This window comes from Rhinoderma darwinii, chromosome 2 (assembly GCF_050947455.1).
Source record: "Rhinoderma darwinii isolate aRhiDar2 chromosome 2, aRhiDar2.hap1, whole genome shotgun sequence".
NCBI classification, from domain to species: Eukaryota; Metazoa; Chordata; class Amphibia; order Anura; family Rhinodermatidae; genus Rhinoderma; species Rhinoderma darwinii.
The window spans coordinates 272,352,704-273,506,136 of record NC_134688.1 but is presented as its reverse complement, the minus strand read 5'-3'; the positions used below and the strand labels follow the sequence as shown (position 1 = coordinate 273,506,136).

At 40.9% G+C, this 1,153,433-nt stretch overlaps 2 protein-coding genes and 1 long non-coding RNA gene across 3 annotated transcripts; 2 read left to right on the top strand and 1 right to left on the bottom strand.

The window, feature by feature from the left end:
- Nucleotides 1–312,795: 312,795 nt before the first annotated feature.
- Nucleotides 312,796–314,688, top strand: LOC142742976 (uncharacterized). The gene is made up of 2 exons (XR_012881468.1): nt 312,796–312,958; nt 313,773–314,688. It is a non-coding gene; the product is annotated as an uncharacterized LOC142742976 (long non-coding RNA).
- A 5,899-nt stretch (nt 314,689–320,587) lies between these two features.
- On the bottom strand, nt 320,588–792,856 carry GRIK3 (glutamate ionotropic receptor kainate type subunit 3). The gene is made up of 16 exons (XM_075853264.1): nt 792,147–792,856; nt 550,524–550,700; nt 546,828–547,085; nt 545,256–545,437; nt 543,255–543,308; nt 512,516–512,689; nt 493,970–494,113; nt 461,450–461,557; nt 441,178–441,291; nt 436,611–436,814; nt 364,345–364,568; nt 348,327–348,445; nt 344,478–344,695; nt 327,747–327,969; nt 325,562–325,812; nt 320,588–322,212 (listed from the first exon to the last, which is right to left on the bottom strand). The coding sequence occupies exons 1-16, from the start codon at nt 792,259–792,261 to the stop codon at nt 322,018–322,020; spliced, it is 2,760 nt and encodes a 919-aa protein (XP_075709379.1). The 5' UTR covers nt 792,262–792,856; the 3' UTR covers nt 320,588–322,017.
- Nucleotides 792,857–936,465: 143,609 nt separating this feature from the next.
- Nucleotides 936,466–937,524, top strand: LOC142741144 (uncharacterized). Its single transcript, XM_075850535.1, has 2 exons — nt 936,466–936,656; nt 936,772–937,524. The coding sequence occupies exons 1-2, from the start codon at nt 936,556–936,558 to the stop codon at nt 937,433–937,435; spliced, it is 765 nt and encodes a 254-aa protein (XP_075706650.1). The 5' UTR covers nt 936,466–936,555; the 3' UTR covers nt 937,436–937,524.
- The last annotated feature ends 215,909 nt before the right edge of the window (nt 937,525–1,153,433 follow it).

The window sequence follows — 1,153,433 nt, the reverse complement described above, 5'->3', positions numbered from 1 at the left end:
TAGGACGCAAAAAAGTGTGGCAACATTTCTGTTTTTTCTCTATTCCTCTCCAAAATAAAGTTAATAAACGTTAATCAACAAATTCTATGTACCCCAAAATGCTGCTATTAAAAAATACAACTTGTCCCGCAAAAAACAAGACCTTATACAGCTATGACAATGCAAAAATAAAAAAGTTAGAGCTCTTTAAATGCGACGATGGAAAAACGTAAAAAATAGCATGGTCATTAAGGTTTAAAATAGGCTGGTCATTAAGGGGTTAAGTTGGCATTGTTGTAATTGGTATATTTTTGTTCTTAAATTGTGCATTTGGTAGAACTAAATGAGAAGAATGTTTCCATACAGAAATTAAAATTATTTAGCTATAAGAAAAATAATGTCTTGTAGTGAATCGTGCTCAAGAGCAAAGTCCAAAATTTGGGCTTTTATATCTCAAACATAATACATGGAAAGTGTACAGTACTTGACAAATACCAGAGAAAATAGTAATACAAAACTAGTAATACTTATAGCTATAAGCAAACTAGCACACTTAGGCCGGGTTTCCCATGTAGAATAAACACTGCGGAATTTCCGCGTTGGAATTGTTTGCGAAAATTCCGCTGCACTTACAGTAGCAGCAAAGTGGATAAGATTTAGAAAATCTCATGCTCACGCTGCAGAAAACAATGCAGCGTAAACGTTAATAAACTGACCTGCGGTGCAGAATTTAATCCCGCAGATTGTTAATTTATGCTGCGTTTTTGTTGATTTCCTGTTGTGAGTTTTCCCCATTGAATTCAATGGAGATAAAAAAACCCGCAACATAAAGCCAAGTGTTGCGACTTTTCCGGCGTAATCGCAGCTCTGTAAAACAAAAAAAAAAAAATTGTACTTACCCAGAATGCCCTCCTCCTTCCTGCAATCCGGCCTCCTGGGTTGACGTTTCATCCCCTGTGACCGCTGCAGCCAATCACAGGCAGCAGCGTCACATAGCCTGCGATTTTTCGGATGGAATGTACTGTGGGTTCCAGGTCGGACACGCTGCGTGATTTTTATGCAGCGTATCCGACCTGTGAGAACCCGGCCTTAGAGATCAGAAAGCTAAAAGTGTTGCACTGGAGTTCCATTTTCCCACCAGAGGAAATTATTTTGAAGGCCTACCCTCTATATATAAAGTTCATGTGCACGTCCACTTTCAATTTCATTATAAACATTGAGTAAATAAAAGACTTCTTCAAATGAGGTTGTCTTCTGCTGGACCTTTGGGCTCATTATTGTGGAAGAGCCTTGGCCCACCAGGACATCCTCTGGTACTTTGATGGGTCAGTCAATTCTTGGCCAAAAGACTATTTATCATTTGTGCAGTGTCCCGGTTCTCTTAATGTAATTGCCACTGATATGTTCCGTAACTATATCTAACTGTATCTAATAGGATGTGTAAATGGACTCGCAGGCACAGGACCTGTTGTCCTTTATGAGTTGTGTGTTATCTGTTGCTGAATCTGAAGAACTTAGCTCAGGTATTTCTTTACTTGACATTTTTTTATCTCCGCATTCTAAAGAAATTACTGTGTGTTAATTGTACCCCATACTCTGTAGGTTTTCAAGCCATAATTTTTTTTTCCCTCAAAGTGGTCATATAAGAGCTTGTTTTTTTGTGGGACAAGATCTATTTTTTACTGGCACCATTTTGAGGTATATACTGTATAATGTATTGTATAACTTTTATTAACTTTATTTGGGGGGGGGGGGGGGATAGGAAATAAACAGGAATTCCACCATTGTTTTTGGTGGTTTGCATTCTTACCGCAATTTTGAAAATCACAGAAAAAAACATGCGTTTTTCGGTGTAGTTTTGGGCCGCAAGGCCACAAACGCAACAAAACCACACTGTGGGAATACACTATTACGGTGGGAAGGGGTAAGTACCATAAATGCACTATAATAAAAATCTCCTGTAAATGTTTAATTTCCATCTGCTTTATATTAATCCTTATGCTGTCAGATGGGTATTGAATTACTATACTGTCTGGGAGCCAAATATTTTAATAATTTAATAAGGATTTACACACTGAACAGTTCACCATAAATCGCATGTTCATATATTTTCGGGAAGTAGACAGGGTGAGGAATTCACTATAATTCTGGTATCTATGTCTTAGGACCCCACACTTGTGTACATTTTGCACTTGTTTGTAAAAACATGTATGCACATATTCAAGTTAGCTGTAAAAACTATAGTCCAAATAAATATACCAACAAAGGAGCTGTCTAAAATAAAAACTGTATACTATGTATGTGAAGGTCTACTTAAGCATGAGCTCATGAGAGCTAAATAAATACCCGGCATGCATAACACTGATCCCGGCCGTTTAACCACTTAGATGTCATGGTCAATAGCGACCACAGCATTGAAGCCGCTAGACAGATGGGAGTTACTCTGTTACCCTATGAACCAATGTGCCAATGGGTTATTATGGCACCTAGGGGGCCTAATGAAGTTTCCAGATCTGCCATGTTAACACTCATATTAAGCCCTGACAGAGGCAGGGCTTTATAGGAGAATGCTAAAAGGCCTATATATTGCAATAGAGAAATATTGCAGTGTATTATCCAAGCAATCAAACTATTTCATATTCAAGTACTTTAGTGGGACTAAAAAAAAATTAAAGGAATCTTGATACAATTTTTGAAAAATATACAAAGAGAAAAACATTAAAAAACAAAAACAAAAAACATTTCCCATTTTTATGTAAAATAATGTAAACAAATAAAAATGATATTAGTATTGCCAAGTCCGTAAAGATCTGAACTATTAAAGTGTGTTATTTATCGCACTCTGTCAATGCCATTAAATAAAAAAGATATGCCAGGATTGCTTTTTTTTGGTCATCTTGCCCAAAATTTTTTATAAAAACTGATCAAAAAGTTATATTTACCCCAAAATTGTAATGACAAAAACGGCAGCTTATACCATAAAAAACAAACCTTCACACAGCTCCATCTACAGAAAAATAAAAAATGGCGACTTAAAAATATTTTTTATTTAACAAATAATTTTTATTTTATAAAAGTAGTAAAACTAAAATCTATGTAAATCTAGTATACCCATAAGCATACTAACCCACAGAAATAAAGTTAACGTGTAATTTTTACTGTGCAGTGAACAACGTCAAATTTCAAAAGCTATTGTTGAAATTTTATTGTTTTTCCATTTTAACCCCAAACATATTTTTTGCACATTTTTCGGTACATTATAGGGTACATTAAATGGTGCCAATTAGAAATACAACTCATCTCGCAAAAAAAAAAAAAACAAGCCCTCATACCACTAATTCAATAGAATATAAAAAAAAGTTATATCTTTTGGAAGGCTGGGATGCAAATAAAGAAAATTAAAAAATGGAAAACTGGCTGTGGTGGGAAGGAGTTATTCTCTCTCATGTGCAGTATGTGGCAAATTCATAACATTCAAGACAACAGAAAAATAAATGGTGTCCTAATTTTATTAAGGCATTATGGTGCACGCAATAATAGTCATAGTTGTATACCACTGGATGTTGTACGGTTGCCACGTCAACAGTACTGCCCAGTGTGCAGGAGCGTCTCTCCATGCCCAATGCTAGTTCGGACGGGAGAGTATAACTGGACTGACACTTTAAAAGAATGCTGAAAGAGCACAGTGCATGTGGGTACTAGAGACTGAAAAGAAAACTCTTTTTGCCAGTTCTCTAGGCTAGACAAGCCCTGTATCTTACTGCTGTACCCTAACCCCCTGGACAGGTAAAAAAAAAAACGTAGTTCATTTTGAACGTGTTGCCTGCACTAAGAACCTTTCTTAATGCTATACTGTTGAGCAAAGTTGCTTTAGGCCAGGATCACACACACAGTTTTTTTTAGTGAAACGCAAAAGTGGACAAAAAAGAAAGGAGATGCATCAGTCTTTTCTGAATACTTTTCCTTCCTTTTAGATCCACTTCTTGCTCTTGCCAAAAAAAAAAACAGAGCCAAAAACTGCATCAAAACAGTGTATGATTCTGGCCTTAAAGGTGTATTCCCATCTCAAGCATTTAATGCATAGTTGCAGCGTATGCCATAAATGTATGATCGATGCGTGTCCTACCTTAGGGACTCACACCCATGGCCAGCCTTAGATACGTTCGACCAGTGCGGTCGCACAGGGCACAAGCTGCCACACTGCAAGAGGGGCGCCACAGGGTGTGTGCATCCCCGTGCCGTTGCAACTACCAGTAGGTCAGGTGCCACTCGCTAACTGCACCCAGGGCCGGCCTTAGGCAGTCGCCTTTCCGACAAGGCGCTTCTACACTTAGTGGCCGTCGCTATCGCTGTAGCAGGATTAATCATTTTAGCTAGACTAAATAAAAGTTATATTTTAGTTTATTTCCACACATTTATTTGATAGCTGGGAAAGCTGGGTATTTTGTGTGCTCCTGCACAGTTGTCCTTTTTTGAATGTCTATTGCCTACCAGCTATCAGGGTCATTTCGTAGTCCTTGCACTACCTACAAGGGGGCTGTGGGCTGTGTGGCACTACCTACCATGGGGCTGTGGGCTGTGTGGCACTACCAACCAGGGGTCTGTGGGCTGTGTGGCACTACCAAACAGGAGGCTTTGGTCTGTGTGGCACTACCAACCAGGGGGCTGTGGGCTGTGTGGCACTACCAACCAGGGGGCTGTGGGCTGTGTGGCACTACCAACCAGGAGGCTGTGGGCTGTGTGGCACTATCAACAAGTGGGCTGTGGAGCACTACCAACCAGGGGGCTGTGTGGCACTCCCTACCAGGGGGCTGTGTGGCACTCCCTACTAGGGGGCTGTGGGCTGTGTGGCACTCCCTACCAGGGGTCTGTGCGGCACTCCCTACCAGGGGTCTGTGCAGCACTCCCTACCAGGGGTCTGTGCGGCACTCCCTACCAGGGGTCTGTGCGGCACTCCCTACCAGGGTTCTGTGCGGCACTCCCCTCCAGGGGGCTGTGCGGCACTTCCTAACAGGGGGCTGTGTGGCACTCCCTACAGGGGGCTGTGTGGCACTACCTACATGGGGCTGTGTGGCACTCCCTACAGGGGGTTGTGTGGCACATTCTACAGGGGGCTGTGTGGCGCTCTTTATAGGGGGCTGTGTGGCGCTACCTACAAGGGGGCTGTGTGGTGCTACCTACAAGGGGCTGTGTGGTGCTACCCGCAAGGGGGCTGTGTGGCGCTATCCACAAGGGGCTGTGTAGCGCTACCTACAAGGGGCTGTGTGGCGCTACATACAGGTGGAATCTGTGAGTGGTGGGCTGATGGCCATTTTACTGTGAGTGGTGGGCTGATTGTCATTTTACTGTGAGTTGGGGGCTGGTGGTAATTTTACTGTGAGTGGGGGCTGATGGTCTTCAAGTGGTTTCCGCCTCTGACCTCCAATTGAAATTAATAGGAGGCAGAAAATACCTGTGTCGCCCATTTGGAGCTTTTTTCCTGCGTCTTTTGCATTCGCTTGAACAGCTTAAGAAAAAACAAAAAAAGGTCAAACAACGCTGTCAGTTGTTGAAGGAATTTTGAGGCAGATTTGTTTTGCCTTATAAAAAACGTGTGTGAACATACCCTGCGAGTGTAGTGCTTGTTTTTAGCAGTTTTCTGTCTTTCTCGAAACAATTTTTGGTTAGGGGAGCCCTGAGGAAATTTAATTTTTCCAGTGTTGCCTCGAGTCCGAAAAGGTTGGGAAACTCTGTACTAGGCTACAGGATCCCGTCATGGAGCAGCTCAGTTCGTCATGGGAATGGGGCCTAGGTAAGTACCATTTTTGTTTTTGTTTGGGGGCACTGTCTACAAGGGGGAGGTGGGGGGGGGGCTGTATGGCACGATCTACAAAAAGGAGGTGGGGGATTATGGCACTGTCTACAGGGAGGCTATATGGAAAAATCTACAGGGGGACACTATACTGTGTGGGGGCCACTAAGCGGACATTATACTCTGTAGGGGTACTACAGGTGGCATAATACTGTGGGCACAATTAGAGGACAAAATACTGTGTAATTGAAGGGGTTGTAATATATTATATTATTAAATATTATTATTATTCTGTATGGGGGCATTATAATTTTTTGATGGGGCAGTTTTTTTTAATGATGGGGTAGGGCGCCGAAAGATAATTTCGCACAGGGCGCCATCTATCCCAGGGCCGGCCCTGCTCACACCTATCTCTAGAACGGGACTTCCGGTCCCCCTCCTACATTCTGCTCCTGTCGATGTGCTCCGGACACTTTGTTACAAGGTGGCAGGGTTTCTAGAAACAGATCAGCATGTGCTGCTATGCTGTTTCTGGAACTTACATGAACTTTTATGGGAGTTTGGCAAACAGCATAACAACACGGCTGTTAATGGAAAAGCTGAACACCTTGTAACTCAGTGACCGGAGCCCAGAGACAGCGAGACAAGGTAGGACAGAGTTTAAGGGGCCCCTTTCTAGAGATAGTTTTATGTCACAGAAGAAAAATCAGCATCTACAGTAGCAGGCATTTATGGCATATCCTGTGAATATGCCATAAATGTCCGATATTGGAATAACCCTTTAAGTTGAACAATTTTTGTTGTCTATAAATATTAACCCCTTGCTGACATCCGCCGTATATATACGGCGCTGTCGGGCAGGGCTTCCCGCAAAGCGCAGTACTGTTATGTCGCGGTGATAATACGGGCTCAGGAGCTGAGCCCGCACCATCATCGCTGGGTGCCACCTGTATGTTACAGCTAGCACCCTGATGTAATGGCCAGGACAGGAGCTAGCCTCCGATCCGGCGATTAACCCCTCAGATGCTGCATTAAATAGAGATCGCAGCATGTGAGGGGCTTTTAGCCACCGGCACCCCAGCAATGTGATTGCTGGGTTTCCGGTGGGTGCAATATCAACCGGAGACCTAATACTGGCCTCCCGGTCTTCCAGCAATGGAAGTCCCCTATGCCCCGCTTGGAGGCGGATCCTAAAAGGCTTCCGGTACCATCGGCAAGATGGCGCCAGCTCAGCTTCCGGCTCAGAAGATGAGTCGGAGTCATCAGCAGAGGGTGCACGCTGTATGTTACAGTGAACACCCTGCTGTAACTGTAGGAACCGGAGCTAGCGCCGATTCTTGCCATTAACCCCTTAGATGCAGCGATCCAATGTGATTGCTGCATCTTAGTGGTTTGTAGCAAATCGCCAGCCCTGCCATGCGATCGCAAGGCTATCGACTGCTACTATGGCAACAGGAGGCCTAACAATGGCCTCCTGTCTGCCATTACAGAAGCCGATTAGGTAGTGAATAGGTAGTGCAATGTATGAGAACATGAATCAAACAGTTGGACCGTCAAGTCCTCTAGTGGGACTAAAGAAAATTGTAAAAAAAGTAACAATAAAAGTTGTAAAAAATAAAATACATATTTGGTATCTCCGTGTCCGAAACAACCTGATCTATATACATATTATGTTATCTGTCCCGTGAGGTGAAATCGCCGTAAAAAACCCTAAATAATAATGCCAGAATTGCTGTTTTTTTGGTCACTTTGTCTTCCAAACATTGAAATAAAAAGTGATCAAAACTTTGCATGTATCCGAAAATTTTACCTATATAAACTATAGCTCGTCTCGCAAAAAACAAGCCCTCATACAGCTCCGTGAACAAAAAAATTTAAAAGTTATGGCTCTTACAACATGGCGACTGAAAAAATACATTCTTTTTACAAAAGTATTTTTATTTTGCAAAAATTTGTAAAACATAAAAAAGTGCTCTAAATTAGGTATCGCCGGAGTCGAACGGTCCCGCAGAATAAAGTTAACTTGTAATTTATAATGCATGGTGACCGCTGCATAAAAAAAACTAAATAACTATGCCATAATTGCAGATTTTTGATCACCTTGCCTGCCAAAAAATAGGATAAAAAGTGATCAAAAAGTCACATGTACCCCAAAATGGTACCAATAATATATACAGTTTGTCCCACAAAAAAACAGCCCTCATACCACTACGTCTATGAAAAATTAATATAAGTTAAGGCTCCAATAAGTCAGGAAATAAAAATATGCAGTTGTGCAGGCCCGAGGGGAACATTTCTTCTGTTTCAAGTGCCAATTTATCAAGGCCCTTAAATTAGGGAAACAGGAAGGGGAGGGCCCAAATGAGGGTGCCCATATTATACCAGGACAACACTTCCCAGCAAAACTCCCCAAACTGCAAAAGTGCGGAGTTTGGACCAAAAGGGGATAAGAAAGGACACCATTTATCACAGCGACACCAGCCTGTGCATAAAGTATTGCTTCACAGCGTAACAAATATTTATGGATTATTTTATTATTTACCCCATTATTATACAACCTGACTATGCCCCTGATGTACTCTGCCCAGTTTACAAGTACCCCCACATTCTAAACTGAAATACCAGTAAAACTCAAGCAAAACTACTACAAAGCAAAATCCACGCTCCAAAAGCTAAATGGCGCTCCCTCCATTCTGAGCCCTACAGAGTGCCCAAACAGCAATTTACTTCCACATATATGGCATCGCCATACCGGGGAGAACCCTTTTATAAATTTTTGGGGTGTGTGCTTCCAGTGCCACAAGCTGGGCATGACATATTTGCCACTGAAATGTCATATCTAGGGAAAAATGTTAAATGTTACTTTGCACCATCCGCAGCGCAACCATTTATGGAAAAGACCTGTGGGGTGAAAATGCTCACTATACCCCTTAATAAAGGCCTTCTGGCGTATAGTTTCCAAAATGGGGTCACATCTCAGGGGTTTCTTTTATTATTTCACATCAGAGCCTCTGCAAGTGTGAACCAATACTGTGTAAGTTGACAAATTAGGCTTCAACTTTGCATGGTACTCTTTCATTCCTGAGCCCTGTCGATAGTCCAGCCAAAAGATTAGGGCCACATGTAGGGAGTTTCTAAAACCGAGAAAAACAGCATAATAATTAGAGAGCTGTTTTGTTATGATGGCTCAAGCTGGGCACCACATATTAGCATAGCTATGGAAAAAAATCCCATTTTCACTCTGCAACATCGAGTGTACACTAATTTCTGCAAAACACCTGCGGGGTTAACATGCTCCCTACACCCCTAGGTGAATACCTTGAGATGTGTAGTTTCCAAAATGGGGTCACTTCTGGGGGGTTTATACTGTTTTGGTCCCACAGGGGCTTTGCAAATACAACACAGCGACCAGAAATCAATCCAGCAAAATCTACACTCCAAAAGCCAAATGTCACTCCTTCACTTCTGAGCCCTACCGTGTGCCCAAACAGCAGTTTATGATGACATATGAGGTATTACCATACTCGGCAGAAATTGCTTTACAAAAGTTGTGGTTATTTTTTTCCATTATTTATTGAGAAAATGAAAAAAATTGATCTAAAGCTATGTCTTATTTGAAGATAAAGGATTTTTTTTTTTATTTTCACTGCCCAATTCTAATAAAAACTATGAAACATCTGTGGGGTCAAAATGCTCACTACACCCGTAGATTAATACTTCAAGGGGTTTCGTTTTGTGAATGGAGTCAGTTTTGGGGAGTTTCCACTGTACTGGTACCTTAGGCGCATTGCAAATGCGACATGGTGTCAAGAAATCAATCCAGCAAAATCTGTACTCCAAAAGCAAAATGGCGCTCCTTTCTCTTCTGATCTTTGCCGTATGCCCAAACAGAAGTTTATGACCACATATGGGGTATTTCTGTACTCCAGAGAAGTTGCTTTACAAATTTTGGGGTTCTTTTTTTCCTTTATTTGTTGAAAAAAATTAAACATTTTGAGCTAAAACTACGTTTTATTGAAGAAAAAGGATTCATTTTATTTTCACTGCCCAATTCTAATAAACTCAATGAAACCCCTGTGGGGTCAAAATGCTCACTACACCCATGGATGAGTTCCTAAATGGTGTAACTTTTTGGGCATTTTCTCTGTTTTGGTCCTTCAGGGGCTTTGAAAATGCGACATAAACCTCTGCAAACCATTTCTGTTAAATTTGAGCTACAAAAGCCAAATAGTGCTCTTTCCCTTCTAAGCCCTGCCATGTGTCCAAACAGCCGTTTATGACCACATGTGGGTTATTTTTTTACTAGAGAGAAATTGCTTTCCTTGTGGAAATTAGAAAACAATAGCTAAACCTACATTTTCTTTGAAAGGATGTCGATTTTCCTTTTCACGGCCTACATCCAATTAATTTCTGCAAAAAAACTTGTGGGGTCAAAATGCTCACTATTCCCCTAGATAATTTCCTCACGGGGTGTTGTTTCCAAAATGGGGTCATTTGTGGGGGTTTCCACTGCTTTGTCCCCTCAGGGGCTTTGTAAATGCGACATGGCCTCCGCAAACCATTTCTGCTAAATTTGAGCTCCAAAAGCCAAATGGTGCTCTTTCCCTTCTAAGCCCTGCCGTGTGTCCAAATAGCCATTTAGGACCACATGTGGGGTATTGTTTTAATCGGGAGAAATTGATTTACAAATGTGGTGGTGCTTTTTCTCCTTTAGTCCTTGTGGAAATGAGAAAAAAATATTTAAACGTACATTTTCATTGAAATAATGTAGATTTTTATTTTCACGGCCTATTCTAATAATTTCTGCAATAAACCTGTGGTGTCAAAATGATCACTATACCCCTAGATAATTTCCTTGAGGAGTCTAGTTTCCCAAATTTGGTCACTTTTGGGGGATTTACACTGTTTTGGCACCGCAAGAGCCCTTCAAACCTGACCTGGTGCCTAAAGTATTTTCTAATAAAAAGGAGGCCCAAAATCCACTGGGTACTCATTTGCTTCTGAGGCCGGTGCTTCAGTCCATAAGCACACTAGGACCGCATGTGGGATATTTCTAAAAACTGAAGAATCTGGACAATAAATATTGAGATCCATTTCACTGGTAAAACTGTCCGTGTTACAAAAAAAAAAAAATGGATTAAAAATTAAGTTCTGAAAAAATAAATTACATTTGTAAATTTCACCTCTACATTGCTTTAATTCCTGTGAAACGTCTAAAGGGTTAAGAAACTTTCTATATGCTGTTTTGAATACTTTATGGGATGAAGTTTTTAAAATGGGGTGACTTATTGGGGGTTTCTAATATATAAGGCCTTTAAAGCCACATCACAACTGAACTGGCCCCTATAAAAATAGCCTTTTGAAATTTTCTTGAAAATGTGAGAAATTGTTGCTAAAGTTCTAAGCCTTGCAACGTCCTTGAAAAATAAAACGATATTCAAAAAACAATGCCAATCTAAAGTAGACATATGGGGGATGTTAATTAGCAACAATTTGGTGTGGTATAACATCCTGTCTTACAAACAGATGCATTTAAATTTAGAAAAATGCAATTTTTTTTAATTTTTCACTAAACTTTGCTGTTTTTTACAATTAATTACTGAATTTATCGAGCAAGTTTTGCCAGTAACATAAAGTCTAATGTGTCACGAGAAAACAATCTCAGAATGGCTTTGATAGGTGAAAGCATTCCAAAGTTATTACCACGTATAGTGAAACATGTTGTCAGGCTCTGGCAGGAAGGTCAAAAGTTGGCAAAGCGGGAAGGGGTTAATAGAAAATATAATCAAAACAATAATAATGTATTCTACTCGAAGAAAAAAAACAACAATTAATTGCTTTTCCTTTTCTTTTTATCAAAGAATTCTCCATTTGCAGTAATTACAGCCTTATGCACACGAGCATGTCCGATTCACGCGCGTGAAAAACGCGCGGGAATCGGGTCTGTATGTGTGGCGTTATGCATCAGTGTGCTTTGCGAGTGGCATGCGTTATTCACGCACTCACAAAGCAAAACTTTTTTTTTTTCTTATTTTCAACTAAATTGCATGCGTGTGTGGTGAGTGGTTTTCACGCGCTCATTGACTTCAATGGGCGCGTAGGTGCGTGTTAACGCACTAATATAGGACATGCAGTATCTTTCATGCAGCGGACACTCGCTGCGTGAAAAATCACACATGTGTGAACGGCACCATTGAAATCAATGGGTCCGTGTTCTGTGCACAGCACACGGACGTGATTCACGTTCGTGTGAATGGAGCCCTTAGTGACATTTGAGGTAATCTGCATAAATTTCACCCCATGCTTTCTGAAACTCTGTTGGATTGGCTCTCCATGTGATCATGTTGTACCTACAATAAGGCTGAGTCAGAACACCCTTACAGATTGGACTGCTTTATTCCTACATAGGTCTTACATCATTTGGAGCAGTTCTTTGGGTCATTGTCTTTTGTAGGATGACATTGGTTCCAACCAAGCCCCATACAGAAGACCAAACATGGCGTAACATGATTCCCTTAAGTCTTCACAAATTTCCCACATTGCCAGCACCAAAGCAACCTCAGACCATCACATTTCACCCACCATGCTAAACAGATAGAGTAAAGCAGTATTCTAGCAACACTTCATTTCTTCTGCGCTTTACAAATATTCTTCTTTGTGATCCAAACAACTCAAACTTAGATTTGTCTGTACATACTTTAATTTCCATTCACCCACTTTCCGTTATCTGTAATATCTCCAAATTTGCATGTATATTATAATATTCAATTATATTTACATACTCACACTTGGGTGACTACAATTTTACATAGACAAATCTTTATTTTCACCTATGGTACAATAATGCTTCATGCTTGTCCAATAACAGGATGTGACTAGACTCTAGACAACTTTTAATATCCTGTATAACCAGTCATGTGAAAATGCTTCCAGTGCATAACATAACTTATGACATTTCAGAGAACATCAGTTGTTGTAAAGGCAGGTTAGTGTACATATAGTAACAGTTAATGTGGTTTGTTATATTTAAAATGCATCTATGATGATAATGTATTTTAAAATCATATGCATGCCTATAAGATATATGTTGGCCATCTCTCTTTTCAGACTAGCAGCTGCGGATTGGCCTAGTTCTGTTCTTTGAAATATTGTTCTATTGAAGTAAGTCTCAGAAAATTAATAAGCCATTATAAAAAATATATATACCTTTTATCAGTCAATAATTGAGCTTTAGGTATTGCAGCTTGTAAATAACCATAAAGAACAGTGCAGACTTCTCAATAGCTGTTGCCTAGAATCAACTCTTTTAACTATTGAAAGTGAGTCTATCAGCAGTTTTGACCCCCCCCCCCCCAACTGGTAACACCACTAGCTAATGTGGAAACTAGTCTAAGCATACCTATGTTGCCGATCATAGTCCTTGCATAACTCGGAAAAAAGTAGTTTTGACTGTCCATGTGCCATATGAGCTGGCATGTGTTCGCCAAACAGGAATGTGTCCTCTATTCGCTGAAGTATACCCTCCCCAATCTCTCCCTTCTGCTGATGATTGATGACTCTACTGGTTCTCAGCATGATAAGCCTTGCTGTGAACCAGCACCCTTCCCAATTCTACAATTATTGAAAGAGAAATTATCACCCAGGTGTTGCTATTTACAGACACAAGATTCGTCAATCATATAGAGGAGCGATCACCACTATAAAAGCAAAACTTTTCGTAGTATAGTGTTCTGGAGCACATGTGCATGACATTGTGCACAGCCCCATGTTTTTTTTTAAATCAGACAACTTTTTATTTAATTACAACTCTACACCAGATAATACAGCTGACACATACAATAGAGAATTGCCATTTCCAATAACACAGAATACGCTTATGTCATACATTGAACCTTGTCGTATTATACAGACTTTATAACCCTTATATCAATGTACAATGTCAATCCCTTTCATTAAGTCACAGTTAGGAATCTCCAAAAATGAAATTCCCCATACCAGCTCACATTCCCAGTACATTAATATAATTAAACCATGTGACACAGCTGTATGTATCCGTACACATCTATCCATGAACATCCATCCCCCCCCAAAATCCAACCAACCCCCCCCCTTCCCAACCGCAGTACTGAGTACCCTCCCATTCTGTCTGAGCCGATTATTAGATCCCTTCCTGCCCAACCAAGCCATGACTCTGCAGCCATTTTCCCCATTGTTTGTCATATTTGTGCAATGCCCCTCATTTAAGATATATTTGTTTTTCTAGAGATATAGTATGATTAACGTAGCTTACCAGCTCAGGTAAGCCAGGAGGATCCCTTTGTAACCAATATTTTGCAATCAGCTTTCTCGCATGATATAACACCTTTTTAAGGGATAACATTTCAGCCCGATCACCCCCCTCCCATGCACCCCAGAAGATAGACCTTAGGATCTAACGGGTAGATCCCTCCCATACACCCTAGTACACAGCCCCATGTTTAATGAAAACCAAACACAGCATGTTACCACAAACAACTTTTACCAATTGTCAAGCACAATAGTAGAGAGGTGACGACTTGGGCTGGTTTTGCAACCATATCACAAGCGAAACTTGCAGTTATTCATATGGTAATGTGCTGGCTGGGTGGTTTAAGGTCAATGCAGGGTAGTCATGAAAAAGATGGAATGAAACACCAGGAGTGTTGGTAAAGCAAAGTCCTTTACTTAGACCGGTGTTAACTCCCCGCACGGCCACAATCAGGCAAATACAACACAGAACTTTGGACGCGGATACAATTCACAGCATTGGCGATGCAAGGGAACCATTGGTTCCCTTCCCCACCATTTGGCACTTTTTTGTGATACAGATGGCACAATTACGTAATTGTGCTGCTTGCGTCGCTCCGCTGGATGAGGCCTGGTCAGAAGAGACCAGGTCTGCTTTGCTGGAGAAGAGGAGGGTGCAGGAATGAGGAAATGTGAGTGTGGCACAGGAGGGTGTGTGGCACTACCTACGGGCGCAGTGTGGTGCTATCTACAAGGGGTGTGAGAGTTAATATCTACAGAAGGCTGTGTGGAACAACAAACATGCTTAAAGCAGCAGGAGGAAATACAGAAATAGGTGTGCAGTATGTTTATCTCCATCTTTTGACTTTATTATTGAAAACTTGATAGAACAAAAATGATAATTGCACTTTAATAATATAATAGAAATCTTAATTTATATCTACTGTATATAGTGTGTGTCTGTTTTATAAAATAGAACTATATATATATATATATATATATATATATATATATATATATATATATATATATAATGGGGAATATCTAAAGGAATATATTAATAAAACAAGCATGCTGACAATTAGAAATAAACAACATAGAAAAAAGTGAACAGTCAGGAGCTGTGCACAGACAACATATAGTTAGCCACTGAAGTACCATGCCTCACCATGCCAACCTCTAATGAATATCTCTGCTTGCAATGATTATAATTACTTAAAAGCCCTTACACCAAACCAACCCAATCAATGGCTCGCTAACGGTAAAATTATAACCCTCTAGATGGCCACTTATGTCTGTGAAATGGTCTCCTCTTTTAGATTTGCATTCTGTTCCAGTCTTGGTAGCGGCTGGCACTTGGAATCCATAATCAGCCTGGTTTCTGGCCATAAACGAGAAATCATTAACTAGGAGAAAATCCCAATGGGGAAAAATATACTAAAAACGATGGGACATGAATGAATCATTACCTAGCCTGAAGGGTCTTCCTCTTTTTGCAAAATTGAAATGGACAGAGCTCACAACGATGGCTCTTCACTGAGATGCAGTGTTTTCACTGTGGATTTACAATGGAGCAGATATTGCATTCATGAGTTTGTCTTTGATTTGTGCCAGTGTCAGCAATGAACAGAAAACGGTGATGAATGCTCTACGGCCTGACATTAATCTCGGCTTTAGCAGACAGTCCTGTTAAAGATGTGCTCACTCAAGCTGCACAAACATATGCTTAAAAAATCAATTCTTCCCTCTTTATAACAATGTTGTGTAATTTCCTTCCACCAAGACTAATATTTCATGCACCTGGACTATGGTGCTTTGGAGAGGGTTAAAGATATATTAAAGATTAGTGCTTGTCATTCTCATCCGCTAACAGCAGGGCTTGTTTATTTAAAAGAACTGAAAGCCATTTTGGAACTGCAGAGTACACAACATACTATGGTCCATTTTTTTTTTTTACCACATGGACATATTGTGACAGGAAGTACAATCGTCTATTTTTTTATATTCTTTGTGGAGTTTGTGCTGCTGGTTGCAATAAGGATTTACATAGCAGGATTAACATTAGTTATTGCCCTGGGCATTGAATATACATATACCCTACACATTCCTCATTATTGAAAACCTCCAATCTCCACAGTAATTGCATGAAAAAATATTATCCAGAAACACCAAACACTAAAAAAGAATAGTCATACTGGCATTAACATTTTATAATGTGATTTTTCTTAGTCCAAGCGACAATTTAGTTTTCTTCTATGCAAGCCTTTTTTTTTTTTTTTACTAAGTATTAGCATAAACACAAATATGTACATTTTACAAGGAATCTTACCTAGATTTTTCCCATTTATATTCCCGTAAAGTGCTACTCTATGTTTAAAAAAACACAAAGACAAAACAATTTAGTTTTTTGTTTTTTTTAAATCCACATATATATATATATATATATATATATATATATATATATATATATATATATATTAAATCAGTCAACATTTACTTCATTACCACTAGAAATAGTACATCCAATACAGTCACATTATTCCAATGCAGTGAGGCATTTAAACAAGAAGCTATACATATATCAATTGTAAAAATGTAAAAACATTTTCTCCAGCTATTCCCCAGAACCCACACCCCGCGACCCACCACAGCTTTATAACCCAGTCTTATAATTCCTTCCATATACATACCAGTCTCATCAACTGTCAGTTTATGAAGTGTTCATCTCTAGCCAGTGCCGCGCTAATTCCTGTGAAGCCAGCCCAGTACAATTCAGCCACTTCCCCCACTGCCGCTCAAAATTTTTGTCGCCCCACGTTTGAGGTACACTCGTCTTTCAAAGGAAATTGTGTTATTCGTATGCGTTATAAGCTCAGGTAAACCAGGGGGATCTCCCTGTATCCAATATTTAGCTATCAGCTTTCGTGCATGATATAAAACCTTACCAATAGTCAGAGTCTCAACCATGTCCTCTCCTATTCCTTCCACACATGCCAAAAAACATACTTTAGGATTTGGTGGTACAGAAATCCCAAACACCCTCTTAATTAAGTCACTCACCGCCAGTCAATAGCCATTGAGCTCCACACAATCCCAGAACATGTGTTTTAGGTCAGCCGTAGCAGTGAAGCACCTAGGCACTCCACAGATGGTCTGATACGCATTTACCAAAGCAGCATTGGTGTCCTGTATACTCTATGTATTAAAACTATTGCAAATGCCTGTACGCTACATTTAGAGATACCAACTGTGGAGAGGCAGTTACCTCGCCCCATTCCTCAGGTGTGATGGGTCCCACATCTCTTTCCCATCTATCTTTCATGTCCCCAATTGGATCAAGCAGGTGCACCAAGAGCATCTTTGCATATACCAGTGAGATAATTCCTTTAGTATTGTCTGATCCCAGAACATGCTCCAGCATGCCTGAGCTAGAACATCTCAGATGAACCACCCTAGCCTGTGCTTGAGCCACATGCCTCAACTGTAAATATTGGTAGGAAGATCTATTAGGAATATCAGTCATCTCTAAGTTGTTAGAAGGGTTTGAAGTCACCTTCAATATACAATTGACCTACATACTGAACCCCTTTTTGCTCCCAATCCCAAACCTCCCAAGAGCATCTAAAATCTCAGGCAGAGACCTCTCAACATCCCCCACAAACATCTTCATATGATCTGCGTATAACGCTATATGTTCCTCCACAGCTCCATATTTAAACTCTTGTATATGTGGTAGAGGTCTCAAGATATTTGCCAGCGGCTCTATCGCCAGAGCGAATAATAGCGGGGAGAGTGGGCATCCCTGACACGTCCCTCTCGTTAAGGGGAATGACTCAGATAGCATACCGTTAGCCCATATTTTAGCAACCGGCTCCTGATATGAGAGTTGTACCCATTTCATAAAATTCTGTCCAAACCCGAACCACTCTAATATTGCCCACAGGTACCCCCACTCCACACTATCAAATGCCTCGGCAGCATCTAGGGACAGATTAGCTCTAGAGTGGGGGTACTCCGAAGTCACCTGAATGTTCAAGAACACCTTGTGCAAATTTATTGCCATGGACTTGGATGACATGAAGCCTGTCTGATCCGGCTATATCACAGAAGTAATCACCCTAGCCGATCTGCAGACAAGTATTTTCGCTAAGATCTTAATATCGGAAGTCAAAAGATAAATAAGTCGATACGAGTCAGGCTGCGTTAGATCTTTTTCCTCCTTGGGCAGAACTACAATGGCCGCTTCATACATCGTTCGAGGCAGCTCTCCCATATCAAAACCATCCCGATACACAGTAAACAGATGTGATAGTAAGTCATCCACGTAAATTTTGTATAGTTCAGTGGGCAGGCCATCCAACCCCGGCGCCTTATCATTCACCTTGGAATGCCCCGCTTGCTGCACCTTTTCAATAGTAAGGGGACATTACAACATATCCCTGTCCTCCGTGCTCAATGTCACCCATGAGACCTCCTCCAAATACTCCATCAACAGGGCTGCCGTATAGTCTACACTGGAGCTATACAGTGACATATAAAATGATTTCAACACCTGCAAAATGTCCCCAGTCTCTGTGACAATCCATCCCCCAGAGTCCTTCAGTTGACGGATAAAAGGCCCCTCCCTCTGTGGTCTTGCTTTGGTAGCAAAAAGTCTACCAGTAGTTTCACCTTCTTTATGGTACTGCTGCTTCAAGAATAATCTCTTATTTGCGGCTTGTTCCAAGCTATAGTCCCATAGCTATTTGTGGGCGTCTTTCCAGTTTGCTAGCGTGTCATATATTACAACCACTATATAATCCCAATTAAACAATTTACAGTGTATGCCCACATATCTACCTTCACAGCCACTAAAAGATGCGTAACAGTGGAAGGGTACATTTTTGTGAACTAACAGAATCACTCCTCTCGAATATGGTGAGTGAAAGAAGTGGAAACTATGTTTGATCCATACCCTATGTAAGAGCTGAACCGTATCATTAGTTAGATGAGTCTCCTGCAAACCCACCACTCCGGAGGAGTGCTTCTTCAGGTATTCAAATATGGCATGCTTCTTAGTAGCCTCCCCCATAGCCCTAACGTTCCATGACAAGAAACTTAACCTACCCTCCATTTGAAGACTACTCGATCAAGAAGCACCTTTAATCTCTCATTCCCCAAACCCTGCGAGGATACACTTCCAGACATCCAAGCAAGAACATAGAGCTGCAGTCAGTTCCCTCCCAACTACCCACCACAAACCAACAATAATACCCAACAGGTTTGTAAACCTTCCCTCCGAGGAGGGTCGGGGGCCGATGGCATGAGTCCCACCATCGGTACCAAGCGACAATAGTAGCAGTGCCAGCCTGCACCCACCCGACCATCTCACACAACTCTTACACCGTTCACCTCTCCTTCCTGCTACCCATTTGTTACAACAGTAGAATACATTCTTCCTTACAGACACAAATTAAATACGTTCCCACCTAAAACTTCCCTATAATCGCACACAATTTAAACAGCAATAACAGCAAGATCTAATCAGATATGCACATAGCAGATTCCATGATACGCACTACTGAGTATGACTAAATATATCCATAACACTCACAGTTTAGCAGGATACAACATTGAATACTGAACTCGGAGATCCGTCTGGCGCTTTTTTATATCCATAAACTGGAGCCATTTCCTCTGAACTTTAGCAGAGAAATCAGCATAAAAGGAGACTTCCACTCCATTAATATAGACATCTTTTCATTCTCTGGCTTGACGAAGGATAATGTTCCTGTCTTTATAATGCAATAATTTCACCAGGACAGGTCTTGGTGGATGTACAGGAGGGTCAGGACAAGTAGCACTCTGTGAGCTTTCTCTACTGCAAATAGGGGAGTCAGGATATCTTTCCCAAATACATCCAGCAGCCATGTCTCAAAATAAGAATCCCTTCCACTTTTTCAGGTATACCAACTATGCGCACATTGTTCCGCCACAAGCGGTTTTCTAAATCACCTGTTTTAGCCAGCAAATTTGTTATAGCCACCGAATTTATTTTTATGTCTCCTCTCATTTGTAGTAGCCTGTCCTCAATCTCACTTGTGCTTTCTGCTGCTATGGTGTGTTCTTTTTTGGAAGTCATGGCGTATTATTGATATGTCCTCTTTTATCCCCCCCTACCTGGCAGGTAAGCCTAGCAAGCGTAGTGTTACATTGGCTCACTGTCGAGAAGACATCTGCCAGTGTAGGTTCAGGGTGTGCTCTGGTCTGCACCGCGGCCGTCATCTTAGGCTCAGAGGGCTCAGGAGTGTCATCCCCGTCTCCTCCGCATCCCAATCCATGTGCGCTCTCAGCGGGGCATATCTGGATCCCAGCCCACCATTTAGCGAGTCCCTCTCCTCCACCTTCACACTACTCCTCCCAGACCTGGCTTTAGAAGGTGTTGGCACGCAAACCTCTCCAGCCACGATGCTGCCTCTCCCCTGATATCTCTCCTCCTTTCCGAGGGGGTATATGCATTGGCTCCATCATGGGCCTCTCTATCCGTGACATCATCATTAGACCTCTTAGAATGGGTCATACTGTCACCAATAACTTTGGGATTTTGTCTCTGAGGTCTCCACAGACTCAATCACCTTGTCAGACACCAGCAGGGGGCCTGGGAGTAAGGTAAGCATGTTCTTTCAGGTTGTTAGGCAGCGGGACCTCCGGAGCTTGTGTCGGCTCAGATATGCTGCTAAGCCACGCCCCCACATAATAAGCTTTTGAACAAAAATATATTAAATACATGAATTAACAGCTCCATAATAAACAGTAGATACACTTTATATAATCTATAGTTGATATTTAATATGAGGGCACATAAATTAAGAAACCTAAATTATGTCCAATAACCCAAAGCTCATGGCCGTATTATAGCTCCATGCAACATTTGTACGGCACCCACAGAAGTCTACATGGTGTCACGATCCATGGGTATGTGGGCCCACTAGGCCACACCGCCGTAGCGGATTAGCAGCTGGCCAAACAATAGTGTACCAAGTCTATACAAAGTCCAAGCACAAGTCTACCTGTGCCTAGCGAGGCTAGGCACAGATGGTACTCTTACATATACCAAAGAAGGAGTCATATACTATTGCCAGTATTTGAAAAATGAGAAAAAAAATTGCTATTTTATTGAATAACAACAATTGTTAAAATTGTACATAGAGAATTTGAATCAAAAACTGTATACGGGCTACATACGGAACAGTAAAACATAGAGTAGCAACAAAATCTCATGTGCAGAGGCCTAATACGCCATATCTAGAATAGCTATAATTGTGAAATGTCACACGAAAAAAATGGGTGTGAAGTGTCTAAACAGGGACACTATATCAAGCAAAACGATTTCCAAAAAGGGGAAGCATGCATACAAAATAAGTCTATAGAGGAGGAGATGTAGCGATAGTGTAAGTACTACGTGCTAGTCAGCAAGTCATGTTAAATTAACATAATATAGTCATGTACAAGCACTGTCATGTGGAGGGAGTGACCCCTCACACTTCAAATCAAAACAAGATAGTCTCCCAGACGCAAGTATGTAAATAGATATAGGTCGAGTAACTTGCCACGTTTCGCGTGGTTAGCTTTGTCAAGCACTTTGACGGCAGGTGATGCAAAACGTGGCAGGGGGTACCAGGCGTGGTAGATGACAACAGATGTGATGTATGACAGCAGGCATAACTGACAGCACAACATGACTTCAACACTAGACAAGGCACAAGAACAAATACATCACGGGATAAAGGATTCAGATAGCAGGGCACAGGAACACTGGAAACAGGATACGACTAAGGGACCATTTGCAAGACTAACATAGCAATACAAACAACACTCAGGCAAGGAGTGGCAGAGCCCTTCTTATAGTCCAGAGTAATTAGAGCTAGTTAGTAACTTTATTCATGTGTGTGCGCTGGCACTTTAAGGCCAGGCATGAATGCGCACACGCAAGCCAGAGGCCGCTGTAGAGCGGAGCGGCAGTCAGTGCTGGCGTCACCTAGGAAGGAGATGCTGGCCAGCACAAGGAAGTCTTCGCTCGCAGCCGTTGGGGGGTAAGTAGGAACGACGAGCCGCGGCCGGTGACGTTACAGTATCCCCCTCTTATGTCCCCTCTTCTTGGGACCAGAGCAAGAGAGTAACTTCTTAATGAGGGTAGAAGCATCAAGGTTCTCTTCCAGCACCCAGGACCTCTCCTCAGGACCAAACCCTTTCCAATACACAACACCGTGTTCAAAATGATTATGCACATTGGATTTAAGTGTCATAAACATTTAATTATTAGTTTTTCAATTAAACTCATGGATGGTATTGTGTCTTAGGGCTCTTTGGATCATTGTAATCAATCTCAGACACCTGTGATAATTAGTTTTCAAGGCGTGCCCAATCAAAGGAAAACTACTTAAGAAGGATGTTCCACATTATTAAGCAGGCCACAGGTTTCAAGCAATATGGGAAAGAAAAAAGGACCTCTCTGCTTCCGAAAAGCGTGAAATAGTGCAATACCTTGGACAAGGTATGAAAACATTGGATATTTCAAGAAAACTTAAGCCTGATCATCGTACTGTGAAAAGATTTGTGGCTGATTCAGAACACAGATGGGTTCGTTCAGATAAAGGCATAATGAGGAAGGTTTCTGCTAGACAAATTAATAGGATTAGGAGAGCAGCTGCTAAAATGCCATTGCAAAGCAGCAAACAGGTATTTGAAGTCGCTGGTGCCTCTGGAGTCCCGCGAACCTCAAGGTGTAGGATCCTCCAAAGTTTGCAAGTGTGCATAAAGCTATTATTCGGCCACCCCTAAACCATGATCACAAGCAGAAACGGTTGCAGTGGGCTCAGAAATACATGAAGACTAATTTTCAAACCGTGTTGTTTACTGAATCCTGGGTGGTCCAGATGGATGGAGTAGTGGATGGTTGGTGAATGGCCACCATGTCCCAACAAGGCTGCGACGTCAGCAAGGAGGTGGTGGAGTCATGTTTTGGGCTGGAATCATGGGGAGAGAGCTGATAGGCCCCTTTAGGGTCCCTGACGGTGTGAAAATGACCTCTGCAAAGTACGTAGAGTTTATGACTGACCACTTTCTTCCGTGGTACAAAAAGAAGAACCGTGCCTTCCTTAGCAAAATTATCTTCATGCATGACAATGCACCATCTCATGCTGCAAAGAATACCTCTGTGTCATTGGCTGCTTTGGGCATAAAAGGAGAGAAACTCATGGTGTGGCCCCCATGTTCCCCTGACCTCAACCGTATTGAGAACCTTTGGAGCATCCTCAAGCAAAATATCTATGAGGGTGGGAGGCAGTTCACATCCAAACAGAAGCTCTGGGAGGTTATTCTGACATCCTGCAAAGATATTCAAGCAGAAACTGTCCAAATACTTACAAATTCAATGGATTTAAAAAAAAAATCTGTTATCATTAGGAGATTTGTTCAATAAAATTTGCATTATACTCCAAAGGTTGATGGCTTGAAGATTATACTGACATTCACATCGACTATTTAGGAAAATCAGCGAAAAATAACATTTGCATAATAATTTGGAACGCGGTGTAAATAAAAAGTCCTTCCTTCTACTTTCTTGCAGTCCAGGATCTCCCTTACCTCGAACACATCGGAAGAACCGCTGGGAACAACCGCAGGACAAGGAGCTTTAATGTAGTAGTTCAGAACCACAGGTTTCAGGAGGGACACGTGAAAGGAGTTGGGGATTTTGAGGGTACGAGGTAGCCGAAGCTTATAGGAGACAGGGTTAATCTGTTGTAGAATCTCAATGGTATCGAGGAACCTGGGAGCAAATTTGTACGAAGGAACCTACAAGCAAATTTGTCATGTGGACAGCCAGACTTTGGTACCCGGAAGAAACTTAGGTGGCTCTCTCCTTCTTGTATCCGCTTCTCGCTACATGCGATCGAATGCCAGCAGAATAGAGGACCGGGTCTGCTAACAGATTTGAAAAAAAGTCCCCAAATGCAGAGTCAGCTGCGGGTACCTTGGGATGTAGCTGAAACAGGAAGACAGATTTGTGGATGTTGGTCGTAGACAATGTAGAACTGTGTGGAAGGAGTGGACTCACTTGTCGGGTTGTTATATGAGAACTCGGCCCATGGAAGAAGCTGTACCCAGTCATCATGCTGCATGGAGATGAAATGACGAAGATAAATCTCTGTGATTTGATTAATCCTCTCGACTTGCCCATTGGACTGACAATGGTAGGCTGAGGAAAAGTCCAATTTCACATCCAGGATTCTACAGAGGGCTCTCCTGAATCTTGAGGTGAACTGAAAGCCCCGATCAGATACAATATGGAAGAGCAAGACATGCAAGCAGAAGATATGCTGTTTGTAGAGATTAGCCAATCGAGGAGCAGAAGGTAGGCCGGTCAGTGGGATAAAGTGTGCCATCTTTGAGAATTGGTCCACCACCAACCAGACAGTATTGCATCCTGCTGAGAGGGGAAGATCAGCGACAAAGTCCATTGCAATATGCTGCTAGGGAGCATTGGGTACAGGCAGAGGTTGGAGCAGACTGGCAGGCTTGGAGTGAGCAACCTTGTTGGAAGCACACACCGTGCAGGGAGAGACAAAGTCCACAACATCTTTAAGCAGCGTGGGCCACCAGAACTGATGAGCAATCAGATCTTGAGTCTTATACACATCCACGTGCCCCACCAGTTTGGAGCTGTGTCCCCAGCGAAGAATTCTTCTCCTGTCTGCCTACTGAACAAAAGTCCTCCCCGGGGGGATATCTCTAACTTGAAGGGGATTATCAGAAACAATGCAGGACGGTTCTATGATACATTGAGGGATCTCCACAGTGTCCTCTGTTTCAAATGACCTGGATAGGGCATCGGCCCTCACATTTTTGTCAGCTGGGCAGTAGTGGAGCACAAACTTAAAACGGGTGAAGAACAGTGCCCACCTGGCTTGACGGGGGTTTAGCCATTGAGCCGACTGGAGATAGGTATGGTTCTTTTGGTCTGTGAATATCAGGATGGGGTGAGCAGTGCCCTCTAGCAGATGTCTCGACTTCTCTAGTGCCAACTTGATGGCCAGTAACTCATGATCCCCAATAGAGTAATTGCGCTCTGCGGGAGAGAAAAGTCTAGAATAATAGCCACACACTACAGTCTATCCTTTGGAGCTTCTCTGGAGCAGAATTGAACCTGCACCAACAGAGGAAGCGTCCACTTCCAACGAGAACTGTCGAGACACATCAGGATGATGGAGGATCGAAGCTGAAGTGAAGGCATTCTTGAGGCTATTAAATGCTGATTCTGCCTATGGAGACTACTGTCACGTACTCCCTTCCTGCTGCTCCCTCGGTCTCCAGGGTGTCGAGAGTTACTCGCTCGAGCGTCACCCGGCCTGGCAGACTGAGGCAGTCTGCAGCCAATAGGAGCTCAGGATCATCAGGCCAATCAAAGCCTGCTGATGTTCCTGAGCTCCCACCCTCTCCTTATTTATTTCAGCCTGGGGTAGTAGGCCTTTGCCTGTAATTAGAGTTACCTAGCCTGGTGCTTTCCCTTGTTTCAGACTCCCCTAAGCGACTTGAATTTTGACTCCTTTGTGACCTGACCCCGGCTGGACTCCTGACTTTTCTTTGCCTTCTGACTTTTGTTTTTTCCGCACTCTCCCGGTTTGACCCTGCCTGCCTGTCTCCGCCTTTTGCGCCTGGACTTGTGCGTGGCGCAATTGCCCTGCCTCTCCCTCCGTGTACATCCCAGGTGACCCTTTGTTATTTCATACTGTCTCTGTCTTATCCGTTTGTCAGTTCCACTGGTAATAGTATAGGGAACGCCACCCAGTTTTGCGCTGTCGTTTAGGTCGGGTCGTACAAGTAGGTAGGGATAGAGGTTTGGGAAGAACCTGGACCTCATTGTTTACTGTGTATTTGTCCATGACAACTACACCGTAGAATTCATACCCTTCTTGGTAAGGGTAGACATGTGAGCTGTCAGTGATGAGAAATTTGGGATAAACTGCCGGTAGTAGTTAGCGAATCCCAGAAAACACTGTGTGGACTGCAGACCCTGAGGGCAAAAAGACTCCAACACTAGAGAGGGCACAGGAACAAATACAGCACGGGATACAGGATACAGGTAGCAGGGCATGGGAACACTGAGAACAGGATATGACTAAGGGACCATTCCATTTGCAAGACTAGCATAGGAATACAAACAACGCTCAGGCAAGGAGTGGAAGGGCAGAGCCCCTCTTATAGTCCAGAGTGATTAGGGCTAATTAGTAACTTTATTCATGTGCGCACGCTGGCCCTTTAAGGTGGGGCATGAGCGCATACACACCAGAAGCCGCTGCAGAGCGGAGCAGCAGTAAGTGCTGGCATCTCCTAGGAAGGAGCTGCTGGCCAGCACAAGGAAGTCTGCGGAAGTAGGAATGACGAGTCACGGCCGCGGACGTTACACATGGTCAAACTTTACCTGTGTTTCAGAATTCATACAGAGGCATATATAGCTTATTTTTTGGTCAGGTCTAATTTGTATTTAATAGAAAAAAATGCGGCATGCTCCATCTGACATTATATTAGGGTCCATTTACACGTTGCATTAGAGGCACAATTAGATTTGCTTTACAAAACAGCAACCAAAAGCCACATGTGCTTTTACCGCAATTTGAAGTGTTTTTTGATGTGATTGCATTTTTTACCACAACCGCATTAAAAAACAAACTAAATTGCTGTAAATACGCATGTGGTTTTGGATGCGGTATTACGATGCAGTTCTAATCCCTCCTCAACTGCACTGTGTGAATGGACCCTTAACCCCTTCCCACTCCCGGACGTACTATCAGGTCATGGTAGCTGTATCGTTCACGCTCCATGACCTAATAGTATGTCACGGGAGTAACGGCCGTTTCTGCCGTTTTCCCGACACATGCAGGAGCTGTGACAGCTGCTGTCTCGTACAGCAGTTGCCGCAACTCCTACAGCGGGGACCAATCGCGGTGTCCCCGCTGATTAACCCCTTAAAAGCCGCGTTCAATAGGGATCGCGGCTTTTTAGGGGTTAAGCTACCATCGCCGGCCTGCTACATGATAGCGGCCGGCGATAGTGACTATGGCAACCAGACGCCTAACAATGGCGTCCGGCTATGCCATCGATGGAAGCCTAGTGGGTCCTGACAAAGTCAGGACCCACTATGCTTGCTGTCAGTGAGTAGCTGACAGCTCTAATACACTGCACTACGCATGTAGTGCAGTGTCTTAGAATAGCGATCAGTGCCTCCTGGCCTCAAGTCCCCTAGTGGGACAAAGTAATAAAGTAAAGAAAAAAAATAAAAAAATTATGTGTAAAAATAAGAAAATAAAAGTTTTAAAAGTGATAAAATTAAAAATCCCCCTTTTTCCCCTATCAGTCCTTTATTATTAATAAAAACATATAAACAAACAAATAAGCTATACATAATTGATATTGCCGCGTCCGTAACAACCTGAACTACAAAATTATTTTGTTATTTATCCTGCGCTTGGTTAACGCCGTAAAAGAAAATAATAATAAACCGTACCACAATCACAATTGTTTGGTCTCTTCACCTCCCAAAAAATGGAATAAAAAGAGATCAAAAAGTCGCATGTACCTAAAAATGGTAATGATTGAAACTACAGTTCATTATGCAAAAGTCCTCGCACGGCTTTCTTGATGGAAAAATAAAAATGTTCTGGCTCTTAGAATAAGGTAACACAAAAAGTTATTGATTTTTTACAAGTATTTTTATTGTGCAAATGCCATAAGACATAAAAAAAACTATAAACATCTGGTATCGCCGTAATTGCATCACCCCGCAGAATAAAGTGAATATGTTATTTATAGCGCACGGTGAACGCTGTAAAAAAAATATAATAAAAAAACAATAGTAGAATTGCTGTTTTTTAGTCACCACGCCACTTAAAAATAGAATAAAAACTGATCAAAAAGCCGCATGCACCCCATGAAAACGACAATGAATTCCTCAAGGGGTCTAGTTTCCAAAATGGGGTCACTTTTGTGGGGTTTCCAATGTTTTGGCACCACAAGACCTATTCAAACTGGACATGGTGCCTAATAAAAAAAGAGAGGCCTCAAAAACAACTAGGTGCTCCTTTGCTTCGGAGGCCGGTGCTTCAGTCCATTACCACACTAGGGCCACATTTGGGATATTTCTCAAAACTGGAGAATCTGGGCAATAAATATTAAGTTGCGTTTCTTGGGTAAAACCTTTTGTGTTATAGAAAAAAATGGTATAAAAAGGATTTTCTGACAAAAAAAATAAAAAATAAATGTAAATTTCACCTTTACTTTGCTCTAAATTCCCGTGAAACACCTAAAGGATTCATAAACTTTCTAAATGCTGTTGTGAATACTTTGAGGGGTCTAGTTTCTAAAATGGGGTGTTTCATAGGGGGTTTCTAATATATAGACCCCTCAAAGCAACTTCAGAACTGAACTGGAACCTAAAAAAAAATAAAAAATGAGGCAATACTTCATTTCTCCTAATGAGCAGCACCCACTCCGAGATGACCCCAGTTTTGACCGTTTGTATAAACGGAGGCCCCTATTAGACCGTTTCAGTGCCTGGTTTTCCCAAGCATACACCCCCGAGAATTGTATTTCTATTGATGAGTCCTTGGTAAATTTTTAAGGGAGGCTTCAATTCCGCCAGTACCTGCCGGGTAAGAGGGCAAGGTATGGTGTGAAGATGTATAAGCTGTGCGAGAGTGCATCAGGGTATAAGTACAAATTTAGGATATATGAAGGGAAGGATACCAGTATTCAGCCCCCAGAATGCCCCCCCCCCCTTACTGGGAGTTAATGCAAAAATTGTCTGGGATTTGGTTCACCCACAGCTGGACCAGGGCTACCACCTCTACGTGGATAATTTTAATACCAGCGTCCCACTCTTCAAGTGCCTAGCTTCCAGAAGTACTGCGGCATGCGCCACTGTTAGAAGAAATCTGAGAGGCCTCCCTAAGTCTATGTTCACACGGAGTATTTTGCAGGAGGAATATCTGCCTCAAAATTCTGTTTGGAAGTTTGAGGCAGATTTTCCTCTCCCTGCACGCCGATTTTCGCAGAGTTTTTCGCTGCGTTTTTCGCCCGCGGCCATTGAGCGCCGCGGGCATAAAACACCGCGAAATACGCTTTCTCTGCCTCCCATTGAAGTCAATGGGAGGTCAGAGGCAGAAGCGCCCGAAGATAGGGCATGTCGCTTCTTTTTCCCGCGAGGTAGTTTTACTGCTCGCGGGAAAAAGACGCCTGACGCCTCCCATTGAAATCAATGGGAGGCATTTTCGGGCCGTTTTTGCCGAGTTTTGCGACGCGGTTTCCGCGTCAAAAAACTCGTCAAGATACTCCGCGTGAACATAGCCCAAGACTCTGATTGGGCAAACAAGAAGGGGTGAGAACAGGGCACATTCTAGCAGCAACATATTGTATGTCAAGTACAAGAGAGATGTCCTTAAATTGACAACAATACATGGCCACACCAGTACCCATGTACCAGTAAGAGGTACCAGTACAGAGACCCCCAAACCAGACTGCATCCTGGACTACAATAGGTACATAGGAGGGGTGGATTTGTCAGATCAAGTCCTGAAGCCCTACAGCGCCATGCGGTGTGGTATAAGAAGCTGGCCGTGCACATCATACAGATGACATTGTACAATGTGTACGTCCTAGGTCGATGTGCAGGCCAGAGGGGAACTTTCCTGGAATTTCAAGAGGTGGTTATCAAGAAACAAATTTTTAGGAACCAGTACTTCTGGAAGCAAGGCCACACGCATCATACCAGGGCAACAGTTTCCAGGAGAAGTTCTCCAAACTGGCAAGAAAGGAAAAAGTCAAAAGAGGTACAAAGTCTGCTATAAGAGGGGGATAAGGGAGGACACAATATATCAATGTGACACGTGTCCCGAAAAACCAAGGCTCTGTATGAAAGAGTGTTTTAAAATGTATCATACATCCCTTGATTTTTAATCTACCCCAGTTTTACTTACCCTGATGCACTCCGCACAGCTTATCCCCCCTCATCTTTCCCTTCTGAGCCCTGCCGTGTGCCCAGGCAGCTGATAACAGCCACATTGAGGGTATTGCCATACCCAGGAGAACCCACATTACAGTTTATGGGGTGAATGTCTCCAGTCAAAGTGCTCACTACACCTGTAAAGGATCTGCCAGGCACAGCTTCGGGGTTAACGCCCATAGATAATCAGTCTGCACCTGCTTCTATGTCTGTGAGACTGACTCCATCTTCCACCACTCAGGGTGGCAGGCTTAGGAGTGGGAGAACCTATCACAGCCTGGCCAGACGGAGCTAGCTCCCGCCCTCTGTCTATTTATACCTGCCTTTCCTGTTCCTCCTTTGCTTGTGATTCTTCTCGTTTGGTTTCCTGGCCCTGCTGCAGCTTCTTGTACTATTGTCCTTGCTTCATATTGACCCCGGCTTGCAAACTACTCTCCTGCTCTGCGTTTGGTACCTCGTACACTCCTGGTTTATCTCGGCTTGTTTACTACTCTTCTGCTCTGCGTTTGGCACCTCATACTCTCCTGGTTTGACTCGGCTTGTTCACTTCTCTTGTTGCTCACGGTGTTGCCATGGGCAACTGCCCCTTTCTCCCCCTAGCTCTGTGTACCCTTGTCTGTTTGTCTGCCGTGCACTTATTGAGCATAGGGACCGTCGCCCAGTTGTACCCCGTCGCCTAGGGCGGGTCGTTGCAAGTAGGCAGGGACTGAGTGCCGGGTAGATTAGGGCTCACTTGTCTGTCTCCCCACCCCCGTCATTACATAATCACAAGCACTACATAACCACAAGCCCATACCTAGTCTACCCTGGTCCCTGACACCACTATGGACCCCCTTGAGACCCTGGCTCAGCAAATGCAGGGTCTCTCCCTACAGGTCCAGGCCCTGGCTCAGAGGGTCAACCAGCCTGATGCTACCATGGTAGTCCCCCTCACCTCTTGAAGCCCACCTCAAGTTGCCCGACCGGTTCTCAGGGGACTGGAAGACTTTTCTCTCCTTTCGGGAGAGTTGTAGGCTCTATTTTTGTTTAAAGCCCCACTCCTCAGGTTCTGAGAGCCAGCGGGTGGGTATAATTATGTCCCGGCTCCAGGAAGGGCCCCAAGAATGGGCCTTCTCCTTGGCTCCTGACGCCCCAGGACTTTCCTCCGTTGATCTTTTCTTTTCTGCTCTCGGACTCATCTATGACGAGACTGACAAGACTGCTTTTGCCGAGAGTCAGCTGGTGACCTTATGTCAGGGTAAGAGACCTGTTGAGGAGTATTGCTCTGACTTTAGGAAGTGGTGCGTAGCTTCTCGGTGGAATGACCCTGCCTTAAGGTGCCAGTTTAGGTTGGGTCTGTCGAACGTCCTGAAAGATCTACTAGTTAGTTATCCCTCTTCTGACTCCCTAGACCAGGTTATGGCTTTAGCGGTACAACTTGACCGACGTCTCAGGGAACGACGACTTGAACGTCTTGATGTTTTCTCCTCTGACTCCCCCATGATGCCTCCCGAGGTTCCGTTGCTTCGTTCCTCCTCGGAAGACTCGGAGGTACCTATGCAACTCGGGGCCTCCGTGTCCCCCCAACAACGTAGAGATTTCCGCAGGAAGAATGGTCTCTGCGTCTACTGTGGGGATGACAAGCATCAAGTGAACAAGCCGAGTCAAACCAGGAGAGTACGAGGTGCCAAACGCAGAGCAGAAGAGTAGTAAACAAGCCGAGTCAAACCAGGAGTGTACGAGGTACCAAACGCAGAGCAGGAGAGTAGTCAGCAAGCCGGGGTCAATATGAAGCAAGGACAATAGTACAAGAAGCTGCAGCAGGGCCAGGAAACCAAACGAGAAGAATCACAAGCAAAGGAGGAACAGGAAAGGCAGGTATAAATAGACAGAGGGCGGGAGCTAGCTCCGTCTGGCCAGGCTGTGATAGGTTCTCCCACTCCTAAGCCTGCCACCCTGAGTGGTGGAAGATGGAGTCAGTCTCACAGACATAGAAGCAGGTGCAGACTGATTATCTAAGGGCGTTAACACCGAAGCTGTGCCTGGCAGATCCTTTACAACACCTCTAGATGAATGCCTTAAGGGTGTATTTTTTAAACGGGGTTCACTTCTTGGTGGTTTTAACTGTACTGGTACCTCTGGGGCTTCTGCATACATGACTTCACACCAGAAAATCCCCAGTAGGCCAAATGGTGGTCCTTTCCTTCTGAGCCCTCCCGTGGGCCCAAACGTCAGTCTATCACCACAAATGGGTTATTGCCGCACTCAGGACAAATTGGGCAACAAAATGGGGTATTTTATATCTTGTGAAAATAAGAAATTTTTAGCCAAAACGACATATTATTGACAAAAAAATAATTTTGTTTGAATTCCCAGCCCAATTCAAATAAGTTATGTGAAAAAACTATGGGGTCAAAATGGTCATAACACCAATAAATGAATTCATTGAGGGGTGTAGTTTACAAAATGGGGTCACTTCTGGTGGGTTTCTATTGCTTTGATACCTCTGGGGCTCTGCAAATGCAACATGGCACCCGAAAACCAATCCAGCAAAATCTGGACTCCAATGAACAAATAGCGATCCTTTCCTTCTGAGCCCTCCCATGGGTCCAAACGGCAGTTTATCGCCACAAATGGGGTATTGCTGCGCTCAGGAGAAATTGGGCAACAAAATGGGGTATTTTGTTCCCTGTGAAAATAAGACATTTTGATGAAAAATAACATCTTATTGGAAAAAATGTCATTTTTTTTATTTCACAGCCCAATTCAAATACGTGCTGTGTAAAAACTGTGAGGTTAAAATGGTAACAACAACCATAACTTAATTCCTTGAGGGGTGTAGTTTCCGAAATGGGGTCACTTTTGGGGGATTTCTACTGTTTTGGCACCAGAACACCTCTTCAAACCGGGCATGCTGCCTAAAATATATTCTAATAAAAAAGAGGCCTCAAAATGCACTAGGTGCTTCTTTGCTTCTGGGGCTTGTATTTTAGTCCACGAGAGCACTAGAGCCACATGTGGGACATTTCTAAAAACTGCAGAATCAGGACAATACATATTTAGTAGTGTTTCTCTGGTAAAACCTTCTGTGTTACAGAAAATAATTGAATACAATTGAAATTCAGCAATAAAAATGACATTTGCAAATTTCACCTCCACTTTGCTTTAATTTTTGTGAAATGCCTGAAGGGTTAAATAAACTTTCTAAATGCTGTTTTGAATACTTTGAGGGGTCTAGTTTTCAAAATGGGGTGTTTAATGGGGGTTTGTAATACATAGGGCCCTCAAAGACACTTCGGAACCAAACAGGTACCTTAAAAAAAAGGCTTTTTCTTAAAAATATGAGAAATTGCTGTTTATGTTCTAAGCCTTGTAACGTCCAAGAAAAATAAAAGAATGTTCAAAAAACGATGCCAATCTAAAGTAGACATATGGGAAATGTCAACTAGTAACTATTTTTGGTGGTATAACCGTCTGTTTTACACGCAGATGCATTTAAATTCTGAAAAATGCTATTTTTTATACATTTTCTCAAAATGTTGCAATTTTTCACCAATAAACACTGAATATATCGTCCAGATTTTAGAACTAACATAAAGCGCAATGTGTCATGAGAAAACAATCTCAGAATCGCTTGGATAGGTTTAAGCATTCCGACGTTATTACCACATAAAGTGAAATATGTCAGATTTGAAAAATGGGCTCTGAGCCTTAAAGGGAATGTGTCGCAAATTAAACCTTTTTTTTTAAGTGTCGTTACTTATTTCTATTATATTTTTTACGTTTTTTGCTGTATTTTTTTTTTTTTCCGTATGGTGGAAAGTATTAAAAATTAAATAATAATTTGACATGTTTTCCAATGTTGGCCACCAAGGGGAGCACTTCCCAGAATTACAGCAAGGTGAATAAGGCAAAGCAACCTGACTCACAGCTGCTGTAAATGTGGGAGGGAACCTCACCCCCCCTCTCACAAGCCAGGAAAAGGTGTCTTCAAATTGCTAAGCAGTGTCCGGCAGCCATTTGCGTGTGATTCTGCAGCTGGAAGAAGTTATAGGACACACCAAAACGCTAAGTGTATGTTCACACGCTTACTAAACAAAGGGAAAACAGCACCTGATTTTCAGCCATTTTTTAATCAAACTTGCGTTTTTTTACGGCCGTTTTTGGAGCTGTTTTTCTATAAAGTCTATAAAAAACGGCTTCAAAAACGTCCCAAGAAGTGATGTGCACTTCATTTTGGTCGGGCGTCTTTTTACGTGCCGTTTTTGGAAAACTACCACGTAAAAAAACGCCCTGTCGGAACAGAACGCCGTATTTCCCATTGAAACCAATGGGCAGATGCTTGTAGGCGTTCTGCTTCTGATTTTTCAGCTGAAAACATTGTGTTTGAACATACCCTTAGGGTATGTGCACACGCTAACTACATTTACGTCTGAAATGACGGAGCTGTTTTCAGGAGAAAACAGCTCCGTCATTTCAGACGTAATTCCTCGTACTCTCATTTTGCGAGGCGTCAATTACGGCCGTAATTTGGAGCTGTTCTTCATTGAATTCAATGAAAAACGGCTCAAATTACGTCCCAAGAAGTGTCCTGCACTTCTTTGCCGAGGCTGTTATTTTACGCGACGTCTTTTGACAGTGACGCGTAAAATTACAGGTCGTCGGCACAGTACATCGGCAAACCCATTCAAATGAATGGGCAGATGTTTGCCGACGTATTGGAGCCGTCTTTTCAGGCATAAATCGAGGCGTAAAACGCCTCGTTTACGCCTGGAAATAGGTTGTGTGAACCCAGCCTTAGAATGATGAAAGTGACCGGTTCACCCGCCGTGTATTTGACATGTTTTTTTTTGCACATTTTACGTGCAAAAAAACACATAAAAAAACGCTTGATTACACTTGATATTGCGTGTTTGGGGGATCTGTGTGTGTGTGTGTGTGTGTGTGTGTGGGGGGGTGCTCACCGCTGATTCTTCAAAACAGCTGATAAGCGGCTATGAAGTATCAGCGGCGCCCGTGCACACTCCGCTCTGCCACACACACACACAGGAAAAGTCTTAAAGGGGTCGTCCAGGAAAACATGGCGCCGCACCTGTCCTCAGGTCGTGTGTGGTATTACAGCTCTGTCCTATTCACTTCAATGGAGGTGAACTGCAATACCAGACACAACCTGAGGACAGGTGCGGCACTGTGTCTCCAATCCGGACACCCCTTCTGTACTGAGAAGACCCGACGGAGGAGGCGGGTGTCAGAGCCACCCACTGCCATCACTGCAAACAGAACTATACAACTACGGCATGAGGGCAGGGCTTGTCCTGAGTGCACTGTCTCTTGTTATGGACAGATTTATAGTCACATGAACCCCGTCTGATGAATCGGTAACCTAGGTCCGATCACATGACAGAGGGGGTCACCAAAAACCCTGTGCATCCTCAGCCCGTCGATCCAGCCCTTTCCTGGTTATATCTGCGTCTGGGAAAGCTGGGTGACCACCATTACCCCTCCTACTGGAGTGTTTGGGGATGTGACTAATGAACCTCTCACACTCCAGTAGGAGGGGTAATGGTGGTCACCCAGCTTTCCCAGACCCCTGAACGGTAAATCTCTCTAGTTGTGCTGAGACTGTTTGGGAATGTGACTAATGAACCTCTCAGTCTCAGCACAACTAGAGAGATTTATCGTTCAGGGGTCTGGGAAAGCTGGGTGACCACCATTACCCCTCCTACTGGAGTGTGTTTGGGGATGTGACTAATGAACCTCTCACACTCCAATAGGAGGGGCAATGGTGGTCACCCAGCTTTCCCAGACCCCTGAACGATAAATCTCTAGTTGTGCTTGAGACTGTTTGTGAATGTGACTAATGAACCTCTCAGTCTCAGCACAACTAGAGAGATTTATCATTCAGGGGTCTGGGAAAGCTGGGTGACCACCATTACTCCTACTGGAGTGTGTTTGGGGATGTGACTAATGAATCTCACACTCCAGTAGGAGGGGTAATGGTGGTCACCTAGCTTTCCCAGACCCCTGAACGATAAATCTCTCTAGTTGTGCTGAGACTGAGAGGTTCATTAGTCACATCCCCAAACAGTCTCAGCACAACTAGAAATTTATCGTTCAGGGCTTTCCCAGTACAGTTGCATCATGTGTCCTTCATACAAGGGGGTGGAATTAGGGGAGGGGCCCGTCGGGGGGGGGGGGGCGTGGGGGGGCCCGTTGGGGGGGCCGTCGGGTGGGGTGGCCGTCGGCGTCGGGTGGGGGGGCCAGTCGGGGGTCACGAGAGCGGCGGTCTGTGAGATAGAGAGTGGAACATGCAGAGACACAGACCTTACCTGCAGTGCAGCTGGTCTTCAAGATGGCGCCTGCTCTCTCCCTGCAAACAGCTGCTCTGCTCTGTGTGACTCTGACCTGCGTCTGCGCAGTACAGAGCCAGAGAGCAAAGTCAATGGAACGGCTCCCGTTCATTGACTCCTATGCACTGTAGCTGCCGTATTCCATCTCTGTATGTGTCGTTAATCGACACATACCGAGATGAAAAACAAAATGGCAGCACCCATAGTGAAGTAAAAGTTAGAAAAAAGAAAAAGTAAAACACAAACACACAAATAAATAAAATGTATTTTAATAACATACTAAAAGCAATATTATATTTAAAAAAAAAATTCCGCGACACCCGTCCTTTAAGGCCCAAACTAGGCTGCGTCCTTAAGGGGTTAAGAAAGTATTTTCTGATAATATCTCAGCGATTGAAACCATATGAAGGCACCATATAGTGATAGTCAGTTTGCCAACGGCTTTGCAGTCTGCAAGTTACATCATAACCACTGGGTGGCCACACATAGAGACATATAGCATAGAAATCTTGGGACAGATTATAAAAAATTCTGATCAAAGATTAAGGCCTCATTCACATGAGCGTGTGCGCTTTGCGCGCGCAAAAAACGCAGCGTTTTGCGTGCGCAAAAGGCACTTGACAGCTCCGTGTGTCATCCGTGTATGATGCGCAGCTGCGTGATTTTCGCGCAGCCGCCATCATAGAGATGAGGCTAGTCGACGTCAGTCACTATCCATGGTGCTGAAAGAGTTAACTGATCGGCAGTAACTCTTTCAGCACCCTCGACAGTGCATTCCGATCACCATATCGCGTAACCTGTTTAAAAAAAAAGAGGTTCGTACTTACCGAGAACTTCCCGGCCATTGCCTTGGTGACGCGTCCTTGGTGACGCGTCCTTGGTGACGCGCCTCTCTTGACATCTGGCCCCACCTCCCTGGATGACGCGGCAGTCCATGTGACTGCTGCAGCCTGTGCTTGGCTTGTGATTGGCTGCAGCTGTCACTTGGACTGAATTGTCACCCCGGGAGGTCAGACTGGAGGAAGAAGCCGGGAGTTATCGGTAAGTCAGAACTCTTTTTTTTTTTGACACGTTCACGTATATTGGAATCGGAAGTCACTGTCCAGGGTTCTGAACCAGTTTAACTCTTTCAGCACCCTGCACAGTGACTGTCTCCTGCCGGGTTCGGTCAAAACGAGTTCGGCCGAACCCGGTAAAGTTCGGTTCGCTCATGTCTAAGACACTCCGTTCGGATGTTTGTAGACAGAAAAGCACGTGGTGCTTTTCTGTTTACATTCAGTTTGACAGCTCTTGCGCGAATCACGCAGTTCACACGGAAGTGCTTCCGTGCGGCATGCGTGGTTTTCACGCACCCATTGACTTCAATGGGTGCGTGATGCGCGAAAAACGCACGATTATAGAACATGTCGTGAGTTTTACGCCACGCACTCGCGCAGCACAAAATTCACGCATCGTCTGCACTGCCCCATAGAGTAATATAGGTGCGTACGACATGCGTGAAAAGCCCGCGCGTCGCACACGCGTATATTACGCTCGTGTAAATGAGGCCTAAAGGGAATGTAAGGAAGAACACATCTTTGGGCCTGTTCACATCACCGTTGCCCTTCCGTTGAGGGGTTCAATCAGAGGTTTCTGTTGGGTAAACCCCTCACTGGAAAGGCAAACGGAAACCTAAGCTTCCATTTCCCTCACCATTGATATCAATGGTGACGGAAACATTGCTAAAGATTTCCGTTTGTCACCGTTGTGACAGGGTTCTGTTGTTTTGGCAGAATCAATAGCACAGTCAACTGTGCTATTGATTCCTTTAAAAACGATGGAATCCTGTCATAACGGTGACAAACGGAAACCTTTAGCAATATTTCTGTCACCATTAAGTTTACGTTTGCCTTTCCGTTGAGGGGTTAACCCAACGGAAACCTCCGACGGAACCCCTCAGCAGAAGGGCAACGGTGATGTGAACACAGACTTTACTTATTCTAACTAGTTACTGTGCCTATTTAAGGATGGGTATGAAAATGAGTCTTTGCTTAGTTATCATCCAAGGAATGCCAATCTCTTATTCAAAGATAGATTCTGGATGCGGCTTCATTGTTTGTATGTACTAAAACCGGAATGACTTGATGTTATAAAATGAGTCCATGATTCTTAGCTGGCTAGACATTTAGCAATTAAAAAAATTCAAGAACTTTTTGCTCGGTCCTTTTGGTGGTCAAGCTTTAAGAAGGATATCCAAAAATATGTTTCTTCATGTGTGGTTTGCGCTCAATAGAAAATGCCATGCTCTTTATCCTTTAGGTTTTCTATAGCCACTTCCCATTCAATCTCACCCTTGGGGCTCAGTTTCTATGGATTTTGTGGTTGACCTACCACTTTCCAAACAAATGTACACCATCCTGGTTTCACAAAGATGGCCCATTTTATTTCAATTTCAATCAAGGAAACACCCACCACGGAGCAAACTGCTAGACTGAAAATAGAGAAAGTATTCTAATTACATGGAATTCCAGATAATAAGGCCTCTGATCAAGAAATAGAATTTACTTTCAAATTCTGGAAAAGTTTTTTCTCTGCTCCTAGTGTTAGAGTGAATTTGTTTTCTGCCTTCCATTCCCAATTAAATAGACAAACTGAACGAACTAATCAATTTCTTGAACAGTATTTTTAATACCAGTATTTTTAATATCAGTTATCTTCAGGATGTCACACACTAACTGTTGAGTTTGCATATAAGAATTCCGAGCATAGTTCTACATCAGAAAGTCCTTTCTTTTCTAATATAGGCCTTCACCTAGTCTTCATTCTTGATTTACCAATTTTTCACCTCACCTTCAGCAGAGACCTTACAACTTGATGACATTACAAAAGGTTCAAGACAAGATTGTTGAGCGTTTGCAAGATGCTCAAAAACAATTTAAACAGGCTACTGATAAACACTAGATAGTATATCCCGCTTTTCATGTAGAGGACAAAGTCTAGCTTTCCACAAAAAATGTAAATTAGCAAGTACCTTCTGTAAAATTGTGACAGAAATTTAATTAGGCCATTTCAAATTTCTGCTTAAAGTAATTAATTCACTTTTCGTTTAAAACGTTCTAAGTCTGTGCCATACATCCTGTTGTTCAATGGTCTCTTTTTAAGCCATTTTACGAAAATAGTTTTCTATGGAGCAATTTGCCTCCTCCACCACCAGTGATTGTGCATGGTGGAGATGAATATATAGCTGAAAAGATATTGGACTCCGCAGGGGGTAACTAGGAAAGACTGGGCCCCACAGTAAACTCTTCACTGGGGCCCCCCAGGTGCCACACACAGCCACCCATATAGATAGTGCCCCCTGTAGATTGTGCCATACAGCCCCCCTGTAGACAGTGCTATACAGCCGCGCCTGTAGACAGTGTCACACCCCACTTGTAGATAGCGCCCCCAACCTCCCCCTTGTAGATAGTGCCATACAGCCCCCCTGTAGCTATCGCCATAAAGCCCCCTGTATATAGCGCCATCCAGCTCCCCCTGTATGTCATGCCACACAGCCCGTCCCTTGTATATAGTGCCACACAGCCCCCCTTAGTAGATAGTGCCACACAACCCCCCATAGTAGAAAGTGCCACACAGCCGCCTGTAGATAGAGCCACAGCCCTCCCACTTGTAAATAGTGCCATACAGCCCCCCTAGTAGATAGTGCCACACAGCCCCCCTTAGTAGTGCCGCACAGCCCCTTGTATATTGTGTCACACAGCTCCCCATGTGAATAGTGCCACAAAGCTCCCCTTGTGTATAGTGCCACACAGCCCCCCCCCTTGTATATAGTACCACACAGCCCCCAAGTAGTACAAGGCAATGGCACATCCGAGAAAGTTGTATCAGCCTGGGGGATGTCAATAAAACATGGAAAGGTGAGTTTGGAGGCAGGACTACGTGACTCTTCAGGATAGCGGCACTGCCCCATGACCCTTTAATGAGTAATTAGCATATAGTGTGTGCCATTTTAAAAGTTGATTTCATAGATTTTGCTGCATCTGAAAAAAACATACATTAGGAAATATTGTCAGGTCATGTATTACCGCATGGTGGCGGTTCAAGGGGTTAAAACTACCAGACAGGTTCCCATTAATTATACAATGAATTGAAAACAATTCCATATTCCCAGCAATTTTGTTATTATAAATATATCTTATATAATTACAGCTCCAGAACCAAGCTCTGAAATATATACAGTACCACAACCAAGATCAGTACATGTATACAGCAGCAGAACCAAGCTCAGTACATAAATACAGCGGTAGAACCAAGCTCAGGCTTATATAGAGCACCAGAACCAAGCTCATACATATATACAGCACTAGAACCAAGCTCATACATATATAAAGCACTAGAACCAAGCTCAAACATATATACAGCACTAGAACTAAACTCATACATATATACAGCCCCAGAACCAAGCTTAGTACATATATACAACACCAGTGCAACCCCTGCCAAATAGGTTTGTACGGCGTAAAACTACAACTCCCAGCATGGCCCGAACAATGGTAAGGATATGCTGGGAGTTGCTGTTTCACAAAAAAAATCTTACCATCCATCATCTCGCTGCAGATCATACAGTGACTACAGTGATGATTAGAGGCAGAATAAACATTTACATTAAGTGACTTACCGGTGACATCTCATATTCTAGTGTTTTTTCTCTTCTCTTCACCCTCCTGTCCAGACCTCTATGATGGATTTCTCCCAACCACAGCCAATTTCTGCAGTTTTCCGCTCAGATGTCTTCAGCTTCTCACTTTTAAAACATATCTGCACCTATAAACAAAGATACAATTCTCAACACCTCTAAATATGATAGTGCCACACACTGCACCTCTAACTATAATAGTGCCATACACTGTGTAGTCTGATTATAATAGAACCATACACTGTGTCCCACACACACTCTGTGCCTCCTGTAGAGAGTGCCCCCATAGCCCCCTGTAGATAGTGACCCCCATAGAGCCTCTGCAGATAGTGCCCACATATGGACTCCAGAACTGCAAGGCAATAGGCAATTTTTTCGACAGTTTTTTTACACAGCATGTGAATGAGATTTGTTCAAATTTCATCCACTTTGCTGCTACTATAATATTCTGCCGATTTTCCACAATGAAATCTGTTGCATAAAATACGCAGTATTTATGCTACGTGTGAACCCGGCCTAAGGGTCAGTTCACACAGAGTATTTTGACACGTTTTTCTGACGCGGAAAACACATCTGAAAACGCGCCAAAAGACGGGCAAAAAACACAGCGAAAAACGCTGCAAAAATCAGCGTGCAGGCAGAGCAAAATATGCCTCAAAATTCTAAATGTAATTCCTGGAAAAAAAAATTATTGTGAAAATAACAACTACTTAATATCACAATGTAGAAAATAAATAGCAAATGACAGGAAGCAAAAAGCTTTTGTGCAAAGGTAAGGATTAAAAGGAACACATGTAGACACTATGCGATAACCGATTTTTCATTTTGACTGGAATGCTCAATTAATGTTTACCAGGTAATATTTTCGCCTCATTTACTATCATTTCTACTTTGAATTTTCCTCTGTAAATTAACCCCTTCCCTATGCAGATATTTTTCGTATTTTCCTTTTCGCTTTTTCCTCCCCACCTTCCAAAAGCCGTAACTTTTTATTTTTGTTGTTGATATAGCCATATGAGGAGGGCTTGTTATTTTTGTGTTGTAGTTTTTCACGGCTCCATTTTATGTACCATATAATGTACTGGGAAACTTAAAAAATATATATATATTTGTGGGTGGAATGGGAATAAACATTGATTCCTTCATTGTTTTGACTCCATTAGGGAAACTACATCCCTTAAGGAATCTAACTAGAAGCATAGTGAGCATTTAAACCCCACAGTTTTTTTGTTTTGTTTTTTTGCAAAATCCATTGGAATTCGGCAGTAAAAATAAAAATACAAGTTTTTTCCCACTAAAATGTAGAATTGTTTCATTTTCACAAGGATTAAAAGAGAAAACATGCAGATTTTGATGGATTGGTTTTTGGTTGCCATGTCGGATTTGCAGTGCCCCTGAGGTACCAGTACAGCAGAAACCCCTGAGAAGTGACTCCATTTTGGAAACTACACCTCAGGGCATTCATTTAAGGGGGGTAGTGAGCATTTTGACCGCATAGGTGTTTCATAGATTATATTAAAATTAGGCAGGGAAAATTATTTTTTTCTCCCAAACCTGTTGTTTTAGCTCCCAATTTTTAATTTGTACAAGAGTTAATAACAGAAAAAGGAATGGAAAGAGCACCTTTCGGCTTTTGGAGTGCAGATTTTGCTGGATTGGTGTTTGTGTGCCATGTCGCAATTGCAAAGCCCCTGAGGTACCAGAGTATAGTGGAAAACCCAGACAAGTCACCCTATTTTGAAAACTGCACCCCTCAAGGCATGTATCATTTACCTGGACATACGGCAGTGCTCAGGAGTGAAGAGCAACATGCCCATTTGAGGTCTAATTTGGTAATTTTTCACAGCATTGACCCAAAATTGCAGGGCTCTGATCAAATAGTAAAGCAAACCCCCAAGAAGTGACCCCTATTTTGGAAACAATAGCCCTCAAGGCACTTATTAAGGGGTGTAGTGAGCATTTTAACCCAATACTAGTTTCTAGAAAATAATGTGCAGTGGATTTTCCAGTGATGCCATTTTAGTGCATGATATGTTATACCCAGCTTGTGCCACTGAAGACAAATATCTCATAAACTGTTAAGTGGGTTCCCCCAGGTAAGGGTATGCCATATACAGTGGATATAAAAGTCTACACACCTCTGTTAAAATGTCAGGTTTTTGTCATGGCAAAAAATCAGTCCAAGATGAATCATTTCAGAACTTTTTCCACCTACAATCTGTATCATTGTATTGAAATACAAACTGAAATCTTTTCGGGTGGAAAAATAAAAATAAAGAACAAAAATAATGTGGTTGCATAAATATGCACACCATTAACCCCTTCCCGCCGCAGCCCTTTTTCAGATTTTCATTTTCGTTTTTTCCTCCCCACCTTCCAAAAGCCATAACTTCTTTATTTTTCTGTCAATATAGTCCTATGAGAATTTTTGCTGAACAAGTTGTAGTTTTTTGTAGCACCATTTATTTTGCCATTTAATGTACTAGGAAATGGGAAAAAAATTATTTGTGGGGTAGAAAATGAAAAAAACAGCGACTCCTCCATGGTTTTTTGCGTGCCGTTTTTACGGAATTCACTGTGCAATTAAAACAACATGTTAACTTTATTCTGTGGATCAATACGATTATGGTGATACCAAATATATATAGTTTTTTCTATATTTTACTACTTTTACAAGTAAAAACCTAAGTGTAAAAAAGGAAATTTATTTTGTTTTGCCAAATTCCGAGAGCCATAGCTTTTTCATTTTTCCGTTGATTAAGTGGTATGAGGGCTTATTTTTTGCAGGATAAGCTGCAGTTTTTAATAATATCATTTTGGTGTACATGCGATGTTTTGATCACTTTTTATTTCATTTTTTGTGGGAGATTAGGTGACCAAAAAATAGAGATTCTGACGTTTACAATTTTTAATTTTTTAATGATATATTGTAATAGTTCAGAGTTTTACGGACGCGGCGATACTAATTATGTTTATTTATTTTTTTACTCTGCTCTAGGGGGAAAATGGGAAAAGGTTTTTTTTTTAACTTTTCATTTTTAATTTTTTTTTACATTATTTTTTTTATTTAACTCATTTTTACTTTTTTTAAATCAGTCCCCCTAGGGGACTTCAACCAGCGATCGTTAGATCGCTTGCACGATATACTGCAATACTAATGTATTGCAGTATATCGTGATTCTGACAGGCACCTATTAAGCCCTGCCGGAGGTTTTGTGACAATATTGACTGATAATTGGAACTGTTCATAATTCCCTCCACCTTGACTAAAGCCCCAGTTCCAGCTGCAGAAAAACAGCCCAAAGCATAATGCTGCCTCCACCATGCTTCACTGTGGGTATGGTGTTCTTTTGGTGATGTGCAGTGCTGGCTTTGCACCAAACATACCTTTTGGAACTATGGCCAAAATGTTCAACCTTGGTCTTATTAGACCATTACATGTTTTCCCACATGCTTTTGGCAGACTTGATGTATGTCTTTGCAAAACATAGCCATGCTTGGATGTTTTTCTTTGTTAGAAAAGGCTTCCGTCTTGCCACCCTACCCCAGAGCCCAGACATATGAAGAATATGGGAGATAGTTTTCACATGCACCACACAACCAGTACCTGCCAGAAAGTCCTGCAGCTCCTTTAATGTTGTTGTAGGACTCCTGGTAGGCTCCTGGACCAATTTTCATTATGTATTTTCATCAAGTTTTGAGGGACATCCAGTTCTTGGTAACATCACTGTTTTGCCAATTGTAATCCACTTCTTGATGACCGTGTTCACTGTGTTTCATGGTATATCTAATGCCTTTGAAATTCTTTGGTACCCTTCTCCTGACTGATGCCTTTCAACAATCAAACCCTTTGATGTGTTGTGAGCTCTGAACGGACTATGGCTTTTGCTGTCACATGCAACAAAGAAAATGTCAGGAAAATCCTAATAGAACAGCTGAACTTTATATAGTGGTTACTCAGAATCACTTTAAATAATGGCAGCTGTGTACTGACTACTATTTAATGCGAGTTTAAATGTGATTGGCTAATTCTGAACACAACCGCATCCCCAATTATAAGAGGGTGTTCACACTTATGCAACCACATTATTGTAGTTTTTCACAGATTATGGGTCACATTAAAGGTGGAAAAAGTTCTGAAATGATTCATCTTGTACTTATTTTTTGACATGACAAAAACCTGACATTTTAACAGGGGTGTGTAGACGTTTTATATCTACTGTTTGTGGACGTAAACTGCTGTATGGGTACGCTGTAACGCTCAGAAGGTAGGGAGCGCAATTTGGCTTTTGGAGTGTGGATTTTGCTTGGTAGTAGTACTGTTTTGGGTTTTGGCTTTTGCTGGAATGTCACTTTATAATGTATGGCATATGTAAGGGCCTGTTCCCATCAGCATTGTATTTCAGCTGTAGGTTTCCGTCTGAGGTTTCCGTCGGGGGAACCCCTCAACGGAAAGGCAAACGGAAACCACAGCTTCCGTTTGCATCACAATTGATCTCAATGGTGACGGAACTTTGCTAATTGTTTACATTTGTCACTGTTGTGACAGGGTTCCGTTGTTTTCGACGGAATCAATAGCGCAGTCGACTGCTTAGGTTTCTGTTTGCCTTTTCGTTGAGGGGTTCCCCTGAAGGAAACCTCAGATGGAACCCCTTAACGGAAAGACAACACTGATGTGAACACAGCCTAAGCTGTGCGGAGTACATCAGGGCATAATAAGGTAGTATAATAATGTACTAAATAAATAATATATAAATGACATATCTAATTTATTCTGGGGATCAATGCGATTACGGCGATACCATATGTATATTGTTTCGTTATGTTTTACTATATTCGCACAATAAAATCACTTTTTGAAAAAATAAATTTTTTTGTGTTGCCATATTCTAAGAGCTTTAAGAAAGCTGTGTTAGGCCTTTTTTTTTGCAAAATAAACTGTAGATTTTATTGGTACCATTTCTGCTACTTTTTGATCCCTCTTTATTTAAATTTTGGGAGGTGAATTGACAAAAAAAAGCGATTCTGGTATAGTTTTTTATTGTTATTTTTTACGGCGTTCACCGAGTGGGATAACTAACATAATATTTTTAAAGATTCTTTGCATAAAAGCTCTGCCATTAGCCACCCCAATTGGTTATATGGAACCTTAATATATCTTAAGATAGTAATAAACTTCACTCTACTTCATTCTACTTAAAGGTATTTGTCTACGGTATCTCTGTCCACACAGTTCTACTTAATATGGCTAAGTTGTATATTGAATAGAACTAAGTTTTCCACTTTTTTTCATTAATGAAAAAGTATGTACTGCATTTTGTAATTTGCCATTAAGCTGTATTTTTCTGGTAAATTGATGGCATATTAAAAGTTAATTTAGCTAAACATTAATTAAGTGATAGAATTGTGTTTTTAAATTAATGGAACACACGCATTAATTTCGTCAATAATTAATATGGAAAAAGGTCCCACAGCTCTAAAATCTTCTTTTCTAAAATATAAAGGGAATTATCTATTTCTCCATTAATGCTAAAGTTAGAATAAAACATTTCAAAGAAATAACGTTGTCTTTGTTGTGAGAAAACATTCCCCCATTTATTTATTTTTTAAGAACAGCGAGTGATAGATGGTACAGTCTTTGAAAATGGAACTCTTTCACTGTTAATCCTCTCTGGACGGAACACTTGTATCTTTAGATTCCGAGCCTTTTCCATTCTTTCACCCTACATTCAACCAATTTTTAATTTAACTGTCAGCCTAAGGCATTTTTAACAAGCGCTTGCTCTTTTTCTGCACACATTATTAAGAAATCTTGTACAACGTACATGGGTTCGTTATAACTTTATAGCAAATTAGAAAAAAATAATAAAGCACACATCTAATTTATTTTATAAATTGTATCTCTGTTAATTATAATTGTCATGTAGCTGTAGTAGCCAGTGTGGACCCACCGAGTTGCAAAGTATGTGGCTTGGGCTAAAACGAGGAGTGGAGTCTAAGGAAATCTTCAGTATTCATGTTTTAACCCCTGTACAGAGATCTGGACTTTGCTGCAAGGATTTCCCAGGTAACTACCCCAGAATAAGTTTCCGTTAGCAACAGTACATCAGGAAATGACAGTACATCACAGTAAATGACAGTACACAGGACCAAGTCAGCAGGCAAATAATGTAGTAAGACTAGCAAAAGGTCAGGTAGAGGTTCAGGCAGGTATATTCAGGGTCAATAGTCAGGCAGATATCAGGGCAGGCAGTGGGCAAAATACGTGGGCTAGAACTAGTCAGGTTAATAACTGGATTAATTGGACGGTATACACTAGGGAACAGCAGAATGGTTATAGAACCTTATTGCTCAGGCTTAGAGCAAAGGCACATGCTGGCCATTTAAGGGAGTAGGCTGAGGAATGGAGGAGAGCAGCGGTGGGGCAGCCCAGAGGATCAACTTGGCTTCGGACTGGAGAGAGGAGACACCGGAGATAAGTAAGTACTGTATGTGGGGAGAGCGTAAGGGAGCGGCTGCATAAAAATATTATATTAGTGTTGCATCTAATTGATAAGGGTTTAGAATTTTTTTAAATATTCTTCTTACTATTAAAATTTAGCTTTTAGGCACGTATGTATATAAAAGAGAAAAAAAAAAGATGTGACCCATTGTAAAATTTCTTCCCAAGCAGAATTTACCTTAAAGTGTTCCTAACTTTTCAGCAGATTTCAGTATAAGCTATCATTGTAGCGTCCATGGCCGTGGGCCGTCCAGTTTACTTACCACCCGACGCCCGCAGTCATGGATCTGTGAGCGCTCGTCCCCATCTCCTTAGTAGGAGACGCCAGCTCTCACTTCCACTCCGGACTGCTGTGTCCCGTAGGGTGCGCACGCACACGCTCGTGCCCGTGCTTAAAGGGCCAGCGTGCGCACATGAAAACAATCATCATCATCAACTCACATGATTTCTTGGACTATAAGAAGGCCTCTGCCCTTCTGATCCTTGCCTGATCCTAGTTTGTCTAAGCAAATGGTCTCCTAGTGTTTTCCAGTTCAAGTGTTCCCTGTTCTTGTATTCCTTATTCCGTGCTATCCTGGTCAAGTGCTGTGCTGTAGTCGTGCTGTGCTGTATCTATGCCTGCCCTGCTGCTCCACACCTGCTGTCTACCCGCTGCCTAGTCCTAGCCGAGCCTGCCTTGCTACTGTCCGAGCTGCCACAGGTACCTTATACGAACTGTGGACTGTGACCTGCGCCCTGTTGGCCAGCTGCCATACCGCCAAGGCGGTACAGCCCAGTGGGTCCACGAACCCAACATGACAGCCATATATGTGTACATGAGGAATAACACTATTTCTGGCCAATATATGACTTTTATTCTACATAATTTTAAAAAAAAATTCCCTCTGCATGCTCTATCTCTAAATCTAATTTTTTTCTGATTTAGTTATCGGAGCTTAATGGCTTTCATGTCCTCTATCCACTGCACACATAGAAGAGGAGATTCCTGCTCTTCTATCTCTATATATCACATATATAGAAGCTGTAGAAGCATGGAGGAGATTACACAGCAATAAAAAGTAGTGTAGCTGAGAATCCCACACTGGGGTGACATATAAATCTTACCAGCAGCCTGTGTCTTCCTCTCACTGCTCCTACTCCCTACACCTGCTCACTCCTTTCCCCTCCATAGATTTACATTCAGCGTGTGTTGCTGACTCAGGCTCTCTCTCTGTTCCCTCCTCCTGCTCCCCCTCCCTCTCCATAGATTTGTATAGCAGTGAACAGACACACCCCCACCTTCTTGAGCCGTCTCTTCTGCTATGTAACCAGTGACAGACAATGCTTGACAACAGGATGTGGACATCTAGTGTTATGTAACTGCACACAGAATTTGAATGGATAAAACAAAATTTTAAAAACAAGTTTTATATCAGGTATACTAGTAAATTAGCATAAGTTGCTTCAGAAGTTAGTGTCCATCTAAGCCTTAGAGTGGTATAATTGTTTTCATGTCCTGCCTACTATTGAGCCATAGTGATATGGCTATCAGAGTCAGAGATAAAACAGTTTCATCATTTGTGTAATATATTAACTTTTGAATGTTTTAAAATAGTGATATCTGTATGTCAGTGCTGAATTGCAAAACTGGACATCCAATCAGGGGTTTTGTGTTACATCAAATAACAACAAATAATACTTTCAAATAACTTTGCTAGCAGGAATCATGGGAACTAACCAAGTATGTAGCACTCCTAACATTCGCTCACAAGGCTAGGGATGTTGTCTGCCCTTAGACCAGTGAAGGGCAGTTCTGATATATGCATTGTGCTTGTGTCTGCAAAATTGCATCTGCTAACACTGTGAGACCATGGGAATTTGGTTAATGGCAGGCCTGATAAACACACATGTCCCAGTGCCTGTGTCAGTGACATGGTAAGACCAAGGAGAGTTTCAACGAATGTGTCACGATTCCGGGGTATGTGTACCCACTAGGCCCCGCTACCGTAGCGGAGTGGCAGCTGACTAAACAACAGTAAATGGAAAGTCTAAGCACAAGAGTACCTGTATGAAAGTCCAGACAGAGATGAGATGTAGCAGATGCCTTGGCACATATGATTTGTGGCACAAATGATGCTTGGTGTGGCAGATGACACCGGATGTGGCAGATGACACAGGACGTGGCATATAAAACCAGACGTAGCAGATGGCACAAGACGTGGCAGGTGACTCAGGACATCGCAGATGACACCAGACATGGCAGATGACACAAGACGTGGCATATGACACTGGACATGGCAGATGACTACAACACAACTCCAACACTAGACTTTAGCAGGATAGAGGAGCCCTGGGAACAGGATACGGGAGCCCTGGGAACAGGATACAACTTAGGGACCATTTTCTTAACTAACATGGGAAGACAACAGCAATGCTCAGGCAAGGAGTGGAAGGGTAGAGCCCTTTAAATAGTCCAGGGTGCAAGGGCATAGGTTTGGTAATAATTTGCTGGTGCATGTGTTGGCCCTTTAAGACCGGGAATGAACGCGCACGAACACCCCTAGAGGCAGGAGTAGCAGAGTGCAGCCGCATGTGCTAGCGACTCCTCTGAGGGAGATGCCGACAAGCCTTCAGCGTCCTGCAATTGTGGCTGCCGGTGAATACAGCATGCCAGCAGTCAGTGACCGCGGGCACAACAGAAGGTACATAGGACAAACATTGTTGGTGACATTTCATGTGCTATTGCTCTGAACAAGTCTCTGATTTGACCAAGAAGTCTAGGGAATGGGTGAGATTGAGGCTTCCCTATTATTTAATACAAGTCCTGATTAACAGACACATCCGTGGGCTCATCTGAGCTTGTGAGACTATGGACTATTCCATCAAAGGTATATAGGGCTAACATTATGGAACATGGAGTTGTATGCAAGGTCGTCTACAGTGACCAAAGCAATTTTGGAAGGGAGAAAGCTGAGGCCATCCAACCACAACCCCAAGATTGGTTAAGATCTAATAAACTCACACATTAGTGAGGATCAGCTCTTCGGAGAGATCTTTTATAAGTGCTGCATTTTACCACCATCACAGCTTAATATTTAAGGCAAATAAAACGTACTGGGCTGCAATGAGATCGGAAGGTTGGTGGGATCATCTAAATAGCCCCATGTTCCTATCCTCCAACAAACTGAGATCTATTAAGATCTGTCAGAATCCGCTCTTAAAATTGATCTGCCATATCAATCACAGGTTTTGAAAAAACCTGTGACTCTAAGTGAATAGACTTTTCATATAAATTTCACTCGAATGCAATTAAGTTTTGTTTGTACTGCCCTACACTGAGCAGAAACAGATATTTTTTTCATAATTAATATTTGTACATTTCATACTATAATGCCTGCAGATTTAAAGAGAAGAAAAACAATGCTATAGTACCTTTCTTTCCGTGCTGCAGTTAGTAACCAGATCAGCACAAGCATATGTTGTTTATTTATAAGGAAATGCACAGTCTGCTGCTTGGCTCCGACAATAGAGCACAGAATAGGCAACGGCAGCAGTAAGAATTCTGCAAATTTTATGGGAAGCTTGAATTCCAAAAAGCTATTTATAAAAGTACCATGTAGGTATACAGAACACATCATATTAATCTCAAGCGTCTCACTCTTGGCTGTTATGTCCACAACCTGCCTTGTTCTGGTCCATAATTATCGAGGACAGCATTACATTACAGCAAATCAGATAGGACCCTTGTCTTACATTAGTTAGGGCGTTTTTTTCCCCTGTCTTTGTCATTATGTTTCAGCAGAGGCTGCTAATGCTATCTTTACAGGAATTTATATTAGATTAAACTGTTTATTCATGCCATTATGTATTTCAGCAGTAATCATAAATATATGTTCACAATGCTCCAGGGATATTGAGGGGCCGTAATAACGCATCATTGGCAACGTACTTCATTACCACCAGCCGTGTTCAAAATAATAAGCTTTGGTGGGTAATTTAGAAACCTATTGGACCAGACAGAACGTTATGTTGGGAAGTAGTGCGTGCCTGGAGCAGGGAGGGCATAGGGAGAAATTTTCTGTTTTCACTCCAGCCTCATATGTGCAATTGATGGCTTTTGTTTCCAGAGCAATACTGCAGACAGTACAGCTTATTAAAGATCTGATTCTTAATGCATGCTGTTTTTAGAGACATATTGAGAAATAAGCAGTCCCTCTGCTTCCAGTTTTATCATTGAGGGTTTGACTGTAGATGGGTATTATAGACATTTGAACTCTTAAGCTTTTTTTCTTCGATTTGGTGTCAGTTCTGCTGATTTGTAGCCACAGAGACTCATAGACTTTAATATAGTTTGCTGGGGAATCAACAGTTTTAAAATGTAATATAAAAATGAAATGACTATAAAGCAATATGTGGAAAGTAATATATAAATACATAAGGGGAAAATAACAGTTATGGGAAATGTAAGAGTTCAAGTGATTATTTCTTCTAAATCCCAGTATTGAAAATTACAGAATGCAAATAAGGCCTAATAGCAAGGTCCCTGTAAATCTACAAATACTTCAAATCTCCAGACACAGATTAGATAAATAACACATATTTATTCTAAAAGTCTAAATTTGTATTCGTAATTTAAATAATCATAGAAAATAAGTCTAATATTAAACACAATTTTACCAATGGATTCAAAATATAATAACCCCTCTTTAAAAACAGTAGGTTGTAAAGCTTGTCATAACTTCCTACCATTGTTATCCTGACTTATACTCTGCATTATTGTGATACGACTTATATTCTTTTTTTTATTGATCATTGTATGTTATGTGTCTTCTTTTTTCTTTACAAAAATAAAAAACAATTATAAAAAAAAAATCTTTAGGTTGTAGCAATAAAGCATAAATGCATAAGGAGAAACAACTATACAGTCTTCCATCTATGGTAAGAACTTAATGAACATAAGCTACAGACCATCATGAGGTATAGTGCAGGAAAAATATGGGGATACTATAATACCCTGGCACTGTCGTTACACCACCAACAATTCACGAGGTTTGAACAGTTGTGACGGTTCATTAATATTCATCCCATGATACAAGATATTTTATTAATTATCCAGAAAGTGTTCTATTGTCCATACCAGGGGTTACTCACATACCTTGAAACATATTCTTACTCCTGCTCACTACTTACATGTCATATTATAGATAGTATGTACACATGTGACACCACAATACTGAAGTACAGAAATCATCTTATGCTACCAAATATAATAGTGCATAAATGTGGAACAAACTGTTTGATAGTGTCAAAAACAAAACTCATATACAGAATTTCATAGCAGAAATAAATTAAATATATGTCTTGCTTAGATCCTCTATATAAGAAATTACTATGCTCCCTTTGGAAGCTGCAGATGGACTACTTTGCATTCATGAAATATAACCTATGTATGCCTGTGAGGGGGGGAAGATAAACAACAATTATAAAAATAAATAAATAAATGTTTGTAGATTGACTCTAATGCACTACATGCCAGTATGAAAATGGCATTAAGATATGACAATATGCTAAGTATTTAGTGTTTTCTTCTGAACTGCTGAAAGGGGGTTTCCGGGTACTTAAAGGCGTTATCCGAAGACCAAAAGTTTCATTACAATAATATATTTATGTGAAACGAAGTAACTTAGTAATTTACTTTAATTTAAAATTCTGTACTAAATGGTTCCGTTCAAACCTCGTGAATTGTTCCCGGAAATCCTGGAGCTTTTCTAAAAATGCTGACGCTCCGACACGCCCCCAAGTGACTGAGGGCTTGCTTCATGTGTTGTTGAACATGACGCAAGGGGCTGTCACATTGCCTATTGCTTGAGTCCCGAGCAGAGCATCAGATAGCGCTTTGCTCAGGACTCCTGCCCCGCTCCCGACATCACTGTCCATATATGGTCAGTGACCTCAGGGGTTTCCTATCGCTGGAGTTCCCAAGCAGACCATCAGCTGATGCTCTGCTTGGGGACTCAAGTACTGCTACCAATGTCATTGTCCATATATGGACAGTGACAGTGATAATGGCAGAAGTGCTGGAGTCCCCAGACAGCGCATCAGCTAATAATCTGCTCGGGATCTCCGGCAATAGGAAACCCTGAATTGACAAAATATGGACGTCGGGAGCAGTGCTGGAGTCCTGAGTAAAGCGCTAGCTGATGCTCTGCTCGGGACTCAAGCAATATGCAATGTGACAGCCCCTTGCGGTCATGTTCACGAACAGCACATGAAGCAGTCACGTGGGGCCGTGTCTAAGCGTCATCATTATTAGAAAACTCCAGCACTTCCGGGAACAATTCACGAAGTTTGAACAGCACCATTTAGTACAGAATTGTAACTTAAAGTACATTAGTAAGTTACTTAGTTTCACATAAATATATCATTGCAATGCCATTTTTGGTCCACGGATAACCCCTTTAAGTTTGCTCATGGTGTTCATATTGCCATACTCACAGGGGCCCTATGCATTTGTTTCCCTATTGCTAATTGTTTTGAACCTATAAGCAGACTTTTTCATGCAATGATGACATAATATCTTTATTACACAATTATGTTACAATATCTATTTAAATAGTATTAAAAATTTTCTTGCCAGCTGTATCTAGTAGGAAAATGAGTAATTATTTTTTGTCCGATGAGAGACTATTTTTTACAAAGAGAAACAGGAGAAGGCATAGCTACTCAATATGGCTTATGTTCAGTAGGGGCATTACCAGTAGTCACAAATTCTTTAGCAGAGTTTGAAATGAGGCATACCTTTGGCTGTGGCCTAACATACACCACACTTACAGCTATACATGTATATAGAAAACATACACACACACACACACACACACACACACACACACTTGTTAAAACATACACATTCAGATAGACACCATCAGGGAGAAACCAGGTAGTATTTTTTAATACATAAGCCTCATCCTCGAATGGTTAGGAAAACTAACTTTACTTTGACCCTATCTCTTTCTGCCAATGGGGTTGTATTTCTATCTGGCTTTCTCCACCTGGTCTTTGCTTGTGACTTTCCTAGTCTTCTGATGTTCTGATCAAGCTTTGATAATCCCTGTACTTCTGACTTCTGGACTTCTTGGAAACTGACACCGGCTTCTCTCTCGTTAACCCCTTGTTTACCGATTGTTGATTATCTGCTCCCGGCTGGTTCTGACCTCTGCTGTACCTGATTTCCACTTGCTCTGTTTTGGACTTTCTGTTTACCTTCTGGCTGGCTGGTTCCTGTTCAGGTTTGCCTGCATTGCACCTTCTATCCAACACTGAACTCTGCTAAGATAACCTGGGTTCTATGCAGCAAAGATCATCCCATCTTGCGGTCGGCTCTGACAAAAACCTTGGAGTAGCCTTAGACTCTGTCATTTAGAGTTGTGACAGATTTGAGGTTGCGGTATTATTTGCATGCTCTCTCCCGGCAGTCTCCAGAAACCTTTGGGGAATCGCTCAACTTGCAATTCCACAACACAAATACTATGACACAGCCAGGGGCGGAAATACCATTAGTGCAACTTGTGCAGCCACACAAAGGCCTAGTACCTAAAGGGGCCTACTACCACCTTTTCAGAAGCAAGCAGCTGCCCACTGTCTATAGCTCGCATTTACTGGTGTATTATTAGAGAAACAATGTTAATAAGAGGGATGATTTATGATGAGTTATTAGCGAGCAAGTGCCGCATACACTATTCTTGCACAGAGGCCCTTTGTTGTCTGTGTCCATCCCTGGACACAGCAAAACTGCTGTTGAGTGCCCCATAACCGATGTTTTCCCTTTCGAAAGGGTCTGACAGATGTCAGCTGAAGTCACCCTTTTACATAGTTCCAGTTAGCTCCCTCTTCAACTGTAGAAGGGAGTTTTCCTTAAAAACAGTACAATGTCAGCAAGAAGTGCCCCTATTTACACTTACAAAAAATTTCCTAAACAACAAAAAATCTTACCTTCTCCTGGTTCTTGCTTTGCTAATCTTTTATTATTATTTATTTCACCATATGTGGACATATCAATATTTGATCTTCATTCATATAGTATATAATTTATTAAATGAAAAAATCACAGTCATGTAATTTCATTTTGTGTATGTACAGAAGCAATGCTTCTAAGGGAGAATATTCCTGCCTGTATTGTGTCCGATGGGGCCTTATAGCAGTGCATGAAGACTGTGTGCATCCGCACTAACGAACCATATGGCCTCCACAGGGGTGGGATTAAAATTTTTAACAACAGGTTCACTACTTGGTGGACAAATATACACATGGGGGGAGCGGTGTTCAGTGTAGCATGCTATAGAAAATAATTCCTACTCTTATAATCAAATAAAACTATTACAATATTACTTTTTATATTAAACTGGCACATTACATATCTACAACCTATATGTGCACATTCAGGACCATGGATGTGCTTAGCACATTTACTTAGGCTGCACACTGTAAGAATGATAGACAACTGTGCAGCAAATCTTCCGGATTTTTGCCACAACTTCCAATAGCAACAGATACAGATCCGATTCAAGCTTAATGTATAGATACAGTGCAAGAACCAAGCCCAGTACATAAATCCAGTACCAGAACAAAGCTTATAACATGAATACAGCACCAGAACAAAGCTCAGCATCTAAAAACAGCACCAGAACCAAGCTCAGTACGTAAAAACAGCATCATAACCTAGCTCACTATATAATTACAGCACCAGAACCAAGCTCTGTACACAAATACAGCACCAGAACTAGGCTCAGTACATAAATACAGCACCAGAACAAAGCTCAGTACATAAATACAGCACCAGAACAAAGCTCAGTACCTAAATACATTACCAGAACAAAGCAAGATCCGTACATAAATACAGCACCAGAACAAAGCTCAGTACCTAAATACATTACCACAACCAAGATCCGTACATAAATACAGCACCAGAATCAAACTCAGTACCTAAATACAGCACCAGAACCAAGCTCAGTATATAAATACAGCACCAGAACAAAGCTCCGTACATAAATACAGCATCAGAACACAGCTCAGTACATGAAAATAGCAACAGAACCAATCTCAGTACATAAATACAGCACCAGAACCAAGTTCAGTACATAAATACTGCACCAGAATAAGGCTCAGTACATAAATACAGTACCAGAACAAAGCCTATACCATAAATACAGCACCAGAACCAAGCTCAGTACCTAAATACATTACCAGAACAAAGCAAGATCCGTACATAAATACAGCACCAGAACAAAGCTCAGTACCTAAATACATTACCAGAAACAAGATCTGTACATAAATACAGCACCAGAATCAAGCTTAGTACCTAAATACAGCACCAGAACCAAGCTCAGTACACTAGTACAGCGCCAGAACCAAGCTCAGCACATAAATACAGCACCAGAACAAAGCTCTGTACACAAGTACAGCGCCAGAACAAAACTCAGTATATAAATACAGCACCAGAACAAAGCTCAGTACATAAATACAGCAACAGAACAAAGCTCAGTACATAAATACAGCAGCAGAACCAAGCAAGATCCGCACATAAATACAGCACCAGAACAAAGCTCAGTACCTAAATACAGTACCAGAAACAAGATCCGTACATATATACAGCATCAGAACCTAGCTCAGTATATAAATACAGCATCAAAACCTAGCTCAGTACATAAATACAGCAACAGAACAAAGCTCAGTACATAAATACAGTATAAGAACCAAACTCAGTACATAAATACAGCACCAGAACCAAGCTCAGTACATAAATACTGCACCAGACTAAGGCTCAGCACATAAATACAGCACCAGAACAAAGCTCTGTACACAAATACAGCACCAGAACCAAGCTCAGTACAAAAATACAGCACCAGAACAAAGCTCAGTACATAAATACAGCAACAGAACAAAGCTCAGTACATAAATACAGCACCAGAACCAAGTTCAGTACCTAAATTTATTACCAGAACCAAGCAAGATCCGTAGATAAATACAGCACCAGAACAAAGCTCAGTACCTAAATACAATAACAGAACCAAGATCCGTACATAAATACAGCACCAGAATCAAGGTCAGTACCTAAATACAGCGCAAGAACAAAGCTCAGTACATAAATACAGCACCAGAACAAAGCTCAGTACATAAATACAGTACCAGAACAAAGCTCAGTACATAAAAACAGCACCAGAACAAAGCTCAATACCTAAATATAGCACCAGAAACAAGCTCAGTACATGAATACAGCATCAGAACCTAGCTCAATACATAAATACAGCACCGGAACCAAGCTCTGTACATAAATATAGCACCAGAACCAAGCTCAGTACTTAAATAGCACCAGAACCACTGGGAACTAGAAAACACTAGGAGACTTTGGGTAAGACAACAATGCTCAGGCATGGAAGGAAGGGGCTGGGCCATTCTTATAGTCCAGGTTATTCATGGGCTAATTTTACATTAAAGTCCGGTTTGTAGGGAGCGCACGCATGCTCGTGCCCACTCTTAAAGGGGCAGCGTGCACACCCTACGGGACCTGGCCGAGGTAAGCGGAAGTGAGCTCTGGCATCTCCTGAGGAGGAGACTGGGGCTAGCACTTGCAGACCCATGGCTGCGGCCGTCAGGAGGTGAGTGAGCCTGACGGCCCACGGAAATGGACATGACAGTATCCCCCTCTTACGCCCCCTCTTCTTGGGGCCAGAGCGAGAGAGAAACTTCTTCAGAAGGGTAGGAGCATTGAGGTTCTCCTCTGGCTCCCAGGACCGCTCTTCAGGACCAAACCTCCTCCAATCCACCAAATAAAAAGTCTTTCCTCTGACTCTCTTGGTGTTCAAGATCTCCTTAACCTCAAAGGTGTACTGAGAAACTGAGGAGGTTCTCTTCTCTTTGAGTCCGCCTTCCGTTTCATGCGGTCGACCGCCAGCAGGATGGAGGATCGAGTCTGCTGCCAGATCTGCAGAAAGTCCCTAAAAGCAGTGGCAGCAGCTGGTACCTCGAATGCATCAGGCACCGGGAGAGGAATTTGTGGGTGTTGGCCATAGACAATAAAGAACGGTGTATTCCTAGTGGATTCGCTTGTGAGATTATTGTATGAGAATTCAGCCCACGGGAGCAACTGCACCCAGTCATCATGCTGCTAGAAGATGAAGTGGCGTAGATAGTTCTCCAAGATATGATTGATCCTCTCAACCTGACCATTGGAATGAGGATGGTAGGCTGAGGAAAAGTCCAACTTTACACCTAGGAGTCCGCAGAGGGATCTCCAGAACTTTGAGGTGAACTGAAGCCCCCGACCAGACAGAATATGCTGCGGCAAGCCGTGCAGGCGGAAGTTGTGTTGGATGAAAAGCTTGGCCAGTTGAGGAGCAGAAGGAAGACCGGTCAGAGGAATGAAGTGGGCCATCTTCAAAAATCGATCTACCACCACCCAGACAGTACTGCATCCAGCAGAGAGTGGCAGGTCCGTAATAAAGTCCATAGCTATATGCTGCCAGGGAGCATCGGGCACAGGCAATGGCTGGAGAAGGCCACCAGGTCTGGAGTGAGCGACCTTGTTAGCTGCACACACTGAGCAGGAAGAAACAAAGTCCATAGTGTCTTTGGGCAGCGTGGGCCACCAGAAATGACGGGCAATAAGATCTCGAGTTTTACGGGTCCCTGCGTGACCTGCCAGTCTAGAGGAGTGTCCCCAGCGGAGGATTCTCCCTCTGTCAGCCAGGCGCACAAAAGTCCTCCCTGGAGGAATGTTCCCAACTTGCAGGGGGTTGACAGAGACAATGCAAGATGGATCAATAATGTTCTGTGGAATTTTCATGGTGTCTTCTGTCTCAAAAGACATGGACAGGGCATCGGCCCTCAAATTTTTGTCGGCAGGGCGGTAGTGGAGCTCAAACTGGAAACAAGAACAGCGACCACCTGGCTTGACGGGGGTTCAGCCGTTGGGCCGACTGGAGATAGGTGAGGTTCTTGTGGTTGGTAAATATCAGGATGGGGTGAGCTGCGCCCTCTAGTATATATCTCCACTCCTCAAGGGGCAATTTTATGGCCAGTAACTCTCAATCCCCAATCGAGTAATTGCATTCTGCGTAAGAAGAAAGTCTAGAATAATAGCCAAATACCACTGCACTCCCTTTGGGACCTCTCTGGAACAGAAGAGCACCTGCACCAACAAAGGAGGCATCCACCTCCAACGTAAACTGTCACGATACATCAGGATGATGGAGGGTTGAGGCTGACGTGAAGGCTTTTTTAAGGCTATTAAATGCCGATTCTGCCTCTGGAGTCCACACCTTGGCATTCATGCCTTTTCTTGGTGAGGACAGACATGGGAGCTGTCAGTGAAGAGAAGTTTTGGATGAACTGCCGATAGAAGTTGGCAAATCCCCAAAAATTCTGTATGGACCTTCAACCTTGAGTGCGTGGCCACTCCAGCACTCCAGGATGGACTTTACCTTCTTAGGATCCACCTTGAGGCCTTGATCGGAGATAATGTAACCCAGGAAGGGTAAAGAATTTTTCTCAAACACACACTTCTCCAGCTTGGCATAGAGGTGATTCTCCCTTAATCGCAGCAGAACTTGATGGACATGTCCCAGATGAATTGTCGGATCTGGAGAAAAATCAAGATGTCATCGAGATAGACCACAACAGAGACAGAGGAGATCCTGGAAGATGTCATTGACAAACTCTTGGAAGTCCATGGGAGTGTTACACAGACCGAAGGGTGTTGAATGCCGAATTCCATTCGTCACCCCGGAAAATCCCCACGCAGGTCTAGCTTTGAAAAAATTTTGGCTCCTCATATGCGGTCAAATAGTTTGGAAATTAGCGGCAACGGATATCTGTTCTTGACCGTCATTTAATTGAGGCCCAGGTAGTCGAGGCAAGCTCAAAGACATCCGTCTTTCTTTTTGACAAAGAAAAACCTGGACCCGGCCGAAGAGGAGGATTTTCGTATGAAACCCTTCTCAAAATTCTCCTTGATATAGGCAGACGTAGACTCACTTACTGGCAAGGAGAGAGGGTATACCCTTCCACAAGGAAGGGTTGCATTAGGAACAAGTTCAATAGGGCAGTCATACGCCCGGTGTGGGGGCATTGTGGCTTGTGAGGGCACAGACGCACAACATGGCCTCTGAGGCCACAATACAGATCAAGTCCCGAAGTGCATCTGCATTGTTTCTCCTAGACGGATAATTTGAGCCCGTCCACCTGCATAGGTTCCTCAGGTGGGACAACAGGTAAGGGCAACAGAGATTGCTGGACAGTGGAAGCCGGTTTAGGGAACTCTGTATCACGGCAAACCTCTTGGGATCATTCCCGGAGCCTTATGTTGACCCGGGTGGCAAGCAAAACCAGTTCATCCAGGGTAGATGGAAGATCACGAGCGTCAAGTTCATCTTTGATCTTGGAAGACAGTCCCTGCCAGAATGTAGCTACCACGGCCTTAATGTTCCAGGACAGCTATGCCGCCAGGGTACGGAACTGAATAGCATACTCGCCCACGGAGAAGTCTCTCTGGCGAAGAGTCAGCAAGGAGGCAGCTGCTGACGAGACTCGTCCAGGCTCCTCAAACACCATGCAAACTGTCTGTAGGAACTTCTGGAAGTCACGGGTCTCTGGTCCCTGACATTCCCAGATAGAATTCGCCCATGCTAGGGCCTTGCCAGTAAGGAGTGAGGTGATGAAAGTAATCCTAGCGCCATTAGAAGGGAACGCTGTGTCATGTAACGTGAAGTGGATCTGGCACTGGTTCAGGAATCCCCTGCAGGTACTCGCATCTCCATCGTAACGAGGTGGTAGTGGCAGCGGGAATCGGGGTGCAGTATTGGTACTGACAGGAGGTGTAGCAGGAGGAACAGCCAGGGTAACAGGAACAGGAGCTGTGGAGACTGCAGCTTGCTCATCCAGCCGATGTGCAATGACGTTCACTGCCAGGAACAGTTGATCCTGTCGTGACCGGAGGTCTCACAGATCTGCTTGCATGACTTATGACGCCATCAAGGTCTTGGGTTGACCAGCGGGGTCCTTGGCCTGAGCTTACTGTCAAGATCTGTGGGTATGTGAACCAACTAGGCCACACCGCCGTAGCGGGGAGGCAGCTTGCCAAACAACAGAGTACATCCTGTCCCCTTGTAGATAGTGCCACACACCTTGCCCCCTGGCACTGTGCCCCCATTAGATCGTGCCACATACACTGTGCCCCCTGTAGACATCAATAATTCCGCTGACCAGTAGATTATCTCAAAGTGGAGAAGGTTTGAAACTACTTCTAACTTAAACAGGCCATGCCATCCCAGAAATTTCAGACTGAAAGCAGAATGGAAGATGTTGAAAGAAGTCTCTAAGAACTCACAATTTGATCTAGAGACCTATTGATGTCTATGTGCATGTGTCTACCATTAGAAGAGGCTACACAATTTAGCTCTACATCGGTGGTAAGACTAAAATCAGTATTGAGAGACTACACATGGATCGCACATCCACAATATATACATTGATCGATAAGAAAGGATGGTGGGGAAGCAGCACTCAAGTAAAACAAAGCTGCTTCCCCACCATCCGTTTCTACATTACATGGGGAGAAGGTCACTCCCTTGAAGCTCTGCACCAACCGCAAGTTATTTTTTCTAAGCCACAGTGCTGCTCCTCACAAGTTGCTACTTTGATCTATAGGTGCTAGGCAAAATTTATAAACATGAACATGAGGTTCTTTGTTAACTATTTGATCAAATTGAATATAAGCCCACTTGCCACTTCACGGCGACCTCTTTATAGTGGGTCCCTACTCTATCGGTTGCAGCACAGCATGGCGGCCACTGCCACTGCAGCATCGCTTCAGCACAGGGAGCAACCCAGAGGCCCAAAAGCACCCATGCGGTCAGGCCACGCCAAGCCTCTTTGGCTTTGGGCCATGTCCCCCCACAAGTGCAATATTACAGCAACATACACCACCCCACAGTACCACAACATGTGAACAGATGGAATAAGCTCACCTTACCATGCGCTCCCAGTGACTGACCGAGAGCAAAAGCAAGAGCAGAAACACTTACGAGATCATTCCAAGTAAAACCCCCCACAAAATTTTGGGGATAAACTATATGCTAATATCAGTATTGAGAGACAAGACATGGACTGCACATCCACAATATACTTTGATCTATAGCTGCTAGGCAAAATTTGTAAACATGCACATGAGGTTCTTTGTTAACATTTTGATCAAATTGTATATAAGCCCACTTGACACTTCACGGCGACCTCTTTAAAGTGGGTCCCTACTCTATTGGTGGTAAGACTAAAGTTTGCCTGGGAAGATCTAGGCAAACACCAGCACTTTTGGAATAACGTGCTCTGGGCAGATATGGCATAAATATAAATATTTGTCCACAGTACAAGAAGACCAATTTGACAAAAACCAAGGGCAGCATTTTACCAGAAGAACCTGATACCAACTGTAAACCAATAACCAACATAACAATATCTAAACATATAAATAGATTGGACCAAACAGTGGCTGAAAAAAAAGGAATGGATTGTTCTTGAATGACCAGGTCAAAACCAGGATCTAAATGGCATCAAGATGCTTTGGGCAGATTTGAAAGCGACCGTGCGTGCAAGAAACGCCTCAAACAATGGGGGCAATGCCAGGTATTAGAACCAGATGGCATATCTGTAAATTTCATAATATTACATTATTGCAAAGTCTATTCAACTTTCACTGACATCAACTTTATCTTTAAATATGGAGCAAATGAATATTGATATGTCCATATTTGTTAACAAACATTCAACTCTACAGAGAATGTCTTCTTTTTTTCCAGTGACTGTATGTCCACATTTTGTTTCAAGCGTGCACCTCTCTATTATCTCCACACCAATGTTTAAATTTAGTTTTTTAATGGGTGCCTAAAAATGTGTTTCAAATGCTATGAAATGAGACTTGACTAAACATAACTATATGTAATAAACGGCATGACTCTATTATTATGGCTACCACCTCAGCCCATATACATAATTACTTGAATGCTCATACCTTTTTATACAACTATGCTGTCCTTTACTACCTTCTTTGCCTCTTCCTATTATTTTTGGCATCTACTGTATGTATGTATGTATGTATGTATACAGCCGTATTATGGCTCCTTTTTTGTATATATCTGTAATAGGGCTCCCATAGAGGTGCATAAGGCCCTCATTTCATACAGAAGGATACAGAGGATTTAATGGAAAAAAAAATTGTGGTGTGCTCCAAGGGGAGAATATCTGCATAAATATACCACCTAGTAGACCCTGTGAAGCTGCACACCCAGGCTAGGGAGCTGTACGTCCTTTGTGCACTGCTGTACAGACTTTGTGCTTACTGATTTGCATGTGCATGAGCCCTTAGACTGCTATCCGGACCATAGCAGTAGTTTGAACCATTTTTTTTTATGCTTTACCGGTATTTTCTGTTTGCCCCAATAAGTTTCTATTAGGCCAGTTTCACATGCAGTAATACGGCCACATTTTAGCATTCATATTGCAGCTGCAACTCCCTGACCCCCCTGTGGTTATAGTGAACCAAACATAGGTCACCATTGAATTCCATAAATAAGAGGCTAAAGGTAAGGGCCCTTTTACACCGGCCAATTATCAGGCAAACAATAGTTGCCCTGTGTAAACAGGGCAACGATCAGCTGATGAACAAGCAAACGCTCGTTCATCGGCTGATTGTATGGTTTTAAATGCCGAAAATATTATTATATTATTGTTGGCAGCACATCTCTCTTTGTAAACAGGAAAATGTGCTGCCGACATGATAGAAATGTATAAGGCCTGATTTACACGAGCGTGTGCGTTATGCGCACGCAAAAAAAACACTGGGTGGCCACACATAGAGACATATAGCATAGAAATCTTGGGACAGATTATAAAAAATTCTGATCAAAGATTAAGGCCTCATTTACACGAGCGTGTGCGTTTTGCGCGCGCAAAAAACGCAGCGTTTTGCGTGCGCAAAAGGCACTTGACAGCTCCGTGTGTCATCAGTGTATGTGATTTTCGCGCAGCCGCCATCATAGAGATGAGGCTAGTCGACGTCAGTCACTGTCCAGGGTGCTGAAAGAGTTAACTGATCGGCAGTAACTCTTTCAGCACCCTCGACAGTGAATTCCGATCACCATATCGAGTAACCTGTTTAAAAAAAAAGAGGTTTGTACTTACCGAGAACTTCCCGGCCGTTGCCTTGGTGATGCGTCCTTGGTGATGCGCCTCTCTTGACATCTGGCCCCACCTCCCTGGATGACGCGGCAGTCCATGTGACCGCTGCAGCCTGTGCTTGGCTTGTGATTGGCTGCAGCTGTCACTTGGACTGAATTGTCATCCCGGGAGGTAAGACTGGAGGAAGAAGCCGGGAGTTATCAGTAAGTCAGAACTTTTTTTTTTTTTACACGTTCACGTATATTGGGATCGGAAGTCACTGTCCAGGGTGCTGAACCAGTTTAACTCTTTCAGCACCCTGGACAGTGACTGTCTCCTGCCGGGTTTGGTCAAAACGAGTTCGGCGGAACCCGGTGAAGTTCGGTTCGCTCATCTCTAAGACACTCCGTTCGGATGTTTGTAAACAGAAAAGCACGTGGTGCTTTTCTGTTTACATTCAGTTTGACAGCTCTTGCGCGAATCACGCACATCGCACGGAAGTGCTTCCGTGCGACCTTCGTGGTTTTCACGCACCCATTGACTTCAATGGGTGCGTGATTCGCGAAAAACGCACGATTATAGAACATGTCGTGAGTTTTACGCAACGCACTCGCGCTGCGCAAAATTCACGCATTGTCTGCACTGCCCCATAGAGTAATATAGGTGCGTACGACACGCGTGAAAAGCACGCGCGTCGCACGCGCGTATATTACGCTCGTGTAAATGAGGCCTAAAGATGAGCGATCGTAGTAACGAGCGCTCATCCCCATACTAGCTTATTGTGAAAGGAACAAACGAGCACCGATCAATGAGCTGTCTCATTGATCGGCACTCGTTTACATGGCCTACGTCGGGCCGTGTAAGGCCCCATGCACACGAAGGTGCTTTTGCGGCCGCAATTCCCCCGAAAATCTACGGGAGAATTGCGGTCCCATTCATTTCCATGGGCCCATGCCACGACCGTGGTCCAGGCTCAAAGAAAATAATGGACGCAGCCATGTGCACAGCCCGCAATTTGTGGGCGGCTCGCGGGTGACACTCCGCAGCCGGCCGACCCGAAAATCACGGCCGTGCACATGGCTACGGTCATGTGCATGAGGCCTTAGAGTACTTGAACAGAAGACCCAGATAAGAGACTAAAATAAAAATGGGTTGAATGACTCCACTTTTAGAAACAGCATGTTTTAAATATAGCTGCTTCATGGCAGCAACTTTGTTGATTGTACGTGTACGTGTATCAGACACCTTTCAGTAAGGTCTGAACAATTAATGCGATAAGAAAGGATTTTACCATTACTTTTAGCTTCATTTCACAAAGATTAGATTAGATTCGGCAGCAGGGGTCTTATGAAGAGCTCATAACCAGTGCACAGACCTGCCTGTGTCACACATTGATATTCTGCTTTGCAGGCTGTAGGCTCCCTCATGCTATTCTCAAACCGTTCAATACTTCACAGCTGTGATACAGCCCTGTAGTCTGGGGGATGAGAAGGGGGAGGCTATAAATGCTTATAGTGTTAGTGGTTATTGAAATTCCTCTAGAAATATAGGAGTCTGGAGTAGCAGTTTTTTAGCCACTGGTATAGCACCCTTTATTGCGCAGTGTGTGAGGAAATGATGGTCCGCATGAGAGGTGCCAAGTTTCATCAGTAACGATAGACTTCATGTGATCAGCCAGAGCCATTTGCTACTGTGTAATGATAAACTCTCAGCGGAAATTATTCTAAGGGCAACTCACTGGCTTGCGGTATATGTAGTTCAAGCTGTTTTATTCCACTATCACATGTGTGTGGGTTTTAATGCCACAGCTATTACACCCTTTGCAAAAAAAAAAAAAAACACAAAAAAACAAAGAAATGAATGCACGGCTTCAGACAGAGATATAGGGCATGACCACACGTGGCGGAATTTCACTTAAATTCCGCTGCGGACACTCCACAGCGTTAATCCGCAGCGGAGCCGTTTGTCCATTGACTTACACTTTAATTTAGAAGTGTTCGTTTAGACGAGGCGTAAAATTCCGCTGCGGAGCATAGGCTGCGGAGCGGAATTTGGTGTCCGCAGCATGCTCTGTCTGTTGCGGAACAGTGGCGGACTCATGGCGGAATTTCTCCATTGACTTCAATGGAGATTCTAAGTTCCGCAATGAAGTCCGCAGCTGTCATGCACATGTCATGTGTGCTGCGGATGCGTCTTGCTTTTTTGCCATGACATTTCTTCATTCTGGCTGGACCTATGTATTTCTAGGTCTACAGCCAGACTGAGGAAGTCAATGGGGCTCCCGTAATGACGGGAGCGTTGCTAGGAGACGTCAGTAAATAGTCACTGTCCAGGGTGCTGAAAGAGTTAAGCGATCGGCAGTAACTGTTTCTGCACCCGGGACAGTGACTACCGATCCCAATATACATGTATCTGTAAAAAAAAATGAAGTTCGTACTTACCGAGAACTCCCTGCTTCTGTCTCCAGTCCGGCCTCCCAGGATGACGTTTCAGTCTAAGTGACGGCTGCAGCCAATCACAGGCCAAGCACAGGCTGCAGCGGTCACATGGACTGGCGCGTCATCCAGGGAGGTCGGGCTGGATGCCGAAAGAGGGACGCGTCACCAAGACAACGGCCGGTAAGTATGAAATTCGTTCACTTTCACAAGGGAAAGTGCTGTCCCTTCTCTCTATCCTGCACTGATAGGGAGAAGGGAAGCACTTTTCCCGCAGTCCGCAGCAGCTAGTCCGCATCAATTTTCTGCACATTTTGTGCAGATCCGCAGCCGTAATCCGCAACCCGGATTAGGTGCGGCATTGATGCGGACAGTTGCGGAGGAAATCCGCCACGTGTGGTCATGCCCATAGACTGAATTATGAAATAACAGTAGACTGAAAACTGGGGTGCTAGCGCATTGCACTATAGCCCTAGTAGACCAGCAGCTCTTAGATTTTTAATTTTTTCAAAGTTTCACATATTTACAATGAGGCCAAGTGAGAACATTATTAGGTTAAGGGGCGCAAGATAAAATTTCTTATTTACTTACTTTTAGAAAAGTGCCCCCGTTTTATAACCTGTGATGTCATTTTTTAGTTCTTTCTCTAGTGACATCCCATATACCTATACTATGGTGAAGGAGATGTAAGTCACTCCCCAGTATACGGGACATCCCTAATGACGTGCTTTACAGGGGCAGGTCAGTTTCGCAGCAGGGGACATGCATGCATGGTCCCCGCAGTACTCTGCAGGCTGTAGCTTGAATACAGTCATAACAGCCCATGTGTTTACATCGGTGCCAATGTAATCAGCTGGAGGAATATTCATAACTTCTGAGCAGCCAATGGAAAAGGGATTTCTTGCAAAATCTGGTGGAGATGTAGGGGACCTGAGAACTGGGAACGAGTAAGTGGGAGGATGGCGTATCTTGATACCAGGGCACTGCATAGAGCAATGCATACCAGGAAATGTGGTTTCAATTGTTTATTCCCAGTAAGGGTATGTGCACACACACTAAATACGTCCGTAATTGACGGACGTATTTCGGCCGCAAGTCCCAGACCGAACACAGTGCAGGGAGCCGGGCTCCTAGCATCATAGTTATGTACGATGCTAGGAGTCCCTGCCTCTCCGTGGAAATACTGTCCCGTACTGAAAACATGATTACAGTACGGGACAGTTGTCCTGCAGAGAGGCAGGGACTCCTAGCATCGTATATAACTATAATGCTAGGAGCCCGGCTCCCTGCACTGTGTTCGGTCCGGGACTTGCGGCCGAAATACGTCCGTCAATTACGGACGTATTTAGTGTGTGTGCACATACCCTAACAGATCAACGAGCTGGTTCCCGTTCTACCTTCCAACTTAAAGCAAATATATTGAGGAAAGAATAGTGTATAAAATATAAGCTTTAATTTTACCCATATAAAATGGAATAACAATGTCAGTATGAATTATACTCTTATAATGTATAGCATATACAGCACTCAGTATTCAGCTTGGCGAATACTTAATAGACGTTCCTTAACATATACCGCAAGGTTACACAGTGGTATTCTGCCTGTCCCTTTAGCCTAGTTTAAACCCTCACTGTTGACAACATACCGTGCACTCATTCTAAGGGCGGGTTCACACATGGCGGAATTTCACTTAAATTCCGCTGCGGACACTCCGCAGCGTTAATCCGCAGCGGAGCCGTTTCTCCATTGACTTTCACTTTAATTTAGCAGTGTTCGTTTACACGATGCGTACAATTCCGCTGCGGAGCATAGGCTGCGGAGCGGAATTTGGTGTCCGCAGCATGCTCTGTCTGTTGCGGAGCAGTGGCGGACTGGTTGCGGACTCATGGCGGAATTTCTCCATTGACTTCAATGGAGAGTCAAAATTCCGCAATGAAGTCCGCAGATCTTATGTGTGCTGCGGAGCGTATTGTTTTTACTACCATGACATTTCTTCATTCTGGCCGGACCTATGTATTTCTAGGTCTACAGCCAGACTGAGGAAGTCAATGGGGCTCCCGTAATGACGGGAGCGTTGCTAGGAGACGTCTGTAAATAGTCACTGTCCAGGGTGCTGAAAGAGTTACGCGATCGGCAGTAACTGTTTCTGCACCCGGGACAGTGACTACCGATCCCAATATACAGCAACCTGTAAAAAAAATAGAAGTTCATACTTACCGAGAACTCCCTGCGTCTGTCTCCAGTCCGGCCTCCCAGGATGACGTTTCAGTGTAAGTGACGGCTGCAGCCAATCACAGGCCAAGCACAGGCTGCAGCGGTCACATGGACTGGAGCGTCATCCAGGGAGGTCGGGCCGGATGCCGAAAGAGGGACGCGTCACCAAGACAACGGGCGGTAAGTATGAATTTCTTTGACTTTCACTAGGGAAAGTGCTGTCCCTTCTCTCTATCCTGCACTGAATAGGGAGAAGAGAAGCACTTTTCCTGCAGTCCGCAGCGGCCAGTCCGCATCAATTTTCTGCACATTTTGTGCAGATCCGCTGCAGAATCTGCAACGCAGATTCTGTGCGGCATTGATGCGGACAGTTGCGGAGGAATTCCGCCATGTGTGGTCATGCCCTAAAAAGAACGACCTTGTTGTCTTTGGAACCTGTCCCTATGATTAAGTCTGTTTTACTAACTAGAGCGCCTGCAATAAGAAAGGCTTAAAGATAAAGTCACATGTAAGTTACATGAAAATCATGCAAATATCATACATCTTAAATTTTTACTGCAGCAGGTAAATTGAGTTTCATAAACCATATTCATATGCATTCAACTGTATTTTGTTGAATATCTGCAACAAATCTCCCATGTGTGAACATGACCCAAGGCTGGGACTTCAGACTTTTAATCATGTGTAATTCATGCAGCTGTTGTCCTACAAGAGGGAAGACGCTGTGCTGTTGGGCTCTTCTAGGGAATGAGCAGAAAATGGAAACATGAAATGTATTAACAGAAAAAGTTGAAATACAAATAATTTATTTCAATAGTTAAACACATTAGCGACATCCAGTGTACAGTTACGTTGGATGTACGCTAACCCGACATGGCACGGGCTCAGGAGCTGAGCCTGCACCATACGTGGCAGGTGTTGACTGTTTTAAATAGCTCTGTACCCCGATCAACACCCGTGTCAAAATTGCAGAGTGCTAATCGGTTGCCGTGACAGCTGGAGACCTATTGAAGGCTTCCATGTCTGCCATCAGTGCCCAACTATTAACCCGTTAGTGACCGGCCCATAGTCTATTTACGTCGGTCACTAACGGGCCTTATTCCGATGCCATAGACTTTTTACGTCGCGGCATCGGAATAAGTAAACAGAGCAGGGAACCGTCAAATCTCCCTGCTCTCAGCTGCCAGAGGTAGCTGAGGGCTGGGGGAGTCCCTGCTCTGCCGGGTGAGATCGATATAAGTATTGATCTCACCCGTTTAACCCCTCAGATGCGGTGCTCAATAGCGAGCACCGCATCTGAGTGGTTTTGGAGAGAGGGAGGGAGCTCCCTCTCTCTCCCACCGACACCCGGCGTTAAGATCGCATCGTTTTAAACGGACAGGCATAATACACTGCAATACAAAAGTATTGCAGTGTATTATAATAGCGATCCGAGGATCGCATAGTGAAGTCCCATAGTGGGACTAGTTAAAAAAAAAAAAAGTTTAATAAAGTCAATAAAAAAAAATGTGAAAAAAAAAAATGAAAACCCCACTTTTCCCCCTTACAAACTGCTTTAGTATTAAAAAAACAAAATAAAGTTAAAAAGTTACAGATATTTGGTATCGCCGCGTCCGTAACGACCCTGACTATAAAGCTATTACATTACTTAACCCGCACGGTAAACGCCGTAAAAAATTAAATAAAAAACGACAGAAAAATTGCTGTTTTCTGTGAATCCTGACTTTAAAAAAATGTGATTAAAAAGTGATCAAAAAGTCGCATCTACTCCAAAATGGTACCAATAAAAACTACAAGTCTTCCCGCAAAAAAAAAGCCCTCATACAACTGCATTGGCGAAAAAATAAAAACGTTACGGCTCTTCAAATATGGAGACACAAAAACAAATTATTTTGAAAAAAAAGCGTTTTTACTGTGTAATAGTAAAACATACAAAAACTATACAAATTTGGTATCGTTGCAATCGTAACAACCCGCTGAATAAACTTATTGTGTTATTTATACCACACGGTAAACGTAGATTTAAGACGCAAAAAAGAGTGGCAAAATTTCAGATTTTTTTCTATCCCCCCCCAAAAAAAGTTCATAAAAGTTAATCAATAAATAATATGTACCTCAAAATGGTGCTATTAGAAAATACAACTTGTCCCGCAAAAAACAAGACCTGTCGACGCAAAAATAAAATGGTTATAGCTCTTGGAATGCGACGATGGAAAAACTTAAAAAATAGCCTGGTCATTAAGGTCTAAAATAGGCTGGTCATTAAGGGGTTAAGCATTGGCAGAGTCAAGACTTAACAGTAGAGCCTAAATAAAGGCTTAATAGTGGAGAGATACACTGTAAATAGTAAAAGCGATACACTGCAATACTGAAGTATTGTAGTGTATTGCATGAGCAATCTTAGTCCCATAGGGGGACTAAGTAAAAAAGTACAAGCATTTTGAATAAAATTTTTACAAATAATAACAGAAAATTAACTAAAATTAAAAAAAAAACTCTATTTCCATTTTTCACAAAAAAATATGTATGCAATAAAAAAAAGGTAAACATAAACTGTAGAGATGAGCGAACCGGGACAACCAAACCCGGTTTCGGTCCGAACTTCCGGAAAAGTTTTGTTCGCAGCGAATCCGAACTTCACCGGGTTCGGCCGAACCCGTTTTGACCGAACCCGGCTACATTTTGGCGCCTGCCACATCTTACATCTAAAATGGAGGATTTCACAAGATCACCTGACATCAGGCTACCCCATAATGCCTTGCAAACGGCTCTCCCAGCCAATCGGGAGGCAGCATAGGGGCGGGCTCAAGCCTGCAATAAAAGTCTATGCACGGAGCTCAGCGGCCATTTTACAGACAGGAGCTGTAGGGATAGCATCTCTGTGCAGTAAGGGAAAGCTTTAGGAATCTAAAAGGCAGGAATCCAGCAATGGAAGGGGCTCATCCACTACTCAGCCAGTGTGTGAATACGCTTTTATAAGGGGCTCATCCCCATTGCATCCAACTTGCAATACAGGCAGGCTTTGTAGTACTAAAACACCCAGCATTCCCTGAGTGCACTGCAGCGTGGCTGATAGAAATTCACATTCATTGCCATTTGTCCAGCCAGTGTCAGTGTGTGAATACGCTTTTAGAAGGGGCTCATCCCCGGCCGTTAACATAACAAACAAATAACAATACAACTTGCAATACAGGCAGCCTTTGTAGTAGACGTAGTAGTACTACAAGGCCCAGCATTCCCTGATTGCACTGCGGCGTGGCTGATAGAAATTCTCATTCATTGCCATTTGCCAAGCCAGTGTCAGTGTGTGAATACGCTTTTAGAAGGGGCTCATCCCCGGCCGTTAACATAACAAACAAATAACAATCCAACTTGCAATACAGGCAGCCTTTGTAGTAGTGGTAGTAGTACTACAAGGCCCAGCATTCCCTGAGTGCACTGCGGCGTGGCTGAGCGAAATTCTCATTCATTGCCATTTGCCAAGCCAGTGTCAGTGTGTGAATACGCTTTTAGAAGGGGCTCATCCCCGGCCGTTAACATAACAAACAAATAACAATCCAAATTGCAATACAGGCAGCCTTTGTAGTAGTGGTAGTAGTACTACAAGGCCCAGCATTCCCTGAGTGCACTGCGGCGTGGCTGATAGAAATTCGCATTCATTGCCATTTGCCAAGCCAGTGTCAGTGTGAATACGCTTTTAGAAGGGGCTCATCCCCGGCCGTTAACATAACAAACAAATAACAATACAACTTGCAATACAGGCAGCCTTTGTAGTAGACGTAGTAGTACTACAAGGCCCAGCATTTCCTGAGTGCACTGCGGCGTGGCTGATAGAAATTCTCATTCATTGGCATTTGCCAAGCCAGTGTCAGTGTGTGAATACGCTTTTAGAAGGGGCTCATCCCCGGCCGTTAACATAACAAACAAATAACAATCCAACTTGCAATACAGGCAGCCTTTGTAGTAGTGGTAGTAGTACTACAAGGCCCAGCATTCCCTGAGTGCACTGCGGCGTGGCTGATAGAAATTCTCATTCATTTCCATTTGCCAAGCCAGTGTCAGTGTGTGAATACGCTTTTAGAAGGGGCTCATCCCCGGCCGTTAACATAACAAACAATTAAACAATACAACTTGCAATACAGGCAGCCTTTGTAGTAGTGGTAGTAGTACTACAAGGCCCAGCATTCCCTGAGTGCACTGCGGCGTGGCTGATAGAAATTCGCATTCATTGCCATTTGCCAAGCCAGTGTCAGTGTGTGAATACGCTTTTAGAAGGGGCTCATCCTCGGCCGTTAACATAACAAACAAATAACAATACAACTTGCAATACAGGCAGCCTTTGTAGTAGACGTAGTAGTACTACAAGGCCCAGCATTCCCTGAGTGCACTGCGGCGTGACTGATAGAAAATCTCATTCATTGCCATTTGCCAAGCCAGTGTCAGTGTGTGAATACGCTTTTAGAAGGGGCTCATCCCCGGCCGTTAACATAACAAACAAATAACAATACAACTTGCAATACAGGCAGCCTTTGTAGTAGTGGAAGTAGTACTACAAGGCCCAGCATTCCCTGAGTGCACTGCGGCGTGGCTGATAGAAATTCGCATTCATTTCCATTTGCCAAGCCAGTGTCAGTGTGTGAATACGCTTTTAGAAGGGGCTCATCCCCGGCCGTTAACATAACAAACAAATAACAATACAACTTGCAAAACAGGCAGCCTTTGTAGTAGTGGTAGTAGTAGTACTACAACGCCCAGCATTCCCTGAGTGCACTGCGGCGTGGCTAATAGAAATTCGCATTCATTGCCATTTGCCAAGCCAGTGTCAGTGTGTGAATACGCTTTTAGAAGGGGCTCATCCTCGGCCGTTAACATAACAAACAAATAACAATACAACTTGCAATACAGGCAGCCTTTGTAGTAGACGTAGTAGTACTACAAGGCCCAGCATTCCCTGAGTGCACTGCGGCGTGGCTGATAGAAATTCTCATTCATTGCCATTTGCCAAGCCAGTGTCAGTGTGTGAATACGCTTTTAGAAGGGGCTCATCCCCGGTCATTAACATAACAAACAAATAACAATACAACTTGCAATACAGGCAGCCTTTGTAGTAGACGTAGTAGTATTACAAGGCCCAGCATTCCCTGAGTGCACTGCGGCGTGGCTGATAGAAATTCTCATTAATTGCCATTTGCCAAGCCAGTGTCAGTGTGAATACGCTTTTAGAAGGGGCTCATCCCCCAGGTTTTGATTCAACTTGCTGCACTCCAGCAGTGAAATGTCTGGGAAAAAAAAGGTTGTGAAAGGTTGGGGTAGAGGAAAAAACACCCATGCCATCTCCTCTTCCAGTCCAAATGTTGGATCTGTTGGTGCCAGACCCAGTACCAGCATTTATGGCACAAGACATGTGCCCAGTTCCACTAGTAGCAGCTGCCATGTGCCTGCTGGTAGTAGCAGTATTAGCAAGCCAGACTTGTCCATCTCCTCCGGTGGGCGGGTTACTTTAGACAATACGGCCATTGTGGACTGGTTGACTGGCTCGCGGTCATCTCAGCAGGAAGACTCTGACGATCTGGCTTCAAGCCAGGTTTCGTTGGATTCCAGATCCTCTACAGTTCCTTGGCACAGTGACAGTAGTAATATAGGTAATTCTAGCGTTTCCATTCCATCATCTATGTCTTCGCTCCCCCTTCCTAGCGGGAAGCCATCTTTACTGAGAGTCCTAAGAGACATCTCGTCGGGTGCGAAGGAAGATACTGAACAACATAGTGATGATGATGATTTGTTTTCCGCGAGTCAGCCAACGGAGTGTGTTTCGGCGGTGGTGGAGGTGGAAGCGGTGTCTGAGACGCATAGCTGCGGTAGTGGGGGTGTTGGTGGTGGTAGCCGTGGTGGCAGACGCAGTAATGAGGGGGGGCATGGAGTCCGACATGATGTCACATCACATTCACAACACAGTGACAGAGGTGGCGGGGATGATGAGGAAGGCTATGATGATGATGTAAATTTAGACAGGACGTGGGAACCAGGTGACGAGGTGATGACGGCGTCAGAGGAGGAGGGTAGTAGTGGCGGCACTGGCCGTGATAAACAGCCAAGCCGAGGTAGGTGCAGGAGTCAATCTGCAAAACGTTGCAGCGGTAGGGTCAGCTCAGGAGCCGGTGACGGCGACACTGATGCTGGTGTATTCTCCCGAAAAAAGCCTGCCAGACAAGGGGCAAGCTCGGGTGGTGGTAATGGTGGTGGTGCTGGTGGTGGTGGTGGACGTGGTACTACCTCTTTACGGTACTCTGCCGTGTGGCAATTTTTCTGTACCTTCCCGGAGGACGAAAACATGGCACAGTGCCGTATCTGCAAGCAGAAAGTAAGGCGTGGGCAGGGCAGCAATGTAGGAACTACCGCTCTACGTAAACACATGGAGCGGCATCACAAGGCCATGTGGGACAATCGACATGCCCCACCATCATCATGTACATCTAATTAAGACCCCTCTGCAGCTGCTGCATCTGCTCCGAGTCCCTGTCATCTAAGTAGTAGCCAGGCCTTATCCACCATGTCGTTGTTGTCATCATCATCATCACTGTCATCTAGTGCTCCTCCTACCTCCCGTCAGTTATCCATTACGGAATCGTTGTCCAATAAGCAACAATATATACCCAGTCATCCACTTGTCGTGCGGCTTAATTCACACCTGGCTAAGTTGTTGGTGGTGCAGTCGCTGCCGTACCACCTGGTCGACTCCGCCGGCTTCAAGCAATTGATGGCGTGCGCTCAGCCTAGGTGGCGAATACCTAGCCGACATTACTTCTCCAAAACAGCTGTCCCTGCCTTGCACAAGCATGTGGAGGAAAAGGTGTGCCAGTCCTTGCAATTATCCGTGTGCAGCAGGGTACATGCCACCGTCAACACGTGGAGCAGCAACTATGGGCAGGGACAGTACATGTCTTTCACGGCCCGCTGGGTCAATATTTTGCAGTCCGATGCACCACCGCAGCAATGCCAGGCATTACCACCTCCACGCTTGTATCTTTCTGGTTCAACTCGGACACCAGGCGCCTACCATCCTCCTCCTCCTACTCCTCCTCCTCCTCCTTGCCTTCCTCCTTGGAGGTCTTCCCGTCCCCGACAGGACACAGCGTATCTTCCACTCCTCCTCCCTCCTCTTTTCATAGTTGCAAGGTGAAGCGCCACAACGCTGTCTTACACCTGCTGAGCCTGGGCGAGAAAAGCCACACAGGGCAGGAGCTGCTGCTGTGCATCAAGGAGGAAATCGCACGCTGGCTGTATCCTCTGAAACTCACACTGGGCAATGTTGTCTCTGATAACGGCAAGAACGTTGTGGCTGCACTGCGTCTAGGTCACCTGACACACGCTCCTCGCATGGCACATGTGATCAATCTGGTCATAACACGCTTCTTAACCCCTTCCCGCAAATGGGCGTTACTGTACGTCCTTTTTAGCGGCTCGTTCCCGCAAATGGGCGTACAATAATGCCCTGAGGATGAAGCAGGCACAGGAGCTGTGCGCGCTTCATCCTCAGTGGGTGTCGGCTGTAATATACAGCTGACATCCCGCTGCAACGGCGGCGATCACTGTTATGTCCGATCGCCGCCATTTAACCCCTCAAATGCCGCTGTCAATAGCGACAGCGGCATTTAAGTGATTGATACAGAGGGAGGGGGCTCCCTCTGTACCCCGTTGGCCCCCCGCGAAAAATCTCGGGGTTCTGATGGTTGCAATGGCAACCAGGAAGCCTAGCAATGGCTTCCTGGTTGCTAGGTACGGGAGCCTATTAGGACGTAATAGGCTCAACTGTCAGTTATAAAATGACAGTTATAATACACTGCACTACACAAGTAGTGCAGTGTATTGTACAGGGGATCAGAAGAACAGATCTTCCAGTCCCCTAGTATGTGTAAGATAAAAAGTAAAAAAAAAGGTTAAAAAAAGTTTTAGATAAATAAATAAATAAAAGTTTTATGTAATAAAAACAATAATCGTCTTGTTTCCCTGATCGAGCCCTTTATAATTAGAAAAAAATGGAAAAAAAGACAAAAACTAGACATAATAGGTATCGCCGCGTTCGTATCGGCCTGACCTATAAAAATATCATATTATTTATCCCGCACGGTGAACACCGTAAAAAAAATACAATAAAAAACAATGCCAGAATTTCCTTTTTTGGTCACGTTGTTTCCAATAAAATGGAATAAAAAGTGATCAAAAATTTGCGCGTATCCAAACATAGTACCAATAAAAACTACAGTGTGTCACGCAAAAAACAAGCCCTCACAAAGCTCCGTCGACAAAAAATAAAAAAGTTATGGCTCTCAGGACATGGTGACACTAAAACATTTTATTTATAAAAAGTGTTTTTACTTTGTAAAAGTAGTAAAACATATAAAAACTATATAAATTTGGTATTGCCATAATCGTATCAAACCACAGAATAAAGCAAACATGTTGTTTATGCTGCACAGAGAACGCCGTTAAAAATTGATAAAATAAAACAGCAAGAGAATTTCTGTTTTTTTGGTCTCCTCACCCCCCAAAAAATTGAATAAAAACTGATCACATTATCACATTTACCCCAAAATGATACTAATAAAAACGACAGCTCATACCATGAAAATCAAGCACTCATACAGCTCGTCAACGGAAAAATAAAAAGTTATGACTCTTGGAACGCAATAATTCAAAACGACGGCCCAGACTAATTTATATGTGCAGCAGTTCTTCACCTAAAACCCCACATCATCATTTGCAGCCCCCACCGGTAGACCCTGTTAATGCAGCGGAAACTATGACATTTTGGGGTCTGTGCTACATGTCGGGCTAGTGAAGAAGTCAAAGATTAGACAATGCTGGAGTGCGGATATTTTGTACAATACCACGGACACCCTTTAGAAGTGCGACTCCTACACCCAAAAATCCAGCCTGTGCATGAAGGATTGGTTCAAAGCGTACGTCACTATCCATGGATCATTTTATTATTCATTTTCCCCATAATTACATCATCCTATTATTATGACCTGTTGCACTCTGCCCAGCTTACATATACTCTGATGTACTCCGCACAGCTTACATATACCCTGATGTACTCCGCCCAGCTTACATATACCCTGATACACTCCGCCCAGCTTACATATGCCCTGATGTACTCTGCCCAGCTTACATATACCCTGATGTACTCCTCACACATTACATATACCCTGATGTACTCCGCACAGCTAACATATACACCGATGCACTCCGCCCAGCTTACATATACCCTGATACACTCCACCCAGCTAACATATACCCTGATGCACTCCGCCCAGCTTACATATACCATGATGTACTCCGCACAGCTTACATATACCCTGATGTACTCCGCACAGCTTACATATACCCTGATGTACTCCGCACAGCTTACATATACCCTGATACACTCCGCCCATCTTACATATGCCCCCACATTAGAAGCTGAAACACCAGTAAAACACGAAACAAAACTACTACCAAGCAAAATCTGCGCTCCAAAAGCCAAATGGCGGTCCTTCTGGGCATGGCAGTGTGCCCAAACAGCAGTTTATGACCACATATGGGGTATAACTGTACTCTGGAGAACCGCTTAACAATAATTTATGGGGTGTGTGTCTACGGTGGTACAAGCTGGGCACAACACAATAGGCACTGAAATAGCATATATGTGGAAAATGGCAATTTTAAATCTGCAACATCCACTGTGCACTAATTTCTACAAAACCTTTGGGGTTAAAATGCTCACTACACTTCTAGATGAATTCCTTGAGGGGTGTAGTTTCCCAAATGGGGTCACTTCTCGGGGGTTTTCACCGTACTGGTACCTCAGCGCAATGCAACATGGAGTCAAAAACAAATTTTGTAAAATCTCCACTCCAAAAACGAAATTGCGCTTTTTCCCTTTAGACTCTTGCTGTGTGTCCAAATAGCAGTTTACAACCACATATGGGGTACTTCCCTATTCAGGAGAAATTTTGTCACACATTTTGGGGTGTCTTTTCTCCTGTATTGCTTGTGTAAATGAAAAATTATGTGCTAAATCTATAGGTTATTGGGAAAAAAAATTTTTTAATTTCCACGGCCCAATTATAATAAAATCTGTAAAACACCTGAGGGCTAAAAATGCTCACTACACCTCTAATTTAATTCTTTGAGGGGTATAGTCTCCAAAATGGGATCATACCTGGGGAATTTCTACTGTACTGGTACTTCAGGGGCTCTGCAAATGCGACATGGCCCCCAGAAACCAATTCAGCAAAATCTGAGCTGCAAAATCCAAATGGTGCTCCGTCCCCTCTGAGCCCTGCCGTGGGTCCAAACAGCAGTTTATTACCACATATGGGGTATTGCCGTAATCAGGAGAAATTGCTTTACAAATGTTGAGGTGTTTTTTCTCCTTTATTCCTTATAAAAATTAGAAAATTCTATGTTTTTTCAGAAAAAAAGTCTATTTTCATCTTCACAGAATAATTCTAATAAATTCAGCAAAAAACCTGTGGGGTCAAAATGCCAACTATACCACTAGAAAAATTACTTGAGGGGCATAGTTTCCAAAATTGAGTCACTTTTGGGGGGTTTCCCCTGTTTAGGTCCCTCCAGGGCGTTGCAAACACGACACGGCACAGAAAAATATTCCAGTAAAATCAGTGCTCCAAAATCCAAATGGCGCTCCTTCCCTTCTGAGCACTGCCGTGGGTCCAAGCAGCAGTTTATTACCACATGTGGGGTATTTCCGTAATCGTGAGAAATTGCTTTAAAATTGTTGGGGTGCTTTTTCTCCTTTATTCCTTGCAAAAATTCGAAAATTATAAGTTTTTCCACAATAAAAGTAGATTTTCATTTTCACAGACTAATTCAAATAAATTTAGCAGAAAACCTGTGGTGTCAAAATGCTAACTATACCCCTAGATAAATTCCCTGAGGGGTGTAGTTTCAAAAATGGGGTCACTTTTGGGGGTTTCCACTGTTTTGGCACCACAAGACCTCTTCAAACCTGACATGGTGCCTAAAATATATTCTAAAAAATGGAGGCCCCAAAATCCTTTAGGTGCTCCTTTGCTTCTGAGGCCTGTGTTTCAGTCCATTAGCACACTAGGGCCACATGTGGGATATTTCTAAAAACTGCAGAATCTGGGCAATAAGTATTGAGTTGCATTTCTCAGGTAAAACCTTCTGTGTTACAGAAAAAAATGTATTACAAATGAATTTTGTAAAAAAAAATTAAATTTGTAAATTTCACCTCTACTTTCCTTCAATTCCTGTGAAACGCCTAAAGGGTTGAAACACTTTCTGAATGCTGTTTTGAATAGTTTGAGGGGTGCAGTTTTCAAAATGGGGTGTTTTATGGGGGTTTCTAATATATAAGGCCCTCAAAACCACTTCAGAACTGAACTCGTCCCTGAAACAAATAGCCTTTTGAAATGTTCTTAAAAATATGAGAAATTGCTGCTAAAGTTCTAAGCCTTGTAACGACCTAGAAAAATAAAAGGATGTTCAAAAAATTATGCAAACATAAAGTAGACATATGGGGGATGTTAATTAGTAACTATTTTGTGTGGTATTACTATCTGTTTTACAAGCAGATACATTTAAAATTAGAAAAATCATAATTTCTTCAAATTTTCTCACAATTTTGGTGTTTTCCACAAATAAGCAATAAATTTATCGACCAAATTTTATCACTAACCTAAAGTACAATATGTCACGAGAAAACAATCTCAGAATCGCTTTGATAGGTAAAAGCATTCCAGAGTTATTACCACATAAAGTGACACATGTCAGATTTGAAAAAATGGGTCTGGTTCTGAAGGCCAAAAATAGCTTGGTCTTGAAGGGGTTAAAGTCATATGTTGGTTTGAAGGGTGTGCTGGCCATGTCCAGGAGGGTTTGCGTTCGCTTTAGACGTTCGTATGCATTTAAGCACGCCCATCTGGACTTGCAGCGTCAAAACAATCTCCAAGAACACAGCCTGATTTGCGACGTTCCAACACGCTGGAATTCCTCCCTGCACATGTTGGACCGTCTGTACGAACAGCGGAAAGCCGTGAATGATTTCCTGATGAAGCAGACGGGCAGCGTTTGGAGCCAGTGTAATTTAGAGCTCAGGCACTGGCAGCTGGTTAGAGACGCATGTCACGTTTTGACGCTAGCGGAATGAACGATGTTATGCCGCTGATATTCATTATGGAGCAAACGCTCACAGTGATGATTCAGCAAAGGATGGAGGAAGGATCACATCTGGCTATGGATGTTGAGGAGGAGGAGGAGGAGGAGGATGAGGAAACAGGACCTGAAGAGGAGCTGGATTTGGAGATGGAATCACAGGAAGGGATAGGGGACGAGGCAGCTGCACAACGGTGGTGATGACGAGTCTGACGACGACCTTGATGATGGACAACCATGGCAGTATGGGGCGGAGATGGAACCAACCGGGCCCTCTGAAACGCTGGCCAGGATGGCGAGCTGCATGCTTCATTACTTGTGCGCTGACTGTCGTATTGTTAGCATGAAGCAAAGAGATGAGTACTGGATAGCCACACTTTTAGACCCTCTGTATAAAGCCAGAATGGGGGAGTTTTTTGCGCCTTCCGAGAGGGAGGCAAAATTGGCTTATTATCGAGAGAAGCTATGCAGCCAACTTGTCACGGTTTTCAAACGGCAAACACCTGCTGCAAGCATGTCTGACCGGGGGGCCACTCTCCGCTCCCCACTGTCTCATCGTTCCACCGCCTCTGGCAGAGCTACCTCTGTAATAGGCGGCAGCAGCGGCAGCAACAGCAGCAGCAGCCAATTCAGTTTGGAAAATATGATGACATCATTTTTACATCCAATAACCCGACCTGACACGCATCGTAGTCACCAAAGGGATTTTCACCATTACCAGGTGCAGCACCTAAACAACCAGGTTCACTCGTACCTCGACTGTGCCCTTTCTCCGTCAGAAATGCTGATCCCAGACCCCATGGACTTCTGGGTCAGCAGATTGGATCATTGGTAAGAACTGGCCCAGTTTGCCATGGGTGTACTGTCTTGTCCACCCTCCAGTGTAGCGTCAGAGAGGGTATTCAGCGCGGCAGGGGGCTTTGTCACCCCTAAGCGAACAAGATTGTCCGCCAAAAGCTTGGAAAATCTCACGTTTCTGAAAATGAATAAAGCGTGCATCGGTGAGGATTTAAAACCCCTGTGCCTGATGCCACTGATTAGATCTGACATTGCTGCTGCTGCTGCCGCTGCCGCCTGCTACTTGCCGCATGCTACTACGGGATTCTGTCCTGTCCACTCTTTTTTTAATGTGCCGCTGTTGGTGCTGCTACTACTTCTACCACCAATCCACCCCCAGTGCCGTCTGCTACAAGCAGGCCTGCCCCACCCACAGGGCTTTGTCCTGTGACTGTCCAGTCTCTTTTTTTTAATGTGCTGCTACTACTACTACTACTACCACCCTTGCTGTCTGTGTTGGCTACCTCTACTACCACCAATACACCTCCATTGCCGTCTGCTACAAGCAGGCCTGAGGCCTGCCCCACCACAGGGCTTTGTCCTGTGACTGTCGTCCAGTCTCTTTTTTTAATGTGCTGCTGCTACTACTACTACCACCCTTGCTGTCTGTGTTGGCTACCTCTACTACCACCAATACACCTCCACTGCCGCCCGTCTGCTACAAGCAGGCCTGCCCCACCACAGGGCTTTGTCCTGTGACTGTTGTCCAGTCTCTTTTTTTAATGTGCTGCTGCTACTACTACTAGCACCCTTGCTGTCTGTGTTGGCTTCCTCTACTACCACCAATACACCTCCACTGCCGCCCGTCTGCTACAAGCAGGCCTGCCCCACCACAGGGCTTTGTCCTGTGACTGTTGTCCAGTCTCTTTTTTTAATGTGCTGCTGCTACTACTACCACCCTTGCTGTCTGTGTTGGCTACCTGTACTACCACCAATACACCTCCACTGCAGCCCGTCTGCTACAAGCAGGCCTGCCCCACCACAGGGCTTTGTCCTGTGACTGTTGTCCAGTCTCTTGTTTTAATGTGCTGCTGCTACTACTACTAGCACCCTTGCTGTCTGTGTTGGCTACCTCTACTACCACCAATACACCTCCACTGCCGCCCGTCTGCTACAAGCAGGCCTGCCCCACCACAGGGCTTTGTCCTGTGACTGTTGTCCAGTCTCTTTTTTTAATGTGCTGCTGCTACTACTACTAGCACCCTTGCTGTCTGTGTTGGCTACCTCTACTACCACCAATACACCTCCACTGCCGCCCGTCTGCTACAAGCAGGCCTACCCCACCACAGGGCTTTGTCCTGTGACTGTTGTCCAGTCTCTTTTTTTAATGTGCTGCTGCTACTACTACTAGCACCCTTGCTGTCTGTGTTGGCTACCTCTACTACCACCAATACACCTCCACTGCCGCCCGTCTGCTACAAGCAGGCCTGCCCCACCACAGGGCTTTGTCCTGTGACTGTTGTCCAGTCTCTTTTTTAATGTGCTGCTGCTACTACCAGTCTACCACCCTTGCTGTCTGTGTTGGCTACCTCTACTACCACCAATACACCTCCACTGCCGCCCGTCTGCTACAAGCAGGCCTAAGGCTTGCCCCACCACAGGGCTTTGTCCTGTAACTGTCCAGTGTCTTTTAATGTGCAGCTACTACTCACCCTTGCCAATAAAAAGGGTAAATTTTTGGAGGGCTTGTGAAAAGCCATTGCTTGTTGCTTTTACATCCATGTATGGAAGAACCCCGGCAGGCATCTGCCAAAAAAAAGGGTCAATTTTTGGAGGGCTTGTGAAAAGCCATTGCTTGTTGGCTTGTTGCTTTTACATCCATGTATTGAAGAACCCCGGCAGGCATCTGCCAATAAAAAGGGTCAATTTTTGGAGGGCTTGTCAAAAGCCATTGCTTGTTGCTTTTACATCCATGTATGGAAGAACCCCGGCAGGCATCTGCCAATAAAAAGGATCAATTTTTGGAGGGCTTGTCAAAAGCCATTGCTTGTTGCTTTTACATCCATGTATGGAAGAACCCCGGCAGGCATCTGCCAATAAAAAGGATCAATTTTTGGAGGGCTTGTGAAAAGCCATTGCTTGTTGCTTTTACATCCATGTATGGAAGAACCCCGGCAGGCATCTGCCAAAATAAAGGGTCAATTTTTTTGAGGGCTTGTCAAAAGCCATTGCTTGTTGCTTTTACATCCATGTATGGATGAACCCCGGCAGGCATCTGCCACCATAAAGGGTAAATTTTTTGAGGGCTTGTCAAAAGCCATTGCTTCTTCTTTTACCACCTTATATGTATGAACCCTGGCAGGCATCTGCCGCCAAAAATGGTTCATTTTTGTACCTTTTTTAACAATGCATTAAGCATACAACATGCACAAGTGCAGTGGTTTCTGTTAGTTATCACCGTGTCCCATCGGTTTTCCTATAGCCATACTTTTATATACACGATTTTTAGGGGCTTTCTTGTATTACAGGTTCGGTCCGAATCGAACTTTTTCACGAAATTCAGCGAACCTGCCGAACCGAACTTTTCATAAGTTCGCTCATCTCTAATAAACTGTATTGCGGTGTCCTTAAAAGACTATATAGTAAAATATCACATTATTTAACCGGCCGAGTGAACGCCGTAGGCAAAAAAAACATTCACAATGCAATCAATGCTTGCTTTCTTGATCGGCTTGCTTCCCCAAAATAATGGAATATAATGTACTTAAAAATCATATGTACCCCAAAATAGTACCAATAAAAAGTACAACTAAACTAAAAAAAAACTAAAATTGGCTGTTTCCAAGGGGTTATTTTATTATTAAGACAATATACATATTACCCAATGTATTGTTTTCCTTTAACCCCTTGGAGACACGGACAATTTCAGTTTTTTCATTTTCATTTTTTCCTCCCCGCATTCAAAAAGCCATAACTTCTTTTTTTTGTTTGTTGACATAGCCGTATGAGGGTTTGTTTTTTGCGAGACAAGTTGTAGTTTGGCAGCATATCATGGCACCATTTATTGTACCACATAATGTACTGAGAAACTGAAAAAAAATATTTGTGGGGTAAAATGGGAAAAAAACAGCTATTACGCCATTATTGGGGGGTTTTGTTTTTATGGTGTCCATCAGGCAGTAAAAACTACATGTGCACCTTATTCTACAGGTTGATCCGATTACGGCGATACCAAATTTATGTGTTTTGTTTGTTTTATGTTTTACCACTTTAAAAAAAATAATCTATCTGCTAAAAAAAAATAATAATGTTTTGTGCCTCCATGTTCTGAGAGCCATAACTTTTTTTCTTTTTCCATCAATTTAGCGATGTGAGGGCTTAATTTTTGCAAGGTGAGCTGTCGTTTTCACCGATACCACTTTTTGATCACTTTTTATTTCATTTTTTTTGAGAGCTAAGGTGACCAAAAAACAGCAATTTGTGTGTTTTATCATTTCTTTTTTTTACGGCGATCACCGAGCAGGTTAAACAATACTATATTGTTATAGTTCGGACTTATACGGACACGTATTAACTTTTAATACTTTTTTTTTTTTAAAACATAAAAAATAACTTTAACTGTTTTTTACTTTTTTTATTAGTCCCGCCAGGAGACTTGAACCAGCGATTCGCTTGCATGATATACTGAAATTCTAATGTATTGCAGTATATTGTGATTCTGACAGTCTCTTTTGAAGCCCTGCCAGAGGCCGAGCTTCAAAGAGTACAAAGATGTCAGATCTGAGGGCCTTTATTAAACCCCCAGGCTGCCATAACAACCATTGTAAACGGCCAATCATGCAGCGTGGGGGCACGATGGCGTGTTTGAGGGGGCACCCCCCTAATTCTAACAAATTAAATGCCGCGGTCACAATTGACCACGGCATTTAAAGTGTTAAACGGGCGGAATCAAAGAAAACTGCCCACTGGAGTGAGGTGTCGGCTGTGTAACACAGCTGTCACCTGTCGAGTATAGGGCAAGCTCAGCCCTTGAGTGAGCTCCATACTTCCCCTTGGCGACATCTCAGTAATTGTACGTCGTATGTCGCCAAGGGGTTTTAAAATTAATGTACACCCTTTCTTGTTTATAGTGGTTTGAAACAGAGTCCTAACTAGGCTTTCCTTCACCTAGGGCAGAGAATCTGTTTTCTGTCCTAGCCCTGTATGTAATTACCCTGTAAATACCCTGACCAAGGCAGAGTAGCTCGTTGACTCCCTTCCCCGCAACCTCACCACCCCACCTTTGGTTATGCCTCCGGTTTGAAATAAAGCCACTTTTCTATGGCAGTATTTTGTTCAGTATTTGACATCACTATTTGTAAGCCAAAACCAGGAGTTGGTCCAAAACACTTTGTTAATTTTGCTAATCTTTCTATTATACTTTTCTGTGTATGTTCCACTCCTGGCTTTGGCTTTCAAATAATGACCGAAATATTGTCATGTGAAAGTGACCTACCTCAACTACACTGGATGATCATATGAGTAGTCCCTCAATCATAACTTGCCTTTCGCTGTTGAAAGTCTTTCTTTTCTGCTAACTGACATAGAACCATATATTTCTGACAATGGTATGTCTTAAAAATAAATGACTGTATAACTGAATAGCCCACACAGAAAAGAAGAACTGGTTTAAGAATGTCAGTAAAAAATTCATGAAATCATGTCACAATAGAGATAAAAGGTTCTCATAAGTGATACAATACTTTCCCTTTGGCAGCAGTGGATGAGAGATCTATGCGAGTTCTAAATAAGAAATACCAGAAATCTACAGAGACTGAATTATTTGTAATTATTAATATAGCAGGGATGGAGTTGACTTGTGTTTTCCACTTATTCACCTCAAGTATGTTAGAAGAATTCCAATACAGCAGAAAGATTGATTTTTGCTACATTTAATAAATGCATTTCTGGTGTAGCGCCTAAATGGATTTTTTTTCTAATCTATATTTAATAAAATAATAAAAAAAAGTTTAAATGTTATCTGTGTCGTACATGAGTCAGCTGGAGCTATTGCAACTGCCTAGCTGTGATTAAAATGACTATATATATATATATATATATATATATATATATATATATATATATATATATATAATATATATACACCGCGTTCCAAATTATTATGCAAATTTAATTTTTTTCTGATTTTCCTAAATAGTCGATGCAAATGACAGTCAGTATAATCTTCAAGCCATCAACCGTTGGAGTATAATGCAAATTTTATTGAACAATTCTCCTAATGATAACAGATTTTTTTTTTAAGTAAAAAACTCAAAATGCACTGTTTCAAATTATTATGCACAACAGAGATCAAAACATTTTAAAGGTTGTAAAGAGAACTAAAATTGTAATTTGTTGAATTTGCAGCATCAGGAGGTCATATTTACAGAAATCAAAAGCTCTTTCAATCAAAAAAAACTTAACAGGCCAAGTTACATGTTAACATAGGACCCCTTCTTTGATATCACCTTCACAATTCTTGCATCCATTGAATTTGTGAGTATTTGGCCAGTTTCTGCTTGAATATCTTTGCAGGATGTCAAAATAGCCTCCCAGAGCTTCTGTTTTGATATGAACTGCCTCCCACCCTCATAGATATTTTGCTTGAGGATGCTCCAAAGGTTCTCAATAGGGTTGAGGTCAGGGGAACATGGGGGCCACACAATGAATTTCTGTCCTTTTATGCCCATAGCAGCCAATGACACAGAGGTATTCTTTGCAGCATGAGATGGTGCATTGTCATGCATGAAGATAATTTTGCTATGGAAGGCATGGTTCTTTTTTTTGTACCACGGAAGAAAGTGGTCAGTCATAAACTCTACGTACTTTTCAGAGGTCATTTTCACACCGTCAGGGATCCTAAAGGGGCCTACCAACTCTCTCCCCATGATTCCAGCTCAAAACATGACTCCGCCACCTCCTTGCTGACGTTGCAGCCTTGTTGGGACATGGTGGCCATTCACCAACCATCCACTACTCCATCCATCTGGACCATCCAGGGTGGCACTACACTCATCAGTAAACAACACGGTTTGAAAATTAGTCTTCATGTATTTCTGAGCCCACTGCAACCGTTTCTGCTTGTGAGCATTGTTTAGGTGTGGCCGAATAATAGCTGTATGCACACTTGCAAACCTCTGGAGGATCCTACACCTTGAGGTTCACGGGACTCCAGAGGCACCAGCGGCTTCAAATACCTGTTTGCTGCTTTGCAATGGAATTTTAGCAGCTGCTCTCCTAATACTATTAATTTGTCTGGCAGAAACCTTCCTCATTATGCCTTTATCTGAACGAACCCGTCTGTGCTCTGAATCAGCCACAAATCTTTTTACAGTACGATGATCACGCTTAAGCTTTCTTGAAATATCCAATGTTTTCATACCTTGTCCAAGGTATTCCACTATTTCATGCTTTTCGGCAGCAGAGAGATCCTTTTTCTTTCCCATATTGCTTGAAACCTGTGGTCTGCTTAATAATGTGGAACGTTATTCTTAAGTAGTTTTCCTTTGATTGGGCACACCTGGCAAACTAATTATCACAGGTGTCTGAGAAAGATTACAATGATCCAAAGAGCCCTAAGGGTATGTTCACACGAGGTCGTCCGTAACGGCTGAAATTACGGGGATGTTTCAGCCTGAAAACATCCCCGTAAGTTCAGCTGTAACGGCATGTGCAGGCGCTTGAACGCCGCGTCCATTACGGACGTAATTGGTGCTGCTATTCATTGGAGTCATTGACAGGTCACTTCTTTGACGCGGGCGTCTATTTACGCGCCGTCATTTGACAGCGGCGCGTAAATTACGCCTCGTGTGAACAGACAAACGTCTGCCCATTGCTTTCAATGGGCAGATGTTTGTCAGCGCTATGGAGGCGCTGTTTTCGGATGTAATTCGGGGCAAAAACGCCCGAATTACGTCCGTAATTAGTGCGTGTGAACATACCCTAAGACACAATACCATCCATGAGTTTAATTGAAGAACTAATAATTAAATGTTTATGACACTTAAATCCAATGTGCATAATAATTTGGAACACGGTGTGTGTATATATATATATATATATATATATATATATATATATATATATATATATATATATATATATACATATATAGACTACAGCTGCTATTACAGTCAGACAGCTGTTCTTAGCTGCTGTGCTGCCCCCTTAGAAATGCTGTACCTTGCCGCCGACACTGATCATTTGGGCGGCCAGCAGACGGCCCACTGTTCACCGGCCTAACTGGCATTTGCCAGAAGTGCCAGATGGCCAGTCCGGCCCTGGTAACTACTATTCAGTTCTACGGGAGTTCCGAAAACAGCGTAGCTCAGTGAGTTACACTGTTTTCGTAACTCGACCATGTATGCTGTTTTTGGAGTAACCGAGTTCCGGAAACAGCGTAGCTCACGGTGCTACTCTGTTAATGTAAGGCCGGATTCACACGAAAGTGTGCATTTTGCGCGCGCAAAAGGTACATAACAGCTCCGTGTGTCAGCAGCGTATGATGCGTGGCTGCGTGATTTTTGCGCAGCCGCCATCATTATGACACTCTGTATGTGTGTAAACAGAAAAGCACGTGGTGCTTTTCTGTTTTCATTCATAGTTTTTACTGCTGTTGCGCGAATAACGCGCGTCCCACGGAAGTGCTTCCGTGTGCTGCGCGTGATTTTCACGCACCCATTGACTTCAATGGGTGCATGATGCGCGAAAAACGCACAAATATAGGACATGTCGTGAGTTTTACGCAGCGGACACACGCTGCGTGAAAATCACGGACTGTCTGAAAGGCCCCATTGACTAACATAGGTCCGTGCGAGGCGCGTGAAAATCACGCGCGTTGCACGGACGTATTATATGTTCGTCTGAATAAGCCCTAACTCTGATTTACTTCTATGAGAGTTACGGAAACAGCATAGCTCAGCGAGCACTCGGCTGTTTCCCTAACTCCCGACCACCTAGCCAGGAAGTGGCCGGGAGACAGCGGAGCCAAGTAAGCTAGAACGGGGTTTAGGAGGCCCCATGCTAAAGATTGGTGCGGGTCCCAGATGTGGGACCCAAATCTATCTAACATTTATGACATATCCTGTGGATATCCTCAGAAAAAGCATGGTTGAATAGCAGCACACGTCTCCCAAGTTTCAATCAATATATTCTTTTATTGGTCAAACATCCAGTAAAAAATGGCAAAGTTTTGACCCGTGACAAGTGGAGGGTCTTTGACCAATAAAATAACATATTGATTGAAACTTGGGAGACGTGTGCTACTGTTCAACCATGCCTTTTCTGAGGATTACATTACGTCAGACTGGGTTTGTCTGATTTTACAGCGTGACACTGCTCCTGATATCGGGATTTGTGCTGCTTCAAATATTTAACTTTTTGAAATATCCTGTGAATATGTCATAAATGTCCTTCATTGGAAAACCCCCTATAAATGCCGCGGTCGCTATTGACCGCAGCATTAAACGGCCAAGAACAGCTCCATCGCTGTTCCTGGCCATTAGACCAGCGTGTCAGCTGTAAAACACAGCTGACACCTACAGTGTATAGAGCGGGCACAGCGCGTGAGCCCGCTTTGCTCCAAACATCATCCCCTCTCTGCTCCATGAAGTGCTGGCACATCCTGAGTCAGGAAGGCATTAAGTAAGAAGCGGTCAGGGGGCTTGGTGCTGCCGGATCCCTTGACGGCCGACTATAAGACACAGGGACTTTTTAGCAAGATTTATTAGGATAGGATTCACAGTGTAACACACATCTATGGATTATTTTACCCCATTGTTATGCCACCTGACTATGCCCCTGATGTACTCTGCCCAGTTCACATGTACCCCCACATTATAAACGGAAACACCAGCAATACTCAAACAAAACTACTACCAAGCAAAATCCGCCCTCCAAAAGCCAAATGGCGCTCCATCCACCCTGAGCCCTACAGCGTGACCACACAGCAGTTTACTTCCACATATATGACATCGCCATACCCAGGAGAACCCTTTAAACAATTTTTGGGGTGTGTGCCTTTCAGTGGCACAAGCTGGGCACGACATACTTGCCACTGAAATGGCATATCTAGGGAAAAATGTCTATTTTTACGTTGCACCATCCGCAGCGCAATCATTTTTCGAAAAGACCTGTGGGGTGAAAATGCCTTAAGGGGTGTCGTTTCCAAAATGGGGTCACTTCTCAGGGGTTTCTTGTATTATTTCATATCAGAGCCTCTGCAATTGTGAACCAATACTTTATAAGTCGCCAAATTAGGCCTGAATTTCGCATGGTTCTCTTTAACAGCTGAGCCCTGTTGATCGTTCAGGCAAAAGATTAGGGCCACATGTAGGGTGTTTCTAAAACCGGGAAACACAGCATAATATTTAGGGAGCTGTCTTGTTATGGTGGTACTAGCTGGGCACGGCATATTTGCATATATATGGAAAAATTCCCACTTTCACTCTGCAACATCTAGTGCACACTAATTTCTGGATAACAACTGCGGGGTTAACATGCTCAGTACACACCTAGGTGAATACCTTGAAAATGGAGTCACTTCTGGGGAGTTTCCACTGTTTTGGGTCCACAGGGGCTTTGCAATTGCGACATAGCGCCCACAAACCAATCCAGCAAAATCTGCACTCCAAAGGCCAAATGGTACTCCTTCCCTTCTGAGCTCTACTGTGTGCCCAAACAGCAGTTTATGACCACATATGGGGTATTGCCGTACTCTGGAGAAATTGCTTTACAAATGTTGGAGTGCTTTTTCTCTTTTTATTTGTGTAGTAAATGAAAAAATTTTAGCTAAATCTACGTCTTAATGGAAAAAAAAATATTTTTATTTTCACTGCCCAATTCTAATAAAATCTATGAAACAGATTTTGGGTTACAAATGCTCACTACACCACTAGCTAAATTCCTCAAGGTGTGTAGTCTCCCAAATGGAGTCAGTTTTGGGGAGTTTCCACTGTTTTCGTCCCACAGGGGCTTTGCAAACGCAACATGGTGCCAAGAAACCAATCCAGCAAAATCTATGCTCCAGAAGCCAAATAACGCACCTTCCCTTCCAAGCTCTGCCATGTGCCCGAACAGCAGTTTATGACAACATATGATGTATTTCCGTACTCTGAAGAAGTTGCTTTACAAATGTCGTGGCTTTTTCTTCTTTATTCATAGTGGAAAATGATTTTTTTTAGCTAAAACGACATTTTATTGGAAAAATTAAAAAAATATATATTTTCACGTCCAACTTCTAATAAAATGTATGAAACACCTGTGGGTTCAAAATGCTCACTACACCCCTAGATTAATTCCTGGTGGGTGTAGGGGTTTTTCATTTGTTTTAATTTGTTTTGGCATCACAAGACTTATTCAAACCTGACCTCCTGTGCTTCAGTCCATTACCACACTAGGGCCACATGTGGGATATTTCTAAAAACTGAAGAATCTTGGCAATAAATATTGAGTTGCGCTTCCCTTGTAAAAACCTTCTAGGTTACAGAAAAAATGAATTCAAAATGAATTTCTGCAAAAAAAAATTTATTTGAAAATTTCACCTTCACATAATTTTAATTCTGGTGAAACGCCTAAAGGGTTAAGAAACTTTCTAAATGCTGTTTTGAATACTTTGAGGGGAACAGTTTTTAAAATGGGGTGATTTATGGGGACTTTCTAATATATTTGGCCCTCAAAACCACTTTAGAACTGAACTGGTCCATGAAAAAATAGGCTTTTGAAATTTTAAGTTCTAAGCCTTGTAACGTCCTAGAAAAATAAAAGGATGTTTAAAACATAATGCAAACATAAAGTAGACATATGGGAAATGTTAACTAGTGACTATTTTGTGTGGTACGACTATTGGTCTTTCAAGCAGATACATTTAAATTGATAAAAATGCTAAGTTTTGCTAATTTTCTCTAAGTTTTGGTGTTTCAAACAAATAAATATTGAATTTATCGACTACATTTGTTCAGTAACATAAAGTCCAATATATCATAAGAAAACAATCTCAGAATCGCTTGGATAGGTAAAAGCATTCCAAAGTTATTACCACATAAATTGAGCACACAAATGTGAGATTTGAAAAATAAGGCTCTGTCAGGAAGGTCAAAATTGGCCACAGCAGGAAGGGGTTAATATCTCAATACTAGTGTCCTAAAATATGTAATTAGCTAGTTTATTGTCCTCCCTAATGAATAATGAACACGTGAAACAGTTTTATGAGTTTTATTTTAAGGAGGAAATTAAGTCAAAATGATCTTCTAATATGTCATTGACACATGTGAGAAGATCAGATTGGTAAGGTATGTGATCTTGGACAACCACTGTTCTCCAGAAATTAAGGGTGCTATAGGCAGCTTTGACCCCTTCCCGCCCAATCACGTTACGGTACGTGACAATCAGCGGTTTTCCCGCCTTCTCACGTACAGTTACGGGACGACACTAAACTGCAATCATGTCAGATAACATGGCGACAACGGACAGATTGCGGCGGCGAGTGACAACAGACACTTACCGCTAGCCGGCACAGGACCAACCAGATCAGTCCTGTGACGTCGATGGCTGTGATTGGTCATTCAAAACTGAATGACCAATCACAGCATAGGTAAACAAAAGACGCTGGATTCTTCTCATCACTGGCTCTGACAAGCTCATTTCTGTCAGAGAGCTTGTGTGAGTCGGTGAGTGAAGCCCTGTCGGAAAGTAAAAGAAAAGTGAATAAAGATCTCTTTCAGATCTCCCCATATCCACCCAGATCTCCCCAGGTCTCTCCTGTCCCAGTAATTATAGAATAGCCCACCCATTACCCCAGTGAAATTGCTGCGCCATATTACTTTAGGCGATAGCCTAAATACCCCCAGATCGCCCCCTCTCTGCCCAGTGAGAGAACATTGAGCCGTGTCAGTGTCCAGTACGATCTACACAGATCGCCACCATTCACTGTTGCCGTGCCACATACAGTGAGAGTTTTACTCAGTTTTACGCAGTGATCCAGTCAGTTCCATCCTGCTCCTACATTTTTGAGAGTGCCAGTTTTTTTTCTAGTTAATACAAAAAAATATATATATAAAAAAACAAATAATAAATTTTTTTTTTTTTTCTTAGGGACAGTTAAGTTTTCAAATTGTGTGGGTTCTTATACACCCGCTACTTGGCCAGGGATATAATGTTTATATAGACAATTTTTATAACAGCATTCCTCTCCAAAAGTGCCTTTTGGCAAGAGCCCAAAAAAAAATTTCCTCCTGGGTCAAACATTGCCAAAAGGAGAAAGCAAACCAATCTGCAGCGAGACTATGCTGCTAGTGAAATATAGGGACAAGAAAGATGTCCACATTCTATCAAGCATCCATAAGGATAGCAGCATCCACATTCCAGTTCGTGGCTCCAGCACCACAACTGCCAAACCTGCCTGCGTACTGGATTATAACCGCTTTATGGGTGGGGTGGATCTATCTGATCAGGTCATAAAACCGTATAGTGCCATGCGGAAAAGTAAGATCTGGTACAAGAAGCTAGCAGTCCACCTCACCCAAATGGCAATGTATAACGCATTGGTGGTGTCCAGATACGAAGGCAATATAAATAAATTTCTCCAATTTCAGGAGACAATTATCAAGGGCCTTTTGTTTGACAACCCAGAAGGCGAGGGCACTTCTTCGCGAGATTACAGTTGCCGTATAATTCCAGGCCAGCACTTTCCCTCAGTAATACACCCCACTGAGAAGACAAGACCCCAGAAAAGATGTCGGGTGTGTTCCAAAAAAGGCTTTAGAAAAGACACTATCCACCAGTGCGAGATATGCCCCATAAAGCCAGGCCTATGCATCAATGAATGCTTTAAACCGTACCATACCTCCACGGAGTTTTAGATTATTTTATTTATACACCCATTCATTTTACAAATTGGCCATTCTAAATTAATTTTCATATATTTTTGCCCACTTACTAAAATTTAAAAGAAGCCCAAACAAAACTAAAAACTATTTCTACACCCATAGATGATTACCTAAAGTGGTTTCACGTTATAATTAGTCAATACAAAATTCTAATATGCCTGAGGCATAATGAAACCCAAATTTCCAGGGATAAAGGATAAATTTCAGAGGATAAAATAAAAATTACCAACTTTAATTAACATGAATGCAAACGACCGAACGAGATAAGACATACAGGGTTAAAATTGGCCAATGCAATCTAGCAATATATGACAGATACGAAGTGGGGCTGAAATGTTGGGATGCATATGTTAGGTGTATGACAGCACCGAAGTAACAATCAGCGGCTGCAGTACGCTGAGCAAACACCCAAGAAAGCCGATATCAATTCAATGGCAATTGCTAGATAGACACTGATTAATTAAAAGCAAAGAAGCCCCCCCCCCCCCCCGACATGTTTCGCTACCAACGTAGCATCCTCAGGGGTATATTGGGGCTAAGCCTATGTCTATCTAGCAATTGCCATTGAATTGATATTGGCTTTCTTGGGTGTTTGCTCAGCGTACTGCAGCCGCTGATTGTTACTTCGGTGTTGTCATACACCTAACATACTCATACCAACATTTGAGCCCCACTTCGTATCTGTCATATATTGCTAGATTGCATTGGCCAATTTTAACCCTGTATGTCTTATGTCGTTAGGTCGTTTGCATTCATGTTAATTAAAGTTGATAATTTTTATTTTATCCTCTGACTTTATATAGTAGTTGGAAATTTGGGTTTCATTATGCCTCAGGCATATTAGAATTTTGTATTGTCTAATAAACCCGCCAACTACTAGGGTCTACTTGTATTCTAACGTTATACTTAGTCACACCAAATTTAAAAATGTTTGAAAAACCCCTAACAAAATTCTCACTATACACCTAGATGAATAACTACATGGTTTCATGTTATAATTAGTCACACAAAACTTAAATATTTTTGAAAACCCCTAACAAATTTCTCAATATACCCCTAGATGAATGCCTTGAAGGGTAGAGTTTTCAAAATAAGGTCAGTTGGAATCACTGAAATAGCATACTTGAGATAAAAAAATTATTTTTTATTTGACAGCATCATTTCATATAAATGTAATATTCCTTCAATACATATTTTTTTTTTATAATTTTACGTAGTTTGCCTATTATTATAACTATGTCCTGCCATATAAGGCTATGTTCACACGGAGTATTTTGGGGGAGGAATATCTGCCTCAAAATTCCGTTTGGAACTTTGAGGCAGATATTCCTCTCCCTGCACGCCGATTTTCGTGGCAATTATCGCGCCGTTTTTCGCCCGCGGCCATTGAGCGCCGCGGGCATAAAACAGCGAGATATACGCTTTCTCCTGCCTCCCATTGAAGTCAATGGGAGGTCGGAGGCGGAAGCGCCCGAAGATAGGGCATGTCGCTTCTTTTTCCCGCGAGGCAGTTTTACTGCTCGCGGGAAAAAGACGCCGACGCCTCCCATTGAAATCAATGGGAGGCGTTCTCGGGCCGTTTCTGCCAAGTTTTGCGACGCGGTTTCCGCGTCAAAAAACTCGGCAAAATACCCCGTGTGAACATAGCCTAAAGCTGTTATATTAATTCTTATAAACTGTTTGGTGATATGGGCATAGTTCTTTATATTTGGAAGTTACTCAATTTACAAGCTGTTCCAGATCAATACATTATGGGCTTTTTTGTTGTTTTGTGCAGGTTTTTGCACAACCTGTTAAACTCGAAAATACTTTCAGGAAAACTGACAATATCTTAGGGAATTAGTGATCCTTTACTGTCCATAAAGATGGTGCTGTACACTGCCCTTTTATATATTCTGTAGGTGATTGGTTGTTTTGTGCACATTACGGTTCCTACTTTGCTGGGCAGGGACCTGTAATGGTGTGCCAACGACCCTTGGCACGTTCGTCTCTGATATAGAGATTGATGGGGCTAAAGAGACGTTGTATGACCAGTCCCTTTAAAAAAAAAGAAGTGACATTATAAAGCACTGTTCTTTCATCCTGTGAACATGCTCAAATTCTAACATTTTTCCACCAGTTCTCAAATATATTGCCCTTCAGTCCAATACAGTTCTAATTTTAATTCTCCCTGCTGTAACTGTTGTTAACAGCTATGGACTGACACATTTGTTGGTCATCTGCTTTGTTGGCACGACATAGTTACATACACTGGCAAATGCACTTCTATGGGATAATATGCTGTGGAAGGCAACCATGCCCCAAAAATAATAGATTTGGTAAAATAAATTACTACCTAAATACCATGATTCTGGCTATGTAAACCTAGCAGTACAAACACTCATTAAACCACTAGGTGAATACCTTAGGGGTGCTATTTTCAAAATGGGGTCACTTCTAGGGGTGTCAGATCGTTCTGCTAGATCAAATCCTTTATAGGCATTGAGTGGGGCCTATAATGTCATTAAAGCTAAAATTATGTTCTGGAAAGCCAAAGGGTGCTTCTTTGCTTTGGGGCCACACTGTGTGAGCATGCAGCAGATTACGGCCTAAGTGGGGATATTTCTGGACACAGGAGAAACTAGGTAATAAATGTTGGGGTGCATTTCATCAGTTTCATGTACTATGTAGTAACAATATGTCCTACAAATGACGCATTTGTGAAAAAAAAATTAAAATGTTATTCTTCATGCCAGATTTCCACAAGATTATGCAAAAACACTTTTAGGTTAAAAAAGTGATCACACCCCTAGAAAAATTCCTTGAGGGGTGTGGTTTCCAAAATGGGGTTTCTGCTGTTATGGTCCCTCCAGGGCGTTGCAAACACAACATGACACTGAAAACCGTTCCAGCAATATCTGAGCTCCAAATCTGAGCCCTGCCGTGGGTCTAAATAGCACTTTATTACCACATGTTGGTATGCTTTTTCTCCTTTATTCCTTATAAAAATTAGAAAATGCTATATTTTTTCTGAAAAAAAGTAGATTTTCATCTTCACAGACTAATTCCTATAAATTCAGCAAAAAACCTGTGGGGTCAAAATGCTAACTATACCAATAATAAATTCATTGAGGGGTGTAGTTTCCAAAATGGGGTCACTTTTGGGGGTTTTCTACTGTTTTGGCACCACAAGAGCTCTTCAAACCTGACATAGTGCCTAAAATATATTCTAAAAACGGAGGCCCCAAAACCCTCTAGGTGCTCCTTTGATTCTGAGTAGAAATGAGCGAACTTATGAAAAGTTTGGTTCGGCCGGTTCGCCGAATTTCATGAAAAAGTTTGATTCGGACCGAGCTAGTTCTGACCCAACCTGTAATACAAGAAAGCCCCTAAAAATCGTGTATAACACTGTTTAAAAGCCCTAGAAGCCCTGTATAACACTCTTAGGTCACCCATGAGTGTATCCAAGTACTTTTGAGCTGTCTTTAAGGCAAAGTTAGTGTCAAAGTTACGCCAACATGTATGGCTATAGGAAAACGGATGGGACACGGTGATAACTAACAGAAACCACTGCACTTGTGCATGTTGTATGCTTAATGCATTGTTAAAAAAGGTACAAAAATTAAAAAATTTTGGCGGCAGATGCCTGCCAGGGTTCATACATATAAGGTGGTAAAAGAAGAAGCAATAGCTTTTGACAAGCCCTCCAAAAATTTACCCTTTTTATTGGCAGATGCCTGCCGGGGTTCATCCATACATGGATGTAAAAGAAACAAGCAATGGCTTTTCACAAGCCCTCCAAAAATGTACCCTTTTTATTGCCAGATGCCTGCCGGGGCTCATCCATACATGGATGTAAAAGCAACAAGAAATGGCTTTTCACAAGCCCTCCAAAAATGTACCCTTTTTATTGCCAGATGCCTGTCGGGGTTCATCCATACATGGATGTAATGTAAAAGCAACAAGCAATGGCTTTTGGCTTTTGACAAGCCCTCCAAAAATTTACCCTTTTTATTGGCAGATGCCTGCCGGGGTTCATCCATACATGGATGTAAAAGCAACAAGCAATGGCTTTTCACAAGCCCTCCAAAAATTTACCCTTTTTATTAGCAGATGCCTGCCGGGGTTCATCCATACAGGATGTAAAAGCAACAAGCAATGGCTTTTCACAAGCCCTCCAGGCCTGCTTGTAGCAGACGGCAGTGGAGGTGTATTGGTGGTAGTAGAGGTAGTCAACGGACAGCAAGGGTGGTGGTAGTAGTAGTAGTAGTAGCAGCACATTAAAAGAGCCTGGACAGTCACAGGACAAATCCCTGTGGTGGGGCAGGCCTGCTTATAGCAGACGGCACTGGGGGTGGATTGGTGGTAGAAGTAGTAGCAGCAACAACAGCAGCGGCACATTAAAAAAAGAGTGGACAGGACAGAATCCCGTAGTAGCAGGCGGCAGTAGCAGGCGGCTGCGGCAGCAGCAGCAATGTCAGATCTAATCAGTGGCATCAGGCACAGGGGTTTTAAAATCCTCACCGATCCACGCTTGATTCATTTTCAGAAACGTGACATTTTCCAAGCTGTTGGCGGACAATCTTGTTCGCTTAGGGGTGATGAAGCCCCCTGCCGTGCTGAATACCCTCTCTGACGCTACACTGGAGGGTGGACAAGACAGTACACCCATGGCAAACTGGGCCAGTTCTTGCCAATGATCCAATCTGCTGGCCTAGAAGTCCATGGGGTCTGGGATCGGGATTTCTGATGGAGAAAGGGCACAGTCCAGGTACGAACCTGGTTGTTTAGGTGCTGGACCTGGTGATGGTGAACATCCCTTTGGTGACTACGATGTGTGTCAGGTCTGGGTATTGGATGTAAAAATGTTGTCATCATATTTTCCAAACTGAATTGGCTGCTGCTGCTGCCGCCTATTGCAGAGGTAGCTCTGCCAGAGGTGGTGGGACGATGAGACAGTGGGGAGCGGAGAGTGGCCCCCCAGTCAGACATGCTTGCAGCAGGTGTTTGCCATTTGAAAGCCATGACAAGCTGGCTGCATAGCTTCTCTCGATAATAAGCCAATTTTTCCTCCCTCTCGGAAGGTGCAAAAAACTCCCCCATTCTGGCTTTATACCGAGGGTCTAAAAGTGTGGCTATCCAGTACTCATCTCTTTGCTTCATGCTAACAATACGACAGTCAGCGCGCAAGTAACGAAGCATACAGCTCGCCACCCTGGCCAGGGCCCGGATGGTTCCATCTCCGCCCCATACTGCCATGGTTGTCCATCATCAAGGTCGTCGTCAGACTCGTCATCACCATCACTGTCATGTTGTGCGGCTGTCTCGTCCCCTATCCCTTCCTGTGATTCCATCTCCAAATCCAGCTCCTCTTCAGGTCCTGTTTCCTCATCCTCCTCCTCCTCAACATCCATAGCCAGATGTGATCCTTCCTCCATCCTTTGCTGAATCATCGCTGTGAGCGTTTGCTCCATAATGAATATCAGCGGCATAACATCGTTCATTCCGCTAGCGTCACGGCTCACAAATCGTGTGGCTTCTTCAAAGGGCTTCAAAACGCGACATGCGTCTCTAACCAGCTGCCAGTGCCTGAGCTCGAAATTACACTGGCTCCAAACGCTGCCTGTCTGCTGCATCAGGAAATCCTTCACGGCTTTCCGCTGTTCGTACAGACGGTCCAACATGTGCAGGGTGGAATTCCAGCGTGTTGGAACGTCGCAAATCAGGCTGTGTTCTGGGAGATTGTTTTGACGCTGCAAGTCCAGGAGGGCGTGCTTAAATGCATACGAACGTCTAAAGCGAATGCAAACCCTCCTGGACATGGCCAGCACGCCCTTCAAACCAACATATGACTTTAAGAAGCGTGTTATGACCAGATTGATCAAATGTGCCATGGAAAGAGCGTGTGTCAGGTGACCTAGACGCAGTGCAGCCACAACGTTCTTGCCGTTATCAGAGACAACATTGCCCAGTGTGAGTTTCAGAGGAGACAGCCAGCGTGCGATTTCCTCCTTGATGCACAGCAGCAGCTCCTGCCCTGTGTGGCTTTTCTCGCGCAGGCTCAGCAGGTGTAAGACAGCGTTGTGGCGCTTCACCTTGCACCTATGAAAAGAGGAGGGAGGAGGAGTGGAAGATACGCTGTGTCCTGTCGGGGACGGGAAGACCTCCATTGAGGAGGGCAAGGAGGAGGAGGAGGAGTAGGAGGAGGAGGATGGTAGGCACCCGGTGTACCGAGTTGAACCAGAAAGATACAAGCGTGGAGGTGGTAATGCCTGGCATTGCTGCGGTGGTGCATCGGACTGCAAAATATTGACCCAGTGGGCCGTGAAAGACATGTACTTTCCCTGCCCATAGTTGCTGCTCCACGTGTCGACGGTGGCATGTACCCTGCTGCACACGGATAATTGCAAGGACTGGCCCACCTTTTCGCCCACATGCTTGTGCAAGGCAGGGACAGCTGTTTTAGAGAAGTAATGTCGGCTAGGTATTCGCCACCTAGGCTGAGCGCACGCCATCAATTGCTTGAAGCCGGCGGAGTCGACCAGGTGGTACGGCAGCGACTGCACCACCAACAACTTAGCCAGGTGTGAATTAAGCCGCACGACAAGTGAATGACTGGGTATATATTGTTGCTTATTGGACAACGATTCCGTAATGGATAACTGACGGGATGTAGGAGGAGCACTAGATGACAGTGATGATAATGATGATGACAACGACATGGTGGTAAAGGCCTGGCTACTACTTAGATGACAGGGACTCGGAGCAGCAGCAGCAGCAGCGGCAGAGGGGTCTTCATTAGATGTACATGATGGTGGGGCATGTCGATTGTCCCACATGGCCTTGTGATGCCGCTCCATGTGTTTACGTAGAGCGGTAGTTCCTACATTGCTGCCTTGCCCACGCCTTACTTTCTGCTTGCAGATATGGCACTGTGCCATGTTTTCGTCCTCCGGGAAGGTACAGAAAAATTGCCACACGGCAGAGTACCGTAAAGTGGTAGTACCACACGGCATGGGTGATTTTTCCTCTACCCCGTCCTTTCACAACCTTTTTTTTACCAGACATTTCACTGCTGGAGTGCAGCAAGTTGAATCAAAACCCCGGGGATGAGCCCCTTCTAAAAGCGTATTCACACACTGGCTTGGCAAATGGCAATGAATGAGAATTTCTATCAGCCACGCCGCGGTGCACTCAGGGAATGCTGGGCGTTGTAGTACTACAAAGGCTGCCTCAGCTGCCTGTATTGCAAGTTGGATGCAACGGGGATGAGCCCCTTCTAAAAGCGTTTTCACACACTGGCTTGGCAAATGGCAATGAATGAGAATTTCTTTCAGACACTGCACTGACTCAGGGAATGCTGGGCGTTGTAGTACTACAAAGGCTGCCTCAGCTACCTGTATTGCAAGTTGGATGCAACGGCCCGGGATGAGCCCCTTCTAAAAGCGTATTCACACACTGGCTTGGCAAATGGCAATGAATGAGAATTTCTATCAGCCATTGCACTGACTCAGGGAATGCTGGGCGTTGTAGTACTACAAAGGCTGCCTGTATTGCAAGTTGGATTGTTATGTTAACGGCCGGGGATGAGCCCCTTCTAGAAGCTTATTCACACACTGGCTTGGCAAATGGAGAATTTGTATTGCAATTTGGATGTTGAGAGTAGACTCTCGCTGTAGTGGATGAGCCCCTACGATTGCTGGATTCCTAAAGCTTTCCCTAACTGCACAGAGATGCTATCCCTACAGCTCCTGTCTGTAAAATGGCCGCTGAGCTCCGTGCATAGACTTTTATTGCAGGCTTGAGCCCGCCCCTATGCTGCCTCCCGATTGGCTGGGAGAGCCGTTTGCAAGGCATTATGGGGTAGCCTGATGTCAGGTGATTGTAATGTCCGTGGCTGTGGGCTGTCAGCTGCAGCCTCCTGCAGCCACGAGTCTGCAAGCGCTGGCCCCAGCCTCCTCCTCAGGAGACGCCAGCTCTTGCATCCACTCACCTCCGCCGGAACCCACTCTTAAAGGGGCAGCGCGCGCACCAGACATCGTGAACGACCTTTGACCCGTGAGTACCCTGGGCTATAAGAGGGGTCCAGCCCCCTAGTTTGATGCCTGAGCGTTGTTAGTTTTCCCAGTCTGTCTTGCAATGGTCCCTTAGTGTTTCCCGTTCCTGTTGTTACCCGTACCTTGTTCCCCGTTCCTGTTTCCCGTGCTTTGCCCTAGTATCTAGTCGTGCCACGTCCTGTGTCATCTGCCACGTCCAGAGGAATCTGCCACATCCCGTGTCATCTGCCACGTCCGGAGGAATCCGCTACTTTCTGTGTCATCTGCCACGTCCGAGGAATCCGCCACGTCCAGAGGAATCCGCCACGTCCGGAGGAATCCACCACGTCCTGTGTTATCTGCCACATCCGGAGGAATCCGCCACGTCTGGTGCAACTTGCGGCTCCTGTGTCATCCGCCACGATTGGCGCCATCTGCTGCACCCATCTCATCTGTGCCAGAGCTGCGGCCACCATCTGGACTATTCAGGTACCCTTGTGCGGGACATTGTATTTCTGGGGTGTCCTATTGTTTGGCCAGCTGCCTCCCCGCTGCAGCGGTACGGCCTAGTGGGTCCACTAACCCGCTTCGTGACAGTGATATTGTGAAATCCTCTATTTTACATCTAACATGTGGCATGCGCCAAAATGTAACCGGGTTCGGTCAAAACGGGTTCGGCTGAACCCGGTGATGTTCGGATTTGCTGCGAACCGAACTTTTCCCGAGGTTCGGACCGAAACCGGGTTCGGTTGTCCCGGTTCGCTCATCTCTAATTCTGAGGCCTGTGCTTCCATTCGCACACTAGGGCCGCATGTGGGATATTTTTAAAATCTGCAGAATCTGGGCAATAAATATTGTGTTGCATTTCTTGGGTAAAACCTTCTGTTACAGGAAAAAAATGTATTACAAATTAATTTTGGCAGAAAAAAAGAAATTTGTGAATTTCACATCTACTTTGCTTTAATTCCTGAAACAGGGGCGTAGCTAAAGGCTCATGGGCCCGGGTGCAAGAATTCAGCTTGGGCCCCCCTACCCCTCCCCAGCACCACTATCATCATCAGACCCCTGCGCGCTCCTATGCCCAGACGCCTTGCCCAACAGCCCCCATAATATAATGCCCCCACACAGTTAATGCTCCCATAGCTGCCCCCACACAGTATAATGCCCCATAACGCATACTGCCCCCCGCCATAACAGCCCCATACCGTATAATTCTCCCCATATCAGCCCCCCATACAGTATAATCCCCCCCCCACAATATCAGCCCCCCATACAGTATAATGCCCCCATATGTGCATAATTACTTACCTATCCCCGTTCCCACGTCGAGTGGAGGATCCTTCGCCTCCTCCGGTGTGTACTATGAGTGACTCAGCGCAGGCAGGCGTGATGATGTTGCTACATCCCGCCAGCCTTCGTCGAGCCGCTTAGGGCACAGGGAATGCTGGATCAAGGAGATGTCAGCTCCTTGCTCCAGCATTGATTGTAACCGGGACCTCGGTGAGTGACTCACGAACCCCCAGGGGGACGCGACCCACGTTCGTGTAAATGGGGCCTAAGTGATAGAAAGCAATTTTTATTTTATTTTTTTACAGAGTACACATCATAAATGATGCAAAAAAATAGTTGTGCAGGTTAAAACGGCCGCGCCAATACCGATTATGTTTATGTTTTATGTATTGAGACTTATTTTAATGTTTATTGTAAAAAAGGTGTATGTGTATTTTTTTTATTTAACATTACTTTGTTTTTACTTTATTTTTAAACTTCAATGTACTGGCCTATAGCTATATGCCAGTACATTAGCCTGTGGACTGATAGTACACAGGCAGTTGTTAGGACATACCTCAGTATGCCCTAACAACAGGAAATATGGTAGGACAGCCCTGGGGTCCTTCAATAGACCCTGGGCTGTCTGTTGAATTCCCTGTGATGCGATCCAGGGGCATCCCCCCTTCTCATTTTCCCCTGAATGCTGCAGTCAGCTTTGATCGCAGCATTCAGGAGAATAGCGGCGGAGATGAGAGGTTTCTCTGATCTCCGCTGTTATAGAGCGGGGCTGCGGCTGTGTATTACAGCCACTGCCCCGCTCCTGACAGTTAGTGCGGGCGCGGTGAGCATGAGGTGATGCGGCCGGCGCTGCACTAATGAGCGGCGGTTCAGGCACGGAAGACAGAACATGAGGGTGGTTTGTAGCGCGCCCGCCATGTTCTGTCTTCAGTGCCACAGATCATTAGTGCAGCGCTGGCCGCATCGCATCATCCTGACGGCGCGCACATGTCAGGACTCAGGAGCAGCGCAGTGACTGTATTACACAGCCGCAGCCCCACTCTCATAGTCATGTGTACTATACTGTGTTGTGTTGTATTGTGCAGTTTGCGGTGGAGAAGGGGGGGCTGTGATTTAACGCCCCCCCCTCTCCACCGCAAACAACACAATACATTACAAGGCATCACAACACAATACATTACATTACAATACTTTACATTACAACACAATACATTACATTACAACACAATACATTACATTACATTGCAGCTTACCTGGAGTCCTCCGCACCGACCCTTCTGCTCTGTCTGTAAGCCGTGTCACGCGACAACACGGTCACATGGTACACTAAGTGTACCATGTGACCGTAACCAGGAAGTGCCGGCTTCACGGCACAGAAGATTTAATTAGGAAACATGCTGTATGGCAACTGGGGCCCGTGGGCCCCCCAGGCTTAGGGGCCTGGTCGCAACTGCGACCACTGCGACCCCTACTGCTACGCCACTGGGTTAAAACACTTTCTAAATGCTGTTTTGAATACTTTGAGGGGTGCAGTTTTCAAAATGGGGTGATTTATGGGGAATTTCTAATATATAAGGCCCTAAAAGCCACTTCAGAACTGAACTGGTCCCTGAAAAAATAGCCTTTTGAATTTTTCTTGAAAATGTGAGAAATTGCTGTGAAAGTTCTAAGCCCTGTAACATCCTAGAAAAATAAAAGAATGTTCAAAAAACGATGCAAACATAAAGTACACATAGGGGATATATGAAATAGTAACTATTTTGTGTGGTAATACTGTCTGTCTTACACGCAGATACATTTAAATTTAGAAAAAAATTCTCTTAATTTTGGTGTTTTTCACAAATAAATATTGAATTTATCGACCAAATTTTTTCACTAACATAAAGTCCAATATGTCAACGAGAAAACAATCTTAGAATCGCTTGGACAGGTAAAAGCATTTCAGAGTTATTACCACATAAAGTGACACATGTCAGATTTGAAAAATGGGGCTGGTCCTGAAGGACAAAATGAGCTTTGTCCTGAAGGGGTTAACACTCCTCAGAGATTGCTGTTGCCTAAAACCTGACACAATATTATAAACAAAGACCCATTGATTTTAACCCCTTAAAGGGAATGTGTCGCTAGAAATTTTTTTTTTTTGTTAAACAGTATATAAATGATTACACATTGTTCTAATTTTTTTAATTTTTTCACAAGTCAGGAAATATTATAAATTAGATTCTAATTTAGAACATTTCCATGTGCTGGTCACTAGAGGGAGGAATTCCCAAAATTGCAGCATTGGCATGTGGTAAAGCAACCTCATTGCTTTATGCTGCAAAATTGGAGAAGACACACTCGCTCTAGTGTCCTCACACAATCACCCCTCCTTTATCCTAGCTAGTGCCAGGAGAAAGGAGGGGGTTGAATGTTCAAACCTCCTACACTGTGTACATTTTTTTGTCAGAAAATCCTTTTTTTCCATAAAACAGAAGGTTTTACCAGAGAAACGCAACTCAATAGTTATTGACCAGATTCTTCAGTTTTGAGAAATATCCCACATGTGGCCCTAGAATGCTAATTGACTGAAGCACAGGCCTCCGAAGTAAGGGAGCACCTAGTGGATTTTCCTATTTATTACGCACCATGTGCGATTTGAAGAGGTTTTGCGGTACCAAAACCGTGGAATCCCCCGAAAAGTGACCTTATTTGGCAAACTACACCCCTCAAGGAACATATCGAGGGGTACAGGGAGCATTTAGATCCCACAGGTTTATTTGCTGCATTTTGTGAAATTTGGCTGTGCTATTGAAAATAAAATTTTTACGATAAAAGATACAAATTTTTAATTTTGACAATGAAAAAAGGAGAAAAAGCACCTCAACATTTGTAAAGCAATTTCTCCCGATTACGGCAATACCCCATATGTGTGCATAAACTGCTGGTTGGACAAACGACAGGGCTCAGAACGGCAGGAGCGCTATTTGAATGTAGATTTTGCTGGATTGGTTTCTGGACGCCATATCGCATTTGCAGAGCTTCTGAAGTACCAGTATTGCGGAAACTACACCCCTTGAGGAATTAATTGTCGTTTTAATCGGGTGCATGCAACTTTTTGATCAGTTTTTATTCTATTTTTAACCCCTTAAGTGCCCAGCCTATTTTAGGTGCTAATGACCAAGCAATTTTTTTCATTTTTCTATAGTCACATTCAAAGAGCTATAACTTTTTTATTTTTCCATCAACATAGCTGGATGTGGACTTGTTTTTTTCTGAATTAGTTCTACTTTTTAATGGCACAATTTTGGGGTACATATACTGTAATTTTTATTAATCATTTTTATTTCACATTAATTACTTATTGTCCCACTAGAGGACTTTACTATGTGATCTTTAGATCGCTGCTATAATGCTTTGGTATACTTAGTATACCAAAGCATTATTGCCTGTCAGTGTAAAATTGACAGGCAATCTATTAGGACGTGCCTCTGGCGCGTCCTAATAGGCATATGCCCAGGGCAGACCTGGGGGCTTTTATCAGGCCCCCGGCTGCCATGACACCCCATCGGAGGCCCGCTATTGCATTTGCGGGCCACGGATGGGCGACAGAGGGAGCTCCCTCCCTCTGTAAACAAGTTAAATGCTGCGGCCGCTATTGACGGCGACATTTAACAGGTTAAACGGCCACGGTCTAAGTAAACTTCGATCGCGGCCGTTGGAGCAGGAGCCCGGCTGTCTGATGAGCGCTCGCTCCAGCCTGCATGGAACACCCTTGCAGGACTTGGATTGGGCCACCGTGAAAAGGTGACAGCCTAGCCTAAGTCCCCTTAGTGACCACCATGAAAAGGCGTATTGGTGGTCACTAAGGGGTTAAAAGGTGTGGTGACTAAAAAACAGCAATTCTGCTATTGTTTTTTTATTCCTTTTTTGTACAGCATTCACCGTGCACTATAAGTGACATATTAACTTTATTCTGCGGGTCGATATGATTACGGCGATACCATATGTTTATAGTTTGTATGTCTTATGGCGTTTGCACAATAAAATACTTTTTATAAAAAATAGAGCCATAACTTTTTTATTTTTCTATCAAGAAAGCCATGTGAGGGCTCGTTTTTTGCGTAACGAACTGCAGTTTCGATCAGTAGCATTTTTTAGGTACCTGCAAACTTTTTGATCTCTTTTTATTCCATTTTTGGGAGGTGAAGTGACCAAAAAATTGTGATTCTGATATGGTTTATCATTATTTTCTTTTATGGCGTTCACCGTGTGGGATAGATACCAATATACTTTTGTAGTTCAGGCCGTTACGGATGCGGCGATACCAATTATGTAGAATGTATTTGTTTATTTATTTTTATTAATAATTTATAACTGATAAGGGGAAAAGGAGGATTTTTACTTTTTATTACTTTTAAAACATTTTTTGAATTTTTACTCACCTTTACTAGGGGACTTGAGGGCAGGAGGCCGTGATCGCAATTCTAATACACTGCACTACATGCAAGCATAGTGGGTCCTGGCTTCTGTAGATGGCATAGCAGGAGGCCATTATTAGGCCTCCGGTTGCCATAGTAGCCATCGCAACCCACTATCATGTAGCAGGCAGTGGATGGTGGTTTAACCTCTAACAAGCTGCGATCTCTATTGAATGCGGCTTCTAAGGGGTTAATCAGTGGGTACACCGCCATCGGTCCCCGCTAAAGGAGCTACAGCAACTGCTGTATGTGACAGCAGTTGTCACAGCTCCTGTATGTGTCGGGAGGATGGATGAAATAGCCAATCCTCCCGTGATGTATTATTAGGTCATGGAGCGCGAATGATGCAGTTACCATGACCTAATAGTATGTCCAGGAGCGGAAAGGGGTTAAGGATCCTTTGCAGAAAATGCTGTGTCAAAAGGGTTTGAGCCATCTATCAAGCCCTTTCATTCTGGAAATCAGTGGTCATCAGAGATCACAGACTTAACCAAAGTGATCTTCTGAAGTATAACTATAATTTAGCTGAAAGTCATTTTGACTAGCTTCAAGCATAGTTGGTCACACAATGGATGAGCTATATAACGGAGCAAAATAATCTATGTTTTAACCCCTTCCCGCCATGAGCCGTATATATACGGAGCAGTTGGGAAGTAGTTCCATCAAACCACAGTACCATTACATCGCGGTGATGGCGCTGACTCAGTAGCTGGGTGCCAGCTGTATATTACAGCTGACACCCTGCTGTAATGTCCAGGTTCATAGCTAGCCTGCATTCCATCCGATTAATTCCTTAATGGCGACAAAATCATCTGAGGGGTTTTTATTTGCTGCTAAGCAATTGTGGGGTGCCGATGGTTGGTATGGCAACTGAAGGCCTAACAATGGTCTGCCAAGTATGGAAGCCTGTTAGAACCCACCTCTGGCGGGCCATAATAGGCTTGCTGTCAGTGTGTGATGGACAGCTCTAATACACTGCACTATGTAGTGAAGTGTATTAGTATAGCGATCGGTGTTGCAGGCCTTCAAGTCCCCTAGTGCGACAAAAAAAAAAGTGAGAGAAAGTTAGTTAAAATGTTGTAAAAAAAGTTTCAAGTAAAAAAAACAACAAAATTGCCTATTTTTCCCATAAGTCTTTTATTATTGGAAAAAACGTAAATTTAAAAAAAAATAAACTATACATAATTGGTATCGCTGCGTCCGTAAGAACCGAAACTATAAAACGATAAAACTAATATGTAATTTATCCCGCACAGTGAATGCTGTAAAAAAAAAAAAAAAAAAAAGAGAACAATGCCAGAATTGCTGTTTTTAGGCCCAAAAATGGAATAAGAAGTAATCAAAAATTAAGTTATGGGTCTTAACATATTGCAACACAGAAAACAAGTGATTTTATTGCACAAGAGCTGCAATACATGAAAAAAACTATATAAATTTGGTATCACTGTAATCGTATTGACCTACAAAATAAAGTTAACATGTAGTTTATGACACACGGTGAATGCCAAAAAAAACCTAAAAAACAATACCAGAATTGCTTGTTTTTGGGCACTTCCTCAAAGTGAAAAGTGATCAAATAGTTGCATGTGTCCCAAAATGGTACCAATAAAATCAAGAGCTATCAAGAGCAATATCTACATAGGTGTATAGAGGCCCATTTCCAGCAACCATCACTCCAGTGTTGAAATGGTACATTGTGTTTGCTAACTGTGTTAGAAGGCTAATGGACGATAAAAAAACACTTGAAAACCCTTGTGCAATTATGTTAGCACCGCTGTAAACTGTTTTTCTGTTTAGAGGAGCTATAAAACTGACCTTCCTTTGAGCTAGTTGAGAATCTGGAGCATTACATTTGTGGGTTCGATTAAACTCTCAAAATGGCTAGAAAAAGAGAGCTTTCATGTGGAACTCGACAGTCTATTCTTGTTCTTAGAAATTAAGGCTATTCCATGCGAGAAATTGCCAAGAAACTGAAGATTTCCTACAATGGTGTGTACTACTCCCTTCAGAGGACAGCACAAACAGTCTCTAACCAGAGTAGAAAGAGAAGTGTGAGGCCCCGCTGCACAACTGAGCAACAAGACAAGTACATTAGAGTCTCTAGTTTGAGAAATAGACGCCTCACAGGTCCTCAACTGGCAGCTTCATTAAATAGTACCCGCAAAACGCCAGTGTCAACGTCTACAGTGAAGAGGCGACTCCGGGATGCTGGCCTTCAGGGCCGAGAGGCAAAGAAAAAGCCATATCTGAGACTGGCTAATAAAAGGAAAAGATTAATATGAGCAAAAGCACACAGACATTGGACAGAGTAAGATTGGAAAAAAGTGTTATGGACAGACGAATCAAAGTTTGAGGTGTTTGGATCACACAGAAGAACATTTGTGAGACGCAGAACAACTGAAAAGATGCTGGAAGAGTGCCTGACGCCATCTGTCAAGAATGGTGGAGGTAATGTGATGGTCTGGGGTTGCTTTGGTACTGGTAAAGTGGGAGATTTGTACAAGGTAAAAGGGATTTTGAATAAGGAAGGCAATCACTCCATTATGCAATGCCATGCCATACCCTGTGGACAGCGCTTGATTGGAGCCAATTTCATCCTACAACAGGAAAATGACCCAAAGCACACCTCCAAATTATGCAAGAACTATTTAGGGAAGAAGCAGGCAGCTGGTATTCTATCTGTAATGGAGTGGCCAGCGCAGTCACCAGATCTCAACCCCATAGAGCTGTTGTGGGAGCAGCTTGACCGTATGGTACTCAAGAAGTGCCCATCAAGTCAATCCAACTTGTGGGAGGGGCTTCTGGAAGCATGGGGTGAAATTTCTCCCGATTACCTCAGCAAATTAACAGCTAGAATGCCAAAGGTCTGCAATGCTGTAATTGCTGCAAATGGAGAATTCTTTGACGAAAGCAAAGTTTGAAGGAGAAAATTATTAGTTCAAATAACAATCATTATTTCTAACCTTGTCAATGTCTTGACTATATTTTCTAGTCATTTTGCAACTCATTTGATAAATATAAGTGTGAGTTTTCATGGAAAATAAACAAAAATAATGCCTGCAGGCAAACAAACCCCTTTTCCCAACTACCCTAAAAATAGGAACGATATTTTATTGTGCTACGTATAGCAGAACAATACTTAGCCTTAGCCCCGTGTACCCCTGAGGACGCTACTTGTTAGCGAAACATGTCGGGAGGGGCTCTCTTTGTTTTAATTCCTGCCTCAAGCCGTACTTACTGCCATATCACTTAGACAATCTAACTTAGAATTGCTACTGGTGACTAGAGATGAGCGAACCAGGACAACCGAACCCGGTTTCTGTCCGAACATCGTGAAAAGTTCGGTTCGCAGCGAATCCGAACTTCACCGGGTTCGGCCGAACACGTTTTGACCGAACCCGGCTTATGAGTCACTGATTTTCCGGTACGCGACATCAGGAGATAGTCACTGTCCAGGGTGCTGAAAGAGTTAAGCGATTGGCAGTAACTGTTTCAGCACCCTGGACAGTGACTTCCGATCACAAGATACATGAACGTGTAAAAAAAAATAGAAGTTCCTACTTACCGATAACTCCGTGCTTCTTCCTCCAGTCCGACCTCCCGGGATGACCAAGTGATTCAGTCCAAGTGACCGCTGCAGCCAATCACAGGCCGATCACAGGCTGCAGCCAATCACAGGCCAATCCCAGGCTGCAGCGGTCACATGGACTGCCGCGTCATCCAGGGAGGTCGGTCTGGATGCCGAAAGAGGGACACGTCACCAAGGCAACGGTGACGCGTCCCTCTCTTGACATTCAGCCCGACAACCCTGGATGACGCGACAGTCCATGTGACCGCTGCAGCATGTGATTGGCCTGTGATTGGCTGCAGCGGTCTCATTGGCTGAAACGTCATCCAGGGATGTCGGGCCGGATGTCGAGAGGGACGCGTCACCAAGGCAACGGCCGGGAGGCCGGACTGATGGAAGAAGCAAGAAGTTCTCGGCAAGTACGAACGTCTTTTTCTTTTTTTTTTTTACAGTTTGCTCTATATTGTGATCGGAATTCACTGTCCAGGGTGCTGAAAGAGTTACTGCCGATCAGTTAACTCTTTCAGCACCCTGGACAGGGACTATTTACTGACGTCGCCTAGCAACGCTGCCGTAATGCCGGGTGCACACATGTAGCCACCCGTCATTACGGGAGCTCCATACATGATTTATTATGGGCTTTCTTGAATTACAGGTTCGGTCCGAATCGAACTTTTTCAAGAAATTCGGCGAACCAGCCGAACCGAACTTATCATAAGTTCGCTCATCTCTACTGGTGACGGCTCTTATGTCTGGTAACACAGCGCTGCATTTGTATCAGCTATTTACTCTCATGTCTGGCTCTTGGCAGTGACAATTTTAATAATTATATATGTGGTCTGTCTTGTTCTGCTATACGTAGCACAATAAAATATCTTTCCTATTTTTAGGGCAGTTGGGAAAAGGGGTTTGTTTGCCTGCAGGCATTCTTTTTGTTTATTGTGTATTATACCTGCCAACTACCCAGGGTCTCCATTTAGTCTTTGTCCTAAGTTTTCATGGAAAACACAAAATTGTCTGGGTGACCCCAAACTTTTGAACGGTAGTGTATATATATATATATATATATATATATATAATGTTTTACTACTTTTACTCAATCACTAAATCTGATTTTTCCAAGTTTTCTGGATTTTTCCAAGATGGCCGACCAGAACGGTTGCATGAACTAAGAGCTCCTGCTCTCTACCTGTGCTTCAGGCTGCTCTTGGCCTCTAGCGATGATAACCCGCGTTTATACCTGCATCTGGTTATTGGGTTACAGCGGTGACACACCGACACATCGACACACCGACCACCTCCAGTTTCTGGACGCTTGTAGCGGCATACTACGGCAGCTTACTTTCTGGCTCTAGTGAGATTTTCAAGGGACTTCCGGGTCACCGCGTGGCAGGAAGCAGTTTTGATACACACCTGGCTTCTGGCTCTTGCCTCCTGCTGGATACCGAGGGTAGCGGTTGCCTGCTGGATCCTCTGTCTGGACCCCTGCCTCTGGACCTCTGGATCTCCGAATCTCTGGACATCTGCCTGAGACTATTGGGACTTCTGTCTTCTGGGACTTCTGCCTCTGCATCTGCAACAAGGTTGGTGGTTGTGTCTGCCCCTGGCTGTGTCAACCCAGGCTTCTAGGAGTCCCCCCTGCTGTAAGTGGCCGTTTATGTGGCCTAACCACCGACTGGAACCCCTGTTAAATTTACATTAAAGCAGGCCTTATAGACTCCCTGTTTTTACATATAGTTGGTTTTGCTCTGCCATACAAAGAGTCCTGTGGGCACTCCATTATTACTCTAGTTGGGGCTATGGTGAAGCGGTAAAGAGGTAAGAGGTAAAACAGTGGGCCCACAGAAGCTGACAGCTTTCTTCACTAATGTGGAATCTGAAACTCAACCATCCACAGGCCTAACTGAAGGGGAGGTTGAAGGGGAAGCTACACCTGGTGTTTCTATATCTCTGAACTAAACACAAGAAATGGTTATAAACCATACCTAATAGAAATCCCAAAATATGCAATCAATATATAGCACGGTCCCGTTTCAGAGAGCAATAATTCAAAAAGAAAAAAAGAAATAAATATTTTCCAAAACATACCAGGCACTCTTTGGGATAAGAATAATTTTGTATACATTTTTATTAAATTCCATATAAAAATATATTTTAAAGATTTTTCATATATATATATATATATATATATATATATATATATATATATCTTTCCTCTTTTCTCCATAATACAAATTAAATTTTTTTCTTTTTTGGGAAAAGGAAAGGGTTTGAGAAAACACATTTGTATCAAACTAGATGTACATAATTTAATAAAATGTCTCCTGGCCAGGATACCAACATATACTTTTGTAACCTTACTTCCATCAATTTATCCCCCTCTAAACATAATGACATGTCATATAAGGAAACTAAGGATTATAAATTCTGTACACAGGCCTTTCAACAGATCCCTATAGGTCATTAGCTGCAAGAACCGGTTCTTGAGATTCTTATTCAGACACCGTTGGTCTCAGTTCACACTTGCGTTTTTTTCTTTTTTCTTTTTTTTGGAGAAATTTTCTCTGAAACTGGCAAGAACAGTTCCTCTTATATGATGGCAATACAAGTTTAGGTAAAGAAACAGATACTCATCTTCATGTTGATCTCGCAACACCGAACAGACTGGAGATTCCCTCTTTTCCGCTATGTTCCTCCTCCTGGAACAATTGTAGGGTTTAAGGCTTGGAAATATACCAATCGGGTTTTTCACCCCTTCGATCTCATCAATGGCAGGTCACCGTTCTCACATGAGAGATTCTCCTTATATCCACTCCATCAACGCTCAGTGCTTATGTTGAGTAGCTTAGATTTTCATTCTCGGGGGCAGCCGAGATTTCACACAAAGGTGAACAGATTTTTTGGCGGTGAAGCACACTCCTACGTTGGAGAGTCGGTATCATGCTATGCTGGCATCCACGTTGATTTTTTGAACAACGCTGGAGACTGCAGGAGTCTGCAGAACGAGGCAAGGTTGACGTCACTACCTGCCAGGTGTGGACTAATTAATCAGCTGACGCGTTTCATCCCTCCCGGGATTTCCTCAGAGCTATTTCGTAAGTTCAGTAAAGTCTGGCATCTTTATAGTGCCGAATTTAAAGGGAACTGGACTCATATATAAGGATATCTCATTACATACTCATTCTAATCCAAGAATTCAAATCCAAAACATCCTATTATACATATCTTTCTTATATTTATAAATTCCCCTCAGTATTCCATCAAACATTTCTATCGGGAGATATGTACATATATATATATAAAGTACTAAAATACATACCCATAGTACATTACATATAAAGTCTTCTATATCTCTCCCTGCTCTTTCACCTTTGGGGAAACCCTCTATTTCTCAGATGGAGTCTGAGACAGGTCTCCCGGATATAAGTCCCCCACCACAGATAATTCGTACATCTATTGGAGTAACAGATTTTCATAGACGGGTGTTGTGTGATAAGGAGATTGTGGGCTCTGATACTTTGGAGGGGTTCCCGTCCTCCTCAGCTCCGCTTACTGAAGACTCCCTTAAATCCATGTTGATTATCCTGCAGAATAATATTTCACAGTGTATCTCTGTTCTAGCTACAAACCTCCAAACCAATATCGATGTACTTGGGGTTAGAATTGATCATGTTGAAAGAAAGATGACAGAGTATTTTGCGGCCCATAATGAGTTAGTGGATGCTCATACAGCGTTGAAAGAAAAAGTTCACTGGCTTAAATCTAAGGTTGCAGATGTGGAGGACAGGTCCAAGCGTAATAATATAGAAGTGAGGGGGATTTCTGAAAGCATAGCACTACCTGAGATTCCGGGCTACCTCGTACAAGTGTTTAAAGCTTTGATTCCTACTTTGACGGAGATGGATTTGGTCCTTGACAGAGCCCACCGCATACCTAAATCCAAGATGGCTCCGGACAAAGTTCTCAGGGACGTTTTGAGTTCAATTTTTTATTTTATCAAGGAATGTTTGATGCTGGCAGCTAGAAAGCTGGATCATTTACCAGCTCTATTTACTGATGCCTCTCTTTTTCCGGATTTGTCGGCAGTAACGCTACAGGCCAGGAGGAAATTTTCTGATATTACGCAGGCCTTGCGTGAATCCCGCATCAAATATAGACGGGGGTTCCCAGTCAAGCTCCTGATCCCTAAAAATGGAGGTCTGACGGTGATTTCTTCAGTGGAAGAAGGTCTTTCCTTGCTAAAAAAAAGTGGAACATCTCCTTAACGGGCCCTGCTCCTTCTTCTCACCATCAGCTGACCCCTTCACCTGCGCGAATTACAAAGGAATGGTCCTCAGTTGCTCGAACTGGGGGTATTACCTACTAGGCTTATAGCTGTCACGTCTGATGGTGATTTGTACAATGTCTATTAATATAAACACAAGAGTGCATTTTCCTTTTCCTACCGATTTCTTCTTTTTTTTTTCTTGGGCATATTGTTTTCATATTTCCCCGGTGCTTTGGTGCACCAGGATTTTCTTCTTTTTTTTCTCCTCCCCCTTATTATTTGTATTTGTTTTTTTCTCTTTCGTTATGTGTGAGTTTAATTGTTTTCTTTCACAGGGATGTCATGTACTGTTATATAGCTCACCTCATGTTATGTGAAGGATGCTGGGCTTCCTTCCTTTTCAAGATGGGGTCTTAGACCGAATGTTGGGTATTTTCTACCTATTAGATTTAATGCCTCTTAAAATTTCCTCTATTAATGCTCATGGACTAAATAGTCCATTCAAACATAGTTTGTTATGGAAGGAAGCCCATAGTATGAAATGCGAGTATTTGTTGGTTCAGGAGACTGATTTTTGTAAATCCTCGGGCCCAGCGTGTGCTCATAAGGCCTTTCCTCATGTTTTTGTTGCTTCAGCTGATATTAAGAAAAAATGGATGCTTATTGCGGTTAAAAATTTGGTAGCCTTCGCTCTTCATAGGGTGGAGTCTGATCCCTTAGGTCGTTTCCTTATACTAATTTGTGATGTCAACAATGTGAAATATACTATTGTAAATGTGTACTTTCCGAATAAGAGGCAAGGCAAGTTTTTTTTTTTAAATTAGCTTTAAAAGTGGAGGACCTTAAACAACGGCACCTTATTATGGCAGGCGATTTTAATGCTGTATAAGATGGCAACTTGGATTCCACTAAGGTTGGTAGGCGGAATGACTTCCTCTCGTGCCAAGTATTGGAGGAAACACTATATGATGTTTGGAGATGTCAGCATGGCACTGAGAGGGATTATACGTTTTTCTCTTCCCCTAGATTATTTTATTCCCGTATAGATTATATCCTTGTGGATAAGCAAACGTTAATGTTGACTAAGACTTCTTTTATAGGGGATATTACCTGGTATGATCATGCCCCGGTTTCAGTAATCATTGAGGAAAGGTTTAGCTCTCCCCCTCCCTCCCAGTGGAAGCTTAACGATTATATTCTGGCTCACCCTGACTATCAGACTAGAATTAGGGATGCCCTCACTACTTACTTTGAAATGAATGCTCCCTCTGTTACTAACCCTCACTCTTTGTGGAATGCGAACAAGTCGTACATGAGGGGTATCTTTAATCAGGCTTCCACTCAGGCTAAGCGAAAGAGGGAGAAAGAGGTGATTGAGATGGTAACTAAAATCTCCCAAATAGAGAGTCTTAATAAAATATCTCCTTCAACAGCTTATATGCACACTCTACGTAGTTTGAGGATGCATCTACAGATCATGCTACAATCTAAATATGATTACATTTTAAGGACGTTTCAATTGAGCTCCTATGTACACAGTAATAGAGCTGGGGCCCGTTTAGCTCGATAGGTTAAACACTCAGAAGGGAGGTCCAAAATTGCTTATTTAATAGGAGATGGAGGGGGGAAAGTGACAGGCCCGCTGCTGATAGTGGAACTTTTTCACTCATATTATAAAGGGCTATATAATCTATCTTCAGATCCCTATACCTATCAACTTTCACAACAGGAGCTTTCTTTATTTTTAGATAATGTACAGTTGCCTTTAATTGACTCAGAATTCCAGAGATCATTATCTGATCCTATTACTACTGTAGAGATCTCTAAGGCGATTTTCTCACTTAAACCATTTAAAGCACCTGGACCTGATGGTTTTACAAATGTGTATTATAAAAAATTTAATGTTCTGTTATTGCCCCATTTAGCAGCTATATTCAATAAAGCGGTGGTAGATGGATCTTTCCCAGAAGAGATATTATCTGCAACTATTGTAACTATCCCTAAGCCTGGGAAGGCATCTGATACTCCAGCTAATTTTAGGCCTATCTCGTTGCTGAATTCTGATGTGAAAATATTTTCCAAGGTATTATCTGAAAGGCTGTTACATATTATCCCTGACCTTATCTCTCCTGATCAAGTGGGGTTTGTTACTGGGAGACAGACTTCTTATGGTACCAGACGTTTCATTGATTTAATTCAATGGGCTGAATATAATAAAACCCCCTCCTTATTATTAGCTTTAGATGCAGAAAAGGCATTTGATCGGGTGAGTTGGACGTATCTTTCTAACACCCTGGAGAAATTTGGTATCTCGGGGTATATTAAATCTGCTATCCTAGCGTTATATTCTAGACCTTCAGCTAGGGTGTTGGTTTCTGGTTTTCTCTCGGAGTCATTTCAAATTACGAATGGTACCCGTCAGGGATGTCCTCTCTCTCCGATCATTTTTGCCCTTAGTGATGGAGCCATTGGCTGCTGCAATTAGAGAGAACAGGGGTATCCAGGGTATATGGGTGAGAGGGAATACTCATAAAATAGGTTTATATGCTGACGATGTTCTTTTAGTACTATCACATCCTGAGTCATCTCTGGCAGAAGTACAGACCACTCTAGAGGGGTTTGAACGAGTATCTTACTATAGGGTTAATTCAAATAAATCTCAGGTCCTGAATTTGGGAATTCATATCTCCTTACAGTCGAGTCTAGCTGTCAGATACCCATATAAGTGAAACAGCGATAACATTCAGTATTTGGGCATTAAATTGGCATATCCAAGTTCTTTGTTGTTTTGTCATAATTACCTCCATTAGTCTCCAGAGTATCGACTCTGTTGGGAAAAATGTCTACTTCACTTATCTCTTGGGTTGGTAGAATAGCCTTAATTAAAATGATGATACTTCCAATTATTTTATATACATTCCGGACAGTCTCTATACCTTTACCATCTTCTTTTATTCCTAGATTACAAAGGGAACGGTCCCAATTTATCTGGAGGAATAAGCCCCCAGAGTTTGTATGTCCACTCTGATTAGACCATGGCAGTCAGGGGGGATGGGCGTACCTGACCTTCACAAGTATTACATGGCGACTATCTTGGATCAGGTAGGCAGCTAGTGGATGCCCAGTAGTGCGAAGCGATGGGTGGACATAGAACGATGCGCAATGGGCTCATCCCTTATAGCATGTTTGACATAGGATGTTATGCAGCCTGGCAGGGGATCGTATACTTATAGTGCCTTGCCTCCTGTCTAATAGCTGGCTATACATATAACAGTGCTGTTTCTCTTTCCTTTGAATATTGTATTTTACTACCTATGAACCCCTGTGATGTGATGTGATGTATTGTATATTTATTTTTTATGTTTAATTGTTTCTTTTGTTGTTCTTTTTTTTTTTAAGTTTAATAAAATCTTTATTGTGAAAAAAAATGTTTTTGGTTTCGTCATAATTTGAGAGCAATACATTTTTAAGTCATTATTTTTACGACGTTCAACTTGCAGGATAAATAACGTGAAATGTTTTAGTTCAGGTTGTTACAGATGCGGTGATACCAATTATGTATAGTTTTGTTTCTTTTCTTTTTTATTATACACTGCACTACTTACGTACTACAGTGTATTATAACGGTCAGTTCTACAGTTTAAAGAGGCTCTGTCACCACATTATAAGTGCCCTATCTTGTACATGATGTGATCGGCGCTATAATGTAGATTACAGCAGTGTTTTTTTATTTTGAAAACTATAATTTTTTACGGAGTTATGACCTGTATTAGCTTTATGCTAATGAGTTTCTCAATGGACAACTGGGCGTGTTTTACTATATGACCAAGTGGGCGTTGTGGAGAGAAGTGTATGATGCTGACCAATCAGCGTTATACACTTCTCTCCATTCATTTACACTGCAAATAGCGATATAGCTATATCTCTATGTGGAGTCACATAAACACACTATAACGCTACTCATGTGTCATGACAATGAATATACATTACCCCCAGCCAGGACGTGATGTGTATTCATTCTCCTGACCACTTCTGTAGTGTCTCTGTGAGTTACAGCATAGCAGGCGTAGTCTTGCGAGATTACGCTGTAAGCTGTCATTCACAGCGAAATCTCGCTGTGCTGTGCTGTAAATCACACAGACGCTACAGAAGTGATCAGGAGAATGAATACACATCACGTTCTGGCTGGAGGTAATGTATATCCATTGTCATGACACATGAGTAGCGTTATAGTGTGTTCATGTGACTGCACATAGCGATATAGCTATATCGCTATTTGCAGCGTAAATGAATGGAGAGAAGTGTATGACACTGATTGGTCAGCGTCATACACTCCTCTGTACAACGCCCACTTGGTCATATAGTAAAACACGCCCAGTTGTCCATTGAGAAACTCATTAGCATAAAGCTAATACAGGTCATAACTCCGTAAAAAATTATAGTTTTCAAAATAAAAAAACACTAAAACACTGCTGTAATCTACATTATAGCGCCGATCACATCATGTACAAGATAGGGCACTTATAATGTGGTGATAGAGCCTCTTTAAACTGTAGAACTGACCGTTATAATACACTCATAACTAAATGATAGTTTTTCTAAATAAAAAACACTGCTGTAATCTACATTACAGCGCCGATCACATCATGTACAATATAGGCCACTTATAATGTGGTGACAGAACCTCTTTAAACACATTCATTTCTGAATTTGAAAGGGGGCCAGCTATATTGGGTCTCTCCCATTTTCAATCTTTAAAAGAGATGAAGAGGTGGACTTGCTGTTCCTAACATGTTATTTACCTAACTTATTTATTATAGTAATGACCTTACGGAATGGAATATGTAGTTTCAAGTTACAATGTGACTATAACAAGTAATATAATATTATTTAGCACACATCATTGCATCCATTTAAACATTCAATAACATGCTTCAATTTTATTATGTCTTAATAAAAAAATATACTAAGGCCTCATGCACACGACCGTAGCCCGACCGTAGCCGTGTGCACGGCCGTGATTTTCGGGTCGGCCGGCTGCGGACTGTCAGCGGACTGTCAGCCGCAAGCCGCCCGCACATGCACATGGCCGCGGCCATTGTTTTCAATGAGCCCGGACCGCAACTCCGGACCGTAATAAGACATGGCCGTACTTTCTGCGGTCCGGGCTCCCGGGCCGTGCACGGACCGCAAAAACTACGGTCGTGTGCACGGCCCCATAGAAAAGAATGGGGCCGCAATTCTCCCGTGGATTTTCGGGGGAATTGCGGACGCAAAAACACGGTCGTGTGCATGAGGCCTAATACGTTTCAAAAAGGAACAATGTGTAATAACAACCATATACTGCATCAATATTTTATTCGTATAAATGTATCACTCGCTGAAGTCCCTTTCAAATTGAGCTACTGGAAACAATGAACCATTTTATAGTAATTTTTTTACATAAAACATTTCACCATCCATCATGATTAGTCTGGTTAATATAATGCTGTAAAGAAGAGAACATTGTTCATTTACATTTCAATAAAAGACTTCAGTGAAGCAATCAACTCAGAGATACCTAAAGAGAAATACAATTTTGACATGTGTCATTTCCAAAATGTATAAAATAGTTGGAACGAGGGGAAAATTATTCATGATGATGCTTGCTGTCCTACGCAACAAACAGTAAAATACATTTTATAGATTGGTGACCAAAATGTGATCTTGTGGACTGACCTACAGTGGTTTATCTACCAAATATATTTTAGACATATGACTTGTTAGGAAACACCTATTCCTGTAACCCCTTCAAGACTGAGCCTGTTTTGGCCGTCAGGACGAAGACGATTTTTAAAATCTGACGTGTCACTTTATGTGGTAATAACTTGGGAATGCTTTTACCTATCCAAGTGATTCTGAGAATGTTTTCTCGTGACATATTGTACTTTATATTAGTGAAAAAATTTGGTCGATAAATTCAATATTTATTTGTAAAAAACACCAAGATTTGGAGAAAATTTGCAAAAATTAGCATTTTTCTAAATCTAAATGTATCTGCTTGTAAAACAGATAGTAATACCACACAAAATAGCTACTAGTTTACATTTCCCATATGTCTACTTTATGTTTGCATTGTTTTTTGAACATTCTTTTATTTTTCTAGGACTTTACAAGACTTAGAACTTTAGCAGCGATTTCTCATATTTTCCAGAAAATGTCAAAAGGCTATTTTTACAAGGACCAGTTCAGTTCTGAAGTGGCTTTGAGGGCCTTATATATTAGAAAGTCCCTATAAATCATCCCATTTTGAAAACTGCACCCCTCAAAGTATTCAAAACAGCATTCAGAAAGTGTTTTAACCCTTTAGGTGTTTCACAGGAATTAAAGCAAAGTAGAGGTGAAATTGACAAACTTTTTTTGGCCAAAATTCTTTTGTAATACATTTTTTTATACCACAGAAAGTTTTACCCGAGAAATGCAACTCAATATGTATTGCCCAGATTCTACAGTTTTTAGAAATATCCCACATGTGACCCTAGTGTGGTATTGAACTGAAGCACAGGCCTCAGAAGCAAAGGAGCACCTAGAGGATTTTGGGGCCTCCTTTTTTTTTTTTGAATATATTTTAGGTACCATGTCAGGTTTGAAGAGGTCTTGTGGGGCCAAGAAAATAAAGACCCACAAAGTGACCCCATTTTGGAAACTACACCCCACAGGGAATTTACCTAGGGGTATAGTTAGCATTTTGAACCCACAGTTTTTTTTAAAAATTTATTTGATTAGTATGTGAAGATGAAAATCAAATTTTTTTCTGAAAAAACATTTTTTATTTTTTCAAGGAATAAAAGAGAAAAAACACCCCAACATATGAAAAGCAATTTCTCCCGATTATAGAATGACCTCATATGTGGTAATAAACTGCTGTTTGGACCCACAGCAGGACTCAGAAGGGAAGGAGCACCATTTGCATTTTGGATTTCGGATTTTGCTGGAATCGTTTTCAGTGCCGTGTCACGTTTGCAATGCACTGGAGGGAATAAAATAGTGGAAACCCCCAAAAAGTTACCCCATTTTGGAAACTACACTCATCAAGGAATTTTTCCAGGGGTAAAGTTAGCATTTTGACACCACAGTTGTTTTGCTGAATTCATTGGAATTATTCTGTAAATGTAAAAATGTACTTTTTTCTGAAAAAAGGTAGCCATTTTTAATTTTTACAAGGAATAAAGGAGAAAAATTACCCCAACATTTGTAAACCAATTTCTCCTGATTACGGAAATATGCCATATGTGGTATTAAACTGCTGTTTGGACCCACAGCAGGGTTTAGAAGGGAATGAGCGCTATTTGTCTTTTGGAGCTCAAATTTAGCTGAAATGGTTTTTGGGTGCCATGTCGCATTTGCAAAGCCCCTGAGAGGCCAAAACAATGGAAAGCCCCCAAAAGTGACCCCCATTTTGGAAATTACACCACTTAAAGAATCTATCTAGGGGTATTGTGGGCATTTAGACCCCACAAGTCTTTTGCAGGATTTATTAGAATTAGTCTGTGAAAATGAATATCAACATTTCTTCCACTAATATGTTGAATTTTTTAAATTTTACAAAGCATAAAGGAGGAAAAATCCACCCAATATGTGCAAAGCAATTTCTCCCGAGTACGGCTATACCCCACATGTGGTCATAAATAGTTTTTCATTACAAAGTAATTAACCCTTTCCGGACTGAACCATTTTTTTCTTTTCCTTTTTAGTTTTTCCCTCCCCGCGTTCCAAGAGCCATAACTTTTTTCTTTTTCCGTCAATAGAGTGGTGTGAGGGCTCTTTTTTTGAGGGACAAGCGGTCGTTTTTATTGGTACAATTTTTTTAGCACGTTTTATAACATTTTTTGGTAGAGCCAAGGTGACCAAAGAACAGCGATTTTGCAGTTTTGAATTCTTTATTTTTTACGTGAGCTTTCTCCATACATCACCTACCACACTACGACATGCTATGTCATGGTGCACGAAGGGGTTAATGTGCAGCTTATTGTGCAGAGTGAAAATTTAAATTTTCCACTGATATGCCATTTTAGTGCACTACATGTTATGCCCAGTTTGTGCCACTGAAGGCAAATACCTCATAAAATATTAACCGGGTTCTCCCGGGTATGCTGATGCCATAACAGTGGACGTAAACTGCTGTTTGGGCATGCTGTAGGGCTCAGAAGGGAGGGTGCAGCATTTGGCGCTCAGATTTAGCTTGTTAGTTCTGTTTGGCGTTTTACTGGTATTTCAGTTTATAATGTGAGGGCATATGTAATCTGCGCAGAGAACATCAGGGCACGATAAGAGGGTAAAATAATGGGGTAAATAAATAATAATCCACAGATGTGTGGCCGGTTTCGCACTGATAACTGGCGCCCAATCTTATCTGCTTTTGGAACACTGCACATTTTGTATCGCCATATTCTGAGAGACAGAACTTTTTTATTTTTTCTCCACCGGAGCTGTGTTGTTTATTATTTTTTTTTATGGTGTTCACCCTGGGCTATAAATGACCATTTTACTTTATTCTGTGGGTCGGTACGATTACGGTGATACCATATGTATATACGTTTTTATTTGTGCACTAAAGTCACTTATTTATAAAAGAAATAATTTTTTGTGTCACCATTTTCTGAGTGCGATAAGTTTTTCAGTCAAAAAGCTGTGTAGGAGCTTGTTCTTTGCAGGACGGGTTGTAGTTTGTATTGGTTTCATTTTGGCGTACATGCGACTTATTGATCATTGTTTATTGTATATTTTGGGAGGAGTCGTGACCAAAAAATAGTGATTCTGTCATTGTTTTTTTACTTATTTTTTTGCGGTGTTCACCGTGCGGGAAAATAATATTACAGTTTTATAGTTGGGGTCGTTATGAACGCGGTGATACCAAATACGTGTACTTTTTTTTAACGCGTTAATTTTTTTCCTATAATAAAAGACTTATTATAGGAAAAAAATCTTTTTTTGTTTGTCACTTATAACTTTTATTTTTACGCTTTTTATTATCTTTTTTTTTAACTTTATTTACTTGTCCCACTAGGGGACACTTAGACTTGCAGCTCTGATCGCTGCTAGAATACATGTGGGGTGCTGCTCTAAACCTCTTCAATGCAGTGATCGCAATGGATCAACGCATCGAAGGGGTTAATTGCCGATTTCAGCAGTGACAGGCCGCTGATCGGCAATGGGGAGCGCAGGGCAGACACCCTGCACAGTTAACCGCCACTGCGGTGTAGCCCTGCGCGGTGGTTAACTGCTAAAGCGCGGACGTAACTGCACGCTGTCATGAAGCGGGTTAGTGGACACACTAGGCCGTACTGCCGTAGCAGGGAGGCAGCTGGCCATACAACAGGAAACCCCAGCAATACAATGTCCCGTACAAGGGTACCTGTATAGTCCTAACAGTGGCCGCAGCTCTGGCACTGATGGAGACGGGTGCAGCAGGTAACGCCAAACATGGCGGATGACACAGGTGCCGCAGGTTGCGCCAGACATGGCGGATTACTCCGGACATGGCAGATGACACAGGAAGTGGCGGATTTCTCCGGACGTGGCAGATGACAAACAGGACGTGGCGGATTCCTCCAGACGTGGCAGATGACACAGGACGTGGCGGACTCCTCCGGACGTGGCAGATGACACAGGACGTGGTGGATTCCTCCGGACGTGGCAGAGGACACAGGACGTGGCGGATTCCTCCGGACGTGACAGATGACAGAGGACGTGGCAGACTCAATACTAAAGGCACAACACGGGAAACAGGAACAAGGCACGGGTAACAACTGGAAGGAGAAACACTAAGGGACCACTTAGACAGACTGGGAAAACGAACAACACTCAGGCAAGGATCAGAAGGCCTGGGGCCTTCTTATAGACCAGGAAATCATGGCAGTTGATGATGATGACGATTTCCTAAGTGCGCGCGCTGGCCCTTTAAGGCCGGGCACGAGCGTGAGCGCGCACCCTACGGGACACAGCAGAACGGAGCGGAAGTGAGCGCTGGCGTCTCCTAGGAAGGAGATGGGGACCAGCGCTCACGGATCCATGGCTGCGGGCGTCGGGAGGTGAGTAAACCCGACGGCCCGCGGCCATGGACGCTACACACGCCCTGGTGCGTGAACTTACTGCTCACCTGGGTGTTTATTTACGCCAAATTGCGGGAAGGGGTTAATGATCTCCATGACTACTGTTCTGGCTTCTGAGTGGTTCTGTTTTTTCTTTGAGCCTATCTCTTTTCTCTATCTGTCTGCCTATCAGATTTGGTTTAGTATTTATACCTGTCATTCTAATTCAGTCTTTGCTTGTGATTTTTCTTACCTTCAGGTGTCTTGATCAAGCTTCTGACTAAACCACATACCTCTGACCTTTGGGCTTCTTCGAATACTGAACCTTGGCTTGCCTCTCATTAACCCCTTGTTTGCTGATTTGGATTATCTTTTTAAACTCTGGCTGTCTGGTTATCCTGTTTAGGTTTGCCTGCATTGCACCTCTTATCCAAAATTAAACTCTGCAGTTCTATACAGCAAAACCATCCCACCTTGTGGTGAGCTCTGGCAAATACCATAGAGTAGCCTTAGACTCTGTTAATCAAAGTTGTGGCGGATTTATATGCACACTCTTTCCAAGCATTCTCCAGCAGCCTTTGGGGAATCGCTCTCCTAATAATTCCATAACATGACTAAAATGCACTATAATTGTTCAATTGTCGGGACTCTCACCAATCGCTTAAACAAAGGCTCATGCACCTTCAGCTCCCATCGAATGCATATATATATTTTTTTCTTATTGAGACACAATACCGATTATAGTCTATGGGGCAACTTTGTGCATTGCAGAGAATTATGAGATTTGCTAATGGAAGCAAAGGAACATGCCACTCAGCTGATCATATATTTGTCGGACATGCTTGTCTTTTTTCAGGTAACACACCCATTATAGTATATAGGATAGCCATGTGGCTCCATATAAAAGAAAAACACCACCAATAGAAGCCGAAAGGGCATCCCACTCAGAAAAATGTAATGGTAGTCAGACCATTTTGGATCACACATTTATAGAACAGCCTAGCAATAAGCCATAATTGTAGATGGTAAAAAAATCCTTTCAAGTGAACTTCAACTTTGGCCAATAATTATATAGTCAGCAAATTTAAAAATAAGCATATTTAAAAAATATTGGCATCATCATTTGCCAGTTGTTTACTAATTGAAACCCCTTAATGACACAGCCTAGTTTGAGCCCATTTTTCAAATCTGACGTGTCACTTTATGTGGTAATAACTTCGGAATGCCTTTATTAATCCAAGCGATTCTGAGATGGTTTTATCATGACATATTGTACTTTATGTTAGTGGTAAAATTTGGTCGATACATTCGGTATTTATTTTGAAAAATTTGCATTTTTCTGAATTTAAAGCAGCTTGTAATACATTTGACACAAAATAGTTACTAATTAACATTTCCTATATGTCTACTTTATGTTGGCTTAGATTTTTGAACATTCTTTTATTTTTTGCGTACGTTACAAGGCTTAGAACATAAACAGATGAAAGACATTATATTTAAACCTGCGGAAAAAGGGGGAAACATTGTAGCATGGCCGTGTGATATGTATGAAAAAGAGGCCAACAGACAGTTAAATGATGTACAAACCTATAGGATCCTAGATCATAATCCTACCTCCATATTCAGGAACCAACTTGAAGAAATATTAGATAGGGCTTTCCTAAAGGGAATCATCACCAAGGGTGTATATGAGGGACTGATGGTGAAGGAACCAAAAATCCCCACCTTATACCTTTTACCAAAGGTTCATAAGGATGTTCAATGCCCCCCAGGTAGACCTATTATTTCCGGGATAGGAGGTTTAAGTGAGGTCTCATGTAGATTCATAAACTTCTATCTTAGACCTCATGTTGAGACCCTCCCCTCCTATACCCGTGACTCCACTGATATTTTGTTATCCCTTGAGGGCTTAAAATTTGAACATGACATGTACATAGTCACAAGTGATGTCGAGTCCCTTTATACCTGTATCCATCATAGCCATGGCCTGCGGGCATGTAAATTTTATTTAGAGGCTGGGAATCTGGCATCTGATCTTGTCGAACTTGTCCTTGAGTTAATGGAGTTTGTGCTTTGTCACAATTTTTTTGTTTTCAAGGACAAATACTATCTCCAGACCCGTGGCACGGCAATGGGGGCCACTTGTGCCCCATCTTATGCCAACCTATTTATGGGTTTCTGGGAACGGCATATGATTCAGGATGAACAGAACCCTTATGAGCTCTCTGTTATATCATGGAGGAGATTTATAGATGATGTTTTGTTTATATGGCAGGGTTGTGAGAGGGACTTGACATCATTTCTTGACTATTTGAACACCAATGACATGAATGTTAAACTCATCAGTAAATATAGCCAAACAGAGATTGACTTTTTGGACTTGAAGATCTCTATCACATCAGATGGTCAGGTGGTTACCGATATTTTTTGGAAAGATACCTCTGTAAACTCCTATTTGAAGGCTGACTCCTCACATCCTAAACATGTGATCAAAGCCATTCCACGGGGACAATTTATACGTGCAAGACGTATTTGTTCTTCCGATACATGTTTTGATAACAGATCTAGGGATCTAACTGACAGGTTTCTTAGAAGAGGCTATGATAATACCCATGTCAAACGGGAATATGAGTATGTGAGAACTTTGAATAGAAATGATCTTTTGAAACCTAAAATAAAAGAAAAATCCAACACTACTGTGAGATTTATCTCCAGATATAACAAAAATTGGAATTCCATTTGTGATATTTTTCAGAAACACTGGTCTGTATTACATACAGATAAAAGATTAAGTAAAATATTGACCGATAATCCGGCTATGACACCACGTCGGTGTTCTAATCTGCGGGATATGCTAGTCCGAAGCCATTATGTTCCTCCAATGAATAAATACATATTTGGCTCCAGGGGACCCAGATGGGGTAACGTACCCTGTGGATCCTGTGGGGCTTGTCCAGTGATGGAGAGGGCTAATTCCTTTATGGGCTCGGATTTAGGTAGGTCATACAAGATAGTGCACTTTGTAAACTGTAATGTTCGGAATGTGATCTATCACGCACAATGTCCCTGTAATAAAATCTATGTGGGGATGACCACAAGGGAGCTGAAAGTGCGCGTGATGGAACACATTTGTGACATTAAAGGGATAACCAACAGTGATCATGAAGAATGTTTTGGTGATCGGAGCAAACCTTTGGCTAGACACTTTAGGGATCACCATGACAGGAATTGGAGGCTACTTAAGGTTAAGGGGATTGATCGGATCTATCAGGGGAACCGTGGGGGTGATATCTTTAGGGACCTTTTGCGGAAGGAGACTAAATGGATTGTTATTTTAGATACTATGTCTCCGAAAGGCTTAAATGAATCTCAAAGCTTTGCATCCTTCTTGTAAGTATTGTTCTATGTTTTTTAACTTTTTATATTTGACTCTACTCTGATTAGATCCGGTGTGACCATTTCTGATCTGAATCGTATCTTCAATGATTAAAATAACCGTGTGACCATCTAAACGAAGGATATCATGGATGATGAAAATTGCATTATGAATCTACATCAACAATGTGTATTTATTGAATGACTGTATATGCACAAGATTTGTTATTATTATTTTTTAACTATAATTTATAATTTTGTATTAGCACATATATGTATTATGTATAATAATCTTTGTTTGAATTATTCTTTTTATTGGTGTTCATGTTTCCATGTATGTATATGTTTGTATTTGTAATGGGTCATTTATATATATATATTATTTGATATATATTTTCACTCTTTTATATGGACCATGACATTGGTCTGAATATATTTAATAGCACAATTGTTATTTATCATATATATATATTTTTTATATAGGTGTTGGGATTATTAAATATATATATTTTCTGGATATATGTTATAGGGTTTTGAATATATTCTTTATATGTGTTTAGGTTTATTGTATGTCTATATGTGTGTGTATATATATGTGTATGTGTATGTATGTATATATATATATATATGTATGTGTATATATATATATTATTTTTATTATTTATTTTTTATTATTTTTTATTATTCATTACACATTATATATTCACGGTGTAATCTTGGCGAAGGCTTGGTTTGTCTTGCGTTGTGCAGGACTCGGTGTACTTTCCAGAGCGGTTAAGTGTTTTTGGGTAACATTGTTTATGTGTAATGCGATACTCACTACTCCCTGGCCGGGATTTATCCAGTTAAACTTTTTTTGCTTTACTGATGCCTTTGACACGCATTGTTAATGTGCCTGACACGCAGCGATGCGTGACTAGATGTCAGGGGGTGTGAATGGCTTGCTACACACCATAGGTTTAAGTGCTGTGCACTGTGATATCTACTACTCCCTGGCCGGGATCAATCCAGTTAAACTTTTTTGTTTTGCTGATGCCGTTGACACGCATCGCTAATGTGCTTGACACGCAGCGATGCGTGTCATGATTTCTAAGATCAGATGTCAGGGGGTGTGAGTGGCATGCGACACACCATAGGTTTAGATGATTTGTTGCCTCCCTGATTGGCTTGACGTGCATCGCTATTATGTTTGACACGCAGCGATGCGTGCCATGACCTTGATGATTGAACATCAGGGGGTGTGAGCAGCTTGGTGCACACTATTGGTCTATGACTTCCCTCTAACACCGTATTTAAACTTGAGTCTTCTGAATAGTCATTACTACTCCTGACGAAGGTTGCAAAACACGCGTCGAGGTGCTTGGTGTCCAGGTGTCCTATCCCACCAGTATCATGTCCTCAACAGGTATTGTGTTCTATTTCTAAACTGCCTATAGCTTGTTTCTGATTAGGTCTCCATTATCTTAAGCATGGTTGCTATACTTTACTGTTTGGAGGGACCTGTCAGTCTGATACTCATACACATGATATAAGCTATTACTTACCTGGGATGTGATTCTCTATTGGGAGGAATTATTTCTCTATATATAACTATTTTTGATACTGTATTTTGTGAACCTGGTACACTTTCTTTTAATTATATTTTATATGTCTATAGTATATACTTGGGAGGGGGTTAATTTTGTATGTTTTGTATTTATTGATGTTTAATAAAGTAAAAATAAAAATATTTTGATATAATATTATTATGTCGAGATTTTTCTTTTCGGTTTAAAATTAGAACATAAGCAGCATTTTCTCACATTCTCAAGAAAATGGCAAAAACCGTTTTTTTTAGGTACCAGTTCAAGTCTGATGAGGCGTTGAGGGGCCTTTATATTTAAAAAAAAACATAAAACACCCCATTTGAAAAACTGAACCCCTAAAAGTATTTAAAACAGCATTTAGAAAGTTTCTTAACCCTTTAGGCGTTTCACAGGAATTAAAGCAATGTGAAGGTGAAATTTGGAAATTTCATTTTTCTCGCAGAAATTCAATTATAATCCATTTTTTTTCCTACAACACAGAAGGTTTTACCAGAGAAACATAACTAAATATTTATTGCCCAGATTCTGCAGGTTTTAGAAGTATCCCACATGTGGACCTAATGTGCTACTGAACTAAAACCCAGGCCTCAGAAGCAATGGAGCACCTCGTGGATTTTGGGGCATCTTTTTTAGAATATATATTAGGCACAATGCCAGGTTTGGAGAGGTCTTGTTGTGACAAAACATAGAAAGCAACCAAAAATTAACCCATTTTGGAAACTACACCCGTCAAAGAATTAATTTATGGGTGTTGTGACCACTTTTACCCGACATTTTTTCACAGAACGTGCTTGAATTGTGCTGTCAAATAAAAAAAATCTAATTTTATCCAATAATATGTCATTTTGGCACACATTTTTTTATTATCACAAGGAATAAAATACCCCATTTTGTTGCACAATTTCTCCTGAGTGCGGCAATATTTGTGGTGATAAACTGTCGTTTGGGCTCATGGGAGGGCTCAGAATGGAAGGAGCGCTATGTGTTCTTTGGAGTCAAGATTTTGCTGGATTGGTTTTCGGGTGCAATGTCGCAATTGCCGAGCCCCAGAGGTATCAAAGCAATGCAAAACCCAACAGAAGTGACCCCATTTTGAAAACTACACCCCTCAAGGAATAAATTTATGGGTGTTGTGACCATTTTGATCCCACATTTTTTTCACAAAACTTATTTTAATTGGGCTGTGAAATATTTTTTTTTTCCCAGTAATATGTAGTTTTTGCTTAAAATTTCTTATTTTTACAAGGAATAAAATACATTTGCAGAGCCCCAGAGGTATCAGAGCAATAAAAACTCACCAGAAATGACCCCATTTTTGGAAATTACAACCCTTAAGGCATTTATTAAGGGGTGCAGTGTGTAGTTTGACCCAAAAGGTGTTTTTTTGCAAACAAAATTATGTGCAGTGGATTTTCCAATGATATGCCATTTTAGTGCACAATATGTTGTGCCCAGCTTGTGCCACTGAAGACAAATATCTCATAAACTGTTAAGAGGGTTCTCCCAGGTATGGCGATGCCATATAAGTGGGCGTAAACTGCTGTTTGGGCACGCTGTAGGGCTTAGAAGGCAGGGAGCGCCACTTGGCTTTTGGAGCACCGATTTTGCTGGGTAGTAGTTCTGCTTGGGGTTTTACTGGTGTTTCAGTTTATAATGTGGAAGCATACATATGTAATATGTGCGGGGTACATTAACCCCTTAAGGACGCAGCCTAGTTTTGGCCTTAAAGCTCAGAGCCCATTTTTCAAATCTGACATATTTCACTTTATGTGGTAATAACGTCGGAATGCTTAAACCTACCCAAGCGATTCTGAGATTGTTTTCTCGTGAGATATTGGGCTTCATGTTCGTGGTAAAATTAGGTCGATATATTCAGTGTTTATTGGTGAGAAATTGCAAAATGTAGAGAAAATTTTGAAAAAATTGCATTTTTCAGAATTTAAATGCATCTGCTTGTAAAACAGACGGTTATACCACCCAAAATAGTTACTAGTTCACATTTCCCATATGTCTACTTTAGATTGGCATCGTTTTTTGAACATTATTTTATTTTTCTTGGACGTTACAAGGCTTAGAACATAAACAGCAATTTCTCATATTTTTAAGAAAATTTCAAAAGCCTTTTTTTTAAGGTACCTCTTGAGTTCTGAAGTGGCTTTGTGGGGCCTATGTATTAGAAACCCTGATAAAACACCACATTTTAAAAACTAGACCCCTCAAAGTATTCAAAACAGCAGATAGAAAGTTTTTTAACCCTTCAGGCATTTCACAGGAATTAAAGCAAAGTGGAGGTGAAATTTGCAAATTTTATTTTTCTTGCTGAATTTAAATTTTATTCATTTTTTTTTCTGTAACACAGAAGGTTTTACCAGAGAAACACTACTAAATATGTATTGTCCAGATTCTGCAGTTTTTAGAAATGTCCCACATGTGGCCCTACTGCTCGTGGACTAAAACACAAGCCCTAGAAGCAAAGAAGCACCTAGTGCATTTTGAGGCCTCTTTTTTATTAGAATATATTTTAGGCAGCATGCCAGGTTTGAAGAGGTGTTGAGGTGCCAAAACAGTAGGAATCCCCCAATAGTGACCCCATTTTGGAAACTACACCCCTCAAGGAATTCATTTAGGGTTGTTGTTACCATTTTGACCGCGCAGTTTTTTCACAGCACGTATTTGAATTGTCATTTGAAAATGTCATTTTTTCCAATAAAATGTCATTTGTGATCAAAATTTCTTATTTTCACAGGGAACAAAATACCCCATTTTGTTGCCCAATTTGTCCTTAGTGTGGCAATACCCCATTTGTGGTGATAAACTGCCATTTGGGCCCATGGGAGGGCTCAGAAGGAAAGAAGCGCTATATGTTTGTTGGAGTCCAGATTTTGTTGGATTGGTTTTCGGGTGCCATGTCACATTTGCAGAGCCTCAGAGGTATCAAAGCAATGGAAACCCACCAAAAGTGACCCCATTTTGGAAACTACACCCCTCAAGGAATTCATTTATGGGTAATGTGACCATTTAGACTCCATAGTTTCTTCACAGAACTTATTTGAATTGGGCTGGGAATGAAAACAAAATTATTTTTTTCAAATAATATGTAGTTTTGGCTGAAAATTTCTTATTTTCACAAGAAACAAAATACCCCATTCTGTTGCGCAATTTGTTCTAAGTGCCGCAATACCCCACTTGTGGTGATAAACTGCCGTTTTGGCCCATGGGAGGGCTCAGAAGGAAAGGACCACCATTTGGCCTACTGGGGATTTTCTAGTGTGAAGTCATGTATGCAGAAGCCCCTGAGGTACCAGTACAGTTGAAACCCGCAAGAAGTGACCCCGTTTTAAAAACTACACCCTTAAGGCATTCATCTAGAGGTGTAGTGAGCATTTTGACCGGAGACCTACACCCCATAAACTGTAATGTGGTTTCTCCCGGGTATGGCAATACCCTACATGTGGCTGTTATCAGCTGCCTGGACACACAGCAGGGCCCAGAGGGGAAAGACGAGGGGGGATAAGCTGTGCGGAGTGCATCAGGGTAAGTAAAATTGGGGTAAATTATAAACCAAGGGATGTATGATAAATTTTAAAACACTTTCATACAGAGCTCTGGTTAACGGGACACGTGTCACATTAATATATTGTGTCATCCATTATCGCCCTCTTATAGCAGACTTTGCACCTCTTTTGACTTTTTCCCTTCTTGCCAGTTTGGGGAACTTCTCCTGGAAAGTGTTGCCCTGGTACGATGCGTGTGGGCTCGCTTCCAGAAGTACTGGGTGCCCCCCCTTCTTGGTCCCTAAAGATTAGGTTCTTGATAATCACCTCTTGAAATTCCAGGAAAGTTCCCGTCTGGCCTGCACATCGACGTAGCATGTACGCATTGTACAAAGCCATCTGTATGATGTGCACGGCCAGCTTCTTATACCACACCGCATGGCGCTGTAGGGCTTCAGGGCTTGATCTTACAAGTCCATCCCTCCCATGTACCTATTGTAGTCTAGGATGCAGTCTGGTTTGGGGGTGGCCTTTCCTTCATATATCCTAAACCTGTAGGTATACCCTGATGCACTCTCGCAGCTTATACATCTTCACGCCATACCTTGCCCTCTTACCCGGCAGGTACTGGCGGAATTGAACCCTCCCTTTAAAATGTACCAGGGACTCATCAATAGAAATACACTTCTCGGGGTGTATGCTTGGGAAAACCGGGCACTGGAACGGTCTAATAGGGGTCTCCGTTTATACAAACGGTCAAAACTGGGGTCATCTCGGGGTGGGCACGGCTCATTATCAGTATAATGTAAGAAGCTAAGTATTGCCTCATTTATTTATTTTTTTAGGTTCCAGTTCAGTTCTGAAGTTGCTTTGAGGGGCCCATATATTAGAAACCCCTATCAAATACCCCATTTTAGAAACTAGACCCCTCAAAGTATTCACAACAGCATTTAGAAAGTTTATGAACCCTTTAGGTGTTTCACAAAAATTTAGAGCAAAGTAGAGGTGAAATTTACATATTTTTTTTGTCAGAAAATCCTCTTTATACCATTTTTTTTATAACACAAAAGGATTTATCAGTGAAACGCAACTCAATACGTATTGCCCAGATTCTGCAGTTTTGAGAAATATGCCACATGTGGTCCTAGTGCAGTAATGGACTGAAGCGCCGGCCTCCGAAGCAAAGGAGCACCTAGTGGATTTTGAAGCCTCTTTTTTATTATGCACCATGTCCGGTTTGAAGAGGTCTTGTGGTGCCAAAACATTGGGAACCCCCCAAAAGTGACCCCAATTTGGAAACTAGACCCCTTGAGGAATCCATTGTAGTTTTCTTGGGGTGCATGCGGCTTTTTGATCAGTTTTTATTCTATTTTTAGGTGGCTTGGTGACTAAAAAACAGCAATTGTACGATTGTTTTTTTTTTCGTTTTTTTTTTACAGCGTTTACCGTGCTCTATAAATGACATATTCACTTTATTCTGCGGGGCGATACGATTACGGCGATACCAGATGTTTATAGTTTTTTTTATGTCTTATGGCGTTTGCACAATAAAATACGTTTTGTAAACAATCATTCACTTTTGGTGTTGCCTTATTCTAAGAGCCAGAACTTTTTTATTTTTCAATCAATAAAGCCGTGCGAGGACTTATTTTTTGCGTAACGAACTGTAGTTTCGATCAGGGACATTTTTAGGTACATGCAACTTTTTGATCTCTTTTTATTCCATTTTTTGGGAGGTGAAGTGACCAAAGAATTGTGATTGTGGTTCGGTTTATCATTATTTTATTTTACGGCGTTTACCGTGCGGGATAAATAATGAAATAATTTTGTAGTTCAGGCCGTTACGGACGCGGCGATACCAATTATGTATAGTTTATTTGTTTGTTTATATATTTTTATTAATAATAAAGGACTGATAAGGGAAAAAGGGGGATTTTTACTTTTAATACTTTTAAATCTTTTATTTTCTTATTTTTACACATCTTTTTTTAACTTTTTTTTTACTTTATTACTTTGTCCCACTAGGGGACATGAGGGCAGGAGGCCCTGATCGCTATTCTAATACACTGCACTACATGCGTAGTGCAGTGTATTAGAACTGTCAGCTACTCACTGACAGCAAGCATAGTGGGTCCTGACGTTGTCAGGACCCACTAGGCTTCCGTCTATGGCATAGCCGGACGCCATTGTTTGGTGTCCGGTTGCCATAGTCACCATCGCCGGCCGCTATCGCGTAGCAGGCCGGCGATGGCAGCAGCTTAACCCCTAAAAAGCCGCGATCTCTATAGAACGCGGCTTTTAAGGGGTTAATCAGCGGGGACACAGCGATCGGTCCCCGCTGTAGGAGCTGTGACAGCTGCTGAACAAGACAGCAGCTGTCACAGCTCCTGTATGTGTCGGGAGGACGGCCGAAACGGCCGTTACTCCCGAGACGTACTATTTCGGCATGGAGCGCGAACGATACAGCTGCCATGACGTAATAGTACGTCAAGGAGCGGGAAGGGGTTAAGGTATATGTAATCTGTGAGGAGTACATTAGGATATAATAAGAGGGTATAATAATGCTCTTTTGGAAAATATTCTGCACCTTTTGTGTCGCCATATTTTTTCCACTGGAGCTGTGTGAGGGCTTATTTTTTGCGGAACAATATTTAACTTTCATTGGTACCAATTTGGGATGCCTGCAACTTTTTAATCAGTTTTTATTCTATTTTTTAAGAGGCATGGTGACTAAAAAACAGCAATTCTACTATTGTTTTTATTAATCTTTTTGTACAGCGTTCACCGTGCGCTATAAATGGCATATTTACTATATTGTGCCGGTTGATACGATTACGGCGATAACAAATATATATCTTTTTTTATGTTTTATGGCGTTTGCACAATAAAATACTTTAAAAAAAAAAAAACAACCATTTACTTTTGGTGTTGCCATATTCTAAGAGCCATAACTTTTTATTTTTCCATCAAGAAAGCTGTGTGAGGACTTCCTTTTTATGGAACAAACTGTCGTTTTATTTAGTACCATTTTTGGGTACATGCAACTTTTTAATCTCTTTTTATTCAATTTTTTTGTGAAGTGAAGTGGGCAAAAACTAGCAATTCTGGTATGGTTTAGGGCACGGCCAGACGTGGCGGAGTTTTTGCGCTGCAAATGTTGGTGCAGATTTGGGGCATTTACGCAACGAATCTGCACCAACATTTGCATATTTAACAGGTAATTCAGACGTTGCAGAAAAGACAGCAGACTTGCCACAGATTTCAGTTTTTGCATTGCAAAGGCTGAAATCTGCAGTGAAATTCCGCTTCTTCTCCGCAACAGTCAGTGCATGCTGCGGAGGGAAAAATCTGCACTGCAGCCTATGGTCCGCAGCGGAGATTTCCGCAACGTCTGAACTAACTTGCCTAAAAATTTATGAACTGTAAAAAACGGCCTCTGGAGAATTCCACTGTGGACTGTCCGCAGCGGAATTCCACAGCAATTCCGCCACGTCTGGCCGTGCCCTTATAAAAAAAAATTGCGGAGTTCACCGCGCAGGATAAATAACCAAATACCAATTATCCTTTGCCAGATGTCCAAAGCAAAAACTTAAATGTTGTAAAGCAAACACATTACAACTTAATGTACACAAGCCGGACTGGCCACATAACTTAGGTTTCGTTCACATCTGCTCATACGGAACGTCAGAATGGAGCCCCAGCACAGATGTGAACGACACTAAGGGAATGTTCACACAGGTTATTTTCGGCCGTTTTTCAGGCCGTAAACGGTCAAAAACTCAGAAGCAGAATGCCTCCAAAAATCTGTCCATTGAATTCAATAGGAAAAACTGCGTTCTGTTCTGACTGTGTTTTTTTACATGGCCGTTTTTTCATTGACTCTATAGAAAAACAGCTCCAAAAACAGCCGTAAAAATTGCTGTGAAAAACGCGAGTTGCTAAAAAAACAGCTGAAAATTATGAGCTGTTTTCCCAGCTCCGTATTTTCAGACGTTTTATGGGAAGTGTGTGCACATACCCTTAAACACTGTTATAAAAGTGGCCGGACTGACCTATTACTGAAACTCCACATGTTTAGAGAAAAAGACACATAACCAGCAGATAACATAACTTATTAAAGGTACAGTGCACATACTATACTTGCATAATATTTTATAATGCCACAGAGAGCACGAAACACAATAGCATGTAAAGTGACATTGTGCTTAAATCCTAATAGGCATATGCCCAAGGCAGACCTTTTATCAGGCCCCAGCTGCCCTGGCACCCCATCGGAGGCCCGCGATTGCATTTGCCGGCCGCCGATGGGTGACAGAGGGAGCTCCCTCCATCTGTAAACAAGTTAAATGTCACGTTCACTATTGGACACATATCACAACTATGTATTTGAGTTTGTTGGACATTCCATTCCAAAACCATGGGTGTTAATATAGAGTTGGGACCCTCTAACAGCCTCCATTCTCCTGGGAAGACTTTCCACAAGATTTTAGCTTGTGTCAATGGGAATTTCGCTCATTCATACAAAAGAGCATTCGTGAGGTCAGGGTTTCAATTTGATTTTGGATGAGAAGGTCTGGCTTTAAATAGAAATTCCAATTAATCTCAAAGGTATTTAAAAGGTTTGAGGGAAGGGCTTTGTGCAGAATTAACATTACCCTTCACTGGAAATAAGGAACCTAACCCCAGACTTCATTGCATTATAGTAGGTTGCATTCATCTGGCAATTCGCCAAAGCCAGATTCATCTGTCAGACTGCCAGATGGTGAAGTGGGATTTATTACTTCAGAGAACACATTTCCAGTCCAGTGGTGACGTGCTTAACACCAATACAGGTGACGCTTGACATGGTGATCTCAAACTTGTCCTCGACCATGAAAGCCCATTTCATAAAGCTTTAGACACGCAGTTCTTATAGAGCTGATGCCACTTACAGAGGCAGCTTGGAACACTGAAGTGAGTAATGCAAGGATATGCAACACATTCTTCAGCATTCAGCAGCCCTATTCTGTGAGTTTTCATTTGCTACTGCTTTGTGGCTGAACCGTCGCTGGTTAGTCATAGACGCTTCCACTTCACAATAATAGAACTAACGTTTGACCAGGACAGATCATCAATTTCACAAACTGAATTTTGGCAAAGCTGGCACTCTAGACAGTGCCACATTTAAAGCCCCTGAGCTCTTCAATACGACTTATACAACTACAAACTTTGTGTCAGAATTCGAACACAGAAACTCCTAGTCATAGGCAACTGGCTCTTCTTGTTAAGTCACTGGTGCTGTTGGACAGCTCCTAAGCTGGATTTAGTGTCTAGCTTCTCTTTCATTCCTGCCCATAGATTCCATTACCTTAATTGTCTAATTGGTCTCACCATTGTGTCTTCCATATATGCCTGGACTTTGCAGTACCTCCTTGCCAGACTATTGAGCTTCCTGCTTATGATCTAGTTGCTTACTACCAACTGCTGTTTATCTGTGTACTGGACTTGAACTGTTTTTGCAAAAAATTGTAAAAATTAGCATTTTAATGTATCTGCTTGTAAGACAGGCAGTAATATCACACAAAATAGTCTCTAATTAACATACCAATATGTCTACATTAGATTGACATAATTTTTTTAACATCCTTTTATTTTTCTATGACGTTACAAGGCTTAGAACTTTAGCTGCAATTTCTCACATTTTCAAGAAAATTTCAAAGGGCTATTTTTACAGGGGCCAGTACAGATGTCAAGTGGCTTTTAGGGCCTTATATATAGGAAACATCCAAAAACTCACCCCATTTTAAAAACTTCACCCCTCAAAGTATTCAAAACAGCATTTAGAAAGTTTCTTAACCCTTTAGACATTTCACACGAATTAAACCAAAGTAGAGGTGAAATGTACAAATTAAAGTTTTTGTTGTTGCAGAAATTCATTTTGAATCCATTTTTTTTGTAACACAAAGTTTTACCAGAGAAACACGACTCAATATTTATTGCCCAGGTTCTGCAGTTTTAGGAAATATCCCACATGTGGCCGTAGTTTGCTAATGGACTGAAGCACCGTCCTCAGAAGCAAAGGAGTACCTAGAGGATTTTGGGCCTCCTTTTTATTAAAATATATTTTAAGCACCATGTGGAAATCCCCCAAAAGTGACCCCATTTGGGAAACTACACACCTTAATGAAATTATCTAGGGGTAATAGTGAGCATTTTGACCCTACAGGTTTATTGCAGAAATTATTGGAAGTAGGCTGTGAAAATGGAAATCAACATTCTTTCAAAGAAAATGTAGGCTTAGCTAATTTTTTCTCATTTCCAAAAGCACTAAAGGAGAAAAAGCACAGCAAAATTTGTAAAGCAATTTCTCCCCAGTAAAACAATACCCCACATGTGGTAATAAACGGCTGTTTGGACAAACGGCAGGGCTTAGAAGGGAAAGAGCGCAATTTGGCATTTGGAGCTCAAATTTAGCAGGAATGGTTTGTGGAGGCCATGTCACATTTGCAGAGCCCCTGAGGGGACAAAACAATGAAAACGCCCAAAAAAGTGACTCAATTTAGGAATCCATCTAGGGGTGTAGTTAGCATTTTGACCCCACATGTGTTTCATAGAATGTATTAGAATTTGGCAGTGAAGATAAAAACAATCCTTTTTCTTCAATAAGACGTAGCTTTAGCTCAAAATTTTTCATTTTCTCAACAAATAAAGGAAAAAAAGAACCCCAACATTTGTAAAGCAACTTCTCTGTAGTATGTAAGTACCCCATATGTGGTCATAAACTGCTGTTTGGGCACATGACAAGGAACAGAAGAGAATGAGTGGCATTTGGCTTTTGGAGCACAGATTTTGCTGGATTGGTTTCTTGACACCATGTCGTATATTGCAAAGCCCCTAAGGTACCAATACAGTGGAAACTACCCAAAAGGGACTCTATTTGTGATATTACACAGGAATTAATCTAGTGGTGTAGTGAGCATTTTGACCCCACAGCTGTTTCATAGATGTTATTTGAATTGGGCAGTGAAAATAAAAAATAAAATACAAATTCCAATAAGACGTAGCTTTAGCACAAAATTTTTCATTTTCTCAAAAAATAAAGCAGATAAAGAACCCCAACATTTGTTAAGCAATTTCTCCCGAGTATGGCAATACCCCATATGTGGTTATAAACTCAATTTTGGGCACGCGGCAGGGTTCAGAAGGGAAGGAGTGCCATTTGGCTTTCGGAGTACAGGTTTTGATGGATTGGTTTCTGGTAGCTATGTAGCATTTGCAAAACCCCTGTGAGACCAAAACAGTGAAAACCCCCCAAAAGTGACCCCTAGGGGTTTAGTGAGCATGTTAACCCTGCAGGTGTTTTGCATAAATTAGTGTGCACTCGATATTGCAGAGTAAAAATTGGATTTTTCAATAGATATGCCAATATGTGGTGCCCAGCTTGTGCCACCATAACAAGACAGCTCCCTAATTATTATGCTGTGTTTCCTGGTTTCAGAATCACTCTACATGGGGCCCTAATCTTTTGCCTGGACATTTGACAGAGCTCAGGAGTGAGAGAATACCATTCGAAATTGAGGCCTAATTTGGCGATTTACACAGAATTGGTTCACAATTGCAGAGGCAAATAATAAAAGAAACCCCCCAGAAGTGACCCCATTTTAGAAACTACACCCCTCAAGGCATTTATTAAGTGATGTAGTGAGCGTTTTCACCCTGCAGGTCTTTTCCATAATAAATGCGCTGCATATGGTGCAAAGTAAAAATTTTCCCCAGAATTGCCAATTCAGTGGCAAGTATGTCGTGCCCAGCTTATGCCACTGTAGACACACACCCCAAAAATTGTAAAAAAGGGTTCTCCCGGGTATGGCGGTGCCATATATGTGGAAGTAAACTGCTGTTTGGGCACGCTCTAGGGCTCAGATGGGTGGGAGCGCCATTTGGCTTCTGAAGCATAGATTTTGCTTGGTAGTAGTTTTGTTTGAGTATTACTGGTGTTTCCGTTTATAATGTGGGGGCATATGTAAGCTGGGCAGAGTACATCAGGGGCATAGTCAGGTAGTATAATAATGGGGTAAACAATAAAATAATCCATAGATGTGTGTTACGCTGTGAAGAATCCTTTCTGCACAGGCCGGTGTCGCACTGATAAACTGTGTCTTTACTTATCCCCCTTTTGGTCCACACTCCGCACCTTTGCAGTTTGGGGAATTTTGCTAGGAAGTGTTGTCCTGATATAATACGGGCACCCTCGCTTCTAACAGATATGTTTGGGCCCTCCCCTTCCTGGTTCCCTAATATTAGGGCCCCGATAAATCGCCTCTTGAAACAGACTAAATGTTCCCCTCTGATCTGCCAAACTGCATATTTTTTATTTCCTGACATATGGAAGCCTTAGCTAATTTTATTTTTTCATAGATTTAGTGGTATGAGGGCTGTGTTTTTGCGGGACGAGCTTTAGTTATTACTGGTAACATTTTGGGGTACATGCGACTTTTTGATCACTTTTTATCCTATTTTTTGAGAGGCAAGGACACCAAGAAACAGCAATTCTGGCATAGTTTTTTTAAGGGGTTTTTTATACAGCGTTCACCATGCTTTATAAATTACATGTTAACTTTATTCAGCGGGTCAGTCCGATTCCGGCGATACCAAATTTATAGCACTTTTTTATGTTTTACAACTTTTTGCACAATAAAATTACTTTTGTAAAAAGAATGTATTTTTACTGTCGCCATGTTGTGAGAACCATAACTTTTTTATTTTTTTGGTCGACGGAGCTGTATGAGGGCTTGTTTTTTGTGAGACGAGCTATAGTTTTTATAGGAACCATATTTGGATACATGCGACTTTTTGATCACTTTTTATTTCAATTGTGGGGAAAAGAGGCCATAAAACAGAAATTGTGGCATTATTTTTTACGTTTTTTCTACGCCGTTCACAGCGTGAAATAAATAACATTATATTTTTATAGTCTAGGTCGTTACGATCGCGGCAATACCAAATATTTATGGTTTATTCTTTTTTTTCAATAATAAAGGACTTGATAAGGGAAAAAGGGTGATTGTGTTTTATTTTATTACTTAAAACTTTTAATATATTTTTTACAACTTTTTTTTCAAATTTTTTTACACTTTACATTAGTCCCACTAGGGAACTTGAGGGTCCAACTGTCAGATTTTTTTTGTAATACATTGCACTACCTACGTAGTGCAATGTATTAGATCTGTCAGTCATTCACTGACAGCAAGCCGATTAGGCTTCGTCTCCGAGCAGGGCCTAATCGGCTTCCGTAATGGCAAACAGGAGGCCATTGTTAGGTCTCCTGTTGTCATATTAGCAGTCGGCAGTCATGCGATTGCAGGGCACAGCTGCCGATCTGCTAACAACCACAAAGATGCAGCGATCGCATCTGATCGTTGCATCTGAGGGGTTAATGGCAGGGATCAGAGCTAGCTCCGGTTCTTGACATACAGCTGATATCCACCGTTGATGACGCCGGCTCATCTCCCCCGGGCAGCGGCTGGAAGTTTTCCATGCTAGGCACACCAGGAGGCCAGTATTAGGCCTGATTCAGACGAACGTGGCGTTTTTTGCGCACGCAAAACACGCTGCATTTTGCCTGCACAAAAGCCACTTGACAGCTCCGTGTGGCAACAGCATATGATGCACGGTTGCGTGGTTTTCGCGCAGCCGCCATCATTATGACACGCCATTTGGATGTTTGTAAACAGAAAAGCACGTGGTGCTTTTCTGTTTACATTCATCCTTTTGACAGGTGATGACTGAAACAGCCAGTTCGCACGGAAGTGCTTCCGTGTGGCATGCGTGGTTTTCATGCACCCATTGACTTCAATGGGTGCATGATGCGCGAAAAACGCCGAGATATTGAACATGTCGCGCTTTTTACGCAGCGAACAAACGCTGCACAAAAAGCACGGACTGTCTGTACTGCCCTATATACTTCTATTGGTCCATGCAAGCCGCGTGAAAACCATGCGGCCTGCACGGACGCAATTCATGTTCATGTGAATCCGCCCTCAGGCCTCCGGTTGTCATTGCAGCCACCGAGACCCCGGCAATTTCATTGCTGGGGTGTCGATGAGCTGCAAACACCTTAAATGTAGTGATCACTTTTGACGGCTGCATTTAAGGGGTTAATTGCGGGGATCGAAGCCAACTTTGGTCCCCGCTGTTACAGCAGGATGTCAGTTGTCAGATACAGCTGACATCCGGGGATGATGGCACAGACTCAGCTTCTGAGCCGGTGCCATGCATTTGTCGTAAGTATACGACATTTTGCGGGAAGCAATAGCTTTCCATGTCGTATACTTATAACAAATGTCGGGAAGGGGTTAATAGGCAACCTATGAGTTAGATACATCTAACCAACGACTCTAGTAAATTATGGTAATGTTACCACTTTAAATTATTTTACTAGATTACAGTTCCAAAATCAATGATTTCACTCACAATTTTGCATATGGTTAATATGTCTCGCTGGATATACTCTAACTATGCTTAAGCCATAAGAAAGTAGAGACTTACGAAAATACAATTAGCGTGATTAGAGTGTGGAGCATGCTTGCCGCTTCAGTCTTCAGGTATGGAACGGATACAATTGTATTAAAGACAGGTGTTTAACAGCTCCCCCATAGCCGAGTTTGCTTCATAATCCTTTTTATCCACGCTTCTATAACTGCTTGTTCAACAAAGCCAATACAATGACTACACTAGCCATAATTCTGCGGCCCTAATGAAGCTATTAAATCCTTGTGGTTCCTAGCAAATCAGACACAAAACAGAGCTGTATTTATTGTTTTATCAACACTACACTAACTGGATCAAATAAGTTTTTAATTTGGGCTTAATAAAGCTATTATTGTGTGGTAATTATATAGAAATTGGCTGTTCAAAGTGTTATTGAGGTTTAATTGCTGTCTGATTAGCTTTATTTAAAATTACATAAGAATTAGGCCTGATTTACATAGAAATTGAGTATATAGCTCGACCACCAAATTACTGCTTGGTAAAGAGATTAAATCCGTGAAATAATAAACTGAGGAGGGGTTTGTCTGTTCACATTAACTCTTTTGTTGAACACACAGTGAAAATAAATTGAATAAATGAGATTCTTAACCATTAATTATCACTTTTCATAGACAAAGTACAATAATTAGGTAAAACATGATCTTAGTAATGAATATAATTAAAATACAAAAAAAAAAATGCAAACTTATTACTGAAAAGTAATGTTAGTTTAAACGTGTAGATTTTTTTTTTTATTATTTACAAAAACTAAAGAATTGGCTATATGCCTTAGTTTTTTTTTCAAGCTTGCATTACGGCTCAAATACATGGTCATATTATGGTTCTGTACAACCTTAAAATTGTGCAGAGCTGTAAAATCAAACCCATAGACTTCTATGAGGCCATAATGTACCTTCCCGTATGAGTGTGACAGAAAAAAAATCATGAATTCTCCATCAGATTATCTATTATGCTCCATCGGATGATGTATTACAGAAGAATTCTCGCCTAAAAGCATTGCTTATAGGGGATATAATGGCGTAAAACATTCCCAAACAAAGCATCATATGGCGGCACATGGAAGGCCTAAGACAGGGAATTTCTCAACCTAAGGGCTCATTCAGACGAGCCTGTAACTCGTCCGTGTGACGGCCATTAAAACAACGGCCGTCACACGGACACATGTATTTCAATGGGGTCATTCATACGACCGTTGTTTCAACGGAGCACGTAAAGGGTCCGTGGAAGAATAGGACATTACCTATTTTCTTGGGTTTTCACGCATCCCTCCACAGACTCTAGTCTATGAGGAATCCGTGATAACGCATCCCGCACGGGTGCACCTCGTCCATGAGAAACGTCAGTTTTTCTCGTCCGAGATTGCACACACTCGTCTGAATGTAGTCTTAGAGAAATAGTAGCTCAAATGTAATCTGCAATTCAATGTATACAAAACACATTAAAAAAAATAATTGATGCAAGCAATATATAGGTTCTTCCATTTTTGTAATGTTTGTGTGAATTGAGCATTTTTATACTTTGTTAGCGGGAGAACCAAGTTATACAAAATATTGTGTATAAAATGTATTTGGTTAACTTAGCTAATAAATGTCATGTGAAGGTTTTAATTCCATTTGCTATGCTTTTATCAGTGGCTTACACAGTACAATCTAATGCAATATGAGTCAAAAATAGTCTCTGTTTTCAATTTAATTAACTGCGCAAGCACAAGAGTTAATAGAAAAATGGAAGAAAATTTAAATTATTTAAAAAAAACTAATATGGTAGAGGATTTTGTAGATGTTGCTAGGATTGGGACTATAAGTAATTTCTGATTCATAGTACAATAAAAAAGGATTAATATTTAATGATAACATTTTAATTAAATGTATGGATAATTACCATGTTCAATATTTTTGTGCTTGCATAAAAAAAATAAAAAACTGTCAAAAAGGCCATAAAGAGAACATAAAAATGTGCAGGTAAATGTTTATAGTTCTCTCAATTTACATTGCCTACCAGAAGCTTTTGTACGGATAACACAAATAAAAGGTCTAATTGAATTAGAAGTCTCTCTAATGTCTTCTATTTCAAGGCAGTTGGGCTTCTTTGTTCTTTGTGGAATGTTTCAGAGCGAAGACACATTATTTATGCTAATGAAAATAAATAAGTTAAACAGTGGGTTTGAAAATCCCAGTGTTGTGAGAGCAGATGGCGCATGCCAAAATCCTAAAGGCTCCATTTATAAGAAAAGAGCTGAGTCAAAAATAACCCCAGACCGACCCAAAATGCTGTGCTATGCCCTTTTAGCTTTCAAAGCTGAGGATGGATGTAAAAACATTTATGCACTTTAAAGCAAAATTAGCAAGAGCTTTTTGTTTGGACACTATGTAAGTAAAAACGGCATAGTATATGGAAAAAAAAACCTGTTATATTTAAAGAAATGTTCCAATGAGCACTGTTATTGAACAAGAATATTTTCTTTTGTGTGTTTATCATTTTCTAAACACATCACCTATGAACACCTATTCTAAGCATTGCAATGTGGGTCTTAAAACTTGACAGAAACCACTTGAATAATACAACGATCAAAAAAATAATGCTCATTATTTTGGGACATTTTTTTTAAAGAAACTACAGTTACTTTTTGCTCTTGTATGAGAGAACAGAGTGTGACCCTTCTTTCCTAACATTTTTGTCTGAAAATAGAGGCACACCACTAAATTTAGATGGGGCAATCCTGATCTGGTGCCATCACCCTTCATTGGCTCCATGTTGGTTTGAGGGTAGAGCTGATTTGCATTGAGGGTTTAGGAATCAAGAGGGTCCAGCGTAATCAGCCTTAGGCCTGATTTACACGAGCGTGTGCATTTTGTGCATGCAAAAAACGTGGCGTTTTGCGTGCGCAAAAGGCACCTAACAGCTCGGTGTGTCATCAGCGTATGAAGCGCGGCTGCAAAATTTTCTCGCAGCCACCATCATTATGACACTCCATTTGGATGTTTGTAAACAGAAAAGCACATGGTGCTTTTCTGTTTACATTCAGAGTTTGACAGCTGTTGCGTGAATCACGCAGTTCGCATGGAAGTGCTTCCGTGCGGCATGCGTGGTTTTCACACACCCATTGACTGAGCAAAACTCACGGACTGTCTGCATGCCCCCATAGACTAATATAGGTGCGTACGAGAATTTAGCATAGTGAGCATTTTGAGCCCACAGGTTTTTTTGCAGAATTTAGTGGAATTAGGCTGTGAAAATGAATATCAACATTTGGTTAAAGGAGAAAAAGCACCCCAACATTTGTAAAGCAATCTCTCCCGAGTACGGCAATACCCCACATGTGGTCATAAACTGCACTTTGGATACACGGCAGGCAGTGTTCCCTATAAGGTGTGCGGCTGCGCGGCCACGCACCTTCCACGGTCAACCCGCTCACTAAAGTTTAAAGCCCGTCATGGGCGCCGGGCAGATACAGTGGCGACAGCCACATACATTCACTTGTATCTGCGTCCCAAATGAATACTGTAGGCTGTAGGCCACGTTAGGCCTTCAGCTTATAAAGCACTGGGAAGACTCCCTGCGCAGGTCGGCGTGATAACGTCATGGCATCACACTTGTCTGTGCATTCGTCCCGCCCATAAGGCAGTGCAGTGCTCCATCCGTGGCGGGAACGCGACAATGGAAGTACAATATTTTTTTGGGGGGCTACCTATGTGGCAATATGCATGGGGAGATTTCTGTGTGACTCTATATACACGGGAGAAATTTGCTGTGTAGCACTATATACATCGGGGGATTGATGTGTTGCACTATATACACGGGGGGATTGCTGTGCAGTACTATATACAAGAGAGGGGGCTGTGTGGCACTATATACAAGCGGAGTTGTGTGGCACTATATGCAAGGGGAGGGCTGTTTGGCACTATATACAAGGGGGCTGTGTGTAACTATATACAAGGGGGGGGCTGTGTGGCACTATACACAATGGAGGCTGTGTGCGGGGTCGGACAGGCCCACCGGAGGATCCTCTGGTGGGCCCGGGCACTGACCAATGAATGGTGGCCTCTTGCTGGTGGTGGACGAATCGCATCTCCGCAGCAACGGGAGTCAGCCGGACCGGGAGATACTAGCGCCTGTGTTACTTACTTGCTGTGTACTGCTACGTGCGGCTGTAAACACTGCTTTTAAGCATAGCACTGGTTGGCTGATCTTCAGCCAATCAGTGCTATGCTTGTTTTTGCTCAACTGCTCAAGTCGGTGCAGTTTGGTGCCATGTAGGAGTCAGGAGGAACTCCATTTCCTTCAGTAGGTGATTCATCTGCATATTTTCTCTATAAATGCCTGCAGAGTTCCCTGCCTTGAAGGGGTGGGCCTCAAGCAGTGTATGGGCCCCCACACAACCCCCCAGCCCACTACAACCCCCCTCCCCCACGAACCCCCAGCCCACTACAACCCCCTCCCCCGACAACTGGCCCAGGACACTACACCCCCCTCCCCCGACAACCTCCAAGCCCACTACAACCCCCCCTCTCCCCCACAACCCCCCCAGCCCACTACAACCCCCCTCCCCCACAACAACCTTCATACACTGGTTTTCTAAGGGATATAAGGTTACGTTCACATAGGGCGGGTACACTGTGTAAAAAGTACACAGCGTATCCCCCTGGTGACTGCAGGGACTTCCCTGGGCAAAAAACCGGACCAAATTGTGATCCAGTTTTTCACCTTGAATGTTCACTGCGGAAAGCTACAGTATTACCCAGCCTGCTGAGATGAGTTTCATCCCATATGACCACTGCTACAGCCTGTGATTGGCTTCAGCAGTCACATGGGATGACACATCATCCCAGGAGACAGGCCTACAGAACGTCAGAGGTAAGTATAAGATGTTTTATTTTTCTAAGTTGCGATTTTTGCGGCATAATCACCGCTTCAAAGGTCACAACACTTGACCGTTTTCCCCATTGAATTCAATGGGGATCTAAAACCACAACCACAATTGACATGATGCGGCTCAAAAAAATGCACTGCGGGTCAATTTGTGTGAGGGATCTTTAAATCTCATCCACTCCTCTGCTACTTTATTATGCTGCGGATTTTCCGCATCTGAATACGTTGCGGAAAATGCGCCGTATTTACGTTACATGTGGACTAGCCCCTAAGGCACTCTATATTAGCTGAAGGACTCCATATTGTCACCCAGAAACCGACTGATACACCACTTGGTGGGAAAGGGGGCCCTGAGTCAGCAAATTGCCGATATGGAGCTCCCTTGAAGGGGTTGTCCAAGCATGGGGTGGTTTTTCATACAGCCCCTGTAAGTAGTATTCAAAGGTGTCCTCCTCTCACGTGCCAGCGACCCCCGGATGCAGGATTTATTAGGTGCATATCAGAAGCACAATATACTGCAATATATTAGTATTGTAGTTAATTGCGTAAACGATCCAAAGATCACTGGTTCAATTCCCTTAGGGATACTAGTATAAAAAAGTTAAATACAATTAAATAAAAGTTATTTTCATAAAAAATAAAATATGAACACTTAAAAAAAAAAAAAAAACTTGTCCGATTTTCCCCCTAAAGCAATGTAAAAAAAAAAATTAACATAACCGGTATCACCGTAAAAGTCTGAACTATTACAATATAACATTATTTGACCCGCGCAGTGAACGCTGTAAAAAAAAACATTTAAAAACTTCAAAAGTCTCATGTACCCCGAAATGGTACCAATAAACACTACAGCTCGTCCTGCAAAAAATAAACCCTCACACCGCTCAATCGACATAATAATAAAACTTCTGTCTTGCAGAACGTTGCGACACAGCACTATTTTTTATTTATAACAATTATTTTTTTCCTTGTAAAAGTAGTAAACATAAAGAAAACTACCGTATTTTTTGGACTATAAGACGCAGTTTTTAGCAAGAATAAATCTTGCTAAAAAGTCCCTGCGTCTTATAGTCCGCAGTCAAGGGACCCGGCATCGCCGGGCCCCCTGACCGTTTCATTACTTAACCCCTTCCCGACCCATGACGTTCCCGGCACATCATGGAGCAAGGGCGTGAGTGATGTATGTAGCGGGCTCACGCGCTGAGCCCGCTCCATACACTGCAGGTGTCAGCAGCTGACATGCTGCTCTAACGGCCAGGAACAGCAATTTCGCTGCTCCTGGAGGTTTAAAGGGGTTGTGCCATAAAACACATGTATCCCCTATCAACAGGATAGGGGGTACATGGGTGATCGCTGGGGGTCCGACCCACAACGATAAGGAGAACGGGGACCGAAACTCACCAAGAGCGCTACATGAGAAGCTTTGACTTTCGCGTTCTGTGTCCGGCAGCTTCGTAGAGAAGAATGGGATTCTTCTTCGCATATATTGATCTCTATGGAACTACAGAACAAATACATACCCCGTTCTAGCTTTCTCTACTCTCCCATAGTAGTTACGGGAACACTGCTTCAATAACTACCATTGACTACTATGAGAGTTAGGGAAACAGCGTAGTTCAGCGAGTTACGCTGTTTCAGTAACTCCACGTGTAATCAAGTGGCTGCTGGTTCAAGTCCCTAGGAGAACTAATAAAATGTGTAAAAAAAAAAAAGAATGTGGTGAAACAGAATACATTATTTTTTAACAAATAATTTTTTTCCTATTTTCTATTGTCTAAAACCTGGGTGCGTCTTATGGTCAGGTGCGTCTTATAGGCCAAAAAATACGATATATAGTGATCGTATTGACCCGTAGAATAGAGATAGCATGTAATTTTTACTGCACGTTGAACACTGTAAAAATCAAACCTCACAAATATGGAGGAATCGCTGTTGTTTTATGCTATTCCACACCACAAATATTTTTTTTTTCCATTTTCCCAGTACATTATATAGTACAATAATAATAATAATATGGTGACTTAAAAATCTACAACTCGTCCTGCAAAAAACAAGCCCCCAAACGGCTGTATTGACGGAAAAGTAAAAAAGTTATGGCTTTTGGAAGATGGGATGGAAAAAACTAAACTGAAAATCCCAAAAATGGCAGCAGAGTGAAGGGGCTAATTATCCGGTGATGCTTCATTTTGGCTCCATGAGACTTTCTCCCATATCTTAATTTTCAACTGGAGTGCTGCCTCTACTTTCTTCTTGTGTAAAATGAAAGTTACACTACCATATGCCATCCCCACTGTCACGATCTGTGGGTATGTGGATCCACTGGGCCGTACTGCCATAGCGGGATAGCAGCTGGCCACACAGTCTACCTGGTAAAGTCTATAGTCCGAGTAAGGGTACCTGTGGTAGTTCAGACAGTAGCAATGGTTAGGCTCGGATGGGATCTTGGCAGCAGACACCAGGCATGGCATAACACAGCAGACGTGATCGGTGGCACAACACGACTCCAACTCTCTAAGGTACAGGAACAAGGTAGCACAGGATACAGGATACAGGTAGCAATAATGGGAACACGGGGAATTGGAAAACACTAAGGGACCATTTGCAAGACTAACACAGGTAAACACAACAACGCTCGGGCAATGAGTGAAGGGGCAGGGCCCTTCTTATACTCCAGGGTGATTAGACAATTCTAAACATGTGTATACTGGCCCTTTAAGGTCGGGACTGTGCTCACATGCACCCTAGTGGTCATTGCAGGCCAGGATGGCCGCATTTACTGGCATCTCTGGGAATGAAGGCGTCGGCAGGATGAGAGGAGTCTGTGGTCTGCGGCCACGGACGTTACACATAAAAATCTGATTTGAATTCATTTTGGGGTCTGGTGTTTGATGTCATATTACATTTCTTACATATGTAGCTGATAGTGTGTGTGGTAAGATTGTTTGTGTTTTATCCAACCCCTTAGATTTTATTCCATAATTGGCCCCTTGGAACAGCATGTCACATCAAAAGGATAGCTAGTGAGCGGAGCCTGAATGGGTGAAGATTGCGCCAGTGCAGACTTCAGCATAGAGAAAAAAAGACTTTAAAAAAAGTGAGTAAAACTTGTTTTGGCACAGTGCACTCGCATCCCTCCTCCACAGGGCCATCCTTTAGACGGAGCAAGCGGGACACGTGCTCTGGGCTGCACATCTGCGCCTCCACATCCATGTACATACATTCCATGCTACTGAGTTAGGTCCTCTTCGGCTCTGGGTGCAGTGATGGGTTCTGATGCCGTTGAGCATCAGAACGTTGTTTACGCGGTGCAGAGGAGTCAAGAGAGAGACTCCAGTATCGGGGAGGTTTAAGTATATGGATACTGACTACTGGAGCCCTGGATCTAAGCCTATCATGTGTTCACGAAATTAATAAATTAAACAGACAACATGGGGTTTCCCCCACAAATCCTCAACTAATGCCTTGCCTGGCAACCTGCTGACTGGTTTCCTAAAACAAGCTGTCCCCATGCTGTCCATTTGATTATTTATTTACTGGTTTATTCTAGCACAGTGAATGGTAAAAGGTTTTATGCCATTTTATTGTGCAACAATATAAGCATGTTTTACTGCACAATTAAGAGTGGTCTTGTATTATGTCTATATAGCTAATGGGTGGTCCCCAAGAATAATTTTCTCTGGTGGGCCCAAGGTGCTCCTGTTCGACACTGGCTGTGTGGCACTATATACAAGGGGGGGGCTGTGTGGCACTATATACAAGGAGTGATGTGTGGCGCTATCTATAAGGGGTCTGTTTGGCGTTATCTACAGGGGGCTGTGTGTGGCGCTATCTACAGAGGGTCTGTGTGTGGCGCTATCTAGAGGGGGCTGTATATGGCAGTATCTATACTGAGCTGTGTGTGGCAGTATCTACAGGGGGCTGTGTGTGGCAGTATTTACAGGGGCCTGTGTGTGTTGCAGCATCTACAGGGGGCTGTGTGGGGCAGTATCTACAGGGGGCTGTGTGGCACTGTCTACAGGAAGCTGTGTGTGGCAGTATCTAAGAGAGGTTCTGTGTGGCGCTATATACAGGGGGTCTGTGTGATGCTATCTACAGGGGCTGTGTGTGACGCTATCTACAGGGGTCTGTGGCGCTATTTACAGGAACAGTTGTGTGAAACAGGGATTCTTTCATTGATGCGTATAATTGGTGTCGTCTATTTTACTAGTGTACTTGTAATATTATAGTATTTAAAAAAGTAATTAAAACTAAATTAAAATAAGTTTTCTTATTCTCTTATTTAGTACGTTATATTAGCGTTTACTGGGGATATTACTATTGGTTATCAGATCGCCCACCATTGATGGAAACTTGCCCGGCTCCCCAACTGCCCCGCTCAGGAGCTGCCAAGACTTAGAGGGAACATTGGCGACAGGGCTTAGCAAGGCAGAAGCTCTACTTGGCATGCAGATTTTGCTGGAATGGTTTGCAGAGGCCATGTCGCATTTGCAAAACCCCTGCGGGACCAAATCAGTGCAAAAAACCCAAAAGTGACCCCATTTGGGAAACTACACCCCTAGTAATTCTGACCCCACAGGCCTTTTGCTGAATTTAGTGGAATTATGCTGTAAAATTGAAAATTAAATTTTTTATTATAAAATGTGGACATTTTTTAATTTTACAAGAAATAAAGAAGAAAAAACACCCCAACATTTGAAAAGCACTTTTTTCTGAGTACCGTAATACTCCACATGTGGTCATAAACTGCTGTTTGGACAAAAACATCAATTCTGACAATGTTTTTTATTCCTCTTGTTTATAGTGTTCACCATGGGCTATAAATAACTGCGGGTTGATACGATTACGGCAATACCAAATATATATATATATATATATATATATATATATATATATATATATATATAGTTTTTTAACGTTTTCCAGCATTTGCACAATAAAATCACTTTTTTTTTTATTATTTATTTTCGTATCACCATATTCTGAGAGCCATAACGTTTTTAATTTTCAGTCAAAAAAGCTGTGTAAGGGTTTGTTTTTTGCGGGACAGGTTGTAGTTTTTATTGGTACTGTTTTGGGGTACATGTGACTTTTTTATCACTTTTTATTCCATGTTTTAACCCCTTAGTGACCAGCCCATTTTAGGCCTTAATGACCAAGCTATTTTATTCGTTTTTCTATAGTCGCATTCAAAGAGCTATAACGTTTTTATTTTTTCGTCTACATAGCTGTATGAGGACTTGTTTTTTGCGGGATTAGTTGTGCTTTTTAATGGCACCATTTTTGGGTACATATAATTTTTATATTAACTTTTATTAACCTTTTTGGGGGGGATTATAAAAAAAAAACTGAAATTCCGCCATTGTTCTATGCGTTTTTAAATTGACGCCGTTCACTGTGCAACGTAATTAACATGTGACCTTTATTCTATGGGTCGGTACGATTACGGCGATACCACATATGTGGAGGTTTTTTTATGTTTTACGACTTTTGCACAATAAAAACACTTGAACTAAAATTATTTGTTTTTGCATCATCGCTTTCCAAGAGCCGTAATTTTTTTATTTTTCCATCAATGTAGTGATTTTTTGGGCTTGTTTTCTGCGGGACAAGACGTAGTTTTGAATGGTACTGTTTTGGGGTACATGGGACTTATTGATTCATTTCTATTATGACTTTTTTGGGGGGCAATGGAAAAAAATTGCAATTTCGCCATCGTTTTTTGCGTTTTTTTTTTACGGTGTTCACTTTGCGGTTTAAATTACATATTAACTTTATTAATGGAGTCATTACGGTCGCGGCGATACCACATGTGTACTTTTTTTTTTTTTTTTTTACACTTTTACTAAATAAAACCACTTTTTATGGAAAAAAATGGTTTTATTTATTTTTTTACTGTACTTTTTATTGATGTTCCGATCGCTGCTTCGTATACCAGAGCATTATTGCCTGTCAGTGTAAATCTAACAGGCATATGTCCAGGTCAGACCTGGGGGCTTTTATCAGTCCCCCGGCTGCCATGACACCCCATCGGAGACCCGCGATTGCATTTGCGGGCCGCCGATGGGTGACAGAGGGAGCGCACTCCCTCTGTAAACAAAGTTAAATGCCGCGGTCACTATTGGCGCCATTTAACGGGTTAAACGGCCGCGATCGAAGTAAACTTCGATCGCGGGCGTTGGAGCAGAAGCTCAGCTGTCATCAGACAGCAGAGCCCCGGCTCCTGCCTGCACGGGAGACCCGTGCAGGACTTAGACTAGGCTGATGTGAAAAGGCGTCAGCCTAGCCTAAAGCCCATTAGTGAATCACGTAAAAAGGCGTATTAGTGGTCACTAAGGGGTTAAGAGGGATGGTGATAAAAAAAATAGTGATTATGGCATTTTTTTGTTTTGTTTTGTATTTTTGCGGTGTTCACTGTGCAGGAAAAATATATTATATGTTTTCGAAAGTTTGTTTGAAGCCCGATATTTCATTGGTTTAAAATGGATCACGTCATCTGTAAGCCATAATCGCTGCTTGGATTTTTAATACCTGCTTTGGAAATTCTAAAAGCTTACCTGATTGGCTGCTGGTAGGGATGTAACAACCAGAGTGATGTCACACTGCTGCTGCTGACATCATAATCTGCCTCCCGGTACATTATTCAGAGACCAGACACACATCTAATACACCGCCTGCTGCAACCAGACTCCACATCCAGGAGAGGACGCACAATATTCCTCACAAGACCATACTCCATCTCCTGCTACAAAGAGAAGCCATCTCTGCTGTGTTTTCCTGGGACATGATCAGAACAACTTCCTACATGTAGCATGGGAGACATCACAGTCCTTCTACTGTACTGGATAAAGGTTAGTATATATAGGTAGGTTGTGTATTTTGGTATATTTGCCAACAACCCCGTTTTGTGGCAGACAGTCCAGCAAGCCGGGTTAGGAAAGGTGGTGTTTATGCAAATTTGTGTTTTCAGGCAGAAAGAGGACGAGTCATCAATGCTTTGCTACTATGGATTTGGGTTGATTGGTAATGATAAATAGTACGGGGGAGGGGTATGAGTGAGATTATAACCTATTTGTTCATCCACACACTAACGCTCTGTGCAGTAACGGGACGTCTCTGTAATGGAAATGTCTCCAGATTTATTATGGACACAATCCATTATAACGTTCATTTTTATATCCATGTTACAGACAATTCTTTTGGTTATTGATATAAATTAGACTTTCAATGTTAGTTTTTACTGAAAATTACAATGGTATATATGTCTCATAATGAGAGCCACTGTAGTTTATATGAGAAGAATGTGTTGTGCTGGTTACTATGGTGATAGCAGCCATCTTGGGGCTTATGTCAGAAGAATGCATTGTGCTGGTTGCTATGGTGATACCAGCCATCTTGTGCCTTATATGAGAACAATGTGTTGTGCTAGTTGCAATGGCAGACATCTTGGAACTTATGGGAGAAGATTGAACCTCATTTAACACAACTGTCTAATAGAAAAACTGGATTTGTTGACCATAGCAACCAATCACAGTGCAGCTTTCATATTTCCAGCGCAGTGGGGAAAAAAATGAAAGCCGAGCTTTGATTGGTTGCTATGGGCCACAGGATATGTTTTTCTATTAAACAGTTTTGATAAATGCGGCACAATGTGCTGTGCTGGTTACTATGGTGACGGCAGCCATCTTGTTACAGTTGTTACAGTTAAAGGCAGTTGGTGTGTGCAGCCTGATACTGGATAGAACTATATAAAGTTTGTTTGTTTGAAGCCCGATTTTTCATTGGTTTAAAATAAGGGAATATCTATTTTTGATTGGACATTGAACAAAGTTTGCCTCCTTTTGCGATTTTTGATTGGATTAAAAATCGCTTTTACTGAAAGTCACTTTTACTGAAATTTACTTTTCACTGCCATCACTTTTCAATTTGCATCGAAGTACACACTTGCCTGATCATGATTTTTGATTGGTTGAAAAGCTAACCAATAGCGATTTTTGATTGGTTGAAAAACAAACCAACACGATTTTTGACTGGTTGTAAAATAAACCAGTAGCAATTTTTGATTGGACATTTCACAAAGTTTGCCTCCTTTTGCAGATTTTGATTGGTTTAAAAGTCACTTTGATTGATTGAAAAACAAACCAATAGTGAGTGATTTGTGATTGCATTGGACATCAAGCAAAGTTTGCCTCCTTTTACCACTTTTGATTGGTTTAAAAGTCACTTTTACTGAAATTTACTTTTCACTGACCATGGCTCCCAAAACAAAAACTCCTGAACAAAGAGAAGGTCTACGCTTGGCTCAAAGAATACGTCGAGCAGCAGAAATGCCAGAAATGACCAATGCTCAGCTTAAAGATCAAAGATTGTGACAAGCGACCGCAAGAGCAGAAGAAACACTTCAAGCGACTGATCGTCGGGTTCGAGCACAAGGCACAAGAAATAGTGTTTCTCGACGAACATCTTGGGATGGCATGAACAAATCTGCTATGCAATACAACCCAACAATTGAATATGATCTGCATGACTTGGTCAATATTGGAAACATAGACACGACCTGTGAACATTGTGAAGCCCAGAAGTGGAAGTCAGAGCCACCTGGCATGTGCTGCTCTGTTGGCAAGGTTCAACTTACTGCACCACCAGAACCACTCAAGTCACTGATGACTGCGAACACTCCCCAAACCAAGCACTTTCTGGGAAATTTGAGGTGCTACAACTCTTGCTTTCAGATGACTTTGTTTGGTGTGAACGAATTTCGAGAGAGAGGCTTCATGCCCACCTTCAAAATTCAAGGACAAGTTTGCCATCGACTTGGATCGCTCCTGCCATTGCCCAATGAACCACCAAAGTTTCTGCAGATATATTTCATGGGCGATGAAAAGCTTCACGTTCAGCAACGACAGAGCAACGTCCCTAGAACTCGGGTCGACATTTTTCTGGAGCTTCAGCAGATGCTTCACGAGCATCACTGTTATGTCGAGATATTCAAGAGCGCTTTGGAAATTATGACTTTGGATAACTACAAAGTGGTCATCAAGGCTGACCGAAGGCCAACAGGAGAGCATGAGTGGCGATACAACACACCAACTGTCAATGAAGTTGCTATCGTCATCGTTGGGGAATTTGAAAATCGGGATATTGTGCTGCAGAAGCGTGATAAATTATCAACTGCAGAGAGTTTCTGAAACCCATCGATCATATGACGCACTTCAGTACCCACTGATCTTTTCGCAAGGCGAAGACGGATACGATATTTAAATCATCCAAACAAATCCAAGTACCGGAAATCTAACCGCCGGAACAAAAGTTTCGTGCATGGCCTTCTACGCCTATCGAATTATGATGCGGGCGAGCCATTCAAATCACCTGTTGATGTGTCTAAATATTTTCCATCAGTTTTTGGTTGATATGTATACCAAAATTGAAATGAAGCGACTTCGCTTCATCTGTTTCAATCAGAAGGCATTATATTATAAAGCTATATCCACCTTCGAGATGTTGTCGTCAACAATGGAAACACGAGCAATGTTGTTCAGATGGTTATCTTGCCTTCAAGCTTCAGAGGGAGCCCTCGACATATGCATGAATACACTCAAGACCCCATGACATATGTGCGAAAATACGGAAGGCCTGACCTGTTTATTACTTTTATGTGCAACCCAACATGGAAATAAATTTGCCAAGAGCTCTTGCCAGAACAATCGGCGACTGATAGACATGATCTGGTAGCCCGAGTCTTTAGACAAAAGGTTATCAAGTTCTTGAATGTCCTCACGAAGGGCAAGGTATTTGGAGAAACTCAATGCTTCATGTGCACAATCGAATGGCAAAAACGAGGTTTGCCTCATGCACATATACTGATCTGGCTGAAGGAGAAGATCCGACCAAATCAGATCGATTATGTTATTAGTGCAGAGATCCCAAATGCACAAGAAGTTCAAAAGCTATTTGACATCATCATGAAGAACATGGTCCATGGACCATGTGGAAGACTGAATCCAAGCTCCCCATGCATGAAAGATGGCTTCTGTACAAAGAGATTCCCAAGACAGCTGATCCATGAAACTCAATCTGGAGATGATGGTTATCCACTTTATCGCAGAAGAAAAGTGGGACAAGGCCGGGTTCACTGCATTGATGAAGATGAAAATTGGCAATAGTTACAAGGACATTAAGGTCGACAACAGATGAATTGTACCCTACTCGCCATTTCTTTCAAAGACCTTTCAATCTCACGTCAATTTTGAATATTGCAACTCAGTTAAGGCGATTAAGTACATCTGCAAATATGTCAACAAAGTATCGGATCAAGCAGCATTTGGCTTGGAAAGACAAGGAAGAACAACTGATGAAATCAATCGCCAAGAAAGACAAGAAACAACAATTGATTAAATCGATCGCTTCCAAACTGGACGTTACATCAGTAGCAACGAGGCTGTATGGCGAATTTTGGACTTTCCAATTCACGACCGCTATCCGATGGTAGTACATCTGAACGTCCACTTTGAAAATGGACAGAGAGTCTACTTCACCGAGGAAACTGCTGCACAACAAGTTTTGCAACCCAAAGACACCACGCTGACAGCGTTCTTCAAGCTTTGCCAACAAGATGACTTTGCAACGACACTCCTATACTGCGATGTTCCAAAGTATTATACGTGGAATAGATCTAGAGTTTTCAAGCGAAGAGTCCAAGGAACACCAGTTGAAGGTCATTTTGGAATATAGTCAAGTGATGCTCTTGGCAGAGTCTACACAGTGCACCCAAACAACCATGAGTGCTTTTTCCTCCGGTTGCTTCTTCACACAATAGCAGGCACGACATCGTTTGTTAGCCTCAAGACTGTTGGCGACCATGTTTGTACAACCTATTGGCAAGCATGTCAAGAAAGGGGAATACTTGAGAGTGATTCTCATTGGGACAAGACTTTAGAGGAAGCAGCAACCTGCCAATTACCAGCAAGCTTACGAAACCTATTCGCTGTCATACTCACGACGTGTGGACCATCCAAGCCACTTGAACCGTGGGAAAAGTACAAAGAGCACCTCTCCGAGGATGTTCTTCTGCAAGCCTGACGGCAAAACCCGGGACTCCAATTGGACAGCTGTACTCCACAAATGTTCAACATGTCATTGATCCTACTTGAAGAAAAGACCCTCATGATGGTTGGAAAGAGACTTGAGCAACTGAGACTTCCCGTGACGGAAAGGAACAACGACGAAAGACTTGGACGGGAATTACTTAGAGAAACAAGCTATGACATGAGCGCTCTGGAGACTTATCTTGCAACAAATTAACCTCTTTTATTTGCTGACCAACAGTATACAATCAAATCTTGGACATTGTTGTGAAAAACAACGGTGGTATTGTCTTCTTGGATGCTCCTGGCGGAACAGGAAAGACGTTTGTCATAAACCTGTTGTCGGCAAAGATCCGACAACAATCCAGGATTGCTCTAGCTGTTGCTTCCTCAGGCATTGCGGCAACAATGCTTGATAGTGACAGAACTGCCCATTCAGCGTTCAAATTACTGCTCAACTTGACTTGAGATGCGTCTCCTGTTTGTAACATCAGCAAAGGTACTGGTGTGGCAAATGTCCTGCAAGAATGTTTGATGACTGTCTGGGATGAATGCACGATGGCACACAAGTTGACGCTTGAAGCTCTGGATCGAATTCTGCAGGACTTGTGTGAAAACAATACAGTCATGTGAGGTGTCGTCCTGGTGTTGGCCGGTGATTTCTGTCAGACGTTGCCTATTGTTCCAAAGGGAACACCAGCAGATGAATTGAAAGCTTGCTTGAAGCAGTCGGTGTTGTGGAGGCATGTGAAGAAGATGAGTCTGACTACCAATATGCGAGTTCATCTGCATGGAGATGCCATAGCTGGTGGGTTTGCCAGCAGATTACTCAATTTGGGGAATGGAGATGTTCAAGTTGACAATGGGACGGATCTGATCAGCTTCCATGATGATTTTGCACATTTTCCCAAGTCGGTGGAAGAGCTTACAAACAGTGTCTTTCCCAACATCGCCTTCAACTATAGAGATCATGAATGGTTATGTCAACTGACAATACTGGCTCCAAAGAATGATTCTGTCACTGCCCATCAATCAGCAAATTCAAATGACTCTGCCAGGTCAAGAATAGCTGTATAAGTCCACCAACACAGTTATTGACCCCGATCAGGCGGTGTACTATCCGACAGAATTTCTCAACTGTCTCTTTCCCGCCTGGCTTACCTGCCCATCGATTGATGTTGAAGGTTGGCTCACCTATCATACTGTTGAGAAACATTGACGCTCTGAAACTTTGCAACGGGACGAGGCTGTGTGTCAAGAAGTTGATGGACCACGTCATCGAGGCCATGATACTAACAGGATGTGCCAAGGGTGAAGTTGTCTTTATTCCTCGCATTCCCCTCGCTCCAAATGATGTTCCTTTTGACTTCGAGCAGCAACAGTTCCCAGTACGCCTAGCCTTCACAATGACAATTAACAAGGCTCAAGGTCAATCCCTGATAGTGGCAGGAATGCACCTTCAAAGTCCCTGTTTTTCCCATGGGCAACTATATGTTGCTTGCTCCAGAGTCGACACTGGAAAGAATCTCTACATCTTGGCACCGGATCAAAAGACAAAAAACATTGTTTACAAGAAAGTGTTGGAATAGAAACATGCAGTCCTAAATCAACACTATATAAATCTGTAATGAATATATTGCTTCATTTCATTTCTTTTATGCTTCCAATAACACTATTTACACCCTCTAGCAATTAAATTCATATCGAGAGGTAGCAATTAAATTCATACTGGGAGGTATTTAAATAGTGAGCTTTTACTCTATCTATACCGTAAGTCAACTTCCCGAGCAACGCCGGGTATAAAAGCTAGTAACATTATAGTTTTATAGTTTGGGTCGTTATGCACGCGGCAATACCAAATATGTGTACTTTTTCTTAACATTTTCATTTTTTTCCTATAATAAAATACTTATTATGGGGAAAAATGTAGTGTTTGTTTTTATTAACTTTAACCCGTTAGTGACCGCCAATACGCCTTTTCATGTCGGCCACTAATGGGCTTTATTCTGATGAATAAGCCTTTTTACGGCACTGCATCAGGATAAATAAACTGAGCAGGGAGCTGTCAAATCTCCCTGTTTTCATCTGCCCGATGTAGCTGAGAGCTAGCGGCGTCCCTGCTCGAATGTGTGAGATCTATATAAGTATCAATCTCACCCGTTTAACCCTTCAGATGCGGTGCTCAATAGCGTGCACCACATCTAAATGGTATCATTCCTACTATACTTTTGTCTTTTTTGACACAAGAGTATTTAACATTGCATATTGTTTCTGGCTAACATGGTACTACACAATTTTTTTTACTGTATTTTCTTTAGTTTTAAAAAGCATAAAAAATCCCACAGGCCAGTGTGTTTTTATACAGGCTGTTTGTTCCAATCAGCGACCATCTGTTTACTTATAGCCATATATGTTGCTGTCACTTTGAAACTTTGGCGTTAACCCCTTCGCAGGCATTATTATTATTAGATTTTTATTTTCATTTTTTCCTCCCCACATTCCAAAAGTCATAACTTTTTTCTTTTTCCATTCCTATAGCCCTATGAGGGCTTGATCTTTGCGGGAGAGTTGTAGTTTTTTATGTCACCATTTATTGTACCATATACTGTACTAGGAAATGGCAACAAAAATTCTATGTGGAGTGGAAAATTAAAAAAAACGGATTCCTCCATTGTTTTCCGCGCTTCGTTTTTACGATGTTCACCTTGCAAATAAAGCAACATATTAATTTTATTCTGTGGGTCAATACAATTCCAGCGATATTAAATTTATATAGTTATTTTTATATTTTACTACTGTTACAAGGAAAAAATTAAGTGCAAAAATGTAATTTATTTTGTGTCGCCAAATTCTGAGAGTCATAACTTTTTTATGTACCTGTCGATTGATCAGTATAAGGGCTTATTTTTTGCAGGACGACCTGTAGATTCTAATGGTACCACCTTGGGGTGCATGCAAGATTTTGATCACCGTTTATTACATTTTTTTGTGGGTGATGAGGGGACCAAAAAACAGTGATGCTGGTGTTTTAAAGTACTGCAAAGATGTTTGGTGGATTATTTTTTGCAAAACAACTACGTTTTTATTAGTTCCATTTTGGGGTACATACAACTTTTTAATGGCAATTTAATTATGTTTTTTGGAAGGCAGGATAAACAGAAAGCATTGTTTTTTGTTTTGTTTTTTTTACAGTGTTCACCATGCTGGTTAAATAATGTAATAGTTTTATAGTTCAGGTCATTATGGATGCGGGGATACCAATAATGTTTAGATTTTTTTATTTTTTCATGATAAAGCATTTTGAAAGGGGAAAAAATGGGTTTTTAAATTTGTTTTACTTGGGTTTTTTCTTTTTCTTTATTATAAACTTTATTGATCTATTTTTAACCTTTTTTTTGGCTTAGTATGGGACTTCACTATGTGATTCTTTAATAACTTTTATAATACACTGCAATACTCCTATATTACAGTGTATAATGTCTGGCAGTGTCAAACTCTTGCAAGGCCTAATAGGCATACACTGTTGGCAAACCTATAAGTGTTTGTTAGACTGATCGCGTCACGGGGGTGCTCGGTTGGACGACAACAGAATGAAACTATCTTTTTGAAACCACTTATATGCCGTGGTTGCTTACATGCCGATACTGGTCAATAGAGCTCGGAGATGTGGTTTCTGAAAAAGGGGCGGGGCCACACTGACCCAACACATTTATTATAAATTATGCCAGAAATTATAGTGAAAATCTACGCCAGCTCGTAGCTGGTGTAGATTTTAATCTATGAGGTGTAGCAAACTAGAGGCCACATGCCTTGCCCCCCAATCAGACTATCCCCTCCTCCCCATTGGAAAATGAAATAAAAAAAACAATGAATGCTCACTTCACCGCTCCTTTTCTCCCCTCGTGGTCCCCTTAGGCTTCATCAGCATACCGCGGCTCATGCAATTTTCTGACACCGGGCAGCATCAGGACGTTTGCTGGATCACTGATAATGATAAGTGCTGCACCGCATATAAGGCCCTGCTTGTTGTCAGGAGCATGTATGAGCCATAGTATGTTAAGGGAGCCAGAAGTGAGAAGAGGGAGGAGCGGTGAGGCGAGTATACTTTTAAAGGGGGGAGTATACCTATAAAGGGGGAATGGATAGCACACGACCAACATCGTTGCGCCACAATTGTGCCGCACAACTGGCCAAAACATGCGACACTTGTATTAAGTGGCGTTCGCCTCTTAATAAATGTGTCAAATCTTAATTCCACTTTCTTTATATTAAGACTGAAATATGAAATGCCAATATTAATCAATTTCCCCAATAGTACCATACAATGCTCAGACGGTGCTACAAAATTTCCATTCAAATAGTGCCATATATTCCTAAAGAAAATAGTTAAAGCAACAAATAGACAACACGACACAGTGCCATACAGTGGTTGAACCATGCCACAAAAAAAAAATTTGTTTTTCTGTATGGCTTAATGGTGGGGACTTTTCTAATGACAGACACCCCAAAAGAAAAATTGGCCCCCATGCCCTCTGGAACCTTGTGCAGCTGGACGTGCTACAATGGCACAATGTCTGCCCTTGACTTTAAAAACATTAAACTCCTCATTTAATACATAATTAATATCTCTGATTTAGCCCACTGCAATAATCATTTTTCAATATATCATGTCAATGTTTGTATTAACCTCTAATGAGGTGAACAGCAGAGGATACAAGACTGAAATTGTTCAATGTAAGACATAACAGAATGCAACATGTCTCATCAATTATGATCGACTGTACACGAGCAATTAATTAACAATTTGTTACTCGTTCTACTTACTTTATGTAGTAGAAGCTAAATGCATGACTACCTTACTTAATGGGAATTCCAGTCCCATCCTTTAGTACAATGTAATCAATGAAAGTTATTTTTTCCTTATTCCTTCATGGTGAGCTGAAAATCTTGCCACAGAATCTACTATAAAGACTGGTTTGATTAATCTTAAACTGCATAATCGGCAGTTATGTGTGAAAATGGAGCAAAAATAATAATAATTCCCTTTCACCTGCAATCTGATTTGCACGAATATTGATTTTTGCCTGAATTCACAAACCAAATTGTTTGGGAAAATATGTGCATATATCGAATGAATAGTCCTAAAAATGACTGTTCCTCTCACGCATGGCCTATCTGTCATCTCTAGTCATATAGTCTGGGCAGGGAGAATATAAAAGCCAACAAGCAAAGTAAAAGGAGGAAAATATACAGTGTACGCAAATAGATTCTGCTCTTCTGGTATGATTACTATTATCTCACATCAACACATTGATAAACTGTTGTCACTAAATTACCCTCACACTAATACATGCTGTAGATCATGCTGACGAAAGTATGGAATCCATTAGCGTCCGTCAGGGCGCTGGTGTAATGGAAAAGAAGCGGTTATCTCTATTAGAGAATGAGAAGATGGTGTTATCTGTCTGATGCACGTCCTATAACTCTTTGTAAGGAGCTTCTGCAGAACGACAGATGACAATGTATCTCAGATGTGACATGAAGATAGTGAGATCCACAATAAGACATTACCATGATGAGAAAAAGTATAATATCACAGTCAAGTTTTTCTCAATACTATTATTTCTGTGGGATGTGCATTGTATTTCTGCATATCCTATGCTAGTGACGATGCATAATAAAATATATAATCCTTCATGACTTGTGCATTACATAATTATTTGGACATTGTAAAATACGCTTCATGGCAACTTTATTAGGAACACCTGTGCAAAGCAAGTAGACACGGTCTAAAGATCCAGTTGTTCAAACCACAAAACCGGGAAGACATGTGACCCGATAGACTAGACTTAGATTGGGGAATGATTATTGGTGTGGGTTGTGGTTGAGGGATGATTGATTCTTCCAATCTTCATGCATAAAAGTTTCTAGAGTTTAGAGACAGAAATAATATGTTACAACTGTGGTATGCAAAAAAGCTTCTAAAAGCACAGATCATAGGACATTTAAAGGGCTTGTTTTAGTTTAGACAACCCCTATCTTTATGATAGCTTCCCCAAAGATAAGCTGTTATTGGCAGGGGAAGTGGCCAGCTAGTCTTCAGTTGCGTTTCAATGCTGTGTGGAAAATGAATCATTCATTACATGATGGCCATTGAAATTAATAAGTCATTTACATAAAAAACGGATCCAACTGATTCCCTAAGAGGAGACCTCCTGCTCTTTGCAGTGGCTCTCTACTCTGAATAATAAAAGGGGTCCCAAGCAGAGCGAGACCTCTCTTTTTACAGCCATATGCTATAATAGGGAATTTTAAAAGGGGTTATTTAAGGATCATTCCTGTAAAAAGATTTGCCATGCAAGTGAAGAGTTTGGGTGGAGGCAATCCTAGATGGAAAAGCACAGGTATAGGATTGGTACTGAGTAAATGAAAGGATGATTGTCAGAATATAGAACCATAATTTCATTAAATCTAGAGATCGTACTATTCTTCTGTCTTCCAATTTACAATAGTTATTCAAGTCCTACATATTCTTTTGAAACATCTTTAAATAAAAACAGGTTTGCGGTAGCAAGTGAAGAGTTGGGATTCATACCTCTGATACAGTTAATCCCCATTCCTGATGTTGTGGCACTAATTATGTTTGATTTATTACAATGAAACAGGTTTCCACAAATATTCATGATATTGAAACCCAAGAGTATTTACAAATGAGTTCTAGTTTTATGAGATAAAAAAAAAGTTTATAGCCACACACTGGAATTGTATAAAGGAAATAAATCAGACAGGTGTCGTGTTTACCCAGCTAAGATAGCAACAATTGTTTTTCTCGTTTCTCAATGTATTTAACCTTTTCCTAACAGGAACTTGCATATAGGTTTTGGAATTTGGTAACACCCTATAAATTATCCAGCAATAAAAGCTATAAGAAGAGTCTGGAAGTAAACAGTGTATTAGTAATGATAGACTTCCAAGCAAGTCTAGAACATAAAAAAGCAAGTTCGTCCAATTAAAACTTAATCGTTTTCTGCATTTCAACTAATTTGCTCTTGCCGCTTTGCACATAAAGCTTTGAAAAGAGCCATTACAATCTAAATTTTACACTGTAGCCTGCTGAGCTATTGCAATTAGACTACAATTAGATAAAGAATACATTTTACAGTTTTTTTACCCCTAAAAATAAACACAACACTGCCTAGAAAAAGTTCTTATAATGAAACCTGCCTAAAACTAAAGTGATAAATCATATGCTGCAGACAGGAAAATAAATGTTGGTTCCCTATCTGTGGAAGTTAGTTTATGATACATGGCCACTTTGTTATAGAGGATTTGTCAAGGGGGTACATATTTGAAAGAAGTATGCTTTATTGTCTATTAACCCCTTAATGACACAGCCTAGTTTGGGCCTTAAGGCTCAGAGCCCATTTTTCAAATCTGACATCTGTCACTTTATGTGGTAATAACTTTGGAATGCTTTTATTAATCCAAGCGGTTGTTAGTATGTTTTCTCGTGACACATTGGACTTTATGTTAGTGGTAAAATTTGGTCGATACACTCAGTTTTTATTTGGGAAAAATAGCAAAATTTAGAGAAAATTTGGAAAAAATAGAATTTTTCAGAATTTAAATGCATCTGCTTGTAAGGCAAATGGTTATACCACACAAAATAGTTACTAATTAGCATTTCCCCTATGTCTACTTTATGTTGGCATCATTTTTTTAAACATTCTTTTATGTTCTTGGGACGTTCAAGGCGTTGCACATAAACAGTAATTTCTCATATCTTCAAGAACATTTCAAAAGCCTTTTTTTTAGGTACCAGTTCAGTTCTGAAGTGGCTTTCAGTGGCCTATAAATTAGAAACCCCCATAAAACACATAATTTAAAAAAATGGGACCCTTCAAAGTATTCAAAACAGCATTTAGAACGTTTCTTAACCCGTTAGGCATTTCACAGGAATTAAAGCAAAGTGGAGGTGAACTTTCCAAATTTCATATTTTTTTGCAGGAATTCAATTTTTATAAAAAAAATTCTGTAACACAGAAGGTTTTAACAGAAAAACACAACTAAATATTTATGACCCAGATTCTGAAGTTTTTAGAAAAGTCCTATATGAACACCTAGTGGATTTTGGGGCCTCTTTTTTATTATAATATATTTTAGCCAGGTTTGAACAGGTCTTGTGGTGTCAAAACATAGAAAACAACCCCTAAAAAAAAAACATTATGAAAACTACACCACTCAAGGAATTCATTTATGGGTGTTGTGACCATTTTTTTTTCACAGAACATATTTGAAATGAGCTGTGAAATAATTTTTTTTTAAATTATTTCCAATAATATGTATTTTTTTTTCACAAGGAATAAAATACCCCATTTTTTTGCCCAATTTCTCCTGAGTGCAGCAATACCCCATTTGTGGTAATAAACTGCTGTTTGGGCCCACAGGAGGGCTCAGAAGGGAAGGAGCGCTAGGTGTTCTTTGGAGTCGAGATTTTGCCGGATTGGTTTTTGGCTTCCATGTCGCATTTGCAAAGCCCAAGGCGTACCGGAACAGTGGAAACATCCAACAAATAACCCAATTTTGGAAACTACACCCCTTAAGGTATTTATCAAGGGTATAGTGAGTATTTTGATCCCACAGGTGTTTCATAGAATTTATTAAAATTGAGCCGTAAAAATGAAAACATTTATTTTTTCCAATAAAACATTGCATTAGCCCTAATTTTTTAAATTTTCACAAGGGGTTAAAGGAGAAAATGCACCCCACAATATGTTACAATATTTCTCCTGAGCACAGAAACACCCCACATGTGAATGTAAACTTCTGTTTGGACACATGGCAGGGCTCAGAAGGGAATAGTTTTTAGGTGCCATGTTGCATTTGATGAGCCCCAGAGGTACCAGAACAATGAAAACTAACTAGAAAAGACCCAATTTAAGAAAACTACACCCAATATGCTATTCATCTAAGGGGGTAGTGAGTACTTAAAATCTAATTTTGTTCTATGAATTAATGCAAATTTGGTAATAATTATTATTATTTTTTTTCATAAATGCATCATTTATAGGACATATTTTTTTTCACATAGCACATTAAATTACAGAAGACCACCCCAATATTTATTGCCCTGTTTCTCCTGTGTTCAGAAATAACTCTGCTTTGGCCGTAATCTGGTTCCTGGCCACAAAGTGGGGTCAAAAAGATAAAAAGCACCCTGCGACGTTCAGGGCACAATTCTTGCTTGAGTGATTTTTAGACACCATTTCATGTTTGCAGAGGCTCTTAGTTGTCAGTATAGTTAAAAAAAATTCAAAAATAATCATTTTTTAATGAAATATTAATCTAGGGGTATAATGGGGATTTTAGTCTTATTTTAAATTGTACAATAATGTGGGCAAATTTGTTGGGCAAATTTAGTTTCAGTTGGTATAATCTGGACAAGATGGGCTACATTTTCAGGGAATATAATTAATTCATATTGGTCAACATGAAAAGGATAAAGAGGATGTTAATGAAAATAAAAGTATAAATTTAGGAATTCAAAGTAGTATGGTACGTCTTAAAGCACTCTTTTATACAGAGGCCAGGTTGTGCTGGACACGTTTCACAATGGTAGTGGTTTTCCTTTCTGATTCTTTTTTGTAACACACACGGCATTGTTTTGTCGGCATACTCTTTTTTGCGGAGGGGGAATATCATTAGAAAATTGCTGTCCGTGCACTAACCTTGAGGCCTCCTGCTTGAAGCTGTACTGGGGCCTGCCTCCTCCTGTTCTCCATATATGAGGGCCATTATTACATTTTCTTGAAAATCAAGTCATTTTCCACCACGGTCAGCACTTCTGTAAAGCACAAATGCATTATATAATGCTACCTGTGTGAGATGGACCACCAGCTTTTTATACCATATGAGAGATTTTTTCGCATGGAACTGTAGGGTTTGAGTACCTCGTCCGATAAATCAACCCCTCCCATACATTTTTTTGTATTCTTGAATACAAACTGGTTTAGGGGTTTCAGTGCCAGTACCTCTAACATGGACAGGGGTGCTTCTGTCACAATATATTGTGGTCAGGATTAGCACATCTCGTTTGTCTTTATATTTAACACACAATAAATTGTCGCTACAAAGGGCTCTGCTCTCTCCCACCCTAAGCATTTGCCCCAGTAGTATTTTTGGGAGTCCTCTTTGGTTCTTTCGTATTCTGCCACATGCTACCGTACATCTGCCAGCAAGGCATTTAAAAAGCGATATGCTGGAATAAAAATTGTCAAGATAAAGTTGGTAGCCTTTATCCAACAGTGGGTATATCATATCCCATACAATTTTTCAGCTTATTTCAAGGATTGGGGGAAATTCTGAGGGTTTTATTTGTGAATCCTTCCCCTCATATATTTTGAAGCGATGTGTATATCCAGATTCACTTTCACACAATTTATATATTTTGATTCCGTAACTTGCCCTCTTGTTAGGCAGATACTGCCGAAAGTGAAGCCTCCCCTTGAAGTTAACTAGTGATTCGTCAACTACAATCTGTTTTTTGTACTGTACAATTCCGCAAATATACTGTTAAAATGGGTGATTATTTCCCATAATTTATATAATCTATAAAATTGGGATGATTTTTGGGTGAGCATCTTGTATTATCATTGTAATGAATTAATTTCTTGATGGTTTCAACTCGCATCCTAAGCGATGGCTGTACGATACATTGGGGTGTAGTAAAGTACATCTGTACTCCAGTTTGCCCTAATAGATGTTTTTTTTTTTTACAAGTCCCATGCTAAGTACTATGCCCCAAAATTTACAGATCTCCTGTGCATCAATAGGGGTCCACTTCTGGACATCAAATTAACTGGTTAGCATACAAGTTGGTTTGCTCAATCATTAATTAAATTAAAACATAGGAAAAAAAAGGTTAAAAAAATTTACTTCCCGAAATCCTGTAGTATTAATATGTTACTTCCCCTTTCCTATCCCTTGGTTGAACTTGATGGACATGTGTCTTTTTTCAACCGTACAAACTATGTGACTATGTAACTATGTAACCCTGAGTCATCTATAAACTCGGGGACCTAGGGCACATAGCTATTTAGGGGTACCAAAATGAGTTCACATGATTGGGTAAATGATTCATCAACCCTGTGGCGCTTTCTGGGGGATTGGTCTGATTCACTTGAGGAAGATGACAAGATAAAATTAATTTCATCATCACTAGCAGACTCAGTGTCTGAACACATAATGGAGCATGCCTCCTCTGCAGTAAACAGTCTGCGGCGGTCCATATTTTTGCTTTTTAAATTTAATTATAAACTGTATATAACAATAAATTGGTACGAACTGAACAGTAGAATGGTACTAATACTTTTTTAGATATACAGATGTATATGAAATGAAGGGGTTCACTGGGTCAGTGATTGCAAGTCGCTGGTCAGTGAAAGAGTTGATAGGAAAAAAAGGACCACCAGTGGATAAGTGGTACTTGGTTCAACTCTAACATTAACTGTAGACGTACCAACAAAAATAACGGTACAACAGTACCAACTACATTATACATTTTTTTAATTTATATATATATATACACTACCGTTCAAAAGTTTAGGGTCACTTAGAAATGTCCTTATTTTTGCAAGAAAAGCACAGTTTTTTTCCAATGAAAATAACATTAAATTAATCAGAAATACACTCTATACATTGTTAATGTGCTAAATCACTATTCTAGCTGCAAACGTCTGGTTTTTAATGCAATATCTACATAGGTGTATAGAGGCCCATTTCCAGCAACCATCACTCCAGTGTTCTAATGGTACATTGTGTTTGATAACTGTGTTAGAAGGCTAATGGATGATTAGAAAACACTTGAAAACCCTTGTGCAATTATGTTAGCATCGCTGTAAACAGTTTTGCTGTTTAGAGGAGCTATAAAACTGACCAGATAGGGGAGCGTCCTCAGGGGTACGAGTTGCCTGAATTGTTATCATAAAGTTCAGAAAGTGCCTGTCAGCTGATATTCAGCTGTTCATTTGATGTAACGGCGCATACTAGACACTGATAGCTGATAGCTATCTGTCTCGTATGCGCCGTTACATCAAATGAACAGCTGAATATCAGCTGACAGGCACTTTCTGAACTTTATGATAACAATTCAGGCAACTCGTACCCCTGAGGACACTCCCCTATCTGGTGCAGAAACGCGTTGGGAAGTGTGCCTGTTAACTAATCTGTGGCAATCAGACTTTATCAATATTTGCTAGCACTCTGAGCTGGTTTATGTGACAATTCACACTAGATATCTCAGGCACTTATGAATGAGTGCGTGCTGACTGTCTCTTTTTTTCACATACAATTCAGTGTGCGTTCTTGATCTGGTTGCCAACGCCTGTACCTGGATCTTTTGGCACTCTGTGCCCTACCAATTTTAATAATTTAGATAATAAATAATTATTTTAAACGTTTATACAGGCAGAATATTTACAAAGTGCTGGCCTGGGATCATACGGCAACTATAATCTCCCGAAGAAGTGCCCTCCCCTTCTGGGTTGTCAAATAAAGGACCTTGATAATTGTTTCTTGAAATTGGAGAAATGTATTTAAATTGCCTGTGTATCTGGACACCACAAATGCATTATACATTGCCATTTGGGTGAGATGGACTGCCGGCTTCTTGTACCAGGTCTTACTTTTCTGCATGGCACTATATGGCTTTATGACCTGATCAGATTGATCCCCCCCACCCATAAAGCGGTTATAATCCAGTACGCAGGCAGGCTTGGCAGTTGTGATGCTGGAGCCACGAACTGGAACGTGGATGCTGCTATCCTTATACATGCTAGATAAAATGTGGACATCTTTCCTGTCACTATATTTCACTAGAATACCTATAAGCTGTAGGGTCAATTAACACATAGTCGTTTAGAAAAACATATATAAATTTTATTAAGTATAACAATATAACAATATTAAAAGATGAATTATACTGAGCATGAAATAAAACGTCTGTCAGTTACAGAGGACATACAGGTAACACAGAAATGGCAATGAGATAAATAAATACGTGTACTACAAGACAGTACTACAAGAGATAAGTCTGACCAGGGAAATGATTGCAGCTTCTATATAAATAACAACGTGCAAAAAATTGCATAACATATGTAAGAAAGCAAGAGTGAAAAAACTCTGCTAGAGATAACTACAAATGACTGGAATGTAACGTCAGACAACTGCCTGTTGATGGACCTGATAAATGCAGGTGCAATTGGTGATAATACAGGTGGTTAAAGCAAAGTAGTACACAAGGAGTGGAGCGTATGACATACCCATAATAGCCCTCTGCAAGGAGAGAACGTGGTGATTGTTTAGGGCAATACACCAAGGTTCACTTGGTTTCATTAAAGGTCTAGTGCAAGATACAGGTACTCATACAGTATATATCTACATATATATATATATATATATATATATATATATATATATATATATTAACTAGACCTCCCCTGCATGTACCAGTAGGTTTATGTTGCTATATTTCACTAGCAGCATATTCTCGCTACACATTGCTTTGCTTTCTCCTTTTGGCAATGTCTGGCCAAGGAGGGGTTTGGGGAGGACCTTAGAATTTTTTTATTTTATCTTGCCACAGGCCACTGTCGCTTTTGCCAAAAGGCAGTTTTGGAGAGGGATGCTGTTATAGAAATTGTCTATATAGACATTATATCCCTGGCCAAGTAGCGGGTGTATGAGATCCCACACAATTTTTCCGCTGACACTAAGGGAACTGGGGCACTCTGGGGGATCAATTTTGGAATCCCTTCCCTCATAAATCCAGAAACAATGTGTATACCCGGTGGAACTTTCACAGATCTTATATAGCTTTATTCCATACTGGGCGCTTTTATTTGGTAGGTATTGACGGAAGTGGAGGCTTCCCTTAAAACTGAACGAGATTCGTCAACCGCAATATTTTTACCTGGAGTGTAAATTTGGGCAAATTTAACCCCTTAAGGATGCAGCCTTGTTTTGGCCTTAAAGCTCAGAGCCCATGTTTGAAATCTGACATATTTCACTTTATGTGGTAATGACGTCAGAATGCTTAAACCTATCTAAGCGATTCTGAGATTTTTTTCTCGTGACACATTGGGCTTTATGCTAGTGGTAAAATTTGTTCGATATATTCAGTGTATATTTGTGAAAAATTGCAAAATTTAGAGAAAATTTTGAAAAAATTGCATTTTTCTGAGTTTATATGCATCTGCTTGTAAAACAGATGGTTATACCCCCAAAAATAGTTACTAGTACACATTTCCCATATGTCTACTTTAGATTGGCATCATTTTTTTGAAAAAAAAAATGTTCTTGGACGCTACAAGGCTTAGAACATAAACAGCAATTTCTCATATTTTTAAGAACATGTCAAAAGCCTTTTTTTTAAGGTACCTGTTCAGCTCTGAAGTGACTTTGAGGGGCATATGTATTAGAAACCCTTTAGGAATTTCACAGGAATTAAAGCAAAGTGGAGGTGAAATTTGCAAATTTCATTTTTCTTGCTGAATTTCAATTTTATTCAATTTTTTTCTGTATCACAGAAGGTTTTGCCAGAGAAACACTGTGAAATATGTATTGTCCAGATTCTGCAGTTTTTAGAAATGTCCCACTTGTGGCTCTAGTGTGCTCGTGGTCTAAAACACAAGACCCAGCAACAAAGAAGCACCTAGTGCTTTTTGAGGCCTCTTTTTTTATTAGAATATATTTTAGGCACAATGCCTGGTTTGAAGAGGTGTTGAGGTGCCAAAACAGTAGGAATCCCCCAAAAGTGACACCATTTTGGAAACTATACCCTTCAAGGAATTGATTTATGGTTGTTGTTACCATTTTGACCGCACAATTTTTTACAGAATGTATTAGAATTGAGCTGTGAAATTTAAAAAATGAATTTTCTTCCAATAAGATGTCATTTTTGATAAAATTTCTTATTTTCACAAGAGATCAAATACCCAATTTTGTTGCCCAATTTGTCCTGAGTGCATAAATACACCATTTGTGGTGATAAACTTCCGTTTGGGCCCATGGGAGGGCTCAGAAGGAAAGGAGCGCTATGTGTTTGTTGGAGTCCAGATTTTGCTGCATTGGTTTTCGGGTGCCATGTCGCATTTGCAGAGCCCCAGAGGTATCAAAGCAATGGAAACCCACCAGAAGTGAACCCATTTTGGAAACTACACCCCTCAAGGGACTGATTTATGGTTGTTGTGACCATTTTGACCACACAGTTTTTTCCTAGCACGTATTTGAATTGGGCTGTGAAATAAAAAAAAAATAATTTTTTCCAATAAGATGTCATTTTTGATCAAAATTTCTTATTTTCACAGGGAACAAAATACCCCATTTTGTTTCCCAATTTGTTCTGAGTGCGTCAATACCCCATTTGTGGTGATAAACTGCTGTTTGGGCCCATGGGAGGGCTTAGAAGGAAAGGACCACCATTTGGCCTACTGGAGCTTTTCTGGTGCTAAGTCATGTATGCAGAAGCCCCTGAGGTACCAGTACAGTTGAAACTCCCAAGAAGTAACCCCATTTTAAAAACTACACCCCTTAAGACATTCATCTAGAGGTGTAGTGAGCATTTTTACCCCACAGGTATTATGTAAAAGGTAATGCGCAACAGATGGTGCAGTGTGAGATTTGCAATTTTCTATATATCTATGCCATTTCAGTGTCCAATATATTGTTCCCAGCATGCGCCTGCAGAGATATACACCCCATAAACTGTAATGTGGGCTCTCCTGGGTACGGCAATACCCTATATGTGGCTGTTATCAGCTGCCTAGGCACACAGCAGGGCTCAGAAGGGAAATCTGAGGGGGGATAAGCTGTGCGGAGTGCGTCAGGTTAGATTAAGAATCTAAGGGATGTATGGTAAATTTTAAAAACACTTTCATACAGAGCCCTGGTTTTTCAGGACACGTGTCACATTGCTATATTGTGTCCTCCCTTATCCCCCTCTTATAGCAGACTTTTCACCTCTTTTAACTTTTTCCCTTCTTGCCAGTTTTGCCCTCGTACGATGTGTGTGGCCTCGATTCCAGAAGTACTGGATGTCCCCTTCTTGGTCCCTAAAGATTAGGTTCTTGATAACCACCTCTTGAAATTCCAGGCAAGTTCCTGCCTGGTCTGTACATCGACGTAGCACGTACGCATTGTACAATGCCATCCGTATGAGGTGCCCGGCCAGCTTCTGATACCACACCGCAAGGCGCTGTAGGGCTTCAGGACTTGATCTGACAAGTCCACCCCTCCCATGTACCTATTGTAGTCCAGGATGCAGTCTGGTTTGGGGGTCTCTGTTCTGGTACCTCGTACGGGTACATGGGTACTGGTGTGACTATGTATTGTTGTCAATACAAGGACATCTCTCTTGTCCTTGTACTTGACACACAATATGTTGCTGCTAGATTGTGCCCTGCTCTCACCCCTTCTGAGTGTTTGCCCAAGCAGAGTCTTAGGGAGGCCTCTCAGATTTCTTCTAGCAGTGACGCATGCCGCAGTGCTTCTGGAAGCGAGGCACTTGAAGAGTGGGACGCTGGTATAAAAATTATCCAGGTAGAGGTGTATTGTTAAATACCTTTGTGTCAAAAAACACAAAAGTATAGAAGGTATGATACCTTTATTGGCTAACCATAAAAGTTCTATATGCAAGCTTTCAGAGCACAGAGGCTCCTTCTTCAGGCAGTTTACAAATGAATGACTTAGAAAAAAGCACAACATTTAGATGTTGGTTGAGGTGGTAACCCTGGTCCAGCAGTGGGTGAACCAAATCCCACACAATTTTTGCATTAACTCCCAGTAAGGGGGGACATTCTGGGGGCTGAATACTGCTGCCCTTCCCTTCATATATGCGAAGTACAGTAAAAAATAGTGTAGTACCGTGTTAGCCAGAGACAATATGAAATGTTAAATACTTTTGTGTCAAAAAGGACAAAAGTATAATAGGTATGATAACTTTATTGGCTAACCATAAAAGTTCTATATGCAAGCTTTCAGAGCGCAGAGGCTCCTTCTTCAGGCAGTTTACAAATGAATGACTTAGGAAAAAGCACAACATTTAGATGTTACACAAAGACAATTAGTACATGAAGTGATATATCATTAAGATAAGCCGGGGCAATAAAACTGAGGTTATAGGGGTGATGACTTAGGAGTTAAGGCATCTGGAGTCAGTCTGATGGGGGACGTGACGTGTGTCCATGTAGTGGCTCATAAATCCTGGTGTTAGATTGAGGCCTTGTGTCAATGACTGGAATTTTACCATCATCTTGAATTCCCAAATTTTTCTTTCTCTGTTGTTTTTAAAATGACCCTTCAGAATGAGTACCTTTAAATCTGCCAAACTGTGATCAGGTCCAGAGAAATGTTTTCCCAGGGGTGTATCCACCTCCTGTTTTATTGTATGTCTGTGAAGATTCATCCTGGTTTGTAGTTTTTGTATTGTTTCTCCAATGTAGATTCCTTTATTGATCACCTTGTACACAGGATCATGTAAACTACATTGGAAGATGTACAGGAGAATGAGCCAGTGATTTTATAGTCCTGCTGTGTGTTTGGTATCTGGATGGTGTTTGATGACCAGATGTTGGTACAGGTCTTACATTTTCTACTGTTGCAAGGAAAAGTGCCAGTCTCTGATGGTGGTGAGAGGGCACTTCTGACCAGGAGATTCCTTACCGTCAAACTCACTCTCAACTACTCTACATCTCAAATACATTTTCTGGACATGACCATATACATGAGAGACAATACCATACAAACAACAATCTACCATAAACCTACAGGCCGTCCAGCATATCTGAGATGGAACAGCTTCCATCCGAGACACATAAAGAAATCCATCATCTACAGCCAGGCTCTGCGATACATTTATATGGTCATGTCCAGAAAATGTATTTGAGATGTAGAGTAGTTGAGAGTGAGTTTGATGGTAGGATGGAACTTGTTGAAGTTTTTATGGAAAGAAAGCAGTTCATGTTCAGAGCCTGTCCAGATTATCAGCAGGTCATCAATGTACCGGAAATATGCTAGAGGTTTAGTTGCGCAGGTTGATAAAAACAACCACCAAACCTAAGGAATCTCCTGGTCAGAAGTGCCCTCTCACCACCATCAGAGACTGGCACTTTTCCTTGCAACAGTAGAAAATGTAAGACCTGTACCAACATCTGGTCATCAAACACCATCCAGATACCAAACACGCAGGAGGACTATAAAATCACTGGCACGTTCTCCTGTACATCCTCCAATGTAGTGTACATGATCCTGTGTACAAGGTGCATCAATAAAGGAATCTACATTGGAGAAACAATACAAAAACTACAAACCAGGATGAATCTTCACAGACATACAATAAAACAGGAGGTGGATACACCCGTGGGAAAACATTTCTCTGGACCTGATCACAGTTTGGCAGATTTAAAGGTACTCATTCTGAAGGGTCATTTTAAAAACAACAGAGAAAGAAAAATTTGGGAATTCAAGATGATGATAAAATTCCCTTCATTGACACAAGGCCTCAATCTAACACCAGGATTTATGAGCCACTACATGGACACACGTCACGTCCCCCATCAGACTGACTCCAGATGCCTTAACTCCTAAGTCATCACCCCTATAACCTCAGTTTTATTGCCCCGGCTTATCTTAATGATATATCACTTCATGTACTAATTGTCTTTGTGTAACATCTAAATGTTGTGCTTTTTTCTAAGTCATTCATTTGTAAACTGCCTGAAGAAGGAGCCTCTGCGCTCTGAAAGCTTGCATATAGAACTTTTATGGTTAGCCAATAAGGGGTTAAAATTCAAATGGTTGATGACAGGCCTCATTTTATATAAACTGTCATGATTTGGATTATCGGGAGGTGGGCAGCTGGTATTATCTGTGTAATTCAGAAATTTGAGGATGACCTCAAATCTTTTTCTGGTCATAATGGGGGATATTATATAGGACATCCGATGACCAGTAGTCCCGAATGCTGGGTTTCTTTATGAGGCCCATATTCAGTAACAGGCCCCAAAAGTTGCAAAGCTTCTCTGAGTTTCTGGGGGTCCAAATTTGGCCGTTGGAATAGTAGGATGTGGGATTGTGGGTGAGAAAATGTTCCATATATAAATTTGTCTGTTCGACCATTAAACTTGAAAATTATTTTAAACTCTTCTGCTCTGCTGCCCCCCATCAGACTCGCTAGATGAAGGTGATGTCAGCACGAACTGCTTTTCATCCTCGCTAGCAGAGTCTGTATCCGAGCATAGCGTATGCGTCCTCTGGGCTATAAAATTTCTGTGCCCTATTGCAGTAATGTACACTACAATGTAACAGATATAATTTTAGCGTAACCCTAAAATGTAAATGTACCTAAGAAAAAAAAAAAATTTTATACTTTTTTTTTAATATAAATTTTTTTGTATGAACTACAAAAAAAACTGACGCTCTCAAATATATAGGAGCAGGATGGACTTGACTGGATCGCTGCGTAAAACTGTGACTGTATGTGGCACGGCAACAGTGAATGGTGGTGATCTGTGGGGATTGTACTGGACACTGACATGGCTCAATGTTCTCTCACTGGGCAGTGAGGGGGCAATCTGGGGGTATTTAGAGTATCGCCTAAAGTAATATGGCGCAGTAATTTCACTGGGGTAATGGGTGGGCGATTTGGGGATTATTTTATAATTACTGGGACAGGAGAGATTTGGGGAGAACTAGGAGGATCTGGGGAGATCTGGGGAGAACTAGAAGAGATCTTTATTCACTTTTATTTCACTTTTTCTTTCTGACAGGGTTTCACACACCGACCCTCACAAGCTCTCTGACAGAAATGAGCTTCTCAGAGCTGGTGATGAGAAGAATCCTGCGTCTTTTGTTTACCTATGCTGTGATTGGTCATTCAGTTTTGAATGACCAATCACAACGATCAAATTCACAGGACCGCTCTCATTGGTCCTGTGCCGGCGAGTGGTCTGCCCATTGTCACCATGTCATTTGACATTGTGACAGTTTATTGTCGTCACATAACTGTACGTGAGAAGGCGGGAAAGCACCGCCGATTGTCACGTACAGTTACGTGATTGGGCGGGAAGGGGTTAAGATGAAGAGTGTATTACTCTGTCTGTATTTGTGATCTCGCATCACATGTCATTTCTCACTGAGTATTTTTGTGAATGAATATAGTGGGCTCTCTTTATTGGATGAATCACAGCTTGTGATCGGTCCAAGTGTAATAGTCTTTCTGAATGAGAGTACTATGTCTCTTCCCTATAGGATTAATTACACCATGTGACTTTTTAGTTGCTCAGGACGCAATCGTTCTTTTGGGAGACACTTGAGTATAAATTAAGGCTGTCACATCATTCAAATTTTATATATAAAAAAAATATATATATATTTTTGTAATGTATGTACAATTGCTGTCTGAATAATTTTTTTTGTTTTTTATATTGCTATGTTCTGTGTGTATGCACAATTTTAAAATATGTAATTTTTTTCATAACTTTCTACGATTTATGATATACTACACATGATGTGGCTACACGTCATGTTTGTGCAACATATGTTACAAATACAACTTGATTAGTTTTTAAGGCGGTCTGTTCAATGGTTTATAAGGCACTTGTGTTACACGACTTGTATACCCCGGAAGAAGCCAATACGTCGAAACACTGGGTCGGGCTGACTTGGCGTGCCATGTTTTTTAATTACATGCTGTTTTTAAAACTTTGTGAGTAGAAATAAATACCTTTATGCTTTTTCACAAGTTACTGAAAGTGTTACTCTATTTGTCATCTCCTCTATAGTAGCCTTATTGGAAAACATCTGAAGAGGCCAGGGACGGCTGTAGAACGACAAAGCCCAGCCATCATTGACAACTGCTGCACCAGTACCTTTGTGTTTTTATCTTTCCTCAAGGTTGATTATAAAAAAAAAAAGGAGGACACCTTCAGTACTATTGGACTCAGTTTATGGATTCATTGGGTCGTCAGAGCGGCTAAGTATATATTTATCTGTGTATTTTTGCAAAGAGTTCTTTGGGACTACTCTTAATCTTAGACAGCTCCGCTTTTGTTGAAAAGCTGTGCGTAACACAATCACACATATATATCTGTAGTTATACATTCATATCTGTATATTGAGTTTATGAAAGTAATCCGTCTTCACTTAGTCTTTGAGCCAGTTTGTGCACAGATACAGTAAAGTAAATGACTAACATAATATAAGACCATTGCAAGAAGCAGTGGTGTCGCTAGAAGGGGACATGCGCCTAGAAACTATGCTCCGAGCAGCTCACAAGGGACTGTATATGGGGACACTTGGCAACCACTATATATGTGTATATATATATTTTTTTGTAGGGGCATGTGGCACTTGAAAAGGATGTGCTATGGAAATTCTGCATCTTTTAACCCCTTCAGGACTGAGCCTGTTTTGGCCTTGAGGACGGAAGCAGATTTTTTCAAATCTGACGTGTCACTTTATGTGGCAATAACTTTGGAATGCTTAATGTATCCAAGTGATTCTGAGATTTTTTTCTCGTGACATATTGTACTTTATGTTAGTAAAAAAATTTGGTCAATAAATTAAATATTTACGTGTGAAAAACACCAAAATTTGCAGAAAATGTTCAAAAATTAGATTTTTTTAAAATGTAAATGTAACTGCTTGTAAGACACATAGTTATACCACACAAAATAGTTAGTATTTCATATTTCCCATATGTCTACTTTATGTTTGCATAGTTTTTTGAACATTCTTTTATTTTCTAGAACGTTACAAGGCTTAGCACTTTAGCAGCAATTTCTCATATTTTCAAGAAAATGTCAAAAGGCTATTTTTTTCAGGGACCAGTTCTGTTCTGAAGTGGATTTGAGGGCCTATATATTAGAAAGTCCCCATAAATAACCCCAGTTTGAAAACTGCAATCCTGAGAGTATCCAAAAAAGTATTCAGAAAGTGTTTTAAGGGCATGGCCAGACGTGGCGGAATTGCTCTGGAATTCCGCTGCGGACAGTCCGCTGCGGTAATCCGCAGCGGACATATTCTCCATTGATTTCCACACCTTTTCAGTTATGTTTGTGCTGACGTGGCGGAAAACTCTGCTGCGGACCATAGGCTGTGGTGCGGAATTTGGTGTCTGCAGCATACACTGGCTGTTGCGGACTTGTTGCGGACTCATTGCGGAGTTTCTCCATTGACTTCAATGGAGATTCAAAATTCCTCAATGAAATCTGCAGATGCTATGTGTGTTGCGTTGCGTATTGTTTTATTCGAACAGGATATCACTTCATTCTGGCTGGACCTATGTATTTCTATGTCTCTAGCCAGATTGAGGACCCATGCACACGAACGTAAAAACGCCCGTAATCACGGGCCGTAATTACGGCAAGGGCAGACCCACAAGTCTATGGGGCTCTTGTAATTACGGGTGACTACGTGTGTGCACCCGTAATTATGGGAGCGTTGCTAGGCGACGTCAGGAGATAGTCACTGTCCAGGGTGCTGAAAGAGTTAAACGATCGGCAGTAACTGTTTCAGCACCCTGGACAGTGACTACCGATCACAATATAGATCAACGTGTAAAAAAAATAGAAGTTCATACTTACAGAGTACTCCCTGCTTCTTCCTCCAGTCCGGCCTCCCGGGATGACGTTTCAGTCCAAGTGACGGCTGCAGCCAATCACAGGCCAATTAAAGGCTGCAGCGGTCACATGGACTGCTTGCATCATCCAGGGAGGTCGGGCTGGATGTCAAAATAGGGACGCGTCACCAAGACAACGGCCGGGTAAGTATGAATTTCTTTTACTTTTACTAGGGAAAGGGCTGTCCCTTCTCTCTATCCTGCACTGATAGAGAGAAGGGAAATACTCTTCACCTGAATACGCAACGGCTAATCCGCATCAATTTCCTGCACATTTTAGGCAAAGCCGCAACAGAATCTGCAACGCAGATTATGTGCGGCATTGATGCGGACAGTGGCAGCAGAAACACGCCACGTCTGGCCATGCCCTAACCCTTTAAGCGTTTCTCAGGAATTAAGGCAAAGTAGAGGTGAAATTTACAAATTTCATTTTTTTTTGGCCAAAATTCATTTGTAATACATTTTTCTGTAACACAGAAGGTTTTACCCGAGAAATGCAACTCAATATTTATTGCCCAGATTCTGAAGTTTTTAGAAATATCCCATATGTGGCCCTAGTGTGGTAATTTACTGAAGCACAGGCCATAGAAGCAAAGGAGCACCTAGTGGATTTTGGGGCCTCCTTTTTTTTAGGATATATTTTAGGTACCACGTCAGGTTTGAAAAGGTCTTGTGGTGCCAAAAAAGTAAAACTCCCCAAAAGTTACCCCATTTTGCAAACTACACCCCTCAAGAAATTTATCTAGGGGTATAGTGAGCATTTTGACCCCACAGTTTTTTTGTTTTTTTTGCTGAATTCATTGGAATTAGTCCGTGAAGATGAAAATCTACTTTTTTTCGGAAAAACTTCGAAATTTTTAATTTTTACAAGGAATAAAAGAGAAAAAGCACCCCAACATTTGTAAAGCAATTTCTCCCGATTACCGCAATACGTCACATGTGGTAATAAACTGCTGTTTGGACACACAGCACGGCTCAGAAGAGAAGAAGCACTATTTGGCTTTTGGAGCACAAATTTGGCTGAAATGGTTTTCGGGTGCCATGTCGCATTTGCAAAGTTCCTGAGGGACCAAAACAGTGAAAACCCCCCAAAAGTGACCTCATTTGGGAAACTACACCACTTAAGGAATCTATCTAGGGGTATAGTGAGCATTTTGACCCCACAGGTCTTTTTCAGAACTTATTAGAATTAGGCCGTTAAAATTAATATCAACACTATTTCCACTAAAATGTTGATTTTTTTCATTTTCACAAAGGATAAAGGAGGAAAAAGCACCCCAACATTTGTAAAGCAATTATCCCCAAGTATGGCAATACCCCATATGTGGTCATAGATGTTTTTTTATTCTAAATTAATTAACCCTTTCCGGACTGATCCATTTTTTTATTTTTATTTTTAATTTTCCACTAACCGCTTTCCAAGAGCCATAACTTTTTTTATTTTTCCGTCAATAGAGTGGTGTGCAGGAGGAGTTGTAGCTTCTATTGACACCATTTAAAGTACCATTTAATGTACTGGGCAACTGAAAATAAAGTCCTTTGCAGGCAAAAATTGGAAAAAACTGTGATTCCTCCATTGCTCTTTGGGTTTTGTTTTTAATGCTTTCACCGTGCAGTAAAAGCGACAACTTAATTTTTTTCTGCGACTCAATACAATTATGGTGATACCAAATGTATATAGTTTTTTTTTTTATATTGTATTACTTTTACAAAGTAAAAACTACTTGTTTTGTTTCACCACATTCCGAGAGGCATAAATTCTTTTATTTTATAGTCGATTGGGAGGAGCTTATTTTTTGCGGGACGAGCTGTAAATTTTATTGGTACTATTTTTTGGTACATACAACTTTTTGAGCACTTTTTATTAAATTGTCTTTTTTAGTGCAAAGGTGACAAAAAAACAGCTATTTTGGCGTTTTAAATTCTTTCTTTTTTATGGCGTTCACCGTGTGAGTTAAATAATGGTATATTAAAATAGTTCAGACTTTTACGGAAGCAGTGATACCAATATTGTATACTGTATATTTTGTTTTATACCAATTACTTTAGAGAAAACATTGGGAAAAGGGTTGTTTCTTGGACTTTAAATATTTATTAATTTTTTTTCACTAATATTAACTTAATTATTTTTTTTTTTTTACACATTTTAATATTCCCCCAAGGGGACTTGAACCAGTGATCATTAGATTGCTGGTGCAATACACTGCAATACTAATATATTGCAGTATATTGTCATTTATACAGGCTCTTGTAACAGCGCGATCGCTGTTCCTGTCCGTTAGTCCCACAGCTGAGACCTGCAGCGTATAGCATGGGCTCAGCGCATTCAAAACATCACCCCCACACCATGATGTGATAATAAGTTGTGGTGCGTGAAGGGGTTAATGCGCAGCAGATGGTGCGGAGTGAAAATGTAAATTTTCCACTGATATGCCAATTTAGTGTATAAAATGTTGTGCCCAGTTTGTGCCACTGAAGACAAATACTTCATAAAATATTACACAGGTTCTCCCGGGTATGGCGATGATAGATCTGTGGACGTAAATTGCTGTTTGGGCACACTGCAGGGCTGAGAAGAGGGGGAGCGACATTTGGCTTTTGAAGCCCAGCTTTTGCTTGTTGGTTGTTCTGTTTGGAGATTTGCTGGTATTTCAGTTTATAATGTGGGGGCATATGGAATCTGTGCGGTGTACATCAGGGCACAACAAGAGGGTATAATAATGCGGTAAATAAATAATATTTCACAGATGTGTGGCCAGTGTCGCACTGATAAATGGTACCCAATCTTATCCACTTTTGAAACGCTCTGCACATTTTGCGTCGCCATATTCTGAGAGCAAGAACTTTTTTAATTTTTTCTCCAACCAAGCTGTGTTAGGGCTTATTTGTTGCAGGACAATCTGTAGTTTCCATTTTGTGGTACATGCGATTTTTTTTATCACTTTTTATTCCATTTTTTGGCAAGCAATGTGACAAAAAAACATAAATTCTGACAATGTTTTTATTCTTTTTTTTATTTACAGCGTTCACTGTGAGCTAGAAATGACAATTTTACTTTATTCTGTGGGTTGATACGATTACGGCGATACCATATGTACATAGTTTTTTTAAGTTTTGCAGCGTTTGTGCAATAAAATCACTTTTTTTTATAAAATAATTAATTTTTTGTGTCACCATATTCTGGGACCCATAACTTTTTATTTTTCAGTCAAAAAAGCTGTGTAAGGGCTTGTCTTTTGCAGGACGGTTTGTAGTTTTTACTGGTATTATTTTAGGGTGCATGTGATTGTTTGATCACTTTTTATTCTATATTTTGGGAAGAGTGGTGACCAAAAAATAGTGATTCTGGCATAGTTTTTAACTTATTTATTTTGCAGTGTTAACCATGTGGGAAAAATAATATTATAGTTTTATAGTTTGGGTCATTCCGAACGCGGTGATACCAAATATGTGTGCTTTTTTTAACATGTTCATTTTTTTATATAATAATAGAGTTATTATAGGAAAAAAGCATTTTTTGTTTTTGTAACATAAATTTTATTTTTACACCTTTATAATACATTTGTATTACCTTTTTTGAAAACTTTTTTTTATGTCCCACTAGTGGAATTGTAGACTTGCAGCTCGGATCGCTGCTAAAATTCATTACACTACCTACGTAGTGTAATGTATTCTAACTGTCATTGTGACGTGACAGTCACTCTGACAGGAAGCCTATGAGGGCCAGCCTCTGGCTGGTCCTCATAGGTTTCCATACATGGCAGCCCAGAGGCCGTTGTCTGGCTTCCGGTTGCCATGGCTAACATCATCAGCCCCCGCGATTTCATGTAGGGGCTGCCGATCTCCTCTAAATGCCTTAAATGCAGCGATCGCAATTGTAATTTATTTTCGCATTATGCTTTATGTTTTCATGGAACCCATATACAGATAGATGCAAAACTAGGAATGGTCTGTATTTTTAATATCCATAACGCCACCTTATGCACCATGATGTGGCTTCCATGTTACCATAACGTGTGATTAATTTGTTTCATTGTGATTGATGTGGATCTATTTAAATGGTATCTTGTATGTGAGACATGTGCTATGACTAATAATGCAGTTGGCATTCGAAATGCGTAAGTGTACCTGTCTCATCACTTCTTTGTATCTTTGTGTTCATTTTAATATGCTCCTTAACCCGTTAGTGACCACCAATATGCCTTTATCACGGGGGCCACTAATGGGCTTTATTCTGATGCATATGCCTTTTCACGGCGCTGCATCAGAATAAATAAACAGAGCAGGGAGCCATTAAATCTCCCTGCTCTCAGCTACAAGAGGTACCTGAGGGCTGGGGGCAACCCTGCTTGAATGGATTTAACCCCTCAGATACGGCGATCAATAGCGAGCACCGCATCTGAGTTGTTTTGGAGAGAGGGAGGAAGTTCTCTATCCCACCGACACCCGGCAATAAGATCGCCGAGTGTCTGTGTCTTCTATAGCAGTCGGGGGCCTAATAAAAGCCCCCAGGTCTGCCTGTAGTGAACGCCTGCTAGGTCATGCCAGATGCATGGCCTAGCAGATTCCTGTCCGTTTTAAATGAACCGGCAGTAATACACTGCAATATAAAAGTATTGTGGTGTATTATAAAAGCGATCAAATGATTGCATATTAAATTCCCCTAGTGGGACTAGTAAAAAAGTAAAAAAAAAGTTTAATGAAGTTAATAAAAACGGGAAAAAAAATAATGAAAAACCCACTTTTTCCCCTTACAAAATGCTTTATTATTAAAAAAACTAAATAAAGTAAAAAAGTTACACATATTTGGTATTGCCGCGTCCATAACAACCCCAACTATAAAGTTATTACATAATTTAACCCACACGGTGAACGCCGTAAAAAACTAAAATAAAAAACAATGGAAAAATTGCTGTTTTCTGTGAATCCTGCCTTAAAGGAACAGTGTCATCACAAATAATTTTTTTATATGTTAAAGATGTTAGTGCTTTATTAAAAACGTTTATATTCATTTGTGTGTTTGTGTTTTACTTTTTCTTATTTTTACACTTTTTCTTCCCTATGGGGGCTGCCATTTTTTGTTCCATTTCTGTCTGTGTCGATTAACGACACATACAGACATGGAATACGGCAGCCACAGTCCCATAGGGACTGCGAACGGCTCCCGTCCCATTGACTTCAGTGTACGGCGTCTGTGTGGGAACTGCGCATGCGCCGCTCCCACACAGTCCAATTCGAAATTGGCGCCGTCCGGCGCCATTTTCCTGTGGACCGGAAGTCGCGGCCGGACAGTAATATTACTACTTCCGGTCGCGGCTTCCGGATTTGTGCACTTGGACCAGCGGCAGCAAACGGAGCGGACGGGCCGGAGGGAGCCGCGGCGGCAGGAGCAGGTAAGAGATTTCAATGTATGTTCGTGTTTGTGTGTGTTTACTACTGTATGTAAACCTACTACACTGTGTGTTAGCTCAAAAAATGGCGACACACAGTGTAGGAGGTTACACCGTTCAAACCCCTCGTTTATCCCGGCACTAGCCAGGATAAAGGAGGGGGGGATGCTGAGAGCTCACTCGAGCGAGGGCTTTTAACCCTATGTTGCACTGCTGCAATTTTGGGAATAGCTCCATCTAGTGACCAAAAATGGGTAGTATTATAAATTAGAATTAATTTATAATATTTCCTGACTATTTCCTGACTCGTGAAAAAAATAAAAAAAATTTGAACAATGTTTAATCACCCACACACTAAATGTTTAATTTTTTAAAAAAAAACATGTTTTTCTGGCAACACATTCCCTTTAAAAAAAATGTGATAAAAAGTGATCAATAAGTCGCATCTACTCCAAAATGGTACCAATAAAAACCTACAAGTTGTCCCGCAAACAAAAAGCCCACATACAACTGCATCGATGGAACAATAAAAAGTTATGGCTCTTCAAATATGAAGACACAAAAAACAAATAATTTTGATAAAGTGTTTTTACCGTGTAAAAGTAGTAAAACATACAAAATCTATACAAGTTGGGTATAGTTGCAATTGTAACAACCCGCTGAATAAAGTTATTGTGCTTTTTATACTACACGGTAAACGGCGTGGATTTAGGACGCAAAAAAAGAATTTCTGTTTTTTTCTATCCCCCCCTAAAAGTTAATCAATAAATTATATGTACCCCAAAATGGTGCTATTAAAAGATACAACTTGTACTGCAAAAAACAAGACCTTATACAGCTATGTTGACGCAAAAATGAAAAAGTTATAGCTCTTGGAATGCGACGATGGAAAAACGTAAAAAATAGCTCCGTCATTAAGGTTTAAAATAGGCTGGTCATTAAAGGGTTGAATATAATCCTAACATTAATTTGTGAACTGCTGGATCAGACCTTTGTTTGTTTACTATCAAATAGGAAATTGCAACAATATAACCACTTAGGCTATGTTCACACAGAGTATTTTGCAGCCAGAATTTCTGCCTCAAAATTCCGTTTGGAAGTTTGAGGCAGATTTTCCTCTCCCTGCATGCCAATTTTTGCTGCGTTTTTCGTGGCAGTTTTCGCCCGCGACCATTGGGCGCTGCGGGCATAAAACACCGCAAAATACACGTTCTCTGCCTCCCATTGTAGTCAATGGGAAGTCAGAGGCGGAAACGCCCGAAGATAGGGCATGTAGCCCCCGCCTCGTTGAAATCGGCGGGAGGCATTTTCGGGCCGCTTTTGACAAGCTTTATGGCGCGGTTTCCGCGTCAAAAAACTCGTCAAAAAACTCTGTGTGAACTTAGCCTTAATTTGTAAAATCATATCACTGAGAATGGTTCTCTGGTCAAAGCCTCTAAATGTATTTTCAAGAGTAGTTACACAAAGTAATGTGCATGTTCAGGGGTGTAGCTATAATGGGGGCAAATGTTGCAGTTGCACCAAGGCCCTTGTGCCTGAGGGACACCCAAAGGCCCTTCTGTTACATAAGAAGACACCAGTATTATAAATGGCCCATGGTAGGTGATTTTGCATTGAAGGACAGGAGCTTTAAGTTACATTTCATTAGGTAAAGTGATTGACTTCTCGTTTGAAATGTATTTGTTTGATTGAGCCAGACTGCCAAAATTGTAAAAACCTAAGTAACATGACCTGATAATGTTCATAGGGTAGAATATACAAGAGGTTAGCATTTGGTGTAACAGAAATAGTTAATTGAGGTCTCCGAAATAACTTTCCCATAATGTGCAGATGTTGTATGACTCTGCAGAAGTTAAAATAGACTTCAATGAGATTGTCTGGCCATGATAATGTGTTTCTTTTCCACATAATGAAACCATAACAGTGCAATTAGGGGAGACAGCATAGAAACTGATGAGGTTTTTACATTGTGCCAAAGTCAGCGCTTTTTTATTTTTATTTTACATATCACAGTGAAAATGTGAGCCATTAGTGAGGTGTTTTATAGCTGGCAGATTCTTCATCTTCACAGTATGGCAGGATTGTGTATCCAAATGATAAATGGAGTAGTTAACCCTTTAATGCCAGAAGTAAGGAAGGAAGTAATTTAATACCAGAATAGCTTATTACTCCCCTGCATTAACATTTTACAAGCCTTTTATTTCACTGTCTTATTATTTCCTTAATTACAATTCACAGACTTAAATGTTTCTTTTTAAATCCGAAAGGGCAGGAAGAGAATTAGATGTGCCATATATATCTACTGGCCTTAACAGTTTGAGCAATTCTTTTCCCAGCATGCCCCTAAATGCACCTACCAGGAATAGATGGTGCTAAAGGATTAATGGAGGTTTGGGTAAATCTTTGCAGTTAATCTTTCAATGCAACGGATCAGTCTCTAATTGGATTACTGTAAAAGAAATCAATGCTATCCTATTATTAATATAGAGTCTATTCATCTGCCTGAATTCGCTGTCAGTGACTGCATCTACTGTATGTCATAGATCCAGCCTAATACATATTAAAAACATTTCAAGTTAATACATACATTGCTTACATGATACTGAATTCAAAAGGTGATAAACTTTTTTTTTACTGATACAGAGCTCCAAATCTCCTACATTAGATTCCAATTTAAAACATAACATGCTGGCTATTTGCAGCCACCACTAGAGGGAGTTCGAGAGTTAACTGCCGACTTTTATATGAAACTGTATGCAGTAAGCTCCAATGCCCCCTCTAGTGGTGGCTGCAAGTAGCCAATATATTATGTTTCAAATCCATGTATGTGATGGAAATTTGGAGCTCAGTATCAGAAAAAGATTGATTACTTACCGGTAATTGTTTTTTTATGAACCTATGACAGCACCCCTAGAGAGACATCCCATTTGTTGGACAGGAATACTGATAAGATAAAAACAAAAGGACACACCTCTCCACATAGCCAGTCTTTATGAAAAACTCAGGATGAGAAATCATTTAGTTTTTATATATTTTTATATTCAAAATATTTCTCTTTTTTTGTGCCACCTTAGTGAAAAGATACCCCAAACTTTAATATTTACAATCTATACAAAATATTTGTTTGTATCCTGTTTTATTCTCTGGATTATCGAAAAATTTATGAAAAATATAAAGAATAGGAGGGGGGGGGATGATGTCATAGGTTCATGAAAAATCGTTTACCGGTAAGTAATTAATCTTTTACCCTATTACCTATGACAGCACCCCTGGAGATGTACAATAGAGTGGTACTATAGACTGTAGGACTTTGCTACCAAACGCTAGATCAGAAGCTGTTTGTAGTTGTAAACAGTAAGGTTTAATGAAGGTGTGAGGTGAACTTCATGTAGGAGCCTTGCATATTTGATCTAGGGATGCATTAGCTCTTTCGGCCCAGGAAGTGGACACTCCTCTTGTAGAATGGGCCTCAGGGAACTCAGGAGACTGAGTTTTCTGAGTAACATAAACTTAGTGGAAGGCCTGTTTAATCCATATAGCTGTAGTAGGCCTACAAGCTGCCAACCCCCCTATTAGTTCCCAGTAATTGGATACAAAGATTCTGAGTGGATTTCCATTAATTGGTGACCTCTAAGTATTGGACAAGGCACCATCTTACATTTGAACTGCTTTTCCCTAGGGATTTTAGGAGAGTTACAAAAGGAAGGGGGAATAATCAACTGATCCTAATGGAAGGGGGAGACTACTTTAGGTAGGAACATTGGTAGAGTTTTCCTGATAACTCTATCTTCCAAGTCTAAAGTGTAGGGAAAGAAGGCCGAGAGGGCCTTTATTTCACCTACTCTACGGGCAGTGGTAATGGCTAGTAAAAATATAATTTGGCGTTTAAGGTTTTAATAGTTATAGAGTCTAAGTGTTCAAACGGAGAATCTGTCATGGCGGTGTGGACCGTATTTAGTTCCTGCGGAGGAACTGAAGATCTAATTTGAGGCTTGAGCCTAGACGAAGCTATTAAGAAACTCCTGCCCCAGGGTTGTTTAGCCAACATAAAATAAAAAAAGGAACTAAGGGCAGAGAACTGGACTTTCAAGGTATTTGCTTTAAGATTGTTATCCAGTCCTGCCTTTAAAAAATCCATAATCAAGGGGATATCTGGTTTGACTAGGGGATTCTGATCTATGCCTGTATGTTGGGGTGATCTACTGGGCCCTGGGACAGGAAATCTGATCGGCCTGGGAGAATCCTAGGCTGATCTGAGGACATTCTTCTAGACCAAGTGAACCATGGTCTTTTCGACCAGAAGGGAGCAATTAGAATGACTGAAGTTTTGTCCTCCTGATTTTCCTTATTATTCTCAGCAGCAGACATAGGGGAGGGAAGGTATAACCTTGTGCCTGACTCCAGCATTGGGCAAGTTCGTCTATAGCAACTTAATAATCCGCAAAGTCTAGGGAAAATAATCTCCTGATTTTCCTGTTCCATCTGGATACTAACAGCTGAAAGATCTTTGAGTTTAGGGACCACCCTGACTGATGTAAGCTGTTTCTGCGTAGAAAATATGCAACTTGATTGTCCTCTCCACTTAGGTGGACTGCTGTAAGGAACTCTGCTAGAGAAAATATCCTAGTGGATAGATTCATCAGTGGGTTAGGTCTTGTACCCCCTTGATGTTTTAAGTACCCCATTGCTCTTGCATTGTTCTAGTAAATTTTTCATTCTGTCCTGAGGCTATAGGTAATGCGTGTTTCAGCGGCCATAAAACTGCTGTTAGCTTCTGAAGCCAATACTAGCTTTTCTACTGCCTGAGGCAAAAATTTAAATGGCGCCCCCCAGATTTTGATTGACATCCGCCTGGCTGTTCTACATCACTATCAGACACCTCCAACTCGGATGCGCCGTTGCCTTGTACTCCCCTGGCATGCGCGGTGCAGCCGGGCAGAGTACACCTCACCGCACGGTGTGTGCCCAAGGAGTACAAGGCAATGGCACATCCGAGAGAGTTGGAGGAGTCTGGTAGTGATGTATAACAGCCAGGGTATGTCAATCACAAATGGAAAGGTGGGTTTGGAGGTTTGGAGGCAGGACTATGTGACTCTTCAGGATAGTGGCACCACCCCATGACCCTTTAATGAGTAATTAGCAAATAATGTGCACCGCTTTAAAAGTTGATTTTATAGATTTTGCTGCATCTGAAAAAAACATACAGGGGAATGTTTGAAAATATTGTCAGGTCATATATTACTGCATGGTGGCAGTTCAAGGGGTTAAAACTACCTGACAAGTTCTTATTAAATATAAAATGAATTGAAAACAACTCCATCTACCCTGCAATTCTGTTATTATAAATATATCCTATATAATTACAGCACCAGAACAAAGCTCATACATATATACAGCATCAGAACCAAGCACATACATATATACAGCACCAGAACCGAGCTCAATACATATATACAGCACCAAAACCAAGCTCAGTAGATAAATACAACAACAGAACCAAGCTCAGTACATAAATACAGCAACAGAACCAAGCTCAGTACATAAATACAGCACCATAACCAAGCTCACTAGATATATATATACAACACCAGAACCAAGCTCAGTACATATCTATACAGCACCAGAACCAAGCTCATACATATATACAACATCAGAACCAAGCTCATACATATAGACAGACCAGAACCAAGCTTATACATATATACGGCATGAGAACCAAGCTCAGTACATATATAGATGCCCCAGAACCAAGCTCAGTACATATATACATCCACAGAACCAAGTTCATTACATATATGCAGCACCAGAACCAAGCTCAATATATATATATATATATATATATATATATATCAATAGAACCAAGCTCAGTACATAAATACAACTCCAGAACAAAGCTCATAACATATATATACACCACCAGAACCAAGATCATAACATATATATGGCACCAGAACCAAGTTTGGTACATATATACAACACCAGAACCAAGCTCATACATATATACAGCATGAGAACCAAGCTCAGTACATATACACAGCACCAGGACACAGCTCAGTACATAAATACAGCACCAGAACAAAGATCATAACATATAAACAGCACCAGCACAAATACAGCCCAATGTAATGCAATTCCTGCTGTATAGGTTTGTACGGCGTAAAACGACAGCACATATGGCCCGAACAACAGTAAGGGTATGCTGGGAGTTGCTGTTCCACACAAAAAAAATACTACCACCCATCATTTAGCTGCAGATCATACAGTAACTACCGTGCTGATTAGAGGCAGAATAAACATTTACAGTGAAGGAAATAAGTATTTGATCCCTTGATGATTTTGTAAGTTTGCCCACTGTCAAAGACATGAACAGTCTAGAATTTTTAGGCTAGGTTAATTTTACCAGTGAGAGATAGATTATATTTTTAAAAAAAATCAAAAAAATCACATTGTCAAAATTATATATATTTATTTGCATTGTGCACAGGGAAATAAGTATTTGATCCCTTTGGCAAACAAGACCTGAATGGTGGCAAAACCCTTGTTGGCAAGCACAGCAGTCAGACATTTTTAGTAGTTGATGATGAGGTTTGCACACGTTAGATGGAATTTTGGCCCACTCCTCTTTGCAGATCATCTGTAAATCATTAACATTTTGAGGCTGTCGCTTGGCAACTCGGATCTTCAGCTCCCTCCATAAGTTTTCGATGGGATTAAGGTCTGGAGACTGGCTAGGCCACTCCATGACCTTAATGTGCTTCTTTTTGAGCCACTCCTTTGTTGCCTTGGCTGTATGTTTCGGGTAATTGTCGTGCTGGAAGACCCAGCCACGAGCCATTTTTAATGTCCTGGTGGAGGAAAGGAGGTTGTCACTCAGGATTTGACGGAACATGGCTCCATCCATTCTCCCATTGATGCGGTGAAGTAGTCCTGTGCCCTTAGCAGAGAAACACCCCAAAAACATAATGTTTCCACCTCCACGCTTGACAGTGGGGATGGTGTTCTTTGGGTCATAGGCAGCATTTCTCTTCCTCCAAAAACGACGAGTTGAGTTAATGCCAAAGAGCTAAATTTTAGTCTCATCTGACCACAGCACCTTCTCCCAATCACTCTCAGAAGCATCCAGATGTTCATTTGCAAACTTCAGATGGGCCTGTACATGTGCCTTCTTGAGCAGGGGGACCTTGCGGGCACTGCAGGATTTTAATCCATTACGGCGTAATGTGTTACCAATGGTTTTCTTGGTGACTGTGGTCCCAGCTGCCTTGAGATCATTAACAAGTTCCCCCCGTGTCGTTTTCGGCTGAGCTCTCACCTTCCTCAGGATCAAGGATACCCCACGAGGTAAGATTTTGCATGGAGCCCCAGATCGATGTCGATTGACAGTCATTTTGTATGTTTTCCATTTTCTTACTATTGCACCAACAGTTGTCTCCTTCTCACCCAGCGCCTTACTTATGGTTTTGTAGCCCATTCCAGCCTTGTGCAGGTCTATGATCTTGTCCCTGACATCCTTAGAAAGCTCTTTGGTCTTGCCCATGTTGTAGAGGTTAGAGTCAGACTGATTAATTGAGTCTGTGGACAGGAGTCTTTTATACAGGTGACCATGTAAGACAGCTGTCTTTAATGCAGGCACCAAGTTGATTTGGAGCGTGTAACTGGTCTGGAGGAGGCTGAACTCTTAATGGTTGGTAGGGGATCAAATACTTCTTTCTCTGTGCACAATGCAAATAAATATATATAATTTTGACAATGTGATTATTTTATTTTTTTTTTATATATATATAATCTATCTCTCACTGGTAAAATTAAACTATCCTAAAAATTCTAGACTGTTCATGACTTTGACAGTGGGTAAACTTACAAAATCAGCAAGGGATCAAATACTTATTTCCTCCACTGTACATTAATTGACTCACCGGTGACTTCTCAGATTCTAGTTCTTTTTCTCTTTTCTTCCGGTCCAGACCACTATGACAACTTATCCAAGCCACAGCCCATTTCTGCAGTTTGCCGCTCAGATGTCTTCAGCTTCTCATTTTTGAAACATTTCTGCACTTATAAATAAAGATAAAATTCTCATGGTGCCACACACTACGCTCCTAAACATAATAGTTCCATACACTGCACCACTGCACCTCTAATTATAATAGTACCATACACTGTGTCTCCAATTATAATAGCACCATATACTGTGTCCCTGATTATAATAGCCCCATACACTGTTTCACACACACACACACACACACACACACACACACACACACACACACACACACACACACACACACACACACACACACACACACACACACACACAGTGTTCCCTGTAGATAGTGCCCCCATAGAGCCCTTGGCAGATAGTGCCCCACGTAGATGCCCCTGTAGATACTGACCCACATACAGCACCCTGTAGATAGTGCCCCACATACAGCCCCTGTATGTAGTGCCCCACATATAGCGCGCCCCTGTAGATAGTGCCCTACATATAGCTCCCCCTATAGATAGTGCTCCACATATAGCCTACCCCTGTATATAGTGTCCCACATATAGCCCACCCCTGTATATAATGTCCCACATATAGCCCACCCCTGTATATAGAATCCCTCATATAGCTCACCCCTTTATATAATGCCCCACATATAGCCCACCCCAGTATATAGTGTCCCTCATATAGCCTACCCCTGTATATAGTGTCCTTCATATAGCCCACCCCATATATAGTATCCCTTATATAGCCCACCCCTGTATATAGTGTCCCTCATATAGCTCCCTCTGTAGATAATGCTACTCACATTTTTATTAGAAAAAAAAATCAAAAAACATTACATACTCACCTTCATCTCTTTGCCACGCCGTCCTGTGGCAATGCAGACCTACTCTCTTCTGAGCAGGTTTCCGGGGGCTGAACCACAAAAGGAGTGGATCAACAGGGCAAGTCAATCTGCCCTGCCAACCAGCGCCTTTCAACAAGGAAAGCGGCGCGATGTAGTCATTGTGCCGCTTGCTTAGTTGAAAAGTGCTGAATGGCCGGGAACGGCTCTCGGCCATTCATCTCTTATGCAATTATAGTGCAAAAGGGTGTGGCGGCACCTGGTTCAGAGAGGCAGCAGGCAACCGCCAGAGACGAGATTCTCATGGACGGTGCGGCCCTGGATGTATGATGGTCTGGCTTACCCAGGAGGAAGAAGTAGTTGCAGTGGGCTCCCCAACACCTGGGGCTTGCATCCGTGGTTATGTTGACTGTTGGTAATGTTACCCACAATACCCGTTTGTTGAGCACAGTAGGCAGGTAACAGACAATAATCACAAGCCATAACATAACGTACCCATTGAATGTAAGGATGCTGAGACCGGCATCCACTCCGACACGTGCGTTGTGATTATTGTCTGTTAGGTATTGTGATGTATTGTGATTTTTTTGCTCAGCATTAGTTTTTTAGTGCATTTGCATATCTGTACTTTATTTCAATGCCAATCTTGTGCATTTAACTCCTTCTTGTCTGCCATCACCTTATTCTGCTCAGTACTTGCAAATGTTGGTGGGGACATAAACATTTGTATTTTCATGTATTACTATTAACTAGGTACTGATATGTAATAGTGTCACACTTCTATGAATTCTTTATTAATGCCTGATTTGACATGGCGTCCTTGCTGCCCATTGTGGCTTTCCTTTTAATCCAGCAATTTTAAAAGATTTGTGATTTTTGTATACAATAGATTTGCCATTTTGTATATCGGAGCCTTGTGCGCTCATCATTTTTGTAGGTTATATATTGCATTGCCGAGCACGGCTGTTACTATTATTTCTGTCAGGGTTTTTTTACAGGTAGTTTATTCAGCTGCATATTTTCCCCGATATAGGACAGGGGGTTGCCTTATTGGTATCTCTAGATGATAATCCAAAAATAATCTGCTTTTGTCCTATTTTTATTTTATTTTTTAAATATCCAGTTGAAAGCACTAGATCTGAATTACGCTCCACATCACAGCTGGAATACAGGATGTGAGGAGGCAAAGGACCAACATAGCCTGTCTGAAAGATGTCGTATGGCTTAGGAAAAGGTCTGAAACCCTGTCCAGCCTAGGTTGAATTTTTCTAAGAGGAAGGAAAGATATCTGTTTGGAAGAGTCTAGAAGAATCTCTGACACAAAACAACTGTAGGAAGTTATCAAATTTGACTTTCTTGGGTTTATTTTCCAACCCTATTGTGTTAAGATTATCTCCAACTGGAGTGTCAGAGTCTGAACTGAGTCCACCAATATTAGAAAATTGTTTAAATATGGGCTCAGCAGACTGTCTTTTGTCCTGATGAAGGAAGTAATTTCTCCAATTAACTTGGTGATTACTCTGGGAGCCTGTGAGATGCCGAAGGGGAGAGACTTATTTTGAAGGTGGGTTAAGGAGCTGGTGAGATCCACTGCAACCCTTAGATATTTTTGATAAGGACTATAAATTGGGATGTGATAATAGGCATCCTCTTGGTCTATTGATGCCATTACACAGTTTTTGAAGAGAAGATTGACTGTTGATGGAATACATTCCATCTGATTTTTTTTGTAGACAAGGAAGGTATTTAGTTGTTTTAGGTTTATAATAACCTTAAACTTTCCGTCTGGCCTTTTAAAAAAAAAAAAAAAAAAAGGTGGGAATAGAAGACTTTCCCTATTTCTATACTGGGATTTGAAATTAGGACCTCCTTTCTTATGTGAAGAAAAATCGGAATCTAGTACAAGATTTTTTACTGTTTGTTTGTTTTTAACCTTTGTAGAAAGCAACCTGTCTCATGGAAAGGTCTTGAATTCTAGATAATAGCCTGTTTTTATAATACCCACAATCCATTTGTTTTGTAGAAATCTCCTCCCAATTTTGATGAAAAAGGATAGACTATCCCCCAACTTCACTTCTTCTGGCGTCCTTGCTGGTGGTCTTTATTTTTTGGATCATTCTGGGGCCTGAAAAGGAATCCTTTGTTCTTTCTTGGAAATTTTGAGGCCTTGAAATCTGGTCTCTTCTGCTCTAGTTTTCTATTGAATCTTCTGCAGCGAAAGTAGTCAGGTTGTCCACCATGAGTAAGGAAGGATTCCTTTCCTCTATCTGAGGACTTTTCTAGGAGTTCATCTAATGGAGGATCAAAACAAAATCACCCAAACATGGAATGGAGCAATGTTTTCCCTTTGAGCAGGTTTTTAACTAGCTAGCCCTTAGGGCTGAATTTAAAAGAGCCACTGATCTAACTTATAGGTGAACCCGAATCCACTGAGGCATCAGCCGAGAAGTCTGCCACTTTAGATAGCACTTGATCCCTAATATCCCACTGATCTAGCCACACAAGTAGTAGCAATACCTGGCTTAAAGGCCCCCGTTGAAGAGTCCCATGTTCTTTTTAAATAGTAATCTGTTTTCCTATCCATAGTGTCAGAATGCAATCCTAGATCTTCAAATGGTAGTGCATTTTTTCTAGATATGTTGGCTACTGTGGCGTCTAGTCTAGGAATACTCTCCCAATCTTTGCAGACTTCTTCCTCAAAAGGATATTTCCTTTTTAGGATCTTGAGGATACCAAATTTTCTGTCGGGGTTCTTCCATGCACAATTAATAAGGCTTGTCATGTTTTTATGGATGGAAAAGGTTCTTTGTTTCCTTGGTGCTAGGCCCTCAAACATAATACCCTGGACAGAACAGGGTTCCTTGGGGTCATCAATATTCAATGTCACTCTGACCGTGTTTAGAAGCTGATCCACATCCTCAGCAGAGAACATGTTCTTTCCTCCCCCGTGCTCTTCAATCGTCCAAATAGTCAGTCTCTCCCTGTTCTTTTAATACGTAAGTATCCTTGCTACAAGAGTCGGATACATTCATCTGGCCAGTAGAGGTACTAGGTAAATCTTGCTTCTCTTCCTGGGACGTAGGCACGTCACCTTCACCTCAAATGATGTTCTGCATAAACCCGAAGTGTCTGCCAGAGTGCGCCGGAAGCTGCCGAACACTGAGCAGGATACATAAGCCAGGGCATGACACAGGGAGAATGCTCTAACTCTAGAAGAGTTGCCACCAGTGGCAGGATCAAGACCGGAATCTGTGCCCAGGAGAGGAGGGCCTAACTGCCCAAGGCTTAAGGTGGCTCCTGGAGAGGCTTATACATTTAGAGCACCCCTAAGAAGACCAGAAAATAACCTGCTCGGGGGTCTGCAATCCAGAGAGCAGTGTTTTGTCAAACAGGACAATCCCATCCGGAGGACAGGAAACCTGACTGGATATGTGGAGAGGTATGTCCTTTTTTCTTTATCTCAGCAGGCTTCCTGTTCAATGAATGTGATGTCTCTACAAGGTTCCGTCATAGGTGAAAGGGTAAAATGGTGCCATGAACACCATAATTAAATACTGAGTAATCAATCAGCACAGAATATTAGAACTAAAAATTACAAAATTATAAAAGGTAGAGATTCACTTGAAAGAATGTATCTGCTTGGAATTGTTCAATAATTCTGCATATTATGCACCACAGGAAGGTGCAGTGTTAGGCACATTTTACACTACATTACTTTTCTATCCTATTGAAAATGTTTTATTGTTAAAAAGCTGTGCCAAACCCATGCCAAAGTGTATAATTTGGCTAACATTTGTGCAAATAGAGTACGTTAAAGATACTTTTTTTTAACGTACCGTAAGTACCAGTGTAGGGCTTTATACTATTGCTTATTGTAAAACAAAACACATGTGTGATGTATGCTTCTTTTTTACAATGTTAAGTCAATGGCATACTTTGGTATAAAGTACATTTTTTGGCACATTTTGTTTTTAATTAATTTTGATGTGAAAACTGGCACCACCACTAGAGGCTATGATTTAGTTATCGAATTTAACTACAGGACAGATAGACTGGCTCCTCATATTAAACACACATATGTGAATCCATACATCTATATTATATATCTCCGTAAATATAGGATATATAACTAGTAAGACTTTCACTCTTCTTTCCCTCTCTCTCTGTTTACAGCATCACAATCATTGGCTGCAGCCAGTCACATGACGCTAAACATTTATTACACACAATATCTGTCCGTATTGATCTTTCCATAGAAACATTAAAAACTAGCGCCAAAAACAGGTGTCAGATTCACTTTAACTATTAATTATTAATGATTAAAGGTAAAAAAAAAACATACTTCTTTTGGTGTCAAACTTTTGCGACTGCAGACCATTCACCCATAGCCTTGACTACGCTACTGAATGATAATGGTTGACAACCTAATGGCCAACACATAATAATGGCTAAAGGGTTGTAACTCCCATAAAACTTTTGTTGACTAAAAGGTATTTAAATTCAACATTAAAATAGCACTCAGTGGCAATTTTATTTTGTTTTAAATGTTGTTTGCATAGACACAATGATAGTGAAAATGGGAGGTACAAAGCTTCTTAGTAATCATAATCTGGAATAAAAAACAGACATACAGACAGCAGCATAAAGGAGTGCCGACAAGGCAAAGAAAAATGCTCCTGATCTTCTTAATGAAAATATAAATAATGTACATGAGACAATATAGCCTGTTATCCAACAATTATTTGGGCTTACAAGTTATCTGCTTGTGTAAGAGGTATAGGAAAATTTCATGTTTCAAAGGAGAAAAGGAGAAACTGAAACATTGAGAATTCAAAACTTCCTGGGGATGTAAAACCTTTGGTCCTAGGAGTTTTCCTAGCTACATTTGCTGCAAGGTTTAAGCACCCAATGGTTCAACACCGGTATTTGCATTTTCCTATCCAAAATCCCTTTGCTTGTATATTAACCTTATGTACTTTAGCAGTATGGTACACAAGGCATACAGAATTGTTTTTATCTTTACAGAAACCAGGATTAGAAAAGATACCGCAGGCAGGAAGATTATTACACCTGCTGGACCAAGAATTCCTTGCTGTGAATATCTAAATATTTTTAGATTATCAGCAGGATTCAGCGGTACATGTATCATCATACCACTTAATAAAAAAGAATCTAAGAAATGCATCGCATATTAGCAGGTGGATTAAGTGATCTCTATATACTTGTAATTCAAAAAGGCATTGAGCAGTGTTCCTGCTGTGTAATAACAAGATGGTTTTCCGCTAATACTTAGATTTAAGTGGAAATACTTAAACCCTTATCATTCATTAAGAGTTGAGGTGAATACAGTTATGTGCTCTAAATTTAATCCTGCATTGAAACTTCTCAGATTTAACTTATATGTCTTTGCATATATATAGTAATTACATAAAACTAATAGTAGAGGATCTGTAGCTATATCATAAGATTCAATGTATAATGGCAGACTGACTGCTAGGTCGGATTATATCAATACTTCATTTATCCCCTGACTCTGTCCCTCAATTCACAGGGTATAAAATATTCATGATTTTCATCCTGACCTCTTTCAGAGGACTACATTAATATTTAAGTAGAAACCTGCAAAAAAACAACATTTTGAAAGCGAGAGGGGAGAAAGCTTCAGCTAGGGAAAAATACTTTGAGCTATTTTGGTCCTGCCAAAATCTATCAAAGAGTATGGCTGGGTAGGAGCCAGGACCCAGATGGTGCTGCTATACAGAGGTTTTCTAATACTGACACAGAACCCTATTGTGGGACAAAGACAGGTTGGCAGGGTCACCGGAAAATGACAAATTTAGATGGTATAGCTTTAGCCAATTAATGTTCTCAGTAAGTAAACACATTCTCAGGATACTGTATGTTCACATCCGGCAAATTTCTTACAGAAGTTTATTGGGGCTTTCAAAAATACATGCACATGTTAAAGAAATAAACCCATTCAGATGTATATAATGGATTTTCAGTTGCAGAAATTTCTGCAACAAATCTGCTGCATGTGAAAATCCCAAATAGTTAAAGGGGTTATGTTGGGAACAAAAATTATTAGCAGTGTACTCACTGCAGTATGTGAGTACATTCGCTAATTTACGTTCCCGCCCCCCGTCGCGCTGACTCTGTGATTTTCATAGATTTTTTATAGCGCTGCCGGGGGACCGGAAATGTAGTTGCACAGCCCTCTGTAATGACGATACGACTCTTTGTCATGTGACCGGCCCCACTGTACTTTATGTACTCTATGTACTACTGCTACTGCTTGTAACATAGAGTACAGCAGGGTCTGTCACATGACGAATATTAGTGGGACACTAATATTATTGGCAGTGGATCAGGAGCATATATTATAAGAAAGGACACTGGGTGTGCATGCAGACTTGATAGAGACACCCTGTATCTCCTTCCTGATCCTATCTGCCTATGCCTGCTTAGGTATTCAGGTTGAGAGCCCGTTTTTTAGGTTTAATACTTTAATAAAATTAATTCTTAATCATTCTACAAGGCAGTGAAATTTTCATTAATCACAGCAACAATAAACATTGTGCCATTATTATATAAATTACCATTGTGACATCATAACAAATTCACAGATTTTTTTTATATTTAACTTGTGCTCCCACAAAATATTGAAGATTCCAATTCACTGAAGTGACTAATGAGTAAAACTTTATAATTTTATTGAATAACTCACCACTGTTAAAAGAGCCCACCGTGCTTGTTAAAAAATTATTAAATATACTGCAATTTCTGGTTCATTTGCGAACCCTCCTATAAATGAGTATGTTAGATTGTATGGGATCAAACAGCGTTTAACCATTGGTGTATCAGTCAATGGGACCCTACACCGCATCAGAGCCTGCAGTTACCACTCCTATGTACCCCAGTGCTGGGGTTGTCCAACGATACCGCTGTTACCTACGATAAAACCCCTCTCTCATCTGTCCCTATGCGTTTCTATATATAATATTTAATCAGGGGTCTGTATTTTTTGTTAACTCGCTACTGCGCCAGTGATATAGATTTGTAACAGATATTCTGTTACATACATGGAAGCGTGCCGCTGATATCAAGCGTGCCTTTGATACCCCATTGTGACATTATCCCAATAATTACCATTGTGACATCACAGCAATCACCAATTTGACATTAAGTGCTTAGTAAAGACAAAAATGAGACAAATACGGCGCTCCCCTAAGATATTAATGCTACAGAAGTGGGTGCGAGTGGCAAATGGTGAAAAAAGAAGGCTCAAAAGAAGAGGTTGTGCTGGATGGTCGGCACAACTCAACTTTTTGGCATATTGGGTTGTTGTGGACCTCTATTCAGCATGGTTTGCTAGCCTCCGGAACTGACTGTGGATGTCTGTTTTCTATAGAAAAGGATCCTCCCAGCGTGCAACTAGTACAGGATAAGATAAAGAAAAAAGAGCTCCTGTGTGGGGCGCTCCTGCGGCTGATGTATGCACTAAAGTAGGAGATTAATCTTTTCTTATTACTTATTTATTCTGAACCAACATACAATTTGACAAACACTAGTAAAAAATATGGTGCTACGCGTTTCGGATCAAACTTTAAGAGAGGCCTTTGATATAGCCATCAAGAAGGAGAGGAAGACCCTTTTGACCCGAAAGTAAAAACCAAAGAGGAAAACAATTTAGAGTTATTGGGATATATGATGTGGCACACTCTGAGAAGAAAAGGATCCTGGAGAGATATTGGGGGATTCTGTTACAGGATCAAGACCTTGGGAAGGTCCTCATTTAACAACCCCAAATTACTTTTCAAAAATGGAGGAGCCTGAAAGATCCACCAGTTAACAGTCATTTTTTTCCCATGTTGCAAGAGGATAATTGGTTAACATGAAGACCTTTGGGCACATTTAAATGTGGTACATGTGTAGCATGTGACTAAATCCTACTCTCACAAGCGTTCTTGAGTTCATCCACAAGGGAACAGTTTTAAATCAGGGATTTCATAAATTGCAAAACAAAAGGAGGGGTGTATCTGGCCCAATGTGGGTGTCGCTTAGATTATGTGAGTAAAACGAAAAGCGAGTTTTCGACGAAGAGTGAGGGATCACTTTAATGACATTATCAATAAAAGTGACACAACAGTGTCCAGACACGTACACTTGATGCATAATGGAAATCCCAAATCAATGAGGTTCATTGGTATTCATGCTGTTCCCCAACACTGTAGGGGAGGTGATTGGAATAAAAGGATCATACAGATTGAAAGTCAGTGGATCCATAGAATCAAATCTGAGATTTTGGTCCAAACTTTCAATTTTTTTCCCTCCTGATTTCTGGCGGTAACACTATTGTTTACCTGATCGGACCCTGGCAGCAGCTTACGTTTGGTTTCCAAAAACCTTGCACACATCAGAGTTGTGTCTGACAAGCACAACTCCTACAGGTGAGCATAATACCTAGCTACCTTTTATACTGTTTATCATATTTACTTGCACTATGTGGCGCCATTCATTCTCTCCTTTTTTCTAACAAATAGATTAAATCGGATATTTGACAGTGAACTAAGTGGGGGACTTTGCCTCTTTATATAGCCACCATTTGTAGCGACCTTAGTCTTTGTGACACACCGTACTCTGGATTGATTATCTTGCTGAGTGCTCTGAGATAAAAGGGACTTCCTTACCACTGTATACTAAGACTAACTTGTTTTTTTGATGCCCCACACTACCTGTGCTAAGCCATTCTGATATACAATTTGACATATACATCTTTAGATATGGAGCATATGTGCTCTCAGCCATGACAGAATGCTTGATATTAACTCTAGCTGGAGAACGCGATGTTAGGTTCCCATAGCGAAGCTACATCACTACTCTAGTCCCGCCTCCTGTCTTACCCAGCAGGGGATATATGTAATTGAGCATTTATCAATCAGTTATTTGGTAAATTGTAATTTACTTACTGCAATTTTTTTTATTTTGATCCATACAGATTGTATGTGAAGTTACTGCCACAGACACACTGCCCATATAAGTCTATGGAGAGCGGAGAGCAGGAGGAGAGTGAGGAAAACACAGAGAGAGGTGCTGCAGCTTCCTGATAAGTGTTACTGTCTTTCCCCAGTGCTAGATTCTTAGCTACACTGCTTATAATTGCTGTATACTCTCCTTCATGCTGGTACTGCAGTTTCTATACATATATAGATGAGATAGATAGAGATAGGAGAGCAGGAATTTCTTCTCTATATGTGCAGTGTATATGAGACGTGATGACACTAAGTCTGTCCACTAGATTAGAGAAAACTGATAATTAATGAGAGACAGTTGTGGATTGAATAGACCATAAACCCTGGGCTGTCCCCGATTTCTGCAGAAATTGCCACTCAGATGTCTTGAGCTCCTCACTTTTCCAACATTTACGCACCTATGAACAAAGAGGTAAAAGATAACATACCTGAGCGCCATAGTCTCTGCTTTCCCGACATATAAAGCAGGCCATTACCAGGGACTACTAGCAGCACTAAGAGTGGTAAGCCGCCATTATAGATAAAGCGCCAGCCAAATCGTTAAACTAGTCCCCAGCACGGCTCAGGTATGTTATCTTTTACCTCTTTGTTTATTTACCCTTTTTATATTTATCGTTTCCCTATGTATGTATATTGGTTCTGTGTTCATGCCTATACTGCCGTGTACCTAAGTGCATGCCCTATGTATCACACATAGGTGCATCCGTTGTTTGTATCTAAATTGTACACCTGCTTCCTCAACTGCTTCTTAGATACCTACTTGACATGGGCCTTAACACCCATTCCATGTAACTTCATTGTGTGCAACCAATAGATATATTGATACGATCTGCCAGCTGATTCTAGATAGGCACACCTGTTTCCTCAAACTACCACTTGTAAACGGTCCGGATATATGCCATTTACTGCTGCTGGAACACACACATAGATGTACAGATGTATTTATACATACAAAACATATAATTTTTCTACAAGGAGAACTCCAAGCCACTTGATGTGCTTCACTGTCTCATGATGCTAGACACTGTTCCTTCCTTTTTTATATTACCCAATGTTGTACTCATCTTCTTTGTATATATTCTCCTGAATGCATTTCACTGTAAATCTGCATATTACACATCCTATATTTATTTATGGAACCTTTATATTATACTAAAATTACCTGTATATGTTTCTTTACGACCTGACGAAGGTCTCACGACCAAAAGGTTGCACATGTAGCCACTGGTATTACAATTATTTTTTTAAATAAATTTACGTTACAATTCCAAGAGTGTGCCGAATACAATTCTTTCTATCCCATTGGACTATTCAGATATTTTTCTCAGTGTAATTTAAAGAGACTGGTCTGATACAAAAAGGGACTTCCCAAAGTATTGTAGTATTCTGGTTGTCACTGCTGCTAGGGGTAAAAGACTGACATATATACAGGGTGGGCCATTTATATGGATACACCTAAATAAAATGGGAATGGTTGGTGATATTAACTTCCTGTTTGTGGCACATTAGTATATGGGAGGGGAGAAACTTTTCAAGCTGGGTGTTGACCATGGCGGCCAATTTGAAGTCAGCCATTTTGTATCCAACTTTAGTTTTTTCAATGGGAAGAGGGTCATGTGACACATCAAGCTTATCGAGAATTTCACAAGAAAAACAATGGTGTGCTTGGTTTTAACGTTACTTTATTCTTTCATGAGTTATTTACAAGCTTCTCTTTGTTTACAGCCATTGACATGTCGCAGAGGTTAACACGTGAGGCGCGGATAGAAATTGTGTTGATGTCTCGTGAACGCAGTACCCGGGTCATTGCAGCAGATTTCAATGCAAGACACCCTACGAGACCACCCATCTCCCATGCTACAGTTTTCAAACTGCTTGCCAAGTTTCGTGAAACTGGTTCAGTGTGGGATTTGCCCAAATGTGGACGCATGAAAACTGCCACTAATGAAGAAACATCAGTGGCAGTCCTAGCTTCATTCAGCAAGAGCCCACAGCGTAGCACTCGCCGCATGTCACTGGAGAGTGGCATCAGTCGAACATCCCTTTGGCGGATATTAGCTACTCACAAATGGCACACTTACAAACTCCAGCTGCTGCAGCATCTCAATGAGGATGACCCGGAGCGGCGCACTAAATTTGCAGAATGGGCAAAACAAAAATTGGAACAGGACCCTCAGTTTACACAGAACATTTTGTTCAGTGATGAGGAAAACTTTTATGTGAATGGTGAAGTTAACAAACAGAAACACCGCTATTGGTCTGACACTAACCCACATTGGATAGATCCCTCCAAGACTGTTGGAACACAAAAATTGATGGTATGGTGTGGTATATGGGGTACAAAGATAGTGGGGCCATACTTCATCAATGGAAACCTCAAGGCCACGGGATATCTGAAATTGCTACATGATGATGTGTTTCCCTCTTTATGCACTGAAGCTGGCACGTTCCCTGAGTTTTTCCAGCAAGATGGTGCACCACCACATTATGGGTGTCAGGTCCGAGCATTCCTAGATGAACAGTTTCCTGGAAAGTGGATTGGTCGTCGTGGGCCAGTTGAATGGCCCCCTAGGTCTCCCGATCTGACCCCATTAGACTTTTATCTTTGGGGTCATCTGAAGGCAATTGTCTATGCTGTGAAGATACGAGATGTGAAGAAACTGAAACTACGGATACTGGAAGCCTGTGCTAGCATTTCTTCTGCGGTTTTGCTATCAGTGTGTGAAGAGTGGGAGAAGAGGGTTTCATTGACAATCCAACACAATGGGCAGCACTTTGAACACATTTTATAAGTGGTCATAAACTTGTAAATAACTCATGAAAGAATAAAGTAACGTTAAAACCAAGCACACCATTGTTTTTCTTGTGAAATTCTCGATAAGTTTGATGTGACCTTCTTCCCATTGAAAAAACGAAAGTTGGATACAAAATGGCCGACTTCAAAAAGCTGTTTCTGCTACACTGTTAAAGTTTGTTTGCGTAAGGTTGGCTAATAATGGATTGCTTTTCCTACCTAAAGGTATTGGCCACTAGTCTAAGCTAACAAACCTGTACATGTATTAGTCTTAGTTCAGGACCATGAGCAGGGCTTTAGTTCAATAGCCCGTAAACATGCAACATTTTCAAACAATAATAAAGATTTGTAATAAAGGAAATATGCAGCTAATGATGTAGTAAAATGGCAAAAAAGCCTAAATGTCTGAAATGTGGTATTTAACAAAAATAACAAACTCAAATAAAAGTTTACGACAGTGTACAATTTGCTGCAATTTTACTAATTAGAAAGAGGAACACATGAACTTGGGCCCCCCTAATGCCTTTCAGACAGCCTTCCCAAAATGCATTGTAGTTATCCCTCCTTCTAGCAAAGTCAATCATGATAGGTGGTATATGTTAATGACATTACTAATGCAGGTTTGGCATTAACCCTTTGGTGACATGTGACATAAAATGCGGTGTGCCATGTAGAGAAAGGGGGGAAATCCCCTCCGTCAGCATATCTGACCCCCTTGATGCGATTACAGGGTGCCGATGGTTGTCATGGCAGCCTGGCACTTAATGAGGAGCCCCCAGTCCTGCCATCTTTTTGCTTAAGTTAAGCAGGGCTTAGTTTAAGCAGAAAGCCTCTTAAAAATACCATACCGAGCAATACATACTATAAGTATTGCAGTGTATGGTGCCAGCGTTTAGATGATCATATTTTCAAGTTCCCCTAAGTAAGAAATAACCTCTCTCTCTCATTTTTTTCCCTAAAGTAAAGTGAAAAAAAAAAGAGAAATGAGCATAATTTGTATGGCTGCGTCCATAAAATGCTGAACTATTATATATTAATATAACATTATTTAACCCACACAACAAACGTCGTAAAAAAAACAAAATATGCCGGAATTTGCTGTTTACTTTTTTTGGTCAACATATTTTCCCTAAAAAAATTGAATAATAAGTGATCAAAGGTACTCCAAAATGGAATAAACACTAAATTTCAACCTGCAAAAAACAACCTCTCACACTGATCAATCATTGAAAAAAATATGTTATGGCTCTCAGAATAGATACAAAATTTTCTTTGATAAAATGTTTTTTCTTTGTAAAAGTGGTAAACAGAAAAAAAAATCTAGAAATATTAAATCACTGTAATTGTATTTACCCGCAAAATGGTGTATTTACCGCATGGTGAACATTGCAAAAAAAACAAAAAAAAAAACACGATGGAGGAATCACAGTTTATTCCTATTCCACCCCACAACTATTTTTTATCAGTTGCCCAGTACATGATGTGGTACATTACATAGTTCTATTAATAACTACAACTATTTTTTTTTTTAAATATGACTATGTCAACAGAAAAAAAAAAGTTATGTCTTTTGGAATGTGGGAAGGAAAAAACTAAAATTAAAAGAAAAATGGCAATGGCACCAAGGAGTAAAAGAGCTTGAAAGGGGTTGAATATACATAGTCTTAGAGGACATCAGAGAGTCAGACACTAAGGGTATGTGCACACACACTAATCACGTCCGTAATTGACGGACGTATTTCGGCCGCAAGTACCGGACCGAACACAGTGCAGGGAGCCGGGCTCCAAGCATCATAGTTATGTACGACGCTAGGAGTCCCTGCCTCTCCGTGGAACTACTGTCCCGTACTGTAATCATGTTTTCAGTACGGGAGAGTTGTCCTGCAGCGAGGCAGGGACTCCTAGCATCGTACATAAGTATGATGCTAGGAGCCCGGCTCCCTGCACTGTGTTCGGTCCGGGACTTGCGGCCGAAATACGTCCGTCAAATACGGACGTAATTAGTGTGTGTTCACATACCCTAAGTTTCAAGGTAATCTGAAAACTTGCAATTAGAAGCGAATTTATTCAGACTGAAATGAATCGGATGGCCAATACAATCTAACCTCACCCGAAACTATTTTTGGGAAATTTGCTCATCTTTTGCGACTCTAGCTTGCTCCTCTGTATCAAAATATCTCTTGATTTGTATGACTTGTAAGATTTTGTTTTGCTGTCTATTAAAAATCTGTTATTTTTACTGATGTAGTGAAAAAATAGTTTCCTTCCTTCTTTTTTCAGTGCAGTTCTACCTTGTAGATAGCACTTCTTATGCCCTCATTAGTAGAAACGCCCAGGTCAAACAGGACAGAGCATGAATATCACAAGCTCATACTTTCCAAGATCCTCATGAAACATTGTCAACATAAATCATCAGTGTACTAGAGCAGAGAAAGAGCTGGAAGCTGAATAACCTTGTCATTTATACTGGGGCCACAGGTCCCCCATTTGAGAACATTGCCTAAACTCCTGTCACTCAAAGGTTCATGAATAATAAACCTGTTACAATAGACTGTAGCTGCTAAGAAGTGGGATTTCATTAGCAGTAAGCCCAAAGGAAGAGAAGGATGTGGAGCAGGGACAGGGATTAGCATTAGCAATGAGTTCAGTGTTTTACCAGCTAATCCTCCAGGAGGAGGAAAATATTAGTTCGCTAGTAAAGAAGAGTCCAAATACATATTAATCCAACACTGTGTAAAAAGTATCCAATGTATCCATTAGTATTTACATACTTAATACATAGTGTATGGTGTAATTGTGAAAATGCTCATCATCTTATAATTTACTCAGTGTAAACCTATGCGGGTGATATGAAGATGGAATTACATGCCATTAAATGTTCTACAGTGCTTCTCTATCTAAAACTGGCTATACACACTGGCTACAGGGCCGCCATCAGGGGGGTATTAGGGGTAGTGGTGTGAGGGGCCCGGCCAAACCTAATTGAAAGAGGGGCCCGGCAACTGCCTCGACATTCTTTTGGTAGGAAAAAACGGGCCCCTGCAATGGGGCCCGTTTTTTTCACCAAAAGAATGTCGTGAGCTGCTGCTGCTGCTGCTGCGGGCACCCTCCCCTCGTCATGGGGGGCCGTCAAACCGTCCGCCCGCGCGCGCGCACCCGATCGCGCGCACAATGAAACTCCCGCGCATGCGCACTCGCGAGCGCGCATCCACGAACGCCCGCACTGGAGACCGCCGCGCGCGCACCCGCGATTGACCGCGCGCGCACCCGCGACCGGCCGCCCGCGCACCCGCGAACGAAGCGCGCGCAGCCGCGGACCCACATGGACAAAACTTACCTGGAGCCTGGCTGGAGGTGAAGGACTGGACGTCTGGACCGAAGACCTCCCCTGGAAGACATCGCCGGAAGAGGACTGGAGTGGGAGCAGCTCTTCTGACAGTGAGTAAATTATCTCAAAGTGTTGTTTATGTATGGCCCTGTTCACACAGTATTTTGCAGGCAAAAAAAAATCTGCCTCAAAATTCCTTAAAGAATTTTGAGGCAGATTTTGCCCTGCCCACACTATCTTGCCGCGTTTTTTTGCTGCGTTTTTTGCCCGCGGCGATTGAGGACAGCAGACAAAAAACGCAGCGAAAAATGCATTTTCTGCCTCCCATTGATTTAGATGGGAGGTCAGAGGCAGAACCGCGGCAAGAAAGGACGTGCTGCTTTTTCTTTTTTCCACGACTGGCTCCCATTGATTTCAGATTAAATCAATGGGAGGCGGTTTTGGAAGTTGTTTGGTGCTGATTCTGACGAAGTGTCCGAGTCAATATCAAGGCCCAAAAACTCTGTGAACTGGGCCTTATTGTTAGGGCTTATTCAGACGAACGTGTAATACGTCCGTGCAACGCGCGTGATTTTCACGCGCCTCGCACGGACCTATGTTACTCTATGGGGCCGTGCAGACTGTCAGTGATTTTCACGCAGCGTGTGTCCGTGTGTCCGCTGCGTAAAACTCACGACATGTCCGATATTTGTGCATTGTTCGCGCATCACGCACCCATTGAAGTCAATGGGTGCGTGAAAATCCCGCCCAGCACTTCCGCAGCCGTATAAACTATGAATGAAATTAGAAAAGCACCACGTGCTACAAACATACAAACAGAGTGTCATAATGATGGCGGCTGCGCGAAAATCACGCAGCCGCGCATCATACGCTGCTGACACACGGAGCTGTTATGGACCTTTTGCATGCGCAAAACGCCACGTTTTTTGCGCGTGCAAAAAGCACACGCTTGTGTAAATCCGGCCTTAGGGTAGGAACACACTAGGCATGAACGCTGCGGATTTTATGCAACACATTTTATTGTGGACAATCCGCAGCGTATCACAGTCGCAGCAGAGGGGATGAGATTAGAACAAATCTCATCCACACGCTGCAAAAAAAATGGACCTGCCGTGTGGCTTTGGCTTTTTAAGTCGCATGTCAATGTATTCTGTGGAATCGCCGCTCCTCTGTTGCGGAAATGCTGCGGTTCTGCCGCAAAAATCACACAAGACAAGAAAAAAAAGGTACTTTTTTAAATTGATAAAGTTTAGACTTGCCCCGGCCGTAGTCCTGGTGACGCGATCCTCTATTCTTAGCGCAGCCCCGCCTCCTGTCATGACGTTTCATCCCATGTGACTGATGCAGCGGTCACATGGTCTACAGCGTCATCCCAGGAGGCGGGGCTACGTTCAGAAGAGAGAGATGCGTCACTTAAACTACGGCCGGGGTAAGTCTAAACTTTTTTTTCCCTGCAGGATTCCCGCAGCGGACACGCCTCACGAAACCTGCGCCACTATTTGGTGCGGTTTTGCTGGCGGAATTCCCTGCGGCTCCCGGGATAAGCTGTGGAGTTTTACTCAGCATATCCACCTAGTGTGTCCCTTATGATGTCGCTCCTGGAGCTGCTGCCGGTCTCTAAATAGGCAGTTGGTCCAGTAGAATTTGGAATTATTTTTTTTTGTGAACCAGCTTAAAAAAATACAAAACTTTTGTGTTAGGGCCTGTTCACATCACCGTTCGCTTCCGCTCCGGGGTTCCGTCTGAGGTTTCTGTCGGGTGAACCCCGCAACGGAAAGTGAAAGTGACAGCACAGCTTCCGTTTCAGTCACCATTGATCTCAATGGTGACGGAAACATCGCTAATGGTTTCCGTTCGTCACCATTCCGGCTGGTTTTCGGACGGAATTAATAGCGCAGTCGACTGCGCTAATGGTGATGGAAACGGAAGCTGTGCTATCACTTTCACTTTCCGTTGCGGGGTTCACCCGACAGAAACCTCAGAAGGAACCCCGGAGCGGAAGCGAACAGTGATGTGAACAGGCCCTAACACAAAAGTTTTGTATTTTTTTAAGCTGGTTCACAAAAAAAAATAATTCCAAATTCTACTGGACCAACTGCCTATTTAGAGACCGGCAGCAGCTCCAGGAGCGACATCATAAGGGACACACTAGGCGGATATGCTGAGTAAAACTACACAGCTTATCCCGGGAGCCGCAGGGAATTCCGCCAGCAAAACCGCACCAAATAGTGGCGCAGGTTTCGTGAGGCGTGTCCGCTGCGGGAATCCTGCAGGGAAAAAAAAGTTTAGACTTACCCCGGCCGTAGTTTAAGTGACGCATCTCTCTCTTCTGAACGTAGCCCCGCCTCCTGGGATGACGCTGTAGACCATGTGACCGCTGCAGCAGTCACATGGGATGAAACGTCATGACAGGAGGCCGGGCTACGCTAAGAATAGAGGATCGCGTCACCAGGACTACGGCCGGGACAAGTCTAAACTTTTTTATAAATTTAAAAAAGTGCCTTTTTTTTTTTTTTTCTCATTTGTGATTTTTGCGGCAGAACCGCAGCATTTCTGCAACAGAGGAGCGGCGATTCCACAGAATACATTGACACGCTGCGGCTTAAAAAGCCAAAAAGTCACACTGCAGGTCCATTATTTTTGCAGCGTGTGGATGAGATTTGTTCATATCTGACCCCCTCGGCTGCGACTGTGATACGCTGCAGATTTTCCACAATAAAATGTGTTGCATAAAATCCGCAGTGTTCATGCCTAGTGTGTTCCTACCCTAAGGCCGGATTTACACAAGCGTGTGCTTTTTGCGCGCGCAAAAACGTAGCGTTTTGCGCTTGCAAAAGGTCCATAACAGCTCCGTGTGTCAGCAGCGTATGATGCGCGGCTGCGTGATTTTCGCGCAGCCGCCATCATTATGACACTCTGTTTGTATGTTTGTAGCACGCGGTGCTTTTCTGTTTTCATTCATAGTTTATACGGCTGCGGAAGCGCTGGGCATGATTTTGACGCACCCATTGACTTCAATGGGTGCGTGATGCGCGAACAATGCACAAATATCGGACATGTCGTGAGTTTTACGCAGCGGACTCGAGCTGCGTGAAAATCACTGACAGTCCGCACGGCCCCATAGAGTAACATAGGTCCGTGCAAGACGCGTGAAAATCACACACGTTTCACGGACGTATTACACGTTCGTCTGAATAAGCCCTAACAATAAGGCCCAGTTCAGAGTTTTTGGGCCTTGATATTGACTCGGACACTGCGTCAGAATCAGCACCAAAAAACTTCCAAAACCGCCTCCCATTGATTTAATCTGAAATCAATGGGAGCCAGTCGCGGAAAAAAGAAAAAGCAGCACGTCCTTTCTTGCCGCGGTTCTGCCTCTGACCTCCCATCGAAATCAATGGGAGGCAGAAAATGCATTTTTCGCTGCGTTTTCTGTCTGCTGTCCTCAATCGCCGCAGGCAAAAAACGCGGCAAGATAGTGTGGGCAGGTCAAAATCTGCCTCAAAATTCGGTGCGCGGTTCCAGGCGGTCGCCGGTGCGCATGCGCGGGAGTTTGCGGGTGCGCGTGATCGGTCGCACGGGCGGCGGTGTTTGACGGCCCCCATACTACCCAGGGCCGCCATCAGGGGGGTATTAGGGGTACTGATGTGAGAGGCCCGGCCAAACCTAATTGAAAGGGGGGCCCGCAGCTCATGACATTCTTTTGGTGAAAAAAACGGGCCCCATTGCAGGGGCCTGTTTTTTTTCTACCAAAGGCAAGTCGCGGCAGTTTGCCGGGCCCCCCTTTCAATTAGGTTTGGCCGGGCCTCTCACATCAGTACCCATAATACCCCCCCTGATGGCGGCCCTGGGTACCATGATATAGTACTGGACGGAGTACCGTTAACAGGCGGTGCCACGGTAGGGGGGCCCAGAAAATGTAGCTGTAGGGGGCCCTGAAATTCCTGATGGCGGCCCTGACTGGCTATACACACGAAACCCCCCAAAAGTGACCCCATTTTGGAAACTACACCCATCAATGCATTTTTCTAGGGGTATAGTTAGCATTTTGACTCCACAGTTTTTTTTTTGCAGAATTTAGTCTATGAAGATGAAAATCCAATTTATTTCCTGTGGAAACAGATTTTTTTTCATTTTTGCAAGGAATAAAAGAGAAAAATCACCCCAACATTTCTAAAGCAATTGTTCCCGATTATGGCAATACCCCATATGTGGTAATAAACTGCTGTTTGGTCCCACTGCAGGGCTCAGAAGGGAAGGAGCGCCTTTTGGATTTTGGAGCGCAGATTTTGCTGGATTGGTTTTCAGTACCATGTCGGGTTTGCAACGCCCCGGAGGGACCAAAACAGTGGAAATCCCCCAAAAGTGACCCTATTTTGGAAACTACACCCCTCAAGGAATTTTTCTATGTGTATAGTGAGAATTTTGACCCCACAGTTTTTTAGTAGAATTTAGTGGAATTAGGCCATGAAAATAAATATCACAATTTTTGTCCAAAAATGTTGCATTTTTTAATTTTCACAAGGGATAAAAGAGGAAAAGCAACCCAACATTTGTAAAGCAATTTCTCCCTATTACGGCAATACCCCATATGTAGTCATAAATGTTTTTTTATTATAAATTAATTAACCCTTTCAGGACTGATCCTTTTGTGCTTTTTCATTTTCGTTTTTCACTCCCCGCCTTCCAAGAGCCCTATTTTTTTTATTTTTCCGTCAATAGAGCGGTGTGAGGGCTTATTTTTTGCGGGAAGAGTTGTAGTTTCTACTAACACAATTTAAAGTACCATAAAATGTGCTGGGAAACTGAAAAAAAATTATTTGCGGGCTGAAATTGGAAAAAACTGATTCCTCCATTGTTTTTGAGGTTTTGTTTTTAAGTCTTTCACCGTGCGGTAAAAACGACAACTTTAGTTTTATTCTGCATCTCAATACGATTACGGTGATACCAAATTTATATAGGTCATTTTGATATTTTACTACCTTTACAAAGAAAAGACTATTTGTTAAATAAAAATAATTGTTTTGTATCATCACATTCTGACATCCAGAACTTTTTTATTTTTTAGTCGATTGAGCGGTGTGGGGGCTTATTTTTGGTGGGACGAGCTGTAGCTTTTATTGGTATCATTTTATGGTACATACATCTTCCTGATCACTTTTTATTAAATTTTTTTTAGAGCTAAGGTGACCAAAAGACTGCGATTTTGGCGTTTTAAATTCTTTATTTCTTACAGCGTTCACAAAAAATTACATTTTACTTTATTTTGCGGGTCGGTACGATTACGGCGATACCATATGTATATAGGTTTTTTTAAGTTTTGCAGCATTTGCACAATAAAAAATAAGTTTCTATAAAATAATTTATTTTCTGAGACACCATATTCTGAGCCGTAACTTTTTTATTTTTTAGTCAAAAAAGGTGTGGGAGGTCTTGTTTTTTGCGGAACCCTGTTGTAGTTTTTATTGGTACTATTTTGGGGTAAATGCGACTTTTTGATCACTTTTTATCCTATATCTTGGGAAGGCTGGTACCCAAAAAATAGCGATGCTGACATAGTTTTTAGTTTATTTTGTTTGCGGTGTTCACCGTGCAGAAAAAAATAACACTATAGTTGCATAGTTTGGGTCGTTACGAACGCGGTAATTCCCAAATATGTGTACTTTTTTTTAACGTATTGATTTTCTTCCTATAATAAATGACTTGTTATAGGAAAACAAACACTTTTATTTTTGCACTTTTATAAAACATTTTTATTAACTTTTTTTTTACTTTTTACACTTAATTTTTTTTACCTGCAGCTCTGATCGCTGCTAGAATACATTGCACTACCTAGGTAGTGTAACGTATTCCAACTGTCAGTGTGACGTCACAGTCACTCTGACAGTAAGTCTACAAGGACCAGTAAGTCTATGAGGCTGGTCTTCATAGGCTTCAATACATGGCAGACCCGGAGGCCATTGCCTGGCCTCCGGATGCCATCACAAGCATCAGCAACCCCCACAATTGCATGGGGGCTGCTGATGTGCTACAAACCCCCTAAATGCGGAGAACGCAATCAAGCGCCGCATTTAACAGGTTAATTGCCAAAGTCAGCAGCAATGAGCCGCTGATCGGCAACACTGGAGTGTCAGCTGTCGGGGACAGCTGACTTCCCAGTTCCTGATGCACACCTTGTTGCCGACAGTGTGCATCAGGAATGACACAGTGACTTCCTGTCACTCTGACAGGAAGCCTATCAGGACCAGCTGGAGGTTGGTCCTGATGGGCTTCCGTCCATGGCAGACACGGAGGCCATTGTTTGGCTTCTGTTTGACATGCTAACTATCGGCAAAAAACGCGATTTCGGACCGGGGTCTGCCGATATGCTAGAAACCCCTAAAATGCGTCGATTGCAACCGATCGCAGCACTAAGGGGTTAATTTGCCAAAATCATCGGCAAAGGACCACTGGCCGGCAAGAGTGGAGTGTCAGCTCAGTAACAACTCAGTAACCTCCTGCGACGACGTATAGTTACTTACTTGTGCGGATAGGGGTTAAATATTAGTTGATTAATAGCTTTCCAAGCTAAATTAGATATAGATTTAAGGATATACTCTACTCCCTTATAAATTAGGAGCTAGCTTAGGGGAGGAAGTCATGCTTGGGGTGGAACGAGGGCAAATTCATCTTGTGTAAGCGTGACATAGTTAAAGTGTCGCTGCAGTTAACCCTATCCAGCAAATGGATGTAACTGTAGATACATTTATGTGGTAAATTCCTTTAAACGGGCATACAGTTACATCTATGGCTACTGTGCCTCCGCCAACCCATGGACATAAGTTTACACCCGTTTGCTGTAATATACAGCCAATATCCCTATGCAACGGCCGGAATCTGAGTTATATTCGACACCGGATGTTTCACCCCTAAAATGCCGCGGTCAACAGCAACCGCGACTTTGTCACCACATCAGCATCCCACAAAGCAAATGTGGGGTGCCGATGGGGTTCCATGGCAGACAGTGGCATAACAAAGGCCCTCAGGCCTGCCATGGCTGTCTGCCATGGCTCAGCCTAATAGATTGCCTGTCAGTATTACACTGACAGGAAATAAATGCTTAAAGGCTATGTACACCTTTGAAATTGTTTTTGTACTTTTTTAAACAAATATCAGGTCTCCCGGACTGACAAGTTCAGTGCCAGCGGATCCTGCATCTCTCTGACACAGAGGATCAAGCTGCTATTGATCACTTCTAAGTTCATAACTTAGATGTGATCGATTACAGGTGGATCCTGCATGTCAGAGACACACAGGACCCGCTATCACTGAACCTGTCAGTCCTGCGGACCTGACGGATTCAGGTCTTAGCACACGATACAGTTGCTCTGTATACAGAATACAAAGCAGCTGTATCTCAAAAAACAAAAATTATTTTTACTAAATTTGTTTTTTAAAGTTCCATCAATCACACTGAGTTCAAAAGGGGTAAATAGCCTTTAAGGCCTCATGCACACGACCATAATAGTTTTTACTGTCCGCAAATATGGATACGATGGCTACAGATACACATCCGTAGCCGTCCACAATTGCGGAAGCGCCCAAAGACTTCTATTGGCGAGTCCGTGCTGCAATTGCAGACAAGAATAGGACATGTTTTATATTTTGCGGATCATTCCTATAGCCCGGACAAACATCCATAAATATACGGAAAGGTGTCCGGGGCCAATAGAAATAAATGAGTCCGCATCTTCATCCGTAATTATGGATTCCGTAATTATGGTTGTGTGCATGGAGGCTCATACGAAATATATATACTTATACTAAGTATGCCAAAGCATTATAGAAGCGATAAGAAGATCGCTTTGTGAGGTCCCCTAGTGGGGCTAAAAAATAATGAAATAAAGTTACAAAAAGTGTACACTGTAAACAGAAATTAAAATGAAACAATTTTTTCATAAGTATTTTTATTTAGTAAAAGTATTTAAAAAAATACACATATGCGGTATCGTTGTAATCATAATGACCCGTACAATAAGGTTAATATGTTATTTAAACCGCATGGCAAACAACGTAACAAAAAATAAAAGTTAATCAATAACTTATATATACCCCAAAATGGTTATATTAAAAAATATGACTTGTCCCACAAAAAAAACAAGCTCAAATATGGCTACATTGATAGAAAAATAAAAAAGTTATGGCTCTTGGAATGCTGTGACATAAAAATTATTATTTTTTCCCATAAAATCTGCTATTATTGTACAAAAGTTGTAAAACATCTAAACATATTTGATATTACCTTAATCGGACCTACCCATAGAATAAATGTAACATGTTATTTATTTTTAAATTGCAAGCTCACATGCACTATTCACTTATTTGAATCACCTTAACCACTTGTCACCCTGTGCAACACAATAGCTGGTCTTCTAAATCACTGAACCATTTGCTCTCCCTCTATATTCTAGTGCTATTAGCTTCAACTTCTTCCTGTGCCCTGGACGAAGCAGTGCCCCTTATACTCTAAAATGCGTAACATAGATGGCTGCAACCTTGGCAAGCGTTTCAAACCCATTTTCTTCAACTTCTATCAGTGCTTTAGGTTGGCCAGACAACTGTGTAGAAAATCATATGTCAGCATACTTCCTTCAGGGTCAAAACTTACAGCTCTGTCCTTCACTATTTCACCTCTATCATCTCCACACTATCTGATATTCCAAAATGCCTTTTCATTCCTTTCGTAGTTCTAATGTGCGGACACCCTCAGTGCTCCGTGCTGAAGACCCGACCATTTATTTCAAAGTTAAAATTGACAACATTCGGTAATAAAACATCTCCCAGTTTCCAAATAGCAACAATCCCCTTCCCTCCTACACTACGTCATCTTCCATTTTTAGCATTTGACGTAATAACAGAAGTCTAGGCCTTCTCTCTTCTTCTCGTCCTACTACCTGCATTAGTAGTACTATTTCCTTGCAATTTATACAGTCTCTCTCCCCAGCTTTTCCTACTCACGTAACTTAACTAAAATATTTAACTTCTCTCTTTTTTCCGAGATCTTTCCCTGGTCTTTCAACCATATTGTTATAATCCCATTAGTGAAAAAAAAAAAAACATCCGTTAAACCAGCCTGCGCTGCTAACTACCGCTCTGTCTCTAATTTTCCCTTTCATCTATATCTCCTGGAACGCTTGTTGTACTCTCACCTACGCAGCTATCTCTCTGCTAACTTTCTTCTGGACTCTTTACAATCTAGTTTCCAGACAAGCACTGCCCTTTCTAAAGTCTTAAATGATCTCCTAAAGGCTAAATCGAATGGCAACTACTCTGATTGATCCCTCTGAAACTCTCTGCAGCGTTTGACACTGCAAAGCATCAACTTCTATTGACAATAATTTGATAGAGAGATAGGTGTCAGTCAGTGTCAGTGTGTTATTTTGACAGGCAGCCATTGCAGCTGTATCTATAAAATTCTTACATTAATTTGTGAATCACCAATCTTCATCCCACCATTCACAAATCTTCTTTAATAATATTTTTCCTGGTGCTAATACTGTGACGCTGCTTTCTGAAACAGATGCCATGGCCATGATATCACTCATTGTTTTGAATATATCTAATAGAACCACTAAAAATTGGCATATTTTTCTGCCTCAATCATTTATACAGTGTAGTTATACTTCAATCTGTGTCCAAGTGACAATTTTAGTTCAAATAAGTACATTTTATTTTAAATCCTGATGATATAAGAATTGCACTGCCTGCTGATACTGTTGTGACAGACGTCACATTATTCTATGTTTTGCACATATCTGATAGTGCCACCAAAAATTGTCATGTTATTCTACGTCAAGAATTTATACAGCGCTATTATACACAAATCTTTGTCCAAGTGGCAATTATTTTTTCAAATAAATAGCGTAAAAAGCCGTTGCTTCTTAATTTTCCAGGACGGTCAGGCACACTGTCGCTTCCACATGTACTCATGGCGGCAAATGTGGTTGATAATATATATATATTTTTTTAACATAAAACCAAACCAGTTGCTACTCAGTGCAGTGTGTTTTTAAACAGGCTTTTTGTTACCACCAGCTACCTTTTATTTACCCATTGCCATATATATGTTGCAGTCACTGTGACATTACTAATGATGTATTGGCATTAAAGAGCTTGAAAGGCATTGGATACAGTTCTAGAAGATCTTAGGCTGGATTCACATGACCATGTTACGTCCGTAATGGACGGAACGTATTTCGTCCGGAAGTCCCGGACCGAACACAGTGCAGGGAGCCGGGCTCCTAGCATCATAGTTATGTACGATGCTAGAAGTCCCTGCCTCGCTGCCGGACAACTGTCCCGTACTGAAAACATGATTACAGTATGGGACAGTTGTCCGTCAGCGAGGCAGGGACTCCTAGCGTCGTACATAACTATGATGCTAGGAGCCCGGCTCCCTGCAGTGTGTTCGGTCCGGGTCTTCCGGCCGAAATACGTTCCGTCCATTACGGACGTAACATGGTCGTGTGAATCCAGCCTTAGGGTATGTGCACACGATGAGAGGCTTTTACGTCTGAAAAGACAGACTGTTTTCAGGAGAAAACAGCTGCCTCGTTTCAGACGTAAAAGCTCCTCCTCGTATTATGCGAGGCGTCTGTGACGCTCGTAAATCTTGAGCTGCTCTTCATTGACTTCAATGAAGAACGGCTCAAATTACATTGCAAAGAAGTGTCCTGCACTTCTTTGCCGAGGCAGTCAATTAACGCGTCGTCGTTTGACAGCTGTCAAACGACGACGCATAATTTACAGGTCGTCTGCACAGTACGTCAGCAAACCCATTCAAATGAATAGGCAGATGTTTGCCGACCTATTGTAGCCTTATTTTCAGACGTAAAATGAGGCATAATACGCCTCGTTTACGTCTGAAAATAGGTCGTGTGAACCCAGCCTTAGAGTGTCATACACGACTTTCAGGGCAATTGGGGCACTTTCAATTTCCAATTAATTTATTTGCATCGAATCAAATCGGACGGCCATTCCAACCGAATCGAACCCGATACTAATTTTGTGAATTAATTTGCTCATCTATACCCTTAACGCACCTCCTTACAAATCTTCCCCTATCTCTGTCTATGTACAATTAACATCCTATATAATCGGAATCTTTCCACTACCGTCTCCAAGACTTTTCCCGTGCTGTAACAATATTCACAATTTTAAGCGTACCCTAAAAACACATCCTTTTGGGCAAGCTTACCACATTCCATAAACTCATCTAACGAAAAAAAAAGGGAGAAAGGCAGGCCCTCGACCTACACGTGCATCCCAGAATTGTGCCTGTTCATTGCACAACTCGTTCTGGTGAGTGCGGCTCTGTTCCCTATGGCCTGAGCATTACTATTATTAATTGTTTATACATATCACACTATGGAGCGCTTTCTAACCTATACAGTCCATAAATTGACCATTATTTTTTACCGAACAGCTTCATTCAACAGTCTCCCCCACACTCCTTGTACTCTAAGAGTATGTTCACACGGTTAACAAAATGCGGCTGAAAATACAGAGCTGTTTTCAAGTGTGAACAGCTCCTGATTTTCAGCCGTTTTGTAATAAAACTCGCATTTTTTACGGCCGTTTTTGGAGCTGTTTTTCTATTGACTTAGGGGAAAAATGGCTCCAAAAACGTTACATGCACTTCTTTTTACGGGTTGTCTTTTTACGCGCCATTTTTCTATATTGAGGCGAAAAAAAACGCCCCGTCGGAAGAGAACGCCGTATTTACCATTGAAATTGATTCAGATTTTTCCGCCATTTTTCGGGATGTTTACGGCCCGAAAAATGCCCGAAAATAGGTTGTGTGAACATACCCTAATGCACTTCAAACCTGTTCCTTATACAGATACTGGCTGGGTGACTTGTTTATGCAGCCTAATGTGTACTACCCTATGTTTTATAAAAAAAAAAGACTGAACCATTGTCCAAAACAAGCACTTTAACCTATTGTATCATTTGCTCACTTCAGTCTTTTTCTTCAGGGTGCTAACCGGTTTTCAGACGGCTAGTACCCTGACCCATTCATTTCAATGGGGCCATGCACACTTCAGTTTTTTTGACGGTCCCGTTACTCCACTCCGACAAAAGTAGAGCATGTCCTACTTTGGTCTGAGTTTCCGTGACGGTGAGGCCCATGCAAGTCAATGGGGCCGTCCAAAAAACTGAAGGCACACGGAAGGCATCTGTGTGTCGTCCGTGTGTGACGGAGCCGTGGCTTAGCAATGGCCAGGCGGGCAGAGGTACACATACAGACAGATACTGCACTGCACTAATCGGCAGCCCCTTCTCTCTGTCAGCACTCATAGAGAGGAGTCTGCTGATCAGTGCTGGGATGCAGCGATATTAAGAAAAATAAGTTCATACGTTCCCCGGCCGTTGTCTTGGTGATGCGTCCCTCTTCTGACATCCTGTCCGACCTCCCTGGATGATGCTGCAGCGGTCACATGGTCTGAAACGTCATCTCAGAAGGCCAGACTTGAGGAAGAAGCAGGCAAGCAGGGAGTTCTGGGTAAGTAGTAACTTTTTTTTGTTGCAGGTTTTTTGTAATGAAACTTTAATAATCTATATTGTGAGCGCTGCACATGGTATTCCCTGTCCAGCGGTGGTCTCTGTCCAGGGTGCTGAAAGAGTTAAAGGGCTGCACTGATCGGCAGTAACTCTTTCAGCACCCTGGACAGTGAGTACCGCTGGACAGGGAATAGCATGTGCGGCACTCACAATATCGTGTACATAGTGTGAACGGGTTTTAGTTTCCTCTCAGAAACTGAAACACAGAAGTGTACACGGAGTACACACGGAAAGCACACTGTTCCAATCACGGACACACGGATCCGTGAAAAACGGCCGTGAAAACGATGATAGAAGTGTGCATGAGGCATTATAGATTGTAAGCTCTTGCAAGCAGGGCCCTAGCTCCTCTTCTTTGATTTGTTAATTAGTTTGATACTTAGTCTGTGGAATTCCGGCAGTGGGTCTCACTCCTGCTGGTGTTCCCCGCCGCCGGGTCTTCTACCTTCTCCAGCGGCCTGTCCCTCCTCCAGGCCGCCGGCGCCTATTATGTCCTCCGCTCGTGGCCACACTGCTCGTTGTGAAAGCACGTTCTCTGGCCGCCTCTAAAAAGGTCAGTGCGTGCAAAATTCAAAAGTGACTCACCATTCCCTGTTGCCCCTAGGACTATTTAAGGCAACTTCACTATACACCAGGTGACTGAGCAAATGTGAAATAACCTAGTGGTATCCACGAAGGTTCCTGCATGCATCTGATTCTGGTCCACTATTGCTATCTGTAGTCAGCCTGTATCTGGTTATCCATTACCAGCCTGTATCCAGTGCACTGTTGCTGTCTGTGGTCAGCCTGTATCCGGTTATCCATTACCAGCCTGTATCCAGTCCGCTATTGCTATCTGTGGTCAGGCTGTATCTGATTATCCATTACCAGCCTGTATCCAGTCCACTATTGTTATCTGTGGGCAGCATGTATCCAGTTATCCATTACCAGTCTGTATCCAGTCCGCTATTACTATCTGAGGTATGCCTGTATTCGGTTATCCAGTACCAACCTGTATCCAGTCCGCTGTTGCTATCTGTGGTCAGCTTGTGTCCGGTTATCCATTACCAGCCTGCATCCCGCCCGCTATTGCTATCTGCTGTCTGCCGTATCCTGCCTGTGTCTAGCTACCCAAACCCAGCCTGTGTCTAACTACCCGCCACCTGCCTGTATCCAGCTACCTGCTACTTACCTGTGTCCAGCTATCAGCTATCCACCTGTGACCAGCAATCTGCTATCTGCTTCCATTCTTCAAGGTACCATCTGCCAGTGCCTTTTCTCGTCTATTTGGCCTGTATAGGGGTTAAAGGGTTAAAACCGGGCAGGCTACTTGGATAACACCCTTAGAAGTGGCACTAAGCCAAACCGGTAGAGTAGCCCAGGTCCACAAACCTGCTGGCCATAACAGTCTGTAATGTCTGACTTTATTTGTACATGTTCCCTCTGAATTGTAAAGTGCTGCAGAATAAGTGGCTCTATATAAATAAACACTATTATTATCAACATGCCCCATCCTTCTTTCCCCCAATATCTTTAGTCTAGGTAGTGTCCAAAGGCCTCCATACACATTACACTGTCAGCCTATCTCACCAAAATCGGAGGTGTTGACTAAGGTTGATCTAATGTCTATGGCCAGCTTAAAGGGAATGTGTCGCTATAAATTTATTTTTTGTTGTTGTTAAACTTTTAGTATATAAATGATTACACATTGTTCTAATTTTTAAACATTTTTCACAAGTCAGGAAATATTATAAATTAGATTCTAATTTATAACATTTCCATGTGCTGGTCACTAGAGGGAGCAATTCCCAAAATTGCAGCATTGGCATGTGGTAAAGCAACCTCATTGCTTTATGCTGCAAAATTGGAGAAGACACACTCGCTCTAGTGTGCTCAAACAATCCCCCCTCCTTTATCCTGGCTAGTGCCAGGAGAAAGGAGGGGGTTGAATGTTCAAACCTCCTACACTGTGTGCCGCCATTTTTTTAGCGAATGCACAGTGTAGGAGGATGAGATACAGTGGTAATCAGACAGTATAACACGAACATACACACACATCACATACACAAACATAACTTACCTGCTTCTGCCGCTGTCGCCGTCGCTGCCGCCGTCGCTGCCGCTGCTCCCTCCAGTCCCTCCGCTTTTAGTCCTTGTTTATGAACATATGGACGGAAGCAGTCATCTTACTGTCCGGCCGCGGCTTCCGGTCCACATGAAAATGGAGCCAGATGTCGCTCTGCCAAAGACCTTCCTTTTGGACTGTGTGGAAGCGGCGCATGCGCCGTTCCCACACAGACGGCGTACGCTATAGTGAATGGAACGGCTCCCGTTTGCATCCTCTATGGGGATGTATGTGCCATATTCCATCTCTGAATGTGTCGTTAATCGACACATACAGAGATGAAAAAAAAATGGCAGCCCCCATAGAGAAGTAAAAGAAAGAAAAAAGAAAAAAGTACAACACAAAAGCACAAATAAATACAATTTATTTTAATGACATACTAAAAGCAATAACATATTAAAAAAAATAACATTTTGTGACACCTTCCCTTTAAGAACAATGGCAGGCATTTGTATTATTTTCTGCAAAAAAACAAAAATAAACTACAATCCTATTTTGTGAAGGGCTGAATGGATCTACAAGAAATGTTAGGTTGGTTTCACCAAAAAGTGACATATGGAACTTTTCTCAGAATATTAAAAGAACATAATATCTTTAATCTTTACAGCTGATCTTGTACTTAAGCTCTAAAACGAGCCATGACTTTCTTCACTGTGTCACTGTGAATATATAAAAAAATCCTCAAATAAGATTGAAGATTATTCAAATGCATGGATGTGACCAGGTTTGAGGCTAGTTACAATGGATTTTGCTTAGATTTTGAACATAATGAAAATATTGCGTACTAGACACTTATATTTATAAGCATTTTTAGCATTGTCAAAAGGTTTTGCAGCCATTTCATAAATATATGAATAAAGTTTTCTTTGCACGTTTCCAGGACCTTCTTATGCCAGTTTTTAATGGTACCTATACACATGTATTTCTCTAATTCTAGTCTCTTCTATGTGCTTACTACCAAAACAAAAACTAGCTTTCACACATTACATCACTCCTTCCATCTTTGCTTGAACTAGAAATTCATGATCTATTCAGTAATTCGGCTATATCTTTTCCATTGTAATTGAGCTTGCCCATTGTCAGGCACAGAAAATGTAGTTTATATGGTTTCATAGAACTCCATCTACTGCTATGCAGGTGTAAAAATGTTCCTTTGGCTGCTTGAAGCAAGTACTGGCAAAGTTCATTGGTTTCACAGAAACTGTTAAGTAGATCTCCTGCTCCATTTCTCCTTCCTTTCATCTAATTCCACAGTCTTCCTAAGGGCATGACCACACATGGCGGAATTCCTCCGCAACTGTCCGCATCAATGCCGCACCTAATCCGGGTTGCGGATTACGGCTGCGGATCTGCACAAAATGTGCAGAAAATTGATGCGGACTGGCCGCTGCGGACTGCAGGAAAAGTGCTTCCCTTCTCCCTATTCAGTGCAGGATAGAGAGAAGGGACAGCACTTTCCCTAGTGAAAGTCAAAGAAATTCATACTTACCGGCCGTTGTCTTGGTGACGCGTCCCTCTTTCGGCATCCAGCCCGACCTCCCTGGATGACGCTCCAGTCCATGTGACCGCTGCAGCCTGTTATTAGCCTGTGATTGGCTGCAGCCGTCACTTAGACTGAAACGTCATTCTGGGAGGCCGGACTGGAGACAGACGCAGGGAGTTCTCGGTAAGTATGAACTTATATGTTTTTTTACAGATACATGTATATTGAGATCGGTAGTCACTGTCCCGGGTGCAGAAACAGTTACTGCCGATCGCTTAACTCTTTCAGCACCCTGGACAGTGACTATTTACAGACGTCTCCTAGCAACGCTCCCGTCATTACGGGAGCCCCATTGACTTCCTCAGTCTGGCTGTAGACCTAGAAATACATAGGTCCAGCCAGAATGAAGAAATGTCATGGTAGTAAAAACAATACGCTCCGCAGCACACATAAGATCTGCGGACTTCATTGCGGAATTTTGACTCTCCATTGAAGTCAATGGAGAAATTCCGCCATGAGTCCGCAACCAGTCCGCCACTGCTCCGCAACAGACAGAGCATGCTGCGGACACCAAATTCCGCTCCGCAGCCTATGCTCCGCAGCGGAATTGTACGCATCGTGTAAACGAACACTGCTAAATTAAAGTGAAAGTCAATGGAGAAACGGCTCCGCTGCGGATTAACGCTGCGGAGTGTCCGCAGCGGAATTTAAGTGAAATTCCGCCATGTGTGAACCCGCCCTTATAGTCTTGAATCACCACTTTTATATATTGTTTGTAGGTCTTGGCAATGGGGTAATAACCTTAATGGCTATTTTGCTGTATAGTTATACAAAAATCAATAACATTATAAACTACACTACATTACATATTACTATCATAGATATAGACACCATTATGGAGTCAACATTTCTTCTATGTTTTTTTCCTACTTATTACGTCTTAATTTGTTGATTCCTACTGTGTAAGAAAGTTTCCCCTTCACTGCTTGTAACTCGCCTTACCTTCTATGAAAAGGCATGCATTTAAACGTAAAGAATACCATTGCCTATATACTGCATACTTGGTTATTTTGGGATACAAATGCATCTGTAATAATGTATGCTTGCTGTGATAATAAAGCTATGGATCTGATTTTCGTTCTTTTTTTTTTTATAGATGGTAAAAGTTTTAACATATTCTATAGTATTCCTTTTTTTTCCAGGTTTAGTTAACCAGTCTCAACTGAATCTCAGGAATGGAACAGTATACTAGGATTTTTGACTAACCTTTTATGCCATATAAAAGGGCAAGGTTCACAAAAAACCCATCAGCATCTCATTGTATTTGTGAAATGAAAGCTAAATGTTCATCTCATAAAAAAAACTTGGCCAATGGACATTACATTGTAATGATTTTCTGGTGTCATTGACCTATGCATCATTCATAGAGCTGACCCCCCTGCTGAATTCTCAGTGCAGCAAACTTTGAATTAGAAAGAAATGCAACTTAGATACATATGATGCACTATAAGGGGATGTGTAGAGATGGATGGATGGATGAATGGATGGATGGATAGATAGACATTTTATGTGATTATCATTAAAATCAAGCTACATTACATCAGGTAAACCACATACTAGGATTGGCAGTTCCAAAAAATATGTTATTTATAGATCCACTCCTAAAAAAAATTGTCATACCATAATATCCTCTATATGTGTCATCATATATACGACTGTAACTCCACCCATCGTCTTCTTTCACTCCAGCCCCCCTGCACGTTATTGTTTGTTTTGTTTTTTAAATAATGTTTTAAACACTGAACAGTTCCGTCAGTAAATAAAGGTGTTTTTATTTTTCGTATAGAATGGAATGGTCTTGTTCCAAAGAGTGTTGAATCATACCTTGGCACCTAAATATTTAAAGTTATATACTTACCATCCTGACCAGTAATTCTTTCTAACTGCAACGGCAAGTAACCTCATCTTTTCAGCATCGCGATGTGTTTACAATTATAAAAATGGCCCCATTCATCTTTTTCTAACGTGTCTGCCCTATGAATCGCTCTCCTTTGCTTTTTAAAGATGCAAAATTTCATACAATAAAGTTAACATGTTATTTAAAATCTGCACAGTGAACGACATAAAATCCATTCACTACCCAGAAAATAATAATAAAAGCTAGTCAATAAATGATATGTACCCCAAAATGTCTCTATTAAAAAATATGACTTGTCTTTAACCCTTTAAAGCATTGTCACGCAATTGTACGCAGGGATGGGATTAAAATTTGTAACAGGTTCCCTGTTTTGAGGACAAAGATATACGCGTCGGGGGGGGGGCTTGTTGCAGTAGTTTGCAGTGTACCGCGCCATGGAAAATGATTCTAATAACAATATAAAACAATTACGATATTCCAAATACGCCCTATATTAAAGTGGATTCTAAATAAAGACATTCCCTGTCCATAATGTTTTAGTGTGGATTTCCACACTATGTATATAATTTACATAAGCATACCTACCCACCTACGCTCATTATATTAAACTCACCCATTACGTATAGACCTATATGCGCACATTCAATATCCCAAGCGTGCTCTGCCTATTTAGTTAGGCTGTGTACTGTGAAAGGGTGGAGGACAGTGCGGAGTGTACAGTAAGCCGCGACAAATCTCCCGGCTAATGCACAGATACGGTGCCAGGAGCAAGCTCAGTACATATATAGAGCCCCAGAACCAAGCTCAGTACATATATACAGATCCAGAACCAAGCACAGTACATATATACAGTACCAGAACCAATCTCAGCACATAAATACAGCACCAGAACTAAGCTCAGTACATATATACGACACCACAACAAAGCTCAGTACATATATACAACACCAGAACCAAGCTCAATACATATATACAGCACCATAACCAAGCTCAGTATATATATATATATATATATATATATATATATATACAACACCAGAACCAAGCTCAGTACATTTATACAATACCAGAACAAAGCTCATACATATATACAGCATCAGAACCAAGCTCAGTACATAAATACAGCACCAAAACCAAGCTCTGTATTTATGTAATGAGCTTTGTTTTGGTATTGCATTTATGTACTAAGTTTTGTTCTGGTGCTGTATATATGTACTGAGCTTCATTCTGGTATATATATATATGTACTGAGCTTGGTTCTGGTGTATATATGTACTGAGCTTGGTTCTGGTGTTGTATTTATGTACTGAGTTTTGTTCTGGTGTTGTATATATGTACTGAGCCTCTCTTTGGCTCTGTATATATATATTGAGCTTGGTTGCTATGATATATATATATATATATATATATATATATATATATATATATATATATATATATATATATATATATGTATAACTCCAGAACCAAACTCAGTACTTAAATACAGAACAAGCACAAATGCAGCTCAGTACAGAGATCATTTGCAAATTCAGAGTAACCCCTCCCCTGCCACATAAGTTTGTACGGCATAAAACTACAGCTCCCAGTATAGCCAGAACAATGGTAAAGCTATGCTTGGAGTTGTTGTTTCACAAAAAAAGAATAATAGTACTGATCAGTCACAGGGAGAATAAACATTTACATTTAGTGACTCACCGGTGACGACTTCTCAGATTAGAGTCATTCTTTTTCTCTTTTCTTTGGTTTTCTATGATGACTTTTTACGGCCACGACCCATTTCTGCAGTTTGCCACTCAGATGTCTTCAGCTCTTCACTTTTCCAACATTTCCACACCTATAATTGAAGATAAAATTCTCATGGTGCCACATGCTATGCTCCTAAATATAATAGTATCATACACTGTGCTCCTAAATATAATAGTATAATATACTGTGCCCCGAATATAATAGTATCATACACTGTGCCCCTGAATATAATAGTATCATACACTGTGCCCCTGAATATAATAGTATCATACACTGTACCCTCGAACATAATAGTGGTACACACTGTGCTGAATATAATAGTACCATACACTGCACTCCTGAATATAATAGTGCCATACACTGTGTCCATGAATAAGATTCTGTCAAACACTGTACAGCAATGCACCACACACAGTGCCCCTTGTAGATAGTGCCCCTCATAGAGCCCCCTGTAAATGAGGGCCTTTTACACCTGCCGATATTCGGGGGGTGCAGCGAGCGCCGATCAATGATACATTGTTGATCGGCGCTCATTTGCTCCTGTCATATGGAGCTATGGATGGAGACGAGCGGTCGTTACTCCATTCGCTCGTCCCCAAACGTTATTATCATGTCGGCAGCACGTCTCCCTGTTTACACAGGGAGATGTGCTGCCGAAAACAGTAATATTTCACTTTTGTAAAACGATGCGACCAGCAGATGATTGAGCGTTCTGTCGTTCATCTGCTGATCGCTGCCCTGTAGATAGTGCTCCCCATAGTGTCCTTTGTAGATATTGCTCCCCATAGAGCCCACTGTAGATAGTGCCTTTCATGGTGCCCTCTGTAGATAGTAGCGTTCCCTGTAGATAGGGCCCCCTGTGGCTTTGTTATTAATATTAGTATTATTATTGTTCCCTATAGTTATTGCCCCCTATATAGTCCTCCCCTGTAGTTAGTTCCCCCTATATTGTCCTCCGCTGTAGTTAGTGTCCCCTATATAGTCCTCCCCTGTAGTTAATGCCTCCTATATAGTACTCCCCTGTAGTTAGTTCCAACTATATAGTCCTCCTCTGTAGTTAGTGACCCTATATAGTCCTTCCCTGTAGTTAGTGCCCCCTATATAGTCCTGCCCTGTATTTAGTTCCTCCTATATAGTCGTTCCCTGTAGTTAGTGCCACCTATATGTTCTTCCCCTGTAGTTAGTGTCCCTATATAGTCCTCCCCTCTAGTTAGTGTCCCCTATAGAGTCCTCCCCTATAGTTATTGTCCCCTATATAGTCATCCTCTGTAGTAAGTACCCCATATAGTCCTCCCCTGTAGTTAGTGCCCCATATAGATTCCTCCATTGTAGTTATTGTCCCCTATAGTTATGGCTCCCAAAACTGCCCACAGTAAAAGGAAAGAAACATTATCATACGCTTACCTGTTCCGTTGCTGCACCATCCACCACTGATGCAGTCCACCTCCAGCGGATCGACGCAGCGGCGCGGTGACGTCATCGCGCCGACTGCAACATCACTAAGGCGCTGAATGGCGAGGCATCATGTGCCTCGCCAGGGCAGCGCTAGTGAACTCAATTGTATGCGCGTCCTAAGGACGCAAATACAATTGAGTGCAGGGGACCGGTTCCTGTTTCCCGGCTCAGCCCGATTATGTGAACCAACTGTAATTTTAACAACCGGTTTGGGGGATCTGGGGAGAATCGACCAGATCCCACCCCTTATTGTACATGATAAGGGTTAAGGAGAAGTATGTTGCATACTGAAGCATGCTCCATACTCTGTGGGTGACGGCTGTGTAATAAGGCCAACACCTCACTTTGATTCTGCCAGTTTAACACCTTAAATACCAAGGTCAATCGTGATCCTGGCATTTAAATTGTTAGAATCAGGGGGGTGCCCCACTCCAATGTGTCACACCCCCACCTGTTCGCGATCGGGGGGTGCCAATGGTTGTCATGGCAGCCTAGGGGCCTGATGAAGGCCCCCAGGGCTGCCATCTTTGTACTTGAGACTGTCAATATCATGATATACTGCAATACATTAGTATTGCAGTATATAATGCAAGCGATCCAATGCTCCCTAGGCGGACAAATAAAAAAAGTAAAACAAAAATTTTTTTTAATGTTTCAAAAATATATATATTAAAAGTTAAAAAAAAACCTTTTCCCATTTTTCCTCTAAAGTAATGTAAAGAATAAAAAAGTAAACAAAATTAAATGTAAAAGTCTGAACTATTACAATGTAGCGCTATTTAACATCCACAAAACATTTAAAACGCCAAAATTACAGTTTTTTAGTCATCTTAGCCCTCAAAATTTTTTTAAGAAAAAGTGATCAAAAAATTGTATGTACCAAAATATGGTACCGATAAAAAAAGGCAGCTAGTCCCGCAAAAAAATGAGTCCTCACACTGCTAAATCCACGGAAAAATAAGAACGTTATGGCTCTCAGAATGTGGTGATACAAGAAAAAAAAAATGTAACAAAAAGTTTTTGTTTTTTAAAGTAGTAAAATATAAAAAAAACTATAAAAATTTGATATCACTGTAATCGTATTGAGCCACAGAATAAAGTTCAGCTGAGCCCGACACTTCACGGTAAGAGTATGTTCACACGGCTTAGCACAATACGTCTGAAAATACGTAGCTGTTTTCAGGCGAAAACAGCTCCTGATTTTCATACGTTTTTGTGGCAACTCCCATTTTTAGCGGCGTATTTTACGGATGTTATTGGAGCTGTTTTTCAATGAAGTCAATGAAAAACGGCTCCAAAAACGGCCCAAGAAGTGACATGCATTTATTTTTCGTGGGCATCTTTTTACGCGCCATATTTTGACAGCGACGCGTAAAATAACACCTTGTGGGAACAGAACGCCGTAAAACCCATTGAAAGGGCAGATGTTTGTAGGCGTAATGGAGCCGTTTTTTCAGGCATAATTTGAGGCGTAAATTGCCCGAATTATGTCTGAAAACAGTGCGTGTGAACATACCCTAACGAGCGGGCTCGCACTCGCTTAACCCGTTAAATGCAGCGGTCAATAGTGACCACGGCATTTAAATCATTAGAAATAGGGGCGACGCCCTTTAGCAGCTCATCGCGCCCCCTGCAACGCAATTGTGGGGTGCCTATGGTTGCTATGGCAGCCTGGGGGCCTAATAAAGGTCCCCAGGTCTGCCATCTTTGTGCTCCTATTAAGCCCTGTCTCTGACAAGACTTAATAGAAGCCTGTCAGAAAGACGATATGCTGCAATACATTAGTATTGCAGTGTATAGTGCAAGTGCAACGATTGCTGGTTCAAATCACCTAGGGCGACTAATAAAAAAAGAAAAGAAAAGCATTGTAAAAAAAAACAAAAAAAAACCACATAATTGGTATCGCCGCATCTGTAAAAGTCTGAACTATTAGGGTATGTTCACACTGAGTTTTTTTGCAGGTGTTTTTCACCTGCATCCTTTGAGCGCTGCGGGCAAAAACGCCACAAAATAAGCTTTCTCTGCCTTCCATTGATGTCAATGGGAGGTCAGAGACGTAAACACTCAAGGATAGGGTGTGTCGCTTCTTTTTCCCGCGAGCCGGTTTTTCCACTCGCGGGAAAAAAAACCTCCGCCACCCATTGAAATAAAGGGGAGGCTTTTTCGGATGTTTTTTGGCGCGTTTTCCAATGCGGTTTCCATGTCAAAAAATGTGTCAAAAGACTCAGTGTGAGCTGACCCTTACAATATATCGTTATTTAACCCGCACGGTGTCGCTGTAAAAAAAAATATGTAAACGCCAGAATCGCTATTTTTTGGTTACCTCATCTCCCACAAAAAATGGAATAAAAAGTGATCAAAACCTCGCATGTACCCCAAAATGTTAGCATTAAAAATTACAGCTTATCCCGCAAAAATAAGCCCTCATACCACTTAATTAACGGAAAAAGAAAAAAGTTATGGCTCTCAGAATTTAGCAAAATAAAATAAATTGTATTTTTCAGTTCGTTTTTTACTTGTAATAGAATATAGAAAAGACTATATATATTTGGTATTGCTGTAATTGTATTGACCCATAGAAGTTAAAATGTTGATTTAATTGCATGGTGAATTCCGTAAAAATGTGGCGTAAAAAACAATAGAGGAATCGCTGTTGTTTTCATTTTCTACCCCACAAATATTTTTTTCCCCGTTTCCTAGTATATTATATGGTACAATAAATGACGCTACAAAAAACTACAACTCTTCCCGCAAAAGTCAAAACCTCATAGGACTATATCGGCAGAAAAATGAAAACGTTTTGTCTTTTGGAAGCTGGGGAGAAAAAAATGAAAATGAAAATCTGAAAAATGGCTGCGGCGGGAAGGGCTTAAATATGGCTTCATCGTCGGTAAACTCCCTCGTACATGCCACCTCGGCACATGTACATTCTACTGTCAGGGCTTTCCCAGTTGGTCAGTTCCTTAGGATGAAGCGGATCTGCTCATCAGAAGCAAAATTTCAGAGCCAGTCGAATGACCTAAAAGATAGATTCCGAGAGAGGGGTTATAGTCGGACGTGATTCAGACAGGGGTTATATTCGAGCTAAAACAACTGAACGTAAACACCTGTTACACCCCTCAGGAACTAAAAAGAAGGATTTGGCCAACAATAAGATTAGATTTATTTCCACTTTTAACAACCAGTGGCAAACAATGAGATATATATTGAAAAAACATTGGCCAATCTTGCAGATGGAACCCACTCTGGTGACAGCCCTACCAGCTAATCCTCAAATGACGGCCAAGAGGAGTAAAAACCTCAAAGACATACTGGTCAAAAGTCACTATATACCGAAACAACTGAACCCCATTTCAGTAAGGGTTCCGGTTCAGGGCTGTTACCCGTGTGGTGACTGTGTGTCATGTGTTAACATATCACGGACAACTTTTTTTGATTCTATCAGTAACGGACGTCGTTTCAAAATTCTGCACTATATCTCATGTAGTACCACTCATGTCATTTACTATGTGACATGTGGTTGCGAACACATACGGGTTATTATTGCCGCAAAATAGATCAAGGATTTAACATTATTGAAAACCATCCCCAAACATTTCAAGCTACATCATTGGTGTGATCCCAAAATGTTCTTGGCATGGGGTATTGACAGGGTACATTGTGGTGTTAGAGGAAGAGATGCGAGGATGATGCTTGCACAAAAGGAGTGTAGGTGGATTATCACTCTGGGCATTATGACCCCATTTGGCCTCAACGAGAAATTGAGCTTTGCTGCCTTCTTATAGGCGTTTTCTGCCTTTTTAAATTAAAAATGTTTTCGTTTTTCCCTTATTTGTCTTACTAATTGTTATATGTTATTAATTGTTTGCTTTGTGTTTATGTCCAGATTCCGACTGAGGATATTTCTATAGTCTAATCTTTGGGTCTCCATGAGGTCGCAACATTATTGAGTGACTATCAGATAACTGTCTACCCAACTATCAACAAGACTGAGAGAAAAAAAGAAGAGATTCCTCTTCTTTGACATCAGCCGTGTGTTTTAATAATAGGGAGCATCAAGGTTGGTTTGTCCAATTTTGTAGGCAGTTCCTCCCCCCCCCCCTAACACCAATCGCTTTTATTGCGACTTCTTTACGTGGTATCCACGTATCTATTTCACGTTTGTTTTGAGTTGATTTTTATAGATTTTTATATTGTTTTTCTGTCACTTACATCGCGACTTATCTTTCGCACTTTGTGCACTCCTGTCACTTTTTCTTTTATCACTTATGCTCTTTGGTTACTAGAGTACTTATATGTATATAGTCCTGACATAATAATATGTCTCTTTTTCACCATTTCTACTTTACTTTTTTATTTGTCATTTAATTGGTTCTGATTGCATTAATCATTTATCACTATTATATTTGGTTGTTTTAACATATGTTTTCATTTGAATGTCTTTTCTTTTTCTTGTCACAGAGCAAGGGGAGTGGTTTGGGATATGCTCAATAGTAACATATACATTATCTTGTTGATCTCTACATTTAATTCCTCTAAGGGTATGTTCACACGCTGAGCCAAAAACGTCTGAAAATACAGAGCTGTTTTCAAGGGAAAACAGCACCTGATTTTCAGACGTTTTTTGAGCAACTCACGTTTTTCGCTGCGTTTTTCGCGCCGTTTTCGCGGCGTTTTTGTGCCGTTTTTTCGGCCGTTTTTGGAGCTGTTTTCAATAGAGTCTATGAGAAAACGGCTCCAAAAACGTCCCAAGAAGTGTCCTGCACTTCTTTTGACGAGGCTGTAATTTTACGCGTCGTCTTTTGACAGCTGTCAAACGACGACGCGTAAATTACAGGTTGTCTGCACAGTACGTCGGCAAACCCATTCAAATGAATGGGCAGATGTTTGCCGACGTATTGGAGCCCTATTTTCAGACGTAAAACAAGGCATAATACGCCTCGTTTACGTCTGAAAATAGGTCGTGTGAACCCAGCCTAAGGGTATGTTCACACAAGGGCGTCCGTTACGGCTGAAATTACGGGGATGTTTCAGCCTGAAAACATCCCCGTAATTTCAGCCGTACCGGCATGTGCAGGCGCTTGAACGCCGCGTCCATTACGGGCGTAATTAGCGCTGCTATTCATTGGAGTCAATGAATAACGGCTCCAATTACGGCCAAAGAAGTGACAGGTCACTTCTTTGACGCGGGCGTCTATTTACGCGCCGTCATTTGACAGCGGCGCGTAAATATACGCCTCGTGTGAACAGACAAACGTCTGGCCATTGCTTTCAATGGGCAGATGTTTGTCAGCGCTATTGAGGCGCTATTTTCAGACGTAATTCGGGGCAAAAACGCCCGAATTACGTCCGTAAATAGGCCGTGTGAACATACCCTTAGGGTATGTGCACACGTAGTGACCAAAAACGTCTGAAAATCCAGAGCTGTTTTCAAGGGAAAACAGACCCTGCTTTTCAGAAGTTTTTTGACCAACTCGCATTTTTCGCGGCGTTTTTCGCGCCGTTTTCGCGGCGTTTTTTACGTCCGTTTTTGGAGCTGTTTTCATTGGAGTCTATGAGAAAACAGCTCCAAAAACGTCCAAAGAAGTGTCCTGCACTTCTTTTGACGAGGCTGTAATTTTACGCGTCGTCTTTTGACAGCTGTCAAACGACGACACGTAAATAACAGGTCGTCTGCACAGTACGTCGGCAAACCCATTCAAATGAATGGGCAGATGTTTGCTGACGTATTGTAGCCCTATTTTCAGACGTAAAACGAGGCATAATACGCCTCGTTTACGTCTGAAAATAGGTCGTGTGAACCCAGCCTTACACATACTTACGATGATGTCCTCCTCTCTGGGGACGCGCATGCTGCAGTGATATTTGGCACCGGCCTCGCTCTCCTCTCGTCAGTACACACGCTCTGCGCCTGCGCTGTCTCCATAGAGACGCGTCTGGGGAGATGCACATGCACAGTAGCGGTGTGACGACCGGCGATGGAGATCTCGCAGCCCCAATCATAATCACGCGCATGTGCCGCAGACCTGTCTGCCTGATACGCCGGAACACACCCGCTGATCATTCGTGATGTAATATTTAAACGGGACATAATACACATTATTAGTACTCCCTGAAGAAGCTGTACTAGCGAAACGCGTGTCGGGGCATTGTCTCACTTTGTGGACCACTTGACTTACATTACTTTCGCGATTGCATTGCGGGGGGTGTGATGAGCTGTTAGAGGGGGTCGCCCCCCTCTTTCTAACGATTTAACCCCTTAGTGACCAGCCCATTTTAGGCCTTAATGACCAAGCTATTTTATTCGTTTTTCTATAGTCGCATTCAAAGAGCTATAACGTTCTTATTTTTTTGTCTACATAGCTGTATGAGGACTTGTTTTTTGCGGGATTAGTTGTGCTTTTTAATGCCACCATTTTTGGGTACATATAATTTTTATATTAACTTTTATTAACCTTTTTGGGGGGGATTATAAAAAAAACCTGAAATTCCGCCATTGTTCTATGCGTTTTTAAATTGACGCCGTTCACTATGCGACGTAAATAACATGTTACCTTTATTCTATGGGTCGGTACGATTACGGCGATACCACATATGTAGAGGTTTTTTTATGTTTTACGACTTTTGCACAATAAAAACACTTTTGAACTAAAATTATTTGCTTTTGCATCGTCGCTTTCCAAGAGCCGTAATTTTTTTATTTTTCCATCAATGTAGTGATTTTTTGTGCTTGTTTTTTGCGGGACGAGACGTACTTTTGATTGGTACTGTTTTGGGGTGCATGGGACTTATTGATTCATTTTTATTATGACTTTTTTGGGGGGCAATGGAAAAAAATTGCAATTTCGCCATGGTTTTTTGCGTTTTTTTTTTACGGTGTTCACTTTGCGGTTTAAATTACATATTAACTTTATTAATGGAGTCATTACGGTCGCGGTGATACCACCACATATGTGTACTTTTTTTATTTTTTTACACTTTTACTAAATAAAACCACTTTTTATGGAAAAAAATGGTTTTATTTATTTTTTTACTGTACTTTTTATTAATAATATTTATTTCACTTTGATGACTTATTTTATTAGTCCCACTAGGGGACTTTACTGTGCGATGTTCCGATCGCTGCTATAATGCTCTGGTATACTTCGTATACCAGAGCATTATTGCCTGTCAGTGTAAATCTGACAGGCAATCTGTTAGGACGTGCCTCTGGCGCGTCCTAACAGGAATATGTCCAGGGCAGACCTGGGGGCTTTTATCAAGCCCCCGGCTGCCATGACACCCCATCGGAGTCCCGCGATTTCATTCGCGGGCCGCCGATGGGTGACGGAGGGAGCGCACTCCCTCTGTAAACAAAGTTAAATGCCGCGGTCGCTATTGACGGCGGCATTTAACGGGTTAAACGGCCGCGATCGAAGTAAACTTCGATCGCGGGCGTTGGAGCAGGAGCTCAGCTGTCATCAGACAGCAGAGCCCCGGCTCCTGCCTGCACGGGAGACCCGTGCAGGACTTAGACTAGGCTGACGTGAAAAGGCGTCAGCCTAGCCTAAAGCCCATTAGTGACCGACGTAAAAAGGCGTATTAGTGGTCACTAAGGGGTTAAAGAGGCTCTGTCACCACAAGATAGGGCACTTATAATGTGTACATAATGTGATCAGCGCTGTAATGTAGATTACAGCAGTGTTTTTTTATTTAGAAAAACTATAATTTTTGACGTTTGAGTTATGACCTATTTTAGATTTATGCTAATTAGTTTCTTAATGGACAACTGTGCGTGTTTTTACATTTTGGCCAAGTGGGCGTTGTGGAGAGAAGTGTATGACGCTGACCAATCAGCGTCATAAACTTCTCTCCATTTATTTACACAGCACATAGCGATATAGCTATATCGCTATATGCTATATCGCTATATGCAGCCACATACACAAACACTAACATTACTGCAGTGTCCTGACAATGAATATACATTACGTCCAGCCAGGACGTGATGTCTATTCAGAATCCTGACTCTTCGTTAAAACGTTTCTGTGAGATTCACATCAAGGCAAGCGTAATCTCGCGAGATTACGCTGTAAACTGTCATTTAAAACGAGATTACGCTTGACTTGCTGCAAATCTCACAGAAACGTTTGCGAAGTTTCAGGATTCTGAATAGACGTCACGTCCTGGCTGGAGGTAATGTATATTCACTTTCAGGACACTGTTTTTGTGAATGTGGCTGCACATAGCGATATAGCTATATTGCTATGTGGTGTGTAAATGAATGGAGAGAAGTCTATGACTCTGATTGGTCACTGATTGGTCAGCGTCATACACTTCTCTCCACAACGCCCACTTGGCCAAAAAGGAAAACACGCCAAGTTGTTGATTAAGAAACTCATTAGCAGAAAGCTAAAATATGTTATAACTCCGTCAAAAATGATTGTTTTTCTAAATAAAAAAACACTGCTGTAATCTAGATTACAGCACCGATCACATTATGTACAATTTAGTGCACTTATAATGTGGTGACAGAGCCTCTTTAACCCCTTCCCGACATTTGACGAATCCATACGCCAAAGTCGGGTAGGGGAAGTATGGAGTGGGCTCACGCAGTGAGTGAGCTCCATACGATGACGGTGTCGGCTGTATGTTACAGCCGACACTTCAGAGTAACTAGCGGCATCGCGCTCGAGTGCGATCCCGCTAGTTTAACTCGTTAAATGCCGCGGTCAATACTGACCGCAGCATTTAAATCGTCAGAAAGAGGGGGGCGACCCCCTCTAACAGCTCATCGCGCCCCCCGCAACGCAATTGCGGGGGGGCGATGGTTGCTATGGCTGCCTGATGAACGCCCCCAGGTCCACCATCTTTGTACACCTATTAAGCCTTGCCTCCGGCAGGGCTTAATAGGTGCCTGTCAGAATCACGATATACTCCAATACATTAGTATTGCAGTATATCGTGCAAGTGATCTAACAATCACTGGTTGAAGTCCCCTAGGGGGACTAATAAAAAAAGTAAAAATAAGTTAAATAAAGGTTTTTTTGGTGTAAAAAAAAAAAAAAATGTTTCAAAGTTAAAAAAACTCCCCTTTTCCCATTTTCCCCCTAGAGCATAGTAAAAAAATAAATAAATAAACATAATTGGTATTGCCGCATCCGTAAAAGTCTGAACTATTATAATATATCGTTATTTAACCCGCACGGTGAACGCCGTAAAAAAAAAAAATTGTAAACGCCAGAATGTCTATTTTTTGGTCACCTCATCTCCTACAAAAAATGAAATAAAAAGTGATCAAACCGTCGCATTTACACCAAAATGGTATTATTAAAAACTACAGCTTATGTCGCAAAAAATAAGCCATCATACCGCTTAATCGCCGAAAAAATAAAAAAGTTGTGGCTCTCTGAATTTGGCGACGCAAAATTAATTTTCTTTTTTACACTTAGGTTTTTACATGTAAAAGTAGTAAAACATATAAAAAACTATATATATTTGGTATCACCGTAATTGTATTGACCCACAGAATAAAGTCAACATGTCGCTTTAATTGCACAGTAAATTCCGTAAAAACAGCGCGCAAAAACCCATGGAGGAATCGCTGTTTTTTTCATTTTCTACCCCACGAATAATTTTTTGCACGTTTCCTAGTACATTATACAGCAAAATAAATGGTGCTATGAAAAACTACAACTCGTCCCGCAAAAATCAAGCCCTCATAGTACTATATTTACGGAAAAATAAAGACGTTATGGCTTCTGGAATGTGGGGAGGAAAAAACGAAAATGAAAATCTGAAAAAGGGCTGCGGCGGGAAGGGGTTAAATGCTGCGGTCGCTATTGACCACGGCATTTAACGAGTTAAACAAGCAGGATCGTGCTTCAGCTTGTTACTCTGAAGTGTCGGCTGTAACATACAGCCAACACCCTCATCGTATGGGGCGGGTTCACTCCATTAGCTCCGTGTACCCCTGAGGACGCTACTAGTTAGCGAAACATGTCTGGGGGGCTCTGTTTGTTTTAATTCCTGCCTCAAGCCGTATCTACTGCCTTATCACTTAGCTAATTTAACTTGTTAATGCTACCTATGACGGCCCTCATGGTTGCTAACACAGTGCTGCATTTGTTTTAGCAGTTTACCTTCATGTGTGGCTCTTGGCAGTGACAATTTTAATAACATATATGTGGTCTGTCTTGTTCTGCTGCGTATAGTAGCATAATAAAATATTGTTCCTATTGTATTTTGGGGTAGTTGGGAAAAAGGGTTTGTTTGCCTGCAGGCATTCTTTCTGTTCATTATATATTATACCTGCCGACTACCCAGAGTCTCCATTCATTTTTTGTCATTTTTTGACTTGGGTTCACTCCATGAGCTCGTTCCATACTTCCCCTACCTGACTTTGGCGTATGGATACGTCAAATGTCGGGAAGGGGTTAAAAAAATATATTAAAAGTCCCCAAAACGCAATGAAAAACAAAAAACATTAACATATCTGGTATCATCACGTCCATAAAAGTCCGAACTATATTAATACAACATCATTTAACCCGCACAGTGAACGCCGTAAAAAATAATAACTAAAACGACAGAATTGCTTTTTTTTGGTCATGTCATGTCCCACAAAAAATTAAATAAAAAGTGATCAAAAAGGCTCATGTACCCCAAAATAGTACCATTAGAATCTATAGCTTCCCCCACAAAAAATAAGCCTTAAAAAAAGTTATGGCTCTCAGAATATGGTGACACAAAACAAATGTTATTTTTAAAAATAATTTTTTCCTTGTAAAAGTACATAAAAATAACTATATAAATTTGGTATCGCTGTAATCGTATTGACCCAAAGAGTAAAGTTAACGTCATTTTTACCACACGTTAAACACCGTAAAAAAAATAAATACAAATATGGAGGAATTTCTGTTTTTCTATCATTTCACACCCCAAAGAAATTCTTTCCAGTTTCCCAGTACATTATATGGTGCAATAAATGGCGTCATGAGAATCTACAACTTGTACTGCAAAAGAACAATCCCTCATACGATTATATAGTCAAAAAAATAAAAAAGTTATGGCTTTTGGAAAGTGGGGAGGAAAAAACAAAAGTAAAAATAAAAAAAAAATGCCTGCGGAGGGAAGGGTTAAGCACAGACCCCATATTTTAAATCTGACATACATCACTTTATGTGGTAATAACTTTGGAATGCTTTAATTTATCCATATTTTCTGAGTTTGTTTTCTTGTAACACATTGTATTTTATGTTAGTGATAAAATTTGGTCGATACAATCAGTGTTTGTTTGTAAAAAAACACCAACATTTAGAGAAAATGTTGAAAAATTAGCATTTTTGTCAATTTAAATGTGTCTGCTTGTAAGATAAATAGTTATACCACACACAACAGTTACTAGTTCACATTTACAATATGTCTGCTTTATGTGATTTTTTTTAGGACGTAACAAGTGATTATAATTTAGAAAAGTTCCAAAATCTATTTATTTAGAGATAGGTTCAGTTCTGAAGTGGCTTTGAGAGGCCTATATATTAGAAACACCCATAATTCACTGTTTTTTAAAAACGGCACCCCTCAAAGTATTCAAAACAACATTTAGAATGTTTCTTCACCCTTTAGGCATTTCACAGGAATTAAAGCAAATCGAGGTAAAATTTACAAACTTCCATTTTATTTCTGTAACTCAGAAGGTTTTACCAGAGAAACACAAATCAATATTTCTTGCCCAGATTTTTTCCGTTTTTAGAAATATCCCACATGTGGCTCTAGTATGCTACCGGACTCAAACGCAGGCCTCAGAACAAAAAAAACCCTAGTGGATTTTTATTAGATTATATTTTAGGCACCATGTCAGGTTTGAAGAGGTCTTGTGGTGCCAAAACATAGGAAACACCCAAACGGACACCATTTTAGAAACTACACTCCACAAGGAATTAATCTAGGGGTGTAGTGAGCATTTTAACACCATAGAATTGTTTGCTGATTTTCTTGGAATTAGGCTGTAGAAATAAAAATCGAAACATTTTTTACACAAAAAGTCAGTTACGATTTTTTCATTTTCACAAGGAATAAAGAAGAAAAAGCACCCCAAAAAACTATTTCTCCCGAGTCCGGTAATACCCCATATGTGGTCATAAACTGCTGTTTTGACACAATGCAGGGATACGTCATTTGGCTTTTGGAGCTCAAACTTTTCTAGAATGGTTTTCGGGTGCTGTGTCTCATTTACAAACCCCTGAGGGACCAAAACAGTGGAGACTCTCCAAAAGTGACTACATTAGGGAAACAACACCCCTCAAGGAATCTAACTTGGAGTACAGTAAGCATTTAGACCCCACAAGTTATTTGAAAAATGTATTGGAATTAGGCCGTGAAAATGAAAATGTAAATTTTTTTCACTAAAATGTAGATTTTTTTTTTTTCATTTTCACAAGGGATAAAGGAGAAAAAGCATCTCAACATTTGTGAAAAATTTCTCCCGAGCACGGCAATATCCCATATGTGGTCATAAACTGCTGTTTAGACACACGGCAGGGCTCAGAATGGCAGGAGTGCTTTTTTGCATGCACATTTTTGCTGGATGGATTTTTGTGCCATGTCCCTTTTGCAGAGCCCCTTAGGTACTAGTACAGTTGCAACTCCTGAGAAGTGACTCTATTTTGGAAACTACACCAGGGCATTTATCTAGTGGTGTAGCGAACATTTTGTCTACAGGTGTTTCATAGATTTTATTAGAATTAAAGTGTGAAAAGTAATAATGTTATTTTTTTTAAAATATGTCGTTTTATCTTCCATTTTTTTCATTTCCACAAGGGGTAATAGGAGAAAAAACACCACACAACTCTGTAGTCAATTTCTCCTGAGTATGGAAATACCCAATTAGTGCCCTAAACTACTGTTTGAGCACATTGCAAGGCTCAGAAGGGAATGTGCGCCATTTGGCTTTTGAAGCACAGATTTTGGATTGGTGATCGGGCACCATGTCGCATATTCAAAGTCGCTGAAACACCAGAGCACAGTGGAAACCCCCGAGAAGTGATCCAATTTTGGAAACTACACACCTCAAGGCATTTATTAAAGGAACAGTGTCACGAAAAAAATTTTTTTTACATCAGTTTGATTTTAGTGCTTTATTAAAAACTGTTATATTTATTTGTGTGTTTGTGTTTTACTTTTTTTTATTTTTTAACTTTTTCTTCCCTATGGGGGCTGCCATTTTTTTTTCCATTTCTGTATGTGTCGATTAACGACACATACAGACATGGAATACGGCAGCTACAGTCCCATAGTGAATGCGAACGGGGCCCATTCCATCCACTATGGTGTACGCCGTCTGTGTGGGAACGGCGCATGCGCCGCTCCCACACAGTCCAAGTTGAACTGTGCGCCGTCCGGCGCCATTTTCCTGTAGACCAGAAGTCGCGGCCGGACAGTAAGATTACTACTTCCGGTCGCGGCTTCCGGACTTGTGCACTTGGAGCGGCGGTAGCAGACGGAGCGGACGGACCGGAGGGAGCGGCGGCGACTGGAGCAGGTAAGTGATTTCTGTGTATGTAAGTGTTTTACTGTGTGTTTACTAGTGTATGTAAACCTACTACACTGTGTGTTAGCTCAAAAAATGGCGACACACAGTGTAGGAGGTTTGACCGTTCAATCCCCTCGTTTCTCCCGGCACTAGCCAGGATAAGGGAGGGGGAATTCTGTAAGCTCACTAGAGCGAGTGAGTTTTCCCAAATTTTGCAGCATAAAGCAATGTGGTTGCTTTACCACATGCAATGCTGTAATTTTGGGAATTGCTCCATCTAGTGACCAGCACTGGGAAATCTTATAAATTAGAATCTAATTTATAATATTTCCTGACTCGTGAAAAAAATAAAAAAAAATTAGAACAATGTTAAATCACCTATGCACTAACTGTTTAACTAAAAAAAAAAAAAAAAATTTTTCTAGCAACACATTCCCTTTAAGGGGTGCAGTGAGTATTTTGACCCAAAATGTTGTGCCCAGCTTGTGCCACTGAAGACATATATCTCATAAACTGTTAAGTGGGTTCTCCCAGGTATGGGAATGCCATATATTTGGGCATTTACTGCTGTTTGGGCACACTGTAGGGCTCAGAAGGGAGGGAGCACCATTTTGCTTTTGGAGCGTGGATTTTTCTTGGTAGTAGTTCTGTGTGGGGTTTTACTGGTATTTCAGTTTATAATGTGGGGGCATCTGGGCGACGTACATCAGGTCATAATAAGAGGGTATAATAATAGAGTAAATAAATAATAATTCATAGATGTGTGGTCAGTGTCGCATTGATAAATGGTGCCTAAACTAATCCCCATTTTGGAACTCACTCTGCACCTTTGTGTTGCCATATTCTCATATCCATAGATTTTTTTTTTTTTCGACTGAGCTATGTGGGGGTTTTTTTTTGCCGGACAATCTGTAGTTTTCATTAGTACCATTTTGGGGTAAATGCAACTTTTTGATCAGTTTTTATGGGGTTCACTGTGTGCTATAAATGACATATTTACTTTATTCTGCGGGTTGATTCGATTACGGCGATATCAAATGTATATAATTGTTTCTTGTTTTACTGTGTTTTCACAATACAATCCCTTTTTTTAAATTAATTAATTTATTTTTGTAATATGTTGTAATATATATATGTTTCCATATTCTAAGAGCTCTAACTTTTTTATTTTTCCAACAAGAAGGCTGTGTGAGGGCATGTTTTTTTGCGGAATGAACTGCAGTTGTTTTTTTTTTGCAATAAAAGGTTTTATTTGGTTTCACAATTTTGGCAATAAATACATCAAAATGAAAGAGTACAAACAAGAAAGGCAGATAGGTCTACATGACCCGTAATGATCCTATCATATGTACCAAAACATTGTTTTTTAGTAAAAGTAAGGTAATGATGTGGCATCTGCCAGACCAAGAGAAAAAACTGTTACGCCAGGATACGAGATCCGACTTAAAGGGAACCTGTCACCAGCATTTCACCTATTAAACCAGCAATACCTGGTGGAAGTGGGTGAAAACAAATTTTTTTGTAACCTATAATTATCTTCTAAGTAGGCTCTGTACCTTTAGTATTCAGTTTTTTAGTATTCCATTTTTTTAGTGCTAATGAGCATAAAAGAGTCATATCTTAGTTAGAAAAGAGTCATATCTTCATTCCTCAAGCCTTTCCGACTTAATCCTGCCTCCTTACTTTTGATTGATGGCTTACTTTTGATTTACAGCATTCAGGGTGGGCCGGTTTTTGGCGGTGGGCGGTCATAAGAAAAGGAACTAACGAGACTGCCGGATTTTTACCATAAAAGGCGCAAAATGTTTGCAGACCGTTATTTACGGTCAGAGGAGGAGTTTAGGAGAGGGGGATAATGGCAATAAACTTTTGACTGAAGCGGCCACCGAGGGGTGAGTAGAGTTCAATAGGTGAAATGCTGGTGACTGGTTCCCTTTAATGGAGGAAAATTCAAAGCAAAAGTACGTGTAAGATCCGAGGGTAGCCAGATACCCAGATACTTAATCGCGTTAGAGGCCCAGTGGAAGGGGAAGTTAGGGCGAAGTGTGGAGAGAGTAAATGGAGAGAGAGCCACAGAAAGAGCCTCAGATTTTTGGAAGTTTATCTTAAAGTTAGATAGATGACCGTATGTATTTAGCTCCTTCATTAGGTTAGGGAGAGAAATGTGGGGGTTAGTAAGGAAGAAAAAGAGGTCGTCTGCATAGGCTGCTACCTTATGTTGACGGGAGCCAATGGATGGCCTAGAGATACCATAATTGTTACGCACTGTGTTAAGGAAAGGTTCAAGAGAAAGGACAAAGAGGAGAGGCGAGAGGGAGCAACCTTGGCATGTACCATTTTGTATAGGAAAGGGGTCTGATTAGACCCATTTACTTTAACTGAGGCAGTCGGACTAGAATAAAGAGATAAAATCCACAGAGCAATCCTGCATGTTTCAGGGATTGAGCAAGAAATTCACAATCCACCCTGTCAAACGCCTTCTCAGCATCAGTGGAAAGAAGTGACATAGGAGTATTACGAGTATGCGTATGGGAAATTATGTTCAATACTCTCATAGTATTATCCCTCGCCCCCCTGGAGTAGAGGAATCCGACTTGATCTACATGTATGAATAATTGAAGATGAGGTGTGAGTTTGGAGGCTAGTATCTTTGCAAACAGTTTCACATCTACATTAAGTAGGGAGATAGGGTGGTAGCTGGCACAATGGGTCGGATCCTTGCCCTCTTTGGGAATCACTGTGATATGCGCAAAAATAGTATCCCTTGGCATATCAAAGTCTTCAGTGAGAGCATTATAAGTGCACAGGAAACCATCTCAGAGAGTAGGAAGGAAGTGTTTGAAATAGTTAAGAGTAAAGCCGTCGGGGTCCTGGGGCCTTGCCAGTGGAGGTCTCCTTGACAGCCCAGGCTAATTCCAGAGCAGTCAAGGGCTCTTCAGTGATCAATGGTCTGCCCTGAAAGTGAGGGTAAGCCGGATTTAGCAATGTAATCACAGATCTTCGAGAAGCGGGAAGGTGTTGGTGAGTCAAGATTATAAAACTGTTTGAAGGAATTTGCAATGTCTTTAGGTTGATGACGGAGCATATTAGATTCATTGTATATGCGGGGGACATATGTACGTGCTTGTTGTGTACGTAAGGTATTTGCTAAGGGCCTACCACATTTATTTCCAAATTCATAGAAAGCGCCACAACATTTGGCAGGAGTAGCCTTGGCAATAGACGGTTAAAGAAAATGTAGACGTTACCTGAGGGTCGTGAGTTCAGACAATCTAGATGTAGTGGGGTTATGCTTATGGGACGTTTCAAGATGTCGAATCTGAGACATAAGGTCTAGGGTTTGTTGGATACGTAACCGTTTTGCTCGGGCACTATGATTGATGAAAACATTTATGTGCTTCCCACACGGATAATGGGCTGACAGTGGGGTCGGAATTTGTGCGTAAAAAATCCTCACGTTCAGTGAGAATCTGTTTGGAAATGGAGGGGTCCTGTAGGAGTGATTAATTCAAGCACCACTTACCCCTTGGAGGGTGAGCTCCCTCTTATGTAATAGTTAGAGACACTGGTGAATGATCAGAGATGTGAGGTGATTCTATCAGAGAATCTGAAACTACACTAAATTTGTGATGTTTAGTTAGAAAAAAAATCAATTCTAGTGTAGATAGAGCAGTGGGCCGAATAGAATGAGTAGTCTTTTTCTTTTGGGTGAAGGACACGCCAAGCATCTAACAGCTGGTGGGAGTAGAGGAGACTTTTAAAACGTCTCAGTGTGGAGTGTGGGAAGGTGGTCGCCCCTCTTAAAGCATCCAGCTCAGGGTCCAGCACCAGATTAAAATTGCCGCCTATTATCAGAGTACCTCTGTGAAGGCCTGGAGAGAGTCAAGCACTACCCCTAGGCAAGCAGTCTGGTTAGTATTGGTAAGATAGATAGATGCAAATGTAAATGTTTGGGAGGCTATCATACCATTCAGAGCAAGGAATCTTCCCTCCACGTCACAGCAAGTGTCCTTGAGTTGCCAAGGCAAAGAGTGTGACAGCAATATACTTACTCCCCTGGAACTAGAGTCAGTAGAACAGCCATGATAACTGCAGCCATATCTTCGGTCGGAAAGTTTAGGAACATTGTCTTGTCTGAAGTGGGTTTCCAGAAGAATAACCACTGAAGCTCGGAGACACCAGCGATCATTGAGGAGCATAGTCCGCGTCTCAGGGGTGCCCAGGACTTCGACATTGAAAGTAACCACCTTGATGAGGGATGCCATCTGATAGGAGAGAAGAGAGAGAAAAAAAGGGGGTGGGGTGGGGTTAAGACGGGAGGTGGTGGGAGAAGACTATGAAGAAAGTAAAATAAAAAAGGAAAAGAAGTGAAAAATTCAAGTCCCGCAAGGTCAAGAACCAGCTCAACCAAGGGGAAAGGTGTGAGAGGAGAAGAGGCAGAACAGGCAGTGGAGGCAACGCCTTCCGGTCACAGAAAACTGGTAAGAAAAAAGAATACGAGAAAAGGACCAATGGAAAAGAAATAAGACATGTAGAGGGTATGAGAAGCACAATTATCTGTCCCAAATCATAGCCAGAGGAGGGGGTCAGTAAAGGTAAGAAGACCACGGTATGTGTAAGCCTCGCAGTTCATGGACCGTAACAGGCGATCCAAACTAGAATACCCGGGGTGAGAGCAAGTCACCAAGACAATATAACCAAATATAGGTAAACTCAGGAAAGAGAAGCATGAAGTTAGTAGTAATGCTGTGCAGGCTGCAGTCCTGTCTATCAATACAGTTTGTTCACAATACTAATAGAAATTAGGTAGAGCAAGATAACAGGGTATATTAGAACAGTCTCAAGCCAATAGCCAGGGGAAGGTCAGTGGAGGTAAGGGCACTGTATTGAGGATAGGTCCCACACTCCGTAGACCACCACCCGAGAGGAGAGTGTCTGGATTAAAGAGTGGATAAACAGGAGGAAGTATACGATACTAAACAAACCAATACAACATATAAACCCGTCCAGAAGCATGTTTCGTTCACAAAACTAAATAAACAGTAATATAAAATAACTGACCCAAGCTGAGGACCAGCAGAGGTAAGAGTACTATTTTGATAGCCCTACACCTCCATGGACCACTGAAAGAATCCACAGTAAGAAAATGCCCATTGTTAGGGACAATCCAAACCACAGGTAGTGACAGATACACCAAGCGATACAACAATTTAGGAGCTGCAATATGGATGGGAAGGAGAGAAAATAATATCACATCTGATCAAGCGATAATCCTGTCTAGAGGTATGTTCTACATAAGATCTGATATAAATTGCAGGCGGATATGGAAGGGAAAAAAAGAAAAGGATGCAGCGAGTTCAACAGAATCACGTAGCTGTCAGTAAGTCAGTTTGTTTCAGCACGGTGTAATCCAGCTGTTAGGGGATTCCTTTCCTCTTCCGTAGAGATCGGACGTAGAGGAGTATTTCTGCTTGTCAGAGACAGGAGCACCACAGAGTAGGACAGACGAAGATCCCAAGTGTCAAGTCTAGACTAACGAAATATCCCTGTATTTGTATACCAAACAGTCTCTATTGCTCAGCATCAAGGGGAGCGGGTCTCCTCTGGGAAGGTCTGGTAGGACTCACGGGACGCCGATCCCTAGGTCATGGGTTGGGCATAGGCCGGCAGATGAGAAGGGCAGCCGAGATCCAATCAGGCAAGTCAATAGGAGGGATGTCCAGTAGGGCAAACAGGCACGGTAAGTCCGAGTGGTCGTAAATAGGCAAGGTAGTTCCTTGAGCTTGATGAAAAGGGTGGCCCCAAGTGTAGGAGGCTCAATATTTCCGAATTTTCTCCAGTAAGGGACGCAACACCCATATAATCATCAGAGGACGGTTAGAGACATAAAGGAAGGAGATGTATTTCCGCACCATCAAAGTCGACGGGTCCATTTCCCAGGCTTTGCACATTATTTGCTCTTTGATAGTATAGCGGTGCACATGACTAATCATGTCTCTGATTCTCGTTCCATCAGTGGACCGTAGCCGCAATGCGCAATGCACCGTCAAGTTCAATAACTTCACTCAGGGGTCATCCCAGTAGAGAGTTAAATATGCCCTAAACCGTGGCCAACATATCCTCTTGTTGAGATGCCTCCGGTACACCCCTGAGGCGAATGTTATTGCACCTGATCTTGTTTTCATTATCGTCCAAGTGTAAGACAATAGTATGCAGTGCAGCCTCTTGGGGGTCTTGTCTGTGGGCGAACTCAGCAACCCTAGAGTCCACGGTAGTAATAGAGGTTTCAAGATGGTGGACTTTGTTGCTCAGGCGTTCCACCGACTTTTACATTTCCCCTAGGCTGCGCCTATGCAGCAATTCCAATCTGTGCATCATACACTCAAAGTAAGCCCTGTCAGAGATGTCACCCCCAGGTGGATGGAGGGGGGTATGAGGGCATGGAACTGGCAAACGCCGCTGCAGATGCAGAAGGAGAGGGAACAGGAGACCATTCCGGTCTTGGGAAGTGGGCCAAGGAGAACGTACAGGGCGACGGTTGTTGGGTACCTTGCATTGGTAGTGTGGCATGGGCTGTCGGAGATCCATCTCCCACCTGTGAGGGAGGCAGTGATCCAGTGGTGGCATCCATATTGCAGCCTGTGCTGGGTGGGCCAAGCAGCGGTTTTGGCGTGGCTGCCGATAATAAATAAGAGCGGAGCATGGAAAGGGTGATGCCGATCGGTGTGCCACGGTTTCCCCTCCTCCTTCCCATACCTCAATGCACTGCAGAGAGTGTAAAGGATGGTCCTTTCGTCCTGGTAGTGACTGGTCAGCAGGAGCTCCGGGGAAGTGCATACTCACAGTGCCATGTCCTGGCCACACCCCCTGAACTTTAGTTTTTAGTAGTTTTGGGTTACATACGATTATTTGATCCTTTTATATTGCATATTTTGGTATGTGAAGTGACCAAAGAATAGCGATTCTGGTATTGTTTTTTTTACCAATACCAATTATGTATGGTTTATTTATTTTTTCTAATAATAAAGGACTTCATAAGGGAAAAGAGGCGATTTTTTTATTACTATTATTATTTTAATTACTTGATACATTTCTTTATTTATTTTTGTACACTGTTTTTTTTTTTAGTCCCAATAGGGGACGTGAAGATCCAGCTGTCTGATCGCTATTATAATACACTCTAATACTTATCTATTGCAGTGTATTATACCTATCAGTTTCACTCGGACAGGCAGCGTATTAGGACCTGCCTATGGCAGACCCGAGGGCCATTTTTAGGCCTGCGGTTGCCATAGCAACCATCGGCACCCTGCGATCCTGTCGCAGGAGCGCCAATGGTGTTCTAACCCCTTAGATGCCGCGGTCGCTATTGACATCAGTCTCCAGGGAATGAGCTGCCTCATGAAACAGCAGTTTCTCACAGCTCTTAAATGTTTCAGGGGGGGGGGTGGCGCTGTCGTAATATTGCTGGAGGTCTTTAGGTCAGTTGCACACGACCGAGTGTCACTCGGGCCATTTTTCACGGCATCCGAGTAGCACCCGTTAGTTTCCACGGACCCATTCACTTTAGCGAGTGAATCTGGTCCATGAAAATGGACAGACTCTCCAATCCATGGAAAGATAAGACCTATCTTTTCACGGATCACAGACGGGACTCGGGGGGCACACACGGTTGTGTGCATTAGGCCTAAGTGCTTTAGTTTACATTTAGCTATTTAGTGTAATTATATTGTTATATAATATTATATTGTTTAGGATAATGGCCGCGGGCAATAAACGGCGCAAAAAACGCAGCGAAAATCGACGTGCAGGCAGAGGAAAATCTGCCTCAAAATTCCAAACGGAATTTTGAGGCAGATTTTCCTCCTGAAAAAAACTCAGTGTGAACCCAGCCTTAGGGTATGTTCACACGGCAGCGTCCGTTACGGCTGAAATTACGGGGCTGTTTTCAGGAGAAAACAGCTCCGTAATTTCAGGTGTAATGGCATGTTGAGGCGCTTTTTCGCTGCGTCAATTACGGACGTAAATGGAACTGTTTTTCCATGGAGTCAATGGAAAATGGCTCCATTTACGTCTGAAGAAGTGACAGGCACTTCTTTGACGCGGGCGTCTTTTTTACGCCCCGCCTTTTGACAGCGGGGAGTAAAAAAAATGACCGTCGGAACAGAACATCGTAAGACCCATTCAAATGAAATGGCAGATGTTTGCCGACGCTATTGAGCCGCATTTGCGGACGTAATTCGGGGCTAAAACGCCCGAATTACGTCCGTAAATAAGCCGTGTGAACATACCCTTAATGTCAGCAGAGACTTCAGTGAAAGTGTAACTGACAAAGAAGAGACTTATGCTTCTCTCTCTAAGTTCATAGTAAATTGTAAAACTGTCACTATCACTGTCTAAAGAGAGAATAGAGTTCGAGAAAAAGGAAAATCCCACTGTTCCTCTCTACTAGTGTGTTCTTGGCAAGCTTTGCCGGTGGGTGAACACTGACGATATTCCGTAAAAGACTGAGGTCCACGACCCCAAGATAAATTATTGTTTGTTTGTTGCTGTGTTTTTTAACCCCTTCCCCCTGCTTGCATTCTGGACCCTAATGACCAAGCCATTTTTTACGTTTTTCCATCGTCACATTCGAAGAACTATAACTTTTTTATTTTTGCGTCGACATAGCTGTATAAGGTCTTGTTTTTTGCAGGACAAGTTGTACTTTTTAATAGCACCATTTTGGGTTACATATAATTTATTCATTAACTGCATGACCTAGCAGGCATTTACTACGGGCAGACCGCGGCTGCCATCGGAGACACAGACACTCGTCGATCCTATCGCCGGGTGTCAGTGGGATGAGAGGGAGCTCTCTCCCTCTCTCCAAAACCACTCAGATGCGATGCACGCTACTGAGCACTGTATCTGAGGTTTAAACAGGTGAGAACCGGGACACCCCCAGCTCTCAGCTACCTCTGGCATCTGAGAGCAGGGAGATTTCACGGCTCCCTGCTCTGTTTACTTTATTCTGATGCAGCGCCGTGAAAAGGCTATTGCATCAGAAAAGGCTTGTTGGCGGTCATTAAGGGGTTAAAAGGTTAAAATACAGTATTTTGCATTAGCAGTTCAGTCATGTGAAAGTGGAACCTGGTATAGTCTCTCAAGCCTAGGAGAATTTTTAGACTGATTTAGAGGTCTGGTCTGGAGTGGAGTCTGAATTAATTTTAGCGTCTGAATTAATTTAGGGGTCTTGTTTGCAGTCTGGACTAAATTGGGGGTCTGGTCTGGGTCTGAAGTAATTTAGGGGTCTGTTCTAGGGTCTGAATGTATTTAGGGGTCTGGTCTGAATTAACTTTTGATGCCTTCCATGCCCTCATATGGCATGTTATACATGTGCGGCTGATAGTGTTTGTGGTACAAGTGTTCTTTTAAACTACAACCCCCATTGGACGCTGATGAATATCAGTTTTACTTTTATAGAAGTTGTGTGTTCTTACTGTGACTTGGCGGGTGAACTGAGCCATCACCCTAAGGGCTTATTGAGACGAACGTGATATACGTCCGTGCAACGCGCATGATATTCACGCGCCTCGCACGGACCTATATTAGTCTATGGGGCCGTGCAGACAGTCCGTGATTTTTATGCAGCGGGTGTCCTATATTTCTGCGTTTCTCACGCATCACCCACCCATTGAAGTCAATGGGTGTGTGAAAATCACGCGCACCACACGGAAGCACTTCCGTGGGACGCGCGTGATTCGCGCAACAGCAGTCAAAAGTATGATTGAAAACCACGTGCTTTTCTGTTTACAAAACATACAAACAGAGTGTCATAATGATGGCGGCTGCGCGAAAATCACGCAGCCACGCAGCATACGGGGATGACACACGGAGCTGTTAAGTGCCTTTTGCGAGCGCAAAACGCCACATTTTTTGCGTGCCCAAAACGCACACGCTCGTGTGAATCCGGCCTCACTTTTACATTGAGCTGCTAATTGCTTGGGGGTGGGAAGACCCATTTAAAAGTTTGCTATGTACTTTCTAATTATTCCCCATGTTAGACTCACATTTTTACTTATCAGCTGTCTTTTACTTAGATCTTCCTTACTACAATAGGATGTTCTACTGACTGAAGCAATGTATTACAATGATAGCATGATTTATTATTAATATTAGTAGCCTAGTTTCAGATGTTAAACAATACAAAGCCAAATGAGCCCGCTTATTGGAAGCAAACAATTGTCGGCTGCATATTTCAAGTTGTTGTTTGCAATTAATGAACCTGCATCTTCTCTAAAATCAGTTCTAGAACCTTCCTCGGGGAGTCATTAGGCTTTTAACACATCAATCTAATTCATCCTTTCGCCAGATTTCAAATTAATCACGCTGATTATAGTTTTATTTACACGCCCAAGAATGCGTAAGTCTTCCTTTTGTTAAAGTAAAACAAAATGTTATTCTCTTAAATTGTACGGGCTTTTGTAAACTGCGAGCAATCTTGTTAATTACTTTCTTGATGAGCCTGGAGTCTTTAATTACTAATACCTCTTCTAAAAATGTCTCATCTGAGAAGCATGCTTAACCCTTTTCTTTACAAGATTTACCATCACAGAGGGGAAGAAGTAACTATACAGGAAGTGTCATATTATGCAACTGACTATATGCAAAATAAGTGGGGCTTTATAATGTAGGCTCATCTTTGAATACTACAGAAATATATGATATATATAGATTTGAACATTGGATTATAGTGGGTGCAGCATGGTGTGAGCATAAGGCCTCATGCACACAGCCGTATTGCAGAGACTGTACTGTACCCAATGTTCCCTCTAAGTCTTGGAAGCTCCTGAGCGGGGCAGTTAGGGAGCAGGGCAAGTCTCCATCAATGGTGGGCGATCTGATGACCAAAAGTAATACCCCCAGTAAATGCTAATAAAGCGACTAAATAAGAGAATAAGAAAACGTATTTTAAATTAGTTTTAAATTACTTTTCTAAATACTATAATATTACAAGTCCACCAGTAAAATAGACAACACCAATAATACGCATCAATGAAAGAATCCTTCATTACACCACTGCCCCTATAGATAGCACCACACAGACCGCCTGTAGAAAGCGACGCACACACACCCTGTAGATAGTGCCATAGACCCCCTGTAGAGAGCGCCACAAAGCCCATGTAGATAGTGCCACACAGCCTCTGTAGATAGCACCACACACATCACCCTGTAGACAGCTTCACCCCCCCTGTAGATAGCGACACACACAGCCCCCTGTAGATAGCATCACACACATCCCCCTGTAGATAGCGTCACCCCCTGCAGATAGCACCACACACAGCCCCCTGCAGATAGCGCCACACGCAGACCCCACCTGTAGATAGGGCCACACAGACCTCCTGTAGATAGTGCCACACAGACTGCCCTGTATATAGTGCCAAACAGACCCCCCTGTAGATAGTGCCATACAGAGCACCCTGTATATAGTGCCACATAGACCCCCCTATAGATAGTGCTACACAGACCCCCTGTAGATAGTGCCACACAGACCCCCTTTAAGATAGTGCCACACAGACCCCCATGTAGATAGTGCCACACAGAGCCCTGTAGATAGTGCCACACAGACCCCTGTAGATAGTGCCACACAGACCCCTGTAGATACTGCCACACAGCCCCCATTGTATATAGCGCTACTCAGCCCCCCTCCTCCCCTTGTATATAGCACTACACAGCCCCCCTTCCCCTGTATATAGCGCAATGCAGCCCCCTCCTCCCCTTGTATATAGCACTACACAGCCCCCCTCTTCACTTGTATATAGCACTACACAGCCCCCTCCTCTCCTTCTATATAGCGCTACACAGCCCCCCTCTCCCCTTATATATAGCACTACACAGCCCCCTCCTCCCCTTATATATAGCACTACACAGCCCCCTCTCATCTTGTATATAGGGCTACACAGCCCCCCTCATCCACTTGTACATAGCGCCACACAGCCCCCCTCCTCCCCATGTATATAGTGCTACACAGCCCACTCCCTCTGTATATAGCGCTACACAGCCCCCTTCTCCTCTTGTATATAGCGCTACACAGTCCCCCTCCCCTTGTATATAGCGCTACACAGTCCCTTCCTCCCCTTGTATATAGAACTACACAGCCCCCCTCCCCCTGTATACAGCGCTACACAGCCCCCTCCTCCCCTTGTATATAGCACTACACAGCCCCCACTCTCCTTGTATGTAGCGCTACACATCCCCCTTCTCCCCTTGTATATAGCGCTACACAGCCCCCTCTCCCCTTGTATATAGTGCTACACAGCCCCCTCCTCCCCTTGTATATAGCGCTACACAGCCCCCTCCCCCTGTATATAGCGCTACACAGCCCCCATCCTCCCCTTGTATATAGTGCTACATAGCCCCCCTCTCCCCTTGTATAAAGCACTACACAGCCCCCCTCCTCCCCTTGTATATAGCGCTACACAGCCCCCTCTTCTCTTGTATATAGCGCTACACAGCCCCCCTCCCCCTGCATAAAGCACTACACAGCCCCCCTCTCCCCTTATATATAGTGCTACACAGCCCCCCTCCTCCCCTTGTATATAGTGCTACACAGCCCCCCTCTCTCCTTATATGTAGCGCTACACATCCCCCTTCTCCCCTTGTATATAGTGCTACAAAGCCCCCTCCTCCCCTTGTATATAGCGCTACACAGTCCCCCTCTCTCCTTGTATGTAGCGCTACACATCCCCCCTTCTCCCCTTGTATATAGCGCTACACAGCCCTCTCTCCCCTTGTATATAGAGCTACACAGCCCCCCTCCTCCCCTTGTATATAGTGCTACATAGCCCTCCTCCCCTTGTATATAGTGCTACACAGCCCCCTCCTCCCCTTGTATATAGTTCTACACAGCCCCTCCTCGCCCTGTATATAGCGCTACACAGTCCCCCTCCTCCCCTTGTATATAGCGCTACACAGCCCCCCTCTCCCTGAATATACGGGCACACAGTTCATTAAAAAAAAACATACGATTGTGCTTACCTTGCCCCATTCCAGCGACAGTTGGAGCGCTACACTGATGTGATGTCATCACCCCAGCCTGCGCGACTCCCATCGCATTATAGGCTGCATACCTAACGTGACCTGCAACCTATAGTATTCACTTGTATGTGCGTCCTGAGGATGCACAAACGAGTGAATGTGGCTGTCGCTAGCAACGGAGCCCCCTCCGGTGCTAGCGACGCCACTGCATCAGCCCGCCGCCCGTGACAGTGCGCGGGCTTTAAAGTTTAGTGTGCGGGTGGATCGTGGAATGTGCGCGGCCGTGCAGTCACGCACCTTATAGGAAACACTGACTGTACCCATTCCTTAATTCCATTGTGTAATATGAATCCATAGGGACTAGGATTCAAATCCATAGGGATTTGCCGTGGTACAGGGTTCTGTGTAAGACGTGTCCATAATATGTGCATGGAGCCTAAGAAAAAAATGCTGCATTGGATTGTTAGAGGGTAGCAGTTGTTTTTAGAGAGTGGACTATAATGGTATGTTCACACGCAAAATTAAAATCTGCTGAAAATTATGGAGATGTTTTCAAAGGAAAACAGCCTCTGATTTTCAGCTGTTTTTGTATCCGAAATTTTGAGTCGTTTTTTGAGCCGTTTCTCAAGCTGTTTTTCCATTGACACAATGAAAAACAGCTCCAAAAATGGCTGAAGAAGTGACATGCTCCTTCTTTTTATGGGGCAACTTTTTACACACCATTTTTTAAAACAGCGGCGTAAAAAAATGCCCCATCTAAACTAAACACCATTTTTCCCATTGAATTCAATGGGCAGATGTTTGTAGGCATTTAGCATTTTTCAAGGCGTATTTTGAGGCATTCCTTCCCCCGAAATATGCCTGAAAACTCTGCATGTGAACATACCCTTAGACAAAAAACAGGGACTGAACACAATAAGCCACATTTACAAAGCAGTTTGAGCCAAATAGGGCATGCAACAAATGTGCGTTAAAAATTGCGACTTCTCATGTCACCTGTCAGATATTAAAATTGAAGAGAAAAGTGACCATGGTCTTTGAGCAGTTTAAGTCCGATTTATTAAAGAAACATTAAACTGAAAAAATCTAAAACAATATCCTAGCAATTCTCTTAAAGGGGTTATCCTTGAATATTCTCAATTGCAAGCAGGGTAGGGGATGACATAACATAACAAAATAATCACTCCCTGAATTTCCCCCTGATTTAGCGCTGAGGTTATGTTCTCCACGGCTCTGGTTCCGGAAGCTTATGTGCCGATCATTGGTCACGTACTGCTTCAGCAAATCCCTGGCCTCAATGGTTATGCTGCGATGAATGGCATGCAGCGGCACATGGCGATTGAACGGCACATGACTGCTGCAGAAACGGGATCTCGGTGTTGAATCAAGGGGCAAGGCAGGGGGTGAGGGGGCCGCCCCTTCTTTCTAGTGGGTTAGATGCCACAGTTGTTATTGACCGTGGCATCTAAGTGGTTAAACAGGCATAATCAAAGTGATCTTCGATTTTGCCTATTGTAGTGAGGTTTAGGCTATGTTCACACAGAGTTTTTCGCAGGCGGAATTTCTGCCTCAAAATTCCGTTTGGAAGTTTTAGGCAGATTTTCCTCTCCCTGCACGTCGATTTTTGCAGCGTTTTTTGCCCACGGCCATTGAGCGCCGCGGGCATAAAACGCCGCGAAATACGCTTTCTCTGCCTCCCATTGAAGTCAATAGGATGTCAGAGGCGGAAACGCCCAAAGATAGGGCATGTCGCTTCTTTCTCCCGTGAGGCAGTTTTACCGCTCGCGAGAGAAAACCGCCCCCGCCTCCCATTGAAATCAATGGGAGGCATTTTTGGGCCGTTTTTGACGAGTTTTTTGGCGCAGTTTCCGCGTCAAAAAACTTGTCAAGAAACTCTGTGTGAACCCAGCCTTAGGCTGTAACATACAGTCAAAACTTGCTCAGTATGGAGCACGCTCAGCCCGCTCCATACTTTACCTTGGTGGCTGCCAAGTATATGTATAGTACGTAGCATGTCTACAAGTGGTTAAGTGGATAATGTTATACATTTCTTGTCCAATTAGATTTTCTGCCTGTTTGATGGCTCTAAATGTGCCAAATCTATTAGGAGGTGTGTGCCTTTATATAAATTTGTCACAAACTGCTCAATCTTAGAGTGGCATTTATAAAATGAGTCTCAAGCTTCATGCACATGACCGTAGCCGAGGTCAATTATTTTCTATTAGCCTGGACCGCAGAACACGGCCGTAATAAGACATGTCCGTTCTTTCTGCGGTCCAGGCTCCTGGGCCATGCACGGTCGTGTGCATGGGCCCATAGAAATGAATGGGGCCGCAATTCTCCCGTGGATTTTCGGGGGAATTGCGACCGCAAAAGCACGTCTGTGTGCATGGGGCCTTAGTAAATGTGGGAAAATGCCTGTTCTGGTGATTGGCCATTATGATGGAACTGAGAGAAGGACTGTTAAGCCATTGTAATATGTTCGCTATGTGTTACCTAGTTGTCCCTTGTATTAGGCCCTATACACACGACAGAGTTTCCCGTAATAATAGACCCCAAATTCACACGACCGATTTTTTGACTGACCGGGAAACCCGGCATTCAAAGATGGGACATGGCCTATTTTCGGCCGTTCTTCCGGCCTCCCGGCTCCCATAGAAGTCTATGGGGCCGGGTAATGCACGGACATCACTGGAATGTGTCCCGAATGACGGCCATGTGTTCCGTCGCTCGCTCTCTATTCTTCCCCTCCTCACAGTGCGAAGTGCTGTAGGAGTGGAATCCCCAATCCCCGGCCACAGTTTCGGCAACGCTATGGCCAGGAATTGGGGATTCCACTTCAGGAGAAGTCACTGACTACACTGTCCATATATAGACACAGTGACATCAGGCACTTCTGAAGCGGAATCCCCGACCCTGTGGCCGGTGTTTTTGCTCCAGGAGAAGTCCCTGACTTCACTGTCCATCTATGGACAAAGTGACGTCAGGCACTTCTGAAGCGGAATCCCCGACCCTGTGGCCGGTGTTTCCACTCCAGGAGAAGTCCCTGACTTCACTGTCCATATATGGACACAGTGACGTCAGGCACTTCTGAAGCGGAATCCCCAACAATGTGGTCGGTGTTTCCTCTCCAGGAGAAGTCCCTGACTTCACTGTCCATATATGGACACAGTGACGTCAGGCACTTCTGAAGCGGAATCCCCGACCATGTGGCCAGTGTTTCCGCTCCAGGAGAAGTCTCTGACTTCACTGTCCATATATGGACAGTGAAGTCAGTGACTTCTCCTGGATCGGGTGGGGGGGAGCGGGGTGCTATGTAAAAGGTTCCTGTGTAGAAATACCTCCAGGGGGCTGTGTGGCATAATCTCCATGGGGCTGTGTGGCATTACCTACAGGGGGCTGTGTGTCGTTACCTACAGGGGGCTGTGTGGCACTACCTACAGGGGGCTGTGTGGCATTACGTACAGGGGGCTGTGTGGCATTACCTACTGGGGGCTGTGTGGCACTACCTACAGGGGGCTGTGTGGAACTACTTACAGGGACCTGTGTGGCACTACCTACAAGGGGGGCTGTGTGGCACTACCTACAGGGGGGCTGTGGCAGTATCTACAGAGGGCAGTGTGTGGCATTATCTACAGAGGGAAGTGTGTGGCAAAAAACGTACAAATGAAATTCATCCGATTTTAAAACGGACATGGAAAAAAACAGATGCAAAACGGGTCAAAATCGTCCGTTAAAAACTGCAGCACGGCCTGGAACGGAATCAGAACGGATGCAAAATGGATGCAAAACGCCCGGGAAAAAACGGTCCAAAACGGCTATGTCATTTTTATTACACTGTGAGTGTATGCGATGATTCTTTTGTATGGTAAATATCAACTAACACTAAGCACCAAACAAAGTATATTGCAACAATACCACAGATAATTACCTAACAATACTATTGCCTATCCATGAACCTACATACACATACACTCACACTGATCCTCCCCCACCCGGCAATCAGGCTATCCCTATAACAAAGAGGAATTGTGGGTACAATATAACGGAAAATCTATAAGAGGATGTGGGGCCAATGAGAAGGGAGAAATCAAGTCTACAGAGCTATATGTGTAGCGTCCATGGCCGCGGACCATCGGGTATACTCACCCCCAGGCGGCCGCAGCCATGGATCTGTGAGACACCACCGCTCACTTTTGCTCCAGTCCGCTGTGTCCTGTAGGGTGCGCGCGCACGCTCGTGCCCGGCCTTAAAGGGCCAGCGCGCACATGAGGAAATCATCATCATCAACTCCCCATGATTTGCTGGACTATAAGGAGGGCCCTGCCCCTTTGCCTATTACCTGAGCATTGTTAGTTTATCCCATGTCAGACTTGCAAATGGTCCTTTACTGTTATCCTGATCCTGTTGTTACCCATGCCCTGCTACCTGTATCCTGTATCCTGTGCTGTGTTCTTGTTCCTGAGCCTATTAGTGTTGGAGTCGCGTCCTACTGCACCTGCTGTCGTCTGCTATGTCTAGTGTCTTCTGCCACGTCCAGTGTCGTCTGCCACGTCCAGTGTCTTATGCCACATCAAGTGTCTTCTGCCACGTCCAGTGTCGTCTGCCACATCAAGTGTCGTCTACTATGTCTAGTGTCATCTACCACTTCCAGTGTTATCCACCACGTCTGGCGCAAACTGCTGCACCCACCTCCATCCGTGCTGAAGCCTCATCCACTGTCTGGACTATTTCAGGTACCCTTGTGTTACGAACTGCTATAGACTTTTGCATAGACTGTGACTAGGCCAGCTGCCTCTCTGCTACAGCGGAGCGGCCCAGTGGGTCCACATATCCTGTGATCGTAACAGTACGCTCAGGCCATGGAACCTGCTGGCCAGCCCAAGACCGCATTTCAAAAGATACAGACAGAGATGCATGACCTACGGACACTTCCGGATCAACTCCTTGAGGCTGTAAATTCTATCATGGCCCATCTGGAGCAACTCATTGTTCCACCTCCGGTTCTTCCTCCAGAGGCTGTTGCTGTTCCACTGCCCGTTGCTCTTCCTGTTTGTTCCAGACCCACAGTTCCACTGCCTCTTCCTCCTCGCTATAATGGTGATGCCAGAGCCTGTAGAGGGTTCATCAACCAATGCACGGTTCATTTTAGTCTACGAGCTCATCTCTTCCCCTCCGAGGAGGCCAAAGTAGCGTTTATAATCTCCCTCCTCGCTGGCAAGGCCCTCACATAGGCGAACCCAATCTTGGAGCAACAAGGACCTGTATCCTCGGACCTAGCCTTGTTCCTGCAGTCTTTCCGTGCCGTGTTCAAGGAGCCGGGCCAAACAACTTCTGCCGCAACCACTCTGTTAACCCTCAAGCAAGAGGGTTCCACAGTAGGAGAGTATGATATCTCCTTCCGTACCCTGGCAGCATAGTTGGCATGGAACAATGAGGCATTGGTGGCGACCTTTTGTCAGGGACTGTCCTCGCTCATCAAGGACGAACTGGCAGTCCGCGACCTGCCCTCTACCTTGGATGCCCTCATCCTTTTGGCCACTCGGGTAGACATGAGGATCCGGGAACGCACTCAGGAGGTTTGACAGAAGAGCCGGGGTCACAGACCAGTACCCTCGATCCAGAGACCACTATTGTCTTCACCTAGTGCGCTACCTGAAGAACACATGCAGGTAGACAGAGCCCGGTTATCTGAACAAGAAAAACAACGCATACGCTCTTCTGGCTTATGTTTGTATTGTAGCCTTAAGGGTCATTTTGTGCGCCAATGTCCACAGAAACCAGGAAACTCCAGCACCTAGGGTTGGTTGGAAAGGCAACCCTAGGTGGGACGTCTCTACACGTCAAAACCTCTTCCAAATTATCGATTCCTGTGGCCATCATCTCCGGAGAGACATCACATTCCTCCTCTGCCTGTCTTGGCTAATTTCATCCAGCAGGATCTAGTGGATCGCTTATATCTACCCACAGTTCTTCTGGAGAGACCTCTGGATGTTGCATTATTGAATGGCCCACCATTACCCGATCCAATTGTGTTCATCACGGAACCATTGACACTACAAGTCGGAGCTCTTCACTTGGAACAGATCACCTTCCTTGTATTACCTAAAGCCCTATTCTGCTGGGCCTGCCATGGCTTTGCCTACTCTCTCCAGTTCTTAAAGGGAATGTGTCGCTAGAATTTTTTATTTTTTTTAAGTTAAACAGTTAGTAAATACATGATTAGACATTGTTCTGATTTTTTTTATTTTTTCACAAGTCAGGAAATAATATAAATAAGATTCTAATTTATAACATTTCCATGTGCTGGTCACTAGAGGGAGCAATTCCCAAAATTGCAGCATTGGCATGTGGTAAAGCAACCACATTGCTTTATGCTGCAAAATTTGAGAAGACACACTCGCTCTAGTGTGCGCAATTAATCCCCCTCCTTTCTCCTGGCTAGTGCCAGGAGAAAGGAGGGGGTTGAATGTTCAAACCTCCTACACTGTGTGCCGTCATTTTTTGAGCGAATGCACAGTGTAGTAAGCTTACATACAGTGGTAATCACACACTAAAACACGAACATACACAGACATAACTTACCTGCTCCTGCCGCTGCTCCGTCCGCTCCCTCCGCTCCTAGTGCTTGCTTCTGAACACATGTCCGGAAGCCGCGACCGGAAGTAGTCATCTTACTGTCCGGCCGCGGCTTCCGGTCCACATGAACCTGGTCTCTTATAAGCTTCGGCTGCCCGCTAGCCTCCGGATCCCCAACTCCTTTCACGTTTCTCTCCTGAAACCTGTGATCCTGAACCGCTACTCTAAGACTCTTATCCCTGCAGTTGCCCCCAGCATTTGTGCCGAGATATTTGTGATGAAGGAGATCCTGGACACCAAATAAGTAAGAGGAAGAACCTTTTATTTAGTAGATTGGAGGGGTTTGGTCCAAACGGGAGGTCTTGGGAGCCAGAAGAGAATCTCAACGCTCCTATCCTCATTAAGAAGTTTCTCTTTCGTTCTGGTCCCAAGAGGAGTGGGCATAAGAGGGGAGATACTGTAACATCCGTGGTCACTCACCACGAACTCCTCCCATCCTGTCGACACCCTTCTCTCCAGAGATGTCTGCACATGCGGCCGTCCTGTTCCGCAGTGACCACTAGGGTGCGCACTCGAGCACAGTCCAGCCTTAAGGAGCCAGAGCGCACACCAGTGTCAGATTGAGCTGATTTCTCCCAGATCACACAGGACTATAAGAAGGGCTCTGCCCCTCCCTGCATTGCCTGAGCATGCTTGTATCTACCCGTGTCTGTCTTTGCAAATGGTTCCTTGAGTGTTTTCTAGTTCCAGTGTTCCTGTTCCTTCTACCTGTATCCTGTTTACCGTGCTACCGTGTTCCTGTGCTATACTGAGTTGGAGTCGTGTTGTGTCACCTACTACACCCACTGTGTTTCTCCGCACCTGTTGGCTGCCTGCTGCCAGAGTTCCAACCAAGCCTAAACCATCGCTACTGCCTGAATTGCCACAGGTACCTTTATCCGAACAATAGACATTGACTTTGTACCCTGTTTAGCCAGCTGCTATACTGCTACGGTACCCACACATACCCACAGATCATGACAAATACATAATGATCAGGTCGGTTTCACTAAGGGCAGGCAGGCACCTGATGGTACCAGACGCATTATAAATCTGATATCCAAGTCAGAATAGAGTCGGGTGCCTTCTAACCTCCATACCCTAAATGCAGAGAAGGCATTTGACAGGATACATTGGGACTTTACCTTTTCGACTCTGAGTAGATTTGGTTTCTCTGGTTCTATACTTCAAGCGATTAGGGCCTTTTACTATTCCACTTCTGGTAGAGTTCTAGTGAACCGTATGCTTTTAAAAACATTTTAAATCACTAATGGCACCTGGCAGGGGTGTCCGTTATCCCCCTTACTTTTCACCTTGGTGATGGAACCTATGGCAGAAATTATATGACTGGACATAGAGGTGCAAGGTATTTATATAGGACATAGGCAGCATAAAATTGGTTTGTTTGCCGATTATGTTATTTTAACCCTTACGGACCCATTAAATTCACTTAGACGGGTATCCACTGTTTTGTCGCAATTTGGTAAAGTGTTGTATTATAAAATTAATGAATCTAAGTCTCATATTTTAGGTTTATCGATTTTTTCAACACTATGCCAAGACATAGAGAGGAAATTCCCATTCAGATGGGAGGAGGTGGCAATTGCCTACCTAGGTATCAAATTGTGTTCTCCATCTACTAAGCTGTCTCATATTAACATTGTTCCCCTGCATGCTAATTTGCAGGATGAATTGAAACGATTGTCAGATACTGTACCCCCCTGGATCGGACTGATAGTGTTATTTAAAATGCTTATACTCCCCAAAATGATCTATGTTTTTAGGACTGTTATGGTTCCTATACCTGGGTCTTTACTTCGGAAGCTACAAGACCAAATGATGCAGTTTATATGGAGTAATGGCAGGCCACGGATTGCTAGACAGAAGCTATATAAACATAGACAGAGGGGTGGAATGGGGGTACCAGACCTCGCAGCGTATCATAGAGCTGTAGTTTTCAATCAGTTGAGACACTGGTGCCTTCCCTTCGACGGCTCCAGTTGGCCTCTCATTGTACAACATATGAATGGGGATATACCTCTTCCCTCTTTACTTTTGACTCATATGAAATACAGGTCTAGATCCAAGCATGGAAAACGATATTAAAGTATATTCCCTCCTTTGTTCCCACTTCCAAACTCCCTCTACCAGTAGACACTCTTGAACTCTTGATTCCTAACGTAAAGATAAGGAATTGGTCATTTTCAGGGATTAAAAATTTAGAAGACCTTTACCAGACTGATTCTATTAAATCATTCTCGGAACTGAGATCGGAGTTCACACTCTCGATTTCATATTTTTACAAGTACTGACAGGCTCAACACCATCTCCCCTCTAAATTTCACACACAGGTTCACATCCCTACTAATTTATATGACCTAATTTTCAAGTCCTCCAAACATGGTTTAACGTAGACTAGACATATATGATATGCTAATAGGAGATTTGGCGATTTTCAAGACTCCTCAAATGTTAGCATGGAAAGAGGACTTGGGGAACATCTATCCCCTCGATGACTGGTCTAAAGCTATTAAATGGATGCATAAGTCCACTATGATTTCAAAACCTATTAGAGGTTCATCATAAATTCCTAAAGAGATGGTACTATACCTCATTTAAATTGGCCAAGATCTTCCTGACTTCTACTCCCTCATGTTGGCGGATTTGTGGAGGTATGGGGTCCCTTTACCATCTTTTCTGGGATTACCCAATTATTACTCCGCTATGGTCAGCGGCCTTTGACTTTCTATCCAAAATATTAGGTACCCCACTAGCTTTAAATCCAGCTCTAGCCCTCCTGTCCCTGGATATGGTATCTGTTCCGCCAATCTATAGAGCTTTAGATTTCCACACATTTGCCTGGCGGTTAATCTTTTATTAGCAAAACGTTGGAAGACAGCCACATCTCCCCACGAGGGAGATTATTGATATGGTTTTGTCACACTGTGCGTATGAGAGACTTTTTGCATTTCGTCAGAATAGATTATGTCGATTTCACACCCAATGGCAACCATGGACATCCATGTTCCCTTGTTAGAAGGCTCTATACTTTGGAAGATGAAAAAGGGGTTGCACCCTTGGTAGTTGGCAGGCCTATTACAGCAATTGAAAAACGGATGCCAGAGGCAAGGAAACCTTATTTCCCAGCTACCAATAGAACAGTTACATTTTTAAATTTTTAAATTATAATCTTTATTGTGCTATTCCAGCAAGTAGACAAACAGACAAAACCAACATGAATCGTTAAAATTTTCTATGCATGGATGGGGTCAAATAGCCGTTGTGGCTGTAACAATATGCATGTATTCCTGCCATCTGTGACTGCAGACAAGCAGATACAGGAAGTCACCGATATCGACGGAGGCCTCCTAAGTAATTAGATTGTTAGATTAAAGATTCCCCAATTCCAGCATGCGTTAAAATTATGAAGAGAGCCCCACCGACATGTTTCGCTACGTATGTAGCGTCCTCAGGGGTTCACGGGGCTAGCGAAACATGTCGGGGGGGCTCTCTTCATAATTTTAACGCATGCTGGAATTGGGGAATCTTTAATCTAACAATCTAATTACTTAGGAGGCCTCCGTCGATATCGGTGACTTCCTGTATCTGCTTGTCTGCAGTCACAGACGGCAGGAATACATGCATATTGTTACAGCCACAACGGCTATTTGACCCCATCCATGCATAGAAAATTTTAACGATTCATGTTGGTTTTGTCTGTTTGTCTACTTGCTGGAATAGCACAATAAAGATTATAATTTAAAAATTTAAAAATTTAACTGTTCTATTGGTAGCTGGGAAATAAGGCTTCCTTGCCTCTGGCATCCGTTTTTCAATACTTTGGAAGATGTCCCCTCCCCGCTTGGATAACAGATCTTTTTGCTCATTTCTTTATATGCTTATATTTTTAACTGCCGTGACATGTTAACGGATGTACGGATCTATGCTTGGTGTTCATCCTTGTTATACCCTCCGTTCAACCCCTTTCCTTACTTCATTGTTTACCTGATTGCCACCAGAACTAACTGATTGTACTTTGTGTATTCAATACTTTTGTACTTGTGTGAACTATTTGAATTGTTCAATAAAAATGTATGTTTTAAAAAGAGACTATCTAATCTGTAAGAGTTTGTACATCTTGTCTTGGTGAACTTGTTGCCAGGATAGTTCCTGAGCAAGGTCTAAAACTTCTAGCAGAGTTACATCTGCGGAGTGAATGGGTAGAGGAATCTGTCATGGAGTCGTTAGATTTTGTGTCATGGGGCCAGCAGAGGGAGGTTTGAACACTTGTCCCCAAAGGATTTGATTTGGTGCTAACCGGGCAGTGGAGTCTAAGCGAATCCCTGGCCTTCACCCTTTAACCTCTGTGCAGGGATATGGACTTTGCTGTAGGGGAACACCAGGGAGGTTTCCTTTCTATCTCAATACCAATACCTCTAAATGAGCTGGTTGAAACACCGTGTGTAAAAGTGAAATGTTTTGCTGCACTAGAATTATTATGATCCTTAGGATTGGATATGTACACAAGGTGTTCAAGGATTCTCACCTTCATCTTGCTTGTTGTACATCCAACATATGATTAAAAAAGTCAGCATTAATGTTTTAGAGACAAACATTCCTGAATCTAGATTTATCAGATTGGAAAACTAAAGGCATTTGCTCTCTGTCTGATTTATAGATAGATGGTAACTTAGCATCCTTTGAAGTACTAAGTTAGAAACATCCATTATATCAAAAAGATTTTTGCAAATTTCTATAGATCAGTCATGCACTATCTTCTGTATCATTCCACCGGCCGTGACTACCAAAAACGGGATTTAATATTACTATAAGATACCAATCAAAACGTATCCAACTGATATTGATACCTATAAATCAAACTGGGAAAAATATCTTGACAAAAACTTCACAAACCACAAATGGAATGTGACTTACTTAGCAATTTCCTCAATATTTAGATGTTCTAACCACATAGAAATGTCCAGAAAACTACTTTACCTCTGGTGTATGGTACCTTTGAAAATGACTCGCTTTTTGAATGTTTCTAGTAATTGTTGGAGATGTAAAAATATAGGTAAGTGTAATCATATTTGGTGGTATTGTGCAGATATCTTGAGTCTGTGGGAAAAAATACATTTATTAAAAGTTGAAAGAATGAAAATAGAAAAATACCAGAAATCCAATAAAATACTAACACTAACAGAAATGATAAATTATATAAAAAATAACTGCTGGTATGAGTCCATGATTAAAGTGTCCCTGAATAAAGGGCTGAAGTTCAGAAACAGATGGGAAGTATGGCTTTTAAGTAAATACAATACAACTCTTTTGTAAAATAATCTTTTATGTTGAGTGCCTCAATTTACCCTTTCTTTCAAGTAATTAGAGTTAAACTGCAACTCCTTTTATATTATTGATTTCTAATGTGATTATGGGAAAGAACTGTATCAGATGCTTATTTTGTATTTTCTTCCATTTACATTGCATTGTAAAAAGAAAAATTGAAAATCTTTTATAAAAATAAATTAATAAAACATAAAAGAAGAAAAATATATGAATAGGAAATGAATAAGCACACAACTTTGGACTGATTTAAAATTTGTTTAAGGGTTGGCATTCACTTTAACCCCTTCCCACTGTGACCACTTTTGATCTTCCTAATAGAGCCTTATTTTTCAAGTCTGACGTGTCACTTTATGGGGTAATAACTTTGGGATTGCTTTTACCTATCCAAGCAATTCTGAGATTGTTTTCTCGTGACATATTGGACTTTATGTTAGTGAAAAAATGTAGTCAATGAATTCAATATTTATTTGTGAGAAACACCAACATTTTCAGAAAATTAGCAAAAATTAGCATTTTTCTAAATTTAAACATATCTGCTTGTAAGACAGATAGTAATACCACACAAAATAGTTACTACTTTATATTTCCCACATGCCTACTTTATGTTTGCATTGTTTTTTGAATGTCCTTTTATTTTTCTAGGAAGTTACAAAGTGTAGAACTTTAGCAGGAATTTCTCCGATTTTCAAGAAAATTTCAAAAGCTTATTTATTCATGGACCAGTTCAATTCTGAAGTTGTTTTGAACGCTCTATATATTAGAAATCCCCCATAAATCACCTCATTTTAAATACTGCACCCTTTAAAGTATTCAAAACAGCATTTAGAAAATTTCTTAACTCTTTAAGGGTTTCCCGGCCGTGTGATGGCCGTTCAAAAAATGGCCGTCACACGCCTGCAGTAGGAACAATAGACCCCTAATGGGGCTATTCACACGACCGATTTTTTGACGGCCCGGGAAACCCGGCCGTCAAAAAATGGGAAATGCCCTATTTTCGGCCGTTCTCCTGGCCGCCCGGCTCCCATATAAGTCTATGGGGCCAGGTAACACACGGCCATCACTTGAATGTGCTCCAAGTGACGGCCGTGTCTTCCGTCGCTCGCTCTCTCTCCTTCTCCTCCTCACAGTGCGAAGTGCATGTGAGGAGGAGGGTATGTCTTTTGCTCACTGTAGGAGCTTCGGCAATGCTGTGGCCGGGCATTGGGGATTCCGCTCCAGCAGAAGTCCCTGACTTCACTGTCTTCATATATGGACATTGAAGTCAGGGACTTCTCCTGCAACGGTGGCGCTATCTACAGACAGGTAGGGGGTGCCATCTATGGGGGGTGCTGTGTAGAACTACCTGCAGGGGGCTGTGTGGCATTACCTACAGGGGGCTGTGGGGCTGTGTGGCATTACCTACAGGGAGCTGTATGTCACTACCTACAGGTGGCTGTGTGGCACTACATACCTGGGGGCTGTGGCAGTATCTACAGAGGGCAGTGTGTGGCATTATCTACAGAGGGTGCCATATATGGGGGGGTGCTGTGTAGAACTACCTGCAGGGGGCTGTGTGGCATTACCTATGGGGGGCTGTGTGGTATTACCTACAGTGGGCTGTGTGGCATTACGTACAGGGGGCTGTGTGGCATTACCTACAGGGAGCTGTGTGCCACTACCTACAGGGGGCTGTGTGCCACTACCTACAGGGGGCTATGTGCCACTACCTACAGCGGCCTGTGTGCCACTACCTACAGGGGGCTCAGTGGCACTACTTACAGGGGGCTGTATGGCATTAGAGGGGGTGCTGTGTGGCATTACATACAGTGGGCTGTGTGGTATTACCTACAGGGGGCTGTGTGGCATTACAGGGGGCTGTGTGGCATTACCTAAAAGGGGCTGTGTGGCATTACCTACAGGGGGCTGTGTGGCATTACAGGGGCTGTGTGGCATTACAGTGGGCTGTGTGGCATTACGTACAGGGGGCTGTGTGGCATTACCTACAGGGAGCTGTGTGCCACTACCTACAGGGGGCTGTGTGCCACTACCTACAGGGGGCTATGTGCCACTACCTACAGCGGCCTGTGTGCCACTACCTACAGGGGGCTCAGTGGCACTACTTACAGGGGGCTGTATGGCATTAGAGGGGGTGCTGTGTGGCATTACCTACAGGGGGCTGTGTGGTATTACCTACAGGGGGCTGTGTGGCATTACAGGGGGCTGTGTGGCATTACCTAAAAGGGGCTGTGTGGCATTACCTACAGGGGGCTGTGTGGCATTACAGGGGCTGTGTGGCATTACAGGGGGCTGTATGGCATTACCTACAGGGGGCTGTGTGGCATTACCTACAGGGAGCTGTGTGGCACTACCTACAGGGGGCTGTGTGGCACTACCTACAGGGGGGCTGTGGCAGTATCTACAGAGGGCAGTGTGTGGCATTATCTACAGAGGGAAGTGTGTGGCAAAAATTTACAAATGAAATTCATCCGATTTTAAAATGGACAGGGAAAAAAACGGATGCAAAATGGGTCAAAATCGGCCGTTAAAAACGGCAACACGGCCCGGAACGGAATCAGAACGGATGCAAAACGGATGCAAACCAGCCGGGAAAAAACGCCCCAAAACGGACGATTTTATCGGCCAACACTCGGACCCTGTCGTGTAAATAAGGCCTTAGGCATTTCACAAGAATAAAAGCAAAGTAGAGGTGAAATTTACAAATGGCATATTTTTTTTTGCAGAAATTCATATTTAAATCATTTTTTTTTATATAACACAGAAGGTTTTACAAGAAAAAAGCAGCTCAATGTTTAATGCCCATATTCTGCAGTTTTTAGAAATATTCCACATGTGGCCCTAGTATGCTAAGGGACTGAAGCACAGGCCTCAGAAGAAAAGGAGCACCTAGTGGATTTTGGGGCCTTTTTTTTAATAGATTATATTTTAGGCACCATGTCAGGTTTGAAGAGGTCTTGTGATGCCAAAACAAAGGAAACTCCCCATAAAATACCCCATTTTGGAAACTACACCCCACAAGGAATTCATCATAAATTTTTCCAATAAGATGTGGTTTTTACTAAAAAAAAACAAAACACAATTTCCACAAGGAATAAAGAAGAAAAATCCCCTCAACGTTTGTAAGCATCTTCTCCAGACTAAGTCATAGACTACTGTTTCGGCACAGGGCAAAGCTTAGAAGGGAAGACACGCTACTTTGCTTTTGGAGCACAGATTTTGCAGGATTGGACTCTTGGCACCATGTTGCTTTTGCAAAGCCCTTGTGGGACCAAAACAGGAGAAACACCCCAAAAGTCACTCAATTTGGAAAACTACACACCTTGAGGAATTCATCTAGGGGTGTAGTGAGTATTTTGACTGCACAGGTGTTGCATAGTTTTTATTAGAATTGGGCAGTGAAAATAAAAAAATAATATTTTTTCAATAAAATGTAGCTTAGGCTCTAAATTTTTCATTTTCTTAACAAATAATAATAAAAATATAACCAAAGCGTTTGTAAAGCAACTTCTCCCGAATACGGCAATACCCCTTTTTGTGGTAATAAACTGCTGATTGGGCACACGGCAGGGCTCAGAACGAAAGGTGCGCAAATTGGCTTTTGGAGTGCAGATTTTGCTGGAGTGGTATCTGGGCGCTATGTCGCATTTGCAAAGCCCCTGTGGAACCAAAACAGTGGAAACCCCCCAGAGGTGACCCAAGTTTTGGAAACTACACCTCTCAAGGTATTTGCCTAGGGGTGTAGTGAGCATGTTAACCCCACAGGTGTTTTGTAGAAATTAGTGTGCACTCAATGTTGCTGAGTGAAAATGGGAATTTTTCCATAGATATGCCAATATGCCACCATGAAAAGACAGCTTCATAATTATTATGCTGTGTTTCCCGGTTTTAGAAACACCCTACATGTGGCCCTAATCTTTTGCCTGGACGATCGACAGGGCTCAGCAGTGAAAGAGTACCATGCAAAATTGAGGCCTAATTTGTCAACTTACAAAGTATTGGTTCACAATTGCAGAGCTCTGATGTGAAATAATAAAATAAACCCCCTAAGAAGTGACCCCATTTTAGAAACTACACCCTAAACTACACACTAAACTGCGGATGGTGCAAATTAATAATAGAAATTGTTCCCTAGATATGCCATTTCGGTGGCAAATATGTAATGCCCAGCTTGTGCCACTGGAAACACACACCGCAACATTTTTTGAAAGGTTTCTCCCTGGTTTGGTGATGCCATATATTTAGAAGTAAACTGCTGTTTGGGCACGTCTCAAAGTTCAGAAGGGCGGGACCGCGATTTGGCTTTTGGAGCGTGGATCTTGCTTGATAGTAGCTTTGTTTGGAGTTTTACTGGTATTTTAGTTTATAATGTGGGGCATATGTAAGCTGGGCAGAGTACATCAGGGGCATAGTTAGGTGGTATAACAATGGGGTAAAATAATTAAAGATGTGTGTTTAGCTGTGAAGCAATCCTTTATGCACAGGCCAGGCTCGCACTTATAAATGGTGTCTGTCACGAAGGGCCTGTGGACCCACTGGGCCGTACCGCCTTGGCGGTAAGGCAGCTGGCCAACAGGGCGCAGGTGAATGTCTATAGTTCGTATAGGTACCTGTGGCAGCTCAGACAGCAGCAGGGCAGGCTCGGCTAGGACTAGGCAGCAGGTAGACGTGAGGCGAGGTGAAGCAGGTCAGACGTGGAATACAGCACGACACGACTTTGGCACAGCACAGTGCTCAACCAGGATGGTATGGAATGCTGGGAACAGGAACAGGAACTGGAACAGGTACAGGTACATGTACAGGTACAGGAACAGGAAACAGGAAACACACTAGGAGGCCATCACATAGACAAACTATGAAACGCTCAGGCATAGAAGCAGGGGGCTGGACACCTCTTATAGTCCAGGGTACTCACGGGTAAAAGTTCATCAAAAGTCTGGTACGCGCGCTGCCCCTTTAGGAGCGGGCATGAGCGTGCGCGCACACCCTATGGGATATGGCTGAGATGAGTGAAAGCAGGCGCTGGCGTCTCCTGAGGAGAAGGCTGGGGCGAGCGTTTGCCGACTGTCAGGAGGGGATTGGAGCTGACAGCCCGCAGCCACGTACATTACAGTGTCGTTTCTTATCCCCCTTTTGGTCCACACTCTGCCCCTTTGCAGTTTTGGGGAATTTTGCTCGGACGTCGCTTCCAGCAGATATGTTTGAGCCTTCCCCTTCCTGGTTCCCTAGTTTTAGTGCCTTGACAAATCGCCTATTGAAACAGAAGTAGCACAACTGCATATTTTTCTTTCCTGACTTATTGGAGCCTTAACTAATTTTATTTTTTCATAGATGTAGTGGTATGAGGGCTGTTTTTCTGCGGGACAAGCTGTAGTTGGTACCATTTTGGGGTACATGTGACTTTTTGATCACTTCTTATCTTTTTTTTGGGAGGCAAGGTGACCAAAAAACAGCAATTCTGGCATAGATTATTTTATATAGCGTACACCACGCATCATAAATTACATGTTAACTTTATTCTGCGGGTCAGTATGATTCCAACTATATCAAATTTACAGCGCTTTTTTATGTTTTACAACTTTTTGCACAATAAAATTACTTTTGTAAAGAGAATGTATTTTCTTCTGTCACCATGTTGTAAGAGCCCTAACTTTTACATTTTTTGCGAGACGAGCTATAGATTTTATAGGTACGCTTCCTCTGCTGTAACTACCATGGAAACAGTAACGAAGTGCAGAGATTGTGAATAGACATCCCGTGGAATGTCTATTCACTGTCTAAACACTTCAGTATTGTTAATGTGTTAGTATAAGACAGCACATAAGGATCTAGCAGGATCCCTATGCGCTGAGTAAATGAATGGAGAGGAGTGCATGAGGCTGATTGGTCAGCGTCATACACTCCCCTGTACAACGCCCATTTGGTCTAAAGTAAAAATATGCCCACTTGGGCATTAAGCAACTCATTAGCATAAATCTAAAATCGCTAATAAAGTGGTAGAAATAGATTGTTTTTTTAAATAAAAAGCACTGCTGTCACCTACATTAGAGCGCCGATCTCCTTATGTAGGAGATAGTGCACTTATAATGTGGTGACAGAGCCTCTTTAACCCTTTAGGCATTTCACAAGAATAAAAGCTAAGTAGAGGTGAAATGTACAAATTTAATTTAATTCATTGTTTAACACAGGTTTTACAAGAAAAAAGCAGCTCAATATTTATTACCCATATTCTGCAGTTTTTAGAAATATTCCACATGTGGCCCTAGTGTGCTAATAGACCAAGAAGACCAAAAAGACAGCAATTCTTGCAATGTTTTTTAGTTTTTTTTGACGCCGTTCATTGTGCAGGATAAATAGCATAATATCTTTATAGTTCAGGCCGTTATGGACGCGGCAATACCATAAATGTTTTATTTATTATTATTTTTTCAGTAATAAATGACTTGATAATGGAAAAGGGGCGATTGTGTTTTATTTTATTACTTGAAACTTTTATTTTATTTTTTACAACTTTTATTTTTACTTTTTTTACACTTTTTGTTAGTCCCACTAGGGAACTTGAAGGTCCAACTGTTTGATTGCTGTTCTAATACATTGCATTACCTATGTAGTGCAATGTATTAGAACTGTCAGTTGTTCACTGACAGCAAGCCGATCAGGCTGTCTGGGCGGGGCCTAATCGGCTTCTGTAATGGCAGACAAGAAGGCCATTTTTAGGCCTCCTGTTGCCATAGTAGCAGTCGACAGCCCGCCATCGCATGGCAGGGCTGCTGATTTGCTACAAACCACTAAGATGCAGCGATCACTTTCGTGATGGTACTGCGCTTTGCAGGAACCCCTGCCCAACAGCGCCATATATATACGGTGGATGTCGGGAAAGGGTTAAAGATCATTTTATTTACAGTATCTTTACTTACTCCACCTAGAGTTTTTGGCCTAATGTTTGCCTAGGTCAAATCTAGGACTGTGCTTCTTTTAGGGTATGTGCACACACACTAATTACGTCCGTAATTGACGGACGTATTTCGGCCGCAAGTACCGGACCGAACACAGTGCAGGGAGCTGGGCTCCTAGCATCATAGTTATATACGATGCTAGGAGTCCCTGCCTCTCTGCAGGACAACTGTCCCGTACTGTAATCATGTTTTCAGTACGGGACAGTAGTTCCACGGAGAGGCAGGGACTCCTAGCATCGTACATAAGTATGATGCTAGGAGCCCGGCTCCCTGCACTGTGTTCGGTCCACTACTTGCGGCCGAAATACGTCCGTCAATTACGGACGTAATTAGTGTGTGTGCACATACCCTTATGCTGATCAATTAAAACACCTCTTTTCAATAATTATAAAATAAAAAAATTAAAAAGACTTTAACTGAACAGTACATATGGCAAATAAAGTAATGAATAATGTTCAATCACTGCTAGGAAAGCATTCAAAGCTATCAACCCCGAAAATAAATAACCTGTCAGTCTAAAAGTTCATTATCTATATTTAATTTTCAAAAGGTAAAATGTGATTACTAAACACATTTGGGGAAAAAATTTTGGGATGTTAAAAAAACATTGACATAATTTTATAATAATTAAAGAAGCACTTCAGAATTTTGTTTCGGTCTATATAGTGCAGCATATGCTACTATAAAGGAATACTGTAGAGGCTCCAGTGTTTGCCTTGTAAGGGAGAATGGCCTCCTGTCTACACATGAGAGCATGGCTTATTTTGGTGGTCAGACTGAGATGACATGCCACATCTGGCCATAATGAAAGGGTTTAAAATTATGGCTGCAACTGAGCTGGGAAAAAAAAAACAATGACGCTGCTAGAACATCGATGGTGAATTAGCATTATATATGCAAAAACATATATATTTGTAATCATTAAACCTCTCAGAGATGCACTTTTTAAGTGAGTTCACGCTCTGGGTATCTGCAAGGATATAGTGATATAATTCATGTATGGCACCCACAGCCCCCACAACCTCTGCAATTAATTATACTTAATTACAGTTTTTTTACTATTTAATGAATTAATATTCAGACATCAAGACCCCGAACCATACATTAAAGGGGTTGTCTGGGCACGGACCGGTTTTTCATACTGGTGACCTATCGATGTGCCGGGACAACACTTTTACTTAGACTAATAAATTAGAATACATAAGGGCCCCAGCCCTTCTAAACTATTGCAGTTCCCAGACCAGACCTCCTAAATAAATACAGACCCCAGAACAAGCACCCTAAATAAATACAAACCCCAGAACAAGCACCCTAAATACAGACCTCGGACCAGACCTCTAAATACAGAACCGAGACCTGACCCCTAAACTAATAATGACCCCAGACCTGACTCCCTAAACTTATATAGACCCCAGACCTCAAATCGTGAGGTTTGCAGATGGCTAGCATGGTGACCGGAGGCCAAGTAATGGCCTCCTGATAGGCTTCCTGTCAGAGTGATCACTGTGTCGTTCCCGATGCACACTGTCGGTGACAGTATGCATCGAGAACCGGGAGGTCAGCTGTCCCCGACAGCTAACACTCCACTGTTGCCGATCAGTGGCTCATCACCGCTGATTTCAGCATTTACCCCTTTAATCGCTGGGCTCGATTGCCATCGGCACATTTAGGGGGTTTGTAGCACATCAGCAGACCCATGCAATCGTGGGGGTTGCTGATGCTTGTGATGGCATCCGGAGGCCAGACAACGGCCTCCGGGTCTGCTATGTATGGAAGCCTATGAGGACCAGCCTCTGGCCGGTCCTTATTGACTTACTGTTAGAGTGACTGTGACGTACCTAGGTAGTGTAATGTATTCTAGCAGCGATCAGAGCTGCAGGTAAAAAAAGAAAGGGCAAAAAGTAAATAAAAATGGTAAAAAAATGTTAATAAAAATGTTTTACAAAAGTGTAAAAATAAAAGATTATTTTTTCCTATAATAAGTCTTTTATTATAGGAAAAAAATTACAACGTTAAAAAACAGAACACATATTTGGTATCACCGCGATCCTAACGACCAAAACTATAAAACTATAATGTTATTTTTCCCACACGGTGAACATCACAATTTTTTTTTTATAAAAAACAATGCCAGAATCACTATTTTTTGGTCAACACCCCTCCCAAAATATAGAATAAAACTGATCAAAAAGTCACATGTACCCCAAAATAGTACCAATAACAACTACAATCCGTCCCGCAAAAAAAACAAGCTCTTACACAGCTTTTTTGACTGGAAAAATAAAAAAGTTACGGCTCTCAGAATATGGCGACACAGAAAATAAATTATTTTATAGACAAGTGATTTTATTGTGAAAACGCTGCAAACATAAAAAAACTATATACATATGGCATCGCCGTAATCATATCGACCCGCATAATAAAGTAAAACTGTCATTTTTAGCACATAATGAACGCCGTAAGAAATTAAGGATTGAAAACGTCAAAATCACAATTTTTTGGCCACCTTAGCTCCAAATAAAATGTAATAAAAAGTGATCAAATTTTGCATGTACCAAAAAATGGTGCCAATATAACCTACAGCTTGTCCTGCCAAAAATAAGCCCTCTCACTGTTCAATCGACAAAAAAAATAAAAAAGTTATGGCTCTCAGAATGTGTTGATACAAAATGTTTTCTTTTTTTTATCAAATAGTTTTTTCTTTGTAAGAGTAGTAAAATATAAAAATACATATATATTTGGTATCACCATAATTGTATTGACCAACAGAATAAAGTTAAGTTGTCGTTTTTACCGCACGGTGAAAGTGGTAAAAACGAAACCCAAAAAACAATGGAGGAATCCCAATTTTATTTTCGGTTTCCCAGAACAATAAATGGTACTTTAAATGGTGTCAATGGAAACTACAACTCTTCCCGCAAAAAAAAACAAAAAACCCTCACAGCGCTCTATTGATGGAAAAATAATAACGTTATGGCTAGAGATGAGCGAACCGGGACAACCGAACCCGGTTTCGGTCCGAACTTCCGGAAAAGTTCGGTTCGCAGCGAATCCGAACTTCACCGGGTTCGGCCGAACCCGTTTTGACCGAACCCGGTCAAAAACATTATACAAATCGGCAGCCACTTATCTCTATCAATCACTGATAGAGAAAAGAGGCTGCTGATTAAAAATAAAATAAAAAGCATTTCATACGTACCCGGTCGTTGTCTTGGTGACGAGTCCCTCTTCTTCCTCCAGTCCGACCTTTTCTGACGCGGCAGCCTGTGATTGGCTGCAGAGGCCTCTGCAGCCTGTGATTGGCTGCAGAGGCCGCGGCAGCCTGTGATTGGCTGCAGCGCTCACATGGGCTGCATCGTCATCAAGGAATGTCGGGCCGGATGTCGAGAGGGACGCGTCACCAAGGCAACGGCCAGGAGACCGGACTGGAGGAAGCAGGGAGTTCCCGGTAAGTATGAACGTCTTTTTTTTTACAGGTACTGTGATCGGTAGTCACTGTCCAGGGTACTGAAACAGTTACTGCCGATCAGTTAACTCTTTCAGCACCCTGGACAGTGACTATTTAGGGTATGTGCACACACACTAATTACGTCCGTAATTGACGGACGTATTTCGGCCGCAAGTACCGGACCGAACACAGTGCAGGGAGCCGGGCTCCTAGCATCATAGTTATGTACGATGCTAGGAGTCCCTGCCTCTCTGCAGGACAACTGTCCCGTACTGTAATCATGTTTTCAGTACGGGACAGTAGTTCCACGGAGAGGCAGGGACTCCTAGCATCGTACATAAATATGATGCTAGGAGCTCGGCTCCCTGCACTGTGTTCGGTCCGGTACTTGCGGCCGAAATACGTCCGTCAATTACGGACGTAATTAGTGTGTGTGCACATACCCTTACTGACGTCGCCTAGCAACGCTGCCGTAATGACGGGTGCACACATGTAGCCACCCGTCATTACGGGGCCTCGTGCACACGACCATAAAAACACCCGTTATCACGAAATAGCGGGCCCATAGACTTCTGTTAGCCACGGGTACCTTCCCGTTTTCTCAGGGGAAGGTGCCCGTGCCGTTAAAAAGATAGAACATGTTCTATTTTTTTATTTTACGGGCCGTGCTCGTAATTACGACTCGTAATTACGAGCACGGCCGGCCGGCCACGGGCAGCCGGCCGCTTTTACGAACCGTGCTGTCATTATAATTATAGCAGCACGGCCCGTAAAATAGAAAAATAGAACATGTTCTATTTTTTTAACGGCACGGGCACCTTCCCGTGAGAAAACGGAAAGGTACCCGTGGGTAACAGAAGTCTATGAGCCCGTTACGGGTGTTTTTACGGTCGTGTGCATAATGGGAGCACGGCTCGGAAAAACGAACGGCTGCCCGTGCTCATCTCCTGAAATACTCTGTGCTGCCTTAAACTCTGTGGAGAGGTCAGGATCCTGTTTCTTTTAAATGCTGCTGGGGAACCCGCTCGACCCACTATATAAGGCTACGCTACAGTGCAGCATTTAAAAGAAACAGGATCCTGACCTGTCCACAGAGTTTAAGGCAGCACAGAGTATTTCAGGAGATGAGCGTGCAGATTCAGTGCTGCTGTGAACTCTGCTCTTACCATTACGTAGCTCTCAGTCTGTTACCTCTCCTCCACTCCTGTCCTCAAGAACACCTTCACATGATTGGCAAGTCACCACGTAATGGTAAGAGCAGAGTTCACAGCAGCACAGAGTATTTCAGGAGATGAGCGTGCGGATCTTGTGCGGGGTGTGTGTTTGTGTGTATATATGGGTGTGTTTGTGTATATGTGTTTGTGTATATGTGTGTTTGGGTATGTGTGTTTTTGTTTGTATATGTGTTTGTGTATATGTGTTCGTGTATGTGTGTGTGTGTGTGTGTGTGTTTGGATATGTGTGTTTTTGTTTGTATATGTGTGAGTTCGTGTATATGTGTTTGTCTGTTTATGTGTGTGTGTGTATATCTTGTTGTGTTTGTGTATATATGTGTGTGTCTGTGTATGGTTGTTTGTTTGTGTGTGCGTGTATATATGTGTGTAGGTGAGTAGAAGTATTGGTATTGTTCACATTGATAACTGTTTTTTTATGTTGTTGCAGATTTTGATGTACCGATTGGACTACATCTTCGATTCGTTGGACTACTGCGTAGATCTACGTTTTTTCAAATTTTAATAAAATGGTTAACGAGGGTTTTGTTGGGGATTTCTTATTTCAATAAAAAAGAATTGTCTTTGTGTTTTTTTTTTAAACTTTATTAGTGCCTAGATAATGGCAGTTGACTGATTGACAGCGTCCATTATTAAGGCGGTACTTAGTGTTAGCCGGTGCAGAGGCTAGCACTAACCACCCATTATTACCCCGGTACCCACCACCACCAGGGGTGCCGGGAAGAGCTTGGTACGATCCAGTACCCGACCATCTGTTGTGATGGTCGGGTACTGGGGCGGCCGTAGGCTGGTATTATGAGGCTGGGAAGGGCCAAAATCAGTGGACCTTCCCACCCTTGTAATGCTAGGCTGCTGCTGCTGTGTTGTATCGGGCTGGTTATAAAAATGGGGGGGACCCCCACGTCTTTTTTTTTTTTAATTTAACAAATTTAGCAATAGACGGGTCCCCCACATTTTTAATAACCAGCCATATACAAGGCCGCAGCAGTCTGGCATTACATGGGTGGGAAGGGCCACTGGTTTTGTCCATTCCCAGGCTAATAACACTGTGTTGTATGTGGCTGGTTATGATAAATTGGGTGGAACCCCATGTCTTTTTAAAAAAAAAAAATTAAATAAATAATTTAAAAAAATGACGTGGGGTCCCCCCCACTTTTATAACCAGCCAGATACAACACAGCAGCAGCAGCCTAGCATTACAAGGGTGGGAAGGTCCACTGTTTTTGGCCCTTCCCAGCCTCATAATACCAGCCTGCGGCCGCCCCAGAGCCCGACCATCACAACAGATGGTCGGGTACTGGATCGTACCTGGCTCTTCCCGGCACCCCTGGTGGTGGTGGGTACCGGGGTAATAATGGTGGTTAGTGTTAGCCTCTGCACCGGCTAACACAGCCTCGCCTTAGTAATGGATGTTGTCACTCAGACAGCGGCCATTACTAAAGTGGTAGTAATAAAATTTGAAAAGAAAAAGACAAAGATATAGATAAAATATTTTATTGAAATAAAGCACCCCCAACACAACCCTCATTAACCATTTTATTGTAGAAAAAAAACGTCATCTAAGTAGTCCTCGAAACCGACGTAGTCCAAACACCAAACCTGTAAAAAAAAAAAAAAAATGAAATAAAACATGTCGTAGGCTTAGATTCAGTTTAATGTGTGATACTGACTGTTATACCATGTATAGAAGCCTGCCGTGAAGTTGACTTAGATACAGGGCGCCAGCAGACAGTATCATACATGGCCATACATACATATATACAAACATACATACAAGCATGCACATATATACATGCAAATATACATACATGCAAACATACACACATATATACATGCAAACTATCATACATACATACATATATGCATACACACACACATGAAAACATACATACATACATACAAACAAACATGCAAAGATACATACATACATATATACAAGCATGCACAAATATACATGCAAACATAAATACATGCAAACATAATTACATACATGCACATATATATAAACATACATGCAAACATACATGCAAAAATAAAAACATGCAAACATACATACATGCACATATATACATACATACATGACAACATACATGACAACATACATACATGCAAACATACATACATACATACATGCAAACATACATACACACATGCAAACATATATACATGCAAATATACATACAAACATGCACATGTATACATACATGCCAACATACATGCAAACATACATGCACATATATACATACATACATGACAACATACATACATACATATATATATACACACATGCAAATATACATACATACACACATGCACATATATACATACATGCCAACATACATACACATATATACATACATGCCAACATACATGCACATATATACATACATGACAACATACATATATACATACATACATACATGACAACATACATATATATATATATATATATATATACACACACATGCAAATATACATACAAACATGCAAACATACATTCATGCAAACACACATACATGCAAACATACATACATACATACATTCATGCAAACATACATACATACATACAAATATACATACACACATGCACATATATACATACATACATGACAACATACATACATGACAACATACATGCAAAAATACATACATGCAAACATACACACATGCAAACATACATACATACATGCAAATATACATACAAACATGCACAAATATACATACATGCCAACATACATGCACAGATATACATACATACATACATGACAACATACATACATGCCAACATACATACATACATACATACATACATGCCAACATACATACATGCCAAAAAAAGAATAATAATACGTTCATACTTACTTTCCTCCTGTCCGGCCTCCAGCGATGACGTTTCATCCATGTCGCCGCTGCAGCCTGTGATTGGCTGCAGAGGCGGTCACGTGGGATGAAGCGTCATCCTGACGTGCGTGACCGCCACTACAGCCTGTGATTGGCTGCAGCGGCGAAAGGGATGAAACGTCATCGCTGGAGGCCGGACAGGAGGAAAGTAAGTACGAACGTATAATTTTTATTTTTTTATTACATTTAAATTGTATTTTCCGCGCGCCGAGAATGTACTGTCAAGGTTGCTGAAAGAGTTAGTGCAGCCCATTAACTCTATCAGCACCCCGGACAGTAGCATGCTCGGCGCACGGAAGTGACAGGTTCGGTCCGAACCGAACTTTTTTGTGAAATTCGGCGAACTAGCCGAACCGAACTTTTGATAAGTTCGCTCATCTCTAGTTATGGCGTTTGGAAGGCGAGAAGGGGAAAACTAAAATGGAAAAGCAAAAAAGGATCAGTCTTGCAAAGGTTAATTAATTTCTATTAAAAAATCAATTAATACCACATGTGGGGTATTATCATACTCAGCAGAGATTGCGTTACAAATTTAGGGTGGCTTTTTCTCCTTTACCCCTTGTGAAAACTGAAAAAATGCAACATTTTAGTAGACAAAAATGTTGATATTCATTTTCACGGCCTAATTCTACTAAATTCTGCAAAAAAACTGTGTGGTATAAATGCTCACTATACCCCTAGAAAAATTCTTTGAAGGATGTAGTTTCCCAAATAGGGTCACTTTTGGGGTGTTTCCACTGTTTTGGTCCATCCAGGGCGTTGCAAACACGACATGGCACTGAAAACCAATCCAGCAAAATCTGCGCTCCAAAATCCAAATGTCGCTCCTTCCCTTCTGAGCCCTGTTGTGGGTCCATACAGCAGTTTATTACCACATATGGGGTATTTCATTTTCACAGACTAACTCCAATAAATATAGCAAAATACCTGTGGGGTCAAAATGCTAACTGTACACCTAGATAAATTCCTTGAGGGGTGTAGTTTCCAAAATGGGGTCACTTTTGGGGAGTTTCCACTGTTTTGGCACCCCAAGACCTCTTCAAACCTGACATGGTGCCTAAAATATAATCTAAAAAAAGCAGACTCCAAAATCCTGTAGGTGCTCTTTTGCTTCTGAGGCCGGTGTTTCGGTCCATTAGGAAACTAGGGTCATATGTGGGATATTTCTTAAAACTGCAGAACCTATGCAATAAACATTGATTGTGTTTCTCTGGTAAAACCTTCTGTGTTACAGAAAAAATGTATTACAAATGATTTTTGGCAAAAAAAAAAAATTACATTTGGAAATGTCAGATTTTAAAAAATTGGCTGTCACAAGGCCAAAACAGGCTACGTCCTGAAGGAGTTAAACTGCTACAGACCCCCTAAATACAGACCCCTTAAATACAGACCCCTTAAACTAATACAGACCCCAGACCAGACCCCCTAAATACAGACCCCAGATTACCTATATACAGACCCACTAAACACAGAGCCCAGACACCATAAACAAATCCATGATTCCATTATACTTACCTTGCAGCTCACCTCACAGTCTTCTCTCTTGTTGCTGTTCTAGGAGCTGTGGTCATGTGACCAGCAGGTCTCTAAACAGTAAGAAGAACTGCAGACATAAGGTCATGTGGCCTTTATGTCTGCAGGTCCTTTACAGGATATACACAATGCTGTTTTGTTGCGTTTTTTTGCCGTGATTTGCGGCAGAATCGCGGCAGTAACGCAATGTACTTAGGACGGCCATGGGCCCCATGGGAGCCTCGGGCTGCCCAAAATGCCCGATGAGGATTCGCCATTGAGTCTACCATTTGGGGTCTGTGTTCAGAAAGGATAGGGGGCGATAGCTCAGTTCAGTTTGTCTTTGCCCTCTTTGGTATCAGGGTAATGTGCGCTTCTAAAGATTGAGGAGACAAAAGGGCTCCCTTGAGGAGATCGTTCTAAACTGTAAGGAACTTGGGGATTTTTCTTTAATAACTAATAGGGAAGCCATCTGGTCCAGGACTTGCACTGTTGGGGATTGTGGAGATGTTAATTCTTGTATTGTGAAGGGCTTTATTAGAAAGTGATAGACTCAAGCAATTGTTCAGTGAGCTGTTGCGCATTAGGCTGATCAGGTGATTTGTACAGTGCGAAGTAGAAGCTCAAGAATTCATTAGTTATATTATCCATGGTAGATGCCGGAGCACCCAAAGTTGTTTTCATTTCTTCTTTTTTGTTGTAGTAAAGCGGTCATAACCTTAGAACCTCTATCTACATGCACATAGAATTTAAACGATCTCCTCTGGTACAGTTTGACAGATCTAATGTTTAGTATGTTTTCTAGCTTCCCTTAAATTACAACTGTCTCAGAGCATTTACTAAACCAGTCCAAAGCGGAAATCTGGGCTAGAAGGGAATTAGGTTCTGCTGTGTGTTGTTTCTTGGGTCTAGAACCTAAAGCTATCATCAAACTCTGAGAAATGCCTTATGTGTTTCCCATGCTACCGTGTAGGAGATATCTGATGATTAAATTGTTATTAAAAAAATCTATGAGCAAGTCCTTGAGGTCTTCAAAGTAACAAGGATTATAAAGTAAGGTTTCGATCAGAGCCCAAGTCCAAGCTCTGGGGGAAGGTTGGTGAAGTAAAGGTGTAGTGTCCCCCAAAACCCTACTTGTGAGACAATATGTTGAAAATGTATTTAATCATGTTATGTTATGCAAGATGGTATGAGAGAGAGAGACCACATAACTAGGGCCTTTGACTAAAAAAATCTGTGACGCTAAGTAACCCCAGGAATTGGGAACAGATCTACAGAGCCTGACAGGATAAAGATGTACTGATTTGGGTTAGAAAAGCCCTATACAGCATATGTAAGATAGGATATTACAAGAAAAGTACATTGAATACAAATAACTATGTATAATGTTCGCAAATTGTTGTGCATAGACAATCTATCATAGGAAATCTTACACACCTAAATTTATTATTAGTTCAAGACGTGAAAAAGTAATAAAATAAAGTACTGTATTGTATATCTGCTAATTCAAACCAGTTGCCTGCAATCTGATTTGGTAAGTTATGTAAAAAAGAAGAAAGTGGGAGCTCTAGACTGACAGTCTTACTGAAGACGGTTGAGTAGGTGTTATTGTCGAGTCTAGGCAGAGAGGGGCAAGTTGGGTCAGAGGAGCAATGGGCAAGCCAGGGTTTCCAAGTATCAAAGAAATGATTGTGGCGTCTTAACTCCCAACTTAATAATTCCTCCATTTTGCACAGCGAATCGATTTTCCTAATCTATTCCAGGGTGGAGGTTTTTTTTCGAGATCGCCAGTATAAGGTGATCAGCAGTTTCACTGCAGTGATCATATGCGTGGTTAGGTAACTTTGTTTGGGGCAAAATACATTTAATAGGGCCCAGAACAAGATAAGGGAAGCGTTAAGAGTGATTCGTATGACAGTTATTTTCCAAGTAAGTTCTGTTATTTCACTTCAGAAGGATTGAACAACAGGGCATCCCCACCAAATGTGTGACGTGTCTCCTTTGTGGGAACAGCAATTCCAAAACTGGTCAGACTGCACCAGGTTAATTTTATTATCTCTAATTTCCTTTTCCAGGCTAGGAGTAAGATATTGCTTATTAGGGGATTTGTCTAGGTGCAAATTTGAGTATATCTTAAAGAAAAGTCCTTTGGGGGGGGGGTAGGTAGTAATAACAGCGTAGGAACACAGGAAAAGACTGCATTGTGTTCAGTTAAGAGGGACTTAATATGGGGAATTTACTTTTATTTGAAGGTTTTAAATACGGTGAACCTTGTTAAGGTTTTCCAAAAGTCTAGAAAGTGTTTTGAATTCCCTGATAGCACTGGGAATAAACTTAAGGGGGTAGGGGGAAAGGTTACTCTGGTGGGGACCGCTGATGATAGGAAGTGATGGAACTTCAAAGGTGCCTTTGGTAACAGGACTGATCTTTTGAAACCCTTTTCATGTCCGAGTTGAGCACCAAAATAGGCCTCTAAGTCTTGGTCTAATATAGCTCTCTCTGAATCAACATTTGGAGATGAGTCCTGCAATCTATTTAAGTGTAGCCATCTGCTCAAGTGGACAACTTGGTAATAGAGTAGTGGGTCAGGAAGTCCCATACCTCCTGCAGAGAGTTTGAGAATTAAGAGTCTGTAGAGTAGTCTGGGCTTTTAGGGGGAACTGTGAGAAAACTGTGAGAAAATTCTCCTAAAAAAATAATAATAATTTGGGAGGTCGATGGGGAGTGTCTAGAGTACATAAAGCAACCGTGGTGGAATGTGGGTTTTCAAATATTTTTTCCTACCAGACCATAAGAGTAGTGGAATATTGGCAGAGTGGATGTTGGATTACAGTTTGCCTACTAGGGGAGGGTAGTTAGCAGAGAACAACATAGTGTTATGGAATTGCAAGTTGAGCGATTCCCCTACGGCTGCTGGAGACCTCCGGGAGAGAGCGTGCAAATAAATCCCCAACCTCAAATCCATCACAACTCTGATGGACCGAGTCTAAGGCTACTCTAAGGTTTTTGCCAGAGCCGACGGCAAGGTGGGATGGTCTATACTTGAAAAGGATAACCAGACAGCTAAAGGTAAACAGAAAGTACAAAACAGTGCAAGTGGATATCAGGTAAAGCAGATGTTAGAACCAGCTAGGAGCAGATAATCAAAATCGGTAAACAAAGGGTTATCCAAATACACGCCGAGGTTAATGTCCATGAAATCCAGAAGTCAAAGGTGAAGGGTATAAATACGTAGCTTGATCAAATAGCCTGCGGACAGGAAATTCACAAGGAAAGCACAGGGGGAGGAAGGCAGATATGAATAGAACCCTACACATGATAGGCAGAAGGACAGGGAAAAGACATAGGCATAGTAAAACAGAACTGTCCAGAAGCTAAAACAGTAGTCATGGTGATTTTAAGGGAACAGGGGTTTTTCTAACTGTAATCCCCTTTCTACGAGACCCTTTAATATCAGCCTAGGTTTCAAAGGAAACTTTGAATGAAAAACTTTAACTAAATAACTATCATCTACTGAAAGGGCAGAACCCCAAGTTCGTTCTTTTGGCCCATACCCCTTCCAGTGCACCAAGTACTGGAGAGTACACCTGATCCTTCTAGAATCCACAATCCTCTGAACCTCAAACTCCATATCTCTTTCTACCTGAACTGGAGGAGTAGGTATCCTGAGTGTATTAGATGGTGGAAAAAAATGTTTTAGGAGATATTTGTGAAAAACATCATGAATTCTAAAAGTCGGAGGAAGAGCCAGACAAAAAGACACATGATTAATAATTTCAACAATTTCATATCGACCAATAAACCTAGTGGGAAACTTATGAGAAGGTACTTTCAGTCGCAGATCTTTAGTAGAAAGCCACACCTTTTGACCCACACCAAAGACGGGACCCACCGTACGTTTTTTCTTAGCATTTTTCTTTTGAATAACTTGGGAGTTCTTCAGGTTCAATTGAACCTGAGCCCAAACTGTGCACAGTTTACTTGAACCAACTTCTACCTCCGGGTTATCAAAAGAGGAGGCGGAAAATTAACCAAAACGAGGATGAATACCATAATTGCAGAAAAATGGCGAGGTATCAAGAGACACATGGGGGCGATTATTTATAGCAAACTCCACTAAAGGAACATATGAGACCCATTCAACCTGGTTATCAGCAATATAACACCTAAGATATTGTTCCAAGGTTTAATTAAAACGCTCGGTTAGACCATTGGTCTCAGGGTGAAATTCAGAAGAGAAAGATAACTGTACACCAAGTGCAGAAAGCTCTCCAGAAGCTAGCCGCAAATTGTACACCTCTATCTGGGACAATATTTTCCGGAACACCATGCAGATAAACCACTTGATCAATTAATAATTTAAACAGAGTTTTGGAATCAGGGAGTTGCGACAATGGAATGAAATGACCCATTTTACTGTAAAAGATCCACCACAACCCAAATGACAGTTTTCTCTTCAGAGGGAGGCAAATCGGTGATAAAATCCATAGACAGATGAGACCAAGGTTTCTGTGGAACAGACAATGGTAGTAGTTCACCCATAGGACGAATTTGAGGAGTCTTAGCACGAGCGCAGACATTACAAGCAGAGACATATGAACTAACATTACGAGACAAAGACAGCTGCCAATAGAGCCGCGAGACAAATTTTTTAGTACCAGTTATCCCTAGATGGCCACACAAAACAGAATCATGTAACTCATTGATAAAGCAAATTCTGAACTGAGGAGGTACAAACAACTTCCCAGCCGGAATGGTTTGCGGAGCGAGTTGCTGACATTCTTTAATCTCAGTTGCAAGATCAGGTGAAATTGCAGAAAACACTATGCCCTTAGATAAACATAGGTTCAGGATGAATGTCGGGGACATGTGAGGAACATAAACTTCGACATAATGCATTGGCCCTGACATTTTTAGACCCGGGTCTGTAGCATACAATAAAATCAAACTTGGTAAAGAACAAGGCCCACCTAGCAGAGGGACGCAAATTAGTCAATACGGAAGACCCTTGAGACAACATAGCCCCCACACCTATTTCTGAGGTATCAACCTCAACAATAGAGGGACTAGAAAGGTCAGGTTGAACAAGTACAGGCGCTTCCATAAAACACTGTTTTAAGGTTTCAAAGGTTGAGACCGCACTAGGTTTCCAATTTGCAAGATCAGTACTCACTTTCGTAAGATCCGTCAAAGGTTTGGCAAGGAGAAAAAATTATGAATACATTTTCAATAATAATTCACAAAACCCAAGAACCTCTGCAGACTTTTTAGTGAAGTGGGTTGAACCCAATCAAGAATTGCCTGAAATTAGCGGAGTCCATACGAAAATCATGAGGAGACAGCATATATCCCAAGAAGTTAACATCCTGAACTCCAAAAATTAATTTTTCAAATTTAATTTAAGGACAATTTTCACTCAGTACTTGAAGGACGGACCTTAAATGTTGAACATGAGAGGACCAATTGGAGAAAGCACAATAATATTGTTCAGATACACCACCACAAAGCTTCCAATAACATTTCTGAATATATCATTAACCAGGTTTTGAAAAATTAGGGAATTACTTAAACCAAAAGGCACGACCAAATACTCATAATGACAATCTGGAGTATTAAATGTTGTCTTCCACTCATCCCCTTTGTGGATACAAACCAAATTGTAGGCCCCTCTTAAATCTAGTTTAGAGAACCACTTGGCTCCTGAGATCTGATTAACCCCTTCCCGCATTTTGACGTATATGCACGTCGGGGAATGCAGCTTGTTCGTGCTGTGCCAGCAGGATCGCTGCAGGACGGAGCTTGGCTATGACTGACAGCCAGGCTTCCGCTGCAACTGCCGAGATTGAAGAAACCTTCAATCTCAGCCGTTTTACCCATTAAATGCCACAGTCAATAGAGACCGATAAAAACTACAACCCGTCCCACAAAAAACAAGCCCTTACACCGCTTTTTTGACTGAAAAATAAAAAAGTTACGGCTCTCAGAATATTGTGACACAGAAAATAAATTATTTTATAAAAAAGTGATTTTATTGCGCAAACGCTGCAAAACATAAAAAAAACCTATATACATATGGTATCGACGTAATTGTACCGACCCGCATAATAAAATATAATGGTCATTTATAGTGCACGGTGAACGCCGCAAAAAATAAACTAAAAAACATTGTCAGAATTGCTTGTTTTTGGTCACCCGGCTTGCAAAAAAATGTAATAAAAAGTGATCAAAAAAATCACAAGTACCCCAAAATGGTACCAATGAAAAATACAGATTGTGCCGCAACAAATAAGCCCTCACGCAGCTCCGGTGGTGAAAAAATAAAGAAGTTCTGGCTCCCAGGAATATGGCGATTCAAAATGTGCAGATCGTTCTAAAAGCGGGTAACATCCGACACCATTTATCAGTGCGACACCGGCCACACATCTATGAATTATTATTTATTTACCGCATTTTTATACCCTCTTATTATGCCCTGATGTTCTCCGCACAGATTACATATGCCCCCACATTATAAACTGAAATACCAGCGAAACCCAAAACAGAAAAACTACCAAGCAAAATCTGCGCTCCAAAGGCAAAATGGCGCTCCCTCCCTTCTGAGCCTTGCAGCGTCCCCAAACAGCGGTTTGCGCCCACATATATGGCATCACCATACCCGGGAGAACCCGCTTAACGTTTTATGAGGTATTTGTCTTCAGTGGCACAAACTGGGCACAACATATTATGCACTAAAATGGCACATCAGTGCAAAATTGGAATATTCACACCATCCGCTGTGCATTAACCCCTTTGAGCACTATGACTTAATAGCACATCATGGTGCGGGGGTGATGTATGGAGCGGGCTCACGTGCTGAGCCCGCTCCATACGCTGCGGGCGTCGGCTGTGTATTAGAGCTGACACCCAGGACTAAGGGACAGGAACAGCGATCGTGCGGTTACAGAAGCCTGTAAAAATAACAGTATACTGCAATACATTAGTATCGCAGCATATTGTACCCGCGATCCAATGATCGCTGGTACAAGTCCCCTAAGGGGACTAATAAAATGTGTAGAAGAATTATTAGTAGTGAGAAAGAAAAAAAAGTTACAAAAAAACACCTTTTCCCATTTTTCTTCAAAAGCAATGTAAAAAAATAAACATAATTGATATCGCTACGTCCGTAAAAGGCCGAACTATTACAATATGCCATTATTTAACTCGCACGGTGAACACCGTAAAAAACTTAAATAATTTAAACCGCCAAAATCGCTGTCGTTTTCGTTTTTACTGCACGGCGAAAGCTGTAAAAACGAAAACCCCAAAAAATGGAATCAGAGTTTTTTCCTATATTACTATATTTTCCTATTTTTTTCAGTTTCCCAGTACTTTTTATTTCTTTTTAAATGGTATCAATAGAAACTACAATTCCTCCCGCAAGAAATAAGCCCTCACACCACTCTACTGACGGAAAAAGAAAAAAGTTATGGCTCTTGGAAGGCGGGTAGTGAAAAACGAAAATAAGAAAGCAAAAAATGGATCAGTCCTGAAAGAGTTAATTCATTTCTAATGAAAAAAATGCATGACCCCATGTGGGGTATTTCCGTACTCAGGAGAAATTGCTTTATAAAAATTGGTTGTTTATTTCTCCTTTATCCCTTGTGAAAATGAGAAAATGCAACATTTTAGTGGAAAAAAATGGTGATATAAATTTTCTCCACCTAATTCTAATAAATTCTGCAAAAGACCCGTGGAGTCTATATTCTCACTATACCCCTAGAAAAATTCCTTGAGGGGTGTTTCCAAAATGGGGTAACTTGGGGGGCTTCCACTGTTTTCGTCCCTCCAAGGCGTTGCAAACGCGACATGGCACCGAAAACCAACCCAGCAAAATCCGTGCTCCAAAATCCAAATGGCACTCCTTCCCTTCTGAGCCCTGCTGTGGGTCCAATCAGCAGTTTATTACCACATATGAGATATTGCTGTAATCAGGAGACATTGCTTTACAAATGTTGGGGTGATTTTCTTCATTATTCCTCGTAAATATTAAAAATTTCTATGTTTTTTCAGAAAAAAAGTAGATTTTAATTTTTACAGACCAATTCCAATATATTTAGTGAAAAACCTGTGTGGTCAAAATGCTAACTATACCCCTTGAAAAATTCCTTGATAGGTGTAGTTTCCAAAATGGGGTCACTTTTGGAGGGTTTCCCCTGTTTTGGTCCCTCCAGGGGGTTGCAAACGCGACATGGAACCGAAAACCAATCCACCAAAATCCGTGCTCCAAAATCCAAATGGCGCTCCTTCCTTTCTGAGCCTTGCTGTGGGTCCAATCAGCAGTTTATTACCACATATGGGATATTACCGTAATCGGGAGACATTGCTTTACATATGTTGGGGTGCATTTTCTTTATTATTTCTTGAAAATATTAAAAATTTCTATGTTTTTTCAGAAAAAAGTAGATTTTCATTTTTACAGACTAATTCTAATAAATTTAGCGAAAAAAACCTGTGCGGTCAAAATGCTAACTATACACCTAGATAAATTCCTTGAGGGGTGTAGTTTCCAAAATGGGGTAACTTTTGGGGTGTTTCCACTGTTTTGGCACCGCAAGACCTCTTCAAACCTGACAAGGTGCCTAAAATATATTCTAAAAAAAAAGGAGGCCCAAAATTTACTAGGTGCTCCTTTGCTTCTGAGGCCGGTGCTTCAGTCCATTACCACACTAGGGCCACATGTGGGATATTTCTAAAAACTGCAGACTCTGGGCAATAAATATTGAGTTGCATTTTTCTGGTAAAAACTTCTGTGTTACAAAAAAAAAATGTATTAGAAATTAATTTCTGCAAAAAAAAAATGAAATGTTAAATACTTTTGTGTCAAAAAAGACAAAAGTATAATAGGTATGATACCTTTATTGGCTAACCATAAAAGTTCTATATGCAAGCTTTCAGAGCACAGAGGCCCCTTCTTCAGGCAGTTTACAAATGAATGACTTAGAAAAAAGCACAACATTTAGATGTTACACAAAGACAATTAGTACATGAGGTGATACATCATTAAGATAAGCCGGGGCAATAAAACTGAGGTTATAGGGGTGATGACTTAGGAGTTAAGGCATCTGGAGTCAGTCTGATGGAGTCAGGTGATGACTTAGGAGTTAAGGCATCTGGAGTCACCTCTAATTTGCTTTAATTCCTGTGAAACGCCTAAAGGGTTAAAACACTTTGTGAATGCTGATTCGAATACCTTGAGGGGTGCAGTTTTCAAAATGGGGTGACTTCTGGGGATTTTCTAATATATAAGGCCCTCAAAGCCACCTCAGACTGAACAGGTCCCTGAACAAATAGCCTTTTGAAATTTTCTTTCAAATATGAGAAATTGCTGCTAAAGTTCTAAGCCTTGTAACGTCTTAGAAAAATAAAAGGATGTTCAAAAAATGATGCAAACATAAAGTAGACATATGGGAAATGTTAACTGGTAACTATTTTGTGTGGTATTACTATCTGTTTTACAAGCAGATACGTTTAAATTTAGAAAAATGCTAATTTTTGCTAATTTTTTCTAAATTGTGGTGTTTTTCAGAAATAAATACCAAAATTATCGACAAAATTTTTTCACGAACATAAAGTACAACATGTCACGAGAAAACAATCTCAGAATCGCTTGGATAGGTAAAAGCATTCCAACGTTATTACCACATAAAGTAACACATGTCAGGTTTGAAAAAATTGGCTGGGTCCTGAAGGCCAAAACAGGCTGGGTCCTGAAGGGGTTAAACATCATTGTGTTGTAGATTGATTTCATTACAGGACCTCGTATCCCCATTTTATGTAGACTTGTAACTTACATTTTGCAACTAAGTAAAATCTGCTCCAAGCTGAGTCTGTTTGACTGCCACCACTGCCTCATGTCTTCCTTTGTACATCTAATAACAAGGACACCCCAAAACACCATCTAGACAGAAGCAGTCACAGTTAGTATCTGGGGGGATTTAGAGACTGTCATCATCATTAACTGATGCACTAGCTGTGAGGAAGTCCTGAGGGAGTGGGAAGGTCTGTTAGCCACCGTGAGCCACACTGAGAGCCATGATCGGAGACATTGACACTGAGGTATAATCGGAGAGAGTTATTTAGCCGATGTAAGATGAGATGGCTATGGCAGATTTTTTACCTGTCAGAAATAGGTAGTCCAAACTGATAAGAATTGTGAACTTGGGAGTAGTAGGAAAAGTCTATTGCAGATGGGTGATGGAGATGCTATATATTCACTAAATCACATATTGTGCCATGACTAAGGACAGGCGATCTGTCTGAAACGCGTAGGCTTTTTGCTGAGGCAACCACCCCATACGTATTGGATTTTATTATTATCTGAAATAAAGTTGGAATACCATTTCCTTTTAAACATACCAGCACTGGATTGCATCCTTTCTACTTGTATGGATTAAGTTAGATAAGAAAGCTGCTCTGTCATTTTCAAGGCGGTAATGTGGATGCCTCCAAAAGAGGAAGGACATTAAACTAAACAAAGAAAACCTGGAAGTATGTAGAATGTGTAGCATCTATATGGTACACAGTGGAACAACAGTGTTGTCGAGTTGCCGACATATGCTAAAGCAATGGAGTAGGAAGGAGAATAGTGGGGATAATTTTTTTTACAAACAACATAGTATTATCAAGATAGGTAGCTAAATCTACCCCTAAAAAGGAAATATACCACAAACAATAATTGGAAGGACAAGTCTGTTGGTAAAGATGAAGTAACAATGTCAGAGCTGTCAAGAGTGCCTAAAACAGGTACATGCACAAAATTCACTTAGCAACATTACCGTCGTAAACAACTTTCAGATTTGAATTTTTGTTTTTTCCTCCCCACCTTCCAAAAGCCATAACGTCTTTATTTTTCCGTCAATATAGTACCTTGAGGGATTGATTTTTGCGGGATGAGTTGTTGTTTTTCGTAGCACCATTTATTTTGCCATATAATGTACTAGGAAACAGTAAAAAAAATATTTGTGTAGTAGAAAATGAAAAAAACAGCGATTCCTCCATGTTTTTTTGCACGCTGTTTTTACGGAATTCACTGTGCGATTAAAACAACATGTTAACTTTATTCTGCAGGTCAATACGATTACGGCGATACCAAATATATATAGTTTTTTCTATATTTTACTACTTTTACAAGTAAAAATCTAAGTGTAAAAAATAAAATTTATTTTGTGTCGCCAAATTCCGAGAGCCATAACTTTTTCATTTTTCCGTCGATTAAGTGGTATGAGGGCATATTTTTTGCCGGATAAGCTTTAGTTTTTAATAATACCATTTTGGTGTACATGCGACGGTTTGATCACTTTTTATTTCATTTTTTGTGGGGGATTAGGCGACCAAAAAATAGAGATTCTGGCGTTTACATTTTTTTTTTGTTTACGCCGTTCACCGTGCAGATTAAATAATGCTATATTGTAATAGTTCAGACTTTTACGGACGCGGCAATACCAATTATGTTTTTTATTTTTATTTTTTACTATGCTCTAGGGGGGAAATGAGAAAAGGGTTTTTTTTTTAACTTTTAATATTTGAATTTTTTTGACACAAAAAAAAACCTTATTTAACTAATTTTTACTTTTTTTTTTAGTCCCCCTAGGGGACTTCAATCAGCGATCGTTAGGTCGTTTGCACGATATACTGCAATACTAATGTATTGCAGTATATCGTGATTCTGACAGGCAACTATTAAGCCCTGCCGGAGCTCCATACTTCCCCTACCCGGCTATGACGTAACTGTATGTCATATGTCTGGCATGGGTTAACTACGTGGAGTAAACAGTAAACAGGTATACCCATGATAATCTAGCATTATCTACGTAGAGCCAGGCTTCAGGTAAAGTCCTAATGAAGTCCCTGGGGTGTAAATATACCCAAATCTTCAACATAAGAGAAGACATAATGTAGGATAATTAAGTTAGATCTTAACAGGGCGATCAGCACAAGATAACTAAACTGGAAAGGTCAGGGAAACTAGGAAAATGTAAAAAGTTCAAGAGAGTGAAAGTTCAAAATCTCATAGCAACAACATGAATGTAGAGTAAGCTATAAACCGATAACTGAGTTATACCGATGGCATTTAAGTAGTACCTAGGTAAAGTCATGTCTCAAGTAAAGTAAATATTGATTATTTTGTGTACAAGGATATCTGAATGGTGGTGATTCTCGTTCGTGTAGCGTCCATGGCCAAGGGCCGTCGGGTTTACTCACCTCCCGACGCCCGCAGCCATGGATCCGTGAGCGCTGGTCCCCATCTCCTTCCTAGGAGATATCAGCGCTCACTTCCGCTCTGGTATGCTGTGTCCCGAAGGGTGCGCACGCACGCTCATGCCCGACCTTAAAGTGCCAGCGCGCACAAAGGAAATCGTCAACATCATCAACTGCCACGATTTCCTGGTCTATAAGAAGACTCCAGGCCTTCTGATCCTTGCCTGAGCGTTGTTAGTTTTCCCAGTCTGTCTTGCAAATGGTCACTTAGTGTTTCCCGTTCCAGTTGTTACCTGTGCCTTGTTATCTGTCCCTGTATCCCGTGCTGTTCTTGTTCCTGTGCCTATTAGTGTCGGAGTCGTGTCACGTTCATGTGTCACCTGCCACGTCCAGAGGAATCCGCCACATCCTGTGTCATCTGTCACATCCGGAGGAATCCGCCACGTCCTGTGTCATCTGCTACGTCCGGAGGAATGTGCCACGTCCTGTGTCATCTGCCACGTCCGGAGGAATTCGCCACATCTGGCGCAACCTGCGGCACCTCTGTCATCTGCCACGTTTGGCGTTACCTGCTGCACCCATCTCCATCTGTACCAGAGCTGCGGCCACTGTCTGGACTATCCATGTACCCTTGTGTGGGACATTGTATTGCTGGGGTTTCCTGTTGTTTGGCCAGCTGCCTCCCTGCTACGGCGGTACGGCCTAGTGGGTCCACTAACCCGCTACGTGACAGTTCGCTTGTCCAGGGTTCACAACCACCCATACAATAAGAGGTGTAATGTCTGATGGATAAGTTAAATCTTAAAAGCTTTTCTTAGAATGTCATCACTGAACTTGGAACTGAACAGGTGTCATACGACGTTGGTTCTTTCGGCTTGGGCTTTGATCTTAGGGCTCTATGCACTCTTTCAATGCTGAATTAATTTGAAGGTTTTTGAAAGAAGCAAAAGCTAATTCTGCTTTTGTAGTTACTATATACTCTTTATAAGAGATTTTTCAGGAGAGACTGCCTACTTTATGAACAGGCATAAACCTCATTACAACAAAAAGAGGTAACATTTAAAGGAGAACTCTATAAGAAATGTGCAGTGTACATCATATCTAACATTACCAAGTATCACAGAAATGGTAACAAAAGACAACATGGCTTTTCTATAAACGTTTGTTTTTTTTATTTAAAACTTTAAAACCAATATTACCCCATACAGGAAACTGTGCACTTGAATATATCACAGTGTTAAAATGAAAATAATATCAAATGTATTATTCTTTTATATATGTATATATATATATCCATATGTATACATATATATATATATATATATATACATATATAAATAAATAAATATATATATATATACATATATATATGTATATATATATATATATATATATATATATATATATATATATATATATATATATATATGCATATATATGTATATATATTAATATTTTATGTACATTTATTTTTCTAGAATGATCAGCAAGTAACACAGTTACCATGGAAACATAATCATTACAAAATGTGTACAAAAACTAGATATTTATAGAAATTCTGGGAACATCCCGGGCAAGGAGTTTTACCTTCCTTAGATAAAGTATTAACCTCCTTGCTTCTAATGTAAGAAATGTTCATACAGTAACAGCAACTTTAAAGACCAGTGAATACATTGTATCTGAAAATATCAATGCTGTGAGCCAAATTCTCTGCAATCCCAGACTAAATATTGTAATTTATACCTGTATTCTTTCATGCAACAAGAATGATCATCTCCCCATTGTTCTTAAAATAGATAATTTGCTTTGCAGACTATTACAAAATGTCATCCCAATGATAGAAATACAGTACGTGGTATTATTGAGATTTTGGGAAAATATTTAGTGTAGATAAATAGTAGATAAATATAGCACTATCTTGCAGAAGAAATTAGAAGTCAGCATCAAAGTTATAGGTCAACAAGACCAGTATCTTTCATCAAACATTATGTTTATCAGGAGCCTTTTTCCATGTTATAAGGCTCTGGGTAATTTACGTGTGTTGTAAGTCTGTGATCGCACTTCTAGATAATATGGTCTCTCATTCATATTTACCCTAGGGCGTTACAACTATTGGATTAACTATCTTAGAGTTTAATCCTTAATATATTATATATTGTTGCTCTTATATAATACAATTTGATAGTACTTGCTTTGAGGCATATTCTCTGTAAAAATCTACATTAAAGCGCATAGTACAGCGCTATTTCCATTAAGTAGAATTGTTGCTGTCACCGGGACAATGTTGACTTGGGTTTATAGCAATGTGATACAATAATTTCATTTGACGAGTATTATGAAACGGGTGTGTTTTTGTTCTTATCTTAATATAGTATGTACACACGGGGGAAATTCTAAAGTAAGGTTTAATCTTCGTGTTTGTATTTACTAACAAAAATACCATTGACAGCCTTGGAATATACTAAAGCATGCAATGAAAAGTTACTCATCATTGGACTAAATATTTGAGTAATTACGACTGTTCAGCTCTGTAGGGCAGTTGCAAGCTTAATTCAGGATGACAGAGATGTACAAGGTAATAACAATCAGTATCATCATTTATTCTGGCAAAAATAGATTCAGTATATGATGTCATGTATGATATATTACACCTACCCCATATACAAAGTCTATGTATTATCACAAAGTATGTTTACATCCTAGTACCGTGTTTCTCAAATCCAGTCCACCATAAAAGTGAATGGACATCTTGCCAGTATGATTTTACTCCGCATTGTATTATTTTTTCTTTTAAGATGCAGTTTGTGCTCCATCATTGGTATTCCTAGAACATGTGGAACATTAAGTTAAAACCGTATTTTGGACGCTATGGATAGCGGTTTAGTCATTCTGTCACCACCTATATGCAGGTAGAAACAAACTCTTTCCCAGCTTTCATATAATGTGTATATTTCTCCTATAGTCATGCCCTGTGAAGTATGTGCCTACTAGGACTAGTACCCAAAGGAAAAGTGCTGCTATACTGAAATACTGATATCCACATGTTAACCCACATGCACCCTGGATACAATGTAATCTCCTACTTTTAGGGTTTCCTTTCTTTATTTTTTTTCCCAATCCAAAAAATTGAAACAACATGGTAAGAAACCATTTTTTTTTTGTAATATTACACTGTAATTATTAAAAAGAAGGTGACAGTTATGGAAGTCACTTGTTATACAGATAACTAGGTTCTTCAGCTATTGTAACTATATTTGCAATGATATAAGTGCATGTGGTCGAAGCAATTATGATTTCTATAATTTGTGCATTCTTGATGAAGAACTCAAATAACATCTCATTGCTAAGTACTAAAAGATCTAATTTTTTTCCGGTTACAAGCTTTAGGATCCATGCAGAAGGCATTGTCATGTGCACTGACCGTGTAGGGATTGGAGGCACACAAAGGTACAATATGGGCCCATTGTAGTCTTTTAGTGCCGCATTTCTGATCCATCCAACCCAAACATATTATATGGTCATAGGCTTTTATTTTGTTTAATACTTAACTGACCTTCTTTATGTATATTATAGGAAGGAATTAAAAAAATTATAAAACTCAAGAAAGGTAAACATTTAAATGCTTGATAATCCAAATAATCCAAACAGTACAGTTATGTTAGAGGGGTTGTCCAGGCTGGGCGCTGTTTTTTATACTGATGACCTACCCACAGGATAGGTCATCAGTACATGATCGGTGGGGAGTTCGACACCCGGACACCACAAACGATCAGTTCCGGCTGTCAGTGCCAGAAGCAGAACGCCCCGGTCACAGTATAGCAGTCATAATGGGTTACTGCAGCTCTGCCTCTATTCACTTGGCCGCTATACAGTAGTCGGAGCCTTCTGCTTCTGGCACCGACCCTGCAAAGCTTCCCAACCCTGCATAGCTTCCCAACTCTGCATAGCTTTCAGTGCCCGGAGGCAGCTGGAATAGCTGATCGGTGTGGGTCCGGGTGTCGGAACACCATCAATCAGCTACTGATGACCTATCCTGTGGATAGATCATCAGTATAAAAAACAGTCCCCAGTCTGGACAGCCCCTTTAAGGTTAGCAATAAGATCTATGTTATTATCCATTGCCATCTTATGATATGTTTCAACAAATCCTCTATAAAGTTATGGGTCTAATTAGAATGAAAAATATTTTGTGCAATATGTTGCTATAATAAATGTGCTTAGAAAAGATACAGCAAAAATGTTTACATGCTTATTTATTTCCTGAACACTATTTAAAGGTTTTAAAGGATTTGAAAAATGTGACTGCTTTCTTCTCAAAAACGTGCCAGACCTAACGTGTCTGAAATTGCAGCTCGGTCCCATTCACTTCAATGGAACTGAGCTACAATACCAAATAAATAAATTAAAAAAACATGGACAAATGTGGTGCTGTTTCTGAAGAAAGTAGCTCTATTTTTCTAATCCTCCTGTCCAACCCCTTTAACTCCTGTGCTGCAATGTTTGCAGTGAGATAAGCAAATGTAAATGCGCACATGATAATGAATAAAGTCGGTACAATATTTGAAGACATTTGTATATTTTACCCGTAGTTTTCTAGACACATTAGGCAAAATCGATTGAAATACATGTGAAAATGTACAAAGGTGAGAATGTGCAAACAGCACACGGATTATAATATAAACTTGGCTTAGTCTGGTAATTGAAGCAGAAATCTGAAAATCAAGCTGCAGGCTACCATCTCCATAGATCATTACAGTGTACATAGCATTCTTGATAAGTGTATTCATGTTTATCCATATATACAGAATTGTATTTTTTCCTATTATAAGGATCTGTGAATATTTCCTTCAAAAATAATGCTTTACTATAAGCAGGCCTACTTATCTAAAGGTCAAAGCTTTTGTCTCAGCATTCATATAGCATTAGAGAATTCTGCCACTGATGTCTAAGAAATGAGTGGAGTGTGCCCCCACTGCTAAAGAATGTTTTTAATACCAGTCTGAATATCATGTTATGAAAAAATATCAATAAACGGATATACCAGCAATACAATGACTTCCTTACCAGACAAAAGAAGAATCAATAACCGTCCACGGGAAACAGTAAATGAATGTACATTCATTATACACAAATATATTTCTATTAATGCTAATATCTCAAAAAGTATTCATATAGAGATAGATAATATTTGGGGTACTCAATGGAGGTTCCACAAACATCCTGTTCCTATTTATACACACTAATATTATTTGCTGGACTGGAAGAAATTAAGTCATAATAATTTCTAATCAAATATGTCCCATACCATAAGTAGTGATGCATAATTAACATTGTTCAGTGTGAAGGGGAAGGGAGGGGGAATCCCAGATTATTTACATACAGTACCCTAGTAATCCAGAGTTACGTTGCTATTCTGTGCGTGAGTAGATCAAATAGGAGGTTTGCTAATCCCCTTTGTTGATGGGTGCACATGAACTGTCTGTCAGAAGCATAAACTAATGTTAATTTTATATAAACAAGTCAAGTCACTCTAGTAAAATTGGATGAAAGGGCAATTCCAGAGATATTGTAGTGAAATATTACACTTCTTGCACACGACCGAGTTTGGGCCATGAAAAACGGTCCGGCCCAACCACGGTACAAGTGAACGGGACTCCTGGCATCATAGACATTTTATGATGCTAGGAGTCTCTGCCTCCCCACGGACCTGCTGTTCCATAGTGTATCATTTTGATCAGTACGGAACATCAGTTCCGTGGGAAGGCAGGGACTCCTAGCGTCATAAAATGTCTATGATGTCAGGAGTACTGTTCACCTGTACCAGGGTCGGACCGGGAAATCCGGTCGACACTCAAGCCGTTTTTCACGGCCCAAACTCGGTCGTGTGCAAGAGGTGTAAGAGGGATCGTATACATAAAAACTCATGTAGTCAAAAATAAAACTGAGGAGCCGCATTATCTTATTCAAGCCTTTTTCTGATTTGCAATTTGATTTCTTTGAATGCACTTCATTAGACATATAGATTTTTGGAGCATCATATTGTTACTTCTTTAGGTTTACAACCCTGTCAGTATCAGCACAGATGATCTTTTCCGGATTGTTATATATAGTAACAGCAACATAAATTAAACCTCATTCTCAAAATGATGATAAAATAATGGAAATAAGGGGCACATTTGTTGAGACTTTCCATGAATTGCAGACCTGCTTGAATTTCTAGATATGGTGGTACTCAGATTTCATCCCTGAACTCATATGGATTAGCCTGTGGCAGAAAAAGGGTATGTGTAGGTGCACCATACAATGAAAATAAAAGTGTGCAGAAGTTGTATGAGATTCGAAAAATAATCTGCTTTCTCCTCAAACTGAAAACAGATCATTCTTGTCCATAGTCTGTGTTGTGTATTGCAGTTTAGCCCCATTCACCATGCACCTTTTTACCCCCACTCCCCACTCTGCTGTCATACTTGGCGGTTTTTAAGAAAACACTGGCAAGATGACAATAGAAAGAGGGATAAAAAAAAAAGTGTCAATAGGCTTCATTTGAATGGCTTTCATTTATGGGACAATAGTGTAGTCGACTGTACAGTTCGGAGAAAGTCTGAAATCAAAGTGACTGCTCAGTCAGAGACTTTTTTTTAATAAAATGTTGGAGCTAAATGCAGCCCCAGACAGTTTAGTTCTGGTAAAATATGTAAAAAAATTGGTACAACGATTATAACAGCAGTCATGTTGATGGATTTCACCATAACTTCAGACTGCTGCTTCCCTATGAGACATACAGATGTGTCCAACCTTACCTTGACTTGAGGTTTTTTAAGGACCCCAATTTCTCATGAAACCATTTTAAAACAATATCACAACATGCTAGAAAAATTCTTGACAGGCTGCAATTCCTATCAATCCACAAGCTGGCCACACATAGACGCATATAGCATGAACATCTCGTGACAGAATATTGGAAGATCATGTTTTTTTTACAGCTGGTTATCTCACGCCACACATTTCAGGATATGTTAAGATAAGAGGAAAAGTAAGGAAAGACACATCTGTATGTTTTAGCTGACAGCGTTCTTTATTTTAAAGCTTATATTACATACCTGCTAAAGGGGAGATAGGAGGAACACGTTTACCCACTAAACAGATCCCTAATCTTCTGATTGGAGGACTGAAAGATTCCTTGTGTTGTATACAAATGAGATCATGCGAGTCCTCTCATTGCTCATTACTGGCTGTAAGGACTTATTTGATGTCTACCTAACACCTGCTCAGACTCATTCACTTTGAAGGAAGAAAATGTAGCACACAAATTTTACATAATGGTCAACAGTCATCATTAACCTCAATAAAAACCAAACAAAAAAACAAACAGTACACAACGACATCAGAGTTACAAGCCATAGAGATGCCACTCAACTTACAGCCCTGCCCCCCACTCTTGATGGTCTAGTGCCTGTAACCGGGTCCTCATCCCCGTTTTTTTTTTTTGTCTAAAGTAGTCTAATACCTCCTCCAGAGACTGTGCTGATGCATAATATTATATGTCAGCACAGTCTTGTCTATGGAGAGGGTATAAATGGGTGTTCATGAAAGGGTGGTGATGCCATTCAGCAGCGTCTACCTGCCCATTCCACACTTCAGCGCAGGGGAGAATTATGTCGGTCACAGAGACCCGTTGCTTTGATAGGTAAGTATGTACTGTTATAATTTTCTGTTCATATGACTGTTAGGGTATGTTCACACGCAAATGCAAAATACATCTGAAATTACGGAGCTGTTTTCAGGCGAAAACAGCTACTGAATTTCAGACGTTTTTTTCGCAGCGTTTTTTTTAATGTATCGTTTGCAAAAACCTAGACTATGCCCACATGGTTTGGCTATGGTAAAACATGCTGTTTGGATATCTCGCTCACAGCAAATATCTAACCTAAATTAATTGTAACCATCTCTATTGCAAATCATAACCATAACTCATCTGTACAAATATATAGAAAAGTATCCGGCACACAAATGTGGTTCAATTTTGCGATTTTATTAAATTCGATGCCATGGGCAATGTGCGTGCAACGTTTCGGTTCAACGACCTTCGTCAGGCACTGCAGGTGTACAAAATATTTCACATGAATATATTGGCATCATATTTCAACAATAACATTATATCAATGGTGCAAAACAGCAAGTAAAGAGAAACTGGAAAGAATAAAATAAAAAAGGTAAAAAATAAGAACAGAGTCTTTTGTCAAGACACATACAGTGTTCATATATAGTCAATATATCTATTATTTTATTGGGAACAAGCCTCGAGGTATAGATATGAATATTTATTTAAATATGGCCCAATGTATGTTAGAGGGTGACTATCCAGTGCACAAACAAAAGGTATACACAATAGCGGTATATCATCAAGTATCACATCGTCATATCAAGACAATTTAAGACAATTTCTATCAAGTGTGATGATTACAATGGGATAATGAATAATGTAGCTTAGAGCAACAGAACGAGGTACATAGAAAGAAAATCTGTGATTAACAAGAGAACCACATATCGGTAATCCATTCTTAGAGGAAACAAGTACATTGGTATAGATGGCATAGATCATGGATTTGTTCCAACTCGATATGGATCTTTATCGCTTCTTCAGATCCCTACGCCTCCGGGTTTACTTCTCCAATTTGGGGGAGTCCCGAAGGAACGAAGGGACAATACCCGACCCGGTAGGGGGTCCTATTATAACCAGTCGAGACTTTGGACTAAGAAACAAGAGTTTCTTTAACCCTCCAAAGAACTCACCAGCGTTGGAGACCTTCATTAACCTGATCCACAGAGATGTGGACGGGTTCAGCCACGACTTCAGATTGGGCCATTTTAAAAGCCAGGCCAATCTAAGCAATCTGGACAGACAAGCCTTGTCCTCCCTTACCGGAGACAAGGATTTGGTTATCAAACCAGCTGATAAGGGGGGAGCAATTGTTGTCATGGATAAATCTACCTACTTTAGGGAAATATACAGACAATTACAGGACACTTCTGTTTATTTACCTGTGAACCAGGACCCCACAAATAGGATCGCACTCAAGATCCAAAATGTCCTAAAAAAACATATGACCCTAGGTACGATAGACCAAGACACAGCTTCCTACTTGACCAATAGACATCCAGTCACACCTGTATTTTACACACTACCTAAGATACACAAGGGCCTTGACAATCCTCCAGGCCGCCCGATAGTAGCCTCAACAGATTCAGTATTCACTCCACTTTCCAAGTTTATGGAGAAATTACTCACTCCTCTAGTGAAAGATACAAGATCTTTCCTGTTAGATACGTCCGATTTTTTAGAAACTATTCACACTCTGGATGCACTACCCCCTGACGCTATCCTTGTGACCATGGATGTGTGTAGTCTCTATACATCTATTGAACACTCCAAAGGACTCGTAGCAGTTGAGACAATGCTGACCAAGGCAGATAAGGAAAGACAGATTATAGACCTCGGTCTGGATCTACTAAATGTGATCCTTACTGATAACTTCTTCCTCTTTGAGGATACATACTATATTCAACAGAGAGGCACGGCCATGGGGTCTAACGTGGCACCACCATATGCCAATTGCTTCATGGCCCATTTTGAAGATAATTTTGTCTACCCCACAAACACTTTTAAGGAACATATCCTGCTCTGGAAAAGATATATCGACGATATATTCTGTATATGGACGGGCTCAAATGAGTCATTACTGGTATTCTTGGAATACCTCAACAATATTTGGCCGGAACTTCAATTCACTCTTAACCATGATACATCCAGGATCAGTTTCCTAGACACAATGGTCATTAAGGGTGAAGAGGGCTTTCTCAGCACTGACTTGTTTATTAAGGAGACAGACAGGAATGGGCTCCTACATTATGACAGCTGTCATCCAATAGCAACAAAAAAATCCTTACCAAAGTCCCAATTTAACAGGGTCACTAGGATAGTGGACGACAGTGTAAATAGAACCATGAGAATGACTGACATGACAAAAAAATTCTTGGATAGGGGCTATCCGACTCGTACACTGTTGGAGGCACAAGTTAATACTATCAGCAATAGGGACTCGGTCAAACCTAAACGCATACCGTTTGTACATATATATCATCCCTGCGCTTATAAAGTGCATCATATAATTAGAAAGCACTGGCCCCTCCTGAAAGAAGCTTACCCCAAAATTACGGAATTCCAAGCTCCTTTCCTCCCTTGTTCCAAAAGACCACGTAACCTTAGAGACAAATTGGTGAAAGCGGATATAGGTTCAGCCAAAAGATACTCGAGACAGACCTTCTTGAACACCCCTAAACAAGGCACTTTTCCATGCCGGTCCTGCATGCAGTGCTCCAATGTGATCAAGGGCAATACATTACAACATCCCCAGACAGGTGAACGCATACCAGTGAACGAATACTTTACATGCAATACCAATTATGTCGTTTACATGATAAAATGTCCCTGTGGACTGGCCTACGTTGGTGAAACGACACAACGCATACGAGACAGAATTGGACAGCATAAGAGTAGCATACGCTGTAAAAAAACCTTGCTACCTATCCCTGCGCACTTCCTAACAAGAGCACATAACATTTCGCAACTTCAGTTCCAGGTCATAGAACATGTACCAGCGCCCAGGAGAGGAGGGGATAGAATTAGGACATTAAAACGTAGAGAAGCCTACTGGATCCATAGATTGCAGACACTTGAGCCCCGAGGCTTGAATAGGGAGTATGAAGTTAGCAGCTTTTTGTGAATATAGAATATGACTGTATGCATAATAATGATCTTAATATGTTCAGTTATGGTGACTAATGCATCTTTTTACTTCACAACAGACACGTTGATCTACTCTATGGTATATAACACACCAACATCTGACCATACCGGACCACGGTATCCTTTTAAAAAAATCTCTAGCACCTAGCAGTAAGTCCAATATGATTGTTGGTTTAGTGGTAATACATATTCACTACATAGTACTATAATAACATGCATAGATTTAGATATAACTTTGTTAATATCCAACTAATATCATTATAGGTTAAAACGACACCTGCCCGATAATATAGAATCTAGGACAGTACTCATGATCTAAGGTGATGCACTATGGTAACTAGTCCAGTTTTTGATTTACCAGTCACTAGTTTATATCTCATGTGGATGAGATAACTAAACACCCCTCATATAATAAGTCCTACTATCCTTCTGCCTCCTATAGCGTTCTCAGTCATTCAATATCTAAAATCAGACTACTAGCAGTGAAATAGAGTGATCGTAGTACTCACTATGAGACACGCCCCCTACTCGTCACTACATACGATGTGTTAATCTTCAGGGACTCCCTCCATGACGCTTTCAAACATGGCCGTCCCACAAACCAAATATGGGAGTGAGTGTAACTCCCTCCGTTAGGACACGCCCCCTGCTAGCTATGTCGGTCTACACATCTTTACAGTTATACAGCCCCAGTGTGACGATTGAAGCGTCACATGACACGCACCTTAATACCGCCCACCTCACGCCCAGAATACATAGTATTTAAACCATGGAGATTCAAGTACAATTTAGCGCCAAAACTAAGCGGTAAGCCGCCATACTGACTGCAGCACGATATAATTCAAGAATCATACGCCAAGTGGGATCTAGGTAAACAACACTTCTTAATATTATACCTTTATGTCATGCAAACTTTCTTAATTTATCTCAGGCTGAGCGTGGTGCTAGATGTGCCGACAAGATTCTGACAGCACCTCAGATAGGGACTCATATGAGACTGCAGGCTCGCAGGCGCCACCTAGTGGATTTCCTCTACTGTAGCTGCATTGATATCACCAATGTATCTTCTGCTTACCTACGCTCTATGATTTATGCCATATATGCTAATATGCCTGTTTCCTTAAAGAATGGCAAATATATAGGTGGAATCCCTTCTGAATCAGAGATTTTCTGTATATACCTCGGTCTGTTGGTCCAAGCTAAATTACTATATCTGTGTGATTAACACTAGTGTAATCTCTGTTAACCTACGCTCCATGATCTATGCCATCTATACCAATGTACTTGTTTCCTCTAAGAATGGATTACCGATATGTGGTTCTCTTGTTAATCACAGATTTTCTTTCTATGTACCTCGTTCTGTTGCTCTAAGCTACATTATTCATTATCCCATTGTAATCATCACACTTGATAGAAATTGTCTTAAATTGTCTTGATATGACGATGTGATACTTGATGATATACCGCTATTGTGTATACCTTTTGTTTGTGCACTGGATAGTCACCCTCTAACATACATTGGGCCATATTTAAATAAATATTCATATCTATACCTCGAGGCTTGTTCCCAATAAAATAATAGATATATTGACTATATATGAACACTGTATGTGTCTTGACAAAAGACTCTGTTCTTATTTTTTACCTTTTTTATTTTATTCTTTCCAGTTTCTCTTTACTTGCTGTTTTGCACCATTGATATAATGTTATTGTTGAAATATGATGCCAATATATTCATGTGAAATATTTTGTACACCTGCAGTGCCTGACGAAGGTCGTTGAACCGAAACGTTGCACGCACATTGCCCATGGCATCGAATTTAATAAAATCGCAAAATTGAACCACATTTGTGTGCCGGATACTTTTCTATATACAATTGGGTTGGGACCCTATTCGTGCACCTCTTTCAATCTTGTGCGCTCTGAACCAACACAGACCACTCATCTGTACAAATCATCAGAAGGCACGTTTATGTTGTTGAGGCATTATCACTCAGTAAGCTACATCACATTTAAATACAATAAACAACACAGTCTCAAAAGTAAATCTATTAATAAAAAAAATAATCAGCACAAGTTAAATGTCAATCAAACCTCTGCCATGTTTAAAGTGACAGTGTTTCTTAGTTAGAGAGTGAAGCATCAGCATTTAGCTATTTTATATAAAACGTGAAATCTCCCTAAACTCTACATTCAGTGTTTTATTTATATTAGATGTTGGAAAGACTTCAAAATGCTACAGTAGCTATAACATCAATGGCAAAACCAGCATACAATAACACTATCCCCTTACAAAACGAATAAACATATACTTAGCTATACAATTTCTAAGAAAAAAAAACTAAAAGTAAACAAAAATAAAACTGTACATGCGAGAACTTTTTGTAAACTACACTGTCAGGATGTAGAATAGGTTGTATTTCCATGGTCCAATTTGTACTCATCTTGCGTCAATATGCTGCCTATATCCCTTTACAGTCTGATATATCTTCATTAGACAGAGCTGATAAACAGTACTTACAGCGAGGTAAATTGAGCCCACTTGAGGAACCTATGAAGGGCCTCATAAAGTAGTGGAAATAAGGGTATGTTTACACAGAGTTTTTTAGAAGCTGAAAAAACAATCGCTGATTGTGCCTCCAAAATTAGCCTGTTTTACACTTGCACTTTATTCCCTCCTATACAGGGGACATAATGAAGACCATCAGATTATGATCAGTTTGGTCGTTTTTGGATTATTGTGAATATTTAGTGTCCATGTATTTCGAATTTGGGACACTAAAATCCAGGTTACGCTTGTGCATTTTAAGGCTGAGTTAACACGGGGTGGATAGCATGCAGCGTATACGCCCTATGCGCCGCAGGGAACTCTGGGTGAAAAAGCACACCAAACAGTGGTGCAGTTTTTGCCCCGAATTTCCGCTGCGGAAAACTGTAGCACTTAGGCCGTTTCATCCCAGGAGACCGCTTGCAGCCTGTGATTGGCTGCAGCAGCAGCGGCCACATCGGATAAAGCGTCATCCCAGGATGTCATTCAGGCCGGCCTCTTGGCAAGATGTTTCATCCCATATGACCGCCGCTACAGCCTGTGATTGACTGCAGCGGTCACATGGGATGAAACGTTACAACAGGAGGCTGCACTGGAGGGAGGAACAGAGACTTCTGGGTAAGTATGAGATTTTATTTTTTTCTGTGTTGCGTTTTTTGCAGCGGAATCGCTGCGAACCCACTGCAAAACAATGCAACAACTGCTATTTGTTGCGGGATTTACATCCCCATTGAATTTAATGGGGAAAAGCCGCAACAAATAAGCAGTGTTTACGCAAATACAACTGACATGCTGCAGAATAAAATTCTGCACCGCAGGTCAATTTCTAAGTATTTTTTCCGCTCAGTATTTACGCAGCGTGTGAATGAGATTTGTTTATCTTATCCACTTTGCTGCTATTGTATTTGATATTCCGCAACAAATTGCGTTGCGGAAAATCTGCAGTATTTACTTAACGTGTGAACTGACCCTTAATGTTTTTATAGAGTTTGTATGTCTCAAATTTATATCAACTAATAAAGATGTTTTATTTTGATATTACTAGGGGTGCACAACTTGTTTTATGTGTCATCTTTTTCTTGGTTGCTTATGCAAGCTGGTTTGGACCCGCTTCGCTTTAATGGGAGTTTGTGGCACGGAATCTGCGCCAAGATTGGTAAGGAGGCTTTGTTTTCAGCGCTGCTAAATTAGTTTCAATGGGCAAAAAGGCAAAAGCAAGACATTTTCAGCGCTGATTCCGATGCTGAATCAATGTCAGACTCAGCGTGCAAAATACGCTGTGTGAGCATGGCCTAATCTTTTCTTCATATGCTGCTTCTTTACATTTAGTCTGATATGCTATCTTCATTAGATAGTAATGGTAAACAGTAATTTTGGGTGAGGTGCATTGGGCTTATTTAAGGACGTAATATTAAGGATCCACAAAAATTTAGCTTTTAGTACTTATTTTGTGGGCATGCGGTCAAAATCTCTTTACCCTTTCGGGCATGTTCAGACGTGGCGGAATTTTTCCGCTGCAAATGTTGGTGCAGATTTGGGGCAATTACGCAATGAATCTGCACCAACATTTGCATATTTGACAGGTATTTCAGACGTTACAGATATCACAGCGGACTTGCCACAGATTTCAGTTTTTGCATTGCAGAGGCTGAAATCCGCAGTGAAATTCCGCTTCTTCTCCGCATTGGAATGAGCATGCTGCGGAGGGAAAAATCTGCACCGCAGGCTAATTTACGCACAGTTATTTTCTGCAACGTCTGAACTAACTTCCCTAAAAATGTATAGAAAGAAATGAAAAAAAACGGACTGTCCGCAGCGAAATTCAACAGCAATTCTGCCACGTCTGAATGTGCCCTTACTGTTTTAGCCTGATATACTGAACCATAAACAGTCATTTAGGGTGAGTTACATTGGACCTAAAATGATCGATAACTGACCCATATTTACAGAACTAAAGACTAACGTCAAGATTCTATTTCATACCTGTTATACCTGGCTAAATAGGCATCTCGAAAGATCTGCAATGGCTTCAACAGCATAATAAAATGTGTACTTATATAGTCATCAATGAGTTCACATCTATTTAAATAAAACTTCAAAAAAATGGAGGCTACTGCGTTATATAATGCTATTTCACATACTAGTTAAAATCAAACATGATAAAAAAAAACACTGTAACATCCTTCTTCACTTCAGCCTAAGGGTTTCTCTAAATGAGGCACCTCTTGTGGAATTATTCTTTCTCAATGGGTCAACTATCGCAAGTTTATTTGTAATTATTATTTATATTTGTTATGGAATTAAAGTAACTCAATGGAATTTTTAAATAAAATTCAGACCGTAATTAGCTTTATCTATCTAGAAATCTTGGGTAATATCAATTTATTGCACATTTATAATGTAAAGTAAATAACATCCATACTGTGTATTCTTCAAAGAGGACCTGTCAGCTCTCCTGACATGTCAATTTTAGTAAATACTCGTATCCCCCATGGCATAGCAATTCTGAAGTATCTTTTTTGTGCATTGTGTTATTCCTCTTGGAAATACATGAATACATTGACCTGGGTTTTATTATTCCTCTTGTCAATAGGGTGTGTCTCTTCACAATTCAACCTCTGCAACTTTGGGATATTAACATGAAATACCAACCCCTGACATAACAGCATTAGCAATGGAGCAGTTTCATTTGTGTGGACCTCAGTCATTTCGGTTGGGGAAATGTAGAAAATGTATACAATAGAATGTGTTTGATAATAAACTCATCACGTCACTATTTCCCTTACCTCTATATCCCCTTCTCTTTCTTATGTTCAATCCTGTATATTTGGTGTTATACACATGAAGTGATGACGCAATTAATTTGGACAGTATCGGAGGTGAACACCATATTTACTATAGGTAGGTAACAAGCAGTTGTTAATTTACATTTCCAGGAAGAATAACAGAGTAACAACAAAACAGACAGGTCTAAGAAAAGGTGCTCCAGCATTGTTATTGTGGAATCCATGGGGAATACGAGTATTTACTAAAACAGAAATATCAGGAAAACTGACAGGTCATCTTTAAGGGTAATTTCCCAAAAAATATATAGACCTGTAGTGTTTTTCAAAGTGATTAGATATACCTAATGTATAATCATACCCATTTAATGATGCACAGTGCTTGCAAATGACTAATAAAGTACATAAATTCCTTTACATATTCCAATAAGACTAATAAATAACCATCAGCAGTACTGGAATTATATTTTCGTAGCCTGTAGTCACAGATTACATACATTTTTGCTATAGAATGTCCCCTTCCCCAGGGCTGCCTATAGACACTGGCCTACTGTGCCCATGAGTAAATCTGGCCCTGAACACTAGAGTAGATTTTTAAAAGGAATGCAGGAATTTTTTTATTGAGATTGCAACTTTTATTTTCTAAATAATCTCTGAGAAAAAAGAGCTGAATTCTAATTGGTTGCTGTGGGCAACTATTGCATTTTTCACTTAAATATTGTTTCTAGAAATCTCCCGAATGTGTTCTTCTGGTAATGGCTTCTATTTACATCAATATTTATCCCATTTTATATTCTTACCAAAACTAGCCTATTTTTTTTTACTCTTGTTCCCAAAGCTTTCATACACATCTGTCTAATCTGTAGCCAGACAGGAACATTCTTCCCAACAGTTTGCCTTCACCACATCACACATAGAATTTGAGCCTTGAGAAGTTTATTTTAGTTAAATTCTGTGGATGATCTTTCTTCAAGAAGTTTGTTGGTTTATATGTGTGCACAGCCATTATTTGCAATATAGCTAGGAATCTTTTTTTTATTATTATGATTTAAGGGCATTCGACTTGTTTCCCAGAACACACTAGGAAACACAAAACAATTATTGCAGAGCTATGTTAAGACTGGAAAGTCTAAAATACAAAGTTGGGCTTACTGTTAGGTCCTTATATAGAGTTAGTTTAAAGCATTATGTTTTGTTTATGCCTTGGGGTCACCCTAACAGCAACTTCAAGTAACCATTTTTCTTCGGTCAAACATTGTGACACGTTTCTTATAAACACTGGAAGGCCAATATTTGGGCTCTAAGGCCATGTTCAGATGTGGCGGAATTTTTCCGCTGCAAATGTTGGTGCAGATTTGTGGCAATTACGCAATGAATCTGCACCAACATTTGCATACTTGACAGGTAATTCAGACGTTGCAGATATCACAGCGGATTTGCCACAGATTTCAGTTTTTGCATTGCAAAGGCTGAAATCTGCAGTGAAATTCCGCTTCTTCTCCGCAATGTAATGAGCATGCTGAGGAGGGAAAAATCTGCAACGCAGCCTAATTTCCACCAAGTTATTTTCTGCAACGTCTGAACTAAGTTTCCTAAAAATGTATAGAAACAAATGTAAAAAAACGGCTGCTGCAGAATTCCACTGCAAACTGTCCGCAGTGGAATTCAACAGCAATTCCGCCACGTCTGAATGTGCCCTAAGACTTGGCAGTCAGCCCCTGTGTCAATGTCTTCCAGGTAAAATAAATATAAAAGCTCTGTGCACATTTGCAATAATTTGTATTGCTCTAAGGGTATGTGCACACACACTAATTACGTCCGTAATTGACGGACGTATTTCGGCCGCAAGTCCCGGACCGAACACAGTGCAGGGAGCCGGACTGTACTTATGTACGATGCTAGGAGTCCCTGCCTCGCTGCAGGACCACTGTCACGTACTGAAAACATGATTACAGTACGGGACAGCTGTCCTGCAGCGAGGCAGAGACTCCTAGCATCGTACATAAGTATGATGCTAGGAGCCCGGCTCCCTGCACTGTGTTCGGTCCGGTACTTGCGGCCAAAATACGTCCGTCAATTACGGACGTAATTAGTGTGTGTGCACATACCCTAATACAAATAAAACTAAAAATGAAGCAACTTTGCAATTTGTATTAATTTAAAATATCCTACCATTTGTATACAGCTTTTGTGCAAAACTATGTATCTCCATGGCTGCAGACTACAAACTCTGGGTAGTCACATATAGCAGTAAACTCCCTTTACCTTTAACCCTTTGTGAAGTCTGATTCAGCAGTCACATAATAATGCCTTTCAAGTAAAGAGAAAGGAGCAGAGTAACATATGACTACAAGATCAGACTACATGCAGGGTTTATTTGTAGTCTGTATCCATGGAGACACATAGGTCTGCAAAAGAGTTGTATACACTTTTCTGTAAAGTTGCTTCATTTATGCATTGGAACAATATAAAAATTGGTAACAAAAGTGCACATATTCTTTAAACCTCTTGATATTGTGGAGAAAAAAAAATTACTTTACCCAACAGCTAAGGAATAAAAATGGCACCATTGTGTTCAGAATGCTTACTTCGGTAGTTCCTCCACTGTGTAATGTTATAGGTCACAATATTGGCATTTAACCATTAAAATCTTGTATAGTTATGGAGAAAGACAGAATACAAGAGTTAAGAAAAAGAGAAGAAAAACATGTATTTTTTTTTTTCATTACATTACTTTACACATTTGACATGAATTTAGTGGGATATTAACAGTTCAGAAAAAAAAAAAAGTTGCGCCAAGATATGTATAGGTTTTGCAAAACAAAGTATTTAACAGTATGTCTTTACCACTGAGATGCATGAAGATGACAAGATGGGCACACAATTATGACAGCTGGGTCACTAAGCTTTAATATCTCTATACACAAATCCCAAAGTGTCATCATGCTCAGAGTACCATAGCTGCCTTCCATAATCATTTGTCTTTTATGTATGGGCAAAAAACAACTTTATCAATTTCTTCTCGATCTACATGATAAATTTTGCTCTCGCGAATCACACTGTGATTTGATTAGGGATAACAAATAAAACCCTATCTTTGGTTACTTTGTCTCCTGGGTTTGCAACATGGTCCTCTGGGATATTTTGAGACTTGTGGTAGTTTTATAAAGAATTATTGTTATAAAGACGTATGGTTAAAATAAGTGTTTACAGAATGGCAGTACTGTGGTATATGTTCTTCCTTGCAAGTTGAAGGTTCATGCTAAGAGTCTTGTCGAACTGTGCAAAGGAAAGGACATAAGTAATAAGGTGGTGTAGTATAGTCCCCTTTCCTCAGCTTAGGTATGTTCTTCTAGATCGGCTTTAATTCTGAAGTAGTAATCTTCATGTTTCAGCCGCATTAAAGGACCCATTAGCTGTCTGATTCAGACATAACTTAAAGTGTGTGCCTTTTGCAAACTCCTCATAGGCACAGCATTGAGGTATGAGTTCCCAATGAGCAGTTTGGCAGACCATACATATGTAGCAAGTGTGCTGTGTACAACAAGACAGAACTGATCTTTCTTCTTCTAAGTCAAAGCTTCCAGCAAAGACAAAGTCATTTTCATTTTATTGCCATGCTCAATAATGCCACAAAGTTTTTGTGGCTTCTCAATGTCCACTGAGGGTGAAATTAACTTGGCGATAAAATGCCTCTGTAAGTTTTGTTTGTAAACAAGAGACTTCTGGCTGTAGAGTATAAGGATGTCTGATGCCCTCGGCTTCTTTATAAGTCAATATTGGTGACGGGCATGAATGTTATTGATTAAGGATCGATATCGATATTGTGCACACGTTTTATTGTTCTATGGAAATACTGGGTTTAATCCTGTATTGCAGGTCATGTTATCCTTTCCAGGCAGTCTTCTGTCATTAAAAGTGTGCATGTTAATTACGGCGTCACTCTTCACCATGACCGGTGGCTGGGCTTTATGTTTGACACGCCGTTGGCAGGTGAGAGATAATCGGATCTCATCAGCCATTGTGCTGCAGAAAGAACGCTGAAGAAGGAAACACATAAGAATGAATTTCAGGTTTCAAATTCTATCATCTTGTATAGTCAAACAACATGTCGAGATTATTAAAAAATGACCAACATAACACTATCGAATAAACTAATTGGCTGAATATATTTACATACCAGAAAACCCCAAAGACTGGCAATAACACCAGTGTGAACCGTGCCTAAGAAATTACTTATTTGTTGGGTACTTAAAGGGAATGTGTCATCAAAAAGTAGCCTATCATCAAGTTTTTATGATGTCTTTTTTACATTTTCTATGTCATTATCTTTATTAAAAATTATTCTAAAATGCTGCAGTTTTTACTTTTACTGAGCCTCACAGTAGCTGATACTTCCTGTTCTGTAGGGATCGCTTTCCAGCAGTTATCATTATCATCACAGGCAGGATTACAATGAAAGGTAAGACCTCCATATAGATGACACAGGATCCACCATTGACAATAAGTGATGGACACAGCTTCTCTCGTATCCATTCCTGCACAGGTCACAGAGCAGGCCTAGAAAACTCTCCCATAGAAGTCATGGGTCACCTCCAGGTCACAAGTTCCTATGGTCTATGTGGCTGCTGTAAAGAATATCTCTAAATGCTGTTAACTGCACCTCAGGCAAGATGGCTGCCTCCATAAACATGGACATTAAACAAAATTAAAAAAAATCTACAATCAATAAATAAAAACACATTAGAAAACAAGATTATGTTTTACTATCTTGTTTAAACTAGGAAAAAAATAAATATAGGTGATACATTCCCTTTAAAGCACGATAACCCATGCTGAGAAAAATGGCACTAGAACAGGCTTTAGCCCTAGTTCCGAGGTCACACTTACACGCATAAAGAACAATGATGATTACGTTTTAAAGAAAAATGTGTAACCTTCTGTACTATGGAAGGTCTGGTAACCATCCATTGTCTTCTTATTTTATTAATCTTACTATACATTTTCAATATTAAAATGCAGTTATTGTGGAAAAAAAGAGGTAACGCTTGTCTTATACATTTTGTCAAAAAGTCACGTAACTCTGACTTAAAGAGAGCCGGTCAGCACTATAATGTGTTGTACATGTCCGGAAAGCTGACAGAACCTCTTTAAAGTCAGACTATGTCTAAAATAAAATACCTAAAATATGCTGTACATGTCACATCTTGATTCATTCCTTTTTATCCTATGGATTATTCATTTTTATATGCAGCTTCTCCAGCCGGATTGTCTTGAATAATTTCGTATTATTAGACTCTAAGGGTATGTGCACACGACCTATTTTCAGACGTAATTCAGGCGTTTTACGCCTCGAATTACGCCTAAAAAGACGTCTCCAATACGTCTGCAAACATCTGCCCATTGCTTGCAATGGGTCTTACAATATTCTGTTCAGACGAGGTGTAATTTTACGCGTCGCTGTCGAAAGACAGCGCGTAAAATTACGCACGCGTCAAAGAAGTGCAGGACACTTCTTGGGTCGTTTTTGGAGCCATTATTCGGAGCCGTTATTCATTGACTCCAATAAAGAACAGCTCCAATTACGTCCGTAAAAGACGCCGCAAAAAACGCGAGTACATGCAAAAACATCTGAAATTCAGGAGCTGTTTTCGCCTGAAAACAGCTCCGTAATTTCAGACGTATTTTGCGTTTGCGTGTGAACATACCCTAACTCTTCTTTACATTTAAGGAGGAGGTTAGACATGTTTAAGAGGTGATTAACATTACTCCACACTTCTTGGTACTTCATGATATAGCAAACTATATTTTAATGAGCGGATGAATGAACATGTAAAATCCATGTTAAAATCAAAGGGTACCTCCATTTCAGATAAAATTTACAAAGCTGGTAGTTTCGATCGGTCCATATAATTTTGCCACACATCGCAGGTGCCTCGATTGCACTGAAAACTCGTGTCTGACTCCCTGATGTCTACTAGACCTGTATCCAGATATAGTGTTTTTAACCCTTCAGTGCCCAGCCTATTTTGGGCTGTCTTTCGAGCGTTGCATTTCAAACGCCATAACTTTTTCCATAGACATAGCCATGTGAGGGCTTATTTTTTGCATGACAAATTGTATTTTTTAATGGCACCATTTTGGAGTACATATAATGTATTAATCAATTTTTATTGAAAAAAAACTGACATTTCCCCATTCTTTTCTTAAATTTATGCCATTAACCATGTGGTATAGATAACATAATCATTTAATTATGTGGGTCGTGACGATTACTGCGATACAAAGTTTATGTAGTTCTTTTATGTTTTACTACTTTTGCACAATAAAACAATTTTTTTAAAAGTGATTTTGTGTGGCCATATTCTAAGAGCCATAATTTTTTTTTTTTTTTTTTTTACTGACGTAGCTGTATAAGACTTTTTGATCGGCAGGTTGAGCAGAAAGCAATAATTGTTGATTATTTTATTCTTCACAGTGTTGACACAGGGTTAAATAATGTAATAGTAATAATGTGAAGTTTTTTGTTTTTTTTCATAATAAATAATTTTGTTTTTCATTTTGTTTAATTGAGGTTTTTCATTTATTTATTATTAATTTTATTAATCTATTTTTTACTTCTTTTTTAGTCCCACTACGGGACTTTACTACACAATCGTTGGATTGCTTTTTTAATACACTGCAATACTTCTGTATTGCAGTGTATCATGCCTGTCAGCGTAAATCTGACAGACATTCTATCAGGCCCTCTCTCTGGTAGGGTCAAACAGGCATATACTAATTGCAGACCTGGGGGCCTTTGTTAGGCCTCCGGCTGCCATGGAAACTATCGCCAGCCCGGGATCGCGTTACAGGGGTGCCGATGGGATGACAGAGGAAGACATTGACCATGGAATCTAAGGGGTTAAAAGGCCAGGATTGGAGGTAACTCCAATCCCGGCAGGTAGAGCAGGAGCCCAACTGTTGTTAGACAGCCCGACACCCACTCTAAGGGCCAGTTCACACAGAGTTTTTTTACACGTTTTTTGATGCGGAAACCGAAAATGCCTCCCATTGATTTCAATGGTTGGCAGAGGTGTTTTTTTCCCACGAGCGGAAAAACCATCTCGTGGGAAAAAGCGACATGCCCTGTCTTCGGTCGTTTACGTCTCTGCCTCCCATTGACATCAATGGGAGGCAGAGAAAGCTTATTTAGTGACGTTTTTTGCCCGCGGTGCTCAATGGCCATGGGCAAAAAACGCAGTGAAAAACGCCACAAAAAACACGGCAAAGATTTTTAAGGGTGAAATCTTGGAGCTTGGGAAGAAAATCTCAGCACAGAAAATCCTATATACAGTAGTATAAAATCCTACACATTTTATGTAATTCTTTTATAATAAAAATATATACCTGCTCCCGCTCTGCCGTTTTCCTCAGTTTGTATATAAACTCCGCCACAGCTACTACTACAGAAAGAATTAGACCTGCAGCTAATACAATAAAGATGCCTCCCATGTTTTGGATGCCAAGTGCACTGGCCTCCTTATTTTTTTCATCTGGGCAACCTCCAGCTCTCCACCACCTCTCTTTCATTTTATGGATTTCATCAGCTTCTTGAAGCTGTAGGATAGCAATACTGATTCTGTCTCGGTATGGAGAACCTTGAAAAAGATAAATATAAGTACATTTTTTATTATAAAGTTTGGATAGTTTAAATTTGAACAAAAAATATGGTGAGTTTATCCCAAGGAATCTATATTCAATCCACTACATTTTAGCATTAAACCCTCATGTATATGGCAAAGAAGGAGCCTGAATGGAGGCTCTATGATTATCTATTACTGAGCTATAGACACTCCATCTTCTAGCGTATGATGTCTTTGGAATCGTATTCTTCTCTCAAAGTAATGCTTCTAGACAAAAATACTTCCATAATATGGAATGCAATAAATATTATTATTATTATTTATATGGTACCCGTAAAAAATCCACCATGGGCCAACCTCTGTGTGCCTGCCTCTCAAATAAGAGGCAATCGTAGATACAGAATGGGCATATAGCAGTGTATGCGTGTCATTGTACAACACAGATCCATGATACATCTATGTGTTTGAGCCCTAAGCAATATGAATGCGACCTGCCAAATTAGCTGGAAAATCAATGTTCCACAGTAAAGAAATGACATTCAAGTGCAGAATATATGAATTTCTGCACAAAATCTCAACTTTTTTTGCATTAAACATTCATATGGACATTTATTTTTTCTGAAAATTAATTGATTGTACAATATGTCAATTGCACAATATTTCCATGGAAAAATTGCATATCTCAAAATAAATAAATTCAGTGCAGCAAAAACAATTAATATATTTGTGGGAAACACCTAGCAAACAATAATCACTAAATCCTAATTACATGTAATGTTAATATTTTTTGAGCAAGTAACTTGAACAAATTGTAGTAAATGGAATGGAATTCATATTTCATCACATCAAGTATAAACTGTTACAATATGTTGAAGTGTCAGTCTGCATCTGTTATATTTTTCCACTAACTGCATTAGGCCTCATTCACACGGCAGGGTTTCCCGGCCGGGTGCCGGCCGTTCATAAATCGGCCGGCACCCGGCTGCATTAGGAATAATAGACCCCTAATGGGGCTATTCACACGACCGATTTTTTGACGGCCGGAAAAAACGCCCGTCAAAAAATAGGACATGCTCTATTTTCGCCCGGGTACCCGGCCGCCCGGCTCCCATAGAAGTCTATGGGGCCGGGTAATACCCGGCCATCACCGGGATGTGTCCCGAGTGACGGCCGGGTTTTCCGGCTCTTGCGCTCTATCTCCTCCTCCTCACAGCGCAGAGTGCATGTGAGGAGGAGGAGTTGATGCCATTCTGACGAATGGCATCGCTGTACACGGTGTGGCAGGGCCGGGGTGTACAGCAGGTGGAAGGGAGCGCTGCGCTGGCTCCCTTCTCCTGCTTGTTTTAAAAGCGCCCTGGCCCGGCGACACCTTTGATGGCGCCGCTAGCAGCTGCAGCAGCTGCTGCTGCTGCTACTACTGTAGCGACTCCACTATAGCAGAGCAGGGAGGTATCTCCCCGCTCTGCTATGTGCTAGCCGCACTTTAGCTCCTTGAACGAGCGGAATCCCCGTGTGTTCGGGGATTCCGCTCCTGGACAGAGCGCTTGATGTCTCTGTCCATATCTGGGCAGTGACATCAGGGGAAACTCCTGAAGCGGAATCCCCGAACACATGGGGATTCCCCTTCAGGAGTTGCCGCTGATGTCACTGTCCGGATCTGCCCGGCCCGGCACGGATGCATAACTTTATGCAAACCGGCCAGGCAGAATGGCCGATTTTACCGGCCGACACTCAGGCTCGGACGCGACCCGGTCGTGTGAATCCCGCCTTACACTAACATATATCATAATAATGTCTGAGAGTTTTACAAGTGAGGAAGGGTTTTCTTCAAAGATGTTTTCTTCCAAGAAGTAACCTTTTCTGCTATCTATAAATTAAACAAGAAGCATATACCTCCAAAAGCTACTTGTGCAAACAAGTGTGTTATCAAATTATAGCGCTTTTCTTACCCATGGGTGTCCCAATTCCATAACCCTTTGAGTCAATGAGTCCTCCAATCTGTGTTAGATTGCAGTTCCTCTGAGTTATGTATTCAATAGCTGTCGATTCCATAAGGAGAGCGTAGTCGGATGAGAGAACTCGCTGGATGCCTTCCTCGTTACTCTTAACGAGCGATGATGACTTGCTGCCCATGAACGCCCACATCTTCTCAAAGGTCGAAATATGCGATTTCTGCCGAGTAAACAAACAAGAGAGGGGTGTTGGGATTCATGCTGTTTATCAGATGAACACTTTTTGTTTCTCACTGTCAAATGGCAAAGAAAAGTAAATTAGCACAAGCTATTATACAATTCTCTTTTTTCCACAACTGTGAATCCTTCAGGGCATTTAGAAACGTAGAAGCAAAATTGATGGCAAACAATGATAGCACTAAGTGCCCATGTTAGCAGCCGTAAAACCTCACGGCATCATAGCTGCTAGCTGTTTCAATTTAGAAATTCAGCATTATTCAGAATCAATAAATTTTAATATATATTGATATACTGAGTTCTTGTAAGATTAACCAAATTCTGATTTCTAGAAAAGTTGTGGGTTTACTTTAAGACAAATGAAACATATTTTTTTTTGGCTTCCTTGGTGGTCATTAAATATGCATAGTATATTTTCCAGTGAAGAAATATATCAGAATTTGGTAGGACCACTGCAATATCTTGTATGTTTTATACTACAGTACTTCTTTAAAAATAACAAAACTGATTGTGACCACAATAGATGATTGATGTTGCGGTCGGTTTACCTTGTAAGTATTTTTAAGCAAAACTAATTGTGATCACATCTGCCTCTAATATGTGTAAATGCAGCATCTGGGTGTCGGAATGACCCCAATGATGTCACCATGCATCAGTTAAAAAAATAATGAGGAGAGAATTGGAACCCGGTTGCAGACACTCAACCATCAGAAGTAGGGAGCAGAGCTGAAAGTTGAGCCAGTGGGAGGGCTATGGCTTGTAGCTTGATGTCCTTGTGTACTGTTTTTTAATGAAGTTGATGAAAGTCTGGGGACCATTTTTTTTAATACCGTCTGCTCGGATTCTTTTAAAAGTGAATAAGTCTGTACAGGTGTTAGGTAGAAATCAAATAAGTCCTCACAACCAGTAATGAGCATTGAGAGGACTCACATGCCCTTGTTTGCATACAACACAGGGAATCTTTCAGTCTTCAATCAGAAGATCAATAAGAAGATCAGGAGTCTGTTTAGTGGGTGAAAGTGTATCTGCTATTTTCCCTTTAGCAGGGTGTCTTTTATAAGTTCGAACATAAAGAACTCTGTCAACTAGCACACACAGATGTGTCCTTCCTTTCCTTTCTTCTTATCTCAATGTTTGTCGTGAGATGACCCGCTTTTAAAAAAACCAAACAAAAAAAACGCTAACATGATTTTGTGATACTCTGTCACGGGATATCTATGCTATATGTGTCTATGTGTGGCCACACAGGAGTGGTGATGTGATTTGTCACCTGTCAAGGGTTTTGCTACAAATTGGTGTTCTTAACCAAATTCAAGAAAAAGTAAGTGTGGACACATCTGTACTTTTCACAGAGTAAAGGCACTTTTACACCAGCCAATTATTGGGCAAATGAGTGTTCACAGAACACCCGTTCCTGATAAAAGCCCTGTGTAAACAGGGGAAGGATCAGCTGATGAACGAGCAATCGGCTTATTGTACCGTTTTAAATGCAAAATATATTATCGTTGTCAGCAGCATATCTCCCTGTGTAAACAGGGAGACGTACTGCCGACATGATAGAAATGTATGGGGATGAGCGATCAGAGTAACGATCGCTCGTCCCCCTACTTGCTCCTTGTGAAAGGAGCAAACGAGCGCCGATCAACGAGCTGTCCCATTGATCGGTAATTGTTTACACGGCCCACGGCCCATTTTTGTAGCTGCTAAAAATGAATAGGTCTCCATCTAATCTATATCCACACTATTACATTGTCAATAGACAAACTGAGAGAGGTTGACAGTGAGGTTATGGAACTATTGTTTAGCATGCTGGGCATGTTATTTTCCAACCCATCTGGCTTTATTATGTAAATAGTTGCCAGTAATGTATGAGGAAGTGCTATAGGCAATTGTCCAGACTGTGGATGCTGTACTATTCAGATACATAGCCATATACAGAACAATTACCTAGTTTACATAGTGTATATATATATATATATATATATATATATACACACACACACACACACACACACACACACACACACACACACACACACACACTGTACTGTGCAAAAGTTTTAGGCAGTTGTGGAGAAGTGCTGCAAAGTAAGAATGCTTTCAAAAATAGAAGTGTTAATATTTTTTTTATCAATTCACAAAATACAAAGTGAATGAAAAAAAGAGAAATCTAAATCTAATTAATATTTGGTGTGACCACCCTTTGCCTTCAAAACAGCATTGATTCTTTTAGGTAAACTTGCACAAATTAATGTATTTTACAGGATTATAGTCGTGTATGATTAACCGCATTTACCAAATAGGAGACAGTGATCATCATTTTCATATTTAGGTTAAAACAGTCATTAGCTGTAACAAAAACAGCTTTGTAAAACTGGGTGAGGAATATTCAAACTCTGCTACAAAGGTGAGGTGGCGGAAGACAGTTTCATGCCACAGGTCTACCATGGTAAGACTGAGCACAGCAACAAGGCACAAGTTAGTTATACTAAATCAGCAAGGTCTCTTCCAGTCACAAAATTTCAAAGCAGAGTGGGGTTTCAAGATGCTCTTTTCAAGTTCTTTTGAAGAAGCACAAGGAAATGGGAAACTAACATATTTTCAGCAGTGCCATCAGCTCAGAAATGTCAGAAACCACTGGGACCCAGGTACACCCATTTTCTGTTCAGAGAAGTCTGTCCAGAAGTAGTCTTCATGGAAGAATTGTGGACAAAAAGCCATACCTTTGACCTGGAAACAAGGCCAAGCGACTCAGCTATGTACGAAAACATATGAACTGGGGTGCAGAAAAATGGCAGGAGATGCTCTGGACTGAGAAGTAAAAATTTTAAATATTTGGCTGTAACAGAAGGCAGTTTGTTTGCCGAAGGGCTGGAGAGCGGTACAATAATGAGTGTCTGCAGGCAACAGTGAAGCATGCTGGAGGTTCCTTGCAAGTTTGGGGCTGCATTTTAGCAAATGGAGTTTGGGATTTGGTCACGATTAATGGTATCTTCAATGCTAAGAAATACAGGCAGATACTTATCCATCATGCAGCGCAATCAGGGAGATGTTTAATTGGCCCTAAATTTATTTTTCAGCAGAACAACAACCCCAAACATACAGTCAATTTCATTAAGAACTATCTACAGCGTAAAGAAGAACAAAGGGCCCTGGAAGTGATGATATGGCCCCCACAGAGCCCTGACCTCAACCTCATCGAGTCTGTCTGGGATTACATGAAGAGACAGAAGTATTTTAAGAAGCTCTGTGGTTAATTCTCCAATATGTTCAGAACAACCTCCCTGCCGAGTTCCTTCAAAAACCGTGTGCAATTGTACCTAGAAGAATTGATGCTGTTTTGAAGGCAAAGAGTGGTCACACCAAATATTGATTTGATTTAGATTTTTCTTCTGTTCACTCACTTTATATTTTGTTGATAAAACAAAACTATTAGCACTTCTATTTTGGAATACATTCTTACTTTGCAGCATTTTTCAACAACTGCCTAAAACTTTTGCACAGTACTATATAAAAATGTAAACTCATTAATATAAAACACTAAAGTCTGGCTGCCAGCAGAATGTCAAGACCAACAGCAAAGTTGTGGGACAAGGGGGTCCCATAGCTGAAATCTGAGGTACACATTTGATTTAACTGTTTCTCTGAGTATCATAGAACCAGGCTTTTAACAGATATTTATTCATTTGAAATAAAAAACATTTTTATCAGTCTTGACTTAATTGCCTCTTCTTGAATTGGCTATGTTCACACTGAATTTAGCTCCTGATGTATACGTTAAATGGAGGCTGTGACAGTTGTCTACCAGTGCCATCCATAACACATTGGCTAATATGTTTTGAGAGCTTTTCATGATGTATACGTCAAACGGATGACATTTTTTTTTACTGTATGCCTCAGGGTAAAATAGCCTAGTCTACTTTATCCAGCAAAAGAAAGGTATATCAATGTATATCAGCCCAACGGAGACCAAAAGGACATTCTTTTGGCCTTCATCGGGTGAATTGGGATCTATGGATACATTTAACGTATATGATAGGAACTTTCCCATTGTATATGTTAAATGTACACTGCAAACACAGTGTGAACACAGCCTTAGGGTATGTGCACACGATGAGAGGCTTTTACTGCTGAAATGACAGACTGTTTTCAGGAGAAAACAGCTGCCTCGTTCCAGCCGTAAAAGCTCCTCCTCGTATTATGCGAGGCGTCTGTGACGCTCGTAAATCTTGAGCTGCTCTTCATTGAGTTCAATGAAGAACGGCTCAAATTACGTTGCAAAGAAGTGCCCTGCACTTCTTTCCCAAGGCAGTAAATTTACGCGTCGTTGTTTGACAGCTGTCAAACGACGACGCGTAAATTACAGGTCATCTGCACAGTACGTCGGCAAACCCATTCAAATGAATGGGCAGATGTTTGCCGACATATTCTAGCCTTATTTTCAGGCGTAAAACGAGGCATAATACGCCTCGTTTACGCCTGAAAATAGGTTGTGTGAACCCAGCCTAACCCAAACACCCTTTGCAGGATGATGCATAACACTAAATATTTGAGTACTATTCTATATTTAGTGATTACCATTATCTATTTTATAGTACTGAGTCTCTAAAATGTGGGGTGGGCATGTACAATGTGCAATTACAGTTTCACATTTTATAATGTTACCTGTTTAGCTCAAAGTACTGTATGAACACAGCCAGGTCTGTGGTGACATGTCTTTAATGCCAAGCCACTGATGATCACACGATGTAAACTTCTCATAGCTAATGTCCTCTAAATGATATACAGCTATAGCAGAACCGGTTCTTCAATACCGCAGAGCTGTATTTGGCACAGCATACCATAATGAGACAATAAGGGAGATTTACTAATACTAGTGCAGCTACAAGTGTAGTGCGCACCATATTCTTCAAGATGGTTTCGCACTCAGATCGGGAATATGGTGATTGCTCAAAGCAATACTAGCTGTGAACTGGGTTGATTTTGCTACTCTGAAGACCCACTCAGTTACAAGCACAATATAAGCACACATGCAGAATAGTGTTGAAGGGGCTTTAGTCCAATGCATTAATATATTTTCCCCAATCTACTCATTTATGGTTCAGTATTGTGGGCTCATTGTATGGTTGACATATGACAGATCTGTTTCTAGAAATAATGATATGATAATAAAAGCCATTGAATATTCAGGGGGCATTTTTTTGCAACCTAGACTAAATGTAATATAAATTAAGATATTATATTAACACTAATGACCTTGTACATTTGTATGTACTTTTCTAACTTCAAGCCCATTGTTATTAGTCTACAGTAAGGCTGGGTTCACACGACCATGTTACGTCCGTAAAGTACGGAACATATTTCGGCCGGAAGACCCGGACCGAACACAGTGCAGGGGGCCGGGCTCCTAGCATCATAGTGATGTACGACGCTAGGAGTCCCTGCCTCTGCGTGGAACTACTGTCCCGTACTGTAATCATGATTACAGTATGGGATAGTTGTCCTGCAGCGAGGCAGGGACTCCTAGCATCGTACATCACTATGATGCTAGGAGCCCGGCTCCCTGCACTGTGTTCGGTCCGGGTCTTCCGGCCGAAATACGTTCCGTACTTTACGGACGTAACATGGTCGTGTGAACCCAGCCTAAATCTGAAAGTCGGTAGAGGTATGGAAAAAATCTATAGTGACTGCATGACAGAAAATGTACCTATTCTTTTTAATCACCAATCAACATTTATTGGACAGCTATCTCCTTTATCAAGAAAGTGCACATTGTACCTTACTTGCCAACGTGGAATAAATAATTGAACTAGTTGTCCATACTACATAAATGTAAGGAATACAACAATGTGCTCTTAACAATAAGATTGCCCTGGTTGTATCCGTTCAGGAAACAGCAGTAAGCTAGCACCCGCCTAGTAAAAGGGGTTAATGCTTTTTCAGCATGTTCTATTTAATTAAACCTAAAATATATTTTAATGCAGGAATAGAAATGCTCATGCCAGCTTCTTTCCTTCTTGTGATGCATGGCTTTGCTGGATATTCATTGCTGTGAATTTTAATTTCCTTTTTCTTGAAAAAGTCTCTGAGGGCACTGGGTCAATAGGTTTATAGACTCCAGTTGATCTCACACTACATTTCTCATAATAACAGTCTGATAGTCACAATCTAAGTGTGTGAAAAGCATTACATTGAATAACCTTAAAAGCCATCTTCCCCAAAACCACTCTCATTGTCACATCCTGATTTTAGTTTCTAAGAGATATAATATCATTTGTACTATAAACAAAAAAAAAACATTAAAAAAAACACATACATTTCGGATGGTTAGAGCTATTGCCTTGTTACACTGCGGTTCTGATTCCTGATCAGGACATCTATGTGTGGTTTTCATCTAGGTTTTTTCATGCACTCCAAAATAATTCTGAGTATGGTTATTTGCCTATTATAAACTATATAGGCTTTGTGACTAAGATTCCATACTGGATGGGGCAGGATGGAAGGGTAGCTAGCAACGCCTTTTTGGAGACTCTGATCTTGAGGATATATAATTATTGTTTTTTTGTATTTACATATTAAAATCTGTTTCATTTGAATAGATTTTTTGGATTTTTTTTTTACAAAGGAAAGCTTTCACAGTCAACAGACAGAAGGCACACAAACTGACAGTACATATAAGTCATCCACTATGAATGTATGACTCTGGGAAGATGAAACAAGAAATTGGACCAGTAAGATGACATCTTGTTTTGCTTCATCAGTTTAAATGCTGCCAGGTCTCATAAATAAAGCCTGTGAGTCATTCTTCCCTCAGCCACACAATGTTATTGATGCTCTACATATATACAAAACTAATACAAGACAAGATGTCAATCATTATATGTGAACGGAGTGAAACAAGCTTTTTCATGAGTCCTGACAACATTTAAACTGCTTTTTACATGAAAATACTAAAAAAAATCATAGATAAACTGTATATTCCTGAGCTCAGTGTTTCTTTTTTTATCATATGGCCCGCAGATAGGGTATCAGATCTGACCTGACAAATCTGCTTTAATGGAAAAAGCCAACAAATGACGCAGCCTCTTTAAGCTGGCCGTACACATTAAATAATTATCCAATATTCTAATTTGGGGTCTACTTGACTGTCCTTTGGCATCTGCTGTCAAGGATTGGGCATGCCCTTCCCCTAGGGATAAGCAACAGAAGTGTTTGGCAGCCACATATCCCCCTTTCACTATGGCCATAAACATGCACTCTCTCGATGATCTGATTATGGGGATGTAGTGGAGCTATTTGATGACGGCTATCTAAACTGAATAGCCAGTTTGCATATAAGCAGCACACTCATTGTTTCAGATGCAGAGAGACTAACAGAGACCCACAGTATTACCTGAATTAGTGAGTCGATGGCTGAGTGGGTAGCTGATTTAGGATATGTTCACCCGTGGCAAATTTATTGCAGACATTTCTGGGACTGAACTATTTATCTGAATGAGGTTGTAGATATCCATGCACATCCTGCAGGTACAACCCCATTCAGATGTATGCCACATATGAACATATCTTGACTTTGCTCCCATTTTAGAAGTTGTAGCGGCTTCGGGGAGAGACAGAAAAATCAGGGGCAGCTAAAGAGCTCTGTCAACTGTATGGTGGTATTGTGTGAGTACTATGTTACAATTTTATTTTATAGTGCATATGAATCAGTGGCAATCCCATTCCATTAAGTAAAAAAGAAGCTTAACCGTATCAAAATGTGTCATTGGCAATCCTGCCAGTCAAGTCCTTTGATGCTTTACCTCTCTCTTTAAGCAATTTATCTTTAGACAATGCATTTATGTTATAGAATGCTGCCATATGTGAAGGTGGTAGTGTCCTTGAAGATGGCTTGTGGTAATTAAGAAAAGACAGTTGTGTGCTATGTTATATTCCATCATGATCAATATCAACATATTATTTGTTGTCTTTAATTAAAGCCATATCTTTCTAGGAATTGACAGTGCATTAGCTACTGACTTGTGGTCCGAAGCCATAAAACCAGTTTTTCACCAAGAACTCTGAACTTCAATATCTTTATCTGTGGTCTTCAAAAACTAAAAAGATAAGCTACAGTACTTTGATGATAGGGTTTCTTGACATTGAATCTTTCCTATCTTCCATTGCCACTGATGTGTATTATAGACATTAACTGTTAAAAAAAAAATGTTACTCTTCACAACCCCTAGAGAACAGTCAACAGAATGCAAAGCTACCCTCTGTTTAGTAGAGATAGAAGTCATTCAGTCTTTCTTTGGCATTTCTGTATGCAAATTGTATATACTGTATCTAAAATGTGTACTGTATATAACTAAATATATTAAAACATAACATTATAGTGATATGATTAAGACCATTATTTTTTGCAGATACTCAATAAAGTAAATTATCAAAGAGCACAGTTTATAAAAAAAAATAATCTAATAAATAGAAATAAAGTACCCAATAGCACAAGTTGCTCAATAAAATTAAAGGGTGACTAAACGTTCAACAAACTTCTGACATGTCATAGTGACTTGTCAGAAGTTTTGATTGGTGGGGGTCCGAGCACTAAGACCCCCACCAATCGCTAAAACAAAGTGACAGAAGCGCTCGTGTGAGCGCTGAGCCGCTTCGTTTCTGTTTGGCTTTTTCCAGAAATTGATGTAGAGGTGTACAGACTCAATTGAAAGTCTGTGAGCCTTTACACCGCTACATCGGCTTTCCAGAAAAAGCCGCACAAAAACTAAGCGGCTCAGCGCTCACACCACCGCTTCTGCCACTTAGTTTTAGCGGTTGGTGGGGGTCTCAGTGCTTGGACCCCCACCAATCAAAACTTCTGACATGTCATTATAACATGTCAGAAGTTTATTGAACGTTTAGTTACCCTTTAAGGCTTGAGGGTGCGCATGTGAAGTAAAATGTTCTGTCGGCCGGGGCTAGCTCACCTCACTTATTCTCTGTTGATTATGTGGAGATGTTCTCATGATAAATCAAAACTACAATATACTGGTGAGTGCTGTGCTATTTTTTCTCTACGTGTTTATGTTACCTGCTAAATTACATGCATTAAAAGTCGTAAGAGGTAAATGTTATAAGCATAGCCTTACCTTTACTATTGACACGCGGGGCATGACAAAGATACACAATTTATCCTATAATAAACCGTTTTCTATTTGGAAGATTTTTTAATACTGTGAAAAGTTTACATGTAGCAGTTTAATTACTTCAAGGTTTGCTCATAATCACATATACATTATGTACTTTAGGAGTGACACAGAGCATAAGACACATGTGAAGGAAAAATAGAATAATACGGTGAGTAGTGGTTGAAATATTTAGTGTGGTAATGAAAAAATTCCTCTCCGCTAAATATAGCCAAACTCGAGATCTACTGTATAATGTAATGGGCTTTCTTGGACTTCCTTCGTGTGTAGGTATTATTTTTGTTAGTCCACAGTAGGCATAGCAACACAGTAGTGGATTAGAATAAATATCTTCTAGCTTTGACCTAACAGCAAAACATTCACTTGGAGAAATTAGGCTCTGTTCACATCTGCATTTGTCAATACCATTGTTCTGCTCCGTCACAGGAGCAGAACAACAAAATTAATGTAGTGCTGCATCTGTCGCACGAGGGACACAAACAGTGCCTGACTTACCCCATTGATTTACAATTGGTTTTGTTGAGGTGTCCGACATTCTACTGGAAATAATAGCACTGCATACTGCGCTATTTGTTCTGTCAAATGTGACAGAATCTGCGACAGAGCCTCCAAAGCAGGTGTAAACAGAGTCTTATTTGTTCTCTAGGGGTTAGGCTGGGTTCACACGAGCATGTTACGTCCGTATATTTACATGGTAAATATAAACTTTTCAAAGAGGGAATTAACTAAAATGCTAGGAGTCCCTGCCTCTCCGTGGAACTACTGTCCCATACTGAAAACATGATTACAGCATGGGACAGTTGTCCTGCAGAGAGGCAGGGACTCCTAGCATCGTATATAACTATGATGCTAGGAGCCCGGCTCCCTGCACTGTGTTCGGTCCGGTACTTGCGGCCGAAATACGTCCGTCAATTACGGACGTAATTAGTGTGTGTGCACATACCCTTAGAGAGATTTACCGTTCAGGGGTCTGGGAAAGCTGGGTGACCACCATTACCCCTCGTACTGGAGTGTGATATTCATTAGTCACATCCCCGAACACACTCCACTAGGAGGGGTAATGGTGGTCACCCAGCTTTCCCAGACCCCTGAATGATAAATCTCTCTAGTTGTGCTGAGACTGAGAGGTTCATTAGTCACATCCCCAAACAGTCTCAGGACAACTAGAGAAATTTACCGTTCAGGGGTCTGGGAAAGCTGGGTGACCATCATTACCCCTCCTACTGGAGTGTGAGAGGTTCATTAGTCACATCCCTAAACACTCCAGTAGTAGGGGTAATGGTGGTCACCCAGCTTTCCCAGACGCAGATATAACCAGGAAAGGGCTGGATGGACGGGCTGAGGGTGCACAGGGTTTTTGGTGACCCCCTCTGTCATGTGATCGGACCTAGGTTACCGGTTCATCAGACGGGGTTCATGTGACTATAACTCTGTCCATAACAAGAGACAGTGCACTCAGGACAAGCCCTGCCCTCATGCCATAGTTGTGTGGTTCTGTCTGCGGTGATAGCGGTGGGTGGCTCTGACACCCGCCTCCCCCGTCGGGTCATCTCAGGACAGAAGGGGTGTCCGGATTGGAGACAGCGCCGCACCTGTCCTCAGGTTGTGTCTGGTATTGCAGTTCACCTCCATTGAAGTGAATAGGACAGAGCTGTAATACCACACACGACCTGAGGACAGGTGCGGCACCATGTTTTCCTGGACGACCCCTTTAAGACTTTTCCCGTGTGTGTGTGGCAGAGTGGAGTGTGCACGGGCGCCGCTGATACTTCATAGCCGCTTATCAGCTGTTTTGAAGAATCAGCGGCGAGAACACACACACACACATCCCCCAAACACACAAAATCAAGTGTAATCAAGCGTTTTTTATGTGTTTTTTTTGCACGTAAAATGTGCAAAAAAAAAAAACATGTCAAATACACGCCGTGTGAACCGGTCAACTGAAAAGTCATTCACTTCACTTTCATCATTCTAAGGCTGGGTTCACACGACCTATTTTCAGGCGTAAACGAGGCATTTTACGCCTCGATTTACGCCTGAAAAGACGGCTCCAATACGTCGGCAAACATCTGCCCATTCATTTGAATGGGTTTGCCGACGTACTGTGCCGACGACCTGTAATTTTACGCGTCGCTGTCAAAAGACGGCACGTAAAATAACAGCCTCGGCAAAGAAGTGCAGGACACTTATATACATTATATGCAGGACACTTCTTGGGACGTAATTTGAGCCGTTTTTCATTGAATTCAATGAAGAACAGCTCCAAATTACGGCCGTAATTGACGCCTCGCAAAACGCGAGTACGAGCAATTACGTCTGAAATGACGGAGCTGTTTTCTCCTGAAAACAGCTCCATCATTTCAGACGTAAATGCAGTTAGCGTGTGCACAAACCCTAGGGGTATGTTCACACACAATGTTTTCAGCTGAAAAATCGGAAGCAGAACGCCTACAAGCATCTGCCCATTGGTTTCAATGGGAAATACGGCGTTCTGTTCCGGCGTTTTTTACGTGGTAGCTTTCCAAAAACGGCACGTAAAAAGACGCCCGACCAAAATTAAGTGCACATCACTTCTTGGGACGTTTTTGGAGCCGTTTTTCATTGACTTTATAGAAAAACAGCTCCAAAAATGGCCGTTAAAAAACGCGAGTTTGATTAAAAAATGGCTGAAAATCAGGATCGGTTTTCCCTTTGTTTAGTAAGCGTGTGAACATACACTTAGCCTTTTGGTGTGTCCTATAACTTCTTCCAGCTGCAGAATCACACCCAATATGGCTGCCAGACACTGCTTAGCAATTTGAAGACACCTTTACCTGGCTTGTGAGAGGGGGGGGGTGAGGTTCCCTCCCACATTTACAGCAGCTGTGAGTCAGGTTGCTTTGCCTTATTCACCTTGCTGTAATTCTGGGAAGTGCTCCCCCTGGTGGCCAACATTGGAAAACATGTCAAATTATTATTTAATTTTTAATACTTTCCACCATACGGAAAAAAAAAAAAATACAGCAAAAAACTTAAAAAATATAATAGAAATAAGTAACGACACTTAAAAAAAAAAAGGTTTAATTTGCGACACATTCCCTTTAACAAAACCAAAGCATTTTCAGAGGGCCTGGAATTAGTGGGAGGTGATTTTAGCATCACTCACTCTGAATCCCCTGCAGGACTCCTCCTCTAAAAAATTTACCATATCTTACCGAGGTCTAAGAAGCGCCCTCACATCAAAAATTTAGGTCTGGGAGATACCTTCCTCGGGACATATTCTCTACATTAGGAAATATTGCAACCTCCGATCATGCCCGATACATATGTCCATGTCGCTTCTATACCTACCCATCTGAGAGTGGTCGTATAAACTGAATAACACCCTGATTGATACAAAATTCACTAAGGATAACTATATTGAGAATCTCTAGTTCCCTTTTAAAATTAATGCAGGTTTCCCTACTTCCCAATATTTTATCTGGGAGGCTCAGAAAGTTTATATTAGGGGTGAACTGATTGCACTTGGCCTCCTTTCTAAAGACGCAGCGTTCCATCTAAATAATTTCCTTTTTATCGCAGATAGCTAAACTTGAAAGATCTCATAAAAGATCCATGGTCATTACAGAAGAAAATAACCTGTCATTCCTTCAGAACTCTCTCAAAGACTCAAGAGCTGCTTTGACATACCGTAAAGTTAAACACAAATTCTACACTCGTGGCGATAAAGGGGGAGAAGTGAAGATGGTTAAGAAAGCTCAGGAATGCATTTTTATATATAAAAAAAAAAGATCTGCACACCTAAGGGGGATTCCATATATAATCTTCACTCTGATGAAACACCGACAAACTCTGGGAAATAAGAAGATTAAAGAGTATTTGAACCTTCTCAATCTCCTCTGCTTTACGGAACAGGTGAGAGAGAACTTACCATTCCGGAGGTCAAAAAAAGTCTTAATACTATCCCCAATGGGAACTGCACTCGACCGACAGTTTCCGAATATCTTACTATAACAAGTTATTTTATGTTTTGCCCAACCCTTTTGTTACCTACATATATAAACAGTCCACTAAAAGATCCCCCTCCAGCCACACAAGCCCTTGAAGCCCATATTCTTATTATTCATAAAGAAGGGAAGGATCCTACTTACTGAAGAAATTACAGGCTTATTTCCCTACTAAACGCGGATTTAAAACTGTGAGCAAAATACTTCTTCCTAGATTAATTAATAGGCAACAATAACGTTTGATCAAAAAAGAGAGATCATTTCTATTGAATATTGTTGACCCTTCAATTCTGTCTTAGGCTATGTGCACATGGTGAGCCATGAGCATGGAGCCTGTGTGGCAGCACACGACGGCCCGATAAGCTTTATGGTGAAATCGGTGGCATACGAAGGTACAGTCAGAATCCATAATATTTTATAGGTGCCTTATTACAGTTCTGTACAAGCAAATAATCAAAATTGGGAAAAAAATAGAATTCTTGCCACCCATGGTGAACATACATGGTTAATTGATTTTCTTAGTGAAAAAAGCTAGTATAGCTATTACAGGGGACAAATCTAAACATGATATTTCTGCAAATAAACATTTTAACAACTTGAATAATAGATTTAAAAGGTGGCAGTGACAAAAGTCTAATTTCAGATAGCAACTTATTTAGCAGAAAATATGGCCTCAAAACATAAAATAGGCTTAAGTGTTATCACTTATGTTTGATTTTATTTGATTTTTAATAATTTGTTTTAATATTCAAAGTTTTTCAGCATTAGTTTCTGGACTGAAAGTGTAACAATAGCTTCCAGGCTTTAAAGGATTTTGCAGGATATTACATTGATGATGTCCATACAAATGTAGCTGTGCCTGGTTCTACCATATTCTACCACGTTTAGCACTATACTTTTGAATATGCGGAGCTACAGTACCAGACACATCCATCCTCACTGCCAAATTCGTTCTGCTGGTTGATGGGAGTTCCGAGGGTTAGACGGAATGAAAAAAAATCTTTATTTTTTAGTTAAAATTAATAAAAAAGCTTATACTTACCCCCGACTGTTGTCATAGAGACGCAATCCTCTGTTCTGAGCACAGAGCGGCCTCCTGGGATGACGTTCCAGCCCATGTCACTGCTGCAGCCAATCAGTCTGCAGCGGTCACGGACTACAGCATTATCCCAGGAGGCTGGGCTATGCTCAGGAGAGTGGGATGCGACGCCATGGCAATGCGTGGATGGTAAGTATAAACTTTTTTTTTTATTCCTGCAGTATTTCCGCAGCGGACATGCCGCTTAAAAAACTTCACCACAATTTAGTGCGGTTTTTTTGGGCCGAATTCCCTGCGGTAGCCAGGGCAGATACTCTGTGTAGTTTTATGCAGCGTATCCGGTCTGTGTGTTTGTACACTAGCCGTGCCTTTATTGTCCATGTGTTACACTAGCAGTTCTTGTTGCCACGTGAGAATACACCCTTATTTTTGTTATTCTCACTCAGCTAATTAGAAAAGCTGTTGAGCACAATACAATGAACACACAACTTGTATAATAATCAGACATTTGTTAAAATTTTGTTTCTTTTACAAGCTGTGCAATTTTGTTACATTACATTAACCTTTACGGGTAAGTGTAATATTATGTTTTTTACTAATATTGCCTGCGCAGCTGTATTTTTTTTATACCATAGTCTTTTTCACTCGTTAAAAAAATTGCAAATAAAATAGGATTTAAAAACTTTTAGATAGACCAAGTGTGTTCAGGTATTTCCATACAACAGGTATTTCCATACAACTGCAAGCACAATTTAAGATTTTACAATTAAGTTGGACCAGTGGTAAAGCTACTGAAAATTATGGCCATAAGCTTTTATTACGTAATAAAGTTGCGACTGGCCATACATTTCCTCTCCAGTTGCAGAATAAATATAGCATTGCACGGTTCCTGGTCAAATAAATGGCTGTCCATGTAATAGGTTAGGCCAAGTCCACCAGAGCCGCACTTTTTCCCACTTTAGTAAATCAGACGACCCCTCTATTATGGCTATATGTTTTATGAGGGCACAAGATAACAGGTTGTTATCTTATTGAGGGAATCTAGGTACTGCAAAATGATTTAATCAACTATCCTAGAACATGGGCCTCCCTAGATGTTCATGGGTGTTATGATTTCTGAATATTTCCATTATTTTTTTAGATAGTGTCAAACATAGGAAGTGACCCAGAATAATATTTATTTGTTCTACAGTCAAGATTGTAGACAGCACATGCTGCTAAGTGTTATACCACATAGCATATAAAAGTACTCTGTCATTAGTTCAAACACTTCTCAATGTTACACTGCCTAAGGGCACATTCATACGTGGCGGAATTGCTGTTGAATTCCGCTGCAGACAGTCCGCAGTGGAATTCTGCAGCAGCCGTTTTTTACATTTGTTTCTATACATTTTTAGGAAAGTTAGTTCAGACGTTGCAGAAAATAACTGTGCGGAAATCAGGCTGCGGTGCAGAATTTTCCCTCCGCAGCATGCTCATGACGTTGCGGAGAAGAAGCGGAATTTCACTGCAGATTTCAGCCTTTGCAATCCAAAGACTGAAATCTGTGGCAAGTCCGCTGTGATATCTGCAATATCTGAATTACCTGTCAAATATGCAAATGTTGGTGCAGATTCGTTGCGTAATTTCCCCAAATCTGCACCAACATTTGCAGCAGAAAAATTCTGCCACGTGTGAACATGCCCTATGAAAGCAATGTCAATGCCAAAATTGTTTGTCAAGAGCTTCATGAATTGCTTTTCCTTAGCCTAGGTTTTGGCTGGTTGGTGCTCCAAAATTTGGGCCAGATGTTTGGAAAAGGAAAGTCCCTGCATTAGCATTAAAGTCCCATGGTGCACAAAACATAGTCCATTAAAAGAAAAAAAACACATATATATATATATTAGGTTGACAACTTAGGGGTTTTCTGGGCTTGAAATAAAAATAGAGCAAAAACATCACCAGCTGCATATGTGATAACATAAAAAAAGCCCATACCTATAGCTCCTAGTTGGTCTATGTTCACCTTGCTGAAGCAATGATGTGATGGTGTGGTCACATGCCAGTATTGCACATCTTCGCTTCAACGAGGTAAACCCAGACTGGCAGGTAAAAATGGACTGACAATGCTTATATGGTGGAGTAAGTCGCTTAAAAAACACATAAGATAATAGGGTGTCAACATATTTAGCCATATAATAATGTCATATATTGGAATATATTTCAAGAACTAAATTGACAAATACAGAAAATACCTAATTGTCATGTAGCATAAGAAAGACGACATAAAGAATGTCCCTACCTTAAAAAAATTCATTGTAGCTCCATCAACGACAGCTCCATATTCTATCTTTGTCTGCCTTGCCAGGTCATCTGCTGAGTCGATGACAGATTCCATTCTCTCCACTGTTAGGAAGGCAGCAAGATTTGCAGTATATGATGATATAATGATAAGGGTGAAAAACCACCAAATGCCACCAATAATCCTTGTTGATAAAGCTTTTGGCATTAGCTCAGATCCTACAACACAAGAAAAAAATACAAATATAACTCCTAGATTAAACTGCTATAGAGCTATCCTATCTGTTACAGAACACACATTGTTTTTCTTCATGATACAGTTGTAGCAGTGGTGAATTGGTTACTTATCATATTGATCGACCTGCAACCAAAAATCCCATATAATACTGTACATCCTGATATCAAAGAACAATGGGATAGCGCATTGATTGAAGAATTTGGCGCAGTTACTGGGCTACACCAGTTTGAACCTAGAGCAGCTTACTGCCATAGTGAGCCACTGCCAAATCAAGCCTCTTTGCCGACACATACAGAAGCTTTGTGACAGTTAAAATTGAATGTGGAACTTTCTTACACAGCAAATTTACCAATAAAGTATCTGTCAATACATCAAATTAACACCGGATTTGAATGCTTAAAAGGGATTGGCCAGGAAAAAACATTTTCTAAAAAGTGTCCTCCAGCCTTGGTTTGCAGTCCCTAAAACCCCCTACTAACCGTCTAACCAGTTTTTGTTTGATCTCAATCCTCACTGCTCTCACTGCTGCTCTTTCTGTTTGTTTACATCCCTTGCTTCTGGTCCTGGCTGTTTCCTGTCTTATAACCACCATACCCAGATTCCTTGCTGCATCTGAGGAGACAGCTTACATCCCCCCCTTCCTCCAAAGCATCTCAGCCATTTGCATACTGCCATGCCCCTTTTTGTTCACTGGGGCATTCCCTGCTCTAATTACAGGTACACAGCTCTCTCCCTGCACTGTCCTAAACAGCCACTAATAGTCATCATTAGTCTTTGTGGCTCCATCTATCCCTGATTTAATTACAGTCACCCAGATCCCTCCCTGCACACTGTCACAAACACCCACTAATCAAACAGGGATGATGGGGCTATATACAGGGATGATGTTGGTTATATACAGGGATGATGGGAGTTATACACAGGGATGATGGGGGTTATATGCAGGGATGATGGAGGTTATATAAAGGGATGTTGAGGGTAATACACAGGTATGATGGCATTATAAACAGGGATGAAGGTGGTTATATACAGGGATGATGGGGGTTATATACAGGGTTGATGGCGATTATATACAGTGATGCTGGCAGTTACACATAGGGATGACAGGGGTATATAAATACAGGAATGATGGGGGTTATATACAGGGATAATATAGTTACATACCAGAGTTTGTGTATAACCCCCTTCATTCCTGTGTATAACTCCATCAACACTATATAACCCCCATCATCGCTGTGTATAACCACCTTCATCCCTGTATAGGATGTTTGGGGTAATACACAGGGATAATTGGGTAATTCACAGGTTGATGGGGGTTATATACAGGGATAAAGAGGTAATACACAGGGATGATGGGGTTATGCACAGGGATGATGGGGGTTATATACAGGGATGTTGGATTTATACACTGGGATGATGGGGGTTATACACAGGGATGATGGGGGTTATATACAGGGATGATGGGGTTATATACAAGGATGATGACCCCATTTTTTCTGTATATAACCCCATTGTCTCTGTATTTATATAGCCCCCATCATCCCTGTATTTACATAACCCCCCATCATCCATGTATTTATGTAACCCTTGTAATCACTGTATATAGCATTGAGGCAGGTGACGCGTGGGCATTGAGGCATAACATGAAGTGAATGGGGCAAGTACATCGCAGAAGCAGAATCCGAAATGAGGAGGGGGCGTGGGCGATGACAGAGGATGAGGTGGTGAGTACAAGAAGAAAGGAGACGGGCAGGCAGTGCGGGAACTCCAAGAGAGAAGAAGAAGGAGGGGGCGTGTACTAGCAGAGACAACGTTCCGTGTCTTTGTTCAGCCAGCACTTCCGGCTAAGCAGAGGTACTGCGTGTCATCAACTACATTTACAGGCAGTGGGACCAGAGGCGGAGCTCTGAAGAGTTCATGAACTTCTGCCCGGGCCACTGCCTGTAAATGTAGTTGATGGCGCGCAAAGACATGGAACGTCACAGGAAATGAAAAATTGAATCTGTGTGTGGTGATCGCTAATTAGAAGTAAGTAACGCTGCAACATATAAACATATATTTCCTGTAGGCTGGATTAGGAGGGAAGCCACTTTGAGTGATCTAGCCTGTCATATATGCATACTATATGTGATGCACATAACTGCTGTTATACACCGATCAGCCATAACATTAAAAACCACCGGCCCAATATTGTGTAGGTCTTCATACTGCCAAAATAGCTCTGACCCATCAAGGCATGGACTCCACAAGACATCTGAAGGTGTCCTGTGATATCTGCCACCGAGACCTTAGCAGCCGATCTTTTAAAGGGAAGGTGTCATGATTTATTTATTTTTTTATTATATTGCTTTTAATAAAATATAAACAAAAATTGTATGTATTAGTGTTGTGACTTTAAACATTTTACTGTGTTCTTACTTTTACTTCTCTATGGGGGCTGCCATTTTTTTTTCATCTCTGTATGTGTCGATTAACGACACATACAGAGATGGAATACAGCCCATACAACCCCATAGAGAATGCGAACGGGAGCCGTTTCATTCTCAGAAGCGTACGCCGTCTGTGTGGGAACGGCGCATGTACCGCTCCCACACAGACCAAAACGAAGCTCATTCGTAGAGCGAAATCAGGCACCATTTTCATGTGGACAGGAAGCCGCTGCCGAATGTAAGATGACGACTTCCGGCCGTGGCTTCCGGCCATATGTTCAACGAAGCGAAGGCGCAAGGAGCGTAGACCAGCGGAGGCGGCGGCAGGAGCAGGTAATTTATGTTTGTGCATGTGATGTGTGTATTATGTTCGTGTATGTTTGTGTGATACTGTCTGCTGAGCCCTGTATCTAATCCTCCTACACGGTGTAGTTGCTCAGAAAATGGCGGCACACAGTGTAGGAGGTTTGAAGACCTTCATACCCCTCCTTCTCCTGGCGCAAGCCAGAAGAAGGGAGGGGGGATTGTGTGAGGACACTAGAGGAGAGTGTGTCCACCCCAAATTTTCAGCTTAAATCAATGAGGTTACTTTACCACAGTGACCATGCTGCAACTTTGGGAACTTTTCCCCCTAGTGACCAGCACATGGAAATGTTATAAATTAGAATCTAATTTATAATATTTTCTGACATGTGGAAAAATGAAAACAATGTGTAATCACTCAAATACTAATTGTTTAACTGAAAAAAATAAAATAATTTCTAGCGACACATTCCCTTTAAGTCCTATAAATTGCGAGGTGGGACCTCCGTGGATCGGACTTGTTTTTCCAGCTTATCACACAGATGCTGTATTGGATTGAGATCTGGGGAAGGAAGCCAAGTCAACACCTTCAACTTTTTGTCATGTTCCCCAAACCATTCCTGAACAATTTTCACGGTGTGGCAAGGCGCATTATTCTGTTAAAAAAGGTCACTGCCGTTAGCTTGGTCTGCAACAATGTTTAGGTAAGTGGTACGTGTCAAATTATCATGCACATGAATGCCGGGAACCAAGGTTTCCAAGCACAACGTCACCCCCACAAGCTTGCCTTCTTTTTGGTTATGATGGATCAGTATATATATATATATATATATATATATATATATATATATATATAGTATTCAAAGATAGGATGCCTTACCTTGTTGCATTAATGCACCAACAGCAAACCAAAAACTGTTTAACAGGGTAAAGTTGTTCTCTACAACATCAGTTCCTGGGTTACAAGGATGAGCATCGTACCATTCATATGGGCTAAACCTGTGGCAGAGAAAATACATAGAAAATAAGATATTTATGTGTTTACAGCAGTACAGACCATTGTTAATGTTGCAATCATATTCTTGCTCTTGTCTTTAATTGAAAGGCTGTGTTCACATCAGCGTCTGGCTTATTTTTTCCGGTAAAATGACAAACACCGTGATGTAAATCCGACGGAAATACACAGCAGGCTTTTCTTTCTTTGCTTTCTTTAGCATTTTAGTTTACTTATTGCAGATGCTGCCAAAAAAATTCTTACAGAAATTAGCTTGCGGTACAGAATTTACAACCCACAGAATGCTAAGTCTGTTGCGGAGAGGCAGCAGATTTTCAATGTGGATTTCAGCCTTTGCAATGCAGAGGCTGAAACCTGTGGAAATCCGCTACTTAATACCAACAAAATCTGTATATGTTATATGCAGATTTTGACGCAGTTGCGTTACAGAAAAACGGAAAAACAAGTGCAGACGTTAATAAAGCCTAATCACTGTAAATGAAACATTTATAAGACAACAAACAACAATATACCAATAGGCTAATTTTACATGAATATATGCCTTTGTATGCAAAATACCGATCCACAATAATTCTGGAATTATGTGAAGGGCTGCATAGATTAACATATGTGAAATGTATGTACGCTTGTGTGAAATTGGTCTTATACTGTAGTTCATTTTTTGCAAATACAAAAAAAAATTATAAATAAAAATAAAATGCATTTAATAAAAAGCTATGGTGTCATACAAGAAAAGAACATCCAGATACAGGAACACAATAGTTACACTACCTAATGCGAAAGACAAGTATTCCATGAATTTATAGACTCTATAGATGATACATGATTAATTTATTGTATTAATGATATTCTGAAGAATATATATCAAACTAGTGCAGAAGATGCCCATAGCAACCAACCTGGTCATTGCTTTAATTTCCCAAAGGGCTTAAGGGGTCCATCAGACATTTATGGCATATCCACAGGATATGCTTTAAATGTCTGAAAGATGTGGGTCCCATCTCCATCTTCCAAACTGGGGTCCCCTGACCCCGTCTAGTGAGGGTGGCCACTGGTGATCACGTACAGTGCACAGGAGAACGGGAATTCCGGAAACAATCCAGCACGCTGAGCTACGCTGTTTTTGTTACTCCCATAGAAGTGAATTGGGGTTATATAAACATTGAAATGCCATAAATGTCTAAGATGGAGATACCCCTTTATTGAGATATTAAGTGTGGCTAAAAAGAGGGCCTCCCTGTGGAGGACCTGGCAGGTCCGTGCATTACACGGTCAACCCATTTATTCCTGATGGTGGCGCTGCAGTGGAATGTTAGCCCCCAGATTACAGCTGATTAACGTGATCAGCTTATTTTCAGAGAACAAAGTCTTTGTTCAAAGCAGAAAACCCTTTTAAGCTTGGTTCTATAGAAAAGCACAGATAATGCACTGTGTAAGACTCCATATAATGTCAAGTTACAAACTCATAATTGTTGTATTCCATATGCATATAAAATTACATATATGTCCGAATCTGCCTAGGATACCGCTGAGATTGTTCCAGAAACATCCATATAAATGTTGTTATTATGGCTATTCAGTTGAGTACTTGCAGTGTAACATTTCATTCATTAGCAAAATTAAAAGATAAAGCACAAACCATGGAATTATTTGCTCACAATTCATGTACAGTAAATAACAAAGACAAGATATAATTGTATATAATTTATTGGCTTCTTAAAGGGATTGACTCACTAAAGACACTATTAGCATATAACTAGGATATGTAGTTAGATTGGAGGGTGACGGATCGCTATAATGACGTGGTAGTGGCGCTAGGAAAGTGCCATGTCCCTTCGATACCTGTCGGCTCCACTTGGCTTTTTTGGAGGCCACATGTTCATCCATTGACTATAATGGCCGAATATGCAGCCTCCAAAAAAGGAAGAGTGAAGCAGACGTTGATTCATGCAATTATTTTCTTTACTAGGACAACCCCTAGGACCCCCTAGGACAATCCATGTAAGCGATTAAAATCTATCTATTTACTAGATGGAGAACTTTGCCGACTATTGTCATACAAAATATGTCTTTGTTTAACCCTTCAAGGACACAACCAATTTTATTTTTTTAATTTTCATTTTTCCATTGTCGCATACCAAGAGCCATAACTTTTTTATTTTTCCATTGTTATACCAATATCATTGCTCATTTTTTGCAGGAGGAGTTGTTTCATTAAATTATATTAATGCGCCATATATTATTTTGAGGGGTGAAATTGAAAAAAAAAAAAAAATGCAATTCCGCCATATATTTTGTGTGATTTCATTTTTACGGCATTCACTATGCGGTAAAAATGACCTATTAACTTCATTCTGCGGATCAGTATAATTACGGCAATACCAAATTTATACAGTTTTTAAAGTTTTACTTCTTTTATAAAATAAAAAACAATTTGCTAACAAAAGTTTGTTTTGTTTCGCCATATTCTGAACCCATAACTTTTTTTGGGGGCGGAAGCGATGTGACCAAAAACAGCAATTCTGGCATTGTGATTATTTTTTCCTACGGCATTCTTCTTGTGGGTTGCTTAACTTTATATTTTAATAGTTCTGACTTTTACACACGTGACAATACCAATTATGTTTACTTTCTTTATTAGTTACATTATTTTATTAATTTAATATTTGACATTTTATTAAACATTTTTTTTCCCACTTTTTTGTCCCACTAGGGGACTTTACCATGCGATCGATGGATCGCTTATGCAATACACTGCAATACATATTGCAGTGTATTGCCTTTTTCTATGATCTCCTATTATAGGTAATCTGTCACCACCTTTATGCTGCCCTCTCTGAGAATGACTGAGAAGCTGATTTCAATATTATTAGTCTTATGTGTCCCAGTTTTTGTTTTTTTTTAAAGTATGTTTTAATCATTGCCTTGCTCGCATCACGTTGTGAGGAAGGAGTGCTCAATATTCATGAGTTGCCACTAAAAAAGCTGGCACCCGTTGTGTATGGTATGGTACAGGCTCAGTTCCTGAGCTTGCTCCATATTGACAGAGCGCGCCTCCACCGTAAGGGGTTAAGGACAATCTTTTTTAAACATTATTTAATGTATCTATTCTGAGCTGCTGGTTTATTTTCTTAAAGAAGTGTAAAAATACAGTGTGAGTGAATACTGTGTAACGTACAATAGGAAGAGTTGTCCTGTTTTATTTGGAGCAGCAGAAATCTCTTTTTGCTATAATCTCAAGAGGTGACCTTGTGTTGATTGCACTGATGAAGTGACCTCTGCCAGTCACAAGCACTAAGCTCTTGTGGATCAAAGAAAGTGTCATTAATACAATGTCACCCCTTCCAGTATAGATAGAATAAGTCACTCAGCAAACAGAACTGCAGGCTAACTCTCACACTGCATCAAAGATAAAAGGTATAAAACTTTTATGCTGTGAAGAGCACTCTGAAGAAAGACTTCTGAGGCCTTGAGAACCAAGTATAAAGTATTGATAAACTGCTACGTGAAATGCATCCAATTCCACTAATCAGAATTCAGTTTTCTAGCTTATAATTAGGAGTAAGAATGTAGACGCTAAAAAATGGTTTTACCAAGTGGGAATTTGCTGTTTTATTGCTTTAAGGAAGAACTGCATGAGTTGAGTCACAGAGGTTACTTACTGTGAAAATGCTCAAAAGACACCACAAATGAGGCTAATTTTCATGAAATTTGTGTGCCAAAGAACATTTCAGATGCAGAACTCAATAAAGATCTTGCAGTAAAAAGTATCATATTGTACATAATGCATTGTGTTTAGCATCCCTGTAAAGCTATCACCGTTCTATTTATGAATTGAATAATAAAATACTTAAGGTCAATTTTTCACATCTCGTTATAAAATGTTTAAAATGCATAGTTAGGATTAGGAGACATATTTTTCAAATATATATATGGTTGTCTCTCAATAGTTTTTCTGATAACATTCTAGGTAAATATTGATTATTATACACAGCTTAAGAAACACAGACAAAGGAAAAAAAAAAGATTACATACAATTAATACAAATAGACATTGGATGACAATTCAATATAGACAAAAAACGGACAAAAGAAAAATAAACTGTAAAGGCAAGATTCTGAATGAATGATTATTCTATTTACCAGTGGACTCCAACCTGTTGCAAAACAACAACTCCTAACATGCTCTATGAATTATGCTGGGAGTCATAGTTTTGCAAAAGCAACAGGTTTTCCAAATGATACATAAAAATAGACTAATTTGTCAATAGAAAACAAAATTGGAGACTCTAAACATCTGTCAAGTTGTTGCCTTCCTTTCACATGCTTTATACTATACTTTCACATATGCTGACCAGCTTTGGTTAGCCTGTGGTATGTACAGATGTGTCCACACTTGATTTCTTATTAAATAAATTCAATACAATATCGTGATATGCTGACAATACCCTTGACAGGCTGCAATTCACATCACAACCACTGGGTAGCGACACATATACTGATATAGCATAGACATCTAGTTATAGATTTTCGCAAGATCATATTTTTTTTTCAAAGCTAGTCATCTGATGCCACAAATATCAGGATATGTTGAGGTATAAGTAAGGGCACATCTGTAGTACAAATAACATCTATCTAGCACAAAGATCGCTGGTTCATACTCTTTAGTGATCCAGTGATATATACATTGCTAAATTCCTGATTATCTTGTGTTGTATACAGTTTTATAAGGACATCATTACCCAGTCGGTAGAGTCTATGGGGCACACACTTTGCCATAGGTACTGCATGTTATATATAGTGCATAAACTCTAGTAGAGGGTGCCATCTAATGCCCAAGTGACTGTTTCTTGGGGTGCATTGGTTAGTTATAAATTATGTACCCACCTATTAAAGAAACAACAAGTAGATTTATTTCCTTTTAACCAATGAACGGTCTGTGTTTAGCCTGAAATCTCAAATACATTTTCCCACATAACAATTATAAGGATGTCATTGTTGAATTCACATAAAGAGAATGTTTGTTACATGAACTCAATTATTGCAAAATATTTTTTTTTTAAAACAAATTAAACATATATAAGGATGGGGAATACCCCAAGGAAAATTTTAATTGGAAATAAGCCCTCTGGCAGGGCTTATTATGGCAATTAGTTAGAGTGAAAACAATATGAGATCACCATTTAAGGTTACAGTGAATTATAGTCTTTTATTCAGGTGGTCCTCTCATAAAGTCTTGTCTTGATCAGCGGTACTCTTCTAACAGAGGTGATCTTTTGAGAGGTTTCTCTATACTCTATGTCCACCAGGCTAGTTATGCGAAATCTGAAAACTTGTGACATCAGTAGCATTAATTTGTCTCCCACAAAGGCTGAGAGATGGATCATTTTCCTAGAAGGAACAAAACTATGGTCTTGCAACTGTATGAATTGCATTCTCTGCCCTCACTCATTCCAAATGCAAACCATTGAAAAAAACACCTAAATCATGGCTCTGAGGTTAGGGGCATCACCATCCATCATGATATTCAATCAATGTCATCCACATCTCAGGCCAAGAGTGGACAACACAGTGTTGACTTTTATATATATATATATATATATATATATATATATATATATATATATATATATATATATATATTACCTCAGTAAAACATTTCAGTATTTCACAGTAATATGGAAGGGAAATGTTTAGCAACCTGAAAACAACTGAATGATGTAATTGCATTAGAGTTGAAGAAGGTGTAAAATTATTTTTTTTTTACTTACAAAGTTGTCCAGATTGATATCACACATAGGTCCTGGCGGTTTCCCAACATGTGAGTACTGTACTTCCTTCCAGCCAGAGGCATATTTGAAGCTCCTGGACACGAATGCAAAGTATGAACAGGGCTTCTCATCATCACATGTATGGTACTACTGATATTCACTTTATGGGCCACCTCAGACCCTGATGCTATTGCAATCTATGCAGCCCTTATAACCAGGGTCGGACTGGGCCACCAGAGAACCTCCAGTGGGCCCAGGCTCTAACACAATAACGGGCCTTAAAAGTCCATCAGAACACAGTCCCATTTGGAGCTATTTGGAGCCAATCACTTGCCACCAGGGTTTATTTCTTATGGGATGATTCACAAATAACCTATTGGACCTTATTAATGATATATCCTATATGTACAATGATAACAACAAGGACTATGATGAAATTAAGAGCGGACATGTTTTAAATAGATGGAGGATGGGCCTTCAGAATAATCTCCTCTGGTGGGCCGAAGGAACACCATTCTAATGCTGCTTATAGCTATGCCCTAACTTTCATCAGGTCCTGGCATCATCCTTATTTGTTCATCCAGCAAAGCTTGCACATCATTTAGCACCTGTGGAATTCTATCCCTTCAGCATTAGGTATTCCTCCTTTTTCCCAGTGATATGGGGAATATGTAGATTGTTTTTACTCCAGTCTTCCTTGTCATTTCTTTTGAGATAGTATACTGCTGAGAGCTTGATTTTGAATTCTCAATCTCTTCTTGAAAACCTTAAATGGATCTTGTACCTTAGACTTCAACTTGTCTTGACCCAAAATCTGTGTTTGTGCCTGTCACCTTTGGTATGCTCAACTAAATCTGTTTCTCACCTCCAATTGCTTGAACTGTCATTTTGAGAAGCTGCTCTACGGGGCTGACTTACAGGTGCTCTGTAGAAAAGTCCAATACTCCTTGAAGGGGTCTGTGATGAAAACCATTGGGCTTTTTAGATTTATCATTACTGTTCACAAGCATAAGCCTCTGGGGGCTCAAATGATCTGCTAAATCCGTTCCACATTAATATAAAATGAAATTGAGACTTTGCCTAAGGCAGGACTCCTTATTAATTTTTAATTTTCTTAAATGCAGGGATCATTGTCACATTTATGAGAATGAATGTTAAAATAAAAAATATATACTGTATTAATTCCATAATATGAGATACATGAAATAAACTATTAGTGTTTTATTATGAAACTTCTATATCTATTTATTAAGAATTGCTAATTTCCAAATGGTGATCAATTAGCCACAGATGTCTGCCGAGTTATTTCAGTTTCAGAGCTTTTCTTTAACTAAAGAGACGAAATGTGGCTGAGCACAAATAGATCAAAGGCAAGTCAGGATCCATACAACTGGTCTCAGAAATGTGAGCTTCAACCGTCAAAATCAAATCAAGGAGAATATTCTAAAAGCTGAAACGTAGCAACTTAAGCACAGAAAGAAAGCTTGTAAAACCCATTAAAACCAGACTGGAGACATAATGAAGTGACATTTACTCCATGTTCAATCCTTCTACCCATGCAAGTTGTATATTAGAAGTCATGGCTGTTTGACAATCACCCTCAGGCTTCTTCCATCTCATGGTAGGTTTAAGTAGAAATATGATTTCTTATTTAACACATTACTTTTTCCCCTCTGTCTTTCTTGCCCTGACACTAGGAAATAATGTTGAGAGAACTGGGAGTGGAAAAATATGAATGAATAATGTCTGTTCACGAACAAATGACATCTCTGGGGAGAAGTAGGAATCTTTTGCTTGCTGGATTGTACAAATTCTTAATCCAATTGATATACTGCATATCTCTCAACTAATTGAGAAAACCTTTTTCATTTCTCAATGAACTGTGTTTCCAGACGGCATAATAAGAAAAGTGTTCAACAAGATCTGCAATTAAGTGTCTGACAATACCACACTATGTGCTGCTTAACTAGTACAGCATACTATATTTATAGCTACCCCTCGTACATCTTATTTAACTGATGCAGTATATCAAACACATTGGGGCCCCCACCCTAGCCATATATTTCTATTCAATAAAACCCTCATTTAGAAGAGTATTAAATTGGCAACAGTATTGGTTTCCATCTTATTGTACTAAATCATAAGATCAAATCATAGAAAGGACTAAGTACGCAAATTCTAAGGAAATACTCATCTTATAGGAGAAGATTCCAGTTTTAATCTACAATGGTGGGCCGTCAAATGTTGTTAGCATCCAAGAGCATATATACCATAGAGGCAGCCCATTCGACAGCTTTGGGGCCACTGGAGAGAGGGGGCCCAGGCTTGGTTGGCTGCATCCCTTATTTTAATCGGTGCTGAGATCCTCTGTCGGATCCTCTCTCTACAGGCTCTACAACATTAGCATACAAGGGTATGAGGAATTAACCCATGGATCATATAAAGGTGATGGGGCAAATAAACACAATGTCCTCCAGGCACAAGTTGTTAGGGTTGCGGTGGTGTTATCCAACACCAGAAGCTGGTCCTATTTTAATCTTTGCTATGGGCTCCCTAACTACTGTGTACGCCCTTGTTGAAGCCCCTGTATTTTACTATTGGAAGTGTCTTCTCTGTTTCTAAAATATATAGAGCTAGGAGTGTATGGGAATTTTGTGCAAGTTCTATGTATTGCATTAGAAATTAAACCTGAATGTCACACAAATGTACGTACCCTTCTCCCCTCCCTCCAAAAAAAATAGTCTTTTAGGCTGCCAGACGGGTTTTAAGTGTATAAAATGTGCAAAACACAAAACTGTCAGAAAACATGAGCTAGCTCCATTTTCCACTCGATATCCACTCACTGACAGTTTTAATAAAAGTGCCTTTTAGTATTATTTTGTATTTTACTTTGCCACTGGAAAGAATTATACTCATAAGCTAATTTCTCTTGAGTAAAATAAAACGAAACATTTTTTAAAATAGCCATACTATTTATTAGATATTATTAAAAAGCTAAATGTGTTAGCTAGAGAAAGTCAACAAGAGATATTTAGATTTTTTTCAGTAATACGATTTGAGGTTTACAGATGCTTCTTCTTCTTGGCTTCTAGCATGGATTTCTGTCCTTGCTAGGTCTTCACACTTTTCTAAACACATTTCATACGCCAGTCTAAATCTGAAGCCCACAGGAGTGAGATGCAACAAATTTATTATAAGGCGCGCCTTTTAAAAAAAATTGTCACACCTTGTGCTGTCAGTGTGCCACAAAGTGAAATCTACACCAGCTACAAGCTGACTGAGATTTCCGCTATAATTTATGTAAATTTCATACATAAACTAGAGTAAATCTGTAGGGCAGCAGGTGGACATCCTGCTAAGCCCCACAAACTTTTTTGAAAAGTGCCATGAGCAGCGTAAAAGAAAAAAGTAACATTTTGTGCAAATTGTGACTTTTCTACGGCAGAAAACTGGCGCAGATCATGTGATAATTTCTTTGGGTTAAACAAAATAGCAACAGAACCCACTTGGCTAGTCAAAAAGGATCACATTTGCGAGATCATGTCTCTTTGGCAATTAACATTGTGTTCTTCAATTAGCCAAGTGGGATGTACTGTTTAACCGTGAGTAATCCGTTACTGCTCTGTGAGAATTTGGTAGGCTGTTTAGTGGGCACAATAAAACCCTCTAGCTTTCTATTATTAGGTAATTTAACTGGGGCCCACATTTTTATAAATCTGCCTGATGATAGATTATTTTTAGTGGGTATGGCTGCTTCTAGCCTGGTAGACAAAGTGATATAAGTGACCAAAAATATATTTAAACCATCTCCAACTTTTTATTATATTTCTTTGCACACAGAATAGTAAATACACATTGTATCCTACTTTGACCTTCGTGACTTTTTTTTTTAATGGTACATTGTATACACTTTAAATAATGTAAGTAGAAGTATCTGCTAAATATGGGCCAATATCCCATAAATTCCTCCCCCCCCCCCCCCCAAGCCCTGAAAATGTTTTACTTATATGTTGTAATACACCATCAATGCTTTTAGGTGTTATTGTGAACTGCCCAATAATCTTCATAAAGAAGTAATCCTTATGCTTGACACTGTACTTTCTAAGGCCACAGGCACACGACCGTATTCTTTATCCGTAATTACGGACGGAAATTACGGACCGTAATTACGTACCCATTCATTTCTATGGGCTACGGACACCTCTCTGTATTTTCGTGTTCGTGCCATAGAAATTACAGAACATGTCATTTTTTGTCTGTAATTATGGCACGGACTCTCCATAGAAGCCTATGGGCGCTTCCGGAAATACAGACGGCTATGGATGTGCATCCGTAGCCGTCCATAATTACAGAAGCGTTGCTATGCAACGCCAGGGGATTAAACTATATTCCTCCGTTTTTTTGTGGATCTGTAAATACGGATGCATTACGAATGCAATACAGACCGTATTTACGGTGCAATACGGACACCCTTCCGAATATGCGGATGATTTACGGATGACTACGGATCCGTATTTATGGACAGTATTTACGAATGGATGAAAAATACAGTCGTGTGCATGGGGCCTGACTCTGTAGTTGACACTGCACTAGACAGCAATCACTCAAACTCCCCTATTTACAAGCATTTAAAAGGAAGCCACATTGGAAATGAGCTGGTCACCTTGGGTCCTTCTCCAAAAGACCTCTGGTAATTAGCTGATATTGTTACAGCCGGCTATATATTTGCAGCGGATAATGCAGAGCATATATAGTGTTACACGGCACCCATACAAATTAATGTCAACTATATAATACATGTTTTAGCCGTGGGCCGACACTAGCTGCGCCTGTCCTGTGGGCAGCATCACCATGGCAACAGGACAATACAACTCTACTCTGCCTATGAAGTGTGGATAGTAACCCAGTGCAGCATGTGACGTCACCAGGCCCTTAAAGGGGAATCACGTCATTCTTCCAGTGCTTGGTTACCAGTCCTGGTGGTTAGTTTCCTGACGTTTGTCTATTGGCGACTACTCTGGGGACCGCAACCTGGGAATCTTACCGGCAAAGTTAATACCTTCTTGGAGGAGTTAGGGGTGAAAATGGGGGATGCCTTAGACTTTGCACAACAGGTTAGCTTGCGACAACTCAATAACATTCACTCATTGTTCTTGTTGGCTGCTACATCTGCTACAACTTTTCGCTACGCTGTGCATCTTTACTTCACACCATCCCTGAGACGTCCTGCCACGCTGTGTAACTCTGCTTCACCATTTCTGAGAAGTCATCCAAGTCCCAGCATCTAGGTTCCCTCTTGGACTCAGGGGTAGTCTTCTTGAGACATCTCTTCTCAACCAGTTACTGTCTCCAGTTAAATATGACTATGTGGGTTAAATCTAATGGCCCTGTTTTTTGTTTTTTTTTGTCACCAGTTGCATGATTATGTCACAATAGATTTGGGTTAATGTCTTCAAATGATAAAGCCACTTATAGTATATTCAGAAACATAGAGCTGATATATTAAAATGGGGCTGCTCAATGTTTTTTTTAATGCATATGTCGATACTTCACAGGCTCTCAATGTTAATACTACTCTTCCTTTCTTTTTTAACAAGGCGATGCAAGGAGGGCTAAGGGATGTTTATCACTTTTATTCAGAATCTATGTATAAAGGATATTTAATTTTCTGTTAAAACTGAGAAATATCCAGTGTAAATGTTAACATATTAATTTGTAGTTTCCTTTGCTGTGAAAACACTCTGCATATCTGCCACTTTTGGAAGTAAAATTGTGCATTTAAAGCTGTCATTTGGGACAGAATCCTTTGTGAAAAGACCACTAAATGTTCAGTTGCTAACAAGTTGAAATAAGGAGTTATTCCTCCAGGGACTGTGTCCTACAAGCTGTGAATGCAAATAGCAAGCAGTCATTTGGGTCTAATGCGTTGTGCTCTTAAGGGATTAAATGACTTTGATGCAGCAGCAAAGCAACGAGCCTGAGAGTCTCATTTATAAACAAGTATGAAATCTATCCTTTGCATGCAATTTAATAGCCCCTGAGTGGTTTTCAAGTGGCATTGACCTACAATAATAACATCTATTGCACCCCTGGTGCATTCTTCAGACAAGTGTTACTGTATGACAATAGGCTAATCTTCCATAGACCGTTTACAAAAACACAGCTTTGGGACTTCTTAGTACAAATGTGCCTTTCTTCACAAGTATCTGCCCTGTTTTCACTTAACCTGTAGCTGTTCATTCAGGCTAAAATGAATGCTGTAGAATCTGCATACTCGGAAATGTTTTAGAATCTGCATACTATGAAATGATTATGTTTCTATAGTACATTTTAGTAGCGTAATTAATAATTAAAAAAAAAAAAAACATCCTCATTTGGCTATTGTATTGTAAGCTATGGTCGATCACTCGATTTGAATTTTTTTAATACACTTAATTGCTTATCCGTTTTGAAAACTCTATGATTCACTGCTGCTTCATGGTATTTCCTGACTATTTTATGCTGTATAGGATCACACACGTCGTTTTTATGACGTTATTGGCTCAGTTTTTAAAGTCAAAGCCAGAAGTGGATCCAAAAGGAAGGAAAGGCATAAAGAAAAGACGGATACATCTGCTTATTTTGGTCCACAAAAAAACGGAGCCGCAAGCTATGTGTGGGATCATGACCTTACAGAGGTATTCCTATCTTAAGCATTGATAGCATATCCACCTCTGGGGCCCCCTATTTTTTGTAACTCCAAATATCAATGGAAAAAGGTGTGCACAAGCTCGACCACCTTTCTATGGAAGCTAATGCAACAAAGAGTCAGAGGACTGCTGATAGATTGTGGTCTCGGACATGTAACACCTATCTATCATTCATTTAGGTTTATTTACTATTCTATGTGCAGATAAATATAATATAAGACATTGTTTGCCTCTTTTGTGTTGCTGTATACACCTGATTTTAAGTAACTGCGTATTTTTGGTTTGCGAGATATTTTCAGAGGAAATAGGAACTTTAAAATATAGTTATTCAAAGAAGCAAAGCAATTGAAACATTACATTAAGAAATAAGATTCTCACATTTTGAGTGAATAAATTATTGAAAACAATACTTATTTATTCTGAAATCATTGTCTTCTATACTATTCTCTAGTAGTAAAATAAAGTGTTGTAGTCTCAACCATTAAAAAATCGTGTCAATAGATAAACTTGATAATTATAGAACATAATTTGCTAATATTTAAAAGTACACTTAAAGGGACACAAATTAAAATTTTTACTGTAACAGTTTGTTTTGGACAGCTCTATTTAAGCTATTCAATTGGGGGGTGGGGGTTTCATGGCTATGAGCTAGGGGAATCAGCTGCTCATAGAGTAAAGGCACTATTACACCGACCGATTTTTGCCGATGCAGCGAGCCCCAATCAACGAGAGAGTTACTCTGATCACTCCTCCTCATATATTATTATCATGTCGGCAGCCGACAATGATAATATTTTACTTTTTTAAAATGATACAATCAGTAGATGAACGAGCATTTGCTCGTTCATCTGCTGAACACTAACCCTGAACTATCGTTTCCCCGATAATTGCCCAGTGTAAAACCCCCTTTACAGTTCCCTTATCCATGCTTATATAACATTTGGTGCTACAAATAAAATTAAATAAGAAAACAAAGCATAACATTTGAATAGTATCCATACTGTCTATTGTTTTTGACGAGAGTCTGAGCAGACATCTCCTTCAATTGTATCTAGCACAGGGGAGGAATTTTTGATAGGAGTGATCATATTTTGATCTCTCTTGCTGCAACAGCATCTAATTTATAAACATAATTTAAAAATAATTATTTATTAAATATAAATTGAGCAATATTTGTAAGTTTGACCTAGACTTCGACCACTGGTGAGGCCCAAACATCACTATGTTCTTGCCATAGTAAAAAAGCTTGATAATGCCTGATTTAAAGGACCAATTTAGTTTACACTTAATTAACCAAAAATAAAATAACCGCTTTTGTATAATTTCTAAATGCATTCTATGTTATAAATAAGTGCCATTAAATACATTCTTCGTTTCAGTGAGTAGAAGTATTCATACTTCCCAAACCATCCAAAAAGGAAAGCATGACATAGAAAGTTGACTGCAACATCCTCAAAGCTTGGATCATATTCTATTATTTCTACTCTGTAACCTTAGCCTTCACTTTATTAAACATTCCGTGCTTTTCATTCTAAATACAGAGAAGCACTTACACAAATATGGATACATTGTTCTGCCCATAATCGTTAAAAGAAAATAGAATAGAATGTCTAAATACTTTGTGAATAAATCTGACATGTTACACCACAAAAACTAGAGCATCGGTGAATTTCATAAAAAATAAATTTATGTACACTTATCCCGAACAGACTAATACATCTTCTTTCATGTTAATCAAAATTTAGTTATGAATGCAACATATGCTGAGGGAAGCGCTTGGTATTGTTAATAAATCAAGCCAAGCATTCCACTTTCTAAAAAAGTCAGCACTGAAAGTGGAAAGGCAGTGATTGAAAAGATCATTCCCCATCCCTTAATATAGAAAACCTGGTGCTATCCATTCTAAAACACCAGCATCGCCTTACGGGCATCCAGTGTGCCAAATATCCTTGATTTATGCTTAGTCCATAAATATGGATTAGAGATCAGACTAGCTACAAATCCATTATAGATTAGATGAGAGTGAGCACGAAGGTGTAGGTGTTGTAGAAATGGAGATTAGGGCTTAGAGTAGTTTTTTGCTTCAATGTAGGAAATGTAGTCTTGTTTATAATATTCAAGTATAGGAAGAACAATAATAAGAAAATGTAGTCCACTGTGTCTTTAGTCGAACACCTGTTCTTCAAGTGAAGAATTGTATTATTTACCGGAGAGCTTACAAATACACTGCTGGTACTTTTTATTTAGTCTGCCTTGCATTTAGAATGAAAATAAGTTTTTTGCTTCAGGATGAATATTTTCTATTAAGAATGACTATGATGAGTAGTTTGCTTTTAAAGTGAATTCATGTATATCTGCCCAATACCAGCAATGGCTGCATGCCAAAGACAACCAATGTCTGGCCTATGCTAACATGTAAGTAGCACTTAGGTTCTTGTCATTTAAAAAAAATAAAAAAGAAAATATTTTTTTAGTATAAAACATTGTTTGCTTATAGCTTTATTTATTTGGGTGTTACATGCAGTAAAATAGCTATATAAATACATTACTATGAATTTGTTTTTATCTAGTGCAGCAAAAAACGTAGTTCTAGGATAACAATTTAAAGGGAACTTGAACATGATGTACTCACATCAATCCATGTCCTCTGGTGAGGCTGACAATCTAATTTTCCTATTCAACACTTTCATAGAAAGCCACATCACCTATAAATATGTTTTTGTAGTGTCGGAGAAAATTAGGGTGTCCTCCACCCCCAAAAGACTAGGGTGGAGGACACCCCCAAAAGACAGAAATCTTACAAACTCGATGCTGATGTTGCCACCAGCCATACTTTAATCTAGGACTCCTACTGAGCCACTATGCTGCTCATATTTTTTACATAGTTACATAGTTAGTACGGTTGAAAAAAGACACATGTCCATCAAGTTCAACCAAGGGACGGGAAAAGGGAAGGAAAAAATTTCTACACATAGGAGCTAATACTTTTTTGTTCTAGGAAATTATCTAAGCCTTTTTTAAAGCCATCTACTGTCCCTGCTGTGACCGGCTCCTGCAGTAGACTATTCCATAAATTCACAGTTCTCACGGTAAAGAAGGCTTGTCACCTCTGCAGGTTGAACCTTTCCTTTTCCAGACGGAGGGAGTGCCCCCTTGTTTTTTGAGGGGGTTTTACATGGAACAGGATATTTGTACATGATTTTTCCATTTGCCATTTTATATTGTGTAGATTGAGTACTCGTCATATGCCGCTAGTAGATGTGGCACCTACAGAATAAAAACTCCATGCATGCATTTTACAAGTGCAAAATTTTCATTTTTCACTTTTAAGTCAAATAATTTCAGAACATTTATTATATTCTAAATCTAATACTTATAATAATCATTTCATTACTATTTGTATCAATGTTTTACTGACACTTACCTTGCGATGACAAACAAGACACAGCTCACACCAAGGTAAGCAAGTAGGATATACATCCAGATGTCAGGAGATAGAGGGTTCAGAAAAGAGAATACACTGGGACTGGTCCCGTTGGCTTTCCGATATAGGATGCTAATTCCTAGAGTCATGAATGGTTTCGAAAAATCTATTACTTTTTCTCGGATGTGGGTGATGGTAAGTGGAGCCACTGCCAGGTCAGCTTTCTGAAAGAATATAAAACGACTAAAGGTTATAAACATAACAACTCTAGAATTTGAAATTTTCAGTAAGTGGCAATTATTCAGGACATGTAATGTACACACTACGATGCCAATGTATTATACAATTTCCTGCAACATAATAATACAAGTAGGTGACTACTTGCAAATGGTGTACTATTAGCTCTACCAAACTTCTAGAGTTTTTGATGACGTTATACCATATGCAGTTATTGCAAATAATAGAAAAATGTATATTCAAATTTATTAACATAAATATATTACAAATGTCCATGATACCACCCAATTCCGATTAATAGATAAGTAGCAGTATCACTTCCAGCCCTGCAGCCATTTTTATTGCTGATCTTTATTTTTAAACAATATATATATATATTAAACTATTACTACTACTTTACATGAAAGCATTATAGTCCTTGTCTGTGTAATAATGTAAACCCTGGTGACCAAATGTAGAGGTTTACAGTGACCCAAAGAAAAGAACTAAACTCCTAACACCAAAGTTACAATTAGTTGCCATGTTTTAGGGTTCAATTGGTTGCATTTTCATGTCAATCACAGTCATTATTCCACAGTTAATCATGAACATCACCTCCCTCTTGTTAGGAAACGTCCATCCCTTTAAGATTACCACGACTACTAGTCTAGCTTCTGAGCGGTTCTGTTTTTTGTTGTTGAGCCTATCCAACTTCTCTGTCTTTCTTCTTATCAGATTGAAGGGTGGAGTATTTAAATCTGAGTTTGTTCTGTTTTCTTTGCTTGTAACTTTCCTTGTCTCCATTTGTTTGATCAAGCTACTGACTATACCCTGTACATTTGACTATTTGCTGATTTTGGAACTGGACCTCAGCTTGTCTCTGGATTACCCTTTGCCTACAGATTTGGACTTTCTGCTCCAGGTTGGTTTTGACCTTTGCAATCCCTGATATCCGCTAGCTTTGTTATTTGGACTCTATGTTTACCCTCGGGCTGTCTTGTTATCTGGTCTGGTATTCCCTGCATTGCACCTCTTGTCCAACACTTGACTCTGTTAAAACAACCTGGGTTCTATGTTGCAAAGTCCAACCTGCCTTGCGGTGGGCTCTGGCGAAAACAATAGAGTAGCCCTAGATTCTGTTGATCAGAATTGTCACAGATTTGGGGTTGCAGATTTATTTGCACGCTCATTCCTGACAGTCTCCAGCAGCCTTTGGGGAATCGCTCACCTAGCTTCCATAAACTTCCACCCTGAGAATTGCTCAACTGGTGATGCCATAACAACTCTCTCACTATATATATATATATATCTATATATATTGGTAGAAGAAAAAGCAGCACTTCGTATTTGCATATGTTGGTGCTATGCGATCCTGATCTCGATCCAATGGTCCTATAGATATATGTAGAAATGATCGCAGCACTCCAAAAGTTGATGTCAACCAAAGATGTGGTTTATTATTCCATGCTTCAGAGACAAGCTACGTTTCAGTCCTCTCACAGGACCTTTTGAAAGCTTGAAAAAGGCCCTGCGAGAGGACTGAAACGTAGCTTGTCTTTGAAACATGGAATAATAAACCACATCTTTGTTTGACATCAACTTTTGGAGTGCTGCGGTCATTTCTACACACACACACACACACACACACACACACACATACATATATACATATATAGTGAGAGTGTTGTTATGGAATCCCCAGAATCACCATATATATTGATTCCATAACAACTCTCTCACTATATATATATATATATATATATATATATATATATATATATATTCCAACAGAGAAGGCAGCAGCACTCAATCACAATAAAGTGAGAACTTGGAGATGTAAACGAGTGCCAGCAAGCAGTCCTGATCCAAGGACTGTATCAATATTCCAAAAATAATAAATCTTGCAGCACTGCAGTAGAGTAGATGAAAAAAGGTAGTTTATTCAAGCCAACATATCAAAGTGCTGTAGAGTAGGTGAAAAAAAAAAGGTTGTTTAAGGGTATATATATATATATATATATATACACTCAAAAATAGAATCCAGCAGAACAGGCTTAAATGAAAGGGGGTGCAAGCCTTAGGGAATTGACCACTGTCCCTCTAGACAAAGAGCAGTAAATAGGCAGCACTCACGAAGGCTTATGGTGAAAAAAGTGGGTGCTTTATTGACCCCAAAAGTGCGATGTTTCGGCTCACACAACCTGAACCTCTCAAGCAGTTTGTTAGTGGGTATACACACGTATATAAAGGATGAGCAAGTGAATGAGCAATTTACAATCAGTTTACAATCAAGCAAAATATCAAAGTACAGTTCATATAGTGGATGCCTGCAAGCATCCCAGTGAGAAGGGTGATACACATTACAATCATGCATATATGGATATAAATAGATCTGAAATAACATTCATAGTATAGTGTAGCGTCTGTTTTATGATAATAAGTAATAAAATGCACCTGTGCTTAAATAGTGCATATACAAATGAGGAGGACTCGCATATGATCCAGCATGGTAGGAAGCATTTACTATGGGAGCTCGCCCAACATCGTTACAGTGCTAATGGACATGTGCAGGGGAGAAATCAATGGAACATTGCCGTGTTGATGCTCACATGTGCGCACATGTGCAGAAGAGTGGAAGAATCCTCGGCGGACATATTACTAGAGGGCAAGTGCTCATACATGAGTGAGGGAGTGTTTATGAGCGTCATAGCAACACTCACTGGCCTCATGAACAGCACAAGTCCAATGGCCGGGTTGTGAAGTTAACCCTATGTGTGCCTGCACACAGTGCTGAAACATGTCTAAAAGTATATGTGACAGCATAAAATTATACGGGGAGCTATTGGAGTGAGAAAAAAAATGAAATTAAGGCAGTATGGCCATAGAATATAATAACTATTAGGCAATAATAAGGTTTATTAAAGGCTATATAACCCCAAAAAGTTGCTGATTAGGTACAAATGCAACTTCAAGAACACGGAGAGGGGACAAGAGCTAGAGACCACCAGATGGGTGGATGAAGCCCAAGCCCAGAGGTGTGTACCAGCACTCAGTCGGTGTATATGGCACAGATAGGTGCAGCGGCGCACACCACCACGGATGTACAGCAAATAACCTGTTAAGTGTGCAACGTGGGGACAGCCAGGGTACAAGAGGACAACGCTTGCAACATAGTAGAATGTAGTCATACCAAAGAGTACACCAAAATATTGGTACTTAATGGGGAGCATACCAACAAATGGAATAGTCTGTGTTAGGTAACCACGGGTAACGAGGGAATAATACTGTAGTAAATAATCACATCAACACATCAAGTGCCAGACAATCTGTTTTATTATATAAAGGCAAGGAAAATACAGGCTGGATCACATCTTGTGAGAAGAACAATCATCCGTTCAATAAGTGACTTTCTAAAAGTGACAAACATGATATCTGTGAAGATAATGGGTAATGGGTGCAAGCAGGTAATCCAGATCTGTGGATTATAAGACATAAACTAAAGAAATCCCACAGCGCTCCGATGGTTCCAAAAAGTATGTGATTTATTCAGTCAACAGCTGCAACGTTTCTATCCTGCTATAGGACCTTTTTCAAGCATGCTTGAAAAAGGTCCTATAGCAGGACGGAAACGTTGCAGCTGTTGACTGAATAAATCACATACTTTTTGGAACCATCGGAGTGCTGTGGGATTTCTTTTGTTTATATATATTTATATAGTGAGAAAGATGTTATGGAATCACCAGAGTCACTGTATATATACATACGTATACTGGTGTGGGAAGAAGGTATTGACCAGCTATAGAATCACTGGCATATGGAACAGATGATATCTATTTATGTACCTCTGGCTAATTCTCACCTGCTATTTATTAAAGCTGGTTGCTTGGCTGCATTTTAGCTCTGCGTTTAGCTGTGGATAAGGCTCAGTGTAACGTCTATGGCCACGGCCCGTCGTTCTGACTTACCCTCAGATGGCTGCGGCCATGGACACATGAGTTCCCTGCAGTGTCTTCCTCCTGTGAGACGCCGTCACTCACTTCCTGGATCTGAGACTGTCTCCTGCAGGGCACGCGCGCTTGCGCATGCACGGCCTTAAAGGGTCAGTGCGCGCACAATTGCACGAGATCTGCAATCAAGTCCAGAGTGCTGCTGGACTATAAAAAGGGCTCTGCCCTCTTGATCAGTGCCTGAGCGTTGTTGTGTACCTAAAGTTTGTCTTGCAAATGGTCTCCTAGTGTTTTCCAGTTCCCAGTGTTACCTGTTCCTGCTGCCTGTACCCTGTATCCTGTGCTACCGTGCCTCTGTGCCGGAGCCTTATGTTCAGCCTGAATCACCGCTACTGTCTGCATTGCCTCAGGTACCCTTTCTGGACTATAGACTTTTTACTGTACCTGTTTGGCTAGCTGCTATTCCGCTATGCGGTACGGCCCAGTGGGTTCACACCCCACGCTGTGACACTTAGTGGAATGGTAGTCTAATAAAATAATGAAATTTATGTTATATTGGTGGACTAAGCTACTGCTTTGCATACCTTAAGCCCACCACAAGCCCACCAGAAAGTCATTGAATGTAAAGCTGATTTAAATGATAGCACAAAGAGAAGTATTATAAAGTACATGCAATAATCCATCAATGAGAAAGCGATTATCAAAGAACTTCTCCACACATATAGCGAGCCTTAGTAAATACACTTTCATAAGCTTCTTAAACTTGTTAGCCTTTATCAGGTCAAGATATAGAAATCATCCATTTCAGTGAGTTAGACTTATCGATTGCCAAAACAGACATAGCAAACACTTTCATCACTTTTATCCTTGTTTTATCATAGTGGTTGGAAAAACGTGAATATCTCCTTAATGCCTCTGTAGCCAACTGTGCATCCTAACCTTGCAGACTGTCCACAATGCCTTTAGTAATGCAGACCTACACAAAAAGAGTCACTTTTACTTTTCTAAGGAACATGTAATATCCATACTACTTTATGCTATAGAATATAGATTAAACAATATATAAATCTGTCATTCCAGGGCATATCAAGGTTATGATTGGTACTCTTCATTATAAGCGACTTATGGTGATCTATAGGCAGTGTCACCGAAACTGAGGCAAATGGTACAAGTTCACAGCAATGTGCCATTTCCTGTTGGAAAACCACTTAATCACTTTAACAACTAGGTTGCCAACCCTCATGGGGGTCAGAGATGTAATATAAATCAACTTGATTTTATATGTGAATCTAACATGACAAATGTCCAATGAGGGACTACCAGTCTTGCAGTTAGGTGTCATTATACTTCAGGTCAAATCATATCTTCAGTGATCTGAATTTTCTTTTAGTATGCTTCCTAAAAATAGAGCCATGCTATCTGAAAAGAAGCCATCTACAGGTCATTTATTTTAAAATTCAGGATGAAATAGATAGAAACAATAACACATGTAAAGGCTATGAAAACCTTTGAAATGTGTTATTATGTTTAATTACATTTTTTTATATTTTTTTAAATAAAAATTATGTTTTACTATTTGAGATACAGCTTCTATGTATCCTGGAGACATAGAAGCTGTATCTTGCTCTGAAACCCGAAGCCATCAGTCTCGCTGACCTTAAGGCTGGATTCACACGAGCACATTACGTCCGTAATGGACGGACGTATTTCGGCCGCAAGTCCCGGGCCGACACACTGCAGGGAGCCGGGCTCCTAGCATCATACTTATGTACAACGCTAGGAGTCCCTGCCTCTCCGTGGAACTACTGTCCCGTACTGAAAACATGATTACAGTACGGGACAGTTGTCCGGCAGCGAGGCAGGGACTCCTAGCATCGTACATAACTATGATGCTAGGAGCCCGGCTCCCTGAAGTGTGTTCGGTCCGGGACTTCCGGCCGAAATACGTCTGTCCATTACAGACGTAATGTGTTCGTGTGAATCCAGCCTAAGGATTCGGGTTTCAGAGCAAGATACAGCTACTGTAGGTCTCCAGGATATAACCAAGCTGTATCTCAAAAAGTAAAACATTTTTTTTAATAATAACCAATTCAAAAGTTGCATTAAACACCATCATACATTGTTTCATTTTTTTTTTTTAAAAAGTATTCAGAGGTTTACATAGCCTTTAAGGAAATTTTGGTTTCTTTGTGTATTTAAGGAAACTATCTTAAATCAATTCAGTAAGCTCCTATTTTAATGTTGATAGTACATTCCTGACCAGTTATGGGGTTTCGATAACGAAACAGGTCACATTGCTAGGTATGCCAATGTTTTAAAATTTCATAATAATTGTCTAGTCAGGTTTAGAACCAAATGACGGTATTTCTGCTCAATACCATCTTTATATTTGAATGTGACTCTTGAGCTAAGAAAGGTGTGGAACCTCTGATTTTAACTAATCTTCAACCATGATCAGCATTTTATTCTCTGTAAAGCCCCTTTAATATGCTAAAAAAAAAACATCTAAATTGATAATTAAAACAAGCTATGCTAATCATCAGCTTCCATTTATTTCATACTGTATATTCTTCATAGTAGCAACAATGTAGCAATGACAAACCCAATCTCAACAAACCAAGCAGGTTGTAGGGGGCAGCTCTTGTCAATTCAGCTAAACCAGTGATGCACATTAGTGAGTAAGAAGGTTGTAGCTTTATGCATTGCCAATATATTTAAACAGTTCTGCTTTGTGCATAGCAACATATTTAGTCAGTATTATAATTACGGTATTTTACTATGGTTTTGTCCCACAGCAATGCTCAATAATTCTCTCAACACCTGTTAAAAGAAGACCTCTAGTGGAAACACAACTTTCCTTGTCTGCATGACTATATACCACACACTACACTTCTTTTATGTATTCTGTACTTACTTTTTGAACTGCTAACTTGTCTGTGTTTTAAAAAAAGCCTCCATCTTGTTTCTTAGATTTCCCCAGCTTTCTCTTCCTCTCTGCTTTGCTATCAATCCCATGTTGCTTCAGCTCAGCGTCACATGACCAGCTAAAGTCCATACCATTTCTGCATGCTGGAGGATACCGTGAGTATCATTCTCTCTATATTCTCCTAAATTAGCTGAGAAACCAGAAGTTTACAGACAGGGGGCTGCACTATATTCTTCTACATTATACCCGTGTGACAGGAACCTGTCTAAGTATCAGTGGTAGCTGATTATAGAAGTTTATGTCCCCCCAGTGCAAAACTAGTGTGGTACAGGAACTGCTGAAGTCTGTGATGCGTGACACATAGATCTCCATAGACTCAAGTAGATAAAGTGTGTCACCGAGCCTGATTCACACTGCTGCTAAGCCACCATCCCAGTCTGATATATAGAGATAGAAGCAGAATGAAAAATAACAGGTGAGAGACTGAAACAAGGAATACCATAATGGTACACATGGGAAAGTTTAGTTTTGTCTGGAGTGTCCCTTTAACGGACCAACCCCCTCAGAAATAGGGATCTATGGTAAAAAAAACAAAAAACAATTGCCGTCTTCAGCTAAATCAGAGAATGACCAAACCTTTTTTTTAAGTTGTTTTGTTTATTGTGTTTTCTCTTTGATTTTGTACCATTAAAATTTATTCGTTTTACATTGGGGATAAAAAATAAAGCCGTAGTTGATTTATTTGATCGGTGAGCATCAGCAAGCTTACCCACAGCATGCAGCTCTTGCTATTTTAAAATAATCTAAGATTAAAATTGAAGTTTCACCTTCAGCAAGTCTGATTTTTTCAATTGGGATTTTGCCATATCTTATGAAATCATATTATTATTCCTCTCATTCTTATCCTTACATCAACATCATTTTTTTCTGTATTAAACTTGTTTCTACTTTATCCTTTAGTTTATCTTTTTTTATTATTATTTGAGATATGATAGATATATTCAATTCATTGTCGAATTGGCATGCTCTCAGGTATGGAACCAGTAGGTTTTAGTTTATTTCCGTAATTCCACAAATTTAGCTAGAAGCTAGTTTTTTTTTTTGTTTTTTTTTTTTAATACAGATCATGGAAAATGAAATTGGTTGTCTGGGGTCTAAAAAACAATTTGCTAAGAGCAGGACAGCTAATAAAAAAAACAATACTCACCTGTTCAATATCCCCCCGCTCCAGCACCGCCACTCCGGTGGTCCTTGTTAATCTTGACTTTTCTGAAGCAATGATGTGCCAATCATGCACACGACTGCTGCAGCCAATCACTGGTCTCAGCGGTGATGCTAGCCTGTGTGGCCCGAGACCGCTGAGGCCAGTGATTGCCTGCCGCGGTCACGTGCATGAACGACACATCATCATTTCCGGACAAGTCAACAAAGACCGGTGGAGAACACCGGAGCGGCGGTCAGTGAATATTGTTTTTTATTTAATTTTAGCAAATTTCCTATTATCAGCAATTTTCTTTAAAATCCGGAACAACCTCTTTTAGATTTGGCGATGGTCGAGAACAATCCACAGTAGCTTTTAAAAAAAAAACTATACAAAAATCTATTTAACATGGTTATCAGACACCATATTCTACAGTTTATTTGTGTAGGTATTTTTGCAGCACAGTCTAATAACTATATTTTTAAATTATAAATTCCAGAATATAAAATATATGAACAATATACATTGTTGACAAATTTTATACACACACAATATACTTTGAAGCACAGTACCACTGGAAACGAAGGCAATATTTCTGAGTGAACAATGATGCCGCTTGTACTGTATGCAGATAATTGCATTAAACCCACCACATACTTTGAGTGGAGTTATATCTAGCAGCATTCTTTATGTGATTCTAAGAGAAGGCTTGTGTTTACTTTGGAGTTTTTTCTTTGTTTCCTTTTAGGCTCAGTTCGCACAGAGTTTTTTTACACATTTTTTGACGCGGAAACCACTTCGGAAAATGCGCCAAAACACGGCTGAAAATGCCTCCCATTGATTTCAATGGAAGGCGGTTTTTCCCGCGAGCAGGAAAAGCGGCTCACGGGAAAAAGAAGGGACATGCCCTATCTTCGGGCGTTTAAGTCTCTGACCTCCCATTGACATCAATGGGATGCAGAGAAATCATATTTTGCAGTGTTTTTTGCCCCATGCATACGACCGTGCCCGTAATCACAGCCCACGATTGCGGGCACAGCCAGCCGACCACATGTTTGGGCTGTGCTTCCATACACAGTATAGGAGCACGGCCCGTAAAATATGAAAAACAGGACATGCTTCATAATTCCCGCCACCGTTCTATGGCACGGACACCCATCCGTAGCGCTACGGAAAGGTATCCACAACCAATAGAACCGGATGGGTCCGTAAAACCGGTCGTGTGCATGGGGCCTAAAACGTTATACTATTATAGCACAGTCAAATAGGATCATTTTGTTTGTCATACAAATAAAAACAACCTTAAAGGGTTATTACCATCACAAAAAGTAATGGGATATCACTAGGATATGCCATCACTTTGTGATCTGCAGTGGTCCGACTGCCGATGGCCCCAATTATTTGAATGGAGCTGTGCTGCAGTTCTCTGCACTGCCGGTGGCTGGAAGCTCCACTGAGTAGGAAAAATCTAAGAAGGGGACACAGTGCTTAACTAGTGATGCAGTACCCTAATTCTGAGTTTCGCTGGGGATCCTGGAAGTCGGGCCCCCACTAATCACTAAAGGATAGCATTACCTAGGGATATGCCGCAACTTTGTGTGATGGTAAAATGTATTTGTCAGCTCTGCTATAAATTGGATAAAGGAGGTGATGTTGAGCTTGCGAACATGTAGTTCTTTATGATTTGATTCAGTATTTTGATGTAAAAAGCTTCCTGCTTCCTCCGCCCACAAAGAGCAATTGTGATATCTTCCTTTAAACACATGCATATAAAAGCTGTCAATCACTCTCTGGAGGCCGGAGGAAGCGGGACTCACAGGCTCTATCTATAGGTTACCATATACGTCATACATTTTTGGCTGAAAGTCTAACAATTTATGACACTTATAAAAAAAAAAAATTTCTATTAGACAATAACCATTTTTGCTTAATAAATGTAGTACATGCTCTGTAGAATGATTGGTTGGCCTCTATTTGGCTAAAAGTTCCATACACATGCAGTATGACTGAATAATAGAAAGCTATATATCCCGGAGCTCAGCATTTCCTCTCTCTATCCTCAGATAGGGTAGCATTCGAGACCTGACAGATCTTTCTTTGCTGTTTTGTTTAAAATTGACCCCATAGGTTTGCTAATTGTTATTGAATATGATTGATATTTGATTGATATATTATTATAATATAATTTATTTCATATTGATATGCTATAATAATAATTATTACTTCATATTATATATAGTAATAATTATTAATAAATTACTTTAATAATATTATTCATCAATTTATTCCTACATACTCCACACAGGACATACATGTCATAATATGGTCAGGAACTGAACAAAATCAACAAGCTTTAAACTGAACAAAAGCAAAGAACTTTACAATTATACAGTAAGTGGCTGGAACAAAATAACCTAAAGTACAATGACAGCAGAATGCTTTATAGCAGCACAGCAGAGCTATATATAAGAGCCTATTATTATATGGAGGGGACAGATGTGGGAGGAAGGACGGGGACATTAAAGCAGTTTAGTACTGAATATGGAGGAAGTTCAGCTATTAATTAAATGTACTGATGGGTTTTAAATTAGAACGACGTGATGTTTATCTGGCATTTTGACTTTGCTGCATTTGCCAAACAAAATAAGTAATTACCCTGGCAACTGCTATATTATCCTGGATGTAATATCACAATGAAATATAGCATGTCCCCACAATGAGATGCATACAAACACATTAACTGTTATGTGACCTAAATCTGCTTTCATTACATTTAAAATTCTTAACGGGAACATTTGTTTTACTGCTTGTTTTAAGATTTTATGTCTTCTCAGTTAAAAGCTATTTTGTCTTTTTTTTTTTTTTCATTGGAGATTTACTTGGCATTAGTGTGCTGCCTTAGGACAATTAAGTTAACACACAGAGGAGGGCTGGATTGATTTAATTTCATTGAGTAGACCTGCTGCTTGAACAGAATTCAGAAATGTTTGCGATAGATACAGGAATATATGAAAGAAATATGGCCCTGTTTGATGGAGAGGTTTATATGAGGAAATAAATAGGCTGAGATGCATTCAGACACTTTCTTTATCTGCTTAATGTTGACATTATAATAAATCCCAACAAGGATAAAGGGATTTAATGTTTGAACGGCCATGTAAGACATAGGGGAAAAAAACTGTTCTTCACAGCAACTCTCGTACTCCCTCATCTGGACTCATTCAGCCTCCTTTTCACCACACAACTCTAGAATTGATTCTCCGTGGCTTTTTCTATTCAGATTATTGCCAGAATTAGAATTTTATTCTTATATCTAATATTACCTCCTCATATTTAATATATCATTGTTTTATCTTTTATATGCAACATTGTAAGCCATCTTAAAGGGGTTGTCCAGGAACAAATTTTATTTCTATTTTAACTTAATGTGACCTGTACAATTAACTTCCTAATATAATGTCTGTTTATATCTTGTTGCGTTACTTACTTCAAATGTGCGGTCACGAGACCGCACCCAGAGTAAATTTTTCACTTCCTCTGATGTTCCGTGTCTTTGCTCAGCCAACACTTCCGACAGAGCAGGGCACGGCACATCATAAACTAGGTTTACAGGCAGTGGGACCAGAGGCAGAGCTCTGAAGAGATCATGAAACATCCGCCCTGGTCACTGCCTGTAAATGTAGTTGATGACGCGCCATGTCTCTGCTCTCCCGGAAGTGCTGGCTGAGCAACGACAGGGAATGTCGTCTCTGCTAGTACACGCCCCCTCCTCCCCTCTCTTGGAGTTCCCGCAGTACCTGCTCTTCTCCTCTCATCGCCCACGTGCCCACGATCCCCCACCACACCCCGGTTCCCACCCAGCGGCCGCCACCACACGCCCACCCGGGGCGCCCCCCTGCGGCAGCCCCCCTGATGGCATATACAGTTATTACAGGGGTTATATAAATACAGGTATGATGGGGGTTATATACAGGGATAATGGGGAAATATACAAGAATGCTGGAGTCATCATCCCTGTGTATAACCCCCATCATTCCCATGTATAACCCCATCATCCCTGTGTATTACCCCCATCAACACTATATAATCCCCCATCATCGCTGTGTATAACCAGCTTCATCCCTGTATAGGATGTTGGGGGTAATACACAGGGATAATTGGGTAATACACAGGTTGATGGGGGTTATATATAGGGATAATCAGGTAATTCACAGGGATGAAGGGGGTTATGCACGGGGATGATGGGGGTTATATACATGAATGATGAGGTAATACACAGGGATGATAGGGGTTATATACAGGTATGATGAGGTAATATACAGGGATGATGGGGGTTATATAATGGGGTAATATACAGGGATGATGGCAGTTATATACAGGGATGGTGAGATAATACACAGGGATGATGGGTATTATATACAGGGATGATGGGGTAATACACAGGGATGATAGGGATGATGGGGGTTATACACCGGGATGATGAGGTAATACACAGGGATAAAGGTTACATACAGGTTGTATACAGGTATGATGGAGTTATATCATCCCTATGTATAACCCCCCCATCATCCCTGTGTATTACATCATCCCTGTTTATAACCCCCATTATCCCTGTATATAACCCCCATCATCCCTGTATATAACCCCCATCATCCCTTTATATAACCCCTTCCCCCTCTGTGATTATTACTGTGGGTGTGTGACAATGCAGGGAGCTGGGTGCCTGTAATTAGAGCAGGGAATGACCTGTGAACATAGAGGGGCGTGGCAGTATGCAAATAGCTGAGATGCTTTGGAGGAAGGGGGGATGTAAGCTGTCTCCTTAGAAGCAGCAAGGGATCATGGATATGGTGGGTTACAAGACAGGAAACAGCCAGGAACAGAAACAAGGGATGTAAACAAACAGAGCAGCAGTGACGATTGAGATCAAACAGAAACTGGTTAGAAGGTTAGTAGGGGTTTTAGGGAAGGCAAACCATGGCTGGGGGACACTTCTTAGAAAATAATTTTTTACTGGCCAACCCCTTTAAGTCATCATAAGCATACATCACCTCAACAGAATTCATAGCAATATTTCTAATGGACCCTCTACAACTAAGGTCTCTTTCATAAATACTATTTTTTCAGCGTTTTTAAACTCTTGTAAAAAACGTCATCAATTTCTAGCAGTTTTGGTGGTGTTTTTAAAATCCTATAAAAAAGCCTATGGGGAAAATGCCAGAAAAAACTCATACATAGAGCCTTCTGCGTTTTAAAGAATACACAAATAAACTCAAAGATGCCACCAGAACCCCTTACACCAAAACGCTGTGTATGTAGAATTTTCAATGTTTAACTATGGATTTTAAGGTAAAATCTGGTTACAGCATATTCAACCTAAAACACTCAGGAAAAAATTCCAATGAAAATATCAAGAAAACGCAGCAAAGCATTATGTGTGATTTCAACCTAAAGCTATTCCTATGTAACAACATTCCTCTTTATTTATAAAGAACTACCGTACATAATCAAAGTAGAATGACAAGCCTTAGAAATGCTAGACTGTCTGCATTAGGCTCTGCTCCCATCTGCATTTGGGTTTTCCTTTGTTCTATCCGTCATAGGAATTGAACAACAAAAAAACGGAGCCGTCAAATACGTCACATTGACGGAGACCAACTGTGCCCAACGGAACCCATTAACTTTAATGATCTGTGTCTGGTTTCAATCATGGTGTCTGAAAACGACAGAATCTGCAATGTAGGCCCCTATCGAGGCCTCCGACGCAATGTGAACAGTGCCTTAGGGTTATGGTGTCATGGCTCATGGCTTCTGTAATTAAAGGATGCATGATAGACATGACAGATGCATTGTGATCTGTCATGATCTGTTATGTAAATAATGAGAGACTTGATCTACATTACGAGAGTTTACAGAGGAGATCCTTTATCTATACCAAGTGAGGCCTCCTGACCCACGGGACACTAAGCTTAAAAGGTTGCCAAGAAACGGATGACATCTATAAGGGTAGGGGGGTGTTCAGCCCCGTTCTTTCACACCTGTTGGTCACTTATAAGGAAGTATCTCTATAAAAATTGTTGAACACTCTCCATTCATTACAAACACGCATGGGCTGCTGTTAATATCGAATTACCTCACTATACTGGATATAGGCTATGAATGAGTAGAAAAATTCAGTACATTTGCTACTTTTTATATACACTGTCTGTACATGTTCGTTTTTTTCTAAAGCAATTTTATACGAAAAACAAGTAAAAGTTATATTTTATGCATAAAACTCCAGATCTACTTTTCTTTCTATGATCTGTTATGGTCAGGGTTTTTTGTTTTTTTTAACTCCCATTAAACGGTTCTTTGTAAGGTAGAAAAAAAATTGTGTATGGCATGCTCTGCTATTCTGACCATCTAAAAGCAATAGTAACATGATACAAAAACCAACACAAGTGTCAACTGAGCCTAACAAAGCAAACATTTATTTACTAAAAACAAATGTGACATAAAGATTTTTGTACGTCTTTAACCCCTTCCCTCTTTGGCCAGTTTTGACCTTCCTGACAGAGCCTCATTTTCCAAATCTGACATATTTCACTTTTTGTGAAAATAACTTCAGAATACTTTAACCTATCCAAGCAATTCTGAGATTGTTTTCTCGTGACACATTGGCAAAATTTGCTCGATACATTCAGTATTTAAATGCGAAAAACAGCAAAATTTTGCAAAAAAATTACAAAAATTTGCATTTTTCTACATTTAAATGTATCTGCTTGTAAGACAGGCAGTTATACCACACAAAATAGTCACTAATTAACATCCACCATATGTCTACATTAGATTGACATCATTTTTTGAACATCTTTTTATTTTTCTAGGACGTTACAAGGCTTAGAACTTTAGCAGCAATTTCTCACATTTTCAAGAAAATTTCAAAAGGCTATTTTTGCAGGCGCCAGTTCAGTTTTTGAAGTGGCTTTTAGGGCCTTATATATTAGAAACCCCCAATAAGTCACCCCATTTTAAAAACTTCACCCCTCAAAGTATTCAAAACAACATTTAGAAAGTTTTTTTAACTCTTTAGACGTTTCACAGGAATTAAAGCAAAGTAGAGGTGAAATGTACAAATTTCATTTTTTGATGTTGCATAAATTCATTTTTAATTCATTTTTTTTGTAACACAAAGTTTTACTAGAGAAACACAACTCAATATTTTTTGCCCAGATTCTGCAGTTTTAGGAAATATCCCACATGTGGCCCTAGTGTGTTTATGGACTGAAGCACCGGCCTCAGAAGCAAAGGAGCACCTAGTGAATCTTGGGGCCTCCTTTTTATTAGACTATATTTTAGGCACCATGTCGGGTTTGTAGGGCTCTTGCGGTGCCAAAACAGTGGAAATCCCCAAAAAGCGACCCCATTTGGGAAACTACACCGTTATGTAAATTATCTAGGGGTATAGTGAGCATTTTGACCCTACAGGTTTATTGCAGAAATTATTGGAAGTAGGCTGTGAAAATGGAAATCTACATTCTTTCAAAGATAATGTAGGTTTAGCAATTTTTTTCTCATTTCCACAAGGATTAAAAGAGAAAAACCACCAGACCATTTGTAAAGCAATTTCTCCTGAGTAAAACAGTACCCCATATTTGGTAATAAACGGCTGTTTGGACACACAGCAGGGCTTAGAAGGGAAAGAGCGAGATTTGGCTTTTGGAGCTCAAATATAGCAGGAGTGGTTTGCGGAGGCCATGTCACATTTGCAAAGCACCTGAGGGACCAAAACAGTGAAAATGCCCAAAAAGTTACTCCATTTAGGAAACTACACCCCTTGAGGAATCCATTTAGGGGTGTAGTGAGCATTTTGACCTCACAGGTGTTTCATAGAATTTATTAGAATTGGGAAGTGAAAATAAAAACAATCCTTTTTCTTCAATAAGACTTAGCTTTAGCTCAAAATTTTTCATTTTCTCCACAAAAAAAAAGGAAAAAAAGATCCCCAACATTTGTAAAGCAACTTCTCTGGAGTACGGCAATACCCCATATGTGGTCATAAACTGCTGTTTGGGCACACGGCAAGGATCAGAAGAGAAGGAGCGCCATTTGGCTTTTGGAGCACAGATTTTGCTGGATTGGTTTCTTGACACCATGTCGCTTTTGCAAAGACCCTGTCTTTACCTTGACTTTTAACACATTAAATAAACAGTGGCTAGGTCCCTTATCTTGACTTTTTCAATGACTTTTCAATGGCTTTTGTTGTGTGATATCACGCTGCAGCAAGTTATCAGAATCAAGTTAAAGAGACTCTGTCACCACATTATAAGTGCCCTTTCTCCTACATAAGGAGATGGGCGCTATAATGTAGGTGACAGTAATGCTTTTTATTTAAAAAAAACGATCTAATTTCACAACGTCAGGAGCGATTTTGGTTTATGCTAATGAGTTTCTTAATGCCCAAGTGGGCGTATTTTTACTTTCGACCAAGTGGGCGTTGTACAGAGGAGTGTATGACGCTGACCTATCGGCATCATGCACTCCTCTCCATTCATTTAGACAGCAGAATCGCGTTCTTACTAGAACATGATCTGCAGCCACATACACAGCGATTCTTCTTGATTAACATTAATCCAGTGTCCTGATAATGAATACACATGACCATCCAGCCTGGACATCATGTGTATTCAGAATCCTGACACTTCTGAATCTTTTCTGTGAGATTTACAGCAAGGGAAACAAAATCTCGTTTACCTTGTAATCTCGCGAGATTTCGTATCCGTTGCTGGAATCTCACAGAAAAGATTCAGAAGTATCTGAATACACATGACGTCCAGGCTGGATGGTCATGTGTATTCATTATCAGGACACTGGATTAATGTTAATCAAGCAGAATCGCTGTGTATGTGGCTGCAAATAATGTTCTAGTAAGAACGCGATTCTGCTGTCTAAATGAATGGAGAGGAGTGCATGATGCCGATTGGTCAGCGTCATACACTCCTCTGTACAACGCCCACTTGGTCGAAAGTAAAAATACGCCCACTTGGGCATTAAGAAACTCATTAGCATAAACCAAAATCGCTCCTAACGTTGTGAAAATAGATCGTTTTTTTAAATAAAAAGCATTACTGTCCTCTACATTATAGCGCCGATCTCCTTATGTAGGAGGTAGGGCACTTATAATGTGGTGACAGAGCCTCTTTAAAGATGGCTACATCTGTATAACCAAAGTGACTGTCTGACTTGACAGTCGCCATAACGCTTCATAGGTGTTACTATAGCGTCACGGGAGCACAATCACTCTACTGTTGGGCAACTTTACCACTGTATTTAGTTGGCCAAGAGACTATGGGAAAACACAAAAAAAGTCAAGCAAAAATATACAATGATCTAGTCCGCTAATATTCTTGACTCTTAACTTGACCTCTAAATCATCACTCATTTACATTTATACTGTATTTATTTTCTACAGACTTTTTTTTTTAGCAAGGTACGTCTTTACTTTAGCACCATTTTTTGAGCTTTTAGTCTACAATATACTGATAAAGAGTTTTCAAAATATACGCTTCAGATCTACAGCCGCCTTTATGCGGTATAAATGGACTAAATGTCATCTGTGTACACAATGTACATGAATTGCCTGTTAGCAATGAACCATATTATAATAAATGCAAGAACAAGCAATGTGCATGTGCTTTGACTGTCAGATAAAGCCATGCCTTTAAATATAAGCCAGTATACGCCTCACATATCTATCTATCGGTTCTGTGCCTTTGCTGGCCTGTCTCATTCATATTGATTTTCTGCACCATTGCACAGATAAAGTAACGCCCCCTGTATCTAACAGAAACAGTTGGCTTATGCAGAAGGTGTTCTGTAACCAGAAAGAGCATATAAATGACATATTTAGACTATACCTGACATGTGAAAAGAATCCCAGGAACTCCCTTTCACTTCAGTTGAATAAATCCTGACCAGAATGTGTTTGGAAGATATTTAATGCATAAATAGATCATTTCTCAAGCGATAGCAGAATCCAGCTACTGCCTAAAGTCAGTTTAGTGATTTTAGAGGAATAATTACAACCCGTATACTTATATTATGGTATTTAGTTGTATCGGCATTAAAAAGATGAAGAAAAACTAAGACCCTGCTGGTTCGTATCTAGGCCCACTTTGTAAAAGCCGAACATTAAAAATAATAAGGAAAATACATATCCTTCCTGCCAATTAATGATCCGGTGTTGAGTACCAGCAGTCCTCTGCCTCTCCTTGGCAGCTGAGCTTAAGAGTGCTGGAAGGGCATATGAATATCTCTGTGTAACACAAGAGCATGCAGATCCAGCGTTATCTCCCAAGAGTCACTTGTGCTGTTACTAAACTGTGGCCTGAACATATAAGGGTTGCTTATTCATTTTGTTTACCCAAGGAATAATCATAATTGAAATCTACATTTCCCTTTTTGTTGATCACGATGATGACATAGTTGCCAGCATTTGAGATTTATTTCCAGGGACAATTAGGGTGTGGTGTCTTTGGTGGGTGTGGCTTATGGGGTGTGGCTTATCTGGTGGGTGAGACTTATTTGGTGTTTGTGGCTAGTGGGGCGTGGCTTTTCAGAATTTCTGCATACAAATAATGAACAAAAATGTCTGCACTAGTTTGGCTGACAACTACTATGGTGGTCGGTATGTCTCTGGTTATCTGGTTGTTTACAGGCAGGTGATGTCTCACGTTATCACTACGGCTAGGCGATATGTGCTGACCACTACAGGTAGCGTAAAAAACAGAGTAGATAGTGCCACACTCAGTGCCCTTGTAGTTGGTGCTCCCCACTGCCCCCAGTAGATATTGCAACACACTGCTCCCTGTAGATATTGCCACGCACTCCTTCCTGTAGATAATACCACAGTGTCCCCTGTAGATAGTGCCACATGGCCCTCCTGTAGATAGTGCCACATGGCCCCCCTGTAGATAGTGCCACAGTGCCCTCTGTAGATAGTGTCACACATCCCCTTTTTAGATAGTGCCACACAGCCCACTGTAGAGAGTGCCACACAGCCACCCTGTAGATAAAGCCACACAGCCACCATGTAGATGATGCCACACAGCCCTCTTGTAGATGATGCCACATAGCTTACTGTAGATGATGCCACTCAGCCCACTGTACATGATGCCACAAAGCCCCCTGTAGATAGTGCCACACACCCCTCCCTGTATATAGTCCCACAAACTCCCCCTGTAGATATCGCCACACCGCCCCTCCCTGTAGACAGAGCCATTGTGGGTCCCTCTAGAAGGGGAATCCCAGGCCAGCGCGTCGGCAATGCTCTGGTTGGGGATTCCGCTGCAGGAGGTGCCCCTGATGTCACTGCCCTTATATGGGCTGTGAAGTCAGGGGCTCCGTCTATGAGCGGAATCACTGGCCAGGGCATTGGCAGTGCTCTGGCAGGGGAATCTGCTGCAGGTGGTGCCCCTGACTTCACTGCTCTTATATGGATAGTGGAGTCAGGGGCTCCGTCTATGAGGAGCTTCCACTCCAGGAGGAGTGATGCAGATATAATTGAATGTAGCAGTATACTGGGAAAAGTCCCGGGATAGTAATTTGGAACTGGTGGTAAGTATGTAATGATGTTCATGATGATAATGATGACAATAATAATAATAACTTAATATAATTCATATTTTATTTTACCTTTAACTGAGCTGAAGTGAGTGTGTTAAGTTAAATGTCAGTAACTGTGCGTACCTTTTTAAATTTCGTTAGTTCCGGCAATGAGCTAAACACAGGCATCCCACTGATGAACCTCTGCGATCATCTGGTGTTTCTATGGGAATCTACACAATCTAGTATTATATAGAGCCCATTCAAATGGTCCCACGGGACGAAAGTCACTATTTGCAGCAACTCTCTGCTCTGGCTTATAGAGGAAGGGGTGGGGGGTTCTCTCTATGCCATCTATAAGCTAAACTATAGTCTAATACCAGCCTATGGATGCTTCAGAGCAGTGGTCCCAAACATGCGGCACACGGCACACGCAGACCTGAGGCTGTCACCTGCGGCCCTCGGGGCACCAATGCTCCTGAGACATCCTCAGAATAGCAGAGAGCAGGCCGAAGGAGGAGCGCCACACACACCTCCTGTATAAATTGCCGCACACACCCCCGTAGAAAGTGCCATCCCCCTGTAGATAGCTCCCCACACAGCTCCCTGTAGATAGTGCCACACCCCCTGTAGATAGCAACCCCACACACCCCACCCTGTGGACAGCACATATGTGGACAGTGAAGTCAGGGGCTCCTCAAGGAGAGAAATCTGCGGCCAGAGCGTCAGCAGTTCTCTGGCTGGGGATTCCCCTCCTAGAGGGAGCTCCAATGAAGCTATCTACAGGGAGGGGGTGTAGCGCTGTTGACAGGGTGGAGTGTGCGGGGCACTATCTACAGGGGGTATGTGTGGCACTATCTATAGGGGATGTATGTGTGGCACTATCTATGGAGGGGGTGTGTGGCACTATCTATAGGGGGTGGCACTATCTATAGCGGGGTGTGTGGCACTATCTACAATGGGGTGTGTGTGGCACTATCTACAAGGGCGTGTGTTTGGCACTATCTACAAGGGGGTGTGTGTGGCACTATCTACAGAGGACACTGCAGCATTATCTACAGAGGGCAGCTGTGGCATTATCTACAGAGAGAACTGTAGCATTATCTAGGAGGGTGTGGCACTATCTACAGATGGCAATGTGGCATTATCTATGGAGGGCACTGTGGCATTATCTACAAATGGCACTTTGGCACCATCTACAGAAGGCACTGTGGCATTATCTACAGAGGGCACTGTGGCATTATCTACAGAGGGCACTGTGGCACTATCTAAAAAGGGGCTCCCCAATCTTGACATTCTTGTGCATGCCAAACGCTGCCAACTAGGCAGCCAGACTGCATTTAGAGACACTTAAACTGGAAAACTGGATTGCTAAAGTAAGCATGTGGAGTAAACTCACAAATTTCCGGTAAGTTTAAACCTAGCGGTTTTATTATAGTAATGTTGTATTGCTATAGTAGTTCAAATAACTAAATTATTAACAATAATTCAATATTGTATCACATTTGAAAGTAATGGGACCCATCAACTTTAAATTTACCCGACCGAATTTGAGACCCCTGATCCAGAGGCATCCAAAGGGAGTTGACGTTCTCTGCTGTTGTCCTTATATTTGTTAATTACAACTGATCATATTCAGATACAGTACATTATATAGTTTACATGTAACATTATCATAGTTACGTTATTGATAATGTTGAAAATAGACACAGGTTCATCAGTCCAACCTATAATCCTACCGTGTTGATCCAGAGGAAAGCAAAAACTTTCCAAATGTCCCATATATGGGGAAATAATTACCTATGATAATCGGAATAAATCCCTGGATTAACGACCCATCTCCAGAAATCTAGTACCCATAACTTGTAATATTATATCCAGGCCCCATAATAGGGAAGTAGAAATCATAGTTATAATGTAAAGATAAATACAGTGACCTCTATAAAACAGTAACATTAAATGAATATGCTGTCCTAGGTCCAATGTTTTCTATTTCCTGGATGGTGGACAGGTTGATGACAGTTACAATTTTACTCTTGTAATGCATCTTCCCATTTTGTATACAGTTACTGGAGCTAAGTACTGGAGGAATGTCATCGCTATGTCCTTGACAATGAATGTCAAGTAGGGAGCAAATTAGTCAACTTGCACACGTTATGCCTGTATATTGTTTTGCTGAATATTTATGAAATTGGTGGACTTGGTAAAGGTGATCTCCAATTAGAGGTTCTGCTGACAGCAGATTTCCACTGCACTGACCAGCCAAACTGAAGCTTCCATTAGTCATGTTATGACATTAGAAAACCAGCCAGTCAATTACTGGACTGTGTCATTTTGTTAAGGCTTATCATCCCTGAATATAAATAATATGCCAAACAATATGCATAGATAAAAAGCTCTGGACTAAACTATTCTGTCTAAGTTTAGAAAGCGCTATTGTGTTACTTGTTAGAGAGGAGGTGCTCTACCGAATGCCACTAACACGGAACAGTAGAATAGTACATCAAAGTAAAATTACATATCCACCTATTACAGATATTTTATGTAAATGAATGTATTTCAATCCTTGCTAAGATGGATAGTTTAAAATAATATATGTAAAATAATTAGCTTCTCTGCATCCTTAAGGGGAAACTCTGATGACACATTACAATGTATGTTTAATTAGGTAGTCTTTGTGCTATTTATTATTATTTTTGACTTTCAAAATTTAGGAAAGAAGGTAAAAAAGAAAGCAATTGGTTATTATCTAATCAGATTGCATTTATAACTGGCAAATAATACATTGCAATGTATGGTCAATAGGAAAAATGTCATATCCAGAGTGTTCCCTAGTAGTAAGACTGGGTTCACACACCCTATTTACGGACGTAATTCGGACGTTTTAACCTCAAATTACGTCTGAAAATACGGCTCCAAAGCGCCGGCAAACATCTGCCCATTCATTTGAATGGGTTTTACGATGTACTGTGCCGACGCCCGCATCAAAGAAGTGCACGCTGCGAAAAACGCCTGCACATGCCATTACGTCTGAAATTCAGGAGCTGTTTTCTCCTGAAAACAGCTCCGTAATTTCAGGCGTATCGAACGTGTACGTGTGAACATACCCTAACACATTTGGATGTCTATGTTTGTTTTGATCCATTTTGCTATATCTCTTTTGAGATCGGGGCAGCAAAGAGATAAAGAACCTCCCGAGTTACTTCTGACACTCCTTTTCAATGCATGGAGAATGCTTTTAAAGGCTTTTATGCTTTTTTTTTTTAATTTATTTTTTAATAAAATTGTGCATCAGTGTGATTGGTGCAACTTCCTAAATACATTTTATTAAAAATTATTTTTACTTTTTGAGATACAGATGCTTTGTATTCTGTATACAAAGCAGCTGTATCGCTCGCTAAATCCTGTTCATGTCAGGTACGCGGTTTCAGTGAAAGCGGGTCACGCAGGATACACCTGTTATCCATCACATCTAAGTTCATAACTTAGATGTGACAGATTGCAGGGGGATCCTGCATGTCAGGGACACACAGGACCCATTGACAACTGAACACAGGTCTGCGGGACTGGCGGATTCAGGTCTTAGTGAAGGATACAGCTGCTCTGTATAGAGAATACAGAGCAGCTCTATCTCAAGAAGTAAAACAAATTTTTAATAAAGATTCATTATAAAGTTGCACCAATCACACTGATTGACCTTTTTATAAAAAAATGAAAAAAAATGCCTTTCAAAGTACACAGCCTTTAAATATTCTATCATGACTGGGTCTTTTCCACAGGACTGGCGCATAGCAAATGTGGTGCCAATATTCAATAAGGGGTCAAAAAGTGAGCCCGCAAACGATAGGCCTGTAAGTCTAACCTTCATTGTGGGTAAAATATTTGAGGGTTTTCTAAGAGCTATCCTGGAGTATCTCAATACAAATAAACTGTTAAAACAGCACCAGCGTGGGTTGGTGAGGGATGAGTCCTGTCAAACTAATCTGATCAGCTTCTATGAGAAGGTAAGTTCTAGACTGGACCTGGGTAAGACTGTGGATGTGGTGTGGGTAAGACTTTTCAAAGGCGTTTGATACTGTGCCGCAGAAAAAGTTGGTATGTAAAATCCTGGGACTGGCGGAAAATATGTCTAATTGGGTTAACAACTGGCTCAGTGATACAAAACGGAGGGTGGTTATTAATGGTACATCCTCAGAGTGGATCACAGTTACCAGTCGGCGTCCACAGGGGTCAGTATTGGGCCCTGTTCTTTTTAATATGCTTATTAATGACCTTGTAGAGGGTTTACATGGTATAATTTCAGTATTTGCAGATGATACTAAGCTCTGTAAAGTAATCAACACAGAGGAGGATAATGTAATACTACAGAGAAATTCAGGAAGCTGGAGGTTTGGGCAGAGAAATGGCAAATTAAGTTTAATGTGGATAAATGTAAGGTTATGCAATTAGGGCAAGGAAACTATTTTTACAATTATGCATTAAATGGTAAAACACTGGGTAAAACTGCTACTGAAAAAGATTTGCAGATATTGGTGGACAGTACATTTACCCTTAGCAGCCAGTGCCAGGCAGCTGCTGCCAAGGCAAATAAAATCTGTGATACATCAAAAGAGGCATAGATGCTTATTACAAGAACATAGTTTTGCCTCTATACAAATCACTAGTCAGACCACACATGAAATATTGCGTACAATTTTGGGCACGTGTGTATAAGAAGGATATGGCTGAACTAGAACGGGTGCAAAGAAGGGCAAACAAGGTAATTAAGTCAATGGGTGGATTGCAGTACCAAGAAAAGTTATCAAAATTGGAGCTATTCAATTTAGAAAAAGATGGCTTAGTGGGCGATCGAATTACAATGTACAAATATTTAACTGGTCAGTACAGAGAACTTTCTAATGATCTTTTTACACCTAGGTCCGTAACAAGGACAAGGGGGCATCCTCTACGTCTAAAGGAAAAAAGGTTTCACCATCACCACGGACGGGGATTCTTTACTGTGGGAGCAGTGAAACCATGAAACTCTCTGCCACATGATGTTGTGATGGTTGATTCTTTGAACAAGAAGGGCCTTGATGCCTTTCTTGAAAAATATAATATTGCAAGTTATGAGTACAAGTTTGATCCCAGGATTTGTTCTGATTACCATGTTTGGAGTCAGGGAGGAGTTTTTCCCCTAATGAGGCAATTGGCATCAACCTCATGGGGATTTTGCCTTCCTCTGGAAGTAGTATTATAGGTTGGACTTGATGGACCAGTGTCTTTTTTCAACCTTATCAACTATGTAACTTGGTGACAATCATGAGGGGTATAGGTGTGACTGATGACTCCTAAGATGATAGTCCTGTGAGTCAAAGCCACTGTAAACAGCCCAACCAGAAAATGCTGCTGCTTTGTGGAGATACGGATAGGAAAGAGAAGATGTCAAACAGAGAATGAGAGATAATAAAACACAGAATACAGATAGATAATGGATTAGTGTCTGTGAGTGTGTTTCATAGTGAGGAGAAGAGAATAGATAGTTATAATTACAATCATTAAAAAAAGAGATAGATTTTAGAGAGAGAGATAGGAGTCAGTCAGTGTGTTAGTTAAACAGATGGCCATTGCTGTGAGTGAGTGCTGCTGCAGCTATACAATTCTTACATTAATGTATGAATCACCAATCTTCATCACATCATTCATAAATCTTCTTCAAGAAGAATACCTCAGTGTCACAAACAACTTTTCAGGTCAATCGGGGGACTTTCAATTTGTGCCAAATTTATTCGGATAGAATCGGAGCTGAAAATAATTTAGGCAAATTCCCTCATATCTTTTGAATACATGGTTAAACTTTGTTTCCCAAAGAAATGAATCTGGCATTAAACAACGTGTTCTCAACTAACAAACAATTATTTAAACTAATAGTTACATTTCTCAAGGCTGTGAACATGCAACATACTAAAGATGTGTTATAAAACAATAAGAGACTATAGTACTAGCTGCCTTGAAATTCCTAACAGTGTCTATTTAGAGAGAAGCCTGCTTGGGATATTGCCAGGTTGGTATTGTTCTGTGCTTCGTGTATGGAGAGGCTGCATTAAACCCACACATTGTCGGCTTACAAAAGATAAGTCAATTTTTCCAACCAAAGTAGCTTTTACTCTCAAAGCGATAGGGTTACTTGTAAAACACAATCATATTAGTCAAAACTATAAATGGATACCCACTTGCAAATTTTAAATCCATAAAGAATAAACTATTTTTCTTTTCACAGCTACATATTTTATTATAAGCTCTTTTATATTTCGGAAGTTGTACTTAGAATGAATGAACATTTTATTAGTTAGCATTATGTAGCTATAACCTTACTTGACTGTAGAAAACATTCAAGAATACAGAAAACATTAGGAAATACAGAATACAACAGCAGTTCAAACTCCTCAGGAGATGCCACCAAATATGCAATGTTTCAGCTCATGAAATAAACTTTCTGAAGACTTGAATGTTGCCTATATGGCAAAACAGATGGTACTATCCTCAAGAGGCGTTGTGGTATTCTTCATACCTATTGAACCTAGCCCTGACATGGAAAATACTTTACTGTTTTTCTATTGAATACTATTGTGCTGAATATGTGCCTCTTAATAAATTAGGCACATTTGACTCCAGCACTCTGTATATTGAGAATCTCTTATGAGACTTAATAGATTCCCCATACTCTCCCTAGCGTTTCTCAAAATCGAAATTCCTTATCTGTAAGTTTTCGGACTTACATTTAAATCAATGTCAACCTATAATGATCATAAATTATAGTACAAGAATGATTGAAGTAGACTGGAAAAACTGAAGCGTATTGTTATTAAGTACAGAACCTTCCATAAGAGTATTAATCGCCCATGCCATTATTTAATCATTATATGTTCTGTTATATTAGGATGTTCAGAAGACTTTGACAAACTTGTAGTTTCTGAGATGATAAATTACAGTGTTGTTTGTGAAATACATTTTGATGGCTCAGACAACCACTGAGAGTGTTTGTCAGCTGCGAGCTCCTGACATTCAGTGCAGTTTTGGCAGGCTATAGTCAATTCCTGCACTTTAAATGATCCAACAGTATTGTTACTGTGAAAGTATAATAGGCACCTTTCAGTTGGAAACACAGGTTCCTCCTTAGCTACATTTGTCTGGAAGTGAGGTCAGCATTTAAAAGTGTGTCTATTCGGTTCCTAGCTACGGTTCTTTAGTGAAATATCTTTATATAAAAAAACATATACCTTAAAAGGGTCTTACCTAAAGAAAAGGAAGAAAAATAAATGTAGAAATAGCAGAATATTGTCTTAAAGAGACAAAATGATATATTAGATGACCTTAATATGATGCAATTCATTTTCAAACTGTTTAAAGCAGGTTTTTAACAATTGTATAAAGAATGAAAAAAACTGTTGTCTAGTATAATGTGATGTATTAGACTCAGTTCACATTAGCATCATGGCTTCTTAATCATGTCCGTTCTTAACAGATCCACGACAGCTTTGATAAATCCATTTTAAACCAAATTCTAACAAATCCTGACGGATCCCATCAACTTATAATAGATATTTTTATGGCAAGAATAGCACTGCATATATACTATTGTTAGAATTCTAAAAATGTATGCTATTCTTGCAGTAAGTAAGCAATGGAAACTTGACAAAACAGAGATAAGCGGCATTGTGAATAGAAATATATTGTTGTAAAGCTAGGTATTGCATACCTGCTATAATGGAAAATTTGGCATGGCTACTACAGGGCAAGCGCTATTCATCTCATAACATTTGGGGGATTATTTTTTATATCATCCAGTGCATGTGAACCAGTGGGATATTATTTCATTTTGTTATTGTAAAGGATCTGCCAGGCACTACGTCTGTGGATACTCCCAGGATTAATCAGTCGACACCTGAGGCCAGACCTCTTAGACTGACACCGGCTCCCACCAATCAGGGTGGCAGGCTCAGGAGTGGGAGAGCCTATCGCGGCCTGGTCAGTCGGAGTTAGCTCCGCCCCCTGTCCATTTATACCTGCCGTTTTCTCTTCCTCATTGCTTGTTATTTTTCCTGGATTCCTGGCCCCACTGCTGCCTTGCTCCAGCCTGCTTCTGCCGTGCTTCTGCCTTGCTTCAGTTCCCGCTTATCCTGCTTCGCTCTGCCCCTGGCTTGCTTCCTGCTCCGTGCTCTGCGTTGGTATACTCCACTACAACCTGATCCTGACTGGCTCGTTCACCACTCTGTTTCCTCACGGTGTTCCGTGGGCTACTGCCATTTCCCTTGCTTGTTCCCTGTTTGTATCCCTTTGCACTTAGTCAGCGTAGGGACCGCCGCCAAGTTGTACCCCGTCGCCTAGGGCGGGTCGTTGCAAGTAGGCAGGGACAGGGCGGTGGGTAGATTAGGGCTCACTTGTTCCCTTCACCTCCTTCCTGCCATAACATAATAACAAGCCCATACCTAGTCTACCATTTCTCCTACGCTGACGCTATCATGGACCCCCTTGAGACCCTGACCCAGCAGATGCAGGGCCTCTCCCTACAGGTCTAGGCCCTGGCTCAGAAGGTCAACCAGTCTGACGCTGCCATAGTAGTACCCCTCACCTCACCTCTAGAACCCGACCTCAAGTTACCTGACCGGTTCTCAGGGGACCGTAAGACTTTTCTCTCCTTCCGGGAGAGTTGCAGACTTTACTTCCGTCTAAAACCTCACTCCTCAGGTTCCGAGAACCAGCAGGTGGGTATCATTATATCCCGACTCCAGGAAGGGCCCCAAGAGTGGGCCTTCTCCTTGGCTCCTGACGCCCCTGAACTTTCCTCCGTCGATCGTTTTTTCTCTGCCCTCGGACTCATTTACGACGAGACTGACAGGACTGCCTTAGCCGAGAGTCAGCTGGTGACCTTACGTCAGGGTAGGAGACCTGTTGAGGAATACTGTTCTGATTTTAGAAAGTGGTGCGTAGCTTCTCGGTGGAACGACCCGGCCCTAAGGTGCCAGTTTAGGTTAGGATTATCTGACGCCCTGAAGGATCTGCTTGTTAGCTACCCCTCTTCTGACTCCCTAGACCAGGTTATGGCCCTAGCAGTATGACTTGACCGACGTCTCAGGGAACGTCAGCTTGAACGTTTCAATGTTTTCCCCTCTGACTTCCCTGCGATTCCCCCCGAGGTCCCGTCTCCTCGCTCTTCCATGGAAGACTCGGAGGTACCTATGCAACTCGGGGCCTCCATGTCCCCTCGACAACGTAGAGAGTTCCGCAGGAAGAATGGTCTCTGCTTCTATTGTGGGGGTGACAAGCATCTACTGAACACCTGTCACAGGAGCAAGAATAAGCAGCCGGAAAACTTCCGCGCCTAAGTGATTATCGGGGAGGTCACTTGGGCGCACAGGTATTTCCCGTTAATATGAAACGCAATAACATTTTGCTTCCCTTTCAGGTTTCGTTTGCTGGCCGGTCTGCCACTGGCAGTGCCTTCGTGGATTCTGGCTCATCTGCTAATATCATGTCTGTGGAATTTGTTATGTCTCTAAAAATGCCTTTTATTGATTTGCCTTATCCTGTCCCGGTAGTGGGTATCGACTCCACTCCTCTTGCTAATGGTTATTTTACTCAGCATACTCCTGTTTTTGAACTCCTTGTTGGCTCCAAGCATTTGGAGCAGTGCTCTGTACTGGTGATGCAGGGATTATCGTCCGATCTGGTATTAGGTCTTCCCTGGTTGCAGCTGCATAATCCCACATTTGATTGGAATACTGGGGATCTCACCAAATGGGGTAGTGAATGCCTGACGTCATGTCTTTCGGTTAACTCTATTTCTCCCCGTGAGGAGGTAAACACGCTACCTGAGTTTGTTCAGGACTTCGCTGATGTGTTTTCTAAGGAGGCCTCCGAGGTGTTGCCCCCTCATAGAGATTACGATTGCGCCATAGATTTGGTACTTGGTGCTAAGCTTCCTAAGGGTAGGATATTTAATCTTTCATGTCCTGAACGTGAAGATATGAGGGAGTATATCCAAGAATACCTGGCCAAGGGTTTCATTCGCCCCTCGACTTCTCCTGTAGGTGCTGGCTTCTTCTTCGTGAGGAAGAAGGATGGTGGTCTTAGGCCGTGCATTGACTATCGGAACTCGAATAAGGTCACAGTAAGGAACCAGTATCCCCTTCCTTTGATTCCGGATCTTTTTAATCAGGTTCAGGGGGCCCAATGGTTCTCTAAGTTCGATCTACGGGGGGCATATAACCTTATCCACATCAAAGAGGGGGATGAGTGGAAGACTGCGTTCAACACGCCCGAAGGTCATTTCGAATACCTGGTCATGCCCTTTGGGTTGTGTAATGCCCCTGCCGTCTTCCAGAATTTTATTAATGAAATTCTGAGAGATTACCTGGGAAATTTTCTTGTAGTGTACCTTGATGACATACTGGTGTTTTCCAAGGACTGGTCCTCCCACGTGGAGCATGTCAGGAAGGTCCTCCAGGTCCTCCGGGAAAATAATCTGTTTGCGAAAACCGAAAAATGTGTGTTTGGGGTACAGGAGATACCATTTTTGGGTCAAATCCTCACTCCTCATGAATTCCGCATGGACCCTGCCAAGGTTCAGGCTGTGGCGGAATGGGTCCAACCTGCCTCCCTGAAGGCGTACAGTGTTTTTTGGGGTTCGCTAACTATTACAGGAGATTTATTGCCAACTTCTCGGTCGTCGCTAAGCCTCTTACGGACCTCACTCGCAAGGGTGCTGATGTCCTCCACTGGCCTCCTGAGGCCGTCCAGGCTTTTGAGACCCTCAAGAAGTGCTTTATCTCGGCCCCCGTGCTGGTTCAGCCCAACCAAAGGGAGCCATTTATTGTGGACGTTGACGCGTCCGAGGTGGGAGTGGGGGCCGTCTTGTCCCAGGGTACCAGCTCCCTCACCCATCTCCGCCCCTGTGCTTACTCCTCTAGGAAGTTTTCGCCCACGGAGAGTAACTATGATATTGGCAACCGCGAACTTTTAGCCATTAAATGGGCTTTTGAAGAGTGGCGTCACTTCCTGGAGGGGGCCAGACACCAGGTAACGGTCCTTACTGACCACAAGAATCTGGTTTTCCTAGAATCTGCCCGGAGGCTTAATCCTAGACAAGCTCGATGGGCGCTATTCTTTACCAGATTTAACTTCTTGGTTACCTATAGGGCTGGGTCCAAAAATATTAAGGCTGATGCACTGTCACGTAGTTTCATGGCCAATCCTCCTTCTGAGGAGGATCCTGCTTGTATTTTACCCCCTGGTATAATCGTTTCTGCCACTGATTCTGATTTAGCCTCTGACATTGCGGCTGATCAAGGTTCAGCTCCCGGGAACCTCCCTGGGGACAAGCTGTTTGTCCCCCTGCAATACAGGCTAAGGGTACTCAGGGAAAACCATGACTCCGCACTATCTGGTCATCCTGGCATCTTGGGTACCAAACACCTCATTACCAGAAACTATTGGTGGCCTGGGTTGCCTAAAGATGTTAGGGCTTACGTCGCCGCTTGTGAGGTTTGTGCTAGGTCCAAGACCCCTAGGTCCCGACCTGCGGGCTTACTACGTTCTTTGCCCATTCCCCAGAGACCTTGGACCCATATCTCCATGGATTTTATCACCGATTTGCCTCCATCTCAGGGCAAGTCGGTGGTGTGGGTGGTAGTAGACCGCTTCAGCAAGATGTGCCACTTTGTGCCCCTTAAGAAACGACCTAACGCCAAGACGTTAGCTTCTTTGTTTGTTAAACACATTTTGAGTCTCCATGGGGCCCCAGTCAATATCGTTTCTGACAGAGGGGTACAATTTGTTTCCTTATTTTGGAGAGCTTTTTGTAAAAAGTTGGAGATTGATCTGTCCTTCTCCTCCGCCTTCCATCCCGAAACTAATGGCCAAACGGAAAGGACTAATCAATCCCTGGAACAATATTTAAGGTGTTTCATCTCTGACTGTCAATTTGATTGGGTCTCATTCCTTCCCCTCGCCGAATTTTCCCTGAATTACCGGGTCAGTAACTCGTCAGGGGTCTCCCCGTTTTTCTGTAATTTCGGGTTTAATCCAAGGTTCTCCTCCGTTTCTCCTGGTTGTTCCAATAATCCCGAGGTAGAGGACGTTCATCGGGAACTGTGCACAGTCTGGGCCCAGGTTCAGAAGAACCTAGAGGCGTCCCAGAGCGTACAAAAGATTCAGGCTGATAGAAGACGTCCTGCTAACCCCCGGTTTGTCGTCGGGGATCTGGTGTGGTTGTCGTCTAGGAACTTGCACCTTAAGGTCCCGTCCAGGAAGTTTGCTCCCCGATTTATTGGGCCTTATAAGGTCATTGAAGTCCTCAACCCTGTATCCTTCCGTCTGGAGCTGCCCCCATCCTTTCGCGTACACGATGTCTTTCATGCCTCCCTCCTTAAACGCTGCTCCCCGTCCTGGTCCCCCTCGAGGAAACCTCCGGTTCCCGTTCTCACCCCTGAGGGGGTGGAATTCGAGGTGGCCAAGATTGTGGACAGTAGGATGATCCAGGGCTCCCTCCAGTACCTGGTCCATTGGAGAGGATACGGGCCAGAGGAGAGGACTTGGGTACCTGCTCGAGATGTGCACGCTGGGGTATTGGTCAGGAGGTTCCACCTTCTCTTCCCCACTAAACCGGGTCCTCTTAGTAAGGGTCCGGTGGCCCCTCATAAAAGGGGGAGTATTGTAAAGGATCTGCCAGGCACTACGTCTGTGGATACTCCCAGGATTAATCAGTCGACACCTGAGGCCAGACCTCTTAGACTGACACCGGCTCCCACCAATCAGGGTGGCAGGCTCAGGAGTGGGAGAGCCTATCGCGGCCTGGTCAGTCTGAGTTAGCTCCGCCCCCTGTCCATTTATACCTGCCGTTTTCTCTTCCTCATTGCTTGTTATTCTTCTTGGATTCCTGGCCCCACTGCTGCCTTGCTCCAGCCTGCTTCTGCCGTGCTTCTGCCTTGCTTCAGTTCCCGCTTATCCTGCTTCGCTCTGCCCCTGGCTTGCTTCCTGCTTCGTGCTCTGCGTTGGTATACTCCACTACATCCTGATCCTGACTGGCTCGTTCACCACTCCGTTTCCTCACGGTGTTCCGTGGGCTACTGCCCCTTCCCTTGCTTGTTCCCTGTTTGTATCCCTTTGCACTTAGTCAGCGTAGGGACCGCCGCCAAGTTGTACCCCGTCGCCTAGGGCGGGTCGTTGCAAGTAGGCAGGGACAGGGCGGTGGGTAGATTAGGGCTCACTTGTTCCCTTCACCTCCTTCCTGCCATAACAGTTATTCAGTAAAATAGTCCAGTGGAAGGGTGGGCAGACTTTCCTGACCTTGACCCAGTAGTATAATGTATAATTACACATCAGTAGAGTGTTGAGTTCCTGTTGACCTTGTAAGAATGTCCAGTTCCTTGCTCCTGGTAAATCAATGACTGAGATTATGGGTATAATGTTTGGCGGCTTATGTCCAGAAACTGGTAAACCAATCCTATACTGCCAAATCCATGTTAATCTAGTAGGTTGGTTAATAATATGTGCCTATTTCCTTGTGATTCACTAAAATAGGTGATCACATGCACAGTTGCGTCCTGCTCTATTGCTTGGAAAGACATAATGGTGGAGATCAAATTCTCTAAACTACCTCTTTTATGCACCAAGATACCTATTGGAGTGTACAAAGAGCCTGAGCAGCAGAGATTTGCTAATGTGTTCGCACCTAAACGTTGTCATAAAATGTGCCAAAATGCACTACAATGTCTCATCCCGTTTTATGTAGAAATTTTTCCATAAAGAACAGATGTTTGTGCCTCACTAGACACTTTTCAAAAGTGTCTCAAAATGGGTACACAGCTTAGCAAATAAGGGGCATGACCAGGGCCGGCGTCAACCTGGCCCACTCGGCCGCCGGGTGCTGACGCTGCTGTCGTTAAGGCATCACTGTCCATATATGGACAGTGATGTAAGAAGGAGAGGAGTCCCAGGCAGAGCGCCAGCGGCTCTGCTCCGGGACTCCGTCTCTGGGAAAGCCCCTAACATCGCTGTCCATATATAGATAGTGATGCCAGGACCAGAGCAGTGTCCCAGCCTGATCCTGGTCCCACCTCCAATTGAGCCTGCGTCCGCAGGACGCAGATTCAGTTGGGTTGTGTGCCGTGAGCAGTTCGGCACAGGCAGGCGCGATGTAGTGACATTATCGCGCCTGTCAGCACCGAGTCACTCACAGCATAGTGCAGAGGAGGAAAAGGATCCTCCACAGTTCATGGGAACGGGGATAGGTAAGTAATTATGTTATTATTTTTCTATTAGGTACATATGGGGGCATTATACTGGGTATGGGAGGGGGTCCTATTGTAGCTGCTGAGTGGGGCATTATACTGTATGGGGGCATTATACTGTATGGGACAGCTGTGGTTGGCTTTATACTGTATGGGGGGCATTTTACTGTATTGGTGGGCTGTATATTGTATGTGGCAGCTATGGAGGGTATTATACTGTATGGGGCATTATACTGTATGGGACAGCTATGGGGGCATTATACTGTATGGGGGCATTATACTGTATGGGGCAGCTATGGGGGCATTATACTGTATGGGGCAGCTATGGAGGGCATTATACTGTATGGGGGCATTATACTGTATGGGACAGCTATGGGGGACATTATACTGTATGGTGCAGCTATGGAGGGCATTATACAGTATGGGACAGCTGTGGGGGGCATTATACAGTATGTGGCAGCTATGGCGGGCATTATACTGTATGGTGCTGCTATGGGGGCATTATACTGTATGGTGCAGCTATGGGGGCATTATACTGTATTGTGCAGCTCTGGGGGCATTATACTGTATGGTGCAGCTATGTGGGGCATAATACTGTATGGGGCATCTATGGGGGAATTATACTGCGTGGGGCATTATACTGTATGTGGCAGCTATGGGGAGCATTATGCTGTATGGGGCAGCTAATTGGAGCATTATACTGTATAGGGGTATTATACTGTATGGGGCAACTATGGGGGGCATTATACTGTATGGGGGCATTATACTGTATGGGGCAGCTATGGGGAGCATTATACTGTATGGGGTATTATACTGTATGGGGCAGCTATGGGGGAAATTACACTATATGGGGGCATTATGCTGTATGGGGCAGCTATGGGGGCATTATACTGTATGGGGCAGCTTTGGGGTAATTATACTGTGTGGGGTAGCTGTGGGGGACATTATACTGTGTGTGGCAGCTATAGGGGCATTATACTGTGGGGCAGCTATGGGGGAATTATACTGTGGGGGCATTCATGAGGTCTGTTGGGCAATGCAGCTGGACATAGGCATGCGCAGGGGTCTGGTGGTGTTGGAGAGGGGTAGGGGGGTGCTAAGCTGAATTCTTGCACCAGGGCCCATGAGCCTTTAGCTATGCCACTAACAGGCAGAGTGCTAGTAGTGCTCTGCCTGGGACTATGGCTCTGGGGTTGGCCCTGACAACACTGTCCATATATAGATAGTGATGTGAGGAGCTGTGTGGCACTACCTGGGAGGGGGGCTGTGTGGCACTATCTACAGAGAGCACTAAATTTATGAGGGTATAAACTGGGGGTCTAACGTCTATATGGGAGCATAAACAGATCCTAACGTCTATATGGGGGCACAAAGTGAAGATTTTTGGCATTTTACTGGTGCTGTGAGTTCCCCCGCAAAGGGGCCCACTAAGTCTGTGTCGCCCAAGGGCCCACATAAACCTGGAGACGGCCCTGGGCGTGACTATCAATGTGCCAAAATGGGCCAAAAATTGAGAACAATAAAACATTTGTGAACTAAACCAAACAAGAGGTGGTCAAATTTACCATATTGCATGCACCAATAAGATAAATTTGGCACATCTTCTGTCTGCCTGGTCTAAGTTTAGCTTGTCTAAAACTCATACAGCATTAGTAAATCCGCTCCATTCTGCCTACAGCTCCATACTATGGTGTCATGTGCCGCTGACTTCATACAGCACCGTATTATAGAAGCAATGATTCTGGTGGAGAATATCTCTGCTATACAGAATCTCATGATGCATTCCATATTTTTTTCTTTCGGGTCAGAGGCATACAAGGGAAATACAGTGGTACATTATGAGCCCATAGACTTCAATGCGTGCCATATAGCGGTTCTGTACATCTCAAAGCCTTTATGGAGTTGTAGTACAACCCTGTATATGAGACCTCAAGATATTTTGGTAGGTGGAATGTCATTGTGATCCCGTTGTGTTATCAATCAGTTGTGCCAAAAAATAGCCGCAGCTCAGCAGCTTTGCTAAAAAACTAATTCTGCTACATTGGTAGGCATACAACATGGCAAAGCCAAAATAATTTGCAGGACACATAGGTTCATATTGTTGATGACCTGTGGAATGTTCATTAACATGTATAAATGAAAGGGCACTGGACATTTAAAAAAAATAAAAAATAGAAAATACTGGTATTAAGTCCCAATAAGTGTTGAATACAAAACCAAAAACATTGCTAAAAAGCCTCTATATAGAAGTATAGTTTGATATTTAGGATGTAAATGTGTTTTTTTACTTTATACTTCACAGAAAAGAAGCTTTTCCTCTGCTCTTTGAAGAAAATAATAGTAGTTATAAATAATAATAGCTCATAGATGTTCTATTTCTTTCCAGACAGGTTCATTTCATATTATAAAGCAGAGTTTTAGTTGAAAAGAAGTGAAAAAAAATCCACATACGGATTCTTCTTTGCAAGTATAGTTTTTTTTCTGGTATTAAAGCTATACTCAATCTTTGCTTATTTACATAAAAAGTGATAACTTAAGCCCTGTTCACACGGAGTATTGCTTCAGGCAGATTTTCACCTGCACTTTCTTGCCGTGGTCTTCTGTGTTTTTTGTGGCGTTTTCCAGCCGCAGCCATTGAGCGCCGCGGGCAAAAAAACGCTGTGAAATACAGTTTCTCTGCCTCCCATTGATTTCAATGGGAGGTCAGACACGGAATGGTGGGAAAAAAGAGCATGTTGCTTTTTCCCAGTGAGCGGCTAAAACCGTGAGAGGGAAAAACACGCCTCCACCTCCTATTGAAATCAATAGAAGACAGCTTCAAACGTTTTTTGGCGATGATTCTGACGTTGTTTCCGCGTCAAAATGAGTGACAAAAAACCCTGTGTGAACAGGGCCTTATAATATTATTATATATAAAAATTGATCAAAAATATAAGGTCAAATCAATGCAATAATCTGTAATATTTTATCGGAAAAAAAAAAAGAAAAAATACACTCGTAACGCTTAACCTATAATAAGCAACCTTTCCAATTTTTATATGTATTTTTTCATTTTTGTATTTTATTATTTGTTCTCAAAATGCAAATAAAGTGAACGTATGAATCTCATTTTCCAGACTTGGTCATTTGAAATGTAGACACTTAAGGAAATATACACAAAATGGAAATTAAATGACTATTTTTCAAATTATAACATACATTTTAAGCTTGGATTAAAATGGTACATTTCAAGCTTTTCCCAATATTTGCAAGGTTGCCTCCCCCAAATGAAAACTTTTGAGTATATGTTGTGGTATTGCCGATATTCTACTGTGACTCATGCACAACCAAATGTCACTGTGTGGCCCTATCCTTACACTGGCTAAGTAAATAATAGAAAATACAACTTTACATTAATCTACATAATCCCTACACAGACTGCAACATCTATAGTGTATTTTACAGAATTAGAAGTCTATACAGTACATAGGGATTTCGATATTAATTTGTAAATATTGTGTTGCAGTTTATTAATAATAGCACTACCTGATGTGCCCATACCAATGTCTTTTATACATTTCCAGTAAGTTGAAATATTGTACCATCAGTCCTATAAAAGCTACTGTTCTCTAAGTCACCAGCTTTTGTCACTCTACGCTCACTCTTTCCTTTCCGCTGATTGTTAAGTGGCATCACTGGCCGATAACCTCAGTCTACCTTAGCTTCAAGCACGTATGACCACTGAGCTGGAAAAAAGTAAAAGAGAAAGTCCCATTTTCCGTGTAGGCTCGGCAGGGCAGTGAAAGCGTCCTTAATCTGGTACACCTGCTCATAGCTTTGATGGCATCAGCAGCTGTCTTACGGCCACAATGTCTGCTGTGTTCATGAAACAGTGAAATAAAGTGGCGGAGCTCTCATTGCATAAATATGAAGTTTATCTATTCTGTACTCTCTAGTTCTCATTTGTTCTGCCCTCTAATTATAACATTGTAACTGGAATGATTAGTATATAGCCCAGAACTTGTATTCTATTTCTAGTATTTCATGATGATAGAAAGAATGTTGAGCAATATTTCAAAATGTTATGCCTAAGGATTCATTCACACAAGCGTATTCCTCATCCGTGTGCTGTCAGTTGAAATAGCGGACAGCACTTGGACGCATTCGTTCCAATGGGTCCATTCAGACATGAATGTGTGTAATTAAAAAGTAGCTAGTGCCACAAATATATTTGCCACAATAGTGTTGTTGTGTGGTTATTTGTGTTAGATGATTGGGGGTTTTAACATGTGCACTCCTTATGACTCTCCTCTACACCTGTAGATTTCCGATAGAGGAAGAAGAAGTGAGCAGTGTTGGAAAAACACAGAGCTTGCACGACACTGCACTTGAATTGAAAATGGAGCGCAATACTACAAAATAGTTAGGTGCTATGATCTTTACTATATAATATAAGCTGCTGCAGAGCAGCTCCAGGACTATCTATCTGTTTGTTGTATGTTTTAACTTCGGCTCTGGAAATGAGAGCCAATGTCCTGTTGTTTAGCATCACAATCCACATTAGTTCTACTTCCTTACTTGTCCTAGATCTTTAGAGTAGAGGTTGTCTGCATGAGATGACCCCGTTAACGAAAAACAGCAAGTTATTTCTTCCCACAAAATAATCTATTGACATTTTGATCAGTCAGAGTTAACATGGCTGACAATGCTATCTGTCAGACAACTATATACATACTGTCACAAAGACTATAGGAGGAAAAATATTGAGCAAACACATAAAAATTCAGAAGTACAATCAAGTTATTATTTTTGGCTAGTAGTATGTTTTAAACCTAAGATACAATAGATGGATAGATGATAGATAGATAGATAGATAGATAGATAGATAGATAGATAGATAGATAGATAGATAGATAGATAGATAGATAGATAGATAGATAGATAGATAGATAGATAGATAGATAGATAGATAGATAGATAGATATGAGATAGATAGATGATAGATAGATAGATAGATAGATAGATAGATAGATAGATAGATAGATAGATAGATAGATAGATAGATAGATAGATAGATAGATAGATAGCATTGGGAATCAAAATGTATGAAAAGCATATTATCTAGGTGGGGAATAAAATGGCCACATATGTTGTTGTAAATCAGATGTTGTTTTACTTACAGATATATTGGTATTTTTCAGTTTAGTTTGAGCAGTCTTCTTTGCAAATGTTACCCCAGGAAGTGCAGCCATATTGGTTCCTTTTTTTAATACAGCTTCTCAGAATCTGACCAACTGTCAGGTTCAGTTAAGACAGTTATGTGAGTTCTAACATCAGTTCCTGAGAAGATAATTCAAAGGTGACAACCAATATGGCTGCACTTCCTGTTGTCTCATTTACAGAATTGGCAGTTGTAACTGAGCAGAGAAATTCCAATATATCTTTGGTGTATATATATATATATATATATATATATATATATATATATATGCAGGGGGCTGCATAAGAAGTGATACAGGTGGAGCTTTTTCAAAGGGTCTAATTACATTTTTGTAAGACAATTTTGAGTGAAGATACACAAGGAGTTGGCATTGTTAGAAAAATAACTTGGCCGATAAAGCCAACTTCAGACTTTCAGGGGATACTAATAGGCACAACCATGATTATTACTCACCGGAAAACCCCCATGCAACAATTGCAGAACTGTTGAATTAACCTGGGGTTACAGTTTTGGCGGCCCTTTCATGTAAAAGGGTGTTTGGGCCTATCTTCTACAATACAAAGGTCACCTCTGACCTGTACCCTAACATGCTCCAAGAAAATGTAATAACACAATTGTAGTTGGAGCATGAAAATTAAGACGTCTATTTTCAGCAATATGGAGTCCCTCCTCACTATGCTATAGCAGTGCGTAATTTTCTTGATAAAAAAATTACCCAATAGGTGGATAGGTAGACGAGGCCCGGTTGAATGGCCACCATGATCACCAAACTTTACCCCGATGGACTTTTTCTTTTGAGGAGTTATCAAAGATAAGTTATATTCAAGAAAACCATGCACGGTTGATAAGATGATTTAGTTCATAAGAGAAGCATGCCAATAAATTAATGCCTATAAAGAACTTTGTGCCAAAGTGTGAGTGTGAAAACTAGATTACATCAACGTTTAAATAGTGAGGGCCGCCAAAAATAGTGAGAGTGGCCAACAAACCAATCAGTTGCTGATGGAGCAAATTGCTGGACTTATAGAGACTCAGATAATCCATCCAGAAAGGGTGTAAAGGTCTCTTGAGACTTTAATGTGAGGAAGCCTGTGCAAAAGATGACACCAGGTGATGACATAGAGTCCTACCACACAGTGTTTGAAAAAGTTGCTGAATGAGAGAAGCTCCTGGCTGTTGAATGGGTGGAAGTTCTTGCACATTACCTGACCCGTGAACATTATTATGACCTTAGCGAACTGGATGTCAAGGACTATGCAAAGCTGAAGTCAGAGATTATTGCTCATCTAGGGGTTACTGCTGCTATTTGTGTCCGGAGTGTCCATTGTTGGCGTTACTGCATAGATGAGGTGGCCAGGACCCAGGTGACAGACCTTGTCCACGTGGCGAGAAAATGTCTATAACTAGTCTCCTCTACCCCTGCACAAATCATGGAAAATGTAGTGCGGACCACTATGTTCAGGACCTTCTTGCTGATTTGCTACGCTGGGTTAGGCATAGAGACACCAAGGATGCAGACTAACTCGGCAACCTAGTGAAAAGATTCCTAGCGAGGGAAGACTACCTATGCGTTGTCTCTGCAGCACGATCACCTTCCAGGAGCATCAGTCCTGTGAGATCTTCCGGTAAGAAAGCTTTATTTAATAGGGGAGAGTGTAAGAGGGATATAGAGGTTTCTCATGGCAAAACACTGGTTTCTATCCCAAGTGGTCAAATGACCCTAGGAGGGAACAGAGAAGATTTAGGGCTGGAGATGCCATGAAGTGGAACAAATTGCTTCCCATTGCCCTCTTACCTTAGAGTCCATAGAGTGTGATGTGGGTTGTCATTAGTCGCTGTTTGCGGAAACCAGTTTGTGTTGCATCACCAGGACTAGAGACTGAGCCTCAGTACTGCAACATTGTGGTGAACAATTGTTCTGTCAAAGCCGTGTTGGACTCAGGTAGCCTTGTAACCTTGGTTCATGCCAGTTTAGTAGCTGAAGACTATATTCCTAGCAAGCATATGAGTGTGCTTTGCATCCATGGAGATACCTAGATTTATCCCATAGTCCTCGCTAAACTTAAGACTGTGTTTGGAATTGTCACCTATGAAGTTGGTGTGGTGAAAAACCTAATGCATAGTGTGATACTGGGCCTAGACTTATACTCTTATTTTGGAAATTGTGGGGAGAAAGTAAATTCCCAGAAGGCGGTGTGGAAGCTCCTGGAGAAAATGTGCCTACCCCTGTAAATGGTACAAAGGCTGATTTGTTGACAGCAATTCATGGTGACTATGACAATTTCCACTGTAGGTCTTGAGCTGGAGAGGAAGATGATCCTCCTCCTGATCAAAACGTACCTGATCTAGAGGTGACCTGTGATAATTTTGAGACCGTGCAATTGAGAAACCCTGTTCTCATTTCTTAGGGAGGTATTATGGCGAGTAAATGTGTTCCACAGGAACCAGATGCTGGCAAACAACTTCCACATTTTGCCATGAAAAATTAACTTTTGTATAAAGTTAGTAAGGTTAACAGTTACCTAAGCTGTATATATGTATGATACTTGAAATGGTTCTAAACCATGTACTTGGGGAGGCTCATATTCATGTACTTCGAGGACATTTGGGGAATGACAAAACACAGGAGAGAATTCACCAAAGGTTTGTCTGACCAGGGGTATATAAGGAAGTAAAAAAATATTTGTGTCCCAACATCACACTTTTGTGGCCCTTTGGTTCTGCATTAAGTTATTGAGGTACCATTTGAGAGAATTGCTATGGATTTGATGGTCCCATAATCAAGTCAGCCAAAGGACACCAATATATTTTGGCCATTGTGGATTATGCAGCTTGCTATCCTGAAGCCGTGCCCATATGAAACGCTGCATCTAAAAGTATTGCACAGGAATTGTGTTGCATATTTTCCTAAACTAGGATCCCTAAATAAATCCTAACGAACCAGGGCACCCCCTTTATGTCAAAGGTTATGAAAGAGCTATGCAAGTCTTTTAAAATCACACACATACGTACTTCTGCGTATCACCCCCAAACAGATAGGTTAGTAGAGTGGTTTAACAAAACCCTAAAGCATATGTTAAAAAAGGCAGTAGAAAAAGAGGCCCGTTATTAGTAATGAGTGAATTTCCCAAAATTAGTTTCAGGGATGATTCTATCGAATCGACCCTGACATTTATTTCACACTTGCGATTTCACAAAAGTTACAAAAAAACATACTGACCACCTCCCCCGGTCTTCCGTAGCCACCCGTTCCTACCGGCAAGTGAAATGACGTAGCTGTCTCATGTGATCATTGCAGCCAATCACAGACTGCAGTGGTCACATGGGACAAAACTATGTCATGATGTAGCTTTGTCCCATATGACCGCTGCAGCCAGTGATCGGCTGCAGGGATCACATGGAACAGCTATGTCATCTCACCTCCCAGCAGGGACGCGTTGCTATGGAAGACCAGGGGACGTGGTGACTATGGTATTTTTTCTTTTAATCTCCTCTTCTCCCCTTTTTTGTTCTATAATTTTAAAAATGGCAGCCGCTGCTTGCAGTGGCCACCACTTTGACAAATCGTACGCGTATACGAAACTTTTGGGAAATTCGTACTGAATAGCTTTCGATCATCTCTAGCCATGATGTCTCTTGCCAAAAAAGTCCTTATCTTAGTACTCACTGTAGAAAGTTATTGGCCAAATGAAAAATGCCCTATGAGGTTGTAGAAAAGGTTAGTGAAGAAAACTACAATGTTCACCAACCAGGCAAAAGGAAGCATTTTCAAACTTATCTTTAATTTAAGGTAATTTATCACAACCCATCCCTCCGTTAAATATAGGTGAGCCCCTTCAGCATCACAGCAACAAGAAGCCAATTAATTCCTGCAGGAAAACTAACATTATTTTTGTGACCTACCAGGACATACACACCTTATTAAACGCCATATAGAAACTGAGCCCAGAACAAAGTAAATCTTAAGCCATATCGAATTCCAGAAGCACTTAAGGAGGTTGTGTCATCTGAGGTTAAACCTGCTTAAAAGCGAGTGGGCTTAATTATCCATGGGTTGTTCCTGTTGGTAGTGATGCCATTTGGATTGCATGGAGCCCCTGCTATTCTTCAGAGGTTTATGGACCTGATCCTGTGTCCACATTGTGACTATGCACCTTTAGATACAGAGGTGATTGGGTCATTTTGTTCAGGAACTCAGATCGGGTAATATACAAGCTAATGCTTATGCACTCTCAAGAGTGCGTTGCCTTTTGTCAGCAAGTGCCCAGCCCTCTGGTCTGGAGAAGAGGGGGGGGGGTTGTAAGTCTGTGGAGTGGGTGTAATTTTCACCTGGCTGGTTAAGATGGGTAAGATGAGGAAATCAGAAAAGTTGGGTTCCTCAGCAAAACTTAGTTTGCTGAGGCTTTTGTTAAGTCGGTTTTGCGGGCCGGATATCTATAGAAAGGCAGGAAGGATTGGCAATGGGACTTGCCATGCCCTCCCTGCTCCAGTAAATGTTTTTTTTCTAGCACAAATAAGTACAGGTAAAGCTACTGTGCTCATTACTGAGCCATAAAAACTTTGCAGTTAGTTAGACAATGGGATACATCTGTAGTAGTGTCCTGTTTGATTTTCCAAGGTCTCAAAAATTCTAATACAGTGATCCCTCAAGTTACAATATTAATTTGTTCCGGGGAGATGATTGTAAGTTGAAAATATTGTAACTTGAGACTATAACTCTATGGAAAACTAGTAGTTTGTTCCAAAGCCCCGAAAATGTCAACCACAGATAAGAAAAAAAGATGATTTAGAAGATAACTAATACAGATAAAGCAAGTTCTCACATGTAAAAGTCAGAAATACTGTAGCTGCTGGAGTCTGTAAATCACTTTCTAGGATAAGGACAGGAGCTTTTTCAGGAGCCTGTACGGTACACAGTGTACCAGAAATATAACACAGAGCCGCCCTTACCTGGTCTACAAAGGAGCGACTCATACTGGCACGGGTAAAGAGCAGTACAGGACATGTAGTACTGTACTGTAAAGAGGCGCTACTAGACAGTAAATCAGGGCATGCACTGCATTACAACAGGTGTTTTCAGGGCTGGCTTTAGGGGGGCAAACTGGGCATTTGTCCAGGGCCTCATCGTCTCAGAGCACATAATTTATGGGCCAGACGGCTCGGGTCCCCTCAGGCCCAGTGGCGTCGCTTGCATCAGGGGGTGGGCCCTCAGTGCTAGCGACTGCCACATTGAATGGTATCTGCATCCTCAGGATGCAGATGCAATTGAATACTAGAGGATACAGGCCACGTTAGGCCTGCAGCCTATAAGACGCTCGGACAGAATCCCTGCGCAGGCTGGCATAAGGACGTCACATATACAAGCGTCTGTGTGGCACTATCTACTGGGGGCTGTGTGACACTATCTACTGGGGGCTGTGTGGCACTATCTACAAGGGGAGGCTGTTTGGCACTAATTACAAGGGGAGCTGTGTGGCAGCATCTACAAGGGGGGCTATGTGGCACTAACTATGAGGGGGTCAGTGTGGTACTATCTACAGGAGGGCGTGTGTTGTACTATCTACAAGGGCGGTTGTGTGGCACTATCTACAGGGGGCTGTGTGGGGCATTATCTACAGGGGACTGTGTGTAGCGCTGTCTCCAGTGGATGCTGTGGTGCTATCTACATTGGCACTGTGGCACTATTTACAGGGGGCACAATGGGGGCATTATTGATGTGTGGGGCACAAAGGGGGAACGGTTACTGATGGGGCACTTTTATTGTGTCGAGCACTAATGGATCATTATTACCATCTGGGGCACTGTGGATTATGAGTTTGTTCAAAGGATGGGGTATAGGTAGGGAGGATGATGGACAAGCGAGAAACCAACATGTCTGTGTCAAATTCTGCAGTGATGAGTTGTGGCTGGAATAAGTCATCACAGTGGTCTGGGCCAGATGGAGAAAAAAAGGGAAAGTGAATGACTCTAATGAGAGAAAACATCACCTGTGAGTCACTGGATATAAATGTGCTGTAATAACTTATATTGTTCCTTTGTATAACTAGCATCTACCACTATATGGTCACTATATGGTGGTAATAGTGGTCTTTGTATAGTGGTTTTTACTCAGTCACAGTATTTAGTATTATTCAGTCACTATGTGGTTATGATGTGGCGGTATTATTCCGTAACAGTATGGGGGTATTATTCAGTTACTATGTGGTTATGGTGTGGTGGTATTATTCAGTAACAGTATGAGAGTATTATTCAGTCACTATATGGTTATGGTGTGGCCAGAGGCGTAGCTAGGGGGGGGGGCAGACTGGACATGTGCCTCAGGCGCAACTAAAAGGGAAAGTGGGGGGGCCCCAGGAATGTACCGTCCATGATGGCGGCCTCTTTGCGCCGCTTGCATAATTGAAAGGCGCTAATTGACAGGGCAAGTCATAGTATCCTGCCAATAAACGCCTTTCATAGACGCAAGCGGTGCGACGACGGCATCGTGCTGCTTGCGTCTATGAAAGGCGCTGATCGGCAGGGCAGAATTACTTGCCCTGTAAGTCAGCACCTTTCAACAATGCAAGCGGCGCAAGCATGTCAGAAGAGAGCAGGTCTGCATTGACACCGGATGGAGCGGGAGAGGGATTAAGGTGAGTATGTAAAGTTTTTTGTTTTTTTATCCTAATAAAAATGTAAGTGACATTATCTACAAGGGGCGCTCTATCTAATAAGGACAGGCTCTATCTTCAAGGGAGGGGCTATATACAGGGGTCGGCTCTATCTACAGGGGGCTATATACAGAGGTCGGCTCTATATACAGGGGAGGCTATATACAGGAGTGGGCTATATGTGGAGCACTATAGGGGTAGCTATATGTGAGGCTCTATATACAGGGGTGGGCTACATGTCGAGCACTATTTATAGGGTGACATATATGTAGGGCACTATCTACAGGGGTGGTCTATATGTGCAGCACTATTTATAGGGTGAGATATATGTAGGGCACTATCTACAGGGGTGGGCTATATGTTGGACACTATAAACAGGGGTGGGCTATATCTACAGAGGGGCTATATACAGGGGTAGGCTATATATGGAGCACTATAGGGGGACTTATATGTGAGGCACTATATACAGGGATGGGCTACATGTGGAGCACTATCTACAGGGGGGCTATATGTGGAGCACTATCTACTTGGGGGGCTACATGTGGGGCACTATCTACAGGGTTGGCTATATATGGGCATTATCTACAAGGGTAGCTATATGTGGGACAATATCTACAGGGGGCTGCATGTGGGGCATTATCTACAGGGGCTCTATGGGGGTCACTATCTACTGGTGGATCTATGTAGGGCACTATCTACATGGGGCTCTATGGGGGGCACTATCTACAGGGGGCACGGTGTGTGTGTCTGTCTGTGTGTGTGTGTGTGTGTGTGTGTGTGTGGGACACAGTGTATGGTGCTATTATAATTAGAGCTGGAGTGTATGGTGCTATTATAATCAGGGAAAGTGTATGGTGCTATTATATTTAGAGGTAAAGTGTAAGGTACTATTATATTTAACTATATTTAATGGTCTGGCACAATGATAACTTTATATTTATTTATAGGTACAGAAATGTTTGAACAGTGAGAAGCTGAAGACATCTGAGTTGCAAACTGCAGAAATGGGCTGAGGCCAGATGGAGAAGAAAAGATAAAAAGAACAACTAGAATCTGAGATAGTCACCGGTGAGTCACTTAATGTATTTATGTGCTGAGCGTGGTTCTGGGGCTGTATTTTTGTACTGAGCTTGGTTCTGGTGTTGTATATATGTACTGAGCTTGGTTCTGGCACTGTATATATATGTACTGAGCTTTGTTCTGGCACTGTATATATGTACTAAGCTTTGTTCTGGTGCTATATGTATGTATTGATCTTGTTTCTAGAGCTGTATATATGTACTCAGCTTGGGTCTGGTGTTGTATATATGTACTGAGCTTGTTCTGGTGCAGTATATATGTAATTAGCTTGGTCCTGGTGTTGTATATATGTAATGAGCTTAGTTCTGGTGCTGTATATAGAACTATATTTCTTGTAAAATGTACAAATGGCTTTATGCTCGAGTTACATTAACAGGTTCCCGACCGCTGGCCGTATTTATACGGCCAGCGGTCAGGGTCTCTAAAGTCCGCCATATAGACTATTTACGGCGGCACTTCAGAGACTGTGCACGCGCGATCGCGTGCACACAGCTCTGTGCCCTGGCTGTTGCTAACAGCCATGGGCACTGGGCAGAATGTCAGGGGTCAATCTTTTGGCCCCTGAACATGTGATCGCTGTGACAACCAATCACAGCGATCACATGCATTTCTGCATAGAAAACAGTGTGCACGCGATCGCGTGCACACAGCCCTGTGCCCACGCTGTTACCAACAGCTCTGGGCACTGGGCAGAGTATCAGGGACCAATCTGATGGTCCCTGAACATGTGGTCGCTGTGAAAACCTATCACAGCGACCACATTTGTTTTATTTTGACTTTTCTGGCAGTAAATCTCCTGCCTCTTTTCTTCTCCTCAAACATTGTTTCAGTTTGAGGAGAAAAAGAGACTCGAGAGAATTGCTGCCAGAAGATTACAGTTACAGTTACACAAAAAATACAGTTACACTCTAAAACATTCTCTGTATAGATAGATTTCTATCTATCTATACAATCTATCTATCCATCTATCTTTTTTTCTATATATCTACCTTTCTATATTTTATTCTATTATAATAGGCAGGTAGGGAGTATATAATTATATATATATCCACATATATATAATATATATAGCAATAGCGGTTTATTTTTTTGTTAGCGGTAGTGTAGATATATATAGCAGTTAGTTTGTGTGTTTTATATAAAAAAAAAACAAAAAAAAAAACAATTTGTTTAGTTAGTGTTAGTGACGTTATGGCGAGGAAGTTGTTTAGCGCCGAGGAGGCATACGCCATGCTGTGGTCTGAGTCGGAGACCGCATCAGAGATGGCGTCCGAGATGGAACCTGTTTTAGGTAGTGACGATGACAGCGTCACTTCAGGTTCATCTTCAGGGGACGTTGTCCCTGATGCAGTTGAAACTGCAGAACTTGAAAGCGCAGGGCCAAGTAGCGCTGTAGCACGGGACAGCCTGGTCCCTTCAGTCCAGGCTCTTGTATGGGCACCTGCCCCATCTTTTGGGCCTAGAATCCACGGATTTACTGCCACTCCTGGCATAACCGTGGACAATACAAATTTTGTCCAAATGGATTACTTCCATTTATTTATAACGGACAACATCCTAAATCAGATTGTCCACGAAACAAATTTATATGCCACTCAATATATAAGGCAGAAACCTTCATCCACCCATGCCAGAGATTGGACGCCCACCAATTTGCTGGAATTAAAAAAAAATTTGGGGCTCACCCTAAATATGGGTATTGTCAAAAAGCCCTCCATTAGGTCTTACTGGTCAACAAGACCCGCCCAAGCCACCCCAGTATATTCTGCAGTAATGCCCAGGTCTCGTTATGAGACAATAATGAGGTTCCTCCACTTCAATGACAACGCACAGGCCCCCCCAAGTACCGATGCAAACCGGGATCGGTTGTTCAAAATAAGACCGCTAATAAATTCCCTGAATAATTTATTTCTGCAACTCTACACCCCTGAGCAGAATGTAAGTGTGGACGAATCCCTCCTCAACTTTCATGGCAGACTTAGCTTTCGCCAATATCTACCTTCAAAAAGGGCAAGATATGGCGTTAAGCTCTACAAATTGTGTGAAAGCGGGTCAGGATATACCACCGCCTTCAGAATTTATGAAGGGCGGGACCGCACAATAAATGTTCCTGGATGCCCCCCTGATCTTTCCACCAGCAGTAAGATCGTGTGGGTGATAATGCAGCCTCTGCTTCACAAGGGGTACCACCTGTACTGTGATAATTTTTATTCGAGTGTGCCCCTGTTTAGGCATTTGCATGCTGCAAGGACTGGGGCATGTGGTACCATGCGCAAAAACAGAATTGGTTTTCCACAGCAATTAGTGGGGAAGCGCATGGTAAAGGGGGACTCCTGTGCTTATGCATCTGAGGAATTGCTGGCGGTCAAGTTCAGGGATCGCAAAGACGTGTATGTGCTAAGCACGATTCATACCGCAGGAACAGTGGCAGTGAGGGAAAGGGGGGCAACATCGGACAAGCACAAACCAGTGAGCGTGTCCGAATATAACAAGCACATGGGGGGGGTGGATTTAAGCGACCAGGTTTTACAGCCCTATTTAGTAAAACGCAAAACTAAAACCTGGTACAAAAAAGTGGCCATTTATTTGTTACAGGTGGCCATCCACAACTCATTTGTGCTCTACAAAAAAAACAGAGGCAGAGACACATACCTGGATTTCCAGGAAAAAATTATTGAAGGCCTCATTTTTGATGTTCAGGACACCCGAGAATGCCCCCAGTCTGAGGATGTCACGCGACTGACTGAAAGACACTTCATCAGTCGGATTCCCCCAACACCAACCAGAAGCAACCCTCAGAAAAAGTGCCGCGTCTGCAGAAAAGACGGGCACCGCAAAGATTCCCGATATTTCTGTCCCTCATGTCCCTCACAACCAGGCCTGTGCATTGAGCCATGTTTTAAAAAATACCACACTGTTCTGAATTATTAGATTTTAGTTAATTCGTTGAAAATATATTTGCCCTACATTACGTTTTTATTTTTCCCCTGATTTTACTCCAAGGGTGAGGGAGGGAATGGGTGGGGGGTGGATGTCATGTTTGCATATTATCTCAAGTTCATCTGCTGGAGAGCTCCATTTGCATAAACCTGCAATTTCTTATTTTAGAAAACCCAAAAAAATTATACCCCTAGATGAATATTTTGGGATTTCTGCTTCAAGAGCAGTTATTTTGGACGTGTTATAGAAACTCTGTTGAGTTTTGTAAAACCAGCTTTGAAAAAAAGCGATTTGTGAAATAATCTTCTTCTATCGTCCGCCCTCCTACTTCTCTATGTGATAAATAAGACACACATATTTGGTATCCCCATGCTCAGGAGAAGTGGAAGAATGTGAAAGGAGATGAATTTTGGCTGTGGTCTATGCCGTGTGTGAAAAATGCTGGTATAAACTGACGCATTTGCTAAAAAATTGCTAATTTTATTTTGATCCATCTTATTCAAGAAACTTTCAGAAGAAAACTGGACTGTCTAAAAATATGATAAACCCCTTGAAGAAAACCTTGTGGGGTCTACTTGCGTGAATGAAGTAATTTATGTGGTGATTCTAATCTTTCAGCAGCATTAGGCCCCCCAGAAAACAGTATGCGGCTATAAAATCAAGTGCAGAATTCCTGGACCGAAAAGGCCAAAAAGCCTCCTTTTATGCCAAGCCCTGGCACATGCCCGTGAATAAAGCACACATATTTGGTATCCCCATGCACAGGAGAAGTGGAAGAATGTGAAATGCGATGAATTTTGTCCGTGGTCCATTTTGTGTGTGAAAAAGCTAGCATAAACTGACGCATTTGTTAAAAAAAAAGGTAATTTTATTTTGTTCCATCTTATTCAAGAAACTTTCAGAAGAAAACTGGACTGTCTAAAAATATGATAAACCCCTTGAAGGAAACCTTGTGGGGTCTACTTGTGTGAATGAAGTCATTTATGGGGTGATTCTAATGTTTCAGCAGCATTACGCCCACCAGAAAACAGTATGCTGCTATAAAATCAAATGCAAAATTCCTGGACCGAAAAGCCTCCTTTTATGCCAAGCCCTGGCACATGCCCGCACAGTGAATAAGGCACACATATTTGGTATCCCCATGCACGGGAGAAGTGAAAGAATGTGAAAGGAGATGAATTTTGTCCGTGGTCTATGCCGTATGTGAAAAATACTAGCCTAAACTGACGCATTTGCTAAAAAATAGCTGATTTTTTTTTGTTCCATCTTATTCAAGAAACTTTCAGAAGAAAACTGGACTTGCTAAAAATATGATAAACCCCTTGAAGGAAACCTTGTGGGGTCTACTTGTGTGAATGAAGTAATTTATGGGGTAATTCTAATGTTTCAGCAGCATTACGCCCCCCAGAAAACAGTATGCTGCTATAAAATCAAATTCTAAATTCCTGGACCGAAAAGGCCGAAAAGCCTCCTTTTATGCCAACCCCTGGCACATGCCCGCACAGTGAATAAGGCACACATATTTGGTATCCCCATGCACGGGAGAAGTGGAAGAATGTGAAAGGAGATGAATTTTGTCCGTGGTCTATACCGTGTGTGAAAAATACTAGCCTAAACTGACGCATTTGCTAAAAAATAGCTGATTTTTTTTTTGTTCCATCTTATTCAAGAAACTTTCAGAAGAAAACTGGACTTGCTAAAAATATGATAAACCCCTTGAAGGAAACCTTGTGGGGTCTACTTGTGTGAATGAAGTAATTTATGGGGTAATTCTAATGTTTCAGCAGCATTACGCCCCCCAGAAAACAGTATGCTGCTATAAAATCAAATTCAAAATTCCTGGACCGAAAAGCCTCCTTTTATGCCAAGCCCTGGCACATGCCCGCACAGTGAATAAGGCACACATATTTGGTATCCCCATGCACGGGAGAAGTGAAAGAATGTGAAAGGAGATGAATTTTGTCCGTGGTCTATGCCGTATGTGAAAAATACTAGCCTAAACTGACGCATTTGCTAAAAAATAGCTGATTTTTTTTTGTTCCATCTTATTCAAGAAACTTTCAGAAGAAAACTGGACTTGCTAAAAATATGATAAACCCCTTGAATGAAACCTTGTGGGGTCTACTTGTGTGAATGAAGTCATTTATGGGGTGTTTCTAATGTTTCAGCAGCATTAGGCCCCCCAGAAAACAGTATGCTGCTATAAAATCAAATTCTAAATTCCTGGACCGAAAAGGCCGAAAAGCCTCCTTTTATGCCAACCCCTGGCACATGCCCGCACAGTGAATAAGGCACACATATTTGGTATCCCCATGCACGGGAGAAGTGGAAGAATGTGAAAGGAGATGAATTTTGTCCGTGGTCTATACCGTGTGTGAAAAATACTAGCCTAAACTGACGCATTTGCTAAAAAATAGCTGATTTTTTTTTGTTCCATCTTATTCAAGAAACTTTCAGAAGAAAACTGGACTTGCTAAAAATATGATAAACCCCTTGAAGGAAACCTTGTGGGGTCTACTTGTGTGAATGAAGTAATTTATGGGGTAATTCTAATGTTTCAGCAGCATTACGCCCCCCAGAAAACAGTATGCTGCTATAAAATCAAATTCAAAATTCCTGGACCGAAAAGCCTCCTTTTATGCCAAGCCCTGGCACATGCCCGCACAGTGAATAAGGCACACATATTTGGTATCCCCATGCACGGGAGAAGTGGAAGAATGTGAAAGGAGATTAATTTTGTCCGTGGTCCATACCGTGTGTGAAAAATGCTAGCATAAACTGGCGCAATTGCTAAATTCTTCCATTTTTTTCCAATTTTGCCCACTTTAGAGAAAAAAATAAAAATGATATATACTGACAAATGCCACTAAAACAAAGCCCTATCTGTCCTTTAAAAAGAGTGTAAAATTCAAAGATGAACTTTATTCACCTGCTGAGTTATAGTCATCTAAAGAAGCGCATAGCAAAATTGTGAAATTTGCTCTGGTCATTTAGCTGTAAAACAGCCTAGTCCTTAACCGGTTAAAAAAAATTTGGAAAAAAATGACACCTCATTGATTGTTAGGGAAAACAAACATGGAGAGGGGAAGGAAATGTTGGGAAAGAGGTTTTGGGGTGGGGGGACGCCAACCTGAATCTTTGCCCCGGGTGCTGGAGAACCTAGCTACGCATCTGGGTGTGGCGGTATTATTTGGATATTATATTGTGTTATTATTGGTAATATTGGTCTTATAATAGTGAGTTGTGTTCTGTAACTGTGTGCAGGTAATATTTCATCTGGTATAGTGGTATGATTTAATAACTGTATATGTAGATAGAGATAATTTTTTTGTGTCAGAGGGGGGGACATATTATTTGCGGCTTGCAACACTCCTAGATGTACTAGAAGTCAGCGATGCAGTTCTCTGCACACCACCTTCTGAGGCCCCACTTTTAACTTTGTCCAGGGCCACTCTTTGTTTAAAACCGGCCCTGGTTGTTTTACCAGTAAAATGCCTATGTTGATTGGCTGGATCTTCCTAGCCAATCACACGTGCCCGAGATCAAGACATTTTGTGGCATTGTATGTTGACTGTGGTTTCAAGTTACAATGGTCCAGGAAATACCTGTAATGACGGGGTAGGGAGACAGACAGGTGAGCCCTAATCTACCCGCCACTCAGTCCCTGCCTACTTGCAATGGCCCGTCCTAGGCGATGGCGTACAACTGGGCGACGGTCCCTACGCTCAATAAGTGCACGACAGACAAACAGACAAGGGTACACAGAAACTAAGGGAAATGGGGCAGTTGCCCACGGCAACACAGTGAGCAACAAGAGTAGTGAACGAGCCGAGTCAAACCAGGAGTGCACGAGGTACAAATCGCAGAGCAGGAGCGTAGTCAGTAAAGCCAGGGTCAAAAATGAAGCAAGGTCAATAATCATAGCAGGAGCAGCAGAGCCAGGAAACAGAAAAGAATCACAGGCAAAGGAGGAGCAGGAAATGCAGGTATAAATAGACAGAGGGCGGGAGCTAGCTCCATCTGGCCAGGCTGTGATAGGCTCTCCCACTCCTCAGCCTCCCAGCCTGAATGGTAGAAGATTGTGTCACTCTCTCAGACTTAGGAGCAGGTGCAGACTGATTACCCACGGGCGTCGATACAGAAGCTGTGTCTGGCAGATCCTTTACAATACCATTGTATGTTGAAAATAGAGTAACCTGGGGCCATTGTAACTTAAGGGACCACTGTAAACTCATGTCGCTGTGGTCCAGTGCAGTCTCTCTCCCTGCCGGTTGCTGCTGCAATGAGTTTCTTAGTCATGGAATTGGGTGCTCTATTGTAATCTATTGAAAGCTATTCTCAGTGCCAGTTATCAGTGTTAGTTCCCTAATCTAGTTTTGCTATTTTGAACTTGAACTTTTTAATTGTAAACTGTTTCTGTCTATGACTACTTTTTCGGATTTTCCACTGTACTTCAACTTGCTCTGCTGCATCACCATTACTAAACCCTGGATTGCTTGACTATCCTCCTGACTACTGCTCCTGTATCACGAACCCAGCTCTGCTACATCCCCGTTACCAAACTCTGCATTGCCTGATGACCTACCTGACTACTGCTTCTGTACCACACATCTGACTGCTATATTCAGCCAATTTGAAGCCTGAATTGCTCGACTCTGCTATTTGACTATCTTAGTATGTGATATAGACTTTTTTCGATGCTACCCATAGCAGCCGTATCTCCAACCTCCCAATCATTTGTCTGGCCGCCATTACACAACGTTATCCAGATAATCGTCCACGAGTCACTATATACAAGTATACAAGGGTTGGGCTACATGTGGAGCACTATTTATAGGGGGAGATATATGTAGGGCACTATCTACAGGGGTGGGCTATATGTGCAGCACTATTTATAGGGTGAGATATATGTAGGGCACTATCTACAGGGGTGGGCTATGGATATGGGTAATTATAGTGCAAAATTTATTCCTATAGGTAACAAGTATAAACGACTAAAATTAAACCCCACATGGCTTACACCTTCTGTAAAAAGGGCAATACATGACCCAAAAAAGGGCATTTGAAAAATACAAATCTAAGGGTACATCTGTAGCCTTTTTAAATTATAAGGAGCATAATAAAATCTGTAAAAATGTAATGAAATTAGCAAAAATACAAAATGAAAGGCAGGTGGACAAGGATAGTAAAACAAATCCCAAAAAATTATTCAAGTATATAAATGCAAAAAAGCCAAGGTCTGAACCTGTAGGACCCTTAGATAGTGGTAATGGGGAGTTGGTCACAGGGGATTAAGAGAAGGCAGTTACTAAATGGGTTCTTTAACTCTGTATATACAACAGAAGAAAGAGCAGCTGATGTAGCCGGTGCCAGTGCTTTTAATATATCAGTTGATATATTGAATTGGATGAATGTAGATATGGTCCAAGCTAAATTAAATAAAATAAATGTGCACAAGGCCCCGGGACCAGATGGGTTACACCCTAGAGTTCTTAAAGATCTTAGTTCATGTATTTCAGTCCCCCTCTTCATAATATTCAGATATCTAGTGACTAGTATAATGCCAAGGGACTGGCACAGGGTAAATGTGGTGGCTATTTTCAAAAAGGGCTCTAGGTCTTCCCCAGGTAATTATAGACCAGTTAGCTTAACATCCATTGTGGGAAAATGTTTGAGGGGCTATTGAGGGACTATATACAGGATTTTGTGACAAAAAATTGTATTATAAGTGACAGCCAGCACGGTTTTACTAAGAACAGAAGTTGACAAACTAACCTGATTTGTTTTTATGAAGAGGTGAGCAAAAGCCTAGACAGAGGGGCCGCTGTGGATATTGTGTTTGTGGACTTTGGAAAGGCATTTGACACTGTCCCCCATAGACGCCTAATGGGTAAATTAAGGACTATAGGTTTAGAAAATATAGTTTGTAATTGGATTGAGAATTGGCTCAAGGTCCGTATCCAGAGAAGTGTGGTCAATGATTCCTACTCTGAATGGTCTCCGGTTATAAGTGGTGTACCCCAGGGTTCAGTGCTGGGACCGCTATTATTCAAATTTATTAATGATATAGGGTATGGGATTAATAGCACTATTTCTATTTTTGCAGATGACACCAAGCTATGTAATATAGTTCAGTCTATGGAAGACGTTCGTGAATTGCAAGCGGATTTAAACAAACTAAGTGTTTGGGCATCCACTTGGCAAATTAAGTTTAATGTATATAAATGTAAAGTTATGCATCTGGGTACCAACAACCTGCATGCATCATATGTCCTAGGGGGAGCTACACTGGGGGATTCACTTGTTGAGAAGGATCTGGGTGTACTTGTAAATCATAAACAAAATAACAGCATGCAATGTCAATCAGCTGCTTCCAAGGCCAGCAAGATATTGTCATGTATTAAAAGAGGCATGGACTCGCGGGACAGGGATGTAATATTACCACTTTACAAAGCATTAGTGAGGCCACATCTAGAATATGCAGTTCAGTTCTGGGCTCCAGTTCATAGAAAGGATGTCCTGGAGTTGGAAAAAATACAAAGAAGAGCAACGAAGCTAATAGCTAATATTGGGCATGGATAATCTAAGTTATGAGGAAAGATTAAAAGAATTAAACATATTTAGCCTTGAAAAGAGACAACTAAGGGGAGGGACACGATTAACTTATATAAATATATTAATGGCACATACAAAATATATGGTGAAATCCTGTTCCATGTAAAACCCCCTTAAAAAACAAGGGGGCTCTCTCTCCGTCTGAAGAAAAAAAGGTTCAACCTGCAGAGATGACAAGTCTTCTTTACTGTGAGAACTGTGAATCTATGGAATAGTCTACCGCAGGAGCTGGTCACAGCAGGAACAGTAGATGGCTTTAAAAAATTCTTAGATAATTTCCTAGAACAAAAAAATATAAGCTCCTATGTGTAGACATTTTTACCTTCCCTTTTCCCATCCCTTGGTTGAACTTGATGGACATGTGTCTTTTTTCAACCGTACTAACTATGTAACTATGTAACGAAATCCAGAGGAGCTGAATTCCTGGGGTCAGTCGAGTACCTTCGACAGCTAACTGAAGTCGTAGGGAAAAAGAGAGCACTATAGGTGAATTGGGCCGCCCAGTAAGTTCTTTCTCTGAATAGCATAGGATCCAGACTGTAACAAGAATATAAAAGATTCACACACAATGGGGACTGCCCTTTCTGGAAGCTTGTCCAAAGGTGATTACACTGTATATATGTTCGCACTTTATTATAATAGGTTGTCTTGTTCTACAACATAAGTTATTTAACCGTTTTATATATATATATGTGTGTGTATATGTGTGCATTATATACATACAATATTTATAGTACTCTTAAAGGAGATAAGCAATGTTTTATTAATAAAAAGTAGGGTTACAGCACTGACAATGGTGTGGAGCTGGTAACTACTCTGCAGCTCAATCAGTGTCCCTTGATCTCTTATTATACCTATAAAACTTTCAATTTTCGCTTCTGCCTCTCTCCCACTGCCTGCTCCTCCTCCTACATTTTTGCTGTCAGACCCAATCTACGGCTGCTGTCTCTCAACAGCGAAGCTGGTAATTCGAAAGTCTCAGTTGATCACGACTCAAGCAGAACAATCTGTAATGTATGTTAACAACTGCGTTGTGTAGTAATCCATCTTCATAGAATAAGGGCCTTTCAGTAAAGAACTAAGCTGCCCAGTCAAGGATAGGGAGGTGCTTTCTGGAGCCAGATTAATAAAGCTCTGCACAGTTTAAAGAAAAGTTAGATAAATGGCACAAAATTAGTGGCTTGTGTATCTAAACCAGGATCAGTTTTTCCATTCATTTCACACTACACACGTACTGTATGAATACCAGGGAAGCAAGCAGTTTAAGGCCTTCTTAATATTTTAACGTTAGCCTCCGTATGTCCACCAGCATGCGTTCCTTTCTTGTGCTTATAGAAAACATCAGAGGCCACCTGAGAGCTGGGGAAAATTTGGGGCCATTTAGCAAGAGGGAATGAGCTCCTCATAGATATTAAAATCTTGGGCTATTTTTGCTATCTGGCTTGTTGGGAAAGGGAGATACACAAAAATATATTTTCAGAAATAGAAATTGTTTTCCCCAGGGAAACACAGGAAAATATATCCTTACCCTACATGACACACAGGGTCCACTTTTTTCAGGTTTTCTGATTCTAGTGTGTAACACAGTTATCAGAATCAATTGTTTAAAGCATACTTCCAGAAAAACGAAAACATTCTTTCAATTACTCAGTCAAGTGCAGTAAGGGCATGCCCAGACGTGGCGGATTTCTTCCGCAACTGTCCGCATCAATGCCACACAGAATCTGCATTGCAGATTCTGTTGCGGATCTGCCCAAAATGTGCAGTAAATTGATGCGACTGGCCGTTGCGTATTGAGGTGAAAGTACTTCCCTTCTCTATATCAGTGCAGGATAGAGCGAAGGGACAGCACTTTCCCTAGTGAAAGTAAAAGAAATTCATACTTACCGGCCGTTGTCTTGGTGACGCGTCCCTCTTTCGGAATCCAGCCCGACCTCCCTGGATGACGCGGCAGTCCATGTGACCGCTGCAGCCTGTGATTGGCTGCAGCCGTCACTTAGACTGAAACGTCATCCTGGGAAGCCGGACTGGAGGAAGAAGCAGGGAGTTCTCGGTAAGTATGAACTTCTATTTTTTTTACAGGTTGATGTATATTTTGATCGGTAGTCACTGTCCAGGGTGCTAAAACAGTTACTGCCGATCGCTTAACTCTTTCAGCACCATGGACAGTGACTATTTACTGACGTCGCCTAGCAACGCTCCCGTAATTACGGGTGCACACACGTAGTCACCCGTAATTATGGGTGCACACACGTAGTCACCCGTAATTACGGGAGCCCCATTGACTTCCTCAGTCTGGCTGTAGACCTAGAAATACATGGGTCCAGCCAGAATGAAGAAATGTCATGTTAAAAAACCAATACGCTCCGCAGCGCACATAACATGTACATAACATCTGCGGACTTCATTGCAGAATTTTGAATCTCCATTGAAGTCAATGGAGAAGTTCCGCAATGTGTCCGCAACCAGTCCGCCACACGTCCGCAACAACCATTGTATGCTGCGGACACCAAATTCCGCACCGCAGCCTATGCTGCGCTGTGGAATTGTCCGCAACGTGCAAATGAACCCTACTAAAAAGCTGTGGAAGGCAATGGAGAAACGGGTCCGCTGCGGATTAACGCTGCAGAGTGTCCGCAGCGGAATTCCAGAACAATTCCGCTACGTGTGGCCATGCCCTAACTGTGTTTAAACATTCTTCTAAAATCTGAGACCTTTGATAGACAGACTTCTGCCTCCTACTAGAAGCAGAAAGTGTTTGTCACATTGATGGAGGGATTGCTTGGTCACCCAATCACCTGGTCTGGGCGTTGCTATCGCCCTCTCCTGTTAGTTGCTTCTGATTGTCTCAAACCCAAGTCAATAACTGCTAAATTGTCAAATCACCGTGAGTGGTCCTGGAAGGACTGCTTCTGGAAATGTTCCCAGTGACTAATACAACAACAAACAGGTTGCTTTATTTCCCAATGACATTACAAAGTGATATATCTGACCCGTATTTAAGTTATTTAGGTCTTTACTATGCATGTTAATATTTATTATCTGCTTGATCTTAACTATTTGACATTTTTCTACTAAGAGGGTAGGAACACACACAGCATATTGAGGGCAAATACGCCACATCAAGCTGCACAGCATAACCGCCCTGAACACCGCAGGGAATGCCATCCAAACAATCGCAACACATTGTGGTGGCTTTTCACCGGCAAAATTTCCGCTGCGTATAGCAGCGCCTGAAAAATAAAAAAAAACGTACTTACCCCCTCCTTATTCTCTACGTGTAGTCTGGCCTCCTGGAATGACGTTGCAGGTCATGTGACCACTGCAGCCTGTGATTGGCTGCAGCTGTCACATGGGATGAAACTTCATCCCAGGAGACCGAACTGGAGAAGAAGCAGGGAACTCTGGGTAAGTATAACTTTATTCCGATTTTAGCGGCAGAATTGCTGTGATTCTGCTGCAAATGTCGCAACACGCACCACTTTGTTGCGGGTTTAAGCATCCCATTGATTTAAATGGGAAAACCCACAACAGAAGAGCTGCGATTCCGCAGCATAAGGCTGGGTTCACACGTGGCGGAATTTCACTTGAATTCCGCTGCGGACACACGGCAGCGTTAATCCGCAGCGGAGCCGTTTCTCCATTGACTTCCACTTAAATTTAGAAGTGTTCGTTTAGACGATGCGTAAAATTCCGCTGCGGAGCATAGGCTGCGGAGCGGAATTTGGTGTCCGCAGCATGCTCTGTCTGTTGCGGAGCAGTGGCGGACTGGTTGCGGACTCATGGCGGAATTTCTCCATTGACTTCAATGGAGATTCTAAATTCCGCAATGAAGTCCGCAGCTGTCATGCACATGTTATGTGTGCTGCGCATGCGTCTTGCTTTTTTAACATGACATTTCTTCATTCTGGCTGGACCTATGTATTTCTAGGTCTACAGCCAGACTGAGGAAGTCAATGGGGCTCCCGGAATTACGGGAGCGTTGCTAGGAGACATCAGTAAATAGTCACTGTCCAGGGTGCTGAAAGAGTTAAGCGATCGGCAGTAACTGTTTCTGCACCCTGGACAGTGACTACCGATCCCAATATACAGCAACCTGTAAAAAAATAGAAGTTCATACTTACCGAGAACTCCCTGCTTCTGTCTCCAGTCCAGCTTCCCAGGATGACGTTTCAGTCTAAGTGACGGCTGCAGCCAATCACAGGCTGCAGCGGTCACATGGACTGCCGCGTCATCCAGGGAGGTCGGGCTGGATGCCGAAAGAGGGACGCGTCACCAAGACAACGGCCGTTAAGTATGAAATTTGTTTACTTTCACTAGGGAAAGTGCTGTCCCTTCTCTCTATCCTGCACTGATAGAGAGAAGGGAAGCACTTTTTCCGCAGTCCGCAGCAGCTAGTCCCATCAATTTACTGCACATTTTGGGCAGATCCGCAGCCGTAATCCGCAACCCGGATTAGGTGCGGCATTGATGCGGACAGTTGCGGAGGAAATCCGCCACGTGGGGGCATGCCCTAAATTGCATGCTGCGGTGGAAGAAACCACACCGCAGGTCAATATATGTGCGTTATTTTGGCTGCATTTTTCCGCAGTGTGGGGACGAGATTTGCTGAAATCTGTACCACACTGCTGCTACCCTAATATGCTGTGGATTTTCCGCAATTAATCCATTGCGGAAAATCTGCAGTGTTTACGCCTAGTGTCTTCCTATCCTAAAACTCCTTTCAATTATCACACAACTATCGACGATCATTGTTTGTATGGACATTTATATTACAAACCTATAATTTCTACATAATTTGCTTTATTATATGTGTCAAACATTTTATTTTAAAATGTACTAACATATATTGGAAAAAAGATTTTTGAAGTTGAAACTATTAACAAATGGACCACTAAAACAATATAATGTATACATTTATTTCAACTAATGCACACTTCAGTCTTTTTCTTCAGGGTGCTAGCCGTTTTTCTGACGGGGGGACAGAAGTACATTACAGAAATATTACACTAATCGGCAGCCACTTGTCTCTATCAATCACTGATAGAAAGAAGAGGCTGCTGTTTAAAAATAAAAAGTAGTTCATGCGTACACCGGTCGTTGTCTTGGTGATGAGTCCCTCTTCTTCCTCCAGTCCGACCTTCATGTATGACGCGGCAGCCTGTGATTGGCTCCAGAGGCCGCTGTAGCCTGTGATTGACTGCAGAGGCGGTCACGTGGGATGAAGCGTCATCCCTGGAGGCCGGCCTTCTGATGTCATCCAGACTTGTGTGACCACCACGACAGCCTGTGATTGGCTGCAGCGGTGACATGGGATGAAACATCATCCCAGGAGGCCGGACAGGAGGAAAATACAAGGATATCTTTGTAAGTATGAACTGATTTTTTTATTTTTTATTTCATAAATTGTATTTTGCGAGCGCCGAGCAAGGTCATTCTTGAGCGCTAGTCACTATCCAGGTTGCTGAAAGAGTTACCGCCGATCAGTGCAGCCCATTAACTCTTTCAGCACCCTGTACAGTGACTAGTGCTGAACAACCCTGCTCTTTCAGCACCCTGGACAGTATCATGCTTGGCGCTCGGAAACGGAAACACGGAGTGGATATGGAAATCACATGGCCGCTAAAACGGGCTCACGGACCCGTCAAAAACGGCCGTGAAAACGGTGATGGAAGTGTGCACGAGGCCTAAGGTGAAGAACATTGAAAATGATTTATAAAAACTATTTGAAAGGTAATTGCCCAGTTTTCAAGATGCAAATTTTATTATTATTTATTTATTTCAAGATGCAAAGTTATTATACCCTAAGACGGGGTAACACTCAGACTGTTGTGCAGTATGCATGCGACTTTCATGCAACTTGTGTGTGATTTTTTTTTCTCTTTCACATGATTCCCATTCACATCATTTATACACGTGCCATAGCTGTCACATCACAATCTCATTACATTTGCATTTACTTGTGGCTCAATGTATTCCTACATTGTATTACTGGAATGCAACAAAAAATCTGTGGGGGAGATGCGTTTCATATGCGTTTCGTCTTAATATACAGTTCGTACACAAATTTATTAAGAAGTGACCCTTTAATAAATGAGTCACATCTTTGGACATGTAAAAAGTGTAAGAATCACAGTAATATTGCCGGTCCCCATCCCCCAGACCTAAAATTAAAAACAATAACTCACCTCACCGTTCCGCTTCCCCCCGCATCTTCTCAGGCTCCCACATCAGACCACGGCGCATAGAAGTTCCTAATGCCGTTCAGCGTCAGGACGTGATTTGCGATGCAGCACACAATGTCCAGTGTCAGAATGCTGTATGCTGTGTCACTTATAACCATCTGGACCTTGTATTCGCTGTGGCCTGATGTGGAAGCCTGAGGAGAGCTGGGGGGAGAAGCAAAGCGGTGAGGTAAGTCATTTTATTTTCCATTTATTTAACCTTATTTAACCTTATTTTAATGTCCGATCTTGGGGTCTTAGAGCCTGCCTCTACTCTGTTACGCCCCTTGCCACAGAGTGAAATTTGCACCAGCTAAGAGGGGCCATAGACTTTCCCTATAATTTACGCCAGTTTTTTGTATAATAAATTCTAATAAATTTGTCGGGCCATGGTTGGCAACACCTCCTTTCACTAAACTCCAAATGCGGCGTTAACAGCCCAAAAGTTAAATGTTTTTTCTGAAAATAGTGACTTTTGAGTCTTTTGTGACTTTTTGATAAAAGTTGATAAATTCCCCCGTGTGTACTGCAGCAATAAACAGTTTCACCCAGTGTTTTGTGGGTTGATTGTATACCATACAAACTCTCTGGTAAAGATAATATCTTAGATTTATCCACAGTCCTGTTGAAATCCGCAGATAGAACTTTGTGATATAAGGATGCCACATGGCAAACACTGGCCCTGCTACACTTTTATACTCTACGATTGTACATTATGCTTGCATGACTCCTGATGACATCAACACATTTATTTCAAACCAGTTTATCACAGTAACATCAATGTAATCGACTTTTTGTGAAGCAAGAAATGTCAACGTAACTAGAGCTTTGTGTTTTTCTAGTGATCATTACTTTCTAAGTGCTTCTTTAAATAGAGGAATCATTCACAGAATAAAACAAGCAATGTAGTCCTACGGCCTCGAACCCGTTTGTGCTTTTTGAGCTATGCAAGGCTGATGGTTAAAAGGCATTCAGACTATAGTACTCCACAATGTATGGAAGCAAAATAAATGGTAAACTGAGTGCTCATGTGCCTGCCGTTGTCATGTGTTATGTTTACAGTGGAAGCTGGTATTATTTGCTATTCCGATGGTTGACTTTTTTATATGGTTCGTCCACAGCAGCATGTATGCGCTATAATTTGTGTATGTCGACAACTGCTTCCAATTCAGAGGTGAGAGACAGCCATATGGTCAATGTCTCACACCTACTAATGTCTTAAGGTGACTAGGGCCGCAGAGATGGTTAGAAACTGTGGAATACATTAAAAACAGCTGCAGTTCACATGGGTAAGGATCTAAATGCTAGAAAAAAACAACAGTAAGGCAGATAAGAAAGATAATGGACACGTATCGTTTCCGTAATTATAATTCTCTTGTGCGTTCTATCAAGTTCTCCTAATTTCTCTCCGAACAGGTCGTAGCACATATGCCTGCTTGTCTTCTATCATACCAACATTCATATAGACCTTGAAAAAAAGAATCCCCACTATCACTACATATAGAAATAGAACAATCACTCCCATTTTCCTGACCTTGTCACAATTATGTCTGTCCCAGAGTTGCCTCTGAAAATCAATGCACAACACTCTTTAGTTTTATGAAAAATTTAAAGGTTAGAATGTCTCCAAAGGCCACCCTCTTAAGGTGATATAGGTTGAATGGGACAAAAGTCCCCAAAACCCTAATGTTATCCCATTGTATGCATTAAATAGACATTAAATAACTCAGAAAATTGGAGCATCGAGACTGACCAATCAAAGCTTGATTAACAGTAGCGCTTGTTGCCATGGAGACCTGTTTTCATAATGTTAATAATGATGGCTCTTGCTAAAGCAGAGGACATTGCATCCATTAAATTTACTCTCAGTTGTTTAACCAATGAAATAATCTGAAATTTCTCAGTAACCTTTTCTCCCTTGAAAACCGAATCAGTGATTGCATGTGGAACAGTAGGAGTAATTTCAGAATGGTTATTTCATGTCAGACAGATGAGAATTTTCAAGAGCAGCTAAAAAAAGACAGTGTTTAACCCTTAGCTGCTCAGCCACTTGAGCTACAGGACGATTACATGCTCTGTGAATGTGATTACAGCATGTACAAAAAAATGTATCATACAGTATCCACTGAAAAGGTTAAATAGTGTTTAAAAAAGCAACACACTATAGGAGGTAAACTTTTTGTATTTAAAGTTTTTTTCTTGTTTAATCCTTTAATGCCAGTTTTGGCATTCAGGACGCAATAATTATATATTTTTTCATCTCTGCATTTTGAAAATCATAACGTTTTTGTTTTTTTGCGGGATATGTTGTATGTTTTTAATGGCATGATTTTAAAATACAAATGATATATTGTATTACTTTTCTTTAAAAAAAAAAGGAGTGGAAAAAAGAAACAATTCCATCATAATTTTTTTGTTTTTACGGCATTCACTGCACACTGTAACTGACATGTTAAGGCCAAATTCACATCTGCTTTGGAGGCTACGTTAGAGAGATTATGCCAAATATACTAGAAACAATAGCGCTGCATGCCTCGCTACTGGTAAAACCAAAGACACCCTGATAGAAAACCGACAGAGCCCATTAACGTTAAGGGGTTCCGTCGGCTGCTGGTCATGTCCGTGGTGCAATGGTACTGGTGCTTCCAGTTCTTCCCTTGTTCTGCTTCTCTGATGGAGCAGAAAAACAGAATAACGAACACAGATGTGAAATAGGCCTAACTTTATCCTGAAGGATGTTTTGATTATGGTAATACCAAATTTAAATACGGTAGTTTTTTTTTCCACTTTTGCACAATAAAAAAACCAAAACAAAATAATTTGTTTTTGTGTCACTGCATTTAAAGACATAACAATTAGATTTTTTTGTCAATGGAGCTAAAGGCCGGATTCAAACGATACGGACTGCATATCGGCCGCATTTCCCGGACCGAACACACTGCATGTCTCCTAGCTTTATAGTTATCTATGACGCCAGGAGTCCCTTCCTCTCTGTGGAACTACTGTCCCATACTGAAAACATGATTACAGTGCAGTTGTTCCACAGCAAGGCAGGGACTCCTAGCGTCAGAGATAACTAAGACGCAAGGAGCCTGGCTCCCTGCAGTATGTTCAGTCCAGGAAATGTGGCCGAGATACGGACTGTATATCACGGACCAAACATGCTCTTGTGAATCTGGCCTTATATTGACTTGTTTTTTTGTGGGAGGAATTGTAGTTCTCATTGGTAAGTTTTTGCGTACATACTTCTTAGTAATCTTTTTTTATTGCATTTTCGGGTGGTGATATGAAAAAAAAAAAGCAATTTGGTAATTTTTTTATGGTATTTAACATGTGGGATAAATAATATGTACATTTTGTTACAGTTTTTTTCTTTTACGGTATGTTTATGTAAGGGGTAAAAAATTTTTGTTGTTTTTTTTTTCTAAAACCTTTTTTTAAACACTGTAGGGGATTTGAACACACAATCCTTCTATCACTTCTATAATACAATAGTGACTCAGTATATTGTGAACGATATCAATCCGGAATCAGCATATAAACATGGGCATAACAGTTCCCCACTCTTATGCCCACTCCTCTTGGGACCAGAACGAGAGAGAAACTTCTTAATGAGGGTAGGAACATTGAGATTCTCCTCTGGCTCCCAGGACCCCTCTTCTGGACCAAACCCCCTCCAATCTACTAAATAAAAGGTTCTTCCCCTTACTTTTTTAGTGTCCAGGATCTCCTTAACCTCAAAAGTATCTGATGAATCCCTGGTTGCCACTGCAGGACTAGGAATCTTGGAGTAGTGGTTCAGGACCACAGGTTTCAGAAGGGGGACATCCCCAAGGAGTTGGGGATCTAGAAGGTAGGACGCAGCCGAAGCTTGTAGGAGACATGGTTAATTTGTTGCAAAATCTCGAAGGGTTCGAGAAACCTGGGAGCAAACTTGTACGATGGCACCCTCAGCCGGATATTCTTAGAGGACAGACAGACCTTAGTGACTCGAAGAAACTGAGGAGGCTCTCATCTTCTTGTGTCTGCTTTTCTTTTCATGAGGTCGACTGCCAGCAGAATAGAAGATCGGGTCGGCTGCCAGACTTGTAGAAAGTCCCTGAATGTAGAGTCAGCTGCAGGTACCTGGGACGTAGTGGAAACAGGGAGAGGTATTCATGGGTGTTGGCCGTAGACAATGAATAATAGCATGGAGGCGGTGGACTCACTAGTGTGGTTGTTGTAAGAGAACTCAGCCCAAGGAAGCAGCTGCATCCAGTCATCATGCTGCCTGGAGATAAAGTGTCGTAGATAGTTCTCCATAATTTGATTTATTCTCTCGACTTGACCATTGGACTGGGGATGGTAGGCTGAGGTAAAGTCCAACTTCACACGAGGAGTCCGCAGAGGGCTCTCCAGAAATCTGAGATAAACTGAACCCCCCGATCCGACACAATATGCCGAGGCAAGCCGTGCAGACGGTAGATGTGTTGGATCAAGAGATTGGCCAGTAGGGAAGCAGAAGATAGGCCAGTCAGTGGAACAAAATGAGCCAACTTGGAAAATCGGTCCACCACCACCCAGACCGTACTGCAACCAGCAGAGGGAGGCAGGTCCGTGGCAAAGTCCATAGCAATATGTTGCCAGGGAGCATTGGGCACAGGCAGCGGGGGCCACCAGAACTGACGAGCAATCAGGTCTCGGGTCTTACGGGCACCCGCGTGACCTGCCAGTTTGGAAGTGTGTCCGCAGCGGAGGTTTCTTTTTCTGTCTGCCAGACGCACAAAAGTCCTCCCCAGAGGAATGTCTCTAACTTGCAGAGGGTTGACAGGAATGATTTAGGATGGATCAATGATATTCTGTGGAGACTACATAGTATCCTCTGTCTCGAAGGACCTGGACAAGGCATCGGCCCTCACATTCTTGTCGGCCAGACGGTAGTGGAGCTCAAACTGGAACCGGGCAAAGAACAGCGACCACCTGGCCTGACGGGGATTCAGTCGTTGGGTTGTTTGGAAATAGGTGAGGTTCTTGTGGTCCGTGAATATCAAGATGGGATGAAATGCGCCCTCTAGCAGATGTCTCCACTCCTCAAGAGCCAATTTGATGGCCAGTAACTCCCAATCCCCAATCGAGTAGTTGCGTTCTGCGGAAGAGAAGAGTTTATAGTAATAACCACATACCATAGTCTTGCCCTTGGAACCTCTCTGGAACAGGAGAGCACCAGCACTGATACAGGAGGCTTCCACCTCCAACGAGAACTGTCGAGATACATCTGGATGATGGAGGATAGAGGCTGACGTGAAGGCACTCTTCAGGCTATTAAATGCGGATTCCGCCTCAGGAGTCCACACCTTGGCGTTCATGCCTTTCTTAGTGAGGGTAGATATAAGAGATGTCAGTGAGGAGAAGTTTGAAATGAACTGTCTGTAGAAATTAGCGAATTCCAGGATGCACTGTATGGACCTCAAGCCTTGAGGGCGTGACCATTCCAGGACGGCCTTTACCTTCTCAGGATCCATCTTGAGGCCTTGATCCGAGATGATGTAGCCCAGGAAGGGTAGAGAATCTCTGTCAAACAATCACTTCTCCAACTTGGCGTACAGGCGATTCTCCCTTAACTGCAGCAAAACTTGACGGACATGTCTCTGATGAGTCATTGGATCTGGAGAAAAAAATCAATATGTCATCAAGATAGACCACAACACAAACATAAAGGAGGTCACGGAAGATATCATTAACGAACTCTTGGAAGACCACAGGAGCATTACACAGGCCGAAGGTCATTACTAGATATTCATAGTGTCCGTCATGGGTATTAAATGCTGTCTTCCATTCGTCACCTTGGCGAACCAGGATTAGGTTGTAAGCCCCACGCAGGTCTAGCTTCGTAAAAATGTTGGCTCCTCGTATACGATCAAACAGTTCAGAAATCAATGGCAATGGATATCTATTTTTTACCGTGATATGGGTAAGACCCCGGTAGTCAATGCAGGGACGCAGAGAACCCTCCTTTTTCTTGACAAAGAAGAACCCGGCTCCTGCTGGGGAGGAAGACTTCCGTATGAAGCCCCTTTCCAAGTTCTCCTTAACATAGGAGGACATGAACTGAGTCTCTGGCAAGTTGAGAGGATATACTCTACCACGGGGAAGGGATGTACCAGAAATCAGCTCGATAGGACAGTCATGCGCACGGTGTGGGGGCAGCGTCTCCACTTCTTTCTTGCTGAGGACATCCGAGAACGCAGAATAATGACAAGGCAATCCTGCGTAGGACTGAGGTAGAGGAGGCTGAGCCGGATGAACTTGTACCAGTCCGCGGTTGAGACATTCAGGACCCCACTGGAGAACCTCTCCAGAATTCCAGTCCAGGACTGGGGCATGTAGTCGGAGCCAGGGCAGGCCCAGCAGCACAGGGTTGATGGCCTTAGCCAGGACAAAGAACGAGAGCAGCTCGGAATGGAGAACTCCCACTTGGAGCCTCAGCGGCTTGGACACAGCTACAATCGGGTCTCTCTCAATGAAGTTAGCTGCGGATCCAGAGTCCAGATAAGCAGTGACCCGTTGTGTTCTCTCGCTGGACATTATGGTCACGGGAATGGACAATTTAGAACAAAGACCCTCTTCACCCAGGGTAGACACTCCAACCCAACCTAGGCTCTGGGGCTTTTGGGGGCACAGACGCACAAGATGGCCTCCGAGGCCGCAATACAGACAGAGTCCCGAAGTGCGTCTGCGATGTCTCTCCAGGGTTGACAGCTTGAGATGGTCCATCTTCAAAGACTCCTTTGGAGGAACAGCTGATGAGGACAGCAGGGGTTGCTGCAAAGTATGAACCGGGCTAGGGAGTCCTCCCTCCTGGCGAGCCTCTTGGAACCGTTCTCGGATCCTTATATCAATCCGGGCGGCCGGAAGGATGAGGTCATCCAGGGTAGACAGCAGATCTCGGGCGGCAAGCTCATCCTTAATTTCAGGAGTCAGTCTCTGCCAGAATATAGCCACCAGGGTCTCATTGTTCCGCAACAATTCTCCTGCCAGGGTGCGGAACTGGATGGTGCACTCGTCCACGGAAGTGTGTCCCTGGCGTAGGTCTGCAGACGAGACTCGTCCAGGCTCCTCAAACACCATGCGAAATGTCCGTAGGAACGCCTGGAAGTCACGGATCTCTGGTCCTTGTCTTTCCCAGATAGTGTTCGTCCATGCAAGGGCCTTCTCCCAGTGAGGAGAGAGACGACGAAAGTGACCCTTGCGCCATCAGTAGAAAATGCCCTTGCATACAGGCTAATATAGATCTGGCACTTGTTCAAAAATCCATGGCATGTCTTCGCGTCTTCATCATAGCGGTGAGGTAGCGGCAAGGTATATCAGTATATCAGACAGTAGCAAGACAGGCTCGGTTGAGACTGGGCACCAGGCGTGGTGTAGCAGGACAGGCGTTGTACTCAGTGCAGCATGACTCCAACTCAATAAAGTACTTTGATCAGGATATCACTGGATACAGGTTACAGGTAGCAGGAACGGGAAACACTGGGAACTGGAAAACACTTAGGAGACTATTTGCAAAGACACACTAGGGTAACGACAACAAAGCTCAGGCAATTCAAGGAGGGGCAGAGCCCTTTTTATAGTCCGGGGTGATCTGGGGGCAATCAGCCCAATCAAACACATGTGTGCACTCTGGCTCCTTAAGGCTGGACTAAGCTCGCGAGCGTACATTAGTGGTGGCTGCGGAACAGGACGGCCGCATGTGCAGACATCTCTGGACAGAAAGGCGTTGACTGGATGGGAGGAGTTTGTGGTCAGCGAACACGGACGTTACCGTTGTCCTGAGGATTGAATATTTCTGGGCTATCTTAGGGCTGAAGACGATGCACACCGTTCTCCTTCACCACCCTGTACATTCATTACGCCAATTGGTTGCTAAGGGCAACATATGTGTGTATTCATTGATTGACATACCCAATTTAATTTGTTAATTTTGGTTTGTGGTAGATCTCCTGCAACATGTGATGATATTCTTGATATAAGGTTTATAAAGCGGGGATAGTTTTTTAAATGTTTCTGTTGGTTGCTAATGGCAACCGTAATACAGACGTTCAGGACACATACTAATATTTGTGAAAATAAATCAGCGATGCCCTTATTAGTCTGTGTCTTTATGTTTGGTTGTATTTTTTTTTTTTATATGGATTTAACTCTGGTTTAATATTTTAGTGGATTAGCATTAAAAAGCTACTGTATATTTTAGGTTTGACATATTCCATGACCATGGACTCCACAAGACCTCTGCTGTTGTCCTGCAGTATCTGGCATGAAGGCGCTAGCAACAGATCCTTTAAGTCCTGTAAGTTGCAAATTGGGCCTCCATTAATTGGATTTGTTTTTCCAGCACATCCCATAGATGCTCAAATGAATTGAGATCTGGGGAATTTGGAGGTAAAATCAACACCTTTAACTCTTGGTCATGTTCCTCAAACCATTCCTGAACAGTGTGCCATTAGGAAATGCCGTTGCAGTGAAGGGCATGTGTCAAAGTAACATCCACATGAATTCCAGGTCCCAGAACTTTGCCTAGAGAATCACACAGCCTCGACAAGCGCATCAATGAGTCTTGGGCACCCATGACCCTGTCAATGTTTAACAGTTGCGGTCACTTGGACCACTTTTGGTAGGTATTAACTAGAGATGAGCGAATCGATTGAATTCAAATCAAATTAGAATTTTCCAAAATGTTCTGATTCAACAAATTCCTAAACTTTTTGTGTTTGCGGCACAAATATTGTGTCAAAATGGCACCTGCTGGCGCATGTCGGCTACTATCTTACATATTAAAAAAGGATCAGCTAACCGCAGAAGGGCTTCCCCATAATGCCTTGCAGGAAGCCTTCCCAAAATGCTCTGCAATTATCCCCGCCCCTCTTTACCCATATCTGGTGCTGTCACTTTGACATTTGTAATGCTGGCTTGGCTTTAGATAGCTTGAAAGGGGTTGGATAAAGTCCTAGAAGACATCAAATAGTCAGACATGAGTTGTCATGACAATCGTGGCACTTGCAATTTAAAGCAAATTTATTCTGACTGAATCGACTTTGACGACTGATTTGACGGACCCAGAACGAATTTCAGAAAAAACGCTCATCTTTAGTACTAACCTCTGTATTCCGGGAACACCCCATATGACCTGCCCTTTTAGAGATGCTCTGACCCAGTAGCCTAGCCATCATACTTTGGCCCTTGTCAGATCTTTACACTTGGCTCCCAATGGTTATTCCTCACAGCTCCTTCAATCTGAAGTCAATGGGTCACCTATATGGATGTGTCAGAGTTGCCTTATAATCCTACTCTAGTAAATCTATATGATCTTTAACACAAAAGATTACTGATCAACTACTACTTTTAGTAATTTATACCAACTTAAAAATAATCACTTACATGGTCAATGAGCTCCTTGACTAGGCCATTCCACTGTCCTTTTTCATCTTGAGATCCATATCTGCCATCTTCAACTAAACGTATATCATATTCAAATCCAAGTATTTCTGAAATCTTCTTTAAAAGATCAATGCAAAAGCCTTCAAACCGTTCCTTGCCAAAAAGTGGTATATCTGACTTTTTAAACATCACGTAAGGCTCTTCCTTTAATAAAAAAAGATACATGGAGTATTATCACATTGTAAATAAGTTCTCATGAGCAGATTGGAGATACTACATATATAAGAAGCATTATAGGGGCTGTGTGACATTCGAAAAACATGTCTGCTTTCTTCCAGAAACAGCAACACTTTTGTCCATGGACAGGGTCTGGTATTGAAGCTCATCCCCATAGGGATGAATCAAAAGAATGCACCTAATATGTCATAATGACATTTTTGACAAAAATTCATTGATGTTATTAGCTTTTTGTGCCATCTAATCTATTGTTGGAATTCATTCAGTTCACAATGTGCATACAATTAAAAGTAAAATATTTAACAAAACTTCAACACTGCATTGTCTTATGTGTTTACTCTTCTTTGTCACATAGAGATATTGCTATCTTGACCTAAATAATGTTTTTTTTGCTGTGAGAAAGCAATGCCCAAGCTATAGGATTGCAGCAAGATTGGCAGTTGACATAAAGAAAGTGCATTAACACTATTAAAAGGAGTTAAAAAGAGAAATAGAGAAAAGTAAAAGCAGAAAGGAAGACTAAAATCTTCAAGACGTGCCACTTGCCTGGTAAACAGCGTATGAAATGAAGAGGAATGATACAGTAGGAGGATTTGGGATCAAAAAGGCACAACAGGTGAGGTACGAAGGAATTTCACAAGAAAAAGATGCCACTTTTTTGTTGGAGCAGAGTCAGGAGAGAAAGTAATAGCTGAACTGTTAATTGTCGGTAGAGTTTATCTGTAAAACAGACTATTTATGTTACCGGATTACCGGGCATAATTTAAATCTCCTGAGCCCTAATGCAAGATCTGTAACACGTGACCTCTTAGGGTATGTTCACATGCAAAATCAAAAAGGGCTGTTTTCTGTTCAGTCAATTTTGAATCAGGAAACGCTTTCTTGAGGCGATTTTTGGAGCTATTTTTCCAATGAAAAACAGCTAAAAAACGGCTCAAGAAGTGACATGCTCCTTCTTTTTACGGGGTGTCTTTTTACACGCACTTTTTTGAAAACAGCGGCATAAAAAACGCCCCATCTGAACTAAATGCTGTTTTTCCCATTGATTGCAATGGGCAGATGTTTGTCCGCGTTACCTACCGTTTTTCCAGGCGTATTTTGAGGCATTTACACACTGAAATACGCCTGAAAACTCTGCATATCCTTATGTGGCAGATAGGCTTTTGGACTTCCTCAGGTGCCAAGGCACAGGTGCAACTGCAACCTCTGTACCCCCTATAGTTACACTCTTTTTTATGATATATTAAACTACTTTTTCTTATATTACCATATCTATTTACATGTTATAAATTATGTTTTTGGCCATTGTGCCTTATTTCTTTTAAAAAGACATGAAACTTTAAAAGTCTAAAGCGGTATTCTGTATTCTGGTTTGAGCAAATAAAGTGTATTCTTTGCTTAATGAATAGTTATACAATTTTACAATTTTAATACTTCTTGTTTTAATTCATCATAAATTTCTAGATCTTTACTTGTATTCAATAGGAATCTTCATTGTCTACTTCCAGTGAATAAAAGTCTGTATTGGTCATGTTACAATTACAGGTATCAGAGTTCTGTCTTCTAAGGCTGGGTTCACACGACCTATTTTCAGACGTATACGAGGCGTTTTTTGTCTCGTTTTACGTCTGAAAATACGTCTCAAATACGTTGTCAAACATCTGCCCATTACTTTCTATGGGTATAACGCTGTATTGTTCCCACGACGCGTAATTTTACGCGTCGTACGGCAATTACGAGGCGTAAAATTACGCCTCGTAAAAAGAAGTGCAGGACACTTCTTTGGACGTTTTTTGGAGCTGTTTTCTCATAGACTCCAATGAAAACAGCTCCAAAAACGGACGTAAAAAACGCCGCGAAAACGCAGCGAAAAATGCAGCGAAAAACGCGAGTTGCTCAAAAAACTTCTGAAAAGCTCTGTATTTTCAGACGTTTTTGGTCACTACGTGTGCACATACCCTAACAAGTTATGCACATGTGTGACCATCACATAAACAGGGCAGATTTTTATTTTCTGGAAGTAAACAACGGAAAATGATATTAAATGACTGCAAGCAGAGATTCTAAAAACCACAAAGAATTGATACAGAAAGTATATTGGAAAATTCTAGAACTTTTTATATATATATATATATATATATATATATATATAAAATAATAATTAGCTAAAGGCGGAATTCCCCTTTATTAGAGAAAAATTTATTTATTTCACACAAATATGCTACAAGATATTGAAGGACCATACCGAAGAAAAAAATAGAGCATAACGTCTGCGTATACAAGAATATATCAATTTTATTTATAGAAAATAACATACAATTAAAAACACATCATAAGAAGACTCTAGTACTAATACCGTGGTACATCATACAGCACAGCGTTTCGCTGTTTTTGGTCGCTTCCTCAGGGGGTACACCGGAAGCGACCAAAAACAGCGAAACGCGCGTTGGGGTTTGCTGTGGACCGTTCAGCACGGACGTATGTTGACACTCTTGTTTTAAATGGGTAAGACTGCATTACTATAACTGCTCACCGTTTATCTACTGATTCTCCCTATGTGACTCCCTTGTGACCTGGTAATATCCACTGTAGTTATATAACTGAGAGGACACTGTGGATTATCAGTATTTAATCCACTTGGATGAGATACACTACATATCTAACTGTGTGGGTAGCATATATGGTTTTGCCCTATGTACCATTTCGTTACGTAATATTGTCCTGTGCTGTATGATGTACCACGGTATTAGTACTAGAGTCTTCTTATGATGTGTTTTTAATTGTATGTTATTTTCTATAAATAAAATTTATATATTCTTGTATACTCAGACGTTATGCTCTATTTTTTTCTTCGGTATGGTTCTATAATCATGGAGCAGTCTATCTGATACATTATGGGGGGAAGTTGGTCTCTTAAACTTTACCTAGCCTGTAACCAATATACGCTTGGAGTCTATGTATCTATAAGATATTGAAGGAGCAGGTCTTGTCCTGTCATTAATTTTAATAAATCTCCCATGTGCATAGAACATGTGTCTTCCATAGCGATAAATAATCTCCATAAGAGCATACATTTCTCTCATTCAGATGTCAAGGAGAGATGGATTAATTGAAGCTTACATGCATGTTCCTACTTTTTTTTTCTTATTCCATAACAAATGTTCTTAGCATCTTCCTTTCAGTGTCAGTTGCTTCTTTTTAATAATGATGTCAATAATAGGTATACAATTCCAAACTGCGGAATATACTATTGAAAAGAATTGTGTGTTTTCCTACCTGGTTCACATTTACTTACGCCACACTTCTCACCTGCAATAGTGACATTGTGAAGGTCAATGTTTCTCAGATAGCAGAATTAAATGGTAAGCTCCATAGAACAGGGACATATTGGGTCTGCATAAAATGGATTGTACACATCTGTGTACACCCTGCCTTCTTGTAGAAGAAATAAAAATGTATTTATAGTAATGTATTTATAAAATGCAAATATGCAATTATTAGAGAGCCAACAGCTTTTATAAATCATAAGCCACTATTAATTTTCTGCTGTCATGAAATAGCAGTATGCATATTTTAATAGCTGTAGCTGTTAAAATCTTGTAATGTACATTCCATTTTACATCGTCTTGTTGGAATAATTCTTAACTGCAAGAGGCTTTTTCTTGCAGCTTCTTTCCCTATTTATTACAAAAAACGGACAGACATTGTATTCAAATGCATCAACTTATTTTTTAAATCGATTCTGTGGCTAGAGGTGCCCTCCATGTGGAATATTGTGAGCTGTGAAATTGCTGTAGGAGAGGGGTTATTGGCTGTTTGGGTCATATATCTCTCCTTGAATAAGTCATTTTAATATTAGCATCGAGAAAAGGCAAAATAAAATAGGAAGTCACTCATCTAGAAATTCATTCAGTAGCTTTTCCATATGATTAAACCCCATCACAATCAAAACATTATTTTTCAGGGTATTAGGAATTTTCAACACAACTGAATAAGGAATTCTTAACTTGATATAAATATAAGGATAGCATTAGAACAAATCGCCTGACAGATACAGAATTAAAATCTCATTTGACAAAAAGATTCAATTAAAAAAATAAAAGAAGACCGAATGTACAAAATAAAATATTTAGAGGAAGAGATGATCTGGGGAATAGACAAAGGCAAGTGGTAGTCTAATCATCTATAGCTTTGTATCTTAATGTCTGTTTTTAGTCTATTAATTTTTCAAAATATCTCGAATCACCTATGAATCTCAAACCTGGCAAATCGGTTTATATTTGCTTTTCTAAGATAAATTCAACAATAGAGTTAAAAATAATGATCTTACCAGCACTGTGGTGACAATGAGTGTACGGTTAGTCAGTGACTCGCTAATATTTGGTCCTCGTCCTTTAGCAACTTCAGTAATGTTTAACCCATCATTGAGGTTCCATGTTCCCACCTAGGAACGAATAACAATCATGTATATTTTACATATTCAATTTCTTACCAAAAGAAACATTCACTGCAGTGATTGGCATAATAGAAATAAGGCTGTTAATATTCTGTAAGTTCTTTAGGAGGAGATATGTTAGATAAATGGGACAGATATTTTTTTCGACTTCATGTGAGTAATCAGATCGGAAAACAAATGAAATGACAAAAAAAAATGATTTCAACTACACAACTAATGGTGAGAGCCTTTAAAGTATGCCTGTAAAAAAAATAAAATATATATATATATATATATATATATATATATATATATATACATACAGTGAAGGAAATAAGTATTTGATCCCTTGCTGATTTTGTACGTTTGCCCACTGCCAAAGTCATGAACAGTCTAGAATTTTTAGGCTAGGTTAATTTTACCAGTGAGAGATAGATTATATTAAAAAAAAAAAAGAAAATCACATTGTTAAAATTATATATATTTATTTGCATTGTGCACAGAGAAATAAGTATTTGATCCCCTACCAACCATTAAGAGTTCAGCCTCCTCCAGACCAGTTACACGCTCCAAATCAACTTGGTGCCTGCATTAAAGACAGCTGTCTTAAATGGTCACCTGTATAAAAGACTCCTGTCCACAGACTCAATTAATCAGTCTGACTCTAACCTCTACAACATGGGCAAGACCAAAGAGCTTTCTAAGGATGTCAGGGACAAGATAATAGACCTGCACAAGGCTGGAATGGGCTACAAAACCATAAGTAAGACGCTGGGTGAGAAGGAGACAACTGTTGGTGCAATAGTAAGAAAATGGAAGACATACAAAATGACTGTCAATCGACATCGATCTGGGGCTCCATGCAAAATCTCACCTCGTGGGGTATCCTTGATCCTGAGGAAGGTGAGAGCTCAGCCAAAAACTACACGGGGGGAACTTGTTAATGATCTCAAGGCAGCTGGGACCACAGTCACCAAGAAAACCATTGGTAACACATTACGCTGTAATGGATTAAAATCCTGCAGTGCCCGCAAGGTCCCCCTGCTCAAGAAGGCACATGTACAGGCCCATCTGAAGTTTACAAATGAACATCTGGATGATTCTGAGAGTGATTGGGAGAAGGTGCTGTGGTCAGATGAGACTAAAATTGAGCTCTTTGGCATTAACTCTACTCGCCGTGTTTGGAGGAAGAGTAATGCTGCCTATGACCCAAAGAACACCGTCCCCACTGTCAAGCATGGAGGTGGAAACATTATGTTTTGGGGGTGTTTCTCTGCTAAGGGCACAGGACTACTTCACCGCATCAATGGGAGAATGGATGGAGCCATGTACCGTCAAATCCTGAGTGACAACCTCCTTCCCTCCACCAGGACATTAAAAATGGCTCGTGGCTGGGTCTTCCAGCACGACAATGACCCGAAACATACAGCCAAGGCAACAAAGGAGTGGCTCAAAAAGAAGCACATTAAGGTCATGGAGTGGCCTAGCCAGTCTCCAGACCTTAATCCCATCGAAAACTTATAGAGGGAGCTGAAGATCCGAGTTGCCAAGCGACAGCCTCGAAATCTTAATGATTTACAGATGATCTGCAAAGAGGAGTGGGCCAAAATTCCATCTAACATGTGTGCAAACCTCATCATCAACTACAGAAAAAGTCTTACTGCTGTGCTTGCCAACAAGTGTTTTGCCACCAAGTATTATGTCTTGCTTGCCAAAGGGATCAAATACTTATTTCTCTGTGCACAATGCAAATAAATATATATAATTTTGACAATGTGATTTTCTTTTTTTTTTTTATATATATAATCTATCTCTCAATGGTAAAATTAACCTAGCCTAAAAATTCTAGACTGTTCATGTCTTTGACAGTGGGCAAACTTACAAAATCAGCAAGGGATCAAATACTTATTTCCTTCACTGTATATATATATATATATAGTAAAAAAAAAACTCCAAAATACGAGACAGCACTCCACATTTAGTGAAAAAATTGATTTATTCACCACAAGCATGTTGCATATTGCACCCTATCTACACGGATTGAGAAACGGTGTTGCTTTTTTACTTCTTTTTTATATATCTATATCTATAGATATATATATATATATATCTATAGATATATATATATCTATCTATATATATATATATATATATATATATATATATATATAGATATATATATATATACATATGTATACAAAAACAGATTACAAGCCCCTCAACCATGAACTTATCACTGAGGAAAACTTGTGTAAGCCACCAGAGAGTTCACATATCCCTTTCAGCTACACATTGACGAAGAATTACAAAGATTCCATTAAAATTCGTTGCTTTTCGGAGTAATTCCAAACTGCTCATTGAATAAGACAATTGTTAGATTTATTTCTTGACATTCTCCAGAAACTACTGAAAATTTCTTAGAACATTAAGAATAGTCTGGAAACCCTTCTATGTCCATCCTGTGGTCATGAATGATGGACTGGACATTGTCTAGATATATGTCGATTAAAGGAAAGGCCACTCGATAATATATTGCATGGTAAACAAGGGAGATGAAAAGTCATCCTGACCATAGATTTTTCTAAATAAGGAAGCCAAAGCAATTTTTATGTATAATGTTGTAGGAAGACATAAAAATCAAATATTGATTCTAAACAATACTGAACAGAACTCTAACTTGACCTGCCAGGGTGTGGAGAGAAATATGGGGTTATGTCCTAGTTGCCCTTTCCCTTAAGGACGGAACATCTGCTTGAAAACAGGTTCACATCAGACTGTAGGGGTCAACCTACTTTTGTAAAAAAACAAACAAACACAATTTACATTTAATTGATAGCTTGAAGAACATCATAGAACAGCTATAAAAGGGGGAATATCTGGAGACGTGAATGCTTCACAGAAAATAAAGCTTTATTAGAATTGTGGATGTTTGATCTCTAACCACTTTACCTTAAGTGCTTGACATATATCTTAAGCTTTTTGAATTTTTTAACATCTCAGTACAATTAGTATGAGGTAATGAAAAATCAAACACTGGTCTATCCACTGGAGGGGATATTCCTAAAGGAAGTCTGTCATCACATTTTAACCTCCCAAACCGCTAATACTTCTATATAGGGACAAATTATAGTTTTTCAAACATACCTACAGTGGATATGAAAAGTCTACACACCCCTGTTAAAATGCCAGTTTTTGTCATGTTACAAAATCAGTACAAGATGAATAATTTCGGACCTTTTTAATGTCACCTATAATCTGTACAATTCCATTGAAAAACAAACTGAAATCTTTTAGGGTGGAAAAATAAAAATAAAAAACAAAAATAATGTTGATTTGGAGGTATGCTTTGGGTCGTTGTCGTGCTGAAAGGTGAAATTCCTCTTTATCTTCAGCTTTTTAGCAGAGGCCTGGAGCTTTTGTGCCAATATTGACTGATATTTTGAACTGTTCATAATTCCCTCCACCTTGAGTAAAGCCCCAGTTCCAGCTGCAGAAAAACAGCACCAAAGCATAATGCTGCCTCCACCATGCTTCACCATGGGCATGGTGTTCTTTTGGTGATGTGCAGTGTTGGCTTTGCGCCAAAAATACCTTATGGAATTATGGCCAAAAAGTTCATCCTTAGTCTCATCAGACCAGAACACGTTCTCCCACATGCTTTTGGCAGACTTGATGTACCTCTTTGCAAAACATAGCCGGGCTTGGATGTTTTTCTTTGTTAGACAAAACTTGCATCTTGCAACCCTACCCCAAGCCCAGACATATGAAGAAAATAGGAGATTGTTGTCACATGCACTACACAACCAGTACCTGCCAGAAAGTCCAGAAGCTCCTTTAATGTTGCTGTAGGCATCTTGGCAGCCTCCCGGACCAATTTTCATCTTGTCTTTTCATCAAGTTTTGAGGGACGTCCAGTTCTCGGTAATGTCACTGTTGTGCTAAATGTAATCCAATTCTTGATGACCGTCTTCACTATCTTCAATGGTATATCTAATGCCTTGGAAATTCTTTGGTACCCTTCTCCTGACTGATGCCTTTCAACAATCAGATATCCCTTTCATGTGTTGTAAACTCTTTCAAATGTAATCCAATTCTTGATGACCGTCTTCACTATCTTCAATGGTATATCTAATGCCTTGGAAATTCTTTGGTACCTTTCTCCTGACTGATGCCTTTCAACAATCAGATCCCTTTCATGTGTTGTAAGCTCTTTACGGACCGTGGCTTTTGCTGTCACATGCAACAGAGATAATGTCAGGAAAATCCTAATAGAACAGCTGAACTTTATATGGGGTTATTCAGAATCACTTTAAATAATAACTGTTAGCTGTTTACTGACAACTATTTAACATGAGTTTAAATGTGATTGCCTAATTCTGAACATAACCACATCCCCAATTATAAGAGTGTGTTCACACTTATGCAAGCACATTATTTTTGTTTTTTATTTTTATTTTTCCCCTATAAATTATTTCAGTTTGTTTTTCAATGGAATTTTTACAGATTATTGGTTACATTAAAGGTGGAAAAAGTTCTGAAATTATTTATCTTGTACTGATTTTGTAACATGACAAAAACTGGCATTTTAACAGGGGTGTGTAGACTTTTTATATCCACTGTATGGTGCCCGAGACAGACCATCGTGAACAATAAAAAGTGCTTTTATTCCTATGGGTGCCGTATGCAAATGAACACTAATGAGTTGTAATCCAGGAAGAGTTTCTTCAGTCTAAGCAGAATCCACATAGAATGCAGGACACATCGGGATTACAGGACTCTTTAGTGCTCATTTGCATATGGCATACATAGGAATATAAGCACTATTTTTTTGGTTCATGATGGACTGGCTTGGGCAACATAGATATTTTTGAAAACCTATCATCCTTCCCTTTATTTGGAAGGCAAAAATATGGAGACATACTCCCTTTAATAAAAGAATGAGAAATACAGTAAAATTCCAGAAGGCACATATACATATATGAAAAATTGTAGCACAATTTACATGCCAGCACTTAATAGGCATTTTACAGCAGGGCATGTTGGCGTAACAGCACCAACTGGAAGAAAGTAGCTGATTGCAATAGTTGAGTTTTTAAAGAGGCTCTGTCACCACATTATAAGTGCCCTATCTCTTACATAATCTGATCGGTGCTGTAATGTAGATAACAGCAGTGGTTTTTATTTAGAAAAACGATCAATTTTGACAAAGTTATGAGCAATTTTAGATTTATGCTAATTACTTTCTTAATAGACAACTTGGCGTGTTTTTACTTTTTGACCAAGTGGGCGTTGTAAAGAGAAGTGAATGACGCTGACCAATCAGCATCATACACTTCTCTCCATTCATGTACGCAGACATCGTGATCTTGTGCTGTCACTTACTCACACATTAATGTTACTGAAGTGTCTTGAGAGTGAATAGACTTCGCTTCCTGCCAGGACGCGATGTCTTTTCACAATCCCGACATTTCGGTAACGTTTGTGTGGGACTTACAGCACAGCACATCGAGATCACGCTTGCTGTCATTAAGTCCCACACCAATGTTACCGAAGTGTCGGGATTGTGAATATACATTGCGTCCTGGCTGGAAGCTATGTCTATTCCCTCTCAAGACACTTCAGTAAAGTTAATGTGTGAGTAAGTGACAGCACATCATGATCTTGCAAGATCACGATGTCTGAGTACATGAATGGAGATAAGTGTATGATGCTGATTGGTCAGCGTCATACACTTCTCTTTACAATGCCCACTTGGTCAAAAAGTAAAAACACGCCCAGTTGTCTATTAAGAAAGTCATTAGCATAAATCTAAAATAGGTCATAACTTTTCTAAATAAAAACCACTGCTGTGATCTACATTACAGCGCCTATCACATTATGTAAGACATAGGGCACTTAGAATGTGGTGACAGAGCTTCTTCCATATTGACCTATGTCAGATATAACACCAGTGTGAGACTACTGGCAACGTTTCCAACATATGCCCTTCATCAGGCTTTGTGAACTCAAGTTCCTGTGCACCACTCTGGAATATTTCTCGGTCGTATGGAGGTTAATCACCAGGGTCTGGCACCCAATAATGCTTTATAAGCATTACTAGCGAGAGTGCTGCCTGAACAACCTTGTAGAAAATATACTTCTAGAAGTTAAAAAGGTACCCGAGGCATCCTGTCATATTATCTATATGCCACTGCCAATTGTACTGATTTACATTTCTAGTCATCATCGATTTGTGTGGCAGCAGTACAAAGAAGGTGTATGGGAGAGAGTACCAGTCAGACACAGGCCTCCTCAGAATGGTTAGTTAGTAATGGTACACAAAAGAAACACTGCAGTTGGAATACTTCTTGGAACACAGCAACAAGCAAGGGCTGGTGAACTCATAAGCCTCCACATTTTAGATGACACCCAGTCAGGGAGCATCCCCTGGTTCCATTGGAACAACTGCTGGGATCTACAGGTTTGACCACTTTGAGACGAAGTTAAGGAAAAAGTCTTCCTGACTATGCCCCCTTAATATTAATGACCCTGGATTCTGTGTAGAACATAAATCATATATTACATCTCTTACTTTTTTAGTTCTGTGTTGAACTTTTTTTTTTGAAATTTTAATCATTCAGTTGCAAACAAGTCTAATGGGTTTTCCCATGTCTGAATAAGTCTGTGGCTGTAGCTTGTAGACCAGCAGAAAGATGGTTGTGACTAATCATGTTCACTGTTGGTCAGAAGCAATAAATGTCAGACAGGTCATCTAGCTGTCAGTATATAGAAGATAATAAATTATGTTCAGCATTTGGAGGGTTGGACAGAAAAGAGGGACCAAACCTCTAATGAATATTAATGAATAACCATTTTTATCAAGACACTCAAATGAATTTCAAAAGTACATTACGCATAATAACCAATGCATAAAATCCATTATCTCTTACATGTCCATGTGTCACCTTGTATTTTTATAAAGCATCTAAAAGGTACTGCTAATATACAGGTATATAAGAGAATACAGAAACACTACTCAAGAAACGCCTCACTTCTTATAAACTAAAAAATGACACCGCCAGATATCACAGCAGCTTTAACAACTAGTGCTCCGGATGAGTGGGCATATAAACCAGTCTTCTTGATCCGCATACGTGTCATCTGCAGGGTTTATACTATTGTTTTGTTTATATTATTTTACATTTATCTGTGGGCACTTCAGAGCTTTTATAGCATGTTCAAGTGTCGCATGGGTTAAAATAGTGTCTCTGTGGAAGCTGATCTAGTTTATTATAGGATTACCTATTGACTGAAGGATGCAGCTGCATATCCCTGTTATGGATACAGGAAAATCTCATGTTGACTCAACAAACAGATTACGAGAACAGCATGGCTTGGGAAAACAGCAAGCAATGTACTATATCAATTACCATAAATTGTGTCAGGCTATTCAATAAAGAGTAACTGAAAAAAACAACAAATAAATTCACAGCATTTTATTTATTAACTGTTTTCCAAGGTTTGTTTCTTTAGCTGTTTGATCATTTCTGTTTTATTAGTTTTAAATGAATTTTAGTTTAGGGGAAAATGAATCCAAGGTTTATCATATTTACTATGCAGTTGAATGGCATGTACTGTTATCTGACAGCAGTCATTTCAGGCAGGGAAGAGGCTGTCTACAAGCAGGAATTCCAGAAAAACGTCCGCCCCTCACGGTCATTACTTTAAGTCACTTTGATAGCGTCCAGCAACATTTTCATATGTGTGAGCGATATTAGCAGCTCTATATAAAGACTTATTTCACATCTCTAATGAAGGTTTTAAGGTTCTTTAACCAGGTAGTTTTCATTATATTTTTTATGTTTATTACAGGGTATGTTTTCATGACACTATTTTGCATTTCATATACAGATATATGTGTAAAAAGCAGTAGAGGCCAATTTCTCTTAACAACCTCCATGGTGCAAGTGTCTAACCCAGCGGAATATTAATAGCAAAAAGAGAGGGGGCAGGCATGAAGTTCTTAAAATATCTTCTTTATTAAAAATAAAATATTAGTAGTACATAGCTTTCCAGTATGGTTTTTAATATCTTTCATTAAGTATAAGGCTTTAAGTTTAGTAGGATTTCAAATACAATGTAGTAATTATCTTGCATTGGTCCTAAGTTACATAGTTGCAATAAAAGACCTGCTTGCTGCCAATGGAAACAGTCAACTGACAGATACCTAAAGGATAATCTGAGCTTTCATGATTTAGTAATAGATTAAGGCCTCATGCACACGACTGTATTGGTTTTGCGGACAGCAAAACCACAGGTTTGTTGTGGTCCGTTGGACCGCAAAAAACCCTTGATGTGCATCCGTGTGTTATCCGTTCCACAACAATTCACCAGTATTGATAAATTGGCAAATCCAGGCCGTAAAATGACTTGTCCTGAGTATTTGCGGTCCGAATGTGCGACCATCGCACTGTTCTGTGTAAATCACTGTCGTGTGCATGGGGCCATAGAAAATAATGGATCCGCAGTTTATCCTAAAAAATGTGGATAAATTGCGGCTGCAAAAATACAGTCGTATGCATGAGGCCTTAGTCTTTCACTATAATATTATATTTAAATGTATTTAAATAGTTACTCAACTGCATAGATTAAAGGCCCTTTTACACGGGCCAGTGATCGGGCAAACGAGCACTCATATGAACGCTTGTTCTCGATCATTGCTCTGTGTAAACAGGGCAACAATCAAACGCTCATTTGTTGGCTGATCGTATCGTTTATGCAGCACCAAATTTTATCATTGTCGGCAGCACATCTCCCTGTAAACGGAGATGTGCTGTCGACATGATGGAAATGCATGGGGATGACTGATTGTAGTAACGATCACTCGTCCCCATACATTACTGATCATAGCTCCTTGAGAAAGGAGCAAATGAGTGCCGATCCACGAGCTGTCTCTATATTGGCCGGTGTAAAAGGAACCTTACATGTAAACTGTCACATGCGTTTCAAACAATACACATCTTACTGAGCTCCATTTCCCAACGGTCTTAACCCTTTAATGACCCAGCCATTTTTTGTTTTTACGTTTTTGTTTTTCACTTCCCGCCTTCCAAGAGCCATAATGGTTTTATTTTTCCATCAATATAGTGGTGTGAGGGCTTATTTTTTTGTGGGAGGAGCTTTAGTTTCTATTGGCACCATTTAAAGTACCATATAATGTACTGGGAAACGGCAAAAAATGATTTATAGGGTGGAATTGGAAAAAAATGAAATTCCTCCATCGTTTTTTGGGTTTTGTTTTAACGGCTTTCACCGTGCAGTAAAAACTACAACTTTATTCTGCGTCTCAATACGATTACAGTGATACCAAATTTATATAGTTTTTTTATATATATTTTACTACTTTTACAAAGAAAAAAACTATTAACAAAAAAAATTGTTCTGTTTCACCACATTCTGAGAGCCATAACTTTTTAATTTTTCCATCAATTGAGCGGTGTAAGGGCTTATTTTTTTTTTTTATTGGTACTATTTTTTGGTACATGTGATTTATTGATCACTTTTTATTTCATTTTTTTTTAGCGCTAAAGTGACCAAAAAACAATTCGGGTGTTTTCATTTATTTTACGCCGTTCACCGTGCAAGTTAAATAATGGTATAATGTAATAGTTCTGACTTTTACAGGTGTGGCAATACCAATATTTTTTTTTATTATTATTTTTTACATTTTGCTTGGGGAAAATGGGAAAAGTTTTTTTTTAAACTTTTAATATTTGTGTTTTTTTTACACTTTAAAAAAAAAAAAAATGTTTACACATTTTATTAGTCCCCCTAGGAGACATGAACCAGTGACCATTAGACTGCTGGTACAATACACTGCAATACTAATGTATTGCAGTATATTGTCATTTTTACAGGCTTCTGCTCTGCCATGCCGGAGGCTGCCCCTGACTGCGGCATTTAACTAGTTAATTGGCCAGGAAAAGCACAATCGCAGTTCCTAGCCACTAGAGCAGCGTGTCAGCTGTAATACACTGCTGACAGCTGCGGTGTATGGAGCGGGCTCAGCGCTCCAAACATCACCCCCCTACCCCGCTCTATGACATGTATTTTTGTCATAGGTCGTTAAGGGGTTAAGATACAGTAGAGTGACTTACCGATTATCCTACTATAGACAATAAATACTGCATATAGAAGCACCTCTATGAGCTTATTCACATGGTGCTGTCAAATTGGGGTTTGTGTCGTAATACTACATGATATGAGTGCACCATGTGAATAGAACCTGAGCAGAAAATAAACAGCCCTATTACCGCAGGAGCGGAAACTGCTGAGATCAGCATTTGGGTATCTTATTTAATTTTTTCATACTGTATTAAGAAAAACATTCTCAATGTTAGCCAATTCAGTGCTAATGTCATAGATGGTTAACATAAAGTGCTAGGGGCTTCTCAATAATGAATACCATATGCTAAAAATGTTCATGTGCTTGATTATCACGATACAAATATGGAGTGAATGATAATGAAGACCAGAGAGAGAGACTATGAATATAAAAGTATTACAGTAACTCTGTAAATTGTCAGAAATTATAATATCTTATGTAAATTTGCTATTTTAAAATGAGTTCAATCAAAGTGATATTGCTCTTAACAGAATGTCTATTTTAGATAGGGAGGAGGACGCCTAAGTACTAAAGAATGGGAAAGTTGTATTGGTTGAGGCACAAACCTTGATTTATTATGCAATATTCAAGAGGGGAATCAATGACAGCAACCCTAATAAGATGGGGACCTCCGGGACATCTACTGCAGAAAGGTTAGCCATGCATGCAAAACCTGAAGAAAGACGATTCTCTTTCTTTTTGTCCCTACAGATACTGCACATTTCATTAAAAGCTGGCAGCTTCAAGAAAAATCAATCGCAGATGACTTCTTGCTTCCAGGCCCGAGGAGAGCACAGAAGTCTGTAGACGTGGAGAATCATGGGAGATCAGGCTCTTCGATGTAAAAAGACTGCTCTGTCAAAACAGTCCTCAAATTCTAAGCTGCATACCTGCCTCTCAGTCAGCTCAGGTCCATTGCTCACATGCTGTAAAGCCACAACTATAATCTGCCGTTTCACATGGAAGACTTAAAAGTAAATAAGAAGTGACTTTGTGGTTTGTACGATAAGCATTTTATATATATATATATATATATATAAAAAAAAAAAAATCTTATTAACTTGACTTCTCTTTTTTAAGTCAGTAAAGATTCAAGTACTTTCGGCAGGGTTCATTTTCATTTTTTTACCCCCTGTAAATAGGAGTTTTATTATTTCGTATAAGAATAAATGACATTTCTAAAACATGTCTATGACAATAAGTAGTTTTAGTAAGTAACTAATTTGTGTCAATTTATCGCTGCCTAATTTGGGATTCTAAAAATAAAACTGGCCATATACATAAGATAAATGTCAGAAGAACCAGACAATTTCGGCAGGATCAGTCGTGAAGTCCTCCCCACTGTGCCCAGATGCCAGGGGAAAGAGGAATTGGGTATGTTAAAAATGTAACATGTTTACGTGGGTTATAGGACAGTGCCAGAGGGGTCCAATACTGGCCTATTCTCCTCTTTCCATTGAAATGAACATGCACCTTCTGCAAGCGGAGCATACATATTTATGGCGGAGTCAGGAGAAATAACTGTTTGCCCAACGAACATTCAGCCGACAGCTATCTCATGTGTGTGGCTGGCTTTATAATGATTAAGTATGAAGACACACTCTTAACACAAAATACTTTAAAAGGATTAGGCCTAATGGAGTCTTATCAGGGATAAAGATTTTGCTGGGACCCTACTCCATAGTGGCCCATAGAGTATGTTGCCACATAGAGCAGCAGTGCCTGTAAAGACATCGGCAGTCCGAAATTTTGCCGATTTTCAGGTGTTGACCATAGCAACAAATGATGTTTCTAGATTTGTTTATGGAGTTAGAGAATAACATTGGTATTCTGATTAGGTACTATGGACAGCTCCTCCACATTGTGTCTGCATCTCGTCCACACATAGAGCCCTACGTATAATTAGGCAGTTATACAGTCCTCCCCAACCCAGGCTATACACATTAGAAAACGCCATTACAAGCGATTTCCTAACAGTGTATGAATCATTTCCTTTGGCTGTGGCTTGCAAACTTTCAATGGAATAATTGAAAAGTTACTGTATACAGCACTTTATAGAGATGAATGGGTTTTCTTTAGGTATCCCCTTTTTGTATCGCAGGTTAGGGTGGTGCCCAGAGTGGAGAGACATTTAGAGGACCTAGAATTGAACTCAATGGGCATAACAGTAGCATTTTCAGATAACAATTGATTGCCAGGAGTCGCAGAAGAGGAACCCTCCTGAAATCACATAATCAATGGTGAAGTAAGACATTGAAATGGTGCGGTTCAAACTGAACCAGCCCATTACTTTACAAGTCTATACAGGGTTTGCTGTAAAAGAAAACAATTTTAACAATAACTATATTTTATTATACAGCTTCCTAATATAACAATAACAGTGATTTAAAAGGTTGAGCTTTAAGTTTTAATAGGTTGTCCGGCTTCAGCAAATGTATGTTATTTTTTGCATAATTAAAAGTTATTCAGTTTTCCAATATACTTTCTATATTAATGCCTCACATTTTTTTCAAGATCTCTGCTTGTTGTCATTCAGTATGAACATTCATTGTTTACTTCCAGTGGATAGAATTCTGTCCATGGTCATGTGATGTACACACAGGTGCGGGGATCATTACAGTTACAGTATGTGTATCAGAACTGTGTCATGTAACGATCCCAGCACCTGTGTCCATCACATGACCATGGACAGAATTATATACACTGGAAGTAAACAATGAATGTCCCTACTGAATAACAACAAGCAGAGATCTTGAAAACCATGAGGAATTAATGCAGAAAGTATATTGGAAAATTGTATAGCCTTTAATTATACAAAAAACAACACTTTAATTTGCTCAAACCGGACAACACCTTTAATAACAAGCTTTTATTCCCCTTTAATTTCCTAGGTCTTAAATTCTATCATTTTGACCATCTCTGGTTTATAGTGTCCTTACTTATTGTTCTACATGAGTCTTAGCTCTGGCTTCTGTCTAAAAAGGTCTTCATAGGTATCATGTTTTGCAAAACATTTTAGAGGAATTGTCGCCATTGAACTGCAGATTACAATGACCGCAGTATCTCTTAACTAAAAAGGCATCTGATAATTGCTCTTGAACTCTCTAGGCCAGCTCCTATTTACAACAGTCTTCTACTAATAGCTTTACTTTTCATAAAGAATTGTGTTTAATCCTTTACAACTACATGATACCACTTTGCTAGACGGTGCTTACCAGTGGGAACTCTAACATACAAGAATAGCATGCAATTTCAATCAGTGCAACTATTCCTGGCCCTCAATTGCTACAGAGAATAGTCACTTCCATCCAATCAGCATGTAAATTAATTCAATAAACATTACTAACTGTTTCCCTAGGGGTTTTTACACTCATGTTACCTCTATAAAAAGAACTATCACCCAAAAATGTCACTTTCATACTCCTCTAAAGATATATCATTAAGAAATTTAGGTTTAATATTATAAACGTCTTATATTTTTAGAACACAAGAATACAGAATCTACATAATGGATATAATGGTAAATAGGTAAAAAAAAATGTTTTATTGTTAACCCAATTTTGCCCTTGAAGACAGAAGAATTTCTTTATATTTCCCTCTTTGCATCCCGACGCTCATAACTTTTTTATTTTTTTGTACGAAGTAGTTCTATGAGACTTTTTTTTGCGGGACGACTTGTACTTTATGTAGGTATCATTTTTTGGTACAAGTACATTATCATTTAATTTATATAAATTGTTATTTTGGTGAAAATGCAGAAAAAAAAGTAGTTCCGTTGCAGTTTTTTTATTTTATTTTTTTACACCATACACCGATCATCATAAATAATGTTATACATTTGTTGTACAGGTTGTTACGGTCGTGGCAATACCAAATATGTCTATATTATTTTCAAATTTTGGGACTTTATTTATTGTAAATACAAAAAGTGTATTTCTGTGTATTTTTTTAAACAATTTTTTAAATTTTTTTATTTAACATTATTATTTTTTTAAATGAATTAAACTTTTTTTTTTAATCCCATAGAGGGATTTTTCATTTTGATTTAGATTTTTTAACTGTAATGTATTGGCATATATTTATATGCCAGTACTTTAGCCTATGTACTGATTGTACACAGGCAGTTGTTAGGTCATACCACAGTATACCCTAACAGCAAGAAACATGGTCAGACAGCCCTGGGTCCTTCAATGAAGGCTGGGCTGTCTGGCCATGCAAGTTATGGGCTTTGATCTGGTCACAGGGATTTTCGCTTTCCGTTCCGGGGTTCTGTCGGAGGTTTCCGTCGAGTGAACCCCGCGACGGAAAGTGAAACTGAAACCACAGCTTCCGTATCAGTGACCATTGATATTAATGGTGACGGAAACATCGCTAATGGTTTCCGTTCGTCACCATTCCGGCAGGTTTCCGTTTTAAAACTGTGCTATTGATTCCGTCGGAAAATCGGAAACCTGCCGGAATGGTGACGAATGGAAACCATTAGCGATGTTTCCGTCACCATTGCTATCAATGGTGACTGAAACGGAAGCTGTGGTTTCATTTTCACTTTCCGTTGTGGGGTTTACCCGACTGAAACCTCCGACGGAAACCCGGAATGGAAAGCAAACGGTGATGTGAACAGGCCCTTAGGCTGGGTTCACACCTACGTTGATGTGTTCTGTTGTTCTGCTCCGTCAGAGGAGCAGAAGAAGGGAATAATGGAACCAATAGTTCTGTTTCACAACATATACTGCCAGTTGCCGACGGAACCCATTGAGTTTAGTGTTTCCTGTCGGCTTTCCGTCAGGGTGTCCGTGATTTTACCGGACACAATAGCGCAGCATGCTGTACTATTGTCTCCAGTAAATTCCGGCAAATCCTGCCGTATCTGCGATGGAGGCCGCTGAAGGAGCCTCCGACGCAGATGTGAACATAACCTAAAGGCCCTTTTACACTGCCCATTTATTGGGCAAACAAACATTTACAGAACGCTCATTCCTGATAATTGCCCTGTGTAAACAGGGCAACGATCAGCCGATGAACGAGCAGACGCTCGTTCATCGTCTGATTTTATAGTTTTAAATGCATAAACTTTTAACGTTGTCAGCAGCAAATCTCCCTGTGTAAACTGGGAGACGTGCTGCTGACACAATAGAACTGTATGGGGGACGAGCGATCGGAGTAATGAGCACTCATCCCCATACTAGCTCCTTGTGAAAGGAGCAAACGAGCGCCGATCAACGAGCTGTCTCATTGATCGGCGCTCGTTTACACTGCCCACGTTGAGCAGTGTAATACTACCTTTGGTTGCATTGTAGTCTAAGCTGCAAAATTCATTCAAGGTAGTCTAAAACACACCTCCTGATAACATGAACTTTTGTTCATGTTATCACATGCCTCTTGCCAATAATAGTTTATTGACTCACTAATTCTCATATTTAGGGGGTCTTTTTTTTCTACTAAACAAGTAAAAATATGGTATGGGAAAATAAAAGGTTGCTTATTTAATCACAACCTTTCTGACATAGTCATAGGTGGCATGTATGAAGTCTGAAGATATTTTTATTTTTTTTAGGAAGTGTTGCACATCTAAGGGCATGACCAGACGTGGCGTATTTCTTCTGCGACTGTCCGCATCAATGCCGCACATAATCTGCGTTGCAGATTCTGTTGCGGCTCTGCCTAAAATGGGCATTAAATTGATGCGGACTAGCCGTTGCGTATTCAGGTGAAGAGTGCTTCCCTTCTCTCTATCAGTGCAGGATAGAGAGAAGGGACAGTCCTTTCCCTAGTAAAAGTAAAAGAAATTCATACTTAACCGGCCGTTGTCTTGGTGACGCGTCCCTCTTTCAACATCCAGGCCGACCTCCCTGGATGACGCAGGAGTCCATGTGACTGCTGCAGCCTGTGATTGGCTGCAGCCATCACTTGGACTGAAACGTCATCCCGGGAGGCCGGACTGGAGGAAGAAGCAGGGAGTTCTCGGTAAGTATAAACTTCTATTTTTTTAACACGTTGATCTATATTGTGATTGGAAGTCACTGTCCATGGTGCTGAAACAGTTACTGCCGATCGCTTAACTCTTTCAGCATCCTGAACAGTGACTATCTCCTGACGTCGCCTAGCAACGCTCCCGTAATTACAGGTGCACACACGTAGTCACCCGTAATTACGGGAGCCCCATTTATTTCTATGGGCCTGCCCGTGCCGTAATAACGGCCCGTGATTACGGGCATTTTTACATTAGTGTGTGTGCATGGGGCCTCAGTCTGGCTGTAGACCTAGAAATACATAGATCCAGCCAGAATGAAGAAATATCATGTTCGTAAAAAACAAATACTCTACGCAACACACAAAACATCTGCGTACTTCATTGCGGAATTTTGACTCTCCATTGAAGTCAATGGAGAAATTCCGCAATGAGCCCGCAACAAGTCCGCTACACGTCCGCAACAGCCAGTGTATGCTGCAGACACCAAATTCCGCACCGCAGCCTATGGTCTGCAGCGTGTAAACGAACCTAACTAAAAAGCTGTGGAAAGCAATGGAGAAACGTGTATGCTGCGGATTTCCGCAGCGGACTGTCCGCAGCAGAATTCCAGAGCAATTTCACCATGTCTGGCCATGCCCTTAGGCTCTGCTTGTGTCAAAATTGTAGCCACAAACATTGATTTTTATGCATTTAATAAAAAATAAAAAATAAAATGCTTTAAAGCAAAATTACATGAAGGCGTCCATGATTGTAAATTGCTGGGTGGCATTTCCACAATGTGCCATAATTACTACTTTCAGAATGTGGGTATGGGAGTATAATATGATTTATTAAAATTATAATTCAGGTTCAATTTGTGTCAAAAGTGTGAAAATTGTCCCGAAAACCTTGGCTGTGAAAGGGTAAATTGCTTAGTATTATGTGAAAGTGAGAGAATCTGCAGCATGGCTAACAACACATGGAGAGACAAGGGGGAAGCACTATCTGTGCCTAAATAATTTTATAGGCTATATGAAGTACAACTTCCCCTAGCAAGATGATCATCACATTATCCTTTAAACTGAGTATAAAGCTGGTGGTCACATGGTTGCTATAACAAATAAAATTTATGATTTATTTTCTTTCAGCAGTCCTTCAACCATATGGCCATCTTTACAAATGTTTCCACCCTAATTACTCCTACCCCATAGTAGTTGAATGAAGGAGTGTTCTATATGACGCTATGTTAAGGGTATGTGCACACACACTAATTACGTCCGTAATTGACGGACGTATTTTGGCCGCAAGTAGTGGACCGAACACAGTGCAGGGAGCCGGGCTCCTAGCATCATACTTATGTACGATGCTAGGAGTCCATGCCTCTCCGTGGAACTACTGTCCTGTACTGAAAACATGATTACAGTACGGGACAGTTGTCCTGCAGAGAGGCAGGGACTCCTAGCGTCGTACATAACTATGATGCTAGGAGCCCGGCTCCCTGCACTGTGTTCGGTCCGGGACTTGCGGCCGAAATACGTCCGTCAATTACGGACGTAATTAGTGTGTGTGCACATACCCTAAGGGAACCTATGTGTGGGTGCTGAATTCTAAAATATTTATATTTTTACAATTAGATCAGGTATGAAAGCATGTAGATTCAGAACATAAAAATTGTGCACATTATACATTCTTTTGCGCTTATATTGGTTTATACAGATGTAGTCAACTTTATCTTGACTCTGATAACTTGCTGCAGCGTGATATTACACAACAAAAGCCATTAAAAAGCCATTAAAAAAACTCAAGTTAAAGTTTCTTGCCACTGTGTATTAAATGTGTTAAAGGTCAAGATAAAGACGGCTACATCTGTGCAATACAATTTCATATTTTTCCAAAGTATTGCTTTAGGGGTTGAATATAGTTCTATAGTTCTGCAGAAGACATGCTGATCTCACGAGATTTACAGCAGATTTTCTGCTTCGCTACAAAGCTGTTTGTTGTGATTGGACAGTGTCACAGCAAAGCAGGAGGCAATGCCTACTGAGGGGAGATTAGGTCTCCTCCTCTTTGTACCTTTACTCAAAATTAGCACATTAGGTGCTAAGCGGAGCAGGGGCCATACGGGGACAACAGGAGGGCCCAAAAAAAATAAACATTACAGCGCTGGAATCGAGTGGACACCAGGAAAAAGGGAGGCATGTGTTGTTTTTAAAAAAAAAACATGACAGGTCCTCTTCAACCCCTTCCCGACATCCACCATATATATACGGTGTACGTCAGGTGGGGGAGTATGGCGCGGGCTCACAGGCTATGCCCGCTCCACAGGACGAGTGTGTCAGCTGAGTGTTACTGCCGACACTTCCGGGTAACGAGCGGGATCCCGCTCAAAGGCAGAGCTTCATAGGGGACTGTCAGAATCATGATATACTGTAATACATTAGTATTTCAGTATATTGTGCAAGCGATCTAACGATCACTGGTTAAAGTCCCCTAGGGGGACAAGTAAAAAAAAAATAAAAAACAGTAAAATAAAGTTTTTTTAATAAATAAAATAAAATGAAGAAAATGAAAAGTTAAAAATGAAAACTATTCCCATTTTCCCTCAAGCACAATATATATATATATATATATATATATATATATATATATATATATATATATATATATATATATATTTATAAATAAACTAACATAACTGGCTTTGACGTGTCCGTAAAAGTCTGAACTATTACAATATATGATTATTTAGTCCGTACGGTGAACGCCGTAAAAAATAAAAAATGTAAACGTCAGAATTGCTGTTCTGTTGTCACTTCATCTCCCACAAAAAATTCAATAAAAAGTGATCAAAAACTGTCATGTAACACAAATTGGTACCAATATAAACCACAGCTTGCCCCGCAAAAAATAAGCCCTCATACCGCTAGATTGACGGAAAAATAAAAAAGTTATGGCTCTCAGAATATGGCGACAAAACTAAAATTTTATTTTTAACAATTAGTTTTTTTTCTTGTAAAAGTAGTAAAACATAAAAAAAACTATATTAATTTGGTATCGCTTTAATCGTTTTGACCAGCATAATAAAGTTAACATGCAGTTTTTACCGCATGGTGAATGCCGTAAAAAAAAAAACACTCAGCAGATTGAGGAATCACAGTTTTTTTCCTATTCCACTCCACAAATATTTTTTTTCCAGTTTCCCACTACATTATATGGTACAATAATTCAATAATTGGTGCTTTGAAAATTAACAACTCGTCCCGCAAAAAACAAGTCGTCATATCGCAATATTGATGGAAAAATAGAAAAGTTACGGCTTTTGGAAGGTGGGGAGGCAAAACAAAAGTGAAAATCCGAAAAGATGGCTGCGGTAGGAAAGGGTTAAAGTTTTTGTCCACCCGTGAACGTAATTTTTTTAAATCCAAATATGTACATTCTGCGCTGATTAATTCCATAGTATATTTTTATATGGGCCGGACTTCTGTTTTTCTGATCTACACCTCAGAACCCCCAGCATAGCGATATTTCTGTTTTACACCACCACTTGGGGGGACCCAGAATGCTACTCAAGTCAATAATAAAAAAATATAAAGTAAACTCCTAAGCTCCCCCTAGGCAGGCAGCCAGAATTTTTTTTTTTAGGAAATTGGCCATAGATTGTGTATGTGTGTGTGGTTGTGATAGAGAATATTTGGTTGCTAACCCCAATAAGAAATAGAACAGATAAACGTACATTCTCTTTAGATGAACATTTTGGCACTATATAAACTATGGGAAATCATAATAATAAATATCATAGACGTTTATAACTAGATTTATTAATGACCATGAATGCTTCAGTACAGCACTTCAGAAGGTAGTGTTTTATGACATAAAGAAGCTGAACTGCAAAAGTGCCTCCATGATCATGAGGTTAGTATATGCCTCTTATGAGATGCATTCACAAATTTTGGTAACTTAAAATTCTTGTGTGCTAGTGATGAGGGTCCATTTAGCATGTACCAGATCAGCGTGACACATATTGGAATGACATGAAGTTTGAAGTATAGTGAGTATATGGATTGTTTCAATACCTTTTCTAAGCCATCTTCCTTGAGACTGATGATATCAAGATCAAAATCTGTTCGAAGCCCGGTGGTTTTGTTGAACACAATTCGTCCGGTCAGCCCTTCCCATTGGGCCTGTAGATAAAAGTAGGACATTTATGAAAATTAACAAGACCATAAATCACCACTCAGTGTCCTAGAATAAGGCTAAATTGTAATCACTCACTACATGGTATTCTTTTCCCTTCTTTCTCATGTAGTTGCCTAAAGGCCTTGGTTAATTAATAATCACCTCATCATTGCTTTATCCATGAAGCAAGCTATATAAATCCTATTATAAACTACCATATAGTCCTTGCTATTTTCTTTGCCAACCGGAACCTTATTTTGAATATTTTTAGAAATTTGTATAGAACTGTAATATATCCATTCTCTGTGGCTGAAACATTGTCATGTCTCTACTGTGATAGCTGAACTTCAAGACATAATAATTTCCACAACATAACACATATCGTACATACTGTACTTTCAATCGACAATTAATCACCCCAGTGCTACAGGTTCTTTAGGGTGTTCATTGCACCTGTATACATAAGCTTAATGTATCTTATCATAATGAACAGTATATTGAGAGGCAGCTATTATTACAGAGCCCTTGAGATTTAAATATATTTTAGAGATCATGCGAGGAAAGTAACACCATTACAGAATCCATACAAAAAAGTAAAGAAAGACCCAAAATATGGTGAGTTAGACAAAACATTTACAGAAGTGCATGTGATTTTATAACATAACTACGGGTTCAGCAAAAGGTAACTGTGTCCTTGATCTACATACTACAGTACATATATTTGTGTGAATGATGTCATTGTCATGGTCTGTGGGTATGTGGACCCACTAGGCCGTACCGCCGTAGTGGGGAGGCAGCTGGCCAAACAACAGAGTACCCAATCAATACAAAGTCCGCTCTAGGGTACCTGAATAGTCCAGACAGTGGCCGAGGTGTTAGCACAGATGGAGGTGGGTGCAGCAGGTTACGCCAGACGTGGCGGAGGACAGAAGGTGCAACAGGTTCTGGCGGATAACACTGGACGTGGCAGATGACACCGGACGTGACAGAAGACGCTGGACATGGCAGATCACAGCAGGTGCAGTAGGACACGACTCCAGCACTAACAGGCTCAGGTAAAGAACACAGCACGGGATACAGGATACAGGTAGCATGGCACGGGTAACAATAGGAACAGGATTACACTAAGGGACCATTTGCAAGACTGACATGGGAATACTAACAATGCTCAGGCAATGAGCAAAGGGGCAGGGCCCTTTTTATAGTCCAGGGGAATCCTGGTCTAATTGATGATGATGATTCCCATATGTGCGCACTGGCCCTTTAAGGTAGAGCCCTACGGGAGGCAGCGGGCCGAAGCGGAAGTGATCGCTGGCTTCTACTGGGAAGGAGATGCGAGCCAGGGCTCACAGATTCATGGCTGCGGCCGCCGGGGGGTAAGTAATCCGGACAGTCCGCGGCCATGGACGCTACAGTATCCCCCCTCTTACGCACCCTCTTCTTGGGATCAGAGTGAGAGAGGAACTTCTAAATGAGAGCAGGAGCACTTTTCCGGCTCCAAGGATCTATCCTCAGGACCAAACCCTCTCCAGTCTACCAAATAGAAAGTCCTTCCTCCTAATCTCTTGCAGTCCAGGATCTCCCTCACCTCAAACACATCAGATGAACCGCTGGGAGCAACTGCGGGACTGGGAGTCTTACTGCAGCAGTTCAGGACCACTGGTTTCAGGAGGGACAGATGAAAGAAGTTGTGGATTATGAGGGTAGGAGGCAGCCGAACTTTATAGGAGGCAGGGATTATCTGTTGTAATATCTCAAAAGTTCAGAGGAACCTGGAAGCAAACTTGTATGAAGGCACCTTTAAACTAATGTTCCATGAGGACAGACAGACTTTGGTACCTGGAAGATACTGAGGTGGCTCTCTTAATTTTATATCCGCTTTTCGCTTCATGTAATTGACTGCTAGTAAAATAAAAGACCGGGTCTGTTGCCAGATTTGCAGAAAGTCCCCAAATGCAGAGTCAGCAGCGGGTACATGAGATGTAGCTGAAACAGGAAGAGGGACTCTAGGATGTTGACTGTATACAATGTAAAATGGTGTGGAATTGGTGGACTCACTTGTGTGGTTGTTATACGTGAACTCGGCCCATGGAAGAAGCTGTACCCAGTTATCATGCTGCCAGGAGATAAAGTGGCGGAGATAATTTTCCATGATCTGGTTGATCCTCTCATTTTGCCCATTGGGTTGATAGACTGAGGAAAAATCCAATCTCAAATCCAGGAGTTTACAGAGGGTAAATTGAACCCACCGATCGAACACGATGTGAAGGGGCAAGCCATGCAAGCGAAAGAGGTGCTGAATGAAGAGACTCGCCAGTGGGGGAGCAGTAGGTACGCCGGTGAGCAGGATAAAATGTGCCATCTTCGAGAACCGATCCACCACCACCCAGACAGTGTTGCATCGTGCTGAGGGTGGAAGGTCTGTGACAAAGTCCATCGCAATGTGCTGCCATTGGACTTTGGGTACAGGCAGAGGTTGAAGCAGGCCAACAGGTTTGGAGTGAGCAACCTTGTTAGAAGCACACACCGTTCATGAAGAGACAAAGTCCACAACATCTTTGGGTAGCGTGGGCCACCAAAAATGACAAGTAATCAGGTCTCAGGTCTTAAGAACAGCAGCGTGCCCAGCCAGTTTAGAGCTGTGTCCCCAGCGGAGAATTCTTCTCCTGTCTGCCAACCAAACAAAAGTCCTCCCCGGAGGGATGTCTCTAACCTGCAAAGGATTGGCAGTGACAATGCAGGATGGATCTATGATACGTGGAAGGGACTCCACCGTGTCATCCGTCTCAAATGACCTGGACAGGGCATTGGCCCTCACATTCTTGTCAGTAGGACGTCAGTGGAGCACAAATTGGAAACACATGAAGAACAGCGACCACCTGGCTTGAAGGGGGTTTAGTCGTTGAGCCAACTGGAGATAGGTGAGGTTCTTCTGGTCAGTGTAGATCAGAATGGGGTGAGCTGCACCCTCTAGCAGATGTCTCCACTCCTCCAGAGCCAATTTGATGGCCAGTAGCTCCCAATCCCCAATAGAGTAGTTGCGCTCCCCAGAGGAAAAAAAGTCTTGAGTAATAGCCACATACTACTGCCTTTCCTTTGGAGCTCCTCTGGAACAGAAGTGCACCTGCACCAACAGAAGAAGAGTCCACCTCCAGTGAGAACTGCCGAGACATGACAAGATGATGGAGGATCGAGGCTGAAGTGAAGGCTTGAGGCTAATAAATGCAGATTCTGCCTTGGTGTTCACACCTTTCTTGGTAAGGGTAGAAATGGGGGCCGTAAGTGATGAGAAGTTTGGGATAAACTGCCAGTAGAAATTGGCGAATGCTAAGAAACGCTGTATGGACTTCAGGCCTTGAGGACGTGGCCATTCCAGAACGGACTTTACTTTCTCAGGGTCCATCTTGAGACCTTGATCCGAGATGATGTAGCCCAGGAAAGGCAGAGAATTATTTTCAAAGACGCACTTCTCCAGCTTGGCATATAAACGATTCTCCCTTAATCGCAGTAGAACCTGACGGACATGCCTCCGATGAGTCGTCGGATCTGGGGAGAAAATCAAAATATCATCGAGTTAGACTACAACACAGACATAGAGGAGATCTCAGAAGATATCATTGATGAATTCCTGGAAGACTGCGGGAGCGATACACAGTCCGAAGGGCATCACCAGGTATTCGTAGTGCCCGTCTCGGGTGTTGAACGCCGTCTTCCACTCATCCCCTTGACGGATCAAATTATAAGCCCCACGCAAGTCTAATTTTGAAAAAATCCTGGCTCCTCGTATACGGTCAAACAGTTTGGATATAAGTGGCAACGGATATTTGTTCTTGACCGTCTTTCTTTTTAGCAAAGAAGAACCTGGCCCCGGTCGGAGAGGAAGACTTTCGTATGAAACCCCTCTTCAAATTTTCTTTGATATAGGCCAACATGGATAGAGTCTCTGGCAAGAAGAGAGGATATACCCGTCCACGGGGAAGAGAAGCATTTGGAACTAGTTCAATGGAGCGGTCATAAGTCCGATGTGGAGGCAGCATCTCAACCTCCCTCTTGCTGAAAGCATCTGCAAACTCAGCAAAATGAGGGGGTAATTCTGCCAATGACTGAGGCAGAGGAGGCTGGACAGGATGGATCTGTAACAGACAGCGACTGAGGCATTTGGAGCTCCTATGGAGAACCTCTCCGGTATTCCAGTCCAGGACTGGGGCATGTAGTCGAAGCCAAGGCAGGCCCAGCAGAACAGGATTGATGGCTTTGGGCAAAACAAGAAATTAAATTAGTTCCGAATGAAGGGCTCCAACTTGGAGCTTCAGAGGCTTGGTCTTAGATACAATCGGATCGGGCACAGGCAGTCCATTCACCGAGGCAACAGCCAAACATGTCTCCAGGGGAACTGTGGGAAACTGGAGATGATCCACTAGATCCTTTTGGATGAAGTTTGCCGTGGACTCCGAGTCCAGATAGGCAGCAAACTTGGTGCGTCTCCCGGATACTATGGTCACAGGAATGGTCAGCTTGGAATTGAATTCTTTATTAGGTACGGTTCCACCTTGGGTTGTCTCTCCAACCAATCCTAGGCACTGGGGTCCCTCTGTCCTCTGAAGACACAAGTCCTGAAGTGCGTCTGCTTTGTCTCTCCTGAGTAGACAATTTGGCTCTGTCCAACTGCATAGGCTCCTCTGGTGGGATGACTGAAGAGGACAGTAGGGATTGGTGGAAAGTAGAAGCCAGCCTAGGAAATCCTCTCTTCCGGAGAACCTCTTTGGAACGCTCCCGGTTCCTCATGTCAACCCGGGTGGCTAGTAGGATGATATCGTCCAGGGTGGTTGGCAAATCGTGAGCGGCTAGCTCGTCTTTAATCCCATTAGACAGTCCCTGCCAGAATGTGGCCACCAAAGCCTCATTGTTCCAGGTTAGTTCAGCAGCCAGGGTACGGAACTGAATGGATTACTCACCCACGGAGCAGGGATGCAGCAGCAGAAGAAACCCTCCCAGGTCCTCAAATATTGAATGGAAAGTCTGTAAAAAGCACTGCAAGTCACGGGTCTCTTGTCCCTGATGTTCCCACAGAGGATTTCCCCATGTCAGGGCTTTGCCAGTATGGAGAGAGATTATGAAGGCGATCCTGGCATCATCATAAGAGAAGGCCCTGGCATGTAGCCTGATGTGGAGCTGTCACTGATTCAGAAATCCCCTGCAGGCCCTCGTGTCTCCGTCATAGTGAGGAGGTAGCGGCAGGAAGCATAGGGGATCAGAACTGGTACAGACAGGAGGTGTAGCAGGAGGAACAGCAGGAATAGGTGTGGTGACGACTGTGGCTTGAGCAACCAGCCAATGTGCAATGGTGTTCACCGACAAGAGGAGTTGGTCTTGACGTGACTAAAGGTCTTGCATCTCGACCAGCATGGCTTGTGTCGTTAAGGTCTCAGGTTGACCAGCGGGGTCCATGGTCTGAGCGTACAGTCACGGTCTGTGGGTATGTGAACCCACTAGGCTGCACCGACTTAGCGAGGAGGCAGCTGGCCAAACAACAGACCACCCAAGCAATACAAAATCCCACTCTAGGGTACCTGAATAGTCCAGACAGTGGCCGAGGCTTTAATACGGAAGGAAGCGGGTGCAGCAGGTTACGCCAGAAGTGACGGATGACAGCAGGTGCAGCAGGTTGTGCCAGACGTGGACCATTTGCAAGACTGACATGGGAATACTAACAATGCTCAGGCTATGAGCAAAGGGGCAGCGCCCTTCTTATATTGCAGGGAAATCATGGGCTAATTGATGATGATGATTCCCATGTGTGCGCGCTGGCCTTTTAAGGCCGAACACGAGCGTGCGCGTGCACCCTATGGAACACAGCGGACTGGAGCGGAAGTGAGTGCTGGCGTCTCCTGGGAAGGAGATGCGAGCCAGCGCTCACAGATCCATGGCTGCGGCAGCCGGGGGGTAAGTAATCCGTACTTACCCCCCGTAAGTAATCCGTATGGTCCACGGCCATTGATGCTACAGTCATGACTAGCTGGTACACATTTTATGCCACCTGCTAAAGCTGTGCCAGACAACTCCTTCTGTATGAAATACCTGTTGCCAATTGAACCCACCTATGACTAGGGAGAGGTGGAAAGATGAAGCCTCCACCCCATTAAGTTTGAATTCTACAGAACTTCTTTTTGCACAGGAGACTGAGAGGTAAACTTAAAATTATATTTTATTACGTTTTTAGCCACAAATATCTGCCATTATGTTCAGATATTTATATTAAACAAAATAATCCTGCTTTATTGCCTGCCAGAAGATTGACTTTAATTCCACTATGAGTTTAAAATAATGTCACAAGGGTTACAAAAACACTAGCTTTTTCATCTGATTTCACTCTTTGCCTTTCTGTCTCCATTGTTGTCAGTATACATCAACAAAACACTCATGATAATCTGAATCAACACTGTACAGTAATTCAGGATTCATTCCGTTCTTCAGCTAGAAAATTTAACGAAAATAAATAGTATAACAAAAGGTCATCAATAGCAAAAATACTCTTAGGCATATGAATCGTATATTCAGTAACACAAGTAGTACAAATATATAAAACACTACAATTGGTTAAGCTAAGGGATGACGGAAATGATAAGGTGACAAATTGAGCAGTTAGAGGCCCTCCATGTTTGATTGATCAAATAAATATTTCAATGTAAACAAGTGTATTCTCAGCAAAACATAACTGGATCTACTGTACTTTCTCCATTACTCGAACAAATAAATATAAAAATTAAATGAAAGATGTTTGTACCATGGCACAAAAAACCTGCCATGCCTGTGCTAAACTTCCAATGTATCATATAGCATGTTAATCTCTTATTAGTTCTGTAGGATATTGCAGGGAGAAAGCACCAGCTCTGAATGTTCATTCATTACTATAAATATAAGGTTTAGTGATTCAAAGTTTTATATTTTCTGTGTAACCTTATCATATGTCAGCACACGACGGCTAATATCAGTTGCAAGGAAAGTAGATGTCACATTTTCAGGTCACCTCCTGTGTGTTTCACAATATGTCAGTTCACTTTGAAACATCTATCCAGTTTAATCCACTGTTATTTCTGCACAGTAAAACATATTCTAAGATAATTATTTTAAGAGCCTTAAAGTCATAATTTTTAGCTTAAATCAGAAGTACATGTAAATAAAGAGTTTAATGTAATATATCGTATACATGGAAAATGGCATATTCTTCATCTTCCATCAGCCTGTTTCCCTTTTCCTGCTCTGGAGACTCTCTGTAAATGTTCAGAAACCTCCTCAAAAATCATTCTGTGTACGACAGAAAATAGAAAGTATGAATGAGGGGGAAGAACGGGGATGGAGCTGCAGTTTCTCACTCAGAGTTTCAGTGAAACAGCATAATGAAGGGCAAAACATCTGATTGGCTCAGAGCATACCAAATAACTCTTACATAACACCAATATGAGCCCATCCACTAAGCAAGCATGTAGTAATATAGTTGGGAAGAATATGCAGATCACACATGACAATTCTGGCTAAGCAATCTTGTGAGTGATAGTTAGGGCCGTAGCTAGGGGGGGCAGGCGGGGCCTTTTCCCCAGGGCACAACTAAGAGAGAAGGTGGGGGGGGCTCCAGGGCCTGCTGCCTTTCTGAGAGGGCTGCGGCGCCACTGAAAACAGCCGCCCGCACCCCCTCCTGCACTTTAATTGTACCTGCAGATTTCTACGATGCAAGCGGTGCGGTCATCGTGCCGCTTGCATCTGTGAAAGGCGCTGATTGGCTGGGCAGAATGATTGCCCTGTCAATCAGTGCCTTTCAACGATGTAAACGGTGTGATGATGTCATCACGCCTCTTGCATCATTCAACCCCAGCAGACCTGCTCAAAAGAGAGCAGGTCTTAAATCACCAGATGGCGCGGAAACAGGATTAAGGTGAGTATGTAAAGTGTCTCACATAAAGCTTTCCCTATAGTGCTCCACATATACAGGGGTGGGCTATATGTGGAGCACTACTTATAGTGGGAGAAATATGTAGGGCACTATCTACAGGGATGGGCTATATGATGGACACTACATACCGGGGGGGCTATATGTGGAGTACTGTCATGCCCATGACCGCGGGCCACCAGGTTTGCTTCCCTCCTGATGGCCGCAGCCATAGATCCGTGAGCGCTGGTTCCCATCTCCTCCACAGGAGTTGCCAGCACTCACTTCTGCTTTGCTCTGCTGTGCCCGCTCTTAAAGGGCCAGCTCGTGCACCTGAATTAAAGACCAAATTAGCCCTTGAACACCCTGGACTATAAAAAGGGCTCTGCCCCTTCCTGCATTGCCTGAGCGTTGTTGTCGTTACCCTAGTTTGTCTCTTCAAATGGTCTCCTAAGTGTCTTCCAGTTCCCAGTGTTCCCATTCCTGCTACCTGTAACCTGTATCCCGAGTTACCCTTTTTCAAGTGCCGTACAGAGTTGAATTCATGCTGCGCTGAGAACTACGCCTGTCCTGCTACACCACGCCTGGTATCTGCCTGCTGCCAAAGTGCCATCCGAGCCTGTTTTTCTACTGTCTGAAGCTACCACACGTACACCTATGCGAACTATAGATTTTGACCTGTGTCCTTTTGGCCAGCTGCCAAACCGTTAAGGCGGTATGGCCTAGTGGGTCCACACACCCAATGTGACAAGCACTTTCTATAGGGGGAGCTATATGTGAGGCACTATCTACAGGGGTGGGCTACATGTTGGAAACTATATATAGGGGTGGGCTATATGTGGAGCACTATTTACATGGGAGCTATATGTGGGGCACTATATACAGGGATGGGCTATATGTGGGCACTATCTTCAGGGAGCTATATGCGGGGCACTATTTTCAGAGGGGGCTATATGTGGGCCACTATATACATGGGAGCTATTTGTGGGCCCTATATATGGGGGCTATATGTGGGCACTATCTACAGGGGTGGCTATATGTGGGGCACTACCTACAGGGGGCTTTATGTGGGGGACTATCTACAGGGGCTCTATGGGGGTTTACTATCTACAGGGGGATTTATGTAGGGCACTATCTACAGGGGGCACAGTGTGTGTGTGTGTGTGTGTTTGTGTGTGTGTGGGACACAGTGTATGGCACTATTATATTTAGGGGCACAGTGTCTGGCACCATGAGAACTTTATCTTCGTTTATAGGTGCAGAAAAGTTTGAAAAGTGAGAAGTTGAAGACATCTGAGCGGCAAACTGTGCAGAAATGGGCTGTGGCTGGGAGAAGTTGTCATAGTGGTCTGGACCGGATGGAGAAGAAAAGAAAAAAATAACAACTAGAATCTGACGTCACCTGTGAGTCACTTAATGTTAATGTTTGTTCTGCCTCTAATCTGTACTGTAGTCACTGTATGATCTGCAGCGAGATGATGGGTAGTGTGGTTTTTTTTGTGACACAGCATCTCCCAGCTTATCCTCACCATTGTTCAGTAGATGCTGTGAGCTGTGTACAATTAGGGGCAAACTTATACTGCAGGGGTTGCACTAAATTGAGTTGTATTCGTGCTGCTGTTGTATTTATGTACTGAGCTTTGTTCTATTACTGTATATATATACATATATATATATATATATATATATATATATATATATTGAGCTTGGTTCTGGTGTTGTATATATGTATGAGCTTGTTCTGGTGCTGTATATATACTGAGCTTTGTTCTGGTGCTGTATTTATGTACTGAGCTTTGTTCTGGTTCTGAATATATGTATGAACTTGGGTCTGATGTTGTATATAAGTAGTGAGCTTTGTTCTGGTGTTGTATTTATGTACTTAGCTTTGTGCTGGTGCTGTATATATGTACTGAGCTTGGTTCTGGTGCTGTATATATGTACTGAGATTGGTCCTAGTGCTGTATTTAGAACTATATTGCTTGTAAAATGTACAAATGGTTTTATGCTCGAGTTACACAAAAAAAATATACCTCATTGATTGTTAGAGAAAACAAACATGATGAGGGGGAAGGAGATGTCAGGAAAGAGGTTCCGTGGGGTGGGGGGTTTGCCAAACTGAATCTTTGCCCCAGGTGCTGGAGAACCTAGCTAAGCCTCTGGTGATAGTAATTATTTATTTATTTTTCTTATTATTATTTATTACATTGGCAAAAAATAAAATTGTTAAGGTTTTCTTGAAACATTTTTTGTTATAATCATAACCAAATAAACAGTTTACAACTGTGGAATTGCAATGGAATAACAAGTATAGTATAGTTTCTATTCCAACTGAGATTGGGAAGATTCATTTGCAAGCATTATCAGTTATTATGGAGGCCATTGGGAATTATCTTTGATCTATTGGTCACAAAGCATATACAAAAACTCCCAGCTTTCTCCTCTTTCCTCCTTCTTGTCATTTCTGTCAGTTTTGTAATAAGCTTATAGCCCCACCCTTGTGGAAATGTCACCTTAGATTAGTACACAAAGGAAAATAAGCCATACACTTCAACAAGAATGTCTACATGATATAAAAAATTCAGTAATTTCTGCGAGTAATTGTTAATATATAGCTTGAAATCTAGATGTCTAAGACATATGATACATTAAATTAAAGCTAAAAAAAAATAAGTAACAGTTAGTAATTTCATTGCATCTACTTAATTTTAAAACAAACCACCTATTTTTTTTCAGGGGGAATACAGATATATGAAGTTTAGGCTTAGTAAACATATCAAAAGAGACATTCAGACTTTATCATATAGTACATAGGGGCATACATACCCTTAGTAAAACCTGTGCAGCTGCACAAGGGCCAATAGGTAAATGGGCCCACTGCCCCCTAAAAGCAGCTTTATTCTGTCTATTGGATTGCATTTAAGGGACTGAGCAAATGACAATGACTTATATTTTTGGTGGATTGTTAAAGAGGCTCTGTCACCACATTATAAGTGCTCTATCTCCTATATAAAGGAGATGGGCGCTATAATGTAGGTGACAGCAGTACTTTTTATTTAGAAAAACTATCTATTTTTACCACTTTATGAGCGATTTTTAGCTTTATGCTAATTCGTTTCTTAATGCCCAAGTGGGCGTGTTTTTATTTTAGACCAAGTGGGTGTTGTACAGAGAAGTGTATGACGCTGACCAATCCGTGTCATGCACTTCTCTCCATTCATTTACACTGCACTAGCGATATAGCTATATCGCTATGTGCAGCCACATAAACACACTATAACGTTACTGCAGTGTCATGACAATGAATATACATTACCTCCAGCCAGGACGTGATGTGTATTCAGAATCCTGACACGTCTGAATCTTTTCTGTGAGATTTCCAGCAAGGCAAACATAATCTCGCGAGATTACGATGTAAACTGTCATTTAAAACGAGATTACGTTAGCCTTGCTGGAAATCTCACAGAAAAGATTCAGAAGTGTCAGGATTCTGAATACACATCCCGTCCTGGCTGGAGGTAATGTATATTCATTGTCAGGACACTGCAATAATGTTATAGTGTGTTTATGTGGCGGCACATAGCGATATAGCTATATCGCTAGTGCAGTGTAAATGAATGGAGAGAAGTGTATGACGCTGATTGGTCACTGATTGGTCAGCATCATACAGTCCTCTGTACAACGCCCACTTGGTCTAAAGTAAAAACACGCCCACTTGGGCATTAAGAAACTCATTAGCATAAAGCTAAAAATCGCTCATAAAGGGGTAAAAAATAGATAGTTTTTCTAAATAAAAAGGACTGCTGTCACCTATATTATAGCGCCCATCTCCTTATGTAGGAGACAGGGCACTTATAATGTGGTGACAGAGCCTCTTTAAAGAGGCAAAAGAGTGGGGTGTTCATTGATGAGCTATTATCTTGGAGAGGGGTCCATATACTGTTCTTGCACGGAGTCTTTCTGCTGTCTGTGTCCATCCCTGAGTATCTGTATCTGTTTTATTTCGGTCTTGGGTTTTGATGACCATAGTTACTGGGGTTGCTTACATTGTGCCTGTTTATAGACCTACGTATATATGTATAGATTTGATGTCTGGGGACATACTACATATAGGCAAACTTTAAAGTCCTTAAAATAGGAGTTTAGGACCTTGAAGCCCCTTTACACATGCAAACATTTTACTTTAGTTTACTTTTAATAGCATTAAGCTTAAATTAGACTGAAACTAGGAGAATATGATAAAATGGTGTAGCAGGAAGAAAGCAGTTAGATTGGGCATTTGAGAGATCAACAGATCAAGGGCGACTTAGAACTAAAGCTGTTAGTGAGAATTCTGCGTCCAGAATGTTATGTTGTTAAAAGGTGAATAATTACAGGTAATTACTTAATTCTTTTCATTGACAGTTTTTCTACTAAAAGCGCGACATGCTAGTGCACACTTAATTGCTGGTGTAATGCCACCATTTCCATCTATGACTGTAATTAATCCAGTATCATTCTGTAACATGTAACTCTTTATATTCACCACATTCTAAAGCCAGATAGTCTGCATTGTATCTCATGCATTTTCTCTATGCTGGAAGGATTGAAAATAGTTATACATTCTATGAATTGCTATACATTGTGACGCTTCTTTACAGAAACACCACTGAGCAGAGGCAATGTCTTTTCTTCCACTGTCCTCTTCAGTGTCTGCACAGCACAGCTTTTTTTTAAGTTAACTGACTACGAGTGCTGTGGTGGTCATCTTACTGTATTTACTGGAAATAAATCCTGGTGGCATGTATTAAAATGCGCCAGCAGCTCTTCCCTAATAAGAGGTTCTACTGGACCTTCTCTGGAGGGGTAGATTCAAGGTTGTCAATAGTCATCAGTGACACCTGTTGCTAGGCATTTATTTAGATTGAATCAGTGCTTGCAATAATTATTCATAAGTAAGTTTTAAAACTTTTACTATTACTGAAAGGAAAAAGGAATTCTTACTTTAGAATATACAGACATGTGAAACACACAAATCACATTGTTAGGAAACGTCTGTCCCTTTAAGATCAGCATGACTACAAGTCTAGCTTCTGGGAGAATCTGGTTTTACTTGTTGAGCCTATCTCACTTCTTTTTTCGTGTCAGGGGTAAGAATGGAGTAATTATACCTGGCTTCCTCCCCTTTTTCTTTGCTTGTGAATTTTCCTGCCTGCATGTGTTTTTTTTTTTATCATGCTACTGACTATACCGTGTTCCTTTGACTTCTTGGACTTCTTGGAACTGGACCTTGGCTTGTCTCCGGATTACCCCTTGTTTGCTGATTTGGACTTTCTGCTCCTGGCTGGTCCTGACTTTAGCTATTCCTGACATCCACTTGCTTATTGATTTAGACTTTCTGTTTACTCTCTGGCTGTCTTGTTACCTGTTCTGGTATTGCCTGCATTGCACCTCTTATCCAACACTGAACTCTGTTAAAACAATCTGGGTTCTTAGCAGCAAAAAAGAACCTGCCTTGCAGTGGGCTCTGGCAAACACCATAGAGTAACCTTAGACTCTGTTGATCAGAGTTGTCACGGATTTGGGGTTGCAGATTTATTTGCACGCTCACTCCCGACAGTCTCCATCAGACTTTGGGAAATCGCTCGCCTAGCAATTCCATAAACGTACACCCTGGGAATTGCTAAACTAGCGATTCCATAACACACATACTGTATATGAAATCTGGCTCGGAACCCTGAGTTATATCCTCAATGAATAGGTCTCTTTACTAAAATTCAGCAGTGCCAGCTCTTCAAAGTTACTAACTAAGCATACATAGGCATTGTTTTGCTTGCAATACATTCTACATTGAGGGTAGCACAGAGCCTCAGTGGTAAGCACGGTTGTCTTGCAGAACTGGGATCCTGAGTTGTATTCAACCAAAGGACGACTTCAGCATTGAGTTAGTATGTTTTCCCCCTGTTTTGTGTGGGTCTCTTCTGGGTACTCCAGTTTCCTCCCGCATTTAAAAAAAACCAAAAAACACAACTGATAAGTTACGATAGTTGGCTTCCTTTTAAATTGACCTTAGTGTGTAAGTGTGTGTCTGAGAAAGGATATTTAGATTTTGAGCCCCATTGGGGACAACCATTAATATGAGTAATGAAAATCTCTGTACAGCATCGCAGAATATGTTGGTACTAAATAAGCAACAGCTACTAAAAAAAACATTGTTAGAAAATGGTTGGTCTTGTCTGGGTGATATCATCCATTATTCACTATGACATATATTGAGAAGTAATTTTTCTACTTATATTAAAAAAAAAATCGAAAACACTGAATTTTATAGATCTCATTCCTGGAAAAGGCTGACTGACTATTTTAACAAAGGGAATCTAATTTAAATATGGATTCATACTTGAGTAAGCTTCACAAAAGTAAAACTATGTGAAACCATTTAGGGGGGATTTATTATTAGCTTTATGACACTTTGCTGGCAAAAAAAAATTTGCACATTTTGATTAAATTTGTAAATTCTCTCCTTTCTAGAAAGAGGGAATGGCTAACTGGCAGGGTCAGAAAGTGTCCGACAGATTTATGAATTTCAATGACGGAAAATGGCACAAATTGTAGCCCAAATCCAAGCCTGCTAGTAGCAGAGATAGATTTAATTTTCTGTCTTTAGAAATGCGTGCGCCTCTTAATAAATATGACGCATTTCACTCCAATGTAGTTCAGTTTAAGACTGGCGAATGAAACGGCAGTCTTAATAAATTCCCCTATTTGTGTTCACAGTGACTGCAGTTATATAGAAATCAGGGATTCACATTTACATTGGATTTTGGCTAGTGTTTAACTAGCGTATCCCACTTTTGCTACAAATCTTTTTTCTCTACTTGAATATACAGACATCTCTCTTGTAATGGGATGGGGAATAGAAGCCTATTTTAATCCACACCTATAGCTTATTTCTAACATAACATTCTGAAATCAATAAAAAAAAGGTTTCTATTAGCATACTTTGTAAAATGTCAAGAAGGCAGACATTAGCCTGATGCAAAAATTTCCACGTGCTGACATTCCGATTTAATGCTTGCTAAAGGTGAATGATCCAGATTTATGTAAAATCTTAGCTTTCACCTTCACTCTTCAGAATATTCAGATATACTTAGAACTGTTAGGTCCTACTCCTCATAAATACTATGTACATTTGCTGAAGTTGTTACAATATATTGTGCCATAATTTCAACTTAAAAAGCAAGTATAAAATAATCCAAGAAATGTTTAAAGTTATAAAAAATAGATACATTAGAAACAACCAAAAAATTGCTTCTCTGAAGCAGAGCCGAGTTTGTTGATGCTGCAGATCTAACAAGAGTTTAACGCAAATCATGATGTCACAATATCAATGATTTCCATGGATAAGCCCTACTGGGCTGTCTTTATTGAAAACTAATGGCTAATTTATTTTAACAGTCCCAGTGGAGTTTGAGAGGCAGAGACATTGCTTAAAGCGGTTTTCCAGTTCCTGACAACTGATGACCTATACACCGGATAGGTCATCAGTACATGATCTGTGGGGGTCCGGCACCCGGGCCCCACACAGTTCAGCTGATCCGGTGCCTCCGTGCACCGGACGTACAACCTGGAAGCAGTTAGCTCTGGCCACGGAATAGCGGCCGAGCAGCAGTACTGCAGCTCTGCTCCTATTCAAGTGAATATGAGCAGACCTGCAGTTCAGCAGCACGTCCGCTATGCTATGTACGGAGCCAACTGCTTCCGGGCTCCATACATAGCATTATGTGCCACAACATCTGGTGCCCGCATGCCACCGGAACGGCTTATTGGTGCGGGATCCGGGTGTCGGACCCGCACTGATGACATACTGATGACCTATCTGGTGGATAAGTCATCAGTTGTCAGAAGGTGGACAACACTTTTAAGGGTTTTAAGGGTTCAGAAACAGCACCAGTCATGCGGCTCAAGTCCATTCAAGTGAAGGGGACTCAGCTACAATACCAGACACAGCCCTTGGGCAAAAGTGGTATTATTTCTGGCAAACAAGCAGCGGCTTTTTTCTAATCCTCGAAGACCCCTTTAACCCCTTAGTGTCCAAGACATTATTTTTTTTCATTTTCGTTTTACACTCCCCACCTTCTATGAGCCATAACTCTTTATTTTACCATCAATGGAGTGGTGTGAAGGCTTGTTTTTTTGCAGGAGGATTTGTAGTTTCTATCAGCACCATTTAGTACTATATAATTTACTGGGAAACTGAAAAACAATTCTAAGTGAAGTGGAATTGGAAAAAACTGTGATTTCTCCATTTTCTTTTGGGTTTCGTTTTTACGTCTTTCACTGTGCGGTAAAAGCGACAAGTTTATACTTTATTCTGCTTGTCAATGCAATTACGATGATACCAGATCTATATATTTTATATATATTTTTAATGTTTTCATCTTTTTACAAAGAAAAAACTATTTGTTAGAAACAAAAATGTTATTTTTTTTTTTCCATATTCTGAAAGCCAGAACTTTTTAATTTTTTCGTTGATTGAGTGGTGTGAGGGTTTTTTTTTTTTGCGGCACAAGCTGTGATTTTTATTGGTACATTTTTGGAGCATTCAGCTTTTTGATGCCTTTTTTTTAAATTTTTTTTCACCGCTAAGTTGACCATAAAACAGCGATTCTGCCGGTTTATATTTTTTTCTTTTTGTTCACAATGGGCAAACAACATGTATATATGTGTGTGGGTGTGTGGGTGTGTGTGTTGCACACACACACACACACACACACACACACACACATTAATGCAATTCAAGTAGGGGTGGACACACCTGTAGGGGGGCTGTTACAAATTATGCATTGGGGCCCAGGAACTTTAACCCCTTAATGCACATTTACGTAAGTGCACGTCATGGTACGTGGGTGAATGTATGGAGCGCGTTCTATACGCTGCGAGTGTCAGCTGTGTATTACAGCTGACATCCGGCACTAACGGACAGGAACAGCGATTGCGACCGCAGCATCTGAGGCGTTATAGAGAGGGGTCGCCCAACTCCGACAGCTCATCAGCGGCCGCACAATGTAATCAAGGGACGCCAATGGTTGTCATGGCAGCCAAGGGGCCTAATGAAGGCCCCCAGGACTGCCTTCACTCTGCCTCTGTTAAGCCCTGCTTGTGGCAGGACTTAACTGAAGCCGGTAAAAAATTACAATATACTGCAATACATTAGTATTGCAGTGAATTGTACCAGCAATCAAACGATCGCTGGTTTAAGCCCCCTAGGGGAACTAATAGATTGTGTAAAAAAATGTAGTAGTGAAAAAAAATTAAAAAAATTAAATGTTCAAGAAAAACAAGTTTTCCAATTTTTCCTTTTAAGTATTGTAGAAAATAAATAAGAAACAAAATTGGTTTAGCTGCGTCCGTAAAAGTCCAAACTATTACAGCATACCATTATTTAATGCTCACGGTGGACATCCTAAAAGTAAAAAATATAAAAATGGATGATTAATGCAATTCAAAATCTATGATTAATGCAATTCAAATGTATGATTAATGCAATTACAAAATCCATTTTTATTCATTTTTTTTTATCAGAGAAACACAACTCAATATGTATTGCACAGGTTCTGCAGTTTTTAGAAATATCCCACATGTGGCCCTAGTATGCTACATGTCTGAAATACTGGCCTCAAATGCAAAGGAGCATCTCGTGGATTTTGGGGCCTTCTTTTTATTAGAATATATTTTAGGCACCATGTCAGGTTTGAAAAGATCTTGTGGTGCCAAAACATAGAAAGCACACCAAAAAATAGACCATTTTGGAAACTTCACCCCTAAGGAATTTATATAGGGGTATAGTGAGCAATTAAACCCCACTGTTTTTTTGCTAAATATATTGAAATTAGGCCGTGAAAATCTAAATTTTTATATTTTTCTCATAAAATGCAGTTTTAGCTTTTTCATTTCAATAAGGAATAAAGGATAAAAAGCACCTCAACATTTGTAAAGAAATTTCTCCCAAGTATGGTAATGTTCTCATTAACAGCTCCTTGGACACACGACAGAGCTCAGAAAGGAAAGTGCATCATTTGACTTCCTATACATAGACTCTACATGTTCCCCTAATCTTTTGCCTGGACGTACGACAGGGTTCAGGAGTGAAAAAGCACCATATGAATTTGAGGTACTTTTGGCGATTTATGCAGCATTGGCCGAAAATTGCTGGGCTCTAAAGATCAAATATTAATACAAACGCCCAAGAAGTGACCCCATTTTGGAAACTACATCCCTCAAGGCATTTATCAAGAAGGAATTCATACGCAGTTTGTGCCACTGAAGTCAAATACCTCATAAACTGTTAAGCGGGTTCTCCTGGGTATGGCGATGCCATATATTTAGACATAAATTGATATTTGGGCACACTGCAGTGTTTGGAAGGGAGGGAGCGCCATTTGGCTTTTGGAGCGTAGATATTGCTTGGTAGTTATTCTGTTTGGGGTATTACTTGTATTTCAGTTTATAATGTGGGGGCATACATAGTGCAGTGTATTAGAGCTGTCAGTCATACAATGACTGGGCAGGGCCTAATAGGCTTCCGTACTTGGCAGCTAGGAGGCCATTGTTAGACTTACGGTTGCCATAGCAGCCATCGGCAGCCTCAAGATTGCATCACAGGGGTGCCGATGGCATACAAACCAACTAAATGTTGCCATCGCAATTGACCGTAGCATTTAGGGGGTTAATCAGCGGGGATTGGACCTCAATGACATGCAGCTGACACCTTCTGGTGATGGTGCAGGCTCAGCTTCAGAGCCTGCTCCATCACTGTCTTGTACAACCGCTAACGGTTAACGTATTTTTTTACTCGATGGCTGTGACGTTTAATTTTTTTTTAACTGGCTGTTCTATGGGTAACAGATTTCTGACAAATGCAATCCTTTGGTGGTATATATATATATATATATATATATATATATATGTATTTGTAAAAAAATGTTCACCTTTGACTGAGCAGAACAACGGAAACACTCGCGCAGGTATGAACAGGCCCTTAGTTATTTTTCTTCAGGCTTCATTTGCTTTTAGATGGTCAGAATAGCACAACTTCTTGCAGTATTGTATTCAATCAAGTCAATAAAAAAAAAAATGAACCCGTCATAGCTGATCATGACGGATCATAATAGTTTGTCATATCCGTCGTGGCTCCGGTAAAAACAGAAATTATGACTTATGAGTGAACAGAGCCTTAAAGAGAAAGTAAGGGAGGACACATCTGTACCATGAGCTACTTACTATACCGGAGTCTAATAATGTGGCAGACGACCTCTTGGGCCCCATCAAGAACCAAAGAGACCTTAAACAACAACAAAAAAACAATGGATAACAAGCTACAGACCATCATAGGACATATGCATTACCCATCCTTCTAGGGAGAGGAAAACATCTAAGTCCTATATCCAGTGAATAAAAGTTGGGTATGATGCCCTCACGGTTCAAAATGTGTCACAGTAGCCCTTTGGTCAGACATTGGGACTAAAAAAAAAATGAAATATTAGAGACATACAAAAGAATTCAAAGGGCAGAGGTGATTTTTTTTTTCTCCTTCAATAAACCTATTTAAAAAAGGATATTAGACCTGAAACTCGAAAGTGTTATGAAGTTATTAATTAATTGTAATAGCATCAACTAATATGTCTAAAAAGTAGTGGTGTAGAAAGAGATATGAGAAGAGTAAGCACGGGTATCGGTGCCAGTCTCACGAGGATCAGGAACGGAGTCAGGTAAGTATGATCAAAGAGATCTTTTATTCAGAAGACGACGCGTTTCTGGACCAGACTGGTCCCTTCGTCAGGTGTATACACTAGTTGCACGTGTAGTGTGCACATATATGTAGTAAAAAAATGGGAACACACGGAATAGTACGTCGCGGGAGTAACGCCCATTTCGGCCGTCCTCCCGAAACATACAGGAGCTGTGACAGCTGCTGTCTCGTACAGCAGCTGCCGCAGCTCCTACTGCGGGGACCGATCGCTGTGTCCCCGCTGATTAACCCCTGAAAAGCCGTGTTCAATAGTGATCACAGCTTTTTAGGGGTTAAGCTACAATCACCATCCTGCTACGCGATAGCGGCTGGCGATGGTGACTATGGCAACTGGACACCAAGCAATGGTGTCCGGCTCTGCCATCGACGGAAGCCTAGTGGGTCCAGACAAAGTCAGGACCCACTATGCTTGCTGTCAGTTTGTAGCTGACAGCTCTAATACACTGCACTAGGGGTGTAGTTTTTAAAATGGGGTGTTTCATCAGGGTTTCTAATACATAGGCCCCTCAAAGCCACTTCAGAACTGAAGAAGTACCTTAAAAAAAAGGCTTTTGAAATTTTCTTAAAAATATGAGAAATTGCTGTTTATGTTCTAAGCCTTGCAACGTCCAAGAAAAATAAAAGAATGTTCAAAAAATGATGCCAATCTAAAGTAGACATATGGGAAATGTGAACTAGTAACTATTTTGGGTGGTATAACCGTCTGTTTTACAAGCAGATGCATTAAAATTCTGAAAAATGCTATTTTTTCAAAATGTTGTCTAAATTTTGCAATTTTTCACCAATAAACACTCAATATATTGAACAAATTTTACCACGAACATGAAGCCCAATGTGTCACGAGAAAACAATCTCAGAATCGCTTGGATAGGTTTAAGCATTCCGACGTTATTACCACATAAAGGGAAATATGTCAGATTTGAAAAATGGGATCTGAGCCTTAAGACCAAAACTAGGCTGCGTCCTTAAGGGGTTAAGGGGGCATTTATATTACAGCGGAAAACAGGAAAACAGAGGTGTTTTTTTTCCATAGCATTGTAAGTTCTATTATTTGAGTGAAGACACAATTTAAAGAATTTGCTCCATTGCAATACTATGCCACTAGCACTTTATGCATTATTGATATTCTTACAAAAAGGAATACCATTAAAAAAAAAGACATGTACATGATTTGGTAGTAAACAGAGAAATCTATTTGTACCCTGCTTATAATTTGTAGATGTTTTAGGATGGTGCGTTCACTTTAATACAGAAATGTCTGCAGAAGGAGCTCTGATAAGCTGTCATGCAGCAAGCAGTCTAAAACAGCAAGCACTGAGCAGCTAGGATGCTCCCAGGCATTTGCAAAAAAGAATAGAGTCTAACAAATTATTTACACACTGCCTTTCTTCTTTTCTGACATTTTTCTGGCAAGAAGCCAGAAAAGTAAAATATAATTGAGCATAGTACCAACAAGAAATAGTATTCATAGCTGTAGTGAAGAATGGGTGCAATTTTTTAAAACAATGATGAAAAAAAGATACGGTAGATTGTTATTTTGGTTTAAAATGGGATAAACCCTAAATAAAACATCTGAAAATATACAGTTTTATTTGGTGCAATAGTAGTAAAGTATTAAGGGAAACTGTCAGCAAGATCAGGCTGCCGTAACCGCAGGCAGCATGATTACGTTGCAGCAGTTTAATGAAACAAAACAAAAAAAAACATAGCTTTAGCAATGGCTCATAGCCAGTGTTAGGTGCCGGTCTCAAGGAGAGACTTTATTAGGTGGCTATCCTCCGGCTTTCCCCAGCTCAGCATGATTAACAGGTCTCTCCTCTTTGTGTATAAAATGATGCAGCGCTTTGACGTTCTGTATATCAAGAGCATAATTAATCAAAAAGATAATTCATTGCCATAAATATGGATGTTGTATAGTGGTCCAGATATTTTTAATTGCTCATGTTTCCTGAATTTTTTGTGTTGTTTGGTTCAGCATGGGGGGGGATAAACTGGACAATTATCAATGTTTCAGGGAGCCCTGCTAAGCAAACCAGGGCAGATGTCAGGGCCCACTGAGCTATGGGGATCCTATGGCAATCTAAGTCACATGTTCTCTACTTGTCAAGCTTGGGCTAATGTAAACAGTGGTGGCTCCAGAAATTACAGCCCAAATCATGACCATGGTAAGAAGACACAGTGCTCCCCTGACCAATGTCATAAAAACATTGATGATTCAGTTAGGATATGCTTTAATAGTTAAGTTGTTGGTTTTATGGGTACATGTGGCTGTCACTCTGAAGATGACGTGAATTATGGCACTTTTAAGGGTTCTATATGGATGGTACTGTTATGAGGGCACTATGTTTGGTTCTGAATGCTGATATAGGGTATCTGTGGCTGGCACTTTTGTATGGGAGCTTTATTAAAGGGGCGCTAACTATTTAATGGAAGTGTGTGTACATGTGTGACCTTGTCCATGTAACATCCAGAGCCACAACTGGCTTTCTGTCAATAACCTTATATTCTCTAAGGGCACATTCAGACATGGCGGAATTGCTGTTGAATTCCGCTGCGGACAGTCCGCAGTGGAATTCTGCAGCAGCTGTTTTTTTTCATTTGTTTCTATACATTTTTAGGAAACTTAGTTCAGACGTTGCAGAAAATAACTGTGCGGAAATAAGCCTGCGGTGCCGAATTTCCCCTCCGCAGCATGCTCATTACATTGCGGAGAAGCGGAATTTCACTGCGGATTTCAGCCTTTGCAATACAAAAACTGAAATCAGTGGCAAGTCCGCTGTGACATCTGCAACGTCTGAATTACCTGTCAAATATGCAAATATTGGTGCAGATTCCTTGAGTAATTGGCCCGAATCTGCACCAACATTTGCAGCGGAAAAATTCCACCACGTCTGAACATACCCTAAATCTGGTCATCTATAATAAATAGCACCTTTTTTTTAAAGATTATTACCACAATGTTGGTAGCATAAGTTGCGCAGTAAGGGTATGTTCACACGCAAACTCAAAAACGTCTGAAAATACGGAGCTGTTTTCAAAGGAAAACAGCTTCTGAGTTTCAGACGTTTTTTAAGCCACTCGCGATTTACGCGGCGTCTTTTGCAGCGTTTTTTTACGGCTATTTTTGGAGCTATTTTAAATAGTCTATGAAAAACGGCTCCAAAAACGTCCCAAGAAGTGACCTGCACTTCTTTTTCACAGGCGTTTTTTTCCGCACCCGTTTTGAAAAACGGTTGAGGAAAAAATGGCCCGTCAGAACAGAACACAGTTTTTCCCATTGAAATCAATGGGCAGATGTTTGGAGGCGTTCTGCTTCCGATTTTTCAGCCGTTTTTCAGGAAGTTTACAGCACGGAAAACGGCTGAAAACACTATGTGTGAACATACCCTTATTTCTTTTGGAATGTGAGTAGAATAGAATACTGTCTAGACTAGTAGGGTAATATCGTATGCCAGCTTAATTAGCTCATAGTTCTCAATTTCCTAATTTCTAACGTATAGTGCCACATCCACTTGAGTTTTATAAGTAGCTTGCATTTGCTGTAATATTTAATATAAAACTTTTAGAAAGAAAAAAAGAATATAATAGAATAGAATAGAATAGAATATACTATAATATAATTATTATGTTAAATTAAAAATATTGTACTACTTGCACTTAAACAGTGTTTTGCAGGCAGTTTACCATTTTACCATTTTCTGTTCTTTAATGGTAGAAGTTTGCATAAAATCCTACTATAGACATGCACCAGAGAGCTATCTTTAGAAAAGAATAGCTTTTTTTCTCCACAGGTAGCACTTGTGGTCGATTTGTAACGAAAACTCTGTGCCGCTAGAAATTGCCTATTTATGACTTTCTTTGCCCGGGTTATGCAAATATAATGGGGGTAGAAAAATTAATTTCAAAGCAGGATTTTTAATGCCTTGTTAGAATAGGTCTTAACGTGGCACAATGGTTCACAGCAGTTTCTGGTTCTAATCAATATTCACTAGTTTCCTGAAAAATTCATTACATTATATGCAGCAGACCACCATACAAATTTTTCTTTTTGCAATGTGTTTATACTGTATTTTATGATTTACACTTCGGGTTGTTTTCCATTACTTCTAAGACCTCAATGGGATACCAACCACAATCTATAAAATACTATCAAGTATTAAGGCCCTTTTACACGGGCCAATTATCGGGAAAACGGGCGTCATATGAGCGTTCAGCCAATGAACGAGGCAATGATCAGTTGATGAATGAGCAAATACTAGTTTATTGGCTGATCGTATCATTTATGCAGCGCAAAAAAATATTATTGTTGTCGCCAGTACATCTTTCTGTGTTTTTTTTTTTTTTTTACATCTGGTGCATGCCACTGTTACCCAGTGGCATGCACCAGAATACACACCTGAATACATATTTGACAACTTCTACCGACTTCAACGATACCAAATATGTGTGCATTTATTACACGCTGGGCGCAAGGTGACGCTTAGGGTATGTTCACACGGCCAAATTTCAGACGTATACGAGGCGTATAATGCCTCGTTTTACGTCTGAAAATAGGGCTGCAATACGTCGGCAAACATCTGCCCATTCATTTGAATGGGTTTGCCGACGTACTGTGCAGACGACCTGTTATTTACGAGTCGTCGTTTGACAGCTGTCAAACGACGACCCGTAAATTTACTGCCTCGGCAAAGAAGTGCAGGACACTTCTTTGCCACGTAATTTGAGCCGTTCTTCATTGAAATCAATGAAGCACGGCTCAAGGTTTACGAGAGTCTCAGACGCCTCGTAAATTACGAGGAGGAGCTTTTACGTGTGAAACGAGGCAGCTGTTAACAGTCTGTCTTTTCACACGTAACTGCCTCTCAGCGTGTGAACATACCCTTACAATGAATGGTACGCAAACTGGCTTTTAGAGAAAAAATTTCCAAAGCTGGTTCGCTGACACCATACGACCATTACAGATGTTGTGGCATTTCCAGTCCACAAAAACTGATGGCCTATCCTCAGGATAGGCCATCAATATCTGATCGGTCAGGGTCCGACACCCTGCACCCCCGTCGATCATTGTTTTGAAGGGGCCACAGTGCTTATACGAGCGCTGCTTCCCATTTATTTCCTTTACCACCGCTACAAGTGTGTCTGCGATTCACAGTGTGAGCAGTAAAGGAAATGAAGGGGAAGCGACGATGGTACGAGCATCGCAGCCCCTTCAAAACAGCTGATCGGTGGGGCTGCGGGGAGACGGGCCACCACCGATCAGATATTGATAGCTAAGGCTCTATTCACATGACAGGTAATGCCACACAGCCCACTGTAGGTAATGCGACACAGCCCCACGTAGGTAAGGCCACACTGCCCCCTGTATGCAATGCCACACAGCCCCCCTGTTGGTAATGCCACACAGCCCCCCTGTAGGTAATGCCAGAGAGCCCCTTGTAGGTAATGCCACACAGCCCCACTGTAGGTAGTGCTACACAGCCCCCTTGTACATAGTCACCCCCCAGAGATGGCACCTTCGTGTAGCGGATGGCTCCAGGAGAAGTCCCTCACTTCACTGTCCATATATGGACAGTGAAGTGGGGGACTTCTCCTGGATCGGAATCCCCGGCCACAACAATGGGGATTCCGCTTCAGAAGTCCCTGACGTCACTGTGTCCATATATGGACAGTGAAGGCAAGGACTTCTCCTGTATCGGAATCCCCGGCCACAGCGGTGGGGATTCCGCTTCAGAAGTCCTTGACGTCACTGTGTCCATATATGGACAGTGAAGGCAGGGACTTCTCCTGGAGCGGAATCCCCGGCCACAGCACTGGGGATTCCACTTCAGAAGTCCCTGACGTCACTGTGTCCATATATGGACAGTGAAGTCAGGAAATTCTTCTGGAGCGGAATCCCCGGCCACAGTGTTGCCGAAGCTGCGGCCGGGGATTAGGGATTCCGCTCCTACAGCGAGCAAAAAAATACACTCCTCCATGCACTGTGAGGAGGAGGAGAGAGAGCGAGCGACGGAAGACACGGCTGTCATTCAGAACTCATTCAAATGATGGCCGTGTATTACCCGACCCCACAGACTTCTATGGGGGCCAGGAGAACGGCCGAAAATAGGGCATGTCCCTAAAAATCGGTTGTGTAAATACCATTTGGTGTCTATTGTTCCTACTGTGGCCGTGTGACGGACGTTTTTTTGGTGCTGATTTTGACATGAAAACCGCGTCGGAATCAGCACCAATATATAACCAAAATTGTTATTTTTTCCCGGGCGGCTGGGAGGCAGAAAAAGCGTTTTTCCGCCCGTGTTCCTCAATGGCCTCAGGTGAAAATCACGGCATAAAAGTGCAGGCAAGTCAAAATCTGCCTCAAAATTCCTTCAGGAATTGTGAGGCAGATTTTTTTCTGCCTGCAAAATACTCCGTGTACAGGTTGTCCGACCAAAGATCGCTATGTCCCATAGCCTACACCGCAAGTAATGAAAGTCAATGTGATCGCATTGCGACACGACAGTTTGGATTTCTTGCAACTGTCATGTCATGGCAACTTGCGCGTTGCGACACAACCACATTGACTTTTATTACATGCAATGTAGGCTGCAGGACATAGCGATCTTTGGCTTGTCGACCTGTGTCGTGTGTGGCCAAAGTCGCTGTGTAGCAGATAGACATATTTATTTATAGAGAAAATTTATATTGAAACAAATAAATAAAGTATGTGCATGTGTTTTTTTTTTTTTTTTTTTACATTATTCTTCTCCCTCTCTGGCAGACAGAGGGAGAAGATGCAACTTGTGATCTCTGTGACAGCCTGTCACAGCGATCACCTGACCAGAGACCACTCTGAAGCTTGGTGATACAGCAGTCTCTAGACAGCTGCATCATGGAGCTCCGTACCATCGGCACGCATGTGATCGCTGTGACAGGCTGTCACAGCGTTCACATAGCTGAGCCCCTTACCGTCGGCGCGCAAAGCGCTGCTGGGAGGAGCAATGTGATCCCTGTGACAGGCTGTCACAGCGATCACATGACTGGAGACCACACTGAGTGGTCTTCGGGTGAAAGCTCTGTGATATCAGCTGTCTCTAGACAGCTGTATCACGGAGCTCCTTACAGTCGGCGCGTAAGCGCTGCTGTTAGGAGTAATGTGATCGTTGTGACAGGTTGCCACGCTTAGTGGTCTCCAGTTAAAGTTCCATAATACAGCTGTCTAGAGACAGCTGTATCACAGAGCTGAAGGCCGCCGGGGAGCGGCAAACCTGCTAACTCTGCAGGATGTTCTGGAACGGCCCTGCAGAGTTAATTGTGGACCGCCCGAACGTTTATAGTCTATGGGCGGTTTGGAAGTGGTTAAAGACTTTTTTAAGTGTAACTAAACATTCGACAAACTTCTCACTTGTCATAGTGACATGTCAGAAGTTTTATTGGTGGGTGTTCGAACACTGAGACCCCCACCAATCACTAAAACGAAGCATGAGCGTGAGCGCTCAGCTTCTTCATTTCTGTGCGGCTTTTTCCAGAAATCTGTAAATCTGAGTTCGAGCTCATTAAAAAGCCGAACAGAAATGAAGCAGCTGAGCACTCACACGAGCGCTTCTGACGCTTCATTTTAGTAATTGGTGGGGGTCTCAGTGCTTGGACCCCCACCAATCAAAACTTCTGACATGTCACTATGACATGTCTGAAGTTACATGAACGTTTAGTTACCCTTTAAGACAGTATGTTTTATTTATTTCTGTTGCTTATATATCACAAACATATTTTACAGTGCTGTGCAGAGGTTGCCATCACTCACTTGAAATAGAAGGGTGCCCAGAAGATGACACGGATTATGGCCATTATATGACTTGTATTCTGCATTGTTTAGAAGCAGTTTTCTCCTCTGCATGCTCTATCTCTAATTCTCAGCTTTCTCTTAGATAGTGGGTGGAGCCTAACTGCTATCATGTCTGCCATACAAAGAGAAAAGGAGAATCCTGCTCTCCGATCTCAATATATCATATATAGAGAAGCAGTAGCAGCATGGAAGACATTATACAGCAGTAATGAGCAGTGTAGCTGTCAATCCAGCCCTGGGGTGAGATATAGCACTTACTATAAGCTGCAGCAGCGTATCTCTCTGCCTCTCCCTCACTCTGCTCCCTCCTCTGCCTCCCCTCTCCATAGACTTCTATGGACAGCTGTAAACTGATCACTCAGTAAGAAGACGGAGAAAGCATAAGGAGGGGTGAGAGATGGGCAGACAGTGGAAAACAGACAACCCACACAGGGGCATATAATAATTTAAAGGGGTTGTTTTACCTTCCTTACACACTGAGCCTCTATTCACAGGGTGGCTCACATTCACACAAAGGATGGTCAATTTACCTATCGTTATTTGACATATGCAGGTAGGACATACAAACTCCACGCAAATTTGGTCCTTGGTCAGAATCGACCTCAGTGTATTCAAATGATCAGTTTTCCAATCCAGTGTTTCATGTGATGTTATGCAATTTGTGGATAATAGTATAATATAATATTCTAGCTATTAGTCCAGAACAGAAAACTGCTAAAATCATTAGTCCTTCACTGTTACCAGAGGTCATTCTAACTTCAGGGATCAATGATTAAATGCAGTGTGAAAATTTACTGCAAGGAAAGTCTGAGGGCACATTGAGAAAGTTGATGGTATTTCTATGCTTAGTTCAAAATTGCTGAATTTTCTTAAAATCTATTATGGTGCAGAATTCAAACACTGTAAAACAGCAGCTCAAAGCCTGTGCTATTAAACTGTACTACCAGCCCCTAGAGGACACTATTGCTTTATGAGTGTCTTTTATATGAAATCCTTTCTAATGCAAATGTTTATCATTATATCATTTTGCTGCATGGATGAAAATGTCATTTAAAATTATTCCAGCCATAATTTAGATTTATTAAGTAAAATGTTTCATATTTATATTAATACTAAGTGTTCTTTAGAAATACTAAATACCAGTATTGATCATATACAAAATTTGATCTCAGCCTCATCTTATCAAACCCGTCTAACATAAAAAACTGACCTTCTTGCTCATATCAACCAATCAGAGCTCAGCTTTCATTTAAACTGCTACAATAAAAAAAAAAAGAAGCTGTGATTGGTTGCTATGGACAAGGACTTTTTCTTTATTCTGCCCTAGGATAAAAAAAAATTAAGTAAACCAATACATTTATTTCACATTAGCATTACCACTATAAGCATAACAACTACACTAATAATAGTGATGGTCTCTTTAGCATCCATTTTAATATACAGTTTAGTACAATTAAATGTAATATTTCTAGAATAATGTGTGAAGCTAAAAGTAAAAAAAAATTTGTGTTTACTCATAGGCCCGCAGAGAATATAGATTGCCATTTTGGGAGCCTGTATTCTGCTAATGCACTGCAGCCACAGGCACTCATATTGTTTCAAGAGATTTAATGTTAGCCTAGATCTTTAGTGCCTGTAATCTGGTAAAGCCTTCAGGGCAAAGTGCAAAAAAGATGAAATTCCCCGCAGCCTTAAAGGCTATTTTTGTTTCATTTTATTTCCTATAGGGATAATTTACAAAGAAAAACAGAAATCTTTTACATATTTTTTAAGCAATATTTTCAAGGCAAAATGCAAATATATATAGTGCATGGCAGTGATTAAATTCAACATAAATTAAATAAATAATTAAAAAAACATATAAACGATATTCATATAAAGTGTGAAGTGCATAATAAAGTATCCAGGCATGTTAGTAGTAAATAATATACAACTGTAATATTTATTCATTTATCTTTATCTACCTTCTATCAATTATCTATCTATCTATCTATCTATCTATCTATCTATCTATCTATCTATCTATCTATCTATCTATCTATCTATCTATCTATCTATCTATCTATCTATCTATCTATCTCTCTCTCTATTTATCTTCCTATTATCTAGTGGCTCAAAAAAGGAGCTGTAAACTGTAAACTTAATCAATTTATATCAGCCAACAAAATCTTTAAGGCCTCATTCACATTAGTGTGTGGTCCCATTTGGGATTTCCGTTCATACATTCCGTCAGAGGAACAGATGAATGAAAAGCCAAATGGAAACCATAGCTACCATTTGCATTATCATTGATTTCATTGGTAATGCTTCCACTGCAAATGTTTTCCATTTGTTTCCGTTCCGTAAGGTTTCCAATTTTTTAGCAGGAAACCATAGCGTAGTTGATTATGCTATTGTTTCCGCAAAAAAAAAAGGACACCTTATGGAACGGAAACAGAAACCATTTGCAACGGAAGCATTACCAATGAAATCAATAGGAATGCAAACGAAAGCTATGTTTTCAGTTTGGCTTTCCATTCATCTGTTCCTCTGATGGAATGGATGAACTGAAACCACAAATGGAACCCAACACTAATGTGAGCAAGGCCTTAAAAGCACCTGCACCTCTCACAAATTGCCTGTCTAAGTAAATACATTCTTCATAAAATACCAATGCCAGAGCAAATTTTCTTAGACATTTCTGTTGTGCAGTTCTTCTGTTATTCCTCCTGGAAATGTATGAACAAATTGCCAACTGGGTGGTACTATTCACCTTGTCAATGTCGCATGTCAGTACACAGTCTGACACTGTCCAATCAGTGCTGATACTGTCAGCACTGATCTCTCTAAGCTGTGCGCATTGGAAATGATAGAGTTAAAAATGTCAAACTCTACAACTATAGAGCTGTTATTGGGCTTGGTATCCTCATTAGTATGATGTTTTAACTCTTTTCTTTCAAGAGCGCACAGCTTTCGAGGAACACTGACTGTCAAACTTTGTAGGGACGCATCGTATTGTCAAGGGTAATGGTAACACCCAGTTGTTATTTTATTCATACATTTTCAAAAGGGATAATAGAAGAACGGCACAAAACTGAGTTCTAAGAAAAGATGCTACACAGTTAATATTTCATGAGGAATACAAGTGTTTACTAAAACAGATATGTCAGGAGGGGTGACAGGTCCTCTTTAAAGTGTACATTCCATATAAGTTAAAATGAACAAAAAGGCATATCATGCAGCAATAAATCTACCATAGATTACAATAACTTCCAGTGTCCTATTGTTTAGGAAAAGACACAGATACTCCTGCTCGCTCTTCTGCACGCTATAAAAATGTTCTCTTCTCTGGCTCGTGGCTGGGTCTTCCAGCACTACAATGACCCGAAACATACAGCCAAGACAACAAAGGAGTGGCTCAAAAAGAAGCACATTAAAGAGGCTCTGTCACCAGATTTTGCAACCCCTATCTGCTATTGCAGCAGATCGGCGCTGCAATGTAGATTACAGTAACGTTTTTATTTTTAAAAAACAAGCATTTTTGGCCAAGTTATGACCATTTTTGTATTTATGCAAATGAGGCTTGCAAAAGTACAACTGGGCATGTTGAAAAGTAAAAGTACAACTGGGCGTGTATTATGTGCGTACATCGGGGCGTGTTTACTACTTTTACTAGCTGGGCTTTCTGACGAGAAGTATCATCTACTTCTCTTCAGAACGCCCAGCTTCTGGCAGTGCAGACACAGCGTGTTCTCGAGAGATCACGCTGTGACGTCACTTCCCCAGGTCCTGCATCGTGTCAGACGAGCCGGCACCAGAGGCTACAGATGATTCTGCAGCAGCATCGGCGTTTGCAGGTAAATCGATGTAGCTACTTACCTGCAAACGCTGATGTTGCTGCAGAATCAACTGTAGCCTCTGGTGCCGATGTGGCCGACACGATGCAGGACCTGTGAGTGACGTCACAGATCTGCACTGCCAGAAGCTGGGCGTTGTGAAGAGAAGTGGATGATACTTCTCATCAGAACGCCCAGCTAGTAAAAGTAGTAAACACGCCCCGATGTACGCACATAATACACGCCCAGTTGTACTTTTACTTTTCAACACGCCCAGTTGTACTTTTGCAAGCCTCATTTGCATAAATATAAAAATGGCCATAACTTGGCCAAAAATGCTCGTTTTTTAAAAATAAAAACGTTACTGTAATCTACATTGCAGCGCCTATCTGCTGCAATAGCAGATAGGGGTTGCAAAATCTGGTGACAGAGCCTCTTTAAGGTCATGGAGTGGCCTAGCCAGTCTCCAGACCTTAATCCCATCGAAAACTTATGGAGGGAGCTGAAGATCCGAGTTGCCAAGTGACAGCCTCGAAATCTTAATGATTTACAGATCATCTGCAAAGAGGAGTGGGCCAAAATTCCATCTAACATGTGTGCAAACCTCATCATCAACTACAAAAAAACGTCTGACTGCTGTGCTTGCCAACAAGGGTTTTGCCACCAAGTATTAAGTCTTGTTTGCCAAAGGGATCAAATACTTATTTCTCTGTGCAAAATGCAAATAAATATATATAATTTTGACTATGTGATTTTCTGTTTTTTTTTTTTTAATATAATCTATCTCTCACTGGTAAAATTAAACTAGCCTAAAAATTCTAGACTGTTCATGACTTTGACAGTGGGCAAACTTACAAAATCAGCAAGGGATCAAATACTTATTTCCTTCACTGTATATATATATATATATATATATATATATATATATATATATATATATATATATATATATATATATATATATATATAGTTTTATGGCAGATTTACTGCTGTGAAATCTACCTGCTTTCCATATTATCTAAAGTTTAACGTTAAGATTTCTTTGACAAATTGGTTCCTTACCTCTTTGATGAAGTTCATAAAGCGGTTGCCAAACCGCCAAGCTTTATGTCGATGGCACTGCAGTGAGTTGACTGTCATCTGAGGTGCCCTCTGGTAGCATACTGATACAATATGGACCGCGTCGTATGTCAGAGCAGCATCTGTCTAAAATAAAGGGGAATGGCATTGGGATTGACAAGAATCTCACAACTATATAACATATATGGTGTTCATCTAAAACACATTGAATTGAAACAGCCAACCCTGCAATGATTCAATTCTTTACCAAAAAGTTCAATTCACAATAGTTTCATAGTAAAGGACAAATGCTGCCTTCACTTTCTCTATTTCCACAAATAGGTCCAAAGGTCTATATAATATGTTCACGTGCGTGCAGTGATTCTTAACTTGATATTCCTGGATTCAAGTGGACATGTATATCCATGTTTACATTCCTAATCTTACCTCTATCACAGGACCTAAAAAAAATAAAATATAATTTTTTAAATAAAGTATATCTGAAAAAAACTACAGCATATCAATGTTCTCCTAGTAGAGCAACTGCAATAGAAAGGTAGTTTAGGTAGCATTAGGACATTATTGATTGTAGTAACTCTTAGTTATTTGTTGCGCGTAACATTTTTTGATAAGGCCCCACTCACTATACTACGCAAAGAAAATAGTTTTGTGATGGGTCCATGCACTTATTTGACTATTTGGTCTTTGTATTGTCACGTAAACTTAGGCCATATTCTCTAGCTATATTTTTCACTCTTCTTTTAGTTAGTATACTAGTTTTTGTTTTTAATTAGCTTTTTGTGTTCATCCAAATTGTATGGGTAACAAGAAAATTCAGTATTCTCCCGGTCCATGCATTCTGAGATTTATGATCAAGTCTTTTCGTAATATTAATGTATTAAAAGCAACAACAAATTTATTTTTTGAGTAAACCACCTCAATTATTAATAGATAAATACTATTCCAAAGAACGGAACTTAGAATCAGAGTAAGTGCCATTTCTGAACCTGCTCCAGAACTGCCGCAGTACATTGGCCCAATGACCTGGAACCTCTGAAGCTGCCAATGTATCATCCACTGTGATTGTATGTGACCTCCTTGCTACCGGAGCAGATGATGAGCAACACTGGAGGCTGGTGACATCTGGACTTTGGAGAGGTTGTGATTAGAGGTGGAGCTCACTCCAGAGATACAACCACAGGCTACACAGAAAATTGCATGTTTGAAATTTTTCAAGCGAAGAAGAAAGTTATAAAATACATAGGGTCACAGAAGGATGTCAAAAAGTGAGAAAATAACTGGAGATAAATGATAGGGTGACCATAATATCTAACAAAAGGAACAATGTTAAAGAACAGATGCTTTGATTATCACAGAACACCATTGAAACTAAATAGAGGGTTTAACAGAAAGATAAGTTTAGTTTTTCAAAAAAATACGGGAATATTTAACACTAATTGGTAATTGGATTCTATTTTCACATAAATATGTGCAGAATTTCAAAATATTTCACTCATAACAAAGAAACCTTTTTAATGGTATGTATATTTATATATATGTTTTAAACATAACTCTAATTAACTTTTATTTCAACAACTGATATAACGTCTATTGTGCATTTTTACTTTTCTTATGAAACCACCCAACCACACTTTCTGGGGGGGTTATGATAACCTAATATTTGGCAATATGTTTTATGCAAATAGATGGCACTGCAGGAAGTTCTTCTACCTCTAAGAAGCATCTTTGGAAACTGTATGGAAAGATAGATTAGATAGACAGACAGACAGACAGACAGAAAGACAGATAGACAGACAGATAGATAGATAGATAGATAGATAGATAGATAGATAGATAGATAGATAGATAGATAGATAGATAGATAGATAGATAGATAGATAGATAGATAGATAGATAGATAGACAGACAGATAGATAGATAGATAGATAGATAGATAGATAGATAGATAGATAGATAGATAGATAGATAGATCAAGTCCCCAGTACGGCTCAGTGCCCGACGAAGGTCTCATGACCGAAACGTTGACGTTGCACATATAGCCTCTGGCATTTATCCTGAGAAACAAATAAATATAATTTTGAACACAATCAAGGTGTGCAGACTACAATTCTTAACCTACATCCGGGTTGGGACCCTATCTCGAGCACCCGAAGATACCGGTGCTATCTGAACACAACCATAGTGTTGGGCTGGGACCATCTTTCAGCTATACAAGACATGGGGAGATTTATTAAAACAGGTGTAAGCAGGTATAAAGAGGAATTGTTGCTGATAGCTCCAACTCCAACGAATCCACTGCTTTTCCACGAGAATAATGAACATGCTCATTATTCAAGAGGATTTTTTTCACAGAGCCAAAATAAATTCAAGCAGACTTATTTCTGCTGCATGTGAATGGGGTATAAAATAGCCCAATCACTTGTAATGGCTGCAGAATGTTAGTGGATTTTAAAGGGATTTTAAAGGGATTTAGGTGTGGAATCAGAGACTTAGTCCTAATCAAATCCTGATTGCGCAATCATGGCCTAATACAGCTGTATAAAGATAGCAAATTATACCATTATACAATGCTAAAATATGACCATACTGTAACTAAATAGTGTGATTTCAATTTTATATTCAGCCGTATACACACACACTCACATGCTGGACACATGATGCACAGATGCAACCCACAAGCTAGACACATGCTGCATTCGTGCAACTCACACCTAGGACACAGGCGCACACACACCAGTCACACCTAGGATACATGCGTATGCACACCAGTCACACCTAGGATACATGCACATGCACACCACTTACACCTAGGACACATGTGCACATACACCACTCACACTTAAGACTCATGCGCAGTACATATATACATCAGAACCAAGTTCAGTACATATATACAGCACCAGAGTGCAACCCCTGCCGTATAGGTTTGTACGGCGTAAAACTACAGCTCCCAGCATGGACAGAACAATGGTAAGGATATACTGGGAGTTGCTGATTCACAAAAAAAACAACATACTACCTATCATCTCGCCGCAGATCATTCAGTGACTACAGTGCTGATTAGAGGCAGAATAAACATTTATATTAAGTGACTAAACAGTGATGATCTCAGATTCTAGTTGTTTTTTTTATCTTTTCTTCTCCATCCGGTCCAGACCTCTATAACGACTTCTCCCGGCCACGACCCATTTTTGCAGTTTGCCACTCAGATATCTTCAGCTACTCACTATTCAAACATTTCTACACCTATAAACAAAGATAAAATTCTCATGTTGACACACACTGTACCCCTAAATATAATAGTTCCATACACTGCACCTCTAATTATAATAGCACCATACACTGTGTCCCTGATTATAATAGCACCATACACTGTGTCTCTGATTATAATAGCACCAAACACTGTGCCTCTGATTATAATAGCACCATACACTGTGTCCCTAATTATAATAGCACCATACACTGTCTCCCACACGCACACATTGTTCCTCGTAGATAGTGCCCCCATAGGGCCCCCTGGAGATAGTGCCCCCTGTAGATAGTACCCCACATATAGTGCCCCCTGTATATAGTGCCCCACATATAGCCCCCCTGTAGATGGTGCCCCACATGACATCATCGCGCCGCTATCATCGTTGAAAGGCGCTGATTGGCAGGGCAAGTCATTCTGCCCAGTCAATCAGCGTCATTGTAAGGTAGGTACAATTAGTGCAGGAGGCTTTTCTGCTGCCTCAGTCAAAAATTTAAATGGCGCCCCCCGGATCTTGATTGGCATCCCCCTGACTGTTCTACATTACTACCAGCCTTCTCCATTGCCTTGTACTCCCCTGGCATGCACGGTGCAGCGATGAAGCCGGGCAGAGTACACATTGCTGAACGGTGTGTGCTCATGGAGTACAAGGCAATGGCGCATCCAAGAAAACTGGAGGATACTGGTAGTGATGTATAACAATAAGAAAAAAGTATCTCCGGCACACCAATTGGAGTTTAAGGCTATTATGATTATTCTTTTTTATCTTAGATGCCAGTGGCACAGTGCAACGTTTCGGTCTAAACGAAATTCAGGCACTGAGCCGTGCTGGGGATATTAGTACGCCGCTTTGCTTTTTAGAAGCAGCTGGCCGCTGTTGTTTGCACAAACAACACACTGGCATCTAAGATAAATAATAATAATAATAATAATAATAATAATAAAAATAAATAGTCTTAAACTACAATTGGTGTGTCGGATACTTTTTTGTTATTCAGAATTGGGTTAGGCCCGTATCCGTGCACCCCCTTCCCCAGAGCTGGTGCTATCTGAACATTCACACAGTGATGTATAACAGTCAGGGGGATGTCAACCAAGAATGGAAAGGTGGGTTTTCAGTTAGGACTGTGTGAGTACAGGATAGCGGCACTGCCTCATGACACTTTAATGAGTAGATAGCATATAGTGTGCGTCGTTTTAAAAGTTGATTTTATAGATTTTACTGTATCTGAAACAAACATACAGGTAAATGTTTGGAAATATTTCAGGTCATGTATTACTGCATGGTGGCGTTTCAAGGGGTTAAAACTACCTGACAGGTTCCCATTAAATATACAATGAATTGCAAAAATGCCATCTGCTCTGCAATTTTGTATTATAAATATGTCCTATATAATTACAGGATGAGAACCAAGCTCATTACATAAAACAGTACCGGAACAAAGCTTAGTACATATATACATCACCAGAACAAAGCTCAGTATATATATACAGCACCAGAACAAACTCAGTAAATATATACAGCACCAGAACAAGGCTCAGTACATATATACAGCACCAGAACAAGGCTCAGTAAATATATACAGCACCAGAACCAAGCTCTGTACATATATATAGCACCAGAACAAAGCTTAGTACATAAATACAGCACCAGAACAAAGCTCGGTACATATATACAGCACCAGAACCAATCTCAGTACATATAGTATATTTACACATACACACACACACACACACACACACACACCAGAAGCTAGCTCATACATAAGCTCCGTACATATATATAGCACCAGAACAAAGCTCAGTACATAAATACAACACCAAAACCAAGCTTAGTACAAATACATTTCAGTACAGAGATCATTTGCAAAGTCAGGTTAGCATCTTCCAGTATGACTTGAACAATGGTAATGATATACTGGGAGTTGCTTACACCCCAAAAAAGTACCGCCCACCATCTGTACAGATCATACAGTAATAAATAGGCTTCGTTCTCACCTGCGTCGGGGTTCTGTTCATGGGTTCCGTCAGTCCTTTCCGTCAGGGGAACCCACGAACAGAAATCAAACGGGAACCATAGCTTTCCGTTTGCATTACCATTGATTTCAATGTAACACTTCCGTTGCTAATGGTTTTAGTTTGTCTGTGTTTCGCAAGGTTTCCGTTTTTTGGGTGGTATCAATACAGTCGTCGACTGTATCCACCTGTAATCTATCACATCTATCTTAGATGTGTTGTATTACAGGTGGATCCTGCGTGTCAGAGACACACAGGACCAGGTGACACTGAACCACGGACCTGACGTGTTCAGGATTCAGCGTAAGATACAGATGCCCTGTGTACAGGATACAGATCAGCTGTATCTCAAAAAGTTAAAAATATTTTTTTTTTTGAATTATAAAGTTGCACAAAACACACTGGCTGACATTTCTATATCTATCTATCTATCTATCTATCTATCTATCTATCTATCTATCTATCTATCTATCTATCTATCTATCTATCTATCTATCTATCTATCTATCTATCTATCTATCTATCTATCTATCTATCATCTATCTAAATGATTGTTAATGTCTACAAAAAGCTGCATGGATAATCATTTGAAAACTGCACTGGGAATACAGCACGTTGGTGTGGTTTGCAGCTGTATCGTTGTACAGCTACTATTTGTATATACTGTACGGGTATGTTCACTCAGGGCGGATACGCTGTGTAAAAGCACATAGCGTATCCGATCTGTGTGCCGAAGGGGATTTCCAGCTGAAAAATTGTGGTGCAGTTTTTGACCAGGAATGGCCGCTGCGGAAAACTGAACAGAAAAAAAAATGGGTACTTACCATGGCAACGCTTCTTTCCTACATCCTGCAGCCACATTGGCTGCCGCATTCACATAGGAAGAAACATCATCCGAGGAGGCCAGCCCGGATGAAGAGACAGAATTCTGGTTAAGTATAAGATTTAAAAAAAATCTGAGTTGCGTTTTTTTGTGGCGGAATGGCTGCTTTTCCGCCACAAATAGAAACACATCTGCTATTTGTTCTGGGTTTTACCTCCTAATTAAATGGAGAAAACCCAAAATAAGCAGCGTTAACGTAAATACAATTGACATGCTGCAGATTAAAAAAACGCACCGCAGGTAAATTTGTGATCGTTTTTTTCGTTTATCATTTATGCAACGTGTGGATGTGATTTGTTCAAATCTCACCCATTATTCTGCTGCTACTATATTAGGGCTTGTCCACACGTAAAGAAATTGATGCATTTTTCCATCCGGAATTGCAGATGGAAAATAAGCAGCAGAATACAGTAGCAGCAAAGTGGGTGAGATTTATCAAATCCCATCCACACGCTGCATAAAATTTCTGACCAGAAATTGACCTGCGGTGCATATTTTTCGTACCGTAGCATGTCAATTCCCGCTGCGGAAAGTGGACTGACTCGCTGCATTTTTCAGAGGAGATGTCAACATCTCTCAACATTGTGAAAAACGCAACAAAATCTGCACCATTTTCTGCAACAATAAATGCAAGAATTGGTGCTGTTTTTCCGCAACGGAATTTCTGCTAGTTTCTGTGGAATTGCTGCAGAAATGTTCTGCAGCAATTCCAATATGTGTGGACAAGCCCTTATGCTGTGGATTTTCCACAACAAAATCTTTTGCTAAAATCTGCACTATTTAAACTATGAGTGAAAAAAATACAACAGCTATAGCGTTCTGCACTCACACCCACTATCTATGTATATACACACATGTGCACATCAAACACACTATATATACACACACACTATATATACACACACAAATTATATATACACACACACTATATATACACACAAATTATATATACACACACACACACTATATATATATATATACACACACACACACTATATATACATATATATATATATACACACACACACACTAAATATACACACACATAATATATACACACGCCATCTATATATATATATATATATATACACACACACTATATATATATATATATATATATACACACACATACACACACTATATATATACATACACAGTGTATGTATATATATATATATATATATATATATATATATATATATATATGTATATATATATATACTACCGTTCAAAAGTTTGGGAGACAATTTTGTGTTTTCCATGAAAACTCACACTTATATTTATCAAATGAGTTGTAAAATGACTAGAAAATATAGTCAAGACATTGACAAGGTTAGAAATAATGATTTTTATTTGAAATAATATTTTCTCCTTCAAACTTTGCTTTCGTCAAAGAATGCTCCATTTGCAGCAATTACAGCATTGCAGACCTTTGGCATTCTAGCTGTTAATTTGCTGAGGTAATCTGGATAAATTTCACCCCATGCTTCCAGAAGCCCCTCCCACAAGTTGGATTGACATGATGGGCACTTCTTGCGTACCATACGGTCAAGCTGCTTCCACAACAGCTCTATGGGGTTGAGATCTAGTGACTGCGCTGGCCACTCCATTACAGATATAATACCAGCTGCCTTCTTCTTCCCTAAATAGTTCTTGCATAATTTGGAGGTGTGCTTTGGGTCATTGTCCTGTTGTAGGATGAAATTGGCTCCAATCAAGCGCTGTCCACAGGGTATGGCATGGCGTTGCAAAATGGAGTGATAGCCTTCCTTATTCAAAATCCCTTTTACCTTGTACAAATCTCCCACTTTACCAGCACCAAAGCAACCCCAGACCATCACATTACCTCCACCATGCTAGACAGATGGCGTCAGGCACTCTTCCAGCATCTTTTCAGTTGTTCTGCGTCTCACAAATGTTCTTCTGTGTGATCCAAACACCTCAAACTTCGATTCGTCTGTCCATAACACTGTTTTCCAATCTTCCTCTGTCCAATGTCTGTGTGCTTTTGCCCATATTAATCTTTTCCTTTTATTAGCCAGTCTCAGATATGGCTTTTTCTTTGCCACTCTGCCCTGAAGGCCAGCATCCCGGAGTCACCTCTTTACTGTAGACGTTGACACTGGCATTTTGCGGGTACTATTTAATGAAGCTGCCAGTTGAGGACCTGTGAGGCATCTATTTCTCAAACTAGAGACTCTAATGTACTTGTCTTGTTGCTCAGTTGTGCAGCGGGGCCTCCCACTTCTCTTTCTACACTGGTTAGAGCCTGTGTGTGCTGTCCTCTGAAGGAAGTAGTACACACCGTTGTAAGAAATCTTCAGTTTCTTGGCAATTTCTCGCATGGAATAGCATTCATTTCTAAGAACAAGAATAGACTGTCGAGTTCCACATGAAAGCTCTCTTTTTCTAGCCATTTTGAGAGTTTAATTGAACCCACAAATGTAATGCCCCATATTCTCAACTAGCTCAAAGGAAGGTCAGTTTTATAGCTCCTCTAAACAGCAAAACTGTTTACAGCGGTGCTAACATAATTGCACAAGGGTTTTCAAGTTTTTTGTAATCATCCATTAGCCTTCTAACACAGTTAGCAAACACAATGTACCATTAGAACACTGGAGTGATGGTTGCTGGAAATGTGCCTCTATACAACTATGTAGATATTGCATTAAAAACCAGACGTTTGCAGCTAGAATAGTTATTTAGCACATTAACAATGTATAGAGTATATTTCTGATTAATATAATGTTATCTTCATTGAAAAAAACTGTGCTTTTCTTTCAAAAATAAGGAAATTTCTAAGTGACCCTAAACTTTTGAATGGTAGTGTATGTACATACATACACTATATATACACACACACAATAGATATCCATACACACACGTACACATCACACACTATATACACACACATACTATATATATAAACACACACTATATATATGAACACACACAAACACTGTATACAGACATACTATATATACACACACACACTATATATACACAAACACACCAAATATATATATACACACACTATATATACACACACACGCTATATATACACACACACTATATATATATATATATATATATATATATACATATATATATATACATACACTATATATACACACTATATATACACACACACTATATATATCAACACATCACACACTATATACACACACATGTACACATCACAGACACACACAAATATGCACATTACATGCACACATTCTACACATATAACACACATGCTCTTAATTTTTATGTAGGATAATTGTGAAGGGAGTTTTGCAGCTTGATAGGGTGAGAGCCTTTACTCCAGCATTTATCCTGTTCACATCCCGACACAGTGCCCGCAGACAGTCTACTGTCCCCCTCCCTCACGTCCCGACCGGTAACAGCTGGAGCAGGAGGAGAGGTTGTGTCAAGAATATGGAAGGGGGGCTGGAGAATTTAAAGTAGCACAAGGAGTTTTCTTAGATAGCAGCACAGACTACAGCTGCTATTACAGTCGAACAGCAGTTCTTAGCTCCTGTGCCGCTCCCTTAGAAATGCTGAACCCTGCCACCTGAGGCTGGCCGCCGACACTGATCGTTGGGGCGGCCAGCAGGCGGCCCACTATTCACCGGCCCATCTGGCATTTGCCAGAACTGCCAGATGGCCAGTCCGGCCCTGGATAGATAGATAGATAGATAGATAGATAGATAGATAGATAGATAGATAGATAGATAGATAGATAGATAGATAGATAGATAGATAGATAATTGATAGAAGGTAGATAATAGATAACTGGATAAATATTACATTTGTATATTACTACTAACATGCCTGGATACTTGATTATGCACTACACACTTTATATGAATATTGTTTATATTTTTTTATTATTATTTATTTACTTTATGATGAATTTATTGTAATCACTGCCATGCACTATATATATTTGCATTTTGCCTTGAAAATATTGCTTGAAAAAGGGCCAAAATGAGGCATTGCAGGAAAATATATGGATGAATAAAACAAGTTAACTTGTTTCATAAAGTTGGAGTGCTGACAATTTTTTTTTTCTATTTGAAGTCTGGGGCTGTTCACACAGCCATTGTTTTAACAGACTATGTGAACTGCCCGTGAAAAACAAAGGACTCAAGTCTATGAGGGATTCGGGAAAACGTGTCCCACATGGGTGCAAATCGGCTGTGAAAAACTGCAGTTTTTCACGGCCGATTTGACACACGTACGTCTGAATAAGGCATAAGACTGAGATTCCCCAGGGTGTTTTTGCTGCGTTTTTTTTTTTAACTGTGTTGTTTTGTTTATGTGAAGCCGCAGCAAAACAATGCCTAATGTTGGTCAATGCAATTATCTGAAGGCGTGCTCACACGGCATATGTGTGAAGCAGAAAAATACAAGGCTGATTTAAAAAGTAAACAGCCTTTGAATCCAGGCATTTTTGGAGCTGATTTTCAAAGTGTATTTGATTTTTGCAAGCGATTTTAAAGCATATTTTGAAGCCTATATTGAGGATTCTTTTTGAAACATTTTTTTGTAGTGTAAATGGAAATTCAGCTTGTAAAACATTTAAAGAAGTGACATGTCACTTCTTTTGTACAAAGTGTATTTTTGCAAGGCGTTTTTCAATTCAGTAGCATAAAAATACACCTCATATGAACTTTTCTCATTGATATCCGTGGGAAGCTGTTTGCAGGTGTATTTCAAGTATATTTCGGAGCATAATACGAGCGTTTTCTGCTCCAAAATATGCCTGAAAATAAGCTGTGTTAATATATCGATAGGCTGCTTTCACTCTGCAGTATTTTGGGCAGTATTTTCCTTCAGTATTTGGAGGCCAAAACTGGAGTGGAACCTACACAGAAAATGTATAATAGAAACATTTGCACCTCTTCAAGGTTATGGACTAACTCTTGGTTATGGCTTACAAATACTAATGGAAAATACTGACCAATAACTGCCGTTTGGAAGTGGCCTTGTGTTATTGTCTTTGGGCATTTTTATACGGTCTGTCAGGCAATCGGTACATTTATTGTTTGAGTGCCGTGCAGAGTTCATGTACGGTACTGCTTACTGATCCCCTAGCTTTCTTTCCACGCTTTGCATATGGTTTCCAATGTTGTATGCAGGTGTTTAGTGTTGAAACACTGCTATAAAAAAACGTAATGTAAACTAACTCAATTGAAAAACTGAATGTTTTTTTTAATTTCAAAAATAGTGTGGGGTTTTTAGAATCTTTTTTTTTTTTTACTACGGTTCAAAAATGCAGCTGAAACACCCTGTGGAAACCCAGCCTTAGGATTTCAGTACTGCTTATATTCTCTATATCTATCTATTTATCTATCTATCTATCTATCTATCTATCTATCTATCTATCTATCTATCTATCTATCTATCTATCTATCTATCTATCTATCATCTATCTATCTATCTATCTATCTATCTATCTATCTATCTATCTATCTATCTATCTATCTATCTATCTATCTATCTATCTATCTATCCATCTATCTATCCATCTATCTATTGCCTTGATCGAATGCAATATCATAGATGGATGGATGGATGATAGGATAAGGAAAGGATGTTTAGAAAGCTATAATTCTTTGATTCAATAGTGCAATGCCAATAATTTCAATATTTATGGGGCATTAAGATAATCATATTCAAAATAACTCTCAGCAGGAAACACAGTCTCTCTAGTGCAACCTGTAGGTCAATTCCCGATCCTGTATAGAGCCTTGAAACAAGTCTTAGGTTAACATGCAGACACCCATTTGTAAACAGCACTGTTTCTGAGTAGTTTATTTAAAAAAAAATTGAAAGCCCGAGCAGTGCTTTCTCTCACTAGAGTGCATAAAAAGTGTGGGAGTGCCGCACAAAAAGTGCACAAGGATGCGGTCTATCGCAGCCCTTCTATTAAAATAGAGAGGCCCCGCATAACCATTCCCCAACCCTCCGAATCATCGGCATAGATGATCGAGGATCAATGATCCCCCCTTGCCGGAGCTTAGGGAAACCCAAACACACTCCAAGGCTTCTACCTGGGCTGCCACAACAGTGTCCATCTTGTAGCCTGCATCAAGTGAGCCCTAATCTACCCGCCACTCAGTCCCTGCCTACTTGCACGGCCCATCCTAGGCGACGGCGTACAACTGGGCGACGGTCCCTACGCTCAATAAGTGCACGACAGTCAAACAGACAAGGGTACACAGAAGCTAAGGGAAATGGGGCAGTTGCCCACGGCAACACTGTGAGCAACAAGAGTAGTGAACGAGCCGAGTCAAACCAGGAGTGTACGAGGTACCAAACGCAGAGCAGGAGAGTAGTCAGTAAAGCCAGGGTCAATTTGAAGCAGAGGTCAATAGTACAAGCAGGAACAGCAGAGCCAGGAAACCAGACAGAATCACAGGCAACGAAGAGCAGGAAATTAAGGTATAAATAGACAGAGGACGGGAGCTAGCCCCGTCTGGCCAGGCTTTGATAGGTTCTCCCACTCCTCAGCCTACCAGCCTGAGTGGTAGCAGATGGAGTCACTCTATCAGACCTAGGAGCAGATGCAGACTGATTAATCACAGGCGTCGACACAGAAGCTGTGTCTGGCAGATCCTTTACAGTACACCCCCTTTTATGAGGGGCCACTGGACCCTTCCTAGGTGGACCTGGCATATTGGGGAACCGAAGATGTAACCTCCTGAGCAATACCCCAGCGTGAACATCCTGGGCGGGTACCCAAGTCCTCTCCTCGGGCCCGTATCTTCTCCAATGGACCAGGTACTGGAGGGAGCCTTGGACCATCCTGCTATCCACAATCTTAGCCACCTCGAATTCTACCCCTTCAGGGGTGAGAGCAGGGACCGGAGGTTTCCTCGAGGTAGCCAAGGACGGGGAGCAGTGTTTCAGGAGGGAGGCATGAAACACGTCGGAAACACGCCGGAAGGAGACAGGGTTAAGGACCTCAATGACCTTGTACGGCCCTATATACAGGGGAGCAAATTTTTGGGACGGAACTTTAAGATGCACATTTTTTTAAGATAGCCACACCAGATCCCTGACCACAAACAAGGGGTTAGCAGAACGTCTTCTATCTGTCTGAGTCTTTTGTATGCTCTGGGACGCCTCTAGGTTCTTCTGAACCTGGGCCCAGACTGTGCACAGTTCCCGATGAACTACATCTACCTCGGCATTGTTGGAACCACCAGGTGAAACGGAGGAGAACCGTGGATTAAACCCAAAATTACAGAAAAAGGGGGAGACCCCTGACGAGTTACTGACCCGGTTATTAAGGGAAAATTCGGCGAGGGGAATGAATGAGACCCAATCATATTGACAGTCGGAGATAAAACACCTTAAATATTGTTCTAGAGACTGATTACTCCTCTCAGTTTGACCATTAGTTTCAGGATGGAAGGCCGAGGAGAAGGACAGATCAATCTCCAACTTTTTACAGAAAGCTCTCCAAAACAATGAAACAAATTGTACCCCTCTGTCAGAAACAATATTGACAGGAACCCCATGGAGACGCAGGATGTGTTTGACAAACAAGGTAGCTAACGTCTTGGCTTTGGGTAGTTTCTTGAGGGGCACAAAGTAGCACATCTTACTGAAGCGGTCTACTACAACCCACACCACCGACTTGCCTTGAGATGGAGGCAGATCGGTGATAAAATCCATGGAGATATGGGTCCAAGGTCTCTGGGGAATGGGCAAAGAACATAGTAAGCCCGCTGGTCGGGATCTGGGAGTCTTGAACATAGCACAAATTTCACAAGCGGCGTCGTAGGCCTTAACCTCTTTAGGCAACCCAGGCCACCAATAGTTTCTAGCAATGAGATGCTTGGTACCCAGGATGCCTGGGTGGCCAGATAGTGCAGAGTCCTGATTTTCCCTGAGTACCCTTAGCCGTAATTGCAGGGGAACATACAGCTTGTTCTCAGGAAGGTTCCCAGGAGCTGAACATTGACCAGCCACAATTTCGGAGACTAAGTCAGAATCAACAGAGGATATGATTATACCTGGGGGCAAAACACAAGCAGGATCTTCCTTCGAAGGAGGGCTGGCCATGAAGCTACGCGACAGTGCATCAGCATTAATAATTTTAGACCCAGCCCTATAGGTGACCACAAAGTTAAATCTAGTAAAAAACAACGCCCATTGAGCTTGTCTTGGGTTTAGCCTCTGGGCAGATTCTAGGAAAACCAGATTCTTGTGGTCGGTAAGGACAGTTACCTGGTGCCTAGCCCCCTCCAAGAAGTGGCGGCACTCTTCAAATGCCCATTTAATGGCTAAGAGTTCGCGGTTGCCCACGTCATAGTTATTCTCAGTGGGAGAGAACTTCCTGGAGAAGTCGGCACAGGGACGGAGATGGGTGAGGGACCTGGTACCCTGGGACAAGACATTACCCACTCCCACCTCGGAGGCGTCAACCTCCACGATAAATGGCTCCATTTGGTTAGGCTGAATCAGCACTGGAGCACAGATAAAGCACTTCTTAAGGATCTCAAAAGCCTGGACCGCCTCCGGAGGCCAGTGGAGGAGATCAGCATCTTTGCGAGTAAGATCCGTAAGAGGCTTAGCGACGACCAAGAAGTTAGCAACAAATCTCCTGTAATAATTAGCAAACCCCAGGAAGCACTGTAACGCCTTCAGGGAGGCAGGTTGGACCCATTCCGCCACAGCCTGAACCTTGGCAGGGTCCATGCGGAATTCATTAGGAGTGAGGATTTGACCCAAAAATGGTATCTCCTGCACCCCAAACACACATTTTTCGGATTTAGCAAAGAGTTTGTTTTCCCAAAGGGCCTGGAGCACCTTCCTGAAATGCTCAGTGTGGGAGGACCAGTCCTTGGAAAACACAAGTATGTCATAAGGGACACTACAAGAAATACCCCCAGGTAGTCTCTTAAAATCTCATTTATGAAATTCTGGAAGACCACGGGAGCATTACACAACCCAAAGGGCATGACGAGGTATTCGAAATGACCTTCGGGCGTGTGAAACGCAGTCTTCCACCCATCACCTTCTCTGATTCGGATAAGGTTATAAGCCCACCGAAGATCAAACTTAGAGAAACATTGGGCCCCCTGAACCTGATTGAAGAGATCAGGAATCAAAGGAAGGAGATACTGGTTCCTTACAGTGACCTTATTCAAGTTTCGGTAATCGATGCACGGCCTAAGACCACCATCCTTCTTCCCTACGAAGAAGAAGCCAGCACCTACCGGAGAAGTAGAGGGACAAATCTAACCCTTGGCCAGGCTTTCCTGGATATATTCTCTAATGGCTTCACATTCGGGACAATAGAGATTAAATATCCTACCCTCAGTGAGCTTAGCTCCTGGTACCAAATCGATTGCACTATCGTATTCTCTATGAGGAGGTAACACTTCGGAGGCCTTTTTAGAAAAAACATCAGCGAAGTCCTGAATAAACTCAGGTAGAGTGTTCACCTCCTCAGGGAGAGAAATAAAATTAACAGAAAAACAGGACGTCATGCATTCACTACCCCATTTGGTAAGATCCCCAGTATTCCAGTTAAACGTGGGATTATGCATCAAAACCAAATCGGACGATAATCACTGCATCACCAGTACAGAGCACTGCTCCAAATGAATGGAGCCAACAATGAGTTCAAAAACAGGGGTATGCTGCGTAAAATAACCATTAGCAAGTGGAGTGGAGTCGATACCCACTACCGGGACAGGTTTAGGCAAATCAAACAATGGCATAGCTAGAGACATAGCAAATTCCACAGACATAATATTAGCAGAAGACCCTGAATCCACGAAGGCACTGGCGGGGGCAGACCTACCCTCAAAAGAGACCTGAAAGGGAAGCAAGATCTTATTAGGTTTCATCTTTACGGGAAATACCTGTGCGCCCAAGCGACCTCCCCGATGGTCACTTAGTCGTGGAAGTTTTCCGGCTGCTTATTCTTACGCCTTGGACAGTTGTTCACTTGATGCTTGTCATCCCCACAGTAGAAGCAGAGACCATTCTTCCTGCGGAGCTCTCTACATTGTTGGGGAGACACGGAGGCCCCGAGTTGCATTGGTTCATCCGAGATTCCCGTGGAAGAACGAAGCAACGGAACCTCGAGAGGCATCATGGGGGAGCCAGAGGAGAAGGCACAAAAATGTTCAAGTCGTCGTTCCCTGAGACATCGGTCAAGACGTACCGCTAAAGCCATAACCTGATCTAGAGAGTCAGAAGAGGGATAGCTAACTAATAGGTCTTTCAGGGCGTTCGACAGACCCAATCTAAACTGGCACTTCAAGGCAGGGTCATTCCACCGAGAAGCTACGCACCACTTCCTAAAGTCAGAACAGTACTCCTCAACGGGTCTCTTACCCTGACGTAAGGTCACCAGCTCACTCTCGGCAAAGGCAGTCTCGTCATAGATGAGCCCGAGAGCAGAAAAAAAAGGAAGGAAAGTTCAGGGGCATCAGGAGCCAAGGAGAAGGCCCATTCTTGGGGGCCGTCCTGGAGCCAGGACATAATTATACCCACTCTCTGGCTCTCAGAAGTGGGGTCTTAATCGAAAATAGAGCCTACAACTCTCCCGAAAGGAGAAAAAAGTCTTCCGGTCCCCTGAGAACCGGTCAGGCAACTTGAGGTGGGGTTCAAGAGGTGAGGTGGAGGGCACTACCTGGTTAGCATCATGCTTGTTGCACCTCTGAGCCAGGGCTTGGACCTGTAGGGAGAGACCCTGCATTTGCTGAGCCGGGGTCTCAAGGGGGTCCATAGTTGTGTAGGAACCAGGGTAGAAAAGGTATATGGGCCTGTGATTATGTAATGTCGGGTTAGGGAGACAGACAGATGAGCCGTAATCTACCCGCCACTCAGTCCCTGCCTACTGGCACAGCCCGTCCTAGGCGACGGCGTACAACTGGGCGACGGTCCCTACGCTCAATAAGTGCATGACAGACAAACAGACAAGGGTACACAGAAGCTAAGGGAAATGGGGCAGTTGCCCACGGCAACACCATGATCAACAAGAGTAGTGAACGAGCCGAGTCAAACCAGGAGTGTACGAGGTACCAAACGCAGAGCAGGAGAGTAGTCAGTAAAGCCAGGGTCAATTTGAAGCAGAGGTCAATAGTACAAGCAGGAACAGCAGAACCAGGAAAACAGACTGAATCACAGGCAAGGAAGAGCAGGAAATGAAGGTATAAATAGACAGAGGGCGGGAGCTAGCTCCGTCTGGCCAGGCTTTGATAGGTTCTCCCACTCCTCAGCCTACCAGCCTGAGTGGTAGCAGATGGAGTCACTCTATCAGACCTAGGAGCAGATGCAGACTGATTAATCACGGGCGTCGACACAGAAGCTGTGTCTGGCAGATCCTTTACAGCCGGGTTGCAGGGGAAAACAGAACCAGATGGCCACACATTTTCCCACTAGACCTCAGGAGGGTCCCAATAGGGCACCGCATCCCGAAAATCCTTGTGACAAAACACACAGTGAAAAAACAAAATCAAATAAGTGGATGTGCACTGTGATACAGCCTGGACATCTGCCAGGTATAAAAAATTCCTGGTCACCTACAAATGGTACCTTTAAACCAAATGCGTACACCACAGCGATGACCATTGCGGTTCCCTGCCCTCACCTCGGCGTTCAATCATCCCTCTATGATGGACTGCACTCCACCGGCAGAGATGATTAGTAACCTCAGCTTGTGCAAGTACTACACTTGATCTTAGCCAAAAGGCAGAGAAGCGAGTATGTGTTTCTGAGTGATTGTTGCTCCTTATCAGTAAAGAGTAGGTCTCTGCTTGGCTGAGCGAGATGCCTTAGAATCAACTCCTTGAAGGTAATTGATTTTCCTTGTGGTGATCCAGCTAGTAGAGAGCCTTAAGGGTAATGCTCCCTGGGAAAAAGTATGCAAAATAGCTCTTCTCCAGAAAGAAGAAAACTGTCTCTCTAGCACCTCCCAATAGATACTTCAAAGGAATCTCAAAAAGTCAGCCAGATCCCTACTCTATACTGATAAGGAGCAACTACTCCTAAACAGTGCTGTCTATAGATGTGTCCCTCTGGTTTGCCAGAGTCATGTTTCAAGACTCTATAAAGAGTTGGACTTACAGGATAGTATTTCTTCATTGAAGAGCTATTTTGCATTGTTTACCCACAGAGCATTGCTCATAAGATTCCCTACCAGCTGGATATCAGCAAGGAGAACCAGTACCTTCCAAAAGATATTCATAGGGACAAATAATATCTTCCTTTTTGCCTGTTCTCAGGGCTCCCCCCATCTTGCCACAATGAGCAGAAAATAAATAAAATCAATATTAAATCAACCTCAATTAATATCTACTTTACTTAATGGGTCTACTAACTAGCTCTTTGACTCAGTTTTCCGTACCGTCATTATTCCATCCAGTAGACCAGTCTCTGGCTTGGGTGGGGGTTGTAGACGTTCCATTGACCACTTATCTGATATGGTGCTCACATAAGGGTTTTCCACATTCAGAATCCGGAAACCAGTTAAATTCACTCCAGAGTAACGATATGGTTCCAGGTCCAATGCATAGAGGTCCTGTCCAGGAACATAAGAATACTGTTAGAGCAATACCACTGAATCATGTATTTTTTTTTTAAATATAGAAATTCATCATCTTTATTAAAATTTGCAAACAGTTGAGATATGAAAAAGCTAGGCTTTTTCTTAAAGGAAGCACAAACAATTTATATGATTTATGCCTTTGAAGAAGTCCTCAAGTGAAAACACAACTTTCCATGTCTGCATTCCCCACCTGGCTATATACAACACTCTACACTTATTTTATGTATTCTGCACTTACTTTTTCACTTGCTGCCTTGTCTGTGCTTTAAACAAGCTAATCTTGATTCTTAGATTTCCCCAACTTTCTCTCCCTTTCTGCTTTGCTATCAATCCCATGATGCTTCAGCACAGCATCTCATGACTAGCTAAAGACCATACCATTTCTGCATGCGGGGGGACACTGTGATTATCATTCTCTCTATAGTCTCCTAAATAAGCTGAGAAACCATAAGTATACTGACATGGGGGCTGCACTATATTCTTCTACATTATATCTGTGTGACAGGAACCTAAGTGGTAGCTGATTACAGGGGCGTAGCTAGGGGGTGCAGGCGGGGCATGTGCTCCAGGGCAACTTAGAGGGGGGCACCAGCGCCACTCCCTCCTGCACTATAATTGTACCTGCGTCTATAGGACACAGGCAAAATTAGAAGTAATGAATGGCCGGGTAAGTTCCATGCCCGGCCATTCAGCGCCTTTCTACGAGTGAAGCAGCGAGATACATGGCGCCGCATGCGTCGTTGAAAGGCGCTAATTGACAGGGAAAGTCATCCTGCCCTGCCAATCAGCGCCTTTCATAGACGCTTTGTTCAACCCCAGGAGACCTGCGCAGAAGAGAGCAGGTCTCCATTGCCTCTGGACAGCACGGGAACGGGATTAAGGTGAGTTTATATTTATTTTATTTTTTTATCGTAATAAAAAAGTGTGTGGCATTATCTATGGGGGGGGTGGCTTTATTTACAGGGGTGGCTTTATCTACAGGGGGGGACTTTATATACGATAGGGGGCTTTATCTATGGGGGGGCTCTATCTACATGGGGGCTATATACTGGGGTGGGCTATATGTGGAGCACTATAAACAGGGGTGGGCTATAACTACAGGGGGGCTATATACAGGGGTGAGCTATCTGTGGAGCACTATATACAGGGGTGGGCTATATGTGAAGCACTATATACAGGGGTGGGCTATATGGGGGCACTATCTAAAGGGGGCTCTATGGGGGGCACTATCTACAGGGGGCTCTATGGCAGGCACTATCTACAGGGAGCACGGTGTGTGTGTGTGGGACACGGTGTATGATGCTATTATAATTAGAGGTGCAGTTTATGGCACTACTATATCTGGGGCGTAGTGTGTGGTATAATGAGAACTTTATCTTTGTTTATAGGTGTAGAAATGTTGGAAAAGTGAGAAGCTGAAGACATCTGAGCGGCAAACTGCAGAAATGGGCTGTGACCGGGAGAAGTCATCATAGAGGTCTGGACCACATGGAGAAAAATAACTAGAATCTGAGACGTCCCCGGTGAGTCACTTAATGCACATGTTTATTCTGCCTCTAATCATGGCTGCAGTCACTGTATGATCTGCAGCGAGATGATGGGTGGTATGATTATGATATGATTTTTTGTGTGAAACAGCATCTCCCAGCATATCCTTACCATTGTTTGGGCCATGCTGGGAGCTGGAAACAATTTAGTGCAAACCTATATGGCAGGGGTTGCACTAAATTGGGCTGTATTTGTGCTGGTATTGTATGTATGTACTGAGCTTGGTTCTGGTACTATATATATATATATATATATATATATATATATATATATATATATATATATATATATATATATACATATATATATATACATATACACTGAGCTTGGTTCTGGGGCTGTATTTATGTACTGAGCTTGGTTCTGGTGCTGTATATATGTAATGAGCTTTGTTCTGGTGTTGTTTATAGAACTGTATTGCTTGTAAAATGTACAAATGTTTTTATGCTCAAGTTACATTAAAAAAATGTGGAAAATAAATGACACGGCATTGATTGTTAGAGAAAATAAACATGGCGAGGGGGAAGGAGATGTCGGGAAAGAGGTTGGGGGGGTGCCAAACTGAAGCTTTATCCCGGGTGCTGGAGAACCTAGCTACGCCTCTGGCTGATGATAGAAGTTTCTTTCCCTCTCTGTGTAAAACTAGTGTGGTACAAGAACTGCTGAAGTCTGTGATGGGTGAGACATAGATCTCCATCGACTCAAGTAGAGAAAGTGTGTCACCGAGCCTGATTCACACTGCTGCTAAGCAACCATTCCAGTCTGATATATAGAGATAGAAGCAGCAATAAAAATAAGGTGAGAGACTGACACATGGAATACCATAATAGTACAGATGGGAAAGTTTCATTTTGGCCAGAGTGCACTTTAAAGGCTATGGACACTTTGACATGGAAAAATTATTTTTACATATGTCAGTGGTTCCCTGGAGAAAATAAAAAGTTTCCCTAAGGCTCAGGTTGCAAGCCCCATTTCTTCATTTATGCATTCATTCATTCCCTCATTCCTTCCTTCCTTCCTTCCTTCCTTCCTTCCTTCCTTCCTTCCTTCCTTCCTTCCTTCCTTCCTTCATTCATTCATTCATTCATTCATTCATTCTCAGACCCCCTGATATTAAGTTCACAACCTGCTCCTAGTTTCAGACTTTTCTCATGTAGGGTTGTCCCTCCTAGTAATACTTCCTGGATGTGAGTTTTGTGGCTTCGGGATGCTGCCACCTTCTCTAGCTCTTATGTATCAGCACAGCTTCATCATCTTCACGTATAAATAGAGCAACAAATGCCTAAAGACTTACCTAATCCTGGTTCTCTTAGAATGTGCATTACTAGGGTGCATATTTAGCGTACAGCTTTTTACCTCCCCAATCAGTATAACACACACTATTTAATTACTAGCAGACAGTTATCTATATAGGGCCCTTTTCATAAGTGTTTTTTTTAAAGGACCCATATCATATACAAGGTCTAGTATTTGGTTGTCATTGGTATCTAGACTGCCTAGTTGTTGGAACCCAGTAGTCTAAGAAAATTGAGACTCTGGTGCCAATAATCTGCCTTTATTTTGTTTCTTCAGAAAGGTCCTTCTTAAAACGATAATGTCCATAGTGCTGATACAAATCCTGACTGTAGCAAATCAAGAAAAAATTTAAGGCATTCTCAGCATTTGCTATCAGGGAAGAGCAGAACAAATTCTAAAAAAATTGAAACCTTACGGAACGGAGACAAACGGAAACTATTTGCAACGGAAGCATTACCATTGCAATCAATGGTAATGCAAACGGAAGCTATGGTTTCAATTTGCCTTTCCGTTTATGGGTTCCTCTTACGGAACGGTCTAGTGGAACCCATGAACAGACAGGTGACGCTGATGTGGACAGGCCCTAAGCTAACAGTCTCTCTAAACATGAAGCAGCTAAAAAATAAAACATAAACACAATATTTAAAAAACAAAACAAAAGCAACACACATTATTGGAAAAACACAAGCAGTAAAAAGTATATAAATAGTCGTACCTCTATAACTGTAAAAATACATACTATAAAAAACACATTATTTAAGGTGATCAGTTATTGGCTTAAAAATATAATGTCAGAATCCCATGGAATCCCCATGAATGCCTATTTCCACTATAATTTTAAGTTAAATGCTAAATTGTATGTACACTAAATAATAACTAAACTAACCTAACAGACCTAATAACTCTACAGCATGCAAAAAAAAAAAAATAAAGGCCTTATTTAACCATGTCAAAGTAAAAGTTCTTGGACTGCAGGTAGACAAAAATAAAGAAAATAATTTTGGTCGTTACCCCTTTCACGACTACCATACGGCTATATATGTTCTAACAGCCGATGTCCTGTGCACTTAGCATGTATATAGACGTTTGCAGCGTGCATCCTGGTTTAATGAGTGCAGAAGCTGCTTCAGCGTGAGCAGCTCTGCACTAATCTATGTGTCGGCTCTCTCTACAATTACCAACACCTCTGACTTAGTTTCATAAAACAAACTTTTTTTTTTAATGAAACTAAAGTTACAAGTGCTGCTCTGCTCACAATGAAGCAGTCTGCACTTTTCTCTCTCCCTGGTGTGTGTCAGCACCTCCACCCCTCCTTCTCCCTCCATCGGATTCTGCCTAGAGATAACGGAGCCAGAGTGCTCGTTATCTGGGCAGATAAGGTACTAAAAGTTTTGTTTTAACGCTTTAGTCTTCTTCTCTCTCCTGGGGAGTGAAGGAGGCTAACTGTTAAAGAGCTGCAACAGTGTGTGTGTATATATATATATATATATATATATATATATATATATATGTACATACATACATACACACACACACACACACACACACACACATAAATAACACAGATAAATATATAAAAAAATAGAAAATTGTTTTTTTTCCCATTTTTAGTGATTTGTCTGCTTATAATAAAAATTTTAAATATGGAATTAATTAAACGAATCTAGAAAATTAAAGCCTCATAAGTTTTGTAAAAAAAAAAGTTAAAATAGTTAGGATATTCAAAGCGGTTGCAAATTTATTATAGTTTAAAGAAGTGCACATCAGAAATTGAAAATTTGACCTGGACATAGGGGCATCAATGACCCTTGGTCATGAAAGTGTTAAAGTAAATGTCCACCTTTTAACATAATGCTATTTTTAAGTCCAAAATTATGTGCTGATTAATGTCATAATGTATAAATTTATAGGTGTCAGAGTTCTATTTTTCTGATACAGAGCTCCAAAGCCTTTACTTCACTTCATACCGCTATAGAGTTTAATGATAAAATAAGAGAAGAGCTGCTTACAACTTTAGAGCTCAGAAGTTTACTGCATGCTGTAAGTTCAGTGCATAAATCATATGCAGCTGCCTAGTGGTAGCTGCAGGCAACCAAACTTTTATCATTTAACCATATGGCTATGTAGGGATTTGCAGGGTCAGCCTCAGATTTGTGCCACAGAATCTCCACGTCAAATTTTTCGAAAGAAAAATTCTCAGTGTGAACACGGCCTATCAGTGAAATAAAACAAAAAAAAAAAAAATTGTGGAGTTCCTTTGTAATGTTATTTATTGCACATACAAAAAGCTGAAATACACTATATGTACAAAAGTATTTCGACACCTACACGTTACTCCTACAGGAGCTTTTATGACACCTCATTCCAATTCCATAGGCATTATTATGGAGTTGGTGCCATTGCCGCTAAAGCAGCTTTTAACCTTTCTACAAGATATTGTAATTCAATTGCCAGGATTTTTATCTATTCAATCAGAAGTGCATTAGTGCGGTCAAACACTGATGTTGGTGGAGAGGGCCTGGCTCACAATCTCCGTTCTAGTTCAACCCAAAGATTTTTGATGGGGTTAAAGTCAGGGCTCTGTGAAGGTCAGTCAAGTTCTTCCACATTAAGCTCAACCAACCATGCCTTTATGGACCTTGCTGTGTGCACTGGGGCACAGTCATGCTGGAACAGAAAAAGGCCTTCCCCAAACTCTTCCCATAATGTTGGAAGCATTAAATTATCTAAAATGTCTTGGTATGCTAACGCATTAAGGTTTCCCTTCACTGGAACTAAGGGGCCTAGGCCAACCCCTGAAAAACAACTTCATAGCATTATCCCTCATCCACCAAACTTTACAATTGGCACAATGCAGTCAGGCAGGTAACGTTCTCCTGACATTCACCAAACCCAGACTCATCCATCAGGCTGCCAGATAGAGAAGGGTGATTTGTCACTCCACAGAACATGTTTCCACTGCTCCAGAGTCCTGTGGCTGCATGCTTTACACCACTACATCTGATGCTTGGCATTGTGCTTGGTGATGTAAGGCTGGCCTGCAGCTGCTAGGCCATGGAAACCCATGCCATGAAGCTTCCCGCACACAGTTTTTGTGTGGATGTTTATGCCAGAACAGGTGTGGAACTTTCAGTTATTGGGTCAGCAGAGCATTGGTGACTTTTTGCACTATACGCATCAGCACTCGACTGTAACTTTACGTAGTCTGCCACTTCGTGGCTGAGTTGCTGTGGTTTCTAAAAGCTTCAACTTTTCCATAATACCACTCAAAGTTGATTGTGGAATATCTAGGTGGGAAAAAATTTCCTAGACTGACTTGTTTTTAACCCCTTACTGACCCATGACGAAAATACACGTCATGGAGTGGGGGGGAAGTTTGGAGCCCGATCCATACACCCCAACTGTCAGCTGTGTATGACAGCTGACTCGCTGCTCTAACTGCCAGGAACAGCGATTGCGCTGTTCCCGGCCATTTAACTAGTTAAATGCCACGGTTAATAGTGACACCGGCTTTTAAACCGTCAGAAGAAGGGGGTAGGCCTCCTCCGACAGCCCAACGGCCCCCCACAGTGCGATCGAGGGGGCCACCGATGGTTGTCATGGCAGCCCGGCGGCCTAATAAAGGCCCCCAGGTCTGGTCTGCTTTCTGTCTGCCTCTGCTAAGCCATGCCTCCGGCAGGGCTTAGCACAAGCCTGTAAAACTGACAATGTATTGTACTTTTGTATTGCAGTGTATTATATCAGCGATCCAATGATCGCTGGTTCAAGTCCCCAAGGGGGACTAATAAAATGTGTGTGAAAAAAACAGTTAAATACATTTTTCAAAAGTGTCAAAAAAATACAAAAATATTAAAAGTTCAAAAACCCCCCTTTTCCTATTTTTCCCCAAGCACAATGTAAAAAAATAAAACAAAATGGTATCGCCGCATCCGCAAAAGTCTGAACTATTACAATATACTATTATTTAACTTTGATCACATTAGCGCTATAAAGAAACTGAATAAAAAGTGATTAAAAAAATCGTATGTACCAAAAAATTGTACCAATAAAATCTACAACTCAGCCCTGCAAAAAATAAGCCCTCAAACCGCTCAATCGACGGAAAAATAAAAAAGTTATGGCTCTGAGAATGTGATAAAATAGAAAAAAAATTTTAACAGTTTTTTCTTTGTAAAAGTAGTAAAAAATAAAAAAAACTATATAAATTTGGTATCACCGTAATCATATTGAGACACAGAATGAATTTAAGTTTACGTTTTTACCACACAGTGAAAGACGTAAAAACAAAACCCAAAAAAACATGGAGGAATTTTGTTTTTTTCCAATTCCACACCACAAATATTTTTTTTCCGTTTCCCAGTACATCATATGGTACTTTAAATGGTGCCAATAGAAACTATAGCTCCTCCTGCAGAACATAAGCCCTCACACCGCTCTATTGATGGAAAAATAAATACATTATGGCTCTTGGAAGGCAGGGAGTGAAAAACTAAAATATAAAAATGAAAAATGGCTGGGTCGTTAAGGGGTTAAAGGTGGCAGTACAGTACCACGATGGAATTCAGTGAGCTCTTTAGAATGACCCATCCTTACTCAAATGTCTGTAAAGGCAGACTGCATGGCTAGCTGCTGGATTTTATACACCTGTGGTAATGGGACTGAATGAAACACATGAATTCAATGTGTGTCCCAATACTTTTGTTCTTATAGTGTATATAAGTGTACTGTACCGGACTTTTTTTTACCTTTAACCGTTAGGAGGGACTGTATCTTTATAGTGTATAAAACCCAAGAGTAATCTAGCAAAGCGTATCATGCTTGGCATGAATCCAACTGTGTAGGGTTGCCAGACAGAAAGTGGAAGGGTACAGCAAAGAGACGCATCTTAATGCATTCTTTGGCTGAGATGGATGTCTGGCTATTGTGTTTTATCACACAAAGATCTGCTGTTTCAGGAAACCTGATTACTGAGAAAGGGACAGGAAACTGTTAACCTCTTCATGTTATAGTGTGATAGCAACCACAAGGCTTAAAATATCTTAATTTCTTCTTCAAGATGGACTTATTCTTCACAACTTCGGATTACAACCAAGTGAAAAAACAAAAAGCAAGAAAATAAATACATAGTAAAATAAATACACCCATTCATCCTCTACACCCACTTGACTAGGGTGCTGTAGAGATGCTTGGGCTCATGTACAGACTTTAACCCCTGCGCGCACGACGATGTAAAAGTACGTTGTGGTGCGGGGTGTGATGTTTGGAGCGGGCTCACCCACTAAGATCGCTCTGTATGCAGTGGGTGTCAGCTGCGTTTTACAGCTGACACCCGGGACTAACGGCCAGGAACAGCGATTGCATTGTTCCTGGCTGTTTAACCCCTTAGATGCTGCGATCAATCACGATCGCAGCATCTAAGATGTTAGAAAGAGGGGGGTGCCCCCTCTGACAGCTCATCGCCCCCTCCCACGATGCGATTGGGGGTGCGGATGGTTGTCATGGCAGCCCAGGAGCCTAATGAAGGTCCCCGGGATTGCCTTTCTTCATCTCATGTTAAGACCTGCCTCTAAAGCCCGTAAAAATGACAATATACTGAAAATATGCCAATTCAAGTCCCCTAGGGCGTGTTTTAGTTGTAGTCATTACTCTAAAATAATGTAAAAAAATAAAAATAAACAAAATTGGTATTGCCGCTTAAGTAAAAGTCTTTAGTATTACAATATATCATTATTTAACCCATATGGTGAACGCCGTAAAAAATAAAAAATTTAAATGCCAGAATCTCAGTTTCTTGGTCACTTCATATCCCACTAAATATTTAATAAAAAGTGATCAAAAAGTCTCATGTAGCCCAAAATGGTACCAATAAAAACGGAAAAATAAAAATTTTATGGCTCTCAGAATGCGGTGAGAAAACATACATTTTATTTTTAACAATTAGTTTCTTCCTTGTAAAAGTAGTAAAACATAAAAAAAAACTATATAAATTTGGTATCGCCGTAATCATATTGACTGGTAAAATAAAGTTAACATGCCATTTTTACTGTACGGTGAAAGCCCTAAGAACGAAACCCCCCAAAAAGATTGAGGAATCGCCGTTTTTTTCCTATTCCACTCCACAAAGATTATTTTTTTTACAGTTTTCCACTACATTATATGGTACAATAAATGGGGATGTGAAAAACTACAACTCGTCCCACAAAAAACTAGCCCTGATCTTGCTTTTATCAAGTGAAAAATAAAAAAGTTATGGCTTTTGGAAAGTGGGGAGGTAAAAATGAAAACGAAAATCCAAAAAATGGCTGCGTCCTGAATAACCCAAACAAAAAAATACAACACATTACATGACAATGAAAAAAAAAATGCCGGCAGCAGTCTACAAACTATATACATTTTAATAAAGGACTCATTTGTTACATTATAATACATAAAAATGTAATTAATAAGAAGCGATGCCCGAAAATTAGGAAGGCCTTTATTCAGGCAGTTCCTGAAAGCACACATCCCCAGTCCCACGTTAAAGAGCCAGGATGACAGGTCTGTGAGGGTACAACTCCGATCATTACTCAGAGTGCTATGAAGAGAGGTCACCATACATCTAATAGAACCAATCACCCTAATAAGTGGCAAGAACTCCTCACCACTGGCTGCCACAACAGTGCTCCAACAAAAGCCCTTGCACCACCAGACAAAGAAGAAAGGTGGTCAAGCTGCTTCAGGTCCAGGATGTGGCAGAAATGCATGGCATCTCTTCCTCTCACCTACCAGGTACCTCTTACTCCCTCACTCTACTCCATCTATTACTCATTCATCTCCCTAATTATCCCTAATCCTTTAACTTGTACATTCCTTTGCCTTGCCCTACAAACCCATCATACTATGATACACCTGTTCTGTCCGTCTCTTCAACTGTGGCCCTAGATATGTAATGTTACTAGGCAGAACAGTCTGTATACAGATTTAAAAAAGATATAAAACATGAATTTTCAAGTGGTGGACACCAATTGTAAACCCATAGCTTAAATATATTGGAAGGGAGTCTCCGAAAGCCCAAGTTAATTTATTGATAAATTACTTTTAGCCCAGTGTTATCAGGCAACTGGATGTGTGGCACTTTAACCAGAAGTAATTCCTAGCATGGTAAAAAAAAAAGCATTTGATAAATAGTTATATCATATTCGAAATGATTCCGATCCCGAGGCACCAGCTGTAGAAGGAAGCAAGGATTGAGTATGTTTATAAAGCCTCTAACCTACTCCCTCCTGAGTAGAAGCATTCAATTCATCAAGCATTTTTGCATACTACTGCAGTGATGTGCTATTTTCCGGGATAGTCCCTTTTTGTATAAAAGCACTTCTCCAATACTTTGACCTTTACTAGTAGTAGTGAAATACCTCAGAGCTGTGTCCATATACAGGAAAATATATTCTTTCTTGAGTAAATTAAATGTGGCTTCCCATACCAGTATAATAAGTGAAGGATAGTTTACTTTGCTCTTTCACACAGTAAAGGAATAATTTTTTGTATTCTATATACAGTATTTCATGAAATATCATGAGAACTTCTGATCATGCATGCCATGCATACGTACATGGATATTCTATTTTTGGAAATTACCTATATCTTTCCTAGATTGTTCATCAAGTCTAACATGATAAAGAGATCCTTTGGAACTATAACTTTCACTGAGATATTAGTAATGTACAATTTGAGCATAAAGGTTTAGACAACTATCCCTTTCGGACCAATCCCTTTAATAATTGTCTACCTGTCGACAAAGGCATTGGATGATTTATCTTTAATAGTACCTAGAAATATCTAAAAAGACTATAAGTCACTTAAAGGGGTTGTCGGCTTTAGATAAAAAAAAATACAGGAAATTCTGCTGCCTGTATCTGCACATGCACTGAACGTGTTCAGCCATGTTCAGCGCCAGTGCAGAAGAGCAGGCAGTCGGGGAGGGGTTCACGTGGCCATATTACCTTAGTCCCACCATATTAAAAGTTATGGAAAATTGCGCTGTCCACTGTTTACTAAGCCATTCTAGTGGTGGCAGGGAGCCTTGAAATGGAGTGCATGGGTAAGTGATGGGAGTATTTCAGTTGCATGTGTCAGAACACAGCAACTTATTGCATTTAGACATTTCATTAGAAAGTGGCCAACCCCTTTAAGTTCTGATGCCATTTAAATCATGAGCTGCATAGAAAGCTTTCCAATAATCTTATGTTTATAGACCTAAAGTCATATCAAGTAAAAGCTGTCTGCTATAGCATATTCATCCTCTAATTTCTATGCCTCCACTTTTCTCTGGTGTTGATGGGGATAAGCCCGTATTCCAATAGTCATTGAAAAAGCCATTTGTTGAACACCATCTGCCAGTGTTTGATTCACTGAACTGTATGCAACCTTGGTTTTTGGCAAAAACTTGCATTTCACAGAGCCAAATGTTGACACAAAGTACTGAGTGTTGACTTGGGAGCATTTAGATGCTTTCAGTATAACATAATAGTCCAATTCATTAGGATCCCCAGGGCCTCGTACCACTGAATCCTAGGCGCATGCAGAACAAGCTAAGAACACAGCCTGAAGGAACTTTGCATTAAAACGTCACACACGTGCAGTATATTTGTCACTGCTTACTAGTAGCTTTAATAGAGATGTCTTATATATAAGAATAAAGAATACTTAAAGACAAAACGAGGGTGAAACTACATTAATACCTGATCTTTAACCCCTTGGCGCAGCTAGCATTATTTATTTTTATTTTAGTTTTTTCCCGCCCACGGTCCAAAAGCCATAACTTTTTTACTTTTTTCCGTCGACATAGACGGCTTTTTTTTTTTGCAAGAAGCATTGTATTTTTTGATGGCACCATTTAGTGTACCATATAATGTACTGGGAATCTAGAAACAAATCTTGGGGTGGAATAGGAAAAGAACTGTGATTCCACTATTGTCTTTTGGATTTTGTATTTATTCATCTTGCAGTAAAAATGCTACGATTTCGGCGATACCAAATTTATAGAATTTTTTTTATGATGTACTACTTTCACAAAGACAAAACAGTTTCTTAAAAAAATTGTTTCGTGTCGCCATATTCATAACTTTTTTATTTTTCTGTCGATGGAGCAGTGTGTGAGCTTGTTTTTTGCAGGCCAACTTGTAGTTAATATTGGTACCATTTTGGGGTACATGCAACTTTTAGATAATTTATTATTTAATTGTAATTGGGAGGTAAGTTGACAAAAAAAAACAGCAATCCTGGCATCTTTTGTTGTTTGTTTTTTTTACAGCGTTTACCATGTGGGTTGTGTGTGTGTATATATATATATATATATATATATATATATATATATATTGTAATAGTTAAGACATTTTACGGACACAGCATTAACAATTGTGTTTATTTTTTATTTTTGGGAAAAATGGGAAAAAGTGGGGTTTATTGAACTTTTAATTTTTTTTTCTGTTTGAAAAAAAAAACACTTTATTTTTTTACATTTTTGTAGTACCTATGTATTGCAGTGTATTAATATTTTTACTCCACGCTCTTAGATGCTTAGAAGCCATGGTTGCTATTAATCATGGCATCTAAGTGGTTAAATGTCCGGCATCAGAGTCAACTCCAAATCCGGTCATTGCATGGAATTGTCACCTATAACATATGGAGCGGGGTCAGCCCGTGAGCCTGCTCCATACTTCCACTTTGCAGCTGTAACATGCAGTTATGTCACCAAGGGTTTAAACAAATTATTATTAGACAGTAGAGTGTATTTACAACAAGTTAAATGTTACCATGTGGGAAATTAAATCCCAGACATATGCCACTATGTACCATGCAGTGGCATACGTCAACCATAGGCCCTGCCGTATATGTTTTTTTTTTTACGGTGGCCGTCTGTATAGGAAAGTCAGCAGGCTGCGCTTTCCTATACAGTTAAAAGTAAGTGGAAATATTCCTTCCTGATGAATGAGAAAAGGACACTCTTTTGTCATCCTTTGTGTCTATTTGGGTCTATGAACATGTTCAGCTCATGAGCCAGGAGTACTTTCCAGTGCATACGTTAAACGGACAAACCAAACGTGGTGTGAATAGACCCTTAGATGGATTTTTAATTTAGAGAAACACTCAAAGTAAAATGCATACACAATGTCATGCTTCGTACAGGGGATGATGGGATGGTGCTTCTTGGAAGAAAATTACCCAAGTAACCATATCAGCAAAGTAAATTCCCTATCTTAAACTAAGAAGTAATTGGCTGTACCACCTTCAAGAGCAATAACTGAAACCAAATAGTTCCTAGAATTTATAGCAGTCTCACATTACTGTTAAATCTTAACCTCATTAAATAGTGTAATAGTTACTATGAGAATATAGCAGCTACCACTAGTCTTCTTTATTACCATTATTTTAAAATTAAAGGATTATCATGAAGAAATTAGAAGAATAAGTTGTTTGAGCTATATCAGCCTAAAAAGGATAATAACGTTACTTGTAAGCATATGGGACTTCAATGAACGATGCTGGGGACAATTATCTAAAAAGAGAGAAGATGTGTTGAATCTTTTCAGATTGGCCAGCCGGACAAATGTACCCTGAGAAAGTAGCAACAACTCATCCAAAAAGCCACAAAAAAGTATCCTAAGTTATTTTGGGCTACAAAAATAAAGGGACAGGACAAAAACTATATTCATGCTAGATTTGCAAGGGGAAAATCACGTAGATTCAAAATGAATCAATTCTTCTCTCACAGTGGTCAAAATACATTACAAGTCATTAGGAATTAGGTGCTATGTACAGATGAGTCAAAAGCGGAACCCTTTAGACAACACTGGTCACAAATGTCTGGCATACTGTAAATGGTAGTCTGTTACCATGGAGATTTATAGGACTGAATAGGAGCTGTAGACACACAATGATAAGAGATTTAATCAAAACTATTTGTAAAGTTGTTTCATAATACAAATAATTGGTTGCAATTTGCAACTTGCCAAATCTTAAATATCAAAAAACATTTAAGAGGAATTTGCTGTATATCTGCATGTACAGGAGTATATTTAGTGGCAAGTGGCTGTTTGCTGATGTACATGTTCAGCAAACTGTATCGGCTGCTGGTGATGCTGCTTCTGCTACTTATTGTAGCTGTAGCTCTGGCAGCGGTGGTGGAGCAGCGACTCAGCGGAAATCTAAGAGAGACTTCCTGATCAGACATGCGGCCATCAGGTGTCTGCTCGGCAAAGCTGCAACAAGCTGGGTACAAAGCGCATCCTGGTTAGACGCCAATTTTTCCTCCCCTTTGGAAGCAGGAAAAATTCCCCCATTTTGGTTTTATAGCGAGGGTCTAAAAGCAGGACTATCCAAAGTCATCTCTTTGCTTTATGCTAATGATACGCTTGTCAGCACATAAGCAACTAAGCATGTAGCTTACCATGCTCGTCAGCCTGTTGAAAGACGCAGTTGTTGCATTCTCCGCCCTACATTGCGATGGATGGTCATGGGCAGCATCACCATCATGTCTGCCATAATGAGTGTCAGCCTTGTTCCCCACCTGTGCCTGTGAAATCTCCATGTCCCCCTACACCAATAATGCCTTCTCATCCTCTTCGTCAAGTCCTAGCTCCTCATCCTACCCACTTCCTCCTGCCTGCAACATCGTCCATGCGGGCCTACAAAAGTCACAGGGCTGCGAGCAAGATGTAAAAGTAGTTATTCCTCCACCCCTTTTTGCATCAGTGTGATTGTTTGCTCAAGTATAGATCTCAGGTGGATCACATATTTGTGTGACCTTAAAGGTCTTGAGTAGGCGACACCGATCCATGATAAGCTGCCACTGTCTGAGCTCAATATAACATATACTTCCTGCATTGTGGGTCTGATGCAAGGTGGACTTCCAGTTGGAACGTCACCGTTTAACCAGTGTAAAGGCAGACCGTTCTGTCGATGCAAACCCAGGAGGGCGTCCTTATATACATAAGAATGGTTGAAATGCGCAGACACTCTAATCGACATGGACATCACCTTCTGCAGGCGACAATACATTTTTCTCCCCCAAATGTATTCGTGCAGAGAGCATTTGTTTTTTCCCCCAAATGCAGTGCATCAACAATGTTCCTGCCATTGTCGTTCACTACTTCACCAAGTTGTAGTTGGTGGGACACTTCCAGCGAGAAATTTGCTGCTCGATTCAGAACAATGACTGAACCGCTGTGTGGCTTCTCTCACTCAGACTCATCAGGTGTAAGACAGCATGGCAGAGTTTCAGCTTATACATATGAAAGGAGAGAGGGCATGTAAGCATCGCTCTGCCCTGTTGCTGTTAGGGACGGGAGGACATCCATTGTGGAGGATGTGGAGGGGTCGGAACTAAACCTGTACTACCATGGAGGTTTTGCACGCACCTGACCTTGTTGCGGTGGTGCATCGTCGCCGCTGCTCCTCAAAACCTTGACGCAGTTGGCCGGCCGTGAAAGACATGTACTGTCCCTGCCCGTGATTGCTTCTCCACATGTTCATGGTAGTGTGCATATTGCCGAATAGTGACAATTCCAAGGAGGGATCCATGATCTCCACCACATGAGAGTACAAGGCAAGGATTAATTGCTTTGAGAAGTAAAAGTGTTTAGGTATTCTCAATTGAGACTGAGCGCATGCAATCAGTTGTCTAGAGGTATTGGAATCCACTAAGTGGTACAGCAGCGACTGCACCACCAGCAACCTGACTAAGTGGGAGTTCAGTTGGCAAAGAAGCAGATTACTGGGCGTGTAGTGTTGATTCCTGCCCAAACATTCCGTTATGGATGACTAACGATGGAATGGAGGAGGAGGAGGAATAGTCAGAGTAGGAGTAGGAGCAGGAAGAGCAGGAAAAGCAATAGATGATCATGTTGATGGGCATGATAACAACAACGTCCATGGATATGGCCTGACTACTAGTATGTAGACGGGAGAGTAGGAGGATGGTCTTGCTCACATTGCTGACCTGTTTGATTTTTCCATGTGAGCAGATGATGCCGCTTCATGGCTGAAGGAGAACCATATTTCATACATTGGAGTTTGCACACTACGATGGTTTTGTCAGCTGGCGAAGAGGAGTTAAATTCCAACACAAAAGATGCCCACACAATGCCATGACCAGCAACAATTCTGCCCCCACCTCCATCCAAACGTGCCCTAGGTCTAATAGCTTTTGAGCCTACACCAACAGCAGCGGAGTCACCTGCTCCCAAACTGATAACAGTAAAAGCGGAACTGTCCATGGCAGGTTTTTCTTTTTGGTCGTATATTGGCTCCGCTATTTATCTTCGCCACCACCCTTATCCTCTGATATCATCATCTCCTAATCACCTTGATCTGGTTCCTGGGTCATGTCCAACACTCAATCATCATTGTCAGCATCATCATCCCCACCACTTTTCTCAGACTGTGATATATCATGGGCTCCTGCCCTCTCAAGATTTCCACCTATAAATTTGCCCCGAGTGCCACTACCAAAACAAATACCCGTGTCCTTACCACCACCACCACCACCATGGCTACAAGTGCTACTACCACCACCAACACACCTATGCATTTCAGTTATGTCCTCCACCTCTGCCAGATCCTCCTCCTCATCACAGTCCATATTATGATCTTTTCTCCTACAACTCATCAATAGGAACACTATCTTGAATAGCTGTCTCTTAGCAGAAAGGAAGTCACCCTACTAAACGTCAGTGAAAACAGAGATGACAGAAAATAAATTATTCTATTAGGCCACAAATTAAATGGAAAGGAGGAGGAGGAGCAGGTGGAATGCGCAGAACACTGGTTCAAAGTCACAGTGTCAGAGAAAACATTATCCTGCAGTAACTGATATGGTGAGTAAGTCATCCAACCCCCAATGTCATCCGCTTCCTCCTCAATAATAGGTCTACGGGATGTGATGGATAACGGTAGCCTCATACTAAGTTTGTGACAACTATATCAGCAGGCAGTGACATGCTATCAGCACCAGGATTTAAATTTTAATTAAAATCTTTTTACTTGAAGAAAAAATTATTACTTGGACACAGACTGAAGTATAATGGCGCTGTATAAATGCTTGATGCAGAACAATACACCAATTTTTGGTGGCATTATTAGATATATGCAAAACAATAAGTGACGTCACATTTGTCACATCTGTTTCAGAAGGCAGCGGCACGCTATCAAATCCAGGGTTAATATTATTAAAGAAGATTTGTGATTGATGAGATGACATTGGTGATTCACAAATTAATTTACAAAATTTAAATCTATTCTCTTCTCTATCAACAGCAGCATTTTCTGGTTGGGCTTTTTATAGTGGCAATGCCTCATATGACTGTCACCCACTGAGTCATTAGTGACTTACATCCTATACCCCTCATGATTGGCTGTGCTAGAGGGAGAGCTGCCTGCAAGGCATTATGTGGAAGCCCACTTGGCCGCTGCCCGAGGCCATGTGATCCTACTTCTCTGTATTCTTTTCTTTTTTATGATCTGTGAAATGGTGGCGACCATTTTAAGTGATTTGTGCTGGAAGAATTCCAAAGATTTTGGCTTTGTTAAAATCCCAAACTTTTTGGAAATTTGTAACAAATAGATTTGTGTAAATCGTTTAGTTTATCTCTAAACAGAGACTTTTAGGACAAAGCTGGAAAATATTTTCCCAAAATTTTTTTTAAAAATATTGCCTGCTTTAGCATCTAATCCTGTTCTTTGCAATAAAAATATGATTCCTATTTACAGCCACATTACAGGTCTATAGGGCTGTAATACCTGCCAAATAGACCATCAATAAATAAGAAATGGAAGCTTGTGAATACTGTAGATATGATTTCAATGTTTTCTATTTTAATAATTGTAATAGAAGTACATCACTTTATATAGATTTGTTTTCACTTTGACATTTACAGCAAGAAGTTGTCTCATGACGACAACCGTGCTCTGCTTTGTGACTGAGCCCAGCTATGCATAACATTGTCGCCAAGCCAATTAAATAGGAGCCTTTTAACACTACACTTTCACTGCAGCCGCTGCTGCAGAAGAATATGTGTCTGGATATATCAGCTTCAATTGTAAATCGGGTTGAGGGTTGTCATAAGTAGATAATCCCTTTAAGAATCTTTCACACACACATTTTTTGAGCATATTTATATGCTTGTAAAAAAAAAACTGCCATGTCGTTTTGGATTTTTAAACAATTTATTTAAAATTTGTCAAGTCCTTCAGTTAAGCCTATGTGATAGAAACCATACCCAAGCATGCTGCATCTTTTAAGAACTCAAAAATGCCTCCAAAATGCTACAAATCAAAACGTTCTGTATGTAGAACACCAAGGAAGACGCCATGAAAAACATAGCAAAACGCTGTATGGGAATCCAGCAAAAGAGGCATTTTTTGTTGATCAGTTAAAAAAAAAAACCCAGATAAATCCACTGTGATTCAGTGTTGTTACATAAAAGATCTAATGTGGTGAATACCTTTAAAGCCACAATAAGTTGCAGCAGTTCACATTTTGACATTACAAAACATATTGTGTATAGCCTTGAATGCCCAATGGCTGTCTGGTTAGTTTTGCTAAGATTTTATAATGAATGGTTATTTATATGTTGTTTTTTTTATTACCAAAATAAATGCTTTGAACATTAAGATTAATTTTAATATGTCAAAGTATTTTGATAATTGATAAAGATACTATCAGCCAACACATGGCAACACAATAGAGGACAAAGGACATGACCAGATGTGGCGGAGTTCTGCATACACTGTCCGCATCAATGCCTTACAGAGTCTGCGTTGCAGATTCTGTTGCGGCTTTGCCTAAAATTGGCATTAAATTGATGCGGACTAGCCGTTGCATATTCAGGGGAAGAGGGTTTCTCTTCTCTCTATCAGTGCAGGATAGAGAGAAGAGACAGCCCTTTCCCTATTAAAAATAAAAGAAATTCATACTTACACGGCCGTTGTCTTGGTGACGCATCCCTCTTTCGACATCCAGCCCGACCTCCCTGAATGACGCGACAGTCCATGTGACCGCTGCAGCCTGTGATTGGCTGCAGCCATCACTTGGACTGAAACATCATCTCAGGAGGCCGGACTAGAGGAAGAAGCAGGGAGTTCTCGGTAAGTATGAACTTCTTCTTTTTTTTTTTACACCTTGATCTATATTGTGATTGGAAGTCACTGTCCAGGGTGCTGAAACAGTTACTGCCGATCGTTTAACTCTTTCAGCACCCTGGACAGTGACAATCTCCTGAAGGCGCCTAGCAACGCTCCCGTAATTACGGGTGCACCCACGTAGTCACCTGTAATTACGGGAGCCCGATAGACTTCTATTGGCCTGCCCGTGCCGTAATAACGGCCCGTGATTACGGGCGTTTTTACGTTAGTGTGCATGGGGCCTAGAAATACATAGGTCCAGCCAGAATGAAGAACTATCATGTTCGTAAAATCAATACGCTACGCAGCACACATAACATCTGCGGACTTCATTGCAGAATTTTGACTCTCCATTCAAGTCAATGGAGAAATTCCGCAATGAGTGCGCAACAAGTCCGCTACACGTCCGCAACAGCCAGGGTATGCTGCGGACACCAAATTCCGCACCGCAGCCTATGCTCCGCAGCGGAATTTTCTGCAACGTGTAAACGAACCTAACAAAAAAGGTGTGGAAAGCAATGGAGAAACATGTCCGCAGCGGAATTCCAGAGCAATTCCGACATGTCTGGTCATGCCCATAAAGTTGTAGCAGTTTTAGCTGGTGTAATTGCATTATCTGTGTCTTAAGGTCCTTTTACGTGGGACAATGATCGGGAAAATGAGCGTTCATATGAACTTGTTCCCGATCATTGCCCTGTATAAACAAGGCAACGATCAGCCGATGAACGAGCAAATGGTAGTTTATTGGCTGATCTGTCCACTTATGCAGCATTATATATTATCGTTGTTGGGAGCACGTCTTACTGTGTATTCAGGGATATGTGCTGCCAACATGATGGAAATGTATGGGGACAAATGATCATAGTTAGGCTCACTCGTCTAGTACCCATAGATAACCAGGCAACCAGGCATTGTTCCTTGTGAAAGGAGTAAACGAGCACCGATCAACGAGCTGTCTCGTTGAGCGGCGCTCGTTTCCATGGCCCATATTACTTAGGATTGCTGGTAAACCCATTGTATCATCTCAATGGAAAGCATAATCACAATGCAAATTTAATGGTGATAAAAAGAGATAAAGGAAAATTTCAGCTATGCTACATCTGTACTACATGCAGCCAAGTACATGGTATGAAGCTTGACTGTTTCCACTATTTACAGCATCTCTGATTTGTCATGTAAACACTAAAATCACACATTATTGTGCCCTTTGCTTACCATTTGTTTTTGCAAGTGACTTTTAAAAAATATTGCATTAACCCTTAGGATTTGGAAACATTTTGAATTTTTTAGAGGCAAGTATTAATCCAAGGGAGTGAGCTTTGACTCAGGAGCATTTAAATGCTTTACAGTATGAGATAATAGATCAATTCATTAGGATCCCCAGGGCCTCGTACCACTGAATCCTAGTCACACGCAGAACAAGCTAAGAACACAGCCTGAAGGGACTCTGTATTACAACATCACCCCTGCAATATATCTGTCACTACTCACCAGTGGCGTTAATAGAGATTTCTTATCTACTCATTTATTACAGATCCCTTCTTTCTCTACCTCTGGGCATACCTTCACATTAAATGCGTAAGCTGTAATTAATAGAAGGTTTTCCTCGAGGTTAGTGAAATAGATAATAATCAACACAAATTTATTGGCTGTCGAATGCTAAAATACCTAGAGATTTTTTTCTCTCCTATGAACAGTACTTCATAAAAATAAATATCAGAGCACGATTGTGCAGTGCAACGTTCTTAAAATTTTTACTACTATGTGGCGGAGTCAGAAATTAAAAAGGAAATGAAAAATCAGCTGCTAAATGATGAAGCTCAGAACAAATGTGGCATCATACGCTTCTTCATGTGTGAACATGGTAATGTGTGCAGGAAAAGACAAGTGAATGAAGGGCAAGTTATCCAAGCAGGTTGAACATTTGCATCTTCTGTTGATCAAATTATTACAAATTTACTCTTCCACTGTGAAAATCAATTTTGTGCAAATTTGGGAATCATTTGATTGCATTGATGAGAATTCTCATTATTTTCGGTTAGTGAAATGCTTTGTTGAGTGGTGTCATGAGGGACATGACACCCCAACCGTAGAATGCCAGGGTTGGTCCATGCATTTCATTGTTAAATCTAAAATTGTTTAAAGTTCACAAATTTTAAATTTGCTCAACTATACAAATATTAAAAAACTTAATGATCACCCTCAAAAACTACATGGGTCAGTTAGCAACTACTAGTGTTAGGGCAAAACATGTGAGGCGAAGGTGCCTGACGGATGATAACACAACAGCAGACTAGACTTTCTTAGGCCAGGTTGCCACGTAAAGTAAACGCTGTGGAATTTCCGCAACAGAATTCTGTGTGAAAATTCCGCAGAATTTACAGTAGCAGCAAAGTGGATGAAATCTCATGCCCATGCTGCGGAAAAAACCTGCAGCGTAAACCTTAATAAATTGACCTGCAGTGCGGAATTTAAATCCACAGCATGTCAAATTATGCTCCATTTTAGTTGATTTTCTGTTGCGGGCTTTCCCTATTGAATTCCATGGGGTTGCAAAACCCGCAACAGAAAGCCAAGTCCTGTGACCTTTGCAGCGGAATTGCAGCGATTCTGCCATAAAAGTCGCAACTCAGGAAAAAAAAAATCATACTTACCCAGAAATCTCTCCTTCTTGCTGCAGGCCGCCCTCCTGGGATGACGTTTCATCCCATGTAACCGCTGCAGCCAATCACAGGCTGCAGTGTCACATGGCCTGCAAAATCATCTTAGGAGGCCAGACTATGCACAGAGGAGAGGGAGGGGGTAAGTATGAACGTTGGTGTTTTTTTCCAGTGCTATTTTCTGTTGCGGAAATTCTGTCCAAAAAACTGTGCTGCAGGTTCCATGTCGGATACGCTGCACGGCTTTTACACAGCGTATGCGACCCATGAGAACCCGGCCTTAGTGCTCTTAAGACATAGACTATCATTTCCCTCTGCCAGGAGATTATGCCAACCAGTATCAGTGAAGATTAGAGACAGTGGTGGCCCGTATCCTGCTGACTGCTTGGCCAAGTGGAATGTTTCTGACTGGGTGTATCTGGCTGGGGAGGCCTTTCCACACATAGGAGATCAGTTTCATAATTGTACAGGGTGGGCCATTTATATGGATACACCTAAATAAAATGGGAATGGTTGGTGATATTAACTTCCTGTTTGTGGCACATTAGTATATGGGAGGGGGGAAACTTTTCAAGCTGGGTGTTGACCATGGCGGCCATATTGAAGTCAGCAATTTTGTATCCAACTTTAGTTTTTTCAATTGGAAGAGAGTCATGTAACACATCAAACTTATCGAGAATTTCACAAGAAAAACAATGGTGTGCTTGGTTTTAACGTTACTTTATTCTTTCATGAGTTATTTACAAGTTTCTGACCACTTATAAAATGTGTTCAAAGTGCTGCCCATTGTGTTGGATTGTCAATGTAACCCTCTTCTCCCACTCTTCACACACTGATAGCAATACCGCAGAAGAAATGCTAGCACAGGCTTCCAGTATCCGTAGTTTCAGTTGCTGCACATCTCGTATCTTCACAGCATAGACAATCAATGGAAACCTCAAGGCCACGGGATATCTGAAATTGCTACATGATGATGTGTTTCCCTCTTTATGCACTGAAGCTGGCATGTTCCCTGAGTTTTTCCAGCAAGATGGTGCACCACCACATTATGGGTGTCAGGTCCAAGCATTCCTAGATGAACAGTTTCCTGGAAAGTGGATTGGTCGTCGTGGGCCAGTTGAATGGCCCCCTAGGTCTCCCGATCTGACCCCCTTAGACTTTTATCTTTGGGGTCATCTGAAGGCAATTGTCTATGCTGTGAAGATACGAGATGTGCAGCAACTGAAACTACGGATACTGGAAGCCTGTGCTAGCATTTCTTCTGCGGTGTTGCTATCAGTGTGTGAAGAGTGGGAGAAGAGGGTTGTATTGACAATCCAACACAATGGGCAGCACTTTGAACACATTTTATAAGTGGTCAGAAACTTGTAAATAACTCATGAAAGAATAAAGTAATGTTAAAACCAAGCCCACCATTGTTTTTCTTGTGAAATTCTCGATACGTTTGATGTGTCACATGACCCTCTTCCCATTGAAAAAACTAAAGTTGGATACAAAATGGCCGACTTCAAAATGGCCGCCATGGTCAACACCCAGCTTGAAAAGTTTCCCCCCTCCCATATACTAATGTGCCACAAACAGGAAGTTAATATCACCAACCATTCCCATTTTATTTAGGTGTATCCATATAAATGGCCCACCCTGTATATTAAGTTTTCTTTTTGCTATTGCCCATTTGGGTAAAACAAAGTAGGAACATGAAAAATTAAAAAAATGCTACATTCTCAAGTGTCTTAAATGGGTTTTCCCATGAAGGACATTTATGACATAACCACAGGATATGTCTTAAATGTCAGATAGATTCAGGGACCAGCACCTATCTCTAGAACGGGGCCCCCAAAACCCTGTTCTAGCTTTTTGTACTCACACTGCTTCCCGGCCACTTACTGATTACATGGTCGGGAGTTACGGAAACAGCGTAACTAGCTGAGCTACGTTGTTTCTGTAACTCCCACAGCAGTGACTGGCAGTAACAGAAGCAGCGTAGCATATGAGCTACGCTGTTTCTGTAACTGCTTTTCAGTTCCATGGGAATTACAGAAACAGCGTAGCTCAGCGAGTTACGCTGTTTCCATAACTCCCGACCATGTAATCAGTAAGTGGCCGGGAAGCAGTGTGAGTGCAAAAAGCTAGAACGGGGTTTATGGAAAAAAAAATGTTATTTTGTTTTATAAACTTAAATTTACGTTAATTTATTGACTTATTATTCCCACTAGTGAACTTCACAAAGTAATCTTCTGATCACTTATCTATCAAACTTTACTGCCTGTCAGTACATGCACACTATTAGGCCTAATAGGCATACAACATGGCAGGCCTGGGGGCCTTTGTTAGGTAAACCGCAGTTAAGCAGCAAGGATCAGAGATATCTCCGATCCCAGCCGTTGCAGCAGTTATCATGTGGGCACACGATCATGTGACCGCACGATCACAATGGCTTTATTCTGCAGCAAAGTTAAAGTAAATCTAATCAACCTGTTATCAGAATGCTTGAGGCATACAATGCTTGGATAACATCAAATGCATGCACATTTTCTGTAAGGCTTAGGGTCCCGTTCCGACTACGCTATTGATTCCGTCAAAACGACTGAACCCCTGCACAACTGAGGCAAACAGAAACCATTGGCACCGCAACCATCATAATTGAAATCAATGGTGATGGAAACGGGAATCTTTGGTTTCCGTTTGTGTCAGTCAGGGTCCCGTTCTGACGGAGCTCAGATGGAATGTCGGAACGGGACCCTAGCGCAGATGTGAACGAAGCCTAATACTGACAGTCAGCATCAAGTCATTGATGTCTCCACAGGAGATGAATTACTGTGTTGCATTGAAGCACAGATATTATGGAACATTAAGTCCATATGCCGCACCGTCATAAGTCATTATGTGCATTTATTACTCTGGTAGGGTTCTTCTTTTCTAAAAACATTTTAGATATTATTACTTTTATACATATTATGTGCTGAAAATATACAGTAAATAATTATGAACATTATACATTGGTGTGATAAAGTATTTACCCCCTTCTAGGTTTCCCATATTACCGGATATTTGTCAGACTAAATGGTTTTGGATCTTAAAGCAAATTGTAATATTAAACTAACGGAGCCAATGCGAGTAAATATACTGTACTGTATAACAAAGTTTTTGTCTTATTTCTGCATTTATTTCATGTGGATCCCAGCCCAAATAAATTTTTACATAAATCTTATTAGTATTGCTGGCAGAAAGATGGGAGATATGAATCCACTGTTGAAAAACTTCACTTTCCCTCGTTTGCTTTCAACATAGTGCTATTCTAAATATGAGTTCAACATCTAAGGGACTGTTCACAACCAGCATTGTCTTTCCGTTGAGAGTTCCGTCAAAGCTTTCCGTCAAAGCTTTCCGTCAAAGCTTTCGGTTTGAATCTCAATGGAGATTCAAACGGAAACCATAGCTTCCATTTGCATCACCATTGATCTCAATGGTGATGGATACTTTGCTAATGGTTTCCGTTTGTCACTGTTGTAAAAGGGTTCCGTTTTTATTACAGAATCAATAGCGCAGTCATTAGCAAAGTATCCATCACCAATGGTGATGAAAAAACGGAAGGTATAGTTTCCGTTTGACCTTCCGTTAATGGGTTCCCCCGACGGGAAGCTCCAACGGAGTCCCTCAACGGAATGACAACTCTAATGTGAACAGGCCCTAAGTTACGTATTTTTAAATCTGGTTGGCAAGAGTACACTGCTAAACAATCATCATCACATTCCTAGCTACCAATGTGGCACAGATTACTCAGGTCTTTAACTCAGGGCAGAATTGGCACTGAACTGTGGGCAAAGAAAGTGAAAGGGGGTTTGACAGGATATATAACATCTTTCTCTATCTCTTTTCAACAAGCATAAAATCCATATGAAATGTAAGTGCCCCTTTTCTTAAAAAAATATTTCTCTACCTAGTAGCATGAAATACAGCGCTTTTATAACTGTTTTTTTGTTTCTTTTTTTTTCTTTTGTTTTTAAGAAATTCAGTGATGCAAGATCTAAAGAAAAAAACATCTTGAAATACAACATTTTAACCCCTTCCCGTCGCAGCCCTTTTTCAGATTTTCATTTTCGTTTTTTCCTCCCCACCTTCCAAAAGCCATATTGTCTTTATTTTTCCGTCGATATAGTACTATGAGGGCTTGATTTTTGCGGGACGAGCTGTAGTTTTTTATAGCACCATTTATTTTGCCATATAATGTACTAGGAAACAGGAAAAACATTATTTGTGGGGTAAAAAAAAAAAAAAACAGCGATTCCTCCATGTTTTTTTGCGCGCCGTTTTTACGGAACTCCCTGTGCAATTAAAACAACATGTTAACTTTATTCTGTGTGTCAATACGATTACGGCGATGCCAAATATATATAGTTTTTTCTATATTTTACTAATTTTACAATTAAAAACCTAAGTGTAAAAAAGAAAATTAATTTTGTGTCGCCAAATTCCGAGAGCCATAACTTTTTTATTTTTCTGTTGATTAAGTGGTATGAGGGCTTATTTTTTGCAGGATAAGCTGTAGTTTTTAATAATACCATTTTAGTGATCACTTTTTATTTAATTTCTTGTAGGAGATTAGGTGACCAAAAAATAGAGATTCTGGCGTTTACAATTTTTTTATTACGGCGTTCACTGTGCAGGTTAAATAATGATATATTGTAATAGTTCAAACTTTTATGGACGCGGCAATACCAATTATGTTTATTTTATTTATTTTTTTACTATGCTCTAGGGGGAAAATGGGAAAAGTTTTTTTTTTTAACTTTTAATATTTTTATTTAGTTTTTACACAAAAAAAGAACTTTATTTAACTAATTTTTACTTTTTTTATTAGTCTCCCTAGGGGACTTCAACCAGCGATCGTTAGATCGCTTTCACGATATACTGCAATACTAATGTATTGCAGTATATCGTGATTCTGACAGGCATCTATTAAGCCTTGCCGGAGGCAGGGCTTAATAGGTGCACAAAGATGGCGGACCTGTGGGACTTCATTAGGCCCCCAGGCACCCATAGCAACCCTCACCCCCCCCCACGATTGCGTTGCGGGGGGCGCGATGAGCTGTTAGAGGGGTCGTTCCCCTCTTTCTAACTATTTAAATGCTGTGGTCGCAATTGACCGCAGCATTTAACGAGTTAAACGAGCAGGATCGCACTCGAGCGCGATGCCGCTTGTTGGTCTGAAGTGTCGGCTGTAAAAAACAGCCGACACCCGCATCGTATGGAGCGGCTTCACTCCGTGAGCCCGCTCCATACTTCCCCTACCCGACTTTGGCGTATGGATGCATCAAATGTCGGGAAGGGGTTAAAGTTTTTATTAACCCCCCTTCTCAATTGGGCAATAAAAAAATATATAAAATAAAAAAACAAAACAAAACATTTAGTAATTATTCCTGTAATCACAATAATTTTTGTCCCCAGGAAATTAGGGAAGATAACCAAGAATTTTTTTTGCCTTTTGACCTAAATATGCACGCTTCAATAGAAAATAATCTAAGGAAGTGTTTGCACCACATATCTATAGCAAAAACATAAGACGACAACCATAAGCAATCAATGATCGAGCAACAAATAAAGCTTTTAAGATAGATTTAAAGGCAGGTGAACTGCCAGTAAGCATAGAGACATCTCCTAATATACACGGCCAGATACATTCGGGATAGTTCATAGGAAAACAATGATCTCTTCCCAATATCTATGTAGCTTCGGGCAGCGCCGCAACAGGTGGATCTAACCACCAGAGCACCCAAATACTGAGGACACTTATCACTATCTCTATTACCAATATGACACAGGAATTTAGCAAAATACTACAGCCTATGAGTCATTCTAAACTGCATAACTTTAAGGGAAATATTAAAATTTTATATAATTTGCCATAAATGTGGGACCTTTCCTCTCTAGTAATTTATATATTTTATATCTTTGTTGAGAACTTTTATCCCATAACTGTTTGAGTTGAGACATGTTCTGTATTTTCATCTATGAACTACTTGGTTGAAGTCTACTTTATCTCTATTGGTCCCAAGTCAGTACTTTGTCCTGGTTAATTCAAAACTTCAAAAACTTAAATTTCATTTATTTTCTGTTTTTGATCATTGCCTTGCCACAAAACCCGAATATATGCTTCAGCTTACATACGGATGACCAGAATTTTCATATGTTCTGTATAGTGTTCATGGTTCTTTGTAATGAAAAGTTGTCCAGGTTCTTAGGCAGCAAAATATCCTTACTACTTCACACTTCGATATCATCTTTGCCAGTTTGGTTAGAGTTCATAACGTGAAAAGCTGTATTTGTTTTACACTAGACGTAAAAGCATCTGTTGTCGTGTTGTCTGGTTTCAGGTTATATACACACCTATATTTCAGGAGGGCCCTCAATGGGTAATCTGCTAGTAAAACAAAGCGCCTATATAAAAACAAATACAGCACAATATATGTAAAGGTAACACTGTTATTAATTCAATATAAAATAACATAAAAAGCAGCACATACACATATCATATCCTTTCCAGTTAATGTCCCAATGGTTTATATATTATGCAATATACACAGGGACCGCTATGTTAAAGTGCATGACATGTATATACAATAAAATGCATGAAACGTGTATATAACACAGTATACACCTAAACAGCTAAGTTATCCTATAATAAGGTGCATAAAATGTATATACATACATTGCTAACCGTATTGGCTGCATCCCCACCAGAAAGGCAACAATAGTGCATTAAAAGCACATTCTCCATCTGTATATGACCAGAGTTGGTCTAGAAGCTTTTATAATTATTTTTAAAAAGTGTTTGCTAATATATTGTTCTCTTTATCGCTTTCTTTTTTTTCTCCTTATAGATTATGTGGATATTTGAGATTTGAGTGGTTCCATAGGGGTGACCATATAAAGCAACTGATGGGCACTTGCATTACTACCATATTCCATCTATTATCTGCATATGGGTTCTACACCAATTTTGCCTCAATGCACCCATGAATTATTACATCTTGCACAGTTCTACATCCTTTGTATTACTTATATACTGTACTTCTATATATTATGGGGTTAGAGGCACTATTTTTTTTACAGCTATATATACTTTGTACCAGGCCTGGCAAGTACCAGCATGGGAGACTGGCTGGGAATGTGTGGTCATAATGACTTTTTTAAATTTAATTATGATGTTTGTGATTTTATATATATATATATATATATATATATATATATATATATATATATATTCATTTTCTATTCTGCATGCTGTTATTTGATGTATGTATCATTTAACATTTGTTATTCACTGTTTATCTTCCAATTTATGTATTCATATACAAATTACCTACTTATATAATAGAGGCAAAATTTGAGACATTTTTGCTTGCACATTGTCACATTTTGCACTTTCCTTGTTTTTGCATGGCTGGCACTTTTCATGGTTGTGTTTGCACGATTGGCATCATTTTCACTTTTTGTCATCCCCCCTTTTCCTCTCCACTAACCATAGTATACACAACCGTCAGCTTTATGGACCATATGTGGAGCTACACCCTCAACTCCCAATACAAGCTGCAGGTAATACACCTGTTAGTACTTTCTTTTCCTTACCTCCTCTATACAGTGTTCGCTGGAGACTTGATCCCTCCCCCCAGCATGCCAGTAGGTGGGATCAGCAATCTAGTTGATCACTCAATAATATTTTTAGCTGATATCCCCTAAACCCATTGGCTCTGGTTCTTGTTAATTACCTCTGGAGTCTCACTTGTTCTCCACCCCCGCTAGAAGCCACAGCAAAACGTGCGTTGGGGCACTGCCCTCTCCCTGGTCAGTATTTGTACCTTGTACACTGTCTTAATGCTTTAGAACATAGGATCATGGTTTCCTGTTACTTAGGTTCTGATTATTGCTGGATCTCCTCTAGTGTACTGTATCTATGTGCTTTTAGTGTATTATTGTCGCTTTTCTACTGGGGACTGACCCATTATTGTTAGCAATGTATGTGTATATATTTCATACGCTTTATTATTGGAAAACTTAGCTGACCAGGTGTATACTGTGTTATATATATATATATATTTATATATATATATATTTAATTTCATTGTATACATTTCATGTACTTTAATATGCGACAACATAGCGGTTCATGTGTATATTGCAACAACATAGCGGTTCATGTGTATATTGCATATTATATAAACCCTTGGGACATAAACTGGGGAGGGTGCGATAGGTGTATGGGTCTTGCTGCTTTTTATGTGATTTTAAATTGATGAATTAATAACAGTGTTATTATATATAAATATGTGTGCTGTATTTGCTTTCATATAGGCGCTTTGTATCAGGTAAATCGCTTTTTTATTTCTTTAGTATATTCTTGTAGGATGTTTTATTAAGTAATGTTGCACCTTCGGAATAATTTTGATGGATTAGCCACCGCTGGGAAGGTCCACAGCTGTTTCCAGTCTTCTACATTTGGAGAATAATCGCTCTGAAATATTTTCAAACCTTTCTACACATTTTAACAACTTTTTTCCTATTTCCTTTGATCTTGGCATATGGTTATTAACGAATACATCAAAACATGATGTCAAATTGCAGTAAATTGTTTGGTTGCTATTATAGTGGTGCAACCACTGAGTTATTACAGGGCATTTGCCTTTTTCACAGGTGATATGGGTGTTGAATGACTTTGTTCCTGATATAAATACAAAGCTGTTTTTTCTGCTTACTTCGGTTCCTGTTGGCTAATATTTCATTTTTCTTAGATATGAGAAACCATTTTGTGTGACAAATATAATAAATATACAATAATAGAGGACATAGTATAAAATATAAACTGTGAACCTTACCAGTGTGGTAAAGATGTAATGATAATATTCTGTCATCATACCCATTGCCATAGCCTGCAAAACAAGTATAAAAGTATAACATGAAAAATTGATTATAGAAATTTTTAAACCGTTATTGTAGTCTTTTGACAATAATACAACCACAATATTACCCCATGCCCCTCTAATTGATGGGTGTTGTATAAAGGGGCATACTGTCCTTCACTTGTCCATGTAGATAGCCTCTAAAGGAGGAATTACGAAGATCGATGGTGACATAAGCAGTCAAAAAAGAATTTCAACTTTATCAAAAAACCTTATTAGTGGTGCTATCTCTAATACATCACTGGTTCCCAAAAGTTTATGCACCCTTATATCTAATGATACAGGGTTAGCTTAAGTAGAACACAAAATAGCCAAGCATTTTTATTAATCCAGTTGCAACACAACAATGCTTCTAAGGGGGATATCTCTGTAATACGGCATCTGGTGGAACATGCCACTAGAAAACAGAGGCATGCAGAGGTACAATAAGAAGGCAAACAGAAGTAGATTGCTATGGGTTCTACATTATGGCTCTGTAAAACTTCGAACTTGTACAGAGCTGTAATTTGTTTGTATGCATTGGGCCTAACATAATAACATTTTTAGCTAAGACTTACTACAAATATCACAACGTAAAAGTCAAATGATGATACTTCACCTCCTAACTATTACATGACAGCACTTTATCAGAGACATTTTCAAAAGCAAGCAAGTAGAATCCCTATGCACAGCCACAGTATCATTCATGGCCACCTCATCCAGTTGTGTCCACTGGATATTGACCTCACTCTAGCTACACTTACAATTCATGTGTTTTTGTTAAATTGACCATACAATTGGGCTCAATTATTAAATTTATGTAGGATTACATTCAAGCGGAAAAGTATTGACATGTTCATTGGAACATAAAATGGACAGAATTGTGAGATACTGTGCTTTCACCATTAATAGAATGGTTGTATTGGTAGAAAATTAGATGAAAAATGTGGGGGACAATGTTTGTCTCCAAAAAGCATGAATGGCTTCTGCACCTCAGCTCTGTGGAGCTTCATTGTAAGGGGACCAGAAAAGTTCCTTACTACTCTATGAAATAAATTATTATAGAACTTATATTTGACATAAAAAAACGAATTAGGTAAGTGACTCAATATTGTACATTTTGCATCTATCTATCTATCTATCTATCTATCTATCTATCTATCTATCTATCTATCTATCTATCTATCTATCTATCTATCTATCTATCTATCTATCTATCTATCTATCGATAGATGTAGATAGATAGATAGATAGATAGATAGATAGATAGATAGATAGATAGATAGATAGATAGATAGATAGATAGATAGATAGATAGATATTGTAGTATCTGTATTACATACTAGATTATGTTTGTGAGCAAAGGTGTATGTGCTCCAAATGACTTTTTGTAAAGCGAATGATAAGTGTGCCAGCATTACTAAAGAAAAAGCAAACAGTAATTATTTAATATATAGCAAATATACTTATGTCTTATTAATACATTATGCTATTAATATGTTTAATTACTTGTTAATGATACTTTATTAAAGTATATTGCACATTGCACATGGTGAGTATAACATATTGCATTTATATCTTAGATAACTCTGCTAATGAAGGGAGAAAGATGTAATCCAATAAGTAAACCGGTTAAAATCAAGGAAAGGTTCATGAAGAAAACATGGCATTAAGGAAAAACAATTACCAAAGTCTCTGCCTCGAGTATTGATTGAACACGCAGCAGGTAACAGGAAGGACAGAGATTAACACTTGCTAATGAATGACATTGAACATATGGAGAGATGTGATGAATCCCACTGGGCCATCGGTGTGAAAATTAATAAACAACCGTACAGTTCGAGTAAATCAAAAACACTAGAGCTACAAATCTCTAATCAAGTCTAGATTGCTAGGGAGAATACAAAGTCAATGAATAATTTATTTTTCTGTACCCACCTGCCTGAGGATTTGTGCTGCCATGACGTGACTGCAGTCAAAGATAATGCGGAATTCCCTTCCTCTCTTCATTTCTTTCAGAAGTGGTCGGGCATCTTCAGACTCTGGGGGAAGCTGGCGAATTTTTAACCGGATGTTATATCTGGCAGGGGCCATAATAAGCTCTTGCAAACGGATAAGACCTATAAGAATAATTCAAAAACTGATAACTTGGAAAATCACAACGTTCACAATAAATGTAATTGTGAGGATAAGGTATGTAGGTTACTAAAAAATAATAATCAACCTATAATAGAGGATATAAATCTACATGACATTGAAATATGAGGGAACCATCCAAAATTGCCCAATACGTTTAGTATACACTTTATTGGAATATCAATTACACATTATCTTAAACAACACTTAAAGGGGGGTGTACTTTAGACAACATCTTTGCATAAGTCCCCACTCCAGCCATTGATTTCAATGGGTACCATGTAACGCTTAAACAGTATGTTTGTGCATCCCTAACCGCGGGCAGCATGAGTTAGTCACAGGCATCCTAATTATATTAAACTATATGTTAAACCTCAAACCAATTGTGTCAATTCAGGAATCCAGTACAGTTACTGAATTAGCTTGATAAATAAGACATTCAGCCCCTGATCACCGTTCCTTCAATTCAATTACACCAGAACACTAGTGTAATTCCATTCATAAGTGTGCCCCAATGTGATCAATGTTAATATATCATCTTAATATATAATCAAAATCTGGGGAAATCTACAATATTTTACAAGGGTAAAAATAAAAACTTTTTAATTGATTTTGTAGGGGAAACCACTTAAAGAGTAGAGACATATCAAAAGTTTGGATCGGTGGGGGTCTGGGTGCTGAGACCACCACCGTTGGCGAAATGAAGGTGCAGAAACGCTCAGCTCAACGCCCCGCACCTTTGACTGTACTCGGCGCTCCCTGTCAAGCTGAAGGGGCCTTATTCATCAAAATGGTCTAACAGAAAAACAGCAGTTTATGAAATTGAAGCTGCACTGTAGTTGGTTACCATGGGCAACGAGGACAGTTTTTCTTTAGACAGTTTTGATAAATGTAACCCTAAATGTATAATTGGGCCAACTGAAATCTTAGATGTTATGATAGAATCAGACAATGTTTTTAGGTCCAAGGATTTTTGGAACAAGTTCTTAAATTTCTCAACATAGACATGTGTATTACAAAGACAGCCATCAAAATCAGCTGTTTGCTGGGGGTGCCCGGAGCAGGAGTCAGAGCCACATTTTGAAAGGGGTTGTCTCATCAGACATTTATGTGCTTTCCTTTGATATTTTCCTTAGCAGTATATAATACTGTAAATTAAGTTTATTGGGAAGTGATATATTGTTGTTTGCCTTCCTATGTACATTTTTATCCTCCCCCTTTACCCAATTCTTTCCTAAATTCCTAATTTATTCTGCAGTCGTTATTGCTTTTTTTTTTGCATATTGAATGAGAATTATTTTTTTTTCATTCTGGAAACAAACAAATATTCTGCTAGTATACAAATAACCTGTTTTCATTGTGTCATCACCATACCTGTGCTGTCATCGTAGACCACTGTGGCTGATCTCCACTTCAAAAATTGTACAAGGTCCAGAATTGCGTGGCTAAGAGAGGCATAATCTGGATACAAGTTTACATAGAAAGAGTCTCTGTTATCTAGAGGGTGATGCTTCCATCGAACCTGAATATGTGGCACTTCCAGTGCATTGCAAATAGACTGGACAGCGTTGGATGAAGAACTGTGTGATGGACCAAAGATGGCAACAACTCCAAGGGCCAACTGGTCGCAAGCTGCAACAAAAAAACAATGTTATCTAATTTGGCTTAAACAGCTAAGATTGAACCCCATAGGATGCAAACAATACATTATTTTGCTGTACAAGACCCCATTTTGAGATAGTGGTTGGTCACACATTTCTCACAGTCCTCCACCATCTGTGCAGCATCACCTCAGGCTTGGTATGTAAACCATCTCTTTCTCATAAGAGAAAGGATAATATTAACACAAAATGGGCATAGTATAGTAAATACTATATATTATACTATTCTATATACTACTCTTATACTAGTAAAATTGTCTAACTTGTTGATAAGCAATGTCTTCAAATTGTTAAAAGAAACTATTGCTAATTCTTTTTTCAATTATAAACAGATTCCATTGAGCCTGCGGAGAATTAGGTCTCCAACCCAGATCGACTTCCCGCATAGACAGTGTTATTTATTTGTAGTGCAAAATTTCTTGACCTTCACAACATTAGTACGGAAGGTAAGGAACAGGTCCAAATGTTACACCACCGTTTTTTCCCACAAAGGATAAGGGTGTACAAGTGCTTGGCCCTCTACATTGGGGGGAAGGGGGGTAGAATGAACCAGCCTTAGCAGGGCGCCCATTTTAATGATTACTATTGGGGCCCCTATACACACACCGCTGTTTTTGTCCATATTGGCAATACTGATACACCAATCCTTTATTAGGCTATGGTTTTTCGCACCCCATGAGTATAATAATATTATTTAATTTACCTATTGTAAAAATGTAGCACTATCTAAAATAAATAGTTGCAAATAAATTATGGGCATTATGAAAAAAATGGTGCTGCTTATTATAGAAAAAAATATTGCTATACTGTAATCTTTATTGGATTGTTAAATATATACCTCTTGAGTTTTGCTTCAACCTCTTTCTTGCCCAAAAGTCACATTACATAAATGGTTTGCATCGAGTATATATCACAATTTAGAATTGTAGCTCCTGTACTATACAATAAGGAATATGTAGACTACATATGTGATTTACTATGAGTCTGTTTAGGGCAATTTCATCCAGTAGAAGAGAAAGATCAATTTTTATCGTTTTAGCTCTGGCCATAATAGGCAACGGGCTCATAAATTGTCTATGAACTGACTGGACGAGAAGGTAATAACTTGACCATTGAGCACATCTTGGTTACGTATAGTGCTCAGAGTAAATCAACAAGGATAACTGCATGACCAAATTTTGACCTGCAACACAAATCAGATACAATTTGTCTCGATGAATCAAAACATACATTTAATAGCTTTATATTGTCTTATGACTTAGTTGAATCATAGGTTGCACTTTGTAGGTATTATAACAAACTTCCATGAATGCAGAATAATGTCATAACTCATGTAAGATAGATAGATGGATAAATAGATTTTATATATATATATAGAGAGAGAAAGAGAGAGAGAGAGATAGATAGATAGATAGATAGATAGATAAGGAAAGGATGTCTAGAAAGCTAAAATTCTTCTGTTTGTCTATCGATCGATCGATATAGATAGATAGATAGATAGATAGATAGATAGATAGATAGATAGATAGATAGATAGATAGATGATAGATAGATAGATAGATAGATAGATAGATAGATAGATAGATAGATAGATAGATAGATAGATAGATAGATAGATAGATAGATAGATAGATAGATAGATAAGGAAATGATGTCTAGAAAGCTATAATTCTTCTGTTTGTCTATCTATCTATCTATCTATCTATCTATCTATCTATCTATCTATCTATCTATCTATCTATCTATCTATCTATCTATCTATCTATCTATCTATCTATCTATCTATCTATCTATCTATCTATCTATCATATTTATCTCTCTCTCTCTCTCTCTCTGTCTCTCTCTCTCTGCTTGAGAAAGGCCCATGTGGGCTGAAACTTTGCACTGACGTATGGGTGAATAAACCTTTTTTCACTGAATTGGAACCTGTGTTGTGCTGCCTATTCGTTTGGAAATACATATGTGGGACTGGAGTTTGAGGTCTATGTGCTGCTTTTCTTTTTTTCTACTAGATAGATAGATAGATAGATAGATAGATAGATAGATAGATAGATAGATAGATAGATAGATAGATAGATAGATAGATAGATAGATAGATAGATAGATAGATAGATAGATAGATAGATAGATAGATAGATGATAGTAGATAAAAGATAAATGAATACATATTACAGTTGTATATTACTACTAACATGCCTGGATTTATTATGCACTTCACACTTTATATGAACAATGTTTATATGGTTTTTTTTAATATCTATTTATTATATGATGAATTAATTGTAATCAAATCACTGCCATGCACAATATATATTTTAGTTTTTTTGCCTTGAAAACATTGCTTGAAAAAAGCCCAAAGTGATGCATTGCAGGAAAATATATGGATGAATAAAACAAGTTAATTTCTTTAATTAAGTTGGAGTGCTGATGATTTTTGTTTTATATTTGAAGTTTAGAGTTTGCATCTTATCCAAAGATTGTGCACCTACCAGTTAGGCTGAGCTTTCCCAGGGATGTTTTTGATGTGTGTTTTAACTCTGTTTTTTTGTTTATGTGGAGCATAATCTGAGAGTATGTTCATACGGCATATGTGTGGATAGATACTGATATGTGTATAGATTTGTGTCTAACACATGGGACGTGACAATATTTTGTGCATTGCAGATTTTTCTCTGAAAGTATATTGACCAGTCAAGGGCCAGCACATCAGCCTATCAAGTATAACTTATCTTTGCAGCCCCAATGGTGAATTATTTATTGCCAGCTTTTAAAGTGGTTATATGGGGTGACCTTGAAGTCCTGTGCACTATAGCTAGGACTGTCCCCTGGCTACAGCATTACAGATTGTGCATCCGACATGTCACATCACCTTCTTTTCAGCACCCACTTCTCTGTTACTATCAAAGATACCTAAAAAAAAGACGGAATTATTTGACTAACTATTGTCTATTTGATCGTGTTTTGAAAAAAAATCTAAGCTAGTATTATGTCGTCTCAACCTTTTTGAGTGAACTTTTAACATGGGAAACTGATGGTATCCTAGCCAATGTTATATTACTGTATGAGTAATATAACTGATGACCAAGAACTGTTGAATATTTGACCCAATTACCCTGAAATGTTATGACATTGTAGAGGACTTTCTAGTTTGTATTAATATTTAATACCTTCAGCAATTGTGAAGTCTCCTTTGCATATCTCTAATTCTAGCTAATAAAAGTGATATTTTTTTATACAATAAAATCATATAGATGTGATCATATAGATATGGTAGAGTGTTTAAAGAACATCAACGATTGACAAAAAAAGCTATGGGGATACTATATGTGTGGAACTGCTAGACAGTTTTATTTATCATAAAGACTAAATCCTTTGTTTGTGTTTTAATAGAGTGTAACTGTTTTCTGACCTTTCCTGTTGGCTTCAAAACTGTCGTAGAGATTGATCCGCTGAATATCGTAGGTCAGTGTTGTGTTTGGTAATAACGTTCGATTCCTGTTGATGAGGGTTGCAGCAAATCTAAATGCTTGTTCTTCTGCACTCACAATCTGTCCTGTGGGTCCTTCTAGAAACTCAAAGATTCCTCCTGTAAAAACAATAATGTAGAGTTAGAGATTTGACCCTTAATCTGAACAACTTCATGTTGGTTCCACTGTACAGCACATTTCTGTATATTTCTACCATACATATGTGCTCATACATTAGGCTAATAAATAAAATATCATGTTTACAGCTAGGCAAAGAATATAGACAGTTTACAGACAACAATCTGAGGTCATTTGATGATCTTTGTCTGCTTAACACAATTCTAAACAGAGGTATTTCTATAAAGAAATATGTTGGATAGGTTAGAAAATATACAGTATGACCAGCATGTTAAAAACTTTCTGTTCTTCCAAAGTTTGAAGGAAAAAATGTATACATAAGATATAAAAATTTGATCACCAGTGAATTGTTATACAATAATACAATGTAAAACAATCATTTGGGTTGGACAGAAAGATCTCTTGATGTACATGATCAGAAGACATTGGGAAAATATATAATCTTTAATATGTTACATAGTTACATAGTTAGTACGGCTGAAAAAAGACACATGCCCATCAAGTTCAACCAAGGGAAGGGAAAAGGGAAGGAAAAATTTCTACACATAGGAGCTTATATTTTTTTTTTTCTAGGAAATTATCTAACCCTTTTTTAAAGCCATCTACTGTCCCTGCTGTGACCAGCTCCTGCGGTAGGCTATTCCATAGATTCACAGTTCTCACTGTAAAGAAGCCTTGTCGCCTCTGCAGCTTGAACCTTTTTTTCTCCAGACGGAGGGAGTGCCCCCTTGTTTTTTGAGGGGGTTTTACAAGGAACAGGATTTCACCATATTTTTTGTATGTGCCATTAATATATTTATATAAGTTAATCATGTCCCCCCCTAGTCGTCTTTTTTCAAGGCTAAATAGGTTTAATTCTTTCAATCTTTCCTCATAACTTAAATTCTCCATGCCCCTAACTAGCTTCGTTGCTCTTCTTTGTATTTTTTCCAAATCCAGGGTATCCTTTCTATGAACTGGAGCCCAGAACTGAACTGCATATTCTAGATGAGGCCTCACTAATGCTTTGTAAAGTGGTAATATTACATCCCTGTCCCGCGAGTCCATGCCTCTTTTAATACACGACAATATCCTGCTGGCCTTTGAAGCAGCTGATTGACACTGCATGCTGTTATTGAGTTTATGATTTACATGTACACCCAGATCCTTCTCAACAAGTGAATCCGCCAGTGTAGCTCCCCTAGGACATATGATGCATGCAGGTTGTTGGTACCCAGATGCATAACTTTACATTTATCTACATTAAACTTCATCTGCCAAGTGGACGCCCAAACACTTAGTTTGTTTAAATCTGCCTGCAATTCATGAACATCTTCCATAGACTGAACTATATTACATAGCTTGGTGTCATCTGCAAAAATAGAAATAGTGCTATTAATCCCATCCTCTATATCATTAATAAATAAGTTGAATAATAGTGGTCCCAGCACTGAACCCTGGGGTACACCACTTATAACCGGTGACCATTCAGAGAAGGAATCATTGACCACAACTCTCTGGATACGGTCCTTGAGCCAATTCTCAATCCAATTACAAACTATATTTTCTAAACCTATAGTCCTTAATTTACCCATTAGGCGTCTATGGGGGACAGTGTCAAATGCCTTTGCAAAGTCCAAAAACACTAAATCCACAGCGGCCCCTCTGTCTAGACTTCTGCTCACCTCTTCATAAAAACAGATTAGGTTAGTTTGACAACTTCTGTTCTTAGTAAAACCGTGCTGGCTGTCACTTATAATGCTATTTATTGTCACATAATCCTGTATATAGTCCCTCAATAGCCCCTCAAACATTTTCCCCACGATGGATTTTAAGCTTACTGGTCTATAATTACCTGGGGAAGACCTAGAGCCCTTTTTGAAAATAGGCACCACATTTGCGCTGCGCCAGTCCCTTGGCACTATACCAGTCACTAGAGATTCTCTGAATATTATGAAAAGGGGGACAGAAATGACTGAACTAAGCTCTTTAAGAATTCTAGGGTGTATCCCATCTGGTCCCGGGGCCTTGTGCACATTTATTTTATTTAATTTAGCTTGGACCATATCAACATTCATCCAATTCAGTATATCAACTGATATATTAACAGCACCGGCACCGGCTACATCAGCTGCTCTTTCTTCTGTTGTATATACAGAGTTAAAGAACCCATTTAGTAACTCTGCCTTCTCTTGATCCCCTGTGATCAACTCCCCATTACCATTATCTAGGGGTCCTACATGTTCAGACCTTGGCTTTTTAGCATTTATATACTTGAAGAATTTTTTGGGATTTGTTTTACTATCCTTGGCCACCTGCCTTTCATTTTGTATTTTTGCTAATTTTATTACATTTTTACAGATTTTATTAAGCTCTTTATATTTTACAAAGGCTACAGCTGTACCCTCAGATTTGTATTTTTTAAATGCCCTTTTTTTGTCATGTATTGCCCCTTTCACAGAAGGTGTAAGCCATGTGGGGTTTAATTTGAGTTGTTTATACCTGTTACCTATAGGAATAAATTTTGCACTATAATAACTCAAAGTAGATTTGAAAATCTCCCATTTATCATTTGTTCCATTATTTGACATTAGTTCTTCCCAGTCCATATCCTGAATTGCAGCCCTCATCCTGGGGAAATTGGCTTTCTTAAAATTAAATGTTTTTGCCCTCCCAGCCTGCGTTTGTTTTTTACAGTATAGGTAAAATGTAACTATATTATGATCACTGTTTCCAAGTTTTTCACGAACATCGACATTCCCAACAAGATCTGTATTATTAGAAATGACCAGATCCAACAGAGCTTCACCTCTAGTCGGGTCTTCCACAAACTGGCCCATAAAATTTTCCTGCAACAGGTTGAGGAAATGTCTCCCCTTTGCAGTTGAAGCCGAACCATGACACCAATTAATATCCCGGTAATTAAAATCTCCCATTATCACTACAGTACCCGCCTGTGCAGCCCGCTCCATCTGTTTATATAGCTGAACATCCATCTCCTCAGTTATATTGGGGGGTCTATAGATTACACCAAAAGTAATTTTTTCAGTGTTTACCTCCCTTTCTAGTTCCACCCACAAGGTTTCAACCTCCTCACAGTCTTCACCCACTATTGTCTCTTTCACACTCGCCTTCATACCACTTCTCACATACAGACATACACCACCACATTTCCTATTTGTCCTGTCTTTCCGAAAAAGTGTAAAACCCTGTAGATTTACAGCCCAGTCATGTGAAGAGTCCAGCCATGTTGGATAAAGTATTTAAAGTTTGCCTGGCATTTTAATGTATACAGAGCCACACAACAGTAAAACAAATATTAAACAAAAAAATACTTTAGTATTGGGAATAAGAGAAACATGACTACAAGAATAGAAGAAGTTGTCCTCTTAATGATAGAAAGCTGGAAACTTAGGGTGGCTTTAAATGTTTCTATTATGCATATACCTAATCTAATAGGCGCTTTAATGTAGATAAGTAATGTGTTTGTTTGTTTTTTTTAAATGTTTATTTTTGACAAATTTATGAGCATTTTAAGAGTTATGCAAGTTTGTTCTTAATGCCCAAGTGGGCATTTTTTTACTCTTGACCAAGTGGGCGTAGTAAGAGAAGTGTATGATGCTGACCAATCAGCGTCATACACTTCTCTTCATTCATTTCCAGCTTAATCCACAGCAAAGCGTGATCTCGCGAGATCACGCTGTGCTGTCACTTACTCCCGTAGTTCCTTCACACAAGCGACGGTAGTATGACCAGACATCGCCTCCAGCCTCCACTTCTCTTTACTATGCCCACTTGGTCAAGAGTAAAAAAAACGCCCACTTTGGCATTAAGAACTTAAAATGCTCATAACTTTGTCAAAAATAAACATTTAAAAAAAAACCAACAAAACACATTACTTATCTATATTAAAGCGCCTATTAGATTTGCTAGAAGATAGGGCAGTTATAAACTGGTGACAGAGCCTCTTTAAGTAGTCGAAATTGTGAACACAAATATTTAGGAGTACTAAATGTTTGAATCGTAAAATCAGGCAATCACTCTGTGTCAATGCAATTGCCTGTTGGTCTTGCAATTAAAAAGGATGTTGCCATGCAAAACCATCCGGTAGCATGCATCAGTTTGACCTCTCTCCATGCCTCTTTATCATATGGCTACAATTTCAACTTAATTTCAATATTGAATAATTGCCCCGATCGAATAATCACTACATCACAATAGGCAGCTTTGGTGGTGCAAGTGGTCAAATCTCTGAATTGTATGCATTATTAAAGTGTTTATATTCAACGTATACTGAAATTTTACACTTCAAAATCTTAATACACACTTTGATGAAAAATCACTTTGGATCGCACTAACAACTCACCCTGATATTTCACTTGGTATTTCTAAACCATGCACATACGTTACTTAATCTTTGTTTTGCATTGCCTTTAAATACTATGGTACTGAAAGGCCATACTAATAAACATTGTCATTGCTAGCACCTGGTACCAGGCGCACATGCTCTTGTCTGTTGCCTCAGATCCCCAGTGGTATCTATTGCCACATTCTGTTGTATCCCTGCTCTTGGAGAATCAAAGACAGCAATTGTGAGTCAGTGAAATTTATTTTATTTTTATACTGTGCCTTTGACTGCATCTGTACAGAGCTCTATTGACTAGTTTGGTCTACATTATGATGATTCCCTACAGACTGCCTGAATGACACTATTATTTTACCATCATGTGGTGGTATTACTTGTCACTGTATGGTAGTACTATTGTGCTATTATATAGTCCTATTTGATTACTCTATGGTGTTAAAAAGGGGTCCTAATTTGGAAACATTTTGCGATAATATGGTGGCATAATTTGTTTATGGTATGGTGCCATTATCTGGCCCTTTCATGGTATAAATATTTTACTCACTGTATGAGTATATTTTATATAAAATTTTAAGCTATACTATTATACAGGGTGGGCCATTTATATGGATACACCTAAATAAAATGGGAATGGTTGGTGATATTAACTTCCTGTTTGTGGCACATTAGTATATGGGAGGGGGGAAACTTTTCAAGCTGGGTGTTGACCATGGCGGCCATTTTGAAGTCGGCCATTTTGTATCAAACTTTAGTTTTTTCAATGGGAAGAGGGTCATGTGACACATCAAACGTATCGAGAATTTCACAAGAAAAACAATGGTGTGCTTGGTTTTAATGTTACTTTATTCTTTCATGAGTTATTTACAAGTTTCTGACCACTTATAAAATGTGTTCAAAGTGCTGCCCATTGTGTTGGATTATCAATGCAACCCTCTTCTCCCACTCTTCACACACTGATAGCAACACCGCAGAAGAAATGCTAGCACAGGCTTCCAGTATCCGTAGTTTCAGTTGCTGCACATCTCGTATCTTCACAGCATAGACAATTGCCTTCAGATGACCCCAAAGATAAAAGTCTAAGGGGGTCAGATCGGGAGGCATTTCTTCTGTGGTGTTGCTATCAGTGTGTGAAGAGTGGGAGAAGAGGGTTGCATTGACAATCCAACACAATGGGCAGTACTTTGAACACATTTTATAAGTGGTCAGAAACTTGTAAATAACTCATGAAAGAATAAAGTAACGTTAAAACCAAGCACACCATTGTTTTTCTTGTGAAATTCTCGATGAGTTTGATGTGTCACATGACCCTCTTCCCATTGAAAAAACTAAAGTTGGATACAAAATGGCCGACTTCAAAATGGCCGCCATGATCAACACCCAGCTTGAAAAGTTTCCCCCCTACCATATACTAATGTGCCACAAACAGGAAGTAAATATCACCAACCATTCCCATTTTATTTAGGTGTATCCATATAAATGGCCCACCCTGTATATTGATTCCAGTGTCTGTGAGGCAAATTATTTGGGGGCAGAATTAATGTGGAGCATATACTGGAATATGTTGTATCGCCTCTTCTACCAGTGACGCAGGTGTCTTCAGATTCTAGTCTTTTTAATAAGGATTATATAGCATATGTGAAGCGCGTGATGACTGAATATTCTGTTTATGTTTTCCTCTTCATATTAAGCATACATTTGTAGTAGATACAAAAATTCTCTATATATCACAGCTAAATATGTTGCAATCTTATAAAATAATGTTAATAATAAAATAAATGAAAATTAATTGTAAAGAAAGAGAAAAGCATAACCATATGAAATACTAAAATAAAGCATGTGGTTGACTGGCAGCTGAGATGTTAAACATTGAGCTTACATCTACAGATGAAGTTTCTCAACCGTTTATAGTGTTAATAGACAAATAAATGGTCCATAACTCTTTCTAATATATACTGAAACCATGAAGATATAGTCCATCTGGATCCTTTGTCAATTAGACATGAGAAAATTAAAACAACAATTAAAGAAATATGTCCCCAATGAGAAAAATAAACAGTAGAGATCAAAATAACAGAAAGTCTTTTAATGAAGCAAGCCATGACCATATGGTGGATCCTCTGTTCACTGTGCTGTTCAGACGCATCATTAATAATAATAAAAATAATATCTTTCTCTACAGACATCATGCAATTAAAGAAGAACTTTAAAACTTTTCTCAATGCATTATGATGTCTGAATTTTAGGGGAAATGCATCACACCTTTTCTACAAAATCTTGATAATTTTTGGTTAACTGGGTGGTAGGTCAACCACTGGAAGCATGAACATCAGTAGTAAAATGGACATCAAAAGTCAACAGTTATGCCTGCTGTAATAAACATACCTTGCCACACGATTTGGTCGATCACGCTAGAGAGCACGCTTTTTAAATCCATTATGTGAAAAACAATTTCTGTTTCTACTGCTTCACATAATACCAATGGAATGATTATAATCTATAACACAGCTGATTCCAGGGGCATAGTTTGGAGGGCTAAAGGGGTATGTGCCATCAAGCCACTTTACCCTGGCCAGTGTATTAGATACAGGGTTAGTTAGGGCAGCTAACGGAATCTTTGCCTAAAATTAATGAAAGCCTAGCTAAGGCTCTGACTAATGCTTTTCAAATGGCAAGCATCCTTTGTCATAGCTTTATACCTTGTTGTATTTGTTCCTGCTATTACCTTTATTTAACCCCAGATTTTAACTTATTATGCTACCTGTTTCACCACTCTGTACATGAACTGCATTTTTACCTCTACGATTATCAACAATGGCAAGTTTTCTAACTATGTTTAAGGTTGAGTCTTCATCTTCTGAATACTCCTTGCTCGACCTCGGCTAGCCTTGTGACTGTGATTCTGTTTTACCTTTCTGGTACTACATCTGTCTGTATAGTATTGATCCCGCTTGACATCTATGACATCTATTTATATGCTATACAGAAAATTAACTACTGGACAATAAACATGCACTTAAAGGGAAAGTGTCATCAGAAAATGATCAAGTTGTTATGTTAAACATATTTTTTAAAGAATTTTGGGTGATTTTTTTTAATTTTCTATGTCATTATCTATATTAAAAAAATATCCTAAAATCTTGCAGTTTTCACTCTAGCCACGGAGCCTCCCAACAGACTGACAGTTCCTGTTCTATAGCGATCACTTCTGAGCACCCATCTTATTAGCATGACAGGCAGGATTACAATGAAAGGTAAAACCTTTATATAGATAGCACAGGATCAACCATTGCCAATAGTTGATGGATACAGTTCCCCTTCTATCCTTTCCTGCACAATGATCTTTACACAGGTCACGCAGCATGTCTAGAAAACTCTCCATTAGAAGTCAATGGGTCCCCTCCTGTTTACAGGTTCCTATAGTCCATGTGGCTGCTTATCTCTTAATGCTGTTAAAAGCAGCTCAGGAAAGATGTCTGCCACTATAACCATATACAGACAATAGAATTAAATCTACAATCAAAAAATAAAAACAGAAAAATTGCCCATCTTCTAATGCTCTATAACTCTCTTGCTTAATAAAAACAAGGTAACTAAGCCTCGTTTGGGCAAAGAAAACCTGAATAGAAAAACATAGACAAAGCCTTTTATAAATCTATTCCTATGTGACCAAAACCTATCATTTTCCATCACATCCGAGCTCTGATTACTTTTGGGGCGCATAGGCCTTTCTGCACATAGGAAAACACCAGTAATTTTAATGGCACCCTGTTAAATATTTTGTATTTGGACCTGGATCTTCAAGTTATGCTTCTGATGGTGATATTTCTTGTTCCTTTAGAATTATATTTTCTAAAAGTGGACACATTATATTTTACCAAGACTTTAAATTAAAAAACAATCAAATAAAATTCACAGGCAAAGGGGACTCTGTGGCAACCGCCCTCTACTGCTCCCTGGAGCTAGGTCAACAGTTAGGAAGCCATAAAACCATCCAGTTGAGATGATACACACTTGGCCCCTCATCTTTATAAAGGTTAACAACACAGTTAATGTCAATCCAAGATGAAATCAATAGAAAATAAGACCTGTGTGACACAACGTTGGATAACGATGATAAGTGATGAGTGTTTTACTATGAGAGTCTGACACTCTGCATTTCTAAGATGAGCAGAAAACATATTGAAGCAAGCATATAAATATGCAGTGAGGGAGAGGCGGAGGGATGTCCTACCAGATCAAACATAATCATCACTGATCCGATGTAGAAAGATTAGGAACTGATAGCCATTTAGAGCTTTAGTAAAGACATTACAACAACAGGCTTACTGGAAAAAAAAAAAAAGAGATAAGGATCACAGATAAAGAGAAGTCTCAGACTGCAGAATGTTAAGACCTTGGAGCTAAAGAAAAGTGGGTAGAAAAAGTGGATAGAATGTTCTCATAAACATGCTAAAATTAAGGTTTTTTTCACCCCTTAGGGCACATTCAGACGTGGCGGAATTTTTCCGCTGCAAATGTTGGTGCAGATTTGGGGCAATTACGCAACGAATCTGCACCAACATTTGCATATTTGACAGGTAATTCAGACGTTGCAGATATCACAGCGGACTTGCCACAAATTTCAGTTTTGCAAAGACTGAAATCCACAGTGAAATTCTGCTTCTTCTCCGCAATGGAAAGAGCATGCTGTGCAGGGAAAAATCTGCAACACAGCCTAATTTCCGCACAGTTATTTTCTGCAATGTCTGAACTAACTTTCCTCAAAATGTAAGAAAGAAAACCAGCAATACTTGCCAACCTGTTACAGTCGGATCCTGGATCCTTATTTTTATTTAACTTTTAATATTTTTTTTATAATTTCGTGACTTTTTCCATTATTTTAGTTTCTTAACTATTCTATCATATTTAGTTTCAGAATCAAATACTCCCTCTCCCATTATCCAAAGTTATTAAAAAATACTCCATGCATATCTGACTCTAAAATACATACGTATTATGTGAAGTCTATCCCCTGTCCATTAAAGATTACTGGGTGAAATACAATGACAGTAAAATCACATGCAAATTTCCTTAGATATTGAAGATGTTCCCCAATTATTTATATTAAATTACTCCTGTTCTGTGATTATGATAATTATTTGTAAATGGAAAGATCAGGCAAAGAATAGAATAAAATGAGACTTTCAAATTGCTTGGCTTTTGCAGTGAGTAATATAAGCCGTGCAGACATATGGTCTAGATTGAAAGTACCCATGCTACTCTTGAGTAAGATCAAGTACATCTGTCTTCATTTGGCAATGCCAGGAAATAAGAGTCACTTCAAATTATTTTGTGAGCTCTATACAGTAATTAATACATTGATCTCCCCTGTTTCCAATGAGTGAGACCGGCCCTCAATGAGTCAGAGTGCAATGGGGTATGGGATAATGATATTCAAGGAGGGAGTCTGCGTTTCAATTAGTGATAATACCAATGCTGTGTTATGTTATCATACATAGTTAGCCCTACAACAAACTAGAATGCTGCACCAGTCACCAAATGAAACGACTGTATGTTGTAATTGTTTCCCTTCATAAAATGTCTGCCAGCAAATACTGAGACTATGAGACAGCCAACAAATCTCTAAGATTATTTTGAGACAATCTCCACAAATGGAGGTTTACCAGACAAGAACTACATTAAAGTTGGCCAACATGAGATGCTTCTTCTGTTCTATGTGGGAGTATTTTGTATTACATCAATAAATATGAGCAAAGAATCAAAATATTCTGAATACAGTAAGGTGGAAGAGACATAATGAACACATTAAATAAACATTCTAATGAACGGATACAAAACTGAACCGTAGGAAGGTACACAAATGTAAAAAGGCATTGACATAACAATTCAGGAAAGACCATAATCTGGACATAAGGAAATATTGACAATGATGTTTTGGTCATAACAACTGCTCTTTTGAAAATACAATGGGCCAGTTGTGCCAATGGGAGAGATTTAGACAGGCATTCGGTAGATGCACTAAATTCATCACATTATTGAATGCTGTATGATAAATTTGGTGCATTTAACTTGGCATGCTAGACACTTTCTCCTTTGATTTAGCTCAGTTTGCGTCAAAATATTGTGCCAGTTTTTTTGGTGCACAAAGGTGCACGATGGCACATGATGATACACCTTAAAGGGAACCTGTCACCAGCATTTCACCTATTAAACCAGCAATACCTGGTGGTAGTGGGTGAAAAATCATTTCTATATAACCTATAATTGCCTTCTTAGTCGGCTCTGTAGCTTTAGTATTCAGCTTTTTAGTGTTCCCACACCGTATGCTAATGAGCAGAAAAGAGTCAGATCTTCTCTTGAAAAGAGTCAAATCTTCGTTTGAAAAAAGTCATATCTTCATTCCTCAAGTCTTTCAGAGTATACCCCACCTCCTTACTTTTGATTGACAGCTCGTCACCTTCCCCCAGCACACAAAATCCTGCGCTTGTGCATTGATGTCCTCTTCTGGTGTGTGCGCACAAAGGGACGCCGGATTATTACGATAAAAAGCGCAAAATGTTTGCAGACCGTTATTTACAGTCGGGGGAGGAGTTTAGGAGAGGGGATAACGGCAATGAACTTTTGATAGCAGCGGCCAGTGAGGTATAAGTGAAGTTCAATAGGTGAAATGCTGGTGACAGGTTCCCTTTAAGCCATGCGCCCTTTTCAGTTAAGCCATGCCCACTTTTTGAAACATTTTAAAAAGTGTCTAGCGAGACGCAAACATCTGAATTAACAAGAAAATGTGCCAAGATGCACAAGATTTTAGTGCAAATTACGACACATTCAAGCTGCAGACCCATTGGCAGCTGAAATTAATGGGAGTGAATTCATAGTAAAATGTCATGGATTATAAGGGCACGTTCAGACGTGGCGGAATTTTTTTGATGCAAATGTTGGTGCAGATTTGGGACAATTACGCAATGAATCTGCACCAACATTTGCATACTTGACAGGTAATTCAGACGTTGCAGATATCACAGTGGACTTGCCACAGATTTCAGTTTTTGCATTGCAAAGGCTGAAATGTGCAGTGAAATTCCGCTTCTTCTCCGCAATGGAAAGAGCATGCTGCGGAGGGAAAAATCTGCACCACAGCCTAATTTCCGCACAGTTATTTTCCACAAAATCTGAACTAACTTTCCTAAAAAATGTATAGAAAGAAATTCAAAAAACGTCTGCTGCAGAATTCCACTGCGGACTGTTGGCAGCGGAATTCAACAGCAATTCCGCCATGTGTGAACGTGCCCTTAGAGTCTCCAGTCTCTTATTGAGTATAGTCCCCTCCTGCAGAGCCAGGGAGCAACTGGAGAGATGTACATTACCGTTCAAAAGTTTAGGGTCACTTAGAAATTTCCTTATTTTTGAAAGAAAAGCAACGTTTTTTTCAATGAAGATAACATTAAATTAATCAGAAATACACTCTATACATTATTAATGTGCTAAATGACTATTCTAGCTGCAAACGTCTGGTTTTTAATGCAATATCTACATAGGTGTATAGAGGCCCATTTCCAGCAACCATCACTCCAGTGTTCTAAGGGTACATTGTGTTTGCTAACTGTGTTAGAAGGCTAATGGATGATTAGAAAACACTTGAAAACCCTTGTGCAATTATGTTAGCACCGCTGTAAACAGTTTTGCTGTTTAGAGGAGCTATAAAACTGACCTTCCTTTGAGCTAGTTGAGAATCTGGAGCATTACATTTGTGGGTTCGATTAAATTCTCAAAATGGCTAGAAAAAGAGAGCTTTGATGTGAAACTTGACAGTCTATTCTTGTTCTTAGAAATGAAGGCTATTCCATGCGAGAAATTGCCAAGAAACTGAAGATTTCCTACAACGGTGTGCAGTACTCCCTTCAGAGGACAGCACAAACATGCTCTAACCAGAGTAGAAAGAGAAGTGGGAGGCCCCGCTGCACAACTGTGCAACAAGACAAGTACATTAGAGTCTCTAGTTTGAGAAATAGACGCCTCACAGGTCCTCAACTGGCAGCTTCATTAAATAGTACCCGCAAAACACCAGTGTCAACATCTACAGTGAAGAGGCTACTCCGGGATGCTGGCCTTCAGGGCAGAGTGGGAAAGAAAAAGCCATATCTGAGACTGGCTAATAAAAGGAAAGGATTAATATGGGCAAAAGCACACAGACATTGGACAGAGGAAGATTGGAAAAAAAGTGGTATGGACAGACGAATCGAAGTTTCAGGTTTTCGGATCACACAGAAGAACATTTGTGAGACGCAGAACAACTGAAAAGATGCTGGAAGTGTGCCTGACGCCATCTGTCAAGCATGGTGGTGGTAATGTGATGGTCTGGGGTTGCTTTGGTGCTGGTAAAGTGGGAGATTTGTACAAGGTAAAAGGGATTTTGAATAAGGAAGGCTATCACTCCATTTTTCAACGCCATGCCATACCCTGTGGACAGCGCTTGATTGGAGCCAATTTCATCCTACAACAGCACAATGACCCAAAGCACACCTCTAAATTATGCAAGAACTATTTAGGGAAGAAGCAGGCAGCTGGTATTCTATCTGTAATGGAGTGGCCAGCGCAGTCACTAGATCTCAAACCCATAGAGCTGTTGTAGGAGCAGCTTGACCGTATGGTACGCAAGAAGTGCCCATCAAGCCAATCCAACTTGTGGGAGGGGCTTCTGGAAGCATGGGGTGAAATTTCTCCCAATTACCTCAGCAAATTAACAGCTAGAAGGGGCATGGCTTGGCGCGCAACGGGAGCAGTCGCATGACTTGAGAGCTCCGCTGTGGTCCCGTGCTATATTGATCCTGTGATTATCCTAATCGTTCCTTACCTTCATCATTACGTCCCGGAGATCCAGGCAGCAGTCGGGTGGTAAGAGTGGAGTTATGGGCCCCACGAGAGGCCAAACGGCCACGGAAAAGTTACAGAGCTATGCCCGGGGAGATACCCAAGATGGCGGCCGTGCATCTCTGCAGCAGCGTTCAAAAGGCAGTGAGATGCCTGGAGGGACGGCCTCTTCTTCAACGGTGGTGGAGGAGATGGAGCCGGAACCTACCCCGTTGGAGGTGATGAATAAACTCCTGGCAGCCATATCCGCATGCAAGACCTCGCTGACCGGTAAGATGGAGGAGGTGAAAATTGATATAGGCCTTATCAGGCAGGATATGCAGGCCTTGAGAGAACGAGTGACACATGTGGAAGATAGAGTGTCGGGGGTGGAAGACAGGATGGCAGCCATGCCACGTGCAATTACTGATCTGGAATCCATGACTGAGTTATTAAAACAAAAAAATGATGATCTGGAAAATAGGCTGCACCGGAATAATATCCGGATAATAGTAATGCCTGTGAAGTCGGAGGGCCAAGATCCGGACGAATTTATATCTAAGTGGCTGAAAGAGATACTGCCAGAAGCACCTTATTCGCAGGCCTTTGCAGTGGAAAGGGCGCACAGAGTACCGGCAAGACCACCTCCACCTGGGGCCCCTCCGAGGCCGATGCTGGCCCGGTTGCTTAATTGTAACGACAGAGACATGATCCTACGTCAAGCCCGCCGACTGCAAGGAATTACATTTAATGGCGTCGCCATCTCCATATTCCCGGATTTCTCGGCTGATCTAGAAAAGCGTAAAGCTACGTTCATAGCGGTGAAAAGGCGGCTGAGGGATCTCAATATCCCATATTCCATGGCGTATCCTGCAAGGCTGCGGGTAGTGGATAACGACCGTTCTATCTTTTTTAACTCTCCGGTGGAGGCCGACGATTGGGTCAGAGGGAAGAGATCGCCCGGCCGCGTGTGAATCCTTTGGAGGGTGAGGATGGAAAGTGCTGGAATTTAAAGTTGGTTTTGGAGTTCCTCATGCGCTTGATACAGGCTAAAGTTTTTTGGTTGGTCTCCTGTGTTTAAGGAGGGATGCCAATGTTACGGTAAACCCAGTTTGGAAGATTTATCCGGTTGTTTGATAGCCCTGGAGGCCTTGAAAAGGGTCATTCTTATCCTCCCCATTTAATTTGGATGGACTGCCGGGACTACCAATCCGTTTCCATTCTGCTTAAGGTACTTAGCCTGTACTGGGAAGGAGTGATCCGCTCGAAGTGAAGAAGGGGTCTCAGTTGATAAATCGCAGGAGTGATCCTGGTATCTGCCCAGAAAGCATTTGGCGGTCGAATATTACTGATGTATTGTTTAAACTGATGCTTGATTTATAGCTCTCCTGTGCGAATTTCTGGAAAGGGCTTAAGATGTAATGTGGTGTTTGGGGTTGCAGATAGAGAAGGATACTTTAACACTGCCTAATAGCACAGGGCCTTCCTCGCTACTCTTTAGTGCCACGAGGAGGGCATGATTCGGCAATGGCCTATGTGTCATCTCGCATTGCCGATGCAATTTACTGTTTATATGTTAGTTCTGTCGTTCATGTTTTTAATGCCGTATGTAGGCGAAATTATACTCATTTATGAATGCAAATGTCTAAAAAATCATACAGTGCAAAGAGGTGTGGGAAATGTCGCTAGAGAATGTATATTGGTATTATGCAGGAGCCGGGAGCCAACTTCCCTCCGAGGTAGACTTAGTTTCCAGGTCCACTAATGGCGTCTATACCAATCATGTCTTGGAACGTACGGGGGTTGGGTACCCCGCGGAAGACGGCGGCCATTTTTGCATGTATCCATAAATTCAATCCCTCTATAGTATGTCTGCAAGAGACGCATTTAATCCCAGATAAAATTAGATTATTGCGTAGACCTTGGATCCAATAGTCTTCGCACTCCTTTCATACGTCCTACTCCCGGGGGGTATCTGTATTAATCCACAAATCTCTGAGGTGGGAAGTGGTCAAACTTAAAGTGGATAAGGAAGGTAGATATGTGTTTATACATGCTTACATCGACACTATACCATTTGTACTACTGGGCCTGTATGTTCCTCCTCCGGCGAATGCACAGATTTTACATGAGGCTGCTGCATTTGCTGCCGCATATCCACAAGCTACGGTATTGGGTATGGGGGACCTTAACATGGTCTTGGATCCCAGATGTGATATATTCCGGGGGGAAGTGGACTCTGGGGCTGTACCGGTTGCTCCGACAGCGTTGAATTTGTTGTTTCAAGAAATGAGTTGGATAGATATATTTAGGTGCAGACATCCGAATGTAAAGGTATACTCATGTCATTCTATCGGCAGAAACTCCCTGTCCCGTATAGATTATATCTTTGGGAATGCTCTAATGGTTCCTATGGTAACGGATATTTCTTATGAAGCGAGGGGAGTGTCAGATCACTCTCCGATAGTAGCGCGATTCGATCACCCAGGGCCTGTGAGAACTGGTAACTGGAAATTTCATCCATTCTGGCTCACCCTGATAGGGCCGCAAGATCGCATACCGGATCAATTGGAGGTTTTCCAAGATACCAATAGCTCGTGTGATGACTTAAATATTTTATGGGATACCCTGAAGGCCTATCTGAGAGGTTGCTTGCGATCTACAATCTCTTACATAAAACGTGAGGCGGCAAAGGAAGAGGGTCAGTTGGCGCATCAATGTAAAACACTGGAGGGCGAATACATAGAGAACCCCTCGGAGGCAAACAAACATGCATGGCTGAAGGTGGGCCGTAGATACTTATTATTGCTACAAGAAAAAGCTGATAGGAAACTGTTTTTTGCTCGGCAAACCTATTTGGAATTGGGAAATCAATCTAGTAAATTGCTGGCTCATTTAATTCATCACAGCTCTCAGAGCTCAGCAATACTAAAGATTAAGGACAGTCAGGGCCGTGATTTGACTGATACTCCCAGCATAGCTGCCCGCTTCACCCAATTTTATAGGGATTTACACTCCTCCCAGTCTACGTATGATTGGTCCGAGTGCATATCATATTTGGAGGAATTGAAATGTCCACAGTTAGATGTGGCAGGCAGGGACATGTTAGAACTTGATATTACGGAAGACGAGGTTACACAGGCATTGAGGGATATGTCGAAGGGTAAGGCGTCGGGCCCGGACGGGGTTCCACTGGAGGTATACCTTCGTTATTCTGACCAGCTCATTCCCCCATTATGCTCTATGTATTCTCATGCCCTGAGGGAGGGAAAACTTCCGGACAGCTTCTATGACGCTACAATTGTAGTGTTACTAAAACCTGACAAAGTCCCTAGTGAATGTAGTTCTTACCGTCCTATCTCATTATTGAATCTAGATTACAAGCTACTAGCAAAGGTACTGGCATATAGATTGAATAAGGTGATATTACAACTCATTCACCCGGATCAGGCGGGCTTCATGCCTGGGAGGTCCACATCTGACAATATACGCAAGGTTCAAATTTTGGCTCAAATAGGTGAGGCACTGAAGGAGGACTGGGCAATGGCATCTCTTGATGCGGCCAAGGCCTTCGATTCCGTTGAGTGGGCATATTTGTTTGAAACATTACAGAGGTTTGGTTTTGGCCCCACTTTCATTAAATGGATAACAATCCTGTATAAAGATCCGAGGGCGCAAATTTTGATTAATGGTATAATGTCCCCCTATTTTCAACTCTGTAGAGGTACTAGGCAGGGGTGCCCTCTCTCCCCGCTATTGTTCGCAGTAGCTATTGAACCTTTGGCGATACGTATCAGAACGCACCCAGAATATAGGGAATAGTGTTGGGGGGAAGAGAGGAGAGGATTAGTTTGTACGCAGATGACGTGATATTGTACATGTCATACCCGAGGGACAACTTGGGGCTAGATATTGAAATCCTGAACCAATTCGGTAGATTATCTGGCCTATACGTTAATTGGAATAAATCATTTCTCATGCCTTTGCAGGAAGTAGGGTGGGCGGATGCTGAGCACGGTTTGCAGGTGGTGTCGTCCTTTAAATACCTAGGTATTATTATAAACCGAGACTATAGGCAGGACCGAATTACCAATATATTGCCTCTGTTAGATTATATTAAGCTCAAATTCAAGGTGTGGGGGGCCCTTCCATTGGCAGTGACGGGCCGCATAAATTTAATTAAAATGGTTATTCTACCAAAATGTCTATATGTCCTGGAGCACGCAGCCATACCAGTATATAAGGCCTTTTTTAAATCCCTACATGCATTATTCCCGGCTTTTATATGGGGATCCAATAGATCCAAACTTAGCTTGTCCACTCTGCAGAGACCTAAACATGAGGGAGGGATGGCACTGCCGGACCTGTTTATGTATTATCTAGCTGGGCAACTGCGGTATCTACAGCTATGGACAGGGTTTGATCCGTTACCAACGAGGGAACAGCACCTCGCTACATATTTGCATCTTACACATCTTTGGCCAGTGCTGGAAAGTTCCCCGGGAACCTATAAAGAAATGCTTCCAATCCACAGGGTGGCAGTGCAGGCCTGGATGGCTGCCAAACAAATTTATGCATATGTAGATATACAGGTGGAAATGCCACTGTGGGATAATCCCCTTCTTTCTCATCTAATGGAGGGGCAAGCCCCCCCTTTCTGGTGTGGCTTTGAGGTGCGTAGAATTGGGGATGTGTATACTGATAATGCCTTTAAATCCTTTACACAAATGCAAGAGGACTTCCAAATCCCTAGAAAAAGCTTCTATAGATATCTGCAACTGCGAGATGCTCTCGCAAGTCAATACCCTAGGTCAGACCACGAATTCTCACGATTCCCTCTGATTGGTGTTTTTAGATCAAAGGGCCCCCGGGGGCTGATCTCGGCTGTTTACACTGCTCTTATACAAGCTAAACTGGCCAATGTCAAGTTACCGGTAAAGGATAAATGGGAGGGCTTGATACCAGATCTGACAGGGGAGGAATGGGAGGATGTACTTTCATCTCCTATTTCTGCCTCACCGGCGGCAAATAACAAAATGATTCAATTATCTATAGTTCATCAGAGTTATCTCACGCCGGTGAGATTGCATAGAATGGGTAGATATCCTAGCACTGAATGTCACAGATGCCGTTTTCCCAGATCTGATTTCTGGCATATGATTTGGGATTGTCCAATGGTGGCCTCCTTTTGGGGGGATGTGTTGAAAGTGGTCGAGGAAGTGGTGAAGCAGCCGATCCCCCCTTCACCCAAGATCTGTCTATTTGGGGTGCTGCCTGAGGATCAGTGGCCATTCCACATGCATATTCTATTGCAGGAGGTATTGTTTATGGCGAGGAAAACCATCGCACTACGGTGGATGGATCAGAGGCCTCCTAGGGTGACGAAATGGAAATCGCTGATTAATTCCATTATTCCATATGAGCGAGTTTTATATAAAAAAAGAGGGTGTATTAGTAAATTTTATAAAATATGGCAGATTTGGTGTGACTCATCGTGCACCCTGTACACTCCGCATAGATTCACAGACCTGAGGGACCAGTTGCTACAACCTTGAGGAGGGCGGATGTTGCATTATTGGCTACTTACAGAATTTCTATATTTTGTCTGAAATATCTTAAAAATTGGCCTTAAAAAGTATATTGCCCTCTGGGATGTTCTTATTGAAGGTCAAATATGTGGTCTAATATGTTATGACCTGTTAAATACCACCATTGATACTATGCCTCTATGTTCATGTAAAGTATGACTACCTAAATGTGTTTCTTTGCTGTTATGTACTACGGACATTTGTATTGTGCAAATTATTTCAATAAAACGAGTTTAAAAAATAAATAAATTAACAGCTAGAATGCCAAAGGTCTGCAATGCTGTAATTGCTGCAAATGGAGCATTCTTTGACGAAAGCAAAGTTTGAAGGAGAAAATTATTATTTCAAATAAAAATCATTATTTCTAACCTTGTCAATGTCTTGACTATATTTTCTAGTCATTTTTCAACTCATTTGATAAATATAAGTGTGAGTTTTCATGGAAAACACAAAATTGTCTGGGTGACCCCAAACTTTTAAACGGTAGTGTATAAAGAGTGTTATTTGTGTGTATATTGTTAGTATCCTAATTTATCTAAACCTTCAGCAGTACAATATAGATGTCATTAAGTTATCAACCCTTAAATGATAATGAAATGCCTCTGCTCAGCCTGTCCCAGTCTATACATAAAAGTTGACAAGTTGGTTACATAAAACAGGAAATGTCAACCTATTTTATCTACTCTAGTGGCCAGCGTGAAAACTGGAATATTTCAAGATTTTTTATATTAATAATTACATAAAAACACATAAATAAAAAAACACCACCTAAAATTTGTAAAAAAAAATATTTTTAGAATAAAAACTAAAATAATATGTAATTTTCTATTGTTAAATCCCTTTTAAAGTAAAGTAATTACTTATGTCTTTTTTGCTACAATAACAAACAAAATGCAAATTGAAGTCAAAGGCAGCATTGTCAAAAGCAAAGTATCTGTGGTTTCCCCTGAAACTTGGCAACAAGCTATACAATAGACTACCATTAATGGAGGTTTGCGTTTCTTTTTTAGGGAACAAGCAACATAAACTGTAGCAAAACTGTTTGAAGCATGATGACAAGCTATAGATAAGCTGTCCATATGCATGAGATATTGAACAAACGATTGTTTGGCTTAAGACAATTACTTCTAACTACCCTACTCGTCTATTTGTACATCTTATTTCTATAAAGAGTGATGAAGCTGCCAGACATTTCTGATGTCACTTTTCTCCATGGAGAACAAACTATATGACATATATATCCAACCTGTATAAATGAAGTTTGTTTTCCCTAATGGCAGAAAAGTTATACTCATAACATTCTAAGTAAATTCTGTTGGAATTGGCGGGATCTCCCACTAAAACCTAATGTCTATGCCCCAGATCCAGTAGAGCAGCACACAGAACCCCAATGGTTCCATATAATGACTCTCCATTTGCCACCATATGCTTCCACCATGTGGTACTGTATGCTACAGTAGAAGTGAATTCATCCAAGAAAAACTCAGTTCCTTGCAAAAAATTATTATGTTTGATGGACCCACACGACACACATCCGCAATACAACAGTGTGTATGGCAACTAAGAGCGATCTATTAAATGTGTTTTTAGTTTTTTAAAACCCATAGCACATCATTAAATAGATACTCTATATCACACAAAGATGTGTTATAGTCCACTTAAAGTTAGAGTGGGGAAGTTTATTTAGATAAATGGTAATAAATATTCTGTTGTGTCTATGACCAAATCAAATGATAATTTAAAAATACCAGCTATAATTATGTTAGACTGTATCGAAGTGTGTACTATTTGTGGAAAAATAGACATGTTTAGAACCACATGATCTTAATATTACCACATTAGTATGGACCAATATAACACAAATGGTTATTTTTCTGTGTATTCTCACAGCATTAACCCGTTAATAAAATGTTGCACCATTCAAGACCCTTACTATGTGTATCCCTAGATAATTACAAAATACTTGTGAAAAAAGCAAAAAAGAAAAACAACTCTAACGACCTGCACAAAAATAATTGGTCCTTAGATAAGCGTGGTCACTTTCTCATGATGGTGAATCGATTTTGTTGTGCAGTCTCCTGTGTATGCGATTTGTACTTATTCATGAATTCATTCTGTAGCAGTGCCAATCCCGAGGCAATGAGATCAGCCTGACAGGCTTTTCTCTCTAGAGACTGCTTAGCTGCATACGCCATGCAAGAAGCCTTATCATTGGGGAGCTGGGTGAACACAAATGAACACAAGAAAAATGGCACCCATCCAGATTGTATCGATCGGCTGGATTATTTTCAGCAGGAATCCCTGCCTGTGTTTTCATATAGAGTCCCCTGGGGAATGGCTTTTTCTTTGTGCTGCAGAATAGAAGGTTTGACATAGAGATGCAGGTCTGAAGCCATTGAAAGCCATTCTCTTAAAGGATTCTTTTTTCTTGTAGTTTACATTTTAAGGAGAGCCATGTGTGCCACTTGCAGGCACAGTGAGTGTTGTTTATCAAGACTGTTATGGAAAATGCAATCTTTACTTCACTTATCACAATTTATTCATTCTTTTTTCCAAGAATACTGTCCGGTGCCATTTTCATCATAGTGCAGTTAAGATTATGTATACCCTAACATATCTCCTTTAAAGGGAAAGCCAGTGCCTACATCATTTTATTTATTATGGTTGGTTAGATGGGAGCACAGGTGGGAATGTGTGTGGAGGAAAGGAGAACATTTAATTTTTATGCTCTTTCTTACTATATATATATATATATATATATATATATATATATATATATATATATATATATGTATATATATATATATATATACATATATATATATGTGTATATATATATATATACATATATATGTGTATATACATATATATATATATATATATATATATACACACGCTACCGTTCAAAAGCTTAGGGTCACTTAGAAATGTCCTTATTTTTTAAAGAAAAGCACAGTTTTTTTCAATGAAGATAACATTAAATTAATCAGAAATACACTCTATACATTGTTAATGTGCTAAATGACTATTCTAGCTGCAAGCGTCTGGTTTTTAATGCAATATGTACATAGGTGTATAGAGGCTCATTTCCAGCAACCATCACTCCAGTGTTCTAATGGTACATTGTGTTTGCTAACTGTGTTAGAAGGCTAATGGATGATTAGAAAACACTTGAAAACCCTTGTGCAATTATGTTAGAACCACTTTAAACAGTTTTGCTGTTTAGAGGAGCTATAAAACTGGCCTTCCTTTGAGCTAGTTGAGAATCTGGAGCATTACATTTGTGGGTTCGATTAAACTCTCAAAATGGCTAGAAAAAGAGAGCTTTCATGTGAAACTCGACAGTCTATTCTTGTTCTTAGAAATGAAGGCTATTCCATGTGAGAAATTGCCAAGAAACTGAAGATTTCCTACAACGGTGTGTACTACTCCCTTCAGAGGACAGCACAAACAGGCTCTAACCAGAGTAGAAAGAGAAGTGGGAGGCCCCACTGCACAACTGAGCAACAAGACAAGTACATTAGAGTCTCTAGTTTGAGAAATAGATGCCTCACAGGTCCTCAACTGGCAGCTTCATTAAATAGTACCCGCAAAACGCCAGTGTCAACACCTACAGTGAAGAGGCGACTCCTGGATGCTGGCCTTCAGGGCAGAGTGGCAAAGAAAAAGCCATATCTGAGACTGGCTAATAAAAGGAAAAGATTAATATGGGCAAAAGCACACAGACATTAAACAGAGGAAGATTGGAAAAAAGTGTTAAGGACAGACGAATCGAAGTTTGAGGTGTTTGGATTACACAGAAGAACATTTGTGAGATGCAGAACAACAGAAAAGATGCAGGAAGAGTGCCTAACGCCATCTGTCTAGCATGGTGGAGGTAATGTGATGATCTGGGGTTGCTTTGGTGCTGGTAAAGTGGGAGATTTGTACAAGGTAAAAGGGATTTTGAATAAGGAAGGCTATCGCTCAATTTTGCAACGCCATGCCATACCCTGTGGACAGCGCTTGATTGGAGTCAATTTCATCCTACAATAGGACAATGACCCAAAGCACACCTCCAAATTATGCAATAACTATTTAGGGAAGAAGCAGGCAGCTGGTATTCTTTCTGTAATGGAGTTGCCAGCGCAGTCACCAGATCTCAACCCCATAGAGCTGTTGTCGAAGCAGCTTGACCGTCTGATACGCAAGAAGTGCCTATCAAGCCCATCCAACTTGTGGGAGGGGCTTCTGGAAGCATGTGATGAAATTTCTCCCGATTCCCTCAGCAAATTAACAGCTAGAATGCCAAAGGTCTGCAATGCTGTAATTGCTGCAAATGGAGCATTCTTTGATGAAAGCAAAGTTTGAAGGAGAAAATTATTATTTCAAATAAAAATCATTATTTCTAACCTTGTCAATGTCTTGACTTTAGTTTCTAGTCATTTTGCAACTCATTTGATAAATATAAGTGTGAATTTTCATGGAGAACACAAAATTGTCTGGGTGACCCCAAACTTTTGAACGGTAGTGTATGTATATCTATACATTATATATATATATATATGTTAAGGATCTGCCAGGCACAGCTTCTGTATCCACGCCCATAGGTAATCAGTCTGCACCTGCTTCTATGTCTGTGAGACTGACTCCATCTTCCTCCACTCAGGATGGCAGGCTGAGGAGTGGGAGAGCCTATCACAGCCTGGCCAGACGGAGCTAGCTCCCGCCCTCTGTCTATTTATACCTGCCTTTCCTGTTCCTCCTTGCTTGTGACTCTTCTCGTTTTGTTTCCTGGCCCTGCTGCAGCTTCTTGTACCATTTGACCCTGCTTCATATTGACCTTGGCTTACTGACTACTCTCCTGCTCTGCGTTTGGTACCTCGTACACTCCTGGTTTGACTCGGCTTGTTCACTATTCTCCTGCTCTGCGTTTGGTACCTCGTACACTCCTGGTTTGACTCGACTCGTTGACCTCTCTTGTTGCTCTCGGTGTTGCCGTGGGCAACTGCCCCTTTTCCCTTGCTTCTGTGTACCCATGTCTGTTTGTCTGTCGTGCACTTATTGAGCCGTCGCCCAGTTGTACCCCGTCGCCTAGGGCGGGTCGTTGCAAGTAGGCAGGGACTGAGTGGCGGGTAGATTAGGGCTCACTTGTCTGTTTCCTTACCCCCATCATTACAATATATATATATATATATATATATATATATATATATATATATATATATATATATATCTGGATGACATGTCTGCTCCGACTAATATATAAGGTCAAGTAAATCGATCCTCCACAGCACTTGAAATGCAGAAATTTCTTTAATGTATCATATGAACAAATAGATAGTTATTAAGCATTAGGAAATGCAAGCCTATGACCATTCCAGGTACTTCCTCAAGTATTGAAAATTACAACTCATATTACAAATTATTTATGCAATCAAAACAGTCCACGTCACACAAAGTGCAAGACTACAAACGTAACCTATCCCGAAACGTAATCAAAATCAACAAGTCTTACTCATCTATGGATGTAAACATAAATAGGTCATCAAAACAGTATTTAAACATTTTCATATTTTATATCCTCACAGCAGTGACCAACTATCACAGAAGCTTTATGAAATATGCAAATTATGCAATCTTGACAATCCTGGTCATCGTCAACAAAAAATTCTAGATTCCCAACTAGAGAAATATCTAATATCCCCTAAAAAAGGAATAATATATAAGTCAATATAAAAAACAGGTGTATATCAAAATTCCGATTAAGGGTATGTCTAGACGTGGCGGAATTGCTCTGGAATTCCGCAGCGGACACTCCGCAGCGGAAATCCGCAGTGGACCCGTTTCTCCATTGCCTTCCACATCTTTTTAGTAGAGTTCATTTACACGTTGCGGACAATTCCGCTGCGGAGCATAGGCTGCGGTGCGGAATTTGGTGTCCGCAGCATACAATGGTTGTTGCGGACGTGTGGCGGACTGTTTGCGGACTCATTGCAGAATTTCTCCATTGACTTCAATGGAGATTCTAAGTTCCGCAATGAAGTCCGCTGATGTAATGTAGATGCTATGTGTGCTGCGGAGCGTATTGGTTTTTTAACATGACATTTCTTCATTCTGGCTGGACCTATGTATTTCTAAGTCTACAGCCAACTTGAGGAAGTCAATGGGGCTCCCGTAATTACGGGTGACTACGTGTGTGCACTCATAATTACGGGTGACTACGTGTGTGCACCCATAATTACGGGTGACTACGTGTGTGCACCCATTATTACGGGTGACTACGTGTGTGCATCCGTAATTACGGGAGCGTTGCTAGGTCGACGTCAGTAAACAGTCACTGTCCAGGGTGCTGAAAGAGTTAAGCGATCGGCAGTAACTGTTTCTGCACCCTGGACAGTGACTACCGATCACTATATACAGCAACCTGTAAAAAAAATAGAAGTTCATACTTAGGGTATGTTCACACGGCCTATTTACGGACGTAATTCGGGCGTTTTTGCCCCGAATTACGTCCGAAAATAGCTCCTCAATAGCGCTGACAAACATCTGCCCATTGAAAGCAATGGGCAGACGTTTGTCTGTTCACACGAGGCGTAATTTACGCGCCGCTGTCAAATGACGGCGCGTAAATAGACGCCCGCATCAAAGAAGTGACCTGTCACTTCTTTGGCCGTAATTGGAGCCGTTATTCATTGACTCCAATGAATAGCAGCGCTAATTACGTCCGTAATTGACGCGGCGTTCAAGTGCCTGCACATGCCGGTACGGCTGAAATTACGGGGATGTTTTCAGGCTGAAACATCCCCGTAATTTCAGCCGTTACGGACGCCCTCGTGTGAACATACCCTTACTGAGAACTCCCTGCTTCTTCCTCCAGTCCGGTTTCCCAGGATGACGTTTCAGTCTAAATGACGGCTGCAGCCAATCACAGGTTGTAGCGGTCACATGGACTGCCGCGTCTTCCAGGGAGGTCGGGCTGGATGCCGAAAGAGGGACGCGTCACCAAATCAACGGCCGGTAAGTATGAAATTCGTTTACTTTCACTAGGGAAACTGCTGTCCCTTCTCTCTATCCTGCACTGATAGAGAGAAGGGAAAGTGCTTTCACCTCAATACGCAGCGGCTAGTCCGCATCAATTTATTGCCCATTTTGGGCAGATCCGCAACAGAATCTGAAACTGGGCATGCCCTAAGTGTTCAAATAGCCAGTCAAAAACACCTCCCTTTGTTTAAGTAGCTTATGACAACCCCCCCCCCCCCTGACGTCCCTGCTTTTTTTCTTCTAGAATGGAATGTTATGTGACTTGGTGAATGCCCCACTTCAGCAAAATGTCAAGGTACTGGTAATTCACATCGTTTGGTGTGTATGGTGAATTTATATTGGGGGATATGGTCCTTGATTGTTTAGACTATCTCTCCCACATTTGGACTATCTCAGCCCTGACCATTTGGTATTTTTTTGCCTGAATGTGGATGTAAAATTTATGTTTCATTATGCACAGTTCATACACGGAAACGTACCATTATGAGGAGCTATAAATGTTTGGTCTAATTTGAGTAAAAGTCTCAGCCGTGACTAAGTGTACTCATACTGTTTGTCCATGTCTGACAGCTTGAACAGGTGCCGTTTGAAATTCTGGAATTTTTGAATAATTCATGTGCAAAATATTCCAGTTTTTGCCTATAATAGCAAAGATTTTATGACTTAAATTATTAAATTCACCATATCTCTTCAGCATATCTGTTTTGTGTGAATGCCATAACAATGAATCTTGTGATTGGGGCTGAATCCTATCTACTTCCCTATGGATCTGTGTCTAGCGATAACCTCTTGATAATAGTTTATTCTCCATACTTTCTAGTACTACATCAGTATTATCAGGGTTGTTAACAATACGACGTACCCAGGTCAGTTGACTCCAGGGTATTGACTTTTTCACCGATCTCGAATGGAAACTACAATACATTAGCAATTGATTTTTATCTGTCAGCTTGACAAATAGGTAAAAATGTAGCTGACCATTGCTTAGAGAAACAATGGTTTCCAAATAGTTCACCTTATCAGAACTATGTGCACAAGTAAATCTGACTTTAGTAGGGGACAAGTTCAATCTCCTCACAAAGGCTTCCAGGGAGTCAATGTTGCCTCGCCACATACACAGAAACTTGTAATTTCTGTTTGAGGAAGATTTTTTCCCTCAAACCCACAAGACGGCGATGGGAGCAATGTAGCTCCAACATATGCAAACATGTACATGGATGATTTCAATGAAGATTTTTCCTCCAACTGTGGGGTGTAATGGCACTATATCAATGAAAAATTTTGCGCATAAATTGACTGTAATTCCATGTATGTGGTATATGTATAAAAATGTCCATGCGGATGGTGTTATGTGGGAGAGATGGTCCAAAATGTCAAAAACCGTATCTCGTAGCATAAATCCACAGTCCGCACGAAACGGGGAGAACATACAAACTCCATGCAGATGTTGTCCTTGGTTGAATACTGCACAACTTTCCCATCTGTTTGTCTAATGACATATATTATTCCTCTTTTGGGGGATATTATACAATACTCTCGCGCTCTCTCTCTCTCTCTTTTACCAGAGAAACGCAACTCAATATTTATTTCCAAGATTCCGCAGTTTTTAGAAATATCCCACGTGTCCCTAATGTGTTAATGTACTGAAACACAGGCCTAAGAAGCAAATGAGGACCTAGTGAATTTTGTAGCCTCCTTTTTTAAAGAATATATTTGAGGCATCAGGTCAGGTTTGAAAATGTCTTGTGACCCAATTTTTTAAACTACACCCTTCAAGGATTTTTTCTAGGGGTATAGTTAGCATTTTGACCCCACAGGTTTTTTTGGCTACATTTATTGGAATTAGTCTGTGAAAATGAAAATCTTTTTTTTTTTCTGAAAAAAATTTGACATTTTACATTTTTACAAGGAATAAAGGAGAAAAAGCACCCCAACATTTTTAAAGCAATTTCTCCCCATTACAGGAATATCCCTTATGTGGTAATAAACTGCTGTTTAGACCCACAGCAGGGCTCAGAACCGAAGGAGCGTCATTTGGATTTTGAAGCGCAGATTTTGCTGGGATGGTTTTCGGTGCCATGTCGCGTTTGCAACGACCTGGAGAGACCAAAACAGTGGAAACCCCACCAAAAGTGACCCTATTTTGGAGACTACACCCCTTAAGGACATTGTCAATACCCCATGTGTGGTAATAAACTGCTGTTTGGACCAATGGCAGGGCTCAGAAATGAAGGAGCGCCATTTGGAGCACAGAATTTGCTGGAATAGTTTGCGGGTGCCATGTCGCATTTGCAGAGCTCCTGACGTACCAGTACAGTGGAAATCCCCCAAGAAGTGACCCTATTTTGGAAACTACACCCCTCAGATCATTTATCTAGGGGTGTGATCACTTTTATGAGACCATAGTTTTTTTTGCTGAATTTAGTGGAAAAATAAAATGTTACATATTTCACAAATGCGTCATTTATAAGACAGATTTTTCAGACAGAACATGTAAGTAAAGGAAAGCACCTCAACATTTATTGGGCTATTTCTTCTGAGTTCAGAAATACCCCCAAAGTGGTCTAAGTATGTTTTACTTGGATGATTTTTGGCTACAAGCATAGGCCTAAAAAAAATAAATGTGCAGATCGTACACATTTGTTATAGTATTAGGTATTCATCTAGGGGTATAATGAGAATTTTTTGGTTTTGTTATATGGTTTTTTAGACTGTCCAAATTTAAGAATGGGTAAAAGACCAGAATGATAAAGGGAGGGGTGGGGGTTTTAAAAGTATATCATTTTTAATCCAGGGAGGTGTGGTAGATGCGGAAGCAGTCTTTCATGCATAGTCCGGGTTTGTATGGACGTGTCGCACTGATATATGATATATTTTTGTATAACTTTTTTGTGCCCTGCGTTTTTTTTGCTGTGGCAGGCAATTCACTTGGAAAGTGCTGCCCAGGAACAATTTGGCAAACATTACTTGGAGCAGCAGAAGTTTCCACCACCTCATCTCCAAGTAAAGTAACGTTAATAATTTTTTATTGGTACTCCAAATATGTACCCACGTGGCCAGCTTTTCTGAAAATTTAAAAGGAATTATATAGTGCCATCTGGACAAGGCACACTGCCAATTTCTTGTACCAGATTTTGCTTTTCCTCATGGTACTAAATGGTTTTAAAACCTGATCATTCAGGTCAACCCCCAACCCCCATGAATTTAGTATATGCCTGTATGTACATAGGCTTCATCATGGATGATGTGAATCCACCGCTGGGGACAGGGTTGCAGCTGGCATCATGCATAGATGCCATAATTCTGAGATTTGGGGGTGTAATTGGTTAGGGGTAACCATTCAATACTGGCTATTGGTCCATTACCGGTCACATGGGATATGGGGCAGGGGGCGGACTGTAATTACAATTCCCAGACTTCATACAAGTATCGGGAACGGTTTTAAACATAGCTACAATATGATCGGGGGATCTGTACAGATCCACCGATCACATTGATCGCTGACATTGGACCGCTAGTCTTGGTCCATTGCCAGTGACTCGGGAGGGTTAGCTATTGGGGACAGCTGATCTCCCAATTCCTGTTGCACACTGTCACTCACAGTGTGCACTGGGAACGGTTCAGTAAATGTACATCCTGGTGCGGGAAGTAACCTCTCGCCAGGACGTACAGTTCCGTCCTGGGTAGGGGTTAAATAGCCTCATAAATATGTTTTTATAGTAACAGTAAAACAAATCACTTGTGGTATAACTTGCCAACCTTGGGCTTTGATACAAAATGTGTAATAGTTTCCCCTCCCCCAACTTCCACACATCTTTAATGGTAACTTTTAGGCCCCTCAGGCTCCAGGGCCAAAGTACAACTGCTACCTCAGCCCCCCCCCCCCCCCAAGAGATACATATCTGACAATAACTATAAAGTACAGTAAAACCAAGGTGTCAATCCACACTTTCACAGACGAGTGACACAATGACATAGGAATATCCATTCAGTGTGTAAAGACACAATGTGATTCACCGCTCAATCCAATACAAGGAATAGATGATGCAGTACTGCAGAACTCAAGGGAAGCTGCAGTTCTGATAAGTAACCAAAGAAAATAGATATTATGTCTCAATAGCTTTTAAATATAAGATTTGTCAGTGTTCCAGGTTATTCAGGCATTGGGATAGGCGTGTGTTCATCCTTTTCACAGATAGTGAGAAAGTGCTAAAGAATATGGTGTTACTATATATAGTACTGGAGGGGGTGTATTTCTCAACTGTCCGGTTAAGATGGGTGAGATGAGGAATGCAGAAGAAGTTGGGTTTCTCAGCAAAACTTAGTTTCCTGAGGCTTTTTGTTTTGTCTGTTTTCAGGGCCAGGATTTCTATGGAATGGCAGGTAGGATTAGAAGAGGGAAATGCTCCAGTACAAGGTTTCCCCTAGCCCAAATCAGTACAGGTGTGATCACTGGGCCACTTAGGGCTGCAGTGAATGCAATCCAGGGTCAGAGCCTGGGAATCTACACAAGGATAGTGTGGAAACCTGATACAAGGAACGCCTTACTCATGGTTTATCATAGGTGAGAAACCTGCTGCTTAGTTAGTGCCCAAATGCTAGGTGTTTATTTTATTTTTATGCTGCAAGTCTTGTATGCTGGATAAAAAAAATAAAAAAAATAAAAGATATAAATATATGTGAATATATATATATATATATATATATATATATATATATATATATATGAAACAGAAGTAAAAAATGCCCCCCCTTTTGGCGTTTTTTAAAATGTTTATAAACCATACTGTTTGTGGTTTTTTATGTATTAGGTTTGATGAAGGCGCCAGTCCGGCGCTGAAATGTGATACCTTAATAAATACTTTATTAATACCTAACCAATTTATTTTTTACCGTTTGGATGAAGTAGCGCTTCTTGACTTCCGTTTTATATGGTTTACCCATTCACCTTTGTTTTGGGATTTTGCACCATGACGCGCTTTTCTTTTTTATTTATTTCAGATATCAAGTTTGTATGCTGGATAAGCACTTTTTTATTTTGGACTGCTATTAAGACAAGCGTCAACATTTTCATTACCAACTGCAACCCCCATAGACACAGATCCAGACAATATATAAAGAGGTTGTTACAATGACACCTGTCAAAGGGTGGGATATATTAGGCAGCATGGGAACAGTCAGTTCTTGAAGTTGATGTCTTGGAAGCAGGAAAAATGGGCAGGCATAAGGATCTGAGCAGCTTTGACAAGGGTCAAATTAAGATGTCAAGGATCGAAGCGTCTCCAAAAGGCAGGTCTTGTGGGATGTTCTCGATATGCAGTGGTAAGTATCTATCAATAGTGGTCCATGGAAGGATTACTGGTAAAGCAGTGACATTGTAAGGGGTTGCCCAAGACTCATTGATATGCGTGAGGCGTGAAGGCTAGCCCGCCTGGTCCAATTCCACAGAAAAGCTATTGTAGCACAATTTGCTAGAAAAGTTAATGTTGGCTATGATAGAAAGGTTTTCAGAATAGTGACGGATTAAGTGTACCATGGGCCCTGGGCTGTTGACACAACTTGGACCCCCTCCTTCACCCTCACACGCAATTCAACCCCCCCAACCCGCTGACACTGTACCCGTCAGTGCCACTGACCTGACAGATGCAGGTTTTAGCACTAGATACAGCTGCTCCGTATACAGGATACAAAGCAGCTGTATCTCAATAAGTAGAAATCATTTTTAATAAAAAAAGTATTCAGAAAGTTGCACCAAACACTAAACTGTTTTATTAAAGAAAAAAAAAGAAAAATAATAATAATAATAATAATAAAAAATTTGTAACACCTCTCTTTAAAGTGTAACTAAACTTTTAAAAAAAACTTTTTGACATGTCATAGTGATATGTCAGAACCTTTAATCTGTGGGGGTTCATGCGCTGGGATCGCCACCAATCGCTAAAATGTAGCTGCTCGGTTGAATGCTGTGCCGCTTCGTTTCTGAATGGCATTCCTCTGAGTGTTGTACGTCCGTACACTGCTTGCTCGGCTTTCCGTGAAAAGCAGATCAGAAACTAAGCAGCACAGCGGCAAAGGAGTTTTCCCATGAGGGACATTGGATATGTCATAAATGTCAGAAAGATGCGGGTTCCAACTCTGGGACCCACACCTATCTCTAGAACGGGGCACCCTAAACCACGTTCTACCGTTCTACCTCTTTCTGCTCTCGCTGCCTCCCAGCCACTTCCTGACTTCATGAAAGTAAAAAAGCTTATTTTTTTACTATTATTTTCAAACTTTAAGCCTAAGAATTCTAAAATAGCAAAAACGATGTGTATAAAAATGATAAAAAAAAGAAACCTGCATTGTCTGCGGAAAAGACATTGCAAAATGAAATATCGCTAGCCCAACAAATAAAAACGTTATAGCCATTTAACTAACACGTGCTAAAAAGGGCTAAACGGTGTCTGGTCCTGAAGGTTCAAAATATTCCGGTCCTGAACTGGTTAAACATTGTTGCAGACCAAGGACACTTCATGGCAACGGTATTCCTTAATGGCAGTGGCCTCTACCAGCAGGATAATGTGCCCTGCCACACTGTAAAAATTGTTCAGGAATGGTTTGGGCAACATGAGTATTAAAGGGTACAACCCTTTAACGACATGCCATGTACATGTACATGGCAGCCGTTAAGAGGAAGTATGGAGCGGGCTCACAGGCTGAGGTCGCTCCATACTTAGCGGGTAATACACCTCACTGCAACGGGCGGAATCAAAGATCACTTTGATTCCGCCGGTTTAACCCCTTAAATGCTGCGATCAATAGCAACCGCTGCATTTAAATCGTTAGACCCCCGCCGACGTGTCATTGGCACGCCATGACGCGATCATGGGGTGCCAATGGTCATCATGGCAGCCTGGGAGCCTAATGAAGGCCCCTAGGTCACCCAAATTGCTGTTTTTAGGTCACCTTAGCTCTTCAAAAAAATGAAATAAAAAGTGATCAAAGAGTCGCATGTACCCAAAATGGTATCAATAAAAACTACAGCTTGCCTCACAAAAAATAAGCCCTCACATCACTCAATCGACACAGAAATAAAAAAGTTGTGGCTGTCAGAATATGGCTACACAAAACATTTATTTTTTTTTCAGCAAACAGTATTTTTTATTCTACAAGTGGTAAAACATAACACATTTGGTATTGTTATAATCGTATCAATCTGTAAACTAAGAAGAACATGTAGTTTTTACTACCTGATGGATGCCATAAAAACAAAACCCCCCAAAAATATTACGTAATCGCTGTTCTTTGCCCATTTCAAACCACAAATAAATCTTTGTTTCCCAGTAGATTATTCGGTACAATAAATGGTGCCATGAAAAACTACAACTTGTCCTGCAAAAAACAAGTCCTTATACGGCCATGTCGGTGGAAAAAAAAATTGTGGCTTTTGGAACGCGAGGAGGAAAAAATGAGGGGTTAAGGTGTTGACTTGGCGTTCAAATTCTCCAGATTGCAATCCGATCAGGCATCTTTAGGATGTGCTGGAAAAACAAGTCTGATTCATGGAGGCTCCACCTTGCTACTAACAGTACTTGGAGGATCTGTTGCTAACGTCTTGGTGCAAGATACCACAGAGTAACTTCAGAGGTCTTGGAAATCCATGCATTGATGGGTCAGAGCTATTCTGGTGGCATGAGGAGGACCTATACCAAATTAATATGTTATAATCGTATACTATAACCAACTATTTAAGTATATTAAGCAGGTAAAATTGACAAGCTTGCAAGTTCAACAACAGCTACATATTCCTGATTGAAGATGCATTGAAGCAATCCACTGGAGAATACTTAATAATGCAATTAGAGTAAGAATTCAGATTTAGGTCATGTAGCAGAATTGTCTCAGCTTTCAGTGCGGATTTCACACCAACAATTTGGGATAATTTACAGTACACTACTTGTGAATGGTGTTTTAAAAACACCATGTGGCAACATGTCCATTTTATTGTGTCAATGAGATGCCAAGAAAAACGTTCAATTCACTGCCCTAGCCCTATATCCTAATACCCTGTCTGAAGTACATTGGTTTATCGGCACCTACCTTGGCACCATGCACCTGGGACACATGTACTGTACCAGTAGCTTCCTGCATAGGGTGAAATTCGCTGCAAAATCTGCATGTAACTTGCTGATTTGCTGTGGATTTGTAGCAGATTTGCATCAAAATTTGCAGCAGAAAATCTCTGCTACATCTGGATGTATCCTTTAAGAAACTAAGTTGAGATATAAAACTTACAAGAATCAGTTGTTGCAGATTTCACTGAGATGCTGTCACCCATGGCAGTCAATTGTTTGTATATGAATTTCTCGTTTCCACTTCTCCTTGTCAATACAAAAATCCTGCAGTCTGAAAGCTCACAACATGATGCCAACAAGACCAAATGTGTTTGAGCTGTAGGCGAAGAAGTAACTGACGCTCATTTGGTACATAATCATGTAAATCACATTGAGGTAATTCCTGCTGTAACTCACAGACAAATGTTTTGGGTTTTGCATTCAACTCATTTAAACTGTCACATCATATGACATATGAGAAAATCTATATCATGAAATATTAACAGTGGGACGCAGCCTACATTACACTCTATTATGCCAGCCTCAATAGTGTTTAAACATCAATCAATATGCAGGTTAAACTCTCTCTCCGCTCGCTTTTTAACTGAGAGGCAGGCTAATTGATCTCCAGAGAAAGTCAATCTTCTATGAAAAGAAAATACTCTAATTATAACGAACTTCACAGTCATTTGCGCAGCACAGACTGCAAACTGTGTAATAGGAATTCTGCACCTGCATACAATGTGTTACAAAGCTCCTAACCTGTTGATTTGAGGTTTAAGGAGGATTTGTGAATCAGCAGCATATGGATGTAGAAACTTGTTTACCTGATTCACAAGAAACAAATTAATTTAAGCACAGGATGCTCTGTCCTTCCCAGAACAATATTCTGTACTTCCTTAGAGCGACCTGCACCACTACTTGTATTACTAACGAAGCATCAGTAGCGTAGCTAGCAAGGGGATGGGGACTGGGGCGTTGGCCGGTCCCCCAGCAAAGGTGTGTCCCGGTTTCAACTGTATCTGCCTCGGGACGCTAAGTGGGCATTATACTGTATGGGGCAGCTATGGGGGCATTATACTGTATGGGGCAGCTATAGGAGCATTATACTGTATTCGGGAAGCTATGGGGCATTATACTGTATGGGGCATTATGGGGGCATTATACTGTATGGGGCAGCTATGGAAGCATTATAATGTATGGGGCAGCTATAAGGGCTTTATACTGTATGGGGCAGCAATGGTGGCATTATACTGTATGGAGCAGCTATGGGGGCATTATACTATATGAGGGCAGCTACGGGGGCAGTATACTGTATAAGGACATTATACTGTATGGGGCAGCTATGGGGGCATTATACTGTATGGGGCAGCTATAGGAGCATTATACTGTATGAGGGAAGCTATGGGGCATTATACTGTATGGGGCATTATGGGGGCATTATACTGTATGGGGCAGCTATGGGAGCATTATAATGTATGGGGCAGCTATGGAGACTTTATACTGTATGGAGCATTATACAGTATGTTTACAGCTATGGGGGCATTATACTTTATGAGGGCAGCTACTGTGGCATTATACTGTATAAGGGCATTATACTGTATGAAGGCAGCTATCGGGGAATTATACTGTATGAGGGCAGCTATGGTGGCATTAAACTGTATTGGGCAACTATCGGGGCATTATACTGTATGGGGCAGCTATGGAAGCATTATAATGTATGGGGCAGCTATAAGAGCTTTTTACTGTATGGGGCAGCAATGGTGGCAATATACTGTATGGAGCAGCTATGGGGGCATTATACTATATGAGGGCAGCTACGGGGGCAGTATACTGTATAAGGGCATTATACTGTATGGGGCAGCTATGGGGGCATTATACTGTATGGGGCAGCTATCGGAACATTATACTGTATGGGACATTATACTGTATGTGGGCAGCTGTGGTGGCACTTTACTGTGTGGGGCAGCTATGGGGGCATTATACTTCGTGGGAGGCACTATGGAGGCATTATACTGTGTAGGGGCAGCTTTGGGGCGTTATCCTGTGTGGGAGGCACTATAGGGGCATTATGCTGTGTGGGAGGCACTATATGGGCATTATACTGTATGTGGACTGCTATAGGGGCATGGTACTGTGTGGGGACAGATATAGGGGCATTATACTGTGTGGGGACAGCTATGGGGGCATTATTCTGTGTGGGGAGGCACTATATTGGTATTATACTATGTGGGGACAGCTATAGGGGCATTATACAGTGTGGGGACAGCTATAGGGCCATTAAACTGTGAGGAGGGCAGATATAGGGGCATTATACTGTGCAGAGGGCAGCTATGGGTGCATTATTCTGTGTGGGGAGGTACTATAGGGGCATTATACTGTGTGGGGCAGCTATAAGGGTATTATACTGTTTGGGGGCCACTAAGGTGTCATTATACTGTGTGAGGGTCACTAAGGGATCATTATACTATATGTGGGGGTACTAAGGGTTCATTATACCATGTGGGGGCAACTATAGGGGCATTATCCTGTGTGGGGGCAACAATAAGGGCAGCTATAGGAGCATTATACTATGTCGGGGGCACTAAGGAGTCATTATACTTTGCAGGTGGCACTAAGGGGTCATTATACTATGTGGGGGCAGCTATTGGAACATTATTCTGTTTGGGGCAACATAGAGGAATTATCCTGTGTGGGGGCAGCTATAGGGGCATTATACTATGTGGAGCACACTAAGGGGTCATTATACTGTGTGGTGGGCCACCTGGATTGGGGCCCACTCAGATGTGTTTTGCCCCCCTGTACTAAAACCCTAGCTATGCATCTGCATAGCATTACTTATGATGGCATGCTTTCAGAATTGTATTCATGTACACTAAAGCACCTTGTGCTAGGTCTTTTTTTTAGCAAAATTTGTGGAAATAACATTATTTAAAGAAAATACCTAGTGAAAATACTTATTCTATATTATACTCTATCCTTACCTCATGTATCTGAATAATGTTGCTCTTTTTGCTTGATTATCTATTATATGAGAATATTTACATTCAATTGCATGTCTTCTTATTTATTATTTATTCAACTTATTTATTAATGATATAGAGGATAGGATTAATAGCACTATTTCTATTTTTGCAGATGACACCAAGCTATGTAGTAATGTTCAGTCTATGGAAGATGTTTGTGAATTGCAAGCGGATTTAAACAAACTGTTTGGGCGTCCACTTGGCAAATTAAGTTTAATGTAGATAAATGTAGAGTTATGCATCTGGATACCAACAACCTGCATGCATCATATGTCCTAGGGGGAGCTACACTGGGGGAATCACTTGTTAAGAAGGATGTGGGGGTACTTGTAGACAGGGGTGTAGCTAAAGGCTCATGGGCCCCGATGCAAAAAATCTTACTGGGCCCCCCCCCCCCGCAAACTCCTCATGGCCGACGGTCCGCAGCTTTCAGCTGCATCGCTGGGTCTCCTAAGTGACCCAACAATGCAGCACTAGCAGCCGGGGCATCACTAAGGCTGGGTTCACACACACACTATTTACGGACGTAATTCGGGCGTTTTAGCATTGAATTACGTCCGAAAATGCGGCTCAAAAGCGTTGGCAAACATCTGCCCATTCATTTGAATGGGTCTTACGATGTTCTGTGCCGAGGGTCATTTTTTTTACGCGCCGCTGTCAAAAGGTAAAAAAGACGCCCGCGTCATAGAAGTGCCTGTCACTTCTTCAGACGTAAATGGAGCCGTTTTCCATGGACTCCATAGAAAAACAGCTCCAATTACATCCGTAATGGACGCAGCGAAAGATGCCTGCACATGCCATTACGGCTGAAATTACATAGTTACATAGTTACATAGTTAGTACGGCTGAAAAAAGACACATGTCCATCAAGTCCATCTCCTGAAAATAGCACCGTAATTTCAGCCGTAACAGACGCTGCCGTGTGAACATACCCTCAGGGCTTAAAATGTCAGGGGAAATAGCCCCAATACATATGTGTCCGCCCAAAAAAATGTGTGTATATGAGACAGCATAGCATATCTATAGCACTACGACCCTATAAACTATGGATAGGATTAGATACAGTGGCTCAGAAGGCAGTATCACACATGATAGGATTAGATACAGTGGCTGAGCAGACAGTATCACACATGATAGGATTAGATACAGTGGCTGAGCAGACAGTATCACACATGATAGGATTAGATACAGTGGCCCAGCAGACAGTATCACACATGATAGGATTAGATACAGTGGCTCAGCAGACAGTACCACACATGATAGGATTAGATACAGTGGCTCAGCAGACAGTACCACACATGATAATATTAGATACAGTGGCTCAGAAGGCAGTATCACACATGATAGGATTAGATACAGTGGCTCAGCAGACAGTATCACACATGATCGGATTAGATATAGGGCCCAGCAGACAGTATCACACAAGATACGATTAGATACAGGGCCAGCAGACAGTATCACACATGATTGGATTAGATACACATGATAGGATTAGATACAGTGGCCGAGCAGACAGTATCACACATGATAGGATTAGATACAGTGGCTCAGCAGACAGTATCACACATGATGGGATTAGATACAGTGGCTCAGCAGACAGTATCACACATGATAGGATTAGATACAGTGGCTCAGCAGACAGTACCACACATGATAGGATTAGATACAGTGGCTCAGCAGACAGTACCACACATGATAATATTAGATACAGTGGCTCAGAAGGCAGTATCACACATGATAGGATTAGATACAGTGGCTCAGCAGACAGTATCACACATGATCGGATTAGATATAGGGCCCAGCAGACAGTATCACACAAGATACGATTAGATACAGGGCCAGCAGACAGTATCACACATGATTGGATTAGATACACAGCTCAGCAGACAGTATCACACATGATTGGATTAGATACAGGGCTCAGCTCGCTGACATTGCGTCTCCAGCGCTGGACCCAGGATAGGTAAGAATAATAATTTTGCTTCTTTATGTGTTACTGATTATTTTTGTGTGTTTGTGTTTTTTTTACAGGTTCGGTTGTTGGACTTCGGATTCGAGGACAGCGTTTTTTTAATTCTCAATAAAATGGTTAATGAGGGTTGTGTTTTTTTATTTCAATAAAATATTTTTTCTATGTGCTTGTATCTTTTTAAACTTTATTATCACCGCCTTAGTAATGGCCGCTGGCTGATTGACAACCTCCATTACTAAGGCGGGGCTTAATGTTAGCCGGTGCAGAGGCTACACTAACCCCCATTATTACCCCGGTACCCACCGCCACCAGGAGTACTGGGAAGAGCCGGGTATGAACTAGTACCCGACCATCTGTAGTGACGGCCAGGCACCGGGGTGGCCGCAGGCTGGTAGTATTAGGCTGGGGAAGGCCAAAAACAGTGGCCCTTCCCACCCTTGTAATGCTGCCTGCTGCTGCTGCTGTGTTGTAGCTGGCTGGTTATGAAAATTGGGGGGGACCCCACATCGTTCTTTCCAATTATTTTTTAATTTTTTTTTTTTTAAATGACGTGGGGTCCCCCCCCATTTTTCATAACCAGCCAGATACAATAAAGCAGCAGCAGCCTAGCATTACCAGGGTGGGAAGGGCCACTGTATCTGGCCTTTCCCCTCCTGATAATACCAGCCTGCGGCCACCCCAGTGGCCGACCATCACTACAGATGGTCAGGTACTGGATGGTACCCGGCTCTTCCCAGTACTCCTGGTGGCGGTGGGTACCGGGGTAATAAAGGGGGTTAGTGTTCACCTCTGCACCGGCTAACACTAAGCCCCGCCTTAGCAATGGGTGCTGTCAATCAGCCGGCGGCCATTACTAAGGCGGTAGTAATATAGTTTAAAAAAAACCACAAAGACATAGAAAAAATATTTTATTGAAATAAAAAAAAAACCCACACAGCCCTCATTAACCATTTTATTGATAATAAAAAAAAAAGCCGTCATCGAAGTAGTCCTGGAATCTGACGTAGTCCAATGACCGAACCTGTAAGAAAACACACAAAAAATGATTAGTAACACATGTGTTAGGCTTAGATACAGGGCCCATGTGTGATACTGTCTGTGGGACCCTGTATCTAAGCCTACCACAACGTAGGCTTAGATACAGGGTCCAGCAGACAGTAATCTTATACAGTATAAGATTACTGTGTGCTGGGGCCCTGTATCTAAACCTACAGTGTGGTAGGCTTATATACAGGGCCCATCAGACAGGCTCACACATGGGCAATGTATCTAAGCCTACCATGTGATTGGCTTAGATACAGGGCCCAGCAGACAGGATTACGCATGGGCCATGTATCTAAGCCTACCATGTGATTGGCTTAGATACAGGGCCCAGCACACAGGATCACGCATGGTCCATGTATCTAAGCCTACCATGTTATTGGCTTAGATACAGGGCCCAGCAGACAGGATCACACAATCTGTGATCCTGTCTCATGGGCCCCCTAAGCCTGCTACATCGTAGGCTTAGGGGTTGTACAGTCCCTAAACATTGATGGCCTATCCTCAGGATAGGCCATCAATAGCTGTTGTGTCTCTCGGGACCCGCAAATCAGCTGTTTTGAAGGGGCCGCAGCACTCGTACGAGAGCTGCTTCCCCTTCATTTCACTACTTGCCCACACTGTGAATCGCCGACACCGATTCACAGTGTGACCGGAATGAAGTGACAGGAATGAAGGGGAGCAGTTCTCGCACGAGTGCTGCGGCCCATTCAAAACAGCTGATTGGCGGGTCCCGGGAGTCGGACCCCGCCAGTCAGGGCTAACCTTACCTTCCTCTTCGGCCGCGGCGGGAGTTCTGTCGTCTCGATGCTGTGCGCGGCGCATAGCGCTGTGACGTCATGCGCTGCGCACAGCGCTTGACGTCAGGACCTCCGCTGCGATCCGGAACCAGGTAGGTAAGTAAAGTATGTTACTATAGTAACAGGGGCACGCGGCCCGAGTTACTATAGTAACTTTTTATTGATGTGGTGCAGGGGGCCGTGGGCCCCCCTGGCTTCAGGGCCCGGTCGCAATTGCGACCACTGCGACCCCTATAGCTACGCCAGTGCTTGTAGATCATAGACTAAATAACAGCATGCAATGTCAATCAGCTGCTTCAAGGGCCAGCAAGATATTGTCGTGTATTAAAAGAGGCATGGACTCGTATGACAGGGATATAATATTACCACTTTACAAAACATTAGTGAGGCCTCATCTAGAATATGCAGTCAGTTCTGGGTTCCAGTTCATAGAAAGGATGCCCTGGAGTTGGAAAAAATACAAAGAAGAGCAACGAAGCTAATAAGGGGCATGGAGAATCTAAGTTATGAGGAAAGCTTAAAATAACTAAACCTATTTCGCCTTGAAAAGAGACGACTAAGGGGGGACATGATTAACTTATATAAATATACAGTGAAGGAAATAAGTATTTGATCCCTTGCTGATTTTGTAAGTTCGCCCACTGTCAAAGACATGAACAGTCTAGAATTTTTAGGCTAAGTTAATTTTACCAGTGAGAGATAGATTATATAAAAAAAAAAAAAGAAAATCACATTGTCAAAATTATATATATTTATTTGCATTGTGCACAGAGAAATAAGTATTTGATCCCCTACCAACCATTAAGAGTTCAGCCTCCTCCAGACCAGTTACACGCTCCAAATCAACTTGGTGCCTGCATTAAAGACAGCTGTCTTACATGGTCACCTGTATAAAAGACTCCTGTCCACAGACTCAATGAATCAGTCTGACTCTAACCTCTACAACATGGGCAAGACCAAAGAGCTTTCTAAGGATGTCAGGGACAAGATCATAGACCTGCACAAGGCTGGAATGGGCTACAAAACCATAAGTAAGACGCTGGGTGAGAAGGAGACAACTGTTGGTGCAATAGTAAGAAAATGGAAGACATACAAAATGACTGTCAATCGACATCGATCTGGGGCTCCATGCAAAATCTCACCTCGTGGGGTATCCTTGATCCTGAGGAAGGTGAGAGCTCAGCCGAAAACTACACGGGGGGAACTTGTTTATGATCTCAAGGCAGCTGGGACCACAGTCACCAAGAAAACCATTGGTAACACATTACGCCGTAATGGATTTAAATCCTGCAGTGCCCGCAAGGTCCCCCTGCTCAAGAAGGCACATGTACAGGCCCGTCTGAAGTTTGAAAATGAACATCTGGATGATTCTGAGAGTCATTGGGAGAAGGTGCTGTGGTCAGATGAGACTAAAGTTTAGCTCTTTGGTATTAACTCAACTCGCCGTGTTTGGAGGAAGAGAAATGCTGCCTATGACCCAAAGAACACCGTCCCCACTGTCAAGCATGGAGGTGGAAACATTATGTTTTGGGGGTGTTTCTCTGCTACGGGCACAGGACTACTTCACCGCATCAATGGGAGAATGGATGGAGCCATGTACCGTCAAATCCTGAGTGACAACCTCCTTCCCTCCACCAGGACATTAAAAATGGCTCGTGGCTGGGTCTTCCAGCACGACAATGACCTGAAACATACAGCCAAGGCAACAAAGGAGTGGCTCAAAAAGAAGCACATTAAGGTCATGGAGTGGCCTAGCCAGTCTTCAGACCTTAATCCCATCGAAAACTTATGGAGGGAGATGAAGATCCGAGTTGCCAAGCGACAGCCTCGAAATCTTAATGATTTACAGATGATCTGCAAAGAGGAGTGGGCCAAAATTCCATCTTACATGTGTGCAAACCTCATCATCAACTACAAAAAAAGTCTGACTGCTGTGCTTGCCAACAAGGGTTTTGCCACTTATTTCTCTGTGCACAATGCAAATAAATATATATAATTTTGACTATGTGATTTTCCTTTTTTTTTTATATATAATCTATCTCTCACTGGTAAAATTAACCTAGCCTAAAAATTCTAGACTGTTCATGTCTTTGACAGTGGGCAAACTTACAAAATCAGCAATGGATCAAATACTTATTTCCTCCACTGTATTAATGGCACATACAAAAAATGCGGTGAAATCGTGTTCCATGTAAAACCCCCTCAAAAAACAAGGGGGCACTCCCTCCATCTGAAAAAAAAAGGTTCAGCCTGCAGAGACGACAAGCCTTCTTTACTGTGAGAACTGTGAATCTATGGAATAGCCTACCGCAGGAGCTGGTCACAGCAGGGACAGTAGATAGCTTTAAAAAAGGCTTAGATAATTTCCTAGAACAAAAAAATATTAGCTCCTATGTGTAGAAAATGTTTACTTCCCTTTTCCCATCCCTTGGTTGAATTTGACGGATATGTGTCTTTTTTCGACCATACGAACTATGTATACTGCCCATATAACAGCAAGATGACCACCATATATGGTCTTAGGTTACACCATGTAATCTGGTAGGCACATGTATAATTGAACGAATCGATTATACACAAACTAATTTGGTTCAACTTTCCCAAAAGCTTAAGATACAGCGAATTCCAAAACTTTTTGGGTGCAAATCAAAGCAAAATGAGGGTCGTCCGCAGGTGCCAGCCACCATTTTACAGATTAGAAAAAGGATCACATGACCTCAAGGGGCCTACCCCATATTGCCTTGCAGATAATCTTCCAAGAATGCACTTATGTTATCCCTCCCTTTACCCATATACGGCTTGGCATTAAGAGCTTGAAGGAGCTGGGATACAGTCCTAGAAGATATCAGGGAGTCAGACACAAGTTTTCAGGGCAATCGGGGCACTTTCAATTTGCTGCATATTTATTCAGACCGAAAAGAATAGGACGTTCGCTTTGACCAAATTGGACCTGAAACAAGTTACAGGAAATTTGCTTATCTCTAGTCACATAGCTACAGAATCATGCAGACTGTTTCTCTGTCACTCTTTGTGGATGATGTAGTCACAGATAATCCTGTCTCCCCCAGTTAATTATGTAGGCACACAGATGTTGCTATTTGCCTGCAGTGGTGTAGCTATAGGGGTCACAGCAGACGCAGTTGTGACCGGGCTCTGGAGCCAGGGGGCCCATGGCCAGCTGCACCACCAGTGTCAACAAAAACTGTAGTACCTGGAGCCTATTTCGTTTTCAATAGGTGAAACTACACGAGCCCCTGTTACTACAGTAACTCCTCCATATATAGTACTTACCCTCCTCGTTCGTGAGTCAGTACCTCTTTAGAATCGGGCGCAGCACTCGATCCTGATGCCGCTTAGTGTCAGGATGTTGTATGCACGCTTCACATAGCGTTTTGTTACTGAACGGCATCAAGACCCAGTGCTGCACCCGGAGCTGACGAGGACTCGGCTCAGGAGCAAGGAAGGTCTGTATACTTATACAGATGCTATCTTCTAAGACCTTGTATCTAAGCCTCTCTGTGCAATAATGTCTACTGAGTCACCTATCTAAGCCTATTATGTGTGATACTGTCTGCTGAGCCATATATCTCAACCTATCCTGTGGGATACTGTCGGCTGAGCCATGTATCAAAGCCAATCATGTGTGATACTGCCTGCTGAGCCACTGCATTTAATCCTATGAAAATGTGCCTTTTCCTATGAATTTTGTATTTCTTTACTATCAGTATAGTCCTGTATGCTTGAAGTGGAAGGTTAGAAAATATTTGGTCAAGAATCTAATTGTATTTTTATGAGATTTAAGTTCAGCGAGTATTTTTTTTTTTTTAAAGCATAGTTTATAAGTAATTATGCAATTACAGGTCCTTCTCAATGAATTAGAATATCATCAAAAAGTTATTTTATTTCAGTAATTCAGTTCAAAAAGTGAAACTCATATATTATATAGAGTCATTACACACAGAGTAATATATTTTTAGCATATTTTTCTTTTGATATTGATGGTTATGGCAAACAGTTAATGAAAACCCAAAATTGAGTCTGTCAGAAAATTAGAATATTGGGTAAAAGTTTCAGATTGTAGACTCATGGGGTCATACTCTAATCAGCTAATCAACACAAAACTCCTAAGACTTTAAATGGTCCAACAGTCTGGTAAAGTAGGCTATACAATCATGGGGAAGACTGCTGACTTGACAGTTGTCCAGAAGACAGTCAATGACACCGTCCACATGGAGGGTAAGCCACAAAAGGACATTGCTAAAGAAGCTGGCTGTTCACAGAGTGCTGTATCCAAGCATATTAATGGAAAGTTGTGAGGAAGGAAAAAGTGTGGTAGAAAAATGTGCATAAGCAACAGGGATAACCGCAGCCTTGAAAGGATTGTCAAGAAAAGGCCATTCAAGAATCTGCGGGATATTCACAAGGAGTGGACTGCGGCTGAGCCACCACACACACACGTATCCAGGACATGAGCTACAACTGTCGCATTCCTTGTGTCAAGCCACTCATGACCCAGAGACAACGTCAGAAGCGTCTTACCTGGGCTAAGGAGAAAAAGGACTGGTCTGTTGCTCAGTGGTCCAAAGTCCTCTTTTCAGATGAAAGTAAACTTTGCATTTTATTTGGAGTCTGGAGAAAGAGTGGAGAGGCATCAATCAAAGTTGCTTGTGGTCCAGTGTGAAGTTTCCACAGTCAGCGATGGTTTGGGGAGCCATGTCATCTGCTGGTGTTGGTCCACTGTGTTATATCAAGTCCAAAGTCAACACAGCCGTCTACCATGAAATTTTAGAGCATGTCATGCTTCCCTCTGCTCACAAGCTTTATGGAGATGCTGATTTCATTTTCCAGCAGGACTTGGCACCTGCCCACACTGCCAAAAGTACCAATACCTGGTTTAATAACCACAGTATCACTGCGCTTGATTGGCCAGCAAACTCGCCTGACCTAAACCCCATAGATAATCTATGGGGTATTGTCAAGAGGAAGATGAGACACCAGTGACCCAACAATGCAGACGAGCTGAAGGCCTCTATCAAAGCAACCTGGGCTTCCACAACACCTCAGCAGTGCCACAGGCTGATCGCCTCCATGCCACGCCGCATTGATGTAGTAATTCATGCAGAAGGAGCCCCGAGAAAGTATTGAGTGCATATACTGTACATACTTTTCAGTAGGCCAACATTTCCGTATTAAAAATCATTTTTGAAATTGGGCTTATATAATATTCTAATTTTCTGAGAGACTCAGGGTTTTCATTAACCCCTTAGTGACCAGCCCATTTTAGGCCTTAATGACCGAGCTATTTTATTCGTTTTTCTATAGTCGCATTGAAAGAGCTATAACTTTTTTTATTTTTTCGTCTACATAGCTGTATGAGGACTTGTTTTTTGCGGGATTAGTTGTACTTTTTAATAGCACCATTTTTGGGTACATATAATTTTTATATTAACTTTTATTAACCTTTTTGGGGGGGATTATAAAAAAAACCTGAAATTTCACCATTGTTCTATGCGTTTTTAAATTGACGCCGTTCACTGTGCGGCGTAAATAACATGTTACCTTTATTCTATGGGTCGGTACGATTACGGCGATATCACATATGTAGAGGTTTTTTAATGTTTTACGACTTTTGCACAATAAAAACACTTTTGATCTAAAATTATTTGTTTTTGCATCGTCGCTTTCCAAGAGCCGTAATTTTTTTAATTTTCCATCAATGTAGTAATTTTCTGGGCTTGTTTTCTGCGGGACGAGACGTAGTTTTGAATGGTACTGTTTTGGGGTGCATGGGACTTATTGATTCATTTTTATTATGGCTTTTTTGGGGGGCAAAGGAAAAAAATTGCAATTTCGCCATAGTTTTTTGCGTTTTTTTACGGTGTTCACCTTGCGGTTTAAATTACATATTAACTATTTTAATGGAGTCATTACGGTCGCGGCCATACCATATATGTGTACTTTTTTTTTTTTTTTTACACTTTTACTAAATAAAACCACTTTTTATGGAAAAAAATGTTTTTGTTTTTTTTTTACTGTACTTTTTATTAATAATCTTTATTTCACTTTGATGACTTATTTTATTAGTCCCACTAGGGGACTTTACTGTGCAATCTTCCGATCGCTGCTATAATGCTTTAGTATACTTCGTATACCAGAGGATTATTGCCTGTCAGTGTAAATCTGTTAGGTTAGGTTAGGTGCCTCCGGCGCGTCCTAACAGGCATATGTCCAGGGCAGACCTGGGGGCTTTTATCAAGCCCCCGGCTGCCATGACAGCCCATCGGAGACCCGCGATTGCATTTGCGGGCCGCCGATGGGTGACAGAGGGAGCTCTCTCCCTCTGTAAACAAAGTTAAATGCCGCGGTCGCTATTGACGGCGGCATTTAACGGGTTAAACGGCTGCGATCGAAGTAAACTTCGATCGCGGGCGTTGGAGCAGGAGCTCAGCTGTCATCAGGACTTAGGCTAGGCGAACGTAAAAAGGCATCAGCCTAGCCTAAGGCCCCTTAGTGACCGACGTAAAAAGGCGTATTGGTGGTCACTAGGGGGTTAAATGTTAGCCATAATCATCAACATTAATAGAAAAAAATGCTGGAAATAGATCATGCTGTGTGTAATGAATCTATAGAATATATGAGTTTCACTTTCTGAATTGAATTACTGAAATAAATTAACTTTTTGATGCTATTCTAATTCATTCAGAAGGACCTGTAAGTTTTACAACACAGTTCTTCCATAATCTAATGTTCCCTTATTGCTTTATCATTAGTTTACCTGTGTGCCCATTTAACCCCTTCTCGCTCCTTGGCGTACTATTAGGTCATGGTAAGTGCATCGTTCGCGCTCCATGACCTAATAGTACGTCCCAGGAGGATCGGCAATTTCGTCCGTTCTCCCGACACATACAGGAGCTGTGACAACTGCTGTTCAGCAGTTGCCACAGCTCCTTCAGCGGGGACCAATTGCGGTGTCCCCGCTGATTAACCCCTTAGAAGCCACGTTCAAAAGCAATCGCAGCTTGTTAGGGGTTAAACCGCCATCGACGTCCCACTACATGATAGCGGGTGGTGATGGTTACTATGGCAACCGAAGGCCTATAAATGGCCTCCGGCTATGCCACCTACGGAAGCCTAGGGGGTCTTGACAAACTCAGGAACCACTATCCTTGCTGTCAGCAAGTAGCTGACAGCTCTAATACACTGACTACGCATGTAGTGCAGTGTATTAGCAATTGCGATCACAGTCTCCTGCCTTCAAGTCCCCTAGTGGGACAAAGTAAAAAAGTAAAAAAAAGTTGTGTGAGATAAAAGTTTTAGGCTGGGTTCACACGACCACATTAACGTCCGTAATGTTCGGACGTATTTCGGCCGGAAGTCCCGGACCGAACTCAGTGCAGGGAGCCGGGCTCCTAGCATCATAGTTATGTACGACGCTAGGAGTCCCTGCCTCTCCGTGAAGCTACTGTCCCATACTGAAAACATGATTACAGTACGGGACAGTTGTCCTGCAGAGAGGCAGGGACTCCTAGCATTGTACATAACTATGATGCTAGGAGCCCGGCTCCCTGCAGTGTGTTCGGTCCGGGACTTGCGGCCGAAATACGTCCGTCCATTACGGACGTTAATGTGGTCGTATGAACCCAGACTAAGAGTAATAAATCCCCTTTTTCCCTTATAAGTCCGTCATTATTAAATAAAGAAATAAACTATACATAACTGGTATCGCCGCGTCCATAATGGACTGAACTACGAAAGTATTTTGTTATTCATCCCGTGCGGAAAACGGCATAAAATAAAATAATAATAAACCATACCAGAATCAAAATTTTTTGGTCACTTCACCTCGCAAAAAATGTAATAAGTGATCAAAAAGTCGCATGTATGCAAAAATAGTACTGATTGAATCTACAGTACATTACGTTATGACTCTTAGAATATGGCAACACAAAAAGTAAATGATTTTTTATAAAAAGCATTTTATTGTGCAAACGCCATAAGACATAAAAAAAATATAAACATATGGGATCGCCGTAATCATATCAGCCCGCAGAATAACGTGAAAATGTCATTTATAGCGCACGGTGAACGCTGTAATAAAAAGGAATAAAAAACCCATAGTAGAATTACTGTTTTTTAGTCACCACGCCTCTAATTGAATAAAAACTGATCAAAAAGTTGCATGCACCACATGAAAACTACAATGAAATCCTCAAGGGGTCTACATGCAATCTACGTGCCAAATAGCACTCCTGCCATTCTGAGCTCTGCCGTTTGTCCGACCAGCAGTTTATGACCACATATGGGGTATTGCCGTAATCGGGAGAAAATGCTCTAAAAATCTTGCAGTGCTTTTTCTCCCTTATTCCTTGAAAAAAATAAAATTTTCAATAACACAGCACAATTCCACAAAATGCAGCAAAAAAATCTGTGGGGTCTAAATGCTCACTTTACCCCTCGATAGTTCCTTGAGGTGTGTAGTTTGCCAAATAGGGTCACTTTTTGGGGCTTTCCACTGTTTTGGCACCACAAGAGCTCTTCAAACCAGAGATGGTGCCTAATAAAAAGGAGGCCTCAAAATCCTCTAGGTGCACCTTTGCTACTGAGGCCTGTGTTTCAGTCCATTAGCCCACTTGTGCCACTTGTGGGATATTTCTCAAAACGGAAGAATCTGGGCAATAAGTATTGAGTTGTGTTTCGCTGGTAAAACCTTCTGTTTTAGAGAAAAAAAATAGGATTTTCTGACAAAAGAAAGACATTTGTACATTTCACCTCTAGTTTGCTATAAATTCCTGTGAAACGCCTAAAGGGTTAAGAAACTCTCTAAATGCTGTTTTGAGTACTTTGATATCGGTAGTTTAATGTAATAGGGCTAATTGATTAGCTATATCACGCGACCCACATCTTTTGTCCCACCACGACCTCCGTATCTTCTTAGGTTGCCATGACGCCAGGGACGCTTATTGAGCGCTGCCTGTGTTTTAATCCCCTCTAGTCCGATCTAGATCAGCAATGCAGACGCTTTGCCCCGGATTGTGAGTTCTATTTATTATTATTATGCACTAAACACTTATTATTATTATTATTATTATTATTATTATATAATACTATATATTTTTATTACAGTGATTGTTGTTTTTACTTTGCTACTGATCTTACATCTCATCACTCATTTTACTGATAGGTCTTTCAGAATATTGTGTCATTTGTACTAATTGACACAGCTACTTATGTTTTTAAGATTTGACAACATTGTTTATAACCATTATGTTTTTTTAACTGATGTATTTATTCTTTGTGTTTTGCACTGTGATGAGTCTTTGTGACTTCATAGGTGATCTCTGACCTGCCGGTTTGGTGGGTTCTTCCCTTGTTTTTTCCTGTTCGTGGTATTTGACCAGTATTTAAGATGTCTTTTGTACTGTAACTGTACGGCCTGATGAAGACACATGTCCTGTGTAGAAACGCGTTGCCCTATTACATTAAACTATCGATATCAATATATTTGACTACTCAATTGTTTAGCAGCGCCATTTGGGGCCATATATATATATATATATATATATATATATATATACACATGTATATATATAATTTTTCTACCCACCCTTTCCTATACCCTGTGGCAACAAACTTTTTTTTGCCAGTATTTTTGGACCCGGTCTGCAGCGGATACCGTCAATGCTCTAAATCAGTGTTGTGCCTGTGTCTGCACAACTGCTCAAGGTGAGCATATTGTTCTTCTTATTTCTATCATCTTCCCCATGGTATTTTGCACCATGTGGCACCGTGCTTAGTGTTTTTTTCCTCTTTTAGTTTTAATCTGTATTACAAGTAGATACATTTAAGTTCAGAAAAAATGCTATTTTTTCAAAATTTTCTCTAAATGTTGCTATTTTTCACAAATAAAGACTGAAGATATCGAACACATTTTACCACTAACATAAAGCCCAATGTGTCACGAGAAAACAGCTTCATAATCACATGGATAGGTATAAGCATTCCAGAGTTATTATCACATAAATTGACACAAGTCAGATTTGAAAAATGGGCTCCGAGCCTTAAGGCCAAAACTAGGCTGCGTCCTTAAGGGATTAAATACAGGATCAAATGCTGATTATTCTATCACATTTTTTTAATAGTGACAACCACTGTTTTTCAGACAATTAATGAGAGTTTGTTAAGCCTTGTTACTAGATTCATTGCGTTGCTCAATTGTTAGCTGATTGCAAAAAATAGAACTCAAACCACTTAAAATATTCATCCAAACAATATCATTGTATAATTCTACAGTACAACACATTGAGATTTACAGCTCTGGTACTAATGGTTGTCAACATTTTTTCAGCAGTAAAAGAGAATCTTGTCTTACCACTGAGCCAGGAAGCCAGATCAAGGGAATACATCAACGCTAAAGCTTAGATGAAAAGATTTGAAGAGTGTACTGTACATAGTAGGCTAAGTAACAAATCCTTTACTTCTATTTACTCTGATAATTTACATTTGTCTACTGGAATACGTCCTAGTTGCTATTTGATGTGCTCACTTAGCCCAATTATATAATATACATGCAGTATTGTATATGATTCACATGGTAAAACAATACTTGTGACATTTTTGACCGCTATTTTCTTCATTTTTACACATTGTATAGTTTTAGGTTTTTTTTGTTTGTTTTTTTTTGCCCCGGCTTTATTTAGATGTACACAGTGAACTGTACTGATTATCAAGGAAAATAGCAGCTAAATTAATTAACGTATTGTGATTTTTAACGGTTGCTCAGTGATTAGCACTGTTGCCTTGCGCTGTATTCTTGGGTATAAATCTGACCAAGGACGACATCTGCATGAAGATGGTATGTGCTCTCTGTGTTTGCATGGGTTTCCTCTGGGTACTCTTGTTTACTCCCAAATTCAAAAAATGTACTGATAGGATAATTTGAAATTTAGATTATAAGCTCCAATGGGCACTGTGACCGATGACAATCTATGTAAGGCACTGAGGAATGTGTTGGCGCTATATAAATGAATAAAATAAATACATTGTAAAAGGGGCTGCATGGCTTTGAAAACCCATTTTTAAAATATTCTATTAGGGAATTCTAGGTAAATGGAGGGAAGGATCCTTTCTCAGGTCCCTCATCTATTGTCCAGAGAAAATGTGGCTGCAAAAAGCATATCTCACTCCGGAGAACAAAGCACATCTGTGCTTTACATGGAAATACCATTAATTTAAATGGAAACTGTGTAATGCTTTATTTGCCCAGTGGTGGCACTGCAGGAGAACTAAACATTTGCTACCAGGTTCACCTCACCTTTTGCAGCGGATCATTGTGGGTCATAGCAACAGAACACCCTGTAATCAGCTTATCATTTTGGGAATCCATCTAAAAATAACAGGCTTTATCCAAAGCAGGCAACGACTTCAATATTTCATCTGTTCGAGAGTAATGGAAATCTCTAAGCATTACCCAATGGAATTGGGGGCTTTACAATTTGTATAACATGTCAAAAATATATGTGAAAAGGCTCCTCTAAAATAGAATTACATGCTTACACAGGTTAAAAGAAATACATGTCTATAAAAATTCAGAAGTGTTAAAACCAGTAAATAATATGGCAGGGGTAAATTAATAAAGTTTATTTCATGCCAATAGCAAAAAATTACATCATATAAATTTCATCGAAATTGCACCATAATAACGCCAATATCTGAACCGCAAACCAAATAAGAATTACTAACCACATGCCATCAGATTATCCGGCACCACACTATCTAGCATCCCTTACACATTTCGCACAAGCTTCAGCAAGGGGTACTGAATCAGCGTCAGCACTGGTTTAAATAGACTAAGAAATAATTATACAAATATGAATATATAACAAAAGTATACCACTTTGTATATTATTAGGTGCATGTAGCCTGCAATGGTGCCTACATCCCATCACAGGATTATATCATTGCATGTGGTGAATAATTCTTAACTTGTTTGTGGTTCGGATATTGGCATTATATATTATGGTGCAATCTGGATTAAATTTAAATGGTGTTTTTTGCTATTGCCAGGAAATTTACATTATTTATTTACCCCTACCATATTATTTATTGTTTCAACCCTTATGAGTTGTGGATTATGACTGACCCTCAACCTTGAATTGTCCAACATTGTTATTATTGGGTGTTTAATTGTTTTTTTTTCAGTTGTGATTATGTATATGATTCATATGAATATATTGCTTTAATATACATAGATATCAGTATTTAGAGTTATTTTTTGTAGATTTTTTATTGTTTGTTTTGGTCCTTGTCTTTGGTCATGTGACTTGATTTCCTTTGTTGGTTTATAAAAGAAAAGAGAATATATCCATGAGATTATCTGTAATGTTAGACATTATTCTGTCATTTACAAAAATGTGACATATGATATTCTTGTATAATTGTAAGCACCAATTGTATCGGGAATTATCTAGGTTTACCTGTCAATATGATCTCCCAATGATATACAGTACAGACCAGACCTTTATTAACCTTGTAAAATCCACATAGTAACATACTATTGCGTTTTTTTGACATTTCGGTAAAGGATCAAGGATTAAATTGGATATTTATTTGTGACCCACTGGTATCCACCTTTAAAAAATGATGAACAGGAGAAACAGGTTCATATCTTAAAACTATATAAAAGGGATTAATTTACTTTAGGGGTCCAGTTATTTTAGATAAGAAGTTCATACGCATACATACTACTGCGCCTAGTACAGTGCAATGATGGATTACCAAGTCTCCCTGAACAGTTTCCCAGAACAGTCAAGTTGCTTGCCTTTGAAAATCTTAAGTTACACTAACTTCAAAAATGTCTTTGTTTAATTATATATATAGCATTGCAGAATTGATATTCTATATGCAGTTTTATTCCTCTGCACAATTTATGGAAAAAACTCTAGAAGTCGTTCATGAATCCTTTTATCTGAGCTTTTTTAAATCATATGTCCTTCAAACCCGATATCAATTGCATTCTGAAGAAACCTTAACACCATGCTTACAGTTGCTTTGAATACTGATACACATGGATTTCCATGGTCACTATTGATAGCATCCAATACATTAGTATATTTTTATACACAGTACAGTTTATGATGCCTTTTTTCACAAGTAGCCAGGAATGGATCCTAAAGTATTTTTTAAGGAGTAAAAGAATAAAATAAAAATGTATACTTTTAATTTTGGGAATTTCTCGAATAAATATGAAAAAAGCAAAAAACCCTGAACTATGTGAATCTGGCCAAAAATATATTGGATGATAAGAAAAAACTAAGTATGACAGGACAAAAAGATATCAAGCTAAATACTAGAAAAATTTGAGACACTGCTCATTGTTTACACACTCATAGTATGAAATGTTACTTTTGTTACAACTATCCACCAGTCATTGAGTTACTGAAAGTTACATTGCATTGTTTGCCATTTTCACACTTAAAAGGCTATGGACACCTTTTTAGGATTTTTTATTATTATTATTATTATTATTATTAATAATTATTATTGCATGTTTGTTTTAGGTGTTTAAGTGTTAAAGTGTTTTTAACTTGACTTCTATTAAAACGTTTAATTGTTTTTCAGATGCAGTTTCTATGCATCCTCTTCACATTGAAGCTGCACCCTGTGCTATCAGCCGAATCCGTCAGCTGAAGTGATGGCTTGGCTGTGTTTCTCTAACACACAGGATCACCATAATATCTATTATATCGCAGTTGATCATTATCATGTTTATCCTGGGTGTTAGAGACACACAGAACTCACTCTCAGCAGAGCCGTCAGTTGAGTTCACTGACGGAATCGGCTGATAGCAAATGATGCAGCTTTTATGTATAGAGGATACATAGAAGCTGCATCTGAAAAACGATGACAAAGTCAATTAAATTTTAAAAAAAAAACACCTGAAACATAAAAAAATACCTTCAAAGGTGTCTATAGACTTTTATTCCGTTCCAGATGGACATAATATGGCCTACATATTATGGTCCATAATGTGGTTTTGGATCCCCCAGTGGTTTAACTTCACAAAATTTAGATAACCATAGAATCTATTTTAATCCAAGTTCAGTTCAGTAGAACCATGGGGGCTTTGGGTGTTGCAGCCATTGTGCGGACCCTAATATTACAACTGTCGGAAGGATAGACCACTTCCATCATATCATGTTTCTTCTCATAGCATTCATGCAATACCATAAGAAAAAACCTATGCATGATTCCATAAAAAAATCAGAGGCACACGGAGCAAAAGTATGACCCCATAACAGTCTATGGGCGCTGTATTACAGATGTGTTAACACAGCCTGTATAGCCATTTGCATGTGCCCTAAGTGTAAGTCAATAATTTGTCATACTCCCTGAAGATTTTGCATAATATCTGAATGGGCTCATCCTCTCTCCCTAATATTTTGAGATATTGAATACCCATTTAGCAAACTTTTTCTGGAAAACATTAGATTTCAGCTAAGTTCACATAACAAGTATATCTTAACATTCAAATTTGTTTGTGTTACTTGTTCTTCTGAAAGGTGTATCCGCTTACCCTTTCTGTACTATAAAAAAAAAAGTATATAGATTTGCCAAACAGAGGCCTACTGAGTACTGTAAAGTATTTGTCTGGATGCTTTTTTTGATATACAAATGTATCTGTCTGAAATAGGGCAAAAATATCATGTGAACTTAGTCTTATCAGGACATTTCAGTAGGTAAATGTGCCAATGTATATGCTTAAAAAAATGATACAAAAAAGTCAAGATAGAGATAAAGTTAGTTCATGTCTAGAATATATATCATTCCTCACAAAGCAATTTTAAAGGGTGAGTGCATTAGGCATTTAGTATGTGCTTTGTGTTGACATAAAGATAAGCGGTGTATATAATTAAAGAGTCAGACGTTGTATTTTATGATATCGGTTTCACTGCATAGAAAAAAGGGACATTAGTGGGTTGAATATAGCAGCTCTTACCTTAGTCCAAATTCAATTAACATCAATGTTATTGGTTCATTTAAAGCCTAAGAGCACTTTTCGAGATTAAAGATAATGCTAAGTAAAATCATTGCACTGTTGAGAGACATTTCTGTTCTAAAACCAACATTACCAAAAACCCATTTATAAGTAATGTCTTTCTTGAAAGCAGATACAGGGAAGGATAAAAAAAAAGATTCTATTACTGCCCATTGGACAAATACCCTTCAAACTACCCTGGCTCTAGCACAGTCTGCCAAGTGTTGGTGAAATCTATAATTTAACATTTAATGTTGTTGGAGGGATTAAGTGAAGTGCCTCTTCAGAGTGGAGATCTTTTCACTAAATTAATTAAAGCGTATTGCTGTTTGTGCACACAATGCCATACTGATCCCAAAGGCACCATTAGGACACACTGTATTTCAAAGCATTAAAGACAGTCTTGCTTTATCAAGTACATAAAGTATGGATTACAACCTTTTTCTATGTGGACGTGTTCACCTAACCTCTCATAATCGTAACTCAGAAACAAAAATGTTCCGTTATGTGTTTCCACTGTTTATGCTATTTACTTCTGACCATATGCATTTATGGCATATCCATAAGCTATGAAAGTAATTGGTGGGGATCCAACCTCTGGCACTTCCAACAGTCACTACAGAGTTGGTCCCATGAGCTCAGAGAAGGAGTGGTCCATAGATTAGCTGTATGTTACAGAATTTGGAATTTAAAAAAACTTCTGTTCAGTCATTGTATTTTAATGCTGTCACTTTGTCGTTTTGTACAGAACCATATTGTCCAACCGCATAAGTCATATTCAAATGAGTATTTAAAAACTTTAGTTAAAAAGTTAAGAGTAAAATTAAAAACATTAAGAAGATTAAGAACACTTAGCATGAAAGGATCAAAAAACATTATTGGAGGCATCCATTTCATCTTTTTATTCTCCACCCTCCTGAACGTGGCCTATGATTTTAGGAAAAAAGGTGTGGCGTAGGCCCCATTCACATCACATGTATGGCATCAATTTAACGTATACACTGTATAAAGCTCTTGATTATGTTCAACGAAGGCTGTCATAAGTAATGTAGATATCATAAGCATTTTATGAAATATATGTTAAATGGATAACATAATAGCCTGCAAGTGAAGGATGCCACTGTTCACCAAAGGTGTAACTTGAAGCCCCATTGCAAAATCTTTTAGAGGGCCCCTCTAATAAACTACCATATATTATTTATAATACTGGTGTCTTCTAATGCGGCTGAGGGGCTTTTGGACACCTTCAGGCTCAAGGGCCCGGGTGCCACTGCTACCTCTGCACCACCCATAGCTACGCCCCTGTGTACGACATCTAAACAGAGCAAAAAAGGCAACAGTATACAGGCTTCGCTTTCAGAAGAAAACTTGCTGGTTTATTTCACCTGATGTGAACATATGACATTTTGGCTCACTACAGAGCTTTTCTCAAACAAATACAGAGTGTTATGTGAATATATTTTACATATTTGTAAGGCAGTACCTGCGCATGCTTGTGGGCTTAAGAAACATTAAAGAAGTCCACTGCGCTCACCCTCTAACTCGGATCAAGGCCCTCAATAACTATAAGGCAGCCTTCCTTTCCCTATCAGTGGGATTCAACTATGCTCAGACACCTTATCCTTTTGATATATAAGCAATTGGAAATTGTGTCCACATATTGGCCAAGCTGGCATTCATGCCTATTAAGGCGAAAATAAATAAATAGCACAGTCGACACTGCTTCCAAAGGAAGCGCACCTTTAACTATAATAGTATAGTGGCCTCGAAGGGGGGAAAATTACTGATGATGCACATGTGTGCAGAAAAAAAACATAAAAATAAGCAATAATTGGAAGAGAATAATTTAGCTTTTTACAGAAAGTTAAACTTCAATCCCATGAAATGCTCTAAGGAAGCAGAGAAAACAAATAAAAGCATCTTTGGCTTGTCGACCTATAGGCTTGTTTTCCTTCATAAATTTAGTGATCCATACCAATGGTATTGTGCATTAGAGCCCTTATTGCTGTGGAGATTCTGTATCCTTGCTTTTTCGTGGTCAATTGAACTGTATGGCATTAGTCACAGGCATCCATCACCAATAGGCTACTATGGCACCCTTTCAACATATACTGTACATCATGAAAAGCTCCTGTAAAGCTGATGTCATATACTCTAAATGCATACCTGTGACGAATAACGTACAGTGGCATTCGAGACCAACAGGATCCCATGTTAAAATAAGCAGACCATACTAAGTGTAGATCACCAACAGGGCATTTGCCTGATTTTCATTTCTATTATTAGCATTAATTATTTTATAACACCATTAACTTATAAGGCGTTGTACATATGAAATACAGAAATGCTGTACAAAAGGAGGGCTTAAAATCTACGAGGGAAGGGAGATGGAGACAGAAGAGGAGCGTAGAAGATGTTCATCCAGTAGCAAAGTAGCTGCAGGGTCATTGCAGGTTGTAGCTTTTCTAAAAAAAAAAGGAGGTTTTCAGGTAGCTTTTGAAGGTGTGGAAGGTGGGAGAGAGTCTCAAGTGTTGTGGTAGCGCGTTAAAGAGTATCGCTAACACATGGGACAAATCTTGAAGGCGATGATGTGAGGAACAGACAAAAGGGGAGCAACAAAGAAGGTCTTGTAAGGAGCCGAGATTACATTTGGAGAGGTATCGGGAGATTAGGGCAGAGATGTAAGAAAGGAAACAGGTTGTGGACTGCCTTACATGTCATTGTCAGACTTTTGAAATGTATACGGTATGCCATGTATTTGGCCATAAGACAACAGTAACCTGTTAGGCCTCACCTTTCTAGTAAATTCCCACTCCTGCCAAAATACCAATTAGTACATGTAGAAAACCAAGGAGTCAGAGATCCCAGCTTCTCTGCTAGATTTCTACAGCATTGCTTGTTTCAGGAGCTGACAGAAGCCGTAGTACTGTATACTGACATATAGGTACTGTAAATACTTGCTTTATGTTTTTTATATTTAAAAATAAATAAATAATAGTTTTACTGCTCCTTAAAAAGACCTCATATATTACAACTTTAAGCGTATTCTTCCCCAGATGAATGTTTAATTAGCCAAATATGGCAAGTACATGAAATGAAGCCACTTTCTAATAGAAGCTGTTAATCATTACGTTCTGCTTCTTAAAAGTGACATTTCTATTTTGGTTGTGGAACGCACCATGCGGCAAGCTGCATCAGCCTACCATTACTACTGAATCAGTAGCTCAGCAATGGATTTATTCACTATGTGGTGAGTATAATTAAAATCTGATGCCTGTGTTTTCACAGCTCAGTGAACATGTTAACACTAAACCAGTGGATTCCTGAAATGTCTCCATTGGGAATAAATTAATTTTACACATATAACGGTTTACTGTAATATTTTAATTATGCTCATCAAAGGCAATTTTCAACTTTATCTATTAATGCTTTCCCTCTGCGTGTTTGAAAACTCACAGTAGCGTGACAAAGGTAAACAATCGCGAGTCGACTTCACACTTCGCTGCATGTTCTTCCCATATTTATTCACGGTTATAGAAGAGGTATTCATTTTCTTATTTGAAATTCGGTTTCCTATGCTATAAAACCAATGTCATATAGTACTATATGTATGAGCTTCAAAACCCATAAAATCCGCCACCGAGGTCACTAATAGGCTGCCACCATGTCACTGCTCACTCACATCCCTCTGAATTTCCATTTTTCAGTTACTGGTTTCTGAATAGAGCTTGACCCTGAGCTTGAGTTTTGCCTCTTGTGCAGGACTATACATCTGAGAGGCCAGAATAAGTTCTATTTGTAAAATGAGTGTTGCAAAAGGTAAAAATAAAATGTGTTAATCAAAGCGGTAACTCTATCTATCTATCTATCTATCTATCTATCTATCTATCTATCTATCTATCTATCTATCTATCTATCTATCTATCTATCATCTATCTATCTATCTATCTATCTATCTATCTATCTATCTATCTATCTATCTATCTATCTATCTATCTATCTATCTATCTATCTATCTATCTATCTTATCTCTATCTCTCTCTATATGTCTACAGTATCTATCTATATTTATATCCATCCATTTGTCCATTTCTGACAATATCAAGACTAAGAACTTGAGCAAAATACAACAAATAATTAATTTACAACATTTTAAAAGATTTGGATAATTTACTTTTATCTGACCAATTTCTTGCTGACCTTCAACCAACAGAACAGTGGGCAGATGGAGGCTCAGGCTGACAGATTAAACTACTTCCAATTTTCCACATACACATTAGATATTTGTGAGCTAACCAATTGAAGTAAACAAGGATTTGATTGACTTTTAACCTGTCAATTCCTTTGTTTTGCATGAAACAAGGGGCGCCATCGGTGTCTTGTAGTCACTTATTTCTTTCCTTCCTTGAAATAATATGCACACTTGGCCAAGCCTTAGCTGGCAAATATTGTTGTTAGCTAAATTATGTTTCAGACAACTACACTCTATTCCAAAACTATGTGGTCAAAACTCCTAATTATTGAGTTCAGGTGTTTCAACCACACTCATTGCAAACACATGCATAAAACAAAGCACAATGTAATGCAATCTCTATGGACACACATTGATTTTAAACATGGCACTGTCACAGGATGCCATCTTTGCCACAAGTCAGTTTGTGAAATTTCTGATCTGCCCCAGTATACTGTAAGTGCTATTATTGTAAAGTGGAAGCATCTAGGAGTTAAAACAGCTCAGCCACAAAGACCACACAAACCCACAGAGCAGAGCTGCTGAATGCTGAAGCATGTGTCACGTAAAAATCACCTATCCCCTGTTACATCACTAACTACAGAGTTCCAAACTGCTTATGGCAGTGACAACAGCACAAGAACTGAGAATCAAGAGCTTCATGAAATGGGTTTCTATGGTTAAGCAGTAACACAAGTCGAAAATAACCATCCACAATGCCAAGCATCAGCTGGAGTGGTGTAAAGCACGCTGCTACTGGACTCTGGAGCAGTGGAAATGTGTTATCTTGAGTAATGAATCATGTTTCACTCTATGGCTGTTTGATGGATGAATCTGGTTTCGGCAGTTGCCAGGAGATTGCTATCGACTGAAAAGCATAGTGCCCACTGCAAAATTTGGTGGAGGAGGGCTAATGGTCTTGGGCTGTAATTCAGGGTTTGGACTAGGCCCCTTAGTTCAAGTGAAGAAATACCAACATTTTACACAATTGTGTACATACAAATTTGTGGCAGCAGTTTGGGGAATGCCCTTTTCTATTCCAGCATGACTGTGCCCCAGTCCACAAAGCAATGTCCATAAAGACATGGTATGATGAATTTTATGTGGAGGAACTCAAGTGGACAGAGCGCTGACCTCAGCCCTATCCAACAACTTTGAGATAATTTTAAACCCTGACTGTGTACAGACCTTCTCATCCAACATCTGATCTTACACATGCTCTTTTAGCTGAATAGGCAAAAATTTCCACAGACACACTATAAAATCTTGTGGAAAGTCTTCCCAAAAGAGCGGAGGCTGTTATAGCCACAAAAACTCAGCCAGACTCCACAATAATGCCCCAGCTTATGGACTCGAATGTCCAACAAACTCTTATAGGTGTAATGCTCAGGTATCCAAATACTTTTGACCATATAGTGTATCTTATGAGTCCAGCCAGCATAAACAGCATTATGCAATTGATGATGATAAAACAAAGGTTTTACCATGGTTGGGGCTATGTTTAAAAAGAGTACAATTATATATATATTGGGCGAGGACGTGGTGTCCGAGGCACATTTACGTTTTTTTTTTACTCTGCTTTTCTCTCTCTTACCAAATACAACCAAACTCTATGATACGCGCTAAACTTAATTTCTCTCTTTCTTTCCAATTCCTTATAATTTTTTCACTTCGATGATAGAAGCAACAACAACAGGTAAGTGTTACTGGGCGGGGTGGACAATCGAGTTGGAGCATAGGATTTTTGAGTGGGAGTGGTCGAGTGGTGGATATTCGAGTAGGAGTGGTCGAGTGATGGATATGTGAGTAGGAGTGGTGGGAGTGGTCGAGTGGTGGATAAGAGTGGGAGGGGGAAAAGCCAGAGGTGGTGAAGAGGGGGAAAGCCCGAAGAGGCTAAACAACCCCAGATCGGCTAATAAATGCCCAAAGAGGCTAATAAATATTTCACTTCCTTTTGATAGCAAATATGTATAACAGGTTTTCTATACTAGTTAAGTATAATTGTTTACCAAATGGATTCCAACCAAAGGTAAGGAAAGGTAGGCAACATTGTAATTGGTGTCCATGAGCTGCAACCAGCACTTCATTACTTAAATTATGTCCATGTTACTGTAATCAGTGCCTATCCTATGGATCATTTTAGATTTTTATCTCGGTCTGTTTTTCACCTGGTTCTGTCCATTGAGTGGCTATACAGTCTGGTTAAAAACTCTTGGAAACTAAAACTATTACCATTTTATATCTTTTTTTTTTCTAGAAAATTAGTATACTGACCAGTCTATACTATATACACTATATGGACAAAAGTATTGGGATGCCTACAAATTACACGTACAGGAGCTTTTATGACATCCAATTAATATGGAGTCCCCCTCCCCCTTTGCAGCTAAACCAGCTTCCACACTTCTGGGAAGACTTTCTCCCAGATTTGTAATGTATCTGTGGGAATTTTTGCCTATGCATCCAGAAGAGCATTTGTGAGGTCAGACACTAATGTTGGACAATAGAGCCTGGCTCGCAATTGCCATTCTAATTCATCCCAAGGTGTTCAATGGGATTGAGGTGAGGGCTCTGTGCGGGCAAGTCAAGTTCTTCCACACCAAACTCACCCAACCATGCATTCATTGTCCTTGCTTTGTGCACTGGGGCACAGTCATTCTGGAAGAGAAAAGGACCTTTCCCAAACTGGTGCCACAAAGCTGAAAGTATACAATTATCTAAAATGTATTAGTATGCTGAAGCATTAAGGTTTCCCTTCACTAGAACTAAGGGGCCTAGGCCAATCTAAATAAACAACCACCTCATGGCATCATCCCTCCTCCATTAAACTCTACAGTTGGCAAAATGCAGTCAAGCAGGTAACGTTCTCCTGGCATACACCTAACCCAGACTCATCCATCAAACTGCCAGATAGAGAAGCATGATTTGTCACTCCACAGAACATGTTTCCACTGCTGCAGAGTCAAGTGGTGGCTTTACACCTCTCCATCTGACACTTGCCATTGTGCTTGGTGATGTAAGGCTTGCATGCAGCTGCTCAGCCATAGAAACTGATGCCGTGAAGCTCCCAGGGCAGTTTTTGTGTGGATGTTAATGTCAGAGGAGGTTTGTAACTTTGCAGTTATTGAGTCAGCAGAGCATTGGCAACCTTTATACACTATGTGCCTCAGCACTCAGCAATCCCGCTCGTGGCTCCTAAGCGCTTCCACTTTGCAGTAATACCACTCACAGTAAAATGTGGAATATTTAGTAGGGAAGACATTTTACAAACTAACTTGTTGCAACGGTGGCATCCAATTACAGTGTCATGCTGGAATTTAGTGGGCTCTTTAGAATGACTCATTCTTTTACACATTTTGTAAAGGCAGACTGTATGGCTAGGTGCTAGATTTTATATACCTGTGGCAATGGGACTAAATGAAACACCTTAATTAAATTATTTAGAGCTGTGTCCCAACACTATTGTCCATATACAGTATATACTGAAGAACAGTTTTTGTTCTTAGGCTGTGTCTGGTATTACAGCTCAACCTCATTCACTTGAAAAAGCAGACCTTCTGTAATATTTCCAGACAACTCTTCTAATAAACTCAAATTAAAAATTATACTTTATGTAGACTGACTAGATGCTGCAAGCAAAAAGACAATTTAAAAAAAACAAAAACTGTTGACACAACTGGCCCTACATATAGCCAAACTAAAAATAGAAGATTTGCTTATGTAAATGCAAACTTATTTGTAAGCAATTGATGGCATTACTACTTAGCATTAACCTTTTGTTTTTATCAACCGATTTATGATTATTTTCAGTATGGTTTAATCAGGGGCGTAGCTTGGGGGGGCAGGAGGGGCATGTGACCCGGGCGCAACTTAGAGGGGGGCGCCAATGATCAGTGTCGGCGGCCTGCCTTCTAGGTGAACTTCTGGCCACAAGTGCAGGGCACATCAGCTAAGTACTGCCGCCCGACTGTAACAGCAGCTAAGTCTGTGCTGCTTACAAATCTCCCCATCCAGCCCCCCTCCCAACTCTTTACACCTCTCCACCGGCTGCTTCTGTTATCATTCGGGATTTGAGGGAGGGGAAGGGGAGACTGTCTGTGGCACTGTGTCAGGCCATCAAGCTGTAGAACTCCCTTCACAATTACCCTACATAAAAGGTAAGTGCTTGTGTGTTTACAATGTGTACTTTATATGTTTGTAATGTGAGCATGTAATGCACATATTTGTGATGTGTACATGTGTATATATAGTGTGTGTTGTGTTCATGTCTGTATATATAGTGTATGTGATGTGTACATGTGTATATATAGTGTATGTGATGTGTACATGTGTATATATATATATATATATATATATATATATATATATAGTGTATGTGATGTGTACATGTGTATATATAGTGTGTGATATGTTCATGTGTATATATAGTGTATGATGTGTTCATGTGTGTGTATATATAGTGTGTGATGTGATCATGTGTGTATATATAGTGTGTGATGTGTGTATATATAGTGTATGTGATGTGTACATGTGTATATATAGTGTGTGACGTGTTCATGTGTGTATATATAGTGTATGTGATGTGGCATGTGTATATATATATATATATATATATAGTGTATGTGAGGTGTACACTACCGTTCAAAAGTTTGGGGTCACTTAAAAATGTCCTTATTTTTGCAAGAAATGCACCGTTTTTTTCAATGAAGATAACATTAAATTAATCAGAAATACGCTCTACACATTGTTAATGTGCTAAATGACTACTCTAGCTGCAAACGTCTAGTTTTTAATGCAATATCTACATAGGTGTATAGAGGCCCATTTCCAGCAACCATCACTCCAGTGTTCTAATGGTACATTGTGTTTGTTAACTGTGTTAGAAGGCTAATGGATGATTAGAAAACACTTGAAAACCCTTGTGCAATTATGTTAGCACCGCTGTAAACAGTTTTGCTCTTTAGAGGAGCTATAAAACTAACCTTCCTTTGAGCTAGTTGAGAATCTGGAGCATTACATTTGTGGGTTCGATTAAACTCTCAAAATGGCTAGAAAAATAGAGCTTTCATGTGAAACTCGACAGTCTATTCTTGTTCTTAGAAATGAAGGCTATTCCATGCGAGAAATTGCCAAGAAACTGAAGATTTCCTACAATGGTGTGTACTACTCCCTTCAGAGGACAGCACAAACAGGCTCTAACCAGAGTAGAAAGAGAAGTGGGAGGCCCCGCTGCACAACTGAGCAACAAGACAAGTACATTATAGTCTCTAGTTTGAGAAATAGACGCCTCACAGGTCCTCAACTGGCAGCTTCATTAAATAGTACCCGCAAAACACCAGTGTCAACATCTACAGTGAAGAGGCTACTCCGGGATGCTGGCCTTCAGGGCAGAGTGGCAAAGAAAAAGCCATATCTGAGACTGGCTAATAAAAGGAAAAGATTAATATGGGCAAAAGCACAAAGACATTGGACAGAGGAAGATTGGAAAAAAGTGTTATGGACAGACGAATCGAAGTTTGAGGTGTTTGGATCACACAGAAGAACATTTGTGAGACGCAGAACAACTGAAAAGATGCTGGAAGAGTGCCTGACGCCATCTGTCAAGCATGGTGGAGGTAATGTGATGGTCTGGGGTTGCTTTGGTTCTGGTAAAGTGGGAGATTTGTACAAGGTAAAAGGGATTTTGAATAAGGAAGTTTATAACTCCATTTTGCAACGCCATGCCATACCCTGTGGACAGCGCTTGATTGGAGCCAATTTCATTCTACAATAGGACAATGACCCAAAGCACACCTCCAAATTATGCAAGAACTATTTAGGGAAGAAGCAGGCAGCTGGTATTCTATCTGTAATGGAGTGGACAGCGCAGTCACCAGATCTCAACCGCATAGAGCCAACATGATAATATTTTAGGTTGCTTAAACGATACAGCCGATGAACGAGTGTTTGCTCTTTTATCGGCTGATCGTTGCCCTGTTTACACAGGGCAATAATAGTGAACACTCATTTACCCGATAATAAGGCAGTATAAATGGGCCTTAAGTCAGATTGTATACATCGGTTTGCAACGTGCCTTTAGAATAAAAGATAGTAAAAGCAAATTCAGAGTACTGCACTGTAAATATTGCACCAAGAAAAATAACACTTGCATTCATTTACCGTCTTTCCTTCCCCCTCTTTTATTTGTACAATGCACAATATAATGGGAAAAGATCTTGACTAGGTCACTTGGCCATGGAAAGCACTTTCCTACAATAAACAGGTAGGAGAGAGGGTTGATGTTTACTTTGAGCTACGGTCAGACTAAACATGTGGCAATGGCGAAAAGCGTGGTATGTGAGGAACATTGCTGTTAAAAATACAAATGAAACATTAAAATCATGCTGTATATATATATCTATCTTTCTATCTATCGATATATATATATATATATATATATATATATATATATATATATATATATATATATGATAGATAGATAGATAGATAGATAGATAGATAGATAGATAGATAGATAGATAGATAGATAGATAGATAGATAGATAGAACTGGATAACCCTCTTTAGGGAAAAATAAATGCTAAATAAAAAGCCCCTTAATGTAATGTACTGTACATAGAAAATGTGAAAAAAAAACTTAAAGACTTTACAGGACATTAAAACATAACTCTTCGCCCTATTCAGTTTTGTCATAGGGACAGTAGACCAACATCGCCATGAAAATAAAATATATTTCCACATCTTAGCTGGCTTGAGTAGTGATATGTGTGTATGTGTGGACATTAATGTGGGTGCTGACTGGAATACACAAAATGTTCCTATGACAGGGCTCTAAATGGCCAGAGCAGAAACAAGAAGTGTTGTCATGAGGAAACAAGCAATAAAGCAGATACAAAATTTGGGTGTGTAACGGCAAGCACCGATAATGTGGCAAAGCAGTAAGATATTTATGTGCACTAAAAGGTCTTTTATATATGACGTTCGGTAGTTGTCCTTTAATGCTCGCACAGCCTTATAACATGTCTATGTTCATATACATTACTTGTGCAGCCAATTTCAAAAATCTGTTCAAACATTACTTAAAAACTACATTACGGCTCTAGTGTCTCCTACTGAACCTCTGAAAATTACTAGCTGGAGCTACATTGGCCAAATGCGTGCAGCTGCCACACAAAGAATCTCATTTCTGTTTGAATAAGCAGAATGCTGGAAAGAATGATTTTGCTTCGTGCTGTTTTTGAAAAAGTGTCTTTCTTCTCAAAGAAGATGATGCTTCAAATTCTAACGCATGGATGGGCACTCTCTGAAAATGCAGAGCCAGGCAGTGCTGCTGTGAAGGTGATGAATATACGGGTTGCTTTCTACTAAATTCTTAGTGGAACAGAAATCTACAGTGCTTCTTTCAACATAACACAAAGGATATTTTGACTTAAATAGTATCCAATTTCTTGTATGAAGAGGAGGGACGTTTATATTTGTGAGTAAATAACATAACGACATATGACAATTATAATGAATTAAATAGGTGTTTCTGTGCGGGCATCATGTTTCATTTCAGTGTATCACTGTATGCATTGCAGATAAATTATATAATGAACTATAGGAATAGCTTTATATAACCAGTACAAATGTAATATTTTATTTCTCTTTTAAATGTACGGAAACATTTATTTAATAATGCAAAAGGTGCTGGATTATCAAATTGTATCTAGAATGTATCTATCAGAGTAGTCAACACTCAAAGAGGTGGCACAAAATAAAATGCTAAGGTTTTCCCATGAAGGACATTTATGACATATCAACAGGATATGTCATTAATGTCAGATAGATGCGGGTCCCACCTCTTGGACCCACACCTATCTCCAGAACGGGGGCCACTAAACCCTGTTCTGCCGCTCTGTGTTGCTGCTGAACCAGGTGAATTCCGACCATGAAAAAGGTTATATGGTTTACAAGTTGCGAAAACAGCATAGCTCGCTGAGCTACTCTGTTTCCGTAAGTCCCATAGAACTGAATGGTAGTTACTGAAACAGCGTAGCTCGCATGCTACGCTGCTTCCATAACTGCCATTGACTACTATGGGAGTTACGGAAACAACGTAGGTCGCTGAGCCACGCTGTTTTCGTAACTCCTGACCATATAACCAGGAAGTGGCCGGGAGGCAGTGAGAACAGTCAAAGGTAGAACAGGGTTTAGAGGGCCCCGTTCTAGAGATAGTTGCGTGTTTCAGAGGTGGGACCCGCATCCATCTGACATTTATGGCTTATGCTGTGGATATGTCATAAATGTCCCTCATGGGAAAACCCCTTTAAACTATGCTAATATCACATTAAATTGGAGGAGCCTTATAACTGGTTTTCTCTTTTTAGTCTTGTGTTCCTAATTTTGCAAAATGTGCTGTTCTGTACCAAAAACAAGTGCTAAACTATCAGAATTTCTTTATGTAGCATTGAAGAAATTTTCCTATGTATTGAATTTGAACACAAGGGCTTAATGAATTGTGCATCAGCGCAATCCTATTTAGTATGGCAAAGCCCGGCTGACCCTGACTTGAACCCTGGGTATGGCTGTAGGTACCCAAAGTCGTAAGTTATTATTGCTAGAAGAAACTTCCAATGCACAAGGTGCATGCAATGATGACAATTGTTAAAATGTTCAAGAATGTGAATTGCTTTATTCTATAATATTTAAGGGATAACTAAACTTTTAAAAACTTTTTTGACATGTCAGTGATCGGTGGGGGGTCTGAGCACTGAGACCTCCACCGATCGTTAAAACGAAGCAGCAGAAGCATTCGGGTGAGAATTGTGCCACTTCGTTTCTGATCGACTTTCCTTGGAAAGCCAAGCAAACTGTTTATGGACACATAGGCTTTCTATTTAGCCCGTACACTGCTCTTGTGGTTCTCCAAGGAAAGACAATCATAAACGAAGCGGTACAGCACTCACCGAGAGCTTCTGCTGCTTTGTTTTAGCGATCGGTGGGGGTCTCAGTGCTCGGACCCCCACTAATACAAACGTCACTCTGACATGTCAAAAGCTTCTTTAAAAAGTTTAGTTACCCTTTAAACTAATTATATATAATATTTGATTTAAAAAAAAACAGCTTGTCTTAGAACTCTGCATGGTAAAACTCCTCTGTTGTTCCTTCTGAAAATGTATGAATAAATTGACAATTGAGTCCTACAATTCCCTTGTAAATATAGTGTGTCCCGATACAGTCTACAGTATTCCTATGTCCATCTTTTTGATTGGTTTACATGAAAGCTGTACAAATAATAAAATAGACTTTTGCTGAATTATTTTCCTTGCATTTATGTAATTACATTTCAGAGAAATACATTTTAATTTCTAAAATAAACTTTTAATTTCCAATTAAGACAAATGCAAGTTTCCTGTTTCCATTCCATTGCTTAGTACCAGGCTTCATTCTTGCATTGTAAATAATGCCTTTGCAACTTAGAATGCATTAGTCATTTCAGTGGCTCAGATCAATATTAGTCAATTCATAGACAATTCCCTATACCATAAAAACATTGTGATTGAAAGCGTTAGTGGAGTCTCCCATCCCTCATTAAGGAAATAGATGTAATGTCTAAAAGTAATCTCAAATGACCTGAGACTGACCTAGAGCAGAAATCCTCAATTACTGTTATAAATAAAATTATAATGGCCCCTGTCTTAAAGTCGGGGGCATTAAGGATAGAAAATGATCATTGGCACACAGAAGCTCATCACAATTCTATCTCCTGAAATGTGGGTGTGGAGAGGATTAATTCTATAATGTGCTTTACTCAAATAAGGAAATCGAAATCTGCATTAGCTTTGCCATCCCACTTGCTGAACAGTATTCCAATATAATGTAACAGTCCCTTTTCTAAAGTGTACATAAGTATATTACGCTCAGGCTATGTTCACACTACCATCATGGAGTCCAGTTCTTAATAGAGCCATGATTAGTATGACTGATCCGTTTTCAACTGTATCTAAATGAATCGAATCAATTGACTTGCACTTGGGTCCATCAGGTTTCTGTTGCTTTTTTGCGCTGCAGGCTATGTCTTTCTTGACTTATGAGTGCATCACAATAGATGGTTTCAACACTGAATTGAAAGAAAACAGGCTTTGATAAACAGCATCTATATCCTGCTGACACGTCCATAAAGTCCTAAAGCCCTTCAAGTTTGTTATAGAATTACACCTGCCTACCATAATTATTATAGGCGATCTGTAACCAGTAAGTATACCTTTAAATTAAAGCATCTGTAAGATGCCCTATTAATTCAGCCACCCAGGGGGGTGCGGATGGCACAGTGGGATAAGAGGCAGGCAGGAAGTTGGGAGTAGTAGTCCTCTCACATGGTCTGCTCACGGTGTTCATGGGGGCAGAGCTCACCTTCACTAGACCTCAGGGACGGGGTAAAGCCCATGCTAGTTGAGCTAGTCTGACCCTTCTCAGAAAAATAGATACTCAATAGAAAAGACAGGGACCTGCTCCAGCCACAGAAATTCATGCTCAACACATCTTAAAGGCACATTACAGTATTTTTAACTAATAAAGGTCAACATTACATATATTTATTTAAACCAGGTTGAATCCAGTTCTGTAACATAAAACAAATTATCCTTGTGGGACACTACAATAACACTAACCTAGTCGAAGCAATAGCACCCACAAACCCCCCTCCCCAAGTAATGGCTAAAAGTTAGTGCTCCCTGAATTATAGACATAAACATATCAATCTGACAAATTTGTGATGCTCATATAGCTAGAAAATAGCACGTACATCAGTATATAACGTGTTTCATGTTTGCTTTTGAAGAGAATAATAGGAAAATGGATTAACCGATTGTATTATATGGACTGGCATATTGGGCATATATGCATACCTCTAGTCAAAGAATATTCCCTTTGTTTGGTAACCCCTCACAATTAATCAGTAGTGCTGGCAGCAATCATGTGATATCTTAAGATCTCCTAGTGATGACAGTTATGTAATAGAACTTCCAAACTCCCGCGGAATGTTAGCTCTTCAGGAGCATAAAGATGTCATGGTCATAACACATGTTAAAACTTGCAGTTTTGGTAAAGGTTGGACACACATTATGATGAAAATGCAAAATGTTTTTACATAATATGTTTCCAATCAGATGTAGCTGAGCCAAAATTTGATTTAACTGCCTAAATCTGCATCATGATAATAGTAGCTGTAAGGGAACGTCCACACACAGTGTAAACATTGCGGAATTTCCGACTGGATATAATGTTCAGTGCTTTCGTAAGAGAAATTGACATGCTGCAGATTGAGAGTCCGCACCACAATTTGTTTTCTGCGTATTTTTAACGCAACGTGGGGATGAGATTTATTGTAGTCTCATCCACTTTGCTGCTACTGTAATACGCTGCACATTTTCTGCAATGAGAAAAACAACAATAATTTTCCGGATCCGGACAAACCTTTTAAGTTACAAACTCAATTGTATATTATCTATATTTGTATATTCCCTAATGTATGGAAAACCTGAATGTATTTTGAGATTCTTGGATAACGGGTGATAATGTGAATCTGTGCTGTCCATGAACACCAATGTCATAAGTACTGTTTGCAAACAGAGTAGATTCTATAGTATGACAATCTCTGTAAATAAAATAAAGAATAAACACATTGCAAACTTGCTTTCTTGTTTCTCTAAAGATTACATGCCAGTCCGATGCCGGAGAACTTTCACCGTACCTCTAAAAGCACAGGAAAGGCAGTAAACCAAAAGGAAAGGTCTTATTTTCCCCAAACATCTTATTAGTTCTCATTCTGTCCTTCAATTGAAAGGCATGCTACTACAGGTAACCATTTCCTTCTCTCAGACTATACGGTCGAGCGGGCTCTGTCCTGTGCTATTAGCACGTTGCATTTCCATGTTGAGCTGTTGAAATGTCAATAGCATTTCACAGCTGCCTTTTCCATATTTATTTCCTTTCTTGCACTTTGTGTGCTGGCCCCCATGGCTTTTAATTATAAGCAGCATCTTCTGAGTAGACTACCTCTTTTCTTATATGTCTCCTACATATCATTTTCTGTCTCATTTGCTGTGGTTCGTCTGAGGCAAGTTTGCCCAAGGACTACATCTAAAAAAAACAATAACACGCACAAACTTGTAATTGATACAGCGGGGTCCTGGGAAATAGATTTAAAGGGGTTTTCCCATGAAGGACATTTATGACATATGCAATCGATATGTCATAAACGTAAGAAAGATGCAGGTCCCACCTCTGGGACCCGCACCTATCTCTAGAACGGGCCCCCCTAAACCCCGTTCTAGCTTTTTGTGCTCACAATGACTCCCGGCCACTTCCTGATTACATGTTGGGACATGGTCGGGAGTTACGGAAACAGCTTAACTCGCTGAGCTATGCTGCTTCCGTAACTCCCATATTAGCAAATGGCAGTTATGGAAGCAGTGTAGCATGTGAGCTACGCTGTTTCCGTAACTACTATTCAGTTCTATGGGAGTTACAAAAACAGCGTAGTTCAGCGAGTAATGCTGTTTCTGTAACTACCGACCATGTAATCAGTAAATAGCCGGGAGGCAGCGTAAGCACAAAAAGCTAGAACGGGGTTTAGGGGTCCGTTCTAGAGATAGGTGCGGGACCCGCATCTATCTGACTTTTATGACATATCCTCTGGATATGTCATAAATGTCCATCATGGGAAAACCCCTTTGACGCCAGTGCTATTATAAAAATAAAATACCATCGGAAATTTAGGGTTTTTATTAATCTGTAATCAATTTGTAGCAAAACCACACCAACCAATATACCAAAACATTAAACAAAAGCTAAAACAATACAACTATTTTAATGCATGATATGTATTACATGGTTGAACTAGATACAAAAGATGTTTAATATCTATGGCATAGAGTGCTTTTATAAATACACAGGCAGACTGCAATCTAAATCTACTGAGTGAAAAAGTTGCCTATGGGAGCACAATTTTACCTGAATCTAGGTAGTCTAGTTAATATTAATATCAATTAGTTCATTAAAATAATGCAATCAAACTAGTAATGTCTAAGTTCAAAAGTAAAATTTAGCATGTGTTCCTTTGAGGAATTAAATATGTTACTCTCGTAATTGTTCTTTTTCTTGCTATTTTCTCTCACTAGATATCAAAGCCACTGCACTGGAGCCTTAGCATAGTGGCAATTTGAGTCAGGTTCAGTGACACGCTTTCTCTCCATGAGTCAATGGCAATAATTTCTGTCATTTTACTTCCTTTGTGATGTAATTACATGAACTGTTCCATAGGGGAGGGAGACAAATTCCTATCACAGTTAGGCAGGGGCAGAAATCTCGTAAAATTGCAGGATTGGGACAACGTGACCTCAATGTATCCCTATGGGAAATGAGGTCACGGCAACCTTGGAACCATTGCTAAAAGTCTAACCATGTTGGGGAGTACAGAAAATATTGAGTTTGCACATCATCAATCCTCCAGTTATACCACACGTTACTACATGTTGCTGTGTATCCCTAGCCTTACTTAGAAGTCAAAATTAAGATGGTATCTGATCTGAAGGGATGAGTACACTATAAATAAAAAAAGTCTGTGTGTTTTGGCTGGAGGTATTATTTAAATAAGTTAGTATCCATAATGAAAAACCTATATGGAAGAACCTCAGGGACGTTTTATGAGCTAAAAAAAATGCCTGTTTTTGGAAGACAGCAGCCATGTTATTTTAATTCTGGGTAACCTTAACCCATTAGCCACATACGGCGTACATGTATGACAGATATGCGCTTCCCCAAGATGACACAGATTTAGAAGCTAAGACTCTCCGGCAAAAGCAGCGATCTGAGATAACTCTGATCCCGGCCATTTAACCCCCTCAGATGATGCTGTCAATAGCAAGATCACGGAGTGACAATCAATTGTTATGGCAGCTGGAGGCATATTGAAGGCCCCTAGGTCTGCCATCAGTGCAATTTATTAAGCCTTTCCAGAGGCCAGGCAAAATAGTGGACCACAGATAAGAGAAATACACTGCAGTACATAAGTAATGCAATGTATTACATTAGCAATCTAACAATTACATGGTAAACAAGGGGACTAAAAAAAATGAAAATGTTAATTAAAATTTAAAAAACATAAAAAATAAAAATAACAAAGTGAAAAAAAAACACCTTTCCTCCTTTCCGAAAAAAATATTGTAAGCTATAAAAAATTAAACCAAATTAGTATTGCTGCGTCCATAAAAGTCTGAACTATTAACCCGTTAGTGACCGCCAATATGCCTTTTCACGGTAGCCACTAACGGGCTTTATTCTGATGCATACGCCTTTTCACGGCGCTGCATCAGAATAAATAAGCGGCGCCGTGACAAGGAAAAACTCCATGCTCTCCCTCCGGTAGCTGAGGGCTTGGAGTAGCGCTGTTAGAGCGGGTGGATTGAAATGCGCCCGTTTAACCCCTTAAATGCGTCACTCAATAGCGAGCGCGGCATCTAAGTGGTTTTGGAGAGGGGGAGGGGGCTCCCTCTCTCACCCAACCGGCACCCTGCATGCGATCACAGGGTGCTGGTGCTTCCTATAACAGCCGGGAGCCTAACAAAGGCGATCGCATAGTAAAGTCCCCTAGTGGGACTAATAGAAAAGTTTAAAAAAAAGTTTAACAAAGTTAAATAAATAAAAAAATTAATTAATAGAAACCCCAAAGAAAAAAAATGATAAAAAAAACACTTTTTCCCATTGCAAAATGCTTTATTATGAAGAAAACAAGAAAGCTAAAAGTTACACATATTTGACATTTTCCGCATCCGTAACGACCCTAACTATAAAACTATTATGTTATTTAATCTGCTCCGTGAACGCTGTAAAAAAAATAAAATAAAAAACATTGCCAGAATTGCTGTTTTCTAGGCATCCTGCCTTAAAAAAAATTGATAAAAAGTGATCAAAAAGTCGCATGTACTCCAAAATGGTACTGATAAAAACTGCAAGTCGTCCCGCAAAAAAAAAAAGCCCTCATACAGCTGCATCGGCGGAAATATAAAAAAGTTATGGCTCTTCAAATATGGAGACAAAAACAAATAATTTTGAAAAAACTGTGTTTTTACTGTGTAAAAGTAGTGAAACATAAGAAAACTACATAAATTTGGTATGTCACAATTGTAACGATCCGCAGAATAAAGTTATTAGGTTATTTATACCACATGTTAAACTACGTAAATTAGGAACGCAAAAAAAGTGGCAAAATTGCTGTTTTTTTCTATTACCTCCCAAAAACACAGCTATGGCGACGCAAAAATAAAAAAGTTATAGCTCTTTGAATGCGACGATGGAAAACCGTTAAAAATTGCTGGGTTATTAAGGCCTAAAATAGGCTGGTCATTAAGGGGTTAAAATAGCAAGTTATTTAACTTGCAGTGTGAACACTGCTTTTTTGTATTCTTACTTCCCCAAAAATAGAAATAAAATGTGATAAAATTTGGTATGTACCTTAACATTTTAGAAATAATCACCCCGCAAAACACAAGATCTTACAACACACCATCGGCAGAAAAATAGAAAGTTATGGGTCTCAGAATATGGCGACACAAAATATATATTTTTATTAGTGTTTTTAAATATGGAACCCAAAAAACAATGTTTTTTTTTTTCATTCACCTCACAGAATAATTTTTAAAAGTTTCTTAGTACATTATATGGTACATGAAATAGTATCATTAAAAAATACAACTTGTCTCGCAAAAAACAAGCCCTAATACGACTATGTCAATGGAAAAATAAAATAGTTTGGCTTTTAGAATGCGACGATGAAAAAACGAAAATTAAAAACCAAATATTGGCTGTGTCTCTAAGGGGTTAAAGGGATTTTACCATAATTAATATTTATCACCTATCCACAGGATAGGTGATAAAAATCTGATCGGTGGTGGTACATCCGCTGGGACCCCCACTGATAACGAGAACGGGCTTACCTAGTTTACCCTGTAAGACCCATATGAATGGAGCAGTACAGCACATGCACGGCCACCGCTCCATTCTTTTCTATGGGACTGCCGAGTTCTATCTTTGGCAGCCCAATTGAAATGTACGGAGCAGTGGCCGAGCATGCAGAGTGCCGCTCCATTCTAATGGGGCTCACAGAGATGGAAAATGTAAGCCCGTTCTCATGATTGGTGGTCGGACACCCCACCGATCAGATATTTATCACCTATTCTGTAGATAGGTGATAAATATTGATTATGGTATAATCCCTTTAAGGTTTCTGACTTAAGCTCTTATCAAGCACAATCTGGTTTGCTTTCTTTATGACTTTTTTCATTAAAACACCATATTTATTTATTTTGCATTATTGTTTTTTAAGCATAAACTTAATTTAATCACAATAAATTGAATTGTAATTAATTTTATTGCAATTTTGTTGTCAAGAGCTATTACTGCAGCTTGCTTAAATCATATCCACATCCTTATGAAACCTATAATTCATTATAAGTAAGCTAATAGGTTCAGCCAATTTGTAAATTAATTTAGAAGATTTACAATATGTCGAGCAATCAATTTGCAGATTGCTTATAGCAGCCGTTATCAATACAATTGCAAAAACTCAGAATGTAGACCTTCTTAGTTATATGGAGCTGTAACTGCAATCGTATTGTGCCTTCATATGCCTACCATTTCAGAATCTGAATCTGATGGAAACAGAAGTGGCATGGTGTATCAGATGCCGTATTATAGAGGTGTCCTTCCTTGGAAACCTAGAAGGGAGATTCCAGGACTCCATGTGATTCCATACAGGATACTATTGTGAAGAAGCTGTGTTTGATATGGCACCTCAGCACCATTCAAGTGCAGTGAGATACAATTCTAGACACAATCCATGGATGCTAGCTGAACTTTTTATGGAACGAACAACAAACAAATAAACAAAACCCTGTAAGTGCACCTACTGATGAAGGGTTCAATTTAGTGTGCCATAAATTCTGAAGGCTGGGTTGTCTTTCTAAGGGCCTGTTCACATCAGCGTTACTTTCCCCTGAGGGGTTCCGTTGGAGGTTTCCGTCGGGTTAACCAATCAGCAGAAAGTCAAACGGAAACCTCAGCTTCCGTTTCCCTCGCCATTGAACTCAATAGTGACGGAAACCTAGCTAATGGTTTCCGTCTGTCACCATTGTGACAGAGTTCCGTAGTTTTGGACAGAATCAATAGTGCAGTCGGTATCTGCAAATTTATACAGCACACAAGAAATTGGCGACAGCACGTTGTTGGAATGTGCTGTTCAAATTTTTGTGTTCTTTATATGATTCATATATGTGGGATTAGCGATTGCCTCCATTTTTGATCTTGCACTTCTCCCATTCTGCCCTGGGTGGTTTTAATTAGTTTAATGCTGGTTCCTACCATCCCCAAGTATATGTAGGCTTAGTCCCAGTTCTTGGTGTATGTGCAGTGTAGGTTCCAACCTTATAGAGGTCGCCGCAGGTGGGCTCACATAATTTGATCAAAATGTGCATTAGGAACCTCCCTATTTTAGGTAGATTTAGCAGTAATGGATATGTATTTATTTTTATATTTTTTAGTGGCTTAGGTGGCATCATTGTGCTGTCACCATTTTCTTGTATGTTATCTATCTATCTATCTATCTATCTATCTATCTATCTATCTATCTATCTATCTATCTATCTATCTATCTATCTATCTATCTATCTATCACTTCAATATGCTAATATATGAAGGTCAATCTGTAATGATATTAGATAACCAATTATGTAATCTACATAAGAGTAGCTAAAAAATAGCAAAAGTACTTAATAAAAAATGGAATTTAGCATAATGAGAATATAAATCTAATGACTTAAAGGTAACTTTAAAAAAAATCCTACACTTAATCCAAGAAAGATATAACATCATATTCACAACCCAATAAACACTGGGAGGTCAACAAGAAAGACAACCTTATACTGTACATTTTGCAAACTAGGTTTTTAATCATAGGCCTATTTTTAGACTCTCAGCACTTGTGTTAAATAGACCAGTCGGTTAAGTATCCACCCAAGGGAATTGGCTCATTAACTGCACAGATTCTATAGAATGTAATGTACATTAAACACATAGAAGCTAAATAAAAACTTCCAAATCTAAATATAAGAGGTTGATAAATCTCTTAAAATAAAACATGAAATATTATACATTATGCTATATACCACAGTATGTGGACACCACTGAAAAGGAATCAAATCAAGACATGATATTGAAATAGCGGATAGCTTCAATGGAGAGACAAAGCTAATTCCTAAATTATTCTAATTGACCAACTTCAGACCTATTTTTTAACATGGAAAAAGAGGAAAGAGTTACAAAATGATGGCAAAGCTTCGTGAACAGGCACAATCCCTTGCCCATTCTGTGTCACCCGGATGTTTTAAGGGCAATAGCGTATAACCTCATTAACACATACATACTGTATTTTAAAAAACAATTTCTCTATTTTCAAATCATGATTCGGAAACACAAATTCACACTTATAATTGCTTTGTAGTTTGCCAGGAAGTACAAATATGTCATAAATTGATTTCAGTTTTGTCTTTTGAAAATAATCAATCCATGCTTAACCTTTGTAATTGAAGAATTAAGAAACTAGCACTACCTGATCCCCAAGATCATAAGTGGATCTGAACTGTAGCTGTGAGGTCACATCAGCTTTTTTTCTTTATAAAAATGTCTTTGGTGCAACTTTCTAAATACTTTTTATTAAAAATTATTTTTACTTTTGGAGATACAGCTGCTTTATATCCCGTATACAGAGCAGCTGTATCTAGCACTGAAACCTGTATACGTCAGGTCAGTGGCACTGACGGGTTTAGTGTCAGTGGGTCTTGCGATCAAGTCTAAGGCTATGTTCACACAGAGTTTTTTGACGAGTTTTTTGACGGGGAAACCGCGCCAAAAAACTCGTCAAAAACGGCCCGAATATGCCTCCCGTTGATTTCAATGGGAGGCGGGAGCGGTTTTCTCCCGCCTCGCGGGAGAAAGAAGCGACATGCCCTATCTTCGGGCGTTTCCGCCTCTGACCTCCCATTGACTTCAATCGAAGGCAGAGCATATTTCGCAGCGATTTGTGCCCGCGACTCTCAATGGCCGCAGGCAAAAAACGCTGCGAAAATCGGAGTGCAGGGAGAGGAAAATCTGTCTCAAACTTCCAAATGGAATTTTGAGGCAGAAATTCCGCCTGCAAAAAAACTCTGTGTGAACATAGCCTTAGTTCGTAACTTAGATGAAATTGATAACAGGTGGATCCTGCATGTCAGAAACAAGCAGAACTCGCTGTCACTGAACCTGTGAGTGCCGCTGACTTGACAGATTTGGGTTTCAGCGCAAAATACAACTGATCTGTATACAGGATAGAAAGCAGCTGTATCTCAAAAAATAAGAATTTTTTGAATAAAATGTATTTAGAAAGTTGCACCAAACACACTGGTAGACATTTTTATTAAAAGAAAACGAAAAAGATTTCAAAGGTGTACATAGCGTTTTACACCCCTTGGTGCTGCAGCCAGTACCGGCCTTCATGACACAGTGATTTTCTTGTCATTTTTTTAATTTCTGAGAGACATAACTTTTTTACTTTTTTGTTAGACGTAGCTGTACGGCTTGTTCTTTGCGGGATGAGCTGTATTTTTTTAGGAATAAATATAATGTATAAAAAACTGTACATTTTTCTTACGTTTTTTGCGGGGAGTGGAGAACAAAAAAGCAATTCCACTATCTTTTTTGGGGTTTAATTTTTACGACATTCGCAGTTTGATATTGATGAAATGTTAACTTTATTCTAACGGGTCAGTACAATTATAGTAATATCAGATTTATATAGTTTTACATGTTTTACTAAGTTTGCCCAATAACAACATTTTTTTACAAAAAGCCATATTTTTGTGTCGCCATATATAAGAGCCATAACTTTTTTCTGTCGACTGAGTTTGAGGGCTTGTTTTTTGCTGGATGATAAAGTTCTTAATGGTACCATTTTGGGGTTCATACGACTATTTATCACTTTTTGTTTTTTGGGAGGCGGGATGTACAAGAAAAGCAATTCTGGCATTAATTTGTTTTGATTTTTTAGTGATAATTTTATAGTGTGAGTAGTTATGGATGATGCAATACCAATCATGTGTACTTTTTTGTTTTATATAGTAAATCATTTTTAATGGGAAAAAAAATTCTTCTATTTATTTATTTTTTCTTTTACAAATGTTAATTTTATTGAACTTTAAAAAAAAAAAGGAAAATGGGACTAGAATTTGTGAGCAGTTGATCGCTCATATAATACACTGCAATACTTCTAGCAAGGCCTAATAGGTGTAAAAAGAAGTCAGACCTGGGGGCCATTGTTAGGCCCCCGGCTACCATAGCAACTCATTGGCACCCCACGATTGTGTTGTGGGGGTTGGTGAGGTGTACTAAGATTGCAGTCCAGGGGGCCATTTTTAGACTCCGGGTTGCCATAGCAACTCATTGGCACCCGGCCTTTGCGTTGTGAGGGTTGTTGAGGTGGCAGAGGGAGACCCCTCCCTCTGAACACTTAGATGTCATGGTTGCTATTGACTACATCATATAAAGGGTTTAATGGTCAGGATCAGCGTTATCTGCATGTGTCAGCTTTAATACACAGCTGACACCTGTTGCCGATGGTGCAGGCTCAGCTCCTGAGCGTCAAACATTTATAGCGGGATGTGCAAACTAATGGACGACAGCGCCGTATATATTCAGCGGATGCCACCAAGGGTTTAATATGTCACAAATGTTTTTTTTTTAAACTAATCAAAAATATATGCCACAGCCTTATCTTTTTTATAATCAATTTTATTTTCTGATTATATATTTGTTATTCCATTTCTTTACATGATTATGCCTCAGCTATCTTTGCTGAGCAGTTGCAATAGCAGAAGCAAAGATATGCTTTACAGCAGATATAGGAAAACGAACATTGAAAATTACTCATTGACTTATATCAGAGGAGGTTGTGAGTATGCTCTGTTTCATGTACAGTAGTCACTGTGCAGAGAGGAAGCGGTGAGCTGCTTGTCAATGGTATGATTCTGTGTTATCTGCATGCAGCTTTATAATACAGTTGGTACCATAGGTATCCTGCCTTTGAAGACAACAAGATGACTGCTGAAAAGTGATCTCTACAGAATGTCAAGTATCAGCCTATTGTGAGGCTGAGTGGCCAGAGTGAAGACTTCAAGATTTTAGGATATTATAGTTAATGACAATAAAATTAAAAAAAAAACACCACCAAATATATTTACAATCCAAAAGAAGAGGCAGCACTCCAGTGGTATAAAAATCCAAAATGTATTCACTCAGCATACAGGCAACATTTCACCTTCCCATTGAAGGCATTTTCAAGCTTGAAAAAGCCTTCAATGGGAAGGTGAAACGTTGCCTGTATGCTGGGTGAATACAATTTGGATTTTTATACCACTGGAGTGCTGCCTCTTCTTTTGGATTGTGGTTGTACTTGTTTGGGGTCTCACGTCAAGTTTCCCCTAAGGATAGCACCCACATTTTTATGCTACGGTGCAGTTCCTATACTTCGTTTGTTACCAAATATATTTAGTGATTTACAAAATATTTAGTGATTTGTCATTTTCTAACTATAGGTTCTCTATGGTACACAATTGTGGGAACATTTGACAGCACAATGTTGGTATTTGATATGGGCTAAATGTGTCCAACCAGTTCCAACATGTGTTAACCCCTATCAGCACGAGTAAGTAACTATACGTCATCGCGGGAGGTTACTTTCCGCACGAGGATAGTTACTCAGCTGATTCCGGTGCACACTGTCGGAGACAGTGTGCACCGGGAAACGGGAGGTCAGCTGTCGCCGACAGCTGATACTCCACTCTTGCCGGCCAGCGGTCCTTTGCCTCTGATTTTGGCTAATTAACCCCTTAAATGCGGCGATCGGTTGCAATCGCCACATTTTAGGGGTTTTTAGCATATTGGCAGGCCCCGGTCCGAAATCGCGGGGTTTGCCAATAGTTAGAATGGCAAACGGAAGCCAAACAATGGCCTCCCTGTCTGCCATGGACGGAAGCCCATCAGGACCAACCTCCGGCTGGTCCTGATAGGCTTCCTGTCAGAGTGACAAGGTGTGCATCGGGAACTGGGAGATCAGCTGTCCCCGACAGCTGACACTCCAGTGTTGCCGATCAGCGGCCCATCACCGCTGATTTAGGAAATTAACCCATTAGATGCGGTGCTTGATTGTGATCGCCGCATTTAGGGGGTTTGTAGCACATCAGCAGCCCCCATGCAATTGTGGGGGCTTCTGATGCTTGTGATGGCATCCGGAGGCCAGGCAATGGCCTACGGGTCTGCCATGTATGGAAGCCTATGAGGATCAGCCTCTGACTGGTCCTCGTAGACTTACTGTCAGAGTCACTGTGACGTCAAACTGACAGTTGGAATACGTTACACTACCTAGGTAGTGTAACGTATTCTAGCAGCGATCAGAGCTGCAGGTAAAAAAAATAAAGTGTAAAAAGTAAAAAAAAAAAGTGTAAAAATAAAAGTTTTTGTTTTCCTATCATAAGTCATGTATTATAGGAAAAAAAATAAAACTTTAAAAAAGTAAACATATTTGGTATCACCGCGTTCGTTCGTTCGTTCGTTCGTTCGTTCGTTCGTTCGTTCGTTCGTTCGTTCATTCGTTCGTTCGTAACGACGCAAATTATGAAACTATAATGTTATTTTTCCGCACGGTGAACACTGCAAACAAAATAAACGGAAAACTATGTCAGCATCGCTATTTTTTGGTCACCACCCCTCCCAAGATAGAGAATAAAAAGTGATCAAAAAGTTGCATTTACCCCAATATAGTACCAATAAAAACTACAACCCTTTCCGCAAAAAACAAGACCTCCCACAGCTTTTTTGACTAAAAAATAAAAAACTTACGGCTCAGAATATGGTGTCTCAGAAAATAAATTATTTTCTAGAAATGTAATTTTACTGTGCAAATGCTGTAAAACTTTTAAAAAAAACATATACATATTGTATCGCCGTCATCGTACCGACCCGCAGAATAAAGTAAAACGTAATTTATTGTGAACGCTGTAAGAAATAAAGAATTTAAATTGCCAAAATCACCGTTTTTTTGTCACATTAGCTCTAAATAAGATGTAAAAAAAGTGATCAGGAAGATGTATGTACCATAAAATGGTACCAATAAAAGCTACAGCTCGTCCCACCAAAAATAAGCCCTCACACCGCTTAATCGACCAAAAACTTCTGGATGTCAGAATGTGATGGTACAAAACAATTACTTTTATTTTACAAATAGTCTTTTCTTTGTAAAAGTAGTAAAATATAAAAAAAACTACATAAATTTGGTATCACCGTAATCGTATTGAGATGCAGAATAAAACTAAAGTTGTCGTTTTTACCGCACAGTGAAAGACTTAAAAACAAAACCCCAAAAACAATGGAGGAATCATCGTTTTTTCCAATTTCAGCCCGCAAATTATTTTTTTTCAGTTTCCCAGTACATTATATGGTACTTTAAATGGAGTTAATAGAAACTACAACTCTTCTCGCAAAAAAATAAGCCCTCACACCGCTCTATTGATGGAAAAATAAAAAAATGATGGCTCTTGGAATGCGGGGAGTATAAAACGAAAATGAAAAAGCAATAAAGAATCAGTCCTGAAAGGGTTAATTAATTTCTAATAAAAAAAACATTTATGACCACATGTGGGGTATTGCCGTACTCAGGAGAATTTGCTTTACAAATATTGGGGTGCTTTTCCTCTTTTATCCCTTGTGAAAATTAAAAAAATTAACATTTTAATGGACAAAAATGTTGATTTTCATCTGCACGCCCTAATTCCACTAAATTCTACAAAAAACCTGTGGTGTCAAAATGTTCACTATACACCTAGAAAAATTCCTTGAGGGGTGTAGTTTCCAAAATAGGGTCTTTTTTTGGGGGTTTCCACTGTTTTGGTCCCTCCGGGGCGTTACAAACCCGACATGGCACTGAAAACCAATCCACCAAAATCTGCGCTCCAAAATCCAAAAGGCGCTCCTTCCCTTCTGTGCCCTGCAGTGGGAATAAACAACAGTTTATTACCACATATGGGGTATTGCCATAATCGGGAACAAATGATGGGTTGCTTTTTCTCCTTTATTCATTGTAAAAATAAAAAAATTCTATGTTACCACAGAAAAAAAGGTGATTTTCATCTTCACAGACTAATTCCACTAAGTTCTGCAAAAAAAACTGTGGGGTCAAAATGCAAACTATACCCCTAGAAAAATGCCTCGAGGGGTGTAGTTTCCAAAATGGGGTCACTTTTGGGGGGTTTCAACTGTTTAGGTACCACAAGACCTCTTCAAACCTGACATAGTGCCTAAAATATATTCCTAAAAAAAAAGAGGCCCCAAAATCCACTAGGTTCTCCTTTGCTTGTGAGGCCTGTGTTTCAGTCCATTAGGACTCTAGGGCCACATGTTGGATATTTCTAAAAACTGCAGAATCTGGGCAATAAATATTGAGTTGTGTTTCTCTGGCAAAACCTTCTGTGTTTAGGATTTCACCTCTACTTTGCCTTAATTCCTGTGAAATGCCTAAAGGGTTAAAATACTTTCTGAATGTGGCTTTGAATACTTTGAGGGATGCAGTTTTCAAAATGGTGTGATTTATGGGGACTTTCTAATATAGAAGGCTCTCAAAGCTACTTGAGCACTGAACTTGTCCCTGAAAAAATAGCCTTTTGAAACTTTCTTGAACATATGAGAAATTGCTGCTAAAGTCCTAAGCCTTGTAACGTCCTAGAAAAATAAAAGGACGTGAAAAAAAATGATGCAAACATAAAATAGACATATGGGGGATGTTAACTAGTAACTATTTTGTGTGGTATTACTATCTGTTTTACAAGCAAATACATTTAAATTTAGACAAATGAAAATTTTCGCAAAAATGTGAAGTTTTTCACAAATAAATATTGAATTTATTAACCAAATTTTTTCACTAACATAAAGAACAATATGTCATGAGAAAACAATCTCAGAATCGCTTGGATAGGTAAAAGCATTCCGGAGTTATTACCACATAAAGTGACACATGACAGATCTGAAAAAATCATCTGTGTCAACGAGGCCAAAACCAGCTGTGTCCTGAAGGGGTTAAAATGAAGCATAAAGTATACTAATCATGGCATAATGGCACTTTACTTGAAGTCTAAATTTGAGCCCTACAATAATCTTCTTCCCCATTCAGTAGCTAGAACGCTATATGTGGTGGCAGCCTTTCAGCAGTTATTTTATGTTTTAAGTTTCCCTTGCTGTGTCAATCTCCATTATTAGATGCTGCCACAGGAGAAGGATGCCTGCACAGCAGAAGGGACTATTACTTGGCACTTTTTATGAAACAGCAAAGAACCTGAATCACTATATCTGCCAACCCCCCCCCCCCCCTGAAGTAGCAATTTGCTTACTTAATTTGTTTCATACCAGCTCAATTGCGTACATTTTACACCCTTTCATTTTGGTCACCTGTGTCACGATCTCAATCTGATCACCAGTCCAGAGCTTGCTTTCTTGTGTAAACAGGAAGTCAGTCTCCCCTGTGTGGAGGACTTTCTGTGAACTATAGGATTACACCAGCATCTATCATATCCCTACCTGCAGCTCTCAAACACCTCCCCTCTGTACCAAGCTGCGCCCTTCTTGTGCATCTGTATGTTACCCCTATGCATAGAGTTCTGCTGAAGAGACCATTTCTGCTCTATCTAATGGAGCAGGAGTGCAGTGATATAATAGGTGAATCCATACAATGATTAGCTGCAGAGTTATAAACCTCGCCTGGCTCACACTAACTTTCTGCTATCTGTGAGTGTTGAGTGCAGAGTCCAGTGTATATATATGAGATGCAACTTCACACTGCTTTTCCCTGCCTCCTTATTGTAAGAGCTGAGAGGGAAAGACATATCACAAGCATGAGGCATGGGAAAGCAGAATGAGGCTACATCTCATAGGAATCCAGTGTACACAGAGTGCACATAGCACTCCCAGATAGGAGTGAAAGGCAGTATGTGTCAGGAGAACTTTGTACCTCTCATAATCCAGGCTTCTGCCCCCTGCTTGTGATAGGTTTCTCCCTGTCAGCTCTTACCAGCAGGAGGCAGGGAGAGAAGTGTGACGCAGCATCTCATAGAATACACTTCAGATCCTGCAGTGAGAGTTAGAGGAGTTTTATAACTGAAGAACAATACTTACATGTCACTCCAATTAGATAGGCCTCAGAGCAGAGAAAGCACAGTGTGATGAGACTACGTTCCTCTGACTCTGAAGAGCAAGAGGCATAATAGGAAGTGCAGGCTGCATTAGGAGAACCACATCAGAGGGGAAGAAGCAGCCTAGATGATGGATTTCCCATATATGGCACATCAACTAAAACAGGTATACACAAGGCATACACGAGAGCCTCTACATTATTCTTTAATAATATGCTGCACTATGTAGGCAAAAAGAAAATTGATGGAGTGCTACTTTTAAAAATTGTGACTGTACCATTTAAAGGGCATGTTGACCTCATTTAACTGAAATTTTGCAGAATATAGTGGCAATAAGGAAAGGGAGGAAGGTTGCATATATGAAATATTCAGTTTAAACAGTAGCTGTACTCAAAATCATCAATCATTTGTTCAATTCTTATTCTACATTCAATTTTCCATGAAAACATATAACAGTTTGTGAAAGCTCCATCCCTCTAATTATTATCAACAATTTTTGACATATTAGAACACATGGTGAGGTTTGAACGGCTGAGTAATATTTCATTACTTTATAGCACTAAGAATTCAGAACTCAAATGTCATTTAACATAATCATATATTAGTTTAAAACAGCCTTTCTGTATGATGTGCCTTTAAAACTTTGCTAAGGGGTTAAAACTAGTTTTATTAGAAAGAATCACTGTGTTCTAGCCTCTCGGCTCCACTGCTCACATTAAACTACACACCTCCATCATTCTGCCATTATGCAAACGTTTTGATAGGTGATAAAAATCATTAGTAACACAGGAGGGAGAACAGAAGACTCATTCAAGTCAGTCTATGGTGATTAATACGTTTCTGTACTATTCAAATTGGAACTTCGTTTGTTAGGACAAAAAGAAAATGAATGATGATCTATAATTAGAGATTCCCATTGGGAACAGAACATCTATTGTTACAAGGTCTATAGTGGGAATTCATCACTGGGTAATCTATGAGAGGGCTTGCCAGGGCAATGAGGAATGGATAGTACAATTTAACTCTATGGTATGATGGGGCATTGGTCCTCCATTGTATTATTTTCATTGAAATCTCATTAATAGATACAGTAGTTTAAGGCTAAAAACCCATTATTATAAGAAATGTATAAGAAAAGGACTCCTAAGCAAACATGCTGATATCAAGCTCTGCCTACATTTCATATCAGTACTGAACAATTTAAAAAAGGTGAACAATTTGTGGTAAATCTGAGAAAAGCTTCAAAGAATATTGTGTGGTACTGCCCAAAGCTTCGTCCTGCAACTGTAGACACATGGATGTAGAAATTGAGACTAGAATTGAAGAAGCAGCAGACTTGGACGGCCATGACAGCAATATCTGTTGAGCTCTTTGTAGATTTATTTAGTTTGTAGGGTCAATCTCCCATCTACTCCAAAATCGTACTCACAAAGAGTTTTGATATGCTTTCTTGGGGCTTTTCCATACCTGTACACAACTTAAAACCAATGCAAAATCTATAACAGTTCCCCTCACCTTCCATATGGCATTTGGAGCGATTACTATCACTGCACCCCCTATAGCTACACCTGTGCACTTGACAAAGCCGTGTCCACGGACCCTGTGCAGCAGCACACATACTCCCTACATGTCCATAATATAGAAAATCTGTGGGCACATAGCTTATACATTGACACATGGAGTCCCCATGGATCTGTATTATGGACTTATAGGAACTCCAGTTTTTGATGTATTTTCCCCCCTGAAGCACCGTATTCTACCCTAGAGGGGCAAGCAAGCTCTGGGTCCTTCTGGATAAGTTTCACAGTGGCAAGAATCAGTTCTAGGATAATACTGATTCATGGAAAAATCTGAGTTCAGTTTTGCTATTCGGCCCTTATCTTCTATATAGACCCCTAAAAAAGTTTATAGTGCATTAAAAAGAAACCCTATGCCTTATTGTGCAACAAAAATTCTAACACGGGCATAACTACGGCCGCAGTTGCAATGGAGCCGAGAAGATGACTCTAAAGACAAATCATTACGCCTTTTTATGAAAAGAAAGTATAGACTTTTTGCTACCTAGCACTACTTTATGTCTTTTTTTAATGTAGAATATTTTCCAATGGTAATTCTATCTCTTGATTGGCAAACATAAATATGCTGCTGTCAACTAGGTGGTGGGGGCCCATCCTTAATTTTACTATGGGGCCTTCTTAATTCTAGTTACACCTCTGGACAAATACTGTACATATATTTAAAAATTGTTCCCATTTAGACATGTGTTAAAAAATGTTTTATTTTTTTTAGATGGGCAATACACATTCAAATTATTACAGTCTGATAATAGGTTAAGTGATTACCTAATGAAATAATAATAAAATAGAAATATGTTCATTTTATGTTATGTTTGTAACATTGTCTACATATTGTGTAGTATATTAAAGCATGTGCCTATTTATTTAAATACTAGAAGCACTGAGCAAGACTTTCTCTAATGCTTTTCATAAAAAAAGTACTTTAGCTTTTTCCCTAGGAAGACAAATCCCATCTATTTAAATGGGAAAGTATCCACTTCACTACACTGGCTCAAAACCTTGTTTGGATCATTGGGCCCTGACAGTTGTTTATTTACACCATGCAAACTCTAACTGGCAAAGAGCGGATAATAGCCTTTCATATTCCCATCCACATCATGAAGTGATACAGAGGGTAACCTCCCACTACATAATAGAGCTGGATGGCACATAGCGCATGGGGTGGTTAGATGACCTTTCCGATCCATGCCAAATCATGATTTATACAAAGGCAACCGAGCAGAATCAAAGGACAAAGCTCTATTCATTGTTGAAGCACCAAGAAAAACAACAAAAATCATACCCCATTAAGTCCAAATGGAATGTTACATTACACCATAGGCAAGAATTAACTCCTTTTCTCCCAGAATGGGATTTGATCATATTACAATGGTCTTACTGATTTTATTGTCATGTTTAGTTTTCCCCTAATACATTCCTATTAATAGAATAAGATTCACCAATGAAATGAACATGATTAGAAACGATCCTCCACACAACCATATTAATTGACAGCTGCACACATCAACATGACCATATTATAATAAACTGTAGAGCTGCTTAAAATAAATATTTCATTACAGACACTTAATTTATTTCCATTTCAAAATTGTTCATGGAACTTCTTTCTTAATGTGTGACAATGAATTTCATAGAAATGCTGATAATCATGATTGCTCACATACAACATGTGTTTAACATTTGTTTAAAGAGGTTTTTTAGGATATTAACCCCTTAAGGACACGGCCAATTTGAGTTTTCTCATTTTAGTTTTTTCCTCCCTGCTTTCCAAAGCCATAACTTTTTATTTCTTCTTTGACATAGTCATATGAGGGCTTGTTTTTTGTAGGACAAGTTGTCGGTTTTCATGGCACTATTTATTGTACTGCATAATGTACTGGGAAGCTGAAAAAAATTATTTGTGGGGTGGAATGAGCAAAAAACAGCGATTACGCCATTTTTACAGGTTCACTGAGCTGGATTAACAACGCTATATTGTGATAGTTCGGACTTTTACGGACGCAGCGATACCAGTTAACTTTTATTTTTTTAACATTGCTTTTGGGGAAAAATGGGAAAAGGTTTTTTTTTACTTTTAATACTTTTCTTTTTTTGGAACATAAAAAAAACTTATTTAACAGTTTTTTTTTACTTTTTTTTATTAGTCCCCCTAGGGGACTTGAACCAGCAATCATTGGATTGCTTGCATGATATATTGCAATCAGTGGCGTAACTACCGCTATAGCAGCCGTAGCGGCTGCTAGGGGGCCCACAGCATGAGGGGGCCTGTGCCACCCGCCGGCACGGCTCCCCCATGGCCGGAGGCTCCGCTAGCAGCCGCTATGGCTGCTACAGCGCGATGCCACTGAAGGGGTTGTTCCCACAAAAGACATGCATCCCCTATCCACAGGATAGGGGATGCATGTGTGATCCCTGGACGCCCAGTGATAAGGAAAAAAGGGGACCGAAGGTCCCCCGAAGTTCTCCATGACAAACCTTGGACTTCTGGGGTCTGTCTGCAGCTCCATAGAAATGAATTGTGCATTGGTCACGCTTGTGCGCATGCGTGACCAGCGCACCTTTCATTTTTATTGAACTGCACAGACTCCGGAAGTCCTACATCTCTTTTGTAGGACAAACTACAGTGGAGGAAATAAGTATTTGTTCCCTTGCTGATTTTGTAAGTTTGCCCACTGTCAAAGTCATGAACAGTCTAGAATTTTTAGGCTAGGTTAATTTTACCAGTGAGAGATAGATTATGTATAAAAAAAAAAAGAAAATCACATTGTCAAAATTATATATATTTATTTGCATTGTGCACAGATAAATAAGTATTTGATCCCCTACCAACCATTAAGAGTTCAGCCTCCTCCAGACCAGTTACACGCTCCAAATCAACTTGGTGCCTGCATTAAAGACAGCTGTCTTACATGGTCACCTGTATAATAGACTCCTGTCCACAGACTCAATTAATCAGTCTGACTCTAACCTCTACAACATGGGCAAGACCAAAGAGCTTTCTAAGGATGTCAGGGACAAGATCATAGACCTGCACAAGGCTGAAATGGGCTACAAAACCATAAGTAAGACGCTGGGTGAGAAGGAGACAACTGTTGGTGCAATAGTAAGAAAATGGAAGACATACAAAATGACTGTCAATCGACATCGATCTGGGGCTCCATGCAAAATCTCACCTCGTGGGGTATCCTTGATCCTGAGGAAGGTGAGAGCTCAGCCGAAAACTACACGGGGGTACTTGTTAATGATCTCAAGGCAGCTGGGACCACAGTCACCAAGAAAACCATTGGTAACACATTACGCCGTAATGGATTAAAATCCTGCAGTGCCTGCAAGGTCCCCCTGCTCAAGAAGGCACATGTACAGGCCCGTCTGAAGTTTGCAAATGAACATCTGGATGATTCTGAGAGTGATTGGGAGAAGGTGCTGTGGTCAGATGAGACTAAAATTGAGCTCTTTGGCATTAACTCAACTCGCCGTGTTTGGAGGAAGAGAAATGCTGCCTATGACCCAAAGAACACCGTCCCCACTGTCAAGCATGGAGGTGGAAACATTATGTTTTGGGGGTGTTTCTCTGTTAAGGGCACAGGACTACTTCACCGCATAAATGGGAGAATAGATGGAGCCAAGTACTGTCAAATCCTGAGTGGCAACCTCCTTCCCTCCACCAGGACATTAAAAATGGCTCGTGGCTGGGTCTTCTAGCACGACAATTACCCGAAACATACAGCCAAGGCAACAAAGGAGTGGCTCAAAAAGAAGCACATTAAGGTCATGGAGTGGCCTAGCCAGTCTCCAGACCTTAATCCCATCGAACACTTATGGAGGGAGCTGAAGATCCGAGTTGTCAAGCGACAGCCTCGAAATCTTAATGATTTACACATGATCTGCAAAGAGGAGTGGGCCAAAATTCCATCTAACATGTGTGCAAACCTCATCATCAACTACTAAAAATGTCTGACTGCTGTGCTTGCCAACAAGGGTTTTGCCACCAAGTATTAAGTCTTGTTTGCCAAAGGGATCAAATACTTATTTCTCTGTGCACAATGCAAATAAATATATATAAATTTTGACAATGGTATTTTATTTTTATTTTTTTATATAATCTATCTCTCACTGGTAAAATTAACCTAGCCTAAAAATTCTAGACTGTTCATGTCTTTGACAGTGGGCAAACTTACAAAATCAGCAAGGGATCAAATACTTATTTCCTTCACTGTATAGCCCGTTTTATTTGGGGGTGGGCTATATGGCGTTATCTACAGGGGGGGTCTTTATGGCGTTATCTACAGGGGGTGTTCTGTATGGCGTTATCTACATGGGGGGTTCTGTATGGCGTTATCTACAGGGGGGTTCTGTATGGTGTTATCTACAGGGGGGCTCTGTATGGCGTTATCTACTGGGTGGGGTCTGTATGGTGTTATCTACAGGGGGTGTCTGTATGGCGTTATCTACAGGGGGGTTCTGTATGGCGTTATCTACAGGGGGGACTCTGTATGGCGTTATCTACAGGGGGGGTCTTTATGGCATTATCTACAGGGGGGATTGGGGTTGTAAGACGTTATCTACAGGGGGCTGTGTATGGTGCTATCTATAGGGGGGCGCTGTGTGGTGGAATCTGTAGGGAGGCACTATCTACAAGGGGGGGTTGTGTGATACCCAGTGGAGGGGGGTCCCCAGTCAAAAGTTTTCTATGGGGCCCAGTCTTTCCTAGTTACGCCCCTGATTGCAAAACTAATGTATTGCAGTATATCGTGATTCTGACTGACTCCTCTGAAGCCCTGCCAGAGGCTTCAAAGGAGTACAAAGATGGTAGACCTGGAGGCCTTCATTAGGCCCCAGGCTGCCTTGACAACCATTTTCCGAACACGACACAGGTCGGGGGTGTGATGGCACGTTTGAGGGTGCGCCCCCTGATTTTAACAATTTAAATGCCATGGTCGCAATTGACCGTGGCATTTAAGGTATTAAACGGGTGGAATCAAAGTGATCTTTGATTCCGCCCGTTGCAGTAAGGTGCTGGCTGTAGAACACAGCTGTCACCCACTGAGTATGGAGCGAGCTCAGCTCGTGAGCCCACTCCATACTTCCCCTTAAACGCTGTCACGTATAATATGTGACATGTCGTTAAGGGGTTAAGATATCTGGATATGTTGTTCATTTGGAGTGAAAAAAATATATTATTTTACACTTGTCAATACTAGGTTGCCCCCATAGTATACACTGCCAAGCAGCTCAATATGGGCAGGACTGTCAGGCATCATGTCAGACACTACAGATGTGTGTGTGATGACTGTGTGCAGTAATCTTAAAATATAGGAAAGAGAAAAACACAAAATTGCACGGCAGGGAGTGAAGAGACAAATATACAACAAGCCAGGAAAAATATTACTAAAAGCTACCCAAGTCCTTTAAGTGCAGTAAAAAGAAGTTTGTTCTTAACATTCTCTATCAAGGTAATTAATCTCTGATTTATAATTCTCAATCACATTAATCGACCCCAGATGAATTATTCTTACCATAAGTAGATATAAAATATTGCAAGGTTTAAATTGAATTATGCATTTTCCCTGGGCCTGAAGGTCTAATGAGTCAGGAAAGTTTAAGAAAGAAAATACTAAGGCTATGCTATTTAATACCAGCATGGATCTTATCACTGACTATAGAATTCCTATATTGTACATATTTGTAAATAATGAAAACAAATATATGTTTGTTATACTTGGTAATACTTTTATATTTTTTAAGAAAGAGATTTCATGAATATAAAAACTCTATTCTATTTTAAACATATATAAAACAATACAGAAAGTGTGCCTTGGTGCTAGGTGTCCTTCCTACCTCAATGTCACCTCTGTCCGACTTCCTCTGTGGCCACGTGCAGTGGGACTGCAGATTAATGGGAAGGTCTTATAGGGGTGAGGCTTCTACTATTTCTAGGTCACACAAGACTAGAATCTAAATTACAATCTCATGTAAGTCATCCCATTCCCCACAGCCTGTTACTGAAACATAGCCAGTGCCTTCATTAATAGATTTTGGCTCTAATAATCACCAGAAGTTATAATATCTAATGCCCAGGGCTACTTTCTGAAGCAAGAAAAAAACAGAGCGCAAGGACAAACTAAATACAGGAGACTATATGAACCTTTTAACTCGTTCTCAAGCTACAGTACCATAAAGAACAGCAGTATAGCATAATTAAGTAAAGCTTAAAAGGGTCTCTATGTTTAAATTAGTAAATATTCCCTATCTTCAGCTCATAGCTTGGAGATCTATGTATCATAAAGTTATGTTCAAGAAAATTCCATGAAGTATATGTTTAATGGTTTTGGAATGAGGAAAAGCTCTGAGGAACCCCGTTTTAAAGATGGCATACGACCTGACTGTATGGAATTAGTAAAGTAGAAATTTTAGGGGGAAATTTTCATAAGCTGCCCATGCACTCTAATAATAATTCTACAGAATATATAAATATATTAAATAGAATAAATAAAATGTGAAAATAGTACTTTACCATTTAGTAATTTACTACAACATAAAATAAGCATCTGAAGGGCTCCCTCACTGTTCAAACTTACCTCTTTACCTCACAGTCCTTTACTAATGTCATTAGGACCCTCTTATCCCCCCTTATATGACTTAGCCATCCGTGCTTGACTATTCTAAAAAACTGGACTCTAATAAGCGTCTCATAGCAATCTCCAGCCCTCCGGGGTCCTCTATATTTTTTTTGCTATAGTCTGATATTCTCATTCGGCATTGTCACACTCAATAGTTATGTCTGGAGCGCTGGTGGATAATGGGAGATCCCAGAATTGCTGGCAATGGGGTATTTTAAATTTCAGAGGACTTGTAGGGTACCAAGACAACTAACAATAAAAAAAGAATCCTGTTGAGTAAACAGAGACAAACATGTGTCATCGTTAATTTTAGTACATACTGTATCAATGTCAGGCAGCGAAATGCTAAATATTTTTCAAAATTTTTCATGTATTTCTTGCACGACATCTACTATTATTCTCTTCATTCTTTTATGTATTCAAAAGACTTCACACAGATTCCACTACTCTCAATACTTATTGTAGCCTTGTAACACAGCTCTTATCCGTCTGTCCTTCAGAGCTACTAGTCATCACCAGCAGTGACATCTTAGTAAATAGAGTCATGACGGATTTCTGAAAATACAAAGACTTTAAGAAAATAAATCACTAAAATAATGGCAACATATTGAAATAAAGAATACATTCACACATAATTGTATTTGAGTGCCTCGTATAGAACATACACACATGGAATTGATCGTTTTTATGGTCATTGAACTCATAGGTCATATATTACATTGTAGAATGTTTATTGTCATGGATAGCGTTTCAGTGGAAACTATCTATTTAATTTTGAGGACTTGTCACTATAAGGGTAAGGCAAAGCGGCCAACAACCATGTAGGGGCGGCTGTCAAATACCTCGTTAAGGAGTATTCCAGTTACATGCGCATGCGCACTGCCACTCCATTCATTCTCTATGGGTGGGCCGGAGATAGCCGAGTGCAGTGTTCAGCTTTTTCCGGCGCTGCCATAGAGGATGAATAGGGGGTAAGTTGTTGCAATTTGCAAAATCGCGCGGCCATAAAAGATGTATTAATTCACTAACATGCTGTTTGACAGCCACACCAAACATGGTGCCGGCGTGCTTGTTAGCCGAGTCATGGCCGCTCCGTGTGGCCTTACCCTTAGTAGAGCTTCTCCATGGTTGGATTTATATTGGTGAACAATGGAATAAAACTTCTACTTTTGGATACTTATATGGTTTTGGTATTGAATTCACATATCTAATAAAACATTCAAAAAAACTTTAATTAATGGAAAAATAAACTATTTTATTTAAGTAAGTTTTTACTCAGTAAAATGTTTCTGCTGCATTGCTCTACAAATGTAAGTTTTAATAAGTTTCGAATGCACTTCACCACTCACAGGACAATTTTTAATTTTTTAATTTTAAATCACTACTTTTTTTTAATGCTCCATTTTTATTTAAAGGGGCTTTCTTGTTCAGACCCAGACAACTTGAAAACAAAACAAAAAAGTCTGTAATATTCTTACTTCTAAAATATCTTTCTAGTCCTCTACTGCAGCAGGTTAAACAGAAGTCTACAGCCGCAAGACATGACACAGTGTCACTGCAATCACTAATCTTCACACAAGGAATTTTTATAATATTTTTTTCTTTCCTTTTTTTCTTTATACAGTAATTTGGAAGGTTGGCAGGATTTTTTGTGGTCTCTATGTATAGGACTTTATGCAGTGAGCTCCCCCTAGGGTTGACTGAAGCAGACAATTTTTTTTAATTGAACTCTATGAAAGGAAGCATGGTATCTCGATGATATCTCGAGCTTTGTAGAAGAAAAACAAAGCTCCGACCCAATAAATAGATACTGTATATTCAGCCGTTTCTAGGTGGAGCACTGACTAGTTAGTTTGCCGCTGATTTTGAGGATCATTGGTGACAAAGAGAATCTTTAAATCACAATATTCACAAATATGGTGGTCAGAAGAAAAAATGTCCTGCGGCCTTCTTTACACAAATTTTTTTTCTTTGTTTTCGTTTTGCTTGTAAAAAAACATCATGAATTGAAAGCATTTTTCATTGCCTTTTTATTGCATGCATTTTGGAAGCATTTTTTTCTATACATTATCCTTGGAACATGCATTTTTTTAGGTGTGTTTCAAGATCTATCAGGTGTGTTTCAAGTTCTATAAGAAACACCAGAAAAAAATTGCATACCTAGGGCACTCTGCGTTTTGACTGAGCCAAAAAAATGCACCAAAAGGCTAGAAAAATGTCCACTAAACAAAGAAAATGTTTGTAGTGCCTTTTATATTTCACTCTAGACTTCCAGCTAACATCCAGCTAACATCTGGCCATAGTAATTTTGGCCAAAAAACGCAGGAAAAACGCTGCAAAAAAACGTTATGTCTGAAACCGTCCTACTTGTATTTTCTCATGTTCTACTCCAGGCTGCTCTTTTTTCAAATGTCAATAAAATGGTCTCTTTATTATTCGTTTGTATACTTTATGTAAGACCTGGACAGCATTCAGGTCACAAAAAACAACATTACCTAAGTTTAATGACTGTAACCCATTAATATAAATGTATGCTACTACGTATATTATCAAATATTTAATAATAGACTTCCAGGCATACTATATAACTGCAGTTTTCTGTTTCTGTATTCTATGCTCTAATATCCTGTTGTTTTTGCAGCATTTGGGTATTCCAGTTTTTCTTTCAAAAGTGAAAAAAATAAAATAAAGTGACATAAAAAGCAAATGTTATAATTTTAGGAAATCGCTATATATTCTGCATTTGAGAACAACAGCTACATCCTTAGTCTTCCATGTACTGTAACTTAAGCAGCTACTGTATATTCACCCACGCTACCCCTTCATTTTTATACACAGTAGGCATCAATCCCTCTCAGTTAGCGCTTGTTTTTGTATAACACAGCTTTTAAAACGAAAAATTGGTTGGCAGTGTGCAAGAAACTTAACCTTTTCTCCTTAACATGTTACTAGTGGTATGAGGCCTGCTGGTTATGGTATGAGAACAACACACAGCACTAAATTACAACAGGGATAAAAGGTCTGAACACCGAGCTTACTTTACTGTCTGAAATAATTTACAGATGTAGCAGAGCTGAATTTATCTCGGTTTTTATTTTATTTTTATTTGTGCTTTGCAATAACTCACTGAAAACGTAAACCTCCAGCTCCTTTGGAACCATTTCTTTGTATTTATAGGTGATAGCATTGTACACTCAATTGACTAAGGCAGATAGGCAGCATTGACTATGTCACCTATGCTACATATTTATAACCTTGTGCTAGAATGTGGTTGACATTTATTAAAACATGAATCCCACAACAACATGCAACACTGATTTTCACATCATTTGGGTTCAGACCTTCTTTGTTCTATTCATTGAAGTTCATTGCAATGTCAACTCCCTAGGTTGTGTTTTGTAGCGTAGGCGGAAGCTGGTAACATGCAGACCTGCTGTTCTATTGATTGCCAACTGCATAGGGTACCTATCTTAATGAGACCATGCAACAAACTAGAGTTATGATCCTTGTTCTTTCACAACCTTTTCCGAGAGAGTAAATTGGCCCTTTTCTCATCAAATGCACTGAATGCATGTGGCTCCTATGCCAAGCTGTTCGTCCAGGCTAGCCAAGCAGTTCATTTTGTCCTTCTGCTCTCCCTCATTCAAATGACCCAGGCAGAGTATGTGAGGGGCTGCAGAAGATCAGCAGATGCAGCTGGTAATCAGGTTCCTAGTGCTTTATCTTCTGGGAGCTGAGGAGCAGACTTTATACACACACACAGCATATTGGAATCAGACACTGCACTCAGTCACTGTGATTCTGCTTAGCAAAGGATTTTGCCCATAACTTGCCAACTTTTAAAAATATCACTTCTGGGAAACTTTCCTTGCTATGCAAAATGAGACAGCCATGTGTGTCGAACCGGCCGTGAAAAACGTCAGTTTTTCATTGCTGATCCACAACCGGGCAGGACCAGTTTTCACGGATCCCTCATAGACTATGGAGGGATCCGTGAAAACGGACAAAAATAGGAGATGTCCTATTTTTTCATGGCCCCTTCGCACGGTCCATTAAAACAACGCCTGTGTGAATAGCCCCATAGAAATACATGCAGCCAGGTGTCGGCTGTGACGGCCGATTTATATACTCATCTGAATAAGGCGAATAGTTGTAGACCTATCTTCTCACTGTATGCTTCTAGAAATACATAATAGAAAAGGTTGGATGGTCCCATGTGTGGTATTTTCTGTTGGCACCGCCTATATTGTGTACTATCATAAAGTTCACAAATAACTATAAGGCTGGGTTCACACTGTGTGTTTTTTATACCTCTTTAGCATGCATTTTTGGTAGCCAGATAAACTCTAAAGGCCTCTCAATGGAAGTTCATCAACCAAAACAAAAAAAAATGCATGTTAAAATGCAACAGAAATTCATAGTGTGAACCCACCCTTGCAAACAATGGGGCAGATTTATTAATTTCTTTGTGCCTCGGTTCTGACGCATAGTGTGCCTATTTTATTGGCGCATATATTGTTGACCAAATTTATACATGCATGCGCACATTGGATCACATACTTAGAATTTGTCGAGTCGAGAAATGCACCAGATTTAACACCTGCGTGTGCCAGTTTTGTGGTGCAGCTAAAGTATACCACCCAATAGGTGGTGTAAAGAAAGGAAAGGAGTCAAACGTGCACCAAGAAGGGCTAAATCTATCAAACAGCGTGCTTGTCATTGAAAAATTTGGCGCATCTTCTGCCTAGCACCTCTAGCTTCACGATCTCTATCTATAAGGCATTATTAATAAATCTGCCCCAACGTCTAATAACAATGTCCATACAGTATGGTGTCAAATTAACAGTGTTATATATGGACAAATAAAGTCCATACTTCTATAGAGTTGCCTAAATAACAGTGCCATACAGTGCTGCCACCACCATACATGGCAAAAACAATATACTGAGCCTATGTAGCAGTGCTACTCAATGTAAATACCACTATGCAGTGCTCAAATAATACTAGCATACTGTTACCACATAACACCTCCATACATAAACTAATAACAATGATTAAATAATACTGCTATACATCTTATATAAAGATCCAGGCCATCTGAGGTGCCCCCTACATCAGGGGGAGGTGATGCGCCCTGTGTAATTAATCAGATCGGACAACCCTAAAGCCGGCCCTCGATACATTGAAAAACATGGCATGGTTCAACAGATATTTTCATAGGGTCATGGCTACATTTAAAGGGATAATTGTACTGTTGCACGCCTTTACATGCCGCTCCAAATTTTTTAGACAACTTTTTTCAGCATTTAGAATTGGTTCTATTAGTATAACAATACTCACATAAACATTATTTTTAACATCAGTTGACTTTCCCTTCAAAAATAATGTTCTCACTGTTCATTAGATATTACACAAGTTAATGTGACCCTCCCAGTAATAACTTAACACTAACAACACCTGACGGTCCCCATTGACTTATAATGTGATCCGTCGGATTCCATATTGGTGTCTGTCGTTTTGAGGGGAAGAATGGCGATGCATACTGCGCAACTTTTCCCATCAAATATCAGGTAATGTGCTAAGAAGGCCCCTGTCGTAAACATGAGCTTAGCCTAAAACTTTGATCCATAATTCAATTCATTAAGCATGTTAGGTTTTTTTTTACAATACAGTCAATTTATTTCTCATTAGTACCCATAATGGATAATTCATGTATCCTGTGCTCTCATTTCCACAGGATACATGCTTGGATTTTGGACTTTAGATTTTCTTTCACTCCCAAACAAAATGACACAAAAATCCACAAAACGTAACAAATAACCCTGAATAAATATACAAAAATTTTCATTTAGATGAGCAATGGTCACTTATTTTATTGATAATTGTGTTAGTACAACAATTTAAAAGAAGTGTTTGTCAAGTTACAGATGTGTCCTTCCTCACATTTCCCCTTATCTCAACATATCCTGAGATGACAAAAACATGATTTCGCAATACTCTGTCACAAGATGTCTATGCTATATGTGTCTGTGTGGCCACCCAGTGTTTGTCTTGTGAATTTCAGTCTATCAAGAGTTTTGCTAACATATCGTGATATTGTTTTGAAAGCAGGACCCTGCTGAAGATCAAGATAGGAAACCTTCTGGACTTGCAGTTATAAAACGAGTCGAAGCAAACTTTATTTTTAGGCTTGCCACTTCCAAAATGTTCTAAGCTCACAGCCATAAGGTTTATCAGCATTTGGTAAAATTAGTTTATCTTATCTACATGTTCTATCTGACTCCCTAATGTCATGAAGAAAGGTACAGATGCCTTGTATATTTACTAAAACTGCAATATAATTTATCATTTTGCAGCAGATATTGCAAGAATTCTGAAAAAATTGTTTGTATAAATTTCCATACATAGAATACGGTTTAGTAGTCACTGTTACCTGTTACATTGCATCTAATGGACACAGATACTTAGTAACAGCTGGAGGTGTTTGAGAAGTGTGATTTTAATATAATGTTTCATATCAAGTGGAGTTTCATTAACAGTTCAGTATCCCCAGTGTCACAGATCATCGTAACACTTGATCACTTGGCAACTCTGTTTCTTTTTTTGTCAACTAAGGATATTTAGAAGTCAAATAACATTGTGACAAATGTGTCTAATAAATAAGTCAAGTCCCCCATAGAGCTGGAGGACATTTCTTTTACGCGGAGCATGAATTGTGTTTAGCGAATGGCCATAGACTGACTACCGCTCCATTCAAATGGGTGATCACAGGACCCTTATTCTCGTGTACGCTGTGGGTCCCAGCAGTCAGACCCTAAGCGATCATACAATTTTTACCTATTGGTGGAAAGTTGATAAATTATTTTTGTGGGACACCCCCTTTAAAGAGACAGCATTTTCAAAATCATGCATTGCATTTGTGACTTCCTGTTTGCATGCGGGTTCTACCATATCCCCGTTATAATTAATGCACATCAGCTATGAATTATGAGAGATAAACACCGTGTTCTCTCCCAACGGGGATTAATGGGATATGTTAGAAGTTAGATAAACAAATACACAAACAAAAAGATGAATAAAAGAACAGTATGATCAATATTCAGTTTCTCTCCAGCAGGACCGCATGTGTCTGTATGATTTATTCATCTTGCAGGATGCTATATAAAGGAAGCAGCAGGCCCAATAAACTGGAAATCAGGTTACAAATGTAGCAATTTGTATACATTTCAGTAAGTGCAGCAAGCTCAACATCCTTTGTTTAGGTTTCGAAATTATGAAATATTTTTTTTTTTACTTTATTTGAATGTTTTCAATTGTCTGCTTGCCAGCAATTATTTTACTGTACATCTACTGTATTTGACAGCAAACGTAAACTAGAAGATGCACACCAAACAACAATAAAAGTTTTGCTATGTAGAGAATGAAGTTCCTTCTAAACGGGTCCTACAAACAAGGCTGTGGAGAATGAAACCAAGGATCATGGTCAGGAGATGGGGCACATAAGCACCAATTCCTCCTGTCCCTGATGGTTAAGATTGTGGTGGTGTTAATCACCACCAGAAGGGGGCCTCATAAGAAGTTTTGCTATGGGCCCCCTCACCTCTTTGTGAGCACCTGCATGGTTGCCAACCGTTATAGGTTGCCCAGAAGTGTCAACAAAAAAACCGAGACTTCTCCGACTCCTGGCAAGAAAAATAAGTCCTACTAGTGCGGTGACCTGGCGCTGTTAATTAGGCTACTCACACATTGAGTTCTCTTTCCCTAGTATTGGGGGCTTACGACAACTAAAATATTTCTTAAAATTGGCAACTTTGGGTTAACTTTTTGTGGAACTTTGCTGGTATATTAGGTAAATGTATATACAGCAATTCCTTATTGTACTCCTATTATCAAAATTGTTCTATTAACCCCTACCCGCACCAGGACGTAACTGTACGTCGTTGCGGGAAGTTACTTCCCGCACGAGGACGTACAGTTACTGAGTTAATCCCGGTGCACACTGTCGGCGACAGTGTGCACCGGGAACCAGGAGGTCAGCTGTCGCCGACAGCTGACACTCCCCTCTTGCCGGCCAGCGGTCCTTTGCCGCTGATTTCGGCGCATTAACCCCTTAAATTCGGCGATCGGGTGCAATCGCCGAATTTTAGGGGTTTCTAACATATCGGCAGACCCCCGTCCGAAATCGCGGGGTCTGCCGATAGTTAGTATGGCAAACGGAAGCCAAACAATGGCTTCCGGGTCTGCCATGGACAGAAGCCCATCAGGACCAACCTTCGGCTGGTCCTGATAGGCTTCCTGTCAGAGTGACAGAAAGTCACTGTGCCGTTCCCGATGCACACTGTCGGCGACAGTGTGCATCGGGAACTTGGAGATCAGCTGTCCCCGACAGCTGACACTCTCCAGTGTTGCCGATCAGCGGCTCATCGCCGCTGATTTCGGCAATTAACCCGTTACATGCGGGGCTCGATTGCGATCTCCGCATGTAGCGGGTTTGTAGCGCATCAGCAGCCCCCATGCAATCGTGGGGGCTTCTGATGCTTGTGATGGCACCCGGGGGCCAGACAACGGCCCCCAGGTCTGCCATGTATGTCAGCCTATGAGGATCAGCCTCTGTTGATCCTCGTAGACCAACTGTCAGAGTGACTGTGACGTCACACTGACAGTTGGAATACATTACACTACCTAGGTAGTGTAATGTATTCTAGCAGCGATCAGAGCTGCAGGTCAAAAAAGAAAGTGTAAAAAGTAAAAGAAAAGTTAATAAACAAAAATATAAAGTGTAAAAAGTAAAAAAAAGTTAATAAAAATGTTTTATAAAAGTGTAAAAATAAAAGGTTTTGTTTTCCTATAATAAGTCATTTATTATAGGGAAAAAATGAAAACGTTAAAAAAAAAGTACACATATTTGGTATCGCCGCGTTCGTAACGACCCAATCTATGAAACTATAATGTTAATTTTTCCGCACGGTGAACGCCGCAAACAAAATAAACGGAAAACTGTCAGCATCGCTATTTTTTGGTCACCACCCCTCCCAAGATATAGAATAAAAAGTGATCAAAAAGTCGCATTTACCCCAAAATGGTACCAATAAAAACTACAACCCGTCCCGCAAAAAACAAGACCTCCCACAGCTTTTTTGACGAAAAAATAAAAACGTTACGGCTCAAAATAGCGTGTCCCAGAAAATAAATTATTTTATAGAAACTTAATTTTATTGTGCAAACGCTGCAAAACGTAAAAAAATCTATACACATATGGTATCGCCATAATCGTACCGACCGGCAGAATAAATTAAAACGTAATTTATTGCGCACGGTGAACGCTGTAATAAATAAAGAATTTAAAGCGCCAAAATCGCTGTTTTTTGGTCACCTTAGCTCTAAAAAAGATCCTGAGGGGCCAAAATCTCACTATACCCCTAGAAAAATTCCTTGAGGGGTGTAGATTCCAAAATGGGGTCACTTTTGGGGGGTTTACACTGTTTTGGTCCCTCCGGGGCGTTGCAAACCCGACATGGCACTGAAAACCAATCCAGCAAAATCTGCGCTCCAAAATCCAAAAGGCGCTCCTTCCCTCCTGAGCCCTGCTGTGGGTCCAAACATCAGTTTACGACCACATATGGGGTATTGCCGTAATCGGGAGAAATTGCTTTACAAATTTTGGGGTGCTTTTTCTCCTTTATTCCTTGTAAAAATGAAAAAATTCTATGTTTCCACAGAAAAATAGGTGATTTTCATCTTCACAGACTAATTCCACTAAATTCTGCAAAAAAACTGTGGGGTCAATATGCTATCTATACCCCTAGAAAAATGCCTTGAGGGGTGTAGTTTCCAAAATGGGGTCACTTTGGAGGGGTTTCGGCTGTTTAGGTACCACAAGACCGCCTCAAACCTGACATGGTGCCTAAAATATATTCCTAAAAAAAGGAGGCCTCGAAATCCACTAGCTGCTCCTTTGCTTCTGAGGCCTGTGTTTCAGTCCATTAGGACACTAGGGCCACATGTTGGATATTTCTAAAATCTGCAGAATCTGGGCAATAAATATTGAGTTGCGTTTCCCTGGTAAAACCTTCTGTGTTACAGATTTTTTTTTATTACAAATGAATTTCGGCAAAAAAAATGAAATTTGTAAATTTCACCTCTACTTTGCCTTAATTCCTGTGAAACGCCTAAAGGGTTAAAATATTTTCTGAATGTGGTTTTGAATACCTTGAGGGGTGCAGTTTTCAAAATGGGGTGATTTATGGGGACTTTCTAATATATAAGGCCCTCAAAGCCACTTCAGAACTGAACTGGTCCCTGAAAAAATAGCCTTTTGAAATTTTATTGAAAATATGAGAAATTGCTGCTAAAGTTCTAAGCCTTGTAACGTCCTAGAAAAATAAAAGTACGTGAAAAAAAATGATGCAAACATAAAGTAGACATATAGGGGATGTTAACTAGTAACTATTTTGTGTGGTATTACTATCTGTTTCACAAGCAAATACATTTAAATTTAGAAAAATGCAAATTTTTGCAAATTTTTGCTAAAATTTGAAGTTTTTCACAAATAAATATTGAATTTATCGACCAAATTTTTTCACTAACATAAAGTACAATATGTCACGAGAAAACAATCTCAGAATCGCTTGGATAGGTAAAAGCATTCCGGAGTTATTACCACATAAAGTGACACATGTCAGATTTGAAAAAATAGGCTGTGTCCACAAGGCCAAAACAGGCTGTGTCCTAAAGGGGTTAATAGGCATGAACAGTTTGATAATAGAGCAGAACAGAGGTGGAGAAATAAAATCCCTTGCCATTGCTCTGCAAGCCTGTCAGCAGAATCATCACTTAATGAACTCTTCATTGTGGATATGGCACGGCTGGCACACACTGATGTAAAATAGTCTGACTGTTGAGGGTTTGCAGGGAAGCCATGGTGAATTTAAAGGCTATGTAAACCTTTGAGAGGGGCATTTTTTTTTTTTAATAAACAGGTCAGTGGGTTTGGTGTAACTTTTTAATTATTCTTTATTAAATATTAGTTGTACTTTTTTAGATACATCTGCTCTGTATTCTGTATACAGAGCAGCTGTATGTAGCGCTAAATCCTGTTCCCGTCAGGTCCGTGGGATTAACGGGTTCCGTGTCAGCGGGTCGTGCATGTCTCTGACACGCAGGATCCACCTGTTATCGATCACATCTAAGTTCATAACTTAGATGTGATAGATTACAGGTGGATCCTCTGTGTCAGAGACATGCACGACCCACTGACACGGAACCCACAAGGTCCGCGGGAGTGATGGATTCAGGTCATCGCGAAAGCTACAGCTGCTCTGTATAGAGAACACAGAGAAGCTGAATCTCAAAAAGTAAAATTAATTTTTAACGAAGACTAAATAAAAGGTCACACCAAACCCACTGACTGGCCTGTTTCTATATATATATATATATATATATATATATATATAGAAACAGGTCAGTCAGTGGGTTTGGTGTAACCTTTTATTTAGTCTTCATTAAAAATTATTTTTACTTTTATATTTTATATTTCCTTTTACTTTTTACAGTATATATGAAAAATTCCCCTCAGAGCCTTTAACGGCTTATTCCTATCACACAAAGTGATAGTATATCGCTAGAATATGCCATCACTTTTCAATCAATGTGTCTCTGACTGCCGGGACCGCCACTGATTATGAAATTGAAGGGGCCACAGTGCTGATTTTAGTCTCCTTCTCAGTTTTTCGCCTCACAGCAGTGCTCCCAGCCACCCACTGTGCAGGCAAAAATAGTGAGGGGGCAAAAGAGCTAAACTAGATCTGTGGCACCTTCATTCTTAGGATCGGTGGGGTTTCCAGCAGTCGGACCCCACCGATTACAAGGTGATGGCTTATCCTAGCGATATACCATCAATTTGTGTGATGGGAGTAACCCTTTAACTTCTGAATCTGTATCTTCCCAGTCTTCTTATCAAACCTACAGTTTACCCCTTATCTAAATTTTCTGAGCATTGACTATATGTATCTATTGTCAATATATTGTTGCCGGTGAGCAACTTTTCTAGGTTGGAGAACGTATCTGCTTCCATAATCACTCCCAGTCCACACATTTCTATGGTTCTTAAAACCTCCAGAATTATTTGCATAGAGATTCTATGTGAATGATATTAGCAGCAATACGGCTGGTTTCTCACCACAATTGTCAGTATATAAGATGGATTCATAAAGAAAAAGGAATACTGTTTGTAAACAGTTGTACATAGTTGGTATCTTTTTGACACATGAAAAAAGCAAATGTTTACAGTGCAATGTTTTAAACAAATATACCCATAAATATAGATATATCTGTCATTGACTTTCATAACAAAAATTGTTTACACATGACACTCCCTTTGTCATATGTCTGCTCCTAATCTTTGGTTACTGTATAGTATATGACTTGGATACTGTATCTCCAAATGCGCTGTGAATAGAGCCTATGCTGTACTTTTATAAGCTTTGTACTTCAGGTTTAGTCCTTCTGCGAGTGGTATGGCGCTATCCATGGTGCTGATAAAATTGCAGGCAACCTGGGCTCACAGTTTTGACATTTAGTACTGTGGGCTGGATGACTTTTCTGCTGGTCTCTGCTGCCAGGTGAAACCAGATGCGGGGCATTATTTGTCTCAGTATGCAGCTCCATTTCTCACAATTATATGGGCACTTTTTGAAAATGTTATTACTAAACATTCATGGTTTCCTTTAGAAAAGGCTACTTTGTCTTGACATATTGGCAGTTTAACTCTGAATTTGCTAAGCCCTATTGACTTTTTTGAAAAGGTAGATTTATTCTGTTTTTCTTGTTTGTATATTTCTGCTTTATGCCCATTGCTATGATTATGTTTGAAATCACGATCTAAGCTCCATGACTCTGAAGATGTAACTCCCTCTCCCGTTCCAAAAGGCAAAATTAGATTTTAGGCCTAATTGGCGAAAGAAAATGTAGCTGAAAAATGTTATCTACGATTCTTTATAAAACAGTACACGCTCTATAAAGTAACATCAAACACTCTCAGATATCTACATAGAAGAAAGAGGGAATTGTCTGCTTTATAGGGATCACTTTTAAACATCTGTTAGGCTGGATTCATACATTTTATTTTTCAGCAAGTTTTCCACTGCAGTTTTATTGTTTTTTTCTATCGAAAAACCACAGCGGCCACCTGTTATATTGAAGTAAAAGTAAGATTACATGATCAATGCATCTGAAATCCATGCATTTTTTTAAGAATTTATTACATTTTTTTTTACATCACGGCAATATTTTTCTGCCACATTTTTGTTGCCAGTAAAATTAAATAGAAATTCATGTATATTTTTGGGTTTATTTATAAAAAAGTATATTTTATAGTTTTTTTGGTAGCTATTTACAGTACTTAATAAGATTTTTTTGGTCAATGGGTGTTTTTTCTCATACTGATGACCTATCCACAGGACACTTGGACCCTGCACCGATCAGCTGTTGCGGCTGCCTCCGGCACCAGGGGTTATACAGAAGGCTCCGACCACTGTTTAGCAGCTGTGCTGGGTTACTGCAGCTCTGCTCTTATTCACTTGAATAGGAGCAGAGCTGCAGTACTGCAGCATGGCCGCTATATTGTGGATAGGTCTTCAGTATGAAAAAAAAGCTCTGTGAATAGAAAACCCCTTTAAAGAAACAGTCACAGAAAGCATTCCTAGAATTGCTTTTTTGGAAAACCAATATTGTAGTACAACCTGAAATGTGATTTTGAATATCAAGGCTGGTATATCTGTGACCACAGCATTCCCAAAATTCGTATTTTAAATCCCATTCATTTTAATGTAGGGGCAATATCAAAACTTAGAATAGGCCCCACCTGAAATATACTACATAATGTATTTTTTAAAATTAATATCCTCGATTCAGTTTGTAGGTTTAAATTCTGTGCTGATTAATTTTATGACATATCCATAACTGTGTTTCTGACTTATATTCAGACAACCTATATTGTCCATGATGCATGCAGTCACCACTAAGGTAAGCTAAATGCATAAGGTTTTTTTTAACGCTAGTACTGAACTAAATAGGAAGGGTATACATTTGTATGAAGGGAGCTCCCCTAGTGGTGGCTTCAGATTTATGCACCCCAGACCTGGCTACAGTGTGGTGCCATTTGACTATTCATTTCCATGGGTAAGCCTACATCTATACTTACCATCTGTAGCAGACCTGTGTCTGGTTCAATAGTATTCTACATGCCAGGATTTGTTTACCTTCCATATTTTTTATCTTGAACTTGAACCTTCTACATATTATTTTTCCTATTTAGCGCATTCTCTCATGCATTTCTTTCACTTTGGGCATTAGGAACATATGGTCATTGCTAAACCTTTGCTTCTCTTGCCATTTTGCACTATTTTTGAGACATATATACGCTTCAAGGATGTTATATGGACATTAGTTTTTTTGGTTCTTGCTGTAGGCATATGTAATCACTAGGAACATTCTCATGTAGGTAACCCATGGTTTAATTCATTTCACTAACCACACCGACATTTTAGATCCTATCCAATTTATAATTCATGTTATTTTTTTATTGCATGTTTAAATAAATAAAGTTTTGTAACTATTTTCAAATATTTGTGGCGTCATGGCTTCTGTTTCTCAATTTTTCTCATGATATATTGGAGCTTTGCTACATTATAACTATATATTGGAGGTGCTTTGACACTTGTTATTGGCACCTAACCTATGACTTGACCTGTCGAGTTTATATAAGTAAAAGGAATATGTTCAATCACATACAATATGATGAGTAAAGTGCAATAGCAACATTCAAAATATTTTTTACTTTTTATACAAAACCATCAACAAAAGAAAACAACAACAGAACTGGTTGTCGATGCCGAAAATAAGTTGCATGAGTCGGAAAAGAGCAAATCACTCATTGTGAGTTAAGATCTTTCAAATCAATGGACACAGAGGTGTCTAACCACAGGCTCCATACTTTATAAAATTTATCTGGACAACCCCGATGTTGATAAACCAGGCGGCCGTAGGTGAGGACAGTATTTACAAGTGTTTTCCAGTGGGAAAGAGAAGATGGCCTGTCTGGCATCCAATGCATACCTATAACCTTCCTGGCAAGAAATAAAGATTCTTTCAAAAATATGCGTGTGTAATGTGGCCACTGCTCCTCATCTAGAATGCCAAATTAAGCAACCTTAGGTGATATAGGTATAGGAGTAGTTAAAAGGAATGTGAGAAAGTCAAACACACATGTCCAAAATGTGAAAATGTAGGGGCAGTGCCACACAAGGTGCCAGAAATTGTTAACACCTTTGTCAAGCCAACGTTTGTGTTTTACCCATTTTGTGTAATCTGGTACATGTTAACCCCTTAACCCCTTAATGACCAGGCCATTTTGCACGTTAATGACGAAGGATTATTTTTTGTTTTTTCACGGTCGCATTCCAAGAGTTGTAACTTTTTTTTATTCCGTCGACATAGCCGTATAAGGGATTGTTTTTTTTGCGGGACGAGTTGTATTTTGTAATTGTACCATTTTTAGATGCTTATAATATATGGATTAACTTTTATTAACTTTATTTTAGGAGAGAATTGAAAATAAGCAGCTATTCCTTCATTGATTTTCACATTATAAATTTACGCCGTTTACTATGCAGCGTAAATAACATGTTAACTTTATTATATGGGTCGGCACGATTACGGGGATACCAAATATGTAAAGGTTTTATATGTTTTCCTACTTTTGCAAAATAAAAAGCCTTTTAGAAAAAAATTACTTGTTTTTGCATCGCTGCATTCCAAGAGACGTAATTTTTTTACTTTTTCCGTCAATGTGGCCGTATGTGGGCTTGATTTTTGCGGGCCAATGTGTCGTTTTCAATAGTACTATTTTGGGGTACATAGGACTTATAGATTAACTTTTATTTAATTTTGTATGGGCGGAATGGGAGAAAAGAGAGAATTTTGCCGTTGTTTTTTGCGTTTTTTTTGGACACCGTTCATCCGCCGGTTTAATTAATGTGTTCATTTTATTGTTCAAGTTGTTACAATCGCGGGGATACCATATATGTGCATGTGTTATTTGTTTTGACACTTTTACTAAATAAAACCACTTTTTGGCAAAAAAAGTGGTTTTATTTGATTTTGACTGTAATTTTTTTTTTTTCACAAACTTTATTTGGGACTTCACTGCTGATCGCATATATAAAGCTTTGGTATACTTAGTATACCAAAGCATTATTGCCTAACAGGCATTTGCTGAAGGCAGACCTGGGGGTCTTTGTTATGCGTTTCACAGGAATTAAAGCAAAGTGGAAAGGAAATTTGCAAATTTTTTTTTTATAAATATCCCACATGTGGCCCTAGTATGCTACTGCACTGAAACAAAAGCCCCAGAAGCAAAGGAGCACCTAGTGAATTTTAGGGCCTTCGTAATCTTAAATTATATTTCAGGCGCCGTGTCAGGTTATAAGGTTTTATGGTGCAAAAACAAAGGAAACACCCCAAAAAAGACCACATTTTGGAAAATACACCCCTTGAGGAATTCATTTAGGGGTGTAGTGAGCATTTTGACCACACAGGTATTTCATAGATTTCATTAGAATTGGGCAGTGAAAATGAAAAATTACATTACTTTCCAATAAGATGTAGCTTTACCACAGAATTTTTAATTTTTTCAACAAATAAATGAGGAAAACCCCCCAACATTTGTAAAGCAACTTCTCCAGAGTACGGAAATACCAAACATGTGGTCATAAACTGCTGTTTGGGCAAGCAGCAGGACTCAGAAAGGAAGGCACTCCATTTGGCTTTTGGAGTACAGATTTTGCTGGATTTATTTCTCTGCACCATGGTGCATTTATAAAACTCCTAAGGTACCAGTACAGTGGAAACCCCCCAAAAGTGACTCCATTTTGGAAACTACACCCCTAGAGGAATTCATCTAGGGGTGTAGTGAGCATTTTGACCCCACAGGTGTTTCATAGATTTCATTAGAATTGGGCAGTGAAAATTAAAAATTACATTTTTTTTTCACTAATATGTATCTTTATGTCAATGTTTCATTTTCTCATCAAATAAAGGAGAATAAGCACCCCAAAATTTGTAAAGCAACTTCTCAAGAGTACGGAGATACCCCATATGAGGTAATAAACTACTATATGTATACACAGCAGGGCTCAGAAGGTAAGGAGTGCCATTTGGCTTTTGAAGAGCAGATTTTGCTGGATTGGTTTTTCTGCACCATGTCGCTTTTGCAAAGCCCCTTAGGTACCAGTACAGCGGAAACTACCCAAAAGTGACTTGATTTGGTAAACTATACCCACTGAGGAATTCATCTAGGGGTGTAGTGAGCATTTTGACACCACAGGTGTCTCATAGATTTTATTAGAAATGGGCAGTGAAAATGAAAAATTACATTATTTTCAAATAAGACGTAGCATTAGTTGAAAATGTTTCATTTTCTCAACAAATAAAGGAGAAAAAGCCCCCCAACATTTGTAAAGCAACTTCTCCCGAGTACGGAAATACCCCATATGTGGTAATAAACTGCTGTTTGGATACACGGCAGGATACAAGGGAAGGAGCACCATTTGCAGTTGAAGCGCAGATTTTGCAGGATTGATTCCTGGGCGCCATGTTGCATTTACAAAGCCCCTGAGGAACCAGTACAGTAAGAACCCCTGAAATGTGACTCCATTTGGTAAACTACATGCCTTGAGGAATTAATCTAGGGGTCTAATGAGCATTTTGACCACACAGGTTTTGGCTGCATTTATTAGAATTGGGATGTGAAAAAAAAAAAATTAACATTTTTTTTTGGGGCGAAAAGGTGTTGTTCTTGCCCAAAATGTAGCATTTTCACCAGGACTATAGGGGAAAAGCACCTCAACGTTCATAAAGCATTCTCTCCAGAGTAAGGCAATACCCCACATGTGGTCATGAACTCCTATTTGGACACACACCAAGGCTCTAAAGGGAAGGAGCGCCATTTAGTATTTGGAGTGGAGATTTTACTAGATTCATTTTTGACACCATGTTGCATTGAGCTATAGTACCAGTACAGTGCAACCCCCGAAAAATTACCCTATTTTGGAAACTAGATCCCTCAAAGAATTTATTTAGGGGTTGAGTGAGCATTTTGACCCCACAAGTGTTTTGTAAAAATGAGTACACAATAGATTTTGCAGATTGAAAATTGCCTTTTTCAACAGATATGCCATATCAGTGCCCAATGTGTTGTGCCCAGCTTGTAACACCGTAGACACACACCCCATAAATTGTTAAGCTAGTTCTCCAGAATACAGTAATAACCCATATGTGGTTATAAATTTCTGTTTGGGCACACTGCCAGGCTCAGTTGGACCACCATTTGGATTTTGAATCGCATATTTTGCTTGGTGTTTTACTGGTATTTCAGCTTATAATATGGGGGCATATGTAAAGTGGGCGGAGTACATCAGGGTATATGTAAGCTTGGCGGAGTGCATCAGGGTATATGTAAGCTGGGCGGAGTACATCAGGGCATAATAGATCGATGTAATAATGGGGTGAATGAATAATCCATGGATTGGTGTGGTACGCTTTGAACTAATTTATGCACAGGCCGGGTTTTTGGGGTGTTATACAAAATATCTGCGCTCTAGTATTGCCTAATCTTTGACTTCTTCACTAGCCCTATAAGCGGCACAAGGGCCTAAAGTTTCCTCATCTCCGCTGCATCTATGGGGTCCACCTGTGGGGTCCAGCAAATGACGATGTGATGTATTTAGTGAAATTCTACTGGACCTTAAAAATTAGTATGTGCCGTCATTTAGCATCATTTTGCATCATTGTGAGGGTTTGTGTGAGGGTTTGTTTTTTGTGGAACGAGCTGTAATTTTTATTGGTTCCATTTTGGGGTACATGCAATTTTTTTTATCACTATTTATTCAATCTTTTGTGAGATGAGGAAACCAAAAAACAGCAATTCTATCACGGTTTTGTTTTTTTGTTTTTTACGGTGTTCACCGTACAGTATAAACAACATGTTAACTTTATTCTGTGGGTCGATACGATTACATCGACACCAAATTTATATAGTTTTTTTCACGTTTCACTACGTTCCCAAAATATAAATACTCTTTTCTAAAAAAAAATCATGTTTTAGTGTCGCCATATTCTGACAGCCATAACTTTTTTCTTTTTTAGTTGATATCACTGCGGGAGGGCTTGTTTTATGCGTGGCAAACTGTAGTTTTCATTGGTACCATTATGCATTACTTGAAACTTTTTGATCACTTTTTATTACATTTTTTTTGAGACAAGATGACCAAAAAATAAAATGCTGTCATACTTTTTTATTAAAAATGTTTACGGTGTTCACCGTGTGGCAAAAATAATGTGATATTCTTATAGATCAGGCCGTTCCGAACGTGGCTATACCTATTATGTATAGTTTTTTTTTCATGTTTTCATTTTTTCTCTAATAATAAAGTAGTTGATCAGGTAAACAGGGTGATTATAGTTTTTATTAGTTAAAACTTTGATTTATTTATTTTTCTTTAACATTTTTTTTCACTGTTTTCACTTTTTTTTTTTACACTTACCTGAGGACTTGAAGATCTGATCTTCTGATCCCCAATACAATACACTGCACTACTTATGTAGTGCAGTGTATTGTAACTGTCATTTTTCATCTGACAGTTAGCCTATTACTTCATGCCTCGGGCAGGACCTAATAGGCTTCCGTACCTGGGCAACCAGGAAGCCTAGCAATGGCTTCCTGGTTTCCATAGCAACCATCTCTCACGGGGGGGGGGGGCCTCGGGGGGTACAGAGGGAGCTCCCTCCCTCTGTCAACCACTTCAATGCGGCGGACGCCATTGACAGCCGCATTGAAGGGGTTAAATGGCTGCGATTGGTGGTAACTGCCGTCGCCACCGTTGCAGCGGGATGTCAGCTGTATATTACAGCTGACAGCTGCTGAAGATGAAGCGCGCACAGCTCCTGTGCCAGCTTTATCTACAGGGCGTGACTGTACGCCCTATTGTGGGAATGCACTTTCAATTTAGACGTACAGTCACGACCCAAAAGTGGGAAGGGGTTAAATAAGACTGATGTTTATTGCAAAGCTGAATTAGTTTATTATTAATTACCAGAGATACTGACAGGTGAGAGCTCAACACATCAGTCCTATCATCAGGGGTGAGATATGGTATTTGCATTAACCATTTATCATATATTGGCAATGTTGTCGAGGCCACTTTGGTGGAGGGTAGATGTGTGTATAATGCAGATATAAGGTCCTTAGGACCCTGTGATTTTAATATACCAATAATAGGATACACAAATATGGCAACAGTACTAGGTTGGAATTGGGATTGAATGGCATATCGAAGCTGGAGGTATCTGTACCATTGTAGTTCAGGGAGGTGGTGAGTCTCCTGCAATTGAACAAATGTGAGGAAGGAGCCTTCATCAAACACATCCCCAACCCTCAATACTCCTAGGTCCCGCCAGAACTGGAATGGCCTGTAGGGATGGTAAAGTGGGGTTATTCCACAAAGGCAAATCTGGAATAGTATCCCTAAAATGCAGCATAGCTTTAGAGGCGCACCATACTGCCAAGGCCACTCTATGTAGGGGAAGCAATGTGGTTGACCTTGTAAATTGAGGATATTCTAAATAGCTAATCAGGCTGTTCCCAGCCACCAAGGAGCCAAGGTAGTAAGTCAAGTCTAACAAAGGTGTGTCTAAAAAACAGTCCCTCAAACCACGCAACAGGCCTGCCAAGTAATAAGTGTATAGATCTGACAGCGCCATTGCCCCATCTATTTTTGGGCGCTGCAAAGTAGTTAATTCAAGTTTTGATCGAGAACAGCCCTAGATAAATGCTACAAGCATAGAATTAATAAAATGAAAATACGTTTGAGGGACCAAAACCGGCATATGTTGCAATATGTACAGACATTTAGGCTGAACAACCATTTTAACCAAGTTTAACCAGCAATTGATAAAAATAGTTTAGGCCACAACTTTAACTTAAGTCCTATGTGGGAGAATAATGGATCAAGGGTCTCGGCCTTCACTTCAGTGTGATCCAAAACCATAGGGATTCCCAAATATGTAAATTTGTCAGCTACAGCCAAGCCACACTGTGCCACTATAGGGTCTATGGGTGGATTGGAGGCCGTGTACATTATAGCAGATTTTTGCCAGTTGACCTTCAACCCTGAAAACCGCGAAAAGAAGTCAAGTAAAGTAAGGGCATGAACAAAAGACTCAGTTGTATTAGATAAGAAAAGAACCATATTATCTGTGTACATGCTCACCACACTAGTTTTCCCATCCCATTGTATACATGTTATTGTGGGGGTAGATCATAATTGGATTACTATAGCTTCTATGGCAATTGTAAATAAAGCTGGGAAAGTGGGCAACTTTTTTTCCCTGTCGCGTTCCCCGAGCGGGGGAAAAAGAGTCAGAGGGAATGCCATTGACCACCACATTAGCCCTGGTGGATTTATAAAGAAGTTGAATCCAGGTTATACAACTAGGTCCAAAGCCAAGAGGCTGAAGGCAAGCTATAACTAATGGCCCTTCAACAGAATCAAATGCCTTAATGGTGTCTAACGAAGCAATAGCCCAATGCATATTATGAGCTCTACCCATCTGTATGATTGTTTGTACTCGTTTAACCCCTTCCCGCACCTTGACGTAACTGCACGTCAAGATGAGCAGTAACTTCGCGCACCTCGACATGCAGTTACGTCTGTACTTTGACAGTTAACCGCCGCACGGCACTACACCGCAGCGGCGGTTAACTGTGCAGGGTGTCTGCCCTCCATTCCCTGTTGCCGATCAGCGGCCCATCACCACTGATTTCGGCAGTTAACCGATTCGATGCGGCGGTCGATTGCAATCGCCGCATTTAAGGAGTTTACCGGAGATCAGTAGCCCCCACGTGAAATGACGGGGGCTGGCGATGGTACCCATGGCAACCGGACGCCAGACAATGGCTTCCGGGCTGCCATGTACAGAAGCCTATGAGGACCAGCCGGAGGCTGGTCCTTGTAGGCTTCCTGTCAGAGAGACTTCACGTGACTTAAAAAAAAAAAATTAAAATTAAATAAAATACACAAAATTGGTATCGCTGCTTCTGTAAAGGTCCGAACTATTACAATATACCATTATTTAACTCACACGGTGAATGCTGTAAATAATAAAGAATTTAAAACGCCAAAATTGCTGTTTTTTGGTCACCTCAGCTTTAAAAAAAATGTTAATAAAAAGTGCTCAAATAGTTGTACGTAACAAAAAATAGTACCAATAAAAACTACAGTAGGTCCCGCAAGAAATGAGTCCCAACACCACTTTATTGATGGAAAAATAAAAACGTTATGGCTCTTGGAATGCGGGGAGTGAAAAACTAAAATAAAAAAGCAAAAAATGGATCAGTCCAGAAAGTGTTAATTAATTTCTAATTAAAAGCATTTATGACCAAATATGGGGTATAGCCGTACTCGGGAGAAATTGCTTTACAAATGTTGGGCGGCTTTTTCCTTGGGCGGAATTTTCTTTGTGAAAATTCAAAAATTCAACATTTTAGTGGGAATAATGTTAATATTCATTTTCACGGCCTAATTGTAATAAATTCTGAAAAAGCCCTGTGGGGTCTAAATGCTAACTATACTACATAGATTCCTTAAGTGGTGTAGTTTCCAAAATGGGGTCACTTTTGGGGTATTTTCACTGTTTTGGTCCCTCAGGGGCTTTGCAAATGCGACATGACACCCAAAAACCATTTCAGCTAAATCTTAGCTCCAAAAGCCAAATAGCGCTCCTTCACTTCTAAGCCCCGTTGTGGGTTCAAAAAGCAGTTTATTACCACATATGGGGTATTTACGTAATCGGGAGAAATTGCTTTACAAATGCTTGGGTATTTTTTCTCCTTTATTCCATATAAAAATTAAAAATTTCTAAGTTTTTTCAGAAGAAAAGTGGATTCTCATTTTCACAGACTAATTCAAATACATTTAGCATAAAAACTGTGGGGTCAAAATGCTAACTATACCCCTAGATAAATTCAGTGAGGCATGTAGTTTTCAAAATGGGGTCACTTTTGGGTGGTTTCCACGGATTTGGTGCCTCCAGTTCATTGCAAACGTGACACGGCACTGAAAACTAATCCAGCAAAATCAGCGCTCAAAAATCCAAATGACGCTCCTTCTCTTCTGAGCCCTGCTGTGGGTCCAAACAGCAGTTTATTACCACATTTGGGGTATTGCCGTAGTCGGGAGAAATTGCTTTACAAATGCTGTGGTGTTATATCTCCTCTATGCCTTGTGAAAATTAAAAATGTCTATACTTTTTCAGAAAAAAAGTAGATTTTCATCTTCACAGACTTCAAATACATTTAGCATAAAAACTGTGGGGTCAAAATGCTATAACTATACCCCTAGATAAATTCATTGAGGGGTGTAGTTTCCAAAATGGGGTCACTTTTATTTTTATTTTTTTACTGTTTTGGCATCAGAAGACCACTTCAAACCTGACATGGTGTCTAAAATATATTTTTTTAAAAAGGAGGCCCCAAAATCCTCTAGGTGTTCCGTTGCTTCTTAGGCCTGTGCTTCAGTCCATAAGCACACTAGGGCCACATGTAGGATATTTCTAAAAACTGAACAATCTGGGCAATATATATTGAGTTGCATTTCTTGTATAAAACCTTCTGTGTTACAGAAAAAACTGTATTACAAATGAATTTTGGCAAAAATAAATTAAATTTGTAAATTTCACCTCTACTTTGCTTTAATTCCTGAGAAACGCCTATGGGGTTAAAACACTTTCTGAATGCTGTTTTGGATACTTTGAGGGGTGCAGCTTTCAAAATTGGGTGAGTTATGGGGTCTTTCTAATATATAAGGCCCTCAAAGCCGCTTCAGAACTGAACTTGTCCCTGAAAAAATGGGCTTTTGACATTTTCTTGAAAATATGAGAAATTGCTGCTAAAGCCTTGTAACGCCGTAGAAAAATAAAAGGATGTTCAAAAAAACTATGCAAATATAAAGTAGACATATGGAATATATGAAATAGTAACTATTTTGTGTGGTATTACTGTCTGTCTTATAAGCAGATACATTTAATTTTAGAAAAATGCACATTTTTGCACATTTTCTAAAAATGTTGGTGTTTTTCCACACATAAATATTAAATTTATCGACCAAATTTTTTCACTCAGAATCACTTGGATAGGTAAAAGCATTTCCAAGTTATTACTAGATAAGTTAACACATGTCAGATTTGAGAAAATTGGCTTCGTCCTCAAGGCCAAAACAGGCTCAGTCTTGAAGGGGTTAATATTGATGGTAGTAGACTTCCAAGGCATGAACCCAGTTTTGTCCAGATGAATGATTATTAAAATAACTTGCTTCAGCCTTCTAGTGAGTATTTTAGTTAGGATTTTAAAGTCTACATTAAAGAGGCTCTGTCACCAGATTTTGCAACCCCTATCTGCTATTGCAGCAGATAGGCGCTGCAATGTAGATTACAGTAACGTTTTTATTTTTAAAAAACGAGCATTTTTGGCCAAGTTATGACCATTTTTGTAGTTATGCAAATGAGGCTTGCAAAAGTCCAAGTGGGTGTGTTTAAAAGTAAAAGTCCAAGTGGGCGTGTATTAGGTGCGTACATCGGGGCGTTTTTAATACTTTCACTAGCTGGGCGCTCTGATGAGAAGTAACATCCTCTTCTCTTCAGAACGCCCAGCTTGTGACAGTGCAGATCTGTGACGTCACTCACAGGTCCTGCATCGTGACGGCCACATCGGCACCAGAGGCTACAGTTGATTCTGCAGCAGCATCAGCGTTTGCAGGTAAGTCGATCTTACCTGCAAACGCTGATGCTGCTGCAGAATCAACTGTAGCCTCTGCTGCCGATGTGGCCGTCACGATGCAGGACCTGTGAGTGACGTCACAGATCTGCACTGTCAGAAGCTGGGCGTTCTGAAGAGAAGAGGATGTTACTTCTCTTCACAGCGCCCAGCTAGTAAAAGTATTAAAAACGCCCCGATGTACGCACCTAATACACGCCCACTTGGACTTTTACTTTTAAACACACCCACTTGGACTTTTGCAAGCCTCATTTGCATAATTACAAAAATGGTCATAACTTGGCCAAAAATGCTCGTTTTTTAAAAATAAAAACGTTACTGTAATCTACATTGCAGCGCCTATCTGCTGCAATAGCAGATAGGGGTTGCAAAATCTGGTGACAGAGCCTCTTTAACTAAAGAGATTGGTCTGTATGAACCACAGTCCTCTGGGATTTTGCCAGGTTTCAGTAAAACTATAATGGAGGCATCATAGAAAGTGGAGGGAAGTGAATGGGTGACTAAAGACTGGTTGAGAGTATCTAGTAGTAATGGACCCATGTGTTCTTGGTACCTCCTATAGACTTTAATGGGGAGCCCATCAGGGCCAGGTGACTTGTGGGGCGCCATTTCATGAATTGCATCCATAAAAATGGGGGCGTCAAGTAAAATAACTTGTTCAGATGACAAGCTGGGGAAAACCAGGTCAGCTACATAATTCAAAACAACTGGTGGCAATGGCATTCCCTTCCGTCAATATTTGGCCATTGGAATCTTGGATCTTTAAAACTGCTAGAAGTGTTTTCCTGTCTAATTAAATTGGCGAGTAGTTGACTGGACTAATTGCCCATTTCTAAATAGTACTGACGTGTAAAGAAAAGTTTACGCTTCGTTTTTAGGTGGAGCTGATGCTTATACAAACGAGTCAAACCCAAGCAGTTGGTTTATGGGCCTAAGTGGGGTCAGAAATGTACAATGATTCTGCATCCGCCACACGGCTCTCCATCTCCTGCTCAAGTGGGCTGTAGTTTTTTTTTTATATATGATATCGTGGACCGTAGACAGCCACGGTGATAAGCTTTGAAGGTTTCCCATATTAGGGTATGAGGAATAGGGAGATCATGAACTTGCAAGAATTGTACAATTTGATCTGGCATACGATCAGAGGGGCCAATTAGTTTTAACCAGAAAGGATGCAATTTCCAGTTTGGTAACAGCCGTTGACTCGGAAACTCCAACCTAACAAGCACTGCACAATGGTCTGAAATTCCTCTAAGCTCATGGGAGACTGAAGATACATACATAGATTGTAAGAACCAAAGATTTAATAAATTATGCATATAGCATGACTCCCAGAAGAGTGACAAGTATATTCCAAAGTCTTGTGTTAACGGCATCTCCATAGATCGATCCAACCCACACCTTCTATCAGCTGACATACTGTAGAGAAGAAGAGGGCATCTGAGTGGAATCAAAACCCTGTGAGAGGCAATCCACAGATGTGTGCATTACCTGGTTAAAGTCAGCTATGCATAGAATATAGAAAGTAGGAAATTGATGAGCAAGTCAAATGGCAGCCTGAAGAACAGAAGTGTTTGCATGTGGTGGATTATAAATGCAGAGAATAACTTATAGTTTAGTATGAATTTTAGCATATGCAAATACAAATCTGCAAACAGGATCTCTACATATGTGTATAGGGTTCCAATGATCAGATCTATGCACTAATAAAGAGACTCCCCTAAAGTATGAGGTATGAAAAGGGTGACACGCCCATTGGATCCAGGTTTTTTTTAAGCAATATGATTTGTAAGCGATAAGGTGGGTTTCTTGTAAGCTTAATAGGTGGGGGCTGGATCGTCTAATAATTAACGATCCGAAGGCAAGCTGGGTAAGCCACAGTAGGATACATTTCGATCTCTAAACTTCCTTTTAACCTCAGTAAAGGTGGCACGCTGCTTCTGGAGGTCCTCCTAAAAGTCAGGAAATATAGAAATAGTCGAATTCTTTAACTTTAATGGAGCCTTTGGTCTGGTTTGACATAAGGCTGTATCTCAATCCCTGTAGTTCAGCAGCCTAACCAAGAGGGGCCTCGGGGCAGCGCCCGGCAACGGTGGTTTAACCGGAACTCTGTGTGCCCATTCAATCACAAGGCAAGCCGCCTCCTCTAGGTTACTCTTGAGCCAGTGTTCAATTAATGTTTCAGGGGTTTGTCCCTCAACCTTTTTCAGCAGGCCAATGCTATGTAAATATTATGGCGTAGCCGATTTTCCAGGTCATCAATTTTCTATTGACAAGCATCTGCTTTTCGCCGTGGTAGTACGAGGGTAGTGGCAATTGGACAATTCTGTTCTCCACATGAGAGAGTCTATCTTCCAGCTCTCCTACTCGTCCCCTCATATTCTGCATGTCTTGATGGAGCAGACTAACATAAATTTTAAGCTCATAAATGCTGCTTGTGAAAGATTTTTTACATGCGTCTATGGCCGACAGAAGTTGCATAGAGACTTGACACAGAGTGGGTTCTGGCTGTGAATCGGAATCCATTCCACTTTGTAAATGAGAGTCTTCCTCCCTATGTTTGGAGTGAGTGGATCTCGTTTTGCGTGGAGAGGAATTCTGCTCATCCTTTTCAATCCTTTAGTTTGTCTACTGCAGAATGTGGTTTAGATCTATGCATGGTGCAAGAAGAATAAAGAAAAGATCTCTGTATTTCAAATAAGGGTATAAGCAAACAAAATGTGATGAAGCATGGTTAGCTGTAGGCCCAGTCAAGCAGTTTATTATGAGGTATATTAGGCACAATACTCCAGTCCGAGGAACAGTGGTGGTATATACGTGGGTTTATGCAGGAGGGATCACAGCACCACAAGCGGAACAGGTGAGTAAGGCTGGGTTCGCACAACCTATTTTCAGACGTAAACTAAGCGTTTTAAGCCTCAATTTACGTCTGAAAATATGACTCCAATACGTCGGCAAATATCTGCCCATTCATTTGAATGGGTTTGTCGACGTACTGTGCTGACGACCTGTCATTTACGTGTCGCTGTCAAACGACGACGCGTAAAAAAGACGGCTCTTCAAAAGAAGTGCAGGACACTTCTTGAGACGTAATTTGAGCCGTTTTTCATTGATTCTAATGAAGAACAGCTCCAAATTACGTCCGTAATTGACTCCTTGCAAAACGCGGGTACATGCAAGTACGTCTGAAATTACGGAGCTGTTTTCTCCTGAAAACAGCTCCGTAATTTCAAACGTAAATGCAGTTATCGTGTGCACATACCCTAACAGTCCTGGGTACTATAGGCCCACTAGGTTGCAACCACCGCGGGTTCAGATTCCTAGAAAACGCTGCTCAGAGTCTCCAAGTAGCGGCCTACCACCTGATCCTTGGAGCCCATGTGAAGAAAGTCAGCAAGTTCCGGAGGCAAGTGGAGATGACCCATCCAGGAGCAGCTCACCCCAACACTGCCCGGAGGATACAAGGCTACGCCAGAGATCATGTGGGTCGAAGCACACCGGAGGTGCGCAGCGATGTCGCACTAGGCCGCAGCCTGCCACGCGTTCCTCACACCAAGCGGGGTTGAGACTTTGCCGGCCACGGTACACTGCAGAGCCCGGACAGAGGGAAGTAGTGAGGAATAGAAGCCGTCCAGTCAAAGAGGTAGAGGTGCAATGCCAGGCTGTGTCAGGATTAAGGCAGGATAATGTACGGTCCCCGGGAGCTCAGCTTAGAAGCGTCCGTCCTTCTTGGCTGCTGGCCACGCCCACCATGTATGATCTATATTTATGAAAATATAATTACAGATATAATTTTCCATTCCTTTCCCCTTATCTCAAAATATCCTGAGATGTATGGTGCGAGGTTACTTGCTTTGGGAAAAGAAGCTCACATTATTTTGCAATACTCTGTTATGAAATGTCTATGCTATATGTGTTTGTGTGTGGCCATCCAGTGCTTGTGCTGTGCATTGCAGTCTGTCAAGGGGTTTTCCACCATGTTGTGATATTATATTGAATTTGTTTCATGATAATTTGGAGTCTTTAACCAAATTTATGCAAAGGTGAGGATTGACACATCTGTAGGTATCTGTATAGTATTATTATTATTATTATTATTATTATTATTATTATTGCATTGTTTCTTTCATAAGTAGTGCTGCCTTTCTGTCATAGAGGGCACAATATAGGCTATGGGTTCCTCCATCTTTGCTTTATTTTAATTTTAATTATTATTATGGAGTATTCAAAACTATGCAATGCTGCAAATATCAAAAGATTTTATTTCTTAGATTTCATTTTTATTAAAATTTATTTAGCTTTCTTTTTTCTTACTTTGCTTCATTCAGTATTATCTACATCACATTCTTGTTTCATCTCCTTAATTCCGTAAAAACAAATTTAGTATAATACCAGCTTTAGGAATGCCAGCTTGACATTTCGTAAAGAAATTATTTTTGCTAGCCAGAAAGAGTAATTATCATTTGTATTATGTGTTGTTTTTATCTTTAATGTACTTTAAAAAAAAAATTGTACTAAAAAGCCAGGAACAGCATAACACTCTCTGAGGCAATTAATAAAACACATCTGAACAGAAGCAACACTGAGGGGTTTACATCTCATATACAATAGTTTAAAGGCTTAAAACATACCAGTGTCTATCAGGGGTGTAACTAAGAAAGACTGGGCCCTGTATCTAACTTTTTACTGGGACCCACCCTTTCCCTCCCCTGGGTGCCACACACAGTCTCGCCTTGTAGATAGTGCTGACCTGTAGATTGTACAATATAGGTCCCCTGTACACTCTGCCATACAGCCCCATGTAGATAGTGCCATACAGCCCCCCTTGTAGAAAGTGCCATACAGCCTCCTGTAAATAGTGCCATACAGCCCCCCCTGTAGATTGTGCCATACAGCCCCCTGTAGATTCTGCCATACAGCCCCCCTTGTAGACAGTGCCACACAGTCCCCCCATAGATAGTGCCCCCCTTGTAGACAGTGCCCCCACCTCCCCCTTGTAGACAGTGCCCCCCACCTGCCCTTGTAGATAGTGCCCCCCACCTCCCCCTTGAAGATATTGCCCCCCACCTCCCCCTTGTAGACAATGCCCCCCACCTCTGCCTTTGTAGACAGTGCCATACAGCCCCCCACCTCCACCTTGTAGATACTGCCATACAGCCCCCCATCTCCCCCTTGTAGACATTCCACTGCGAACAAATAAAACAAAAAATTCTACTCACGTAGGCCCCATTCCCACGATGAACGGAGCTGCTCAATAACGTCAATGGGATCCTTGCGGAGGTCGGTGTGATCCAGTGACAACATCATGCCGAGCATGGCCTGTAGCCTATTAAATGGCAGAGCAGGGAGATATTTCCCTGCTCTACCATAGTGTTCAACAGTATCTGCGTCCTAAGGATACAGATACTATTAAATGTAGCGTCGCTACCGCTGCAGCAGCCATGGCGGCTGCTAGTGGCGCCACCGGGCATGGGTCGACCTTGTTGGCGGGCGACACGGGCCCCCTCTGTAGGCAGTAGTTACGCCACTGGTGTTTATATTTAGTGGGACTAAATGAAATGGACCTGCCATATGTCTGAAACGTTATACAGTTGTATTTGTCTGTCACAGAGTGCCATTAATATATATATAGAGGGATGAAAATAACTCTATGGTAAGGTCAAAACGTTGCCTCTCCACCATGGGTGAATAAAATGTGATGTTTGGACTAAGCCAATGCTTGGAATGCCACTCTCTCTTCTTTGCCACATATATGTATATATATATATATATATATATATATATATATATATGTCACATGTATCACGTTATTTTGCATACAACTACTGTATATTTAAAAGTGCAGTCAATGCAGTTAGGGCCATGAGACCCTGAGGTGTTTTAGCCAGATGTGTATGTCAGAGGGACACTTTTTGGCATACATTTGACTATTAAAGTCTATGTAAATGGTGTAGTATGTAGCTTACATTGATGTTTAGTTCCACAAATATTTTTCAAATTGTGCTGTAAATATATTTTGCACACTGAGTTAATTATGGACTTGGATAAGAAAATCTCCAGTGTAGTAGGATTCATATAGAGATATTTTCCTAAGACTTTTGTTAAACTGAGGTAGCCAGATTAGTGGGGAAACCCCTCCAGTTCGTAAGAAAAAATTTCTTCCAAAATCACATTGCAATTTTAAGGTAATAATTTGGTTTCCTATTAAGCTGTTGATATTTCCAACTCAACTTAGGTATCTCTTGAACATTTAGGATATAACAGACCCTAAGGAGACCCTTATTCTTGAATCTGAACACAATGTCAAAGCCTGGTATGCTTTTCCCCTGGGTAAAATTAACATCTAATAATTGCTTGAACAGAAAATTGCCCTCATACAGGTTTATCACTGATACCTGATTACTTATATCAAATCCAATGCCCTATATTCTAACGTCTGCTTTAAAAAGTGCAGACAGGTGGGAACTCTCGTCTACAAATGAAGGGCTTTCCTCTGGATTTGGAGTCTGCCTTGGGTTCATTTCTAATGCACCTGCCAGTAGAAAGATCTTCAGCTCTGACACTTTGCTTCATCAAGCTAGACATCATTCCCAGACTTGCTGAACAGTTAGCTGTACTCATCTTCACTGTATGGTCAGGTATAGCCAGCAAGTGAAAAGACGCACATCCTCCAACTCTACCAGAAAAAATTTAACTCATCACCAACCAATTCTAACATGTAATAAACATAAGCAATACTTGAGAGAAATTCTCACAGATCAGGGCAACATGGCATTTTCATCTCTTCCCTCCATGATATTCTATAAACCCAGACCCTTCCCTCCTTTAACAGTAAGTCTCTTCCTGACATTATTCCATTTATCTTGTATTCATACTGCACCCTTGAAAATTGGTCTGTCCTACTTGAGTCTTTCCCTTACAAGATTGGCTGCAGAATTTCTAAAAACTCATAGCCATTCTTAACAGATGACCTACCTTTCCATTTTTTTCCATTTTATTGTTTACCAATGTTTGTCTAAAATGGTTGTCCATCGAAAAGAAAAACTTTATTATTTTGCTTTTGTAAAATAAGTATACTTTCTAATATACTTTATTTTTCAAACCTGCACAGTCTTCTTGGCGTGGACCTGGAAGTTCAGAGCTGTCATTGTTGCTGTGATGTGTCGATACAGGCTCCACCCACCTCCCTGTGTGTCGATCAGCTAATCCAGCCCCTCCACCGTTACGGCTGATTCAGAAACCAAGAAGGAGGCTGGCTTAGGTGATGAATTTAACCAGGCAGTCAGCCCCTTCATTCGCGTCATCGACACAGTGAGGAGGGACAATCCTTGCAGGTTTGAAAAATAAAGTATAATAGAAAGTTTCTTTACTTTACAAAAGCAAAATAATAAATGTGTTTCTTTTTGTTTCTACAACCCCATTAGGCTCTAATCAGGGCACTGAATTGAACGACCATTAATTGAATTAGCTTATTTTTTTTAGTTATATTTTTAAACATTTCAATAACAGAATAAAATTTTTGGGCAAAAAAAGAAAATGTAAACAAGTAGATTTTGCTTTACCAGCTCTAAAGTGATTAATGGAAAAGTTTAAGTCTCAATAGTATTTTTTCTTAAAAGGGGTTTCTCATGAAAAAACTAATAGGGCATACTATATTGACTTGGGTTCCCCTTCTATTAGCAAGACCGCGTCCGTCCATGTATCACATGGTTGGCTATTCATTTGAATGGCTGTCATGTAATACTACATTTCCCCTACAGGAGAAATAAATATGGAGCCATGGTTTCCCCTGGCAATAACAACTGATCTTCGGGGGTTTCTGATGCCAGACCGGCAGTGTCACCAGACTGACACTTATCTAACATATTTATTTTTCTTAATCACTATAATTTAGATATGCAAAGTTAAAATAATTACCCAGTGCAAATGATAATATATTTTATTATATAGAATGCACACTATGGTACCCAGCCAGATGGGCATTGTTCCACAAAATTATCATTTTAATTAATATAAAAATACTGATGGGCATTATGCCACAAAATGCTATTTTAATAAATATCAAATATAAAATGTAGATTTACTATACACTTTTATTTTATGGTCATTATTTTTTTATTTGACCAGTTTTGGCTTTTATGATATTCAGTGATGCTGAAGTGTTGAGGAACATGATCTGGACAGTTGAGTAAAAAAATTAAAAAAAATTCTATAGCTGGCCTGCAACTTGAAACTCAATGCAACTACATATTTCCAGTGGAAATTGACAGCATTTCTATGAATGCCTCTCATTTCTAGGGCTGTATTTACTAGTCCTATACTTTGTCCCTCGCTTCCTGACATTTGACATTTTTTGCTGTGATTAATTCCTTTCCCTGCCAAGTCTTCCTGCCAAACTGACACATTGATAATCCCCTGCCTACACAACTAATGTGCAGAAATTGTGTTCTTTCCAGTCCCAGCAATCATCTCATTTCTAAATTACCATCTGCATTGGTTCCCTTTTTATTTTTTTATCTGCTATTTGCATCAGCATAGTTAACCCTCTCTGATGCCAGATGTTGTAAAGTGTAACACCTGCAGTAAAACAGGTGAAAACGGGGTGACTTCTATTTAATAAACAGTAAATTCACTTGGGATTTTGAAATGCGACATAAGAAATTATGCAGAGTTTTATTGTTTGCCATTTTGCTTAATTTCGTTTTATTGCTTGCATGTGCATGGCATTTGTCATGTGTATATTTCACCAGTAAAATAAGATGCGGCATTATAAAAAGGATACACTAAATAAAAAACTGGAACAATTTATCAGCTGACTATAATTGATGTTATATATGGCAACAAGGATATATAAGGACAACTATAATACATTGCTATTGTGATATTATAGGTGAGAGTGACAACACGCATTGGCTGGGATCTGTATGTCAATACAGATAATGACCAAAATTGGCCAGTACAACCTTTAGAATCTGTCTGCTTGGCACAACTGAAGAACATTTCGCTGCATTGTCTGTTTCCACTATAGATGTAATTCCTACAGTCTGTAGCAGCAGGTTTCGTATAGAGAGCCTAAATCAGTTTGACATGCATACATGGAGACATACAACAAGGGACATGATCGAATGTTGAACTGCTGCTCGCACTTACATTGTACAACATGTTCAGACTGATTAGAATTATGCTATCATATATAATGTGAATAAAAACAATATCAATATTTAGACTGCAGCACTGAGGATATACTACACAAGTCTCCAATGCCATCAGCTTCCTGACAGTCTCAAACTGACCATACAGCCATGGAAGTCTGCAGAATTGTCTGATAATTACATTTTTATGGAGCAGCACAATACTTTCTTTACAACAGAAGTTGGGGGACAAAGGGATCGGACATGTTGGATTTCAACATGCCCGATCCTTTGTTCCCCTGGTGGATAAGCTGCGGCCACAGGGGTCTGTCAGTGGCTTAGGCTTTGTGCACATCACAATTTTGCAATACGTGTGAAATATATACGCCAGGAAAAGCTCTCGACAAATACGTTAAACGTATACCTGTGATGTATGTGTCATACGTCAACCAAAGGCTCCTATGTTAAAAAAAGTATACCACACGGTATATATTTTTTGCGGGATCCCACAGGATGGAAAAGCATATTCCAATATGCTATTCTATCCTCTGAAAAAAAAAGGTATACTGAAGTATACCAGCCTAACGGAGGAAGCTCTTGGACAAGTTTAACATGTACGTTGGCAGCTTTCCCAATGCAGATGCTAAATGTATTGCAAATTCGTGATGTGCACAGAGCCTTATTCCCCTCTCATTATTAAAAAAATATTTTCATGTGTGCATATTTGATTGGGAGGAAGGGGTCTCAGGAGAATAGCAATTGGCCAAACAAGCATTCTGTCAACAGTTGTCTAGTGTGTATACTGTTGAGGGCACCAGACTTTCTAGATCTGCCAAATATAGCGCTTGACAGCCCCACAGCAATGAGTGGAGTGGTGGTCGAGCATGAGCACTACCACTCCATTCCTATGGGATTCCCAGGAATGGCAAGTTAAACCTATTCTCGTGATCGGTAGGGGTCCCAGCAGTCCTGTGGGTAGGTGATAAAGAATGATTATGGAAAAAACCCTTATACTTCATTTATTAACATTTTATAGCCTGAACTCTTTTTTAGACTACTTAAAACTGTAAATGTCAGTCTATAGCTCTCTTAGAGCAACTGAGGGGTGAATTTTAAACTGATCTACTACATTTTTTTTGGCATTCATGTTGCTATTCACAATGTTTTACTTAAAAGGTTGAATGAGATTTAAAACAAAACGTTGTTTACTTCGCTTGAATGAGGCTTAGCCGCAATACCAGATGCAGCACATGCACGAGAATGGCGCTATGTTTTTCTAATTACATACAAAACCTTTAAATCATTTCCAGACATAAAAACTATTAAGGGGTAGGATACACAAATGATTATGGGGGTTTGATTGTTGCGCCTGAACCCTTCCCAGATTATTTCTGCACAACTCTCACAACTAGACTGTTCAGGAAACTGCAATATTGCTCCCAAAAAATGAAGAGGCCATTCCACTTCAGAAGTAATGTTGCCCCTTCATTCTAAAGATCATGTGAGGGTCAGCAGTCGGTCCCCCGGATACTGATAGTGTATCCTAGTGGTAGGACATCATTTATTGTGATGAGAAGACCCCTTTAAGTCTTATATTGCAATTTCTGGTACAGTAAGCTGGGAAGGTATACATTTTTTGACTCTGTTAAAGTCATATTTAGCTCACAATTAAAAAAAAATCTATAATACAGATAATAGTGTAATAAGAAGTATCAAATTGGGTTATTAATGTTATCTTGTTATGACAAAATCGGGTGTCAGGTAACAAAATTATGCAGATGTGTGCCAAAAATTAAATTGTAAACCATGTTGTCAGCAATTTTATGCATCACTTAGCAGTAATTCTATAATGAAATCTAATTGTAATAAAGTGAAGCCATGGCCTTATTTTGTAGATTACACCTGACCTGGATTAAGCTGTCTTGTAGGAAAAAAACATGACAGCCATATTAATAATGATTACTTTGTTTATGCTTAGGGAATATAGAATGAAGTTTTGTCTGTACTACGATTATGTCGCCCGTCATTTCTAGAGCTCCTGAATTATGGGGCTTCACTCTAGCCTCCAGGCTTCAGCCTCCACAGCCTATCTGCATCTTCTGATACGCTTCACTTAAACTCCTGTCTGCCTCCATGTAGCAATAATTTATTACTTTTCTGCCCTCTGGTTATGCAATATGCACATGTCAAGAGGAGCCCAATATAACCTCATAAAGAAGCTGGATGATACCACAAGCCAGATGGACGTAGATTTCATAGCATGCATTTATCTTACTATTCCTAGTTAAATAGACACATAAATAGGCATGACCTTATAAACCTAAGAATTCCTCCCATAATTATAGTAAAATTATATCAAAATAGGGGCACTTTTTATACATAGTGCTCATTTTATAATGTCATAACTCTGACATATGGAAGTACTTTACAGAATTTATTACTTCACTCTGATATAAGGTATTTTAGACAATAGTCATAAGGCCATTAAATACTATACAGTTACATGGAGAAAAGCCAGTTGAGCATCACACTCACAGACCAAGATCCTGAATAATCAATAATCTGTTGCAAAGTCGGTGAGTGCCTCGATACTTTCTATCTTTGATACCAGTTGAGCAAGAGTAGTTTGTTCTAACAATAAAACAATAATAATTGTAAATATAATCATAATCATCTTCAATCCTTTTTATCATCTTTTACGGAACTACAAAATGTTATGGTTCCATTGTAACACATTGAAATTAATATGTGTAAACCATCAAAGTAATGGGAAACTGATGCAATTACATGATAGTATACACTAAAGTTGTGCCATTTGGAATGCATGAAAGTGGCATTATGCAACATAAACATTGGAACCAAGTGGTTTAAACCGTATCAAAATTTGGTTACATATTTGGATAATTTTGAGAGTTCATAAATAATGCTTAGAGGCAAACTGAAGAGGTATGGGTCGCCACTGTCGAGATTTAGAGTCCTTTTGGCGAAGAACAAGTCCTGCTTTGGAGCCAAGATAGGTCATATATTACTAGTCAAAAGGGGGTGCTCAGCTCTAAAGTGCAAGTCAATCTAAAATATACAAAAGTAAAAGAAAGAGCGGCACTCACTGTGAGACTTACTGCTTCTACCCGACTTTTTTACTGAGCAACAACGAAAAATAAAACGTCAGCCCGGGTGAACGACGCTCTTTCTTTCTTCTTTTGTATGTTATGCTTAGAGGGTTTGTCCAAACACTGGCCTCAGTGGTAATGTGCTGTACATGCTGGCATTACTGCCGACCAGTCATTGGCTGCAGCGGTCGCGTTGATGTACGGCATGCATCGCTGCACAAAAATGTACAGGTGCGTATTGTTTCTTTTTTTTTATAACATATCCTACAGCCAGACTTAAAGTCTCAGACACCCTATTTAAGTGAAAATTTACTCATTCTGAATTTTTGCCCACTAATGAGTCCCTACGAATTTAGTTTTTTTGATCATATTTTATTGAAGGGGTTGTCTCATATAGACAAACCCTGTCCATGTGCCTTATTAGGGCATATGGACATAATAGGGGGTGCTCCTCCACTCGGGATCTCTCTCTATGTAAGAGCATCTCTCGCTCTGGTGGACCCAGCCCATCCATGCATCACATGTGTGACCGCTCATTTAATTTGCAGCCCTCTATTGCTACATATCGCATGCAGCGGCCTCTGCCGGCTTTCTGCTTCATCTTAAAGAGGGGTTGTCTTCATGAAAAAATGCATTTCATAGGGTTTTCAATAAAAATAGAAACAGAATCCTGATTATGAAACTATGAATAAGATTAATATAATACAATATCCATAAATAATCTAATACATACCAAAAACCCAAATCTACAGACTCATATTTATAAATTATGTGTAAAGAGTAGCAAGTACTTCTGAATAACAGTATAACAGAAGAGCGGAAACACAGGATGTTTGTGAGTTCGAGAATATCCAGGATATAATTAGTCAGACTCTTGGCTCTGATTACAACAATGATCATATACAGAATAAATGAATCACTAATCTTGTCTTCAAAATGGATTTGCTGTTTTACAATTTTTGAATTACATATGTTATCTCTTCCCTGACAAAGCAACTTATTTAATTTTTATTATTTATTAACTTTTTATTTATACCATGATGCAAAGCGCCAAATACAAGCATCTTCAATATTGGACTTTCCGAGGGATTATAAATTTCCATTTTGTACCACTCTCTACGATATGTGGAAAAAGATGTTGAAAGTGACTACTACTTTTTGTCATATTTAGAGCAGTCCCTTTTCTTATCCCTGTTAGGGATATGCAAAAGTTTCCACCAATATTATAGATTATGCAGCATTAATATAGGTAGGGACATGTATTAAAACTAGATCCACTCTCCTATATCATTTCCTACCTTGATACTATACTGTGTGTATACTTTTATCCAGTCTACCTTGCAGAAGGACTTTCATATACATAGCTGGCTTGCCTTACGATAACTCTCCTGCCTACCTATTATAGTAACCTATGTGGCACTACTGACTTAGACCATTGACCTATTTACATGGTGTTTACCCATTACTGAATATTTTGCTTCTCACCTACACCCTACCTGGCATTACTTGTTCTTCTTCAAGTTTAGTATTGCTTACACCCTACCTGCTATTACTTGTTATTCTCAAGTTTAGATAAAAAAAATGCATTTTAAAGTCCCCAGCCGAGCGCACAGCTCTTTGAGAAAGGGAAATGTTATAGCTGAATCACATGACTTTCCTGGTCATCATCCAAAAATCTGCATAATTGCCTGAAGAACTTCATCCCTTGGATGTTTACTTTTGTTTGTTATCGGTGGGAGTTTCAGCGATGGGGCCCTCAGCGATTAAACATCAGCTATTCTGTGGATAGGTGATAATTGTCGATTCTGAGACAACCACTTTAAAAAGAAATCCAGGATGCATCAATTGTTTTTATTAATGACACTGGATGGCTACAATTCTGGGACAATACGGATACATATTTTTTGTCATATTAATGACACTAGTCAATGTCCCTTAATTGTATGGACTGTTCATTAATTAATGGGTGGTTGGCAACCAGGGGTGCCACTTGGAAACTGATAACAAACAGAAGTAAACAACATCCAAAATTGTCTGTCTGTGATTTTGGCCTAATTTCTAGGAAAACAAAAAAGGATGTGGGCAACCCTGTTGGCACACTGACAGACGTGTTGCCCTCAGATTAGATACACTTCACGCATCCGTAGTCCTGGCGAACATCTTGTAGAATGTGTTGATCTTTATTCAGCTGCTTATCATTACACTTGTGCAGTAAAAAAAAAAGAAGAATTTATGTATTGGATTTGTTGTTTATAGGTAGTACTAAGATAAGCATAAATTAATGTATAAGACAGTGAAACCGTACAAGACTTAATGTATATAACAAAGAATTTATAGAGTTATAGCAATAATCTTGTTGACACTTAACCCCTTCAGGACTGAGCCTGTTTTGGCCTTCAGGACGAAGACGATTTTTCAAATCTGACATGTGTCACTTTATGTGGTAATAACTCCGGAATGTTTTTACCTATCCAAGTGATTCTGAGATTGTTTTCTTGTGACATATTGTACTTTATGTTAGTGAAAAAATTTGGTCGATAAATTCAATATTTTTTTGTAAAAAACACCAAGATTTGGAGAAAACTTGCAAAAATTAGCATTTTTCTAAATTTAAATGTATCTACTTCTAAAACAGATAGTAATACCACACAAAATACTTACTAGTTTACATTTCCCATATGTCTACTTTATGTTTGCATCACTTTTTGAACATTCTTTTATTTTTCTAGGACGTTACAAGACTTAGAACTTTAGCAGCGATTTCTCATATTTTTAAGAAAATTTCAAAAGGCGATTTTTACAAGGACCAGTTCAGTTCTGAAGTGGCTTTGAGGGCCTTATATATTAGAAAGTCCCCATAAATCACCCCATTTTAAAAACTGCATCGATCAAAGTATTCAAAACAGCATTCAGAAAGTGTTTTAACCCTTTAGGCGTTTCACAGGAATTAAAGCAAAGTAGAGGTGAAATTTACAAGTTAATTTTTTTTTTTACAAAATTCATTTGTAATACATTTTTTCTGTACCACAGAAAGTTTTACCCGAGAAATTTAACTTATTGCACTAATTTACTGAAACACAGGCCTTAGAAGCAATAGAGCACGTAGTGGAATTTGGGGCCTCATTTTTTTTTTAGAATATATTTCAGGTACCATGTCAGGTTTGAAGAGGTCTTGTGGGGCCAAAACAATAAAGACCCAAAAAGTGACCTTATTTTTTGAAACTAAACCCCTCAGGAAAATTTATCTAGGGGTATAGTTAGCATTTTGAACCCACAGTTTTTTTTGCTAAATTTATTTGAATTACTATGTGAAAATGAAAATCTGCTTTTTTTCTGAAAAAACATTGGCATTTTTTATTTTTTCAAGGAATAAAAGAGAAAAAACACCCCAACATATGTAAAGCAATTTCTCCCAATTATAGCAATACCCCAAATGTGGTAATAAACGGCTGTTTGGACCCACAGCAGGATTCAGAAGAGAAGGAGCACCATTTGAATTTTAAAATTCTGATTTTGCTAGAATAGTTTTCAGTGCCGTGTCGCGTTTGCAATGCACTGGAGGGAACAACATAGTGGAAACCCCCGAAAAGTGGCCCCGTTTTGGAAACTACACTCATCAAGGAATTTTTCTAGGGGTAAAGTTAGAATTTTGACCCCACAGTTGTTTTGCTGAATTCATTGGAATTATTCTGTGAAGGTAAAAATTTACTTTTTTTCTGAAAAAAGGTAGCCATTTTTAATTTTTACAAGGAATAAAGGAAAAAAAGCCCCCCAACATTTGTAAAACAATTTTTCCCGATTACGGAAATATGCCATATGTGGTAATAATCTGCTTTTTGGACCCAGAGCAGGGCTTATAAGGGAAGGAGCGCTATTTGGCTTTTGGTGCTCAAATTTAGCTGGAATGGTTTTCGGTTGTCATGTCGCATTTGCAAAGCCCCTGAGAGGCCAAAACAATGGAAACACCCCAAAAGTGACCCCCATTTTGGAAATTACACCACTTAAAGAATCTATCTAGGGGTATAGTGAGCATTTAGACCCCACAAGTCTTTTGCAGGATTTATTAGAATTAGGCCGTGAAAATGAATATCAACATTTCTTCCACTATAATGAATGTTGCATTTTTTAAATTTCACAAAGGATAAAGGAGAAAAAAGCCGCCCAACATTTGTAAAGCAATTTCTCCCGAGTACGGCAATAGCCCACATGTGGTCATAAATGTTTTTTCATTAGAAAGTAATTAACCCTTTCTGGACTGAACCATTTTTTTCTTTTCCTTTTTAGTTTTTCCCTCCACGCTTTCCAAGAGCCATAACTTTTTTATTTTTCCGTCAATAGAGTGTTATGAGGGCTTATTTATTGAGGGACGAGCAGTCGTTTTTATTGGTACCATTTTTTTGTACATACAACTTTTTGAGCACTTTTTATTACATTTTTTGGTAGAGCCAATGTGACCAAAAAACAGCGATTTTGCCGTTTTAAATTCTTTATTTTTCACGTGAGACGCTTCATACATCACCCCCCACACTACGGCATGCTATGTCGTGGTGCGCGAAGGGGTTAATGTGCAGCGGATGGTGCAGAGTGAAAATTAAAATTTTTAAATGATATGCCATTTTAGTGCACTACATGTTATGCCCAGTTTGTGCCACTGTAGACAAATACCTCATAAAATATTAACCGGGTTCTCCCGGGTATGGTGATGCCATATCAGTGGACGTAGACTGCTGTTTGGGCACGCTATAGTGCTCAGGAGGGAGGGAGTGGCATTTGGCACGCAAATTTAGCTTGATAGTTTTGCGTTTTACTGGTATTTCAGTTTATAATGTGGGGGCATATGTAATCTGCGCGGAGAACATCAGAGTATAATAATGGGGTAAATAAATAATCCGCAGATGTGTGGCCGGTGTCACACTGATAAATGGCGCCCAATCTTATCCGCTTTTGGAACACTCTGCACATTTTGCATCGCCATATTCTGAGAGCCAGAACTTTTTTTTTTCTCCACTGGAGATGTGTGAGGGCTTATTCTTTGTGGGACAATCTGTAGTTTTCATTGGTACCATTTGGGGTACCAGAAATTTTTTTGATCACTTTTTATTCAATTTTTGGGCAAGCAAGGTGATAAAAACCAGTAATTCTGACAATGTTTTTATTTTTTTATTTTTTATGGCGTTCACCCTGGGCTATAAATGACCATTTGACTTTATTCTGTGGGTCGCTACGATTACGGCGATACCATATGTATATAATTTTTTTATCTTTTGCAGCGTTTGTGCAATAAAATCACTTATTTATAAAAATTTATTATTTTTTGTTTCACTATATTCTGTGAACGACAACTTTTTTATAACTTTTTTATTTATTAGTCAAAAAAGCTGTGTAAGGGCTTGTTTTTTGTGGGACGGGTTGTAGTTTTTATTGGTACCATTTTGGCATACATGCAACTTTTTGATCACTTTTTATTGTATATTTTGGGAGGGGTGATAACCAAAAAAATTTTGATTCTGGCATTGTTTTTCGTTTATTTTTTTTGCGGTGTTCACCGTGCGGGGAAAATTATATTACATTTTTATAGTTCGGGTCGTCACGAACGCGGTGATACCAAATATGTGTATTTTTTTTAACGTGTTAATTTTTTTCATATAATAAAATTCTTCTAAAAGCATTCTTTGTTTATGTCACTTATAACTTTTATTTTTACACTTTTTAAAAACATTTTTATTATCTTTTTTTAACTTTTTTTACTTGTCCCACTAGAGGACACTTAGACTTGCAGCTCTGATCACTGCTGGAACACATTACACTACCTACGTAGTGTAATATGTTCTAACTGTCATTGTGACGTGACAGTCACACTGGCAGGAAGCCTCGGAGGACCGGCCGGAGGCTGCTCTTCCGAGGCTTCCGTACATGGCAGCCCGGAGGCTATTGTCTGGCCTCTGGTTGCCGTGATAAGGATCGCCAGACTCTGCAAATACATGTGGGGGGCTGCCGATCTGCTCTAAACCTCTTCAATGTGGCGATCGCAATCGACCACCGCATCGAAGGGGTAAATTGCCGATTTCAGCGGCGACAGGCAGCTGATCAGCAATGGGGAGAGCAGGGCTGACACCCTGCACAGTTAACCGCCGCTGCGGTGTAGCGCCGCGCGGCGGTTAACTGTTAAAGTGTGGACGTAACTGCGTAGGTGCGCGAAGTTACTGCTCACCTGTGCGTTCATGTACGCCAAGCTGCGGGAAGGGGGTTAAAGGGAACCTGTCACCTGAATTTCAACTATCAAACCAGCAGTAACTGGTGGTAGTGGGTGAAAAATCATTTCTATATAACCTATAATCGTCTTCTTAGTCGGCTCTGTAGCTTTAGTATTCAGCTTTTTAGTGTTCCCACACCGTATGCTAATGAGCAGAAAAGAGTCATATCTTTGTTTGAAAAGAGTCATATCTTCATTCTTCAAGTCTTTCCGAGTTTACTTCGCCTCCTTACTTTTGATTGACAGCTCCTAGCCTTCTCCAGCACACAAAATCCCACGCTTGTGCATTGATGTCCTCTTCTGGTGTGTGTGTACAATGGGACACCGGATTATTACGATAAAAGGCGCAAAATGTTTGCAGACCATTATTTACAGTCGGAGGAGGAGTTTAGGAGAGGGGATAACGGCAATTAACTTTTTCTAGCAGCGGCCAGTGAGGGATAAGTAAAGTTCAATTGGTGAAATGCTTGTGACAGGTTCCTTTTAAGCGTTTTATACAGCATGTTAAATTATGAAATATCTCCAGGATATCTCAGATCATTTGTGTTTGATAGCTAGGACCTCCACCGATCCCCTGAACTAGAAGACCTTGGACTCTTCACCTTTTTCCATCTAAAAGAGATGCCAGGAGGAGTTAGTTGAAATAACAATGAACCTTCAAGGGACATTTCGAATTTACAGTATTGATTTTAGTGGCGGGCGCTACCTAAATTAGGCAACATCAATTCCTGAGAGAACAACCCCTTTTAACAAGACACAATGGGTCAGATTTCTTAATAGAGTCCCAAAGTTAGCCAGGGTACTCTAGACAAGACAGGCTGAAGCATCAGAATGGCGCTTGCAGAATGATAAATTTGCTTATTTTAGAAAATAGAATGGTACCGTTGAAATGGAGTGTGACTGGGAAATCAGACTACATAACGTTTGTTTATAGTTTCTAACCATTGAGATACATAGGTCTGCATAGGAGCTGTAGACACAAAATGGCAGGATATTTTTTTCGTCAAGTCAACTGTGTAAGGGTATGTTCACACAGAGTTTTTTGACAAGTTTTTTGACGCGGAAACCGTGCTGAAAAACTCGCCAAAAACCGTCCGAAAATGCCACCCATTGATTTCAATGCCCTATCTTCGCGCGGTTACGCCTCTGACCTCCCATTGACATCAATGGGAGGCAGAGAAAGCATATTGTGGCACTTTATACCCGAGGCGCTCAATGGCCGCGGGCGAAAAACTGCATGAAAATCGGCGTTCAGGCAGAGGAAAATATGCCTCAAACTTCAAAACTGAATTTTGAGGCAGAATTTCCCCTCAAAACTCTGTGTGAACCCAGCCTAAAGGTGATTTTTTATTTTTTTTAGATGCTTTGAAGCAATAAAAATAGGATGTAATGACATAAATAGCCTTCCTTTAAGATTAAAGGGGGTATATATTTTTGATCCTGCACTTTCTGTTGGCATAAATAATTATGTTACTAACGTGGTCAGATGAATACTGCTACACATCAGGGAAGAAACACTAAATGTGTTACTATATTTGTGCAGCAAAATAAAGCTGGAGCCAAGTTGCTGTAGGTCCCATTTTTGGCCAGCTGCTTAGCCCATCACTGCTGGCACAACTTCAAAATAAGCTACTCCATTGTTCTGCATTTGTATTTAGCAGATAAACTATTAACTAGAAATGAATGTAACATAGAATATCCCTTTAAGGTTTTTCATCCTACCAATACATTCTGAAAACAGTTGTGACATTTGATATATGTAAAATAATTCAGACCCATCAAATAACCATAACAAAGCCTTTAAAAAGCAATGGCATTCGGCAGCAGTCACAATAAGAGCAGGCATTGCATTTTAAGAAGGTGATTAAAATAAAAGATGATTAAATATGTATTTGTCTATTTCTGCATGACAGTGATGTGCAGGTTCACTTCTCAGTAACCTATGGATAAAGCGTATAGCCTTCCAATTTGCTGTCAGTTGTCATTCTGCAAACACACATTTTGTGTAGCTGCACTTCTAATTCTTTCCCAAAAAAAAACTGTTTTCTTCAAATACAGCCACCCCCAAAACATTGGCTCCAAAATGATTTAGGTTTTGAAAGCAGAGGAGAAAAAAAAATCTTAAAGCTGCTAAGGGGATGAAAAGCTTCCAGTAGGATTCACACCACTGTTACTACCGAGTCCAGATTAGTATTACAATACTCAACATGGTTGTAGGCATCAAAGAAAGATTAACAGTTTCTGTGTTTGCAAGACCCTAGAATTTGCTGAGATGGTACATTTAGTCTTGTACTATAAAGGATTACAGTGCATAGTTTACAAAATATGAATGTGAGAGATTTAGCAGAGCACAGTTTTTTAGTGCAGCAGGGCTGATTTTATTGTTTATTATGACACATTGTGATTTTCGTGACGCTCAAATTAAATAGTTCAATGACAAAATCAGCTCTACTATATCTGTCTACTAATATAAAAATATACTTCTGCATCTAATTATTTAATACTGACCTGACCAGTATCCTTAAAGGGTTATTTCCATCATAGAAAGTGATGGCATATCGCTAGGATATGCCATCACTTAGTGATTGGTGGGGGTACGACTCCTGGTATTCCACCAATCTTGTGAATGAAGGGCCCACAATGCTGGTTTCTCCCTGCAACCCCTTCACTGTTTTTGCCTGCACAGTGCCGTTCCCGGTCACCCACTGTTCAGGAAATGGCAGCACAGCTTCATTCAAGTAAATAGGACTGTCCTGCAGTTCCCTGCTCATTTGGTGGGCAGAAACGCTGCTTTGCAGAGTAAAACTTTAAAGGGGGTGTAGTACTAAGGCAACACTGCAGCCCCATCAATCTCAGGATTTGTCATCACATTCTATGATTGCAATAACCCTTTCAAATAATAGCAGTTTGTATGGCTAGATAAAAAAAAAAAATCTACCGTTTGTTCAGTATGTCTAAAACAATTGAAAATAGAGTGGATTTAATTGAATCTCCATTACTCCATCATCAACACGATGAACCCACAACATGAGGTCAAAGGAGCTCTTAATGCAAGTGAAACAGACCATTGTTATGCTGAAAAAAATGAAGAAATCCATCAGAGAGATAGCACAAATGTTAGGAGTGGCCAAATCAACAGTTTGCTACATTCTTGAAAAAAAAAAAAGAACACACTGGTGATCTCGTGAACTCCAAAAGGTCTGGACGTCCACGGAAGACACCAGTGGTGAATGATCGCAGAATCTTTTCCATGGTGAAGGAAAACCCTTCACAACATCTACCCAAGTGAAGAACACTCTCCTGGAAGTAGGTGTATCAGTATTTAAGTCTACCATAAAGAGAAGACTTCATGAGAGCAAATACAGAGGGTTCACCACAAGGTGCAAACCATTCATCAGCCTCAAAATAGAAAGGCCAGATTAGACTTTGCCAAGCAACATCTAAATAAGCCGCCCAGTTCTGGAACAACAATCTTAGGACAGATGAAACTAAGATCAACCTGTACCAGAATGATGGGAGGAAGAAAGTATGGAGAAGGCTTGGAACGGCTCATGATCCAAAGCACACCACATCCTCTGTAAAACATGGTTGAGGCAGTGTAATGGCATGGGGATCCATGGCTGCCAAAGGCACTGGGTCACTAGTGTTTATTGATGTGATTGAAGACAGAAGCAGCTGGATGAATTCTGAAGCTTTCAGGGACATTCTTTCTGCTCAGATTCAACCAAATGCAGCAAGGTTGATTGGACGTCGCTTCACAGTACAGATGGACAATGACCCAAAACATACTGCAAAAGCAACATTCAGGGCCCCATGCAGTTAAATAGATGGTGCCTTCTCGGATGAGTGCTGTGCCCCATAGACTGCTGCAGGCTTTTTCTGCCGGCTGTCTTCAGCTGCCACAGCTTTCTTATAATAGCAGGAGAAAGTCAGTAGTAACCAGGGCACAGTGCTTAGCCAGTCTGTGTAGTTGGAGGCCCCTCCTCTTCTGGAGCCACTACCTCAATAGCACATACAATATTTTGTGTACATTGGCGAAGGGGCAGACATACCATTGGTGCAACCTGTGCAGCTGCACAGGGGCCTAGTAAGTAAGGTCCCACTGTCAACTTAAAAAGCAAACTTAAGGGAGTGCTCTTTGCTGAGAAATTCAAGAGTAAGGGGCTGTTCTTGCACAGGGGCCCTCTGCTCTTTACCCACCCCTGCATTGACCTAGTTCATTCAGTGCTTTTCCCTACCATTTTTATGACTTGTGATCTTGTTGAATGCCAATACCATTTGGTGTCGATATCCTTTAGTTGGTTGCTGATCCGCAACAGAAATCCCATCATTATCAATATTTATTTCTAAATGCACAATGAACAAGGTGTTTTGCCTAAAAAAGGAATCCTAGAAAGCGAAAGGTAAAATGTGACTTGATTAATGTTATTTTGGTACTTTTAAGGTAAATTCTTAGCTCCATTCTTTTCTTACCGTATTGCTCTATTTTATTTCTGTCCTCTTATCATATGACACGTCTTGGTACAGATAGCTGCTATTTTAGACAGAACACCTTGGGCTGTAATTACTGTATGATTTTTCTCTTCTAAAGGGAATGTCATTTTCTATTCTCGTGGGCTATAATTCCAAGTCCCTTGTTTTTCAGCCATGTATTTCTCCAGGCTGAACATGCTCATCCTCCTCTTATTTCTGCTTGTCAATGCTTCAGTATTTTCCACCTAAGGAAAATGAATTTTAGGAGTAATGAAATCTTCCACTCAGCCCAGTTACAATGCGTTGCTAGGCCCCTAGGCACCTCCAAGGTCACTCAACTGTATTATACAAAGAAACATTGATTCTGACAGTATATAAGACCCGCCTGTCACACATTATATGCCATTTATCTACCTGTACAAACACATGACACATTATACAGTTCAGTTTTTTACGAGATAAAACTGTGATTACTAATGGAGTCCCGCTGTTAGGGACAACTACCATGGTCAAGCGTTCTAGGGGATGACTGACAAAAAACCTAGATAGACTAGAAAGTCATGATTCACTTCCCGTGTGACTAGCATTCATGATCATTGTGTGTTGTCTATGATGATCGTGCCCTACTGTGCATCCGTGTATAAATGTAGCATAAAGGAGTCGGTCATTTGGCACAACTGCCTGGAAAAAAATCATGTTTCCTAATGTAAAGGATCATTGCTCAGAAAGTTAGAAAGAGGGAACAAATCGAATCACAAAGAGTAAAAGAAAAGAAAATGATTGCAGTTGATTAAATACAATGAATGTATGTAAATTATACAGTAGGGGTTTGCAGTAATCCGTCTTGTGACCTTTAGATTAGCACTTTACCAGTTAAACTTATAGATGTAAAGATATACAGTATGTGCAAGCTATTTTTCAGCCCTCTGTTTGACACTTACGAGGCCACAGTCGTGTCCTCTAGTACTATTAGGGCATTTGAATGCGATGGAGCCTGTCTTAGTAAAGCCTCAACTCAACAGTCCAGATCCACAGTAACCAACCTGACTAAAGGTGCCCAAATGGCAGCATTCATATCTGTGTTTTCAAGTTAAATAAAATTATTTTATCAAGTGTAATCTCTTGGTTAGGATCCTCAATCAAATAAAGATATGTTCAGGCAAATAAATAAATGCTTATGTTCTTTAGAGTCATTTTCATAGCAAAACTCATGATACAAATGCAATAATAATCACGCTATATATTACACCTGTGCGCATTTAGGGGGGTCTTCTCCCCTTTCTCAAACATCCGTATCGGTGTGCAGATGCTTAATGCCCTCAGCTAGTGTCTCAATGCTGATTTTGAAAATGAACTTTATGAACTGTTAGTAAACCACCTTATTATGCCTGCCACCATATGAGATACGTGCAATATATAACGTAATCATTACTGCACTTACATTGTACGTTATACTATGACAATTACTATAAAGAAGATAAGCATTCACTCATTTATCTGAACATATGTTTTTTTTATTGTGGACTTTGATTGGAGATGGAGAGTTCTTGGCTAAAGTTTTGGCCTTTGGTGGTTTACATACTTGTTAGTGAAAAAGTGTTTGATACAAAAATTGTCTTTCTCTTGGATTGGAGATCACGGACATCAAGAAATGTGAATATCTGTAAATCTGTTTTAACTTTATGCCAAGTGCATCAGGACTAAATACCAAGGAAAGTAATTGTTGGTATGGGCAATGGAACCATGATACAAATAGATATGTCCAGTCTCTTTTCCCAATCTACTTGAATTTGTCGATGCTTAATCACAATGGTAACATCTGGAGGTTTTTTTAGGAGTAGTGACTGGTGGAAAGGCTGCTGTCTTATGTGCTAAAATAAAAAATAAACTAGTCACCCGTGCGAGTGTCCTGCATTGGCATTCAACATACAAGAATTCCATAGATCTCTGCAATGATTTGTGCTACTTGTTGGGGTAATGTACATACCATGGTGAAAGGAAGATACTGGCATATTGTAGAATACTTTTACTGTGTAGGAACACTTACATGGCTTGATGAGAGTTGAGTTACAGCTTGAAATGTCTAGAAAAATTGGGCTTGGCACAAAGGTGACATTTCTTTGGAAAGGCATGTTTGTGGTAAGGATGTATATAGTAAAAAATGAGCAAACTCATGCACGCCAATAAAATTGCCAAAGAAATAAAGGGACTTATAGTAGTTGATGGAAAGAAAAAAGCCCTGACTAACTATTTTGATACAACATGCTTGAGTTGAACGCTCAGCAGGGGTTAACTGGCGTAAGACCACTGAGAGAAGTGGAATTCCTTGTATGGAGAAATCTGTGCTGTACCTGCAGAGCATGAAACTTTGAAGAACTACAGGTGGCCGGACATTTGAGTCTGTTCAATCTGTGTTCATCATCTTGTTCTAGTCCTCTATGAATCAACCTGTCCTACTCCTAGGCAGGTATTTTTCAGTGGCTTGTTACGAAATGAATCTGCTGTGCCATAATTTAATTTGATATTCATGTTCTATTGCCACTGTAAATAGAATTGACATAGACGATAGTATGTGAGAAATGTACCATATAGTATCATTCATTCTTCCTCCACTGAAATAGGTACATTATGTTTTATATATACAGTATATATTACTAAGCCTTTCCAGGGGGAGCATGGGGCCCTGAAATGAAGTGCAGGAGTAAGTGATGGGAGTATTTACAGTCACATGTGTCAGAACAGGGGGTTTTAGAAAGTGGCCAACCCCTTTAAGTTCTGTGTGTATGCCCTATTGGGACGTATGCATGTTATAGAAGGGGCCCAGTCAGAGTGGTGAACTGCGGCACAGAGCGTTTCCCACTTTAGAGGACTCAACATAACCATGTAATGCATGGTCACCCTTTTATTTGAATAGGTGCCATGTAATACCACATTTATATCGCTGTAGCTTCCTCCGGCGATAATAACTCAGCACTGGTATTTTCAACTGCTGTACTTCTGGCAATATGCTGATCGCCAGTGCGTCCTCATTTGAAGAATTTGTTGTCTAGATGAATTTGTAATATAGAATGGTAAAAGCAGCTCAGTATATATATATATATATATATATATATATATATATATATATATATATATATATATATATATATATATATACATATATAAATGAAAAAGTAGTAAAAGTTGTACTTTATGTAGGTACCATTTTTTGGTGCAACTACATTATCTTTTAATTTATATACATTTTTATTTCAGCGAAAAAGCAGAAAAAAAGCAGTTCCGCTGCAGTTTTATTTTTATTTTTTTACACCATTCACCGATCATCATAAATAATGTTATACATTTGTTGTTCAGGTTCTTACGGTCGTGGTGATACCAAATATGTCTTTATTTTTTAATGTTTTGGGACTTATATTTAAAAACGTTTATTTATTGTAAAAAATGTGTATTTCTGTGTATTATTTTTACTTGTTTTTATTATTTAACATTAATTTTTTTTACATTAATGTAACTTTTTTTTTTATCCCATAAAGGGATTTTTCATTTTGATTTAGATTTTTTAACTGTAATGTACTGGCATAGATCTATATGCCAGTACATTAGCCTGTGTACTGATTGTACCTCAGTATGCCCTAACAACAGGAAATATGTTCAGACAGCCCTGGGGTCCTTCAATGGACCCTGGGCCGTCGGGCCATACAAGATATGGGCTTTGATCGCGTCACAGGGATTTTCTGTGACGCGATTAAAGGGCAGTTCCCCCTCCTCTTATTTACTTTGCATGCCGCGATCAGCTTTGATCGCGACATTCAAGGGGTTAACGGTGGAGAGAAGAGGTTTCTCTTCTCTCCGCCATTTGCGCGGGGTTGTGGCTGTGTTTTACAGCCATTGCACCACTCTCAATTTCACGTGGACACGTCTGTCACACAGGAGGAGAATGCTTGTCCTAATACACGAAGCACCCGCCGCTCAGGGCGATCATTCTCGTCCTGTGTCGGCAACTAGTTAATACTAGTCAGTTCATACAGTAAATGACAAGCTTGGAACAAATATAACCCAGAAAAGTGAATGCTCAGTGCCTCAGCTTCCATAAAGTAAATTTTCGGAATCATATTATTCATGAGCAATCTACATAAACATATCTGCAGTGTATGGGCATGAGGATTTTCTGACAATGGATTTGATTATGAATGTTACTTGTCTATCATCTTTTCCCTTTTAACCTCAGAACCACGTCAATATATTATCTTATTAATAGTATGCCTTGGGTTATGCTTATTTCTAATATTTAAGGCATATTAAAAGTCCCACAAAAAAATTGTAGCTTTACTGCCTTGTTAGCTCTACGACATGGTTGAAAGAATTATCCAAATACACGGAAGCAGATTTCTGCAAGACTGGAGCTGTCTCATATATTTTTGGCCTGCAGAGGATATTTTAAAATATGACATGGCAGATCAAAGCCCCAAGTGTCTCTTATTCTAGGAGGCAGATTATAAACAGATTTAAAATGATTTATTGAAATTTGTTTTTGTTTTAGAATAAATTTAGTCTCTTAGTTGACACTTAACTATAACTCCAAAAATATACAGATAGGGAATTTGGATTGTAAGTCCCACTGGGGACAGTGACTGAGGACAACTACTGTGAAGTGCTGCGGAATATGTTGACGCCATATAAGTAACATATATAAATAATAACTAAATAATGCACTATTTTTCAGCAACACAGAAAGTACACTGACATTTCAACGCTTTCTGTTATTTTCACAATTTTTCAGCTCTTAGAGGGCATATCCATGTAAAATCAAAGAATCACTATCCACACGGGTCCATGAGTTATTTCTTTCAGTTCAGTTACTTCTTAGTTTTATCTGTTTCTGTGAAGGCTCTGGGACAAACAAGATTAGTGGCCTTATAGCTCTTTTTGTAGCAACCGCCTTTCCAGACTGACAAATAGCTAATTTGCCTTTTTGTGCAATGTCATTGTAGATCTCTATTGCTTAGTGCTACTTGTAGGAAATAATAGTGCGATTTTCTGAGGCGCTGCTAGTAATAAAACTCCATTTTAGACCGGAGGTATAAATAAAAGCCTTTTTATTTATTTTTTGAAACAAAAAATAAAACAGTACTTGGAAAGCATAAATTGCTAAAACATGATAAAATGATATAAAATTGATCCGACCGATTTCGGGACTGGAATAGTTCCTTCTTCAGGGAAATTATCATCGGGCCTTGTTGTAGGGTGCAGCATTTAATATGCAGGCAAAAAGTGTGGGAAAAAAAGTGCGGGAAAAATAGTACAGGAAAAGAACAGTTCATAAGAGGAGGGGGCAGTGCTTATATATTGTGACGCCCACCTGCTGATGTCTGATGTTTGTGGAGTATAGAACATGAAATACGAGTAACTATAAGCAGTATTTACATATAAGAAACACGTTAGCATGTGTGGTTTCCCTCTGTGATGGGAAGGACACTATGTGGGAACACTTTCTGAGGATATAATTTCAAGATATGAGGGAAGGACTAATCAAGTGGAAATAAAAAGGTCCATGGATTGGGGATATTTTGGGCTGCTGACATGAGAAAATGTTATATGTATAATCTGGCAAGCAGTGGAGAATTGAGTATGATGGGAACTGGTTGTAGATAGGAGAAATATTGGAAATAAGGGGGATGTGAGATGGGATAAAGTATTGTTTATGAGGAGATGGATTGGTGCCCTGGTGGTGTGGAGTGCACTGACCTATAGTGAATGGTGGGGATAGGCAGAGAACTGATTACACATATGAAGCAGAAAAGGGGATATGATACGAGAAGGGAGCGGTGTATAGTGGGGTGCGGACCCTGGGCATGGGAGGATGCTGAGCTGTTAACAATTGTGGGAGTGGGATGGAGAGACTTTGGTATTAGGGTTTCAGTGAGTTCATTTAGACCTTCAGGGGTCAGTGTATTTAATTTGTATATCCAGTAGGCTTCTCGCTTCTTTAATATTTCAAATCTTTTCGGTGTTTCCTCAGAGATCTGATCTATAGGTGTCATTTTGAGACATTCGAAAGAGCTGTTATGGTAGGTGATGCAATGTCTTGAGAGTAAATGTTTGGTGAATCCATTATTAATATTGTATCAATGTTTGTTGAGGCGGTTGCGTAAAGTTTGGATTGTTTTTCCCACATAATGTTTTTTTACAGCTGCAGTTTATTATTGCTTAGTGATGTATAATTAGGCAGATTTGCTAAAAACCCTGGGTGACAACCCCAATGAAAGTTGTACTGGTGAACATATTGGTTGCCAGTGTCACTTGCTGCCCAGAAGCAAATACAACCAAGAAATAATTAAATAGAAATGTTTTTGTTTTTTTTAAATTGCTAATTTAGAAGAAAATGTTCCATTTATACACATTTTTATATGATGGTTCTGTACAAACTCCTAAGTGTTTGGAACCGCAATAGTGGTCCATTTTGTTCCTCTGTATGCCTATGATTTCATACAGAGGCATACACGGGTTCTTTCTGTCAGAATTATATGGAATTATATGGAAATCGACAGAAAAATTGCACAAGAGTTTACTTTTCATTTCCCAATGCAGTTCAGACCATGATACCTGAACTCAGATTGGCTGTTATGGGCCACAAGGTCCATTCTGTCAGTTTTGATGCATGAGCCTACAGGTTTTCAATTGTAGGTAAATCAATTGTATTCTAGAATACTCTTACAACTTTTAAGCTTGCGTCACGTTGACATTTTTTTTCAAAATTTGGAAGACCTAGATTTGGAATCCTTCATGCTCAAATTTTTACTCATGTGGGTTTTTGTGATAAGAAGATATTGGGACGTTAACTTACACATCTTGTCCATTTCATAAGTCCTGCAGAGTGATGTCATGAACCACCCTGTCATCTGTATGAATAATTGCTCCTCTATTAGATACTAGTTTTGTTTTTTTCTTTATATGAAGCAGATTATGACACCAAATGTAGTTAAGATTTTTTTTTTTTTTAGTGGTGGGGTTATTATGTATGCCATAGAATCACTTTAAAGAACAATATGAAGGAGCATGTCTTTCTCCAGAAATTTAATTTTACTGGAAATCGACCCTTCTTAATTGTCTTTGGTCAAGTTTATACTAAATGTAAAAAAGAGCAGCGTGAAATGCAGCTCTTATCTACAATTGATTAGACAAGGTCAATATTTTCCAGTATTGTTTACCTGCTGGATTAAATGGTTTTTCAGAAGCACATGGCTAGTTTTAAATTGCTGGTGTGACAATCTGAAAAAAGGAAAAAGTTACGAATTTTGAAGGAAATGGATTTGCTATGGTTTTGAGTTATAGATTTATTCCAGTATATATAGCATTATAATATATAATTCCATTTTCTCCATACCAGTGTTCCGTTTTCTTGCGTAGAATTATTGTTGAAATGTACTTTTTCACAAGGTGGTTAGGAAATGTGATATAAATTATAGGCTAGTACTGAAATACTGAATACCATTGCAGCCTTTGCTCTATTATTAACATTAAATTAGGGAAGTGCTCAAAATGTACAAAAATATGCTTCAAACAATGGTTTAAAATGTGGCTAGCATACATAAAAATCATTGTAATTGTTTGTAAAGTTGTATAATGCCATTGTTTGTCATCCTACTTGTCCTATTTAAGTACATTACTGCTATAAGGAACGTTGTGTTTGAACATTGCTCAAACGTAACTTGTTCACAAACTTTTAGGGCTCATGCACATAGCAGTGCCTCCTTGTACTTTCGTACAGGCTCTGTTGGGTGGCGTGTGTATGTAGATATTCTCCTTAGTAGTAATGATTTTAGGGAAAAATACTGCAGTACATATGAAATCTAATAATGTATACCAGAATTTTTTTTTAATGTTAGATTAGTGCATATGCTAACAGTAAAAGCCTCTGTATGTAACTAGAAGCATACAGAGGTACATTAATGGCTCATAAACTTATGAAAGTGCTGCATTACAACTCAGAGGATGGCCATTTGCATTAACCCTAAGTATGATTATTCATGCTTACAAATGTTTATTTGATATATTTTTTTAATCTTATATTGTTTTAATCTATGTTTTTTATTGTTTTATTGAATATCCATTCTCAAGGTTTTCAAGGTTAAAGGGTTATTGCCATAAATGTTTGGGACCCGCACCTACCTCAAGAATGAGGGCCCTGTTCTCGAGATAGGTGTGGGTCCCAGCTCTGGGATGTGCATCTATCAAACATTTATAGCATATCCTGTGGATATGTCATAAATGTCTAAGATGGGAATACATCTTGAAGGTCAAGATTGGCAGTATTAGGGAATAAATAGTAAGATATTTACTAATGACAGGAAAATCTTTCTTGATCTACGTTTTCACTTGTAAACAATTGAACATATAGGAACTATAGGAGTTAGGAGTCGAATAAATTCAAAACCCTTAGGCTGTTCACACTAGGGTCATGGGTACGGTCATGACAGTTATGACATATAATGGAGAAGATCAGGTTCCCGGAGGGATTTTGGCATTTTTAATGGCAAGAATAGCATTGCAGACTATGCTTTTCTTGCTGTTGAAAAATATTTGTAAACAGCAAAAAATAGAGCCTTACCACTTGTATTAAACTATTTACATTAAGATGAAATTGCACTGCTCCTTTGTACTGTTGAACATTTGTAATTTAGTTATATGCTTGTTGCTTTGTATCTTATAGTATAAAAAACTTAGTAACTGCCAATAGCTTTAGACCAAAGCAATCATTAATCATGTTGTGCTGTTAATTTTGCCCCTTGCTTCATACTTTGGCAGAACAATAAAATGTAAAAATAAGATAGACAATGACAGTACATGAATAAAGAGCTGCAAAAATAAAAAGGGTTCTCGGGGCTGCTATTATTCATCCTTTAACAAGGTTCTTCATGCAATAAGTTTTGTCAAATCAAGTTGCCACATGCTTGCAGGGTAACATTGTAGGAGATATTTAAAATGGAACGACCACTTCAATTTACCAATTAAGAAATGTAAAAACAAATTGGCTTTAGTATAGTTTGTAAGTCTGTTAGGCCTTTATCTGGGCAAGTATAGATGAGCAAATTAATTCTACACTAATCAAATTCTGTCTGATGTTCCCAAAAGAATACCGAAAAGAAAAAAGATTACATGACCTTTGGCAGACTTCCCCATAGTGCCTTGCAGACAGCCTTCACAAATTGTACTGCGGTTTTCCCTCCTATATATGTTGATGTCACTTTCATATCACAAATGCTGGCTTTGCGCTTAAAGAGGCTCTGTCACCAGATTTTGCAACTCCTATCTCCTATTGCAGCAGATCGGCGCTGCAATGTAGATAAGAGTAACGTGTTTTTTTTTTAAAAACGAGCATTTTTGGCCAAGTTATGACCATTTTTATATTTATGTAAATGAGGCTTTCTAAAGTACAACTGGGCGTGTTTAAAGTAAAAGTACAACTGGGCGTGTATTATGTGTGTACATCTGGGCGTTTTTACTTCTTTTACTAGCTGGGCGTTGTGTATAGAAGTATCATCCACTTCTCTTCACAACGCCCAGCTTCTGGCAGTGCACAGACACACAGCATGTTCTCGAGAGATCACGCTGTGACGTCACTCACTTCCTGCCCCAGGTCCTGCATCGTGTCAGACGAGCGAGGACACATCGGCACCAGAGGCTACAGTTGATTCTGCAGCAGCATCAGAGTTTGCAGGTAAGTAGCTACATCGACTTACCTGCAAACGTCGATGCTGCTGCAGAATCAAATGTAGCCTCTGGTGCCGATGTGTCCTCGCTCGTCCGACACGATGCAGGACCTGGGACAGGAAGTGAGTGACGTCACAGCGTGATCTCTCGAGAACACGCTGTCTGCACTGCCAGAAGCTGGGCGTTCTGAAGAGAAGTGGATGATAATTCTATTCACAACGCCCAGCTAGTAAAAGGTGTAAAAACGCCCAGATGTAACGAACACAATACACGCCCAGTTGTACTTTTACTTTAAACACGCCCAGTTGTACTTTAGAAAGCCTCATTTACATAAATATAAAAATGGTCATAACTTGCCCAAAAATGCTCGTTTAAAAAAAACAAAAAACGTTACTCTTATCTACATTGCAGCGCCGATCTGCTGCAATAGGAGATAGGGGTTGCAAAATCTGGTGACAGAGCCTCTTTAAAGCTTGAAAGGGGTTGGATATAGTCCTAGAAGACATCAGGGAGTCAGACACAAGTTTTTAGGGCATTCGGGGCACTTTCGATTCAAAGCAAATTCATTCAGACCGAATCGGTCAGCCAATTTGACTAAATTGTTCATCTCTGCTTGTGAGGCTACACCGATATTGTCTCAGAACAGTCCATTATACATATTCATGTTTTTTTTCCTTACTCTTCCCACACATGTGCAGAGAGAGGCCCAGTCTTTTCTTTATTAGCTTTGGAACTTTTTAATTTAGAAATAATATGTAGCAAATAATGAGGTTTTGTTTTTTAGAAAAGGGATCTTTTAGAATAGAGTATGTATATATATATATATATATATATATATATATATATAGAAACAAAAAAAGGATCCAGCAGCACCGATAGAAGAGTGTGGGTGCAAGCCCCAGGGAGCAGACCAAAGCTCTCAATATTGAGAAAGGCTCTAGTGGATAGAGCTGAAACGTCGCACTTAGGGTTAATAAAGTACCCTCTTTTTCACTGATTCCGATGGTGTGCTGCCTACTTTTTTGATCGCTATATATATATATATATATATATATATATATATATATGATAGGATAGAAAATAGGGCGTCTTTTAGTCCTGGGCTACTGTTCTTTAAAGTTGTACTACCTAATTATTATTGGTTATTCAAGGTTTCCAAGAGGGTGTGAGCCTCTATTGGGATTGGATACCAATGTATATCTATGTTATTAATAAAAACAATTGTACTTTCTGAATAACTGAAGATCAGTACAAAACCTTCAGGGTGTCTGGTCTCCTTGCATAAGTTAAGGTATCCCATATCTTAATAATCTCAACAATTTTGTTAACTGTTAAATTGATAACACATCCATAACGCTCTATACTAGACTGTAAGCCAAAGAGCGTACGTGGATGCCATTCCTTGGCTGGTATAGTTGGAACTTGCATGATGGCTCATGGGCAGAGCACAGCATAGTGGGAACAGACTTGAGAGATACTCAGGAACTTGTTGAAAACATAGCAGAAAACTCACCACTAGGGCTGAGAATCAAGGGAACAATTGGAGAAGTTCCCCTATGAGGTCTCCAGCTTTAGGTCTTTGACTATATCCCCTGCAAATGGGCTTTGATCCAGTGGCCAAGCCAAGCACAGTGCAGAGAAAGCAGCTGTAGCATCATCTTGGCAACAGAATACCACTGCTACGAAAGAGCCGTCGAGAGACCCGCTGAAAAGACCACCTTGGTGGGTTGGGTGAGATATCCTGACAATGCTATGATGGCTGAGTTAGATGTACAACTTTCTTTAGGTTCAGAGACAACCACTATGGACCTTTTTATGCATTTCTTGGTTGTCTACTATAAGATCTAAAGTATAAGATCTAAATAACATGTCAGTTTATACAACTTTAAAAAAAAATATGTGTGAGCCCTTGAATACTGCATATTGTATATATGTTTAGTGAGGAGACTACAACCAAGAACTTTAAAATATACTTGTAAGTTTCAATGGCATCCAACAATACTATTGTTTGATTACAATACATTTCTATATCACCTGAGGTGAGTCTACACAGTTTACAGAACCTCTTTAAGAATAGACTACAAAAAAAAAATCTTCGGGACACTGAACCTATAATTTATTGCAGCAAATCTTGTAGATCTAGTTTAGCTCTTGTAATTATGTTCTTGAACACTAAGGGCTTGTCCACACGTAACGGAATTGCTGCCAAAAATGTCTGCAGCAATTCTGCAGAAGCTAGCAGAAATTCCGCTGCGGAAAAACCGCACCATTTCCTGCATTTTTTGCTGCAGATAATGGTGCGAATTTTGCTGCATTTTTCTCAATGTTAGGAGATGGTGATATCAAACGCAGCAATTCAGTCCACTTTACGCAGCAGGAATTGACATGCTGCAGTACAAAAAATCCGCACTGCAGGTGAATTTCTGCTCAGAAATTTTACACAGCCTGTGGATGAGCTTTCGTTAAATCTGTCCCACTTTACTGCTACTGTATTCTGCTGCGTATTTTCCATCCGCAATTCCAGACGGAAAATACACAGCAATTCCGTCACGTGTGGACAAGCCCTTATAGAAGTTTTCCCATACAAGAAATTTATGACATAAACATAGGATATGTCACAAATCTTATCGGTGAGGATTCAACCACTGTGCCTAATGATAGTACAGTCAAAAATATATTCCCTGACTCTCGAATAGACATGCACCAGCATGCATGTTATTTCAAAAATAATTGGTTGCAGGGAGGAGAGTTGAAGATAAATAGCTGCCATACATCTCTTTTACAACTCTGATAACGACAGGATGTATCATACAGGTTAAAATCCATCCTGCCCAACGTTTCACGTCAAGAAACTACTGTCCCGTACTGAAAACATGATTACAGTACGGGACAGTTGTCCCACAGTGAGGCAGGGACTCCTAGCGTCGTACATAACTATGATGCTAGGAGCCCGGCTCCCTGCAGTGTGTTCGGTCCGGGACTTGCGGCCGAAATACGTTCCGTCTTTTACGGACCGAACATGCTTGTGTGGATCCAGCCTTAGAGAAACATAAGAAGGTGGTCACAAGCTACTTTGGCCAGAGGGGGCTCATGTAGTTTTCTTGAATTGGTGGATCCTTTGCATTCCTTGTCCGCCCTTGCTTAAAGAAAATTCAGTAAGTATGCCTGCAGTCCAAACAATAGACAAAACTCGTAGATAGTCCCTGCATGAACCTAAAGATAAAATATTGTGATCATGATGAGTTTTTGCCAAACAACAAACACAAGTTTGTGCTATTTTCAGGTCACTAATATTAACATAGATCAAAAGTTAGTACAAGAATCAAAATATTCCAGCTTCCTCATTGGCCATGGGCTACACTCATTGCAATAAAATAAATCTTGTTGTACACGCTACAGTGAAATTAAATATTATCACCTCATTATCTCTGGTAGAAGGATGTAAAATGACAGTGTGATGACAGGGGGGTAGGGAAACAGACAGTGAGCCCTAATCTACCCACCACTCAGTCCCTGCCTACTTGCAACGACCCGCCCTAGGCGACGGGGTACAACTGGGCGACGGTCCCTACGCTCAGTAGGTGCACGACAGACAAACGGACAAGGGGACACAAGCAAAGGGAAATGGGGCAGTTGCCCACGGCAACACCGTGAACAACAAGAGAGGTGAACGAGCCGAGTCAAACCAGGAATGTACGAGGTACCAAACTCAGAGCAGGAGAGTAGTCAGAAAGCCGGGGTCAGTATGAAGCAAGGTCAAATAGCTAGGAGCTGCAGCAAGGCCAGGAAACCACACCAGAAGAATCACAAGCAAAGGAGGAACAGGAAAGGCAGGTATAAATAGACAGAGGGCGGAACTAGCTCCGTCTGGCCAGGCTGCGATAGGCTCTCCCACTCCTAAGCCTTCCATCCTGAGTGGTGGAAGATGGAGTCAGTCTCAGAGACATAGAACCAGGTGCAGACTGATTACCCATGGGCGTATACACAGAAGTGCCTGGCAGATCCTTTACAGACAGATTGAAAGAGTTGGTCTCACCATAAAATTTTGTAGTACGGCACGTGGTGGCCATTCATGTAATACAAGGATGAGAGGTATCTGCCAGAGCGAAAGCCACTGTTTTCTAGAGGCTCCACATGTTGGCTCATAGAAGTGGGTCTCGAGTAGGGACTCTTCTGTGACGTCCACATGCCTTAATATGGTGGTTGTCTTGGTGATAAAACACTTTTTACTCAAAATCTTTACTTTACAGACAATTTTTTTCCTTCAATAACCATCCTTCTCTTAAAAATGCCTTCATAAAGAGAATCTGGTATTGCAGCTTAGCCCCATTGAAGTTATCAGAACTGAACTACAATACTAGACACAACCTACAGACAAGAGTAGCAATGTTTCTTAAAGAAAAAAAAGCATACTCTAATCTCAGACAATCGTACTTATCGGTATTAAATCACCAATACCAAATCTAAACTAAACTTAAAAACCTTAATCTTTTATCTATATTTCAATTCAGCAAAATGAAGACTGTGGAAAAGAAACATAGGAGATATTTATTTAGAGAATATATATGTATATATATATATATATATATATATATATATATATATATATATTCTGCCCTGGGTGATTTTAATCAGTTCAATGCTGGATCCTACCATCCCCAGGTATATATGTAGGCTTAGTCCCAGTTCTGGGTGTATGTGCAGCGTAGGTTCCCACCTTACAGAGGTCGCCTTGTCGTGGCAGGTGGGCTAACACTTTTTGATCAAAATGTGCACTAAGAACCTCCCTATTTGTAAGTAGATTTAGCTTTAGTGCATATTTATTTATATTTAGAGGTTTAGGTGGCATTAGTGTCGCAGGGTGCTGTCGCCATTTTATGTCTGCTATATATCTATATATATATATATATATATATATATATTTATATAGAAAGGTATACATATAGAAAGCTTGAAAAAGGTCCTGCAAGAGGACTGAAACGTAGCTTGTATTTTGAAGCATGGAATAATAAACCTCATCTTTGTTTGACATCAACTTTTGGAGTGCTGCTGTCATTTATGCATATATATATATATATATATATATATATATATATATATATATACATATACATATATATACACATGCGTATATATATATATATATATATATATATATATATATATGTGTGTGTATATAGTAAAACAAAAAAATTCAGCCGCAAAGCCATCAAATGATGAGGTTGCAAGCCCACCAGGGATATGACCAAAGTCACCCAAACATATAGTTCCAAAAATCAGGCAGCCCTCAAGAGATGTAGCAAAATAGAAAAAGTGCTTTAATCCATCAGTCAAATGCAACGTTTCAGCTCTACAATAGAGCCTTTTTCAAGCTTTCTGTTCAGATTAATCCAAATGCAGCAAGGTTGATTGGACGTCGCTTCACAGCACACATCGACAATGACCCAAAGCATTCTGCAAATGCAACCCAAGAGTTTTTTAAGGCAAAGAAGTGGAATATTCTGCAATGGCCAAGTCAATCACCAGATCGAGCATGCATTTCACTTGCTTAAGACAAAACTAAGGGCACGTTCAGACGTGGCAGAATTTTTCCGCTGCAAATGTTGGTGCAGATTTGGGGCAATTACGCAACGAATCTGCACCAACATTTGCATATTTGACAGCTTGAGAAAGGTTCCTGTTGAACCGAAACGTTGCTGTTGTTTGAGGTGAATAAATCCACCCTGTTTTTCATATATCTTGGAACCTGGTGCCGTTACTACGTCCTATGCTGTTTTCTATCTAAAAAGAAGGGAAATTGATTCATCACCTGGTGACGAGCACATGGCCTGATTTCTTGGATCTGTGGAGTGCTGTGTTTACTTGCTTTTGTTCCGTATATATATATATATATATATATATATATATATATATATATATAGCGCCTCTTCGTTTGTTTTAATGGCCTATAGAATGTTATTTTACGGATGTACAGAATAAATGAGACACATTCCAATCTGGACTGGTAGAATAGACAGTATGATTTTCTGGACATAAGATATGAATACGCTTCACATTCTGCAACTAGCCAAGAACACGACACAATGTGAATCAGGTTTGGCTGAGGCTGTAGTCTCTCCATAATCCAACTCTGTATTTAATCAAGAGTTGGAAGAAATAAAAGAGAAAATGAGTTGGAGAATAGAACAATGAGAACTGCTGATAAACAGAGAACAAAATATCAGCAATTTCCATCGCCAGCATATTACTTTTAGCCTCCGTATGTTTGTCAGTCTTGTAAAACACTATCTCTGGGCACTGGAATAGAAAGAGACAAACACACAGCTAATATTGGCCGGAGATAAGAGACGTGTGATATCAGCTAGGGACATGCTGCTTTTTCTTGCTGTTTTGACCTCTTTAGAATGAAAGAGACGAGAATGGTAGGTGTATGACAGATCCCATCATTTTGCCCATCCTCATATTCAAAGGTTACATTCATGGATGTCACACAGGGCTCTAAATTTACAAAATGTCATAAAACACTCAAAGTCTTGTTTAAACAGGTAATTATTTGTGAAGAGATCCAGTTTCTTTTCATATAAGAAATTGACCTACTGGCTACTATTTTCCTACTTATCTTATCACAAACATCTAATGCTTGACTTAACCATTTGTATCCACTACTATATCACTCACTGTCACATAGCTTGTTTTTACCATTTTTATTCCACACCATTTAACCCCTTTAGTACCTATGCTATAAACATATGTTGAGACGACATGCGTCATTCTGTTACAGCGCTCTGATCGTGCGGGCATTGGCACTATAATACACCTCTGATTTCTAACATTTTTATACTGTGATCAAAGCTGATTGTGGCATACAAGGGGTAAGGCAAAAAGGGGATCCCTCTTTAATCATGTCACAAGGATGCCCTGTGATGCAATCTATACCCATACCTTATATGGGTAGACAGTCCATTGAAGGAATGTATCTTATAATGCCTGTTATGTGGGCATACTTATGTATGCTTATTAGTACACAGGCTAATGTACTTGCATATATATGTGTATATGCAAGTACATTATTATGTAGAAACATTATTAGTTAATAAAAATCCCATAATGGTATTTATAAATTGTTAATAAAAATAACAGTAAAAACTATAAAAAACACAAAGAAATAACTTTACATTCAATTCATTATATGATAAAGTGTTTCCAAAACAACAATTAATACATGTTAGGAAACGTCCGTCTCTTTAAGATTACCATGACTACTAGTCTAGCTTCGGGCGGTTCTGGTCTGAGCTGTTGAGCCTATCCCACTTCTCCGTCCTTCTTCCTATCAGATTGAAGGGTAGAGTATTTAAATCTGGGTTCGTTCTGCTTTCTTTGCTTGTGATTTTCCTTGGTTTCATGTGTTTGATCAAGCTACTGACTATACCCTGTACATTTGACTATTTGCACTTTTTGTAACTGGACCTCGGCTTGTCTCTGGATTACCCTCTACTTACTGATTTGGACTTTCTGCTCTCGGCTGGTGTTGACTTCTGCATTCCCTGATATCCACTAGCTTTGTGATTTGGACTTTCTGTCTACACTCTGGCTGTCTTGTTATATGTTCTGGTATTGCCTGCATTGCACCTCTTATCCAACACTGAACTCTGTTAAAACAACCTGGGTTCTATGCAGCAAAACCCATCCTGCCTTGCGGGGGGCTCTGGCGAAAAACATAGAGTAGCCTTAGTCTGTTGATCAGAGTTGTGAAGAATTTGTGGTTGCAGATTTATTTACACGCTGATTCCTGACAGTTTCCAGCAGCCTTTGGGGAATCGCTCACCTAGCAATACCATAAACTTCCACCCTGAGAATTGTTCAACTGGTGATTCCATAACAATTCACACATATTTGATATCACCTTAATCGCAAAAACCTGCACTGTAACAATTATTGAAGGTATTTTCTGAATGGCAAAAGTAAACTGAAATAAATTATGGAAAAAAATCGGAATCGCATTTCCGTCAAAATATAAATTAACATAAATTTATAACTAACAACTAGTATCTTTAAAATGGTACTAAAAGAAAGTGCAACTAGTTTTTCAAAAAAAAACAAGGCCTCAGATAAATATGTTTACCTAAAATTAGAAAAGTTATGACCGCCAGAATACAAATAGGCAAAAACTGAAAAATTATTTTGATCCTTAAAGTGATTCAGGTGACTTTTCAGAATAAGCTGTCATATGTGTGTACATGAGGAATAACTCTATTTCTGGCCATAATATCTTGTATCTTGCATTTTTTTGCAGTTTTCCACTCTATCTCTTAATTCTCAGTTTTCTATGAGCTAGTAGGTGGAGCCTAAATGCTATCATTTCTTCTATACAGTGCACATACTGCTCTCCTATCTCTATTTATCACATATATAGAAGTAGCAGCAACATAAGGGAGATTACACCGAATTATTGAGCAGTGTAGCTGCGCTCCTTCTCCTCTCCCTTCTCCATAGACTTCTATGAGCAGCTGTAATTGGATCCCCCAATGAGCTGATAATCACTAGTATTGAGAAGACAAAAAAAGAAGTAGTGAGCATTTAGGAGAGGGGAAAGGGGTTAGGAAAGGAGCCTGATAAGTAGAAAAAGAGGCATTTTTCTCTAATAAGGTGCATTACAAAATTTCTTACAGTCACTTGTAGTATTGATTTATGCAAAGTTTGTTGAAAATTAGTGACCATTTAAGGTTAAAAATTGTGTGTATTTAAGGGGTTACTGTTTACACCTTTGATTAAAGATTGGCTATTTCAAGGCAGACCATCAACACAAACTTGATGAGACAGACCAAGAGATTGTAGAACTTATTCCCTAAGGTAAACATTTCCTGCAAATGCGCATATTTGGTCATCTATATGAGAGAATCAATTTGCCGAATGCAATGTTTATTGCAGACTAAGGCTTCATTTTCATATCTGTTAGGGCTCCATTCTGACGTTCCGTCAAAACGACGGAACCCTTGCACAATGGAGACAAACAGAAACCATTGTCACCAGATCTGTCACTATTGAAATCAATGGTGATGGAAACGGAAACCTATGGTTTCCGTTTGTGTCTGTCAGGGCTCCGTTCCAATGGAAAGCTCCGTCGGAACATAGCCCTAGCACACATGTGAACAAAGCTTAAGCTAATTTGCCTCTTAGAGTGTCAATGGAGATAAGAATACTTAGAAACTATTACTTTTGCAACTAGGCTTTAAAAAATGCAGCTTGAAAATGCCTCTATTGAGGAGGTGAAACGTTACATTTGTTTGGTAAATAAATTCCTCCTTTTTTTTTGAGTGCTGCTTCTCTGCTCTTTATTTTTGGATGCTTTAACCCGTGACCGCCAATACGCCTTTTCATGGCAGCCACTAATGGGCTTTATTCTGATGCATACGCCTTTTCACAGCGCTGCATCAGAATAAATAAACAGAGCAGGGAGCCGTTAAATCTCCCTGCACTCAGCTACCTGAGGTAGCTGAGGGCCGGGGGCATCCCTGCTCGAATGGGTGAGATCAATATCATTATCAATCTCACCCGTTTAACCCCTCAGATGCGGCGGTCAATAGCGAGCGCCGCATCCGAGTTGTTTTGAAGAGACGGAGGGAGCTCCCTCTCTCTACCACCGACACCCGGCGATAAGATCGCCGAGTGTCTGTGTCTTCTAGGGCAGCCGGGGCTTAAAGAGGCTCTGTCACCACATTATAAGTGCCCTATCTCCTACATAGGGAGATCGGCACTATAATGTAGGTGACAGCAGTGCTTTTTATTTAAAAAAACAATCTATTTTCACCACTTTATTAGCGATTTTAGATTTATGCTAATGAGTTGCTTAATGCCCAAGTGGGCGTGTTTTTACTTTAGACCAAGTGGGCGTTGTACAGAGGAGTGTATGACGCTGACCAATCAGCGTCATGCACTCCTCTCCATTCATTTCGTTACTGTTTCTGTGGTAGTTACAGCAGAGGAGGCGTAATCTCGTTGTAACCTGACATCTACAGCGTAATCTCGCGAGATTACGCTTCCTCTGTTGTAACTACCACAGACAGAGTAACGAAGTGCAGAGATTGTGAATAGACATCCCGTGGAATGCCTATTCACTGTCTAAACACTTCAGTATCGTTAATGTGTTAGTATAAGACAGCACATAGCGATCTAAAAGGATCCCTATGAGCTGAAGAAATGAAGGGAGAGGAGTGCATGACGCTAATTGGTCAGCGTCATACACTCCACTGTACAACGCCCACTTGGTCTAAAGTAAAAATATGCCCACTTGGGCATTAAGTAACTCATTAGCATAAATCTGAAATCGCTTTTAAAGTGGTGAAAACAGATCTTTTTTTAAAATAAAAAGCATTACTGTCACCTACATTACAGCGCCGATCACCTTATGTAGGAGATAGGCCACTTATAATGTGGTGACAGAGCCTCTTTAATAAAGGCCCCCAGGTCTGCCTGTAGTAAATAGCTACTAGGCCATGTCATGCGTTCAAAACGGACAGGCAGTAATACACTGCAATACAAAAGTATTGCAGCGTATTATAAAAGCGATCGGATGATAGTGGGACTAGTAAAAAAGTTTTAAAAAAGTTTAATAAAGTTAAGAAAAAAAGAAGTGAAAAAAAAAATAAAAACCCACCTTTTTCCCCTTACAAACTGCTTTATTATTAAAAAAACAAACAAAATAAAGTTAAAAAGTTACACATATTTGGTATTGCCGCGTCCGTAACGACCACAACTATAAAGCTATTGCATTATTTAACCTGTATTGTGAATTCCGTAAAAAAGAATATAAAAAACATTGGAAAAAAATTGTTGTTTTCTGTGAGTCCTGCCTTTAAAATAATGTGATAAAAAGTGATCAAAAAGTCGCATCTACTCCAAAATGGTACCAATAAAAACGACAAGTCGTCCCGCAAGAAAAAAAACTTCATACAGCTGCATCGGCAGAAAAATAAAAAGTTATGGCTCTTCAAATATGGAGACACAAAAACAAATAATTTTGAAAAAAAAGTGTTTTTACTGTGTAAAAGGAGTAAAACATACAAAATGTATACACATTTGGTATAGTTGCAATTGTAACAACCCGCTGAATAAAGTTATTGTGTTATTTATACCAAACGGTAAACGGCGCAGATTTAGGACTCAAAAAAGAGTGGCAAATTGTCAGTTTTTTTTCTATCCCCCCCAAAAAAAAAGTTAACAAAAGTTAATCAATAAATTATATGTACCCCAAAACGGTGCTATTAAAAAATACAGCTATGTCGACGCAAAAATAAAAAAGTTATAGCTCTTGGAATACGAAAAATGGAATGGAAAAAATAGCTTGGTCATTAAGGTTTAAAATAGGCTGGTCACTAAAGGGTTAAAAAAAGGTGTGCGAGATGCCTACAAGAAGTCGCACAATTGAAAACATTGGTCCGAATTTTGCAATAGTTTGTTACCTGACAAAAAAATTCCCACATTGCTCCGGAATGGCTCCATCCCCCACAATATTTAGGTAGGTTGTAAATATAGAAATAAAAACAAGTAGAAGTTGTGGGATCTTCCAAAAATGACTGACTTTGGTGGATATGACCTGCAGAGGACTTCTTGGTAAAGCAGAAAGAAAAAAGAATCTTACAGCAATTATTAGTATGAAACCCCTGCTGGTGCTGGTTCATGCCACGTTGACACACCATTCTCAAAAAATATATTCTCCCCCCCATATCCTTTGTAAAAGACATTAGAAGTGTAATGACGGGGTGGGGAGACAGACAGGTGAGCCCTAATCTACCCGCTACTCAGTCCCTGCCTACTTGCGACGGCCCGTCCTAGGCGACGGCGTACAACTGGGCGACGGTCCCTACGCTCAATAAGTGCACGACAGACAAACAGACAAGGGTACACAGAAGCTAAGGGAAATGGGGCAGTTGCCCACGGCAACACAGTGAGCAACAAGAGTAGTGAACAAGTCGAGTCAAACCAGGAGTGTACGAGGTACAAATCGCAGAGCAGGAGCGTAGTTAGTAAAGCCAGGGTCAAAAAATGAAGCAAGGTCAATAATCACAGCAGGAGCAGCAGAGCCAGGAAACAGGAAAGAATCACAGGCAGAGGAGGAGCAGGAAATGCAGGTATAAATAGACAGAGGGCGGGAGCTAGCTCCGTCTGGCCAGGCTGTGATAGGCTCTCCCACTCCTAAGCCTCCCAGCCTGAGTGGTAGAAGATGAAGTCAATCTCTCAGACTTAAGAGCAGGTGCAGACTGACTAACCACGGGCGTCGACACAGAAGCTGTGTCTGGCAGATCCTTTACAAGAAGCATTACTTTCAGGCTGTCTTTCCTTACTTGTATGCTGTTATTGTGCATAGGCCATAGAGAAAACTCTGTTGAGGGTCATAGAAAAGCTGTATAAGGCTTGCTTCTTCATCGGCACTATAACCAGTGCATGGACCCAACTAATGTGTGTATGCCCTTGTGGTCTACAGAACTACCAGTCCTATTTTACTTTTAGAATATCAGAATAAAACCTTTGCATAGCTAATATATAGACAAGAATCACATTACAGTACAAACACATATGAACAAAGCCAAGTAGTATTCGGTGGAACTGATAAAGAACATCTAATTGTAATATATAGGTGAAGATAACATATGTTCAGGCTTAAAAATACAAGGAAGATTTCAGGAGTCTTAATCAAGGCGTTTTTGGAGTTTGTTTATTGAAGAGTCAATGGGAAATGGTAAAAATCAGCTTGTAGAATACTTTAACAATTGATACGTCATTTCGTTTTACAAAGCATATTTTTACGACGCTATCTTTAATTCAGCAGCATAAAAATATGCCCCAAATGAACTACAAAGTGTATTTCCCATTGAATGCAATGGGAAGTTGTTTGCAGGCATATTTTAAGTGTATTCCAAAACAGATGAGCATTTTATGCTCTTAAAATATGCCGTTTGAACATGGTCTAAATCAGGGGTCTCAAGCACGCGGCCCGCGGGCCGCATGCGGCCCCTGGGGCTGTCATCTGCGGCCCACGGGACACAGAGCCACTAGTATCGGCTCTGCTCCGAGACGCTGGAATTCCCTGACATCGCTGTTCACATATGAGCAGCGATGTCTGGGGCTTCCCCAGAGCCGGAGTCCCGAGCAGAGCGCTGGTGTCGGCTCTGCTCCGGGACTCTGTGGAATTCCCTGACATATCTGTCCACATATGAACAGCGATGTCTGGGGCTTCCCCAGAGCCGGAGTCCCGGGCAGAGCGCTAGTACAGTCTCTGCTCCGGGACTCTGTGGAGTTCCCTGACATCGCTGCCCATATATGGACAGTGTGTCAGGGTCTTGCCCAGAGCGGAGCAGAGCGTGGTGTCGGCTCTGCTCCTGGACTCTGTGAAATTCCCTGACATCGCTGTCCACATATGAACAGCGATGTCTGGGGCTTCCCCAGAGCCGGAGTCCCGGGCAGAGCGCTAGTACAGGCTCTGCTCCGGGACTCTGTGGAGTTCCCTGACATCGCTGCCCATATATGGACAGTGTGTCAGGGTCTTGCCCAGAGCGGAGCAGAGCGTGGTGTCGGCTCTGCTCCTGGACTCTGTGAAATTCCCTGACATCGCTGTCCACATATGAACAGCGATGTCTGGGGCTTCCCCAGAGCCGGAGTCCCGAGCAGAGCGCTGGTGTCGGCTCTGCTCCGGGACTCTGTGGAATTCCCTGACATCGCTGCCCATATATGGACAGTGTGTCAGGGTCTTGCCCAGAGCGGGGCAGAGCGCTTTTATCGGCTCTGCTCCGGGACTCTGGGGAAGCCTCTGACATCGCTGTCCATACATCGACAATGATGTCAGGGGCTTTCCCAGAGCAGGAGTCCCAGTGATGTCAGGAGCACAGCTGGAGTCCCAGGAAGAGCCTACTAGCGCTCTGCCTGGGACTCCAGCTCTGGGCAAGCCCCTGACATCACTGGGGCAGCCTCTACAGAGGGCACTGGGGCAGCCTCTACAGAGGGCACTGGGGCAGCCTCTACAGAGGGCACTGTGGCAGCCTCTACAGAGGGCACTTTGGCAGCCTCTACAGAGGGCACTTTGGCAGCCTCTACAGAGGGCACTGTGTCAGCCTCTACAGAGGGCACTGTGGCAGCCTCTACAGAGGGCACTGTGGCAGCCTCTAAAGAGGGCACTGTGGCGTTATCTACAAGTGGGTTTATGACAGTATCTGAAGAGGACACTGGCATTATCTAGGTTTGTGTTGCATTATCTACAGAGGGCACTGTGGCCTTATCTACAGAGGGCACTGTGGCCTTATCTACAGAGGGCACTGTGGCCTTATCTACAGAGGGCACTGTGGCCTTATCTAGGGGTGTGTTGCATTATCCACAGAGGGCACTGCGGCAGCATCCACAGAGGGCACTGCGGCAGCATCCACAGAGGGCACTGCGGCACTATCTAAAAAGGGGCTGCCCAATCTTGACATGTGTGCTAACTGAGCCGCCGGACTGCATTTAGCGACACTTAAACTGGAAAGCTGGATTGTTGAAATAAGCACGTGGAGAAATATCTCAAATTTTAAACCTAGCGCTATTATTCTAGTAATATAGTGTTATAGTAGTTCAAATAACTAATTGATTAACAATAATTTTGTATTGTATCAAATTTGAAAGTAATGCGGCCCGTCAACTTCCCATTTTTTCTATATGCGGCCCACTTACCCGGCCGAGTTTGAGACCCCTTGTCTAAATCTACCCCATTGTTCCCCCATCTACCTTATTGTTCCCACTAGACCTACATCCTCTTGATATCCTTCACATGGTTTTTAGCAAACAGGATGAGCAGGGGTGACAAATACTGCTCCTGATCTGTGTGGGAAGCAATGCTGCAACCTGTCATTTATTCACACAATACTAATTAAGAAACTGCAGTACAACTTTCTGAATCAGAAGTCATGGAGGAAAACATGGCTGCTGGGCTAAATATTTTACAAAATAAGTGCATTTGACTATACGCTAGGTCCACACACAGTGGAAAAATTCCCCGCAAAGCCATCTGCAGATTTCACCGCGGAACGGGCTAAAATTCACTGTGAAAATCCACAACGAAAAATTGACATGCTGCAATTTTAAAAACCGCCCTGCTTGTCCATTTTGTTTTTTGTGCGGAAAAATTCTGCAGCATGTGGATGAGATTTGTTTAAATCTCATCCACATGGCTTGTACTGGGATCACTAGCGTAGCTATAGGGGTCGCAGCGGTCACAATTGCAACCTGGCCCCGAAGCCAGGGGGGCCCACAGCCCCCCGCACCACATCAATAAAAAGTTACTATAGTAACTCGGGCCACGGGCCCCTGTTACTATAGTAACAGACTGTACTTACCTTCCTGGTTCCGGATCGCAGCGGAGGTCCTGAAGTCAAGCGCTGTGCGCAGCGCATGACGTCACAGCGCTATGCACCGCGCACAGCATCAAGACGACAGAACTACCGTTGCGGCTGAAGAGGAAGGTAAGATTAGCCCTGACTGGCGGGGTCCGAATCCCGGGACCCGCCAATCAGCTGTTTTGAAGGGGCCGCAGCACTCGTACGAGAGCTGCTCCCCTACATTCCGGTCACTTCATTCTGGTCACTTCATTCCGGTCACACTGTGAATCGGTGTCGGTGATTCACAGTGTGAGCAAGTAGTGAAATGAAGGGAAGCAGCTCTCGTACGAGTGCTGCGGCCCCTTCAAAACAGCTGATTTGCGGACCCCGACACATCAGCTATTGATGGCCTATCCTGAGGATAGGCAATCAATGTTTAGGGACTGCACAACCCCTAAGCCTACGATGTAGCAGGCTTAGGGGGCCCATGAGACAGGATCACAGATTGTGTGATCCTGTCTGCTGGGCCCTGTATTTAAGCCAATCACATGGTAGGCTTAGATACATGGCCCATGTGTGATCCTGTCTGATGGGCCCTGTATATAAGCCTACCACACTGTTGGTTTAGATACAGGGCCCCAGCACACAGTAATATTATACTGTATAAGATTACTGTCTGCTGGACCCTGTATTTAAGCCTACGTTGTGGTAGGCTTAGATACAGGGTCCCACAGACAGTATCACACCTGGGCCCTGTATCTAAGCCTAACACATGTGTTACTAATCGGTTTTTTTGTGTGCTTTCTTACAGGTTCGGTCGTTGGACTACGTCGGACTCCAGGACTACTTCGATGACGGCTTTTTTTTATTATCAATAAAATGGTTAATGAGAGTTGTGTGTTTTTTTTTTTTATTTCAATAAAATATTTTTTATATGTCTTTTTTTTTTTTAAACTATATTACTACCGCCTTAGTAATGGCCGCCGGCTGATTGACAGCACCCATTGCTAAGGCGGGGCTTAGTGTTAGCCGGTGCGGTGCAGAGGCGAACACTAACCCCCTTTATTACCCCGGTACCCACCGCCACCAGGGGTGCTGGGAAGAACCGGGTACGAACCAGTACCTGACCATCTGTAGTGATGGTCGGGCACTGGGGCGGCCGCAGGCTGGTAGTATCAGGAGGGGAAAGGCCAGATACAGTGGCCCTTCCCACCCTGGTAATGCTAGGCTGCTGCTGCTTTATTGCATCTGGCTGGCTATGAAAAATGGGGGGGACCCCAAGTCATTTAAAAAAAAATTACAGAAAAAATAATTGGAAAGAACGATGTTGGGTCCCCCCCAATTTTCATAACCAGCCAGATACAACACAGCAGCAGCAGGCAGCATTATCAGGGTGGTAGGTGCCACTGTTTTTGGCCTTCCCCAGCCTAATACTACCAGCCTGCGGCCGCCCTGGTTCCCGACCGTCACTACAGATGGACGGGTACTGGTTCGTACCCGACTCTTCCCAGTACCCCTGGTGGCGGTGGGTACCGGGGTAATAATGGGGGTTAGTGTTGGCCTCTGCAACTGCTAACATTAAGCCCCGCCTTAGTAATAGAGGTTGTCAATCAGCCAGCGGCCATTACTAAGGCGGTGATAATAAAGTTTAAAAAGAAGCACATATAAAAAATATTTTATTGAAATAAACAAACACAACCCTCATTAACCATTTTATTGAGAATAAAAAAACGCCGTCATTGAAGTCCTCGAATCTGAAGTCCAACAACCGAACCGGTAAAAAAACACAAACGCACAAAAATAATCAGTAACACATAAAGAAGCAAAATTATTATTCTTACCTTTCCTGGGTCCAGCGCTGGAGCCGCAATGTCAGCGAGCTGGGCCCTGTATCTAATCCTATCATGTGTGATACTGTCTGCTGAGCCACTGTATCTAATCCTATCATGTGTGATACTGTCTGCAGAGCCACTGTATCTAATCCTATCATGTGTGATACTGTCTGCTCGGCCACTGTATCTAATCCTATCATGTGTGATACTGTCTGCTGGGCCCTGTATCTAATCATATCATGTGTGATACTGTCTGCTGGGCCCTATATCTAATCCTATCATGTGTGATACTGTCTGCTGAGCCACTGTATCTAATCCTATCATGTGTGATACTGTCTGCTGGGCCCTATATCTAATCCAATCATGTGTGATACTGTCTGCTGAGCCACTGTATCTAATCCTATCATGTGTGATACTGTCTGCTGAGCCACTGTATCTAATCCTATCATGTGTGATACTGCCTTCCGAGCCACTGTATCTAATCCGATCATGTGTGATACTGTCTGCTCAGCCACTGTATCTAATCCTATAATGTGTGATACTGTCTGCTGAGCCACTGTATCTAATCCTATCATGTGTGATACTGCCTTCTGAGCCACTGTATCTAATCCTATTATGTGTGGTACTGTCTGCTGAGCCACTGTATCTAATCCTATCATGTGTGATACTGTCTGCTGAGTCATTGTATCTAATCCTATCATGTGTGATACTGTCTGCTCAGCCACTGTATCTAATCCTATCATGTGTGATACTGTCTGCTCAGCCACTGTATCTAATCCTATCATGTGTGATACTGTCTGCTGAGTCATTGTATCTAATCCTATCATGTGTGATACTGTCTGCTCAGCCACTGTATCTAATCCTATCATGTGTGATACTGTCTGCTCAGCCACTGTATCTAATCCTATCATGTGTGATACTGTCTGCACAGCCACTGTATCTAATCCTATCATGTGTGATACTGTCTGCTCAGCCACTGTATCTAATCCTATCATGTGTGATACTGTCTGCTGAGCCAATGTATCTAATCCTATCCATAGTTTATAGGGTCGTAGTGCTATAGATATGCTATGCTGTCTCCTATACACACATTTTTTTTGGGCGGACACATATGTATTGGGGCTATTTCCCCTGACATTTTAAGCCCTGAGGGTATGTTCACACGGCAGCATCCGTTACGGCTGAAATTACGGTGCTGTTTTCAGGAGAAAACAGCACCGTAATTTCAGCCGTAAATGCATGTGCAGGCGTCTTTCGCTGCGTCCATTACGGATGTAATTGGAGCTGTTTTTCCATGGAGTCCATGGAAAACGGCTCCATTTACGTCTGAAGAAGTGACAGGCACTTCTTTGACGCGGGCGTCTTTTTTACGCGCCGCCTTTTGACAGCGGCGCGTAAAAAAAATTACCGTTGGCACAGAACATCGTAAGACCCATTCAAATGAATGGGCAGATGTTTGCCAACGCTTTTGAGCCGCATTTTCGGAAGTAATTCAATGCTAAAACGCCCGAATTACGTCCGTAAATAGGGTGTCTGAACCCAGCCTTAGTGACGCCCCGGCTGCTAGTGCTGCATTGTTGGGTTACTTAGGAGACCCAGCAATGCAGCTGAAAGCTGCGGACCGTCGGCCATGAGGAGTTTGCGGGGCGGGGGGGCAATAAGAACTTTTGCATCGGGGCCCATGAGCTTTTAGCTACTCCCCTGACTGGGATCCTCTGCGAATTTACCATGCATGAATTTTCACAAAAAAAAATTGCCGTATTTCCGCTAAGTTTGGACCCCGCCTTATGGACTACAGTCCTTTAATGTGATGTTGTCCTTTATAGACCTAAAAAATGTTCTGTAGCTCCAGAAAATGAAGTTGGGCCTGTTACTGTTGTGAATAAATTATTGCTGCAAATGCAATAGACTCCACAATTTGTTACATCCCTAGGAATTTTTTACTGAGACTGATCCTCCATTTCTTGCTTCTGTAGACTTCTTATATCAAACATCAGGATACTATTGCTGATCAGCTTCAGGCCATGTCTAGAAATAGCACAGTGACACGTGCCTCCATTTGCCATCTGCATCTGTCACCATTGATGTCCCATGTTGTTTTCTACCTGAGATGATCGGAGAGACAGTCAAGCAGGAATTCATGCTGTCCAACCAAATATGAAAATTCATTGTTTTCTCTCTATGCATCACAGAAAGTTCTGTTATTTCATGTCATTATTTAAAAGGTCTAATCTACATAGCAATTTTAACCATTTTGTATCTGTGTTTTTCAGTTTTTCTATCATTCTTTAAATGCTGAGAAATCTAAATCTACATTTGTTAACCTTGTCCTGCTTTGTTCTTTATCTATTGGATGTTTAGAGTGCCTTTACCTGGTTATTGTATCATTTCATTTTGTTAAGCCGGTATATTTATTTTTGAAATACTGGAGAGAAAAACCTGAAAATACCCGTCTTTTGACGGAAAAAATAGCGCTGAATACAATACTATTCCTCATGTTAAATCTGGCAGGATTTACCATGGAGGCTTTAAACGGAACCCACGAGACAATTGTGAAAACAGTCTTATTGCAAATATTCAGACAATTAACCACTAGAGGACCACAGGATTTTTACTTTTCATTTTTGCGTCACCGCATTCCGAGAGCCATAATTTTTTTAATTTTTCTATCGATATAGTTATATGTGGGCTTGTTTTTTTTGCAATATGAGTTGTATTTTTCAGCGGCACCATTTGGGGTACATATGCAGTAACTTAGTGATCAACTTGTATCAACACTTTCTGGAGGAAATGGGAAAATTCCACCATTTTTTTATTGTGTTATAAATTTGATGGGATATCTGTGAATTATAAGGGTATGTGCACACGCTAGCTATCTTTTACGTCTGAAAAGACAGACTGTTTTCGGGAGAAAACAGCTGCGTCGTTTCAGGCGTAAAAGCTCCTCCTCGCATTATGCGAGGCGTCTTTGACGCTCGTAAATCTTGAGCTGCTCTTCATTGACTTCAATGAAGAACGGCTCAAATTACGTTGCAAAGAAGTGTCCTGCACTTCTTTGCCGAGGCAGTCAATTTACGCGTCATCGTTTGACAGCTGTCAAACGACGACGCGTAAATTACAGGTCGTCTGCACAGTACGTCGGCAAACCCATTCAAATGAATGGGCAGATGTTTGCCGACGTATTGCAGCCCTATTTTCTGGCATAAATCGAGGCATAATACGCCTCGTTTATGTCTGAAAATAGGTCGTGTGAACCCAGCCTTACACCAGGTATGTCAACATACATGACTACATTACACTACATTACATTTACAAATGGGAGTGGGGGGGGGGGGGTAAAAAAAACCAACAACAATGATCTTATATTTTCTACAAGAAGTAGGGTGAAGCCTGAAGGAGATTCTATGACTATAATACAGGTTGTAACTAGGCATCAGAAATGCAATGTATGCAATGTATTCACAGAGTTTGTATTTATGATGTAGTTACTCAACTTTTATGTAGAACAGTTCTGTATATAGATTCTAAATGATGCCTAGGGCGTATATGTATCATTGCTAGTCAAATTGTAAAGGAAATATATATCTATGTTTTCTTACAAATGATTTGGATACAAAGTGTCTGTAGAACACACATTGCCGTTATGTAATACACATTAAAGTCAGGCTTACAGACACAATTTTGTTTCATTTATTTTTATTTTTTTAAGCTAAACCTAGGAGTAGACACTACAGAAAGGAGATGCACCAATCTTTTCTTTATACCTCTTATGGATCCAGTTCTGACTTTGGCTAAAAAGAAACGAGAAAAAAACTGCACCAAAATCTCCATCAAATAGTATTTGATTTGTTCATCATGAGTTATGGATTTGTCTGTGTCCATGACTTGTGACAGCAGGGGCATGCCTGTTTAAGAAAGAGCAGTTCCACTTCTTTCCAGCTCAATTTCATAAACAGCAATGTTTCCTCGGGACAAGACATATTCACAAAGCTGACTCATTTACCTCCATTCTACCATGTTGACATTTCTGAAGAAATAAAAAGGTCTATTTAATTACAGATATGTCTGATTTATACGGAAAATGATTGAACATAAACATCACGACTCTTATTATCTTACACCTTTTCAAAAAGTATCTGTAAATACAACAAACAAATATGTCTCAAGTTCCTATTACACAGGCCAATAATTGGGCGAACTTGTGTTCATATGAAGGCTCGTTGCCGATTATTGCCCTGTGTAACCAGGGCAACGCTCAGCCAATGAACAGCGAAATGCTCGTTGATTGATTGATCACATCTTTTATGCAGCTAGTCAGCACCGCACCTTCCTGTGTAAACGATCGTTCGTCCTCATACTAAACGACCGTTACTTTTTTTTAATGGGAGGAACGAGCGCCGATCAGCAAGCTGTATTGTCAATTGGTGCTCGTTTTAAAAGTGGTAAACATGGGCGATATTTGCCTGTTTAAAACCACCTTTACTTATTTTTATTGTAAGTGTAATAATTGTGATAGACTATACAAGGCGTAATCAGTCCAATTACACTATCAGTTTAACCCATTAATTGCCAGTGATATTTTGAGTCTTATTGAGGAGACATTTTTTTTTTATGAACAGCTTTCTAATGTTTTTGTGTATCTTCTTCTTTTCAAGACAGATAGGCTTTACAATTTTGCAGTCTTTGCAATGAATACAATTTTAACAGCTGTTCTATGACTTGTTAGTAGGGCTACAGTGGTTACGTTTTTTTTATTCAAAACGTTATCATTTTTAATTATGTTGAGTGTTTTTAAATCTGCATAATAAAATAGGTTTTTGAAAGTTTTTCCTTTTTTAATATATTTTTAATAAAAGCATAACTTCTCCTCGGTGCAACTTGCTCCTTAGCCCTCTCAACAGACACATGGCATTTATAATACTGTTCTTTTATTTGAATTAGAAGGCCTTTTGGGCTCCTCAAACACCAGGGTCCTCTATATACCCTATCATTGCACTATTGCAACTGCTCTGTGTACATGGAAAACAATCTCTCTTGCAACACACCAGTAATTGTGGACCATACATTTCATTATATGCAATCTAATAGACAGTAGGGAGATACTGTTAAAGGGACAATGGGCCCCCTTACCTACTGGGCCTCTGTGTAGCTGCACAGGTTGCACATATGGTTTGTACGCTTTTATATCATATAATCATTGTTGTAAGTACTGCAGAACATCCTTAGGGCCACAGGGGTCATGTAATCTTGTTCATGCTTAGGCAAATTAAAATGTTTTCTCTTTTCCAGATGCAAAGGAATCAAGAGAATAAGTTTTGTACTGTATATTTTCCTCCTAATCAAATATACCATGACAGACAAATTTCAGGATTTTTCCCCAATTTTTTATTAAAAAAACTGATGATTGGGGGTATAGCTGCAGTGAGTATTCTCACTTGATGGTTTCCATGACACCCATGCATTTGAGTGAGCGTGAAATCTTTTCCATGGATCACTGGGATCAAAACTGTTCTGTTCTCAGGATCGATGGAGGTAACAGTGACAAGATCCTTGGAAAAATGATTAAAAGAAAAGAAAAAGTCTCATGATAAATTGTGGGTTGTATTTACAGATGAGGGAGCTGAGGCAATAGTTTGTGTGATTGAGTACTGTGCCACTATTGCACACAGAAGCCATTATCATATATTTTAAGGGGAATTCCACCAAGTGATTTCAGAGGATCATATCTGTGGAGTCTATGAGCGTGGATACATTTTGAAAGAAATAGTAGCACACCAAATTTATGCAACACTTTCAGCGCTGGGAATCTCTGATACAACATTGTAAGTTCAAGGCTATTCAAATAAATGGAGCTTTGTTTTGTCGAGGATTTCCAGCAAATGAAATATCAGAGCAGAACCATTGCTTTTGGGGAACTCTGTAGAGAACTGCACCCTTTTCATTCCGAAATCACGGTTGCTCTGAGCTCACAAATCCCACCAATTTGATCTTTTAACACAAATCTATGACAAAGTACAATGTACTTTGAATAAAACTGCTGAAAATACAAAATCTAATTTGACCAGATAAAGAAAAAACCTGAATGAAAAAAGCTCATTAACCCCCCATGTGAACCTGACATTTGTGACCACTTAATGTAATTAATTAAATTAATTAAAAAATATATAGTTCACAGGCATATTAAATAATTTCATGAACTATGAAAGACTCATGTTACCTTCTAAAAATGGGTCCCCCCCAAAAAAATAAAAATAAGACCCCATAATAATTATCAGTTAAGCTCCATATATTTTGTAAGAGGGGTTAAGTTTTAACCGGAGCCAGAAGATCCAGAGATTCAGTTCAAATAAAGGAAACTATTTTATTCTAGCTGGCTGCAGGTACAGTGGAGACCATAATCTGTCTCTGCTGGTGGTAAACAAATTAAATGCAATTAGATAATAAAGCAACGTTGACATAATTAAAATAACAGGTGAATGATCAAATCTATTAGTAGTCCGAAGGCATTTAGAGCTGATTAATGCTAATACCTAATTGTGCTTGGTGGTAATAGGACACAAGGTAACCCCTTGAGTTAATTTAATGCCTGTACGACAACATTACACTAATAGAAGATGATCATTTCATTAAATCGCATTGTAACCCAATGTACTGCACAAATACTGGCTCCCAGGAATGTACTGTATAGAGCTATGTTAATCCAGAGGTGAAAATGTTGCACAATATTGTGGCAAAACAATTAACCTGTGTCTCAGAATAACCTAACATAAAATCCTTGTAGGTTCTTAATCCTTAGTACTCATGGCTATGTCTAACAAAGCCTGATATTAAATTAATATGCTAATAAGCAAATATACATTTAAGTAGTCATCCCATTGTAATATGGTAAAAAGACATCGTAATCTCAGGATTAACAAAGTACACATATTATTTTTGAGTAATATAAGTAAGAATTCAGACATAAAATACCAGAAAATTGCCTCATAAGGCGCGTCACTTCCAACCTCGATCACTGGTTTATAAGACACAATCCGCACATACCTAATACTGTCTAGAATACATTACAGATCTATATTGCACTCAGTGAGCGCTGTGTAGTGCCTCCATGAGTCATGTTATTCTCCAATAGAAGTAATTCTAATAAAGCATGCATTATAGCACATTACGTGTAAAATCGGAGGATCACCGGGGTAAAGTGTGTGATACAGACCCTGAATAAGGTCATGTGCATAAGGTCTTTTTATGACACCTGGACATAAGAAAACAAATTAAGGTTTAATAAGTATTTGGGATATATATATATATAAATGAATATTTTTTTATTTTTTTTAGAGGGATAACACTTCTAGATTTGAGTATTAAGTCCAAATTGGTCAAGCCACTTCCACATGGTATTCCTGTCCTCTCTAATAATAAATTTGATTACTGTAAACGCGCTGTGAATCCAAAGACCCAGGATACAGCAAGACCTATCACAAACTTTAATATCACCCCCCTTCACGGGCAGGACAAGCTCTCTTGGTGCCCAAGGCAGGAGTTTCATACCACCCTCAGTCCCTGAAGTTTAATAAAATAGCTGTCGGATGGACAAAGGTTTAGCCCACAGCAATTAACCCTAATTCACACAGATACATTTAAATTTTTCATGTTATGCCTCCGCCTACTCATGCCCTGACCCTGCCACCATTCATGCCACCATTCCCAGTTTTGTATATTAAGTACATCTCTGCATCCAAGATTATTATCCCTAGTACTATGTGACTTGGTCAGTGTTTTTCTTACTTGCATCACGCTGGCATTGATTGTTGTATTTCAGCTTTGTAGATTTCTTGTGTAAATATCATTTTAAAAATTTGCAATGAGCTATTATACAACACACACATTGATGATAAGAGAATGTTTTGCATCTCAGAGATGTAAATGATGTCTTTCTTTGGATCAAATGTGATTATTTATGTTCCCTTGATTCAAGCAGTGTGCATACAATCTTTTCAATGGTTTTGTACAATCATGCAGTAATCTTGTCTGCTCAGAACACTTTAAGCCTTCATATCCATAATTATTATTTTGGTATTCTTTTCCTCACTGTTTGAAGATACAATTATATAGACATCACTGGTGAGGCAGATAATAGAGAACGCTGATCAGTTATATTCAACGGACAATAAATTATACAAAAAAATCCTAAACCCAAAATTTCACTCTCCGTCAACATGTTTTCTTTTTTATTATAAACAGTGTATACATATATTCTAAAATTTTAAACAGAAAGTTTAGAGTGAATGTTCCCTCTTGAATGTTCACCTCCTGAATACGATTTTCTTTTGTTTGCCATCTAATATCTCCAAGTTAAAAAATCAGTACTGATTAATTTCTTACTATAGCTTTATAATGGTCAGAACTTATTTGTATTATACATATGTATATATATATATATATATATATATATATATATAAATATATATATATATATATATATATATATATATATATATATATATATATATATATATATAGAGAGAGAGAGAGAGAGAGAGAGAGAGAGCTCGAAATCCCCTGCATAGACATTGATGTGGAGCATAATATACTCGCTACCTGCACCTGCCACTAGAGGGAGCTTAGGAGCTTAATAGATGTCTGACGGCTCTAAGTGGTTAAACTTCGATCCCAACTGTTAGTGTGAAGTGTCAGCTGTAATATACAGCTGACATTGGCGGTGTATGATGTGGGCTCAACCTATGAGCCCGCTTCATACACCCCCCTACCGACTATGCCAAACATTTACGCCAAATGTCGGTAAGGGGTTAAGCTGAATTATAATACAGCATGCAATAAGTTCCCATGTCCCTCAAGTGATAACTGCAAGTAGCCAGCAAGTTATGGTTAAAATCTATGTTTATGCCGGGGATTTGGAGTTCTGTGAACACCGAGCCCTGACTGCTATAAACATATATTCAATCATTAGAATAGAATTTGTCTTAATGACTTTAATGATCAAATGTGAGATTCATTTGTAGTATACAGTACTTTGCTGCAGAATTTCAGTGCAGATTTCACACTAAAACCACAACATCTTTACATGAACTTTAAGAGGATCCATCCAAATACTGTATTGTGTTATTTGTGTAATATACAGTATAATTGAATAGTATCATCTTAACATTCTTTTTCTAGTAAATAACATTAATACTATATATATAGTGATCAGTAGTTCTTATGTTTACATCTTATTTCCTTCACCTACTTCCATTCATTATTCCAATGAGGTTCGGAGAAATGCACAATGTAATTTTACAATGAATAATTTACACTATCAATTATGGTTTTATTTGTGCTATATTTCTATTGTCAGCCGTGTAGAAGAGAAAAAGGACATCTACAAACAATGAATATTATTTTATGGTCCAAATTATCAATATATGCTCAAAATTCTTATACTTGAAGTTAGATTCAGGCATTGCCTTTTTAAGCATCTCCAGGACTCGTGACTTTTCCCATATACTTGACTTTTATTACTACAATATTGTTAATGTAAAGTGGTGCATTTGCTCAGAGGAACCATTGATGTTCCAATTAACATGTTATCATTTCACATCCACTTATTTCTTCTTTCTATCAATTACTTATCCTTGTGTCAAGATGAAACAAATGTAAAGAAATATTAGGGTATGTGCACACACACTAATTACGTCCGTAATTGACGGACGTATTTTCGGCCGCAAGTACCGGACCGAACACAGTGCAGGGAGCCGGGCTCCTAGCATCATAGTTATGTACGACGCTAGGAGTCCCTGCCTCGCTGCCGGACAACTGTCCCGTACTGTAATCATGTTTTCAGTACGGGACAGTTGTCCTGCAGCGAGGCAGGGACTCCTAGCATCGTACATAACTATGATGCTAGGAGCCCGGCTCCCTGCACTGTGTTCGGTCCGGTACTTGCGGCCGAAATACGTCCGTCAATTACGGACGTAATTAGTGTGTGTGCACATACCCTTATTGTGTAGTTCTTTCATTTTCACACGTTATAGACTCCGGAAAAACATAATTGTATTTTCCATTTGTGGAAAAGTGTGGCGTTATCAATGAAAACAAGATAGATATTTGCTTTCAACATCTAATATAATATCACTCAAATAATAGCTACTGTACAATATTATTGGGTGCAGTAGTTCTATTTGGCAATATTTATCCTCATCTATTTTCAGTACTTGTCTTTAGCACTAAAAAAAAAGGCAACCCTTTCTGATGGTTTTTTCCCCAGAGTGGGTGTCAATGACTCAATCCATTGAGACAATATTCTTTTACCTTTCATATCATGGTGGTTCTAGGCCCCATGCACACGACCATAATTTTCATCCATAATTACGGATGAAATGCAGACCCATTCATTTCTGTTGGCCATGGACAATTTTACGTATATTTACAGATGTGTGTCCGAGCCGTAGAAATGATCCGCAATTCTTATCCACAATTACGGCATTGACTCGCCCATAGAAGTCTAATTACAATTACGGATGGCTACGGATGGATATGTGTTTGTAGCCGTCGGATCCGTATTTGCGGACAGTAAAAACCCTTATGGTAGTGTGCATGAGGCCTTACTGTACTTAAGGGGGTTTTCCATCCTAGACATTTATGTCATAACCACATTCATAGTGACCTCTCTGTTCAATTGTGCTGTATCTATTCAATGGTGATCGAATGAAGCTTTGTTATAGCCCTATGACTAAGATATTTGGTGTCTTTAATCTACTACTGATTTCATGTCCATGCCCTTTTGACTTAGTAATGCTTTGTAAAGTCCTAGCAATCCACTAGGGCTGTGCATAGTGCCCAGTTTCCAATCCCCAGAGGCTCAGTTTAGTTTACTGTGCTCATGATCCATTTATGCTAATGATGTTGAGAGTTATACTTGAGGGGTTTACCTGGACTTATTATTATTATTATTATTATTATTATTATTAATCAATGTAACCTGTAACATATTTGAAATGTATGTTATTTTTAATGGACTCACATCCATTTTAATGGACACACGATCTCCCCTTCCGCCTACGTACCAGATCATGTGCCATACATCCAGCACATGATCTAGGTCTACTTATTTACTTACCCAGTGTATGTGTCGTCAGCCCTGATGTCACGTACAGATTTAGCCGTCTTTATATTGACTTTTAATGCATTAAATACACAGTGGAAAAATTCTTTATCTTGACTTTTTTAATGACATTTCAATGGTTTTTCTTGTGTGATATCACGCTGCAACAAGTTATCAGAGTCAAGATAAAGATGGCTACATCCATACAGGCTCCAGCGCTGCTTCTCACAGTGCATGGACATACTGTATGTACTAAGCAGGAGCGTAGCTAGGGGGGCAGGTGTGGCATGTGCCCCAGGCGCAACTAGGTGGTAGGGAAGGGGTGGGGCGCTGCAGAGCAGCTGATCTCTGCTGATAGGCGCCCTGTATGTTGGACACCTGCAGCAGCAATCAGCTTTAGGAAGAGCCAGGAGATCATGCAGCGGCATTCTGACTGGGGTCTGTGATGGCCAGGGAGTGGACCAGTCCAGTCACCTGACCTGTTACCTGACCTCACGTCAGTGACATCAGGCCAGATGACTCAGGTCAGGTGACTGGACTGGTCCACTCCCGGGCTGTCAACAGGGCCGGCCTTAGGTGTGTGCGAGCGCACAAGGCGCTGCACCCTCCCAGCATGTAGGGGGCACCACTGGGCTCTGCCTCTACTGTGTGCTCTGCTGTTACACACACACAGAGTAAATTACAGCCCAGGAGCAAAGGAGGAAGCTCCACCCACAGCCCGTCCTGCAAGAAGCCGGTGGACCTGTCAGCAAGGAGACTGTCAGCAAGGTGAGTGTCTATGCGTGTCTGTGTGTATATGTGTGTGTGTATACATTATGTGTCTCTGTTTTTGTATGTGTATATGTTACAGTGTGTGTGTGTGTGTGTGTGTATGTCTGCATGTGTTTATGTCTCTTTGTAAAAGTGTGTGTTCAATATTAAAGTAGAACAGATAAAACACAGATATCTGTGTGTGTGGCCTCCTATATAGCCTGCTGCCCCTATATACCCTGCTGCCCCTATAAACCCTGCTGCCCCTATATACCCTGGTGCCCCCTATATGCCCTGCTGCCCATATATACCTTGCTACCCCTATATGCCCTGCTGCCCCCTATATACCCTGCTGCCCCTATATACCATTCTGTCCCCTATATATCCTGCTGCCCCTTATATAACATGCTACCCTTTATATACCCTGCTGCCCCTATATACCCTGCTGCCCCTTATATAACCTGTTGCCCTTTATATACCCTGTTGCCCCTTATATACCCTGATGCCCCTATATACCCTGCTTCCCCTATATACCCTTCTGTCCCTATATATGCTGATGCCGCTTATATACCCTGCTATCCCTTATATACCTTGCTTCCCCCTATATACCCTGCTGCCCATATATACCCTGCTGCCCCTTATATATTTTGCTAACCCCTATATACCCTGCTGGCCCCTATATACCCTGCTGCACTTTATATACTCTGCTGCCCTTATATATATATATATATATATATATATATATATATATATATATATATATATATGCCTCTGTGTGTGTGTTTATATGTGTCTGTGGGTTTAGTTATCATCTACAACATTATCTATACTCAGAGAGTTATCACTGTGATATCTGTGGTGTTACATAGGACTGCAGGTAGCACTACTACATTATCTGTACTCAGAGAGTTATCACTGTGTTATATGTGGTGTTACATAAGACTGCAGGTAACACTACTACATTATCTGTACTCAGAGAGTTATCACTGTGTTATCTGTGGTGTTACATAGGACTGCAGGTAACTTCTACTACATTATCTGTACTCAAGAGAGTTATCACTGTGTTATCTGTGGTGTTACATAGGACTGCAGGTAACTTCTACTACATTATCTGTACTCAAGAGAGTTATCACTGTGTTATCTGTGATGTTACATAGGACTGCAGGTAACATCTACTCCATTATATGTACTCAGTTATTACTGTGTGCTATCTGTGGTGTTACAAAGGACTGCATGTGAAATCTACTACATTATCTGTACTGGGTATATATGGGTCTGTTTGTGAATGTGTATTTTTGCTTGTATAGATGTGCCTTTTATGTATTTGTATATGTTCCTGTCTGTGTATTTATCTGCCGGTGTGTGTGTGTGTGTGTGTGTGTGTGTGTGTGTGTGTGTGTGTGTGTGTGTATATGTGTCTGTACGTCTATACATTTACCTGTATGTACATATTCCGGAATGTGTGTATGTATATTTGCCTATGTCTAAATATCTGTCTTTATGTATGTACAGTATATATGTTTCAGTATGTGCGTGTCTATATATGTGGTACATTTTTGGTTCGTGTTGGGGCCGGCAATAGAGAGTCCCGCACAGAGCGCCATCCAACCTAAGGCCGGCCCTGGCTATCACCTACCCAAGTCAGAAGGAACTCCGCTGCTGCCTCCGCCACATGACCTCCTCTGCTCCACCGGTAAGTCACGTCTGGCAGAGCGGAGAGTGGTAACGGTACGCTACCGCTCGCATCTCTGTTTACAGTGTGGCGTAAGTACAAGGGTGGAGTGTGTCGCTGTTTAAAAGGGGGGATGTGGCGCTATTTACAAGGGGGATGTGTGTGGCACTATCTACAAGAGGGGGGTTGTGTGTGGAACTATCTACAAGGGGGTCTGTGTGGTGCTATTTACAAGGCGGATGTGTGTGGCACTATCTACAAGGTGGGCTGTGTGTTGCACTATCTACAAGGGGGGCTGTGTGGCGCTATTTACAAGGGGGCTGTGGGGCGCTATCTACAAGGGGGACTGTGTGGCGCTATCTGCAACAGGGGGCTGCGTGGTGTTAACTACAAGGGGGACTGTGTGTGGCCTCTTTAATTTATTTTATTTTATATTATTTTTATGTTAACTACGTTATATAACTATATCGCTTGTAAAATGTACAAATGCTTCTATGCTCGAGTTACATTAAAAAAATGGTGAACAAAAATTACACCTTATTGATTGGTAGAGAAAGCAAACATGGCGAGGGGGAAGGAGATGTCGGGAAATAAGTTGGGGGGGGGGGGCGCCAATCTGAATCTTTGCCCCGGGTGCAGGAGACCCTAGTTACGCCTCTGGTACTAAGCATGCGCTGTGAGAAACAGCACCTAGGCCTGCCCATGTGCGTAACATCAGTGCTGACAGAGTCACGGCAGCCTCACAATTGTAATACTTGCATCAATACACACCACTAAACTAAAGTCCACAAGCTCTGCACACAGAAAGGGTCGGGTGGGGAAAAAGTATAAACCAAGCAGACATGAGTGATCCATGTTTATATACATATATATATATATATATATATATATATATATATATATATATATATATATATATATAGGTTTTCAGAGCATGTTAGGGATTGATCAACTCCCAAAAAAATTCTATAATACAGCCATAAATGATGTTTAATTGGTTCAGAATAATTATCCATCTGCTGTGAGGGGTCAGGAATGAGATTTTTTCCCACTTCAGGCAAATATTGGCTACAGTTGACCAGGGAGTTTTAATTTGCTTTCCTCTACATCAAATAACTCTGGGTCTGGGAATGGTTTACTTTGAAAGATGTGTTGTTGTTTTCTTTTCAACCTTAATAACTTTTGTAAAAATAAAAAAATTGGGGGAAGAAGTTCAATGGACTACAGTCAATATGTAACAAATTCAAGATTATTAAATGAAATAGAAGAGGATTTCCCATAAGAATATATTTTATTGTAAAATGCTCTGTTTACAGCACCATTCTTAGCATGTTCTAAAGATGCACAAATCTCACATATAGCGACTCTGAAAAATGAGAAAGTAATTAAAGGCGCTGCTTTTATTTACAGCAAAGCTTTCTGCTAACTGCCCAGAGTTGTGACAACAGAGATTACCACGGTTAAAACAGATTTGCAAACATTCACGGCAAAACTAATTGAGAAGCAAAGCGATGTAGAAGCTTTATGCTATAGAATCTGGTAGTGCTGCATATTCTGTATGCAAATACCATTTTAATTTGAATCAATTTGGAGAGCAGATGTGAAGATAAAAATAAATAAATAAATAACAGGTTCCGTCTAGCAAAGGAGAAATATTTTGCTCCAGTTTTTAAGCACAATTCAAATCACGCTAATTATGTGTATTTCCTTTTATCCGGGTGTAAATTATATTGGATGAGCAGCTGGCAAGGCAAGTGTATGTTTGACAACTATAAACAAAAGTCATAATTAACCATTTTATTTCGCCTCTCAACAACCAAAGGTTCCGTGCTGTGCAATTCTTAGCAGGAAAATGTCAATCTTCAAATGTGCAAGATATGTTTGCCTTTTTGTTTTTTTTATAAGATTCACCTAGCATGCTCCTTTTCTTTCTTGTATACATGATCAAACTAAATCACAAAGCGGCATTATTATAACTTATTAGGACAAATCGGTATCCTTTTATTTTAAACGTTGGTAAGGCAGTTATTGGTTTCTGTGAAGACCTACATAATTTTATATATATATATATGGAGGTGGTAGATCCCAAATGGGGATGGATCTCATCTGGTACTGGTTTGGAGCAGGATTTCTGATTCTTGTAAGCTAACATTGTGGTGGCCATGGAGAAGGGTGGCAATGTAAAGGTTTACACACTGGGAATGACCATGGACGGGGCTGCCATGAGGGCAATGCAGGAGCCACTGCTGTCAAGGGCCCAGTCAAATAAAGAGCTCATCTGCCAGCTCACAATCCGGAGAAGCACCTGCACAGCCCGAGTAGAAAATGCAATTCTGGCTGCTGGCCGACAGCACTAGGGGTAGATTACTGTATAAGGATTTATACAGATCCATTGAGTTTGATGGGTGCTTAATAAAGCCATATGCAGTGAGCATCCCCTATGAAGAGGGGGGGGGGTTGTATCAGGAGTATTACAGGAGTATTACACAGCAAAGTGATGCCCCCTTCAGTGGATCAGTCTGAGAGGGTGGTTTAAAGGGCGACTGCCATGTCAATAAATCTATGACATGTCAGAGAAGTTCATTTTGTTGAGTTTCTCGGCCTTTAGATCCCCTACTATCTGCCTCTTTAGTTGCGGAAGGCATTTCCCAGTGTTCATGAAAAAGCAGTGGCAGCTAAGGATAGCTTAATAGACTATCAACTATATCAAGCTACGTATCATCGCTTCTCGCACAAGAGGTGAAAAAAGTCTACAGACATCAAAGGACTACAGCTTTTAGATGAGGGGAACGCGACAATGTAAGTGTACGCAGTACTAAATTTTCTGATGGTGCCCCTGGAGATGAGGGTCAGTCTGAAATTGGAACTCCTCTTCCATGGTTGCCACAAAGGCTACCCTCATGATATGTATGCTTTTTGGCACACAGTATTCAGATATAGATGGCACTATGTGTACTCAGTTAAGAGTATTGTGATAGCATTGTTCAAAATGTATTTTAACTTATTTTTTATGATCTTCTAAAAATTTAAAAAAGAACAAATAAATCTCATATTGTTATGGATCGTAGACCTTATCAGTCTTTGTAAGCATGTTTAACAATATTTAGTTGACCTAAGGTCTTGAGAACTGTATGTAGTCTCAGATATTCTATCACATAGCAAATAAGAAAGCAAACAAACAAACATCTTCTACTCGGCAGCCAAAATCAGCAATAGTATGATCAGCAATGTACAAAGTCACAGCACAAGGGAATGGATAATGTGGAGGTCAAGGGAAGCGGCAATCCATCAAAGCATGAAGCAAAGCTGGAAATAGTACATAGAAATAGCATTCAAGGCAGCATTCAAGACCCATCATTGACAATAAAGAAGGTCTAGAGGCAAACTTTATACTCATATGTATGGAAGTGCTGCATGTTCAAATAAGTTCTCAAACTAAAGACTATAATTCTAAAACCTTCTAGATATATTATCCCAAAGGTGTTGTTTTAAAATTACAGGCCCCAATGCAGAAACTATACTAGGTCCCCAACTCTAATAAGTTATTAATAATACGGCTGTTTGGGTTTTCGATATCACAGTTTATAGCTACATGGAAGTGATAAAGGGAATCTGTCACATAGAAAATGCAGTACAATCTGCAGGCGGCATGTTATAGAGCAGGAGGAACTGAACAGATTGACATATAGTTTTGTGGGAGAAGATTTAGTATAACTTTATTCATCTAAACCTCTGCTCCTTGTCAGCTTAGGAGTCCAGTGGGCGGTCTTACTTAGTGATTTACAGATATCTCTGTATGCAAACTCATTCAGGGAAAGCTGTCAATCATTGTGTAGGACCGCCCACTGGACTCCTAAGCATAGAAAGAGAAGGTATTTAGATCAATAAATTGCAAGTTATACTGGCCATTTTCCCACAAAAAAAGAAATAAATAAATATAAAAAAAAAGAAAAAGAATATATATATAGGAAAGCATGTTCAATGTGGCAGATTCCCTTTTGATACGTTTAGAAGCATAATTCTGCAATGAAAGCATTGTGTAAATTTTGATTTGCTTTTGTGGATAATCATTATTCTAAAGGTTTTGCTATAGGCAGTATGGTCGCTCAGTGGTTAGCACTGTTGTCTTCTAGGATTAGGGTACTGGCAGCAAATCGAACCAACGACAACATCTGCATGGAGATTGTGTGTTTTCCTTGTGTTTGTGTGGGTTTCCTCCCACACTCAATAAAAATAGAAAATATACTAACATACTGATAGGTTAATTTGTAGTTTCGATTGTGAGCCTCAATGGGAGCAGCGACCAATGCAATTTAATATTTTATTAAATAAATAAAAATAGTAAAATATCACCAAAATAGGATTAGACAACTTTGGTGATCATTTTTTTTTGACTTAGGTAGTTTTAAAAGGTGTTGTGAATGATATTCTTATTACAGGGTTCAATACCCCTTAGAACACCAATTATCAGCAAAACATGTCAGGGAGGTTTATATGAATGGTTTTAGATCAGTGTCCTATATTTCCTTAAGTACATGTATCCACTAAAGGACTGCAGCCATTGGTTGAGATAGAAATAATAGAAATCAAAAAGTAGGAATTTTTCACTCAGATAGACCAGTAGAATCGCAAAAAAAGTTAATATACAGAGATAACAGTGAGGTTGGATTTCTATATTTTTTGGTAGCTGATTAAAAGACATTTTAGAGTTAAAGTGAAAGGTCTAATGCCCTAGGATAAATTGTAAATATAAATAATTCAGTGTGGGAGTTCACATAACAGACGTTTAGTGGTAAGCTATCAGGTCACATATCTGACAGCAAAGTGAAGGTAAGCTGTAGTCTGTTCCCAATGACAACCAGTAGCATTTTAACACGAGTCATGTACATAAAAGGAGAAAAAGTGTGATCAACTCAAAATTGGTGCAAAATAAATAAACCAAAGTATTGTATAGTTTCAAACTGTGAATTATTTTTAAATGGAGATATGCTTTAAGCCTAAATTTGAGCATTTTATGGTGTATATGATGTTCATGATCATGAGAATATAACCTTTACTGCATCCAGTTGAAGCAGTGCCAGTAAGGGCTAGTGATGGATCCATCCTTCAGCAGAGAGAACAGTTGAAATCTTCTAATACTAATCAAATACTATTTTTCTCACTTGGGATTTGGACTACTGTATCAGAAATAAGGAGCTCTCACCATTGTAAAGATATATTAAAGGGGTTTTCCCAAGAACTTGACCATGCACTGGTTTTCTCAAATACAGCATAAACAGGTAGTAAGGAGAAAATAAAATTGTGCGATTTTGCAAATGTGTATATTATACAGCTTTTTTGGGTAGAAGACTGTGTAGTGATCTTAAAGTGACTCTTCAGGCTCCTTTACTAAGTCTCATTTGCCTCAATATATTTTTGTGGAAGTTACCTGATCGTCTTCTTTTTCTCACTGGTGGTTTAGTAACCTATACATTATAATCATTGTGCCCTTGTTTTTATAGAAATTAGTGCTCCATGCACTGACTTCCTGGTGAGCATGTGATAGACTTGTATATATACAGCAACTAATCTGCAGAGTCAAGGCTGTAGTGGGGACAGAGAGAGCAGTCTGTACCAATGATGTAAGAGGTTGACTTGAAATGACCTTAGACTCTGTAGCTAAGCTATAGTCACAGATAAAAGCTCTACCCAAAATAGGCTAATGTTAAAAGCAGCCAAGCAGCAGGCACTGAAGAAAATAAATAACAGGTATGCATCACCTATAGATTCTGACTAACATATAATTTCGTATCTCACAACTAGACATTCACTTTAATGTTTCTCAAGGCTTGATCATTATACAAAAGTATCTGTATTTGTACAAAGAGGCTTTGATGTGTTTTAATATTCTTGGAAAATAAACACAAGAATATGTTCGCTTCCTTTTTGTCGGTAGCTAAAAAATATTATAAGCCATTAAACAGCAACTTTCATCCCATTTAAATTGAAATGTTTTCTACAGTGGACTGCAAGTGGGTAGGGGAAATTCTGACCCTTTCGTGCATGGCACCATTTAATGAACAACTGCAGGGCAGTGTCGCCTATTAAAGCCCAAATGAATGCATTATCTCTTTGTTATGCTAATGCCATACCCCAAGTACGATTTAGAACGGCATTTCCAGGGAAATTAAGTATGTTCATTGACACCGTGAAATGTTTTCACCCTCGCCATAACCTTCACAGGCTTGGAACATCTATCAGTCTTTAAACTATTCATCTGAAAAATAAAAAGGTAAAGAAAAAGAAAGAAACAGCTTACCAATTATTATGCTAATGTATTTCAATACATTTCACTGGATTCCCTAGGAGATGCAATGAGTTGAGTTTACAGTTTCCAAACTGCAAAATTATCCATCAAAAATGTAAGCAAACATATTCTAAATATTATGGTCCAGTCATTACATAATTGTGAATGGATGAAGCCCCTATTTGACATTAGTGATGATCTGGCATGGGTAGTGTAATGAGTAATGTAAAGACCCTTTGCTTTTATTTTACTTACATCCCGTGACACATTAAATGGTCATTCCCATCACAGGATGTAATGACATTTCGCTAAGATATGCCATCACTTTCTGAACAGTGGGGTCCGACTGATATGACCCCAACCAATCCTCAGGGCAGGCGTTAGGGGGGGGGGCAAACTTGGCAGTTGTCCAGGGCCTCATCCTCTCAGGGCCCCTTGCCGACTATAGCAGCCATAGCAGCTGCTATGGGGCCACGGCATGAGGGGACCTACGGCATGAGGGGACCCGCGCTGCATGGCACATAAAATGTATGGGTCGGGCGGCATGGGCCCCCTCACGCCCGGTGGCGTCGTTAGCACCGGGGTGAGCTAGCGACTGCCACATTCAAATGTATCTGCATCCTCAGGATGCAGATACAATTGAATACTATAGCCTACAGGCCACGTTAGGCCTGTAGCCTGTAAATGCTGGGACAGAATCAGTGGTGCCTACAAGGTGCGCGGCTGCAAATTTCTGGTGGCAGCCCTCAGATAAAATTATAAATGAAGGGATACTTTTATTGCACAATATGCATCTACCCATTTCCATTTTCTGGATTTGAAACATATCAAACCTATTCTCCTCTCCTCTAGCTGGATATTGCCACTGGGCCTGTGGAATAAATCTATCATGGGCCCAGCAGAGGGTGGTGTGAACCCAGTTTGTCATTTAAGGTATTTGACGTAGGTCTAAACCATAGACTGGAGTCTAGGGGAACCCCTGGTTTTCACCCTTTAACCCCTATATAGGGATTTCGACTTTGCCCAGGGCAATACTCGCAGAGTAGTCTTCCTTTGTGATGAGTAACGTTACCAGACATAGTGCAAAATCGATAGACAGTATGCAGAGTCACGTAAAGCAAAGGTCAGGGCAGGCGGCAAAGTTTTGTCACAGGTCACTAGCAAGAGTTCAGGGCAGGCGGCAGACGATGCTGGTCAAAGGGTACTGGCAGAGGTCAAACACACAAAATTAAAAAACTATATAACAGAGCATCACTAGAATATCTAGAAATAATCTAATTTCTCAGGCAGGGAACACAGGAAAGAGAGGACCGTTTATCCCCAGGGAAAGTGCACGTAAACACTGGGACCTAAAGCAGACCGTCGGCGGCATGGTAGGCTGCCAGACCCTGTCATCAGAGGAGAAGAGTGGTGCTGTACAGGAGGGTAGCGTCCGACATTACAGACATATTAACGCTTTTCTATATCTTTACTCATTATTTTTGGAAACACAGTCCAGCACATAGAGAATCATCACTAATTGCCAGATTTATGCCTCAGGCACATAAATGTATTGCATATCTGACATTAATAGGTCTAGTTCTAAGCCAAGTAGAAGCATAGGCTTGTAGATCTGAGTTGAGGCCAATCACACATAAACCTGTCCCTGTGTAGTAAATGGTTCCTCACGTCTCCTTGCCATTGCTTCAAAGACATTCCTTGCATTGGCTGCCTCACAGAAGGAGATTTCACACAAAAACGCCCTTGTCAAATCTCCTTTTGTGTTTCTTTCCCTCTTCCTGCTGAACACAGAAACACTTTCAGGGTGGCTCAATGGAGACTACACATGTTTACAACTGAACCTTTGTTCCAGTTCTATTTTGCTTTTATTTAGTTTTAATGTCATGCAAATAGGATTTCTTTTGTGATAGGCTAACATTTTTATCTTTTTAATTCTCCATTTTCTTTTCTTTGTTCCCAGTTTTTCATCACCATTCCAGTGGGAATACACCAGCCACATTTCATCATCTTCCCAATAAACATATATAAGCATACCGTGGTCCAGTTTGTCTGACAGCAGTTATTTATACATTTTATGGATAGTGAATAATTATGTCCTGCAAAGACGCTAAAAGAAATTTGATTTATTAGATCAGCAATCCCAATTTTTGACAAGATCTGCCAATTATACAATACAAGGATGCACAACCATTTTTGCTCTGAGGACCACATTGTCATATTTTACTTCTTAAAGAGCTACATAAGAATTATCACACAAAGGTGGAGATTTATCAGTAGAATATGGCCCAAATTGCATTAAATCCAGCAAAATGGCATACGTGGTGTCACGATCCGTGGGTATGTGGACCCACTAGGCTACACCGCCATAGCAGAGTAGCAGCTGGCCAAACATCAGTGTACCAGGTCTATACAATGTCCAAGCACAAAGGTACCTGTATTAGTCCAGACAGTAGCTGCGGTTTAGGCACAGATGGAACTTTGATGACAGGTGATGCAAAACATGGTACCAGGCGTGGAAATAACACCAGACGTGGTGTATGACAGCAGGCATAGCAGATGGCACAACACGACTCCAACACTAGAAAGGGCACAGGAACAAACACAGGAACAAACACAGCACGGGATACAGGATACAGGTAGCAGGGCACGGGAACACTGGGAACAGGATACAACTAAGGGCCATTTGCAAGACTAACATGGGAATGCACAACTATGCTCAGGCAAGAAGTGAAAGGGCAGGGCCCTTTTTATAGTCCAGCGTAATCTGGGGATAATTTGTTAATTCTTTACATGTGCGCGGGCTGGCCCTTTAAGACTGGGAACGACCTCGCGCGTACCCTAATAGTCACTGCAGCGGAGGATGGCCGCATGTGCTGGCGTCTTCGGGGAGGGAGATATCAACAGGATGAGAGGGCTCTATGGTCGTGCCATGAGCAGGAGGCGGCGGTCCGCGGCCGTTACACCTAGCATAATAAATGTAACACAACATGCGACTACAGGGGCACTGTGGCACATTCTACAGGGGGGTGGCACTATCTACAGGGGGCAGTGTGGCACTATCTGCATGGGTACTGTGTGTGGCACTATATATGTGTGGCACGGTATACCAGCCCGACGGAGGCCAAGAGGATCTTCTTTTGGTTTCCATCAGTGTAATGGAGCCCAATGGACATGCTTATCGTGTACGTAGGGAGCTTTACCAACATACACGATAAACATACATCATAACGAGATGTGAAAAGGGCCTAAGCTTGTCACGTGTGTGCAGGGGAAGTGTATCGCTCACAAACCAGCAAAAGTCAGGGAACGCAGAGCTGACAAGGCTACAGTGAATATGATGAATAGTTGGTAAAAACAAGATTTAATCTGTTATATATGTTTATTTATTTTTATACACGGATGCAGTCATCTTTAACTTGATTCTGTTAACTTGCTGCAGTGTGATATCACACAACAAAAGCCATTGAAACGTCATTGAAAAAGTCAAGATAAGAGATCTAGCCACTGTTTATTTAATGTGTTAAAAGTTCATGTAAAGACGGCTACTTCTGTATTATTGATATGGGGAACAAAAAAAAAACTGAAGACATGGGAATACCCTTTAAAGAGCTTTGAAAAATTACTCAGATTGTCAGTCAAACCAGAAAGAGGGGGGGGGGGTGATGTTTTTAGCAGAACGCAGCATGGTCTTGGTTTGGCTTTTTTTGGGCGTTTTTTTCATGAGCTTCTTAATACAACTTCAAAATCTAAAGTTAAAATGCTTGTACAAATTTACACAGGTAAAAATGGCATTAAACAAACACAAGAAAAAAACGCTTTAAAGTGCTGGCATTTTACATGCATTGTAAAATTAAGGAAATAGCAATCTGGCCTAACCAGAGATTATTGCCTCAAAGACTCCCTACTAGCTGGATCTCCGCAAGGAGAATCAAAACCATAGTCTTCTGCTAATATTCCGTGCATAAACATTGACAAGAACTTTACCAGGTACTAATTGATTCCATCAACGTGCATTATCTTTCAGACTATGGTGGACTCTATACTGTGATGAGTCTGACATGCTGGTGCACTGCTCGGCGGGAAGCTTGTATAGTATGTGCTCCACCAGGTCAGCAGCTGTAAGCATTGTGTCAGCATTGAAGATGATGCATATATCTTCTGAAAGCAAAATAAAATTACTGACACAGTGGTATATGGGGCAAAATATAACAGGAGTTTATCAGTGTAATTTTCAGCTGTCTCTCACTTCGACACAAACCAATATTTCAAAGATTTGTATTTAAAAAAAACAACTGTGAACTGTGTATAATAAATGCACATTGTAAAATTGATGTCTGTACACCCACATACAAGCTATTTACAAATAAATGGAAAAAAGTCCTTCAGACTAGTGCAGCAACGCATTAATGATTATCTTTCTAGCATTAGTAACATTAATCTCTCAATGACTCTGAACTGCCGTAAATAGGCACAAAAGGCAGCTCTTTCTCTGGCAGACCCAGCCCAAACCAGGCATTACATGGTACAGGGGTAATGCATGGCTAGACACACTTTCCCCTCCAATAAAGGTTGGTCACTGTGGGTTACTGAGGTCGTACCCGGGGCAATATCACCAATTTAATGAGTTTGCTTTCTCTTTTGGGATATGGATTTATGAATGCTACTAACTTACTAATCCTGAACGAACATATAACCATGGACGTAGCTAAAGCTGTAGTAGCTGCCATAGAAGCTGAGGGGCCCACTTACGTGCCAAAATCTTTTGTGGGGAAAAAACTTGGTGATGGCATTCTGCTGTCTAAGGCTTCGTTCACATCTGCATCAGGGCTCCATTCCAATGTTCCGTCTGAGCTTCCGTCAGAATGGAGCCCTGACTGACGCAAACGGAAACCATAGGTCGACTACGTTATTGATTCTGTCAAAACGACAGAACCCTTGCACAACAGAAACCATTGGCACTGGATCTGTCACCATCGATGGTTTCCGTTTGTATCAATTAGGGCTCCGTTCTGATGGAAAACTCGGACGGAACGTCATAATGGAGCCCTGACGCAGATGTGAATGAAGATTTACTCCACTATGTGTGTTCTCCTTTGTGTACAAGTGTTACATTACACTACTATCCATCTTTTGGTCGCTGCTGTTTGCATTACTAAAGTTCAGTTTACCATCAACAAGGTGGGTGCCTATTTTGTTATGAGACCCTATGAATTGTAGTTTTACGCCTGCACTACATTTCAGTCATGGTTATTGACCATGGAGAGAATTTTCTTCTATACTACTCTAATAGGAACTGGAGGTCAATGCCCCCAATACCTTTCCAGCCACGCATTCTCATGACATTCCTTCAACGACATCACCAACATTCATTGCCTTTACACGCAGCAGAAGTTGCACATATATGATGGATCTTTTAACAACTCACACCATGTCTATGGCCTACATTAAGCTCAGTTCTTTCAATTTTTTTTCCTATATTATTAGAGCATCGAATTTGCAGCGTCTGGAAAAATCATCTGACATAAGTATATTATGTCCATTTATGTACTAACAGTACTGAGATGTACTTAAAGAGTTATTCTTGGGAAACAACCAGCAGAGTAGTAACAGCCCTTTAAGTGTAGACACTTTTATTAAAACCAACAACAGTGTGTCATGGAGGGGGTAGCGGAAAGATGTCAGTGGGAGATGTTTTATGAAAAGAGCAGCAATTCTGCATGTTACGAAGGAGACATTAGCGATAAGTAAACTTTTCAGCCGAGTCTGAAAAGGCTGATTAATGAAGATTATTCTTCAAAACATTTGCCTTTTATCAAGCGCCAATGAAAAAACACCACATGACTCTTAGCATTGTGCCAAGCACAGGAGTATGCAGGCATGCAAACCAAATTTGTTTCTTTTTGGTTTTGGAATTTTTTATGGGTGAAGTGCAGCTGATAAAACATGACCATGCAAAGATCTGAACATTGTTTTTGTATTTGAAAGTGATTTTTAAATGTTTATTGGGAGAAAAAAAATAATCACATCTTTTAACCTTGAAAGAATGCATGCTCACAATACACCATTCTGTCCTGCATGTCAATCCTGTGTCTCTGTTGTAGCAAAAAACAGGAATATGTTATAGAAATTGTAGCATATATACATATAGGGGCAGGGAATGGACTGATCATTCAGACATTAGGGGAGTTTCTAAAGGCCGATGGACAAAAAGGGCTCACAGCCCCTGACTGAGGTGCATTAAAGTTAAAGTGCAGGGTTTGCAAAATAAAATAAAACAAAAGACAACAGATCAATTAGATAAATGTTGCTCATATGCATTGTGTTAACTTGGATCAGGCATTACATAAATATGGTGTAAGGTGTCCGTGGCCATTACTGCTAAAGGGCCCAGACAATTTTCAGTCCCTCTCTCGGGAAGGGGCTTGGTCAATCAGGGACTGTTTTCTATTTTGCATGAACTCATGGTGGATTTTGTTATATGTACATCTTTTGTTCTTCTGACCGGTCCAAGATTCTTTCAATTAAGTCCTCATGCACAGGGCTGCATTATGGCTCTGTGTATGAGTCATTTAGTTAGTGCCAAGAATGGGATCGTATTCCATACTGCTACATCAGAAAACCTCTCCCAAATTGTTTTTTTCCCAAATGGCTTTTCTAATCTTGCAGGACAGGATCCGATACTCTACTTCCGGTAAAAGCAATATGGGCTACTACAAACTGGATTGACAAATGATAGTAAATAATGCTAAGAAAATGGTTGTCGAGGATCACATCTCTGTCACTTACCAAATCATATAATCTGGAAAGGTATGAAGAAATTTTTGAATTGAAATATACTAAACCCAAAAAATGTCTGATATAATGGATGAAAAACATTTTGTCATCCCGTGTTAAAGGGGTTATGTTTAATGTGCTAAATGTCAATCTTGGCACAACCACTTTAATAGATGGATAATTTAAATAAGGCAGTGGATGAATTTATCTTCAAATTGGCAAAATCTTCACAATTGTTGCAACCTTCTACAAATCTAAAACCTATCAGCCTCAATATGTAAATTTAGTTTTGGATTTTGAAAGGTCACAACTAATTAGGACTGTGATACGTTTTACTACTAATTCCCCCACTGTATCCATGACTTATTTGTGAGAAAGGTGCATACTGTTCAGTGAGAATGATGAGTGATGCAGTATGATATTAGACTTTGGCTGGAAATGCTCTATAATGTTTAAAGTCTAATTTTTTAGAAAGTTATGATAATTTTTAGTTTTATGCTAACTTGTCCTTAATGCCCAACTGGGCTTTTTTTATTTTTCTCCAAGTGGGCATTGTAAAGAAAAGTGTAAGACACTGACCAATCATCGTCATACACTTCTATTCATTCATACCCAGCTTGTTTCACAGAACAGCATGATTTCGCGAGATCACGCTGTGATGGGACTTCCTCCCACAGGTCCTCCACCGGAGAGACGGAGCAGTCAAAAGACATCACCTGCAGCCGTGTCAGGACGTTTATCTGAATCTGCAGCTGCTGGAGGTGATGTCTGTTCAGTCTTTCATGGCTCCAGTGAAGGGCCTGTGAGAGGAAGTGCCATCACAGCGTGATCTCGTGAGATCATGCTGTGCTGTGAAACAAGCTGGGCATGAAGGAAGATAAGTGTATGACTCGGATTGGTCAGCGTCATACACTTTTCTTAACGGCGCCCACTTGGTGAAAAGAACAAATTAGCATAAAATTAAAAATGATCATAACTTGGTCAAAAATAATCGTTTTTAAAAACAAAACAAAAAAACTGTTGCTATCTACATTAAAGTGCCTATTAGATTAGGTAGGAGATAGGGCAGTTATAAACTGGTGACAGAGCCTCTTTAATTAACTATGGGGTACTATGGGCATGTAAGGTCAGTCAGTATAACTGTGTGTAGTCCGGGTAGCCATATCTGGAACTCTAAAATGAGTCCTGTTATGGTCTTCTGAAACCATCCTAACATTTTTACATTAAATTGCAATTTGATTTGCAAAATGGATTATTTTAACAGTATTAGGGTCCCTGGGTAGCCAGGTCATAAATACAACATTTGCAAGTATCTGGGTGTAAAATATGTAAAACCCCTTTAAAAGGGTTTGTCTTAGTATTAAATGTTATTGCAATATAATTCAGTATTAAAAATTTAATTTGTAATTTACCTTATGTTACAAAAATGCTTCAGTTGTAAGAACTTCCCTTTACTTCATTATAATGGTGCCCCCATTGTTGAGTAATTTGCACGTCCTTCTACTGAGCTGAATGAGGGAGGACACACATGCTTAGTTCCACTCTCCTGCTGCCACCAGTCAATAGACAATGCCTTCTCTGCTTGTCAGTAAAGAAATAGAGAAGAAGCTTTTGTTCAGAATCACCGCTTGTAGTGTGGATAAGGACACACAGGAGGGCCAGTGGTTTGCTTAGATAAGGAGAGCCTGCATACAGCACTGCTTACATACAGAGTTGAGCTCTCCCCTCTCCTGTTCATCCTCTCACTGTGTGTAAGCTGCAGGCTCTCCCTCTTCTTGAGTTACATAGGGCTGGGCTCTCCCCCTAAAAACACATGTAATGGGGGAATTTGTAAAGCTTCTCCTAGAGAGGAGGCAGAGGCAGTGAACGATCTACCTATACAAGCTATGACAGGGAGGGGGAGGAGCAGCAGCAGATGGACACGCCCCTTGAGCTGCCACCTTGAAGAAAATCTAGCATAGCAATTTGAGCAATGATTGGGGAGATCTGTGGATCCACGTAAAATACAGGACTGGTTCTAGCTTTGTTAGAAAGCGATTGTTATGCACTATATTATGTCAATTTTTATTTTTATTTTCAATAATTCTTGGACAATCCCTTTAATCGGTCTATAAAAATATCTCTTCTTAGGGCTTTCATAGCTCACACAATGGAAACTTGTAAAAATGCATTTGCTTTATTCTGAAAGAAAACATAATATTTGAGTAAAATACAAATGCTTGTGAACATTTTCAGAATGGTCTAACTTGGAAAGGGTGAGGAAGTCGTCCTCTACTGAGGAGAAATGCAAGTCGGCTGGTCGTCATGGTAATGAATCATTTATAAATCACTTAACCTTTCCCTTTTAGATCAGGTTTTTTTGTTGGCGGACTGTAGCAAGGGACTTGTTAAGATCTAATTTAGCAGGGAAATGCTAGAAAGTGATTTTAAAGGAAACAATTTGTCACCTTTAATACATATTATAAGATGTTATAATTATCTATTTAATTATAGATAGTTATGTCTTCGGCAAATCAGTGCTTTATAGTCAATATATTTGTCAAATACTTAAATTAAACCTAAATTCCTATGTAGGACCACTAAGAGTAAAGTCAATGGTAGGTACATTCAATACATTGATTGCTACAATTGACATTATTACAATTTAGCCGTCATCCCCAAATTGAGATATTATAAGCACAGAATATATGGAAGTGTTTATATATTTATAGATCACATGATGGGTCTACACTCAGTGCTAGATGGATGGATGGATGCATGCATGTAAAAATGGTGACTGAGGTTAAATGAATACGGCTAAGCTGCAGTGCTACTGTAGATTCAACCTTATGGACATGAGCAATGCATTTAGCGTTACAATGAATGAGCGATGAAAAAAATAGATTCATCGATTTTCTTTGCACTTTTTTTCATGAGTAGTCAGAATATATGTGCAGTGATCTGTTCCAAAAGATTCAGTCAGTGGGGGAGAGATATCCTGTGTGTATTGGAACACATTACTGCACAAAAAAATAGAAGGGTTTTAACCACATTTGAAGGCTATGCCCACATTCACAACTATAATTTTTATTGCTTAAATGCATCTAAAATGAGTAAAAAAGTCATATTCTCTTGCATCTCCCACTTCTTGTTAACCTATTGATTAAAAATAAGCAAGAAGTAGATGAAAATACTGTAACTGCAGGATCAGACTAGACAGGGTTTGTTTGTAGTCTGTTACCATGGAGACACATAGATCTGCATAGGAGCTGTAGACACAAAATGGTAGGAGATTTTTAATGAAGACTATTTGCATGCTATCAATCAGGTGTTAGTACAGTAACCACCTGCCATAATGGCTGCACAGGAGCTTCATAAATAAAGGTATATTCAACCACTTTATTGGAAGTGACGGCCTTATAGATCGATTTTATGAAATACTATTTTAGTGTAGAGAAGCTTCTGAAGAATGCTTATATTCTGAATGCAAGTTCACTTTAAGGAATGATTTTGTTAAATGGGATTTAGTAATCAAAGCATATAGCAACTAATTATGCATGAGACTAATTTTACAAACTGATTAGCAAATTGTTCTGTGTAGCATGCTTAGCAGTTCGGCTACCTACTACACACATCATTACTTTATGTCACTGATTCATATTATCTGAGGCATCTTCAAAAGGAACACAGCAGTCTTTTTAACATGCTTTTAACATTACAAAGTGAGAACTCGGCTGACCCCAATATATTAAGCTTTTAATGTACTCTCTACTTAATTAACTTTTTGGAGAAGATTCATCACAGAAATCTCTCCGTTGGAAAATCTGCAGCCAACCAAATCATTGAAAAATATGTTTTCCCTGCTGCATTAAAGAGAGAAAAATCAACATTTTTATACAGAGCACTAAAGCTGCCAGAGGTTTAATTCACAGCATGGTCCGGCTGGGAATGAGCAATGAGTACACAACATATCGTGTGTGGAAGCTGTAGGGAAATACATGTGCTTAGACACTGTATCTCACAGCTGCATTTATAAGATACAAACTGCCCATTTTATTACTAAACCTATAATAATCTTGCCTAGCATACCTTATAACTGTCTCCGTTTATGAAAGCTCCACTTTTATTATCTAAATCCCATATCACAATTTTCATACTAATTGCAATTAATTTTTATCCTATACCCAGAGGACAACAACATTCTTCAATCTACAGACAATTGTGTGTTTTATTAATATATTACATATTAAAGTTGCAGTGTTTCAATTCGAAGTAAGGTAGGTTACCCTATTAGGACATATAAATGTCATTGAGAGGAACTCCATTGCTCAGGACCCCCCTCTATGAGACAGGGTGGATGATCATTTCCCTCATAGACATCATCACGCAGGATGGGTTATGGGCAGAATTTTACATACGAGCAAACCCCTCCCCCTTTTTTACTAGTACGATCATTTCTAAACAGACTGTAACCCTGCATATTAACAGCCCAGTCATAGCAATCATCCAGCCGTGTCTCACTTTTCCCCACTATGCCACTATTCTCCTCCAACTCTAATTCCTCAATCTTGTTATTGAGACTTCTGATATTAGTATACATGCACTTTATATGTTTATCTGTACCACTTTTCTTCTTATTCCTATTAATGGTTCTAACCAATTCCTCTATTCCACCCCATGTTAGTTTCTCAGCCCCAGCTCACGTGCTACACTGTTCTCCCCTTCTATACAGTAATTGCCCTCCCCATTCCCTAGTTTAAATACTCCTCCAGTGTCCTAGACATCTATTCCTCCAAAACAGCTGCACCCTCCCCATTTAGGTGCAGCTCATCCCTACCATAGAGTCTATAGCCAATAGAAAAGTCAGCCCAGTTCTCCAAGATCCCATACCCCTCCTTCCTATACCAGTCCTTTAGCCACTTATTCACCTCTTTAATCTCCCACTGTCTCTCTGGTGGGGAACGTGGTACAGGTAGTATTTATGAAAATACTACATTTGAGGTCCTTGCCCTGCGCTTGTTACCCAAGTCCCTGAAATCTTATTTTAGGACCTTACACCAACCTCTAACTTTGTAATTTGTGCCAATGTGCACCATGATCGCCGGGTCTTCACCAGCCCCTCCCAATAATCTGTCAACCAGATCTGAGATATGCCAAACCCGAGCACCCGAAAGAGAGCAAACTGTTTGGCATTCCCGGTCTTTGTGACAGATTGCCCTATCTGTTCCCCTAATAGTAGAGTCTCCCACTACCAGGACCTGTTTAGCATTTCATATGCTCCCATTCCCCTCCTTACTGGAGCAGACATTTCCCTGGTTACTAGAGGAAGTGTTCTGCTGCAGCAGTGCTATCCCTGACCTGACCTCCCCCTCATTCGCCAACTTGCTAACCTTGTTGGGGTGTTCCAGATCAGGACTAGTCTCCCTGACACTCTTTCCTCTATTCCACCTTCTGTTACCCAGCTAGCTGCCTCAACAGCCTGAACCTCCATGCTATGTACTATCCTCCCCTGCATCTGTCACAGTGAGTGCTTGCTCAGTGAGCAGCAAACTCCTCTCCATGTTGTCAATTGCTCGCAGTTTTGAAAGTTGCTGACTTAGGTCCAGAATCTGGGCTTCTAAATGGGCAATTCTCACACACACTGCACAGCAGTATGGTCCCACAAACGGCTGTTCAAGGAGAGCATACGTGGCACACAATGTACACAGGGTAGCATTGGCAGCAATGGAGTTCATTGTGTCTAATGGGGATTTAACAATGAGTATACCGTAGGAAAAAAAAAATACACTAGACACCTCAAACAACAATTTCTTCTAAAGTGACTTAATCTAAAGTCACACTTAAAGAGACTTTGTCACCACATTATAAGTGCCCTACCTCCTACATAAGGAGATGGGCACTATAATGTAGGTGACAGCAGTGCTTTTTATTTTGAAAAACAATCTATTTTTACCACGTTAGGAGCGATTTTAGCTTTATGCTAATTCGTTTCTTAATGCCCAAGTGGGCGTGTTTTTACCTTAGGGCATTGTACAGAGAGTGTATGACACTGACCAATCAGCATCATACACTTCTCTCCATTCATTTAGTCAGCGCATAGTGACAATGCGTTGTTCACTATGTGCTATCTTATACTGACACATTAACGTTAATAAAATGTTTAGACCGTGAATAGACATTCCTTCCAGCCAGGACGGGATGTCTATTCACAATCCCTGCACTTCGTTAACGTTTCTGTGGTACTTACAGCAGAGCAAAGCGTAATCTCGCTGTAACCTTTCATTTACAGCGAGATCTCGCGAGATTACGCTTGCTCTGCTACAAGAACCAAACAAATGTTAACGTAGTGCAGGGATTGGGAATGCTGTCTAAACACTTCAGTAACGTTAATATGTCAGTATAAGACAGCACATAGCGAACAACGCAGTGTCACTATGCGCTGACTAAATGAATGGAGAGAAGTGTATGATGCTGATTGGTCAGCGTCATACACTCTCTGTACAACGCCCACTTGGTCTAAAGTAAAAACACGCCCACTTGGGCATTAAGAAACTAATTAGCATAAAGCTAAAAATCGCTCATAAGGTGGTAAAAATAGATTGTTTTTCTAAATAAAAAGCACTGCTGTAACCTACATTACAGCACCGATCTCCTTATGTAGGAGATAGGGTACTTATAATGTGGTGACAGAGTCTCTTTAAGACACTGCACACTTGAAATCAATGCACACTCGCACAGCTGCTTGTTTTAAATATTATTTGCCACTTAGCTGCACTTGTCTGCTCTCGTTTTCCAGTAAGGTATCTGGCTGCAAATCCCCAAAAAACAAGTTGTCCTTGTTGGTACAAAAAAACAAATCTACTCATTCATGTTTGACTCATTTCTAAGTATGTAAAACTTGTGTGTCAAACAATATAGTTACTATTATAAGTATCTGCCTAGTTATGCAGCAATATTGGAGTAGGGCTATATTTCTGTATTATTAGGCATTTTTGTCATTCAGGAGTCTGAGGAAGCTGCATGGCAACCCCTTTCGCAGTGCTGTACGCTTTATAAGTGCAAACACTTTTCTTGATAAATGGTAATGGACATAATTGTATTATAGCTAGTGGAGAATATTAGTATATTGTTTCTCCCTTCTGAGATTATAATCAATACTGTTCTTTTTATGCCATTAAATTATAACATTTTTAGTGCAGCACAAGTTTGCAAATTCAAGAATTGCTTGTGCAAACAGTGTTTTGGTGTTCAGGGGCCAAGCAATGCCCGTTGTCTTTGTCTTCCTGGAGCCACTCATCAAATTTAAGCACAAGCTATTACAGTGGACACTTGTAAATGACATTATGAACTCTGTTATGTTCCAGCTGCTATTGTTGCCCTGAAACCCTGTACTAACACATGTTCCCAAAGCCCTTGTGTACTATTTTGTATTGTGCTGCATTCTTACCTTAACAGTTATTATCTTATAATTTTGCTTTTAAAAACTGCAGCAGTTTTAAACAGAGTTCATCAGAAATTCATTCAGATTATGACAGTATCTCAATATTTTAGTACAGGTTGTCTTTTGTGGTCTGGAAAATCCATTTTCAAGTACCCCACAACATTTTAAGTAAATAGAGGGAGTTTCACTGACCCTTATCTATTAGCCAGGGCATACAGTGGCTACAAAGAACGTCTATGACTTTGAAGGACCTGTCATGTCCCTGTATTACATGGAAGGACCGTTGTTTTCAATACGAACTGTGTAGTACTTCATTTACCCTGTGGTGGCACTGTAGGGTACCTGATAATTGTGGATCCCAGTGTAGATACTCTGTAAACAGATTAATAAACTAAGTATTTCTCTATTGCTTTCTTTCTTGGCTTAAATTCTAAATTCCTTTGAACAATGCAGTCCGCTTAGCAAATTGTGATGCTGGCAGCTAACAATCAGGGGATTGTTGAATGTCTCCTTCATTTTTCTTTATATGCATGTGGAGTATGCTACTCCAACCTTTTGTGTTGTGTGTATTTTCTATAGTGAGTAGAATACAATATTACTTCTTTAAGCTTTGACTTTGCACATTAATTCTGCAGCTCTACTTGCTTGAAATACTATGACAATGACAGTAACCAAAGACACTAACAGGTCTATTCATCAAAGTCATAAAAGCATGAGATAAAATTAGCATCAGAGTCAGCTGTGAATATTTACGTGCATGGGTAAGTGTGATAATTTTCTTAACAAATGTGCACTGTGACTGTTTATGTAGGACGTTTGTATGAGCCTAGCCAAAGCAAAATAAGTCATTCAAATATGTACACACTGTATAATAAAAGCTGGAGCAAGCCTATAATTGGCCATATGCTAAGAGAACCTTCTATCGGGCCATACTATTCATTCTTTTTGTGGAAGGCCCAGAAATTTGTTCTTTATTCAAGTAAATATAAAAATAATTTACATTGGGCCCTTGTAGACTGTTTTTTTCAACACTGGTTTGCAGTTCTTTAGTGTGGATATAAACATATAAACCTTAAGAGTAGTGCTTCAGATTTTGCCTTGAAGATTATTGTAGCATAATCATAATATAAAAAAAGAACACCATTGTTTTTTTATTTTATTTTCAAGACATGCTTAAAGGGAACCTGGGACCTGCTTTTTGCCCATCAAACTGCAATTCCAACCATGCCCACTAGTACTCATAACTTGTAAAATTACGTTTTTCAAGAAAGGCATCAAGGTCCTTCTTAATGTCTGAGGAACCCCTGAGCTAAGTTTATTAGATACAGCAGATTTAAATTGTTCATATTTCATGTCTAATATCACAATGCAGCTCATAGCAATTTTCAACTTTTAGTTACTAATACTTATTTAAATACTTCTTACCAAAATTATTTTTTTTTTTTAAAGGCTGTACACATGACTGGAGGCTTCTTACATTTATCTAAACCATGATCCTAAATATGCATTGCAAATATGTGTGAATTATAAGTATCAGCATTATCTGTGGGAGCAAACACTTCAGCTGGAAAGCTGCCTTTAGTCTTGTACTTGGATATTTGGATATGACTGACATTCATAAAATTTTCCTCTATTAGGCCTGAGTTCTGACTAATTTATAATACTTTCAAACAATCTTAGTAGACAAAGTTACACTAACATTTATTTTCAGACTGTTGCTTACAATAGTATGCTGACTACTATCCCAATGTATGAGACTGCTATCCGTGGTGCTGAAATCCCCCTGGTTAATAGGTGAGAGTATCAGTATGGCATGAAATTCTAGATTCATTTTAGTAAGTACATATATGTTAACGGTAGTAACTTCTGTTAAAGGGTTGCATTCAGGTAAACAATAGTGAAACTGAATTTATTTGTTTCTTTTCTATACCAATATAGCTCACGGACTGAAAATCCATGCAAAAATGTCCTCTGACATAGCATAGATTACATTCAGAAACAATCATATACACATACATACATTAAAAAAATTGCAGTATATTTGCACATAAATATTTACCGAGTAGTAATGGAGGCGGCAGATCCGTAGTGGTGACTGCAACCATACATGCTGAAGTGCATGATCTCTCTCATTATATATGTATACTAGTATAAGCAGCACTCCAATTGAAAGTAAAAAAAGTGGTTTTCTTCATTCGCCCTGGTGCGACGTTTCGGCTCTAATACTGGAGCCTTTCTCAAGCATTAGAGCCGAAACGTCGCACCAGGGCGAATAAAGAAAACCACATTTTTACTTCCAATTGGAGTGCTGCTTATTCTTATATACATATAGATTGAATTGGGAACTTTGGTCGGATCCCTGAGGCGCACACCCATCCATAACTTCTGCTGGTGCTGCTGGGTGGTATATATATATATATATATATATATATATATCCCAAATACTTATAAAACCTTAATTTGTTTTCTTATGTCCAGGTGTCATAAAAAGACCTTATGCACATGACCTTATTCAGGGTCTGTATCACACACTTTACCCCGGTGATCCTCCGATTTTACACGTAATGTGCTATAATGCATGCTTTATTAGAATTACTTCTATTGGAGAATAACATGACTCATGGAGGCACTACACAGCGCTCACTGAGTGCAATATAGATCTGTAATGTATTCTAGACAGTATTAGGTATGTGCGGATTGTGTCTTATAAACCAGTGATCGAGGTTGGAAGTGACGCGCCTTATGAGGCAATTTTCTGGTATTTTATGTCTGAATTCTTATATTACTCAAAAATAATGTGTACTTTGTTAATCCTGAGATTGCGATGTCTTTTTACCATATTACAATGGGATGACTACTTAAACGTATATTTGCTTATTAGCATATTAATTTAATATCAGGCTTTGTTAGACATAGCCATGAGTACTAAGGATTAAGAACCTACAAGGATTTTATGTTAGGTTATTCTGAGACACAGGTTAATTGTTTTGGCTAACACTTTTTGATCAAAATGTGCACTAAGAACCTCCCTATTTGTAGGTAGATTTAGCTTTAGTGCATATCTATTTATATTTAGTGGTTTAGGTGGCATTAGTGTTGCAGGGTGCTGTCGCCATTTTTTTATATCTGCTGTATATCTGCAGTCATAGGTGTTCTTGCACCTGCAATAAATTTTGTATCATTTAGTTGGAATGTGCTGTTCAATTTTTGTTGTGTTTATAGGATCCATATATGTGGGGTTAGTGACTGCCTCCACTTGTTGTTCTTGCACTCCTCCCATTCTGCCCTGGGTGATTTTAATCAGTTCAATGCTGGATCCTACCATCCCCAGGTATATATGTAGGCTTAGTCCCAGTTCTGGGTGTATGTGCAGCGTAGGTTCCCACCTTACAGAGGTCGCCTTGTCGTGGCAGGTGGGCTAACACTTTTTGATCAATATGTGCACTAAGAACCTCCCTATTTGTAAGTAGATTTAGCTTTAGTGCATATTTATTTATATTTAGTGGTTTAGGTGGCATTAGTGTCGCAGGGTGCTGTCGCCATTTTTTGTCTGCTATATATATATATATATATATATATATATATATATATATGTGTGTGTGTGTGAAGTGCGTGATCTCTCTATCTCACGTCTATCGATCTATCTATCTATCTATCTATCTATCTATCTGTCTGTCTGTCTATCTATGTAGATCTCTCTCTCTCTCTCTCTCTCTATATATATATATATATATATATATGTATAGCATGCTTCCCTAAAGGTCTGATTGACAATCAATGCAGACTGCTCTATATAAATGTCAGAGCTTCTTAGATAACGTAGCGATGTAAAAGAGATCGAGAACAATATGTTTGGACTGCCACTGCCATGAAAAGTGTTATTTTCTTGAAAACGGTAGTGATTTTCAAGAGGTGGGAGACTACTGCAGAAAGATGGAAGAAGTAATGACATGCAAATTGCAATAGCTGGAAGATGGATCACTGCTATCCAATGACATTTACTATTCTGGTATGAAATGGCTAATAGTTGTAAACGATTTATCTCTAGAAGTCGGCACTGGGAGAGTTACTTACAAAGACTTCTTTGTGTAAAACATGGGAAGATTGCATTCTCAGAGCACAGTCAGGAATTTTATAATACAATTTTGAATCAAGCACTGTTAATTTACCATTACTAAGCAACAGGTAAGTAACTAGTTATATGTGTGATATATGTAGATTTAAGGGGTAGTCTGGTTTATGTAACTTATTTTCAAATATGCTATTAGGGCATTCTGAGCCAATAGATGGGTTACACTGATTTGGAACCTCTATTATATAGCCAGGGGAGAGAGCAGCTGGATAGAAAGTCTCTGCTACTAAAGATCCCAGAACATCAGACAGCCAGACCATTGATTTCAATTACATTATGTAATGCTTAATTTCCCCTGTGGTGGCGCTATAGGGGAATGTAAAACTTACTGCCAAATTCCCTATTGGATTATTTGCTCGCAATTTTCAAAACACACAAGAAACAAAGTAACAAACAAACATTCACAAATACAATAAATAAATAGTAAATAATGATAATAATACAAGTAATAATAATAATAATATTAGTAACTACACATTTTTGAATAGTGGATAGTAATGTTAAATTGACTTAAATAAATCTAGGTAAAAGGCTAAAATTGCAATTTTGACATAGGGACGTCATATAAACAGAAGCAAATACATAAAGAACATGTTGGGGATATATGTCATATTATCTGAGGTACAATGAATTCCAGCAAAAATAATTGTATCATCTAAATCTGACTTAATTGATTTGTGTCATAATATCACTGTTTTAGGTGAAATTATAAATATGACACAGACAAAGACATTAGGACAGGTTTTTTAATACCATCAATTTTATGGTTCTTGTAGGTCTCAAGACAGACCTGTCACTATAGCTTAAGTTAAAATGGAGAATATCTGCCCAGATAAACAGACCTATGTTCCAGGGCAGTAACAGCTGCACTGGGCCACAGTCCAGACCAGACAGGTGGGCACCACTGTTCTGGCCAATGCCAAGATTTGCTAATGCCTGATGCTGGCCACGTCTTCATTGCTGCAATCAATTATCACAGTATGACACAAACTTCCAAGTTCAGGTTTAGTAATAACTCACACACAGCAATGAAGCAACTGGTAGATATTCTCTGGACAGATTTACTATAAATTGTGTGGATAGTATATTTCTCTAAAAAAAACATGTAAATCGAATAACTAAACTCAAATACAATATAAATATTGTTGCCTTTGTTTTGTTGATTAACAAATGAATGCTGAAATATGAACTTTAATGCCACTGACATTTGTTATTGATGTGGTACAGTTGTGGTACATTGTCAGAGGTAAGAGAAATGCAATGGCATTGAAGTATAATCTCTGTTTGTTTGTTTGTTTGTTTGTTTGTTTGTTTGTTTGTTTGTTTGTTTGTTTGTTTGTATGTTTGTTTGTTTGTTTGTTTGTTTTATTAAAAAAACTTTTTTAGAATATCAGATATTTGTTTAAACATCTTTTTATTTGGTTTTATATAGCATATTACAAAAAAGCACAATATATTGATAGTTTTCAGTATTTTGCATGTATTATCTACAACATCTGTATATTGTAGTAAGCACTGCTGTTTTTGTAATGTCAACAGATATTTATATTTGTACATAAATACATGCATTTGTCTTAGGTGCAGGGCAATATAAGACAACACAGGTCTACATTTACAACAAGTAATATTATTTGGGTACCACACTTTAGTACACAGGAGCAATAATGTTCCAGATTAATTACATATTTTGTTTTTATCTTATTTGCTTTTATTTTTTAATGCTTTAAAGGATGTCTGAAGAAAGTATAGTAGCTGCAAATCACTGGAAACTTTATTAGATATAGCAGTATACTTGTTGTTATAACAGACAAATTGTAATGAATGCAAAAGAAGCAGTTGTCCAGAGGCCTCCCCCATCTAGGGGCTTCACTTTTCACATGTAAGTTTGGAAATGTTTTAACTGTACCTCGATCGGTGTAAAAGCTTTAATATGTGACAGAACAGGTTTATTCTCTTTGTACATAGCTTGCTCGACTGTTTGCATGTCTTTGATGGGATTACCACTTTAACTAATCTAAAGAAATACGGTAGCAAAGCGTGCATGTTTTTTGCTATAGGGAGAATGGGATTATTGACTGCCAGACTCTTCTGGGAGCACTTCTTCCAGTTGTACAAAGATTATTATCTCCATGATTAAGTACAGTAGTAGAGATGACATTACACACTGTTGTAAGCAAAGAGCAATGGGGAAACTGGTGCTGGGGGAACAGTGAGCTATCAGTTAGATAAGTATATTAGAAAGTTATCAATTTTTGCATTTTGTCCCCAAATAAGTGTTTGTTTTATATCTTAATAAAACTTCTTTAAATGGTTGTTCCCATATGCAACATTTATCCTTACTGTATCCACAGGATAGGAGATAAATGTCTGATCGGTGGGAAGACCAACTGCTGGGACACCCATTGATGACGAGAATGAGCATCCCAAAGTCCCCTACGTGAAGAGTGCAGTGGTCGAGCATGCGCAGTACCGCTCCATTCACTGTCTATGAGACTGCTGGAAAAACCGAGTGATGTACTCGGTCGAGCAGGCCAGCGTGGTGACGTCACTGCATCATGCTGGCCTGTGCAAGGGTCATGCCCGGAGGCTGTGAAGCACTCCGTTCCTCATGGGAACGAGGCAAGGTAAGTACAATGGCTTTTTTGGGCGGGGCTGTGTGGCACTATACATAATCAGAAGGGGAGGTGTGTGTCACTATATATGAGAAGGGGAGCTGTGTGGCACTATATATAAGGGGGGCTGTGTGGCATATACATGGGGGGCTGTGTGGCATTATATATAAGGGAGAGGGGGGCTGTATGGCACTATATACAAGGGAGGGGGGACTGTGTAGCACTAAATACAAGGGGGGCTGTGTGACACTATATACAAGGGAGAGGGGGGCTGTGTGCCACTATATACAAGGGAGGGGGGTTGTGTGCCACTATATACAAGGGAGGGGGGCTGTGTGGCACTTTATACAAAGTGGGGCAGTGTTGCACTATATACAAGGGGGTCTGTGTGGCACTATATACAAGGTGGGGGCTGTGTGGCATTCTTTACTTGTATGGCACTATATACAAGGGGGGCTGTGTGTGGCGCTATCTACAGGGTGATGTATGTGGCGCTATCTACAGGGGGCTGTGTGTGGTGCTATCTACAGGGGCCTGTGTGTGGTATTATCTACGTCAGCATGGGTGCTGTTGGTCTCCTGGGTTGCTCCCTCTGGCAGGTGCTGTCTTGCTATGGCTTTGGTTGCCATGGGATACTACAATTGGTAGAGTAGGGACTCACTGAAAGAGGTTGCCGTGAAGTGGCATGTTGGCTTATACAGTTTGATCAAAATGTTTACTAAGAACCTCATGTTCGTACATTTTCTTTTGCTGAGCCGCAATAGATCAAGTACAGCAAGTGGATGTGCGGTCTAGGTTTTCCTTTGTCCCCTGTGGATATATATATACATAGTCTGTCTTTTTCTTCTGGTACCAGCACTCCACCCCCATTTGGCCCAGGTGTTTTTATTTGCAGGAAACTGCATAAAAAGTTTTTCTACCTAATTGTTCTCAGTTGGCCCCTGAGTCTACAAAGAAATGTGAGCTTTTTCCTTCTGTTCTTTTTTTTGTGGGTATTGTGTGGTAATCTTTTGTAGTTGTGGTGCTGTATCTGTGGGGGGATATCGTCCAGAGCCAAGGTGGCTTAGACCGGCAGCATGGGTGCTGTTGGTCTCCTGGGTTGCTTCCTCTGCAGGTGCTGTGTTGCAGCGGCATTGGTTGCCATGGGATACTACACGTGGTAGAGTAGGGACTCACTTGAAAGAGGTCGCCGTGAAGGGGCAAGCGGGCTCATACAGTTTGATCAAAATGTTTACTAAGAACCTCATGTTTGTACATTTTATTTTGCTGAGCCGCAATAGATCAAGTATAGCAAGTGGATGTGTGATCCAGATTTTGTTTTCTCCCTTGTAGGTGCTTTATACAAGGGGCTCTGTGTGGCGCTATTTACAGGGGATGCTGTGGCGCTATATATATGGTGCACAAAGGGGGCATTATTACTGTGGGGGCACAAAGGGGGGCAAATTACTGATGGACACTTTTATTGTGTCGAGCACTGAGGGATCATTATTACCATCTGGGCCTTTGTGAATTACGAGTTTGTTTAGAGATGGGGTATAGGTGTGGATGGTGCTGGAAAAGCGAGAAACCCACATGGCTGTGTGTCAAATTCTGCAGAGACGAGTCGTGGCTGGAATAAGTTGTCACAGTCATCTAGGCTAGGTAGAGAAAAAGAGGGAAAGTGAACAACTCTAATCAGAGAAAACATCACCTGTGAGTTACCGGATATAAATGTGCTGTAATCACTTATATGGTCTGCAGAGTTCCTGTGTATAACTGGCATCTACTACTATATGGTCAATATATGGTGGTAATATTGGTCTTTGTATAGTGGTTTTTATTCAGTAACAGTATGGGGGCATTATTTAGCCACTATGTGGTTATGATGTGGCAGCATTATTCAGTAACAATGGGGGTATTATTTAGTTATTATGTCGTTATGATGTTGCAACATTATTCAGTAACAGTATGGTGGTATTATTCAGTCACTATGTGGTTATGGCATGGCAGTATTATTCAGTAGCAGTATGAGGGTATTATTCAGTCACTATGTGGTTATGGTGTAGTAGTATTCAGTAACATTATGGGGGTATTATTCAGTCACTCCGTGATTATGATGTGGCTGTATTATTCAGTAACTGTATGGGGGTATTATTCAGTCACTATGGGGTTATGGTGTGGTGGTATTATTCGGTAACCGTATGGGGTATTCGTCAGTCGCTATGTGGTTATGGTGTGGTGGTATTATTCAGTAACAGAATGGGGGTATTATTCAGTCACTATGTGGTTATGGTGTGGCGGTATTATGCAGTAACAGTATGGGGGTATTTTTCAGTCACTATGTGGTTATGGTGTGACAGTATTATTCAGTAACAGTATGGGGTATTATTCAGTCACTATGTTGTTATGGTGTGGTGGTATTATTTGGATCTTATATTGTGTTATTATTGGTAATATTTATCCTATAATAGTGATTTGTGTTCAGTAACAGTATGCAGCTAATATTTAATCTGGTATAGTGGTATGATTTAATAACTGTATATGTATATAGATAATTCTTTGGGGCTTGCAACACTCCTGGACATGCTAGAAATCAGTGATGCAGTTCTCTGCACACCGCCTTCTGAATTTACTGCATTACTGCATTATTGATACAGTAATTCAGCATTTGGGGCACAAATTTTAACTTTGCCCAGGGCCACACTTCATCTAAAACTGGCCCTGGCAGCAATATATTGCTAATCTGATGACTCGTTGCTTCTGGAACTGAGGGTTTCAGTTCCCTTTCTGATTTTTATTGTCAGATACATCTTTTTTTTTGGTGTAATATTAGACAATAATTCAAATATACAATTAATAGTAACTTTGCTGTTTTCCACTGATGTCTTCATAATATTCATATTATGTTTTATATTTATTTAAAAAAAACAATCTTTCATACTTTTACATGAGTTTATTTTTTTAGATTAGCACCATATCAATAATTGATGTTATCTTTTCAGTGACTTTATAGTTTAACTATACATTTAAATAAAAGGAATAATTTTATTTATTGTAATGATCCCTGTCCCTGCTGTAGATAAGTAAAAAATATCTAAACAATGCAATAAACTTCATGTGGGTTTAAAATATATAGAACCTCCAACATCTATGTAAACCAAAATAACCCTTTGCGTTAGTACTTTCATATAATGCAATACACGAAGCCCCTCTGTTAAATTACAAAAGGAACTCTTATGACCCTACATGAACCTGTCCATGGGAGATCATAAATCACACCCAAATCACATTATATGTACACAAACACAGGTCACAGCACTCAGAAATTCTATGTAATGGAAAACTGAACCCTGGGATTCTAGTAAAACCGGATTTCATTAACATTACAGCTAAGTCATAGTAATTTTTAAACCCGAGTTTGTTACATTTCATACAAGTTTAAAATTTTACTTAAATATATATTTCTTTTAGCCAAACGTTCTATACATATTGGTGGTTGAATGCAAAAATGTCTCTATGAACAATAATTTTAATGCAACTACTATGCTATTAGCATAGCAGGTAATCTTATACAGAACAAAGGAAGTTATTTTTACAAGTTTATTCCTATTTAGTTTCATTTTTTGTGTGTTCTATTTGCACAACTTTATTACGCAACTTTTTAGAAAACCAGTTAAGAGGTGAAAGACAATTATTTTCTTAAATACTGTGGAGTTGTTATGTGTGAATACAGTGTCCGACTGAAGTTTCCTGGGCCCACTAGGGGAAATTATTCTGACAGCCCAACCTATACAGAACACACACACATTAATTTCAGCATAAAGGTCAAATAGGTTATTTTTTTAATAAATGCATAAGAAAAAGACTCTAGTGGCAAGTGATTGTCTCCAAAGTCACTCCAAATAGGGTAATCTTCTGCTGGAACTTTAGGACCCATTATTGTTTCAGGGCCAGATGAATCTCTCGTGGGCCAGTCTCACCCTTTGTACATAGAATCCCAAGATTTTGTTTTTGGGGATAAGATACACTTTTAGACAGCCAATTTACAAGGTTATGACTGGGCATGCAAGACGGCTACTTACTTCCAACCCCCTCCCCCTAACTGAGGCTCAAATCTAGGCTCAGATACTCTTTTCAACATAGTGCTCTCATAAAGCAACAGATATTTTTATTGGATGGCTCGTACTGTTTGTTTTTTTTTGTTTCCTCAATAAACATTGTCTTTTAGTAGCCACAGTTAGCTGTTTGGGAGATTATTTGAAATAAATTAAAAACACCGGAATCATGGTAATTAAATGTTTTTCTTGAAATTGTACATGACAAGAATTCTGCATTATCACTTGTAATGATTTTTCTTACTTGAAAGTATCCTTCTTTGTGGACATGAAAGTCGTACTCTAATACCCGTAAAAAAGAAAAATGACACTAATACAACTAGTCATATATTTCATCTTCTAGATGGACCTTTAGGGCATGTTCACACGTGGTAGAGTTTTTCAGCTGCAGATGTTGGTGCAGATTTGGGACAATTACGCAACGAATCTGCACCAACATTTGCATATTTGACAGGTAATTCAGACGTTGCAGAAAAGACAGCGGACTTGCCACAGATTTCAGTTTTTGCATTGCAAAGGCTGAAATCCGCAGTGAAATTCTGCTTCTTCTCCGCAACAGACAGTGCATGCTGCGAAGGGAAAATTCCGCACCGCATTCTATGGTCCGCAGCAGAGTTTTCCGCAATGTCTGAACTAACTTGCCTAAAAATGTATTGAAACAAATTTTAAAAAACGGCCGCTGGAGAATTCCACTGCGGACTGTCCGCAGCGGAATTCCACAGCAATTCCGCCACGTGTGAACATGCCCTTAGCTCCAATTCCACTGTGAAGTAAAACATTTCATACAGATAATTCCAAAATCTATATTAACATGTTATCAATTAGACACAGACAGTTAAAATAAATAAAGCAGGGTCTGCATTGTTAGTAGGCAAGAACTCCAAGTCATGATTGAATTTTCTCTTTTTGCTCATATCTATCCTTATTGATTTTCAGAAAAGTTTTAGAAATCTACTCTACACATTGAATCTACAGAAGTCTAATGAAGACATAGGGGGTAATGTAACAACAATTCTACGCCAGCATTCCGGCGTAGAAAAGTCACAAAAGTGCAGAAAATTGCGACTTTTGGCCTTTTCATGTCTCCCTCACCTCTTTTGTGGGAAAGGGGCGTGACCTCAGCACTGAGTCACTGAGGCCTGATAAGTTTATTTTAATTTACACCAAAAAACTGGCGTAAATTATAGTGAAATCTTTGCCAGCTAATCTAGCTGTGTAGATTTCACTCTATGGGGAGTAGCAATGTAGGAGCATGTGCTGGGCTCCTACCTTGCCCCCCCTGATAGGACTTCCCCATGCCCATTGTAAAGTTATATAAAAAAAAATGAAATAAAAAAAATTATACTCACCGCTCCTCTTTTCCGCTCTGGCTCCCTCATCACTCCTGTGCCACTCATACAAGTACGAGATGCCGGGCAGAGCCAGGATGTTGTATGCAACGTATCACTGATAACGTCGAAGTGCTGCGTCGCATAAAATGTCCTTGTATGATCTGTAATGGACTGATGAAGGAGCCGGAGGAGAAAAGAGGAGCGGTGAGGTAAGTATGTGGGGTTATTTCAATTTTATGGGCAAAGTGGGGTAGGAATGGATGACGCATGGCCGCGGTCATTGTAGCAGTTGTGGCACATGGCCCCCGCCGAAAGACGCAACACATTTATGAAGAGGCTTTCAACCTCTTCATAAATGCGTCAAAATTTACTCCAGTTTTCCTTTTTATTAAGACTGGCGTCTGAAATGCCAAAGATACAAATATACAAAGATACAAAATATGGCGTCTGAAATGCCAGTCTTAATAAATTTCACCCACAATCTTATTCCTGGAAGTATAGTTTTCGGGAAAGTATGTTCAGATGTAAATTTTTATTTATATTGGTAGTAGTGTGCATCTTTTCCACAAATAAATTATCAGTCTCTCTCCACACAATGTCAGCATTTACTCTCTAATGTTTTGACATGGCAGTCACTGGTTAACATAGATAATTAAAAAGTGACTTTAATATCAGTTGTTTAATATCTACAAAGCACCATGTTGTGATGCTCTGAACATTTGTATGACCTTCAAAATATGAGTTTTTTTCAAAACAGATATAACAGAGATATAATCTTGCAATAGAGAGCCAGGGGTACACATTTTTTTTTCTTTCTCTGACATTTTACATATCTGAAAATTCACCTAAAGTAATTTCCCAGATAAGCTGATAACATTACCATGTGCATAAGATTAATAAGCAGTTGTCAGTCATCTTTTATTACAGAAACTTTTTGAAATCCCATGATTGTTCTGTATGCATAATTATTTCATCTTGAAAAGTGACTTGAAACAGAAATATGTTTTCAGAGAAGAATGAACTTATCCTGAAGCATGAGACCATCACCTGTGATTTATATATATATATATATATATATATATATATATATACCCACACACACAATTTATAGAGCCATGTTATCGCATAAAAATAGAAGTTTAAAAAAAGTAAAAGAATACCATTTATATTTATGAAAAAGAAAGCTTTGAAATGTAATGCATATGCTAGACTTTAATTTAATATTAATTTATAGTGGACCCATCATGAACTAACAATTTTTTTTCCACTACTGTGTGCAAGCTGTAAGGGCATGCCCAGACGTGGCGAAGTTCTTCCGCCACTGTCCGCATCAATGCCGCACAGAATCTGCGTTGCAGATTCTGTTGCGGCTTTGCCTAAAATGGGCATTAAATTGATGCGGACTAGCCGCTGCATATTGAGGGGAAGAGGGCTTCCCTTCTCTCTATCAGTGCAGGATAGAGAGAAGGGACAGCCCTTTCCCTAGTAAAAGTAACAGAAATTCATACTTACCCGGCCGTTGTCTTGGTGACGCGTCCCTCTTTCGCCATCCAGCCCGACCTCCCTGGCTGACGCGGCATTCCATGTGACCGCTGCAGCCTGTGATTGGCTGCAGCCGTCACTTGGACTGAAACTTCATCCCGGGAGGCCGGACTGGAGCAAGAAGCAGGGAGTTCTCGGTAAGTATGAACTGCTATTTTTTTTTACAGGTTGAAGTATATTGTGATCAGAAGTCACTGTCCAGAGTGCTGAAACAGTTACTGCCGATCGTTTAACTCTTTCAGCACCCTGGACAGTGACTATTTACCGACGTCGCCTAGCAACGCTCCTGTAATTACGGCTGCACACACGTAGTCACCCGTAATTACGGGTGCACACACGTAGTCACCCGTAATTACGGGAGCCTTATTGACTTCCTCAGTCTCGCTGTAGACCTAGAAATACTTAGAATGTCATGTTAGTAAAACCAATACGCTCCGCAGCACACATAACATCTGCAGACTTCATTGCGGAATTTTTACTCTCCATTGAAGTCAATGGAGAAATTCCGCAATGAGTCCGCAACAAGTCCGCTACACGTCCGCAACAACCATTGTATGCTGCAGACACCAAATTCCGCACCGCAGCCTATGCTACGCAGCGGAATTTTCCGCAAGGTGTAAACGAACCCAACCACAAAGCTGTGGAAAGCAATGGAGATACATGTACGCTGCAGATTTCCGCTGCGGACTGTCCGCAGCGGAATTCCAAAGCAATTCCGCCACGTCTGGTCATGCCCTAACAGCTTGGATTAAATGGGGGTTAGAGCTATTGTTATACTACTCTGGCACACTGCTGTTGCCAACTCACTGAACTGGGGTCTTCACCAATTAGGGGCCTCCTGAATTCTCTCAGAATGATTTATAGAATGGTTCCTGCTACATTAGTTTTAATAAATATTGGCCTGAGTACTGTTATTCGAGATTGTATGACACTGGTATTTGAGCACGCTATGGTGGTATTTCAGCACTGTATGGTGGTATTTCAGCACTGTATGGTGGTATTTAAACACAACATGGCACTGTTATTTGGGCTATGTACAGTGGCGTAACTACCGCCGTAGCAGCCGTAGCGGCTGCTACGGGGCCCGCGGCATGAGGGGGCCCATGTCACCCACCGGCACGGGTCCCCACCATGGCCGGAGGCTCCGCTAGCAGCCGCTATGGCTGCTGCAGCGCGATGCCACTTAACACTATGGCAGAGCAGGGAGGCATCTCCCCGCTCTGCCATTAAACAAAAGACATGTATTCCCTCTCCACAGGAAAGGGGATATATGTGTGATCGCTGGCATTGATAGGGAGAACGGGGGACTGAATGTCCCCTGAAATTCTCCATCACAAACCTCGGACATCCGGGGTCTGTGTCGGCAGCTCCGTAGAAATGAATGGAGCGCCTCTTGCGCTTGTGCGCATGCGTGACCAGCGCTCTTTTCATTTTTATTGAGCTGCCGACACAGACACCAGAAGTCAGAGGTTAGTGCTGGAGAACTTCAGGGGACTTTCAGTCCCCCATTCTCCCTATCAATGCCAGCGATCAGACATGTATCCCCTATCCTGTGGATAGGGGATGCATGTTATTTGTAGGACACACTATAGGTCGCATTTTTTTTTGGGGGGGGGTGTATGGCGTTCCCTACAGGGGGGCGCTGTATGGCGTTCCCTGCAGGGGGGCTGTATGGCGTTCCCTGCAGGGGGGCTGTATGCCGTTCTCTGCAGGGGGGCTGTATGGCGTTCCCTGCAGGGGGGGCTGTATGGTGTTCCCTGCAGGGGGGCACTGTATGGCGTTCCCTCCAGGGGTGGGGCGCTGTATGGCGTTCCCTGCAGGGGGGGGGGCGCTGTATGGCGTTCCCTGCAGGGGGGGGCGCTGTATGGCGTTCCCTACAGGGGGGGCTGTATGGTGTTCCCTACAGGGGGGGCTGTATGGCGTTCCCTACAGGGGGGGGCTGTATGGCGTTCTCTACAGTGGGGGCTATATGGCTATACAGCGCCCCCTCTGTAGAGAATGCCATACAGTCCCCCTGTAGATAACGCCATACAGTCCCCCCTGTAGATAACGCCACACAGCCCCCCCTGTAGATAACGCCACACAGTTCCCCCTGTAGATAACGCCATACAGCCCCATCTGTAGATAACGCCACACAGTCCCCCCTGTAGATAACGCCACACAGTCCCCCCTGTAGATAACACCATACAGTCCCCCTCTGTAGATAACGCCATACAGTCCCCCCTGTAGATAACACCATACAGTCTACAGGGGGGCTGTATGGCGTTATCTACAGGGGGGGGCTGTATGGCGTTATCTACAGGGGGGCTGTATGGCGTTATCTACAGGGGGGACTGTATGGCGTTATCTACAGGGGGCTGTAAAAAAGGCACTATCTACAAGGGGGGGGGTTGTGTGACACCCAGGGGAGGGGGGGCCCCAGTCAAAAGTTTGCTATGGGGCCCAGTCTTTCCTAGTTACGCCCCTGGCTATGTACAATGCTATGATAATGTTTTGGCACTTTATTGGGATATTATTTCCCCCTGTATAGTTTTATTATTTGTGTGCTGCATGAATGCTTTTGATAGACAATTGCTCTATTACTGTTCATGCTTTCGCCCCTTATCAGTAATGTGTTGTTTTTTAAGGTGTTCCCCTTTTTCCTCCTTCCAGAAAATGTGGAGAGGACTCTCCAAACATCGATTTGGCCAGGGGTCTCTATTGAATAAGCCCTGTCCTATTTGTATTTGACAGAGCAATCTCATATCATTAACAATCTGCATAAGTTACAGTAACAATACTAATTCAGTTTTCATTCAGGTTGACAGTGTAATATAAGTTTTAGATATGATGTTACCAGAGTAATTTTCTATTTTGGCTAATATTAGGAAAAAGGGCTCCTACTAGCTTTATTTTCTTGACAAACATTGTGTCAGTAGTCAAATATGTTTAATCTTTTTAGCTTTGGTCTTTAAAATAAGTATTTTATGGACAAGTAAACATGACTTTTGCTCTGTCATTTGTTCTATTCAGAGGGTTTAGAATTTGACATCCTTATCTGAGGATTGCGCACCACACTGATGCTAGTGGATTATATGGAAACCAATGAATTCTGGGAAAAAAAAACAGAATTAAATGAAAAATGATGCACGCCCTTACCATCTCTCCCAGGACGTGGCACAGAAACTGCGCTCTGCATTTCAAGCAAGATTGACTGCGTGTCACTGATGGATCACTTGAAAGTATTAGACAGATACAATAATTGATTATCCAATAAATCAGCTTGTGGAGTTTAAAAGAATCCATAGAACACATATTATAAATCAGGATCTGATGGAGCTTGAGGGGTATTTCTCCATTTTAATCATGTCTTTTAACTGGTACAGTAAGCCTTTTAGCTCGCAAAATGTTTGAAAAGGGTGAATTGGTCTTGAAAATAAAAATGTGTTAAATAATAGTTAAATAAGAAATGTGACCTAATATTTTCTTAGAACATAAAATATTCTCAATACTATTTTAGGCCTCAAATAAAAGAGTAAATCTAGGTTATTATACGAAAGTATGTAAAATAATATTTACAAATAAAATGAAGTTACTGAAATACTGTATAAACACATGGTCTCATTCACTTGCACAGGGATTTTTCTAAAACTGTTGTACAGTACCTTTGTTGGTAATCTCTACATGTTCGGTTTTGTTGTCAAGAATGCATCACGAAAATGCAGACATTGAAACCCTGGAGTGGTTTAGTTTGCTGATCATCAGTGAGTGCCTCAGATGACTGGAGGTTTGCCATGATGATGTCAGCCTATGTCCATTTTCTTCCCACCACACATTTAAGAAACTTATTTTTATTTTGTATTGTATCATTTATATGGTATATGAGTTCATTATTTTATGTTTAATCACAACGGCTTTGCCATTTTTGCATATATTAAAAAAATATATATTGGACTCAATAACTGGAATACACTGGTGTTCTTTTTGGAATATATATTTCCTTACTGAGATATCTCGCTATGTGTATCCCTGCTCTTCATTATATGAGATTGTTTTTGCGAGTTCAATTAACTTAAGCTTTATTTGAAGTTGTCCAACCTCTCTCCATTGACAACCTGCTTCAATAAACACTTTTTCTTACTGAATTATACTGTAGTTAATTGATTGATTGCCTGTCAACTAAACAGAACCTCGATGTCTGGCAGCCAACAAGCCATTGAAAATTCAGTTGGGCAGCCTTAGCTATAGATTTAAAAGGAACAACAAGTATTTGCGCTTTCATTTGAATATGGGAAATTGTCTACTGGGTAATGTAAATGGCTTTCAGGAAAATACAAGGGAAAGATGAAGATGTTACCCAAATCTGGGACCCAAGAGTTGCAAGGCAACAATGCTAGCCACAGTGCCACCAAAAAAACATACTGATAATTTAATTGTTTTTCTATGTAATTGACTATAGTGTTATTATGATTTAGATATGATGAGGACCCAAATAAGTGCATATAGTCTCTATATAAATAATAGATAATTAATAATAGATTAATAAGAATTACATAAAGACGCATAAAAGCCTATTTTGCATGTTCCGTCTCAAGACCCTGATCATGTCATAAACTGGTCAAGTGATCCAGCACCAGAGTTATTCACTATCATACAGTATTTGCAGTCTACAAGACTTAAAGGTGTTGTCCGGGCACAGGGTGGTTTTTCATACTGATGACCTATCCACAGGGTAGGTCATCAGTATATGATCGGTGGGACTTCGACACCCAGACCCAGCATTGATCAACTGTTCCGGCTGGCTCTGGGCACCATATGTTATGCAGTGGCCAGTGTAGTAAGCAGATGGCTCCGTACATTGTATAGCGGCCGTGCTGCAGTACTGCAGCTCTGCTCCTATTCAGTTGAATAGGAACAGAGCTGCAGTACTGCAGCACGGACACAATACTATGACCAGAGCCATCTGCTTCCGGCATGGTCATCCGTTGTCAGACTTCCACTGATCATATACTGATGACCTATCCTGTGAATAGGTCATCAGTATGAAAAACTGCCCTGTGCCCGGACAAAACCTTTAAAGGGGTTTTCCCATCAGAGACATTTATGTCATAAATGTCAGAAAGATGCGGGCCCCACCTCTGGGACCCACACCTATCTCTAGAATAGTCCCCCTAAACTCTGCTCTACCTTTTTCTGCTCCCTCTGCCTTTCCGGCCACTTCCTGACTATATGGTCGGGAGTTACGAAAACAGCGTAACTTACTGAGCTACGCTGTTTCCGTAACTCCCATAGTAGTGACTGGCAGTTATGGGAGCAGTGTAGCATGTGAGCTACGCTGTTTCCGGGATTACCATTCAGCTCGATAGGACGTACGGAAATTCACCTGCTTCTGCCTCAACACAGAGCGGCAGAATGGGGTTTAGGGGGCCCCATTCTAGAGATATGTGCAGGTCCCAGAGGACCTGTGGATATGTCATAAATGTCTCTCATGGGAAAACTCCTTTAAGACCAAGCAATTTATCTGATATGTATGCCCATTTTGTGTTGCTATTTGAAGCTGTGGCCAATACACAATCCTAGGAAGTGAGAAATACTGTTGCCCATCAATCTCTACACAGATTTACACAGAAATGTTTCTTTCTCTTCTCCATGACATACAGTACCAAGTCTGAGCTTTTTCAGTACTGGTGTATGAAGCAGGAATACAATATATATCTGACTCATTCCCTTTACCCACATATTACATTAGTCCTCAGAACCTGACCCCTTTATTCAGCAGTATCTCCCACACTCCTTGCACCCTAATGCACTTCATGTCTGTCATACACAGACACTGGCTGGTGACCGTCTCATGCACCTTTATATGTACTACACTATATGTATAAAAGATGGCTGGACCATTGTACTGTGTCTTTACATTTTGCGTCTCCTCTATTTCCTCATAGATTGTAAGCTCTTGCGAGCAGGGTCCTCACTCCTCCTGTTTGAATTGTTATTTAGTTTCGTCACAATGTATTAACTGATATTGTCTGTAGGTTTTCCCTCTCAATTGTAAAGTGCCGTGGAATATATTGGCACTATATAAATAGAGATGATTATTATTGTAAAGGACACAATCAACGTGGTTACGTATACAAGTGGCTGAAAATACTAAAGCAGCTATCTGATTTGCAATAAACTTATGATGATATTCCCAGATCCTATGTAAAATGAAGTAGTATTTTTTTTTTTTAAATAACACGAGAAGCTGCCTAGACTGTGACAGTTCTAGGACATGTTTTGATGACACAGCTGGACAGTCCCCAGCTGGCACCCTGCACACCACTGCAGGCCTGTCATTTGCTGCTCTGTAGGGTAAGTGCTTAATTGCAGGCTACAAAATGTCTCTCGTGGACTGCAACCACGATGGGTTACCTACGGCAGTCGTTCTACCCTGTAATATTGTCAGACAGATGAGGAGAAATGACAGCTGCCCATTTTGCTCATTTTATATTTACTCAAAATGGGCTGTAACACAAGCCTCCACATATTAACATCAAGTGACTGATTCATTTTTCCTGGTAGTGATAAAAGCTGATTGTAACACGTTCCTTAGAATGAGAAATTCATTGCTTGTCATCTACATGATTGGAATAAATATCCAATTGGCCTCTCAAATTATATTTATAGAACAAGATGGATTAAGGGAAAAATATAACAACTCTCGTAGACAACGCAGCATCTTTGTCAGCAATCATATCTAGAAATAATACCCGGAAACAGTCATTGTTACAGAGTTTAAACTCCAGAATTGAATTTATAATAGATTTATGTCTTTTTACCTTTCTGTACCTTTATATTCCTAGCTTACTTGGTGGGCATTATTTGAATTTCCCCCTTTCTAAATCATAGCCCCATTCTCAGTATATTGTCCACTGGTACAATTTGCTACTATGGTTACATATTTCTCATCAGCAATTACTAAAAATGTTGGCCAAAATAAATAACAGATTATTGTAAAATAGGCAATAGGCTTTCAAGCCATTAAAATGTACAATAGATTTACTATAGAACTTTAAACAAAACCCTCTGGCAGCGAAAGAGGTTAACGCACTTTGCTTGCTAGGCTGAAAAATAAATTGCCGGCTCTTGCAGTAAAGCTTCAGGAAAAGAATAAGTGAACACAATCAGGACTCCATACAGTGCCAGTCTCCATATGTGTGACTGATGGCATAGATTTCTGTGTACACTGTTCCAATCACGGCTTGATCAGCGATATTAACTCTAGGCATAAAAAGCATGTGCCTTAGTGCTGACGTGAATTGGACCAAACACAGCTATGCTTAATCCTCACATTGCCCCAGCTTGTTTATGAGAAGTACAATATAGACAATTAGGACAATAAATTGGCGGATAATTTAGTATGGAAGAGAATTAAATAAGAAAAGGTTTAGTTCATTATGTACATATGCTGCATGCAAATAACACCCATCAGGGAGAATGAAGTCAACAAGGTACTAATTTTATCCTATATAATGGGTTGTACATTGGTGAACCTGGTGTCAGGATTTTCGGTATTCCAATTAAAGTCTCTAATAGAAAGGGAACATATCTACTCCCTACTTGCCAAGGAACATATCCCACTCGCATAATTATTTCAAAGAGGACCTGTCAGCACAGCAGATATGCTAGTTTAAATAAATACTTATATTCAACATAACATAATTCTGTAATATCTTGGCTTAAAACACTGCAATGTTCTGTTCCTCTGTTATTCATCTTGGAAATGTATGAAAATTAATGAAAACATTGATAACTTGGCATTACCATTCCCCTTGTGTCCCAACAGTCTGATACTATCACCACTGATTGGATGCTGTCAAACTGTGAACGGGATAAGACTTATTAACAAAGGAAATGGTAATGCCCAGCTGTCAATTTTTTTTATACATTACCAGGGCAAATAATAGAGGAATGGAACATCACTGACAGGTCCTCTTTAACTGGGTTATGGACATGTATGTACCTCCTTAGTAGTATATTGGTGGAAAAGTGAATGTTGAATAGTTTGTTTATGAAACCACCTGCCACCCTCCCCCTAATGACAGTCATACTTTTAATGTAAATGAAATGTATACTGCAGTTTAAAAATGTTCTAAGTTCTTTTCTGTTCATTACCTTACACTTGTCTAACAAAAATAGATGGAATTTTGTATGACTTTAGATGAAAATCCAGTTCAAATGAGTTTTTGAGTTTTATAACGCAGCACAATTTCAAAGGGATTTGTAGTACAAGAAAAATATTATATTTCAATTATTTTTCTTTTACACATCTGCATGCATAAAAAATTCACAACATATTTAAAACAAAATTTGAATTACAATTTAATTCATGGCATACAAGAGCTAAAACGTTCAAGCAAATAGAACGATATAGATAAAACGACTAATTGTAAAATAAACAAGGTCATATTCTGCCAGCATTACTGTGATACATATAAGTGATACAAATGAAAGGGGGTTTCCAGGATTTTAAGTTGTTAGTCTATTCTTAAGATGGGTCAGCTGACTGGTGGGTGTTTCAGGGGTATTTCCCTCACAAATAAAAAAACATAATGGTGTTTAAGGATGAAAATGAACTTTTTCAGCCATTTATATAGTCATAGCTTTCCTTAGGATAGTTCATCAATATCAGATCGGTGGGGGTCAGCTCTCAGCTGTGTCTGGTAGCTGAGAGCAGGGAGATTTAACGGCACCCTGATCTGTTTATTTATTCAGAGGCAGCGCCGTAAAAAGGCTATTGCATCGGAACAAAGCCCGTTAGTGGCCGCCGTAAAAACATTGTGGGGCGGTCATTAATAGGTTAAGGTTTGACTTAAAGTTTTACATTTGCATCTAACTAATGTTTACAATGAGTTTGATTAGTATGGATGGCATTGGTGTCATTTATTACATAATAAGAAGCATAGAAAAAATAAAATGAGTTAAAGGGGTTGTTTCAGGATGACAACCACTGTCGCTATGCCCTATTGCTCCCGGCTCCCACTCTGGCAGCCTCGGTGCGTCTATGCATTACATGAACGGTCAATACAGAGGAAATGTTTGCCTGCACGCTGTTTTCCCCAGCCGTTGGTAGTGAGAGAAGATGTAATCCATGATGATCCTTTAGTGAGAAAACCCTTTCAAGGAAGTATCAAAATTCAAAGGTTTTAATATTTGACAAAGGGCACAAGAGTGCTATCCAGATTGCATAATATTTGTGGGTGCGATCCTAAGAATACCTAATGTGACTATGCCAATAGAGGCTGTGGCAATGTATTATTATATTTTCTATGGCACATTGAAACTTCATTCATATAAAGTTATAGTGTGCCTCCTTATGATTGTGGCTGCCTCACCTACCAGAAGTGAAAGCAGGAGACGCAACCAGATAAGCGGCTCATTTCGCAGGTAACTAAGCCAACTGCTCTCAGCTGCGTCTCCTGCCATCACCTTTAAATTTCTGGCAGGAGATGCTTCTGCATTCTTAAATGAAGGTGCACTCTTAAAGAGGCTCTGTCACCACATTATAAGTTCCCTATCTTTTACATAATGTGATCGGCGCTGTAATGTAGATAACAGCAGTGTTTTTTATTTAGAAAAACTATCAATTTTGACGGAGTTATTACCTATTTTAGATTTAGGCTAATGACTTTCTTAATTTAGCTTTTCACCAAGTGGGCGTTGTAAAGAGAAGTGTATGATGCTGACCAATCAGCGTCATACACTTCTCTCCATTCATGTAATCAGCACATCGTGATCTTGCTAGATCACGATGCGCTGTCACTTACTCACACATTAACGTTACTGAAGTGTCTTGAGAGTGAATAGGCATTGTTTCCAGCCAGGATGTGTGTCTATTCACAATCCCGACACATCGGTAACATTTGTGTGGGACTTAATAACAGCAAGCGTGATCACGCTGTAAATGACAACTTACAGTGTGATCTCGCGAGATCAGTAACGTTAATGTATGAGTAAGTGACATCACATCATGATTTAGCAAGATCATTATGTGCTGAGTACATGAATGGAGAGAAGTGTATGATGCTGATTGGTTACTGATTGGTCAGTGCCATACACTCCTCTTTACAACGCCCACTTGGTCAAAAGCTAAAAAATGCCCAGTTGGGCATTAAGAAAGTCATTAGCATAAATCTAAAATAGGTCATAACTCCGTCAAAATTGATTGTTTTTCTAAATAAAAAACACTGCAGTTACCTACATTACAGCACCAATTAGATAGATAGATAGATAGATAGATAGATAGATAGATAGATAGATAGATAGATAGATAGATAGATAGATAGATAGATAGATAGATAGATAGATAGATAAAACATTTCCTGTAGCTTTAGGCTTCACACATTTAAAACCATTCATGTAAATTCATTTATTTTTTGCCTTTTTCTTTCAAAAGGTGCCCATCTGACACATCATGCCCTTTCTTGACACACTATGTCATAATGACATACTGCACTCAGATGGGCTTCGCATAAGATTGTCAAGATTTGCTGTTTCCAAATACCAAGAAAAATCATTTTTCTAGGTTGACTGATGTTTTATATGCCATTTTATTTGAGCTATGAAACAAGTTCCACAGGGCGATGGGATAAAGGAGCCAGGTTTTATGTTAGATTGTTAAGATAAAATACTCATCTTGATTGGTAACAGCAGTTAGGGGAACAGAAGAAAGAAATTAACAGGTGTGTTATAAGCAATGATACAAAAGAGCCTGAAAAGTTTTTAATCATAAATTTGATTCTGTGATCTCCACATGCTTGACGGAGAACAGTTGTTTCTATTAGCTGATTTTATGTAATTGTGTGTAATTATTATGAATTTATATCAGAACTGTATGGACCATGGCTTGATCTAAGTTGTTAGTAGAAGTCACGGCCTTGTTCATCAAGGACATATCTGTCTATATACCCTATTAAATCATATGGGAATCATAGAGGAGTGTCTAAGAAAGAGTAGTCCCTGCTTTGGCAGACCTGGCCCGTCCATGTACTGTATTCCATGGTTGGCCATTTATCTCAATGGCCAGTATGTAATACTACACTTCCCTACAGCATCCAATGCAGGAAAAAAAATAATGGTCAGACTATGCTCCCTGGCTTTCAGGGTCCGGACCCACAAGGGCGTCTCTTTTTAGAGAAGGGAGTTGTCTTCATGTTACGGATCCTACTGTTTTACAAACATCATTTTTCTGGTTAGCCAATAAAGGTATCTTACCTATAATACTTTTGTCTTTTTTGACATGAAAGTATTTAACATTGCATAAACATTCTTTTTAAAAGTTTTGTTAATTAATTTCTTTACTGTATTATCTCTTACAGTTAAAGTAATAGTAATTAAATGTAAATTATGCATATCATGGTCTATATATTATTATAAATACATAAAATCTGCCTCCATGTCCACCTCTTAATCCATAGTGGAATTTAGGTATATTAAAATCAGATTTGTCATCTACAGATTAATGACAGCTCCACTTGATTATACTGTGTAACATATATATATGTCATTGTGGAAAACCTGAGACGATTTTGCTGATGTGCACAATTGCTTTTACTATGTAAGAACCGTGCAATCACTCATCCACTTTTTCCATTGTCTTTTGTTGTATGATTGATTAGTTGGTTGAAACTAACACTCCTTTTTATTGACATATTTTCAACTCCCATTAACAAAGTAACCACATCACTAAACCATCCAGACAGCCGAAAAAAAAAAAAAGGTAGAAAGACACAGAAGACGACTATGACCTGAAGTGAACCATGGAAACCTATCATTGTCATTTATCTGGAGGATACACAGCACAACTGCATCTTCAAGTGGTACAAACAAGAAAGACCTCATAACATGTTAACTGTCACCTGTAAGCAGAACTGCTGAAGAAATAACCTTTATGGTAAAAATGAGAGAAGTTTTATCAGAGACACTCTGCTGTCAGCTACCTGCCTTATAAAAGTATTTTTGCAGAAGTCGCTGTTATCTTCTTAAGGAAGAGAGAGAGGGAGATGTTCAGGCAGACTATAGTCTAGAGTTTATAGTCAAGGTAAAAAATTGGTTATGGATAACAGAACAGCTTAGTAGTAAATTTATTGCCAGTAACCGAAGTTCAAAGCTTAGCATGACCTTCTTTGACCTTGAAAATTAAATTTTTCCTATTTTAACGTTGCAAAGACATATAGAATAGAAGTTTAACAACTCTATTATTTTCTTTTAGTAAACTGTAATACTCTTTAAGTTGTGTCAGATTAAGAAACATAATGGCTCAAATACAGGAAAGGTAGATATTATAATGCAGACTATACAGCTACAGTAGGCTTTGATATCATTTTATATGTGATATCATGTTCCAAAATTGCCTAGAGTTCTCTAATCTGAGCAATTAAAGGGGTTTTATGAGATTAGAGAAAAGGCCTTTTTTTCCCAGACACAGGGACATCCTTGTCCATGGGATGAGTCCGGCATGGCAGCTCAGCCCCATCCACTTGAATGGGGCTGAGCTGCTCAGTCTATAGAAAAGCTGGCTGTTTCTGCGGGGGGGGGGGGGGGGGGGCAGACTCATATTTTGAATCTTTTTCCACCTTATTAATGACTTAAAGAGTTTGTCCACTTTGAACAACTTTTTCGCGTTCCACAGCTGATCATGGGCTGTCCCATTACTGGAAGTCATATGATCTGCTGTTATCATCATCGGAAGGGCTCAGGAAGTTCACAAGAACAATGCAGGTAAAGTGAATAATTGCATGGACACCTATTGATATCAATGGGTGTCCATGTAGAAAGGATAGTACTAGTCTTCCAGAGTGAGTGTATATCTGCTCCAGTTATAAATCAGGAACAACATAATTGAAATTACCAAACGCATTCATTTTTATAATGCATGCAACTGAAATAATCTAATTATGGCATGTTAAACATTTAAAGAAGTCTTTGAGTCGTACCGAGAAAGGGTTTGAATTATTATTCAAACTATGGACTGAACTAGTGAGATTAACATTGGGACCAAAAGCCAAAGTCTATTATAAAGTTCAGCTCAAGTCAAGCAAAAAAAACAAAACAAATCAGGGACCATTTGTTTACTGTACGCAACCACCCATCCCGGATTGCACTATGCCTAAATTAACCGGTATAATAGCTTTACATATGAAAATGAATTATTAGTATAAATACACCTTTAATATAATACAATTATATTGACAAATTAAAAACTAATATCACGCCTTCATCACATTATACGGGTGTTGTACTGTTTGTTCTGTCTATAACTGAGCCTCCTTTATGTCCAGTTTTGAGTCCTTATCCCTATCCTCCCCAGCTGAGAACACTGTCCATTCAAGGAAATAAAGGAAATAATTGTTATTACCAACATAGAGCCTAGTACTGTAATGTTCCTTAGAATATGCATAATGCCAGAGTACAACTTTGTAGATTTCCAGAGATGTGCACGACTCTCCATATATTACTTTCATAAGAGAAAACTTTTTGCTCGTCTAATATTAAAGTTTAAAAATAATGTTGACAACACCACAGAAATTATATTTTACATTGCCATGTTCTCTCTCTGAGTTTATCACCATCCTTCTATTTTATCATCTATATATATCCCTGTTTCGTTTTACCCTGTCCTTATCCTTTTAATGCTTTAGAAAGTATAGCTTATTTACTATAAGGTAATACAATGGGGATGTTCACAGTACTGTAATCTCATGTTCGTAAAGTCTTGGTATGATATACTGCCCTCTACTGGCAGTTAGCTGTCACTATTGCCACATAAACCTGCAGAGCTAAAACATATTTACAGAATCATAAACCTGAGAGATCTACTAATACTGTGTCGCTTTGATAATAAATTCTAGAAGGTATTTCTGGGATTAGTGTAAATCTTAGCTTGTGTTTGAATACTGAGATCTTGTGAAAAGCACAGTTTTTACTTACAATGTACAGAGCAAAGTTAGTCACTTGAGACAATGGCCCACATTTACATAACAATTGGAAAGTACAACAAATTTGCAATAAAATTTGCATCTTTTCTCATCATTCATCAAATTTGAAAGTGACAAGGAAGTGACAAGTGGAGACATAGTTTAAGTTAAATTTATTAAGTGGATAAAGTGAAAAAGGAGCACATTTCTGGCACAAATCTACATTTTCAGATGTAAATTTGATTCTCTGCCTGTTTGACAGGTCAAAATGCACCAAAATCACTTTAAATACCTCCTACAGTTAGACTGGCATAGTTTTAGTACATGTGGGCCAATGTGTCATGAAATCATGATATATATCTGTTATTTGTGGTTTCTATAGGACGGCAAGTAAAGCTACTTAGCTATCTAGTTTCAGAAATATAACACTGGATTTATGCAATTTGATCCTTGTTTTAATTACTTGCAGTCATAATTTGTATATCAAAATGAGTTGTGCCAAATGATAAACTCAGCTGTTACTTCTGTATTTTAATGCTATAGTGAACTGAAGGAACAGGTCGATCTACACCATATTCTGCCGACTGTCGGCGCCTTTTCATGACATGAACAAGCGTGACAGATGCAGTGGCGGATTTACTGGGTGGGCAATGAGGGCGATCCCCCCCAGATGCCGATTTTTTTCGGCGGTGTCGGTTGCATTCCTTGGAAAGTAGTTTATGCTAAAAGACAGATTTACATCCCATCAAAAGAAGCCCAGAGAAAGGCAGAGATCGATCGACGATTTGTTGTTTTAACTTATGTAGTTCTTGTCCAGAATTCTATCCTCTAATGACCAACCCCAACCAAGTCATATTAAGAAAAGAATACATTGTTGAAATTTTATGTACAGTATGTCCAGCTTTACCGTATGACAATCAAAATGAGATTGATAAAGAATATAAATTGCATATTATAGAATTTTTCCCATCTTACAACTTTTTGGCATATTCAAGGCACCATGCACACGACCGTAATTTTGGTCCGGAATTACAGACCGCAATTGCAGATCAAAATATGGTTCCATTCATTTGTATGGCCCACAGACACCTTCCCGTATATTTACAGGAAGATGTCCAGGCTGTAGAAATGACCCGCAAAAAATAGGACATGTCGTATTTTTTATTTTACGGACTGTGCTCCCATACTTTATAATGTGGATGACTGCCTGCAGCCAGCCGTGCCCGTAATCACCGGACGTGATTACGGGCACGACCGTGTGCAGGGGGCCTTACCCTTATAGACTTGAATCGAGAGAGTTCAGCACATGGGTGGCCACCTCTCTAATTATTCTCTGCCTATATACAGCCACTGACAGGGATAGGGCTCAGGAACTCCCATTCTCCAAATAGATGGTAGTCCCAGTGGTGGAACCCTTACCTACTAGACTTTTATGGCATAACCTGTATATATATCATAAATGTCCAAAATGGGAAAGTCCCTTTATATTTACTTAAAGGCTATGTAAACATTTGGAAGGCAACAGTTTCTATAACAACTTTTAAATTTACTTTTATTTTATTTATTTTTTTACTTACTATACATAGAAGCTGTATCATTCCGTCTGATTCGCGTCCGTCAGTTCAGATGTCTCTGCATGTCTCTGCATTTCTCTAGTCCTGCATATCTCTGACACACAGGATCCAGCTAATTATGATCACATCTAAGTTCATGAATACACATGTGATCGATATTAGCTGGATCCTCTGAGTCAGAGACATGCAGGACCTGCTTTCTGCCAAGCCGTCAGTTACTCTCAATTTATGGACGCGACTCAGACATAATGATACAGTTTCTATGTAAACAGGATACATAGAAGCTGTATCCTAAAAAGTAAAAAAAAATAATAAAAGTCAATTTTAAAGTTGTTCAAAAACACATAAAACATTAATTTATAATTAAAAAAAAAAAATATTTCAAAGGTTTACATAGCCTTTAAGAAACGCTCAGATAAATGATAATATTTGTTAATCCAATGGACCCCCTTTATTTACAGGGATACTGTAATTTCCTCGTCAGTCTGTAGAGAAGATGAAAAGATGACAAGGTGTCCATTGGAAAGGGATTTGGAGCGGACTTAATAGGAAAATGAAATAAATACAAATTAGATAGCAGGGTCAGGTCAGAATGGCACAAATACCTCAAAATGATCACCGCATTAGTAGCAGTGGCTGATAATCACAGATAAGTAAAGCTATTAAGATATTGTCTACATTTAATGAACCTACCAGAAGATATTGTGGATTACGCCAGTTATTCATATATCCTCCTTATGACTGACTATGCATTATCAAATATACACCCTTGCAGTTTACCTAAAATTAGTGGATTCCTTTCTCAATGGCCAGAAACATATTCTGCTTCTTTAAATTTCAGAAACATGAAACATCACTTTTGATGTGAAACTTTACATTTATAATCAATTTACATGGAAGGAAAACAAATCTATATGTGAAGTACTTGCCCATGCTGGTATTACATCTAAAGGTTGACGTTTTCCTGTCCTGTGATTACATTCACAGAGGAGAGCAATAGATAAATAGGACATTGTACAGTCACAGAGACAGTGCTATTTAAGGATTCTATAGAAGATGGCGATCCATCCATACAGTAATGTACAATCACACAGGAATCACTATACGCTTTTATTTACACTTTCTGGAATGAACAAGAACATTTTTTTCTTGTGACACGTACTTGTTTAGGTTTTACACTTGGATTTGCACTTGTGTATGAGGGCAGCCCCACTGGTCCCCATTGCCTGTTGTTGGGACAAGCAAGCTTCCATGCGTTGGATTTTAACATGTCTGATACTTTGTTTACCCAGAAGATAAGCGTCGTCAGAGGTATCTGGCAGCTGCATGTCCCCTTTTCCCTATGGCAATAAACGAGCTTGGTCACCAGATTTTCTCTAGTAGGCTGTGCAGCCAGAAGAATGGTGCTCTCACTCTTAAAAGTTAAATATTAGTAAAAGTTGCATTATCACCTCTTCTCCCACATATAAAAACATTTACATTGTTGAACATATGCCCTAAATCTTTTTAAACTGTTACTGGGAGGGACTGGGATAGAGAGCTGGGTGGTAGAGGTCTCAAAGTAGTGGAGCTCCCGGGTCAATTGCCCCTTTTGCCACGCCTATAATCAGGCTCTGTCAGTATGGGTCTTTTAGCTTCTATAAAAACAATAATGTACAACTAATTTATTAGTGTTATTTATTTAGTGCAGATATAACCAAAGACAAAGTCAAACAGAAGGGGGATAAAACACACAACATTGCGAGCCTCAGCAAAGCCATGTCTGGCCGCCAATATCCCACAACGCCATCCTGACATTCTGCATGAATATGCATGCATGTTTCATAGGGACCACAGGCTTCAGTGAGAAGTTGCCCTTTGCCATCTGTTTGTGTTACAGGTTGAATTACATGTGAGTTGTATCGACAACTAAGAGAGTTGAGCATTGAGCCTTTAAAAGTCCTCTTCTTCATGCCATTGCTTTAATGGCCCATGTTAATAACAATGTTTCATCACTGCCATGATCATGTTGGGTTTTGTATACAAAATGTGTAACGCAATGTATATTTAGGGCTTATATAGATCTAAATGATATTTTTTATCTTTATAGTTTATCTTTCGTAGAAATGAGCTTTCATGTTATTTTAAATTGAGGTTGCCAATGTAACAGACTGGCTTTTTAAAAAAAAAATATATTTAAGTCTACTATATCATATAATGAAATAAAATATGCTGTTTAACGATTTAAAATGATACAAGATTGCTTCCAATAAATACAAGTAAAAATACCATTGCAATTAGTATGGTCCTACGTGAGGGAAAAGGCCTATTTTTGGTCTTACACACGCTTATTTTAACCTTCCACTGCCCTCTCAGCTGACGTTCTTGCTGATTCTTCCACTGCGGGTAGCTTGCAGTCACTGTGTCTCTAGGAGGTTCCTGTATACATGTGCTAGTGTAGAGGCAGACAGATCCTGAATGAAAATCAATATGTTTGGGGTTTTTCCAGCTAAAAGCAAATGGCTTTAGACAAGTGGTTTAGTGAACGTCGGGGATACATCACATTTGGGAAATGGATTTTGTACAGACTACAGAGTCACACTATTGAATTTAACGTAGTTAGTATGTGGTTGGTACTTAGATGTACAGACCAATACATATTAATATAGGATGAGGACAGAGCTTAGAAAGCATTGCAATTAATATGTTGTACCATACAGAGTATTCAATCGTTACATTGCCTTCATAGACCCAAGATCACTGGTCTTACATTGGTGATTAAATGGGTCATACATTGCTGTTAAAATATCAGTGTAAATTATGCCATTCGCAATATTTATAGAAATGAAATCCTCCATGATGTATAATAATAATAATAATAATAATAATAATAATAATAATAATAATAATAATAATAATAAAAATAGGAAACATAGGCTCAAATTTGGTTTAGTCCAAAATAAATAATCTTTTGGTGTTTTGTTTTTTTAGAAAGTGACCACTTGAGTGCTTACCTCAGTGATCTGAAGCTGATAAGGCCTTGGAGAAGGTTACTAGTGAAATGTTAAGAAACATGTATGCTTGGATCTGCAATATTCTGTCCCACTTTTGTTTTTTTCCCTGTACTGGTTAATCTAATGTTTACCTTTGCAGTTTTCATCATATTCTTCTTCCTTGACCCCTTGAATCAGTCACATGCCACTTGCCTTTGTTAGACTATTTATATGTTGTGCAGTGGTATGTATTTGTTGGGCACATGCCAAATGGACCTACGCCAAGATTTAAAGCTCTAACATTCTAATTTGGCTCTGAGATCAAGTATGTCAGAAACATGAATTCAAATGTTCACTCTATAACCGCATGCTACATTAATTTCCAACCACAGAAATAGTGCATGATGGAATAAAGCATAATTATGACCACTAGAGCAGAATACATTGAGTATCAAAAGTTTCACATGTAAAATAAAGGGATTGTATGTGAACTGAGCCACATATTAAGGCCACATGCACACGTCTGTAGAATTCATCCGTAATGACAGTCCGTACTTACGGACCCATTCATTTCTATTGCCCACAAACACATTCCCGTATATTTATGGGCCGTAGAAAGGCTCCACAAAAGATAGGACATGTCCTTTTTTTTGCGTTTTACTTTTTACAGACATTGCGCCTATACTTTATATGGGAGCACGGCCCGCAAATGCGCATGGCTGTCCATGGCCGTCATGTGCAGGGGGCCTAAGTAAAGTGGCCTAGTCAGTGGCATAAAATTTGTAATAAATACAGTAGATCCCCTGCAAAAGGAACAGAAAGTGCTATTTATGAGGGTCACTAGAACAATACTGTTCACAATAATAACTAAAAGAGTCAGTGAAACCTGTCCAATACAATACACCAATGTTTTTAAAAATCCCTGTGTATGTATGTATACATAATAATAATAATTATAATCTTTATTTATATAGCACCAACATATGACGCAGCACTTAGCACTTTACAATTTAGAGGGAACATGAAACAAACAATATCAAACATTACATAGTGACAAAGTTAATTTTCAATTCAAACCAGAGGAATGAGGACCCTGCTTGCAAGAGCTTACAATATATATGTATATATACACATATATATATATATACATACTATATGCAGTTTTAATTATTTAAGGTAAATTGACCATCATGTAAATAGCGACTCCCTCTATCACCCACACAAGACAATACTTGTTCCATCAATAATGGCAAATAAAATACTCTTGCCTTTGAACCATAGCAAAACTGTAACCAATAGTGTATATTTTCAGATGTTGTATATCATAACTTTTAAACAGTGCCCCTCACTTGTCTCCCAGACAATCTTGCAATATAAGCCATGGCATATTTAAAATTGGTAAAATTGATTATTCTTTTTAGGACTTTTGTCTGCAGCCACCAGATGGCGACACTGAGAAAATGGAATACATAATTTTCTCACCATTCTTCCTCACATTGTCTTATACTGTGCAATACTGTCTTGAGGCCTGTCAAAGTCTTAATTTGTAATCAAACCATACTTAATATACAGAGAACTGTATAGATACGATACAGAAATAAAAATATGATATTAGTTGTCATATGCAGATTATTAGCTAATGCTTTACTGAGTTCTGTTGAATTCTTTGGTAGCAATACATGTTTACCTTGTATGTGAACCAGTGGTTTCAAAGCTTTGCTGTGTTGTCTGATACTACCCAGTCTTTACCTTACTTTTCTCTTTGTAGTCTTTGACAGAACGCTGATCATTTTGCAACTTGTAATTGGTTGCCAGAGCTAATGATCACACTGGGTGAGGAAGGTGAACATCAAAAGCTCAGCTGCTGTGTATCCTGACACCGATCTTCAATATGTTGGGTGAACTTATAGCAGTGTGTAGGCCACCTGGTGTTACCGACTTTATACTGAACAAGCGCTTCATGTTATGTGCAACCCTGCAGCTCCCATGTAGAGATGGTGGTCAAAATGTACAGCGCATAATATGGATAATATAATTGAGAAGTAACAATTAACTAAATAGTAACATAAGAAATATCTCTAGAAGATGAGAACTGAACTACCTAGTAAATATTACATGGGAATAATTGTTATTATTCCCATGTTATTAATCCCATGGTAAAAATGTATATTAATTTATCTAAAAAAATAAAATAAGATATTTTGGTCACAATTTTTTTTTGGGTTCTAGTTTCCAATGACCGTAAGAAACTATAGCATTTTTCACAATCTTTAAATTTAGCAGTATTTCACTGCTTTATTGTTACAAATTGAGCTTCCCAGAATTTTTGTTTTACTATTGAATTTGATTTAACTATACAATGTATTGTACTAAATCACTTGATACGTATATGTCTATAATATGATAGATAGATAGACAGACAGACAGACAGACAGACAGACAGACAGACAGATAGATAGATAGATAGATAGATAGATAGATAGATAGATAGATAGATAGATAGATAGATAGATAGATAGATAGATAGATAGATTTCCCCTCTACCCCCCTCCACCCCGTCTTCTGTGACCATTTACATTTTTGGTCATTTACTGAACATTAACCCTTTATTAAGTAATAATTCCAATATTATCACCAGGATGGTACTTAAGTTCATCTACGAACATAATAAAAAACTAGAGAATTGCCAGAGGAGCAAAAGCCTTGGTTGTAAAGATAATGTTTATGGTGGGTGTTAAAGAAAAAGCAATATAGCAGATAATACTGTCTGGATAGAGAGAGCCAAAATGGAGAAATGAGTACTGAAATCTCGAAAGAAGAAATGAATGGTCATTAAATGTAAAGAATGATAAGGAGCAAATAATATTAAAGTGTAAAGAAGTCTGGTCTGACTTTTTTTCTTTCCATGGAATGAAATATACCCTTCATTATAGATTCATTTAATACACGAGAATAAGAAATAGAGTCATGTTAGTAATGGATGTATTATGGTATTATTGCAAGTTCTGAATGACAGAATAGGCTTTAGAAACAATGTGTTCTCCAAGGTGTGACTGCTGAGCTCCATAGGTTGAGATGTCACAATGTACCACATCCATCAGGGATCTTTGCCAAAGATTTGCTTTGATGTATCACAGCTTGTAGCAGAAGTCCAAAGACAAGATAGTCATGAACACAACGCCATTCAGTCTTATTTTTCATAATTTCTTACAACTGAATAATTAATACAGTCTACTATGGTGGCAGAAGAGATATGGAGCTAATATGGTGGCAGAAGCGATATGGAGATAATATGGTGGCAGTATAGATATGGAGATATTGTCCTTTATGGCTAGAGGTCAGTGTTAGTGTAGTTATAGTAGATACTCTGCCATGTCAATACCAATGATGATTCACAATCTGGTGTGTATTATATTTTATGATTGTAACAGTCAAAGTATATTTTGCTACTTTTGAATATTCCCACATTCTTGGCAGTCTGTAATGGTTTTGTTTCTAAAACTTCAATAAAATATAAAAGGATTCCCACCCATCTACTAATATATAGGGTTTATTTATAATGTATTACTTTATATACGTTATGTAAACTTTCAATATCTTATTATTGCCATCACACATTGCTTTGCTTTCTAATAAAATTTATATTGTGAAGAATATCCATATAATATTAAATGTAGAAGTATCAGCTTCCTAGACTTTTTATAGAGTGGGCTACATTGTTAACCCTATTTGATCTCTGACCTACTTGCTGAATTCAAGTTCACTATAAGCCTGAAGCATTTCATTTTCTTTTTTGGCCTCAGTTGATGATCTGAATGTTCTCAGTCATGTTTTTTCAAGACAATCATGGCAGATCTTTAACTGTACATAGATGACTTCCTAATCTATCATATCGCAAATATTTATATATATATATATATATATATATATATATATATATATATATACACATATATATATATATATATATATATATACATACACACATATATATATATATATATATATATATATATTTCAACAAAGTCCCATAGCACCTACTGTACATTTCTTCTAAAATGGAAATCCAAGAAAACATGCCCTGTTCTATTATTGTCCTGTCCTGCCGCAGCGAGAGCCTTGCACATAAATCTAACGCATCCCATTTTGCAGTGGGCTTTTTACTTAACTATGATATGGGTATGAGTTGACATTTTTGAGTGAATATTTGCATTTATTTTAAACTGTCATAGTTTTAGGTAGACTTACATTTGGACAGGTTAATGAGCGTTCCAAGATTTGTCCACATTGAAAGCTCATCAGCCTTTTCAAGGGGTCAAACACAGGACTTATTCATTAAGGTGTGTGTTATGTTCTTTTTATTTTAGCTATGGGTAACTTTATTGGTCACTCTAACACTTTCTACTTTTGCGTTGCAATATATTCATTGAATTAAACTAACAAAACAGAACTGAACCAAGTGTCAAAGGTATTTATTTTAGAATTTACGTTCATAAATTCCTTACAAGGTTTACTATTTTCAACACTTGTTCCTAGGACTCAATGTAAACCATTTTCCTTTCTACATTGTAAAAGACATAGAATGTATCATCTAGGATTAAATCTATTTCATAAACAGAAGACAAACTGGAGAATGACATAGTTACAGATAGATTTTCACTACATGGGAACCTTGCAGTCATCAAGTGCTCTGAGCTAAAGCTAAAAAAAATAATCTATGCTTTTATTTCACAAATACTAGATATGGTGAAATAAAGAATCTACAATGATACATAGAGATACACAGTACAATCTTATAGTAAAAATAGATGCATTTAACCCTTTCACCTATTTCAGTCATATATATATACATACATATATATATATATATATATATATATATATATAGGTACGTATGTATATATATATATTTAATGCATAGTTAACCCTTTCTTACTTTATAGCAAAAATGGAGACAATGTAAGGGTCACTCTACAAAATTACCTACACTCCTAAATATATATGTTCCTTGGGCCAAGTTGGTACAACGGCTTACATTAAAATTGCTGATGGATGTCACACAAAGCGTTTAATCATGAGTTATCATGAGAAAGGTAGGACAGTCCTATCACAATACCTGATAAAATGCAGATGTTAACCTAATTTGGTAGAGTCTGTCCTTGGGGAACAAGGAGATTAATAGACACCCAAGGTCAATAAGTGAAGACAGCACAGTCTATAACCTTAACAGGATTTTGTGCAGGAAAGCTTCCTGCATTATACTTTGCTTCTTTCCTAGCAGATTAACTTTGTGTTATTCATCCAGAAACAGCTAACAGTTGCATGACTTAACACAGACTATCACAGTACTCTGTACACAACATAGAGCAGGAGACAGCACAAAGAGCAAAATTCACTGCTCATCTGAAACATTGCTTAGGATAATGGGTAAAACCATTACCATTGTTTAGACACTAGACATTTGCATATAAGCTATGACATATTATCAAATAGAATGACTCTACTTGGTGATCTGCATGCTCCCAATGGAGATACTGTACTCTAACTGAATAATAACCCTACCCTTTGTATTCCAGGTGGTCTTATGTAGAGGTACGTGGTTTATTCTGCAGCTTCACAACTTTTCATGGAGCACTGCTTTAACTGCTATAAAAATGACTTGCATGCCTATCATATAAATCCACCTGCATGCAGATATACATGCACAGATACAACCTATATCTATGTCCTCAGGGACCTATCATATATAGTCTGCAGTAAAGGAAAGGGACAGCAAAAAATTTATAAGAATGCATTATCTGGATACTTGGAAAGCCTAAAATGCCCATTTCTCTGAGTAAGTGACCATTTCATTTTTGAGTTTACATTGTGCCATCAGAAGGAACGCACAGGCAGTTAACCCCTTCATTAACACAGCTTTGAATAATATTTTGCTGCTGATCTTTACTGAAGGGCGGTTAAGATATAAGTGACAGAAGAACATGCAGAACTTACCTATTCGAATAACATGTGGCATTCCTTGACAGTCCTGAAGCCAGAAGATGTAGCAGAGCAAAACTGGCCAGCATTGTAAAACCATACTCCTAAAAGAGATCCAGTAATGTGTCATTGTTAGAAACAAAATCCCCCTGAAGTTAAGTTAATATGGGATTCCCTGGGACTTCCTTCCTGGTTTTAAGATTCCAGTGATAGCCCAAGACAGTCACAGTTGAATACCTCTGCACTGCACATGTTAGCAGACTATCCCCCAAGCCTGAGCAGCTGAAATCAAAGGTTAGATGATGTTTTTCCTAACCACAAAAAAAGCTTCCCCGTTTATGTGTTCGCCACTGGTTTCTGCTTCTCCCAGTCCCATTCACCTGCTGGAGACTAGATGCTTAGATGCGGTCCTCATTGATGCTATCAACTGGTCCTTATTAAAGCTGTGGAGTGGAATCCCAGACATAGAGATCAGGAGCTCCCTGGGGCTTGGGAAGAAGGAAAGACAGATGCAGCAAAAGCCATCCTGCAGTTGAAGGAAAAAATTTATATATATTCCCGTCTCTGGCTTCAGAGATTTAACACAAGTGAGAAAATTGGACTGACAAAGGCAGACACACTCAGGCAGCCTGCCTGCTCCACATGCAAAGCAGCTACAATCTCATGACTGTGATTTGTTCAGTGGGAGAATACAATTCATTGCACTTGTGTGTAGTCTTTAGGGGTGGATGGGTGGACTGAAAATAGACAAACAAGAGGGTGATGCTGGATTACGAGCAGTGTCTTGGACATTCAAAAATAGGGGTGTCAGGTCTGAATTCACACATGGTGGCTATTTTAGAGACCCCCCTTCTTTTGGCAATGAAGCTACTTATTTAGAGTGGGTAACCTGCCAGCCTTTGCTTGGCATTAACGTTGTGTTTCCTTCTGGCTTGGTGACACATGCATTTAAAAATGAATCTTTCGTTTTGCAGGTGCTAAGAAATGTGTGGTTTATTGTTTCTACTGATTCTCATTCATCAGGATAGGGAGTTCACTCTGCGTCTGTAAAGTGCTTTATCTGATTGTAAATAGCGGCATTAATATTACAATGACATTTCTCGCTGATTATTGTAATAGGAGAGCGTGTTTTATGCTCTACATTTCAATGAGATAAACTCATGATGGAATACAGCAAAAGACGAACTTGAATTATGTCCTGTATAACAAAATACGTACAGACTATGCAACAAATGATCAGTTTATTCCCATTCAAGAGGCGGACAAGTTTTTGTTCATGGAAAAAAATAAAAATATGTGTAATACTGCAACTTATTCTGCTTTAACTGATGCTCTCAAGTAGGGAGCTTAGCAGTAATAAAATATGGTAAACACAGAACTGTACATACGTATTAGCTGTGTACACAAATACCCATGGGCATAGGGATCAATGATCAATGCCCTGCGTAAGTGAATGTAATATGAAGCAGTTTGCAAATCCCATGGGGTAAACTTTATAGTATTACTAATAAAGATAAGCACATTTCTTAAAATTCCCTTAAATAACGATTCTTGAGACGGCGGATAAGACGAACCTGGTGACTTAATTTCCCTATGTTATACATAGATAAATATGAGTTTTCTTTATTATATTTTCCTGATGAACTTTTATAAACTGTACTATGAAGTTAGACATTTAAAAAAATCATGCTTGAAGTTATGTTCGCACTTTTCCATTTGTGTCTTATGTCAGTTCTGATGCTAATTCAAGAAATAGCTGCCAGCCATGGCCATTTCAATGATTATTGACCATCGAAATAAAGAAAAAGAACACATATGGGAAAACACATAATTACATTCAACAAGAGCCACTCGTAGAATTATAGGACCTCTTGACAAGACAACATTTTGGGTTTCCCTTTTGCAATGCATCCATGAATGTAACCAAAGAGAGGTAATCCAAGATGCATACATATATAAGGTTTGCTTCCTGAATACATTTATAACCCCTGTCATAATTATATAATAAAGATGGAAGAGAAGCTGCAGGAACCCTACTATATGTGAAGGTGATGTGGGTGGAGGGAAATGAAGAATATGTATTGTAAAGAAAGACCTCTAGGGCTTAATGGGGAAGGTAGAATGAAAGGGGTAATCAAAAGAAAGATTGACCATCTGACAGCCATCATCCAGACCGTCGGGGATCGAGGCGGGGGGGGGGGGGGGCACAGTCTCAAACCATGTTACTATCTTCTCACTTGCCAATCAACCATCTTATTTTCAGAAATGCAAAGTGTTCTACACTTTTCTGACACTGGAAGCTGAGAAATCATGAGTCCCGCTTTAGCTGGAGTGGTCATTGTCTATCAGACAATCAGCTTTTCTATCTGCTCCTGTCTAAAATTTTTGGTAAACACCACATTTTACAATTATGTATTAAATAGTAAAAGACTGGGTAAAACTGTTACTGAGAAAGACATGTGGATATTGGTGGACAGTAAATTTACCTTTAGCAACCAGAACCAGGAAGCTGCTGGCATGGAAAGTACAATCATAGGATGAATCAATGCAGACATAGATGCGCAAGACAAGAACTCAATAGTCAGACCACACATGGAATATTGTACACAATTTTGGGCACCTGTGTATAAGAAGGAATTAATTCTAATGGAGCTTGTGCAAAGAAGGGCGACCAAGGTAATTAAAGGGATTGGTTGATTGTAGTACAAAGAAAGGTTATCAAACTTGAATTCAGTACAAATTTTCCAAAGTTTAGGATTCACCAAAATCCGAAATTTTTGGGTTTTGCAGCACACAAATCATCAAGATGGTGGCTGTCGGCAAGCAGTGGCCAGCATTTTGCAGATTCTAGGAAAAAAAAGGACAGATGAGGATATTAAAAAAAACAAAAAAAACATGCTCACCACCTCCCCATGTCTTCCATAAAGAGATCGCCTATAAGTAATGATGAGCGAATTTCCCAAAATTCATTTCGGGGCCGATTCTATCTAATCGGCCTTGAAATTTGTTTAGATCTGACCACAAATCCCAAGTCCCTCAATAGCCCTGTCTGACTCAGATAGTCAAACCATGTAATCAGGTCACTTGCGATTCCACAAAAAAAAAAAAAAACATACTCACCACCTCCCCTGGTCTTCCGTAGCAACGCATCCCTGACAGGAGCTGAGATGACGTGGCTGTCCCATGTGACCGCTGTAGCCTGTGGTTGGTTGCAGTGTACACATGGGACAGCTACGTCATCTCACCTGCCGGGTGCAGGGATGTGTCACTACGGAAGACCAGGGGAGGTGGTCAGTATGTTTATTTTTTAGAAATTCGCTCATCACTACTTATGGCCGATCTCATTACTATCGACAAATATATCAGTGGACAATACAGTGGCTGTCCAATGATCTATTTTTACCTACACCTGTAACCATGACAGGGGGCATAATTTAAGTCTAGAGGAAAGAACGTTTCACCATCATCGCAGATCTATGACGTTATCATTTAGCCCTTTTACATCTATAAACTACTGCAGCTACTACTTACTTTCATCATTTTACTCATTGCGATGTATACAGTAGTTTCATGTAAAAACAGTCCCATAGCTGAGGGTGTAGACTTGATGGTAGAAAACCTTGTTTGTCTTGTCTTCTTTGTCACCAAATATAGTGCAAATACAAAGAAACATATGAAGCTCAGAGACTTATTCTAAGAAATTGTTGAACAGAAGAACGTAAGAAGGAAAAAGAACATGGTTTGTGTTTTAGGTGACTCAGAGTACAGACTTTAATGCATAGGTCTATCCCCTGGAGTTTTCTATCTGAACCCAAATCTGTTGCACAGCTTGTAATCGGCAGCGGAGGGAATTATTTAAGCATTTTTAGGCCATACTAGTCAAGAGAGGGTTAAGAGAAAAGAAATGAGCAATTAAAGCAATTTCCCCTACCTAGTGTAGACCTGACAGCTTCTGGAGATGCCGTTTTGGCCACTGCAGCATGAAACTTTTCAATTAAACTGTCAGTTTGGAGAAGAGAGAGAGATATCCCACCTCAGACCACATTCCACATCAGCGCTGCAAGTGGAGAGGGCAGAGGTACTGATGGGCTGAGACAGCACACAGGGGATATGAGGGCAGCTATTTATATCTATATCACTATTATACAAGATCATACTCTAATAGCATTTACGTATGCAGATAATGGAGCGTGGCAAAGCCGTCTTAAACTGGTTATGTAACTGGAACAATGTTACTACTAATAGTCAACTAACTCTCGAGATACAGAATCGAGCGGAGAGTAAAGAACACCGTGATGGAATGCCTCAAATGCCATTTAACGCTTTCACTTTATTCCGGTGCACCATTATATCTCTTACACATCGCTAAGACTTTTTTTTTCATTCAAAAACATGTTGTCATATTCCATAAATAACATTTTTATTGATAGACCTAAAACCACATATGAAAAAAAAAGTTCAACAGTTCTTTCCTTTTGCTGATGTTCAATGTTGGTGCGTGGAAATAAACAGAACACTCAAGAGCATGATTTTGCTTTTCTTTAAAGAAAAGTTTCATTGACACATTACATTCTTTTTTGCATTAGGATTTTGCAGTGATTTTTAAATATGCTGTGACATAAAACATCCACTTGGGGACAAGGACAAACCTAACAATTCTGCCTATGGACACTACATAGAAAAATACAACTTTTTTTTTTTGTACTCATGATGTTTATGGCTGTTTCCATTTCGCTCTTGACTTTAATGGCTTGTGGCCATACATATGCGGTTACTTCTCCCCAAAGTCGGAACACCACAACCCTGTTCTCAAGATCAATAGGATTCCAGCAGGTGGATCCCACAAAGATTATGCCATAACATTTCTTCATAGGAAAGCCACATGGGAAAGCTAAAATAAACCAGTAGAAATTCTTAGTAGGAGATATCGGAACAGATACATCAGAATTATTCCACAGGGAAGGAATGTGATCAAGTGTTCATGTTTTCCTTCTGAAGTATTACCCGTGTTGGTTTTCTGTTAGTATTTATGCATACACACGGATAAAATGCATTACATATAGAGCACATTCATCCTGGGAATGAGGGACATCACCACAGGGACTTCTATGATTTACTGTCAGATATTAAGAGTGAATTAAATGTTATCCTACTTCTCATTGTGACACCTTACCATTCTTCCAACCTGTTTCATGGATCCAGGTCACGTCACAGTGTTCAATGTCTGCTGAGCACTATCATCTAACTGTCTTACCTGCGAAGGCCAAATAAATGAAATGCTTGGTGTAATCTCCCACCTATCCCACCTTCATTGTGTGCAAAATTCATTTCCCCAGTGAAAGCTGTTGTATGTTTCCTTCCACTTCTGATCTACAAGCCTCTATTTTCCTTGCAGCATTTTACAGAAACGTTTTAGCCGTCCCTTGCAGCATCCATATTTTTTCCCATCCTGCTGCTGTCAGCCTCTGGCCTTCCGCTGAAGAAGCTACTAATCTGCAGAACATCTTCATAAAATTAGAACTGGTCTTTTCCCATTAACCTGAATTTATAGTTCAAACTACGGAAGAAAGATAAAAAAAAAAAGCTTTATCAGCTTGGGTTTTACTTATTTTAATGATTTCAGTTCCCCCACACCTCCTCTTTGCAATAAAGGGATGGATAATGAGTTTGTGCCATGAACAGTGCCAATTGTGGCTATATTTTAGCAGTTTCTTTATTGCAGATGACAAAGCTTTTCGTGATCACCCTTGTTCTGTTAGTCACCTTCTAAGTCAAAGAACATATATATGTCTATATTAATGTATCAATATCTGCTAATATAGGACTGCAAACCTATTCAACTATCTTACATCTATTGGCTTACAGTATCTATATCTATCTATCATCTATCTATCTATCTATCTATCTATCTATCTATCTATCTATCTATCTATCTATCTATCTATCTATCGAAACAAAAAAATGTTAACCGCACAGTCAGTTCATAAAGATGAGGGTGCAAGCCCACCAGGGACATGACCAAAGTCACCCAAAATGTTTATTCCAAGAAACAGGCAGCACTCCAGAGATGTAGCAAAAATAGAAAAATGTGCTTTATTCCATCAGTCAATGTATTAACCCATATGGGAATGCGACGTTTCAGCCCCCAACATGGGCGTTTCTCAAGCCCCAAGCTTCGGCTTGCACACATGCTACGATTTATAATATTTTGGTGCTGCTCTTCTTTTTGTATCTATCTATCTATCTATCTATCCATCCATCCATCCATCCATCCATCCATCCATCCATCCATCCATCTATCTATCTATCTATCTATCATCTATCATCTATCATCCATAGCCCCTTGTATATGATGTATATTTTCTAGATAGCCTTTAAATGTACATTAAAGAACAGTTTCACAACATACAGCCCTCCTGGCATATAAATCCTGAAGTCATCTGTCTGTGCAACCTGCAGTAGAGGCTACAGATAATGTTCTACAATTGTTTTTACTTTTACTGTGTTGATGAATCCTTGCATCCTATTCCTGTATAGAAGCCTGACATACAGAAGATATCACTGATATTATTACTATACGCATGCATGCTTTTTCACACAATCGTAGTTACCGTATGGCAGCAAGATATTCTTAAGTCATGACTGCCCTCTACTGAGATATATGCATGTGGCTGCTAATGAAGTTTTCTTTATGAAGTGCCATTCCCAAGAGAATTGGATACACGAGTACAAAACTACTCCAGTTTTTTATAGACAGAAGCCAATACAGTTTTATCTTTACAATGCTCAGCAATTAAGTTAAAAAAATACAGTTTATTTTAAGGGAACTGGGGGGAGAAAAGCAGTATATAACTAAGGGTCATGTATCAATAGTATTATGTGTACAACACTAAACATATAGAAATGTGATATGTTTATTAATATGACCACCATACTTTCTAGTGTATCTACTTCATTTTTGCATCTTACCACAATTTATGCATGAGCTCTAATGTCTGGATCCCTATCAGTTGTGAAGTGGATTGGGCCGGAATCACTCTCCTACCCTGTCTATTACTGTTATTACTGTTAAGCAGTTTTGCCTGTCTGCATTTTTACACCAGAATTTGTATATTTATTGTCTCTTTACTAGAGATGAGTGAATCAGTGTAAATTTGTTGCCCTGGCGTTTTGCCGCTAGGCGAACATCCTATTATGGAGCCATATTTTCTCCATATAAGACAATGGAGGCTGAAATGTTTTTAATACAGATCCTTATTTCAGCCCCTGTTTTATACCACATTGCACAACATCAAGGGGATGAGGACACTACAGTATATAAATAAACTGTAGTAATATTAGTAGTCTATCATGAATCAGGAGAAGTCTAAAAATTCTATGCCTATCAAACAGGTTGTTTAGAACAGTTACTTCAATGAAATGTAAACAGACAGTATCCACTAAGAGATCTTGGTAAATTCACAGATAAAATTAACAATACATTATGCTCTACCATAAAGGCAGACTACACCACTGCTGTGGGCTGTGGAGAGAGGAGAAGAGGGAGTTGAACTGCTCCTCATGCTTCCTGACACAGTCATAGCTTTCCTGAAGCCGCTATTAAGGAGAGCTCACTGCGTAGAGATTTTACAGCTCCTATTTGAGTTCAATAGTAGCTATATAAATTCCTATACATTCAGCTCCCCCTAGTGGTGGCTACATGCATCCATAGCGTTATCATTTACAGTTTGAGGAGAAGCAAGGGTAGATTTATGAATATATTTATGACAGTTTGCTAAGGTAAATTAATTCAAAAATGCCAAATGCCATATTTATAAAACAGCCGCACCAAAAAAAGGCAAGGTCATTGAAAAAAATGTGCCCACTATTCTACTTAGGTCCAGCCTGGCATTTTTTTCTGTGCAATATTCATCAACACGGCATGAATCTCTGTTGATGAATCTCTTGCATGTTGTAGTAGGGAGAGATACTGGTGCAGCGATCAAATTTTACCAGTATTAATAGTGATCTATTTATGTCTGAAAACCGGAGCTCAAACTCTATATCGATCTGTTGTGAAAATACAGTGGACATTAACTGAAAGGGGTATTTCCAAATCAGACATTTATGGCATATTCTGTGGATATGCCATAAATGTCTAAAGAATGCAAGTCCCAGAATGTGAGTCATACGACCACAGACCAGCCTGCTAATGCACTGCACCCAGGCGGAAAATAAATGATTGGCGGGACAGGGGTTGGGGACCCCCGTCCTGCAGATAGGTGCGTGTCCCAAAACTGGGACTCACATTTTTAAGACATTTATGGTATATCTTGTGTATATAACCCTCTAATTAATAGGTAATACATTTGTTAGAACTCTCAATGGGAAGTAGGGTCCATTTTAAGGATTGCTATAGGCTCCTATGATTTGTGTGTGCATCCCTGATACTTGTCCACATTACAATATTAAACAGATAAAAACAAGGGGACATATAACACAAAAACACAGAAAAAGGCCATACCTACAAATGGACACAGACAGGTCAGAAACGCTGATGAAGGAGAGTGAGCAGGTGTTTTAAATAATAATAGCCACTCCCAAGTGGCTATTATTATTTAAAGCACCTGCTCACTCTCCTTCATCAGCGTTTCTGACCTGTCTGTGTCCATTTGTAAGTATGGCCTTTTTCGGTGTTTTCACATTACAATATTGACTCAGTGGATACTGTATTACAGTAATATGGCACTGAATTTTAAGGCTACACTTTGCTTTTATGCATTTATTTGCAGCGGAAAAACCACAGTGTACAGATGTAACATATAATTCAGACTTTACGTTTAAAAAATGTGCTTTTTTTTCTAGGACTTGCTGCTGGCCACCACATCCAGGCAGAGACTCATTGGAGAGTTGGCTGGGAATACAGAAATAGGTGAGCTTTCTATGCTACGTTGTTTCCGTAACTGTCTTAGAAGTAAATGAGAGTTACGAACACAGCATAGTACAGCAAGCTCAGCTGTTTCCGTATTTCCAGCCACCTCTCCAATGAGTCTCAGCCTGGATGCGGTGGCCAGTGGCCGCTTAGCCAGGCAAAGACGATGTTGAGGATCGCCCGTTCTTGAGATAGGTGCAAGTCCCAGAGCTGGGACACCCATTTAACAGACATTTATGACTTATCCTGTGAATAAGCCTTAAACATCTAAAATGGAAATAACTCTTTAAGTGGAAGAAAAATAAAGCAAATGTATTTCAGTTTCTTGTACATGCACTACCATGATAGCATCTTTTCATAGAGGTGGTTGTAAGAACATTTCCTAGAAGTGTTTCCAGTTGTCACAAAACCATAGCAAATCCGCATTTGCTAACATGCTTTAGTCATGGGTTTCCTTCTTCTGTTGTCTAAACTGTTGCTGTCTAAACGTAACCTTATGGCTCTTGCATATTCAATTTCTGACTCCATATTGGCTGGGTAGACTGTATACAGTATTGAATTTGTGCCTTATAATGAGTCAATGGTTGTGGCTAATGTCATATTGAATACTCAGTCCTGGTCATAGTTGTCATTTTCTACCCCTAGAGTTTTAAGGCCGCCTAACTGCACAAGTAGCTAGCGACTTTACTGTACCTTATGGAGTGATTTTACTTCAAGCTCCTAAGAAGAGATAAAGACACCTAACCAGTTGAGCAATAGATATGAAAGGAGCTAAAAGTGATCTACTATGCTGTCAGCCAGTGGCTATAAGATTTGTAATCTATTCCTGTAGTATGTGAAGGACTGCAGCATGTGCGTTTGTGGTAACTAGCACATAGCAATGTATATTACTATACGAAAAAAAGGTAACTCAAAAAGGGGCAATATTTGTATTGCAAAAAACTAGCAGACTCTTTTTTTCTAATTCTGGACAACCCCTTTAAGGCTTAAAGAGGCTCTGTCACCAGATTATCAAATCCCTATCTCCTATTGCATGTGATCGGCGCTGCAATGTAGATAACAGTAACGTTTTTTGTTTTTTTTTAAACGATCATTTTTGGCCAAGTTATGAGCAATTTTATATTTATGCAAATGAGCCTTTCTAATGGACAACTGGGCGTGTTTTCTCTTATTTCCAACTGGGCGTGTATTGTGTTTGTAACATCTGGGCGTGTTTACTTGTTTTACTAGCTGGGCGTTGTGAATAGAAGTGTATGATGCTGACATATGATGCTGACAAACACTTCTATTCACAACGCCCAGCTAGTAAAACAAGTAAACACGCTCAGATGTTACAAACACAATACACGCCGAGTTGGAAATAAGAGAAAACACGCCCAGTTGTCCATTAGAAAGGCTCATTTGCATAAATATAAAATAGCTCATAACTTGGCCAAAAATGATTGTTTAAAAAAAAACAACAACTTTACTGTTATCTACATTGCAGCGCCAATCACATGCAATAGGAGATAGGGATTTGATAATCTGGTGACAGAGCCTCTTTAACCTGCATTCTACATTATTTTCTGAAGAAAAAATATTTTATTTAAAGTTTAATAAGATATAAAATAAATTATCCTTTGATCAAAATAACTCAAAGCGATCTTTAAGAATAGACTAAATACCTTCTTCAAATTTGCCAGGAATACAAGACTGGCAGAGTTTGGTATATAGGGTACAATATAGGGAAGAGACTAGCCATTACTCTAGCACCACTTCTGGTACACGCTTTTTACCAACGTCATAATGAATTAGCGATTGTTTGACCAGAGGCATAGCTAGGTTCTCCAGCACCTGGGCAAAGATTCAGTTTGGTGCCCCCCTAACCTCTTTCCCAACATCCACTTCCCCTCGCCATTTTTGTTTTCTCTACCAATTAATGACGTGTCATTTATTTTCCACATTTTTTTATATAATTCGAGCATAAAAACATTTGTACATTTTACAAGCAATATAGTTCTATACACAACACCATAACCAAGCTCATTACATATATACAGCACCAGAACAAAGCTCATTACATATATACAGCATCAGAACAAAGCTCAGTACATAAATACAGCATCAGAACCAAGCTCAGTACATAAATACAGCTCCAGTGCCAAGCTCTGTACACATATACAGCACCAGAACAAAGCTCAGTACATATATACAGCACCAGAACCCAGCTCATTACTTATATACAACACCAGAAAAAAGCTCAGTACATAAATACAGCATCAGGACCAAGCACAGTACATAAATACAGCTCCAGTACCAAGCTCTATACACATATACAGCAGCAGAACAAAGCTCAGTACATATATACAGCACCAGAACAAAGCTCATTACATATATACAGCACCAGAACAAAGCTCTGTACATAAATACAGCACCAGAACCAAGCTCAGTACATAAATACAGCTCCAGAACAAAGCTCAGTACATATAAATAGTACCAGAACCAAGCTCAGTACATATATACAATATCAGCACAAATACAGCTCAATTCAGTGCAACCCCAAACCGTATAGGTTTGTACCAAATTGTTTCCAGCTCCTAGCATGGCCCGAACAATAGTAAGGAGTTGCTGTTTCACAAAAAAAAACATATCATAATCATACCACCCATCATCTCGCTGTAGATCAAATAACGACTACAGTACTGATTAGGGGCAGAATAAAATTGACATTAAGTGACTCACCAGTTATTTTTCTCCATCTGATCCATACCTCTATGATGACTTCTCCCGGTCACAGCCCATTTCTGCAGTTTGCCGCTCACGTGTATTCAACTTCTCACTTTTCAAACATTTCTACACCTATAAACAAAGATAAAGTTCTCATTATACCACACACTACGCCCCTAAATATAATAGCGCCATACACTGCACCTCAAATTATAATACCACCATACACTGTGTCACACACACACACACACACACACACACACACACACACCGTACCCCCTGTAGATAGTGCCCCCTATAGAGCCCCCTGTAGATAGTGCCCACATACAGCCTCCTTCTATATAGTGCCCCACATACAGCCCCCTGTAGATAGTGCCCCACATACAGCCCCCTGTATATAGTGCCCCACATATAGCTCTCCTGTATATAGTGTCCCACATATAGCTCCCCCTATAGTGCTCCAGATTTAGCCCACATTTTTATATAGCCCCCCTGTAGATATAGCCCAACCCTGTATATAGTGCTCCACATATAGCCCACCCCTGTATATAGTGCTCAACTGATAGTCCACCCCTGTATATAGCTCCCCTGTAGATATAGCCCACCCCTGTATATAGCTCTCCATATATTGCCCACCCCTGTATATAGTGCTCCACATATAGTCCACCCCAGTATATATCCCTTCCTAGAGCCCCCCTGTAGATAAAGCCCCCCCTGTAGATAAAGCCACCCCCCGTAGATAAAGCTACCCCCCATAGATAATGCCACACACTTTTTAATTAGGATAAAAAACAAACTTTGCAAACTCACCTTAATCCCGTTCCCACGCCGTCCGGCGGCAATGGAGACCTGCTGTCTTCTGCGCAGGTCTCCTGGGGTTGAACGACGCAAGCAGCGCAATGACGTGATCGCGCCACTTGCATCTAGGAAAGGAGCTGATTGGCAGGGCAGAATTACTTTCCCTGTCAATCAGAGCCTTTCAATGATGCAAGCGGCACTTCACTCGTAGAAAGGGGCTGAATGGCCGGGCATGGAACGTACCTGGCCATTCATTGCTTCTAATTGTACCTGTGTCCTATAGACACAGGTACAATTATAGTGCAGGAGGGGGTGGCGGTGGCTGTTTTCATAGAGGCAGCAGGTCGCCGTTATGGACGGTGCGGCCCTGGCGCCCTACTCTAAGTTGCGCCAGGAGCCCCGCTTGCCCCCTCTAGCTGCACCTCTGGTTTGACTCTTGTGTAAGGGGCATTGTCATGCTAAGACAGGAAAGGACCTTCTTCAAACTGTTACCACAAAGCTACAAGTGAACAGTTCCACAATAAAATTCCACCAAACTTTACGCTTGGCATCTCATATTTGAACAGAAAGCGTTTTACTGGTATAAACCAAACCCAGATTCATCTACTTGCTTGTTGGTCGGGAGTTACGCTGTTCCGTAACCTCCGACCATGTAAACTGTAAATGGCTGGAAGTCAGCGTCAGCACAAACAGTGAGAACGGGGTTGAGGGAGCCCCGTTCTACAGATAGGTGCGGGTCCCAGATGTCTATCTGACATTTATCCTGTGAATATGTCATAAACGTCCTTCATGGGAAAACCCCTATAAGCTAATTATGAGTGTTCTTAGAATTTTGGCCATATATTGAATAGTTGCTATTGCAATATCTACATTTTTAAGAATGAGAAATTTAAATAAAAGAGCTGGATTAATTGTCCACGCATCTTACCACCTACTGTAGTACCAGAATAACTAAATAAATCAATAAAGTATATAGCTAAGAGTGGAAATTCTTCAAATATCTCATCAGAGTGTGTTTAGCATCTCTTGATGGAAGAGTGTTTGCTTTGTATAAACTGTTTAGTTGCTCAGGTTCTAACACAGTGATCTGCTTCTAACCTCTTCCATTGTGTGAACAACCTAGTTATTTGATTTTTTTTTAGTTGGCCTTGCTTTAGTAAATGTTTCAAAATAAAATTGCCCAACATTTCCATTAGGCAGCTGAGAAAGGGAGAGTGATTCCGAAAATATATAGTGGTATTAATTGCTGTTTACTTTGAACCCAGTTTTTGCAGATTAAAAAAATACACCGTTCAGCCATAACACCTGCCTAATATTGTGTAGGTCCCTCTTGTGCCACCAAAACAGCTCTCACCTGTTGAGGCATGGATTCCATAAGACCTCTTAAGGTGTCTTGTTGCATCTGACAGCAAGGTGATAGCATTAGATCCTTTAATTTGCGATATGGGGCCTCCATATACTGGACTTTTTTTTCCAGCACATCCCACAAATGCGCAATAAGATTGAGATCTGAGGAATTTAGAGTTTAAGTGAAAACCTTGATTCATCAGACCAGGCCACCTTCTTCCATTGTTTCCTGGTCCAGATCTGTTGATCATTTCCCCATTGTAGGTGCTTTGGTGGTGGACAGAGGTCAGCATGGGCACTCTGACCAGTATACGGCTACGCAGCTGCAAACACAGAAAGCTTCAATTCATTGTGTGTTCTGATGCCTTTCTATCATAGCCAGGATTAACTTTTTCAGCAATTTATGCTATAGTAGCTCTTCTGTGGGATCAGACTAGACGGGCCAGCCATTGCTCTCCATGCATATCAGTGAGTCTTGGGTGTCCATAACCCCGTCGTCAGTTCACAGCTTGCCCTTCCATGGACCACTTTTGATAAGTAATAACCATTGCATACCAGGAATACCCTACAACACCTGCTGTTTTTGAGATGCTCTGACCCAGTCGTCTAGCCATTACAACTTGGCCCTTGTCACAGTTGCTTAGATACTTACGTTTTCAAGTTCTTTTCACTTAGTACAGTGATTTGCCTCCAAGGTATGTCCACTTTTGGGCAGCAAAAAAATCTTATTTAGAGAGAAAACAGTTTAATATAAATTTGCAGCAGAAAAGGTATTCCTGGATTTGTGTTACTAAAGGCATATCGTAATATCCTGACCAATTGGGGATCTAATTATATGGCGAATGACCAAAGAGACTGACTTTCTAGACCAACAGTTAAACTTAAAATTAGAGACATGAAAAGTATAGAGTAAATGGAAGAATTGTGTAGATTAATTAAATCACTTGGCTTCAGCTATCCAGTTATCAGTTCCATTATGTACAGTCAGTTTACTAGACTACAGAATAGTGTAGTCTACGAATGTAGCAAATGGGATCTGTTAGGGATTAGTTTCATTTCATGAACTTAGATGTGATCGATAATAGCTGGATCTACAGACACTCAAGACCAGCTGTCAGCCGAGCCGTCAGTCCTGCTGACCTGACGGATTCGGCTTTAAAGGCAAGATACAGCTTCTACGTATACAGTATACACAGAAGCTGTATCTCAAAAAGCATTTCTTTTTTTATAAAAATCTATTTGAAGGTGGCATAGAATGACATAATACATAGTATTATATATGTGTATATATATCTATATAGATATATATATAGATATATATCTATATAGATATATATGTAGATATATGTCTATATATATATATATATATATATATATATATATATATATATATAATTTACTTAAAAGTATTTAACTGTCCACCGGTAGAACAAGCAAAATGTGTTTATATTAACAAAGAAAAGAAAATTAATTCATTCTGGTGGTAATATTGGACACCAAAGGGAAAACTATTCCTTCTTAATGCTGCTATTATAAAATTGAGGAATAAAAAGTCACCATAATGTTTCAAATGTGTTCCTATCAGTTTGAAGCTTTAATAATATCTTATGTGTATAAAAGAAAGAACAGTTGAGACTCCTGCAGCCAATCTTAGTAATTATGCTCAGGTCAAACTGGATGAGAATTATGGAGCAGGAAAAAGCTTATGTGTAAAAGTAATGGACTAGAATGCATTTTCCTCTGGATCTATGCAGTATAACCAGAAATAAATAAACGCTGTCTTATAACATGGAGTGAACAAAGCTGAAAGAATATTTTAAGAAGATTTAACCTTTTGTGAAGTACCACTTAGCTAATAAACCATGTATAACACTGACTATATGTTACATCGTAATATAAATGGTATATGCTAAAAAGAAGTTCCTAAGGGCAACTCTCGGAAACACTAGTTATCACACACTGTAGGCTAAAGTCAAGACACATATTCTGTTCAGACAGAGAGGATGATGAATGTCCTTGCAGTATGTACACATACAAACACATGGTGGAAGTAGCAGTCCTTAAGATCAGATTTTAGGGAACACTTTCTTATTAACGTTATACGTATTAGAAAAAAATAGCAAATGTTTAGTTTCCGTAACTCTCATTTACTTCTATTAGAGATGTGGAAACAGAGGAGAACAGTGAGCTCGGCTGTTTCTATAATCACAGCTACTTCTTCACTTATTCTCCACCTAGATGCGGTAGCCAGGAGCCACTTAAACAGGCAGGATGAGGTCTTGGAGATCGGTGTGAGTCCTAGAGCTGGGACTCATATCTATAATACATTTATGGCATATCCTGTGGATATGCCATAATATATATTCTGGTTATTCTACTAATTTTCATTGTTTGAGCAATTACCCAAAAACAATATTTACAACATTGGCCCCTAATAGTATGGGTAGTTATAATTCTCATAAATAGTTACTGCAATTTTCAATTAACTTTATTAACTATGTGGGCTAATAACATTTTACTGGCATCTGAGTTTATTTTCTGAATTGTTCCACTGGACTTTATAGCTTATATCATATTTGGTATTATCTGGTGTGTGGCAGAGCATGTGTTTCATTTCTAATATTTATTTAACTACCTTAAATGAGCTATGATCGGCAGTATGGGGGATTAATTGTTACTACGATCATTCTTCCCTATACAATAGTATCTTGCTGACTAGCAACCATTTTTATGGCTGCATAAAAGATTTCATCAGCTCATGAACGCTGCCCTGTTTAGATAGAGCAAGGATCGGAAATGTATGAAAGCTAATTCACCCGATCATTGGCCCATGTATAAGGACCTGAACTATGGAAATATACATTTATTAGCTAATTTAATTGGTTCAGATTTGTAAACTAATGTTGTGTAAATTTTGATTGATATACATGAAAAAATGGATGTGCTATTCTATTTAGAAGAAAAAAAGAAATAAAGGGAGGGAGTCCCTGCTATAGCCAGTTAGCCCATGTGATTCACAGCCCCAACTGTCACTACAACTGCTGACGTTAGGGAAAACATTGACCCTACAGTTAACTATTTTTAAGAGTCGCAATCAAACCTTATTCTGACACTGATCAAGTGGGGAGCATTTAATAATGTGATCACCCAAACAAACGACTCAAAATTCCCTAGTGTAGGGGTATGTTCACATGGCTAATTTTCAGTCTTATTTTGGAGCATAAAAGCCTCGGATTACGCTCCAAAATACACTTGAATAAGCCTGCAAACAGTTTATCATTGTCTCTCCATAGTATTGGCTTTGTGTTGGGTTTAGAGGTGCAAGCTGGAGGTGCCCAAAATGTGTAGATAGTCTGGTAATACAGGTAAGGATATGTGTTTTTCAAATCTACAATTTCTTACTAAAAATGGGCACCTCTCAAAATAACAACATATTGCTCAATATGTAGGAAATTAGCCATACCAGTGTATTAACTATATCCTTGATAATAGACGGAAAGTTGAAAATATGTGCTATTTCTATCATAAACAATAAACAGCACTATACACCACTTCATTTATTTACTTTCCAGTCAAAACAAAAAAATAATAATCAAAAATTACATTATTTTTTGTTGCTGCAGAGATACTTTTCCATACTTTTTGTAAACACCTCCAATGTTCAGTCTTAGGGCTCATGCAAATGAAATTTCAATCAGTAGCAGACAGCAGCAAACAGAGTCCCAGTGGGTCCGTTCATGAGAAGCATTGCCTTTGTGGAAGAATAACAGCATAATATAGTAAATGTTGGAGCAAGTCATCATTTTTCTTTTTTCTCCTCATGCAGTCTCACGGAATCCAAATTGGAGGCACACAGAAATGCAGCATGGGTTCAAAGCAGATCAAATAAAATCTAGATAAATCGGTCATGTGTATGAGACCTTAGAAGCTGGGTGCATTTTCTTCTGCTCACAATCCAATATTCCAAAACACATTCAGTGATATTAGCTGGAGTAGCCTTGGAGTTAATATCTTGCTGTAGAATATTCTTTTTCTACGATTGAATATCTTTCAAGAAGATACTGTATGAGGGATTAACATTTTTCTCTACTTACATATTCTATATGTACATTTATTTCTACTTATCACCAATTATGATGCCTTCAATAAAAAGAAAAAAGAAAAAAAAATACCCAGTCCTTCCATGGACCTCTTTTGATAGGTAATAACTAGAGATGAGCGAACTTATGAACAGTTCGGTTCGGCTGGTTCGCCGAATTTCATGAAAAAGTTTGATTCGGACCGAACTAGTTCTGACCGAACCTGTAATTCAAGAAAGCCCCTAAAAATCGTGTATAACACTGTTTAAAAGCCCTAGAAGCCCTGTATAACACTCTTAGGTCACCCATGAGTGTATCCAAGTAGTTTTGAGCTGTCTTTAAGGCAAAGTTAGTGTCAAAGTTACGCCAACATGTATGGCTATAGGAAAACGGATGGGACACGGTGATAACTAACAGAAACCACTGCACTTGTGCATGTTGTATGCTTAATGCATTGTTAAAAAAGGTACAAAAATTAACCATTTTTGGCGGCAGATGCCTGCCAGGGTTCATACATATAAGGTTGTAAAAGAAGAAGCAATGGCTTTTGACAAGCCCTCAAAAAATGTACCCTTTATGGTGGCAGATGCCTGCCGGGGTTCATCCATACATGGATGTAAAAGCAACAAGCAATGGCTTTTCACAAGCCCTCCAAAAATTTACCCTTTTTATTGGCAGATGCCTGCCGGGGTTCATCCATACATGGATGTAAAAGAAACAAGCAATGGCTTTTCACAAGCCCTCCAAAAATGTACCCTTTTTATTGGCAGATGCCTGCCGGGGTTCATCCATACATGGATGTAAAAGCAACAAGCAATGGCTTTTCACAAGCCCTCCAAAAATGTACCCTTTTTATTGGCAGATGCCTGCCGGGGTTCATCCATACATGGATGTAAAAGCAACAAGCAATGGCTTTTCACAAGCCCTCCAGGCCTGCTTGTAGCAGACGGCAGTGGAGGTGTATTGGTGGTAGTAGAGGTAGCCAACAGACAGCACGGGTCGTGGTAGTAGTAGTAGTAGCAGCACATTAAAACAGACTGGACAGTCACAGGACAAAGCCCTGTGGTGGGGCAGGCCTGCTTGTAGCAGACGGCAGTGGAGGTGTATTGGTGGTAGTAGAGGTAGCCAACGGACAGCAAGGGTGGTAGTAGTAGTAGTAGCAGCACATTAAAAGAGACTGGACAGTCACAGGACAAAGCCCTGTGGTGGGGCAGGCCTCAGGCCTGCTTGTAGCAGACGGCAGTGGAGGTGTATTGGTGGTAGTAGAGGTAGCCAATGGACAGCAAGGGTGGTAGTAGTAGTAGTAGCAGCACATTAAAAGAGACTGGACAGTCACAGGACAAAGCCCTGTGGTGGGGCAGGCCTCAGGCCTGCTTGTAGCAGACGGCAGTGGAGGTGTATTGGTGGTAGTAGAGGTAGCCAACGGACAGCAAGGGCGGTAGTAGTAGTAGTAGCAGCACATTAAAAGAGACTGGACAGTCCCAGGACAAAGCCCTGTGGTGGGGCAGGCCTCAGGCCTGCTTGTAGCAGACAGCAGTGGAGGTGTATTGGTGGTAGTAGAGGTAGCCAACGGACAACAAGGGTGGTGGTAGTAGTAGTAGCAGTAGCAGCACATTAAAACAGACTGGACAGTCACAGACAAAGCCCTGTGGTGGGGCTGGCCTTCTTGTAGCAGACGGCAGTGGAGGTGTATTGGTGGTAGTAGAGGTAGCCAACGGACAGCAAGGGTGGTGGTAGTAGTAGTAGCACATTAAAACAGACTGGACAGTCACAGGACAAAGCCCTGTGGTGGGGCTGGCCTCAGGCCTGCTTGTAGCAGACGGCAGTGGAGGTGTTTTGGTGGTAGTAGAGGTAGCCAACAGACAGCAAGGGTGGTGGTAGTAGTAGTAGCAGCACATTAATACAGACTGGACAGTCACAGGACAAAGCCCTGTGGTGGGGCAGGCCTGCTTGTAGCAGATGGCACTGGGGGTGGATTGGTGGTATAAGTAGTAGCAGCACCAACAGCGGCACATTAAAAAAAGAGTGGACAGGACAGAATCCTGTATTAGCAGGCGGCAGTAGCAGGCCGCAGCGGCAGCAGCAGCAGCAATGTCAGATCTAATCAGTGGCATCAGGCACAGGGGTTTTAAAATCCTCACCGATCCACGATTGATTCATTTTCAGAAACGTGAGATTTTCCAAGCTGTTGGCGGACAATCTTGTTCGCTTAGGGGTGATTTAGCCCCCTGCCGCGCTGAGTACCCTCTTTGACACTACACTGGAGGGTGGACAAGACAGTATACCCATGGCAAACTGGGCCAGTTCTTGCCAATGATCCAATCTGCTGACCCAGAAGTCCATCGGGTCTGGGATCAGGATTTCTGACGGAGAAAGGGCACAGTCCAGGTATGAGTAAACCTGGTTGTTTAGGTGCTGGTGATGGTAAACATCCTTTTGGTGGCTACGATGTGTGTCAGGTCGGGGTATTGGATGTAAAAATTTTGTCATCATATTTTCCCAACTGAATTGGCTGCTGCTGCTGCTGCCGCCTGTTGCAGAGGTAGCTCTGCCAGAGGCGGTGGAACGATGAGACAGTGGGGAGCGGAGAGTGGCCCCCCCGGTCAGACATGCTTGCAGCAGGTGTTTGCCGTTTGAAAGCCGTGACAAGCTGGCTGCATAGCTTCTCTCGATAATAAGCCAATTTTGCCTCCCTCTCGGAAGGCGCAAAAACTCCCTCATTCTGGCTTTATACCGAGGGTCTAAAAGTGTGGCTATCCAGTACTCATCTCTTTGCTTCATGCTAACAATACGACAGTCAGCGCACAAGTAATGAAGCATACAGCTCGCTATCCTGGCCAGCGTTTCAGAGGGCCCGGTTGGTTCCATCTCCGCCCCATACTGCCATGGTTGTCCATCATCAAGGTCGTCGTCGGACTCGTCATCACCATCACTGTCATGTTGTGCGGCTGCCTCGTCCCCTATCCCTTCCTGTGATTCCATCTCCAAATCCAGCTCCTCTTCAGGTCCTGTTTCCTCATCCTCATCCTCCTCCTCCTCAACATCCATAGCCAGATGTGAGCCTTCCTCCATCCTTTGCTGAATCATCGCTGTGAGCGTTTGCTCCATAATGAATATCAGCGACATAACATCGTTCATTCCGCTAGCGTCACGGCTCACAAATCGTGTGGCCTCTTCAAAGGGCTTCAAAACGCCACATGCGTCTCTAACCAGCTGCCAGTGCCTGAGCTCGAAATTACACTGGCTCCAAACGCTGCCCGTCTGCTGCATCAGGAAATCATTCACAGCTTTCTGCTGTTCGTACAGACGGTCCAACATGTGCAGGTGGAATTCCAGCGTGTTGGAACGTCGCAAATCAGGCTGTGTTCTGGGAGATTGTTTTGACGCTGCAAGTCCAGGAGGGCGTGTTTAAATGCATACGAACGTCTAAAGCAAACGCAAACCCTCCTGGACATGGCCAGCACACCCTTCAAACCAACATATGACTTTAAGAAGCGTGTTATGACCAGATTGATCACATGTGCCATGCAAGAAGCGTGTGTCAGGTGACCTAGACGCAGTGCAGCCACAACGTTCTTCCCATTATCAGAGACAACATTGCCCAGTGTGAGTTTCAGAGGAGACAGCCAGCGTGCAATTTCCTCCTTGATGCACATCAGCAGCTCCTGCCCTGTGTGGCTTTTCTCACCCAGGCTCAGCAGGTGTAAGACAGCGTTGTGGCGCTTCACCTTGCACCTATGAAAAGAGGAGGGAGGAGGAGTGGAAGATACGCTGTCGGGGACGGGAAGACCTCCATTGAGGAGGGCAAGGAGGAGGAGTAGGAGGGGGAGCATGGTAGGCGCCTGGTGTCCGGAGTTGAACCAGAAAGATACAAGCGTGGAGGTGGTAATGCCTGGCATTGTTGCGGTGGTGCATCGGACTGCAAAATATTGACCCAGTGGGCCGTGAAAGACATGTACTGTCCCTGCCCATAGTTTCTGCTCCACGTGTCGATGGTGGCATGTACCCTGCTGCACACGGCTAATTGCAAGGACTGGCCCACCTTTTCCTCCACGTGCTTGTGCAAGGCAGGGACAGCTGTTTTGGAGAAGTAATGGCGGCTAGGTATTCGCCACCTAGGCTGAGCGCACGCCATCAATTGCTTGAAGCCAGCGGAGTCGACCAGGTGGTATGGCAGCGACTGCACCACAAACAACTTAGCCAGGTGTGAATTAAGCCGCACGACAAGTGGATGACTGGGTATATATTGTTGCTTATTGGACAACGATTCCGTAATGGATAACTGACGGGACGTAGGAGGAGCACTAGATGACTGTGATGATGATGATGACAACGACATGGTGGATAAGGCCTGGCTACTACTTAGATGTCAGGGACTCGGAGCAGCGGCAGAGGGGTCTTCATTAGATGTACATGATGGTGGGGCATGTCGATTGTCCCACATGGCTTTGTGATGCCGCTCCATGTGTTTACGTAGAGCGGTAGTTCCTACATTGCTGCCCTGCCCACGCCTTACTTTCTGCTTGCAGATACGGCACTGTGCCATGTTTTCGTCCTACGGGAAGGTACAGAAAAATTGCCACACGGCAGAGTACCGTAAAGAGGTAGTACCACGTCCACCACCACCACCCGAGCTTGCCCCTTGTCTGGCAGGCTTTTTTCGGGAGCCTACACCAGTAGCATCAGTGTCGCCGTCACCGGCTCCTGAGCTGACCCTACCGCTGCAACGTTTTGCAGATTGACTTCTGCCCCTACCTCGGCTTGGCCAGTGCCGCCACTACTACCCTCCTCCTCTGACGCCGTCATCACCTCGTCACCTGGTTCCCACGTCCTGTCTAAAACAACATCATCATAGCTCTCCTCATCATCCCCGCCACTTCTGTCACTGTGTTGTGAATGTGATGTGACATCATGGCGGGCTCCATGCCCCCCCTCATTACTGCGTCTGCCACCACGGCTACCACCAACACCCCCACTACCACAGCTATGCGTCTCGGACACCGCTTCCACCTCCACCACCGCCGCAACACAATCCGTTGGCTGACTCACGGAAAACAAATCATCATCACTATGTTGTTCAGTATCTTCCTTCGCACCCGAGGAGATGTCTCTTAGGACTCTCAGGAAAGACATAGATGATGGAATACCCATATTACTACTGTCACTGTGCCAAGGAACTGTAGAGGATCTGGAATCCAACGAAACCTGGCTTGAAGCCAGATCGTCAGAGTCTTCCTGCTGAGATGACCGCGAGCCAGCCAACCAGTCCACAATGGCCGTATTGTCTACAGTAACCCGCCCACCGGAGGGGATGGACAAGTCTGGCTTGCTGATACTGCTACTACTACCAGCAGGCACATGGCTGCTGCTACTAGTAGAACTGGGCACATGTCTTGTGCCACAAATGCTGGTACTGGGTCTGGCACCAACAGATCCAACATTTTTCCTCTACCCCGTCCTTTCACAACCTTTTTTTTACCAGACATTTCACTGCTGTGCTGGAGTGCAGCAAGTTGAATCAAAACCCCTTCCCCTACTAGAGGAATGAGGCCCTTATAAAATATTATTGGACTGGCTGAAAATGAGTGTCTGTGAATAGGTGGCAGTCAGTGTATGCTGTGACTTGTATAATAGATAGCACCAAAGGCACCGGCTGTACTTAATTAGCACGTTGAATTAAACCCTTAGATAGAAATGAGGCCCTTTTAAATTGCTATTCGGACTGGCGGAAAATCAGTGACTCATAAGGTGCCAGTCAGTTGGAGAATGCTTGGCGTTATAGTACTAAAAAGGCTGCCTGGATTGCAAGTTGGATGTTAACCCATGCAACGGGGATGAGCCCCTTCTAAAAGCTTATTCACACACTGGTTTGGTAAATGGCAATGAATGAGAATTTCTATCAGCCACTGTGCACTCAGGGAATGCTAGGCATTGTAGTACTACAAAGGTTTGCACACGAGTGGATTCCGCAAACCCACAGCAACTAATGCACTCTTACACAATAAGAGCTTTCATCCACAACATGTTAAAAGTTCACTACCCTATGGCCAATTTCTTAGGTTAAAACGAATAAATAGTGATCATGATGTTTTTTTGGAACAATCTATGGAATTAATGGAGAGATTGAGAGCCAGAGGATACCATGATGGAATATTGCCAGAATCCTTTTCTAGAACACTTCAATGTGATCAAAATACACTACTCTTTAAAAAGAGGCAAAAATATAGAAGTATAGGATTTGTGTTTTCTTTTCAATATAGTCCAGTAGCAGATCGTATTAATAGTGCCATTAGGAAACATTGGCACATTATAGAGGCGGATGTGGATTTGGCGGAGGAAGCATGTTACCGTCCAGTGGTGTAGTTCAGACGATGCAAAAATTTGCGGGACTAATTATTTAAACGGTCATAGGCCAACTGTCTCATTTCCCGTGTTATGTCTGCCTCTGCATAGAATAAAAGAACCTTTGAAAGCTGTGAGTGCCGTGCAGTCTATTCTTCTGTATGCTGTGTATATGCTGAAAGTTGCTGTTTCACAAAAAGAATGGTGCTATCTCGCTTCAGATGATATAGTAAATCCAGTACTAATCCAATACAGTCAGAGGCAGAATAAACATTTACTTTTAGAAACTCAGAGGCAACGTCTTCTCTGACTGATGTCGTTCTCCATCCTTTTCTTCTCCATATGATCCTGACCTCCATGATGACTTCTTCCGGCCACTAACTATATCTGCAGAGTTTGCCGCCCAGATGTCTTTGACTCTTCAATTTTTCAACGTATACATACACATATACTAAGACAAAATCTTCATGGTGACACACACTGCGCCCCTAAATATAATAACACTATGCATTATTCCCCTGAATATACTGCCATGCACTGTGCCCCTGAATACAATCTTGTCATGTACTGTGCCCCCAAATGCAAACTTGTCACACACTGTGTCCCCAAATTACAATCATGTCACATACTGTGCCTCCTGAAAATAAAGCGTCACACACACAGTGCCTCTATATACTAGTTCCACATGCTGTGCCCTATGCAAATTACTCTGTGCCCTGTAGAAAGTGATGCCCAGTGTCCCTGTACATAAAGCCACACAGTGTGCCGTGTAGATAGTGCTGCACACAGTGCCCACTGTAGAAGGTGCCAAAAACACAAGAAATTAGGCCTTCTCCGGCAGAATGATGCAGGCGGCGCAATGACGTAATTACAACACCAGATTCATTAGAAAAGTGCTGCATGGGAGAGAAGGGAACTGATGGTTCCTTTTCCTTACCAGCACTGTCAATTGTATCTGTGTCCTTAGAGCAATTGCATGTGGGACCTCCAGAGTTAGCGGGAGAGCAGGGACTGCCGGAGGCCTCCTTGTGCAGGAGGATAGCAGGGCCTGGAGCTGGAGCTCCAATGATAATCCTGACTATATGTCTGAGGTTTAACTAAGACAGTTTCCTCCAAAATACTCTGTAATGATGTTCTTGATTTGGTACACCTGATTTTAATATTAGATGTTTTAGGTAGTGATAAATGAGGTGCGCTTACTATTTTTGGAAAAAAAACGAATTGTCCACGATATGTGAACACAGTCTAAAAACTTGTTCAATTACATCTCCTTTATCATTCTATATTGTATGAATGAAAATAAATAGGATTGATATGTCCACATGTATTAAACAATTAATTCCTTACTTTTTTCAGTATGCAGTGCATTCGGAAAGTTTTCAGGCCCTTTCACTTTTTTCATATTTTGTTATGTTGAGGCCTTGTGCTAAAATAAATACAAAATCAAGTTTTTACCCATCATTCTGCACTCAAAACCTCATAATGACAAAGTCAAAACAGAATTTTAGAAATGTTTTTGTAAAAGGGCTGGTATAATGGTGGATTTCACTTGCTTGTGTCAACCACCATTACTACCTCCTTTATAATCAGGGTCACTAGCGCTATGCCTAGTTCCCCTACCTTTTACTTATACTAACGTTTGTCTACTTGCTTTGCTGCTACTCAAGGGAATAAGATCGTACAGTAAATACAGTAAATACAATTGTATAGTAAATAAAGGGTAATATTTATTACTAACAATAATCACACTTACGTAACCGACAACCGTATAGTATCAGTATACCCCAATACATATAACAGTTAATATATACTGAGTATTCTCACACTATACGTAGTACAGTATAAACAAGGTAACACAGTCCTATGTTATACCACCACCCACTTACCTAAACATACATATGAATACGGTTACAATGCAATACAATACACATGCACATGCTCACTGTTTCTGTCCCACTTCCACTAGCAATAACTATCCCTGTACACTAAGGGTTAATCAGGTAACAGGGACAGCAAGCAGCTGCACACTTTCTGGAGAGAAGAGGAGGAAGTTGGGCCCATCAAAATGAATTCATTGTAGAGATGCTAGAATTTGTACTAAGTTATAACTGCTTTTCCTTTGATGGAAAATATTACAGGCAGACACAGGGAACAACCATGGGGTCATCTTGTGCACCATGCTATGCATGCTTACATCTGGGATGGTGGGAGCAATTTATTGTGTATCCTCATCCTGTCTTCAGAAAGTGTGCAGCCTGCTGGTTTAGATACATGGAAGGGACCTGTAGAATTACTACAGGCCTTTATCCAGGATCTGAATAGGAATGATCTTAATATCTTTCTCACTTTCACTTATAGTGAATCCGTTATTAGTTTTCTGGATCTGAATATCTACAGGGAGGCAGATGGACTGTTGACTACCACTTTTCGTAAACCCACAGCTGGCAATACCTGTTAGCAGCCAGTAGTCACCATCCTCCCTCTCAAATTAAGGGAATTCCAATAAGCCAATTCCTTAGAATTAGACAAAATTTTTCAAAATTTGATGATTTTAGGAATGAGGCTCAGGATTTATCAACACGATTTGGGAACAGAGGGTACTCTAAAAAGGTTATTAAAAAAAAAGGGCTATAATAGGGCAATGAGAAGTAACAGAAAGGATATTTTGGAAAGATCAAAAAAGGAAGGTGGTGACAATAGGGTACTATGTATCTCTAAATATGGATCTCATTGGAACCTGCTGAGAAATTTTATAATAAAAAACTGGCCACATTTGATCTTAGACAAGAGAATTGGAGCAATAGTAGGGAATATTCCCAGCACGGTCCCAAAATAGGCACAAACATTAAAGGATATTTTGGTGAGTTCAGAGTTTAAAAGAAAGACTCCAAACAACCAATCAATGGTTGATGAAACGCCCAAAAGGGATGTATATGTGTGGCTCATGCAACACCTGTAAATATGTCTTGAATTTCTGATGTGTTTTATGATAGCAAATCTAAGAGAGAATTTAAAGTCTACAACTTTATTAATTGTCATTCCACTATGGTTGTATATTTAATCATGTGCCCATGTGGAAAACAATATGTAGGAAAAACAAAGAGAGAGTCACAAATATGTATAAGTGAGCACATATATGACATTACGAGGGGGGAAATGAAAAATCCATTGGCTGCACATTTTAAAATCCATCATAAACAATCGCTATCTGGTGTTACATTTATGGGGATTTATCAGCTATTTGGCGATAGGAGAGTTGGGGATTGAAATCGTTTACTCTTACAAAAAGAAACTATGTGGATTTACACTTTGGACACACTATCCCCTAAGGGTCTTAATAATGAAATAAAATTCAACATGTTCCTTTAAATTATTTGATGACAGTGAATGCACAGACGTTGTCTGGGATGACTGTATACCGATGCCTCGGGTCATCTTTGTGCATACACCGCCATCTTATATTTACTACTTCACTCTATATATAAATATATACTGAGGACTCCAAGATTTTAGGATCCATTCAGATAGAGGGGCTTTTTAGTGCGGCTTTAGGATCTGCTCCGGCTGGTGGGGACCCGGTCTCCGGTCTGTTTTCAGGCCTCGGGCGGTCTCCCTGCCATCCCTGGGCAGACCTTTAGTCTACTAAATGATGACAATGGATACACAGACGTTGTTCCGGGATGACTGTATACCGGTGCCTCGGGTCACCTTTGTGCATCCATTGCCATCTTATATCTACTACTTTACTCTGCATAAATATGTACTGAGGACTCCAAGTTTTTAGGACCCATTCAGATAGAGGTGCTCTTTATTGCGGCTGCAGGATCTGCTCCGGGCTCGTAGGAACCCGGTCCTCGGTCTAATTTCAGGCCTCGGACATTCTCCCTGCCATCCCTGGGCAGACCTTTAGTCTAATTTTTTTGGCTACTTTAAATATATTTTTCTTTCTTTTTTTGTGTATTATTATTATTTTTTATTTTTATTATTTTTTATTTCATTATTTACTATTTATTATTTTTTATTTTTTTACTTTTTATTATTAATTTTTTATTTATTATTTTTTATTATTCATTATAAAAAAATATTCTTTTGCTTGATGAGGGACACCTCTGATTAAGTATAAATATTATATAAACTATATTTTGAAGTTTTATCATTCATATGTTTCTTGGATGACTATATGTGTCAACATGCTCTTTAAATTGTTTGATATTTCTATTAAGAATGTATTGGGGGAGGAAAATTAAGGAGGAATAAAAAGAAACATATATGTACATGTAAGAAATAATTTTTTGTATAAGACTGATTGCAGTCTTTCTGACTATGTTTTTCAAACAAAAAAATCTTGGACATGTTCCCTTTAAGTCAGGCACTATAAAGATGCCATACTACTTTGTGAAGTTGGAATAGCTCTGAAGAAATCCCTATTAGGGAAGAAACGCGTCAGCTGAACTGCTAATTTGAAGCTTCGAGCAGGTAGTGACGTCAACCCTGCCTGAGCAACCACGATGTAGTAGACACGCCACACGGAAAGAGCTTGGTATGATCCTGCTCCTATTTGGACTCTGCTCACCTTCTATTTGGAGGTTTGTCTGCTGGAATTGATCTACCGAGAAATTTTTCTAAGGTATATCAGATGCATATGGTTTAGACCGAGCCCGGTCCAGAGAATTTGGAGGATCATAACCGTCTGCCCTTGATTATCCAGGGCATTGAAAGCAGAGCATGGTCTGGGAGTGTCAGAAAAACGCAGCTTGGAACTCCAACTCAGGATCGGATGAGTACACCTGACTACTTTCCGTAATTTCTTTCACTATATACCTGTGCCTAGTTCAAAGGTTTTTTCGCTTTGTGCTATATGTATTTCCTTAAATGGATCTTGGCAGTCCTAAAATTTGAATCACATGTGTGAATGAAATTAAACACTTGGTGCTATAACCTCTGATAGAGTCGGGACTGAACTTTTGTTTGATCTATGATCCTAAGAACCTACCTTTAAGATTTGGGAAAGGTGCAACAACATTTTGATATTGAAGTTAACAAATGTGATCTTACATTTTTGTATCAAGTTGATGTCCCTTCATACATATATACAGTGAAGGAAATAAGTATTTGATCCCTTGCTGATTTTGTAAGTTTGCCCACTGTCAAATACATGAACAGTCTAGAATTTTTAGGCTAGGTTAATTTTACCAGTGAGAGATAGATTATATAAAAAATAAATAAAAAAAAATCACATAGTCAAAATTATATATATTTATTTGCATTGTGCACAGAGAAATAAATATTTGATCCCCTACCAACCATTAAGAGTTCAGCCTCCTCCAGGCCAGTTACACGCTCCAAATCAACTTGGTGCCTGCATTAAAGACAGCTGTCTTAATTGGTCACCTGTATAAAAGACTCCTGTCCACAGACTCAATTAATCAGTCTGACTCTAACCTCTACAACATGGGCAAGACCAAAGAGCTTTCTAAGGATGTCAGGGACAAGATCATAGACCTGCACAAGGCTGGAATGGGCTACAAAACCATAAGTAAGATGCTGGGTGAGAAGGAGACAACTGTTGGTGCAATAGTAAGAAAATGGAAGACATACAAAATGACTGTCAATCGACATCGATCTGGGGCTCCATGCAAAATCTCACCTCGTGGGGTATCCTTGATCCTGAGGAAGGTGAGAGCTCAGCCAAAAACGACACGGGGGAATTTGTTAATGATCTCAAGGCAGCTGGGACCACAGTCACAAAGAAAACCATTGGTAACATATTACGGCGTAATGGATTAAAATCCTGCAGTGCCCGCAAGGTCCCCCTGCTCAAGAAGGCACATGTACAGGCCCGTCTGAAGTTTGCAAATGAACATCTGGATGATTTTGAGAGTGATTGGGAGAAGGTGCTGTGGTCAGATGAGACTAAAATTGAGCTCTTTGGCATTAACTCAACTCGCCGTGTTTGGAGGAAGAGAAATGCTGCCTATGACCCAAAGAACACCGTCCCCACTGTCAAGCATGGAGGTGGAAGCATTATGTTTTGGGGGTGTTTCTCTGCTAAGGGCACAGGACTACTTCACCGCATCAATGGGAGAATAGATGGAGCCATGTACCATCAAATCCTGAGTAACAACCTCCTTCCCTCCACCAGAACATTATAAATGTCTCGTGGCTGGGTCTTCCAGCACGACAATGACCCGAAACATACAGCCAAGGCAACAAAGGAGTGGCTCAAAAATAAGCACATTAAGGTCATGGAGTGGCCTAGCCAGTCTCCAGACCTTAATCCTATCGAAAACTTATGGAGGGAGCTGAAGATCCGAGTTGCCAAGCGACAGCCTCGAAATCTTAATGATTTACAGATGATCTGCAAAGAGGAGTGGGCCAAAATTCCATCTAACATGTGTGCAAACTTCATCATCAACTACAAAAAACGTCTGACTGCTGTGCTTGCCAACAAGGGTTTTGCCACCACGTATTAAGTCTTGTTTGCCAAAAGGATCAAATACTTATTTCTCTGTGCACAATGCAAATAAATATATATAATTTTGACAATGTGATTTTCTGTTTTTTTTTTAATATAATCTATCCCTCACTGGTAAAATTAACCTAGCCTAAAAATTCTAGACTGTTCATGTCTTTGACAGTGGGCAAACTTACAAAATCAGCAAGGGATCAAATACTTATTTCCTTCACTGTATATATATATATATATATATATATATATATATATATTTCTACATGTAATTTACTGTAGCCCTGATAGGTGCATTGTCTTATGTATGTATATGTAATTTATTGTAGAACCTTGCCAGGTAACTCGCATTGTTTTTACTGTAATATTTAAAACCTATGGAAAAAGTATTACTAGTTTCTTATTTAAAAACTCTTTCTACATAAAAAATTAAATTTAATTAATTCAGAATAAATAAATATATAATTAAAAAACTTTTCTATACCTAAAGAGTGCCTTGAATATTTCCGGACCTTGTTCTTTTCTTTTTTGTGTTGTTACTTTTGTCCTTCTGGAAATGGCACTGTGCAATATATATTGCATTTTTTTAGGGAATTTTACTGGATAAAAAAACATTTTGTTTTTCCTAGCAATAACTATCCCTGTACACTAAGGGCTTATTCAGACGAACGTGATATATACTTCCGTGCAACTTGCGTGATTTTCACGCGCCTCGCACGGACCTATATTAGTGTATGGGGCCATGCAGACAGTCCGTGATTTTTACGCAGCATGAGTCCGCTGCGTAAAACTCACGACTTGTCCGTTCTTTGTGCGTATTTCGCGCATCACGCACCCATTGAAGTCAATGGGTGCGTGAAAACCACGCATGGCACACAGAAGCGGGATTCGCGCAACAGCAGTAAAAAGCATGATTGAAAACAGGACAGCACCACGTGCTTTTCTGTTTACAAACATATAAACAGAGTGTCATAATGATGGCGGCTGCACATCATATGGTGATGACACACGGATCTGTTAAGTGCCTTTTGCGCACGCAAAATGTTGCATTTTTTGCGTGCGCAAAACGCACACGCTCGTGTGAATCCGGCCTAAGGGTTAATCAGGTGACAGCAAGGGTTAACTTAGGTACTCAGGAGGAAAAAGGGTTAACAAGGGGAATGGGTTGCTGTATGCCAGGGGATAGCAGGTAAATAGTGGGAAAGAGTTAAACCGGTACCAGGGATTAATCAGGTACCAGGGGAAATGCAGGTCAGGCAGGTGGGAACGGGTTGAACAGGGAAGTGTTGTGTTAGGGGGGAAGAAGTTGCATGTAGCTGCAGCTACACGTGGATACTTAGCAGTTCATCTGGTCTAAGGTTGCTCAGTCAGGCAGGAACAAGAGAGCAGAGCCATGAGGCAAGAGACAGAAGTGTGGGACCGTTTGTCCTTTTAAACCCTCCCGTGCACATCTGTGTGACATCACAAGCTCATGCACATGCAAGGCGGGGGACAGCATGGGATTATGGCACCCTAATGGAATCTCATTACCTGGTGAGGTGGATGGAAGCAGCTGGAACTTCCTGCTTCCTCCCCAGAATCTCGAGGGGAAAGGGAGGTAAATTAATCAGTGGGGATGTCCTGTGGCACATGAGTGTATCACAAGATACATCCCCAATTACCTCTCCGGCCCCCTGCAGAGTAAGGAGACAGGAGATCAAAGACAGCATCTACCGTCTCACTCTCTGCTAATCAAATCAGGACAATTACTAATTGTCATTGTCTTCCTTTGAGTAGATTCCTACGACCAAGTCTGTGACTCTACAGACCTGGCTCCTGGGACATCAAGATATACATATTATATATATATATATATATATATATATATATATATATATATATATATATATATACACACTACCGTTCAAAAGTTTAGGGTCACTTAGAAATTTCCTTATTTTTGAAAGAAAAGCACAGTTTTTTTCAATGAAGATAACATTAAATCAGAAATACGCTCTATACATTGTTAATGTGGTAAATGACTATTCTAGCTGCAAACGTCTGGTTTTTAATGCAATATCTACAAAGGTGTATAAAGGCCCATTTCCAGCAACCATCACTCCAGTGTTCTAATGGTACATTGTGTTTGCTAGCTGTGTTAGAAGGCTAATGGATGATTAGAAAACACTTGAAAACCCTTGTGCAATTATGTTAGCACCACTGTAAACAGTTTTGCTGTTTAGAGGAGCTATAAAACTGACCTTCCTTTGACCTAGTTGAGAATCTGGAGCATTACATTTGTGGGTTCGATTAAACTCTCCAAATGGCTAGAAAAAGAGAGCTTTCATGTGAAACTCAACAGTCTATTCTTTTTCTTAGAAATGAAGGCTATTCCATGCGAGAAATTGCCAAGAAACTGAAGATTTCCTACAACGGTGTGTACTATACCCTTCAGAGGACAGCACAAACAGGCTCTAACCAGAGTAGAAAGAGAAGTGGGAAGCTCCGCTGCACAACTGAGCAACAAGACAAGTACATTAGAGTCTCTAGTTTGAGAAATAGACGCCTCACAGGTCCTCAACTGGCAGCTTCATTAAATAGTACCCGCAAAACGCCAGTGTCAACGTCTACAGTGAAGAGGCGACTCCGTGATGCTGGCCTTCAGGGCAGAGTGGCAAAGAAAAAGCCATATTTGAGACTGGCTAATAAAAGGAAAAGATTAATATGGGCAAAAGCACACAGAAAATGGACAGAGGAAGATTGGAAAAAAGTGTTATGGACAGACGAATCGAAGTTTGAGGTGTTTGGATCACACAGAAGAACATTTGTTAGACGCAGAACAACTGAAAAAATGCTGGAAGAGTGCCTGACGCCATCTGTCAAGCATGGTGGAGGTAATGTGATGGTCTAGGGTTGCTTTGGTGCTGGTAAAGTGGGAGATTTGTACAAGGTAAAAGGGATTTTGAATAAGGAAGACTATCACTCCATTTTGCAACGCCATGCCATACCCTGTGGACAGCGCTTGATTGGAGCCAATTTCATCCTACAACAGGACAATGACCCAAAGCACACCTCCAAATTATGCAAGAACTATTTAGGGAAGAAGCAGGCAGCTGGTATTCTATCTGTAATGGAGTGGCCAGCGCAGTCACCAGATCTCAACCCCATAGAGCTGTTGTGGGAGCAGCTTGACCGTATGGTACGCAAGAAGTTCACATCAAGCCAATCCAACTTGTGGGAGGGCCTTCTGGAAGCATGGGGTGAAATTTCTCCCGATTACCTCAGCAAATTAACAGCTAGAATGCCAAAGGTCTGCAATGCTGTAATTGCTACAAATGGAGCATTCTTTGACGAAAGAAAAGTTTGAAGGAGAAAATTATTATTTCAAATAAAAATCATTATTTCTAACCTAGTCAATGTCTTGACTATATTTTCTAGTCATTTTGCAACTCATTTGATAAATATAAGTGTGAGTTTTCATGGAAAACACAAAATTGTCTGGGTGACCCCAAACTTTTGAACGGTAGTGTATATATATATATATATATATATATATATATATATATATATATATACACACACATACACTACACATACCCCCCCCCCCTCCATCTTCATTGGCAGGGGACTCTTCCCTTTACAGTTTTCAAATTTATTAAAAATGAACAGCTCACATTTTGCATTGACATAAGTATTCAGACTCTTTGCTATGACACATAAAATTTAGCACTGGGGACCTCTCATTTCTCTAGATAATTGTTGAAATGTTTCTACACCTTGATTGAAGTCCACTTATGGTAAATTCATTTGATTGGACATGATTTGGAAAGACGTGCCCCTGTCTATATAAGGTCTCGCAGCTGACAATGCATAACAGAGCAAAAACCAAGCCATGAGGAGGAAATAACTGCCTGTAGAGCTGAGAGACAGGATTGTGTGGAGGCATAGATCTGGGGAAGGGTACAAAAAAAATTTCTGCTGTATTGAAAGTTCCCAACAGCACAGTTGGCTCCATAATTCTTAGGGTATGTTCACATGGCCTATTTTCAGACGTAATTCGGGCGTTTTACGCCTCAAATTATGCCTGAAAAGACGGCTCCATTACGCCTGCAAACATCTGCTTGCAATGGGTTTTACGATGTTCTGTTCAGACAAGGTGTAATTTTACGCGTCGCTGTCAAAAGATGGCGAGTAAAAAGACGCCCGCGTCAAAGAAGTGCATGTCACTTCTTTGGACTGTTTTGGAGCCGTTTTTCATTGACTCCATTGAAAAACAGCTCCAATTACGTCTATAATGGACGCCACGAAAAACGCGAGTACTTGCAAAAACGTCTGAAATTCAGGAGCTGTTTTCGCCTGAAAACAGCTCCTGAATTTCAGACGTATTTTGCGTTTGGGTGTGAACATACCCTTAAATGGAAGAAGTTTGGAACAACCAGGACTTTTCCTAGAGCTGGTCGGCCGATCTAACTAAGTAATCGGGGGAAAAGAGCCTTGGTAAGATAGGTGACGAAGAACCCAATGGTCACTCTGGCTGAGCTCCAATGATCCTGTGTGTAGATGGGAGAAATTTCTAGAAGGTCAACCATCACTGTTCATCACCTGCTCAATACCATCCCTACAGTGAAGCATGCTGGTGGTAGCATCTTACTTAGGGGGTGTTTTCAGCAGCTGGGACAGGGAGACTCGTCGGGGTAGAGGGAAAGATAAATGGAGCAAAGTACAGAGATATTCTTAATGAAAACCTGATCCAAAGTGCTCTGAGACTCAGATTGGGCCGAAGGTTCACCTTATAACAAGACAATGACCCAAAGCACCCAGCCAAGACAACACAGGAGTGACTTAGGGACAACTCTGTGAATATCCTTGAGTGGCCCAGCCAGAGCCCTGACTTGAACCCAATCAAACATCTCTGGAGAGACCTGAAAATGGCTGTCCACCGACGGTCCCCATCCAACCTGACAGAGCTTGAGAGGATCTGCAGAAAAGAATGGCAGAAAATCCTCAAATACAGGTGTAAAAACCTTGTGACATCATACCCAAGAAAACTGGAGTCTGTTATCACTGCCAAAAGTGCTTCAACTTAGTACTGAGTAAAGGGTCTGAATACTTATGTCAATGCAATATTTTAGATTTTCCTTTTCAATAAATTAGCAAAGACTACTAACATTCTGTTTTCACTTTGTCATTATGGGGTATTGAGTGCAGAATTTTTGTTTATTTTAGCACAAGGCCTCAAAATATTAAAATGTGAAAAAATTTAAAGGGTCTGAAGCCTTTACGAATGCATTGTACCTACATACATACGTACTTACATACAGTGTATATTATGAACAAGATCTTTTCAGTGGGAAACTGTTACATGACAGTTGGAAAACCATCTTGAAAGTGTCAGTTTTTTTATTGTAGTCATTTAATTTGTCTCATGTAAATATTTTGAGTCCCTTTAGTGTATATTAACCCCTTAATGATGTTGGTGATTTTGGCATTAAATACCAGTAAAATGATTTGCCCCTCAACATTTGTTTTTTTCATAACTCTTTTGTATTTATTTACTTTATTTTTGCAGAACGTGTTAAAGACTCTTTATGAATTATTTTACTGAAACTGTATGGAAAATTCTTAAAATTGCAGTAATTGAGTATTTTTCCCTGTCAATTACTGATTATCATGCATGCATTATGGAGATACCAAATGTATATATATATATATATATATATATATATATATATATATATATATATATATGTATGTATATATATATATATATATATATATATATATATAAACTTTATAAACTATATATACATTATTTACTTAATTGCAAATATATATATATATAAATGTATCTGTTTTATATATTGTAAAAAAAATATTTTTTTTCTTTCTTACACTTTGTAGCATTTTATTTTATGCATTTTATTAGAGTGGAAAAGTAGGGGGTTTGAACTTGTGAACAATGGGCATCAAGTAGCAGGAAGGAAGAAAGCAGGAAGATAGGGACGAGGAGGTAATGGGAAGAGTGGGGGTACAGAGCACATAAAGGGGCTGGGGAGAAGAGGAGAATATAAGGTATATTCATTTGCCGTATGTTTACTGTGGTATTTTTCTGCATTTCCTTTCCTGTCATTTTTACAAAAAATAAAGTGGCAAAAATGTTAAAGTATACTTTTACCGTGAAGGGAGAAGCTGCCGTTAGTTACAAGTAGCTCTCCCTGGACTCACGCTGCTGCCCAAGCTGTGCTGGGCAAAACAGTATTGTACTTTTCCTCCTGCCCGGGCACAACTCGGAATAATCAGTAGGAGGGTTAAAAGTGTGTGGCATTAATAGTTGACATCTGTCTTATCATCTGGCCAGGGTGCTGAATGGGAAAGACAAACTCCACATAAGGGGTAGAAAACTGAGTCACAATTTCTGCCCTACAGGAATTCTCATAAACCTTTATCATATTTATTTTAAGAATAAATGCCAACACATGTTCAAACATATTCACCACTTCTATTAGCCAGCTCCCAAAAACAAAAAAAAATTCAGACGTGATCATTTTTGTCCACTAAAACATTTGTCTGTGTATATGCTGTGTTTAAAGCCTGCAACTCACTACAATTTAAAGAGTCTTAACAAAATGTCCTGACATTTGGGAAATCTGTCATAAATAGTACTTGACTTGAACAAATATCACCGGCTGCATATCTTTGTGGTTGCCAAAGTTGTACAAACACAGTAACTTAGAATATAGAGGGAAGGGCACTTGTAGCAAGTACTTCAAAACAACATGTTTAAGCCGTCCCTTGAAGTTTCAAGGCAACATATGTGGCCAAGTTACTCAAGAGGAATCTCCAAGCAATTTTATCTTAAAGTGAAGGTCCACATTTTAACATTATGCTATTTTCTGTGTTGATTAATTTAATATATCTGTATAGAGATACAGATATCGCTATCACTATGCTAATGCCACACCAGGAGACACAGGAGTTGGGTGTGAGACACACACCATGCCAACCTGCCACCGCAAGCTATCTCATGTAAAACTGAAAAGCTCCATTGAACATCAACTGGGCCCTATTCAGCCTTTGTAGAAGAAAAATAGAGCTCTAAATATAAATATATAATATATATATTAAATGTTATTTTGCACAAAATGTTTGCCCTAACTAGCTTAAAACACAAAACTAGATGCTAGTAAATGGTGGACATTAATTTGTTGTGGTTGATTCATTTATAATCTTTATTTTTCCAAAAATCATATAAAAAGAAGGTTATTAAAATAGGATCATTGTTATATAACCCCAAAGTCAACCCCTTAGTCCCAAACACCTGAAGAGGGAAAAAAAGGAAACAAAAACGGAAACAAAAAATCTTAATAACATAAATAATTGTTTGTATTCCTCACTTAGGCCCTGTTCATACAGAGTTTTTTTGACACTTTTTGATGCGGAAACCGCGTCGGAAAACGTGCCAAAAAACGGCCGAAAATGCCTCCCATTAATTTCAATGGGAGGCGGATGCGTTTTTTAACCGCGAGCAGTAAAAAACGCTCGCAGTAAAAAGAAGCGATATGCCCTATCTTCGGGCGTCTATGCCTCTGACCTCCCATTGTCATCAATGGGAGGCAGAGAAAGTGTATTTCGCTGTGTTTTTGCCCGTGGCACTCAATGGGCGCGAGCGAAAAACGCGGCAAACGGCGTGCAGGCAGATCAAAATTTGCCTCAAAATTCTAAACAGAGTTTTGAGGCACAATTTTCTGCCTGCAAAAAACTCTTTCTGAACAGGGCCTTAAGGAGTCTAGCCATGGTTACCACATTGCAATAAACATATTTAGTTTCCCAATCTTGTTTTCAAACATTTTTTCATATAGTAGCAGGCAAGATATAAAGCCTTCTGTATAAGTAACATTTTTTTAGCTGGAGCATCAAATATATCTGAAAAGTCCAATATACACAATGTATTTTCAGGCAAAAGAGTAATAATTTTTTAATAAAGTATTTCCAGTTATTAACACTGCTTGCCTGTATTAATTGTAGTGCTCTGGATACACCAGATCAGAACAGATCTATAAAAATGTATTTGTTTTCATTTTTCCTGTACCAATAGAGTCAGCATGTAAAGAAACAAGCTGGATAAAACTGATACTGTTTTTATACTAAAGCTGGTTTCACACAACCTATTTTCAGGCGTAAACGAGGCGTATTATGCCTCGATTTACGTCTGAAAATAAGGCTACAATACGTCGGCAAACATCTGCCCATTCATTTGAATGGGTTTGCCGACGTACTGTGCAGACGACCTGTCATTTACGCATCGTCGTTTGACAGCTGTCAAACGACGACGCGTAAATTGACTGCCTCGGCAAAGAAGTGCAGGGCACTTCTTTGCAACGTAATTTGAGCCGTTCTTCATTGAACTCAATGAAGAGCAGCTCAAGATTTACGAGCGTCACAGACGCCTCGCATAATACGAGGAGGAGCATTTACGTGTGAAACGAGGCAGCTGTTTTCTCTTGAAAACAGTCTGTCTTTTCACACGTAAATGCCTGCTATCGTGTGAACATACCCTTAGTCCAGGGCATGAGAAGAAGAACATGAAATAGGGTTCACTGTTTGTTGTTCTTTTCATATTTGCTTCGCCCCCTCAAGCCATACACTACTTTTAAAGGACTTTAATGTCCCTGTGCTATTTTTTTATTAATTTACACTAAGACAGCTTCTTATGAAAGCATTCTGCAATAACAATACAATTCCAATACCAGCCATCTTATAATATTTGTTGGATGTATTGAGTTTGGAAGTATCTAAAAAGTGGAGCATGGGTTTACAAATATAGCATCCAGGCAGAACACTGGGATAAAAACATGGATACATGTGCTCCATTATCACTAGAAGTGAGCACTGAACAAACATGCACCCACCCTTCCCTTCCTCTGTTTCTATCATTTGATCTGAATACAGTAGGTCAGCTTGGCTTCAGAATTTATCACTATCCACCCTGTGTATTATTGATGATATTTCTTTTTTACTTCACAAGAAAATAACTGCTAAGGTGCATGTCGGGGTTCCTAGGCACAAGTAATAACATCCTTTATTTGTCAGCTTTAAGTACATCTTAATGGATATTAGAAATCTGGAGTTTCTTGACTGAAATTTATATAGAACTACAGTCAATTATTTCTTTCCTTTTATGTCACCTTAAAAAAAAAACACACACACTTTTTAAAAAGAAACATTGCAATACAGTAGTACAACCAAAGTATTCGATTTTAGAAAGACTATGTCAACGAATTGGGGGAGTATTTGAGAATTAAATGAAAAGGGTGGAATAAAACAACAAGAGTTAAGTGTCCAATGGAAACTATTAAAACTGGCCATCTTAAAGGCAACTAAGCAATATGTCAAACAAATTAGCAAAAGTAAAAGGAGGAAGAAACCACTATAGTTTACTAGAAAAGTAAGTAAAATATTAAAGGAAAGAGGTCTGCCTATAAAAGGTATAAAGAATATGTAGCTGACAGAGAGTTGTATAGGACAAAAAGGAGTAAGAAATGACCAAATCCGTTAAGAAGGGTGATAAAACATTTTTCAGGTATGTTAGTAAAATAAGGCCCTTAAAACCTGCTGGTTTCACTTGCCGCTACTAACAAACTCACTCAGCTTTACATCATGCACCAGGTATACCACACAGCCCTGAGGCTACACCGAGCAGGTATTTTTACTACTCCCAGGTGCCATAGATGCACTCGGGAGGCGGTAGATGTTTGGAACCTCATCGGGGATGTTCTTATATTGTTCCATTCTGGCAAGCTGTGATTAATAACCTGTGCTCTATTAGGGGGGCTATGATATCCCTTAATTCCGTGCTATGTCTATTTGGCTATTTAGAGGATGCTGATTTGTAGTCCCGTCACCATCAGATTCTCCTTAGGGAATCCCTCTTTATAGCTATGCAGGATGGCTCCTTCTTTCCCCACATTGCACCAATGGTTTAAATTGGTTAATTATATTCTTCAATTTGAGAAAATATTATACCACCACAGAAAATGTTCCCAGAAATGTTATACAATTTGGGACCCGTGGTGCGGACCTTAACTGACCCTTGCCCCAGAAGGGTCTGATGATGAATAACAACCTACCAATTTCTCTCTTTATTCCTTGTTTTAATGCAAACACTGGAATCCGTGATACATTGTGCCCAAGCCTGGGCCCTGATATTTCCTTACGTTTAAATGACTTTGTATGGAAACCATTATTTATTCTCAATGTTATATTCACTGATGAATATGTATATTCCCATGAATTGTGACAATGTTGTATTGTTTGCTTGTTTTTTTTATGCAAATATAGCTTTGTTATGAAAAATCTGGAATAAACGGCATTTAAAAAGAAAAAAAAGTCAATAAGTCCAGAAGGCATCTACCCCATAGTTCTTAAAACTATTTGTGATTGTTGCACCTCTAGCTGATTTGTTTAACCAATCCCATCCAACAGGTGATGTTCCTGATGACTGGAGAATGACCAATGTTGTACCCATCCATAAGAAAAGTAACTACAGCAGAGTTATCTAAACATCTGTAGTAGTTAAAAATAATGGAAACTTTCCTGAAAAAGAGGATAATTGGCCACCTAAAACCAACAACGTCTTGAACTCTAAACAGCGTTGCTTTATTGAGGACAGCTAATGTCAAACTAATCTCATTGATTTCTTTGACTATGTCACAAAAGTGATGGATGTAGGTGGTGCCGAGATATTGCCTATTAGGATTTCAGTAAAGCCTTCGATACCGTATCCACATAAAGAGCTCATGCATAAGTTATTGAAAATTGGACATGATTCCTGCATAATTCAGCGGATTCGCAGTCGTCCAAAACATAGATATCAAAGAGTTTGTGTTAATGGTGCGCACTCTAAGGGTATGTGCACACACACTAATTACGTCCGGAATTGACGGACGTATTTCGGCCGCAAGTCCCGGACCGAACACAGTGCAAGGAGCCGGGCTCCTAGCATCATACTTATGTACGATGCTAGGAGTCCCTGCCTCGCTGCAGGACAACTGTCACGTACTGAAAACATGATTACAGTACGGGACAGTTGTCCTGCAGAGAGGCAGGGACTCCTAGCATCGTACATAAGTATGATGCTAGGAGCCCGGCTCCCTGCACTGTGTTCGGTCCGGTACTTGCGGCCGAAATACGTCCGTCAATTACGGACGTAATTAGTGTGTGTGCACATACCCTAAGACTAGTTACAAGTGGTGTACCAAAAGGTTATGTTCTGGGACCTATTCTTTTTAGTATGTTTGTAAATGACATAGGAGAAGGTTTGGTTAAGTAAGGTATGTCTTTTTGCCGATGACACAAAATAGTGTGATAATTCCTGTAGTGTTCTGTAACATGGAAAATGATTTAGCTTCACTGGAAAAATTGTCAAACAATAGAAACTGCAGTTTAATGTTTCCAAATGTAAAAAAATGAACTTGGGAAGAAAGAATCTTATGTCTAAGTATCGTACTGGCAGCTCTGTGTTAGCCAGCACTTCAGAAAAGAAGGATTTAGGGGGACTGAATTCTTGTGGCTTCAAAATGAGTCACCAATGTGGCCAGCCAGTAGGAAAAACTAGTAGACTACATGGCTGTATAACCAACAGAAAGAGGGTAATTGTAATATAATGTATAGAGCTCTAGTGAGGCCGTGTGTCAAATGCTGTGTTCAGTAATGGAGGCCTCATATTCCAACAATACATTGATAAAATAGAACAGGTCCACAGGCGGCCTCAAAAATGATGGAAGAAACTTATCAAAAGAGACTAAAATAACATAATTTGTATATTTCTTAAGGAAAAATAAAAAGGACGACATGATTGAAACCTTTAACCCGTTAGTGACTGCCCCATAGTGTTATTACGGTGGCCACTAACGGGCTTTATTCCGATGCAATAGCCTTTTTACGGTGCTGCATCGGAATAAATAAACAGAGCAGGGAGCCGTTAAATCTCCCTGCTCTCAGGTGCCAGAGGTAGCTGAGGGCTGGGGGCGTCCCTGCTCGATTGTGTGAGATCGATATTAGTATCGATCTCACCTGTTTAACCCCTCAGATGTGGCGCTCAATAGCGAGCACCGCATCTGAGTTGTTTTGGAGAGAGGGAGGGAGCTCCCTCTCTCTCCCACCGACACCCGGCGATAAGATTTCCGCAGCTGGGGGGGCCTAATAAAGGCCCCCATAGCTGCCTGTAGTGTATGCCTGTGTATTTTACACAGACAGGCATAATATACTGCAATGCAGAAATATTGCAGTGTATTATAAATGTGATTGGATAATCACATAGTGAAGTCCCCTAGTGGGACTAGTAAAAAAGTGAAAAAAAAAGTTTAATAAAAAGTGAAAAAAATAAATGAAAAACACACTTTTTCCCCCGTACAAACTGCTTTATTATTAACAAAACAAAATAAAGTAAAAAAGTTTAACATATTTGGTATCGCCGCGTCCGTAACGACCCCAACTATAAACTTATTACATCATTTAACCCGCATGCTAAACGTCGTAAAAAATAAAATAAAAAAATCATGCAAAAATTGCTGTTTTCTTTGAATCCAGCATTAAAAGAAATTAAAAAAAGTGATCAAAAAGTCGCATCTACTCCAAAATGGTACCAATAAAAACTACAAGTCGTCCCACAAACAAAAAACCCTCATACAACTGCATCGGCGAAAAAAAAAAAAAAGTTATGGCTCTTCAAATATGCAGACACAAAAACAAATAATTTTGAAAAAAAAGCGTTTTCACTGTGTAAAACTAGTAAAACATACAAAAACTATACAAATTTGGTATTGTTGCAACAACCCGCTGAATAAAGTTATGGTGTTATTTATACCACACGGTAAACGGCGTAAATTAAGGATGCAAAAAAGTGTGGCAAAATTGAAGTTTTTTTTCTATTCCCCCCAAAAAAAGTTAATAAAAGTTAATCTATAAATTCTATGTACCCCAAAATGGTGCTATTAAAAATTACAACTTGTCCCGCAAAAAAACAAGACCTTATACAGCTATGTCGACGCAAAAATAAAAAAAGTTATAGCTCTTTGAATGAGATGACGGAAAAACGTTAAAGATGGCTTGGTCATTAAGGTCGAAAATAGGCTGGTCATTAAGGGGTTAAATCTGTTAAAGGCTTGTATAAGCTTCAGGCGGAAATTGTTTTTAATAAGAAAACACAAAAACAAGATGGCACAAATAGTTTGTGGAAGATCAGAAAATAATATTTTACTGACAGAGTAGTAGTAGATGCTTAGAATAAACTTCCAGCAGATGTGGTTTTAAAATCAACAGTAAGTAAATTTAAACATGCCTGGAATAAACATATACTGCATTTCTCCTTAGATAGAACAAAAAGGATATAATATAGACCAAATAGACTTTGTGGTGTTTTCTGCCATAAATTGTATAAGTTTCTATGTTGCAAATCTTTAAACAATTAATTTTACATTGGTTATTTTATTAAAAATAGGTCTTTTAGGATTTTATATCCATTTTTTTATATGATGCAAGATAATCATCAGGTTTTTTTGTGGATTTACAGCGGATTCTTTTGAAGCAAATCTACCACTTCTAAACTTGGACCCACGCAACAATTGAACTCTGACACCTACAGTATAAAGATATATTATTAAATGAAAGGTCAATTTGATAAGAAAACAGAATAATCTACACTGCTCTATCACTTGGAGTACTATGTATCCCAGCACCATGCACCTTCCCAAACAGGATTCATGTCGCTCAACAACAGGTGGTTCTCTGTGGTGTATAGAATCAAGTTCTTGAAATGCACAAAAAAGGAAAAAAATAATTCCACGGCACTTACCATTCAGTTAAGCACAAGCCTGCAGCCAATTTGCGTGTAACCACGCTTTGTCAAGGCCTTGACAAAGCGTGGGTACCCTTTTTCTTCCACACATCCATAGTGTTAAATAATAAAATTCTCCATGCCTGCAGCCAGCACTATTGGGGAGTTTAAGATTGAATATTGAATTCTATGGAAGCAGGCACCTAGTTGGTATAGTGATTGACTCCCGAATAATGTCTTGCAGGAGTGGAACCCTACACAATGGGGAAGGATGGAAGCACAGTTGCTATGGGAAACAACATTAAGGAAAGGCAATAAAAATGTACCAGAAAGGGGTAGGATGGGGTGGAAGGATCTCCAGAGCATAGTCAGACAGGCCAAATGAATGGTAAAAGAGGTCAGATAGGATTAAGTAGGTTATACCGTAGTGTAGGCATGACCATAGTCAGATGAGCCAAGGGTTAGGATAAAGAGATCAGACTGAACAGGGTATGCAATACTTTGGGATGGACAAGAGGGTAGTCAAACTAGTCGAGGGTCAAGCAGCAGTAGTCAGTCAAGATCAGGATGCAGTACAGTGGAGAATCCTAAAGCATAGTCAGAAAACCCTGGTCACAATAATCAGGTTCAAGTTCAAGACCAGTGTACCACTACATTAAATATATCAACATTTGACATACCTGTACGTAATAGTCGGTAGGGGTGAGGATTTAACAACTTAGATGCCGCGGTCAATAGCAACATCTAAGCCATTAGAATGAGGAAGGAGGCCCTTTGTTACTCCACTTGCCACGCAGTATCAGTGTAATAATATTGACTCGCGGAATAAAGTTATAATTTTTACCAAATGGTGAACACCGTAAAAACAAACCCCAAAAAATAATGGAGAAATTTCCCCCATTTCTCATTACATTATATGGTACAATAAATGGTGTCATTAAAACTACAATTCGTCGACCAAAAAAACAAGCCCCCATAAGGCTATATTGATGGAGAAATGAAAAAAATTATGACTTTTAAAATACGGGGAGGAAATACAAAAACGAAAAAAAGCAAAAAGTCTGCAGCAGCAAGGGTTTAAAAAGGATATGTCACCAGATTTTACAATATAAACTGCATACATTATGAAATAGTTCTCCTAGACTTACTTTGCAAATCTATGTCAGAATGATGTATAATCTTTTTTGAAAGTGTTCCGGCTTGATAATAAAATTACGTTTATATGAGTCCAGCTAGAGACTGAGAGATCTTGAGTCCAAGTGTGTTGGTGAGCTAAACTCAATCCCTGCTCCCCTAGAGCTGACAAGCTTTTCTCAGTGTCCCTCCTCCCCCGCTGCTGCTGAAATCTTACACATACGCAGTAGAAGCTGCAGTTTCCTTGGCTCTCACACATGCTCAGTACAAGCTACAGTTTCCCTGGCTCTCACACATGCTCAGTACAAGCTGCAGTTTCCCTGGCTCTCGCACATGCTCAGCACAAGCAGCAGTCTTCCTGGCTCTGCAGTGAGAGAGCTTGTCTTCCAGCAGCAATTTTGAATTGCAGCTTCTAACTCCACCTGCTTCTTTCCTTCACTGCAGAGCCAGGGAGACTGCAGCTTTCCTTAAAATAGGCCATCAATATCTGATCGGAGACTCTCGGCACCCCCACCAATCAGCTGTTTGATGGGGCTGTGACGCTCTGGCTAGCACTGCTTCCCCTTCATCGCTTACACTGCTCCTTACTATCAAACGCCATTACAAATAGAGCTGCAGTTTACAGTATTACAGCATTCTCCATTACACTTTTTAACAGCTAATCCGAGGGGGTGGCCAGAGTTGGACCCCCACCAATCACATATTGATGGCCTATCCTGAGGATAGGCATCCATTTTATCTCACCGGACAACCCCTTTAAATTAAACAGGCACATGTGAACTCTGTGCATGCATCGCTCGGCACCTCTGAAAACTCAGCTGGGCTGGAGGAGAGAAGGAATGGCACTGGAGCGCTAACTGGTAAGTACGTTACACAGGGGATTTGGGGCTTTGTATAAGAAAAGTTTACTTTTAGAAATATACAGTATATTTTAAGATGAAACAGCACTATTTGGAATCAAATAAAAGAACAACAGGAATGCTTTAACTTTAAAGCTAATTACTGTATTTAATAGATTGGGTATGGTTTTATATAAATAAATAAAAATCATTTTAGACTGATCAAACTAATGCAAGATATATTTTATTTTTAGAAGCAAAATGAACAAGAAAATAATTACAGCACCTTTCTGTGCACAAGCAGGATAATACTTCTTTCTACTCTGGTGATCAATAAGAAAATGCTTCTCATGATTCATTTTTTTAAGCTCGATACAAGACGCAATTTGCTTGACAATTATGAACGATCTTTTATCTAGCACAGCTTGGCGAGTCCTGCAATTATGTATTATTGCTTTACGTCTTAGCTGGGTACTGATTGGTTCAGATACCATTGCCCTATACTTTTTTCTTTTACTCTTGAAGACGCTGATTTTGCTGATCAATTTGGTCTTGTCGCAGCAGCTGTAATCAAAGTTGGATGGAAGACGGGTAAGGAATTTAGAATCGGCTTTGGGAAGTTTCCGAGTAATTACACTTGGCTTTTATCGATTGATAAACATCTATCTGAAAATTCATTTGTAGGAAAATATTTAGTGGATAGGGAGGATATTACAACAGCTTTACCCACATATCCCACAATAAATTATAAAATGAAGAAAGTGCCGCAAACATTTTAGGAGTCATTTTACCAACGACTTAAAAGGTTTGGAAAGCAATTGATGCTGGCACTATGCTTTATTGTGGTGCATACACCGCCCTAACACCATTGAGGCATTAGAGATATGCAACAATTTTGTGATGATGAACAATTGATAATATTAGGGCTGCATTTTCAGCATGTGCCAGTTTGTACATTTCTTGCAAAGACAAAGTAGATTCACAACCATGCCCTTAATATGCTTTAGTTCTAAAAACTGTTTGCACTTTTTTCATGGGGAAAAAATAGGTTGCTAATAACATTGATAAAAAAATTACTAATGTTATGTTGACACCATGACTGTTTTTATTACACAAGTCTAATCACATTATTATGACCACCTCCTACTTTTGAAGTCAGCAGCGCATAGCCCATGAAGGCAGTGATGTGTCGTGTACTGTCTTGGTGGGTATTTAATGTGTGCGATAGGCTGTCTGAACACGTATCACTCTTTGTTGTCACGGGTAAAAGGGGAGATTATCAGAGTTTCAAATAGGGATGATTATTGGCTTTCAGGCCAAGGGTGGCAGTATTTCTCAACAGCGCAGTTTATGAACTGTTCGTGTGCTGCTGTGGTGAAAGTGTATCGTAAGTGGACAAATGGCACCATTGGGAATAACCAAAGTGGAAACAGCAGAGCACCTTGTGCCATTGATGTGAGAAGTGAACGTCGGCTATGAAGGTGCACGAGGATTGAAAGACACGCTACAGTGGAGCAGCTCACCGTGAAAATCAACCAGGGTACTACCAGATGTGTGTCTAAAACAACAGTTTAGCAAACCCTACTGCGTATGGGGCCCCGAAGGAGACGGATGGTCACTGCTCCTATGCTAACAAAGGTACATTGGAAAAAAAGGCTTCAATTTGCACGGCAGTATCGGAATCGGACCACCGATGATTGGCAAAAGGTTGCCTTCTCCAACGAGTCATGTTTTCTGCTTCATCGAACGGATGGACGTTGGCGTGCTAGGCGAGAAACATCAGAGAACAAACACCCTGCAACCGTTGCTGGAAGGACACAAGCTGTTTTGCGGCAGTGTTAAGGTCTTGGGAATTTTTTCATGGCATTCTCTGGGCCCACTCAACCAAGTGGAAGGCACTCTGAGACGATTTGGGTATGAATCCATAGTTGTAGATCATGTCCACCCAAAAATGCTGTTTGAGTTCCCTGGGGCAGATGGAATCTTCCAGCAAGACAATGCGACATGCCACATGGCTAGAAATGTCCGACAGTGGTTCAAAGAGCATGACCAAGACTTCCAAGTACTTCCCTGGTCCCCTAATTTGCCAGACTTGAACCCAAATGAGCATCTGTGGGACCACCTCGATCATCCTGTTCGCTCTATGGATCCTCCCCCTGGCACCCTCTAGAAAATGTGGGATGCACTGCAGTCAGCATGGCTCCGGATACCTGAGACCACCTACCAGCACTTTATTTAGTCACTCCCAGCCCGTCTAGCTGCTGTCCGTGCTCCACACGGCGGTTACTCTGGATATTAGCTGGTGGTCATAATAATGTGACTCGACTGTGGATATGTGATCTAAGCCTGGCACTACTATAAGGTCTTTTTTGGTACTATTGTATCAGTAATATTATATGGATACTGAGAATGGTGCGAGCAAATAGACAGTAGTTTATATGGTTCATGCTTAGGGCATCATCACTCATGATGCAAGTTGACTGTCTCACCTCAAGCCATCACCCTGCTTATTCTTGGGAGAGTTACAGAAGCTAGACGACTTTCTTTTAGACTTGATAGAGTTTGGGTTAAACTAGGTTTATATATCCTTACCCATAATCTGTGGGTTTAAAACATACATGGTCAGACTGGCCCACTAGAAAAACTATGGATCCAGGGGGCTTAGATCTTAATACTATAATGGGACCCATATACTGTACAAACGAACAGAATCCGTGAGGTCCGTCAACAATCAAACCAGCTATTACAGAACATGATGCCGAAGGAGCAGATCACTTGCTGCTTGTTTTATTTTTTACTTTCTGTGTTATGTTATTCCATTAGTAATCCGTTAATATATTACTAGTTTGAGAAACAATAATATAAATGTTCTCTATAAGTGGACTCTAAATCCATCATTATTAATTTCCTGGTGTAGGTTCACGGTGCCCAAGTCCTATACAGAAAGTATAAGATATAATAAGGCCGATCTAGTGCAAGTATAATGCTTGTGTTTTAGAAACTAGTAATAGATTGAGAAAGAGCTGCAGATTGTAGATAGAGATAGTAGGAGTGAGGACTTTGATATAGTAGTTTATGCTTCCATGTGTGAGAGTGTGCAGTCTGTGTGCATATATATGTTTGTTTTGGGCCTAAAATAGAAATGTACAAATATATTAACACTATAAAACAAAAATTGAGAAGATGTAATGATACAATCACTATAGAGAAGGAGCATCTAATTATATTTAAACAGTCATTTGGGAAACATTGCAATCTTTTGTAATTTATTTTTGTGTACTCTTTACAGTACAAGCTATTACATTGCATAATATTGTCTCATATGAGTTTAACGTATATTATGTATTTATGACACTCTATATGCACAAATTAGAAAACACTATGACAAGCTGCCACATGACAGATGCATTATTTGGAAGAGGAGCAGTAGCACTAAGCCCTCATTAAGGTCTGCAACCCTATAATGATGATGATGCCCACCAGTGGAGAGGGAGTTAAAACATGTCCAAGTAGGCAAATGACATAAAGGCTGACTGCCATCTGTAGCTGCTTGCTACCAAACAGCCAAAAGGTCAAGGTAATTTTCACCTTTCACCCTCTGGTTTAGACAAAACCACAGACTTATGGCTGAATTCCCGTTTTGGCACTCAGTATGTAAGGAGGACATTGAATATGTAAGAGATTATGCAATTGGTGGTGGTATAGCACACCCATAATGGTTACACTTGATTTTCAAGAGCCTCCTCTGACTCTTCAAGTAACAATTTTATCTCCTCTTGTGGGCAACCACATTTCATCTGTTCTTACTGTTTCCCATAGTTATGTTCTTCTAGGTTGTGATGTTCCAGATGTCCTGGATTTCCTTGTGCATGCCCATTAACTGGTACCCGACTGCTGGCTGTGTATTTACGGCCAGCGGTCAGGCTCCTTAAAACCCACGCCATAGACTATTTACGGCGGGGGTTTTAACTTGCTGCCCGAGTGATCGGGCAGCTGAATGTTGGGTCTCCGGCAGTCAGTAACTGCCGGGGACCTGGGGAGAGGATGGTAGCAGCTTTCGCTGCTTATATCTTCTGTGATCTCTTCACACAGGAGCGCTGTGTATATGAATAGAGGCAGCGGCCGCGTCGCTGTGTCTATTAGTCCCGGTGATCATGTGACTGGTCACATGATTGCCAGGTGCCATTAGTGGCAGACTGCTGCTGGGTCTTACTAGACCCAGCACAGCCCTATTAGTGACAATCGTCACTGGAGAGGGCTGATTTCCCCTGTAACTGGGGCAGTTACAGTAGAAAAGATGGTGTAAAAGAAAGAAAAAAAATATATAAAGTCCCCCAAAGGTCTTTTCTGACCTTTGAGGGACAGACCATAGTAATAAAAAAAATAAATGTAAAGTGCAAATTTTTTTTAATAATAAATACACATAAAATACCCACCCCCAAAAAAAAGGTCCCCCCCGCCAATCATTGTCGTAACGCTAGCCCTGACCCAATTACCCTAATATAGACATGTAATATATTAAAATTTACGGTAGACAATGATGATCACAAATAAAATGTCTATTTTAGGGTAATACTAAGTTATTACCAAAAAAAATAGCTGAAAAGTAAAAAAGCTTATTTTTTTACTATTATTGTCAAACTTTAAGCCTAAAAATTCTAAAATAGCAAAAAGGATGTGTATAAAAATGATTAAAAAAAAGAAACCTGTATTGTCTACAGAAAAAACATCGCAAAAATCACATTGATAGCCCAACAAATAAAAAAGTTATAGCCATTTAACTAACGCGTGCTAAAAATAGCTAAACAGTGTCTGGTCCTGAAGACTCAAAATAGCCCGGTCCTGAACTGGTTAAAGTCAGTCAGTGACAGACACAGTTAGGACTTTTTCATCGCCACCAGTGAATGAGAATAGAATATAACACAACTGAAAGCTTTGGCAATGACTGCCCATGCATGAGTTGATAAGATGGATACTGATAGCATGATGCATGGTGTTTATATCTATGATGTCAATGATATACATGAAAGCGCGTATGCTGGAATAGTTAATGTCCTTTTTGTCTGGGAGTTGCTCCAGTGCCATGTGTAATTGTTTCATCTTGTAGTTGCATCTGTTTAGTAGCATTAATTTCTGAAAACATTTATTTTTTCTATTCCCAAACGGTTACAATACTGTAACGCCGGCGGTGGGTCTCACTCCTGCCAGCAGTCCTGTACCTTGATTGGTGGTCTCTTCCCCCACAAGGCTGCCGACATCCTCAAATGTCTTCTGCTCGCAGCCGCTAAAGGGCCAGTGCGTGCGAAATTAAAAATGACCCAATTACCTCTGTTGCCCCCCAGGGCTATTTAAGGCACTTCCACCATCTCCCAGGTACTTGAGCAATTTTGGAACAACCTAAAGTTATCCTGCAAAGGTTCCTGTATGCACCTGATCCTGTCCGCTACCAATATCAGTTATCAGTCTGTATCCAGTTGTTCGTTACCTGTCTGTATCCTGTGATTCACTACCTGTCTGTATTCAGTGATCTGCTGCCAGCCTGCATCAAGTAGTCCAGCACCAACCTGTATCCAGTAATCCGGCATCATCCTGTGTCCAGTAATCCAGCACCAGCCTGCATCGAGTAGTCCGGCAGCAGCCTGCATCCAGTAGTCCGACACCAGCCTGCATCCAGTAATCTGGCACCAGCCTGCATCCAGTAGTTCGGCGCCAGCCTGCATCCACTAGTCCGGCACCAGCCTGCATCCAGCATCCCCTGGATGCCAGTGTCCAATTACCTGCTACCTGCCTGTGTTCGGTTACCTGCTACCTGCTTGTATCCGGCTGCCAGATACCAGTCTGTGTTACGCTGCCTGCATCCACCTGTCATCAAGGTACCATCTACCTGTGCATGTCTAGCACCTGTCTGGCCAGCAGCTACTCCGCCAAGACCACCTCAAGAGGTAGCGACCTGGCAGTCTCCCTGCAGCGAAGACCAGATCTCTGAATAGGGGTTAAAGAGTGAAGAATGGGGAGGCTGCCCTTAGAGGTGGCCCTAAGCCAATCCCATGGTGTAGCCCAATGAATCCACAAACAGACTGGTCGTTACGAATAAAAAAATAAAGCAATTATCATTTTGTATCAAAGATGACCTCCTCTCCCTTCCATCTCCTCCGCTGACTCCCAATTCAAAGAAGCTAGGACTGTACCTACTCCTCTGTTGCTTGCAGCCCAGGATGGGGAAGAAAACATGACTAGGACTGCCCTACCCTTGGAATAGCAAACTAATGCCATCTTGTTATTTAGAATAGGGTACATTAAAGTAGTTGCATTTCTAAACAAACCACTCCTATACAGTGGCGGATTAAGTAGACTATAGGCCCTGGGCTGTTACCCAAACTTGGGCCCCCCTTCTCTCCCGCCATGCTGTAACACTACCTTTTTGTGCAAGCATTAACAAATGGGTGTTACGATTCCCCTTGTCAAAGAGCTGTGGCCCTTCATACTGACAGTCTCCAACCATCGCTGACAGTATCACACTGTGCAGGGACACATCCTCCTGACAAGAGGAATGGTAACACACATTTGTGTATCAGTCCTGGACTGCACAAATCTAGTGACTCACAGGTGACGACTTCTCAGATTCTGGTAACTTTTTTCCTCTTTTCCTCTCCATCCGGTCCAGACTTCATGACGACTTCTCCCGGCCATGACCCATTTCTGCAGAATTTTCCACTTAGATGTCTTCTGTTTCTCACTTTTCCAACATTTCTACACCTATAAACGTAAATAAAATTATCATGGTGCCACACACTGTGCCTCTAAATATAATAGCACCATACACTATGCCCCTGAATATAATTGTGTCAAACACTGTATTAGTAAAGCACCACATGCACAAAGGCCCCTGTAGATAGCGTCACACACACATCCCTCGGTAGATAGCGTCACACACACATCCCCCCTGTAGATAGAATTACACACACAGCCCCTGTAGATAGCATCACACACACACAGCCCCTGTGGATAGTGCCACACACAGCCCCTGTAGATAGCGCCACACACACAGCCCCTGTAGATAGCGCCACACACGCAGCCCCTGTAGATAGCACCACACACACAGCCCCTGTAGATAGCGTCACACACAAATCACCTTGTAGATAGCGCCACACACACATCCCCCTGTAGATAGAGCCACACACACATCCCCCTGTAGATAGCGCCACACACACATCCCCCTGTAGATAGCGCCACACACACATCCCCCTGTAGATAGCACCACACACATCCCCCTGTAGATAGCGTCACAGACACATCCCCCTGTAGATAGCGTCACACACATCCCCCTGTAGATAGCGTCACACACACAGCCCCCTGTAGATAGCGTCACACACACAGCCCCCTGTAGATAGCTTCACACACACATCTCCCTGTAGATAGCGTCACACACACAGCCCCTGTAGATAGCATCACACACACAGCCCCTGTAGATAGCGTCACACACACAGCCCCTGTAGATAGCATCACACACAAAGCCCCTGTAGATAGTGCCACACACAGCAGTGATGAAGGGAGGGAGTGAGTGTTGGAGGGAGTGATGGAGGGATGAAGTAAGGGAGGGAGTGATGGAGGGAGGGAGGATGGGAGGGAGTGAGTGATGGATGGATGAAGGTATGGAGTGATGAAGTGAGGGAGGGACTGAGTGATGGAGGGATGTAGGGAGTGAGTGATGGAGGGAGGGATGGAGTGAGTAAGTGATGAAGGGAGGGGGTAATGGAGGGATGAATTGATGAAGAGATGGAGGGAGGGATGAAGGGATGGGGATTTGGAAAAGCACTCACCAGCCTGGAGCTCTGTGTAAAGACCTGACTGGTTGGCGGGCCTTCTCCCCTGCAGATATTCTTCTTCTTCACTGTGGTAGAAGGACCTGATTGGTGGGTGGGGGTCACATGGGCATGACTTCATCAAAGGTCCTTTAGCCTACTATTCGGAGCACATTTATGAAGAGAGGTGTAACTTTCACTATCCCGGCTAAACCCGCCCCGAATTGCTCTCCCTGCACCTTCTTCCCATCTCTGCAGCGACAGTTATCAGCGCAAGTGCGCTGCATAGTTTTTAAGATTATGTGCAGTTCGGCCAGCCATGGGGCCCCTGGGTGCCTCGGGCCCTGGGCGGCCGCCCGAACTGCCCATATGATGATCCGCCATTGCTCCTATACCAAAGGAAGCCTACACTGCATGCGCGCTTGCACACTCACACACACACACACACACACACACACACACACACACACACTCATTTCTAACAAGCAACCACCCAGTTTAAACCCATACAATTGAATAACAAAAATCTACCACAAGAAATAAAGGAAAAAATTTAGAAATTAAAATAAAACAGGTAATTAACCTGTCCGCGCTGTTTGTTTGTTTGTTTGTTTGTTTGTTTGTCTGCATGATTTTCTCCATGTTCCTGAAACAAACAAAGAACACAAGTGTTAATTTTCTCCTGATATTTTACATTTTTGGGGAGGGGTGGGGCCAAGTCAACAGGATGGGACTTAACATTTCTGGTGCCCTACTGCAAATAGAACAGTAGGTCAAGGCTACACCTGCAGCCACCCTCCCATTGTCTAACCGCTCAGATGCCACGAACGATATGCCACGGACGAGTTTAAAATGCATCTGACAGTTTAAATGGCCGGGATCGGAGTTATCTCCAATCCTGGCCATTGCAGGCGTGTGTCAACTGACACGTATGGCACGGGTCAGCTCCTGAGCTAGCGCCATCTTGGGGTAGCATGCAACTGAAATAATTGTACGACGTATGTTGCCAGGGGGGTAAAAGTGTGCTTATGCTACAAGGATCCAGTACTAGAATACTCACTTAGCAAAGCTGCAGGTTATTTTAGACAAATACTAGTCTTTAGAAGATCTTGCATCACACTCAATGGGGAGAATGGTTGAAGGAATTACCCTTTTCTTGATAGAAGAAGCATGTGGTTGGCACTTGTATTGAGTTTAGGACTTGATGTTCTGTGTTCCTTTAAGCAGTAGTTTTGGAACCATTTTTGACTATTATAGTATGTGAGTTGCACAATGTTCTCTGTGGTATTAACAAGTTATTATATCGCAGCTATTTTCAGCACGAGGGGGAGCCTACTTTAAAAACATACATGCTACCTTTTCATACACTGTACAGAATATCTTAAAAACATGAGCTTGAAAGAAATGAAGAGAAATTGACAGAATCATTTCAAAGCTTGTACCTGACGTTCTTGGTTTTTCACCTAAATCAGCAGCTTTTGAGAAAACTTTTGAGCCTTAATTGAGGAGTTTAAACGTTCCCTCATTTGAAATGTTGACAATAAGAAAGCGCTAGTGATTGTTCTAAACGGCTCTCCCCAGGCATCTGAGAGACAATTCTATTACTAGCTGTGTCAAGCTGCAGGAAATATGACATCTTACAAAAGCAGGCTGTAATAATATTTGACAGTGCCTTGTACATTCTTTTCATTGGTTTATCTTTCAATCAATCAAGCTGCAAACGCAACCATGCACAATGCTTTACTACTGCACTAGCTGAACCTACTGTACTGAGGGTATGCAAAGATATGTATGAAAGTATTATATAAATATAATATAAATGTAACAACTATTTGTAATTGTCTCAATTATATTGTAGCAAACGGGATAAAACAATTTAATTACAACAGTTATCTTTGGAGCTGCTTCCCTACCCATCTTACATGGAAGTCACAAGTGCCAGACACCAATCATTTAGTGTGAGACGACTTTTGTAAAATAAATCAATTAATAATTGGTAGACAGTTTCCAAATACTCCATCACTGAAAAATTCCAAGTCAGCAACTTGAAAACAAGCCTGTATTAAAGATAAGAATACGCCAACTGACAGAATCTAATGAGTTTCGATGATCAGTCTAGAGTGAGCGACTAATGTGTAAGTGCAACTTTGTCAAGCCAAAATGAATCCTATACTTGAATATTAGGGTATTACAAAAACAGCAATTCCCCTAATACAGTATAAGTTGATCATAATCACTACTGTTTTAAGGGGATATAATCAATAATGGAACAAAGAACCCGAATGGGGATCAAAAGTCATACAGCTATTTTTTAACCATTAGCAAACACAATGGCTCACAAATATCAATGTGTTTATGCTAGTTTTTGGTGAATCAAGTGCACCAAAATCGCACATTTTTTGGTGACTTCTCTCCTCAGTCTTCAAATTTAAAAAGTAATGAGAAGAGTGAATGTAGTCTCCTTGGAGATGTAGTTTAAGCCAAATTTATTAAGTAAATTGAGGAGAAAAGGTGCCAAATTATGGTGCAAATCTAAAAAGTTTTTTTTGCCTATCAGAGTTTCAAATTTATTAAGAGGCATTCACCTTTTAATAAGTTTGGCGCAAATCTTGCCAACCACCCACTCCTCTTAAACATATGCCACTATTAGTAAATTTGGGCCATTCTGTTTATACTGCTATTATTCTAAGGTCGGTTTCATTCGGCTGTAATATGGCTCTATTTTAGCATTTATGGCTGCACCAACAGTATGATCCCTGCTTTTCTACTGAAGCATACTTAGAAAATATCATAGGGTTCTAAGGTGATCTGAGTTTAGTTCATCAGAACTGGGGAAGTTTGGATGTTGTGGCTGTAATATGGACGCTAAAATTCAACTGCATTGCGCATGACTATGTAAATATTTTCACAGTTATTACCTATGACAGTAGGTAATACATGCTCTATATATTGGCGAAAACTAAACTACACATTCATTGCTTTTTGTTATATATATATATATATACATATACATATATATATATATATATATATATATATATATAGACACAAAATTCAATTATTTTGTATACATGAGAAATTGTGCAATGGAAAGGTTTAGGCCCCATGCACACGAACGTGCTTTTGCGGCCACAATTTCCCCGAAAATCCGCAGGAGAATTGCGGCCCCATTCATTCCTATGGGGCTATGCACATGACCGTGTTTTTCATGGTCCTTGTATGGCCCCAGGGCTCATTGAAGATAATGGCCGCGGACATATACACAGCCCGTGATTTGCGGGCGGCTCGCGGCTGTCACTCCATGGCCGGTCGACCCGGAAATCACGGACGTGCACATAGCTACGGTCGTGTGCATGAGGCCTTAATCCTTTTTATAACAAATAAAAAAAAAAACCTTTCACAAACTACTACTGTAAATATTTGAACCTAGTTTTGTGCAATTGTGCATGGTTCTTTGGTGAGTACAAGGTGCAGGTCTTATAAATGTCAAGGGGTGTCCCTTTAAAGGTAAAATATGCCTATTCTTCTTGTCTATTCTATAAAACTTCTTCTCCAAGTTTTGGCAGGACCTAGTACATTAAGTACACTAAGAGGATATCTGTGCCCCTGACAATACATGTTTCAAACTTGAAATGTATGTACTTTATGCAAGAATCAGGTACAATGTTCTGTTAAACTCAAGATTCCTTCCCCATTTTAGTACCACATGAATACTTGAGCAATTCAATTGCATTACTGCACCCAGGGCCGGCATCAGCAATTTCAGGACACCATACAGCCATCAGCGTCTGGGTCTCCGCCCCCCCATCACCCATTATTATAATTTTTTTTAAACTTCTCTATGCCAAACATTATTTCCCCCGCCCACTCCCTATAGAGCCGATGCCAGGATAGTGGTTTTGTTCTCCCTGCCCCCCAGACCAGACCCCCATCAATACAGAAGCCAGACTAGACCGCTATTAATATAGTCCCCAGATCAGCCACCCTAAATAATCGATGGCGCTGAGGAAGTCCCGGACGGGATAAAACGCGTTAGCCAATCTATTATGCACGGACACGTTAGCGAGTGACATAATACGCCATGTACCTGCTTCTGGGGCAAACTTCATGCTGCATGACTACAACTTGGACTTGCACTGTGTCCAAGGCTATGAGATGCGGGTTAATATAAGCTAACCACACAGGTCACAATCAGTCCATGACTGCTTACCTGGAAAGTGAAGATTTTATCTCCCTTTTGATCTCGTCCTGAAAGACGCTATTAAATCTGCTCAGCAAGTATCTGTCGGCCTTTGCATTTACGACACATGCCATCTACTTGCTTGAATTGCTATTAATGGATAGTGAATTGGTCAAACCTAAGATCTTCTGCATAATATTTATCAATGGGGCCCCTTGAATATATCTGCAAATAGATGAGTACCTCTGGATCCAGGTGCATATATATATTTTTTGTAATCTGATCATTTTGATCTATACAGTTACTTAATTTGTAACGCTGCATAATACACTACACTTCTTGTTACTTTTGTTATGTTCAAACATGCTGGACTGTATTTATATCTATTTATATGTAGGTAATTCCTTGTTCCCCTGGATATATTATGTTCCTGCTGCGGTCTAATCATCTGGTCAGGTGACATTGGGTGGTTTTTAAACCAATTTATTAGTCTATAATAGATCTTTACTTCTATTGTGTTTGGATAAAATGTGGTTGGATTTTGAATAAGGAAATGGTATCTACAACACTTTTTTAATTAATACAATTTATATTCTATTTTTTTATATTTAACGTATGGTGAATAAACTGTTATTAATCATTTCTACTCAGAGTGTGCTGGTTTAGTCCGGGAATACTAATGTTTGTTTGTTTGTTTTTTCACCCTAAATAAATACAGACCCCAGACCCCATTAATACAGAATCCCATTAATATAGATCCCAGACAGACCGCCTAAATAAATACCCCAGACCAGAGTCCCCATTAAAAGACCCCCTAAAAAATGCAGACCCCAGAAAAAACCTCCGAAATACAAACCTCAGATCAGATTCTCTAAATAAATACGGACACCAGATCCCCATTAATGCAGACCAGCATTAATATAGACACCTGTTGACACACACAAAATAAAACACTAGGTGGGTAACGGCGGCGAGCTTCCTTTTTTTATTATTTGGTCTAGGCCCCATACAGCAGTACCGCCAGTACTGCTCTGATGGTGGCCCTGACTGCACCCTAATTTATAAATGGCCAAATGAGGCAAACTATTGCATAAGAGACTGCTTCTCTAAGCTGCATAGGCTTGTATTAGGTCCCTCTAATGCAATTATGAAGCTGCAGGATAAAAAAGGAAGAGAAAGGTGAGAATATGTGAATAAAAAAGGCTGTACATTACAGTATACGTTTACCAGGAGAAGGGCTTGGGGAAACACTTGTTTCAGACACTTTTTCGACATGGTCAACAAGTGGGTATGGTTCAGTGTGATTTAATCGAAAGTGGGCAAGGTTCGAATGCGAAACTGTGGGCCAAAATTGCCCCAGAACTAAGCCAAAAGGTGGTTTATGGAAGAGAAAAATGTCTAGCATGTCTAGCTAGATGGTTCAAATTTATCAATCAGCATGGTACAATGATAAATTTGGTGCATTTTCTGATTGCCTTGTCTAAGTTTCCACTTTGTAAAACTTAGACAGTATTAGTAAATCTGACCTATTTTGTAGCAAGTGGCGATCTAGATAAATATATTTCAAAGACCATTATTTTTTTCAAACACTTTTTCCTAATCTCTCATACTTTCTTCAAGTTTTACAATCCATTATGTATGCTGTATATAGATTCGCTCAGACTAAAGCGGAAAAAACTAGAATGACATACATTTAATATGACTGAGATCACCAAAATCTAAAATTATTTGAGAAATATGTATTGATTTAAGCAACCTTCAACATTTTTTTTACAAATAATTTGTACCACGCCTCATTACTAATTCAGCTAATGAAAGCATTGATCTGCTCTGTTGGCTAGAAGACTGGTTCATATATTTTGTTTTATATCAAGCATGTCTGCTGTTTTCTTACATAAGTCTTTGTTGCCATAAAAATATAATGACTGGTGTCAGGCACTTCCTTATCATTTATGTTTGGAGTGATTAGTTACTTTTGTTATAATGTACAGTATAGATGCCCCTTTTTTAATCAGCACATCAGCATGATATTTAGCACATATTTCATAGGGATATTTCACATATAGCACATATTTCATAGGGAACACATCTATTAAACATTATAGTCCTCCATACCATGAATAAAAAAGGAATAAAGAATTCCTACTTTAGTTATAGTCACCTATCAAACCTTTTGGCAATAACTGGGTAGGTTTTCAGAGTCTGTAAAATAAAGGTTATAATTTAAACTCTCTGGAATTTACATGCATTTTCTGCTTAGCACCGTTGGTGAAGAGAAGAAAGTTACAATACTAAAAATGTAATTGTTTTATACAGAACTCCAGATATGTTTTAAAGTTTTGACAGGACCTAGTATGCTAAGGGGACACCTGTGTACCTGACAATTATCTATCTATCTATCTTTCTATCTATCTGTCAGTCAATCAATCAATCTATCTTATAGTAATAAGTATTAGAAGAGGCCATGCAAAGTTTCACTAAAAAAGTTACAATTTGGATTGACAGTAATTCATACATAGTACCCCTATACTGCAGACATACATACATTGGATACACACACAATACATGCATACGTATATAGATAACACACACATACATACACATTATACACACACACACACACACACTACACATATACTATATATACATGTACATTACACACATGAATCAATACATATATATACACACAGAGTAGGCATTACACACACATAAACATTACACATACATATATATTACACACATTACACACGCACACATACATACATGTATAGTTACACAAACATACTTAGTTACAAGGTCTGACTTCTGAGAACCCATATACTGTGCCCCTCTCCACATTTTTATCTAACTTCGCCCAGTGTAAGTGCTTCACCGGCCCCTCCCTAGCTACACTCCTGTGAAGCTTTACAATACTCAAAAACACCTAGAAATATATATACACAAGTCTACATATTATATTTGACATAAATGGATATATACATGCAATGTACAGCATTACCTCAAGTTACAATGACCTTAGGTTACAATATTTTAACCTACAATGGCCTTTGTAACTTGAAACCACATTCAACTTACAATTCCACAGACAGTGGAGTGGCAATCTGTGGCATTAGGACAAACAATAAACGTGGGCATTTCACTGATAAAAACACCTTTAAATTACCGCCTGGTATTAGGAGGATGTATAGTGAGTAGATTAGTTGGTTCTGTATAATTGAAGTACATGCACTGGTCGTCTGTCTAGTGGCGTCTCTTAGGTACAGTAGAGAGCTACATTTATTCTACTGCTCTCTACCTGTGCCAGGATGAGCTGCTCCTTTAGACAAAAAGTGAGAGTGGCTTCATTTTTTTTTATTGCTGTAAACTCTGCACTGTATGGACCCTGAAGAAGCTATTTTAAGTTGACATTTTATTGGCTTCAGGACCAATTCCTAGTTTTTGTGAGTCATAGTTTTAAGTTAAAATATTATCAGGTTATAATGGACGTCCCGGAACAAATTATTATCGTCACTTGAGGGACCACTGTACAAACAGCCCTCTCCAAAAAGTTATATTCCAGCGTGTTTAGCTCATATTAGAGGTCTGAGCTATAGATAGAAATAAATGTCCTTTAATTTTAAATGGTACTGTACAATGTTTTACTGTAGACTCCCCATTCTCCCCAATGATATCAAATAATCTTGAGTGGTCTTACTAGTGGACTGCTCTTTGATAAGCTTGTCTCTAGAAGACCCAAAATTAGAAAAGATATTACAAACTGAAAGATACTTTTAATAAAAAGAGACACTTTTCTTCATTTTTTATAATCCAAAATCTACTTATGACTATATTTTAAAATGCCAATCTCAAAATACTTTTAACAGATTTATACAGAGTAGGAATAGAAAACTCTTTACTATGATATGAATATTGCAGATCCCAACAATAAGGCCACACTGATCTCATTTAGTTACCAAAGAATTTAGAGACATTGAAGAGCGAGGTATTGCAAGACTGAGTTATTATACTAAGAGTAAATGACAACTGTGCAGATGGTAAATATTCCAAACAGACAATTAAATGCAAATATCTAAACTAATTATATCAAAACTGAAATCTATTAGTTATGTTTTGCAAAACAGAAATTTGTAAAGGAAAAAAAAAATGTCCCGAATAGACTAAATGTGAATCTAACATTTTCAATGCGTTGCATTGGAATCCAAGAGAAAGGTTTTCTAGCTGGTGTAGACATTATAAATTTGTTGGTTCAAGTCCCACCAAAGACTCTGTAGTTGGCACAGCGGATAGCACATAGGACTTCTATTTGGTGTTCATATTCCACCAGGGACCATTTGAAACTGGATCTGAACATTGGTCTTTTATTTAGTCTAGACATTTATAGGTTGTTATTTAGAGTCCCATCAGAGTTTCTAAAATATTAATGTTCTTTCTTCTTCATTGTTAGGCCTGGTTTACACGAGCGTGTGCGTTTTGCACATGCAAAAAATGCAGCGTTTTGCGTGTGCAAAAGGCACTTAGCAGCTCCGTGTGTCATCACGATATGATGCGCGGCTGCGTGATTTTCGCGCAGCCGCCATCATTATGGCACTCCGTTTGGATGTTTATAAACAGAAAAGCACGTGGTGCTTTTCTGTTTACATTCATAGTTTGACAGCTGTTGCGCGAATCACGCTTGTCCCACGGAAGTGCTTCAATGGGTTTGTGATGCGCGAACAACGCACAAATATAGGACATGTCGTGAGTTTTTCGCAGCGGATTCACGCTGCGCAAAACTCACGGACTGTCTGCACTGCCCCATAGACTTACATAGGTCCGTACAACACGCGTGAAAATCATGCGCGTTGCACGGACGTAATACACGTTCGTGTAAACAAGCCCTAAAATAAACTTTATACGTCTCCTCTTCCATTCTTTTGATTGACTTATCCAGGCCTTAGTACTTGACTGTCAAATGGAAAATATTACTTCCTTTCAACATATGCTACCTCTGGTTGTACAATATTTAACCAAAGTTATCACCTAATTCTCTCTTAATTGAGGGTCCCTTAATGACAAGTTTGTTTGAAAGAGTTATGCTTTTGACAGCTCCATTGATAAACTGCTGTGGAACAATTGTGTGTGCAATTACTAATTTTCCTGCAACTGTGCTAAACAAGTTGTTCAGAGACATAACCTGTAGCCCCTTTGCCCTAAAATTGGTATCAGGGCCCCCACTTTCCATGTGCATTTAAAATATTGGTCTCTTCTTATGTGGCAGAGGTGCCTTTGGCCCCCTCAGGTATCAAAGCCCAGGTGCGATTGCTTTCTCTGCAACCCCTTTAACTACAATACCCCTATAGCCCCGGATGTCATTAACAGGGGTACCTGTCATACATTTCAAAGAGGAATAACAAAAGAGCTGCACAATGCAGTGTTCTAAGAAGATATACTGCAGCCTGGGCTCTCTTCCCTTATCTCTTCATGCCCTTGTCAGTCAACGTGAGTGCCCTCATGTCCTTTTGATTCCTATTGGGTCCAATGAGACATGTTCAGCTAGAGAGATGGGCAGAGCATTTACTGTACAGGAATGGTCACATCCATAATGTCACAGTTTGTAGGTATGTGGACCCACCGCCGTAGCAGGGAGGCAGCTGGCCAAACAACATGGAACCCCAGAAATACAAAGTCCCGCACAAGGGTACCTGGATAGTCCAGACAGTGGCCGCAGCACTGGCGCAGATGGAGGTGGGTGCAGCAGGTAACGCCAGACGTGGTGGATGACAGCAGGAGCCGCAGGTTGCGCCAGACGTGGCGAATCCCTCAGGTCAAGGCAGAAGACACTGGACGTGGCAGAAGACATTGGACATGGCAAACGACAGCAGGTGTAGTAGACATGACTCCAAAAGTAGACACAGGAACAAGTACACAGCACGGGATACAGGAACAGGTAACAGGGCACCGGTAACAATTGGAGCGGGAAACACCTTGGGACCATTTGCAAGACAGTCTTGGGATAACTAACAATGCTCAGGCAAGGATCAGACATGTTGGGGCCCTCATATAGTCCAGGAAATCATGTGTGTTGATGATAATGATTTCCTACATGTCCTACGGGACACAGCAGACCGGAGCGGAAGTTAGCACTGGCGTCTCCTGGGAAGGAAATGGGGACCACGGCTCACAGATCCATGGCTGCAGGTGTCATGTGGTGAGTGGACCCGACAGCCCGCGTCCATGGACGTTACACATAACCTAAGAAGTTCTGGGAACTGTAGTTCTATGGTATGCACTTAGTACCCATGTTAGACACAGGGTGTTCTCTAAACAAACTAGCACTTTAAATAGGTACCTGTAACACACAACATATGATCTTTTTAATAGTTACAATCAATGGGAAGGAAAGAGCTCATGGACGTGTTCGTTGCTAGCACTTTTTTTCTTCTCTATAATGCTCCCAGATATCAGCTGACGGGCTGGTTCCCGTTAATTCCTTCCAATTTCACTTATAGTATAATATAGAAGAAGGATTTGTTTATAACGCTGCCTCTGACACATTTTTCCCCTATATCTTTGTTCTATAGGTGTGTATAATGACTTGCTGAACAAAACTGAAAAACTCTAATTTAACTTTAGCTTTTTGTTACTGAGTGATGTTTTGATACTTAAGCTATGGTAACATAATTCTCAATTCATCAGTCGCAAAGCAGAAGATATGAATTAGGTATAAAGTTAGGTACAAAGGTATGATTTGATCACTTTGTGTTGGCTGTTAAAGATTTTGTTGTTTTAAATTCAGCTTATAGGCTTATAAGAAGTTGCTGAGATATGCAGTTTTCTGATTTTTATTAGGTGACTTTTTATTAAAACACTAAAAGTTGTGCTAGTGGCATTGTCGCTTGTAAACTAATTTTTGTAGATCAAATGTGATGTCTAATACACACAGACCTGCAGATCCGCCAAGGGATAGATTGATTTGCATAAAACACATTGCTAAATAATTCAGGCTTTAATAGATTAGCTTGTTATGTTGCTGGCAGAAATCATTTTAAAATTTGCTATATTACTCAGCTTCTTGAGCGATTGCTAAATTTACATTTCTAGATAGCCTTATACCAGTGAATGGATTTCTAACCACACTATTACCAGAAATGTAAAATGATAAAACTTAGTTCATTGCCTATTGATGGTTATTGTCAGTTGTAATATTGGAAATACACTACATATAATACATTGCAACTAGAGATGAGCGAACCGGGACAACCGAACCCGGTTTCGGTCCGAACTTCCGGTAAAGTTCGGTTCGCAGCGAATCCGAACTTCACCGGGTTCGGCCGAACCCGTTTTGACCGAACCCGGTCAAAAACATTATACAAATCGGCAGCCACTTATCTCTATCAATCACTGATAGAGAAAAGAGGCTGCTGATTAAAAATAAAATAAAAAGCATTTCATACGTACCCGGTCGTTGTCTTGTTGACGAGTCCCTCTTCTTCCTCCAGTCCGACCTTTTCTGACGCGGCAGCCTGTGATTGGCTGCAGAGGCCTCTGCAGCCTGTGATTGGCTGCAGAGGCCGCGGCAGCCTGTGATTGGCTGCAGCGCTCACAAGGCTGCATCGTCATCAAGGAATGTCGGGCCGGATGTCGAGAGGGACGCGTCACCAAGGCAACGGCCAGGAGACCGGACTGGAGGAAGCAGAAAGTTCTCGGTAAGTATGAACGTCTTTTTTTTTACAGGTACTGTGATCGGTAGTCACTGTCCATGGTACTGAAACAGTTACTGCCGATCAGTTAACTCTTTCAGCACCCTGAACAGTGACTATTTAGTGTATGTGCACACACACTAATTACGTCCGTAAATGACGGACGTATTTCGGCCGCAAGTACCGGACCGAACACAGTGCAGGGAGCCGGGCTCCTAGCATCATACTTATGTACGATGCTAGGAGTCCCTGCCTCTCTGCAGGACAACTGTCCCGTACTGTAATCATGTTTTCAGTACGGGACAGTAGTTCCACGGAGAGGCAGGGACTCCTAGCATCGTACATAAATATGATGCTAGGAGCCCGGCTCCCTGCAGGGTGTTCGGTCCGGTACTTGCGGCCGAAATACGTCCGTCAATTACGGACGTAATTAGTGTGTGTGCACATACCCTTACTGACGTCGCCTAGCAACGCTGCCGTAATGACGGGTGCACACATGTAGCCACCCGTCATTACGGGGCCTCATGCACACGACCATAAAAACACCCGTTATTACGGGTCGTAATTACGACCCGAAATAGCGGGCCCATAGACTTCTGTTAGCCACGGGTACCTTCCCGTTTTCTCACGGGAAGGTGCCCGTGCCGTTAAAAAGATAGAACATGTTCTATTTTTTTATTTTACGGGCCGTGCTCGTAATTACGACTCGTAAGTACGAGCACGGCCGGCCGGCCACGGGCAGCCGGCCGCTTTTGCGAACCGTGCTGTCATTATAATTATAGCAGCACGGCCCGTAAAATAGAAAAATAGAACATGTTCTATTTTTTTAACGGCACGGGCACCTTCCCGTGAGAATACGGAAAGGTACCCGTGGGTAACAGAAGTCTATGAGCCCGTTATTGCGGGTCGTAATTACGACCCGCAATAACGGGTGTTTTTACGGTCGTGTGCATGATGGGAGCACGGCTCGGAAAAACGAACGGCTGCCCGTGCTCATCTCCTGAAATAATCTGTGCTGCCTTAAACTCTGTGGACAGGTCAGGATCCTGTTTCTTTTAAATGCTGCTAGGGAACCCGCTCGATCCACTATATAAGGCTACGCTACAGTGCAGCATTTAAAAGAAACAGGATCCTGACCTGTCCACAGAGTTTAAGGCAGCACAGAGTATTTCAGGAGATGAGCGTGCAGATTCAGTGCTGTTGTGAACTCTGCTCTTACCATTACGTAGCTCTCAGTCTGTTATCTCTCCTCCACTCCTGTCCTCAAGAACACCTTCACATGATTGGCAAGTCACCACGTAATGGTAAGAGCAGAGTTCACAGCAGCACAGAGTATTTCAGGAGATGAGCGTGCGGATCTTGTGCGTGGTGGTGACTTGCCAATCATGTGAACGTGTTATAGAGGACAGGAGTGGAGGAGATGTAACAGACTGAGTTACGTAATGGTAAGAACAGAGTTCACAGCAGCACAGAGTATTTCAGGAGAGGAGCGTGCAGATTCAGTGCTGCTGTGAACTCTGCTCTTACCATTACGTAGCTCAGTCTGTTACCTCTCCTCCACTCCTGTCCTCAATAACACCTTCACGTGATTGGCAAGTCACCACCCCGCACAAGATCCGCACGCTCATCTCCTGAAATACTCTGTGCTGCTGTGAACTCTGCTCTTACCATTACGTGGTGACTTGCCAATCATGTGAAGGTGTTCTGGAGGACAGGAGTGGAGGAGAGGTAACAGACTGAGAGCTACGTAATGGTAAGAGCAGAGTTCGCAGCAGCACTGAATCTGCACGCTCATCTCCTGAAATACTCTGTGCTGCCTTAAACTCTATGGACAGGTCAGGATCCTGTTTCTTTTAAATGCTGCACTGTAGCGCAGCCGTATATAGTGGATCGAGCGGGTTCCCCAGCAGCATTTAAAAGAAACCGTGTTTGTGTATGTGTGTGTTTGTGTATATATGTGTGTTTGGGTATGTGACTTTGTCTGTTTTTGTTTTTATATGTGTGTGTGTGTATATATGGGTGTGTTTGTGTATATGTGTTTTGTGTATATGTTTGTGTATATATGGGTGTATTTGTGTATATGTTTGTGTGTAGATGTTTGTGTGTGTTTTTGTATGTGTATATGGGTGTGTGTTTGTGTGTATATATGGGTGTGTTTGTGTATATGTGTGTTTGGGTATGTGTGTTTTTGTTTGTATATGTGTTTGTGTATATGTGTTCGTGTATGTGTGTATAACTGTGTGGTTTTGGATATGTGTGTTTTTGTTTGTATATGTGTGAGTTTGTGTATATGTGCGTGTTTGTCTGTTTATGTGTGTGTGTATATCTTGTTGTGTTTGTGTCTGTGTATGGTTGTTTGTTTGTGTGTGCGTGTATATATGTGTGTAGGTGAGTAGAAGTATTGGTATTGTTCACATTGATAACTGTTTTTTTATGTTGTTGCAGATTTTGATGTACCGATTGGACTACATCTTCGATTCGTTGGACTACTGCGTAGATCTGCGTTTTTTCAAATTTTAATAAAATGGTTAACGAGGGTTTTGTTGGGGATTTCTTATTTCAATAAAAAAGAATTGTCTTTGTGTTTTTTTTTTCAAACTTTATTAGTGCCTAGATAATGGCAGTTGGCTGATTGACAGCGTCCATTATTAAGGCGGTACTTAGTGTTAGCCGGTGCAGAGGCTAGCACTAACCACCCATTATTACCCCGGTACCCACCACCACCAGGGGTGCCGGGAAGAGCTTGGTACGATCCAGTACCCGACCATCTGTTGTGATGGTCGGGTACTGGGGCGGCCGTAGGCTGGTATTATGAGGCTGGGAAGGGCCAAAATCAGTGGACCTTCCCACCCTTGTAATGCTAGGCTGCTGCTGCTGTGTTGTATCGGGCTGGTTATAAAAATGGGGGGGACCCCCACGTCGTTTTTTTTTTGGAATTTAACAAATTTAGCAATAGACGGGTCCCCCACATTTTTAATAACCAGCCATATACAAGGCCGCAGCAGTCTGGCATTACATGGGTGGGAAGGGCCACTGGTTTTGTCCATTCCCAGGCTAATAACACTGTGTTGTATGTGGCTGGTTATGATAAATTGGGTGGAACCCCATGTCTTTTTTAAAAAAAAAATGTAAATAAATAAATAATTTAAAAAAATGACGTGGGGTCCCCCCCACTTTTATAACCAGCCAGATACAACACAGCAGCAGCAGCCTAGCATTACAAGGGTGGGAAGGTCCACTGTTTTTGGCCCTTCCCAGCCTCATAATACCAGCCTGCGGCCGCCCCAGGGCCCGACCATCACAACAGATGGTCGGGTACTGGATCGTACCTGGCTCTTCCCGGCACCCCTGGTGGTTTTGGGTACCGGGGTAATAATGGTGGTTAGTGTTAGCCTCTGCACCGGCTAACACTAAGCCTCGCATTAGTAATGGATGTTGTCACTCAGACAGCGGCCATTACTAAAGTGGTAATAATAAAATTTGAAAAGAAAAAGACAAAGATATAGATAAAATATTTTATTGAAATAAAGCACCCCCAACACAACCCTCATTAACCATTTTATTGTAGAAAAAAAACCGTCATCGAAGTAGTCCTCGAAACCGACGTAGTCCAAACACCAAACCTGTAAAAAAATAAAATAATGAAATAAAACATGTTGTAGGCTTAGATTCAGTTTAATGTGTGATACTGACTGTTATACCATGTATAGAAGCCTGCCGCAAAGTTGACTTAGATACAGGGCGCCAGCAGACAGTATCATACATGGCCATACATACATATATACAAATATACATACATATATACAAACATACATACATATATACAAGCATGCACATATATACATGCAAATATACATACATGCAAACATACACACATATATACATGCAAACTATCATACATACATGCATACACACACACATGAAAACATACATACATACAAACAAACATGCAAAGATACATACATACATATATACAAGCATGCACAAATATACATGCAAACATAAATACATGCAAACATAATTACATACATGCACATATATATAAACATACATGCAAACATACATGCAAAAATAAAAACATGCAAACATACATACATGCACATATATACATACATACATGACAACATACATACAAACATACATGACAACATACATACATGCAAACATACATACATGCAAACATACATACACACATGCAAACATATATACATGCAAATATACATACAAACATGCACATGTATACATACATGCCAACATACATGCAAACATACATGCACATATATACATACATACATGACAACATACATACATGCAAATATACATACATACACACATGCACATATATACATACATGCCAACATACATGCACATATATACATACATGACAACATACATACATACATGACAACATACATATATATATACACACATGCAAATATACATACATTCATGCAAACATACATGCAAACATACATACATACATACAAATATACATACACACATGCACATATATACATACATGACAACATACATACATACATGACAACATACATGCAAAAATACATACATGCAAACATACATACATGCAAATATATACATGCAAATATACATACAAACATGCACATATATACATACATGCCAACATACATGCAAACATACATGCACAGATATACATACATACATACATGCCAACATACATACATGCCAAAAAATAATAATAATACGTTCATACTTACTTTCCTCCTGTCCGGCCTCCAGCGATGACGTTTCATTCATGTCGCCGCTGCAGCCTGTGATTGGCTGCAGAGGCGGTCACGTGGGATGAAGCGTCATCCTGACGTGCGTGACCGCCACTACAGCCTGTGATTGGCTGCAGCGGCGAAAGGGATGAAACGTCATCGCTGGAGGCCGGACAGGAGGAAAGTAAGTACGAACGTATAATTTTTATTTTTTTATTACATTTAAATGGTATTTTCCGCGCGCCGAGCATGTACTGTGAAGGTTGCTGAAAGAGTTAGTGCAGCCCATTAACTCTATCAGCACCCTGGACAGTAGCATGCTCGGCGCACGTAAGTGACAGGTTCGGTCAGAACTAGTTCGGTCCGAACCGAACTTTTTTGTGAAATTCGGCGAACTAGCCGAACCGAACTTTTGATAAGTTCGCTCATCTCTAATTGCAACATGCAATACAGATAAGTAATTATGATGGTATTAATCTTCATAGCTGACATCACCATGTACTGGGGCATGTCCAGTCACCTATGGGTCAGATTAAACTTTTGCTGAGGCTACCTGCTTGCTTTGATTATCTATAAAACCTCTTTTGCATACGCATTTTAACAAAGTTACCTATAGACAACCTTTTGTCATACGCCTACTAAGGACATATTAGGCTAATGTACGTAGGGTGGTCATCTATTTGGGGACACTTATGGTAGCCAAAGCTTCAAGCTTATTCTATTTAACTGTTGGGACAGAAGGATTTCAGGGCACTGAGATAACATGGAAGTTGTATTTTCAGGTAAGCAAGAATGTATAAACCTGTTGCTCCTTGCCATATGGCAGAAAGATAAGGAAAAATGGGAAATTGCCAAGGTAACTCCACCAACTGAGAGACTCCAGTTCCCTTTAGCATTATACTAAACAAAATTTGGGAGTTTGAAAAGTTTTTAGATGTATTATCAACAATATACAGTAATAGTTGTAATATGTGGTATAAGAGATGACTATATCATTTTTACTAATGTGTATTTAAGTGTAAAATCTGCATTCTGATTGTTCAGAGCTTTAACCCATTAGTAACCGCCCCATAGTGTTTTTACGGCAGCCACTAACAGGCTTTATTCCGATGCAGTAGACTTTTTTACGGCGCTGCATCAGAATAAATAAATAGAGCATTGAGTCATTAAATCTCCCTGATTTCTGCTACCTTCGGTAGCTGAGGGCTGGGAGCATCCCTGCTCGAACGAGCGAGATCGATATCTGTATCGATCTCGGTCGTTTAACCCTTCAGATGCGGCGCTCTATCTGAGTGGTTTTGGAGAGAGTGAGCGAGCTCCCTCTCTCACACCAACGGCACCCTGCGTATGATCACAGAGTGCTAATTTCTTCTATAGCTGCCGGGGGGCCTAATAAAGGCACCCAGGTCTGCCACAGTTAATGCCTGCTAGGCCATGCCAGAGGCATATAGCTGCATCGGCGGAAAAATAAAAAAGATATGGCTCTTCAAATATGGAGACACAAAAACAAATAATTTTGAAAAAAAAAAGATTTTACTGTGCAAAAGTAGTAAAACATGCAAAAACGATATAAATTTGGTATCATTGCAATTGTAACAACCCATTAAATAAAGTTATTGTGTTATTTATACCTCACAGTAAACTGCGTAAATTTAGGATGCAAAAAAGTGTGACTAAATTGCAGTTTTTTTTCTATTACCCCCCCCCAAAAAAGTTTATAAAAGTTAATAAATAAATGATATGTACCCCAAAATGGTGCTATTAAAAAACACAACTTGTCCTGCAACAAACAAGACCTTATAAATCTATGTCAACACAAAAATAAAAAAGTTATAGCTCTTGGAATGTGACGATGGAAAAACGTAAAAAATGGTCATTAAAGTCTAAAATAAGCTGGTCAATTAAAGGGTTAATAACACATTATACTGTTATCACTGCCAAGCATGCACATACATGTATTGCTGTTGTGGTCATGTGCTGTGGATGAGACGTTATCAGGCATTGATGTAAACAAGGAGTAGCAGGTTAACTGGTTGCCGACACAGGACGAGTATGCTCGTCCTGAGCCGCGAGCACTTCGCGCATTAGGACAAGCATACTCGTCCTGTGTGACAGCCGTCCCTGCGCGCGTCTGTGCGCGCGATCGAGAGCAGGGAAACGGCTGTAATACACAGCCACGGCCCTGCTCTGACAGTGGAGAAGAGAGAAACATCTTCTCTCCGCCGTTAACCCTTTGAACGCCGTGATGAAAGCTGATCACGGCGTTCAAAGAGGGGGGACTGCACATTGATCGCGTCACAGAAAATAACTGTGATGCGATCAAAGCCCACAACTCATATGGCCAGACAGCCCAGGGTCCATTGAAGGACCCCAGGGCTGTCTGAACATATTTCCTGTTAGGGCATACTGAGGTATGCCCTAACAACTGCCTGTGTACAATAAGTAACAGGCTAATGTACTGGCATATAGATCTATGCCAGAACATTACAGTTACAAAATCAAAATCAAAATGATAAATCCCTTTATGGGATTAAAAAAAAAAAGTTACATTAATGTAAAAAAATTTTTTATGATAAATAAATAAATAAATGAAAAGTTACAAAATACACAGAAAAACATTTTTTTTATAATACATAAGCTTTTTAAAATATAAGTCCCAAAACATGAAATAATATAGACATATTTGGTATCGCCACGACCGTAACAACCTGTACAACAAATGTATAACATTATTTATGATGATAGGTGTATGGTGTAAAAAAAAAATATTAAAACTGCAGCGGAACTGCTTTTTTTCTGCATTTTCGCCAAAAAATTTATAGAAATTAAACGATAATGTATTTGTACCAAAAAATGGTAGCTACATAAAGTACAACTCGTCCCGCAAAAAACAAAGTCTCATACAACTACGTCGTACAAAAAATAAAAGAGTTATGAGCGTCGGGATGCAAAGAGGGGAAATGTAAAAAAATTGCTCTGTCCTCAAGGCCAAAATTGGCCGTGTCCTTAAGGGGTAAAAAGAGAGGTATCAATTAGTATGTTAGAAAAATTTTCATTGTCATGTCTTGTTTCCAAAGAAGTGTTAATTAAATCTCCGGTAACCACACATTATATGACATTTTTAAAACGGCCACACCACCACTTTTTTTTGTCTGTGGCCCTCCATAAACCTTGAATCAAGGACTGTGTGGCAGCCAACTCTGGTTTCAACATGTTAAGCACATTTAGCTATATAAGGGGTAGATTAAGCTTTACAGAGAACTCTAACGATCTGATATTTTTACAAAATACAGGATACAAAACTGGTAACTAATTGTCCACACACTCATACAAACCATTTACAGATTTTTTTCTAGTGTGATAACAATTGTTTTTTTTCATGACACAACTCTATCCCTGTTAAGCACTAGATCAGGGGATCTCTGCAGTTTAAACCAGTAATATATCAATGCTTTAATATGCTCAGCCAACTTCATGCAAAACTATTTTTCAGTTTTAAGTAGAAATAGCCTTACAGGCATGACTTCAGATTTTTTTTTAAAGTCATGCATTGCAATTCAGCCGCATAGCAGTAAATAATCAGTTATTTATTACATGTCATTTTTGAAATGTTTTATTATCTTCATACTGTTTTCATCTCAATTCTCCATTACCAATAAAGGCCTCAATGTATTGGTGTTCTATACAGGAGAAAAACAAAATGCACTGGTTCTTTCTCATTGGAGACTAGAAAATACCAGCCCCTGCAAGCCTAAAATGTAACATGAAACAGGCAGCTTTTATGTATACTTTATAATGTTTTCAGCTAGGAAACTACAAAACAAATCCAATGGAATATTAATGTAAAAAGCTTCAAAGCAAGAGTGTTTGCAGAGAGCTTAAGGGACGTAACTCTCTGTTCGAGGACTGAACCTTTAAACTAATTCTTCTAAGTGTATGCAAATATATACATATATATAAATATACATATATATATATATATATATATATATATATATGGAAATATTTCTATTTATATATATGTAGTATTTATACACAGTCTAGTACTGTACAAGTGAGGCATAGCTTTGTTTCTCGAGCAGAATTGGGTTTGTTTGGTATATTCTATGGACTGCAGGCATAGAAAGCCATGAGTTTTGCTTGGTTGCATCTGAGTAAAAGGAGATAAGGAAAATGCATTCCACAGTAAGTGGTCACAGTCAAAATGAACAAGCTAAAGTTGAGGTTGACTGGAGTCAGGAACTGGCCAAGGTCATAAATTCAGGTAATACTGAAATAATAAGGCACCATGCAAGTAGCCCTACTTCACTTTAAAATTGGTGCCACAGAAACATGGACATAAATAGTGGTTAAGAGAAACATTTAGTCTTGTATGCATGCAAACAAAAATAACTCAACATGTGAGTTACAGATCTATCCTCCCTTAATATTTTGTTGTGGTTTGACATATCCCAAGAGGAATAGCAAGAAATGACGTAAGCTTCTATGTTTAAAAATACATATACCTCCGACGGATGCGTCTTATGAATTGACAGCCTTCGAGGCACGCATTGCCTCTAAGGGCTCCTATGTTAAAAAAAATATATAAGCAGCATAATGAGTAGAAAAAAAGGATGTAATATACATTACAGTATAGTGAGCTTTTCCACCCACTATCCCTGGATAAATGTTGTGACCTGTTTATGTTGTGGCCAGGAGTTAGTCTTGTGGCCCAGTCAGATATCCATTTACTCCTCGATAAGTCTACTGGTCTTATAATTCCACCTCTGAACCTATATCAGATATTCATGCAGGGGGCATAGCTACTTTTTTGGCCCTATGCACACAAACGGTGATGTGAACTCAGCCTTTGTGGATAGAACATCAAATAATAAGTAGTATATTTACATCATTTACGCAGTTGCTCAAGTATTAGATGTCATGGGGGCCATAGATAAGGAAACTGTCACGGGGCGTGCAACGAGTGGTGTGAACCCACTTTGTCACCAAGCCATTTGACTTAGGGCTAAACCGGGGAGCTGAGTTTGCTGCAGGGAAACCCCAGGTCACTACGCCCAGAATAGTCTCCCTTGGTGACGACCAATATAAACAGGCGTTGTACAAAATCAATAGACAGTATGCGGGGTCAGGCATAGCAAAGATCAGGACTGGTGGCAAGCGGGCACTCGTAGTTGGTCGAGCAAGAGGTCAAGGGAGGTGGCAGAGATTTGTCATGGGTCACTAGCAAGAAGTCAGGTCAGACGGCAAGGATAATCAATAAGTACAGGCATTGGTCAAATAGAGGAAATCCAACATAGTAATGGCAGGGAAACACTAGATTAGCTAGGAAAAATTTAATTGCTCAGGCAAAGTGTACAGGAAAAGGATGAACCTTTATACCCTGGGAAAGCTTGGTGAACATATAGGGGCACACTGACCCTTCAAGGCAGGGAGAGTCAGCACGCATGCACTAGGAGCTAGGGAGAAGCAGAGATCTGGGAACAGGAGCCGTGCAAGCTAGAAACAGAAGACACAGGGACTTGGTAAGTACATGGCGGCGGGAAGAAACAGCGATTACATTGGCGGAGTGTTGCTTTTGGTTTGGTATGAGTGTTTTACTGTGTGTATAACAGTTTAACGCCTAAGCATTGCAAGATATTAGAATTATTTGTTTTTACTGTAGAGATGCCCTATTATTTAAGTTGTAGTTTCATAATATTTTTTATCTGAACTTAAGCAATACTGCGTTTTTTATAAGTCAGCTTTTTATCATATTTTTTTTTAGATGATTTCTATTTTTCCTAACATGCAAGCAGACATGAAGAATCTCAACAGTTTTGAACAGTGGCCTGGAGAGCAAGCATTTTATTGACTCTGCCCATACATCTAATATGCCAGTAGTGGCATATGACCCTGATTACGCTTCCGCTTTGATTGATGCTTCTGCTTAAGCAATCAATTCCTTAAATGATGGAAATTTAGCAAACAAGAACTTCATAATTTCCAAAATTGTTCTTTCAGAGAGAATGACCTACGATGCCACCTTTTTTTTTCTTGTGTTTACTACTTCTAGACTAACAACTGGCACCGGTACCTATGACAGTTTCTATATTTTCTGTTGCACATTCAGTTGCAAGGATTTTGCAGCTTTCATCAGGTACCATACTACTACCAACAGGTCACATCCTCCTCTGTGTATCTCCTGAAGTTCTTTCTGTTAACTCCTGACTTTTTGCAAATGCTATGGGCTATATCCTAGACATGTTACTGGAAAATTCTATGCTGATGATATATATTTTACAGTGGTGACTGATCTTTTATCTGAAGTATCTTGGATTAGAATGGATATAATTAGCTTATAGATTTATTTATGATGCTATTGGGTACATACTTGTGACTGTAAACTAATAATGCTTATTAACTGTTTTACGTAATCATTTATTAAGTGCCTTAAGCTATGTGTATAAATGATGCAACTAAACACTGCTAAATGACATGACATGAAACAAAGCTGCACATACCAAAGAGGCAAACAGTGTAGATGCTCTGGGGCCCTGGAAGAGAGAATGTATAGCCCCAGTTGGTCCCATCCTCTTTGCTAATGGGTGGTGAGAAGGATTTGGAGGAAGCAGCAAACACCTGACCAGTCTATCCTGGGTGGCATACCCGAGGTATCCTCTCTTATTTGTTTGCCACTGACATGAAACTACTTTGTCCAGTTGCCTATACTTTACAGGTGGACCTACTCTAATGTCTACAAGAAAAATTATACATTTTACACCCTTCTGGAAAGCAATTTACATCTATCTGCATCAAAATGGGATGAGAGGCCATTTCTAAAATGTGAGACTAAAAGATTTGGCTTTTTCATCTTGGAAAAAAGACACCTTAGAGGTTATCCTATTAACTTGTATAAGTATATGTGTTGTCAATACAAAGAAAAAGCACGTGATTTATTCTTTCCAAGGACTCTACAAAGGACAAGGGGGCATTGATTGTGTGTGGAGGAAAGATTTTTCAGACATCAATATAGGAAACAGTTCTCTACAGTTAGAATAGTCAAACTGTGGAATGCTCCACCTCAAGAGGCAGTAAAGGCTAATAGAAATTATTCAAAAAAGGCTAGATGCTTATCTAACGACAAATGGCTTTGAGGGTTATAGTTAAACTAGCAATGATCAAGAAAGGTTTAACTTGTTGGATATGTGTCTTTATTCAAACTCTGTAACAACGCGATGGTGGTAAAACCAGTGTAATATATGAACACAGGTACCAGGCATGTGGCATATGTACATATTGTAACTTTATGTCAGCAATGAAATGAGTATTTGTACGTCAAACAACTACACAATTTCAGTCTCTGCAAATGTCCACAAATCACAGATACAAGCATTTCTTCAGCTCCCTCTTGTTAGGCCCTATGCACACGACCATAGTTTTCATGTATGCGGAATGTGTGCTATATGAAGAATGTATGGGTATATGCGTTGTATGTAGAATGTATGAGTATGTGTGATGAATGCAAAATATATGGGTGCATGTGTAGTATGTAGAACGTATGGGTATGTTTAATGTATGTAGAATATATGGGTACATGTGTTGTTTGTAGAATATATGGGTATGTGTGATGTATGTAGGATGTATGGGTATATGTGTTGTATGTAGAATATATGGATATATGTGATGTATGTAGAATGTATTGGTATATGTGATGTATGTAGAATGTATGGGTGTGTGTAATGTATGTAGAACTGATGGTTATGTGGGATGTATGTAAAATGTATGGGTATATGTGATGTATGCAGAATTCATGGGTATGTGTGATGTATGTAGAATGTATGGGTATATGTGTGTTGTATGGAAAATGTATGGGTATGTGTGATGTATGTTGAATGTATGGGTATATATGTGTTGTATATCGAATTTATTGGTATGTGTGATGTATATAAAATGCAATGGTATATGTTTTGTATGTAGAATGTGTGGGCATGTGTAATGTATGTAGAATGTATGGGTATATGTGTTGTATGTAGAATGTATGGGTATATGTGTTGTATGCAGAATTTATGGGTATGTGTGATGTATGTAGAATGTATGAGTATATGTGTTAAATGTAGAATATGTGGGTATGTGTAATCTATGTAGAATGTACAGTATGGGTATATGTGTTGTATGTAGAATGTATGGGTATATATGTGTTGTATGTAGAATTTATGGGTATGTGTGATGTATTTAGAATGCATGGGTATATGTGTTGTATGTAGAATGTATGGTTATGTGTGAAATAGATAGAATGTATGGGTATATGTGTGCATGTGGAATATATGGGTATATGTGATGTATGTAGAATTTATTGGTATATGTGTTGTATGTAGAATGTATGGGTATATAGTTCGTACGGTTGAAAAAAGACACATGTCCATCAAGTTCAACCAAGGAAAGGGAAAAGGGAAGTAAACAAATTCTACACATATGAGCTTATATTTTTTTGTTCTAGGAAATTATCTAAGCCTTTTTTTTAAAGCCATCTACTGTCCCTGCTGTGACCAGCTCCTGTGGTAGACTATTCCATAGATTCACAGTTCTCACAGTAAAGAAGGGTTGTCGTCTCTGCAGGTTGAACCTTTCTTTTTCAAGACGGAGGTAGTGCCCCCTTGTTTTTTGAGGGGGTTTTACATGAAACAGGATTTCACCATATTTTATGTATGTGCCATTAATATATTTATATAAGTTAATCATGTCCCCCCTTAGTCATCTTTTTTCAAGGCTAAATAGGTTTAGTTCTTTTAAACCTTCCTCATAACTTAGATTCTCCATGCCCCTTATTAGCTTCGTTGCTCTTCTTTGTATTTTTTCCAGCTCCAGGGCATCCTTTCTATGAACTGGAGCCCAGAACTGACTGCATATTCTAGATGAGGCCTCACTAATGCTTTGTAAAGTGGTAATATTACATTCCTGTCCCGCGAGTCCATGCCTCTTTTAATACACGACAATATCTTGCTGGCCCTTGAAGCAGATTATTGACATTGCATGCTGTTATTTAGTTTATGATTTACAAGTACACCCAGATCCTTCTCAACAAGTGACTCCCCCAATGTAGCTCCCCCTAGGACATATGATGCATGCAGGTTGTTTGTACCCAGGTGCATAACTTTACATTTATCTACATTAAATCACATTTGCCAAGTGGACGCCCAAACACTCAGTTTGTTTAAATCCACTTGCAACTCACGAACATCTTCCATAGACTGAACATTACTACATAGCTTGGTGTCATCTGCAAAAATAGAAATAGTGCTATTGATCCCATCCTCTATATCATTAATAAATAAGTTGAATAATAGTCGACCCAGCACGGAACCCTGGGGTACACCACTTATAACCGGGGACCATTCAGAGTACGAATCATTGACCACAACTCTCTGGATACGGTCCTTGAGCCAATTCTGAATCCAATTACAAACTATACTTTCTAAACCTATAGTCCTTAATTTACCCATTAGACGTCTGTGAGGGACAGTGTCAAATGCCTTTGCAAAGTCCCAAAACACTAAATCCACAGCAGCCCCTCTGTCTAGGCTTCTGCTCACCTCTTCATAAAAACAAATCAAGTTGGTTTGACAGCTTCTGTCCTTAGTAAAACCGTGCTGGCTGTCATTTGTAATACTATTTTTTGTCACATAATTCTGTATATAGTCCCTCAATTACACCTCAAACATTTTCCCCACAATGGATGTTAAACTTACTGGTCTATATTTACCCGGGGAAGACCTAGAGCCCTTTTTGAAAATAGGCACCACATTTGCCCTGCTCCAGTCTTTTGGCACTATACCAGTCACTAGAAACTCTCTAAAAATTATGAAGAGGGGGACAGAAATAACTGAACTAAGCTCTTTAAGAACTCTAGGTTGTAACCAATCTGGTCCCGGGGCCTTGTGTACATTTATTTTGTTTAATTTAGCTTGGACCATCTCTACATTCGTCCAATTCAGTATATCACCTGATATATTAACAGCACTGGCTATATCAGCTGCTCTTTCTTCTGTTGTATATACAGAGCTGAAGAACCCATTTATTAACTCTGCCTTCTCTTGATCCCCTGTGACCAACTCCGCATTACCATTATCTAGGGGTCCTACATGTTCAGACCTTGGCTTTTTTGCATTTATATACTTGAAGAATTTTTGGGGATTTGTTTTACTATCTTTGGCCACCTGCCTTTCATTTTGTATTTTTGCTGATTTTATTACCTTTTTTATAAATTGTATTAAGCTCTTTATAATTTACAAAGGCTACAGCTGTACCCTCAGATTTGTTTTTTTTGTTGTCATGTATTGCCCTTTTTACAGGAGGTGTAAGCCATGTGGGGCTTAATTTTAGTCGTTCATACTTGTTACCTGTAGGAATAAATTTTGCACTATAATTACGTAAGGTAGATTTGAAAATCTCACATTTATCATTTGTACCATTATTTTTCATTAGTTCTTCCCAGTCTATATCCTGAATTGCAGTCCTCAACCTGGGGAAATTCGCCTTCTTAAAATTAAGTATTTTTGCCCTCCCAGCCTGTGTTTGTTTTTTACAGTATAGGTAAAATGTAACTATATTGTGATCACTGTTACCAAGGTTTTCACGAATATTGACGTTCCCAATAAGCTCTGCATTATTATAAATGACCAGATCCAATAGAGCTTCACCTCTAGTCGGGCCTTCCACAAACTGGCCCATAAAATTTTCCTGCAAGAGGTTGAGGAAATGTCTCCCCTTTGCAGTTGAAGCCGAACCATGACACCAGTTAATATCCCGGTAGTTAAAATCTCCCATTATCACTACTGTACCCGCCTGTGCAGCCCGCTCCATCTGTTTATATAGCTGAACTTCCATCTCCTCAGTTATATTGGGGGGTCTATAGATTACACCAAAAGTAATATTTTCAGTGTTTACCTCCCTTTATAATTCCACCAACAAGGTTTCAACCTCCTCACAATCTTCACCCTCTCTTTCACACTCGCCGTCATATCACTTCTCACATACAGACCACCACCTTTCCTATTTGTCCTGTCTTTCCGAAACAGTGTAAAACCCTGTAGATTTACAGCCCAGTCATGTGAAGAGTCTAGCCATGTTTCGGCAACACCAACTATATCTATATGTTCTTCCAGTACCAAGGCCTCCAGCACCCCCATTTTGCTTGCTAGACTTCTGGCATTTGTGAACATACACATTAACTTGCCATTAAATGTTTCACTTTCATTATCAGAAATGTGATTATTTGACATTATTTGGGCATTTTTATTTTCATTGCTGTTTTGTAACGAAAGGATCTCCTTATCTTGTTGCCCATTCCTCTCCCCACAGTCTGTTTCTCTCCCCACCAATATAGTCTGAGCCCTCTCTAACCTAACTACCCCTTTATTTTCTACATTGACCTCCCTCCTCAGCCCTAGTTTAAATACGCCACCACACCAGCTAGAATTCTCTCCCCCAGCACAGCGGACCCCCTTCCATTTAGGTGCAAATCATCTGCAGAATACAGTTTGTACCCCAATGAAAAGTTAGCCCAGTGCTCTAGGAACCTAAAGCCTTCTCTTCTACACCAAGACTTAAGCCATGCATTTAACTCCCTGAGCTCCCGCTGTGTCTTTCCTGTGATGTGCATGGCACAGGCAGTATTCCTGAGAATACTACTTTGGAGGTTCTTCCCTTTAGTTTGTAGCCTAGTTCTTTCAAATTATTCTTAAGGCTCCTCCACCTACCATGTATTCTGTCGTTGGTGCCCACATGGACCACAACAGCTGGATCATCACCAGCCCCTCCCAGCAATTTTTCCACCCGTTCCACCACATGCAGAACCCTAGTACCAAGGAGACAGCAAACCATTCGGTTGAGGCGGTCTTGGCGACAAATTATTCTATCCGTCTTCCTGATTATAGAATCCCCTACAACTATTAATTGTCTTGCCTTACCTGCATTACCATCCTGCTGACTACTAGCTCAGCTGTTCTCCCGGCTGTTAAGGAGATCAGTATCCACTAGGGCTGCCATTTCTGAGACCGACACCCTCGCATCATCACCCAACTTGGCAATTTTGCTTGGAATATCAGAAACAGGATTGGCCTTCCTTTTCTTGGACCCCTTTCTACTGCCCCTATCTACATTAACCCAGCTACTTGCCTGATCTGCTGACCCATGTCCCCACCCTCCAGATCTATCCCCCTGACTGCTTGTTCCGTCAGCAAGCATGCTAGAATATATGGGTATGTGTGATGTAAGGAGAATGTATAGGTATATGCGTTGTATGTAAAATGTATGGGTATGTGTTATGTGTGTAGGATGTATGGGTATATGTGTTGTATGTAGAATGTATGGGTATGTGTGATGTAAGTAGAATGTATAGGTATATGCGTTATATGTAAAATGTATGGGTATGTGTGTAGGATGTATGTGTATATGTGTATATGTGTTGTATGTAGCATGTATGAGTATGTGTGATGTATGTAGAATTTATGGGTATGTGTGTTGTATGTAGAATGTATGGGTATGTGTGATGTATGTAGGATGTATGGGTATATGTGTTGTATGGAGAATGTATGGGTATGTGTGATGTATGTATAATGTATGGGTATATGTGTTGTATGTAGAATATATGGGTATGTGTGATGTATGTAGGATGTATGGTATATGTGTTGTATGTAGAATGTATGAGTATGTTTAATGTATGTAGAATGTTTGGGTATATGTGTTGTATGCAGAATGTATGGGTATATGTGTTGTATGTAGAATTTATGGGTATGTGTGATGTATGTAGAACACATGGGTATATGTGTTGTATGTAGACTGTATGGGTATGTGTTATGTATGTAGAATATATGGGTATATGTGTGTATGTAGAATATATGGGTATATGTGATGTATGTAGAATGTATGGGTATGTGTGATGTATTTAGGATGTATGATTATATGTGTTGTATATAGAATGTATGAATATGTGTGATGTAAGTAGAATGTATAGGTATATGTGTTGTGTGTAAAATGTATGGGTATGTGTGATGTGTGTAGGATGTATGGGTATATGTGTTGTATGTTGAATGTATGGGTATGTGTGATGTATGTCGAATTTATTGGTATGTGTGTGTGTTGTATGTATAATGTATGAGTATGTGTGATGTATGTAGGATGCATGGGTATATTCGTTGTATGTAGAATGTATAGGTATGTGTGATGTATGTAGAATGTATGGGTATGTGTGATGTATGTAGGATGTGTGGGTGTATGTCTTGTATGTAGAATGTATTGGTTTGTGTGATGTATGTAGGATGTATGGTATATGTGTTGTATGTAGAATGTATGAGTATGTTTAATGTATGTAGAATGTTTGGGTATATGTGTTGTATGCAGAATGTATGGGTATATGTGTTGTATGTAGAATATATGGGTATATCTGTTGTATGTAGAATGTATGGGTATGTGTGATGTATTTAGGATGTATGATTATATGTGTTGTATATAGAATGTATGAATATGTGTGATGTAAGTAGAATGTATAGGTATATGTGTTGTATGTAAAATGTATGGGTATGTGTGATGTGTGTAGGATGTATGGATATATGTGTTGTATGTTGAATGTATGGGTATGTGTGATGTATGTAGAATTTATTGGTATGTGTGTGTGTTGTATGTATAATGTATGGGTATGTGTGATATATGTAGAATGTATGGGTATATGTGTTGTATGTAGAATATATGGGTATATGTGATGTATGTAGAATGTATGAGTATATGTGATGTATGTAGAATTTATGGGTATATGTGTTGTATGTAGAATGTATGGGTATGTGTGATGTATGTAGAATGTATGGGTATATGTGTTGTATGTAGAATATATGGGTATATGTGATGTATGTAGAATGTATGAGTATATGTGATGTATGTAGAATATATGGGTATATGTGTTGTATGTAGAATGTATGGGTATGCATGTTGTATTTAGAATGTATGGGTACGTGTGATGTATGTAGAATGTATGAGTATATGTGATGTATGTAGAATGTATGGGTATGTGTGATGTATATAGGATTTATGGTTATATGTGTAGTATGTAGAATGTATGGGTATGTTTGATGTATGTAAAATGTATGGGTATATGTGTGTATGTGTGTAGGATGTATGGGTATATGTGTTGTATGTAGAATATATGGGTATGTGTGATGTATGTAGGATGTATGGGTATGTGTGATGTATGTAGTATGCGTGGGTGTATGTCTTGTATGTAGAATGTATTGGTTTGTGTGATGTATGTAGGATGTATGGGTAAATGTGATGTATGTAGAATGTATGGGCATGTGTGATGTATGTAGAATGCAGTGTCGGACTTGAGTACCTTGGGCCCACCAGAGGAAAAAATTATTGGGGCCCACCTGTCAGCTATATAGAAATATTGTAACCACCCTTAATTGTGTAGTAAAATGTGTGTAGTAAACCAACGACCAATATTACCACCACATAGGGACCATATAGTGGTAGACACCAGTCCTACACATGCGCTCTATAACTTAAAGGAGTTTTCCCATCTTAGATATTTATGGCATATCCACAGGAAATGCCAACAATTTCTGAGAGAAGAGGGTCCCAGATCTGGTACCTGCACCTATATCTAGAACTGGCTGCAGAATCCAGGCGTATTGGTATATGTGTTGTATGTAGAATGTGTGGGTATGTGTGATGTATGTAGGATGTATGTATATATGTGTTGTATGTAGAATCTATGGGTATGTGAGATGTATGTAGGATATATGCAGTCATGAATAATTACACCACATGTGTTATTGCAGATTTCATTGTGAACCACTTAATTTTTTTATTTTTACTTCACTAAGCTTAAGACTGAAATGCACATATGTATATATAATTAGGTATTTGTTTGTATTTCTGCACAAAAAAATGGGAATAATGTTTAAAAAAAAATAATCTTAAAAAGAAGAGGTGAAAAAAAAGGTATTTCTGCAGAAATACATAAACCCATTTCAAGGGTCCTTATACTCTTGTGAGTCCCTAACTAATAACTAAAAACAGGAACAACTAACTAGCTAAGAAAAGAAACAGTCCAGAACCAACACAGGAAAGACAGCTGTCCAAATCCAACTATGTGTCGAAGTGGGTCCCAGCAGAGGACACAAAGTAGTCTGCATAGAATTCCCAAATCAACCATCCAGCTGCTCCAGGTCTTCCATTGTTGTCCAAAGGGATGGTAGAAGGGATGGTAGAAGTAGTAGAAAACTACTCCAGGTCACTGTCTTGTGCAGACTTATGATTTAGGCAGAAATTGTGTAGAATGACACTTGCTTGGATAACCAGTATCACGTTCTGTGAATCCATTTGAAGAGGGGAATACCCGCCATTTGCTGCTCAGAATCCCGATGGCACACTAAACATACAGTCTCACATGGGTGAGCCGGTAATTAAAAATATGCCTCCTTTCATCCAAACCACGCCGGGGGAATGGCTGCAACACATGGGGGAAAGTCCAAATCATTCATCTGCCACGAAAACGAATGGTGCTGGAGGTCCAGAAGATCCAGGTAGTTATCTCGGTTCTGGAAGGGCGAGCTGGTTGGACTAAAGCCGATCATCCATTCTGGAAGCCCTGAAGATGCCAGCATCCGAAGATTTCCCTTAGGCCCCTATACCTACAAATACAAACCGGTAGTCGCTGTCAGCCAAGGCCAACAGCACCACCGAGAAATGCTGCTTGTAATTGAAATATAGGGACCCTGAGTGAGGAGGCTTCTTCACACTAATGTGTTTCCCATCCAGTGCGCAGGCACAGTTGGTAAAAACCCTCAGCAATCCGAAGCCAGTCTTCTGCCTTGGGCTGTGGCACCACCGCCGATCTCAGTCACTACAAGATAACCAGATGACGCATTAAGGATGAACCAACCCAGCATCCTGGAAGGTGATTAGGGGATGGAGATCTGACAGCAGACGGTCAAAGCTGGAGATTGACATGCGGCAGAAGTTGTCAAACCTGTCAAGGTGCTGCCGCAGGTCAGCGTAGAGGGTGTGGAAATGCCCCTTCCTGGGCCGTTGAGAGAAAATGGGGTAAACCCAGTACCTACTCCTCCTCTTTGGTTCTTCTTTCAGCATAGCTTGCTGTCCAAATCGCCGAGGGATGAGCCAGTCCAGAAGAGCTTGATCCATACATCTGTAGGGCATCCTTGCAGCAAAAGAAACGCCAGACAAAAAGCTAAATCAGTCAAGGAATCTAATAGAGCTATCACAAAGCACAAATCTAAGAGAGAATGGTGCCAGAGTCATCATGTGACCTTTTTAAGGGGTTGGGACATCTTGGTGACATAATTTGCAGCCTCCCTCTTTTTTTTTGTGGATCCGTATATACCGATGCAGAACAGACCATATTTGCGGACACCATGCCGTATATGCGGATGACTACGGATCCGTATTTGCGGACAGTTAAAACCACTATGGTAGTGTGCATGAGGCCTTACACACCAGTGAGAACAGTTCCAGCAGTTCTTAATCCATGCTCCTGTTGCTGTCTAGCTCTTAACTCCTGTTTGAGTTTGTCTCCACTGATCTCTCTATAGATTCTGTTCTCTTTAAAGACTCTCCACTCAGGTGTTTTTCAGGGGTGTTACTAGACTCTGAAAACACCTGGAACCAGGGATGTAGCTAAAGGCTCATGGGCCCCAGTGCAAAAATTCAGCTTGGGCCCCTCCAGCCCCCGCACAACTGATTTCCATGGCCGATGGCAGAGGCCTGCCTGTTATCATAAGCTACATCTCTGGGTCTCTAAAGTGACCAATCGATTCAGCTCTAGCAGCTAGAGAGAATGTGAGAGTCAGGAAGTTAGGGGCACAAGCTCCAAGACATATGTTTCCCCTCCCAAAAAAAAAGCCCCCATAAAAAAACACCTCCGCCACAGGATAGAATTAGGTATAGCGGCTCAGGAGGCAGTATCAAACATGATAGGATTAGATACAGCAGCTCCACATACAGTATAACACATGGGACGTAGATAAAGCGGCTCAGCAAACAGTATCACACATGATAGGATTAGATACACAGCTCAGCAGACAGAATCACACATGATATGATTACATAAAGTGGCTCAGCAGACAGTATTATACAGGAGGCTTAGAAACAGTGGCTCAATATTTACTGTCACACGAGAGGCTTAGATAAAGCGGCTCAGTAGACATTATTCCAGAAGAGGCTTAGATACAGTGGCTCAGTACACAATATCCCATGAGAGGCTTAGATACAGTTGCTCAGTGGACAGTATTGTATAACACGATAGGCTTAGATACAGTGGTTCAGTACACAGTGTTACATGAGAGGCTTAGATTTAGCGGCTCAGCAGGCAGTATCCCAAGGGAGGCTTAGATAGAGCGGCTGAGTAGACAGTATCACACAAGAGGCTTAGATTCAGTAGCTCAGAAGACAGTATCCATATACTTACCCTCCCCTCTCCTGTAGGGTCCTCTTCATCTCCATCGCAGCGCTGGGTTCTGACACTGTTCAGCTTTAGGACGTTATGTGCACCAAGTATACAATTAACTGACACTGAAAGGCGTCAGGACCCAGAACTGTGCCTGGAGCTGAAGAGGACCTGATTTAGGAGCCATGACGGTAATTATATGGAGGAGTTACTGTAGTAACAGTGGCTCGTATAGTTTCACCTATTGGAAACTACATAGGTCCCAGTTACTACAGTAACTGTCGACAGACATAGGGCAGGGGTCTTGAGCAGCAGATTTTGCTGTGAGTTTGTTGTAAATCCGCAACAAATCCTTGACAAAATCGGCATGTGTCAAACTTTGCCACAGATTTGTGGCAAGTGCAATGCAAATGGTGAAATCTGCTGTGAAACTCTGCAGCAGTTCTGCAATATAAAAAGCAATTTGCGGATTTATAAATCTGCAGCCTGCCCTGTAATCCACTTGGATTTTGGGGTTTTGAACATATAAACATGACCATAGGTAGTGCAATGTATTAGAACAGCAATCAAACAGTTGAACCTTCAAGTCCCCTAGTGGGACTAAAAAAAGTGTACAAAAAAAATGTAAAAAATGTAAAAATAAAATAAACGTTTCAAGTAAAAAAATAAAACACAATCGCCCTTTTCCCGTTATAAAGTCACTTATTATTGAAAAAAAATAATAAACCATACATATTTGGTAACACCGCATCCGTAATGACCCAAACTATAAAAATATGATGTCATTTATCCCGCACAGTGAACGCCGTAAAAAAAAAAAACAACTAACATTGCTAGAATTGCTGTTTTTTGGTCACTTTGTCTTCCCAAGATTGAAATATAAAGTGATCAAAAAGTCGCATGTATCCAAAAATGGGACATATAAAAACTACAGCTCGTCTCACAAAAAACAAGCCCTCAGACAGCTCAGTCGATGAAAAAATTAAAAAGTTATGGTTCTCACAACTTGGCGACAGAAAAAATACATTCTTTTTACAAAAGTAATTTTATGGTGCAAATAGTTGTAAAACATAAAAAAGTGCTATAAATTAGGTATCGCTGGAATCAGACTGACACGCAGAATAAAGTTAACATGCAATTTATGATGCATGGTGAACGCTGTATAAAAAAAAACCTAAAAACACTATGCAAGAATTGCTGGTTTTTGGTCACCTTGCCTCCAAAAAAAAAGGATAAAAAGTGATCAAAAAGTGACATGTACCTCAAAATGGTACCAATAATAACTATAGCTCTTCCCACAAAAAAAAAAAAACAGCCCTCATACCACTATGTCTATGAAAAAATAAAATTAGTTAAGGCTCCAATAAGTCAGGAAATAAAAATATGCAGTTGTGCAGGCCCGAGGGGAACATTTCTCCTGTTTCACAAGGTGATTTATCAAGGCACTAAAATTAGGGAGCCAGGAAGGGGAGAACTCAAACATATCTGCTGGAAGCGAGGGTGCCCATATTATACCAGGACAACACTTTCCCCGTAAAATTCCCCAAACCGCAAAGGGGCTGGACTAAAGTGTGGACTAAAAAGGGGATATGAAAGGACACCATTTATCAGTGCAACACTGGCCTGTGCATAAAGGATTGCTTCACAGCTTAACACACATCTATGAATTATTTTACCCCATTATTTTATGCCACTTGACTATGCCCCTGATTTACTCTGCCTAGCTTACATGTACCCCCACATTATAAACTGAAATACCAGTAAAACTCCAAACAAAACTACCTCCATGCAAAATTCACACTCCAAAAGCCAAATGGTGCCCCCTCCCTTCTGAACCCTGCAGCGTGCTCAAACAGAAGCTTACTTCCACATATATAGCATCACCAAACTAGGGAGAACCCTTTTAAAAAATGTTGGGGTCTGTGTTTCTAGTGGTACAAGCTGGGCATGACATATTTGCTACTGAAATTGCATATCTAGGGACAAATTGCTATTTTTACTTTGCACCATCCGCAGCGCATGAATTTCTGTTAAAGACCAGTGGGGTGAAGATGCTCAGTACACCCCTTAATAAATGCCTTGAGGGGTGTAGTTTACAAAATGGGTCACTACTCAGGGATTTCTTTTATTATCTCATATCAGAGCCTCCGCAATTGTGAACCAATACTTTGTAAGTCGCCAAGTTAGGCCTCAATTTTACATGGTACTCTTTCACGTCTGAGCCCTGTCGATCGTCCAGGCACAAGATTAGGGCCACATGTAGGGTATTTCTAAAACTGGGAAACACAGCATAATAATTAGAGAGCTGTCTTGTTATGGTGGCACAAGCTGGGCACGACATTTTGCCATATATATGGAAAAATTCCCATTTTCACTCTGCAACATTGAGTGAACACGAATTTCTGGAAAACACCTGCAGGGTTAACATGCTCACTAAAACCCTAGGTGAATACCTTGAGGGGTGTAATTTCCAAAATGGGGTCACTTCTGAGGGGTTTCCACTGTTTTGTCCCAGAAGGGCTTTGCAAATGTGACATAGTACCCAGAAACCAATCCAGCAAAATCTGCACTCCAAAAACCAAATGGCGCTCCTTCCCTGCTGAGCCCTACGGTGTGCCCAAACAGCAGTTTATGACCACATATGGGGTATTTATATACTCTGGAGAAGTTGCTTTACAAATGATGGGGGAATTTTTCTTCTTTATTCCATGTGGAAATTGCTTTTTTTTTTAGCTAAATCGATATCTTATTGGAAAACTGTAAAATAAATTATTTTCACGTCTAAATTCTAATAAAAGCTTGGAAACACCTGTTGGATTAAAATGATCACTACCACCCTAGATTAATTCCTTGTGGGGTGTTGTTTCCAAAATGGGGTCTTCTTTGGTGTGTTTCCTTTGTTTTGGTATCACAAGACTTATTCAAACCTGACACGGTGCCTAAAATATAATCTAATAAAAAGAAGGCCCCAAAATCCACTAGCTGCTCTTTGCTTCTGAGGCCTGTGTTTCAGTACATTGCCACACTAAGGCCACATGTGGGATATTTCTAAAAACTGCAGAATTTGGGCAATAAATATTGAGTTTTGTTTGTCTTGTAAAACCTTCTCTGTTACAGAAAAAAAATAAAAAAATGTAATTTGTAAATTTCAACTCTACTTGGTTTTATTCTTGTGAAATGCCTAAAGGGTTATGAAACTGCTGTTTTGAATACTTTGAGGGGTGCAGTTTTTAAAATGGGGTGATTTATGGGGCATTTCTAATATATAGGTCACTCAAAACCACTTCAGAACTGAACTGATACATGAAAAAATAGCCTTTTGAAATTTTCTTGAAAATGTGAGAAATTGGTGCTTAAAGAGGCTCCGTCACCACATTATAAGTGGCCTATCTTGTACATAATGTGATTGGTGCTGTAATGTAGATTTTGACCTATATTAGCTTTATGCTAATGAGTTTCTTAATGGACAACTGGGCTTGTTTTACTTTTTGGGCGTTGTACAGAGGAGTGTATGACGCTGACCAATCAGTGACCAATCAGCGTCATACACTTCTCTCCATTCATTTACACAGCACATAGCGATATAGCTATATCGCTATGTGCAGCCACATACACAAACACTAACATTACTGCAGTGTCCTGACAATGAATATACATTACCTCCAGCCAGGACGTCATGTCTATTCAGAATCCTGACACTTCGCTAACACAATTCCGACACTACAGCACAGCAAGCGTAATCTCGCGAGATTACGCTGTAAACTGTCATTTAAAACAAGATTACGCTTGCTGTGCTGTAACGTCGGGATTGTGTTAGCGAAGTGTCAGGATTCTGAATAGATATCACGTCCCGGCTGGAGGTAATGTATATTCATAGTCAGGACACTGCAGTAATGTTAGGGTTTGTGTATGTGGCTGCACATAGCGATATAGCTCTATCGCTATGTGCTATGTAAATGAATGGAGAGAAATGCTTGACGCTGATTGGTCACTGATTGATCAGCGTCATACACTCCTGTGTACAACGCCCACTTGGCCAAAAAGTAAAACACGCCCAGTTGTCCATTAAGAAACTCATTAGCATAAAGCTAAAATAAGTCATAACTCCGTCAAAAATGATCCTTTTTCTAAATGAAAAACACTGCTGTAATCTACATTACAGCACCAATCACATTATGTACAAGATGGGCCACTTATAATGTGGTGACAGAGCCTCTTTAAGTTCTAAGCCTTGTAACGTCCTAGAAAAATAAGAGGACATCAAAAAAATTAAGCAAACATAAAGTAGACATGATATAGAGGAAGGGATTAATAGCACTATTTCTATTTTTGCAGATGACACCAAGCTATGTAATATAGTTCAGACTATGGAAGATGTTCATGAATTACAGGCAGATTTAAACAAACTAAGTGTTTGGGCGTCCACTTGGCAGATGAAGTTTAATGTAGATAAATGTAAAGTTATGCATCTGGGTACCAACAACCTGCATGCATCATATGTCCTAGGGGGCGCTACACTGGCGGATTCACTTGTTGAGAAGGATCTGGGTGTACTTGTAAATCATAAACTCAATAACAGCATGCAGTGTCAATCAGCTGCTTCAAAGGCCAGCAGGATATTGTCGTGTATTAAAAGAGGCATGGACTCACGGGACAGGGATGTAATAATGCCACTTTACAAAGCATTAGTGAGGCCTCATCTAGAATATGCAGTTCAGTTCTGGGCTCCAGTTCATAGAAAGGATGCCCTGGAGTTGGAAAAAATACAAGGAAGAGCAACGAAGCTAATAAGGGGCATGGAGAATTTAAGTTATGAGGAAAGATTGAAAGAATTAAACCTATTTAGCCTTGAAAAAAGACGACTAAGGGGGGACATGATTAACTTATATAAATATATTAATGGCACATACAAAAAATATGGTGAAATCCTGTTCCTTGTAAAACCCCCTCAAAAAACAAGGGGGCACTCCCTCGGTCTGGAGAAAAAAAGGTTCAAGCTGCAGAGGCGACAAGGCTTCTTTACAGTAAGAACGGTGAATTTATGGAATAGCCTACCGCAGGAGCTGGTCACAGCAGGGACAGTAGATGGCTTTAAAAAAGGGTTAGATAATTTCCTAGAACAAAAAAATATTAGCTCCTATGTGTAGAAATTTTTCCTTCCCTTTTCCCTTCCCTTGGTTGAACTTGATGGACATGTGTCTTTTTTCAGCCGTACTAACTATGTAACTATGTAACTATGTGGGAAATGTTAACTAGTAACAATTTTTTGGGGTATAACGATCGGTCTTTTAAACAGATACATTTACATTTTTAAAAATGCTAAATTTTGCAAGTTTTCTCTAATTTTTGGTGTTTCTCACAAATAAATATTGAATTTATTGACTAAATTTTTTTCACTAACAAAAAGTACAATATGTCACGAGAAAACAATCTCAGAATTGCTTGGATATGTAAAAGCATTCAGAAGTTATTACCACATGAAGTGACACATGGCTGATTTGAAAAATTAGGCTCTGTCAGGAAGGTCAAAAGTGGCTGCAGCGGGAAGGGGTTAAAGTTATGTCCCTACGGCCACCAGGGTATATACGCTCTGTGCTTTTACACGGCGTATCCTCCCTGTGTGAACTCACCCTTGTTGTCCTACAAAGGTTATGCCTGGCAGTGGCTTAAGGATTTGATTGCGTTTTTGTGGCGCAATGTTCAAAATCGTGTCAATACCGCACCATTTTTGCCTACATTTTTGTAACCGCAGTAAAAATGGTGCGGTTTTGCCACAATTTTCGGAATCGCAGAAAAAATACACAATTTTTACTGCGATTACAAAAATCTTGCCAAAAATGGCGCAGAAGGCCGTGATTGAGAAAATCAAGGCACAAAACGCAATAAAATCTGTAAAAAAAAGTTGAACTCATTTACACATGAGTGATTGGGGGAGCACTTACTGTAGGAGCCGTGTAGTGATGGTCGCAGCGCTCTGCAGTCTCTAAGGAGCAGGGGAATCGCTGAGCCTGCTGAAGATCCTACAGCAACGTGCAGGTAACCTGTAAGAGTAGAAAGCCCAGACTACTGGGCAGGATCTTCTCTGCTGGGTGGTAGTAGCTACTTTATTTCATGTTCCGCTGCATCCGGTCTTCATGCTGATTGTGCAGCAGCCTCGTTATCATTGTTTTACACAGGTGGTGTTGGATGGCCCTTGGGGCCCCCTGGCTTTGAGACCCAGTCACAAGTGTGAGCGCTGCGACCCCTATAGCTACGCCATTGCCTGGAATACTAGTTTACAAAGAGTGGAGTAGGGTGCTCATGTCATTTTCTCCATGAACATGTGTCCAGCTTTAACCCCACCCTTAAAAAAATTGGTCCCATCGTAAATAAATATAGCATACCTCTACACATAAACAGTATCAATAATCATAACATGACCAATTACCAACATATACTGGACAGGCAAATACTGTACTGATTAAGTGCAGTCAGAGAATAAAAAATAAATAAATACAATTACTCTAATGATAGTTGACGTTTTCTCTAATTGTAGTCATTCACTTTCCCCGTTTTTTTCCATCTGGGCTGGACTGGCTTCTTTCAGCTTTGATGAGCCCTTACAGAGTTTGCTACCCAGGCATCTTTGGCTCCTGACTTTTACACCACACATATACCAAGACTGTTACAAATTGCTGTTACGACAGCCTTATGATAGTTACAATGTCACCATCACAGCCACAATTCTTCCATGACAGGCACAATGCTCCTATGCTGGCCACAATGCCACTTAGATAGCCACAATGCCACATAACAGCCATGATACTCACATGACAGTTACAATGCTCTCCATGCCAGTCACAATGGTGTCTATACCAGTCACTATGCCCTATATGACCGCCCAAGAGCCCTACATGATTGCTGCAATTCCCCAATTAAGGCCACAATGTCCTTATGCCAGCCACAATGTTCTGCTCCTCCAGAAGCCTTCTTTCTTTTTCTGATGTGGCATTCACGTCCTCGTGTCAGATACTGGAACTGACATCTACTCTAATGTCAGTTACTTAGAAACAGGGAAGCAGCCACGACCTAATGGTCAAGACTGTTCCCTTGCTTGTTTCCAATTACATCCACATCCTAAGAAATTGACAGTCTGTAGTAAATGTTCACTCTTATGTTCCTCCTGAGCAGTTCCTCACAGCCATTCCTCCCTGACAACACAGAGTCATTCCAGCCTCTTCTTGCTACGTCACCTGCGTTGCTGGGCTGTCTGGGCATGCTCAGTACCATCTGTTAAATTACTCTTCTATATTACTATATTATATTACTTTTGTATATAGATATAACTAGTCAGATAGATATCCGTGATACCTAAATAATGTTACAGCTTATATATAGTATAGCCGAAAGAGGTTACACAGAGGCTGAAATAAACTGCAATCATACCCTTCATCCCGAGCATGTCATCCTCCCTTACATGCATTAGATACCCACAAAAGTTTATTCTTAGCCATGGGATTAAATACATGAAATATGATTTTGATAGCAATGATATAAAGGGTAACACATTTTCTTACAGTGATTCTGAAAGTGAATAGTTAATCTTAGCAACATAAAATACATCCCCAGGAAGCAATACAGAAAAAAACCTGAAAATGAATGATGACAGTTTTATCAATTGTCAAGCTCTGTATTACAATGTACAGAGAGCGCAAGCAATTTACTGAGTCTTCAACACAAAAGCTTGTACTATCTGTACAATGACCAAGGTATGATAGCTTTTATTTTGCTTATGCCTTCCCCCACTTCTGAGTCTATTCTTTTCTTTATGATTTTTTCTGTCTTTTCTTTTTTTCTAAAGAAAAGAAGCCAAAATCAATACAAATCTCTTTTCTCTGATGGCTATTGAACAATACCCATGTAGCAATGACGCCCCATTCACTTTGAAAAGCAGCACAATTATGTAATGACTGACAATCTTAAGGTTAGAATTAGAAAAAATAGAAAGAATTGTGGAATTTACATTAAAATGCACTAAGAAAGTCAGCTCTTTTATTGTAAGAAATCAAGTTTATTAGTAAGTGTCATATCTACCATACCATTACTATTTCAATGCTTAATAAAGTAAATTATAAAGCAATGTTTTTGATAATTGAACCTAACGAATGACAGGCCTCACCAATGGAAATTTTAAGGTCTTTATTAGAGATAAGCCCAAAAAAACACAAAACTAAAAATCTGCTTTGGCATGTTTAAATAATAAAAGTAATTAATATTGGAAAATCTTCTCTGCCAATCTGAGCAGCCTGTTCCATGCCAATCATAAACAGATGAATCATTAGTTGTTGTCCATATTGGTTTATTATTGGTAAGCTGGTAAAGACAGATAAAAAGTGTCAAACTGGCTGCTGTTGCCAATTTGTTGAAAGCAGGAAAATCCTTAATTGGAAAGGATATGCCAAAGGAAAAAAATAAAAGCAATAATCAAGGATTTATGGGCACAGCCAGTCAAAAGATTTGGATTCCAGATGATGGTGAAAGTAGTTATTTTAGTAAGGTGAAGCGGTGGGTTCATGCTTGCACAAACAAATACTATTCGGGTTGACCTGAAGTGCATTGGCGCAATCAGTCATACTATGGCGTGTGCCCCTTCAAACACATTTTTTTGGTCCAATACGGCTTCCGTAGACCATATCGTTGCCACAACAACAGGGACGCTTTCATACTTTTCATCTGCCATCCATTCTATTTATGCATTGTCGCCATCTTCTTCTACCATCAGTGTTCGGTTCCACTCATCCACTGGTGAGTTGCTTGTGCCTTTTGTTTTCTGTCAGTGTTGATATGTGTTTCAACCATGTGATAGTGGTTATCTGGTGTTGCGGTCTTGAGCACTGCCAGTAAAATACATATTTTTTGTTGTAATATAAAGGGCAAGGTTAGTGGATATATGCAGACCAGGCACAAAGAATAGGGTTGTTAATTATAATTGGTGCAAAAAAACGCTCAAAGTGAACACCACCTAGAAATATGCCAGACAAAAGCAACGGTGTGAGAAATTTTAAAATACAACTTTAGTCAATTTAAAAATACAATTTTAGAACATTTTCATATATCATTTAAAACGCTTCTCAGAAAAAGAAAAACAAACTTATACTTACCCAGGAGTCTGTGTTTCTTCCTCCGGGCCAGCCTCCTGTTATGATGTTTTATCCCATGTGACTGCTGCAGCCAATTACAGGCTGTAGCGGCGGTCACATGGGATGAAACATCATCCCAGGAGGCCGGCCTAGATAATGTCAGACGGCCGGCCACATGGGATGATGCTTTATCCCATGTTACTGCAGCTGCAGCCAATCACAGGCTGCAGTGGTCTCCGAGGACGAAAAGTCATCCCAGGAGGCAGATCTGCTAGTAGGCCGACTAAGTGCTGCAGTTTTTCACAGAGGACATCCCAGGTCGAAAAACTGCACCACAGTTTGGTGCAGTTTTTCACCTGAAATTCCCGGCGGCGCACAGGGCGGGTATGCTGTGTGCTTTTACGCAGCGTATCCGTCCTGTGTGAACTTAGGGTAAGTTCGCATGTAGCGTAAATACTGCAGATTTTCCGCAACAGATTTTGTTGCAGAAGGTCCCGCAGCATAATACAGTAGCAGCAAACTGCCTGAGATTTGAACAAATCTTATCCACACGCAGTGAAAATGATGAGCGGAAAAAAAAACGCTCATAAATTGACCTGCGGTGCGTTTTTTTTTCTTTTTTCTACATTGATTTCAATGAAGAGCTAAAACCTGCAACAAATAGCAACTCAGAAAAGACATAAAAAAAATCTTATACTTAGCCAGAATTATGCGTTTCTCCATCCAGGTCAGCCTCCAATCACAGGATGCAGCGGTCACATGGGATTAAAACATCATCCCTGGAAGCCGAGTAGCAGGATGTCAGAAGGTATGTGTTTTTTTTTTTTCTACGTGCAGTTTTCCGCAGCAGACATTCCTGACAAAAAACTGCACCACAATTTGGTGCGTTTTTTTGTCCAGAAATTCCTGCAACGCCCAGGGCGGATACGCTGTGTGCTTTTACGCAGCTTATCCACCCTGTGTGAATATAGCCTTACCGTTTAATTCTACATTTAGTGCTCCTTTAGGTATAAAAAAGTTAGTGGAAATATCCATTCTATTAGGTTATATGTTGTTATTAAATAGTCTTGTAGTGTATGTTTAAAAATGAGATTTTATGTGAAATGTTTTTTCCTATTTCGTATTTAAATGGAGAGACTTAAAAAGAGGTAACCACATAAGTTGTAATCTTTGAAATAATGTAAAAAAAAGTTGGTAGAAACTATATTAGGTAGAAAGCTTGTTTATGCAGATTTCTATTAAAACTTTAGGTTTTCGAACACAATGTGAAATTTTGAGGTTTTTTATGTATGTAATTACTCATAATGGTGATCACTGTAGACAGTTTAAAGAGACTCTGTCACCACATTATAAGTGCTCTATCTCCTATATAAGGAGATCGGCGCTGTAATGTAGGTGACAGTAATGCTTTTTATTTAGAAAAACGATCTATTTTAAACCACTTTATGAGCGATTTTTAGCTTTATGCTAATGAGTTTCTTAATGCCCAAGTGGGCGTGTTTTTACTTTAGACCAAGTGGGCGTTGTGGGTATGTGAGTTTGGGGGTCACTCACACATACCTTTTACACCATCGGATATTTTACTGTTTATTTTCATTTCATTTAATGCATATTAATAAAAGTTACATATTAATTTCAGATCACATACTTCTTCTTCTTCCTTCCCCAAATACATACATACACAAACACTAACATTACTACAGTGTCCTGATAATGAATATACATCATTACCAGCCTGGACGTGATGTTTATTCAGAATCCTGACACTTCTGAATCTTTTCTGTGAGATTCCAGCAAAGCAAGCGTATTCTCGCGAGATTACTATGTAACCTGTCATTTCAAACGAGATTACGCTTGCCTTGCTGGAATCTCACAGAAAAGATTCAGAAGTGTCAGGATTCTGAATAAACATCACGTCTAGGCTGGTAGTGATGTATATTCATTATCAGGACACTACAGTAATGTTAGTGTTTGTGTATGTAGCTGCACATAGCGATATAACTATATCGCTAGTGCAGTGTAAATGAATGGAGAGAAGTGCATGACGCTGATTGGTCAGCGTCATACACTCCGCTGTACAACACCCACTTGGTCTAAAGTAAAACACGCCCACTTGGGCATTAAGAAACTCATTAGCATAAAGCTAAAAATCGCTCATAAAGTGGTTTCAAATAGATAGTTTTTCTAAATAAAAAGCATTGCTGTCACCTACATTAGAGCGCCCATCTCCTTATGTAGGAGATAGGGCACTTATAAAGTGGTGACAGAGCCTCTTTAAGTGTTAAGTTCCATGCATTCAACGTTATTTCTTCTTCATTTCGATTTCCTTAATTCCAAGAATTTATATGTATTTATATAACTGCGTCATCTACCTAAACTTCTTCTAACATTATCAGTAGTTGCCATTTCATGATGCCCCCAAGAAGAGCAGTTTCTGGAGAAGTTGGCCAACAGGGCGAATATCAATAAAGTGTCATGCTGACAATGTTAAAGGGATTGTCCGGGCAGGGGGGGGGGAGGTTTCATATCGATGACCTATTGACAGTATAGGTCATCAGTATATGATCAGTGGGGGTCCGACACCCAGATCCCGCACCAATCAACTGTTCCGGCTGCCTCCGGATGCCAGAAGAAATGCAGTGGTAGGTGCCAGTATAGCAGAGTGGGGTCTGGGTGTTGGACCCTCACCTATCATATACGAATGACCTATCCTTTGGATAGGTCATCAGTATGAAAAACCACCCCCTGCAGGACAACCGATTTAATAATAATACAGCATAATTGGAATAATGCAAATATATATGTTTCTTACTGTTAACTCCATTATGTTGATTTTAAAGATATCCAAATTTAAACAAAGCTTACTCATCTCAACTAAGGCTTCATTCACATCTGCACCAGGGTCCTGTTCCGATGTTCCATCAGAGTGTTCAATCGGAGCGGGACCCTGACTGACAGAAACAGAAATCAAAGGTTTGCATTACCATTGATTTCAATGGCGACGGATCCGATGCTAATGGTTTCCGTTTGTCTCAGTTGGGCAAGGGTTCCGTTATTTTGACGGAATCAATAGCATAGTCGACTACAAAACGACAGAACCCTTGCAAAACTGAGGCAAACGGAAACCATTAGCACCGGATCCATCATCCTTGAAATCAATGGTGATGGAAACGGAAACCTATGGTTTCCGTTTCTGTCAGTCAGGGCTCCATTCCGACGGAAAGCTCTGACGTTCCGTCGGAACGGGGCCCTGGTGCAGATGTGAACGAAACCTTTATTTCCCGCAAAAAAAAAAATCTATGGCTGCAGAACATCATAATACAGACCTCAGCTGCTGCGGGAAATTATAATACACACCTCAGCATCTGCAGAACATCACATTACTTACTTCAAATGCTGCAGAACATCATAATACACGTCTCAGATGCTACTGAGCATCACAATACATAACTTCTCTGTTGCAGATCATCATAATACACACATCAGCTGCTGCAGCATTTATTAATATACAGTACATCTCTACTTCTGCAGTACATTATAAAACACATCTACGCTTCTGCAGAACATCATAATACACATTTCAACTTCCGCAGAACATCAGAATTTACATCTCATATGCTGCCCAACCTCTTAATACACACCTCAGCTTCTACAGAGCTACCCTGGATAGGCTGGACTACACGGATACTTTGGATAAAATAGTGTTCACAGATAGATAATAACAAGGGCTGTCGTGTTATATAATATAAAGATATACAGGAACTAAGGCCCCATGCACACAACCGTAAAAATCTTCCGTAATTGCGGACCACAATTACGGTCTGCAATTACAGACGCATTCTCTTCTATTGTTCACATACACCTTCCCGTTTATTTATGGGGAGGTGTCCGGGCCATAGAAGTGTACTGCAAAAGATAGTATATGTCCTATGTTTTGCTTTTTATGGTCCGTGCTCCCATACTTTGGCCGAAAATGCATTCTATGTAATCCACAAGGCCAATAAATGTTCAATTATTTGTAAACCGCAAAGCAAGATAATTGTACAATTATTTGTAATCCACAGATAAGTGTTTGATTTTTTGTAATCTACAAGGCAGATATCTATGCAGTATAGATGTTCTCTGGGGAACATATATGTGTCACGAAGGGTCTGTGGACCCACTGAGCCATACCACCTTGGCGGTAAGGCAGCTGGCCAAAAGGGAGCAGGTGAAAGTCTATAGTTCGTATAGGTACCTGTGGCATCTCAGACAGCAGCAGGGCAGTCTTGGCTTGGACTAGGCAGCAGGTAGACGTCAGGTGAGGTGAAGCAGGTCAGACGTGGATACAGCACGACACGACTTTGGCACAGCACAGTGCTCGACCAGGATGGAATGGAAATGCAAGGAACAGGAACAGGAACAGGAACTGGAACAGGTAACACACTAGGGTGCCATCACAAAGACAAACTAGGGAACACAACAACGCTCAGGCATAGAACTAGGGGGCTGGACCCTTCTTATAGTCCAGGGTACTCACGGGTCAAAGTTCATCAACAAGGTCCGGTGCGCATGCTGCCCCTTTAAGAGCGGTCACGAGAGTGCACGCGCACCCTATGGGATCCGGCTGAGGTGAGTGGACGCGAGTGCTGGCGTCTCCTGAGGAGGAGGCTGTGGCCAGCGCTTGCCGACTCGTGGCTGCGGCTGTCAGGGGGGGAACGGAGCTGAGAGCCAGCAGCCACGGACATTAAAATATGGACAGTCACGTCACTGGAGCTTCCCGATGTATCCGTTAAACGTAGGCCAGTGAAGGATGCCTGCCATGGCATTTATAATGGTATCCGTTTAACGAATACATCATGAACAGGTTCATGACGTATCCGCTAAATGTATACCATTATAGTCTATGGGTGATGGATGCCAATGTTAAGCCTCCCTCACAGCCTCAGTTTAGCGTATACGCTGGGAGATTTTCCTAGCACATATATTAAACAGAGGACAAAAAACATGTGAATAGAGACTAAACCCAACAAATTCCAAGGTATTGAGCGAGATGTTTAACCCCTTCCCGCTTTGGCCACTTTTGTCCTACCTGACAGAGCCTCATTTTTCAAATCTGACATGTTTCACTTTATGTGGTAATAACTACAGAATGCTTTTACCTATCCAAGCGATTCTGAGATTGATTTCTCGTGACACATTGGACTTTATGTTACTGTTAAAATTTGCTTGGTACATTTAGTATTTAATTGTGAAAAACACCAAATTTAATTTTAGAAACCCCCAAAAAGTCCCCCCATTTTAAAAATGTCACCCCTCAGAGTATTTAAAACAACATTTAGAAAGTTTATTAACCCTTTAGACGTTTCAAAGGAATAATAGCAAAGTAGAGGTGAAATTTACAAATTTCATTATTTTTTTTTAGCAGAAATTCGTTTTTAATCCAATTTTTTTTCGCAACACAAAGTATTACCAGATAAATGCAACTCAATATTTATTGCCCAGGTACTGAAGTTTTAGGAAATATCCCACATGTGGCCCTAGTGTGCTTATGGACTGAAGCACCGTTCCCAGAAACAAAGGAGTAACTAGAGGAATTTGGGCCTCCTTTTAATTAGAATATATTTTAGGCACCATGTCTGGTTTGAAGGGCTCTTCAGGTGCCAATATAGTGGAAATCCCCCAAAAGTGACCCCAATTGTAAAACTATACCCTCAAGGAAATTATTTTGGGGTATAGTGAGCATTTTGACCCTACAGGTTTATTGCAGAAATTATTGAATGTAGGACGTGAAAATGAAGATCTACATTCTTTCAAAGAAAATGAAGGTTTAGCTAATTTTTTCTAAAGGACTAAAGGAGAAAAAGCACCGCAACATTTGTAAAGCAATTTCTCACGAGTAAAACATTACCACACATGTGGTCATAAATGGCTGTTTGGACACACAGCGGGGCTTAGAAGGGAAAGAGAGCCATTTGGCTTTTGGAGCTCAAATTTAGCAGGAATGGTTTGCGGAGGCCATGTCTCATTTGCAAAGTCCCTGAGGGACCAAAACAGTGGAAACACCCAAAAAGTGACTCCATTTAGGAAACTACACCGTTTGAGAAATTAATCTAGGGGTGTATTTTGCATTTTGACCCCATATGTGTTTCATAAATGTAATTGGAATTGGGCAGTGAAAATAAAAACAGACGTAGCTTTAGCTCAACATTTTTCATTTTCTCAACATATAAAGGAAAAAAAGAACCTTAACATTTGTAAAGCAACTTCTCTGGAGTACGGAAATACCTCATATGTGATCATAAACTGCTGTTTGGGTACACAGCAAGGATCAGAAGAGAAGGAGCTCCATTTGGCTTTTGGAGCACAGATTTTGCAAAGCCCCTAATGTACCAGTACAGTGGAAACTCCCCAAAAGTGACTTCATTTGGGATACTACACCCCTTGAGGAATTAATCTAGGGGTGTAGTGAGCATTTTGAATCCACAGGTGTTTCATAGATTTTATTTGAATTGGACAGAAGTAAAAAAAAACAATTTCCAATAAGTCGTAGCTTTAGCTCAAAGTTTTTAATTTTCTCAAAAAATAAAAGAGAAAAAGCACCCCAACATTTGTAAAGCAATTTCTCCCGAGTATGGATATACCCAATATGTTGTCATAAACTGCTGTTTGGGCACACGGCATGGCTCAGAAGGAAAGGAGCGCCATTTGGCTTTTGGAGTGCAGATTTTGCAGGATTGGTTTCTTGTCGCTATGTCGCAATTGCAAAGCCCCTATGGGACCAAAACAGTTGAAACCTCCCAGAAGTGACCCCATTTTGGAAACTACATGCCTCAAGGTATTCACCTAGGGGTGTAGTGAGCATGTTAACCCCGCAGGTGTTTCACAGAAATTAGAGTGCACTCGATGTTGCAGAGTGAAAATGGGATTTTTTTCATAGATATGCCAATATGTGGTGCCCAGCTTGTGCCACCATAACAAGACAGCTCTCTAATTATTATGCTGTGTTTCTCGGTTTTAGAATCATCCTACATGGGGCACTAATCTTTTGCCTGGACATGCGACAGGGATCAGGAGTGAAAGTGTAACATGCGAAGTTGAGGGCTAATTTGGCGACTTACGAAGTATTGGTTCACAATTGCAGGGCTCTGATGTGAAATAATAAAAGACACTCTTGAGAAGTGACCCCATTTTGGAAACTACAAACCTCAAGGCATTTATTAAGGGGTGTAGTGAGCATTTTCACCCCACAGGTCTTTTCCATAAATGATTGCGCTGAGGATGGTGCAAAGTAAAATTTCAATTTTTCCCCAGGTATGCCAATTTAGTGGCAAATATGTCATGCCCAGCTTATGCCGCTGGAGACACACATCCCAAAAATTGTTAAAAGGGCTCTCCCGGGTATGGCAATACCATATATGTGGAAGTAAACTGCTGTTTGGGCACACTGTAGGGCTCAGAAGGGAGGGAGCACCATGTGGCTTTTGAAGCGTAGGTTTTGCTTGGTAGTAGTTTTGTTTGGAATTTTACTTGTATTTCAGTTTATAATGTGGGGGTACATGTAAGCTGGGCAGAGTACATCAGGGGCATAGTCAGGTGGTACAATAACGGGGTAAAAATAAATAAATAATAATCTATAGATGTGTGTTACACTGTGACACAATCCTTTATGCACAGGCTAGTGTCGCACTGATGAATTATGTCCTTCCTTCTCCAACTTTTGGTCCACACTCTGCATCTTTGCAGTTTGGGGTACTTTGCTGGGAAGTGTTGTCCTGGTAAAATGCGGGCGCCCTCGCTTCCAGTAGATATGTTTGGGCCCTCCCCTTCCTGGTTCCTTAATTTTAGTGCCTCGATAAATCACCTTTGATTCAGAAGAAATGTTCCCCTTGGGCCTGCACAACCGCATATTTTTATTTCCTTAACTAATTTTATTTTTTCATAGACGTAATTGTATGAGGGCTGGTTTTTTTGCAGGATGATCTGTAGTTATTATTGGTACCACTTTGGGGTACATGCAACTTTTTGATCACTTTCAGTTATTTCTGTCCCCCTTTTCATAATATTCAGAGATTCTCTAGTGACTGGTATAGTGCCAAGGGACTGGCGGAGGGAAAATGTGGTGCCTATTTTCGAAAAGTGACAGCCAGCACGGTTTTACTAAGGACATAAGTTGTCGAACTAACCTGATCTGTTTTTATGAAAAGGTGAGCAGAAGCCTAGATAGAGGGACCGCTGTGGATATAGTGTTTTTGGACTTTGCAAAGGCATTTGACACTGTCCCTCATAGACGTTTAATGGGTAAATTAACCCCTTCCCGCTCCTGGACGTACTATTAGGTCATGGTAGCTGTATCGTTCGCGCTCCATGACCTAATAGTACGTCTCAGGAGTAACGGCCGTTTCGGCCATCCTCCCGACACATACAGGAGCTGTGACAGCTGCTGTCTCGTACAGCAGCTGCCGCAGCTCCTGCAGCGGGGACCGATCGCTGCGTCCCCGCTGATTAACCCCTTAAAAGCCGCGTTCAATAGAGATCGCGGCTTTTTAGGGGTTAACTACAATCGCCGGCCTGCTACACGATAGCGGCCGGCAATTGTAACTATGGCAACCGGACACCAAACAATGGCGTCCGGCTATGCCATCGACGGAAGCCTAGTGGGTCCTGACAACGTCAGGACCCACTATGCTTGCTGTCAGTGAGTAACTGACAGCTCTAATACACTGCACTACGCATGTAGTGCAGTGTATTAGAATATCCAAGGGGAGAGAAAAGACATGGACCGCACATCCACTGTATACAATGATCAATTGCGGCTAGGCAAAATATATAAATATGAACGAGAGGTTCTTTGTAACATTTTGATCAAATTGTATGCAAGCCCACTTGCCACTTCACGGCGACCTCTGAAAGTGGGTCCCTACTCTAACGGTTGCAGCACCGCATGGCGGCTACCGCCACCGCAGCGCCGCTCCTGCAGAGGGAGCAACCCAGGGGCCCAAAAGCACCCATGCCTTCAGACCGTGCCAAGCCTCCTTGGCTCTGGGCCACGTCCCCCCACAAGTGCAGCACTACAGCAACAGACACCACCACACAGCACCACAACATGTGAACAGATGGAAATGAGCTCACCTTGCCATGCGCCCCCAGTGGCCAACTGAGAGTACAAGCAGGAGCAGGAACACTTATCAGGTCATTCCTAAATTAAAATCAGCTGGGCCAAAAATGTGGAGTGCTGGTACCAAGTAAAACAAAAAAACAGAGGGGATAGACTCTGTATAATAATATCCAAGGGGAGAGAAAAGACATGGACCGCACATCCACTGTATACAATGATCAATTGCGGCTAGGCAAAATATATAAATATGAACGAGAGGTTCTTTGTAACATTTTGATCAAATTGTATGCAAGCCCACTTGCCACTTCACGGCGACCTCTGAAAGTGGGTCCCTACTCTAACGGTTGCAGCACCGCATGGCGGCTACCGCCACCGCAGCGCCGCTCCTGCAGAGGGAGCAACCCAGGGGCCCAAAAGCACCCATGCCTTCAGACCGTGCCAAGCCTCCTTGGCTCTGGGCCACGTCCCCCCACAAGTGCAGCACTACAGCAACAGACACCACCACACAGCACCACAACATGTGAACAGATGGAAATGAGCTCACCTTGCCATGCGCCCCCAGTGGCCAACAGAGAGTACAAGCAGGAGCAGGAACACTTATCAGTGTATTAGAATAGCGATCAGGGCCTCCTGCCCTCAAGTCCACTAGTGGGACAAAGTAATAAAGTTAAAAAAAAGTTAAAAAAAGATGTGTAAAAATAAGAAAATAAAAGTTTTAAAAGTAATAAAATTAAAAATCACCCTTTTTCCCCTATCAGTCCTTTATTATTAATAAAAATAGATAAATAAACAAATAAACTATACTTAATTGGTATTGCCGCATCCGTAACGGCCTGAACTACACAATTATTTTGTTATTTATCCCGCACGGTGAACGGCGTAAAAGAAAATAATAATAAACCGTACCACAATCACAATTGTTTGGTCACCTCAACTCCCAAAAAATGGAATAAAAAGAGATCAAAAAGTCGCATGTACCTAAAAATGGTAATTATTGAAACTACAGTTCGTTACGCAGAAAATAAGTCCTCGCACGGCTTTATTGATGGAAAAATAAAAAAGTTCTGGCTCTTAGAATATGGTAACACAAAAAGTAAATGATTTTTTACAAAACGTATTTTATTGTGCAAACGCCATAAGACATAAAAAAACTATAAACAAATGGTATCGCCGTAATCGTATCGCCCCGCAGAATAAAGTGAATATGTCATTTATAGCGCACGGTAAACGCTGTAAAAAAATAGATTAAAAAAACAATAGTAGAATTGCTGTTTTTTAGTCACCACGCCACCTAAAAATAGAATAAAAACTGATCAAAAAGCTGCATGCACCCCATGAAAACTACAATAAATTCCTCAAGGGGTCTAGTTTCCAAAATGGGGTCACTTTTTGGGGGTTTCCACTGTTTTGGCACCACAAGACCTCTTCAAACCGAACATGGTGCTTAATAAAAAAAGAGGCTTCAAAATCCACTGGGTGCTCCTTTGCTTCGGAGGCCGGTGCTTCAGTCCATTACCGCACTAGGGCCACATGTGGGATATTTCTCAAAACTGCAGAATCTGGGCAATAAGTATTATGTTGCGTTTCTCTGGTAAAACCTTTTGTGTTATAGAAAAAAATGGTATAAAAAGGATTTTCTGACAAAAATAAATATGTAAATTTCACCTCTACTTTGCTCTCAATTCCTGTGAAACACCTAAAGAGTTCTTAAACTTTCTAATTGCTGTTGTGAATACTTTGAGAGGTCTAGTTTCTAAAATGGGGTGTTTGATGGGGTGTCTAATATATAGGCCCTCAAAGCAACTTCAGAACTGAACTGGAACCTAAAAAAAAAAATGGTGTGAAGATGTATAAGAGAGAGTGCATGAGGGTATACCTAAAAATTTAGGATATATGAAGGAAAGGACACCAGTGCTCAGCCCCCAGAATGCCCCCCCTTACTGGGAGTTAATGCAAAAATTGTGTGGGATTTGGTGCACCCACTGCTGGACCAGGGTTACCACCTCTACCTGGATAATTTTTATACCAGCTTCCCACTCTACAAGTGCCTCGCTTCCAGAAGTCCTGCGGCATGCGGCACTGCTAGAAGAAACCTGAGAGGCCTCCCTAAGACTCTGCTTGGGCAAACACTCAGAAGGGGTGAGAGCAGGGCACAAACTAGCAGCAACATATTGTGTGTCAAGTACAAGGACAAGAGAGATGCCACACCAGTACCCATGTACCTGTATGAGGTACCAGTACAGACACCCCCAAACCAGACTGTATCCTGGACTTCAATAGGTACATGGGAGGGGTGGACTTGTCAGATCATGCCCTGAAGCCCTACAACGCCATGTGGTGTGGTATAAGAAACTGGCCGTGCACATCATAAAGATGGCATTGTACAAGGTGTACGTGCTAAGTCGATGGGCAGGCCAGACGGGAACTTTCCTGGAATTTCAAGAGGTCGTTATCAAGAAACTAATTTTTAGGGACCAAGAAGGGGGGGCACACAGTACTTCTGGAAGCGGGGCCACACGCATCGTACCAGGGCAACGCTTTCCAGGAGAAGTTCCCCAAACTGACAAGAAGGGAAAAAGTCAAAAGAGGTGCAAAGTCTGCTATAAGATGTAGATAAGGGAGGACACAATATATCAATGTGACACATGTCCCGAAAAACTAAGGCTCCGTATGAAAGAGTGCTTCAAAATGCATCCCTTGATTTTTAATCTACCCCAGTTTTACTTACCCTGATGCACTCCGCACATCTTATCCCCCTCATCTTTCCCTTCTGAGCCCTGCCGTGTGCCCAGGCAGCTGATAACAGCCACATTGAGGGTATTGCGGTGCCCGTGAGAACCCACATTACAGTTTATGTGGTGTATGTCTCCGGTAAAAATGCTCACTACACCTCTAGATGAATGCCTTAGGGGGTGTAGGTTTTTTAAAACGAGGTCACTTTTTGGGGGTTTCAACTGTACTGGTACCTCAGGGGCTTCTGCATACATGACTTAGCACCAGAAAATCCCCCGTAGGCCAAATAGCGCTCCTTTCCTTCTGAGCCCTCCCATGGGCCCAAACGGCAGTTTATCACCACAAATGGGGTATTGCTGCACTCAGGACAAATTGGGAAACAAAATGGAGTATTTTATTTCTTGTAAAAATAAGAAATGTTGAGCTAAAACTACATATTATTGGAAAAAAATATTTTTTTTAAAATTCCCAGCCCAATTCAAATAAGTTCTGTGAAGAAACCATGGGGTCTAAATGCTCACATTACCCATCAATTAATTCCTTGAGGGGTGTAGTTTCCAAAATGGGGTCACTTCTGGTGGGTTTCCATTGCTTTGATACCTCTGGGGCTCTGCAAATGCGACATGGCACCCGAAAACCATTCCAGCAAAATCTGCACTCCAAAGAACACACAGCGCTCCTTCCCTTCTCAGGCCACCCATGGGTCCAAACGTCAGTTTATCGCCACAAATGGGGTATTGCTGCACTCAGGACAAATTGGGCAACAAAATGGGGTATTTTTTGTTCCCTGTGAAAATAAGAAATTTTGATAAAAAATGACATCGTATTGGAAAAAATTACATTTTTTTAATTTCACAGGCCAATTGAAATACGTGCTGTGTAAAAACTGTGGGGTCAAAATGGTAACAAAAATCATACATTAATTCCTTGAGGGGTGTGTTTTCCGAAATGGGGTCACTTTTGTGGGATTTCTACTGCTTTTGCACCTCAACACCTCTTCAAACCTGGCATGCTGCCTAAAATATATTCTAATAAAAAAAGAGGCCTCAAAATGTCCTAGGTGCTTCTTTGCTTCTGGGGCTTGTGTTTTAGTCCACGAGAGCACTAGAGCCACATGTGGGACTTTTCTAAAAACTGCAGAATCTGGAAAATACATATTTAGTAGTGTTTCTTTGGTAAAACCTTCTGTGTTACAGAAAAAAATTTAATACAATTGAAATTCAGCAAGAAAAACTAAATTTGCAAATTTCACCTCTACTTTGCTTTAATTTCTGTGAAATGCCTGAAGGGTTAAATAAACTTTCTAAATGCTGTTTTGAATACTTTGAGGGGTCTAGTTTTCAAAATGGGGTGTTTTATGGGGGTTTCTAATACATAGGCCCCTCAAAGCCACTTCGGAACTGAACAGGTACCTTAAAAAAAAGGCTTTTGAAATTTTCTTAAAAATATGAGAAATTGCTGTTTATGTTCTAAGCCTTGTAACGTCCAAGAAAAATAAAAGAATGTTCAAAAAACGATGCCAATCTAAAGTAGACATATGGAAAATGTGAACTAGTAACTATTTTGGGTGGTATAACTGTCTGTTTTACAAGCAGATGCATTTAAATTCTGAAAAATTCAATTTTTTTATACATTTTCTCTAAATTTTGCAATTTTTCTCCATTAAACACTGAATATATCGTCCAAATTTTACCACTAACATAAAGCCCAATGTGTCACGAGAAAACAGTCTCAGAATTGCTTGGATAGGTTTAAGCATTCCAACGTTATTAGCACATAAAGTGAAATATGTCAGATTTTAAATATGGGCTCTGAGCCTTAAGGCCAAAACAAGGCTGCGTCCTTAAGGGGTTAAGGACTATAGGTTTAGAAAATATAGTTTGTAATTGGATTGCGAATTGACTCAAGGACCATATCCAGTGGGTTGGGGTAAATGATTCCTACTCGGAATGGTCCCCGGTTATAAGTGGTGAGCCCCAGGGTTCAGTGCTGGGACCACTATTATTCAACTTATTTATTAATGATATAGAGGATGGGATTAATAGCACTATTTCTGTTTTTGCAGATGACACCAAGCTATGTAATATATTTCAGTCTATGGAAGATGTTCGTGTATTGCAACGGATTTAAACAAACTAAGTGTTTGGGCATCCAGTTTGCAAATGAAGTTTAATGTAGATAAATGCAAAGTTATGCATCTTGGTACCAACAACCTGCATGCATCATGTGTCCTAGGGGGAACTACACTAGGGGATTCACTTGTTAAGAAGGATACTGGTGTATTTGTAAATCATAAACCTAATAACAGCATGCAATGTCTATCAGCTGCTTCAAAGGCCAGCAAGATATTGTCGTGTATTAAAAGAGGCATGGACTCGCGGGACAGGGATGTAATATTACCACTTTACAAAGCATTCCAGTTCTGGGTTCCAGTTCATAGAAAGGATGCCCTGGAGTTGGAAAAAATACAAAGAAGAGCAACGAAGCTAATAAGGGGCATAGAGAATCTAAGTTATGAGGAAAGATTAAAAAAATTAAACCTATTTAGCCTTGAAAAAAGACGACTAAGGGGGGACATGATTAATTTATATAAATACATTAATGGCACATTTAAAAAATATGGTGAAATCCTGTTTAATGTAAAACCCCCTGAAAAAACAAGGGGGCACTCCCTCCGTCTGGAGAAAAAAAAGCTTCAACCTGCAGAGGCGACAAGCCTTCTTTACTGTGAGAACTGTGGATCTATGGAATAGTCTACCACAGAAGCTGGTCACAGTAGGGACAGTAGATGGCTTTAACCCCTTAACGACCGGCGTATAGTGTTTTTACGTCGGCCGTTCAGGGTAGTTCTTCTGAAGTGTCGACTTTTCACGTCGGCACTTCAGAAGAACTTTCCCCGCATCGTGCAGAGTGCTGCTGAAGACCGGGCTGCTGGTAAAAGCCTCGAGCTTCACGGCAACGATTGGAGACCATTAGTAGTGGTCTCCGATCGTATTTAACCCGTCAAATGTGGTATTCAATAGCAAGTGCCGCATCTGAGTGGTTTGGGAGGGAGGGGGCCGCATCTGAGCTTTTTTTGCGGGGATCTCCTGAAGACCGAGCTGTTAGTAACAGCCTCGGGCTTCAGGGCAATGATCGGAGACCACTAGCAGTGGTCTCCGATCGTATTTAACCCCTCAGATGCGGCACTCAATAGCAAGTGCTGCATCTGAGTGGTTTAGGAGGGAGGGGGCCGCATCGCAGCAGTTTTCCCGGTCATTGGGTAATCTGCCTCTGAAGCCAAGGCTGTTAGCAACAGCCTTGGCTTCAGAGTGATGATCAGAGACCAATAACAGTAGTCTCCGTTCATGTGATCACTGTGAGAACCATTCACAGTGATCACAAAATGAAAAACGAAGTGTTTCTGCTACCTGTCTCTCTGTCTCTCCTCACACTTGTTACTTTGTATGAGAAGTGACAGAGAGAGAATTTTACTGTGACACCAAAGACACAAAATTACAAAAAATCTAATATATAAACTTCAATTGTATACCTAGGCTAGGGTCATCCTTAGTGCACGTTCCGCTGAAAATGTTGGTGCAGATTCGGAGCAATTACGCAACGAATCTGCACCAACATTTGCATATTTCACAGGTAATTCAGACGTTGCAGAAAACACAGCGGACTTGCCACATATTTCAGTTTTTGCATTGCAAAGGCTGAAATACGCAGTGAAATTCTGCTTCTTCTCAGCAACAGGCAGTGCATGCTGCAGACAGAAAATTCCGCACCTCAGCCTATCGTTTGCAGAGGAGTTTTCCGCAACGTCTGAACTAACTTTCCTAAAAATGTATAGAAACAAATGTAAAAAACGGCCGCTGGAGAATTCCACAGCGGACTGTCCGCAGCGGAATTCCACAGAAATTCCGCCACGTGTGAACGTGCCCTTAGGGTTAGTCTAGGGTTATTCTAGGTTCTATTCTAGAGTTAGTCTAGGGTTAGCCTAGGTTTAGTCTAGGGTTAGCCTAGGTTTAGTCTAGGTTTAGCCTCTGGTTTTTGTGTAGCGTACGTGTGTGTGACGTCTGTGTATTTTTTTTGGAGGTAGAAATGTTGTCTACCAGTCATAGCGACGACAGTCTTACGCTTTCTGCAATTCAAGTGTCGCTGCAGAGTCCACAAGCACAGGGCATGCCACAGAAGTACCACAGAACACGGCCCACTCTATTCCCCCAGAATATATTGAGTGGGTACCCACAAAGTAATTTTCCCCTAATATCCCAGAATTTATTGCCACACCAGGGATAAATATTAATGTGGAAAATTTTACAGCTCTCGATTTTTTTGAAATATTCATTACAGAAGAACTATTGGAGCTGGTTGTTAACCAAACCAATCTGTATGCTCGCCAATTCTTTGCTGAAAAGCCAACGTCCTCCTATGCAAAGCAGTGGCACCCCACAAATACTGGCGAACTTAAAAAAAATTTGGGGCTCATCCTCAACATGGGGTTAGTGAAAAAACCCTCAATCCGGTCATATTGGGCAACAAGCCCTACACATGCCACACCTGTTTTTCCTGCCGTAATGACCAGAAGCAGATATGAAGTGCTAATGCGCTTCCTTCATTTTGACCATCACCAGCCCCGCCCCCCCCCCCCTCAGTAGTGATCCAGGCCGTGACCGCCTGTGTAAAAGAGTCATTTATGCCGGTGTACAACCCCGAAAAAACCTAGCGGTGGATGAGTCGCTGACGGTTTACAAAGGCATGGCTCTCATTCCGCCAGTACATCCCCACAAAGAGAGCAAAATATTAAGATCTACAAGCTCTGTGAGAGCGGTGCAAGCTACACATCTGCCTTTAGAATCTATGAAGGCAAAGACCATGATATTACCCACATTATTAACTCATTTACTTTCACACTGTTTTTGCAGGGAGAACCAAAAGGGAGGATTGCTTATTGGATAATGTTTCACTGTAAAAATGCAGCAATACTGTATTTTCTGAAAAAAACTATTTTTTATTTCTTTCCACCTATTAAAAATACTCACTATACCCCTAGATGAATATTAGCAGGACATTTATACTTGTAAAATGACCTGCAGTACCACGGCAAATACAGCGTGGTTCCCTAAAATCAGCTCTGGCGTAAAAAGGCCTCCAAAAGCCAAAATGGACTCCTATGATATGCCCTACAACGGGTCCATATAATAGATTAGACACACATATTTGGTATCACCGTACACGGGAGGAATAACAGAATGTGGAAAGATGTCACTTTTACCAGTATGTCATATGGTGTTTCGAAATGGCTTAAGAAAAGTGACACTTTTGGAAAAAAAAATGCAATTTACATTTTTTTGGCCCAAGTTTGGGCAAATTCTGTAAAAAGTGTGAAGGGTTAAAACAGAAAATGAACTGCTAGAAATAGAATTTGGGGTGTGTGTTTTTTTGTATCATGGTCATTTTTGGTAAATTCTGACAGTCTGCCACTCCAGTACTATGGCAAATGCAGCATGGTGCACTAAAATTAATTCTGGTGTGACAGGCCTCCAAATGCCAAAATGAACTCCTATGTTATGCCCTATAACGGGTCCATATAATACATTAGACACACATATTTGGTATCACCGTACAAGGGAGAAATAGCAGAATGTGGAAAGATGTCACTTTTACCAGTATGTCATATGGTGTTTCGAAATGGCTTAAGAAAAGTGACACTTTTGTAAAAAAAAATGCAATTTACATTTTTTTGGCCCAAGTTTGGGCAAATTCTGTAAAAAGTGTGAAGGGTTAAAACAGAAAATGAACTGCTAGAAATAGAATTTGGGGTGTGTGTTTTTTTGTATCATGGTCATTTTTGGTAAATTCTGACAGTCTGCCACTCCAGTACTATGGCAAATGCAGCATGGTGCACTAAAATTAATTCTGGTGTGACAGGCCTCCAAATGCCAAAATGAACTCCTTCTATGTTATGCCCTATAACGGGTCCATATAATACATTAGACACACATATTTGGTATCACCGTAGACACGGGAGAAATAGCAGAATGTGGAAAGGTGTCACTTTTACCAGTATGTCATATGGTGTTTTGAAATGGCTTAAGAAAAGTGCCACTTTTGTAAAAAAAAATGCAATTTACATTTTTTTAGCCCAAGTTTGGACAAATTCTGTAAAAAGTGTGAAGAGTTAAAACAGAAATGTAACTGCTAGAAATAGACTTTAGAGTGTCTAGTTTGTAGAACACAATGTTTTTTTTACCATTATTTATTGGACTTCAATGGTGTCAAAAAATAAATTAAGACATTTTAGTGCGCAATTGAACAAAGGGGCACTTGTGTTTTATACTATATTTCTGGGCAAAAAAAAGAAACTACACCTCCAAGTCTGGGGCACTTATGATCAGAATAAATAGAAAAAATATATTTCAATACATTTGTATGATACAATTATTTTCAAACTGTTACATTTCAAATTCTGAAAAATCAAAATTTTTCTTTTTTTTCTGTCTTTCCACGGCTATAAAAAAAGTAACAAAAATGTTACCTATACATATATACCACAAAAAGTAAGCACTACATATCCCAAGAAAACAGTGAAAAATTCACATCGATAGATAAAACACATACAGAGTTATACTGCGTTACATCTGTGAATAGCAAAACTGCGAAAGTTGCTTCGGTATTAAGGGGTCAAAAAAGCTTAGATAATTTCCTAGAACAAAAAAATATTAGCTCCTATGTGTAGACATTTTTGCCTTCCCTTTTCCCATCCCTTGGTTGAACTTGATGGACATGTGTCTTTTTTCAGCCGTACTAACTATGTAACGATGTAACTTTTTATCCTATTTTTTGGGACGCAAGGTAACCAAAAAACAGCAATTCTGGCATAGATTTTTTTTGTTTTTTTTTATACAGCAATCACCATGTGTTATAAATTACATGTTAACTTTAATCTGCGGGTCAGTCCGATTCCGGCGATACCAAATTGATAGCACTTTTTTATGTTTTTCAACTTTTTGCACAATAAAATTCCTTTTTTTTTTTTGTCGCCATGTTGTGAGAACCATAAATTTTTAATTTTTTCATCGATGGAGCTGTGTAAGGGCTTGTTTTTTGCAAAATGAGCTATAGTTTTTATTGGTACCATTTTTGGATACACGCGACATTTTGATCACTTTTTATTTCACTTTTTGTTGGGCAAAGTGACCAAAAAACAGAAATACTGGCATTGATTTTTACTTTTTTTTTTTACGGCATTCACCGCGTGGAATAAATAACATAATATTTGTATAGTTTAGGCTGTTACGGTCGAGTCGATATCAAATATGTATGGTTTATTTATTTTTTCAATAATAAAGGGCTTGATAAGGGAAAAAGGGTGTTTGTGTTTTATTTCATTACTTGAAACTTTTATTGTATTTTTTACAACATCTTTTTTCACGTTTTTTACACTTTTGATTACACTTTTCTTTAGTCCCACTAGGGGACTTGGATATCCAACTGTCAGATTATTTTTCGAATACATTGCACTACCTATGTAGTGCAATGTATTAGATCTGTCAATCATTCACTGACAGCAAGCCGATTAGGCTTCACCTCCAGGCGGGGCCTAATCGGCTTCCGTAATGGCAGAGCAGCAGGTCATTGTTAGGTCTTCTGTTGCCATAGAAGCAGTCCGCAGCCCTGATTGCATGGCAGGGCTGCCGATGTGCTGATAATGACAAAGATGCAGTGATCGCTTTCGATCGCTGAATCTAAGGGGTTAATGGTAGGGATCAGAGCTAGCTCCGGTTCCTGCTGTTACAGTTGGATGTCAGCTTACATCCACCACTGATGATGCTGGCTCAGCTCCTGAGCCGACACCATCTTGCCGACGGCTACGGAAGCCTTTTAGACTCCTTCTCCGGGCGGTAGCTGGAAGTTTTCCATGCTAGACAGACCGGGAGGCCACTATTACAGATTCCTTCACAGATTGTAAGTCAAAGGGGCCATTGTTAGTACCATTATGACCGGAGGGCACAACGCAAGTTGAAACTAATGCAAATTCTGAAGATTACTTAACTAATCGTGTGCTGATTCTTAACAATATTGACACTCAAATCTACAACTGCCTCTTCTACTAACTACACAACTCTCACATTGTGCCTTGTTTCTCCGGTGTCTGTATTGGCTTTTCTCTTTTGATTTGCAGCTTAATCTTTATACCGGGCAATGTACAGGAATTTGATTTAAGAAAACAATAACTTTCCCAGAATGCAAAACAGCGCAGAACCTTGTATTGTTTGAGCATTGTTTTAGTGAATGCAACTTTTGGCAATAATATGGGTATATTCAGACAGCCTTTTTTTTGTTGTGACCTGTGGCCATCAACCAGTTTTCTACTATATTGACAAAACTGTACTATAAGTGGATCCAGTGACAACTATGATTATAAGCTACTTATAATTTAGTCAGTGAGCAATTGGATTTAGCAGTTGCATTAAAGTACAAAAGATGTGGTTAAACAATTCAGGCAACCATGCAGAATTGGTAAAGAAATAATTACAGGATTGCAGCAATAGGAATGATTTTGGAATGTGAGGCGGCCATTTGCCTTGGGTTTCACAATCATTTCTAGTTATTTGTAGATCTAGAGAGTTATTTATTTTATCCCTGTCCCTAATGTGACTCACAATCGAAATTCCCTATCTAAGACACACACATTTGGAGCAGTTCCAATTAACCTGTTAGTACTGTACTGTATGTCCTTTTGCATTGCGGGAGGAAACGTTGCATAGACGGAGAACATGCAAACTCCATGCAGAAGTTGCCCTTGGTCAGATTTTAACCCAGCACTTCAGTGCTGCAAGGCCACATTACTAACAACGGAGATACTGTGCTTCATATTTAAAGTGGTTTTCCGATGATAAGCATATTAATTAAATATGCCACCAATATGTAGGGTCCGACCATTTCAAAACCAACCAATGCCTAAAGTGTTACGGATACAGCACTCAGTACTGTCTATTACACTGTAAAGCATCAAGTACACTGACCTAGAATGTGTTTTTATGTTTAATCTTTCATCTCAACTACTTCTGCAGTGGTAAACATAAAAACAAAATGGCGTTACACATATACAAGAAGGAAAAAATATGTTTTTCGTTGCATAAGTCATGTACGCATTTAATTCATATACAATATTATGCAAAATGTCAACTTTTCATTTCACTTTACACATTTTCATGTTAGATCAATAATAAATTTAGGTTAATGATGCAACTTGTATCTATTAAGTCTCTTCAATACATTTAATAAATTGCTGAATGAAACCTCTGACTGCAGTGTCAACACTGAACAGGTTAATCCCATTATTCCCAATTATTTTCTAGGAGTCCCGAGAGAGCAACCATCCAGTATTAGAATGTATAATCCTGTATCACAGCTGGAGATCTTCACTAGGCTCCATTAGAGAAAATTTTCCACTAATACAATCGCTGAATAATTCATTTTTCTATAACTGCCACGGGGCATTTTCTTGCATGTAAACAGCATATGAAAATGTCTGTTAATGACATCAACTCAGGTCAGCCAATCGTAGCTCTTTTTGAGGCTCTCCATCGTAACCTATGATGTGAACTGTCTAAGGTAACTGCAATTTGACAGATATAGTCTGGGAGGGCTTACCTGCAGACATTTGTGCTACCAGTAAGGGGTAAATGTTATTTGCAGATTTTGTATCTTACGGCTAACTCATTCTGTATTTAAAGTAAATGCAAAGTGTTCTAAGCCTAGTAAAAATGTCATTTTATATTTAAAGGTAAAGCAAAGTCTTTTTCATGATTGGAAGTTGAATGTGCTATGGGAGTGGGATCTAAACTCCACAGGAGAACGACATAGAACACAGAACAGGAATTCATGGTTGCTTAGCTGAGGCTTAAATATTCATACTCCTTTGAAGTTTCCAAATTTGAGAACTTGCTGAAAGTCAGAGCTACCTTGTGCTAAAAATGAGACAAAATAGCAATTAAATCTTACTGATGAGATATACTGAAAAGATATTTTGTTCTGGAGCTATGCAAATTGGCATCAGAAAATCTCATTAAATTAGAAAAAAAGACGAAATCCTTCACCTGTAATCAGAGTTGCTGGTTTGATGGAGTAAAAGGGAAAATACACAGTTGTACCACTGCTTTTTATATCTGCCGTAAAGGTGCTATCACTTATTAAAACATATTCATGTTCAGGCTCTTTCTGTCTGTGTTAATGAAGCATTACAAATGTTACAATTTGCAGTATACCCTAACGTCTCAGTAAATCATCAATGCTGGCTTTGAGTGTTTTATTTATGAATTGTGTTAAAAGAAAGATGTCATTATTGCCATTATTTTCTTCCAGCTTTTGTTGAACAAATTAAAGTTCAACTTATCAAAATAAGAAAACGCATTGACCAAATGATTGTAGGATTGCACCCAAGAGATGCAACCCATGTATCTAATTCTTCAGCGGCAGGTCTAGGCAAGGCTGGCTCCAGTGGTGTCCCATAGCAAAACTTAGAATGGGGCTTCACTCTGCCATTATCACCATTAACAGTAAATAAGTTCAAGACATTAAACTTTTATGATTACTTTGGTCTCAACTGTTCCCCTGTGTCTTACCTTCCTTTCCTCCACTGCTCCTTTTAATCTCATTTACCATCCAGAGCCCCTCTCAGTTGAGATCAGCCCCCATGCCTCAAAGGAACTGCTATGTTTGCTACTCTCAGAGTTATGTTTATGGCTAAATGTAACCCCTTTCCATGGATTATATGACCTGCACAGTGCTCCAGCTTATCACAATCACAATATTAGCAAATTTTGAGATTTATAAAAATTTTCACAATTCCTTCAGATAAATTCCCATTTTTGGTTATAAATAGGAAAAATACATATAAATAGATCAATAGCCTTGGCTTCAGTTTTGGCCAATATCATGGGTATAGGTACTGGCATATTCCTGTGAAATAGGGATCAATTCTGTGTCCGGACCCTACGTCTTTAAAATTGACAATAGTTCTGAGGTGCAGCATTTGGAAGAGTGACAACAGCTGAAAATTGATGCACTATAACTGTCGATTAAAATGAAGAACTAATTATATAGCAGATATTATGATCTACTAACCCAGTATGGAGGTTCCAAATCTGAAGCATGCCCATTCTGTCGTGGAAATGTCATGGATTTCCACAGCAGATTTCACAGCAGAAAATTCATGAAAAATCTGCAGCAAAATTTCCAACATGTCCAGTTTGACTCTTAAAATGTACTGTCACCAGGTTTGTGCTGCCGTATCTGAGGGCTGCGTAAAGTGGTGTCATGATTCCAGTGATGTGTCACTTACCTTGTAATGTTCTGTCTAGCCCCGCCCAGCTGCCGCTGATTGGCAGCTTTCTTCCCTTGCACAGTATGCAGAGAAAGCTGTCAATCAGTGGTCGGTGGACAGAGCTAGCCACAGCTCATGAATATGAGCTGCTGAAGATAAAGAGAATTTTAGAAAAACTACTAAACACTGAAAAGTAAGTGATACAGCTTTTTAATTAGGGCCTCTGGAACTACTACTACCCTATCTGAGGGCAGAATAAACCTGGTGACAGATTCCCTTACAATGGACACTAATTTAGTTACAATTTAGTCATGTTATCCATGCAAATTACTAGTAGTTACTGAAACTAGGTGTCTACATTCCTGTAATCTCCTGTCCACCCCATGTTGTCTAGCAAAATCTGTCTCTAGTTACGGAGTAGAGGAGACAGGCTGCAGGAAGTAGGTGTGTCTCTTCACTGCCAGCCCATAGAAGTCTATGGATAGGAGAGGGGGAGCAGGAGATGAAATCCGGAGTAGAGCGAGACACACAGATGCTTTCCACAGAAGTCTATGGAGTGGAGGAAGTAGGAGCAGAGAGAGAGGGTCAGACACAGATATGCCACCCATAGAAATCTATGGTGAGGGGTGGGGAAGCAGGAGGAGGGAGCAGTGATAGAGATACAGGTACAGACGCACTGCCCAAAAAAGTGTATGGCGAGGGGAGGGGGAACAGGGAGAGAGAGACACAGACACACTGCCAAAAAGAAGTCTATAGAGAGGGGACAGGGGAGCAGGGGGAGAGAGACACGCTGCCCATAGAAGTCAACGGCAGGGAGAGGGGGGAGCTGGAGGAGGGAGCAGGAAGGGAAAGACACAGACACTTTGCATAGAAGTCTAAGCAAAGGAAAGGAGAGAGCAGAGAAGAGACACAAACTACTGGTAAGAGTTCTATCTCACCCCAGCGCTGAGTTATCAACCACACTTCTCATCACTGATGTATGATGCCCTCCATGCTGCTGCAGCTTCTATATATGTGATAGATAGAGATAGGAGAGCAGGATTCTTGTAGTCTCTGTGTGCAGTGTATAGAAGACATGAAATCAATTAGACTCTGCCCACTAGCTCAGAGAAAACTGAGAATTACAGATAGTAGCTGAAAGAGAAATCTTAAAAAATAATAGTAATATAATGGCCAGAAATAGTGTTATTTCTCATGTGCACACATATGACAGCTTATTCTGAAAAGTTACCTAAAAATGTAGGTACACTTTAAAAAAATCAAAATTGCTCAACAACTATTTTCTTGACTTTAACTTCACTGGTATGAAATAAGAGGATACATTGAAGTGCTTATGCTCAAGCTTCACAATGGGCCACTTTACTTTTTTGTTTAACTAAGCAGAACTATAGTGCTTACATTACATTAGCACTGGTTAGTTAACAGAAAAGCAGTATGTCTGTCACAGCGTGGGGTGTGGACCAACTGGGCCATACCGCGTAGCGGGATAGCAGCTGGCCAAACAGGTATATATGCAATGTCTATAGTTCTGAAAGGGTACCTGAGGCAATGTTGAATGTAGCGGTGGTTTCAGGCTAAGATGTGGCTCCGGCAGTAGACAGACACCCGGCGTGCGGCACAGTAGATGCATCGGAGGGCACAACATGACTCCAACTCTTGAAGGCACAGAGGCACGGTAGCACGGGATACAGGGTACAGGCAGCAGGAACCGGAAACACTGGGAACTGGAAAACACTTAGGAGACCATTTGCAAGGACAAACTAGGGTAACACAACAACGCTCAGACAATGATTGAGAGGGCAGAGCCCCTCTTATAGTCCAGAGGCATTCTGGGCTAATTGCAGCTATTCTGCAAATGTGCGCGTTCTGGCCCTTTACGGCCGAGCACACGCGGGCACGCTCACCCTGCGGGAGACAGTGTCTGAATGAGGTAGTGAGTGCCGGCATTTCCCAGGAGGGGGATGCCGCCCGGAACTCACTCGTCCATGGCCACGGCCGTCAAAGGGTAAGTCAGGACGACGGTCCGTGGTCATAGACGTTACATTGTCTTATAAGGGGTTATCCAAACCACTATCGGATATAATTTTTTCATTTTAACCCATAATCCTTTTTAGTGCTGAGTTCAATTTAGTTATTCATTATTCAATTGAAGTAAAAGGAATACATTTTGTCTCGTAAATTATGACAATGTATTGTTTTGTTTTCGAGTATGAAAATTAATTTTAAAGGTAACATTTTTTGAATTTAGTAAACACTCTTCCCAACTTCTAAAATAAAATGTTTAATCAAAAAACAAACAAAAAAAAAAAAACAGCCAAATAAAAACCCTATTGGTTACTAACCAATTGGGGATGTATTTGAAAATGGTATTACTTATAAAGTAAGCGTTACTCATTATATGTACTTTTTCTTATTGCTCCAATGCATTCAAAAAAAAAACTGAAGCGACTTCCGTGATTAAAAGTTTCTACCATTTTGTATCCACATCTTCAATGTTAACCTATTTATCTCGCCAATTGCAGACTACAAACAAGTTCTATGTAATCTGATCCTGTGGTTATACCAGCTTCCATTTGTCCCCTACTCCTTGCTAACATATATGAATATATTTAGTAGGATGACGAGAAGTAGGAGACAGAAGGGAGTCTGACTGCAGGACTGGTTTGTAGTCTGTTACCATGGAGAAACATATGTCTGCATAGAATATGTACACTCAAAATGGTAGGATATTTCTAATCAGGGTTCTCTAAATGTTTTATTTTATATCCATGGGAGTGTTTGTGCAACTATTAGGGCATGCCCAGAAGTGGCGTATTTCTTCCGCAACTGTCCGCATCAATGCCGCACAGAATCTGCGTTGCAGATTCTGTTGCGGCTCTGCCCAAAATGGGCATTAATTTGATGCGGACTAGCCGTTGTGTATTGAGGTGAAAGTACTTCCCTTCTCTCTATCAGTGCAGGATAGAGAGAAGGGACAGCACTTTCCCTAGTGAAAGTAAAATAATTTCATACTTACACAGCCATTGTCTTGGTGACGCGTCCCTCTTTCGGCATCCAGCCCGACCTCCCTGGATGACGCGGCAGTCCATGTGACCGCTGCAGCCTGTGATTGGCTGCAGCCGTCACTTAGACTGAAACGTCATCCTGGGAAGCCGGACTGGAGGAAGAAGCAGGGAGTTATCGGTAAGTATGAACTTATATTTATTTTACAGTTTGATGTATATTGTGATCGGTAGTCACTGTCCAGGGTGCAGAAACAGTTACTGCCGATCGCTTAAATTCTTTCAGCACCCTGGACAGTGACTATTTACTGACGTCGCCTAGCAACGCTCCCGTAATTACAGGTGCACACACGTAGTCACCCGTAATTATGGGAGCCCCATTGACTTCCTCAGTCTGGCTGTAGACCTAGAAATACATAGGTCCAGCCAGAATGAAGAAATGTCATGTTAGTAAAACCAATTTGCTCCGCAGCACACATAACATCTACATAACATCTGCGGACTTCATTGCGGAATTTTGAATCTCCATTGAAGTCAATGGAGAAATTCCGCAATGAGTCCGCAAACTGTCCGCCACACGTCCGCAACAACCATTGTATGCTGCGGACACCAAATTCCGCACCGCAGCCTATGCTCCGCAGCGGAATTTTCCGCAACGTGCAAACGAACCCTACTAAAAAGCTGTGGAAGGCAATGGAGAAACGGGTCCGCTGCGTATTTCCGCTGCAGAGTGTCCGCAGCGGAATTCCAGAGCAATTCCGCCACGTCTGGCCATGCCCTTACTTTGTTTCTTAATCAAATGAGTCACAAAATTAGTTATCTCTGCTCATTTTCCAGTCTTTGGTTTAACAAGGTTTCTGTGGCAAATATAATTTGCTATATTAATAGATGCCAGATTGTAAAATAGTACTGGAGTCATAATAATAATAATAATAATAATAAAAAAAATATATAATAATAGCAATGTAATTCTTTCTTGTCAAACCATAAGTACAATGATATATCACATAACTCACAGAACCATAAGTACGCAGCTCTACAGCTTTACAGAACAACTTGACAGTTCCTCTTTCATAGTACATAATACTTTAGCACACCCTTTCCCCTACCACCACACTACTGCTACACTGTCTTCATTTTTTGGGCTTTGAGGGTTGTCTCATCCCACACAACCCCTTTCATATTAGAGCTGCCAGCCTATACATTTCTCCTGCAGTAACTGCTGCAGGGAAATGTAGTATAATATTGTGGCCATTCAGATGTATGACCCACTTCTAAGAAGCTGATATGCCCTTAGAGATTGTCTTCATGAGATAACCCATTTAACCACCACTGCCATGCAATGAAGAATAATTTAGGTTTGAAAGGAAACCTGTCATTAGATTTTCGGGCACTAAACCCGAAAAGTGCAACTTCTTTTTAGACCAAATGTTAAAATGGACAGTATTGAGAGAGAGCCATGTTTAGGATGGTATTCCTCAGCAGCAAAACGGCATACTGGTGGTTATTGGCACTAAAATGTAGTGTCAGGTTCCGTTTAATGGCAATCAGGACTGTTTTTATTACTTCTTATTAATTATCAGGTGTCCAAAAATGTCATTGAAAATTTGTAGGGGAATGCTTTTGGATGATGGCAGATAAATGCGATAATGAATTAGAAGATTAGTTACTGGTTGATAAGTGTTAAAATACATCAGACTAAGTGCTCAAAATATTACCATAAGCAATAATAACAATATATCCTATAGAAAATATGATTAACAGAACCCTGGGTATGTACTGAAGTAATAACTTGATGTAAAAAGATATTCTGGAACATGCCCATGGCTCTTGCAAAGCATTGTAGGCAATATGGCAGAAATTAATGTACCAAGCATAAAAGTGGATTCTAATTATTCTGTAGTTCAGAATTCTATGGGGAGCCTTGTTCTGCAGAACATAAAGCAATGCAGAGATTCTATGTAGTGATAACAATATTCTAGTGCATGACTCAAACTCTGGTGCCAAAATACAATGAGGAGCTTCACTTTTATGACAGCACACTATATTTTCTAACTCAGTTGCTAACAAATATTCCTAGTTTCCAGTTTTCCCTACAATATAGAATACAATTTACTTCTAACAGTTTTCATAATTTTACACGCTCTTCATTTCACACAGACATTTTTCCATTTCATCTTTATAGTTAAAGCTGTGTTGTAAAGATAAGTCTTATCAAATCAATCTAATTGCTATTTGTATGGGGTGCATTGGGTACAGGTAATTTAATCAGTAAGAACTGGTAGATTATTTGTGTAATAACCCAAAGAGTAAAGGGCCTTTACATCGGCCGATAAGCGGCTGGTCCAGCGAGCACCGATCAACAAGACATCGTTGATCGGCGCTCGTTTGCTCCTGTCACAAGGAACTACGAGCGGTCATTACTCCAATCGCTCGTCCCCATACATTATTATCATGTCGGCAGCGCGTCTCCCTGTTTACACAGGAGGATGTGCCGCTGACAACAATAATATTTTACTTTTTTTTAAATGATATGACCAGGAGATGATCGATTATCGGGAATGAGCGTTTTATGAATACTATTCTGCCCGATAATCATCCAGTGTAAAACCCCCTTAACCCATTCAGGACTAAGCCTGTTTTGGCCTTGAGGACGAAGTAGATTTTTTAAAATCTGACATGTGTCACTTTATGTGGTAATAACTTTGGAATGCTTTTACCTATCCAAATGATTCTGAGATTGTTTTCTCATAACATATTGTACTTTATGTTAGTGAAAAAATTTGGTCGATTAATTCAATATTTATTTGTGAAAAACATCAAAATTTTGAGAAAATGTACAACAATTTGCATTTTTCTAAATTTTAATGTATCTGCTTGTAAGTTAGGCAGTTATACGACACAAAATAATTACTATTTCACATATCCCATATCTCTACATTATGTTTGCATCATTTTTTGAATGACCTTTTATTTTTCTACGACGTTAGAACTTTTCAAAAGGCTATTTTTTCAGGAACCAGTTCAGTTCTGAAGTAGCTTTGAGGGCCCTATATATTAGAAAGTCCCCATAAATCACCCCATTCTGAAAACCGCACCCTCAAAGTATTCAAAACAGCATTCAGAAAGTGTTTAACCTTTTAGGCGTTTCACAGGAATTAAAGCAAAGTAGAGGTGAAATTTACAAATTTCATTTTTTTTTTGCCAAAATGTATTTGTAATACATTTTTTTCTGTAACACAGAAGGTTTTACCCGAGAAATGCAACTCAATATTTATTGCACAGATTCTGCAGTTTTTAGAAATATCTCACATGTGGCCCTAATGTGCTACTGGACTTATACACAGGCCTCAGAAGCAAACTTAGACATTTTAAATTGTTACTGGGAATAAAGGAGAAGAAACAGTCCAACATTAGTAAAGCAAATTCTCCCAATTACGGCAATACCGCATATGTGGTAATAAACTGCTATTTGGACCCACAGCAGGGCTCAGAAGAGAAGCAGCGTCATTTGGATTTTGGAGTGCTGATTTTGCTGGAATAGTTTTCAGTTCCATGTCGCATTTGCATTGCACTGGAGGGACCAAAACAGTGGAAACCCCCCAAAAGTGACCCCATTTTGGAAACTACACCCCTCAAGGAATTTTTCTAGGGGTATAGTTAGCATTTTGACCCCACAGTTTGTTTGCTGAATTAATTGGAATTCGTTTGTGAACATTAAAATCTACTTTTTTTTCTGAAAAAACGTAGAAATTGAAAATTTTTACAAGGAATAAAGGAGAAAAGCACCCCAACATTTGTAAAGCAATTTCTCCCGATTACGGCAATATGCCATATGTGGTAATAAACTGCTGTTTGTACCCACGGCAGGGCTTAGAAGGGAAGGAGCGCTATTTGGCCTTTGGAGCTCAAATTTAGCTGAAATAGTTTTTGGGTGTAATGTCGCATTTGTAAAGCCCCTGAGAGACCAAAACAGTGGAAACACCGAAAAAGTTCCATTTTGGAAACTACAACACTTAAGAAATCTATCTAGAGGTATAGTGAGCATTTAGACCCCACAGGTCGTTTGCAGAATTTATTAGAATTAGGCTGCGAAAATTAATATCAACATTATTTCCAGTAAAATGTTGCATTTTTTTCATTTTCACAAAGGATAAAGGAGAAAAAGCACCACAACATTTGTAAAGCAATTTCTTCCGAGTAAGGCAATACCCCACATATGGTCATAAATGTTTTTTTATTAGAAATTATTTAACCCTTTCCGGACTGACATTTTTTTATTTTTCATTTTAGTTTTTTCCTCCCTGCGTTCCATAACTTTTTTTATTTTTCCGCCAATAGAGCGGTGTGAGGGCTTATTTCTTGGGGAGTAGTTGTAGTTTCTATTGACACTATTTAGAGTACCATACAATATACTAAGAAACTGAAAATAAAATTATTTGCAAAAAAATGCAATCCCTCCATTGTTTTTTTGGGTTTAGTTTTTACGGCTTTCGTCATGCAGTAAAAATGACAACTTACATTTTTTTCTGCGACTCAATATGATTACGATAATACCAAATATTTTTTTTTTATATATTTTAATATTTTTATATTTTTCAAAGTAAAAACTATTTGCTAAAAAAAATATATATATATTTCACCATGCCTCCGAGAGGCATAACTATTTTTATTTTTGGTCGATTGAGCGGTGTGAAGGCAAATTTTTTGCGGCATGAGCTGTAGTTTTTATTGGTACCATTGTTTGGTACACAGAACTTTTTTAGCACTTTTTATTCTTTTTTTTTCTAGAGCTAAGGTGACAAAAAACAGTGATTTTGGCGGTTTAAATTATTTATTTTTTACGGCGTATACCGTGCGAGTTAAATAATGGTATATTGTTATAGTTCGGACTTTTATGGACGCAGCAATACCAATTTTCTTATTTTTTATATTTTTTACATTACTTTAAAGAAAAAATGTGAAAAGCATTTTTTCCCTAATAATAACTTTATTTACTGTTTTTTTTTAAACATTTTATTAGTCCCCCTAGGGGACTTGAACCAATGATCATTAGATTCCTGGCACAATACACTAATAATGTGTTGCAGTATATTGTCATTTCTATAGGCACCTGTAACAGCGCGATCGCTGTTTCTGTCCGTGTCAGCTGTAGTACACAGCGGACACCCACAGCGTATGATGCTGGCTTAGTGCGTGAGCCGGCTCCATACATCACCCGCCGCACCACGACATGCTATTAAGTCGTGGTGCAAGAAGGACTTAATGCGCAGCAGATGGTGCAGGGTGAAAATTAAAATGTTCCACTGATATGCCATTTTAGTGCACAATATTTTGTGCCCAGTTTGTGCCACTGAAGACAAATACCTCATAAAATGTTAATCTGGTTCTCCTGGGTATGGTGATGCCTGATCTGTGGACGTAAACTGCTGTTTGAGCACGCTGTTGGGTTAAGAAGGGAGGGAGTGGCATTTGGCTTTTGGAGCGCAGATATTGCTTGGTAATAGTTCTGTTTGGGGTTTTACTGGTATTTCAATTTATAAGGTGGGGATATATGTAATCCATGCGGAGTACGTCAGTGTACAATAAGAGAGTATAATAATGGGGTAAATAAATAATAATCTGCAGATGTGTGGCCGGTGTCGCACTGATAAATGGTGCCAAATCTTTTCTGCTTTTGGAACGCTCTGCAAATTTTGCATCGCTATATTCTGAGAGCCAGAACTTTTGTTTTTTTTCTCCAACGTTGCAGTGTGAGGGCTTATTTATTGCAGGACAATCTGTCATTTTCATTGGTACCATTTTGGGGTACATGCAATTTTTTGATCACTTTTTATTCCATTTTTGGCAAGCAAGGTGACCAAAAACCAGCAATTCTGATAATGTTTTTTATTCTTTTTTTTTTTACGCCATTTATCCTGGGCTATAAATGACAATTTTACTTTATTCTGTGGGTCGATACAATTACAGCGATACCATATGCATATAAAAAAAAAATCACTTTGTGTCACCATATTCTGAGAGCCATAACTTTTTTCTTTTTCAGTCAAAAAAGCTGACTAAGGGCTTGTTTTTTGCGGGACAGGTTGTAGTTTTTATTGGTACTGTTTTGGGGTACATGTGACTTTTTGATCACTTTTTATTCTAGATTTTAAGAGGGGTGGTGACAAAAAAAATAGTGATTCTAGTGATTATGGTTTTATAGTTTGGGTCGTTACGAAAAGGGTGATACCAAATATGTGTACTTTTTTAACGTTTTCATTTTTTCCTATAATGAAGTACTTGTTTGTGTAACTTATAATTTTCATTTTTTCACTTTTGTAAAACACGTTTAGTACCTTTTTTTTTTAACCTTTTTTTTTGTCCCACTAGGGGACTTCTAGACTTGCAACACTGATCGCTGCTAGAATACATTACACCACCTACGTAGTGTAATTTATTCTGCAATTGTGATGTGACAGTCACTCTGACAGGAAGCCTATGAGGACCAGCCTCCAGCTGGTCCTTATAGGCTTCTGTACATGGCAGCCCGGAAGTCATCATCTGGCCTCCGTTTGCCATGACAACCATTGGCAGCCCCCAAAATTGCATGTGGGGGCTACCGATCTGCTCTAAACCCCGTAAACCTCGCAATTGACCACCGCATCTAAGGGGTTAATTGCCAAATTCAGCAGCGACAGGGCCACTGATTGGCAATATGGAGAGCAGGGCAGACACCCTACACAGTTAACCGCCACCGCAGTGTAGTGCCGTGCGGCGGTTAACTGTTAATGTGCGGACGTAACTGCACGCCCAGGTGCGCGGACGTAACTGCTCACCTGTACGTGCATGTACGCCAAGGTGCACGAACAGGTTAAGACACGCCAGTAATGAGTGTCTCATAAGTGTTTGAACTTTACTAATCCTATTTTGGCCGTGCCTTCTTATTTTATCACTACATGGACCCACTAAACATGTCAGTCCTACCCTTAACTAAAATAACTTGTGTAGAGTGACTAGTACACAGATGTGTCCTTCCTTACTTTTCCTCTTGACTTAACATACTCGAGGTAAATGGCACGAGATGACCAGCTTTGACAAAAAAACATGATTTTGCGATGCTCTGTCTGAAGTTGTTTATACTATATGGGAGATAAGTATCTAAACTGGTGTAAAGGAAAAGAGGAGTAGTTGCCTATAGGAAACAATCATATTCCAATACAAATTTTTCAGAGGACCTTTGAGAATGAAAGCAGCTATCTGATTAATGGCCCTGGGCTACTACTCCACTTTTTCTGGGCATCAGTTTATATATCTCACCCGCTGTCTATATGTGGCTAAATAGTGGCTGTGATGAAAATTACATACTGTCGAGGGTTTTGCTAGCATGTAGTGAAATCACACAGTCTTGTCATCCTTGTCTGCCGAGAGCTGAAGAATGAAAGCATGTGCGCAATGATACTCCCGCCACCACAGAGCAGAAGAAGAAGAATTCACAATCTTCTTCTCCTCTTCTGCTCCGTGACGGAGGCAGAGTTGTGTGCGCGCGCACGCTCTCCTCTCCATCTCTTGTCAGACAGTGAAGGACACACTGTGTGATCTCACGAGATTGGACAGTGTCACAGAGATAGTAACACGCCCACTTGCCATTGACAGGCCCCATTGACAGTTCAGGGGGTTATTAACATATCGGGCACCAAATATAACGGCACCGATATCTAAATAACGGAGGAGGATAGGAAAAAAGTTTAAAGTGAGACAGGGTTTGTGCAGCCCTGTCTATTATATTCTGCACATGTATGGGGAGCTGAAAGGTTCTCTTTAATAAAACATAATAGTAACAAACTAAAGATCTTTAGAGTTCATATAGAATACATAGTTCTGATGTTGTATCCAGAGTTATGCCAGGTAAAGATATAAAAAAAGAGGGGTCCAAATGCCACTAGAGAAAATACTTTTATTTTATGATCATTTCTAATTACAAATGTATTATTTACACTTCAAATATTTGGTATATCCTTTATTTTTTTTTGTTTAATGGGGTTCTTGCACCACAGTAAGCCATGGCATATTGCTAGGATTTTATATAACTTGCTAATTGTCAGTCCTTTCGGCTATTTTCTATGTGCAGCGCCACATTAGACACAGTGCTCTGCAGGCCTTTCTGCTCAGCACCTTTATAGTGATTGCTTAGGTGAGGGTTTTCATGGTAGAACCTCCGCGATCTTATGGCATATCCTAATATTATCCCATTTATTTCTGTTACTTCTATAGCATCAGCAAATCCCACAGCGCTGTAGAGAAGCTGTCATTACTCACTGTCCTCAATAGGGCTCACAATCTAAATTCCCTTACCTGCTTAGGTAGGAGATAATTATTAATAATAATAATAATAATAATAATAATAATAATAATGTGCATTCAAGCTCCACATGGTTTGTACCAATCCCACAATATTCTAATATGAATTGAGAATGTTTCAAAGAATATCTTGTAAGTGTACTCCAATTACAATGTATCTAGTGGGGAATACCTCTGTTAGGGCGGGTTCACACATGGCGGAATTGCACTTAAATTCCGCTGCGGACACTCCGCAGCGTTAATCCGCAGCGGAGCCGTTTCTACATTGACTTTCACTTTAATTTAGCAGTGTTCGTTTACACGATGCGTACAATTCCGCTGCGGAGCATAGGCTGCGGAGCGGAATTTGGTGTCCGCAGCATGCTCTGTCTGTTGCGGAGCAGTGGCGGACTCATGGCGGAATTTCTCCATTGACTTCAATGGAGATTCAAAGTTCCGCAATGAAGTCCGCAGCTGTCATGCACATGTCATGTGTGCTGCGGATGCGTCTTGCTTTTTTTACTTGACATTTCTTCATTCTGGCTGGACCTATGTATTTCTAGGTCTACAGCCAGACTGAGGAAGTCAATGGGGCTCCCGTAATGACGGGAGCGTTGCTAGGAGACGTCAGTAAATAGTCACTGTCCAGGGTGCTGAAAGAGTTAAGCGATCAGCAGTAACTGTTTCTGCACCCGGGACAGTGACTACCGATCTCAATATACATGTATCTGTAAAAAAACATATAAGTTCATACTTACCGAGAACTCCCTGTTTCTGTCTCCAGTCCGGCCTCCCAGAATGACGTTTCAGTGTAAGTGACGGCTGCAGCCAATCACAGGCCAAGCACAGGCTGCAGCGGTCACATGGACTGGCGCGTCATCCAGGGAGGTCGGGCTGGATGCCGAAGGAGGGACGCGTCATAAAGACAACGGCCGGTAAGTATGAATTTCTTTTACTTTCACTAGGGAAAGTGCTGTCCCTTCTCTCTATCCTGCACTGATAGGGAGAAGGGAAGCACTTTTCCCGCAGTCCGCAGCAGCTAGTCCGCATCAATTTTCTGCACATTTTGTGCAGATCCGCAGCCGTAATCCGCAACCCGGATTAGGTGCGGCATTGATGCGGACAGTTGCGGAGGAATTCCGCCATGTGTGGTCATGCCCTAATAAGCCATGTGATGGCACATTCTGCTGTACATAGGAAATTAGACACAGTACAGGTACAGTACGGCAACAAATAACTATTTGACCAACGTATTAAGGATCCGTTGTATACTTGGGGCCGAACAACAATGTGGCAACACCATCATTCCCTTTGTGATCAGGATCACTTGTGATCATAAGTAGCCAGTAGAAATGTATAATATAGGGTAATTTACCATTATAAAAGCTATTTATGAAGATGTACAGTGACCTCCACTACAACTTACATATTTTTCCAATTTAGACTTTAGAGTTTATTTGTGTTTGAAATTTTTGTTAACATTTTCTCATTCAAATTCCTGTATTTTACAGCCTCATATTCAGACCAGAGAGTAGGTGTAAAACATTACATACAATTTATACACTTTAGAAGCAACACAACCACCATGACTTTGGAGGTTATAATGATGCCAAACACTTTATTTTTATCCTGTTCAAATATAATGGTGTTTTCCACTGAAGATAGGTTCTGTAATTTAATGTCCTACATATATCACAAGAAAATGGTTTTCCAGATAAGCAGGAGTGGCAGTAAATTAAACGTGAGCTTCTGATCTGTCTGTCTTCCAATACTGTTGCATGACGGGAATCAGGAATGCTTTGAAATTGAGGAATGGTTGCATATTGGTAACTGTAATACAAGTACTGTGCTGCAGAGATAAATGTCATTGAATTCCACCTTCCTAGAGGAAAGTGATAACAAAATAAGCAACTGTAACAATTGCATTGCTAAAATACAGTTTTTTACCTTTTTTATGTTCTGTACTTTTATTTCCAGATGGCAAAGTTTTAATTATCAAGGAAACTGCCAAATACGGTTCATAGAATTTTCAATACACTATACAATGGAATATCAACATCACAATTTAAAAAAAAAGCAACACAAAACAATAAAATGCTAATTCATCATTGTTCATCTATAATCTATCTATCTATCTATCTATCTATCTATCTATCTATCTATCTATCTATCTATCTATCTATCTATCTATCTATCTATCTATCTATCTATCTATCTATCTATCTATCTATCTATCTATCTATCTATCTATCTATCTATCTAATAAATCCTATACACAGGGCATACATACTGCATCATCTAGCAAAATATATCCTCCCTTGTAACGCGACTGTACTCCCAATACATATTTAACCAAACAAAGAAAGGACCATGGAGTCTGTAAGTCAAAAAATATAAATATATAATCTTTTTATTACACAACAATATTATACTGGTTACAGATATAAGTTTCTAAAAATGAATCACAAATCAAAGCATGGCCGCCAAACAAGAGTCAAATGTTCAACAAAAGAAGTCATGTGAATATGAATTTATTGGAATACACCTCAAAACAAAAATGCATATAGCATAGTGTGAATGTGGTAAGGTATACTGGCTACGAATGAAGTGTTCTACTGTTTAAGAATAAATAGGAAGGATGTTTGTAACATACATTGGAATTAGAGTTGTAACATGACCAATAGAGAGTATTACATCCAAAGTTTTGCTCATACATGTGTAAATGCTAAATGTAATTAGTATATATTGAGCAACAAGAACAGCGAACGATAGGTAACAGAGTACTAACCCATGTAGCTGAGACTCAAAGAATGGGGACCGGCCCCAACACGTTTCGGCTTCCGCCTTCGTCTGGGGGTCTGGCGACCGGCCCCAACGCGTTTCAGCTTCCGCCTTCAACGAAGGCGGAAGCCGAAACGCGTTGGGGCCGGTCGCCATTCTTTGAGTCTCAGCTACATGGGTTAGTACTCTGTTACCTATCGTTTGCTGTTCTTGTTGCTCAATATATACTAATTACATTTAGCATTTACACATGTATGAGCAAAACTTTGGATGTAATACTCTCTATTGGTCATGTTACAACTCTAATTCCAATGTATGTTACAAACATCCTTCCTATTTATTCTTAAACAGTAGAACACTTCATTCGTAGCCAGTATACCTTACCACATTCACACTATGCTATATGCATTTTTGTTTTGAGGTGTATTCCAATAAATTCATATTCACATGACTTCTTTTGTTGAACATTTGACTCTTGTTTGGCGGCCATGCTTTTATTTGTGATTCATTTTTAGAAACTTATATCTGTAACCAGTATAATATTGTTGTGTAATAATAAGATTATATATTTATATTTTTTGACTTACAGACTCCATGGTCCTTTCTTTGTTTGGCTATCTATCTATCTATCTATCTATCTATCTATCTATCTATCTATCTATCTATCTATCTATCTATCTATCTATCTATCTATCTATCATCTATCTATCTATCATCTATCTATCTATCTATCTATCTATCTATCTATCTATCTATCTATCTATCTATCTATCTATCTATCTATCTATCTATCTATCTATCTATCTATCTATCATCTATCTATCTATCATCTATCTATCTATCTATCTATCTATCTATCTATCTATCTATCTATCTATCTATCTATCTATCTATCTATCTATCTATCTATCATCTATCTATCTATCTATCTATCTATCTATCTATCTATCTATCTATCTATCTATCTATCTATCTATCATCTATCTATCTATCTATCTATCTATCTATCTATCTATCTATCTATCTATCTATCTATCTATCTGTCTATCTATCATCTCTAACCAAAAGATAGCCAGCACTCCACATTGTTTGTAAAAGTGAAAAAGTTGTATTAACCCATATGGGAATACGACGTTTCAGCTCCCAACATGGGCGTTTCTCAAGCCCCAAGCTTCGGCTTGCACAGATGCTACGATTTATAATATTTTGGTGCTGCTCTTCTTTTTGTATCTATCTATCTATCTATCTATCTATCTATCTATCTATCTATCTATCTATCTATCTATCTATCTATCTATCTATCTATCTATCTATCTATCTATCTTCTTGTTGATCGATCTATAGGTGGAACTATAGCCTTAGCAGCCATAGCAGCTACTATGGGACCCAGAGGTTAAGGGACCCACTCAGGTGCAAGAACATTGCCTTTTTTTTGTGGGGGAAAAACAAGTTGGTGGCTTTCTGCTATCAAGCACTATAATGTAGATTCTCTGATAAAAGGCGCTTTTATCTATACCTCTAATTATTGCTACTTATGTTGCTGTTGCATTTTCCTTTTACTAGGTGGTGAAAGGCCACCTCATTTTGTTATTGGCCCAATGAATTCTAGTTACACACCTGGATCTATATATCATCTATCGTCTTATTCTCCTGATTTCATGAATGGGTTTGGAGCAAACATTAAACTTTCCTTTCTTCTGCTTCTTAAAGAGTCAGGTTCATTGAATCTATGAAACTTTCCTTTCCTGGCATAGTCAAGAGGCAAAATTCCTATTGCAAAGCTATATTTTCCTGAGATAAGACAATGGAGGCTAAAAAATAGGGATCTGTATTTCAGCCTCTAGTGCCTTATATGTTGGAAATAAAACTCCACCAAATTGTAATAGGGATGGTGCTATGTAGGAATATGACAATTCACCCTTTGAAACCTTAGCTTTAATAATGTGCTAATATTCATGCTAAAAAGAGATCTATGTTGCACTGCAGAATACAAATGTCAACATCTCTGATTTACAACTCTTTTTTGAGTGAAGAAGAAAACAAGAGTAAACAAAGAAATTCCAACACAGATTCTGTGCCGAAATACATGTGAAAATCCCCATCCCATTGTTTTCAACTAGAAATTTGTGTCGTCGTTCCCACTACAGATTTTTCAGCGGCTGATTTAAAATCCACACAAATGGGGCTTAGGGCTTATCTGCGTGCGGATCTGTGGAAAATCCACCTGCATAACAGCAGTTTCAACTTTTTTTTTGTCCAACTAGGGGACAGGCATGAAGCCCTGATCACTATTCTAATACACTGCACTACCTACATAGTGCAGTGTATTAGAGCTGTCAGCTATTCACTGACAGCAAGCCTATTAGGCTTCGCCTCCCGGCGGGGCCTAGTAGGCTTCCGTACTAGTAAGCCAGTGTTAGGCTACGGTTGGCATAGCAATCATCGGTACCTCCGCGGGTGACGATGGTTGCCATTAGCAACCATAGAGTCTGATCTAGCCACCTAGATGCAGCTATAGCTGCATCTAAGAGGTTAATCAGCTGGATCGGAGCCTAGCTCCAGTCCTGGCCGTTAGAGAAGTATGTCAGCTGTGGCAAACAGCTGACACCGGCGCCCGTGGCAACCACCATGGTTGCCGACAGGCTAGAAGCCACTTTGACGCAGTGATCACTTTGATTGCTGCATCTAAGGAGTGAATCGGCTGGATCGGAACCTAGCTCTGGTCCTGGCCGTTACAGCGCGGTGTCTGACAGCCGATACCCGGTGGTGATGGCGCTGGCTAAGCTTCTGAGATGGCGTCTTCACATACACATTCTCATGGAGCTGTGATTGGTCAATCTGCTGTGACTGACCAATCACAGCAATTGCCGGTCAGGGTCCCCTGCCGTCTCACTGTGCCAATCAACTGTCATAAACAGTTGACGGTACAGTTCTGTCACCCTGTCCTTTGACAAGGTGACAGTTTTTAGCCAGGATACACCGGTACGTCACGGTGCCTTAAAGCACTGCAATACAGGACGTACCGGTGCGCCCTGGTGTGGTAAGGGGTTAAGATAATTTTTTGAATTTTTGCCTGTTTGTGCACGCATCCCGTAAAAACTACTGACCCAATTCAAAAACAAAGGGTCAACTTGAAGTAACATTTAGTTTTTATTTCATCGCGATCGGTTCACTCAATCAGAAGATATGCGAATTTAATATTTCCAAAAATTCATTTACATTGCATTAGTACAACAACAAGAAACACATGGAAACCATGGCAACCAATCACATTTTTACTTTCATTTTATATTGTCTTGGAAAAATAGACACCAGTAGGTTGCTATGGGCAACTGCTCCAAATTTCATCTATACTAATTGTTATACAAGGGAGAGGATGCAATCAACCAGATTGCTGCACATTTTTCAAGCTGCCTCAGACAAATTAAAGCTGTGATCTGATTGGTTGCTAAGGACAACAACTCCAACTTTTGTCTATATTGTTTTTTTTATGCATCAGAGCCACATATAACTACCAATCAGGTTTCTAATTTCATTGTCCAAGCTGCCTCAGAAAAAATGAACTGTAACCTGATTGGTTGTTATGGACAACTGCTCCAACATTTGTCTACATTGATTTTTACACACAGTAAGGACATATAGCAACCAATCAGATCGCTGCTATCATTCACCTGCTGCCTCACAAGAATGTAAACTACAATCTGATTGCTTGCTCTGGACAAAAATTTCCAACATATGTTTATTTTGGTTCTTACACATAGAAGGGAGATAAAATAACCAATCAGGTTGCTGCTTGCATTCTCCTAGCTGCCTCACAAGAATCTAAACTGTGTTCTGATTGTTTGCCATGGACAACAGTTCCAACATTTGTCTGTTTTGGATATTACACATAGAAGAGAGATAAAGCAACTAATCCGCTCGCTGCTTTCATGCACCTAGCTGCCTCAAAAAACTGTAATCTGATTGGTTGTCTCAAAGGGCTCAGACAGTGGCCTCTCGGTCTCAAGAGAGTAAACGCCTTCCAGAAAAAGATCAAATATTTCTCAATATAGCAGAAATGCAAAAAGAATGAGACTAATTAGGTCTCAAGAATCTGAAGATCATGAGGCGACACTTACTGCAGCTCAAGAACGTCAGGCCAGAACTCGCGCATCATAAACTCTTACCCAGTGTGAGTCTCGGCTAAGTACACAGCGTGCTTGCATGGCGGCCTCTCGGTCTCTGGAGAGTAACGAGGAACGCGAAGCGCGACTATCTGCTGACTGGGAGCGCCATGCATCGTCACGCGAGTCTGAAACTTCCACCGACAGAGAATCTCGCTTGAGTTGTCAGAGAGCTCGCACAGCGGCCTCTCGAGAGCTTGAAAGTAGAGAAGACCGTGAAGCGTGATTAACTGGCGATCGCAAATGTCACAACTATGCCAGAGCTCTGAAAAGCGAAAACCAATATCAACGACGATTGGAATCAGCTAGAGTGAATTATGAACGCACACGCAAAGATAATGAAAGTTATTTATTGACTGAAAGGGAAAGAGTAGATGAAATACGGCAGGCAGAAACAGCAGAACAATGTCAATCACGGTTAGAGGCTGATCGAACTCGACACTCTCTTAAGAGAATGTCTATTTCATCGGAAGATTCAGATGAGTCTCAGGAGTATGGTACGGCAAACAATGTTGTTCCTTGGGTCAATAAGGAAACAGTAGGTTTTATGTGTTCCCCTAGGATTGACTATGCTGAATTCGCTTCCGTAGGTGGTATGGTCGTAATTTCCAATTTTTGCGGAATGGAGAAAATAACCAAATGGAATCTGTTGTTCAAGTGGTAAAGTTCACATTGAAAAATTTCAAGAACCTCCACAGCTTATAAAACAACATTTAAATGGTGACCATCCACAATCAAAATACTTCTTAGACAGTTTCCGTTTATATAACAGCGCATTCCAAATGACATATTTTGGGGCAAAACAAATTACAGAGGGACCATTCATGCCAACCTTCAAGGTGCAAGGCCAAGTTTACCATCTCATCGGATCTTTGCTACCACAAGATGAGCCAAAATTTCTTCAGATTTATTTAGTATCAGATTACAATGAACAGGCCAATATCAGAAATCAGAACTTTCCACAACTAAATAGTAACCTTATATCTCCACTTCAAAACATGCTGCATCAGGAGAATCCGTACGTGCATAGTTTCAAAGCTGCATTACAGTCTATTCCGCAGGGGCAAAATGATCATGAGCGCAGATAGACGTCCTGTTGCTGAATACCGCGCCAGGTATAACGCCCCCGTCACAGATGAAGTTGCAGTGGTTTTAGTTGATCAGGAGTGCGATAGGCGTGACATCGAGTTGCGCACTCACGACGATCGCCTGCGACGCATTTTTGAAACACACAAAACTTACGGTGCCCTGCAATAGCCTTTAATTTGAGTACAATTTTGGACTCTACCAAGTTAATCCTACTACTTGGGTAACAAATTTTAATAAAAATATATCAGCCAAGCAATTTTATTCCTTCCTGCTGCGGATAAGGTGTAATCGTTTTATATATTTGCAACGATTTCGAGGATTGTTCAGCCAATTTATTGTGGATATGTATCCGAAAATAGAGACTGAGTGTTTAGTGTATATACACACTAACCAAACATGTTTACGCTCTGAAGATTACGTGCATCTACAAGACGCCATGCAATAATAATGAGGAAAACTTAGGGCGATTAGTTATCCTGTCATCTAGTTTTACTGGTGGTCCGTATTACATGCATGAAGGTACACAAGATGTCCAAAAATACGGCTGGCCTGAGCTTTTGATAACGTTCACAACTAATCCAATCCCTTTGGCCAATTTACTGGATCCTACATGGTAGTACCGTGTAGAGAAACCCTTAAAGGGTTTTCCCATAATCAACATTTGTTTTTGGTAATTTTCTATAACAAAAAATGAAATAAAAAGTGATCAAAAAGTCATATGTGTTCCAAAATGGGACCAATAAAATCTACAGCCCGTCTCTTAAAAAATGAGCCCGCACACAACTCCATGAAGCGAAAAATAAAAAAGTTATGGCACTAGTAATGCGGTGATGAAAAAAATCTTAATGCACAGGCCGGAGGGGAACATTCCTTCAGTTTCACGGCCCTAGTATTTAGGAACCAGGATTGTAAAGGACATAGAACATCTGCTGGCAGTGAGGGCACCTGTGTTATACCAGCGCAAAACTTTCCCAGCAAAATTTCCCAGCAAAATTTCCCAGCAAAATTTCCCAGCAAAATTTCCCAAACTACAAAGGAGAAAAAGTCCCCAAAAGTACAGCGCGTTACACAAGGGGGATAAGAAAGAAAACCGTTTATCAGTGTGACCCCGACCTGCACATAACGGATTGCTTCACAGCGTAACACACATACATCTATGGATAATTGTATTATTTACCCCATTATTATATCCTCTTATTATGCCCTGATGTACTCCGCACAGATTACATATACCCTGATGAACTCCGCACAGATTAAATATGCCCCCACATTATAAACTGAAATACCAGTAATACTCAAACAAAACTACCAAGCAAAATCCATGCTTAAAATGGCGGTCTTTCACTTCATAGCCCTACAGTGTGCCAAAACAGCAATTTATGTCCACAAGTAAGGCATTACCATAACCGGGATTTCCCGCTTAACAATTTATGGGGTAAGATTCTCCAGTGGAACAAGCTGGGCACAACATATTGTGCGGTGAATAGTATATCAGTGGAAAAATTGCAATTTTCACTTTGCACCGTCCACTGCTTATTAATTTCTGAAAAACAACTGTGGAGTCTAAATTCTCACTACACCCCTTGATAAATGCCTTTAGGGGTGTAGTTTAAAAAATGGGGTCACTTTTGTTTTGTACATCAGGGGTTTTGCAAATGCAACACGGCATCCGCAAACCATTCCAGCAAAATCTACGCTCCAAAAGTTAAATACCGCTCCTTTTCTTCTGAATACATCAAGTGGTATTACCGCAATCGGGGAAGAAATTGCTTTACATATATTGGGGTGCTTTTTCTTCTTTATTCATTGTGAAAATTAAAAATTTTGATCTAAACCTACATCTTATTGGGAAAAAATTTTTTTTTTTCATTTTCACTGCTTAATTCTAATTAATTCAGCAAAAAAAACCTTTGAGATCAAAATTCTCACTATACCCCTAGATGATTCCTCAGGGGGTGCAGTTTCCCAAATGGAGTAACTTTTGGGCTGTTTCCACTGTACTAGTACTTCAGGGGCTCAGCAAATGTGAAATGGCGCCCAGAAATTATTCAAAAATCCAAATGGTGCTCCTTCCCTTCTAAGCCCTGCTGTGTGTCCAAACAGCCGTTTATGACCATAGGTGTGGTATGGTTTTACTCGGAAGAAATTGCTTTACAAAAGTTGTGGTGCTTTTTCTCCTTTAGTCCTTGTGGAAATGAAAAACATTAGCTAACCCTGCATTTTCTTTGAAAAAAATGTAGATTTTAATTTTCACGGCCTACCTCCAATAATTTCTGTAAAACACCTGTGGGGTCAAAATGCTCACTATACCCCTAGATCATTTCCTCAAGTGGTATAGTTTCCAAAATGGGGTAACTTCTTTGGGCTTTCCACTGTTTTGTCCCCTCAGGGGCTTTGCAAATGTGACATGGCCTCCGCAAGCCACTCCTGCTATATTTGAGTTCCAAAAGCCAAATGGCGCTCTTTCACTTCTGAGCTCTGCCCTGTGTCCAAACAGCCATTTAGGACAACATATGCATTTTTTGCTAAACCTACATTTTATTTGAAAAAATGTAGATTTTCATTTTCACGGCCTACTTCCAAAAATTTCTGCAAAAAAACTGTTGGGTCAAAATGCTTACTATGCCCATAAATAAATTCCCCGAGGGGTGTAGTTTCCCAAATGGGGTCACTTTTGGGGGGTTTACACTGTTTTGGTACCACAAGACCTCTTCAAAGCTGACATGCTGCCTAAAATATATTCTAATAGAAAAGGGGCTCCAAAATCCTCTAGGTGCTCCTTTGCTTCTGAGGCCGGTGCTTCAGTCCAGTAGCGCGCTAGAGACACATGTGGGATATTTCCAAAACTGCAGAACCTGGCCAATAAATATTGAGTTGCGTTTCTCTGGTAAAACCTTCTGAGTTACAAAAAAAAAAAAATGGATTCAAAATGAATTTCTGCAAAAAGAGAATGAACTTTGTCAATTTCACCTCTAGTTTGCTTTAATTCCTGCGAAATATCTAATGGGTTAAGACATTTTCTAAATGCTGTTTTGAATACTTTGAGGGTGCAGTTTTTAAAATGAGGTGATTTATTGGGGGTTTCTAATATATAAGGCCCTAAAAGCCACCTCACAACTGAACTGGCCCCTGTAAAAATAGTTTGGAAATTTTCTTGAAAATGTGAGAAATTGCCTTCTAATGTTCAAAAAACTATGCCAATCTAAAGTAGACATATGGGGATGTTAATTAGTGACTATTTTGTGTGGTATAACTATCTGTCTTCCAAGCAGATACATTTAAATTTAGAAAAATGCAAATTTTTTAAATGTTTCGCTACAATTTGGGTATTTTTCACAATTAAATACTGAATGTATCGACCAAATTTTACCACTAACTTAAAGTCCAATATGTCACGAGATAACAATCTCAGAATCACTTGGATAGGTAAAAGCATTAAGAAGTTATTACCACATAAATTGAAACATGTCAGATTTGAAAAATTAGGCACTGTCAGGAAGGTCAAAAGTGGCCAAAGCGGGACGGTGTTAACCCCTAGGCGCACCAGGACGCAACTGTACGTCCGTGTGGCCAGTGTCTTAGCGCACAGGGACGTACAGTTACTGCGTGGTTCCTGGTGCACACTGTTGGCGACATTGTGCACCGGGAACCGGGAGGCCAGCTGTCCCTGACAGATGACACTTCACTGTATACCGATCAGCGGCTTATTTCTGCTGATTTCGGCAATTAATCCCTTGATTGTGGTGATCGATTGCAATCACCGCATTCAGGGGTTTCTAGCTCATCGGCAGACCTCACGATGATATCGTGAGGTTTGCATATGGCTAGCATGGCGATCGGAGGCCAAGTAATGGCCTCCGTGTCTGCCATGTATGGAAGCCTGTCAGGATCAGCCTCCTGATAGACTTCCCGTCAGAGTGACAGGACGTCACTGCCGTTCGCGATGCACACTGTCGATGACAGTGTCTGTGACAGTGTCGGCGACAGTGTGCATCGGGAACCGGGAGGTCAGCTGTCCCTGACAGCTGACACTCCACTGTTGGCGATCAGCGGCTAATTGCGTTTCATGCGGGGCTCGATTGTGATCTCAGCATGTACAGGGTTTGTAGCACATCAGCAGCCCCCATGCAATTGTGGGGGCTGCTGATGCTTTTGATGGCACCCGGCGGCCAGACAACTGCCCCCGGGTCTGCCATGTATGCAAGCCTATGAGGATCAGCCTCTGGCTGGTCCTCATAGACTAACTGTCAGAGTGACTGTGACGTCACACTGACAGTTGGAATACGTTACACTACCTAGATAGTGTAATGTATTCTAACAGCGATCAAATGTGCAGGTAAAAAAAGAAAGTGTAAAAAGTAAAGAAAAAAAAAAAAGTTAAGAAAAATGTGTACCACTTAATTGGCAGTGCAGGGCCCTTAATTTAAAGTGAGAGGTCATAGGTCTGATGGCATGATATCTGTTTTTTAACTCCAACAGTCCAAGAGATCAAAACACGGTGGCGGAGCTGCCGTGACCAATTCCGGCGTGAAATGGGTGAAAGGGGACGCAGCGGGGATGGCGCATCTCGCAAGCGACCGTATATGTATACCCAACAGCTGATGTTCTTGAAGGACATCATGGAGATGCGCACGTAAGAGTTTCTGCCATTGCATGTGTCTAATGTGTGTTCGCCCATGTCCTGTTTGCCATCGTGTTGTTGTAGGCATTGTTATATATTCTGTTCTAACGTAATTTCCTCTTTCTAGAACCACAGACAATTTGGAGGATACCGCAGAAGAGACAGACGTGGGCGAGTCTCGGCCGGAACCTCCTGCTGCCCCTGTCCTGCCCCCTAGCCCAGAGCCGACACCCCTGGAGCCCGCCCCTGGCCAGTCCGCACGGGCCGTCGCCTCTCCGGCAGAGGAGCGCCCCGTGCGTGCCCGCACTCGCCGGGCCCGTGCTCAACAGGCCTCCGCAGCGGGGCAAGTAGATGCCCGGGTCCTGGACTATCTACGGCGAGCCGCTGATGAGGACGGGAACGACGCCTTTGGCCGAAGCATCGTTCCCCTCCTCCGGCTGGTCCCCATGGACCGTATGGGCCGTCTGCAAGCGTCGATCGTGACGTTGATCGACGCTTCCAGACCGCCCCACAATCCGCACGTGTGCTTCACGGCCATTGAACAGTGGCGCAGTACAGCCATGCCGGCCACCACGCCCCAGGTGCCGGGCCCATTCCACCCAGGCCCCCAGATGCACCGCCCGCATCCGTATATGCGCCCTATGGCTCCCCACTTCCCTGGCCCAACATACCCCGGACAACATCAGCACCACTATGCTGCCGAGGAACAACCTACACAGCTCCAGGTCCAGCATAGTGGTGATGAAATGCAGGCCTATTCGTCCCCGGGCCACCAGTACCAACACCTTTAAGTGTGTTGGAGGCCAGAATTTGTGACGCCACACTATTTTTGGGTGCAGGGATGCCAACTCGCCGTCCTGTTTTTGTGTTGGATCGATATTATACACCATGTTGGTGTTTTTTGTTTGATGAATCATTTTTGGGCTTTTGCAAAACCCTGTATTAAAAACTTTAATGTTGAATGGTTATATTTCGTGTTGTTTTTCATTGATAGCCCTCCACACAATGTTTGGCCCACATTTCCTTGGCCTATACCCTCGCACACCTCTGGGATTTGGGTCCAATGAATACACACGTGATATGAGGTTTTAGTTAATCACTCGGGGTTTGATATGGTTTGCAAGAGGTGCGGACGTTTAGGTGCTGTCATGGGCCCCGAGGCAAACTATGTACACTAGCAATTGGCCTTTCCAAACTTTCGCCCACACAACATTCTATCTCCAGAAAGAAGGTTGCCAACTTTATAAAGTCCTGCTCAAACCTAGACAGATGTAAGGTCGCAGCCCGCGACTCCTCTTGTTTTGCAAGTCCCTAACCCAACAACAACCACGAAAAAATAAAAACCCCAGCCCACATGTGACGTGTGTAGGTAAGCCGACAAACAACAGAGAACCCTTCAAAGGTCATCACGCACCCACGGTGCGGCTCCAGATCGACATTCCAAATATGCCGCCAAAGTATCCCTCATGCGAGGGCGGGATGAGAGAGATCGGCCGAGAGGAATAACCGGGACACTGAGGCTGCTGCCTGCATCTGTAAGTATATGTGCTGCATCAAAGGTAGCATCATTAATGCAGCAGAAGTTATGCAGACCGACACACAATTCTATAACACGTGTCACATTCTGCATGGACAATTGCATTGTCGTCCCAAAGACACGCCACCTGCGCGACATAATGGCAAAGCCATATTCCACACATCGACGAGCTCGGCAGAGGCGGAGATTAAGGTGCTAAACCTGCTTCTCCCAGCAAGCAGGGGTTGGGCCAGCTGGCCTATTTGTAGGCTGGCCTGGCATGAATCTCCTCTGCGTTTTTGACGCGCGTTGCAAACGCTAGTCATGCGCGCGTTTAAAACGCAACAACGCTGCGTATACGCAGGCAAAACGCAATGCCAACGCGCGCAAAACGCAGCGTTTTTTGCGCGCGCAAAACGCACACGCTCGTGTAAACGAGGCCTAAAGCTGGTGCAGGCATACCATATTGAGAGACAGGATTACCCCCTATAGATGTAACTATGTTTTGTATAGAAAGCAAACATTGATTCATATTACTTTCACGCAATGTGTCGTTGAGTTCGCCATTATGGTTTAGTTGTGCATTCCTGAAAAAGCCTTCAGCTAATTTTTCCTGATATTTTTGCCACAACTGTGCAGCATCCAAAAGTCCACAAAAAAAACAGCAAAATCGTAAACAAATGCCGCAAGCGATGTGGACTATCGCTGACGCATGGTGGTGCCACAGTGTCCTCTGTAGATAATGCCACAGTGCCCTATACCAATAATGCCACAATGCCCTCCTTAGATAATGCCACAGTGCCCTCTGTAGATAGTGCCACACACACCCCTTATAGATAGTGTTACATCCCCTATAGAGAGTGCCACACACACCCATAGATAGCGGCACACGCACACTTCCCCTATAGATAGGGCCACACACACCTCCTATACATAGTGCCACACCCCCTATAGATACTTCCCCTATAGATAGCTCCATTGGGGCTCACTCCAGTAAAAGTATCCCCAGCCCCATCATTGCTGATGCTCTGGTCGGGGATTCCTCTCCTGGAGGAGCCACTGACGTCACTATCCATGTATGGACAGTGACGTCAGGGTCTCCTCCTGGACTAGAATCTCCGGCCAAATTGTTGCTGATGCTCTTGCCAGGGATTCCTCTCCTGGAGGAGCACCTGGACCGGAATCCCCAGCCAGAGTGTTGCCGACACTCTGGCTGGGGATTCCTCTCCTGGAGGAGCCCGATGCAACTGTCCATATATGGACCGTTACATCAGGGGCTCCTCCAGGAGAACGTCGACAACGCTTTGGCGCTGTCGACAGGATGCGCTGTGTGGGACACTATCTACAGGTGGGGTGGCCCTATCTTCAGGAGGATATGTGTGGCACTATCTACATGGGCAGGCAGGCACTTTCTACAGGGGGCTGTGTGGGGCGCTATCTACAGGGGGATGGCACTTTCTACAGGGGGTGGTGTGTGGCACTATCTACAGGCGATTCAGGTCCAGGAGGCCCCTTACCTCATCAGTCCATATATAGACAGTGATGTCAGGAGCTACCTCTAGGAGCGGAATCCCCCGCCAGAGCGTCGGCAACTCTCGGTACAGGGATTCCACTTCTGGAAGAGTGAATGTTAGAGCAGGGAGCGGATATTTACCTGCTCTGCCATAATATTCATTTGTATCTGCATCCTGAGGACGCAGATATAATTGAATAAAGCAGTTACCGGGATACATACGGCACAGTAATTTGCCGGGACTATCTCTGTAATTTCAGGACAATCCCGGCAAAATTGGGACAGTTGGCAAATATGTACTATGGGTCTTGAACACATTGTATTTGCTATGATCTTTGGCAACTGTACAACCTAAATTAGAGCATGGAGAAAAACACACACATCTCAACCACTCTTAGGGTATGTGCACATGATAACGACCATTACGTCTGAAATTACGGAGATGTTTTCAGGAGAAAACAGCTCCGTAATTTCAGACGTAATTGCATGTACTCGCGTTTTGCGAGGCGTCAATTACGGCCGTAATTTGGAGCTGTTCTTCATTGGAATCGTTTGACAGCGACGCGTAAATGATAGGTCGTCGGCACAGTACGTCGGCAAACCTATTCAAATGAATGGGCAGATGTTTGCCGACATATTGGAGCCGTATTTTCAGACGTAAATCGAGGGTTAAAACGCCTCGTTTACGTCTGAGAATAGGTTGTGTGAACGCAGCCTTACCATGCCTGGTTAAGGAGATAGTTCTAATGCCTCTATTCCCAATGCTTCTACACCGCATTCCAAATTAGTATGCAAATATTATTTTTCGCTGCTTTTCCTAAATAGTCGATGCAAATGACAGTCAGTATAATCATCAAGCCATCAACCGTTGGAGTATAATGCAAATTTTATTGAACAAATCTCCTAATGATAACAGATTACTTTTTAGAAGTAAAAAATTCAAAATGCATTGTTTCATATTATTATGCACAACAGAGATCTAAACATTTTAAAGGTTGTAAAGAGAACTAAAACGGTAATTTGTTGAATTTGCAGCATCAGGAGGTCATATTTACAGAAATCAAAAGCTCTTTCAGTCAAAAAAAACTTAACAGGCCAAGTTACATGTTAACATAGGACCCCTTCTTTGATATTACCTTCACAATACTTGCATCCATTGAATTTGTGAGTATTTGGACAGTTTTTGCTTGAATATCCTTGCAGGATGTCAGAATAGCCTCCCAGAGCTTCTGTTTTGATGTGAACTGCCTCCCACCCTCATAGATATTTTGCTTGAGGATGCTCCAAAGGTTCTCAATAGGGTTGAGGTCAGGGGAACATGGGGGCCACACCATGAGTTTCTCTCCTTTTATGCCCATAGCAGCCAATGACACAGAGGTATTCTTTGCAGCATGAGATGGTGCATTGTCATGCATGAAGATAATTTTGCTATGGAAGGCACGGTTCTTCTTTTTGTACCACAGAAGAAAGTGGTCAGTCATAAACTCTACGTACTTTTCAGAGGTCATTTTCACACCGTCAGGGACCCTAAAGGGGCCTACCAGCTCTCTCCCCATTTATTCCAGCCCAAAACATGACTCTGCCATCTCCTTGCTGACGTCGCAGCCTTGTGTGGTGGCCATTCACCAACCATCCATAACTCCATCCATCTTGACCATCCAGGGTTGCACGGCACTCATCAGTAAACAACACGGTTTGAAAATTAGTCTTCATGTATTTCTGAGCCCATAGCAACCATTTTTGCTTGTGGGCATTGTTTAGGGGTGGCTGAGTAATAGCTTTATGCACACTTGCAAACCTCTGGAGGATCCTACACCTTGAGGTTCGCGGGACTCTAGAAGCACCAGCGGCTTCAAATACCTGTTTGCTGCTTTGCAATGGCATTTTAGCAGCTGCTCTCCTAATCCTATTAATTTGTCTGGCAGAAACCTTCCTCATTATGCCTTTATCTGAACGAACCCGTCCGTGCTCTGAATCAGCCACAAATCTTTTCACAGTACAATGATCACGCCTAAGTTTTCTTGAAATGTCCAATGTTTTCATACCTTGTCCAAGGTATTGCACTATTTCATGCTTTTCGGCAGCAGAGAGATCCTTTTTCTTTCCCATATTGCTTGAAACCTGTGGCCTGCTTAATAATGTTGGAACGTCCTTCTTAAGTAGTATTCCTTTGATTGGGCACACCTGGCAAACTAATTATCACAGGTGTCTGAGATTGATTACAATGATCCAAAGAGCCCTAAGACACAATACCATCCATGAGTTTAATTGAAAAACTAATAATTAAATGTTTATGACTAGAGATGAGCGAACTTTTCAAAAGTTCGGTTCGGCTAGTTCGCCAAATTTCACAAAAAAGTTCGATTCGGACCGAACTAGTTCGGACCGAACCTGTCACTTCCGTGCGCCGAGCATGCTACTGTCCAGGGTGCTGATAGAGTTATTGGGCTGCACTAACTCTTTCAGCAACCTTGACAGTACATGCTCGGCGCGCGGAAAATACAATTTAAATGTAATAAAAAAATAAAAATTATACGTTCGTACTTACTATCCTCCTGTCCGGCCTCCAGCGATGACGTTTCATCCCTTTCGCCGCTGCAGCCAATCACAGGCTGTAGTGGCGGTCACACACGTCAGGATGACGCTTCATCCCACGTGACCGCCTCTGCAGCCAATCACAGGCTGCAGCGGCGACATGGATGAAACGTCATCGCTGGAGGCCGGACAGGAGGAAAGTAAGTATGAACGTATTATATTTTTTTTCGGCATGTATGTATGTTGTCATGTATGTATGTATGTATATATGTGCATGCATGTTTGCATGTATGTTGGCATGTATGTATATATGTGCATGTGTGTATGTATATTTGCATGTATGTTTGTTTGCATGTATGTATGTATGTTTGCATGAATGTATGTTTGTATGTTTGCATGTATGTATGTATGTATGTTTGCATGTATGTATGTTGTCATGTATGTATGTATGTATGTTGTCATGTATGTATGTATATATGTGCATGTATGTTTGCATGTATGTTGGCATGTATGTATATATGTGCTTGTTTGTATGTATATTTGCATGTATATATTTGCATGTATGTATGTATGTTTGCATGTGTGTATGTTTGCATGTATGTATGTATGTATGTTGGCATGTATGTATATATGTGCATGTATATTTGCATGTATATATTTGCATGTATGTATGTATGTTTGCATGAATGTATGTTTGTATGTATGTATGTTTGCATTTTATGTATGTTTGCATGTATGTATGTATGTATGTTTGCATGTATGTATGTATGTATGTATGTATGTATGTATGTTGTCATGTATGTATGTTGTCATGTATGTATGTTGTCATGTATGTATGTATATATGTGCATGTATGTTTGCATGTATGTATATATGTGCATGTTTGTATGTATATTTGCATGTATATATTTGCATTTATGTATGTATGTTTGCATTTATGTATGTTTGCATGAATGTATATTTGCATGAATGTATATTTGTATGTATGTATGTTGTCATGTATGTATGTTGTCATGTATGTATGTATATATGTGCATGTATGTTTGCATGTATGTTGGCATGTATGTATATATGTGCATGTTTGTATGTATATTTGCATGTATGTTTGCATGTATGTATGTATGCTGTCATGTATGTATGTTTGCATGTTTTTATTTTTGCATGTATGTTTGCATGTATGTTTATATATATGTGCATGCATGTAATTATGTTTGCATTTATTTGTTTGCATGTATATTTGTGCATGCTTGTATATATGTATGTATGTATCTTTGCATGTTTGTATGTATGTTTTCATGTGTGTGTGTATGCATGTATGTATGATAGTTTGCATGTATGTATGTATATATGTGTGTATGTTTGCATGTATATATGTGCATGCTTGTATATATGTATGTATGTATGTATGTATGTTTGTATATATGCATGTATGTATGTATGTTTGCATGTATGTTTGTTTGTTTGTATATATGTCTGTATGGCCATGTATGATACTGTCTGCTGGCGCCCTGTATCTAAGTCAACTTCGCGGCAGGCTTCTATACATGGTATAACAGTCAGTATCACACATTAAACTGAATCTAAGCCTACGACATGTTTTATTTCATTATTTTTTTTTTTTACAGGTTTGGTGTGTGGACTACGTCGGTTTCGAGGACTACTTCGATGACGGTTTTTTTTTTCTACAATAAAATGGTTAATGAGGGTTGTGTTGGGGGTGCTTTATTTCAATAAAATATTTTATCTATATCTTTGTCTTTTTCTTTTCAAATTTTATTACTACCACTTTAGTAATGGCCGCTGTCTGAGTGACAACATCCATTACTAAGGCGAGGCTTAGTGTTAGCCGGTGCAGAGGCTAACACTAACCACCATTATTACCCCGGTACCCACCACCACCAGGGGTGCCGGGAAGAGCCAGGTACGATCCAGTACCCGACCATCTGTTGTGATGGTCGGGTTCTGGGGCGGCCGCAGGCTGGTATTATGAGGCTGGGAAGGGCCAAAAACAGTGGACCTTCCCACCCTTGTAATGCTAGGCTGCTGCTGCTGTGTTGTATCTGGCTGGTTATAAAAGTGGGGGGACCCCACGTCATTTTTTTTTAATTATTTATTTTTTAAAAATTTTTTTAAAAAAAAAGACATGGGGTTCCACCCAATTTATCATAACCAGCCACATACAACACAGTGTTATTAGCCTGGGAATGAACAAAACCAGTGGCCCTTCCCACCCATGTAATGCCAGACTGCTGCGGCCTTGTATATGGCTGGTTATTAAAAATGTGGGGGATCCAACGTCTATTGTTAAATTTGTTAAATTCAACAAAAAAAAACGACGTGGGGGTCCCCCCCATTTTTATAACCAGCCCGATCCAACAGAGCAGCAGCAGCCTAGCATTACAAGGGTGGGAAGGTCCACTGTTTTTGGCCCTTCCCAGCCTCATAATACCAGCCTACGACCGCCCCAGTACCCGACCATCACAACAGATGGTCAGGTACTGGATCGTACCAAGCTCTTCCCGGCACCCCTGGTGGTGGTGGGTACCGGGGTAATAATGGGTGGTTAGTGCTAGCCTCTGCACCGGCTAACACTAAGTACCGCCTTAATAATGGACGCTGTCAATCAGCCAACTGCCATTATCTAGGCACTAATAAAGTTTAAAAAAAAACACAAAGACAATTCTTTTTTATTGAAATAAGAAATCCCCAACAAAACCCTCGTTAACCATTTTATTAAAATTTGAAAAAACGTAGATCTACGCAGTAGTCCAACGAATCGAAGATGTAGTCCAATCGGTACATCAAAATCTGCAACAACATAAAAAAACAGTTATCAATGTGAACAATAACAATACTTCTACTCACCTACACACATATATACACGCACACAAACAACCATACACAAACACACACATATACACAAACACACATATACACACATATAAACAAACACATATACAAAAACACACAAACATCTAACACAAACATATACACAAATACACCCATATATACACACACATATACACAAACACACCCATATATACACAAACACACACATAAACACACACCCATATACACACATATACACAAACACACACATATACAAAAACACATACACACAAACATCTACACACAAACATATACACATACACCCATATATACACACATATATACACAAACATATACACAAGCACATATACACAAACACACCCATATATACACAAACACACACACACATATAAAAACAAAAACAGACAAAGACACATACCCAAACACACACACTGTTTCTTTTAAATGCTGCTGGGGAACCCTCTCGATCCACTATATAAGGCTGCGCTATAGTGCAGCATTTAAAAGAAACAGGATCCTGACCTGTTCATAGAGTTTAAGGCAGCACAGAGTATTTCAGGAGATGAGCGTGCAGATTCAGTGCTGCTGTGAACTCTGCTCTTACCATTACGTAGCTTTCAGTCTGTTACCTCTCCTCCACTCCTGTCCTCAAGAACACCTTCACATGATTGGCAAGTCACCACGTAATGGTAAGAGCAGAGTTCACAGCAGCACAGAGTATTTCAGGAGATGAGCGTGCAGATCTTGTGCGGGGTGGTTACTTGCCAATCATGTGAAGGTGTTATTGAGGACAGGAGTGGAGGAGAGGTAACAGACTGAGCTACGTAATGGTAAGAGCAGAGTTCACAACAGCACAGAATCTGCACGCTCCTCTCCTGAAATATTCTGTGCTGCTGTGAACTCTGCTCTTACCATTATGTAGCTCTCAGTCTGTTACGTCTCCTCCACTCCTGTCCTCAAGAACACCTTCACATGATTGGCAAGTCACCACGTAATGGTAAGAGCAGAGTTCACAGCAGCACAGAGTATTTCAGGAGATGAGCGTGCGGATCTTGTGCGGAGTGGTGACTTGCCAATCTTGTGAAGGTGTTATTGAGGACAGGAGTGGAGGAGAGGTAACAGACTGAACTACGTAATGGTAAGAGCAGAGTTCACAGCAGCACAGAATCTGCACGCTGCTCTCCTGAAATATTCTGTGCTGCTGTGAACTCTGCTCTTACCATTACGTAGCTCTCAGTCTGTTACCTCTCCTCCACTCCTGTCCTCAAGAACACCTTCACATGATTGGCAAGTCACCACCCCGCACAAGATCCGCACGCTCATCTCCTGAAATACTCTGTGCTGCTGTGAACTCTGCTCTTACCGTTACGTGGTGACTTGCCAATCATGAAGGTGTTATTGAGGACAGTAGTGGAGGAGAGGTAACAGACTGAGAGCTACGTAATGGTAAGAGCAGAGTTCACAGCAGCACTGAATCTGCACGCTCCTCTCCTGAAATATTCTGTGCTGCTGTGAACTCTGCTCTTACCATTATGTAGCTCTCAGTCTGTTACCTCTCCTCCACTCCTGTCCTCAAGAACACCTTCACATGATTGGCAAGTCACCACCCCGCACAAGATCCGCACGCTCATCTCCTGAAATACTCTGTGCTGCTGTGAACTCTGCTCTTACCGTTACGTGGTGACTTGCCAATCATGAAGGTGTTATTGAGGACAGTAGTGGAGGAGAGGTAACAGACTGAGAGCTACGTAATGGTAAGAGCAGAGTTCACAGCAGCACTGAATCTGCACGCTCCTCTCCTGAAATATTCTGTGCTGCTGTGAACTCTGCTCTTACCATTATGTAGCTCTCAGTCTGTTACCTCTCCTCCACTCCTGTCCTCAAGAACACCTTCACATGATTGGCAAGTCACCACCCCGCACAAGATCCGCACGCTCATCTCCTGAAATACTCTGTGCTGCTGTGAACTCTGCTCTTACCGTTACGTGGTGACTTGCCAATCATGAAGGTGTTATTGAGGACAGTAGTGGAGGAGAGGTAACAGACTGAGAGCTACGTAATGGTAAGAGCAGAGTTCACAGCAGCACTGAATCTGCACGCTCATCTCCTGAAATACTCTGTGCTGCCTTAAACTCTGTGGACAGGTCAGGATCCTGTTTCTTTTAAATTCTGCACTGTAGCGCAGCCTTATATAGTGGATCGAGCGGGTTCCCTAGCAGCATTTAAAAGAAACAGGATCCTGACCTGTCCACAGAGTTTAAGGCAGCACAGAGTATTTCAGGAGATGAGCACGGCCGGCCACAGGCAGCCGGTCGTTTTTCCAGGCCGTGCTCCCATTATGCACACGACCGTAAAAACTCCCGTTATTGCGGGTCGTAATTACGACCCGCAATAACGGGCTCATAGACTTCTGTTACCCACGGGTACCTTCCCGTTTTCTCACGGGAAGGTGCCTGTGCCGTTAAAGAAATAGAACATGTTCTATTTTTCTATTTTACGGGCCGTGCTGCTATAATTAGGGTATGTTCACACGACAGCGTCCGTAACGGCTGAAATTTCGGGGATGTTTCCGCCTGAAAACATCCCCGTAATTTCAGCCGTAACGGCATTTGCAGGCGCTTGAACGCCGCGTCCATTACGGACGTAATTGGTGCTGCTATTCATTGGATATTCATTGGTTATTCAATGAATAACGGCTCCAATTACGGCCAAAGAAGTGACCGGTCACTTCTTTGACGCGGGCGTCTATTTACGCGCCGTCATTTGACAGCGGCGCGTAAATATACGCCTCGTGTGAACAGACAAACGTCTGCCCATTGCTTTCAATGGGCAGATGTTTGTCAGCGCTATCGAGGCGCTATTTTCGGGCGTAATTCGGGGCAAAAACACCCGAATTCCGTCCGTAATTAGGGCGTGTGAACACAGGATATGTTCACACGCACTAATTACGGACGTAATTCGGGCGTTTTTGCCCCGAATTACGTCCGAAAATAGCGCCTCGATAGCGCTGACAAACCCCCAAAAAGTATATAAATGCAAAAAAGCCAAGGTCTGAACATAAAGGACTACTAAATAGTGGTAATGGGGAGTTGGTCACAGGGGATCAAGAGAAGGCAGAGTTACTAAATGGGTTCTTTAACTCTGTATATACAACAGAAGAAAGAGCAGCTGATAGAGCCGGTACCAGTGCTGTTAATATATCAGTTGATATACTGAATTGGATGAATGTAGATTTGGTCCAAGCTAAATAAAATAAAATAAATGTACACAAAGCCCCGAGACCACATGGGTTACACCCTAGAGTTCTTAAAGAGCTTAGTTCAGTTATTTCTGTCCCCCTTTTCATAATATTCAGAGATTCTCTAGTGACTGTTATAGTGCCAAGGGACTGGCGCAGGGCAAATGCGGTGCCCATTTTCAAAAAGGGCCCTAGGTCTCCCCGGGTAAGTAAGCTTAACATCCATCGTGGGGAAAATGTTTGAGGGGCTATTGAGGGACTATATACAGGATTATGTGACAAAAATAGTATTATAAGTGACAGCCAGCACGGTTTTACTAAGGACAGAAGTCCCTCATACACGTCTAATGGGTAAATTAAGGACTATAGGTTTAGAAAGTATAGTTTGTAATTGAATTGAGAATTTGTACTCTGAATGATCCCGGTTATAAGTGGTGTACCCCAGGGTTTCGTGCTGGGACCACTATTATTCAACTTATTTATTAATGATATGGAGGATGGGATTAATAGCACTATTTCTATTTTTGCAGATGACACAAAGCTATCATCGCCTTGACCTGCCAAAAACAAACAACACAGCGAGACATAGGGAAAAGCAGTTAACACATGGAAAAAAATATTTTTAAAGGAACAGTGCTCACTTTTTAGGCACACTATATCTTGCACAATTTATAGAATGCAAAACACATACTGTTGGTGACTATAAAGATGGGGGTCACTCTGACATTCTTAACCCCTTGCGTACCTTTGACGTAATAGTACGTCGCTGGCCGCTTATTCCAGCGTACCTTCGACGTACTATTACGGCGCAGGAATAAACTGTCACTATGTGAAATCACATAGTGACAGAACAGCGGCGGCAGCTGTCATTGACAGCTAACCGTCTCTGCTACCGGCCTGGGGACCAATTAGCAGTCCCCAATGCCGGCGATTGCTGTGATTGGTCAGTCTCTGAAGACTGACCAATCACAGCCGTCTGTGACGTCGTCTGCAGGAGAAAGCTCCTGTCACTTTCTCTGATCTCCTCACTTCTGTGAGATACGTGAGGAGATCAGAGAAAGCAGTGTAAAAAAAAAAAAAACACTTTTTATTAACCCCTTCCCGAAAATGGGCGTATAGTAACGCCCTGAGGATGAAGCGGGCACAGGAGCTGTGCTCGCTCCATCTTCATTGGATGTCGGCTGTAATATACAGCCGACATCCCACTGCAACTACAGCGATCACTGTCCTCTCCGATCGCTGTAGTTTAATTAACCCCTTAAATGCCGCTGTCAATAGCGACAGCGGCATTTAAGTGATTGATACAGAGGGAGGGGGCTCCCTCTGCACCCCATTGCCCCCCCGCGAAAAATCGCGGGGTTCTGATGGTTGCAATGGCAACCAGGAAGCCTAGCAACGGCTTCCTGGTTGCCAGGTACGGGAGCCTATTAGGTCCTGACCAAGGCAGGACGTAATAGGCTCAACTGTCAGTTGTAAAGTGACAGTTACAATACACTGCACTACATCAGTACATACAGAAGTAGTGCAGTGTATTGTGCAGGGGATCAGAAGATCAGATCTTCCAGTCCCCTAGTATGTGTAAAATAAAAAGTGAAAAAAAAGTTAAAAAAAAGTTTTAGATAAATAAATAAATACAAGTTTTACATAATAAAAACAATAATCGCCTTGTTTCCCTGATCAAGCCCTTTATAATTAGAAAAAAAATGAAAAAAAAGACAAAAACTAGACATAATAGGTATTGCCGCGTTCGTATCGGCCTGACCTAAAAAAATATTGTATTATTTATCCCGCACGGTGAACACCGTAAAAAAAATACCATAAAAAACAATGGCAGAATTTCCTTTTTTGGTCACGTTTCCAAAAAAATGGAATAAAAAGTGATCAAAAAGTCGCGCGTAGCCAAACATGGTACCAATAAAAACGACAGTGTGTCACGCAAAAAAATGTATGTACTCCGCACAGATTACATATGCCCCCACATTATAAACTGAAACACCAGTAAAACACTAAACAAAACTACTACCAAGCAAAATCTGCGCTCCAAAAGCCAAATGGCGCTCCTTCTGGGCCTGGCAGTGTGCCCAAACAGCGGTTTATGACCACATATGGGGTATTACCGTACTCTGGAGAACCGCTTAACAATTTATGGGGCGTATGTCTCCAGTGGTACAAGCTGGGCCCAATGCATTGGGCACTGAAATAGCATATCTGTGGAAAATGTCAATTTTCAATCTGCAACATCCACTGTGCACTAATTTCTGCAAAACCTTTGGGGGTCAAAATGCTCACTACACTTCTAGATGAATTCCTTGAGGGGTGTAGTTTCCTAAATGGGGTCACTTCTCGGGAGTTTTCACTGTACTCGTACCTCAGCGCAATGCAACATGGCGTCAAAAACAAATTTTGTAAAATCTCCACTCCAAAAACGAAATTGCACTTTTTCAGTTTAGACCCTTGCCGTATGTCCAAATAGCTGTTTACAACCACATATGGGGTATTTCCGTAATCAGGAGAAATTGTGTAACACATTTTGGGGTGTCTTTTCTCCTGTATTCCTTGTGGAAATGAAAAATTCTGAGCTAAATCTACAGGTTATTGGAAAAAAAAAATGTTTTCATTTTCACGGACCAATTCTAATAAAATCTATAAAACACCTGAGGGCTCAAAATGCTCACTACACCTCTAATTTAATTCTTTCTGGGGTATAGTCTCCAAATTGGGATCACATCTGGGGAATTTCTACTGTACTGGTACTTCAGGGACTCTGCAAATGCGACATGGCCCCCAGAAACCAATTCAGCAAAATCTGAGCTGTAAAAATCCAAATGGTGCTCCGTCCCTTCTGAGCCCTGCCATGGGTCCAAACAGCAGTTTATTACCACATAATGGGGTATTTCCGTAATCAGGAGAAATTGCTTTACAAATGTTGAGGTGCTTTTTCTCCTTTATTCCTTATAAAAATTAGAAAATTCTGTGTTTTTTCCAAAAAAAAGTCTCTTTTCATCTTCACAGACTAATTCCAATAAATTCAGCAAAAAACCTGTGGGGTCAAAATGATAACTATACCACTAGAAAAATTCCTTGAGGGGTATAGTTTCCAAAATGGGGTCACTTTTGGGGGGATTCCACTGTTTAGGTCCCTCCAGGGCGTTGCAAACGTGACACGGCACTGAAAACCATTCCAGTAAAATCAGAGCTCCAAAATCCAAATGGCGCTCCTTCCCTTCTGAGCCCTGCTATGGGTCCAAACAGCAGTTTATTACCACATATGGGGTATTTCCGTAATCGCGAGAAATTTCTTTACAAATGTTGGGGTGCTTTCTCTCCTTTATTTCTTGCAAAAATTAGAAATTTTTACGTTTTTCCAGAAAAAAAGTAGATTTTCATTTTCACAGACTAACTCCAGAAAATATAGCAAAATACCTGTGGGGTCAAAATGCTAACTATACCCCTAGATAAATTCCCTGAGGGGTGTAGTTTAAAAAATGGGGGTCACTTTTGGGGGTTTCCACTGTTTTGGCACCACAAGACCTCTTCAAACCTGACATGGTGCCTAAAATATATTCTGAAAAAAGGAGGCCCCAAAATCCAAGAGGTGCTCCTTTGCTTCTGAGGCCGGTGTTTCAGTCCATTATCACACTAGGGCCACATGTGGGATATTTCTAAAAACTGCAGAATCTGGGCAATAAATATTGAGTTGCGTTTCTCAGGTAAAACCTTCTGTGGTACAGAAGAAAATGTATTACATATGAATTTTGTAAAAAAAAATGAAATTTGAAAATTTCAGCTCTACTTTCCTTCAATTCCTGTAAAACGCCTAAAGAGTTGAAACACTTTCTGAATGCTGTTTTGGATACTTTGAGGGGTGCAGTTTTCAAAATGGGGTGTTTTATGGGGGTTTCTAATATATAGGGCAATCAAAACCACTTCAGAACTGAACTCGTCCCTGAAAAAATCGCTTTTTGAAATTTTCTTAAAAATATGAGAAATTGCTGCTAAAATTCTAAGCCTTGTGAGGTCATAGAAAAATAAAAGGATGTTCAAAAAACGATGCAAACATAAAGTAGACATATGGGAGATGTTAATTGGTAACTATTTTGTGTGGTATTACTATCTGTTTTACAAGCAGATACATTTAAAATGGGAAAAATCATAATTTCTTCATATTTTCGCAAATGTTGGTGTTTTTCACAAATAAGCAATGAATTTATCGACCAAATTTTTGCACTAAACTAAAGTCCAATGTGTCACGAGAAAACAATCTCAGAATCAATTGGATAGGTAAAAGCATTCCGGAGTTATTACCACATAAAGTGATACATGTCAGATTTGAAAAAATGGGTCTGGTCCTCAAGGCCAAAATGAGCTGGGTACTCAAGGGGTTAAAAAGAGAGTATTTTGTAAAGATCAGTGCATTAGTGATAAAGTCACTTTAACACTTCATAATATTTAGAGATTCTTTAGTGACTGGTATAGTGCCAAGGGACTGGCGCTGGGCAAATGTGGTGCCTATTTTCAAAAAGGGCTTTAGGTCTTCCCCGGGTAATTATAGACCAGTAAGCTTAACATCCTTCGTGGGGAAAATGTTTGAAGGGCTATTATGGGACTATATACAGGATTATGTGACAAAAAAATAGTATTATAAGTCAGGGGCGTAGCTAGGGGGGGGCAGGCGGGGCACGTGCCCCGGGCGCAACCCGGAGAATAGGGAAGGGGGGCGCCGAAGAGCTGCTGACAGGCGTCCCGTATGTCGGACACCTGCAGCAGCTTAGGAAGAGCCAGGACATTACGGCGTTCTGACTGGGGTCTGTGACGGCCAGGGAGTGGACCAGTCCAGTCACCTGACCTCACGTCGGTGACATGAGGTCAGATGACTCAGGTCAGGGGACAGGTCGACTCCCGTGCTGCAGCCTTCCAGCATCTGCCTCTACTCTGTGCTCTGCACACACTCCGAGAAGCAGAGAGGAAGCTCCGCCCACACACAGCCCGTCCTGACCTGTCAGCAAGGGACATGGTGAGTGAGTGTGTAATGTGTGTCTGTTTGTATGTGTATATGTTACAGTGTGTGTGTGTGTCTGTCTGTTTCTGTCTGTCTGTCTGTCTCTGTCTGTCTCTGTCTGTCTGTGTCTCTGCATGTGTTTGTCTCTTCTCATCTACTACATTATCTGTACTCAGAGAGTTATCTGTGGTGTTACATAGAACTGCAGGGAACATCTACTACATTATCTGTCATGTGTGCTAAATTACAATCTCAGCTCTGCTACACAGTACAGATAATGTAGTAGATGTTACCTGCAGTCCTATGTAACACCACAGATAACACAGTGATGTCTCTGAGTACAGATAATGTAGTAGATGTTACCTGCAGTCCTATGTAACACCACAGATAACATAGTGATAACTCTCTGAGTACAGATAATGTAGTAGATGTTACCTGCAGTCCTATGTAACACCACAGATAACACAGTGATAACTCTCTAAATACAGATAGTAGTGTTACTTGCAGTCCTATGTAACACCACAGATAGCACAGTGATAACTCTGATTAAAGATAATGTAGTAGCTGTTGCCTGCAGTTCTATGTAACACCACAGATAACACAGTGATAACGCTCTGAGTACAGATAATGTAGTAGTGTTACCTGCAGTCCTATGTAACACCACAGATAACACAGTGATAACTCTCTAAATACAGATAGTAGTGTTACCTGCAGTCCTATGTAACACCACAGATAGCACAGTGATAACTCTGATTAAAGATAATGTAGTAGCTGTTGCCTGCAGTTCTATGTAACACCACAGATAACACATTGTGCTAAATTACAATCTCAGCTCTGCTACAATGTGTTATCTGTGGTGTTACATAGGACTGCAGGCAACAGCTACTACATTATCTGTACTCAGAGAGTTATCACTGTGTTATCTGTGGTGTTACATAGGACTGCAGGTAACACTACTATCTGTATTTAGAGAGTTATCTCTGTGTTATCTGTGGTGTTACATAGGACTGCAGGTAACATCTGCTACATTATCTGTACTCAGAGAGTTATCACTGTTATCTGTGGTGTTACATAGGACTGCAGGTAACATCTACATTATCTGTGCTGTGTACATATGTGCCTGTGTGCGTATATATGGGTCTGTTTGTAAATGTGTCTTTGTGCTTGTATATTTGTGCCTTTTATGTATTTGTATATGCTCCTGTCTGTGTATTTATCTGTGTGTGTGTGTGTGCGTATATGTGTTTGTACGTCTATATATTTACCTGTATGTATATATTCCAGAATGTGTGTATGTATATTTGCCTGTATGTCTAAATATCTGTCTTTATGTATGTACAGTATATATGTTCCAGCGTGTCCATATATGTGGTTCATTTTTGGTTTGTGTAGGGGGCGGCAATAGAGAGTCCTGCACAGGGCGCCATCCAACCTAAGGCCGGCCCTGGCTGTCACCAACCCTCGTCAGAAGAAACTCTGCCGCTGCCTGCGCCGAATGACCTCCTCGGCTCCTCCGGTAAGTCACACCAGGCAGAGCGGAGAGTGGTAGCGGTAGGCTACCGCTCACCGGTCTGTTCACAGTGTGGCGCTAAGTACAAGGGGGGGAATGTGGCGCTATTTACAAAGGGGCAGCGGTATGTGTGTGCCACTATTTGCAAGGGGGGCTGTGTGGCGCTATCTACAGGGGGACTGTGTGTGGCACTATCTACAAGGGGGGCCTGTGTGGCCCTATTTGCAAGGGGGGCTGTGTGGCACTATTTACAAGGGGGGCTGTGTGGCACTATTTACAAGGGGGCTGTGTGTGGCACTATCTACTGGGGGCTGTGTGTGGCACTATCTACAGGGGGCTGTGTGTGGCACTATCTACAAGAGAGGGGCTGTGTGGCGCTATCTACAGGGGGCTGTGTGTGGCCTCTTTAATATATATTCTTTTAATTTATTTTTATGTTAATTACATTATAGAACTATATCGCTTGTAAAGTGTAAAAATGCTTTTATGCTCAAGTTACATTAAAAAAATTGTGAACAAAAAATTACATCTCATTGATTGGTAGGGAAAGAAAACATGGCGAGGGGGAAGGAGATGTCGGGAAATAAGTTGGGGGGGGGCGCCAATCTGAATCTTTGCCCCGGGTGCAGGAGAACCTAGCTACGCCTCTGTATAAGTGACAGCCAGCACGGTTTTACTAAGGAGAGAAGTTGTCAAACCAACCTGATTTGTTTCATGAAGAGGTGAGCAGAAGCCTAGACAGAGGGGCGGCTGTGGATATAGTGTTTTTGGACTTTGCAAAGGCATTTGACACTGTCCTTCATAGACGTCTAATGGCAGGACTATAGCTTTAGAAAGTAGTTTGTAATTGGATTGAGAATTGGCTCAAGGATGGTATCCAGAGAGTTGTAGTCAATGATTCCTACTCTGAATGGTCCCCGGTTATAGGTGGTGTACCCCAGGGTTCCTTGCTGGGACCACTATTATGAAACATATTTATTCATGAGGATGAGGATGGGATTATGAGGATGAGGATGGGATTAATAGCACTATTTCTATTCTTGCAGATGACACCAAGCTATGTAGTAATGTTCAGTCTATGGAAGATGTTCGTGAATTACAAGCGGATTTAAACAAACTAAGTGTTTGGGCGTCCACTTGGCAAATTAGGTTTAATGCAGATAAATGTAAAGTTATGCATCTGGATACCAACAACCTGCATGCATCATATGTCCTAGGGGGAGCTACACTGGAGGATTCACTTGTTGAGAAGAATATGGGTGTACTTGTAAATCATAAACTAAATAACAGCATGCAATGTCAATCAGCTGCTTCAAAGGCCAACAAGATGTTGTCGTGTATTAAAAGAGGCAAGGACTCACAGGACAGGGATGTAATATTATCAATTTACAAAGCATTAGTGAGGCCTCATTTAGAATATGCAGTCAGTTCTGGGCTCCAGTTCATAGAAAGGATGCCCTGGAGTTTGAAAAAATACAAAGAAGAGCAACGTAGCTAATAAGGGGCACGGAGAATCTAAGTTATGAGGGAAGATTTAAATAATTAAACCTCTTTGGCCTTGCAAAAAGACAACTAAGGGGGGACATGATTAACTTATATAAAAATATTAATGGCACATACAAGAAATATGGTGAAATCCTGTTCCATGTAAAGCCCCCTTAAAAAAACAAGGGGGCACTCCCTCCTTCTGGAGAAACAAAGGTTCAACCTGCAGAGGCGACAAGCCTTCTTTACTGTGAGAACTGTGAATCTATGGAATAGTCTACAGCAGGAGCTGGTCACAGCAGGGACAGTAGATGGCTTTAAAAAAGGCTTAGATAATTTCCTAGAACAAAAAAACAATTAGCTCCTATGTGTAGAAATTTGTACCTTACCTTTTCCCATCCCTTGATTGAACTTGATGGACATGTGTCTTTTTTTCAACTGTACTAACTATGTAAATATGTAACTAGCTGCTTTATCTATTTGAGAAAAAAGAGAGTTAAGAACTCAATAATTAAAATTTTTTAAATGTTTAACATTCATTTTGAAAAAAAAAAGACTTCACTTGAGAATAACCCTTTAACCCACATATTTTCCTATGTCTTGCTGCTGCATTAAAGGAACAGTGTCATCACAAATTATTTTTTTATATGTTAAAGATGTTAGTGCTTTATTAAAAACGTTTATATTCATTTGTGTGTTTGTGTTTTACTTTTTCTTATTTTTACACTTTTTCTTCCCTATGGGGGCTGCCATTTTTTGTTCCATTTCTGTGTGTGTCGATTAACGACACATACAGACATGGAATACGGCAGCCACAGTCCCATAGGGACTGCGAACAGCTCCCGTCCCATTGACTGCAGTGTACGGCGTCTGTGTGGGAACTGCGCATGCGCCGCTCCCACACAGTCCTATTCGAAATTGGCGCCGTCCGGCGCCATTTTCCTGTGGACCGGAAGTCGCGGCCGGACAGTAATATTACTACTTCCGGTCGCGGCTTCCGGATTTGTGCACTTGCACCAGCGGCAGCAAACAGAGCGGACGGGCCGGAGGGAGCCGCGGCGGCAGGAGCAGGTAAGAGATCTCAATGTATGTTCGTGTTTGTGTGTGTTTACTACTGTATGTTGACCTACTACACTGTGGGTTAGCTCAAAAAATGGCGACACACAGTGTAGGAGGTTACACCGTTCAAACCCCTCGTTTATCCCGGCACTAGCCAGGATAAAGGAGGGGGGAATGCTGAGAGCTCACTAGAGCGAGGGCTTTTAACCCAATGTTGCAATGCTGCAACTTTGGGAACAGCTCCATCTAGTGGCCAAAAATGGGTAGTATTATAAATTAGAAATAATTTATAATATTTCCAGACTCGTGCAAAAAAAAAAAAAATAATTTGAACAATGTTTAATCACCCACACACTAAATGTTTAATTTAAAAAAAAAAAACATGTTTTTCTGGCAACACATTCCCTTTAAGCATATTTTTTGTAAAAAAAAAAAAAAGGATTTTGGTGAAAAATCTTAGAGGCTATATGGCATTAAAATCTGGTATTAAACATCTGATATTGACCCTTACTAATGTCTTTGACTCAACTCTTTAATGCACATACCTTTACAGAACATACTGGCAAAGAGATTACACTGTTAATTCAGGATTCCAAAGACAAGCCTTTACATTTGTACTCTATATTATTAAAGGATTTACTCTCTTCAGAACAAATCCAGAATGTTTCCAACTAACCAAGCCTCAGGTGGGTAATTCAGCCCCACAGTGAATCATCTACGGTTTTGACTGTTTGTTATTCTGAACAGTCTCTAAGTGCATGAGAAAATTGTTGTAAAAAAATAAAAAAATAAATATATACAGTACTGTGCAAAAGGCAGTTGTGGAAAAATGCTGCAAAGTAATAATGCTATAAAAAATAGAAGTGTTAATAGTTTTTTTTATCAATTAACAAGATACAAAGTGAATGAACATAAGATAAATCTAAATCAAATCAATGCTTGGTGTGACCACCCTTTGCCTTCAAAACAGCATGAATTATTATAGGTACACATGCACAAAGTCATGAAATTTGTAGAATTATAGTCAGGTGTATGATTAACCAATTATACCAAACAGGTGATAATGATCATTATTTTCATATGTAGGTTGAAACACAGTAATTAACTGTAACAGAAACAACTGGTAAGAGGCTTAAAATTGTGTGAGGAACAGCCAAATTCTGCTGCAAAGGTGAGGTTGTGGAAGACAGTTTCATGTCACAGGTCCACCATGGCAAAACTGAGCACAACGACAAGACACAAGGTAGCATCAGCAAGGTCTCTCCGGGACAAAGATTTCAAAGCAGACTGGGGTTTCAAGATGTGCTGTTCAAGCTGTTTTGAAAAAGCACAAAGAAACGGGCTACATTGAGGACCGTAGACGCAGTGGTCGGCCAAGAAAACTTAGTGTTGCAGATCAAAAACACATCTTGCTTACTTCTCTTTGAAATCGGCAGATGTCCAGCAGTGCCATCAGATTAGAACTGGCATAAATCAGTGGGACCCAGTTACACCCATATACTGTTCAGAGAAGTCTAGCCAGAAATTGTCTTCATGGACAAATTGCAGCCAAAAAGCCATAAATTCGACGTGGAAACATGGCCAAGCGACTCAACTATGCACGAAAACAAGAACCATGGTGAAGAAAAATGGCAACAGGTGCTCTGGACTAATGAGTCAAAATTTTAAATATTTGTCCGTAACAAAAGTCAGTTTGTTCACCAAAAGGCTAGAGAGCGGTAAAATAATGAGCGTCTGCAGGTAACAGTGATGCATTCTTGCAAGTTTGGAGCTGCATGAGTTGAGAATTTGGTCAGGATTAATGCTGTCCTCAATGCTGCGAAATAGAGGCAGATATTTATCAATTATGATCAGGGAGGCGTCTGATTGGCTCCAAATTAAATCTGCAGCAGAACGATGACTCTAAACATACAGTCAACGTCATGAGGGACTATCTTCTGCATAAAGAAGAACATGGAGCCCTGGAAGTGATGATATGGCCCCCAAAGAACCCTGATCTCAACATCATCGAGTCTGTCTGGGATTACATGAAGAGACAGAAGGATTTGAGTAAGCCTACATCCATGGAAAATCTGTGGTTAGTTCTCCAAGATGTTTGGAAAAATCTCCTTGCCCAGTTCCTTCAAAAACTTTGTTCAAGTGTACCTAAAATAATTAATGCTGTTTTGAAGGCAAAGGACGGTCACACCAAACATTGATTTGATTTAGATTTCTCTTCTGTTCATTCACTATGCATTTTGTTAATTGATAAAAAAAAAAAGAACTATCACACTTCTATTTTTGGAAGAAGTCTTACTTTGCAGCATATTTCCACAACTGCCTAAAACTTGTGCACAGTGCTAGATAGATAGATAGATAGATAGATAGATAGATAGATAGATAGATAGATAGATAGATAGATAGATAGATAGATAGATAGATAGATAGATAGATAGATAGATAGATAGATAGATAGATAGATAGATAGATAGATAGATCTTAAAAATGTGTATTGCTGATTGAATGTGTAAATCCGGATATTTTTTTCTTTCAATAAATTACAGAAATTAAAGACCTCTATTTTTTTTACATACCGTGTGTTTATTCTTATGAACAATGCAAGTTTGAAACAGGTTTATTGTGCTTGCATTTTCCATTTGCAGCCATTTTATACAATGAAATCAAATTATCTGTGTGGCTGCTTTGGGGCTGGGCACACATGAAAACGAACAAGCTGTGCTGTAAAATACTACTCAGTATCCTTACATACTGACCCATTTAGAAGAAGAGAGGTCAGGCCAATAAGCCTCTTTTGATGTTTAATATTGAAAAGCTCTTTGCAAAGCATTATGGGCTGGTGCTGAGTTAATTGGAATCTTGGGTGAACAAAGTTGAGTTTCTTTATTGGGTCCGTTCTCTGTCTGACCCTAACTGTACTCTCTTCAAACCGCTCATTCATTTCTCTAGACCTTGCTGATGGCAAGCCAGAGAAAGCGAGGTTCCTTCTTTTGTTGAGGCTTCTCCCAGGAGGCTTATGGGTAATTCTACACTATGAACTAGAAGGCCTGCAAGCATTGAGAAGAAAACATTCATGAGGCAGCTTGCAACGTTGATGTTTCTTTTTGTTTTCAGAAAAACAGCATTTGTGTCGTTTTGTATAACACTTAGAAAGTTCATGGCGCTAGTTTAACTAAAACATTAGTGAATTGCCTAAATAGCAAGGATATGCATAACTCAGTCTTCGTTTATGCTTTATGGGTTGTTTTTTTTTTTACATCTACAGTATTTAGAGAATTCTCTCTTCTCCAAAATGCAAATCCCTTTGAATCAGTTCTAACATCTCTATACTTCAGTGAATATTAAAAAATTCTCTTTATCAATTCTACAAAATGCTAAATATAAAATCTCTCTGATTTACTGCGAATCACGAACCTTGCAAATCAATTTTACTTGTCAAATCCATCCCCACTCCCATTGTATTGGATCCAAGCCCTCCCTATTATGTTAGAATTCCCAGTTGTGCTAGTACAACGGTTTCTGACAGAACAGAGCATAGAAATCTTTCTTCACCTGTGTTTTCATAGGAGTTGAGAGATTACTATAGATCTTTTTGACTATGTACTATTTTATTTATTGATCCCAATGGAAGACAGAACTGTTACTTTACTGTAATGGCTATAAATGACTGCCTTAACTGTCAATGGCAGGTATTGGCTAGGTACCGTATAACAGTAAAATACATTACATACTCTACATATACTGTGGAGTGGGAAGCATACTATGCCCCTTTGAATCAAAGCAAAGAACTGTGTAGAACCAATGGATCTCTTGATACATTGCCACATTATTGTAAAGTGTAGCTAAAGTATGTGTAAAAACAAATTACTCTGTACTTGGCAGGCCCAACCTCTTTACTCTAAGGGTATGTGCACACGGTAGCAGGCTTTTACGTCTGAAATGGCAGACTGTTTTCAGGAGAAAACAGCTGCCTCGTTTCAGACGTAAATGCTCTTCCTCGCATTTTGCGAGGCTTCTCTGACAGCCGTAAATTTTGAGCTGTGCTTCATTGAGTTCAATGAAGAACGGCTCAAATTACGTCTGAAAGAAGTGTCCTGCACTTCTTTTGAAGAGGCTGTATTTTTACGCGTCGTCGTTTGACAGCTGTCAAACGACGACGCGTAAATGACAGGTTGTCTGCACAGTACGTCGGCAAACCCATTCAAATGAATGGGCAGATGTTTGCCGATGTATTGTAGCCCTATTTTCAGACGTAAAACGAGGCATAATACGCCTCGTTTACGTCTGAAAATAGGTCGTGTGAACCCAGCCTTAAAGGAACAGTGTCACCACAACATTTTTTTCCATGTCAGTTTAATGTTAGTGTTTTATTAAAAACGTTTTTATTTATTTGTGTGTTTGTGTGTTACTTTTTTCTATTTTTTTCACTTTTTCTTCCCTATGGGGGCTGCCATTTTTTTTTTCCATTTCTGTATGTGTCGATTAACGACACATACAGACATGGAATACGGCAGCCACAGTCCCATAGGGACTGCGAACGGGTCCCGTCCCATCCACTTCTGTGTACGCCGTCTGTGTGGGAACTGCGCATGCGCCGCTCCCACACAGTCCAATTTGAAATGCGCGCCGTCCGGCGCCATTTTCCTGTGGACCGGAAGTCGCGGCCGGACAGTAAGATTACTACTTCCGGTCGCGGCTTCCGGACTTGTGCACTTGGACCAGCGGCAGCAGACGGAGCGGACGGGCCGGAGGGAGCCACGGCGGCAGGAGCAGGTAAGAGATTTATATGTATGTTCGTGTTTGTGTGTGTTTACTACTGTATGTAAACCTACTACACTGTGTGTTAGCTCAAAAAATGGCGACACACAGTGTAGGAGGTTAGACCGTTCAATCCCCTCGTTTATCCCGGGACTAGCCAGGATAAAGGAGGGGGGGATTCTCAGAGCTCACTAGAGCGAGTGCTTTTTTCCCAATTTTGCAGCAAAAAGCAATGTGGTTGCTTTACCACATGCAATGCTGCAATTTTGGGAATAGCTCCATCTAGTGACCAGCAATGGGAAATATTATAAATTAGAATCTAATTTATAATATTTCCTGACTCGTGAAAAAAATAAAAAAAAATTGAACAATGTTTAATCACCTACACACTAAATGTTTAATTAAAAAAACCAAAACATGTTTTGCTGGCAACACATTCCCTTTAACCTATTGATGCACCATATCCTCTCTACAGTAAGCACCAAAAGGGAAGAGGGTTATAGGGTTAATAACCCCCCCTTCACTCAGAGTCTTTGTTGAAATCACATTCATTATGTTGGCAGTCAGATACTACAATTGGGTGCTGCCTGCATACGTTGACTTCAATGGGTGCTTTAAAAAATATTCATATACAGGGAGCTTCCTCTAGGGGCAACTGTATGTCAATGTTTTTTATGGGTATGGCGGTATTAGTTATGTGTACAACATGGCAGCATTATTTATGTTCACTGTATGGTGACATCATTTATTCACTTAATAATGAAAACACTGACTATGTATATCAACCATGTCCATCTGTTCATATGTGTATGCATGCTGCATATGTAAATCATCCTTCATGACAAAACCCCTTACACGACCCCCTCCCACTTATTAAATACCATATTACATACAAAACCAGTTGCTAGCTGTGTATTTTGTCTTCCAATTAGGCAGCAGATGCCAAAATTCCCATGTGTTTGTCATATCTATCTGCAAGAGTAAAACATCATACTTTTTTTAACGTTACAACAAAAAAAGTGTTAAAAGATTGATTATCATTCTATATTACAATTAAACTTCACACAACAACATTGATACTAGAACTGTATTAAGATAAAAACAGAAAAGATATAGGATTTCAGGAGATAGAAATTCATTTGGGATGTACAGACATCCTGATTTGCAGGCAAACCTGGCAGTGAGCTGTGAACAGACTAGATGAACAAAAGGAACAGTGATTGAACAATGCAGATCATAATCTGCTCAAGAGTCCGAAACAGGCACAGGAGGACTGAAACAAGCACCCAACTAATTCTAGAGTTTCATTAAGACAGACATATACGGGTTTTGTTTTTTTCTATGACACCTGGATATTAAAGTCTGTAATGGAGTCAGCCAACTGGTAAATGGAGCTTTTAAACACTTTCTGTGTTCCCCATTAATGTATTTGACATTGATCAATTCTGGCAGGGAGGGGAAAAATGAATGCAAGTGGTCAGCAAAATTCTCTTCCATTTTCTTGTCTGTTTTAAAGTGTTTTATATTGAAATAAACCCACAATATATTTGCACAGAAAAAGTGGTGACATTGTTTTAAAAGGACAAGAAGAAGCGTAAGTACATGCAAAATAGCCGTCGCCCGTTCCACTGGAATGTATTCACTTTGAATACAATTTCAGAAATATATGTCACATAATGGCAAGTTGAACAGTAATCTTGCCATGTCATGTTGTAATACATTCATTTGTATTGTTCATAGATTATATGTTGTGCAATTTGTAACCACATACAGTATAATGGAGGAGATATAATAGGTCATTTAGTAGGATGCATCAATCTAAAAAATTGTAAAAATAGTGAAAATTTTGCAAGTTCATCAAAATGGAACTCTTCACATGATAAATTTGGCAGAGCTTGCTAAGCTGCACATTCCTTTTCCTTACGTCAACACAAGGTTGGTGTACATTTACACCAACATATTGTTCCCCAAAAAATTGTACATCTTTAATAAATTTGGCACTTTTTTGAGTTATCTCAACTATGGCCCTTTTTCTAGGTACTTTTCAAAGCTGTAAATGGTAAGAAAGGGCTATAACACATAATACATGTGGTGCATGTCATGTTCTTTACTTTTTTGGTGCAATCTTTGACAGAATTATGTCACTTTTTGATTCATAAATCTCATTCAATGTGGTAAAATGGGCCATTAAGATCCCATAATTGCAGTGGCACAATATGTTGCAGTAACAGTACACGCTAATTCACGATCTGTAGCCCTGAAATCCAAAGTTTCTGGTTATTAGGCAAAATAGACTGTACTTTCAAAGATCAAGAGCATACCATTTGTGTTTGTTTTAAATTATTTTGTCTCCAACAAAATTTTCTTTCTGCTTATTTGTCTAAATTAGGTAATTTTTAACATAAGTCAAAGGGGTTTTCCGAGATTGGCAAAAATCTTGCCAATGAGGGGATATGCCATAAAACAATAAAAGCCATTATGCACCTGAAAATTCCCTGGCTTTCCAGTTCAGTCACTACGGTGCTCCACGCCACCCTTTGATTTCTGTGCTGCAACAATGACGTGCCCGTATACCCACTTGATAGCTGAACCTAATCACTGACCTCATTTTTGTTTAAACTTATACCACTGAGGCCAGTGATCAGCTTTATTTTTTTGTTTTTGACAGATTTTAAAAATGGACCCAAACTCGAAAGACCTTGAAAGTAGATGCTCCTGTGGAGAAAGGTAGCATTTAGATTTTTTTATTTTTATAAAAAAATTTAACTTTATGTTTTTTAGTGGCTCCAAAGACTCTTCATAGGAAAGCACCCCCACAGCTGTCTCCATATCAGTGTGCAACTAACAGATGGTTCTATAACACTATGCTTACCACAGATGCCCTCACAACACTATGATAGCCACAGATATCCACTTAACAATGTACTAGCTACAGATACCGCAAAACAGTGTGTCAACAACTGCCCCAAAAGAGTAGATCAGCGTGTGATACCCTCCTAACAGAGTGTTGGTCAGATATAAGACCATAAAGTATGCCAGCCACAGGAGCCCTCATAATAGCAGCCGGATGTTCTTTAAAAATGTGAGTCACAGATGCCACTATATTACAGTGGTAACCACAGTTGCCCCTATATAAATGTGGCAGGCGCAATAGCCTGAAAAAAGTCAGGCACCAATACCCCATAATTGCCAGCCACTAATATCAAAGATTACTATGAATGACTTATATTTCTAAATGGCTTATTAAAACCGGAATAATTATTGGTCCAATACTTACCAGTACATAGCTTTGCCTCTCTACAGAACCCACATTGTAAGCAAAAAAAAAAAAAAGGAGAAGAAAGCAGTGTCAATACTCGCAATGCTCTACTTTCTTACTAATATTTATGTATGCCTCCTTAATCTATTAGTCTTTAGGGCCCATGCTCATGACAAAGCCACATGCACAAACCCTGTATGGTGGCACATGGAGCCCATCCTATGGTAATGTATTATTAAGCCGCTGGCATTTTGTGTGCTACTGTATGGTGCCTCTGTGGGCCATGGTAGGAGACCTCTAGAAGTAAGGCTTTTAGGTTGGAATATCTCTGTATTACGACGTGCGATGGAACATGCCACAATTTTTTTTTCTCATCGATTTAGTATGAATTTATTAACAAAAACTAGAGGCATATACAGTGAAGGAAATAAGTATTTGATCCCTTGCTGATTTTGTAAGTTTGCCCACTGTCAAAGACATGAACAGTCTAGAATTTTTAGGCTAGGTTAATTTTACCAGTGAGAGATAGATTATATTTAAAAAAAAGCAGAAAATCACATTGTCAAAATTATATATATTTATTTGCATTGTGCACCGAGAAATAAGTATTTGATCCCTTTGGCAAACAAGACTTAATACTTGGTGGCAAAACCATTGTTGGCAAACACAGCAGTCAGACGTTTTTTGTAGTTGATGATGAGGTTTGCACACATGTTAGATGGAATTTTGGCCCACTCCTCTTTGCAGATCATCTGTAAACCTTTAAGATTTTGAGGCTGTCGCATGGCAACTCGGATCTTCAGCTCCCTCCATAAGTTTTCGATGGGATTAAGGTCTGGAGACTGGCTAGGCCACTCCATGACCTTAATGTGCTTCTTTTTGAGCCACTCCTTTGTCACCTTGGCTGTATGTTTCAGGTCATTGTCGTGCTGGAAGACCCAGCCACGAGCCATTTTTAATGTCCTGGTGGAGGGAAGGAGGTTGTCACTCAGGATTTTACGGTATATGGCTCCATCCATTCTCCCATTGATGCGGTGAAGTAGTCCTGTGCCCTTAGCAGAGAAACACCCCCAAAACATAATGTTTCCATCTCCATGCTTGACAGTGGGGACGGTGTTCTTAGGGTCATAGGCAGCATTTCTCTTCCTCCAAACACGGCGAGTTGAGTTAATGCCAAAGAGCTCAATTTTAGTCTCATCTGACCACAGCACCTTCTCCCAATCACTCTCAGAATCATCCAGATGTTAATTTGCAAACTTCAGACGGGCCTGTACATGTGCCTTCTTGAGCAGGGGGACCTTGCGGGCACTGCAGGATTTTAATCCATTACGGCATAATGTGTTACCAATAGTTTTCTTGGTGACTGTGGTCCCAGCTGCCTTGAGATCATTAACAAGTTCCCCCCGTGTAGTTTTCGGCTGAGCTCTCACCTTCCTCAGGATCAAGGATACCCCACGAGGTGAGATTTTGCATGGAGCCCCAGATCTATGTCGATTGACAGTCATTTTGTATGTCTTCCATTTTCTTACTATTGCACCAACAGTTGTCTCCTTCTCACCCAGCGTCTTACTTACGGTTTTGTAGCCCATTCCAGCCTTGTGCAGGTCTATGATCTTGTCCCTGACATCCTTAGAGAGCTCTTTGGTCTTGCCCATGTTGTAGAGGTTAGAGTCAGACTGATTAATTGAGTCTGTGGACAGGAGTCTTTTATACAGGTGACCATGTAAGACAGCTGTCTTTAATGCAGGCACCAAGTTGATTTGGAGCGTGTAACTGGTCTGGAGGAGGCTGAACTCTTAATGGTTGGTAGGGGATCAAATACTTATTTCTCTGTGCACAATGCAAATAAATATATATAATTTTGACAATGTGATTTTCTTTTTTTTTTTTTATATAATCTACCTCTCACTGGTAAAATTAACCTAGCCTAAAAATTCTAGACTGTTCATGACTTTAACAGTGGTCAAACTTACAAAATCAGCAAGGGATCAAATACTTATTTCCTTCACTGTATAAGTACACTATGGGCTATTACGATAACAATAAAGGCATAAGAGCCATAAGATCCAGATAGCCTGCTTTTCAGCTCGCAACATATTTTTTTTTGTTTAAATATTTTCACTAACATTGTAAACTGTAAAATTAGTGAAAACAGCAAAAATAACTACGGAATATACAGTATCTAAAAAAAAAATGCCAGATTTTACATTCTGCTTTAAGGCATTGTTCGTCTGGGTCTGTATGACAAGAAGAGTACTGGGTGTGACAAAGTTTTATGCTATTTGTTGTACTGTCTGCCTAGATCATAGATTTTATGTTAATTTATGCTTGATAGCGCTTTGTTGTTTCATATATTTTATATACATACTTACAAATTATATTCTGAACAGTTTAAACTTTTAGATTAATCTACAAACTCATCTAAAAGCAAATGGGAATAAGTGTTTAAGTATAGGAAGAATAGTGCTTAGACATGTTAACTGGATTGTTACTGAATAGGAGAAAAGTTTGATAAAACTTTCTAACGCGCTTTTTGATCTACAGTAATAATCTGTATGTTTCCAGTTACTGACTGTGTTGCAGAATTTCATATGCACACATTGAGTCAGGGCTTGGGACTGCCAATGCCCTGCAGTATAACACCTGTATGTCCTTTTTGCAGCATTAGCTTGTAGCACTGCATGTAGCTTGGCATGACCCTGCAGTGCCAACTGTGGTTATGGAGCAATAAGAAGTCATTTCCGTTCCTACATTATCCAGTCTAAGGTACTCTCATTGTCATCATGAAAACATCACAAGTAAGCCTGCCAAGTTCTTATTGCAGTCACCGATCAATCGCTTCCAATGGTAATGAAGGAAAGCAAGATTTTTCCAGGGGCTTTAGCTAAAGTGCCTTAAGGCCAGAGACTAATCAATAAAACATCACTACAGATGCATCCAAGCTGGAGTCTCCACCGCCTTGGGGGGAACTGACGTTCAGCCTTTCAACTAACATTTTTGATGATTATTCTAGTAGTTTTTCTATTGCAAGATGCAAAGCTATTTTAAACTACATGAATCTTGCCAGCTATTGGCTTGCTGTCACTCCTGTTTATATTCACTTCCAGATTTCAAAATTGCATTAAATGTGCAATCCCTGATATGCTACTGTTTATAAAATGTCACTTCACTTTCATAAGTAAGCACCATGTTCACAAATTCCTTGCCATTAACCAGTGCAAGGAATTAAGTGCAAAACCTGTCCTACTTAATTGAAGTGCTATAGAAAGCTTGATGACTTGTTTGGATTTAGGAAATATAGTATAAAAATGAACAGCATTTCTTCGAGAGTTTTTGCACGCAGTGATTTTTTAGAATAAACATTGGAGTTATGTAAAGTTGTAGCTAGGCTTTCCATCACCCAAAGCAAACATTTAGTTTCACTGTATCTAAATACCCTGGCCAAGGCAGTGTGACTGGTTGGTGCCCTGCTCCTGACAACTAGCACCCAGGGTTCATGCTCCACAAGCCCTCCACCTCTCAAGGAAACCCCCGAATTAAGTCTAATTGTGCTTGACTTTTCGTTTTCACACAATGAAACAACAACTGTAATAGATTTCAAGCCTGCAATTTGACATTTTAACATCACAAAAGTTGTATAATTGGAAAAAGCTGCAGACACAATGGTAATAATCAGACTTTTAAGCCATTCAAAACAGTAGTAATTGTAAGAATTAAAGTTGAAAGAAACCATAGCCTTGCCAAATTTTCAATTCTTTCAAAACGTAATTTGTTATTATTAGGGATAGTTCACACTGTGTTGTCGAGAAAAAAAAAATCTGCCTCAAATTCCTTCAGGAATTTTGAGGCAGATATGGAAATGCCAGGGTTTTTTTTATAAAAAAATGTCAGCGTTTTCTGTCGTGGCAAGAACAAATTATCAGAACAAGCGCCGCAGGTTTTTCCTGCCTCCCATTAATTTCAATTGGGGGTCAGAGACGTAAACTGCTCCTAAAAAGAGTATGCCACTTTCCTTTCCGCTAGCAGCCCAAACCTGCATTGAAAAAAAATGCCTCTGCTTCGCATTGAAATCAATGGGGGGGGGGCGATTTGGGGTGTTTCTTGGCGCTGATTCCAATGCGGTTTCCGTGTCAAAATAAGTGCCAAAAAACACTGTGTGACCCGACCCTTTAGAAATCAAGGCTGTTGTTCTTATTATTATAAACTAATATTGATATAACATGTACTAGTGACTCAATATATTCTGTCAATATGGTTGTTGTTTATTTGTACTATATAGATATTTATTGCAAGTTTTTTTAGGTTTTATTTCACTAACAATCTATAAACAATTTGAACAAAATTTTTTAACAATTTTCTTTTAACAAAGATAGAAAAAAAAAAGAATAAACATATAGTAAATCAACTCTCTTGTTTGTAAAATACACAATAAAATTGATAATAAGACTTTATGGTCCAACACCTGATTCATTGAATAGAGTAGTCATCATCCGCTTCTATAACTAAGGTTCTGCAAGAAGGACAACCAGAGTAAAGTTCACGTTAAAGGAGGTGCTCATTTATGTTGGATGGAGTGAGCAGTGGTTTGGTTGTGCCTTTGGTATATTGGCTTGTATATTCAGTCTTAGCAACAACATTGCTACTGCAAAAATCCTTTGCAGCAATTGCATGCAATAACTTTTCAAACCAGCACCGAACGATCATTGGTTATGTAAGTCAATGGCAAGGATCTGATGGATATTTCCATGAGGACGATTCTTGCAACCAGTGAGAAGCAGTGTTCCCTATCAGCTGACAGAAAATAGTTAAAACAACATGAAAATTAGGTCAATAAGCCCAATAAATAGCTCCCCCTGTTTGCAGGGTGTGGTATTTTTAACTCTATAATTTCCAAAACACACAAATGAGATGAGAAGGTGTTCCCTCCTGGCCCAGGAGGAAGCATGACTGTGTTTAGCAACGTCTCTCTTGTGAAAGTTGTACACTAGGCAGCAATGTGACAGCATTTACATTTGCAGATTGTGTGACCAATAACAATGATTTTTGCAGCGGCACAGTCGATCAAGATAGTTTTATCACTTATCTCTTATCTTTCCCTGCCTTCACACTGGCAAATCATGACCATAATTTGTCAGTGTAAAAAGAGGCAGATCAATTATCATTGATGAAAACTTTTCTCTTTGACTAGGACACATTTTAAATGTTGAGACGAATTCTAAAGAAGAGAATTTTTCTTTTTTTTAGGTGGACAAAAGACAGAGAATCTTTACATCCAGCCGATCAATTGAACTTCAATACAATCCTCATGTGCATAGAAATGTCAAAGCTTGTATATTTTCCCTTTACTTGCTTGGCGGATTAACAGCTTCCTATAAACTTGACCCTAGCCAATGTATGTTTGTCTGAAATAACTACTAGATTGATAACCCATACTAAATCTCCCACATAAATAGTGTAATTTTTAGGTCACAAGCTTTGTTTTTTCATATAGAACCCCCCCCCCCCAAACCCTGAAAACTATAGGCATAAATTAAATATAACATGCTGACTACCTGCAGTCACTACTAGGTTCACTTCAATGGGAGAAGGCTGTAATACTGTGAACCGCCGCTACAAGTGTGTCAGCGATTAACAGTGTGAGCAGTAAAGGAAAGAAAGGGGAAGCATGACTCGCACAAGCACTGCACCCCCTTCAAAACCACTGATCGGCATGGGTGCTGGGAGTCGGACCCCGACCAATCAGACATTGACTGGACGACTCCTTCAAGGCCCCCCCCATTACAAACAGCCAGCATCTATTGTTTAACATCTTTGACAATGCGTGAATGTGGAACTCTATCAAAAGAAGCCCTGGCAGCTATAATGATATAGACAAGAAGACTGTATGGGAAAAGAGGGGGGGGGGGATCCTCCAGCTCACCGTTTGTAGACTTTATCCAAATAGCGCTCGGATCCCCGCACGGCCAGCAGTCAAATAGTAGAGATAAGAAAGAGACTGTGATCCAGCGCTTGTGCGTAAATAAAAGGAATCTAAGTTCCAATTTTATTGAAAATCGAGTTAAAACTATAAATTATAAATTCAAAGTACTGAAGGGTGTATCACAATTATATGGATCACAGTCTCTTCCTTGTCTCAGCTATAAAGATATATTAAGAAATTAATCAGCACAGAACTTTGATTCTATTTTGAAAAAAATAATGTATTCGTATTCAAGGTGGGACTTTACACCTGATGAAATGAACTTTAACGTTTGGTGCTAAGAGTGTTGAGGATTGTGAGTATATTTTACATGTCCATTCAATACAATTCACAATAACTTTGGCAACTTTTATTTTTTGTTTTCTCACCATTTATATAGCAGATCATACAGTTTACAAAAGCAGAATTGAAATTGGTTACAGATGGGAACCTTTGCGAAAAGATAATCCTTTCTTATGATTAGACACCACTTTGGCCACTTTCACGCGGCAGTATTTTGGTCAGTGTTTTCATTCAGTAATTGTAAGCCTAAATCATGATAGAGAATATACAGAGAAAAAGTATAATGAAAATATTTGCTTCTCTTCTGTGTTATGGACAAAAAATACTGACCAAAATACTGATAGAGGCCTTATTATAATAATTTCTGACCTGAGTAGCAACTATATTACACACTGTAGAATATGTATCAATACTGAACTTAAGCATTAAATAATTACAGTTCAGTAGGTTATAAAATGTATATTACTTTTCTTATCACTTTGGAACATGCCGTAGGGTTATTCCTGCCCATAAATGTATTCTGCATTACTATATAATTCATCATGTTCAATTGTAAAAGCAAAGCATGTAATTTGCTTTGCTTTCAACAGTAGCTCAGAGTCTTCTAATTTCATGCTGAATCTTTATTTTGTACTCCAAAGAACCTGAAGTCAAATACGCAGATCTCAGGAAAGCATTTATTTGCTTTTCATGGAGCAAGTAGAGTAATAATGCATTAAATGTGTCTTGCCTTTTGTGTGTCACAAAAATATTAAAATTATTTAAAACAATAGAAACTTCTTCTGAGACCCAGAAACATACACAAGGAAGTGGGGGTTAGCAAATGTTTTCCCAATGGTAAAATGAAAAATAAGTGACCTACAATTGCATAGAATTGGCTACACATTTAAAACAATATTCAATCATGTGAGCAAGTTTAGTGGTCATATAAGTCATAAAAAGTTATGTTCTAATGCACACTATCCATGTATATAACAATACAGGGAATACTTAATTTTTTATAGTCCAAAAGGAATCCCTGACAATTTCTCAGTGCCAGCCGTCATCTGCAAAAAACAAGAACAATGCTTGCCTCTTCTGCCCTATCATGCCAGTGTTCTCATGACATAGGGATAGAAAGGATAGAAATATGTAGGCAATTGACACTACTAAAATGAATAAAATATTTTGAATTATCTAAAGCAATGTATGAAATATTGTCATTTTTTAAGATATCCTTTCTGCCATTATGATTGTGTTGTCAATCACCAAATAATACAAACACTGTTCTCCAAAGTGTTGGAATATTAGGGATTGGAGATAACCACTGGTCATTTTCATATTGAACTTAATGGTCCTGTTTTTCAAATTCTACCTAGCACAGCACATATGTACACTGTTCAGTCATAACATTACAACTACTGACGATGAAGTTAATAATATTGATTATCTTATGAGAATCGCACTTGTCAAGGGGTGGGATATAAAAGGCAGCAAGTAAACAGTCAGTTGATGTGTTGGAAACAAGAAAAATGGGCAAGATTAAGGATCTGAGTAACTGTGACAATGCACACATGATGGCTCGAAGACTGGGTCAGAGCATCTCCAAAACGGCAGGTCTTGTGGGTTCCCAACATGCAGTGGTTAATACTTACAAAAAGTGGACCAAGGAAGGACAACTGGTGAACAGACGACAAGGACATGGACAGCAGTTGCAACCAGGACCCTAAGTCAGGAGGGCCCATAGGCCCTCACAACACCAATGCTTACTATTCTGCTATAGGGGTGGCTAGACCATGGCCTTTAAAAAAGGTTCTTTGGGGTTTGCGGTGCTGCTCTATGAGGAGAATTGAGGACGGAGTACAAACTTAAGTTGGCCCTCCCCTCTTTTGTTGCCCAACCAGCCGACACTGTCTGGTGTAAAGGCAGGATTGGCACAATGTTAAAGGTATAGGAACTCCTCCATTGCGTTTGACTCTCAACCCACGTCTCATTGTTGGTAGCACACAAAGGTACAGTACAAAAAAATTTTGCCTGATATATACAGTAGTTCAGTATCATTCCATGCCCTTTTGAAATAGAGCCACAATTCCTGTCATTCCCGTTGCTATATACAGTGTCTCATAAGAATCCTCCATATTCAGTACACGGAATCTTGCTGTACAGCACCAGTTAAGGGGGTTTTACAGCCAGTGAGATTTATTACATCTCCACTGGATAGATGATAAACATCTCACTACTGTGATGTACTACTGGAGGGGACCACAAGAGCATTAGCACTGGACTAGCAGGTAAGTATTGCCTCTTTTATTATTTTAACATATTCAGCTCTCAGCCTTTTTTTTAACAGATGGATAACCCCTTTAAAGTGTTGTTTGTAAGTTTGTGGGGGGAGGCCAGATAAACTTTTGAACCAGAGTCCAATAGCCTTTAGCTACTTCCTTGGTCCCCGGCAAAAAGTTTATTGAAACGCATGAGGAGTAAAGGGAAGCCCACCTGGAAAAAGCACACAAAAGTGCTGCTGTGGCATAAATTGCTCAAAAACGTAATGCTGGATATGATAGTAAAGTGTCAGAACAAACAGTAAAATAAATGGCACTAGGAAGCACTATGGGAAGTAGGAAAGTTGGCGATGGCAGTGTTATGCGCTGGGCAATGTTCCACTGGACAACCTTTTGAACTGCCATTCATGTGGATGATACTTTGATACATACCATGTACCTAAACATTGTTGCAGTCCAAGTACACTCCTTCATGGCAATGGTTTTTCCTAATGGCAGTGGTCTCTTTCAGCAGAATAATGCACCTTGCCATACTGCAAAAAACTGTTTAGCAATGGAACAGGACAAAGAGATGAAGGTGTTGCCATGGCCTCCAAATTCTTCATATTCCAATCTGAACGAGCATCTGTAGAATGTGCTGGAGAAACCCGTCTGATTCATAGAAGCCCCACCTAGCAGCTTACAGGACTTAAAGGATCTGCTGCTAACAACACACATACCACAGGACACCTTCAGAGGTCTTGTGGAGTTCAGGCTTTGATGGCTCAGTGCTGTTTTGGCGGCACCAGGGGGACCAACACAGTGTCAGAAAGGTGGTTTTAATGTTATGGCTGAACAGTGTATATTTCTCTGACACTATATACAGAGTGCACTGTGGCATTATCTACAGGGGTTCTGTGGCACAATCTACAGAGCGCACTGAGGCATTATCTACAGGGGGCACTTTGGCACTATATACATAGGACACTGGCATTATCTACATATAAAATTCATCCGTTTTTAAAACGTACAGTAAAAACGGGTCACAAGTGCCATCAAAACGAACACAAGGACACGGACGGATACAAAACAGATGCAAAACGGCTGTGAAAATCGGACCGAGACGGACGTTTTTAACAGCCGACATCTGGACCCTGTCGTGTCAATAAGAAACAACAACAATCGCGGCATTATGTGGAGTGTGTAGGAGATGCGGGGTGGGATTTGGTAGCTGTAAAGGCGCCAAAAACTAGCTCCTCCCTGAAGTTAGGGCTAGTGTTTGGCGTCTTTGCAGGTTCACATGGCTGGTTGGAAAATCTGATCTGAGGTGAGAGGACAGCAGCTGACTTCTGGGCTCTCCTTCTCGGTACTGGCCTTGGCACTGCACTGAATATGACACACGTGACATTACATTGTGTGTGTCAGACTTTAGTGTAGTGCTGAGGCCAGAACAGACAAGGAAAGCCCTGACATGCCAGGATCACTTCAGAAGTTTTGTGAAATGACAAGTACACAACATGTATCCAATCTATCATGTATCCAATATATCACAAACTATGAACCAGTCTGATAAAATTGGCACATTTTGAGACCCTATACTACCATTTGGTGGACCATTGTGGTAAAAACTGATGTTAAAAACGAATGGTAAAAACTGATGACAACTAACGACAACCAATGACAACTGATGGTTTTGTAGTAAAAACTGTGAAAAAGCCTGATGGCAACTCATTCTTGCTTCAGTTGTAATCACTTGAGAGACAAAAAAACTGATGCTGATGCAACAGATATATGTGAACGCACAATAATAAAAACAAATAAACCCTCACTCTAACCTCATCCAGCATTGCTTCTCTCTTGTACATAGTGATTGGACTTAGACTTTGTTCACATCTGCGTTTGAGTCTCTGTTGCAGATTCTGTCCTTTTTGCCAGACAAAATATGCTGCACTACTTTGTCTGGCAAAATGACAGACAACATGATGGAAATCCGAGGGAACCCATTAAAGTCAATGAGTTCCACTTGTCACCATTGGTTTCTGTCAGGCAATGGATCCGGCAGTTCGGGTTTTCGTTGTTCTGTTCCTATGAACCTTACAGGTCACTTCTTCTTCAGCACTGTTCTGTACCAGCGGTACTTTGGAAAGCCTTGTTCTAGAGTTTTCAAAGACCTGGACCTATCAATCTATATATACTGTATCTATATCGAGCTGTCTGTCTGAGTGTGCACATGTAATTTTTTCTAAATTAATTTTAACAGAAATGTGTTCTGTGCTAAGTTTTATTTTTCCAAATATTAATTCTGATGCTGGATAATTTGCTCTCATAGTGCATCCCTCATAAGCAAAATAAAATCATTTGTATTTGTGTTGAGGCATATGAGTTTGCAATGGGATGAATAGTTCAAACACAATCTGATTCATCAGTGAATGAAAGCACATTTCCTTTTGGGATAACTCTAGCAGCTCCCACTTCATGTAAGCCTTGTATTGCCTCTCGGCAAGAAAACACGTTCTGACGGCAAATCAATTCAGTATTGTGTTAGAGAATTAACTAATGTTGCCCGGTTAACAAGCTGATCTTTGATTATTACTCATAAGTAGAGGCGCCGTGGGAGCAGAAATTAAGCTGCCCATATAATTAACACAGTGTTTATCGAGCACAGTTTATCGATAAGCCAAATGTATATAAATACAGTACTAGATGTGTTTAGTTATATTTGACATTTTAGAGAGCCTGCTTTTCTTGGATCTAGCTTTGTTATACTATATTCTTAAATACAGAAGATTATTATGAACGGCAGTTTGATGGTTAAATACAGTAGCTCAGGATGCACATACTGTAATTCGGTATACTAAACATGAGGGCTGTTTAAAGGTACGCTAACATTTCAATCAAATTATGCTAATCTTCTTTAATGTTTGTACTTCATTGCCGGGAACTATCAACTTGTGCGTTGACTTGATTAATGTGTATTTTGAATTAATGTTTCCCAAAATGAGCTATGTGTATTTTGCATTAAAGTTTTAAAAAAAAAAGATTTGATAAAAAATTCTAATAGTATACCAAATATATTTCTAATTTACTTACCCCCTTGGAGACACGGCCAATTTGAGTTTTTTCATTTTCGTTTTTTCCTCCCTTCCTGAGTATGCTCAGCCCATGAGCGTGCCCCATAGGGGTTACTGTTAAAATGTTTATCCATGTTACCCATGCAAATTCTGTGTGAAGTTACTGCCACTAGGTGTCTTCCTTGCTTGAATCTGCTGTCCACTCCCTATTGTCAAGCAAACTCTGTCTCTCTATTAACAGAGCAAAGGAGACAGACTGCAGGAAGTGAGGGGGTGTCTCCACACAGCCTGGCAATTGAAGTTTATGGAGAGGGGAGCAGGAATACTGAGTAGAGAGCAGAGATACACAGACACGCTGCCCATAGAAGTCTATAAAGAGGCGAACAGACACAGAGACACAGACGCTGTCCAAAGTAGTATTGGGAGGAGAGATAGAGCAGGAGGCGGTATAAGGTGCAGAGAGAGGAAAGAGGCACACACAAATGTGCTGTAGCTTTTGGTAAGTGTTATATCTCATCCCAGTGCAGGATTCTAAACTACATTGCTCAGTACTGCTGTATAATATCCTCCATGCTACACCTGCTTCTAAGGGTGGGTTACAGAGAGATAGTGGATCAGGATGTTCTCTGCTCTGTGTGTGTTCTGTATGGAAGACATGATAGCAGTTAGGCTCCAACCACTAGCTCAGGGAAAACTGAGAATTAGAGATAGAGCCTGCAGAGGGAAATACAATATTGTTAATCCTCAAATACACACATATGACAGCTTATTCTTTAAAATCTCCTGAGAAGTTAGGTACGCTTTAACAATTTAGAATTGTAACCCAATCTCCAAATTCAATTGTAAAATCTCCATAGTATTTTAGAGATTCAGAAGTGTATTTATTTTTCTGTGGTGTGACTAATATGAACATGAATATAGAGAGGTCTTTGCTCTTTTACACTTTAAAAATTATCGTTATGAGTTTATTGCCTAGTTTATACAGTATAAATCAGATTATAGTTAATAACATTGAAATAATTTGAAGAACTCATTCTGCAATCGCTTATTCTACAGTATATTACTAGCAAATTACCTATTTAAAGGGTATGTATCCTACTGTTTTGTGTCTAAAGATCCTATGCAGACCTATTAGTCTCCATTTTTACAAATACAAACTAGCACTGTGTAGTCAAATCCTTCATTCCTATGATACTCCTAGTCACCTACATACAGTAGGTTAGTAAGAAGTAGGGGACAGATGGAAGGAGATATAACTGCAAGATCAGACTACACAGGGATTGTTTGTAGTATGCTACCATAGAGATACTAAGCTCTAAATAGGAGCTGTAGTCACAAAATGATAGGATATTTTTTTTACACATACTGTACAATGTTGACTTTTGTTTCATTTAACCGTTGAATGGGAATATACCTCCCTGAAATGCATTACGTTTTTCTGAGACAATAGATATTTATGCTAAAAAAAAACCACTGATGGATTATGAGGATTCCTTCTTGATAAAAACACCTTTGAAGTTCCATGATTTTTTTTCCTTCTTCATCTGGATTGTGTGTTCATATTTTTACATTAGCAGCATTGGAGCTATAAATATTTGGATGCAAAGATGTACATGTTTTTTTAAAGTCATAAAATCATAAAAGGAAGTGTTGAAAATAACAACCAATCAGATCTTAGCTATAATTTTTCTAGTGCAGGCTGTACAAATAAAGTTTCTATCCAATTGACTGCTATATTTACCACCTTGACTTTTGTTCTGCAAAATCCTCCTCTGTAGGGTCTATAATTCTTGAGTCAGCAGAAACCCTAAATAGAATGTTTGTGGTTCATGGTTTGGCATTTTGTTTCGTACAGTATGTCAAAAACTGTTTAAGTGTTCCCTGTTTCAACTATAAAGGTACAGTATGTTCACACTGAGTTATTTGCAGGCGGTAAATTCTGCCTCAAAATTCCGTTTAAAATTTAGAGGCAGATTTTGATCTGCCTGCACACCGTTTGCCGTCAGTGCCTCCACGCTACTAAGGCTAATTTGACGGCCAGAGACGTAAACGCCCGGTCGCGGGAAAAAAAAGCCTCTGCCTCCTATTGAAATAAATGGGAGGCATTTTCGTCCGTCTTTTGGCACATTTTCCGACGTGGTTTCCGCGTAAAAAAAACGTGTTAAAAAAACTCAGTGTGAACTGACCCTAATACCTTAAAACTATAATGTTTTCTCCATAGTCCCATCCCCTGCTAATGCCTCATTAATGGAAAGGGAGTGTGGGGAACATGCATAGAGAACTATTTGATCACACTATATAAAAAAATCTACATTGTTTCTAAGTTTAAGAATAACAAGTAACATAAAGTAGATATATATGTCCAAAAGTATGTGGACACCCGAACATTACATCTATATGTATTTGGTGAACTTCATGAAATTAATAGCCTGTCTAACTCAACCTTTCGCATACACAGTGTTAACCCAGAGGAAGGAGAAGATAAACCATTGTGAAATAGTAGCACAGAATATGTGGTGGTGTGCGAAGTAATAGACCATCGGTCAGCAACCTGTGGCACCAGTGCCACAGCCGGTACATGGAGCATGGTTTGCTGGCACATTTCACCTCTCCCGGTCTCCAGCGCCGTTGTGTGCTTTGCTGTGCTGATCACAGGAGAGATAAAGCAGTGCTTCATTGTGTTTGTCACTGCTGAACACTTGTCAAGCACACATTGCAGTGTAACAACTGGCAGCATGTGAACCCACTGGGCCACTCAGCCGTAATGAAGCAGCTGCTGATCAACAGAGTCTGTGACAGTCAGTAACGATACAGTACCTGGAAGGTCAGAAGTGGGTATATGCCAAACAGTCAGGAGGAAGCAGGCCTGTGCAAGATAATGGAGTTTGGCTAGGACTCTGGACTGGAGTAGTGCAGTCGTCACGGACACGAATTGGCTAGGACACCGGACTAGAGTAGTGCAGTTGTCACGGACACTGGACTTGGCTAAGACACCGGACTAGAGTAGTGCAGTTGTCAAGGACACTGGACTTGGCTAGGACACCGTAGTAGAGTAGTGCAGTCATCTCGGATACTGGACTTGGCTAGGATTCCGGACTGGAGTAGTGCAGTAGTCTCAGATACTCGGTTTTGCACGGGCAGCGGACACAAAGGGTGAAGTCGTCTCGGACACTCGGTTTGGCATGGGCACCAGACACAGATGGTGAAGTTGTCTCGGACACTCGGTTTGGCACGGGCACCAGACACAGATGATGAAGTTGTCTCGGACACTCGACTTAGGCACTAGAACTAGACACAGATACTGGATACGGGAAACAGGATACAGGATACGGGATACAGAATAGGGAACCATTTTCAAAACAAACATATGAAAGACACAACATTGCTCAGGTCCTGGGGAATAGGGCAGGCCAGGGAGAAAAGGGATAGACTAGGGAAGCTTTTAAGAGACCACCAGTGTGCGCAAACAACCTACGGAAGCAGGGACCAGGAAGCAACACACGCCGGCATCCCGGGGAAAAGGAGGGAGACACCAACATACAGATGAGAGACGCTGGCAGGTAGGATGGCGGTGCTCTGCCGCCGTCAGCATTACAGTACCCCCTTTATGCCCCATCTTCTGAGGGCCAGAGCGTAGAAGGAATCTCTTGATGAGCGCAGGGCATCAATGTTCTCTTCACGTTCCCTTGACCTCTCCTCAGAACCAAACCCTTTTCCAGTCCACCAGGAAGAAGATTTTCCCCCTACCCACTTGTAGTCCAGGATCACCTCTACCTCAAACACATCGGAAGCACCCCTGGGAGAAATTGCAGGACCAGGGGCTTTAACGACTCAGGACCACAGGCTTCAGGAGAAACACATGGAACGAGTTAGGAATCTTGAGGGTTGGGGGATGCCTTAGCTTGTAAGACACAGGGTTGATTTGTTGAAGAATTTTAAAAGCAGCAAGAAATCTAAGAGAAAATTTGTAAGAGGGGCTTGGAGACGAATATTCCTTGACGATAAGCAGACTTTAAGTAAATACCTATACTGATATAGACCCAAGACAAAAGTCAGAAGTAAAGCGTCCGCACATATCAAAAAAGCAACAAATACACAGAGTTGTGTGTGGAGATACTTCATTTTGTGGCTCACCATGCAACAAACGGGTCGGTACAGGTGTTAGGTCCTTGTGTTGGTCAATTTGTTCCATGCACTTTTATATTGGACTCATGTTCAAATATTGTTCAGAATATCTCTTTGTGTCACTGTTTTTTTTTCTTGTGTAGTCTATTGATGGCATTTGTCCTTATGATATCCCTGTACTACTGTAATTTACCCAGTGTACATACATTTTTCTTGAACAAATTTACCTGTACTTTGCCGCATCACATGATGTTTATATGTCATCTGCATGTTATTGGTGTAGCCCTCATTGTATCTCCATACTAGTTCTTAATTGTCTGTTAAATTGCTTTTAAGTCTTGATGGCCAGTATGTTTTTATTATCTTTGTAATAAAGTATTTCTATTTTTTCATGGTACACATTTGTACTTTGTGGTATTTATTCCGTTTTGGATATTTGATATGTCCTTGCGTATAACTATAGGTAGAGATGAGCGAACTTATCAAAAGTTCGGTTCGGCTAGTTCGCCGAATTTCACAAAAAAGTTCGGTTCGGACCGAACTAGTTCTGACCGAACCTGTCACTTACGTGCGCCGAGCATGCTACTGTCCGGGGTGCTGATAGAGTTAATGGGCTGCACTAACTCTTTCAGCAACCTTCACAGTACATGCTCGGCGGGCGGAAAATACAATTTTAATAAATGTAATAAAAAAATAAAAATTATACGTTCGTACTTACTTTCCTCCTGTCCGGCCTCCAGCGATGACGTTTCATCCCTTTCGCCGCTGCAGCCAATCACAGGCTGTAGTGGCGGTCACGCACGCCAGGATGACGCTTCATCCCACATGACCGCCTCTGCAGCCAATCACAGGCTGCAGCGGCGACATGGATGAAACGTCATCGCTGGAGGCCGGACAGGAGGAAAGTAAGTATGAACGTATTATTATTTTTTTGGGCATGTATGTATGTATGTATGTATGTATGTATGTATGTTGGCATGTATGTATGTTGTCATGTATGTATATCTGTGCATGTATGTTGGCATGTATGTATATATGTGCATGTTTGTATGTATATTTGCATGTATGTATGTTTGCATGTATGTATTTTTGCATGTATGTTGTCATGTATGTATGTATGTATGTATGTTGTCATGTATGTATGTATGTATGTATATATGTGCATGTGTGTATGTATATTTGTATGTATGTTTGCATGAATGTATGTATGTTTGCATGTATGTGTGTTTGCATGAATGTATGTTTGCATGTATGTATGTATGCATGTTTGTATGTATATTTGCATGTGTGTATATATATATATGTATGTTGTCATGTATGTATATATGTGCATGTATGTTGGCATGTATGTATATATGTGCATGTGTGTATGTATGTATATTTGCATGTATATATTTGCATGTATGTATGTTGTCATGTATGTATGTATGTATGTATATATGTGCATGTATGTTTGCATGTATGTTGACATGTATGTATACATGTGCATGTTTGTATGTATATTTGCATGTATATATGTTTGCATGTGTGTATGTATGTTTGCATGTATGTATGTATGTTTGCATGTATGTATGTTGTCATGTATGTTTGTATGTATGTTGTCATGTATGTATGTATATATGTGCATGTATGTATGTTTGCATGTTTTTATTTTTGCATGTATGTTTATATATATGTGCATGTATGTAATTATGTTTGCATGTATTTATGTTTGCATGTATATTTGTGCATGCTTGTATATATATATGTATGTATGTATCTTTGCATGTTTGTTTGTATGTATGTTTTCATGTGTGTGTGTGTGTGTGTATGCATGTATGTATGATAGTTTGCATGTATATATGTGTGTATGTTTGCATGTATGTATATTTGCATGTATATATGTGCATGCTTGTATGTATGTTTGTATATATGTATGTATGGACATGTATGATACTGTCTGCTGGCGCCCTGTATCTAAGTCAACTTCACGGCAGGCTTCTATACATGGTATAACAGTCAGTATCACACATTAAACTGAATCTAAGCCTACGACATGTTTTATTTAATTTTTTTTTTTCACAGGTTTGGTGTTTGGACTACGTCGGTTTCGAGGACTACTTAGATGACGTGTTTTTTTTCTACAATAAAATGGTTAATGAGGGTTGTGTTGGGGGTGCTTTATTTCAATAAAATATTTTATCTATATCTTTGTCTTTTTCTTTTCAAATTTTATTACTACCACTTTAGTAATGGCCGCTGTCTGAGTGACAACATCCATTACTAAGGCGAGGCTTAGTGTTAGCCGGTGCAGAGGCTAACACTAACCACCATTATTACCCCGGTACCCACCACCACCAGGGGTGCCGGGAAGAGCCAGGTACGATCCAGTACCCGACCATCTCATTGGGATGGTCGGGCTCTGGGGCGGCCGCAGGCTGGTATTATGAGGCTGGGAAGGGCCAAAAACAGTGGACCTTCCCACCCTTGTAATGCTAGGCTGCTGCTGCTGTGTTGTATCTGGCTGGTTATAAAAGTGGGGGGGACCCCACGTCATTTTTTTAAATTATTTATTTAAATTTTTTCTTTTTAAAAGACATGGGGTTCCACCCAATTTATCATAACCAGCCACATACAACACAGTGTTATTAGCCTGGGAATGGACAAAACCAGTGGCCCTTCCCACCAATGTAATGCCAGACTGCTGCGGCCTTGTATATGGCTGGTTATTAAAAATGTGGGGGACCCGTCTATTGCTAAATTTGTTAAATTCAAAAAAAAAAACGACGTGGGGGTCCCCCCCATTTTTATAACCAGCCCGATACAACACAGCAGCAGCAGCCTAGCATTACAAGGGTGGGAAGGTCCACTGATTTTGGCCCTTCCCAGCCTCATAATACCAGCCTACGGCCGCCCCAGTACCCGACCATCACAACAGATGGTCGGGTACTGGATCGTACCAAGCTCTTCCCGGCACCCCTGGTGGTGGTGGGTACCGGGGTAATAATGGGTGGTTAGTGCTAGCCTCTGCACCGGCTAACACTAAGTACCGCCTTAATAATGGACGCTGTCAATCAGCCAACTGCCATTATCTAGGCACTAATAAAGTTAAAAAAAAAACACAAAGACAATTCTTTTTTATTGAAATAAGAAATCCCCAACAAAACCCTCGTTAACCATTTTATTAAAATTTTAAAAAACGTAGATCTACGCAGTAGTCCAACGAATCGAAGATGTAGTCCAATCGGTACATCAAAATCTGCAACAACATAAAAAAACAGTTATCAATGTGAACAATAACAATACTTCTACTCACCTACACACATATATACACGCACACACAAACAAACATACACAAACACACATATATACACAAACACAACAAGATATACAAACACACACACACACATAAACAGACAAACACACACACACATATACACAAACTCACACATATCCAAACACACACACACACACACAGTTATACACACACATACACGAACACATATACACAAACACATATACAAACAAAAACACACATACCCAAACACACATATACACAAACACACCCATATATACACACAAACACACACCCATATACACAAACACACACATATACAAAAACACACACAAACATCTACACACAAACATATACACAAATACACCCATATATACACAAACATATACACAAACACATATACACAAACACACCCATATATACACACACACACATATACACAAACACACATATAAAAACAAAAACAGACAAAGTCACATACCCAAACACACATATATACACAAACACACACATACACAAACACGGTTTCTTTTAAATGCTGCTGGGGAACCCGCTCGATCCACTATATAAGGCTGCGCTACAGTGCAGCATTTAAAAGAAACAGGATCCTGACCTGTCCATAGAGTTTAAGGCAGCACAAAGTATTTCAGGAGATGAGCATGCAGATTCAGTGCTGCTGTGAACTCTGCTCTTACCATTACGTAGCTCTCAGTCTGTTACCTCTCCTCCACTCCTGTCCTCCAGAACACCTTCACATGATTGGCAAGTCGCCACGTAATGGTAAGAGCAGAGTTCACAGCAGCACAGAGTATTTCAGGAGATGAGCGTGCAGATCTTGTGCGGGGTGGTGACTTGCCAATCATGTGAAGGTGTTATTGAGGACAGGAGTGGAGGAGAGGTAACAGACTGAGCTACGTAATGGTAAGAGCAGAGTTCACAGCAGCACTGAATCTGCAAGCTCCTCTCCTGAAATACTCTGTGCTGCTGTGAACTCTGTTCTTACCATTACGTAGCTCAGTCTGTTACATCTCCTCCACTCCTGTCCTCTATAACACGTTCACATGATTGGCAAGTCACCACCACGTACAAGATCCGCATGCTCATCTCCTGAAATACTCTGTGCTGCTGTGAACTCTGCTCTTACCATTACGTGGTGACTTGCCAATCATGTGAAGGTGTTCTTGAGGACAGGAGTGGAGGAGAGGTAACAGACTGAGAGCTACGTAATGGTAAGAGCAGAGTTCACAGCAGCACTGAATCTGCACGCTCATCTCCTGAAATACTCTGTGCTGCCTTAAACTCTGTGGACAGGTCAGGATCCTGTTTCTTTTAAAAGCTGCACTGTAGCGTAGCCTTATATAGTGGATCGAGCGGGTTCCCTAGCAGCATTTAAAATAAACAGAATCCTGACCTGTCCACAGAGTTTAAGGCAGCACAGAGTATTTCAGGAGATGAGCACGGGCAGCCGTTCGTTTTTCCGAGCCGTGCTCCCATTATGCACACGACCGTAAAAACACCCGTTATTGCGGGTCGGAATTACGACCCGCAATAACGGGCTCATAGACTTCGGGTACCTTTCCGTTTTCTCACGGGAAGGTGCCCGTGCCGTTAAAAAAATAGAACATGTTCTATTTTTCTATTTTACGGGCCGTGCTGCTATAATTATAATGACAGCACGGTTCGCAAAAGCGGCCGGCTGCCCGTGGCCGGCCGGCCGTGCTCGTAGTTACGAGTCGTAATTACGAGCACGGCCCGTAAAATAAAAAAAATAGAACATGTTCTATCTTTTTAACGGCACGGGCACCTTCCCGTGAGAAAACGGGAAGGTACCCGTGGCTAACAGAAGTCTATGGGCCCGCTATTTCGGGTCGTAATTACGACCCGTGATAACGGGTGTTTTTATGGTCGTGTGCATGAGGCCCCGTAATGACGGGTGGCTACATGTGTGCACCCGTCATTACGGCAGCGTTGCTAGGCGACGTCAGTAAGGGTATGTGCACACACACTAATTACGTCCGTAACTGACGGACGTATTTCGGCCGCAAGTACCGGACCGAACACACTGCAGGGAGCCGGGCTCCTAGCATCATACTTATGTACGATGCTAGGAGTCCCTGCCTCTCCGTGGAACTACTGTCCCGTGCTGAAAACATGATTACAGTACGGGACAGTTGTCCTGCAGAGAGGCAGGGACTCCTAGCATCGTACATAACTATGATGCTAGGAGCCCGGCTCCCTGCACTGTGTTCGGTCCGGTACTTGCGGCCGAAATACGTCCGTCAATTACGGACGTAATTAGTGTGTGCACATACCCTAAATAGTCACTGTTCAGGGTGCTGAAAGAGTTAACTGATCGGCAGTAACTGTTTCAGTACCCTGGACAGTGACTACCGATCACAGTACCTGTAAAAAAAAAGACGTTCATACTTACCGGGAACTCCCTGCTTCCTCCAGTCCGGTCTCCTGGCCGTTGCCTTGGTGACGCGTCCCTCTCGACATCCCTTGATGACGATGCAGCCCATGTGAGCGCTGCAGCCAATCACAGGCTGCCGCGGCCTCTGCAGCCAATCACAGGCTGCAGAGGCCTCTGCAGCCAATCACAGGCTGCCGCGTCAGAAAAGGTCGGACTGGAGGAAGAAGAGGGACTCGTCACCAAGACAACGACCGGGTACGTATGAAATGCTTTTTATTTTATTTTTAATCAGCAGCCTCTTTTCTCTATCAGTGATTGATAGAGACAAGTGGCTGCCGATTTGTATAATGTTTTTGACCGGGTTCGGTCAAAACGGGTTCGGCCGAACCCGGTGAAGTTCGGATTCGCTGCGAACCGAACTTTTCCGGAAGTTCGGACCGAAACCGGGTTCGGTTGTCCCGGTTCGCTCATCTCTAACTATAGGTATTGGATAAGCAGACTTTGATTGGGAAGAAACTGAGGATAGATTTTTCTCTTTCTATCAGCATTTTTGCTTTACGTTGTCCCCTGCCTGCAGGATTGAGGACTTGGTTTGCTGCCAGATGTGAAGAAAGCTTCAAAAAGAAAAATGAGCTGCAGGCACTTGAGATGAAGCCGGTACATTGAGAGGAACACGTGGATTTTTGCGGTAAATAATGAACAATGAGGAAGAAGTAGTGGACTCACTCAGGTGGTTGTTATAAGAAAATTTGCCACAAGGAAGAAGATGCACCCAGTTGTCGTGTTGAACAGAAATAAAATGATGAAGATAATTTTCCAGTATTTGATTAATCCTTTCCACTTGACCATTTGATTGTGGGTGATAAGCAGAAGAAAAGTTCAATTTTACATCCAAAAGTTTGCACAGGGATCTCCAGAATTTTATACCTAAATTGTGCACTCCGGTCGGTCTAAATATGGACATGGACTGTGCAGACGAAAGATATGTTGAAAAAATCTGACAAACGAGGTGCTGAGGGAAGGCCAGAGAGAAGGACAAAATGTTGTCCCCTGCCTGCAGGATTGAGGACTTGGTTTGCTGCAAGATGTGAAGAAAGCTTCGAAAAGAAAAATGAGCTGCAGGCACTTGAGATGAAGCCGGTACATCAAGAGGAACACATGGATGTTTGCGGTAAATAATGAACAATGGGGAAGAAGTAGTGAATTTTTTTTACAGGAGGAATGTCTCTAATCTACAGAGGGTTAACAGCAATAATCCTGGAAGGATCAATGATATGTTGAGTGTCTTCATCAGAGTCATCAGTTTCAAATGACCGGGACAGGGCATTGGCCTTTCCATTTTCATCTGCAGGATGTAAGTGAAGCAGGAACTGAAATATGGCAAAAAAAGAGCGACCATATGGCTTGACGAGGGTTCAGTCATGGCACAGACTTTAAACACGTGAGATTCTTGTGATTATTATAGATGATGATAGGATGAATAGCCCTCTTTAGCAGGTGCCTCCACGCTACTAAGGCTAATTTGACGGCCAGTAACTCACGGTCCCCAATGAAGTAGTTGCACTCTGCAAGAGAGAAGAGTTTACTGCCTTACCCTTGGAGTTTGTTTGAAACAGGAGTGCTCTGGCACCAATGGAAGAAGCGTCAACCTCCAGCGAGAACTGCCAAAACACATCAGGATTGTGAAGAACGGAGGCTGAAGTGAAGGCGCTCTTGAGGTTGATAAATGCCGACTCTGCCTTAGGGTTCAAAACCTTAGTGTTCACTTCCTTCTTGGTGAGGGGAGAGATTGGAGCAGAAAGAGTCGAGAAGTTTGGGATGAATTGGCGGTAGAAATTTGCGAACCCAAGAAATCTCTGTATGGCCCGGAGAACTTGTGGACGTGGACACTCTAAGGCGGACTTCACCTTCTCTGGATCCACCTTGAGTCCACGATCTGAGACAATATAGCCCAGGAAGTGCAAGGACTTATTTTCAAACACGCACTTCTCCAATTTGGCATATGGGATATTCCCCCTTAACTGCAACATGACTTGGCGAACATGCTTCCGATGCGTCATCAGATCTGGTGAGTAAATCAGGATGTTGTCCAAATATACCACCACAGACATACAGTAGATCCTGGAAGATGTCATTCACAAATTCCTGAAACACGGCTGGAGTATTAAACAGTCAAAAATACATCACGAGGTATTCTTAGTGACCATATCGGGTGTTGAATTGCGGTCTTCCATTCGTCACCTTTACGGATACGGATCAGATTATAAGCCCCGCGTAGATCCAGCTTCATGAAAACATTGGCCCCACAAATTCTATCGAATAGCTCAGAAATTAGCAGCAAGGGGTACTTGTTATTGACCGTGATTTGGTTTAAACCACAGTAATCGATACATGGTTGGAGTAATACATCTTTCTTTTCAACGAAAAAATAATCCGGCTCCGGCTGAGGAAGTAAACTTCCTGATGAACCCGCTCTTGAGGTTCTCCTAGACATAAGCCGACATGGCCTGGGTTTCATGTGAGGAGAGAGGATAAATCTGTCAATGAGGGGGTGCAGCTTTAGGAAGAAATTTTATAGGACAATCATGAGGAGGAAGGACATCTGCCTAATTCTTGCTAAAAACATCCGCGAAACAAACATACCGTAGAGGCAGTCCAGAGAGTGACTGGGCCAGTGGGGATGGAACAAGACAAAACTGAGGCAGGCAGTGGTGAAGACATCGGGGTTCCCATTGGAGGACCTCTCTGGAATTCCAGTTGAGAACAGAAGCATGCTGGCAAAGCCATAGCAGTCCCAGCAGGATGGGGTTAATAGCTTTTGCCAGGACATACAAAGCTATTTGTTCAGAGTGAAGGACTCCTACTTGTAGCCTCGGAGGTATGGCGATGGAGAGAATAGTGTTTGGCAGAGGTTGACTATTTCTCCAGAGGAACAGTGGCCAAATGGAAGCGGTCAGCTAAGGCCTGTTGGATGAAATTTGCTGCCGCTCCAGAGTCCAGATAGAGTACGATTCTCCTCCAGAGGAGATTGTCATGGGAATAGATAGTTTGGGAAAGAATTTAGCAGTTGGCATAGATCCACCTAGGGTAGTCTTTCCAATCAACCCTAGGTGTTGGAGTTTCCCGGCTTCTGTGGACATTGACGCACAAAATGACCCTTGTGGCCACAGTACAGACACAATCCTGCTGAATGTCTGCGCTGTCTGAGTCTGTACACCTCCATAGGCTCCTCAGGGGGAACCAAAAAAAGAGACTCTAGGGGTCTCTGGAATTTGGGCGCCAGTCAATAAGACCTTTTTTGCAGAAGAATTTCCTGGGCGCGTTCCTGGATCCTCATGTCGATCAGTGTTGCCAGCAGAATTAGGGTATCCAAGGTGGAAGGAAGATCACGAGCCGCCAGTTCATCTTTTATTTGAGGGGCTAGTCCTTGCCAGAAGGTTGTCACCAAGGCCTCATTATTCCAAGCCAGCTCCGCTGCCAACGTACGAAACTCGATAGCGTACTCCCCCACTGTCGATTCCCCTTGATGGAGAGTCAGAAGTGAAGCAGCTGCAGAAGATGTGCAGCCCGGTACTTCAAACACATTACAAAAAGTCTCAAATAAATAATTTGAAGATTCCCGGACCCTCACATTACCAGATAGGATTGGCACATGCCAGGGCTTTGCCAGAGAGGTGGGAGACAATAAAAGCGACCTTGGTCACATCAGAGGGGAAAAGATGAGCGTGTAAATTAAAGTGGATCTTGCACTGGTTGATGAAGCCTTTATAGGTCTTTGCATCTAGGGTAGTAGGGAAGCAAAGAAATTCCGGGCCCTGAACTGGCAGGAGGGATAGCAGGTGGTGGAGCACCCACAGTAGGGATATCCAAACGAGTAACAATTGAGTTAACAGCCTGTAGGAGCTGATCCTGTCGTGCATGGAGGTTACGCATGTCTGCTTGCATTAACTGGACCGACGTCTTGGGTTTACCAGCGGGATCCATGGCCTGAGCAAACTGTAACAACTGGCAGGTATGTGGACCCACAGGGCCACTCGGTCGTAACGAAGCAGCTGCTGATCAACAGAGAGAGTCAGTAATGATAAAGTACCTGGAAGGTCAGAAGTGGGTATATGTCAGACAGTCAGGGGGAAGCAGGCCTGTGAAAGATAATGGAATTTGGCTAGGACTCTGGACTGGAGTAGTGCAGTCGTCACGGACACTGGACTTGGCTAGGACACCGGGCTGTAGTAGTGCCGTCATCCCGGACAATGGACTTGGCTAAGACACCAGACTAGAGTAGTGCAATTGTCTTGGACACTGGAATTGGCTAGGATACCGGACTAGAGTAGTGCATTCATCTCAAGCACCGGACACAGATGGTGAACTCGTCTCGGACACTCGGTTTGGCACGGGCACCGGACACAGAGGGTGAAGACGTCTCAGACACTTGGTTTGGCGCGGGCACCAGACACAATGGACTTGGCTAGGACACCAGACTATAGTAGTGGTGTCATCTCGGACACCGGACATAGCTAAGACATCGGACTGGAATAATGCAGTCGTCTCGCACACTGGACTTAGCTAGGACACCAGACTGGAGTAGTGCATTTGTTTCGAACACTGGAATTGGCTAGGACACTGGACTGGAGTAGTGCAGTTGTCTCAGACACTCGGTTTGGTACAGGCACTGGACACAGATGGTGAACTCATCTCGGACAGTCAGTTTGCCACGGGCACCAGACACAGATGGTGAAGTCGTCTCAGACACTCGGTTTGGCCCGAGCACCGAACACAGATGGTGAAGTCACCTCAGACACTTGGTTTGGCACAGGCACCAGACACACTGGACTTGGCTAGGACACCGGACTGGAGAAGTGCAGATGTCTCTCACACTGGACTTGGCTAGGACAATGGACTGGAGTAGTGCTGTCGTCTCAGGCACTGGACTTGGCTAAGACAACTGACTGGAGTAGTGCAGTCGTCTCACACACTGGACTTGGCTAGGACACCATACTGGAGTAGTGCAGTTGTCTCGAACACTGGAATTGGCTAAGACACCGGACTGGAGTCGTGCAGTCATCTCAGACACTCAGTTTGGCACGGGCACCGGACACAGATGGTGAAGCCGTCTCAGACGCTTGGTTTGGCATGGACACCAGACATACTGGACTTGGCTAGGACACCGGACTGGAGTAGGAAGAGTTGGAGGGCTGTATGGCACAATCTACAAGGGAAGGTGGGGGCTATATGGTGCTGTTTACAAGGGGGAGGTGCAGGGCTCTATGGCACAATCTACAATGGGGAGGTGGGGGGCTGTATGTCACTATCTACAAAGGGGAGGTGGGCATCACTGTCTACAAGGGGAGGTGGTGGGCTGTATGGCACTGTTTACAAGGGAAAGGTGGGGAATTTATGGCACTATCTACAAACGGGAAGTAGGGGCCGTATGACACTGTTTACAAGGGGAGGTGGGGGCTGTATGGCACTATCTACCAAGGGGAGGTGGGGGGCTGTATGGTACTGTTTACAAGGGGGAGGTGGAGGGCTGTATGGCACTATCTACAAAGTGGAGGTGGGGGCTGTATGGCACTGTTTCCAAAGGGGAGGTGGGGGGCTGTGTGGCATAATCTAGAAGGGAAGGTGGGGGCTGTATGGTGCTATTTACAAGGGTGAGGTGGGGGCTGTATGGCACTATCTACAAGGGGGAGATGGGGATCACTGTTTACAAGGGGCCGGTGGGGGGCTGTATCACACTGTTTACAAGGGAAAGGTGGGGGATTGTATGTCACTATCCACAAAGGGGTGGCTGGGGGCCATATGGCACTGTTTAAAAGGGGAACTGTATGGCACTATATACCAAGGGGAGGTGGAGGGCTGTATGGCACTGTTTACAAGGGGGAGGTTGGGGGCTGTATGGCACTATCTACAAAGCGGAAGTGGGGGGATGTAATGCACTGTTTACAAGGGGGAGGTGGGGGATGTATGGCACGTTCTACATAGGGGATGGGGTGGCCTGTATAGCGCTGTTTACAAGGGGGAGGTGGGGGGCTGTATGGCACTATCTACAAAGGGGAGGAGGGCCGGCTGTATGACACTATCTACAAAGCGGAGGTGGGGGGATGTAATGCACTGTTTACAAGGTGGAGGTGGGGGATGTATGGCACGATCTACATAGGGGATGGGGGGGCCTGTATAGCGCTGTTTACAAGGGGGAGGTGGGTGGCTGTATAGCATTATCTGCAAAGGGGAGGTGGGGGCTGTATGGCTCTGTTTACAAGGGGAACCTGCGGGCTGCATGGCAAAATCTACAGGGGGAGGTGGGGGCTGTCTGGTACTATCTACAAAGGGGAGGTGGGGGTTGTATGCCACTGTTTACAAGGAGGAGGTGGGGGGCTGTATTGCACTATCTACAAAAGAGAGGTGGGGGGCACTGTCTACAAGGGTGAGGTGGGGCCTGTATGCAGGGGCGTAGCTAGGGGGGGCAGGCTGGGCATGTGCCCTGGGCGCAACTTAGAGCCAGCAGGGCTGGACTGGCCGGTGAACAGAGGGCCGGGTGCTCACACAATCAATGTCGGATAGTGTTGGGCTCGGGCACTGCTGCCCCCTGGTGTTCACAACTACAATTTGCTCCGATCAAAGCTGACTGCAGCGTTCAAGAGGAAGTGTGAAGAGGGGATGCCCCTTGGATCGCGTCACAGGGAATTCCTGTGACGCGATTGAGGGACATACCATATATGGGCAGACAGCCCAGGGTCCATTGAAGGACCCCAGGGCTGTCTTACCATATTTCTTGTTGTTAGGGCACCTAAATCTAAATATTAAAATAAGTCTCAATATATAAAATATACATATTCGGTATTGGCGCAGCCGTAATAACCTTCACAACAATTTGTTTTGCGTCATTTATGATGTATACGCTGTAAAAAAAAACCAAAAAAAACCACTTTTCTTTCTTTCACTTATTAATGTGGGACACGAGGTGTGATGAATTTAACCTCCATATGCCTCACATTAATAGTAATTAACCCCATCATGTACCTTACACATTAACCCATTATGAGAAACATGATGAGATTAATTACTATTAATGTGAGGCACATTCAAAATTAATCACACCTCGCGCCTCACATCAGAAAACCGAAGAACTTTTTTTTTTATTACTGTTGGCAAAGTATCGAATTGGTATCGAAATCGCAATACTAAACGAAGTATCGGTATCGAAGTCCAAATTCTGGTATTGTGACATCGCTAGAGTGGTGTGTGTTATAGTGATGGGGGATCAAACAGTATATGGGTCATGGGTGGTGCACACTTGTAATGGTCTGCATCGGCAAGCAGAAAGCAAGTAAATACAGGAATGTGAGTGAAGTGGTGTGTTTGATTTGATTTTTGTAGTGTGATTGGTGTAGTGTTTGCAGTGTATATCCTGTGTATGGTGCTATTATAATTAGAGGTGCAGTGTATGGCGCTATTATATTTAGGGGCGTAGTGTGTGGTATAATGAGAACTTTATCTTTGTTTATAGGTGTAGAAATGTTTGAAAAGTGAGAAGCTGAAGACATCTAAGCGGGAAACTGCAGAAATGGGCTGTGACCGGGAGAAGTCATCATAGAGGTCTGGATCGGATGGAGAAAAATAACTGGAATCTGAGACGTCACTGGTGAGTCACTTAATGTAAATGTTCATTCTGCCTCTAATCAGTAATGCAGTCACTGTATGATCTGCAGCGAGATGATGGGTGGTATGATTATGATATGATTTATTTTTTTTAAACCGCATCTCCCAGCATATCCTTACCATTGTTCGGGCCATGCTGGGAGCTGGAAACAATTTAGTGCAAACCTATACGGCAGGGGTTGCACTAAAGTGAGCTGTATTTGTGCTGGTGCTGTATATATGTACTGAGCTTTGTTCTGGTGCTGTATATATGTACTGAGCTTGGTTCTGGTGTTGTGTAAAGAACTATATTGCTTGTAAAATGTACAAATGTTGTTATGCTCGAGTTACATAAAAAATTGTGGAAAAGAAATGACAAGTCATTGATTGGTAGAGAAAACGAACATGGCGAGGGGGAAGGAGATGTCGGGAAAGAGGTTGGGGGGGGGCGCCAAACTGAATCTTTGCCCCGGGTGCTGGACAACCTAGCTACGCCTCTGCTGTATGGCACTGTTTACAAGGGAATGATGGGGGACCGTATGGCACTATCTACAAAGGGGAGGTGGGGTGTTGCATGGAAAGGTTAACATGGCAGGGGGTGGGGGGCTGCATGGCACTATCTACAAAGGGGAGGTGGGGGGCTGTATGGCACTGTTTACATGTGGGAGGTGGGGGGCTGTATGGCACTATCTACAAAGGGCAGGTGGGGGAATTATATGGCACTGTGTAACATTGACAGCCGCAGACAGTAGTTCTAACTTACCCCTCGACGGCCGCGGCCATGGAGGTGTGAGTGCTGGGCGCCATCTCCCTCCTGAGAGACGCCGGCACTCACTTCCGCTTCACTATGCTGGTTCCTGTAGGGTGCGCGCGCTCGTGCCCGGCCATATAGCCATAAGTCACTAATTAGCCCATGATCACCCTGGACTTTAAAAAGGGCTCTGCCCTTTCACTCATTGCCTGAGAATTTTTGTGTTTACCCATGTTAGTCTTAGTAAATGGTCCCTTAGTGTTATCCTGTTCCCGTTGTTCCAGTGCCCTGCTACCTGTATCCTGTATCCTGTGCTATATTTGTTCCTGTGCCTTAGAGTGTTTGAGTCGTGTTGTGCAACCTATCACGCCTGTTGTTATACAACACGTCTGGTGTCATCTGTCTTCAAGTTCATCTGTGCCTAGCCTCCACTACTATCCGGACTATTAAAGGTACTCTTGTACTAGGACTGTTGTATGGCCAGCTGCTATTCCGCTACTGCGGTGCGGCCTAGTAGGTCCACATACCCATGGATTGTGACAGTACACTCAGGCCATGGACCCCGCTGGTCAACCCAAGACCATGCCGACGTCACAAGCCATGCAGGCAGACCTGCGAGACCTTCGGTCACAACAGGACCAACTCCTCCTGGCGTTGAACACCATTGCACATTGGCTGGATGCGCAAGCTACAGTTATCAGAGCAACTGTTCCTGTTGCTCCGCTTGTTCCTCCTGCTACACCACCTGTCGGTACCAGTGCCGACTCCTGATTCTCGCTGCCACTACCTCCCCCGTACGTTGGAGACCCGAGTACCTGCAGGGGATTTTTGAACCGGTGCCAGATCCACTTCAGTCTACATGCCAGAGCCTTCTCTTCCGATGGTGCAAGCATCGCTTTCATAGTCTCTCTCCTTACTGGCAAGGCCCTGGCATGGGCGGATCCTATCTGGGAACATCAGGGACCAGAGACCCATGACTTCCAGTGTTTCCCACAGACTTTTTGCACTGTATTTGAGGAACCTGGACGAGTCTCATCAGCAGCTGCATCTCTGCTTACCCTTCTCCGTGGGCGAGAACACTATTCAGTTCTACACCTTGGCGGCAGAGCTGTCATGGAACGAGGCCATGGTGGCTACACTCTGGCAAGGACTGTCTTCTGAGATTAAAGACAAGCTTGCCGCTCGTGATCTGCCACCTACCCTGAATGACCTCATTCTTCTAGCCTCCTGGATTGACATGAGGGTCCGGGAGCAATCCCAAGAGGTTCGTCAGGAGAGAAGATTCCCCAGGCTGGCTCCTACTTTCCAGCAATCCCTGTTGCCCTCATCAGTTGTTCCACCAGAGGAGCCTATGCAGGTAGACCGGCTCAAATTGTCAGCCCAGGAGAAACAACGCAGATGCACTTCGGAGGCCATATGTAATGGCAGGAAGGAGGTGAAGGGAACAAGTGAGCCCTAATCTACCCATCGCCCTTTCCCTGCCTACTTGCAATGACCCGCCCTAGGCTGACGGGGTACAACTTGACGGCGGTCCCTACGCTGTCTAAGTGCAAGGGAGCACAAACAGGGAACACGCAAGGAAAGGGGCAGTAGGCCACGGAACGCCGCGAGTAAACGGAGCGGTGAATGAGCCAGTCAGGATCAGGATGTAGTGGAGTATACCAACGAGAGCACGGAGCAGGAAGCAAGCCAGGGGCAAAGCGAAGCAGGATCAGCGGAACTGAAGCAAGGCAGAAGCACGGCAGAAGCAGGCTGGAGCAAGGCAGCAGTGGGGCCAGGAATCCAAGAAGAATAACAAGCACTGAGGAAGAGAACACGGCAGGTATAAATGGACAGGGGCGGAGCTAACTCCGACTGACCAGGCCGCGATAGGCTCTCCCACTCCTGAGCCTGCCACCCTGGTTGGTGGGAGCCGGTGTCAGTCTAAGAGGTCTGGCCTCAGGTGTCGACTGATTAATCCCGGGAGTATACACAGACGTAGTACCTGGCAGATCCTTTACAGTACTTCCCCTTTTATGAGGGGCCACCGGACCCTTACTAAGAGGACCCGGTTTAGTGGGGAAGAGAAGGTGGAACCTCCTGATCAATACCCCAGCGTGAACATCTCGAGCAGGTACCCAAGTCCTCTCCTCCGGCCCGTATCCTCTCCAATGGACCAGGTACTGGAGGGAGCCCTGGATCATCCTACAGTCCATAATCTTGGCCACCTCGAATTCCACCCCCTCAGGGGTGAGAACGGGAACAGGAGGTTTCCTCGAGGGGGACCAGGACGGGGAGCAGCGTTTAAGGAGGGAGGCATGGAAGACGTCATGTATGCGAAAGGATGGGGGCAGCTCCAGACGGAAGGATACAGGGTTGAGGACTTCAATGACCTTATAAGGTCCAATAAATCGGGGAGCAAACTTCCTGGACGGGACCTTAAGGCGCAAGTTCCTGGACTACAACCAGACCAGATCCCCGATGACAAACCGGGGGATAGCAGAACGTCTACTATCAGCCTGAATCTTTTGTACGCTCTGGGACGCCTCTAGGTTCTTCTGAACCTGGGCCCAGACTGTGCACAGTTCCCGATGAACGTCCTCTACCTCGGGATTATTGGAACAACCAGGAGAAACGGAGGAGAACCTTGGGTTAAACCCGAAATTACAGAAAAACGGGGAGACCCCTGACGAGTTACTGACCCGGTTATTAAGGGAAAATTCGGCGAGGGGAAGGAATGAGACCCAATCAAATTGACAGTCAGAGATGAAACACCTTAAATATTGTTCCAGGGATTGGTTAGTCCTTTCCGTTTGGCCATTAGTTTCGGGATGGAAGGCGGAGGAGAAGGACAGATCAATCTCCAACTTTTTACAAAAAGCTCTCCAAAATAAGGAAACAAATTGTACCCCTCTGTCAGAAACGATATTGATTGGGGCCCCATGGAGACGCAGAATGTGTTTAACAAACAAAGAAGCTAACGTCTTGGCGTTAGGTAGTTTCTTAAGGGGCACAAAGTGGCACATCTTGCTGAAACGGTCTACTACCACCCACACCACCGACTTGCCCTGAGATGGAGGCAAATCGGTGATAAAATCCATGGAGATATGGGTCCAAGGTCTCTGGGGAATGGGCAAGGAACGTAGTAAGCCCGCAGGTCGGGACCTAGGGGTCTTGGACCTAGCACAAACCTCACAAGCGGCGACGTATGCCCTAACGTCTTTAGGCAACCCAGGCCACCAATAGTTTCTGGTAATGAGGTGTTTGGTACCCAAGATGCCAGGATGACCAGATAGTGCAGAGTCATGGTTTTCCCTGAGTACCCTTAGCCGGTATTGCAGGGGGACAAACAGTTTGTCCCCAGGGAGGTTCCCGGGAGCTGAACCTTGATCAGCCGCGATGTCAGAAGCTAAATCAGAATCAGTGAAATAAACGATTATACCAGGGGGTAAAATACAAGCAGGATCCTTCTCGGGAGGAGGATTGGCCATGAAACTACGTGACAGTGCATCAGCCTTAATATTCTTGGACCCAGCCCTATAGGTAACCAAGAAATTAAATCTGGTAAAGAATAGTGCCCAACGAGCTTGTCTAGGATTAAGCCTCCGGGCAGATTCTAGGAAAACCAGATTCTTGTGGTCAGTAAGGACCGTTACCTGGTGTCTGGCCCCCTCCAGGAAGTGACGCCACTCTTCAAAAGCCCATTTAATGGCTAAAAGTTCGAGGTTGCCAATATCATAGTTACTCTCCGTGGGCGAAAACTTCCTAGAGAAGTAAGCACAGGGGCGGAGATGGGTGAGGGAGCTGGTACCCTGGGACAAGACGGCCCCCACTCCCACCTCGGATGCGTCAACCTCCACAATAAATGGCTCCCTTTGGTTGGGCTGAACCAGCACGGGGGCCGAGATAAAGCACTTCTTGAGGGTCTCAAAAGCCTGGACGGCCTCAGGGGGCCAATGGAGGACATCAGCACCCTTGCGAGTAAGGTCCGTCAGAGGCTTAGCGACGACCGAGAAGTTGGCAATAAATCTCCTGTAATAGTTAGCGAACCCCAAAAAACACTGTAGCGCCTTCAGGGAGGCAGGTTGGACCCATTCCGCCACAGCCTGAACCTTGGCAGGGTCCATGCGGAATTCATGAGGAGTGAGGATTTGACCTAAAAATGGTATCTCCTGTACCCCAAACACACATTTTTCGGTCTTCGCAAACAGATTATTTTCCCGGAGGACCTGGAGGACCTTCCTGACATGCTCCACGTGGGAGGACCAGTCCTTGGAAAACACCAGTTTGTCATCAAGGTACACTACAAGAAAATTACCCAGGTAATCTCTCAGAATTTCATTAATAAAATTCTGGAAGACGGCAGGGGCATTACACAACCCAAAGGGCATGACCAGGTATTCGAAATGACCTTCGGGTGTGTTGAACGCAGTTTTCCACTCATCCCCCTCTTTGATGCGGATAAGGTTATATGCCCCCCGTAGATCGAACTTAGAAAACCATTGGGCCCCCTGAACCTGATTAAAAAGATCCGGAATCAAAGGAAGGGGATACTGGTTCCTTACGGTGACCTTATTCAGGTTCCGATAATCAATGCATGGCCTAAGACCACCATCCTTCTTCCCCACGAAGAAGAAGCCAGCACCTACAGGAGAAGTCGAGGGGCGAATTAAACCCTTGGCCAGGCATTCTTGGATATACTCCCTCATAGCTTCACGTTCAGGACATGAAAGATTAAATATCCTACCCTTAGGAAGCTTGGCACCAGGCACCAAATCGATGGCGCAATCGTAATCTCTATGAGGGGGCAACACCTCGGAGGCCTCCTTAGAAAACACATAAGCGAAGTCCTGAACAAACTCAGGAAGCGTGTTTACCTCCTCCCGGGGAGAAATAGAGTTAACCGAAAGACATGACATCAGGCATTCACTACCCCATTTGGTGAGATCCCCAGTATTCCAATCAAACGTGGGATTATGCAGCTGCAACCAGGGAAGACCTAATACCAGATCGGACGATAATCCCTGCATCACCAGTACAGAGCACTGCTCCAAATGCATGGAGCCAACAAGGAGTTCAAAAACAGGAGTATGCTGAGTAAAATAACCATTAGCAAGAGGAGTGGAGTCGATACCCACTACCGGGATAGGATAAGGCAAATCAATAAAAGGCATTTTTAGAGACATAGCAAATTCCACAGACATGATATTAGCAGATGAGCCAGAATCCACGAAGGCACTGCCAGTGGCAGACCGGCCAGCAAACGAGACCTGAAAGGGAAGCAAAATTTTATTGCGTTTCATATTAACAGGAAATACCTGTGCGCCCAAGTGACCTCCCCAATGATCACTTAGGCGCGGAAGTTTTCCGGCTGTTTATTCTTGCGCCTGGGACAGGTGTTCAGTAGATGCTTGTCGTCCCCACAATAGAAGCAGAGACCATTCTTCCTGCGGAACTCTCTACGTTGTCGAGGGGACATGGAGGCCCCGAGTTGCATAGGTAGCTCCGAGTCCTCCGTGGAAGAGCGAGGAGACGGGACCTCGGGGGGAATCGCAGGGAAGTCAGAGGGGAAAACATTGAAACATTCAAGCTGACGTTCCCTGAGACGTCGGTCAAGTCGTACTGCTAGGGCCATAACCTGGTCTAGGGGGTCAGAAGAGGGGTAGCTAACCAGCAGATCCTTCAGGGCGTCAGATAATCCTAACCTAAACTGGCACCTTAGGGCCGGGTCGTTCTACCGAGAAGCTACGCACCACTTTCTAAAATCAGAACAGTATTCCTCAACAGGTCTCCTACCCTGACGTAAGGTCACCAGCTGACTCTCGGCTAAGGCAGTCCTGTCAGTCTCGTCGTAAATGAGTCCGAGGGCAGAGAAAAAACGATCAACGGAGGAAAGTTCAGGGGCGTCAGGAGCCAAGGAGAAGGCCCACCCTTGGGGCCCTTCCTGGAGTCGGGATATAATGATACCCACCCGCTGGTTCTCGGAACCTGAGGAGTGAGGTTTTAGGCGGAAATAAAGTCTGCAACTCTCCCGGAAGGAGAGAAAAGTCTTACGGTCCCCTGAGAACCGGTCAGGTAACTTGAGTTCGGGTTCTAGAGGTGAGGTGAGGGGTACTACTAAGGCAGCGTCAGCCTGGTTGACCCTCTGAGCCAGGGCCTGGACCTGTAGGGAGAGGCCCTGCATCTGCTGGGTCAGGGTCTCAAGGGGGTCCATGATAGCGTCAGCGTAGGAGAAATGGTAGACTAGGTATAGGCTTGTTATTATGTAATGGCAGGAAGGAGGTGAAGGGAACAAGTGAGCCCTAATCTACCCACCGCCCTGTCCCTGCCTACTTGCAACGACCCGCCCTAGGCGACGGGGTACAACTTGGCGGCGGTCCCTACGCTGTCTAAGTGCAAGGGAGTACAAACAGGGAACACGCAAGGAAAGGGGCAGTAAGCCACGGAACGCCGCGAGTAAACAGAGCAGTGAATGAGCCAGTGAGGATCAGGATGTAGTGGAGTATACCAACGAGAGCACGGAGCAGGAAGCAAGCCAGGGGCAAAGCGAAGCAGTATCAGAGGAACTGAAGCAAGGCAGAAGCACGGCAGAAGCAGGCTGGAGCAAGGCAGCAGTGGGGCCAGGATTCCAAGAAGAATAACAAGCACTGAGGAAGAGAACACGGCAGGTATAAATGGACAGGGGGCGGAGCTAACTCCGACTGACCAGGACGCGATAGGCTCTCCCACTCCTGAGCCTGCCACCCTGGTTGGTGGGAGCCGGTGTCAGTCTAAGAGGTCTGGCTTCAGGTGTCGACTGATTAATCCCGGGAGTATACACAGACGTAGTACCTGGCAGATCCTATACACCATGTTGTGCGTTTGTGTCCCCAGAAGCCCAAAAAATCCAATGCCTAGGATTGGTTGAATAGACAACCCTAGGCAGAACGGCGCTAAATAAAAAGTTCTCTTCTAAACTGTAAATCCCCGTGACCATACTGTCCTGCAAAAATAAGCACCGGGTCTCTGCCTATCTGGACTCAGGGTCCGCGGCAAACTTCATCCAAAAAGTCTGGAGACATCTTTGGCTGTTGCCTCAGTGAATGAACTGCCCCTGCCCGACCCGATCGTATCTGAGACCAAGCCGCTGCAGCTCCAAGTTGGAGCCCTCCATACTAAACTGATTTTGTTTATGTTTTGCCCAAAGCTGTCAATCCTGTCCTACTGGGCATGCCTTGGCCTTGGTTATATGCCCCAGTCCTGGACTGGAATTCCGGAGAAGCTCTCCAATGGGGCTCCAAATGTCTCAACCACTGTCTGTTACAGATCCATCCTGTCCAGCCTCCTCTGCCTCAGGCATTAGCAGGATTACCTCCCCATTTCTCTCAGTTTGCGGATGCCTTCAGCAAGAAGGAGGCTGAGATGCTTCCTCCACACCAGTCTTACGACTGTCCAATTGAACTGGTTCCAAATGTTTCCCCTCCCTGTGGACGGGTATGTTTTCTCTCCTTGCCAGAGACTCCGTCCATGTCGGCCTATATCAGGAAGAATCCGGAGAGGGATTTTATACGACAGTCCTCTTCCCCAGCCAGGGGCCAGGTTCTTCTTCGTTAAGAAAAAAGACGGATCTCTTTGACCTTGCATTGACTACCATGGTCTCAACCAGATCACAGTCAGGAACAAATATCCGTTGCCACTAATTTCCAAACTATTTGACCGCATACGAGGAGCGGGATTTTATCTAAGCTAGACTCGCGTGGGGCTTACAATTTGATTTGAATCCATCAGGGTGACAAGTGGAAGACGGAAATCAACACTCAAGACGGGCACTACAAATACCTGGTGATGCCCTTTGGTGTGTGTTTAACGCTCCCGCGGTCTTCCAGGGATTCGTCAATGATATTTTCCAAGACATCCTCTATGTCTGTGCTGTGGCCTATCTCAATGATATTTCCAACTTCTCTCCAGATGACTCATCGGAGGCATGTCCGTCAAGTTCTGCTGCGATTAAGGGAGAATCATCTGTACGCCAAGTTGGAGAAGTGCACTTTTGAAAAGAATTCCCTGCCCTTCCTGGGCTACATCATCTCGGATCAAGACCTTAAGGTGGATGAGAAGAAAGTAAAGCCCATCCTGGAATGGCCACGTCCTCAGGGTCTGCGGTCCATACACGCATTTTTTGGAATTCGCCAACTTCTACAAGCTGTTTATCCCAAACTTCTCTTCACTGACGGTTCCCATCTCTACCCTTACCAAGAAGGGTATGAACGCCAAGGTGTGGACTCTGAATCAACGTTTAAAAGCCTTAAGAGTGCCTTCAATTCAGCCTCCATCCTCCATCATCCTGACGTGTCTCTACAGTTCTCTTTGGAGGTAGACGCTTCCTCTGCTGCTGCAAATGCACTTCTGTTCCAGAGAAGCGTCAAAGGAAAGGAAGTAGTATGTGGCTATTACTCTAGACTTTTTTCTCCCGCAGAGCTCAATTACTCCATTGGGGATCGGGACTTACTCCCAATGAAATTTGCGCTGGAGGAGTAGAGACATCTACTAGAGGGCGCAGCTCACTCCATCCTGATATATACTAACCACAAGAACCTCACCTATCTTCAGTCAGCTCAGCGGGTCAACCCCCTTCAAGCCAGATGGTCGCTGTTCTTCACCCGGTTCCAATTAGTGCTCTACTACCATACCACTGATAAAAATGTGAGGACTGATGCTCTGTCCAGGTCATTTGAAACTGAGGACACTGTGGACTCCCCTCAATGTATCATAGACCCTTCCTGCATTATTTCTGCTAATCCCTTGCAGGTTAGAGACATTTCTCTGGGGAGGACTTTTGTGCGGTTGGCAGACAGGAGGAGAATCCTTTGCTGGTGACACAGTTCCAAACTGGCTGGGCACGCGGGTGTTCATAAGACTTGAGATCTGATTGCTCGTCATTTCTGGTGGCCCACGCTGCCCAAAGATATTGTGGACTTTGTCTCTTCCTGCAATGTGTGTGCCTCCAACAAAGTTGCTCATGCCAAGCCTGCCGGTCTGCTCCAACCTCTGCCCGCGCCAAGTTCTCCTTGGCACCATATAGCAATGGACTTTGTCACCGATCTTCCCTCCATAGCAGGATGCAATAAGTTCTGGGGGGTGGTGGATCGGTTCTCTAAGATGTCACATTTTGTTCCGCTGACCGGTTTGCCTTCTGCCTCTCGACTGGCCAATCTCTTCATCCTGACCATTCACATCGTATCTAATCAGGGTGGTTCAGTTCAGCTCAAAATTCTGGAGAGCCCTCTGTAAACTTCTAGACGTGAGATTGGACTTTTCCTCAGCCTACCATCCCCAGTCCAATGGCCAAGTTGAGAGGATTAACCAAATCATGGAGAACTATCTTCGCCACTTCATCTCCATGCAGCATAAAGACTGGGTACAACTTCTTCCATGGGCCGAGTTCTCATACAACAACCACAAAAGTGAGTCCACTGTTTACACACCATTCTTCATTGTCTATGGGCAACATCCACAAATCCCTCTTCATGTTTTGGCTACATCCCAGGTACCCGCAGCTAATTCTGCATTTGGGGACTTTCTACAGATCTGACCCGGTCCTCCATTCTGCTGGCAGTTTATCGTATGAAGCGAAAAGCGGATACTAGGAAAAAAGAGACGCATCAGTATCTTCCAGGAACCAAAGTCTGGCTGTCCTCAAGAATATCTGGCCAAATTTGCTCCCAGGTTCCTCAGACCTTTTGAGATCCTGCAGCAAATTAACCCTGTCTGTTATAAGCTTCAGCTGCCTCCTACCCTCAAAATCCCAGACTCCTTTCATGTGTCCCTCCTGAAGCCTGTTGTCCTGAACTGCTACACTAAAGCTCCTAGCCCTGCAGTTGCTACCAGCAGTTCTGCCGATGTGTTCGAGTTTAAGGAGATCCTGGACTTCAAGAAAGTAGGAGGAAGAACTTTTTATTTGGTGGATTGGAAGGGGTTTGGTCCAGAGGAGAGATCCTGGGAACCAGAAGAGAACCTTAATGCCCCTACCCTCATTAAGAAGTTCCTCTCTCACTCTGGCCCCAAGAAGAGGAAGCGTAAGAGGGGGGATACTGTAACGTCCACAGCCGCGGACCGTCATTCTGACTTACAAACTTGACAGCCACATCCAAAGACGTGTGAGTGCTGGGCGGCATCTCCCTCCTGAGAGACGCCGGCACTCACTTCCGCTTCGCTATGCTGGTTCCCATAGGGTGCGCGCACTTGTGCCCGGCCTTAAAGGGCCAGTGCGTGCACATGTAAAAAATCACTAATTAGCCCATGATCTCACTGGACTATAAAAAGGACTCTGCCCTTTCACTCATTGCCTGAGCGGTGTTGCGAGTACCCATGTTAGTCTTCGCAAATGGTCCCTTAGTGTTAGCCTGTTCCTGTTGTTGCGTGCCCTGCTACCTGTATCTTGTATCCCATGCTATATTTGTTCCTGTGCCTTAGAGTGTTGGAGTCATGTTATGCCCCCTGTCACGCCTGCTGTTATACACCATGTCTGGTGTCATCTGTCTTGAAGTTCATCTGTGCCTAGCCTCCGCTACTGTCTGGACTATCAAAGATACTCTTGTACTAGGCCAGCTGCTACTCCGCTACGGACATGCGGCCTACTGGGTCCTCATACCCACGGATCGTGACACTCTGTTTACAAAGGGAGGTGGGGGGCACTGTCTACAAGAGGGATGTGGGGGGCTGTATGGCAGAACATACAGGGGGAGGTGGGAGCTATATGACACTATCTACAAAGGGGGGTAGGGGGCTGTATGGCACTATTTACAAGGGGGGGTGGGGGCTGTATGGCACTATCTACAAAGGGGAGGTGGGGGCACTGTATATAAGAGGGAGGTGGGGGCTGTATGGTAAAAACTACAGGGGGGCTGTATGACACTATCTACAATGGGGCACCCAGGGGAGGGGAGGGGGACATTATACTGTGGGGGGCACTAAGGGGGCATTATACTGTATGGGGGCCACTAAGTGGGCATTATACTGTGTAGGGTCACAACAGGGGGCAATATACTATGTGTGGCACTTAGGGGACATTATACTGTGTGTGGGGCATTTTAAAGGGCATTATACTGTGGGGGGCATTTTACTTTTTTATGGGGAATTTTTTGATGATGGGGTGGGGCGCTGAAAGAAAATTTTGCACGGTGAGCCACATTTCCCAAGGCCGGCCCTGGTGGTGGTCGGCGGCCATCAGCGTTACGTGCAGCACTGCTATTTCTCCTGCTGTGCAGCTTCACCATAATGAAGCGCTGCACGCTCCTGGTAATCAGCGCTGCAAGGATGGAGTTCAGTAACCGCTCTGTAAAATAAAAAGTTAGCAAAATTAGGAGCTCTTCTATGTGGACACCCCAAGCTGGTGTTCAGGAGCCACAGTCTTTCCTATGTGCCCTCCCCATATCTGTTGTTCATTAGTCGTGGTCTCTCCTTTGTGCACCCCCCCAAGTTGGTGTTCAGTAATCGCTCCCTCTCCTGTTTGCTGTGCCCCTAAGTTGGTGTTCAGTAGCCACGTGTGCACCACAGATTAATTATCTCTGCAAAGCATGTCAGGGACAAGGGTCACACTAAAACGTATGTTTATGTTACACACATGGAACAGTTTGTCTTATATGACTTTCATGTTTGCATGGTACACTGAGAACTTCATCAATGATTTTTTTTTCTATCGGCATGCCAAACAAAATAAAGCTGCCTACCCCTGTAGTAGACTGAATAAGCCAACTTTATATAATGGAGACAGTTTCACAACACACTGACTTGCTCAGCTCAGACATTTCATGAAATCCTGCAGGTGCATCTTTGCTGCAGTCTAGTATAGTACATGTATAAACACTAATAAAGTGTTAATGACCAATAAGTGGCCCTTTGAGAAAACAGTGAAAACATTTAGTTTCCACCGCCTGCACCACAATACTGTTTAAGATGTTCCCATAATTCCTTAAAGTCTAGTGATTGCTATCTTAAACCCAGATCTGTCAATTTAGATTAATGAATCTCAGTCACGGGATCTCCCTGTAATGCCAGCTAATCGTTTGTATGTTTCCCCCCATTTACAGTTAAATATTTTACAATAATTTCATGACTGAATCCATTACCTTTAGTGGCATTCCTATGTTAGTAATGCAAAATGTAATGCAGAAGTTTGTGTGAGTTTGTTGCAACCAAATGCAATAAATTGTGTTACTGCATTCTTTAGACTGGATGGTCAAAGACCGTTTTAGTAAAATGTGAATACTTTTTTAGTTTCCGCATAGCTTGCGACTGTTGTTGGGGGGGGGGGATAAATAGATTTTACACCAGGGCCTTGGAGCTTCAATCTACGCCTCTGGGATCAAATATTACAGACAAATCAGGGATGTTAAATAAATCAGAAATTGAATATAAATAACATTAGAAGACATGACAACTGTTATGTTATATGGGGCGTAACTAGGAAAGACTGGGCCCCATAGCAAACTTTTGACTGGGGCCCCCCTCCCCCGTGTGTCACACAACCCCCCCCCCCTTGTAGATAGTGCCTTTTTTACAAACCCCCCTTTTGATAACGCCATACAGCCCCCCTGTAGATAACGCCATACAGCCCTCTTTGTAGATATCTACAGAGGGGGCTGTATGGCACTATCTACAGGGGGGCTGTATGGCGCTATCTACAGGGGGGCTGTATGGCGCTACCTACAGGGGGGGCTGTATGGCGTTATCTACAGGGGGACTGTATGGCGCTATCTACAGGGGGGACTGTATGGCATTATCTAGAGGGGGGACTGTATGGCGTTATCTACGGGGGGGGCTGTATGGTGTTCCCTACAGAGGGGGCTGTCTGGCGTTATCTACAGGGGGGACTGTATGGCGTTACCTGTAGGGAACGCCATACAGCGCCCCCCCTGTAGGGAACGCCATACAGCGTCCCCCCCCTGTAGGGAACGCCATACAGCATCCCCCCTGTAGGGAACGCCATACAGCCCCCCCCTGTAGGGAACGCCATACAGCGTCCCCCTTCCCAAAAAAATGCGACCAACGGTGTGTCCTAATAAAAGACATGTATCCCCTATCCACAGGATAGGGGATACATGTGTGATCGCTGGCAGCGATAGGGAGAACGGGGGACCGAAAGTCCCCCCAAGTTCTCCATGACTAACCTCTGACTTCCGGCATCTGCGCAGCTCACTAAAAATGAAAGGAGCGCTGGTCACGCATGCGCACAAGTGCGACCGGCGCTCCATTCATTTCTCCGGAGCTGCCGACACAGACCCCGGAAGTACGAGGTTTGTGATGGAGAACTTCAGGGGACTTTCAGTCCCCCGCTCTCCCTATCGCTGCCAGCGATCACACATGTATCCCCTATCCTGTGGATAGGGGATACATGTCTTTTGTTTAATGGCAGAGCGGGGAGATACCTCCCTGCTCTGCCGTAGTGTTCAGTGGCGTCCCGCTGTAGCAGCCATAGCGGCAGCTAGCGGAGCCTCCGGCCATGGTGGGGGCCCATGCCGGCGGGCGACACGGGCCCCCTCATGCCGCGGGCCCTGTAGCAGCCGCTACTGCTGCTATGGCGGTAGTTACGCCACTGTATGCTATCAATATAATAGCAATCTACTGTATGAGCACTCATGTGTAAACGTAATATTCAGCACTGAACAGTTTTCAGTACTAAAACCGCCACATTTCTTCTTTTTACTGCAGATTGCTACAATTGCTACTGTGTGTGCACTTTATTATGTACTGCGATTTGACAATGTTTAAATTAGCTTGTCAGCGCTGTGACAAATTAGATTTACTTAGTGTGCTAACAGTGGCGTTGTCCAGCAATAAAAGGAAATAGTTTGACAATCTCAGTGAGTGATAAGGGGTATAAGTATTAGAGCTTTTCCCCTTTCTTTTTTTTTCTTAATAGATTTAGTAGGTTATTATTGATTAAGGTTGTTTTTACCTGCCAAGTGACAGAATCTGTTTAACACTGTTTGTTCTACTCTATCTTAAAAATCCTAACAAAACATAATTCTGGAATAACCTGTAAATATTAAAGAGAATGCCAATACCAAATTATGAGTCAATGTCACTCATTGGAAACCAGTTGTTCATTATCATAGGTAACATACTGGTACTGGAAAAACAGCCACAGCCATTTCAAATGCCAAAATCCAAGGCATGTGGCCAGATCTGTGATGATAAGTAAGCAACAAAGAAACAGTGCCAATATATAATTCTCCCTTAGTTGTTTTCAGCTCCACAATGCAACAAATACACATTTTCTAAAAAATATAGTGCTAGATCCATATGTCAAAACTATTTCAGCTTTATTCACATATATATGTCTGCAATAAAAAAAAAAACATAAAAAAACTTCAGCCAATGCAAAAATAGAACAGTGGGTGATCAGAAATACATTGCTGGTATCACACAATAAATGGAACAATAAATTGTAAATTAATCTTTGTACATGAGACACCCATCCACAAAAAGGTACTAAGCCACACACATAGGTACTGAATATAATAAATAGGTAACTAGGTAGAAAAGTGCAAGTCCAGAAGAGTACTCATGTAGTGATATTATACCAGAGCTCACCCACCACACCCAACATGCATCTAGACAACGACGAGTCAACGATCAATTTTTACATATATTTTATGTTTGTATGTGTTTAGCAACAAAAATAAAGTTTTCTGCTTTATACCTTTTGACATTCAATGCTATATAGACTTTTACTGGATTTAATATATAGAAGATAGCTGGTATCTCATCCTTGACTGGCTGGTAGCATCCAAAGAGAGTTGTAAAAAAAAGAGAAATAGATCCCTGCCTTCACTCTACTTGTGACTCATTTCTGGCAGTTTAGCATGATACGTTGCACCACCCAACACCACATTTACCGAGAGAAGCAGCAGTCAAATCAGCACCAACATCAACAGTATACAAGGATAACAACAAAGTATTCATTTTGATCTCGGAACTGGAGTGTTAACGCAATCATGGGCCAAAATATATTAGACTGAAATTTGTAATGGGTATGTCAACCGATACCCGCCCTCCAGTGATTTATCCAGTTTCCAAATCATAGGTAATAGATATATATATCTGAGAGAAAAGATGACGCAAGAGACCATGCTTGTATGCTCAAAATCTTTCTCTGATCTTTATTGATCCAAACAAGTATATAAGTATAATGACAGGAAAGGTGTAGGCTTTGGTTTCAGCCAATCATCTACAATATGATAATGACTCTGATTCAGCCAATGAGAATATTTCAATGCATTATAATAATTCTTCACCCTCCAAGCCCCAGGTGGCCTGAACCTTGTCCCATGGAGAAGACACACATTTCAGATACACAAGTTAATGTGTCTACTTCTTATCTCACTAGAGAATGGACTGCAGATAAGTTGAAATCATTTAAACAGAGGGCTGAATCCCCTTCCCTCATGGTAAACAATGTCATTGTTCATTCGGCGAAGGCTATTTGATCTGCTCCTTACAAGAGTAATAAAACATTCAATTCAAGAACACAACATAGAATTGCTTCAAGACATCTGCTGACATATTACTTTTTACTTATTAATCTCAAAATGGCTCCTTCAGGCCAAAAGATGGATTCCAATGATCTAAAATGGACGCCTACCATACAAGATGGAGTCCATGCAAAATGTTATCTTTTAAACATATTCTAATCACTTTCACATTTCCCACCTTTTGTTTATGTGAGGACATTTTGAATCTACGCCAGGTACTTAAAGGAGGGCTTATCCCCCCTTGAGGACTTACCTAACCGTTTCACCTCATCCCCTGGACATGTCAACAAAATTCCTTCCCATAATTGTTTCACTCATAAGGTACACTTGATTAAAAGATCCAGTATGGCGGGTAATCATTTTAACCTTTGCTGCGAAGCATTGCCAACGTTTTGTCAGGCCTCAAAATATGAGCCTCAGAAGCAAATATAATGCAATACATAATAAACCTGCAGGACACTCTGGAGCAGACCCATTACCCATCCCCCAACACCCTTAAACCAGTTAGAGGGATTGAGCCATGACAACCAATGTGGCCACTCCAGGTTCCAATCATCTTTAGAATTGGCTTTCCTGAACTCTTCCTTTATTTTCTCAGCTTTATTTACGGTCATACTTGTCCTGCATAATGCCAGTAGGGTCTATATAATGGCAACAGGCTGTATCAACTACTTGACACATGTACATACACCCTTGGGCAGCATTCAAAACATGAAACACATAATCTGTAACAGTGTCTAATCTGTCGGCCACTTTCTCTATATTATGAGCATTTTTTACTGTCAAACCTACCAATATTGGCAATAATCCAAACTTCTCCTCTACGGTACTTGTATTGGTCATAATTGTCACACTGTCACTTACTGTCCTAATGAGACTTTTACCCCTGCAGATATAACAGGTCATGGGCAGCATCTTCCTCAAACCTAAAGACACCCGGGTAACAACCTCCGGGCTCTCATTGCTGCCATGCACTTCTTACATATGAGTGACAACAACCAGTGACCTTCACCTCACATCTCCACATAAAACACCTCAAGTTGTTATTCACAGTACCGTGGCATATTTACACACATTATAATTATAAATCTCAGACAATATAAACAATAGGGCCTCAACTTATAAAATAATGCTATCACCAATCTCATACTATCACCCTCAGGTTTTGGGTCCGATCAGTTCATTGCAAGTCCTGTACATCATCGTCCTCTTCTTCTTCTGTCTTCTGCTACTGCTGACGGATTCACTCAGGTCTTTAGTCTTTACTTTGAACTTTGCTGATGTCATCAGGACTTGGTTTGGTCCTTCTCATCTGTCTGACACCGTCTCTTTTAGTTTACGTCACCGGGCTGTACATAGCACCTCATGCTGTGAGCCTGGGGTGAGATCCCACGTAGACGGATTAGTGGAGTTTTATTGTGACTACCACAAACCCTCCGTATCTGTCCTCTTCCTCCGGTAAGTTACTTGTCTGGGCGGCTGCTTAGAATTGTGACACTGCCGTCAGTTCATGATAAACGCGTTGTAGTGGCTCAGGCTGCACCTGCCGCATCTCAGTGATGGAGTTCATCATATTAAAAGTCTTCTAGTTCATGTTTACTGGCACTTGCTGGGGACCCCCAACCCTCATCAATTGTTAAAATAAATGCTAATCTGGTGATAACATCATCCGCATACATTATAAACGTTGTTCTAAGTACATACAATAATAATGACAGGCCCTTAAACTACATCAAACCAACACCTTTATGTAAGAAAAACTTCTCTGTTCCACTGGACAGTTACAGGTACATTTCATTTGCACTTGGTGTTTACACTTTTCAGCAGGATTTATACCTTATTCTGAGCTGATTACTTTTAACAGCTCCTACTCACAGAAATATACACAGATACCATATGTTTTATCTGACAAGTGTCTCAAACCAATTTTCTCCCCCTACTCTGGCTAGTTTTAGCTGGGAAGGCCTCTCAAGGTCTGTTCTCTTCATGGGAGGCGGGTGTGATGATAAGGTTGGCACCGGTCTGCCAGGACTGTTCTGTAGGCAAATTAAACAGCTCTAACAGAATTTAGCAGCAACAGCTGTAAAACCTGGGACATACCAATTAGATCTCACCAAATCGATCCTTGCAGTCTTGGGGCATATGTGAGGTCATACACCATCAATACAAGTGCCATCAAGAGTGCCTACCGGTTTACCTTCCTTTATCCTCCACATTCTGTTAGAATCTGGTTTTCACGCCTTCCGCTCCCAGTTGGACACTTCCTGTGGAGAACAATCTTTTTCATCGGATAACCATTAATTGATCTTAATCAGATAATTTAATTGAAGAAAAACATTAACAATTGCATATTTATGTTAAATGTTCACACTGGGCAGTAACTAAAACGGATACATACAAACTGATTCTTCTTCTTTACATATTTTTACTGCACAGAATCCTTTCACAACAAAAATATTTTCAAATGGGAATCTACTTGCACTGAGAAGTTATCATTTACACAAACATAATACTGACGCATGCCTCCAATAGTCCAATGCTAAGGCACGCTGGTCCAGAACTTTACATAAAACTTAACCTCAGTATTTAATATTCCCACAACACTTCTTGAATACCCTTATTAAACAAACTAACTTTGGAATAACATCTAGAGAACGGCTGACATCTTATCATTGTACAAACACCAGTTCAATACTTGGGAGAACACTATTCCCCTGTCACTACACACAACGTCTGCAGTGGGGAAAAATACAGGCCGGGCTTCAGGCCCCCCTGAGAACAGGTTTACACATACAAGCACCTTTTCATACACTCTACCTCGGGTAGTGGTATGTTCTGCAGTCGCTGGGACGGGTAATCTGGCCGGGCTGCACTCTTCACAGGTACCTTTGCTGTTTTATCTATGTCATGCTGTGCGCACATCATGCCGGCTGCTACAAACCTAGTGGTGGCATTATTGTATCCAGGGACAAGCCAATTTACTGATACCTGGCTGCACATAGTCTTGTTGTCAGTTCTGTCTTCTCTTGCTCTCTCAATTGGCTTACCCGATGATCCAATAAAGTTCCTACTACCAATGGGCCCCTAATTGTGGGCGATGCCAAAAGCGTACCTAGAGTCAGTGTAAATGTCGGCCGTCTTACCTTTTGCCAGGTTACAAGTCTCAGCGAGCACCTCCAGCTCCGCTCCTTGAGATGAACAGGAAGGTGAGAGTGGTTTCTCGGTAATTTACCTTGTGCCTCATATCCTGTCTTGTACATATTGTATGAAGTATTTCTACATTACAAATTTACATTAAAAACCCATGTCACATATATATAGAACATTTCAAAGGGGTGGCGTCTTCATTCTCAAAAATAAAAACAAATGTTATACACTTCTCCACACTCATCTGATAATCCAGAACACTTGAGAATCCCACCCCCATCAGATCCTATAGATACCTGATTAATACCACAATATAAATATTTTTACTAAAAAATCTGGCATAAAATTTCACCTCCTTCCCAACTAAATCTGTAAAGACTCATTTGTGAGTGACGTCACCTCGCCTCCTGTGTAAATTTGCTGGAGGGGGATGGTCTCTTACACAATACCTTATATTGAGTGGAGACTACAGCACAGCATACCCAGTGCCATATTTACTATTCTGGAAGGATCTACACAGAAAAACCTCAAAATTTAGGTTACTGTCATACACATTTTGTAGATATCCTGGAACCAAATTCATTAATTCCAAACAAAATAAAATTGTACCTGATCACTACTCCCTCCTTTTTGGACTCTGCGAAAGTAATGTAGCAGGGTTCAAAACTACATCTCTCAACATAATAAGGTTGGGCACTCTATCTGGGGGGCACTAGTTTTCTCCCTTTTAATACACAATAGCCTAAAACAAAAGTGACTTTCTCCTGGCAAAACAGTATGTTCTTTTAGATATCTTGCAACCATTTACTTTTAAAACCTCATACATTTTCAAAAATTACATTTAGTCAGCACTATAGCACTTCCTATGCATATGTAAAAACAAAAACAACAACTATAATTCTTTATCCAATAAAACAGAAAATAATATATCTGCTAATATTAATTACTGCAAACCAATAAACTATATGTGAGAGTAGGGAACAGTAGGGGCACATACATTTTCAAGACCACGTGTCTCACAATATCTGTATTTTAATTCATTTGAATTAAGTTCAAAACATTAAATCATTATCACATCATAACACATAAATATGCAACGTAACTTTTATCTTTTATACAGACAAATTCTGACATAATATTTGACACACTCGGTACTTACGGACAACAGCGCATGCGCAAAGATAAGAAACATTCCTAACCACTGCAACCAGCGAGCGGCCTTCTCCTGTCTCACACATATAATGCCCCTTTCCTTCAGACCAATGCTTTTCTAAAATGACTCCAATTTAACCCTATACACAAAACATTAAAAATTCTACACAATATAGATCTAAAATCAGTGCAATATTGTAATTACTTGTCTCATCAGTCCATGCTCTATATATAAGCTTACATCAGTCTGCTTTTCAGACTTCACACTGCACATGTTATATCACACACATGTTACATCACACAGCCCCTCTCCGTCACAATCAATATTTGTCATCATCATCATCATCATCATCATCATCAATTCCTTATATGCAGCACTCCAGATTCATTTTCTGTCTCTGTCTATTCACAAACAGCCACCTACATTTTTGAACAATCAGCTCATTTGATCACATATCTCATCCTCCCCACTCAGCCATTCACTCTTTGGGCTGTAGTCCGGGGATTTGCTACGTATGTTGGAGATTTATTTCTTTAAGGGCCTCGGGTGTGCGCCAATACCAATGTCCTTCACTGTAATTGTGTAGGTAGTTATACTACTACGACACATGTGGGTCATTCTTTGCTTTGAACACAGATTGTTATGTTACAACGGTATTCATTTCCAGCGGTCTCATATTAATACAGACTGACTGACTTGGATGTTATACTACATGAAAAAAGTCCATACCAGATTATCAAATGCATGCTAGAAATCAGTCTGTACTCATCCCCACCTTATGCCAGTCTGACAATGCATACAACTGGTTGTTAAGGACCCTTACACATAATATTACAAGCTGGCAGTGTGTGCTAAAAGTGTATCAATGATTATTCAAAACAACATTCAAAAAGTTTTCCCTATTGCACTGGGTAATGGTACACCCTTATCACACATCTCACATGCACTTTCATATATATTAATTTGACTACTACAATCCTGACAAAGAACCTATTTTTACAGAACCCCTTTTAGTTGTTATAGTGTCTTCCTTCCCCTGTTTGTCACAATAATCTTTGGCTGTACGTCACACTACGGAGCTTCCCCTGTTGCTCTGCTCTCCAAGTTCTCCATTATCAGGACTTAACCGCAGAAGTCCTTGTGGTACTAAAAGTACTACAGGATATTACCTACGAATATCCAACCAACCGTTGTCACCTACGGACAGATTCTGCCACCTACGGACAGATTGTGTCACCTACACATAGTACGACGCCGAGCCAGGCGTCCCTGTCACTTGACTATCGTAGAGCAAGCAAGCAACAGGAAAACATTCCCCTTTGATCCTTAACAGTTTCTACACAACAGCCAAATAATAAAAAATAAAATTTGAACAGACCTATAACAATTCCCAGTTCATTGCAGGTTCACTACAGAGCATTCAGCTTCCTCATCTTACACAGACAGATGTACGCCATGGATTCACATTACTTCTACACAAGTTTCTCCCTTTTTTTCCTACGTCATCACATTTCACAGGAGGGGGTCACACATTCACTCCTCACAGCTTCTGTTCTCACAATCTTAACAATTTCAATGTTCAATGCCGGCAAAAATTCTCCCATACCATGAACCTCCAAGATTCACACATCTGTACAACAACTCAAGATAACGTACGTATCTGCAATAATTCATCACGCTAAAAGCGTTCAACATACCTGCTGGATAAATACTGCGTATCAGGAGATGTGACGTCATGACCGCTAATTCCGGCCTAGGCAATGAATGAGTGAACCATGTTTGTAAGAATAAGCTTCTTACGTACCGGCCGGTTTTTCATATTCACTGATGCAAATGCCGTCAGGCCTCAAGCGACAGCGTATCAGACGAGCAATCTCCCGCATTTTCGGCACCAAAAACTGTTAACGCAATCATGGGCCAAAATATATTAGACTGAAATTTGTAATGGGTATGTCAACCGATACCCGCCCTCCAGTGATTTATCCAGTTTCCAAATCATAGGTAATAGATATATATATCTGAGAGAAAAGATGACACAAGAGACCATGCTTGTATGCTCAAAATCTTTCTCTGATCTTTATTGATCCAAACAAGTATATAAGTATAATGACAGGAAAGGTGTAGGCTTTGGTTTCAGCCAATCATCTACAATATGATAATGACTCTGATTCAGCCAATGAGAATATTTCAATGCATTATAATAATTCTTCACCCTCCAAGCCCCAGGTGGACTGAACCTTGTCCCATGGAGAAGACACACATTTCAGATACACAAGTTAATGTGTCTACTTCTTATCTCACTAGAGAATGGACTGCAGATAAGTTGAAATCATTTAAACAGAGGGCTGAATCCCCTTCCCTCATGGTAAACAATGTCATTGTTCATTCGGCGAAGGCTATTTGATCTGCTCCTTACAAGAGTAATAAAACATTCAATTCAAGAACACAACATAGAATTGCTTCAAGACATCTGCTGACATATTACTTTTTACTTATTAATCTCAAGATGGCTCCTTCAGGCCAAAAGATGGATTCCAATGATCTAAAATGGACGCCTACCATACAAGATGGAGTCCATGTAAAATGTTATCTTTTAAACATATTCTAATCACTTTCACATGGAGCTAGAGATTTGTTGGATTAAATGTATAGAATGAAATAAGGAAAACACTTTTTTGGGGGTAATCAACATATTTCTTGCCACTCCTTGCGCTGAGCATCATCATTGTCCACATTTTGCAGCTGTTTCAATCTCCTCACTATAACCCAGTTGCTAGGTCCCGTCTAGAGCTACATAGACATCATTATCAGCTCTTATGTCACCACCCACATCTTACTCAGATAAATGACAGGAAACCCTCAAATGCTGCATGTACAGAGCATTTTATTTGAAAGTGCACTCAGTCTCTGTTAACCCCTTCCCGACATCTGCTGTATATATACGGCACACTTCGTTTGGGGGAGTATAGAGTGTAGAACGAGCGTGATGGCTATATCTTACAACCGACACTTCACTGTAATGAGCTAAATAGATGCCACTAGTTTAACCCCTTAGATTACACGACTCAATCGCGGGTGGGGGCTGGGGTTGGCATTGCAGCCTGGGAGCCTGACAAACGCCCCCAGATCTGCCATCTTTTTACTCCTATGAAGCCCTACTTACGGCAGAGCTTCATAGGAGACAGTAAGTATAGCGATGTACTGCAATTCATTAGTGTTGCAGTATATCATGCAAGCGATCCAAAGATCGCTGGTTCAAGTCCCCTAGGGGAACTAGTAAACAAAGTTAAATACAGTAAAATAAAGTTTATATATATATATATATATATATATATATATATATATATATATATATATATATATATATTAAAAGTAAAAAAAGAAAACATTTTTCCATTTCCCCCCAAGCACAATGTAAAAATAAAATAAAAAATTTACATAACTGGGATCGCCGCATCTGTAAAAGTTTGATCTATTACAATATATCATTATTTAGCCCGCACGGTGAACACTCTAAAAAATAAAAACGCCATAATCCCTGTTTTTTGGTCACTTCATCTCCCACAAAAATGGAATAGAAAGTGATCAAAAAGTCTCATGTACCCCAAAATGGTACCAATACAAACTACAACTCGCCCCGGAAAAAATAAGTCCTCATACTGCTCAATCGATGGAAAAAAAAAAGTTTTGGCTCTCAGAGTATGGCGACAAAACTCAAATGAACAATCATTTTTTTCCTTGTAAAAGTAGTAAAACATAAAAAATATATAAATTTGGTATTGCCGCAATCGGTTTGACCCGCATAATAAAGTTGACATGCCGTTTTTACCACGCGGTGAATGCTGTTAAAATGAAACCCCCAAAATAGTAACCCAGTCACGCTCCATGACGTACTATTCCGTCATGGTAAGCACATTGTTCGCACTCCATGATGGAATAGTACGTCACAGGAAGATCGGCCATTTCAGCCATCCTCCCGACACATACAGGAGCTGTGACAGCTGCTGTCTCGTACAGCAGTTGCTGCAGCTCCTTCAGAGGGGACAGATCACGGTGTCACCGCTGATTAACCCCTTAAGCCGCGTTTAATACCGATCGCGGCTTCTTAGGGGTTAAACCACCATCGACGGCCCGCTACAGCGGGCAGTGATGGTTGCTATGGCAACCACAGGTCTAATAATGACTTCCGGCTATGCCATCTACGGAAGCCTAGGGGGTCCTGACAAAGTCAGGACCCACTATGCTTGCAGTCAGCCAGTATCTGACAGCTCTAATACACTGCACTACGCATGCAGTGCAATGTATTAGAATTGCAATTAAGGCCTCCTGTCCTCAAGTCCCCTAGTGGGACAAAGTAAAAAAGTTGTGTAAAAATAAAAAAACAAAAGTTTTAAAAGTAATAAAAAGTAAAAATCCCCCTTTTTCCCTTATCAGGCTTTATTACTAATAAAAATACATATATAAATAAACAAATAAACGATATATAATTGGTATCGCCGTGTCCATAACGGCCTTAACTACAAAAGTTTTTTATTATTTATCCCGTGCGGTGAACGTTGTAAAAGAAAATAATAATAAACCATACCAGGTCACTTCACCTCCCAAAAAATAGAATAAAAAGAGATCAAAAAGTCGCATGTGCCTAAAAATAGTACTGATCGAAACTACAGTTCGTTACGCAAAAACAAGTCCTCACACGGCTTTTTTGATGGAAAAATAAAAACCGTTATGGCTCTTAGAATAAGGCAACTCCAAAAGTAAATGATTTTATATATAAAGTATTTTATTGTGCAAATGCCATAAAACAACTGTAAACATATGGTATCGCCGTAATCGTATGGACCCACAGAATAAAGAGAATATGTCATTTATAGCACACGGTGAACGCTGTAAAAAAAAATAGAATAAAAAACAATTGTAGAATTGCTGTTTTTTAGTCACCACGCCTCTTAAAAATAGAATTAGAAATGATCAAAAAGTTGCATTCACCCCAGGAAAACTACAATGAATTCCTCAGGGGGTCTAGTTTCCAAAATGGGGTCACTTTTAAGGGGTTTCCCCTGTACTGGTACCTCAGAAGCTCTGCAAATGCGACATAGCACCCAGATACCAATCCAGCAAAATCTACATGCCAAATAGGGCTCTTGCCTTTCTGAGCTCTGATGTTTGTCCACCCAGCAGTTTTTGACCGCATATGGGGCTTTGCCGTAATCGGTAGAAATTGCTTTACAAATGTTGGGGTGCTTTTTCTCCTTTATTCCTTCTCAAAATTAAAAATTTGTACCTTTTATCGGTAAAATTAGATTTTCAATTGTCCAGCCTAATTTCACAAAATGCAGCAAAAAGCCTGTGGGATATAAATTTCCACTATACCCCTCGATAAGTTCCTTGAGGGGTGCAGTTTACCAGATAGGGTCACTTTTGGGGGGTTTCCACTGTTTTGGCACCACAAGACTTCTTTAAACCGGACATGGTGCCTATAATATAATATAATAAAAAGGAGGCCCAAAATCCATTAGGTGCCCCTTTGCTTTTGAGGCCTGTGCTTCAGTTCATAACCGCACTAGGCCACATGTGGGATATTTCTCAAAACTGAAGAATCTGGGCAAGTCGCATATCTTTGAATAAAAAGGATTTTCTGACAAAAAAATGAAATTTGTAAATTTCACCTCTACTTTGCTTTAAATTCCTGTGAAACACCTAAAGGGTTAATAAACTGTCTAAATGCTGTTTTAAATACTTTGAGGGTTCCAGTTTCTAAAATGGGGTGATTTATGGGGGTTTCTAATATATAGGCCCCCTCAAAGCCGCTTCAGAACTGAACTGGTACCTAAAAAAAGAAGCTTTTGACATTTTATTCAAAATTTGAGAAATGGCTGTTTATGTTCTAAGCCTTGTAACGTCCTAGAAAAATAAAAGAATATTCAAAAAATTATGCCAACACAAAGTAGACATATGGGAAATGTGAACTAGTAACTATTGTGTGTGGTATAACCCTCTGTATTACAAGCAGATGCATTTAAATTCTGAGAAATTCTATTATTCACATTTTATCTAAATTTTGCTATTTTTCACAAATAAACACTGAATATATCGACCAAATTTTACCACTAACATAAAGCCCAATGTCTCACAAGAAAAGAGTCCCTGAATAATTTGGATAGGTTTAAGCATTCCGAAGTTATTACCACATAAACTGAAATATCTCAGATTTGAAAAATGGGCTCTGAGCCTTAAGGCCAAAACTAGGCTGCGTCCTTAAGGGATTACTGTTTTTTTCCCCCATTCCACCACACAGAGAGCTTTTTTGCAGTTTCCCACCATTATATGGTATAACAAAAGGTCCCATGAAAATCTACAACACGTCTCTCAAAAAACAAGCTATATCGATGGAAAAATAAAAGTTATGGCTTTTGGAATTTGGGTGCGGCGGGAAGGGGTTAAAGTTGGAAGAAAAAAACCCTGAAATGTTGCACAAAACACACACACAAAGTATTTATTCGGCATTATGCTCTGCCCATGTCATATATGGGAAAATGCTGGAGAGCTGCAAAGATAGCTCACAAAAACTATACTTTTGTCCGGCCATGTGCTCTGTGTGTATCACAGATGGAAAAACAAACTGAACTGCTGCATGTAAAAATCACAAATAAATATATTTATTATTTATTTGTGAAAGGTTTGCCTATGTTTTTTTAATGTGTGGGGCCTAGGTGTAAGGCCAATGTGCAGGCAAAAAGATGTAACAAATACCAGGATTGATGGCAAAATAAAGTTTCTTTACAGAGACCAGTGTTAGGGCATGACCACACATGGCGGAATTCCTCCGCAACTGTCCGCATCAATGCCGCACCTAATCCGGGTTGCGGATTACGGCTGCGGATCTGCACAAAATGTGCAGAAAATTGATGCGGACTAGCTGCTGCGGACTGCGGGAAAAGTGCTTCCCTTCTCCCTATCAGTGCAGGATAGAGAGAAGGGACAGCACTTTCCCTAGTGATAGTAAAAGAAATTCATACTTACCGCCCGTTGTCTTTATGACGCGTCCCTCCTTCGGCATCCAGCCCGACCTCCTTGGATGACGCGCCAGTCCATGTGACCGCTGCAGCCTGTGCTTGGCCTGTGATTGGCTGCAGCCGTCACTTACACTGAAACGTCATCCTGGGAGGCCGGACTGGAGACAGAAACAGGGAGTTCTCGGTAAGTACGAACTTCATTTTTTTTTACAGATACATGTATACTGGGATCGGTAGTCACTGTCCCGGGTGCAGAAACAGTTACTGCCGATCGCTTAACTCTTTCAGCACCCTGGACAGTGACTATTTACTGACGTCTCCTAGCAACGCTCCCGTCATTACGGGAGCCCCATTGACTTCCTCAGTCTGGCTGTAGACCTAGAAATACATAGGTCCAGCCAGAATGAAGAAATGTCAAGTAAAAAAAGCAAGACGCATCCGCAGCACACATGACATGTGCATGACAGCTGCGGACTTCATTGCGGAACTTTGAATCTCCATTGAAGTCAATGGAGAAATTCCGCCATGAGTCCGCCACTGCTCCGCAACAGACAGAGCATGCTGCGGACACCAAATTCCGCTCCGCAGCCTATGCTCCGCAGCGGAATTGTACGCATCGTGTAAACGAACACTGCTAAATTAAAGTGAAAGTCAATGTAGAAACGGCTCCGCTGCGGATTAACGCTGCGGAGTGTCCGCAGCGGAATTTAAGTGCAATTCCGCCATGTGTGAACCCGCCCTTACACTCACACACAGCCACTAGAAGACAGAATGATATGAGAAGTACAGTCTCTTTAACACTTTTCAACTTGGTTCAGGCAATAATAGCTTCCTCACCACTCATTAGAGTCTGGGGCACTCCTCCCTGATACAGGGGTAAGTCGTCTTCAAATGCATGACCTTGCTTGAAATCCTGGCTTACAGCCTGTCCAAATTGTTCTTGCTTGTGGAGAGGCTTCTGCCAGTTCACCCGCCAAAAGCACACTATCTCTCAAGAGGAGGCTCCTGCATGTCCCCTGACCGACAATAATCCACACAAGCAGGGAGGCTCCTACCTGTCATCCACCACAGTTTCGGACCCACTGACCCTAGGCCTCACTTATGCCATCAAAGTACGTGCACTGAATCCTGTTAGGTTTGAACAGCCGCCTTTCATGCGCAAAGCGCCACCAACAGTTTAAGGACGCCAGTTACCCACGCTTGTTGCATTTCCACCAATGTTATTCCATGGAAAATAATTCCTAACAAACATGACGTCTGGACAATTTCTCCAGGTGCCTGAAAAAAACCCCAATATAAACAACACAACAGCAAATATATACACAGGCATATGCACAGACATAGATCTGCTCCCTGAAACTGTAATCCTAGAGAGGGAAAATCAGGTTAGTACATCAACTTACAGAATTTTAAAGAGACAGTGCAAAACTTAAATGTACCAAATCCTGGCACAAAAAATAAAATGCAAACAAAACATAACAATGATTCCTACTCTAAATGGTCCCCGGTTATAAGTGGTGTACCCCAAGGTTCAGTGCTGGTACCACTATTATTCAACTTATTTATTAATGAAATAGAGGATGGGATTAATAGCACTATTTCTATTTTTGCAGATGACACCAAACTATGTAATATAGTTCAGTCTATGGAAGATGTTCATGAATTGCAAGCGGATTTAAACAAACAATGTTTGGGCGTCCAGTTGGCAAATTAAGTTTAATGTAGATAAATGTAAAGTTATGCACCTGGGTACCAACAACCTGCATGCATCATATGTCCTAGGGGAGCTACACTGGGAGAGTCACTTGTTGAGAAGGATCTGGGTGTACTTGTAAATCATAAACAAAATAACAGCATGCAATGTCAATCAGCTGCTTCTAAGGCCAGCAGGATGTTGTCGTGTATTAAGGGAGGCATGGACTAGCGGGACAGGGATGTAATATTGCCACTTTACAAAGCAATAGTGAGGCCTCATCTAGAATATACAGTTCAGTTCTGGGCTCCAGTTCATAGAAAGGATGCCCTGGAGTTGGAAAAAATACAAAGAAGAGCAGCAAAGCTAATAAGGGGCATGGAGAATCTAAGTTATGAGGAAAGATTAAAAGAACTAAACCTATTTGGCCTTGAAAAAAGACAACTAAGGGGGGACATGATTAACTTATATAAAAATATTAATGGCACATACAAGAAATATGGTGAAATCCTGTTCCATGTAAAGCCCCCTTAAAAAACAAGGGGGCACTCCCTCCGTCTGGAGAAAAAAAGGTTCAACCTGCAGAGGCGACAAGCCTTCTTTACTGTGAGAACTGTGAATCTATGGAATAGTATACCACAGGAGCTGGTCACAGCAGGGACAGTAGATGGCTTTAAAAAAAGGCTTAGATAATTTCCTAGAACAAAAAAATATAAGCTCCTATGTGTAGAAATTTTTACCTTCCCTTTTCCCTTTCCTTGGTTGAACTTAATGGACATGTGTCTTTTTTCAACCGTACTAACTATGTAACTATGTAACTTGTGGCACTTATATGGAATGGGGATCATCCCCCAATTCCTACAGTGTCACAAATAGAAAACAAAAACTTGGAATGATGTATAAGCAGTGCATCTAAATTACCAATTTCAAAGGGCTTCTATTCCCCATCTCAATTTAATTTTTTTTTTTTTCAGGGGATGGGATAAGGGGAAACTGGATAGTTTATGGGTGGCTCAGAATCTGCCATTGCTGATGCTTGTTGTGCTTACTACTGTAGACCTTCCAAACTAATGCAGTGACAATCTAGACCACCAAAAACTAAAAATAGAAAAATGGCAATATCTGCTGCAAGGCTGAGCATTCTTCAAGTCTTGCTCCATGCTGTAAATGGCATCAGAAGAGGGATTTGGGCATGTGTTCCATGATTTGCCACAATACTTCTGATATATACATAGGAGAGTTACTTACATCAATATCTGAGAATGACTATATTCTACAATATTCAGATGTGTGCATATAGTATGTACATGGAATGAGCTGCATAGCATAATTCATTTATCATTTGTTTGATATCATAAAACTTAGACCTGCTATCAAAACCTATTCTTCCTTTGTTCTATGCAGCTGCATTCTGCAACATTCCAACATGCTGTTAGGGTTCACTGATAGGAGCAGAGTGCCCCTTTACCTGAGATCTATTTAACTAGCATTGAGCAGAGAATAATGTATATTACACATTGGTTTAAAATAATATTGCCTACTCCTACAAAGATCGAGTGTTTAGAAAGCAGCAGAGAATCTGTTGATGTTTCGAGATTACCTTCTAGGTTGGCCCAGATGGCTATGAAAAAGGTTCATGCAATCCTAAAATGAAGCTATAACCCTTTTTTTCTGTCTAAGCTGCAGCCAACAATTTTTAACAATATCAGTATTGAAGCTCAGATAAAGGGCAACATGACCTGAAGACATGGATGAATGTACTCTCAGGGCACCTTCACACGTGGGGGAGTTATTCCGCTGCAAATGTTGGTGCATGTTCGGGGAAATTACGCAACGAATCTGCACCAACATTTGCATATTTGACAGGTAATTCAGACGTTGCAGAAAAGACAGCAGACTTGCCACAGATTTCAGTTTTTGCATTGCAAAGGCTGAAATACGCAGTGAAATTCCGCTACTTCTCCGCAACAGACATTGCATGCTGCGGAGGGAAAAGTATGCACCGCATTCTATGGTCCGCAGCGGAGTTTTCCGCAACGTCTGAACTAACTTGCCTAAAAATGTATAGAAACAAATGTAAAAAATGGCCGCTGGAGAATTCCACTGCGGACTGTCCGCAGCGAAATTCCACAGCAATTCCGCCACATGTGAATGTGCCTTTAGAATTCCATTCCAATATGTTACCCAGGACTAGTATTTGATGTAATGTGAAACATTAACTTCATGTCTCAAGACTCATTTCATAACACTTGGAACTGCATCAGTCAGTTTACAGCTAATTTGTTCATTTTTTATTTTTTTCAACTGTACAAAATCTCAAATGGATGCCAGATAATGCAGTATCAAGTGGGGTTGCTTAAAAGAAAAAGAGATGGATAATTAAAAAGTTGTCTGCCAAGTATGTGAGCCAGGTCCGATTCTGCGCCCTACAGTAGGCATAGAGCTGGCAAACAGGAAAGTCGCATCTCATAGGCAGTCATGGTTACAGAATTACTGCAGCTGTGTCTTCTTGAATCATATATACAAATTACCAATATCATAAGGAAACCTATTTTGGAGGAGTTTGAGAACCATTATGTCCTTTTGATCTATGCCTGACTACTTTTTTTTTAGACAATGAAAATCAAAACATTGTTTCTAGGGGATAATACTTCTATAATACAACATGCATTGCTGCATGCCACTATTTATTGTCATTTTTTTTTATTTTTACCTAATAGTTGCTCACTAGTGTCAAAATATATATATATATATTTTTTATAAATTCTTTTTTTTTTTTTAAATATATATAATCCTTTTATATATTACAACTGACCGTAATGGTCTAAATCAATCAAACAAACCAACAAGAAAATAATAATAATAATAATAATAATAATAATAATAATAATTTAAAAGGAAAGGGAAAAAGAAAACAAGAAAACAAAAAAAGGAAAAAGAAAAGAGGGGAGGAAGGGGGAGACATAAAGAAAGAGGCTGTTGCTAAATTTCCCATCTATCCCTCCCCTCGCCCACCCAAACCCTCCCCTCACCTCCTACCCGTGAGAAAAAAAACCTAATAACTCCCCTTCTGATATTGTTAGCCCTACCAGCTCTGTCAGGGGATTCTCAAAAGGCTACGATAATCGTCCAGTTTCTGAAATTCTGTCCAGGGATTCCATGTTCTGTGAAATCTGTCATATGTATCATTCGAACAAAAGATTAAGTTCCCCATTTGCATAATATCATTAACTTTGGAAACCCAAAGGGAGAGCGAAGGAGCTTCTGTTTCCTTCCACATTAATGGAATACACATTCTCGCAGCCATAATTAACCCCTTAAGGACGCAGCCTTGTTTTGGCCTTAAGGCTCAGAGCCCATTATTGATATCGGACATATTTCAATTTATGTGGTAATAACTTCGGAATGCTTAAACCTATCCAAGCGATTCTGAGATTGTTTTCTCGTGAGACATTTGGCTTTATGTTAGTGGTAAAATTTGGTCTATATTGTCAGTGTTTTTTTGTGAAAAATTGCAAGATGTAGAGAAAATTTAGAAAAAATAGCATTTTTCTGGATTTAAATGCATCTGCTTGTAAAACAGATGATTATACCACCCAAAATGGTTACTAGTTCACATTTCCCATGTGTCCACTTTATATTGGCATAGTTTTTTGAACATTCTTTTTCTTGGACGTTACAAGGATTAGAACATAAACAGCAATTTCTCATATTTTTAATAAAATTTCAAAAGCCTGTTTTTTAAGCTACGGATTCAGTTCTGAAGTGGCTTTGAGGGGCCTATGTATTAGAAACCCCCATAAAACACCCTATTTTAAAAATGAGACCCCTCAAAGTATTTAAAACAGCGTTCAGAAAGTTTTTCTTTTACCCTATAGGCATTTCACAGGAATTAAAGCAAAGTGGAGGTGAAATTTGCAAATTTCATTTTTCTTGCTGAATTTCAATTTTATTCCATTTTTTTTCTGTAACACAGAAGGTTTTACCAGAGAAACACTACTAAATATGTATTGTACCGATTCTGCAGTTTTTAGAAATGTCCCACATGTGGCACTAGTGTGCTCGTGGACTAAAACACAGGTCTCAAAAGCAAAGAAGCACCTAATGCATTTTGGGGCCTCTTTTTTTTATTAGAATATATCTTAGGCAGCATGCCAGGTGTGAAGAGGTGTTGAGGTACCAAAACAGTAGGAATCCCCCAAAAGTTACCCCATTTTGGAAACAACACCCCTCAAGAAATTCATGTATGGTTGCTGTTACCATTTTGACCACACAGTTTTTTTCACAGCATGTATTTGAATTGGGCTGTGAAATGTAAAAAATTAAATTTTTTCCAATAAGATGTCATTTTTGATCAAAATTTCTTATTTTCACAAGAAATAAAATACCCAATTTTGTTTCCCAATTTGTCCTGAGTGCGGAAATACCACATTTGTGGTGATAAACTACCGCTTGGGCTCATGGGAGGCCTCAGAAGGGAAGGAGCGCTGTTTTGTTCTTTGGAGTCCAAATTTTGCTGGATTGGTTTTCGGGTGCCATGTTGCATTTGCAGAGCCCCAGAGGTATCAAAGCAATGGAAACCCACCAGAAGTGACCTCATTTTGGAAACTATACCCCTTAAGAAATTAATTTATGGGTGTTGTGACCATTTAGACCCCACAGTTTTTTCACAGAACTTATTTGAATTGAGCTGTAATAATATGTAGTTTTGGCTAAAAATGTCTTATTTTAACAAGAAATAAAATACCCAATTTTGTTGCCCAGTTTGTACTGATTGCGGCAATACCCCATTTGGGGTGATAAACTGCCATTTGGGCCCATGGGAGGGCTCAGAAGGAAAGCAGCACTATGTGTTCTTTGGAGTCCAGATTTTGCTGGATTGGTTTTCGGGTGCCATGTCACATTTGCAGAGCCCCAGAGGTATCAAAGCAATGGAAATCCACCAGAATTAACCCCATTTTGGAAACTACAACCCTCAATGAATTAATTTATGTGTGTTGTGACCATTTAGACCCCACAGTTTTTTCACAGAACTTATTTGAATTAGGCTGTGAATTAAAAAAAAAAAAAATTGTTCCCAATAATATGTCGTTTTGGCTCAAAATTTCTTATTTTCACAAGAAATAAAATAGCCCATTTTGTTGCCCAATTTATCCTGAGTGTGGCAATACCGCATTTGTGGTGATAAACTGCTGTTTGGGCCCATGGGAGGGCTCAGAAGGAAAGGAGCGCTAGGTGTTCTTTGGAGTCCAGATTTTGCTGGATTGGTTTTCGGTGCCATGTTGCATTTGCTGAAAACCAGAGGTATGAAAGCAATGGAAACCCACCAGAAGTGACCCTATTTTAAAATCTACACCCCTTAACCCCTTCCCGCATTTTCACGTACATGCACGTCGTGGAATGCAGCCTGTTCGCGCATTCCCACGTGCATGTACGTGATGGAGATCGTGCGGGCACAGAAGCTGTGACCGCACGATCGCCGCAGGAGCCCGGTTATGACTGACAGCTGGAACTATCGAGATTAAAGAAACCTTCATTCTCAGCCGTTTAACTCATTAAATGCCGCAGTCAATAGCGACCGCAGAATTTAAATCTATTGACAGAGGGAGGGAGCTCCCTGTGTCACCCATCGGCGGTCCGCGAATGCGATCTCAGGCTGCCAACGGGTTGCCATGGCATCCGGGTGTCTAACAAAGACCCCCAGGCCTGTCCTGGCTGTATGCATGGCCTAATAGATTGCCTGTCAGATTTACACATACAGGCAATAATGCTTTGGTATACTAAGTATACCAAAGCATTATATCTGTGATCAGAAGATCGCATGGTGATGTCCAATAGTGGGACTTAAATAAATAATTAAAAACAGTCAAATACAGTTTTTGAAAATATAAAAAAAACGTCAACAGTAAAAATAAAATAAAACCATTTTTTTCCATAAAAGTGTAAAAACAAACGTGAAAAGTACACATATATGGTATCGCTGCGATCATAACAACACAGAGAATAAGGTTAACACATTAATTCAACGGTATACTGAAAGCCGTACAAAAAACCCGCTAAAAACAATGTTAAAATCGCTTTTTTTCTGCATTCCACCACAAAAAAATATAATAAAAATTAATCAATAAGTCCCATGCCCCCCAAAATAGTAACAATGAAAACTACACCTTGTTCCACAAAAAACAAGCCTTCATATGGCGATATCAATGGAAAAATAATACAGTTATGGCTCTTGGAATGTGGTTATGCCAAAATGTATTATTTTTGTCGAAAAGGTTTTTTATTGTGCAAACGTAGTAAAGCATAAAAAAACTAAACATATGTGGTTTTGTCGTAATCGTACTGACCAATAGAATAGGCCTGGTCGTTAAGGGGTTAAGGCATTCATCTAGAGGTGTAGTGAGCATTTTGATCCCACAGATATTGTCTAAAAGGTAATGCACAGCAGATGGTGCAGTGTGAGATTTGCAATTTTCTATATGTGTATGCCATTTCAGTGTCCAATATATTGTGCCATCATGCGCCACTGGAGATATACACCCTATAAATTGTAATGTGGGTTCTCCTGGGTACAGCAATACCCTACATGTGGCTATTATCTGCTGCCTGTTCACACAAAATACGTCTGAAATTATGGAGCAGTTTTCAGGCGAAAACATCTCCGGAATTTCAGATGTTTATACAAGTGGACGCGTTTTTCGCGACGTCCATTACGGACGTAATTGGAGCTGTATTTCAATGGAGTCAATAAAAAACAGCTCCAATTACATGCCAAGAAGTGTGCAGCACTTCTTTGAAGCGGGTGTAATTTTACGCGCCGTCTTTTGACAGCGACGCGTAAAATGACAGCTCGTCTGTAAAGAACATCGTAAGACCCATTTTAAGCAATGGGCAGATGTTTGGAGCCGTCTTTTCAGGCGTAATTCGAGGCGTAAAACGCCTCCATTGCGTCTGAAAATAGGTCGTGTGCACATACCCTTAGAAGGGAAGGACCACCATTTGGCCTACTGGAGCTTTTATGGTGCATGCAGAAGCCCCTGAGGTACCAATACAGTTGAAACCCCCAAGAAATGACCCCATTTTAAAATCTACACCCCTTAAGGCATTCATCTAGAGGTGTAGTGAGCATTTTGACCCCACAGGTATTGTCTGAAAGGTAATGCGCATCAGATGGTGCAGTGTGAGATTTGCAATTTTCTATATATCTATGCCATTTCAGTGTCCAATATATTGTGCCCAGCATGCGCCACCGGAGATATACACCCCATAAACTATAGTGTGGGTTCTCCTGGATACGGCAATACCTTACATGTGGCTGTTATCTGCTGCCTGGGCACACAGCAGGGCTCAGAAGGGAAAAATGAGGGGGATAAGCTGTGCGGAGTGCATCAGGGTAGAAATCTAAGGGATGTATGATAAATTTTAAAACACTTTCATACAGAGCCCTGGTTTTTCGGGACACGTGTCACATTGATATATTGTGTCCTCCCTTATCCCCCTCTTTTAACAAGTCCACCCCTCCCATGTACCTATTGTAGTCCAGGATGCAGTCTGGTTTAGGGGTTTCTGTACAGGTACCTCGTTCTGGTACATTGGTACTGGTGTGACATCTCTCTTGTCCTTGTACTTGACACACAATATGTTGCTGCTAGAATGTGCTCTGCTCTCACCCCTTCTTGTTTGCCCAAGCATAGTCTTAGGGAGGCCTCTAGTTTCTTCTAGCAGTGCCACATGCCGCAGTACTTCTGGAAGAGAGGCACTTGAAGAGTGGGACGCTGGTATAAAAATTATCCAGGTAGAGATGGTAACCCTGGTCCAGCAGTGGGTGCCCCAAATACCACACAATATTTGCATTACCTCCAAGTAAGGGGGGCATTATAGGGGCTAAATACTGGTGTCCTTCACTTCATATATCCTAAATTTGTAGGCATACTCTGATGTACTCTCGCACAGCTTATACATCTTCACGCCATACCTTGCCCTCTTATTTGGCAGGTACTGGCGGAATTGAAGCCTGGCTTTAAAATGGTCCAAGGACTCATCAATAGAAATACAATTCTCGGGGATGTATGCTTGAGAAAACCAGGCACTGAAATCGTCTAATAGGGGTCTCAGTTTATACAAACGGTCAAAACTAGGGTCATCACGGCGTGGGCACTGCTCATTATCAATATAATGTAAGAAGCGAAGTATTGCCTCATTTTTTTTTTTAGGTTACAGTTCCGTTCTGAAGTTGCTTTGAGGGGCCTATATATTAGAAACCCCTATCAAACACCCCATTTTAGAAACTAGACCCCTCAAAGTATTCACAACATCATTTAGAACGTTTATTAACCCTTTAGGTGTTTCACAGGAATTTAGAGCAAAGTAGAGGTGAAATGGACATATTTCTTTTTTTTTTGTCAGAAAATCCTTTTTATTCAATTTTTTTCCTGTAAAACAGAAGATTTTACCAGAGAAACGAAACTCAATACTTATTGCCCAGATTCTTCAGTTTTGGGAAATATCCCACATGTGGCCCTAGTGTGGTAATGGACTGAAGCACCGTCCTCAGAAGCAAAGGAGCACCTAGAGGATTATGAGGCCTCCTTTTTATTAGGCACCATGTCCGGTATGAAGAAGTTTTGTCAGATGCGTAGCTAGGTTCTCCAGCACCCGGGGCAAAGATTCAGTTTGGCGCCCCCCCCAACCTCTTTCCCGACATCTCCTTCCCCCTCGCCGTGTTTGTTTTCTCTACCAATCGACGTGTCATTTCTTTTCCACATTTCTTTTTATGTAACGCAAGCATAAAAACATTTGTACATTTTACAAACAATATAGTTCTCTACACAACACCAGAAGAGTGCTCAGTACATAAATACAGCCCCAGTACCAAGCTCATTACATATATACAGCACCAGCACAAATACAGCTCAATTTAGTGCAACACCTGCTGTACAGGTTTGTACGACGTAAAACTACAGCTGCCAGCATGGCCCGAACAATGGTAAGGGTATGATGGGAGTTGCTGTTTCACAAAAAATAAATCCTATCATAATCATACCACCCATCATATCACTGCAGATCATACAGTGACTACATTACTGATTAGAAGAATAAACATTTATATTAAGTGACTCACCGGTGACGTCTCAGATTCTAGTTCTTTTTCTCCATTCGGTCCAGACCTCTATGATGACTTCTCCCGGTCACAGCCCATTTCTGCAGTTTTCCGCTCAGATGTCTTCAGCTTCTCACTTTTCCAACATTTCTACACCTATAAATAAAGATAAATTTCTCATTATACCACACACTACGCCCCTAAATATAATAGCACCATACACTGCACCTTTAATTATAATAGCACCATACACCATGCCCCACACACACACACTGTGCCCCCTGTAGATAGTGTCTGCCATAGAGCCCCCTGTAGATAGTGCCCTCATAGAGCCCCGTGTAGATAGTGCCCCCATATAGCCCACCCCTGTCTATAGTGTCCTACAAATAACTCCCCCTATAGTGCTCTACAGATAGCCCATCCCTGTATATAGCCCCCTGTATATAGTGCTCCACAGATAGCCCACCCCTGTATATAACCCCCCTGTAGATATAGCCCACCCCTGTATATAGTGCTCCACAGATAGCCCACCCCTGTATATAGCCCCCCTGTAGATATAGCCCATCCCCTTATATAGTGCTCCACATATAGTCCACCCCTGTATATAGTGCTCCACTAGATAGTCCACCCCTGTATATAGTGCTCCACAGATAGCCCACCCCTGTATATACTATATACATGGGTGGGCTATCTGTGGAGCACTATATACAGGGGTGGACTATATCTACAGGGGGGCTATATACAGGGGTGGGCTATCTATGGAGCACTATATACAGGGGTGGGCTATAGCTACAGGGGGGGCTATATACTATATGGCCCCCCTGTAGCTATAGCCCACCCCTGTATATAGCCCCCCTGTAGCTATAGCCCACCCCTGTATATGGTGCTCCATAGATAGCCCACCCCAGTATATAGCCCCCCCTGTAGATAAACACCCCCCCCCATAGATAAAGCCCCCCGCGTGTAGATAAAGCCCCCCATAGATAAAGTCCCCCCGTAGATAAAGTCCCCCTTGTAGATAAAAGCCCCCCCTCCGTAGATAAAGTCCTCCCTCCGTAGATAAAGTCCCCCCGTAGATAAAGTCCCCCCGTGTAGATAAAGTCCCCCTCCGTAGATAAAGTCCGTCCCCCCTGTAGATAAAGTCCCCCTTGTAGATAAAGTCCCCCTGTAGATACAGTCACACACTTTTTTATTACAATTAAAAAAAACAAAAAAACAATTCTAACTTACCTTAATCCCGCTCCCACGCCGGCCGGCAGCAATGGAGACCTGCTCTCTTCTGCACAGATCTCCTGGGGGTTGAACGAAGCGTCTATGAAAGGCGCTGATTGGCTGAGCAGGATGACTTTCCCTGTCAATCAGCGCCTTTCATCGACGGAAGCTTCACTGGTACAAAAGGTACCAGTAGCTTCACTGGTGCAAAAGCGCTGAATAGCCATGCACGGAACGTGCCCGGTGATTCATTGCTTCTAATTGTACCTGTGCCCTATAGACACATGTACAATTATAGTGCAGGAGGAGGTGGCGCTGGCGTCCCCCTCTAAGTTGCGCCCAGGGCACATGCCCCGCCTGCCCCCCCCCCTAGCTACGCCCCTGGGTCTTGTGGTGCCAAAACAGTGGAAACCCCCCAAAAGTGACCCTATTTTGGAAACTAGACACGTTGAGGAATTCATTGCAGTTTTCATGGAGTGCATGCGACTTTTTGATCAATTTTTATTCTATTTTTAAGTGGCGTGGTGACTAAAATACAGCAATTCGACTATTGTTTTTTATTCTATTTTTTTTTTACAGCGTTCACCGTTCGCAATAAATGACATATTCACTTTATTCTGCGGGGCAATACGATTACGGCGATACCATATGTTTATAGTTTTTTTTATGTCTTATGGCATTTGCACAATAAAATACGTTTTGTAAAAAATCATTTTCTTTTTGTGTTGCCTTATACTAAGTGCCATAACTTTTTTATTTTTCCATCTAGAAAGCCGTGTAAGGACTTGTTTTTGCGTAACGAATTGTAGTTTCGATCAGAACCATTTTTAGGTACATGCGACTTTTTGATCTCTTTTTATTCTATTTTTAGCGAGTTGAAGTGACCAAACAATTGTGATTCTGGTATGGTTTATTGTTATTTTCTTTTATGGCGTTCACCGCATGGGATAAATAATGAAATAATTTTGTAGGTCAGGCCGTTACGGATGCGGTGATACCAATTATTTATAGTTTATTTGTTTATTTATTTATTTTTATTAATAAAAATGACTGATAAGGGAAAAAGGGGGATTTTTGCTTTTATTACTTTTAAAACTTTTATTTTCTTATTTTTACACAACTTTTTTTAACTTTTTTTTTTACTTTATTACTTTGTCCCACTAGGGGACTTGAGGAAAGGAGGCCCTGATCAATTCATGATCACATGCGTAGTGCAGTGTATTAGAGCTGTCAGCTACTTACTGACAGCATACATAGTGGGTTATGACTTTGTCAGGACCCACTAGGCTTCCGTAGATGGCATAACCGGAAGCCATTATTAGGAGTCCGGTTGCCATAGCAACCATCACTGCCCGCTATCATGTAGCGGGCCGTCGATGGTAGTTTAATCCCTAAAAAGCCGCGAACGCTATTCAATGTGGCTTTTAAGGGGTTAATCAGCAGGGACACAGCGATCGGTCCCCGAGATAGGAGCTGCGGCAACTGTTGTACGAGACAGCAGCTGTCACAGCTCATGCATGTGTCAGGAAGACGGCCGAAATGACCGTTACTACCGTAAGGTACTATTAGGTCATGGAGCGCGAACGATACAGTTACCATGACCTACGTCCAGGAGCGGGAAGGGTTTAAAGGGGCCCAAAAGATGACATGTGATAGCTAGGGTGCCCTATTAATGAACTAGAATCTGAGCTTTCAGTAAAATGTATATTTTCTTTTTCCCAACTAGGGTATCTCTAGTAACCCAAATTATATCTAGATCTTCTGGGTACTCAAAATTTAGATACTGATCCTTCTCAGGTGCAAAAATAAATGTTTTAGGTTATTTTTTTTAGAATTTATTGGTTTGTTTTTTTTATAATTTAATTATTTCTAAACTCAGTTTTTCCGTTACTGAGTTTATTTTTTCTCCTCATGCAGCCATAGAGTTAAATGTTAAAATTCTGTCTGGTTGCAGCCACCACTAAGGGAAGCATATGGAGGATGGAGTTAGACACTTCCTTATGAACCCAAAAATAAATCCATCCTGGTGGTGGATATAGGCAGCTAGAAATGTATAGCTTGACTCTACGGCTATGTGAAGTAGATCAGAACTCCAACCCCTATAAAGATATATATATATATTTTTGTATATTTTTTTTTTGTATTGAATCAATCCATATACCATTTATATGGGCTGGGACGACCGCAATAATTAAACGGACATTGCTGTGTCAACCTAAAAAGTGGGGGGGCCTTGCTTTGCCGGATATCAAAGCCTATTATCTGGCAACACATCGGACACGAGTTATTGATTGGTGCCGACATGGATCCCTTAAACCTTGGGTCCAGGTCGAACAATGTTTTTCCCGCATTTCTTTGGTGGCATGTCCATGGCTGGAGCCTTTATATTTACTCCACTTACGACTCCATCCTACTATAGGTCCGACACTGCACTGTTCAAATTTAATAGCATGCAATTTTTTTTTACCATGTAACGCTGCACAATATCCTATTTTGAGTAACCCTCGTTTCCCTCCCGGAATAGATGCCCTGATCATTCGTGACTGGGTGTCCTCTGGTAAATTTAGAGTCAGTGATTTACAAAAAGATAATCACTGTCTAACTTCACATTCTCTGCTGATCTTGCTGGGTCCTAATCATCTGGGGCCCTGGAGATCTATGCAATTGAGAAATTTTTTAACATCACCACTAGAATCGTACACACATAATAAAACTTCATTTGAGATGTTGTGTCTAGGGTCGGGTCTGATTAGGCACTCACTGTATTTGATTTATGCCCTCCTCCAGGACAACTACCTCCACCGTTTATGCTTCAATGGGAAGTGGACCTTAAATTTTATTTTTCTGCCGATCAGAGACAGAAGATGTTTACTTTCACCCATAAATCCTCTGTTAGCTCTCACTTCCAGGAAGCTAGTTATAAACTACTCTCCAGATGGTATAGAGTCCAGACACATTTAAAAACTTTTTTTCCATCTGCGGACCCAAACTGTTGGAGATGCAAAAGCGAAATTGGTACAATTCTTCAAATTTTTTGGTCATGCCACTTGTTGCTTCCCTTCTGGGAAGGTATAAGAGAAATTATTAATAAGATCCCCGGAGTGAAATTATCTTTGAACCTCGCACTGTTCCTCCTCTGTCATGGCGAGACTCCCCTTATTTCTCTCAAGTGATCAATGTTATGCTTCTTAAAAAAGAATCTCAACTTCCTATGAAATCTTGAATACTCCCAAACAAGATGCCTTACAAATAATTAAAAACAATGATGGATAGACCTTTCACTATCTATCTATAGGAACAATGGAAGGTAGATATTATTTTTATATCTAAATTTCAAGATGCATTAACCGTATATAGAATTCCAATAAAATTTTCAGAATCTCTGGAAATGTGTTTGAATATATCTCTGTTATTTGCAGCTTTCCCATATTCTGCTTTAGCACTACTCTCTGTTGACATCAACACATTTCCAAGTCCTTTCCAAACAATAATTCAGCATACACTCATTGCAACAAGACAACAAATTTCTATGATATGGAAAGAGAAATTCTTACCTTCCATAAATGATATTATTAGAAGTATTAATGATAATTGTTGTTTCGAGAACATGTCATTCTCTGCTATTAATAAAAAAATAAACTATCTTCAACAAATGGAAAGTATAGCTATTATGCAAATTCAACACCTGTACCATCAAAATTCACACTTAAAGGCATTATACACCTTCAAAAGCATTTTCTTTAAATGAATAAAAATGTGTATCAGTGTGTTTAGTGCAACTTTGTAGTGACATTATTACAAATTATTTTTACTTTTTGAGATACAGCTGCTTTTTATCCTGTATACAGAGCAGCTGTATCCAGCGGTGAAACCTGTATCCGTCAGGTCAGCGGGACTGATGGATTCAGTGACAGAGGGTCCAGCGGGTCCATTTGTCAAAAAATACTTTATGGAAAGCCAGTCCTTCCCCCAAATTGTTGTATACTTACGAAAAATGGATGGCACGGCTCAGAAGCTGAGTCGGCGCCATTATCCCCGCATGTCAGCTGTATCTTACAGCTGACACCCTGCTGTAATGGTGGGGACCGAAGTTATGTTAGAGCCCTGCCATTAACCCCTTAAATGTAGCGGTCAAAAACGATCAATCAATCAATCAAAATTGCTGGGGTGCCAGTGGCTGCAATGACAACTGGAGGCCTAATAGTGGCCTTCTGTTCTGCCCTGCCTAGTATGGAAACCTTCTGGGCCCTGTCCGGAGGTGGGGCCTAAAGTAGCAGTCGGTAAGATGGCACCGGCTCAGGAGATGAGACGGCGTCATCAGCGGTGATTGTCAGCTGTATGTTACAGCTGACATCCACCTGTAATGGAAGGAACCGGAGCTAGCTCCAGTTCCTGCCATTAACCCCTTAGATGCAGCGAAAAGTGATCTCTGCATCTTAGTGGTTGGCAGCAGATTGGCAGCTCTTTCCTGCAATAGCAGAGCTGCTGACTGCTGCTATTGCAACAGGAGGCCTAACAATGGACTCCTACTCTTGCATTACGGAAGACGATTAGGTCCTGCACGGAGGTGAAGCCTAATTGTCTTGCTGTCAGTGAATGACTGACAGATCTAATACATTGCACTACATAGGTAGTGCAATGTATTAGAAAAAAAAACAACTGACAGTTGGACCTTCAAGTCCCCTAGTGGCACAAAGAAAAGTGTAATTAAAAGCGTAAAAAAAGTAAAAAAAGAGTTGTATAAAATATAATAAAAGTTATAAGTAATAAAAAAAAAAACAATTGCCCTTTTTCCCCTATGAAGTCCTTTATTATTGAAAAGAATAAATAAACCATACATATTTGGTATCGCCGTGACCATAACGGCCTGAACTAAAAAAATATTATGATATTTATTCCACGTGGTGAATGGCGTAAAAAAACCCTGTAACAAACTATGCCAGAATTTCTGTTTTTTGGTCACTTTACTGTACAAAAATTGAAATAAAAAGTGATCAAACAGTCACATGTATCCAAAAATGTAACCTATAAAAACTATAGATCGCCTTGCAAAAAACAAGCTCTCATACAGCTCCGTCGACAAAAAAAATCAAAAGTTATGGTTCTCACAACATGGCGACAGAAAAAATACATTATTTTTACAAAATAATTTTATTGTGCAAAAAGTTGTAAAAGATAAAAAAGTGCTAACAATTTGGTATCGCCAGAATCGTACTGACCCGCAGAATAAAGTTAACATGTAATTAATAAGGCATGGTGAACGCTGTATAAGAAAAACTAAATAACTTTGCTAGAATTGCTGTTTTTTGGTCACCGTGCCTCCCAAAAAATAGGATAAAAAGTGATCAAAAAGTTGCATGTCCCCCAAAATGGTACCAATAACAACTACAGCTCAACCCGCGAAAAAACAGCCCTCATACCACTCTATCTACGAACAAATAAAATTAGTTAGGGCTCCAATAAGTCAGGAAATAAACATTTTGCAGTTGTGCAGGCCCGAGGGGAACATTTCTTCTTTTTCAAGAGGCGATTTATCAAGGCCCTAAAATTAGGGAACTAGGAAGGGGAGGACCCAAACATATCTGCTGGAAGCGAGGGTGCCCGTATTATACCAATACAACAATTTCAATACAGCAGAATTCCCCAAACTGCAAAGGTGCAGGAGTGTGGACCAAAAGGGGGATAAGAAAGGACACAATTTATCAGTGTGACACTGGCCTGTGCATAATGGACTGTGTCACAGCGTAACACACATCTATGAATTAATTTATTGTGTTTTTTACCCCATTATTATACCACCTGACTATGTCCCTGATGTACTCTGCCCATCTTACATATGTCCCCACATTATAAACTGAAATACCAGTAAAACTATAAACAAAACCACTACCAAGCAAAATCCACACTCCAAAAGCCAAATGGCGCTCCCGCCCTTCTGAGCCCTACAGTGTGCCCAAACAGCTGTTTACTTCCACATATATGGCATCGCCATACCCGGGAGAACCTTTTTAACAATTTTTGGGGCGTGTCTGTCTCGAGTGGCACAAGCTGCACACAACATATTTGCCACTGACATGGCATATCTACGGAAACATTTTAACTTTTACTTTGCACCATCCGCAGCACAATCATTTATGGAAAAGACCTTTGGGGTGAAAATGCTCACTACACCCGAGGGGTGTAGTTTCCAAAATGGGTTCAATTCTCAGGGATTTATTTTATTATTTCACATCAGAGCCCTGCAATTGTGAACCAATACTTTGTAAGTCGCCAGATTAGGCCTCAACTTCCCTACTGAGCCTGGTCGAATGTCCAGACAAAAGATTAGGGCCACATGTAGGGTGTTTCTAAAACCGTGAAACACAGCATAATAATTAGAGAGCTGTCTTTTCATGGTGGCACAAGCTGGGCACCACATATTGGCATATCTATGCACTTAACATGTTTACTACAATCCTAGGTGAATACATTGAGGAGTGTAGTTTCCAAAATTAGGTCACTTCTGTGGGGTTTCCACTGTTTTGGTCCCACAGGGGCTTTGCAAATGTGACATAGCGACCAGAAACCAAACCTGCAAAATCTGCACTCCAAAAGCCAAATGGCGCTCCTTCCCTTCTGAGCCCTACTGTGTGCCCAAACAGCAGTTTATGACCACATGTGGGGTATTGTTTTACTCGGAAGAAAATGCTTTACAAATATTGTGGTGCTTTTTCTTCTTTAGTCCTTGTGGAAATGAGAAAAAATTAGCTAAACCTACATTTTCTTCGAAAGAATGTAGATTTTGATTTTTTAACGGCCTACTTCCAATAATTTCTGCAAAAAACTTGTGGGGTCAAAATGCTCACTATACACCTAGATAATTTCCTCAAGGGGTGTAGTTTCCAAAATGGGGCCACTTGTGGGGGTTACCACTGTTTTGTCCCCTGTGACAGCAAACCATTCCTCCTAAATTTGAGCTCCAAAAGCCAAATGGCACTCTTTCCCTTCTAAGCCCTTGTGTATGTCCAAACAGCTGTTTATGATTACATGTTGTGTAGTGTTTTACTTGGAACAAATTGCTTTACAATTGTTGTGGTGCTTTTTCTCCTTTAGTGCTTGTGGAAATGAGAAAAAATTAGCTAAATCAACATTTTCTTTGAAAAAATTAGATTTACATTTTCATGGCCTAGTTCCAATAATATCTGCAATAAACCTGTGGATTCAAAATGCTCACTATACCCCTAGATAATTTACTTGAGGGGTGTAGTTTCCCAATTGAGGTCACTTTTGGGGGACTTCCACTGTTTTGGCACCTCTATGGTGCCTAAAATGTATTCTAATAAAAAGGAGGCCCAAAATCCTTTAGGTTTTCCTTTGCTTCTGAGGCATTTGTTTCAGTCCATAAGCATAGTAGGACCACGTGTGGGATATTTCTAAAAACTGCAGAATCTGGGCAATAAATATTGAGTTGCGTTTATATGGTAGAACTTTTTGTCTTTCCAAAAAAAATGGATTAAAAAGGAATTTCTGCAAAAAAAATTTCACCTCTACTTTGCTTTAATTCCTGTGAAACGTCTAAGGCCATGTTCAGACGTGGCAGAATTATTCCGCTGCAAATGTTGGTGCAGATTCGCGGCAATTACACAACGAATCTGCACCAACATTTACATATTTAACAGGTAATTCAGACGTTGCAGAAATCACAGCGGACTTGCCACAGATTTCAGTTTTTGCATTGCAAAGGCTGAAATCCACAGTGAAATTCCACTTCTTCTCCGCAATGTAATGAGCATGCTGCGGAGGGAAAAATCTGCACTGCAGGCTAATTTCCGCACAGTTTTTTTCTGCAACGTCTGAACTAAGTTTCCTAAAAATGTATAGAAATAAATGTAAAAAACGGACTGTCCGCAGCAGAATTCAATAACAATTATGCCACGTCTGAATGTGCCCTAAAGGGTTAAGAAACTTTCTAAATGCTGTTTGGAATACTTTGAGGGGTGAAGTTTTTAAAATGGGTTGACTTATTGGGGGTTTCTAATATATATAAGGCCCTAAATGCCACTTCACAACTGAACTGGTCCCTGAAAAAATAGCCTTTTTAAATGTTCTTGAAAATGTGAGAAGTTGCTGCTAAAGTTCTAAGCCTTGTAATGCCCTAGAAAAATAAAAGAATGTTCAAAAAATGATGCCAATCTAAAGTAGACATATGGGGAATGTTAATTATCAACACTTTTGTGTGGTATAACTGCCTGTCTTACAAGCAGATACATTTAAATTTAGAAAAATGCTACTTTTTGCAATTTTTCGCAAAGTTTTGGTGTTTTTAGAATTACATACTGAATGTATTGAGCAAATTTTGCCACTAACATAAAGTCCAATGTGTCACGAGAAAACAATCTCATAATAGCTTGAATAGGTAAAAGCATACTGAAGTTATTACCACATAAAGTGAAACATGTAGGAGTTGAAAAATGAGGCTCTGTCAGGGAGGTCAAAAGTGGCCAAAGCGGGAAGGGGTTAAACATCTCGCTCAATACCTTGGAATTTGTTGGGTTTAGGCTCTATTCACATGTTTTTTGTCCCCTTTTTAATATATGTGCTAGGGAAGGGGTTAAGCCTTTTAGGAGGTTTCTGTTTTGGAAAGAATGTCTTAAAGAATGTAATACAATATGTACCCAGGAAACCCACTGTAACCCCTTCAAGACAAAGCCATTTTTTTCTTTTTGATTAGTGTTTTATTTATCCGTCAATATTGTGGTGTGAGGGCTTATCTTTTGCTGGAGGAATTGTAGTTTCGATCGGTAGCTTTTAAAGTTCCATGTAATGTGCTGGAAACTGAAAAAAAAATATTTGCGGGTTGAAATTGGAAAAAACTGTGATTCCATAGTTTCGTTTTTATGGCTTTCACCGTATGGCAAAAATGACAACTTAACTTTATTCTGTGGCTCAATAAGATTACGGTAATACCACATTTTTATAGTTTTTTTTTATATTTTACTACTTTAAAATAAACAACATTTTGTTTCACCACATTCTGAGAGTTATAATGTTATTATTTTTCCGTGGATTTAGCACATAATTTGCGGGGCAAGCTGTATCTTTCATCTATACCATATTTTGGTACATACAATTTTTTTATCACTTTTTATTACATTTTTATTTAGATCTAAGTTGACCAAAAAACAGAAATTTTGGTGTTTTAAATGTTTTCTTTTTTACGCCATTCACCGTGTGCGTTAAATAATGCTACATTGTAAGGGTATGTACACACGGCTTATATTCGGCCTTTTTTCTAGCCCTAAATGGCCTTAAAACGGCCGACAAATTGGAAACATTTATCTCAATAGAACTTGCAGAAATCGATGCACATGCTGCAAAAACAATTGGAACAGATTTTCAGATGAAGGGATCAGCTGCGTGTGAACATAACCTTAGGGGTATGTTCACACGCCTTATTTTCTAAAATCGTAAGCCTCCAAACATCTGGCCATTGATTTCAATGGGAAATATGGCGTTCTGTTCCGACGGGGTGTTTTTTTTTACTCAGCCGTTTTTAAAAACGGACGCGTAAAAAAATGCCCGCAAAAAAGAAATGCATGTCACTTCTTGAGCCCTTTTTGGAGCCGTTTTTTATTGACTCTATAGAAAAGCAGCTCCAAAAACAGCCGTAAAAACGTCGCGAAAAAAGCGAGTTGCTAAAAAAAACTGCTGAAAATCAGGAGCTGGACAAATACCCCCTAACATTACCAATAAAAACTATGACTTATGTGATTTATTAAATAAAAAAGAACTTTATGACACATAGGGAGTTCTCCAAGCATCAGAGAAAGAGTTTACTTTCTTCTCCCTTCCATCTAAGGTCTACTCAAGAATCGATCTTATTCTAATAGATAAATAGATCCTACAACAAGGTTAACTCCTCCGCTACTGATGTAATTTCATGGTTGGAACATGTCCGTTTTTATATCAAAACAATAAACTTTCAACAAACCATCTTGTTCCTGGAAAATAAATAATTGCTTGCTCAACAATACCTCATGTACTACAGAAATAGAAAACTTTTAAAAGAATACTTTCCGATAAACTCTATTATTTTCTTAAACTGGTGTCCAAGAAAAAAACAAAGGATTGGAATCTCCAAAGTAAAAGAACTCTCCCAATAAAAAAAATTACTAGAAGATAAAAATAAAATCAATAACGGAATCCATAATGAGCAAGTATAGATCCTGTAGTCAGGAACTATATCTTATAATGCAGAATAAATACAAACTGCATCTCAGCAAATCTAACTCACACATTATTGGCTCGACAATAAAGCTTATAAACATCTATCGAACAAGAATAAAGCAAAGGCAGCAAATTCCAGAATTCTTTCTACTGACAATTGAAAATTCTGTATAGAGACCTTTCCATTGCTGAAATTCTAGATGACATCCGGTTGTAAAAATGCAACAAATGTCCTGAATCTGATAGTCTGTCAGAAGAATACCATAAAAAAAACTATTCAACTATGATGGAGCCTTTCGTCCAACATATCAGAAATTCTATTTGTGTATCTGAAATAAAGAGATGAGGAACACTGAACAGAACTTTTTGTTGATAATGTTCTCATTTCTCTAACTAACTCCTGCTCCCCTCTCAGTGTAGTTCTAGAAATCATACATTTATCCAGGCGTCATATTTCAAAATTAACCAGTGAAAATCCTAAATATTAAATCTAGGTCCCCCAAAAATTGCACAACTTCAAAACTAACAACTCACAAATTCAAATGGGCCCACACAAAAAATGCCTTAGCATACCCTCCCTCTAAACTATTTAACTCCAATTTCATACCACTCTTAAAAGAAAAAAAAATGATTTATCTAATCTTAGAAACCCTTGGGATTTCATGGTCAGGGAAAATTGCAGCAACTAAAATGGTCATCCTTCCCAAAATGTGATATCCTTTCTTGGTAATATTCCAAGCTATATCCCCATATCATATTTAAAACAGCTCCAAAAGCTAATCCTTAACTTTATAAAGAACAAGAAAAAGACTAGGAACAATGCGACATAATGTAATTACCAATTACGAGTGGTGTCCTTAATTGTCTCTCCATTTGACAACACTATAGAGCGACTATATTGGACCAACTGCGTTCATTCTGGGTAAATGACACTTCCAAAAGTTGGGTACAGATTGAAAACTACTTTCTGAAATTTATTATCAAATGTTACCTGATATTTTAACTTAAAGGTGTTATGTGGGGACCGAAAAGTATTAGCAGTGTACTCACTAATATACATTCCGGTCCCCCCGTCGCGCTGATTTAATAACTCCTTTAAAATGCCCCTAACATTAAAGCCCCTTAAGGACACAGCCTGTTTTGGCCTTCAGGACATAGCCGATTTTTTCAAATCTGACATGTGTTACTTTATGTGGTAATAACTTGGGAATGCTTTCACCTAGCCAAGCGATTCTGAGATTGTTTTCTCGTGACATAATGTACTTGATGTTAGTAAAAAAATGTGGTCGATAAATTCAGTATTTATTTGTGAAAAACACCAACATTTAAAAAAAAAAATCTTAATTTAAATGTATTTGCTAGTAAGACAGATAGTAATACCGCACAAAATAGTTACTAGTTAACATCCCCCCATATGTCTACTTTATGTTTGCATTGTTTTTTGAATGTCCTTTTATTTTTCTAGGATGTTACAAGGTTTAGAACTTTAGCAGCAATTTCTCACATTTTCAAGAAAATTTCAAAAGGCGATTTTTACATGGCCAGTTCAGTTTTGAAGTGGCTTTGAGGGCCTTATTGTCACGAGGTGGGTCAGTGGACCCACTAGGCTGTACTGCCATAGCGGGGAGGCAGCTGGCCAGACAACAGGAAACCCCAGCAATACAATGTCCCGTACAAGGGTACCTGGGTAGTCCCGACAGTGGCCGCAACTCTGGTACAGATGGAGAAGGGCACAGCAGGTAACGCCAGACGTGGCAGATGACACAGGTGTCGCAGGTTGCGCCAGACGTGGTGAGTTCCTCCGGACGTGGCAGATGACACAGGACGTGGCAGATTCCTCCAGACGTGGCAGATAACACAGGACGTGGCGGATTCCTCTGGATGTGGCAGATGACACAGGACGTGACACGACTCAGACACTAATTGGCACAGGAACAAGAACCGCACGGGATACAGGAACAGGTAACAAGGCACGGGTAACAACTGGAACGGGTAACACTAAGGGACCATTTGCAAGACAGACTGAGAAAACTAACAACGCTCAGGCAAAGATCAGAAGGCCTGGAGCCTTCTTATAGACCAGGAAATCACGACAGTTGATGATGATGATTTCCTTTGTGCGCGCGTTGGCCCTTTAAGGCCGGGCACGAGCGTGCACGCGCACCCTACGGGACACAGCAGACCGGAGCGGAAGTGAGTGCTGGCGACTCCTAGGAAGGAGATGGGGACCTGCGCACACAGATCCATGGCTGCGGGCGTCGGGAGGTGAGTAAACCCGACGGCCCGCGGCCATGGACGCTACACTTATATATTAGAAAGTCCCCATAAATTACCCCATTTTAAAAAATGCACCCCTCAAAGTATTCAAAATAGCATTCAAAAAGTTTCTTAACCCTTTAGGTGTTTCACAGGAATTAAAGCAAAATAGATGTGAAATTTACTAATTTCATTTTTTTTTTGCCAAAATTAATTTGTAATAAAAACATTTAGTGCCGCAGAAGGTTTTAGCCAAGAATTGCAACTCCATATTTATTACCCCGATTCTACCGTTTTTAGAAATATCCCACATGTGGCCCTAGAGTCCTCTTGGACTGAACAAAGGAGCACCTAGAGGATTTTGGGGCCTCCTTTTTTTAGAATATATTTTAGGCACCATGTCAGGTTTGAAGAGGTCTTGTGGTGCCAAAACAGTGGAAAGCCCCAAAAAGTGACCCTATTTTGAAAACTACACCCCTCAGGAAAATTATCGAGGGGTATAGGTAGCATTTGAACCCTACCGGTTATTTGCTAAATTTATTGGCAACAGTCTGTAAAATTGAAAATCCACCTTTTTTCTGAAAAAACTTATAATTTTTACATTTTTACAATGAATAAAGGAGAAAAAGAACCGCAATGTTTGTAAAGCAATTTCTGCCGATTACGGAAATAGACCATATGTGATAATAAACTGCTGTTTGGACCCACAGCACGGCTCAGAAGGAGCACAGATTTTGATGAGGGATCTAAACAGTGGAAATCCCCCAAAGTGACCCCATTTTGGAAACGACACCGCTCAAGGAATTTATCGAGGGGTATAGTGAGCATTTTGACCCCACAGGTTTTTGCTGACTTTAGTTAAATTAGGCCGTGAAAATGAAAATCTACATTTTTTTCTAATAAAATGTTGACATTTTTTATTTTTACAAGGCATAAAGGAGAAAAAGCACCACAACATTTGAAAAGCAATTTTTCCAGATTACGGCAATACCCCATAAGTTGTCATAAACTGCTGCTTGGACACACGGCAGGGGTCAAAAGGGAAGGAGAACCAATTGGAGCTCATATTTAGCTGGAATCGTTTTCGTGTGCCATGTCACATTTGCTAAGTGCCTGCGGGACCATAACAGTAGGAACCCTCAAAAGTGATGCCATTTTGGAAACTACACCCTGTAAGGAATCTATCTAGGGGTATAGTAAGCATTTAGACCCCACTGGTCTTTTGCTAAATTTATTGGAATTAGGCCGTAAAAATGAATATCAGCGTTTTTTCCACTAAAAAGTTGATTTTTTTCATTTTCACAAGGGATAAAGAGGAAAAAGCACCCCAACATTTATAAAGCAATTTCTCCCGAGTACGGAAATACCCCATATGTGTTAATAAACTGCTGTTTGGACAGACGGCAGGGCTCAGAAAGGCAGAAGCGCTATTTGGCATGCAAATTTTGCTTGGTTTTTGGCCACCATGTTGCATTTGCAAAACCCTGAGGTACCAGAGTACAGTCGAAGCCCCCAAGAAGTGACCCCATTTTGGAAATTACACCCCTCAAGGCATTTAACGTTTGCCTGGACATATGACAGAGCTCAGAAGTGAAGAGCAACATGCACATTTGAGGTCCATTTTGGTGATTTTCACAGCATTGGCCCACAATTGCAGGGCTCTGAAGTCAAATAGAAAAACAAACCCCCAAGTAGTGACCCCCATTTTGGAAACAACACCCCTTGAGGCATTTTAAGGGGTGGTGAGCATTTTGCCCCCCACAGGTGTTTTTCCATCAGTAATTAGTGCACAGCGGTTGGTGCAAAGTGAAAATTGCAATTTTCCGCTGATATGCCAATTTAATGCACAATATGTTGTGCCCTGTTTGTGCCACCGAAGACACACATCTCGTAAACTGCTAAGCTGGTTCCCCCAGGTATGGCGATGCGATATATGTGGATGTAAACTGCTGTTTGGGCACGTTGTAGGGTTCAAAAGGGGGGAGCGGCATATGGTTTTTGGAGCGCAGATTTTTCTTGGCAGTTGTACTGTTTGGAGTTTTGCTGGTATTTCAGTTTGTTATGTGGGGGCATATGTAAGCTGTGCGGAGTACATCAGGGCATAATAAGAGGGTATAATAATGTGGTAAAGAAATAATATTTCAGAGATATGTGGGCGATCTTGCACTGATAAATGGGGCCAGACGTTATCCGCTTTTGGACACGCTGCACATTGTGTGTCACTATATTCTGAGAGCCAGAACTTTTTTATTTTTCAGTCAAAAAAGCTTGCGTAAGGGCTGTTTTTTGCGGGACGGGTTGTCGTTTTTATTGGTACCATTTTCGGGTACATGCGACTTTATGGTCACTTTTTGTTCCATGTTTTGTGAGAGGCGGTGATATAAAAATAGTGACCCTGGCGTTTGTTTGTTTTTTGTTTTTTTTGCGGTAATTCACTGACAGCAAGCCTATTAGGTACTGTCTGTGGGTGGGGCCTAATAGGCTATCGTACGTGGCAGACCATTAGGCCATTATTAGGCCTCTGGTTGCCATAGGAGCGATCGGATTCGTCATGATAACATCGTGTCGATGCCGATCGCTACAAACCACTAAGATGCCGCAATCGCAGCATCTGAGGGGTTAATGGCAGGGATCGAAGCTAGCTACATTCCCTGATGTTACAGCACGGTATCAGCTGTAACATACAGCTGACACCAACGGCTGATGTCGCAAGCTCAGCTTCTGAGCCTGCGCCATCTTTAAATTCCGTCCGGACGCCTCTGGGCGGGTCCTAGCAGGCTTCCATACTTGGCAGGCGGGAGGCCATTGTTAGGCTTCCGGTCTGCCGGAGCAGTCATCGGAACCCTGCGATTTAATTGCAGGGTTCCGATCAGCTTGTAAACACCATAGATGCAGCTCTCGGTTTTGAGTGCTGCATCTAAGGTGTTAATCGGCCGGATCGGAGGCTAGCTCCGGTCCTGGCCTTGAAGCAGTGATAGCATTAAGCTATAACTGCTTTAAAACTGTGTCTGCCGACACAGTGCCCTGTTAATGCTGTGACGTAATAGTCCGTCAGTTTGCGTTAACAGGACAACTCCTGTGACGGACTATTACGTCACATAGCGGGAAGAGCTGATAATTGAATTGCCACTTTGGCAATAATGTCAGTTTGCTGTAGGAGTAATACTAAAAAAATATAACATTACAGTAAGCCAATTGCAAGGTAGCACTGCAATAGAGGATCGAAACCATGCACATGATACATTTTTAACCCATTAACGACATGTCACGTACTAGTACGTGACAGTCGTTAAGGGGAAGTATGGAGCGGGCTCACGGGCTGAGCTCGCTCCATACTCAGCGGGGGACGGCTGTGTTATACGGCCGACACCTCACTGCAACGGGCGGAATCAAAGATCACTTTGATTCCGCCTGTTTAACACCTTAATCAATGGTGACCGGGGCATTTAAATTGTTGGAATCAGGGGGGGGCCCCCTCAAACACGCCCCCCCTCCGTGACGCAATCGGACGGTAAAAATGGCTTCAAAGGAGATTGTCAGAATCACGATATACTGCAATACATTAATATTAGTATATCATGCAAGCGATCCAACAATCAATGGTTCAAGTCCCTTAGGGGGACTAATAAAAAAAGTAGAAAACATTTAAAGTTTTTTCTTATGTTCCTAAAAAAAAAAAGTATTAAAAGTTTAAAAAACCTCCCTTTTCCCATTTTTCCCCTAAATCATTATTAAATTTTTTTAAAAGTTAACATAACTGGTATCACTGTGTCCATAAAAGTCCAAACTATCACAATATAGTATTGTTTAACCCGCTCGGTGAACACCGTAGAAAAAATATATAAAACATGCAAATAACTGATTTTTGTTCACCTTAGCTCTCCAAAAAAATGGAATAAAAAGTGATCAAAAAGTTGCATGTACCCCAAAATGATATCAGTGAAAACTGCAGCTTGCCTCGCAAAATTTAGGCCCTCACATCGCTAAATTGATGGAAAAAGTTATGGCTTTCAGAATATGGTGACACAAACCATTTTTTTTTAAGCAAATAGTTTTATTTTTTTAAGAATGGTAAAACATAAAACAAAACATATAAATTTGGTTTCACCGTAATCGTATCAACCTGTAGAATAAGGTGAATATATCGTTTTTACGGCCTGATGTATTCCGTAAAAACAAAGCCCCTTAAAAATGGCGTAATCGCTGTTTTTTTGCACATTTCACCCCACAAATAGTTTTTTTCAGCTTCCCAGTACATTATGCAGTACAATAAATGGTGCCATGAAAAACGACAACCTGTCCCTCAAAAATCAAGCCCTCATATGGCTTTGTCGATGAAGAAATAAAAAGATATGGCTTTTGGAAGGTGTGGAGGAAAAAACGAAAATGAAAAAACTCAAATTAGCAGTGTCCTTAATGGGTTAAAGGAATTTTCAGTATAGAAATTTTTTTAACTTAATTGCAGGTGAAGGCTGAGAGGCTCTTGTGACAAGTAACATAATGATCTAGATAGGTATATGTGTAAGGCCCAAGTTGTAGAATAGTAGACTCATAAGTCATTAAGATGGAAGTGATTAGAGGTTTATAATATAGCCGAATGTTGAAGGTAGAATGCACACCATTATGGTGAGATAAGGGTTAGTGAGTCTGATAATGTGTAATGTGGTGGAGAAGAACAGTTCTTAATAGTGATTGTAGGATTGACTCAGGTATCTGAAGTTATTGGCGATCTTGAAGGACCCACTTTTGTCCATTATTGCTGTAGATTTGTAAGTTTTTTCTTCGGAGGTGATTTGGCATTGCCTAGTGGAGGTTCAAGAGATCATCTAAAGAGTAAGGCAGTTGATATTTGGAATTGGAAAGAGAATAGGTTATGCCTTTTTAAAATTTATTTTAAATGCCATTTCCTCTTAGTATTTGAGTAACTTTATCGAACTCTTTCTTTCTTGCTAAAGTGGCAGGGGAGAGATCCATGTAGAGAGAATTTTGCTTAAGGCATTCCAGGAGGATTTTGTTGATAGCGGCTGCTTTAACCCCTTAAAGACGCAGATTATAAGTTCCCTATCTCCTACATAATGTGATTGGCGCTGTAATGTAGATAACAGCAGTGTTTTTTTATTAAGAAAAACAATCAATTTTGACCAAGTTATGACCTATTTTAGATTTATGCTATGACCTTTTTTAGATTTATGCTCAGTTGTCTATTAAGAAAGTCATTAGCATAAATATAAAATAGGTCATAACTTGTTAAAAATTTATCGTTTTTCTAAATAAAAAACACTGCTGTTATCTATATTACAGCACCAATCACATTATGGAGGAGATAGGGCACTTATAATCTGGTGACAGAGCCTCTTTAAGGACAAAGCCAATTTTGGCCTTAATGGGGTTGTCCAGGAATACATTTGATATATATTTTAACTTAATTCGACATATTTAAGTACATTTCTAATGTAATATCTGTTTACCTGCGGCAGCATTACTGTGTTCTGATCTGTGGTCACGTGTCCGCACCGATAGTAAACTTTTCATTTCCTGTGATGTTCCGAGTCTTTGCTCAGCCAGCACTTCCGGCTGAGAAAGGTACGGCACATAATCAACTTCATTTACAGGCAGTGGGCCGGGTGGATATTTCATGAGCTTTTCAGAGCTCCGCCTCCTCTGGCCCTGCCGCCTGTAAAGATAGTTGATGACGCGCCGTATCTCTACACAGCAGGAAGTGTCAGGTCCGTATTTCACATCGAATAACCACCTCTGTAAATTGAAAGCTGAAGGCATGCCTGGAAGAAGTAAACCAGCCAAAAATGTTTGGTACACAACTTCCCTTGATCAGACAAGGAGAACTGAACTTTATTCAGAACAAAGAAACACACAGAGAAGACACATGCCCCTCCCTATAGATGTGGGACTTGCTTAAATCCTATTGGCTCCTCAGCTGTAAGTTTTCCTGTACATTCTTCTGCACACTCCTCTTTGCATTCCAGGGGGCGGTGTCTTCCAGAGGCGTGTTATGCAGACTCTTTGTGCTCCATGAATCCAATCTCTTTGTGTAATATACAGAATATATATATATATATATATATGTAAGGATAATATTTTTCAAACAATATACATGGTAATGATCCCTGACAGTCCCCCCTAAAAATATTATTATTCTATACCTGAGTCTTGCCTATCAACCTACCACTGACCACTCGAACCAGGCGGGTAGGGTTTTGGATTTCTTCACCAGCTTGAGACGAGCTACTCCTGATGAGTAACCCCCCTTTGTACCTGGACTTCCAAGGTGTCGGAGTGGTCCTAACTTTCCCTATTCTCCTCTGGATACAGGATGGTTGTCTTGAAATAATCTACAAACCGCTGCTGGTTGTTATATATATAATTAATCCGGTCTGCATTTTTATTAACAGTAATAATTGTCGCACTGTCACTTACTGTCCTAATGGGACTTTACCCCTGCAGATATGACAGGTCATGGGCAGCACAGTGACCTTTACATCACACCTTCACATAAAACTCCTCAGATTGTATTTTGCAGCACCGTGGAATATTTACACACATTATAATTATAAACCTCAGACATTATAAAGAATAGGGCCTCAACTAATAATCATAATGCTATCACCAATCTCATGCTATCACCCTCAGGTTTCGGGTCCCATCAGTTAATTGCCAGTCCTGTACACCATCGTCTTCTTCTTCTCCTGTCTTCTGCTCTTCACTGACTGTCACCCTCAGGGTAACCCACACAATTTTGAAGTCAGACTACGTTGGTGTCCAGTGGGAGAGTTATTATTACCCCCCCCTAGCCACTTACTTATCAAATCACTTGATCCTGCTGACGGATTCACTCAGGTCTTTGGTCTTTACTTTGATCTTTGCTGATGTCATCAGGACTTGGTTTGGTCCTTCTCATCTGTCCGACACCGTCTCCTTTAGTTTACGTCATCAGGCTGTACATAGCACCTCATGCTGTGAGCCTGGGGTGAGATCCCACATAGGCGGATTAGTGGAGTTGTATTGTGACTATCACAAACCCTCCGCATCTGTACTCTTCCTCTGGCAAGTTACTTGTCTGGGCGGCCGGTTAGAATTGTGACACTGCCGTCAGTTCATGATAAACGCGTTGTAGTGGCTCAGGCTGCGCCTGCCGCATCTCAGTGATGGAGTTCATCATATTAAAAGTCTCTTGCACTTGTTGGGGACCCCCAACTCTTGTCAATTGTTAAGATAAATACTAATCTGGTGATAACATCATCCACATACATTATAAACGTTGTTCTAAGTACATACAATAATGTCAGGCCCTTAAACGACATCAAACACCTTTATATAAGGAAAAAAAACAAAAAAAAACATCTCTGTTACAATGGACAGGGCACCTAGAAGATGTGTAATTATTGGGTACTTTTCATTTGCACTTGGTAATACTTTTTCAGCAGGATTTGTCCCTTGATCTCAGCTGATTGCCTAGAACATCTACACCTCACAGAAACATACACAGATTCCACATGTTTATCTGACAAGTGTCTCAAATCAATTTTTTCTTACTCTAATCTGGTTCGTTCTACCTGGGAAGGCCTCTCAAGGTCGGTTCTCTTTGTGGGAGGCGGGTATGATAAGGTTGGCACCGGTCTGCCAGGACTGTTTTGTTGGCAAATCAAACAGCTCTAACAGAATTTAGCAGCATCAGCTGTAAAACCTGGGGCATACCAATTAGATTTTACCAAATCGATCCTTGCAGTCTTGGGGCATATGTGAGGTCATACACCATCAATGCATGTGCCATCAAGAGTGCCTTGGGTGTTACCGGTTCACCTTCCCTTATCCGTCCACATTCTGTCAGAATCTGGTTCTCACGCCTTCCGCTCCCAGTTGGACTCTTCCTGTGGAGAACAAGCTTTTCATAGCCTAATCAGTAATTGATCTTAATCAGATAATTAACTTGAAAAAAAACATTAACAATGACAGATTTATGTTAAACGTTCACACTGGTCAGTAACTAAAACTGATACCTACAAACTGATTCCTCTTTTCTTTATATATATATCTATACATACACATATATACACTGCACATAATTCTCTGCTCTAAAATTTCCCTTTTACAATAATAACAACAATAATAAACAAATAAAAATGTTTTCGAATGGGAATATTCCACTTCTGTACCTTTTTTCTGACGCATGATTCTAATAGTCCAATGCTGAGGCTGATCTAGAACTTTACATAAAACTTAACTTCAGTATTTAATATTCCCACAACACTTCTTAAATACAGTTATTAAACAAACTAACCTTGGGACAATGTCTAGAGAACTGCTGACATCTTATCATTGTACAAACACCAGTTCAATACTTGGGATAACACTGTTCCCCCGTCCCTTACACACAACGTCTGCAGTGGGGAAGATACCGGCCGGGCTTCAGGCCCCCCTGAGAACAGGTCTACACATATACGAGCACATTGTCATACACTTCTACCTCGGGTAGCTGTATGTTCTGCAGTCGCTGGGACGGGTAATCTGGCCGGGCTGCACTTTTCACAGGTACCTTTGCTGTTTTACCTATGTCATGCTGTGCGCACAACATGCCGGCTGCTACCCACCTAGTGGTGGCATTATTGTATCCAGGGACAAGCCAATTTACTGACACCTGGCTGCACATATCCTGGTTGTCAGGTCTGTCTTCTCTCGCTCTCTCAATTGGCTTACCCGATGATCCAATAAAGTTCCTACTACCAATGGGCCCATAATTGTGGGCGATGCCAAAAGCGTACCTAGAGTCAGTGTAAATGTCGGCCGTCTTACCTTTCGCCAGGTTACAAGTCTCAGCGAGCACCTCCAGCTCCGCTCCTTGAGATGAACAAGAAGGTGAGAGTGGTTTCTGGGTAATTTACCTGGTGCCTCGTATCCTGTCTTGTACATACTGTATAATAAAATCTCTTTATTACAAATTTACATTAAAAACCCATTTCACATATAGATAGAACATTTCAAAGGGGTGGTGTCTTCTTTCTCTAAAATAAAACCAAATGTTATACACTTCTCCACACTCATCTGATAATCCAGAATACTTTGAGAATCTCACTTTTATCAGGTTCTGCAAATACTTGATTAATACAAAAACAAATAAAAAATATTCCTAAAAACTTTACATCAAATTAACAATGTCCAGACAATTTTTGTATTGCCTTCTCCCCCATCTAAATCTATAAAGACTCGTGTGGGTGACGTCACCTCTGCCTCCTGTGTAAATTTGCTGGAGGGGGATGGTCTCTTACACAATACCTCATATTGGGTGGAGACTACAGCACAGCTTACCCAGTGCCATATTTACTGTTCTGGAAAGATCTGGAACCATCTACACAGAAAAAACTCAAAATGTAGGTTACTCTCATACACATTTAATCTGGATTACTCATTAGGGTCTCTTACACATTTTTAGATCTCCTGAAACCAAATTAATTAACTCAAAACAAACCAAAATTGTACCTGATCAGTTCCTTCACCATTCCCCCCTTTGTGGACTCTGCGAAAGTAATGTAGCAGAGTTCAAAACGACATCTCAACATAACAAAGTCGGGCACTAGTTTAACCCCCTGTAATGTACAACAGCCTGAAACAAAAATGACTTTTTCCTGACAAATAAATTTTATCTTTACAATGACATAACTCATGTGTAGAATCAAAAACAAAACAATTGTAGCTAGTTATTCAATAAAACAGAAATTATTATATCTGTTAACATTAATTACTGCAAACCAATAAACTGTATATAAAAATAGGGAACGGTGGGGGGCACATACATTTTCAAAAACCCCGTGTCTCACAGTATCTGTAATTTAATACATCTGAATTAACATCAAAACACATGAAATCTGATCACATCATAACACATGAATATCGTAACTTTTATAAACAACAGCGCATGCGCAGAGAGAAAAAATTTATTTAGGTTTGTAGACATTACTGATATATATATATATATATATATATATATATATATATATATATATTATCTCAAAGCAGTGCATATTGAAACCCTTTGTCTCATTAGCCCTGCAGACTGCACCCAGTCAGCCCCTCTCCTCCTCCCCTCAAACACAGCATACTACAGGGGGGAGGGTCACACACTCACTTCTCACAGCGTCTAGTCTCACAATCTTAACACTTTCAATGCCGGCAAAACAACATACGTATCTGCAATCATTCATCACACCATTGTATAGGAATTATCTACGTTCAAAACATCAAACACATAATCTGTAACAGTACAATCTGTCGGCCACCATCTCTTTATTATGATGACGTGTTGCTTCATCAGTAAACAGCGTCTAGCATGGAACCTAAAAATAGAAAAGACACTACAAATGACAAAATTAACAAGGTGATTATTTCATACTGATTTGGTTGGGCCAGGCGTGGCCACATCAGGGGCAGGGGGGGGCAGCCTCTCCCATTGGAAACACATTGTGCAGCTGTGAGGGGGGGGGTTTCCCACCCACAATGAGGACACACTCAACATGAGGTACGGACACCATTACCGGGCGTCGGCTGGTCCTGTGTTTTCTAATACATATAACATACAATACCTTTCTTATTCCTAACTTCCATTCACTTCACCAAATCATGAATAGGATCAGGTGATCCTAATGATTTGAATATGGATCGTAAACCATCCATTCTAACAGTCTATATTATACACGTAACTTATATAACAATTTTCGGTCTACAACTCTCTGGTCTGGCCACTATATTACCTACAATTTAATACACAACTTAACAGTTTTTTTTTATCAGTTTATACACCCCGCATGTGCCTTATCGCATGACTTATCAGTGTTTCATCAGTTTATACACCCCGCATGTGCCTTATTGCATGACTTATCAGTATCAGTGTTTTTGCATTGCACCCCGCGTGCACCTGTCTCACGTCTTATCACACGTCTTATCAGTGCATTGCATTGCACCCCGCATGCCCGCGTATAGGACAGGTTATAATACTATCCACGACTTATCACACATATATATTGTGTCCGCGTATTTTCTATCTAGTCCCTAATTACCCAGAGGATGGTTAGTCTTGCGCGACTAAGGTCTCACAGGTTTTTTGACCTCACAGCGGAAAATATCACCTCTGTCGCCTGAGATAATCCAGGAAATCAAAAAAAGGGTTCTACAGATCGCCACAAGACTGTCCACTAACACAGATAAGTCGAAGATTCATAAAATCAACTCGCTTACCGTGTTGCGGAGGTGATCAAATTCCTTCAGTGGGCAACTTTGAGTTATCTGTTTCACCCTGTAATTGTCGATTGTCCGGATTTTGATATTTCCTCGAGTGAGGCCCCACGTTCGGGCGCCAAATGTCAGGTCCATATTTCACACCGAATAACCACCTCTGTAAATTGAAAGCTGAAGGCATGCCTGGAAGAAGTAAACCAGCCAAAAATGTTTGGTACACAACTTCCCTTGATCAGACAAGGAGAACTGAACTTTATTCAGAACAAAGAAACACACAGAGAAGACACATGCCCCTCCCTATAGATGTGGGACTTGCTTAAATCCCATTGGCTCCTCAGCTGTAAGTTTTCCTGTACATTCTTCTGCACACTCCTCTTTGCATTCCAGGGGGCGGTGTCATCCAGAGGCGTGTTATGCAGGCTCTTTGTGCTCCATGAATCCAATCTCTTTGTGTAATATACTAAATATATATATATATATGTAAGGATAATATTTTTCAAACAATATACATGGTAATGATCCCTGACAGAAGTACTGGCTGAGCAGAGACACGGAACGTCGTCTCTGCTTGTACTCGCCCCCTCCTCCACCTATCTCGGAGTTCCCACACTGCCTGCCCGTCTCCTCTAATCTCCCACGATGCCCCCCTCGTGGAGCCACTGTCATGAAGGGTCAGTGGACCCACTGGGCCGTACCGCCTTGGCGGTAAGGCAGCTGGCCAACAGGGAGCAGGTGAAAGTCTATAGTTCTATAGGTACCTGTGGCAGCTCAGACAGCAGCAGGGCAGGCTCAGCTAGGACTAGGAAGCAGGCGGACGTCAGGCGAGGTGAAGCAGGTCAGACGTGGATGCAGCACGGCACGACTTTGGCACAGCTCAGTGCTAGACCTGGACAGTATGGAACGTTAGGAACTGGAACAGGAACAGGGACTAGAAGAGGGACTGGAGCAGGCACTGGAACAGAGAACACACTAGGAGGCCATCACAAAGACAAACTAGGGAACAAAACAACACTCAGGCATCGAACTAGGGGGCTGGACCCCTCTTATAGTCCAGGGTACTCACGGGTCAAAGTTCGTTAACAATGTCCGGTGCAGCCTACGGGATCCGGCTGAGGTGAGTGGATACAAGTGCTGGCGTCTCCTGAGGAGGAGGCTGGGGCCAGCGCTTGCTGACTCGTGGCTGGGGTCGTCAGGATGGGAACAGAGCTGACAGCCCTCAGCCACGGATATTACAGTATCCCCCCTCTTACACCCCCTCTTCTTGGCACCAGATCGAGAGAGTCACTTCTTCAGAAGAGTAGGAGCATTGAGGTTCTCCTCTGGCTCCCAAGACAATTCTTCAGGACCAAACCCCCTCCAATCCACCAAATAAAAGGTCTTTCCTCTCACTTTTTTGGTGTCCAGGATCTCTTGAACCTCAAAGTTGTCTGAAGGGCCGCTGGAGGCAACTTCAGGGCTAGGAGTCTTGGTGTAGAGGTTCATGACCACCGGCTTCAGGAGGGATACGTGTAAGGAGTTGAAGATCTTGAGGGTAGGAGGCAGCCGAAGCTTATAGGCAACAGGGTTGATCCGCTGCAGGATCTCAAAGGGTTCGAGGAACCTGCCAGCAAACTTGCATGATGGGACCCTTAGTCGGATGTTCCTGGAAGACAGCCAGACTCTTGAGCCAGGAGGAAACTGAGGAGGTTCTCTTCTCCTTGGGTCAGCCCTCCGTTTCATGCGGTCGACTGCCATTAGGATGGAGGATCGAGTCTGCTGCCAGATCTGCAGAGAGTCTCTATACGTGGAGTCAGCCGCTGGCACCTCAGAGGTATCGGGCACCTGGAGAGGGATTTGTGGGTGCTGGCCGTAGACAAAAGACCTGGACAAGGCATCGGCCCTCACATTCTTGTCGGCCGGGCGATAATGGAGCTCGAACTGAAACCTAGTAAAGAACAGTGACCACCTGGCCTGACGAGGGTTCAGCCGTTTGTCCGTCTGGATGTAGGTCAGATTCTTGTGGTCTGTAAAAATTAGGATAAACTGCTCCCTCTAATAGATGTCTCCACCCTTCCAGAGACAATTTGATGGCTAGTAACTTGGATAAATATCCACATACCCTTGACTTGCCCTTGGGACCTCTCTGGAACAAGAGTGCACCAGCACCGACAGAGGATGCGTCCACCTCCAACGAGAACTACAGGGAGACATCCGGATGATGGAGGATAGAGGCTGACTTGAAGGCACTCTTCAGGCTGTTGAATGCGGACTCTGCCTCGGGAGTTCACACCTTGGCGTTCATACCCTTCTTAGTAAGGTCAGAAATAGGAGAAGTCAGTGAGGAGAAATTCGGAATAAACGGCCTGTAAAAATTAGCGAATCCCAGAAAGCGCTGTATGGCCCTTAAGCCTTGAGGACGTGGCCATTCCAGAACAGACTTTACCTTCTCAGGATCCATCTCGAGACCTCGATTCGAGACGATGTAGCCCAGGAAGGGTAGCACATCTCTGTCAAAAACACACTTCTCCAGCTTGGCGTACAGACGATTCTCCCTTAATCGTAGCAGAACTTGACGGACATGTCTCTGGTGCGTTATAGGATCTGGAGAAAAAATCAAGATGTCATTGAGGTAGACTACAACACAAACATAGAGGAGGTCACGGAAAATGTAATTCACAAACTCCCGTAAGACCGCGGGAGCATAACACAGGCCGAAGGGCATTATTAGATACTCATAGTGTCTATCACGGTTGTTAAATACAGTCTTCCTTTCATCACTTTCCCTTTAGAGCCTTGCTGTGTGTCCAAATAGCAGGTTATGACCACATATGGGGTATTGCCGTACTCAGGAGAAATTACTTTACAAAAGTTTGGTGGCTTTTTCTCCTTTATCCCTCGTGAAAATGAAAAGAATCTACTTTTTAGTGGAACAAATTTGATATAAATTTTTACAACTTAATACCAATAAATTCTGCAAAAGACCTGTGGGGTCTAAATGCTCGCTATACCACTAGATAGATTCCTTAAGGTGTTCAGTTTCCCATATGGGGTCACTTTTTGGGGCTCCCACTGTTTTGACCCCGCAGGAGCTTTTGAAATATTACATGGCACCGGAAAACCACTCCAGCTAAATTTGAGCTCTAAATGGCGCTCCTTTCCTTTTGAGCCCTGCAGTGTGTCCAAACAGCAGTTTACGGTCACTTATGGGGTATTACAGTAATTGGGAGAAATTGCTTTTCAAATGTTGGGGTGTGTTTTGTCCTTTATGCCTTGTAAAAACTGAAAATTTCTAAGTTTTATTGGAAAAAAAGTTTGATTTTTATTTTCACGGCCTCATTCCACTAAATTCAGCAAAAAACCTGTGGGGTCAAAATGCTCACTATATGCCTTGATAAATTCCTTAAGGGGTATAGTTTGCCAAATGCTGTCTTTTTGGGAGTATTTCCACTGTTTTGACGCCACAAGACCTCTCCAAACCTGACATGGGGTCTAATATATATTCTAATAAAAATAGGCCCCAAAATGTTCTAGGTGCTCCTGAGGTCTGTATTTCAGTCCATAAGCACATTAGGGCTTCATGTGGGATAGTTATAAAAACTGCAGAATCTGGGCAATAAATATTGAGTTGTGTTTCTCTGGTAAAACCTTCTGTATGGTTTCCATTTGGCTTTCCGATCATGGGTTCCTCTGACGGAAAGGTAGACGAAACCCTTGAATGGAAATCCAACCCTAATGTGAACAGGCCCTAACAAAAGCTAAAACATAAAGTAAGTAGCAACTAATGAAGCAATTTCATTGAAATAAAACAGTAAATTTAAGTTTAACAGATACTGTACAATACAAAACATTTTAATACTTCAACCTGTAAGCACAGTGTATAAGTAAAGAACTATCTACTGTTTGCCTCTGTGTTCTAGTCTATGTTCTAGTTAATATAAGAAATCTGTCCTCTAGGGTTCTTCTGAGTTCATTCTCTTTTCAGGTGACTTTTAGAATTTAACATTCAGCTTGCTACTTGGTTATAAATGTTTCATTTTGCTGATGCTTTCCTTTCAGGGACTATATCAATCCTCATTCAAATCAAAGCACTTCTGAAACATGCTCCAGTGGAGTGGAATTTTTGGCAAAATAAGGTGTTATTAACCTAGCAAAAGCCTTTAAAGACAGGATAGTATGAGAAGAAGAGTTTAACCTCTATCCTGAAGAGTCCAGCAAGAATCTAATATTTTGCTTCTTAAAATTAATTTTAAAGTCCAAACATGTTATTATCAATATTTCATTAATCTCAGTAGTTGTTTTCCATGTGTGCTGCGTATCATTAATTTCCTTCCCTTAATACAGTTGTGTGGCTAGGATAAATAAGGGATATATTATATTATAAAAACATATATTGCCAGTAATTGGTTTTCAATTGAAGTGCTTTTATGACTGATATCATATTACCGACACCTTCTGAGAAGAATTGTCAAGGTAGGGAATGCAGTATAAAACCCCACCATCATGGTTTTGTGTTTTTTATTTTTTATTTGCGAATTAGTGATGTGCTCTCCAGCATTTCCTTTAACTGGTTCCCGACCGCTGGCTGTGTTTTTACTGCCAGCGTCAGGGTCCTTAAAACCCGAGCCATGGACTTTTATGGCTCGGGTTTTAACTTGCTGCCCGATCAATCGGGCAGCTGAATGTCGGGTCTCCGGCTGTCAGTGACTGCCGGGGACCCTGAGGAGAGGATAGAAGCAGCTTTCGCTGCGTCTGTCTTCTCTGATCACTTGTACACAGCGCTCAATGAACGCTGTGTATAGGAATAGAGGCAGCGGCCGCGCCGCTGTCCCTATTCCTCCCGGTGTTCATGTGACTGGTCACATGATCGCCGGGTGCCATTACTGATAGACTGCTGCTAGGTCTTACTAGACGCAGCACAGCCCTATTAGTGACAATCGTCACCATGAAAGGGCTGATTTCCCCTGTAACTGGGGCGGCTGTGCAGCTCCAGTTAAAGTGGAAAAACATGGTGTAAAAGAAAGAAAAAAAATATATAAAGTTCCCCAAAGGTCTTTTTTGACCTTTGAGGGACAGACCATAGTAATAAAAAAAGTAAAGTAAAGTAAAGTGCAAAAAAAATAATAATAAATACACATAAAATACCCACCCCCAAAAAAAAGTTTCCCCCGCCAATCATTGTCGTAACGCTAGCCCGGACCAAATTATCCTAATATAGACATGTAATATATTAAATTTTACGGTAGACAATGGCGATCACAAATAAAAGGTCTATTTTAGGGTAAAACTATGTTATTACCCAAAAAAAATTGCTGAAACTTAAAAAAGCTTATTTTTTTACTATTATTTTCAAACTTTAAGAATAAAAAGTCTAAAATAGCAAAAAGGATGTGTATAAAAACAATAAAGAAAAGAAACCTGCATTGTCTACGGAAAAAACATCTAAAAAATCACGAACAGCCCAACAAATAAAAAAGTTATAGCCATTTAACTAACCCGTGCTAAAAAGGGCTAAACGGTGTCTGGTCCTGAAGGCTCAAAATAGCCCAGTCCTGAACTGGTTAAAATTCAAAGAAAATGCAAAAATTGCTCAACATCCGGAAGTGGTGTGAGAATCACAAAGAATGGAGCAGGACATTTTTGTATACAATAAGATGTTGCTTTAGCCTTGTGCACACAGCATAAAAAATAAAGGAGCAGGATAATCTTGCAAACAATAAAATGTTGCATTTCACTGGCCGCTGCTATCAAAAGTTCATTGCTGTTATCCCCTCTCCTAAACCCCTCCTCCGATTGTAAAAAACGGTCCGCAAACATTTTGCACCTTTTATCGTAATAATCCGGTGTCCCGTTGTACACACACACCAGAAGAGGACATCAATGCACAAGCACGGGATTTTGTGTGCTGGGGAAAGGCGAGGAGCTGTCAATCAAAAGTAAGTTGGCGGGGTAAACTCGGAAAGACTTGAGGAATGAAGATATGACTTTTTTCAAAAGAAGATTTGACTCTTTTCTGCTCATTAGTATACGGTGTGGGAACACTAAAAAACGGAATACTAAAGCTACAGAGCCGACTAAGAAGACAATTATAGGTTATATAGAAATGATTTTTCACCCACTACCACCAGGTATTGCTGGTTTAATAGGTGAAATGCTGGTGACAGGTTCCCTTTAAGTCTGGTGAACACAACAGAGCTATGTGCCTATAGACTGTGTAAAGGGACAAAAAGTCGCTATGGCTCAATACATTGGAGCAGTAGGCAATCCACATGTCGCTGTATGGTGCCTTCATACAGCACTACATTACAGAGATATTCTCGCCCTTTAGGAAAAGCTTCTAGGAAAGAAAACTTCAGTAATAAAGTATAATAGAGAATAACACAATTTTTAACTCTATGGGCTCAGTATTACGGCTTTATTTAACTCAGAAGTTGTAAGGAGCATATATGGAATTTGTAAGGAGCATAATATGCACATTGGCATGTGGCCTTAGGGAATACCTTTCTGCTCTACTATGTGTCTCCTTTACCTACTCCGCATTTTCATGTTGTTTATTTTTATATAAAAATCTTCTTTAATTTAACCCCTTCCCGCATCTTGACGTTATTGCACGTCGATGTGTGTTGTAACTTAATGCACCTCGTCGTAGCGGCGGTTAACTGTGAAGGGTGTCTGCCCTGCATTCCACGTTGCCGATCAGCGGCCCATCGCCGCTGATTTCGGCAGTTAACCCCTTAATTGTGGCGTTTGATTTTGATCGCCACATTTAAGTTGTTTAGCGCAGATCGGCAGCCCCCACGTGAAATCACGGGGATTGGCGATGGTACCCATGGCAACCGGACGCCAGACAATGGCTTCCGGGCTGCCATGTACAGAAGCCTATGAGGACCAGCAGGAGGCTGGTCGTCGTAGGCTTCCTGTCAGTGTGACTGTCACGTCACAATGACAGTTGGAATGAATTACACTACATAGGTAGTGTTATGTATGCCAGCAGCGATCAGAGCTGCAAGTCTAAGTGTCCCCTAGTGGGACAAGTAGAAATAAAAAAAAAGAATAAAAATGTTTTTAAAAAAAGTGTAAAAATAAAAGTTATAAGTGACATAAACAAGAAATGCTTTTTTTCCTATCGTAAGTCTTTTATTATAGGAAAAAAATGAACACGTAAAAAAAAAGTACACATATTTGGTATTACCGCGTTCGTAACGACCCCAACTATAAAACTATAATATTATTTTTCCCGTACGGTGAACACCACAAAAAAAAAAGAAAAACACTATTTTTTGGTCACCACCCCATCCAAAATCTACAATAAAAAGTGAACAAAAAGTCGCATGTACGCCAAAATAGTACCAATACAAACTACAACCCGTCCCGCAAAAAACAAGCCCTTACACAGCCTTTTTGACTGAAAAATAAAAAAGTTATGGCTCTCAGAATATGGTGACACAAAAAATAATTTATTTTCTAAATTAGTGATTTTATTGCGCAAACGCTGCAAAACATAAAAAAAACGATATACATATGGTATCGCCGTAATTGTACCGACCCGCAAAATTAAATATAATGGTCATTTATAGCCCAGGATGAATGCCGTAAAAAATAAATAAAAATCATTGTCAGAATTGATTGTTTTTTGGTCACCTTGCTTGCCGAATAATGGAATAAAAAGTGATAAAAAAAAAATCGCATGTACCCCAAAATGGTACCAATGAAAATTACAGATTGTCCCGCAACAAATAAGCCCTCACACAGCTCTGGTGGTGAAAAAATAAAAAAAGTTCCGGCTCCCAGATTATGGTGATGCAAAATGGGCAGTGTTCCAAAAGCGGATAAGATCGGGCGCCATTTATAAGTGCGACACTGGCCACATATCTGCGGATTATTATTTATTTACCCCATTATTATACCCTCTTATTATGCCCCTGATTTATTCTACCCAGCCTACATATGCCCCCACATTAAAAACTGAAATACCAGCAAAACACCAGAGCTACTACCAAGCAAAATCTGCGCTCCAAAAGCCAAATGGTGCTCTCTCCCTTCTGAGCCCTACAGCGTGCCCAAACAGCAGTTTACGTCCACAGATATGGCATCGCCATACCCGGGAGAACCCGGTTAATATTTTATGAGGTGTTTGTGGCACAAACTGGGCACAACATATAGTGCACTAAAATGGCACATCAGTGGAAAATTTTAATTTTCACTCTGCACCATCCGCTGCGCATTAAACCCTTCGCGCACCATGACTTAATAGCATGTCGTGGGAGTCGATATATGGAGCATCTCACGCGCTGAGCCCGCGCCATACGCTGCGGGTGTCAGCTGTGTATTACAGCTGATACCCGGGACTAACGGACAGAAACAGCAATCGCGCTGTTACAGGAGCCTGTAAAAATCACAATATACTGCAATACATTAGTATTGCTGTGTATTCTACCAGTGATCTAACGATTGCTGGTTCAAGTCTCCTAGGGGACTAATAAAATATGTAAAAACAAAAGTAAAAATTAAATAAATATTTAAAGTCCAAAAAGAAACCCTTTTCACATTTTTTCTCTAAAGTAATGTAAAAAAAAATAAAAAATACACAAAATTGGAATTGCTGCGTCCATAAAAGTCCAAACTATTACAATATGCTATTATTGAACTCGCACGGTGAATGCCGTGAAAAATAAAGAATTTTAAACTGCAAAATCGCTGTTTTTTGGTCACCTTGGCTCTACCAAAAAATTTAATAAAAAGTGCTCAAAAAGTCGTATGTACAAAAAAATGGTGCCAATAAAATCTACAGCTCGTCCCGCAAAAAATAAGCCCTCCCACCACTCTATTGACAGAAAAATAAAAAAGTTGTGGCTCTGGGAATGCGGGGAGGATAAACGAAAAAGCAAAAGTAAAAGATGGATCAGTTCGGAAAGGGTTAATTACTTTCTGATGAAAAAACATTTATGACCACATATGGGGTATAGCCGTACTCGGGAGAAATTGCTTTACAAATGTTGGGGTGCATTTTCCTCCTTTATCCTTTGTGAAATTGAAAAAATTCTACTTTTTAGTGGAAATAATGTTGATATTAATTTTCACGGCCTAATTCTAATAAATTCTGCAAAAGACGTGTGGGGTCTAAATGCTCACTATACCCCTAGATAGATTCCTTAAGTGGTGTAGTTTCCCAAATGGGGTTACTTTTGGGGGGCTTCCACTGTTTCGGTCCCTCAGTGGCTTTGCAAATTCGACATGACACTCAAAAACTATTCCAGCTAAATTTGAGCTCCAAAAGCCAAATAGCGCTCCTTCTCTTCTAAGCCCTGGTGTGGGTCCAAACAGCACTTTATTACCACATATGGGGTATTGCTATAATCGGAAGAAATTGCTTTACATATGTTGTTTTTTTTTCTACTTTATTCCTTGTAAAAATTAAAAATGTCTACGTTTTTTTTCACAAAAAAGCAGATTTTCATCTTCACATACTAATTCAAATAAATTTAGCAAAAAAACTGTGGGTTCAAAATGCTAACTATACCCATAGATAAATTCCTTAAGGGGTGTAGTTTCCAAAATGTGGTCACTTTTGGGGGATCTTTACTGTTTTGGTACCACAAGACCTATTCAAACCTGACATGGTGCTTAAAATATATTCTAAAAAAAAGGAGGCCCCAAAACCCACTAGGTGCTCCTTTGCTTCTGAGGCCTGTGTTTCAGTCCATTACCGCACTAGGACCACATGTGGGATATTTCTAAAAACTGCAGAATCTGGGCAATAAATATTGAGTGCATTTCTTGGGTAAAACATTCTGTGGTACAGAAAAAAATGTATTACACATGAATTTTCGCCAAAAAAAATGAAATTTGTAAATTTCACCTCTACTTTGCTTTAATTCATGTGAAACTCTTAATGGGTTAAAACACTTTCTGAATGCTGTTTTGAATACTTTAAGGGGTGCAGTTTTCAAAACAGGGTGATTTATGGGGACTTTCTAATATATAAGGCCCTCGAAGCCACTTCAGAACTGAACTGGTCCGAGAAAAAATAGGCTTTTGAAATTTTCTTGAAAATATGAGAAATTGCTGCTAAAGTTCTAAGCCTTGTAACGTCCTAGAAAAATAAAAGAATGTTCAAAAAACTATGCAAACATAAAGTAGACATATGGGAATTATAAACTAGTAAGTATTTTGTGTGGTATTACTATCTGTTTTACAAGTAGATACATTTAAATGTAGAAAAATTCAATTTTTTGCTAATTTTCTCTAAATCTTGGTGTTTTTTACAAATAAATATTGAATTTATTGACCACATTTTTTCCCTAACATAAATTACAATATGTCACGAGAAAAAAATCTCAGAATCACTTGGATAGGTAAAAGCATTCCAGAGTTATTACCACATAAAGTGACACATGTCAGATTTGAAAAATCGGCTTCCTCCTGAAGGCAAAAACAGGCTCAGGCCTGAAGGGGTTAATGACACATTGCAACATATTTACAAGTAATGAATTTACAATAATGGGGAAAATAAAGCACAATTCTATGTTCTTAGTTATCAAGTCCTAAAGAACAAAAGTCTGGACCTCAACAACTTCTATAAACAAACAAATAATCTCTGGTGACAACAAAAATCCAACAAATTTAAATATGGAGTCATTATTTTCATAAAGAAAACCAACATTCAGAAGTCAGATAGGATAAAATAAGTACGCCTTACAATTCAGTAATATGTAGGTCCCCATTTAGCTACAATTACCCAAAGTAAAATAATTCTGTAGGCATTTATCAGTCTCTCACATCATTTTGGAGAAATTTTGGCCAATTCTTCTTTACAACATTTTTGCTTTAGTTCTTCGATGTTTGAGGGTATTCATTTATGCACATCTACCATCTCAATGGGGTTGAAGTCTGGACTTTGATTTGGTCAAGTCAACACCGAATGTCGATTTGTTGGTGCTCTTTGGAATCATTGTCTTGTTGACATAAAATGGAGTTCATTAATGTCTCAATGACTGCAAGTTTCCCAGGTCCTGTGACTGCAAAACAAGCCCAAATAATTACCCTCCACCACCACCACTGATGTGAGATGTTTATGCTGATATCCTGGGTTTGATTTTCACCAAACATGGTGCTGTGCCTGATGACCAAACATTTTCGCCATGGTCTCATCAGTACAAATGGCAGAACATTTGTGACTTGTTCAGTTGAACTTCTGCAAATTTAAATTTTGCTATCATGTTTTTTTTGCAGAGAAGGAGCTACCATTCAATGAAAGCCATACCTGTTTAGCCTTTTTCTAATTGTGCTGTCTAAACAAACATTTAATAAACATATATGTGCTTACAGAGGCCTGTAGGTCATGTATTATATCTGTTGGTTTTTCTTTACATCTTTGAGCATTAAACTGTCTGAACTTGGACTGGACTTGCTAGGACCGCACACTTCTGGCAAGATTGGCAACTATCTTGAAGGATCTACATTTGTGAACAATTATTCTCACTATAGAATGGGGAATTTCAAATTGTTTGAAGATGGCCTAATAGCCCTTCGCAGATTTATGAACAGCAATTATTCCTTTGCTGTAGTCATGGCTGGTGTACTTACTTTTTTACATCATGTAGACACATACCTGAGTGCTTCAGAACACAAATCTATGAAAAGTTCTGCTTTTCTAAAAGTAGTCAGACTTCTTAATGATGAATGAATCTTTTGATTATTAACAACCGCCTGCTAAGTACTCTCTGAATGATTGTGGAAGTAGGAAGGGTATACTTACACTAGGTACATTAGGAAAGAGAGTCCATTTCATAACTTTTTCAAGGAAGAAGGCTATATACAATTGGAAAGAAAATATATAAGTCAGTTTTTTGGGGGGATTTTAGGGGGGTGTTTTGTATTAGGTATGTATCAGATAATGTCTTGCTTACATCCTGTATTGGCATTGTAAATATTAGCGCATAGATTCATTTAGTATCATTTTTCATGTTTCTTTCTGCTGTAGCTGATTTCTTCTGTCTTGTTTTATCAGTAAATTATTCATCTACCAGTAAATACTGGTTGTTAGGACTATGTGCAGCTTGTGTATTCATAAACCCCTTGGAGAACCTTTTTTCCTACAATATGCAATTCATCAGCAAAAGTTGCGCATTTAACCAATCCATGATTTAGGCTGGATTCACACAAAATGTTATGCTTTTGTGCATTTTCGTGGTGTTTTTAGTGCAATTAGATGCAGGGGCATAGCTAGGGAAGACAGGCAGGGCATGTGCCCAGGGCGCAACTAGGCGGTAGGGAAGGGGGGGTGCCATGGCAGAACAACTAATCGGTGCTGATAGGCGCCCTGTATGTACGGACACCAGCAGCAGCGATCAGCGTTAGGAAGAGCCAGGAGTTCATGAGGCAGCTTTCTGACTGGGGTCTGTGACGGCACGGCAGTGGATCAGTCCAGTCACCTGAGCTGTCACCTGACCTCACTGGTCCACTCCCGGGCTGTGACCTACCCTAGTCAGAAGGAACTCCGCTGCTGCCTGTGCCGCATGACCTCCTCGGCTCCTCTGGTGAGTCACGTCAGGCAGAGCAGAGAGTGGTAGAGGTAGGCTACCGCTCTCCGCTCTGTTTACAGTGTAGCACTATTTACAAGGGGTGGGGAGTGTGGCACTATTTCCAAGGGGGGTGGCGGTCTGTGCGTGGCACTATCTACAAGGGGGGAGTGTGGTGCTATTTACAAGGGGGGGGAGTGTGCCGCTATCTACAAGGGGGGAAGCGGGCTGTGTGTGGCACTATCTACAAGGAGGGCTGTGATGGTGCACACACACCAGAAGAGGACATCAATGCACAAGCACAGGATTTTGTGTGCTGGGGAAGGCGAGGAGCTGTCCATCAAAAGTAAGGAGGTGGGTAAACTCGGAAAGACTTGAGGAATGAAGATATGACTCTTTTATGCTCATTAGCATGCAGTGTGGGAACACTAAAAAGCTGAATACTAAAGCTATAGAGCTGACTAAGTAGATGATTATAGGTTATATAGAAATGATTTTTCACCCAATACCACCTGGTATTGCTGATTTAATAGGTGAAATGCTGGTGACAGGTTCCCTTTAAGTCTTGTGAACACAACAGAGCTATGTGCCTGTAGACTGTATAAAAGTCACTATGGCTCAATACATTGGAGCAGTAGGCAATCCACATGTCGCTGTATGGTGCCTTCATACAGCACTACATTACAGAGATATTCTCGCCCTTTAGGAAAAGCTTCTAGGAAAGAAAACTTCAGTAATAAAGTGTAATAGAGAATAACACCATTTTTAAGTCTATGGGCTCAGTATTACGGCTTTTGTGCATTTTCGTGGCAGGCGGGCTGTGTGTGGCACTATCTACAAGGAGGGCTGTGTTGGTGCTGTTTACAAGGGGGGCTGTGTGTGGCACTATCTACAAGGGGGGCTGTGTTTGGCACTATTTACAAGGGGGCTGTATGGTGTTGTTTACAAGGAGGGGCGGTGTGGTGCTATTTTAAAATGGGGGTCAGTGTGGAGCTATTTACAAGGGGGTCAGTGTGGCACTATTTACATGGGAGTCAGTGTGGCGCTATTTACAAGGAGGGGCTGTGGCGCTATATTTAAGCAGAGCTGTGTGGCATTATCTACAAAGGGGGGCTATGTGGCACTATCTACAATCAGGGGCTGTGTGTGGCACTATCTACAAGGGAGGCTGTGTGTGGCAGTATCTACAAAGGGGGCTGTGTGTGGCACTATTTAGAAGGGGGGCTTTGTGGCGTTATCTACAACAGGGGGTCTGTGTGGCACTATCTACAACAGGGGGGCTGTGTGGCACTATCTACAACAGGGGGCTGTCTACAGGGGGCTGTGTGGCGTTTACTACAATGGGGGGCTGTGTGTGGAGCTATCTACAGGGGGCTGTGTGGCATTATATACAAGAGGGGTGCTGTGTGTGGCGCTATGTACAGGAAGCTGTGCGTGGTGCTATCTACAGGGGGAAGAGCACCTCATTGATTGGTAGAGCAAGCAAACACGGCGAGTGGGAAGGAGATGTCGGAAAATAAGTTGGGGGGCACCAATCTGAATCTTTGACTCGGGTGCAGGAGAACCTAGCTACGCATCTGACCAGATGTTACATTGAAGTCTATAGTTAAATATAAAATGCACTTCATACAACAGTGTTTTGGTTTGTGATGTTTTGGAGGCAATTTTGTGGTCAGTGGTGCTTTTTTCCAAATGCAGCATGCTTTCAGGTCCTATAATAATAAATAATTTATAGGAAAAATGACTAAAAAACAGGATGTACAAATTGACACTATATAAAAAATAAAAAAACGCCATAAAAAACACCCTTCCCTCCACAGCCATTTTTGGATTTTCATTTTCGCTTTTCCCTCCTCACCTTACAAAATTCATAACTTTTTTATTTTTCCGTCAACATAGCTGTATCAGGGCTTTTTTTTCAATGGGACGAGTTGTAGCTTTTCATTGTACCATTTATTGTACCATATAATTTACTGGGAAACTGTAAAAAAAAATGTTGTGGGGTGGAATTAGAAATAAACAGTGATTCCTCCATTGTTTATTGGGTTTCGTTTTTACGGTGTTCACCATCTGGTAAAAATGTTCTACAGGTCAATACGATTACAGCGATACCAAATTTCTATAGTTTTTTTTATGTTTTACTACTTTTACAATAAGAAAAAACTTATTGTTAAAAATAAAATAAATTTTATGTTGCCATATTCTGAAAGCCATAACTTTTTTATTTTTCTGTCACTTGAGCAGTATGAGGATTTATTTTCTGCGGGGCGAGCTGTAGTTTCTATTGGTATTATTTTTGGGTACATGAGACTTTTTGATCACTTGTTATTCCATTTTTTGTGAGAAAGGAAATGACCACAATACAGCGATTCTGGTGTTTGAATTGTTTACGGCATTCATCCTGCGGGTTAAATAATGTTACATTGTCTGCCGAGAGCTGAAAAGTGAGAGCGTGCACACGTGCGCATGTGCCCTCAGCTCCGACGCCGCTTCTGACGATACTCCTGCCGCCACGGAACAGAAGAAGAATTCACATTCTTCTTCTCCTCTTCTGATCAGTGGTGGCGGCGGAGGTGCACACGCTCTACTCTCTACAGCTCTTGCTCTGACACTGTCTGTACCTGATTGGACAGTGTCACAGCGATAGTAACACACCCCCTTGCCAATTACACGCCCCATTGACAGTTCATGGGGTTATTTAAATATTGGGTGCCAAATATAATGGCACCAATAGCTAAATAACGGAGGAGGATAGGGAAAAAATTTAAAGTGCCCCAGGGTTTGTGCAGCCCTGCCTATTACATGGTGCACTCAGCTGCACATGTATGGGCAGGAGAAAGGTTCTCTTTAAGCCTTGTTTCTGGCAGGGCTTAATAGGAATACAAAGATGGCATACTTCGGGGCCTTCATTAGGCCTCCAGAATGCCATTCCGACCATCGGAACCCCACAATTGCTTCACGGGTGATGCAACATTACTTGGGGCCACCCCTCTATTTCTAATGGCTTAGATGCACCGGTCGCTTTTGACCAGGACATCTAAGGGGTTATACGAGCGGGATCCCAGTCGATCCAGAGTGTCGGCTATTTTATAAAGCTGACACAATGAACTTATGGAGCAGGTTCAGCCCGTGAGCCAGCTCCATGCTCCCCCACCTGACCTCTGCCGTGTATATATGACGGATGACGGGAAGGGGTTAAAAATACATCAAAAACACAGTTACGTTATACAAAACACCGGTATTTTTACATGCAGTTTAAAACGCAAGAAAAAAAATCTGTGTGTGATGAGAGGACTTAAAGCAAGCTATTGTAGATTAATTACATTTTAAGTTGCATTGCTTCCTTTTGCATTATTAATATTAGTATTTGAGAGCTATTGCAATCTATTAAGATAGCAATATCAGAGTTGATCCAGAGTTGACGGGCTGTGAAACTGTGTAATTGCAGCACAGCTGGACCCCATGGATCATATTGCTGTCACAAACTGCGTTGGAATTATAAAACTGTATCAGCTGCTTGTTTGTAGGGTGACCTCACACTGGAAGCTGACATTTGATGTTATGGTGGAGGAAGAGGGAACGTGTAATAAACATCAAATGTACTATATGAAAGGTCATAGAGAGTTTGGATTTTGATATTAAAATACCAATTTTACACACCATTATACAACAAAGCTGCTGGTTGTTAAATATATTCATGTATTTCTTGCTTCTAGAATGACTATTGAATTTTGAAAGCCAAGCAAGCACTATAAAATAACAATAATAACAATTGTGGTCAGCTTTATTTTGGAGCCATTGCCACTAGTTTAGCATTTTCCCTCCAGATATAATATGTAGTTGTGTCTTGCTTGCTTCTTTATATAAATATATGAAGAATCTTTTCTAAATCTGTAAATTCTGTCCATAATGTCACATTTAGGCTGGGTTCACACAGAATTTTTTGCAGGAGAAAAATCTGCCTCAAAATTCCGTTTGGAATTTTGAGGCAGATTTTCCTCTGCCTGAACGCCGATTTTCGCTGCGTTTTTCACCAGCAGCCATTGAGCGCTGCGGGCATAAAACAAGCAAAATACGCTTTCTCTGCCTCCCAATGATGTCAATGGGAGATCAGAGGCGTAAACTCCTGAAGATAGGGCATGTCCCTTCTTTTTCCCAAGAGCCGGTTTTTCCACTCGTGGGAAAAAAACACCTTCGCCTCCCATTGAAATCAATGGGAGGCATTTTTGGTCGTATTTTGGCGCGTTTTGCGGCGCGGTTTCCACATCAAAAAACTTGTCAAAAAACTCTGTATGAACTCCCCCTTACACTACAGGCTGATGTCTATTTGTTTTTTTTTTCTTTTGTATTTCAAAGGGAACCTGTCAGTTCTTCTAACATGTCTGTTTAGTAAATACTTGCAATCCTCATAAAATAACAATTCTGCAGCATCTTTTCTTAGAACTGTACATTGTGCCGTATGCATTATTTGACAACTGGCTGTTACATGCCCGTTGTCAATAGGGTGTGTGTAGTGGCGTAGCTATAGGTGTCGATGCGGTATTAACGGCTCCCCGCCCACGTTTCTTTGCAGTTACTGTAGTAACTAGTTAATACCTGTTAATAAAGTAACATTATGCTGACCCTCCCCGCTCCTCAGTCAGGTCCAGGTCGCTGCGCTAAATCCTGAGATCATGACGTAACAATGTTATGCGCACTGCACACAACCTCGTGACGCTAATTGACGTCAGGATTCGTGCTGCGCCTAGAAATGAAGAGGACCCGATTTAGAAGCGAAGAGGGTAAGTATGGGAATATTGTATGCTGGGCCATGTATCTAATCAAATCATGTGGGATACTGTCTCTGCTGTGCCATATTTCTAATCAAATCATGTAGAATACTGTCTGCTGGGTACTTGTATGATACAGGGCCCAGCAGACAGTATCCCAGATGATAGGAAAATATACAGGCCCCAGCAGACAGTAGCCCACATGATAGGCTAAGATACAGACTGTATCTAATACTATCATGTGTGGTAATGTCCACTAGGCCATGTATCTAAGCTTAACATGTGTGATACCGTCCACTGGGCCCTGTATCTGAGCCTTTCATCTTTAATACCTTCCACTAGGCCCTGTATCTGAGCCTATCATGTGTATTACTGTCTGCTGGGCTAACACACATGATAGCTTATTTTTTGTGATATAGTCTGCTGGACTGCTCTATCTAATATTATCATGTGGCAGAGATACAGGGGTCGTAGTCTTATAGATATGATGTCACAGATAGATAGGTAGATAGATAGATAGATAGATAGATAGATAGATAGATAGATAGATAGATAGATAGATAGATAGATAGATAGATAGATAGATAGACGGACGGATAGAGGGAATTGTATGGAATAAATTGTAATCAGCATTTGAATCAATTTATTGTCTTTTTATTCATGTCTACAGTATGGTCCTGAACACAAAAAGATATATGAGTGGGTGGTTGAGACTATTTTGTTTCTGGGGGATATGGCTACCTATTTATCCAGGTGCAGCCGTTCTCCCCATCCATATTGCAGTCCGTGGCCATTATATTTTCAGACTCCAGAACGAGTCTTTTGATATAGACATAATTATATCCCACATATATATTCAGTGTGGGCTATTTACATAAAGAAATATAGACTGCTTGCTACACACTCTTTTGAGTGTTATTTCATATTGTCAAAACATACGTCGAGACAGAATGTACTGTCTGCGCATGCGTGGCCACACTGCGTTCCACATGACGCACTTCCGGCAGTCCACCATTTTGCGCATGCGCACTATCGATCGCGGGACGCCATGGGTTGCTCCATGCATCAGAGAGAGCTGACACTGTAAGATTTATGATATAATTCCTGTTTTTTTCCACTACAATTATGTTGGAAGACTCCCTCTGCTCCTCCCCTTCATTATGAGTTGATGTCATTGATTAGGGCAATTATTATATTACCTTATTTATCTTTGTATCATTTATTTAATATTAAGAGATGTTGTTTCTTAACACATTGAATGGTCATATTGATCGACATATGTTTACCTTTGTATGATTATGTTTCTTGTATTAACAGATTTTTTACATATGTATTATTAATTGCACTATTGATTGTATATCCTGTGTATCCCTATATATATGTGGCACTTTGCCCTTTTGAAATCAGCTTGAGAAAGGTTCAGGTGTGAACCGAGACGTTGCTCATTTTTTCCACCTGGTGGTGAATAAACCAACATCTCCCTAACACTGAAGTCCTGGTGCTGTTACTTGCTCTCTGTTCCTGTTATCTCATTCCAAGGAGTTGATTCATCCTTCTATTGGTATCGTGCACATGGCCTGATTTTCAGTTTACCTTGAGTGCTGTGTTTCTTGCATCTATATATATATATATATATATATATATATATATATATATAGAGAGAGACCAGCATACAATAAAGTAACGGCATCAGGACTTCAAGGCAGATGAAAAACAGGGTGGATTTATTCACCTCAAACACAGCAACGTTTCGGTTCAACAGGAACCTTTCTCAAGAATAAATCCACCCTGTTTTTCATCTGCCTTGAAGTCCTGGTGCCGTTACTTTATTGTATGCTGGTTTCTGTCTAATAAGAAGAGGAATTGATTCATCCTCTGGTGACGAGCACATGGCCTGATTTTCCAGATTTGTGGAGTGCTGTGTTTACTTGCTCTTGTTGTGTGTATATATATATATATATATATATATATATACATATATATATATATATATATATATATATATATATATATATATACATATATATATATATAGGGAGATATATATACATATATATAAATGTAAATGTTGTGGTGCAAAGCATATGTCCTGAGGCTATTGCTCCTCATGTCTTAAGACCTTAGAACCGTCCCCCGGTTGCTAGTGCTGCATCGATGGGTCACTTAGGATACTCATTGATGCAGCTAAAAGCTTTGGCCATTGGCCATAAAGAGAAGTTGGGGGCCCAAAAAGGACATTTGCACCGGGGCCCATGAGCCTTTAGCTATGCCCCTGGCAGTGGTGGATCATCATTAGGGCGATTCGGGCGGTGGCCTGGGGCCCAAGGCTCCAAGGGGCCCACGTCCACCCAAACTGCACATAACCACATGGGCCCCCCTCATGCCCAGTGAGCCCCAGTGCTAGCAACAGCCACATTCACTTGTATCTACATCCTCATGATGCAGATACAAATGAATACTACTTGTTAGGCCTGCAGCCTATAAGGCGCTGGGAAGACTCCATGCGCAGGCCGGCATGATGATATCACTGCATCACGCTGGTCTGCGCATGAATTCTGACCGGAGACTGTACAGCGCTTCATCCGTCGCGGGACCGGGGCAGGGTAAGTGCAATATATATTTTTTTGCAGGGGAGCTGTGTGCCAATATACCAGGGGGGGGGGTTGCTGTATAGCACTATATAAAAGGGGGTGCACTGTGTGGCACTATATACAAGGGGGGCTGTGTGGCAATATAAGGAGGGATTTCTGTGTAGCACTATATACAAGGGGGGAAACGCTGTGTAGCACTATATACAAGGGGGGAGTGCTGTGTAGCACTATTTACAAGGGGGCGCTGTGTGGCGCTATATACAAGGGAGGGAGGGCTGTGTGGCACTATATACAAGGGGGGCAGTGTGGCACTTTATACAAGGGGGGCTAAGTGGCACTATATACAAGGAAGGGGGCTGTGTGGCACTATATACAAGGAGGGGGCTGTGTGGCACTATATACAAGGGGGGGGCTGTGTGGCCCTATATACAAGGGGGGCTGTGTAGTACAATGTACAAGGGGGCTGAGTGGCACTATATACAAGAGGGGGCTGTGTGGCAATATATACAAGGGGTGGCTGTATGGCACTAAATACAAGAGGGGCTTTGTGGCACTAAACACAAGGGGGAGCTGTGTGGCACTATATACAAGTGGGGCTGTGTGGCACTATCTACAGGGGTCTGTGTGTGGCGCTAGCTACTAAAGGGGAATGTATGTCACTATTTACAAGGGAGAGGGCTGTGCGGCACTATCTACAGGGGTCTGTGTGTGGCGCTCTCTACTAAGGGGGCTGTATGGCACTATCTACAAGGGGGAGGGATGAGTGGCACTATTACAGGGGTCTGTGTGTGGTGCTAGCTACTAAAGGGGGCTGTGTGGCACTATATACAAGGGGCCCTGTGTGGCACTATCTGCTAAGGGGGCCGTGTGGTACTATATATAAGGGGGGAGGACTGTAGCGCTATCTACAGGGGGACTATGAAGTGCTATCTGCAGGGCCAGTGTGTGGCAATATCTACAAGGGGCTGTGTGTGTGGCGTTATCTGCAGGTGGGCTGTGTGTGGCGCTATCTACAGGGGGCTTTGTGTGGCCCTATCTACAGGGGGCTGTGTGTGGTGCTATCTATATGAGGCACAAAGGGGGCATTTTTACTGTGGCGGCTAAAAGGGGGCACAGTTACTGATGGGGCACTTTTATTGTGTCGAGCACTGAGGGATCATTATTACCATCTGGGGCACTGTGGATTCTAAGGGTTGTTTAAAGGATGAGGTATAGGTGGTGGGGCGTGCTGGAAAAGAGAGAAACTTACATGTTGTGTGTCAAATTCTGCAGAGACGAGTCGTGGCTGGAATAAGTCGTCACAGTGGTCTGGGCCGGATGGAGAAAAAAAGGGAAAGTGAACGACTAATCAGAGAAGACATCACCTGTGAGTCACTAGATATAAATGTTCTGTAATCACTTATATCATCTGCAGATCTCCTGTGTATAACTGGCATCTACCACTATATGGTCACTACATGGTGATAATGTTGGTATTTGTTTAGTGGTTTTTATTCAGTAACAGTATGGGGGTATTATTCAGTCACTATGTGTTTATGGTTATGGTATTTGGGTATTATTCGGCCACTATGTGGTTATGGTGTGGCTGTAATGACGGGGGTGGGGAGACAGACAAGTGAGCCCTAATCTACCCACCACTCAGTCCCTGCCTACTTGCAACGACCCGCCCTAGGCGACGGGTTACAACTGGGCGACGGTCCCTACGCTCAATAAGTGCACGACAGACAAACAGACAAGGGTACACAGAGCTAGGGGGAGAAAGGGGCAGTTGCCCACGGCAACATCGTGAGCAACAAGAGAAGTGAACAAGCCGAGTCAAACCAGGAGAGTACGAGTTGCCAAACACAGAGCAGAAGAGTAGTAAACAAGCCGAGTAAAACCAGGAGTGTACGAGGTACCAAACGCAGAGCAGGAGAGTAGTCAGCAAGCCGGGGTCAATATGAAGCAAGGACAATGGTACAAGAAGCTGCAGCAGGGCCAGGAAACCAAACGAGAAGAATCACAAGCAAAGGAGGAACAGGAAAGGCAGGTATAAATAGACAGAGGGCGGGAGCTAGCTCCGTCTGGCCAGGCTGTGATAGGTTCTCCCACTCCCAAGCCTGACACCCTGAGTGGTGGAAGATGGAGTCAGTCTCACAGACATAGAAGCAGGTGCAGACTGATTATCTATGGGCGTTAACCCCGAAGCAGTGCCTGGCAGATCCTTTACAGTACCCCCCCTTTTATGAGGGGCCACCAGACCCTTTCTAAGTGGACCTGGTTTACTGGGGAAACGAAGGTGAAACCTCCTGACCAATATCCCAGCGTGAACATCCCGAGCGGGTACCCAAGTCCTCTCCTCAGGCCCGTATCCTCTCCAATGGACCAGGTACTGGAGGGAGCCTGGGACCATCCTGCTGTCCACAATCTTGGCCACCTCGAATTCTGCCCCCTCAGGGGTGAGAACAGGGACCGGAGGTTTCCTCGAGGGAGGCAAGGACGGGGAGCAGCGTTTAAGGAGGGAGGCATGGAACACGTCGTGTACTCGAAAAGATGGGGGCAACTCCAGTTGGAAGGAGACAGGATTGAGGACTTCAATGACCTTGTACGGCCCAATAAACGATAGATGATAGCCACACCAGATCCCCGACCATAAACAAGGGGTTAGCAGAACGTTTTCTATCTGCCTGAGTTTTTTGTATGCTCTGGGACGCCTCTAGGTTCTTCTGAACCTGAGCCCAGACTGTGCACAGTTCTCGATGAACGACCTCTACCTCGGGATTGTTGGAACTACCAGGTGAAACGGAAGAGAACCGTGGATTAAACCCAAAATTACAGAAAAAGGGGGAGACCCCTGACGAGTTACTGATCCGGTTATTAAGGGAAAATACGGTGAGTGGAATGAATGAGACCCAATCATATTGACAGTCAGAGATAAAACACCTTAAATATTGTTCTAGAGACTGATTAGTCCGCTCAGTTTGGCCATTAGTTTCAGGATGGAAGGCAGAGGAGAAGGACTGATCAATCTCCAACTTTTTACAGAAGGCTCTCCAAAACAATGAAACAAATTGTACCCCTCTATCAGAAACAATATTGACAGGGACCCCATGGAGACGCAGGATGTGTTTGACAAACAAGGTAGCTAACGTCTTAGCATTGGGTAGTTTTTTGAGGGGCACAAAGTGGCACATCTTACTGAAGCGGTCTACTACAACCCACACCACCGACTTGCCTTGAGATGGACGCAAATCGGTGATAAAATCCATGGAGATATGGGTCCAAGGTCTCTGGGGAATGGGCAAAGAACATAGTAAGCCCGCTGGTCGGGACCTGGGAGTCTTGGACCTAGCACAAACTTCACAAGCGGCGACGTAGGCCTTAACGTCTTTAGGCAACCCAGGCCACCAATATTTTCTGGCAATGAGGTGCTTGGTACCCAGGATGCCTGGATGGCCAGATAGTGCAGAGTCATGATTTTCGGTAAGTACCCTTAGCCGGAATTGCAGGGGAACAAACAGCTTGTTCTCAGGAAGGCTTCCGGGAGCTGAACCTTCATCAGCCGCAATTTCAGAGACTAAATCAGAATCAATAGCGGAAATGATTATACCTGGAGGCAAAATACAAGCAGGATCTTCCTCCGAAGGAGGGCTGGCCATGAAGCTACGTGACAGTGCATCAGCCTTAACATTTTTAGACCCAGCCCTATAGGTAACCACAAAGTTGAATCTGGTAAAAAAAATAACGCCCAACGAGCTTGTCTCGGGTTTAGCCTCCGGGCAGATTCTAGGAAAACCAGATTCTTGTGGTCGGTAAGAACCGTTACCTGGTGCCTAGCCCCCTCCAGGAAGTGGCGCCACTCTTCAAATGCCCATTTAATGGCTAAGAGTTTGCGGTTGCCAATATCATAGTTACTCTCAGTGGGTGAAAACTTCCTGGAGAAGTAGGCACAGGGACGGAGATGGGTGAGGGACCTGGTACCCTGGGACAAGACAGCCCCCACTCCCACCTCGGACGCGTCAACCTCCACGATAAATGGCTTCATTTGGTTGGGCTGAACCAGCACTGGGGCCGAGACAAAGCACTTCTTAAGGACCTCAAAAGCCTGGACAGCCTCAGGATGCCAGTGGAGGAGATCAGCACCTTTGCGAGTGAGATCCGTAAGAGGCTTAGCGATGACCGAGAAGTTAGCAATAAACCTCCTGTAATAATTAGCGAACCCCAGGAAGCACTGTAACGCCTTCAGGGAGGCAGGTTGGACCCATTCCGCCACAGCCTTGACCTTGGCGGGGTCCATGCGAAATTCATGAGGAGTGAGGATTTGGCCCAAAAATGGTATCTCCTGCACCCCAAACACACATTTTTCGGTCTTTGCAAACAGTTTGTTTTCTCGAAGGACCTGGAGCACCTTCCTGACATGCTCAATGTGGGAGGACCAGTCCTTGGAAAACACAAGTATGTCATCAAGGTACACTACAAAAAATAACCCCAGGTAGTCTCTTAAAATCGAATTTATGAAATTCTGGAAGACCGCGGGAGCATTACACAACCCAAAGGGCATGACAAGGTATTCGAAATGAACTTCGGGCGTGTTAACCGCAATCTTCCACTCATCCCCCTCTTTGATGCGGATAAGGTTATACGCCCCCCGTAGATCAAACTTAGAGAACCATTGGGCCCCCTGAACCTGATTAAAGAGATCAGGACTCAGAGGAAGGGGATACTGGTTCCTTACAGTGACCTTATTCAAGCTTCGGTAGTCAATGCATGGCCTAAGACCACCATCCTTCTTCCCTACGAAGAAGAAGTCAGCACCTACCGGAGAAGTAGAGGGGCGAATGTAACCCTTGGCCAGGCATTCCTGGATATACTCTCTCATGGCTTCATGTTCGGGACAAGAGAGATTAAATATCCTACCCTTAGGGAGCTTAGCTCCTGATACCAATTTGTTTGCGCAATCATATTCTCTATGAGGAGGTAACACTTTGGAGGCCTCCTTAAAAAAAACATCGGCAAAGTCCTGAAAAAACTCAGGTAGCGTGTTCACCACCTCAGGGGGAGAAATAGAATTAACAGAAAAACATGACGTCAAGCATTCATTACCCCACTTGTTAAGGTCCCCAGAATTCCAGTCACACGTGGGATTATTCAACTGCAACCAGGGAAGGCCTAAAACGAAATCGGACGATAATCCCTGCATTAACAGTACAGAGCACTGCTCCAAATGCATGGAGCCAACAAGGAGTTCAAAAACAGGGGTATGCTGTGTAAAATAACCATTAGCAAGAGGAGTGGAGTCGATACCCACTACCGGGACAGGTTTAGGCAAATCAATCAAAGGCATAGCTAGAGACATAGCAAATTCCACAGACATGATATTAGCAGAAGACCCTGAATCCACAAAGGCACTGCCGGTAGCAGACCTACCACCAAAAGAGACCTGAAAGGGAAGCAAGATTTTATTACGTTTCATATTTACGGGAAATACCTGTGCGCCCAAGTGACCTCCCCGATGATCACTTAGGCGCAGAAGTTCTCCGGCTGCATTCTTACGCTTAGGACAGTTGTTCACTTGATGCTTGTCATCCCCACAGTAGAAGCAGAGACCATTCTTCCTGCGGAAATCTCTACATTGTTGGGGGGACACGGAGGCCCCGAGTTGCATATGTACCTCCGAGTCTTCCGGGGAGGAACGAAGCAACGGAACCTCGGGAGGCATCATGGGGGAGTCAGAGGAGAAAACATCAAGACGTTCAAGTCGTCGTTCCCTGAGACGTCGGTCAAGTCGTACCGCTAAAGCCATAACCTGGTTTAGGGAGTCAGAAGAGGGATAACTAACTAGCAGATCTTTCAGGGCGTTCGACAGACCCAACCTAAATTGGCACCTTAAGGCAGGGTCATTCCACCGAGAAGCTACGCACCACTTCCTAAAGTCAGAGCAATACTCCTCAACAGGTCTCTTACCCTGACTTAAGGTCACCAGCTGACTCTCGGCAAAAGCAGTCTTGTCAGTCTCGTCATAGATGAGTCCGAGAGCAGAAAAGAAAAGATCAATGGAGGAAAGTTCAGGGGCGTCAGGAGCCAAGGAGAAGGCCCATTCTTGGGGCCCTTCCTGGAGCCGGGACATAATTATACCCACCCGCTGGCTCTCAGAACCTGAGGAGTGGGGCTTTAAACGAAAATAGAGCCTACAACTCTCCCGAAAGGAGAGAAAAGTCTTTCGGTCCCCTGAGAATCGGTCGGGCAACTTGAGTTGGGGTTCAAGAGGTGAGGTGAGGGGGACTACCATGGTAACATCAGGCTGGTTGACCCTCTGAGCCAGGGCCTGGACCTGTAGGGAGAGACCCTGCATTTGCTGGGCCAGGGTCTCAAGGAGGTCCATAGTGGTGTCAGGGACCAGGGTAGACTAGGTATGGGCTTGTGATTATGTAATGACGGGGGTGGGGAGACAGACAAGTGAGCCCTAATCTACCCACCACTCAGTCCCTGCCTACTTGCAACGACCCGCCCTAGGCGACGGGGTACAACTGGGCGACGGTCCCTACGCTCAATAAGTGCACGACAGACAAACAGATAAGGGTACACAGAGCTAGGGGGAGAAAGGGGCAGTTGCCCACGGCAACACCGTGAGCAACAAGAGAAGTGAACAAGCCGAGTCAAACCAGGAGAGTACGAGGTGCCAAACGCAGAGCAGAAGAGTAGTAAACAAGCCGAGTAAAACCAGGAGTGTACGAGGTACCAAACGCAGAGCAGGAGAGTAGTCAGCAAGCCGGGGTCAATATGAAGCAAGGACAATGGTACAAGAAGCTGCAGCAGGGCCAGGAAACCAAACGAGAAGAATCACAAGCAAAGGAGGAACAGGAAAGGCAGGTATAAATAGACAGAGGGCGGGAGCTAGCTTCGTCTGGCCAGGCTGTGATAGGTTCTCCCACTCCTAAGCCTGCCACCCTGAGTGGTGGAAGATGGAGTCAGTCTCACAGACATAGAAGCAGGTGCAGACTGATTATCTATGGTTGTTAAGCCCGAAGCAGTGCCTGGCAGATCCTTTACAGTGGCAGTATTATTTGGAACTTATATTGTGTTATTATTGGTAATATTGGTCTTATAATAGTAAATTGTGTTCAGTAACAGTATGCAGGTAATATTTAATCTGGTATAGTTGTATGATGTAATAACTGTATATGTATATAGATCATTTTTAGTGTGAGAGGGGGGACAAAGGCTTTGGGGCTTGCAACACTACTGGATGCGCAAGAACTCAGCGATGCAGTTCTCTGCACACCGCCTTCTGAATTTACTGCATTATTATTACAGTAAGGGTGTGTTCACATCTGCGTTGGGGTTCACTTGATGACTTCTGTCAGACCTTTCCTTCGGAGGAACCCATCGACGGAAAGGCAAATGGAAACCATACTTTCTGTTTGCAGTACCATTGATTTCAATGGTAATATTTCCGTTGCAAATGGTTTCCGTTAGTCTCCATTCCTTAAAGAGGCTCTGTCACCAGATTTTGCAACCCCTATCTGCTATTGCAGCAGATAGGCGCTGCAATGTAGATTACAGTAACGGTTTTATTTTTAAAAAACGAGCATTTTTGGCCAAGTTATGACCATTTTTGTAGTTATGCAAATGAGGCTTGCAAAAGTTCAAGTGGGTGTGTTTAAAAGTAAAAGTCCAAGTGGGCGTGTATTATGTGCGTACATCGGGGCGTTTTTAATACTTTTACTAGCTGGGCGCTCTGACGAGAAGTATCATCCACTTCTCTTCAGAACGCCCAGCTTCTGCCAGATCACGCTGTGACGTCACTCACAGGTCCTGCATCGTGTCAGACGAGCGAGGACACATCGGCACCAGAGGCTTCAGTTGATTCTGCAGCAGCATCGGCGTTAGCAGGTAAGTCGATGTAGCTACTTACCTGCAAACGCTGATGCTGCTGCAGAATCAACTGTAGCCTCTGGTGCCGATGTGTCCTCACTCGTCTGACACGATGCAGGACCTGTGAGTGACGTCACAGCGTGATCTGGCAGAAACTGGGCGTTCTGAAGAGAAGTGGATGATACTTCTCGTCAGAGCGCCCAGCTAGTAAAAGTATTAAAAACGCCCCGATGTACGCACATAATACACGCCCACTTGGACTTTTACTTTTAAACACACCCACTTGGACTTTTGCAAGCCTCATTTGCATAACTACAAAAATGGTCATAACTTGGCCAAAAATGCTCATTTTTTTAAAATAAAAACGTTACTGTAATCTACATTGCAGCGCCTATCTGCTGCAATAGCAGATAGGGGTTGCAAAATCTGGTGACAGAGCCTCTTTAAGGATTCTGTATTTTTGGTGGGCGCAATAGCACAGTGGACTCATAGACTTTCTATTGAGACCATACACCGCTCGGAGGAATGCTGATCAGAAACGAAGCGGCACAGCTCCCCCGAGCCATTCTGAGGCTTCGGTCAGGCGATCGGTGGGGGCCACAGCGCTTGGACCCCCACCGATCAAAACTTCTGACATTTCACTACGACATGTCAAAAGTTTAGTTACAATTTAAAGAGAGGTGTTAACATTTTTTACTTGGTGTTAAAGTCTATGTACACCTTTTAAAAACGACTTCTTGAGATACAGCCGCTTTGTATCCTGCATACAGAGCAGTTATATCAAGCACTAAAACCTGTATCCGCGGGACTGACGGGTTCAGTGACAGCGGGTCCTGCGTAACTCTGACAAGCAGGATCGAGCTGTTATTGAACACATCTAAGTTCATAAACTACGGTTTTATATTAAAAAAATATATAAATAAGATTGTTTTTAAAGTTTTAATAAAAGTTCAAAGACGAAAAGCATTGTTTAGGTGTCTCGCAAGGGAAAAGGGGGTGGGGGGTTGCATTGCGTGTAGGGGAGAAGGAGCGGGCCCATGTTGTGTCAACAGCCCAGGGCCCATGGTACACTTAACCCCTTCCCTCTTTGGCCACTTTTGACCTTCCTGACAGAGCCTAATTTTTCAAATCTGACATGTTTCACTTTATGTGGTAATAATTCCGGAATGCTTTTACCTATCCAAGAGTTTCTGAGATCGTTTTCTCGTGATACATTGGACTTTATGATACTGGCAAAATTTGCTCGATATATTCTGTATTTAATTGTGAAAAACACCAAAGTTTAGCAAAAACTTGCAAAAATTTGCATTTTCCTCAATTTAAATGTATCTGCTTGTAAGACAGGCAGTTATAACACACAACATTGTTGCTATCTAACATCCCCCATGTCTACTTTAGATTGGCATCATTTTTTGAACATCCTTTTATTTTTCTAGGACGTTACAAGACTTTGAACTTTAGCAGCAATTTCTCACATTTTCAAGAAAATTTCAAAAGGCTATTTCTACAGCGGCCAGTTCACTTGTGAAGTGGCTTTGAATGCCTTATATATTAGAAACCCCAAAAGTATTCAAAACAGCATTTAGAAAATGTCTTAAACCTTTAGACGTTTCACAGGATTTAAAACAAAGTAGAGGTGAAATTTACAAATTTCATATTTTTTTGCAGAAATTAATATATAACCAATTTGTTTTATAACACAGAAAGTTTTACCAGAGAAATGCAACTCAATATTTATTGCCCAGGTTCTGCAGATTTAGGAAATATCCTACATGTAGCCCTAGTGTGCTAATGGACTTAACCACCGGCCTCAGAAGCAAAGGAGCTCCTAGTGGATTTTGGGGCCTTATTTTTATTACAATATATTTTAGGCACCATGTCAGGTTTGAAGGGCTCTTGTGGTGCCAAAACAGTGGAAATCCCTCAAAAGTGACCCCATTTGGGAAACTACACACCTCAAGGAAATTATCTAGGGGTATAGTGAGCATTTTGACCCCACAGGTTTTTTACAGAAATTATTGAAAGTAGGCCATGAAAATTAAAATCTACATTTTTTTCAATGAAAATGTAGGTTTAGCGATTTTTTTTCTCATTTCCACAAGGACTAAAGGAGAAAAAGCACCATAAAATTTGTAAAGCAATTTCTTCTGAGTAAAACAATACCCCACATGTGGTAATAATTGGCTGTTTGGACACACAGCAGGGCTTAGAAGGGATGGAGGGCCATTTGGCTTTTGGAGTTCACATTTAGCAGGAATGGTTTGCGGAGGCCATGTCACATTTACAAAGCCCCTGAGGAGACAAAACAGTGGTAACCCTGGACAAGTGACCCCATTTTGGAAACTACACCCATTGAGGAAATTATCTAGGGGTATAGTGAGCGTTTTGACCCCACAGGTTTTTTTCAGAAACTATTGGAAGTAGGCCCTGAAAATAAAAATCTACATTTTTTTCAAAGAAAATGTAGGTTTAGCTAATTTTTTCTCATTTCCACAAGGACTGAAGGAGAAAAAGCACTGCAAAATTTGTAAAGAAATTTCTCCCGAGTAAAACAATACCCCACATGTGCTAATAAACGGCTGTTTGGACACACGGCAGGGGTTAGAAGGGAAAGAGCGCTATTTTGCTTTTGGAGATCACATTTAGCAGGAATGGTTTGCGGAGGCCAAGTCACATTTGCAAAGCCCCTGAGGGGACAAAACAATGAAAACGCCCAAAAAGTGACACCATTTAGGAAACTACACCCCTTGAGGAATTCATCTAGGTGTGTAGTGAGCATTTTGACCCCACAGATGTTTCATAGAATTTATTAGAATTGGGCAGTGAAAATAAAAACAATCCTTTTTCTTCAATAAGATGTAGCTTTTTTTTAATTTTCTCAACAAGTAAAGGAAAAAAAGAATCCAACATTTGTAAAACAATTTCTCCTGAGTACGGCAATACCCCATATGTGGTCATAAATGGCTGTTTGGGCACACGGCAGGGCTCAGAAGGGAAGGCGTGCCATTTGGAGTGTAGATTTTGCTGGATTGGTTTCTGGGCACCTGTGGGACCAAAACAGTGGAAACCCCCCAGAAGTGACCCCATTTTGGAAACTACACCCCTCAATGCATTTACCTAGGGGTGTAGTAATCATGTTAACCCTGCAGGTGTTTTGTAGAAATTAATGTGCACTCGATGTTGCAGAGTGAAAATGGGATTTTTTTTCCATAGATATGCCAATATGTGGTGCCCAGCTTGTGCCACCATAACAAGAGAACTCTCCAATTATTATGCAGTGTTTCCCGGTTTTAGAAACACCCTACATGTGGCCCTAATCTTTTGCCTGGACATTCGACCAGGCTCAGGAGTGAAAGCGTACCATGTCAAATTGAGGCCTAATTTGGCAATTTACAAAGTATTGGTTCACAATTGCAGAGGCTCAGATGTGAAATAATAAAAAGAAACCCTCAGAAGTGACCCCATTTGGAAACTACACCCCTGAAGGCATTTATTAAGGGGTGTAGTGAGCATTTTCACCCCACAGGTCTTTTCCATAAATGAATGTGCTGCGGATGGTGCAAATTAAAAATTTATATTTTTCCCTAGATATGCCATTTCAGTGGCAAATATGTCATGCCCAGCTTATGGCACTGGAGACACACACCCCAAACATTGTTAAAAGGGTTCTCCCGAGTATGGCGATGTCATATATGTAGAAGGAAACTGCTGTTTGGGCACACTGTAGGGTTCAGAGCGGAGGGAGCGCTATTTGGCTTTTGCAGAGCGGATTTTGCTTGGTAGTAGACTTGTTTGAGTATTGCTGGTGTTTCCATTTATAATGTGGGGATACATGAAAGCTGGGCAAAGTACATCAGGGGCATAGTCAGATTGTATAATAATGGGTAAAAAAACAATAAAATGATCCATAGATATGTGTTACGCTGTGAAGCAATCCTTTCAGCACAGGCCGATGTCGCACTGATAAATGTCCTATCTTATGCCCCTTTTGGTCCACACTCCGCATCTTGGCAGTTTGGGGGATTTTGCTGGGAAGTGTTGTCCTGGTATAATACGGGCACCCTCGCTTCTAGCAGATATGTTTGGGCCCTCCCCTTCCTGGTTCCCTAATTTTAGGTACTTGATATATTGCATCATGAATCAGAAGAAATGTTCCTTTCGGACCTGCACAACTGCATATTTTTTTAATTCCTGACTTATTGGAGCCTTAACTCATTTTATTTTTTCATAGACGTAGTGGTATGAGGGCTTTTTTTTGTGGAACAAGCTGTAGTTATTATTTGTACCATTTTGGGGTATATGCGACTTTTTGATCACCTTTTATCCTATTTTTTGGGAGGCCAGGTAAACAAAAAAACGCAATTCTGGCATAGTTTTTTTTATACAGCGTTCACCAGGCGTTATAAATTACATGTTAACTTTATTCTGCGGGTCAGTACGATTCCGGCGATACATATTTTATAGCACTTTTTTATGTTTTACAACTTTTTGCCCAATAAAATTACTTTTGTAAATAGAATGTATTTTTCTGTTGCCAAGTTGTGAGAACCATAACTTTTTAACTTTTTTGTCGGCGGAGCTGTATGAGGGCTTGTTTTTTGCGAGATGAGCTATAGTTTTTATAGGTCCCATTTTTGAATACATGCGACTTTTTGATCACGTTTTATTCCAATATTTGTAGGGCAAAGTGACCAAAAAACAGAAACTCTAGTATAGTTTTTTACGTTTGTTTTTACGCTGTTCACCGCGTGCAATAAATAATATAATATTTTGATACCTCAGGTCGTTACGGTCGCAGTGATACAAAACACATATGGTTTATTATTTTTTGTCAATAATAAAGGACTTGATAAGTGAAAAAGGGCGATTGTGTTTTATTTTATTACTTGAAACTTTTATTGTTTTCAAACTTTTATTTTTTTAACTTTTTTTTTTACACTTTTTTATACTTTTTCTCAAGTCCCACTAGGGGACTTGAAGGTCCAACTGTCAGAGGTTTTTTTTTCTAATACATTGCACTACCTACGTAGTGCAATGTATTAGATCTGTCAGTTATTCACTGACAGCAAGCCGATTAGGCTTCGCCTCCCGGCGGGGCCTAATCGGCTTTCGTAATGGCAGAGCAGGAGGCCATTGTGTCTCCTGTTGCCATAGCAGCAGTCGCCAGTCCTGATTGCCTGTCAGGGCTGGCGATCTGCTAGCAACCGCTAAGATGTAGCGATCGCTTTCGATTGCTGCATCGAAGGGGTTAATGGCAGGGATCGGAGCTAGCTCCGATTCCTGACATTACAGGTGGATGTCAGCTGTAACATACAGCTGACTTCCACCACTGATGACGCCGGATCAGCTCCTGAGCCGGCCCCATCTTGCCGACGACTATGGAAGCCGATCAGGCTCCGCCGACAGGTGGATCTTGACTGGCTTCCGTGCTAGGCAGACCGGGAGGCCAGTATTAGGCCTTCGGTTGCCATTGCAGCCACTGGAACCCCGGCAATTTCATTGCTGGGGTTCCGATAAGCTGCAAACACCTTAAATGTAGCGATCGCGTTTGAACGCTGCATTGAAGGGGTTAATGCCGGGGATCAAAGCTAATTTCGGTCCCCGCCATTACAGCCGGATGTCAGCTGTAAGATACCGCTGAGATCCGGCGATGATTGCACCGGCTCAGCTTCTGAGCAGTGCCAAGCATTTGGCGTATGGATACGGCAAATCAGAGGCATAGCTAGGTTCTCCAGCAACCGGGGCAAAAATTCAGTTTGGCGCCCACCCCAACCTCTTTCCCGACATCTTCTTCCCCCTCACCGTGTTTGTTTTCTCTACCAATCAATGACGTGTCATTTCTTTTCCACATTTCTTTTTATGTAACTCGAGCATAAAAACATTTGTACATTTTACAAGCAATATAGTTCTATACACAACACCAGAACCAAGCTCAGCACATATATACAGCACCAGAACAAAGCTCAGAACATAAATACAACACCAGCACAAATACAGTTCGATTTAGTGCAACCGCTGAAGTATAGGTATGTATGGCGTAATGGCGGGAGATGCTGTTTCACAAAAAATAAATCATATCATAATCATACCGCCCATCATCTCGCTGCAGTACTGATTAGAGGGAGAATAAACATTTACATTACGTGACTCACCGGTGACGTCTCAGATTCTAGTTCTTTTTCTCCATCCGGTCCAGACCTCTATGATGACTTCTCCCGGTCACAGACCATTTCTGCAGTTTGCCTCTCAGATGTCTTGAGCTTCTCTCTTTTCCAACATTTCTACACCTATAAATAAAGATAAAGTTCTCATTATACCACACACTATGCCCCTAAATATAGTATTGCCATACACTGCACCTCTAATTATAATAGCACCATACACTGCACCTCTAATTATAATAGTACCATACACTGTCTCAGACACACACACACACACACACACACACACACCGTGCCCCCTATAGAGCCCCATGTAGATAGTGCCCCCATATAGCCCACCCCAGTATATAGTGTCACACAAATAGCTCCCCCTATAGTGCTCCACAGATAGCCCACCCCTGTATATAGCCCCCTGTAGAAATAGCCCACCCCTGTATATGGTGCTCCACATATAATCCACCCCTGTATATAGTGCTCAACATATAGTCCACCCCTGTATATAGTGCTCCACAGATAGGTCATCCCTGTATATAGCCCCCTGTAGATATAGCCCCCCTGTAGATAAAGCCACCTCCATAGATAAAGCCCCCCTGTGGATAAAGCCTCCTGTAGATAAAGCCCCCCTGTAAATAAAGCCACCCCCGTAGATAAAGCCCCCCTTGTAGATAAAGCTGCCCCCGTAGATAAAGCCACACACTTTGTATTACAATAAAATAACAAGCTATTCAAACTCACCTTAATCCCGTTCCCACGCTGGCCGGAAGCAATGGAAACCTGCTCTCTTCTGCGCAGGTCTCCTGGGGTTGAATGAAGCGTCTATGAAAGGCGCTGATTGGCTGGGTAGAATGACTTTCCCTGTCAGTCAGCACCTTTCAACGATGGAAGCGCGATACCGCTTCACTCGTGGAAAAGCGCTGAGTGGCCGGGCACGGAACGTACCCAGCCATTCACTGCTTCTAATTGTACCTGTGTCCTATAGACGCAGGTACAATTATAGTGCAGGAGAGGGTGGCGCTGGTGCCCCCCTCTAAGTTGCGCCCGGGGCACATGCCCCGCTTGCCCCCCCTAGCTACGCCCCTTCGGTAAATTGTGTGAAGCACTAGCTTTCCATGGCGTACCCATACGGCAAATGTCGGGAAGGGGTTAATCCGCCACTGGCTCCTGGGTGTGTGACACAGTCTGACACTGTCCAGTAATACTGTGCACGGACACAATCTATTGACAAAGGGAATGTTTTTCAAGTGTTGTATAGATCCGTACTACAGCCATATGCATAATCCCTAAGACTTACTACAGGGCTCCCACTATGTGGACTATGGGGCCCCGCGAATATAGTAACCAAGAAAGGGATAAAAAGTTACTGCATACACTGGAAAAAAAAAAGACATTATTGAAATAATACCACAAAATCTATAGTCTCCAATTTTATTATAGACCAAATAGTGCAGTGGCACAGTGATTAGCATTGTTGTCTTGCAACACCTGAGTTTGAATGGCTTTCCACTGAGTTCTCCAGTTTCCCCTCGAACTTCAAAAACATTCTGATTGGTTTATTGACTTCCTATGAAATTGTCCCTAGTGTATGCGTGTGTGTCTGAAATAAGGAAATTATATTGTAAATCCCATTGGGGACAGGAACTGATGTGAATGGTGACAATCTCTGTACGTACAACACTAAAGAATATGTAGGTGTTATATAAGCAACAGCAATTAAATAAATAGGGTGTATGTACAAGACTCAGTTTTACGTTGTTTGTTTTCTGCTGCAAGTTTTGCAAACTTCAGGGAAAAATATGCTGTGGTTTTGCAAAACCCTAGTAAAAACACAGTCATTTTATGAAACTGTGAAAATCGGTCAAAAGAAATGCCACAAAACCACAACTTGTACACCCATAGGGCAAAACCACACGTGGCCTAAATACTGCGGCATAATACAGTAGTAGAGGAGTGGATGAGATTTCAAGAAATCTCATTGACACGCTGCGTACATGACATGCGGAGATTCCACACACAAATTGACCTGCGGTGCGTTTTTTTAAGCCGCAGCATGTCAATTGTGGTTGTGGAATCGCCGGTATTTTGTTGCAGGTTTTCACCATTGAATTGAATAGGGATCTAAGACTCGCAACAAACAGCCAAGTATTGTGACTTTTGCAGCAAAATCGCAGCGATTACGGCGCAAAAATCACAACTTAGAATAAAAAACAACACCTTATACTTACCTCTGACGTTCTGCAGTCTGGCCTGGGATGACCTTTTCATACCATGTGACCATTGCAGCCAATCACAGGCTGTAGCGGCTTTCACATGGGATGAAAATTCATCCCAGGAGGCCGTCCTGGATGACGTCAGGTGGCCGACCTTCTGGGATGACGTTTCATAGCATGTGACTGCCAAAGCAGCCAATCACATGCTGCAGCAGTCTCCTGGGATGAAACAAAATCCCAGAAAGGCCAGCTTGCCTGCAGGCAGACTAATGCTGCAGTTTTCCGCAGTGGATATTCCAGGCGAAAAAAACTGCACCACTATTTGGTGCAGTTTTTGCCCAGAATTACCTGCGGACACCGGGGCGGATACGCTGTGTACCTTTATGCAGTGTATCTGCCCCATGTGAACTTACCCTTAGGCTGGATTCACACACAGCATGTTGCTGCATTTTTATTTACAGCGTGTTGTATTTGTGCATAGCGATATCTGTAAGTTTCTTTTTCTGAATAAATGATTTTAAGATTCTGAAAGGTGATCAGTGTTCCATTAGTAAACAAGTCCTTAATGTGTTTAATACAATATTTTATCCACCCCCTTACATCTTGAATACTTTCCAATTCCTTCAAGTTTTTATTGTACCATATTGGTGTAAAATGTGTCGCTCCCCTAATTTCCAATTTTTTTTTCCATTCTGCACAGCTTTCCATCAAAAGTTTATTTATCGGCCGACCTTTATTAATACCTGCTCTTAATTGCCCTGATTCCAATAGCTCATATATATTACTTATTTGATCTTCATTTTCGCTCACCAATCTCCTTAGAGTGCTAACCTCATGCCATTTAGTTAGAGGTTTAAAGAGGCTCTGTCACCACATTATAAGTGGCCTATCTTGTACATAATGTGATTGGCGCTGTAATGTAGATTACAGCAGTGTTTTTTATTTAGAAAAATGATCATTTTTGACGGTGTTATGACCTATTTTAACTTTATGCTAATGAGTTTTTTAATGGCATGTTTTACTTTTTGACCAAATTTCGGAATTATTCAAACACAGTAATATGTCATCGGCATAGAGCAGGATTTTGTCTCCCCTTCCTCCACTGCCGAAGCCCTCTAAATCGTCATTACTTCTCAACCAAATTGCTAGAGGCTCTATAAAAATAACGAACATCAGTGGAGAGAGGGGACATCCTTGTCGAGTTCAACAGGTAATATAGAAAGAGGTGATGAGCTCCCCATTTATTCTAACTCTTGCGTTAGGATATGGCGTTTTTAATGGATTTTTTTTATGCAGTTTTAAGTGCGGTCAGATGTTACATTAAAGTCTGTAGTAAAATATCAAATGCACTACACACAACTGCATTTTGGTTTGTAGCATTTCTTAGGCAATTTTGTTATCATTGGTGTTTTTTCCAAATGCAGCATTCTCTGTGTATGGCATTTTTTTTAAGTGTTTTTCCCATAGACTTCCCTACAGGACTTCAAAAACGCCAGAAAAAAAGCATGTACGAAATGACACGAAATTAAAACGCCACTAAAATGTAATCACATGTTACATTTGAGGACTGCTAGCACTTTTAGAAGCGTTTTTGGTGTAGTTTAAAACGCCAGAAAAATAAGGGCCACTTTCACATAGCAATAGTTTTCTCAGTATTTGGCATCACTATTTGTAAACCGAAAACCAGGAGTATATCCAAAACACTCAAGAGTAGAGGTGAGCGAACTTATGAAAAGTTTGGTTCGGCTGGTTCGCCGAATTTCATGAAAAAGTTTGATTCGGACCGAACTAGTTCTGACCGAACCTGTAATACAAGAAAGCCCCTAAAAATCATGTATAACACTGTTTAAAAGCCCTAGAAGCCCTGTATAACACTCTTAGGTCACCCATGAGTGTATCCAAGTACTTTTGAGCTGTCTTTAAGGCAAAGTTAGTGTCAAAGTTACGCCAACATGTATGGCTATAGGAAAACGGATGGGACACGGTGATAACTAACAGAAACTACTGCACTTGTGCATGTTGTATGCTTAATGCATTGTTAAAAAAGGTACAAACATTATCCATTTTTGGCGGCAGATGCCTGCCAGGGTTCATACATATAAGGTGGTAAAAGAAGAAGCAATGGCTTTTGACAAGACCTCAAAAAATTTACCCTTTTTGGTGGCAGATGCCTGCCGAGGGTTCATCCATATATGGATGTAAAAGCAACAAGCAATGGCTTTTGACAAGCCCTCAAAAAATTTACCCTTTATGGTGGCAGATGCCTGCCGGGGTTCATCCATACATGGATGTAAAAGCAACAAGCAATGGCTTTTGACAAGCCCTCCAAAAATTTACCCTTTTTATTGGCAGATGCCTGCCGGGGTTCATCCATACATGGATGTAATGTAAAAGCAACAAGCAATGACTTTTCACAAGCCCTCCAAAAATTTACCCTTTTTATTGGCAGATGCCTGCCGGGGTTCATCCATACATGGATGTAAAAGCAACAAGCAATGGCTTTTCACAAGCCCTCCAGGCCTGCTTGTAGCAGACGGCAGTGGAGGTGCATTGGTGGTAGTAGAGGCAGCCAACGGACAGCAAGGGTGGTAGTAGTAGTAGCAGCACATTAAAAGACACTGGACAGTCACAGACAAAGCCCTGTGGTGGGGCAGGCCTGCTTGTAGCAGACGGCAGTGGAGGTGTATTGGTGGTAGTAGAGGTAGCCAACGGACAGCAAGGGTGGTGGTAGTAGTAGTAGTAGCAGCACATAAAAAGAGACTGGACAGTCACAGGACAAAGCCCTGTGGTGGGGCAGGCCTCAGGCCTGCTTGTAGCAGACGGCAGTGGAGGTGTATTGGTGGTAGTAGAGGTAGCCAATGGACAGCAAGGGTGGTAGTAGTAGTAGCAGCACATTAAAAGACACTGGACAGTCACATGACAAAGCCCTGTGGTGGGGCAGGCCTGCTTGTAGCAGACGGCACTGGGGGTGGATTGGTGGTAGAAGTAGTAGCAGCACCAACAGCGGTACATTAAAAAAAGAGTGGACAGGACAGAATCCCGTAGTAGCAGGTGGCAGTAGCAGGCGGCAGCGGCAGCAGCAATGTCAGATCTAATCAGTGGCATCAGGCACAGGGGTTTTAAAAACCTCACCGATCCACGCTTGATTCATTTTCAGAAACGTGAGATTTTCCAAGCTGTTGGCGGACAATCTTGTTCGCTTAGGGGTGACAAAGCCCCCTGCCGCGCTGAATACCCTCTCTGACGCTACACTGGAGAGTGGACAAGACAGTACACCCATGGCAAACTGGGCCAGTTCTTGCCAATGATCCAATCTGCTGACCCAGAAGTCCATGTGGTCTGGGATCAGGATTTCTGACGGAGAAAGGGCACAGTCCAGGTACGAGTGAACCTGGTTGTTTAGGTGCTGGACCTGGTGATTGTGAACATTCCTTTGGTGACTACGATGTGTGTCAGGTCGGGGTATTGGATGTAAAAATGTTGTCATCATATTTTCCAAACTGAATTGGCTGCTGCTGCTGCCGCTGCTGCCGCATATTGCAGAGGTAGCTCTGCCAGAGGCGGTGGAACGATGAGACAGTAGGGAGCGGAGAGTGGCCCCCCGGTCAGACATGCTTGCAGCAGGTGTTTGCCGTTTGAAAGCCGTGACAAGCTGGCTGCATAGCTTCTCTCGATAATAAGCCAATTTTGCCTCCCTCTCGGAAGGCGCAAAAAACTCCCCCATTCTGGCTTTATACCGAGGGTCTAAAAGTGTGGCTATCCAGTACTCATCTCTTTGCTTCATGCTAACAATACGACAGTCGGCGCGCAAGTAACGAAGCATACAGCTCGCCATCCTGGCCAGCGTTTCAGAGGGCCCGGTTGGTTCCATCTCCACCCCATACTGCCATGGTTGTCCATCATCAAGGTCGTCGTCAGACTCCAGAAAAGGCGTACAACCAGTTAATGAGGTCGAACGTGTCCAGTGCCAGTATGACCGAAGGAATATCATGAGACTCTAGGTAGTGTAGAATACTAACCACTTGTCTGGTGTTATCAAATGCCTGTCGGCCTTTGATGAAGCCCACTTGGTCTCCATTGATCAATGATGGCAGACATGAGGATAATCTGTTAGCTAGTAGCTTAGCATAAATTTTTAAGTCTACATTGAGTAGGGAGATGGGATGGCAATTTTGGGGTAAAACAGGGGCCTTACCCGGTTTTGGAAGGGTCACAACATGTGCAGCTAGGTTTTCTTTGGGCAACTTCCCAGTGTCAATGGCTTTCTGGAATTCTTTGCATAGATGTGCTGGTAGAAGATGTTGAAATGTTTTATAGTATTCATTTACCAACCCATCTAAACCCGGGATTTCCCAGCTGGAAATCTGAGATTGGACATCTGGATAATTTCAATATCAGTTATCGGGGCATTAAGAGAAACCAGTTGCGTAGATGTAAGTTTAGGGAGATTAGCTTGGCCGCACTGTATATCGTCCTGAGTAGGCCTTGATGTGAAGGAGTCTACTCTCAAGTTGTATAATGTGCCATAGAAGTCCAGCAAAATGGTTGGCTATGTCTTGTGGGTTATAAAATTTACCCTGTTTTTGAGAGTGCTGGAGATAGGTGATTCTGGTTTTAGTATGCTGCACTTTTAGGAGTTTGCATGCCTTGTTGTTTTGCGAATAATAAAGACCTTTAACTCTTTTTAGACTTTTTGCATATGAATGTAATAGACAATGTCTAATTTTTGGACTTAATTGAACAAACTCAGCAGACTGTTGATCAGTCTGTGAGAGTTTGTTAGCGGATTCTACTTTTTGGATTTCAGCCAACAACTGGGATATTTGTTTTTCCCTGTTTTTATGTGCATTCCAAACCACTGTTGGGTCAGCGACAGAAGAAGCATTCATTTCAAAGTATTCCTTAATGTCTCTCTCAATAATTGTTCTATATGTAGGGTGGGTTAATAAGTAGGTATTACATCTCCATAGAAACAATGATGATTTTTTTTTTGTGTTGTTCTGAGGAGGTCAATGTGATGGAGGCATGATCAGACCAGGTGATGTCTCCAATTGACATTGAGTTGGCTAGGGAATGTAAATCCAAACATACGAGAAAGAGATCTATGCATGAATACCTGTTATGTGCTGTTGAGTGAAAGTATAGCTAAGTTAAGTACTGTGTTAAGTTCTCCACGCATCATACAGTTCTTCCTGCCAAAGTACATTACCTAATAGAGGAGATTTGTGTCTAGATTCAGTAGTGTGGTCCATTTGAGGATCTGGAGTAATATTAATATCCCCACAGTTTATAACTAGAGATGAGCGAACTTATCAAAAGTTCGGTTCGGCTAGTTCGCCGAATTTCACAAAAAAGTTCGGTTCGGACCGAACTAGTTCTGACCGAACCTGTCACTTACGTGCGCCGAGCATGCTACTGTCCAGGGTGCTGATAGAGTTAATGGGCTGCACTAACTCTTTCAGCAACCTTCACAGTACATGCTCGGCGCGCGGAAAATACTATTTAAATGTAATAAAAAAATAAAAATTATACGTTCGTACTTACTTTCCTCCTGTCCAGCCTCCAGCGATGACGTTTCATCCCTTTCGCCGCTGCAGCCAATCACAGGCTGTAGTGGCGGTCACGCACGTCAGGATGACGCTTCATCCCACGTGACCGCCTCTGCAGCCAATCACAGGCTGCAGCGGCGACATGGATGAAACGTCATCGCTGGAGGCCGGACAGGAGGAAAGTAAGTATGAACGTATTATTATTATTTTTTGGCATGTATGTATGTTGGCATGTATGTATGTTGGCATGTATGTATGTTGTCATGTATGTATGTATGTATATCTGTGCATGTATGTTGGCATGTATGTATATATGTGCATGTTTGTATGTATATTTGCATGTATATATTTGCATGTATGTTTGCATGTGTGTATGTTTGCATGTATGTATTTTTGCATGTATGTTGTCATGTATGTATGTATGTATGTATGTTGTCATGTATGTATGTATATATGTGCATGTGTGTATGTATATTTGTATGTATGTATGTATGTATGTATGTTTGCATGTATGTGTGTGTGTTTGCATGAATGTATGTATGTATGCATGTTTGTATGTATATTTGCATGTGTGTGTATATATATATATGTATGTATGTTGTCATGTATGTATGTATGTATGTTGTCATGTATGTATATATGTGCATGTATGTTGGCATGTATGTAAAAATGTGCGTATGTATGTATATTTGCATGTATATATTTGCATGTATGTATGTTGTCATGTATGTATGTATGTATGTATATATGTGCATGTATGTTTGCATGTATGTTGGCATGTATGTATACATGTGCATGTTTGTATGTATATTTGCATGTATATATGTTTGCATGTGTGTATGTATGTTTGCATGTATGTATGTATGTTGTAATACATGTTTGTATGTATGTTGTCATGTATGTATGTATATATGTGCATGTATGTATGTTTGCATGTTTTTATTTTTGCATGTATGTTTATATATATGTGCATGTATGTAATTATGTTTGCATGTATTTATGTTTGCATGTATATTTGTGCATGCTTGTATGTATGTATGTATGTATCTTTGCATGTTTGTTTGTATGTATGTATGTTTTCATGTGTGTGTGTATGCATGTATGTATGATAGTTTGCATGTATATATGTGTGTATGTTTGCATGTATGTATATTTGCATGTATATATGTGCATGCTTGTATATATGTATGTATGTATGTATGTATGTTTGTATATATGTCTGTATGGCCATGTATGATACTGTCTGCTGGCGCCCTGTATCTAAGTCAACTTCGCGGCAGGCTTCTATACATGGTATAACAGTCAGTATCACACATTAAACTGAATCTAAGCCTACGACATGTTTTACAACACAGCAGCAGCAGCCTAGCATTACAAGGGTGGGAAGGTCCACTGTTTTTGGCCCTTCCCAGCCTCATAATACCAGCCTGCGGCCGCCCCAGTACCCGACCATCACAACAGATGGTCGGGTACTGGATCGTACCAAGCTCTTCCCGGCACCCCTGGTGGTGGTGGGTACCGGGGTAATAATGGGTGGTTAGTGCTAGCCTCTGCACCGGCTAACACTAAGTACCACCTTAATAATGGACGCTGTCAATCAGCCAACTGCCATTATCTAGGCACTAATAAAGTTTGAAAAAAAAACACAAAGACAATTCTTTTTTATTGAAATAAGAAATCCCCAACAAAACCCTCGTTAACCATTTTATTAAAATTTGAAAAAACGTAGATCTACGCAGTAGTCCAACGAATCGAAGATGTAGTCCAATCGGTACATCAAAATCTGCAACAACATAAAAAAACAGTTATCAATGTGAACAATAACAATACTTCTACTCACCTACACAAATATATACACGCACACACAAACAAACAACCATACACAGACACACACATATATACACAAACACAACAAGATATACACACATAAACAGACAAACACACACACATATACACAAACTCACACATATACAAACAAAAACACACATATCCAAACACACACACACACACACACAGTTATACACACATACACGAACACATATACACAAACACATATACAAACAAAAACACACATACCCAAACACACATATACACAAACACATATACACAAACACACCCATATATACACACAAACACACACCCATATACACATATACAAAAACACACAAACATTACACACAAACATATACACAAATACACCCATATATACACAAACATATACACAAACACATATACACAAACACACCCATATATACACACACATATACACAAACACACATATAAAAACAAAAACAGACAAAGTCACATACCCAAACACACATATATACACAAACACACACATACACTAACACGGTTTCTTTTAAATGCTGCTGGGGAACCCGCTCGATCCACTATATAAGGCTGCGCTACAGTGCAGCATTTAAAAGAAACAGGATCCTGACCTGTCCATAGAGTTTAAGGCAGCACAGAGTATTTCAGGAGATGAGCGTGCAGATTCAGTGCTGCTGTGAACTCTGCTCTTACCATTACGTAGCTCTCAGTCTGTTACCTCTCCTCCACTCCTGTCCTCCAGAACACCTTCACATGATTGGCAAGTCACCACGTAATGGTAAGAGCAGAGTTCACAGCAGCACAGAGTATTTCAGGAGATGAGCGTGCGGATCTTGTGCGGGGTGGTGACTTGCCAATCATGTGAAGGTGTTATTGAGGACAGGAGTGGAGGAGAGGTAACAGACTGAGCTACGTAATGGTAAGAGCAGAGTTCACAGCAGCACTGAATCTGCACGCTCATCTCCTGAAATACTCTGTGCTGCCTTAAACTCTGTGGACAGGTCAGGATCCTGTTTCTTTTAAATGCTGCACTGTAGCGTAGCCTTATATAATGGATCGAGCGGGTTCCCTAGCAGCATTTAAAAGAAACAGGATCCTGACCTGTCCACAGAGTTTAAGGCAGCACAGAGTATTTCAGGAGATGAGCACGGGCAGCCGTTCGTTTTTCCGAGCCGTGCTCCCATTATGCACACGACCGTAAAAACACCCGTTATTGCGGGTCGTAATTACGACCCGCAATAACGGGATCATAGACTTCTGTTACCCACGGGTACCTTCCCGTATTCTCACGGGAAGGTGCCCGTGCCGTTAAAAAAATAGAACATGTTCTATTTTTCTATTTTACGGGCCGTGCTGCTATAATTATAATGACAGCACGGTTCGCAAAAGCGGCCGGTTGCCCGTGGCCGGCCGGCCGTGCTCGTAGTTACGAGTCGTAATTACGAGCACGGCCCGTAAAATAAAAAAATAGAACATGTTCTATCTTTTTAACGGCACGGGCACCTTCCCGTGAGAAAACGGGAAGGTACCCATGGCTAACAGAAGTCTATGGGCCCGCTATTTCGGGTCGTATTTACGACCCGTGATAACGGGTGTTTTTATGGTCTTGTGCATGAGGCCCCGTAATGACGGGTGGCTACATGTGTGCACCAGTCATTACGGCAGCGTTGCTAGGCGACGTCAGTAAGGGTATGTGCACACACACTAATTACGTCCGTAATTGACGGACGTATTTCGGCCGCAAGTACCGGACCGAAGACACTGCAGGGAGCCGGGCTCCTAGCATCATATTTATGTACGATGCTAGGAGTCCGTGCCTCTCCGTGGAACTACTGTCCCGTACTGAAAACATGATTACAGTACGGGACAGTTGTCCTGCAGCGAGGCAGGGACTCCTAGCATCGTATATAACTATGATGCTAGGAGCCCGGCTCCCTGCACTGTGTTCGGTCCGGTACTTGCGGCCGAAATACGTCCGTCAATTACGGACGTAATTAGTGTGTGTGCACATACCCTAAATAGTCACTGTCCAGGGTGCTGAAAGAGTTAACTGATCGGCAGTAACTGTTTCAGTACCCTGGACAGTGACTACCGATCACAGTACCTGTAAAAAAAAAGACGTTCATACTTACCGGGAACTCCCTGCTTCCTCCAGTCCGGTCTCCTGGCCGTTGCCTTGGTGACGCGTCCCTCTCGACATCCGGCCCGACATTCCTTGATGACGATGCAGCCCATGTGAGCGCTGCAGCCAATCACAGGCTGCCGCGGCCTCTGCAGCCAATCACAGGCTGCAGAGGTCTCTGCAGCCAATCACAGGCTGCCGCGTCAGAAAAGGTCGGACTGGAGGAAGAAGAGGGACTCGCCACCAAGACAACGACCGGGTACGTATGAAATGCTTTTTATTTTATTTTTAATCAGCAGCCTCTTTTCTCTATCAGTGATTGATAGAGATAAGTGGCTGCCGATTTGTATAATGTTTTTGACCGGGTTCGGTCAAAACGGGTTCGGCCGAACCCGGTGAAGTTCGGATTCGCTGCGAACCGAACTTTACCGGAAGTTCGGACCGAAACCGGGTTCGGTTGTCCCGGTTCGCTCATCTCTATTTATAACCTTGCCTTGTTTGTGTTTTGTTACCCAATCTGAGGACCTTCCTCACAAAATGTATCTGGCTCTTATTAGGAGGATAGACTGACATTATTATATTACATTATTAATAAAGCAAATAATCATAACATATCTCCTATTGGGATCAGAAAAAAGTTTTTATGGGCTGGAAAGCAGTAGTGTTTATGACAGCTAATAATACCCCTCTACTTTTAGATTTATAGTGAGCTTGGTATATCACCGGAAAGGAGCGGTGCTTAAAGAGGCTCTGTCACCAGTTTATAACTTCCCTATCTCCTATCTAATCTAATAGGCGCTTTAATGTAGATAAAAACAGTATTTTTTTATTTTTATTTTAAAAACTTTTATTTTTGACCAAGTTATGATTAAGTTTAGTTTTATGCTAATTTCTTCTAAATGCCCAACTGGTAGTTTTTTTTACTTTTCACCAAGTGGGCGTTGTAAAGGAAAGTGTGTGACGCTAACCAATCAGCGTCATGCACTTCTCTTCATTCATGCCCAGCTTGTTTCACAGCACAGCATGATCTCGCGAGATCACACTGTGACGGGACTTCCTCCCACAGGTCCTTCACCGGAGCGACGGAAGAGTCAACAGACATCGCATCCAGCCATGCCAGGACGTTTATCCAAATCTTCAGCGGCTGGAGGCGATGTCTGTTCAGTCTTCCATATGCTATTCAAGAAAGAAAATACAGTTATGGCATTTGTTTGATCCTGTGGTCATAGTTTTATAAAGCAAAAATAGAAAAATAAAAAAATACCACAGCAGGGAGATGCTTTCCACTGACTTTCTTATTAACCCCTTAACAACCAGCCTTTTTTTGGCTTTGATAACCAGGCATTCTTTTTTATTTTTTTCAATGTCGCATTGCAAGAATGATAACTTTTTTGGTTTTCCATCGACATAGTTTTATGAGAGCTTGTTTTTTGCAGAACGAGTTAATTTTTCAATGTCATTATTTTTGGTTACATATAATATATTGATTAACTTTTATAAACTTTTTTTGGGAGGGAATTAAAAGAAAACAGGTATTTCAGCATTGTTTTTCATATTTTACATTTATGTCGGTCACTTTGCAGCATAAATAATATGTTAGCTTTACTCTATGTGTCAGTATGATTATGAAGATACCAAATATGTATATTTTTTTTATGTTTTACTACTTTTGCACAACAAAAACTTTAAAGGAACAGTGTCATCACAAATTATTTTTTAATATGTTAAAGATGTTAGTGCTTTATTAAAAACGTTTATATTTATTTGTGTGTTTGTGTTTTACTTTTTCTTATTTTTACACTTTTTCTTCCCTATGGGGGCTGCCATTTTTTGTTCCATTTCTGTATGTGTCGATTAACGACACATACAGACATGGAATACGGCAGCCACAGTCCCATAGGGGCTGCGAACGGGTCCCGTCCCATCCACTTCTGTGTACGGCGTTTGTGTGGGAACTGCGCATGCGCCGCTCCCACACATGCCAATTTGAAATTGGCGCCGTCCGGCGCCATTTTCCTGTGGACCGGAAGTCGCGGCCGGACAGTAATATTACTACTTCCGGTCGCGGCTTCCGGACTTGTGCACTTGGACCAGCGGCAGCAGACGGAGCGGACGGGCCGGAGGGAGCCGCGGCGGCAGGAGCAGGTAAGAGATTTCAATGTATGTTCGTGTTTGTGTGTGTTTACCACTGTATGTAAACCTACTACACTGTGTGTTAGCTCAAAAAATGGCGACACACAGTGTAGGAGGTTACACCGTTCAAACCCCTCGTTTATCCCGGCACTAGCCAGGATAAAGGAGGGGGGGATGCTGAGAGCTCACTAGAGCGAGGGCTTTTTACCCAATTTTGCAATGCTGCAATTTTGGGAATAGCTCCATCTAGTGACCAGCAATGGGAAATATTATAAATTAGAATTAATTTATAATATTTCCTGACTCGTGAAAAAAATAAAAAAAATTTGAACAATGTTTAATCACCTACACACTAAATGTTTAATTAAAAAAAAACAAACATGTTTTTCTGGCAACACATTCCCTTTAATGTAACATCTGGCGGCACTTAAAACTGCATGAAAAAATGCAGAGAAAACTCCAATAAAAATGCCACAAAAACGCAGTGTGTGAAACCACCCTTTTCTGTATTACATTATTTTTGTTAGTCCTACTATGGGACTTTACCATGCGATCTTCTGATCGCTAACGTGATGCTCTGGTATACTCAGTATATCAATACATTACTGCATGTTAGTGTAAAACTGACAGGCAGTCTATTAGGATGTGCCTCTGGCCTGAACTGTTAGGGATACTGTCATGCCAGGACTGGACTACGCAGATAGTAACCTAGTTTTATTATCCAGTACAATTACTGTTAAATTTATTCAAACATTTCCAGGAGGAATAACAGAAGAACGCCACACTGTACAGTTCTAAGGAAAGATTCTCTAGAATTGTTATTTTAGGGTGAATGCAAATATTTACTAAAACAGAAATATCAGGAGAGCTCTGCTTTATGACGTTGTTTGACACTGTTAACTGTTTCATAGACTTAACTATTAAAAATATTGCTTGATACTTCATCATCCTAGCATTGCTATTTATAATAAAAAAGTAAAGTAAAAAATAATATTGATAATAATTAAATATATGCAATAGTTTACTGGACTGGCACATTGATGATACTGCAGACCTGCTATAAATGTTGATATTAGGCAGTTGTGGTATCTGCACATTCTATATAGATTTATGCTATATGCCATATTGAAAGTACAGTAGGCACTATAATTTACTTGAAAATTGACTGCTTGGCACAATTTCATAGAACATCACAAAGATGGGCCATCCATAAGGGCTGATCTCTGAGGATCTGTGCTGAACACAGCAACAGATGCTCATGGTACCTAGTTTATCACTAGTAAGCAAAGCTTTATAGTATATTGCTGCCTGATTTACAATTATGCATAAAAAATAAAACTTGCTAAGGGTAACGAGGCAGATGTTTCATATAAAGACATGACAAACTCGGTGTGTGAAATCTCTTCTTTGATTTTTTTTAAGATTAATTATAACACTTTATTGTCTATATTAGTAAAAAATAAATATAAATCTTCAAATTCGTGTAAATCTTTCAAATCAATTCAACGGGGTTATTTATGACTCTATTTTAGTAGAGGCGACTCCCTGATCCAGGAGTCAGGATAATTCCTATCTTCTTAGCAATGGTGTAGCTATAAGGGTCGCAACGGTCAAAATTGTGACCGGGCCCTAACATTGCATTGGCCCCACACCATGTCTATCTACAGTTACTGTAGTTACTGGGGTCTCTGTAGTAAACTTGCATCTCCTTATACTTAACCACCTTATACTTAACCACCAGGCACAATGTTATGTTATGTTCGCCGCTGAACGGCATCAGGACCCAGCGCTGTGGCCAGAGCCCAAGAGGACGTTGTTGGTAGCTCGTTGTCTAGGGATCCGGCCACCACTATTTACCTTTAGCGGTGGCCGCGCTTGCGCAATGATATCCTCTCCATCCTTAGGAGAGGATGTAATTTCTCTCGTGAACGTGCATATCGGCGCATGCGCATTAGATGCCAGCCCGGCCACCGTTCACACATCAGCGGTCGGCACCAAGTACTGCATGTTAGACATGCAACTGTATATGATGATAAAACATGTTATGCTTAGATACAGTGGACAGTTTTAAAATCATCTGCTGTTCCGCAAGGGGGAGAAGTGGCTTTTCGCAAGGTGGGGGAGTGGGTTACAGAGAAGGGTGGCGGAGTGTTGCAGTGAGTAGTGGCGTGGGTGCATTGAAATTCACGGTGTGTTCGTCTCAACTAGGCTTACCATGCCTGGTTGAGACGATCGTTCTCACGATGCTGCTAGAACTACATTTGCTAGCAACGACGGGAGCGCGCACAGTGTAGAGTGGCTTGATTGACATTGAGCTGTTCACGCCCCTTTTTATAAAAGATTACCAGCACTAGCTGAGTTATCAAGTTTAAAAAAAAGTAGTTAGGGAATTAATTTTTAATTTTTTTTAACAACAATTGATTTATAATTTCATTTCTGATTAGAATACATTAAAAAAAAAATTTACTCACCTTGGGAATAACCCTATAAGATAAGATAAATATATACAGCCCCAGAACAAGCTCAGTACAAATATACAGCCCCAGAACCAAGCTCACTACATATATACAGCCCCAGAACAAGCTCAGTACAAATATACAGCCCCAGAACCAAGCTCAGTACATATATACAGCCCCAGAACCAAGCTCAGTACATAAATACAATACCAGAACCAAAATCAGTATATAAATGCAACACCAAAACCAAGCTCAGTACATATATACAGTACCAGAACCAAGCTCAGTATATAAATACAACAGAACCAAGCTCTGTACATAAACACAGCACCAGAACCAAGCTCAGTACATAAATACAGCAGCAGAACAAAGCTCAATACATATATACAGCACCAGCACAAATACAGTTCTGTACAGAGATCATTTGCAAATTTAGTTTAACCCCTGCCATATAAGTTTGTACTACATAAAACAACAGCTCCCAGTATAGCCAGAACAATGTTTAGAAAGTCTGTGAGTTGTTTTTTTTACAAAAGAGAATGATACACCCATCATCTCATTGCAGATCATACAGTGACTACAGTACTGATCAGTCACAGGGAGAATAAACATTTACATTGAGTGACCCACAGGTGATGCCTTAGATTCTTTTTAGTTAGTTTTCCTCTTTTCTTCTCCATCTGGTCCACACCTTTATGATGACTTCTCCCGACCAAGGCCCATTTCTGCAGAGATTGCCACTCAGGTGTCTTCGGCTCCTCACTTTTCCAAGATTTCCACACCTATAAATGAAGATAAAACTCTCATGGTGCCACACTCTATGCCGCTGAATATAATAGTATCATACACTGTGCCCCTGAATATAATAGTGCTGCACACTGTCCCCCTGAATATAATAGTACCATACACTGTGGCCCAGAATATAATAGTACTATACACTGTGCTCTTGAATATAATAGTACTATTGTAATGACGGGTGTAGGGAAACGGACAAGTGAGCCCTATTCTACCCGCCACTCTGTCCCTGCCTACTTGCAACGACCCGCCCTAGGCGACGGGGTACAACTGGGCGGCGGTCCCTACGGTCAGTAAGTGCAAGAGACAAAAAGACAAGGGAACACAAAGCAAAGGGAAATGGGGTAGTTGCCCACGGCAACACCGTGAGCAACAAGAGTGGTGAACGAGCCGAGTCAAAACCAGGAGTGCACGAGGTACCAAACGCAGAGCAGGAGAGTAGTCAGAAAGCCAGGGTCAGTATGGAGCAGGATCAAATAGTCAGAAGCTGAAGCTGGGCCAGGAAACCACACGGGAAGAATCACAAGCAAAGGAGGAACAGGAAAGGCAGGTATAAATAGACAGAGGGCGGGAGCTAGCTCCGTCTGGCCATGCTGCGATAGGCTCTCCCACTCCTAAGCCTGCCATCCTGAGTGGTGGAAGCTGGAGTCAGTCCCAGAGACATAAACTCAGGTGCAGACTGATTACCTATGGGCGTATCCACAGAAGTTGTGCCTGGCAGATCCTTTACAGTAACCCCCCTTTTATGAGAGGCCACCGGACCCTTTCTAAGTGGACCTGGTTTATTGTGGAAACGAAGGTGGAACCTCCTGACCAATACCCTAGCGTGAACATCCCGGGCGGGTACCCAAGTCCTCTCCTCAGGCCCGTATCCTCTCCAATGGACCAGGTACTGGAGGGAGCCTTGGACCATCTTGCTGTCCACAATCTTGGCCACCTCGAATTCCACCCCCTCAGGGGTGAGAACGGGAACAGGAGGTTTCCTCGAGGGAGCCAAGGACGGGGAGCAGCGTTTAAGGAGGGAGGCATGAAACACGTCGTGTATTCGAAAAGATGGGGGCAACTCCAGTCAGAAGGAGACAGGATTGAGGACTTCAATGACCTTGTATGGCCCAATAAACCGGGGAGCAAACTTCTTGGACGGGACCTTAAGGCGCAAGTTCCTAGACGATAACCACACCAGATCCCCGACCATAAACAAGGGGTTAGCAGAACGTCTTCTATCAGCGTGAGTTTTTTGTACGCTCTGGGACGCCTCTAGGTTCTTCTGAACCTGGGCCCAGACTGTGCACAGTTCCCGATGAACGACCTCTACCTCGGGATTGTTGGAACTACCAGGAGAGACGGAGGAGAACCGTGGATTAAACCCAAAATTACAGAAAAAGGGGGAGACCCCTGACGAGTTACTGACCCGGTTATTAAGGGAAAATTCGGCGAGGGGAATGAATGAGACCCAATCATATTGACAGTCAGAGATAAAACACCTTAAATATTGTTCTAGAGATTGATTAGTCCTCTCAGTTTGACCATTAGTTTCAGGATGGAAGGCAGAGGAGAAGGACAGATCAATCTCCAACTTTTTACAGAAGGCTCTCCAAAACAATGAAACAAATTGTACCCCTCTGTCCGAAACAATATTGACAGGGACCCCATGGAGACGCAGGATGTATTTGACAAACAAGGTAGCTAACGTCTTGGCATTAGGTAGTTTCTGGAGGGGCACAAAGTGGCACATCTTACTGAAGCGGTCTACTACCACCCACACCACCGACTTGCCTTGAGATGGAGGCAAATCGGTGATAAAATCCATGGAGATATGGGTCCAAGGTCTCTGGGGAATGGGCAAAGAACGTAGTAAGCCCGCTGGTCGGGACCTGGGAGTCTTGGACCTAGCACAAACCTCACATGCGGCAACGTAGGCCTTAACGACTTTAGGCAACAAAGGCCACCAATAGTTTCTGGCAATGAGGTGTTTGGTACCCAGGACGCCTGGATGACCAGATAGTGCGGAGTCATGATTTTCCCTAAGTACCCTTAGCCGGTATTGCAGGGGAACAAACAGCTTGTCCTCAGGAAGGTTCCCGGGAGCTGAACCTTGATCAGCCGCAATTTCAGAGACTAAATCAGAATCAATGGAAGAAATTATTATACCAGGAGGCAAAATACAAGCAGGATCCTCCTCCGAAGGAGGGCTGGCCATGAATCTACGCGACAGTGCATCGGCCTTAATATTTTTAGACCCAGCCCTATAGGTAACCAAAAAGTTGAATCTGGTAAAAAATAGCGCCCATCGAGCCTGTCTCGGGTTTAGCCTCCGGGCAGATTCTAGGAAAACCAGATTCTTGTGGTCGGTAAGGACCGTTACCTGGTGCCTAGCCCCCTCCAGGAAGTGGCGCCACTCTTCAAATGCCCATTTAATGGCTAAGAGTTCGCGGTTGCCAATATCATAGTTACTCTCAGTGGGCGAAAACTTCCTGGAGAAGTAGGCACAGGGGCAGAGATGGGTGAGGGACCTGGTACCCTGGGACAAGACAGCCCCCACTCCCACCTCGGATGCATCAACTTCCACGATAAATGGCTCCATTTGGTTGGGCTGAACAAGCACCGGGGCCGAGACAAAGCACTTCTTAAGGACCTCAAAAGCCTGGACAGCCTCAGGGGGCCAGTGGAGGAGATCAGCACCTTTGCGAGTGAGGTCCGTAAGAGGCTTAGCGATGACCGAGAAGTTAGCAATAAATCTCCTGTAATAATTAGCGAACCCCAAGAAACACTGTAACGCCTTCAGGGAGGCAGGTTGGACTCATTCCGCCACAGCCTGGACCTTGGCGGGGTCCATGCGGAATTCATGAGGAGTGAGGATTTGACCCAAAAATGGTATCTCCTGTACCCCAAACACACATTTCTCGGTTTTCGCAAACAGTTTGTTTTCCCGAAGGACCTGGAGCACCTTCCTGACATGCTCAATGTGGGAGGACCAGTCCTTGGAAAACACCAGTATGTCATCAAGGTACACTACAAGAAATACCCCCAGGTAATCTCTTAAAATCGAATTTATGAAATTCTGGAAGACCGCAGGAGCATTACACAACCCAAAGGGCATGACGAGGTATTCGAAATGACCTTCGGGCTTGTTAAACGCAGTCTTCCACTCATCCCCCTCTTTGATGCGGATAAGGTTATACGCCCCCCGTAGATCAAACTTAGAGAACCATTGGGCCCCCTGAACCTGATTAAAGAGATCAGGAATCAAAGGAAGGGGATACTGGTTCCTTACAGTGACCTTATTCAAGTTACGGTAGTCAATGCATGGCCTAAGACCACCATCCTTCTTCCCTACGAAGAAGAAGCCAGCACCTACCGGAGAAGTAGAGGGGCGAATGTAACGCTTGGCCAGGCATCCCTGGATATACTCTCTCATAGCTTCACGTTCGGGACAAGAAAGATTAAATATCCTACCCTTAGGGAGCTTAGCTCCTGGTACCAATTCGATAGCGCAAACGTATTCTCTATGAGGAGGTAACACTTCGGAGGCCTCCTTAGAGAAAACATCAGCGAAGTCCTGAACAAACTCAGGTAGCGTGTTCACCTCCTCAGGGGGAGAAATAGAATTAACAGAAAAACATGACGTCAAGCATTCATTACCCCATTTGGTAAACTCCCCAGTATTCCAGTCAAACGTGGGATTATGCAACTGCAACCAGGGAAGGCCTAAAACCAAATCGGACGATAATCCCTGCATCAACAGTACAGAGCACTGCTCCAAATGCATGGAGCCAACAAGGAGTTCAAAAACAGGGGTATGCTGTGTAAAATAACCATTAGCAAGAGGAGTGGAATCGATACCCACTACCGGGACAGCTTTAGGCAAATCAATTAAAGGCATAGCTAGAGACATGGCAAATTCCACAGACATGATATTAGTAGAAGACCCTGAATCCACGAAGGCACTGCCGGTAGCAGACCTACCCCCAAAAGAGACCTGAAAGGGAAGCAAGATTTTATTACGTTTCATATTTACGGGAAATACCTGTGCACCCAAGTGACCTCCCCGATGATCACTTAGGCGCGGAAGTCTTCTGGCTGCTTTAATATTACGCCTAGGGCAGGTGTTCACTTGATGCTTGTCATCCCCACAATAGAAGCAGAGACCATTCTTCCTGCGTAACCCTCTACGTTGTCGGGGGGACACGGAGGCCCCGAGTTGCATGGGTACCTCCGAATCTTCTGTGGAAGAGCGAAGCAACGGGACATCGGGAGGCATCATGGGGGAGTCAGAGGGGAAAACACAAAAACGTTCAAGTTGTCGTTCCCTGAGACGTCGGTCAAGTCGTACCGCTAAAGCTAACCTGGTCAAGGGAGTCAGAAGAGGGATAGCTAACTAGCAGGTCTTTCAGGGCGTTCGACAGACCCAACCTAAACTGGCACCTTAAGGCAGGGTCATTCCACCGAGAAGCTACGCACCACTTCCTAAAGTCAGAACAATTCTCCTCAACAGGTCTCTTACCCTGACGTAAGTTCACCAGCTGACTCTCAGCAAAGGCAGTCCTGTCAGTCTCGTCATAAATAAGTCCGAGAGCAGAAAAGAAACGATCAACGGAGGAAAGTTCAGGGGCGTCAGGAGCCAAGGAGAAGGCCCACTCTTGGGGCCCTTCCTGGAGCCGGGACATAATAATACCCACCCGCTGGCTCTCAGAACCTGAGGAGTGAGGCTTTAAACGAAAGTAGAGCCTACAACTCTCCCGAAAGGAGAGAAAAGTCCTCCGGTCCCCTGAGAACCGGTCAGGCAACTTGAGGTGGGGTTCAAGAGGTGAGGTGAGGGGCACTACCATGGTAGCGTCAGGCTGGTTGACCCTCTGAGCCAGGGTCTGGACCTGTAGTGAGAGACCCTGAATTTGCTGGGCCAGGGTCTCAAGGGGGTCCATAGTAGTGTCAGGGACCAGGGTAGACTAGGTATATGGGCTTGTGATTAAGCAATGACGGGGGTAGGGAAACGGACAAGTGATCCCTATTCTACCCACCACTCTGTCCCTGCCTACTTGCAACGACCCGCCCTAGGCGACGGGGTACAACTGGGCGGCGGTCCCTACGCTTAGTTTGTGCAAGAGACAAACAGACAAGGGAACACAAAGCAAAGGGAAATGGGGCAGTTGCCCATGGCAACACCGTGAGCAACAAGAGTGGTGAACGAGCCGAGTCAAAACCAGGAGTGCATCAAATAGTCAGAAGCTGTAGCTGGGCCAGGAAACCACACGGGAAGAATCACAAGCAAAGGAGGAACAGGAAAGGCAGGTATAAATAGACAGAGGGCGGGAGCTAGCTCCGTCTGGCCAGGCTGCGATAGGCTCTCCCACTCCTAAGCCTGCCATCTTGAGTGGTGGAAGCTGGAGTCAGTCTCAGAGACATAAACTCAGGTGCAGATTGATTACCTATGGGCGTATCCACAGAAGTTGTGCCTGGCAGATCCTTTACAACTATACACTGTGCTCCTGAATATAATAGTATCACACATGAATTAAGTTGTCAAACACTGTAAAGTAAAACACCACACACACTCACAATGCCCTCTGTAGATAGCGCCACTCACAATGCCCTCTGTGATTGCGCTAGTCACAATGCCCCCTGTGGATAGTGACAGTCACAATGTCCTCTGTAGATAGCACCAGTCACAATGCCCTCTGTAGATAATGTCAGTCACAATGCCCTCTGTAGATAGTGCCAGTCACAATGCCCTCTGTAGATAATTCTATTCACAATGCCCGCTGTAGACATTGCCCAGTGTAGATATTTCACAGTGTAGATAGCGCCCCAACACTGCCCACAAAAAAAAAAAAACATTCTCACCTGTTCCCGCACCGTCCTCCAGCAACTAAGCACTGGTCAGTAACCAGGCAGCGTCATCCGGGGGTAACATCTTCGCGCTGACTGCGTCATTGTTAAAGCACCGAATGGCAAGGCGGGAACTGATGGTTCCCGTCTCGCCAGTGCAATAGTAATCAATTGTATCCGCGTCCTAAGGACGCGGATACAATTGGGTGAGAGGTCCTGCTTCACCTCGGTTCTCTGAACCGGCTGTAATTTTAACCGGGGAGAACAGGGCCCCCTTTCAGCCTCGTGCCCTGGGCACGTGCCCAGATTTCCCTCATTTTAATCCCTCCCTGTGTGTGATACTGTCTGCTGGGCCCTGTATTTAAGCCTATCATGTGTGATACTGTCTGCTGGAGCCCTGTAGCTAAGCCTATCATGAGTGATACTATCTGCTGGGGCCCTGTAGCTAAGCCTATCGTGTGATGCTGTGTGCTGAGCCAATATTTCTAATCCTATTATGTCTGCTGAGGCACTTTGTCTAATCCTATATATTCTAATTTAAACCTATTATTAAACTATACAAGAGGCTTAAACCGGAGGCTTAATAGGAGCCAATCAAAATCACGATATACTGCAATGCATTAGTATTGCAGTATATCGAACAAGTGATCAAATGATCGCTTGTTCAAGTTCCATAAGGGGACTTGTTAATAAGAGTTAAAAGGTTTTTCCCACAACACATGTATCCCCTATCCACAGATAGGGAATACATGTGTGATCGCTGGGGTTCTGACGACTAAGACCCCCAGGGATGAGGTGAATGAGGGACCAAAAGTCCCCCGAAGTACTCCATGAGAATGGTGCTAATGCTCAACCAGCAAACCATTAATTTCTATGGATCTGCCAAAGACAGCGGTGCCGGACGTCCCATAGAAATTAATGGCGTGCGGGCTGTAAAAGTCTGAACTATTACAATTTAACATGACTTAACCCGCTCGGTAAATGCAGAAAAAAAAATGACAGAATAGCAGTTTTTTGGTCACCTCATCTCCCACAAATAAATGTAATAAAAAGGGATCAAAAACTTGCATGCACCCCAAAATGGTACCAATATAAACTAAAAGTTATGGCTTTCAGAATATGGTGACACAAAACAAAAATTTAAATGAAAATCTGAAAAATGGCTACGGAGTAGGAGTAAAAATACTGTTTACTTGCAGAATGAGATTAAAATCACAAACTTAAAACACTTTTTGGGTTATATATTTTTTAAATTGAAGTATGGTGCATTTATGTAGTGATTGAAACCACTTTTGTAATGTGCTTTTCTAGAAAGCAAATTCATAGTTTTACTTCACTTTCTAAGCTTAGTTCTGATCAAGTCATATTGGATCCACTTTAGGCTTAGAAAATCACTTAGGAGTACAAAGGAACCACTGTCAGCCGAGCCGTCAGTGCCGTTTACTGACGGATTATGCTGAGAACGGCTTTCTGCAGATTTTATGTACCACAGAAGTAAAACTATGGTTTGTTTTTTTTAAATAAAAAAATTATTACAAAAGGGATTTTAATCACAAAATAAATGAATTTAAATTATAAAAAAAAAGTACAAAGCCTTTAAGCCCTTAGTGTCTAAGCCTGTTTTGGCCTTGTGGACACAGCCGATTTTTTTTGCAAACTGACATGTGTCACTTTATGTGGTAATAACTCCGGAATGCTTTTGCCTATACAAGCGATTCTGAGATTGTTTTCTCGTGACATATTGTACTTTATGATACTGAAAAAATGTCGTCGTTAAATTCAATATTTATTTGTCAAAAACACCAAAATTTAGAGAAAATTTGCAAAAATCTGCATTTTTCTAAATTGTAATGTATCTGCCTGTAAAACAGATAGTAATACCACACAAAATATTTACTAGTTAACATTTCCTATATGTCTACTTTATGTTTGCATCGTTTTTTGAACGTGCTTTTATTTTTCTAGGACGTTACAAGCAGGGGCGTAACTAGGAAAGACTGGGCCCCATAGCAAACTTTTGACTGGGGCCCCCCCTCCCCCGGGTGTCACACAACCCCCCCCCCTTGTAGATAGTGCCTTTTTTACAAACCCCCTTTTGATAACGCCATACAGTCCCCCTGTAGATAACGCCATACAGCCCCATTTGTAGATATCTACAGACGGGGCTGTATGGCGCTATCTACAGAGGGGGCTGTATGGCTTTATCTACGGGGGGACTGTATGGCGTTCCCTACAGGGGGGTGTATGGCGTTCCCTACAGGGGGGGACTGTATGGCGTTCCCTACAGGGGGGACTGTATGGCGTTCCCTACAGGGGGGGACTGTAAGGCGTTCCCTACAGGTGGGGACTGTATGGCGTTCCCTACAGGGGGGGCTGTATGGCGCTATCTACAGGGGGGCTGTATGGCGCTATCTACAGAGGGGGCTGTATGGCGTTATCTACGGGGGGACTGTATGGTGTTCCCTACAGGGGGGTGTATGGTGTTCCCTACAGGGGGGGACTGTATGGCGTTCCCTACAGGGGGGGACTGTATGGCGTTCCCTACAGGTGGGGACTGTATGGCGTTCCCTACAGGGGGGCTGTATGGCGCTATCTACAGGGGGGTTGTATGGCGCTATCTACAGAGGGGGCTGTATGGCGTTATCTACGGGGGGACTGTATGGCGTTCCCTACAGGGGGGGTGTATGGTGTTCCCTACAGGGGGGGACTGTATGGCGTTCCCTACAGGGGGGGACTGTATGGCGTTCCCTACAGGGGGGGACTGTATGGCGTTCCCTACAGGGGGGGACTGTAAGGCGTTCCCTACAGGTGGGGACTGTATGGCGTTCCCTACAGGGGGGCTGTATGGCGCTATCTACAGGGGGGCTGTATGGCGCTATCTACAGAGGGGGCTGTATGGCGTTATCTACGGGGGGACTGTATGGCGTTCCCTACAGGGGGGGTGTATGGTGTTTCCTACAGGGGGGGACTGTATGGCGTTCCCTACAGGGGGGGACTGTATGGCGTTCCCTACAGGGGGGACTGTATGGCGTTCCCTACAGGGGGGGTTGTATGGCGCTATCTACAGGGGGGCTGTATGGCGCTATCTACAGAGGGGGCTGTATGGCGTTATCTAGAGGGGGACTGTATGGCGTTATCTACGGGGGGGCCGTATGGCGTTCCCTACAGAGGGGGCTGTCTGGCGTTATCTACAGGGGGGACTGTATGGCGTTACCTACAGGGAGACTGTATGGCGTTCCCTACAAGGGGGGTCTGTAGGGAACGCCATACAGCCCCCCCCCTGTAGGGAACCCCATACAGCCCCAACATGTAGGGAACGCCATACAGCCCCCCCTGTAGGGAACGCCACACAGCCCCCCCCTGTAGGGAACGCCATACAGCGTCCCCCCCTGTAGGGAATGCCATACAGCGTCCCCCCCTGTAGGGAACGCCATGCAGCGTCCCCCCCTGTAGGGAACGCCATACAGCGTCGTCGTCCCTGTAGGGAACGCCATACAGACCCCCCCTGTAGGGAACGCCATACAGCGTCCCCCCCTGTAGGGAACACCATACAGCGTCCCCCCTGTAGGGAACGCCATACAGCGTCCCCCCCTGTAGGGAACGGCATATAGTGTCGTCCCCCCTGTAGGGAACGCCATACAGCATCGTCCCCCCTGTAGGGAACGCCATACAGCCCCCCCTGTAGGGAACGCCATACAGCGTCCCCCCTGTAGGGAACGCCATACAGCGTCCCCCCCTGTAGGGAACGCCATACAGCGTCCCCCCCTGTAGGGAACGCCATACAGCATCCCCCCCTGTAGGGAACGCCATACAGCGTCCCCCCTGTAGGGAACGCCATACAGCGTCGTCCCCCCTGTAGGGAACGCCATACAGACCCCCCCTGTAGGGAACGCCATACAGCGTCCCCCCCTGTAGGGAACGCCATACAGCGTCGTCGTCCCTGTAGGGAGCGCCATACAGCCCCCCCTGTAGGGAACGCCATACAGCGTCCCCCCCTGTAGGGAACGCCATACAGCGTCCCCCCCTGTAGGGAACGCCATACAGCGTCCCCCCCTGTAGGGAACGCCATACAGCGTCCTCCCCCCTGTAGGGAACGCCATACAGCGTCCCCCCTGTAGGGAACGCCATACAGCGTTCCCCCCCTGTAGGGAACGCCATACAGCGTCGTCCCCGCTGTAGGGAACGCCATACAGCGTCGTCCCCCCTCTAGGGAACGCCATACAGCGTCGTCCCCTCTGTAGGGAACGCCATACAGCATCGTCCCCCCTGTAGGGAATGCCATACAGCGTCGTCCCCCCTGTAGGGAACGCCATACAGTGTCCCCCCTCCCAAAAAAATACGACCTACAGTGTGTCCTAATAGAAGACATGTATCCCCTATCCACAGGATAGGGGATTCATGTGTGATCGCTGGCAGCGATAGGGAGAACGGGGGACTGAAAGTCCCCCAAGTTCTCCATGACTAACCTCTGACTTCCGGCGTCTGCGCAGCTCAATAAAAATGAAAGGCGCGCTGGTCACGCATGCGCACAAGCGTGACCGGCGCTCCATTCATTTCTACGGAGATGCCGACACAGACCCCGGAAGTCCGAGGTTTGTGATAGAGAACTTCAGGGGACTTTCAGTCCCCCGTTCTCCCTATCAGTGCCAGCGATCACACATGTATCCCCTATCCTGTGGATAGGGGATATATGTATTTTGTTTAATGGCAGAGCGGGGAGATACCTCCCTGCTCTGCCGTAGTGATCAGTGGCGTCGCGCTGTAGCAGCCATAGCGGCTGCTAGCGGAGCCTCCGGCCATGGTGGGGGCCCGTGCCGGTGGGCGACACAGGCCCCCTCATGCCGCGGGCCCCGTAGCAGCCACTACTGCTGCTACGGCGGTAGTTACGCCACTGGTTACAAGGCTTAGAACTTTAGCTGCAATTTCTCGCATTTTCCAAAAAAATTCAAAAGGCTATTTTTTCAGGGACCAGTTCAGTTCTGAAGTGGCTTTGAGAGCCTTATATATTAGAAAGTCCCCAGAAGTCACCTCATTTTGAAAACTGCACCCATCAAAGTATTCAAAACAGCATTCAGAAAGTGTTTTAACCCTTTAGGCGTTTCACAGGAATTAAAGCAAAGTAGTGGTGAAATTTACAAATTTCATTTTTTTTCTTCGAAAATTCATTTGTAATACATTTTTTCTGTACCACTGAAGGTTTTACCAAAGAAATGCAACTCAATATTTATTGCCCAGATTCTGCAGTTTTTAGAAATATTCCACATGTGGTCCTAGTGCGGTAATGGACTGAAACACACGCCTCAGAAGCAAAGAAGCACCTAGTGGCTTTTGGGGCCTCCTTTTTTTAGAATATATATTAGGCACCATGTCAGGTTTGAATAGGTCTTGTGGTACCAAAACAGTAAAGACCCCCCAAAAGTGTCCCCATTTTGGAAACTACACCCCTCAGGGAATTTATCTATGGCTATAGTTAGCATTTTGACTCCACAGTTTTTTTGCTAAATTTATTTGAATTAGTAAATGAAGATGAAAATCTACTTTTTTTGTGAAAAAACATAGAAATTGTAAATTTTTACAAGGAATAAAGTAGAAAAAACACCCCAACATATGTAAAGCAATTTCTTCCAATTATAGCAATACCCCATATGTGGTAATAAACTGCTGTTTGGACCCACAGCAGGCCTCAGAAGAGAAGGAGCACCATTTGGATTTTGGATTTCTGATTTTGCTGGAATCGTTTTCAGTGCCGTGTCGCGTTTGCAATGCACTGGAGGGATGAAAACCGTGTAAACCCCCCAATAGTGACCCCATTTTGGAAACTACACCCCTCAAGGAATTTTTCTAGGGGTAAAGTTAGCATTTTGACCCCACAGTTGTTTTGCTGAATTCATTGGAATTAGTCTGTAAAGGTAAAAATATACTTTTTTTCTGTAAGAACTTAGACATTTTAAATTTTTACAAGGAATAAAGGAGAAAAAGCGCCCCAACATTTGTAAAACAAGTTCTCCTTATTACGTATATACCCCACATGTGGTAATAAACTGCTATTTGGACCCACACCGGGGCTTAGAAGGGAAGGAGCGCTATTTGGCTTTTGGAGCTCAAAATTAGCTGGAATAGTTTTTGGGTGTCATGTCGAATTTGCAAAGCCCTCGAGGGACCGAAACAGTGGAAGCCCCCAAAAAGTAACCCCATTTGGGAAACTACACCACTTAAGGAATCTATCTAGGGGTATAGTAAGCATTTAGGCCCCACACGTCTTTTGCAGAATTTATTCGAATTAGGCTGTGAAAATTAATATCAACATTATTTCCACTAAAATGTTGAATTTTTTTCAATTTCACAAAGGATAAAGGAGAAAATGCCGCCCAACATTTGTAAAGCAATTTCTCCCGAGTACGGCTATACCCCACATGTAATCATAAATGTTTTTTTCATTAGAAAGTAATTAACCCTTTCCGAACTGATCCATGTTTTGCTTTTTTCTTTTTCATTTTCCTCCCCGCTTTCCGAGAGCCACAACTTTTTTATTTTTCCGTCAATAGAGTGGTGTGAGGGCTTATTTTTTGCGGAACGAGCTGTAGTTTTTGTTGGTACCATTTTTTGGTACATAAGAATTTTTGAGCACTTTTTATTACATTTTTTGGTAGAGCCATGGTGACCAAAAAACTGAGATTTTGCAGTTTAAAATTCTTTATTTTTCACGGCGTTCACCGTGTGTGTTAAATAATGGTATATTGTAATAGCTTGGACTTTTATGGACGCAGCGATACCAATTTTGTGTATTTTTTTTATTTTTTCACATTACCTCGAGAAAAAATGAGAAAAGGGTTTCTTTTTGGACTTTAAATATGTATTCAATTTTTTCCACTAATAATAACTATTTACTTTTGTTTTTACATATTTTATTAGTCCCCCTAGAAGACTTGAACCAGCAATCATTAGATCACTGGTAGAATACACTGCTATACTAATGTATTGCAGTATATTGTCATTTTTACATGCTCCTGTAAACAGCGTGATCGCTGTTTCTGTCCGTTAGTCCCGAGTATCAGCTGTAATACACAGCTGACACCTGCAGCGTATGGCGCGGGCTCAGCGCGTGAGACCCTCCATATATCACCCCCCACACACCACGACATGCTATTAAGTCATGGTGCGCGAAGGGTTTAATGCGCAGCGGATGGTGCAGAGTGAAAATTTACATTTTCCACTGATGTGCCATTTTAGTGCACTATATGTTGTGCCCAGTTTGTGCCACAAATACCACATAAAATATTAACCGGGTTCTCCCGGGTATGGCGATGCCATATCGGTGACGTAAACGGCTGTTTGGGCACGCTGTAGGGCTCAGAAGGGAGGGACACCATTTGGCTTTTGGAGCGCATATTTTGCTTGGTAGTAGCTCTGGCGTTTTGCTGGTATTTCAGTTTAGAATGTGGGGGTATATGTAGGCTGGGCAGAGTACATCAGGGGCATAATAAGAGGGTATAATAATGGGGTAAATAAATAATAATCCACAGATATGTGGCCAGTGTCGTACTTATAAATTGCACCCGATCTTATCCGCTTTTGGAACACTGCACATTTTGCATCGCCATATTCTGGGAGCCAGAACTTTTTTTATTTTTTCACCACCAGAGCTGCGTGAGGGCTTATTTGTTGAGGGAGAATCTGTAATTTTCATTGGTACCATTTTGGGGTACATGCGATTTTGTTGATCACTTTTTATGCAATTTTTCGGCAAGCCAGGTGACCAAAAACCATCATTTCTGACAATGATTTTTATTTATTTTTGACGGCGTTTACCCTGGGCTATAAATTACCATTATACTTTATTCTACGGGTAGGTACGATTACGGCGATACTATATGTATATAGGTTTTTTATGTTTTGCAGCATTTGCGCAATAAAATAACTTATTTAGAAAATAAATTATTTTTTGTGTCACTATATTCTCAGAGCCATAACTTTTTTATTTTTCAGTCAAAAAAGCTGTGTAAGAGCTTGTTTTGTGCGGGACGGGTTGTAGTTTGTATCGGTACTATTTTGGCGTGCATGCAACTTTTTGATCACTTTTTATTGCATATTTTGGGAGGGGTGGTGACCAAAAAATAGTGATTCTTGCATTGTTTTTCGTTTATTTTTTTTGCGGTGTTCATCGTGCGGGAAAAATAATATTATAGTTTTATAGTCGGGGTCGTTACGAACGCGGTGATACCAAATATGTGTACTTTTTTTTAAATGTTCATTTTTTTCCTATAAAAAGACTTATTATAGGAAAAAAAAAGCAGTTCATGTTTATGTCACTTATAACTTTTATTTTTATACTTTTTTTAAAACATTTGTATTCTTTTTTTTACTTTTTTCACTTGTCCCACTAGGGGACACTTAGACTTGCAGCACTGATCGCTGCTGGAATACATTACACTACACACGTAGTGTAATGTGTTCCAACTGTCATTGTGACTAGAGATGAGCGAACTTATGAAAAGTTCGGTTCGGCTAGTTCGCCGAATTTCATGAAAAAGTTCGATTCGGACCGAACTAGTTCTGACCGAACCAGTAATTTCCGTGCGCCGAGCATAGTACTGTCCAGGGTGCTGAAAGAGTTAATGGGCTGCACTAACTCTTTCAGCAACCTTGACAGTACCATGCTCGGCGTGCAGAAAATAAAATTTTAATGTAATAAAAAAAAAAATATATATACGTTCATACTTACATTCCTCCTGTCCGGCCTCCAGCGATGACATTTCATCCATGTCGCCGCTCGCTGCAGCCAATCACAGGCTGTAGTGGCGGTCACGCACGTCACGTGACCGCCTTTGCAGCCAATCACAGGATGCCGCGGCCTCTGCAGCCAATTACAGGCTGCAGCGGCCTCTGCAGCCAATCACACGCTCCTCTCCTGAAATATTCTGTGATGCTGTGAACTCTGCTCTTACCATTATGTAGCTCTCAGTCTGTTACCTCTCCTCCACTCCTGTCTTCAATAACACCTTCACATGATTGGCAAGTCACCACCCCGCACAAGATCCGCACGCTCATCTCCTGAAATACTCTGTGCTGCTTTAAACTCTGTGGACAGGTCAGGATCCTGTTTCTTTTAAATGCTGCTGGGGAACCCGCTCGATCCACTATATAAGGTTGCGCTACAGTGCTTGGGAATAAGTGACTGGGGCAGAAGAGGATGGAGGCGCAGCCTTATATAGTGGATCGAGCGGGTTCCCCAGCAGCATTTAAAAGAAACAGGATCCTGACCTGTCCTACTGGAGTGTGTTTGGGGATGTGACTAATGAACCTCTCACACTCCAGTAGGAGGGGTAATGGTGGTCACCCAGCTTTCCCAGACCCCTGAACGGTAAATCTCTCTAATTGTATTGAGACTGTTTGGGAATGTGACTAATGAACCTCTGAGTCTCAGCACAACTAGAGAGATTTATCGTTCAAGGGTCTGGGAAAGCTGGGTACCACACTAACAGCGGGCATATTGTTTATCACCCAGCTGTCCCAGGACAGTTACATCATGTGTCCTTTATACAGAGTCCTGCCTGGGGGGGGGCAGGGGGGGTCATCAGGGGGACGACGACAGGGGGGGGGGTCATCGGGGGGGGGGGGTCATCGGGGGGGGCCCGTCGGGGGTCACAAGAGCGGCGGTCTGTGAGAGAAGAGGGACAGACAGAGACACGCACCTTACCTGCAATGCAGCTGGTCTTCATAATGGCGCCTGCTATCTCCCTGCAAACAGCTGCTCTGCTGTGTGACTCTGACCTGCGTCTGCGCAGTACAGAGCCAGAGAGCAGAAGCAATGAACGGGAGCCGTTCATTGACTCCTATGCATTGTAGCTGCCGTATTCCATCTCTGTATGTGTCGTTAATCGACACATACAGAGATGAAAAAAAAATGGCAGCCCCCATAGAGAAGTAAAAGAAATAAAAAAATAAAACACAAAAACACAAATAAATAAAATTTATTTTAATGACATACTAAAAGAAATATTATATAATAAAAAAACATTTTTTCGCGACACTTTGCCTTTACAGATGTTGTGGTGCTTTTTCTCCTTTAGTCCTTGTGGGAATGAAAAAAAAATTAGCTAAACCTACGTTTTATTGGAAAAAAAATTAGATTTTCATTTTCACGACCTAATTCCAATAATTTCTGCAAATAATCTGTGTGGTTAAAATGTTAACTATAACCCTAGATAATTTTCTCAAGGGGTGTAGTTTCCAAAATGGGGTTACCCGTGGGGAGTTTCCACTGTTTTGGCATCACAAGAGCTCTTCAAACCTGACATGGTGCCTAAAATATATTCTCATAAAAAGGAGGCCCCAAAATACACTAGGAGCTCCTTTGCTTCTTAGGCCTGTGCTGCAGTCCATTAGCACACTATGGCCACATGTAGGATATTTCTAAAAACTGAAGAATCTGGGCAATAAATATTGGGTTGCGTTTCTCTTGTAAAACTTTATGTGTTACAAAAAAATGGATTCAAAATGAATTTCTGCAAAAAAAAAGAAATTTGCTTTAATTCCTGTGAAATGTCTAAAGAGTTAGGGCATGACCACACGTGGCGGATTTCCTCCGCAACTGTCCGCATCAATGCCGCACAGAATCTGCGTTGCAGATTCTGCTGCGGATCTGCACAAAATGTGCAGTAAATTGATGCGGACTAGCTGCTGCGGACTGCGGTAAAAGTACTTCCCTTCTCCCTATCAGTGCAGGATAGAGAGAAGGGACAGTCAAAGAAATTCATACTTACCGCCCGTTGTCTTGGTGACGCGTCCCTCCTTCGGCATCCAGCCCGACCTCCCTGGATGACGCGGCAGTCCATGTGACCGCTGCAGCCTGTTATTAGCCTGTGATTGGCTGCAGCCGTCACTTAGACTGAAACGTCATCCTGGGAGGCCAGACTGGAGACAGAAGCAGGGAGTTCTCGGTAAGTATGAACTTCATTTTTTTTTACAGATACATGTATATTGGGATCGGTAGTCACTGTCCCGGGTGCAGAAACAGTTACTGCCGATCGCTTAACTCTTTCAGCACCCTGGACAGTGACTATTTACTGACGTCTCCTAGCAACGCTCCCGTCATTACGGGAGCCCCATTGACTTCCTCAGTCTGGCTGTAGACCTAGAAATACATAGGTCCAGCCAGAATGAAGAAATGTCAAGTTAAAAAAGCAAGACGGATCCGCAGCACACATAACATGTGCATGACAGCTGCGGACTTCATTGCGGAAATTAGAATCTCCATTGAAGTCAATGGAGAAATTCCACCATGAGTCCGCCACTGCTCCGCAACAGACAGAGCATGCTGCGGACACCAAATTCCGCTCCGCAGCCTATGCTCCGCAGCGGAATTTTACGCCTCGTCTAAACGAACACTGCTAAATTAAAGTGTAAGTCAATGGACAAACGGCTCCGCTGCGGATTAACGCTGCGGAGTGTCCGCAGCGGAATTTAAGTGAAATTCCGCCACGTGTGAACCCAGCCTTAAGAAACTTTCTGGATGCTGTTTAAAATAGTTTGAGGGGTGCAGTTTTTAAAATGAGGTGACTTATTGGGGGTTTCAAATATATTAGGCCCACAAAGCCACTTCACAACTGAACTGGCCCCTGAAAATATAGCCTTTTGACATTTTCTTGAAAATGGGAGAAATTGCAGCCAAAATTCTAAGCCTTGTAACATCCTAGAAAAATAAAAGGATGTTAAAAGAACGATGCCAATCTAAAGTAGCCATATGGGGATGTTAATTAGCAATTATTTTGTGTAGTAGAATAGTCTGTCTTACAAGCAGATACATTTAAATTTAGAAAAATTTTAATTTTTGCAATTTTTCATTAATTTTGGTGTTTTTCACAATTAAATACTGAATGTATCGAGCAAATTTTGCCAGCAACATAAAGTCCAATGTGTCACAAAAAACAATCTCAGAATCGCTTGGATAGGTAAAAGCATTCCGAAGGTATTACCACATAAAGTGAAACATGTTAGATTTGAAAAATGTGGCTCTGTCAGGAAGGTCAAAAGTAGCTAAAGAGGGAAGAGGTTAAAATAAAACTTTCCAAAGCAGAATATGCTAATAATTTGCTTACTCCGAAATACAATGCATAAGTGCATGGAAACTGTGCTTAAATTCTCAATTGGAATTCTGTTATACTCTAAATTCATTTAAAAAATAAAACATGTAAACAATGTTAAAACCAATGTCTTCTTGAAGATAATTGCAGAGGAGAGCCTTCAATTGAATACAACCTGTGTATCATTATCTGGGTCAAATGTGGAGAGCAGAGCAGTTTCAATTACATGGAAAATGGGCTGCAATTAAAGTAGGAACACTTAAAATGTGAACTATATGACTTTATTGTCTGAGGAAGACATTGTGCAGAAAGTCTCATCAATAGAATAGACCATTGTGTATCAGCATTAACAGTGCTTGATATATCTATGGTGCCCAGTTATGATGTACGGGTTCCCATATATAGTTATATATGTTCTATATAGTCACAGCCATGTACCATATGGCATTACAAATTTCATACCACATGGTGAAAACATAACTTGTAATTATCATAAACATTATGCTTGCCCTACGAGTTTTAGGCCTGGTTCACACAGTGCAATTTTAGCAAAATATTCCAATTTTTTTTTAGCCTAAACTAGAAAAGAGTTCTAACGTGATGACTATCAGGCTAGGATTTTTTTGTAGTGAAACACTGCAATTTTATGTTGAACATGCTGCTACATCTATATGCAGCATGCTATAGAGCAGGGGGAGCAAAGCATTAACCCCTTTAGGACACAGCCTGTTTTGTCCTTGTGGACATAGATGATTTTTTCAAATCTGACATGTGTCACTTTATGTGGTAATAACTCCGGAACGCTTTTACCTATCCAAGCGATTCTGAGATTGTTTTCTCGTGACAAATTGTACTTTATGATAGTGAAAAAATTTGGTCGATACATTCAATATTTATTTGTGAAAAACTTCACATTTTAGCAAAAATTAGCAAAAATTAAAATTTTTCTAAATTTAAATGTGTTTGCTTGTAAAACAGATAGTAATACCACACAAAATAGTTACTAGTTAACATCCCCCATATGTCTACTTTATGTTTGCATCATTTTTTTTCACGTACTTTTATTTTTCTAGGAAGTTACAAGGATTAGAACTTTAGCAGCAATTTCTCATATTTTCAAGAAAATTTCAATAGGCCATTTTTTCAGGGACCAGTTCAGTTCTGAAGTGGTTTTGAGGGCCTTCTATATTAGAAAGTCCCCATAAATCACCCCATTTTGAAAACTACACCCCTCAAGGTATTCAAAACCACATTCAGAAAGTATTTGAACCCTTTAGGCGTTTCACAGGAATTAAGGCAAAGTAGAGGTGAAATTTACAAATTTCATTTTTTTTGCCGAAATTCATTTGTAATAAAAATAAATCTGTAACACAGAAGGTTTTTGTATACATATATATAGAAAGAGAAAACTTGCAGCACTCCAGTATGTAAAAATGGTGGTTTATTCAGTCAAACACACATCAATGTTTCAATCCTACAATAGGACCTATCTCAAGCATAGTGACACATCTAAGACTGCACACATATATAGGGCAGAGATACATTTGCATAATTCATCTCATTAAAACACAAATAAAGTGCATAGTGCAAACAACATTGACAACAAGTAATTTTAAGGTATCAATCAAAGTTTAAATTTGATACAGAAAGTGCAAGTGCTAATACAAAATGTCGTAAGCAACAATATAACATACACAATTCATAAAAAACAGTTAATTAAGGCACAATCAAATATGCCTCAGATGTGTTGAAGTGAAGTGTAGTAGATCCACTCTCCAATCAGAACTTCAGGTTATTATTAGTGCAACAATCAGTCAGGTTTCGTAGTGATGCTTAGCTGTAAGACCCATTGTAATCTGCATGAGCCAATAAGTAGTGCACATGCGTAAGGGTTTGAAGCGGAAGTATCAAGTTGCCAAGCAACAGGACGATCAGGAGACGCAATGACGACACCATGCGTGCCGACATATAAGCATCGTGAATGACAGCGTCCCCAGTAGCCAAGCAACTGATCAGGAACCACCACACATAATGCGGTACAGTGTGAATATCGCTCCTGTATATTGAATATTATTGACAGCATTGCTATTTATGAGCCAGGTAATTAATAGTGGAAAAAAATCCATATATGATGGTGCTCCAAGAGGTAGGCAACGGGGATATATGAAGTAAAAAGAAAAGAAAAGACTGCCTATCAGTGTTTTAAACTTATCTCACGTAATAAAGAAATTAATATTATTCTAGACCCACACGTGGGTATGCGGATCTCTGATCACATTCACGTGATCCGAACGATCACGCTCCCAGGAAATCAAGAAATCACTAAGTAACATCTTCATGTACGTAGGATATTCTATCAACCACTCACGTGTACCGGATCAAACTTGGCATTTCATTGCGACTTAGTATGTCAGCGAAAAAAAATTGTCTATAATTACTCATTATCACAACGTTGCTTATCCTCAAAAGGAGACTAAGAATAAATTCTTAAAAGATTACTTTATTAAGAAAATAAGATCAAAATATAGCAATGGAAACTTTTATTTAAAAAAATAATCAATAATTTTGATGAATAATAGTCACAGATATCATATGTAGGGTATCCCGAAGTTCTGTTAGGAGTTCTATTTGGATCTATTCTACCCCACAAATATTTTTTTTCCAGTTTCCCACTACTTTATATGGTACAATAAATGGTGCCGTGAAAATCTACAACTCGTCCTGCAAAAAAAAAAATCCCTCATATGACAATATTGATTTAAAAAAGTTATGGTTTTTGGAAGGTGGGGAGGAAAAAACTAAAGTGAAAATCCAAAAAATGGCTGTGGCGGGAAAGGGTTTGTAATGGCCATTGGCTGATTGACAGCGTCTATTACTAAGGCAGGGCTTAATGTTAGCCGGTGCAGAGGCTGGGAAGGACCCCACGTCATTTAAAAAAATAAATAATAATAGTTGGAAAAGACGATGTGGGGTCCCCCCCATTATTCATAACCAGCCACAGACAACATAGCAGCAGCAGGCTAGCATTACCAGGGTGGGAAGCTCCCTGGTTTCTGGCCTTTCCCAGCCTAATAACACCAGCCTGCAAACGTCCCAGTACCCAACCATCACTACAGATGGTCTGGTACTGGATCGTACCCGGCTCTTCCCGGTAACTTTGGTGGCGGTGGGTACAGGTGTAATAATGGGGGGTTAGTGTTAGCCTTTTCACTGGCTAACATTAAGCCCTGCTTTAGTAATGGATGCTGTCAATCAGCCAGCGGCCATTACTAAGGCAGTAGTAATAAAGTTGAAAAAAATACGAGGACATAGAAAAAATATTTTATTGAAATTAAAAAAAACACACAATCCTTGTTAACCAAATTATTGAGAATCAAAAAAACGCCCGAATCCGACATAGTCCAACAACCAAACCTGTAAAAAAAACACAAACACTAAAAAAATTAGTAACACATAAAAAAGCAAAACAATTATTATTCTTACCTTTCCTGGGTCCAGCGCTTGAGCCGCAATGTCAGTGAGCTGGGCCCTTTATCTAATCCTATCATACGAGATAAAGTCTGCTGAGCCAATGTATCTAATCCAATTATGTGTAATACTCTCTGCTGAGCCACTGTATCTACTCCTATCCACAGCTATAGGGGTCGTAGTGCTATAGATATGCTGTTACTTTTAAATATGAATATATATATATATATATATATATATATATATATATATATACACATCATTTTTTTTATTTGGGGGGGACATACGTTTTGAGGATATTGCGCCTGACGTTTTAAGACCTTAGTGATGCCCCTGGCTGCTGGTGCTGCATCCTTGGGTCACTCGGTAGACCCAGTGATGCAGCTGAAAGCTGCGTGCCGTCAGCCATGAGAAGTTGGGGGGCCAAGAAGGACTTTTGCACCGGGGCCCATAAGCTTTTACCTACGCCCCTGGGAAAGGTGGTGAAACCAACTACATATTAATGCATATGGATTTAGAATGGGATGTCATAAAAGTTCATGTAGGTGTTATGCATAGGTGTCCTAATACTTATGTTCATGTAGTGTATAATTTCATTTCCAGATATCTTTGAAAAAAAATCCCATATTGTTCGAAATGTTGCATATATCGATATCTGTTGTTTCCTCGTATGTCGGAATAAATCTAAATTTTTTTAAAGCAACAAACAAAATTGGGTTCTGTGGATTTTGCTATAATATATACTGCACAGCACAATACATAAGGATGTAGTGGTAAAAAAAAAACATGTGGATTTCAGCTGCATGTAGCAAGCTCTTTCGGTTGCAGAAAGTTTATGGATTTTCACTGAGGATTTCATCCTTTGCAACGCAGAGGGTGAAACCCTCTGCATATCTCAAAATATGTGGCAAAATCCATATGTAACACATGTATCTACCACATTGTGAATTTGACCTAAAAGTCAAGATTCTATAATTTTTGTATTGTCTCATCAGCTGTACAAATTTCAGAATATTTTCTGTTAAATAGCACTCTTTTATCACCATATTACTGTTTACATTTAAAATTGTTGACTAGCTTTGTGAATGCATATTATATATCTTTTATTATGTGATTTTCATTATGACACTCTGTTTGTATGTTTGTAAACAGAAAAGCACGTGGTGCTTTTCTGTTTACATTCATAGTTTTACTACTGTTGCGCGAATCATGCGCGTCCCACGGAAGTGCTTCCGTGTGGTGTGCGTGATTTTCACGCACTCATTGACTTCAATGGGTGCGTGATGCGCGAAAAACGCAGAAATATAGGACATGTCGTGGGTTTTACGCAGGGGACTCATGCTGCGCAAAAATCACGGACTGTCTAAGCGGCCCCATAGACTAACATAGGTCCGTGCGACGCGCGAGAAAAGCACGCGCGTTACACGGATGTATATCACGTTCGTGTAAATCCGCCCTAATCCTCAGCTACAGACTATTTAGTAGAGCTGCATTCACAATTCTACTGGCTTCAGAGCTGTAATGTCCTTGTTTGCATAACGTCTGCGGAGACTAGTTACTGTACAGAAATCAGACATAGTTAAAATGAACTACCCCCTGGCAGGGCTGGCCTTGTCCTTGATGGTGCCCTGTGCAAAATTTTCTTTCAGCGCCCCAACCCATCATAAAAAAATGCCCCATAAAAGAGTATAATGCCCCAACACAGTATAATGCCCTTTTTAGTGCCCCCACACAGTATATTGCCCCCACACAGTGTAATGCCGCTTTAATGACCCCACACTGTATAATGCAACTTTAGGGCCCCCCATACAGTATATTGCCCCCATAGCTGCTCCATCCAGTATAATGCTCCATAGCTGCCCCCACAGTATAATGCCCCCTTTACTGCCCCCACACAGTATAATACCCCCTTATGCCCCCACACACAGTATAATACTTTCTTTAGTGCACATCACACAGTATATTGCTCTCTTTTGTCCCCACCATGCAGTATAATATTTAGGGCCCTCACATCATGCCCCTTATTGTCCTCCTCCACCATATAATGTCCCGTTTAGTGCCCCTCACACAGTATAATGTCCCCCAAGTCACCCCACAAAGTATAAATAAATCCTTAGAGACCCAGCGAGCGAGCAGTGGTTGGTTTTCACTCACTACTGGGCTCTCCTTCTCTGCTTCGGCCCCGGCACTGCTCTGAGTCTGACATACATTGCATTGTAATGTCACGTGACACATTACGTGTCAGTTTCAGTGCAGCGCAGGCACCGGAGCAGAGAAGAAAAAAAGAAGTGCCTGGGCTAGAAGGCAGCTGCAGAGTCACTGGGCCCGGGTGCCAGGGCTGGTTTTAGACAAAGTGTGGCCCTGGGCAAAGTTAAATGTGGGGCCCCAAATACTGAATTATTGGTTCAATAATGCAGACAATTCAGAAGACGGTGAACACAGAACTGCATCTCTGAATTCTAGCACATCCGGGAGTGTTGTAAGCCCCAAAGCATATGCCCCCCCTCTTACAAAAAAAAAACAACTATCTATATACATATACAGTTATTAAATTATACCTCTATACCAGATAAAATATTACCTGCATACTGTTACTGAACACAACTCACTATTATAAGAGCAATATTACCAATAATACCACAATATAAGGTCCATATAATTCTGCCACACCATTACCACATAGTGACTAAATAATACCCCTATATTCTTATTGAATAATACCGCCATACTGTTACTGAATAATGGCGCCATAACATAACCACATAGTGACTGAATAATACCCCCATACTGATACTGAATAATACTGCTACACCATAACCACATAGTGACTGAATAATACCAAGAGAAAAGATAGATATCTCAGCCAGCTGTCAAACCGTACAGAACACAAATGAATCCCAACTTCAGGAGGGTGCATGCAGCGGAAAATCCCTGGTCCAGGGAAAATAGTAAATCAAGAAACAAAGGAAGAAACCACAGCACTCCAATGGAAAAGATCTTTGTGTTTTATTCACCAAAATATCACCTGCAACGTTTCAACCCTAACAGAGTCTTTGTCAAGCATAAAAACCTTTTTATGCTTGACAAAGACCCTGTGAGGCTTGAAACATGGCAGGTGATATTTTGGTGAATAAAACACAAAGATTTTTTCCATTGGAGTGCTGCGGTTTCTTCCTTTGTGACTGAATATTACCCCCATACTGATATTAATGAATACCACCACACCATAATCACATAGTGGCTGAACAATAGGCCCATACTGTTACTGAATAATACCGGCACACCATAGCCACAAAGTGACTGAATAATACCACCACAGTGTTACTGAATAAAAACCACTATACAAAGACCAATATTACCACCATATTATGATCATAGGTGGAAGATTCCAGTTATACACAGGAGCTCTGCAGACCATATTGATTACAAGTGATTACAGAACATTTATGTCCAGTGATTCACAGGTGATGTTTTCTCCGATTAGAGTCGTTCACTTTCTCTTTTTCAACACACTCGCTTCTCAAGCATCCTCCCCACCTAAAACGAACTCGTAATCCACAGTGTCCCAGATAGTAATAATGATCCCTTAGTGCTCGACACAGTAAAAGTGCCCCATCAGTAACCGTGCCCCCCTTGTGCCCCCACGCAGTAATATTGCCCCCTTTGTTCCCCCTGTTGATAGTGCCACTGCATCCTCTGTAGATAGCGCCACACACAGCCCAATATAGATAGCGCCACAAAGCCCCCTGTGGATAGCTCCACAGACACAGCCCCCTGTAGATAGCACCACACACACATCCCCCTATAGATAGCACCACACACAAAGCCCACTGTAGATAGTGCCACACACACAGCCCCCTGTAGATAGCGCCACACACAAAGCCCCCTATAGATAGCGCCACACACACACAGCCCTCCTCTTGTAGATAGTGCCACACAGCCCTCCCCCGTATAGTGCCACCAGCCCCCATTTGGTAGATAGTGCCACACACCCCTTGTAGATAATGCCACACCCCCTTGTAGATAGTTCCACACAGCCCCCCTGTATACTGCCTCACAGCCCCCCTTGTAGATAGTGCCACATAGCAATACCCCCATTTTAGATACACAGCCTCCCCTTGTAGATAGTGCTACACAGCAATTACAACCCCCCCCCCCCCCCCGTTTTATATATACACAGCCCCCAGATAAAAACATTATTTTTTTACTTACCTAGCCCCGTTCCTGCAACTGACGGAGCACTCCACGGTCTCCAGACAGGACAGATGCGTAAGCCAGCACGATGCAGTGACGTCATCACGCCGGCCTACGCAGGGCCTGCGTCCCAGCATCTTATAAGCTACAAGCCTAACGAGGCTTGCAGCATTAAGTAATTCAATTGTATCTGCGTCCTGAGTACAAGTGAATATGGCAGTCGCTAGCACTGGTGCTAGCGACGCCACCGGGCATGGGGGGCCCGTGCTGCCCGGCCCATAAATGTTATGAGCCGAGCGGCGCGCAGGCCAAGTGGCGGCCGCTGTGGCTGCTATAGTGGGCAGGGGGCCCCCTGGCATTATATAAGCTAAGCTATACTAAGATGTGTCTAACAACAAGCTTGTCCACTGTTTCCTATGATTATGCAATGAACTGTTAAAGCAACTCCGGATTATACTACAGGCTGTAACGCAGTAGAGCTGAATCAGTACAATATGAGTAGTGTAATGTTACAAAGTTACTTAGGCCCACATTTATAAAAAAATACATCATTTTAGCCAATTTCTAAGTTACAGCTAGACTACTCTATTGACATGTTGTGATGGATTTATGCCTGCATGTTCCCTTCTTTGATAAATCTGTCACAACATACATCACAGACATTAACTTTCACACTGGCTGTAATGACGGAATTTTTTTTATGCCAAAGTCTTTGTGGAGTAGAGACGCAACTTTTTCTAAATCCGAGCCAAACAGTAAGACCACTTTGCACTCCACTTTTACAAATTGATGTGCAAATGGATCAGTAAGCAGACTGGAGAACTTTCTAGACAATAACAGGACATATAAGATAATGGAGATTTGCTGATGCATGTGTAGACTGCTACCAGGGGCGTAGCTAAAGGCTTATGGGCCCTGGTGCATATTTGGCAACTGTCCCGAATTTGCCGGGACTTTCCAGAATTTACAGAGGCAGTCCCGGAAAATTACTGTCCCGGGACTTGTCCCGGCAACTGCTACATTCAATTGTTTCTGCGTCCTCAGGACACAAATACAATTGAATACTATGGCAGAGCAGGAAACTTCCTACTTCCTGCTCTGCCGTTCACTCCTCCTGGAGTGAAATTCCCGGCGAAAGCGTCGCCGACGCCCTGGCTGGGGATTCCACTGCAGGAGGTGCCACTGACTTCACTGCCCTTATATGGACAGTGAAGGCAGGGCTCTCTCTATGAGCGGAATTCCCGGCCAGGGCGTCAGCAACGCTTTGGACAGGGTTTCCAGCGCTCCAACTAGACCACTGTCCATATAAGGGCAGTGACATCATGGGCACCTCCTGCAGCGGAATCACCGGCCAGAGCATTGCCGACGCCTGGCTGGGGAGTTTGATAATAGATATATATGGACAATGAAGTCAGGGGCTCCTCCTGGCTCGCCGGAATCCCCGGACAAAGCGTTGCCAACGCCTGGCCGGGGATTCCGCTCATATATTAAGCCCATGACTTCACTGTCCTTATAAGGGTATTCCGCATATGGAGGGAGTCACAATGGCTCTATCTATGAGGGGGCTATCTACAGTTGGAGTATGTGTCACTATCTACAGGGGGAGTATGTGGCACTATCTACAGGGGGAGTATGTGGCACTACATACAGGGGGAGTATGTGGCACTATCTACACGGTTAGTATGTGGCACTATCTACAGGGGGAGTATGTGGCACTATCTACAGAGTTAGTATGTGCCACTATCTACAGGGGGAGTATGTGGCACTATCTACAGGGGGAATATATAGCACTATATACAGGGGAAGTAGGTGGCACTATATACAGGGGGAGTGTGTTACACTATCTACAGGGGGAGTATGTGGTACTATCTACAGGGGGAGTATGTTGCACTACATACAGGGGGAGTATGTGACACTATCTACAGGGTATTTAGGACTATCTACAGGGAGCAGTGTGTGGCAATATCTACAGGGAGCAGTGTGTGGCATCATCTACAGGGAGCGGTGTGTGGCAATATCTACATGAAGCCGTTTTTGGCATCATCCACAGGGAGCAGTGTGTTGCAATATCTACAGGGAGCAGTGTGTGGCAATATCTACAGGGAGCAATGTGTGGCAATATCTACAGGGAGCAGTGTGTGCCAATATCTACTGGGGGCAGTGTGGAGCACCATCTACAAGGCGCACTGAGTGTGGCACCATCTATGCTGGTTTTCACACTGTCATTAGTGGTCAGCACATATCGCCTAGTCCTAATGATAAAGTCAGACATCACCTGCCGGATAACCAGAGACATACTGGCCACCATAGTATTTGTCAGCCAAACTAGTGCAGAAATTTTGTTTGTGTTTTTTGTATACAGAAATTCTGGATGGCCATGCCAACTAGTCACCCCCACCAGATAAACCACACCCACCAAAGAACACCCAACAAAGACACCACACACTAAGTGTCCATGGAAAAAAATTCAAATGTTAGCAACTATGCTGGTGCAGGAATTCAGCTTGGACCCCCCTACCCCTCCCCAACACCACCAGACCCTTGCGTACGCTTATGCCCAGCTGCCTTCCCCGACAGACCACATGAATGCCACCACACAGTATAATGCCCCCATATCAGCCCCCCACACAGTATAATGCCCCCATAGCTGTTCCCACAGTATAATGCCCCCATAGCTGTTCCCACAGTATAATGCCCCCATAGCTGCCTCCCCCCAGTATATTGCCCCCCTAGCTGCCTCCCACAGTATATTGCCAGCCATAGCTGCCACATACAGTAATGCCCCCATACAGTATAATGCCCCCCATAGCTGCCCCATACACTATATTTCCCCATACAGTATAATGCCCCCATAGCTGCCCCATACAGTATAATGTTCCCATAGCTGTCCCATACAGTATAATGCCCCAATACAGTATAAAGCCCCCATAGCTGCCCCATACACTATATTTCCCCATATAGTATAATGCCCCCATAGCTGCCCCATACAGTATAATGTTCGCATAGTTCCCCCAAACAGTATAATGCCCCCATACAGTATAATGCCCCTATAGCTGCCCCATACAGTATACTGCTCCCCATACAGTATAATGCACTCCATAGCTGCCACATACAGTATAATACCCCACGCAGTATAATGCCTCTATAGCTGCCCCATACAGTATAATGCCCCCATACAGTATAATGCCCTCATACAGTATAATACCCCTCAGCAGCTACCATATGAGCCCACCCATACCCAGTATAATGCCCTCATATGTATGTATCTAATAGAAAAATAACATAATTACTTACCTATCCCCATTTCCACGATGGGTGGAGGAGATTCTTCTGCTGCTCTACACTGTGCTGTGCATGAGTCGGCGCAGACAGGCGCGATGACGTCACTTCATCGCGCCTGCCTGCATCAAGGCAGTCGCGGCCCAGTGAACCAAATTGAGCATTGAACCCAACTGAATGTGCGTCCTGCCGACTAGCGCGGTTAGCGCTGTGTTACAACAGGGCCCAGTCGCGGTTGCAACCATTGCAACCCCTGCTACCATGCAATTGCCAAGGCAATTTCCAGCTCATATTTTATTATTTTTAAACAAAAGAGAAGAAAAGAAGCATAGAAGCCATATAGTAAAAACAAACAGCTTTATTGTTCACATAATTACATACACGAAAAAGTATTTTGTTTAAAAAGGTACAAAAAGGACAAGATGACTCTATAGTGTTCCAGTGTGAACATGAAAGGCAGACTCCCTATAACATATGGGGAAAAGTAACATACAATCTAGAGAGTGAGTATGGGGTATAGGTGGTAAGAAATATGATAAGAACTAATACATCATAAAGTATCGCTATACATGTGGTAGATGGAAGTGAAAGGGACTAAGATCAAGTGCTTATAACAGGTAATCATCAGTCAAGGACTAATGAATCCACCATTCCCCCTTACTTTCAAAAAGTCTTACCCATATTGATGTATGTAGGATAGTCTGTCAAACATGCGGAAAACCCCAACGCGCGTTTCGCGGTGTGCTTCCTCAAGGGGTGTGTAGTGTCTAGTTACTGGCAACCTTAAATAGGGTGAACCACAGGTGTATTGACTCAGTTTGTTAATCCGAGGAGATCACGGCGCATGTCTCCTGCCGAAACTGGAAGTGAGGCATGCCCCACTTCCAGCCCCCAGCGCCATAGCGCACATACAAGAACCCCGACGCGTACAGGGATCCCGGACATGCGCAGTGCGCTATGGAGGGCGGGAATGGGGCTGGCCACACACCGGCAACGCACAGCAAGACTGCGCACCTCATTGGACAACAAGAAAAAGAGCAGGAGAAAGTGAGTGTTTATGTCCCAATCGTCACTTATGGTGAAGATAAATGCCGATATCCAGAGTTTTCCTCATAACTTAAAAACAATCTAGAAACGATTCAAATGTGTAAACATATAATGGAAAGTAGAATGTTTATATGTGATACGAGTGTATTATTACAAAAAGATATATCAGTCAACAATTTTTATGCTCCACATGATAATAGTAATGTGAGCTATAGTTACTTAAAAAAGAAACCAAACATTACAGTGCTGTCCCTACATTTAAATACGAGGAAGAACTAGTCTCCCATAGAAAATCAAAAGAAGTAGTTATAGGGACATATTAAATTACATAAGGAAAATGTGCACGACGTTAAAACAATGTAAATAGTGATAAAAATATGTAAGATTACTGTGGGGCATGGAGATTCTCAGCCCATATCCAACAGTAAAAGTAATACAAAAAGTGATTTAAAAAAATTAATAATTTAAGTGGGGAAAAAGGACATAATTAAAGGCTATTAACCCATAAATACACATATTGAGATATGAATACATAGATAGCAGTCACTTCTTCTCAGGGTTGCAAAGTCAGGGTTGCAAATTCCTATCAAGAAAGGCTGTCAGGAAAGGTAGTACATCAAATACCTATATGACATAATAAAAGACACAACATTAAAAAAATTAATTAAAAACATATGGTGGTAGGGTGCTATGCTTAGAGAAATGGGGCAAAGTTCAGTTGTTCATTAAGGCCACCAGGCGTCATAGAACCCAGTTTGACAATCCACATGCATTCTTTTTGGACCAGGACCTTCCTCAAATTACCACCTCTGATGCCACAATGTATGCGGTCAATTCCGCGGATCCTAAGAGAATTTGGATTACAGGCATGATATTGTTTAAAGTGTCTTGGCAATGTTTTAAGTTGTCTAAGTTCGTCTATTGCTTTAGCTCCAATAATGTCACGTATGTGCTCTCTAGTACGTATGCTCAACTGTCTGGATGTCAAGCCTACATAAACCTTAGGGCACCCACAGAGTGCATAATACACTACATGTGTGGTGCTACAGGAAATGTAGTCTCTGATTTTAAAAGTTCTTGTTCCATCTACTGTTGTGAAGTCATTTGCTCTGCTAATATTGGAGCATGCAATACAATCGCCACATGGGTAGCATCCAACTTTTGGTTCCCGTGAACTGAAGGGACTGACATATTTTGGTACATAATGGCTTCTAGTCAAGAGATCCTTGAGGTTTCTACTCCTCTTAGCTGTCATCATGGGCTTTTGAGACAGACACTGTGCTAAAGCTGGTTCTGATCTTAAAATTGACCAGTGTTGCCCAAGAATTGACCTCATTTTATCCCATTGATTATTGTATGTTGTAATGAAATTAATATAGTTATCAACAGTTGGATGAGTTTTGGTTCGCAATAAATCACAGCGTGGTGTTCTTCTGGCCCTATTATATCCTGATTTTATGAGACGTGTTCTGTACCCTCTGTCTACAAATCTAGATTTAAGATCATTTGACTGTAGTTCAAAAAGTCTATCAGAGGAACAGATCCGCTTCATCCTAAGGAACTGTCCAACCGGGATGGCTCTGACAGTTGAGCGTGTATGGAAAGACGAAGCATGCAGCAGTGAATTTACTGATGGGGATTTACGAAAGACATCAGTCTGAAGAAATCCATCATGATCAGTAAAAATTTGTATGTCCAAGAAGTCTATTTTCTGTCTATGTGACATATATGTAAGCTTTATGTTAAAAGAGTTCAATTTCAACTGCTGCATGAATTCCGCCAATTCACCTTCAGAACCCTGCCATATGAAAAGAACATCATCAATGTACCGAAACCAGCACTGCACATGTTCGGCGCGTGAGCGCCATCCCCATGGAAAACCTGCCTCTCCCAGAGTCCCAGAAACAGGTTTGCATAGGATGGCGCACAGGCCGCCCCCATGGCAGTGCCCCTGGTTTGTAGGTAAAAATGGTCGTAAACACGTGTATAATGACTCTACGTCTGCCGTAACCAGGAGCATGTCTGACTCAATCTGGATTCCATCTAACCTGCCCAGGACTTCCGTCGTATCTTTAACGTATGAGGGTAACTCGGTGACCAATGGTTTTAAATAGTATTCAACAAATTTACATATTGGGTCACAAAGACCTCCCATACCTGACACAATTGGGCGTCCTGGGGGGTCGACAAGACTCTTATGCACCTTGGGTAAAAGGTAGAACGTAGGGATCTTAGGCTCATCAGTTAGGAGTCTCTCATATATTTTCTTTGGAATGAGTCCCTTATCCAAGGCTTTGTTGAGAATCTTAACTAATTCTGAGGAGAATATAGACAAAGGGCTGTGTGTTTATTTGACATAGGTCTGTTTGTCACGCAGTTGTCTTAAGGTTTCTTTTTCATACTTAATTGTTGGCCAGACCACGATGTTCCCCCCCTTGTCTGCTGGTTTAATTACAACATCATCCAAAGATTGCAGTTGTCTCAATGCCTTTCTCTGAGTAGCGGTTAGATTGTCACCACCTCTCATGGTAGATAGTTGCTTGAACTCGTCCATAACTATTCTAGTAAAAATTTCCACTTGAGGACACAGAGACAAGGGAGGAAACCTCGTAGATCTAGGCAACACAGATGTTGGGAACGAGCCTGTTACCTCAGCAGTCTGTTCGCGTAACAGATCCTCATCCACACGCTGCGTCATTGCTGAGCGGAAAAAACACTCAGAAATTGACCTGCGGTGCGTTTTTTTAATCAGCAGCCTGTCAATTGTATTTGCGGAATCGCTGCTTATTTATTGCAGGTGTTCCCCCATTGAATTCAATGGGGAGGAAAAACCCACAACAAAGGGTGCAGCGGTCACATGGAATGAAACGTTATCCCAGGATGTCGACCTGCAGGTCACCATGGCTACGTAAGTATCAAACTTTTTTTATGTTCAGTTTCCACAGCGGACATAACAGCCGAAAATCTGGACACAAAATTTGGTGTGTTTTTTTCTGCCGGAATAATCAGCGGCGCCGAGGGCACATACGCTGTGTGCTTTTACACAGCGTATCCACCCTTTATTAACCCCTTAAGGACATGACAAATTAGAGTTTTTACATTTTCGATTTTTCCTCCCCACATTCCAAAAGCCATAACTTTTTTACTTCTTTGTCGACATAGCCATATGAGGGCCTGTTTTTTGCGGGACAAGTCGTAGTTTTTCATGGAACCATTTATTGTACCGCATAATTTACGTCCATCAGGTGGTAAAAACTACATATTCACCTTATTTTACAGGTTGATACGATTACGGCGATACCAAATTTATATGTTTTGTTTTATGTTTTACCACTTTTTTTTAACTATTTGCTAAAAAACAAAGTTTTGTGTCGCCACATTCTGAGAGCTATAACTTTTTTATTTTTCCATATATTTAGTGGTGTGAGGGCTGAAATTTTGCAGGGCGAGCTGTAGTTTTCACCGATACCATTTTGGGGTACATGCGACTTTTTGATCACTTTTTATTTTATTATTTTTTTGAGGGCTAAGGTGACCAAAAAACTGCAATTTTCATGTTTTCTATATTTTTGTTTTACAGCATTCACCGAGCAGGTTAAACAATGCTATATTGTAATATTTCAAACTTTTACGGATGCGGCGACACCAGTTATGTTAACATTTATTTTTTTTAACATTGCTTTATGGGAAAAATGTAAAAAGTTTCTTTTTTTAACTTTTAATATATATTTTTTTTAAAACAACTTTATTTAACTGTTTTTTTTACTTTTTTTTATTAGTCCCCCTAGGGGACTTGAGGCAGCGATCATTGGTTTGCTTGCATGATATACTGCAATACTAATGTATTGCAGTTTATCGTGATTCTGACAGTCTCCTTTGAAGCCCTGTAGTACAAAGATGACAGACCTGGGGGTTATCACTAGTCCCCCAGGCTGCCATGACAATCATTGTCACCAGCCGATCACATCGCGAGGGGGGGCGCGATGGCTTGTTGGAGGGGGTGTCCCCCTGATTCTAACAATTTAAATGCCGCGGTCAGGATTGCATTTAAGGTGTTAAACGGGCGGAATCAAAGTGATCTTTTATTCCATCCGTTGCAGTGAGGTGTTGGCTGTATAACACAGCTATCACCCACTGAGAATGGTTTCTCTGGGCAGGTGTCACACTGATAACTGCTTTCCCTCTGTATTCCGTTCCTAGCACATACGCAACATTTCTTTTGGGGTCGGCATTTTTTGGCAGTAGGGGGCACTTTGGATGGGAAATGTTGTCCTGGGACAATTCTGCTGGCTTGGCTAGATGATGCCACCCCTCCCCTCCCCTGGATCTGGTCTCCAAATATAAGATTTTTAATTACTTTTTCTTGTTAGTGAAGATAGGATCCTTAGTTCCCCGCCTTTCTAAAAATGACAAAGGAATTATATAGTGACACTTGGATGAGTTGAACGGCCAGTTTTTTGTACCATATCCGGTTTTTCCAGACAGCGCTGTAGGGCTTCATCATCTGGTCTGCAAGGTCCACCCCACCCATGAATTTATTGTAATCCTGTATGCAAACAGGCTTACAGACGGTACGACTTGTCCCGCGTACAGGAATGTGGCTGCTGCTGCCTGGGTGAATAGATGTGAGCATCAGGTCATTCCTCTTGTCACAGAATTTGACAAGCAGCAAGTCCTCATTACAAAGTCCCCTGATTTACCCAGGATTTAATTTTTGGTTTACTAGGGACTTTAGCAGGCATTTTTGATCTCGGCGTATGGTGCCACAGGCCTTTTTTTTTTTTTGCAGACAGGTACCTGAAGAGGGGTACGCTAGTGTAGAAATTATCCACATACAAATTGTACTCCTTATCCAAAAGAGGGTGAAAAAGAGCCCAGACAATTTTTCCACTGCTGTTGAGTGAGGCGGGGCATTCTGGAGGGACAATTTGGGAGTCTTTCCCTTCATACACTATGAATTTATGAGTGTAACCCGAGTCGCTTTCACACAGCTTATAAATTTTTAACCCAAATCGGGCCCTCTTGTTTGGCAAATATTGCCTGAATTGTAGGCAGCCTTTGAAAAGGACCAGAGACTCCTCCACGGCAATATTTTTTTCGGGGGTATGTGTCTCCGCAAACTTCCCATTTAAAAAAATTACTAGTGGCCTAATCTTAAAAAGCCGGTCATAGCTGGGGTCACTGCGGGGTGGGCAAAGCGTGTTATCAACAAAATGAAGGAAGCACAGTATGTTCTCAAAGTGCTGCCTCGTCATTAATTCTCTATACATAGGGGTGTCGTACAGGACATTAGATGTCCAATAGGACCTAATCGTGGGTTTCTTAACTAAACCCATATTCAATAGGAGGCCCCAAAATGTTAAAATGTCTGCCACAGCTACTGGTCGCCACAAGCTATTTTTGGTGTAATAAGATGTGAGGTGACTGGCGATAAATTGAGCAGCATATAAATTGGTTTGCTCAACCATTAGGAGTAATAACTCCTCCGAAAAGAAGATGTTAAAAAAGTCCTCCTCCCTAAACCCCTCGGTGCTGATTTGGATGCCCATCACAGAACTAAATTCTGGAACTCACGGGGTGTATGACTCCGTGGGCACCCAATCAGGGTCAATGGCACTAGTGCTAGGCGTGCCTGTGGTGCCTTGGCTGTAGCTCCTCATCACTAGAGCTAGTGGATGATGACAAAATTGAAAATTGCTCATCAGTCTCACTTGCGCTTTCTGTATCCGAGCAGATCATGGCGTAGGCCTCTTCTGCCGAATAAAGACGCTGAGACATTTTATTACTATAAACATAACACTAAACCTATCTAACTATTTCTAACTTATTGCCCCCCTAACTAACGCCCTACACCTAATTTACGCTACCTAATGCCCTATGCCTAACACTAAGTAACGATAATGAACCCTACTAAATCCCAACTAAATGCTACACTATATTTTTATTTTTTATATTTTTTATATATAAAACTCTAAAACGTCCCTACTACACTAACCCTATAAACCTAACGCTGATAAATGTTCCCTAACACTAGCCCTAACTAACTATGTCTGACTAATTTCCCCCTAACTAATGCCCTACACCTAACTTACACTACCTAATGCCTAACGCTAACCAAACGCTAAACTATATATATATATATATATATATATATATATATATATACATACATACATATATATACACACTGTATATATTTATATATATATATATATATATATATATATAGATTGATTGAAATTTTAAACTATAATATAGAACAAAGGCGGGGGAGGGGGTGAATGGGGTACATGGGGTGATCAGTATCTCTTTTTTTCACTATTTGCAGGAGACCAAAGCACACAGCTCCGTTCTCCTCAACGATCTGACAGGATTGAGGAGAACGGAGCTGTTTGCCCAGCCTCACAGCCTTTGCATGCTGCGATTGGTCAGTCAGATTTAATTGACCAATCGCAGCGATCGTTGTACGGGGATCACTGTCATTGGTCCCTCGACGGCTCCCTGTGACACTCAACTGTCTATGACAGCTGTTGCCAGGGACTTGTCACTGTGTAAACACACACGGTGACAGTTTAAGTGCAGGACGGATATATCCGTCCTCCTGTGCGAACTGGCAGCTGCTGATATATCCGTCCTTCGGCGTTGAGGTTAATTTCATTTGGTGTCTTTTTTTATTTTTTAATAATATTTATTTGTTTTACAAGGGGCAGACATCTCTAATAGAAACTGTGTCTCAGTTTGATTCCTCTTCTCCGCTGTGGCTGCTGTATCCCAGCAGCTCCAGAAAAGTCCAAGCTCTCCTGGATCTATTTTGCAAAAACCGTGGCATTTTGCCACAAATTCTTGGTAGTCGCTACAAAAACATGCAATTACCAAAATTAATGACTTTGCCGCAATTTTGAAGTAAAAAAAACAACGGATTTGTCGTGATTTTTGTAATCACAGTTTTTTTTACGCAATTACCATGAATTACAGGCAAATTGCTTTGGTTTTTGTAAAAAAGAGGACAAGAAATACTGCTAAGTTATGGGACTTGCTGTTATATGTGATAAACACAACATGTTCATTGAGACTTAAAAATGTCACAAACCGTAACTGCAACTAGTCATGACTGCGCACAACACTCAGCAGTCTTTAGCAGCCTGTCCTAAACCTGATAATTTCTGCAGTGGGAGAACCAGTGATCCCCCTCCCCTCCCATACCAGTCACCTCAGATATACTCTAGATACATTTAAGCCCTTTTCTCACTGAGGCTACATTCACACGACAGAGAAACACAGCCGTTTTCAGAATAATGTAGTTGTATGGCTGCATTCACACGCCATTCTTTTAACGGGCCGTCAAAAAAACAGGACATCTCCTATTTTTGACAGTTTTCACGGCCAGACGGCCCCCATAAAACTCAATGGATCCATTTTTAACGGCCATTTTTTATCACAGTGATGACATCAGACAGTGATGTCAGGGCTTTTAACTATGGAGTCCCCGGCAGGAGCATCGCAAGCTCTCTGGCCGGGGAATCCTATCTTGGGAAAGCCCTTGATGTCAATGTCCATATATGGACAGTGACGTTAGGGGTTTTGAGATGCCGGAATCCCTGGCTAGAGCATTGGCAGATATTTAGCTTCTATTGAGAGCTCCTCACGTCACTGTCCATACATAGACAGTGACATCAGGGGATCCTCCTGGAGCAGAATCCCCGGCCAGAGCGTTGCCGACACTCTGGCGGGGGATTGTGCTCCTGAAGGACCCTGTGTGGTAGGACCTTAAGGCTACATGCACACATTGTGGAAATTGGTGCAAAAAATCCGCATCAAAAGTGCACGTAATTCCCAAAGGAAAATCCATGCCTAATATTGCGTTTTTTATGCGTTTTTAGGTGCGATTTTTACATTTCTTGAAATCTCATTTTCTTTGCTGGTACTGTATTACACTGCGGATTTGCCGCACATAAATCTGCACAGCAAATCCGCACATAATACTCATCATGTGAATTTGGCCTTAGACCAGTATCACAAACGCAGTTCTGATGCAGTTTTTGGTGCAGTTTTTTTCTCAGTTTACTGTTAGCCAAACACAGGAGTGGACATAAAAAAAAGGAGACGCATCAGCCTTTTCTTTCTACTTTTGCTTTCTTTTTGATCCATTTCTGGCTAAAAGAAGCTGTGTGTGTAGCCCTTGAAAATTCACATAAGCAGATGCTAGATAATGAGACCAAATTACTTTACTTCAAAAACGTGAAGTCCTTCAATCCCTTCTTATGTCTAAAGCAAAAGCTACCCTTTCCAAATATAGGCACATTTTTTATGAATATGGTAATAAATGCAACAAATCCCTGGCCAGGGCACTGAAGATTCAACAGGCAAGTACCTATGTTCCTTACATTTCTACTCCATCTCGTCCTCGATCCCAGATTCCAATGGATATTGCTGCTGAGACTTTTATGCTGCCCTATACTCTGTGCATTCTACCAAGCCCTGCACACTTTCCTTGAAATTTCGCTCTTGTATTCGAGAATATGTCACTGAATCTGGACTCTCGACTCTCTCTGTTGAAGATACAGATACCTTGGAGGCTCCTATTACTGAACAAGAATTGGCACTGATGATTAAACAATCTCAAACGGGTAAGGTACCAGGCCCAGATGAGTTTACTATTTCCTGTTACAAGACATTCCTTTGTATCCTGAGACCGCATATAATGGATTTTTTTAATGCTTTAGCCTCTTCAGCTAACTTTCCTACTGATTCACAAAGGGCGCATATCGCAGAGATCACCGAACCAGGCAAAGACCTTTCTCAATGCCCCAGCTACTGACAAATTTCACTTCTCAATGTAGATATTAAGCTACTTGCGAAAATCCTCTCTACTAGACTGATTCCAATTTTGAAGGATGTAATTTACCCCGACCAGATGGGATTTATGGAGGGCAGAGAGGTTTGTGATAATACTACAAAAGCTATTAATTTCATACATAAGGCGAGGACTGCTAACACGACACTCACGCCTCTATCCACTGATACAGAGCCTTTGATCGAGTAAATTGAGTCTTCATGGAAGAAATCTTGTGTCACTTAGGCCTTAAAGATCACATGCTTAGATGGATCATGTCACTATACTCCGACCCTCAGTCAGATTCCGGGTGAATGGCATCCTCTCAGATGCTTTCTCTATGCATAACGGTACCAGACAGAGCTGACCCCTCTCTCCTTTGATCTTCATTTTGTCCCTCAAACCTTTACTCCGTCTTGTACGGGCAAACACGGAGGTTACAGGTATGCGTGTTGGACTTGGCCACAACAAAATAGAGGCCTACGCTGCCAATTTTCTGTTTTCCCTACCGAACCTAATGCAGGAATTTCACCGTTTCTTTAAATGATCTAACCTTAACCCCTTAACGCTCAGTGACGTACTATTCCATCATGGAAACCGCCCTGTTCGCGCTCCATGACGGAATAGTATGTCACGGGAGTAACTGCCATTTCGGCCGTCCTCCCGACACATACAGGAGCTGTGACAGCTGCTGTCTCGTACAGCAGCTGTCACAGCTCCTACAGCGGGGACCGATCGATGTGTCCCCGCTGATTAACCCCTGAAAAGCCGTGTTCAATAGCGATCACAGCTTTTTAGGGGTTAAGCTGCAATCGCCAGCCTGCTACACGATAGCGGCCGGCGATTGTAACTATGGCAACTGGACACCAAACAATGGCGTCCGGCTCTGCCATCGACGGAAGCCTAGTGGGTCCTGACGAAGTCAGGACCCACTAAGCTTGCTGTCAGTGAGTAGCTGACAGCTCTAATACACTGCACTACGCATGTAGTGCAGTGTATTAGAATAGCGATCAGGGCCTCCTGCCCTCAAGTTCCCTAATGGGACAAAGTAATAAAGTAAAAAAATTTAAAAAAAAAAGATGTGTAAAAATAAGAAAATAAAAGATTTAAAAGTGATCAAAGTAAAAATCCCCCTTTTTCCCTTATCAGTCCTTTATTATTAATAAAAATATATAAACAAACAAATAAACTATACATAATTGGTATCGCCACGTCCGTAACGGCCTGAACTTCAAAATTATTTTGTTATTTATACCGCGCGGTGAACGCCGTAAAAGAAAATAATAATAAACCGTACTAGAATCACAATTGTTTAGTCACTTCACCTGCCAAAAAATGGAATAAAAAGAGATCAAAAAGTCGCATGTACCTAAAAATGGTACTGATCGAAACTACAGTTCGTTACGCAAAAAATAAGTCCTCGCACAGCTTTATTGATGGAAAAATAAAAAAGTTCTGGCTCTTAGAATATGATAACACAAAAAGTGAATGATTTTTTACAAAATGTATTTTACTGTGCAAACGCCATAAGACATAAAAAAAAACTATAAACATATGGTATCGCCGTAATCGTAGCGCCCCGCAGAATAAAGTGAATATGTCATTTATAGCGCACGGTGAACTCTGTAAAAAAAATAGAATAAAAAAACAATAGTAGAATTGCTGTTTTTTAGTCACCACGCCACCTAAAAATAGAATAAAAACTGATCAAAAAGCCACATGCACCCCATGAAAAGTACAATGAATTCCTCAAGGGGTCTAGTTTCCAAAATGGGGTCACAGTTGGGGGTTTTCCACTGTTTTGGCACCACAAGACCTCTTTAAACCGGACATGGTGCCTAATAAAAAGGAGGTCTCATAATCCGCTAGGTGCTCTTTCGCTTCTGAGGCCAGTGCTTCAGTCCATTACCGCACTAGGGCCACATGTGGGATATTTCTCAAAACTACAGAATCTGGGCAATAAGTATTGAGTTGCGTTTCTCTGGTAAAACCTTTTGTGTTATAGAAAAAAATGGTATAAAAAGGATTTTCTGACAAAAATAAAATTTTCAATTTCACCTCTACTTTGCTCTAAATTCCTGTGAAACACCTAAAGGGTTCATAAACTTTCTAAATGCTGTTGTAAATACTTTGAGGGGTCTAGTTTCTAAAATGGGGTGTTTCATAGCGGTGTCTAATATATAGGCCCCTCAAAGCAACTTCAGAACTGAACTGGAACCTAAAAATAAATAAATGAGGCAATACTTTGCTTCTCACATTATAGTGATAATGAGCCGTGCCCACCCCGAGATGACCCCAGTTTTGACCGTTTGTATAAACGGAGACCCCTATTAGACCGTTTCAGTGCCCGGTTTTCCAAAGCATACACCCCAAGAAGTGTATTTCTATTGATGAGTCCTTGGTAGATTTTAAAGGGGGAGGCTTCAATTCCGCCAGTACCTGCCGAGTAAGAGGGCAAGGTATGGCGTGAAGTTGTATAAGCTGTGCGAGAGTGCATCAGGGTATGCCTACAAATTTAGGATATATGAAGGGAAGGACACCAGTATTCAGCCCCCAGAATGCCCCCCCCCCCCCCTTACTGGGAGTTGATGCAAAAATTGTGTGGGATTTCGTGCACCCACTGCTGGACCAGGGTTACCACCTCTACCTGGATAATTGTTATACCAACGTCCCACTTTTCAACTGCCTCACTTCCAGTCCTGCGGCATGCGGCACTGCTAGAAGAAATCTGAGAGGCCTCCCTAAGACTCTGCTTGGGCAAACAGGGCACAATCTAGCAGCAACATATTGTGTGTCAAGTACAAGGACAAGAGAGATGTTCTTGTAATGACAACAATACATGGCCACACCAGTACCCATGTACCTGTACGAGGTACCAGTACAGAGACCCCCAAACCAAACTGCATCCTGGACTACAATAGGTACATGGGAGGGGTGGACTTGTCAGATCAAGCCCTAAAGCCCTACAGCGCCATGCGGTGTGGTATAAGAAGCTGGCCGTACACATCATTATCAAGAACCTAATCTTTAGGGACCAAGAAGGGGGCACCCAGTACTTATGGAAGCGAGGCCACAGGCATCGTACCAGGGCAACACTTTCCAGAAGAAGTTCCCCAAACTGGCAAGAAGGGAAAAAGTCAAAAGAGGTGCAAAGTGTGCTATAAGAGGGGGATAAGGGAAGACACAATATATCAATGTGACGCGTGTCCCGAAAAACCAGGGCTCTCTATGAAAGTGTTTTAAAATTTATCATAGATCCCTTAGATTTTTCATCCACCCTGATGCACTCCGCACAGCTTATCCCCCTCATATTTCCCTTCTGAGCCCTGCTGTGTGCCCAGGCAGCTAATAACAGCCACATGTAGGGTATGGCCGTACCTGAGAGAACCCACATTACAGTTTATGGGGTGTATATCTCCGGTGGCACATGCTGGGCACACTATATCGGACACTGAAATGGCATATATATATAGAAAATTGCAAATCTCACACTGCACCATCTGTTGCACATTATCTTTTACACAATACCTGTGGGGTCAAAATGCTCACTACACCTCTAGATGAATGTCTTAAGGGGTGTAGTTTTCAAAATGGGGTCACTTCTCGGGAGTTTCAACTGTACTGGTACCTCAGGGGCTTCTGCATACATGACATAGCACCAGAAAAGCTCGAGTAGGCCAAATGGTGGTGTTTTCCTTCTGAGCCCTCCCATGGTCCCAATTCAAATACGTGCTGTGAAAAAACTGTGCGGTAAAAATGGTCACAGCAACCATAAATCAATTCCTTGAGGGGTGTAGTTTCCAAAATGGGGTCACTTCTGGAGGGTTTCCATTGCTTTGCTACCTCTGGGGCTCTGCAAATGCGACATGGCACCTGAAAACCAATCCAGCAAAATCTGGACTCCAACAAACACATAGCGCTCCTTTCCTTCTGAGCCCTCCCATGGGCCCAAACGGCAGTTTATCACCATAAATAGGGTATTGCCGCACTCAGGACAAATTTGGCAACAAAATGGGGTATTTTGTTCCCTGTGAAAATAGGACATTTTGATCAAAAATAACATCTTATTCGAAAAAATTAAATTTTTTTAATTTCACAGCCCAATCCAAATACGTGCTGTGAAAAAACTGTGTGGTCAAAATGGTAACAACAACCATACATGAATTCCTTGAGGGGTGTAGTTTCCAAAATGAGGTCACTTTTGGGGGATTCCTACTGTTTTGGCACCTCAACACCTCTTCAAACCTGGCATGCTGCCTAAAATATATTCTAATAAAAAAGAGGCATCAGAATGCACTAGGTGCTTCTTTGCTTCTAGGGCTTGTGTTTTAGTCCATGAGCGCACTAGAGGCACATGTGGGATATTTCTAAAAACTGCAAAATCTGGACAATACATATGTATTAGTGTTTCTCTGGTAAAACCTTCTGTGTTACAGAAAAAATTGAATAAAATTGAAATTCAGCAAGAAAAATGACATTTGCAAATTTCACCTCCACTTTGCTTTAATTCCTGTGAAATTCCTAAAGGGTTAAAAAACTTTCTAAATGCTGTTTTGAATACTTTGAGGGGTCTAGTTTTTAAAATGGGGTGTTTTATGGGGATTTCTAATACATAGGCCCCTCAAAGCCACTTCGGAACTGAAGAGGTACCTTAAAAAAAAGGCTTTTGAAATTTTCTTACAAATATGAAAAATTGCTGTTTATGTTCTAAGCCTTGTAACGTCCAAGAAAAATAAAAAAATGTTCAAAAAAACGATGCCAATCTAAAGTAGACATATGGAAAATGTGAACTAGTAACTATTTTGGGGGGTATAACCGTCTGTTTTACAAGCAGATGCATTTAAATTCAGAAAAATTCTATTTTTTCAAACTTTTCTCTAAATTTTGCAATTTTTCATAAATATACACTGAATATATCGACCAAATTTTACCACTAACATGAAGCCCAATGTCTCACGAGAAAATGTTCTCAGAATCGCTTGGATAGGTTTAAGCATTCCGACGTTATTACCACATAAAGTGAAATATGTCAGATTTGAAAAATGGTCTCTGAGCCTTAAGGCCAAAACAAGGCTGCGTCCTTAAGGGGTTAAGATACATTTTAATAAATCTGAAGCCCTGAATGTCTCTCTATCCACTGTTTTGGTAAGATCTATGGAACAATCATTCAGTTTCAAATGGAGTTCTGCAGCCGTGAAATACCTTGGTGTGCACCTTCCTCCAGAACCAAAAGATATTTACCAACTCAACTATCCCCCTCTAATCTCTACGATCCAGGGAGACAGTTCCAAATAGATGAAGGGCACTTTCACCTGGTTGGGTCGTTGCACCATCTTCAAAATTAATATTTTGCCACGTATCATTTACCTCATCCAAACACTTCCAATTACGATTCCCGCTTCCTTCAAACTGATCAACTCATTGCAAATTTATTTTATTTGTGCTGGGAAAACACCAAGACTCAAGTGCACGATACCCTGTGGATCGATGGAGAGGGGGGCTGGCCCTTCCGGATCTTCGATCCTATTATCTTGCTACTCACTTGGCACGTGTAGTGGACTGGTGTCGTCATTCCCAAATTAAACCATGGGTGGCCCGTGAACAAAGTTTCACCTCTATCCCTCTCATGGCCCTACATCCTTGGATTGAATCCGAATATTTAAGACAACTACGTTCCCACTCGACCATCAGACCCACCTTAATTTGCTGTTCATCACCTATAGTGAGCAAATTCCTTCTTCCTTCGGCATCCCCTCTTTACCCTATTGAAACCCACACTTTGACCCGTGTCTGGAAGACTAGTCTTTAAAATGTGGACTTCCAATATGAAATTTTGAACATCCTTTCTGAACATGATTGGCTTACAACTTCAGAGTTATCCACTATTGCAGATCCAAAACCTTTGGGACCATGGAAAGTGGTCCATCTTCGCCATTTTTGTACTTCCTTATCTGTTGCCTCCTCATATAAGAACATACAATCCTCATTAGATTTATGTGTGGGTTCTGGTCTGCTTAGACATACAGATGTAGCCGTCTTTACCTTGACTTTTAACGCATTAGATAAACAGTGGCTAGATCT

Excerpts from the sequence above, each read along its gene's own strand:
- GRIK3 (XM_075853264.1), bottom strand. The coding sequence starts at position 792,261 with ATGACACATTACTGGATCTCTTTTAGGAGTATGGTTTTACAATGCTGG. Across the intron at positions 547,086-550,523 it reads TTTTGAAGCCAACAGGAAAG|CTTGCGACCAGTTGGCCCTT; the intron begins GTCAGAAAACAG and ends TTTTTGTTGCAG. Across the intron at positions 436,815-441,177 it reads TCATTGTCACCACAGTGCTG|GAAGAGCCTTACGTGATGTT; the intron begins GTAAGATCATTA and ends TTTTTATTAAAG.
- LOC142741144 (XM_075850535.1), top strand. The coding sequence starts at position 936,556 with ATGGGTGAAAGGGGACGCAGCGGGGATGGCGCATCTCGCAAGCGACCG. Across the intron at positions 936,657-936,771 it reads GACATCATGGAGATGCGCAC|AACCACAGACAATTTGGAGG; the intron begins GTAAGAGTTTCT and ends TCCTCTTTCTAG.